Source organism: Stegodyphus dumicola, chromosome 1 (genome assembly GCF_044657685.1).
Source record: "Stegodyphus dumicola isolate Sdum_Otavi_A_Nest chromosome 1, ASM4465768v1".
In the NCBI taxonomy this organism is placed as follows: Eukaryota; Metazoa; Arthropoda; class Arachnida; order Araneae; family Eresidae; genus Stegodyphus; species Stegodyphus dumicola.
The window spans coordinates 203,440,651-204,594,083 of NC_140768.1; the positions used below are offsets into that span (position 1 = coordinate 203,440,651).

The 1,153,433-nt window shown below is 33.2% G+C and overlaps 1 protein-coding gene across 1 annotated transcript; it reads right to left on the reverse strand.

The window, feature by feature from the left end:
* Positions 1-118,388: 118,388 nt before the first annotated feature.
* Positions 118,389-955,765, reverse strand: LOC118199035 (hemicentin-2-like; the record flags this gene model as incomplete). The annotated part of the gene is made up of 16 exons (XM_085806510.1): positions 118,389-118,550; positions 167,289-167,412; positions 176,468-176,725; positions 179,951-180,108; positions 329,409-329,543; positions 398,724-398,990; positions 571,655-571,909; positions 575,309-575,659; positions 597,820-597,971; positions 608,316-608,430; positions 649,078-649,344; positions 676,622-676,918; positions 748,266-748,580; positions 760,577-760,757; positions 771,043-771,188; positions 955,438-955,765. Coding segments are annotated over 16 exons (3,372 nt in total), but the record flags the coding sequence as incomplete, so codon positions are not given.
* Positions 955,766-1,153,433: the final 197,668 nt, after the last annotated feature.

Below are 1,153,433 nucleotides of genomic sequence, written 5' to 3' on the forward strand. Positions count from 1 at the left end.
ATGATTGGCACAGCAGGAAATAGGCATACTTTAATTTGGTTTCTAGAAATCTAAATTTTCTCCGAAAATAACATAGGCAGCTTTCAGCTCTCATAAGAAGGTTGTTCAACTCCGCCGAGAGAAAAGAAAATGGGATATAGCAAGCAGATTATTTTTCATGAAGCATTTAAATTTAAAATTTAGAGATTAGTGAGAGGTTTATATGAATGTATACAATAACTACATTCTGAAATGTGAATAAAAAAGATAATAATAAAAGGTCATAATGTATTTCTCCCGCTTTCGTAGCATGCCTTTGTAGTGTAGTGGTCAACATAAACGGCGCGTATTCGAGAGCCCCATGGTTCGAGTCCAGGCGAAGGAGTTGCTCATGTTTCATCTCTCCTGCTGCTTCCAAAAAAAAAAAAAAAAACCTAATGTCTCTATAAGGTAAGGTAAAAATTTATAAATAATGATAATATAATATAATAACACTCAAAGATAAAAATGTTTGTGTGAGATGAATCCCTTAGATTACCTAATGGCAGTGCCCAAATAATAGTAATAACCTTTGCGGTAGTGTATCCAGCTACAAAAGTAACTGGGAATAGTTTACAACTAATATCACAGCATGTCACCTGTCCATAAATGTCTGTCACAGGGGCAGCACTGATTTAAGGGAAGTGTACAAATCAAAGAATCAATAGTAATCCTGATACCGCCTTTAGACGTGCTGGATCAGATGAATTCCTAAAATTGTGCAAACAGCAAGAACATTGTGCTTGGATATGAAGATTAATAACTCGTCTTTGAATGTCCACTAACTGACTCATTACTCTCTTTCGATGGAAATGTTGCTGATTGTTAATTTGCGTTGTTGATATTAACAACACTTATTGAGGCTTCCGTAAATTATTATTCTGCATAATAGGGTTTAATATTAAAGGTGTTGGGGTTAAAAAATATGCGGCAACTTTAAGATGGGTTCCACGTCTTTTGTCTTCAAAGAATTATCATATAATTTAATTCCTCATAATGGGCTTTATTTTTAGGGAAATAATACAGTAGAAAAACTAACAAGACAAAGAAGTCGTTCTTTGTCTTTACAACGTTTTGTTACTGATTGATAGGCATAACGAGGATGTTAATAACAGTACAGAAATATACTTTTCATTTTATTACACTAAAACGTTACAATAACTCAGATTTATAGCGTATTTCTTGGATATAGCATACACTTGATAAATAATCCAGTACTCCAATAAGCAATTTCTAATGAACAAAGCTTCAGAAATAATCAAAGGGATTTAAAAAGCTGTACTTAAAAAATACTCAACTATTTAAACTCTTAGTTCCACTTAAGATGGCATAAGCAAAACTCAGTTCAAGGCCTTTTTTGTAACAAAAACTTACGATTCTACTTACGATAGCATAAGAATAAAATAATAATAAAGTTACTAGATTCAATGTTTCTGAATATCACAGTTTTAGTTGTTGCTAAGGCTAGTCTATTAGAATAAATATACTAAATGAGATCGTCACTTAGCATTTTTTACATTATTATTAGAATTAGTAATCTGTTAGGGGTCCTTAACGCTCAATGGATTTATGTACAACTTACTGTTTTGTAACCATTATTGGCGTAACCTTTTGAAGTGTATCTCATGAGAATGCAAGCATGTCATTCTGAACATTGTAAAATAATATTTAAGATCATATAAATTATACAAATTTGATAAATTTTTGGCGTTATGACAATTGTTAACATAGATAATAGGAAGTAAAATATGCATCCAGTCTACTTCCAAAACACAAAGGCGGTGTGATAATTGCATTTCCATAAAACGCAAATTCGTCCGATTGAAGAAACTAATAAAAACAAAATAATAACACTTTAGGGAAATGTGAATTTTGTGATGAAACCTAACATGGACAGACGTCTCTAGGAATCAATTCCCAATGCCACGGAATTGTGAGTATTTAAATTAATTCCCCAGAAATGGGGAAAGTGTTGTTTCAGAAGGTAGTAACATTGTTCCCTGTTAATTTAATTAACTTTGGGCCAACATTAATGGCTCGACGGTAAATATCAATTAATCAAGTTTGGCGTATCGCTTTATCAAACCCTTGGCAGAGCTATTTCCTGCATCGCATATTCGCTTTGGCTATTCACCGATTTGACCTTTGTCGGGATATTTGAGTGTACCTTTGATGCCACTTTCACCAAGCTCTGTGGGAGGATTATAACCGTTTTCGGTTACAACTTAGCTTTTCCATGTATGACTCGCTTCATGCCTAGTTGAAATTTCTGACATCTGTGGCGTAAAAAGAAAACGTAAACTCAAGCAAAATAATAAATGCATTTACAACAGTTTTGTTAATGTACATAGCAAGATAAATAATGAATATTTTATTTTATTCATTTGGATTGTCCCATATTTAATAAGCGAAATTTATTCATAGGGGTTATCTTACATTTAAGAAAAATAAGTAACACACATTGCTTTAAAGACTACAGAAGATTACACAAACTTTAACTTTTCTAAGATTAAGTTGCAGAATGCCTTAGTAGATTCTCTCAGTTCCTCGATTAATGGATAAGCTTCTGTCATTTTGGGGTTATCGTAGCTAAAGAAGGACTCACATTACTTTTGATAGCTATAGTCCGTTATGCTGCTTATAGTATGTTAGGTCTTAACTTACTTGGTGTTCCGTCATTTCTCTGCGGTATTTTTGGGGGGATAGTTGCTTATCCAAACAATGCTTTCGAATATATGGTAGGGAACCACATAATTCTGTTTCATACTTCACAAGGTACTCTTCTTGCAAGCCCTTCCTCTAGCCATTCTTCATTATAGGCCTTTTAGCCATTCATTTAGCCAGCCTTCTTGCAAGCCATAGCTTGCAATTCTTTATGTTCTGTTTGCTTTAGATTTTGTAATGTATTGTCCTCAAGAAATATAATTAAAAAACAGTCAGTCGAATGCTTACGTCATTTTTGAGAATGTCTGCCTCTGTTCGTGTTGATATGTGCGACATTATCTGAATATGGCGGTTTCTAATCAGTTTTAGAAATAGCACTGCAGTAAAACATTTTCTATTCCTCTTTGTTATTTATTTAATACTTTAAATATTATTTCTTTTCACGCATTACTCTTCAAATTTTATGGAACGCAAAATTTAATATTTTGATTATCTCAAAGTGAAATCTAACATTTATTATACCGATTTCACTTATAAAATATCTATAATTTTTTTTCTGCTGGTTTAAGTTTTTATTATATATGAGGCAGAAGGTTTTGAAGCATTTGTGAAATAAAATAAAAAATAATATACTAAAACAAAAAACAAACAAATATGTAATTTTATAAAAGTAGCACAGTCCAAGTTTAGACTTGTACATTTAGAACAAAACCATTAACTCAAGTTAATCTTTCTCCATGTCGAATTTATGTTTGGGTATAAATATAATTTCTGAAAACGAAAATGCTTTGTTCATCCTGAAAATTACTGTTAATTAATTATTGAAAATGTTTTGTTTAATATCATTCCTGTACATTTATATAAATGATAAAACATGATTCATAGCTTACATTTTACAAAACATAAGTTTTAAAAATGCATACTTATTTTTATAGAAGAGAAAACAATTCTTTTTAAATGACTGGAAAAGTATGTAAAATGAAAATCATTGATTTAAGTATCTAATAAATTCTATTATGTTTACTTAAATATATAATAAAGCCTAAAAGAGGAATAAATGAGCAATCCCTGCAGATAGCGAGACAGTTGTAACTACAGAAATTTCTCCATTAACAGGAAATCTTACATTTTCAACTTTCTTTTCAACAATTGCTATTTCTTTCTCAAATTTTTCTTCTGACGCCATATTAACAGCATCCACAGTTTTTCTTTCATCTTGAGAAATGCTTTATGTCTGAGATAACACTGAATGTTGTTTTGGCATTTGCGGCTGTTTCCATCTTCTCTTCAGAGGTATTTCCTGTTGCTTCTTAGCAAAACGCAGAACTGATATCTATGATGGCTTTCAGCTACGCTTCCATCATTCCCGAAATAGGCATCCTCAATTATAACAAAAATGTTGGATGCTACAGGTTCCAGAGATCTTGACGGTGTTACTAGATTAAAAGAGATATTAAGTGAGATAAACAAAAAAACGTTAGACGTTATTGGGATGGGATAAATAATAACTTTTTCAGGCAAGCTAATCAAAAGAAGACAAAAATGAACACAGGCTTAAGTCGAAACTGTTCTTAACTCGCGAGGAATATCGCAGATCACCATTGTCATTCTATATAGAAAACATCAAGGAAATACTCATATTCATTCACCAATAGCTTAATAAAAACCATTCGAGTTATTTATAAGAAAATTCTAGAATGTCTCAAAATAGATAAAAAGGGTCCAAATATCGCAAATTTAATGACAAAAATTGTCGCCAAGATTCAGTAGGGAAGTATTTTTGTTTTATGTTCTGTTACACCACCGGAGCTAGCCTTTCAATTCCTACATCGGTCGACTCAGAATTAAAACATACACGAGAGAAACACTTAAACACAATAAAAGTAACAAAATTTCAGAATTTATTTAATAAAATGTTATAATAATAATTCTCTGCTCAAAGGTCTTTGTTAGCAAGCAGTTCTTTCGGTTCCAACGTCAACACACTCAAAGCTAAAAGGTCTACGCTATTTACCGAAAATAAACACAATGTAATACACGAAATAACACTTGCAAGCGTAATAAATGGCCTCCTATTAAAATTAAATAAAATATTTCACACTTAAATGTAAAATAATCATACACAGTGCTGCACAAAACAAATAAATATATAAATAAAAAAAACAATACGCAATCCTAGAAAACTATGCGCAAAGCGAATTATATGCAAATATGATATTTACAGAAATTTACAACACTTCTGTGTAAGAATTATAAACAATTTGTGAATCTACCACTTTTAATTTACTCTTCATGACCTGATAATTATAGATAAGTTTTAATCGGTTATCTCTATTATAATCTCATCAGAGTATTAAAAAATCAAATTCTGAATATATTCATTTCTTCTTTTTTATGTAATCATATTAAAGCAATTTCCAGAAATTTTCAATCCTTTCTCATCGAGCTGATGCTTTCATTTTTCGCCTAAACTAAAAGATACATAAAAAAAAGATAAAAAAATTAGCTATTTTGGGACAATGTGAGTATTTTTTGCATTATAATTTGCCAGGTTTCATAAAATTTGTAACGAACTTTCTTTTTCACAGTCATGTTATTGCAAAATGAAACGGCTTTCGATATGCATAGCCTCCGGAGCTAATTAAAATAACTAAAGTTAGTTATCTCGGTTCAACTACCTCATTGTTCAGAAGTTTATTAGTCAAGATATATTTTTCGGTAATTTAACCCTTTGGTGGGCCATTTATTTCTCTTTTGAATTTCTCCCGTTTTTTTTATGTTTTATTATCAACTAAACAATAGCATTTAAGGAAATATATTTTATTTTGCCAAATTTTTTGTTAACATTTAAATTCTAGGGTTGGGAAGTATACTTCCCACGGGACCTTTTATGGTCATAGAGAAAATTCAATTTAAAGGCGATTATTTGCCGTGAAAAGATGAGAAACATATTGCAATGCACAAGGGTACATCACATACTGTACACATATAGCGGGCCCTCTTTTCTTGGGCCTTTGTGCTACATTTTCTACATCGTCTATAGTTGGAAACCATCTTTGGCAGATAATTTCGCACATTGGCTAAGCGTATATCATCCGGAACTGCACACCTTTTTGCTTGGAAGCTAGCAGGACGGCCTTTCCTTTTTCGAGGAATATCCGTCTATTAGTTGACGACCTAATGCTATACGGAATGTTAGGTGGTCTAAACTTCTGTTTCTCTTGTTTACTTGCCACAGTATAAAACTATTTACGATGCCAAGATCAATAAGAAAATCAAAAATACGATGCCACCATTCTACAGATCTATTTGGCATCTTTCTTTTCTTTGATTGAAGCAATCAACCCCTCCCATGATATCGTTATATACGGCAACAGCTTTAGTGCAAGGTACTTCTGTTTTAGTACCATCCTTTTGTGTACGACTTACACATGTAATAATCCCTGAATTGTGTGCAGTAGTCAACAATGTAACAGCCTTTTTGTCCATCCACTTTATTGCAGCAACATTTTCCTTAGTTAGGAACATTGATTCCCCTCTTTGTAGTTTGTTATTAGCCTTCAGCATTGGTGGAAGATCCTTCCTTTGCGGCCTCACAGTCCCCACAGAAAACAGACCACTTATAAGTAGACTTTTTGCAAACCTAAAAGATGTCAAATATTTATCATAGGCTATAAGATGTCCTGCCTGTTTCACATCTTCCGTTAGTTTAGTTTGTTTCCCCTAAGCTCAATATTTTACTCTTATTATCAGAAGTTTCTTTTAGACAATAAATTTCAAATTTTTGAATATATCCACTCTTAGAGTCTGCTAAACACCACACCTTGTAACCTCTTTTTATAGGCTTCACTGGCATATACTGCTTCAATGAAGCTCTCCCTTTGAAAGCTATCATACATTCATCTATTCATAATGTTGATGAAGGTTCGTAGACTTTAGGTATGTAATCATTGAGCTGTGAGAGGATTGGTCTGACTTTATCGAGTTTATCATGCCCAAGTTGCCCACATGGATTTGTGCTGTTATCGTTTACATATAAAATCTCAGTTACTTTTTTGAACCTCTTTGCGATTATTATTCTTGCTACTGATTGAAAACTGAGAATAGGGTCTTTGCTCCAGTAGTTTTTCAGTTCAGACAATTGATGTATACCCATGAATATATGCATACCTACCCATGCTTTCAATTCTTCTGATGTGATTTCTTTTCAGTTCAGGATAATGTCTTTTGTGATATGACCCAATCTCTTCCTTTTCTTAGGCTGCTTTGCATATGAGTTTCGTCAACAATATTCCGTAAAATTTCCTCGGTAAAAATCATGCCAAAATAATCCTTTTCTTTCTCAGCAGAATTGAATGTTATTTTCAAAAATATTCTAATTTTTCCAACATACCTATTGCACGTGGCTTTTATGTACGATGCAATAGCATTTTCACTTTTCACCCATTATTTATTATTCAATATTAGATAGTTCTTGCAGAAATATACAAAATAAGAGAACGTTATTATAATAAAACAGTGTTTTACTTACATTTGTAGCAGAATCGTATAGCAATGCAAATGTCAAATCAAAACAGATGTCTCAGTGGAACAGATCTCACACAACGCGTTCGAACTTTCAAAACAAATGTGGTAATTCTGTTTTCAATCGAATGAACACAGATGGCAGCACAATACTGAAGTGGGAATTACAGTTTCCAACGTTATAATACCAAAGCCAATATATTATAGTGGGTTTTGTGCTTCCCACAGGTGTATTTCCCAGGATCATGTAGGTGGGAAGTAATCTTCCCACGGCCCATGAAAGGGTTTTAATGAACAGAAAATAGTAGGAATTACGTAGAAATAAATAAAGAGAAACACGGGGAGCCTTAAAAGTATTCATTCAGTTTTCATGCTTTGACTTTCATTTAAATAAAAATGAAGTCAGCAGTTTATTTATGATTAATATAATAAAGCGCTGAAATAATATACCTTATTTCACTTTTTTCAAATAATGAAAAAATAGAAAGGAACCTTACTTACAAGAAGGAACCGCTCCATTATTCCTCCGTTGCAAAAGTATAATTTTAATAATTACTTTCCTAGTTCGATATCTAGAAAGAAAATATATATGCTAACAAAAAAACGAGTAATAATAAATATATACGAGCGAGTACACAAAAATAACTGTATTTATTTTTAAACAATTATATTACAGTTACATATTTTTCTCGTCAAAATTTTCTCCTGCAGTACTGATGTGTTTTTCTCAACATGCTAGAAACATTCAAATAATTCTAAAACTCTTTGTCACAGAATTTCATCAAGGTAGACAAAGTTTATTTCCTTTCACGTCATCTACGTTATTATATTGCAATGTTCGGACTTGATGAGGACAGAAAATGTTGCATTAAGAGAGAAAATAATTTTCTGAGTAGCGTTAAGTGAAATAGATATACCATGCTATTGTACCCCAAGAACTCTCGAACGGAAGGTATTTCTTTAGGGACCTGATAAATAACTTTCCATAACTTTCATTAATAACCTCTAGTACTTTCTTAAAGCTTTCCTTATTTCTGATCATCACTTAATGCTCAAGACGTAACTATTATTTGTTTGATCTATTATTAATTTTGAATCTCGGAAACCATTCGTAAACATGAGATTTACACAAATCAGCATTTAAAAAATTTGTTGATATGTAACAAAATTCTCACGAAAATACGAAATTTCAAGCACAGCTTTTATTCTCTGTAGTAGCGCAAAATGAAAATGGCAGGTATACACAAAGTTAAAATATATCATTTTAAAAATCATATTAATCAAAAACATATTTAATTTTTAACTTAGGATAGCAATACCTTTACTTCAATTTCATAAAAACATTTTCCCGGGAAAATTTGATGCTAGGTGTAAATTTTAATTCCGGTTTTAAGGAAAAAAATATCTTGGACTTCCCCAAGACATGCCATTACATACTGAGCTTTATGCAAAAGGTTTTGAAACATTTCTTACTAGTATCCTGACAAGCAAAGAAATTTCTGAAGGTATTAACCTAATATATTGTAGCATGAGAAAAAGATAGGATTTGTTCTTCGCTTTCTTTTTTTAATTCCTGTTATTTACAAATTCATCCTAAAAATCTGTTCTCAGACAGATCTTCAACTGTGCATAAATTTGATTTTGAGTTAGATTCTTGCATAATTCTTTGAAAGACAGTCTTCTGGCAGTTCATCCCAGTTTACTTCATAACATAATGGAAAAAGTTTGAAAATTTTTAACCTTCTTAAATTCTGTGAATTTCCTGTAATTAGCGATATCTTTTCTTCCATTCCATCAACGTTTTCGCAGAGCAAAACAGCAAAGTAACCATTTGCTTCTCTTGCGCCCATTACACTGGTTGCCATTAAGTGCGAGAGTTCTTGCATGCATAATAAAAGAAGAGATCGATGTCAGTGTTTAAAAATACCTTTCTACTAATTTCCTTCTACTCCTTTTGTCATTCTGAGCCATTCTTCAACAGATATATCTAGCAGATCTTTGCATTATTCGCTTGTGACCTGGCAAAAGATTTAATTGCAAAACTGAAATTTCTGCAACCGTCTGGTAGAAAAACAAACCTACCTCACTTGCAATTTTGTGCTTTCTTTAACGCCACAGACACATTCACGGGAATATTTCTTGCATGAGACTGAGCGAAAAACGTAAACAAAATATTATCAACCTCGGGAAATATTCGATTTGCACATATACTTCTTTGAAACAGTTTATTTCACATGCTACTTCTCGTTCTTCCATATTTCAGTTAGACAATTTACAGTTTCACCACAGGTTGTAGAGTCATTAGGATTTTTTTTTGGAAGCAAGAAAGATGAAAAATTAACAACGCCTTCGCCGGGAATCGAACCACGGACCTCTGGTATACCGGCCCAGCGTACTACCGTTACACCACGAAGGCACGTAGGTAAGTGGGTCTTCTCCCGCCTTCTTAACATTCCTTCGTGGTGTAGTGGTCAGCCCTCTCGGCGCGTATTCGAGAGGTCAGAGGTTCGAATCTCGGTCAGAAGCATTGCTCATTTTTCACCTTTCCTGCTTTAGAATAACCTAATGTCTCTACAGTGGTGCCCGAACTAAAAAGGTGGTGAATGATGATTCTTCACCACCAGGATTTGGCGATTGGGTCCCTTAATCCCCAGTCGCCCTTTAGAAGGGGGAGTATATAAAATATTTGTCCCACCTTCGTGGTGTAGTGGTCAGCATACTCGACGCGTATTCGAGAGGTCCTGGTTCAATTTCCATGGAGGGCATTTCTCATTTTTCACGTCTCCTGCTTCAAAATAACTTAATGTCTTTACGGGGTTTTCAACTGTTTTAATTTCGTGCTTTAATTTCCGTCATTTAAAAAAAAACTCAGTTTATCTTTTAGTGACAACTAGTTTTAGTGACCATTTTCGAGGCATCTTAGCAATAAAATAGGTTTAAAGATGAGCCCAAAGGACAAATATTAACCAAGCATGTTTACAAATGTCATAGAACTGAAGCTTTTCCTGTCAGTAAACCTGTTCAGTCTCTGTTATTCATTCTGTCTCTCAAACCATTTCCGTCCGCCTTCGTATTCCTCAACTTTCCTGTATTTGTCTGTTTCCCAGTCTAAAATGAAACGTTACGAAACCAAAATAGTTTTCTGCTGAAAATGTATTTTAGTTCCATAAGACAGAAGTCCTGCAGCTCATCATAATTAAGTTTTTAGCTGAAATTACAATTTCTCTCAAGCACTGAAAAATATTCGATCTGGGATGTGGCCGAAACCGATTTAATTTTGAGGCTGTCATTTTCCTGTAATTACAAGGACCTGAAAAACGTTTATACATTTTTCTTCTTTTCATGTTCTCATTAAATTTATATTAGCTGATGTCATATAAGCTTTTATACTGAGTGAAATTCGTAATAACGTCAAATTAAAGTATTGCGCTTTTCCTAAAGTCTGTGCTCAAGATTACATAGATAAAAAATTGTACATGAGCAGTTTCCAGAAGAAAGAGTACGTTTATTACCTGACAAGAAACTTTATTACTTGATAGTGAAAAATACAAAAGTGTACATGCGATACTATATCTTGCGATTCTTGCTCGGCACGCTAGCTCAATCCATTGAAAACATTTTGTTATTTTAAGATTTTTCTAGTTAAACCTGACGATTACGTCTAATGCTCTCAGACATTTTCACAATTAGTGTCAAACTGAAGAGTTGAAGTCTATGATAACATGGTAGCACTCTTAAACACTACTAGACGGTATTTAAATCTTAAACGTGCTTTAAATACGACACTGTTTACGATAGTTTCGAAGTGGAGTGGTATACCGATTCTAAAATTCCATGTTAAATTGTCGTCACTACGTACCATCTAACATAGTACAGGCACAGGTACAAGGGAACGAGTCACCAAAAATTCCCCACTGTTCTTTCAGTTATAGTTACGCAACACTAACACCGCTTCAACTTTGGGGAAGAATACCTCGGGGCCGCTCCAAAAGTCCCCACTTCTCTTACCATACTGCCTGTCTCTAGAAAGGATTTTCGGCTAGCTGTGTATTTTGAGTGCCCCTTTAGCGCACAGATACTATACACTTACAAACATCCATGTGTTCTCCGCGATTCGAACCCTGGCCCATCGGTACGGCAGTGAGCGGCATTAAACCACTATAGCGGTTAACTATAAGGTTAACTTCCCATACTATCACGCTTAGTACTCATACTATTGTTATTCGACATGTTTTAGTGGATTGTTCCTTTCGCCTCTTCGGTGCTGTAAACTTATACATCTATCATCAGAGATGAAGCAAAAGCAGGATTTGTTGTTAAAGATAATTATACCTCATTCTGAAATGCAATTTACTCAGCCAAGCGTATCATAAAACAATTTTAATCTCCGTAATATACTTATTAAATTATGATCGAATTTAATTCCGATAAACCAATTATTAATTGAAAATACTCTTAATTCAAAAATGCGATTAATGAAACTAACCTACTAGTACGTTAGCAAATTCTCGGAGTATGTAATAAACCGCATGGGATGCCCTCCTCTCCCGAGATGTTATATGTTAATATGGGCGTTTCATATTTAATTTGTGGCAAAAATTGAATTTTAATAAAATGTTTATCGTTGCTTATACTAAACGAAGCTATGATGACACAAAATTCTTAAAAAGGAAAGCAGTTTCATAATAAAATGTTGCATTTAATATTGAATTAAAATTGAAAACTACGACATGTAGTAAATCAAGAAATTGAATGAACGCAATGATGATGTATTGATCTATATCTAAAGTCAACAAAAAGTTCGGAAAGTTCATTATAGTACAAAGCGCTGGTGATGCACTGTGGAAAAAACTAAGAACCAAGTTTTGGGGAAATTAAGAGGAGAAAAAAGATGTATTAATTAAATTTATTTGAGCCTAAAAAAGGTAGAATATTAGATTTGAAGTTGGAAACCAAAATAGTAAGAATTGGATGAACAAAGAAAGCCTGAACGAAATCTACTTTACGAAGGTCAGAAATGAATAATTTTGACGAAACTAAATTTGAATGCATAGTTAAGACACCAGCATTCTGAACAGTGTATAGTTTATGGATTAATTCCAATTACTCAACAAAACTACTCGAGGATATTCTGCAACAAGAGCAACCACAAAAAAAAAAAAAAAAAAAAAAAAAAAAATCTAAATTCTTTTCACTATACATCAACTCACCCCTGTTAAATCTTACTAATGATATTAACGTTAATTTTTGAACTTTTGTTATTCAGAGAGAGTATTTTGCAACGCATTTCTTCTTTTCCTTTGTACAAGGCACTACTTATCCTAGTTATTTGGATATGGCAGAGAAAACGAACCTAACGAGATGAGTGCCTTCGTGGACGACTTCCTAATACAACCTAACTCATATCCCAGTTACGGGGAAATACAAAAATAAATTGTGCAAGCAAGCCCGTTCACCTGGATTCGAATCCGAGTCGAAAGCCCAGTATTCAGCCGTCTTTAACCACTCGGCCACTAGTTATCTAATCCATTTTCTTATATACGGTGTTTATAGAATTTTCTAGTTTCTTGATTTTATTTTGTATCCAGGCCTTTGTCTCTATTCTTTTAAAAAAGGAGATAGTGCGATTAACACTTTTGAAGTTATCCAGTTGATAGGCTTAATCTTCACAATATCATTTATTGTTTCATCAAATATGCGTTGTTAACGTGCCTTTCCTAGCCTTATTGTCATTATGCTTTTCAATTATTAGAAATATAATAAAAATTCCTATGAATTTGGAAACATTTTCTTAGTGAAATCTTCTAGAGCCATGTTAAAAATGTTTCTTATAAGTCGAAAGCTATTTTTACAACATATTATAACATCTTGTGCAGCTTTTACGTAAACCAAATTGTCTGGAAAGACGAAACAGTTTTAATGATCTTTCTGTTGTTATGGCTTCGAAAGTTTTAGCAAAAAAATTGTAATAGCGGGGAAAAAATATTATACCCAATCACACGATGAATCTGAATTGAAATAGTGCTAGTTCGGTTGCAGTTAAACATCAGGCATGTCACGCTACCCTGTTAACGTTTCACAGTAGACCAATTAATTATGTTATACGTCAAAGATAAAGATAACCTGCACATCATGAAACATAAACAGCGATAAAAATAATAATGCTACTGAAAAAGAAGTCGAGTTAATGCCTCAGGAAATGTGTAAAATTAAAAGAAAAAAGAAATTATTGTCTTTTAAAACTGTTAAGCAAGCTGCGTATATCTAGAGTATAATTAGCCAGTTTTTACTCTAAAGTTAATTATCTTGTGGTATCAAGGGTGTCATCAGTTACCGATTAATTTAGAATATTTAATGATCTTTTTTGGTCAAGAAAACAAAAGAAAGTGTTTGGGTTTGTTTCAGATTATTTTTCTCTTTCTTTAATGATAGATAGCTGTATACTTATATTTAGTCATGAAAGACGTTTTTTAAATCTTTGTAATTAGAAGTTTAAGTTTTGAACTGGAAGCTAAATTTTGCATTAATTTGTTAGTAATTAAACTAGAGTTTTAAATCTAGTTTATTTTTGGTTTCATATATGCAATATCAAAACAGCAGCCTGCATTTTGGCCCCAAAATTGAATTATAAACTTCTTTTTTTCGCTCCTTCAGGCGACGCTCTGAGTTTAATTAAAGTATAGTGGCAGCAGGTGTTAGATATCATGATGGGAGTATTTTATTATAAATTCTCTGTGCAATATATGAGTATTTTTATGATTTAAAACTATTTCTTTCTAATCTCCTTTAAATCCTAAATGTTGCTTACTACTTTTACTAAGACTGTAACTATGAATAATATTCTATAAATGCAGTTATTACCTGAAAATAGACAATATGATAAGTTTAGTGTTCTCTTGTTTGAACAATGTTTGAAACATCGAATTTTAAATAAAAAATACATACTATTGAAACCCAAACCCAAATGTTCCTAGAATAACGCTTGCAATAATAATGCGGTCTTGTGAATAAGTGGATCTATTAAAATCGCAAAACGTTGGTGCCATAATTGAAATATATCACGCTATATTCGGAAGTATAATTTTACAGAAAAATATATGGCAGCTGAAAAATTGGGAAATTATTATTAAAAATTAATGTTAATATATATAATTATGTAATGTCAAGTAAATGAATAAATGCAATGGAATTTTGATTTCTATATGCGCATATATATATATGTGTGTGTGTGATCTGATGCATTTATTTTATGTGTACTGGTGACTGCGTTTTGTTGTTTTATTTGTATAATTTGTTGATCGCAATGCATGAAATAATTTTTGAAAATTATCATTAAATACACATTACATAAATTTTGCTATATTTTTCAATAGTAAATTTGTTTTCTATTGGAGAACGTTCCGCTTTCAGCGCAACACGAACTTAATTCTCAACATGTGTATTGAGTTAGATGGAAAGTTTGGTTTTCTAGTTTATTTTATTTTAACAAAGCCTTAAGGGGCTTCTGCTTAAGGGGTATGCCTTCATGGAGGATTTTCGACGCGAAACGGACTAGTATCCATGTTACACATGGGTAAAGCCAAGAAAACTCCCATATGAATTCAGCCCGTTCGACTGGAAATGAAACCGGGTCTAACTGGGTTTAATTTTGGTTAGTGTAACAGCAACTTCGGTTGCTGGCGAGCACCGTTTTATGGAAGTAGGACGGTATTTTAAAAAAATATTTCTTACTGATGTGTAAAGTTTTAAACTCAGTTACAGAAATTTTAAAAATTCGTGTAGTATTTAGCGATCTCGCTTGCTTGCTGGTAAAATGCGATATATTTAGATGTTGGAAATTGAAAATTCTTTTACACTACTTTATAAAGAACGCTTCTATGAAATTCTAGGTTCGACGGTTGGTGACAGAAATTGCAGAATTTTGCATCTATCGTTGACACATGTCACCAACGCCATAACCATCATAAGAGGAAAGCTGCATAACTGGTTGCTGTTGATCTGTGTTTCTTAAACGCTTTTGATTTATTACCCATTTTTAGAAATTATTCAATGTCCCTCGCTGCTCTGGGAATTCTAATCCATATTTTTGAAGAAAGCATGTAAAAAAAACAAAATAGTCATGATGCGGTTGGCAATATGAACTGAGCTAGTAACAGAATAAGTTTAATAAAAATGATGAGCCCGATGAGCGTTTATGATTTGTCAATATTCGACTCTATTTTGTTAATAAAATTGTTAAATGTCTAGATTAAAAGTTATCTGCAGCCGATTTCTTTTCTTAGTTGTTGGTGTGATTACTTCACTGAACCCGAATTTCGCTAAAGAAGACGAAGAGAGCGTTATGTTAAATTTCTGTACAATATTTCATAAATCTTCATAAATTTCAGGTATGTGCTTTTGGCCTGTTCGTGTCCAGATCTAATTTTAAATATAAGGTCTTCATCTGCTCTTATTTCATTTAATTGTTCTTCTTGTTTAGAGATGCTTTTGGAATTTCATAGGGGAATGGGTCCAAAAGCCAAAATATCTTGAAATCACATCTTGAAGTCCAGTTCCAGAGCTTCAATAAGTTGACAGTATTCAAGTACAGCGTCACTGGTTTCCTTACAGCTGACGGATTTGAAAAATGGCTAAATTTTCTGTGTCTCAGATCACTCTTAACATTTGAAGTTTTGGATTTAACGCTGATTTTATGTTTTTGGTTTTTGCTAGATTTTTGCTTCCACCGTAGGTTTGATTCCTTGAATTTATAAACCCAATCTGTCAGATAAGCTGCACTTGTTTTCGAAATTATAAAACTGCTATTAAGGTTGTATGTTTATCTTACAAAAATTCTAGAACGTTTCTGAAAAGTTTTAGAATTATGGCTGAAATGAACTTTTTTTCTAGCATCTTAAACAAAACGTGGTTGATTCTACATATTAAAAATTAATTGATGAATATTAAAGCAAATTTATAATGTTTTCTGTAAAACAAAATTTTTATGGTAATTTAGTATGACTAGGTATTTAAAGCCATCATTTCAAATAACCTTTTTTATTTTTTCTTGTGAGTACGATAAGATAAATTAACGTTCCATAGTTTTCTCTGACTCAGACTGTGTTTGCTGCCTCAATTTACATTTCGTATGAAAAAATAGCAATAAATCAGGGGCGATAAGTATGTAGGTATAAAGTGTGAACTGAACTATCAGTATAATCTGAACTCAAGTGAAGTAAAAATTTCCTGCTTAGGGATGTCAACAAGAATGAAGATTAAGAAGATGCGGGAATCATGAAGTCTTTATCTTAAAGAAATGTTTGCAATTCTTGTGTTTTAAAATCATATTGAGAAAAGTGTTGTAGGAAATATTTCAAAAAGACAACACTTAAATGGCCTATCGGACACCTGTAAACTAGTCATGTAATGTTTGAGAAAGTCTCGAGTAATCGCTGTGAGATGGCATGCATTAAGATATCGACATTTTTTTCAACATTTTTAAAAATCAGCTTTTAAGGATTCGTTTAATTTTGCCACCCAGTTATTTTATGTTAGTATGCTTTACCGTCATTCTTGCTTCCCATTTTCCTGCCAGAATTCAAATTTCCATATCCCGTGTATTCGAATAAGTTAAAAAAAGATAGTATTTTAAAGAAGGTTTTAGAGAGTAGAATTAGAGCGTGTTCCGCCTGCTGAAGGCGAAGTTTGCTAACTGATTATTTTCAGAGCGTTATTCTGCGGCGTTGTATTATTGTCTTCATTAGGCTTCAAGTCAGAGTCAACTTGCGCTTTCTTTGTCTGTGTAGTCGTTGGGCTAACTTTTACTTAGTTAAGTCACAATCATTACTTTTGATTCAAGACATAGTTAGACATCTTCAGTAAGCACAAACAGTGTCTTCTGTTAAACTTTTATTTGAGCAAAACAAAAGGGTCTGACACACTCTTTCTAAGTCTCTGTAGCACATTCTGTCTCTGTAGCACATTTCTCAGTCTCTGTAGTATATAGTGGTAATTCACTTTAAGTCTTAGAGGTTTCATACATCTGATGCCACCAACGAAAACGAAACTTCATAAGCTGCTTTTTTTTAACTTTCCATGAGTTGTTTAAATTATTGCGCAAGTGAACGCTCACATGTTATTTGCGTAACATACATACATTACATTCCAACCTCGGCTTCCCATAGTATCTTTAATGGTAACATTAAAAACCTAGGTTTTCAAAGCATTTTTAACAGTATATTTGGTTTATAAAGCGTAAATAAAATAATGTAGCCTTTCAAAGATACATGCTTATGATAAAAATTAAATAAATTAATTAAAGAAAAATTATTTAAATTCAAGCGTTGAAACAAAATAAAACTTTAATACAATTATCAAGCAAATGAAAAGTTGCTATATTTCCAATACTAATCTTACATCTTCGAACGTTAGATTAAATGACGCAGTAGACAAGGCTCTTTTGAACTCATACATCATTTATGATCAATCAGCTCAATGGAATGGGCTTATATGTCTGAATTATAAACACCTAATTGAATGGAGTTGTTTTCCTACTCTGTGTTCCAGTTATTTGTTAAAAGCATTCCGCAATCAAACTTTAGGCTTAAATTTAGGAAAGTCATCGTTGGCAAGTAGTTTCTTCTGAGTGAAAGTATTCTTCTGATTTCTGAAGTTCATTCTAGCAGATAAAAACGAGCACTAATCGATTTCAAAGAGAAATGGGGCGTAAGTTTGGGGCAGGATAAACTTTTCTCAACCAGACTGCGTTCTTGAAAAATTCTCTTCTCCTGCCCTGGTCTTTAAGTCTCAAGGAAGGAAAAAAAGGTAGAAATCCCGTAAGAGTTATCTGTACAACAAAAGATTAACTCTAGTAATTTCTCTACTTGAGTAAATAGAAAGCAGAAGGGATTTTTCTGCTCTTCCGGCGTGTCGTGAAAAGAACCAGGATTCCAGCAATCGTTTTTTTTTTCATATTTTGATTCCTTTGTTTGTTTGCGTTGAGATTAGTATCCTCAGAATAACAGAGCTTTGGTCGAAAGATCGATGTAAAGTTGATGAATGCGGTGTTTTCTTCAATACTGCTCTGCACTTTTCAATTAAGGCAGGTGGTAAAACCATAAAAGAATTAAGTAAATAAAAATAAGTTCTAGACTAGTTCAAATGATAAGGTGGATGATCTTTGGAGTAAAATTTTCGTATTTCTTTTGAAATTTCTCTAAAGCGCAGTTCATTGAGAATAATTGTTGCACAGTTATATATGTACGTATCTCAGTACTGAAGATTCCAATTTTTCATTTTTCCCCGAGGCTTCTCACTTGACGCCAGTGTTAAGAAAGATTATATTAAAATGAGCTTTTGTTAATGAGTTTTGCTTTGTATTATAATGGATTTTGTTAGATTATGGTTGCTTTGTTGAAAATGCAATTTTCAAGTTCGTATCGCAGTCGTTTTCGCTTGATATTTTTTTATATGCCTTTAGAATGTTTGTCATCTGCATGATGCGAATGATGTTTCTCCTTATGATATTTTCAGTCTGTGTACAAAATTATCTTCTTTCAATTTTTTCGCATATTTGCTTTCACAAAAATCCTTTCTGCTGTGTATAAAAGTTCATTTGTTAAGAAAAATGACAGAAAGATTGATCATTTTTAATACATAAATGCAGAAATTCTTACATGTCAGAAAAATAAAATAGCATTATATAAAGTACACAAAGTATTATATTACCTTCAGTTATGTGGAAAGAAAACTTCAGACGTGATACCTAAAATAAATTTTATTTTCCAAAACATCAACGATAATTTAAGGAAAACAAATTTAAGGCAATAAAGAAAGCTAGAAAACTATATTCAATTCAAAATAAATGCCAAAAATAGTGAAAAGCTTATTTATGGGTCTAGAAGTGGTGAACATCAGCACTGAAACCTTATTTTGTGAGTTTTACAGTTAATATGATATCGAAGCTTGTCTGTATCATTAAATTTGCCACTGGTTTCTTTTTAAATGAAACCTTAGGCAGAAAAGTCTAATTGTATTAAGCTAGATAAGCGTGTTGCTTGTAGTCGTGTTCTTCTACGAACAATCATCCAGCAATCAAGGAGATCTTTTTCAACATAATCATGCACAATTATCGCCATATATATATATATATATATATGTATTTGAAGTATATGTATTAACGTTAGCATAGCATTTTAAAAACATGCATTTAGTATTACCAAATTAGATATTTCTTTTAGAGATTCTATATAAAACTTTTAAAGACACTGTTGACCATCGCTCTGCCGTTATTGATTAAAAACATTTGCGAAGATCGGAGAACTTGAAACATCGGGATAAAAGGTATCAAACACTCACAAATTCAAATAAATCTTCTCTCTGATATTTATAAAGGAAATCGAATTAGTATTGAATAAATATATTCAAGTATTAATTCTCTTACCATTTATTACTCTAAATCTAATGAAAATCGTTTAAGAAATATTTGATACTATTAGGGATTAAAAATAATTAAATTTAGCCGTATTAGCATCGATATTAATGTGGGATAGTAAATAAGAACATAAACACTAATAAAGCAAATTTTGTGGATTTTAGCAGCAGAATTATAGAACATTTAGCAAGTTTGATTCATTATAAATGACAGTATTTATTGAGGTTAACTGAAATTCAGTTTTGAAAAGATTGACAGTAATAATAAGACACAAAATTAAGACTTAATAAGGCATAAAAAAAACAAGTTTCTCGACTGCACATCCCGGTCAAACAGAATTTTTGACATGAAATAACGCGTGTATAGTTACCTCATTGTTTGGTTTTTAGTACAGTAGAACTCCAATTATCCGAATCATTTGGGACTGGGCCCTATCTGATAATCAAAAATTCGGATATTTGGATTTTTCCGAAGAAAGGGTCTACGTACACTTTAATTAATTACTGTATATACTGTATGCTGAGAATGAGAGAAAAAACTATTTTGAAAGAAAATGAGGTTTTAATTAATTAAAATGAAAAGGAAACAATTTTGCGTACATGTTATATAGTACACTACAGTACTTACAAGTGCTGAAAGTCATTGATTGCTGAACATCTCCGTCAAAGTAAGCTGTTTGACGGACACCGTACCTGCACTTAAATTTCCTAGCCAGCCGTTACTTGCTTTAAAGGATGGACAGCCAAACTGCTAAGAGTTTAGCTTTTTCACAAAGAATCGGACGCGAAATTGGGTTTCCCATAGAACGCTATTGTAAAAACCACTTGAAAACGACATAATTTTTGTTTGGTGCTGCAGTGATTTGCTTGAAGAGCTTCCATCTTCGTTTTCAAGGCTTGACACGAAGTTTAAAAGAGTTGATTTGCAGCTTTTAATGTCTGAAATCGTTGATTGTCCAACACTACGTTTCGGTCTTAATTTTGTTTTCTTAAATTCTGAAAGCGATTCGGATAGTCGGAGTTCAGATAATTGGAGCTGTATTGTAATTGCAACACAAGTATAATTACATTTATCAAGTGAATATACTGATGAAGAATATGGTTCTAAGTTGTGGCTTTGGTGCATAATCTAAAAATGTAAAGTTGAAAATTGAAAACGTTTTGCAACTAAAAATGTATTAACTTACATATTGAAGTTTAAAATAAAGAGATGCTGACGAAATGTGTACCATTCTTTGCAAATTTCTTTTTTGATTTAATACATTTCTTATTAGGAAATGCACTTTACATAAAATGCATAGATGTAAATAAAGCATAGAATTTCGAATCCATAACTATTGAAGAAGCTGTTCGAACAGCTTTTATAAAACGCCTGCTTGAAAAAATTTTAACTGCAGCTATATTTTTAAAAGTGCTATAGTCTTACCTTCTGCTATTTGACAATTTTGTTTTCACGTAAAATTGCGCTTTTAAATATGCAGTGGACGGAAAGCTGTGTTTGTACTCTTTCCAAAGAAAATTATTCCTATTTAATGATTAAAACTTCTGTGAAAGCCACGATATTTTGATATCTAAAGGAATGGCAGATAGTGTTTTTAATAAGAATGGAAACAGACGTCAAAGTTTGGCTTCAAGGAAAAACGTTTTTCAAAATACATATTCAAGGAAAAAACGGAATGTTTCGAATTTTGCAAAGGTAAGAACTTTAAAGTTAAAAAAAATCTGCGAAGTCAAAGACAAGTGTATAATCATTAAAATGCTCAGTGTCAACTACAAACGAAGTGAATAATGCCGATTTGAATCTTAAAAAGGTGAAAAAACGTAATGTGCGTCGTCTTTCTCCACTGCATATCGCCGAAAGCAGAACTTGCTGCAGAAATCTCTATGTGAAACAATTATTCGCACAAAAATGTTGTCACAATTGATGAATTTTAGGTATATTCAAGTGACTGAAATAAAAGAGATTTATTTATTATTATCAAAGGAAAGAAAAAATGTTATAACATGGTATCTAAAGAGCGTTTTTCAAAGGGATTTATGATTTTTGCTGGTTTTTAATATAACGAAAAATAAAAATGAAGAGATTTAAAAAACAACTGTTAAGTTCAACTCCGTGTATTATAAGAAACTTATTTTATACCCAATTTTGAAATATGAAATATCTTCTCTTTATCTACAGTGCCATCAATCAATAGAACTGCATCCAGACAAAACAAGTTGCCGCACGTCAAAATCCACTGTCTTTTCCTGGAAAATTGGAACAAGAAACGTGTGTACCCTACACTCATATCTCTATTAAATCTCCTGATGTATCATCCACGTATTGTGCTTTTAGACTTTTAAAAAGCAGATCGTCCAAACGTCGAGCTACTATTCTCCTTGGACTTTGAAAAGCTTTTCGTGAGGAATGGGATAAAATACTTCTCTCGATACTAAAAATGGCTTTATTGTCTTTGGAATTACAACGTAAAAAGATAATGAAGAATGAGGCTTATCAAATGGCATATTTAAACAGAAAACATTTCAGGTAAAATATTTCTACAAATAGAATGAAAATCATCTAAGTAATGTACGAATGTACCTCTGCAATTTACTGTCATTTCTTTAATTTCGGCTGACAACTTTATACTTCTTCAATCATTTTTTTATACTGACTAGTAGGCATGTTTCTACTTTGTGAAATTCTTCACTAATACAGCAACATCACAGACGTTCAATGAGTGAATTTTCAGTAACATAATAACACATCGTATTTATATGATAAAAAGTATTGCTAATGTGACAGATAAATTCGTTATTATTGTTATTAATGCTACTGATAGACAGCTGCGTGTTTTGTGCATTTATTATGATGAAAATAAAATCCTTCAAACTTTACAAATTTTTATAATTTAAATAATTGTAATGCAAAATAAAACTCAATTTTTACAACTCCTCCTGCAAAATACTGCAGCATGGATTCAAGGAATTACAAAAAATAGCACACATGTATTAAACACGCTTTGCAGCAAATGTAAACAAAAAACGAGCAGTGATTTACTTTAAGGTAAACAGATTTAACAAATTTCCAACGTTAGCATGCTTTGCACCCAACCCCGAACTATTGAAATATCTGTGGGTGTAGAAACTGTGACAATAATAAAACTATGGCAGAAATGAAAAATTAATTTTTATGATTCAGACTATGAAAAAGTGATCTAACTTAACATTCTTCAGAAAATGTCTCATTTTCTTCTTCAGTATTTTTCTGAAAATTTTTAAAATACATAAAGAGTTCTGTGAATAAAAAATATCTCAGTTAAAAATTAAAATGTAATAAAGACAGTAATCCTGAGCAATTATAAAAGCGGTGAGCTCAGAATTTTCATGAGAAAATTGATTTCTTTGAATACATCATTTGGTAGAAAATTAAAAAACTCACTTTTTAAACGAGGAAATTTTGCAAGTTGGAATACAAATTTGGTATTATTTTTGTTCCTTTTTACTGCAGGAATACACTCTTAAAGATCAAATTAACAACGCAAATCTCAGCTTAATTGAATTCTTTCATTATACTACTTCCATGATTGATTTCTGGATGAAAATACAATTTAGTAATTTTTTTCTCAAATATTAATCCTTTTCAGAGAACCTGAATTTCTAAATGAAAATTCAAATGTGATTTTTCATTGTCATCTTTCTGCCCCACTCCCCGTCTCCGGAGAAGCTCTAGGATGATTTTGACAAGTAATTTAATTTGTAGGAGAAAAAACCTCTTTCGAATTGCAAAGTAAGGGCCCAGAATTATTATCCAAATATATAAAATGTAATTTTCATAACATATTCGGAATATCGTACGATCTTTGCATAACTATTTCTGAAATATATTTTTTTAATTAACTGGATGGTAATGATTTTTAATTTTAGATTGTTTTAAAATTATTTCTTTGTGTTTTTTGGAAGAGAATAAGAACTATTTTACACGTGGCGAGAGATTTCGGTAATTTTTCTGTTTACAAATCATTCGTTTAATATAACTCGTTTAATTTGAGAACTCAAATAATCATACAAATTATACATTAGCGTATGCTTTGAAGACTGTACCATTCACAATATCTAAAACTGCAAGTATTTTTTCAAATTAAATCTAAAGTGCTTTTGGATGTTACTTTTTGTTCAAAATATTTTGCCGCAGTTCTGCCAATTTAAACTCTTAAATTTACTCGATTATATTATCATACAGTGCTTTAGTGCATGAAGTTCCACTAAGCAGTCTGTTCTTTGAATGTTAACTGGAAATCGAGGTTTGAGTTCGGCATCAAAGAGACTTAGTGTTTGAAAACCAGGGCTTTTTGAAATATTAAATTCAAAAGTTTAAAGTGGGTGTGTTTACATACTTGTCTCTTTAAAACAATTTCACAAAAAAATCATGTCAGTTGCACGACATTTGAAATACCTGAATTTAGTTATTAGGGGGCACTAGCTTTCTTTCTGTAAAAGAAATGTATGAAGTACATCTACGGAAATAGCGTAATTTATGCTAAACGGAGTTAAAATTCCTAAATTTTGAGCTAAGGCCGTTTAAGAAACTTTGGTTTCTTTGATCATAAAGAAAGCTTTATGATACAATGAGCACCGTCCAGTGTTTACAAACTGTTTGTTATCCAAAGCAAAACGAAGGTTAGCCTAGTAATAAGCACCAAAAGATGTAATCTGCCAATGTTTTCAAAAATGTTAGGCGCGCTAGAAAAAGTGTCTATGTTCCAAAAGATGTTATTTCGAAGGTAACTAGGTAAAATCTCTCTCTGTTTTTAATTACAATTAGAGATGCCCTTGCGCGACCATTTTTAAACAGATATGTATAAAATTGAGACGGATATATTAAATTTTATTCCAAGATAGAAAATCTATGCTGCTGTTTTGAGTTTCTTTCTTAACTCAAATTACAAATCTTCACCGTGGTAGAAAAGCTTTCTCATACGCTTTTTAACATTTTACGTCTTTTGAGCGTTTTTCTCAAGTCATGCAAGATTTATGTATTTCCCAAAGTTATAAATACAAAAGTTTGTATGTGAATGGTCTTCAATCAGCACCTCGAAATAGAAATCTTCTGTAGATTAATAGATCTTTTAAACTGTCTCCTACTAAAAACATTAAATCACTTCATTATTTAAAGAATTATACTTGCTTAAAGAGTGAGGTTCCTAAAAAATCTGCCCTTTCCAGTTATTGATTTTGGCTCTTATCTTTGAGTTCCAAGAAAGTATAATCTAAAGACTAGTTATTTTTTCCTCTCTTTTCCCACTCCTTAACATTTTTTACCCACTCAGTTCTTTCAACATATAAATCTAAATGTGTATGCTTCTATTCTATTTAAACAATTGAACCAATTCTGATGCTTAGATAATTTATTCTCAAAGATGGAAAAGGCTTCTATCTTCTTTTTTTTTTCATTTTTTTAACAGAGACCAGCAGTCTTCAGAAAGAAAGTTAAGTACATTGGCGATGTTACACTTAGAATTTTTAAATCGTTCTGCAGGCATAATCCATGGCCTTCGAAACAAGACATGAAGAAACCAAATGTTCTACGTCTTGAGTTTGATATATTCTTCCAACATTCGCATAATAGCATGCTTTCATGGAGGGTTTTCTGAGGAAAACTGGTACTGGTTCACGTTACACATGGGTAAAACCACGAAAGCACCTGTCCAGCTAGCCCGTTCGCCTGGAATCGAGTTGAGATCAGAACTACCACTGTTCGGCGATTTTACAGCTTGGTCGTTGGTGTGCACTTAAAATTAATTAAGAAGAAAGTTGGTTTTGGTTTATTTAATTATGGTAAAGCACACTAGGGCTATCTGCCTAAGGGGAGGGATGCCTTCGTGGAGGATTTTCTAAGGGAAACTGGCTCGTATACACGTTACACATGGGAAAAACCACGAAAACGCCCATGCATCCAGCCCGTTCGCGAGATTCGAACCTCGGACCGATCTATCAGTGTTCAGCGACTTTACCGCTCTGCCGCTGTTGGGCAGTTAAGAAGAAAGGTTTGGAATGTAGTCTGAAGTTAATAGACGGAAAGACGTTTTTGGCGCACTCAGAATTACAAGGTGAAATATATCCTACATTCCGCTTAGATAAAAGCTTCTTCTAATAAAAAGACCCCAATAATTCTTTGGAATACTTATATTGATATCTGTAGGTAAACTTAAAGCATTATCTAAGAAAATCAGCCTTCTTCATTTGCATAAATTCTATCAAACCGAATTCCCTTAAGTGCATTAACATCTACGAAAGTTTCGATTGCTCGTTTACCTCTGCTAATAATACTATTCAAAAGGTGGAGAGAACATATAAAGCACCTTGAGGATGCAGCCCCATTATTTTTAATCCACATCTTGCCGTCAAGTGGATTAAAAATAATATAAAGAAAGAGAATATTACGTAAGTAAATAAAAGTAATACAGAGAAGTTCTTGCAAAACTGTGCATTTATTCCTAAAACTTGATAAGAATAGCAAAACTCAAACTGGTTTCCAAAAAGAACAATTTCTAGACTAAACTTGTTGCTCATCGTGCTGCCATCTGTAAAGCAAACAAAATATAAGCAAACACTCTAAAGCAAACAATATGAAAACAATAACAGTAATCGCTTCGCTTCTCGTGGATTAAGCAACTTTCACCTTTTTGGTGCCATGCTACTATTCGTGCATGATAACACTTCCAGTCCATTTATGTATTTTCAAAACGGATTATGATGAACATGTTACACTAAAAACTGAGCCAAGGTACAATATAGTATGTCTCGATGGTCTCAGTTCTTATATGAAAACTAAGACATATCGTTACAATTTACATGCATTGAGTTCGGGCTATTTATTGAACTTTCATTTCACTAATACATATATTTTGTAGAATCTACATTAATTTTATCGTATGTTATAGCAACGTTTAAAAATAGATATAATTATATGAATGGCTATTTAAGATGCAAAAAAAAAAAAAAAATATCTGAAGAAAATCCAAATAAATTTCATATTTTCCTGCATAATATTCAGGTAATTTCCTGCCGGAATTTATGAAAGAAGACTAATGTCCTATGGGATTAAAATTTAATTTCTAGCTCTTGGTGAAAAAGTTTAGACAAAATAATAACAAGAAGAGGAATTAATAAACACGGCGCTTTGAAATAACTAAAATTTTTAAATTAAAGTAAGCGCTGAGGATTATAAAAAAGGCAAATTTATTTAAAAGAGCTAGTTTATATTCTCTAAAATAGTTTTCTTAAGCTTTCTTTGCTTTTAAAAAACAGTTTTTTGAACATCCCATTGAATTCATAAAAAAACATCAAAGAAGATTTTCTACTTCTGTTATCTTAATACTAAATTGTCTAATATAGTTTTTCAACTTCCATTTAAATTAAATTTGTCTGCCGTCTTACTCAGTTACATACTTATTACATACTGCTTACTCACTGTTAGACTTAACAAATGCATTTGTTGAATAATTAAATACAAAATATATTTAATCAACATTTAAAATTACCAAACAGTTAAATTATGAATGGTAAATCTTCATTTTTTGGGATATAAGGTTTTTAGGTTCTCGAAATGTATAGTTTCTGTACTACTGCTGCCTCAGAAGAAATGAATAAACTAAGAAATTTCATTAGAGAATTAGCTATTTATAATTTTTCTCAACTTTAACTTCTATTTCTAGAAATATATTTTATTATCTCTGTCAGTACAAGAAAAAAATTTCCAAGCAAACATAAAACGCACTTAATAATTAAATTAAATAATAATCTTGTAGAATATCATTTAATTTTCTAACCAGTTATTTAACCAGTAAAAATCCTATCAAACGTCATTTCACTTCCCTGCCGGAATCCAAATTTTCAGCACGCGCGATATTCAAATTAGGAAGAAGAAGGAAGTATTTAAAGGAAGATTTGGAGGGTAAAATCTGAGCATGTTTTGTCTGCTTAAGGCCAGCTTTGATTTTCCAGCGAATAGACTTCTGCGAGCGTTGTGTTATTCTTGCCATTAAGCTTGTTTATGCCGACTTCGAGTCATAGCCAGCTTGCGCGATAAAACTGTTAAGCCGTTAGGTTATACTTTACTTTATGACGTTATCCATTGCCTTTTGATTTGAGTGCTGGCTTTTGTAAGCACCAGTTGGTGCCGACAGTTAAACTTTATGTGAGTTAATAAAGGCTTCTATACACCCTTCTCCTGACTTTGTAGTACTTTAAAAGACTTGGTAAGAATTCACTACACAGTCTGCAACATCGCGTACAGTTTATGATAGCTAAGAATACACGGCGTTACAAGCTTAATAACGGGTTTCAGCTTCATGTAAGCCGAGTTTTAGTTAATATTATTGATATTATCATGTAAAATAACCTCTTATACCTTTTGAGTAAAATAAAGAAATTAGTGGAGAATAGTGAGCAACCGAAGAAAGAGTCATAAATTAGAAGGTCAGAGTTAATCTATGAAGAATAGCTAAGCAACAATTGTTAAGTTCGTCAGGTTTCATATTCAATTTACGTATTCGCATCATATTTTCCTGTGATTGTCCTGAATTCATACGTCATGTACACGTCAAGAAAACTGTTAAATAATTGAACACATATTTGGCTCATATAAAAAGTCTCCGAGCGTTTTTGGTACATTTTTAACAAAACTTTTTTTTTATTCAAAATCAATTTTAATCAAGTAAATATTGACGATTATTATCTATGATCTTTTGTCATGTTTCGTGTAACTTCATAGTTCCATCGGTGTAGAACTTCTGTGGTTTATCGCCGAAAAACGGGCGAGTGATTTTCAGCGGCTCATCGGTCGGCCAATTTTTTACCATCAAGAGAGTTTTGCAGAGACTGAAGAAAATGGTAGTCAGACGGTTCAAGGTTCGGGCTATATGGTAGATGCATCAAAACTTCCCAACCAAGTTCCGTCAATTTGTTCTAAGTCATCAAAGATATATGTGGTCGCACATTGTCATGATGGAGCACAACTCCCTTTCTTTTGGCTAATTTTGGTTGCTCTTCCTCTATTGCTTCGTTCAAATGGTCGAATCGTGCACAGTATAGGGCCGAATTAATGGTTTCGCCAGGTTGCAATTTATGTGGCACCCAACCATTGAGCTTCCTTTTTGTAACCTGCTCGTTTCAAATCATTACAAAGTGTCATGTGGGAATAGTCGAAATGCCTTCCCACAAAATTTTGGAATCGGGAATAATGTATTTAATGTTTGGCAATGCTATTTTTATTAGTTCAATTGTCCCTGAAGGACTATTGTTTTCGTTTTGCGATGTTAGAATCCTGCATTATATTTGAAGAAATTAAGTAATGAAAAATATGCATAAATGTATATTTCTCGAATTGTAGTAAAACAACGGTACATAGACTCATCGAATTTTGAATGACGTCATCCTCCTACGAATATGGGCATGTGGAAGACCAAATTTGAAATTTGGAATTTGTTTTATGATCGATTTCATATTTTGTAAAACTTTAACGAAATTTTGATTGACAAACTCAAGGATTTCAAAGCGAGCAATGGCAATACTCTACGGGGGGGCGGACCTTTTTATCTCCAGCGCATGGAACTGTGTGTCGGAAATTCTATAGATAGGCTCATTTTAAAATTATTTTTCGATATTGCTATTGAACTGAAATTTATGGTTTAAGTGAGAAGAACATGATATTTTATAAATAACGTTAACACGCAAAACGTTAAAAAAACGCTCCTTTGGACATTATTTAAAATCTGAAGCCTTTCAGATTTTTTTTTATCGTAAAACTTATTAATGTTTTATTAATAAACTAGGATTTGAAAGCGAGCAGTAGCAACACTTTTCGAAATAGGGCATTTTTATCTCCAACGTGAGAGACTCTTGCCAGTCAAAAAAAAAAAAAAAATGTGTGCGAAAATGAGTGTTTTCAGAGTTTTTTTAATAATATATCGGCTGATTAAAGCGGCTTCCCAAGAATTTTCGAAATCGAGAATAATGTATTTAATGTTTGGCAATGCTATATGTTTTCCATTGTAAAACTTAGAAAATTTTTATTAACAAATTCTAACATTTGGAAGCGAGCAGTGGCAACGCTTCTCGAAATAAAGTAGATTTTTATCTCCAGCATGCGAGACTGTTGCCACTGGGAAAAATGAGAGCGAAAATTAGCGTTTTTAAAATTAAGATCTCTGATTTTAAGTACTTTTCTTTGGAACTAAGCAGACGTCGACCTTAGTTTTTCTAAGACCCAGAAAAGAATTGTAGAAAGTTTGGTGACTATAGCTATAGTAGTAACTGAGTTATTAACGAACAAACATACAGACTTTCTTCTTTATATATAGAGATAACATCGCAAAATTCAACAGATTAAATTTAATCTTTTCTCTAAGAAAACATACACATCTCGTAGCGCTTAATCATATCTACTTAAGCATGATTATGAAAACTGAGACATAAAAATACTTTAGTCTCCGCTGCAAGGGGAAATTTATATTGTTTTATTTTTTTCCTTGAAGTAAAACTATGCAAGATTGAAAGAACTATCATGAAGCATCTATTTAAGAAACGCGGAAAAGCAATTGAATCTGAGATAAAACTAACCGTTGCAATTAACTTAACGAGAAAGATTAAACTCCCGTATCAATGTAGGGTTTTTCAGCTTAAATAAGAGTTTTTATTTTTATTTTTTACAGTAATTACAGCGTTTCCGTTTCGATTAACAGAAAACTTCTGAGCAATTTTCTTAAAAAATCCGTTTTTTCTTCTTCTAAAGAGCCTAGGAAGTAATATCCTATCTCGTTAAAAGGTATAAAAGTTAAATATCGTAACTGTGTTTGATATATAAAACTAAAATGAATGAGTTTAGATATTTTTAAATTATTCTTTAAGTAGATTTTAAATAACATAAATTATAAAACTTAATTTCATACTAATTGCTTACCAAAAGCATATTGCATCCCTATAGCTTCCTAAACCACATCTTGAAGCAGATGTCTGACTATATATGAATCACTGTGAATATTTATTATTTAAAAAAGAAATGGCACAAAATACGATCATTAGAAAAAGTATTTTTAAACGAGCAGTGAAATTAAATGCACTAGCAAGAAAATAACACGCAAAAACAATTTTAAAATATAATAAATAAGAAACGGAATAGGTTTTTGAACTTGCTAAAGCAAAATGAATATCGGCAATTTTGCTGTATTACAGTCTTTTCTCAGCTGAATGGCCAAACTCTGATACTGTAATAGCTTACGCGGATGGTACAGTATTCATCGTTAAAGGCAATACTAGACAGCAACTGTAAAACCATTGCAATGCTATTTTTAAGGTATTCGAAGCACATTATTCCAAATACTAATTTGTGCAGAAAATAATGTTTCCTCTCTAATTATCAGTAAACATGGAAAACAAATTAAACATTCCCCTGTTTTCAATCTCATTGAATGGAGAAGTAAACATGCTAAATAATTAAAATATTTATGCTTAACATGGCATGAAAAGCTTAAGACACAAGAGGAAACACGCCGACGTGGAAAATAAAACTGGCAAATCGACAACCTTGTATTCGTCGTAGATTTTGTAAAATCCCAATCGATTTCGTGGGCAAAACGTGTGCCTGTTGGTGAGTTTCTTCTTTTGTTTACATCATTTGGTTGGCAGAATTTTTTGCTCCTGATGACCCGTTTTGCCCTCGAAATCAATTGGGATTTTACAAAATCTACGCCGAATACAAGGTTGTCGATTTGCCTGTTTTATGAAAAGCTTAGTTGGATACCACTTATACGAAACGTAAAAATGAGGTAAAAAATTATTGCAAATGAAAGATTTTTGGACACTGTGGTAGGGAAATATGTTTATTCAAACAGCTGTTAACTGCACATTTCCTAGGAAAAGAAACAAAATCAAACAATTACTAAGCATTCAGCACCAGTTTTTTTCTTACCAAGGCCCACCAGCGGTCGAGCGGTAAAGTCGCTGAACACTGATAATTCTGTCCGAATCCCGCGAACGGACTGGCTGCATGGGCGTTTTCGTGGTTTTCCCCATATGTAACGTGTATACGAGCCAGTTTCCCTTAGAAAGTCCTCCACATAGGCATTTCTCCCTTTAAAGGCAGATAGCCCTCGAGGCTTTGCCATAATCACGCGCACACATTTTTTTCTTACTAATTACTAACGTACTTCAGGTGTTACGCTTGAAGATTTATTTCAGTTACCTATTTTAGCACATTATGAAGCAATTCTCATGACTATACTACAACACAAAAAGTCAAGCATGTCTTTGGGGAACAAGCCTTTGAAAAGGACCTTTTTGCTTTTCGAAGGATTATTTTGCGTTCTTTACTATGAAAATGCCCCAACTTTAAATAACATTCATTCGAAACGTAGAGGAATGTCTAAAAGTATATTCATTAATATACATAAAGTCACATAACATGAACATTTATTATTTCGCAACATAATTTCTAGAATCTACATTAATGGCTCTCAAATTAATGACATTGGAGAATACGCGTTTGCCTTACCTGGAGCGTGATTTTATGAAGTAGCAATGGAAAAGACATCATGGCAATGAAACACGTATATTCCAAGCAGAAGCATCAGCTATCATTAAGCAATTGAATGTAATGTAAACAATAATATTGTTCATTGAAATATCAAATGTCTATAGTGGTAGTATGATAGTACCTTTCGTATTTCTAAATTACTTCGCACACATCACCATCCGTTTACAATATTTATCATTTATTACGGAATAGCATAAGCATTCGGATCAGTATTTGTTGGATAAAAGCATCTATTTACAAACACATGCTAGATGACATGGTAATGAGTTGGTAGATCACATGGTAATAAGTTGATAACATTGTGATGAATTGGTACATCATTACACTAAATCATATAGTAATGAGTTGACAGATCAGTACGCAAAAGAGGCCACCGAAAATCATAATGCAGAATATGCTTCCGTTCCTTGGTCTAGATCGTATCCTAAAAATATCTCTCGGCCATTTCACTAAAACAAATACCAAAAAAAAGTGGAGTTTATGTAAACAGAGAAGATGCACATTTAATTCTACAAAGAGTTAATGTAAATCGCAAAATTTCGATTCTGTGGTTATCAAAATATATAACAGGACATTGTTCCTTCACAGTGTTTTACTATAAACATATATTTACTGATATTTATTATTGAGCAAAGAATCTCCAGATCATTCTATTATAGAATGTCATTTAATAAAACAATACCATATATTAAATTTCCTGCAGTTAATGTCATTTCTTTCGAAAAATGCACATTGTTTTCAAAATTTTTTGATTTCTTTCAAAAGATACATTTAAGATAACACATCTTGCCCTTAAAATCTGTAAAAGTTTGATTCTGCTCTCTTCTTCGGGATTTTGATATTTTAATTATAACGTCACACATAGTAATTTTATTTTATGGGCATAAGACGTAAACGCTTATTATGAGATTTTGAGCAATAGAACTTTAAGAATACCATGAACTGTGGATTTTACGAACTTTATTTTTATTGTAATTGTATTTTATTTAATTTTTTTAATTCCTCTTTCATGTTAATATGCTTCAAAATCTACATATTTAAATTACATACTGAAATTACAATGGACCGCCCAGATGATATGGTGGTTAGAGGAGCCGACTGCGATACCGAGAATTCTGGGTTCGAAACCCGGAGAAGGCATGGATGTAAATTGTCTGTCCCTTCATAGGAGGTAACGGTGGCCGTTTATTGCTTATTAGATGCCTCCATAATAAAATGATCACCGTATCCGGCTTTAATAGCCGCGAAAGCTTAAAAATGGCTAGTGCCCGCTATTAAAAAGAATACATATCGTAAATATGTAAAAATGTAAATAATTTAATAGTTATTACTGAAAATTGGAATAAATCTGGTTAATGACGAATGTGAGGCAACACAAATTAGCCATTGGTAAAGAACATATGTCCCCATTTATCGCCATATGAACTTAACTGTATTATCGTCTTATCATCTTCGACTACAACTAAAATTTCTATCTTTGTATGAGATTCGTTAATTCTTCAGTCCATCAGCGACCGAGTGCGAGTGGTAACAGTGCTGGATGCTGGTATTAGAACTGGCTTCAAACCTGGTGGCCACTGCTGCATAATAGATTTCATGGTTTTTCCAAAATGTGCATGTGGATGTGAGCCAGTTTCACTTTATAATTCCTCCACAAAGGCATCCTCTTTCTTAAGCAGATAACTGCCGACAACTTTAACACAATCGAAGTAATTTAATAACTCTAATTACTTTAGTTAGTTACTATGTGGCGATACATTCGTTCTGTTTGATGGCAATGACTGTATTTTATCTCAAGTTCTGATGATTAGGAATTGTATAAATTTTTCACTTCCCTTCATATTCAAAATAAAACATGCAATGTCTTTTTTCCATAATATTTCGGTTACAGACAATAAAAATATTTTAACATCGCAGTATATGCGAAACATTCCTGATTTCCCCTTAAGATAAATCTTTTCAATCTGCTAAACAACAGCTGGAGTTTTTTCTAAATGTTTTTATAATTAATCATGTGCCTTCAAAGTTTGCTTCAACGTCAGCCCGCGACCAGAAACTCAGTTATTTGAGAACCATTGCGATTGACAAAACTCTCTCCCTACATGTCATTGACCAAGCTTATAAGAAACCTTTTAATTTGAGAAGACAATCTTCTACTCTAAGCAATTGTAAGAATTTATTTCTTGTTCCTTTCATTTTTCAGCTAAACATAAAAATTGCTCGTACTTATATAAATTTAACTTTCGAGTTATTTTTACTCTTGTTAATACTATAGTAAAATTAACCTTAAAATTTCAAAAAAGTATCAATCTAAGAATCGGGGGAAAAAATCGGAAAGATTTCAGATTTTAAATTACGTCTAAAGGGTTTTTTTTTTAACCTTTCAGGACGCGCGCTTGGCAATTTTACATGAGCACTCGCGCGTCGTATTTTTTACGACATCCGTTATTTTATTGTTTTCGGCACGAAAAACGACAGAAATGAGTGAATATTGATAATAAATTTGTTAACATACAAAATATTAATCTTGTTATTGCAAAATACTAATGATATCACATTCAAATATAAGTAAATTATTTTTATGTTCTTATGTTCGTGAGATGGAAATGCAATGATGTATTTCATTATCGAAAATTTTTAATTTATTATTTAACAATTATATTTTAAAATCAAAGCTAATTTTAATATTCATCAACGAAAAGTATAGACAATAAAAAAGGAAAACACCTTGGTAGGAAAAAAGTAAGTTTAGCATTACTTAATCCTGCAAGGAAATTTGCTTCTTACTGGTTACAAAAACACACTTTAAACTAACTTTAATGTTTTTATTTATTTTTTAAAAATAGAAATAAAAGAAAATATGGAATGGAAATCACTATTTTTCTCCCATCCAAAGATTTCCTTTTCTCATTTTTCTTCATCAGATGTTTCTTGAAGAATCCGAGCAATATCAGCTAGTTGCACATACTTTTTTGCCATGAAAATCGATATAAAATTTACAGAGCCAAATGTATTCAAACTAAAAAATTAGTTAAAGTTTTACAAAATATGAAATCGATAATAAAACAAATTCCAAATTTCAAATTTGGTTTTCCACATGCCATATTCGTAGGAAGATTACGTCATTCAAAATTCGATGGCTCTATGTGCCGTTTTTTTATCACAATGCGAGAAATATGCAGATTTATGCAGATTTTTCATTATTTAATTTCTTCAAATATAATGCTGGACTTCAAGTATAATGCATTTGGAGGTAACAGAAACGGACATTTATAGTGATTCAACGCAAAATCGCAAAACGAAAGTAATAGTCCTTCAGGGACAAAGCCCCTTTGGCCTAATAAATCATCTATTGCACAATACTGTTTGTATGCAACATATTTGATTTTGTTTCTGGCAAAATCATCCGAAAAAAATTACCTTATGAGTGAAATGCATTTTCTAGAGGGTTGGCATACCAACAAAAATTTCTTCACCTTTATTCATCAAATTAAACTCAAGCATATTTTCTTCTATTTCAAACAGATCAATGTTTGCCTATCATCTTCCATTAATTATACCTAAAGGAAGCAGTAATGAGAAAATACCTAAAGAGATTCTCTTGTAATTAATTCCCATGATAATTTCATTGGTTTGTTTCTTTAGGATATTAAATTTGTGTTCATTAAAATAATTATTATATGGAATATAAAATAGTATAGCAGGTAAAAATAATTATTATGTAACATCAATTGTTAAATAACATTGCTTTCTATAGTTGTATTTGTTTATTTTACGTGAACTTCAGTAACTTTTCATATTTAAAACAAGAATGAAAAAACTATTTCCTAATTTTTTAATAATATTAACCCATTGAGGTCATATTTATATTCTCAGCTACCAAAGCTTTACCATTCCAGGCACTCAACCACCAAAATAAAGCACCATACAGATATTATATTACATTCAGTAGACAAGCTGCCTTGTAGCTCAAAAAAGGCATTTCAGTATAGTTTAGAATAAGAATTTGAGAGCTTATAATAACATGACGAGAATTATTCGGTGCAGAACTTAAAAAAAACTTTCCTTGATCATTCAAACTGGGACTAAGAGGTAATGCTTTCAAAACAGAAGAATGTAGTTTTAATTTTCTTCATATAAATATTAAGTGTTTAAACATTAAGTGTTTCTGCTCATGCGGTGCATATTTTTGAACAAATTTATGATATGGCAATCAGTTATAAATTAATAATCAAGAAATAATTGTCATTGCCAAAATCTACTCCATACCATCTTAATGATCTTCCATTACCTATCATCAAAAATAAAACTACAGAATAGTACTTGGAAATCTAATATCTAATTTTTTAAAACATAATCAATAATAAATATCATTTTTAGCTAGAAAAAGTAACATGAAGCTGCCTTTTCGTAGGTTCCTCAAATCTGAAACAAAATCCTAGAACTAGATCCTTGCACGATAGATAACATCCTCGTAATTTCGTGAACATTTAATGCCTGTCAAGTAACAGAAAGAAAAACCTGCAAGGCAAATGAAAAATGACTTTCTGTGTCTTCAAATTATATAAAATATACATAAAAAATCAATGACAATGTAATGCTATCAATTGGTATTAAATAAAAAAATATTAGGTTCTTATTGGAATTAAAGAAGAAAATTTGGGCTTTAAAATATTAATAAACAAAAACAATTTCAGCATCTAGATACGATTTTAAATGTTTAAAATCGCTGCTGTTACCATACAGCAAATTTTGAAATCGAGTAGATAAATCAACTGCACATTTTTCAGACGCTGGTTGTGTAAGAATTCAATTCATGAAAGAAAACACGAAATTCAAGTCAAAAAATTCTTTTATCATAAAAAATTTGTATTATATTAACAAATAAATAATATGTATTTTTTCGCTGTATTAAAAATGTTATCACACTAATGGATTAACAAAAAATTTGTAAGTATTATATCATCTTGAAATATATCCCTGAGCAAATTCTCACAAGCATTAAAGGAATTAATTCGGAAACACTGAAAATGATAAAATAATAAAATGGGAAAAGCTAATATTTGAAGAAGACAATGTATCCGCTGGGATTGCCCTCTGGAGTCTTATGTCCAAAAAAACGAAAAGGAAAAAGTTGTGAGGAAGATTATAATAATGTACATAAATTTCTTAATGTACGTGAATCACAATAAAATATATTTTGGACTAAACAAAAACATTTCGCAATATCCATGATATGCCTTGTATAAATCAAAAATTGCTGAGAAGTAAACTCAAAATATCAGAAATGATGTTTGAAACTAGTGCATGGATAACATAAAAAAAGCTGTATCAGCATACCATGTTTATCTGTTTAAAATATAAATGTTAATACAAAAGTAGGCGTGTCTCATCTTTAATGAAACATAAAGTAAAATTTATTCGACCATAGGCCTTATTTCCCTAAATGTTGATCTTGTTCTATCAATTCCAGAATTCTTCATGATAAGACAAAGAATTTTGCAAAAGAAATTACAATGTTAGGGATGGGAAGATTCTAAAAATATCAAATCAAAGTTTTATATATTGTGTAAACATTCAGTAAATAAAATGCTAATTTTTCTTTCAGTGTAATGGGGAAAATTACAAAGTATTGCAGTAACAGGAAAAAAAGTAGTGCTGAGGATATCAAGAACTTAAAGAACTTGAGAAATATTTGTCATAAAAGAGTTAGTACCTCAACTCTTTTCCACAGATTTGATTGTCATTTTTAAGCAAATGCTAACAAATTATGCATTGCTACTATAAATGAGGAACATTGGATTAGTGTGTTGCTCAATATACCTTCCTGTAGATGATATGGAAATTTGAGTGCTGAATCATTCCACAAAGAAGTTTCAATACAATGAACATGTAACTACTTGACGAAAGTTCAGTAGGCGTCTGTTAACAAACTGCGTTGTGCCAATATCTAAGTTCAGGTGTTAGTTACGTAATAATTACAGACTGTTTTCCTTACGTAGAGGACCAGAATCTTGCTTCATTTACTACACATTATGAACGTCAGTGCTTGTCAAAGCTCTAAGACATTTTGACTGTTAAGACTACTACTCGATGAAAAGTTCCCTGCTACAGTACGATCGAGTTTCGTATCATGCTCTAGGACAGTGGTCTCAGACTTGAGGCCAGCGGTCCGCATGCGGCCTCTGAGGCAACTTTATGTGGATAGCTATATATTTCCCGTAAATTAATATAAAATTAAATATCCCGTAAATTAATATTAAATCCCGTAAATTAACTATATATTTCTTTAAACTAGATTGCTAATAGACAGTAACTATTAGCAATCTAGTTTAAAGAAAGATTGAAAATTTTAATAATATTGAGGCCAATTTTATAGCATTTATATTATTACCATTAAAACGAACGCGAGAAAGCCCTATTAAATTTACAAATGAAGCTATTTAATTTACACTGTGAAATCTTATTCAAAGATTTGAAGATATGATTAATATTTTTTCGTATTTGTGAAAAGGTAAATATGCTCTGTTACGCATTTTTGCAATAAGAAAATAATCGCTTTGTTCGAGAATACATTTACATGTGGACAACATTTCACCAGCAGATGAAAATTAATAAGTCTAGAAAGGAAACAGGCTGGCCGATGATCATCTCTAGTTTGCAATAAAGATAGTTTAAATTAATTTTCCTCCAGGGTTACAAACTTTATCAAATGAAAAGTGCCATGATGTGTTGTAGCTGGAAGTTGTAGTAAGAAATAAAGAGGTTTATAATCATTACATTGTTTTACTAAATAATAACAATAATTCGGCCTGTCGTCTGATATCAGGTCGCATATTGTGTCCGCATGCAGTTTAAATTTGAGAACACTGTTATGGGGCATGTCAGAACTGGCTTCTTGACAACAAATATCTATATTTTTAATCTTAGAATGTTTGATTTGCTTTGGTAGCATAAACTTGCATAGAACTCCTAACAGGCATAAAACGAATTATCGCTATGTCTGGACAGAACTACAAAGTTGTGGCGAGATAACTTAAAGAAACAGTAATTTCTAATTTCAGATTTAAAATTAAGTCTAGTAGCCAAGGGCTACACACAAGATTTAACGCGAAATTGGCTCAAAACTTCCTACTAGAGTAGCAACTTAAATATCGACCACTAAAATGCAAAGGCGGCTAATACCCTCTTATCTGAACTTGCTAACCTAGTAACATGATCTCAAGAAGCAAAACACAATCTGAATTAATCTCCCGAAATCTGCCTTTAAATACTAACTCTTTCTCCTTTATTTACAGTTTGGTATGGAAACGAAAAGAAGAATTCATAGTAAAGATCCAAAACATAAGATAAATGCTTAGTGAAAAGTAATAGCAATAACATTATAAGGTATTTCGCCCGCCTTCCTTGCGTGCCTTCGTGGTGTAGTGGCTCTGCACACTGGGCCGGTATTCCAGAGGTCCGTGGTTCCATTCCCGGCGAAAGCGTTTGCTCATTTTTCATCTTGCCTGTTTCCAAAAATACCTAGCGTCTCTACAGCGGCGCTAAAGAAATCTAAAAAAGGGTTTTGGATAATGCTTCTTCTCACCCAGGATTTCGCGATTGGGTCCCCTAAAAAAAACAGTCGCCCTTAAAAAGGGGGAATATATAAGGCATTTCTCCCACCTTGCTAGCGTGCCTTTGTGGTGTAGTGGTTCTGCACGCTGGGCCGGTATTCCAGAGATCCGTGGTTCGATTCCCGGCGAAGGCGATTGCTAATTTTTCATCTTGCCTGCTTCCAAAAATGCCTAATGTCTCTATAACCCTACAACCTAAAATGTGACATATGTAAAACGTTATAATATTTGAATAAAATTCATCTGGTGAATTTTCTAACAATGGCTACGTATTAAGAAATCAAAGCAATTATCAAATAAAGGCTCATTATAGACATAATTTGTGCATTTTGATGATGCGCATGGAAGAGCAATTATCAAATAATGCAATGGCAAACAACAAATATACAAACTTTAAATTACATTATAATGATATGATTTTAAATAATTAACTTAAATTATGTTTATTAATGTAACTTTAAATAAAAATAAATTTAACTGGCATATGATAAGGCAATCTCCTTCAGTGATATTTCTACTTTAGTTTAAAGTAACGTTTAGCCACATAAAGTAGCTTATGATTTAAAAATAATAGCTTATGCAACATTTTCCATATTCAGAGAGGAGTTTGCATATTGGCAGAATGCAGATCTGTTTCATACGAAGAGTTTCACTGGATGGTAAATTGCTGAATTCCAAAGAAAGTTTATTAATTCATTAAGTACTTCAGAAAAAATATAATTACTTATGAAGAAAACTTTTTCAATGTCAGAAGAGTTCTTATTCCTATGACAATATAATTTTCAGAAATTCTATTACAAAGCTTATAAGATATTTCTGCCGCTTTCTTAGCATGCCGTCGTAGTGTAGTGGTCAGCATGCTCGACGCGTATTCGAAAGGCCAGTGATTCGAGTTCCGGCGAGGGCGTTGCTCATTTTTCATCTTTCCTGCTTCCAATTAGCCTAATGTCTCTACTGTGGCCCCCCGAACTAAAAGGGTGGTGGATGATGATTCTCCAAGCCCAGGATTTGGCGACTGAGTCTCGTAAAAACCGCAGTCGACCTTTAAAAGGGGAAGTATATAAGATATTTCTCCCGCTTTCTTATCATGTGTTCATAGTGTAGTGGTCAGCACGCTGGGTTGACCACTACACTCCAGAGGTCCGTGATTTGATTCCTGGTGAAGGCGTTCCTCATTTTACATCACTTCTGCTTTCAAAAAATACCTAATGTCTCTACAAGCTGAGTATGAATCATTCTAGTTTAGTCTATAATCTTCTTCATTGGGTTTTAAAATCAGATTAATTTTTACTTCCTTGTACGAAGTAAAGGACGTATTGTAATCACGAAAAATTCCAGGTACCATATTTGAACAAAAATATCCATTTGACCTCTATCGAATGCAATTTAACGCTGTTTTTCATTAATTATCACTAATTTGAAATATGCTTAAGTGCGGCTAAACCTAATTTTTTTACCATAGCAGCCATATTTGTTTACATTTGAAACTTAGCAGAATAGTAGATTTGTTACCAATTTAAAGCTTTTCAGCAACAGCTGTTTCTTTTTTTGTCTAATTTCTTTTATACATCTTTTTATATTTATCATAGTATTTTAATAGAACATGTGGCAAAGATTAGATAATTCTTAGATGATATAATTTTTGCGCATTCTGAGTTATAAAATGAATGAGATGCAACGCTGTTAAGTGAATCTAGCGCGAGAGTGTCGCTATGGTAAAGAAATATAGTGAATTTTAAAGAGTGCATTTATTCTATTGTGGTTTATGCGCTATTGACAAATAGATTTAATTCAGTTCAATAAGTTTGAACGAAATGTAGTAAAAACTGCGTATAATTTAATATTCTGTGCAAGGAAGTCATGTGGTGTGTATATCAGTTTTATTCCTAATTTATTTAATAGTATATATAGCAATATTTTCTCAAACGTAATCAAATATAAAGCATGTATATTCAACCAACTTCTGCCCTATTTATTTTAAATTAGAATGAATTTAAATTTCCATCTTCCTTATCTAAGCATTATATAGTAGAGGAAAAATTTTAGAATATTTCAAAAAGCACAATAAAAAATAAATAACAATGCTCTTTGGTGAATCTTATGATGCAGTCCGGTTTTTAAATCAACTAAAAATTCTTGAATTTATATGTATGGTTATGTCAATAAACGGAACTTGAAAGTCTTGTATCTGGAACTGGACACCGGAATTTCTGATTCCAAGAGACACGAAACTGAAAGGAATGAAATATTCATCACCCTGTTGAGTGATAAGAACGGATGGGGAAATGGTCGAATTCTTGGGAACTCTTTTCTCGTGATTAATTTATTCAGCGACTCTATTTGGCTGAAAGGGGTTGGTCTAAGAAGTACTATTAGTTCTTTCTTAGAGAAAGAACAGCAATCTTGGAAAGTTTCATGCCAAAGATATAGAGGATGCTACGAATATTCCCTTTTTTTAATCTCATTTGATTAGCTTAAAATAGTGCCTTAGGACGGTAACGTGCATTCGAAAATTCCATGAATAATGGTAATAATAAGAATAAAACTAGAACCCTAAAACTTTCCATAAATATATTTGTAGTTTTGAAGTTATTCATATTTGCATTGACTATGGGAATATTTATCAATAACCATATTATAAAACAATTTTTAAAAAAGTAATGTATTTCAAATTAATGAGTTTTAAATAGTATGAGTTCGATAGAGTCAAATCTTTATTTTATTTATTTGATGGCAAGAGTGCAAAGTACATGCATGTGATAAAAAAGAGAAAAGGCGTAGCAGTGTTGATGGCGTAACACGCAGATAGCACAGAACGTAGATGCATATTGTAAAGGAAGAATTCTGATTGCGTGGAATGCTAAAATGTTGAATCCGTAATGACTAAAGTTGTAGATAGTAGTATCGAAAGTAGGTTTTGGTTTAAGGTAGAAAAGATTTCAGCTCTTAAAATTTTGAGTTCAAGTTCCGAATTAGCTACGTTATTAGCTTTACGCAAGCTATGTGACACAGATTAATTTAGAAATGGCGCAGTCTAGAAACATTATTACTACTTTTAGAATACAGAAAGGAAATAACCAAATTAAAAATGGGGAATGAAGAGGCTTATTACTGAATTAAATCATAAAGCTGATTTACATATCAGGTTTTAACGAAAGTTTCCCACCACTGTAAATTCCGTCTGCGCAAACATTTCCCGTTGGCCTGTTTTATCATATGTTATCAAAAGAGTTTTGGCATTGGAAAGAAACTTTCTTTAGAACACTGCAAATATAGTTATCATTAAGTACAAGGTATCTGAAGTGGAACTATCACGCTACCAGATTGGAATCAAAATTTACTTCCAGTTCTGTTGCAAAAAGTCGTCTACAGAATGTCACCAAATCATGAGTACAGCTTTAGGTACTAATGTCGTATCATATGACACTGTGAAGATTTGGTACTGAAAGCTTTTGTGCGAAAGGCTTTTCCTTTCTCACAAAAGCAAAGGAAAGTTCAGAAGCAAGGACTATGACATTTAACAAGCAGCGCCGTCTGACCGTCTTACTGATGTTGCTGATGCCCGCCTGCGAGATATTGTGGAAGACGAATAACATACAACCAACTCGAGAGCTTGCTAAGGAGTTAGGCGTAAGTGCCATGCCCATTAATTGCGCTATGCGCTGCATAAACTTGACATACATATTCAATCGCTGGGTGCCCCATGAGATGACTCAAATAGAAAAGGTCTCAAGTGTTCGGACCTGCAATAATTTGCTCGAATATTAGTTGCGACGACAAATTTCTGGACCGGATCGTCACTTATAATGAGTCGATTTTACTTCAGCAACGCAGGCAGAAAAGGATGTTGATCTTCGGCCGGTGAGGCTCGCAAAGCGCAAATTGACTAGCAAAAAGATCATGCTTTGTATTTGGTGGATTGTCGTGCTTATTATTTACAAAAAGTATCTGGAGGAAGGTAAAGCCCTCGACGGTAACGTGTACAGAAAGATGCTAGTCCGTGTGGACGCTGCTGTCCAGGAAAAATAATTGTTATTGCCGGCTAAAAAAGGTAATGTTCCATCAAGATAAGGCAAGACCACATGTGTCTGCATTCACCAGCTGGACTCTGTACGGATACGAATGGGATCTTTTGCCATACCCAATCATATAGTCCCGACAACGCTCCTTCGAACCACCATATTTTTTCACCTCCTGCAGCTATATCTTGTTGGTGCTATCTTTTAATCTACAAAGGACAACCGAAATGAGGTTGATCTGTTTTTGGACTCGCGGCCACTAAGTTTCTGGGCCGAAGGCTTTGAAAAACTATCAGAACATGGGCAGAAATCATAGATTTGAGTGGTGATTAATAATCTGCACTAAAGGTACTACTTTCATGTTTGTTTTCAGTAACTTTTATAAGAACGTTTTCTGGTGGAAATCCTTACAAACAGATGCTAGTTTAATCTAACAAGCATAATTGCTGCAAGTAGTGAAAGAAATGCTTTTTATATCCTTGTCACTGTTTGTTTTGGGTAGTGAATATATAGCAGTTCTCTTACTGGCACAGAAGGATAATGAGCACTCTTTTGGTATTTAATTTCGAATGATGCGCGTTTTTGGCTTTCTGACAGTCCTTCAATGCCAACAATAATTTTATTTGATAAACTGGCTATCACGTTTAGATCACTTCATACGTTTAAACAGCTGGCCAGAGATATGAACTTGATGGTCCTGATGAACTTGAATGTCTGTGTTTCTCTTTGGCTTAAATTTAAAGAACAAAATCTCTGCTCATCGGAAATTTTTATTTAACCCCTTTGTCTGGCAAGGCCGTATATACATGGCCTAAAATACGTTTTACGTGCATCTTCAAATATGTCCGAGAAATGAGTATAATATATTAAAAATGCACAAATCCAGATCTAAAATACCAGGAACATTTTGTCATTAAAATCAAGAAAATAACCTTTTCTCATTGCAGTTTTGGGAAATTTGGAATTTTTGACCAGAAGTGTTAATTAGTAACTATGCTTCGTCTTATGCAAAATCTGTAGCGTTTCCAAATTGACTTATTCTGTTTATTCCATATCTAAAACTGTCATGTAAACCAAAGCCAAATAGGAATATATATTAACAATAAGAGCAAGAGAAGAAAAAAAAGGGGAAAGGAAGAAAAATAAATAAAGAAACGTTTTTTATAATGTTGTTTATGACTTAAAAAACTATTAATTCTTTCTTAAAAGTAACTTGTACAAAAATGGCTTAAATCTCAAAGAATAGAAAATTTCTATTGGCTGCTTATAGTACTTGCTTTATACTTTGTCTAAGGAAAGAAACTTTTAAAACAAACTAAGCTTCTTATGCTTTTCATATTTAAGATTTCATCGGCCACTTATGTATCCAGTAGTATTCTGCAGTAATAAGTCAAACCTTTATTTGTCTTAGAATGTAACAAAACAACACTCATAAAGTACTTACTGAAAATTAGCTCCTATATTGCGTAACGTACAGACAGTTTAATACATGAAACTGAAATTATGTTAAGATTCACGTTTGTTTAATTCTTACATAACAGTTCATTAGAATGAAGAAAAACATAAATTATTTAAATTAAATGTAAAATTGTTAGTATGCTATAACGATTTCATTGCTAAAATAACTAAGGAAAAACCAGTGTGTCGATCCCTATTAGTCAGGTATTCCAAAAATAACTTAGATATGCATTTACTTCAATTTTTACGATTTTCAAATGCCATATTTGTCTTATTTTCGGATATTAAAGACATCTGAAAGTAAGCAAATATTGAGCTCCTTTTCTTGCATATCAAAACAAAACTGATTAAGTCTCATTATTATTAATTTTATTAATTTATTATTAATTTTTGATTAATTTTCTGCCTGTGCCTGTTTCTAGTGAAGAAATGTAAAAACATTAGGTATTTTTAGAAGCAGGCAAGATGAAAAATATGCAACGCCTTCGCCAGAAATCGAACCCCACGAAGACCACCCCACGAACACCACCCCACGAAGGCATGCCATGAAGGCGGGAGAAGTACCTGATAATATAATTTTGAGAAAATCCTACTAGCATGTGCCACTTCCAGAAGTTTCGGGGGTGGGTGAAACCTTCGAGAAAAGACAATAGTGTTATAATTCGCCACCTTATCACACAGATCCTTGTAAAATAAGCCTGCGGGTCTCTATTTATTGGTGTTCACTCCTAGTAAGTGTTCGGTGTAGCCTTGCATGTAGAGAAGGGTAATTTTCATCATTCGAACGAATCACACAAGAAATATCACCGTTGACCATGTATAAGTTCATTACCATCAGGGCTGCCGATTGAAATGTCATCCAAAATCCTCGCTTTCAAGGTGCAAGTTCGTCGTTGGCGGAAGATGTTATTAAAAATCGGCACTCTAGAATTTCTCTCAGCACATCCTTATTCATTAGAAACAGCAACTCTTAAATATCAGTCCATTCTTCAATATCATCACATCATTTTCACTGCCCTCTCTTTTATATTCTATTTTTTCATTATTTTCACTTGACGCAGTGGAGGTCTGAGCCACCAAATCCGGCGTCAACGGAGATTACAAAGAAAAGAGTCTTTTAAAAATAGGCTGACTCGAGGATTTCTTTGCACAACACCTCACCCTCAGAATCAGAAAATCTTAAAATCAGAGTCGTCTTAAAATAAATATAGAATGGGGCATCATATCTTCCACGCTCTAGTCTCCTTTCCATCTTTGTTTTTCTAGTTCTCAGTCATTTTCCCCAATCATCTCTTGATTTATTAATTGATTGAAAAATTAAATTTTACTCAACAACGCCTCATGTGATTTTACATATGTCAAAGGGTATGTCAGACTACTATCTACAAATCAGTTAGCCCCAGAGAGGAAATTTAAATTACGTAAAGTTTTACTTTCGTCGCCCGGAGAGAAAAAGAGGCTTGGCGCAATTCTTTACTGTCCTCATGCACAGCAGGAGACCCAGGGCATTTACTGAAAGGACTTAAGGTCCCAATCACATTATGTTTCGGCTACGCAGGACGTGGCGTCGAAAGAGACAATTCTCAGAACACGCACAATTCTGGGAAACACACGAAGTTAGGTTACCATTCTCACTTACTACAAAGACTTGAACGCCGAACAGTAATCCATTATCACTCAAATTGGGATCACGTGATCCTTCAGAAGCAGAACTTTCGTCTGATTAGTTGTCTCTACCCGAGACCCGAGACATTTTCGGTGAGGTTTGAAAAAATCCCGACTAGTCGCAACATTATTTCCGTAGCAAGGCGGGACTTCCCTTCTAGAGGGGTACTTTTTTTCTAGGAATCCTCCCATTTAAACCAGTGCTACCAGAATCTCGTTTCTCAGGAAAGTCCCGTCTAGCAGGGACTGTAGCCATATGTGTAAACCTCGTAAGAAATAATAGGCTTCGCAGACGGTCTACCTGCACTCTATTCATTTGTGAAATCCAAAGGTATTTCATCGTGTTTACAAAAGAAAACAACTTTTCTTTTATTCTGCCGTTATTTTATTAAAATCGGCATCTTTCAACGAATGTTTCATTTTATAATTTCAGAATTGCCTAACTTCAGACCCTATAGAGGGTAATTACGAACAAAGGATTTTTCCTCTCCAAACAACCTCCTTCATTTACTCCGAATCCTTATGTCTCTGAAAAGATTTTGCTCGTTAGAATGACTGATATAGGTGTAAATGGGGCGGGATACCAGTTATTCACCATTGGCAATACATGTGTAGAGTGTAGCCCGCTGCACTAGCTATTAAGCTCCGCCCCACTTTGGATAGCGAAGATCCCAGGGAACGGTCCGAGAATATCTCACGCCTCTTTCCTTGCTACTAACCACTCAAGAAGTCTTTCGAATGGCCTGCTATTTTGAGTTATCCCTTGCCGCACAGAAACTATACACTTTAAAGTGCGCTTTGACTAAGACGTAACACCGAGGAAGCAAAAATATTAACTCTAAATCATTACTTTTTCATTTGTAAATAGTCGCTACTGTAACTCCACCATTAGATAAATTAAATAATTTAATCGCCTAGATGTATGTCCTCTATCTAGAAGTCCCTAGATGCCGATCTTACATATATGTATGTTCCCCGCTTCGCTTTCCATACCATGCACGTGTGACGTGCAGGCGCCAAATCGTTTGTAGACAACTAAGGTACTGGTTTGGGTGTTGTAAGTAGTAGAGCAGCCACCCATACTACGATCTATTAAGACTCGTCATATAATGAAAGTAGATACTCATTGTCAAGAAACAAACTTAGATGTAATGATGTTGTAGAAATAATGATAGCACAAAATATTCATCCATAATGAAGAATAAACTGCGTAACTGGGCCAGATTAAATATTCAACTTTATTTTAAACTGCATGTTGCGGCCACAATAAACTGGCACACTACTCGTGCCTATTTCGAAACGTTTAAATTTTTGATAGCTTTGCAATAAGAAGAGAGCAGCAAGCAGCAGTTCCAGTTAGGCCGAAGTGTGGAAAGCAAGTGACACCTGTTCAGGATGAAATCTTAATTCAGAATGAGTTAGTTTCGGTTCTTAATGCATTTGATTGCATAAATAATACGCTGCAAAATTATTATTGGCTGTTTTAGTTCCATTTACATTATCAGTATTATGTAAGAGTCATATGACAAGGATTAGTTTCGAAATAACACAATGCAGAAAAAGGTTACTATTTTTAGAATAGAGAGTGGAAATAAGCATATTAAATTTAAGCATGAAAGAACTTATTTCTAATTTAAATTATAATTTATAATTACAATTTACATACATCTTTCTTAAATAGTCTCCTCTTTTCAAGCAAAAAAAAAAAAAGTCGTAGGGACAGAGAACCATTTTTAGAGAAAAATGAAAAGGTGAATAGAAAGAAAAGGCATTAAAGCAATTAAAGGCGAATGTTTAAAGAAAAAGCGTTAATAGTTGCAAACAAAAAGAAATGTAAATCATAAAATTTTGGCGAACATAATTAATTAAATAATTGCAAAAATAATTTTTAATATAAAATTTTAAAAATAAATGCAAATTTTATTAATTAATTATTTTTCAGTATTTTAGTCCCAGAGTTTTTCTGTTTTAAACTCCACATAATCATAATTCTTCAGGGAAGATTTTTGTTCTTACAGAGTATCACAAATAAAAAATTTTACATAACCATTGCTTATGGAATTAAAACTCAAACAGTTTATAATAATTCTACACAATATTTGTTATCCAATGAAATGCAATGAGAACCGAAACTATCTCATGCTGAGTTAAGATTTCGTTTTGAAAAGAAGTCACTTGCTTTCTACAGTTCGGCTTAGCTGGACCGGTGTTTGCTGCTCTCTTCTTACAACAAATCTATTGAAAATTTAAACATTTGGAAACAGGAAAGAGTAATATGCCAAACTGCTTGTGGACGCAACATTTTTTTTTTTAAACTATGCTGAATATTTAAAATGCCTCGGCTGCACAGTTTGTCCTTCATTATGTATCAAAATACTGCGCCATCTATATTTCTACATCATCATCACATTTAGGTTTGCTTCATTATATATATATAAAGTAAGAAATTTAGAACCAATTATATATATATATATATATATATATATATATATATATATATAAAGTAAGAAATTTAGAACCAATTTTTCGTAAAGACCAAAAATCGAAATTCATAAGTAAGAAATTTTAAATAACCCTACTTTCTCGCACCTGAATCTTAGTTTCGCCAATGGTGCTAAAGTGGCAAACCTAAAAGTCCCTACTCTAGCGATCTTTTTCATAGTTTCGGTTGTGTTCTAATTGAAAGTAATCTAAGTTTTTAATTATTTCTTATAAGTAATCTAAGTTTTTATTTCAATTCCGTTTGCATTAAATCTTTTCATTAAAGATTTATAATTTCACTTACGTTTTCAATTCTTTGGATAATGTTCTCCTTGTTAAAAGTAAATTTTGATTTGAATTTTTCACTAGATATTTTATTATTTCACTTAGGTTTTCAATTCTTTGAATAATATTTTGCAAAAATATTATTGTCTATTTTAGTTGCATTTACATCATCAGTGTTATATAAGAATCATATGACATGGATTAGTTTCTAAATACCGCAATGCAGAAAAATGTTACTATTTTTTTAATAGAGAGTAGAAATAAGCATGAAAGAGCTACTTATAATTTAAATTATAATTCATAATTACAATTTACATACATCTCTCTTAAATAATCCCCTCTCTTCAAGGAGGGAAAAAAAAAAAAAAGGCTCTTTTTTCTCTCTTTATTTAAAGGTAAAAAATTTTGATTAGAATTTACTTTGTTTTTTCCTTGCTTTGGGGACGAGCTAGAAATTTTTGGGTGAACTATTATAATTAAAATGTATTGAAATGAGTTTATCGGCTGACTCTGGATACAGAAAAGCAAGGATTTTCGTGGAAGAGAGATTTCAATTGATTTCAGTGTTCCTCCTCCTGACAATGTGGCATTGAAGCTGATCGAATTCCTCTACTGTTATGCTCTTTTTTCTTCGAAGTTCATTGATATTTTGAATTGAGTATTGCTTCTTTGAAGTGTTTTGGTTTTAACATTTATTACATTCTTTTTTTGTATTTATTTGAAATTTATTACTTATGAATTTCAATCTTTGGTCAATGTGAAAAATTGGTTCTAAATTTCTTACTTTATGTGTTTACTGATAATTTTTAGTAGCTTAATGCGCGAAAATACTATGCATGATTATATTATGTTTTTTTAAAAAATTGTTTTGTAATTATCTATACGTATATATACTATAATTACCAAGCAATTCTTTTGAATATCAAATTTAAACATGCCCAGTATTTTTGCGCATTAAGCTGCAGAAAAAAATTATCATTAAAGACATAAAGTAAGAAATTTAGAACTAACAATTTACAAAGACCAGAAAATGAAATTCATAATTAATAAAATTCAAAAAATTTCAACAAAGAATTTAAAAAGTTAAAACCAAAACAATTTAAACAAGCAAAACTCCATTTCAAAAAATGAACGAAAAATAAACAAAAACAGAAGGGGAATTCAATCAACTTCATCGGGGAGGAGGGAGGAATATTGAAATCAATTCTATTCTGTCCACTACGAGAAACCTTGCTTTTCTGTATCCAGAATTAGCCGATGAACAATTTCAATTTTTTTTTTTTAATTAAAATAGTTCACACAAAAATTCTGGCCCTTTCCCAAAGCAAGGATAAAACAGAATAATTAGAAACACCTTAATAAAAGAATTCTGTTAAAAAAATTCTATTTTATTAAAATTGAAACCGGAAGTTACAAAACAATATACTTCAGTGAAGAATTCTAAATCAAAATGCTTATTATTAAACAGAAAATCCAATGAATTAAGATGTCAGTGAATTTGTAAGACAATGTAGAAAAAAACCAAACAGAACACACAAGAAGTAATTAAAAATTTCGAGCACTCTCATTATATTTTAGTCTTAACTATGAGATGTGAAACAAAAGTGACTTTAGAATTTTTAATTAGCATAATTAGAAAAACCGCCAATTACAAGAAAAAGAGCGGTGCGCAGCTACATGTTATGGCTGTCCCATTTACAAAATTTCAGCGTTCAATGACTAATTATTTTTGAGTCATGGGAGATGCATACATACATACATACATGAGTACAGACGTTACAAAAAAGTCCCTTTTGAATCCATTTTAAATCCGTTTTACAATCCTTTTTGGGGAAAAAAAAAAAAAAAAAAAAAAAAAAAACAATCCTGTATTCTATCCAAACCTACAGACTTAATGAAAAAATAGATTCGAGAACAGCATAAGGTATTTTTCACACTTTCTTGGCATGCCTTCGTGGTGTGGTTATCTGCACGCTGGGCCGGTATTCCAGAGGTCCGTGTTTCGATTCCCGGCGAAGGGGGTTGCTCATTTTTTATCTTTCCTGCTTCCAAATTAGCTAATGTCTCTACAACAGTCAAAACAGATATTTCTGTTGAAATATGATACCGGAAATGTTTCGCTGTTCCAATACTTCCTTTACTTTGTAGAAGGAAGTAAAAAAGATGAATCCCTAATAACTATCTTGCCTTAATAAAATACCAAAACTTAATTAAAAGAATTGTAGTTAAAGGGTATCGGATTTCTTAGCTGTAATGTAGTTAAGTGGCTACAAATGTAAATAGTATTGTTATGTTATTAAAGCAATTCTGTAGGCTTGAAAAATATATTTTCCTGTTTTGAACATTACATATCATATATTAATATATTTCTTGAGAGTTAGCATTTAAAACTGTTTAAATTATGTTTGTTATTTTTGAAATGAAGTAAAAGCTAATTCTTAAAAAACACAAATTCACTACATGTCATACATTCACAAAGTTTACGCAAATTGAAAGGAAATATTGTTTGGTTACTCTTAAATATATGTTAATTTTACTTGGACCTGCCATTGTTCATAATTATTTATAGTTATCTTTCGGAAATGAGATTTCTTGCTCTTTAGCCTGCAGCTTTGACTTTCAGAAAAAGTCAGTTAAACGTTATATCTGAAGAAAAGAACATTTGAAGATAGGTAATTTCCAGTGACTAGATACTGGAAATTAGATCAAGTATAAGTCATCATAATTAGATTTGGGTTTCAGATCGATGATCCCTGTATGTCAAGTCGTTGGAAATGGATTTCAAACTGAGTGGTATTGATAAATATGTACAGGCAACTGACCAATGCATTGCTTGGCATTGATAAACGTAATATATCTAGTTACTAAGTCTATAGTGATAAGCTTATACCCCACGTGCAGTTTATAAACTAATATCAGCTGAGAGGTGAAATCGGTCGTCGCTATGTCCATCATTTAGCATTCCTCTAAATACACATACACACACAAACAGCACGTACGTCTATATATCCCATGAGTTTATTCTAATATTACAGTATTCTATTTTCAGATCACTGAAATATGTCACATAAATCTCAGAACTTAATTTTGCATGACAGAATAAATTTGTCTTCGTATTAAATATGTGCCCTAAAGTGACATTCGCATAACGTGTGTTTCTAACACCTAAAATGCATAACACTTAAAAATATAAAGAATCTTTAACTGATAAAATTACAGATATTTTGCAAAGGATTATAACAACAAATAACTTCAAATATGAATTTTTTATGAAATTAAAAGTATAGGTTAGGTTAGGTTATTTAATTATAGTAAAGCCTCGAGGGCTATCTGCCTAAGGGCAGGGATGCCTTCGTGGAGGACTTTCTAAGGGAAACTGGCTCGTATACACGTTACGCATGGGGAAAACCACGAAAACACCCACGCAGCCAGCCCGTTCGCGGGATTCGGACCGAACGACCAGTGTTCAGCTACTTTACCACTCGGCCGCTGGTGGGCACAAAAAAGTATAGGAAATTCTACTTTAAATTATGCCAGACATAATTTGCATATTGCCGACATAACTTTGCTATTTTCATCGTCTCGTTCTAAAACTATAGAGTTCATTTCGATTAAAGAAGGATATATATGTTCTTTAATCGAATTGACATTTGAATGACATTTGAAACAATGACGTATAATGAACATAATGTGAATCATGCATAGTTAGGAATTTCCATATTTGAAAAAAAATTAAAAAAAAGAACTTCCAGATATTCTTTATATGATAAAATAAGGTAATTCTTTACTATTACATGCTTAAAAAAGAAACATTTTACACAATAGAATCTACCGTTTACAAGAATGAAATTAAGATTTTAAATCAAACATGGCAACACAAACGCTAGATAACTCGCCGGAAATTCTAAAGGAACTTATTTGAGCACCAGGGAACAGAATTGAAATAAATAGTGCCAGTTATAGGAGGGCAACATATATGTAACAAAACTTGAGGGCAATACCAAAAGCAATATTGCAGTAGAAGGAAGAAATAGAAAACTGAGAGATATGACAGATAGGTAAATATTTAGGTATGAGAAACAAAACGATCGGAATTTTTGTCAAATTGAAGTTTCTAAAACCGTGACTTTACCAATAACTGGAGCAAAGACCTATCTTATATCTATACTGAAATCGTTTTCTATATTTATACTGAAAACTTCCTGGTTTATCGTATTGTTTATATGCAAATAATGATTCAGGTGTATGAATTTTAACTTTATTTTGGAAAATTTATACGTTTCAGTTTGACAACAAAAAGTATTTCTGAGTCTCGAATTAAGGAATGATAGTGCTATGCAAATTTGAGTTTAAATAGCATCAGTTTTATATTCGAGCAATGCTCGATTTTAAGATTATTTTTTTAAGTATTTTTAAACTACATTGCATGTAATCGCTTAATTTAAAGCGAGTTGCAAGATGGAGAACCAACAAATCACACACTCAATCAAGTGAACAAAGATATCGTGACACAGTGAATGTGTGTGACATATCCAATAATAAAAGCAGGACACATTACAAAGTACTCAAAAATGTATGCAATTCATAAAAAAATTGAGAAATTAAGAACATAAAAACGTATTTACTAATCTATGGCTTAACTTTATTTATTCTTTTTTTTTTCTGCACAACATTTTGCAGAACATATGACATAATTCAACACAAGAGTGCATCCGTCCTCTTGGGAAAAGATAATTTATTTTGTGGTTCAGCATAGTACATCTTAAGTTTTAAATTATAGCGCCATTATCTTGCCAAACATTAGTAATGTTTATAACGAAGAAGAAACATAAATTATTTTAGCACATGTTACAATGATTTCAGAAACAAATTATTGAACTTTGAAAAAAAATTTTAAAGGGTTTCAGATTTTAAATTATGTCCAAAGGGGCGTTTGTTTTAACATTTTGTGTGTTGCCTATGAAATATCATGTTCTTCGCACTTAAACCATAAAATTCAGTTCAAGAGCAATATCGCAAAATAATTTTTAAATAAGCATATCTTTAAAGTTTCCGATACACAGTCTCGCGCGCTGGAGATAAAAATGTTTTTCTTGTACAACGTTGCCATTGCTCGCTTTGAAATCCTTGAGTTTGTTAATCAAAAATTCGTTAAAGTTTTACAAAATATGAAGTCGATAATCCAATTTTCAAATTTGGGCTTCCAGTTACCCATATTCACATGAGGATTACGTTATTCAAAATTTGGTGGCTCTAGGTACCGTTGTTTTATCACAATGCGAAAAACATACATACATTTATTCAGATTCTTCATTATTTAATTTCTTTACATATAACACAGGGCAATAATACTTGGTGGCAACAACTTGAAAAGTGAAACAATGCTTGTAGTGAATCAACTCAAAATGCCAAAACGAAATTAATAGTCCTTCCATGGATATTGACCCTTTTTACTAAGAAATTTCCTTATTCTTATACTCTATTTAAATTAAAAATGAGGAGAATTTAGAATAATGACGAAAACTTTTAAGTGACGTGTTTTATTCATTATTGTGAAATATTGTGTTTCAAATCATTGTGACAGAACATAAAGTGGTTGTAAAAGTTTGCAATTTCGAAACGTCGTCGTATATAGAATCGTGGTAAAAATGGAAGCAGCTTTAAGACATTATGTAATAAAATTTCGGAGATATGCAATTTACAAATACTCACCGAGCTTAACGAGTATCAGAATTTATCTGATAATACGCTTTCTCAAATCCCACACAAGTCATACCCTCGTAATAAAAGACGAAAAGTCCCTTGGCAGAGAACGCAGGAAACAGTGTTTCACTGTTGCCCTTGTATGTTACGCAGACGACACTAAAAACCTCCGTCCTTGAGTGATTGTTAAGTTCGAGAAGCCATATTATTTTCCCTTGTATCTACTTTCACCATAAGAAAGCTTTAATAGGCAGTTCATCACTTTGTAATTGGCTTCCCCGTAGTAAGAGTCGAATGGTAGCTCACAATAGGGATGTTCTTTTGATAATGGGCAGGTGTACAGCCCATAGATTTGAATTAACATATGATCTGAATTTAACCAATGTAAAGGTTCACTCGCCCCCAAATGTAACAAGTCTTCTCTTCAGCCTTTGGATCAAATCTTTTTTGCTCTTATGAAGAAGCTCATCACAACCGACATGTGAGAGCTGCAATTCGCGATGCTGAAAGGTAAACGGAAGTGCCATCTTGAAGTGTTTTTGTTGCCATGAATGCTCTCGCCACATAATATTCTTGCCATCAGAACACAAACAGAACTGTTTTAACAGATCCTGAAGACATGAAGATGATAATTGTATTGAACAGTTAGATGGTGACAACGATACCATTTCGCCTGGTGAATGTGGCAGAACTTGGTGCCTAGTGTTAGTTTTGAAGAGTTAGTTAAATACAGACGATAGTGTTGCCTTATTTTCTTTCGTAGAACCTGGTGTACAAGGAGCTGGCGTCTGAAGTGCAAAGAAGTGTCACCAGAACAAAGTGAGGGGGAAAATATCATTCCACCCACCCGCAAGGAAATATTGCACACCTTGAACACTTTAAAACGATTTGCAAGATCCAAATTTATAGTTTTAAGCTAGTTTAACGGAAGCCATGACTACAGGCGTCCGTGACGTTAACAGGCACTTTCATAGCCTTCTGCAACAGAGCAGCATACAAGAATGTTTCATCAGAAAATGATGTGTGAGTACCGTTTTTCAAGTTACAGAGCAGTAATTAATGTAATTTTGTAGTGCATTCTTTGCCGGCATAATGAACGATAGCACTCATGTACCTATTATGCTGTAAATTGATTAATGTGTAGAAAAAATATTCCAAAAATAAAATTTGACTCCAAAATTAACAAGACTTTTTTAACAAGAACTCTTGAGTTTTCGGTCGTTAGGTAACGAGATGAAATTGCCCGTTAGGTAATTTTTAAACAGATGTGACATACTGATTATTAAAGATTGCTGTCAAAACTTCTGAAATATAAATACACGCAGATTCTGCTGCGTGCAAGAAGTTCTACTAACGGCATCAATTATAAAACGGCGGAATCAAATTTGTACATCGGATATTCATGTAAAACAGGCAATACCAAGCATCTCTTTTTCTCAACATTGTATATACAAAGTAAAATATGTTATTTAGTAAAATAATTTCATATTTTTTAATAATACGGGTATTTACAGTATAAATTTACAGAATGCCGTTTTACTACATTAAATGGAGTTGAGAGAGCAATATATGAATACGCAAATTTGTAGTATATATTTATATATACTACAAATTTTTATAATATTTATCTAATTTACTACATTAAATGGGGTTGAGAGAGCAATATATGAATATGCAAATTTGTAGTATATATTTAATTGTCCGTTTCTAATACTTTTTATTATATTAAATTATATTATATTAAATTTTATTATAAGTTTTTTTAAAATCTGGCAACCTCTAGACCACGAGCTGCGTGTTGAGTTTTTCTTTAGAAGGAAAGGTTGGATAACTTTGTTTACAATTTCACCTAACCATTGTAACATTTAACATGCGTGCAAAATATTCTTATTTCTTAAAGCATATGCTGTCTCAAAATATTTACAATCCTAGTTTTTCCTTCAAAAACACATATTTTTAACAGAGAATGTGTTATACTTTAATCCGTCTGGTTGGCAAAGACTTTTTCTTTCAAATATTACGTTCCTGCTACTGCAGAAACATTCGTTTAAAATAGTAATATTACCCTGCGGTATATCTATAGAATCCAGAATCTCTAAAACGTGGCATAATGTGAATTCCAAATTCACTTTTTTATCATTATTTTGTGATATTTAATATGTACTAAATATTAAAAATGATAATGATAAGGGTAATTATCACATACTAATAATGACAATTATCGTTTATTATAAAATACTGCTACATATTTAAAACTTCCTTCTTATGTATCGAAATCCACTCAATAATAGTTTTGATACATAATGGATATAATACAAAAATTAAAATAATAACTATTTATCATTAGACGCATGAACAAGCTCAGTTTTTGATATATAAATCTTTTACGGAAGAGGACTTTTACGGAATAAGATAATAATATCTAATGCCAAAATTCAGAAAATCGTTTTCATAAAACTTTAAGAAAAACGCTTTAAAATTTTAAACATACTTACGCAATTGTGAGAGTTTGGTGTCATTTTAATCGCAAGGTAGATCTTAAAATAGGCTTATGGGAAATTTAAACTTCAGTTTGACTAAGCAATTTAAGCTTCTAAAATGCACTTCTAAGAATTACTGTAACTCGCCCCACTCAAAGACGATTAACGACAGCGATTAATATTTAGTGTCTATTGACATTTGTTTTAGTGCAATGAAGGGTATTAAATTTGTTCTTCATAGTATTTTAAACATAAACCATAAAGTTTGCGTCTATACTTTCCCACAATTAACGAACTGTACATTTTCTAAAATAAGTATTTTTCAGAAAAATTGAAAACTCTAGCCAATTTTGGAGATTTCTTACTATAAAAATAATGCGTTAATTAGTAGCCATTTTAAGGAAAAGAAAATATTTATTTATATTTTTAATTGTCTATGAAATATAAGTCGCAATTTGCACTTCGCCTGAATTTTTGAAACCTCACATAAATTTGAAACCACTAGCCTAGTTTTTGTCTATAGTATTAGAGCTCATTTAATTTGGGTCGGCCAAATATAGCGGATCATATAGTGATGATAGAAGCTATAGAAAAATGGTGATATATTTTCCCGTTTTGATTCACATATTAATTACCACGATGTAGCTAAATTCAAGGGCCGTACCGACAACAAAACATAAAAGCTCTCTTTTATGAGAAAATTTCTTTCGATAGCCTTTAATAACAACGCCACTGAATCTCATTTAAATGCTAACGATCAATTCATTCTAATTTAAAATGTAAAAACAACTCATTAATGGCAAGCGCTAATCATACCTCACGAATAGGCGCGCCAACACTCTCGATTAAAAGCTACGGGGACCCCAGATTTACATGGAAAACTCATTAGAAGCGAAGGCCTTCCTTTCGGAGGTTGTGGGTACAGTGTTCCCGCCTGCACGCACCAAATCGCCTTTTTGTTCTTTCGGCTCGAATCATTAGCGCGCGAAGGTCCTGAAAAGATTTGGGGATAATTAATGCAAATCATTTCCACGAGGAGGCGCTGTGAAATCGAAGAAGTCATTTTTCTCCAGCTCGCCGAATTCGGTGGATAATTTCATTCGAAAGTACTTGTTGGTTGCGAGGAAATTGTATATGAGAGCTCGTTGGAATGTCGTTAAGGCGGTAGCTGTTTCGAAATCGGAGATTGGATGTTAGTTTTAGGGTGAACGGTATTAAAGAATTATTAAGCTTTTCGTTCCATCGCTTCGAGAAATGCGAAACTAAGTGGAGCCATACGACTTAATATTTGCAGATCTTCCAGTTAGATGCTAATGGATGACCAGAAAGGCTGTAGTCTTTAAGTTTTGGATAGCTAAAACCATCTTCATTGAAAAGTTATTTATTTGCTTAGAAATTAAATATGTCATATTAGGAAGTTAATATAGTATAATCAGCTTATAAGATAGCTTAAACCAGACTTTTGAAAAAAACCTTAAATCTAAATGAACTTCAACTATTGCATAGCTCGTTTAAGAATTGTTTTCATTTGTAAGCTATATCAAGAACTCGCAGAAATCTTATATTTCTTTAAATGATATGATTATCAATGATAAAAGCACATTGGCTAATCGCTTTCCTAAATCACATTTCTTTCATTTCAAATATTATCTTAATCCCTTTACAATTAAAAAAGCTGACAGAAATGGCTGCCCATTTATGTCCTATTTTACTATTCAATTTATGTAGTTAACGCGCAAAGCTCCTTATATAAGTTAACCATATCTGTAATGATAACAACCGTCATTACCATTCCAAGCATAGACCATTAAATCGGTGTTAGTAGGCGTGTTTGAGCATGATAAATAAATATATATTACATATCGGAATAATCGGACGGCTTCTTTTGCAGCCTAGGTCAGAAAAGACATGAAAGACTCATGTGAACTTAAGTGTAAATATTTCTGATTTAATCCACTAGCATTACGGCATTTTTGATTAACTTCTAATTACGGTTAGTTAACGGAAAAAATCTGACATTCAAAACTGTTTTTTTTAATTTAATTTAATAAATTTATTTTGGTTGCAGAGTTAAAATTCTTCAAAATCATATTTTTATTTTATTTTACAGAATTGCATAGCAACAGTTTTCCTTTTACATTATAAACCATCCACATTAATATCATAGAGTACAGAATTTCTTTTTGCATGATGAATCTTGCCAATAAAATTAATTCTTTTAATGCTTAAACATTTTGTTAATTCAAAGACGTAAAGAAACCATCTGTTTCGGCCACCAGGACGGTTATTCTACGCTACGAGAGTCGACAGCAAGTTGTGGGCCGCCAGATGTCGCTGCTAGTAAAAAACAGGTCTGCTCGACATCCTATATTCTCTGAGTACGGAAGTTGTCGAAAGCGCGTGAAAAAGTGTTGCCGCGTCGTCAATCAGGGTTGTGCAGTTGACGTATTAAGTAGACAATGACTTTGTATGCGTTTTCGCCGCTGATTTTTTCATATTTAAGCGAAGAATACTATTGTAGATCTCTGAATCGATGGCGAATTTATAGGAAATATGTTGATGCTTTTGCTCTGCCAAAAGATGTTTTCATTGCGTATTTCAGATTGCCAAAATTTATAGTTATTTTAATTTGCGATGAACTGAGAGAGTATTTGGAGCCACATTCAGAAAACAAGAACGCAATTTCTACTGAAAGAAAGGTTATACTATTCCTGAAATTATAAATATAAATTGTAATTGTATGCTTTAAAAATGCAGACGATAATAAGTTTATCAAGCACATTAACCTTCTTGATTTAATACAAATGTAGACATCCGATAAGCTTCTACTCGATTTATGTACAGCAAGAATTACGTTTACTTTAAAATCTAACAGTTGAATACCTTACGAATAATACTGTGAACACAAAAAGGAATGTCGTTCATTATTACATGAAATTCACACTACTGTAAAATAACAAAAAAAAAAAAAAAAAAAAAAAAGAATATATATATATATATATAAAACTTTAAAATAGCTTTATAATATTTTTTTCAGTAGCTGTACTACTACTAGTGTGATATTTTTAGAAATAAGTGTTAGCTCAGAGGGGCTATTAATTTCGTTTTGCCATTTTGTGGCGTTTCACTTTTCAAATCGTTGCCACCAAGTATTATCGCACTCTATTATATTTAAAGAAATTAAATAATGAGGAATATTCAGAATGTATGAATGTTTCTCGCACTGTGATAAAACAATGGTACCTTGAACCATGAAATTCTGAATAACGTAATCCTCTATCCTAATATAGGCATCTGGAGGCCCAAATTTGGAACTGGGAATTTGTTTTATTATCTATTTCATATTTTGTAAAGCATTTGTGAGTTTTTGATTAAGAAACCCAACGATTTCAAAGCGAGCAATGGCAACATTGAAAGAAAAAAAATTTTTTTCATCTCTAGCGCGCGAGACTGTGTATCGGAAATTCTAAAGATATGCTTTTTTTAAATTATATGATATTGCTGTTGAATTGAATTTTATGGTTTAAGTGCGAAAAACATGATATTTAATAAATAAAGGTAACAAGCAAAACGTTAAAAAAATGGCGCTTTGGGAGTAATATAAATTCTGAAGTCTTTCAGATTTGTGTGTGTGTGTGTGTGTGTGTAATTTTATTACGTTTTAAAACTGGTTTCTAAGTGAGGAATAATATCTCACAAGCACTCTGCCTGCCTGTGAGATATTATTTCGCAATGCGCAGATTGTATGCGCAGCTCGCATTTTGTTCTTGCATTCTTAAAACCACTAACTGTAACTCTGTCGTTTTACTTTGTGCTGTGTTGTGTTCGAAAGTTCAAACTCCTGAATAAAGGTTAATTTAGAGTCCACTCGCATTGATTTATTCTTAGGTTTATTAATTTAAAGTTAAGATACCGCTTCGCTACATTATTTGGTCGTCCTACGCCGGAGCTTCGAAGAAAAACCGCGCTTGTGAATAAGAATTCTACGTGTCCGTAATGGAGTTGATAATGCAATTTCGGTTTAGAATTCTCAAGAGTTACGCAATGGATACAGTGTACGAGGTGAGTGAAATAGTTAACGCATTTTAATTGCATTTGACATTTCGTTATTGCTACTATTTTTGTGTTTAAAGTATTAGTAAAATCGAGAATTTAGAATATTTTCAAAATGTCAGATATAGAAAAAAAGCGAAAGAGAGTTTTGAAAACACAGTTAACGAAATTCATCGAGAGAATAGATTATGATAACTTAGATAATGCTGAAGCTGAATAATCCTAGAAAAAATGTAAAAATCTTTTAAGGAAGATTTTAAATCTCTATTTAGAGAAATTTATACTAATTGGGATGATGATAAAATAGACACTTTCGTTGAGGAAGAACAGTCGATTTTAGAGAAAATTGAAAAGGTTCACTTAAAAATTATTCGTAAGTTAAAGATTTACAAGGTCGTAAATGCAAATGGCGATAAACCTGTCATACCTGAATCAAAATCTGAAAGTTTAAAGTTACCGAAATTATCTTTACCCACATTTAGTGGAAATTTTACCACAAATTACCACAAATTAGTGGAAAACGGAATGGATAACATTTAAAGATTTATTTAACGCTAGTGTTCGCAACAATCCAAATCTTTCTGGAGCTAAAAAATTACAATATTTAAAGAGTTCTTTGAAAAATGATGCTTATCGCATTATTCAGTCAATTCCCATGGCTGATCAAAATTTCAGTATTGCTTGGAATTTACTAGAAGAGAGATTTTCTAATAAGAGAGAACAGATATTTGCTTTTATTAAAAGAATTCTTGACGTTTCACAAATACAAACGGAATCTGCATCCTCGATATTAAGTTTAGTAGATAACGTAAACGAAATAACTCGCTCATTGGAAATATTAGATCAAAGGATAGATAATTTTAGTGATACTTTGTTGTTGTATATTATTTTGCAAAAACTTGATGGTTCGACAAAGTTATGGTGGGAGCGTCAATTAAAAACGACTACCAAAGTTGAATGACTTGATAGAATTTTTGAAGAATTACGCTAGAACATTACAGAACAGTAAACCTTTAATTAGTAAAACGCATAAATCAGATAAACCAGTGTATAATAGGGTTACTTCTCTGATTACTAATTCTACTTGCTTATTTTGTAAAGAAGATCATTTTTTATACAGGTGTTCTAATTTTTTAAATTTACCAGTGCAAAAAAGAATAGAGTTTGTTAAGACTAATAAACTTTGTTTTAATTGCTTGTCTAATGTCCATAAAGTTAAAATGTGTAAGAATGAAAATACCTACAAGCATTGTTTTAAGCATCATCATAGCATTTTGCATTTATAAAATAATTTCAAACCAAAAAATGCTTCTAGATTCCCTTCACCGGAAGCACAAGTGTTTGTTCCGAAATCGCAAATTAAACCAGAAAACAACTTGAGTGAGGTTTCTCCAACTGTTTGTGCAAACAACTATGAAAATCAACATTTTGGAGCTCATGCTAATGGTAAACATAGTCATGTACTTTTGTGTACTGCTTTAATTAAGGTTCAAAACTCAAAAAATGAATTCATAAATTGTAGATGTTTACTAGATTCATGTGGTGAAAAATCATTAATTCGTCGGAAAACAGCTATCAATTTAGGATTGAGAATAAAGGATTCGAAGATATTAGTGTCATGCTTAGGTACTTTCAATACAACTACTACTGGAGAAGTTGAGTTGTTGTTTACACCTCATTTTAACACTAATTACAGAATTTCAACGTCCGCTTACATAATAGACAAAATTACAGGAAACATTCCAAGTGTAACATTACCTTTGAATTTATATGAAAGTTTCGAAGATTTAACTTTAGCAGATCCTACATTTCATGAATCGGGAGAAATTGATATTTTGCTTGGAGTTAATGTATTTCTTTCTTTAATCAATGGCGAGGTAATTAAAAGGGGCAAAAATCTTCCATTTGCATGTTGTTCTAGGTTAGGATGGGTAATTGCTGGAACTACACATTTTGAATTCCCAAACCGTAAGCAGGTTTCAGTCAATACGCTAAACGTAAACACGGAGGAATTAGTTAAATCATTTTGGGATTTGGAACAAATTCCCACATCGAAACCTTTTGAAAAGGAAAGAGGAAAGATTGTGTGAAAACCATTTCGTGGAAAATCACGTCCGTAGTGAAAATGGTCGCTACTCAGTAAAACTGCCATTCAAGCTTAAAAGAAATGAGTTAGGTAATTCCAGACCATCAGCCTTTCGCAACTTTCTTAGTCTGGAACAAAAATTAATAAAAACTCCTCAAGTATATCAACACTATAAAGACTTCATGTCCGAATATTTATCACTTGGACACATGGAAGAATTATCCGATGATAATCCAGATAAAGTTAAATTTTCATTATTATATAACTCATCATCACGTGCTAAAATAATCCAGTCTTACCACAAAACTACGCGTCGTTTTCAATGCTAGTGCCAAAACTACATCAGGGATATCGCTTAATGACACGCTAATGAATGGTCCCAAGGTTCAAGGCGACTTATTTACTATTTTTTTTTAGGTTTAGATGCTATCCCATAGCCATTACTAGCGACTTATTGAAAATGTATCGACAAGTTCAAATTCATGATGAAGATCGCGATTACCAAAAAATAATGTGGAGAGATGATCCATCGAAGCAGATTAAAACTTACAGGTTGTGCACAGTTACGTACGGCACTACTTCCGCTTCATACTTGGCTACTCGCTTACTCAAACAACTAACAATTGACGAAGGAACTAAATTCCAAAGGCAGCTGAAATAATATTACACAATTGTTATATTGATGGTGTCCTATTTGGTTCAGACACAGTAGAGGACGCAGTAGAGTTAATTTCACAACTGAGTGAACTTTTACAAAAAGGTGGCTTTCAATTGCATAAATGGTGTACAAATGATCTCTCGATTTTGGAAACTGCTTTTGCTCGGAACTCAAATTCTTCATGTACAGTAGTTGATACTAAAATTATTGGGTTTGGAGTGGTATCCAACGCAAGACGAGTTTACTTGTCACTTAGGAAATCTCGAAAACAGAGAGTGTTCTACTAAAAGAATAATTTTATCTTCTATTTCGAAAATCTTTGATCCACTTGGTTGGTTAGCACCTTTTATAGTTGCAGCAAAAATCTTGCTTCAAGATATAGGGAAATTATAAATCTCGTGGGATGATCCCTTGCCAGATGAAATCAGTCAAAGATGAAAAATCTATTGTGAAGATATCGCAAATCTTGAATGCATTCATATTTCTAGGAGAGTATTATTGCCCAAATTTACAAATGTAGAACTTCATTGTTTCTGTGACGCATCAGAGAAAGCTTACGCCGCAGTGATTTATTTAAAATCTTCAAATAATTCTCAGTTTCGGTGCAGCTACCAACATCAAAAACTCGCGTAGCTCTCCTGAAAATAATCTCTATTCCTCGTTTAGAACTCTGCTCTGCAGTTCTATTAGTGCTTTTGGTTCAAGCTGTGCAGAATTCATTGCAAATTCATGTTGACGATATTTACGCATGGAGTGATTCAATGATAGTTTTGTCCTGGATACAATCAGAACCCACACGCTGGCAAACCTTCGTAGGCAACCGCGTTTCAGAAATTCAATCAATATTACCTTCATTGCATTGGAATCACATAAAAGAAAAGGAGAATCCAGCTGACTGCGCATCAAGAGGTCTTTTGCCTTCAGAGCTTTCTACTCATGACTTGTGGTGGACAGGTCCTCAGTGGCTTAATTCAAATAATATTCCGTTCTCTATCAACTTACCATTTTCAGAAGAGTCTTTAAGGGAACAACGGAAAAATATTTCTTGTTCAATTGGAACAGTCGCTTCACAAATTCTAGTCCTTAATGAAGTTTCATCATTCTTGAAACTTAAAAGAATCATCGCATGGTGTTTTCGGTTTGCGAATAATTCAGCTAAATCTACCGCAACAAGGATTAAGGGTTACCTTAAAACCGAAGAATTGCAATACGCTATAAATGCAATTGTTAGAGTAGTTCAAATGGATGAGTTTTTTAATGAATATAATCTTCTGAAAAAGAATCAACCGTTAAACTCAAATAGTAAGATCCTTTCTTTGAACCCCTTTATCGATAAGAATGGACTTATACGCGTTGGAGGCAGATTAAGACAATCCAACATCTCGCAGGACAGAAAATATCCTATTTTGTTGCCCAAGAAACATCACATAACACAGATTATAATGAATCATTTTCATGAATTTCATCTTCATGCTGGCCCCCTGCTATTGCTATCAGTAATTAGAAGAGAATATTGGATAATCCACGCTAGGTCAGTTGTAAGACAACAGATTTGGAAATGTGTGAAATGTAATCGTGTACGAGCTAAAACATCTACCCAGATAATGTCTGATTTACCATCGTCTAGAGTCGTTCCGCCAAAGGTTTTCTCCAAAGTTGGAATTGACTACGCCGGGCTATTTCAAGTGAAGCCCAGGCAAGGTCTAGGAGTAAAACCAATGAAATGCTACATTTGTGTATTCGTGTGTTTTACTACAAGAGCTATACATATTGAATTAGTAGGTAATCTTACATAAGAATCATTTATTGCCGCTTTGAAGCGCTTTGTATCTCGAAGAAGAAAACCAATAGAAGTGCATAGCGATTGTGGCACAAATTTTATTGCTGCAGATAAGGAATTGAAAAGAGTAATAAATTCCTTGAATGAAAATGAATTGGTTAATAAATATTGCTCTACTGAAGGTATTAAGTGGATATTTAATCCTCCCGTAGCGCCACGTTTTGGAGGATTATGGGACGCTGCAGTCAAATCTACAAAGTTACATCTCAAGCGAACCATAGGTGAAAAACTTTTAACGCAAGAAGAATTTACGACGTTGCTAGCTCAAATTGAAGCTTGTTTAAATTCGCGACCTTTGTGTGCACTGTCTGAAGATCCATCAGAATTTTCTGCACTTACGCCAGGCCATTTTTTAATTGGTACCCCGCTAACTGCCTTACCTGAAGAAAGTTTACACGATCAAAAAATTCCTATATTGCAACGTTGGAAGCTTGGGAAGCTTGTTGAGAAAATGTTTCAAAGCTTTTGGAAAAGATGGTCCAATGAATACATTTCTAATTTGCAACGATGTTCAAAATGTTTGAAAGCGCAACCTAATTTAAAGGTTAATGATTTAGTTATCATAAATTAAGACAATTTACCCCCGCTACGATGAAAATTAGGAAGAGTGCTGGAAGTTTTTCCTAGCTCAGGTAATATTGTGCGTATCGTGAATATCAAAACTGCTAACGGAGTTTTCAAAAGGCCAATTCACAAACTTAGTGTTTTGCCTATCAATGGTTAAGTGTTTTTCCCTAAAGCATTATATACTTCACTTTAACTGTAATTAAGTTCCTGAATTGTAACAAGGCTTCTGTGCACTGTTTTGAGAACAATTTAGTTTCATTGCATAATTTCATATTATGTTTTCTTGTGAATATTTTAATGATACATTTTTGCATAATTTAATATTTGTTATGATAATTTCATTTTGTAAAAGCTATTTAGTTTAAAACGATGTTTCAACGCCGGGCGGAATGTTTCGGCCACTAGAGCTCTCTGCCTGTCTGTGAGATATTATTTCGCAATGCGCAGATTGTATGCGCAGCTCGCATTTTGTTCTTGCATTCTTAAAACCACTAATTGTAACTCTGTCGTTTTACTTTGTGTTGTGTTGTGTTCGAAAGTTCAAACTCCCGAATAAAGGTTAATTTATAGTCCACTCGCATTGATGTATTCTTAGGTTTATTAATTTAAAGTTAAGATACCGCTTCGCTACACCATCCGTAGCAGCATTATTTCCTGTGTTATAAAAGGGTTCACTCAAAAATGGCATACTTTCCAACAATTTCTTCAACTGGTCTGCTTTCAACTTTTTCCAAATAAGGATATCCATTTACAAAACATTTTGTTTTTATTTCAACTAGAAGCCAAAATATTATGCAAAATTGCAGGTTTTTGAGGTAAATTCTGAAAAAAGCCGCATCTTGCTTTTGTAGGAGGCATATGTTCATCAATGGTAATATTTTCACCTGATTTGTAACACAATAAAAAATTCTCAGTAAAGGTATTCCGTATCTTTGACACAATACTAAATGGATCGGTTTGTAATCTTTGCGATTTAATTGCTTTTAAGTCAAAACACAAATATTGTATTATTTCTAAGAATCTGTCACTACACATTATTTCACTAAAGAATTTTGAGATCAAGAATGGTTGACCATTTCTTCTGTGCAACCATGTCGCTGGTGCGATTCAACCTTCTAACAATATGCCTAAGATTTGACGACAAAATAACGCACGCAGCTTGCAAGGAAGAAGATAAAGTTGCTGCAATTAGAACAATTTGGCACATTTTTTAACGAAACTGTACAAGCTACTATTCCCCCCTCGCCTTCTGTAGACGAGCAGCTGTTGGGATTCCGTAGTCGCTGTACCTTCCTAGTTTACATTAGTAATAAACCAGATAAATACGGTATAAGGTATTTCTCCCGCCTTCCTAGCGTGCCTTCGTGGTGCAGTGGTTCTGCAAGCTGGTCCGTTATTCCAGGCAAAGGCAATTGCTCATTTTACATATCGCCTGCTTCTAAAAAATGCCTAATAACTCTGCAGTGGAGCCCGAATTAAAAGGGTTCTGGATGATAATTCTCCTCAACCAGGATTTGGCGATTGGGTCCCCTAAAAAAACCACAGGCGCCCTTGAAAAGGGGGAGTATATAAGGTATTTCTCCCGCCATCGTGGTGCAGTGGTTTTGCACGTTGGGCCGGTATTCCAGAGGTCCGTGGTTCGATTTCTGGTGAACGCGATTGCTCATTTTTCATCTTGCTTGCTTCCAAAAAATACCTAATGTCTCTAGAACGGAGTGAAGATCATGATTTTCTATGACCCAGAAACCTTTTACATGATAAATGCGATTCTTTACATAGACAAAGTGAACAAACCCGCTTCGGAATCTGTTCCAACCTACTATGTAAGGACCCTTATGGAACCAATCCATGAGACGTACAGAAACATTACTATTGACAATTGGCTCATGTCAGTTCCATCTACCGAAACTATGTTGGCCGACTACAAAGTAACAGATGTCGGAACTTAGGAAAGACAAGAGAGAAATTCAGCCATCGTTTTGTTGACACAAAAGGGCAGAAAAATTGTTCTTCTTTGTATGCATTAGACAGAAAAAAACTCTTGTATCCTATCTACCCAAGCCAAAAAAGGTTGTCGTTGTATTATCTACAATGCATGGGGACGTAGCCATTGATACGAACACCGGAAAGCCAGAAATAATAAATTTCTACAAGAGAACTAAAGGCTGCGTCGATACCTTCCATAAGCTGTGCCACACGTACACAACTGCAAGGTAACATTGTATAGAAGCGGGAATCAAACGAATGATACTATTCCAAAATGCGAATCCCGATTGGAAGCAGAATCCTAACACCCGCAACAGAAGACGTTTTCTGAAAGAGCCGAGTTTATCTTTGGTGAAACCACACATTTTGGAGAAATTGCAGAATAAACGTCTTCCAAGAGAACTGAAAACCATCATGGCGGCTACTGTTGGCGAAGACATCCACGAACCAGCAGGACCTGCTAACCTCGCTTCAGGAGAGCCTTCCAGAACCCAGAAAAGATGCTCTCTGTGCCCAAGGAAAAATGACAAGGAAACCACCCTGCAGTTCTCCAAGTGTTTGAAACCGATGTGCCCTGATTACCGAGTAATGGTTTGTGTTGTCTGTTTCGATGAGTAGTGAACTTTCTTGATCAAAAACACCTAGCTTAAATGATTGAAAACTGTAAATCCATCTTGCCGTCTTCAGAAAATACAATTTGCTTAAAAAGTGGAAAATCTGCCTATTTTCTATTGGGGTTCTGTACACCCCACCTATATGGTAGTGTTATAAATTCTTACCTGTACATTCTAGGATTAAAAAGTACTGGAGCGCTCGTTAACTAATGGCTCAAGTGCTAATGTTTGACATTTGTAAAATAAATAAAACTTAGTTGATTCGTGTTGTTGTCTTGTCCAAAGTACATGGAACAATGGTTGCCAGAGCCTGCTCCGAAGAGAGTTTGAACTTCTATTTTCCACACACAATTTTGAGAGAGAGCACCCGGGGGTATCGAGGGCCTCACAATCCTCTCTACTGCCACCAATCCACACGAAAGGACTTTCGGCTCGCCGCATTATTTAGAGTGCCGCCATGCCGCACCGACACTATACATTTACACACATCCATGTCTTCACCGGGAATCGAACCCTGGCCCTTCGGTACCGTAGCAGGCAGACGAAATTTTACTCATTGTAGCAGGCCGAAGCGACCTTGAAACGCGAACTCAGGATAGCCTTAATTCATTTGCTGACTGGGTGAGAGAGCATAAACTCAAACTCTCGATGCCTAAAACACAAGCACTCATAATTAGTCGAGGCTGTCCATTACGTAGAAACCCCTGTCTTAAACTCTTGGGGTCCTGCATTAAATGTGTTAAACAACTTAAGTACCTAGAAGTAGTAATAGATAATAGATTTTTCTGGCAACCACACATCTCTTCTTTAAAGTTAAGAATCAATAGACTGACTATTTCCATGCGATCAACAACCTCGTTAAGATGTGGTATCCCATGTCACGTGCTTAGAATATGGTACAAGACAGTGGTGGAAAGAATTATTCTGTATGCCGCTGCTATTTGGGGAACTAAAATCTCTTCCCAAATGAGACGTTCACTACTCTCTATACAGCGATACCAGCTTTTTCTCATTTGTAAGGCTTATCGTACCTCGTCCACGGCAGCCTTACAAATTATCGCAGGCACGCCGCCTCTGGACTTAGTTGAACGAGAGGCTGAAGTGGTTAACGTAATCAGGCTACGACACACCATGAGTCTTCACAAATCTATATCCATACTGATTATGAGCATCACATACCGCAAACTCCCTGCCACCCTGCTACAAATACCCTTGTAGACACTATCCACTTTAATAGAACACAGGACGCGGGATTTGCAAATAGTGTTTTCATTTATGTCTCTAAAACTCCAGGGGGCACAAGAAGCGTACTCTGTATACTTTCTGGAGGAGCTTTAACGTACGAGTGGAAAAGAAAGCTCGCTTCAGAAAACTCTTTCTTTCAGGCGGAGCTCATAGCAATCAGAGCAGCTCTTCTCCACTTGAAGAATAATCCCACAGTGTCCAATATCATCTACACAGACTCAGCATCAAGCTTCGCTGCGATAGCTGGAAATCGTTCTCGCAGCCCTATCGTCAGCAGCATTAGAGACATTTTAACCCACATGCCTGCTTCGCAAAGACCATCACTCTTTGGATGCCCGCTCATACGGGAATAGAAGGAAATGAAAGAGCAGATGTCGCAAAGGAAGCAGCGGATTCATCCACTTTGCGAGACGTCCCGACCCTTAGGCCAGTCTCGGACCTAAAGAGTCAAACATTCCATCATCTCCTAAGAATATGGCAAAAACGTTGGGATCAAGCCTCCACAGGGAGACGTGTTTGCAATCTCATTCCAAAGGTCAAGATAACAATCCAAACTAATAGCAATTACATCACGTATTTCTTCACTGGTCATGGGCCCTTCCCTTCATATCTCTGCCACTTTGGCTTGAGAGAGAATGGTAACTGTGTAGAGAGGAAGGTCATCCAGACCATTTTGTGTTCTCCTGCCCACACACAGCACTTAACAGTCTCAAGCAACCAGGAGCCAGATTCTGCCCAAATTGATTCCAGAATCTACAAAGTAACAGAGTTGCCCAGCGGAAACTGAAAACAATAATTGGCTACTATACTAGTAGCAATTACTCTTCTGACGCTGGTAGATCGTAGTCATATAAGTCTATATAATCTAGTTCAATATTTCAACAACAGAGTATGTGGTATGTATGTTCAATATGTAATTTTGTATTTATGATGTGCCAGGTTCTCATACATAAAGTTCGTGCTGTATCTGAATGCTGTAATGTATATGTACATGTTTATATCTTTTATTTATGGTATTTAATTTGTACTAAGGATCACGCGTACCTCAATGGCATGCTTCTTGTAAACGTTAACTATTATGATAACGTATATGTATAGATGTATATATCAATATGAGTGAGAATATGTATACTCATTAGTAGATGCAAATTCATTTCATACTGAACTTTTATTTGAGTTGAGAATTTACAGGTATACGTTTCTAAAAATGATTTTTACAAATATGTAGTTTGGTATTAGTTTTAAAGGTAGTTTTCGTTACTTGTTTTATTCATTATGACAGTTAGCAATGTAGGCTGCCATATTGTTGGGTCCGGTATCGAATCCCGAAGAAAGCATATAAGGTTATAGTAAAAGCACAGAATCTTTAGTGTATGGAATGTTAAAAATCGTTCAAGACGAAATTTCATCGGATAGATTGATGGTACAAAGAAAGGAGACCCTTTTATTACTCCTTACAGTTAGTTCTCAATAAAAATTGGCAAGGAACTGAGCAAAGCCATATTTTAGGTTCAAGGTTCCCAAGGCATTCCCCAAACAGAAAGTTTTTTCCTGTTGGCAATGATGAATTCTTGGAACTTATATCGAGTAAGATTCAGAGAAGAACGGTATGGGAAACGGCAAAATAGAAAATAAAAAAAATGTAAAACAAGTCCTAACTTGCATTTTTTTATTTACGTAATTGTGAACAAAGTGTCTATAATTTATTCACCAGGTAAAGATATGCTTTAAGTAATGCAGAATAAGAGCTAGAAAAGAAGAATAACTGAATATTATTTAGCACTTCAAAGAATTTTTTATTAATACACTTCAAAGTTAGCACCGCTAGGTTCTCGGAAAATGTGAAGTCTGTTCTTGATTTCCCTCTAAACGTTAGTAAGCATTCGTGAAGTCACAGTCGCTGTTTCTTTGGTGATCTGATTTTTTAATTCTTCGATGCTGGAAATCTCTACAGCATAAATTCGTTTTTTCAAGCATCTCCTGAAAAGAAGTCGAGTGATCTGACGTCCAGAGAATGGGATGACGACGAAATTAGTCCACGAATTACCATCCAACAGTATGGGAATATTTCATTAAGGAAATCACTCTTATATGTAACCCAATGACAGCGAATCCCATCCTGTTGTAAAAAAAGTTTAGTTGTAGAAAATTCCTTACGATCCGTTCGATTCCTTTCGATTGTTAGGTTTTCTTTTTTTTTTTTTTTTTTTTTTTTTTTTAACTTTACGATTTGTTGACAAATCTGCAATTCATACATAGTCATTTCCCCCCAATCATGAACGACTTTATGTACAATCGATGTGAGAATTCCTCTTTGCAAGTTGGAAAGGCTAATGAATTTCCTGGGGCTCAGCACAAACAAATTTCGAATAGCCAGAACATTTTTTTCACTGACTCCTAGCCTGCCTGCACCTTCTTTATGCAAAGCATGTCCGGTCTCTTGAAACTGTATTAACCAACTTTTTAACTGTTTGTTCCGTTGGTGGATGTTCATTAATTTACTTTCGGAATCGTCTCGGAACTGTTTTCGGAGATTTCTTATCTCATTACCAGAGAACGTACATTCTTTGTTACTGTATGACGCCATTTCATCCGTAAACAGACAAGTTCCCTGTTGCCATTCCCAAAAATTAGAACATATGAAATTTCTTCAACTAAAGATTATAATGATATAAATTATTTCCTGTTACTTCATCAAATTACGTTTTAATGTAATTTTGTTATCCGTTGATTAAATCATGGGCATCCTGTATTTAATAATTTTTCCGTTTGAAATTAAGAGAAAATTCAAATGCAGTACCGAGTACTAAATGGTTTTATATTCAACACGTTAATTATGCGCTTTCATTGAGCTCACATGATTTTAAAGCGTAATAATCATGAGATTTAAAGCTGTTATTTTTGTCTTTGAAACAGAATTGAAATATAACAAAATTATTTTCTGTAAAATGTTTCTTATGATTAAATATTTAATGAAAAATAAAATGTCATACGAATTTTATGAAGTAATATAAAGGTGTTATTAAGTAAAACGTATTGAAATAATTCCATTTGTTTTGATAGAATACACTTTTACAAATTTTAAAAGCGTAGGAAAAGTCTGTTATAGAGTCCTCGTTACATCTATTTCCTGTTGCCAAACAACAATTTTTAAAAATAAAGTTGTGTAACGAATAATAATCTATGTAAAAATTATGTTAATTGTATTTCCAGAAATTTACAATATTTAAAAATTCAAATATTTCCTTTAAAAATGTTTTAAGCTCAAAGAGAAGATTAGATCGGTCTTTTATACCACATACGTAACATTCGAAAATGACGTTTAAAATACTGGTGTAGAATATTAAATTTTTACTACATCATATTTGCTGATGACACTGCAAGTACATTAATAAATTTTATAGCTATAAAACAAATTCTTTCCTGAAAAGTAAAGAAATGGTGTTGAATACAAATGTGAGCAAATTTGATGCTCAATACTTTTGCAAATAAACAGAAGATCCTAGTTTGTGACACGCATATTGAACAAGTGAAAACTACACTCCCTTGAAATCGGAGAAAAAGAAAGAGTAAACGAGCAGAATGTTTTGCTGCCGTATGAAATTAGAATGCATTTGATTCCAGTTCTGTAGAGTTTCGCCTTCTGATAAATGATCTTCGAATAGAAAATTAAGCTAGTAATGAAATGACTACATACCGTAATTAACAGAGTCATGTCGAAAGTGGTGCAAATGGGATATTTTACTTAAGTAAAACGTAAAGGAGAAACCATCTTAAAATATAATATACGAAATAATGATGTGATGTTAAAAATGTTAAGGAGGAGAAATTTGAACTTTAAAATCAGATTTTCCCCCACATACAAAAGTCAATTGGAAACAAATTTTAGAATTTACCCCAAGCTTATAGAGAAAAATGCAGACTGTTAGTATTTTAAACAATATTTAAGAGCAAATATTAATTACCCTTGCTAAACGTGATATCGCCTTTATCCCGGTTGGTATACCAAAACCAAGATAGCAAACAGCAAACAGCTTTAGCAAACAGGTGCTTTCACGAAGAGAAACGGCAAATTTGCCGAACTTAAGATATGTTTAAAAATTACATTTGATACTGTACATCTGAAATAAACGATACCAGATAATTAGCTGCTAAATTCTTATGGCTAATCCAGAAAAATTATTACGGGTGACGTTTTTGATGGCTAAATGGGAATTTCCTGACAACACAGCATTTTAAAACTAAGAAAAGTATAAACAAAAATAGAATCTAATTATATGTACATACGTACGTACTTTCAACCATCAGTTTACACTTATTTTGCAACAAAAGAAACTTTTTTTAATCGATTTTAAGTATTCCAATTGATGTAAATAATTTAACTGTTTTATCAAAACTGCTTTTTCAATGTTTCCCAATTTACAGTATCCACTCTCTGAAACAAAAATCATCAGCTTACTCTCGCTTTATTTAGGATAGAAATTGTTCATGGCTTGCTTATATATTTTATATAAAAGAAAACTGTTCCTGTAAGTGATTTGAGTCTGGAACGCCAGTTGAAAATGTTCCATTTCTCTATTTGACGCTTTTATTCAATTCGACAACGTACGTTAATTATTTAATATTGACTGTACCCCATTTCCACTCTAAATTGAATTCCATAATTAAAGTATTTATTATCATATTTAGTTTATATTGTTTGCACAGCTTTAAGATACAGTATGAAGTATATTCCTATAAAAGATGATATTCAGAACTTCAACTGAATTCTGGTCCTATTTTTCAAAATTTAAATATCTTCCTAGTCTTTTAGCATTTTTAGTTCGTACTGGCAATAAGAACACATATCTTCTTCCATGAACTGCCGTAAAATTGTAAAGAAACAATGATCAAGAACAAATATGGTGTAAAAATAAAGATTACAATTAAACACACAAATAAAATATTAACAAGTAAATCTCACATATAAATGCCTGAAAAATAAATTTTGCATCTATCTACTAATTTATTTTTTTAATACTTTAGCTTCGTTTCAAGAATTTACTCTTTGTGGATTCGAAAAGTTGCGTTCTGAAAAACCACCAAACAGCTCAGCGTCGCCAGATGTCATTTTAATATCATACATTTCTTACTTATTGTCATGACGTGATAACCACGCATGCACAGTTTTAGCCCAACGGCCTGCAGCGCCTCTCTCTCTCATGTGACTTACTAGAGAAAAGTAGTTAGTTGGTAGTTAGTAGCGAAGTAACGAAGGTAACATGTTGTATGCCAGCGTGAAGGAAAATACGTAGTTATACTTTTGTGTTAATCTTTTGTTCGTGTGTTAATAAAGTTTTTGTGCTGATAAAATGGCTGGTTTATGTAATACCCTCAATTAGTGCACATGAAGGAAACCTATATCCAGAACCCGACCAAGAAGCAGATTATGACACTTATCTACTATATTTAGTTTTTATTATCACATATGCTAATGGGGAAAATTTCAAGGAATGACTATAAAATGATGCTTGATGTTAATTCTATTATTTGAAATCCGCTGAAATGTAAAACGTTAATAACTATATAAGATATTCCTTACGCCTTCTTAGCATGCCTTTGTAGTGCAGTGGTCAGCAAGCTCGACGCGAATTCGAGAGGTCCGTGGTTCGAGTCTCGGCGAGGGCATTACTCATTTTTATCAATCCTGCTTCGAATTAACCTAATGTCTCTACATCTGAATATCAACGTTATCAAGTAGTCCAATGGGATTCACTTCGCTGCACAGAAAATGAAAACATTGATCGAAAGGATGTGCTAGGGTATGCTTCAAATTCTATTTTCAAGGATTGTACAAGTAGCCGAATAACATTTCATTTGTAAAAGGTAGAACACGTTGTTGAGAAAGCATTCGATAAATTCTAAAATAGTTTTTAAATATTTTTCTTTTTGAGAAGACCTTGGTCTAAAAAATAAAACATGTAAGTACAAACAATCCAACACATGACATAATAATAACTTAAGAACCTTTTCTTGATATCATTTTAGTCGAAGTTGTTAGGGCAAAAAATTTAAAAAATTATAGCATCACACCTCAAACAAGCTTAAAACTTTTCTTATTTTCTATTTATTCATTCATACTTCAAGATTTATTATATGTTCGTAAATATTTTTACATTAAGCACTACAACGTTTTCCAATTGTTAAATTAAAAAAAAAATATTAATTTTGATACAACACTTTTCGTTGGTTGAATTAAAGAGAACTGAAACATTATTTTAGCTTAACATTTTTCGGCGTTTAACATTTGTAGTCGGGTTTAATCCTAGTATACGGTACACAGGGTCAGCAAACACGGTATTTATAATGAGCAGTAAACGAGTCATTTTGGTGTTGGCGGAAATTTTCTAAATCTCGCCAAAACTGTACTGTATACTAGGTGTTGGTGTATTTAATTATGGCAAAGCACACTAGGGCTATCTGCCTAAGGGGAGGGATGCCTTTCGTGGAGGACTTTCTAAGGGAAACTGGCTTACTGTATACTAGGATTTTACCTGTAATTGCATTACTGATTCAGATAATTCAGTATTTTTTTACTTTTGCAAAGTATTCATATTTACACCATAATATTTAATGTTACATTAGAAGTCATTTCTAATTATTTTTATTTTATTACTCAGTTAAAATTTGTTGTTTGTCTAATTTAACTGTCTAGCGCATCTTCGGCTTAACACCATTCTAATCCTATCGGACATGAAGAATTAAAAATTTTCATTTGAAAACAATTGTTGCTGCAATGTTACAGATTTAAAAATTTTTCCTTTTTTTATCTTTTTATTTTATGATTTTAGTATTAAATTTTCACTTGTTTTTAATTTTTCATGTGTTGGATGGCTTGTGTCCACACTTACAGTTATTTTACTCAGTTTACCCAAATAAAAAGTATTTTTAAGCCTGTTTTTCGTTTTAATACTATAATTTTGCAAACTTTTGCAGTAATTACTTCGACGTATATGGTATCAGGGAAATTTCCTTAAGTTGTGTTCATGTTCTGGATTTTTTAAATTTACATATTTTGTTTTTTGGGCACAAATTCATGAGAACTTTTACCGGATTCCAAACATGTGGCTTCTTGTATTAAGAGTACATGTATTAGGACACGGACCTTTCCATTCATATATATAAGCAATAAATATGACAAACACCGACTTCTGTGCGCTGCGAAAAAATAAAGAGACAATTCTATATCTCCTATCCTACAGGGTTGACTGACGAAATTCAAATTGTGTTTTTGTCTCGAAAGAGCGATTTAGGATATGTATTAGATTTACATATAGCATTGTTCTAACATAGTATTTTTACACAAAATCGGACTTTTTCTGAAATAGCATACCGATTTGTTTCCATATTACGATTCTGGGACTCAAATTATGCCTAAATATTAAATTTTGTAAAATTTGGTGCGAAATTTACGGAGAAATTCAAAAATATAGCTTGGCGCATTTTTTTAAGTTTGTGGGAAGAATAACTCACTTGGCGAACTTCTTAATATATGGCAACCTATTTGCTTTTCCTTCCATTGTGCAGGAACGGAAAAAATGTCACTTCGTTCCTATTTCCAAACAATTTTAACAAAGTGCCTAAATCACATTTGATGCTATTAACGGTTTCAAAAATATGTCAAATTTCAAAACGTGCATAAATATATAAATCCACGTATATCTTCGGAAATTTTGAATAAAAAAACTCTTAACTTTTTGCAGGTATGCTTAGAAATACATTACATTAAGATTTATATAATACATAACATTTATATTAAGATGATGGCAAAAATTTTATAGATTATAATACAAAATGTTTTTCGAAAAATTTATAAAAATTATTTAAAAATATAAATTTTTAAAATAAATCAGAAAAAATGGGCGAATGTTATTTGGAACGAGCCTAAATTTTGAAATGTGAAAGGAAAAATCAAATATGTCTAATAAAACAGAGATATTAATAAATATATATGAAACTCAATTGAGGAGCTAAAATTTTGAGAGCTAATTAATTACTCGTGCGATTTTTACAAAACTTGGCACTTTGGCGTAATTTGAGTCGTAGAACTGTAATATGGAAAAAACATCGATACGCTATTTCGAAAAAAGTCCGATTTTGAGTCAAAATACTTATGTTAGAGCAATGCTATGTATAAATCTAATACATATCCTAAGTCGCTCTTTCGAGACATGAAAAAAGCAAGTTGAATTTTATCAATCGGTCCAGTAAAACGGGAGATATGGAATGTCTCATTTTTTCTTTCGCAGTGTACCTATTGTAAAAACCTCTCAATGTAAGGAAATATCCTAATATAAAATATAGTTTTGAATTTAACTTTATTATTACTTAGTTAAGCTATGTATTGTAGGTATATATATTTAAGGCCCTACAGAATTTTTCATCAAAAATTAGTTATTTTAAAAAAGGATGGAATATATATAATTATTAAAAAATATTATTAAAAATTATTAATAATTTTTTTGTTTGCTATGCTCATGATATATTTTCTTACAAATAACGATATTTTTAGTCTATATTTAGTCTATAATTCCAGACTGAAAAATAAAAATTTCATTACATTATTTTATTTTATTATGAATTTTAGTTAATTATTTTATTATGAATTTTAGTTAATTATTTTAAAAATTTAATAATTATTTTTCGTTAGTTTTTTAATTATGTAAGTTTAATTCCAGCGATTTTATAAATGAAATAGTTGCAGAAGACAACTTATTTTTTGTTTTTCGTTAGACATTCCCAAATCTGTGAAATATTTCTCACCTGAAGAAAAGTTTGTTTTTGCTCTCTGCTCCCGTTTCTCGCTTTTGAAGGAATTTCGCTAAGGTCTTTTATATCAACCCTTTCTTAATAAAAAAAAAAAAAAAAAAAAAAAAACCAGGAAAAACAGCACCCTTGTCTGTTTTGAAACAAAATCGATGAAACTTATAGAGGGTCTGGGATTTTTCTGAGAAACTGGAAATTTATTTCCAGGAAGAGCTTTTGGAACAGACGTTTGTTGCCATTTTCTTTGATGCCCGAAGAGACAGCTAGTAGGATTAATATTTTTTTCTCATCCTCCTTTGTGCTTCCTTTTCGTTTCTTCTATTTGAGACATTAAGAATCCATTTCGTTAAAAGAACAATAACAGAAAGATTCTTTTACCCTTTCCTTGGGTTTGAATTAGTGATGAGCAGAAAACTGTTCTTAAAAGTTTGTAATTCTCTTCTAGACTAAGAGAACAACTCGAATGTTCCATTTTTTATTTTTACTTTGACATTCTTGAAATATCAACTGGTAAAGTAAGTGTGGTTGAAATAACATTTGGCAAATGCAGAGTTCATATTCCATCTAAAATTTGATTCGTGGCTTTAATGTTTCATAATGTAAACTTCCTGTAATAATTGTATTTTACATACTCTTTTAGTCGAACAGCATTTCTAAATTTTTTTCCAATCAACCATTCCTTTTTAAAAATGAAAAGTGTTTTGTGACTGACATAAGTATTTCGCAGTACGTAAATTTAACATTTCATTATAAGCATATCTTTTAATTATTATGAGTTAAGTTTCAGTCCATATGATAAAATTAATAATTCGAAGTTTTAATTTCCTTGTATCTCTTTAAAAATTATACAAATATGTTCTTTGCAGAAGCAATTGTTTTTCAAGACTTCTATCTTTGTGCTCTTAGCTTAGCTAAATATTGAATGAAAAAGATTAGATTTCGACTTGTCATAGCATAATTAAATAATGAGATTCTTTCTTTTTGTTGTTATTATTTATAAGTTATTTGAAGAAGCAGTTTTAATATTTTCCAGGAACTGTATGTTAGCAATTCATTTGGACGTAAGAAGTTTAGATTTCGACAATTATCAGCGTTTGACATGTCATACACTTCATATTATTTATTTAAGAGTATATCACTTTATATTACTTATTTATAGCGTTTGCTTCAATATGAAACATGTGACAAATTTTCTTTCACAGCAATATTTGTTTAAAATAGCGCTAGATCAATCTCTGAGTTAAAAACACAAAATTTATGCAGATTTTCAATAGTGCAAACATCGTAATATTCATAAAATAGTGAAATTTTAGGCAAACTATAATAATGACTTAAGATAATAAGTATTGTATTAATTATATTGAGCAACTAAGAAACACTGAATAAGTTCTTTTCGCCTAATTTTAATATTATAATAATATAAATATATATTATAATAAAAATGTTGTGAACATCGTTAGAAGATAATACATGAATAAAATACCAGCGAGTATGGTTGGCGAAACTGCTTCAATCGACACATGATTGCCAGAAACGTGCGAGTCGTTAAAAAAGCATTATATGATAGAATGTAATAACTCTAAGCAAAACAAAACAATGATTTCAGGTTCAATGTTAACTATAGCAATAACAGAATGATCCATTCACATATATAATTTCGAGAAAATGATTATAAACTATGATACTGAAAATAAGAAACAATGTGTATAAAACCCTAAAACAAACTTTTTGTTAGGTTTTTAAAGAACCAAAACTTTAAATTTGTTGAACGCAGATTCAAAAGAACTGAAGGAAAATAAATAAATTAAGTTATGAACAAAAATAGTGAGAAATTCGATTGTTAATCGATTTCTTTACAGGACAGACAAAAAGCAATAAGGCCCACCAGCGGCCGAGCGGTAAAGTCGCTGAACACTGGTAGTTCGGTCCGAGGTTCGAATCCCGCGAACGGGCTGGCTGCATGGCGTTTTCGTGGTTTTCCCCATGTGTAACGCGTATACGAGCCAGTTTCCCTTAGAAAGTTCTCCACGAAGGCATCCCTCCCTTAGGCAGATAGCCCTAGTGTGCTTTGCCGTAATTAAATAAACCAAACCAAACCAAAAAGCAATAAACAGTGCTAATAAATTCACACACAAAATGCTGTGAGAATGATTTTTCTTTGTTATTTCCTAGATTTTGTAATATTATATTTTGCTGCATTGTGATTTTCTTTTCACTGTATGATTCCTTTTAATGCTCGCTTCACTATGCATATTTCTCTTTTAATATATGATCTTCCATTTTGTAACATTAAATTCAAAATTACATCACGAAAATGTTAAAAATTTATAATTTTAAAACATTAAGAAAAAAATTCACAATTAAAATCTTAAAAAATCCTTAGTGAGTAGAGGCGAAACAACCGTGTACTCAGAACACAAGATCCCTGCAAATCCAGTACAGCTGAAGAACATCACCACTATATTGTAATTTCGAGTCAAGTTCCGGACAGATGAACAAGTGCTGCTTATCATAGCATCTGTTTTACAAATAGAACATTTCTAAAACAGATGTTACTTTTATAAAACTCCTGCTTCAAAATAGCCCAGTGACGCCACTATGGCGTCATTAGGGTATTTTGAAGCAGGAGACGTGAAAAACATGTATTTTCCTCTCTGGGACTCGATCCTGGACTTCTCGAATTACACCCCGAGTGTGCTATATTTACACCGCGAAGGCATGCTAGAAGGAAGGAGAAAATGCCTTATGAACTTAAAAGTGTTTATGCCAATAGAATGTTTTGGGGTTAAGAATAAATTTCCTATGTATAAACTACTCTATCTTATAGCCTTGATGCTTAACAATAATATTGCATCGAGCTATTCAGTATAAATTGTTTTCAAACATGAAATTCTCTTTCTTCCAGTGATTTCTTTTAAAAATGGTTGAAAATTACACAGGTGAAATATCCAAAATTTTAACCGGATGTGGCGAAAGGAATAATACTTTTATAGGCATTTTTGTCTCATTTTCTAAGTATTTGTGACTTGACTACAGTGAATGGCTAGAAATCTCATGATAGTGAAGGGAAACACTGCTTTGATTATCATTACGCACTGCACAGATAGCATGACACTCTGCTGACTTATTAATTCATAAGAAAGAATATTTGTTTAAGAAAATTTTTAAGTTTATTGATTTATCCCAAACCAAATTGCAAATCATAAATTTTTTATCGTAAATTTAACGGCATCTGTATTTGGTTTTGCTTTCAAATGAGTGCTTTTCGAGTAGACGAGAAAGTGACGTTTAAATGTAGTTGCAAGATGCGATCTTGATCTGTTATTGGGAATGCAAATGTATTCGGTTTGTTTAATAATCGTGCCGTAAACTTCTGTTTCCGAAATTCTTCTTTAATGAATGTCTGATGAATTTTTTTAAATATTTCTCTGACTTCATGGAGTTTATATATGGCTATCTTAATGAAAATTTTCTTTTGAGATTGGATTTATTTCTTTAGAGATAGGATTCGTTTGGTTTATGCTTGTTATAAAAAGTATAGTTCAAGCTTAGATACGATGGATTGTCGCCTTTTTGCAATTGCAAAATACGTGTATCTTCTTTCGTAAATTTAGGTCTAGGGTACAATTTATCAATTCTAAGCCTCATTTGTCCTGTAAATATTGATTACTATTATATAATATTGATTACGACTTATAATATTGACAAACCATGAGTTAATATTTATTTAGATTAAAAGTGTGAGTATTTATGTCAGTTTAAAAAAATACAATGTTATTCAGTCTGTGCATTTTTATCGTTTTCATCATTAACCCTGGCTAAAATATCGGACGCTTGGAAATTACTGTGTAGAAAATCTTGCAGTGCATATATCTTTTAACCAAAGCAATTTTTCATGCGCCTGAGGATTGTTCTTACTGGTAGCAAAAGATGGAACTACTAGATGGACATTAAAATTATCTTAGAACAAGTTATTTTTATAGGAAACATTCGAGCATCGACAAATGATGGGTAGCTACAGGAAGTAAGTATTTTTTCCAAACTTCTTATTCATAAAACTAAAAAACATTAAAATAATTTCCTTAAAATAGATCACAAAAAACTTCTGCAAAGTTATTTTGCAAAAATAACACTATAATTTTTGTGTAATTACGTTTAATCTTTGGCGTCCTATTTATGGGACACTGGGCATTTGTGAGTGCATTAAGCCTAAAAGATTTTGCTTCTTTTCAATAACCTAAATGCATTTTTATTCGAAATATATATGTTTTATGCGCTAAAACTTTAAACTCTACTCTATTTTTAATGTTATTGTATACAAAATACTTAATATCAACAATATTTGCTAAAATGTATTTGTGTGTACAGAAAATATATTCATAAAATTCTGAAAAAAATTTTAATTTTTAATTTTTTCTTGAGATGTATTTTTCAGATTACGCATATTATTGGAACGAAAATATGATTTATATTATTTTGTGCATACAAAAGAAATTCTAATTGTTATTTACTGGAAAAATTCGATCAATTATTTTAGATACTTAACCTTAAATGAAGCAAATATCCATTTACGATAGTAATAGACAATTACTTTACTTCCATAAAGCTCACTGAGGAGTTGTCAAATTCTGGATTTGCGGTTGTAGGTACACCCAGAGAAAACACGATTGGAAACTATCCGGTTAAAACCGTTAAAAATCTGACAGAAAAAAGAAAGAGATGCTATCGATTACAGGAATGAATGTCATCTGGTGTAATAATTGTACGTTCGAAAGACGAGTGTTGTTAGAAGAGTTTCAAACTGTGCTGGAGTAAATCCATTAGGCTCAACCAAACACTGTCCGGCTTCTGAGAAACAGAAGACGGTAATTATTACATACAACCTGTTTATGAGAGATACCGATCGAATGGATGATAATACTTCAAATTATCGTATTGGATTCCATGGAAAGAAATGGTGGTTTCCACTTGCAATGCTTTTTGATTGCCATGATGATTTTTTTAATACCATGTTTAATGCCGTGTTTTTTATTGATGTTAAAGTTTCGAATACAGGTGTATTCAATTCAAAATTCATGGCTCATACATCGCATGTTTTGCAAGAAACAGGTCACAATGGCTCAACTAGTATTTCGCGGAACTATCTCAGACAATTTAGAGTGCTTCCGAAACCTGCAAGAACAATTACTTCAACAAAGATAAGTAAACGTGTGACAATAAAATTTAATTCGACCAAATTGGCCACACAATTGTAAACACAACTATGGAATTAAAACAGAACTGCAATGTGCTCAGTGTTCAGGTAAGACCACAAGAAAATGTGAAAAATATAATGTTGGACTACATGATAAATGCGTTCAATAATTTCATGAAAAATAATTGTTTTTAATTTATTGTTTTTACGTTTCCATTGTTTACATTATGTAAAATGATAAAATGTTCTTAAAATGTATTTATATAACCTTTACTTATTATTAATGATTTGTAGCTCTTTTCAAAGTTTCAAATACGAATACAGGTGTATTTTGCTTACACGTATGCCCAGTGTCCCATAAACAGAACATTAATTAACTCAGCAAATATGGCAATCATGATCACTTTGACGCCTAAAGTATATTTATGTCTTTCATTTTTAGCGATATAAGTTCATTAATAATGAACCAAATTGCCAAAAACACTTGGGCTTAAACGGGTTAATATAGACACTCTAGTGGTTGAGGCACCATAGACTCCGAGGTTCCATAATACACAACTGCATCGTAATTGAAACGGATAAAATGTTTCTTAATGGTTGTCAAAAATCATAATTTTGTAAATATTTAACATAATTTCGATATTTTTGCTTTTTTACGGAAAATACCTTATGTTAAAGCTTTATTTAAATTATGAACATCTTTCTGTGTTTGTACGAGCTTTTTTGTTGCAGGTAGTTGCATACTAAAGCACCAGATGTAGCTTATAAAACTTTATATATACATATATATATATATAAAATGTGACATAAGCATTAAATATATATATATATATATACATATATATATATATATATGTGTGTGTGTGTGAATAAGTATATGAATATTATGAATATTATTAGTATTATGAATATTATTAATATTATGCAGTTATATATCTTGGGTAGTTCAAAACATTCTATTTTTAATGCTATATAATGAGTTGTTACTTGCTAAATATTTTACGAGAGGGAAATATAAAAATATATTTTTACCATGTACGTAAAGACATAGACATGACATGAATTTTTACATGGAAAAAACATAATACATTTATAATACAAATATGTTTATAATTCTATGCATCACAACTATACAAATGCCTTTTGCATGCAGTGTTATTAAAATAATCCATATAACCTCTACATAGTTTAAGAAGTATGTCTTAACCTCGCAAAAACAATGTGCGTACTGGAAAAATACCTTTGCACTTAGTTTAGTATGTTGTGACATAAGTATTACTAAAAGTTAAGATTTAGGTTGATTCTTTCCTTTATACTTCGTTTTGTCATGCATTCTCTCAGTCCAGATGTTTACGCCGATTTTAGGCATTTTAGTTTAATTGAATCATAGTTTAATTGAAATGCATCATAGTTTAATTGAAAGAAAGAATCGTAACCGGCATGACTTTAACAGGTGCTTGACTGCTACCACCATATGCTTGCCTATTAAAGCATATAAACTTGAAAGTTTAACATTCGGCACAGTTTTGGTAAGTGCTAAACATTGGTAGAGTTTAGCTTATCCAACCTAGTTGGTAGTACGGATTTTCTTAATATGATTGGAGTTGCTTCCAGGTACCATGTTGTAAAATTCCAGCAAGTGGTTCAAGTGAATTAAATAATGCATGCATTCATTTTTACTTCAACTCATCAACAAGTTGAGAATTAAAATGAGCATTATCACGTATTTCCACTGTCACTGTAAGAAAAAATGATAACTCGCTCACACAATAAAGGAACATTTGGGGTTGAGTGGCTGATAGACGAAATAAATTAGATAGTAAGTCAATCCTTAAACGTAAAACTTCTTACAGCAAAATTAGTGGCGAAATTTTGAACTTAGAAAAACTGATTCAGAATGCAGTAGAAGAGATCAAGAATTCCAATTATAGATTGAAAGAGTATAACTTAATAATATAAATTAAAAAACCGTTCCTGAATACATACTACGTGTAGTAGTATGCATCTGCAGCAGAAAAATGGCTGAGTGGGATCAAGCTATTCATGTAAGCTTACATAGGTAAACTGAAACGATATAGATGATGTGAACATGATATTTCGCACGTTTTATAATGCAATCAGATCAATGGATTTTACGTTTACAAATGACGAACACAGTGATATGTGCCGTCATACGACAAGTGCCAGCAGAATGAAAACTGTGTTATATGTAATAGAGAATACGATATAATCTCAGAATTAGCTAAAAGCTATTGTATCTCGGATAACGTCTTTTCAATAGCTGTCGTATCCTAACGTCTACGTGCTTTCACTTTAAAAGTTTTTATTTATCTATATATCAATATGTGATAATTAAATACATTCATTTTGTAACTGAATATTTATTCGGTCTTCCTTATTTATAGATTTATTTATAGAATATATTTATAGAAGACATAAAAAACAATAAAATTTATAGAATAGATATATTTATAGAAGACATTAAATTATTTATACAAGACATAAAAATTAATATTTTAAAATTCTGTATTTATAGAGTAGGGAAGCTGCAAGTATTTCTATTCAAATTTTTGTGGTCTTTTTACCAGTGTATACATTATTTCCACAGCTCTACGGCACACCGTTCGAAAGTGCTTCATCCGGCTTACCTAATAATTTTATATGTACTGTGATTGCTAGTATGTGAACATACAATAAAAATCAATCTGAAAACAATTTTCTTCATAAAAAATGGAAAGTTTAAAAAAATAAAAATGCACATCAACATATTTCTCCATTTTTAAGGAGATGCTGACTTTTCATGTTGGATGATTTATGTAATGCAAGATTTTAACCTTGAAGGAATTTCTCAACGAATTCAGAATCGCTGATGTAACAAATTTAAATCTTATTAGCTTTTGCAGAGATCTGAAAATAAATATTTGTAGTTTTCTTAATATTTCCGTTTGAATGGGGCTGACATTTTTAAAGCGTTAAGTAGAACTATTACGTCCATGATGTTTATTATTTCCAAATTCTTCTTCAGTAAATATTATGTATAATTGCGATGATGACATGTAAATAAGCTTTAATGCGTTGAAGAATTATTATGTTTACTTTTCCTAACACGTTTATAAAATTTTCCTATTGTTGTACATATTGTTACGAATTTGGTATTTAAAAAGCTAATGTTAGTTCAATTATAAATTAATTGGTTTTATTTCCCGCTCAGTGCAGCGCGTGACGAATATTAAAAGAAGAAAGCTAAGCCGGAAAATTAAAAATACAAGAGCGCGTGCATTAAATAAATAAATATCTCTTCTTGATTTCGAGAAAGTACTGGAAAATTCTAGCGCGTGATTTTAAAATCTTATAAAAGGAGGAAAACACCTCAGTTTGTAGTTAGTTGCTTAGTTTGTTGTTGTTTAGAAAACTGCTCTTGTTGATTGTAGCGAATTCGCGGATTAGCTTTCTTTAGCTGTTTTGAACTACGTTCTATTGGACACTTGAGTAGTTAAAAGATTACTACTGTGAGATATTGTAATACTGCATGATAATTTGAGAAGATTTAAGCATTTTTGTTGTGATAATAATAAATTTTTGTTTATTTTTCATCGGACTTGTGCATTCATTTCGTAACGAACCCGTACGCACGCAACAATTTTTGGTGTCAGAAGTGGGATTTTAATGCCAATAACAAGAGCGATGGAAGAGCAATTAAGGCAGTTAATATCAGCCCTTGCCTCATTTAAAGAAGAAATTAAGGAAGAAATGAAATTGAGCCAGGATTCCTTTAAGGAAGAAATGAAATTGGGCCAAGATTTCGTTAAAGGAGAGATGAGATCCGTTAAAAAGGAAATGGAAGCCATTCACGAAAAGTTGGAAGCTGGTCAAGTAACTTTTAAAGAAGACATAAAAGCTGTACAAGAAAAGACTGAAGCAGGTCAAGACGAAATGAAAAGAGAAATAACCTGCGTAATAGAAAGTAAATTTGAGGCTATGGAAGACAGAATAGGAGCTGTCGAAAATAAAGTCGGGCAAATTGAAGAAAAGGTTTCTTCTGTCAAAGATGAAATAGAAGATAGAGTGTCGGCTGTGGAGCAACGAGTCGAAGGAAGAGTTTCGGCTGTCCAACAACAAATTGAAGAGAGAGTTTCTGCAGTTGCCAAAGAAGTTGACACTTTAAAGAAATTCGTAGCGACGGCAGGGAGCACTTCGGATGGTTTAAAATTTCTACCCATGCCTGCTCGTCCCTCTCTGAAGCTATCGACATATGATAGGAAGACATCCTGGCAAGTGTATAAGACCCAGTTTTCTATCGTTGCGGATGCGAATGGATGGGACTCCCAAGCTAAGGCCTGTCATCTCTCCGCTTCTCTGAGAGCAGACGCAGCGGATATCCTGCAGATGCTTCCCGAAAATCAAAGGCTAGATTTCGAAGCTCTGTCCGGCGCCTTGGAGCTGCGCTTCGGCGAGAAATGTTTAAAAGACTAGCAGGCTCCAATTAAAATCCCGTCAACAGAAGCTCACCGAAACACTTCAGGAGCTCGCCACGGATGCTGAAAGGCTGTCACATCACGCCTTTTCGGAGTGCCCGACAGAAACAAGGGAAATCCTGTCCCTGCAATATTTCATCGATGGCATCCGGGACCCTGAAATACAGAAAGCACTGCGAATGGCGGATGTTGAAGATCTGAAAAGTGCTTTAGTGTACGCCATGAAATTTGAGGCAGCCCAGCAAGCCGCTCGTAGAGACCGCCACCCAATCAGAGCTGCTCATGTCCAGGAACCAAGGGATCAAGTTACTGTTCGTCTAGACGATATAACCAGACAACTCAATGACTTAAGAAGAAATATCAGTGAAAAGAAACCGACCTTAAAATGCTGGAACTGCGGTGCTGAAGGACACATACGACGAAACTGCAGAACACCCTAGGGTACGGATGTTAAGACCGCTCCTAACAAACAGCAGGGAAACTAATTAGTGGCCATCTCGCGGGGCGGAGTTTGCCAGATAATGAAAAGCCCCAGTTTAAAGCGTTTCAGTTTTCTGCAGTGAGAGGCGGCAGTAATGGACTTTTCATAATAGGACATATTAATGGAGTTCCCTGCAATATGACGATAGATACAGGAGCCAACGTTACCATCATCCGAAAAGATTTGGCTCAAGAATTGGGAAACAAACTTATCTGGACGCCGCCCTGCGTTACCCTCCAGACTGTGTCCGGTGAGAAGATCGACATCGACGGAAAAGTAAATGTTAACATCACGTTTGGAAGTGCCGCTTACTATCACACGGCATATGTAGCAGAGATCACTGATTCTTGCATACTCGGATTGGACTTTCTAAGGAAATACAATTTTTCCTTGGACTTTAAAAATAACGAATTGCATTCTAGATCTGAGGACATAGCGTTATTTAAAGTTAATGATGAAGAAGTTAAATCTGTCCATAAAATCATAGCACAAGACAATATCACAATACCGGCAAGAACAGAAATTTTACTTCCCGGATTCCCGATGTCCTTAAAGAACTACATAACAGCACTACAGGAGGTCACTTTGGAATAATTAAGACCTTGCAGGGAGTTCGTGAGCGCTTTTACTGGAATAATGCAAAGGATGAGTGCAAAAGTGGTGCCGATCTTGCGATGCCTGTGCAGGTCGGAAAGGACCGAGGAAACGCAGCCGAGGCAAGCTGCAACGTTACAACGTAGGTGCGTCGTTTGAACGTATCGCCTTTGACATCTTGGGACCTCTGCCACGAACTGCTGATGGCAACAAATACATACTCGTTGTCATTGATTACTTCACCAAGTGGCCTGAAGCTTATCCTATTCCTGATCAAGAGGCTGTCACAGTAGCTGAGGTAATGATACAGCACTGGATCTCCAGGTTCGGAGCGCCTCTTCAGTTACATTCCGATCAGGGAAGGAATTTTGCCTCGGCAGTAATCAAAGAACTATGCAAACTACTCGGCATTGACAAAACTCAAACGACGCCATTACATCCCCAGTCGGACGGCATGGTAGAGAGGTTCAATCGAACCATCCTTAATAACCTCTCATTAGTGGTTTCCAGAAACCAACAGGACTGGGACAAGAAATTACCACTCTTTTTACTGGCTTACAGCAGTGCTGTCCACGAGACTACCGGCTATTCTCCATCACAGATGCTCTTCGGTCGTGACCTTCGTCTGCCTTGTGATCTCTTGTTTGGTCGCCCTCCGGATGCTCCTTCATCGCCTGAGGAATATATTCAAGATCTCCAGGCCCGGTTTGAAGTGATGCACAACTTTGCACGAGAGCGAGTCAACTTGGCGACGGAGAAGATGAAGACCCGATACGACACAAGAGCTACTGAACATCAATTCCACGAAGGAGACAAGGTGTGGTTGTGGAATCCGACTCGACGGAAGGGACTCTGTCCGAAATTACAGTCACCTTGGGATGGTCCGTACACAGTCCTAAACAGGCTGAATGACGTCGTGGTTCGGATTCGTAAGTCTTCGAACTCTAAACCTAAAGTCGTTCATTACGACAGGTTAGCACATTACTATGGCCATAGTACGTAATGTAAATAATTGTAAATACTGTAAGACCATGGTCCTTTTTGCTTCTAAATGTGTATTTAGTATTTGATTTGTATTTTGCATTTGATTTGTTTTATTTATTGCATTTATTGTTCATGTTGTTTATTATTGTAATGTAATGCTTATTATTGTATTCAAGCTTTAGTTGTAAGTTTGGCTTCCTGTCCAGGGATTGTACTGCCCGGGACGTGCAGTCCTTGGGAAGGGGGCAGTGTTACGAATTTGGTATTTAAAAAGCTAATGTTAATTCAATTATAAATTAATTGGTTTTATTTCCCGCGAAGTGCAGCGCGTGACGAATATTAAAAGAAGAAAGCTAGGCCGGAAAATTAAAAATACAAGAGCGCGTGCATTAAATAAAGAAATATCTCTTTTTGATTTCGAGAAAGTACTGGAAAATTCTAGCGCGTGATTTTGAAATCTTATAAAAGGAGGAAAACACCTCAGTTTGTAGTTAGTTGCTTAGTTTGTTGTTTAGAAAACTGCTCTTGTGGATTGTAGTGAATTCGCGGATTAGCTTTCTTTAGCTCTTTCGAATTACGTTCTATTGGACATTTGTGTAGTTAAAAGATTACTGCTGTGAGATATTGTAATACTGGATGATAATTTGAGAAGATTTAAGCATTTTTGTTGTGATAATAATAAATTTTTGTTCATTTTTCATCGGACTTGTGCATTCATTTCGTAACGAACCCGTACCCACGCAACAATATTTTCCCTAATTTCCTTTCAAATGGGCAATTATCACTTAAACAAAAATACTGGAAGATTTTACAAAAATCTTTGCACATTTTCATAAAGTCTGAGCTTCCTTCCATCGAGGAAAACATAATCTCCCCATTTCTGAAACCTTAATTAAGTTTGCTATAATTTTTACTTGACCATAAGGACGCGAACAGTAGCCAAGTATTAATAACCAAGTAATTAAATTCTCATAATTCTACCTGATTTTGAAACCGATTAAGATTTTTAATCTATGAAGCTTTCACATTTTCAGATGTGAATAACATATAACAAATTTTGAACAATATCGTATAACTAACAACAATATTTTGAGCAATAACATATAACGAAATCTCTTCAATAACAAGTAATGAATTTTGAACTTCCATTTGGAAGTGCTTCCAATTTTCTAATCTAATTATTTATAAAAATAATTCTCAGACATATCAGACAAGTTTTAAATATTGTGCAACAGAATATTTTTAAGATACTAGCATCTAGCTAAGAAGAGTTATTCATACCATTTACTTCCTAATCATGTTAAATTTATCTGCATGCTTGAAATAAAGTTTCGTTTGAAACAGAAATTTGAAGCGGCTAAATGTGAGAGTGGAATTTCTCACACCACGCAGCGCATTCATCAGGAACGATATCGTAACAGTAATCGTAATCGCAGAACTGCACCACGTGCATATATAAACCTTCGTCGAACGAGTTTTTCTCCCTCTCTCTCTTGGCTGACTTCGAGTTCGTACGATTACGCGGGACTACGTGCTTGCGTATCTCGCTCATGGAGTGTCGTCGTACTTTTGGATGGAAATAAAGGAGCTGCCTAAAATTTGCACAAATTAGCTGAAAATAATTGGGTTGAAAGTTATTCCATATTGGAAAATCATGATAATGTGACCTGCATAGAAGTAACGTGTTAATGTGTTTTTCTCATGAAGAATCTGTTACCATTTTTGTCATCATTTTATCTCCTCGTGTGAGCCATCTTGATATGAACAGAAGAATTTGTGTAAAAGAAATATCTGCACGTGTGTAAAGCTCCATCTGCAATATGTGTGATTAACGTAAAAATATTTCCAGTAAGTGCACGATGTGAATAGATTTGAAATTCATGTTCTATCCTCAAGAAACGGCTCCGTCTTGTCGTTCTTCCGTTTTACCGTATTCATGTTCTTCTGTTTCTAGTGTTCATCTATTTCCAGTGTCTTGTATTTGTGTGCTATGTTAGCAAATTGAATATATAACCCAGATTAAATATGAGTAATTAATTCAATAAAGTGAGCTTAAGCTAACAAGTTGTTTTCTGAAGTCCTTTTGACATGTTTATGGGTAAGAGAAGTATTTTATTACTCCTTTGAAATGCAATGTACTAACCATCGTTTTTCAAGCCAGCAAATATTGGGCACATGTAAATTGATTGGATACTTGCAGGTATCTAGTTAAGATAGATTGTGACATCACAACACCACACCAAAACATATCAAATTCTTCAGTAAAGTAGAACTTCATTTAACTATGCTAAAAACCTTGTAATATGAATTCCAGTTGAGCTAGGGTATTATCGAAGAATATGTAAAATAACAACAAAATGTACAACATATTAATGATGAAGTCATTATTTGGGAAAGGAGATGTTATCCTAAGAAAGATATTGAAATATGTTCTTGAGAGCGGATTTTAAGAAGCGACATGTTAGACTGAAGTGAATGTTAAGCTTTTCCAAGTGTTAAAAATCAACTATGCACGGGATTTGAGCCATGAATCTTCCTGTAGTATAAATGGATATGCTAACCATTTATACTACAGGAGAATTCTTGGAGGAATGCGATAAAATCTTATAACATTACCAAAAGAATTTTATTTTTAGCATTAATTTGACTAATAATTATTATTTAAAGATTCATTTCAAATGCCACTAGTCAAAACTCATAAATCACCAAGAGCTGAAAAGCTTCAAAAAGTAAATTTTTTTCTTGGGAAGGTGATATATCAAAAACTGTATATGTCTAATGAATTGATGAAAGAAATTTTGACAGTGCTTAGAATTTACCTTTCTTGATATTTTTACTTAAGTAGGAATTGGCTTTAACATACATCAAGAATACTCTAAAGCAATCAGTTTTAAAAACTGGAAAACCCACGCAGCTATTTAATCTAGTAAATTCTAGCGCAGAATATATTTTTTCTTTTAAAACTTTGCATTTTAAGGCCAAGAATTTTGTGGAGATTATAACTTTCATAATGCAATTTAAAATATACTGCTAACCATTAAAACTGCTAAACCATGAAGGTGGTATGTAAAAATGTCCGATCTGCATGAAAGGTGATTAGCATTCCAGCGCGCACGGACATAATGTCGCACATGGACATATGTGTGAGTTACTCAGTCTACATTGTGTATAAAAGGAAGACTGTACATCTGGTTTCTCATTTGAAAATCGTGTTTGTCATGTCACGTGTGAGAAAGAGAAACTTTAACCAGCACGTGTCGAAATTCGGATCTTGGCTTATCGGCACTGCGGCTTATCGTTCCGAGACATTTCTGCTGGTATTGTTTGTGATTCCATGACTGTCAGGCCTGTATACCTCAAATCCAATGCGGAATCAATGCGTTCACGAGGGCCACACCGAACGCCACGCAAGATCTCAGAGGCGCCGGGCCACTTACGTCCAAGAGGACAGACATGTTGTTTTTTCGGTCTTAATGGATCGTACACCCATGTCACATACTCTGTGTCAGGAATATGATTTCTTGTGCAGGAAGCAGGACGGCAATTGTCCGCATGTACAGTACGATGACGTCTGTAGCAGCACGGACTGTCAGCACGGTGGCCATTTTTCGGATTGCGTTGGTGCTGCAGGAGAGGTGGACGCGCATATGGTGGTCTGTCAACATTGGGCATAGGAATGGTACCACATCGTCATTTTAGACTGTTAACACATCTGCTTACGGCATCATATTACACGCATCCGTGTAGGGAGGTATCGCGGAGAATGAAAGTTGCCAGCTTGTATTCGTCATTGTTATACAATCCCGGCACATACTTGCTGGCATGGGATGTCATTAAGTAAACATACCGGTCACCTATTGTAAATTCCGTATTCCAACTCTATGACGCCAAAGAAGGAGTTTACGTACTGGCATATGCGGATGACTTTCTCCTCAATGAATCAGGACGAAGTGACTTGAAACAGAAGACAGAAGATAACATTAACATTTTTGCAGAATGGGCAAAGAACCACAAACTTCAAATTTCTGCAAATAAAACAAATGCCTTGATCATTGGAAGGAAAGGCCCAATACGAAGAAACCCGTGCCTTTAGACTTGAACAGGCTTCTAGTAAATGTGTAAAAGAGTTAAAATACCTAAGGGCGATCATCCATTCCAAGCTCTCGTGGTTACAGCATCTAAAACATATGAAACAACGAATTACTGCTTTGACGAATAGCCTGAAAATGACTACCTCTTTAAAGTAGCCCATTTATAATTGTACGAAGATTATAGAAAATTAGAATGATCCATGTCTATGGCTGTCTATTGTGCTTGTTGTTCAATACACTGTATAATGTATTTGCAACTGAACGTGCCTTGTAATATATAAATAATTGTATTATATATTGCTAATTATATTTTGGAAATTACACATTAGTATTGGCATTTGTGTCTTTTAAAATTTTAGGAATTGTGTAGGTTATTATTTAGTTTTTTTTTTTCATTAGTCCGAGATTGTTTTATAAGGTACAATAACTGATTAAATATTAGCAATTGTATAACTGTATAAGGTAATGGAATTATTATAATTGTATAAGGTGCTGGTTTTGTTATAATTGTATAATGTACTGAATTTTATAAGATGAATATGAATTTGTGTTTCAGTTTATGCCAAAAACAAAATGTGGTAACTGAACAAAATATTAGTATGTAATCACGATCGTATCAGTTTAAGTTATATGATGATGAAGAAATGTGCATAGTTATTGTATAATGTAATAGGGATAATAATATGTACTAGATATTGTAAGATGCAATTATCTAGTAATGTATGGGTATTTAATCAATAAGTGGGTAATAAACATCATAACTGTATTTGATAATTGATGGTCTTCTGTCATTTATCCGTAAATGTACTAGTTGTACTATACTTGCAATTGTATTAAATATTGGTAACTATGCAATGTACTGGTATAATATATCTGTATAATGTATTTTATATAATGTACGTACGAGGTTTTTTTTGTATTATGTGTAATAATATTATAAAGTATAGGCGATTGGATAAAGTACTATATACTGTAAGGTAGATTTGCATGTGTGTAATATATCAGTATTTGAAACAGGTTTTAGTATTTACCTAGGAATGCAAAAGTACCCTTTAAGAAGTAGATTGATAAAACATTGTGCTTGCACTGGCTGTATAGTGCATTTCTATGTAAAAATACTCGTGAAGAAGTAGATTGATAAATACATTGTATTTGTACATGCCGTATAATGCATGTCTGTAATAATATGGTGCAAGTTATTGGTCTGTCAAGTACTGCTAAATGTATAGTATATAAAGTGCAGATATTGGAAGCATACATTAGTTTCATAAGATGTAATCATTTTGGTATAATGTTTTAAAAACCTAGTTATGTTTTAGTACTTATTCAAGAATGTACTATGTAATTGCACCACATTTTTGGATTTATATTTTATATTATGCATTAGTAAGTATGCTTGTATTATGTACGACGGGTAAGAGCTTCGGCTTCCTGGAAAACACGGTGCAATTAATATCTTCAAGTGCTTTAAACTGCTGAGTTGCTAACCAGTTCTGTATGGATTATGTAATATTCTGGGATGGAAGCCAACTTAACGAATTTCAGGATTTCAGGTCACCTCTTGATCGCATAGTTGGCACTGCAAACAGCAACTATTATATTTCTGACGTGTTGAGGCCTGTGTCCTTTCGAGGCCTGCGTGATGACATCGTTCAACAAGGTAATGCACGATGCCGTGTTGCCCATGCTGCTCTGACTTTCCACAATACAGAGGGTGTTCGACTGTTAACCTGGCCAATCCGTTCTATAGATCTATCACTCATTAAGAACATTCTGATCATGGGTGTGAGAACACAGAATTCTCACAGTGAACACGGTGGCTGTATCGATTCTTTAATTGTTATCGCGCCCTGCCACGTGCATCGCTGTGGATAAAAACTGGAAGGACTGGTTTTGTCTTTTTTTTTTCTGCCTGTCGTCGTGTTAACGAGTGTGTGGGCCATCGGGCCACACACACACACACACATACAGCTCTCGCCATCGTCCACGGTACTCGATCTAAAGTCCATTTTCAAGGATGGAGGAGAAAATATGTTCTTGTACGAAGAATATAAGAAATCAGGTAAACTTTACTGATTAGGCTGCGAGGTAAAAATTGTTCCTGTGCTGTGACTCAACGTGTATAATCCTGACAGTTGGATGTTTCGAAGTGACGACCATGTGCGCCAATTTCAAGCCTATCTGCTAGAAATTTGATCTCTTCTATCACGAGTAAGTGCACTGCATATTAATTAAGTTTCTTGCAAGATGCTGATAAGTAATGTGCCTTTGATGCAGCAAGATTAGGAATTGCAATATACCGTAAAAATGAACGCTGTGACAGTCCCGTCGGACTAACGAGTAGCACATGCCGCAGGGCATTCATGAATGTATTTTTTTCTTATAACTTATCGAATATAGGCTAATCAAGAAAAGTGTATTTTTGTGATTTATATAGGTTAATCAAGAAATGTGTGTTTTTGTGATTTAATAAATGTATATTTAAAAGAGAGATACTGATTCATGCATGCCTTATTGGGTAAGTCATTTGATTCTTATTATTAATAATCATGCAATGTACTAGCCACTAAATTTTTAGATTAACGATTTAAGCGGAATTAATTCGCATTTGATACTCTTAGTATAATTACTTTTATACGATCACGGCCAGCAACACTACATGTATGGTGCCGTGACCAGGATTATAATAATAAAGACACCACAATTTATGGTGCCGTGACAAAAAAAAAAAAAAAAAAAAAAAAAAAAAAGGAATTAAGTTTTAACTGTTTCATTTCAGGTAGAGAACCATTTTATGCTTATGCCTAAAAATATAACTACACATGTGATTCCAGTTTGATAATTGCTTAAATATTTTGAATTTTATGATGATGTCTGATATCAAATAGGTGAATATTAGTAATGATTGGATAAAATTTTAAATTTTGTGTTTATCTGATATGAATTATTAAGAAAAAGTTGAAAATTGCATATGTAAAATATATATATATATATATATAGAATTCCATATGACTGTTTCCTGCTAATGTGAAATAATTTAATGATGAAAAATAGATATGTGAAAATGGTAATATCAATTCAAAATTGGTCAGTATTTAAGAAATTATTCCTGAATGTATATCATATTGTGTGGTAATGAGTATGTAATAACTTGTATCCATGTGAAAAATTTCGATAAGTTACAATAGTGTATTTATGAATGTACTATATATTAGAAGTAATAATAATAGTAATTTAGAGTGGTAATAAAGTATAGTAAATTGATTCAGAATGGCTAAGAAAAATAATGTAATGAATATGAGTCTGGCTACTGCTCTGCCTACTTTTTCAGGGGAGCATGATGAAAGTATAGCATTTTTTTTAGATCAGTTATGCCAAATGGCAAATTTAGAGAACTGGAATGAGAACAGAAAAAGTTTGGTGTTAAAAATTCAATTGAGGGGTAAAGCATTAAAATTTGTAATTGATAATGAATCGTGTAAAGATATGTCATTTGATGATTTAAAAGCATTACTAAGTAAAAAATTTGCAAAATCTCAGTCATTTGACACAATTCAAAGTAACTTTAACTCAATTAGACAGACCCCAGATCAGTCAGTCGAGGACTTAGCCGAAAAAGTGAATACTTATGCCACAAAATATTTTGGGTGCTATCCTAGTTCGAGTGAAGAGGTACATAACCTCACTCAAAAAGCAATGCTTTCAAAATTCTTAGAAGCTCTCAGACCAGATTTAAGACTGGAGGTTAAAAAACTAGGACCTGTTGATTTTGCTACTGCTGTTAAACAGGCAAAGAACATAGAAAAAGCATTGGAGGATTCTGGTAATAGCTCACAGACACATGATTTTTCACCTGAATTAAATACATTAATTATGTAACAAATGCAAAATAATAGAGCCATTGAGGATTTGTCAAAAAAATTCAATGAAATTTTACCTAATGGTAGTGTAAACAATGTAACTAGACTAGAAAATAATGCTACACAAAGTAGTAGTAATAGAGAGTCTTGTCATATTTGCCAACAGAATCATTGGACTACAGAATGTCCTTATTTTCCTTCAAACAATAATTTTCAATATTATAGACAGGCTAGAAACAACCACAGAAGAAATTTTTATAGGGGTAACTTTATCAATAGAAGGAATAGATACAATAGTCAGTATGCTTTCACGCGAGGTAATAGACTACAGAACAGTAATAGAAATAGGCCACAATACAGAAGATACAATATTCGTACAAATAATTTAAACTAATGAAGGGTACTTGCAGATCTCCCAGATACACAAAGTATTACTCGAGTGCCCATAAAAAAATTTGGGGGAAACAAGACAAAATTCAGAAAATAAGGAACTCAAATAGGCCAAATACACATGAAAGATTCCGACACAAAATTAAAGAAAGTAATGAACAAAAATTGGTAGCTTCTTGCCAGACTAATAGTATCACAGAATTACCAGTAATAGAAATCAAATTTGGCAACTTTGTGGTAGAAGCATTACTTGATACAGGTGCAAATTTAAGCTTAATACAGCCAGACACCTTGCAAGTAATAAAAAATTACACAAAGATTCATTACTTAAGCAGATCTGTACGAATACATACACTAAATAATGCTACTATCCCATATTTATCTGCTGTAAACTTAAAATTTCGTTTAGGAAATAAATGGCTTGCCAACCAATTTTTTGTTACACAGCATAATTGGAACACAAATTATCAAATGATTTTAGGGTATGATTTCATTCAAAAAAATAAGATACTTATAGATGCAGATAAAAGTCAGTTAATCATTGATAACACATATTTTGATCTTTTGGACAAAAGAAAAAAAAATTACTAATATTAATGCAAAAAAGGTAGACAAGAATAGTAGACCAGAGGAGTCGGGTATTGTAAGAGTAGTATTGAATACCAGAATTGCGCCAAATACAGCAGAGATAGTAAAGTTAAGCATTCCAATTAATATGCAGAAAGAAAAGCAAATAATGTTCTCACCAGACAGGCGAAAAGTGGGCAAGATAGGTATGACTGATTCAATTCATGAGATAAGTGACAGGCAATATATATTCACCATAATTGAAAACAATTCCAATTCCGCAATTATTCTAAAAAAGGGTGAAAAGATTGGTAAGGTATATAAAGTCGAAGAAAAACAATTTGAAAAACCTAGAGAGCAACAAAATTTGCAGATTAACCATATAACTTTAAAAGAAATTAAAAAATTAAGAAAGGAGGAATTAAGCCCAGATGATTTTGATTTAAGTCATTTAGAAGCAGAACAAAAAAATAAGATGATTGAAATGCTCATGAAAAATTCAGCTGTGTTTTCAAAATCTTACACCACTCTGGGTGAGACTGATGCTGTCGTGTCACAATTTAATTTATTACGTAACTTTCCAATTCAAACTAGACCATACACTATTCCTCGCATTGCTAAAAAATATGCCCAAGAGGAGATAGCCAAATTGTTAGAAGCAGGTATTATAGAACCATCGACATCGAGTTACAGTTTTCCAGTAATTTTTGTCAAAAAGAAAGCACCACCTAATACTGATCCTAGCAAATTAAAATTTAGAATGGCAGTAGATTACGGATTGTTAAATTGCATAACTGAATCATATCAAATATGTCTACCTAAGATTTCAGATATTTTGCATAATATAGCAGGTAAAAGTTATTATTGTGTGCTAGATCTTAAGTCAGCATTTTTTCAAATAAAGTTAGATCAGAAAGATAAAGAAAAATTAGCCATTTGCACGGAACTTGGCAATTTTCAACCAACTCGGTTACCTTTTGGTGCAAAAATTTCATCTGCTTATTTCCATACTCTAATATCAAAATGTTTAGGTGAATTGCAGGGTCCAAATTTACAATATTTTCTAGATGACATAATTGTTGCAGCTAACAGTATAAATGAACTAGTAATTATTTTACAAAAGGTGTTTGACAAGTTAAAAAAATTTAATTTAACATTAGAGCCAGCCAAATTGCAGTTATGTAAACAAGAGATTACGTATTTAGGTTTTTCGGTTAATAAGAATGGTTTTGCTCCTTCAGAGGAGAATATTCAGAAAGTAGCCAAATTTCCTAGGCCAAGAAATGTGAAAGAGGTTCAAACATTCATAGGCATGGTAAATTATTTTCGACACTTAATTTTTAATTATGCAGAAATTGTCAAGCCAATAGTAAATTTAACAAGAAAGAATATACCATTCGTGTGGAACGAGAGATGCCAAAATGCATTAGATAAAATACAAGAATTAATTTTAGAAAAACCCACAATAAAAAACATAGAAAATGATAAACCTTTATATTTAGTAACCGATGCTTCTAGATCAGCCATTTGTGGCATATTAATGCAAAAAAAATGATGAAAAGATTTTCCCAGTACAATTTTACTTAAAACTTTTAACACCTGCTGAGGCTAGATATCCTTCAATTAGGAGAGAACTTTATGCAATCTTCAGATCAGTAAAGCAATTTCACGAACATCTGTATGGGAAAAAATTTATAATATTAACTGATGCTAAACCTCTGACTTTCCATATTAGTCTTGACAAACAGCCAGATATTGTAGCACGCTGGTTGTTATATTTACAGGAATTTCAATACACGATGGAGCATATTCCTGGTTTAAAAAACCCAGCAGACTACTTGTCAAAAGTCTTAGAGGATGTAGTGGTAAACAATGTAAATATATTTAAGACCAATGATAATTTGTCTATTCAAAACATAATTAGTAAACAGCAAAGTGATCCAGACATAAAATCAATTATAAAAAAATTACAGGATAACCACAAAGAAAGTGTAGAACAGTATTTTATTGATAGTCATGCAGATGTAGTAATGATAAAATTAAAACCTGTAAATATTAGAAAGAAAGACAGAAGTATCCAGAATAAAATTCTAATTCCTAAGGCATTAATTAAAGATGTATTACAGACAGTTCATGCGCCTCACTTTGGTATTCAAAAGACGTATGAGTTTGTAAAGGCTAAGTATTATTGGAAAGGTATGTACAGCGATACGAAAAGTTTTGTAGAAAATTGTTCAGATTGCTTACAAAATAAGTCTAGACCTCACAACACTCTGCCACGTCTAATTCCTAAGAAAGATCTTGCTCCTGGAGAGATGATAGCTATAGACATAGTTGGTAAACTGCCAAGATCCATAGATAATAAGTTTTATGTACTCACTATCATTGATCATTATTCCAGATATTTGGAAACAGTTCCGTTAAACAACTGCACTTCTCAATCCATCATAAAATCTTTAAATGATTATTTTGCCAGATTTGGCATTCCAAAAATTTTGTTATCAGACAACGGTTCCTATTTTTGTTCCACAGAATTTAATCAGTTTTTAAAATCGCTTAAAATAGAACACAGAAAAAGTTCAATTTATTACCCACAGTCCAATGGGTTGATTGAAAGAGTTCACAGGGTAATGAAAGAATCAATTGCAGCAATATCAAACAAAATATTTGAATGGCCACAAAAAGTACTGATGTTTAAACTGTATTATAATAATGCTAAACATTCTGTAACTCAATTTTCACCAGAAGAACTATTTTTCGGTAGAACATTAAATACTCCCATAGATAGCAATGATCCTCTTAAATTAGCAGAAGATTTCCAGGAATATTCCAAAAGAATAAAGGAACAATTGAGTAGAGATAAGCAACAAGTAAAATTAAATGAGGATGAATACTTTAATTGTGCAAAAAAAAATATTTGAAAGGCAGAAAAATTCCAGAATTGAAATTGGGGGATAAAGTTTTTATGCAGGAATTTACTGATCGAAGGGTGCTACATCCAAAATACAAGGGGCCATATGAGATCATTAAAAAGGTACGAAATGATAATTATATAATACAATTAGATAATAAAACCACTAAAGCTCACGTAAGTAAATTGTTTTTACAAAAGCCTTCAAGAGTAGATTCAACACAAAATGAGGATTAGGAGTGTAACACAATTGTTAATTGTAGATCAGCAAATAAAAAAAAAAAAAAAAAAAAAAAGAGTGTAAAGACATTGTGATTATGATAAGAATGTAGCATGTGTACAAGCTAGATAATGAATGATGATCATGTGTGGTATGGGTCAATTTAGTGTAATAAAGCGCTAATTGCACGATTTTGGTAGAGTTGGCTGGTCCATATACCAGAAGAATTGAATTGTACTATGCAGGGTCTCATTGATTACTAGGTAGCAGATTCAAAAAAAAAAAAAAAAGAAAAAAAAAAAAAAGAAAAAAAAAGAAAGAAAGAGTGTGGTTCAAATCTCCTTGTCTTACTGCTGAATCAAATTGAAGGTATGTAATTTAGTAGTGGATCTAATACAAATGTAGCTTGTAACAATGTCATGATACATTGGTATGTGAAATGAATATGATCAAATGATAAAAGTAGCTAAGTAATGAAATAGTGCATGTGACTCTAAAATATAAAGAATGAGATAATGTAACAATGGTAAACAATGGTTAAGAGGAGTAACATTAAATTGATAATGCAATATCATTAGTAGTTGATAAATTGATTTTATCACATGTGAGTTATAAATTATATATGTCAAAATTTCTTTTATGGAATCACATCTGTGGTGATATTTTAGGTAAGAGTAGACATGCATGAGTACGTAAAAGAATAATACTAATTTAAGAATGTAAAAAAAAATGTGTATCACAAAGTGTTTAAAGTGCTGTGTTTTTTTTTTCCCAAGCAATGTGAAAAATTAATGTGAATTATGTGTGTATAGTGCATACGAGAGCTCAACTGTGTGCGTGTAATGTGAAATGTTTATATAGTGCTAACGAAATGATAAAGTGCAGTGCCTTTGCAAGTGATATAAAGATTGGTGTAAAATGTGTATGTGATGCTGACGAAAGTTCAAGTGTATCCAGCAGAGAGGCATTTCATTTGTCCAGTGATCGGACAAGTTTTTTTTTCTTCGGCCGGAGGGAATGTGAGAACACAGAATTTTCACAGTGAACACGGTGGCTGTATCGATTCTTTAATTCTTATCGCGCCCTGCCACGTGCATCGCAGTGGATAAAAACTGGAAGGACTGGTTTTGTCTTTTTTTTTCTGCCTGTCGTCGTGTTAACGAGTGTGTGGGCCTTCGGGCCACACACACACACACACATACAGCTCTCGCCATCGTCCACGGTACTCGATCTAAAGTCCATTTTCAAGGATGGAGGAGAAAATATGTTCTTGTACGAAGAATATAAGAAATCAGGTAAACTTTACTGATTAGGCTGCGAGGTAAAAATTGTTCCTAGGCTGTGACTCAACGCGTATAATCCTGACAGTTGGATGTTTCGAAGTGACGACCATGTGCGCCAATTTCAAGCCTATCTGCTAGAAATTTGATCTCTTCTATCACGAGTAAGTGCACTGCATATTAATTAAGCTTCTTGCAAGATGCTGATAAGTAATGTGCCTTTGATGCAGCAAGATTAGGAATTGCAATATACCGTAAAAATGAACGCTGTGACAGTCCCGTCGGACTAACGAGTAGCACATGCCGCAGGGCATTCATGAATGTATTTTTTTCTTATAACTTATCGAATATAGGCTAATCAAGAAAAGTGTATTTTTGTGATTTATATAGGTTAATCAAGAAATGTGTGTTTTTGTGATTTAATAAATGTATATTTAAAAGAGAGATACTGATTCATGCATGCCTTATTGGGTAAGTCATTTGATTCTTATTATTAATAATCATGCAATGTACTAGCCACTAAATTTTTAGATTAACGATTTAAGCGGAATTAATTCGCATTTGATACTCTTAGTATAATTACTTTTATACGATCACGGCCAGCAACACTACAAAGGGTTATTGAGAGATTGGCATGCCATCACTACTACGATTCATGAACTGCGGCATAAAGCCTCAGGGAATAAATACAGTGTGGTGGTGTCTATCATCCAAACTCAGTTCCACTCAATGACCAGCCGCATTACAGATATTGTTACTGCCAGAGATGGCAGGTGTTTGAATTTTGCACTCTGTGTTTCCCAAACCACTGCACAGTTTATCATGTCTTCCTCCCATTTTTCTGCATATGTACAATACATTCCTGTTAAAATAAGATTCTGATCATTTTTTTCCATCCTGGTATTGCAATTTTAATGTCAGTATATATTCTCCTTCGATGTCTGAAGAAGACCGTTCAAGCGAAAACGAAATCTACCATTTAATGACTTGATAAAGCTAATAAAATGTCATGCCAAGAGTTTCCAATATGTAAATATAAATTACTAAAAATTTAAAGTTGCGTCATATGCTTCAGAGTTTCATACTGAGTATAAGCATTTTAAGTTGTAATCCTTGCTATTTTGTAGCAAAATTTTAAACATAATTATTCAGTTCTTGAGAAATTTGAAAAGTAAACCATATTTTTAAAATTAATTAGCTTGATCATGGAGACTTGAAGTGCAGGATTCTTTATAAGTGAAGGAGTTCTAAAGTTCACCATAAAGTATTTGATCTTGAGATACATGAGACATAATTACATATATCTAACAAAACAATAATTCAGTCTACTTAAAAGGTATTTCTCCCCCTTCTTGGCATGCCTTCGTGGTGTGGTGGTCTGCACGCTCAGCGCGTAATTGAGAGGTTCGTGGTTCGATTCCTGGGGAAGGCGTTGCATATTTTTCATCTTGTCTGCTTCCAAGATACCTAATGTCTCTACAGAGTTATTTCCTTCTTAATGCTGAAGCTCATTCCCTTGACCATCATCTGTCGTCAATAATGTTCAGCAACTGAATCAAGTCAATTGTTTTCAAACCGTGATATCAGTTTTAAAATTTTCAAATAAAATAATAACTATCAACGTTATTATTTTATTTGAATTATTATTATTTTATTTAAATTCATTGTTATCAATATAACAATGAATTTATTAGTTCATCATAAAAAATAATTAAAATTATAAAAATGTTTTTATAATTACATTTTTGACGGAATTTTATTTTTTACAAATAGCTCCTTTATTTATTTTAGTTTGATATTGTTCAACAACAGTTATTTAATTGTATTGTCGATTTCGTAAAATTGCTGACAGTTGTTTTGATCAGAATCTTTCAGTTCAAGAAAGTTTCTTAGAATATGAAGTGCGTTTCTGGGATTCGATTGATGAGAGGATGTAATCACTTTTTCCGTATCACTTTTGTTGTCAGTTTCTGCAATTCTCTTAACACACTTCTTTGTCAAATTTGATACACGTTGTCTCAACGTTCGTGCAAATTGACACATCCTTTAAAAACAAATTCTTGTAAATTTATCTAGATTACTAACTAGATATTTATCTAGATTTCTATCTAGATTACTAACATCCGAAACTCTAAAACATTAGCTATAGTTTGAAATTCCTCTGTGACTTCCATATAAAAGCCACATTTTCGAAAACAACTTTAACTTATTTTAAGAGATTATTACATGCACTGACTATATATAATATGCATGGTTCTAGCTAATATGTCGACTTACTTTTCTCTTTCATAGCGCTTGCATTTTCGCAAAATTCATTACTGTTCATCATTTACTGAATATCTTTTTTGAAATGATATTTGAAAGCTTTTATAAGATCCCAAAATTAAAGGATGAATATTTTAATCTGTGGCTCAAGTCTTTCCGCTTGACATTCCGATATGCTACAAGTTAAGCATACAACAAATTTTAAAAATGTTCTTCAAGAAATTTATTCAAATTTAAAAAAAAAAAAAAAAGAAATTTACGTTTCTACTCAATTTTTCCCTTTTTCTGTTTAAGTTGATCTGCCATTTCATGATTACATATATGATCAATGCTTCCCTTGCTTTTTCTTGGTCTTCCATTACTAGTTTTTTTCAATTTTCATAGATTTTTAATTCTTTTGCATCCTTAAAGGCAAAAATCTGCTTCTCTCAATCATTTGAAACGCTTGCAAATATGAATTGTTTTTGAAATGCATTTCCTTCCCGCATGCCAAATAGAATGCTACAGAGTTAACAATAACCTACTTCAATGAAGCGATTACTTCTCTCTTTGGCTCTTTGTGCGGTTTAACCTACTGTCTGCAGTTTTCCTTTAGGACAGGATTGCAAATGCGAGTATCAATAGGTGAACGTTGACGTTGAACAAATGCGATGTCTTTCAAATAACAGAGCTATTTTTACTTTCTTCAAAAGAAATATTGATTTAACGACTCCCGAAAATTATGAGCTATGCGCTAACGTAATGGGGGGAACGCATGAGGTAGAAAATGGATTCAGGTGTTCGAGCAAACTCCGATGTTTGAGTGCTCAGCCGTTTCGGGCGACTTCTCTATGAAAGAGTTAATGTACGGTAATGTTTAGAAGTGTTTCATGAGCTTTCATTATGATTCTCTGTGTGAGTAATGTGTGTCTATAGAGAAGATTTTGAAAGTAAAAACATTAGATAAATAGGCAATAGAAGTTACACTTCCATCTGATATCACCTGGTGTTGGAGTAAGAATTCTAATTCATTTACACTATCTCTACAGGATTGTGTTTGTGAACCTCAAGATACGGACATTTTGCTACTCTGAAATTCACCGCTGGCAAAGAATTCTTAACCTTTTGATGTCGGGGCTTTGGTAGCGGTAAAAACGACCAAAGGACGGGGAATCTTGAACCGAATGCTTCACCCCCCCTTTAAGAAATCACCTTCTATTTTCAGCAAAGGTTCTTGTGTGTAGTTTAATGGATTCTCTGAGGGGTGCATCTATGTCGCAAAAAGAAGACCTTTGAAAGAGATAAGTGGTTAAAACCCTAGGGACGTCAAATTTGACATTTCACCCCACTTTTGAGCCAGGAAAATGGGGGAAAAAGACGTGGCCACTAAAGTGGACAGCCCCGTCTTTTCAAAGAGAGGACTGTATGGCCACTGTAATGGCCATCCCGTCTTCAAAAGGTTAAAACGGTGTCGTATAGGTACAAGGACCGCAGGCGCAAAAATATTCAGTTAAAGCCCCATTTTATAGAATCACTGTACTACATACCTAAATAATAACGCCACTGTCCACAATACATTAATTGGATGAACTACGAAAAGCTTTGATACGAGCAAATAGGAACTTTGTTACTAAAGAATCTTTTTTGTCAATTGGGAGTTCCATAAGCGGCGGAGATGAGTTACTGCTTTTTTTTTCTGTTGTGCTTGCTTTGGTTCCTGGAAATTTTAACGTAATAAGCAGATGAGTTTAAGCCGCGCGTACTATATTATAAAAGTGTTAAATTTACCTGAGAAATATCAAATATACTGAGCATTATTCGATCTCTGGAAATCAAGGCGCCAATTTTATTCCCAAGAAGAAGTGCGGGTAAGCCTAAGCTTTATTACTGAGACGTTCATGCAAATTTATGTAAATTAAAAGAAGAAGCAGGTTCTTATTTCGCCTCTGCAGACGCAAAATCTCATGGAATTTTGCAAATGAACTTTTCTTTTGCACAAAATTCTTATTTAATAGTCTATTACATAAATATATTATACAAACAACCTCTTATTAGGATATATATCAATATTCTTATTTAATAGGGGTATAAACGAATTACCTCGTATGATATTCTAAAAAGAATTTCATAAATATGATAACTATACATTTGTAGTTCTAACGTTCTATAAGATTGGTCTACTGATATTCTCATAGAAATGAATATCTCTTTGTTGCCCTTGAAGAAAGAAATCTCGATTGGAAATGAAAAACCAGTAGTTCCTTGTTCTGTACTAGAATGCATTATTTCGATTAAGAGATAATATTTACAATTCATGCGTATAATATATTAGCGAAGGAAAACAGCAGCTGGTTAATTGTTTTTGTTTGATGTTTGTTGTGTTCGTATTTGATAAGCTTATACTATAAAGGAAAACTTGTTAGGACGTTTTTAATTCAATGTTTACGAGATATGAAAGTGGTGCATATTAAAGTAACATTACTTTTTCATTCAATCATCCGCAATAGCCAAGGATGCGTAGGTATTTTATAAATATTTACTATGTATTGGGACATATTGAAAGATGTATTCTTTAGCTTGCTTATTTGTTAGCTTGTTTAGCTTGCTTGCTTGGAAAGGAGCTTATTGTTAATCTTGCTGTCTGTCTTAGCATGTTGTTTTAAATAATTAGTTTAGTTCAATTGTTAATTGATTTTTTTTTCTCGTGGGGGAAGGCTTTATTTTGTTTCAGCTAAAATAAGTCCGGTGTTCTTCATATGACCTTTTCTAGGATGGCCAAAATCCTGTAGGGTGTGTTGAAGTGAAGAAGGTTCATCCCATAAACACGGACTGCCCAAGAATTAACTATATGGAGAAAAAGTTTCTGAACTATTTCAATCCTCTGAGCGTTACCGGTTTAGCCCTGAAATTTTAAAGTTCCTCAAAGTGGCATGGGTAAATGGTAATTTCTTTATTATAATAAAAAAAGGACTGACCATTGTAATTTCTTTCAATATATATCCATTGTACCTTGACTCTTTTTCTTTCAATATATATCCAACACGAAATCGGTTACATTAAAAGATGCAGAAATTTTTATGTGTAATGAATAAGAAAGCTATCCTTTTATATGGAATTTCACGTCCAAAACGTTGAGAGGGTACTGCGCATGTGATTCATTTCTATCTCTCGAAATAATGAAATAAGTTGCATTCATTTAACAAAGGGCAGTTTTCTTCTACCATGAGTTTTAGTAGTTTTACATGTAAAACAGTTCAAACAGGGAATCGCAGTTTAAGAAGATGATTTAGATGGATCTGTGATGTAAGTTTTCCAGGACAGAGCTTTTATTCTACATGATAAATTAACTAGATTATCACATTATGATGACCAGGACATTATTATGTCTGTAGACCTGGAAGATTCAAGAATCGGGACTTTTGCAAGGCGTTTTAAAACTGAAATACTGACTACTCACAAGTGGGTCGAAATCGAATGTAGAGGTTTTCTTCCTGCAACGAGGAATATTTTAGCAAATGATCTCTGTTCATCTCAAAATTCTGGTTGTGCAAACTACACAAGGGGCTATCATATATATCATTGCTGTACAAATGTTTAGGGAGAGAATCACGTCCGGTCTTTAAACGAAACGCCGCAACTGCGATAGATCTAGACTAGAGACGGACTAGAGAGTTTATGTAGTTGACCTCCAGAGACTAACAGTAATAACAATTACTATTATTACTATTATTATTAATAATATTTTATGTACCCATTTGTTTTTCCCTTTCCCAGTTTTGATGTAGTTATTGTTATTGTAATGAGGTTAATTATTGCCCTGTCTTTTTGTATTGCTATTTTTTCCCTACTCCAATCTCATGCATCATTGATACATGGGTGCCAATGATGTATAATCAAGTGCCTTTGCAATAAAAAAGGATTTAAGTTTTAATTGTAATAAATAAATTACTTCTAGGTATCTAAATTCTAGGTATACCTAATTTTTATAACTAAATTTTTATATAAATGATTAAGTCTATTGGAAAAATGTTCCTTTTCTGTTATTATATTAAGTGCTTTTTTCAGTTGTTTTTCATTCTAAGAAAATATGAAAAAGCCATTTCTAGATACAGTAAAATTTTACTTACGAAGACAAAATAAAATGAAATTTTATTTTTTTTCTTGTATTCAGAGTATTTATCTGGCAAATTATTTTTTATGTCATTGTATTGACTGATCCATCCAAGTTAAGAGGTTTTAGTGGTAATTTATTAGATATCAAAATAAAAAGACACAACATTAAATGGAGCTAATCTTTTATTTTTTGTTCCAGCTAAACGTTCACTATGATTCAACCAAAACATTTTGGTACAGAGATAAAACGTGTAGCTGCTAAAAGTTTACATAACAATCCGTTGGCGCATGCCAGACGTAAATTCTGTCAAATAACTATAAACACAAAAAGAAAAACAATGACTGTAACAAATTATTTAGTGGCATATCACAGAAAATTTTTTATAAATAATCCTCTTCTTTGATTGCTAATCATTCTATGCGCCTCCATCATTTTCATATAAGAGAAAAGAATAAATGCTTTCATTTGCAATTGATTACATTGTAAGTGCAAGAAATATAATTGTAAATATCAGGATTAATACAGAAAACCATATTCAAAACAACAACACAAAAATTTGCCCAAGCCTTCTTTGATAAAGGTTACACTTCAATGTTTCTGTAAAGTAAGCTGATGAATGTTTTGTTAATAATCTAGCACTTGCATTAAGTCAGAATGTTATTTGGATTTTTATATGCAAAATTAATAGTGTATATTTCTTTACTATTTACTAAAATGGAAATTGTACTTTGAATAATGATTGTAATGATGGAAAATTAATTATGAGTAAATATTTAAGCACAGTTATCTTTCGTATTTGCCTTTGTAAAATGCTACCTTACGAAAGTAAAGATACTTTCCTCAAATAGCATTGTTAACGTTCAACTTTGGAATTCTGGGTTTGAATTTTCACTTTAGCTTCTCCTGTAATTTTTTTTTATATAAAAGTAGGATATCTATATTTTAAATCAGTTCTATATTATATATAAAGTTCTATATAATGTTTTATATTTTAAATCAAAATAAATGTTTCCTTGAAGAAACATTTTCACCAGATTCATTTTCTACAGAAATTGACTCCAGATTAAATAAGACATACCTATAAAGGCTTGAAAGTAATAATTCAATTAATCAAACTTTCTTCTCAGAATGGAGATATAAAATTTAATTTTGGAATTATAGACACGGTTGCACAGTAATATTTACAAGAATTATTAGTTTCTTTCAACAAACTAATCACCGTAAACAAAATTTATCATATCTATCAAACTTGTGCCTTTGTTTGGCTGTTGGAAAGGTTCTGTTTCTCATATTCGAATATTACAAAGAATCTTGGGTATCTTGTTTAGAGTTTTTTAACTTATTAAGCCATTTTGTCCCTCAATTGACAACCGTTTTAATTCTGACCCAGCGGATAAAGATGGAAATAAAAGTATATTTCATATTTTTCGTGTTAGCAATTATAATTTCAATACTCGTTAGGTTTATATTCACATTTTAATTATATCGTTAATTATAAGAAATGTATAAATGGATAAAAATTTAAAAAAAACAGTTAAATAGAAGTTTTAATCAGTTTTGAAATTTAAATCACAAAAAACAAAATGCGGTACTTTAGCGAAAAAAGGAAAAAACAAACAAGCAAACGAAACATTTTTATGGGAAAAAAAGAACAGTTTATTATTTTACTCTAAGAAAAAGTATTGATGATTTACTTTTTGATTTGCTTCCTTTGAACTCTGAGCAAATTGTATTTGAGCCATTAATAGCTCAACTATCTCTGTATTATTTAGTATATTTTATGAACTATTTAACAGTATCCTGAATTGTTGAACTTAAAATCTGAATTAATAAATTTAATAATTACATTCATTCTTTTGAAAATTGTCAATAAAGAAAATATTCTGTATATTAGTAGAATAACTACTGTTTTTGGCTTTAAGTAGTAATCATTTACTTTCTCCTTTAATGTGCTTATAAATACCCAATTTATGTTGATTGCTATTTTTCCAATTCAAAAGAGATTCAATGAGATAATTTCAGTTTACAAATTAATTTAGGAGAAATTCTTACTTTTATTAATCAAAACCTTAAAATGAAATGGAAATGCTCTCCTTGACATTTTTCTCTCTGTTTGTTCAATCTAAATGGAAATAACTTCAGGATTGTTGATATATATTCTAATCGGTTCTAGAAATTCGCATGATGTGAACAAATTCTGTGATGAACACGAATTCATTTGAAATAAGATTAAATCGATGTTTGAGAACTCAATTTAAATCGATATATAAAATGCGCTAATTATTTAAATAAATTACTTAAGATGCATTGTTATTTAAATTGTGTAAAAATTACGAGCCATGGGCAAATCTTTGTGAGAATCAAAATAAAATTAATATGATATGCATTTCATAATCCAAAGTGCCTTGTTACGTATAAAAATGAAAATATATAATAATCTGATTTCAGCGGAATGACAGAATATAAACGCATTAATAATAAGACAAGAATTTGACTCCTTCTATTCCTTTCTTATTATTAAACCCAATATTCTTAAAACCGGTGAAAAACATCTGGTTAGTATAAAATATCATAAGACATAAAAGTTACTTAAAATTATTAATTTTAACTCAGCCGAAAGTTTGCATAAAAGACTGTTTTCTCAACGACAGAAGTATATATATAAATATATGTATGTTTGTGTAATTTCGAATATGTTTACTGCAGCATAATATAAAGATTCATATTTAGACGTTACATTACGACTTTAGCATGATTCTTAATGCCCATGTATGTTACTTTGGTGTGCTGGATTTATCTACAAATAGCCTTTCTCTACTTTCCAGAATAACATTTGAAAATATGCGCAAAATGATTGCTATGCATAATGTGAACTATAGAAAGTAATTCACTGTTACTTAATTAATGTTACTTAATTTGCATCTCATTTAAAGAGTAGCTCTTGCTAATTTTTCCTATTTCGTTCTAGAATAAATCAGCGTAAAACTTTTAATAGGTTTTTCTGTACATGTAGATTGTTTTGTGTGCGTATGTGCGCTGTAATATCGATCTGGATATGCACTCTTTATTTTTAGCAATACAATGAATAGCAAAAAAGAAATAAAACCATTAAAAACGAGTATAAGGATTGGACACAAGTTTTGTAATTACTACACAAGTTACGTAAGTACAATTTTAGTTTTCACTGGCAAAATTGGATTACAAAGAACATACCTCTAACAGAATATTCGAAACACTATTTTGTGAGGATTCAAAGCACGCGAGTGTATCTTTATTTGAGCAAAGGGAGTGAGTCATTTGATAGCAGTATCTCATCAGGTAGAGTTTAAAAATATATACTTGGTTTGTTAAAAAATTTATTCCTTCAAATGTGGAGAGAGCCGATTTTCTTTCCAAGAAACCGGCAAAGATACTTTTTCGCAGTTAAGCTTATTAGAATTTTTGTTTCACGTATCACCAAGTACGAAGAGTTAACTATAACCGTCCAAGTACTATGTCTAATGATGTTAAAAAGTTAAATATGGTACAGTTTTGATTTGAACAAGCTGAGTATAAAATGCTTACTATATAGAGCATGTATTTCATTATAGTTTTGTTTGAAATATGTGTTTATATATGGCCCTAATTCATAGCTCTAAAGATACTTATATATATAGTTATACAGACAGTAGAAAATAAGGCTTGAAGTTTGGCCCTGTTGTGCTTTTTTCAGGGTATCATAGAAAAGTGTGAATAAAGGAATTTCATTGAAAATATATTAGGTAACTGAGCTTTCAGAGACTCTTTACAATCAACAGTATGTCTTCCCTTCACGTAGTACTAAATGACTTTGAATTCGAAACTTCTACGTTTCCGGGGCTCAAAATAAGTTGTGATGATAGGCAGAAGAAGTAATATATTTCTTCTTTAGCAGATTCCTGAAAACAATTAAGATTCAGTAAACGAGCTTAATCGAGCTTCTTTAAAAATGTTAAAAAAGATTTAATATCTTGACATGCAAGGCATTTCAAATCAAAATTATTTTCTATTTTTGGTCAACGAAATTCCTACATCTTTATCATCTAATGAGGTTAAATCAGTTCATAAATGCCACTGTATCATTTCAGTTTGTTTTTACTATCCTTCTGAAGCTTTGCATGAGATATAGGAGAAATTATTAATATAATTAGAAAAATTGTCGGGTTGATATGATATTAGACATTTTCATGTACTTTGAAATTTAATGTTATGGCAACATGACAGAATTTCAGAGTGAAATAGTAAGCAAATATATATAAGGTAATCGATTTCTAAAGGCAGGAAAACTGAGATTAAAATCTTTAAGCATTGGTAAGGATTATTTTCTTTTCATTTCATAGTCTTAAAATTTCATTTCATTCACATCCTTAAGTTGTAGCTCTTTGCTTTCAAACTCTCTTTTAAAGATAAATCACATTGATTAGTTAATATAACTAAATGCATAAAATTCAATGCCAATTTCTTTTATAATCATTGCAAAACAATATGACCTTGCCAACACTTCCGCGGTGTAGTGTTATACTCAAAATCTGTTTCCGTACATAGCAACGTTTCAAAAATTGCATTATTAATGTAAAGTTTTGTTTTTTAAGAAAGCAAAGTTTACCTTTTTCTTGAACGTCTAAGCATTGAATCGAGTATAATAAATGCGTGGATAGATTTCAATGTCGTGCGTGGATAGATTGCTTATCTTATAATATTAAGCATTTCATAAAATAGGGATATTGAGGAACGTCATATACTGAATATATTAGAATGGTATTCAATATTTCATTTACTTTATCTTCTCAAGCAAACTGAAATAAGAAAAATTATTAAAAAGAGATTATTTTATTAATTCAGAAAAGCGGTTTGATATATACCTTTCTTGAAACGGCAATTTGGAAACTTTTACCAGACAATATTTTTCGATTCTTTAATTGGTTCTCGAAAATTTAGCTTAACCTTGTTCAATGGAAAATATCTGGCGGAGTTAGTTCCATTTTAAGTTTTAGAACTTTCAGCGTAAGCCTTCGTTGTCTTGTTTTAAGACAGTTAGATTCTTAAACTGAGCACAAGATTTGAAATAAGTTAGGAAAAATGTTACTTATAATGCAGCTACAATTTTAAGTAACTGACTCACTTCAGCTACGCTTAAACTGGGCATAGTAAAATAATTAACGAATTTACATACATCCTCACCTTTATTACTAACTTCGGTACACGTATCAAATCAATTTAAGGAAATTAAAATACGTTCTGGACAATGTAAATTTCTGTCTGTATCGTATGAAATATCGTAATCGAACGATGGCTGAAACTTTACTTTTAAAAATTTCATTTTTATTTAATGAAATGTGATTACAGTATAATAATAATTTAAACTATTAGTACGAAAGTCCGTTAATAATTTTCAAAAGAATCTCGTTAAAATCATTTCCTTTTGTAATGATTTCACATCTGATTTTAAAGAGTATTTGTTTTAAAATTTAACACTTATTTTCATCAGTACCAAATAACTCCACATTATTTAGATGGGTATTCATTTATTTTCACCTTTATCTTCTTTAATATTTTCTTGTGTACACATATTTTTCATGCTTAGTTAAAAAGAATATAATATGTGATTGATAATAAATACAGTCAAAGATGTTAGCTTCCCTTTGCAGTGCTAAATATAAATAGTGATTTTCCGAAAGAAAAGTGAACAGTTCTGCTAATCTTATAGTTATTTTGCTTGGGATGTGAAGACTAAATGGCTAGCGATTGAAGAGTCAGAAATTAAAAGCCGTAAGAATTGCTCACGATTCAATTTCAGGAAGTTGCTTCACGTGAACTATTCCTTCCATTCTTCCTTCAAATGTTACCAGTCGGTATGAATTGCTTGATGAGTATTTATTACTACTTGATATGTACAGCGGACAACATTTTTTTTCATACTAAATTAATAAGCTCCTCTTAAAAGTATTGGCAATAGATGTGGCTTGCATATTAGCAGGTCATCAACAACAACACTTTTAATTATATTTCACAGTAACGTACAATAAATAATTTACATATTCAAAACAACGTTTAGCGCTTCATTGTAAGTTTCGCGATCAGTTTCCAGATTTGTTTTCGAAGAGGACTTCATGAAAAATGGCTTTGAATTCGAAACTTCTACGTTTCCGGGGCTCAAAATAAGTTGTGATGATAGGCAGAAGAAGTAATGTATTTCTTCTTTAGCAGATTCCTGAAAACAATTAAGATTCAGTAAACGAGCTTAATCGAGCTTCTTTAAAAATGTTAAAAAAGATTTAATATCTTGACATGCAAGGCATTTCAAATCAAAATTATTGTTGGCAAATTATTAGAATCAAAGCATAGGACGTTAGTCCGGCTGTTCTATCGGGTTTTGGAACTGTTTTTATCTCCTGCTTACCATCACTGTGATCTATAAACATGCGATATTTTGACACGTGATATCCAGTCACATGACGTCAATCGCAACTGATATTCCTATACATGCCTTATGCTTGTAGAAGCTCAGCTTCCAACAAGTGAGTCCATAATGGCCAAATTCAAAGCTGCATTTTCTTTCCGTAGATCGTGTTTTTGAAGTACAAATAAATCTGCAAAGAAAATTTGAATGGCCAAATTTCACTGTACTATCGAAAATTTCAATGCTTCGTTTTAAATCATTTACAACCTCTCCAGTATTCTTATATGTAGTCAGCATTAAATATGTTTCTATATTTTGTAAAAGGACACAGTTACCCTACCTTTGATTATATTTGTCTAAAATCAGTTCCAATCTGCATGCTAAAATCAGTAGCCTTTTCGTGTAAAACTTAAATAGGTTTCAAATTTTGGTATTTAAGGTGTAAGTACTGACGATGAAAACACGCCACGGTTTCTCAAGAGAAAACGACTCTGGTAAATGGAATGCGAAACTCTTTGGCTTTAAAAAATATGACAAAAAATACAGTAACAGAAAAAATATTCAGATACATAGACAAGATTTTTAAACCAAATCGCCCATAGCAGTTTCTTTGCTGAATCTACGTTACATTTTGCCATTTGCAGATTCCAATTTGTAACACAGTCTTTCCTTTTCGCATTCTTCTTGAAAACAAACAAAAACATAAAAATTCCAGTTCCGATACTTTCCATCCTTCCTGAGCTTTAAGAAGGGCCACTTTGAACTTTCCGAGTATCTGTTTCTGTCTCAGATGCCGATGGAATCCAAGAACCCACCCTTTTTGGTCTTGGGGGGCAGGGGAGGCTCCTTTGGTTTCTTTCCGATGCCTTTGGGAGGCAAAGGGGGCTTCATCCTAGGATCCGGGATTTTTCCCGCTTTTACATCATCATACAAGTCCGCATATACCATTTCATCACTGCTGTCCGGTTTGTAGGGCTGTAAAAGAGAGGAAACATTTTAGAATATTTAAGGAAAATTCACTTCACTTTTACTTCGTACGCTTCGTATTAAGAAATTTATTTTAACGCTATCATTTATTATAAAAATATGCATTAAAAGAATTTGTTATGGAAGAAACTTAATACCTCTGGCGACAGCATTTAAATTACTAATAAATGTTGGAAGGTCTAAGAGATACTGAAAACGAGGAATACGTAAAATCACCTCTATGATATATTTACACGATATTTGTAATGGGAATTTATTATCCTTAATTGAGTTTTAGACTATTTAAAAACAAGAAATATTAATAAGAATTCTTCACTATTTACATTACCCATCCAAAAAGAAAGAACTGTCTTCGAAATAATAAATTTAAAATTACAATAGAAATTACACATTGGCCGTTATAATGCATCTATCAGCTACTTATCACAGTAATTTAAACTATCATACTATATATAAATATCGTGGCAAAAACATCGCAGGCGAAACATTGAAGAGAAAACCACGCAACGCAACGCGAAAACGTCATCATACAAAATATGTAAGGATAAAACATCTCAGTTCTAAAACATCGTTGTACAAAACATCGTCATAGGAAAAAAAGACTCAAAAACTTCGCAATTTAAAAATACATCGTCGTCGAAAATACCGTCGCAAAAAATAAAGCACTACAAATCATCGCGTGACGAAACATCGCAGACATGTGTTTTTCAGGCTTTAAATGTTATAAAATGCATATTCGCATAATGGTTTGTGAGCGCAAAAAGGACATGACATTTAATAAATAAAGGCAACACACAAAACGTTAAAAAATGCCGTTTTGGGCGTAATATAAAATCTGAAAGCTTTCAGAATTTTTTTTCACTTTTATATTTTTGAATTGAATAACAAATTTTTGTTGAAAAATTCAGAAGGAAATTTAAGCTCTCAAAAACTGAAAAATGAGTAGAAAATTAATGCTACTTATAGTAGTTGACATAATTTTATGATATGATAATTGTTTAAAACAATTTTAATAAGGGTACTCATGCAGTTACTCTTCTTCCTTTTTAAAACATTTTTTTAGACTGTGGTTTTCATGAAAAATTACCAATAAAACTTTGTAAAAAAAAGATTAATTAAAAGATTAATTTTTAGTTAACTACAAAAGTTTAACATTACATTAACTGCTATACCCAGAATTATTTTCTATTCAGTTTCTCTTCAGTGTATTTTTATTCGGTTTCAGTCTTTGTATGCTTAAATTTACTTTTTATTTTTTCAGCAAAAATGTATGATTCAGTGTGTGCCAGGCACAGTAAAATTTGAAAGCTGGTCGTTGTTAGATGGTTTATTTTAAAAAGATAATTGCAAAAACCAATTTTCTCGTAATTAGAATTCCTCAGTTTCCCTTCAATAAACACCTTCCCTTCAGCTTCATCAAGTTCAGCAACAACTTTGTGGTTGGTGTTAAAGTGCCGTCTGACACTAGATGTGGGACACACAATACATTTCCCGCACAGAATGCATAGTACTTTCCTATTGTGTTCAATAACTCCAAATGATTCTGTCTTGATGTGATCTTCTATTATCAATGTTGAAGTTTGCCTTTTTTGCTGGAGCCATTTGTGAAGGTTCCCAAAATTTAAAAATGAAACATTAAATATGAATCAGTCATATACTAAAAAGAGGCTGCATTATTAACCGATAGTAAGCAATTGGATTTCCACGAATCAACAGTCTATGGCTGCAGATTCAAGTATGAACAGGGGACAGCAGTAACCGTTAACCTGGGCAACTCTTTGCTAAACTTCTAACTTTAGATTTCATATGCTCCTTTTCGGCTTTATTAGGCTTATTTTGGCTGAGCGCGTGTGTATAAGCTTGGTTTCCCCACTAAGCTTTCGTGTTTTGCTATATTATCAAATTGCATGTTTATTACTTAATTACTTATTTAAATTACATAGAGTATCATTTTATTGTGATTATTAATTAAGGAAGTAATATTTGAGTCGCGTGCAAGCTGATGAGGCTTTACGTGCCGACTGTGGGACACTTGCCATAGTTTCGCCATCACTGGTATAATTCAAAAATACAAAATATAAAAGTAAAAACATATGTATGAGAACGTATGAAACGTATGTATGAGAAAAACGTATAATGAAAACGTATATGAGAAGTTATCGCCATGCGATAATTTGCAGGTGCTTTGTTTTTTATCACGATATTTTGGCAACGATTTTTTTTAACTGCGAAGTTTTTGAATCGCTTTTTTTATGACGATGCTTTGTACGCCGATGTTTTCTCCCTGTTTCTTTTCTCCCACAATATTATGTACGACAATGTTTTCACCTTGCGATGTTTTCTCCGCGAAGTTTTCATCTGTAATGTATTTGCCGCTATGTTTTCGGCGGACACCATTATAATGCATAGTTTAATTTCATGTAGTCCGTTTGAAATTTTCATAGATACTTCAAATGATACTATAGCTTCTGATCTTCAACAAAAACCGCATTATGGTTTAATCTAAGCTCCTTCCTTACGATTTCATTTTTTGTTTAATATATTTGTATCAATATCCTTAATGACTGAGATGTTGTTATTTAGTTTTTTGCTATATGTGATTAACTGATAGCAGCAAATAATCCCACTTATTTTAGTCCTCCTTTTAATTTTTGCTTGCTCTTATTATTTTGCTTAATGGTAAAGGTTTAGATTTAAGAACCAAAATAAAGAGTTTTTATGAAAATACAAAACGCAGCCTTCTAGCTTCAAATTTTATTATTTGTACCAAACTTTACTTTTTGTCCTCAGATGATAATCGAAGAAAAATACGTAATTCTATCTAGCGCAGTCACAGCAAATACTTAATTAAATTACATTATTTAACGTTAACAGATCTTATCAAATCCATTCAATATTTAACCCTTGTTCTAATGCGTAAACAAAGGTTCTCATTCTATATTAGCTCAACTAATGTTATTCTATGATTAAATGTTTCCGTACAAAATAGCATTCACTCAATTCAGAGATTTCTTTCTTTCTTAACAAATACTTCTAACCGTTAAACAGAAGAAATAGACATTTATCCGATTTATTGTCTTTTTCATTTCCAAGACGAATTTAAAATTTCCAAAAATGGTGAAAATATATTTAGGTAAAAATGCTTCAAATCATTATGTTTGATGTTTTAATACATCAAAAAGTAAAAAAATGAAATCAAGAAAATTAGTTGCTTAAAATAAAATAATATTTAATTTCCTGATGGGCAAACATTACGCAAAGCTGTCTGAGATTAGGAATTTTTACAGAAATTTGTAAATTAAGCACTTTTACGCAAATTCGCAATAACTAATTAAACACTGCTTAAATAATTATTGATTGCAATGACACAGAATAATGTCTAACAGCACAATACTTCGCAATCATGTACACCACAGATTTCCGAAAATCAAAATGAAAATAACTGCTAGTATGCTTATTATGAATTTTTTCTTTAATAGTTCCTACAGTAGTTTCATATTTCTAATAATTTTTAAGACTAAATATGTGTATTTTTGTAATAAAAATTTAACTCAAAAAAGGCTTCTTGACAAATTATTACTTAATTATTATTAATTACTTCTTGACAAATTATTACACATGATTTCTTTCAAATGAAATTTTTTATTTTAAAGCTGATGATCATCATAAAGCGATTTTTAAACTCAATTATTTCTTTCAATAAGGAAAATCATGAGATTAAAGGTACTCATAGGTTATTTTACGCTAAACGGAAAGTTATATATCTTACAATTAAGGTTACAGATACAAAACATACATATATGATTTCTAAAAAAAATAATTGGTTTATTGTAATGGTATTTTCAACACAGATGCCCAATATCATGACACAGCCAACAATAACATAACATATAAGCACAAAGTAAATTTGGACACATATGCTGAGGAAACCAAAACCTACCAAAACATGAAACTTCATATTTCCAAGATGATTTTGCTAATAAAGAGAGTGACTACCCCCTACAGATTTACAGCCTCCCAACCGGCCTTTAGTCTGTAACTGAAGTTGTTGATGGCTTGTAATAATAAATTTCATTTTTTCTAAAATTTAGCAATTAAAACCTGGAGGGTGCTGACGTTGTTCAATGATTCTTCCTAGAATAACCGAATCATACTTTTTAGGATTTAGGTCTGATGAGTTATTTGAGTTCTTTGTGGCCTTCCTCTGTTATCCACAAAAATGAAATCCTGTCGAACAATTTTACAAGAATTCCTTACATAAGATTCAAGAATCACATTCCTCTAACGCTCAGTTTTTGTGGTAAGTGGTCAGCGTTTTTACATGGAAGGGACGCTAGCAGGTTTGGGGCTTTCTCCGGATAAACACTCACCGATAAACACTCTATGTGTTAAATTTCGCTTTGTCATAAAAGTACATAGCTCCATACTTGCTGTACGGATTCTAAGAATGGTATGCGTGCCTTCATAAGAGACGGGTCTTACTTCTACGATCTAATGAGGATGGCACATATCGCTAGTCACTGACGGCCTTCTCTGCTAAGGTCTCTGCAGTTTATATACTAGAACTTACGACTGCGTCTGAAACTGTTGTTCCAGACGCAGCGAAGTTCTAAGACAGCTCTCTAACCATCATTTCTGTATAACGTAATGCATCTAATGCTATGTATTAATACTGCACAACTGTCGTAGCTCTCTGACTGGGTTCCTTAGTTATGATACCCGTAGTCTGGAATTTATGTCATAATTTAATATCACTATTCGAGATATTCCTAACCATTGAAAGACCTCTGCTATAAACTGGCCCTTCTAAAACTTACCGATGTCATCCACCAGGTCATCGTCTGAAAGATTGCGAGAACTCATTTTAGTTGAAATATGTCTGTATTATGACTTTTCTTAAAATAATCGCAATTATGTATATCAATTTCAAAGATTTGAAACTAGTCACTTTCACGTTTTCATAGGAAACGTATGCTTGAAACCTTTGGTTAACCACTAGATACTTATATTGACCTTTCCCCATATTATATATGATATCAGTTTTCAAATATTAGTTCTAGCTAATTTAACTTGTTAGAAAAATGTGCGTATGAAACTTTAATAACAAGAAACGTTAACTAAAATTTGTAAAAAAGGCAATAAAATGCAAAAATGGAAGAATCATGTAAAATTGCTCTTCAACAAGGAATTCCAATTATACTTTATAACCGCTTTTCTGAATTTATCTCTGGTTAAAAAAATAATAACTTATTTAGGATATATTTATAAGTGAATAATTAAATATTAAAAATTTAAATACATTCCAGAAACAAATCTGTTCCAAAGTGGTTGGACGCATACAGTGTCATCGTGTAATAATGGATTCTAAAAAGAATAAATAAAATATCCAAAAAGCTGGCAAATATGTGGAATTTTTTAACATTTATATCGAAGATATATGTTATATATTATATGAATGTTTCTTGAAGTAGACCACACATTGGAAAATCCATAGTATACTTGATACACGTATAATAGTTATAATAAACACACAAAAAAGCAGGGGAATTTGTAAGATTACCTTTAATTTCATTTCCATTGCTTGTGCGTTATATACATATACCCAATTACGCTGGTTAACGGGAAATTCAAGCAATGAAAAATAAGGTGTCCGATAGACTAGCTAAAGAATTGACCTAGAAAAGCGGATAGAGGTAAAAGATTCCAGAAAGCGGTTAAAACTCAATTTAAAATGAAAATACTTAATGTTTGCAACGAAGATCGAAACTTTAAGTAAAGGTAGGCTAACATTTGAGGCTTCTCTAAAAATGACTCTAATGTATGACTTCTGATTATTATGCTGCACGGGAGGCTAAAAATCGTAGGAAACTTTAATTTTATTACTCGAAATTTTAAATGAATATATGATATAGATGTGGTGAGAGTGGTATTTATGCAAATGTTAAACATTATTCAACGGTTTTTGCTTCTTTCCCTAAGTAAGTTGTCGTTCCCTGGATAGACGTAAACTCCGTCCTTCAAGCGATGGTTCCAAATTACATCTGTGTAAAAAGCTTCAGAAAAGCTACTAAATATTTAATCGGAAATGGAAAAACAATAATGATGTCTAAAAGGTAACCAGAAAGCTAATCTTTGCTAGATAAGATGTCTTTAGAAATACAATGCAATTAGATCTTCATCTGTAGTGGTATGCTTCTAAAAGGTACAAGCAAATAAATACGCCGAGTTTCTTTTTTTTTACAAAAGGTAATCATTTCTTGTTTAAGAATATTATATTCCAGGCTGCTGTTTATATATTACATAAATTGTTATCTATTAAGAACAAATTATTTCATATCATCCTGTCTATTTCGCGGAATGTTAAAACAACCATAATATTTTTAAAACAAATTACTAAATATTAATGATGGACTTGTAATTCTTCTCTTTTTAAACAAAGGCTAAATTTTTATATAACAGGTTTAATAATGAATATATTTCTTATACTATGATATAACTGAGATAACCGGATGAAAATTCCGGCAGTTTAAATTCTAAAATTATGCTTTTCTTTTATATGAGAGCTCATAAGAAATGTAGATCCTTTTGACTTGTTTTTAAATCAAAAGAGTTTCATAAATATATTCTGAGCTTTGCTAGAAATAAAAAAAAATGTTATTCTAAAGATTAGGAAAAAGGAAACTGATTTTGTTTTCTATTTTTATTCGTCTTAGATTAAAAATGTCCTTTCGGTGAAAATTTACATGTTGGAAAACACAGAGAAACATAACGCATACGCAAAGAAAGCTTGAAAATAAAACAAGAAAAACAAAAGGAAAACAAAACTCAAATATTTTCGCGCTAAAGTAAACACAAGTTTGTTTGGAAAGAGCAGAATGGAAATTGTTTTCCTCTAAAACGATTTAAATCTGTAAACTGCATTTATGCAACAGTCTGATGTCCACTTTATCACGATCAGCAATTATTATGTGGAAAAGGGTTTTAACTTAACTTTTTTATAGTATTTTATCTAAAAAAAAGTGTAGAAATCTGTAAGCCAAAAACGTTTGATTTCAGATAAAAAGAGGAAAGGTTCTTGCCGTGAGAGAAAAATATTTTTTTTATGATTAAGCTTTAACACATGCCTTAAAAAATTTTAAGACCAAAAGGGCGTTATCCTGAAGGGGCTATTAGTCTCGAAACGAGATTTAGCAGCGTATTACTCTAAATGTGTGAATTCCTTTTCAAATTGCTGTTACGAAGTACTATTCCCCTGTATTTCTAAATATTTTATATTGCTGATTAATTGAATTTTATGTGGTTTAAGTGCGAAGAACATGATATTTAAAAATAAAAGTAACACACAAAACGTCAAAAAACGCACCTTTGGCGTAATGTAAAATCTGAAGGCTTTCAGATATTTTTTTGATTATTGATATTTTTAATAATATTGATAATATTGATATTTTTTATACTGAAATGGTATTTCCATCTATTCAGAATGTGATAGTTTGAATGAATGCATGTAGAGGTCTACAGTCTGACTTTAGCATTTCTAAATTGCGAAGTTCATCTCATAATACACGTTGTGTCACAGACGTTTTACACAAATATTCCATTCCTTCAATTTTACGTTCTATGGGTCTTCTCCATTACGATATAAAATAAATGGATAATATTTCAGTAAAATAAGGAATATAAGACAAAAGTGCATAATACCTCTATAAAGTAAGCAACCCACGAGAATCTGAATAAAGTAAACAATACACACATTACTTGAGTAAATTAATTAACACCTGAACAAAGTACAAAATATTTGAAAAAAAGATAATAATAATTTTGTAAAATGTTAAACTTTAATAATCTGTCTTAGCTAGAAGAGCGAAAATTATTTTTAACATCTAGCCACGTTTCTTTAACTGAATATGCATCTGTCTACTTTTAAAACCCGAAGGTACAGAGCTTCGGAGGGGCGAGCTGTAGTGGACGGGATTGGGACTATTCGCCGTGGCCGTTTCGACGAGGCCGTTTAGCCGCCGGCCCGTTTCGCCGTCAAGACATACTTTTTCTTTATACGACTGTATTATATCTTGCCGTATTATATTAAGTTGCCTTAAACTAATAAGTCTCTGACTTAAACTAATCATCTCATCTGATTTAAACTAATCAGATAAGGGTGGACGTGGTGCTATTACCAATTAACCATAACGGTAAAGGGATGACGCCCACGTCCTCCGTCACTAAACTAAACTAAACTCGATAGGATTCTGGTCCGTTAATCGAGCTGGCCATTCCATGCGCTGAATTGTTTGTTGCTGAAGATAATCATCCACGATGCGAGCCATGTATCGTCTAGCGTTGTCTTCCTATAGCAGGAAATTATCAGCTATTGCCTCGGCATTAGGCGCAAATAAGCGCGAAGAATGTCATCTCAATAGTCCTGAGCATTTATAGTTCCACGTGGAAAGATATGGAGATCTGTGCGTCCACCCAAAGAAATACCACACCAAATGCAGACACTGCCTCCTCCTTATGAATCTCTTTCACGGATGTTTGATGGATGATAACCGGCTCCGTGTTCTCTCCAAATCAAATAACGCCTACTATCGCTTTGGAGGCTAAATCTGGACTCATCCGTAAAGAGAACAGCCCTTTATTGATCAGTTGTCCAGTGAACATGTTCACGTGCCTATCTCAAACTTTCCCGTCTATAACTCTGTTTAGTTGAATAATTTAACTTAATTTGATAACAGTTTATATAAAATAATATATAAAATGATTTTGTGCACAGTTTTATACAAATGCACCGTTACATATATTAATTTTAAGAGAGTAAGGTGCTGACAAGATTCCAAAGTAATTCTGTTTTCCTCAGATTTCATAAAAATTTGAATTTCCTGCTTGTATGATTTCTCTGAACTAGCCGATTAAAACTTCAAGAAATTTTGACGAATCATGCAAATATTGTACCCGCATAATTTTAAAATCGATAATATAACTTGTCTTATATCAGAAGTTTAGCCGCAGTTTCTCTTTGATACTGATATAATTTTCCAACTAACTTTGTGTAATTTCTTTATATCTCATACTTGTAAATAACTATATATATTAAAAGCAATCTTCATTAAGTATAAAAAAGGTAAACAGAATTATTAAACTAAATAAATTTAATACGAGTATAATACGGCAAGATAAAGTACAATCATGTAAAGAAAAATATGTCTTGACGGCGAAACGTCCCGACGGCGAAACGTCCCGACGGTGAAACGGCTACGGTGAAATGGCGACGGCGAAAAATCCTAGACCTGTAGTGGACTGCTTCAACCAACGCTTAAAATAAAGGGAATTAAGTGCCTGAAGTAAGCAAGGGTAAATAACTCAGCAAAGAATACTGGACTTTTCAATCTTTTATAGCATTATCGGTATAATATTTCTAAAAGTTATGTTTCTGTTAATTAATGACAAAGTGTCATTTTTCAATTTTAATTTGGTTATGTTAGTTTAGTAATTTTTATTACTTAAAATCAGGCAAAATGAATAATGGCTTAGCTGTTAGCAGATTCGTTTTATATGATATAACATCTTATTAAATAAAGTTATATGGGGAACAGGTTGTTTCTTGCCACCCCATTATAGCCATTTTCTGTAAGGTGGTATTTTCGCATATTTAATAGTTTGGAGATCACAGAAGGTCGTATGTAGCATTTTTCTGCATTAGAATACTTTTTGCATCTCCTGAAACAGTATGCTTTGCTGTTTCTTTTTTATGAATATAGATGAGCAGATGCTATGTAAGAGATCAAAGTTGGACTAACATACATTTTATTTCTAAAGAAACCGGTTAATGTTGCTATTTTTTGCTTTAGTCTGAGCAGCGTGTGACATTCCGATTGATTGATAGTTGAAATCGACGCACAGACTATTTCCTGAAAATGCCTCACTCCACCTGAGTTCCCTTTCGATACAAAATACGTATAAAAGAAATAGAAACATAAATAATAAAGGGGAAAGGAAGTATTGGAGTTTCGATGCAGAATAAAATGGAGAAGAAAAATGTAAAATAAAATAGAACACAGGTTAAGCTAAATTTTAGCAACAAAGATAAAAAGAAGTAAATCAATCACGTGTTAATGACATTGAAGATAAATGAAAATCACGAAATTTCTACGTGTTGTGATTTTTACTGCCAAAAAATTGGTATTTATGTAATTAAAAGAAAATATAAATTAACTTCAAATAAAACAAATAAAGCCTTCACAGTAATTGATGAAAACGTACTTTTCCTTTAAAGAAAAATATTATTTATATATTTGATTATTTATTACGAAATTAAATACTTTTAGCCTTAGAAAATAGTACTAGTTTTTAGATCTTCATATATCTAATACTAATGATAATATGTACAGCCAGTTATCTTTAAAAAGCATTATGTTGTTTGACTTAGTTTATCAGAACATAGTGGAAGAAAAATCATTTTTACATGTTTTTTCGAATAACGCGAGAGATTAATTTCAGGAGATTGAAAGTAGACATAAATGTGCATAACTTACAAAACTAATATTTAGTTCGATAGGACCTATGAGACCAATGATAAAATTCTGGTGTCTTCCCCACTTGTACCTGTACCTGCCAATAATTCGAGCAATTGAAAATATATATATAGTACTGTTCTTTTGCAATACAAGACCAAGTCCTTGAGCAAGAAACCGCTATTACTAAAGAAAATCCTTCACGGTTTCATACAAAACCTCTTTTACGATATATGCGTAATAGACATTCTTCATAATTTTAGTATGGGTTGATATCCGCAACCTCAGTAGAAGGCCAACCACAGTGCGATTGATTGATAATTTCGCGTATCTTTGAAGAGTGTCCATCACTTAAGTACTGAAGCACGGCTAAATGATTCACAGCCATATAAACATATCATAATATTTCAAGTACTTTATCACCGATTTTCATACATCCGACACAAGACAGTATAGCAGCTCGGATGGTACAGGGGTTCGCGGAGCATACTGCGGTACCGAATGGCTCGGGTTTGAATCCCGGAGAAGGCATGGATGTTTGCAAATGTACAGTACCTTTGAGGCATGGGAGCACTCTAAATATATTGTAAGCCGAAAGTCTTCTCGCTTGGTTTGGATAGGAGAGAGGGGTATGAGACCCTCAGAGCAATTCAGGGGTTCAGTCCCTCAAAATTAGGAAGGAAGTAGAAGTCCATCCTCTTTGAGGCTGTGGCAATCATTCTATGAAGTACATAGAGATGAAGACAATAAGAGACAGTACATCTGGAATCTTTTTACAGAGACGTCTTCCTTCTTTACCATGACAAAACGTACTAGGTTCTTCTTGCAGTGAAAATGTTGAAGGTTACGGCAAGAAGCTGCAGCTTCAGACCCATCAATGTATAATCCTTAAAACTCCCAGTATAGGAAAGCCAAGTCAAGAAAGGCAATCTTAAAACTTTTTAATCAGCTCTAGTAATATAATTAATATAATTATTATCCTTTTATTCAGAGATATCTTCGAGTTAATGGATTTAATTCAACAATGACAAAGATTTACATTAAATCGGTGTAGTAATTAGCTAATTTTAACACAGAGGTATCCATCATTGTATACAACATTTATACAGTCGATCCAAGACACAACAAGATTCAATTTGTCGTTTAGCCACTATGATCAGTAATTCAATTTCAGGTGCTTTTCAATTTTATACTTAATCATACGTGACAAAAAAATGCCACAACTAAAAAAAAAATAATTTTTACTTGACCTGCTACCTAATCGTACAGGCCTAGCTGTTGAAAAGGAAACATCTGAAACATTTTGACACTCACACATGAAATGCTTTAAATACCGTAACCCATACCGTTAGCGTTTTCTATGTACTATATCCCACACAATCCCGGATGAGAGCAGACACAGGAGAATCTATATTATCTGCTTAATCAGACATATACGCATATATATATATATATATTGATGCTGTTATGTATATACATTACTGTCATAATTCGGAAGCAATCAACTAAATGGCAATAAAATTTTGTATTCATCGCAATTATACATGCATGCAAAATTTTAAGGAAATCGTCCAAACAGAAATACGCCGAAGATTGATGCCAATATTTTATACAAATTTAAACGCAGAGAAGCAAATAATCAAAGAAAAAGATGAAAGAAAACCTGTGAGGGAGTAAGTTCGACTTTTTTTCCCTGTAAGATGTTTCTGTATATTTTGCTATGCCTTTTAAAGGCCATATTGTTGGGAATCAACTCTTAATTCAGGCACAGATAAAAGTATGGGGGGTACCAGCGATTTACCATGGGTCAGCTAGTAATACAATTCTTACTAACTAAATATAAAAAAAAGCAAGATTTATAAGCGTTGACAAAGAAAGGATGAGGAGATGAGCACCTGAGGCTTTCCAAAGGATCTGGGGTTTACACATCTTGCAACCCCACCGAACACCCCACATCCAGTATTTGTTAAAGATAATGATTTAGGGCACAAAGAGATTGCAATAAAACTTCAATACAATTTGAAATTCACAAATTAAATTAAGAAGATTTGTTTGGTCTAATAAAAATAACATATAAACATAAAGACAGAACTATTACTGGGAACTCAAAGTTATAATGAAAGAATTAAAGTATAGAAAAATATATAAAGAAAGAAATAAAAATAAAGTATAAATGTAATATTAAAATATGTATAACAGACATACAAAGAGTCCCATATCTCAAATAGCTTAGGACCTTATCAAGTCTAAATCCGGCTCTGAATGAACTGTACTAATAATACCGAATCAATGGCGTCACATCGTTTGAGAATAACATCAAAAACATTGTGAGTAAGACTCTGAGGGCCCAGGGATTTGGGAATGCAAAAATTGGGAATACAGAAAATAATTTGGACAAGAAACCAACAGTACTGGAAATGGTATGTTGTAGCAGATTATTAGTTTATGAAATTCGTAAGTGCAATCCTTTCGAAAAAATCAACAGGATGTAAAATTTCATTAAATTCTTGCAGCATGAGGAGCTTGACAAACATCTAGTCCGTTGCATCATTTTATGAAACTTAGGGTACTGATGATTATCTCTGAACAGAAATCTTCGGATCCCAGGTGATTAGTTTGTGAGGATTTTATGTGATTTTTCAGTTAAAAGGCATGAGAAATTGTAATGATTAGGAGTTCTTTGATGTATTAATGTCGGTGTTTGTCTTATTTCTTGCGTAGATATATGAATGGAAGGGTCCATGTCCTGTCACATGCATTCTTAATACAAGAAGCCGTGGGGTTAGAATCCGGCAAACATTTTCAAGAAATTCTGCTCGGTAGGATCAAAAATGTATTTCTACAGTTTTCTCAAGTAAATAAATAAATAAATAGAGAAACCAGCTAAATAAAAGGTGTGTAAACAACAAATGATCCTTCTTCCGCCCCCTTCTCAAATGTTTAAAAGTCAAATATATTGCACAATTGTTTGAGAAGCATTATTCATGAAAGACTTTTCCTGGGTAAATTTTACAGTATATTTGTGTATTTACTCGGATCACTGGTTTACTGGATCTAAAATATACATACTTCTAAAAAACGAAGAAAGTATGAAAGCGTTGATCTAACTATTACAAGTAACTGCTTTCGGACTTAAATATTTAGTGTTAGCCTCCTCGCATCTCGAGCACACTAACTTTATGTTGGGAGCAAACAAAATTCTACTCTAAGTCTTTTTGCTCTCAAATTGCTTGTCATTGCGCAAGGTAGATCTCCGAATTAAGTGAAAGAAGAATAAGTATTTATGGTTGCAATATTTATGTGGATTGCAGCACCGCTCAAACTACATTGCCACGAAAGCCCTTTTCAAAGAATAAATTACAGCTGAAAAATACGTGTGAAACATATGGATTCCAAATTTGTTTCATCAATGATTATTCGTGGGCCATGGTTGTGTATGCAAGTATTGTTAAGCGTTGAATCTTTTAACAAACTTTACAATAGATGATAATGTGATGAAATGTGAAATAGATAATAAAAATATTCGGGCTTCCAGATGCCATATTCAAGTGGAGGACTACGCTATCCAAAATTTGATGTCGCTAAGTACCGTTGTTTTTTCACAATGCGAGAAACATGCGTACATTCAAGCAGATTCTTCATTATTAAATTTCTTTAAATATAATGCAGGTGTATATATTTGGTGGCAACAATTTGAAATGTGAAACGCCGTTTTATAACGCAAAATGCCAAAACAAAATTAATAGCCCTTCTGGGTAAATTGCCGCTTTGGGCTAATAAATGAATGAACTATAAATATATTTACGTTTTATCTTTTTTTTATTCAGTTCATATGATTGTTTTCGTGGAATTTATTTATCTTGTTATGGATATTTTAGTTCCGTTACCATTAAAGTTACGCGAATGTTATATAAAATTCGAAATAAAAATGCTTTCATAATGAACAAAAAACGCAACTCAATAGAATAATTCTGAAGTTATAATGACTTTTAAGCTACAAATCTCGATTGAAAAAGGATTTGAATGAATCAGAGTTAAATATTTAATTTAAATTTAGCATAGGGATATCCAAAGCCTTAAGGGCTACATCATAAACATTATTAATTCCTACCTAACAGGTAGATACTTTATTGTTCACGTCTCTGGCACAAATTCCCCAAGCCATGGACATGGCTGACGTCCCGCAAGGATGTTTGCTCGGACCTACACCTTTTAATATTTAGGTGAACGACATACCTTCCACACATGACATAGCATTAGCTATGTATGCAGACGACACAGCGGTCCGCGCACAAAGTGCATTTTCAGGTCCAGTTATACAACGACTACAAAATTACATACACACGCTAGAGAATTGACTCTCTAAGTGGAAGATCCTCGTCAACGTGGAAAAAACAACAGCTATTACGTTACGAAGAAGACCAACTTCAAGAAAAACCTGAAGTTCTATGACAATGATATTCCCTGGGCCAAGCAAGTCCCTTATCTTAGGGTGATACTCAATATGTCACTTACATGGTCCCCGCACATTACATCTCTTATCCAGAAGTTTCGAGTTCGTAAAGCCAAACTATACCCCTTAATTGCTCGAAACTGTATATTATCTATTGACAACAAGTTACTCATTTACAAGTCCATTCTACGTCCACTTTTGTGTTATGCAAGTCCAGTTTTGGCACATACCAAGAAACCTCATAGAAAAAGATTGCAAGTCTGTCAAAATACTGTTCTACGACAAATAGTAAATGTTGAATGGTATGTAAGGAATAATAGAATACATGAGGAGTTAAGCATTGAGTGACTTCACACTCATTATTATAACATAGGCAAAAAATTTCGTAAAAGGTAAAAAAATATTGATAATCCCAGTATTAAAATCTGTGATTACGACTATAACAGCTTGGAAAATATGGATAGGCTTATGGCACAGCTAAATCTATGAATCATGTAATATACAACTCTAATAATTTGACATATATGTTTATTTATGTATTTATTTTCATTCCTCTTATCTGCTACACTTCAAATTTCTTTCAAATTTCTGCTAATGCAAAGACCTTCCAACGTTTAACATACATCTCAAATAGATCGTATGCTCTGCATGTTTGTGTTTTTTGCCTTCGGGTGGTGACATGTATTTACATGCCCTTATTTTTCCCACAACCGCGAACGGCCTTTCTCGATACGGCAACCTTGAACGATCAGGCTTAAACTCTTAGTAGTTGATGCCTGCAACGAAAGTAAAGCATAAGCATAAGAGAACAATTTTTTCTGTTTAGAGCTATGGGCATGCTGGCCTGCTAAGAACGATCATTCCTCGTGTATAATACGTTAGAGCATTTTTCCTGTAACAAAATTCTGAAATTACGGGACTAAATATATCCAAGTCCCATATTGTCAAGATATGCAACTATTAAAATTTTCATCTTATTAAAGTTATGTTATTGTTAAAACTTGAGTTAGAAGTTCATGTCAACCCGGTGTCACAACCCAGGGTTTGCTTAGCGGTTTCGGCCACTACACCACAGGACATACGTGAATGTGAAAAGTCCAGAAATACATGGAAATGTGGGGAGAAAAACAGAAATACAGAGCAAGCACAGACAGAAAATAAAAAAAAAATCACGATTTAATATTACTACGGAAAACTGCTGAAATGAGAAAAGATGCGACAAATTTTATTACAAATCACCAGTTTTAAAGTCCCTTGTGATTAACTGCTAAATCACATAATAAGGCAATCGCTACTGGGCAGAAGAATGGAAACCTGAACAATATATATTTAAAAGTTATTCTCTTTTCTCAAACCTGTTAGAAAATTTTAAAAATTTTATTGAAGAAAAAGAAATCGGTAAAAATAAAGTTTATGCGAAATAACGAGCTAACAGAGAGTTTCGCATTTTTAAATATTAATTTAAGAGTTTTCTAAGGTTTTACTTCCTCAAATCTTTAAGGGCATTAAAGCCTTGGATATAAACATTTTGCCTTGAACATAAAAGATTCCTGTGTTCATAAAAGAAATTTTTTCTTGACTTTATCAAAATGATTGTAAATGTTTTTAAATCTGATAATGATTTAAAAATGCAATTGCTTAATGAAGAACATAACTTAAAAAGATAAAAAATTAAGAAAAAAGAGAGCTGGTTATTTAATATACAACTTGTAAAGTAAGAAAAGCCATTATATATTTTCAATTAAGCATTCGACAAATGGTTCCAGAAATCTTAGGCTTTTGGAAGACGTAAAACTTAGGTGAAAAAAGTTAATTTTCTTTCAAACAAACAATTTATTTTGTTTCACTTGGGAAATATCTTTTGTTAGCTATATTTTTATCTTTATTACAGTTTCTGCTTTCCGGATTTCTCACCAGAAAGTAAAATAGCTTTGAGTGTATTTAAGCTGAGGATTTTTAATCTTAGTTCAGAGGGCTTATGGCAATCGCGTTTGCTGTTAGTACATTATGAACAGGTCTGCTTAAAATATTCCGTCTTTAGCATTCATAAATTAAATTTCGCGACGGGAAAATACTATTTGAGCTAACCTCTTTCTTATTGTCGTGAATGTGTAGTCCTGTACATTACAAGCGTTTGATTTTAATTGTTTGTTATTGTTTAATTTTATCAGCCACTAGTGGTGCTTTTGTCTGCAGCGCCAAGTCGTACCTTTAAACGAAAAGAGAATTTAGACGAAAATGGAAAAGTAATTTTAAACATTTTTTAGTATTTAGTGAGAATTTGGGAAACAATAATTACTATCTATTTGTCTAGTACGGTCTGCAGGAATTTAGTTTCCAGTTATAATGGCAGTCCTACAGACTTTATGAGAAATACTTTACGATAAGAAAGGTTATGTAAAACAATTTTTTTGCAAAATATAATAAAATATTTTCAAAACCTTTGTTGGAAAGATAAAAGAAAGTTGTTCTTTATGAAATATGTAAAGTTAATTTCTTGTTTCAATTAAAATTAATACTAGTTTCTTGGTCCAATTAAAATTAATACTATTAATAAGTCAAAAAACTAACGCAATGAAGCCTTTTAAGTCGCTGCAGGTATATCGCATCAGAGAGAAGCACGGCTTCCTGTTAAAACTGTTTCAGAAACAGGTATTCATTTTAAAGGAATAAATTAAATCTTAAATTTTAAATGTTGAAATTAGAAGTTTCCTTAAAAAAGCGACTACTCATTTTTACTTCCTTGTACGAAGTAAAGGAAATATTGTAATCACGAAAAATTCCGGGTACGATATTTCAACGAAAATATATATTTTGACCGCTATCGAATGCAATTTAACGATGTTTTTTCCGTGACATCTGTACGTAAGGATAGAATAAAGGACTCTTCTTCCCCAAACGAGTTATAAAATTGATTTAAAATGGATTCAGAAGAGATGATTTTCGTGGCGTCTGTACTTACCGTACGCATATATATATCTCGCATAACTCAAAAACGATTAGCCTCAGAAAGTTGAAACTTTGTATGTGGTTCTTATGTGCTTGTAAATTGCGCATTTTTTGATTAAAAAATGGTTGAATTGTGTTGTTCTTATTTTCCGGTTAAGGCCTTTAGTTAACCTGTATGTTATAGTTATAGAATTATCAACAATTGAAAAGCTGTTTAAGTGCGGCTAAGCCTAATTTTTTTACCATAGCAGCCATATTTCTTTACATTTGAAACTTAGCATAAGAGTGGATTTGTTGTCAATCTAGAGAAACTAAGCTTCGCAACACAATAAGATCTTCTTCTATTATTTCGAAGTAAATTATGCTTAATCTATTCTGGAATTATGTTTTAAATTATTAAATTATCTCATATATTGACTCAGCAAAGCGTCCATAACAAATTAATTCAGTTTCTACGTCTTCAGTGTTTTTTTGCAGAGTGAGACCAAATGTAAACTTTCAGTTTTGTGCACCAAAAAGTCTGCCTTTTAGCCCGTTGGTCGAACTGCTTTTTTTTTTTTTGCATAGAAACTGTAATTTTAACTGAAAAAAAAAAATAATTGTTTTAACTGTGTTTGGCGTTTTATACTTTTCTATATCTTTCAATTTTTAATATAGATATTTTGAGTTTTTATGTACTTTTGCCTTGTCGCGAAGTGAGAACTGAATTCATTGAATGAGAAATATATCTCTAATAATAAGTTTAATTGAAATGTAGGCAAAATGCGTATAATTTAATATTCCGTACAAGGAAGTCATGTGATGTACACATGAGATATTTGTATTATTTTTTCCCAACAAATGATATCTTTTCATTTTAATTAAAATTAAAATTTAAAAATACTTAATTAATTATTTAATATACTCTTAAAAAGAGGACTAAGTTGTTTTTATTTGATAAAAATATTAAAATACTGTAATGGAACTATTTTCATCTAGTCTCTCAAGTGAAAGATTAAAAATTATTCAATAATTCGAATTTTCGAAATTCTGCCTTTGCTTGTTTCAATAACAATTAAAATTTTAGTGGGTTTTAAGTGATTATAGTAATATCTCATCCTGACTAGAAAGAAATTCTACAAAACCTACCTTACTTCCTGCTTTAGAAACTTTACTGCAGAAATTCAGAGCTCTTTGCTCAACAAAGTAAGTGAAAGAGATATAAACTTGCAAATTAAAATTTTCGAAAATTGATAGGTTATTGGTGAAATGTATGATTGACTGCCAATGATTTTGAATAGTTTAAACACAAGCTCGAACAATTGTCAATACAGTTACAAAGGTTATCATCAGCATTTGCTTATTTTACTTTATCTAATCAAGATTCTGCTGCTATTAAACTATAGATGAGACATATATCCAAAACAGAGTTCGTTTTCTTTAAGCAGCGGTCTTCATAATTTTACGAATTAAACTTTGCCAAATTAAAATGTTGTTTATTTTGGCAACATTGGATATGGGAATAATTCGATTATTTAAAATCAAGTACTGGAAATTATCAGTCAGGTTTCCCTGATTTAGAGTGATCATTTATATGCATTTAAATTTCGGAAAGCAGTATTTTGTAAAATAAATAAAAAAAAAAATATATACTTTCTTTGTTGTGCATATTATTTCCTTACATAGAATTTTCCATGCTTTCTTGACAGCAAATTACTTCTTAAAATACTTTTCCTTTCTGAATTCTGTCATATTTTGTATGAAAAATAACTTTGATTTGTTCAGTTTAGCGATATCGTTATATTAAACAATGACATAACATTTCGTTTAATTGTATATTTGTTTGGCTACTTTTGTGAGGTTTGGTTTAGCGACAAATTCTTTTTTAAAGAACTGATCACTCATTTGGTAACTCTGGATTCAACTTTACATAAAAACATGAAATCACAGAAGTAAATTTGTGCATTTGAGACGCATAAAGTTTACCAAATATTGATTTAAATTTAAATATTATGGTGAGTTAAAAACTTAAATCTTATTTCGAACGAGAATCACTGCCTTTATAAGCCAGGTCTTCTTTGCTCTAAAACGATAATAATGAGGAATAAGACTCAAGCCTGAGTAAGAATTCTCTCTTTTATTTTAAATTTTAAACTTTTTCATTCTGAAATTTCATGGAAAGAAATATGCAGATGTAACAAGAGCAATGATTCCTCCGTGTTCTTCAAGGTAATTAAAACTCTCATCAAAGATTCAAATCCTTCACTCATAACATTTAATTCTTCTTTTCAATACTCTCTGCAAATAGTCTACATTTTAACCTTATTCGAGATCTTATTATGAGATTTTATACTCGCCATGAAATTCTTCGTAAATCCTCGGAACAAGGAAAAGTTTTAATGGAAAGCAGGACGTTTACAACTCGACTTGTTTCGGTCGTCATAATTTCGTCCGTCAAATAAGCCTTCAGAATTCCTTTATCGATTAGAATGAGGTATTTTATTAGCCACAGTTCAATAAAATGAAGTAGGATAATAGTATTAAGTGGTTTTAAGAAGCTTTTACGTTTGCGAGCAGCATTTTTAATCTGTTAAGAGCCAGTCCTAATTATCTTAGATCGAAGCTTTGTACGAATTCATGGTAGCACCGTGAATGTCAATTAAAACAGAAGATAACATCGGCCCGTTAACGACAACGCACAATCCAGAAATCTTATTTACATAATAGTTCTTCTTCGTCCGAAAGAATAAAATTATGGAGTGTTTGACAATGAAAATGTTAAAAGGAAAGAAGATTTTATAGAATTTTAGTTTCCACTGAAAACACGCATTGTTTAAATGTGTTTGCAGAGCGAGCGCCTTTTGCGCTTGATTGTCTTTTTAGGTTTATCTCTTCCGTTAATGAAACATCATTACCACATTGATTTTACGGAATGGAATATGCTTCAATGCTCCATTAAGCTTTTCATTAAGAATTTAAACATTTAATTAAAGGATTTTCGTGTATGCATAATATTGTAATTCCTTTTGTTGAAAAGAATCTTAGCTTTGATGTTCGTATATAAAATGCTCAAATGTATCCCATCCCCTTGTCCAATAACAGACGATAATTTTTACGATGCGTTTATTACAGCTTTTAAATACAATTTAGAATGGAGTGTTTGGACTAATCATATTTCTTTGAAACTAAACATGTATAATATTTAGTAGTGCACAAGGCTAGCATAAATAATTCATTCCTTTTGAAAAGGCTATATTTTCAAAAGTCTTACACATATACGCATGAAAGGTATATAAAAAGAACCACAGACTCACCAAGTTTGTATTGTATATTCCAGGGGCAACGCGAGCCCTTTATCTTTCCGATCGTGTGTGGCAGTGTAGCGGTACAAGGTTAGTACGGTAGAACTCCATTTATCCGAATCAATTAGGACCGGAATCTATTCAGATAATCAAAAATTCGAATAATTGGATTTTTTCCGAAGAAAGATCTACGTACGATTTAACTAATTACTGTATGTACTGTATGCTGAAAATGAGCGAAAAAAATATTTTATAAGAAAAAGAGGTTTTAATTAATTAAAATGAAAAGGAAACAATTTTACATACATGTTATATAGTATAATGTACAGTATTTTTAAGTGCTGAAAGTCATTGCTTGCTGAACATCTCGGTCAAAGTAAGCTGTTTGACGGTCACCGTGCCTGCACTTAAAATTTCCTACCCAGTAGTTGCTTGCCTTAAAGGATGAACAACCAAGCTTCTGAGCTAAGATCTTAGCTTTTTCACAAAGAATCGGACTCGAGATTGGTTTTTTTCATAGAACGTTGCTGCAAAAGCCACTTGAAAATGACACCTTCTAAATTTTTGTCTATTGCCGCCTTCATAGATTTGCTTGAAGAACTTCCATCTTCGTTTACAAGCCTTGACACGAATTTTAAAAGTGTAGGTTTGCTCCTTTTAATGTCCGAAATCGTTGATTGTCCAACACTACATTTCCATATTATTTTTTTTTTCTTTTAATCCTGAAAGCGATTCGGATAATCAGCGATTCGGATAGTCGGAGTTCGGATAATCGGAATTGTGCTGTACCTGTCAAAAATGTCCACCTGCAGTAGTGACAACTGAAAGAGATTTGCCAAAGCTGAATGTTTTCTGTGCAGTGTCACAAAGATGTATGGGCTGTTTTTCTTCGTTGAGCAAACTGTGACCGATACATGTTACCTGGATACGCTGCAGTTTGGTTTGTTTCCGCAACTCAGTGCTGACTTTAGGGTTTTGGTCTTCCAACAAGACTGGGCATCCCTTCATTGGCACTTCCCAGTTCGTGATTACCTAAAAGATAAATTTCCGTATCGCTGGATTGGGCGTATTGATGAGAATTATCTAGCTTTGTTTCCCTGGCCTCCCAGATCACCTCATTTAACGCCCTGCAACTTCTTCTTCTGGGAATACGTTCAGGACCTTGTTTACGTATCCCCACTACTGCAATCCTTAGTTGAGCTCAAAGAATGCATCAGTTCTGCAATGCAGATAAATGACAGGACTATACTACAAAATATATGGAATGAGCTCGATTATCATTTAAACATGTGTCATGTCATTAAAGGGACACACATTGAGCATTTGTAGAGGTGTAAAGACATTAGGAGTTTTGGAGGCCGGAGAGACGAAAAATTAGCAAAGCCTTCACCGGGAATCGAAACACGGACCTCTGGAATACCGGCCCAGCGTGCAGACCACCACACCACGAAGGCACGCTAGGAAGGCGGGAGAAATACCTTATAGAGGATGTATAAACTTGCTGAGTGTGTAGTTCTTTTCATGTATCTTTTCTGCCTGTACGTGTAATATCTTTGAAAATATAGCCTTTTCAAAATGAATGAATCGTTTAAGTACGTGAATAGCCCTCTATATTTTAAAATTAACGTATGATAAAATGGGACGGGACGGAAAATTTTAGTATGAACTGAAAGGATTAATTCACTCTTCAAAAGAAGAGGAAGTAACACGAAACGAAGTATTTGCTCTAAACGAATAAAAAAGCTTCACTTTTCCAGAGAAGTACTAAAAGTATGGAAAAGAACATTTTCACGTAAATGAATCGAATAGTAATAAGACGCAACACGGAAAATAAATCTTTGATATATATGAATACAACATTTCATCATTCAAGGATATGGGTATAGACAAGAAATTCTTGATGCAAAGAAATCGAAAAGTTTTACAATTCAAAAGAATATGTTTTATGAAACACTCTAGAAAACATCCTTCACGTAAGTGAATCAGAATGCTTCATTACTTGAAGGAAAAGAAACAGTCTAGTCAGAGAAAAAGAAACAGGATATTATACAGAAGAAAGCACTTAATGCAAATTAATGTTATTCGAAATTTATTACATATATGTTATTTAAAATTTATTTAAAATTATTTTACTCTTTAGGAGGTTAAGAAATATCCGTTTAATGTTATGAAAAACAATATATAAAATAACACTTTCATATAAATTATATAAATTTATCATTCTTCAAATAAATACAATATATCCGTCAAACAAATAAAACCAAGTATCAAAATGGAATTTAAATCAAGGGATTCACCATGAAATTTCAATTTATGTTATTTAATTGTAAGTAAGTAAAGGGATTGTAAATATATATGTTTGTAAGATAAAAATATGTAAAGTAAAATACTAACTTTGCTATAATCCTTAGTTCTCCATTTTAATTTGGTTATTTCTCCTTTCCATCCGAAAATTCGTAACTGATTATAATAAATTGCTTTCAATTAAATCATTTAAAAACCAATCCATGTTATAAGGCTAATGACGCAAATACTTACATAACGTTTCAGTCAAAGGTGATTTCAAATTTGGGAAGCAAAAGTTAAAATTAGCGGATGAGAATGAATCTGATTTGAAAACAAATTTTTTGAACTGAACTTTTATCTTGAATCCGTCACATTCTCTCGCTCTTTTTCTCTTCGCTTCTACCAACTTGCTAATTATTTCTGCTCCTCTGTTTCCAAACATATGTTAAAATTTTATAAGGTACCAGGTTCTTCAAGAATAGGCGCGTTTCTGCTTTAAGTTATTTGTGACTGCGTATGAACCAAATAAAAGAAATATTCAACCGACATCAATGACTGGTGTGCAAAAGTATTTCGGTGCATTAAAGATATTAACAGTAGTACCGATTTAATATTTTTTTATTCTTGAGAGTACATTCTTAACGTGAAACTCAAAGTGCAATGGGTGCAATCTGCACACTCGTTCTGAGTACAATTTTTTTTTTAATATTAATGCGGGAGAAATATTTAGTTTCGGTTATCTTTATTTTCATTGGTTAATTTTAAACTTTCATTAGTAAATTTGAAACTGTTGTTGTCTGAAGGTTTATGTAAGTGCCTGCGTTACTAGCGTTGTGAAAGAATCATGTGACATAAATTAATTTTGAAATGACGCAGTTGAAAATGATTTCGTATAAGCAGTCACTATATTTAGGAAGGAAAAGAGAAATAGCATAACTGGAAATAGAGAGTTAAATGATTATCGCAAATCAAAGTTAGAATCTTGATTTACATATTTTTTATCTTATATTTATGTAAAATATAAAAACAAATACGATTGCTTTGCTGTACGCGAACAGGCAACCTAACTTCCCGCAATTTTAGGATATTCCCTCTAGACCAATACCTTAGAGAACATTCTGGCAGATCACCATTAGCTCGGGAAATTCTTAGAAAGTCCTCCAATGCCCAAGGCCAACACTTCTTTATAATCTAAATCAAGGCGCATGTTGGTCATAAGGGAAACAAAGAGGCTGACATATTAGCCAAGGAGGCAGCACAAGGAATCAATGCCAAGAAAATAAGCATCCCCTGGCCAGCTTCTCACCTCAAACTAAAACTTCAGATCACAACTAAAGACTTATGGCAATAATGGTAGGACGCTGCTAATACAGGCAGAAGAGTTTACAACCTCTTCCCCAAAGTTGACTCTCCTCCAATCCATCTCTCCAGACATATCACGTGGTTTATCATAGGGGCACGGTTCTTTTCCCACGTACCTCTATGCAAGAAATCGCTCTTCATCAGACTCCTGTGCATGTGGTGAAAAGGGTCATCCCGAGCATTATCTATTTTCCTGCCCGTTTACAGATTCCCTTCATCTAAAGCAGCCAAATTCAGAGCACGATTGGCCCACCAGCGGCCGAGCGGTAAAGTCGCTGAACACTGGTAGTTCGGTCCGAGGTTCGAGTTCCGCGAACGGGCTGGCTGCATGGGCGTTTTCGTAGTTTACCCCATGTGTAACGTGTATACGAGCCAGTTTCCCTTGGAAAGTCCTCCACGAAGGCATCCCTCCCCTTAGGCAGATAGCCCTCGAGGCTTTGCCTTAATCACACACACATACAAAAGAGGATTTATTCCCATTTCTAAGATATGCAGTCAAGAATAAGTACTTGAGGATTAAATTTACGAAGGTTATTGACTTTTTGGCAGCTAGAAGTCAGGAGCTATGTAGTGTAATTTAATCTTCAAAGAAGTGCTCCTGCAATAGCAAAATAAAGCAATTAAATGCGGATATAATGTACGCAGGCGTACCTTTATAGGAAGAAATAAGCATTGCAAATCATATGAAGCGCAAAATAGATCACTCACAAGTAGGGTAAGGGGCTCCTACCTGTCTACTTCAGGTAAATAATAGATGACCCTTACATTTCTATGTAACATAAGGTCACGAATTACCTGATAAGTGAATACATATAATAAATAACGAACATCGAGTTGGTAAAGTATCAACAATGTAATGTATCATAGAATGTAATTCATGTAAATTAATTATTGTAAAAACACATGTACTTGCATACAATGAGCTGACAAAAAAATTGGCAATGTATCAGCATATGTATGCAGATATATCTAAAAGTACGTAGTACGCATAAGTATGCAGATGAAGCTATTTTTTTTCTTCTTTCTTTTGTTTTCAAACTTATTTATTTATGTCTTTTTTATTATTTTATATTCTTCTCACATTTTGACAGCTGTTTTTAAAAAAATGATATAAACAAGTCATGATTGTACGCATAATGTATACACTAGAAATAAGTTGCTTCTAGCCACCAAAATTTATAATGTCATAATAAATTTTTACATGCAAATAACAATGTACTGCTAGACAAAAATATAATTTCTGAAAATTAATGAACGTAAAAACGTACGTTACAGCAAATAATGAATCGTCGAAATTGAGCTATTAAAGTTTCAGCACAACTTTACAACAGTACTTAAATTAAGCTTTGTGAACAATTTTATAGTTCTTAATTAATTCTCACAGTAAGCAGATCATGTTTACAAAAATGATTTGTAACGTGGGAACATCATCCCTGTTTCTAATGCAATATATAATGTCCTGAAACATGTTGCCTGCACCCACTACTATTGCAATATTCAAGATGTTATCTATTGATAACATCTTGAAATATGCACCTGCACAACTATGTATATCGCAATGTATATCATGTAATTTAATGCCTTTTACTTGAGCTAATTTAACGCTGAAATGTTTAGGAGTACCGTTGTTGCTGCCGCCGGTGGCAGTACTTGTAGTGCTCACTGGAGTCACAATTTCCATCGACTTGAGGAATGATGCAAGGATGTTGTTAGTTTTCTAGTTAGTGTGTAGAGCTAATACCTGCTTACTTAGGGTAAATATTAGGTGCCCCCCTCACTTCTACGTAACATAACATAGTATAAATACAGAGCCATTCTTCGCAGACTGCTTACTCCTCCTGCTGCTATCAGATCTTTGCTGCCGCTCTTCCTATCCGTCTCCCTTTGTTCGAATAGTATGACGCAGTAAATTTAAAGTTAACCTTATTTAGCTCAATTCATTATTGAATATGTACTAATTTTAGAGAATTTAATCTAAAAGAATAACGATATGCCGTTTGAATTGAATAAAGATATGGAGCTGTAAAGTTAAATTCTTCATTTCCCTCCATCCCACCAAGCTTCGTCATTCCTGTGCCTGACTGCCAAATTATTACATATATACAAATATATATATATACAAACTACTTATAATAAAATGTTGGTTTATATATTTTAATTTATATACATATACATACATTACACACATTACATACATACATATATCAATGACTCCATGCACAATATGACCCCATGCACCCTTTTCACCACTGCTAGAAGATCATTCCTGCCCTCCTTTCCAAACTTGAAAAATACATATATAAAATTTACTATATAGATTTAGATTATCTTCTAAAGTGTTTTATAAATTGAAGAATAGAAAGCATAGAAAATCGTGGCAAATACCAAAACTGCAATAAAAGTAATTTTTTATATTCATGAACTAAAATTAAATATTAAACAGCGAAATAATAGTCTGACCGTAAATGCGGTCAGACTATTATTCTATATTCCACATCTTCTATGTCTTCTATGTCCCACATATTCCTTCTATGTCCCACACGTAGCGATCGACTTACTATAAGCACACCTATTATTCTGGAAAACTTTATTATATGAAATAGATGGTACAGGATAAAGCATACTTTGCAGAACCCAACATTACAACATTGCGCAACTCATATTTGTTCTTTTCTCTATGTTCATTTGTGTACAGCTAGCACCGGGGCGTCTTGACCTTCCAACTATTGGAAGATGGTCCCCAACATTCGGGAAATTCTAAGTACTTTCTACCTCAGCGGTAATTTTTAAACTTATAGTGGGATATATATGTTCCATTTGCAGTCAAAGGGTTAAAACGATTACGTAGGCTTATTAACAGCATACTTGTATAAAAGAATGCAAAATTACAAAAGCAAGAAACTGACTGAAAAGCATTTTAGATTCATTTAAACTCGTTCAGAATTTCCATTAATAAAAGAAACTTTTCACAGCACAAACAGATTTGTGTGTATTATTACATTTATTTCTATTGCTGATGCTTCAAGTATCAACATTTAGGTCTAATTCTATTCAAGAGATGATTCTGAATATCTCAATATCTCATAATCAAAACATCTGCGCTTAAAAAAAAAAAAAAAAAAAAAAAAAAAAACTAATAAATTAAATTATTCTCATTTCTCAGAAATCTTCGATCATTTGACAAATATGGCATCAATAATATTCCATTATTGATTGTGATCGCCTTATGAAATGGACTGAAGTACGTATGTGATTTGGGTATCCTTGCTGGCAGTCGCATATACCGTACAGAGTCTGTTTAATTAATTGCAAGTGAAGTTCTTGTTTATTTATGTAAATCTATGTAATATTGAAATATTAAAGAAAACCTTTCAATTTTATCACACTTACTATCTTCTAAATTTATATTTGATTCTATTTATGAGGTGTCTCTTAATGCTAGTTCAAAGTAATTTATATGTTTTCTCATTGATAATTTTTAGAACGAAACGTTTCAATGCAACACATTTACTTAATCCTATTTCGAGAGATGATGATAGCTAAGCTCAAAACACATCTGATGAGGACACCAGATGATTTCCTTGTACGGTATATTAAATTATACTTATTTTTTTGCTACTTTTAATTTAAACTGTAAGGTATATTTTAATTTTATAGCAGTTGTTTGAAATTCAAAGCTCTAAATTCTTGTTTCCCCTTACAACTCTCTACCAGAATGAGTTTTTCTATTCGCGCTGAATGAAAATGTGTTAGAAGAGGAATTTAAGGAGGATTCAATTAATTTCGTGAGTGAGTGCTAGGAATCCTTACCAACGCGTGTTTGCCTTCGGGCTAAATAAATCTTGAAGTTATCGGCCGGATTAATACGTGATTTTGAAATTCGCCGGCTAGTTTACATTAAAGACCAACTACGTTAGATACTTGTGCTTAGCTTCAGCTAAGTCTCCTTTAGTTAATTATCGTTTAGTTTCTTATTTCTTATTCTGTATTGAAGCTCGAGTAGAGACTTCTTGTAATCCCGAGAAGGGACTGACTGTTATTCTTATTTGAGTGAAATAAAAGGCAGTTTTGAACTCTGCGATAAGTCGCTATATAATATTTCACTATATTCCTCGACGTTCATCTTAGACAAAAGAAGTGAGGAACCCTACAAAATGTACTTCCTCTAATTTCATTACAGACATATTTCGCATTCAATCAATTCAGTTCTAACTTCGTGGCACGGTAAAATGCATGAAAACTCAAAAGATCTTCATTAAAAATTGTAAAATACAGGAAAACCTAGCACACCAATAAATAAATAAATAAATAAAATAAAGAAAGAAAAACAATTTTTGCAATTAAAATTAGTTTCTACGTCAAAATAAGCAATTCTGTGAATAGGCAGAAAGACAAAATATTCGGTGCACAAACATTTAAAGTCAACTTCTAGCCCCACTGGGCAAAAAGCCACTGAAGTTGGTGCACCAACTGGCTTAATTCACTATACGACTCACAGCTTCAAATGTGAACTCATAGCCGCCACATTAGTCCTAACGTCACTTAAACTTTTAATTGTGTATAATTTTAAAACTAGTGCATGCAGCTTAACTAAAGGTATTAGAACCTTAACCAGAATATAAGAACAACAAAATTTAATCACATTTGATGCAAAAAATGCGCTAATTTCCAACATATAAGAATAAAAAAGCTCACCGAACAGGGTAACAGAGTAAGAATATATATATATACACGTTTGGTATTGCCGATTGCAACGAAAAGGGGAGTTGCACAACTAGATGTTAGAGCAGTCCCATATACAAAATTTTACAGTTCTGCGCCTTATCGTTTTTGAGTTACATAAGAACATGTACGCGTACCTGCGTATAGATATCATGAAAAAAATTCCTTTCTGAATCCATTTTAAATCCATTTTATAATCCGTTTTGGAAAAAAGAGTCTTTTATCCTGTCCGTACACACAGATGTCACGAAAACAAAAATGGATTGGAGAGCGGTAAAAATGGATATTTTCATTGAAATATGATACCCGAAATTTTTCCAATTACAATACTTCATTAACAAATCATATTGAATTAAAGTGCTTGTAATTCATACAAAATTGTTTTGCTCTCTTTTACCTGGTTATTATATAAAGCAAGATTATTTTTACGCTCTTAGAAAAACCAAAGTTTACGTAAATAGTTTCTAATTTGTAAATATGCAATTTACATTCAATGCTTTATTTCCTTTCCTTTATGATTCTCGAAAGAAAAGAAAGTGTGACGAGAAAAGTGAAACAAATTAAATGAAACAGAAAAAAAAAAATACGAATGTGATTTTTACAAAGTTCAGAATTCAAAATCTAACACGCGAAAAAATTCCGAAAAATATGTTTTCAATACTTCTTTTTTTTTTTTTTTTTTAAACAAACGTATTTCCATTTTCTGCCTGCCTGAGAATTTAACATTTTCTTTTTCACTACAGGTTTTGATTCTTTTCCCTAGAATGCTTTCTAGGTGTCGTTAGATTATAAACAGATAAAATGCGTAAATATTAGTTTAGTATATTTAGTAGAATAAGCTAATGAACAGCTAGAAGTAGGAAGCAATCTCACATATTTTCGGCAACATTTTAGTGCATGTGCAGACAGTTAAAATGACACAGATTTCTTGGATCTTGTAAACAGATACAAATAATTTAAGCTGGTTTCACTGCTTGCAAGTTTTTCAAGGCGTAGAAACAAAATAATTTTTTGCGAAATTTCTATTTCCTGTTAAAAAAATAGTATCTTCCGTGTAACAGAGTTGAAAAAGTGTGTATTTTACGAGTTTATGAACATAATAATCATGTAACAAAGAAATATTTTTATACTTCCAATTAGATTCAGGTGAAAATGCTTCCATTTTAGTGCTTAATAACGAAGTAATGGTAATTATTTTTTATAAAAAAATTGTTCTGCTTTCGTTTATATTTCTCACCTCTGTTCAATTTTGAAAACAGATTTGTTGAACAGTTTGAATACGAAGAAAGCATAAAAGTCGCATACTGATTTGTATCTGTCGCCAACATATGCGCATAAAAAAAGGGAGGTAATGTTTTTGATAGTGAGTTTTTAGTGAGTTAACATGAGCTGCGGTCTTCACAACATGTTTTTACTATTTTCGCAATGATGCCTGTCTGCATGTGTGTCTGTATGCGTGTGATCATTTTTTCGTTCAAGACAAAACCGTTCGAAAATTCCTTTTTTTAGATAATTAACCTTTCTATATCCATATAGACAGTTGATTACATTTTGGATAAAAATGGACAACTGGAAGTGATACCTTGCAATAAACCATTAGCAGGTTTTAATAGACAAACACAAGTAACACTTTATTTGAAGCCCATAAAAGGTTTTAACTAAACGCTATACTAAAATATAATACAAAACTTTCCAATTTCAGTTTTTAAGGCTTTTATATCAATGGGAACAATACATTAGATTTGGATTAAAATTTATAGAACTCAAGTGATATACCTGAAACTCAGAACAGACTTTTGTTAAAAAATATATTATGAGATAATTCAAAACTTCTTAAATTTGGTATTTAAAATAGGTATATCATTGTGAACAACATATTACATTTATAAGCATTAAAGGCTTTCTTATTATTTTTATAAAAATATATATAGCAAATATAAATATTTTAGTGAATATAAAAATATATGGCAACAATTAACACTGTATCGGAAACTTTAATGATAAGCTGCTTTTAAAAGTTTGCAGTTGCTAACTCATGATGGGCGAATCCGATACTATATAACGAGTGGATATACACCACGACCTGTGCAATATTTTAAAATCAAATAATGAGATGCGTGCTTACATGAGCACGTATAATTATCGTCGTCCATTATATGGGAGAATCTATACAATTAAAATCTGTGCCCTTTGTCTATTTGTTTATATTTGCTTATGGCATTATCTCCTCGAGAGCGGAGGAGAGTTGAGTTTCGAAAGAGGTACCCCCTCCCGAATTCCAAAAATTCACGGGAAGCCATTTCGACCATTCTCATCTCCGTATGACTTTAATGAGCCAAAATATTAATTAAAAACTCTAAAAAGGCTAAATTTTCGCACTCATTTTTCCGAGTGGCAACAGTCTCGCACAATGGAAATAAAAATGCTTTATTTCCAGATGTGTTGCCACTACGCGCTTTCAAATCTTAGAGTTCGTTAATCAAAAATTTGTAAGTTTTACAAAATATGAAATAAAAATAGCATTGCGCAACATTAAATATATTATTATTATATAAGGTTATATTCTGACATTGAAGAAAGTATGCTATTGCATGTGACGATTGTCATTTAAAATGAATAGCTGCTGTCAACAACTTAAAATTTTAAATTTAGACAGTTTTAAATGAGACTTAAACAATATAAAATGAATAGCTGCTGTCAGATTAGTATAACTGACACGATATGTTATTGCCGAGTTAATTCTTTATTGTTGTTATATTATATTAAATTTAAATCGTGATGTCATATGTATTGAAAGATGATGTCGTACGTATTGGAAAGAATGGAGTGATTTCAATCATGTTGAAATTTTTTATACATTTGCTTTTCAGGGTTACATAAATTATTATAAATTTATATTATTACAGTATAATTTTTGCTTTGGTTGCATCCCGCTCTTCTGGCGGGCTTATCCACTAGTAGAATAATAAAAAATGAGTACTGTTTATAATTAACACTGAGGCATCAAGTTTAAAAAGAAATTAGATTTTATTTACAAATGATAAATCGGAAGTGACAGTTCATTGAAATCTCACTGTTATTCCGCCATTTCGATGTCTTAACATGAAAGTTATTAAATGTTATTAACGAGTCCTACGTTATGAAAGTCTTTAATGTTGTAGCATCTGGTACTATACATTGAAAATTTTACATCTTCGGAGAAATACTCAGAATATAATTCTTCAGAATACCAGTCTTCCAAGAAATATTCAGGTTCTGGTTTATTCCACTTTTCCAGACTAATACTGATTTCTTTTAATAAATCTGCACTCAAAATGCTGCTTTTTTAGCATACGTAATTATTCATGTCACATAATTTAATTTTGAATGCGTAACTGAATATTAGAACTAATAAGAAGTATGTCAGACGCATTGCGCATAACTTCACATGACAGTATCACGAAAACTTGGCTCATTCATAAATTAAATTATATAGTGCAACAAATCTTTCATGATGTAGTGGATTCGAATCAACACAACCTTTTTTTAATGAACAGATTATTATATCGTCATTTATTATAAAGTGTTACACACAATTTTCAATATGATGTTATTGCCTAACATATTTTGATAATCCTTTGTTAATTAAATACGACTGTGATTTATTCAAAAGTGTGAGCAAAATATTCCTCAAATGATACATAACATACTTAAGAGTAACAAAATGTGTTAATATAGTTTCGGTAAACTCAATACAATTTCTGTAATTTTTTCAAGTTTATTCCCATTAGATGTTTAGTGAATTTTAATTGATGTTGAAACATACTAAGTGCGCAGAACATTTTTCTTCAAAATAATAGCAGAAAGACTTTTTTCTTCTGAGTCTCAATGGAACAATACTTCCCCCACATTCCAGAGAATGTGTGCGGTTTTTTTCAACTAAGCCATGTGTATAGTACAAAAAAAGAAATTATGTCATAATTTCAGACGTAATTAAAGTTTAATTCTAGAAATTGTCATTATTAATTAAATCATTGCCTTTAAAAATAATTGTCTTTGACAGAAACAATAAAAATTATGAATTGAAATAAAGAAAACCATTTCAAAAAGAAATAAAGAAAGAGTAGAAAGTTTCCTTGTCGAAGCTGAAACGTAAAACAAAAATAATCGAACTTTGTATATTATAATTTTTTTAACATAGAATTGCCATCACAGAAAAATTCTTCTTTAAATTTCTAACTTCAGAGTTTAAGTTTACTAACCAAGCTTACATTTATTTTTTAAATAATATAAAAGACTGCGCTTCTCTTACATTTTACTTATTGGCGTAAAAAAGCGAAAACAATAATAAATGACTCATACGAAGTCATTCTGGCCCATTCTCAATCTGGCGTAAAAGTTCTTTCGCTCTGCTTAACGTTCCATCACATTGGACGTACTGCCGTTAATTCGGCTTCTGCGAGTTGATTTCTGTCCGCCATTTTCTCTGAGTTCAAGTGGAGTTGAGGAGTTCCTTTATCTCCCGCTCGCACTCAGCGGAAGTTGGTAAAAGATCGTCTGCCTTTTCCATTCTCAGATAAATCAGGAGAAAACGAAAGATAAAAAACATTTATAGGGAAAACTTCTAGGGAATTTTTCCACCGGAAATACCGGATATAGCATTCGGGCCGTTTTTAATGGGATAGACACACGCTTTCTTTCCTCCTCCCTTCCCCCCTTTTCTTTTTCGTTATTTCTGTTCTTACACATATCCAGCAAAAAGGATAGATGGTAGAAAAGCTGGAAGAAAGACAGTTGAATCTTATTTCTCTGTTTAAGTTGGATTTGAAACGTTACCACTAGTAGTTTTTCTCGAGTTCTTGAAATTAGTTTCGTTAGGATAAACTGTAGAGTTATATATATATATAGTATACCGTCTGACCTTCTCACAAAGATTTAAAGTTCAGTATGGCTCAAATTAATAGACAGAAAAATAGTTTCTGAGAGATCATTTTCTTTCAAAACATTAAATTTGGGGTCATTAAAACTTTTCTAAAGAGGCTTATTAAGTGTCTGTGTAAAAACAAAACTGGACTGCTGTAATACTTTTTATACTGAAAAGTTTTGAACTTTCAGCAACTATATATCGTCTTTTTATTATTTTCTTCATAACTTTTATTGTAATTTTTAGCCCCAATGAAACGTCTTTTGTACCTTAAAGAAATAAAACTGCAGTAAACCCTTGCCGAACGCGGATTTACGGAACAACGATTACCCATATACGCGTTATAGTAATTGTTTTCATTTAATTTGTCTAACAATAGAGTTTCATTTATACGCGGATGAACGTTCATTCATCAATCCTGAATGCGTATTAGCGTCAGCTATTGCTAGAAGTTATCAACAATTTTAAAGGCTTTCCATGGATTTAAAATGAAGCCAAAGAAATCGCGCAGATCGCGAAACCAATTAGTAGCGAAGAGGTTTCTCATACATGAAAAATAAAAAATTAATCGAGAAAAGACAAATGGTGGCCTGGATGATCTATATTATAACATTAGTGGTTATTGAAAGTGATAATGAAGAAGGTAAAGCGCCTTTAATTTACAAGAAGTTAAACAAATTGTTAAAAATGGTACAGGAACTGTTTGATTTTGCAACGAAGGTTGAGCAAAATGAAGCTAGCAAAGGAAATTTTATGAGAGGCATTGAAAAAAAATCTGTCTTCATTGCTGCAAAACTTTAAAAGAAATTCGTTTGTTTTTGACCTAAGCAAAAATCACCAGCTGTTTAAGAAATAATTTTACCACTTACTTATTAAGCTACAATAAAATGTATTTCAATTAACATTTGCGTCATTTTTTTATTTCCTTGCACGAAGTAAAGGAAGTGTTGTAGTCGCGACACATTTCGAATATCTTATATGAACGAAATTATCCATTTCAACGCTGTCACGCAAGAACATCGTGACAGAATAAAGGACTGTTTTTGCCAAAAAAAAAAAAAAAAAAAAAAAAAAAAAAAAGGCTTAGAAAATTGATTTAAAATGGATTCAGAAGAGATTCTTTTATTGACGTCTGTACGTACGAGTCTATGCACATACATCTCACATAACGTAAGAACGAGTAACCGTAGAACGTTGAAATTTTGTATGTGGAACTGATATGACATGTAGCTGACCACCTTTGATTTTCGTTGCAATCGGTTTGTAATCAAGTTCGTTCTTATATGTTGGTAAATTGTGCGTTTTTTGCTTTATAAGTGATTGAATTATGTAGTTTTTATGCCATGGAATAGTTCTAGACTTATCAAGAATTTAAAAGTTTAAGCGGCGAGTTAAGCCGAATAAAATACCATTTATTTATATTTAAAACAAAGTAGAATAGTGAATTAAGTCAGTTTCTGCGCTTTCAATGTTCGTTTGAGAAGTGAGACCAAAGGTAGACTTTCAGCTTTGTGTGCCGAAAAATTTGCCTTCTTGACCGCTGGCCCAGTTGCTTGGTTTTCACGCAGAAATTCTAATTTTAATTGTATAAATGGTATTTTTAACTAGTTTAACTGTATTAGGTGTTTTATGTTTTTCTGTAGCCTACAATTTTTAATGAGTAGCGATTTTGTCATTTATTCAACCCTCCCATTCGGCAAGGATTTACTGTTTTGGGAATTCCGTAGATCACTGATGTTTCATGCTAAGCTACTTAGACCAGTTCTTCTTTCTACTATTTTATTTAATAACGTCTATTTACAGTTATTTAAAAATATAAATATTAAAAGATACGTTTAAAGTTCCTTTCTAACCCAAAGAAATAAAAGCACTGTGCATATGATGTTAAAGTAGCCTAAACGACCAGGCAGCAATACCCAAAATAAAAACACGAAATTTGTATATAGACACATATAATATACTTATTTTTCAATGTTTTATAATTCAAAGCAGGTTGACGAGGTAAATGAGTGTGATAAAGTAGGTACAAAGCATCTGCCGTAAGAAATACGCTTTGGGTGACGGACTTTGCAAGGAAAATTCTTAGTTATCTTCTACTAGGGGAAAATACAAAAGCCTACCACATGCAGGAAGCCCTTTCACTGGGAACTGATTCCCGGATCAATTCCCAGGATTCAACTGTCTTATCCATTTTATCATTCCCAGGCATAATAAAAGCAGAATTTGTTGACATGGCAGGAACTGCACTTAAACTGCATATCACATTGTTTTAGTTTTCCTTCTGTGAAAGTGGCGTATTTTAATTCTGAAGCATTCTGTCACATTCATTGATTCGATAATGCTAGTCATTTCCTGAAGATTTGTTCTAGCCTAAAATGGATTTTTCTGATACCATGGCAATCAGTTTTTGTCGAACGGCAGTAAGTGTTCTTCAGAGGTTAAATAACGACTTCAAAGCTTAACTGAGCCAAAGGGTTAGTTAAACGTCTAGGATAAAATAAAACTGCATATAAAACAGTTGAAGATTTAGATGTATTCTGCATTTTTGAGATAGTTTTTTTTTTTTTTATTTCAAATGAAAGGCATTAGTCGTTAGAGGTATTGGCCACTATTAAGGCTGGGAACTGTGGTTACTTTATTGTGGAGGCACTTAATAGGTGGACCACCATGGCCTTCTATGGGGAGACAGATAATTTACATCTATATCTTTTCTGGGATTCGAACCCGGGCTCTTCGGCATGACACTCAGAGTCACTAACCACTTTCCCGTCTAGGCGGCAAGCGAGATATTTATAATAAAAATAAAAAATTATACCTGTAAAATAAATAAAATTTATTGCCTTCAAATACACTGAGTAGGCAAAATATTAGACATCCTCTGTAATAACACGTTTCCTCACTTTTAGCTTTGAACACAGCCGATACTTATATGCGCATAGATTCAAGAAAGTTTCGATATTGTTCCTGATAAATAGTAGTCTATTCGGAGTCTATCTACAGTAGTCTATCTACAGGATCATATTCCTTCAGATTGGAAATAAATCCAATAAATGAGTTGATTCTCATTTATTGGATAAGGAAGTTTCCAGACCTGAAATGAGCCTACTTCGTCCCAAAAGTCTTCAGTAGGATTCAGATCAGAGGATTAAATGGCCATGAAACTATCTTGAATTCATAATCATATTCTTTAAACCACCTTGAAACCAATCGTACATGCTGATAAGACCCTCCTGCTGAAAGTGACCATCTACATCAGGGAAAATCACAGTAATAAATAAATACACGTGATCGGCAACGATATTGAGATAAGCTGTGGTGTTGTGAGTTGTTTCCAAACATATTAAGGGACACACTCTACTTCAACAAAACATTCTCCAGACCAAAATTACATCACTAGCAATTTTATAATACATATAAAATTGAGTTCTTCTGTAATTTAGTATTGCTATTTTAGAAAATTCAAGTAGCTTTATCTTAGCTGTTTAGCTTAAAACATTTTTAGGTGTAAAAGTAGAATCTGAATAAGACGAGATAAAAATTTTTATGTTTAAAATTTAATTTTTTTATGGTAAGCTCTTCGCAGAGCTGTTAAATTGTAATCGGAAGTTTTTTAATACCAAGTTTTCAATTTATTTTAAATCCTTAATTTTTTTTTTACTATTTACTTTTCTCATAGTAAAATATGTTAAGAAATAAATTCGGTCATTAAAATAAAGAATACATTGAAATTAAGCATTATAATCAGTATTCAGTTTTAAACAGCCTAGATTCTCAGTATTTCTGCAACAATTTTAAAGTCAAAAGCTTTGATAATTTTAATTCATCGAAAGCAGAATTATAAGGCTTTCTTTCCTTTGAATAATGCACGTCGCTGTAGAAGCAAAGCTTTTATACTATAGTTTCTTCTCCAAGTTCTCAGAATAAAAGACGATGAGAAAAAAAATCAGAAAGAGGAAAGAAAAGAATGACGGGATTGAAAACCACGCAATATTTCCTGCAAAATAAGATAAAAAAAATGGTTTGGATAAAAATATTCCACATTTTTCCTTCGACCACCTTCGGGCTTCAAGAAACAAGGAACGTCCATTACAAAATGGCGGGTACCGAATTTCGAAGAGTACGCAACTTTCTTCGATTTCTTAGGATCAAGGCGAGGCTGAGTTATTCGACGTTTTAGGTTATTGGCACCCGGAAACCATAAATTTTGACGATGCCACTGATATATAAATAAAAGAAACGTAAAATATGCTCCTATTTCTTTTCCTGCAATGGCAAGGGCTAAATCTGAAGTAGTATATTGATAATGAATTGTGTAGTAGCTAAATAAATGGCTAAGCAAAATGCAATCTGATATGTTTTCATAGAAATGTGAAGGTAATATGCCTTTGTCATTTGAAAGCTAGAGGCATGATTAATTTTGGACATGGTCCATCTTTTCATCATACTGATAGCTAGCACTGTTAATAGCTTATTAGTGAGTTATTTCCCCCATTTTTTATGAAAAGAAAAACTACGTAATGAAGACCAAGAGGTGAAAAAGCGAAATTATTTTCATTAGCATTTTTTTAGATAAATTTCGTCCAATGATCTAGACTATCCGGAATTCAATTACCTGTATCGTTCTTCCCCTAGTTCAAAGAAACATTTTCTTTTTATTAGTTTATTTATATACTTTAATTTTTTTTCAATTACTTAAACAATATAAAAATTGTAATACTATCAGGTTCAATGTTCCGTCTAACCTTCTTCGGGAACATGCAAGGACCTGACTCGGAACAGAGAGCTTACTAAAGCTATGTTCAAAACTGTGGGAAGTAGACAGGATACACAAGAAGGGTATACAAAACCCTTTATTTTTCTCTATTTACAATAATTTCCGTACTTCGGAATACACAGACCCGCTACTTGGGGTCTAACGTAAAAATATAAAAAATAGAACTAAACTCTAATTTAACTTTAAAATAATAAACGTGGAAGATTGGCCTTATATTAACAGGAAGCCGTATGTAGTACAGAGAACTGTGAACACTACAATACGTTTAAAAATTATCAAGAGGATTAAAACCTCTGGCCTGGAAGGCAACAAGCAACTGAGTAAAACTTCTAAGGTAAGCGGCCTGCTTCGACTCACTGCTTCCTCTCTCTCGCTTGGCAAAAAGCCACCACTTAAATACTTGGCGTTCGCCAGACAAACTTTGCATAAATACTTTAACGCTTATAATTCTGGCCGGAAGTAGAAAATAAGAAGTGATAGTAAAGATTTAAAATAAAATAAACGTTAGTAAAACTTAAGATCCTTACAATACAATACTTATTTTGAAGGAAACTGTAAAATCAAAGGTAATAATTAGATAGATATGTTGAGTTTCACTAATTCTATGTATAACTTGTAGTTTACATATTATTCCATACTAAAAAATGTGATTGGTTGTTAACTGCATAATCTTTCTCGAAGTAAAATATAATAAAATCCCTCTAAGCTAAAATTATGGGGGAAATGGATTGAAGCAGTGAATCAGAAACGCAAACGTCTCAAAATTTTTCATTCTTTTATTCTCTATATAAGTAAGTATCTTAGTAAACAATTATTTTACGGTGAAAGCAAGTGAGCTTGGGATATTTCATGAAAAACTGAGTGAACTATGTAACAAATCCATTCAAAAGATGACTTCAAGTTGTCACAACTAATTTATAACAGTTAAGTTACGCAGTGTTCTAGCTTTCAGTTGATCTATGACATTCGCTCAGCTCAAACAGGTATGCAAATGCAAAGCACGCGAAAGTACGTCTAAAAACTTGATCGCTACCCAGCCGCTGCCACATGATACTGTTCATGCCTATTGTTCATAACTGCTAATGCCAATCTAGCAATTAAAAAAGAAAATTTTAATGACGAGAGCCCGCGTCAAACCCCGTTGCCATCAAAGTTTGGTCCTCTGCCATTCATCAGTTGGTTGACCTGTTTTCTACAGCTTATTTGTTACGGGCCAAAAGCAGGTGTCTTGCTTCAGTGAATTTACTGTTGATACCTGTACATTTTGTAAGGCAAGTCACCTGATTTTGAAACGTGTCTAAACTGAAGTTTGTGATCTTCTATTTACTTATAATTAACTAGCAGCGTTTAAATGAAAGTCTGCTATTTTAAGTGTCTATGGAAGTTGAACGCAGCTGGAAAACTAGATCGTTAGTATTTATTTAAGTAACTCCTAGCGAACAGAACTTCGATTAAATACCGCAGTTGCGAAGTATAGAGTCATTGACAGAATTAAGCCAATAAAAGTATGTGTGTTGTTAATAATTAAGGCAACTTTGCCACATTAATGGATAGTCTTCCTTACCTAAACGGTTCGAATTTCATTTGCTTGAAGATCACTCCGAAACTACGCATAAAAAAGCGTAGTTATTTTATTCCGCCCACTCACTACTTGTTTGTTTTAATCAACTATATCTATTTTCTTGTTATTTTATTTAGATGTGTTCACTAAGAGGACAGCAAAACATAAAGCATAGTTATACGAAGGTATTAAACAGAAAATTAGGAAACAGATGGAAAGTGATGCGCTGTTGTGAAACACTACAGTTGGGATGCATTTGATGATCCCACTTTTTCAGACAGCGAAAAATCAAACTTGCAACTTTTGAAGCATTCCCTTAAAATATCTTGTTATAAGGCTAAGAAACATCCTGTTATAAGGCTAAGCTGAGCCAGAAAACGTTTACAAAGCCTTAATTTTTTGGTTTGCATGACAGTGTAAAAGGTATAGAATTAACTATATCCATATCTTTAGGGAAAAACATTTACTGTACTACAAATGTAATAATGAAATAAATTCGAGCACACTGTTTTATGTTTTTGTTTAAACTGCTTTATGTTTATTAAAAAAGTGTTGAGTCTACGCTAGTTGACTTACTGTCATCAAATGATAGCTTAACATACATGCTAACAACGGGAATAATAATTAGTATATAGTAACTTGTCGTGGTGATTTTAAATTAAATAACTATATAAATGCAGACTTATGTATTTATGCTATAAGGTATTTCTCCCGCCTTCTTAGCGTGCTTTCGTGGTGTAGTAGTCTGCATGCTGAGCGCGTATTCCAGAGGTCCGTGGTTCGATTCAAGGCGAAGGCGTTGCTCGTGTTTCATCTTTCCTGCTTCCAAATAAATACCTAATATCTCTTCAATGTTAAAACTATTTTCATCATTAATTGTGAAAACATTAATGACCATGTATTATCAGAAATTGCTGTACCGCATTAATTCGGAATAAAGGGATCTGTTGTACCAGTTTAAAAAAAAAGAAAAGAAATTTCACTTGCATTACGGGAAGCACATATTTGTGCCGGAATATATATATATATAACCCTGTATCTGTGTGGTGTGACTTATCTCACTTATCTGACAGTAACATTAGAACAAATCCACGAAATTCATCGTGGCAAGGAGAGTAAGACTGCGCCGTTGTTGGCAAAAGCCTTGAGTTATACAGGTGACACTACGACTTCGCTCAGTTCCGCCCGAAATTTTGATGGAGAACAGACCGAGGGAACGGGTCCAAGACTGCTCCTACCACCAACCTCTCGAGAGGACGTTCGGCTCGCCATACATTTAAAGTGCCCACGTGCATCAAAGACACTATACATTTGCAAACATCCATGCCTCCTCCGGGATTCGAACATGCACCCTTCAATACCGCAGTAGACTCCCTTAACCACTATACCCTATGGGTAGCAACCTAAACAACAGATAACACGTTTTAAATGAAAAATTGTAAATTTGCTCATTAAAATTGTAAATTTTAGGCTGGCAGTGAATCTTGTATTTCAGTTCTTCCCCAGAATTATTTACAGAAATTAAAGAGACATGGAAAAGAAATGGTGAAAGAAGGGAAAACAATTTTTGAATCAGGTTAATAAACTTAATTAGCCTAGGAAGATAGAATAACTGAAATTCTTTATCATTAATTGTCTATTCTTTCTACCTTTTTGCAATCTTTAATGCAATAGTCTTGTAACCCATTAGCACTGTCAATAAATGCATTTGATATTTAAGGTGTTTAGTTAATCGCCAATTTAAAGATAAAGATCGTTTTAAAAAAAGTTATAGGAAATTAAAATTCCTCCGCACAGTTCGGAGAATTCCATTAACAGCTCTGAAACAAGGCTATTTTATACATTAGTGGTTTCAAATTTTAAATGAAGTCCCTTTCATTTCAGTATTGTTATTTTTACTGGGAACATTTCTTCCAGCTTAAAAGTTAGTTGAAAAGGTTTATAAACTAAAAGGTTGTTAGTTCGTCTGATCTGTAAAACGTGTGCTTTCTGATTGATATATTTTCTGTAGAAAAATGTGAGCAGCCAATGATAAAAAGCAGTTAAAGGTGTTTAGCAAAATGGTGTATTTTAAAAGCACATTTATGTTGACGATTCCAGACGCGAAAACTGAGTTTAAATAAATCTTTTTCGAACAAATATATTGAAAACGCTGATTATTTTTTATATTTTTATTAATTTAAAGGAATTAAACATCTTAATCCTTATATATATATATATATATATATTTATAGATAGATAGATAGATAGATAGACAGATAGATAGACAGATAGATAGCTTACTGTTTTCGCATTTATACCATTGAATTATCATGATTAGCCTTATGAAAATTATTTGAGATACGGGTAATATATCAAAGATGAACAAGTACAAATGCTTGCTAAATTTAATAAAATTGTATTATGACGCAATTTTAGCTTCTTCTATTAAACATTTAAAAAATTCTATTTCCAATCAGAAAATGAAAGATAAAGATTAAAGTACAGTGTTTCAAAGAAATTAAATTAAATTAAAAATTAAAAAATACAATTAATTTTTTTTTTTAATTCTGAAAGGTTTCTGATTTTAAATTACGTGCCCAAAGGGGCGCTTTTTAAACATTTTGTGTGTTACCTTTATTTATTAAATATCATGTTCTTCGCACTTAAACCATAAAATTCAGTTTAACAGCGATATAGCAAAATAATTTTAAAATGAGCTTATCTTTACAATTTCCGATGCAGAGTTTCGCGCACTGGAGATAATTTTTTTTCCGTACAGTGTTGCCATTGCTCGCTTTGAAATTGTTTAGCTTGATAATAAAAAATTCATTGAAATGTTACAAAATATGATAACGATAATAAAACAAATTTCAAATTCAAATTAGGGCTTCCACATGCCCATATTCTATGGAAGATTACGTTATTCAAATTTTGATGGCTCTAGGTACCATTGTTTTATCACAGTGCGGGAAACGTACATGCATTCATGCAGATTTTTCATTATTTAATTTCTTTAAATATAATACAGGGCGATAATATTTGGTGGCAACAATTTGAAAAATGAAGAAACGCTTATCGTGAATCGACGCAAAATGCCAAAACGAAATTAATAGTCCTTCTGGGCAAATTGTCCCTTTGGACTAAAATAATAAAAATAAATAAATAAATAAATAAATAAATAAAAAAGTACAGTTCTATATTTTTCGCCGTTCGATGTAGACGGCCGAACGACAAAATTCAACTTTCGTTTTTCTTGCCTTAAAAGAGCGACTTAGCGGAAATATTATCAAAGTTTGCTTAACCAAAAGTTTAGATAATTATTTCGAAAACTGAATCCGATTTAATACAATAGCAGTAACCATTAGATATTCTGTAAGAAAGTTAAACTAAAGCAGTTTTACAGCTGTGACATGAGCTAGGAGAAATTTGTGGTCTATTACGTCAAATTAAGAATAATAATAATTTTAATTGAAAAGCATATTATAATGAGCAAATTTTTAATTATTCTTTCTTTTATTAATTGAAACACGACACACATTCTTTTCTATTCGAAAATCTGAATATAAATATCCTATGAAATATCACAAAGAAATATAGAATTAAAATATTTTATTATGCTACTGAATAACAAATGCACTTATACCTGGACCTTTTGAATAACTAAAAACCGACAATGATAAGTTTTGTTTCTTACATAATCGATTAGAAATAAGTAATGAACAATTAGGAAAACACTGTTAAGCTTTCAATAGCTATTGAACAATAGATAGTAATAAATGAGACGCACATAAACTGAAGTCCACGACGAGATACGTAATCGAAAAGTTCAAAGCAAGGGTAAATTAAAACTTTCAGTAGGGGTAAAATTGCTTCCGTTTCTCCTAGTTGAAAATGTAGGGGTAAAAGGTACGATATTTTCCAGTTGGCAGTACCTAACATTAATTATTTTGTAGCTTATTGATTCTATCTAATGTACTTTTAATTTTACGAGTTGATTTTGCAAGCAACGAATAATCATTTTCCAAACGGAAATTAATAATCAATAGTCAACTTACGATCATATCACAGAATAGCTTGCAAATCGTGCATGATTAACAAATAAAAATTTGACATATGTTTTATCACGTATAAAATAAAAAAAAACATGAATTATGTCACAAAAAATATAAGCAATTGTTTAAATGTAATTTTATTCTTGAACTTTCCCACAGAATACTTGTAATTTGGGAGGAAAGTAAAAATGACACATTATTGACAGGCACCTTTTTTAAATTCTCAGGGAGGTGCCGAAAATCCTAGCTTTGGCTCTGATATTCGTATTACAAATGTGCGCAGCTAATCAGTGAAAAAAGATTTAATCACTTAAAAATTTTAATCACACTGACACGCTTAGATCCTATATTTTCATATGGCAAATAATCCTTGTCCTAAAATTTCATTCGAAAATAAATGAAGTTTACAAAATATCTCAAAAAAATTAGTGAGATTTTGAAAAAATGGTTCTTTTAAAGTTTAATAAGGTTTATCAGTAGGGATCATAAATAGAGATAGCTCAAAAAATTTTATACGATACGAGATGAATATACTGTTGGGAAATGGCCAGCGGCCGCTCGGTGAGATATTTTGCCCGGAGAGAGGATCGAAAACGAAGCTTCTCCAGACGAACAGAGAAAGAAATCTGCCGGCTGAGCAGCGTGAGTCAACAGCTTAGGGTTGTCAAAAAATGGCAAGGAAAAGCAGGGTTGCCAGATTTGGCCTCAAAATCGCCCATTTGACGATATTTGGCGACAAGACTGGCGATATATCATAGACGGAGCAAGAACATTCTAGAACAATTCTAGAACAAAACTTTAGCGTTTTCCTTGAGAATATTCTCGAAGGTAGGTTAAAGCTATATATATTCTGCCTGTCCTGGGAGAAAGTAGTGTCTTGAATTCAGAGATTAGCCTGAGAGCATCAGAGGGTTTGTTAACTTTTTTATAGTCTAGCTGAACTTGCGCTTAATCAACCTGCTTTTGAATTCTCTCCCACTGATACTCTGTTTTTTTTTGTAACTTTGTTATTAAACATCTGTTGAAAAGCATTTAGTAAAATTTAACTGTAAAACAGCAATTTTTTAATAGCGGCATAAATTTAGCATTCCCCGTATATGGTTAACAGTGGCCATACATTTTTTTAAAGAATTTTTCTTCGATCTTTTCTCAGTTCATCATATAAATGTTCACTTTTGTTAGTAAGATGACTTCCAAAACATTTTTTAGCTTGACTTCTCCGAGCTTGCGCCATGTAAAATTCAACTGCTTATTCACAAAATATTTAAAAACAGCATACCTTTAGAATTTCCGAAATACCTTTGAAATAGTTGCTAGAACTGAACACAGCGTGAATACAACGTGACTGGAATTGATGTTCAATATTCTCTGTTACAGAAAACAAAATCTCTTACAAATTCTAGTTGAGGTATTGTTATTAAAATTTTAATCGAAACATGCGTGTGAAAAAAATAAGCGCACAAAACATGAATTTTAATTTAAGGACTAACATTAAGGTGTTATTTAATTAATAAATTATTTATTTATTTATTTATTTTTGATATTCACTTAAAAGAAATGGCTTGAATGGTAAAAGTTTTTATTCTTATCTTCATCTGACATTTTAAAATGCTAGAGTTATTGTTAAAATTATGTATTTAGCTCGAGCTTCCATATAACCAATTTATCTCGTTACCGATGCTTTACGTCAACTAAATTCATGTATTATTTTCTATCATGTATTATTAGCTTTTTTAGCTTCTCTTCTCTTCTAATATTTAAAAGCTTTTTGAAGAGGAAAAAGTGATTGTTTAATACAGTGATTGTTCCAAGATTACATTGTACTTATAAAATAAATTGAAATAACAAAGGTCTTTGCAGATTAGAGAGCATAGCAATATTTGCTTCATAATACAGGAAGGAAAACGTAAATCTATGAATAAAATTTAATAAAGAATTTAGCATTACTTGCCGCATAAATGTAATTTCGTTCTTTTTACGCTTATTGTTTTCACTGATGAAACAAATGTCTATCAAATTTCAAAAGGAGGCGGTACATGCGTTGGTGTTTAAGCGGTGTTACGGGTATTTACGTATTGTTCTTTTATATTATTATATTCCAACATCCCAGAATTTTAAATAAAAGGAGCAATAATTTCTTAAAGTAACAGACTGGCAGTAAAAATATCTTAAGTAAATGTTAAAATTCATGAATAAAAATGACACTCTATTAAATTAAAATCTTAAAGGTTTCAAACTTTAAATTACGGGGCGTTTTTTGAACATTTTGTGTGTTACTTTTATTTATTACATATCATGTTCTTTGCACTTAAACCATAAAATTCAGTTCAATAGCAATGTCGAAAAATAATTTTAAAATGAGAATATCTTTAGAATTTCCGATACACAGTTCCGCGCGCTGTAGATAAAAAGGATTTTTTTTTCACCGTAGAGTGTTGCCATTGCTTACTTTGAAATCCTTGAGTTTGTTAATAAAAAATTCATTAAAGGTTTACAAAATATGAAATCGATATTAAAACAAATTCCAAATTTTAAATTTGGGCTTCCAGATGCCCGTATTCGGGCGGAAACGTTCAACATTCAAAAATTGATAGGCTATAATATTTGGTAGCAACAATTTGGAAAGTGAAACAACGCTTTTAGCGAATCAACACAAAATGCCGAAACGAAATTAATAGTGCTTCTGGGCAAATTGTCCCTTTGGACTAAAAAACTTCGGTTTCAGATGATTTGAATCTTGTGTGAAGCTGATCTTATTAGAAAGCTTGTAAGGATCCTAAGTTTTACTAACGTTTATTTTATTTTAAATCTTTACTATCACTTCTTATTTTCTACTTCCGGCCAGAATTAAAAGCTTTAACTTATTTATGCAAATTTGTCTTGCTAACGCCAAGTACTTAAGTTGTGGCTTTTTGCCAAGCAAGAGAGAGGAAGGAGTTATTAGAAGCAGGCCACTTGCCATAGTAGTTTTACTCGGTTGCTGGTTGCCTTCAAGGCCAGAGGTTTAGTCCTCTTGATAATTTCAAACGTATCGTAGTTTTTGCAGCTCTCTGTACTACATACGGATTTTGTTAAATAACGGCCAATCTTAAAGTTAGGCACTTGTATATTAATCCAAAGTTAGTTTTAGTTAGTAGTTTTATATTCTTACGTTCAGACCACAAGTGGTTGGTCTCTGTATTCCGAAGTTCCGGAAATCACTGTAAAGATAGAAAAATAAAGGGTTTCGTATATCCTTCCTGTGTGTATTGTCTACTTCACAATTTATTGAACATAGCTTGAGTAAGCTCCCTGTTCCGAGTCAGGACAGTTCATGTTTCCAAGGCAAGTAAAAAGGAACACAAGTCCTGATAAGCTGATGTTCATAACTCAAGTTTATTAATGTTACTAATGTTTACAATTATACTAAAATTTATTTATGTTCGAAGTACTAAAGGGAATTTCAGGGATGATATATAAACAATACACACAGTACATTCCCATAGAAGAAACTGAAATGTCAAATATCAAGGACACTTTCTTGGCAAGTTGTTAAATGTCAAATCATTGGTAGACGCATGGCCAATCCAGCAATATGTAATTTTTTATCATTGGTTTAATTTAGGTAGTGTCAGACATCAATGCGCTAGACGTTTAGGATTTTTTTGCACAATAAAGATATTTTTTCGTTCACGGATAATTTCTCTTTTCTGGTATCGTAAATAATTATTTTGTACCAAAAGGAGCTTCGTTCTTTTTGGAAAACTTGATAAGAGAACTATATTGAATTGCTAATCTATGGAATCTGTAAAAAATAAATAGTGAAAGAATAAAAAAATATCTTTTTCTCATTATAGAAAATCTATTGCAAAATCATAGGATATACAGTCATCACATTTTTACGGCAAACTTACCTTTCGCAGCTTCTGATGTAAATTTGAGCGTCGCATATTTTGTTGCCTCTTTGATGATCGGCGGACTCCTGTGATATGGAAGCGCCAGATCGGCATATATCACAGCTGACTGGTTAGGACATTTCTGCAACATGCATATTAATAAAGACATGCATTGAGATTAGTACACATAAAATTCAGTCTCAGTGTTATTCTATACACAAAAACATGCTTTGGCAAAGATCCATCTGTTAAGAAGAGGCTTTATCAAAGTTATTCATAATAATTACTTTATAACATGTAAATTACTCGCTTTAGTCTATTTTAAATAAGATTACTATTTATTTAAATCGACGCACATTTCGGTATATACGCAAATATCACAGACCTATACCCAGTATCCACAGAAGAGAGCTATAGAACACAAGATCATGGATAGAACCTCAAATTCTAATAAACGACTGCATGGAGATTTTATGATTTTTTTTACGATTAAAATAATATGTAACCTAAAAAAACGAAAATGTGGTCCTTCTTGAAGATTTTCTTTACCTTTGTAAGTTAGTCGTTAAATGCTTCGCTATAAACAATTAAAAATGGATCCGTCTGAAGCCTGATATAGTTTATTCAAATAAACCACACGTAGTATAGTTATTTTTTGATTGAAGATCATTTGAATTTACTGTCAAATATTTTAGACTTAATACGTGTGTTCGGATGAGGACAGTAATCGTGCCTACTGGTTTATTACCAATATAAGTTTTATGCTACCTGTTTGATTTTTTACTATTCTGTCACTGTTATGTACCTACATCATCGGATAAAATGATGTACATTGAGGGAAAAAATGGGATAGTTCTCTATCTCCCGTTTTACTAGGTCGGTTGACGAAATTCAGCTTGCGTTTTCATGTCTCGAAAGCGCGACTTAGGATAGGCATAGATTAATATATAGCATTAATCTAATATAGACATTCTGACACAAAATCGGACATTTTCTGAAATGGCATGCCAATTTGTTTGGGAAGTTTTGTAAAAATTGCACGAGTAGTTTTTAAAAATTTAACTCTGAAAATTTTAGCTCCTCAGCGTTAATTGAATTTGATGTATATTTATTAATATATCCTTTTTATTAAACTTACTTGGTTCCTTCTTCCAGAATTCGAAATTTAGATTCAATCCAAGCATAATTCGCCCATTTTTTATGATTTCTTTTTAAAATTTGTACTTTAAATAATTTTTATAAATTTTTCGAACAAAAATTGAATTATAATCTATCAAATTTTTAAAGTAAATGTATTTTTAAGCATACGTGCAAAAAAATTAGAGTTTTTATTCAAAATTTTCTAAAATATTACATTTTACATATTGAAGCGTTTTGAAATTTGGCATCTTTTTTTTGAGCGATAATTACGCTAAATGTGGTTTACGCACTTTGCTAAAATTATTTGAAAGTGTAAAGAATGATAGATATATTGCTATAAATTAAGAGGTTCGCCAAGTAAATTATTCTTGTCGTAAACTGAAAAAAATGCGCCTTGATAAATGTTTGAATTTCTCCCTAAATTCGCATCAAATTTGACAGCATTTAATATTTAGGCATAACTTGAGTAGTAGAATCGAAATATGGGGAAAAGATTGGACTGTCATTTCAGAAAAAGACCAAGTTTGTGTCAAAATACCTAAGTTAGAATAATGCTATATATAAATCTAATATATGTTATAAGTCGCGCTTACAAGACATGAAAAACGCAATTTGAATTTCATCAATCGCCTCAGTAGAACGGGAGATATAGCGAACTGTCCAATTTTTGTTTTACTTACATCAACGGATAATTTGACTTTATTTGTCAAACTTAAGAACTTTGTTTAGAAAATCCTTTAAGAATGTATATTTATCTTGCTTTTACGAAGGTTGTGCCTCAAGTAGCTCAACATTATGAAACTGCAGTATGCGTATGAACGATGCCCTTGACTAGGAATTTCTAAGTGTTCAAATATTCAGTTAACTTAGGATTTTCATTTTAAGATAAGTCTACATTCTTTGCCTTAGAACGAAAGCAGTTTAATGCTTGCGGAAAATTTTTAAGGAACACGGATTTATCATGCATAATAGTAGTATAATCAGGTATGACAGATCTGCATATAAGCTATGTTTGTGTCCAGGCAACTACATTTTGCAACCGATTTTATCCGATGGCGTAAGACTGTTATTTACTGCATTTCTGTATGCCGATTGTTACTAACTATGTGATAAAATATAACTTCATAATTGATCTTTCCTCCTAGCTTGATTGTTTTTCTGATAATCTCCCAGTTATCAAATTACAAGAGCATTTATTCGACCAGTTATGTCACTTTGCTAGAGACATACTTAACACTATGGGTGCATTCATACTGAAGTAAAACGTTTGAGAACAGCTTGTCTTTGAATTGTACACATTGATTACGCAATTTTAGACATAATCAAACATAATTTAGCACTTTGCTGTTGAGTTAAATGCTGAACTTCTTAAATTCACGTAATTTACTTATGTATAGAAGCAAAATAATAAATTTAACTCAGAAATAAACTTTAGGTTCTACTATTTGTGCCCTCTACCAACAACTTGAAATTTGTGACAGTGTCATGTCGCGAATTTTAATTATTAATATGTGTTTTAAGTTATCATTATTTTAGTTTTTTTTTTGTTTGTACTCATGTGTATTTTAAGGTGGGAAAAAGTATTCTTAAGTTGTTAAGGCTTTATTTAACTCGTTATTCTTGAGTAGAAAGTGTAACAGAGGCGAGAGACGGTTGCGAGGAAACACATCTGGTTTATTGGTTTATGGCCTTTTTACTAACAATGGAAGCAATAGGGTGTTGTGTTGTCGTCTTTTACTAATGACGTTTGTAACGAAAATCGTATTCCTTTCGCTTTGTTATAGTTGCAATTTTGTTTACTTCAAGACAGTCGGATTTGTTGTAAGGTTAGGTAAGCTTAGGTAATTGTAATCTCGTAAAGCTTAGTTTCCGCTTGTTAATTAGGGGGTCACTTTAGTTCCCATGTTTTTCCTGAATATACATGTTGGCTTATTGTGAGATTTTTTTTGTTTTTGATTCGTCATGGGGGTGTCATTTTCTCCGTTAACATAAAGTAAAATTCTGGCATTGGTAAGATTTAATTTGATGCTTTTTTGTAGGCCTATGAACTTACAGAGGCGGAGAAACCGAGATTTCCTGGGAAGTTTGCACTTTGTTAGAGTCATTCTGATTCTGATTTTCAAGCTAAGAGAAAGAAAAAGAAGAAAAGAGTCGGGCCTGACCACTTGCGGGTTTTGCTGTCGCGAGAACCGGCTATTGAGTTGCGAAGATGCAAAGCAGTAAAAGACAAAGTCCGGTGGGGCTTGACCTCCTACGGGAATCTTGCGCCTCGTTCTGAGGCGAGGTTTCTCGAGGCCTCCCCGCTGATGAGAATTTGTTCGAATGAAGAAAGTGCTCTACGCAAAATTTGCTTTCACCGTTTCATCGTGTATTTTGAGATCTTTGAATAGTCATGTTAGAGGCTTTCCAGTTAGAATTGTTCGTTATAGACAGAAGAGATTTGTTACATCTAAGAAGTTTGTGCCGGAAGTTCTCTACTCAAAATTTAGTTTCGCCGCTTCATCGTGTATTTTGGAGAACTTGAACAGTCATGTTTGGGACATTCCAGTTGAAGGAATTTGTCATGAGATACAGATTTGTTTCAGAAGGAGGTGTCATGCTCCCCTTGTTCCTGAAATCAATGGACGCTTCCGAAAGTGTTTTGACAGAAAAAAAAAAAAAAAAAAAATGGTTATTGCTCATTTCCCAGTGGATTGGATTGGACACTAAAGATCTTTCTGTTCGGAAAATTGTTTCCCACTTAATGGACAGATAACGCGATTCCTGGCTGTTTGAAGAATTATTAGACTGTAGTTTCCACTCGTGATTTCTATTAATTTTAGACGCTTCCGAAAGGGTTGTGACAGAAGGAAAATGGACGTGGCTCATTTCCCTGTGGATTGGACACTAAGGATCCTGCTACCCGGAAAAACTGTCTTCCACCTGTGAGTGAAAAAAAATTAAGATATTTTCTCTTTTCTCTTAGTTTTCCCAATGCCGTGGTGGAACAGTTAATAATGATTTATCTACCATGTATATATTGTCGATAATTGTATAAATTAAATATTACAGTTGGTAAAAAATGAGAAGTGATTTATAATTTCATATTAAGGCCAGTTTTAGAAAGATTAAAATTTGTTTCACTACTGAATTTGGAGTTAGAAAAATGTTAATTCCTAATTAATGAGAATCATTTATTTGGAGAATTAAAATATGTTACACCTTCTTAATTTGTGAAAAAAATGTTAATTATTAATTAAATGTTTTAATTATTGTAAGCTGAAATTTTGTGTGACAGATGCGATATTTTCATAGTAAAAATATGTGGTAGGGGATACTGATCAGTTACCCAAGTATTTACTAATAATGTTATTATATTCAAGAATTTAACAAATGTGAGTTTAAAATTTAACTGCGTTTGTGTATTTATCTTGTGTGTAATTTACTGTGGTCTGTCATATCCCTCTATTTGTTTGAGCCGGGAGGCTTTTTAAGAAACAAAGAGCTTTAATTGAATTTGGGGTTATTGATTTTTACTTTGCATAGGTTACTCACAACGCGAACCTAAAATTTAATTTGTACTACACTATACGATTTTTCGATATGATATATGAATGTTCATATGATTATATTTTTTTAGTTAGTTTTGTTCGGCATTATGTGTTAAGATAAGTCAAAGTTCAAAGTTATAAAAGATTAAAACACCTAAATCTTAGATATTTAACAACAGTTAGCCAGAACTACAGAATCTTTCCTTGCACATAAAGAATCTATAAATAGACTACGTTTAATTCCAATAGAAGGTGACCTCACAAGATTTTTTTATGAAAGATAAATGATAATTTTCCTTTACCCACAACTGCAAATTACCGTAATGCTTCGAACATAAGACTCGCAGTTTTTAGATGGCTCTTAAAAACCCAAACTTATTCCATATGCAAAACCTAAAAGGTAACTAAATATATGAATGTTAATATGATTATATTTTTTTAGTTAGTTTTGTCCCGCATTATGTGTTAAGATAAGTTCAAGGTTATAAAAGATTAAAACACCTAAATCTTAGATACTTAACAACAATTAGCCAGAACTATAGAATCTTTCCTTGCACATAAGGAATCTATAAATAGACTACGTTTAATTCCAATAGAAGGTGACCTCACAAGATTTTTTTATGAAAGATAAATGATAATTTTCCTTTACCCACAACTGCAAATTACCGTAATGCTTCGAACATAAGACTCGCAGTTTTTAGATGGCTCTTAAAAACCCAAACTTATTCCATATGCAAAACCTAAAAGGTAACTAAATATACTTATTACGAAAATGTTTAATTAATTCCTACACTGTACGTCAAAAAAGTACTTATTTCATTTTATGCAAAACTATCGTTTTCAGTCCATTTAATTAAGTTCTCGTAAATCATCTTCAGTATATCCAAACCCAGTATGAAATGATGTCTTGTAAAACTATAGTCGGAACAAAGAGCATGCCCTTTTTGACTATAATTCGGGACCTTTGGATTACATACTTATTGTGCTATGCATTGAATTTATGTAGCACAAAGAAAAATATCAAAGGAAGAAAACTGCAAACTCCGTCCTGGATCAATTTTATATTGGTTACATAAATAATCTACCAGATTTATCCTTACAGTCAGGCACATACATGAAGCTTTCTTCAAAGAATTTTTATCGAAAGAATATAGTTTCGCTGCCACAACTGGGAGAGTATCTGAAAAAATAGCCTGAATTCTATGTTTGGTCCCTATGGTTGGAGATTACCATACACTGGTTATCATAAATTAAGGAAAAATCACAACAATAGCGATAACTCCCTCAAAAATAAGCCAAACCGTGTAAAATTTGAATATGCTGCCAAGTAAGAAAGAGTAGCTGAGTAAAACTGCAATATGTAAATTAATGGCGCTGCACTCGGAATACGTCATCTGCGAGGAGAATAAAAGTCCATGTTTGAGAGCAAGCCCACATATTTTACTGTGATAGTGACATCAGAAATCTGGGATAGCCAATTCGTAACAATGACCTCCAGGCATCATTTACCTGCAGAACTGCGATGGAGAGCCATTGGGAGACTAGAGACAGGAAAAACAGAAGTGGCCAGATGGCTAAACGTGAGTCCTTCTGTGGTTCATACACTTTGGAGGCAATTTCCAACCACAGATTCGGCATCTAGGAGGTTCAGCCAAGGACGGCCAACTGCTACGACGATCGCCGATGACCGATATTTGACATTATGTGCACGCAGGAATAGAACCGTTACTCCGACTCTTCTTATATCCTCCCTCGCTGCAGCCACCGGAAGGTTCGTGTCAACGTCAACTGTGCATACAAGGATTCACGAAGGTGGTATGTATGCGGAGCGACCAGCCATTTGTGTGCCTCTCATAGGAGGGAAAGTTTTCAGTGGGCACGACAACATGTCCACTGGACGCCTGATCAATGGAGGGCGGTTCTCTTTACGGATGAGTCCAGGTTTAGTCTAGAAAGCGATAGTAGGCGTTATTTGATACGGAGAGAACCTAGAACCCGTTATCACCCGTCAAACATCCGTAAAGAGATGCATAAGGAAGGGGCAGTGTCTGTGTTTGGGGTGGCATCTCTATGGGTGGAAGCACAGACCTCCATGTCTTTCCAAGGGGAACCGTGAATGCTCAGATTTATAGAGATGACTTCCTTGATGTTTATGTGCGCCCATATGGCGGAGCAATAGGTGATGCTTCCTGTTACAGGACGTCAACGCAAGACCACACAGGGCTCGCATCGTAGATGATTATCTTCAATAGGAAACAATTATGCGCATGGAGTGGCCAGCTCGATCCCCGGACTTGAATCCTATCGAGCACGTTTGGGATGCTTTAGAGAGACGTCTAGCTGCTCTCAATCTGCCCCTCAGATCCTTGCCGCGCTTGCAAGAGCTTTGGAAGAGCAATGACTGTTGCTTCTTATGGAACTGATAGACCGCATAATTGAAAGCATCACGCATCAGTGTATGTGCTGTATTGCTTCTAGAGGCGACTATCTTCCCTATTGAAGGTACTTTTCCTGTAACAAACTGACACCTTCGATTTGTTCATTTTATACATGTGCTAATTTCTATACTACCATAATTGTCTGGTAATTTATTTTTGTGTTATTTGATACCTTACTATGTGTTGTATATTGTGGGTAAATTTCATAAAATTGTACATGTAACATTTTCAGTAATCGTGATTTTTGTGATTTTTCCTTAATTTATGATAACTAGTGTAAAAAATACCAGTAGACCAATCGTTTTTGTTCGCCAGTAACCATCTATCGTACTCTAATCATTTTTGACTTTAACGCCTATTATACCGCTTTTTTGATTAATTATTTAGAGAGAAAAGTTTGCTCATTTTCCAATACTTGAGTTCGACCGATTAGAAGGCCATTGCACTGCCAATTATACCACCGGATTACAAATAAGAAATACTTTAACTTTTTACTCTAAATGTCGAATTTTATGAGATGAAAGCCTCTTTTCTTTCTTGTAATTCAGTTTAAAAATGCAGAGTCGGCTAATTTATGAGGCTGTCTTAGATTCGTTCCAATACAGAATTCTAAACTCAAAGAACCACTTCAGTATGTGGATATATAAGAAATTGTTACTACTGAATTTTGCACTTCGCAATATGTCATTACAGTACCCTATAAATCAAAGTTTAGTAAAATATAATGGCTCTTTAGCATTTGTTAGAATAACATCCTACCTCCTATGAATAAATCCTATATCCTATGAATTTATTTCTAGCCGTTTCTCAAAGTTCTTACGGAAAGAATTTCTTTCAGAGGGGAGAAGAAAATTTAATGAAATGTATCAGAAACTCCTCCAAAAGCATTGAGCATGTGATTAATGAGATCTGTTATACGAATCAAGAGAACGAACTCGCTTTCCTTAACCATTATGAAATGAATGAACACCGCTCACTGACATTCAGTCACCGGCGTTTGGGTCGCTTACAAGCTTTATGTCTTCTTTTATTTCTGCCTACAATAAGAGGGCTAAAAAGAGAAGATTGGACATTTCGGATAAAGAATTTTTATTTCCTAACTACATGACTAGAATGTCAGAAGGAATTCCAATATAAGCTTTTCGTTCTTTAAATACCAGCTTCAACTAGTAGTGCAGTCACTATTTATTATTATTATTATTATTATTATTTAGGTACGCAATTTGTTAGACAAGAAACGACAACTAATATATTTTTCACTGCGGTAAATATCTTTTGTAAACAATTAAATCTGTAGATTAGGCTAAAAATGTATATAACTTCTGCATTTCACCGCATAAAAGACTGATACATAAAATACTTACAGTTTTAGATATAAACTCTAAGAATTGGGATTTTCTTTTTGAAAGAAAGTGCTGCGTAAGCGCATCTACTTTTAGAATAAAACTTTCAGTTTAGACTTCGAGTCTTAAAGGTACAGAACACATTCCCCCTGTGTCGGGGTTTTTTATTTGCTTATGTTATAGCATCTGAATTCTATTCTACTTTCGAAGATATATATATATATTCCAATGACTGGATTCTAATATAATTTCTGAAGAAAGGGAAAGCATGCACAGTGAGTAACCAATTCGTGTTTATCACAACGTATAAACTACATGTATTACAGTACATAACATGTATAGTTGAAACTGATAACTGAAATAAGTGTAATATATGTATTCCCACATGCAGTTTTCCAAGTAACCGGGACATTTTAGGCTACCGCGTGATAATCTGAATGAATATTTTTATATGCTGTTAGATATTCCGGAAGACGCAAGCTTGTAAAATAGAAATGCTGTTGGATATTCCGGAAGATTTAAGCTTGTAAAACAGAAATGCTGTTAGATGTGTTTATTTGTAAATCACGTGGAAGGATGAGAATTGTAAGAGTATATGTAAGTGCATTTAAAGAGCAAAAAGGAAATTTCGTTACTGATGGATTATATGTGACAATGAATTTGAAATGCGACGTGTGAGGGTCAATGAAGTTTTCATACAGCCAGAATCTTATACAGATGGATCCTTTTACAAATTTCCAACCCACCTGCGTACTTCCCCCGTTCTCTCTAGGATGGGGCAAAACTTCCGCCCACTCTGGAGAATCGGGTATTAGCCCGTGCTGCGGACACGGCTCTCTTTTGGTCGATCCACTAGACGTCCGCCTCTGATCCGCATTGTTCCACTGTGAATGAGGAGGCGGTGAGTTCCAGTCCTGTCTACAATACAGGACATTTTGATAGGCACGGGAGAAGTCTGCCGGCAGTGACTGTCGCATGCGGGCACTTGAAAATGAAGGCACAGGCTGTAAAGAAAGCACAAAGCCAAGCACACATCCATGCTGTCAGTTAGAACACAGGCAAATAAATCTAACATTGTTGTCATGTCATTAAACACAATCAATGCGACGTTTCTTGACTATTTTAAAGCACAGAACTTTCTGTATCATATAAATACTTTAGATGAATCGTGTTTGTAGAACGAGTATTTCTGCTATCTCAAACTGCAATATTTTCATTTAAATAAAATTGAATAAATTTAGCATTTCTAATAGGAAAATGATAAATTCAATATGGAGAAAATTAATAAATGTTGTTACACATAGTGTTATCACATATTGCTAACTTAGCCTATTCTTAGTAAACCAGAAATTTTCTGTAGCTTAAGATGGAGTAAAAGTAAAAATTTTTTTCCTCATTAAAATTAGAAGTTTTCTGCAGCTTAAGACTAAACAAATTAAAATATGTAACAAAACCATTTATAATAAAAGTTTAAAAAATATTAGCCTCTAATCACATAGATGAAAATTAATTAGTTATTTACTTTGTTTGAATAATAATATCTGAAACCAGACATTAAGTATTAGTTTAACTGAATAACCTTAAAAATTATTAAACTGTAATTACAATTTAGAAAATCTTAGAGATAATTTAGAGTAATAATTTATAATATTATCAATCTCGGGAGTAATGTATATATAATATAAAATTTAGAAAAACACAGCGATAATTAAAAGTAATAAATTATTATATTATCAATCTTAGGAGTATTGTATATACAAAATTTAGAAAATGACAGCGATAATTAAAAGTAATATACCGTTACGCTATTAGTCCTAGGAATAATGTTTGTATAAAATAAACTAAAATACAAAAGCTTTTTAATTTCTTATTGCATACACATAAATAAAAACTGCTAATTTGTATGACCTAATGAATTTTATAATCCTAGCGTAATTAAATATTAATTTATGTAAAAAGGCTTACAGAAAAGTTAATAAATGAAATATATTATTAAAATTAGTTATAAATAAAATATTACTCTCTTCACCCTACAATAATAACCTGTATATACAGTATAACTCTGCTTAAAAGAATTTCACTTAAACCATAACCCACTCAATAGAAACTGTGAAATAAATTATAAATGAACTGAAAAAACAGCAAAACAATCATTTTTAGTTTTTTTTAGTGATTTTTTTTTTATTTTTACATACTTTATAAATAAATGTAGATTTTATAATATAAATAAATAATCGTAGTTTAATTTTATGCTAATGTAGTAATTTCTGATATGTGTGCTTTTTAGATTACTTTTAAAAATGAATTATGTGAATTAAAATGAAGAATTATGTGAATTAAAGTTTGTGCTACACTAGCAAATTTTTCGGTAAGTGAACAAACTTAAAAGCATTAAATATACAACTGCACGCCAAAAATTAAATTTCAGAGAAGATTTTCGAAAGCATTTTTGCTATCTAGATGGCAGATGTAAAGTTCCCAGGTGTCACGTAATTGAATCTTGAAAATTTAACACTTTTGGGGGGGATGTGCAGGCTTTATTTTTATGTGGTTTAATTTTAAAAAAAATAATGAAAATTTTAGAGCGTATTTTATGAAAGATGTTAAATAATATTTTTCTTAAAAATAATGCAGACAAAAATTAGCAATTCAATTTTTTTAAGCCTAGCTGCTGTTTATCCAAATTTACAATCAAGCTCAGATAAACACTAGACTATAAGCTTTGTTTAACGTTCTGTAATTTTTTTTCAATTAGAAATTATGTGATAAAATCCAAATTTCAATGTTTTTTGAAAGTCACAAGAATTATTTTATAAAAGAAATATTGCTAAGATGTCCCCAGTTTTATTTAGTGTAATTCCATTTTGCCCAGTGTTTGACTTTTGTTCTATATTTTCTTTTGATTTGGTTATAACCATTATTCCAAAAACAGTACCGATTAATTATTACCTTATAATAATCAAGAATTATTAATAAATGGAAAATTGTTTCTTTTATTTTTTGTTTTAATGACTTACATTTTTCCTTTTATGATTTATATATCTGTCATAACCGAATGCAAATGTTAATCTATTTCTCAATGGTGTGTAAATAATTTTTTGTTTCCAATGTTTAACATTTGAAATGAGCAAAATTAACCAATGTTTACAACATTTATTCCGTACTTACTCTTCTGGTTCTCTTTAAACACACTTTACCGTAATTTACGAGTAACATTGATTTAATAATTTAAAGTAATACTGCGAATCAAATAAAGAAAAATCTCTAAAGCAGCAAAGAATTAAGAAAATTTTAGATATGAGAGAAATGTGAAGGTAATAGAGGGATAATATTAGTAGAAGTTTAATTGCCTTGAATGGAAATCTGAATGTGGTTTCAAAGTACATTCATGCAGTTTTACACTTTTATATTTAAAACGAGGAATGCTATCATAAGTCATATAGTTTATCATGTTTCACACATTTTATATCTCGTTCATTTTTCAACTCAACTTATTTTTTATATAACTAATTTTATATCTCATTAATAATTTAAGTTTTATTATTCAACATAACTGTATAAGCTTCATTTAAAAAAGAAAAAGAAAACTAAAATGAATATTTTGCATTTTGGTGGTATAAAGCCCTTTAGCTATGATTTAAAAAATTCTTAAAGCTATATTTCAGTTATATTTTAAAACAGCATGTAACAAAAACTCGTTTTTCAATCTACCAAATATAGTACGTCTAAATATATTTGTAATATGTACAGTTAAGTATAAAATTATAGATAATGACAATATATAAGAGATTCATTGTTTAACTCTAAACATTTTATAAATGATCCCTTAATTTTAAACAGCTTTTCTTGCGATGATTATTAATACATAGTATATATACGTAAAGCACTTTATGTGTAACATTATTCTTTTTAGGAGTATACGGACTCCAACGAAACATGAGATTATAAAAGTTTGGGGCGGATGAACGTATTAACAACAAATTTTTAAGATCCACAAAGTATTTGAAAATCCCTGTTTGTCTTAGCGGCGATAAATTACAGAACACTCGCAAGTAATATGTTAGTATAGATTTTAAGTCTTTGTTAAAGAATTATGTTTTAAAATTCGTATCAGTTAACTGAAGTGATTAGTTGGAATACGAGTATAAAACGTGCTTGCTGTGTTAATTTTCATTCCAGGCAGATATTTGCGGTATATACGGAAAAAATTAAAAAAGAAAAATAGTTACCCCTTGTCGATGGAATGGCATGTTTTCATACATCACATTTCCTTCAGCCTCTGCATTAGGGGGACCATTTTGTTTGGGATCTCCTGAAGTTCCAGATACGTTCTGGTAAAGGCTGTCTCCCGTACCACCAAGAGGAGCTTTACCGGGACTACCAAAATCTAACGGAAGAAAATAAAAACGCACATGTAGATATATACAAAACACACATGTAGATAGATATATACAAAACAAAAAACTTTTCATGAAAATTTACTTTTACGATTAGCATTTAAACAAGCTTAAGAAGAAAGCTACACAAAAGAAGTAAATTATCTAAAATATTTTTTCATTTACTTTCAAGTACTGGATCATGAAATTTTTAAAGAAACAACAGCGTGACACAAGCTGGTTTTTTTTTTTTTTTTTTTTTACTCTCTGAAGCTCTGTGATTTAACATTTATTGTAATAATAGCACTGCGCTCTAACGATGTATGAGACAGGTAACACAAGGCGTAATTTACTGTTATGTAAGATAACATGATGTCTATAAATTGAGATTATATCTGACGGCGTGCAGTGCTATTATTAAAATATTAAAGTGGCTTAAGAATTTTAATTGATAATAATCCAAGATAAAAAACTAAAATTTTCCATTCAAATGTTCTTCATTAATATAAAATCAGAAGTAATCGATTCAAGATACATGAAGCAAATAAATATACGTACATATGTGAATAATGATGATTAAAATTAATAAGATAAAAATTTAAAGATTGCGCTCCAAACAGTAATGTATAACGGAATTTAAATTTAATAATTTTTCCGAGTCTGCAGAGAATATTGAAACCCAATTCACCCAAAGAAAAAAAAAAAAAAAAAAAAAAGATATGAAAACTGCAGTGTGTGTAACGTACAAAATAATATGTGTGTCAATAAAATTCGTGCATGCAAAATAAATTTTTTACGCTGCATGCATTATATATTTTTGATATTTCAGTTGTCATTTTTATATTTGACTTCAGTCAAATAGACTATAAAGACCAACATTAATTAATTAATTAATTAATTAATTAAAAATTAAATAAATAAAAATAAACAGTAGTATCACAAAATGTTTAAAAAGTGCATATCTTTAGAATTTCCGATACACAGTCTCGCGCGCTGGAGATAAGAAATTGTCTTTTCGGTCAATGTAGCCATTTTTTTTAAATCGTTGAATTTGTTAATCAAAAATTCAAACATTCTTTAAAATTTTCCAAAATATTAAATAGATAATAAAACAAATTCGAAGTTTGGACGTCCAAGTGCTCATGTTTGGGTGGAGGATTACGTCATTCAAAATTTGAAGATTCTAAGTACCGTCGTTTTTTCACAGTGCGAGAACATACATACATTCCTACAGATTCTTTATTATTTAATTTTTTAAATATTATACAGGTCGATACTATTTAGTGGCAACAAGTTGAAAAGTGATACGGACATTTATAGCGAAACTGCGCAAAATTCAATTTCGAAACTAATAGCCCTTTTGGGATACTGCTCCTTTAGGCTAATAAAAATAAAAGATTTAAAAAACGTTTAAAAAAATTTAAAATGAAACATTAATAAAATTAGAAACACCGATTTGTGAATTAAGAATATACGTTTCTTCAGATCCATTTTATTTAAATTATTATTGCCAACTAAATCAGAAATTACAGTTTCTTTGTATATCTCTAACTATTAATTTAACACTATTTCTTATGATAGCTAAAAAAAAATTTAACATTTGACATGTGGCAACATGAAAGAAACTAAAATTAGCTCACTTTATGCTGCACATGTACAGTTTTTTAATATTATTTTTAGAGACATCTTTGTTATCTGTTGGGGGGATATTTATCCGGTATTTGATTGTAAAAGGAAAAGGAAGACTAATGAAATGATCTTTAAAATTGGAAAGGACTCTTTTGTGATTTTTTAACTTGATTTATTTTTCAAAGTATTTTGTTAGTTCTTTGAAAAATAAAAAAGAAAAGGAAATGTAATTTAAAAGATATATCTCTTTTTTTAACAGTGGAATGTTTTTCATGATTTATCCCAAGCGTAATATTAAATTTCCAGCTTTATTAAATTTATCATATAATGTTATCTGCAAAGTGTACCTGTTGAAAGCACTATTCAATAAAGAAAAAGCAGTTCTCGAGATAGGGATATACATATTAGACTAATAACAGAATTCAAGTTTTGAAAAAATTATTTTTTATTGGTTGTCTCTCTACGTCAAGAAATAAAAATTGCACAATGCTATTACACGCTGAAGAAATTCTAGAATATTATCGTTAGAATAATAAAGTGAAAATAACTCACAAAAATTCATTGTCGTTTAAAATTTCCAAAACTGCATATTAAATTCATTTCAGAAATTAAAATAAAACTTATATTTTTAATAAATATAGAATTAAGCTAACAATCATAAAAATGTGCAAAAATGGATGTTTTTATTTCATTAATTACATTCCTTACAAGAATTCTGGCGGCTGATAAAATTACGTACAGTCAACAAAAGTTCAAAACTGAATCCTAGAAAAAATGAGAGAGGTCGAAGAAATTGCAGACAACATAAATTCGATCAAATACTCAATTACACAAGCCCATTATTAATAAAATACCATGCATTTAACTCACAAAATTATGCATTTTAATGGAATTCCCATGCAGGTAAGACTGATGATGTTAATTGGACATCATTACTGATAACATTATCCATTATCATTAGGAATCCCCAATTATTGCTAACAGCCTCAATTACTGGTGATCTCCTTATCATCGTGTATCTAAACGTGGGTAAAGTTTCTCCATTCATTACCAAAGTTTATACATTGAAGATTTTGGGCGAAACATTAAACTATACTTAGAATTGTAACGAAGGACATGTATAAAACATTTTTGAAAGCTTCTTTAAATTTTAAGGATTTCCGTTCAAAATTTAATATTTGAATATTTAATACTTAATGAAAATACATCTTATGAAAAATTAAGAGAAATGTTAATTATGTGTGTTTTAATAGAAAGTATTGAACCAAAGGTACTAATTATGCCGGGAAGAATTTTGAAAATATTCAGAGACGAATACGTAAGCGTAGACTTTTGCGTCTGCGAAGCTCTGATTGTAGAGGATGATTGTGGATTCGTTGCTTGCACTCCTTCATGGCATTCGCCGTGTTTTTTGCAAGAGTTGAGTAAATTTTATAAGGTCTCAGGTAAATTAAGCAGCCATGAACGTATGGATGACAGAATGAGATGGAGAATTGTCAATAGGTTGGAAGCTAGCCAATATCTAGTGCAGATGACTACAAAGCTCGACATAACGTTCAGTTCCGTTTGCAATTTGTGAAAACAATTTCAAGGCACTGGATTCGTATCGAGAAAAACCTGGACACGGGCGACTAAGATCCCCAGCGAGGTATGAGAATCGTTATTTGGCACTCTCAATACGGTGAGACAGGACTACTACAGCTTCACAGATCTCATGGAATTTGTATGCTGCCACTGGAACCCAAGTTTCACGCACTACACTTGCCCGAATGCTTCGTGAGGTAGGGCTGAATGCCAGAAAACCTGCTGTTTGTATCTTGCGTTTTGCAGGATAAAAGAGAGCGCGGTTAGCATGGTGAAAACAACTTTGGGGTTTGGACCAGACTTGGACCCGTGGAGCACAGTATTTCTTGAAGGTAGTACAGATTCAGCCTGGACACTGATCTCGAGGTAGCTGTATCTGAAGGAGTCTGAAATATGATATCATCCGTTCTTCATCGGGGAAAAGGGTCCTTACGGTGATGGAGGTGTAATGGTTTGCGCAGGAATTATGTTGGACGGCCGCCCCCCTACCTGTGTTTGATCAAGACTGCCTAACTGCTATGAGACACAGAGAGAGGATCTTAGAGTCCTATGTTTGACTTTTCAGGGATAAGATTGGCCTTGAGTTCCTGTTAAGGCGTGCTCAACGAATATCATCCGGAAGGACATTTGCTGCATGGATTGCCGCATCGGTCATGGGTGGGAAGCTCTTGGGTGGACAATTTTATCTCGTCATCTGCCCCCGAGAATCATCCCGGAGTTGAAAACTCCCTTGCTGCAGAAGTGGGATCGACTGCCACAAGGGCTTCTCAACTGCCTCCTGTTCAGTATACCGTCATGCTGGTGACTTGCATGACTGTGAGAGTAGACCGTAACTTATATTAGATTAATTTTCAGTTGGATATCAGTTCTAAGGTGGATTTTGGACTTCGGTGCACTATGAGATTTATCAACAATCATGGGTACATAAAATGAGTTTGGAATCGTACGGCTGTTACAAATGTATATTCATACAAGATTTCATTAAAATCTGTGCACAAGTTGTCTGTAAATTCAACGTAATACGTAAATTCTCATAATTTTGCACACATGTTTACGAAAATGTAAGTATAGCTAATGAAAACAAAGAAAAAAACTTCATAGCATTTCAGTAAGTTCTTGATTTTTACCTTTCATATGATAAAACTCCTGATGACCGAATTTAGCTCATTCGAAAGCTGGCTTAGCCGGAGAGATAGAGAATGGTATCATTGAAATCGTGAATTTGAAAAAAATAGTCACTGAAGTTCTTTTAATTAGCATTTTATCATTTTTAACTCCTAAGCTACAAAAACACTGTTTCTACTAAAATCTATTATTATTAATGGGTACCTAAACTGTAATAATTCAAAAACCTGATGTATCCTACATAGCCCAGACTTTTAACAAATTTAACAGGAAACTATACAATTTTATTGTTCCTTTCAATTTTTAATTTTTCCCTTTTCATTTAATTTATTTTAATAAATTTAATTCAATAAATTAAAACTGATATTCCCCTAAATAATTTTACTTAATAATATAGTCTAAGTATAAATACGTTTAAAAGACGACTAAGGTGTTTTTGAAGATTAAGGAATCCTTAGTCGTGATTTTTATTAAATATTTTTCATTTTTTTTATTTTTTGTTTACTTTTACATGTTTATAATAACGACTGCTGTAGTTTTAGTATATGGATGCATTTAGTATATCCCTTAAGTACATGAATGGATTATTCATATATTAGTTTGTGTACTACTCATTTCAAAGACGTTTAAATTTGTTTAAATTTTACACTTTAAATGAATTGAATAATTTAAATATCGCAAAATGTCAATGAAAAAATTAAGCATTATAAATATTTGAAAGACTCTATTAGCAACCATTTTTTTCTTTCATCTCTAGCATTATAGATTTAAATGTATAAATATTATTATTTTCACAAATGCACTTCTGGAATCATATGTAGATTATTGTAAAAATTCTTATGCACAAGGAAAGAACTAGAATTAAGATTCGAATTAAGCAAAATATTTGGTAAAATATGAAAACAAAGAATACGCTATATAATTTTAAAATACAAATTTGTATGATGTGGTTGCACTGAACGAAATTGTGTTTGAGGAATGGAAATTAATGATTAAAATTATTTACTGATTACCATTTAAAATACATCGCTTTGACAATATTTTACATCGTATTAATTTAGGCATCTGAAATGCTCTTTTTCTTAGGATTTATTAAACTTTGTTTACAAAATTATATCACAGGAGAACAGATGATGCTTTTAAACCTGATTTACGATATCCAAACTTACAGTATACTCTGAATTATTGAAGAAACTATAAGAATGCTGTTTTGAAAATTTGGCAGTTTATTTACGTTTATCCCACACATATGCTTGTTTATGCGTCATAATAAGATGCAAGTGTAATATGACTTGTATATTGTGCATAATATTGTAACGAAACTGGATCCTATCTATAAATCAAATACTTCTAATATCCATTAAATATTCCTATCCTCTTCCCTATGTGTCATTAAATAAACCTGAACATTTTCCAGTTATCTATGAGACTCTGCCTAATATAATATGACTTTAATTATCAAAACCTAATGTCACTGAGTGCTGTTTCACAATACTATTAATGTATGATTGAAATTACAATCTGTTGTATTAACTATTTAAATTATAAAGATGATGCACTTACATAAATACATTTCTAATAAAAATGACTGATATAAATCCATTTTATATGACATGGACGGGTCGAAGATTTATCGTAAAATAAATATATTTGATCTGTAAACGCTGAGGAACAAGTTTCATAAATTCACTTTTAAATCAAAATTTTAAACTCTTGGGATTCAAATTGCTTTTCGCTAGAGCAGGTTTAGAAATAGATTCCAGCTGCGAAAAGTAGGTGTTTTCATTTCTCTTGCGATCAAAGTTGTCTCGATCTGTCTTCAACCTGCTAAGTTCACCAGCCAAGCGCATAAATGGACAAACATGGCATAAAATGTTATTTACAGGAAGTTGTTGATATCGGTTGAATATGAAGTATACGGTTAACATTTTAAATTCAAGTTAAGATACATCTGAAAAATCTCTTCATAACACATCTTGTTTGATAAAAATATACTCGCAAACATACTTGTCAATATATTCTGAATAATTATTATTCTCCAATATCACATCCTCCACGACACTCTACCGATAATTTTGTAATAACAGATGAGTCATCGTGTCTCCAAACTCACATGCTGCATAACACTCAACCGAGAATTTTGTGATCAAATAGATGAACCATTGTAATAAAAACATTTGCTTATTACACGTTATCCAACGAAGGAAAATGCGACCAAACAAGTTTACAGTGAAATCAGAAGAGAAACACGTCAAACTGAAATTTAAAATCAGTAAAGAAACAACCTTGTGTTTGGCGTAAGTCAAAAGCATTTAAGACTTTCCCTGTTAGAAATAGCATTAATAATATTGTCGTGCTTCCAATTCAACTTTCTGTTAGTTATAGAATTTCACGGATTATCCAAAATATCGGTTTTCTAGTTATTTCTTGTCTGTCAATAAAAATCCATGGTTCGTTTCTTAAAGACTCTCACTTTAATTCTTGGGGAATCTATAGCATATCGTGCCAGTGTGGTTTGAGATATATTGACCAAACTAAAACAGTGTTGAAGTTTTGTATCAAGAAACATGAATCTTGTGCCCAAAAAGGCGAAATTAGCAGGTCTTCGATAGTTAATCATATTTGGGAATTTAATAATAATTTTTAATTTGGGTTTTAAATATTATCCGAAATGCTTCTTCCATTGGTGAATTAGATTTTCTTGAAGCTTTTCACATTCAAAACTATTTAGCTTGTTTTATGACTTTAAGTCCAATCCAGTCATTTCCTAATGCTTTTCCTTAATTCTATTTACTTAATTTCTCAATTTTCGTTACAAATTCTGTCGACAGATGGATCTTACCTTCCTGTTCGCTTAACTGCAGTAGGGTATAAATAGGACCGTTATGCCCGCTACTTTCTCTATGTATTTTCTGTAAAGGAAATCACGTTTGCAGTTACCGTGGTTGCGCGGAATATCGCAGAAAATTTGAGAAGCCAGTGCAGAAAAAGGCTTCTTGAAAAAGCCAGAAGACTTCCATCAACTTACTAGCTGAACTAAAGATGACGAAAAATGAGCCCTTAAATCTCTCTACAGCGAGAAAATTAAGAAACAGTTCACCAACATTCCGGAAGAGGCAAATGAAGCTTTGTCGTGGCTGAAAGATGCAAAAATATGAGCTTCAGTAATATCATCGAACACATAGATAGGATTAGAAAAGGGGAAACTGCTTCAGAAAAAATATCTGTCGGCTTTAAAGCCGCAATGTATATTTTAAAATTCGCAGAAGAGGAGGATTAGTGTAACTTTTCCCCGCTGAACTGAGGAAATTAAGAACTTTAATTCATTTTCCGAAAATTTTCTCTCCTTTTCTCTCACAGGTGTTTCTGGTCTTCACGCAGCAGATCTCGGGGTCAGTTCTTGGGAGGGTGAACTCCTACTTGACTGGCTCCGACGAATGAACGTTAACTACTGATAGCGCAATGAGTTTATACTGTCAGAGATGAGTTTCATGTTCGATTGTTTCATGGTTCAATGGTGGCTTTGCCAACTCAAAAACTTTTTCGTCCCCAGGACGCGGTGCTAATGCTTCTTTAGCTAACTTAATTAACGTGATCGCTTACGAGCAAAAGAATTACTGGCAAGTACTCTTTGTAGTAGACGCCAGAAACGAAATTGACGATTCAAGTTTTCCCTCCCTTCTGCTCGCCTGTGCTGCAGACAGACTCTAGAGCACTGAATACCTGAAGCGCTTACAGAAGTAATATAAAGAATCATAACCGGAACAAAGTATGCAGAGCGCATGCTAATAGCGGCAATAAATTGGAACTTGCTGATTTTCAGTCTTGCAAATTCCTTTGCTCCTGATAAAAAGGGAGTTGTTTGCCCTCGAAATCGATTGAGTATTTTGTCTAATTGTACGCAAAATACAAGGTTGTTTCTTTACTAATTTTAAATTTATTGTGGTTTAATTGCACAATACTTATGTAAAAAAGTACGTACAAAGTTTTATGTAAAAAAGGCGGAATATAAAGGATCTAAGGAAATATCACGTTTATTTAAGTTAAATACGTTATATTGCATTTAAAAGATGAAACAATCAAAAATGTATTTGCATGCAAATACTTTATATAGTTGTTTTAAGTAAAAACATATTTTAAGTTTGTTTTTTTCTAGTTTTTAATAAAAAACAGTTAAGTATACATCGCATACTTACATTTATTCAAATTAGAGATTCCTCATTCCATCGACATATTGACCTTTATTTCTAAACATGCGAACCATGACAGAAACAGCAATTTAATAATATATTTAGCTTTAATAAAACGCTTTATTCCTGTGAATTTTACAAATAATTTATTCATTTTAATATTTAAAAGATAGAATTGTAAATTAATTCTTCTAAAATATTAAATCAGTTCTCTAGCTATTCGTTAACGCTTCTTTTCAATTATTTTCATGACTTTTATGAGTTTTTTAGATAAATTTATTTAAAGCACTCTCATATAATGAAAAAAAAATGTTTTCAATTAAAATATTCTGTCAGGAATCTACGAATCGAATTCATAGCAAGGCGAAAATAATTAATTTAACACATACGAAAGTACAGAACTCGTTAAAATCATTTTACTTTACTTAATTATAAATATGCATCATGCTTAATGAAAAAGAGAAAAAACGATATTTTCCATTACGCAAATTGCGGATTAATTTATACAAAAGTCTATAAAAATTTTTCTCTGGGCTTATTCATCTAATACATGACTATGTCCTTAATTATCATAAAATTAGATTTTACAGTTCTTTACTTACTAACATAATACTAATAAGTCAAATGAGAAAATATTCGTTCCTTAGAAGTATGACTTGGCGATGTTTTAAAGAACATATTGAATTACTGCATGATTTTGAGCGTGTAATTCACTTCTTATTTGAAAGTATTTCTTTTTTAAAAAGGGCAAATTCACTTCAGGAAACATAAAATGTAAAAATAATAGATCTTAACAAAAATAAAAATATTCAAACGTATTTCAAATGTGTTTACGTCATTGAGTTTGTGAAAAATAGTTTTGCAGCAAAAGAATTATCAGACTTCAAGGTTTTCATTTCTTTCTCTCTTGGTTTAATCTTGACCATAAAGCATCTTTGTAATACTGGAAACGCTTCACCAGTGGCCGAGTCGTTAAAGGGTGCTGAATGCTGGTATTTTGTCCTGGATTCGAACCTGGACAAATGGACTGCCTGTATGATTGATACGAGACAGCTTCCTTAGGAAGTTCTCTATGAAGATATCATACTCTTTAGGCAAACAGCTCTTGTGTGCTTTGCCATATCTAAATAAATACCCAAACTTAATGCCCAAAACATAATTTGTGGATCCATTAAAACAGTGAAGAGAAAATAGCTGGACAAGGGAATACTTTATGGCTGCTGGATTGATATTTTAATAGGTTTTTAATGTTGGATATATAGGTTTGTGCTTTTCCTAAGGTAAAGTGGTTGTTTAGCAATGTAAAAGAACAGATAAATTCAAGTCATAAATGATAATTACATATAATGCCGTATAACTTTACAGTAATGATGAATATATGTTCATATCGTAAGAAAAATATTATTCAAGATTTAGATAATGGACAAAAAGTGGTCATTTTCCCCTTTCTTAAATTATAAGGTATTTCTCCCACATTCCCAACCTGCTTTCGTGGTGTAGTAGTTCTGCACGCTGGGCCGGTATTCCAGAGGTCCGTGGTTCGATTGCCGGCAAAAAAAGGGGGAATATATAAGGTATTTCTCCCGCTTTCCTAGCGTGCCTCCGTGGTGTAGTGGTTCTGCAAGCTGGCCCGGTATTCCAGAGGTCCGTGGTTCGATTCCGGGTGGAAGAGTTTGCTAATTTTTCAATTCTCCTGCTTCCAAAAAAAATACCTAATGTCTCTTCAAAGTTAGTTGAGGTGTCCTGATAACTACTAAGCAAATATAAAACTGCTGGATAATTGGCAGTATTTTTAGAACGGAAGACTCTAAACGATCCTTATACACGATTTCTGCTTGCACAGCTGTCAAAATGCTTCCTATTTATTTCATTTTTCCAACTTTATTCCCTACTTTTCTCGTAATGATTTGCTAATATCACATGACGATAAATAAAATAATGCGTCTTTAATGCGCATTTTTCTAGATTTTGGCGTCTGCAGAAAATGTTCCAGGCGTACGAAACGATGACAAGTATTTACATCGACAAATGTTTTTTAATTACTTAGTTTGAAAAGTTCACAAGTAGATTACAGAATATTGCATAACAACGAAACCACGCACACTAAACCTCCTACAAGGACACTGATATATATGCAGTGGTGTGCAGATTAATGTGAGCAAGAGAGAATTTTCACATAATTTGATTTCCTGATTTACAGCTGCATTTAACTTTTTAAAATTATTTATTTCCTTCATCTGTTTACTGTTTCATACTGTATTACTTTTAGGTGATCCAGTGTTCTTCTCTTGAGGTAACTGTTCCTTTCTTCTTTGTCTTTTAGGCTGTATTACAAGTTTTAAAGGATGGACCTCCCCACCAAAGAAAAGAAGCAAAATAGTGAGATTAAGTAAATTGTCTTCTATTGATGGACTTTATGCTAAAGAAAAGGAGAATGATAATGAGATTAAGTTATAAGGTATTTCTCCCGCCCTGTTAGCATGCCTTCTTGGTAAAGTGGTCAGCCCTCTCGGCGCGTATTCGAGAGGCCCATGGTTAGAGTCCCGGAGAAGTCGTCGCTCATTTCTTATCTCCCCTCCTTCGAAATAACCTAATGTCTCTACAATTACGCCCGAACTAAAAAAGTGGTGGATGATGATTCTTCACCCCAGGATTTGGCGAATGGGTCCCCTAATCTCCAGTCACCTTTTAAAAGAGGGAGTATATAAGGTATTTCGCCCGCCTTCTTAGCATGCCTTCGTGGTGTAATGGTCAGCACGCTCGGCGCGTGTTTGAGAGGAAGGTGGTTCGAACCCCGGCGAAGACGTTGCTCATTTTTCATCTCGCCTGCTTCGAATAACCTAGTGAAGTGAGTGAACTGTCTTCTGTGACACAGGGGAAGATTTTTTAAGTGTGTAATAAGTTTGCGTCTTGTTAACAAATTATTAGATGGTTTAAAGAAACAGGCAGTTTATCACCCCAACGGATTTTTTTTTAAATTTTCTCTAATTGTTTATTGCTTCTATATTCATTTAGTTATTCTAAATCTTCTTCCAGATATATTGGGCAACCTAGCAGTAAAATCACTGAACACTAGTAGTTTGGCCCTGAATTTCGATTCCAGGAGAACGGGCTGGTTGCATGCGCTTTTCTTGGTTTTCTTCATGTGTAACACGTATACGAGCCAGTTTACCATAGAAAGTCTTCTACGAGGACTACCCTCCCCTTAGTTGATAGCGGTAGTTTGCTTTATCATAATCAAATGAACCAACCAACCAAAACCTCCAGATAGATTAGTGTAATTGAAAGTTGCAACCTTTTATTCTTTAAGAAAGAAAAAACGCTACCTAAATTTGAGACTCCAGATTTAATTTCAGTCTCTTTATCCAAGCAAAAAGAATAATTTTTAATCAAAGAAAATAACTAGTCGGAATTTTACTTTTGTTAAATAATGTAATAAAAAAATAACACTTGAAAAGCATTTATTTCATGCAGATGTTGCCAACATTCCTATAAATAGTATAAATTTGTCGCTTTAAATTACTCCCCCACTTTTTTATAATATGTGCTGAACTTTTATTATCATTTAAATCATTTATCAATTGAAAAATAAATATTCTATAGTTTCCAAATCACTAATTAGGAATAATATGAATTTATCATCCATACCCAGCAATTTCTTTGGAATCGCTGAGCCTTTTGTGCATAACAGTAACATGCAAAAGTATGTGTTTTCATATTTCGCCTGAAACTGCACAGCGTAACTCTGCTACTTGAAAATTGTGGAAATATAATTCATATATTTAAGGTATTATGAGATAGTTGCGTATTTATGCACTGTATCTTTTGTGATAAGAAAATACAGGGTGTTTATAAATTACCGGACCCATATTGATGTTTAATAACTCATAAAATATTGAAGATATAAACAAACTTATGGCATTTATTGAGGGAATAACTTACATATTTTCCTTTTCAGGTTTGAATATTTTTACTTTTGTAAATATCATCTGCGCGTTTGGTAAATTTCAGATAATTTCATTTTCCAGTCTAAATATATGTACTTTTCCAAATATCGTCTGCTTATTAATTGCATTTTTCTCTCTTTTGTTTTTGGCAACTGTTGCAATGTTATGGGGATCTGAAAACCCCCATGAATACCGTGAAGCAAAAAGGGATTATCCAAAGGTTAATGTGTGGTGTGAACTAATGCACGACCAAGTCATTGGGCCTTTCGTTTTTACAGAAAAGACGGTCTCATCAGTCGTATACGTAGACATATTGTAAAACTTCGTATTTCCACAACTAAGAAGAGCTTCAGCCACATGTCTTTTTGCAACAAGATGGTGCACCACCTCATTGGGCTACCATCGTTATTAGTTCTTTGAATGACCATTTTACATGAAGATGCATTGGGCGAGAAGGTCCAATTCCTTGGCCACCCAGATCACCTGATATAACGCCGCTGGACTTTTTCCTTTAGGGATTTGTAAAGGACAACGTTTACAGGAGGAGAGTGTCGAACACTGATGACCTAAAAGCCAGAATTACAACCGCAATAGCCTCTGTGGATGCCGACATGCTTGCCGGTACCCAGCGTGAAATTGAATATCGACTTGATATTCTCCGTGCGACGAAGGGAGCACAGGTGGAAATTCGTTGACAAGGATCATGAAACTTTTTGAGTCTATCTAACCATTTATGTTATTAATTTTAATCTATCTTTATTATTTTATGAGTTATTAAACATCAAATTGGGTCCGGAACTTTATAAGCACCTTGTATTTTTTTAACTTATCTTTGCTACACATATTTACAAAATAACAGGCTTAGGCGAACAACGTTAAAATAACGTTCTTTTGATTGAAATTGCTCTTTTATAAATTATAATTTTCTACAAATATCAACAATGGTATCACATGCTTTTAATTTATATTATAGGGCTTGCTCGCTATACATTTAATGATTTAAAAGAAGCTTTCTATTATACATTGAGATTATGAAGTATGATAATTAGGTTACATACACTGCTTCAGTATTCTCCTGCAGATATCATGAAGCAATAGCGTCATTTAACCAGGTAGGGTTTAACAACACCGGTGACTAGATTCCAGGTAAATTAATAAAGAGAACTGAGACAGGAATTACACAAAACGCATTGAATTAACCACATACTGCGTTGAAGAGAAATGTGCAACCTTCATTCATCTTGCTCAGGTGGAATTACCTATCAAAACGTCAGAATGATGAAATTCGTCCTCTTCTAGAGCACACTTTGACGCAAATGAGGAAATAGAGATCATGGTTTTAGAAACAAGCTAGCAACCTAGGAGAAAACTATTCAGAAATGGAGGAACCTGGTTAATATAATTTTAGAATATTCTCTTTATGAAATAGAATATATGCTTCTTTTGAACGTTTTTTTTTTATAAAAAAATCATAGACGTAGAATGAGCTAGAAAAGTATTTCGCTGATGTTGTAAGTCTATGTAAATAGTACACGTCTTCCTAATTTATTATAAATTTTGCTTCCACACGTGTAAGTAATTAAGTTTATTCGTTCTTCCTTTTCATTTTATAGTGTGTAAATAGCTAGAAATACATGCTTAAAATAAGACATGACGAAAATATGGCATTCAGACCCTTTCTATTCCAATTTTGAATAAAAGGATTCTAGACAGGATATTTGAAACGCTTTGAGAATTAACGATTTATGCCCCATTTAGGCGCTTCGAATTTCTTGAATACATAATAGTTTGCAAATGGAAATAAACACGATGGTGAAAACAAGATTGATGCATTTGACTACAATTTCTAAATCGTATTATATATTAGAAAATGTGCTTAGACATAGTAATATCAGTATTAATAACTTAGATATTGTATTCTGTGCTTGTTTTGATAGAGATGGATCAACTTGGAGTTTGGAGAAGTAATTTAATCATTTCCTTTAACTCCAAGTTGAAGAAAACGATTAAATTACTTCTTCAAACTCCAAGTTTATGGTTTAAACTCTTAATTTGGATGCGAAGACTGTAAGGATCTTAAGTTTTACTAACGTTTATTTTATTTTAAATCTTTACTATCACTTCTTATTTTCTACTTCCGGCCAGAATTAAAAGCTTTAACTTATTTATGAAAATTTGTCTTGCGAACGCCAAGTACTTAAGTTGTGGCTTTTTGCCAAGCAAGAGAGAGGAAGGAGCTATTAGAAGCAGGTCGCTTGCCATAGTAGTTTTACTCGGTTGCTGGTTGCCTTCAAGGCCAGAGGTTTAATCCTCTTGATAATTTTAAACGTATCGTAGTATTAGCAGTTCTCCGTACTACATACGGCGATTTGCTAATATACGGCCAAGCTTGGAGTAGGCACTTGTTTGATTAATCCAAAGTTAAGTTTAGTTAGAGTTTAGTTAATATTTTTATATTCTTACGTTCAGACCACAAGGGGTTGGTCTCTGTATTCCGAAGTCCGGAAATCATTGTAAAGAGAGAAAAATAAAGGGTTTCGTATACCCTTCCTGCGTGTATTGTCTACTTCCCAAATTTATTGAACATAGCTTTAGTAAGCTCCCTGTTCCGATTACGGACATTTAATGTTCCCAAAGCAAGTAAGGAGGAACACAGAACCTGATAAGAATTGTTGGCAAAAGTTGGAATAACAGAGTATTATAACAGGGTAGTTAGAATAACAAGGCATGCCTTCGTGGTGTAACTTTTAGCACACTCGGTGCGTTTTCGAGATGTCCAGGTTCGAGTCCCGGTGAGGGCATTGCTCTTTTTTCAAGTCTCCAGCATCAAAATAACCTAATGACTCTACAACGGTTGGGGAGATAAAGCTGAAACTCGCGATAAGTCTACTTTAGTACGCTAGTTCCTTAAACACAGACAACTGAAATTTGTACATAATTAGTGAAATTCATATACCCACTGCTGCAAATAAAAACTGGAAGGGTGAATAAAAGCTGCTTACTGAATAAGGCCCTTATATAGGAATCTCAGCTAAACGAAATTAATTTGTCAGCGAAGCGAACAATGTTTACGTCTATATTTGAGTAAACTTTTAATCCTCAAGAGGTTAGGAATCACTGGTTAAGAAACATCAGTTCAAGAATTTGCTTTGAGTACATGATGAAGCTTTTATGGAAAAACTGATCACCGGTATGATTGAGGAAGTTTAAATTTGTGCCTTGGATCAAAAGTAAAAATTTTCAGTGTTACCAGAAGGAGCCTATGTTTAGGTACATTGCGGAAAAAAATTATATTTGTATGTAACATTGTTGTAATAAAGGTATTTTGACACAAAATCGGACTTTTTTCTGAAATGACATGCCAATTTTTTTCCATATTTCGATTCTATGACTCAAATTAAGCCTAAATATTAAATTTTGCAAAATTTCGTACGAAATTTACGGAGAAGGTCCAAAATTTATCTTGGCGCATTTTCTTCAGTTTGCTCCAAGAACAATTCAGTTGGCGAACATTTTAATTTATAACAACCTAATTTTCTTTCCTTTTTTTAATTATAAGCGAGCGGAAAAAAAGCCATCGTTCATTATTTCAAATAATATGAACAAAGTGCCTAAGCCACATTTCATGTTATTATCGCTTATAACAAATATACCAAATTTTAAAACGCGCCAATAAGTAAATTCACGCATATATTAGGAAATTTTGAATAAAAAACTCTATTTTTTCTACTTTAAAATCATGGTAACAATTTTATAGGTTACAATTCAAAACTGCTTTAGGAAATTTATAAAAATCATTTTAAAATACAAATTTAAAAAATAAAACATAAAAATGGGCGAATTTTATTTGGAATAACCCTGAATTTCGAAATGTTAAAGGAAGAATAATATATTTTAATAAAAAAAGAGATATTAATAAATATATATCAAATTCAATTAACATTGAGGAGCGAAAACTTCAATTCAATTAACATTGAGGAGCGAACAGGGAACTAAGTTTTTAAAAACTACTCGTGAGATTTTTAGAAAACGTGGCAGTTCGGCATAATTTGAGTCATAGAATCGAACATTAGAACAGTGCTATATATAAATCTAATACATATTCTATGTCGCGCTTTCGTGACATGAAAAACGCAAGTTGAATTTTGTCTATCGGCCCAGTGGAACTGGAGATATAGAACAGTACCTTTTTTTTCGCAGTGTATCTCAATACAGAAAGGCTCGTGAATGAATGCATTGAACATAGCACTATTATCTCAATTCTTTCTATTTTTAAAAAAATTTGAGGATATAATATCACCAGAAAAACATTTTTACAAATCATAGTCGGAATTGAATACGTAAATTACTTTTGTTTCTTTTGGTGGAACTAGACACATGAAAACAAGCTGGAGAATAGCTATCGTAACAATCTAAAAGGAGCGATTAACTAACCTAACTGTGCCATAATTGTTCAGCAAATAATGCTGTGTTTAACATGGGTAATAATATAAAGATATTTCAGTTTATTTAATAGACGCGAGATGTGTCAGTGGAAGGTAGATTCGGTTTGTGAGGCTGGCACTATTCTTTTCATAATACACAACTCCCCTTTCCGTTACAGGAATTAATATGGGACCGTGAAGATAATATTTTGAAATTAAATTTCGATCGATTAATGTTTGAATCACCTGAACTAACAGAAGTCCTCAAAGCACTCTTCTGTCTTTCTTATATAAAATAATAACTTATCTTAATGAATACATGAGTGCCAGATTTCTAATTCAAAAGCTGATGCAGCAGTATCTGTGGAAATTTTTTAATACATCGTGAATGAACCACAACACAGTATCAATAATATTAAAGGCTTAAATTGACCGCCGCTTACAAAATGTGAGTGGCTCTCCACCTGAGGGTTGCGAAACAAATTACAGTTACTATTACTTTATATATGTGTTTATCTGCAATTATGAATTAATTTTGAATAAAAATGTATTATAAATTAATAGCAATGTATGTTTATTTTACTATTACTCTGCCATAATTACGTTTTTAGAGAATACACACGGAAATCGTGATTAGTCGTAATTACATGCATGTGGTTTGCTGTAATTAGTAACTAAATGCATGTGGCTCCTAAGCCTAAAAAATTTGGAAAACACTGATTTAGAGAAATCATCTCTGCACTCTTACTGTCTTAATATCTGGCTTTCCCACTCGAAATTCACTGCGCATAATCCGCATATATTAATGCCGATTCTAGTAATCAGTTGATTAGGTTAACGAAATTGAATTTAAGGGAATTAATCTTAATTCAGAGTCGGGTAATCCATCAAGACACATTAGCATGAAGCTCTTCTCCTAATTTGAAGGGAGTAACAGTAAATATTTTATGCATATTCAATTCTAGTTATATATGAGATGTTTACCCACTGCTCTAGTTAACAGTTACTTAACACACAGGATACATTAATGTATAACATACTCTACTTCATGTATCCTTCGTACTATGGATATATAAAAATATTCTAAAAGTTGGCTTCAGTTTTTATTTTCTTGAACATTTTCCCTAGACATATATTGCCAGTTAAAAAGTTCCTTAAAGAGCACAGGTTCTTGAATGCTGCCTTCGAGTAGCTGAAGAGAATAGTTCTGTAAAACATCTTTTATTTTATAAAGCAATTTAATTTCGAAAATGAAACTTTCATTAGGTTTGTTCAATAAAATATCCATTATGACCTATTTATTAAAACTTAATGCTTCTTAATATTGAGTGAAACATTTAAGCAAATATTCGAAAGCAACTATACTGACTTTCTTTTGGTGACTATTACACATCAAAGAACAAGTTTTAAATGCAGCCCAAAAACACAAACTACTTATTTTTAGAGATTAATAGCTCCACTTTCAGTCAACAGATTTCTTCATTAAACTACAAGTAAGTTTCTCGAAATGTTTATCAAGCATTTCTCAGTGACATTAAAGTCATTCGCAGAAACAAAACTTATACAAAAGAGGTTGATAGATATTCTATACACGCTCATCCCGAAAACTGTTTTTAACAACAATTCTTAAATATGGGAGTATAATGGATGTGCTGCAATTCAAGCATTAGTTTGTTCTAAGGATTTGTAGACATTCTCTAAATTGTTGACATTAATCTTGATGCTTTCAAAAGGAAAAATGCTTTAGAGCTAAATGAAGAACATATAAACAAATCCTGGTGTTCCTCATTTCTTGAAGACAAAATTGCCAGGAATAGAAAATAGATTGTCTTATAGGGTCTCACCTTCTTTGGAAGCACCTTTTATCTTGGAAATTACAACAAAAACGTACTAAGGGTGTACAAGACCCTTTTAATTAAAGTTATTAATTTAAAAGAAGGTCATGCTTATGTTTACAGAACCAGCCAGCATTTATGGGGTAATTCAAAAATAGTTAATTCAAAATTTAACGCAGATCAATCGTAAATTAGCCAACGCTTCTCAGATAGAATACTGGCAAGTTAGCTCAAATCTTGGCGTGACAAACCTAATGGAGAGAATAACGCAACGCCCCAGACAGACTGCTATCTAGCGATTCAACTAGCAACGTGTCTTTCAGCAAGCGGAACACGCTCTGCTTAACAATCTAAAAACCTTCCTTTAAGTACTGTCTGTTTCGACCTAATTTGAATACGCGCGAACTAAAAGTTACATTCTGGAAAGAAAACAGAAAGCGAGACTGATAGAAAAACTACTGAACATAAAATAAGTGATTAATTTAAAAAAAATAAATCCTTTTAGTCTAAAAAGCAAAACCAAACGGTGGGTACTTTATGCATATGGTGAGTTTAAAATGCCTTTTTCGCAACACGGAATTTCATCCATAGTTTCATCACTTTAAAAATGATATCTCAAAATAAGGTTATCCCAGCGTGCACATCCATCTTTACATAGATTTCTAATGCAAATCTTATTATGTGAGTGTTTTACTATAATTTAATCACCTCTTATGTTTTTGTTATTATCCTCTAAGTAATAATGGCGAGGAATAACAAAGAAAAATATAGATTATATTAGTGCTACTTCTCTTCGGTTGTCTCTATGTTTTCCATGCTCCGTATTTCAGAGTTAAAAATATATCTATAATTTTCTGCACTTTATTAACATTTTTGAAAAATTATAATAATTTATTTCAATCATTGCTCTAATGTTTACAGAAACTATGTTTATAGAAATGTTTATAATTTAGCTCTAATGTTTATAGAAACTAAAGCCGAAATCGTGATTTAAGTGTTTTTATATTACACTTAAAATAAAACTGTTCTGAACGTGGTTGGGCATCTTAAATATAAACGAAATATAGCATCTGGAGTATGCATTATATTTAAGTCGTAACTCCCAATCTCTATGGAAAATTCTGCTTTTATATTAAACTACATTTCCTAATCATAACATTTTCAAATGGAGTTTCTTAAAGGTGTTTCCCATAAGATATGAAGTTGGAAAATAAAAAAAAAAAAAATATTCTTGAATATTGCATAACTCATTTTTGTGGACTTAATGTTTGATCTGATTCAGCAAACTGAAACCGGTTTCCGTCCCTTTGTTTCATCAGATCCTTTTATATTAACAAGTTATTATTAGAGTGTTTAATATTATTTTATATCATGTAGTTGCTAGAGAAACAAAATGCGTTAATTAGTTACATTATTCATTAACTACAATTGTCGACAATTAAGACACATTCTTTGACTTCTGAATAAGTACAATTGTCGACGACAAATCAAATTTATTTAAATTAAAAATATACTTGATAAATTCTTGAACTTAATGACAATTTAGTAATGTATGGAAGAAAAACATGTCATTATCTCAGAATTCAACTTTAATTTCATATTCGTTTTATAGAAAACCCAGCGTATTCTAGGGAAGATACATTAGGCCCTTCTTCGTCAGTAAAATTAGGTCTTTGAACTGTTTTTTGCTTTTTGAGGAAACGACACCATATCCGTATAGCTTTTCTACAAAAACAAATATCAGTTTAAGATTGAATTTCAAATAATTTCAGGATTGGGATAAATTTATGAGATCTGCACAAATGATGTAAAGATTTTATGTTGGTCAATAAAATATCCTAAACTACATTTTTTCCCTTAGATTTAGAAACTTGAATTTTATATTTTTAACTATGCAAATAGTTATTTTAATTATCAGAATAGCATCAAAGGCCATTTTAAGAAATTTACAACATATTACCATCATTTTCGAAACCAATACTTAAGGAGTATTCTCCCTTAATAATGACGCCCTAGTAAGCTAAGAATGATGGCCTCCTAAATAATGATAACGTCCCCCTTGTAGAGACATTAGGATTATTTCTGAAGAAACATAGATGAAAAATGAGCAACCGCCTTCGTCGGAAATCGAACCGGGGACCTCTGGAATACGCGCCCAGCGTGCAGACCACCACATCACGAAGGCATGCCAAGAAGGCGTGAGAAATACCTTATACCCTAAGTATTGATGCTCTAGAATTAACCAACAGCTGACAGTAGCAGAAGCCAGCTGACCACTGATAGTTAAGTCCATAGTTCAAATCCCGGCGATGTGTAACGTGTATACAAGCCAGTTTCCCTTAGAACGTCCTCCACGGAGGCATCCCTCCCTTTAGGCAGATAGCCGTCGTGTGCTTTACCGTAATTAAATAATACAATCAAATCGAATCCCGGCGAATAGGCTGGGTGCATGGGGGTTTCGTGATTTTTCACCATATGTAGCGTGTATGCGAGCCATTATCCTTTAGAAAGCCCTCAGGGAAGGCATGCTTTAGGTTAGGATGATAGTTTTCGAGTGTTTTGCCGTATAATTAAGTAAATCAAACAAATGATGAACTTGTGATTTATGTTAAATTTTCATGTGCTGCATAGCTAAATAATAATTTTAATACGTAATTTTACTGAAACAGAAGATTTAATTTTAAACGCAGGAATTTGATTACTTGCTTTCATGAAAACTGTTTGAAAAAGAAAGACGGTATACTTTCGTTTTCTTAAACATTAACCCTTTCTATTTCCCTTATATGCAAGCATCACAACATTCGACTTCGCCTTAATTAAATCTTCAGGCACACTTAAGACTTCATTTCCTTAATTTAAGTAGTATACATTCCTTCCTAACATTTGTCCCAAGAATTTCGCATGGATATGAATCATTCTCGTTCATTTAATTATGATTCAGTACAGGTTTGAAAATTTGGTTCGAAATTTATTAGTCACCATGCCAAGAATTATTCCTGATCAACTGAGTTGCGAATTAGTTTCATGTATTGGATTAAATGAAATTTCTGCGATTATAATAAACGTCTTTTTGGCTGTCTTATTTTTCATTACCTATACTATTATTAATCACTTCTTTTTGTTAAATTAAGCTTGATTTGTTGTATCAAGAATTATCCTGTTTTGAACAACTTTATACATTTTGTCCTATTTAAAAACGAATTCTTTAGTTTAGATCCCATAATTCTCTTAGCTACTATCCATGAACTATTTCAGTTCTGAAGACTTTTGTTTTATCGATACCAAATATTTGAGCCAGGTGATTATTTTTTATTCTTCAACTGAATTTATATTTCATAAAAAATGAAATATAAACTTGAAGAATAAAAAGAATAAAAATGAAGAATAAAGAATGAAATATAAATGCAGCTGAAGCGCTTTATATTTCATTTTTTATACTCAGCTGAACTAAAATAGTTCTCTCAAAGTGCAATCATGCATTTCTTTTCCTGCTCTGTAATTGCAGAAATCATTCCTTTTAAAAGTCATTGCAGTCCGTTGGCTCTATTAACCGGCAATCTGATGGCGTAGTCAGCTGTCACCACTTTCAGCAAAAACAGAAATTATTCCATATAATTTCAGTAGGATACTTTCATCAATAACTCATGTTTCGTCTCTGAGGAGGGCTAAAGATACAGGATTTGCAAGAAATTATTCAGCCTTTCATCTGTAGCATTTATTTCGGTAATTTATTAAGTAATTCAATGTATCGACTATTAAAACAATAATAGACATCATATTCTTCATTTTCGAATCATTCTGAATATTTTACTTACACACTATTATTCAAATCAATGATTAGAGAACTTCAACTACTAAAACATTGGTGAAACTTATATTAATTCTAAGCTGTGAAGGAGTTAAGGGTTTGGGTAAAATCAACATAGCGACATGACTTCGTTGCTTCAGCTTTTAACTGTCTTCTGCTAGCAATGATAAAATAATTTTAATTTCTCATAACGTCAGTAATTAACTCATGGCTATTTATTTATATTTTAACTATGTAGCCGTAAATAATAAAGCATAATTAGAAATTAAAAAAAAAAAAAAGAAAATCTGAAATATTTCAGATTTTAAATTACGTCCAAAGGGGCGTTTTATTAACATTTTGTGTGTTATCTTTATTTATAAATACATGTTCTTCGCACTTAAATCATAAAATTCAATTCAACAACAATAATTTTAAATTGATCATATCTTTAGAGTTTTCGATACACAATCTCTCGCGCTGTATATAAAAATGTCTTTACTGTACAACTTTGCCATTGCTCGCTTTGAAATCCTTGAGTTTGCTAATCAAAAATTCGTTTTACGAAATATGAAATCGATAATAAAACAAATTCCAAATTTCAAATTTGGGCTTCCAAATACCCATATTCGCAGTAAGATTACTTCATTCAAAATTGGATGGCTCTGGGTACCGTTGTTTTATCACAATGCGAGAAACATGCATATACTCATGAAGATTCTTCATTATTTAAATTTCTTCAAATATAATACAGGGCCATATTATTTGGTGGCAACAGTTTGAAAAGTGAAACGGATATCCAGATTGATTCGAGGCAAAATCGTAAAACGGAAACAGTAGTCGCTCAGGGACAAAGCCCCTTTGGACTAAAAATTAAATTAAACAAGTATATTAAGTTTTATTTGTAATTATGTGATTTGGCCTGCCCACAGAATGAAAGAGGATTTTGCGTGATACGTTGCTTAAGTAAGTAAAGGTATAAGCCTTTTAAGTAAAGGTATTCTTAGTTTTGTCTATGCGTGTTTCTTGTAGTCAGATTTCACCAAGATTTTCTTCACAAAATTTACCGATTTTCTTAACAGAATTTTTAGGATTCCCTTCAAAAATATGTAAATGCAAAGAGAAATTTTAGGGAAAATGAAACATTTATATTAATGTATTGAAACTTTAGTCACAGTAAACTCATGAAACAGAAATGTCCAAGGACAAAATTATTTTAATTTATTGCAGCAATATCTATTAACTTCACGTTTCTGTGCCTGTTTTACTGTCTCTATAAATTTTATTTTTGATTACATCATGATCATTCTCTATCGTGAGTAACATTTAAATTTATCAGACATTGGACCACTGTATGCAGCCTCCGTTTTCTGAAAACTGCATTAAGAGCCAGTTTATTTGAACTAACATTATTATTTATTAAATAATTTTTAATTTTGATATTTTATCTAGATATTTGAAAATCTATTGTAAAATATATTACTCTTTCTTTTGTTATTCCTTTCAAATCCATTATGTATTCATATGCAACATAATTTCAGTGATTGCATTACGCTATTTTTTCTGGTTCTAGTTCAAACCGTAGTTGCGTACCTCAGAAGAAGCATAGAAAAAAAATCACGTTTATTTAAAATTCATTTTACCTTTTTTTATATTAAGCATATTATAATAGTAGCTCGTTTATTCTTCTTCTCGTGCACAAAATTCTCTCTTCCACTCCCTTCTCTTATGATTTAAATAAACTTTTTCAAGGTTTCAAAATCGAATTTTTGAACGAAGGATAAAAGAAAAGTGAAATACGGAGGAAGAAAAACTACGTAAATGCAATGAAATCACTCTAAGGAATAAACTTCTCCGAAGATGAAGAGAATATTTGTAAGTAGCCATGGAAAATTTAGCTTTTTCTACTTCGGGTTATCGATATTTGTTTCATTTTTCTTTATCGTAAAAATATGCAGTTTTGAATCCATCAAAAACTCATTTTCCTCCATCTTCTTCTTCCAATGTTTACTTTCGATTCCTAAAATATTATATAAGTCTTCATTAAAATTGCAGGCAGTTACTTTTCTAAATGATATATTGCTTACTGATATTTTCTGTTTTAAATTCCGATCTTACATGATTTTGATTCTAAAAATCGCAAAAACATTTATATCTCTTTTGATTTTACGGGATGCTTTTGAAACGCTATCTTCTTCTGTCTTCTTGCGAAGCTAGCAAAGATTTTATCATTTAATTTCGAATTTCAAATCCGCTGTTTTTATTCATAGTTTCTAAATATTTTTAAATGCGCATTTAAAATTTTAATTATTATATTTTTAAAACATGTTTGTTCTTATTAAAAATTAAATAAAAACGTGAATTTCCTGAATTTTTTTTTCCTACCCTCCACCCAAACTGGCCTTAAAAAAATGCATCGGATTAGTGTCATATGTTGTTAGCTTTATTTATTTGTTAATGTTTTTCTTATATTGGACAACATTAACGGATGATAATTGTATCCGGGTTATTAAAAATGTTCAAATGGGAAATAAATTTCTATGATTTAGACGTATAAAACATTCCATTCGTATATTACATTAAGCAAGGGTTAACTTGCTGAACTACTTAACTTTGTAATTACCCTTTTAATCAATGTTTTGTATTGCTGTACGAATAATAAAAGAAATCTTTCATGATTACACTGTGGTTACGTCTAGTATTTGCAGTAAGATTTGGTGAACAACACTGCACAAAACAAGTATCTTCTTTTATTCTGTTCCTTATTATTTACGGTTGCCGCAATTATAGCCTTTAGAATTAGCCTTAATAGTAGTTTTTGACTTCCATTTACCTTTCGGTGCTAATTTAGGAATTTAGTATTGGCAGTTTTTTCAACACGCTCTGAAAGCAGATTATTATATATTACTCACCATAGCACAATAATTATGCATTTCTCTTCTACATTCTGAGCTTGACTGTGCTTAAAAACATAATATTATATTACATTAAAGAAATAAAAGTGATTCTTGCATGGGGTCTATGCTATCTAGGTTTTTCTAATTTTAATTCGTAACATATTATATACATAAACATATATTAAACTAAATTATAAAGAAAAAAAAAGAAAAAAAACTAAACTAAACCTTCTAAGAAAAAATATACGTTACATTCAAAATTCTAAAGCTTTTTACGTAAATTTTTACCTCAAGGCCTGCCGAGAAAAAGATATCAGATGATTGCAAACGAACGATAATCAAAGATCACATGATCATTTTATTTTCAACAATGTTACTTTTATTTTCTGCTTAACTTATAATTAAAACAATGCCTTTATTTAAAATAGCTTCAATATCAATACTTAAGAATGGTCTAGCAAGAATTTTAAGTTTTAAACTTCGACCAGTTATTTCAATGAGCAGACCTCGAACAAAAATCTGCATGCAACGGGTAATAACATCGAGAATATTATTCATAGAAATAAACTGCTGTACTTCATATTCAGAATGACATCTGTGTACAATGTGTACAGATATTTTACTATTTTCAAGAGAGTTGCTTTTGCTTCTAAACTAAAAATAACAACAATGAAACTTAGACTAGCATATGGCTTAATAAATACTAAACTTTAGAGTCACAATTTTTATTTGATATGTATTGAAACTTTGTTATTTACCCTACAGATGTCAAATCGAAACAAAGCAGCAAAAATTCAGGTAATCAAGTACAAGAGTGTAAGAGTTAAATTTTATAAGACAGGAAAAATTCATTAAAATGCCCAAGTTTGGCGCCTTAGGCTTTCATAAAAAATGTTAATAAAAATATCAAAACAAAATAAACTGATTCAATAACTTTGGGGAAGGATTCCAATAAAATCTTAAAAGGATTTTAGGTGTATACACAAATATCTTTGGAATTAAGCATTCATATTCAATGCTTGTTTACATAATTTTGATACTAAAATTAAATATGGTAACTTCATTATAAACAGGCATTTACGTCTCGTGAGATTTACATTTAATAATGTACAAAATCAAGAGCAAAAATATCCAAGTGAGACATATATAAAAACAGCGTTTTATTAGTTGGGAGTTCTAAATATATATGGGAATAACAAAGTACTTGATTTACGAAAATAAAGCACTCATAGCTGTAAGTTAAGAAGCGAATTTTGCAATATGTGATATGTTTTACATCAAGGGCATAAAATTTTGGCAGATAAGCCAAAAAGACTGATTTATTGCTTTGAAAAGATTCATTTTCTGCTTTCTATATTCATTTCGGGATTCTTAATACATTCCATTTTTTATTATTTTACAAATTTGCATTATAAAAGCTACGTTTACTTTTCTGATGCTTAAGCTCAATTTAAGCAGTAATTCATAACTATAACTTATTCATAACTTCCTTATTAATTTTAATGAGTATTTTCACAGCATCTGCCATTTACAATGGAAGTAATAAGAATACTTTCTTTCTTACATGTTTACTTTAATTAGTTACATTCTACATGTATCTAAGAAAATTTTGCCATTCTAATTCAAATTTAAAAAAAATCTGATGAGGCCGGCACGTGATCTACCACGTTCTTAATAGCAATGAGCTTTTAAATAAAACACTACGTCCGTTTGATTATTTGTAAACAAATTCTAATTTGTTGTTCCAATACATAGTAAGGTCTACAATGCGAAATTTCAAATACTTATTCATTAGGTATTAGCCATGGTTTTACTAAATTTTTGCCAACATAATCAAATGTTTCCCAATTTATGTTTTATTAAAAATTGCAATTAAATGTTTAAATTAAATACTTAGAAATGAATACCATGATTTAAATTTCTTCCATGTTATTTCTGCAGTATCAACAAATCTAAATTCATTTGGATCTGCACATACCCACGATACTTAGGTATCAGGAAACAGTGCTCGTTCAACTGCAAGAATATGTTATGGTTTATACAGGTTTATAAAATATGTTATGCTGTTTGCTAGGAAAAGTATTTGGAAGTTTGGTATTAAAAGTTATTGTGGACGAAAACATTATCCCAGACCGAGGGATATCATTGTAAAAACAGTAAAAGCTAATTGTGAGCACTCTAATTCCTGTTTGTTCACTGAAACTCGCTATCAAATTATTGAATAAAAAACATCATCATCCTTACCTGTATTTAATGGAGGAAGTAAAAAAATCGCAAGACCAAGAAAATATTATATCTGATATTCAGTATTCAGTCCAGAAAATACTTAATAAAAACAGATACAGAATTTCAAATATGAGTTTTGCAAAATGATGAAGTATTGGTTTAGCATTCATCTGTTTGTAATTACCTATAAAACCAAAGAACTGTTGAACAAAGCATATAAATGTCGAGAATAATTCAAAAGAACAATGGTAAATAGCCTTGGAAATATTTCGTAAATGACTTTTACAGTAACTCGATGATCAAGAATTGCAGTTTTGAAAAAAATTAAATTTAACCGTGAAAATAATTCAGATGTATAAATATAAAGAATCTTAGGAAGAAGAATTGTAGACCTTCAATGGCTTTACATACGTACCCTAACTCGGTCGCACATTCGAAGAGCATAAGTCTTGGAAAACATTAAGAAACGAGTGCAACAGGGTTAAAGAAGTTTGAGAATAACCTCGTAAGGGTATGGGAAGGTGAACAGAGAAAGAAATTTGGAAGTAACTCAAAATTGCACATCTTAAAGGAGTTGGAAACAGTCTGAATTGTAAAGGCCAGATTCATGGAAGTAACTTAAAATTGTAGTGTAAAAGATCTAGAGAGTAATTGGGAATTTTAAGAAAAATGTATCATAAATCGGAATAATAAGGCTTCGACAGCGTTGTATATGAATATGAAAAACAATGTACTAAATCTGGACTTAGATTTCGTGAAGTTCTTAAGAAAACTTAAGGAAATGTGTAACTTTACAAACGACATGGATATCTATAGCAAAAGAATAGTATAAATAATTTGAAAGTAATATTGAAAAAAAAAAAAACGATTTGAAAAACTTGAAATGTTTTGATGTTTTTAACTTAGGATTACGTTCCTCCCAACGGTCCGATGGTACAGCTAACATTAAGACGTTATTGAATGAATGTGCGAGTTCTTTTATATATTCGGAACTACAAATGTTGCAATCAATCTAAATGCATCTGTAAATAGATGAAAGATTACATTAGTGACGAGTCAAAAATAGCGAAATTTTGGTGAAACTCAATGCGCATGCACGACCGCCCGTTAAGTGGCATTGTCGTCTATTAGACAGTCCGGGTGTTCGGGTTGTGTTTGTTGTATTTTACTTTATTTCTCCAAGTTAGTGATGTTGAGATCCATATAAATTGGACGAATGTAGCACATTGTGTACTAATAGAATTTACTGTTAAGCAGCGTAAGAGAAATACAGGATTCAGAAGCAGGCGATATTTGTTTGGTTGATGTAATTGTTAATGAAAAGTCAAGATTTATTCTACCATCCGTATATATTTATTCAATTGTTAACGCAGGAGATTTGAAGATGTCTTTTTTAGTGCGTTGATGAAATATTCTGAGACTACTTGATTGATCGATAAAGCGTTTACTGCTATATATATAAATGTTCGTATTATGATGATGAACGACCTGCAATGTATACGTCAAACGAAATGAAAAGCATTTGATTTTATGAAGCATAATTTTAATCTCGGTATGGTGCCAAGTAACTATCTAAGTATACTTATTAATTCATTTACAGATTCTACATTTACTAGGAATGTAAATGCAGACATCTTAAATTATGTATTTGATTTCTTATGTCATCAACAAATTTTACATAGGGTCAATTTGAATGAATAAATGTATCAAATAAAAAAAAAATAAAATAAATATATATATATATGTGTAAGTGTAAAATCTTTTGTTTGATTTATTTGGTTTACAACATTCTCACACTTCGGTTAGTAATCCTTCACATTAAATACCACCTGCTCTAACTAAAAGTGAGAGCGCAGTATGTGCCAACCTTATTCTCCCCTCAGTTAGATGACAAAAATACACTGGTTATCATAAATTAAGGAAAAATCACAAAAATAGCGATAACTCCCTCAAAAATAAGCCAAACCGTGTAAAATTTGAATATGTTGAAATGTAAGAGTAGCTGAGTAAAACTGCGGTATGCAAATTAGTGGAGCTTCTTTCGGAATACGTCATCTGCGAGGAGCATAAAAGTCCATGTTTGAGAGCAAGCCCACATATTTTACTGTGATAGTGACATCAGAAATCTGGGATAGCCAATTCGTAACAATGACCTCCAGGCATCATTTACCTGCAGAACTGCGATGGAGAGCCATTGGGAGACTAGAGACAGGAAAAACAGAAGTGGCCAGATGGCTAAACGTGAGTCCTTCTGTGGTTCATAGACTTTGGAGGCAATTTCCAACCACAGATTCGGCATCTAGGAGGTTCAGCCAAGAACGGCCAACTGCTACGACGATCGCCGATGACCGATATTTGACATTATGTGCACGCAGGAATAGAACCGTTACTCCGACTCTTCTTATATCCTCCCTCGCTGCAGCCACCGGAAGGTTCGTGTCAACGTCAACAAGGATTCACGAAGGTGGTATGTATGCGGGGCGACCAGCCATTTGTGTACCTCTCATAGGAGGGAAAGTTTTCAGTGGGCACGACAACATGTCCACTGGACGCCTGATCAATGGAGGGAGGTTCTCTTTACGGATGAGTCCAGGTTTAGTCTAGAAAGCGATAGTAGGCGTTATTTGATATGGAGAGAACCTAGAACCCGTTATCCTCCGTCAAACATCCGTAAAGAGATGCATAAGGAAAGGGCAGTGTCTGTGTTTGGGGTGGCATCTCTTTGGGTGGAAGCACAGACCTCCATGTCTTTCCAAGGGGAACCGTGAATGCTCAGATTTATAGAGATGACTTCCTTGATGTTTATGTGCGCCCATATGGCGGGGCAATAGGTGATGCTTCCTGTTACAGGACGTCAACGCAAGACCACACAGGGCTCGCATCGTAGATGATTATCTTCAATAGGAAAAAATTATGCGCATGGAGTGGCCAACTCGATCCCCGGACTTGAGTCCTATCGAGCACGTTTGGGATGCTTTGGGGAGACGTCTAGCTGCTCTCAATCCGCCCCCTCATACTCTTGTCGCGCTTGCAACTGCTTTGCAAGAGCAATGACTCTCGCTTCCTATGGAACTAATAGACCGCATAATTGAAACATCACACATCGCTGTATGTGCTGTATTGCTTCTAGAGGCGATCATAATCCGTATTGAAGGTACTTTTCCTATAGGAAACTGACAACTTCGATTTGTTCATTTTATACATGTGCTAATTTCTATAGTACCATATTTGTCTGGTAATTTCTTTTTATGTTATTTGATACCTTACTATGTGTTGTATATTGTGGGTAAGTTTCATAAAATTCTACATGTAACTTTTTCAGTAATTGTGATTTTGTGATTTTTCCTTAATTTATGACAACCAGTGTATATAGGAAATTTACACTTGATTAAAAACAAAGAATTTAATGTATAAACAATGGATGAGAGATCAATTATCAAAATATCCTTTATTCAAAAATTTAGGTTGGAAATTAGTTTAAATTTCACTCTGAAAACCTATTTAAAAATTACTCAAACGGAATCAGATACTTTTGATTCGGTCTAAATAATTTTCATCGTTGATGAAAAGACAGTATTAACTTTAGGACACCTTTTTTGAAAACAAAGTTATCTACTCAAATATCAATCACTGAAAAGTAAAGATTGATTTCTCATCCATAAAATTAAAATATACCCAACAGCAGCGTTCCTAAGACTAAAGATGTTACCTAGAATACGCTCGAAATAACGGCTGGAAAATCAAACACAAAAGAAGCTTTTCCTATTCTTCAGATTACGAAGGGAGTGCTTCCTAAGGCAGAATACAGTCCAATTACCACGCTCTCCAGGAAAAAAAGGGGGAAAAAAGAAATTCTTCCTGCTTCATAATGCACAAGAAATGCACGAAATATAAGAATAAAATCGTAGTTCATGCATTATTTGTAAGGAAGGAAAGTATCTGGGAGTGTTCGATGTTGCTACCTTACTTTCGTATTATGCAGAAAGGAAAATTCGAGACTTTGGAAGAAAGAGGAAAGCGAAAAGGAGAAGAAAATCAGAATTTCTTGAGTTCTTGCCAAATGAGCGACAGTTCCTGAAGTTGCGGAAAATTTTCAAGGAAAAAGAAAAAAGAGAGTTCAGTAATATAAACGCAAATATAGCGATTATTTTTCAGAATGATAATATTAAAAAAGAGTTCCAAATGCAAAGTTAGGTTTAAAGTTTAGAATAAAAGAAGCTTTTCTATTGGGTCATGTCATAATCACCAGATGGTTTTAATATAAATAAATAAATAACAGAAGGTAAGACGAAATACATGTTATTTGGAAATTATCATCCCATAAACTAATTCGCTTTTATTTATATGCTTTTAATTCCTATGATGCGGAAAGTTAATATCTTAGTTGTTTAAGCAAATACTAAGGATATGAATCAAAGTATCCTGAACAGCAAACTGTTTTTATGCTTGTTAAAATGTGGTGCAAAAGAGAAACATGCGACAGTCTAAAATGACCAGGTTTAAAGAATAATCAGAGAGGAGTAGGACGCCGTATCTCAAGGCGATGATTTTTGCATGCTATTAAAAAACATGCTTAGCACTTACTTATCCATCTCTCAGGAATACAAGACCCAAATGTAATGACAAGTAAACGTTTGTTTGTCGCATACCTTTAGGTGGCATTTATTCGCCTTTTCGTCCAGCTGAGGGTGGTAGCCCTCTCTTACGACTGTTTAGGCACAAGTAAAAGTTCATGATGCACCATAACCTTGGCACTCTACCACGCAGGGATCAGAAGTTTTCGTGCAGGCAAGTTGGGTTTAGATATTTTATTTTGGTAGTTTTCTTTTATTAAGATTGTAGAGTTGCGCGCCTCCAACTTGCACGCAACCAAGAGGTGACTGTTGAAACTGGAAAACAGACAGAGTCTTGCTAAGGGTTTAAGTCCCTTTTTATTCAACTTAAGAAGTTACAATTGCGTGCTCTTGACACTCACAAACTACGCCGACCCGGCGGTAAAATAAAAATAAGAACCTGAAAAGAAAATAATAACAAGACTCTAACTACGAGGCTCTCTAAAAGTAACTACCCTCACCGCGTTTTACAATACCGCTGCTAATTCAGCAAACTTTGAATATCACGTTGAACAATTAACAATTCTCCAAGGCAAGCACACAGGCCGAAACGCGGGGTTCTTCAATTTCTGGCTAACTACCTCCGCGCTCGTGAAGTAAGAACAGCACACCTCGAACTCGTTTCCTTTCTATTTAACTCAGAATACTTCCGCTGATAATTTGAATCCTTGCTCGTTCTACTAAAATTTACATACTCTGGCATTGGCAGTTCCAGGGGAAAGTAAGGCTTGACAGGAAAGATAGTTTAAACTTAAAATAAATGTTAGTTAAAATAAATATAAACCCTACAAGATAATGCGCTTTCTATTGTTATAAAATAACCGTTTTCATCAGTTGGATATATTCAGTCGACACAAATCCTAACTTCTAGAGCACTGCATGTACACAGGAGTACAGAATTCTGAATATCTCAAAAGACACTGCTCTTCAAAACTAAAGGATAGTATAAAAAGTAAACTTACTGATAAAAGTTGACAACGCTTGCCTAATGCTGTAATTATTTATATTAATTATCTGCAACTGCATGCAGAAATTAACTTCTTCATATAGATTAGCATATGAAATATGCAAATTAAGCCACTGACAATGTTTTGCACAGAAGACGAATACGGGTATATAGCATTGTTTAAATTTAATGCCGCTTCTGAAAGTGAGCATTATACATTAGTTATCATTTAAATGAAATCAAAACTGGAAGTCACTTGATAGACTCGAAAGAGAGTAAATACAAATGGAGATCAAGATCTGAATATCCTTAACATCTGACTGGTATAACTGTATATACACGGCCTTGTAGTAGTTTTAAGAAAGTATATATGTGTGCATCTTCATATATGCCCCCAAAATTGATACAATATATTAAAAGCTCATACACCATACAGCTCGTACAGAAACCTCATAAAAGCAAATACAGGTAAAATGCAACAGGAACATTTTAGCATTAAAAGGAAGAAAATACAACTTTCTCATGGCAGGTTTGGGAAACTTCGGGTTTCTTAGCTAAAACTGGAAGAAAGTGCCATATGAATTAAATGCAACTTCTTAAGCAATGAATTAATTTCTAGACAGCTTGGCTCAAAACCGGGCAAGAGGAACAACTGCATCCGAAGACAGTTTTATGTCACAGTCTGTTGGAAGAAACCGTGAAGTCACTGCAGGAGAGTTTGTTGGCTAACAGAAGAACTCGAATCATCCGTTGCACGAATGAAGGCCTCCCAAAGTTGGTTGTGGCAGGACCTTATGCTGAAAATTCAATTACTTTTGTCTCATTCTCTTCACGTTTAATGTTAAAATTCACTTCACGTTTAAAATGGACTCTTTTAAGAGGGTGTCGTCGTCGTATTCAGTGATCCCAAATTTTGAATTGGGGCCGTGCTCTGTTTGTTGACGAGTCCGGATATAACCTCTCATGTAATTCTAGAAATATATTGACCTGAATAAACTAAAGAACAAGCAACTTGCTATTTCTTGTTCATGAAAGATATCGATTTCAGCGAAGTTGTTTCGTGATTTTGGATGGAACCATCAATATTTATCCGAATGAAGCTACGTATATTTGTTGGAGGTTCTAACTAGTCATAGATATGTGGACAAGGGCCTGTATTAACATGTATAACAGTTTTAAGCTGTTGTTTGCTTAACAGATAACAATTCTTACCTTCATGGAGCATATCTGGTGTCAGAATAACTGGAAGCATAAAATGTTACTCCAATGAACTGGCCAGCTTACTCGCCTAGCTTGAAATCAATTCAGCGTATGAGGGAACTTTAAGACGCCTAACTGCAGATGGCCAGTTGCCTCCTCGAACCCCAAAAATCTAAAAAGTGCACTTTCAGAAGAGTGGCATGAAATTCCACAAGACTTGATCAACAGTTTGTTAAATATTTTTGAAGTCGGAGATGTGAGGTTTGCATTTATGCCAGAGGGGATGATAAACCATATTAAGGAAATATTTGTTGCAAAACAGAGGAAACCCTTTTTTCAAAACTTTTAAATTCCTAGGCATTTTACTCTAAAATAAACATTTTGAGATTAATCAAGTGATTTTACATGATAAATTATGTTAAATAATGCTTTGTACAAATATTTTAAATAATTTTTGATAAGTAACTGTTTAGATTTGTTTCTGTTAATATCATTTAATTTTGACGAACAGTGTATAGTGTAATATGTTACAAACGTGTAGCATCTCCTACTGAGCTCCTTTCAAAAGCTTTAAGCTATTTAATCTTAAACCATTCACAAATAAAGTTAACATTTAACTAATTTTTTATACACCAGTATGATTAAATATAAGGAAACTGGTTTTCATAAATCTCTGCCCTGCTGTCCCTATGCTATAAAAGTTTGAAATATGCTGTTGCATATATTCATTATATATAATTTCCTAGAATTTTTTTTACAATTATTTAATTTAATTTTTTTCATTCGTTTTTCTAGTTAACATAAATAAAAAACTGTTAAAAATGTGTAAAAACGAAATGATTACTATATTATTTAAAATCAGATTGTTATAATGTAGTTTATAAAGTTAGGAACACATTTTTTAATAATTTAACACTAATATTTATAAAAATTATGGATGTAATTGATTACAAATACTATTAATTTTTAAAACATAGGTATATATTATGACTTTTAAGCTTGCGGTTTGTAATGGAAATGCAATTAAAATTTTAAACTTAAGTTAATATTGTTATATCACACCAAACGGCAACATTCTGATAAGTAACTTTTTATAAGACCGCACGAAACTAAAAGATGTTATAGATCTTGAAATGGAATAGCAACCTTTCTCAAGCTACGGTGATGATAAATATCCTGTCAGCGTAATGCAGGTGATAAAAATAGCCCAAAAATTAAAAGCATTGTAGAACAGATGTTTCACAAATCAAGTTTCATCTAAGATACTGCTTTGAATGGTGGCTCGAATATTTCAATAACAGTATATGCTAATCAGTAGCAGAATTAGTACTACAGTATAAATTTGAATTGATTAGCTAAATTCTTTTGCACAGTTACAGAGTCGTGAAACTTCTATATTGTAATTAAGTATATTTAACTAGAATGTAAAACTTCTAGTTCTATATCTTATTAGGCTTATTAATATTAAAATTTATAAAATTTATTAGGTCTGTTTGAATATCAAATGATTGAAGTACCTCTCTTTAGTGAGTAATGAATGCCCTTGCAGCCCTTTTTTTTTAAAGAAGAGTAGCACAAAATAGATAAGAAAAAATTAGTAACGCGAAATAGATACGAAGCGGCACAGTGTACATTTCTGCTTCATCCAAATATCAAAATCCAAATTCAAATATCACATTATAGTATTTTAGTCCAAATATCAAAATTCAAAACTATAATATTATAATTCACTACTATTCACAGCGAAAATATACTTGTTATCCTGAAATATAAATATGAAGAAACGTAAATGAAAATGGCTTCTCTACCTAACTGTCGAAATTTCCATATAGCCTGTTCTTGGGATATGCTCGGAACTTCGTTATAAAAGATTGGCCTGTACTTCTAAGAGCGCTAATCTGTTCTTTCCATCGATAATAAAACTGGACCGGGTGACATTCTAATTTTACGATCCACCGCCGTAAATACTTACAAGGATTAAGTACTCCCAAAAGCCAAATTCGAGATTCCCTTATCATAACCCATTTTCCCTTTTCTCAAACCAAAGTCGTTCTGTTTTAATGGAAGGTCTAGAACTTATCGTAAACTTGGACACTTCCGCATACTTCATGTTACGGTTCTGAAACATTATAAACGTTAGTTACAAAGGAGTTTCCGCATTTTAGTGGCCATGCTTAGGTTTTTGTTGTTGTTTTTGTCGCTACAAATGCGTCTACCGTTAAGTTCTGTCATGATAACAACTTAAAGCATTTCAAAGATTGAGCATTTTTGATTGCTAGGATTTTTATTTCGTTTTTAATTTCCATTACGTTATATGATTTTATGAATTTAACGAAAGCAAGGAGATGTATGTAATTACAGTGTCTTAAATAACACATTTTAAGAACTGATGTTTTATTTCTTGAAACTTTAAAATGAATTTTAAGTTTAAAAAATAAAGCTTTGATGTTACAAATGCATATACCTTAAAACTTCCATTTTTGCTACGTTTTTAGGTTATGTTAATAAAGAATTCAAGATCTTGGCGGCATAGCATGTGTTGCCATTCCATTATGTGTAAGATCAAAAGCAACGTTTATGCTTCTGACTAATTTGCATTCTTATTTTACTGATGTTAGGAACGAATGCGATGAAGTAATGTAGAGATAAGTGTTTTTTAGAAGCAAAAAGCTCTTATGCCTTTTCTGGAATTCGAACCACAGATCTTTCGATAGCTAATTGAAACGTGCTAACAACTGTACACTACAGGAAAAACGCAATTATTCCCTATACTTGTCCCCCACTTAAAGGGAGTTTAGAAGATACACGAGACTTACCCCACCAAACTGTTGTGGTAACGGTCATCGTCCACCACATTTTTAGTTGGACCATTAGAATCAGTTCATACAGATAATTAGAATCAGTTCATGTAGATAATTAGAAGCAGTTCCTACAGATCAATAGAATTTTTGGAGCAGGAAACTTGAAAAATCAACAATTCTCTCTGTCTGATATTCGAGCCAAAGATCTTACCATGCTTGGTAACCACTTATAAGATGAGAGCATGCAGAGGGGATGATTCTGCGCTTCATTTTCATTTTTTTAGGTTGTCATTGTATGCAATAACGTTACTTATGCTATGCTATTGAAATATTTTTTATCCACGTATTGCTCTTCTAAGAGCCATAAATTCTTGAATTCACTGTAGGCTGAATAATAGAGAATTTTCCAAACTTTTGCTGTGTGGCGTAGGAATTAACTTTTCTTCTAAATTAGACTATAACTTTTTTAACCGAAAGGAGCGTTAATTTAAGTCTCGAAACGGCATTTGACGTCGAATTACTAAAAGCATTGAATCGCTTGTCAAGTTGCCACCAAATATAACCGTTCTATATTACATTTAAAGAAATTAAATAAATTGGTTCACCAGCGGCGGAGCGGTAAAGTCGCTGAACACTGGTAGTTCGGTCCGAGGTTCGAACCCGCGAACGGGCTGGCTGCATGAGCGTTTTTGTGGTTTTCCCCATGTGTAACGTGCATACGAGCCAGTTTCCCTTAGAACGTCCTCCACGAAGGCATCCCTCCCCTTAGGCAGATAGCCCTAGTGTGCTTTGCTGTAATTAAATAAAACAAACCAAACCAAATTAAATAAAATATCTGAAAGCATTCAGATTTTATATTATATCCAAAGAGGCGTTCGGTTTTCGTTTACACATACATACACGTTTCGAGAGCATTTGGAATAACGCCTCTTTGTTCTAAAATAGTTAAAAAAAAGCATATCTTTAGAATTTCTGATAGACAGTTTTGCGTCCTGGAAATAAAAATATTGTATTCAATGCAGTATGCTACCATTGCTCGCTTTGAAAGTGCTGAGTTTCTTAATCAAAAATTCGTGAAATAGGTAATAAAACAAATCCAAAATTCAAGATTCGGGCTTCCTGGTACCCATATTTGGATAAAGTATTACGTTATTCAAAATTTGAAAGCTATAGGTATCATTGTTTTTCACAGAAACATACATACATTCATGCACATTCTTCATTATTTAACCTATTTAGATATATTATAGAGCAATAATATTTGGTGGCAACAATTTAAAAAAGGATGCAGCCGTTTACAGTGATGCGACGCAAAATGCCATTTCGAGAATAATAGGGCTAACGCTCTTTTGGTCTAATGAAGCATCTGCATTAATATGTGTACAACGGTACTACAGCCATAAAGCTGTAACTATACGTACAGGCATCAAATTCTGAATAACATAGTCCTCCACCCGAATATAAGCACCTAGAAGCCCGAATTCTGAATTGGAAATTTGTTTTATTCCCATTTCATTTATAAATTTTAACGAATTTTTGATTTAATAACTCAAATATTTCAAAGCGAGCAGTAGCAACACTGTACGGAATGAAACATTTTTATCTCATGAGCGCCAGACTGCCTATCGGAAATTCTAAAGATATGCTGTTTTTAAATATGTTGTGATTTTTTATTCAACTGAATTTTGTGTGGACGAGTTTAAGTTTTACAAAAAATGTTCAGTTAAAAGTTTAAAATTACATTTCCTGAAATTAAAACTCATCTTTCCTTCAAGCCTGAAAGAAGAATTTTTCTCTCGACTTCTACAAAAGTCCTCAGAACGCTAATGGAGAGAAATAGAAGAATAATATTTAGAAAACTAAAACTCCCTACAGACTTTAACATGCAGCGCAAAGTAAACTTAACACAAAATTACTTACACTTCTCAAGGGGATGAAAGACTTTCCGTTAATTCAGATTCTGCATAACTGACAAGCTAAATTCTATCCTAAGTTCGGTGATTTCACGAGCAAATTACCAAATATGCAACAGCAAAATGGCAACTCATTATGTTTGAAGAACTACCGCGTGCGTATGGTACAACCAGAGAAGTTGCCTGGAGGTCTCTTTTATATGTTAAATCTTCTTCTTTTAAATTAGATTCCTTACTCTGTTTTTTCCAATCATTCTGGTGGAAGAAGACGAAATAGTAAAATGAAGAACAGGTAAACATAGACAACAAGGTAACTTAATATAAGCAAAACGTGTTAATTCAAATAAACTTTACACAGTGAATGCTCATCAAACGCTGAGTTACCATGGAGCAGAAATTTGGAAAACTTACCCAGTTCTGCGCCAGGCGAATGGAAAAATTACATTTTAAGATTTTTATGGTATTATACAGACATTAGGTATTTTTTAAAGCAGGAGATGTGAAAAATGAGCAACAGCCTTCCCGGGAATCGAACTACGGACCTCTGGAATACGCGCCCAATGTACAGACCACTACACTACGAAGGCACTCTAAGAAGGCGGAATAAATACTTTATATACTCCCCCTTCTAAAGGGCGACTGTGGTTTTAGTTAATCGAATCGCCAAATCCTGGATGTGGAGAATTATCATCCATCACTCTTTTAGTTCGGGCGCCACTGCAGAGACATTAGGTATATTTTTGAAGCAGGAGATGCGAAAAATAAGCAACGCCCTCACCGGGAATCGAATCACGGATCTCTGGAATACGTGCCCAGCGTGCAGACCACTACACTACTAAGGTATGCTAAGCAGGCGGGAGAAATACCTTATAGTACATAATGTGAATACCAACTAGTTTTCCTTAAAGCCAAAGAGTTCAATACTGGTAATATAATAATGTAATATATTGTTATAGAATCGTCTTTTACTAATTACAGCAGTGTTTTAAACGTTCCTGATAACCAAATGTCTACAAACTTAGCGTATTTTAATTACATCAGTTATGTGTGTTATTAAAAGTTTATTAGTTATGTGTATAATTAAGATTTTATTAATTATGTGTGTTACCTTTGCACTTAAAGCGGTTAATTTTTAGGAGATAAATAGGAAAGAGAAATTAAACGTTTTACGTCGCATGAAATGGTAGCATTCTGTAAACCAGCTATTTGTCAGGCTAAGTGGAAGATAAAGATGTTAAATCATGCGCAATGAGAATATTTGCATGATCACGTGGATGTTGTGGGGTTTTTGCCTCTCCCACATTTGTTCCACATCGACGCTGACATACGTTCTGAATGCGGACTTCTTGACTCTGCTGGACAGCAAAAAAGACATTTTCCCTACTGTTTTACAAGTTCGTTTACACACTCTGTTTATCGCTGACATTAGTGCTATTCTAACACATTTTGATTTATCAAAATAATTTATTCTTTTCAAATTGGTGTTTATAAACAATCTAAAACCCTATCTAATGACCAATTCATGTACATACTCTTCGCTGAGATTAATGTTATTCCAACACTATGCACATATTTGGATGTATTATAAGAATACATTATTTACAAATTGGTATTTAAAACCCATCTAAAAACCCAAAATGTTAGATAGCATAGTAACGTAGTGTAACATAACAGAACAAAAATGAGAAAATACTAAAAAATAAAGATGCTTGTAGCTTCGAAACGTCTTCCGTACCTTAGCAAATAGCACTCGACAGCATTACCTTGAGTAAATATATCAAGTAAGAATAAGACAAAGGCAGAGAGAGCCACAGTCTTGTTCTTATATGTGCCTGTAAATTCGTATCGTTTAGCGTCAGTGATTAAAAGGAAATAAACAGAACCAGAGTTTTAAAAACAATGACTATTACAACAAGTATTCTGTATCGTTAATTGTGGAAAATCTTTTTCGACCATTTTCCCTGTAACATAAACATCCCTGTGCTTTCACAAAATCCAATTTCAAGAAAGCGACATAGGATTTTTCCAGGTACCTCTAGGGCTTACGTGTATTTCTCAATGTAATTTATTTTCCAATGACACCAGCGTGCTTTGGAAATTGAGTTAACGTTCGCGATAAATACCTTTTGATCGCTTCATACTTGTAGAAAGCGTAAATCGAAATCTCAATTCTGATTTAGAGGATACAAGTAGAGGGAAAAGACGTTGATAGAGACTTGGAAAAATAAATTGATTATTGAACCATTTACTTCTGACACAAATTTGAAAGAGTTAGATTACTAATGCATAAAATTTGCTCACTGTTTTAGGCTTCAACAGGGAACTCTTATCTTTACTTATCAATAATTCTCATTTTAAATTTGGAATAAAAATTACGAGAATAAATTTCTCAAATAGATTTATAATTAATTATGAATCGGAGTAAGTTTTTAAGTATATAGGAAATTTTTCAAATTTATTAAAACCATAAATTGTTTCTTGTATCCATTTGAAGCAATTTCGAGAGACATCTTTCTGTCTATGAATTTTTTCGCTTGCGAGTTTATCCTCAAGAAGTTAGTTATTGGCATCAGTTTCACAATTTATTTCTGAATAAAATGTGTTAGAGTTGAAAGTTTTCTCGTCATTTAAGACATAATTTTCTTTCTTTACCTTTGAAAAATATAAAAAATTACATTATTGTTATTCATTAAAACAAAATCAAATGTGAAATAGGAAACACAGCCATCCTTAAATCAGTGTCAGGTATATATATAAACTTTACCTCTTTCGATAACCCCAGAAAAAGAAGTCCTTGTTCTTCAAAAATATTTCTAAATCAGAACCAGCCAAAAGGACCAAACGTATTTTGCTCCTGTTTCAAAAAACAAATTTTGCCACAATATTTTTAAAAATATTTTGTTCCTTCATTTTCTTTGAAAATGGAGAACTTCTTTGCTGCAGTCCTCGAAATATAGGGAGTTCTCCGTAACGCTAATCTAAAGCTTAACTTTTATCTGTAATGCTGTTATTTATAAACAGCGGTTAAACTGCTAGTCATATTGCAAATATTAAGAGTTTTGTTTCCAATAAGGACTAACAAAGTATTATTAAAAGCCATTCTTTTTTACTTTGTTACACCAATAAGATTCGTAATTTGAAATCTACATCCAATCGTGTGATTGCAAGAATTCATCAATTACGGAGGCCAACATCTAAATTGTTTATTTTTGTGACATAAAATAAGTTCTTGTCGAATTTAAATTAATTAATTGATACATATACGCAGTAATAATATTTTTATACTTTCAAAATGCGCAATTACAATATAAATTTTAATTATTTCCTGTACATCACCGATAAGGGAAAAAACAAATCATACAAGTATCCATAGCTCTGGTTCACCGGTTATTTAATATTCTAAAAAAATATTGTTACACTAATTTAAGGCCATTGCCTTTAGAGTGGTTTGCAGATTTAAAGACACTGCCTTCACTGCAACAAACGAATGATAAACTGTCCAATTATACTCCGTGATCAAAGACGCTCGCAGTGTCTCCAATAATATTTTAATGCTCGGATGTAAGGGCCAATTAACGCCAATTCTGTCAAGGCACGCCAATTCTGTAAAATGTAGCCCAAGAAAAACTAGTTAAATAATGAACTATCGCGCATGACTTCTCGAGGTTACGTTTAATCCATGCTAAATAAAAGCTGAAAAGCCATCTCTAAGAATCATATTCCGATAATACTATTCCAAAACACAAATAAAGGACTAAAATAGGAATTTAAAATTCAAGAATATCAGAATTAACTAGAGCATTGAATTGGCGATAATTAAACAAACGTAGTTTTAATTCGCAATGTTTGTTAAATATGTATTTGTGCAGTGCTAAAAATTTTCCAATTGTGATGTGTTTAATAACTGAGAGGTTTTTACATTTAATTCCCTGTCTAATTTTGGGAATTTTATTATAGGACTTGTATATTTGATATCAGTTTTTAAAAAACATAGCATGCAATTACTTTCTTTTACATGCTATATATCTTCTTTTGTAAACCGTATATCACGTGCGTTTAATAAGAATAATAAAGTTTAAATAAGAAAAAACTTCTAGCATCTTGTTCTTCTCACTTCCCTCACTTTCATTCAGAAACAGGAGGGATACACTAAATAAAGAAATATGTAAACCTCTTGTTGATGTCTTAAATGAGAAACTCTTTAATAAGACGTGTTAAAAATTTTAGCAACCACAATAACATCAAACAGCATATACTAAAAATGACAGCAAAATTTCTCCCTGGCCCTAACTGTTAATCATTGGAAGAAGACTGGCATAGCCATTATTTTTTCACAAACAGATCCACAGCTGAGCAAAACAGAATGGCTTTCAATAATACTTTGTTAGTTCTCATTGGAAACAAAACTCTTAATATTTGCAATATGATTAGCAGTTTAACCGCTGTTTATAAATCAAAATTATTCGAAATATTCTAGCGCAAAAATGGAAATCAAAACTCAAACGCATAAAAAAAAATAAATAAAAAACAAGTTTCTGGAAAATGCAAACATCGCTTCAAGACAAAAAAGGGAAGAAATGTGCGACGTGTTGCTTTGATTATACACATGACAGAGTGTTTTTTTTTTCCAGTAACGAAAGAATTGAAGAAAAACTGCTCGAGGTTATGTTGTTTATGGAGATAAAAAGAAAATGTTTTTCTCTTTTTTTCATTGTCTCATTGTGCATTTACGTCATCACAGCATATTCATAGACAGGTCCATGAGCATATTGAATCAGAATTATCGTATCCAATAAGTTCTAATTCAAGGGGCAGCTGGACATAATTCTTTTCTAGAAAAACGAGAATAGTGTAAAAGAGAAAAAAAAAGCACTCTCCTAAATGGGGAATTTTTTTGTGGTGTTTGTTTTAAGAGGAGGGAAAAAACAAAACAGCCGTCATAAAATAATGAAATAAAGTAATATATTGTTTCAAGGGAACACAGGTTATTTATTGTGCCCCTAGGTAAAGAAAACACTTTTGTTTATGCCTATTAAATGTTAATGTAGCATTATCATATTAAAAACGAAAATGAGCACGTTCTTATAGGTAATGAAATCAGAAATCACGATAAATATAGATTACTACTTTTAAACAGATCAACAGTTCGAAACGATGGGAAATATGTTGGAATTTAGGGTACGTTTTGAACAAATCACTTTTTATCGTGGACGCAATTTTAAATACAGTGTCCAATGTTTAACCAAAAATATCTCGAAGCCGAACACACGATTCAAGATCATTCATATTAGTTTCAGAAATATATTGGCGACCGAAATTTCTGCCATAAAGTTAATAGGGGTTTAAAGTACGGAGGCCAAAATAGCTAAAAATTTTAAATGGCGCGTAAATTATGACTCGGCTGAGTATCGCGTTATTTCTTATTAATGATTTTCTCGATGAATTTTAACCATCGCGTGCTCTGTTGTAAAATAATCATTGTAATATACTATTTGTATAGTTAAAATTATCTTCTTCTCTTTATATATGCAACGAAAATTGATAAAATACTAGATTTAGAAAAAAGCTTTTACAGTTCCTGATGGTTATTAATTATATTTCGTAAAATATCTTAATTAATTAATAATTAATAAGGAATTATTCATGAAACTACCAATGGGATATTTCAATCATCAAACGTAACAATGCTCTGTAACCATGTTTCAAAAAGAGGACTCGAGCAGTATTCGTTGAGCATCTTAACTCATAACCATTGTAGAGACATTAGGTAGTTTTTGAAAAATGAGCAATCACCTTCGCCGGGAATCGAACCACGGACCTCTGAAATATCCGCCCAGCGTGCAGAAGCACTACACCACGAAGGCACGTTAGGAAGGCAGGAGAAATACTTTAGATACTCCCCCTTTTAAAGGGCGATTGGGGACTTTAGGGGACTCAATCGCCAAATGCTGGGTGGGAAGAACGATCATTCAGCACCCTTTTAGTTCGGGCGCCACTGTAGAGACATTAGGTATTTTTTGAAAGTAGGCAAGATGAAAAATGAGCGATTTCCTTCGCCGGGAATCGAACCACGGAGTTCTGGAATAACGGCCTAGTGTGCAGAACCACTACACCATGAAGGCAGCCTAGGAAGGCAGGAGCAATACTTTATACCATCTTTGATAATTTGCTTACATTACATTTGATAAATAATTTTTTTCAGCATGAAGTAAATGGTTTTACTTCTCAGATCTCGGTGTTTAAAACAGTGGCTCAAAATCCCTTCCAATTTTTTCGGTGAGGGCGCGGTATAAAAGCATATGTGAGCAAAAATGTTCAAAACGTATGTAAAAGTGTGCAGGTGAGCCTAAATAAATTTTACTGTTTTTTGTGAAACCTGCATTTTTGCCATTTTTAAATGCAGTTCTTTTGTAAAATGGCGCAAAATAAACAGTGAACAAGCCCATTGGGTTCAGAGTACAAAAATATCTGCGCAAACTTTCGAAAAATTAGTGCTCGGCCGCGCACCTGTGCAGCTTAGAAGGAATTTAATATATGAAACTAAATACAGACCAAATTACTTTTCCTTCGATAATTTACTTACATGATTAATCAGGTGCCTTATTTGGCTTTCCAGTTCAGGGCTCTAGAAGTGAATATGTTGGCACTGAAAAATTCGATGACACTACACACAATAATCTCATTAAAATAAAACTGAAAGTTATTTTACTGAAAATAATAAAGGTTATGAGTTTTAAAAAACCAAACATTATCGGACAGATATTTCATGCAAAGATCACTTTGCTGTATCATAAGAATGAAAAATTTAAACATATACCTTTATTCTGTGAATTTAAAATTACAATAAATTATTTTTAAAGTTTTAAATATAAAAATCCCTAGTTGATAGTATTGCAACACCTAATGCTGTATTTAGAATGTTCGTTAAACTTCCAAATTTTGCATCTATATTTATGGCAAAAAATGGGGAATTAAAAATCATGTAAAATTACAAAAGAGGATTAATTATTATTTTGGGTAGATTACGCATAGTGGTTAAGAAATTTCAAAGAGAAATTTTCGGACGGTTTTGATGGTTTATTAATTCGTAATATCAGTTTTTTTCTTATGCACTGCATATTTGAAAAATTACAAAACTTTTGTTTCGGTCTAAAAATGCTTAAACAAATATTAAAGAGCAGCGAAATGAATTCTATAGTCGAGTATACAATATATCTTAATGGAAAGGTATTTTGTTCATTACGCTAATAGATTAAATGTTAATAAGACTTCTTGATACAAAAAAATACCAAAATGTCATTAATAAATTCGCATTGAATTTAAATCATTGGCCTTATTTCGCAGTGAGTGATGCAGCTTAAACTGCGGACTAACTTACATCTTCGTACAATTTATAGCGTTGATATGCAATATGTTACTATAAATTTGTATACAAATTTATGATCGTAAGCCAAATAAGATGAAAATTTATCAAACCTCGTCGAAAATAAATAATAAAGGCAAAAACAGTGCTCTGTAGAATAACTTAAATTGGGAGGTAGATCGGTCAGTTTATATTATAAAAGTAATGTAACGTATTGTGGATTTAAAATTAGAGGGTTTTTATTTAAAATTATTGAGGCTTGCTTATTTTTAATTTAATTGATCAGTAAATAATGCATTTCATCAAATTGCAGCTTATTTTAACTAGAACTGAAAGGAAGATATGTGAAGATTATCGCAAGTAAATAACTTAAATTATGGGATCCTAGGGCATTTATACAAATTTTTGGATGATCTACCACAACCTTTAAACAGTGGATGGCACCCATTTGGCTTGTTTCCTTACTATCAAAACTCTCGAGAGGTCTTTTGTGTTGCCAATATTTTAACCGACTCCATACCACAAAAACACTAAACATTCGCAAACATCCAAGCATTCGTTTGGAATTCAAGAACCTGGCCCATCGATAAGGCAGCAGCCGCGCTAACGACTATACCGATGAGGGCAGAATACTAGATTATAGTGGTTAAAAGAGCCATTTAGATTGGTATTGTCACTAATAAATTGAAGGAATCTATTTCAATTAAATATCTCTTCAATATCTGGGACGAAAAACTAGCTCAAAGAAGGCTTAATAAAATGATAACGCTCGTATAGGTGTATACATCAACTTTTCCATACATTGCCATATATTACCGCACAAAATATTGTACTTAACTCTAGCTGTACAGTTTGGTTTAAAACAATATGAAATCGCTTGCTTAAAGTATTTTCAATATTTGATAAATCCATTACTATGTTTTTAAATTTGTATTTCTTTTAAATTAAATTTGTATTTCTTGGTCAGCTATTAAAAAATACAAAAGATTTAATAACTTCAAAACACGTTATATAAAAGATCTTAAAATATACTCTATCCTCGAAAGGAGTTTATCAGGTCCCTCTTTACATCTGGCTTGATGTGCTAACTGCTAGCCAAAGCAGCATACTAGAGATATGCTTTCAATTACTAGAGATATGCTTTCAATTACTAGAGATATGCTTTCAATTACTAGAGATATGCTTTCAATTACTAGAGATATGCTTTCAATTACTAGAGATATGCTTTCAATTACTAGAGATATGCTTTCAATTACTAGAGATATGCTTTCAATTACTAGAGATATGCTTTCAATTACTAGAGATATGCTTTCAATTACTAGAGATATGCTTTCAATTACTAGAGATATGCTTTCAATTACTAGAGATATGCTTTCAATTACTAGAGATATGCTTTCAATTACTAGAGATATGCTTTCAATTACTAGAGATATGCTTTCAATTACTAGAGATATGCTTTCAATTACTAGAGATATGCTTTCAATTACTAGAGATATGCTTTCAATTACTGACTATGTTATATCTCTAGAACTTAGCTAAGAATCGGAATTTCAATATGGTCCAAAAGACAGCATAACATAATGATGTTTTACCCAAGGACATTTTTACTGCAGAGTGTCTATAATACCTCAACATGCAATTAAAATTGATTTTATAGGAAAGTAAAAATCACTAAATGTAATAAATTATGTTATAAAGTTAAATAAAATATAACACTAGCTGAAATTCACTAATAGCTACTTAAACTGAAAATACAGATTCAGAAAAGAAAGAAAAGAAGACTAACTGTTAAAGTATAGGATTTGATTTCACTGCTTATGTAATATACTAAGCCCGCCAGCTGAGCGGGCTGAAGCCCGCTATATATTGCTCGTGTGTAAAAGAGTTCCCGTGTTAAATTTCCGACGTATACGAAAGTTGGACCGAAATACCAGTTTTAACCGGTTTTACCCGGGCTGCGCCCGCTTAATTCACGTATGTATCGAGAAGATACCGCATACACGTTACACATGCATAAAATCACGAAAACAACTTGCACCCAGCCCGCTTGCCGAAAGTTGGAACGAACTATCTGTGTCTAGCGGTTTTGGGCGGGCTGCGCCCCGCTTTATTAAATTATGCATCCAGAATATACTGCATACACGACACACATGCGGAAACTCAAGAAAACACCCATACAGCCAGCCCGTTGGCCTTTATTCGAAAGTTCGTCCGAACTACCAGTGTTCAGCGATTTTACCCGGGCTGCGCCCGCTTTATTCGCATATGCATCCAAAAGATACTGCATACACGTTACACATGCGGAAAATCATGAAACATACATGGACGCAGCCGTTCGCCGAGATTCGAAAGTTGGATCGAATTACCAGTGATCAGCAGATTTGCGCGGGTTTCGCCCGCTCTATTCTCGTATGCATCCAGAAGATACTGCATACACGATACACGTGGGTGAAATCACGAAAATACCCATACAGACAGCTCTTTAACGGCTATTTGAAAGTTGGACCGAACTACCAGTGTTCAGCGGTTTTGAGCGGGCTGCGCCCGCTTTATTCACATATGCGTCGAGAAGATACTTCGTCCACGATACACATGCGTTAAATCACGAAAGTACGCATGCAGGCAGCCCGTTCGCTGGTATTCGAAGGATGGACTTAACTACCAGTGTTCAACGCGGACTGCGCCCGCTTTATTGGCGTATACGTCCAGAAAATACTGCATACACGATAAACATACCTAAAATCACGAAAACACTTATGCAGCCAGCCCAATTGCCTTTATTCGAAACCTGGACCGAACTACCAGTGTTTTGCGGTTTGCACGGGCTGCGACCGCTTCATTTACGTATGCATTTACAATATACTGCATACACGTTACTCATACTCTAATTTACGAAAACACTGATAAAATTTCTCAAAATGCTGATTTAACCAACAAACATAAGCAATACCGTACATCCATATGTATAGGGAGACAGTAAAATATCTTTCTAATCACAAAACATTTATCTGATCAGCTACAATCACCACATTCAATGTGTTTTTTTAGTATATAAAACTTACGGAAATCGTTTCTAAATTACATAAGCGGAATCTGCGCAATTTAACAAAAATGAATTTAAATAAATATAATTAAAAATTCTGAAATCTTCCAGATTTTATATTACGCCCAGAGGGGCGCTCTTTTAAGCATTGTGCATACCTTTATTAAATATCATGTTCTTCGCACTTAAACCATAAAATTCAATCCAACAACAATATCACTAAATATTTAAAAGAGAAATTCCGACAGACAATCTCGAGCGCTGGAAATAAAAATGTTTCTTCTCCGTGCAGTGTTACCATTCCTCGCTTTGAAATCGTTGAGTTTGTTAATCAAAATTTCTTTAAACTTTTACAAAATATGAAATATATAATAAAACAAATCCCAAATTTGGACTTCCAGGTGCCCATATTCGAGTGGAGGTCTACGTTATTCAAAATTCGATGTTTCTAGTTGCTGTTGTTTTTTCACAATGCCAGAAACATATATACGTTCATCCAGATTAATTATTATTTAATTTCTTTAAATGTAATGTAGGGCTTTAATAATTTGTGGCAACAATTTGAAAAGTGAAACGCTGTTTTATGGGGGACGACGCAGAATGCCAAAATGAAATTAATAGCCATTCTCGGAAAATTGCCCAAATTTAAGTGAATATGATTTATTACGAACAAGAAATTATCGGGAATATTGAAAAGAGACTATTATCCAAGGAAGATGATGCTGAGCATTTAATCTTCTAATCGGATGAGTTATAATGTTCTTTCTGAAAATCTTACGAAAATTAGAGTAGTGTGAATGACCGTCAAGCAAGAGACAAGGGATGAAAAATATCTGTACAAAAGTTCGTGGAATTTTTTTGAAGGTAAGAATATGTATGATGCCGTATCAAAACAGAAGCGTTGCTAAATTTAAATAAATTTATAAGGGTCATAAATTTAAATAAGTAGTTGATTTAAATAAATTTATAACCCAGCTATCATATGTTTCTTTAAAACCCACCCGATAGATTATCGTCTTTTCGGTAACGTCCAAAATCAGTGTAAATTCTCGAAATTCGTAGCAATATGATATCCGAAGAGAGTTTCGTTCAACCTTTGAACTAAAACACAAGATCTGTTTCCAGGATAAGGAAACTTTTCATTTGAGAATAGAGTAAATTGTGAATAATAATGCGAAATTTACATACAGAGCAACGATGAAAGTTTTTCATTGATTTTCAAACATATTCTAAATACCACACCGTTTATGTTTAATTATCGCATTATAGTCTCATAAATTAGAAGAAGATTTATCAGAAAGATCATGTAAGCTTTAATTTTTGAATCTAACCAAACAATTAACAAATCGATATTGCTCTTACCATTTCGTTATCGCGTTTAGAGATTAATACACTTTACCTAGACGTTTGCTAATTAAATTATTATAATTAGCAAAAGGCACAGGGCAATTAAAAGTATATGATATTAGAATACTCTCGCTATTGTTTTCCGTTTCAATCTTTTGAGTTGCTTCTCGATATTTTGCAGTTGAATAATTGCTTGAAGTCAATCTTGACTAAATTAGTGCAAACTTAAATCGTAAAATAAAATTTAAATCAATATGAGTGGGCTTCTTGGTGGGAATTATTCATTATTGAAATTAGTCTTATCCTTTCAAATGCAAAGAATTAAAAAAACGTCAGTCTATAATAATGATTAGTTATTATTAGGTGGTTACAGGTCTTTTTGTTCGCAATTAGAAGAACGAGCTTTGAGATGTAATCTTTTTAGGACGTGTAGACCGGTGGATTATCAGTTTCCAATTAATATTATCAGTAATTGACACTTAACTGTGCTACTGTACATTTAGTTTAATTTCTAAACTTTTGCATGACTGCAAACTTGCTCGATATTAAAATAATGGCTAGATGTGTAACATACTTGAAAAGTAAAATGCAGCTGTATTTCATAAATCACATCTTTAAAAGAAATTAATTTCATACTTCCAGTAATAGTTAATACTAGAGGGCAAGCTCTCCAGATAAGCGGGCTATGGCCAAAGCAATCTTTATAAGTTCTATGTACTGAATAACTACAAATAAAATGAACTCTTAATTTAATTTACTGTATACAAAATTTCTAGCTGCGACCAAAGCAAAACTTATACGTTCTATTATGCACACCTGAAAAGAAAGTGCATAAAAACATTTCCGTATGAATGAAAATCAGTTTATTCTTTCAAAGCAACAACCAATTTTTGTGTTGCCAAACCAAGAAACAAAAACTTTGGACACTTACATAATATATATATATATATAACAACATTTTCTCAATAACAATAAAAGAATTTAACGTAACATTAATATATCGTGTCGGTTATACTAACCTGAAACAAAAAAAGTTGGCAACAACATCTATTTATTTAAATTGCTGACATTACTGAAACATTTCCGACATACAATGACGTCACGTGCAATCGCGAGCTTTCTGCAACGTCAGAATATGAACTTATATAATAATAGCATGTTTAAAATTTGACAATGCTATTTTTATTTCATATTTTATAAAACTTAAAAAATTTTATTAACAAAATCTTCGACTTGAAAACGAGCAGTGGCAACACTTTTCGAAAATAGCAGATTTTTATCTCCAGCGCTTGGGAGACTGTTGCCACTCGAAAAAATAAGGGCGAAAATATCGTTTTCAGAGTTTTTAATTAATATCTCGGCTGATTAAAGTCGTACGAAGAGGGGAACAGTCGAAATGGCGTCCGACGATTTTTTGGAATCCGCGGATACCTATCTCGAAACTCAACTCCTTGCCCTTCCGGAGGAGATTATGCCACAAACAGACAGACAGACAAACTTACTTAGTAATTAATGGAAGTTTCTGCTATTGGGTGAAATAAATTATAAATTATTGTTGCTTACTACGCAGATATATTAATCAAAGGAAAAAAATTTCAGAAATTATTTCAGGCATAATTTACATACTGGATTGGAGTCGAATTGTAGCTATAAACTTCTGTTTTAGAAGGTAGTCAAGAAAACAATTTCAAACTTATTTTTTACAAGCCGTGTTTTATTTTTATAGCAAGCTACCGATAATTAGCTTCTTTAAATTCATAATGAAGTGGCTCTTCATTTTTCATAAGTGCCTAGAAAGATAATTTAGAATCGGTACACTTTAATATCAATTTAAGACCAGTGTTACTTCTATTTTTAATGTTTGCACGCGGTAGTTTTTATTCCAGATGGGGATAAATTATTATCATGCAAGAAGATCGAAATGAGGCCATATATTTTGCGCATCTCAGGCAGATGGCAATAAAGAAAAATAAATTGTGTCTAATTGCAAAAAGAGAACATTTTGCAGAGCATTCGTGATGGAAAATCTTTTGCATGTCTTTTATTTTGGTTTGGGATCCGTCCAAATGCGTGAACGAAAAAATAATATTTCTCACATTGGTCTCTAAATTGCTTTAATATACATATAAATAACAGAAATAGAAAAGTGTTTAGAATAAGAGAACTGGAAGTTTTTTTAGGAGCTAATCCTTAAAGAATGGAACAAAAAACTTTCTAAGATTGTCAAGTTGAAGTAACTAAAGGAAAAGAATGAAGTTCTAGTGCAAATGGGTAAGTAGGTGGAGTCATGACCAATGGCTATCTAAGCCTTTTCATCATTTTGGTATTTGAAAGGACTTCTTTTCTTCGTGTAAGCAAAGGATTCAGAGAAAATATGAACTAGCTTTATATGTTTAAGCTGGATTTCTGAAGTTTTATTCTTCCGTCTATGTGTTTCCCTTCATCCGTTGTCTCCATAAGCCTCAAAATCTCTATCTCTTCACATATGCAACTTGATACTTACTTTGTTTAGGCATATTTTACTTCAAAGACATATAAAAATATTTATGGTATCAGGAAATATAAAACTATTCATACCACTACAGCCTAGTGGTCAACTCAAAAAGACCACTCTTTTCAAATTTTCTTCTTAGCTATAGTATATAAAACAAATCTATGTAGTTTTTTAATCTTGTAAATTTTGTGGATTTTCTATACTTTTATATAATTACCTTAAAATTCTCTTACATAAAATTAATAAGAAACTATGTACTAAAATCCAAAGTACATATTGTGTTGATTCTGATACAAGACGATATTTTGTTTTCTAAACATGCCCTTCTAAAGTTCATTTTTGTCTTACTAACAACTAAACATTAAACAACAGTAAGACTTCGCTCAATTACGCCCCATTGCTTACCACCAACCTCTCGAGAAGACTTTCGGCTTGCCGTGTATTTAGAGCGCCCCCATGTTGCAATTACACTATAAATTTACAAACATCCATGCTGTCTCCGTGGTTCGAACCCGGCCCCTTCGCTATCACAGTAGGCTTCCCTAACCACTATACCGTCTGGGCGGCTATATGTGTTAGTATAATGTTACCGTTATAAAAAGAGTTTAAGCTAAAACATTTACGTATTTTACCTCAAGGTATGCAATTTTGACCATTTAATTATAAACGTTATGCAAGACCCAAGAATCTAATGCAAGAGCATATATTATAACAATCTTATATAAGTAAAGCCGTTTTACATAAAACCATTTATATTTTCTTGATACTTCAAACTTCAAAAACGGAAAATCATTTTTACACAGGAGATAGTCTTATGTTCTAGCTTTTACTGTATTGAAACACTTACTGCATACGTGATATGCTTTTCTTACGAACATAAAAAATGTATAAAAGCTAGGTTGATTCAAATGCAAAGAATTAAATTAAAACGCTTCAGCTTTTGAAAATTGAAAGCAATTTCTTCGAAGTGCAACTAACTTTTAAAGTCTTTTTTTAAAAATCTATCCATAGATTACCGAGAGGCAAAGAAAATTAATTAAGCTAAAGCATTTCACAATCTCTCTAACTCTAAATAATTAATAAACTTATTCATAATTTTTCATATGCTACCATCTACAGACAAGTTGCCAGATACTTAGTATCCTTACCTCTTTTAGCATACTGATAGCTATATTCAAGTATGTACTATTCAAGTTTATTAATTATGTTAGCATTAAAATAGAGTATTGCTGTTATATTATTTAACAAGTATAATAATAAGACCTCTTATGACATAAAACTGTTCTTTCTAATTTCAGTTTTAAGATGTCTGAATTTCTGCAATTAATTTGCGCAGAGAACTTGTTAAAAAATTGCTCCACTGAAAACTGCTCTTGAAATTTACGTACAAGCAATTATTAAAATTTAACAATCATGTTATTGGCTGTAAGCAATTATTAAAATTTAACAGTCATGTTATTGGCAGTAAGCAATTATTAAAATATAACAGTCATGTTATCAACACTAGGCTAAAAACATAACTATATAAATGTCCATTTTGTTAAGATTTTTTTAGGAAATGTTAATTGTTTTAAGCTTGTTTTGAAATTTTCAATATGCTTGGTTCTGAAAAAAAAATTGAATTTTTGTTATTACACACTAATTTTTGCATGGAATTCTCTCATTAACACTGCTATAAACTTCAGAAAATAATAAAAAAGGAATGACACATAAAAACATATAACATAACATAAAAATTAAGTTCTAAATAAAAATAATTAATGTACTTTTCTGAGATGAGCGCAGTACCAATGTTTCGTGCGTTTAATACTTTGTGTAACAACAGTTCATGATGTAAGCTGAAGTATTCTTAAGGAATATGCATGCATCGGTAATTGCCTTATATATATTTATTATTGTATAATAGTTATTTAAATATATTTATGAAATTTTAAAAATTTGTAATTAAAAACGAAACTGTAATGGTCACTTTTTATGTTGTTTCTTGCAAATGTTATTAAAAATTTATATTTTAGATTTTTCCTGCAGAACATCTCTCTCTCTTTTGCTGAAAAATTACGCAGAGTTCATTCGTGACTTCAATATACCTTTGCCTTGAACAATTACATTAGAAGTATACGTTATAATTTCTTAAAAAACCTGCAGGAATTTAGGGAAAAGATTCTGGAAAAGCTATAATTTTTATATGGTCTACCTAGCTTAAAAATGCTAGCGAATAAATTTTCATTGCGCTTTGTTTGTTTAAAAATAAAATTTTTATAATTTTAAAGCAGCATTTCGGAAATATACGCTTAAATATATGTTTTCGTGTAAGTAAATGGACCAGTTTTAAATTTAATGAGGAAAGCTACTGTTTCCAAGAAGATTATGCTAATCACAAAAAATGAACATCTTTTATTATATGCTTTTATTGAACTCCTTATTTGCGTTTGCATGAGGTTAAAATAACTACCTAAAATTAAATAACTAGACTTTCTTTGATATTATCTACATCAAACTGATTGATTGTTAGTTCATACAGGTTTTGGTGAGGATGGCTTTTACTCAAACAAATCAGAACAATTTCTGGTTGAATATAATAACGGTACTATTGAAATAAGTATACTTCCTATAATTTGGCTACAACATATGGGCTAACAGTACACAAAATGTAAAGGAGCATTATAGATTACATTTGACTGAGAAAATAATGATTCATTAAGTCAGGTATGTATTGCTCTTAGTGGAGCTGGAATAACTTGAAATTGAAAAGATGGATAGCGCAAAATTCACTGGGAAAAACCGTCTATCAATAATTATTAGCGAAAATGAGAGAATGCTAGCAAATCGTCCATTGTTATCTAACCTTAAATACATCAACTATTTTATCCCAGATAAATAGGCATAAATTTTATTGTGAAGTTAGAAATGATATTGCAAATATTAATATAATTGTTGGATATGAAATACCTTATGTGGACATTACATGAATGCCTAGAACGGCCTATTAAATTATATAAATTTTTGCTGTGCTTCATTTAAATTTATTTCCTTGAATTTTATTACAGATATATTTCTCATTCAATCAATTCAGTTCTCCGTTCGCAGCGAGGCAAAAATACATAAAAACTCAAAACATTTTCATTAAAATTTGTGAAATACAAAAAAATTAAAACACCAAATACAGTTAAAATTAGTTTAAAATGCATTGTACAATTAAAATTGCAGTCTCAATGCAAAAACAAGAAGTTCCACCAACGATTTATTTTCGGTGCACAAAATCGGAAGTTAACTTTTTGTCCCCTCATAAGTTAACGGTGGCCGCCTATTAGGTGCCTCCATAATAAAATAACCACAACTTCTGGCTTTAGTGTAGTGGTGAAAGCCTAAAGAGAGCTAGTGCCCACCATTTAAAAATAATAATAATAATAATAACCCTTTTCGTTCCATTGTGCAAAAAGATACTGAAGTTGGTGCACCAACTGACTTAATTCACTATTGCACACTGGAGGCAAGCAAGCGGGAAACTGCGACGCATTAAAGAAGAAACCCTGGTTTAGTGTCAACAGATTTTGGTTCCCAAAAAGGTCTTGATATGAATTGAAAGCTTGTTCACTGGTTGGCTAAAACCTACCTGAATTGCAGTATTATGTAAGATCGTATGCTATGGATCAATTTAAAATGACGCAGTTTAAATGAATGTATTATAAGCAGTTACTGTATTTAGAAGAGAAGAAATACTCAAATTAAAATTAAGACTGTAAGGAGCAACTGCACGTTAAAATCGGAAGTTTGCTTTATATATGTTTTACAAGTATCTTAAATGTATATATAATATGAACACGTCTAAAATGACTTTCTTAATCTTAGCACGTATCTGAAAAGCGTATACTGGAACTCGAAGTATCTGGAGAAATATTTCGAGCCAATTCTAACTAGATATGTAAAAATTCGGTGTTATTGAACCATGTTTTACTTATAGACAATGAACCCATTTACTCTAGTGCAAGCAGAAAATTTACATTTGCTTTTTATCATGTTTTATTTTAGTTAGGAATGCCCATTTAAAGAGATATTATAACAAGACATCATCCCTGTATACTCAAAATAAAAAGAACACTTTGTGTTCAAGATTTAAAAAAAATCACAATAAAAACAATGCGAAGTGCGCTAAAAGGCTTACCTAAAAGCAAGGGAGAAAACCGCCATTACGTTACAAATTGTTAAGACAAAAACCCCTAGAAAGAAGACAGAACTTGCACAAAATCAAGAGTTTGTTTATTATATTCTTAAACGCAATAAATTATTGTGGCTAACCAATACTTACAGAGTAAAAAGATACAAACTGAGTCTTAAAAGCACATAATTTGTTCCTTTGTTAATATTCATGAATTACTTATATGTTAATATTCAAGAACATTTTAGGAAAGTTTACATGTCATTCACATTCATTTCCATTATTTTAATAGTTTCTTAAAGTATGCGTTGCATTATAGAAAAAACAAGAATATTAATAACTCTTACATGAATTAATCACAAGATCCAATTTTACTTAATGCCTAAAGAGGAAAAAACAATTGGAATAAGTGAAGTTTGAAATGTCTCTATGGTTCAAACCATTGGAATTTTGAACAGAACTCCTCTAATTCATTTACTTTTCCGCCTATTTTATTGTAATTTTTACGACGGATTTTCCGATGTGAGATGATTTGAAAAAAATACAATTGCATTTCAACCACCTCTTTTAAAGTGCTATGCTTTTAGGCAAGAAATATTCAACTTCTTAACGCAGCAAGCATTCCACGCAGTCGGTTAACCTGCATTCAGAGCCAATAATAAAATATACACAACCATAATAAGGTTCCAGTTCATTGAACAAATTTATTCACACTTCAAACCAACAAACCCGGACTTGCATTTAACGACGAGGGGGATAATTAGCACAGTTTATGCATAATAATTAATGAGCCAGTCGCTCCCTAGCGAATATAGACGCATCTATGCTGTTATCGGGAGTCCAGATTAAAATTGGTAGCCTTAATTCCCCATATTCTGCACTTGTTATTAAAGGTAAACTGAAGCTATTGGTTTATTATACGGATCTATGTGGCCTTGTGCACTCTTCCAGGCTCTGGAGGATTAGAGGTAAGCCGGAGTGCTGCCAGCAGGGAGTTGAAAATTCTGGCAAAATGCAAATTTAATGAGAGAGGAATTCTACTGTTTTGAGCACCGAATATCAATGCGACGACAAAGTGGTAATTAACGCAACAATAAATGGAAGGTTTTCAGGTGGAGTTCTGGAGATTGTACCTACTCCAATTTGTTTGTGATGTCTGCGTGCTCTGAATTCAGTGTGATTTCTTGAATAACGATGACATTCAGCAATGCTCTCTTCTGGTTAATTATTAGCTGAGAAATGGTTGATCTATAGATTTTCAACCACGGTTTCAGAATTTTTCGCACGTTTAGATAAGAGAAAGTGCTTACAAACGTGAGAAGATGCTAAATGGAAACAAAAATTCAAAAAACATTAGCGGGCTATTATAAATATAGCAACCGATATCTTTTTAGCATAGTTTAATAAGATCCAATGATATATTATACCCTCGATGATTCTACGATAGTTTTAAGCTCCCAGTTCGCAATCTATATGAATAAATATAGCTCATTTCATATCTATCTTTGGACAATCAGGAGGCAATCGTTTTATATCATGAATATTAACAGGGTTATAATAGTTATCGATGAGTAGTAATTAATAATAAATATAATCAATAAAATAATGTTTCTCCACATACTTTATAGAGTTCCTCACTTTTTTTCTGTTAGATTAAGTGTCGAGGAACCTAGCGAACTGCTAATTGAATAATTGCTTAGTTCAAGAACAGAAAGCGTAAAGTTAAGAAGGGTTAACTACTCTCTATTCAATCACAATAAGATTAACAGTCGGCCCCTTCCTTCGGGCGTACAGCAAAGCTTCCACTTGGTTTAAACTCAAAAGTAAAAAAATAAGAACTAACTAATGACTAACTAAGAGATTTCGTCGAACATAGCACAATTCTAAAGTAGTTAGCCCGTAATCTTAAACTAAGCAGTGAACTATCAAAAGGCACGTAATAATACAGCGTAACAATAGCTTAGAGAGACGTAACCTAAAGGCAAACGCGTGCTACTCAGGAATCCTCACTCTCTCTGTCGAAGTCAGTTGAACTTGACTTTAATACTATCTTCTTCCTCATTTGCACTCAACGCGATTCTAAAAACTCATTCTGGTAGGGAGTTGTAAGTTGAAACGAGATAAGTCAGGAAAGGTTCACTAAATTAAAATAACTGTTATAAAATTTAAATATACGTTACAACTTTCAGTTCTCTTAATGCTTCTTTTGTTTTCTTCGAGAATTTGCGCAAAAATATTATTTATATTGAATACGGAATTAACAGAATAATAATAATTAAGCAAAGTAATACATCAATAATATACATGTAAGATTATGAGATATTTAATTCATTTTATTTTTATTAATGATTACGAAAGAATTTCCTTCAAATCTTACAGAAAAAATATATTTCTGCATTAATAATCAATAAAATAAAAAGGAACAATTTGGTCTAAGATACAAACAGAGCACTACTTCTTCTGTAGAGAAGAGCATTTTTACAATTACTCTGAAGCCACTTAACACTAAATACCAAATTTATTTGTAGTTACTTTTTAGGATATACTTTCACGAAGTGATAAAAAAATTATCGTGAATACTTTTGATTGTACTCCAGGATTTTGATATTCTGTTTCTAAATTACATTTATTTTCATAATATTTAACTTTTTATTCTAATTATTGGTTTGTATTATTGTGTAACATTAGCAATTTCTTATAATAATTTGTTAACATGATTTATGCCGCATAAAGTAAACAAAGTACAAAATATTTCCATAAAATATTAATAACTATTATTTCTATTAATTTTGTAAGTCTTCCCTACTTCATATTTTATAAAACTAAATCAACTGATTTGGGAAAATATTAGGATCATGTAAACATGATCTTAATATTCTCCCGAGTCAGTCGTATAATGTATAATATCTTTTATGGTTCTAACCTAAACATTTTCTTAATGATTCTGATATCAATTTGCGGGGCGTGGGGAAATTACTTCTTTAGTTATTTTGAGAAGCTATGAATCTCTTTAAATAAATGTTTTAATTATATGAATTTTTCGGTTATATCCTGAAGTCAGGGGACATTCCTGAACTGTCAATAACAATTGAAGATGAAACTTGAATTTAAGACTCGATGCATTTCAAGCATGATTGAAGCTATAGCAACTCCTTACAAACTGGATTTAGCAGTTTCTAAACCCAGTATTCTTGGCTTTCCAGTCTGTTAAATGTACATGCGTTAACAAGCATCTGCCGAAACTTCTGAGGGCTCATATGTTAAGCACCTCATTTGCTTGACAACATCGAGCATGAAAGAGGATTAAGGAGAACTCGTATGCTAATCATGGATTTCAGTGTAATACTGAGATGCAATTTTAGAATAATAGATATTATTGAAAGGAAAAACCAATTAATAAAACTTATTGACAATAGAATTCGAGGTTAGTTAGTTTTAAGCATTGGCTTGCAGCCCACGGCTATGAAAAGACAGACCAATCCAACAACAAACGAACGAATAACGAAACATGAAAACATAAATGGTTAAATAACGGAACATAACAAAGTTACAGGGATTCATGGTATAAGAATTTATTACATGTCATGTGAAGTTTGTGTTTGTAGTAAAAATGTCCTTTTGTATGAAAACTTGAGCATTCACTATAAGCCTTGTTGTTTGCTCTTTATTATTTTGTGCTCTTCAGCAAATACGTAACATTTGTGTTACCTGTTGCTATTAGTATGCATTAAACACTGGTTCCATGTTCTTTGTATAATACACTAAACTCTTTCCAAATGGGAGGGGGTTATTTCTTAAAAAAATTGCGCGAATTACAAAATCGCGTTATAAAAGGAAAGAAAACATGAAAAAAATGCTAACTGAAAGGACTTTTATTACTGCCCAACAAGTATGTGATATAATTATGATTTTTTTAGAGCAGGGAATTTTTGCTTGACAACGATGACTTATGCAACTGTCCAACTCCTTCCTCAAGGTAACGAGCACAGAGCTTATCAATGCAGTTCATAAAGTATCCTTTTCTTCATTTGTATCGATCTACAATGCAAAATCAGATAGTTCCTGTACTTTTTAAGAGATATTTTAGCTTCGTGTTTTCTTAAGAGGCTTTGTCTGCCTTTTCATTATAGTTGCTTTCATTGTTGGTTGGCGTTATAAGATCATCCAGTTCTTAATTCGTCATTTCCCGATTAAAAATAGCTTTTATGGTGCTACCCTAATATGGTTCTTTCTTAATGATTCTGATACTTATTTGGAACCGGAATCTTCTATATCTGAAAATCCTTTGCCGTAAACTGCTTTTTCAGTTTGTACAGTTTCTGTAGCTTTATTTTCAATCGATGGAAATGAAGATAAAGATGGTAACAATCGATTGATAACTTCTGATCAGAGGTGATACTAGTAAACGCTCAGTGCTGATGAGTGAATGCTGAACCACATGAATGAAATTCTAGTGTAGGAAAAATTAAATGGAAACAATTAAGAAAACACTTGCACGCAAAATTGAATTCCGCAAATCCCGTTCGGCAAGGGCATACTGTGTTCAAATCTGTATTTATCTGTGTGTATTTACATACTTTTATACAACATGCGGGTACAGAAACATGTTAAACTATTTTTATATTAATTGCTTTTATGTTATAATTAGTTTAATCCCGTGCTTATTTTAATATCTTTCTGATTATTGAGTACAGTTAGTTCCCTGCTATTTTATCTATACATTTCAGAAATTATGATAAGCATATAATTCTATTTAGGATGTTATTTCGGGTGCTACTTATCAAGATTGTAAATGTAAGTGTAATTATACATTAGTGAATATTTTCTTAACAATTATTGTGAATATACTAAAAAGTCCCACAATTTCCGTTACATTGTTCAATATATAAGCGCAAAATGAAAGGAAAATATTAATAAAATATTAAGTTATGTAATGGATCATAATGTTACGTATAACGTAACGTATAACAATTTAATAAAACACTAAGGAATGCAGATGAATGTAACATATTCTGAAATGATATATTTTATTAGTTGGTTTAACAGAATTAACGTTTATCCCAGCTTTTCCTAATTAATTTTATAATAAAACGTTTTTGTTAATTAACTAACATGCTTCGATATTAAGTTCGTATTATACCACCTTAATTATATTTTAGTTTCAATTAAGCTGTAATTTACTTTCAACTAGCAGTTTTCCGTTTATTATTAGTAGAATAAATATCAAATTATGTTCTTTAGAAATCTTATCTAAGCTTCGCTACAGTTTATATGTCCCTGGCTTATGAAAATTAGCCAAAGTTCATAAAAAGTGCAGAGATGTACAATGGGTCTCGTAAATAGCTCAAATAAACACAATACTGAACTCGAAGCAATTTTTCGAAAGCAGAGTGTCAATGCTTCTGATTTGATTCAATATCCAGCACCATATGCAATGACAAAATAGTTTTTGAAGCTCTTTATTGTTTCTTCGACATTCGGCTTTTAAAGACGCTTTTCTCTGATTGAAAATTAATCTCTGTATATTCATTAATCTCTTCAACTGACATATTTTTAATTTTAAAACTCTGTTTTTTAATGAGATTTTATTCTGTTGGTACTGTAACATTTTTTAACAAATTAAACAACTCTTACATGAAACAGGTGTCCATCATTTTTGGATTGTTCTCTCGTTTTATAGTGATATAATTAGTATACGGTCATAAACCAAAATTCTGCTAACAAACCCCAACCTGTTTGTTTATTCCTTGGACTAAATTAACATCAACTTTAAAAAAAAAACTGAATTAAATAACTTGTCATGTACGACAATTAACGCTAGGTTCATGAATTAAATTCGACTCCCAAACTTCATTAAGCAGTGAACTCGTCACAAAAAAATTATGATACGACGTTTAATCTACAACTGTGTATAAGAATAGCCTTCACTTTTTTAATTAAGGAAAACTTCATTTCTCTTGTTTCCTCATATTATCTCATGACTCCTTTTGATCAGAAAAAGTGTAAATTTTCCAGAGTTTTTACTCGCTTTTTTTTTTTTTTTTTTTTTGTTGCTGTTCGTCTTTTTGAAGTTTTAAAATTAAAAAGTTCAGCAGATGGGCAAAATCTTTTGTAAATAATTTTAGACATTTTTCATTTCATATTAAATTTTACCTTCTGCAAAATTACAACTGCAATTATGGCAACAGCAAATGCTGTTAGACTTTCTATAATTAAATGTTTTTGAAATGCCATTTTAACAGCTTTTTTTTACATAAAAATTGCATTAATCTCTTTCAACTGGATCTGTCTAAGAAAATTATAATAGCTGCTGATTATAGGTATTTTAATTTGTGAATTGTGTTGAAACAAATGAGGTCTTTTATTTCTTCCAAGATCATTAATAGTTTAAAATAAGAATTTCCTGTTCTTGCATAATTGCTACTCTAACTTCTAGAAAAGTAATTAATATATTCTGTCACTATAGGGGTTTCATTCGAAAAACTAATTCGCAGTAATATTACTGACAAGTTTCTGTAATCCTCTTGTTATAGTTACAGTTCCTTTTTGTGAATTTTATTGGATTACTTATAAATTTTGAAGTTAATTCTTTGCAATGTTTTGAACTGAAGAAATACTCTGACCAACTAATTTAAAACTGCTAACGGCGATTTTCTGTCCCTGTGTTCTAGATTAAACATAAATACTGACTATCCTACCAGTTTACTGAAAAGAAACCTAAGCTTAAAACAGTAATCATGAATTCTCTTTGTTGTTCTTTTTCTCGATTCGAGCATATGAAGACTATTCCGGAAAGTAAGAATTATTAAAAACCTGGCTAGATTCTTAAACGGGGTCATAATTGGGACGATCTTAATAATCTTAATAATCGAATCCATTCTCTGACCATTATATTGCAAGAACACACAGAAGTTTCCAGCACCATTTTGCATCGCCAGTAGCATTAAACAGGAAAATCTAAGCGTCTCCTTTCCCATATTTTGAATTTTATTCTTTTGTTCTCCCAACAAAGATAGGTTACCTTCTCTTGATTTGGTAAAGTATTTATTGTCATCTAATATTTCTTTTTAGTGAATATGACTCGAGTTCTCTCTCTAGATTTTATAAATTATTATGTTTTAAATTTATTAATGTTTAATTTTAGTTACATTTTTAATATTAGTAAGTTGTATATATTACTGTTGTTTCATTAGGCATTCATTTAAGTTTGTATTTTTGTTGTACTTTTCATATGAAAGAGAGTCTGCTGTGAAGAGGCAGAATTTTCGAATGAAACATAATAATTAACTAATTTTTGATGAACAGAAACACACTGGTCTTCCGTGGAGTTCACTTGAGATCTGATCTACCTCCTCTTGATAACACTGAATCGGATTTAATTGTATTCCTATTCTTTTTCTTTCTTTTCTGTATTTCTGTTGTTTTCGGGATTTCTTCTGGTTTAAACACACTTAGTTGATGTAGTTTTTTTACGCATTTTATTGGGGATTTCAGGATAGCATTGGGTTTAATTTTTTTCACGTAGATTTTTTTAAATGTGAAATGCCAATAGAAAATCCAGTTGTTCTGGATAACGACATTGGCCTATGAGCATAAAAAAGGGGCCTCATTCCAAAGTCTTTGAGCATAAAATATATGAATAACACATAAATACAGTTTATCAGATTTTGTTTTAATATTAAGACATTATAAGTTCACATTTATAACTGCAATAGAGTTAATTACAAATAACACTGAAAATATTGCATTGAATTTCCTTTGTTCAAATGACAGATATTTTACTAATGAGTTTTTTTTTATCGTTGAGACGTATCAAAATATTATTAAGGAATATTTTGACTTTCTCGGTTACATTAAAACCAAAATGTTGGTGCAATGTAAGAGATGCATGAAAAATGTTGAGTGCTTTGTGATAACATATCGAGTGCCTTACAACATGTTGGGAAATTTGCATTCTTCCTTTGTGAATTCGCTGAGTAGAAAAAGGTAAAGTATGTAGTTCTTCAGTGGAATAGAGCTATGCAAGACTAGACTGTAACAGGAACCTAGCACAGTATCCCGGATATTTTACTAAGGCGCCAAGTATCTGCCTAACAAAATGAACAAATGAACTATTAAATAGACTCATATTATACCAGTCAAGTACATTCATCTGCCATTCATGTGTCATAGTCTGAGGTGATATGCTCATCTATTTTGTTAAACTCAAGGAAAGCACCCATTAAATTTTATGTTTTCGACTTAAAACAAGTGTGCTGCTTTGGTAAAGAAACACGTTTTATACTACTGCGTATTACTTTCAATAACCCGCAAAACTTCAGAACAGCAAAACAGAACCTACGGCTGAAGTTCAAATAAACAGATGCGAGTACAAATCTTTATACACTCGCTACATTGAGGTTGCATTTCATCAAATACTAATATATGATTCACAATAATCGCATAGATCTATCAAATGACCACTAAGAAGGCATGTCATCATTTTGAAATAGCATAACCATTTATAGAACCAACATACATTCGTAATATTATAAAAGAAAATATTACCAGATATAGAGCAAAAATATAATCCTGAGTACAAAAAAATGTATGAATAACGTAGCAAAAATATTTAATATATCATCTAATAATGTATTTAAGAATTTGATATTTCTCATTAGAGGCTTAATTCTGTTTTCATTCATTTTCTCAACTTACTCGACAAATAATTATCATTTAAAGCATGTATGCTGTTTTATGGATTAGGTTTTCTTTGAAAAATCCAACTTAAAAATTATTTAACCTTTTACAGAAAAAGAATAAAAGAATAACGCCAGATCTCTTTCCTGAAGAATTCGTTAAACGAAATTCCGTCTAAAAATCGCTAAAGTAACTTGAAAAGAAGCCGAACAGATCTGCGACTAATTTATGAAAGGCGATGCTTCCATCTTGTCCATTCTGCTCCAGCAAGACAAGAGACAAATCAGTCAGTAGTAGTATTCTGTGATGTCCTTCTATTTACCCAGTCAATAAGAAGAAAGCAAGAGAAGGAATAAAAAAAGTAACGAGGAAAAAAAAAAGGAAGGTATAACCGAAACAAGATAAGATGTCCGATTTACTCCCTTCTTCCACTTCTCCCTCCTTGCAATCCCACCCTTCTTTCAGGAGCAGGACTCCGCCGATGGTGCATTTATCCTGATGACACTCTGGCGGATTGCCTTTCGCCGGATTTAAAGCTGCGGATGTAGTGCGGAGTGACCGCAATGGTTGTTGAGGATGCTGGACACTGATTGGCCGCGCTGTGTTCTGACCACAATTGATGTTTCTGCTTCTGATGTATTTTAGTGTACGTTATCAGCATTCGTAAAGAGAAGAGAGAGAGTCTTAGTTGAAAAGAATTATTGGAAGAAACCTCGGTATACATAAGACAATGATGTACTTCGTTGATCTTCTTCAAGTTAAAGTCACTAGTGTTTAGTGAGGTATTTCACAGAATATTTGTCTTACGGTAATGAAATTAAATATTGAATCAACTCCATAGGAATGATTAACGTCCTCTATATTTGGTACTTTACTTACAGTATTAAACATTTATTAATTATGATTTCTATAATATGTACATCGAAGCTTGAAGAATGATTTGAAAAAAAAAAGTGCTCCTGAGCCGTCAAAATATAAATTTGTAGTAAAAGATAGTAACTAACTCTTCAGATCTCTGCATGAGCAGTCAAAAGCGCATGACAGCATTTAGAGTTAATAGTTTGTTGTATATAGTTCTTGACACACAGACAAACTATAAATGATCAGGATTCATTTTGATGTACTTTGGGGGATATGAAATAACTGAGTTTCTCACATGATATTTTTCGGATGGGATATTATGTCTCTCTTCTTTCACGTCTTACAGATAAAAATAAAAAGTTATCAGTAATTAGGATATTTTTAAAATTTTGCTTGCCTTCACAGCTCAGTGAAAGAAATGAACGTCATTTAAGCTATACAGCGATATTCATAAATCAACAGTACATAACCAGTATTAGAGGGGTCCAAGTTACAAAAAGGTAAAAGCAGTCAGAGATAAATAAAGTAGAAAATAAGAGAAAAATTTAAAAGAACGACAAGATGAATAATATAGACACACTTGAAGAAAAGAGAAAATAACGAGACATGCAAAGGTAACGAACGGATGAAGATTATATGCATACATAGAAAAAGCTGAAAGAGGTTAATGAGAACAAAGGAATATGTAATATAATAAACAGAGTAAAATAACGTAAAAAATGAAACATTCTTAGTAATAAATGGCAACCATGTGTTCACAGATGTCATTTCTAAGCAAAATATACAGACTCGTTTCCTTCCGCATGAAATTTGTCTGCTGCACAAAGTACACTTTGCTACAAAAATCAGCTAACAAAAATCAGCACAAAGTACACTTTGCTACACAAAAATCAGCTAACCAAATCAGCTACATATTAAAACCAGAAAACATTACAAACTTTCTCGGTATACATAAATATACATGTAGGATTCAAATAATACAAACAGACAATAAATTTACTGACTCATTGCTCGGCAATATTTCATGGCTGGGGGCAAAAATATCCACCGCGCTATGTTTTGCATGGTCCATACGTTGTTAACTGAGGGCAATATTGCATAATATAGAAAGGAGTATTATATTGTAACTCTGCATTGTGGGAAATTCGAATAAATAGATAAAGAGAAAACAGTATTAAACATATCCAAAATAATCCCTGAAAATGATGCTAGATTAAATATGGGGCAATTAGGTATTTCACTTGAATACATCCACTTTCATAATGTTCTCGACACACTTCAAGGAAAACTATGTCATTTTATATGAATGCAGAAATCTTAGTTTGTTTAATACTAACTTCAGAAAAGAACGACCTTTGCGTCCACCAATTGAAATACCAAGCCCAACAATATTAAAATAAACAATACTTCAGAAATTGCATTTTTGCAAACCGATAAACATTTCAATAGCATAACCGATCAGCAACTCAACGGCAAAACCAATCAGCATTTCAACGGCATAACCGATCTACATCTTAACAAATTTCTTACAAATGCATGACACTAATATTTGTAAACATTTAACGTAAGCTCACTTTGTTCTCACCAACTTAATAACATAACAATAGTTTTGGAAATAAAGTACCTGAAGAGACTTTTAAGCGCCTTAGCTTTCCTATTCTTATACAGAATTTTACTGGAGAGAAATTTATCCTCTAACAGATCATCCAAAGCTGTATAAAATAAGAATTCAAATTCTGAAACAGGGTGACTACAGAGGAGCGTTCAGGAGGTTCTAACAATGGTAGTGTTGCTTCTTCGGTAACCGTAGGAATGCATAAGTTCAACAGGCATTTGTTTAGCAGTGTTTCTTCTTTTCTGCAACTCATTTCTGTTAGAGAAAACAACTTCTAGCCAAAAGACTTCAGGTTGAATATTATATGTTTGACCACAGTTTAATATCACAAAAATAGATCGAAACCCTGAAATAAATCTCAAATTTTTCCGATGCCAGTTCAGTGAATAGACCGTGGTGTGTCTTCAAGAAAACATATGTCTCAATCAAAAGCGTATAGACATATATTCTACAAAATGTTTAATAGAGCATATAGGTAATCGATGTTTAAGTTTCCGATGCGTGAGCTGCAGAAGATAAGACTTCCGAATTGGTGACTGAGAGACTCTGTTATAAAGATTTCAAGGTTTCAGTTATTTGAAGACACGGTTTATATTATTTTCCCTTCTATTAAAATTAAACATGAATAACGCACCAGAAAATCTAACGGAACTAATTAATTTACAATATAATATAATTTTTATTCAAAGATTTTAGAATGCATATTTTATTAACTTTTTATCGGACGCGTCAAAAATAAATAAGCTCAGATACGAATTTCTGCATTAAGAACGATCGTTTTATTTGGGACCAGAATAAACAATTGAAAATCAATTAAAAAAAGAGCCAGAATAACTGATGAGCATATACCATCTGCGATGAAGATAATTTCCAGAAATTTCTCTCCAAGGCTACAAACTTTATCAGAATCGAAACGCCATCAAGTACCAAGCTTCAGTAAGAGATAACGGCGGTTATAATTGTTTAAAGAGATAAATATTTTTATTTATGCGTCGAAGGAAAAATTACTAAATAAGAGAACAGTTGCTATTATTTACTCTCGAGTTTTGTCCCAGCAGGTAAATTTTCTCTGAAAACCTGAAAGGTTTTCATAATTTCATTATTTTTAGTTTAAATTAAAGCAAAGTATTTGATGATTAATGAAACATATCAGAATTATATGAAAGAAATATCAGTCCGAGAATTTAATATTTAGCTGTCAGTATATTCGAATCAAATAAAACATATACAAAATATCTTGCATGTATCGAAATTAAATTTCAGACGGAAAAGTGATATAAATTTGAATATAATTACTAAACAAAAAAAATCTGAAAGCTTTCAGATTTTGAATTACGCTCAAAGGGCCATTTTTTAATCTTTTTGTGTTATTTTTATATATTAAATATCGTGTTCTTCGCACTAACCACAAAATTCAATTCAACAGAAATATCGCAAAATAATTTTTAAATGAGCATATCTGTAGAATTTCCGATTATACAGTCTCGTGTACTGGAGTTGTAATGTTTCCCGTTGCTTGCTTTGAAATCGTTGAGTTTGTTAATCAAAAATTCGTTAAAGTGTTACAAAGTATAAAACCGATAATAAAACAAATTTCACACTTCAGATTAGGGCTTCCAGATGCCCATATTCTGTGGCGGATTACGTTATTCAAAATTCGATGGCTCTAGGTACCGTTGTTTTATCACAATGCGAGAAACATACATGCATTTATGCAGATGCTTCATTATTTAATTTCTTTAAATATAACACAAGGCGATAATATTTGGTGGCAACCAATTGAAAAGTGAAACGGACATTTAACGTTTGCGACGCAAAATGCCAAAACGAAATTAATAGCCTTTCTGGGCTAACGCCCTTTGACCTAATAAATATACTTATTTTAAGCTATAATTTTTAAATATAATTACTTTTCCTATCTTTTGGTTCCTAAACTCTTTGTTAAGCATCACAGTTTCAGATTCAGTTTCGTCTAAAAGAAAAAAAAATCGAATATTTTCGTTTTGTGATGTATTTCAGTTTGACAATAATATCTTTAAACGCATTTCAGATACATAAAATTTCTCTTGTGTTAGAAGTGCTATACAAGAAGTATATTAATACCTCAAACGGTAAAAATACTTTGAACTCGTACTTCGAATTTATATTTGGAATATTTAAATTTCTTAAACTGTCGCTTTCACTCTCATTCAGGGCATAACAATCTGGGGTTGAACTACAAAACTGAAGGTGTGAACTTGTCCATGCATTTTACAGAAGTGTATTATTTAATATTATGTCAAAGCACTCAACAGTGTCTTCCCTCAGATGCTTTTGGGGAGACATAACCGCAGATTCATATCTACATTGTATACCCACGGAATATATGTAACCCCTTCAACTACCGGAAAATTAATTGAGAAAGCATTATTGGCACTCAGTAATCTGTTCTAATCGGTGTGCTGGACGCCAAAAAAAAAAAAAAAAAAAAAAAAAAAAGGGGGGGGGAGGCAGCAAGAAAATAATGCGCTAGAAAAACAGGAAGCTAGAAACTAAGAGAGATAATTCAGTAACAGGCACAAGAATTCATAACAGTCCTGTTAGCTGTTGTTCACAACAGATTCTTTGCAATTAACAGACTCATGAAAAATGACTCAGTGGAAGGAGGACAGCGATGAGACTTAACGGAGGCATAAAATGGCAGCCAAGAAGATAGGAAGGGATTATAGAAAGTCGTAACAACACAGTCCCAAAATTTTAAGAGAGAGAGAAACTTAATTATGAAAATTTCTTCGGAGCCAAGTAGCCGTTACACTGTCTACGGGAAATAGAACGTACTAAAAAAATACTTGTTATAAGATTGCCTAGCACAAAAACGAAGGAAAAAGCTATGATGTTGTTTGTGATAAAAGAAAGAATAACTTAAAATGTTTGTTCAGGTAATATAATACTATTGAAGAGAGGGCGACAATGGTTTGCTCCAATTAAAATAGTAGCAATACAGGGAAAAGTAAAATGTGTATTGTCGTTATATTTTTCAAGTTGTACAGAATGGTACCTATAATGATACCTATAATGGTACCTATTTTTTGCAGTACCTATAATGGTACCTATACTTGCAGTACCTATAATGGTACCTATATTGGTACCTATAACAATACCTATAATGCAGTACCTATAATGGTACCTGTAATGCAGGTACCTATAATGAAGGTACCTATAATACCTATAATGGTACCTCTAATGCAGGTACCTATAATGGTACCTATATTGGTACCTATAACAATACCTATAATGCAGTACCTATAATGGTACCTGTAATGCAGGTACCTATAATACCTATAATGGTACCTCTAATGCAGGTACCTATAATGGTACCTATATTGCATTACCTATTATGGTACCTATATTTTTGAAGTTTATATTTTAGTGCAGTGATTTGATGATTCAGCATGCGTTTTCTTAGCATTCCAAAAATTACTGTTTTTTGTCAATATCAAATGAATATGTCAACGAGCTAAAGAAGCATTTTGTAGGAGTTCGAAGAAATGGGTGATAATAAGTACATGATAAATTAATTTACCACAGTTTGGATATTCTTCCGGCAACTAAAAGAAGCATGTGGAGATTTGTTGAATGTCGCTACAAAGCTTCGACTTATGTATTATGAATTTTTATGACACAATACTTCTATAGCTGTATTTTTACTTACCACATTTCTAGTTTACGGTTGTGAATTACGTTGGAAATATTTTGCAGTAAATATTCATAATTCATTACTTCGTTTACATGGAAATAAAAAAAAACAATTCTCAAATGTTCAATATTATTTTAAATATTCGAAATCCGAGAAACTTGAAACAGTTCTTCTTTAATTTATTATTCTTTTTCCAACTGGAAAATAAATTAGCTCGAAATATATATATATGTCCCAACTTCCTCTCCTGAGATATCTCATCGCATTCTTTGGACTCACGCCATTTCATGTAACACGCAGTCATCATCCAGCTCTCTCTGGTCAAATTAATGACCCTTATCTCCATGGTCGCTTTCCTGAAGGCTCCTGAATGACAGGCCATCAGGAAAGCCACCGGAAATCAGTGGACCTCGCAGATGGCATTGTATTCCGGAGTTATGAACGAATACTGCTACATTTGGCGATGACCTACTTAATTCAACAGTGATTAGAAGCCATTTTTTATGGCCATTGAATCAATTGATTACTAACCACAATAATATTATCGGAATAATACTTGATTTACAACCTTCAGTTTTATTTTAAATGTTTATTATAAGTTCTCAGTTGTTTCAAATGCAATTGAACAATATATGTAATCCCAAGTAGCACTTCAGAAAATGTTTACAGATGTGCTGAAGGCCCACCAGCGGCCGAGCGGTAAAGACGCTGAACACTGGTAGTTCGGTCTGAGGTTCGAATCCCGCGAACGGGCTGGCTGCATGGGCGTTTTCGTGGTTTTCCCCATGTGTAACGTGTATACGAGCCAGTTTCCCTTAGAAAGTCCTCCACGAAAGGCATCCCTCCCTTTGGGCAGATAGCCCTCGTGTGCTTTGCCATAATTAAATACACCACCACCACACCACACACCAGATGTGCTGATTCGTTTGGAAATGGGACTAAATCCAATTGTAAATATTGCAATTTATTTGAAACATTATCACTCTTTAGATGTTTCAACGCAAGTATGATTTTACTTGCATTATTTTATAGTACAAGTTCCAGTTTTGTTGCTTCATGGAACCAAAAGTGGGGTATTAACTCGAAACATACTAATATGACCTGGATCTACTTCAGACCACATCGAGCAAAGATTTAACATAGCATTTTAACCAACAACATATGATATGCATGCATCAACAAGACAGATGCATTTCTTTATTATTTAGGAGTATGTAAAAAAAAACTTGAACTGCACAAAGTATATAAATAAGTAACGGGTAATATACCGTATTAACTATTAGTTTACTTAAGATACAGCATATGAAATGAACCGAGTGCGATATTACTCAACTACATGTAATCATGAAATGGAGTTGAATTGACAGTATGTATTGCTAGCAATTTAAGTAAACTATAGTATAAATATTGTTACGAAATTTTAATATATGTAAATAATTGTAGTGTCTCTTGTATAATATAACATGAAAGATATCAACACGCGAGCATTGCCGACTAAATAAAGTTACAGTAGTAAGTCCATTTAACACTGACGGACGAAGCTGGAAATGGTTTCGACGACTAATTGTGTCGCGAAATTTAACAAAAATTCATCAAATATAGCCAAACTTAACAACCATTTGGCGATATTTTGATCCGGTTCCTGTATAAATGCAATTAGTACTGGAACTGAATAACTATAATTGATCCCTATATGGAATTATAACTGTATATGGCCCTTACATGTAACTTCAACCGTACATGCCTTCCACTACTTTTGAAAAATGGAAGGTACTAAAGATTTCTTGGCAGCCGGAGGAAACCTATATAAGTCCTCAGGGAGCATAAGTTCTCAGTTGTTTAGTTCAGTGTTGAATCCGGAGTATTCAGAGGTCTGCGGGGAGTTTCGCCTTTTAGATGAGCTTTGCTATGCGCTGTGTTTAGCGATCTTAGTAGTTTGAAGTAATAACTACTGATTGTGCCCTTTCACACTGAAAAGAGCATCAAAATTACAATTTAAACTAACGACAATCCTTTAATTCTTCTTCTCAGTTCTAAAAATTGTAATAACGTCTCTGGATTGCGTCATTTCTAGATCATTTCATCTTGCATGGTCTGCGCAACGCTAATGACATAACTCTGAGAACTGAAACCTTTATAACTTAAACCAAAACCTTTCTCTTAACAGACTGTCATATTGGATAAACGCCCAGTTGTAGCTCTGTTCGCGCTAGGACGCTCTTTCACATTGCTTTGCATTGCCATGCTGCTAACTACGCCGTTATTTAAAATGGGATAATTTTTATTAGATTATGTAGGTATTGCACTCATTATCATGTGTAATGAGAAATATAGTCTCGAGAGACTACATTTCTCATCACTATATTTCTCATACTAGTAATGAGAAATATAGTCTGTCCGGCAATAAAAATTATGTTCAGTTCGGCTATGTCTGTCTACAAGTCTCTCCTTCGAATGTCATCTTTCTAAGCATGCATTAAAGTCTTTTCAAGCTACAATGCATAGAACCATCGTCAGTTCGATTCAGCTTACTCCAAATTTTATCACAAACACACATTTGGTTTTTCAAAGAAAGTCATCTAAAAATTACCTACAAATGAAATTGTTCAGCAATTCGTTATTAAAAGTTTAAAACTTATTTATAAATAATGGCAAAATCTTAAAAGGTAAAGCCTTAAAAATTTTAAGAATATATTTAACAAGAATGCTAAGGTATTTTCCTGTAATAATATTTAGTATTTTTAATTAATATGCTATGACTTTAAAGAGTCATTAGGTTATTACCCTTATCAATTGGAAGCAGAAAAGATGAAAAATATGCAACCGCCTTCGCCGGGAATTGAACCACGGACCTCTGGAATACCGGCCCAGCGTGCTACCGTTACACCACAAAGGCACGCTAGGGAAGTGGGAGAAATACCTTATAACTTTATACATGAGAGGACAGGAAAAAGTGTATGGGGCACCACAACATTGTCATAGTACAAAAATGGTATTGCCCCACTGCACTAACCTTTTATGGCATTTAATAAGACAAAGATTACATTTCAGGTCATTACATTACGCAGCTGACATAATAAATTACATTAAAGTAACAAGTTATTTACACAGGAAGAACAATTATGCAGATAAACTGGGATGCAGGTAATCGAGGTACAGATATATTGGTATACAAGAATCAATATGCAGATAACATGTTACAATTGGTCAGTTTGACATTTGTTGGTGTGCTTGGAGGAATACCTTAACATTTGGGAAAATGAATGTGAGTGAGTTATAATGCTATGTTATTTTTGTATTGGTGGTATCGCTGTGTGATTGTGCACAGATTTCGCAGAGTTTACTTTGCACAGAGTTCATTGTGCATAGAGTTCAATGTGCACTATATTGTGCGCAGCAGCATGGAGAGCACTTTGTATAATGAGTATCAGATAATATTGTAAAGTATGACTTTATACAGTCTCATTTTCTTTGGCAGCATAAACCCAGAAGCTTTAGAAAGACTATAAAAGAAGTATCCTCTTGTCTTAATCTATAGACAGGCAAAGTTACAAGATGGGTCTAAATAGCCTTTTTATTTGAACACAAAGAAATAACAATGATTCAGCTTGGGTTTACACAAACCAACCCGTATAGCTTAATTTAAAAAAGCAATGTTGAATTAAAATTAAATGTAGATAAATTAACCTAGCGGTTCATGGGATAAAGTAACGCGCAGAAATGCTCTGGTTTGTAGAAAACTGGCGAGACAATGTTAATGGCTAGAAGAACTCAACACCACAGAATCAAAACGCTATTTAGTCACGGTAACAACGTGGCCTCAAGTAGGCAGAACAAGCTCTAAAATCAACTTGCGAAACCTTCGCTTAAATAGTACTTCTTTCTTACTCAATCTGAGTAAACTCGCGCTATCTCACTCACAGTCTGGCATGAAAAGCCTAGATGAAATTAAAGTAGCTTAAAATTAACTATTAGCCAAAAATAAATAGATAAACCCTCACAACTTCTATGCTTTCCAGGTATCATATATATATCGATAACAATTTTGTTAGTAGCAGGTATTAACTCTGTTGGAAAAAAATTACCCATATGACTCCTTTCGCGTTTTCAAACTGCTGTCATCAAATGTAAAACACTGTAGCTAATACAAGCAATAAATACTTTATAACTTTCCTCTCAAAAATTAAATTAAAATAGCTGAAAACGGGTAGGAAAAATATCTCTAAAATTAGTAACAGAGGTCTAAAATTAGTGCAGTACCTTTTTCTTACCCTCGAATTTAACTTTCTTCGCCACGCAGATTTCAGGCAATTTAATAATTGTTTCCTTTTAACTGGTTTACTAATTGGTCCAATTCATAATTTTAAGACACATAATCGAAACGCTAGGTGATGGATATCATATATCTGAACCAAAATCACTAAAAAAGACTTAGAAAATACTGCTGCATGTCTTGGAATATGTGTAACTTCACTCACGCAGTGCCTTGGAACATTTCTTTGTTTGTTCATTCTTGCTGTAAATGATGCAGATTTCAAAAAACTTTTTTTGTAACCTAGCATGTGTTTTAAATTTTAAGCTGCAAGAGAAGCTATCTGATTTTAAGTATGCTTAAGTAAAGCCATCATAGAACCACCTAAAACGATTGAAACATCCTGTACAGAAAATACTATCTTTAGCCTAAATGTTTTTGAATAGTCCACGAAATTTCTGAATGACACGAAGCATCTTGCAAACGCCGCTTGCTCGGATGTAGACTACGGATGTTAATGTAATGGATGTAGACTACGGATGTATATAACTCAGGTAATCTTAGCAAAAGAGGACAAATAACGACTGAGAAAGCTGGGTTTAAGAAATTTGTAATAATTATATAATATATAATTAAGATCATCTTACGCAAAGGATGATAAATGATGATTGATAAAGTTGGCAATGGATTGCAGATGTCGACCGATGGGATGCCCATCGAATGTTATGGAAAAACAGCTGAGGTACAAGTAACCCGCTATGACACATATGCAGCTAATTGAAGCCCCTTGTACTCTAAAAATAGCTTACTTTTCACATATTCATAGAGTTGTAGTTAGCGGCATAAAAGAAGTACTGGATAACATCTTAGCAGACCAGAAAGACGTAAGAAGAATCATGATTACGATATTGATACTAGATTTAAAAGTTACGGTTCCCCTTTATTTTAGTTGAACAAAGGTTTTGGTTAGCATTCTTTTTATTAATATTAAGTTTAATTCTGTGAATATGTGAAATAAAAGCTAATATTTAAGGAACAACCTAGCTTTTGCCACAAGCATCTACAACAAACAGAAAATTTTAATTACTTCCGTAAATATATTATTTTAGTGGTATTTTAAAAAATGCAAAAACTTTACTATTTAAACTACTAAACACTATTTTTTTTTTACTTTTTTTTTCGTTCAGAATACATTTTTTTGTTATGAAACAAGAGATGTAATCTGACTGTGAGAGCATATTAATAGTGAAACGCTTAAATGTACATGATCAATACAATGCAATTATACATATTAAGCAAATGAACAAATATCACTCCATAATCTAAATATAGATATAATATTTAAAAAAAATGTCTGTTTGTTCGCGATTAACTCAGTCACTACTATAGTTATCGTCCAACGTCTACATTTAAAAGACAAAAAAAAAAAAAAAAAAAAAAAAAAAAAAAAAAAAAAAAAAGCTAAAATTACAGATATTAATTTAAAAACTCTCAAAACGCTAATTTTCGCCCTCATTTTTCCTATTGGCAACAGTCTCGAACACTGGAGATAAAAATCTGCTTTATTTCAAGAAGGGTTGCCACTGCTCGCTTTCAAATTGTAGAGTTTGTTAATAAAAATTTCGAAGTTTTATAACGAAATAAAAATAGCATTGCCTAATACTAAACACATTATTCCTGATTCCAAAAATTCGTGGAAAGCCACTTCGACTGCTCCCATCTTCGTATGACTTTAATCAGCCGATATATTAATTAAAAATTCCGAAAACACTCATTTTCGTACTCATTTTTTCGAGTGGCAACAGTCTTGCGCGTTAGAGATAAAATTTCCTTATTTCGAAACGTTGTGTGTTGCTATTGCTCGCTTTTCGAATCATAGAGTTTGTTAATCAAAAATTTAAGTTTTACAAAATCTGTATATATAAAGAACAATGTCTGTTCGTGTGCTTGTTGGTTTGTTTGTTCGCGTTATTGATTGATCAATTATGATCAATTTTTGCCACATTTAATCGACCCAAATTGAATATGGGTGATATATTGGATGGAATTGGGGCTTTTACGACCATTTGATTGGAAAGACGAAAATCATTAAAAACTGCGTGCCATTGTTTCTGATATAATGAGAGAGAATTAACTTATTTTTCTAACAAAAGTTTGTATGTGGGTTCTATATCGCATCAGATGAAAAATGTATGACTACGAATCGCATTTTTTGCATCGTGATTAGAGAAGGATTACAGCGGTATCGTTCTCTCTGTTGTTAGATTCATTACTCTTAATCTTAACTTAACTGGCATCGGGTATTTTCGCTAGTAATGAAATAAAATATAGATTCAGATTTAGTGTAATGTTTCCCTAAATTGAAGATTACAATGAGCACTTGGTGACAGAAAAACGGTCAAAAATAATCGTTATCTTTTGCAAAATCTTTTGACCCGCCGTTAAGGAATTAATAGTGAAACTTTTAAAACATCCTTTTTTTCTCTTTTGAATAAACAGAAGCTGGCTTAGGTAAATAAGGTAAATGGAATAGATAAACAAACATTTTCCCGTGTTACATGTTTATAACACTTTCCGTCTTACATGTGTTATTATTTGCGAAGGAAAAAAACAATTTTTCCTGTATGTCTTGTTGATGATCAAATATTTATATTTTATATTGCGCGCTAGATAAGTTGATTCTCAAGAGAGATAGAGACTGTTATACTAGAATAAATATTAAATAAATATTAAACAAAGCATAAATCATAACCTTTTTATTAAATTGCATCGCGTTTTATTGTGTTGTTTGCAATTTTCAATTATTAGAATTATTATTATTCTGCTTTTCAGAGAATTCATTATATTCTGTTTTATATATAGTCTTCAGACATATCTTGAGATCTAGGAACTATGCAGAAAAAGAAGGAAAACAAATTTCATTCTTCGTCCGACCAATAAATGTCCTCTTTACAAATTCATTTCCATTAAGATACGTGTTTGATTCTGTTTGCTGGCAGCAAAAACGTAACTGGAAGCTAAGAGAGAATGTCAACCTTCCTTCTTCCCCACCGCCATCAAGAACATACGAAATACCACTTTGCTTGGAGAAAAATAAATTCAGTCTAGATAGGATGGATCGAGATGACTCGAGGGCGACGGAAATTACCCCAAATTACTTCACAAAAGGAAACAAGAACGATGTAATGAAGGAAAAAATGAAAGCAATAAACAAAGAGAAAACGCTAGACGACGATAAGTTAACATAATAGGGTTCGATTCTTAAAGAACGAGATTTGAGGCGTTTTTTTCAAAATTTTCAGTACCATTTTTTTATTTTATTCGTTCTGTCACATATGAGACTTTGTTAGTAATTTGAAATAATTGTTATTAAGAGCAGACGGTTGAGAATGACATTTTATGGATGCACATATGCGTCATTTATTTCGATGTTTGCATTTTCTTACTTAATGTTCTCTTTCGAAGTTAAGGGAGTTTTCTACTATTAATAGCAAAATAAGAATAAGACTTAACTTGGATATTGTGATTCAAATACAGCTCAAAGAAGAGTCTTTGGTGGCTGAAATTGGAAACCTCAATTGCTTGCACATATGATTCAGGCGTAAAAGATTTTCGCTATGTATTTCAATTATATTTTTAATTAATGATGAGATATTCGGCATTTTAAGGTTTACAGGATTGCTTTTTAATCTGGAAAGTATAAGGGGAAATTTTCAACTTATCATGTTTAAATTTATAAAAATCATAAATATTAAAACATAAATGCAATGGAAAAATATATTAACATTATACGCAACCAATTACTCAGTTAACCGGAGAAAGATTAGTATTTAGGCATTCGGTAACTAACCATGTGGGGAGGGGGTAAATGCATTCAGATTAACGTAAAGCAATTATTATTGGATTCAATTAACGCAATAAGAGGTATCATTATGCACGATGAAAACTGATGTATGTAATATAGAGAAACAAAGGATTACGATCACAGAGTGATGGGGACGTTTTTGAATGAAACTGATAGTAAAAGAAATAAATACGTTGTAGTATCATTTTACAAAGGGTGCAAGTGGTTTATTTTTGTGATGTTGGCGAATGCAGTTTATCGTGTGCGAACTCTTCTCCTGTTTCCTCCTTGGAATATTGTTGATACATAGTGAGATCGATTTGGTTACAAGAATGTACTGACAAAAATAGACGCAGCTTTGTGACCTACAGAACTGTGAAATAGCCTTTAAATACTTCAGTAATAATAACAATAAAAGCGGTTATTAATCTTTCAGAAAACTGTGAAAGAGAAATAAAGACTACAAAGCTACCCAGAGAAAATACTGTTACGAGTTTTGTATTTAGTTAGATATCTTAGTAGGATTATAATTAAAATTGTTTTATATCCCCGTGGAATGCAGAGAGTGATGAATTTTAAGAAAAAGCTACGCCGAAAAAGTAAAAATATAAGAGCATTTAACATTGAATAAATAAATATCTCTTTTATTTGTTTTGAAATTGAATGAATGTAAGTGACTACTGTGTTAGCTGTAACCGTAATTCCATCCTCTTGTTGGTTTCAAGAAATACTAGAACTCTCTCGCGACCGACTGAAAGCTTTAAAATGCCGGAGAGAGTCATCTCAGCTCAGTTGTTTAGTTAGCTGCTGTTATTACTGTTGATCGGATTCGCTTTGTCTGCGCTGTGGGTTGCATTCTATTTAACGCTTTAGTTGTTTGAAGGATATATACTGATTATATTTTGAACACTTATACGAATATCTCTGAGGAAAATTCCAGCATTCTGTCATATTTCTTTTGATAATAATAAATTTTATTAACATTTTATCGGACTTGTGTGTTCAATCTAACGAACCAGTATGCGCGCAACAATAATAAAGGAAACGAATAATAGGAAAAATCTGCCCATGGATTCATTGCTGCCGGGAAACGTATGAGCCATTTCATGTTAAAGGAAGATTCTGAGTGCTAGCCGAAAGCTCTTCAGAAGGTTTTCGTGGGCTGTTTATGCCCAGTGTGAACCCATTCTCATCTAAAGGTTATACGACTAACTTAGCCCCATATACCATTTTTATCAAACATAAAACTGTACAGCTGATTTAACCATAGGCCAGATAAATAGGACAGCTGCATTCAGCAAATGCGTTCTTGTTTCGACTTCAAGATGCCAGTGCAACTACAAGGGAACGGATGATATTTATATCTTTGAATTCAGACATACCCATAAATTCCATCATCAGAAGCGATCTCTTGACAATAGGTACTCCTGGACAGAACATCATCAAAAATATTAGTTTCTTAAGAAAATTGCAATTAATAACGAAATAAATTGCGTTCGTAGTACGAAGCTGAACGACAGACAGATACGTGTATTTTTTCATTACACACGAACTAATCCATAATTTATTTTCCTTTATCGGCCGAATGTTTACTTCATCACCAGTTTCTGTAAGGTAGCTATATTTTTTCATTGATCACCAAGGAACTGGCAGACATGCATTTAAAAGAATCAGTAGCCTGTTGATTGGCGTATACACACAAACCATATCGCGGATTTTGGTGGAAACATAGCTGTAAATCGTGTTGGCTGAAAATAGCCCTTGGAATGTAGTGCACTTTCTGGAATCGTCTCAAAACGCTTCGGATACACACATCTGCACTGATATAGTGGTTAGAGTCGCTGACTGCAATGCGGAAAGGCCCGGATTCGAATCCCGATAAAGCACGGATATTTGTTAACGTATAGTATCGGCGCGGCCTGGAGGCACTCTAAATATGCAACGAGCCAAAAGTCCTCTCGTGTTCTTTGGTGGAAGGAAAGAGGGGTGGACCCGTCCCCACGGGGTGCTCTCCATGAAAATTGGGGGAGGAACTGAGCTAAAGCATACTGTAAAGCACCTATATGGTGCTCAAGGTTATTACTAGAAGTTAGCCACTGGAGTAAGGACAGGTGCTGTTAAGAAAAAGATAAGTGTTGACAGCGTAAGCAAACTTTTGACAACAATTAATAATCAGTCGAAAGAACGTTACGGCAATGCACTTTTAAGTTAAATTATTCACAAAAATAGCTGTAAAAATTTCCTCAAAATGATGCTTAATAATCATATGTAATAAAACGTTATTAATTACCTGTTATTATTTCTCATAAACCGTTATTATTTAAGTGCTATTGTTTCTCATAACTTCTACTCATGCTACTTTGCGCTAGTTACTTAAAAACAATAATTTTTAATATTTAGATGTTATAAAATTTTACTATTGATTTTTTGGTAATTTCTCATCGCATATTATAACCATTTAAAAACGTGTTGAGTTGATTAGGTTTCTTTAAAATGCTAAAGAAGTCTAAAATTTCTCGAACTGAAAACGCATATTAGATCATTAACTTGACAAATTTATAGAATAATGTGAATAATAAAATCAACTTTAAGTATTCTGAAAGTATAAATTATAAAACTCATTTTTACGAGGAAAGAACTGGAATATTTTCATTGGTAAACCCAGACGATAAAACACGCAGATATATTTAGCTATCATAAATGCAGAATCACGTTCACTTCAGTTCACGTTGCTGTTAGAAACACTGGCTGAAATTACTGATTCGATTTTATTCTTCCACGTACCTTGAATGGGATCCTGGATTTTGAAAGATAAAGATGGAAAAAAAAAAAAAAACCGCAGGAAGCAGAGTAATTTTTTGCGAGTGTCTAGCTTTTAAGTTTCCTCAGAATTCTGTATAAATTATTCAAAAATGGCTGAAACTCAATATAAAGTATTTTCCTTCAGGCAAAAAAAGGCAGAGCTTCGAGATTACTAAATAAATTTCTTATATCAGTTTCAAAACCTCATCTAAATTATATTCAGAATATTTTCTTTCTACAAATTCTAGTGCAAGTACAAACGCTTTTAGAAACTTTATTTCAGCGCTTCGAGAGTTATTAAAAATTTCTCACGTCTCATGGTAACTTCGCAAATTAATTTCAAAATAAGGAAGTAAAAGAGAGAGAGAGAGCTACTCCACTTTATCCTTGAAGAATGCTGTGATATACTTTCTTAATAAGACCTACAAATATTCTTAACCAACATTTTTTCGCAAACGCTTTCGTAGCGTTTAATATAGGACACTTTTCATCAAAGTCAAGTCAAATTTTAATTAATTCTTTACGCGGTAAGTCTTTCGCCAAGAAATTTCATCCCTGTTTTTTATAATTTCGTATTCAGGTATTACATTTTAAGTAATCTTTCCTTTGTAACGTTCAAAAGCTTCTGACGTTAAAAATACACATAGAAAAAACGTTCTGAGATAAGGTAAGGAAAACTAATCTTTACTCTGTGTGTCCTTATAGAACCAGCGTAATGTGCAAGGACTGTTAGCTCTTTTTATTATGTTCGTAACTTTCAGTCAAGTTATGTAAAGATCATTAAATATTAGAATTAAATATATATTACGATTTAATTTTCTTAAGTTAATATTAGCATTTTGGTAGCCTTATCGTAACGCATTTTCTGTTAATACTTTAAATTTTTGAAACAGTGCTTTCAATTTAAAGTTCAAATTCAATCAAGTCCTATCAAGTTCTTATTAAAAAAAAAGAAAAAAATAGTTTTAATTTTATGCCTTAACTGTATTATAATCAGATAATGACTATCATGAGAAATGGGGAATCCCAGTGATGATCTTAGACAGAAAAAGAAAGAAACACCTTGCAATCGCAAAATCAAGTTCACTATTAAAGTTTCAGAAATGTTTTCTTAAAAAATCATAAAAAACAATAGATTTAAAAAAAAATCTGAAATCTTTCGTTGTTTATATTACGCCTATGTTTTGTGCACATACTTTATTTATTAAATAACATGCTCTTCGCACTTGAACTATAAAGTTCAATTCAACAGCAATATCATAAAATATTTTAAAAAGGATATTTTTAGAATTTCCGATACACAGTCTCGTGCCCTGGAGATAATTTTTTTTTCGTATAGTGTTGCCATTGTTCACTTTAAAGTCGTTGAGTTTCTTAATCAAAAACTCATAAATGCTTTACAAAACAATATGAAACAGATAATGAAAGAAATTCCAAATTCCAAATTTGGGCTTACAGATGCCCGTATTCGGGTGGAGACATGCGTTATTCAAAATTGGATGGCTCTAGATACCGTTGTTTTATCACAATGTGAGAAACATACATACTTGTATGCAAATTCTTCATTATTTAATTTCTTTATTTCTTTAAATGTAATACAGGGCTCTAATATTTGGTGGCAACAATTTTAAAAGTGATTCACCGTTTATACTAAATCAATGCAAAAACAAATTAATATCCCTTCTGGGCAAATTTCTCCTTTGACTAAAACATCTCAGTCTGATCTTCGTTAACACGTAAAACAATTTTAAGTAAAGCGTGTAGTCTTTTATTTTAAAATAGGGAATTCAAGGTTATTTTCCACAACCTGATTTGACTCGCAACTATGAGAATAACAGCTACCGGGAAGAGGTTTGACTCACGCATTTTTTTTTTCCCGCATTTCTTTCGCTTTATAAAAAGCACGCGAATGAAAGCTGACTTGAACTACAGTTTCAAATGATGTGGAGAAAATAAATGTTGCGAGGTGATAACGACACAAATTAGACGAGTTGGCAAAGGGATTGAAGTGCCCATTTTAAACTAACAGACTGTAGTTTAAGAAGTTTGTTAATTTCCTAAATATGAAAGAAGATATTAAGAAATATCTTTTAATAAAATAAGAGATTAAAATTTATTGCATTAAATCTTATATTTAAAATGAGTTATCAAAATTGCAAAATGATATATAAAGAAAAACATACTATTTTTCCACCCTAAATTGAGTCCCATAGAAATGTGTGCGTCTATTTAAAAAAAGATGAGGCTTAATTATTCAAAGCATATCCATCTGTTTATTTCCCTGAAAGCCTTGCTCGCAAGCTTTGCAGCCAATATTTCTCTTAAATGATGATTTACATGAAACCGAAAACAATAAACACCTCGAAGTGGATCACTTTGAGGTGTTTAATAAAAGATATCATCAGTTTGTTGCTTCTGATATTCAGGTATATATAGTGTGAAACATTACGTGTATCTTGTTACCTAACCATGGAAGTGTTACTTGACTAATCGACTCAAAATTTTGCATATTGTTAGGCAATCAGATTTGATCTCAAAGCATGCAGCATATATAATTTAAGGGTTTCCTCTTTGGATGGCCGAAAACTAGACCAAGGGAATTATTCATACCCCCAATGAATTTGTTATTAAGAGCAAATGCTGCTTTTTTTGCTTCTTATCTTTATCATTTCGCAAGATCCACCTTAGACATAAAGTTTCATGAAAATTTATATGATCTGTGACCTCAGTGATAGTATAAACGAATTGTTTTCCTTGTAAAACGGATTTGAAAGAAATATGGCAATAATAGAAAATTAAAGAAAGAAAATTTAGGTGCTATGTGGCATTTGTAAAAATACGAGAGAGTCTGGGTATATTTTTATTGGTCAGACTTATCTGCAGTTGCCAAAGTACAGTGTGTAAGTTTACATAGCTTTTTTCAGCTTACTTTTAAATGTTTTTCTTCGTGCGGCATATGACACATGTTCGAAAAATCTATAGTTTATATGGTTAAATGTTTCTATTCTCACCTGTATGGCGTTCAAGGCTAACGACAGGCGTTAATCTTGCTCCCCTCGCCCCGATGAATTTTGTGGTCTCGTTTTGATGTTACTGTCAGACAAGTGAAATAAGTCACCAAAACAACAGCAACAAATGTTTCTATACACCTATCTCAAGTCACTGTCATAACTAAGTACATACCATGAAAGGGTATAAAGAAAATGTCTTTAACTGCTTTAGAGTTTGGTCCAATCAAAACAGGTTCGAATTTAAGTGCTGCCATGAGCTGAGCGAAAACGCAGTCAGGCAACACAGCTTGGGGAAAAGTTGCTTTACTGTCTGTCATTTCGTTGGCAGTACGTTATCTATTCACGCACAATACAGGATCACATTTTATCTTTAAATGTAAAAGACAATTAAAGCATTTTAAAGTGAAACAGCAAGTAATTGAGCCATGTTTCATAATGTCTTGTAGAGAGCGGGTTTGATAAAAATACGTAAATACCTTGTTACTTCAGTTATAGAACAGAAACCATCTTCATGTAAATCTCTTCCTTTCCCGAGATGTCTGGAAAATAATGCCGCAGCATTACTTCAACAGGAAGTTCTGTTTCGTATAAAAGTAAGTGCTACAGAATACAAACAACTACTTTTTATAGTAACAGAAAAACAATTTTGCCTTCTAACGTAAAAATCAGATACTTTATGCTATTCTTCAAGCATAAGACAAAAATCTCAGAACTCCACCAATGTTATTTCGTGTAAGCACTGAAAATACTACTAACCACGGAATTTCAACACCTGCGCCTTAATTATGAAACATAACGCATTGCATGTTTAAGTAACCTTCGAAGAGTGCTTACCGCGCAGGCCCAATGGAATAGTATGAGTATACATTGTGCCAACAATTACCCTAGCGCAAATCAAGTGAGAAGAGCATCAGGATATAATCTAATCATACCTACATTAAAAGGGGACTCACACTCCAACCGCAACCAGGAACGGGAAATAACTGAGGACAAATATATCTCTGCGCTTGGTTTGCGAATTGCGTGCGGTCTTCATTTAGTGAGCGAGGAATATTAGATCGTATAGCAGCGCAAATGCGGATTTGCATACTCTATACTATTCGTGATTTCAGCATCATTAATGCGTATCCATCTCCTCAATGGATACTGCAGCTTCAGATCTTTATAGTTGGTTGTTTAGGAATCAGTCTTCTGGAGGAATCTTTAGCAAGGGACTTCGAAAGGGATTAATATCTAACTGGTTCAAGTAAAAGTTTGAAGACAATGTCAGAATGATGATATTTGTATGTCGTTTTTATTGCATTACTCAGAGCTGTAAGCTAAATTTTATGTTTTTGTTTCCTGATATATATATGTAAAAAGATAAATGTTTGATATGTAAATTTATGTGTTCGGTTGTTTTGGGATAATGTGTATAATTGTGTGTGGATGCACTTTTATTTTATTTTTAGTTGGAATTTTTTTTGCCATCTGGTAATTTAACCCAAAACGTTACATTTCTTTTATTTAGAATGAACATATTGGAGTCCGCGTTAAAGTGCCGGTGAACCATGATACGAATCGGATAAAGTGGAGATTAAACGTGACTAATTTTACCACGTTATGGTAATGCTAGAGTTTTTTACTTCTTTAAATAGTGAATTAATGAAATACCACAAGTAATCGTTGCTAATTTTTCTTAATTTTAGTAGAACTCTAAGAAGTTTATGATTTGAAAGTTTTAGTTAGGTTTAACCTTTTTTATTTCCTTGTACAAAGTAAAAAGGAAGTATTGTAATCGCGAAAAGTTTCTGGCAGCATATTTCAACGAAAATATCCATTTTGACCGCTTTCGAATGCAATTTAACGATGTTTTCCCGTGACATCTGTACGCAAGAACAAAATAAAAGACTCTTTTCCTCCAAAAAAATTATAAAACTACTTTAAAATGTGTTCTGAAGTGAATTTTTTGTGGCGTCTGTATGAACGCATGACGTACGTACGTACGTATCTCGCATAACTCAAAAACGAGTAGCCTCAGAGCGTTGAAATTTTGTATATAAGACTGCTATAACATGTAGATGTGCACCTCGTACTTTGGTTGCAATCGGCCGCAACAAACGTATATAAATCTATTTATATATATATCCACTCTGTTACCCGGCTCAGTGATCTCAGTTTCTTTACTCTTACATGTTTGTAAATTGTACATTTTTTTGCTTTAAAAATGATTGAATTATGTTGTTCTTATCTTCCGGTTAAGGATTTTATGCCTTTAGTAAATCTGTATTCAATATTTTTAGAATTATCAACAATTTTAAAGCTGTTTAAGTGCCGCAAAGCATAATAATTTTTTTGATGGCGGCCAATGCTTGTTTACATTTGAAACAGCAGACTACTGGAATTTTTGCCAATCTACAGAAACTTATCTTCGCAACAACAAAGATAACGCCTCCATTTATTATTGCAAATTAAATCATGCTTAATCCTTTCTGGAATATTTTCGAGGAAAGTTTCGTTTAAGATTTACTTCGTAATTTTTAATACATATATTTTGAGTTTTTATGTATTTTTGCCTTGTCGCGAAGTGAGACTTGAATTAATTGAATGAGAAATACTCAATCGTCTGTGAAAAACTGTTTCTTTTTTGTTTTGTTTGCTTAATTTTTTTATACATCGTTCTAGCTTTATTATAGTATTTGAATAGAACATATGGCAACGATTAGATAATTCTTTAAATGATATAATACATTTTTTTTGCATTCTGAGTTATAATATGAACAAAATATAATACTTTTAAGTGAATCTAGCGCCAGAGTATCCTGCCAGTGCATTCTGAGTTATAATTGAAACGAAGTTATAATTGAGTTATAATTAAATGAACCTAGCACCAGAGTGTCGCTATGGTAAACAAATAGAGGGAATTTTAAACAACGCATTTATTCTATTGTGGTTTGTGCGCTGTTGGCGAAGTAGATTTAATTCAATCCAATAAGTGCAAATGAAATGCAAGAAAAAATGCGTATAATTTAATATTCCGTACAAGGAAGTCATGTGGTGTACACATCAGATTTTTTTACTTCTTCTTACGAAGTAAAAAGGAAGCATTGTAATCGCGAAAATTTTCAGGCATTATATTTCAACGAAAATATCCATTTTTACGGCTATCGAATGCAATTTAACGATGTTTTTGCGTGATATCTGTACGCAAGGACAAAATAAAAGACTCTTTTCCTCCAAAAAAATTGTAAAACTTCTTTAAAATGAATTCTGAAGTGAATTTTTTGTGGCGTCTGTACGAACGCATGTACGTACGTATCTCGCATAACTCAAAAACGAGCAGCCTCAAAACGTTGAAATTTTGTATATAGGACTGCTATAACATGTAGATGTGCACCTAGTATTTTAGTGGCAATCGGCAGCGCCAAACGTATATAAATACATGCATATATATATCCACTCTGTTAAACGGCTCAGTGATCTCAATTTCTTAATGCTTATATTTTTGTAAGTGGTGCATTTTTTGCTTTAAAAGCGATTAAATTATATTGCTCTAATCTTCCGGTTAAGGTTGTTATGCCTTTAGTAAATCTGCATGCAATATTTGTGGAGTTATCAACAATTTAAAAGTGCAGCTAAGCCTAATGAGTTTTGTGATGGCGGATATATTTGCTTATATTTTAAACTTGGCAAAATAGCGGATTTGTTGCCAATCTAGAGAAACTAAGCTTCGCAACAACAAAGATAACGCTTTCTTCTGGAATTTATTCGAGGAAATAAGTGTTTAAGATTTACTTCGTAAATTTTTAAATTAGATATTTCGTATTTTTATGTACTTTTGTCTTTTCGGGAATTCGGGAAGTGAGAACTGAATTAATTGAATGAAAAATACTGAATAGTCAGGGAAAAACTGTTTTTTTTTTTTTTTTTTTTTTTTTTTTTTTTTTTGTGGCTTAATTTCTTTTATACATCGTTTTAGATTTATTATTGTTTTTGAATAGAACATGTGGCAACGATTAGAAAACTTTTCAAACGATACAAATTTATATGCATTCTGAGTTATATGAACCAAATGTAACGCTGTTAAGTAACCTAGCGCCAGAGTGTCGCTATGGTAAACAAATATAGTCAATTTTAAAGAGTGCATTTATTCTATTGTGTTTTATGCGCTAATTACGAAGTAGATTTAATTTAATACAATAAGTTTAAATGAAATGCAAGAAAAAATGCATATAATTTTATATTCCGCGCAAGGAAGCCATATAGTGTACACATCAGATTCTTTTATCTGTGATACTGAAATTTAGTTAACTTTTCTATTGAGTTTCAAAGCCGATATTTCATCAAAACAAGAGGAATTTTAACAGGTACAATTAGATAGCGAATTAGACGTAGAATATCAGCTCTACTTAGTAATAATTAAAAATATTTTAATGTAATTATAAGTTTATCTTTAACTAAGATAATGATTTGTAAAACAAGAAGTTCGGAACTTCTTTTAATTACTAAAATATGCATCGCATTCATTATAATAACAATTTAAATTTTAAAAATGTCATGAAACTGAAAATGTTCCTTTCTACATTCTAAAAGGAAAATTTGTACAAAAAATTCTACTATATTTGTTTAATTACTTAAGTGAACTTAGAGATCTCTTACCGTTCTTATAAAATGCATTTAGATTTTACCTTCTTCTGCGAAGTAAAGGAAAGATGTAATGCCGAAAAATTTAAGGTATCATATTGCAACATAAATGTGCATTTTGACCGTTTCCGAATAAATTTTGACAATTTTTTTGCGTGATGTTCATAGTTACAGAAAGAATAAAGAATTATTTTCTTCCGAAATTGTAAATAGATTTAAAATGGGTTCAGAATGTATTTTGTCATGATGTCTCTACTAGTGTATGTATGTATGTATGAATGTAGCTCGCATAACTCAAAACCGCTTAGCCGTAGAATGTTGAAATTTTGTATATGAGATTACTATAACATCTTGCTGTGCTTTGGCCTTTTTTATTTCATTCGGCAGTACCGAACATATATATAACCATCTCCCTCCTTTATTTTCTCAATCGTTGGTCAAAGTCATGTACTTCCAGTTACAGATGTGTTTTAAATGATGAAAATATTAATGTTTTGGCAATGTCAAATTAAATAAAACAAATTTCAACAAATAGCGAAATGTAACTTTTAATGCCATCTTCCGGTTCCTATACTTATATTTGCCATATATTACTATGGCAAATATAAAATTATTACTATTATTAAGTATAATCCTATACTATACTGATAATTACTTACACATGTTTTATATACGTTATGAGAAACTAAAATTATAAGAAGTTTGATTACCATGCGACAAAATTGACCACGATATTTAATTTTAAAATTTTCAATTTTTCATGTCATTTTCAACTTGTCTTGAGAGATCGGTTAATTAAGTTAAAATAATTTGAGGAAATAAGTTTAACTGAAGTGCAGCAACAAATGCGTATCATTCAATAAACAGTACAAGGAAGACATGTCCTGTACACATTAGAGTTTACTAAACTATCTGAGTTATAATACATTTGTTACATCAGAGGTTATTTTAAAGTATATATATATTTTTTATTTTTACATATTTCATTTACATACGTATACTACATATTATATATGCATACATCCCTTATTTCACATATTACATTTTACAATTATATGCATATTACATTTGAAATAAATTCAATTTATTTTTATTTATTTATATACATTCATATTTTTTAGTAATTTTTGGATTAAGATATAAAAACTCGAATCGGGTACAAAAAGCATGAGCTAATAGCATGTACTAATGCTACTATTAAGCAAATTTATTTCATTTGGTAATTCATTAAAGCAAACGATAATTATTTTTTTAAATAAATACAAAGACATTCTGAAGAGACTTTGTGGTAAATAAAACTTGATTCAGATGAGTGTGAAATGTATCCATCAAAATGACACTAAATTCCGTTACCTTTCAATATTATGTTTTTAAACAAGGAATGGATTAACAACTAATCCTTTAACAAAGAAATCATAATAGGGATTTGTGTAAACATTCTCATATAATAGATATAAAATACTTCGAAATCTGGTGTCATATATTCATATTTAAATATCATCTTCAAATAAATGAAAGTACACGTTTTTCTATGAAAAAACATAACTGACAAAACAAAATTACGTACAACATAATTGAATATGACAAAATATAACGCAATGTGGTATGGAAGTCTAGGATTTTGCAATTTTATACCCCCACGTGCTCGTTAATTAGTTCACCACCACTGTGAAACATTTGTTTGATTGTTACATTAATAAATAAATTCTTCGACTTTCTATTCGAATTAATTTGGTAAGATAAATCTGAATCATTATATACATACACATATATGTGTTCATGTATGTGTGTGATAAGCTTATAAATATATATAAGTGCACGTACAATAGAGTTAAAAGGTCAAGTAATTTCTTTTCTTTTCTTTTCTTTTCTTTTTTTTTTTTTTTTTTTTTGGCAGATGAAGTTTCAAAGCACAGCTTTTCCGCTTCGTTTAAGATATCACAAAATTTAGGCAAGAAATACTATGAATCTCATTCTTTTACAGTAATTCTGCAATAAACAGCCTCATAAACAAATTAATAGGTAAGATTTTTCTTCTTTTTTGTGGGGTGTGTGAAAAAATGGTTCTCCAAAATGCGAATCTCTGCTGTATTCCTCGCAACAATGAAGAAATAATGTTAGACTAAGAAAAGAAAATTCACTGCTTGGTTTTATGCGTTTGTTGTTGGCAAATGCTATTATGCCATTATCTCTTTAGCTTTTCTGCATGTACAGGGTGATTGTAATTAAAGTAACCCTATTCAGACCACTCTAGAACCCGTTCTAGTTGTTGCATTTGGTATGTATGTTATATGGACCACGAGGAAACGATTTCTGGAATAAAAAAAAATAGCTCAGATTTTGACCACCAGGGGAAATTGTAGCGCCTAATCAGAATCACTAAAATTTATTCAGTTACAGAATGTGCTTAATGTGTGCTCCATTGACATCAATTACATGTTGAAAGTGTATTATAGCGCGTGGTAGCGCTAAGTAACAATCGAGGGATATCAGCAAGATGGCGTGTAATGCTGGCTTTCAACTCAGGTAAAGTTATAATTCCTCCTTCATAAACACGGTCTTTTAGGAATCCCCACAACCAGAAATCACAGGGATTCAGGTTGGGTGAACGAGGATTCCAGTCATCCGGAAAAGCTCTGGATATTACACGATTCTCGCCAAAGTTAACACAAAGCAATTTTCTGACTTGGCGCCCAATGGGAGCAAGAGTTGCTCCATCTTGCATTAAGATAGGCATGTCAAAGATGACAAAGGCACGCAGAATGATTTTCTGGCTCTGGCTGCAAGTCTCTTTATATGTTTGACTAATTTGCATAAGGAATCTTTGAAAATTGCCATCTGGTGTTCAAAATTTGAAATATTTTTTTCTTGCAGAAATCTTTTCCAAGTAGTCGATATAACATATATACCAAGTTTCATCAAAATCCGATAGACATCAAAATCCGATAGTCATTTATTTGCATAAATTCAAATAAATGACGAGAGGAGAGCTACCTGTGCCCATATAATGAACAGGGACTAGCATGCAATCACAAACCTATTAAAAGCCTAAACTGGAGAACAGCTGCTAGACCTCATCACTACTCTGGGGATGTATAGATATTTCCCAGAGTCTATTCCTTTTGTTGAAAAGTTCCCTGTACATGAAGTATGAAGTACATGAAGATCAGTTGTTTAAGTTTAATTTAACAGCCATCAAAAAAGTGTTATTTTTACATGGCTATTAGTACTTTGGAGTCAATACTTTTCATATAGGGAAATGAAAAATGATCAAATGAAATGAACTGCTTTTCAAATGGTAAATAACTTAATATAAATTTTGTCACTATAAGATAGATGCCCAATTTGAAAATCTAATTGCTGTTACACCTCGACCAACGGATCTATTATTAACGATTTCATATCAACATTGATCCACATTTTCAACTCGTGCACACTGTGTTAAGTGAAATTACCTGCTACCTACCACTATCTGTTAGTTTGTTATCAGTGTTCCTTAATTATGAAAATTAATTATGACTTCCAAGAAATCTGTCACCACCAGATATTTTTTCCAGGTGTAGCTAGAACTAAACTATAGTTTTGGTTTATTAGATTACGGCAAAGCATTCGAGGGCTATCTGCCTTAAAGGAGGGATTCCTTCGTGGAAGACTTTTTAAGGGAAAGTGGCTCGTATACACGAACTAAACTATAGTGTAGGCATCTGTTGAATAACGAAGAATACCCGCAATGGAAACATGTAACACAGTTTTCACAAGCTTGAGACACATTTGTTTCCATATATGCTTTTCTCATGCAAAATATTAAAAAATAAATCAAATATTTTAACAAAATTATTACGTTTCAAACTTTTGACAGTCACCTGTAGACATCCTCCACCAAAAACATGAGTAGAAAATTTTCAGTAGAAGAAGGTAAAGATTAAACATAAATAATGACCTTAACTATCTTTTATTTAATTTTTTGGTTAATCTTTGGATTATGGTAACTTGGTGATTTTTTGGCGAAAATTTGGCGACCAACCCTGCTACAGCAACCTGCTAGTTTTTGTTTGGACGCCGTTTTGTTTTCACGAAGAAAAGGCATTTTTTTTTAACTCAAATTTTTTTTCCAACAATCTGCTAGCCGAATTACGCTTATGCTAGAACTTTTATGGAACAAAAGTGCTTAATCATGACAAAGATTAGGTGCGAAATTGGGAGAAAGTGCAGAATCTCAAACTGCTTGCAGCGTTTTTAAGAATTGCACATACACAGTAGCCATGTACACGTCGACCTATTTTCACTTAAAAAAACATCCCAGAATTGCACAAAAATGGCATTGCGCACACTCTTGACTTTATCCATGTACACTGCTAAAGTCCTAGCTAGTAACCTTTATCGCCTTACCAAAATGTTGCCAAACTACCTGTTACCATATTCCAAAGATGAGCCCAACATTTTTTTCCAACAATCTGCTATCCGAATTACGCTTATGCTAGAACTTTTATAGAACAAAAGCGCTTAATCATGACGAAGATTAGGTGCGAAATTGGGAGAAAGATTGCACATTCAAGGTATCATCCATGTACACGTCAACCTATTTTCACTTACAAAAACATCCCAAAATTGCACAAAAATGGCATTGCACACACTGTTGACTTTATCCATGTACACTGCTTAAGTCCTAGCCAGTAACCTTTATCGCCTTACCAAAATGTCGCCAAACTACCTGTTACCATATTACAAAGTTTAGCCAATTTTTTAATTAAGAAATTTCATGTATAGATTATAGAATATAATATTCCATGAATACGTTCGTATTAAAATCACAAGCAAGAAACGGCTTTATAAACTAGACATAAATTCAAAAGACATCAATTATCAATACATTTAATCAATTTATTTTTCTTTTAAGAAAGTTTAACCGATACTAGAAGAGCCAGCTTTTTAAACGTAACGCCCACAAAAATCCTAAACTGTCGGAAAACTTTCATAATTTATATATTTTTTAAACTGTATCATGTGTTGAAGTTCTGTATCATCTCCGTTCTACATTTCAAACGTCAGCAACTAAAACTCCACAAGCATCAAAAATCTAATTCTAAAAGATTTATTTAAAAAAAATAAAAAAAGGAAGAAAAAGAAGATATATATCATACTTCGTAATTTCCAATTAACATTTAAAAAAACCTAGAGAAGCTTTTCGTCATTTTCCACCAAGAAAATTATTTTTTAAGTCATTCCTCCTAGGAACTGATCTTCCTTGATTCACTTTTTAAGCCTTTAATCGCTGGAACTTCAGTGACTTAGAGGCTTTTGAAGTAAGGAAAAAAAAGATGCTCGAAGAAATAGGAAGAAAAAAGAACTTTGGGAAATATTTTGTTACTTTTTCGGTAAAAGAGGGGGGCAGCCTCTGAACTAAAAGAAAAAACTTCAACTATTTCCATGGCTCACCCATCTCCTATTCTGTTAATCAATCTTTCTTAACGTAAAGGACATTGTTATAACATGCCCGAAGGCGACGAAGAATTGAGGTTCGACTAACTTAGTTCTCTAATTATCGAATAAGATTCCTCGTTAATAAATTTACAGAGAAAAGAAGAATTCTGAAAAATTTATAACTGCTTTTCTTTAATGTAGAAATTAATTTCTCTTATTTCAGAAATACAATTAGTAATTACATCTTGGATGCTGTAAATCGAATGCTGTAATAAAATTATTTCCAGCAGATCTTTTTTACACAGATTTCTACCGTAATCAGTTTCAGTTGAAATGCTACGTAAGCGATGAATTTTACAATAATAAAATTTACGGAAGGCTAGGAAACGAAGAATTTATTCATGCTTATTCTTTCAGTATTTGATAACTTAAGTTTTTTTTGGGAAGATATGTTGCTTTATTGCCCAAATAAAGAAGCATTTAAATCTAGTCCTTTCTTCAATATACTGCAAATTGGGAATAACAATAAAAATTGATGATGAAAATATTTTAATGCAGTTATAATGATATAATTTTGGGAAATGAGTAAACATAAAGTTAGCGTTTTCAGCGTTAAACATTGGCTCTAAATCGTCCTAAATCCTTGCAAGTAAAGGTGAATAAATTTCCCTTAAATATTAGGTCAGTCCATAAATTCGTGCACATTTTTTAGTAAATTTTTAAATAATATAAAAAAAGACAATTTAATTTTTTAATCAATTATATATATTTCCTCCATTATATACATTGTCTCGCCATCTTACAGGCAGCTCTTTTATACCGTTGCTGAAGAAAGACTGTGGTTTTGATGCAAAAAAACTTGAAAGTTCATTGTGTACATCCTGTTTAGAATTTAATTTTTTTGACAGTAAAAAATTTTCTAAGGCACGAAATAAGTGCAAATCACTTGGAGCAATATCTGGGGAGTAAGCAGGATGGGGGAAAAGCTCCCAGTTAAATTCACTAATTTCTGCAGCGTTGCTCGAGCCGTATGCGGTCCAGCGTTATCATGATGAAACAACACTTTCTTGATATTCACTAACCGTGGGCGTTTTTTGATCAATTCTGAGTTTAGAAGACAAAGTTGTTCATTATAAACTTCTGAATTAATCGTTTGATTTAGTTCTAACAATTTAAAACGTCCTGAACGGGGTTCATCATCAATGCTGCTTTTTCCAACTTTAAATTTTTTAAACCATTTCTGGGCAGTCCTTACACTAATAGTGTGTTCACCATGTACACTATTAATTTTTATCGCTGCAAACCTGGCAGATTCACCACACGAAAATAAAAAATGTAGCACAGCCCGTTTATACTGTTCATCTAGTATATTCATCTTCTATGGGTACTAAAATTCGTTTGATATTCACGAAAGTTGGTGATGAACTGAATAATATGTTAGTCAAACGATGACAAGTTTCCAACAGGTTCAAAATTGTATTGTTTTAGTAAGTGCGTCATAGTGAATTCCACGCATACTCTTAATGCGCACGAACTGACCCGATACGTTTAGCTTTTAACTAAATCATGTGCTTTACTAAGGAAACAATGGTAATTAGTCAAGTGAATTTCTACGCTTTGTTGTTTTAACGAACAAAACTGATAAATCATAGAAAGCTACCATGCATATTGTTGTTTGGAATGCAGGTGATTATAATAACAAAATAAATAGATGCCAATTTTTAAAATGCACAGACACACGCACATAGATGTATATGTACATTATACAATTGTTTACATTTTTTAATTAAAACTAAGCAGACTATATATGATAGTGAGCTGAAATGTTCTCAAATTAAGAATTCGTAAAAATTACTGGAGCCTATTGCACTAACATATGATCTGGATCTGATATGAAAATAAAATATAAGTTTTAAAATTCATCCGGTATTCAATTCAGAATAAAACACACGCAAAAATTAAAACACAGAAACACGGAGGCAAATTGCAAAAAGTAGTGAATTGCAAGAAATGAATATGAATTTTACATCTTTTGCTGCATCGTCATCAGGGATTCGATGCAATGAAAGAAGTAAAGAAATAAAACAGTTTATTTCTAAACCGATTCTAAACCGACAAAGACAAAAATTAACGTTTAAAATTTTGAAATTAAAAATAGTCTTAGAAAATCAATCAAAGTAATCTGTGTCATTATTAGTCCAACCTATTTAGGCCGAAGTAAGTGGTTTTGTTTGTTTTTTGAATTTTTGTGTTTTTGATGCGATAATTTAAAAATTTTCGCACTGCTTACTTCGATCTCAACGATTTCAAAGCGAGTAATGGCAGTACCGTACCAATAAAAAAAATTATCTCCAGCTCTCGAGTCTGTCTGTCGGAATTTCTAAAGATATGCTGTTTTTAAATATTTTGAGATATTGCTGTTAAATTGAATTTTATGTAGTTTAAGTGCGAAGAACATCATATTTAATAAATAAAGGTAACACAACAAATCGTTAAAAAAAGCTCCTTTGGACGTAATATAAAATCTGGAAGCTTTCAGATTTTATTTTTCTCTTAATTTTACGTGTTTTTTTTTATTTACTTCTTTCGTTGCAATTTTTTGGCATATTTTGCTCCACTATTTCTAAGACTTTCCCACTGTGCTTCTGTTTTTTTTTTTTTTTTTTTTTTTTTTTTTTTGTGCACATGATCTATTCTGAATTCGGCATGAATTTTAAACGTAATTTTTGTTTTGAATTTTATGTTTTAAAAAAGGGATTTTTTTCTGAAGGGCGGAAAAGATATTTTTACTATTATATTCACAAGTAAGTTTAAAAGAAACAGATAAGTTATTTTTAGTTGGCTAATTTTCTACACGTTTGTGTTTCAATACGCAGACTTTTTCCAACTTTTTTTACATTAAATGGGTTTCCTTTGCTTATTCGATTAAATATTTCAACATTTTCAGAAGTGAACTCTTCAACATTTCTGGAGATTTGTTTTTATACTCTGCTTGTAAGAGTTATCTGACGCCGGATTCCATCAGAAGTATATTTTAATCAAAGATGATATTATAAACTGCGACTTTAAAAACATGATCTGTTGTGAACATGATGCAAGCGCTTTAATTTCTTTGAAGTGGCCGGATGTGCTTTACACAAATGTATATCCTAGATAAGCAAATAATTGCCAATAGATTTAATATGTTTGATTTATAGGCTACTAATACTTTATACATAATTTTTTATATTTCTATTTAACTCTTCTGTAAACAGAAGAGATTGCAGAAGTTCTCAGCCCTTAGTAATCAATAATTTCATCAAATCAAGTAAGAGTAGTTTCCATACCTAATCTCCTTACATTCTACATAGGCAAAGGTTTGACTAAAATTAGTTATTATACCAGTTGCTTTTCTTTCAGAGTGATTTTTCTTAGCTGTTGTAATAAGGTTTTTGTATTGACGTTTCTTGTACAGGGGGTGTTATTCGATCTTGTTGAGAGTTTTGATCGATATTGAATGATATTCTACTCCAGATTAATGAATATTTCGTTGAGTTACATACTGCAAATCAAAAACTTTCAGAAAGAGGATCTGAAGCTTATGCCACGACGAAGAGAAATATTTTTCCGTTTGCTGCATTGTTTGATTCCCAGCGTGGTTCATTCAGGTACAGCATATAGAAAATATCTGCAATTAAAAATGCCACTTCTTTTTGTTATGAATGCGCACCTTTTATAAATCTACCAGTTTGGTTTTTCTAGTGATGAAATCCAGAAACAATATGACCCAAACTATCGTTTGTATGTATAAATTGTTGAAATAATAATTTAGTCAACTCAGATAAATCTGCCATTTATGACTTGCATATAAATGCTATCAAGCCAAAAAATATTTCGAAATGCGCTTTTTATAAAACCGCTATGAGTTGTTCTGGGGAAAATTATAAGGTATTTCTCCCGGCTCCTTAGCATGCCTTAGTGTTGTAGTAGTCAGCACACTCGGCGCGTATTCGAGTGTTCCGTTGTTCGAGTCCCGGCTAAGGCGTTGCTCATTTTTCATGACACCTGCTTTAAAAAAATCCTAATGACTCTACAAGATAATAAATTAATATGCTCATATTTCTTGCAGAGTTCTACTTAGCATCGGCAACTGGGTGCTTAAATTAGGCTGCGGATTAATTAAAGCTACATTAATTCGAAAGAATACCATATACTACATATAATTAGAAATTAAATTACTCTAATTCCAAATTTTGTGGCGTTTCTCTAGTTTCAAAATTTTAAATGTTCTTGAATATGCATGCTTTTTCCACAGAGAAAATTTATAATTTTATGAACAGCTTAAAATAATCTTGAATAATCCAGGTACTAAAGCCAAATTAATATTAAAGGTAACAACGGAGTATAATGTCTTAAAAATTTAGATAATTTACAAATTTAGAGAATTTAGAAATTTAGAGAATTTAGAAATTTAGAGAATTTAGAAATTTAGAATTTAGGTTTTAGAGAATTTAGAAGTTTTAGTTTCGAATATCCTTCAGATAATAAACTCCGATTAAAGCATGGATTGCTATTTATGCACCATAACGTTTTCTGTGTAAATTAACTTTCCCAAATCCGTTTTTGAAACATGTAGTTCATTTACACTACTCAGAAGTGAAAACCGATGTATGCTGCAAATCTTAAGTGTACCGGTATTAACCGTAAGCCTATATAACTTGAAGGTGTTAATCTAAACGTTTGCAATATACAATTGAAGTATTCATTTTATTAAAGATAATAATTAAATACATGAATGTAAATACAGTTTCTATTAATAAATATTTTGAGAAATCTACAGGTACCGTTAAGAAGCCGAACAATTTGCTTTTACCAAATCCAATCATCAGTAAAACAACAGAAACAGACTTTGCTCATTTCCTATCTGAATTATTCATATTAAAACAGCCCGAAGAAAGTCTTTCGTTAGGAAACATTAGGAAAAGAACTTGAAAAAGAAAAAGAAAAACTAATCATTAAGTTTTCTTCGTCCGACTTCTGTGCCTCCTGGTGTTCGGGGACAAACGGGAGTCTTTAATTTATTTCCATTCGTTATCTCAGGGCTGGAGATGATCGTTTATTTTGTAAAAGTGGGAACTACGCCCTGCTGGGTTTAATGATGGGGCATTAATGTCCGGTAGCTGTGACAAAACTTCGTTCTTTTCTTTTCTGGTATAGTAACGAAATAACAGATGAGTCCAGAAAATTATAGTTGCCATTTAATTTCATTATGATACCGGTATGCTATGTTTTTGTTAAGACATTAGAAATTCTTCTTCAATTGTTAGGATAATGATGCAGACAGCGATTCCTGATGTCTGGAATTAGGAATGTGCAAGATGATTACCGGCGAATGGCGCAAAAGCAATTAAAGATTCATTTACAGTTTACAACTTATCCATTAAGAAAAGGAGTCCTGTTTCAGTTTTATATTTTTATTCAATTTCGTATATTTAGGTAACTTAGTATATTTTACACTTTTTTTAAGATAATGACAAGTTCCGTAAGCTAAAAAACGAAAATATACTTTCAATGCAGATCGAGAGTTTAGTTCCTGTTTCCTATGCTGTTAATATTTGCACGATAATCTTTTTGATATATTCTATGAATGCATCTTGCGCAGAAGAAGACTTTTATGATGAAAGAATAAATTTCATTTTTCTAGTTCCAAGTATTATTACTATCATTTTTCTTAATATGATATATTTTTCTATTTATTAATTTCCTGTTTACTTACTAGTTAATCGCCAGAGTTAGTACCAAAGCATAAAGCAGAAACTTGAATTATCAAACTACGAACCTGTTTCCTTTCTACAGTATAAGATGAATCTGACTGTTAACAAACTGAAACAAACAAGGTCTAGCCTACCATGTATAAACGAATGCTAAAATTATAAAACATGCTTTACACTTAAAAATATTCAATAAAATGGAAGTAATTAGTCTTCAGGTTTACTAAAGTGTTATTTTGAAATAAGGAACTATATTGCCAACTTTGTCTATAAATAAAAGGGCCAAATATCTAAAGGCCCGCAACCTGCACTTTTATTTCAGATTTTTTCCCTGCTTGCTGCTGCTTATGATTATCACTATTATTATTACTATTTACTCTACCATTAGGTCCGTTGAATCACTATATAAACGGCGTATATGTTTTCAAATTGTTGGCACCCAATATTGTCGTCTTGTATTATATTTAAAGATATTAAATCATGCAAAGTATGCATGATTTTCGGAATGTAAGAAAGTAAGAAAACCGATGGTACCTAGAACCATCAAATTCTGAATAATATAGCCCTCTACGTATGAAGCTCGAATTTTGAATTTCGTACTGTTTTTATTATCTGTTTCACATTTCGTAAAATGTTAATGAATTTTGTATTAACAAACTCAGAGATTTGAAAGCGAGTAGTGGCAACCTTATACGGAATATAACATTTTTTGTCTCTAGCGCGCGAGACTGCTTATAGAAAATTTTCAAGCTGTGCTGTTTTTAAATAACTGGTGATTTTACTGTTGAACGCAATTTTATGTGGAGTACGTGGAGAAATAGTGATATTTAAAATTAAGTTAAATCACTAAAAGTTAATAATAAAAAAAGGAAAAACATCTTTCCTAGCCATCTTACTAAGAAAGCTGAACAGTTATGTGATGAACTGAAGAACTGTTAAATTAAATACAAATTCTGTGATTTTCCTGTTGAATTGTATATGCCGCAAGTGTGAAGAAAATGATGCTTAATAATGAAGCTACAAAGGCTTCACAAATGGGTTAGCAGGCGGGAGTGTAACAGAAGACTAAGTAGGCTGCGAGTTCAGCTTTAAGGGACCGTTAAAATCTGAAACCTAAGAATTTTGTGCCGTTTCTTTTCTTATTTTTCGCACGTATGGAGTTCTTAATTTTTTATTTTATGTATATGAGAGGATATATATCAAAACTTGCTGTTGAAAGTAAACATTAAAATATAGATGAAAAGTGTCATCTAGCGTGAGCATGGTAAACTATTCTCGCTTAAATATGTTAAAAATCAAGGAACTCAAATGTTTGCCTAATACGAACACTGAATAATCTTGTAAACAGAACATGCAAAAATTTATTAATGATAGAAATGAATCGATTTTATTCTTCATCGAGTAACTAAGATAAGTTACAGATTAGATAAAAAATATTAATAACTTGCGTTAATATACTATGATAACTATTTTGAGAGAGTTTCTCGAAATATTATTTTAAAAAGAAAATACATTATCGGAATTAAATAAGAATATTTCAGATCATATATGCGATATTCAGATCAGATCAGAATATTCAGATCAGATCTTATATGCGTTGTTTGTTTGCTATGGATGTTCCTTATAAATGTTCTATCATAGGGATGATAGAACATTTATAAGGAACATGCATAGCAAACAAACAACGCATATAAGAATATGTATATGGAGATTCAAAGTAATAAAGTATATCATTAATCAATAAACTATTAAAAGTAGATTCGTGAATTCTGGAAAATTAAAATGAAAGCATGGAACTAATAAGTAAAGCTTTCGTTTTTATTATGATAGAACTTGTTTCTTACATTTGTTAGAGAAATATCTAGTTCTAATATTATTCTCCAGTAAATTAAAACTCTTTCCAACACTAAAACGTTCTTGTCAAAAACCGATTTTGCAAAATATTGCTGCAATTTTGCAGACACTTATCTTTCAAATAATGTAAATACCAGGGAAATTTTACAGCACACCTTTGTAAGAAATGTATCCTATAAAAAGGTTTGATTATCAGCGCTTGTAGAGATAAATTATCAGATTTATTTACATTTAAAAAATGTAACTATATAAAGAGTTTGAGATGACTGTTATGTACCTAGGTAATGTCTATGAGCGCTACAAACCATAATCGAAAACAATGGATCTGTATTATGTCTGTGGGTTTTTACAATTTAACAATATTTTTCCGTGACATGTGTACGTAAGAACAGGAAAAAGTAATCATTTTTCCAAAACGGGTTGCAAAAAGAATTTAAAATCGATTCAGAAGAGATTTTTCGTGACGTCTGTACGTACGTACGTATGTATGTATGAATGTATTTCGCATAACTCAAAAACGAATAGCCTCAGAACGTTGAATTTTTGTATATAGGACTGCTATAACATGTAATTGTGCACCTCTCTTTTTGGTTGCAATTGGCCGCGCCAAAAGTATATAAATATCTATATATATATACCCACTCTGTTACTCGGCTCCGTGAGCTCAATTTTTTTTTTTTTTATTCTTATATGTTTGTAAACTGTGCATTTTGTGCTTGAAAATGATTGAATTATGTTGTTCTTATGATCTGGTTAAGGTTTTTTATGCTTTAATTAATCTGCATGCAATATGTGTAGAATTATCAACAGTTTAAAAGTTATTGAAATGCGACTAAGCCTATTTTTTTACCATAGCTGCCCTATTTGCTTACGTTTGAACTTTGCAGAATAGTGAATTAAGTCAGCTTCTGGCCCTTCAGTGTTTTTTTGCCGAGTGGGACCAAAAGTAAACTTTCAATTTTGTGCACCGAAAAATCTGCCTTCTTGCCTGCGGGCTGAATTCCTTGTTTTGCTTAGAAACTCTAATTATAAAAATTGCTTTTTTTTTAAATGATTTAACTGTATTTGGTGTTTTATATTTTTCTATATTTTTTCAATTTTTGATAAAGATAGTTTGAGGTTTTATGTATTTTTGCCTTGCCACGAAGTGAGAACTGAATTAATTGAATGAGAACTATATCTCTAATGGAATTCGAGGTTTAATATTATTAATAATAATTAATAAGGAAAGTTTTAATAAAATGCAGCAAAAAATGCGTATTACAGTTTAATATTTCCGTACAAGGAAGTCATGTTGTCGTGCAAGGTTATCATGTTTTAAAGCACTATGGGGGAATTTAAGATCTTAACGAATACTTATCATTTATATAGCAGGGAATTTAATCTAGAGAACCATCTAGAACTTTATTTTGGTTAAGAAATCTTCGAAGACACTCATCGGCTGATAAATTGAAAACAGCGGCTCTTTTGAATTTTTCAGATTGACGAATAAAATTAGTAGAACTCTAACAATAGGTATAAGATTTAGAATCCTAGTTTAGTGTAAGTTTTTCTCTGGAAAGCAAAGGATAACTGCGGGGATCGATGTCAACAAAGAAAGATATATTAAAATGAAATGGAAATATTATGCATATTTTTAAGAGGAATTATAATAAACTGAAAATGTGAACAGCGCTGTACAGGGAACGAAATGTACAGGGGCGGTAAGATGGCTTCCCCGCAAAGCAGTTTTAGGGTTGCCATAAAATAGCAAGGGAAGGCAGGGGTGCCACATTTGGCGAAAAATTCCCCGTTTGGCTACATTTGGCGCCGAAATTGGCGATATACTATGGACGGTTGGAGAACCTTCTTGAACGAATTCTTATCGGTTTAGCCCAGAATGTTCTCGAACACAAGCCGAAAGCTATGTAAACCCTGCTGGTCCGCAATCAGTGTGTGTGCTTCATCGAGAGGGCGAGTGAGTGTGTCTCAGAGAGTGTGCCTCGTCTAGTGAGCCGTGCGGAGTCGATCGAGTTGACAGCCGAGCAACGACTGCCGAGTGGGTCGTCGAGTGCACCGAAGGAGTCTCTTAGTGTATCGTCGAGAGAGCGTGTTGAACTCCGGGAACGACTGAACCTAAGAGTCGGGAGCTGTACTCGTGTGCCGTCGAGTGCATCGCGAGTTGTAGCGTGGAGAGTCTCGAGAGTACGTGGAGTTCCGAGAACGACCAAGCACAGCCAGCAGCTGTACTTTGGTGCTTTGCAGAAAGCTGTCTCCACCGTTATTGCCTGACAGTGTGAAGGCTGTGTCGCTGAACATGTGTGTTTGTAACAGTTCGACGACTGTAAAAGTGATTTTGGAGCTGTCCTGAGAATATTGGTAAATAAAGTGTGTTTCGTTACTTCATCAAGTGTCGTCGTTATTCACTCCAAATCTACGAACCCCGTACGAACGTAACAACTGGTGTCAGAAGAATAAAAAAAAACGCAAAAATATGATATCGAAAATATTTTGCGCTGAAAGGAAATGCACAAAATAATTTGAAATGTGAGATAAGTTGTCGAGTTTATGACTCGATTAGTATTTAGAAATGTATCCATTTATTTACAAGTTGAAAAGAAAGGAAACATTATGACGAAGCAATATTAAAAGTAAATTATAAAACAATTAGTTGTTCTGAGCTTACTGTTACTACGGCAACTTTCGATGAAATTTAATCGTTGCTACAATACTCTCAATATGGATCCTTAGATAATTATGTATCGCTTACTGAAATGACCGAAGTTGTTCTGATAAAACCATTACATTGAGAATGAAGCTAAAAATTATTCCTGTAGAAGGATACGAATACAAAATTAATCACACAATTTCACCTATTGAATAATTACCTTGAAATAGAATAATATTATCTAAGTGTGAAATGCAATCAAAGGTGCATATTTAGAAACGATACTGATTAGGTAAACGGACTTTATAAACTAAAAAAGTGGTACTATCAATAATCATACTGAGGTTGGCACACTAATGGACCATTATTACTGAAAAATTAAAGCAATATATTTGTCGCTTAAATACTTTATTATGCCGAATAAAATAAAATTTAGACGAGTCTTTAAAATTCCCAGCTTAAAAACAAAAGATATCAAAAGTATAAAACGTGTAAAAATACCACAAGCAGTTACGGGAAAACGAAACATTTAAAGATCGTACCATTCCTATAATTTCAAAACATTCTGCAGTTTGGAAGTTAGGAACTATAAAGGACCCTAGAGAACAATATACTTCAAGTTAAAAGGAATGTAGCATTTTAAGTGGAATTTAAGCTTTACAGATGGTCGTTATGAAGTTCAGTTCCCTTGGGAAAACGCAGAAGTTTCCTTTTTTGGTAATTATAATATCAAAAAACGATTCAAAATGTTTGTCTAAAGATTTTTCAAAATTTTTCTCTGTAAAAACCATAAGATGGTAATATAGCACGGTTTAAAGGATAAATTACAGTAAAATTCATTTTGAGTGTTAGGGAAACTAAAACTGAAAACAATTATGCTCCTTATTACAACATCTTCTTGTAAGAACAAACAAGCAGACAGAAAAATGTTAGAACTGTTGTTGCTATTTGTTCTCAAAAAAGAGATAATTAGTTCACTGTTAAATTCTATTTTGCATTTCAGACCTGAATTAAGTTAAGAATTATTTAAGTCTTTATTTACATTTTTAAGCCCTACACCGTTATTAATATTAAAGTTGTTATAATGAAAGTTAATTCAAAACCAACTTAGCGTTATATTGACAACGGACTTGAGCTGCACAAGCGTTCATCGTACTTATTCATGTTTTGAACTTGGTTAATATATTTAGGGGTATAATCTGATCATTTCTTTCACTTATTACTGTGTTACATTTTATGTATTTGCTTGTAAATTTGTATATTTCTAGATTCATTGTCTACGTTTACTTCTTTGATCGAATAATGTAGAATAAATTTATATGACGATGCGTTCACGTGCTTTCTATGTGATTGCCATTCATTGTTCATACATTTATGGACTTGTTCTCTATATCTTGCAGAACATAACTGTTCATGCCGAGCGGTACAGTGTCTACGAAAGCGGTTGAGCTCTTTAACGCATATTAACAATATCACACGTTTTCATTGCATAACACATTTTTTTACCCTTTCCCATAATTAAAAATTACATAGTGTGAAATTACTTGAATAAATTAACCATATCAACGGAATTTGTTTTTCTAATTAATCTTTATTGAAAGTTTGAGTGAGTCACGCACGGAAGTCCTTATTGAAATAAGGAAAATAGTTTGGTTTGGTTTGATTGATTTAGTTATAGTAAATCGTTCAAGGGCTGTCTTTCAAAGGAGAGGGATGCCTTTGTGGAGAAATTCCTAAGAGTGGCTTGTCAGAGACGAGAAAAATCAGAAAACGCCCATACAGCCAGCCGTTCGCGGAATTCGAGCACTGGACCGAACTATCTGCTCAGCGCCTTTTCCACTCGTCTGCTATTGGCGAAACGCAGAAGAAATATCCAGATCCGTGTATCCAATTTTGAAGTTATCTAGTAGCAGTTTGTCTTAAAATTGTTCCAAAACATCTGTGTAAATGATGGCAAACATGTGAAGAACATGCCGAAACAATCGCCATATTAATTGTTTGATAAAATAAGTAAATAATAGTGTTACGAATTTTGTAATTAAATAAGTAATTTTAGTAGAATTATAAATAAAATTTTCGTAACATGAAAAATCTAAAGAGAAGCTATGCCGAAAATGTAAGAGTACAGAGGCAAATGCTTTTACCATTGATTAAATGGATATCTCATTAATTTGGCGAGATATCGCCAACCAAATAACGGTTTTGGCAACATATTTTGTCGTTAAATTTGGCGAGAAATTTCCAAACGTTGCCAAATTTGGCGCCCATTTGGTCCGGTCTCTGTAACACCGTTAAGATATATTGAAGCCCACCAGCGGCCGAGCGGTAAAGACGCTGAACACTGGTAGTTCGGTCTGAGGTTCGAATCCCGCGAACGGGCTGGCTGCATGGGCGTTTTCGCGGTTTTCCCCATGTGTAACGTGTATACGAGCCAGTTTCCCTTAGAAAGTCCTCCACGAAAGGCATCCCTCCCTTTAGGCAGATAGCCCTTGTGTGCTTTGCCATAATTAAATACACCACCACACCAAATACACCAAGATATATTGAAATTGAATAAATGTAATTGACCTCTGTGTTAGCTGTAACTGTAATTCTACCCTCATATTGCTTTGCAGTAATTTCGAGAAGCAGAAAGTACTTGAAATATCTCAGCGGCCGGTTGAGAACTATTTAAGGCCGAAGAAAGAGCTTCAGCTCTCAGTTGCTTTGTTATTGTTGTGCGAGTCCTTAGTTCCGAGTGAATTGAGATATATCCGAGATAGTTTTTCTTTAGGTGATCTTTGCATTGCGTTGTGTTTAACATTTTTAGATGTTTGAAGTGTAACTACTAATTGTACTGCGTGATACTGTCTGCGTGATACATCTGAGAAAAATTCCAGAACTTTGAAGTGTTTATTTTGATGAAATAAATTTCTACTAACCTATCATCGGACCTGTGTGCATTCAACTATTACGAACCCCTACGTACTCAACAATACTCTTCAATCAAAAAAGTAAACTAAACTGAAAAAGTGATAAAAATCAAAAGAGCCTGATAATGCTTTTGATACAAAGTGTTTGTAGATATTTCTGGGATACTATCTCGCCTATATTTGTTAAGAAAATTACATTCAAGTAATTCGTACCACACACCAACAAAATTTATCGCAACACGTATACTATTCTATAATCCTACGTGTGCGTGAACAGCTAGACTGAAAAAAACCAAGCTCTACAAATAGCGGTAGATTTCCATACCTTAAAATAAAGATACTTTAAAATAAATTGAATGATACTGAAATAAAATAGTATAACTATTCTGAAACTATCAAATAGACGAATATATACCTTTGGAACTTCCACGGAAAATACTCTCTTTAAGAAAATATTCTGATAGTTAAAATACGTCTGGAACTGCCTGGAATCACTTAATACAAAATCTTATTTCAGAAGAAATATATTTTCGGTTTCATCCACGATCATCAGAAAACTAAAGGTACCATTACTCAGATGACACAAAGAATATCTGACCCCAAAAGATTTCTCCATTTACCGTGAGTCTGAAATCTATTTTCATATAATGGTGTAGAATTTGAAATAATATGAAGAATTGCTTTCAAGTATACAGCTTGGCTGGGATGAAAAAAGAGGTTCAGAGCATTAAATGAAATACAAGCATAAATTTAGTGGTTCCTAACGTTGTAGAGTCATTACGTTATTTTAATGCGGGAGACGTGAAAAATGACCAATGCCATCACCGGGACTCGAACCTGGACCTTTCGAATACGTGCCGAGTGTGCTAACCGTTACGCCAGGAAGGCATGCAGAAAGGATGAAGAGAATATCTTATATACGCCCCATTTAAAAGCCGACTGGGCATTAGGGAACACAGTCACCAAATCTTGGTGTTGAAGAATCATCATCCACCATCTTTGAGTTCGGGCACCACTGTAGAGTCATTAGTTTATTTTGATACGGGAGTTTTGAAAAATGAGCAATGCCGTCGCCGGGACTTGAACCTGGACCTCTCTCTGGCGAGTTTGCTAACCGTTACACCACAAAAGCATACAGAAAGAAGGAAAAGAATACCTCATAACATAAAACCTATTATCACAAATTTAATCCTTATTAGTATTAAATAAAACTCAGATACCCATACGTAAGTATTTCATAATTGTATTCATAACGTAAATATTTAATTTAATTTCATTTGACACATTTACTAACTATAAGCCCTCATTATTATTTCTTGCATAATCTGTTGTAATAAGTTTTTATCGAGTAGTAGGATGCCTAGGAATTCTGGCTGAAGAGTGTTACTATCAGAAGAATTTTAAAATACTTCTATTACTACATTTTTCATAAGTAACAAAGGAATGTAGATAAATCAATATAATCCATTACGTTTATATATTCTATAAAAAGCGTTTATTCTCGCAGCAATTATAATATTCAATATCACAGTGGACGAAACTAAATAAATGTTATATTACATATCCTTAAAATTTAATTGAGAACAATGGAATGGAAATTTAATCCTCAGTACTCATAATTGCATTTTCCGATGTTTCACATGTCTCTTAACGAAGTAACGCGGTCAAGATTTCACATCCTCAAAACGATTTTAATCACGGAAGGAATTTAATTGTCACACATCTTAGTAAAGTGGGACTTCTCAGTTAATTGCTTTAATGCGTATTCTCTACATCTTCCTCTGCTGAATTACATTTCAAATTCGAGACAACAGCGGTTTAAACGAGCTTTAATGACCTTTTGACTAGAGTATAATAATATTGTCGTAAAAAAAATCTTAAAAATTTTTTATATCCACTAATAAGAAGAAAACAAATGACATTTCTGAACGGTCATTCGCAAAAACATTCTGTGCGATTATTTGGATTTTAACACTATCAATTTTGATTAATTTTGATTAATTTTTTTACTAATAACGATTTTGATTAATTTTGTTACTAATAACGACATATTGCAGCATTTTTCTTATGTCGACAAAGAGGTTTTCAAGCCTAAAGGCAAATAAAGGTATCCAATTCAATAAATAGTTTTGAAAAAAAAAAAAAATAATTTTATGTATCAATAAGATGTCGAATTTTCCGCTAATTTTAGTAAAATCTATATACTATATAAAGAAGAAAGTCTGTGTTTGTGTTTGTTCGCTAATCATTCATCATTATTATAGCTATCACACACTTTCTACAATTCTTTTCTGGGTCTTGGAAAAGGTCGACGTCCACTTTTTCCCAAAAAAGTAGCTAAAATCAGAGTATTAATTAAAACCTCTGAAAAACGATTATTTTCGCGCTCATTTTCCCGGAGGTTATCAGTCTCGCACGTTGGAGATGAAAATCTGCTTTATTTAAGGGTTGCCAGAAAAAAGGCATAAAAAAGCTGGGTTGCCGCATTTGACGCAAAATTGTCCATTTTGGCGATATTTGACAACAAAATTGGCGATGTGCCATAGACGGAACGAGAACATTCAAGAATGCATTCTTGGCGGTTTTCCTCGGGAATGTTCTCGAAGGTAGGTTAAAGCCATATATACACTACCTTACGCGGAGAAAGTGTGTAGTATTAGTAGTAGTACCTTGAGTAAGTAGTAGAATAGTGTCTTGAATTCAGAGATTAGCTTGAGAGCGATACACCGAGTCGGGAATTGTATGTATTTTAGTGCTTTGCCGTGAAGATGTCTTCACCATTATAGCCTGAAGACTGTGTTGATGATTGTTTCAGCGTATTTATCATAGTTTTTCGACGACTGTGAACGTGTCTTTCGAACTGTCTTGTGTAACAGTGCTTACTGGCGAATAAATTGCGTTTTGATTCTTTATCAAGTGTTATCATTGATTACTCCAAATCCACGTACCCTTAGAACGCAACAATATTGAATTGTTTTGAATTTTTTTAATAATATCGTGATATTATTTAGTAATTTTACTTATTAAATAATAATTTATGAATTTAAAATATCACCCATGATCATATCGAAAAGAAAATATTACTAAAAATTTTGATTAATTTACTGAAAGAAATAAAAACAAAATACGTCCTGATAAAAAAATAAATTTAATCAATGTAAAATACACATTTACATTGATACTTATAAATAGTATTGTAGTAGTAATGTATGGAGTTTCATTTGCTTAGGTAGAATAAACATGTAGCAAACTTGTGATAATGTCAAAGTCTCGTTAAGGTTTTTAACAATATTTTTATTAAAATCAGAATTTAATGGAATAATACGTCTCGTGCTTGACAAATTCAACCAGCACTTCCGGCGAGATAATTTAAAGTAAGCCAATTTTAAAATTTAAATAAGGTAGTAGTTAAGGATTACTCAATTCTGTTTAACGCTTTTAATTCTGTTTAACGCTTTAATTCAGTTTGGATAACATATCTAACCGGCGTAAGCATTCAAATTTTCGGCAGCAAATTATGTAAAGCAGAGTAATTCAGGCTATTAGAGCTGGAGGAAACGTAACGTGCACGACCACTAGAAGAAACACGCTCTGTCTTATAATCTAACAACCTTAAATACTCCATCTAATTTGTTTTCTGGTGAGGAAATGGAATGGGAAGTGACAGTAAAGATCTAAATCATAAAATAACTGGTTATGCAAAACAACAATAACCTTACAACTGCACAATGTATTTGATAATTAAATTATCAACACTCAATTAAAAGCAAGTTGAACAATTATTAGCGATTCCACTGGAACTGTCTTACAGAACAAAGTTTATAAAAGGAAAGCTTGACATTAGAAAATAGACCCCTCTGATTTATTTTTCTACGCTTAACTAATATGTATATTTTGTCTTCAAAGAAGCCACCGCAGGAAATCCGGATCCGCAAAGGTAGGAAGTTGAAAACGGTAATAGTAAGCAAAACGGTATCGGTTTCAGTGCAGAAAACTCATCATTCACCCCTACCGAAAATCCAATCAGTGATTTATTGCTGAATTGCCCTTTGATGTCGCCACTTGCCATAAAAAAGATGAAGATTTCTTCTGCGGCAGTTGAGAGACCTTCGGGGGTATTTGATATGGATCATTAATCTACTCACAGCTTTCTGCCAAGTTATCGTGAGCAAGAATTTGAGTAAATCAGTTTCAAAGATTATAAAAATAACTTCCATATGCTGTTCTTGAACCTTGTAAGTTTTAACACCTTAATCCACATTTGCAAACATTTCTTAAAAGATTTAATCTTCTTGGCTCTCATGCAATGTGACTAAATCTACTTCAATGTCAAACCTTTGCGAATTCTCGCCCAAGCGGTAAGATGAACAGAATAGTGAAAGGGTGTAAAGAACCCATCTATTAATCAGAACTCTTTAACAAAAATGCACGAACATACGCGCGTACAATAGCGCAGGTTACTTGCGGTGAGAACTTAAAAGTAATTTAAAAACACATTTAAAGATAAGACTACATAAAAGCTACATTAAAGCTAGACTACATAATTGAAATTTAAATCAAACAGACTGACTTAGTAAAGTACACCGGCGAAACACTGCTAGACGCTCAGAATGCATAGCCACTATTAAGATTAACAACTGGAGGACAAAATAGCAAGCATGCGCTTCACTAGCGAAATCACACTCTGTCTAACCTTTTCGTTTCAACCGTTTAAATACTCTCGTTCACTTACTTAATTTGCATCCTTGCGAGGGGAAATAAAATAATTCAGAAAAGGTTCACAAATTAAAATAACTGTTAGTATAACTAAACAGAACCCTATAAATTATTAACTTTATCACGCGTATCCAACATATGTGTATTTACTCTCTGAAGTTGAAGATTGGAGGTATATAATTTTTCAAATATGTCGGCCAGGTAGCTGAGTTTCATCACAAATAAACCATCTCGAAACTTCTTGGCTTCCTCTTCTAGAAAAATGTCAATTTTTTTTCTTATTCATAAACATGTTGCAAAGATTTTCATGTGATAACCATCTTGTATCGCAATAATAGTAACCTTGAATGCACTGCACCCCATGTCTTTACAAAGTGCAGAAAATATTCTTAATTTTGAACATTTATTCCGGTAATAACCATCGTTAGCACAATATCAGATCAGGACTCATTTCTTTGGAAGCTAGAGCTTTACTGTGGATCTTGCAATATGTCCAAACACAATGTGGAAATTTTTGTTTCACAAGTACTTGTATACTTTCGATTCTTTCGGACACTGAATGAGGGTCATCCGTGCTTATTCCGATGCAGGTTTTCTAGCATTGCCTTATTTATAAATTCATTTAGGATAGCAAATAATGCAAGTGCTGTGGCTTTGAGTCCTGTTGTTTTGAGAAAGTGTTTCTTCTGCTACTGAGAAGCCATCATAAAATCGAACATAGGCGATGGAATTACTATACATTATTGCTATTTCTTGGCTCATCAAGCTGGAATGAAAACAATGTCACGCAAGTTCCCGTAAAGCTAATACGACACATCTTCAGCTCAATCCCAATTTGACAGGTAACAGTATCATTTGATAAAAAGAATTGCAATTTTTTGGAAAATTATCTCCTGTGGTGTAGTGGTGGACAATCCCTATTTAACTGGATACTTACAAGTATCACATCCAAATTACTGGCTTGAAAAACGATATTTTGCACGTTGCGTTGTAACCCTAAAATAGAGAATAATAAATTTGCTTCACTTACCCACAAACACATGCATGAGACGTTCGGAGACAATTTGCCCTTTCAATCTCACTTTATTAAATCATTAAAGCATTATCTGGATTAAACGCATCATATTAATATCAAAGCACACACAATATAAAAGAACAGCGCAGTCCTGTGAAAACTAGAAAACAAATCTAAATCAGCAAACATCGTTCATTTTCCTTATTGGAAATATTACTACGTTTCGTACAAACAGTCCGGACGTCGTTTTACGCTTGATTCGTAGATTATTTCTTTAAATAACTCATCTCCTATTTCAACCTGATGATATCTGCGTTACTCACAAGTTCCTTCAATAGACACGGCCTAAGCGTATGCACCACGAGGAAACCATCCGATGATCAATGGCAGCAATCTTTTGAAGAAAAACATATAGTATAACGTTACTTAGAGTTATAGATTAATTTCCAGCATAATCATCCAGATATTTCGTGCAAATTTTCAGGCACCTTCGCTCCTTCTTTTCATTAAAAAAGAGGACAACATTTACAGGAGTGCCAGCGATACAAGAGCCGCAGACCCGCATACTCGTGCGATCCGTAGTCAGGAAAGAGAGAGAAAAACCTGTTTGGCGAGTATTTATATGCACGTGTAGTTCTTCGATTCCGATTAATGTTACGATAGTGTCCATGCTGATGAACTGCGTGGTGTGAGAAATTTCCATTCTCACATCTCCAAACACAGTTTCTACAATCTCTTTGCAGCTAGTAAAATAAGCTCTTCACCAGTGGTGCAAGGCTTTTTATATCTGACTATTTTACATGACACTTTGTACAAGAGAAGTAACGGATTTTTATTCCCAATGTATTTGATAATTAAATTATCAACACTCAATTAAAAGCAAGTTGAACAATTATTAGCGATTCCACTGGAACTGTCTTACAGAACAAAGTTTATAAAAGGAAAGCTTGACATTAGAAAATAGACCCCTCTGATTTATTTTTCTACGCTTAACTAATATGTATATTTTGTCTTCAAAGAAGCCACCGCAGGAAATCCGGATCCGCAAAGGTAGGAAGTTGAAAACGGTAATAGTAAGCAAAACGGTATCGGTTTCAGTGCAGAAAACTCATCATTCACCCCTACCGAAAATCCAATCAGTGATTTATTGCTGAATTGCCCTTTGATGTCGCCACTTGCCATAAAAAAGATGAAGATTTCTTCTGCGGCAGTTGAGAGACTTTCGGGGGTATTTGATATGGATCACTAATCTACTCACAGCTTTCTGCCAAGTTGTCGTGAGCAAGAATTTGAGTAAATCAGTTTCAAAGATTATAAAAATAACTTCCATATGCTGTTCTTGAACCTTGTAAGTTTTAACACCTTAATCCACATTTGCAAACATTTCTTAAAAGATTTAATCTTCTTGGCTCTCATGCAATGTGACTAGATCTACTTCAATGTCAAACCTTTGTTCTTTTAATGAATTTTGCTTTTTATATGATTTTGATTTTAATTCGATGAATTCTCGGACTTTGTTATGGTACTCATCATGAAGCAATTCCAAATATTGTTTAAATTTGTTAGGTTTCATGCTGTCTGCTGACCGAATGATTGAGCAAATTACGCAGAGGGGCGTCATTCTTCTTCATTTACTTCAGTACTGGTAAATACAACATTTAAAAACTTTTGAGAATATTTTCTTGATTTCATTTTCGGAACGACGCTCGTCTGTGCACTTGTTTATTCATCAGTATTATTTAATGCTCGCTAACCTCTACTTAAAATTTTATTCACGATTCTTTAAAAATCTATTGCCATGAATATTTAAAAAAAAACGGTGAATTGCAATTAACATGCAAATTACAAGATACACATTTACGATAGATTCGATAGAAGAATCGAGACTGGCTGAAATTTAATAAGGTGCAGCATTTATACATGCTTGCATCGCAGCCATTCAGACGTTCCAGAATGTTCGAGACAAATTAGAATTTCTCGCGAAAGCGCAAGAATGTCCGATATAGTGGATTAAGAGAGTAACAGAGTGGCATAGATTCTGGTTTCGTTCAATGATACTGATCTTTGTTGCCAAATATTAATAAATTTACTTATTCTTGGAAATTTCTAAGGTTTGTAACTAAGGTCGTGGCATAGCTTTGGTGTCAAAATACTCAAAATACGTCATTATTGTATACGTTATTAATGCGTAAGGGGAGAGGTACGATGAAAGTTGTGATTGAAAATTCTGTCGCAAATACTGAAAGGTTAAGAAACCGCTTTAGGTTAAGAAACCGCTGCAAAATATAGTATACTTTTGTGTATAGTACTTGTGTTCATAATATTCTAAATTGTTTTATATTTGAAAAATAGTACGAAAAATATAAATTTATAATATTTTAATATATCTCATATTTCAGAAGTAGTAGTTTTCTAATACAGAACGCAAAATTTTGAATATTTTAGATGAAAGACTAACGAAGAAATGTATCTTTTTTTTCGTTTCGTTTCTCAAGACATATTGTTACAGTACAATCATTTAAACTCTTTAATCGAATAAATAAGAATATACTAGCACTTTAACTCTTTTTTAATACTTTCGGCCATAGTACCCAGAAAAATATGAAACACTATTTAACTTTCATAAATTATATTCAAAATATGTAAGTATAAAAAAGTCACTCGGAAAATCTTTCAGGTTGGAGAGCGGAAGTAAAACATCTAATAAAAAACCGATACAATGGAATGAAAAAATATATATATATCCTAGGGAAAAGGAAAAATACCAAGCAGAAACTCGGAAAAATTCTAGAACTAAGGGAAAGACGAGAAACGATTTATTCCTTCATATTTAATAAAATATAAATTATGGTTATAGTTTTAGCATTTTGTTTGCTTAAGAAATGAAAGCTATCTAAATTCTGCTTTTAGAATATGATGATTTTCTCTTTGCTTCATTTTTAAAACATTAAATTCATAATAACTGTGCAATATATCATTTAATCGAATGAACACAAAAATATATAATTTATGTTTCCTCTAAAGCGGTGATTTGAAACATAATTTAACAAGTACAAGAAAATTATTGTTTAGAATTTTTTTAAGAAAATTTGAACAATTTTCTGAGCTTCATTTATATTTTCTTCAATACCTTTTCTCCAGTATGTAAGCATTTACCGATTATGGCTTTCCCAGCAAAATTATAGGAGTCGTTAAGTAATTTTACTGTCTTATAGTCGAAGAACGTTAAGGGTTTGATCACATGGAACAACTGGTATTTTACCGAAAAGAAGAACATCGATTACAAGCATTCCTTTTCTTTTGCAAAGTCTAAACTTGACGCTGGTATCCTTCTAACTGTGTATTCAAATACGTTACTGTTTATAGTTTACAATTCATATTACTACATATAAAAGAAAAATTTTGGAATTTGAAAATTGAACGATGCAAACTGAAATCGATATAAGAAATTGTTTTAATGATATGTCGCCATAATTCTAGGAAATGTGCTTTAAATTGCATAACTAGTTAACTTTCCAACTTGCTAATAGCTTTTGTAAATACGCTTCAACAAATTTTATCAATATTAATTTCAAATTTGAAAATAAAATTCATGAAAGAATTAGTACGTAGATCCAGTGCAAACAACGTGAAGATTTTATCGGTTGGCTAAGATATCATGTATGTTTCAGCATATGAATCATTTATTTTATCTCTTCTTAAATATTATTTACTGCAAGATTCGATACAAGAACTTATAATTAGAGGCTATGGTTATTAAATTCAAAAGAAATTTATAAACATCAAAAGCATTTATAGAACTCCATTTATGAAGAATTTTAATTCTATAAATTACTTTATTTTCTTTATAGATCAAATGAAGATTGTTTTAAAATTATTTGTTTTTAATTTGTACTCTTCAGTCATTTAAATATTAAATAAAATTAAGTACAGTTGTTGAGATATTAAGTATTTTTTGGAAGCAAGAGAGATTAAAAATGAGCAACATCTTCGCCGGGAATCGAACCACGGACCTCTGGATACGCGCCCAGCGTGCAGACCACCACACCACGAAAGGATGCTAAGAAGGCGGGAGAAATACCTTATATACTCCCCCTTTTATAGGGCGACTGGGGCTTTTATGGGACCCAGTTGCCAAATCCTGGGTGTTGAGAATCATCATCCAAAACCCTTTTAGTTCGTGCGCCACTGTAGAGACATTAGGTATTTTTTTGGAAGCAAGAGAGATTGAAAAATGAGCAACACCTTCTCTAGGAATCGAACCACGGATCTCTGGATACGCGCCCAGCATACAGACCACCACACCGCGAAAGCATGCCAAGAACTGGGGGAGAAATACCTTATACAGTATAGTAGATATTTTTAAGAAACTCTTTACTTATTGAAATATATTTGCTTTATGTAATTCTGTCTTCAATATTCGGGAATTTGCAACTTATAAATCCTAAAATGGAAAGCTATTGCTCAATTAAAATAGGCATAAATCCTCTTCATTTTTCGATACATTGCTTAGCAATAATAAGCAACCCATTTCTAAAAAAATAGATTAAATTACGTTGCAGTTTTTCTTTCTCCAGAAATGGTGTAAGGATCCTAAGTTTTACTAACGTTTATTTTATTTTAAATCTTTACTATCACTTCTTATTTTCTACTTCCGGCCAGAATTAAAAGCTTTAACTTATTTATGCAAATTTGTCTTGCTAACGCCAAGTACTTAAGTTGTGGCTTTTTGCCAAGCAAGAGAGAGGAAGGAGTTATTAGAAGCAGGCCGCTTGCCATAGTAGTTTTACTCGGTTGCTGGTTGCCTTCAAGGCCAGAGCTTTAGTCCTCTTGATAAATTTAAACGTATCGTAGTTTTAGCAGTTCTCTGTACTACATACGGATTTGGTTAAATAACGGCCAATCTTAAAGTTAGGCAATTGTATATTAATCCAAAGTTATTTTTATTTAAAGTTTTAGTTAGTAGTTTTATATTCTTACGTTCAGACCACAAGTGGTTTGTCTCTGTATTCCGAAGTTCCGGAAAGCTCTGTAAAGATAGAAAAATAAAGGGTTTCGTATACTCTTCCTGTGTGTATTGTTTACTTCACAATTTACTGAACATAGCTTTAGTAAGCTCCCTGTTCCGAGTCAGGACAGTTCATGTTTCCCAAGCAAGTAAAGAGGAATACAAGTCCTGATAGTGGCGCCCGACGAAGAAGAATAACCATGGCCGTGTTTCAAGAAGAACCTGTGGTGCCTGCAGAAGGCGCTCAGAATCCAGAAATGCCAGCTGCCTCCCTGGAACGATTTGGTTACATCGTCCAGACCATGCGCGCTTCGATGAAACCAGAAGCAACATTCAATGGAAACTCACCGGTAACCAGTTTTTTTGAAAAATTGGATGACCACTTCATGCTGTACCCAGTCCATGAGTTCCAGAAAGTCACCTTAGCTACCAGCGCTTTGAGGGGTCAAGCGCTTAATTGGTTCAAATGTATAGGCAGAAATCTCTTGGGTCAAGCGGGAAGCCCCACCTATACTTACGAAAATTTCAAGACTGCCTTAGTAAAAGCCTTCCCTGTCGTAAGAAATCGTTCAAGATTAGAAGCGGAACTCTTCAGCATATACCAACAACGAATTGAAAATCTCTCAAGCTTTATTTTAAGAAACATTCACGTCTTTAAACTCTTGTATGGAAGCCGTCCGGATCCTGAGATAATCCAAGTGATTTTGCCAATGTTACTTCCCCAAGTACAAGACTTTATTGAATTAAGGAATCCGACTACACTGGAAAAGTTATATGAGCTAGCAATCCAGTTTGAAAGTAGAAGAACGGTTGACATTGAAAGAAGACGCCAGTATGAGCAACGAAGCCAATTTGGTGCGCCAAGACCACAGCAAAGGCAAGAACACGGCTACGGAAGCAAATTGAATCAGTGGGCAAGGAAACCTGAGTATCCAAAAACAACCGGCGAACGTCGACAGTTCAATAGTAAGCCAGAAAAAAAGTCTGAAGGCCAGCGGAAAAAGAAGGAAGGCATGGAAAGGAAGAAAGAAAATGTAAACTAAAACGAATTCCTGCTGACGGGAGGGTGCGGAAATCCGAAGGCCAAGAAAACCCCTCTTCCTTCAAGTTAAATACAGTTATTGTGAAAAATTTGACTCTTCCAAAGATTGAAGTTTTGGTGAACAACATCCCAGCCACCGCACTCCTGGATACAGGCGCGCAGTGCTCTTGTGTGGCAGAAGATTTTTTTAGGAAGTACTTCCGTAGATACCGAATATATAATTCGGATAATACGACAGTGTTAGCTGCGCAGGGAGAAAGATGCAAATGCATAGGTAAAATACCACTATATATTCGCATCAAGGACGAGCAAGTAAAGATCATGTTTTTTATCGTAAAAAATTTACAAGCACATGTCATTTTAGGGATAGATTTTCTTTCAGAGGCAGAAGCAACGCTGGATTTTAACGAAGCGTCCCTTAAGCTGACGATGAAACCAGTTCGAGAAGAAAAAAGACAACCACCGACGTTAAACCTCGACCACCTGCCTAAGGGAGAGCAACAAAAAAATTCGACAAGTGGTAAGTGAATTTGCTTCATTATTTAGTGATATTCCCGGATTTACTCAAGTTACTAACCATAGTATCGACACCGGAGATTCACTGCCAGTTCGCCACAAACCATATCGGTATGATAAGAATAAAGAAAAAATTATAGAGTGGCACTTTTGAGATATGTTACGTAAAAAGATCATAACGCCCATCTCAAGTAGTTATGCTAGCCCGGTTGTGTTATGGAAGAAAAATAATGACTATCCGGTAACACATCCGAAAAGGTGACGTTTTGCAATTGACTATCGTAAATTAAACTCCATGACTAAATATCCGGTATATCCGTTGCCTATTATTGAAGAAATTCTAAGGAACATAACTTCTACCAAATATATGACTTAACGTTAGACTTAACAACTGGTTATTTTCAAATAGGGGTTAAACCGAAAGATGTGCCTAAGACTGCTTTTATAACCAAGTCTGGCACTTATGCCTTCTTGCGTATGCCGTTTGGCCTTTCAGGGGCACCGGTAAAATTTCAGCGATGTATGGACATTGTGCTAAGGCCTGTTCTAGGAAAGACCACATTTATCTATTTAGACGATATCATTATTACTAGTGATAATCTGGACCAACATGTACATGATTTAAGACAGGTGTTGTGTTTTCATTATTAAATGAGGCGGGTCTAAATCTTAATGTCGAAAAGTGCAAATTTGCAGCCCCTGAATTAAAATACTTAGGTTACAAAATATCTCAGAAAGGAATCGAGAAGGACGAATCAAAAATAATCGCTGTGCAAAAGTATCTGCCGCCAAATACGGCGAAAAAGCTCTCTTCTTTTCTAGGACTTTGTTCATATTATAGGTCCTTTATAAAAGATTTTGCAGCTATTGCTGAACCATTGTTAAAATTAAAAAGGAAAAAGGCAAGATTCTCGTGGACGGCCGAAGCCAATAGTGCTTTTGAAAAATTAAAGCAAGCATTAACGCAAGCCCCTGTTTTGAAATTTCCTGAGAACGATGAGAATTTAGAAATTTCAGCGGATGCTTCGGATTATGTGGTAGGAGAGGTACTTTCGCAAAATCAACAGCCCGTGGCATTTTTTAGTAGAACTTTAAATCAAACACAAAGAAATTATTCCACGACTGAGAGAGAGGCACTTGCAGTTCTGTTAGCAGTGCAAAAGTTCCGAGTCTATTTTGGAAGGGCGCCAATAACAGTGTATTCTGATCATGCGGCGGTAACTAGATTGTACTCAGGGAAAAACTTATCCCCAAGGTTAATAAGATGGGCACTCAAGTTACAAGAGTATAATCTGGTAATCAAGCATACCCCCGGAAAGGAAAATATCGTAGCAGATGCCCTATCCAAAATAAAAATAGATGAAGAAGGTAATACTGTAAAGGTGGCAATGCTCACAGCATGTACGATACATTCCCGAGAAACTGTAATAACCGAACTGGGTAAGGATCCTGAATTTTAAAATATTTATGATTATTTAAAGGATCCTGAAAATTTTATCCACCAAGATATTGTAGCGATAAGAAATAGGGCGGCCCATTACGAACTAATAGATGGTCTATTATTTTATACAAAAACTACGAATTCCAACAACGAATTTCGACCTGTTATCCCAGCTAGTCTTAGATTAAATATACTGCAGGAGTTACACGACTCCCCTTTAGCTTCTCATGCTGGTATTCGAAAAACCATCCAACGCGTACGCGAAGCAGTTTATTTTCCTGAGCTGCAAAAATTAACAAGGGCGTATGTCCAGTCCTGCCCAACATGTCAAGCAGTTAATTATATTAATTTCCACCCGGCCTGGTTTCTAAATAGCATTAAATCGGAATTTCCAAATGAAATAATTGGCGTCGATTTATTGGGCCCTTTCCCAAAAAGTCAGTTAAATTAAAGTCGGTATCTCCTGGTTATGGTTGATTATTTTAGTAATTGGACCGAAATTGTTCCCTTAAAACGAGCCTCCGCGAAATTAGTTACTGATTCTATTTTAAATAAATATATTTTAAAATACGGGGCGCTCCTAAAAGTTATATCGGATAATGGTCCTCAATTTGTAGGTAATATCTTTGAAGACATGTGCCAAAAACTGGGCATACGTCATTTAAAAATGGTCTCGTATCGGCCGCAATCAAATATAGCGGAACGGGTTAATAGAAATATTGTGAAAATTATCCGTAGTTATGTTAAAAGTTTTCATAAAAGCTGGGATAACTATGTCAATGAATTAGCTTTCGCCCTTAGGACCGCAAAACGTGATACGACGGGCAAAACTCCTGCTGAGTTATTTTTAGGCAGAAAGATTATAACGCTGTTAGATAAATTATTTTATGTTCAACAAAGAGCCCCAGAATTTAAAATGGGCAATATAAAAATTAATTATAGAAGCAAAAAAGAACACTGAAGTAGCACAGAGAAAACAGAAGCTTTATTATGATATGAAACGACGGGGAGTAACTTATAAAGTAGGGGATGAAGTGTTAAAAATTAAGCATTCACTTTCTTCAGCACCAGAAGATAAAACCGCCAAATTTTATCCACGATTTGAAGGACCATATGTCATAGAAAAAGTAACTCAGGCTGTAGTGTTGTTAAAAGCCAGGAATGGTGAAACCTGCACCGCAAACTTTGACCAGATAAAACCATTTTATAATCGTAATAAAATGCCAATATTTCAAAATCTTTTGCAGGATCCGGCACGGCAGGCACAAGCTCCAGAGGTGGAACAACGACAATCATAAGGGCAAGCCATTGGTAGACAGGTGCAATTGAAAAGAAAGTTCCCCCGTTGGAAAACTGAAGTTAACAAGTAAAAGAAGCCGTTTCACCGACCAGAAAAGAGAGGGCACGACCACCCCCAGAATGAAGAAGGGAGAAGTACGACGAATGCAAAGAGAGCCAGGAGAAATGACAACAACTATAACCCGGCTCCAAAACGGAAGATCTACAGATCGGATAGGAGTCTACGCAGCAAATGTCGACGAACTGATGAAGGAAGCCCAGCTGCAGATGCAAAGAAGCAAGAAAAATTTGAACAGCCAGCAACGAGATCCAAGCAGGAACGAGAGAGAGTTGTCCCGGTTCCGCCAAGACCAGCTGCCATCAAACGGCCGAGACCACAGGCAGAGGCTAAAAAGAAGGTCTTCAAGGGTGACCGAACTGGAAGGAAAAGAAAGCTAGCTCATGGGGGAAGGAACCGAAGGGCGAACCCGCACAAGAAGGAAGATAAACCAAACGGTAATCCTCGCTACTTTCCAGGACTGGGCAGAAAAAAAGGTTGTCTGAATATCACAAAGATAAGTAAAACTTTATGTTACTTTGAAACCTTAAGTTAATTTTTCATTCTTACTGCAAGTGGCAGAATTCAAGAAGTTTTACCTCATGTGAGGCCTACCTTTATCGCTAAAAAGGTGAGAAATGAGTTCTTACCTATTTTGGTATTGTTTTTCAATTACTCGCGAGTAAAACTAAAATTAATGTATAATAGGAATGTGTAAATACTTGAATATATTAAAAGCATTGATAATCTTTGAGAAAGGTACCTTAAGAAAATTGTAAAAATTATTGTATAAAATTTTATGTAAAAGATTCTGGCAAGAATGAAGTTTTAGTCTGAAAGACTTTTGAAATGTAGTATTTCAATGTAGAAGAATTGGCACTTGCTTGGAAAAGAAAAGAAGTTAACAATGTACTACTAATGTATGTTTTAAAATGCGTAAAATTAACGGCATGTTAATATGTTCTTATATACAATGTGAACTGTTATCTTAAAAGTTAAGAAATACTGTGATATGTTAAAAGTGAAAATATTAGAGTAATGCCAAAAATTTTAACTTATTCCTGTGACTGTAAAAAGAGCAAATTATTGTGAATATGTGTTAAAGGTTGAATGAATGTAGTTAGCCTCTCTGACGCTACACTTCAGAGTTAGCCACTTTTCAGAATAGTACCTCAGGGTTTAGAGATGAAAATAAGGTGTGTTTTGAGGTCTTGTTATGTTGAATTTTAACACGTTAATGTTTTGATTGCAGGCGATAGTGTTGAACACTTGTACATAGACACGCTCGTGTTTGGTGTTTTTCTTTACAACACATGTCAGAGAGCACGGGGAGACAATTAAATAACGTCATGAATGAATTAAGAATTTTAAAAGAGTAATTTAAATATTCATGTTACTTGCCATTTGATTGTGCAGCATTTCATTAAACTAGTTTTCCTTCCAGATCTCTGGAAGGAACCAGATTTCAACTAAGAAACTCCTGTTTATAGATGCAGTACAGATGAAAAACCTTGTCCATGGAGTTGATAATGTAAAAACGACTTTTTTTTAATTTCTAGTTTCTAGTAAGAAATGTTTGTAAAAGATTGGCCTCGCGTTAGATTCTAGAGCTAAAAGTTTTCAACAAGGTCGTTTTAGACCTCAGTTTCAAACTAATTAACTCTGGCGGGAAGTATGTAAAGATCCTAAGTTTTACTATCGTTTATTTTATTTTAAATCTTTACTATCACTTCTTATTTTCTACTTCCGGCCAGAATTAAAAGCTTTAACTTATTTATGCAAATTTGTCTTGCTAACGCCAAGTACTTAAGTTGTGTCTTTTTGCCAAGCAAGAGAGAGGAAGGAGTTATTAGAAGCAGGCCGCTTGCCATAGTAGTTTTACTCGGTTGCTGGTTGCCTTCAAGGTCAGAGCTTTAGTCCTCTTGATAAATTTAAACGTATCGTAGTTTTAGCAGTTCTCTGTACTACATACGGATTTTGCTAAATAACGGCCAATCTTAAAGTTAGGCAATTGTATATTAATCCAAAGTTAGTTTTAGTTAAAGTTTTAGTTAGTAGTTTTATATTCTTACGTTCAGACCACAAGTGGTTGGTCTCTGTATTTCGAAGTTCCGGAAAGCTCTGTAAAGATAGAAAAATAAAGGGTTTCGTATACCCTTCCTGTGTGTATTGTCTACTTCACAATTTATTGAACATAGCTTTAGTAAGCTCCCTGTTCCGAGTCAGGACAGTTCATGTTTCCCAAGCAAGTAAAGAGGAATACAAGTTCTGATAATGGGATAAATAGGTCATGTCCATGCATACATAATGACCCAGATGTAATAAGAGGTATCGTTAATCGGAGCCTTGGACACCTTACAAATGACAGTTCCAGTTTTGCACAACTCCGTCCAGTTTTAATGGAGAAGATCCCGAATTAGTACTGGATATACCTCTTTTCTCCTATCGACCTCTCCTATTGTACTTTCGGATCAACAGTATGTTAAGCTCTTGTATGTATACTGTACCCGTATATTCTAAATAAATATTTGTAGGTATAAATTTTTAAACTAAAGTCTGCTATTGTCTGTTAGATTAAAAAGAACTCAAACATCACTACATACTATGATTGCTCAATACTAGCTACCTTGTGCTGTATTTTTGACTAATCCTCCTAATCTGAACATAGCGTTCATTAAATCTACAAATTTACAATGGTGAAAAATAGGAAATGGGTTGCGCCTGAGAATCCCTTGAGGAACGGATCTAAGGATGTTCTATCACCAACTTCTACTAGAGATTTCCTTTCGACAATATTTTAAGCGTTTCCATGCTGCAAAGTGATTATACACTTTTAAACATCCCTGTCTTGCCCAGGCTTCGAACCTGTGCACATAGCTATGACAGCTGACTCTCCATGATAATCAATCAGCAGCTTCTAATCATTATAAACAGGCATTTTTAAATGGCGTAGCATGCAAAGAATTTTGACTATAAATATTGGAATAAGTTACTTTTAATCAATTTATTAATATACATCATATTTTACATTAGTTGTTTTGACCTGAGAAAAAAAGAGCCATTTTTTCCTTGAGTATAAAATATAATATTGTAAGGTTTATCTTAATTTATCTAACAGTTAATTTTTAGTTAAAAGTTACTTTTCTGTCGTCCCTGAATTCCAGCTTACAACTTCCGGCCAGAACGTATTCTCAGAATCGCGGTCAAATGCAAATGAAGGGAAGAAGTATTTAACTGTGAAGTTCTACTGACTTCGTTAGAGAGCCAGATATTTTGAGCATCGCGCGTTCGCCTTTTAGGCTACTCTCTCTCTCTCTCTCTTAAGCTATTATTACACTCGGCTGTATCTTAGGCCCTTGATAGCTTCGCCGTTAGTTAGCGTTAAGGGGGCAACTCTGTTAGAATCTTGACAGCTTCGGCTATATCTTTTTAGTTAAGATTAATTAAGTTTTATTTCTTAGTTTCCTGAGTTCAAGCCCGAGTGTAGGCTTTATTGTAAACTCTATGAAGCAGTCTTCTGTGAACTTTATTTGGAATAATAACCCTTCTTGAGTATCTGTTCTCTGCCTACCGAAAAAAGCGATTATTCGCTTATCACTTCTCAACGTTCCAGACACATTGCAAGAACATCTAGGTTTGGAATCTTGCAATATATTTCAACTGCATTAGAATATTGAAACGATATATCATACACATCAACAACAGCAAATTCATTATTTTATTTATATGAACACTTACGTTACCTACACTTAAAAAAAAACAACTCATGTACACATATTGTTTTGAAACAGCTGATGGGCTTTGATGCTAAATAGTCCGGATAGGAGTGGTATATATAAAAGAAATTAAATAATTATATTTTTTAATGTTATATAGACATGCAAAACTGGGTATTTATTTCCGATCCAGCTTAATAGTATAATTGAATTTTCTTTCGATTTACTTCTCTGAAATAAAAGAATACAGTTGTCCTTATTCAGACTAGAACAGATGGATTACTGCTCATCCATCTCAATTTTTGCTTTTATAAACGGTTTTTTCTTCACTACACCGAGCTTTCCGCAATGCCCATTTACAGCGAAAGCGAAATCCTTTTACAACTCGTTTATTCTTAAATAAACCTTTATCAAACTTTCTTCAGACAGCTAACATACCACCGCACACGACCACGTAAACAAACAGCTAAAAACTGCAATCTTTTATTTCCGAAAAGGCCATATTTATATACCTCCATGGACGAACTTCTGCAAACACATCATTTATTCCATCTTTTCCTCTTTCTTTTTAAGTTTATTGTGCTATGAAATAATCACCTCGTTGTTGGGAAGAAGATTACGGAGGACCCCTTTACCCCCATACCCTTGCTGTCCCAAACAGATCTGTACCAAATGACCCACAAAATGTTAAAGACAAAATACAGAACCTGGTTATTAATAGTTTCTTCTAATAGTTGCAGCGGTGATCCGTTTTCAGCCTAGAACTGACTTTCTTTTGTTTTCCTTTTTTTTATTCTGATTTCATATATTTCGTTATATGTCTTGCTAAATTTTATACTGCATTACATCTCTTGTTCGCATGATATCTACAATGATTTAATTTACTTTTTTAATTTACTTTTTCTAAATCCTTTGCCTTTAGTTTCATTCTAGTTCGTTAAATTATCTTCGTGTACTTTTTCGAGATACGATAAAAGATATTCAGTATATGATTTTACTATAAAGAGGCTTAATATTTTGATTTACTGGGGTGGAAATAAAATAAATAAAATCTTAATATTTTGATTTACTTGGGTGGAAATAAAATAAAAATGCTGTTTCGTTTTGCTCAGCATTTTCCAGTTGTTGGAAAAATGATTCAAAAATCTTAATTTTACTATTTTTAATAAGAAATCATCTCGTTCCTTCAAAATCCTTGAACTTAAATAATGCAAATTTACCGAACTGTTAGGTATCCTGTATGTATGTAAAGTAGGTGATATTTTAGTGCAGAAAAGTACTCGTAGTTATTATATTATTACTACATTGCATTGGGCTACATATACATTCCTTGATATCTGATCTTCGATATAAGCGTATATAATATTAAATGTAAGATAAAATATTTATCTTTAACTTCAGGGTACTTGCGATTTTACTTCCAGTAATATGTTTTACAGAAGCGATGGAACAACTCGTGATATGTTCAAGAGTTACTTTAGAAAAAGCATTATAGCAATGTGGAAAAGAAATAATGTTTTTGCATTTGATGATTCAAATATTTTCCACCAAGCATTATTACCTATATTTAATTTATTACCTATATTTAATTTTGTAGCAGTTGTAGTTACGACTGTACAAAAATACTCGTATGTTTGGTAATATTTAAACCCTTTAATTTGCAATTTTTCATTAATATTTATCATATTCTATAATTTTTTCTGTGTCAGTGAAGCATATTATCATGTGCTTCATCGTAATTTCGGGTCTTACAAATTTTTCCATTGTTAAGATGGAACTTAGTTTGCATATTGCCATTGTATATTCTATGTCGTTTACGTGACAAGTTAGCAATTTCTTATTGCACTCTTGTTTTAATTTGATATTGAGTAGTGTATTTTCATAGCAGAAAATGAGTTTCTATTAAGTATAACAATAAAGCACCAGTAAAGTTATCCATAGCAGAATGTTTCTTCGTTCGGTAGATAATTAACACTCAAGAGTTATCAAATTTATTACCTATATTTAATTTTTCCAAACATATTATCCGCACAAATTCTACTTTCCTTGAAATCTGATCCATCTGAATATCATATTTTATGTTTTCGCTAACTTCCTTTATTATCCGTAATTTGAAATTAAATGCTAAAACTAGTTCAACTGCCCGCAACTATATTTCTCGTAAATGTTTTTTTCATTACAACTACCCTAATCTTACAGTGAAGCAAAGAAACAAAGACTTCAATGCGTACAGTTTTCCTTTAGCAAAAATGCAAAGAGTTACGATTTTTGTAAAGCATACATTAATAATTTTAGAAAATTTTCAGCACTTCTCTAGTCAATGCTTAATTAAAAAGAAAGAATGCAAAGATTGCTTTTCTTAGAAGGGGCGTGCTTTTGTATGAGGCTATAAGATATTTTCTCCAGCCTTCAAGCAAGCCTTCGTGGTGTAACGGTTAGCACACTCGGCGCTTATTCGAGAGGTCCAGATTCGAGTCCCGGCGATGGCACTGCTCATTTTTCACGTTCCTGCTTAAAAAAAATGATCTAACATCTCTAAAGGCCTAATTTAAAAGGAACTAGCTGTATTCATGTTACAAATTCGAAATCTATAAAAATGTCCATTCAGTTTGACCGTTCGCCTAGAATCGAGTCCGTATTAAACTTCCAGTGTTCATCGATTTTACCATTATACCAATAGGAGCGTTCTTTAATTATTAAGAGGTAATATACCGAAGTAAAATTAGAAACATAAGCAATTATAATGTCCAGCTGAATAAATAATTTGTAGCTTTGTTATATGTCACTTTGGCGTTTTGTTTATTTGTTTGTTTTCTTTTTAAAGCTTTGGATAATCGAAATAATTTGTAGCTTTATTAAATATCACCTTGGCCTTTTTTGTTTATTTATTTATTTTCTTTTTAAAACTTTGGATAATCGAAATTATTACTTCAGCGGGCCCAAATGCTGCGGTTGAAATGTGTTCCAACTAGCTTCAAATGATTATATATAATACAAAGGAAATCCAATAACACGTAATAAAATACATATATGAATGCGCATATGTATTTACACTGGGAAAGAAAAATTATATGCGAAGAACAAGTGAGATAGACGATAGGTACACTTACAACGTTAGTCATTGATTATATTTGCATTCTGCTATATGATGTCTGACTAGACGTAATTAACTTAATGACATAGTCCTTTTATTTTTGTCAATTTATTATACTACAACATGTATTTACTGTAAAGGCATAATGAAATTTTAGTCAAGAGATAACGAGGTTATAGATACTTCATCAAGGAAAGGGTAATTGTCAAGAACACAAGGAACTTCATTCGATAGTTTCTCTTTAAGTACTGGCTCTCTCAATTACTCACAGCTCTAAGCTCAGCGAGGCAGAAACGACCTGGGCATTAGTCCTTGCCAAATGATCTACAGACGCAGAAAGATGGTCATCTTCTGTTCTTTAATAATTTTTCTCGTAAGAGAACTGTATTGCTGTCACATACATTCGTGGAAAAAATTCTTATTACTCATATCATATTTAGCCAATTATTTTATCGGAATGGTACAGAATGAAGTTAAAAGAGGTCTTTGATAATACGATAAATCATTTGCAGAACCTAATGGCGTCACCTATCTTTGCTGGCCATCTGGAAAACAGATGGAATATGCGCTATAGCAGAATGTTTTCCACATAAGACTCTAGAAAAGAAACAAATCAGCCTTGTACTGCAGAATAGTTGCCAAAATCTGGACACTATGCCAACTGACAGGAACTTGACTTTTGGATAACATTACCGGAATTATTATGTAACATTAACTCGCTAATTACCGGAGTTTGAAGTCATTTTTTCTCAGAACTAAATCGCGTTTACGCCCTAGAAGCATGCTTGGGATGTTTATGAAACGAAAATTCAATAACTATTTGTTTCTTTGTATTTTTTATAGATTCCTAATTGAGGGGCACGCTAATGAGGTCTTTTCTATACCATTATACGAAGTATTCGATATGGAGTCCAAACCTGCATTTACAGAATTTACTCCTAATGTCTGTTTGCAAATGAGGCATTTTAGTTGCTTCTTTTCATAAGAAATTGAAAACGTGTAAAATACATTGTAAGTAATCTAGGGAAAATGTAATGCATTAAAATCGCCAGGATTCAATTAAAATTAAGTAACTACATCATGCTGCAATGTATCAGATGTAAATAAACACAGCTTCACCAATCAGGTGCATACGGCGGAAAATCCCGAAATGAAGATCGCGGAAGACAAACTTTTGTGTTTGCTGAATGGGTTATTTTAAGTCCGTCCAACTGAATATCCTCTTTAGAGGTTATAGTACAAAGAAAAAGTATAATAGTATTTACTTGATTAATGTCCCTCAAGGAACTCTCAATCAAAATTTGAACAAATCTGAATAAAGATCTATTGTCATTTCTTAATTGTCTTCAGGAAAATGTTTGATATTTGTATGCTTGATGTCCTGTGTTCTAATCCAACTCGCAGCTTACCTAATTTCGATGTAATAATTCATCAACTTTTATGTCTGAGTAATGAAAATAAAGCAAAATTTCGCTTTTACATATCATCTGGTATTTTTAACATGCAATTTTATTTAATATGTATATTTCCATAATAACTGCTTAATCAAAACTGATTCATGAAGCAAACGAAAAATCACATTGCTTTAAAAATCTGCGAATTTAGTTTAACTATCGTTAAAAAACTTTATGAAAAATTGAAAACGTACATCTGAAAGTTAAAATTTTTAAAAAAGCGTAATATTAAAAATAACAACATCATGAATGACTGAAACTTCTGCGCCAAATCTTTTGTTCAGTTGCCAAAAACATAAATAGAAAAGAAATAAAAAATACAGCATAGTTTGTAAGAAATGAACATTACGCTTTCCTAGAGCAGGAGCTTATTCCCGCGAAGAATACCACGAAATGACTCAGTAAGTGGGAGTCATTCAGAGTTTATGTGCTGAAATGTCATATATTTTGGAAACATAATGATCACTTATAATGCTGCTTCTGGATACCATAGCCATAACTTTTGTTGCTTTCTAAACAAAATAACTAAAGCAACGTGTGGCGAGTAAATCTCTTCAGATATCACCACCTCAAATTTATCATGAAGTTGACTCGCTTTTCATTTATGCTCAATAAATTGGAAACATCTTTTTCCTACCACTTCCATACTAAGTTATATCATTCTGCATTTTGTTAAGACATGTAATTTGTTAATCCATAGCAGCGGGATTTTATATTTTCTCGGAAATTTTTAAATAGACTGGAAACAACCAATTAATAATATTACATCAGCTGGAAATAATCGAAAAGGAAATTCCAGGCAGCTAGAGGAACAGATTAGCCCTGGATGTACAGGAAAAGACATGTAGCCAAATTTCACTGTATATATATAGCTTCCACTTATATTTTCATTTATTTATGTATTTATCGATTTATCTATATGACTATCGATCACTTATCGATTGTTCCGTGTATGCATTACAAATATGTATTCGGTGTATGCCAGGTCTCTTATATACTCGTATATTCACAAAAAATTCTATTTATATGGCAATTAATCATCTTACCTGTTACATACCATTATAACTCAGCTTTAATTCTATTTTTAGATGTCTTTGAGCCTGACTGCGTGTCTGTGTGCTTCCGTTTAACCTTAGAACACTTATCTCCCTCAATTATTTATTGACTTCGCATACAAAGAGATAAATAACACCAGAAGTGGCTAATGGCTTACAGATACACTAAAGATGTTAGAATATAAAACAGTCTGTAACCTATCGATAATAAATTAATATAATTGGTGCGATTTAACTCTTGTGATATAAATTTACAAGAAGTTTGTTTTTCAAACTTAGCATCTAGTTGTTTTCTATTAACTAAGCATTTAAGTCTACTTACTATCTTGCACAGCAAACAGGAATATTTTACTGCCTCCATCTAATACAAAAAATCTCTAACGCTTTCCAACACAGCAACCAGCGGTTAGTTCAACAGGTATAAGTTGAGTTTGACCTGTTTAGCTTTAGAATTCCTCTTATGTGCTTTTAACTCGCAAAACCTTTTGTTGTGGATGAATACATGTAATATGAGCCAAACTAAAGTTGGAGCAACAGTTAACTCAACTGTTGGCAAAACGTTTAGAAACTATACACCACTAAATTTGTGCCATTATTTATTTTCATTACTGAATAAATATATGTAATATTTGTAGGGTTGAAAACATTTTTTTTTCCCTCATTCGTAAAGGAAAATGTGGCAATAGAATATTCTTTAGAACAATGTAGAACTCTTTTTTAAAATGTACACAATAAAATCCACATTGAGCTTTGAGTTTAATTTGAATTTCTGCTTTTATTTCGTTATAGGAATCAACAAGAGCACATGAATGGCAGTGAATCCCGCAAATTACTTTCAGAATTCTTATACATAGCATGCAATATTTATTACCAGTTTCATTTTTTTGTCAGAGGAAGAAGTTTATATTTCTGACGCATTATTACATTTCTGAACCTTATTAAATTTTTGACTTCTTACATCATTTGCATTTTGAGTTATTTAATATTATTATTTTAGCACCAGAGGTGTTATTATTCTGGATCCTCACTTTACTGCTCGTTTCACTTTTTAGATAAAATCATGTTGCAACAAATGTTATTACCATGTATTATTTTTAAAGAATAAAAATTAAAAAAAACTACAGCAACACGAATAAAAGAATATTGTCTCCGAAGGTCATCGTCATGTATTATCTTTAAATAAAAAACACACAGAATATAAAAAATGCAACACTCAACGCTCTATCGAGAATTCTAAAGATATGCTGTTTTTAAATATTTTATAATTTTTGCCGTTAAATTTTATGTAGTGTAAGTTCCAAGACAGTGAGGTTTAATAATTAAATACAAAAAAGAAAAGAAAAAATGCGTAAGTACTCTTGCTAAGAAAACTGAACCTTAATATGATGAACTGGAAAGAGATTGAAAAAATTGTAGAGACATTAGGTATTTTTTTTGGGGGGGAAGGAGGAGTGATGGAAAATTAGCAACGCCTTCTCCGGGAATCAAACCGCGGACTTCTCAATTACGCGCTGAGCGTGCAGACCACTACACCACGAAAGCTCGCTAAGAAGGCGGGAGAAATACTTTATATACTCCCCCTTTTAAAGGGCTACTACGGTTTTTAGGCGACCCAATCGCCAAATCCTGGGTGGGGAGAATTATCATCCACCACCCTTTTTAGTTCGAGCGCTACTGTAGAGACATTAGGTAATTTTTTGGAAGCAAGTGTGATGAAAAATTAGCAACCCCTTTGCCGGGAATCGAACCGTGGACCTCTGAATTACGCGCTGAGCGTGAAGAGCACTATACCAAAAAGTCTTGCTAAGAAGGCGGGAGAAATACCTTATAAAATTATTGGCAATACTTAACACTGCACCAGGGATTATACATATATGCTGCTTTAAGAAATTTTGTGATTTTGCTACTGAAGTTTATGCATCGTAAGTGCGAATGATGTTTAATAACTAAGCAAAATAAGATTAAATAAAGTTGTGTATGTTACCTGGTTAAGAAAACTGCGCGTTGATATGATGAACTGAGAAAAGTCTAAAAAAATAGAAAAATGCTTGGCAACAATTAATACTCTATCAGTAATTCTAAAAACATGATGCTTTCAAAATCGATGGTGAGTTTAATACTGAATTTTATGAGGAGTAAGTTTGAAGAAAGCAATGTTTAATAACAAAGTTAAAAAGACAAAGTTTTGTTATCAGAAATGACTTCAAGACAGAGTGATAAACTCCAAACTCTGTGCTCAGAGATTAAAATTCTTTACAAACCCTCTGGTGCGACGTTAAAATCTGAATCCTTTTCTATTTTCTTTTTGTTTCCTTTTATGTAATTTTGTTCAAAGTATGCTTTTAAAGTAATTTCTAGCTTCATAATCTGGATATAAATGTAGGCTTTAATAAATTAATCTATTTAACGCTTAAATATTTAATGACTTTTCTTAAGCATATGTAATATCACTGCACATTATTATTACTCTTAACGTTTTTTAAAATGATGACATCTTTAATATGTATATGGAGTAAAATATCAATCTTGAATACTATTTTGCAATGAAACTTCACTGCTGTTTACTTTGACTACATGGTTGTGTACATATATGCAGTAGCTAATGCAGTTAAGGCTGCACCGTGCAGCTTGTTATATTCTTTAGTTCATATCTGGCTGAGATTACAACGAAGCTAACCCATGTCTAGCAAAGCAAGAGTAATATTTTTGTGAGATACGAATTTATTTCTTATGTTTTTAAATTTAAATTTACGAATTTTTTCTTATGTTTTTAGGCCTTTTTGCCAGTTTTTAGGTCAGTTAGGCCTTTTTGGAGGGCTAGATGTAAGTCTTTATTTACTTAGTTAACTATGAAAATTTATTAGAGCCGAAATTGCTTCCAAGTTGACTCACTTATACACATATCTCTCATTCTATGGAAGCTCATTTTGTGCTCCTTGGCTTTTAGAAAACTCATATTTGAATTTTAGCTTTTAACGGCTTCACAAGCCGCCGAAAATAAACTTTCTAAAGCTTCCTAGGCAAAAGTGCATTTTTGCCTTTTTCGTTTAGATTATGAATCAGAGTCCTTGGTAAATGACTCCCAGACCAGCAAATGGACACTAACCTTCACTGGTGCCATCTATCGGCTATTATAACCATCCAAACATTTAAGGCAATATCCTCCATCAGCAAATAGTTCTGATTGCCAAGTACAAATGGCGTCATGAGACCAGTAGGCTTTAATGGCGGTAACAACTTCTTGCGACAGCTACCATAGAGCTAGCCATAGAAATTCCAGAGAGAATTTTCTTTTTCTTGAAAATAAAAAAGAGATTGAAAACAAGCTTTAGTCTTTTCTTACGTTATAGTTGCCGAAAATTACTTAGTTTCGAAAGAGTTTGTAAAACTTAGTTGAAATATTTACTGTGTTTTGAGAGCCTGTAGGAAACAGTCAAGCACATTGTCATATTCCAAGACGTTCACATCAGTAGTTACAAAAAGGATTGACATTCAACATCAACAGAAACCTTGACCATCAGATGTCAATATTCGACACTGAAACCGAAAAACATAGCAAAGATTCTTACCGTTTTTTATTCAAATAAAGGGGTTTAGTAGTAGAAATTTCTAATATCCGTCCATTCCACCTGCTAAGATGTTAATCAGAATTCTACAGTGATGTTTTCGTGAAATTGAGGTATGCAGATGGACATTTTTTAATATGTGACACGCATATGATTGCAAACTCAGTAAATCCAAATCTGATTTAAAAAATTAATTACTAAAATAAAAATTAAGAAAATAACTACATTTTAGTTAAAACAGCTCACTGCTAGATTGATGCGGAGTTACATCTAATGCTGATTCACTGTACAGCAGATAATGTTTATACACAATCGTTAGAAACACGAGTATAATGAGAAACAAAACTTTCTCTGAAATATTTTGAAGCAATTCAGCTTTAAAACAATTGCAATAGAGTGAAAAAATGTATTTTTACACTTTGAAAACAGAAAGAAATAACTCAATTTCACTTCATTAATTTAGAATCATTACATTTTGAGAAGGGCGATGAAAGTGACACTCTTCGTTTCCCACACTATATCAAATATGTGCCCCCGTCGCGCTCATTAATGAGGCGATGAAAAACGACGTCACCCTGAAAAATGAATAACTAAAAATAAATACTTACTACTAAAAATAAAAACTTAAACGACCTTTTTGCCTTCTCTATCTTAATCATATACTCCGGAGACAGAGTCCGTAACAAATGTTGCAGATATGGCCATTTTCCGAGCTCTTCTAATCTCTCCATGTTATTCAGAAGAAAAGTGATTTGAGTCTCTTGGCGAATTTTCCGAGAATACCGACTCAGATTTTGTTATTTCTGAGAGAAATTTAGTAAGCTGTTTTGCACGTACAATTTCTTCACTTGCATCATTACAGGAATTTTTGTTAAATCTTATGGCAACAGTATATGTCTCTAAAAGGTAGGATTTCTAATATAGGTTTCTAAATCTCTGTTACATCACAAAAATCTCTGTTACATCACCACGTTTGTACATCACAAAAGCATGTAGATCTAAATATCGGTTTTAAATTTGTATTACTTAAAATGTAAAATTTCAGACATGTTATTGAAATAAATTAGTTAAATCATTACGTTCTCGGTAGCCGACTTCTTTTCGTCTGACAACAGTGGCTCTATTTCGTACAGTTTTGATCAGTTCCTCTAACCAGTGAATATAATTTCTGTTCAATTTGACATCATACCATTCATAACTATTTTTTAGATTTTCTCCCACTAAATGCGGTTTGCAGCTCCATGTTTTATGGAAATTTTCAATCCTTTTCATACACAATATCAGTTCTCTGAATTTGTAGAGAAAGATGAATATATAGAAATAAACAGATAGATATATGACGACTACTTGTGATACTTTATGAGAAGGTTGTGATTCTTGTGTGTTTGTGCCAGCTAAATAAATTATTTACATAAATTTTCTTAAAAGGACTTCAGACACTTTGCTAGTGGGTTTTCTTTTAAAATGGCACGACAACTTAATTTAAGCCATGATTTCTCTTTTTAATTTAATATTTTATTATGAATTATAAACAAATATACTTCCTCTAATAAAGGATCATTTGAATTTTGTTGACAAAAAGATATGAAAACCGCAAAGCGGATCTAAATTATTTTGCAAACAGTTATTAGTGCAGCAATATTTACTTCCCGTTTGTGTTCCCCCCAAAAAACATAATTGTTTTCAAACTAGTATATATAGTTTCATCATCTCTGAAAATATATAATGCTCGTTATTACTTATGAAAGTGATATTAATTTAATCTTTACACATTCATAATTCTCTTCATTGAAAGTTTATATTTTTTAGTTTTAACTCTTTTAACGCAGGTTTATCTCTTGAATAATACTGTATTTTTATATTTACTAGTTTTCCTTTAATTACTTTCCCATTTTAACTCGTGTAATATTCTTTCATTTCTCTGTTTTTCAAACCTCATTATCAGGGCAATTTGAATAAGCACTTAAATAAGTCGTTAGGAAAAATTACTTTAACACCATTTTTTCTAACTTTTTTTCAAGGTATTGATTTTTTCCCTAAATTTGTAAAATTATTTCCCTTTTATCAAACACATTAATGTACTTTAATCGAATACTTTTTATTGCATTTATTTGGTGTGCGAAGGTTTAAAAATAATTTATCAATTTATTTTTATATTTTTTTCAAAGTATAATTTAATTGATCATTATATATTTTAATATTTTATTCGGTTTCTAAGCTGTTCCTTATTAATGTTTCTCGCTACTTTCATTTCTTATTTATAAATCATAAATTAAGTGCTTACATTAAATATGCATATGAAAGAAAAGCTTCTTTTCACAAATTTATTTTCCACTACATGAAATTAACCATTTCTGAATCTTTAATAAGTATCGGACTAATTTTTAAATTTCATTTCCCTTTAATTTATGATTATGAAATTTCCCCTCTAAATTATAAACTGAAATATTAATAATAGGTTATCGATGATTTTGTCTATAAGACATCAGTGTCACTCTAGCAGATGACGTTCATCGAATACTCTGTTTTATATGAATCCAAATGAAACCAAATTATTATTTAGTTTGCAACGAATAACCAGCATATTTTTAAATGCACCAAATTCCCATACATTTCAACACCATACGCTGTGTACAGAACATAGTTTCATTTTTTAAGCGTCGTTGAATGCTTTATGTTTTTAATAAAAGTGGTTCTCATTTCTCATGAAAAAGTACTATTAGAGCAGTGCCATTACGTTTCATTTCACACCCTGATACTCCAAATCATCCCCCACATGTTTTCTGAGGCCACTCTAAGGAACGCATAAAAATTACAAACAAAGTTTCACAAACTGTATGATGCAACTGTGTGTTTGAGCTGTGAATACTTTATTTCAAATTTCGCGCATGTGTGTGAAAAAACGCTCACACAGAATTCGCGCATTCTTTGCCCAGAATGTGACGCTACTTAAGCCTGTATCGCATTTACTATCTACTCTAACAGCGCGGCGAAAGAAACCTTTTCGTTTTCTGAGAAATATGATTGGTTTACTTTAGTGAACACCAGTTCTTTAGTAAAAACTTAACGAGGGATACTGGTATAAGCTAATCATTTTCATCTCAGCTGCAAAATTTTTCACATAGCTGGCTAGGACATCTGTTCTAGCGAAACATGTTTCCACTAGGAACTCTCCAATAACAGGAGAAGGAGAAGCTCGTTTCTTGGAAAAGCTTATCTTAGCCTAACCCATCTATATATGTGAAAGCACCGTTATATTCACTGCGTGATTCTTCGTAGTGTGAGGTTAAAATACTTAATAAAATCGAGAGTCCAGCACACTGTGAAATACGATCAGCCATCTGATTCTTAACAGCAAAAAAACATGAGAAATGTTTATCGAAAGATATATGAAGTGTAAGATAACAATGCAACGAGTGACTTAAAATGTGAACAAGAGTGATAATTTTCAAGGAAATATTCGGAAAACGTCCTTGATGAATTGAGCTCTGGTCTGTAATTACCTACAATCTGCAGTCTCCGCCTGTAATCACTAACGGTCTGGTGCAGGCACTTGAGATCCTAGTTCCCGCAAACAGAAGATTAGAGCAACTGGCATTGACAAACGAAAGCAATTGGTGGTGAAGTGAAAACAACTCTGAAGTTGTCATCACGGGTGACACATTTCTATGAGAAGGATATTCAACCGACAAAAAATTATTTAGAAAATAGAGCAACTTCAGAATACAAAAGCTTTCGTGAAAAATTTTTATTTGTTTCATTGTTACTGCAAAACGAACCTTACTGAAACTAACTCTCCTACTATAGACTATATCTCGTACCACATCATCCACGAGTCGACAAGAAACAGTTCTATGCTATCATGAATACTAAACCGAACTTAAAAGTTTACGCAGTGCAAAAATCTTTCATCGGAAATTCAAGCAATTAAATTAGAATAATAAATTAATCAGTTCACGCAGTAAAACAGGTGATACACCAGTCCATATAATTTTTCGCGGAGTAAAACAGGTGATACACCAGTCCAGATAATTTTTCACGCAGTAAGACAGGTGATAAACCAGTCCAGATAATTTTTCACGCAGTAAAACAGGTGATACACCAGTCCAGATAATTTTTCACGTAGTAAAATAGGTGATACACCAGTCCAAATAATTTTTCACGTAGTAAAACAGGTAATACCCCAGTCCAGATATTTTTTCACTTAGTAAAACAGGTGATACACCAGTCCAGATAATTTTGTTTCGCTGTGTGCAACAGCTTCGGAATAGTAATCCACGCTGTGCAACTCTCTGCGTGTAGTAGGTTGCTAACTGAGCAACCTCAATCATTTCTTACGTCTTATCGTAGTCTTCTTTCATCTTCTGTTAAGTCTGGGTAATTTGACATGACGATTTTTAATATCTGTTGTGGGGTTTCCCTTAGTTTAAATAATCAATTATTCTAATTTTTGTTATCTCTTCTGAACTCCTCAACTTTCTTTCACATTTCCTCACCAGGATGAAGAGCGTGATTTTGCTAAACTAGCGCACGTTGCTATTCTGTCCTTCTTGTTGTTACTCTGAGTTTCTGATACGCCTCCTGGCTGTTTAGTCAAAATCTATCCCCGTTGTAGGTTGCTGAGTCAGCCTGTTAGTCTTAAGTCGCCTAGCACTATTCTTTATAATTTTAAATTTATTGTTAAATTATTCTCAAGCTCCCACCGCAAGTAGTCGCCGTTACTGTGAGTACGAAATACGCGCATTTTTGTAGAAGAGTTTAATCAAATAAAAAGAGCAATTTAAACCCTTTCCTCTACGTGCTTCATCTTCACGCCTGTGCGAGAAGTCGCCTGGCTTAATAATAGATCGCATCTTTGAATGTTAACAAAAAAAGGGTGCGATCTCGCACTGTGCCATCCTGTTCCCACCCCTTCATCGTCTAGTTTACAGTCGAATTTGTCTAATCTAATTAAATTGTAGAGCAAGTATAGATACCTCATTGGAATAATATTGTTGTCTTTTGTTTTTCCTCTATGTACATACGGGCTCCTGAATTTCGAGTGAATAACGACGACACTTGATGATGTAACAAAACACACTTCATTTGCCAGTATTTATTCAAAACAGCTCCAATAACACGTTTACAGTCGTCGAAGAACTACTATAAACACGCTAAAACGATCAGCGACACAGCCTTCAGGTTATCAGGCTATATCGGTGGAGACAGCTTCACGGCAGTTCAGTACAGTTCCCGACTCTGCTCGGTTGTTCTCGTAACTCCACGTATTCTCGAGAATCTCAACGCTATAACTCGCGATACACTAGAGTACAACTCCCGACTCCTCGGTTCAGTCGTTCCTGGAGCTCAACACACTCTAAGATAAAACTCGACGATGCACTAACTCGCTCTTTCGGGATGCACTCGACGACCAACTCGGCACTCACTGACTGACTATCAATTCGATGGACTCGCCCTAACTCTCCGCGCACCGGCAGAGTTTATATAGCTTTTGGATTGTGTTCGAGAACATTCTGGGCTAAACGAGTAAGAATTCGTTCCAGAGGGTTCTCCATCCGCATATCGCCAATTTTGTCGCAAACGAGCGGTTTCTCGCCAAATGTGGCCACCCTGCTTTACCTTGTCATTTTATGGCAACCCTAAACCTGCTTTGAGGGAAAGCTATCTTACCGTGCCTGGACAATATCATAAGCCTAGCCAACTCTTGAATGCAATGTTTCCTGTCTATGCGGCATGTCACTTTTTGAACACAATATACATCCACTTTTACATATGAAGCTTTGCACTTAAATAAATATTCACAGTGCGTTCAGATTTCTTTATATAAAAGCAAATATCAGAAATATCAGTTTAAGGAGTTGTTCAAAATAATTAATTTCAATTATTAAGGAATAATGTGCTCCTTAATAATTTTAATTTGAATTTAATTAATTTGGTTTAATTTGAAATATTAAGGAATAGATTGTTGGAGGAATTAATTTGCTCAAAATACAAATTATTTTATGTTTTTCTTCGTCTTTCCGGTTTTAATACATAATATTTCCGCTTTTAATACATGAGAGATCGAAATGCATTTTTTCGATGCCTTTTGACTAAACCTAAGATTAATAGCTACATAAAATAGCTCTGCACTTATATTTAGTTTATACTCTAAGGGACATTGCACGGAACGAAAGTTTATTAAATCACATATGCTTTGATAAGAAAAGGATTCCCGAATTATTATGAATTAAGTAACATTTATAGAATGCTTTCTAGGGCAAGCAGTGAATATAGAATATATAAAAAAAGAAGAGAATATTTATTTTAATATAGGTAATGTAGCTTAATTTTCATATATATTTAAAATAAGTCTAAACCTTACTCCTTTTTTGTGAATTTGGTATTCTGCGATTACTTTCGCGTATTGCCCAACAAGTGGATGATAAGATTTCACTGTCAAAATTATAAGATAAAATCTTAATCTAAACTCTCTTTAATGCTCTATTTCTTCATACGAAACTACACGAAGACTGAAATTATATTGGATTAGAGAAACATAAATGCGCATTTTTGCCAATATTTCAAACTCTGAGCTTAAAATGTTTAATAGAGAAATAAATTCCACAGCAGTCATTCTTTTGCTAAACGTTATAATAACCAATCTTTTACATCCACTATGGAAGGTGAAGGAAGTTAATTAAGTTAAAATTTAATTAAGTTAAAAGACTGCAACTATGGTATGGTTGTGACATTTAATTAAAATGCTGCAAGATGTTTAGTTAATGCGTAGTATAACTACACGCTTGTGGTATTTATGTGGAATAATGCGTTCAACTAAACTGCACGCTATTTTACGTGACCTAGTATTTTACAAGTTCATACATTAACATGTATTTTTACCCAGTAATAATGTAGACAAATTTAACTCGTGCGAATAAAGCAGTATAAAGAGTATTTCTTATCAACAAATTTCATAAATGTTTGGGTTTGTGCTTCAGTTCAGAGAGGAAAAAAAACTAGCTTACCTACAATTTTAGTAGCCTTAACTGAATTTATTTAAATGAATTAATTGCTTTTCTTAACAGTAGATAATATTGATGTCTGTATAGAATGTTTCTAGCGCTGAAAGTTGAAATTCTGTAGCAGGTTAAATCAATTGGTTGAATATGTCCGGAGTTCACCGATCAGATTCCAACATTATTTTTTACAGTGTTTTCTAACAAAACAACACGGAATTATGCCATGTAAAATGCATACTATCTTCTATTAAAAAATGACATTTATAGGACATAAGGTAGTTAATGACCAAGGAAACGATTAGGATAAATTTCCAGATCTTTTACCTTTTGAGAATGACCTCAAGAAAATCAGATTTTCTAGTCTACAAATGCTTATGGCTATAATATTAAAGATAATGGTAATGAAAATTGAGAATATATGCCAAAAAACTCGTATATTACTTACTTATTCGGAAAAAATACAATTTCTCACCCTCCCTTGTTAAAAGTCCTGCTACTTCTTATGTAAACAGGGTCATTAATTTATAATGCACAAAACGTTTGAAGTCTGAAGGATGATAGCAATCTGCAAATTCAACGCGAAGACGCCTTTTCATAATCAAATTACTTTTTTTAATTAAGAATGAAAAATCACGCAGCTGCTAGGGTAAAGGTTGCGCAAATCGTACCACAGGTTAAGTGGTAAGTTTTGTATATTAGGTGTAATATTACACCAGATTTGTCTTTTCCTGCAAAACGACTTAGCCCTAGTCAACCATATTGTTTCACATCGTGTACGTCTCCTTATATTACACTGCCGTTCCAAAAGTTAACGAACAGCATGTTTTTTGTGTCTAATTTGAGAATAAAGCAACATAGAAACCAGAAATTTACAGGACATGTTCACTAAACAGTTTTTTACTGAATGCGACATAGAATGTTTCTAAGCTCAACACAAGCATGAATTACAACAAAAAATTGCACTTTTGACAGAGAAATCCATCCTTGGAGAAACAGTATATCACAGTTTTTTTAGGAAACATGGGGTATTAACATTACAAATCTGGATTCTAATAACATATGTGTCCACCCCTAGCTGCAATACATTGGTGACAGCGACGTTCTATTAATTAAGTTGTCGGACAGTGAAATGGGAAGCAACGACCAGACAAGTAATTCTTGTCAAGCTCATCTAACGACCTTGAAAGAGGACTTAAAGCAACAACATGTATCTCAAGACTTAAAGCAACAACATGTATCATGTATCCGAAAGATGCTCTATTGAATTCAGGTATGGAGATATAGCTGGCCATTTCATCCGCTCCATACCGTGACCCTCAAGATATTCTTCAGCAACGCGAGCTCGGTGCGGTCCCGCATTGTCATCCGTAAGAAAAAAATCCAGGACCAATAGCAGCGGCATATGGGCGGGTATATTGATCAAGGATCTCGTCTCGATATCTCACACCGGTCAAAGTTCCTCCATGGAACACCTGGAGGTTAGTGTGACCACCGAGAGGGATCCCAGCCCAAACCATTATTCCACCACTTCTGTAATTGTGTCTTTCCACAATGTCAGATTGGTTGTATTTGGTGCTTTGTTCCCTCCAGATCAGCTGATAATCTAAATCGCTCTCCAGTGTGAACCTGAATCCGTCTGTGTAGAGAACAGACACCCATTGTTGACTAGTCCAGGAGACGTGTACTCTTACCCAACACAAACAGGCAGCTCTGTGTCCTCGGGCCAAGGGGACACAAACAACTGGTCGACTTGCATACAGACCTGTATTGTGCAGGCGTCTGTGCACTTTAGTAGCTGAGATTCTTATTCCTGTTGCCAATAAATGATCTGCCATAAGCTGAGGCACAGTAATGTTACTTCTCCTACGGGCCAAAAGATCTAAATAATGGTCTCCCGCAGGTGTTGTAACTCTAGATCTTTCTGGAAGATGTCTTTTTGACACAGAATCCTCGGATTCGGACTGATTCCATAGTCCGTGGACTACACCATGGAGACATTGAGACGTCTAGCAGCATCAGTTGTGACATCCCTATTTCCATCCATCCAATCACTCGCCACCTCAACGAATCGAGAAAACGACTTCTCCTGGACACTGATAGACTCTCCGGATATTGTCACGAAATTGTAATAACAAATGAAGATCAATACTCGTAACCAAAAATTACAATTTTTGTATTTTTCTTTAAGTACTCATTTCTGCAAAATAAAAGTGATAGCTATTGTTTTTGCATATATTTTCTTAAACTTCGTTACTGTCATACTTATGAACTGTGAATTTGAACGTTACTGACATTCTCGTAATGGTGTGCTTTGAAAAACATGCTGTTTATTAACTGTTGAAGGGCAGTGTATTTGTGAGGAAGGCCGCGAAAAAAATATGATTTAGTGCCTAAAACGCAAGGATGGGTACACAAATTATATGCTGGAATTGAGGAAAAAAATATCTTTGTGATCACGGTTGTAATTAATTGGAAAAATAAATTAATCGAGTAAAAGAAACTTTTATTATAATTGTCCAGTTTTAAGATTATGTTAATTTTATTAACAGATAAATTTTAAATTAAATTACCTTTCCTGTCAAATTATTAACTTCAACTTACTTCTTCCGGACAGAACGTAGTTTTGGAATCACTCTGAATACTTAATGAAGAGGAGCGGTATTTAAACCGCGAATTCTACTTGCTGAGTTAGAGAGAATCAGAGTTTCTGATTTGCGCGCGTCTGCCTTTTGGCTACTCTCTCTCAAAGCTGTTATTACGCTCGGCCGTACTCAGGCCCGTGATAAGCTTCGTAGTCAAATAGAGTTAAGGGGCCAACTCGATTAGAATCTTGATAGCTTCGGTTATATCTCTTTAGTTAATATTAGTTTTAGTTTATTTCTTAATCTCTTAAGTTCAAGCCCAAGTGCCGGCTTTTATTGTACACTCCAAGACGGAGTTTTGTTAAATCCTATTGAAATAATAAAAGGTTAGTTACCCTTCCATCTTGTTGTTTCTTGTCACACGAAATTAAGCGATTATTTGCTAACTAGTTCTTAAGGATTTTCACTCATAATTGTAAGTACTCAGTGATAAACCCCACACATTTTTAAATAAAGTGAACTATAAGTGGGACGACTTGAGATATTTGTTGTATTATGATCGTGTTCATGAATTTTATTAATTTTATCCAGTATAGGATAATTATATGATAAGTCCATCGTTTAGCTTCCTTTGTATCTAGAAGAAAGAAAGATATATTGCTATGATGCCGGGCAATCTAGTTACCTGGAATATACGAAAGGTATTTCCTGAATGAAAAATAGTTCAGAGTTTCCTTGCTGAGTTAGAGAGAATCAGTAAGAAACATTGGTGAAGGCTAAAAATGGGAAAATGAAACGGCTAAGTATTTCCTGTTTATTGATTTTAACGACAACAGTATATTTTTACAACAGTAAATGAATATGATGTCTTCATCTTCCCTTGTAGAGTGGTCCTAAATGAAAAAATGCAATTCGAATTCTCTAAGGTATATTTACAAAATTTAATATATTTCAATATTTTACTGTAAAATTTATAACGGATTGTGTAAGGTCACGCTAGATCTCGTTTTCCACTTAAATTCCTATGCAGAGATCTCTGGGAAACCTAAAATCATATCTTCTGGAAGAACTTTGGCGGTCCCCTGATTAAACTCAGACATTGTCTCTTATTCAAATTTCTTACGTTTTACAAAATTTTCCAGATTTTGTGCTGTTTGCTATATCCGATCATGTAGGTTCGTCTTTCCCACAGTCATGGGAAAGTTATAGTTTAATCAAAGTCTAATAGTGTACAAAAGTATACTTTTCTTTATAAATGTAGATTTGAAGAGTCAGTAAGGTACCTTACACAAGCGTACAATGTTGAATCCTTCTTTTAAACCAAAATAAAGTCTTTCAGCGTTAATTATATATTCCACATTTCTATACGCTTATAGCACATTTTTTTTTTTAACTTTTGAAATATTTTATTCAAAACATACGTTTAAAGTTATTAATTATTCACTGTTGTATTTTACTTCCCTGGATAATTTTGAAAAGCAATTGACCTTATTGCGTTGCTTTTGTACAATGCAAAATAAAAAAAATTAGTAATTTAATGCCTAGCACTCTCCATACAATAAAAATATTACTTACTTTTATTGTCTTAAGACCCTTTCTACTAAAAGCAAATAGTAGAGGGCAAAACATGCCTAAAATAAAAATGTAATGTAAAATAAATGAAGCAAGTGATTTCCTGGCTCATTTTAACGTCACTCAACTACTGATTGTATTATACTTTTACTGTACAATATTCCGTGCTGTTTTTAAGAGAGTTTAGAAATGAAGGTAGATATCAGCTTGAGATTTAATAAATAAAATTATGAAAAGCTTTTAAAAAGTATATTATGATGTCCCATCATGTTCCACTCCCAGGTACTTTGGTTTATTTCTGAAATACAAAATTTTTAAGTGCACCCATTATAATTTGCTTTTAAAATTCACTTGAAATATCAAGTTACATGACAGAGGAATGTAATGTGAATAATATTAATTTCCATTGTTAATAAGCTTTTAGAAGATTATAAATAAAGTCTGGGAAAACACTCTGGGAAACTCTGGGAAGATTATAAATAAACTCTGGGTAACTGATCCTTAGTAATTTCGTCAGAGATCAACGAAACCGAAATGCCATTTTTGCCCAAAGAAACTTCTGAAACAAAGGAAAACAACAAAACGAAGGAAAGTAACTAGAGAAAATGATGCATTCAGACTCCATGCCACTTTACTCCGGAAGTTAAGATCGCAGTCAGTAGTCATCACCCGCTGCTTGTGACGGGCCATCTTTCCCAACAAATGATCGAGATTAAAGAAAAAGACTTACTTCTTAATCGCCTCTTCCTCATAATGAGTATAATGATGATGATGGCAAGAACAAAGAGGATGGCGATGCTGCCGATGATCGCTGCAATCACCAGAACGTTTTTGTCGCCAAATTCTGCGTGCCATCCAGCCAAATCTGAAAGTTAGGAAAGAGGGAGAATTGCATCAGCTGTTCCAGTTTACAAGAACAGAACATCATGAAATTGCTTGAAAATTATACTAAAAAAATCATAAAGTGTTCAGATTTTAACAATCGTCCAAAAGGGCTCTTTTAAAGTTTAATATGGTTTATAAATAAATATTACCAATAGATATGGCACAGGCAGAATAGCGAAACATTTTATACGATGTTAGATTAATATTCATTTAAACTAGAATAAAAACGTAAAGTATCTATTATGCATTTAAATGTGAAAAAATATGTAATGTACTTGCATAAAATATTTAGTGCTTTTTATTAGACATATCATGAATTAAATACATTTTTATTTTATTGTAGCAGATTAAATATTAAGAAAAAATATTTTACGAAATACATTCATTACTTTTAAATAGTTTAGTGTGGTAATTCATGACAAACAGATTAAATATGAAATAATAATCTCTTATGTTTTTCTGAATGGCAACAGTTTTTAATTACATATATCTTGAATTAAATGCATTTTATTTAACTTGTAGAGTTCCTCACTTTGTAAATGCTGAGTTACTGTTGAACGTGAAGAATCTTAAGAAGTGATGAGCAAATAATCTCTTGAGTTCGTGTGGCAGGAAACAAGAAGATGGAAGAGTAAATAACCCTTTATTATTCAAGCAAGATTTAACAAAACTCCGTCTTGGAGTGTACAATAAAAGCCGACACTGGGGCTTGAACTTAAGAAACTAAGAATTAAAACTGAACTAATCTTAACTAAAAAGATATTGCCGAAGCTATCGAGATTCTAACCGAGTTGGCCCCTTAACGTTAATAGACTGCGAAGCTATCAAGGGCCTAAAGTATCTCCGAGCGTAATAACAGCTTACGAGAGAGTCCGTTCCTTGTCCTCAGTACATACAACCGAAAACCTTTTCAGACGTATTACGAGAGTCTAGCAAGCCAAGTTTAATTATACAGCCGAAGGGCAACATCTCTCAAGCAGACTTGAAAAAGGAACTTCAAGAGAAACTCCGATTTCGAAACTTCAGGTGACAGTTGCCAGAATATTGCCTACCAAAAAAGGAGGGCTAGAGGTCTTCTGCAAATCTACAGAGGATGTCAACAGGCTCGAGAAACACCTGGAACATGCCAATGTACATGCCGAACTGCATAGAAGGCAGAGAAGAAAACCACGATGTGCCATTCACAACGTACCAGAGTCAGTCACGCCAGAGGATATTATCGCTGAACTCAGCAGCGCAGCAAACGTCTCACGCAATGCGATTAGAGCACTCTTTAAGCTCAAGGAGAGAAGGTCTAACAGACTTAAGTGGATCCTTGAATGTGAGCCTTCCAGTTTTGCAGCCATCATTAGAGTCAGAAAGGTGTTCACGGGGTGGAATGTGCACACCATCTCAGAATACCTTGGAATATGACGCTGTTTCAAATGTCAACAGCTGGGACATACCCAAGATGTCTGTAAAAGCAAATATAGCTACTGCTCCTTCTGCGGAAACAACCATAGTGTACGAGAATGTCACTCACAACTCACAGCACCCTATTTGCATCAACTGCAGTGACTCAAATTACAGACACGGCTCCAAATATGATTTCAGGCATCCTGCCTACTCACCGCAATGTCCGGAATACCAACGAGTTGCAAGTTAAATCCGTAACATCACGGCATACTAATGGGCCAGGCCGAGTACCCATTCCTGATGAAGAAACCGTTTTACCTCAATCAAGTTATGATACGCTCCAAAACTCCCACCCTGCTGCACTGAGCAACGGGAACTTGAATGAGCTGATCACGGATATTGCTGGTGTCAAATTTGTGCAAATAAACTTGCAAAGAGCACGAGCAGCAACGGCCCAACTCACACAATTCGTAATGGAGCATGAAATTGACTTCATACTCATTCAGGAACCTTATCAGCATGGCAATAGAATCATCAACTTCCCACTTTCATGGACAGTAGTCAATGCTACTGATGAACCCAGAGTCGCCACCATTTGCTGCCGCCAAAGATTGTCTCCCAATGTAATCAGATGTTCAAGAGACATAATCGCTATAGCAATTGAAACAATAGGACTGAACCTACTAATTACTAATGTTTATATTCCTCCTACAGCAGACGTGCAAGCCTCACTTGATCAGCAACAAGAAATCCTGAAAGCGTATCCAAAAGCACACCATCTACTAGCGGGCGATTTCAACGCCCACTCGGAACTGTGGGGTTACTCAGATACTGATGCTCGAGGGCGACAGGTTGAGGACTTCATTGCCTGTAATGATCTCGTCCTGCATAATGTTTCAGGCAGTCAACCCACATATGAAACAATTCACGGACAGGGTTGGCCGGATTTAACCTTAACAACAGCGGCGGCCTTTGCATCAAAATTGCATTCCTGGATGGTTGATGATACCCCGTCTAACTCGGACCATAAATACATTATGTACAGCATAGGACACCATAATAAAAAAATTCTCGATCAAGAGGTACAAACTCAAGCGAAGGACGCTAAAGCTCTTCAGCCAAAAGGCCCGCAGTACACTCACACGTGCAGAACAAGATTTAGAACACTGTCACAATACAGATGATGTTGATAACTTCACTAGTATCCTAATTAAAGAGCTTCAGGCCATTTGTGATGCTACTTTCCAGATAAAACCTCCAAAGGTACACTATGTTGCCAACTGGTGGACTAAAAGCCTCAGGATACAAAGGAGTAAGACCCGAGCTCTTCGCAGAAAGATGAAGTCGGAGCATAAATCAGAACGCCGAGAAGAACTAAGTATTATCTACAAAAAAGCACAAGCCCAGTATAAAAAGGCCATTCTAGAAGCCAAGTTGTACAGCTGGAGGGCGTTTTGCACAAACAATAAAAATCCCTATGGGGTATTGCATAAAATCGCAACGAATAAGGTCTTTGCCCCTCCAATTCACAAGTTCTACATAGACGGCACCAATAATCCGCAACCGACAGAGGAGCACAGGCGCACTATCGCGGCCACACTCACCAAGATTCTTGATGCAGTCTTTCAAGACGACAATACATTGGATGCTTCCAATCCAGAACATCCAGCTTATCTTCTACACTCCACAACAGAAGATGACGTGTCATTCACGCAGCCTGAAGTCTGCGCTGTTTTGCGAAATTTACCGAGAAACAAAGCCCCAGGGCCCGATTCGTTAGACTACAACATTGTCAAGGCGATGCATCAGGCAAAACCAACGTTTCTTAAAAATTTTTACAATAAATTGCTCCAACTGCGTTATTTTCCCAAGCCCTTTAAGACAGGGCAAGTTATTCTTTTCCAAAAGAAAGAAAAGGACCCGAACGATCCAGCCTCATTCCGGCCCATCTGTCTCCTGCCCGCCATAGGGAAAATTTATGAGAAACTTTTAGTTCAGAGAATAAAGCACTACTTGGAGATTAAGGGTGAGATCACGGACCCTCAGTATGGTTTTCGAGAGCAGCGCTCAACTATCCAAGCTCTTAGTGCCATACAAAAGGGAATCTATGACGCGTATGACTCTAACAACCATGTAGCCGTACTCAGTCTGGATCTGAAAAGTGCGTTCGATTCCCTGTGGTGGCCAGCAATCCTGGAAGCACTTCACGAAGCTCAGATCCCTGATAATCTACTGCAGGTGTGCAAAAGTTATCTCTCTGATCGCACTCTTGTAGCAGTGCATGACGGAGGAGTTGTTGAGAGAAAGCAGACCAGGGGTTGCCCTCAGAGTTCATGTGCAGGTCCTGACCTATGGAATGCAACTTTTAATTCCATTCTCAAAGCACTGTGGCCAACCCACACAAAGGTGATTGCTTTTGCTGATGATGCGACATTATCATCAGAGGCAAATCGAGAGACCAGCTGGAAAGTAACAGTAATGAGACCATAGCAAAATTTGTACGGCTCTGTGAAGGCAAGAAACTCACCATCTAGGAGCAAAAGTCAAAGTATTTGATCGTACACAAACCAGGTCAAACTCTTGCAAGAAATCCAGTTTTGAAACTAAAGGGCCGTACAATCAAACGAACTCGGGAACTAAAACTGCTGGGGCTTATAATCGATGAAAAGCTCTCCTGGCTGCCTCATCTCAGAGCAGTCCGCGCGAGGACACACGCAATTGCAAATACCTTAAAGAGGCTTCAAGGCTCAGACTGGGATCTTAGACCACATATTCTAAAAATCCTCTATCAGTCCGTTGTGGAAAAAATGGCCCTCTATGGAGCGGCAATCTGGGCAACTCCAATGAACGAAAGGAAAAGGAAATTGCTCAGTAGTATACAACGCCCCTTGGCTCTGGCTATTACAAAAGGATACCGTACAACATCGACAGCGGCAGCCACAATACTGGCGGGACTTTTGCCATTACATATTAGAGCAGCACAAGAAGCAGCAGTAACAACTGTTCTCCAATTACATCTCTGCACTACTTTTGGACCGCTATGCTATGACAGAGGAGTATGAAACAAAACGTCTCATAAATGCAACCCATCTTTCACACCATGTAAAAGGGGTTGTAGTACACACCACCTCTCAGCACAGCCTCCATGAAAAAATAAGGCCAGTAAATGTCATCCATTCGTCTAACTACGGAAAAGGAGTCTCGGCCCACACATCATGGAAAGATGACTCTGACATAAAGGATCATTATTACGTTTATACGGATGGTTTAAAAGTTGACGGACAAGTAGGCTGTGGCCTTATAGTAACTAAGAACAAGGAAACGCTGATAACATGGAAAGGTCATATGGGACAGAATAATTCAGTTTTCCAGGCTGAAGCAATTGCGATTCGTAAAGCTATCGAGTTAACAAGCGCCCCAGTAGGATCCACTGTTAATATTCTTACAGACAGCCTCTCGGTCATATATGCCTTACGAAATCCCAGACATCCTTCTCCTATCATAGCGGAGATTCAGGACACGCTGAAGGAGCGTTCGTCGACAATGAATATCCTCATATCTTGGATAAAGGCACATGCCGGCATTCAAGGTAATGAGGAAGCCGACAGGCTAGCAAAAGAAGCAGCTCACAATATAGATGCACAATGCATAATTACCAAACTGCCGTGGTCTCACCTTAAAAAAGTGACAAGGACAGCAGCTCAGCACCAGTGGCAATGGGAATGGGACTCTACCGAACAAAGCAGGAAGACCTATGAATATTTCCATAAAGTTTCGCTCGATCGTCTCGAGTCATCCCCACAAATAACGAGATTTGTGACGGGCCACGGGCCTTTCCCCTGCTATTACTATGAGAGAGGAATTGCAAATACCGAAAGTTGTGTCTGTGGAGGCATTGGTAAACCAGACCATTACTTGACCCAATGCCCTCTAACCGCACAGTGGCATGTGCAGCTTTCGGAACAGGCAACTTCTCATAAGCGTTATCTGATCAAACAGCCAGCATTTCGCATCAAAATATGAAAGATAATGCAGAAACTGGAGGAATTGGGAACAGATTTGTGCAGTGTGGAGTAGTTCCCTGTCAATCTCTCTTCTCTCTCTCTTCTATCTTTTTATTTATTTATTTATTTATTTATTATTATTATTATTATTTTTATTGTATATATTATGAAACATGTATGTATTACGGCCCACTGTATATATTCTGAAACATATATGTACTATGACCAATGAAAATTATTATGAACTACTATGTATGTATTATGTAGCAGGCTTAATATATTATGTACTATGTAAGCATGTATATGTATGAACTACGTCTGTAAGCATGTATATGTATGAACTATGTAAGCAAGCATTATGTAAGCAAGATCTATGTATTATGAACTACTTGTATATAAGCATGTACTATGAACTATGTAAATATGTAAGCATATATTATGAACTATGTAAGCATGTATACAGGACCAACGTATACCCTTATAGTCCCCATGAGGTGTTGCCCCGGATAGTTGCGGAACCTGGACTAGACCCGAATAGTCTTAGTAAGCCGCACGGGTGTCCAGATTCTGCTCTCAACTCAACTCAACTCTCTCTAAGACCGAAGAACTTCGCGGTTAAATACCGCTGTTCCCCATTCTAAAACTAAGTTCTGTTCCTCGTGATTCTAAAACTACGTTCTGGCCGGAAGTAGTAAGTTGAAGTTAAGAATCGACAGGAAAGGAACTTTAACTGTTAATAAAATTAATATAATCCATACAAACTGAAACAGATTTAAAAAATACTATTCTTAAAAACTACATCTATTTTTTAAAATAGCTTAATTTGTTCATCGATAACAGATAGATTAAATTTGAAGGATAAAAATCTTACATTTTTCCTAATGGCAATAGACTCGAATGAAAAATGAAAGAGCGCAAAATCGCTTTTGGAGACAAATTACCAATCGGGGCTCAAATCAGCTTTGGAAATGTTTTTAGTATTTATACGTTGTTATACTCTTTCACATTACAGGTTCACACATTCAATTGTACCTTATTTTACTCCATTTGGCACGTTCTGCCTTTTTGCCTGCAAATTAAAAAAATATTGGCAATTCTTCAACCAGCCAAAACGTATACGTCATTTATTTCACTAGCATGTTTTATTACTTAATTCCAGTAATTTCCGTAATGTTCCATGCTGCAGTTTTGAAATATAACCAAATGACAACAAAGACCATTTTTAAATATTGACTGACTTAACACTTTCAATTTTTAAATCTCTAAAAGAATATTAGCTAATTTTGCCTAAAACTGCAAATAAATTTTTCGCTTTTTCTCAGACTGTCGTAATATTTTCATGAATTTTTATGATTTATAAATATGTTCTATCTGAATCTTCGCTTGCAATATTCCAACCCCTTTCATTAATATCATACAGATTTTCACACAATTAGAGAAATTCGAATTAACCCATATATCACAAAATCGTCCTCGGTATATTCCGAAGTTATTCCTCAGGAGCTCTAGACAAATCCTCGGGATATCCCCTTAACTTGCCAAACACGTCCTCTCAAGTACTAAATGCTACAACCCAGCGTGATCCCGGGAATTTTTCGTTAAGTTCCATCGATAACGTACTGAGGATTTTGTGAGGATGGAACGCCCTACTTAACCTTATTCTCATAGCATTGCAGCACTATTCCCTTAACTATCTAACAATATTCGCTTAAGTGCTTAAGGTCATATCCTAGTGAATCTTCAAGACATAACCCTAAAGCTGCTCTTAAATGCTCAAGTGAATGCAAAAGTCATATACTCGACGTAAATCTAAATTAAAAGAAATTTATCTTAAACAGAAAGACGTCCGAATGCTGAGCTAAACAAGAAAGATCCCTTGAGTCAAACAGTTAGTCAACTCGTCGAAAAGAAAAACGAAATAATCTTGAAAGAAATGCATTTTTTTAATTAATTAATATATATAAATGAAACAAATATGCATTACTATTTTACAGACTATATACTCATGGTTTAAACATAATAAACATATGAGCGTAGTATCAAAATATTCATGAGATTCACTTTATTGTGGTGCATTGCAATAGAATGACAGCATATCTAGGTACGCCTGAATGTAGCCATTTTCTTAATAGTGATGAATTCTGTTTAGAAATTCTGTTTTCTGAAAGAAAAAGAAAATAATTCCACAGTCATGGTGTAAATAAATACACCTAATGACCCTTTGTTACTTAACCAGAAATTGAATTTTTAAAAACAAATTATACATGCAGACTTGATACATATTATCTCAAAAGGGTGTTAGCGCAAAAGGGCTGTTGGTCTCGGAATGGTAATTTGCGTCGGTTCATTATAAATGTCAGTTTCACTTTTCAGATTATTGCCGCCAAATATTATCGCCCTGTACTATATTAAAAGAAGTTAAAAATGAAGAATATGCATGAATATGCATGCGTATGTTTCTCACATTGTGCCATGAAATTCTGAAGATCGAAGTCCTCCATGTGAATATGGATAACTGGAAGTCCGAATTTTCAATATGAAATTTATTTTATCATCTACTTAATATTTTATAAAACTTTAACGACGTTTTGATGAATAAACTCGACGATTTAAAAGCGAGCAATGGCAACACTGTAAGGAGGGGAAAACATTTTTATTTTTAGTATGCAAGACTGTCTATCAAAAATTCTAAAAATATGCTGTTTTTAAATATTTTTAGCAATTTTTATTAAAAAAAATTATCTTTAGTGCGCGAGACTGTTTATCAAAAACTCTAAATATAGGTATGTTTTTAAATATTTATAGCTCAAAAGGACAGTAGCACAACTACTCTCGAAACGTGTATGTGTGTGTAAAGGAAACAAACGCCCCTTTGAGGGTAATATAAAATTTGAAATTTTCATTTTTTATATATAATTATCTTCTTTTATACGCCCCCAGCCGGTAGATTGGTTAGTGAACGTGACTGCCGTAGTGTTGGACCTGAGTTCAAATCCCGGAAAGTCATGGCTGAAACTGTCCGTTCTTTCATAGAAGGCAATGGTGGCCAGCAGTGCTTCCGTAATAAAATGGTCACCACTTCCAGCCCTTGAAGTGGCGTAAGGCTAATGACTATAAATTAAGCGCCCGGCCATTTAAAAAGAAAAAGAAAATTATGCGCAGAATTCTAACGAATTACGAGACATTGCTATAGTTCACAGTTAAAAGCTGGAAAAAGAAGAAAATGGATGTTTATCAAATACTCTTTACTTTCTCAGTCATTCCGAACTTGTTAAAGTAAATTTTGTACTTCTATTTTGCCACTTTTACATTCTATTTTTGTAGGATAATACTGTATGGACGGTTTTCCGATGAGTCAAACAGAAAAAATACTGTGTACGTTTTTTTTTTTTTTTTTTTAATTGACTAAATTTAACTGATAAACAGCAACACTTACATTTTACTACCACACAATATTTTACTTTCACCACTAAGTAGCATTACTATTACAAAACATTTTACTTTTCACTACTAAGGTAGCAGCACTTTAGGGATGCACTTAAAGCAAACTTTAAAGCAGCTTTTAGTAAATGAAGTATTGTAATCACGAAAAATTCCGGGTATCATATTTCAAAGAAAATATCTATTTTGGCCGCTATCGAATGCAATTTAATGATGGTTTTTCGTTACATCTGTACCTAAGGACAGAATAAAGGACTCTTTTCCCACAAATGAATTGTAAAACTGATTAAAAAATTGATTCAGAGGAAATGTTTCCTGGTGTCTCTACGTACGTACGTATGTATGTATACATCTGGCATAACTCAAAAACGAGGAGCCTCAGAACATTAAAATTTTCTATATAGAAGTGCTGTAATATGTAGTTTTGTACCTCCCGTTTGGGTTGCAATCGGCCGCACCGAAAGTATACAATACCCACTCTCTTACTTGGCTCAGTAAGCTCAGTTTTTTTTCTTAGATGTTGGTAAATTGCTCACTTTTTTGCCTTAAAAATAATTGAATTATGTTGTTTTATCTTTCCGCTAAGGCTTTTATGCCTTTAATTAATCTGCATGCAATAGTTGTAGAATTATCCACAATTTAAAAGTTGTTTAAGCTCGGCTAAGCGTAATATTTGTTTATTTTAGCAGCCATATCTGTTTACATTTGAACTTAGCAAAATAGTGAATTCAGTTTCTACACCTCCAGTGCCATTTTGTCGGGTGGGACCAAAATTAAACTTTCATTTTTGTGCATCGAAAAATCTGCTTTATTGCTTGCTGGCCGAATTGCTTGTGTTTACGTAGAAATTCTAATTTTAATTGTAAATTTTTTTTTATTGTTTTAACTGTATTTGATGTTCTATTTTTTTCTGTATTTTTAAATTTTTAATGAAGATATTTTGAGGTTTTATGTATTTTTGCATTGTGGCAAACACAGAACAGAATTAGTTGAAATCATCTTATATTAAAAAAATATTTTTCAAAATACATAGTTTTTAAAATCGCAGATATATTAGTCCATTTTTACAGTTACTGAAATATGATGTCTTTGAAAAAGTTATCATTGTTTAAAATATTCTGTGATGCATTTTATTGAAAGTAAAAAAAAAAAAAAAAAAAAAAAAACACCTCCTTTTCTTTCTCTTTTCAAAATATGCGCTTTTTCAATTTCTTTTGCAAAAGTCAAATTTTTGTAAAAAACTTGTTGTGTGAAGAAATATTTTAATGATGCTCTATTTTTTTCTTTTTAATAAATATAAGATTGTAAGAAAAATTTTAATGAATGTAAAAATAAAAGAAAATAAAAAGCCATTGCTTTCTTAATTAATCTTAATTTTACTATAAAAAATTTTCATATATTCTGCTTTTTTTTATAAAAACCCTTTCGGATGTAACACATAATATTTTTAAAATTTATCTTGATTTTGTTTATATTTCTCAGTCTTTCTTCCGGTAAATTCGCAAAGCGCTGAAAAAAAATATTATAAAATGCTAGAAAAAATTCAGTTTGTATTAATAGGTTTTATGCCATTTTTAAAAATACTATATCATATATTTTAGACGGACGTATATTTGCTTTAAAACGTTATGATTCTCTATATGAGTGTCAAGTATTCTAACCAGCATACATTAAAGATGTATTTTACTTTTTTAAATCGTTTTCTGGTACAGGGAATAATAACCTACATAACACATATTGTGATAATTATTAATTTTCTTACAATAACGTTTTTAAGTTTTTACACTGTACAGTTTTTCTTCAAATCAAAATGTCATCCCATTCAAAAGTCTTTAACAAATCTAAATTATGCCAAAGTATAGGTTTATGTTATAGTTTTGAAACTGCTTTCTTGTACAAACAACTGTTTCGTCGCTTTTTAAAGGTGTTTTCAGTCATGTGTGCTAATTAGGAATTAAAACATTTTTAGAAAAATGAAGAGTTGAAACTAGAAAACTGGACTGATTGATTCTAATTAACTAAGTAGTTACAACGGTAAAATATTAGTGGCTTTAAGTTTGTTCTCATTTAGATTTAGCAATGTCCTGTTTACATTATTTCTATGCAGACACAAGTTCAGTTCAAACAGAGCGTTAGCCCAGAAGCCCTATTAGTCTCAAAACGGGATTTTGCGTTGAATCATTAAAAAAGTCTGAATCACTTTTTAAATTGTTACCACCAAATATTATCATTCTGTGTTACATTTTAAAAAAATATTAAATAATGAAGAATTTGCAAGAATGTATGACTGTTTTTCGAATTGTGAAAAACAACGATACCTACAGCCATCAAATTTTGAATAACGAAGTCCTCCAAACAAATATGAACACCTGGAAGCCAGAATTTTGAATTTCGAATTTGTTTTATTGTTTTTTTCATATTTTGTAAATATTTAACGAATTTTTGATTAACAAACTCAAGGATTTCAAAGCGAGCAATGGCAAACTCTACGGGAAAAAGCATCCTTTATCTCCAGCGCGCGAGACTGACTATTTGAAATTCTAAAGAGGCCATTTTTAAATATTTTTAGCCCAAACGCTCTCGAAACGTGCATACGTATGTGTATATACATGCATACGATGTGTATGTAAACGAATGCCGTGATACATGCTAAGCAATGCCATTCACTTAACTTCAAGCGAACAAGAATAATTACAGCTCAGAACTGCACTGCTACCGATAATATCTCTAATTCAAGTATTGTTCAGAATACCTGGTATTCTGAACCAACATCTTCATGATTTTTGTTCTATTATTCTCAATATCCCTTAGCAATAATAATAATGAGATATGGAATTGTTTCCTCGGATTTATAAGAGGTATTAATTTTTGCAAATATTACAGAAGATTTAAAATTAGTGTTTCGGAAAAAGGACAGCATACTGCATTTTATTAAACAATATATTTTTGCGTCTGCAACATTAATAAAATTGAACAGCTTCAAAGCTGAAGAATATTTAATGGATGTATAATACCTTCATAAAGGATGAAATCATTTTATCCGTTTTGAACACATTGCATCAAAAATTATTACATCAAAAGTAATATAAAAAATCCGATCTGTACACCACATGACTTCCTTATACGGAATAGTAAATTATATGCATTTTTTCTTGCATTTCATTTAAACTTATTGGACTGAATTAAATCTACTTTGTCCATAGCGCATAAACCACAATAGAATAAATGCACTCTTTAAAATTCACTATATTTGTTTACCATAGCGACACTCTGGTGCTAGGTTCATTTAATTATAACTCAATTATAACTTCGTTTCAATTATAACTCAGAATGCACAAAATTTATATCATTTGAAGAATTATCTAATCGTTGCCACATGTTCTATTCAAATACTATAATAAATCTAAAACGATGTATAAAAGAAATTAAGCAAACAAAACAAAAAAGAAACAGTTTTTCACAGACGATTCAGTATTTCTCATTGAATTAATTCAGTTCTCACTTCATGACAAGGCAAAAACACATAAAAACTCAAAATATTTGTATTAAAAATTACGAAGTAAATCTTAAACACTTATTTCCTCGAAAAAATTCCAGAAAGGATTAAGCATGATTTAATTCGCAATAATAAAGGAAGGCGTTATCTTTGTTGTTGCGAAGCTTAGTCTCGCTAGATTGGCAACAAATCTACTATTCTGCTGTTTCAAATGTAAACAAATATGTCTGCCATGTTATTTAAAAATTAAGCTTAACCGCACTTAAACAGCTTTTCAATTGTTGATAATTGTACAAATATTGCTTGCAGATTTACTAAAGGTATAAAAACCTTAACCGGAACATAAGAACAACATAATTCAATGATTTTTAAGAAACAAATGCACAATTTACAAACATATAATAGTAAAGAAACTGAGATCACCGAGCCGGTTAACAAAGTGGATGATATATATATAAATATATTTATATACGTTTGGTGCGGCCGATTGCAACTAAAATACTAGGTGCGCATCTACATGTTATAGCAGTCCTATGTACAAAATTTCAACGTTAAGAGACTACTCGTTTTTGAGTTATGCGAGATACTTACGTACGCACAGACGCCCCGAAAATTTCTCTTCAGAATTCATTTTAAAGCAGTTTTTAATTATTTGGAGGAAATGAATCTTTTATTCTATCCTTACGTAGAGATGTCACACAAAACCATCGTTAAATTGCATTCGATAGCGGTAAAAATGGATATTTTCGTTGAAATATGCTGTCTGAAACCTTTCGCGATTACAATATTTCCTTTTTACATCATACAATTAAATAAAAATATACGTTTTAAGATTTATATTTCTCGTGATAGCTCAAAATTCCTGCCTTCTTTTAACCTTTCAATGGTCTCACCCACGAGTTCACCTCACCTAATTATACAATTACGCATCGCAGTGAGCGTAAACAAACACAGCTCTTACACAGCATTACAGATTTATGACTGAGAGATATCGCGCGTATTTGAGAAGAAAGAATTGCTTATACTGGCAACCGCCGATGAATTAAGTGAATTTATTAGTTACAACATATCTATCAAACTTTCTTTTTGCACTGCTGCTTCAACAACAATAATTGTACCGAAAAATAGAATGCGAAAAATACAGGTGGGAAAAATTATTTACCTTAAGAATGAAGAAAATTATATCCTATCTGCGGTGTGTATTGTTTAATTTTGTGTTCATTAACCTAAATTAATGTGTGTTCATTAGTTTCAGTTAATGGGCACAAAATTAAGAGTGCTAGTTCTCGTAATGTTAAAGAGCACTGTAAGAAGAAAATCGCAGTCTGCACATTGGAGCAAATATCTGCTTTTCGAGTAGAACCTATTTGTGACTTTTGCTCTGCGAGTGAATTTTTTCTGAGAAATCATGCTTGCAAACTAAGCTCATATTCGAGATATACATTATAACGCACAACTTGAAAAATAGCCAAAACCCATTCATGACAACAAAATGTTTAATGCTTGTATGTTATCATGACTACGTTTATTTCATTTAATAAGGTACAGAGTCTCGTATGCTTTGGTAGCACAAAGTCACGAGTTCTACAAAGACTTTAGAGGCATTATTCTCGTGTCTCTAAGCTGCAGACAGACAAAGTCAGAAGAAGGGTGTAAATAGCCTTTTATTTAATCGCAATGAAGATAAACCAACACTTCTGGCTTAACTTAAGCAAGTAATGTTGAACTTAATGCAATTTAGACTAGCTTAACGGCTCAGAGGATAAAGTAAACCCAAAAGAAGGCTCTGGCTCGTAGAAGCCGGCGGGACAAGCTTAATGGCTAGAAGCAGTCAACGCCACAGAATCAAATCGCTATTTAGTCACAGTAACAACGTGGCCTTAAGTAGGCAGAACAGGCTCTAAAATCAACTTGCGAAGCCTTCACTTAAATAGCACTTCATTCTCCCTTAATCTAAATAAACGCGAGCTATGTAATTTACATTCTGGCATGAAAAGCTTGGGTGAAAAGAGAGCGACGGGAAAGTTGCTTAAACGCAAAATTAACTATTAGTCAAAATAAATAAATAAATTCTCACAAAGTTTATATAACGAAATTTTCAATACAATACACACTAAAATACTTTACATTTTTTTTCAATACAGTTCAAGTTTTATATATAATGTCCCCATAGGCAACGTATAACATAATACATAACAATAACAAATTTATATCTCTGAACTTAGGTTGGTTATAAACAAAAGACCGCACAAAGCATACACTAGCATCAAAACATCCCTCAAGTCTTCTGCATCTTATAATGTTGTCTGGAATCCACATAATGACAGATAAAATACTGATCTTTTCAAAGAATACCTGAAATGAATTGGGTAAACTATAACAAATTCAGGAAATACGCGCAGATAATTTTATTTTAAAATTGTCTTGAGATTTCAGTGAGTATATACATATAATGCCTAGGCATTTTACATATTGTTGAGTTCGTTCTTTTGTCAATAACAGTACATCTACTTTGTCTTACAGAGAAATAATGGCGATAAAAGCATAGTCTAGAGGATTTTTATATTTGAAGATTCGGTAGCGTGACAGTCTTAAAGAAAATTCTTCACACTCTTAAATCAAATAAATCACGAAGTCTTAAATCAAATAAATCACGAACTCTTAAATTAAATAAATCATGAACTCTTAAATCAAATTCCTCACACGAAATATAAGTTCAACTCATGTCGTACAATATTACAAAAGCTATGAAAATTACGAATTTTAACCTCTGGAATGACGTTGACTAGTTAAGTGATATCTAAAACTTTAAACTAGTTTTTAAAATTTTCTGCGATAAAATCCAGAAATTTTAAAGACTTTAAAAAGTGTTTTCCACACAAATCGTAAATTGTATAAATGAATTAGCTTTTAAAACTACGAAAATAATTACTTAAAATAATTTGGCGTACAAGCGTTCTAATCTGGGATTATTGATAAATATATGTCACCAACAGAAAGTATAAATTAAATTAAATTATAAACCGAATTTTTTAACTTGAAAACCCTTTCAAATTAGGAAATTTCTATGGCATCCTTTTAATTCATTTAACCAGCAACAATAAATCCAACAAGTTCACATCATGAATACTTCTAAGAATAGAACGCGTTTCATTTTTACAGATTCTTGAATACTCAGTATTTATACAACACTGATTTATCAAATAAATTTGATAAAGCGAATCTCGTGAAATTCTGAAGGCTTAAAATAGATCTACTTCTGACATACAACTTGTTTTTATCTGTCAGGGGCTTCTGCATTTATGTTTGAACAGCCTAATTTAATTTTCAAGTTAACATAACAGGATTTCAAAATCAAATTTGTAGAAGTATAGAAATATTTAGAAAGAAAAGTATGTCGAAAATTGTAAACAGTTTTATTAACATTCGGCTTAGCATTTTATTTCAAACAATTATCAAAATTCAGTCTAATTAAATTATAAGGTACTTCTCCCTCCGTCGTGGCATGCCTTCGTGGTGTGGTGGTCTGCACGCTCAGCGCGTAATTGAGAGGTTCATGGTTCGATTTCCTGCAAAGGTGTTGTTAATTTTTCATCTTTCCTGATTCCAAAATACCTAATGTCTCTACAAAATAAATATAAATTTTAGTTGTTATTTAACTACTGCGGAGAAATTCGGAATTCTAATTACGAAATCTACGATAGCAGAAATTAAATTTTAAGCTCAGGTGCAATGTAATTGGTGAATAATTAATGAATGAAAAGGTATACTGTCTAATTAAAGCAAACATTCTGTCAAGTAAAGAAAGAAATTCGTTTAAAATGAATAAATAATTTTTGATTAATGATTTTTTTAAAATTACGAGTGCAATTCAACAAAGAACATGCATTAAATTATTCACTCACCCTGGTTTCTGGTTTTAAAACGTTTAAAAGATTTAAAAAAAAAGGTCTGATGTGTACACCACATGACTTCCTTGTACGGAAAATTAAATTATATGCATTTTTTCCTGAATTTCATTTAAACTTATTGAATTGAATTAAATCCAGTTCATCGATAGCGCATAAACTACAATAGAATAAATGCACTCTTTATAATTCACTATATTTATTTACCATAGCGAAATTCTGGCCCTAGGTTCTCTTAACAGCGTTACATCCCATTCATTTTATAATTAGAACGCACTGAAACTATATCATCTGAAGAATTATCTAATCGTTGCCACATATTCTACTCAAATACTCAAATACTATAATAAATCTAAAACGATGTATAAAAGAAATGATACAAATAAAAAGGAAACAGTTTTTCACAGAGGATTCAGTGCCGCTTACCTAATGCGCATGCGCTACTCGTAAACATTCTTCTCTGTCCGAGACATACTGACGACAGTGTTTGCTGCTAATATTTCCCCGAATTTTATTAGAGATATATTTCTCATTCAATTAATTCAGTTCTCACTCCGCGTCAAGGCAATAATACATAAAAACTCAAAATACCTTGATTAAAAATTGAAAGATGTAAAAAAACATAAAACACTAAATACAGGTTAAACGGTTTTTACAATTAAAATTAGAGTTTCTGCGCAAAAACAAGAAATTCAGCCAGCCAGTAAAAGGCAAATTTTTATGTGCATAAAACTAAAAGTTTCCTTTTGGTCCTACTAGGTAAAAAAGACACTGAAGGCGCAGAAAGACATAATCACTATTCTGTTAAGTTTCAAATGCAAACAAATATGGCTGCTATGGTAAGATTCGGCTTATCCGAATTTAAACAACTTTTAAATTCTTGATAATTCTATAACTATTGCATGCAGATTAACTAAAGGCATAAAAATAGGAAGATAAGAACAACATAATTAAATCATTTTTAAAGCAAAACTGCACAATTTACCAACATATAGGAATAAAAAAAAAACTGAGCTCACGGACAAATAAAAAAGACAAATTAGACAATTAAAAAAGAAACTGTTGCTAAGAAGCTTAGTTTCTTTACATTGGCAACAAATCCACTATTCCGCTAAGTTTCAAATGTAAGCAAATGTGGCTCTACGGTAAAAAAGTTAGGCTTAGCCGCACTTAAACAAGTGAAAGATAGGAAGAACATAATTCAATCATTTTTAAAGCAAATAATGCACAATTTACTAATATATAAGAATAAAATATTTTTGGTGCGGCCGTTGTAAAAAGGGATATACACAACCACATGTTATAGTAGCCTTGTATACAAAATTTCAAAGTTCTGAGATTACTCGTTTACGAGTCATGCGAGATACATGCATACATACGTACGTACGTACAGACGCCACACAAAAACAAAATCCCTTCTGAACTCATTTTAAATCAGTTTTAAAATTCGTTTGGGTGGAAAAGAGTCCTTTATACTGTCCTTATGTACAGATGTCACGCCAAAACATTGTTAAATTGCATTCAATAGCCGTCAAAATGGATATTTTCGTTCAAATATGATACCTGGAATTTTTCGTTATTACAAGGAAGTAAAACGTCGTTAAGCTTTCTTAAAAACAAGAAATTTTAGTGATAGAAAATCTTTAAGAAGACAGGAAAGGCGTCGAAGATGAACCACGTTATCCATTTCTACTTAAGAGCAATACATCTGCAATGTCAGTGCTTTGGCTATCATTGCTTAGTAATTACGAATGTCATTGAACAAGTTCCTAATGAATTCTGTCAAGTAATTCTCAAAGATCATTTGTGCCATAGGAGCACTGTTTAGAATAATTTACGACACTTTCTGGTTATACTAGTGTAAATTCTACAGCATACGCCACTTAATGTGATCCCGTTTATTCACGGCTATTTTGATAACATTAACCGAACGATAACATTAAGCGAAAATATATCGATAAAAGATATCCTTCAAAAGAGCAATTAAATTTAACTAATTTATTTATATATATATATATATAACTAGAAACATATAAATAAGCATTTCCACGGCATTTTAATTAGGAAAATACGAAAGTTTTTTTATAAGTTGTTCACTATTTTCTAGAATTAATTGACCACTAATTAGTATTCGCAGGACATCTCTGATTGAAAGAGAACTTTTCAATATAAATTTTTAAATTAAGTAAAAAAGAAACCTTAGTTTGGAGTAGATGTTTTCAAGGGAAAGGAAATTCTGCTATTTTTGTAACGGGGACTTCTGAAGAAAAGATCCTGTATCTGATTCCCTCAAAATCGATAGAGTTATTGAAACTCCACATCAAACTAAGGTTATTTTCTTACCTAAAAAAATTTTTAAATGTTTGACTAAAATCGAAACCAACATGTTTGGCGAATTACTCCCCTACTTGGCAACATTTCTCTCTAACATAGAAATTTTTACAATGCATTTTAAACTCGTCTGGTGACTTAACTTCACCTTTAAAGTAATAAAGGAAATTAAAAAAAAAATAAATAAAATAAAAAATATTTGAAAGCTTTCATATTTTATATTACGTCCGAAGAGGATTTTTTAACGTTTTTTTGTGCTACATTTATTTATTAAATATTAAATCTCATGTTCTTCGCACTTAAACCATAAAATTCAGTTCATCAGCAATATCGCAAAATAATTTTAAAAGAGCATATCTTTAGAATTTCTGATACACAGTTTCGCACGCTGGAGATAAAAATGTTTTTATCTACAGTGTTGCCATTGCTCGCTTTGAAATCGCTGAGTTTCTTAATCAAAAACTTATAAATGCTTCATAAAAAATATGAAATAGATAATAAAACAAATTCCAAATATGGGCTTCCAAATGTCCATATTTGAGTGGAGACGCACGTTATTCAAAATCCGATGGCTCTAAGGTACCATTGTTTTATCACAATGCGTGAAACTAACATACATTTATGCAGATTCTTCATTATTTAATTTCTTTAACTATAATACAGGGCTCTAATATTTGGTGGCAATAATTTGAAAAGCGATTCAAACTTCTAAAGTTTTCGACGCAAAATGCCAAACGAAATTAATAGCCCTCCTGAGATAACGCCCTTTGGGCTAAAAATAATAGATGAAATTAGATAATTAGATTAATAACCAAATTTAGACTAAAAATTATTCTAAAATATTTTGCGCATATTATCCAAATTGCTGATCACAATGATCAATGCATTTTCCATGTTTTCTTATACAAAAGGGCCGAACCTCGACAATTAGATAACAATATCCGAATAATAGCATTAACCGCGATTACATTAAGCGTCATCTACTGCATTTATGTCATTATTAATCTTGCATAACTAACACTAAGTTTTTTTAACTTTTATTTTAAAAGAGAATAATTTGTATAAAATTGGATGAATAATAAAAAGCTTAAAATACACAACTTTATATACATTTTCTTACAAATTCGTCCGGTCGATTTTGAAACCAAAATACTATAAGATATTATGCAATTTAAATTCGCATATGTGATTTCGTAAATACAGTGTTGGCCAAAATTGTGGACACTTTTGGAAATTTTTATGTTTTTGAACTTTGTATGCTTATAGAAAACGTTACGTTTCACAAAATGCAAAATTTTATATATCAGTTTAAAGAGAATTTATTACTGAATTCAATACAAAACACAAAACTCAATTATTTGCAATACAAGAAAATTAAACGATAATAGTTATGATATACATTAGATAGTGATGATTGCAGTGAGTTATCAGTACTTAGTAGGGTAGCCTTTATTTTTGATTACACCTTCACATCGACGTTTCATTGAGCTGACAAGAGTTTTAAGCTCTTCTTTCGTTATTACATTATGCCAGGAAACAAGTATAGCCTCAATTAGTTCCCTTTTATTTGATGGGCACCTCATTCGGACAAGAGTTTTCAAACGGTGCCCAAATTTTCGATAGGATTGAGGTCAGGACTGTTTCCTGGCCATGACAACAATTTAATGCTCTTTGTACGAAACCACTCTTTCGATATTTTGGATGTGTGGCAAGGAGCAGAATCCTGCTGAAAAATAAACGAAGCATTGTTGGAAAAGAGATCTCTGATGGAAGGTAGAAGTTTTAGTTCTAGAATAGTGTCAATGTATTTTCTGGCATTCAGTGTCCCATCGGTGACATGAAGGCGACCAATACCATCTGCTGACATGCATGACCAAATCATAACACTAACTGGGTTCTTCACAGTTGCTTGAACGCAGTCAGGATGTAGCTCTTCTATTCTACGTCTTACATATTTTAGCCCATCACTACCCAAGAACGATATCTTAGTTTCATCACTCCATATAACTTGTGACCACTGATCATATGTCCAATTAATGTGTTTCTTTGCCCACTGAAGTCTTTGTTTTCGTTGCTGAAAATTAAGATAAGGCTTTTTTTGTCGAATTCTACCTCTCAGTCCAATATGTGTTAATCTTCTCCTGATTGTTCTTGAACTGACAGAAACACCAGCATCATTCAGATCACTTCTGATGGCCGCTGATGACATTTTTCTATATTGGAGACATAGTCTTTTTATTCTTATGTCATCAACAGATGTGGTGCACCTTTTTCGGCCTTTTCCTTCTTTGTTTTTTATTGAATTTGTCTCCTGATATCGTAAACAAAACTTTCGGACTCCAGATGTAGTCACTGAACCACCCACCTGTCTTGCAATTTCAGCATAGGAAAGACCACTTTCTAGTAACACAATAAATAATATTACATCTCCTTCTAGGTGTCCAGTCTGCTCTTTTATTTGATGTCATTGCTTCTTGACTAAATATTAAAAATTTTTTACAAAAATTCCTACTTTTAATTGCAGTGTATAAGAAACAGGTCCTCTTTCTACAGAACAAAGCAAAATAATGAATTGTTTCAAGTGTAAACATGATGTCAGCTTCTACGGCAGTTACTAACATTTGATTGGTTCTCAGAACAAGAACAGTGATTGGCCAGGAAAGCTAGACATTACAAACCACTTCATAACTGTGGTTTTTATTTATATTAAAGTACATATAACTTTTTTTGTATTGCAAATAATTGAATTTTGTGTTTTGTATTGAATTCAGTAATAAATTCTCTTTAAAATGATATATACAAGTTTGCATTTTGCGAAACGAAACATTTTCTATAAGCATACAAAGTTCAAAAACATAAAAATTTCCAAAACTCAAATCGAGTTCAAACCGGTATAAGCCAGGTTGGTTTCTATCTTCTTATTATTTTTTCTAAGTGTCCACAATTTTGGCCACCCCTGTACTTAATATGATATTTCCGTAAAAACGTAAGATAATAGGGATGTCAACATGAAAGAATTCTAAGCAGTGTTGTGAGAAACAGAATTTGATTTTATTCTTTAAAATGCAGCCTTCACGTTAGAATTTCTTAGAATATTCTCTGGATTCAGCGTAGATAGACACGTGATAACAAATGTCAAATAACATTGTTTCGTATTTTGCAGAAACTTACTTGATGAGTAGGTCTACGAAATTAAATGGTTTTATCAAAGAACTCAAAACTGAGATAAAAAAATTACAAAGTAAACAATTTTCTACATGATGAAAAGCGAGGTTGACGGATTAAATTGCAGGAATGAGTAAATGAGGCAGTTATAGCATTGAAAACTGACGTAATAAATGAAGTAATTCTTTACTAGATAAGGCTTAAAAAGACGTTTGATTATATATCATTAATTATTGTCGGAAACGAAATTATTGAAAATTACAACTCTCGCAGGGAAACGTATTCGTTAATCATATTACAACTGAACTGCAGATTTCCTTACATGTCTCAATCTTCTCAAATATTAAACAGACACATAGTCCTTAAAGACGAAAGCAGTTTATGACTATGAAATATTACCTTATTATACTAAGGACGACAGCAAAATTATAACTAATGAAATATTACCTTATGATAATAAGGACGGCAGCAAAATTGTTAGAAATTTTTCACACATACAAGGCTGACTGAAAATTTGTTTCTTTTTATATTATATAGGAAAATTTTGTAGTAAATTTTCAGAAAAAAATTATAGATATTAAATGAAACAATTCTGAAGTAGATTTGAAGAGAAATATATATCCTTGGTGTCTGGGCTTACAGTTGAACAACCATGACATTCAGTATCGAATGACAGCAATTAGAAGCTTCTACGATAATAACTCTTGTAAGGGACATCTCCGAACTATGGAGACATCTATTTAAAGGACAATTCTGTTGGTCCCGGTTGCATATTTCACAAGTGCACATCAGCGTAGCCACTGAGGAAGGTGTTTCGAAAATGGACCAATGAGCTCTATTGCTCCTGTGTCGCTAAATCTTCTTGCATGTGAGCGTATGTTGTTTACGTTTTAATTTGCATTTGTTTCGCAGTTATAAATATATGACGTAATAGTAGAAAATCTCGTAGTGCTTTCGTTTCCTGAGTTTAATTAATCGCTGACATTTCACTTTCGCGATTTTTATCACGCATTAATATTAGGATTGATGTTCACGGCATATTATGTGGATTAAAAGAATTCAAGTGTATATTTTTTTAATTGAGCTGAGACTGACTGAAAGCGTTACAATGAATCTAGTGTTTTCTTATTTCAATGCTTGCTTTCTTCTGAATTCTAATGTGTAAGATTCAGAACACATATAATCTAATTATATCCATTGTTAACATTAAAATTTATATGAGAATAAATTGAATACACTCGTTGTGAATACGATAAATTCACTCTGTTTGATAAGTATTTCTTGTGTAGACAGAATATTTTAAGAGCATTTACTAAATGTGAAATTTAACGCACTAAATGTATACGAATGCAAATTAGTAAAGTTTACTTTGAATAAAATTCTGCATTTTTTATCATTATAGAACATCTTTTTCATATAGACTGCAATAAAAAAAGCTGACTTCTATTTACATATATAATTGTGTAAATATTTTTCTCATACCCATAGTTTTATGTAAAGATTACATTTGGGCTCAGATGTTTATCACATATTTCTTTCTTCATCTTATTTACCACTTATTAACTAATACTTCACATCGATATTTTTAGAAGTATCCAGCATGTGTTTGTATTTTTTTCAACCAGGTAGTGAAATCTTCATAATTTCAATTTATCCTATATTTGATCAACTTCGCAATGAAAAGTTTCAGAAGCAATTGAAGATTCTTTGATTATTTTGTACAGAAAATTGCGTGGCAGAATATTTCAACCATCTCGCTTAAATCTTAAAGCACGCGAAAGGTCTTGTGACATGACAGAAATATTACTGGATGCTCATTGGTCCATCCTAGAAGCCACTCCCTCGGTGGCTACACAGATGTGCACTTGTGAAATATGCGTCCCGGTTCGTTTGAATTAGGCACAAATTTAACTCTTAATAAGGGACAAATCTTCTGCTCTGGTAGGTATCCTTTATTGGGAGGCAATACTGTATTACGTTTACCTAGTGGAAGATGAAACCGTTTCTGGAAACATTCAGCTGAAGTGGGGCATAATTGAATTTTGTGTTGAAATTGGAAATACCGGTAATAAAACTCTTGAACGGTTACAGCATACATAGTAACGAAGCATGTCACCATGCCATGAACACTTAGCCATTAGTATACAGGGTGATTCAGAATTCATCATCAATATTTAGTGTGGAGGTAGAGAATAGGAAAAGAAGGAGATTTCACATAGGAAAGTATGGGCGCAGACGAACGCATAGGAGTGTAGAGGGCGCTGTGTGTATACAACTTCTATACATAAGCACAGTTGTTTGACGTGTGCACCCAGTCGTTATTCGACTAGGTGATTTTGCAGAATTAATATGAACCGGTATATGTGGAATGAACTTGCAGATATGCATGTAAATGTCAGGCATATTCCAGAAGGTCAGGTTGTCTATGCAACGCCGTTGTGAGTCATGCATACTAGCACATGTTCAGCAGTTCGACCACCTCTTGTAAGTCTGTAAAACCGATGCAAAGAAATGTTACATGTAAGATAATGAATGTTCGTTTCCTTACTACTTTCTTCTTATGTGTTCTTTCCATCATTGGACTGAGGTCATTTTGCCCTACTACATGGCATATGCGCTCATGCATTTCTATGTGAAATCTCCTTCTTTTCCTATTCCCTACCTCCCCACCAAATATCGATGATGAATTCTGAATCACCCTGTATTAATGAGGCAGGTACTTCGAATGCAGCAAACGCGCAATGATCTACAAAGCACGCTCTGGCTCATGGAAAGAAAGCGAAAAGTGACTCTTAAACAAAAGCTTTGAAAATTGATTTAGATAAAGCTGTAGAGGCATTAGGTATTTTTTGGAAGTAGAAGAAGTGAAAAATGAGCAAAGCCTTCGCCAGGAATCGAACCAAGGACTTCTGGAATACACACCCAGCATGCAGCCCACTACACCACGAAGGCACGCTGAGAAGGCGGGAGAAATGCCTTATATACTCCCCCTTTTTAAAGGCGATGGGGGGTTTTTAGGGGACCCAATCGCCAAATCCTCGGTGTGGAAAATCATCATCCACCACCCTTTTAGTTCGGGCAGCACTGTAGAGATATTGGGTATCTTTCGGAAGCAGAAGAAGTGAAAAATGAGCAATACGCGCCCAGCAAACAGACCACTACACCTAAAAGGCACGCTAAGAAGGCCGGAGAAATACCTTATAAAGCTATAAAGCTATAAAGAAGGCTAGTATTGCTGGAGCAATAACTATTTCTGGCTCTAGGACAATTTGAGTCACATGTTGGCATTATGTCATTACTAGCACGGGCTGAAACCTATGGGAAATCCTTAAAACACCTTCCACATAGAAATGCATTTAGCCCCACATGATTGCTATGCATTCTTATGGCTGAAAAGACAGCTGTACGGAAAATTTGATCTCTCCTCTCTCGAGAAGTGAAGATCGCAACTGTCACAGTGCTAAAAAAAGCTACATACATAATCTACTTTATACTTCTGAATTTTTCATGAAATACAGTAAAAAAAGGGCAAAGATTTCGCTCTGAAAAGACAGAATATGCTCATAGAATTATCAGATGTCCTATAAAAAATCGATCGTAAAAAGTTTCAAGCAGATCGCACACTTTTGATTGCCCAAAAAAATTTTCTAAGATAATATGATACAAATTAATATTCTCCTGTTATAATGTAATCTTGGATTAGATGTTTGAATATTGCCTTGGTGTTGCTTAAAAACGGTTGTATTAAAACAATCCAGGATAAACACACCTCTAAAAACGGTTTTGAGATCTAAAAGTTATCCGTTGAGGGCACGTCAAAAGAAACATTTCTGGGAGTCTTCGCTTTTGGGATATCTGACTGTTTGACTTATGCAGAAACTTTCCGAAACTTAAGCGGGACAGCGAAACGTTCTGACCGGCGTTGCAAAATGTCTATCGTACATTGCCGGGGCATCGTTTAAACCCCTCGTAGGAGAATGAGAAACGTTTCTTGGAAAAGTTTCTGCTAGCATCTTCCATGGCTGGGTGCAATCCCATAATTAACTGGCATTTTTTTAATGGTGAAAATCTCTCCCTTCATAGAACGGATAAATATTCACAACACAAGATACGAAAATATTCTCGGTCAAAAGTTTGATTTTACAGAATAGTATAAAAAAATCACAGTAAAAACTTTCTGAAATGTTTTAAAAAGTGTTTTATATAACACATACAAATAAGTTGTTAATGCATTGAGTAAATTACTGATTGTAGATGATTTGGAGTTTTGATTATCGTATGTATAAATATTGTAGAATTCGTTTACTTTTGATGTACAATTTTAATTGGAATGCACAAAAATAATTTCTGAACTTTACTAATAAATACGTATGAATATAATTTCTTTATTTTTTGTATATATAAGAAATTGTTTTCGATAACTCTTCACTTTCAGTATACCACAGACGACCTTATAAACGGAAGATTTCATTTGGGACCCTACTATGGCGTCATTATAAAGATAAATCCTTGTAGCTTGGTGCAGTATTCCGATGCAAACATTGTAGTTGCAAACCACTGGCGAAAGAGAATAACTGCATAATTTGATTTCCCTTCTTTTAAACGACAAATTTTCACTGTTATGAAAGAAAAATACAAAGATGAAAAAAGTTTTCTGTCCCAATTTAGCGACATCTGTCTCATTTTAGCTGAAGTGGATCACGAGAGAATTAATTGTAACTGCAGCGCCGTGCTTCTTAATGAGAATTACAAATCGCCATTTTGTTCGCCATTAGATAGACGCCATGACAGTCTCGCTTGCGAGAAATATTGGATTTGGCATTGATTGATCGAGAGCTCATGATTACCAGGGGTGGAATTTTTGTTATTTATACTCCTTTTCCTCGATTTTTATTATTATTTTTTTTATTCGGGTGGAATACTTTGAGTTGGAAGCGCATATTTCAGAAAATGAATTTTTTATTTCTTTATTTCCAACGAGAATGTTGGTTCGCATTTAGAGAGCAATGGTTGACCTGAATAAACTTCCGAGCGAATTCTTCCTGAGCTATATTAGAAAACTAAGATGATGAAATGGTCTCATGATTCAAAATTTGTTTTTTACATTATTTTAACCTTTTGAGAGAGAGCGACGGTTTCACGTGAAAACACTATTTTCAAGATTTTTTATTTCAAGCCTGAAATAGGATATATATATATAAAATAATTTATTTCCTAAACAATATTGATCAATTGATTATATTATCTCCTAAGTTTAATACAAAAACTTTACTGTATTGAAGGTTAGCAGCCTCCTTACTTTTAAATCTTGCTCGTCTATCTCAAATTGAAATCCTTAAATGTCATTCAGCTAGATGACAAACTTGAAAATTTAACACCATGCCTACTACAGGCAACCACAAAAAACAATTTCTATGAAAAACATTTAACTGTATTTACATGATTACCTGAAACACCTGACATATTAAATATATAGGACAGACTAAAAACAATCTTAACTTTCGAATCAATAACCATAGAGCTCAAATCAAAAAATTCAACGCACAAAAAAATAGCATTAAAATAAGTACAACATCACAACTTAATACAGCAGAATTAGAACACTTTAAACACCATGACTTCAACTCTATTCAACTTCAGATACTAGATATTATACCCAATCACAAAACACGAATTTTTCAGGAATCTCTCTATATACTAAAACAACGTTCACTTTATCCATATGGACTTAATATATACATAGTCATAGAGATACTAGTACTCTATGACTATACTCAAAATCTATTTTCAGCCAATTTAAGCTTTACAGCAACAAAACGCAGAGAGGACAAAGAGGAAGGAAATTAAAAAATAATGCGAGATTTTTATCCACTTTGGATACATTTGCATTGAAAAAACAATTGAATTTTTTTTTTTTTTTTTTTCTTTTGACTCAGACAACTTCCCCAAAAACTTCTCAACTGGTTACACTCTTGTACTAATAAATTCCTTATCAAACTAAAAAAAATTCATTCAAGAAAACTACGACGATATACAAATCATTAAAGACATGATTCTCGATTTTAGTCTTTTCAGACTTTCTAATAGTCTCACTCAACGCAAAATTATTTTAAAGTCAATTTTCTTCATCCGCAGTTTGACAATATTCATTTCTCAAGAATCATCAGCGATTGTAAAGTTTACTTCCCAGCTGTTGACACAATACCAATGGTTGCATTTAAATATCAGAGGACCTTAAGCAACTTGCTCACTAACCACCATGAAATAGATGAAACAGCAGAATGACATTGTAAGACACCAATTTACAGCAATTACGTAGATTCTCATCACCAGCGTATAATTACTGACAACCTGAATATCATAAAAAAACATCAACTAAAAACACTAATGAGTTATGGTACAAAATTTAGACCAGTCAGAAACATAACTAAAAATTACTGTTACAAGACTTTCGAAAACAACATCAACGAATTTATAGTTAAAGCAAGCTATCAAATGAATTTACCCATAGATACCTTCTTAAAATGGAAAGATAAAATTCTTCAACGCATATCTACCGAAATCAGTCTCCCCAGGTTTAAAAATACACTGAATTGGTCTCAACTTACATCAGATATTAAAAAATTAAACAGCTTTTTACTATTACAAAAATAGATAAAGCAAATAATAATTTTAGCATTATATGAAAACAATTCTACGCAGAAATTATTCATAGAGAACTTTTCAACGCAACTACTTATCAACGCGCCAACCTTACAGAAACATCTATAATAAACAGGATTAAAACGTTTCATAAAAAACTCAATATTACTTTCAATACAAACAGCAATTGATTTACTAACAGATTTACTAACCTTTATGCAATTCCCAAATTCCATAAAACACCATTAAAATTCAGATTTATAGCTAATGGAACTAATAATTAGAAGAAAAATGTAGACTATTATTTTTCAATTCAACTTAAAAAAATCTGTAAATTTATTTCCAACGATTGTAACACTAATCATAACTATTGCTGGATCATCCATAATGACACTCCTGTCATTAATGACATTCAAACAATTAACATCCAAAACATTAACTGCTATGACTTTGAAAACTTATATACCTCACTTCCTCTAGAAGAAATCTATACCAGTCTACTTGATCTGCCTAAACTCTTCCCTGATATGCTCACAGTTATAACTCTTAACAAATGGAAAACCTACCTAAAATGCACACTTTTTCATAACTACATCAGGTTTCAAAATCAACTTTTTAAACAAGTCAGAGGTTTGCCAATGGGCTTACATTCCAGCACCTCGATCTGTAATATCTTTTTATTTATCAAAGAATTTAACTTCCAAAAAAATCTACAACCACAAGAGTTAAATTACTACAAGCACACCTACAGATATATTGATGACCTTATTACAATTAATAATTTTGGTAAAATTGAACACTCCGAGATTTATCTAAATTGTCTTACACTTTATAAAACTAATAATTCACAAAATAGCATAGACTATCTAGATCTTCAAATCATTAACTACAAAAAAATTTTACTTTTTGACAAAACAAGAAACTTCAATTTCAATACTAACAAATTAATAAATTGTAATTCCAACATATCCAAAAAAGTAATTAACAATAAAATAATAAATCAAATACAACGAATTAAAATTATCTGCACAGATACAATAGATTTACAACGCGAAATTTTGCTCCTTATTAAAATTCTCAAAAATAATCTAATACCCATTCAATTTATTAACCATTGCCTTAAAAGAGCAGGCGTTAAATACTCACTCTAAATCATTTAACTGATAGGGTTATGATAATTTGTTCCTAAACCTGAGAAGGCGGTATAAGTTGGATGACTATCAGTTGAAGGATTTGTATATAGTGTAATTACTCAATTGTATATATTGTAAAAAGCTAATTGTCTTCAGACTTATGCTGTTACTAAAAAAATGGGCCTATTTCATAATTTTTAGTCTGTCTAATAGCTCTTAGACAGTGAAAATTACTTTTTTACTTTTTTTCTTTCTTAAATTCTTAATCATTTCGACACGACAATTAGCCAGAAATTAATTAATTTCCATTCACTAGTATTTTCAAAAAAATCTTAACAGACAGTTTCACTCAAATAAGAACTCCACATAATACATCCCTCAAGAATTCCGAGTCCCACCCACTACCATAAATTACTTCACCCAAGGCTTACCGACTGATCTAATTCAAAGCCCCCGCTGCCGCTAAGAGTTTTTCGGACACCCTACACTTCTGAGTCAGACGCGAAGAGAACACCCGACTCCCCACTAGAAAGAATGTAAGTTACTTAATACTTTCTCTGGCCTTTATATTTTCATGTACATTCACTGTTCTTATTATATTTTTTATTTTTATATTATTTTTGATTTGGTTTTACAAAGTTTGCATTATTTATCTTATTTTGTAATCTTCTATGTTTATTTCAACTTTATACTTTGAATTCTATTTAATAATGACAATTTCCAATGTTTAATTTTTACAAATAATATAGAACTCAAATGCATAAACACGAGGGTGTCGGGGGACGGTTACTCGAGTTTTTTCGGAATTCCCTACAGAAATTGCTTTTCACTCAAAATTGAATTGGCTAAAATGCTTCATAGGAATAAGTTCTTTGAGTATCAACATTGGTTCATAATCCCTTCTATTCGCGGAAATATTTGGCAGACTAGAATTGCCGATTTGGCTTAATCTTATTACTCGAGTAAAGACGAAACACCTTCGTATTTACGTATTTATTTATTAATTATTGTTCATTGAACGGGAGTTGGTTTGTTCCCTTGAAAAGTCAACTAATTTCCGATCAATGACAATGATTACGTGCATTTAATTTAATTTTTCCTTTTACAATTGAAATTTTGTTCTTCCTGATGATTTAATTCCAGTCTCCGTTAAAACATTGTTAACATTTTACTTTCACGTTACTTCAAAACATCTTTCAAAATATAACTTACCAGTATGGATTCATTCTTTTAAAATAATTCTACTCTAATTAAACTTAGGAGATAATATAATCAATTGATCAATATTGTTTAGGAAATAAATTATTATTAACTTACTTTGCAGCAATTGCGCAAGTAGTAGTAACTTGTTTTCACACTAAATAAATTTAAGATCATACAACATTATATATATATATATATATATATATATATACGCTGATTCGCTTTTGGAGAGACATGGTTGACCTGATAAATTTCTGTGGGAGTTCTTCCTGAAACTATATTAGAGAACTCAGATGATGAAATTGTATCTAAAAAATTAATTTTTAATCATTTTAATCCTTTCAGAGGAGTGCAATGATTTCAACTGAAAGCACTGTTTTCGATAAGTTGCACTTCAAACTTCCACAGTTCAAAAAGGTATACAATATGAGATATACGTATCAATACAACATTCGATAGTTGTAAACACATTTATTTTTGATATTCTCATCTTCCATCGATATAACTTTTATTTGCATTTTAATTGTATAGGTATTTGATATTATTTAAAAATTTGATTTTATGTATTTCTGTGTAAAATCTCTTATGTATAATTTCTTTTTTGAATTCCGTAATTTCATTTTAATTCAGTGGTAAAAATTTTCATTACTTGTATTAGAACAGAAAGAACATAGCACTACTCACGAAGATAAACTTTTTAAATATCCTAAATGAGACAATAAATAAATATAAAGAGCGGAAATATGTATGTTACTGTTTATTTCTGTTTATCATTCTCATATTTCCTTATAATAAATATTTGCATTTAGACTGTATTCCATTTAGAAAAACTGATTTAACCTTTATCTTCTCGCTTCCGTTAAAATTACGAGTCGAGGTTCCTGTCTCTGCTTCACGTTCCCATTACATTTGGGTGTTAAAAAAGAATATACCTTCGAAAATTTTTATTTCTTTTTCTAAATATTTTCTTTATTTCAAGCTAAAAAAAAATCCGAAAATTAAAAATGAATACATATAGTGTTCATATACTTATTTTTAAACAATTTTCTTGAGTAAAAAAAGTAGGCACTCTTTTACTGTTTTCTTGAAATTATGAGATCGTTAAGGAGTTTAATTTACATATTTAATATCGTTAAAAGAACTGAATTTTATAAAACCTCAAAGAAGCGATGGTTTCGAAACTTTTCTTTAGAAAACATTTTGCCGTATGTAAAATTCAGAATCATTGCACAAGCATTTCAAAAGAAAAACAAAAACAGGATTGGTCAAAACTTTTACAGACGGAAATTCCGGTTAATATCAAATATGCATACCCACCTCTCCTAAACCACATATATGTTTTCTGTTGCGTTATGAAATAGCATCCCTATTCTGCGTATAAGTGGCAAAACCAGATAAGGGTGAATACCTTCAAAGAGTTGGTAGCGTATCCATTGGGGGATTGCTTAATACGAGATAGTATATTTTCCTTCCTTTCTCTTTTTATCTCAGTGATCTCCTGGGCTTGCTGCTTACTGTCATTTTGTATTGTACAATATTTTGGAAAATGTAAGAAAGCTTCCGCTTCTGGTGAAAACCATATGCTTTTAGTGCAGTTATCATGCACTTTTAAGAAAACATTTGTTTGCTTTACGAAAGTCAGACGGCATGTAACTTAATTTAAATGTAACGTGAAAAGCCGTTTTGCTTTTAGATAAAGTGCATGGAAACAGTATCATGTAAGAAAGAGCCTGTAACTTGTTCAAAGAAAAACAGATTGCATCAGAGGCTATGATGAAAGGGAAGTTCTGACACTAAAATAGGGCAACTAGTATTGGGCTGCGTGTTCCAGATCATGAATAATTACAGTATCGAATTGTAACATATTTAATATCCATCTAATAAAACTCAGTAATTATTAATTATATATTTTTACAGATTTACAATCATTAAAAACATTTAGGAAGGCAAAACATAAATGAACAATCCCCATTATTTGCATTGGAACAATTATGCATTTATCGCGTGGTTTTTTAAAGCTAAGTATTTGCACTTCTTCACCTGAAGAATAAGGTTTTGTATTTAAACCTTCGAAACAAGTCCTGAAAATTTATGAATATTACGCTTATTATTGTTGATTGTATAATAAGTAAAGTAATTTTTTTTTATGAAAATAGAGTTAGTTCTTATTTGTTGTATTTATAGATTTCTGAAGTCGAGAGTTTCATAGTTTCGGGTTACTTGTTGTGTCTAATATATTTTGAACTAAGTTAATCACTTTCCTCTTCTTTAATTTTTACGTTGTATTTAAAGCCCTGTTATTCGCTGTGGCTGCTGATGTTATCAAGAAGTGGAATCGTCGGTCAATGATCTCACTGGAATCGTGGTGTTCTGGTTACAAACAAATTGCAGGAAATGCAGTGTCAAATTGGATCACTACTCGAAACGTTATACTTCTATAATGTCCGAGCGTGCCGTCTCATTAAGTCAACTACTCCACAAACTGTGCGGGTCATTCATTCGTGATCTTTTCCCAGTTACCTGAAACAGGCTCCCGCCTTCTTAGCATGCCTTCGTAGTGTAGTAGTCTGCATGCTGAGTGCGTATTCCAGAGGTCCCTGGTTCGATTCCCGGCGAAGGCGTTGCTCATTTTTCATCTTTCCTGTTTCCAAAAAAATACCTGATGTCTCTACAAGCATAAGACAATACCGACATGGAATATCCTTCTTAAAGTGTATTTTATTACGCTAAATGTTTGCAATTTAATTTTTCGCAGTCTCTTACACGCAAATATAAAGGAATGTGGCATTCAGTCTAATCCTCAATATGCGATAAAAAAACAATGGAAAATTCTGTACCTGTACTGTATTTTTCATTGTGAAAGTCTTGGTGCGACTATTATGCGGGGAAATCTAGCACATAATATTGTACACATTTCGCGATTTTTTCCGCTTCAAAAAGGGGTGCGACTATTTCCCGAAGGCAACTATTACGAAAGTAATTACGGTAGCTCGAACACATGCATTTTCTTTCTTCGTCTTGGTTTCCATACGTGCATATTTCTTCCTTGCCGGGAAGACAGCGCTGGAGCGCTTCAGTTTCTTACTTCAGCATTACTAAAATATGCTCTTTATTTGCTTCCGTCTATTATAATTTACGAAATAGTAATTTCTTTCACTCACAAAATAATTTTAATCGGAACACTGTTAAAATTTTGTTAAATGAAAAATTAATGTCTCATGAAAAGTGTGATTTTTGGCTTTCTTTCTTATCCTAAGTATTTGTATCCAAAGGTGCACAAATTTACGGATCAAAATATAAATGAATGTTTAAAAATTCAACAGATTTGTTCATCGGTGAATAAAAAATGTACAATAACATGATGAACACATAAATACACGAAACAGTGAGTTCATTATGATATCAACAGAGCATCTCTTTCTTCCGAAGCTGCGACTGCCGTCGCTAGTGTTTGACTTCAAACATCTTTCAATGAAGCAGTTATCTCAAGCTTCCTATTATCTTCTCTAGTTTTGTAATATTCACTGGTTAGGTCTTTTTACAACGTCTCATGTAACTGACTTGATGGAAAGATCATAAAGTTAGTAAAATTTCATCAACAGTGCTTTATCGTGAAAAGACAGTATCCAAGGTATTAAACCTTGGCCTTGCAAATCCTAATACAGAATAATAGTTTTAAGCAACTTCCTAGCACAACAGGATCTGTTGGATATAAATGTTACTAAAAATAACTAAACACTAACATTCTTGAAAGAAATATTTAGAAAGAAGCTAGAAAGTAAGGAAAGGCAGACTGAGATTAATATTTTAAACTTCGGTGATGTACAAATATCTAAACTAACAATGAAAAAAAAGTACGCAAAAACGCCCTTTTCCTGTATGAGGACATCGTATTTCTGGAAAAAGAAGATACAGACAAGAGTCCTATCAAATGTGTTAATAAAAGGAGAGGAAATATCAGTGAAAGAATATTTTATGTAATACTTTGTCAAGTGCTACAGTTACCTGTTTTCTTACCTATTTTAAGAACACAAGTCAGACATTATTATCGGTACTTATTTATGAAATTAAAATATGAGTACATATACATATTATTTTCTTATAAATTAACAGTAACATAAATATAAATTGGAATTTTAAACTGAACGAATTATTCATTTTGACCGTTGAATGGTAAGAATTACCTTCATAGAATTGACTTCGTTGGGGAAAGGAGGCAATTTTCTTTGATTGAAGGCGTTAAGTAATTAATCATAGGTTAATTTCTTGTACATGAATTTCAAGCCATTCACAAATCTACAATCATTACTATTAAAGTATAATCTTATTAGGTTTTCAATCTTAAAAATCAGGAGTCGGCATTTCTGAGAAGAATTCTCCATTTGCATGCCTTAGTAATGATACAAATAGAATCCAAGTGTTTGGTGTTTTGTGCACTTCGAAACAATAATTGTTTCTAAATGGGTCAAAATACAGATAGTAAAATAAAAAGCGTTACAGAATTATTATTTTCTATATTCACTTTCGTATTTAATTATTTCTATCAATGTTGACTCAAAAGACAATTTAACTTTTAAATTATAGTCTGATCTCCATGGAGAGTAAGTTGATAAAAATTTCAAAGACAAAGCATTCTCCAATCTGTGGGGCTTGCCTTCAGAGGGTGCTTAAACAATATCCGTTATACTGGTTATACTTTTTTAGTAAAAGCACATAATTAGCAAAATTAGTCTTTATTCATTATTTGTTGTAGTATTCTCAGGAAAAAGAACAACATGTATGCTGAAGTAAATTAAAAAATAAATGAATAGAATAAAATTCGCAATGTGAACGATTATGCAAATTATTACTTTTGGTAAAATACAAGAGTATATTGAGCCAATTCGAGCATAAAAATAATTTAAATGCAAAACTATGTTAAAAATCCAATATTTAACATGCTGAGTAATAAAACATACAACACGCTATGTTAAAAATACAACATTATATGTTTCATCATTTGATCTTGACCATTTGCTAAATTTGGCCCATAAACCAAATTAAAAGCGTAGAAGTCTATTTAATTGCTCAGGATTCGCAATATCGCGACTGAAAATCTGATAATCTGTAATTAGTCCTATTTTCATCACTGATTTGGGAATTTAGAACAACAGGCCATAAAATGAATCTATGTACTCCAAGCAAAGCTTCCTGATATCCATTCTGAATTCCACAGCATCCAAAGTTAGCAGTTCTCTTGGTTTAATCCACAGATTTTGTCCCTCATTTGGAATTTTCAGTTACATAGTTTAAATTGATCTTGGTGTTTTACTTGATTACGGAAGCCGTTAAGGAGGCCAGAAGCTTAAACTGCTCGTTTTTAATTATTTGAAAATCTTTACATAACGCTACAAACAAATATTAGAGTTCTTATTTTAAAATGTCGGGTGTATATTAAATATTTTGCAGTAACTTTACGAATTTGTACAGCTGAATCGATAGGAAATATTTAATACCGAGGGCCGAGCAATACTTTCATTGACACATATGTATTTTAAGATAACAAATAGAATCCAAGTTACTATAGAGGCGTACTATAGAGGCAACCAGTTAAAAAGTTAATAAGAGCTATTTGAGTTTATGCATCTAAAATCCATCATAGTTTAAGAGATATATTGAATATCTTGAACGTGTCAAGTACACAATCCCAATGCAGTAATTAGTACAGATTTTACCGGCATAAGTAGTAGGATCACGAACATCCATTCCGGCGTATGTACTGCCTCATTTAGAAGAGCTCCGATGAGAAACAAATTCTACTACAGCAGCGTTTCTCAACCTGTGGTACGCGTATACTTCCCAGGATATGTAAAATGGTCTCAGAATGAAAAAATGTGTAGTGGTGGTCATTGATGGATTTGTTGAAGGAAAGAAAAAAAAATATAAAATGCTGTTGTAACTGACATTTCAAATCCAAATAGTTCATAATAAAAAAATCAAAATAATTAAATTGAATCCGAAGTAATTTTAATTTAGAAAGATATGAAGGTTTAAAATTCAGTTTAGGTATATATTTTATCTGCAGGAGCGGTACTTGTTGAGAGTAACAGGACTACCGGCCGACACAAGATATATTTCAAGAATCCTCATAAAAAGCGGGAAGGAAATTTGGCATTGTTTTCTGTAACCAAGTTTCGTTTCTGCGAGCATCGAATAGACTGCAGGCAACTTTCGAAATATATTTTCCCAAACGTGGCCACTAGATTACAGTCCTTTTCAATCAAATGTATTTCCAGTGTGCAGCTTTATCAGTAGAAAAAAAAGTTGATTGAACTGAAATGGATTCTTCACTTAAGCTAGAATTTGAAAAGAAGTCCATCATCTCATTCTAGACCGACTTGAAAGAAAAATATTCTGAATTATTCCACAAGGCAATCACTATTCTATTCGTGAGCACCGAATTAGTGGAAAGGGTTTCTCGTCCTACATTTATTTAAAAAAAAATTACATGAATACATCTTTCAAGTTTGTATTTTTCCCCTCCTATTCGGATTTTAAATTATTGAGAACTAACTCCGAAGATCCCATTAAATGTGGTTATATGCATATTTGTTTTAATTTAATTAAATGCGTATGCCACAGTGTTCATCACTTTGGCATAACTAGTAAAAAAATCTCTGATTTAGAGTTATTATTATTATTACTACTGTACCTGTATATGTATAAATGCTAGTAATTATCAATGATTCGGGTGGGGGTGCGGTACATGAAGCAGTGATGAATGGTCAAGAGATACTCATGTAAAAAAAAGGATCGCTGTGTTATATTAAAGAGACAAACTGAAAGAAATAACATACTCATAATGTGGAAATCATATTACAGCTTGCAACGTCTCATGTTCTTGACAAGCATAAACTAACTAGACGTTAATCGACTGTGTAAGGAATTATCCTAAAGTACGATAAAGTCCAGAGGAAGGGTGGAAAGGACCCTTTATTAACTCAATATATTGACAGATGGCACAGACTCGTGCTTTTCAGAAAACTAACACTTTTGGCTTAACTCAAAAAGTAACCAGTAACTTTAAATAGAAAGTTAGCCTAACGGCTTTTTCACAAGTCACTTAACCCATAGGCAGGCTCTGACTCGTAAACGTTAGCGTAAACAAGCCTCATAGCTAAGAGGCGCTCAACGTCACAAAATTCTAATCGCTAGTAAATAGAAGTTATCAATCTTGCCTTCAGGCATGTAGAATATGCTCCTCTCTCTCTAAATTCACCTTCTCTTAAATATTAACTTCTTTTTGCCTCATTTGAATACACGCGCGCTACCTCATGTACATTCTGGTAAGAAAAAGTGGGTTGAAAGCGACAAATTAACTGTTTAAATAGCTTATATATATCCATCCCCACAATCTAACTAGTCATCAGATTTCAGTTTTGCTGGTTTTGATTTTGTATAGTGTTTTTCAAACCAATCACTACTGTTTAAGCAATAAGAACGTAGTTGGCGGATTTTTTGCATTACAAAACATAAAGATATTGCTGATGGTCTGTTGTGTTTCGTAAGATTCAAATATCCACCAGCAACCAAGAAGTAAAACGATTGTATACTTGCATTTCGATTAGTTGAATTCCCAACGAACAGGTAGCCTCTCGGCTACAGGAAGTTTTCATAGTTTTTTCCAATGTATAACGTGAATATGAGAAAATTTTTTTTAGGAAGGTCTTCTCTTCCAATACGCAGATGATTATTAGTGCGCTTTGCCATAATCTAAATGAATAGTTTTCTAATGATTGAATCTGGTAACCCAAAACCAGATTCAATCGATGATGTTTGATTAGTCTTTTTGCAGGAATCGGAAATTCTGAGTGCTCACCAGTAAATGGAAGTAATTCGATCTATTCGGGAAACCATACGCTAGATAAAAAAGAGTTAATATACTTATGCCTTTATTCGAGAATAATGTAGGTTCAACAAGTGTTCGTGCCTCAGCTTTCTACAGTCAGCAGTTGCCATCTATCTGTGCAGTAATTCAGGCTTAGCATATTCTTACAAATTTTGTATATAGATAGATGATTTTAGTACAATTATATGTGAAATTGTTGTATTTTTCTGTATAATGTAACATAAAAATCTAGAGACGAAGCTTACCGGAAAAGTAAGAATAGAGTGGCAAGTCTATTTAATATTGAGTAAATGGCTATCTTGCACATTTGGCGAGAAATAGCCAAAGGTTTCCAAACTTGGCGATCATTTGCCGATATTTTGGTTCGGCCCCTTTATTACCGTAATAGGCATTGTAACTGAATAACTGTAATTGATTTCATATAATAACTGCAACTGTATGCAGACCTCTTAAGCCTTCCATTAATTTCGAGAAGAAACTACTAGAAATATATCGGCGGCTGGGTGAGAACTATATGAGACTGGAGGAAACATTTGCTACGAGTTGTTGTAGTTGTTTGTTCGGCGTCAGTTAGGAGTGCTGAGATATCTCCGGTTAGCTTCGCTCTTTAGATTCCCTTTGCATTGCCTTGCCTTTAACGTTTTTAGTAGTTTGAAGTCTTGAAGAATTATTACTTATTGTACTCTATGATACTGTGAATATCTGTCAGAGTATTTCTCTGGAAAGTTCCAGAACTCTGAAGTATTTCTTCTCAAAAAAAAAAATTTTATCAACCTCTCATCGTACTTGTGTGCATTCGATCTATTACGAACCCGTATGCAGGCAACAGCATATAGATACCTATGATTATGACAAAGGGAAAAAAAATGTGTCTGACTACGGATTCCTTAATCGAGGTTTCAGGAGCAAATTAGAAGATTTTGTTAACTTGTAACAGCATTTCGCTTTTTACTCCGGCATTTTTTGTGATAGAAAACGAACCTCAAATCATCGAAAGGGATGTGTATATTTTACCTTCCTCATATCACTAACTCACAAATCATTTTGACAACGATTATCACGCAGTGATGCAATGGGGAGAATAATAGAACGACCCCTCCCCACCCCTGAAGAAATGCGGGGAAGAAAGAAAAAGACACCTGTTTTGGTGAAATATACGTTCAGCCTGACAAAGAATCTGGACAGGAAGGGGGAAATGAATGAGCGTGTGGGGTGGGTGGAAATAAGCGGAAGTGGAAGCTAACCGAGTAATCATGGAGTTCCGATCAATCAATGCCAAATCCAATATTTCGGGGGACAAGGCGGCCCTTCTGTCTGGTCTATCGTTAGAGGGCAAATGGGACACGTGACTCTAGCCTAACAATGATGCGAGTTGGGAAGGTGGGTGTTGTGGGAGGCGAAATACCGGAAGGAAAGCATCGGTGAGGGTGAGGTTGACATTGATGTCAAAAGTTTTTTCCTGTCTTCTTTCTTTAAAGATGTCCCTTTGATTAAGAAACAGAACTTTCTTTACCTAAATATAAAGCAACAATAGTTCATCTTTTGGAGCTAGTAAAAATTGAAGAACGCAGTTGCATATTAAAATCGTTGCCTTAAAATGAAACATCTTAGTTTAAAATAAATATTATTTTCATTATTGTGCTTTTCAAACTGCAGACAATTACGGGGGGGGGAAGAGACAAGTACTGTGTGTGTGTGTGTGTGTGATTATGGCAAAGCCTCGAGGGCTATCTGCCTAAGGGGAGGGATTCCTTCGTGGAGGACTTTCTAAGGGAAACTGGCTCGTATACACAGAGACAAGTACTATTAAATATTTTAATTGATGGTATGTATTCGAATATTTCTGATCTGATTGGAGATTTGGTGAAAAAGAGACATTATTTCGCCAAATTTAAGACAAGTTCGACAAGCGATGCAATATTACATTTCTAGATACTTTAAAAATATCTGATATGGGCAGGACATGACCTCTCGTCATTTTCCATGTTTTAATAAATAGCGACGACCATTAAATAACGCATCACTTCCGGTCGATTATTTGTAAACAAAATTGAATTTAGGACTCAAGTTGATAGAAAGTCCTGTTATGAGAGATTTTCGATTATATTTTATTCAGTATCATTTGTCACATGTATAAACTGATTTTTCTAAATGTATATCAAGGTAATCAAATATTTTCAAAACTATTTCTTTTTATTAAAAACATCATTTTATTGGGCAGTTGAATAACATATAATTTAATTAGTTATTGAGTAAAGAAAATTGTTCTCATTATCTTTTCATAAAAACCTGTTATGGGCTTCAGGTAAAGTAACACTTCCGCTTGTCTCCATTAAAAACTGTTATGAGCTTCAAGCAAAGTAAAACTTCCACTTATCTACTTTTACCCAAAATATAATCTATTCTAGATACTAATGCAGAAAGCTTAAATACGGAAAACAGAAATTTGTAGAGGTTTGCATAAGAGTTATCGTAGACGAAGAAAATCCTCACACACACAGAGAGACATTGTAAAAAGAGTAGAAACGTGATGAGGAGACTCAAATTCGTTATCATTCACTGAAAACTCATTATCAAATTTTCGGATCGAAAACGCTATTTCATTTCCAATGCATACATTGATTGGCGGGAGGTAAAAAGCTATAAAATTATGAAGTAATAAAAATGCAAATTTTTAAAAGCTCTTGAATATGTTGAAAATGATTTCTATGGCGTTCGTGTGAAACAAAAATATTAGAAGTATTCAAAAATTAGAAATTCTCAGAATAATTTATTTTCTTCATGAAAATTCTAAAAATTTATGTTGCATAAATTATGCTGAAAATCTTCAAGGATAATCCTTACGGTTGAGTGTGATTGTCACGAAAGAGGTCACGTTATATGTATATGAAATTATTGTTAGGTGTGTTCAGCTTCGTAATGGATTCAGTGCACACAGAACCCATGATATTTTGATAAAATTTATTTTCAGAAAAAAAGCACTTTACTATTCTAGAACTTTCCACAAAAATACTCGTACAGCTCTTCTCAGTGTAACAGAGCACAATCAGTAGTTATCACTTTAATTTACTAAGAGCGTTAAATAGAAGACAATGCAAAGTGCAAGTAAACAGTGAAGCTGGCACGATGATCTAACTCTCTCTTTCAGGCTTATATAATTTGCCCCCACCGGCCTAGAAATCTCTAGCACCTTCCAATTCTGGAAATTACTGGAAAGCATATACGGTTAAAGTTACATATAAGGAACGTATACGGTTACAGTTACAAATAACGATCAATTGCATTTATTCATTTAGACTACCAATTACAGGTACACAGAGACCGGACCCAAATGTCGCCAAATGGTTTCCAAATTTGATGACTTTTTGCTAATTTTCGCCGAAGTTGAAGACAAAAATCAGTCGCCAATTTAGCGAAAGAGTCATTTACCTCCATGTCAGACTTGCTTCTGTAATTTTATTTTTCCAGCAGAGTTTCATTCCCTTCAGACTTTTCATGCTACGCTATAGAAAACACATTACAGTTTCACATATGATTTCACTAAAATTATTTACACATATACAAAATTCGTAACAATATTTTACAAAGATCTTAATTGGGAATGTAACTAAATCCTCGTTTTCTATTGTACCTATAATTATCTCTGTCAACGACAACGTACTTCTTATTAAAGTTAATAATATCGCTTACTTTAGACAATGTTTATTATACTTGATGATATTAGTCACATAAGTAAGATTTAATAAGTTACAAAAAGAGATAATATATGAGGCAAATGAAATAAATCGTTTTAGCATCAAGTAGATCATTTTAAGACTTAAGGCTAGCCATGATTTTCGAATTCATGGATCTATTTCCTAAGTCTACTCTTTACCGCAAGGATTCAATACAACTTAATTACTAAATTCCAGGAGACCAGCAAATGTCTAGAACTCAGACTAGAGTTCCTCGCACTCTAATTGAAAGCCTGATGGGAAAGCACTGTTTTGGTCGGAAAGAAAATATTCCATTCATCGTGCTTACTCGACAATATCTGGTATCATTCAGCGTTGAAATTTTAGCTATATGAAGAAATCTATGGAAACAATGAAAAATCCCTCCACGATCACAGAAAATGATTACGTTAGAACACAACCAATTTGATCTGATCTATCTCATGTTTTCCTATTATCAAAATCACACTGGTACCTTCACATTTCTAATATATAGATACAGATTTTGTTTGATGTCAGAAAAAAAAAAAAAAAAAAAGGAGGTGCAATAAAAAAAAATCTAAAACGTTTCAGATTTTAAATTACGTCCAAAGGGGCGTTTTCTAACGTTTTGTGTGTTACATTTGTTTATTAATTATCACGTTCTTCGCACTTAAACCATAAAATTCAGTTCAACAGCAATGTCGCAAAATAATTTTAAAATGAGCCTATCTTTAGAATTTCCGATACACAGTTCCGCGCCGCTGGAGATAAAAAGTTTTTTTTTTTTTTTTTTCTTTCCCTGTAGAGTCTTGCGATTGCTCGCGATCATAAAACAAATCCCAAATTTCAAATTTGGTGTTCCACATGCCCATATTCGTAGGAGGATTACGTCATTCCAAATTCGATGGCTCTATGTACCGTTGTTTGCAATGCGAGATCACAATGCGAAAAATATACATACATTTATGCAGATTCTTCATTATTTAATTTCTTCAAATATAATGCAGAACTCTAGCATTTGGTGGCAACAGTTTGAAAAGTATAGTGATTCAACGCAAAACGAAACAATAGTCCTTCAGGGACCAAGCCCCTTTGACTAACAATTATTAGTTGAGTTAGACGTGATACGGAAATTTATTTTGATCCCAGTAGATTGAAAACTATGAAGTTTCATACCACCTGCTCTAACTAACTTTCCTTGAACTCCGATATTGACTACGCATATAATATGTGCCACCTTTGCTCTCTGATTAGTCTGAGAGAGCCTGAACACTTTACTTTGTCAACGTCTGCATAGTCAACGTCGCCAGTCCATTTCCCTTACCACCAAACTCTCGAGAGGGTCTTTCGGTTCGCCAAAGGTTTTTGACTGTCCCCAATATCGCAACAGACACTATACATTTACAAGCATCTACTATATCTTCTCCGGGGATACGAACTCGGACCCTTCGTCGCTAACCCCTTTCTCGTCTGGGCTGTTAAACTACTAACAGCGTTTGCCTACTAAATTCTGTCTAGCCCACCAGTGGCCGAGCGGTAAAAGCCGTTGAACACTGGTAGTTCGTTCCGGGGTTCGAGTCCCGGCGAACGGGCTTAAAAAGACCTCCACGGGACATCCCTCCCTTTCCGTGGTGTGCCTAAGGGCGGAGTACGTAATAAATAAATAAATAAATAAATAAATAAAACACAACGCTGTCTAAATCTATCAGTAGCGTACTTGCTCCAGAATTCCTTATTTCCTGTGTTCGATGTTATGCAAACTGTATTTCTTTCTTTGTACCGAGGAGAGGCGCAGACGCAAATTTGTTAGGTTTTTAAAGCTCGCGTTTAGAGCTTTGAGTTTGCTGTGAATTACTGGAGTTTCAACTAAGCAGAGGTTCTTCTGAGTTTGTGTGGTAAGTCGCTACTGAAGTCTGAGGTTTCAATGTGGTCTTCGAAGTTCCTCAACCAACTTACTGTTTGAAAGCCAGTAAAGAAGTTTCGGTCAACGTTATGACTCTGAGGTTTCTTGGGTTCTATACTGAAGTAATATCAAGTCAATTTACAGTTCACTATTTTTAAACAACGGAACGTGCATGGTTCTTGGTCCGTCGGCTACGGAGTCGCAGTAAAATTGGTGAGTCAGTGTGTTTTTATATCTTTCTTATTAGATAATAGAATTTACAACGCTTAAGACTAAAAAGCGTGTAGCTAAAGCTGAGTAAACTGAAAGAGAAAATTACAGTGACTTACGATTCTGCTGATGTTGATCAGTTAGAACTTTTTAAATCTAGATTAAATAATGTAACGACCGAGCTTTCGGATATTTTTAGTAACATATTTGTAGTGTGTGAAGAAAAAGATATTGATGTCTTTATAGAAGAACAGCAGGTCATACAAGATACTGTTGATGAGCTAATTTTAATGCTAACCAGAGTTAAGAATGTTAAAGACATTAGTGTGGAAACTAAATCTTGTGAAATAGCGAGTATACGCTTACCTAAGCTAACTCTTCTTGTATTTAGTGGCAGTACTGATGAATGGTTATCATTTTTTGATTTATTTAAAACGGCGATAGTGGATAATGACCGTTTATCAGGTGCACAAAAGCTACAATATTTAAAGGGTTCTTTAAAAGAGATGCTTATCGGATTGTTCAAGCTTTAACTATTTGAGACAGGAATTTCGAAATTAGCGTGGCATTTATTGTGTCAAAGATTTTCACATAAGAGAGAATTAATTTCATCGTTATTAAAGAAAATCTTGTATTTATCACATTTACAAGCTGAAATTCCTAGTCAGATATTAGCGTTAGTAGAAACTGTAAGAGAATGTGTATGTTCGTTTGAAAATCTAGAATTCAAAGGGGAGCAATTCGCGGATACTATTTTAATGTTTATAGTACAGTTTACATTGGATTCTTCGACGAGAGGATGGTGGAAAAGAACATTAAAGAGTGAGGAACTAACAACACTTAATGAGCTGTTAGAGTTCTTGAAATCTCATGCCAGAACCTTGCAAGCAGGTAAAACGCAAGGTGTTAAAAAATAAGTTACAAAAGACAAATTAACTTCATTGGCTTCAGAGATTCGCGCGCAGTGTACGTATTGTAAAGCCGGTCATACAGTTTTTAAATGTAATAAATTTTTAAATCTGAATGTTTAGGAACGCGTTAATTTTGTCAAGAGAAATAATGATTGTTTTAATTGTTTGGTTTCAAATCATAAAGCTTTCGAGTGCAGAAGTACACATAAATGTAAAAATTGCTTTAAAAATCATCACACACTACTGCATTTCGAAAGAGTTCAAAATGAACCAAAGGCACGTAAAGGAGTTACGAACAGTTCGAATGAGTTATCAGTGACGGCTAAGCCATTTTTTCCTGAGCGAGAACCTCGCGCTCAAGCGGCTGGGTCAGGGAAGAATATCGCAAGTTCTAGTCCAGTAATTAAATCTTGTGTTTCAGACTTTAATTTTCAGCGTGAAGTTTTATTATGTACGGCTGTTATTAAAGTGTTAGATTCATCGGGTGAATACCAATTGTGTAGAGCCCTCCTTGACCCTGGCAGTCAAGCAAGCCTGATTTCAGAAGATTGTGTACAAAGGCTAGCGTTAGCAAGAAGAAATGCGAAAGTTTTTATTTCATGTTTAGGGTCTTTGGATACGAAAACTAATGGAATTACGGAAATAAACTTCGTTCCGCATTTTACGGCGAAAGTGTCATTTAAAACACCAGTATTTATAATCAATAGAATTATTGGAACTTTGCCGCATTTTACATTGGATAAGAAGTACGTTGAGGAATATAAAGATTTAATGTTAGCAGATCCAACATTTTACAAAAGTGGGCCTGTTGATATACTTTTAGGCGTAGATATTGCCTTACCTCTTTTAAGGAAGAAATAATTAAATGCGAAGGAGGTAAACCGGTAACTTCTCGTTCTGAACTAGGATGGATTATTTCAGGTAGTGTGAATAATTCAACAGAAATTAATCCTACTATATATGTGAATAATATACAAGTGGAAACTGATCAGATGCTGTCTGACTTTTGGAAATTGGATACTGTACCTACGTGTGACATGCTTACTAAATCAGAGAGAGCATGTGAAGATTATTTCAAATCTACATATACGAGAGAGGAAAGTGGGGTATATACTGTGAAATTACTGTTTCACTCTCCGCTTTCTCAGCTTGGAGATTCCAGACAATTAGCTATGCGTAGATTCCAATCTTTAGAAAATTCACTTCTAAAAAGGCCTCAGATATATGAACAGATTAAGGATTTCATGAGGGAATACCTTGAGCTGAGACATATGGAGGGAGTGCCTGAGGGAGAGATTCTTATTGACTCTATGTATTACATGCCTCATCATGGCGTATTAAAGGAATCAAGTACTACGACTAAACTGAAAGTTGTTTTCGATGCTTCAGCTAAAACGACATCGGATCTTTCATTAAATGATATTTTGATGCTTGGGCCAAGAGTTCAGCAAGAGCTGTTTCCAATTCTTCTACGGTTTAGAACTCACAAAATTGCAGTATGTGCCGATGTAGAGAAAATGTTCAGACAAATTCGTGTCCACCCAAAAGATACAAATTGGCAACGAATGCTTTGGAGGGATGGTCCTAGTGAGCCCTTAAGTACATTTAGATTAGTGACAGTTACATATGAGACTGCCTGTGCGCCATATTTGTCTACTAGAGTAATGAAACAACTTGCATTAGATGAACAAGTGAGATTTCCTTTAGCATCAAAAATTGCCCTTCGTGATTTTTCTGTTGATGATTTGCTTTCAGGGGCACAAAGTGAAGAGGAAGCGAATGTTCTAGTTCAGCAGTTGAATGAAATGATGAAAAGGGGTGGATTCCGCTTAAGGAAGTGGATTTCAAACAGTTCAGCTATTTTAGAGAATATTCCCGAGTGCTTACGAGAATCCAGTATTTCTCTTGAAATAACCAGTGACAAGAAAGTAAAGGTATTGCGAATTAATTGGAACAACCCTACTGATACATTTTATTTTTCAGTATGCAAATAAGTGATAAAGAGTTTACTAAGAGGACTATTTTAGCCAAAATCTTTGATCCAATGGGATGGTTAGCGCCAACAATAATATACATGAAAATATTATTACAAGAGTTATGGAACTTACAGCTGGGTTGGGATGAACTCGTTGATAAGAGAATAAGTAGAAAATGGAAGCGTTTCTATCTAGAATTGCCCTTACTTTCAAGCTTACAATTTCCAAGGTATGTCTTGAGTCCGAAGGTAGTAGTTATAGAAATCCATGCTTTCTGCGACGCTTCAGAAAAGGCTTATTGTGCAGTCATCTATCTCCGAACTATCAACCTTGATTCGTCAGTCAAAGTCAACCTTCTGACATCGAAAACCAGAGTAGCGCCCTTAAAAACCCAGTCTCTTCCGAAACTAGAATTGTGTGCTGCGTTACTTTTAACCAACCTCTTACATGCAGTATTATCATGCATAGAACTGCCTATTAACAATATTTACGCATGGACCGACTCGCGGGTTACATTGGCATGGGTTTCGTCCGAACCTCGCCGTTGGCTACCTTTTGTGGCAAATCGAGTTGCAAAAATCCAGGAAGCTGTTCCAGGTATTCAATGGAATTATGTTGCTGGGAAACAAAATCCTGCAGACTGTGGACCAGAGGTTTTATTCCATCAGAATTCTTACAATGTGAGTTAGGGATGAAGGGACCGCAGTGGTTGAACGAATCCCTAATTCATGTACAGCAAAATTCAAGTGTAGAATTAGAGGGTGAGGTTATGTTGAAGGAATTGAAAAAGAGTTTCAGTTCAAATGTTTCCAAATTTGAAGAGCCTAGTGTGTTTTCGAGATTTTCATCATGGCTAAAGTTATGTCGAGTGTTAGCGTGGTGTTTAAGATTCAGAAATAATTTTAGTAAGTTACCTACAGAGCGTATAAAGGGTTATTTATCTACTGAAGAATTCTGTGAAGTTACTTCTATGATTGTTAGGATTGTACAAAGAGCCGAATTTCCAGAAGAATTATTTTATTTAGAATCTGGTAAACCCTTGAAGACATCAAGTAAATTACTGTCTTTAAGTCCTTTCTTGGATTCCGCAGGAATAATGCGTGTAGGCGGAAGGCTCAGAAACTCTACAGTTTCAAATAATCAGAAACATCCTATGATTTTACCTAAGAATCACAATATTACGCGATTAATTATTAAGCATTATCATGACACGTATCTTCACGCAGGTACGCAGCTACTCACTTCTGTCATAAGACATAGATTTTGGATTGTGAATGCTAGAGATATTATAAGAAAGTGTATAAACCAATGTGTTATCTGCCGTAGAGTTAGAGCGCAAACTGCAACTCAGCTAATGGCAGATTTACCCGCTTCAAGGGTTACTCAAAGTAGAGCTTTTTCTCGTGTAGGGATTGATTTAGCAGGACCATTTAACGTTAAATATCGTCCTGGTAGATGAGTCAAAATCTTTAAGTGTTACGTATGTCTATTTATTTGTTTTACTACAAGAGCAATACACTTAGAATTAGTTAGAGATTTTTCAACAAAATCTTTCTTCGCGACTCTTAAGCGGTTTATAGCTCATAGAGGCAAACCGTGTGAAATTCACAGTGATTGTGCAACGAATTTTATAGGAGCTAATAAAGAATTAAGGAAAGCCTTTTCTACTGTTCAACGTGATGAACAGCTACAGGGTTATAATTCTTCAGAAAATATTAAATGGTTATTTAATCCTCCCTCTGCCCCTCATTTTGGAGGGCTTTGGGAAGCGGGTATCAAGTCTATGAAACATCACTTAAAAAGATGTTTAGGAACACTTTAACATACGAGAAAGTTTTGACATTAATAACCCAAATTGAATCCTGTCTTAATTCTAGGCCTTTGGTACCAGCTTCAAGTGATTGTAGCGACTTGGAGGCGATAACACCAGGACACTTTTTAACCAGAGCGGCTTTAAGCGCTATTCCAGAATCTAACCAAATTCAAGAAACCATGAGCTGCAGTGATCGTTGGAGGAACGTGCAAAGGTTATTTCAACATTTCTGGAAGAGATGGAGCAGTGAGTATTTACCTAGGTTGCAGCAGAGACCCAAGTGGTGCAAGTTCCAACAAGATCTGAAGGTTGGTGATATGGTTCTTATTAAGAACGAAAATCTACCTCCGCTATGTTGGAAATTAGGTAGAATTACTAAAGTGTATCCTGGTGTTGATGAGAAAGTTCGAGTGGGGAGTTTACGCACTTCAAATGGTGAAATAAAACGACCTATAGCAAAGCTATGTGCTTTGCCATTTAATTCCTGATTTAGAGACTTTAATTTTTATTTTCAGGTTTATGCAGTTCAACAGTTTAAATTTATTGTTTGAACCCCCTTGGGACTTCAAGGCTGGGGGTATGTTCGATGTTATGCAAACTGTATTTCTTTCTTTGTACCGAGGAGAGGCGCAGACGCAAATTTGTTAGGTTTTTAAAGCTCGCGTTTAGAGCTTTGGGGTTGCTGAGAATTACTGGAGTTTCAACTAAGCAGAGTTTCTTCTGAGTTTGTGTGGTAAGCCGCTACTGAAGTCTGAGGTTTCAATGTGGTCTTCGCCGTTCCTCAACCAACTTATTGTGTGAAAGCCAATAAAGAAGTTTCGGTCAACGTTATGACTCTGAGGTTTCTTGGGTTCTATACTGAAGTAATATTAAGTCAATTTACAGTCCACTATTTTTAAACAACGGAACGTACATCCTGTCTTCCGAGAATACTATAGCTAATCTCATAGTAGTAAACTTTCCCATATCACTCGGTTTACAAAAGAGAAAAATGCTTGGAGTTTGGGAGCAGGTAAAACATTGGGTGTCAGGCACTACCATATGGTCACGTGCTGCTCACGAACACGACCAAAGTAACCGATCTTCTCCAGTGTGAATGAACAGTTGATTACATTCAAATAGAGCACAAGAATCAGGGAAAATTTACTTCTTTTTAGAATTTCTAAATGGAAGGTAAAACTTTGTTGGGAAATATGATTATTAAAAATGGTTAGGAACTAACCTAGACCCTCTAGTGCAACGATGGCACGCTACTGGATGTAACATTATATGTAAATGTAATATATTTTTTTACAAATATAAAAGCCCCAAAGAAAAATAAAAGTATTGCAAATATAACGGCTTGTAAAATGTGACGTCGCTGCCTTGTTTTCAGGAAACCAGTAAGAGTGCTGTAGAAAGTTATGAATACTCTGTGCATATTATACCTTGATCAAGATAGTGCTAAAGACAATGCACGACATTTTGACGAAGACTGAGAATTATTGCGACATGTTAGGAAAAAACATTGCAAAATAAGGAAATTCTATTTCTGCAGGAAAAAGTTTAGATCTTGAAAGGATTTGATGAACTCTATAAATGACAATAGAACAATACTGGTAATATTGATTTGATGGTCTTAACAGTATTTTTGTTAATCTGTGTTGGGTGTACATTACCATAATCAAGATGTTTTTAATTAATATGCTGTCTTAATTGCTATCAGGCATCGGCTACTAATTCTCATGTGATTCTCACTGCACACACATATATATATGCATATAATGTGCCTACCGCTTATTTAACTCAATGGTTAATAAACTCAGCCGCTTATAGCGTTCAAATTTTTGATTATTCAGATCCGGTGTAAAGTGTTAATAGGTGAGAAAAGCCAGATTTAAAAGCTGTTTACAGTTCATTCATTTATCTTTCAGTTATGTAGTACTTCAATGAAACTGGTTTAGCAGAAATTTCAGCAAGTGTAGTTAGAACCAAGACATCCTGGGTACACTTCCCTAGTTCCTGTCAGACAAAAGTGAGACAACTGGAGAGAAAGGTAGACTTGACAGCCGAAAGTGTAATCTTCCTGCTGGAAAGAAATGGGAATTTTGGATTTAAACAAATCACTAGAAGAAATTTTTAATTTCTGAGTGCATGGCTCATAATATGTCAAAAATGCCTAAACGAAGTAATTTAAGCCTGAAAGAAAAAGATAAATTTCTGAAATGTTATGATACGTTTAGCAAATGCATCCAAAGATAAACAGCTTTGGAAATGGGATTTCTCAAACAGCACTATGTAATTTACTTAAACGAAGAAATTAAACTGAGTTTCGTTATTACGTATTACTGAAATCGGAACAGAAATATGGAAGGATGCTCTTTTTAAATTTGTTATGTTTATTTTAAAAGTCAGTCTTCAGAACAATGTTCCAAACAACTTTCCACTTATTTGCTGTGAGTACTGCTAACTCTGAGAAGCATTTTCTAAATACAAATTATTTAAGAAGTAATATTTAGGAACTATAAACGTATATTGCATTAAGAAATCTGTATAGTTTAGATAACAGCAAATGGAGCAATTAAATAGGCCTTTACAACATCATTGCTGTTTTTATGAAGAAAGAAGCAAAATAATAATAATAATGTTGGAATTAAAGTTTTTTTTTTCAAAAATAAATATAAAGTTTAAATTCTCTAAATGTCCTTTTGATCTTTTTTCGTAGTTATTTGTTTGTAGTATATCAAGAGGTTTGGCAAATTCAAGAAATTCCTCAGGCGACAAATTCAAAGACCTATACGGGAGACAAAAGCTCTAGCTACGCCACCGTATGGCTATGCCAGTTAACTTAAAATTTGGCTATTTTTTCCCATCTGGGATCGACGCCATTATTTGACGAGATTTCTTTTCAGTGCCATTATTTTCGTTTTCTGTTTTCCGGTGCCATTACTTCCGGTTTCTTTATCTTTATTGCTCCGGGCACACATCAGAAGCATTTGAATTCCAGTGACTCTTTAATAACATTCAAGTTTTTCTGATATTTATTCTTTAACGATTTCTGTATTCTGACTCATAACTAGAGCTTTGTAATGACAGAAATTTTTGTGGAGAATATGTTACATTTCCTCTGAAAATTAAATCAGCTATTAATCATGTATAGTTATAAGGAACTGCATTCCCAAGTGCGTGCTGTCGGAAGTGGGATCTCTGCGAAGCATGGATATTGCACTTGTCAGTCAGATATGCTGCCTGGTTATTTATTCTTTTCAGATAACCATTAAAGTCATTTGCTTACTTTTGGGGGAAATCTTTATTATGTAAAATCTGATTTAGTCGTTTTAGCCAAAAGTAACGAATTAAACTAGTGTTCCTTTGTCGCTTGGTAACAGGGGTATTTAATTAAATTATTCTTATCCTGATCAAGTACATATACATATATATTAATGTTACTTTCCGCATTTATTTCCGATGAAGTACATAAATAATTATTTAGAAAGTGAAGGGGAAAAAGCTTTCTCATCATTCTGCACTTCAACCCGCTGCCGTAATCAGTTTCATGCATCCAATAACTTAATTTCATTCTTCCTAAAACATAAAATTAAAGATATATTCAAGAAACACCTAAATTTTGGTTCTTTTGTGCATGCTAGGGAAAATACCAATATATTCTACACAGTGTTTGAGTTACAGGTTACTAATTCGTTCTATTGATAGGTGAATGGATGGATTAAGCTGCCTTCGATTGTGTTCGAAACTTCATCTTCCACGGATAGAATCGCAAAGTGTCACATGGGGCTAAAAGACGTGTCAGGTACTCTGTTAAGTGGCACCTCGATTCCCTGTTTGTACTTACTCACATCAAAGTGACTGGCATTTCGCTTTATGCGAAAACGATTCAACGATAAAAGGCGCGAAAACTCGAGACATCTATAAATTTCAGAAATCGATAACGGTGCTCCACGGGAATATACTTCCACAGGAAATTCCCACCACTCGTTTATCAGGCTATAAAACCGTCTGGGCACATTTACGACTCGGCGAACAGAAGGTCATTATTTTCTTGAAAATCGGCAAATGCCAATTTCATGCCGGAACTCCGGCTGAGGAAATAAACTCCCGTATTTTTACGTCTGCCGTATAAGCTCTCACTTAAATAATCGGGAATAACGCTGAGTACGCGAACAAAGGAATTTTCTAGAACCACATTGGGTGTGATTTAGACGGCACGGACAAGAGATTGCCAAAAATTGTTCGGCAGTGTATAACAACTCCTAAATTGTTGAATTACTCCTAGGACTTTGATCAAAGTCTTTATTACGAAAGTCGAACGGATTTTAGAAATTCAGACAATCTGAATAAGATAACAGGAATCTGAAAACAAAATGATGGAATAATGGTAAAAATTAATATAATTTCAAACTTCAGATGAGATTTGGGAATTTTTATAACAAGTAATATTGATTCTGCTCATGAAAATAAGTGTTGCCATAATGTATCCTGGCGACGCTCAACTTTGTTGTATTAAATACATGGCTAGAATTTTTTTTTCATACCACAAATCTCTCCTGTCTCTTAGAAATTAATCCTTCTAGTTTATGATTTGAAATTTTTCTAGTTTTTTTTAACAGTTTTATTAAGTAGGTCAGTAGTCTGATATAGATCTATTAGTAGTTACGTCATCTAGCCCTCTCCTGTAAGCTTCTTCTACGTAGTTTAGGAACAAACGTTGCTCACGTTTCATATAATGTATTTCACGAAATAACCTTATAATTTCAATGTTTTTGATGCGAAGTTGTGTAAATAGAAGTTGACTTTACTTTTCTTATGCATTTTGATTTCGCGGTTTAAATTTTGCGTATATTGTACAAACCAAGATCTTTTTTTTTTTTTTTAATTATTATTATTATTATTTTTTTCTTCCCAACCTCACGCCTTTGAAAGAAAATGGGGGGGGGGGATGTTCCATTTTTTTTTTTTTCTTTTTCTTTTTTGATTTTGCTGCGTTAATTAAATTACAAAGATATGACATACTAAGTCCAAAGTTAAGACATACTAAGTCCAAAGTAAAGTTACAAAGATATGACATACTAAATTAAATTAATAACCATTTCAATAATCAAGTATATAAATGAAATGCAATGTTGAAAATTTCAGTTTTTTTCAATCATGGAAAATGGGATGGGTCATTCAGTTGTCATCTTCATTTAGCCAATATAAAAATTTAATTTTTGATTTGTTTAAAAAAATCATATCATGTCGTCCACTATATGTCATAATTTACTGATACGTAATTTTAAATGAAAAATCGTAGCTGTTTTTTTAGATTGTATTTCTTAGCAATGTCAATGATCCAGAATTTAAAGAAAGGCTTAAGAAATAAAATACGAAGTTTGACATTTTATTCCTGCTAGGTTGTTTTTCCTTAAACAGAACTGAAAGGTACATAGTATTGCACATATTTTAAATATTGTAGAATGATCTGGAGACCCAGCTGAAAACGAAGGGCTAGGGCACGTGTTTCGTTTGAACCTGTGGAATTTGATTTTTAATTTGCGAATTAGATTCACATTGGCCAATCAGTGATGGAGTGATTAAAACGCTTGAATGATAGAGCATCTTAGATTAGTTTCACTATCAAATGGATTGATTTTCTGACGTGAAAAAGGCTGGTTCCGTTATTATTTTATTCTTAATTTTTCTTATTTAATAAATTATATTTATGTACTCGGTGTTTTTAGCAATGTTTAAACTAATGGTACTGCCAACAGTTTTTTAGATTGAATTTAAAATCCATAATATAGTAAATTTTCAGATATGTACTACAGTAACTGATACCCAGGGATAATTCAAGGGTGGGATATAGTAGTAAATCCGTATTCACGGATAATACCTACCAAGACTTCCACAGATACTAAGGCCACAAAAGACGGAAACACATGTAAATATGATCTATTATAATTGATAAATGTTGTTTTAATACCTTTTATGACATAATTTAATTAAACATGTTGCATAATAGAGGTCAGCAAACATATTTTAGATTAAAATTTCGAATGCGGGAAACGCAATTGTTTTTTCTAAGAAAATATTCCATGTCACTGCAGTTCGAAATTAGTACTTCCGACCATTATAGTTGTTTGCAAATGGTCACCTGTTAATGTTAATCTGAACAACGATTTCACATAGTACTTCGTTTTCGAGAATGTCTTTCCGCATTACTCCCAAATACCAGCATACCATTCCCGAACATATGGTTTTAAGTAGCGTATTTATCTTCCGAAAAATATTTAAAGATTTAAATTAGATTTTTTTTCTTTAAACATCATTTTTAACATATCATTTTGCAAATCAATCACTTCCAGTTGAAGGTCTGATAGAAGTCAAATGAATTTTGAATATGGAAATATCATTTGCACTTGTATCAAGATTCATAAAACGCTATTGTAACCATAGTATATGTTCAGAAAATATATCCTGCACGAAGTTTTGGGGAATGGGGATTTCTCTCATATTTGAAGATTTTTACTGCATGAAAAATGCTAAAACTTGTTTAATGTTATTTGTATTTCAAACAATGTAAATCTTCTGCGATATGCCTTTACGATAGAATATATTTTACATATAGTGCTGTTTTCCTGGAAATGGCATCTAAAAATCATGCATTTAACTGCATTATGTTTTGACTTTTTAAATCAACCAAACTATTAAAAGCATAAAAAATAATTAATTAATTTTACCAAGACTGAAGGAAAAATTACAAATAATCCCGATAGCTACATTTGCGGATACATGGAAAATAGAGAAATTATTCTTAACTATAACGAAAATAAAATTGCATGATAAATTTAATAGTAGCAGAAAATATAGTTAGTTCGATTAAGTCAACTAAATACATACTTAATATTTTCTGTTTAGAGAACGAAATGTGATTTTATTAATTCGAAATAAATAAAAGAATTCAGAACCATTAATATAATTGCTTAAACAGCGAAATTAAAAAAAAAGAGAAGAGTTTTTTTTTGGGTTCTTTGCAAAGTTTTGTGCGAAAGTGATAGTTTTTTTATTATGTCATAAGTACAAATAATTTTAATAAAGTAAAGAGCGCATTGATTCCAGTTATGTTACCAATGTTATTTTTGAAAAAATGCGGTTCGTTAGAAAACTTTTTACTCTAAGCGTCCATTATTCTAATTATGATATTCATCTCAAATTCAACGACATTCTGTCTCTGTATATCGATGTATTATTTTGGAGGAGGATTATTTTTATTTTTTTCTACGCTATATTCTCTTGCAGTTATTAAAATAGCTTCCCATTATAATTCGATCTACAGCTTCTCTATCTGAAATGTCCGGTACAAAATTTACATTTTCATCTACTTATGAATGCACAGTTTTATTCGAAATTAAATTTCAAGTGGCTAGACATTTTAAAATTTACTCCGAAAAAATGGCCGGTGATATATCAATCAAGATGGTTTTGTTTTAATACGTAAAAAAAGCGCAATCTGCCTAAGGTGTGGATGCCTTCTGGATTTCTAATGAAAATTGGCTGGTTACACATGGAAAAAACAACGAAAGCACCCAACTGACAACAGGTTCTCAGGGATTCAAGTTTGGATCGCGCTACCATTCAACGGTCTTAACTATTATACCACTGATTGGCCATCCAATAAGAGGAATATTGTGCAGATTTTATTCTTGTATTAGAATCGTATGTGTAAATTCTCATAGCTAAAATAGAGAATGTCGTGCTCATGTTCGAAATCAACTCCTATTCTCTTCAGAGAGTCTTTTCTTACTGGCACAGTAGCAGCAATGCTAGTTTTGAGTTTCTATACGTTTGTTGAAAATGATAGCATTTGGAAAACTGAAATACTATCCCACATACTTTGTTATTGCTAAATATTGTTTATGCAGCTGCGAGTTCAATGCTGAACGATATGCATTAGCGAAACTGAGATTTGAGCATCACCTCTGGATTGCTCATGTTCCTATAGGAAATCACATATTATAAGGCTAACTGAAACGAAATAGATATATTAAATGCTTATAAATCGTGAAGTAATTGCTCCAACATTCAGAGCCGTTTTAGAGAGGTAATTTTCGTATTTATGACAATTTTCTTTCATTGATTGTCATGCCTTCAGCATCATGTGGACGCTCTTGTCGTCAGTCGAAGTAGGAAAGTGCCTTTTGTGTACTTGAATATGCAAACAAAAACAATGCCACGTTGCATAGCGTTATTTTAGAACATGGTATGCACGAAAATCTACCACGGAGTTGGATTAGTTGTTAAACAGACCAGAAAGTGGCACTGGTATGTTGGCCATGACAAATTCTGGATTTAACGTCGATGTAGTTTTTCTGGGGATGCACGAAGGTTCCAGTTTCTGTTCGTTCTTTTCTTACAAATTTGGTCGACCTTAAAGAATGCATCACAGCAGCTGCTGTGATTATTGACATGGATCATTTTAACCGTGTTTGGGAAGATCTCGACTATCGCATCAATATCTGCCTTGTTACAAATGTATTCAGATGTAGAACATTTGCAAGTTAGTCATGAAAAACTTCAGGATATATTCTTCAAATCGCGTATATATTTCAGTCCTACTATTAAAACTATATTTTATGGAAAACTTCAAATACGTACATTTCTTTTAGACTAAAACTCTATAATTTATAGAGTGCGAGGCAGGCCGTAAACATTTTGCCATTACTTTGGTATGTCACTAATCACCAGGTATTAGAAACTTCATAATTATAGACGTATGAAATTTGATAAATATTTTGAATGTCGCTCCTTGTATTGACATATTGTTTTTCTCCGTTCCTTCTCATACTTTTAAGGGCTTCGGTATGAAATTGAACATTTTAAATTGAGTCTACTGTTTGAGCTATCTCTTCAAAAATTTTTCTCACTAGCAGCAGTTTACTACTTATCAGTATTTCATTTTCAAATTAAAGACACTGAAGGCATCCCCATTGCCTTCTAGGAAGCGAAACATCCAGAAGCCCCCCCCCCTCCCGAAAAAAGAAGAAAACATTGTAGATCGATGGTTAAATACGCATTAAGTTAGATAAAATTCTCCAGATCTCTGGAGAGATTTAATAAAATGGGCGAGAATATCCAATGTCCTAATCTACACCCATTTCATGCAATGGCCCTTGTTTTTCTTTTCCTTTTTTTAAATCTAGCTAAAGTAAATGATCTCTATCGTTATTCTCTATAGTCACCGAGGTGTGGGCTCCGTTAAAAATAATTTCGAAGCTTTTTACGGAGAGTAATAGGAAAGGCATCGGAATTCTCATGAGATGCCGCAGTAGCGGAATAGCCCTCCACTATCCTGGGCCTTAATCACCCATCCACGGCACTCCATAAATTTAATGAAAGGAGGAGCAGTTGGAATTTTATTATTATTATTATTTTTTTCACTTTCTTCTCTCCAGTAAGGGCGGGAATTTCTATGGTGACATTCTTGGATGAAATTCCTATTTTGTGGGACTAAATCTGCGCAGAGTCTTTTTATTTCCTTTCTTTCGTGTCACTTTTCAAGAGTACATGTCTTTCACTTTTGTGGGATGATTTGCGGTTATGCCGCAGCGCTTAGAGATCGTGGAAAAAAAAAAACTAATGCTATTGGTCTATTCTGACTAGAGGTATTTGCCTTTAAATAAACGTGCAGCTATTTCTTGAGGAAACCTCAAATACAATATTGCTGAAAAAAACTCTATAAAGATATTTAACACAGATTTCATTCCAAAAAATGGTTGAGACATTCAAAATGTTTACTTCAAATCTATATATATTTCAAATGATTTTGATTTTATTGTAAAGGATTGTAACTCCAGAAAATGCTTCAAGCTATGTAATCTGTAAAAATTGATTTGCATGGATTTTTTACAGAAATAAATATTACATCGCTATTGAATTAAAATTACTTTTTTTAACGTTATAGGCAGCCAACAAATGCATAGTATTTCTAAAATGGCATTGTTTCAAAATGACATAGGAATTAAATGTGCGTTCGAAAACTTACCCGTGTGGACGGTTCCAACAGTTTCGTGCGCTTCACTTTCCCTACCATAAATCTCTCGGCAAAATAATATTTTAAGTGCCCCATTGTCGCAAAGAGAATATGCACTCCACGCCTTTCTTCTTCGTGATCCGAATCCGTGCTCAAGGTAAAACAGCCCACTTCTTTATTACCATGCAACAAGGTGACATCTTCTTTTTGAAATCTGCTATACATTTTATACTAAATAGCTGTGGGCATCAAGCTTGATACAGATTTAATATCATCCGTCTAAATCTGTCTCAAGATATATCTTGACAGATGACACATGATAAAACAAATTTAATAGAGTCTAAATCTGTCACTAGCCTAAAATAACAGGGAGTGCATCAACAAAGTATCTTCAAATAGCTCTAATAAATTAACATTAGAGATGCTGAAAGTAGCATTTGAAAACAGCATTAATTTACGTTATAATTACATATTTGGAATTTGATACGATAGTAAAATTAATATAAATAACATTTTTAATTTGAAGAATTCAAACTATTATTCAAAAATGGTAATGGCTTGATTTGAATTCTTGGCCAGTCATTGGATCATTTTTCAGAAAGAATAATTTTTCTTAAACGTAAATTTTCTGTTATATTGGGTAAAATAGCACTTTTAAAAAGTCATTCGAAAGTGAAACAGCAATAGGATAGTGAAACACTGTTCAAAATGCTTGCATAATTAGTTCTATAACACTTCAACTAACTGTATGCTATAATTTGCAACTTTTTTAAACGATTTTCGAAAACGGTTCTGAGAGTTAGGAGCAATTTTGAACTACTAAATACATATATCTATGCCTCTCTTAATACTAGAGTAAGGTTGTGCACGTTGTTTGCAGCATACGTAAAAATTGAGAGATTTTAGAAGTTACATAATAATGTTCTTAATTATACCTTTGTACTTTCCATTCAGTTACTAAATGATTTGTTTCAATCTCGAATCTCGTTCATTGATGAAGCCTACTGATGTTGAAGGTCACTGAAATGTATAGTTACTTAAGAACCGACGGATTTTGAGTAAGTTCTGTAGCTGAAGATACCGCATTAGGTACAATAAATTAAGTTAAATAGCATTAAAATTCAGTCGAACTATTTTAAATGTTTCAGTAAAATTTAAAAATGATTGTCTCCGCTATCTCACATTAAAAAGATGTAAATACCTTTTTCATTATTTCTGCTATTTGTATACAATCAGGAATAATTACATTTAACGGGAATAATTACATTTGAAGCCCTAAAAGAAAGTTTTCTATATAACATGTTCTTATTTGAGGGAAAAAACGTCCATTTTTTACAGAACGGTTTCCTTCTCTTCTATGCCATTGTTTAAATATTCATATCACGTCTTACGTAAATTCTTAGCTTAAACTCTAGAAGTCCTTTAGTTAATAGACGCGAGGTGAAACCGCAAATCCAAACGAAGGAAAGAAGAACATGTAAATGAAATTCAAGAAACAAAGTTTACGCATAAACGAAGAATTTGTAAACAAGCGATCAGCGATCATACATGTTTAATAAATTTTTTCTTGAAAGATGTTAAAATATTAAAGAGAACTCATGGGATTAATATTCTGCTGATAGCAGAAGAAAATTAGCAGTAAAGATGGGGAATTCTAAGACCATATTTATTGAAAACAGAATCCTTCTTGACATTATTTCTATTTTAGATTAGGTCTTTTTGACATATGGGACATGGTTTTGCCTTAGTTAATCGCACATGGAAATTTAGAAATTTGTATTTATTCATCGAATCTTTTTTCCAACTTGACAAAATTGCTGTCTGCACATTGTTCACGTTAAGGGGACAAATAACTGGGACCCTGATTGAAAGTAATAATGCAGTGATTTAGCTAGAATGATGATGTCTAGAAATTAAATGTAGGGGAATTAATACTGCTGTCTGGTATAAAAAGATTATATGACACTTAATAGAGCAAATTCCTCAGTGACGATTCTGGAGCAGTTTCTTGGCGATAAAATCGTATCTAAAGCCAACTGAATCTCCAGATTCAACAACAAAGATCTCTGGATCTTGCTACAAGTAACAGAGACTCTTTTTTGCAGAAATTAAAATAAACATCATTGCAGCCATTCAAGATGCAGACAAAAAACCTTTTGCGAAATTGTCAGGAATACGATGAAACATGTACGTAAATACATCGAAATGAAGGGATGGCATTTTTCACATACGCTGTAATAAAAGTGTGCATCAAAATATGTTGCACACTTAAAATTTCTCAAAAGGATTCATGTCCCAAAAGAAGGTGAGTGTTAAGATAGGTGATTGCGTAAGGATTTTAAGGTTTACTAACGTTTATTTTATTTTAAAACTTTGCTATCCTGTCTTATTTTCCAATTTCGGCCAGAATAAACGCGAACACGTTTGGTTATGCAAATTGAGCTTGCAAACTGTTAAGTATTTAAGTTGTAGCTTTTAGCCAAGAGAGGGAGAGAGACTTTTCGCTGCCTTACCTCACGCGCGCTTTTCAGTCAGTTGCTGTCTGCCTTTAAGACCAGAAATATTTTATTTGATACTTGAGGACGTATTGCAGTTTCCCGCATTCTGCTTACTACAGACGTAAAGTTTAAAAGGCCAATCTTCGCGTTACTAGTCTTCGTAAAGCATTGGAGTTTAGTTCTTACTTAATTTAGTTAGTTTGTAGTTCTTGTTTTTACGTTTCCGACTATAAGTATTGGTCTTTGTATCCCGAAGTGCGGAAACCGATGTAAAGGTGAAAAATAAAGTAATTAAACCCTTCCTACTTGTGTTGTATCTTCTACACTTAGAACATAGTTTTAAGTAACTCAGGATTCCAGAGATGTTTGCAAAGGCAATTAGAAGAAATAGTAGTCCTGATAATTGCTGCGAGATAATTCGCGTTCAATCCCAGAGGAACGAGTTGGCTAAATGTTGGGTTTTCATGGTTTTCCCTATGAGTAACGTCAAAACAAACCAGGTGCATTTATTAAGTCCTCCACGAAGGCATTCCTTTCTCTAGGCAGTTAGTTTGTGTGTGCTTTGCTTATATTCAAATAACCTAACAAAACCAGTGTTCAATTTTAATCTGAACATCATATTTCTTGGCTTCGATACGATGCAGTTTTATTTAGCAGTGCAGTCTATATCGATATTTTAGTTAGCAGTCAAGTCTATGTCGATATTTGAATTTTATTGTTTACGGATGTATTGCTCATCATATTTAAAAACTGATAAATAAAATAGTAGAAACATTTATTAATTCTTTCTAGGTAGTAAAATTTTATATAACTTACCTCCTTTCACCATTTTTATTCTGTTTGTTATCTCCTTTCTTAATATTAAAAAGTTTCTCTAGTTACTCTAATTAACTGGTATAACAAAGCGTTATACACATGTGATTACTAAATTTTGTTCTTCAGGTATCAATGATACATCAAATGCACTTATCAAAAAAAACTATTCTTCAATCAAATGCGAAAGATGCTTTGCTCTCTTTTTTAATTTTTAGTTATTTTTTCCAGCGAAAGTTCAAGGTAAATTCCAAACGAAAAGCTTTAAAAGCTTATTTTTGATTATTAAAACTGACAGTCAAGAAACATTTTTAAGTGACTGATTTTCCTTTTAATTAAAAAAAATTATGCTTGGAGCCTTTTTTAAACCTTTATTATAATGAATACATCAAAGCCTTTACAAAAAAAAAAAAAAAGTTTCAGTTAAAAAGAATGCCTCCGAATAATAGGTAGGCGGCTTTTTTAACGACAAATTGTGGGGTATTAAAAAATTCACCAGATAGTTTCTTCCCCTTCAGGAGTTCTTTTTAAAATAAATCTTAATATTTTTTATATCAGGTTCAAAAGGATTGATCTTTATAATCAAATAACAGATTTAAATTCCCTATTGGATGTATGGCGTTTATAATCGAATTAAACTCCTCTGCGAAATTCGTTTGTGCGTTTGTCTTTGGTTGAATTAAGTTATTTATTATCGTAAAGCACTCAGAAACTATTTGAATATTTCTCTTTGAAACGAAATTGAAATTTCTACGTACAGTGAAGCTTTCCATTTAGTATTATCGTTAAATAATGTCGTATATGATGGGTGTATTATGACTAATGTTATTCTGCGGATTTAGATTCCAAGTTTTCTTGGATTTCCGTATGATCGTGTTCATGCTTTCTCTCAAGAATTAAAGTAATTCTTGAGAGAAAGCATGAACACGAATTAAAGTAATTCTTGAAAATATTACACTATTTTTAATACAATTGTGAATAGGATTTAATTTTTTTGAACTGTTAGCGAATTGTGAAAAGCTGTCACTTACAGTAAACAGACAAAGAAATAAATAATGAAAATTGAAATTAATTAATGGATTGAGATGTAAAGATAAATAATAAAGTTAAATTAATTATAAATATGCAAATATTAAAGTCAATTTAAATAAATATTTCCGTATTAGAATCCTCATTCAAGCCTCCTAGAAACTGTGAAACAGTGTTAATTCCCCATGGATTACGCAACCCTGCCTTCCTTATAAACTATGCAGAATTTACTTAATTAAACGTACATACAGGACAACTTTTGTATTTTATGTAATGAGACGTGGAATTCATGGTAATAATTGGATCTTTCGTAGAAATGTGGAATACTGCGAAACAAAAACACAGAATAAAAACCATAGGACTTCTTTATACGGTCTATTAAATTACATTTTTTGCTGCTCTTCATTTAAACTTATTTCCTTGAATTATTCTTACGTACTTAACCTATTCTTCAAAACAAGTTGAAAATGACATCAAAAATTGGAAATTTTGAAATTAAATATCGTGGTCAATTTTTATTATATAGGAGTCAAACTTCTTATAATTTTATTTTTTCATAACGAGTATAAAACTTTCGCAAATTTAAGTATAGGCATTGGGAGACCGCATTAAAAGTTAGATTTCACAATTTATCGGAATTTTTTTTCTTCATTTTTTCCTTTTCTTTTTTAATTTGCTATTGCCTAAATAAGAATATTTTTGTCATTTGAATCACATATATAATTGAAAGTTAATGACTAGACCAACGATTGCGAAAATAAAGGCCAGGAAAAGGTCTTTTAAGCGGGTGTGTGTATATATATGTATGTGTATATATATATATATATATATACATGTTTGGTATTTCCGATTGCAATAAAAAATGGAGGTGCACAACTAGATCTTATATCAGTTCCATATATAAAATTTCAACGTTTTATGGCTAATCATTTTTTAGATATGCATGCATACATACATACATCATACATGCATACGGACGGTACGTAAGTGCGTATAGACGTTACGACAAAAATTCCTTCTGAATTGCTTTGAAATATGTTTTTAGAAGCCATTTTGGAGAAAAGATTCCTTTATTCTGTCTGTACATACAGACACCACGAGAAATCTTCCAATTGTATTCGGAAAGGCTCAAAATGGATATTGCCACTGAAATACGAAGTTTTCACGATAACAGAAATTCTTTTACTTCGTACAAGGATGTAAAATGCACATAAACGTTAAAACCCAGATGTGACTAGTGCAGCCTAAAGTAATTTTCAGTGACAGGACGGTTTTCTGGAAAAATGAAAAAATAAGAATTCTGAAAGGCTTCAGATTTTAAATTACGTCCAAAGGGGCGTTTTTTTTTAACGTTTTCCGTGTTACCTTTATTTATTAAATATCATGTTCTTTGGCACTTAAACCATAAAATTCAGTTCAATAGCAATGTCTTAAAATAATTTTAAAATGAGCATATCTTTATAATTTCCAATACACAGTTCCGCGCGCTGGAGATAAAAAGTTTTTTTTCTCCCTGTAGATTGTTGCCATTGCTGGCTTTTAAATCGTTGAATTTGTTACTCAAAAATTCGTTAAAGTTTTACAAAATATGAAATCGATAATAAAACAAATTCCAGATTTCGAAATTGGTCAAAATTGGTCCATATTCGTAGGAGGATTACGTCATTCGAAGTTTGATGGCTCTATGTACCGTTGTTTTATAACAATGCGATAAATATACATATATTTATGCAGATTTTTCATTATTTAATTTCTTCAAATATAATGCAGGATTCTAACATTTTGTGGCAACAGTTTAAAAAGTGATTCGTCGTTTATAGTGATTCAACGCAAAATCGCAAAACGAAAACAATAGTCCTTCAGGGGCAAAGTCCCTTTGGACTATAAACAATATAAAGAATATGGTTCAAAATTTATGTCCTAAAATATCCGCACGGTATAAGAAATCAAAATGGAAAGTGCATGGCATTGATAGAACCATAGTAAAGTAAGTACGTTTCCCTCTCTCTTTCTCTCTCTCTCTCTCTCTATATATATATTTACACTCATGTCCATAAATTAAGGATAATGCAAAATTAGGCAAAGGAAGAGTTAGAAGCAAAACAAATTTGACTTATTTGTAAAGCTTATTCATTAAACAAAAGGTAAAGAGCAAAAAAAAAGATGCTATATGTTTGATAATTATTAAAAAAATTAGCGATTTTTTCTCCCTGGAGCAAATTACAAAAAACACCTATTTACAAAAAAACAATATTACATGGTTGGTATGATTGTTAATACATTGTATGTCTCCCAGACGATGCAATACAGTCCGTATAACGCCTAGGCATTCTGAGTATCAAAGTATCGATCTGATCTTGATATTATACCACTCAAAAAACACAATGTTTTCCGAAGTTCCGGTAGACATGTAGGAGGAGGTTGACGGGCTGCAACTCGTCGGCGAAGCATGTCCCACACGTGCTCTACTGGACTCAAGTCCGGCGAGAATGCTGGTCAGTCCATACGGGTGATATCCTCCGATTGAAGACATTCTCTTACGATGTTTGCACGGTGAGGACGGGCGTTGTCATCTATAAACACAAATTGTGCGCCTATGGCGCCCCGAAACAAACGTACATGTTGTTCCAGATTGACGTCCCGATAGATTTGGCTTGTAATGGTTCCAATTTGAGCATGCAGTTCAGTTCTGGAACCCAGAATAATTCCACCCCAAACGAGCACTCCTACACCAACGTAACGGTGTCGTTCAATGATGTTTTCTTGGTGGTAACGGGTACCTTGAGCTCTCCATATGAAAGTCCGGTGAGAATCAGACTGCAAGCTAAACCTGGACTCGTCGGAAAACATCACACAAGCCCACTTTTGCGGTGTCCACAATGCATGCTCTGTACTCCAGGTTAACCGCAGGCGACAGTGACTTGCAGTAAGTGGAACGCATATGACAGGTCTACGAGCATATAGACCAATCTGCCCTAAGCGTCTGTACACACGGTCTTCCTTGTTATTGTCGTACTTGTTATTGTCTGAGGCTGTGCTCCGCCTGTTTCTTTTGGCAGTAACTGCCAAATATCGGTCGTCATTCCGCGTTGTAACTCTGGGGCGACCTGTGCTGTAACGTCTACTCACATTACCATCATCTTGGAAGCGTTTCCAAAGCCTGGAGATGACACTCTGGGCAATTCCAAGTTCCTCTGATACTTCCAGTTGGATACGCCCACATTCCAGCGGCCGATAATTCTACGACGTAAAAAATCATCCAAATGAGTCCTTTGTGCCATAAATACTCGGTTATTGCACTGAAATGGTTATGAAGCGCCTGCGAACAATTTTACTTCTTTGCCTGTATTCCTTATATATCACTCTCTTACACTCTCGTCATTGTGACGTACCACCAGTGTCATCTGGTTACTTCCTGAAATTTGCATATGATTCTTGAAGATGTGTGTAGTGATTTTACAGGTGATATATTTATTTTAGAGTTCGATTTACGCGTGACTCCGAATTATCCTTAATTTATGGACATGAGTGTATATACTATATGTGAAGATAAAACAAACTAATTTGGAATTAATCAGTTTTCTGTTAAAGAATAATATAAAGAATAAGAGGGAGCTTTTTCCATGCTTGATGAACACTTAGGTTAATTAACTGTTTCTTTGTTGTCGTCCAAGGGCAATATTTAGAATTTTTTTTATTGCAGTCATAATGCTGCATATTCAACTGATATACATCACTGCATTCCTAAAGGCGAAATTGCCTGCGTGAAGTAATAGTGCTATTTTCGGCTTTAAAGCTAATTACAGAAAAGAAAGATTTTGGTCTCGATGTAATATCTAATTTTTTTTTTAAGAATACTGCATATAACATCAGAGAATTCTAAAAGAAGACCATTCAGTTTTTAATGATTTGGATCTTCTGCGGAGGAGATCGTCTCACAGAAGATGACAATTAAACACAGAACGTCATAGTTCAACCGCATTTAGATATGTTACAATAATTCAGTTTGAAATATGTATTTTATTGGCTGTAGAAATAAATGCGAAGGGAAGGATATAATAAGACCTGTTGCCAGATTTGTCTATATTTGCAATACAGCCTGCATTCCGGTAAAGATGTATATAACTTTGATTGCCCAGATGTGAAACAATGAATTTTCAGTCTTAAGTAATTGTCGATTTAGTTTAAATGAAAGCGGTCTAGTTTAAGAAAACAACTGAGCTGATAAATTCTAAGTTTTTGCTTTTAATGTGGTAATATTGTTTACAGAGAGTACTTGCTGCTTAGTTTGAAAGAACATTTCTAGTTCTGCGTTTATTCACAACAAAGTGGTAAATTCTTCATGTTTTGAAGAAACATCAAAACTGATCTTTTGTCATACACTAATTCAGAGGAAAGTCAGACTTAATTTGAATAGTGAAATGCTAACCTTTAAATAAATATTGTAAACAGTATAGCTGAATTTATTCCATAGTTTGTTTTAACTGTTGTATTCATTTCGTGAAACACCGGTAATAGCGAATCCGGTGGGAATTCTGAATATAACGAATGAACTTTGCGGTCTCATCTGATTCGCTATATACTACTTGAAATTACTTTATACGACTATAGGGACTTTTAAAACGTACAAAAATTATATATAGTTGCCTGAAACGTGTCCTTTAATTATTATAATTTTTTCTAGAATTTTTATAAGTTTTAGCTCAAAAGTTACTATTAGCCACAATTATTCAGAATTAAGCTAAAATGATAGCGAAAATCACCTTTACAAATTTCAAAATTAGGCTAAAGAACAACCTTTGCTTGGCTTAGATTTGGAATATACTTGTAATTCTTATCGATTTCAAGGGAGATCAAAGATAGGTCTCTTTTAGAAAATACTCCTGATGAAGAGGGACTTCTTCAGGAGTCAGCCTGCTCTCAAAATTGATAGTGATTTGCAAATTGTTCTTACATTTCCTCTCACATTTTGTGACTTTTACGTCACTGTTCTTTTAGCGTCTTCCCCACTTTTCTCTGTGCTCTATACAAAGGCTATTCGTGGCAGGTGAAACACTCTTTTCATGTAAAATTAGACATATCTTAGGGATTTGTCACGAAAATGATTATGATTGAGAATATATATTTTAGAGGGATGAATGTATTCGCTAAAAATATTAGATCCTGACATTTATGCTAAGTAATTTAGAGTGTAAAATTATTAACATATGGTAATACTGAAAAGAGAGGAAAACACGTTTAATAATTGCAGAAAGAAATAATTGTAATTAAGCCTTAACATGATTTCATTTAGTTTCATGATTTTATTCTATTGGAGATATTATTCATTCTTTTTAACAGATAAGTTAATAGTATTACATTTTTATGTAATTCATTAGTCAATTTTTATATTTTTGTGTGAGATAGCCTATTTTTCTTTTCAGACTTAAAAAAAGACTTAAAGACTTAATAGAAAAACGAACTTTCATTCCTTTGAAACTTTCGTTATGATGGTGTTTGACTCTATTTTAAAGTATAGCCTTCTGCACTACTTGCAGGCTTTCCAGCTATTTTCAGTTATTTCACGCATTTCTTTCAGTTACTGCTATTTTATAGTATAAACTACTTTCGCCATGTCCATGATTCAACCGATTATAATGGTGTTAAGCAATCAGGTAGTAAAATCGCCTATCCTGTATGAGATGTAGAAAGCATACTCACCAGCTCCATTGACAGTTATTTTGCAAGGTTCTGATCTTCCAACGTCATTGATAGCAATGCAGACGTATTCTCCATAGCTATCTGGAGTCCTGGGCAATGTGTAAACGCTGTAGTCATCATAGTCGTTCTCCAATTCATAGTCGTCTAAAGTCTCGTTGTCCTTACTCCAAGTGTAGTTTATTTTCGTAGGAAAGCCGTCCGCTTTGCATCTAAGGATTTCATCTTCAGCCTCGTTACGATCTTGGATAATAAAACAGTTCGGTTTATCTGAAAGAAGGTAAAAAGGGAATGAAACGTTTTTAAAAATTTAATGATTTTTAAAATGTGTACTTTGAATTTAACAAATTATTTTTCAAAGATAGATTTTATGCTTATATATATAAATAAAATTAAAAGTATCAATAGATAAAAAAATAGTTTTAGGCGATAGAGAAAAAAATTATAAAGAACTATCGTAATTAGATGTTAGCAGAATACAAACGTCTACGTATTGACGTTAGAAATTTTTTTATTAATTACAGTATAATATTCAAACAGTTATCCATTTCTGCAAATTATTTCAATAATATTATAAAATCTGTATACTTTTACAAGTGAACTATATCAGAAAGACTGCAAATTTTAGAAAAAATGCATTATTAAAAATAAAATTATAAAAATTATTAAAAATAAAAAGCTTTATATAGAGGCTTTTTGTAACTTTGTAACCTGCTTTTAAATCGCTTAGGTGGACATGTGACAAAGCTATAAATGTTTCTTCGCATCGGAATTTAATAAACGATCTGAGAAACAGACATATTTATCTTCCATATTAAAATCTTAACTGTTTTAAGAAAACAAATATTACAAATGTTCATATCCAAAAATAGATTCGTTACAAGGATACTAGTGTAGCCTAATGTGTATAATTTTAATGCTTTAAAGTATCTATCGAATATGTTTACAGTGGGTTTATAAGCTTTATAAAGTTTGTTTTTCTTTGATAACATAAACTGTGTCCAAACTCCGCGCAGACGCAGAACGAACAATTGCTGTGTCTAAAATTAATTTCAAAATCTTAAGAAGTTATAACAAACCTTTCTTTATAAAATCGGAACTTGAATATAAAGCGCACATATAGTGCTTAACCACCACTCGTGGCGAGGTAACTTAAAGTAACGGTCAATTTAAAATTTAAAACTAAATCTAGTAGACAAGGGTGCGGAAAGGGTTTAACTCGAAGTTGGCTCAAAACTTCTCAACAGCGTAGCAATTAAACTGAAGACAGCAATAATGCAAAGCCGAATAATATAATGTTATCTGAGTTAGCAGAAACCTAGTAACGTGCACCCGAGGGGCCGAACAATCCGAAAACCTTAACTTAAATGCTCTAAAACCTGATTTGAATTTTAGTAAGGAAGAGGAAAAGAGCAGTGACAGTGCAGATCTAAATCATGATAAATGGTTAGCTTAACATAATGGAACGTTAGAGGTTGATGAAATTAGATTTGTTCGTAAACCCCTCTGGACAATCTGACGGCGCATTCCGATGCTGTATAATAATAATTTTATTGCTGCCTTAGAATTTATCAATCAAATAAATTATGAATTAACATAAAATACCATATATAAGCTGATACTTGTGTAAGTCTAGAAGTAAGATTTTTCCGCAAAACTGAAACCGTGGGTAAGCTGAATTTAAAATTGCTCTAAAAATATGGCTGTATATTTCGCTAAAAGTGGAAGCAAATGCATGTCTAACTTAGCCAGATCTATGATCAAACGAGTTTAAGTTCATGATCAGCTATCGAAAAATAAGGATGAGAACATTGTAAAATTAATAGACTTTTTAGTTCCAATAGTTTTTCTTCTTCAATTCTCTCAATTTTTAGGCATGAACAACATTTAGCGCATTGGCAATACTATGAAAAATTGTACTTTTATTGTCTGTGGGGCGAGCCTTTCTTAAGCAATCGAAAGAAATTTTGCCTCACTTGTGCTGACGATTTTACGAATAAAATGATAGGCTTAATTTCTGCTATGTAGTGAAAGATGCTCTGACAAAACTAGAAATTTTGCTAGTTTAAAAATAAAAGTTATCAGTTTTGCAGAGATGCTCTGGATGTAACTGAAGAGGAAATAATTTACAAGGAGGATAACAACAGTGTTAATAATGAAATGGAAGACAGTGACTTTCACCCGGTTTTTTTCTCAGGCACCGACGATTGTAAAAAAATTCCGAGTTCCATTATTTAAATTTTTGTTTAATGTATATTAGTATTAAACAAAATAAAAGTAATACTTTTACGATTTTTTAACTTATAATACAATTTTTTGATCAAATTATTTGGAAATCGTGTTGAATTTATATGTAAGTCGATACCCAAATTTCAGAATAAAATTGCTAAAAATACTCAGTTAACTGGCGTAGGTACAGTGAAATACGTTTAACGCGAAAACGCTTAAGACGAAATATCGCTTGACACGAAATAATACAACGGTCCCGTTAGCATATTTCACAAATGCACATCAGCGTAGCCACTGAGGGAGGGGTTTCGAAAACTGACCAATGATCTTCTATTGCTCTTGTGACGCTAAATCTTCGAGCCTGTGAGTGTATGTTGTTTACGTTTAATTTGTATTTGTTTCGCAGTTATAAATGTATGGCGTAATAGCAGAAAATCTTGTAGTGCTTTCGTTTTATGAGTTTAATTAATCGCTGACATTTCACTTTCACGATTTTTATCACGCAATCGCTGACATTTCTTCGCGATTTTTATCACGCATTAATATTTGGATTGATGTTCACGGCGTATTATCGCTCTTTACATCGAGAAAATGACTCAAGCTACAATTAGCCTCGAATATTATGCATTTACTAACACCTGTGGATTAAGAGAATTCAAGTGTGTAATTTTTTGGACTGGAAGTGACACAATGAATCTAATGTTTTCTTATTTCAATGCTTGCATTCTTTTGAATTTTAAAGTGTAAGATTCAGAATACATGTTGTGTATGATCTGATTATATCCATTATTAAGAGTAAAAGTTAATAAGTGAATAAATTGAATATATTCGTTGTGAAGAAGATAAATTCATTTAGTTTGATGAGTATTTCTTGTATAGACAATACATTTAAGAAAGAACAGTTATTAAATGGGAAATTTAACACACTAAAATGTATACGAATCCAAATTAGTAAAGTTCACTTTGAATAAAATTCTGCATTGGTTATTAGAGCACCTTTTTCATATAGACTGAAATAAAAAGTTCTGACTTCTTAGTGAAAGCTTCACAATTGCTTATATTTGATCTAATTTCGCAATGAAAAGTTTCAGAAGAAATCGACGATGCTTTAATTATTTTATACAGATAAAATTACGTGGCAGAATATTTTCAACCATCTTGCTTAAATCTTAAAGCACGCGTAAGGTCATGTGGCATGACAGAGATATTACTGGATGCCCATTGGTCATTCCTAGAAACCACTCCCTCTGTGGCTACACAGATGTGCACTTGTGAAATATGCGTCCCAATAAACTATTATGTATTTTCATGCATTTTGTTTCTCATAACACGAAACAAAAATCGCTTAACACGAAAACATATCCGCTCTGGGAATGAACAAAATGCGGAAAACACCGGCTTCGCAGGCGAGATTTAAGAGGGGTGTGAAATGAAAGAGAGATGGTTTCACATGTTTCGTAGGAGGCTAATTTGGCTTTGAAATACCTTCGGAATAGGCTGCGACACGAACCAGTTTTGTTTATCTAAGCTAATTTCACCTTCCACCCCTATAAACGCCGCACAAACTTATCTCTCATCAGTTGGCTTTGGAATTCGGTGACGAGCACATTGCAGTGTGAGTAAAAATCTGTGAGTTTGGTTCATATGTTGCACTCCGTATGTCTCTGTCTCTTCATATGCTGCGCTCTGCATGGTGACTCAGTGATTCCAAGGACGAATGAAAATTGTTTTCGTCATGCATGATTCTCAAAAGTGTCAGATTCTTTCGCGGTAAAAGAAATTGAGAAAGAGGAGATTGAAACTGAGCCGACACTTAATGAAATGTTTGAGAAAGTTTCTGTATTATTGGACTGTCCTATTGTATTATCGGAAGAATTCGTTGCAGCACTTGATGTTATTCTGTGTACAGCCCCAATTATGGTAGACAAAGACATTTTGGAGTTTGTTTAAAGCTAAAAAAATATCATTGATGCAGATTCCGACGACGAAAATGAAATGAATAATTCAGCTCCTTTTCCCAAGTCATCCGAAATGAGGAACATCGTGAAAAGTATTCGCAGTTATTTAGACGCACATTCCAGTGGTGAAATGAATAAAAAAATGGGCGACATTGACTAATTTGATGCTAAAAAAGACAAAGAAAAATATCAGAATATTTTCCAAAAACTCAATAAGTGTTTTGTTTTTCAAAAAACTTTAAAATTTTACATTAATTTTCATTAAGTTCTTTTGGATTTTGTTGTTTCATTGATTTTTATTAAATAAATGTATATATACATATCTATGTAAACAAATGTACTCTAATAAACTTAATTTTCTTAAATATATGTTCCTTTTTTTTTTAATATCCTTTAACACGAAATTCTTTTAACAAGAAAAAATATTTCAATCCCCTCAGTTTCGTGTTAAACGATTTTCACTGTATACAGTATATGTTTATAATAATCGCATAAAATTTCTAGTGAGGCGAAATACTTACCATGGTAGTCCCGAACAGTCTCAAAAATGTAATCCACTCACCTGGATATTTCATTATTTGGGATATAAATTAATTGTGAACGAATTAATAGTTAATTGAAAACTAAATTAAGTTTGCCCCGCTGAGCAACTGAGCTCTGCAGAATTGTAGTCAGAGGAGAAGGTTTTAATGCTCCGAAAGAGAAAATTACTTTCGAGTTCCTCTGATTTAGTTTTCACAGTTTCAGTTAGTTCCGGTTTACAGAGAACGAAGCCATTTTTCAAAATTAAATAAGTAATCGGTTAACAATATTCAAAAAGCATCCCGAGCAGGACAAAGTCTGAACATAATGAAGCATAGCCCATGAAACCGCTTCCAACTGCAATTTTACAAGAATTTTGGAACACCGCAATATTTTGATGAAAAGTACGACTTTCATTATTCCGTAAAACACCTAAACTCTAAATGATACTCACCAGTACAAGGAAACAATTTTGAACTGATCCACAATTCTTGCTTGCTTCGCTTGTTTAGTAGATTAAGACATATCAAATAGAAGTAAAAATCGTAAAATCTTTCATGTTCATTTGCTTTAAATTTTCGCATAGCCAGCGATCCTTGAGATTTGAATTTGGGTTGAATTACCAATATTCCAGTTATACTTATTCTTTCAGCTACTAGTTGTTTCATTCATTCAGAATTAGGTTAAAATTATTAGAATACCTTAATTCATTCATCTACGAATCTGAGTAAATTTAAAGTAGCCCGTAAACGTATAATTCCGAGTACAGTATACTTCAGTAAATGCTATCAGTCCCTTACTGGTCAAATTTTATCCTTTGTATGCGTTTTACACGGATGATGAGTTGTACGGGACAAGGGTGAGGCAAGTGAGGCACTTGTCTCAGGTAAATCACTAGAAGGGGCGTCAAATTGGCCATACGAATTTAAAAATTAAATTATGTTATTAAAAATTTAATTATGTTTTTAGATTTGTCAGCTATTATTAGGGTAAATAAGCTTCAGTAAACTTAAATTAATAAAACAGTAGGAAGAATTGCAAGAAAATATGGAAATTAATGTAATGTGCATTTCGATGTTATTTCTTATTTAGCAAAAAAGAAATTTTTAACATTTTCATTTGAAAGTTATAAATAATTGGCTATATTATTTTTCTGAGTTTATAAAGTTACGAGTAAAATATACTTTTTACTCGTAACTTTATAAACTTTATAAACTAACTATATAAACTTTATAAAGAATTTTGGTATAATTATGCTATAAGAATTATGATATTTTGGTTTAAAACATTTACTTTTGTTTAATAAAAATATAGCTATTTTGATATATATATATATATATATATATATATATATATATATATGGGCGCGTATTTACCTTTTTTCCTCAGGTGAAAAAATATGTTGGCATGGCTCTGGTTGTACATGCATATAATTTTCCGTCTTATTTTCAGAATTATACGTTTGGATACTGGTAGGCTGAATTGTAATTTTTAGATGAAAAATTCTGACATCAAAACAGAGAAACATAGGAAATTTTTAATCTCTTATGACAGAGGTCTCAAAATTTTTTGCGGCTCGAATGTACAATATGAAAGCAGTTAATGGATTTATATATATATACATATAATATATATATATATATATATATATGCATATAATATATATATATATATATGTGTGTGTGTAATAAGACTGTGCCATTATCGTAACAAGATGACTTCGTGAAAAAAGTTGCAACGGATTGACGATGGCTCTCTACATTATAACTTGAAGAAACTTTACTGCGTAATTAGAAAGATGAATGCATAAACCAAATATTCCATGATAATGCACATTAATTCAGTTTTGTGTAGAGAAAATAGATCTAGATCGTAGTTAACAACACCGATAATCATGTGCAAAAGATTTAAAGTAAAGAATAATAGAGCCTAGCAGTGCAGATGTTTTACATGGTAGGAGAGGATAATAAGAAGAAAAACTGACGTAATTGCTCACGAAGAAGTATTTATACTAGGCAGGTGCATATGTATAGCTAAGCTGCGATTGATTAATTTTAGATTTTTTGTTTCTAGAGTCATTCGGTTATTTCGAAGCAGGAGATGGGAAAAATGAGCAATGCCCTCGCCGGGAATCGAATCACGAACCTCTCGAATTCGCGTGGAGCGGGCCTACCACTACACCACAAAGGCATTTTAAGAAGGCGGAAGAAATACCTTATATACTCCCCCTTTTAAAGAGCGACTGGGGTTTTAGGGGACCCAGCCGCCAAATCCTGGTGGTGAAGAATCATCGTTCACCACCTTTTCAGTTCGGGCCCCACTGTAGAGATATTAGGCATTTTTGAAAGCAGGAGAGATGAAAAATGAGCAACGCTTTCGCCGGAAGTCGAACCACGGGCCTCTCGAATACGCGCTGAGGGTGCTGGCCACTACACCACGAAGGCATGCTAAGAAGGCGGGAGAAATAAGTTCCCTTTTGCAAGCAGTCTTATGTAACTTGGAAAGATCTCGAATTTGGGAGATAAGATGAACTTAGGGGGAGAACATAAAATTTAGAATAGTCCATTTTGAGGTCGCCAATTATTTCTTAGAGCAGCCATCGTATTTTATTATATATATGTAATGATATATATATATATATATAATGATATATATCTATATCTCTATATATATATATATAGATATGTAATGATATCTATATCTATATCTATATATATATATATATATATGTAATGATATTTTTAAATCAAGTGATTAAATTAAATTCTAATCATATTGCTTAATAATGTGTTGGCGATTCCCTACCTAAATTGCATCCCTGCTCCTAAATTTTGGCGAAATTCTTTCTTTATTATAAATTATATTAACCTGTTGGCGCCCGCCAAAGCGCCAAACTCATAAATTTGTCATATTATATAAAGTCCTTAAGAACACTCCTGATGAGAAGATAAGCGTCACCTCGTGATTTCAATTAATATCGCGTATTGGATGAGCACCATGACGCACACATATCTATAAATAGGGCTTCTCTCTCGAGGTACAGGAGGAACGCTTGTGAGATGGATGCTAAAATAAACGTATCACTTTATATTCCAAAATTTGTCTCATTCCTGTTGCCCCGGCTGCAGAACACAAATAATGTATGAGATTCTACATTTCATACATATATATATATATTTATATATACATGTAACATCTTACATGTACATATATATATATACGTGTGAGTGAGAGCGCGCTGGCGTTTGTGTTTACAAGGTGATCGTTATTAAACTTGGCCTATTCAAAGCACTCTACAGCTGAAACTAAAATGCAGATTGCTTGGAAAATTTGTAGACAGGATCCAGAGGATGCTCTTAAAGATTCCGACAAAAACACAATTTCAAAGTATGTCTGCTACAGAGCACACTCTTTAAAATACCAGGCTCTTTAAAAGATTCGATAATCAAAAATCACGCAGAGGAAGATCATCTGCATATAGAGTACTTTATTGAGAGTTCAGAAAGAGCGTATAATCCTTAACAGATCCCTTTGTGCGGCCGTTAAAATCTGAAAGTTTTAATTTTTAATTTCAGAAATTCTACATATTTTGAAATAACTTAAAATTACTTTGAATATATTATAATTAAAGAAATGAAGTTACTAATGGATAAAAATCTTGCCTTTGCCCGATTTCTATTTCAGTTTGAAATGATATTTTAGAAATATAATTATTCTTTGAAAAGACGCGAGATGCACTTAAAGAAGCATTCAGACGAGGGCTTTATATTCACAATTAGCATAAGGTGAACCTCCTTTTCTAAGCAACTAGTTATTATTAAGTCACGGAAAATGGCAAAGGGATTTGATCAAAATGTTCTAACTGCTCAACATTGTATATCAATCTGGTATAAATTAATCGTTGAGAAGGAATGATTGGCAATGGCTTATGATTCAATCGATACAAATGACAACCGGTCGAACTGGCGATCCACAAACTCAAGTGGTCTATGATTTAACTCAGCTGTAAGTTCGTATACACGCAAGTTGACTTTTCTCAATTGACTACGGTTTAAACCCTGTTTCAAAAGTGTGAAATGAACTAATGTCTGTTGCTGCTTTTGTTTTTGTTGTTGTTGTTGTTTTTCCTCCGATTCGTTAAGAACTCAGACAAGGTCCAAAAGACCGTTGACTCTAAGAAGGTCGAATACAAAGAAAAGCTTGGAGTAAATATCCTCCCTAGAGAGGCCCAAGCAGCCTAATACGTGCTCGGCAAAAGCCTGAAGTTCTCGGCACTTCGCTGCATGTGGCAAAGATTTGCATGTCCTCCTTGAAAGAGAAGCTCATTTAATATGACCGCTTGCAATACGTAAGAGTGCAGTTCGGGAGCCCCTGTCGCACTCAAGGGTTAGGCTTGCTGCCCTGGTACCTGAGTTGGGTGGGAGGGCACCAACCACTCCATCATAATTTGTGATGTTTTCAGAGAATATAATTCCGCATAGGTAAGGGCAAATCAGCAAAGTCATATGACTTTGTTGACTGTCTTTTACTCCTTATGACTGATCACAGTTGGGAAAGCTATACACCGTATGAACGCTCTTCATGGGACTAGTGAGCTGCATACGAGTCATGAGTCGCAATTTTACCATGGCTTCAATATAAGGTTTACAGTGGTATGCACACACACATATATATGTGTTATGTAACTCCCACAGCCATTGCCCCTTTAGGATGACAAAATCTGAAAATGACAATTATTTCTTAGAGCAAGCTTAAGGCGCATAAGTACGGTTGAGGATTAACTGAACCAGGCCTAAATAAAGTTTGTTTATTGTGGAATGATGGAAAATTTACCATCACAAACCATCAGCGTAAGATAAATCTCTCTGCAAGAAATACAAAAAGGAACGTAAAAGAAGTATGGAACAACAGAAGTGATATAGGCAGTGTCATAATATTTGGAAGCTTCTTTCATCCACAGTAGTGCGTAATTTAATTGTGTGTAATCCGGAATATATAAATATTGTACAATAAAAAAAGTTTCAAAGACTTTGATAAGCGACTTTGAGCTGTGTGGTTAGTTCCCAATGCTCTTGCAAATCATTTTTTAATGCTAGTTATAAATAGTTTCCATTTCTAACAATGCTCACACTTCCCTTATTTATTGTATGCTGTCTTCGCTCTGAATACTCATTTAATATGCGCAACCAACCTAACTTATTCCTTAAATTAAACTGCTTGAAAGTGCATGTAAATTAATAATAGTACTTTTCAGTTAATATTAATTTACCTATTCGTCTTTTCATCTTAAACTGCCGTCTTATTAACCATGGCTTTGAGTTAAATATGACCGTTGTACACTTTTACCTCGATGAATCAGGAGTTGAGATGGAAGTATTTGTTTAGAAAAGCGATATTTAACAATGATGATTATTTATATTCTCGGGAATACTAATCTCTTTTAGAGGTAACTATGAAAGGACAAATTTGCCATATGTTCCACAGTAATGATATTGTGTATCAACAACGGCTATGTTTTAAAAGGCGACGACTATCACAGAAGATTGAAATAATTGTGGATTATTGTATTAGAGAGATTTCGATGCGGGTCCTATTAAACATAGATTAAAATTATTTTATGCACACTAGTTAATATCGTGGCGTATCATGATATATCAGTAATATCATAAGTAAATAAATTTCATTTTTACATTTGAAATATAAAATTCAAGCTGAACTTATTTGTTTTAGTATAAATCTAATATTTGCATTCATAAATTTATATTGGAAAGCTTTCTTTTGGTATATTTATGGATATCTGCAAGAAATGTTTCATATAGGCGCATCAAAAATGCGCCAGGGAGCAGTGGAGGCTGATCGTGATGTCGCTACTCTAGCAAAATCTCATTCTTGCATCAAGTGCCAATGCAATCATGTAAGAACGACACCCAAAAAATGCTCGATAACCAGATGTTATCTTCAAGCTTTACGAGACCATCTTATCTGCAAACTTCAATCTTCGGAGCATTCTCGAGGCATTTGTCACTTTCCTAAATAATCCCTGGGGCATTTTCTTCCTTTCATTTTTTTTTATCATTTTTCTTTCCCCTTCTCATCTATTTCCATAGCGAATTTTTCCCTCCTTTCGGCACAAAACGTTCGTGGCAACAAAAGAATCTTCTCGGACAGTAACATCAAAAACCCATATAACCGAAGAAGATGAAGGGAACGAGGAAAAAAAGGAGAACTAGTACATTTCTCTCATGACGTTTTTTTCCCTCACCAATCTATAATACGTTTTGGCAGCCACCAGATTTCCAAATCCTAAGAATTCTATAAGATACGCCGGAGGCTGTGGAAGCTTAGGACAATTTACTCTGTTTGTCACTCCCTGCTTAGCCGTAGTTCGAGGAAGAATATTCGAAGTGAGCAAAGCGCGTCTTAAGAAAGCAGTTCTTGCCCTACAGGTTATGCTGAAGTTATGTTTGTAGAGTGAATAGAAGTGATGGTCAGTACTGATGTAAACGTCTGCAGGCAAGCAATCATTTTTTTCTAGAAGATGCTACGCAATTTCTTTGCTTCCACTATTTTAGAAAAAAGTTCGATTTATACGGAAAATTGCAAAGGTACTACAGAAAATGAATACAGAGTGCAACCCTTATTAAACACTATCTGATTTCTTTAAAAAATATGAGATTTAGTGCACAGTTTATTTTTAGAAATTGCCAGAAATATTTAGGGGTATTTTCTTGAACTTTTTCTTGCCTTATATTCCCATTTGTTCACTCATATCACATTTCTTTTGTAGTTTTTCTCCTACAGTGTAAACGATAGCCTTTTCAATAGCTGGATTTTTATATTTATTTCTTCAAAAATATAATTTTAATTACTCCAAAGATATAATAATTGGTATTACGGGCAAGTGGTAGGGGCGAGTAGATCTGTAAGAATGGGATTTTAATTACCTTCTATATCGGAATAAAAGAATACAATAATTGGTATTACAGGCAAGTGGTAAATCTTTGCTAATCACGCGGCATCTTTGAATGATACTTAGTATTATGATTGTTAAATGTTTTATTAAAACAACAGAATGAGATACTATAATTTTGTTGTTGTTTTTATAACTAATCTGGCTTGGCTGATATCAGAACAAGACGACGAAATACAATGAGACAAAGAATCAAGGCTGCGTCTGTCGTTAGCAACAACCTTGGGTGACAGGTGACAATATGACTTTGCTCAATCCCCCCCCCACAATTTTGAAAAAGAGCACTTCAGGGGGGCCGGGTCCGAGGGTTTTCTACCCTTCTCCTCCAACCACTCGACAGGACTTTCGACTAGACGCATATTTAGAGTGCCCCATGTCACACAGACAAACATCAATGCCATCTCAGTGATTCAAACCCAGGGCGTTCCATACGGCAGTCATCGTCGCTAACCACTATCCGGCTGAAAGTCTAATATACTTTTTAGCCCGTTGACTTTAATCGTTACATATGAATGTAATTTTTTTGCTTTGCGCAATGTGTTTCATGACGCAGTATAGATTTAATCATATCTGATACTTACGGGTAATGGGAAAAAAGAAAACTAAACGTTTTAAGGGGATATGGAAAAATAGTCCCAATAGTTTTAATATATAGTATGTGTCAGCAAACCATGAAATTCCTGAGACATAAAACGACAGATATACCGCAATACTGTCATATACCGACAGCGTATAGTGTCAGACATATAATAATACTTTGGCTTCGACATGTACGACCCATTGATAGTAATAGGATTGATAATATTTAGATATATCTCAAAGGAAAAATGAATGTTAATAAAATGTTACCTGCCTTACGAACAATGGCTTACATCTAGCTATGCCATTACTGTTTAAAACAACTCTATTGCAGTTATTTATATTTCTGAAACTCTTCAGCATAAACGAAGGATGTTTACACATTTTTAGGACAATTTCGATAAAGAATTAAAAGAAAAGCAAATGCTTTGGAATAAAAATATCTCAAACATCTTATTATTTGAAATGAAAAATGTTGTCTGCTACTTTAAATTTTCTCATTCTTCCGAAACTTCACATGTGAACAAGTTGCGGATTGAAGGATATATTTTTGCCCTTTCCAAAGAGGCATATTCCCGTTCCATAATTCAAAGGCGTTGTTAAATTCATGGTATTAAAATTTCTGAGTGTAAAATAAGCAAAATTGTTAACCCGAAAGGGGGAAACCGTCATTTATTACATCTACATAAAACGAAGCTTCGAAACGAATACCAGAAAATGTACGTACTGTTTGTACTTAAGTTTTTAAAGTTAAATTGTTGATAACAAGAGAAAACCCAAAGATGAAGAAATCAATTACAAAGTCTTTAAATATATCTGTAGCAACAATAACTGAAATAATAGACCAAAATTTAAATCTTAAAAAAGCTAAAATCATAACGTTTACCAGATTTTGCTTAGGCATGCGCTAAACACAGAACAATTTGTAGAACCCTGTGTGCAAACATTTTAGCAGAAGTTAATGGAAATAAATTGCGACCCTTGATGAAGCAAGGGTTTACCTAGAGGTGTAACAACACCACCACCAACAAGAAAAGGTGTATTGATTATCTAAAACAGCAAGAAAAACTGTTCCGTCAATCCCAAAAAAAAAAAAATTCAGTAAGGGGTTTATGATTGCAGCAGGGTTCTCTTACAATGGGAAATTGTAAGAGGCCAGAGAGGATTCTTAAAATTGAGAAAAATGAGAAAAAATGTTCATGTCAACTGCACGTACTATCAAGAGATAGTTTTACGTTCGATTTTTGTAGAAGAAATTATATTTCTTTATGCCAATGACATTTAAAGAGTGAAACTTTATGAAAACAAAGCAACAAGTCATGCTTCGAAAACTATCACTGCATGCCTTGAAAAAATTGAAGACAGATACAGGTATTGCATATATAACTTTCCAAAGTATACCTGCAAAGTCCTCTTACGTTTCATCTGTGGACTATTGTATCTTTGGTCTCTTAAAAAGAGCTTTTTCTAAGCGCAAACGCATCACGATTGATATACTCTGGAAAGTAGTGGAAAATGAAATCCCTCCCCAATTTTGCCAAATGCCAGAGAATGTTCTAAAATTAACAAAATTATGCATGCAATCAAGAGGAGTAAAATATAGCACAATTAAATTTTCAGAAAAACTGAATTAAAATCAATCACAATTATGCATGAAGCATGACCAAATCTTGAAACGTTGATTCACTGAGAACAAGCAATTATTTTTGAAATACAAATAACTCTAATCGAAATATAGATAAATATCGTAAGTACTTGTATTATTGACCAGAAATCATCAAAATTCGATTTTCACAGGCGCAGCCTGATACGGATATATAAACAGGGTACAGGTTTTTCTTTAAACCTTTACCCTTATTTTTCATCCATAATTATTATGTAAGGATTATTATGCTATCGTATTTGATGTGCTGATTATTTATTGAGAATGATAATTTCTTTGGATTTTAAATGGATATTCTTCAGTGTTCATTCTCAATTCATTTCCAAATGTAAATAAAAGCAATCATAAGCAAAGCGAAGTTGAAATTTATTTTTCGTGGTCCATTAAGCGCAGTTATTTCCTCATCAAAAATCATTACTGTCGAAATGAAGTTGAATTTGCCGATATAGATTAAAGTATATATCATTTTACCGATATCAGCTGTAGCTTATTCCGGATTTTTATTAGGTATACTTTTTCTTACTTATCAGCAATCGTTTTCAAAATTTATTTTTATTTACATTTTCAGGTTTCTTTATCTCGCATGTTAGTTGCATGAATCCTGTATAAAGACAAGTGTGAATGCATATCAGAAAAGTAATTACTAAATAAGAAGGGAATCGTTTAGAAAGGAATCGTTTGTTTTGTAATTTTTTGAAGTCATAAAACATGCAAATTAGTAATTTAAGTGCAAGAAAGCTATATAACGAAAGTAAGAATTTAATTATTTATTTAAATGATTGGGTCTCCAAGACAAACTGTTGTGAAATATTTATATGAAAAGAATATATTCATTTTTAGAATAAATTGTAATAAATTGGCAGACATTCAACAAAATAAATTTCACAAATTAGTGAACCTTAAAAAATCGCATCTCAGAGAATGTATAGTGCATAATTAAATTAGCAGCACAGAAATGCACAATTAGCAAATTCTGTGCTAATTGTTATATAATTAGCGCAGAAATGTATAAATTTCATGATTTTTTTTTCAAACAATTTTATTGTTAGTATTTTGTAGTCAAAATTGTATCCATCAGTATAGTTTTTAGCTCAAAAGAACGTTAGTCCAGAAGGGCTTTTAGTGTCGAAACGGCGAATCTCTTAAATGTATTACTTTTCAGATTGTTGCCGCCAAATATTACCGCTCTGTATTATAGTTAAAGGAATTAAATAACAAGAATCTATATAAATGTATTTACGAGAATGTTTCTCATAATGTGTAAAACAATGGTACCTAGAGTCATCAAATTTTAAATAAAATAGTCCTCCACCCGAACATGGGCACCTGGAAGCTAGAATTCGGAATTTTCGAATTTGTTCTATAGCCTATTTCGAGTTTATAGTACATCGAGATGAAATACTACATTTAGTAAGGAATTATAAGCCAAATAAAATAAAAACATCTGCCTTGAAGATAAGGATAGTGCTGACAGATCAATTTCCAATTCAATGCGCGTCGCGGCGTTCCCCCCGCCGAGCAGCGTGAAATTGATAAACAGATTTCGGATTTCGAAACATTCTTTCGCTTTAGATCCTTTACATATTAGCAAATATATATCGGAAATTCTATTTGATATAATTGAAAGTTCAAGCTTACTTTTATAAAATTGCTCTAACAGTCTGCAAAAAATAATAAGCCGGATCCAATTCGAAGATTAAGGAGCAACGCAATCTGCAACATTAACTGAATTACATAATTTTAGCTTAGCTTATGCCGTCCGTTATACATTAAACGCACATACGTAAACGTTTTATGCGCACGCGCATATTCGCAGCCGTAAAGGTCTTACGCGCACACGTAAACGCCTATGCGCATAAAGTATGTAGCCTTGAGGTCCGGATTATGGGTGTCCGAATTAACGACTTTTGACTGAATTACAGCGCTAAAGTAATTTGCAGCAATTTGGAACTGTTTCTGTAGGACACTGCATTTTTAAAATACAATTCAATTCTTTTAAATTCTGTAAGGCTTCTATGTGGGAAAAAGCAAAGGACAGCTGTTACGATATCAATAAAATGTAAAAGAGTTTTTTCATGCAGCGGAATTTAAAACGAAATTTCATATAATAAGTACGGCCATCGCAGATGGAGAAGTAATATGAAATGAACCAAGATTTTATAATTGTATTCCTACAGTAGGTTAGGTTTGAATTCGCAAAAAGCAAAAAATAAAGATTCATATGCATATTAACAGTAGATCCTAAAATGTTCAGAAAAGGATAGAAATTTAAACTATAGTATATACTGGAATAATTTCAAATCCCAAAACAGCTGCAGCTATATTTTTGGAAGGCATCTTTATCCGAAACCTTTTATAAAGAAGTTAATAAATAAGAAAAGGTATACCTAATCGCATACATCCTTGCCTTTTACTCTTAAAATACAACTTCTTGTTTGAAATATGTTAGTTTCAGGATCTTAGCCACTAGGATTGATGTTAAAAGAGAAGTAGAAGTAAAATGGAAAGAGAATGAAGTCAATAAGCTGTCTTAAATGAGAACATGAACAAGAGAGAGAAGAAATCTCTGACGGCGAAATTCCTAGGCAACGATTTCCTAGGCAGAAGAACGATCTCTGAATGGAAAGCAGGACATGCAAACAAGCACAAAACAAAGTATTTTCTGGTAAATTTACGAGGAAAACTCATGAATATTTCAGTACCATTTGTCCTTGAATTTCTATAATATGTTCACGACAGACAGAATAAATCTTTCGATGCTTTCAAAACAGCCTTTGTTCCCAGCACGAAAATTAAAGCTTCCACATTCCGAAGTTTGTTATCCAAAATATATATGTCATTGTCAGCGGGCAATCGATAAGTTCTGACATAAATAAAAGATCAAGATCTTTATAAAATTTCGTATCATTGATGATAAAGGCATTTTACTCAGATAAGCGTATTGTGAAATGACGCTGATTGAAAATGAATTCTCATGATAAGAATCCATATTGGGCAAAAATGATTATCTTAGTTACATTTTAATGCATGGCGAAAATTTTAAAGTTGTATCAATAATAATTTTATGTACAATATATATTTTGACATTTCAGACTATGCTAAAATAAATATTCATTGGAAGATTAAGACCATGTTTTAAAAATATGCACTGTATATTAGAGTAGAGCATCATTTACAGCAATTTCCGATATTCTTTGATCTTGATTAGCATGAGAAAAATAATCGTTAATGTATCATTCAACTCCTTATGTGGTATCTGAGTTTAAATCTTTAGCAAATGTTAATTCTACAGCACAGTTAAAATTATACATGAATATTCCTTTGAAATGACTGGTTGAGCAACTGCGTATGTTTGAAGGTGTAGTGTATGTGTGGTACATATGCAATGTATCTGAAGCGTATGTGTGTTTGAAAGTTTAGTGTTTTGAAATCATACACCAAGTCAAGCCTTCTATCGAAATCGAAATCGAGTCAATGGCTAGGCGGCAATTAGTAGCCAACCGCTACTTTAACCGTCTCTGTTGGTAAATTGCCCTAAGGCGTTGGTACTTAAGTTTTTAATTAAAGCGATTTACGCCGCGCCAACTAGGCGAAACTTGTCAAATTTTGTGAAATGTAGGTGGAGTAAGGGAGATGATTGGCAGGAGCCTGTCACGTGGGTGGTCACCAGCTTACGCGTACAATGAGAAATATTGGAAATATTAATAATTATCAAGTTTTGAAACAGGTTATCTAGATTGGAATAATTAAACTAATATCGCGATCTAAATGAAGACAAATGGCACAACTAAGTGCAACAGATTAGCTAAACAAAATATTCAAATTCATCCTTTCTGTAAAACACAGATTGGACAGTGGTAGTCACGTGGGAGTCACCCTCCCGTGAACTGTCCACAGCCCAATGCATCTTGAAATAGTAGATATCACAATTCAGTGAAGTCTTGGTCTGAGAAATTAAACACTAAAAGTTCTTGTACAACACTGAGGCACATGAGTTACTGTAAATATACACTATGTACATATAGGGACGGCGGTATTTGAGCGAAGTGGCAAATGGTGAAAAACATTTTACACTAGCAATAAATAATCAGAGCTTTGAAGATCATCCAGGTACACGGATCATGTCCATAAGTCCACAATATTACAAAGTCTCTGATATAACAATAAGAAAATTACGAAAATGACAAATATAAGATCAGTGCTTTGATGATCCAGGTCAAGCCTTCTATATACAGTAAACGACTTATATATAAGCGGCTTAAGTGTTTGTCGCCGATAGTTTATTGTTGCCACTCGGAAAAATGAGCGCGGAAATTAACGTTTCCGCAGTTTTTAATTAATATCTCGGGCGACTAATGTCTCACGAAGATGAGAACCGTATCGATGGATTCGAAGAATTTTTTGGAATCCGAGGATACGCGTCTCGAATTGCAACTCGGCGCCGTTCCGTAGGTATTCGAGAAAAAAAGAATTTGGCACGTAGCCAAATCCATCTAATAGGAAAAACCCAAGAAAGAAAGTGGAAAATGTAGGGAAAACGTAGGGGGGAAATTAGTTTTTAATTCATATATCGGCTAATTAAAGTCCCACGAAGACACGAAGGGTGAAAATGGCGTGCCACGGACCTGCGGAATCCAACGGTGTGCTTCGCTAAGCCCAGGAGCCAGCCGTTTCGGAGGAGATGATGTTACTTCACCCGATATATATATATATATATATATGCGGCTTAAGTATCCGTTTGTCGCTGATAGTTCATTGGTTGCTTGCGTAACTGTACTAGCCAATGGGGTGAAGTTGCCACGGCACAGGGTAGCCGCTTCAGTTGAGACGTAGACAATTTTCTGTAAAACTTGCCTTTGCTATGACCATCAATATGTCTCAGGGCCAAACGCTTAAACGTGTTGGCCTTTTTTTATCTGAGCCTGCATTTCGACACGGTCAACTTTATGTTGCCTGTTCAAGAGTTCGTGAAAGAACGGACGTAAAATTAAAAATAATGGATGGTCCTCTGCAAGGCGAGCTTAAAAATGATGGAAATATCTACACAAGAAATATTGAGTACAAAGAGATCTTTGATATGTGAATTAACATTTTATTATTTAAATCGACTTTATTGATTGAGCTAGCGGTGGCTCTTAAGAAATGTACCGCCAGTGGTTTCCTTCATTGCACTCTACTTTAAGCAATTAAGCAAGTAGAAGGGGGAAATCCCGTGGATCAGTAAGCAAAGGGGCGTCCTCGTCGCCTACCCTGGGTAATTCAGTTTGAATTAGCAGACACCTTTGAACAAATAATTTTAATTACAATTTTTAATATCTAGAACAGCGGTCATTTCGTATGACAGCCGTGCTTTCTAGTATTTCTAGATAAGCAAACAGAAACGTACTAAGGGTGTAAAGTGTTTTATTAAGCACTCAATAAGTTGAACAGAAAACGCTCTGGTGCTTTCAAACCAGCCAGCATTTATGGTGTAAACTCAAAATGTAGAATTTTAAATTAAAACTATATCTAATCTTATTTATCCGAAGGCTACGCAGAGATATTTAAGCGCGCAAGTTGGCGCGATAGCACTATCGGCACTAATAAAGCAACACCGTAGACAGGAACGATTATCGTAGACTAATAGCTAGTAACGTGGCCTTCAGCAGGCAGAATACGCTCTGACTTAAAAAAAAAAAAAAAAAAAAAAAAAAAAAAAAAAAAAAAAAAAAAAACTCAAACCCTCACCTAAATGTAGCGAACTAAATTTGCATTCTTGGCAGAAAAACGGAAAGAGGGAAGTGATAGTGTAGATTCGTAACATAAAATAACCGGTGAATTAACATAAATAACTTACAAGTGAATGAAAGAAAATCCCCCATAACACAAGACATCCTCAGGATATCCTATTTAAGTCGCAATGTCCCGGGAAGCAGTTAGAATATCCTGAGGACGCTGATTCTTAGATATTCTAAGGACTTCTTAAGTCAACATTCTGAGGATATCCTATTCAAGTGTGAATGTCCCGGGATATATGAAGATCTCCTCAGGATGTTTATTTTCAGATATCCTGAGGACTTCGTAAATCAACATCTTAAGGATGTCCTGTTCAAGTTGTAATGTTCCGGGATATATGAAGATCTCCTGAGGATGTTGTTTCTCAGATATCTTCAGTACTTACTTTTTATGGAAGCTCATATCTGAAAATATTAAAGTAAAGTAACCTTGTACCACACGGCAAGTCATGTTATAAGAATCGAAATCTTACTTTATGGATTATCTATTGTGCATATGAAAATTTAATTGTTATGCTTATACTTATTTTTGTCTTGTATATGTTGGCTGTAAGTATTAAGTAGTAATATTTTCAAATTTTTGTTGTTGTTTCACAGTGCCTAGTTATCAGAGTACTTTCTTACAAATTATAGGCACGTGTTTTCAGTCGTTTTGAGTTTCATATTGAAAGTGTGTTTACGATTAAATTCTAATTGCTACATAATATTGTGGTGTAGTGGCCGAAACCGCTATGCAAACCCTGGGTTGTTACATGAGGTTCAAAACAAAACACAGCATAAAAATTTTATTGAACGCAAAAAAATGGCTACATACAATTCGACCAGAGAGAAACTTACTATTTTCAAAAATCAAAATTTATACATTTTTACGTGCCAGAGCAATTCGAGGCTCTCGAGCTTGCGTTTTTAACATTGCCAACGATTTAATTATTTTAAGAAAGACTATTTTAATAACTATTGAAAACGTATTTGTAAATTTAAAAAAAAATAATTTTCAGCTTATGCTCACGAGACATCCTTGTCCATATAAATCTTCAGTCTCTTCTTCTTTTATGTAACCTTATCACAATATATTTTGTACACATTATTTTAGACACTTTTTTAATATCTTTGAACACAAATATTATTTACGTTACACGTTAGCTCAGAAAATCTTTCACGAAGACATTTACCCTATGAACAGATGCGCATGATGTACATCCATGCCTTATCTGGCATTCAAACTTGAGCCCATCTGTGTTATGTAGCGAATTTTAATTATTAATATGCGTTTTAAGTTATTATTCTAATATTTTTATTTGTGTTCATGTGTATTTTAATCTGGAAAAAAGTATTCTTAAGCTCTTAAGGTTTTATTTTAACTCGTTATTCTTGAGTAGGAATTGTAACAAAGGCGGGAACGGTTGCAAGAGCCATCTAGTTTATGGCCATTTTTACTAACAATGGAGGCAGTAGGGGTTGTGTTGTCGCCTTTTAACTATAGGTGTTTGAAATCGTCTTCCTGTCGCTTTGTTAAAGTTGCAGTTTTGCTTACTTCAAGACAGTGGGGTGTGTGCTAAGTTTAGGGAATTGGATTCTCGTAAAGCTTACTTTCGCTTGTTAGTTGGGGTCCATTTTTTTTTCTCACGTTGTGTCTACAGATGTTTTTCGGATTGCATTGTCAGATTTCCTGGTGTTTGATTCGTCATGGGTGTGTCATTTTCTCAGTTTAGATAACGTAAAATTCCGGCATTGGTGTGATTTTAATTATATGATTTTTGAAAGCCTGTGAACTCTCAGAGGCGGAGAAACCGAGATTTCCTGGGTCCTTGCACCAGGCTAGAAATTATTCGAATTCTGATTTTTGAAGAAGAAAAGAAAAAAAGTGGGGGCTTGACCATTCGGGTCTTGCTCTCGCGAGCCGCGTGAACCAGCGGGCAGCGGGTATGATTTCTCTAGGCGTTTAGCTGGCGAGAATTTGCGTTGGCATAAGGCATAGAGCTCAGCAGAAGAATTTCGATTCTCTTGTTCCAAGAATTGTACTGCAGATTCTCTTGGTGATCCTGATATCCTGATGCGGTACTCCTGTTTTACCGACTTTGACTTCCTAATTAGATTTTGTTCCAAAGGTGCTCTACGGTTTTCGTGGGTTTCGAGGCTTCCAGAACGAAAGAGACTTGTGTAGGATCCGTCTAAGGTGTGCGATGCTGTTTATTCTGCCTGTGTCAGCTGCGTCGATTTTTTCCATTCTGCTATGCTCTGGAATTTATTAGTTGTAAGGACAGCTTCAGTGGTGTTTCAACCAAGATATCTTTAAAATTCGCACGATCTGTCTGTCTCCATTAACGATGATTTTGTGAATAAAGGACAGCAGGATTAATGTGGTGCTCGAGTAAACTTTGGACGCTGCAGTTTACAAAGGTATTATCGAGTGTGCGGTATGGACTTCACCCCGTGAGTGATTTGTTTTTTTTTTTATTTGTTTTACTTTAATAATTATCTTAATACTCAAGCAAGAGTCGTCATGTTAATGTTTGTTGAAATCTGAGTAATTACTTAAATTAATTAAACGATGTGAAAATTATCAGTGTTCTTAAAGTGAATTACCATGATAAATACTTAAAGTTAGAAGATGAAATAGGAGAAATACTAGTGTTACACTTATGATACAGTAGAATTTGATAATCTTAATCTTAATTAATGTAAGCTGTAATTTGGTGTAGTATTATGTGTTATTTTACTTAGAAAAATATGTGGTAGAATTACTGATCAGTTATCCATTATTTAATTATATAATATAGTCAAGAATTTAATAAATGTGTGTTTAAAACTTAATTGCATTGGTGTATTTATGTTGTGTTTAATTTACTGTGGTGTGTTATGTCCCTTCATTTGTTTGAGCCGGGACGCTTTTAAGAAACAAGGAGTTTAATTGAATTTGGCGTTATTGATATTTCCTTTTGCATAGGTTACTCACAACGCGGACCTAAAAGTTAAATTAAACTAACACTATACGAATGTGTATACGATTGTTCGATATGATATATGAATGTTTTATATTGTATTTTTGAGTTAGTGTGTCCGACACCATGTGTTAAGTTGAATGGCCGAAGTCAAAGTTTAAAGTCGAAGTTAAGCCAAAGTTTAAAAGAAGTATTAAAACCCCTAAATTTTAAGATATTCAACATCTGTACGGCAATCAGTCACTAATCACTTACCCGTCTCTGAGGCGCTAATCAGAAATATCAAGTTATAAAAGTATTCTATTAAATTCATCGATAGTTCTTAGCATTATACTTTGAAACTGTAAAAGAAAAAAGTACTTTTTGATCTGTTACACTATTATATGAGTAATGAATGATGTTTAGTGCTGTGCAGTAATAAGTAACAATAATTTTTTTTTAACAAACGAAATTTTAGTTTAAAGACGCAGTTAAAAACTAGTCTGTACGAGGTTTAACTTGCTTTGATTTGAACTCTTTGTAATAGGAAAATGAGGCTTAAGAATGGGAAGAACTAACATTAAGTTCTTACTCTCCTCGAACCTCACTTTGCTACCTCTTTAACCATACAAATATTCGGTATTTGCTAAACAAAGCGCGAAAAAAATATATCCAGCGCTCTGCAGTCTTATACATTATGCCGGCAATGCTACATGACTCCTCATAATTTAACAATAATTACTGCTTTATTAATTTATTCGTAACATCCAGAAAATGCAGTAAACACGATTTTTCAAGGTATATAACACAAATTTAAATGTTGTTATGAAAACTCACAATTAGATAACGGATTAAATAGATGTTTAAACTTTAAATTAAAATGATTTAATTTTAAAAATAAACGCGTTCTTTAAACTCAGCAGTTTTATTACTTTATTTTATACTATTAATAACAATTGAAGTTGAAAATCTTAAACCTTTGTTTCCATCATTATCATTTTACGTAAAACTGCTTCTCAAATTTTCTTTGCTTTTGAAAAACCGAGCTCCGCTCAGAATGTAACACCTCTAAGCACTTTTTCTGTAGCCGATGCCCGAAGAAGATTTCGCTTCTGTTAACGCGGCAGATTTATGTGTCAGACCTTTCCTTCTTTGTATCCCGTACAAGGGAAACATCCCTTCACAACAAAGGACGCAGAATGACTCCAACGGTTTTAATTGCTCCGTAATAGTGATATCCTTGAAGAACTCCACAAAGTGGAAACTACACGTACTTACCGTTTGATTTCCAGAATTCAGCTATTCTGCTAAACGTTAATAGCCGTCGTTCCAAATTTCGTTTCAGTTACGAACTGACTTGCTGACGCAAGATACATTGATAGACTGTGAAAAGTAAGTTTCAAAATTTTTCCTTTATTCTACAAGAATGATCAGAACTAAAAAAATTATCTCAGATATATAAAAGACGGATTTATAGGAGAATAAATCAACATATATTATAGGATTCGTCAGAAGATGAAGTATCATTAAATTATGAAAAATGCCTGTGCCGAATTTTCGCGCTGGCAAGTATTTTTTAAGTTCCATTTCAAACTGCGATTCGGTGGTGTGTGGTGTATTTAATTATGGCAAAGCACACTAGGGCTATCTGCCTAAGGGAAGGGATGCCTTCGTGGAGGACTTTCTAAGGACTTCGAATTTTCGCGCTGGCAAGTATTTTTTAAGTTCCATTTCAAACTGCGATTCGGTGGTGTGTGGTGTATTTAATTATGGCAAAGCACACTAGGGCTATCTGCCTAAGGGAAGGGATGCCTTCGTGGAGGACTTTCTAAGGGGAACTGGCTCATATACACGTTACACATGGGGAAAACCACGAAAACACAAACTGTGATTCGAAATATAAACTTTTATGTCTCAAGAAGAACTGACTGATGACGATTACCAAAACGATTATCCCACTTTAAGGAATATTCCAAATATAGGACTAATAAATATTTCGTTAGAGTTTATGCCTCTTGTGTGCTTAGGAGTAGTACAAAAGTGATAATATACTATTAATATAGGCGGAGGCACCTTAGAAAAATTACCACATAAAAATGTTGAACTAATTTTTTTAAAAAATGACCAGTTTTTAAAGCCTTATGTACCAATTGAATTTGCAAGAAAACCAAGGAACCAACTCTAAAAGAATTGAAACACTGGAAAGCTACAGAATACGGTCAATGTTTACTGTACACTAGCCCACTTATATTTTTTTTTAAATTAACAAAAAGCTATATGATCATTTTTTACTACTTCATATTTCGATTAGACTCTTATGCAAAATACAGGATCAGACGGCAATTGATGAATACGCACAGTCTCTATTAAAACTCTTCGTAGTAAATTTTGGGCTTTATTATGAAAAACAGTATATTTCTCATAATGTTCACGGCCTACTGCATATTTGCAAAGATGTAAAAATGTTTGGGCAGTTAGATAAATACAGTGCATTTAAATTTGAAAGCTATATATCTTCTACAAAAAAAAAAAAAAAAAAAAAAAAAAAAAAAAAAAAAAAAAATTGATTAGAAAATCTTCTGCTCTATTACAGCAAATAGCAAGACGAAATTATGAACTGTTTAATCATATTGTAGCCATGAATAATGATTCAATCAACGTAACCGACTTAAGTTCAGAATTTCAAAATTTACACATATCTGGTCCACTACTTAAAGGTTATTAAATGCTTAATTTTATTATTGAATTTTGAATACAAATTAACTGAAGTCAGAACTGAATTTGTAGAATAATTTAATTATGAATATATCGAAGAATTCAGTTTTGGGCTATTGAATGGTTAAAAATGATCGAAAGATTTTTAATATTTTAAAGCAAAATTTTCTCTTATAATATTTTGTATTAATAATATATTTCAAGTCTCTTGCTCAGTTTTAGATATATTTACAAATTATTAAATAAATTGAAATTCAAACTAGAAAAATAAATTGTAAAAATATTCTTAACATTTCTTATTTTTCCATAGTAACCACATATGTAGCACCTGAGACTATCTGCAGGTTTCAGATTATCACATCTTCGCACACTTTCACTGGAATATAAAGAAGATTTCTGGGGATATACTGGGATGTAACATTAAGCAGTTGAGAGTATGTATTTAAGAGGTTAAAGGGATAGTGTAACTAGTTTTATTTAAAATCCTGATAACATCCCATATGCAGTCGGTGGGACCTAGATGGATGTCCTAAGGATATACTGGGATGTGACATTAAGCACTCGAGAGGATGAGTTTAGGAGGAAACTGGGATATTACGGGATGCCCTGAGGATGTAGTAGTAGGACTTTAAATCCTAATAACATCCCATACGCTGTCGATGGGACATAGATAGGATGGTCTTAGGATATAATGGGATGTGTTTAGGAGGTTAGTAGGATATCCCGGGATGTCCTGAGGATGTAGTAAGTAGGAGTTCAGATCCTAAAAACATCCCGTACGCTGTCGATGGGATTTTGTTAGGATGTCCTGAGCATATACTGGGATGTGACATTAAGCACTCTTGAGGATGTGTTTAGGTTCGCGGGATATTCCAGGATGTCCTGAGGATGTGCGCATATCCCGCGAAAAACATCCTCAGGATATTCCAAGGATGTTTTTGTGCTTTGTGGGATAGCTAAAAATATATGTAGATAGAATATTAAATGAGCAATGTAGGCTGCCAAGGTAATGAAAAAAAGAATTCTCAGAAGCTATTAATTTAGCGAATACAAACTTTTAAAAACATAAATAAATTATTTTAAAGGAAGGAGAATACATTTAGTAATAAATATGCAATGAGAGCCGCGTTCTTTTTAAACATCATTACTTCATACCCACCAACAAGATAAAAGATTCAAAACGATCCAAAGATCCAAATAATGCATCGTCGCTTTGTAAGTTTCGTGCAGTTAGAAATTCATTTCCGCAGCTGTAGGAAACCCAAATTACAGGCTAATATAAAATTTAGTACATACAAATAATAATGCAGCAGAAAATGTCTACGTGTGAGCACTTGAAAAATACCTCACATTGGCATATGTGTCCAGAGTTCATGAATGAAATATAAAATGATTTGATTATTTCATGCACGAATTTGTTAATGTGAAAAAAGTGAAATATCATCTACGAATTTATTATTGTTTCATAATAACACATACAGGCTGATAATGGTACTTAAAGTTTTATATATTGTAGGAAATTCAGTTAAAATATGCTTCTTAAGCCACCTACGTTTCATCATTTCAGCTTGGTTCCAGAGAAAAGCAATAGAAACTGGGCAGACAAGACTACTTCCAAATATAGTTTCCAGTTTTTATTTTTTCCCACAAGTGCAACCTGAATATGAGCCAATTTGTTTAAGAAGGTCTTTCACGAAGGCATCCCGCATGTTAAGCAGAAAGTCGTGGAGTGCTTTACCGTAATAGCAATAATATAATCCAATCCTAATTCTAAAACTAATAGCTGCGTTGTTGGTGTTGGTGTATTTAATTATGGCAAAGCTCACTAGGGCTATCTGCCTAAGGGGAGGGATGCCTTCGTGGAGGACTTTCTAAGGGAAACTGGCTCATATATACGTTACACATGGGGAAAACCACGAAAACACCCATGCAGCCAGCCCGTTCGCGGGATTCGAATCTCGGACCGAACTACCAGTGTTCAGCGACTTTACCGCTCGGCCGCTGGTGGGCCTAATAGCTGCCTTGAAGAACAGAGTAACAGTTCATAAGCATTGAATATTTTCCGTAATTTGAGTATTTCTTTGTTTAAGCGCTTACAGCATTGTCAAAATTGGCAGAATTAACTATCGAATCTATTATGTGTAAATTTCAGATGTGGCTAAAGGTCCTTTGAAAGAAAGACACAGATATCTTCATAATTATTTACATTTATTTGTTTTACTGATGATCAAGTAGTTCTATGGCTGATCAGTAAGTAACTCTACATTTAAAGACCGAACAAAATCATCACTATTTTTATAAATATCTTGCGACATGGATATTATGTATGTGTTTTGTAGTATGCGTATTAATGAGTGTAAGATGTTGGATAGCAACAAGAACATACATACAAAGAAAAACCACACGACCCATTTCTAGATAAAGTAGGGCATACATTATTTAAAGGCGTTCGCTGATTAGTGCAAACGATCCTGAATGGAATGAGACAGAAGTTAATTAACGGTTCTAGACTACGTTTGAACTTTAATTGAGTTTTATCCTATTTTTATTCACCTTGTCTTTTTCGAGATTTTTGTTCTCCGATTATGGGCAACGAACAATGGATCCTGGAAAATGGAGAGGAATGAAATGAGAAAAGGAATTAGTTTTTTTCCCCTAGGAATTAGTTTTTTTCCCCTTTTTGAAAACATTTCTCTGAAACTGACTGATGTCACAGATACTAAATCGATTTTTTTCGATTGGACAATAGCAGCAGCACAATAAATTACAGGTACTTCTTTATAACTTTTTTTATTGCAAAATAAACTTTATAAATTAATTATTTAGACTGCTGTTCAACTAAAAACCCACAACTCAGCTATGTAATTTGTAACATCCAAAACGAAAACTACAAATATAAAAAAATAATAATAAAGCATTATTTCTAAAACATGCAAGTGTAATAATCATACATTCAGAGGCAAGTGCAGGTTATTTGGTATTACTGTTCTATGGGACAAATTATTTTGTTTTTAGATTATTGCTGCACATTCCTTTTCCCGAGCTGTTTAAAACAATATATTAAACTTCTTTATTAATGTTATAATTACTTATAAAATAAGTTTAACTGATAAAAGAAGCTTCTACGCCATATCTACGTTACAGAGCTTTTATGCATTTGTTCGATATATACACATATTTAAAAAATTTGTAAGCTTAATAGTAACACTGTAATTGTAAATATAATATTTAACAGATAATGAGAATTCTTGCATTATTATTATTATTTCTTGCATTCCCCTTTTTCAAACAGAAATAATTCATTTCACATATTTTTCTAAAATTTATATTGTACTTTACGAAAATTTACCTTTAGAAATAATTTGAGACATTTAAATTTAGGCTATTTTTATATGAATGTTATAGCTTGAAGGATGATTTTATATATTTTTTTAAATTACTGCGGAATTTTGATGAAGTTTAAATGAATAAAAAGGAAGTTTTTGTTTAAAAAAATCTTCCCTTACATTCTATATCTTTCTATAAGCAATACAAATCTTTTTGAAAAGCCGAGTTTGTCATTTTAATTGAAAATATATTTCTAATGTAGCTCACCACTGATCGAGTAGTAACGACAATTGAATATTGATATTTCGACCTGGGTTCGAAGCTAGGCGAAAGGGCTGACTGCATGTTTGTTCTTCATAGTTTTCCTTGTGTAAAAATGAATGCGTGCCAATTTTCCTCATAAAAGCTTCTAGGAAGGCTATCCCTTCAGGAAGCATCTATGATATCAGTCAGTTCCAAAGAAACTTTAAATGAATAACGGAAGAACTAATTCCTCTTCTCAGTTTAGGCCAATAGGCCTTTATGTGCTTTGCCATATCCATGTAACCAAATACATATTTTCAGCGTCTATGTTTCTACCTAAAGTTTGAAGTAAAATTTATTAAAATACCTGCCCTAGTAGCTTCCTCCAACATGTGGTTAAAATGTCTCAGTACAAGCCTTTCCGTGGTTGAGGAACTGCCTTTTATAATTAGCTTAATTGATAAAAAAAAGCTTCTGAACCATATCCCCCTTTACAAATCCATTACCAAATGAATGGTTGGGAGTGGAGATTTCAAAAGGGATGTTAATCTTTTTTGAATGAATCTTTCAAAAGAGATTTCAAGTTAAGAGTCATTTTGCTGTTAATCACTCTTAAGTTTTTTTTTAGGTTTTCCAAGAATAGTCGTTGTCAGATTTGGTACAGATACTTGAACGTAAGCAAACTTTCTTTAATTACATACAGTTTATATATATGCAGTAACATTTAAAACACTGAGTGACCTTTTAACTTTTCTAATAATTCTTACGATTAACTCTCATGTGACATTAGTGAATAAGCAGTATACATCAGAGTTATTTACTGAAGAGATGTTTAGCACTTTACAATATAGCTGAGATCATTTGATTTTATTAAGAAACATATATTTCTGAAGAACTTGTAGAGACACTAGGTTATTCCGAAGCAGGAGAAATGGAAAATGAGCAATGTCCTCGCCAACACTCGAACTTCGGACCTCTCGAATACGCGGCGAGTGTGCTGGCTATTACACCATGAAGGCATGGTAAGAAAGCGAGAGAAATACTTTATATACACTCCCTTTTAAAAGGCGACTGGAGATTAGGGGATCCAATCGCCAAACCATAGTGGTGGAGAATCATCATCCACCACTTTTAGGTATTTAGGGACATTAGGTATTTTTGATGCTGAGAGACGTGAAAAATGAGCAATATCCTTTCCGATGACTCGAACCACGCACCACTCGAATACGCGTCGAGTGCGCTGACCACAACGACACGAGGGCATGCTAAGAAGGCGACAGAAATATCTTTTAAACTTAACAACAAGAAAAAAAAATTGGTTTAGAAAAACTAGAGGTAATTATTTAGACATGAAGATAATTAAAACTGAATATAATTAATTAAACTGGACATCATTATTTCAGTGTCTTTTCCTCTACCGTTTTCAATGAGATTATACTTTTTGATTGAAAAGAGATAAAATAATTGAGTTTATTTAGAGAAAACTGTGCATTATAAAAAGTACTTATGCTACAAATTTTAATTCTTCATTAAAGAAAACCTAACCTGCACCTATTATCCAAGACCAATGCATATCTAAATGTAAGCACAGAGAGGCAAAATGTTAAAAATGACTTGGATAAAACCATTGTGCTCATTCTAAGAAAACTGAAGTATTTCAAAGTCAAGGAAATGAAAATATGTTAAAAAAAAATTCTTTGTCCTTCATAAATTGTCTTTTGAAACGAACAAACTCAGTTTTTCTAATATGATCACATTTATGGCTATAATGAAAAGAAAAAAATACAGGCTTCTTTAAAATTTATTTTTGACATATTAATTTTTTGGTATTTTTTTTCCTTTAACATAGATTCAAAGACAAAGCTTCAGCTTTAATTAGCTTTTTATGAGATTAAGAAGGGGAATCACTGGAACGGTTAATTCAGTTTAGAATAATTAACATAATATTTAATTTTTACGAGATGAAAAAAGATAAATAAAAAGCCATTTACGTTGAAGGATATGAAAAATTAAAAAAAAAATCGAGGCCTTGAGCTCTGAACTTTGCCTTTAGCAATGATTTTTAAGCTTGATTGATGAAAGTACGCTATTATCTATTTCATATTCAACTGCATTATTTTGAAATTATTCATTTACATTTCCTTATATAATGAATTTATAAGGAATATATTCATTATTTAGGTATAGCTATACCTAAATAATGTGAATTTTGATGCACACATTAGATACGCCTCCTAAGTCTAAATGAAAAAAAAATCAGTGATAATTCTAAGTTTCATTCCTAGAAGTATGAAACTTAAAATGTTTAATATTCCGCTAAAAGCTAATAACTTGTGGATTCAGTACAGTTATTAGCTTCCTTTCCTTGACAATCAAGATCCAGTTTCGATTTCTGGATTGATTTTATGCGCTCTTTGATTCAGTTTTAGAGTTCTTGAAAATTAAAGGCAATGGTTTGCGGATCAGTTTAATCAATCCAAAAAATGGCATAGCTTATATGACCAAAGTATTTGCCAAAGTTAGCGAAACCAATTTAAAGGTACATAACTGAAATTTAAAATGTATAATATTTGCATTTATTGCGAAACTCTTTCTGTACAAACAAAAATGGGGAGATGAGAATGCTCTGTTTCCAAATCTTTCAAAATTGCAAGAAGGGGATGAAAATTTGGTTGCTTATTGTCGTCACTTGACGGTTCTTCATCCTGACCTCAGCCAAAGATTTGAAGACATTCTTCACTTGGTTCTTCCGATTTCCTTTTGGAAGTAGACCCGCAAATACAGAAAAAGTCATATTAGCACAGGAGCAGTTTACTAAATTATCCATAAATGAGGAACTGAAACCAAAGTTTGAACAAGGTTACAACAATTTTTGTTTGCTAAAACAAATGTGAATTTTACATCTTGCTTTAGGGGTCACTGTAGCGAAGATGTTGATTGCTTTCCCGCAACTTCCTATCTAACAGAACGTGGATTAATGCAGTTATGAATCTCAGAACGGGAGGGGAAAAAAGACTGGAAATTACTGCTTGTGGAGACTTAACGAATGTTACTCCAAAACTAAAGTCGAAGATAAATAGTCGCATATCATCGCATGAGGTTCATCCATCTCATTGGGGGAAAAATAATGTCTTTTGGTATTTTAAAGCTTTAATTTCAATAAACACTACTTTATAAAAGGGTTTCAATTGCATTTTATTTTTAAGTTACCATTTACCATTCAAAACACTAAAATTGAATTCGTAATTTTTGCATTATGCAGTATATAAAGATACTTCACTTGCGGGTCCATGGTCGGGTTTTTAGCTGTACGAAGAGGTCCATTTTTTCCTCAGTGGCAGGGACTTGCCTATGCTGGCATCGGCCACTCCTAAGGCCAGATGTGACGGTCTCTTTATTATGGAAGCACCTAATAGGTGGGCCACCTTTGCCTCCTATGAAGGGACAGACAATTTTTACATCCATGCCTTCTCCGGGATTCGAACCCGTGCCCTTCGGTATCGCAGTCAGGCTAACCTAAACACTACACCGTTTGGGCGGCTAGAAGGGCTCCATGGGCATAGTAATTTTGAAACCACTATTCTGAACCTTTACTAACCACTAGGGGATCAGTATTAAACATTTTCGGGAAATAATTAGTAACCAAGTGCACATCACGAAAAAGCAGTCAGTTGTTGAATCATCCCGAGTTTTTCTTCTTCTTCGCCAATTAACTAAAGCTTCATTTTGGATATTCGCATTTTCGTGTTTTAATACGTATTTTGTTTTTCTCTTTTCCCTACCCTGTTCTTTCCCTGTTAAAACAAATATGAGCACAGAGACAATTTTGAAACATAGTATATAATATTTATTCTTGTTAGTAGAAAGTTTTCGTTCCTTAAATTTAATTCTCTTTTCAAAATAAACAAGTTTTAATTATAGAAGATTATTAAAATATTTGAGAATAAGACTTCGAGAGGTGTTGCCTCAGATCTCTTGTGAAACTTGTATAAAGGTAACTGCTTAACTGTAATGCAGGAAGAAAACAGATCACGCGACGGAAAAGTTGGCAGCATTATGTACCAAAGGTGAATTCCTTATCTTAAACTGAGCGAATAAAAAAGTAGGTAGTTAAACAGATAATAAATTCTTGACTATATTTTGCAATATGCATTGGTAGTAGATATTGGTAGCTCTTGTTCTTCGGTCTTTTAGATCCATCATTTTCAAAACTGTGTATATCCAGCAGTTCCAGATATTCTTCACGTTTTTCGTTCATAAAAAATTTTTCTTTGTACGTTGTTCAGTTTGATAACTATTAGCAGTATATATTAATTTGGATTTATCTATTTCTGTGTTGCTTTGTTTCGTAATTAGTAAGGTTTGGGTTGCTGATTTAGAATCAAGAAATTATTCTAACCATCGGGCATATATACTTATTTGGTAAGATATTATTGTACTTTAACAGGCTGTAAGGATTATGTTAATTTTATTAACAGTTAAATTTTAAGTTAAAGTTCCTTTCCTGTCAAATTCTTGACTTCAACTTACTACTTCCGGCCAGAACGTAGTTTTAGAATCACGTCTGAATACATAATGAGGAAGAGCGGTATTTAACCGCGAAGTTCTTTGGTCTTAGCGAGAGAGAATCAGAGTTTCTGATTTACGCGCGTCTGCCTTTTGGCCCCTCTCTCTCTCAAAGCTGTTATTACGCTCGGCCGTACTCAGGCCCTTGATAGCTTCGCAGTAATCTGGTGTTTCAGGGGCCAACTGCATTAGAAACTTGATAGCTTCGGCTAATTTCTTTAGTTAGTCTTAGTTTTAGTTTAAATCTTAGTCACTTAAGTTCAAGCCCAAGTGTCGGCTTTGTTTGTACACTCCAAGACGGAGTTTTGTTAAATCTTATTGGAATAATAAAGGGTTAGTTACCCTTCCATCTTGTTGTTTCTTGTCACACGAACTTAAGCGATTATTCGTTAACTAGTTCTTAAGATTCGTCACCTTTTACAGTAACTGAGAATTACATTAAGTGAAAGTCTTACAAGGTTAAAAGTCATTAAGTGGTAAAAAAATAGTAAAATAATCAATATTAATAAAATAATAATTATATGGATTGCTGGTAAGTGCTTAATTACTTTTATTCCCTGGTGTAATAATGATCTATATTAATATTTTAACTGATTATAAGCTTCCTAAACGAAACTGAACGCAGGTGGAAGAGAAAAACAAATATCACAACACCCTCTCAGAAGGCATTCAAATGCTTTAAGCGTTAGGCTTTATGTTAAGCATTATAGCTTTTACCCATAAAATAAGCTTGTTCAGCTCAAAGCTAAAATATTTCCGAAATATCATGGTATTCTGCATTTTCTTCTAAAGTGAGCACTATTTCAGAAATAAAGCTTAAGTAATCTCCCCCGCCTCGCGACAAAATTAAAGCACTTTTCACCGATGTCCTCTTTCGAACCCAAACCTATTTTCTATCTTATTAGAGGTGCCTATTATGGGCTTCATCAGATTAAGACGGTGACGCCGGCGCCACCATTAAAGCTTACCTCAAGAAGAACCTCTTTGGCAATCGCTTCCGATAAGCTAGCTTTGGTCAGTTAATTCAAGTCATAAACGAAAGATTGGATTATAAAAGTCACTCCAGGGAATTCTCTCAGCGTGATAAACACGCACTTTCATTAATTGCTAATGGAATGAGGCAGAAATAGTTTGTCCAATTTGTCAGGAAGGCAGTTTCGGAAAGCGTCACAAACTGCTTCTTCTCCTCTTAACTTGATTTTAGCCAAAATTTGCGCGATTTCAGCTGTGTTCTACCATGCATTAAAACCTCTTAAAAGACGTTCGTTTTAATCACGCCACGAAATTAATTTTGGCTTCAAGCTTAAGTATTTGTACACATATTTGATCACTTGGTTGTTTTTATTTTGCCTGTATTTAATAAATCGACCGTTATAAATTTAACATCAGCAGTTCTATACGATTTCATAAGTAATGGCTTAGGGATTTTAGATCTTTTAATTTTAGGTGTGTGTGTGTGTGTATCAGCGTTTAATTATGGTACTGAATCAAATAAACAAATTTTTAAAATTTTTTGCCTAAAAATTAATTAATTATGGTACTGAATCAAATAAATAAATAAATTTTTAAAATTTTTTTGCCTAAAAATTAAATTAAATGTCAGTTTTGTTTCCTTTGCGTAAAAGTAACACGTATCATATTAGTTCGAATATAAAACGGTCTCCTAATAATTTTCTCCTGCATTTTTGAGGTAAATATAAGTATCGTGTAAATATAAACATCTGCTCTAAAACTGCTTCACGTATGTCAAAGTGATATGCTGAAAATGTTTCTTAATGAAAACGTAGTTAATACCCTCCGAGTGGAACGGACTTTTAGGTATGCTCATTAAGAATATATTAATATAGCTTTTATTAGCTAAATTTCTAAAATTAGCCATTTTAGTGTAATCGTATAATTACTTATTCATAAGCTTCCATTCATTAATATAATATTTACATCATTAAAATAAGGAAATAAAATAATTGTAATAATAAGCTTATAAGATATTTTCTCTTGCCTTTCAGCATGCCTTCGTGGTGCAACGGTAGCACACTCGACGGGTATTAGGTCCAGTTTCAAGTCCCGCCGAGGGCATTGCTCATTCCATCATTAAAAATACTAATAACTCTGCAAGCTAATATATACCAAATAACAAAAATCTCATGATCGGAAAAATACTGTCATGACAATCAGGGTGTTAAATCTCCAAAATATCATATTCAGAGGTAAAATTGCAAACATATTTACTTTTTACGAAATAGTTTAAAAATTTGAAATTCTGAAAAATCTGAAAGCTTTCCGATTTTATATTGCGCCCAAACGGTTTTTTTTTTTTTTTTTTTTTTTTTTCCATTTACACACACATACACGGTTCGAGAGCCGTCTCGAGAGCATTTGGGTTAATGCCTTTTGGGACTAAAAATATTTAAAACATGTGTCTTTAGAATTTCTGATAGATAGTTTTGTGAGCTGAAGATAAAAAAAAGTTTTATTTCATACAGGTTTGAAATTGCTGTCTTTAAAATTGTTGAGTTAAAATTCGTTAAAGTTTCACAAAATATGAAATAGATAGTAAAACAAATTCAAAATTCTGCTCATGTCCGGGTACAGGATTCCGTTATTCTAAATTTGATGCTCTAGGCACCGTTGTTTTGTCACAATGCGAGAAAAACACATACATTCATGGAGATTCTTCATTATTTAATTTCTTTGAGTATAATACAGAGCGATAATACCTAGTGGCAACAATCTGAAAAGTGATTCAACTCTTTTAGTGATTCGACGCAAACTGGGCTAATAGTCGCAAAACATATTTTGCTGCAAAACATAATTGCGTCGTAAAACATAGACCTAGTCGCAAAACACGTAATTGACATACGTGACCGTCTATTTGGGTTGATGTAAATGTATAATGGAAGAATTAAGTAATTTATTTGGTACTTATAAAACATTCAATGACTAGCAATTGGCAATATTTTCCTTTTATAAATTTAAAACACATGTTATTATGTCTTTAAAAGCAAGGAAAAAATACCATGAATTCATTCATAAAGACTGTAAGTCGAAATAATATGATACATCAGTTTTAATAAACACCTTCTTAATTAATGACATTCAGAAACGAATTTTAACGCTTTGAGCTAGCTCTAAATTAAATTCTACACTCGATATTATATTAAAATCATCATTTTAGCAATTTATAAAACCTACTCAGAACTATAAAAATAATAAAAAAGGTAATCATTAATTAATTTCGGAATCGTAACCCGAGTAATTTTCCTGTTTGTTTGATTCAAAAACGGAATCAGTATGTTTGTGCAAAATCAAGGACATGCACTTAAAAAAGAAAAAGGGTTAGAAATGTAGGTAAGAGTTGAAACCAAAGAAAATTCTACTCTATTTTATAACAAAGAGTAAAATAAAATAATCTACTCTATAATGCTATTAATAATAAACAGCAAAATGTAATGTAATTCATTAATTTTGTAGCTAATGAACTATTAGAGTTCCTTTCTTTGTTAGCAGATATTATGCAATATTTAAATGACATGAATGCCTGACTACATTTCAAATAAAACGGAAGATATGAATGAGCTTGCCTTGATGTCGAGGTTAGCTGCAATTGTTAAAATCAAATTTGTAATTGAATTAATAAACTCATTGTTACACAAATAGGTGTTTCACGAAACGCAGCCCTTAGATGTAGATCAAATTTCCTTACACTGCCTTTACACAAAAAATTTTAAAAGTCACATACATATTTAAATAATATGCATTATAATTCATTAGGCCCTGGATTAATGATACCGAAAATGCAGTACTTGGATGTAAATTTATAGCATTATTAGACTAAGCAATAATTAATTCAGTGCAGTAAGTCATCAGAGAATGCCGAGGCTTTGTTCTCATATCAGTTTTATTGTAAGGTAATCACATTTAATGGTTTTGGATTCTTAGTTACTCAACTATTACACCTAAAAGCAAACGGATTTCAATAAGAATTACTTCAAGTATAAATATTTACATTCTATTATCTCATTTCTCAGATCTTTACAGTAATTAAAAAGAACTCGAATTCAATAACTGTCATACAATTCTGACATTAACTAGTGCTTCACGTTTTTTTTCTAAATTTTTATTTATAAGCTTTACGCAATTTTCAGAAATATAATTAATTATGACTAAGTATTATTATGAAGTATGGCAAGATAAAAACTGTATATAAGATAAAAAAATAGTATAAAGTAATATAAGTGAATATTTCCTATTAGAGAAGACTATTGTAACTATGACTAGTAAAAAATCTGATGGGGACACCACATGACTTCCTTGTACGGCCCATTAAATTATGCACATTTTTTTGCTGCATTTCATTTAAACTTATTTCCCCTAATTTCATCACAAATATATTTCTCATTAAATCAATTCAGTTCTCACTTCGCGGAAAAGAAAAAAGTTCATAAAATCCCGAAACACATTCATTAAAAATTGTAATATACAGAAAAACCTAAAACACCAAATAGAGTTTTAAACCGTTAAAAACAATTTTTACGATTAAAATTAGAGATAAAATTGATTAAAATTAGGTAGGAAAACAGGTTTTTCGGTGCACAAAACGTTTGACCCTACTCGGCAAAAAGACACTGAAACTGGTGCAGAAACTGACTTAATTCAGTATGCCACTAAGTTTCAAATGTAAACAAATGGCGACATCATAAGGCTTAGTAGAACCTAAACAACTTTTAAATTGTTGATAATTCAAAACACTATTGCATACAGATTAACTAAAGGCATAAAAACCTTAACATGAACATATGAACAATATAATTCAATCCTTTTTAAAGCAAAAAATGCACAATTTACCAAAATATAAGAATAACGAAAAACTGAGCTCACGGAGCCGAGTAACAGAGTGGCTATATATATATACATATATTTATATACTTTTGGTGCAGCTGATTACAACCAAAAAGGAAGGTGCATCTACATATTATAGCAGTGTCCCGTATACAAAATGTCAACATTCTGAAGCTTCACGTTTTTGAGTTATGCGATATACATGCATATGTACGTATAGACGTCATGAAGAAATCTCCTCTGAACCCATTTTATAATCCCTTTTGGGAAAAAGGAATTCTTTATTCTGTCCGTACCTACAGATGTAAAGCAAAAGCATCGTTCAAATGGAATCGACTGAGGTCAAAATGGATATTTACGTTGAAATGAGATTTCAATTGACATTTAAGGCCACAATGTACTTGGCACTCTAACTGTGCTTATTTCCAGAACAATTGCATTTTTGACACTATTGCGATAGGAAGAGAGCATAGCGAAATAATGTCCAAGCAGCACAGAAATGGAAGCTAAAGTGAGCACTTATCCAATATGGCAGTCTGTTAAGACAAAGGTTTTGGTTTAAGTTAGAAAGGTTTCAGTTTCCAGAGTTTAGGTTCCGAATTAACTACGTCATTAACGCTACACGAGCTCTGTGGCATACATTAATCTAGAAATGGCGCAGTCCAGAAATGTTGTTATTATTTTTAGAACAAAGAGATGAAACACCCAAATTGAAAATGAGGAATTAAGAGATTATTACTAAATAAATTTATAAAGCTGATTTACATATTTTTTGTCTTGCAGAAGTATTCTGCAAGATTCATACTTCAAAACAAACTTTTCCATTTTAGCCATCTGCGAAAGAATAGTAATAATTTCCAAATCCAATAAAGTCTTCTACTTCAAAAAGAAGAATCAAAGAGGAAAAATAGACAGACAAAGGATTTCTGCTTACCACTGTTTGGAAAGTGGCATTTAAATATATTGAAAACTATATGCTCCTTTTTCTTTTTTTTTTCTTATATATGTATGTATATATATATTACAAAGTGAAATATTATGTTTCAGAATTTAGAAATGCAATCAAGCATGGTTATTTCAATGAACAAAAAAGCATTTTCATTGCCATTGGTTTCCTTAAGAATTACGAAGGAAAATTAAAGAAAAGACAGGAGTAAATAACATTAAAATAATATCCCCAATTTAAATAATCCCGATTCTTCGAAAAGAAACTGAACTTGATATAATATTTGCTTTCCAAAAGAAGTTGTTATTAAGGAACGAGCTCAGATTTTTTTCTTTATTCAACTATTACTGCTAATCTTCTAATCTTGAAAGATGGTTTATATTAACTATTTGATTGTATATAATTCTCTAAAAGTTAAATATAATAAATATAACGAAGCGTGGTAACTACGTTCATATTTACTTTACACTGCTGTACCATCATTTATCCTTCGTTTGATAAGAATATTAATAAATGTTAGAATAAATCCTTTTTAATACAGTTTCCATTTATCAACGTAATTAAAGAATAGAACTAGAATTTTTCTAGCATATCATTCAGTGAAAGAAATAAGTTCCATCAGTCTGACAATTATAATTTTTTTAACCAAGCCAGATGATTCTTTTCAATGCAAATCTTCGTTTCCGAATTCCTTAATATTTCTGCTTATGATGTTAGGTTTACTCGATTGCAAGAATAATAGAATGATTTTTAAAAACAGTTATATGCGAATTAATGAATAAATATTTAATATTTTTGGGCACATAGGGGATTTATGTGATTATTTTCAGTGTTAAGATTCTAATTTACTAATTTATGAATGAATACAAATCTTGAATAAAAGCCTCATTAAACTGCATTGCAGTATTCAGTAAACAACTATTAAATTTGATGTTTATTGATATCATGAATATAAATGCTTTTCTACTGAAGTTTATAAAAGAGCTTAATATTCAAAAACTGAAATTCAAAAAAACATTGATAGTGCACGCAGCAATGTGAATAATAGACGGTTAAGCATATCTCAGATAATATCAAGTAAGTAATTGTAATCGGAAAACTGCAGATTACAGTCTAACACTTAAGAGTTTACTCATTAGAGCTCGTTAAGTTAAAAAAAATCACCTATTAAAATGTATATATAAAAAAAGACAAGTGTGAAAGGTTTCAGATTTTAAATTACGTCTAAAAGGGTGTTTTTTTAACGTTTTGTGTGCAAACTTTATTTATTAAATATCATGTTCTACGTACTCAAACTATAAAATTCATTAATTTTAAAACAAGCATAGCATATCTTTAGAATTTCCGATACACAGTCTCGCGCGCTGGAGATATTTTCTTTCCGTACAGTGTTGTCTTTGCTCGTTTTGAAATCATTTACATGTTTAATCAAAAATTTGTTGAAGTGTTACAAAATCTGAAATATTTAATAAAACAAAATTCAACATAGGGTTTCCACATGCCTATTACGTTATTCAAGTTTATTGAAAGATTACGTTATTCAAGTTTTAAGGGCTCTAGATACCGCTGTTTTATCACAATGCGAGAAACACACATACATTTATGCAAAATTATTTAATTTCTTTAAATATAAGACAGGGCGACAATATATGGTGGCAACGATTTTAAAAGTGATACAGCCTTTTAAAGTTTTCAACACAAAAGCCAAAACGAAATTAATAGTCCTTCAGGGCAAATTGGCCCTTTGAACTAAAAATCATAAGATTGAAAATAAATTGCAATCAGATGCAGATTTCTGTTCAGTAGGTGGAATAGCTTTATGGTAAGTAATTATGGCAAGACTGCTAGTATAAGACTTAGGCCTTCCGCAAGATATAAAACATAAATGTTTATACTAAAAATGAGCTGTTCAAAATAACAGGGCTAAAATTATAGACTTCCATTGCTATGGTATCATTTCATTTTAATTTGACGCTAGGAACAATTAATTAAAGGAATTAATTGCTAGGAATTTATTAATTAAAGATGAAGATTTAATTATTAAAAACACAACTCAATTACTAGCACATGAGGCTTGCAATATATATTTTCCTAAAGATGGACTCGAAAGAACAGGAACAAGCATCGGGACAACAATACTTCACCAATAGATACTATCCCGTGATAGCACTGATGAAGTATCTTACAGAGGCTCTGTTCTAACTTTTCAAAATATTTTCATTCAATTAATATCTCTAAGGGTATATATACTAAAATAAAGATAGCGTAATAATAATTATTGCTCATAAACACCTTGGTTTCGTTCGAAGAGTTTGACAGTCTAGTAGATTTTGTGTTAAAATTGACAAGTGTATATAACATACCTTCGAAACTCGAGCTCGTTTGTAGTTGGTCCTACACTATGATGTACTTGTATTAGTGAGCATGAGAAGCGGCAGAGCTTTAGTGTACAGTCTGTCTGTCATAAGGAAAGCTCTCGACAGTTAGTCTGTAGCTGTCTGTTGTCGTAGAAACGAGGCTTGACCCATTTTCTGAGGGGTGTCTTGAAGGTGAATGATAAAATGTATTACCCTCAGCCAACAGTCGCCATAAACAAAATAACACTAAAGCAAACCTTGGTTCGCCTATATTTGAAATATACTAGCTCTGTTGCTATAGCGACCACCACCCGCCAGACACTGTGGCGGGTCTATTTTTCTCATAGATAGACAGTACCTCTTTCGCCACAAACGCGGATGTCTAAGGAATAAAATTTGCTCTTATATTAATAGATGGGGAAGGGATCGTGTCCAGATATGAAATGATTTAAATGAGAATTAGTGAGGCATCTTTCCGAGTTTATTATATTAATTAGTTCATGTGTTCTGTTTTGAGGAGCACAGTTCCACTCATTCTACTTTATTTGATTAATTTTATTTTGTGTTTCGTTTCTTAGGCCAGGATAGGAAATTACGTACAAAACAATGGATGCATAAGAGATTTCTTTGAATTTTTATGAATGGGATGTAGTGTTTAGGATAATTTAGAGATATACAACCAGTTTTGGGGGAAATATTTAAAACAAAGAGGCCTGGTGGCGCAGTGGCTAGCGCGTCGTGCAGCAGCACCACAGTTCCGGGGTTCGATCCCCGGGCTGAGCAAAGTTGACTTAGTCTTTTATCCTTTGGGTGCATCTATAAAATGAGTACCAAGTTCGCCTGATGAGTAAACATCGGGGGGGGGGCTGCGACAAGTGACCACTTCTCCGGGGCATATGTTCATGCATCCCGAAGTCCACAGTCAAGAAAGCAGATATCTAGGCATTGCAGGCCATGGCTTTCTAAGGACTATTGTGCACTGAGTTTAGTTTAGTTTATTTAAAACAAAATATTCGGTATTTTCTTTTTAATATACATCATTTACATTAGCATACATTTTATTATGCATTTTTAAAATTTCTTTAAAAAAATGTGATTTACCCCCTACGGAAAACGAATGCACTGCGGATTAGTTTTAAACACTTTGGCGGTTAACAAGTATAAACAGACAATCCCCTTCCAAGCCGCCAAACGGTTAAATTTAGTGGAAAAGTAGTTCACGCTATAATTTGCTTAGAGAAACCTTCCAACTACCAGCTTAAGTATTAATGACACAGAAGGGGCAACTTCGGGCAAACCTTTATTTTCGTTTTTACGAAGAGCCACATCCATTAATGGGCATCATCAGATCACGTTTAGAGCTTCAGGGACATCGATTATCCCATTAAAGACAATATAATCTGCGAATACGTTTTTACGAAGCTTCTCCCAGTCTTTAATTTTTATAGATTAATCATATTATTCACGGATAATATAGGCTTTATCAGATAAGGAAATCGATTTTCAATTTCCAGAGTTTTGTCGCGAGGCCGCCAGGGAAGTCTTAACCGAAGGAAAATGAGCACTTCATCGATAAAAACTAAAAGTTAGGCTTTAGTCACCTTTTATAAAGTTCCGCAGCTTTCCAAGAGAATTCATTTTTTCTGCTTTTATTGGCACGAGACTCCCCGAAGAAAACCGACTAATTACGAAAACTGGAAAAGAAATGTGTTCTGGAAAGAATAATAATAATAATAATAATAATAATAAAAAAACGTAATAATGAAAAGAAGATTCGGAAGTCGCCGTTAGAATTTAAATGCTTTCAGGTGACCTTAACAGCCATCATTCCAGCGGGGTTACCGCTTTACGTGACGCTATAAAAGACAACCATAACATTAATAACTATGGCGGCCGTACTTGGAATGCTGGATAAAGTATTCAGCGAAATGGCTTCCTTTGTGCGCCTATGAGATCGTATTCTTTGTTAGCGTCGCCATTTTAAGCACCACACGTGTAAAGTGCAAATTTTTATCTAACGCAATTATTAATTGTATTTTATACGCCTACAAGAATGTGTTCTCACTCCCCATTTAGACAATGGTATTAATAAATTATACGCAAGAAAAGAGAGTGTGCACCAACTTACATTCTAATAAACGCTTCATTTTCTTTTGAAAGGGAAATTAACCAGGTTAAAAATTTTTCTTATTTTATATCTGTGGAATTTCATTACTGGGCATGCAAAGAGGTCAAATAGTAACATTATTAAGCAGAGCAACTAGTTTTAATGCCTACCATTAGAAATATCTTTATTCAAGATTTATTTATAATAGATACATAAAAGTCATTTATGAATATAGCGTTGTGAATGAAGAATTTTTGCTTCCTCCTAGTAGGAAAACAAAAACACACACAAATATCTTTCACACTGAAATAATCGCATTTTATTAAACAAGATTTAAAAGCACTTTTCTTAACAAAAATTTAAAAGAAAGTTGATGATGAATTATGTGTCCAATGACCATATAAATCGCAAAAGAAAGACGAAAATTTGCTTAGAATGTGCATAATATTTTATATCTTATGTATATCCTTGAATTGATGTGAAGGTATATATTTGTGATTATTAAAAAGCTGTTTAAGAATATTCATTATGAATGATGCTAAAGACTGTTGTTTTGTAAACGTAACAAATAAATATTTAATAAAAAGTTCAGAAAAGATATTTCTATAAAAAATTTTCATTAAGACAACTTTTTAAAGGCAGATATTTCTTAAGATTTGATTTAACCTTCGTTTCTATCCTTATCTTTAGCTTAAACATCAAGCCAAGGTGACTGCGCCATAAAATTTGTGCTTCTCAGCTAAAGTCAGTCAACGTGGTGACGCCTTTATCCGCCTAAAGTTTCTCCCTCATCTGTAGGGAAAGTGATGTCATAGAGCAGATAAATAAGGTACTTCTCTGTTCCGAGTATCAGAAAGACACAAGTTTGAATTTGAAAATGCATACTTTTGTCTGCACTGAACTCATAACAAGCTATGGTACGCAGCATCTAACCTGGAGGGACTAACTAGCAGTTTAAATTATTATATGTAGAGATGGTTATAATTCAATGAATGTAGAATGTTGTTGTTGTTGTGACTTATCTCACTTGTTTCTCAGCAACATCAGAACAAGCAAACGAAATTCATGATATTTAAAATATCAATAATTTAACGATTTAAAATTTGAGCATATTAATAGAAAAATAAATATTGCTATTACAAAGTTATATTGCTTGGTGAACTTGCGTACTTTTGAAAATTATCCAAATATAATCAAAAACATTTTGTTGTTTACGATGCTGAAACCTTGGAAAGAGAATAGCAATACACAGATCAAATAATACTGATAAAGCAATAAAGGTCAGAAAAGATTTTTGAACAATTAACGACAAGACACTAACTAATCAAACAACAACAATGCGCCCAAAAAAAGATATTTTAGATTTTCTTCTACAGACATTGTGATTAGATCAACAATCGACAGCCCAATTCTCAAGTTCGATAAAAAATGCGCATCTATTTGTAACAGCTGTCGAAAAGTATTAATGTTCCAAAGCCAAAAAGAGGTAAAGTTTATATTAGTTCGTCTTCTCTCTAAAAAGTAACAGATGCCATTTTCTTCAAACTAGCTGAGTATGAACGCTTTTTCCCACATCTGGTACGCCTAGTTCAGTGTCCAAGGTATATCGTATGAGCTGCGTTAAAAAGAAATTATATTATATGATGTCCTTCGCTATATTAAATGACTAAATGCATGGCTAAATATAAGTTAATCGAGACAAACAATATATTAGACTGTGCAAAATCTGCAGTGGGAACTATATCCATTTTTTGATTGTTGGATCAAATTACTGGAAAACCGTGAAAAAAAAGAAAGAAAGGAAGACAATGGAAGGAACTAGTAATGAATAAAAATAATAAGATGCTTTATTCTAACATTTGAGTTATCACTTAACAGTTTTAACTAACCTGTCCCATGATTCCTTCGTTCCCGAGACAACCGCATCGTCTCCAGAAAATTTAAATTCATTTAGAAGGAAACGATGAACATTTTAGATAGCATATATGATTGAAGCATACTGAAAGAAACTTGCTTACGAAAACGATGAGCCCTTTAGACAGGATATGCAATTTTGACTATTCCTGCCTTTAACCTGTTTACTCATTAAAAATTTTAGTTTAGCAGTTAATGCTCGTCTATTGCAGTTTCTGAGATAATGTCATTGAAGCACGTTGGACTCCCAATAAGTGACATTTCTTTTTGCCTTTTAAGGTGAGAATTTAAAAAGAGGAAAATTAGAGTGAAAGCCATTGCATTAGCCAGCAGAATACAACTCAAGTATCAAAGTAAGCCTTGTTACGTTCTGTACTAAAAACCATTAAAGTGATTGACAAAGCATGACTTTTATTAAATTAACGTGTAATGATTTAGTTGTGTTTTGATATTTGTATTCTGTTTAGTTTGCTATTCGATACCCTTTATAATTCGTATGGGTCATTTTCTAAGTGAAATCACGTTGCAGTTCAAAATACGAAATATATTTTAATGGATATTACATTAACATCCCTCGTAACTTACAAAAACAGCATTGCGCCGATTCTGGATATGATATTGTTGCCGATAACTGAATATTTCTGGAACTTACTTGTTCATGATTTGTGATGGCATCTGTAAAAATTTCAGAAATTCGTGTTTTTTATCTAACGGTGACAATTAAATATATAATATCAAAAATCGAACAGATTATTAAAAATTAAAATATGTGAGATGATTTTATTTCAGAAAAATTTAAAACTATGATGTGGAACACCGGATGACTTTCTTGTACTATCTATTAAATTGTGTAAACTTTCGCTAATTCTCATCTAAATTTATTTCCTCGAATTTTTCTTACTTCGTTCAATAACTCAAGGACTGTTGAAACACTCCAATAAGGAGTGTAACCAACCCCCCAAGGAGTATTGAAAATCACATAAAAAATTGCAAAATTTGAAAATAATATCCTCGACAATTTTAGCAGAACGGGAGTGAAATTTCTTCTAATTTTACTTTTTCATGCATTCGTTATTTGTCCAAATTAATTTTGTTAGATTGCCATTGCCAAAACATGGATATTTTAGCCATTTATAGCATTTCTGTAGTTGGAAGAATATGACTATGTTAAACGATTACAAAAATAAAGGCCAGTTAAGGACGTTTAAGCCGGGTAAGAGAGTGGGTGTATACGTTCGGTATTGCCGATTACGATAAAAAATGATGGCGCACAACTAGATGTTACAGCAGTCCCATATAAAAAATTTCAACGTTCTACGGCTAACCGTTTTTGAGCTATGCGAGATACGTACATATATATGTGTGTATGTATACGTACAGACATAACAAAAAAATCTCTTTTGAATACATTTTAAATCCATTTTAGAATCCGTTTTGGGAAAAACAATCCTTTATTCTGTGTGTATATCATGCAAAAAAATCGTTCATATTTGCTTCAGGAACCGTAAAAATGGATATTTCCGTTAAAATATCATACCCGAAATTTTTCGCGATTACAAACTTCCTTTACTGCGTACAAGGAAGTAAAAACATTTTAAAGTTACCACGTTTATTATTACATGAAAGTTACAAATTTATTAGTATGATGGCATAAAACTTCGAATGTGTGCCTGTTTACAAAACTGCCGTTGTAATTTTAAAAATCGCTGTATATATGATGAAGCGTCTGCAGCTTCTAGCTATGTAAATTCCTTGCTTTGGAATGGCATCTTTAGCTTCGTCCCCCTTCTTCCTTATCATCTCTCTTCTTTTCCAGTGCATGTCTTATTATTTCATATTCATCTCGAGAGAGTGAGACAGAAACAGAGGACGGGAAAGAACTGTATCCTTCTCTTCACTAATACTAAATTTTTCGGAACACATAAGCAAATCCAAGGTATTAGACACAGGCGCTGAACCCTTTTCAAAACCAAAAGAAACTTTGTCATTTCATTAACGTTCTTAACATTTTCCCAAAATAAACAAGGCGTCTTTCAATGTGATTTGTTTCCTAAATCATGCCCACTGCCTTCAAAATTCATGGACTCCTAAAAAAGGATCGGTAGTTTATGTACTCGATAGTTCATTGGTTAGATAAAGCTTGTTATGTTTTGTGGCAAAAATAGAACTCAAACTGTTTCGTCTTTAAGATTGTTAGCCCATTGTATACTTTTTACTCATATGATTCAAATTTAGACTTTCAAAAATCCCGTTATTTTGATATTGACGTTTAAATGGGTTCTGGTTAAAAGGGATTCAACTTTATATTTTCTTTTATATACATTACTTTATTTAATACACTGTTTTCTCTTGTGAGAAGTGCCCTTCGGCCTTTTCTTCTAGTATTCAACGTAGGAAAATACATGCAATTATTTTTTAAATAATTGTTTTTTGTGTGTTTATATCATAGTTCAAAAATATAGTAAATGTTTTTAACTGATTACTTTATGCTGTTGCAGTTTTGAATCAGGTAATAAAATCCAAAATGTTTTCAATTTTGTTCCTATTCAATACGGCTTTCAAATAATTGCTTTTTTACAAATTATGGATTAGCCTGAATCTTTTTCTTTCCTTTTCTCTTCATTAAAATTTGCAATTACCTTTCTTATTTCAAAACGCTTTACGTTATTTTGGATAATTTTTAGTGCATACATACAAACGCACATTTACACACACATATATATATATATAAAAATAATAAAATATGCTCAAATCACGTTGAAAACATTTCATTATTTCTAATATAATATCCACCAATTTCATTGCAGATGTTGTAGAGTCATTAGGTTAACTGGTTAACTGGGAGCAGAAAAGATGAAAAATATGCAAACGCCTTCACCGGGAATTGAACCACGGAACTCTGGAATACGGCCCAGCGTGCTACCGTTACACCACAAAGGCACGCTAGGGAAGTGGGAGAAATACCTTATATACTCCCCTCTTTAAAGGGCGACTAGGGTTTTAGGGGACCTAGTCGCCAAATCCTGGGTGCGGAGAATCATCATCCACAACCCTTTTAGTTCGGGTGCCACTTGTAGAGTCATTAGGTTAATTAATTGGAAGCAGAAAAGATGAAAAATATGCAACCGCCATCGTCGGGAATCAAACCACGGACCTCTGGAATACCGGCCCAGCGTGCTACCGTTACACCACAAAGGCACGCTAGGGAATTGGGAGAAATACCTTATAAAGTAACAGTTCTCCAGTTACCTTTCGGTTCGGCAAATAAATAAATAAAAATAAAAATAAATTCCAACACAAAAACAACCAGCTGTTGCACTCTCTTTTACCTCATCTTCTGCTTGCCAGAGTGAACTTCCTCATGACAGAACCCTTAAAACTGCGTATGGGGGAGGTGTTCAAATGTTCTCAGTATTGTCATTTCACCCTTCAGTGATTGTATGTTTATTTCTCATATTTAGTACTCAAAATATAGAAGAATGTTGCCTGCTCCTTTCGCATGTCATCAAGAAGGCAATCCCACTATCGATACCAAATCAGATAAATGAATCTGGAAGCATCGATTCTGTAAGCTGGGAAATACAGCAGACCTTTCACATATAAAAATCTTCTAATTAATTTCGACGATCCAAAATTACTTTTTGATTCTTTCTTGTAGTTATTGTTTATTATTATAACAGCAAATAATTGTTGAGCATTAATTTATCTTCAGACTGTTTAGTTTGCTATTGCATTGAGTATGAATCCCAGTTTATTTATTAAAAATTTATTATTAATTTTTTATTGCTTATTGCTCAATTTCAGTTGAATCAAAAACTCGGCCTAAGCAGTATCACATGCACTCATTCATCAAGAAATGCAAAATTGTTTCTTGGAAGTGAAAGCTTCTTATTTGATTATTACCAGCAATCCTAAAGAAAGAAAGACATAAATATATCACAGCACGCAACATGGCGAGGTGTCTGAAAAGTCGCTTTGAACACGACACTTCGAAATGTTTCGGATGACTAATGGAACATTCACAGTTAGCAGTCACGGTTTAAATCACAAGAATAATAAAGAGAGAGTAAAACGAGATATCGAATTTTCTATTCCTTTCGGTCATTTCTGTACTCAGCGGTCGCAGAGAAGCCTTTCTTGGGGGATACCTCTGTAACGGAATATAAGGAAATCCTCAGCAAAGAAAAACTTTTCAAAAAAGTCGGAAAACCTTTTTAAAAGCGGCCCGAAGCGGCTTTGAACAAAATTTTATATTTTGTTTCTTTTTTCACCCAAACAACAGCAAGAACAAGAGGAAAAAAGACATATTTGATATTGAAGAGTTTTCCACTTTTTCTTTAACTTTTCTTTCTCATCCTTATCCTTCAAAGAAGTATTTGAGGAAGGGGTACGAAATGGGCCTTTCAGTGCAATAAGGAGAAGATTTTTTCTTCTGTATACTCTTTATGACGACTATCGTATAAAGATACTGTTTCTAACTGAAGCAAACAGGTTATATCATATTATGCAATAATCACATAAGGAAATGATATTCGAACAAACAAATTTCGTTACACATATAAGTGTTAGAAGTTCATATTCTCTTCGTTGATTTGAGGATTTTCTTCGAATCGATAAGCCAAACGGAAGAGATTATTTTAACTTCTGAGTGAATGTTACCTTCTAAGTAAAATAATTTCGAAATAAAACTTATATGGTACATCATATACTTAAAAGTGCCCATCCATTTTTAAATACCTATATGGAAAGTTTTATTATTTCGGTTGAACCAAATACTTTCCACTCGAATTTAAACAGAATCCTATTCTTTCTTCTTCGTTTCTGAAAATAGTTATAATAAATTTTATTAAAATAATGTATGTCTACAGATGTTTAAAAGTTTATTACAAAAAATGAAGAAATGTCAATGATGCAATATAATGCCAATAGTATTGGATGAATTTGAAAAGAACACAGATTTTTTCATCTGCAACAAAAACAATGCATTTCCTAGAAATCAGGATCGGAAAATCTGAAAAATCCTACACGAAGCCATCTGTTATATATAAGATGAATGAGGGAGGAATAAAAGTAAATAAAGTCTGCTAAATCAAAAAGATGTAAAAAATTACTTATGAAAACGATAACTTTTTTAAAGTGATTTGGAAATTTTAAGCAAGTCGAAATGAGCAATTAAAAAATTCCATTAGTTAATTTTGCAAAAGAAATTACAGGGTACGGAAGAGTTCATAGTAGATATTAAAACACACCATAAGGCAGTACCTGTAATTTATTTATTACCTTTTATGTCAATTAATAGTTAAAGGTATGCCATTTACTAATGTGTAAGTCATTGTCTATTGCGTGGATTACTTTTTGAATATGATGCCTGTCAAATGATACCCCTCTGCACAACACATTTATCTAGGCGGCGTTGGAAGCTTGCCATAACTCGACGTAACGCATTCCCTGGGACATTGCCGACGGCAGTTGTGATGGAATGGTGGCTTCAAATTAGGAATGATGGCATAAAGTGTTCGGAAAACTTCTTGCTTCATGTGGCCCCAAAGGAATAAGTCTGCACATGAAAGATCAGGCGAGCGAGGCGGCTAGGAAATGTCACCAAAACGGGAAATTACTTTACCTGGAAATGTCTGTTGCAATGGTCCGTCCATCTGGAACTTTCCCATGACGTCTTAAGTTGAAATGTTGCCGAAATAGACGCTGGGTAGCAATAACAGAGTAGTTATTCTTGAAATAACTTTCAATGGTAAAGGCACGATGCTGTGCACTCCACCGATCCATATCACTGCCACACTCGAAATGCCAGCTCATTAGTACACGAATGCAGCACGAGTTGGCACGCATTCATCGAGTACGTCATTGTACTGCGCAAGTCGAATTACGCTATGAACGCTTCCGCACCCTGTATAAACACTTGCTGCAAAAGCCAACAGTGATAAATAATAGATACAAATGATTACGCATCGTTTTCTTTTCGAATATTAGTTTCACGTCATGAAATTTTTAAACTCGTCCAAGCTAGAGAATAATAATAAACAACACTGGCAAACATTATTTTACCACATATGGGAAAATATTCTTTTCCAGTCAATGCAATGGAAAATTTTGGGCTAGATCTAGGCGTTAATGCAAACTCTAAAAGAAGAGACATTTGAGCCTAAATTCTTATTAAATCTTCACATGAATCCAATCACCCGAAATTTAATGTGCCAATGAAAAATTGATAGTTTTCTTTCCCTAATCTTTGGAAACATCACAAATATACATAATAAGTTTAAATATTCATATATTTATGTTTATTAGTTTCTGTAGATGGTTCTTCGCAGACTTATTCTTCATTGTTTATACATTGCTGTTTATGTTATTCGCTCTGGGTTTCCCCAAGCAAGTTTAACACGCCTTGCCAAGCCTTTCTGCAATTTACAGGATTTTAATTATTAGAGCTCGTGCTTGCTGTCTTTACTCAAATAATTTTCTATTAATAATACGAAAATATCCCAATGTTAAAGTCTGAAAAAGCTAAATATGCTCTTCCTAAGAAGATCTTGCAACAAATTTAGGAATCCCAAATATCTGAAGGACAAATTTTGAATTTCACAGAGGAGGAAAGAAAGACTTCTCAGAGCAGATAAGAAAGCAGACATTAAAAACAAAGTGAAGCAGCACCAAGTAAATTTAAGAAAACATTTAATAAAGACCTGCAATCTGAAAAGTAAGATCTATACTTTTGCTGCATATAAGGAAGCGTTATCTCAACACGAATAATTATTTTCTTTGTAACTCGCAAAGAACAAGAATAGGTACTTATTAGAAAAATACCTAAAATGCTATTTTACGAATTCTATAACTAGGCACTTTACATTATTTCAAACATTTATTATTATGTTGACAAAAATGTTCCATTTATTCCGACTCAAAGCTAAACCTCAGATTTTCATATTTTAACATGGCTTATATATTTATAAAACATCATTAGAGAGCTAAAAATTTCGAGACTGGCATCGTTAGGAATCTCGCCCATTATCTGATGCTGCGCTGAAACTAAATTTTAGAGAGCAAGAAGACACAAACGGCAGTGGCTCTATATTAAGATACTCTGTAAGCGTAACGCATTTTATTTTCTTGGATTTAAATGATCTTCTGTAGTTTTTATGAGTTTAAGGGCAGCATAAGAAAATAATCGTTGCAAAGTAGTATTAAGAAGCGAAGCTGAGCCTGTTCGTTTAAGCATAAAGAATTATCGCATTCCTTTGTACTTGCTCTCATGATATAACTAGTAGCATATCTGGATAGCAATTGAAAGGTTTGTGGTTAGAGTCCAGACCCGGACATAGTATATTTGTCACGTATTTTAGTTCTAGGAAACAAGGAAAAAGAAACTAAATATCTCTAGAATGGCGTCCGTTTAAAATGTGATGTACGACAGTTCATCGCACTTTAATTTGGCCGACTGGATTTTGTTCCTATCTTCGCAGTCACCATCTGAGTTGGATATAATAGCAAGAATCGCCTTCTCCTATGCGTGCTTTTGTGGTGTAACTTATAGCATATCCGACTAGCAAACAGAAATCAATATTTCGAACACTTACCAGGGCATGGTTCATTTCTCAGTGTTCTCGTTCCAAAGAACTCTGTTTACTGACTGTTCCCTTAGATATAGGGGAACTGATACCCGTTTTGCTTATACGCATGCTCATCATGTATTCTATAGAAATGAAAGAGCTGATTTTTTTAGCTAAAGATGCCTTAAATTTACCGATAGATATCAATATTAGAATTCCAAAGGGCTATTTAAAGTATTTTCATTATAAGAAGCTTTAAGCTAAGTGCAATGACGAATATATTTCATCTTGTGATGTCGAGGGCAACAAAAATTCTTTACTTCTGTTTAACATAGACCGCATTCCAAATCTTTCCTCTCTATTAATTTTAAATTATCTCAGTTTTTACGTGGTCACGGTAAATTTGAACATTACCTGTTTCTTAGACACGATTTCAGTTTACTTTAAATAGCGATGGATGGTTAAAGATAATGAATTAAACTCTTTTGCCAACTCTTCAACAGCTGTATATGATATTTTTTTCCAGTTTAAATTACAAGGTATGTATGCTTTCGTGGTGTAACGGTTAGCACGCTTGGCGCTATTCGAGATGTCCAGGGTTTGAGATGTCCAGGGTTCGAGTCCCGTCAAGGGCACTGCAAATTTTTCGTGTCTCCTGCATCAAAATAACCTAATGTCTATACAGTGACTAACTAATGAACTAAGAAAGGTAGTGGATGATGATTTTTTACCACTAGGATTTGGCAATTGGGTCCTCTAATCTCCAGTCGCCCTTTGAAAGGGGGTACATAAGGTATTTTCTCCCTCTTTTCTGCATGCCTTCGTGGTGTAACGGTTAGCATGCTCGGAGCGTATTCGAGAGGTCCAGAATTCGAGTCTCGGCGAAGGTACTGCTCATTCTTCGCGTCTCCCGGTTCAGAAATCCTAATGACTCCGAACGTAAAGTTTTCAACAGATCATTATCTAAAGAGACAACACGCCCATAGCGGCTGGTATCTTTTAAGCCAAGATCACCGAGTCAAAATTTACCGAACAATCGTTAGGTCTTCGAATATTCAAAATATCTTTCCCAAACGCTGCTCTTGAGTTTTTTACTAGGACTTCTGCATTATACATTTTTAATGCTCGTAAATCATGACCTGTCTGATGTGCTTCTATAAGCCTTTCGTAAAGGGTTACCTAAATGAAGCTGACATTCCTAAATTTCCAAAGTTGAATTAAATCCGGCTTAATCTAAAAGTTACTTAATCTGCTTATTGTGCCAAACAAATCTTCGTTCCAAAACACATAGTTCAATGATAATAATAATAATAATATTAGCTGCTGCAAAAAGGGATGTGTTTGAATTTTAGCTTGATGTTACAGAAGAAAAAAATTATGGAAATAACTGCCGCTTTTCGCTGGTTAGACAAATAATAACGCTTTATAGTATTTACAAGTTGAATTTTAAATTTACAGCCTAAGAACTTGGATTCGGTAGTCTCAGCAGTCCCCACCATCCAACCTTTTTCCATGTTATGGTCCTTCCTTCAATGTTCCTCGTTTAGCGTGGCCAATTCCCGGAGGACGCAGTACTAAGCTTTAAATGTAATCAATTCCCGGAGGACACAGTACGAAGCTTTCTATTTATGTATTTATTTTTAATTCCGTCGACGGGATCCAACAGGCTGAAAAGCACCTAACCTAGTGGGCCAGCTGTTCCGTCGATGGCGAAAAGAAAGAAAGTCCACGACCACTAACTTAATTGTAATCAAAGCTATTCCTCAGCTCATAGTAACAAAGCTGAGGGAGACAGTAAATATAAAAGTTCCACTATAGCAGACTGCGCCAGTTTTCTCTCTTATTAACATTATTGTAATAAGAGTGCTCAGTAACATTATTGCTTCTTATTTAAACACACTACATTTACATTAAAATAAACCTCTTAAATTTGAAGTGTATACGAAACTGAAACAGGAAAACTGCGGTGTATGCCAAAGGCAACTGGTATTTGGTAAGTAATTTATAGGTAAACGCTATTTGAGGTGTATAACAAACCGGAACTTGGGAAAACATTTGAATGGCTAGTTGAAGCCGGATGACTCGCAAAAAGTTTCATCGGCAAATCTAAGTAATGTAACATTTTTAAAGGTTTCTTTCTATAACCCTTTATCTGCAAACATAATAAAAAACAAGAACCTGAAAGGTTTCAGATTTTAAATTACGCCCAAAGGGGTGTTTTTTTAACGTTTTGTGTGTTACATTTATTTATTAAATATCATGTTTTTTGCACTTAAGCCATAAAATTCAGTTCAATAGGAATGTCGCAAAATAATTTTAAAATGAGCCTATCTTTAGAATTTCCGATACACAGTTCCGCGCGCTGGATATAAAAAAGGTTTTTTTCCTCCGTAGAGTTTTGCTATTGCTCGCTTTGAAATCCTTGATTTTGTTAATCAAAAATTCGTTAAAGTTTTACAAAATATGAAATCGATCATAAAACAAATTCCAAATTTCAAATTTGGTCTTCCACATGCCCATATTCGTAGGAGGAATACGTCATTCAAAATTCGATGGCTCATTGTACCATTGTTTTATTATAATGCGATAAGTCGACATACATTTATGCAGATTTTTCATTCTTTAATTTCGTCAAATATAATGCGGGACTCCAACATTTGGTGGCAACAGTTTGAAAAGTGAAACGGACATTTATAGTGATTCAACGCAAAATCGCAAAACGAAAACAATTGTCGTTCAGGGACAAAGCCCCTTTCAACTAATAAGAAATACATAGTATTGTTGTTGCTGTTTTGACTTATCTGACATGTCTATCATGCAACATCAGAACAAGCTCACGAAATTCATCGTGGCAAGGAGAGCAAGATTGCGCCTGTCGTTGCCTTCAGCCTGTGACACTAAGACTTTGCTCAGTTTCGCCCCGCTTTTGATGTAGGGCACCCTGGGGATGGACACGGACCCGTAGTCCTCCCACCCCTCTTCTCCTACTACTAACCTCTAGAGAGGACTTTAGGCTAGCCATGTATTTAAAGTGCCCCATGCCGCAAAGACACTATACCTTTAGAAACATCCATGCCTTTTTTAGCATTCCAACCCGAATTCTTTGGTATCGCAGTAGGCTTTCCTAACCACTATACCATTTAGGTGGTAGAAATACAAATGTATAGGCTTATATAAAATTACTGGATTTGGAGGTGGAGAATAGTTTTACGCTCGCTGTAATTCTTTCATCTTTCATATATATTTGATTTGTATCCTGCTCTAGAAAGTATGATAAAACTTACTTATTCTACCGGCGTTCAAGCAAACGATGTAACATTCCTTTCTCTAAAAGATATAACGATTCTCTCTATCGTTTCGTGTCACTTAATCATAACGAAATATAGATAATTTGAACCCAATTTGGTGACAAGACAAGTTCTCTTGCTCTTCTTAGTTCACCCACATTCATTTCCACCACTACCAGTCACTAATCACTTGCATTCTCCTGTGGTTTTCCGTCATTAGCATTGATCTATTGAAACATGAAACGATAATTAAGAGACCAAAATCATTTTTCCGTTCGGAATTTTTTTCTCCTTCTTAACTTCTGAAGTTACGAAGACATGATTGTCTTTATCTCACTATCTGGTTTAGGTTGAAAGTGCAGTGCAAGACTAACAAAATTCAAAACAAAAATTGATTGAAATTAATCGAAAAATGTTGGAATTCAGCCAGGAATGATTTTCAGAAGCCAGCTTTTAGAAGTTAACGTATTAATTAAGGCCCTTTAGATATATTAATAAGGCAGTGCATCATTTCAATGAAATTTTATTTATATCTTACTAAAAGCATTTAAGAACGGAGGATGTCTTTAGCAAGGAAACAATACTCTGTCTTCAACTATGATCTAACTTGCATCATTACAACTTTCTTTAAAACAATTAATTGTTCTTTAACTGTATAATTCTAATGAATTTAAAAATTCACCAATAAAGAAAAAGCTTTTTTAAATACATTGATATTTAAGTTTTATGATGGAAATTAACATTTCTTTTTTCGTAAACTAAGTTGCTTAGAATAGTTCTTCTCGACAAATTTGATGGAAAATGTTAATTATTGAATAAATAATGAGCATGTGATTTCATAACATACGATCCTTTACTTCTATGAATGAGAAATTAAGCTTTATAAATATTAGTCACTTTCAAGAAGCAGCAACAAAAATTTACTCTGTCCATGCTAGGATTCGAGTCACAGATGTTCCATTTGCTGGCTTGACGTGCTAACCATTTATGCTACGACAGCACACGCTAAGCAGGGCGATAATTCTTTCCACAAACATTACAAAGCGTTTTCTTTTCTAATAAGATAAAAGATTTAAAATGGTATGCACCTTCGATACATGGTGAAAGAAATCTGTAAGTTAATGTTTAGAGCAAGTATACATACAAGTGCATAACATATTTTGAAAATTGCAAACTTTTCTAAATGTTTATATGCATGTTGAATTTTTCAAAATGTTCACTTTATATAAGAGTACGGTACCCGGTCAAAATAGCCTACGACTAAACAGCCCTGACAAAATCGCCCCGACAAAATCGCCCAAGACTAAAGAGCCCCAAAGTAAATGGCCCCGACAAGATAACATCGAAAAAATAGCCTCTAAGTAATATATAATTATATAAAATTAATTATATCAAAATATATTAGCAAATATTAGTAAAAATGAAGTTTACAGTTAAAAAAAATTATTAAAAAACGCATTGTAAAAATTTCTATATGAGCATATTAATAGAAATTCTAAATGCGATTTAGTAATTCTCTACAAGCTTTTAAGGTTTCTGTTCCTTACCCCATTCTTTACAAAAATTACATTTCAAGGTTATGTGGAACACTAAGAAGAAAGTCTGTATATTCAATATTTGCATAATTTTCCACTAATGCTTCGAGGCGGCAATTAAATACATACATTGTTTTGCTAGAGTCTATGTTGCGAATACTTGCAGCAAGGGCATGTTAAGCGGATTTCCACCATATTTTGCTCTTTTTGGAAATAATCAATGATTTTGTAGATGGATGGATGGTGACAATCTACAGTTTGCTGGAATGACCTATGCCACCCTTCTACCGAATTATTTGTCCTCGGGAACACCATTGACTACGAGTTCACGAACATTTCACTCATGTAATACAAATTATGGTTATGCTCGCCGGTTACATCTTATTCGTCCTACATACGTATCTTCCCAGGAATCGATAATAGGGTCCAGTTCAGTTGAGCAATTTTAAATTAATTCTTCAAATACTCTGATAACATCATGCACTGGTACAAAATCAGGGCAAACACATTTTTATATAAACACGCACATTTTCATTATTTACATAAGTTTCAGGCAAATTCAGTTTTTGTATTTTTCGCCATAAGCACTGTCCCAGATAAAACAAACATGTGAAATGTAATTTTGTTAAGAATATGGCAAGGAACAGAAAACTTAAACGCTTGTAGAGAACTGCCAAACCGTGTTTAGTATTGCTATTAATATGCCCATTTCAACTTTCAACATTTATTTTTTACTAATATTTACTAATATCTTTTAATATAATTAATTTTATGTCATTATGTAACTAGGCTTAGCTATTACTTCGGGGCTATTTTGTTGAGGTTATCTTGTCGGGGGCCATTTAGTTTGGGGCTATTTAGTCTTGGGCTATTTTGTCGGGACTGTATAGTCGGGGGCTATTTTGACGGATCACCATAAGCGTATATACGTACGATATCTACACTCATGTCCATAAATTAAGGATAATTCGGAGTCACGGGGGAATCGAACTCTAAAATAAATATATCACCTGTCAAACGACTACACATATCTTAAATAATCATATGCAAATTTCAGGAAGTAACCAGATGACACCGATGGCACGTCACAATGACGAGAGTGTAAGATATTGATATATAAGGACTACACGCAAAGAAGTAAAATTGTTCGCAGGCGCTTTATAAGCATTTCAGTGCAATAACCGAATAGTTACGACACAAAGGACGCATTTGGATGATTTTTTACGTGGTAGAATTATCGGCCGTCTGGAATGTGTGCGTACCCAACTGGAAGTATCAGACGAACTTGGAATTGCCCAGAGTGTCATCTCCAGGCTTTGGCAACGATTCCAAGATGATGGTAATGTGAGTAGCCGTTACAGCACAGGTCGCCCCAGAGTTACAACGCCGAATGAGGACCGGTATTTGGCAGTTACTGCCAAAAGAAACAGGCGGAGCACATCCTCAGACCTGTCTCGTCAGCTCTCTTCAGCCCCTGGTATGACAATTTCAAGGCAGACCGTGTACACACGCTTAGGGCAGATTGGTCTATATGCTCGTAGACCTGTCAGATGCGTTCCACTTATTGCAACTCACTGTCGCCTGCGGTTAGCCTGGAGTAGAGAGCATGCATTGTGGACACTGCAAAAGTGGGCTTATGTGATATTTCCCGACGAGTCCAGGTTTAGCTTGCAGTCTGATTCTCGCCGGACTTTCATATGGAGAGCTCCAGGTACCCGTTACCACCAAGAAAACATCATTGAACGACACCGTTACGGTGGTGCAGGAGTGCTCGTTTGGGATGGAATTATTTTGGGTTCCAGAACTGACCTGCATGTTCAAATTGGAACCATGACAAGCCAAATCTATCGGGACGTCATTCTGGAACAACATGTACGTTTGTTTCGGGGCGGCAGGGGCGCACAATTTGTGTTTATGGATGACAACCCCCGTCCTCAGCGTGCAAACATCGTAAGCGAATGCCTTCAATCGGAAAATGTCACCTGTATGAACTGGCCAGCATTCTCACCGGACTTGAATCCAGTAGAGCACGTGTGGGACATGCTTGGCCGACGAGTTGCAGCCCGTCAACCTCCTCCTACATGTCTACCAGTACTTCGGAGAGCATTCCTTTTTGAGTGGTGTAATATCCCCCAAGCTCAGATCGTAATTTGATACTCAGGATGTTTAGGCGTTATACGGACTGTATTGCATCATCTGGGACATACAATGTATTAACAATCATACCAACCATGTAATATTGGTTTTTTGTAAATAGGTTTTTTTTTTGTAATTTGCTCCAGGGAGAAAAAATTGCTAATTTTTTTAATAATATCAAACATATAGCATCTTTTTTTGCTCTTTGCCTTTTGTTTAATAAATAAGCTTTACAAATAAGTCAAATTTGTTTTGCTTCTAACTGTGCCTTTGCTTGATTTTGCATTATCCTTAATTTATGGACATGAGTGTATTTAGAAATGCTATAAATAAATGCACTTACAAATGCAAATATGCAGGTGGCTTAAAAATGCCACAAAATTTTAAAGAAATAATTATGTTGTTCATAAGAAATTATTTATGTCTCAGGAATTTTCTTATGCTGGTTAATGCTCATAATATTCTAAGCTCATACCAAGCGAAATTCTCCATAATGTAACATACATTCAAATGGGGCAAAATGTATTTGCATCACTTTTGTTCACAACTAATGGCTGGTGCGGCTAGCCACCTAAAAATGTTTTTATATAAAAGAATATATATATATATATATATATATAATGATTTTTAATGGCTTTAGCTAGTGTCATTTCATGGGTTTAGCTAGTAATGAAGATAAAGATAATAATGGAGAACTTAATTCATAACATTTGAATTGCTCAGTACGTCAAGTAGTGACAAAAAAATTAAATTTTAAAGAAAAAATATAATATCTTAGGCTTTCACAAATGGCAACAGGCGGGCTCGTGGATGAGAAAAATATTTTATTTCGGGCAGTGGCAGCATATTTCTTATGTCACTGAGCTTGTTAGTTAAGGAGACTCATACACCTTAAAATCCATAAGATGTTCGAATAGGTGACTGTTGCAAGAATTGGGAAAACTTATTTATTTTAAAAGCAATTACTACCAACTTTTTACAGCTAACTACATAATATAGCTGCTTTCTGAAATAGTAATAAAAAAGATTGTGTTGCCACAAATATTTTTATAATTTAATCCGCTTTGTGACAACATTTTTCGTCATGTTTCCAACTTGCGCGCACAGTTTAAAACATTCTGTTTCATAATTTAATTCCATATTTAATATATAACTTTTATAACATTTGGAAACTACTGTGAACCTAAAATTCTAAATCTGTTTCATAATTTAATTCCATATTTAATATATAACTTTTATAACATTTGGAAACTACTGTGAACCTAAAATTCTAAAAATTTCATGTTAAATTTTTATTTTATTTTGAGTTGAGTTTATACAATGTATTTTATTAAAAATATTTTTAATGTTTTCACCCATAAAATTTTTCATTATTAAAATGTTCATCAGATTGTTGGTTCAGTTAGAAAATAGTACCCATATAAAGAATTTCATCCAATTTCAAGCATGTACCATTAGCCATTTTTAAAATATCATGCAAATATCATGCGCGGAAGGTGGAAACACGGCGAAATATTTTGTCACAAAGAGGATTAAATTGCAAAAATACTTGTGGCAACACAAACTTTCTGGCTACTAGTTTCCAAAGCAGCTATATTATGTAGTCAGCTGGAAAAAGTTGGAAGTAATTGCTTTTAAAATAAATAAAATATCCCAATTCTTGCAACAGTCACTTATTCGAAGATCATGAGGTTTTTAAGGTGTATGAGTACCCTTAAGACAAAAATCTTACGAGTTGCAGAGAAACAAGGCAGCTTTCAAACCACCGTGTTTGTTAAATAATAGAATTGAAACTGATGAGTTCATAAGATATGGAATAAATTTCTATCCTAAAATCAAATTAAAAATAATTGAAATTGAAATTGAAAAAAAAAAAAAAAAATCTGAAAGTTTTCAGATTTTAGCTCTTTTAGGCTCATTTTCAGCTCGACGTTTACCAATTTGCTCTTGTATTCCCGCTAATCCACCTTTTTTGTAGCTTTATCATTAAACACCATTTTCTTCGGCACCATTTCATGGCACTTAAGCCCCATTTCTGTGACGTAAGCGTCACATACAGTTCAAGAATAAAGCCACAAAATGTTTAAAAGCTGCATAGCAGCATATGTTTAAAATTTCCGATGCGGTGTTAAGCGTTGGTAAATTTAATACTTTTTTAGTCTTTGTTTAGTTCATCATATCAATATTCAGTTTTCTTAGTAACATGGCTAACGAAAATTTTTTTATCGTATTTGTTATGAACTTCCAACGTGTTAACATAATTTATTTAATATCACGTTTTTCGCACTTGTGCCACATAAAATTTAATTCAACAGAAAAATCACAAAATATTTAAACACAGCATATCTTTACAATTCCCGATAGGCATTCTTGCGCGCTTAAGATAAAGATTTTTTATTCCGTACAGTGTGGCAACTGCTCGCTTTGAAATCGCCTGTTAATCAAAAATTTATTAAAGTTTTACAAAATATGAAATAAATAATAAAAGCATTTCGGCATTCAAAATTCATGCTTCCAGGTGCACGTGTTGAAGTGTAGGACTACGTTATTCAAAACTGGATCGTTCTAGGTACCGTTGTTTTTCAAAGAGCGAGAAACGTGCATACGTACGTGCAGATTCTTCATTTTTTAATTTCTTTAAAAATAATAAACGGTGATACAAGTTGGTGGCAAAAATTGGAAACGTGATACGTGGTTCATAGGGAACCGACACAAAATGCTATTTCCTAACTTACAACCCTTTCTGGACTATGGCGCTTATATGACAATGGAGGATTACATGTGTTCAAAATTTCATGGCTTTAGTTCTGCTATTTATCCACAATGCGAGAAGCTTTTATACATACAGAATTTTTTACTGTTTAATTATGGAGGTAAAAAGAGATACTCGAGATGAAATTTACAGGTGATTGATATGCATGGGCTAAATCTCCTTACCTATGCTGCCTCCTAACTTAGTGCCCTTAATATTCCAAACTAAAACTCAGACTGACCCTTGATGTAGATAACGTATAGTGTATGAGTTCGTGAAAGAATTTAACGTAGTTAAAGTCATAATTCCATTATATTTAATAAAAATTACGTTGAAACGATGATTCCATCATATATAATGCAACTGCTCTTTAAAATATAATTCATTTATATTTGATAAAATTGTGTTTCGAATAATAATTTTGTAATGATATTTCAATCACTTCAACATAGTTTGTTAGTTTAAACACATTTCTGTTAAAATTTACTAAATTTCAGCAAAATTTCTTAAAACAAAGTATCGCTCTAGCTTGACTTTCCTGGAAATTTAACTGTTTGATTATAGTAATCCATAGTTACCGAGTGAAATAAAATATGTAAGTCGTAGTTTAAATACATTTTTACAGGGTATCCTCATAAAGTAAGATTGGCAAACCCTAAAAGATCAATCCAAGCTTACTATAAATTCGGGCACGATTTACCGACAGAATAAACATACGCAAGAAATGACGTCTTTATCTTGCATTTATTTATACTGTCTTTTACTTAAGGAGCTTTCCTTCATTTTAAATCCCTAATGCAATTCCATTAAAAAAACCATGTTCTCCAAATAAATATAAAGTTACTTAATCATTTAATCTTAAGGAAACGAGAGAGAAGTGATATCCAAATGAAAACTCAATTTCTATTTGCAGCAGTTGCAGAGAAACAAATAATAAAAAATATATACATTTAAGTAGAACTCTGGGATACACACCCAGTGAAGTAGCAGCATAAGCTCCCTATGCACATTTATACGCTAAAGGTTTTCCAGAGTTCAAACTCTAAAGCGTAGAAGCTCGGATTAATGGAATTCTATTGCTCCCAGAAGAATCCTTAAGACGATTGAGGAACATGTTACTTTATTACGAAATCCGCGATACCCGGGTAGGCGGAAGAGCTTGAAGAGAAATCTAAAAAGGAGAAACTAAATATAAAAACAAACTGGAAAAGAAAAAAAAAAAAAAAAAAAAAAAAAAAGGAGGAAAAAATAGCTGAGCGTAATTTCCAGGCTTAAGTATTTCACTCTAGAATGGTGGCAGCGAAAAACTGGGAGTCGAATTGCTGAAATTGCTTTTCCTTTTTGTTTATCAGTTTGTGTTTGACTTCGTTGTTTAGCCAGTCCACTATTTTTCTAGTCTGGTTTGAAAGAAAGAACAAGAAAAATGGCAATATACGTTTGCTCGTGTCGAATGCTGTAGTTTTTATCTGCATATGTTAGATTTTATTTTTGCCATCCGTTTCGTTGTAATTCAGATCTTTCTTAACAAATGTGCTTTCTTCAGAGTGACTGAAGTTTTATTCATTAAGCTTTAAATGAACTCAGACTTCCAGCAATTTAACGCGGATAATCATGAAATGCTATTAATTGCTCAGAATGGTATTTCATGCACAAATATTTTATAAAAAAAATACCTTCTCTGGTATTTTTATATGGAAAAGCAATTTTTGATGATTTTAAGTTAACTTATATATATATATATATAATACTAGCTGATACCCACCCGCTTTGCTGGGCACACTATCTATTTGAATATGAACCTAGACTTCTAATATGGATGGAATGTCTAATTTCGAATTGATAATGAATGTAATTTTTATGAGGTACTGTGATCCCACCACCTTTAATAATGGGGATGCGTCCCCATTATTTAACGTGCTCATCTCAATTTCCCATCGCAATAATTTATTTCTCTTAATAATAACATTTATTTTCATGAAACTTATGATAACAGTTAAATATAAATGTTATTATTAATCTTATCATTTAAATGTTGTTTATATTCATTGGATAGATGCAAGTTATTTACCAATTTAATAATTTTAAAGGAAAATGCATTCATTGGCAACATTGTGCTTCATATCTAGTTTTGGCAACAATAAAAGAAAATTCTGAAGTTGGATTTGAAAACCAAATGTATGAGAAACTTCTAATGTATAACAAAAAATGCATTTTGGACAGGATTTATGTAAAATCCGTTCTTAGCGCGCGTCTACATCGTACATTCAGTAACTATGCCAAATATCAAGTCAATTGGATGGATAGTTTTGGAGATCTCGTGATGAGTCAGTGGTATTTCGCTTATATATACTATATATATATATTGACTATTGATCATATATATGTATGTATATATATATAAGCGAAATACCACTGACTATTGATTATATATATAATCAATAGCATCTCATATGGATAAAAAATCTCCAAAAGGAATGTTATAGTATACATTTCTGTCAGAAAAAAAAAAAGGAGGGTGTTTGAACTGCTCGAGATAACATAAATAAAAATGCGGTTGAATTTATTTATTGGCTTCCCAAAGATATGACTGCTATTTTCAAAGATCATATATCCCATTTTTGACTGTATTTACAACAGCGATATGCAGGCGTGTCATAAAGCCGCATTTACTGCATTGCAAAACTTTTAATTCATATAAATATTCCGTTAATTTTGTACTATTTCTGTTAGTGTTGCTGAGACTTAATCGCAGTTGTCTGACAGTAATTTCAGAACAAGTTCACGAAATTCATCGGTGCAAGGAGATTGTTCCTATCTCTGTCAAGTGTCCTGAGCAACATACAGGTGGCAGTACGACGTTGCTCAGTTCCGTCCCCAATTTTTGATGGAGAACACTCCGAGGAGACAGGTCCGATGGTCTTCCATTTCTCTTCCCCTACCACCAACTTTCAGCTCGAGAGAACCAACAAGAGGACTTTTAGCTCGCCTCATATATAGATTGCCCCGTGCCGCACAGACACTATACATTTACAAAAAGCCATACCTTCTCCGGTATTCGAGCCTGGACCCTTTGGTACGACAATCAGCATCGCTAACCACTATACCGGTTCGGCGCCTTCTGCTATTTCTTACATCCTATCTGTGCAAACCAATATTTTCTAGCATAATAAATACAATTTAGTGAAATGACAAAAGTAATGAAATCTAACAATAAAATAAACATAAACATTTTAAAGAGATTTGTTAAATGGTAAGACGACGCCATAAGAAATTTTCACAAAGCACAAACATTATGAACATTAATTAATGCATTTAATAAAGTATTCACAATAATCCATCTGATAGTAATGATTATAATCCAAAAGTTAAAGTGCATTCTTGGAAGATCATGAGAATTATGTTCGCAGTCAATTTGGGAACTGGAAATGCTACTATGAGATACTGATAAAGCATCATTTTATTTATTGAGTTATAAACCATTTCAATTTATAGCACATAAATGTCCTCTACAGATTTTCTGAGAAGTTCTGGGAGGAGTAAATTAGATTAGACTATTTTGAATATGGTAAAGCATACGAGGGTTTTCTACCTAAGGGAAGGGATGTTTTCGTGGGTGACTTTCTAAAGGAAACTGGAGAAAACTACGCAAACCAACTATTCAACTAACTCGTTCGGCTGGACTCACTTGGGGGGAACTGTATCACCTGTTTCAATTCCAATACTAGGAGGGGCTGAGAAAAGTAGAAGGTAGCAATGTAAATGGCTTGAACATGAGGTCTTTTCAGCGTCTATTTCAAGTAGACTACATTGAATAATATACAATCAAGTGCGAAAAAAGACATGGAAATTAAAGTAAATATTTGTTCGAAAATTTGAATATGCTAATTTTTAGCATCATAATTCTCAAAATTACAGCAACAGGATTTTGTTCCTATCTTCGCAGTCACCATCTGAGTTGGATATAATAGCAAGAATCGCCTTCTCCTATGCGTGCTTTTGTGGTGTAACTTATAGCATATCCGACTAGCAAACAGAAATCAATATTTCGAACACTTACCAGGGCATGGTTCATTTCTCAGTGTTCTCGTTCCAAAGAACTCTGTTTACTGACTGTTCCCTTAGATATAGGGGAACTGATACCCGTTTTGCTTATACGCATGCTCATCATGTATTCTATAGAAATGAAAGAGCTGATTTTTTTAGCTAAAGATGCCTTAAATTTACCGATAGATATCAATATTAGAATTCCAAAGGGCTATTTAAAGTATTTTCATTATAAGAAGCTTTAAGCTAAGTGCAATGACGAATATATTTCATCTTGTGATGTCGAGGGCAACAAAAATTCTTTACTTCTGTTTAACATAGACCGCATTCCAAATCTTTCCTCTCTATTAATTTTAAATTATCTCAGTTTTTACGTGGTCACGGTAAATTTGAACATTACCTGTTTCTTAGACACGATTTCAGTTTACTTTAAATAGCGATGGATGGTTAAAGATAATGAATTAAACTCTTTTGCCAACTCTTCAACAGCTGTATATGATATTTTTTTCCAGTTTAAATTACAAGGTATGTATGCTTTCGTGGTGTAACGGTTAGCACGCTTGGCGCTATTCGAGATGTCCAGGGTTTGAGATGTCCAGGGTTCGAGTCCCGTCAAGGGCACTGCAAATTTTTCGTGTCTCCTGCATCAAAATAACCTAATGTCTATACAGTGACTAACTAATGAACTAAGAAAGGTAGTGGATGATGATTTTTTACCACTAGGATTTGGCAATTGGGTCCTCTAATCTCCAGTCGCCCTTTGAAAGGGGGTACATAAGGTATTTTCTCCCTCTTTTCTGCATGCCTTCGTGGTGTAACGGTTAGCATGCTCGGAGCGTATTCGAGAGGTCCAGAATTCGAGTCTCGGCGAAGGTACTGCTCATTCTTCGCGTCTCCCGGTTCAGAAATCCTAATGACTCCGAACGTAAAGTTTTCAACAGATCATTATCTAAAGAGACAACACGCCCATAGCGGCTGGTATCTTTTAAGCCAAGATCACCGAGTCAAAATTTACCGAACAATCGTTAGGTCTTCGAATATTCAAAATATCTTTCCCAAACGCTGCTCTTGAGTTTTTTACTAGGACTTCTGCATTATACATTTTTAATGCTCGTAAATCATGACCTGTCTGATGTGCTTCTATAAGCCTTTCGTAAAGGGTTACCTAAATGAAGCTGACATTCCTAAATTTCCAAAGTTGAATTAAATCCGGCTTAATCTAAAAGTTACTTAATCTGCTTATTGTGCCAAACAAATCTTCGTTCCAAAACACATAGTTCAATGATAATAATAATAATAATATTAGCTGCTGCAAAAAGGGATGTGTTTGAATTTTAGCTTGATGTTACAGAAGAAAAAAATTATGGAAATAACTGCCGCTTTTCGCTGGTTAGACAAATAATAACGCTTTATAGTATTTACAAGTTGAATTTTAAATTTACAGCCTAAGAACTTGGATTCGGTAGTCTCAGCAGTCCCCACCATCCAACCTTTTTCCATGTTATGGTCCTTCCTTCAATGTTCCTCGTTTAGCGTGGCCAATTCCCGGAGGACGCAGTACTAAGCTTTAAATGTAATCAATTCCCGGAGGACACAGTACGAAGCTTTCTATTTATGTATTTATTTTTAATTCCGTCGACGGGATCCAACAGGCTGAAAAGCACCTAACCTAGTGGGCCAGCTGTTCCGTCGATGGCGAAAAGAAAGAAAGTCCACGACCACTAACTTAATTGTAATCAAAGCTATTCCTCAGCTCATAGTAACAAAGCTGAGGGAGACAGTAAATATAAAAGTTCCACTATAGCAGACTGCGCCAGTTTTCTCTCTTATTAACATTATTGTAATAAGAGTGCTCAGTAACATTATTGCTTCTTATTTAAACACACTACATTTACATTAAAATAAACCTCTTAAATTTGAAGTGTATACGAAACTGAAACAGGAAAACTGCGGTGTATGCCAAAGGCAACTGGTATTTGGTAAGTAATTTATAGGTAAACGCTATTTGAGGTGTATAACAAACCGGAACTTGGGAAAACATTTGAATGGCTAGTTGAAGCCGGATGACTCGCAAAAAGTTTCATCGGCAAATCTAAGTAATGTAACATTTTTAAAGGTTTCTTTCTATAACCCTTTATCTGCAAACATAATAAAAAACAAGAACCTGAAAGGTTTCAGATTTTAAATTACGCCCAAAGGGGTGTTTTTTTAACGTTTTGTGTGTTACATTTATTTATTAAATATCATGTTTTTTGCACTTAAGCCATAAAATTCAGTTCAATAGGAATGTCGCAAAATAATTTTAAAATGAGCCTATCTTTAGAATTTCCGATACACAGTTCCGCGCGCTGGATATAAAAAAGGTTTTTTTCCTCCGTAGAGTTTTGCTATTGCTCGCTTTGAAATCCTTGATTTTGTTAATCAAAAATTCGTTAAAGTTTTACAAAATATGAAATCGATCATAAAACAAATTCCAAATTTCAAATTTGGTCTTCCACATGCCCATATTCGTAGGAGGAATACGTCATTCAAAATTCGATGGCTCATTGTACCATTGTTTTATTATAATGCGATAAGTCGACATACATTTATGCAGATTTTTCATTCTTTAATTTCGTCAAATATAATGCGGGACTCCAACATTTGGTGGCAACAGTTTGAAAAGTGAAACGGACATTTATAGTGATTCAACGCAAAATCGCAAAACGAAAACAATTGTCGTTCAGGGACAAAGCCCCTTTCAACTAATAAGAAATACATAGTATTGTTGTTGCTGTTTTGACTTATCTGACATGTCTATCATGCAACATCAGAACAAGCTCACGAAATTCATCGTGGCAAGGAGAGCAAGATTGCGCCTGTCGTTGCCTTCAGCCTGTGACACTAAGACTTTGCTCAGTTTCGCCCCGCTTTTGATGTAGGGCACCCTGGGGATGGACACGGACCCGTAGTCCTCCCACCCCTCTTCTCCTACTACTAACCTCTAGAGAGGACTTTAGGCTAGCCATGTATTTAAAGTGCCCCATGCCGCAAAGACACTATACCTTTAGAAACATCCATGCCTTTTTTAGCATTCCAACCCGAATTCTTTGGTATCGCAGTAGGCTTTCCTAACCACTATACCATTTAGGTGGTAGAAATACAAATGTATAGGCTTATATAAAATTACTGGATTTGGAGGTGGAGAATAGTTTTACGCTCGCTGTAATTCTTTCATCTTTCATATATATTTGATTTGTATCCTGCTCTAGAAAGTATGATAAAACTTACTTATTCTACCGGCGTTCAAGCAAACGATGTAACATTCCTTTCTCTAAAAGATATAACGATTCTCTCTATCGTTTCGTGTCACTTAATCATAACGAAATATAGATAATTTGAACCCAATTTGGTGACAAGACAAGTTCTCTTGCTCTTCTTAGTTCACCCACATTCATTTCCACCACTACCAGTCACTAATCACTTGCATTCTCCTGTGGTTTTCCGTCATTAGCATTGATCTATTGAAACATGAAACGATAATTAAGAGACCAAAATCATTTTTCCGTTCGGAATTTTTTTCTCCTTCTTAACTTCTGAAGTTACGAAGACATGATTGTCTTTATCTCACTATCTGGTTTAGGTTGAAAGTGCAGTGCAAGACTAACAAAATTCAAAACAAAAATTGATTGAAATTAATCGAAAAATGTTGGAATTCAGCCAGGAATGATTTTCAGAAGCCAGCTTTTAGAAGTTAACGTATTAATTAAGGCCCTTTAGATATATTAATAAGGCAGTGCATCATTTCAATGAAATTTTATTTATATCTTACTAAAAGCATTTAAGAACGGAGGATGTCTTTAGCAAGGAAACAATACTCTGTCTTCAACTATGATCTAACTTGCATCATTACAACTTTCTTTAAAACAATTAATTGTTCTTTAACTGTATAATTCTAATGAATTTAAAAATTCACCAATAAAGAAAAAGCTTTTTTAAATACATTGATATTTAAGTTTTATGATGGAAATTAACATTTCTTTTTTCGTAAACTAAGTTGCTTAGAATAGTTCTTCTCGACAAATTTGATGGAAAATGTTAATTATTGAATAAATAATGAGCATGTGATTTCATAACATACGATCCTTTACTTCTATGAATGAGAAATTAAGCTTTATAAATATTAGTCACTTTCAAGAAGCAGCAACAAAAATTTACTCTGTCCATGCTAGGATTCGAGTCACAGATGTTCCATTTGCTGGCTTGACGTGCTAACCATTTATGCTACGACAGCACACGCTAAGCAGGGCGATAATTCTTTCCACAAACATTACAAAGCGTTTTCTTTTCTAATAAGATAAAAGATTTAAAATGGTATGCACCTTCGATACATGGTGAAAGAAATCTGTAAGTTAATGTTTAGAGCAAGTATACATACAAGTGCATAACATATTTTGAAAATTGCAAACTTTTCTAAATGTTTATATGCATGTTGAATTTTTCAAAATGTTCACTTTATATAAGAGTACGGTACCCGGTCAAAATAGCCTACGACTAAACAGCCCTGACAAAATCGCCCCGACAAAATCGCCCAAGACTAAAGAGCCCCAAAGTAAATGGCCCCGACAAGATAACATCGAAAAAATAGCCTCTAAGTAATATATAATTATATAAAATTAATTATATCAAAATATATTAGCAAATATTAGTAAAAATGAAGTTTACAGTTAAAAAAAATTATTAAAAAACGCATTGTAAAAATTTCTATATGAGCATATTAATAGAAATTCTAAATGCGATTTAGTAATTCTCTACAAGCTTTTAAGGTTTCTGTTCCTTACCCCATTCTTTACAAAAATTACATTTCAAGGTTATGTGGAACACTAAGAAGAAAGTCTGTATATTCAATATTTGCATAATTTTCCACTAATGCTTCGAGGCGGCAATTAAATACATACATTGTTTTGCTAGAGTCTATGTTGCGAATACTTGCAGCAAGGGCATGTTAAGCGGATTTCCACCATATTTTGCTCTTTTTGGAAATAATCAATGATTTTGTAGATGGATGGATGGTGACAATCTACAGTTTGCTGGAATGACCTATGCCACCCTTCTACCGAATTATTTGTCCTCGGGAACACCATTGACTACGAGTTCACGAACATTTCACTCATGTAATACAAATTATGGTTATGCTCGCCGGTTACATCTTATTCGTCCTACATACGTATCTTCCCAGGAATCGATAATAGGGTCCAGTTCAGTTGAGCAATTTTAAATTAATTCTTCAAATACTCTGATAACATCATGCACTGGTACAAAATCAGGGCAAACACATTTTTATATAAACACGCACATTTTCATTATTTACATAAGTTTCAGGCAAATTCAGTTTTTGTATTTTTCGCCATAAGCACTGTCCCAGATAAAACAAACATGTGAAATGTAATTTTGTTAAGAATATGGCAAGGAACAGAAAACTTAAACGCTTGTAGAGAACTGCCAAACCGTGTTTAGTATTGCTATTAATATGCCCATTTCAACTTTCAACATTTATTTTTTACTAATATTTACTAATATCTTTTAATATAATTAATTTTATGTCATTATGTAACTAGGCTTAGCTATTACTTCGGGGCTATTTTGTTGAGGTTATCTTGTCGGGGGCCATTTAGTTTGGGGCTATTTAGTCTTGGGCTATTTTGTCGGGACTGTATAGTCGGGGGCTATTTTGACGGATCACCATAAGCGTATATACGTACGATATCTACACTCATGTCCATAAATTAAGGATAATTCGGAGTCACGGGGGAATCGAACTCTAAAATAAATATATCACCTGTCAAACGACTACACATATCTTAAATAATCATATGCAAATTTCAGGAAGTAACCAGATGACACCGATGGCACGTCACAATGACGAGAGTGTAAGATATTGATATATAAGGACTACACGCAAAGAAGTAAAATTGTTCGCAGGCGCTTTATAAGCATTTCAGTGCAATAACCGAATAGTTATGACACAAAGGACGCATTTGGATGATTTTTTACGTGGTAGAATTATCGGCCGTCTGGAATGTGTGCGTACCCAACTGGAAGTATCAGACGAACTTGGAATTGCCCAGAGTGTCATCTCCAGGCTTTGGCAACGATTCCAAGATGATGGTAATGTGAGTAGCCGTTACAGCACAGGTCGCCCCAGAGTTACAACGCCGAATGAGGACCGGTATTTGGCAGTTACTGCCAAAAGAAACAGGCGGAGCACATCCTCAGACCTGTCTCGTCAGCTCTCTTCAGCCCCTGGTATGACAATTTCAAGGCAGACCGTGTACACACGCTTAGGGCAGATTGGTCTATATGCTCGTAGACCTGTCAGATGCGTTCCACTTATTGCAACTCACTGTCGCCTGCGGTTAGCCTGGAGTAGAGAGCATGCATTGTGGACACTGCAAAAGTGGGCTTATGTGATATTTCCCGACGAGTCCAGGTTTAGCTTGCAGTCTGATTCTCGCCGGACTTTCATATGGAGAGCTCCAGGTACCCGTTACCACCAAGAAAACATCATTGAACGACACCGTTACGGTGGTGCAGGAGTGCTCGTTTGGGATGGAATTATTTTGGGTTCCAGAACTGACCTGCATGTTCAAATTGGAACCATGACAAGCCAAATCTATCGGGACGTCATTCTGGAACAACATGTACGTTTGTTTCGGGGCGGCAGGGGCGCACAATTTGTGTTTATGGATGACAACCCCCGTCCTCAGCGTGCAAACATCGTAAGCGAATGCCTTCAATCGGAAAATGTCACCTGTATGAACTGGCCAGCATTCTCACCGGACTTGAATCCAGTAGAGCACGTGTGGGACATGCTTGGCCGACGAGTTGCAGCCCGTCAACCTCCTCCTACATGTCTACCAGTACTTCGGAGAGCATTCCTTTTTGAGTGGTGTAATATCCCCCAAGCTCAGATCGTAATTTGATACTCAGGATGTTTAGGCGTTATACGGACTGTATTGCATCATCTGGGACATACAATGTATTAACAATCATACCAACCATGTAATATTGGTTTTTTGTAAATAGGTTTTTTTTTTGTAATTTGCTCCAGGGAGAAAAAATTGCTAATTTTTTTAATAATATCAAACATATAGCATCTTTTTTTGCTCTTTGCCTTTTGTTTAATAAATAAGCTTTACAAATAAGTCAAATTTGTTTTGCTTCTAACTGTGCCTTTGCTTGATTTTGCATTATCCTTAATTTATGGACATGAGTGTATTTAGAAATGCTATAAATAAATGCACTTACAAATGCAAATATGCAGGTGGCTTAAAAATGCCACAAAATTTTAAAGAAATAATTATGTTGTTCATAAGAAATTATTTATGTCTCAGGAATTTTCTTATGCTGGTTAATGCTCATAATATTCTAAGCTCATACCAAGCGAAATTCTCCATAATGTAACATACATTCAAATGGGGCAAAATGTATTTGCATCACTTTTGTTCACAACTAATGGCTGGTGCGGCTAGCCACCTAAAAATGTTTTTATATAAAAGAATATATATATATATATATATATAATGATTTTTAATGGCTTTAGCTAGTGTCATTTCATGGGTTTAGCTAGTAATGAAGATAAAGATAATAATGGAGAACTTAATTCATAACATTTGAATTGCTCAGTACGTCAAGTAGTGACAAAAAAATTAAATTTTAAAGAAAAAATATAATATCTTAGGCTTTCACAAATGGCAACAGGCGGGCTCGTGGATGAGAAAAATATTTTATTTCGGGCAGTGGCAGCATATTTCTTATGTCACTGAGCTTGTTAGTTAAGGAGACTCATACACCTTAAAATCCATAAGATGTTCGAATAGGTGACTGTTGCAAGAATTGGGAAAACTTATTTATTTTAAAAGCAATTACTACCAACTTTTTACAGCTAACTACATAATATAGCTGCTTTCTGAAATAGTAATAAAAAAGATTGTGTTGCCACAAATATTTTTATAATTTAATCCGCTTTGTGACAACATTTTTCGTCATGTTTCCAACTTGCGCGCACAGTTTAAAACATTCTGTTTCATAATTTAATTCCATATTTAATATATAACTTTTATAACATTTGGAAACTACTGTGAACCTAAAATTCTAAATCTGTTTCATAATTTAATTCCATATTTAATATATAACTTTTATAACATTTGGAAACTACTGTGAACCTAAAATTCTAAAAATTTCATGTTAAATTTTTATTTTATTTTGAGTTGAGTTTATACAATGTATTTTATTAAAAATATTTTTAATGTTTTCACCCATAAAATTTTTCATTATTAAAATGTTCATCAGATTGTTGGTTCAGTTAGAAAATAGTACCCATATAAAGAATTTCATCCAATTTCAAGCATGTACCATTAGCCATTTTTAAAATATCATGCAAATATCATGCGCGGAAGGTGGAAACACGGCGAAATATTTTGTCACAAAGAGGATTAAATTGCAAAAATACTTGTGGCAACACAAACTTTCTGGCTACTAGTTTCCAAAGCAGCTATATTATGTAGTCAGCTGGAAAAAGTTGGAAGTAATTGCTTTTAAAATAAATAAAATATCCCAATTCTTGCAACAGTCACTTATTCGAAGATCATGAGGTTTTTAAGGTGTATGAGTACCCTTAAGACAAAAATCTTACGAGTTGCAGAGAAACAAGGCAGCTTTCAAACCACCGTGTTTGTTAAATAATAGAATTGAAACTGATGAGCTCATAAGATATGGAATAAATTTCTATCCTAAAATCAAATTAAAAATAATTGAAATTGAAATTGAAAAAAAAAAAAAAAAATCTGAAAGTTTTCAGATTTTAGCTCTTTTAGGCTCATTTTCAGCTCGACGTTTACCAATTTGCTCTTGTATTCCCGCTAATCCACCTTTTTTGTAGCTTTATCATTAAACACCATTTTCTTCGGCACCATTTCATGGCACTTAAGCCCCATTTCTGTGACGTAAGCGTCACATACAGTTCAAGAATAAAGCCACAAAATGTTTAAAAGCTGCATAGCAGCATATGTTTAAAATTTCCGATGCGGTGTTAAGCGTTGGTAAATTTAATACTTTTTTAGTCTTTGTTTAGTTCATCATATCAATATTCAGTTTTCTTAGTAACATGGCTAACGAAAATTTTTTTATCGTATTTGTTATGAACTTCCAACGTGTTAACATAATTTATTTAATATCACGTTTTTCGCACTTGTGCCACATAAAATTTAATTCAACAGAAAAATCACAAAATATTTAAACACAGCATATCTTTACAATTCCCGATAGGCATTCTTGCGCGCTTAAGATAAAGATTTTTTATTCCGTACAGTGTGGCAACTGCTCGCTTTGAAATCGCCTGTTAATCAAAAATTTATTAAAGTTTTACAAAATATGAAATAAATAATAAAAGCATTTCGGCATTCAAAATTCATGCTTCCAGGTGCACGTGTTGAAGTGTAGGACTACGTTATTCAAAACTGGATCGTTCTAGGTACCGTTGTTTTTCAAAGAGCGAGAAACGTGCATACGTACGTGCAGATTCTTCATTTTTTAATTTCTTTAAAAATAATAAACGGTGATACAAGTTGGTGGCAAAAATTGGAAACGTGATACGTGGTTCATAGGGAACCGACACAAAATGCTATTTCCTAACTTACAACCCTTTCTGGACTATGGCGCTTATATGACAATGGAGGATTACATGTGTTCAAAATTTCATGGCTTTAGTTCTGCTATTTATCCACAATGCGAGAAGCTTTTATACATACAGAATTTTTTACTGTTTAATTATGGAGGTAAAAAGAGATACTCGAGATGAAATTTACAGGTGATTGATATGCATGGGCTAAATCTCCTTACCTATGCTGCCTCCTAACTTAGTGCCCTTAATATTCCAAACTAAAACTCAGACTGACCCTTGATGTAGATAACGTATAGTGTATGAGTTCGTGAAAGAATTTAACGTAGTTAAAGTCATAATTCCATTATATTTAATAAAAATTACGTTGAAACGATGATTCCATCATATATAATGCAACTGCTCTTTAAAATATAATTCATTTATATTTGATAAAATTGTGTTTCGAATAATAATTTTGTAATGATATTTCAATCACTTCAACATAGTTTGTTAGTTTAAACACATTTCTGTTAAAATTTACTAAATTTCAGCAAAATTTCTTAAAACAAAGTATCGCTCTAGCTTGACTTTCCTGGAAATTTAACTGTTTGATTATAGTAATCCATAGTTACCGAGTGAAATAAAATATGTAAGTCGTAGTTTAAATACATTTTTACAGGGTATCCTCATAAAGTAAGATTGGCAAACCCTAAAAGATCAATCCAAGCTTACTATAAATTCGGGCACGATTTACCGACAGAATAAACATACGCAAGAAATGACGTCTTTATCTTGCATTTATTTATACTGTCTTTTACTTAAGGAGCTTTCCTTCATTTTAAATCCCTAATGCAATTCCATTAAAAAAACCATGTTCTCCAAATAAATATAAAGTTACTTAATCATTTAATCTTAAGGAAACGAGAGAGAAGTGATATCCAAATGAAAACTCAATTTCTATTTGCAGCAGTTGCAGAGAAACAAATAATAAAAAATATATACATTTAAGTAGAACTCTGGGATACACACCCAGTGAAGTAGCAGCATAAGCTCCCTATGCACATTTATACGCTAAAGGTTTTCCAGAGTTCAAACTCTAAAGCGTAGAAGCTCGGATTAATGGAATTCTATTGCTCCCAGAAGAATCCTTAAGACGATTGAGGAACATGTTACTTTATTACGAAATCCGCGATACCCGGGTAGGCGGAAGAGCTTGAAGAGAAATCTAAAAAGGAGAAACTAAATATAAAAACAAACTGGAAAAGAAAAAAAAAAAAAAAAAAAAAAAAAAAGGAGGAAAAAATAGCTGAGCGTAATTTCCAGGCTTAAGTATTTCACTCTAGAATGGTGGCAGCGAAAAACTGGGAGTCGAATTGCTGAAATTGCTTTTCCTTTTTGTTTATCAGTTTGTGTTTGACTTCGTTGTTTAGCCAGTCCACTATTTTTCTAGTCTGGTTTGAAAGAAAGAACAAGAAAAATGGCAATATACGTTTGCTCGTGTCGAATGCTGTAGTTTTTATCTGCATATGTTAGATTTTATTTTTGCCATCCGTTTCGTTGTAATTCAGATCTTTCTTAACAAATGTGCTTTCTTCAGAGTGACTGAAGTTTTATTCATTAAGCTTTAAATGAACTCAGACTTCCAGCAATTTAACGCGGATAATCATGAAATGCTATTAATTGCTCAGAATGGTATTTCATGCACAAATATTTTATAAAAAAAATACCTTCTCTGGTATTTTTATATGGAAAAGCAATTTTTGATGATTTTAAGTTAACTTATATATATATATATATAATACTAGCTGATACCCACCCGCTTTGCTGGGCACACTATCTATTTGAATATGAACCTAGACTTCTAATATGGATGGAATGTCTAATTTCGAATTGATAATGAATGTAATTTTTATGAGGTACTGTGATCCCACCACCTTTAATAATGGGGATGCGTCCCCATTATTTAACGTGCTCATCTCAATTTCCCATCGCAATAATTTATTTCTCTTAATAATAACATTTATTTTCATGAAACTTATGATAACAGTTAAATATAAATGTTATTATTAATCTTATCATTTAAATGTTGTTTATATTCATTGGATAGATGCAAGTTATTTACCAATTTAATAATTTTAAAGGAAAATGCATTCATTGGCAACATTGTGCTTCATATCTAGTTTTGGCAACAATAAAAGAAAATTCTGAAGTTGGATTTGAAAACCAAATGTATGAGAAACTTCTAATGTATAACAAAAAATGCATTTTGGACAGGATTTATGTAAAATCCGTTCTTAGCGCGCGTCTACATCGTACATTCAGTAACTATGCCAAATATCAAGTCAATTGGATGGATAGTTTTGGAGATCTCGTGATGAGTCAGTGGTATTTCGCTTATATATACTATATATATATATTGACTATTGATCATATATATGTATGTATATATATATAAGCGAAATACCACTGACTATTGATTATATATATAATCAATAGCATCTCATATGGATAAAAAATCTCCAAAAGGAATGTTATAGTATACATTTCTGTCAGAAAAAAAAAAAGGAGGGTGTTTGAACTGCTCGAGATAACATAAATAAAAATGCGGTTGAATTTATTTATTGGCTTCCCAAAGATATGACTGCTATTTTCAAAGATCATATATCCCATTTTTGACTGTATTTACAACAGCGATATGCAGGCGTGTCATAAAGCCGCATTTACTGCATTGCAAAACTTTTAATTCATATAAATATTCCGTTAATTTTGTACTATTTCTGTTAGTGTTGCTGAGACTTAATCGCAGTTGTCTGACAGTAATTTCAGAACAAGTTCACGAAATTCATCGGTGCAAGGAGATTGTTCCTATCTCTGTCAAGTGTCCTGAGCAACATACAGGTGGCAGTACGACGTTGCTCAGTTCCGTCCCCAATTTTTGATGGAGAACACTCCGAGGAGACAGGTCCGATGGTCTTCCATTTCTCTTCCCCTACCACCAACTTTCAGCTCGAGAGAACCAACAAGAGGACTTTTAGCTCGCCTCATATATAGATTGCCCCGTGCCGCACAGACACTATACATTTACAAAAAGCCATACCTTCTCCGGTATTCGAGCCTGGACCCTTTGGTACGACAATCAGCATCGCTAACCACTATACCGGTTCGGCGCCTTCTGCTATTTCTTACATCCTATCTGTGCAAACCAATATTTTCTAGCATAATAAATACAATTTAGTGAAATGACAAAAGTAATGAAATCTAACAATAAAATAAACATAAACATTTTAAAGAGATTTGTTAAATGGTAAGACGACGCCATAAGAAATTTTCACAAAGCACAAACATTATGAACATTAATTAATGCATTTAATAAAGTATTCACAATAATCCATCTGATAGTAATGATTATAATCCAAAAGTTAAAGTGCATTCTTGGAAGATCATGAGAATTATGTTCGCAGTCAATTTGGGAACTGGAAATGCTACTATGAGATACTGATAAAGCATCATTTTATTTATTGAGTTATAAACCATTTCAATTTATAGCACATAAATGTCCTCTACAGATTTTCTGAGAAGTTCTGGGAGGAGTAAATTAGATTAGACTATTTTGAATATGGTAAAGCATACGAGGGTTTTCTACCTAAGGGAAGGGATGTTTTCGTGGGTGACTTTCTAAAGGAAACTGGAGAAAACTACGCAAACCAACTATTCAACTAACTCGTTCGGCTGGACTCACTTGGGGGGAACTGTATCACCTGTTTCAATTCCAATACTAGGAGGGGCTGAGAAAAGTAGAAGGTAGCAATGTAAATGGCTTGAACATGAGGTCTTTTCAGCGTCTATTTCAAGTAGACTACATTGAATAATATACAATCAAGTGCGAAAAAAGACATGGAAATTAAAGTAAATATTTGTTCGAAAATTTGAATATGCTAATTTTTAGCATCATAATTCTCAAAATTACAGCAATTATTCTCACTCTCTCAAAAAGTAATACTATGTTTTATATAACACGAATAAGACACGCAATTTTAATAACGAATGTGACACCCAATTTATGCATTAAATGAACTACTGAAATCACACGTATATATGTATAATTTTTTTTTTTTTTTTTTTTTTTTAGAATTTATAATGAAGTTATATGATTCGAAAATTTTATGACTTTCTCTCATTTAACTATGAGAAAATTCACGAAAATTAATTTCGATAGTCTTCGGTTTACGAAGCGAACTGCGTGTTTATTTTATTATTATACTCATTCCGCTATTAAGACCGGGGCTCACTAGCTGAACGCTGGTAGTTCCAACCTACATTGGAATCTAGGGGAACGCGCTGGTGCATGGGCATTTTCATGTTTTTCCCATGTGTAATGTACCATTTTCCCTGAGAAAGTTCTTCAAGAAGGTAAACCTCCTGGGAGAAAGGTAACTTCTCACACCACGCAGTTTGCTAGCATCACAATTTTAATCGTAATCGCGGAACTACACGTGTGTATATAAGCACCGGTCAGACTGTCTTCTTCAGCCGTGTCCTTCCTGCTGTCGCTTGGCAATCAGCGACGCCGCAAGTTGTGCGGGTTTGTGTTCCTGCATATCGCGCTGATAGAGTTTCATCGTTCCTCCGTATTTTCACATGGAGTGTCGTCGTATTTTTGCATAAAAAAAAAGCAGAACTAAAGGTTGCAATATATTGAGATGAAAATGCTCAACTTAAAAATCCATCTGCCACGGTAACGTTCTAAAACATCTCAAGCAGATTATCAATAGGTGTTCGACTCCAGAATGTACACGACAAGCGATGTGTGACCATGTGATTATTTTATGTGTGTTAAAGAATGTGAAGGGAAAAAAAAGAGCTTGCACATGTATAATGATAATGCGTGCGCAGCACGTAATTAATATGAGAAAAATTCGACTGCATATATAGGTGATGTAAGAGGATCGCGATTGTTAGCTAACGGACACGCCTACTGCACTCATCTACTATTCCAGTTTTAGGTTCCCATGTTTTGTGTTCTAAGTTATGATATTTTGATATTTTATATGTGTGTGATAAGTGTTCCGTATTTAATCCAGAAAATGTGTTTGTGATAAAATAAATATGAGATTAGAAAACAAATGGGTCTCCGCAAGTCTCATCCATGTGGGTTATTGGGTAAGTGAAATATTTAATTATTCTTGATGCTAGGGTTGCTTCGCAATGTACGATCACTAGAAATTCAAGCCAGTAAATATTGGGCACATGTAAATTAATTAAGGATTTCTAGATAGATATTTGGATAGATTGTCACATTACAACGCCTCCTAGTAGTGCACACCACTACACCTCCTCTTAGACAAGTGGCCGTAGTGTGCTTTGCCATAATATACTAAAATGGTCATATATTTGCCATAATATATGACCGGGTTACATGTTCTAGGAAATCAAATGCAATCTAAGGTTACTGTATTGTTTAGTTTATAGTCTGATTAAAGAAAACCGCATTAAACAAAATTCATGTAATTCAAATTAATAAAAGAAATTTAATTTATAATGGTAATTTAGTTATTTAATGGCCCAGCCTTAGTTCAATAGCTACTTAATAAATCCTATTTCTTTCATTTTAACGCACAGGTACGTAGATTTGAGATGCAATAAGTTCAAGGGATTAAGAATTAAAATTTTAATCAAAACATTGAAATAAAAAATGCACTAAAAGTGGTTAGAAAATTATTTATTTTACTTGTTGCCTTACTTCAATACAATCAAGTATTGAATCAGTAAAGGAGAGCAAAATTTTCCGTTTTAAGAGTATTATACACTCTTATATGAAAAGTAAATTAATAGTAAACGAAGTATGATTTAGTTAGTTTCTGTGAACACATAATGTGCTTGGCTGCTCTGTTGTTAGATTCCGCTGTAAGAACTGCAAAAGATTTGGGTATCTTCTCAATATTATTAACAGTCATTAGAAAACATATAAAAACCAGTTATCCGTTTGTGACGTAAATATAAGAAAGTTATTTTCCAGAATTACTGGAATTCAGTCCAATTTCTAAACTCTTCTCTTTTTAAACTTTCACGTTCGTACGGGGTTTGTGTGGATTTGGAGTGAATAAAGACGACAGCACTGGATGGAATATCGAAACATACTTTATTTACCAATATTTATCAGGACAGCTCCAAAACACTTTTATAGTCGTCGAAGATCTACTATAAACACGCTTGAACAATCAGTTACACAGCCTTCACACTGTCAGGCAATAATGGTGGAGACAGCTTCGCTGCAAAGCACCAGAGTACAGCTCCCGACTTTGCTCGGTCGTTCTCAGAACTTCACGTACTCTCGAGACTCTCCACGCTACAACTCGCGATGTACTCGACGACACACAGAGCACGGATCCCTTCTCTTAGGTTCAGTCGTTCCCGGAACTAAAGACGACTCTCGACGATGCACTAACCGCGATGCACTAAGAGACTCTTCGATGCACTCGACGACCCACTCGGCACTCAACTCGATCGTCTCAGCACGGACTGACTAGATGAAACACACTATCCTGCGGACCAGCAGGGTTTATATAGCATTCGGCTTGTGTTCGAGAACATTCTGGGCTAAGCCGGTAAGAATTCGTTCCAGAGGGTTCTCCATCCGTCCATGGTATATCGCCAATTTTGTCGCCAAATGGGCGAATTCTTTCCAAATATGGAAACCCTGTCTTTTCCTGCCATTTTGTGGCAACCCTAAATTTTCTTTGCGGGGAAGCTATCTCACCGCGCCTGTACATTTCGTAGCAATATCTTGCGCTTTGCTGACTGGCAACATATTGCTTTTAAATCTCTGCATATGCTATCAGAATTTCATTAAATTCGCACAGACAGGAAATAAATATAAAAGCATATCAAAATTCGTCTTCGAGTTGCACATGATCGAGAGAAGTGCGGCGGATGTTGAAAATATGGTGGTTCTAAGTACAAGCATTTTTCCATGATGTCAGAACAAACAAACATACATACACACAGTTCTTCATTATTTAATAACAGTTAATAGTATGAAGCATCGCCTTCGAAAGTCTATGAGAATTAAAATATAAACAACGCATAGATACTTGCAGCATTATGTTTCCGAAAAAGAACTAAGATTTAAACAACTAATATGGTTCTCAATTGTATTTTAAAGATGAGTGAAATCAGCTTATAGGCACGTCTGAATATGGAATTTTATATTGATGCATAACACTAAGTCGAACACAGGTGTATGCTTCAAAATTAATGTAACTAAGAACCATTATGAAAAACAAAGGAATTCTCTTTACCAATAAATGATCTCATTCAAAGAATGATAGAAAAATAAAGTTCGTTAGATTAGACGTAAACACCATTCGTGAGTATAAGATATTTTAGCTCATACTTCGTCAACATTCTATGATAATTTGAACTGATGCATCGCGCGAAAATTCATAATAGCATTTAATGATATCGAAACGTATTTACGAAAGGTTCATTCAAGACTTGATTTGATTTTTCTAAGCATTATTATTTGAAAGATAGATTTAAACTTTCTATTTGAATTTTGTGCTTCCATTCACGATTCGCTATTTTCCGAACATTTCTTTTGTAATACGTCAAAAGAATGTTGCAAAATATACTTCAAGACACTTCGAGAAGAAAAATGTTTTTAAAGTCTGGCAGAAATGGTTTTGAACGAATGAAGATTTAATACAAACAAAGAATTTCAAGCTCTCTTTAATTTTATATGTCTAAAAAGAGCGCTGTCAGCTGATTTCGTTTTCTTACATGTTATTTATAGATACATTGCGTAGGACACTGAGTATTGGTAAATCGCTCTTTAGTTAGCAAATTGTTAAATTCACTAGCAAGTTTAGATTACACTGGAGGAAAACAGAGTTTCAAAATATTCATGTTTTTGTATATTTAACACAATACTATAAAATAAATTTTAACAAATTATCATTAGTAACATAGCTGAAGAAGACTTCATAAAATGCTTGAATTTTCTAAACATTATTTTTTTACGGGGGGGGAATGCCTATAAAGGCATTGGCTACTACTAATGTCAGAAGTGGTCACCATTTTATTGTGGAAACATCTTAATAGGCGCCACCATTACCTCCTGTGAAAGGACAGACAATTTTACACCCATTCCTTCTCCAGGATTCGAACCCGGGACTTTTGGCATCGCAGTCAGGGTTTTCTAATCACTATACCGTTTGGGCGGCAAACGTAAAATATAAAGTGACTGAAATAGCTGGAAAAGAAATGCCAAAGGACAAAATGAAAATATGTAAATTAGCTAACAATTACAGCTTTCTCAAAATATTAGAATTATAGATAATTAGAAAATAATTTTAACTTTCTAAAGAAGAGTCAAAAGACTGAAGTCCTTCATAAGTAAGCCATACGCAAGTCTTTGGCGTCCAGCAGGTTATTTTCCGAGGATAATATAGGGTGCGGCAGCGTTCATAGCGTAATTTGACTTGCGTAGCACAATGACGTACTGCATGAATGCGAGCCAGCTCGTGCCACATTCGTGAACTAATGAGCTGCCATTTCGAGTATGACAGAGATATGGATCATTGGAGTGCACAGCATCGCGCTTTTGCTGTTGAAAGTTATTTCAAAAATAAATACTCTGTTATTGTTACCCAGCGTCTATTTCGGCAACATTTCAACTTGGGACGTTATGGAAAAGTTCCAGATGGACGGACCGTTGCGACAGACATTTCCAGGTAGAGTAGTTTCCCGTTTTGGTACATTTCCTAGCCGAATCGCTCACCTGATCTTTCACGTGCCGACTTTGGGGGCACCTGAAGCAAAAGGCTTTTCCGTACGCCGAGTTATGGCAAGCTTCCAACGCCGCCTAGATGAATGTGTTGTGCAGAGGGGGCATCATATTCAAAAAGTAATCCACGCAATGGACAAAAACTTACTCGTACAATATTAGTAAATGACATACCTTTCACTCTTAATTGACATAAGAGGTAATAAGTAAATTACAGTTACTGCCTTATGGTGTGCTTTTAATATCCTACTACGAACGCTGCCGCATTCTATATAAGTACATAAGATAATATAAGTGCTTAATATTTTAGCAATAAAACAAAGATATAAGCTTCGACCAAATTAGGATTAAACGGGAATTTGATGAAAATTCTAGCGAATGCTTACCATTTAAAAAGGATGATTTTGATGTGCTAAGATGAGGAAAAATATTAACTTACTATCAAAATTGAAGATAGATGCTTCTCGCTTCGTTTTACAAATTGCAAATAGCTACGATAGTATAATGCAATGTCTTCCCAAATACAGTAAAATATTTTTCCTCTTAACATGCATTAAGTTTAACCACAGATTATATTTTTCATTTTAAAGGAAATTGCATTTACATAGTTTTAACTCGAAATATATTATTTAGACAGCTTAATTATGTTTCATATAGAACAATATGGGCCTTCTCATGAGCGGGCTTTTTTTCTTCATACAAAATGTATCCAAAAATGAAAGATCGCATTGTATGCGAGACTAGATTGATACCTAATTTTAACCTAAAATTATTTCGACTAATAATTTTTAACTATTATCTATTTTAAGAGAATTTTTTTTTGTGATCATATAAAGCAAATACCAAGATTACTGAAATGAACTTCAGAGAATATTATTTTGATTGTAGTATATTAAAAACGTACTTAAGTGCCAATAATATTTCAGTCGAACGTTAGATTGCTAATTACATAAGAATGCATGAGCTATTTTTATCGATATTTTTGGATTTCAAGTTTATCATTGCTGAGAAATTTGCATTCCTTTTTTTTCTGCGGAGGTCCGAAAAGACTAGATAACGAAAGCATATTTAATGCCTAGTGTGTATGTGGGCGAGAATTCGGACTATGTTTCGTGGTAGCGTATAACAGTGATCCCGAGTATGGAGTTGTAGTACCAACCAGTATTCACTACGTAAGAACACAGAAAAAGGAATATACTATACCATGGATCCATGTTCGACGCGTTGCTACCACGGACTCCTTCCTCCACGATAGCAAAGCGTCAAATCACGGATCCTAAGTGCTTGCCGAAATCCATAATGCTTAGTGCATCCGACGGACATGACGGTGGAAAATCATCATGGTCAACTTTACCATCAGTTTCCCAGGAGTACAACTACCTTTTCCACCTTGTTTTCATCTTCATCTGTTTATCATTCAACTATGTCTTAAGCAACGATAAATTAAAAGTTATGTTATTCATTTACATCCTGCCTTCTCCATCTACGTAATCTGCTATGTATCTATCACTTAAACAAGTTTGCATAGTAAACCAAGCAGTAGGTGCTTGTCTAAGGATAGAGATACTTTCACAGAAGATTTTCAAAGATAAACCTACTTTTATTCCCGCCACACATGGGCGAAACCACCATTGCGCACAACATATTTGCTGAAATTCGAACTCAGTTAAAACTAACCGTATTGAACAGGCTTATTTACTTGTCCATTGGTGTATATTTTTAAGATCTGAAATTTGGTTGATTAATTATATCAAAGCAGTCGAGATCGACCTGGGAAGAAAACCTTCTGATGACATTCCTAAAACAAAATGTGCTCGTATTTACCTTTACACACGATTACAGGTGAAATGTGTGAAAGCGTCAACGCAGGAGAACCACTTTGCTAGTGAAAGTTTTAATAAATGGTATTATTTAATTTCAGAAATATTAATAACAAGTTTTTAGGCGGAACTATCACTGCTTCATGATTTTATTCTTTCGAATTGCTGCCCGGCCTTTAAAATTTGATGACGAGGAATAAAATAGCATTCTGTAAAAGTTAATTCTTTTGCAAGTTTAAAACTCTTGCTCACAAAAGTGTATGATGAGTATTTTTACCTTCTTCAACTGTTTTAGTATTTACTCCGAATCTTGGTGATTAAATATGACATATGATAATCTGAGAACAGGAAAAGGTACTTATTTTTCATCTTAATCCATTTTATGAAAAGCTCTCTTTCTTCCTTTCTTTTTTTTTTTAAATCTTTTCTTCAATACGTTTTGTTAATTCCTATTACTTCGTCTTTCCTGCTTTAATTTGTCGACGCTATGCATTTCTATTCATTCGAATCCCGATTTGCCTATGTAAGCCCGGAAAAATCGAATTAATTTCTGGCGTGAAGTCTTTTCATTAGACAACGTGCGACTTTTTTCTGTCTTAATTTTTGCTTTAGGAATGTTATCTTTTTAATTTCGTTTTTATTTTGGACCGGAAAAAATGTATATCGCCAGGCTAAATTTTCATTAAGCAAAACCGCCATTTTTTTCCAGCTTCTTCTCTTTCACACGAAGTCTAGCAATTAATTTAGATGACTTTCTCAGCACAAAAGTTAATGAATGCCTTCCTTTTTTCGCGCTCGTTTTGTTTTAATTCCTTAGTCATCACAAGTTAAACGAGATCCTCGATTTCAGAGACAATTTATTTATTTTATTTTATTTCTGATTTTGTTCAGTTTTTCCTTTTTCTTTTACACAAATCACGACTCGCTTTTGAATTTGTTCATTCGGAAAAACTCAACATGCTTTTAAGGAAATTAAAAAACTGTAAAAGAAAGAAAAGCAATCTGAGAGTAATTGTTGGGTAATCACACTTTAACATTTTAATTACTGGTACTGTCCCTTCATATATAAATGGAAACTTTTCTGCTAAAGGAAAATAAAATTCAAATAAAAAAGCGACGACTTCGAGTAATTATTGAAATGAATCCAATTAGTTTTTAAGAGTAGTAGATGATTTGCGGTTTTCAGGAATCTGAAATTATAATGAATGGAAAGTTTAATAATTATCATCGCAAATTTTACATTTGGATTCCCTCATGGAACATTTAATTTTGAAACCAGTTTCAGACTAATAAAAATGCGTATCAAAATAGTGCTAAAGCATTTTCCTGATAGAAAAGAGCATTTACTTCAAAGTAATTTCAAGCAAATATCGTATATTCCGTGTAAAAACTTAGGAATGTTTTAGTTCAGTAGTTAAAGGGTGGGCTTGAGCACAAAATGATTGATAAATAATGAAATTACAAAAATTATAGTTTGAATAATTAAAAAAATATTACTTATATTTTATTTATTCCTAATACATACTCATGAAAAATACTTAGCATCCATATCAGACTCAGAATTTTCTAACCATTCTCCTAAATCTTCGCTTGATGCAAGGACCAGATGAAAATCATAGTCATCCATTTCCCTATCAATAGCATTGTTATCCGCCTCGTAGATCATACATTCAGCAATAGTCATAAGTTTTAGCTCAAAACTAGCATAACACGCACTTTTTATTGTCCAAGCATCTTTCACTATGCAGCAGACATGAAGAATCCCACTTTAATCGTAGAAACAAAAACAGATTCTTTGATACACCTAATAGGGAAAATTCTAAGAAGGCCTACTTGAGAATGGTTACCACAACTAAGACCTAAAGTACCACCCAACTGGTATAGTCGTGTTAGCGTCGCTTGCCGTGGCGAAGGGCCCAGGTTCGAACCCCGAAGTAGGCATGAATGTTTGTAAATGTATAGTGTCGGTGTGGCATGGCGGCACTCTAAATATGCGGCGAACCGAAAGTCCTCTAGTGTGGTTTGGTGAAAGGGGTGGGAGACCCTGGGACTCTTCCTTCCCGGAGTGCTCTCCATAAAAATTGGGGGCAGAACTGAGTTAAATCGCTCTGTCACCTGTAGGGGGTTCAAGGCTGTTGCCAACAAAGGCGTATCTTGCGCTAATTGAGTCGTTTCGAGGATTTTCGTGGGATTGGGCTGATATTACTGTCAGACAAGTGAACATAAGTAACAACAACAAGAACTAAAGTAAAATTCTTCTTACCAAATTATCAGTTATGCGCGTACCCAAAAGCTGAAAGAAATGAGACGAGAAACTATTATCGCCAAAAGTGCCTTTTTTTCTACTATGCTGTCACCGGTTTCCATTGAAGGTGAACTCTTAGCTTGCACACCTGCATATTCACAAAGCTACAGACCGTTTCTACTGTTTGCTCCGATTAGTTAAAACAGGTAACGTAGGGTTACAGAATCTTGTGCTTGGCGACTTTTGCTTCATCGCCTTTGCTATTTGTATATGAGCGTGGTGTACCGAAAAGCATGCAGAATTTACGGTAGAAACTGCAGCTCCGCGGTGCGAGGAACGAAAGAAGTTGTCAGAGTTCTAGAGCACGGGTTCTATCCGAGTTCGAAACTTTTACAAACTCTGCCCTACGCGGATTTATTTTCATTTTTATCCTCGCTATATTGAATGACTTTGCCATTATTGATCTTTTCGCTTTCTGGTGCGGTGTTAAAAATTTAACACCTTTATTTTCTCTATTTTCGTAATGCTACTTTCTTATTTTTATTTACTGGTTTGTACTCTTTGTAGTAAGTACCAGTAGCAAGATTATGATCCAAGATCCCAAAAAGCGTTACAATAGGAATAGCGCATAATGGAATAAAATATAATTTTAATTATTCTTACTTCATAATTTAAATAAAAGAATAGGTATCCGACGCCCTTAAATGTTTATTGAATGTTTTCAATTGGTTTATTTTTTAATAGCTCTTTATTTGCACAAATTAATGCGCTATGGAAATTTACACAACAGACTTTTTCTAACAGAAATGACGAAAAAGTACATATGCCATTTACATGTAAACACTTTTTCTTGCAAAACAATTATCGTACTTTTAACAGTTTAAATTCCTTCTTTAACCAAATACAAATAAACTATTAATAAGATTAGTAGGTTATTTTAAATATATTCCACACAGCTCCCTTTAGCTTTCATTCATAAAATAAAAAATTATCGAACGAAATAAACGCTGTTTCTCCTCGCTTTACTGAAAGTCCACAAGACATGTTTGGCGTTAATTACGAAGCCTACAAGGGGATAATTCGCCATTCCAAATATGACCGCCAAGCAGAAGTTTTATCCAATGAGAGTAGACCGTAGAATAAAAGGTCTGTAGGCTTTGTGAATATGCTGCTGATCTGACCTGTTTCATGTATGCATTATGGCCTATGAACACCCAGGTCAACCATTAACATAAGAATCTGTACAGAACCAATGTCAAACATGGCCATACAGCTATGTAAACGGTTTCATGAAGGTTCAGTAACTCCCGGTGCGCCCTTGTGGAACCCCAGGGAGTTCTTGTATTTATATTGGGGAGGGCGTGGGACATATGCCTGTTTACCTCCGTTAAACACCAGGCGTCCCCGTCCTCCGTCACCTGTCACCTGCTTGATCTGACAGGTATATGAAGTTTGCTATACAACAAGGTTTGCTTTGCATGATGTCACTGACTCCTAATCTGCTGAAAAGCAACCTCTTCCCTACTCCCTTTGGGTTTTCGTTTCTCCCACTTTTGTAAGCAACGTCAGGTTTGGAAAGAGCCTAACCTTGTTTATCTACTGACCTTGGGGTCTATTTAAGTTAGATTTTCTCTTCGAACTTTTCGCGATATATATAGTTGGATTTATATTGGCTTACAAGAGTTTTTCAATGGTGGCTGAATTTTTATAGCAAAATCTTACCTCTATCCACCGAGAGGTTTATATTCGGAAATGCACAGTAGGTACACCGGTTAATACGTAGTTGTCTTCGACTATTTATGTTTTTATTTTTCTAGTGTTTTGTTCAAGAGACCATTGAATTTAAATTGTCAAAATTAAAATCTGATATAAATGTTCAATTTTCTTTTCTAATATGATTAAGTTTTCTCTACCGTTGTTAGTCAGCATTAACCCCTTGAGGACCAGCGCGCCGGAAATAAAACTCAGTCACCTGACCGAACGCTCTGAAACGGAGCGTCACTACCGGCCCGCGCATTTTAAGCAGTTAAGCCTAAGTTTACAAAAAAATTCGTATAAAATCAGCATTTTAATAAAAAGACTCCAAATTTATAAATTATATATATACTATACTTCTATTTAATATGTATTAAAATAAAAAATATAACGTTAATACAAATGAATGAAATATGCAAAAAACTAAAATTATTACTATGCACATGAAAACAAATACTATACACAATAAAACAAAGCTGCAAATATTACAAACACAAAATAAAAATAGAGGAAATTAAGAATAATAATATATTCTGAATAAAATCGAAATTTAAAAATTCTGCTGTGTGTGATATAGTTCAAAACAAGGATCCACACAGAGTCCAACATTGCATATTTTGCACTCATAATATGACTAATATTACTCATCCCGCTAATCCGCTGAATGTACTCCCCCATATTCTCCTAATGAAAAAAACAAAGCAATAAACAAGTCACTTGAATTCACACGTGCCCTTTCAAACACCCGTGTTTCCCAGTTTGTTTATATTAACTAGAAATTCTTTCTTCCATTTCACTATTTGATTAATTCATCTATTACGAAATCTCGCTCTGTCAAACCTCAAAAGACAAACGCAATTCTACTCCAACATTTCAACTAATAAACGTTCCATAAATTTCCACAATCTGTCAAAATATAAACACAGCGAGCAATAAATCCCAGCCCTTTAAAGAGCCGTGATTCTCACTTTGTTTACATCAATAAATATATCAAATACAGAAGCATAGAACAGAAACCAATGCCCGTTCATGAAGGTCAAATACCATATGAGTCGACCGTTGTGAAAACTGTTGCCGTTTAACGCCATCTAGTAGCATTTAAAAATTCAAGTAAAACGTTCCGATTTCCGATTACGCATACGCGACGCTGGGCTGATAAGAGTGGAATCGCTGCGTCGCGTCCACGCGACCTTGGTCACGAACGGGTTAAACACAGATCGAAACTACAAGAGACTACTTCAGCTACTTATGTTATATTTATACCGGTTTATACTTACATTATATAATGCGCTGGCTGAAAAATAATCATCATCGAATTCCTTCAAATTACACAGTTCGTCTATGATATTTGATTACATTTCCTTGTGATTAAGTAAAAGAAATGCCGAGACTGAAATTACTTAAAAAAAGTATTTGATACGGCTAGCACATGAACTCCCACCAATTCTATATTTTAAATAGCAACGAGCTCAATCACTTCCGGTTGATCGTATGTAAATAAGATTGAATTTGAGAAAAATCTGGTGTACATAGTTTGAGGAAGCTCCGTGTTCCTACTCAGGACTCCAGTAATGTTTCCGAAGGCAAGAAGGAATAGCATAGCAGTCCTGACAAAGTAACGTGACCTTTTGAGGATTAACATGCCCATAAAATTAAATTAAATAGTTTCATGTTATCATCATACTAGTTCACTGATATAATTCTGTAGTATAGCAGTCCTGACAAAGTAACGTGACCTTTTGAGGATTAACATGCCCATAAAATTAAATTAAATAGTTTCATGTTATCATCATACTAGTTCACTGATATAATTCTGTACTTGAACCTGTTAATTATCAATAATCGCAACTAGTCTATTAATTAACAGAAATCACCGTATAATATTTACTCACATGAGCTTTCTGAAAAAATGTGTCATCATTTAACTTATTTTTATCTTTTAACAATTATTTAAAATTATTTTAGTTCTATTTCTACGACTTTTACACTACAGAATATTTCTTTGGGTGGATAAGGAGTAAGCTTTGAATTCCTGCGCATTCCGCAATACAATAATGAAGTCGAAGTCCTAATTATCGTCTAATGTAAAGCATTTAAAAAAAATCTAAGTTTATACCAGTATTTACTTTTCATCATATGGTACTTTTGTTTCTTTGAACATTTTAACGTCTTTATTTGTTATGCGAATAAAATAAAGTGAAGGAGTATTATACTCTATTTTCATCCCATTTCTCAAAAAGATTCTCAAAATAAAAGATACAAAAGGAATAAGAATGGGTAGATTACAATTCTTTCACAAGAGTAAGCATATCAACCATAATGATGACATTACTATGCTTGGTTACTCAAAGGCAGCACTTAATTAATTAATAAAAGTTTACAATCAGGTGCCCCTTGTTTTTTTGGCGATTCTTTATTGACGCCAAGATCGGCGCCAGGAAGGCACAATTTCAAGATGGCCGATACACAAAATCGAAATAAGCAGTCAAAAAATTGCACAAAGTTGATGTCTATGTACACATCGATCTATTTTCATTAAAAAAAATTGAATTGCACAATCTCGGCATGACGCATTGCCTTGATTTTGTCTATGTACACAGCGATCTATTTTCACTTAAAAAATATCAGGAAGCTAAAAATTAAGTTAAAACTATCATGGTAACCAGAAATGGGGTTTCATCACCAAAATTGAACAAAATTTGTCGCCAATCGAAGAGACACCCAATTCTACTCTAGAACTAATGAATTTAACTATAACAGCACGTTTTATTAACAATAATATTAATTTTATACGCCATATGGCTCTACTTTTCTGATGAAGCACATGTAATGGTTCCTTATAATTTAAATACATTTAAAATTTATTCATAAATAAAGAAAAGAAAAACATTTATTATTTATTTGGATTTTGTAAGAAATCGCAGTTAATGCATAAAGAATTTTATAAAGGGGAAGCATTCTGAGAATGCTAACCTGTTAAGAATTTTGAATTAAAAATTAAGATCCTGAAACGGTTTAAGACACCATTCAAGTGGAAGAAAGAAAGTTGATGGAAAAGTTTTGATTGAATACCTCTAGAATACTCAGAATTTTAATTTAAAAAACAAAAAAGCATGAATAAAAGGACAGGCTAGAACATACATCAAATTACTAATCTCTAAGCTACACACATGACTCTCAGAAAAGAAACTATAAAAATACTTTCAGCGACATTGTTTCACACATCTTGTTTTTCAAAATGATGATGTCACTTTTATATCAAAAAGGAAAATAAGCAGTTCATAGACAGCATGAATTGTTACTTAAGTATTCCAGTACTTAAGTAGTATTTTAATAGTAATTAAATTTTCTTTTTCTATTTCTTTTCATTTTATACCTACATTTTCTGTAAATAAAAAAAAGGAGTCAAAAAATTGTGCCTTGATTTATTTCAACACTTAGAATATTTTTTCTTTTTAAAATTTAATTAAACAATTAGTATCAACTACTGTGAGAAATTAAGGCATTCCTCTAACATATTGTTGTGACCTAATATGTTATCACTTCAATCCAGAAATCTGAGTTCCTCGAATTCGAGCTCGTGAAAAGGGGCGGTTTCTTTTTTTCATAGTCTTTAGAAACAAGCATCATCTTTTTATCTGGAAATGAAAATCGTACTAAAATGAGGGAGAAGAATTCTTTATTAAACTAGAATTCTTCAAGCAGAATATTTCGGCTTTTCTTCTTCAGACGGTTCTAATTGAATGCAAGTAATTAAGGCATTTATCTCGCATAACGCTTTCGTGTTTTGTACTGGTAAGCACATGGATTTGGTACTTTAAATATCTCATATTGGACTCTAGGTAAAATCACGAGTTATTTTTATAATATCTCATTTCGCAACTATGTATTATTTCAGTTAAAACAGAACACATGATATAATTTAACGAAAAAATAAATGAATAAGTCAAATATTAAAGTTCAGTTTTGGAAAACTGAATTATGTATTCAAAAATAACGATGATAAATTAAAAAAATATTAAAATTCAAGAAAAATGAAGTCAATAAGAAAGATAAACCTATAGGACTTTATACATATATAAAAGTTTGGGAACGAAATGAAACTCGAAAGGAGAAAATTGACAGTTGTGAAAGAAACGTACTACTGGACATTCATAATTATTAAAGCATCTGAAAATACTTTTGTTGCTAATCATTTTTGATTATACTCCAACCCAACAGAAATATATGTAAATAAATGATTAAAAGATTATTAAAAGATTGCACTGAGTTTCCCATATCTAGAAGCTAACAATGATATGGCATGGTATTAATATTTATTTCATCAGCCGCCTTCTGCCTTTCATTCCAAAATGAAGTAAAATTTGTAACTTAAATTGTATGGATTAAATATCACGCATGGCTATAAAAAAGAATGGTATAAAATTTGGAAAGATAAAGTGAAAAGTGCAATATTTCAATTCCAACATTAACTGCTGTTTTCGTATTAATACCGCACTGTTCTTAAGGTATTCAGAATGATTTAAAATAATTTTACCAAATTTTGGTTACATAGATCTGCAGTGAAAATCTAGCGTACAGCACAGACACTTGTTAACATTTATTGGTCTAACTGACTTTTCAATAGGCCAGAATTACTGTTAAGGTATTTTTTGGTACATTTGCGTCCTTTGTTCATTTACGTCATAACCCGTTGCATAAAGAATCATATCATTCTCCGCGAAAAAATACAGATGTTGCTGCAGAACTGTCATTCCATTTAGAGAAGTAACTTGTTTGAATAGGCATAAGTGTTTTATCAGCAAAACCTCTGCAGAACTTTATAAATGCTTGCATCAACATATTACAATATTCAATTTACATAAACTAATATAAGAAGCCTTTAGTTAACACCAATGACTAAGGAAAAGGAAAATGCGCTTTATTCTTTTTCTTGTTTAACAGCAACATTCACACCTTAGTTATCATGTTCGCAAACCAAAGGATGGCTTACCAGCAGCAGAGCGGTAAAGTCGCTGAACACATGAAGTTCCAGCGTTCAAATCTCGCCGAATATACTGGCTGCTTGGGCATTTCCTTGATTTTCCATGTGTATAACCTGGATATGAGTTAGTTTCCCTTAGAATGTCTTCTACGCTGGCATACCATTCTTTAACCAAATAGACCTAGCATGATTTGCCAGAATTAATCGAACCAAAACCCAAACAGCATTTCTGAAAAAAACAAATTTTCAGTTTCAAAGAGTGCTTTTAACAAAATATATGGGAAAATTATGGATACTTCTTCAAAAGGACTTATGCTTCCAGTGTCTTATGTGTTAAGGAGAGCACAAAGAGTTCCATTATAAATCAGATGAACTCCAGGTGATAGTTTTTCTTGCCGAACAGCTAAAAAAAGAGCTCAAGAGCAGACCTTTTGAGAGTGTACAGACATTTTTAGACATTTTTCAGGCATTTTTTAAAGAAGGCAAGAAATTTCTTTGAGTATGCCTTCAAAGAATTGTAACAATTCTAGAACAAAATTTTCATATTCAAAGTACAATACACTGTGAATGGTATAAGAATCACTTGATTAAATTAAAGTTACGCTACGTGTCTTGCACTTATTTAATGCTACATGTCTTTACTGAACAACCCTTGTACGGCTTCGTTAAACTACCTAAAAAAATACAGTATCAAAATTGTTCCGCAAGAAATGCCTTTCCGCGCCTTGCAAGATGCAGGCAATCTTTTCCAGAAAGTGAAAAGAGATTATTAGAGATCAAACGAGAGGAACAGAACTTTGCCACCACACTTCAGAGGATTAAAGTACCCGGGTATTGGGGAACAAATCTTATTTCGCCGCCCAGATTACAGCCCTCTTTCCAAATATTTATCACATGTTTGAGAACACGGGTGAAGATTACAGTTCTAATTTCTTTTAGATAAATCAAAGCGATAACCAAGTGGAACTATATTTCTACACTTATGCGATGTGAGCTACAAAGAAACGTGGTCTAGGGGTGTGTAAATAAATCCCTGCTATCCAGAGACATTAAAAGTTAACGGTAATGTTATTTCTCTCTTTCAGAATTTAGGTCTTTAGTGCTTTAGATGAAATAGAAAAAGCAGTACATGGTCAAATTACATAGATTATGATGAAATGTTCTGGATTTGAAACAGCTTCCTCGTTCGTTTATTCTTTACAAATTGTATATAAAAAGTGCTTTCAGGTATTATTGGGAAACATTGATTTTGCACTGCTTTCCGTTTACATACTAGCGGAATGACATACAGTAGAATTCCAATTATGAGAATCTCCAAACAGGGTCACCAGCCGCCGAGTGATAAAAAAATCACTGAGATGTCATAGCTCAAGTTGGACTTAGCGAATAACCTGTCTGTATGAGAGCTTTCGTTTTTCCTCAAATTTATAAGGTGGTAACCAATGATTTTACCCGTAAAGGTCCATCGCGAAGGCATCTCTTCCCTTAAGATCTCACATACTTTCCCATAATCACATTCAAATTAATTAAGCAGATGTTTAATTCTTTCGAAATTGTTCAAGATTACTACTAATTCCTTAATTACTTTTATTATTTCCTTATTTATTAAATACTGTAAGACATTAAAAAAGTGTTCCTTAAACAACTTGTATAACTTAAATGATTTGTAAAATTAATTTAGATGAATCCGAACGGCAAATATATTGCCTCCCAATAAGTAATTTCTTAAAAGTGTGAAAACACGTCATAAAAATTTTAACGTACTTTCAAAAACATACCTTTACGTATAAGTAACATGTCATCACGTATCTTGCAAATGCAGGTCTTTATTCCCATCGTATTATATATTAATGGATAGTAACAATCACCGAATGGATGTTATTAATTTAATTCAAGTATCCAAATAAAATTAGCCTCAAGATTAAACTGCTTAAAAGCACAGGTAGATTATGAATGATATTGTTGCGTGAGTACGGGTTCGTAATAGGTTGTTACACATAGGTCTGATAATAGGTTGATAAAATTTATTTCATCAAAAGAACAGTTCACAGTTCTGGATCTTACCACAGAAATACTTATACAGATATTCAAATATGACGGAGTACAAGCAATTTCAAACATTTCAACCTGCTAAGAACGTTAAACACAATACGATGCAAAGCGCATCTAAAGAGCGATGTTAACCAGGAAATATCTCAGTACTCTGAACTCGCGCTGGAATAACAGCTCAAAGCAGATGCTCTGTTCGGTCTTACATAGTTTTAACCCAGTCGCCGAGATATATCTAGTACTTTCTGCTTCTCAAAATTACTGAAAGGCGTATGAGGATCGAATACGTTTTTACAGTTACACAAAGCATCAATTACAATATCCATTGCAGTTATACAGATACATAGCAAAAATGTCTCTTAATGGTCGCGAAGTTTGGAGAGTTATGATGATTTATCCGCGAATCGGGTGACGATAATTAGTCGCCAAAGCCGTTGCCAGCTTGGCGACATCTAGCCAAATTAGCGAGATAGCCATTTAGTCAATTAGACTCGTCCCTGTATTCTTATTTTTCCGGCATAGCATCATGTAACATTATACAAAAAATACAATAATTTCTATATACTTGCACTAAAATCATCTACATATGTACAAAATCCGTAAGAATTGTTAACTGTAATACTCCTCTTTTCATTATTTCGGATTAACAGTGATGGTGTTCCCGGTATTACCCCTGCAAAGTGGGAGTTGTTTGCATGTTCTTTAAAAAAGAAAATCGATAAAGGAAGTATTTTAGTTGCATAAAATTAAAAATTAGTTAAATAAAGATCGATGTTTGTAATTTTGAGTAAAGATGGTAACTTTTGTTATACTTTAAATTACTTAAGATTATCATTACGTAACTTTAAGTAATGAAATATCTACGTATACTAAATCATTGAGATTAAAGTTATCCAAGCTAGAAATACAGTTTATGAAATGTTAACCCTGGATCGAAACCTTTGATCTTTTTCTATGTAGATGAATTTTGAATATAATTTGCTAACATACTTCAAGAGAGTACAAAAGGCTACGAATTTAGAATCTCTTTCGAAAAGCAAATTGTGGCCATGATGTAATTTTGAATTTGTAAGAGCCTTTTCAGTAATACATTCGCATCGCTATGGGCTGTGTAACCATACAAAGCAGTTAGAAAGCGGGAGTAACAGCAGTATAACCACAGCGTAATTCGTGAGTTACTATATTAATTGTCAACGTCTTTCAGTTGGTTTCGCATAGTTCTGTTAAATCATACCTATGTTATTTGAATGTGCATATAACAGTAAAATGAAAGTCATAATAAATATTGAAACCAACACAATAGATGTTACTCTGGCATTATACAAAGTGTCACAAATTACTGACGTCATCTCAGTGACAAATAATAAATGAGCTATGGAGCATATCTATTTATGCTAAATATCAAGTTATGCCACTATTTTCAGGAAGCTTCTGGACCAATTAAAAAGAAATCAAATAAGAGCTTTTTTTGTGGCGTGTATATTTTTTCAGTTAATTTTCAAACTCTCGCGACGTATTCCCTAGCATTTCGGAAGCTATCGCTCTCATAATTTCCGTAATTATTGATTGGATATTAACAATTTCATGTAATTTAGTTGTCAAAACATACTTTTTACCAACCTTGTTATAAAAAAAGGGGTGGAGATTGAGATGAGCAAGAAATAGGTTCACTTGATACTCCTAAGTTTCTTTAAGGGTGGAGTTTATAAAATGTCATGTTTAAGTTGCATATTATGCAAAACTGTTGAAATTAAGAAATGAATTGCTGAATTCATTAAAAGAATAGCTTTCTAAATTCTAAAATACTTCAAGTAACACTAAACTAACCCTACTGAATTGTCTTTAATTTTAACACATATATCTAAAAAATGATTGAGTTTCTTTATAATTTTTTGTGCAATGCAAACGAGAGTTCTCATTTTTCTTTTAAGTATTTTGTAAAGAGTTTTTAGTAGCACGCTTTCATCATTTTTTCAAAGTAACATTTTTATTTTTGAGAAATGCATGTCTTTTAAATTATAGCCTTATCATGTCTATGTTCATACTTCGCCTGAACTGCATTTATCATTCTACAGAATGCCTAGGTATTATACACGGTGCTAGAGATAGTGTGCAATAATTCCCATTTCACACTTAACACCTGGTATTTTATAAAATGTCTACGTATTCTAATTTGGGCATTTTATACATTGCCAGTAACGTATCTAATGAAACTTGATTTCACATGATTCTAATGAAACTATCTAATGTACTGTATAATTAATTTCAGAAATCGACGATTTTATTTCGGAGAAAAGTAATCATGTCATATACTTTTGAGAATTAACCTAGGGTTGATATTACATACTACAATTCGAGATCTCCTGAAAACATTTTTACGATATGGGAAACTTGGTAAGTCTCTGTAGAGGAAGAACATAAAAAGATTTAATTTCATATATTTTTGTTAAAAAGTGCCACATAATCTGGATTATCATACTCTCAAAGCCTATCTTACTTAATTATATAATTTATTGATCCGTCGCCAACTATTTAAGAGGTATTTAAAGAGTTGTTCTTTAAGAATAGATTGGACAGTCTTGTTAAAACACCCCTAGTATGCAATTCAGTTCTTTTTGATTAAAAATGCATTTGAACTAAATCTCTTGCAATACAATAAACATAAAATATTATTAAGCAGTAATAAAAGTCAACGTTTCATGTTTTCTGTAATTAACGGTTTGAAGCCAATGCAAATCATTCAAGAATTTATGAGATGGGATTTACATGCATCAACGTCAAAATGTTCCTTTGGAACTGCAAATATTATTACCGAATTAAAGGAACATTTTGCTCTCGAATTTTGCAATAACAATGCTTCCATTATTTCAGCATTTTCCCAAACAAGACAAAGAGAAATAATTAAATTCAGAGCTAAGAGAACAGGAGTTTTTTTGAATGATAAAGAAGGAACACGACAGAGTTAAAATATTTACTTTTTTCTTTTCATTCTGGGAATATTCAACAGCGTAAATATGCAAAATGCTAAAAATTACTTCTTCACTCTCAGGAACGAAAGCAACTTTGGTTTGGTTCGCTTTTATTTCCTAAATTTCATACAGGATTTAGAAGCGGAAAACTTGAATAAAACATCAGTTTGGAAGCAAAATATATTTAGTCACTACAGGAGCTCTTTCTCGAAAGGACAAATGGAAAAACAATTTATCTTTCAGCATGCAAAGAAAGCACCACTCGGTTCTTGGGTGATGAGTTAAACTATGCACACTCTTTAAGATATTTAACATTTTCAAATTTATATTCACTTGCATATTTTATGTAGTCCGTTTATTTGTCTTCATTCTTGAGTATTTTCAAGGCTGGGGGAAAATATAAGGACTCTTAGTTACATTGTTTTCTTTCTGTGTGTATCTCATATATTAAAAACTGGCATCAAGGCTACTCCAAAAACGAGATGATAAAATTAGTTCATAATATAAATGATAAATGATAAAATAAATTCCTACTATTTGCTCACACTCTCCCTATATCTTGTTAAAATTTTCAATCGTCAATAAAATACTTTTTATTCATCCACTAAAGTTTAAATTCTTTTTTTTAAACTTATAGTGGATTCCACTTGATGTTAATACAGTTTATTCACATATTAAAAGTCAATTCCTACTTATTTATTCCTATTTATCGGAACTAAAGATATGCTGTTTTTTTATTACTTCCTTGTGCGAAGTAAAAAGGAAGTATTGCAATCGCGAAAAGTTTCAGGCCGCATATTTCAATGAAAATACCCATTTTGACCGCTATCGAATGCAATTTAACGACGTATTTGCGTGATATCTGTACGTAAGGACAGAATAAAAGACTCGTTTGATCCAAATAAATTATAAAACTGCTTTAAATGAATTCTGAAGAGAATTTTTCGTGGCGTCTGTACGAACGTATGTACGTACGTACGTAAGTATCTCGCATAACTCAAAAACGAGTAGCCTCAGAACGTTGAAATTTTGTATACAGGACTGCTATAACATTTAGATGTGCACCTCGTATTTTGCTTGCAATCGACCGCACCAAACGTATATAAATATATTTATATATATATCCACTCTGTTACCCGGCTCAGTGATCTGAGTTTCTTTACTCTTATATGTTTGTAAATTGTACATTTTTTGCTTTAAAAATGATTAAATTATGTTGTTTTTATCTTCCGGTTAAGGTTTTTTATGCCTTTAGTAAATCTGTATGCAATATGTTTGGAAATATCACCAATTGTAAAGTTGTTTAAGTGCCGCTAAGCCTTTTTTATGGTGCCTATTGATTGTTTACATTTGAAACAGCAGACTAGTGGATTTGTTGCCAATCTAGAGAAATTTAGCTTCGCAATAGCAAAGATAACGCCTTCATTTATTATTTAAATCATGCTTAATCCTTTCTGGAATTTTTTCGAGGAAATAAGCGTTTAAGATTTACTTCGTAATTTTTAATATAGATATTTTGAGTTTTTATGTATTTTTCCCTTCTCGCGAAGTGAGAACTGAATTAATTAAATGAGAAATACTCAATCGTCTGTGAAAAACTGTTTCTTTTTTGTTTTGTTTGCTTAATTTCTTTTATACATCATTCTAGCTTTATTATAGTATTTGAATAGAACATGTGGCAACGATTAGATAATTCTATTCTTTAAATGTTATAAATTTTGTGCATTATGAGTTATAATATGAACGAAATATAATACTGTTAAATGAATCTAGCGCCAGAGTGTCGTTATGGTAAACAAATACTAGAGTGAATTTTAAAGAATGCATTCATTCTATTGTGGTTTATGCGCTGTCGGCGAAGTAGATTTAATTCAATCCAATAAGTTTAAATGAAATGCAAGAAAAAATGCGTATAATTTAATATTCCGTACAAGGAAGTCATGTGGTGTACATATCAGATTTTTTAAATATCTTATAAATAATAGTACATAACTGAGATAAATGGGCTTGTAAAAATTAACAAAAATAAATGGCAACAGTAAGACACTGTTCTAAAGGTTTTTAAAGTGTATGGAATTAAAGAATTGCAGTTTTATAGAGTTGGATGAAGAAGATGTAATGTCCCATTAATGTATTATTAGCCCTACCGAAAGGCTATCAGTAGATGTATATTGTCTACCATTCCATGTTCGCCTACAATTTTTAGGAGTACACCTAAGTAGGAATTGACTTTAAAATTTGTTTTTTACATTACTTCCTTTTGATATTCAGTTGATCTTAATGTGAGTATGAATCAGTATTTGCTACCCTAGATTCACAAAAATGTTTTCTGTATAGAGTTTACTTGATTATGGCAAATCACTCTTTGTCTTCTGCCTAAGGGAAGTGATGCTTCGTATTAAGAGTTTTCTAACGTATTGTTTTGTATACACGTTACACATGGGAGAAACAACAAAGAGCCTATGCTGCCCTATGCAGGCCTAAATTTCGCATTTTGAAAGAAGGAATCCAGTAAGTTTAGTAAAAAAGAGATATTAATAAATATATACTCTTTTCAATTAACATTGAGGAACTAAAATTTTGAGAGTTAATTTTTTAAAATCTATTTGTGCGATTTTTGCAGAACTTGGCACTTTGACATAATTTGAATCACTCTTTCACGTAAAATCGACATGGAAAAAATAGTTACGTAATGCAGATTTTGTGTCAAATTAGCTATGTTAGAACAATGCTATATATCTAATACACAAGTCGCGCTTTTGTGACATGAAATACGTAAGTTAAATTTCGTCAATCGGCCCAGTAGAACACGAGATATAGATCTGTTCCCCTTTTTACTTTCTTGTACGAAGTAAAAAGGAAGTATTGTGATCGCGAAAAGTTTCAGTCAGCATATTTCAACGAAAATATCCATTTTGACCGCTATCGAATGCAATTTAACGATGGTTTTGCGTGATATCTGTACGTAAGGACAGAATAAAACACTCTTTTCCTCCAAAAAATTATAAAACTGCTTTAAAATAAATTCTGAAGAGAATTTTTCGTGGCGTCTGCACGAACGTATGTACGTACATATCTCGCATAACTCAAAAACGAGTAGCCTCAGAACGTTGAAATTTTGTATGTAGGACTGCTATAAAATGTAGATGTGCACCTCGTATTTTGGTTGCAATCGGCCGCACCAAACGTATATAAATATATTTATATATATATCCTCTCTGTTACCCGGCTCAGTGATCTCAGTTTCTTTACTCTTATATGTTTGCAAAGTGTACATTTTTGCTTTAAAAATGATTGAATTATGTTGTTTTTAACTTCCGGTTAAGGTTTGTATGCCTTTAGTAAATCTGTATGGAATATTTTTAGAATTATCAACAAGTTTAAAGTTGTTTAAGTGCCGCTAAGCCTCTTTTTTTATGGCGGCCATTGATTATTTACATTTGAAACAGCAGACTAGGGGATTTGTTGCCAATCTAGATCTTCCATTAGTGGATTTGCTGCCAATCTAAATCTTAGCTTTGCAACAACAAAGATAACGCCTTCATTTATTATTGCCAATTAAATCATGCTTAATCCTTTCTGGAATTGTTTTCGAGGAAATAAGTGTTTAAGATTTACTTCGTAATTTTTAATATAGATACTTTGAGTTTTTGTGTATTTTCGCCTTGTCGCTAAGAACTGAATTAATTAAAAGAGAAATACTCAATCGTCTGTGAAAGACTGTTTTTTTTATTTTGTTCGCTTAATTTCTTTTATACATCGTTCTAGCTTTATTATAGTATTTGACTAGAACATGTGGCAACGTTTAGATAATTCTTTAAATGATATAAATTTTGTGCATTCTGATTTATAATATGAACGCAGTATAATACTGTTTAGTGAACCTAGCGCCACAGTGTCGCTATGGTAAACAAATAGCGGGAATTTTAAAGAATGCATTTATTCTATTATGATTTATGCGCTGTCGGCGAAGTAGATTTAATTCAATCCAATAAGTTTAAATGAAATGCAAGAAAAAAATGCGTATAATTTAATATTCCGTACAAGGAAGTCATGTGGTGTAACAAAGGATTTTTTCTTGTGCAAGGTGCACATTAAAACAAAAAAACAAAAAAATTCTAATTTTCTTTTCATAGAGCATTGATCAGGATAATTATAACATGTTTAGGAATGGGCATTATAATTTGATATCAAATGTAATATACATTATTCTGCGTAATTTATGAGCAAGATCACATCAGGCTATAAAATAATATTTTTAAATTAAATACAAATATTTAAATAATATTTGAAAATTAAATTTAAGCAAGAATATATAGACGAAGATAATCTGCCTTTACATGATTCACTTCTCAATGTATTTCAATATTGTACGATCTCCATCATTTTCGTTCATGCATATATAATTAAAATCTTCTATAATACATAATTACCAGAAACAGAATTCTTAGTCTATTGTTCCTTTCTTGAAAGAATGCTGAACGGAAAGCTAGCTACCACAAAAGGTGAAAGTTTAACTTATATTTCAAAACGCTGAATAGAAGAATTAACTCAAGTGTATAATTAATTATAAAGCCTTTATTACGTGTTATGTTAATATAGTAATTTGCACTTTATGTGGTTAAGCTCTATTAATCATTTTCTTTATTTTGTTCTGTATTTGAAAGCATTATACCTAATTAGTGTCTAGTATTTGTAAAGAGTAGAAAGGAAGTCCGGAAGACAGCTATAGTATTCACTATAATACGAAATAAATCTGAGCATCATATTGTTAGATTACTTAAGTTTACGCATGTAATAATAACTGTTTTTGTTACTTTAAAACGGTTCAACGATGTAAAATACAGAAGTCAACTATGAACTTACGAAATTACAGAACACGAGCGGGATTCTCTCAAGGTGAATGTATATTTGTGGCAAGTCTCGCTGGAAACTTTGTGGGCCTTTATTTTTTAAAGAATCTACTGTAACTGGACAGTCCTTCCTTGCAGTATTACAAAACTAGTTAATGCCGTTGTTGAAGAAAGACTCTCATAAATTGAACTTTAAGTCAGACGAGGCTCCTCCACATTTTCATCGTTTTGATAGGGCGTAACTAAATGTAGAGCTTTCCAGTCGTTAGGTTGGTCTCGGTGGAGAAACCGATCAGTGTGTACTAAAATGGCCTTTTAAGTCCTCTAACGTTTACGTTTAGTTACGCCCTATCAGAAAAAGTCATAAGTGTTCTTGTGACTTTTTCTGTGGTGTTATGTGTCTTATGACTTATTTCCATGGGGTTCTTATATACATTCCTTTTCTTTCAAGTGATCTTCTGGAACTCAAATGGTTAACTGCAGAGCTAACAACCACAGTCTCGGAGAACATGTTGGACAGTATTTTTTAAGAATTCGGTTATGGCGTTGACATTTGTCGAGTCACACATGTCTCCCACATTTTGTAAAATGTATGTTACCATTAGATGTTTGTAAAACGAATGGTATGTAAAAAGCTTACATCCTTGCTCTCTGGAATTATGTATTTTAATAATACTGTTGCTAACAGTTTGTCGACAATAAGTTTTTGAAAGTGTTCCCATACATTATGCATCAAATCATGTGCTCAGCTTTCGGACGCATGAAACAAATATTCGTGTGATCAATATAAACGATTAAATGCACAGAAAAATCTGTTCATAAGCAAATGGCATTTTAGAAAAAGCAAGTAGAAATTTTATAATAATGAATGCTGTCAATTATTGCTTGGTAGATTTGCCGAAATATATCAGAAATATTAAAAACTCCATGGACGTACTGTGGCGTTTAAAATTAAACACTATTAATTCAGTTTTTGGAAATATCACATAATGAATCTTTCTCGAGATGTTATTGCTGAATTGTGCTAAAATGAAAATGTTTAACGTCTTGTAAAATGTATGTTGAATTCATTTCTACAGGAAGTCTTAAACAAAACTGGATGCGTATAAGTTACCCTATGTATGACAAAATCAAAAAATACTTCTCACGAACGAAAAATGGAATCCTTTCCAAGTACAGAATACTGATATATCCAGAATTTAACGGCACAGTATAGTATTTTACTGTTGCTAGCTACTGAAAGTTCGTTTTGATCTAATCAGTTTGAAAATTCCGTGCTGTAAAATTTTTCCTTTCCGACGATATTTTCTCCATTTCCGATTTTGAACTATCGTTTTATAATATCGCAATAACGGCACCCTCGTGTCAAAATGACAGCCTATGATATCTTCCGCCGTTTTTTTAGCTCAGCGATTTAAAATTCCGACGGTTAATATGCTCGCGCATATGAAATGACGTAGGCACTTTTCACCGCACACAAAAGAGCTGGATTTTAAAGGGATTTTTTTATTCAGATTTTTTTCCCTCTTTCCTTTTTCAAGGATCATATTTATTTTCCTTCTGTGATAGTAAGGTATGACTGCCCTTACTTTCGAAGGTTAGAAATGCAGATTATATGTATATATAAGGTATGTATATATATATATATATATTGGAGCGAAATACTTACTATGGAATACATTTTGTTATGTTATGTACTTAAAGAGTAGTAGAAATGCTTTTATCTTGGATATGGATATAAAGAAAGGAAAAGCTTATTTAGCCGGCAGTATTACAGCCGTCCACATGCACATGGTAGATTATGATAAACGATGACATAATTGATTTCTGCTTTGAATATATCGTTCTGATAGGTTTTTGAGAATTATATTAAAGCAATTGCGGATGTCATTAATGACAACCTTTATGAACTAGTGTCAACTCTCGATTCACTGGGGATGCATTATCCAGACTGTGCATTAATCAGACCTTGGCTTAAAAAGAAGAATTCGTTTATTGTTAAACGATAGAAAATTACTAATACAAATCAAAAAGCGAAACGTTCTACCCGATTTTTTTAAACAAGTTTGAATTCAATGGTAATTTTTAAGTTCTCTTGCAAATAATGCTCTTTCTTAAATGCCATTTATAACATTTTTTTTTTAAATTTCTGCTGGTGTTTGTTATTTTGTTGCTTAATGAGCGTTCTTCCTATTTTGAATGCCGATTTAATTAACATAACCAAATGAACTTAATTTTCTAGAAAAAATGTTTGAATTAATAAATTTTAATTGAAAATAAAGAAATCGTTTCCAGTATTCTTTCCGCTAATTTTAGCATGTTAACATGAGTTATGCATGACTTAACAAAGAGCTGATTACAGTACTTCAGTGTTTTATATTCATTTATCAAATTGAAACACTGGAGAGCTATAGTCAATTTCAGTCTAAATTATAATTAACTTAAGTCTCAGCTATAAGTCAACTGAAGAATTATGGTCAACTTTAGTCGGAACTAGTCACTGAAGAAATATAGTCAACTATAAGCGATTTGAAGAAATATAGAATTGTAGTTATAAAGTATTGACTGTAGAATTATAAAGTCTAAATTATTAATGTATAATTAGTACTTTTCAGAAGCTGACACGATATTTCTTTCCTTTCCTCATCTCTTTCAAATATGATAATTTTACCATTTTTTAGCGTAACTGCTCCCAGTTTTGACGGTAAATACTTCTTGGTTTTTCCACATATGTAGTGAAAAATCAATTTATCTTTGTGATATAAAAGGTATCAATTATGTTTCTTCCATTCTAGCAAAAACAATAACAGGTTCTGAATGGCATTCAATAATTTGAGCCAAATTCAATAATTAAATGCATATAAAACGTTTTACTCGCAAAAGAAGATTAGATTATCTTTCTTGTGTTTTGCGCATTTTTTAAAAATAAATATACATTAATGGTCTTCTCCTGACAGTCCTCTGATATTAATTTCGAGATTGTATGGTCTACACAGCACTCCACTATTCTTTCCACAGCTTCCGAGGATCGAATTTTTTGCTTTTCTCATGCACCTTCGGTCAATGCCTGTAATAAATGAGTCTCCGCATTAGTTGCTTTGTTTATATTAATCCCGGTTTCCGCAACCTGTATTATTATTAAACGATTTTTGCAACGTACCAGCTTTATAACACATTGTCTGATAGATGACTAAAAAAAGCGACAATCCAATTAGTTCACATTAAACAATGCTTGTAGAATAAAGAAAAATATACATTCTTCGTCAGTGCTGGCACAATAGATCTTTATTTAACAAATCATAGACCACTCATTCTCTTAAGGTGCCAGAAGAATTTGAAGAAATCAGTTAATAAGTGTACGTTCTTTGTCAGTTCTGGCACAGTCAGAGCTAGAATTTTAAGTATCTTAACTCGGTCAAACATATACCTCATCAAAGCGAAACTAAGCACTGCTTGCAAGAAACCAGTAAAGAAGTGTACGTTCTTTGCCAGCGCTGGCCTGGCACAATAGACACATATTTAGCAAATCATAGACAACTGATTCTCTCACGGTGCGAGAAGAATTATTCAATGAAGCATTTGTTTTGCAATGATGATCCAGAGATAGAATTTTTAGTGATAATCCAGAGCTAGAATTTTAAGTATCTTAACTCGCTCACGTGGATATCTGATCAAGTGCACATTAAGCATTACCCGAAGAAATCAGTAAATAAGTGAGTAGTAATCAGTAATAACTGTCAGTTCTGGCACAATAGATACTTACCTAATAAATTATAGACCACTGAATTTCTTACGGTGTCAGAAGAATTATTCAATGAAGCATTTGGTTTTGAGGTGGTAATCCAGAGTTAGAATTTTAAGTGTCTTAATTCGGTTAAACATATATTTGATTAAAAATACATTACCAAGATTGAGAAAACAATATTTCATTTATGATCCTTCCACTTCTTAACGGGGTATATTTAATTCATTTAGCCTATCTTCCTTGAAGCGTACCCTAACCTAAAAGCTTAAGAAAGTTTAAATAAAAGTAAAAGAATAGTTAATTAACAAGGAATGACTGATAACATAAAACGCAGAAATTGAACGCATTCTTAGTTTAGATTATGTATATTAAATTACACTCACAAGGAGTGTTATAAATGTTCCTTGAACATAACTGTTTGAATAAGTCGTATATAGACAGAGAAATTTCTACGATGCTTAACATTTATTTGAGAAGCTAAAATTAAATAAAAATGGTTACTTAGTTGGTAGATTTGATAACTCCAGCTGGTTAAAATGTAAAAACAAATTAAATTTATTAAATATTTTTATTTGTGTATGTTATTGTATTTTAAATGCTACTAACATACTTGAATATCTATATGCTAATTCCAAGCTGCTGCACTGTTAGTTAATAAAATAAAAGCCATAACATTTTATCAGATGCTTTCAAAATCAAACACATACAACTGGGTTAAGCCAGAAGCATGCCCAGTGCGTCAAGGAAACAGAATGTCTAAATGTTGAAAGGCAGAAAACAAGACAGCATAACCACAAAAAAATGTGTAAGGCAAAAAAAGTAACGATTATATCAATGGTGGCCTATCACATCTGACAAAACCTTGCTGTCACAAAGCTACAAACAATTTTTTCTGTTGTCAGTGTAACTAACAAGCGTTTGTCAAAAGATTTTCGACAAGCGTGGTGACAAAGCATATCAAAGATGGGAGTTAGAGTAAAAAACAAATTCCGCTTACAAAAAGAAAAAGAAGTATAGAGGGTGCAGAAAATGCTGATCGTGTCTAAGGAATTAATAATAATGAAATAAAAAGAGCTATGTTCTGGAGTTAAGGTATGAAGTACATGGATTTAAGAATACCTCTTAATATTTAGACTAGTATCATAAAAACTTGGAAAATCAGCATTATCGGAAAGCATTTAAAAGATTGCCAAGGGTTACATCTTGTATTTTAAAGCTTGGAAACATTTATAGCTTAGTATTTTGGTTTTATTTTTATCATCATTATGTTATATTGCGCTTTTGAGGCATTAATTATCCTTGTAGCCTGAAAATAACTGCTATTTCATGAGGCAAATATGTTTTCATCTGTCATCCAGGCGACACGTTATATTGTTATATCTTAGAAATATACCCATTCAGAATTCGGAAAGCTCATTTATCTATTTTTAAAATTAAAATTTAAATCTTCTCTATAGATATATATATAAATGTGGGAATCATGAACGCCCAATGCTGAATTAGAATTGCCAGCAATGACGTCATCGCAGTACAGCGCAGCGCGAAGCATTCCAGACAGCAGTAGATAGCCTCCAGACGTGGTCGAGAGTGGAGGGTAGATACGAGCTAACGGCTCGTATGCCTTCAAGAGTTGAAAACAGACGGTCTTAGATCTTATTTTGGGAGTTTTGATGCTTCGCCTTTAGCTGTGATGACTTTAGATGATCATACTATTTAAAACTAGCTGGAATTAATATATTCTATCAACGTCGGAGGAACTCTATGTGAAAGGACTGTCTGTGATTGTGCATCATTACATGAATAATTCAACATCTAATCTTTACTTAATTTATCATTATTACTCTTTATTTCTTATCGTTAAATAAAAGCATATTTTAAAATGCTACGATGCTGCTCTCATGCTCTGATTTAAAAGAGAACTCTACATAAATATATATAAAAGAATTTTTTTTATTAGCCCAAAGGGCATTAGCCCAGAAGAGCTATTAATTTCGTTTTGGTATTTTGCGTTGATTCCCTTTCTGCGTTGATTCTGCTTTCAAACCGTTGCCACTAAATATTAAAGTCCTGTATTATATTTAAAGAAATTAAATAATGAAGAATCTACATAAATGTGTGTATGTTTCTCGCATTGTGATACAACGATGGTACCTAGAGCTGGAAATCCTAAATTGAAATTTGGAATTTGTTTTATTATCTATCTCATATTTTGTCAGACATTAAAGAATTTTTGATTAACAAACTCAACCATTTCAAAGCGAAGAATGGCAAAAAAAAGTATTTTTAGCTTTAGTGCGCGAGACTGTGTATCGAAAATACTAAAGATATGTTCCATTTTAAAATTATTTTGCGATATTGCTGTTGAATTGAATTTTATGGTTTAAATGCGAAGAACATGATATTTAATAAATATAGGTAAAACACAAAACCTTAAAAAACGCCCCATTGAGTGTAATGTCAAATCTGAATGATTCGAGATTTTTTTATTTTTTATTTTACTTATTTTAATTGCTTTTTTTTTTTTTTTATTTTTATTTTTAGTAGATTATCTTATCTAAGAAAAAGTGTGTAACTGGAAATGTAAATGTTTTAAACTTTAGATGTAAACCAATCTTTTATATTGTTACTAAAAATTTTAAAATTGGCATATCAATGCTCAATGCGTTATATAAAAAGCTAGCCACAAAAAAAAAAAAAATGAAAAAGTTAATGAGATAGATCTGATAACTAAAAATAATTTAGATTATAAAAAATGAAATCGTTAACAATTTTACTTGATTTATATTGTTTTACTTTAAATACCTACTAACATCCTATAATCCATATACTGATTTTTGAACTGAATAAGAAATTTAAAAGTGATATACCTACTTTTCATTAATTCAGGTATTTACTTTATTTTATAATAAAGCCTCGAACTGATGTAATTTATAAAATCCTTCATTGATGAAACTATTATATACGTAATTGGTAATTCTCATAAGCATTGTGATTATCATACCTAATAAAAGGTGTGTCCCTCAGTATCGTAAACAACGTACTTCTGCAAAGCAAATTTCGTTTTACCCTCCTTCTAATTAACTATTAGTTTTTTAATTTTTAAGTAACGTACTTCTTAATATTGATAATAAACAATAACACTGCGGAAAAAAAGGGGGGATAGCTCTATAGCTCCCGTTCTACTGGGCCGATTGACGAAACTCAAATTGTGTTTTTCATGTTTCGAAAGCGCGACTTGAGATATATATATTAGATTTATTTATAGCGTTATTCTAACATAGGTATTCTGACACAAAATCGGACTTTTTCTGAAATAACATAATTGTTTCTGAAATAACATAATAATTGTTTTCCCTATTTCGATTCTACAACTCAAATTGTGCCTAAATATTAAATTTTGTAAAATTTGGTGCTAGATTTATGGAGAAATTCAAAATTTTATCCTGGTGCATTTTTTTCAGTTTGCATCAAGAATAATTTACTTGGCAAACATCTTAATTTGTAGCAAACTATTTTCCATCCCTTTTCTTCATTGCAGACGAGTTGAAAAAAGTCATGATTCATAAACTTTCAGATAATTTTAGCAAAGTGCGTAAAACACATTTAGCGTTATTATCGGTCAAAAAAATTTCAAAACACACCAATATGTAAATTCATGGATATCGTAGAAAATTTTAAATAAAAAACTCTAATTTTTTGCAGGTATGCCTAGAAATACATCTACTTTAAGGTGATATTAAACATTTTATAGGCTATAATAAAAAATATTTTTGAAAAAATTATAAAAAAATTTTTAAAAATACAAATTTTTAAAATAAATCATAAAAAATGTGCGAATTATATTTAGATTAAGTCTAAATTTCGAATAATGGAAGAAAGACTCAAGTAAGTTTAATTAAAAAAGCGATATTAATAAATACATATAAAATTCAATTAACACTGAGGAGCTAAATTTTTGAGAGCTAATCTTTTAAAAACTACTCGCGTGATTTTTGCAAAACTTGGCAGTTTGGCATAATTTGAGTCATAGAATCGAAATATGGAAAAACAATGGTATGTTATTTCAGAAAAAGTCCTACATTGCATCAAAATACCTATATTAGGAAAACTCTACATATAAATCTAATACATATCCTAAGTCGCGCTTTTGAGATGTGGAAAATGCAAGTTGAATTTCGTCAACTGGCCCGGTAGAACGGGAGATATAGAATTGTCCTTTTTTAGTCCAAAGGAGCTTTGTCACTGAAGGAATATTATTTTCGTTTTACGATTTTGCGTCGATTCACTACAAATGGCGAATCACTTTTCAAAGTGTTGCCACCAAATGTTAGAGTCCTGCATTATATTTGAAGAAATTAAATAATGAAAAATCTGCATAAATGTATGTATATTTCTCGCATTGTGATAAAACAACGGTACATAGAGTCATCAAATTTTGAATGACGTAATCCTACTGCGAATATGGGCACGTGGAAGCCCACATTTGAAATTTGGAATTTATTTTATTATGGATTTCCTATTTTGTAAAACTTTAACGAATTTTTGATTAACAATCTCAAGGATTTCAAAGCGAGCAATGGCAACGTTGTACAAACAAAACCTTTTTATCTCTAACGGCGAGTATCTGTGTCGGAAATTCTAACTATATCATCATTTTAAAACTATTTTGCGATATTGCTGTTGAACTGAATATTAGGGTTTAAGTGTGAAGAATGTGATATGTAATAAATAAATGTAACACACAAAATGTTAAAAAAAAACGGCCCTTCGGACGTAATTTAAAATCTGAAACATTTCAGATTTTCTTTTTTCTTTTTTTTTTCGCAGTGTACATCTGTATAATTTCAAAGCTAAATGAGGAATCTTACTCATTTTAAATTGCCAGAGACTTCATTTTTAGTTTCAATCTTAATTTTTCGATAAATATTCATCTGGACATTCTTTGATTCTGTAATGCTAATGGAAGGCAAAGTCCCTTAGAAATTCGAAAGTTTTCAACAATGGCATCTCTTATTTAACAGGTAGTTTTCACGTCCTTTTCCTTAGCTAAATTAATTAAACGACCATCTGTTTAAATAAAATTCAAATATTGACGTTTAACTATCCACTCATCTAAAGAAGACTGAGGATCATTCATTCTCTTCCCAACCGTCTTTACATGGGTAAATTGTATCGAATTAAAACAGTTCTCCCAAGCGATTAGGTGAAATAACGGCTATTATGACGAGGATAAGAAATTCATGTTCACATACTAACTAGTTCTACAGGCAATTGTTCTTTTCGTTTCCAGTTCCTTTCATCTCAACATATGGTACTCAAAATAATCTTATTAGCAATAATATATGATCAGGCTTCGACTGATTGATTTATCGATCATCTCTGTTCGTTCTGATAGGGAATCATGTGAAGAAATTAAGCCATACCTCCGACCAATGCTCGATTATAGAAATGGAGGCCTAGGGCAGAGCATGCTATGGAGACCTCGTGTCTGATTTTTCTCAACCTAGTTAGATGCCATTGATGCAGATTACATTTCGCATAAAGTCTATTTCATAAAAATGATTCGTGAAATATGTTTATAAATCAACATTTTTCATTCAAAATTATTTAAATAAAAATATCAATTTCATCTTTCTGTACTTCTTTTCGTGGTTTGAGTTTATTTATGTCTTGCATAAAGTATAATTTACATATTTTTCCATCAATATCTTGCTTTCTTCTGAGAGAAACTGGAGAAAAGTTAGAATCTTAAGAAATTCCTTTTCATGAGAAAGTTAATTTAGTTACAGAGATAGAATCACATAAATGCAATTATATTTTTTTATCAATTCACTAATTGAGTATAATAATATGAACAGCATAAACAAAATGTTGAGTTAAAAAAGTTTTTTTTCACCTAACATGGCATAAAAGTATTCCTTCTAGTGAGTAATTTTTGTGGTGTTTATGTCCTGGCCATCTTAAAAATAAATTTAAAAATTATTTAAAAAAGAGTGTCATCTCGCTTACTGTAAATAATAGTTTAGTAATTCTTAGTTTTAAATAGAAAAAAATTATACTTACTTTTCATACTTTATTTCTCAATAATTAAATACTAATTAATTAAAAAAATGCTTCTGTAACTTTTATATTCTAATACTGTTCAATAGAAAAAGGGAATTTTAGAACTGGAAAAGTGAAAATATTTCAGTATCCTCTGCAATAGTTTGTTTTTATTTCACATTAATTAGTTTATTTAAGACTTTATTTCACTTCCATTTAAGAATTTATTTCACTTCCTTCGAGGCAGATTAAATAGACTAAAGCATTGTCGTTAGACAAACCATAACTACTCCTTGAATACAGAAATAGTGATTTGGCTGCACGAATTAGGGGGTTGTATTTGTTTAACTGAGGCTTTACTAAAATATTTGCTAACGAAAACGCGAGTTGAAGATGCTATTCCCGATTAAAAAAAAAAAAAAAAAAAAAAAAGCGAAAACCATAAAAAAACTGAAATGAGAAATTTAAGATTTTACTCCTGATTCTGATTTAATACTTTTAAAACATAGCATTGAAAAAATAGGTAAAACTTTCCATATTTTAAATATTACAGGAAGTGTTTGAGTCCTACTTAAAAATATAAGCCCCAAACATATGCATTCTTTTTTCCTGCGGCATCAGGCCACGTTTACTCATTCAATTTTAGCGTAACGCTTAGAGCGTAAATCTTTACTTGGTACTTCGAAGGAGGGCTTGATTTCTAGACTGAGGAAGTTTATTTTTCGTTATGGCACCTCTTCCTTACATTCAACATCTCTGCAAGTGGTCCGACTAAACCTTTTGGGGATAATTCTTCAGCATAGTGAACTTGGCAACTAGAGATCGTTGAATTCCCTTTAAGTCTTCTTTTATTGGATAAATGTAAGGAATGAAAGCATTAATCTATGTGTTGCGTGAAGATTTCGCCCAATGGCGTAAATATCACAACTACCAAGTCAAAGGCTTAAAACTCATTAGTTTCGTTCACCTTTCGAATAAGATATAAATGGTGCCAATCAAGGGCGGTAAATTTGCACATGAATGAATGTGTTTACCAGTTTTCTTGCTCCATTCGCTGTGGCTTGTCTGTTTTCACGCGAACGCGGAGTTGTGACAGTTAAGCGATAGTATAAACCACCCTTAAAACTTCGTTCAGACGGTTTTCGATGTAAACATCATAAAGTTTTCTGCTTTATGGCATACAAGTTCATTTACACATGTTTAACAGTGTTTAAGGTATAGCCAACTAAGGAATGGAAAGCTGCAAATGCGTAAATGTATAGCTGACTTAGAGAAACTATCGACCGATGCTTGCTTCGCTGTGATTGGTAGTTCTTATGACAAACTGGTGTAAAGTAGAAAAGTTAGAACTTTTACGCAAAATCTTTAAACCAGTTTCTGTGACGTAGCAAAGTGTAGTTGCTTAGCAACGAAGCTCGGCTCAAACGTGTTATGGCTTTAAAACCGCCATATGGACGATGCTTAATGGTCTCTTAAAGGATCCGTTCAGACTGTGGTGTAAAAGTCATAAGTGGTTTAAGACCTGCTTCATCGCTGGGTAGTCAGACCTTGCTAAGTCACAAAAACAGGTTTAGGGATTTTGGCATAAAGTTCGAAGTTTTCAAGGTAATGCCGACTTGATATAAGAGTTAACCACTCAGAGCGAACCTGCGAAACCTATTGAGCGGGAAGACAGAGCGGAAAAGTTGTAGACACATCCACGCATGCGTAAATTTAGCTTCTATAACTGGATACAGCTATAGCTGGTTCTATAACGGGGTACCCGTTTCGCAGATGTGAATGAAACTTCCGTATTTTATGCTTTATGACTATGCCTCTATGAAATTTATACCACCGTCTGGAAGGAGCCTTATGTTTTTGTAATATAATTGTGCGATATGGCAATTTAAAGTATTGGGTCCAGGAAAGAGCATGACTTATTTATTTCTGCAAAACAGTGATAGGAGAAAACACGCTTCTTTTCTGCAGTGTTAAACTCTACAATGAAATGTTTGATGGCTAAAGATAAAACTTGCAAGAGATATTTGCCTTAAAAGAAGCACTTTCATAGAAGGTTATTTTTTTAAGAAAAACTGATTTCCTAATATATGGGGAAAGCGTGAAAAATCTTACGCAAACAATACATTTAGACAACAAGAACCAAGACTGGGACCAACCCCCTCATTCGGTAGTCTTATTTATTCAATAAATTCAGAAATGTAGCCGACTGATCCACTGAGAAAGAAATTAAAATCGAAATGCTTCTACTTTCTTTTCATTTTCTAATAAAATATTTTTTGTTCATGGCAATGCGTATGAATTTCATGTTTTACTTATGCATCAAATAACAGTCGTAACAAATTATTGTATCTGTGGTAAATAATACTTGGATAAATGTTTCAAACATTTATCCAAGTATATGAAATGTCTATCTATCTCAGAATCATTTCATGGAGGAAAACCACTATGAATTCATTTAGTTTGTTGTGCTGTTGTGACTTATCGCACTTGTCTGACAGTAACATCGTCACAAGCCCACGAAATTCATCGTGGCAAGGAGTGCAAGATTGCACCTGTCATTCACCTTGAGTACCGTACAAGTTTTCATGAAGGGACCAACGGAAGGACGGGTCCGAGGATATCACACCCCTCTCTTTCCCTACCTGCAACCTCTCGAGAGGACTTTCGGGTCGCCGTATATTTAGAGCGTCCCCATGCCGTACAGACGCTGTACGTTTACAAACATCCATGCCTTCTCCGATATTCGAACTCGGCCCTTTGGAACGGCAGTCAGCGTTCCTAAACACTATGCCGGTCATTTATTCTTTAATATAGAAGCATTAATTTCCGTTAAATTAGAACAGATTAATTTAAATAAACAGTTTCTACTTTTTCACAACAATAGAATTTGTATTTCCGATGTTTAACACTCATGAGTGTTGATCAATTGACAAATAATATCTTTCAACGATTCTCATATTTCTTTCGAGTAACGCATTAAAAAAAATTTAGGAGTTATCTCCAGCGAGTAAATACGCATTTCAGATTTAGGGTGGGAAAGAATTTATTTCGGAAGGTAAATATATTCTTCCCCTATATGGAAAGGAAAAAAAAAAAAACGAAAGATACTTTTACGAAATAGAGTTCAGAATTCGTTTGCTTCAAGCAAACATATCACTTCGGACTCTACAAAATTGCACAAAAGATTACTAAGATATTTTGCTTCTCTGAAAGATAGTTCCGACGTACATATAAGTTTGAAGAAGTTCAACCTGGTTCTAGGTATAGAAATGTGAAATATTTATTTAACTCTTCATTCCCGGAAAGGTAATAAATCTTTATAGCAGCAGTATTCAACCAGCATTTAAAGAAGCCTTTTCCGTATTTCTAATATTGTAACTGTTATACAATATAAAAACAGTTAAGATTTAAGGACTTCTAAGCAACAGGCGAGAATTTTTACAATTAATGTAAAATCCAGTTCATAACATAAACTAAGGATACATTCATAACATAACAAACTAAGGATACATTCATAACATAACATAACTAAGGATTTCCTTTGAATTCAAATGTATTAAATTACAGGCGAAAACATCATACAGAAATTATGCTAACGTAAACGTCGTGGAGAAAACAATGGAAAGCGAAACCATCCTAATACAAAACATCGTGGGAGAAAAGAAAGCATTGCAGTTCTAAAAAATCGTCAGCAAACGAACGTAAAGCAATTCGAAACTTCACAGAAACGGTATTGTGCGTTGTCTGTTTCACTTTTCAAGTTAATGTCACCATATATTATCTTCTCTACCGCACTACCGAAAATTCTAAAGATATGCTGTTTTGAAATATTTTATGATGTTGCTGTTTAACTGAATTTTATGTTGTTTAAGTGTGAAGAACATGATATTTAATAAATAAAGTTAACGCACGAAACGTTACAAAACGCCCTTTTGGGCGTAATATAAAATCTGAAAGTTTTCAGAATTTATTTTATTTAAAGCATAATTATTATTGAATAATTTCTTTAGTAAAGTTATATTGGTAGTATTTTATGAAAATTATAATCTAAATAGGTTGGAAAATGAAAGATTAGTAGCTGTATGAGGTTACGTGTATTAATATTGTTTAATTAACTATATAATTGTAAAATTATTTTCTCTGGGCATTGTAAATCTGATATTCTTTTACTAAAAATCAACTCTTGTCTTGTTTCGGTTTATTCGTCTTCTTAAAGTCTTATTAGCATTTTCATGCTCAGCGTGCAGTTAACTGTTTGGATGTTGATTTGCTAGTTATGACGCAACATATCAGCTACATAACATTTCATTAAAGGATTTGGATTTATTGGATTATGCCAAAGAAACTATGACAATCTACCTAAGGAAAAGGATGCCTTTATGAAGGACGTTCTAAGAATTGGATGTTATACATATTATAGTTTAGGAAAATCACAAAAATCTCATGCAGCCAACTCGTTTTCCCGGTCGAACAAAGCGGGTCAAACAAAGGTTAAAAAAAATAATTTTACATTTTCATGAAGCCTGAAAAACACATGTCCATGACATTATCACCTTGTGATGATTTGTAGATGCTTCATTTTTCACCACGATATTTTTACGATGTTTTAGAACTGAAAAATTTTTAACCGCTTTATTTACTACATATCTCTCACGATGTTTGATATTACAATGTTTTCTTTTTGCGGTTTTTCTTCCGCGATGTTTCAGACCGTGATGTTTTCAGCAGGCACCATAGTATATTATAGGCCAAATTTACACAGTAAAATTCCTTGTAGACGATGGCAATATATTTTTGCGAATGGCAGCCCTCTATTCTCGAAACCTATTCTGGACAGGAGTGCGCAGCAATGACCAGCGAGATATTTAATCCTAGAAATTTCAGTCACGATAAAAAACTTTTCCAAAGCTTTTCCTCCCTCCAAAAAAAGAGAGGACTTCTGTAGAAATAACATTTTTTATGTAACTGTACTGTTGTTGCAAATAACTTAAGCAATAACAGTCAGTATCTTTATGTTAAATTAACTAAATCATGAATTACGAGATTAAAACAAACTGTTTCTACCAAAAATGTGAAACAAACAGAATGGCTACTTTCTCGGTGGAACGAAGTAAATGGGCGAGACATTAGAAGTTAGACAGAATTGCAAGAATTTGAAGCTTTACTAGGGCTACCTGCCTAAGAAGAAGCCTTTCTGAGCGAAATTGGTTCGTAATCACGTTAAAGATAAGGAAAACCACGAACACCAACAATGCAGTCAGGGCTTTTGCATGCATTTGAGCCCAAGCCAGTTCGAACTACTAGGATTCAGCAACTACTAGTTCAAATTAACCACTCGACTACTAGTTCAGTGTAGCTATTCAAAAAAAACCTCGTTGCAGCAGAGATGTGCCATACTCAAAAGTGCGCACATCTTTAGTCAAAGGAATGCTATCTAATAACTTGATTTTTGATAAAGGAAACATCTTGTGACCTTGGAAAAGCCTAGATTATTCTCCCGCCGACACTTTTTTTTAAATGGGAACAGGAGTATCTTAAGAGCAAACAAACAAACAAAAAGAACACCGAGAATGTAACCCAATTGAAACAAAATATTCATAACGAAATTTCTTACAAAAATAAACCAGTTGAAACAAATATCCGCGTTACGGCGGGCCATGTGTGATTTTGGTTTTTTTGAAAATCTTCATGTTCGGTTGCAAGAGTGTCTATGATATGAGGGTATGTATCTTGAAGATATTATTTTTAATGTGTAATTCCTGAATATGCTTATTCTGAAAAATAAATGCTCTATAAGCTAACATTATCATAATTTTAAAAATGCGATTTCCAAGAGTGCAAACATTTGTAACCCATCCTGTACAAAACTAACCGGAAAATCATTACTTGTTTGTTTGGAATGGATATAATTTTCCGGACACTTGTTGCGTCTCATTTCCAACAATTTCTATACAAACTCGTCAAAATGTCCGTTACATCTTTTCCATCAATACAAATTCTCGATAATAGGTAATGGACAGCTGCTCAGATGTGCTCATTACAAGACAGTAAAAGTCATAAAACTAGGCTCGTGGTGAATATATAAATTCAAAAGACATGGTCATCAAACTTATCGCTGTGTTTGTACGTAGTATTAGCGGGTTATGAAAAATAGGTCTTAGTAGACGTAGCAAGTAGTTTTGTTGCATTTAAACAAAAATATCTTATTGTATAGCTCGAAAGATTACTCTGATACATATGTAATCTATTAAGAGAGTAATGGAATTGATTCCCACTAAGACATACAACCAGAAATAGAAACGAGAATACACATAAACCCACATGTCATTCCTCATCTTGCCAAGGAACCAAGCTTACAAGAACAATTGTTTCAAGCATTTCAATATTTCTAGAGTTGCACAGAAGACAATATCTTCATACAGTTTGAGATCGACTTTAATTACTCTAGCTTAATTAAATTTATTTCATTTCCTAAATGATTAATGAAACATTTGTATGTATGGATTAATGTAAAAATGTAGCTCGAAGAACAAAACGTTTTCTACACTGAAGACGACAGATATTCGCAAGCAATTTTCATATCGTCATTTTACTTATAGTTTATTTTAATTTTACTCCTATACTTTATTTTACATGTTGTTTCAAATATTGTTTTCAATTTGTTCAGTGGTATCTCACTGGTTTGCTACTCGATTTATTTTGCTATGGAATTTAAAATGAAAATAAAAATGTGGTTATTTGCTTACTTTAAATTTGTCTGCATTTTCTTCCTTTTAAATTTGGTCATTCTATTTGGGGTTAATCTGCATATTTTTGTAATTTTATGCTCTGAATGAGAAACAGTTATTAAACATTCACTATTATCCCGGAAAACCAAAATGTAATGATGTATATGTATTATAAATGCATCCATCAAATTAGGACAAAATAACCAACGTCTTGTAAATTGAAAATTGAAAATTATATAGGAGACTACAATAATACATGAAGAGTACATCCAGGGAATAAAGTAAGTTGGTTGGTTGATTAGTTGAAAATTTTTAGCACAAAACCCATGGGGGTATGTTGCGCCAGACAATAGGTATTTCCAAAACTTAAGATAATAGAGATAAAAACACATGCACTATTCATACTCACGAGTGGAAATTTAAGACAGGTATAGGAAGCAATAAGATCAAACACATAAAATTCTTTTATGAAAAATCAGCATATAAAAACCATGAAATACAAATAGAAAAATCTATAGTTAAAAGATAAATTTTGATTATATGAATAAAACTAGATACGAGTTAGATCTTCTAAAACCCATATTGGATTCAGGGAATTCAAATAAAGTGGTAATACTTTGTAGCTTTCAAAAAGCGAATAAAGTAAGCAATTACGTTAATAAATAATTAAAATAAATCCGCCATTAGTTAAGAAAGTAGGAAAGCGACAAGCAAACGTTTCTAAACTGTTACGCATATATGTGGTAATTCGCTCCTATAAGTCATCCTCCTTTTCCTAAATCTGGCAACAGCGACAGCAGCGACAAGCTGTGTGAAGAAAGGGACAGACTTGCATTCCGATGATGTGAGAACGTGGCGTTGGATGGAGCTGAACCATGTCGCTCGAGAACATTGATTGACGATGTGATTCTGTTTTATGATGAAGAACTTTTTATCTTACTTCCTTTCACACTGTAAATACCATAATCATGTTTATTCTTTCATCATTAAATACCATTAAAATGCTACTGCCTTCCTCTGTTTTAATCCTAACCTCATCCTACATGGGGGCTCGTCCCCGCGAACTCTTTCGACTCCTTGAACTAAAATCTGTTCTACTCTTCAGCTTTTTAAATTCCCTAGACTACCACCGAATATAACTATCAATGATGTACTACTGTGGAATAATATCGCAAGATTCCCGTTGTTGTGATTCGTCAGCACGTAAATAGAGCTAATTTTATTTGATGAAGTAATGCTAATCAGGAAGTAATATTCTTTCAAGTTATTATGAATATTTGATGACGCCTTTTTATGAAGTTTATTTGATGAAGCGAAAGGCATTTGATGTTGATGAAAATTCATTTATATTTGAATGATTATTACTTTGAAGAATTAACACTTCCGTTTTCGAATTTGATGATGATGATAATTAATTAAACAGTTTTGATGAAGTTTAATTGAATAAACTAAAGGTATTCGATTTTGATGGAAATACATTACTGACTATTTACAGAATTGTGGTATATTAAAAAAAAAGTTACTTTGAAGAATTACTTTCGTTTTCGAATTTGGTGCATAAATTTCTTATTTCTTGTGATGCTTATATTTTACAAGGACTGTAGAATATTATTTTTAAGTTATTAATTTTGATATCATATTTTAACGTGAAATTCTATTTTTCATTCTTAACATAGTCTTATATGAAGATTTGTTTGAAGATATATTTTACCATTTGTTTGACTTTATAATTAAGACACAATAACACGCCGAATAAATACTAATTCAGAAGTCAAACAACAAAAATCAGCGTTATATCTACAAAATTTTCACAGGACTAGTTTCGATGGTTTTACCGAACCATCATCTTCAGCTGCAAAACCGCAAATGAACAAGATAGGAAATAATGATTAGATAAGATAAGAAAGCCTGGACAAGAATAAGCAAGGCTTTATGTTTACAATTTTCTTTATGATTTTTGAGTGTTCTAACATCATAGTTACTGTGTAATATACTAAGAAGAATTAATATTATTTTGAAGAATATGAAAAATTAAGAGTATATTTTGGTATACCAATTTATGAAACCAGAAAATTAATATTTGATGAAATCGAAACATACATATTTTGTGAATTTCATATTTGGTAAAAACAAAACTAATAAATAATGGCTACACTTAACGATTATCCCAACATTGCACAATCATTAAACACTGCCAGTACAAAGCATATCAAGCTTTTACATCGTTTAGTTTTTGGCTCAGATGGTGATCGGCAGAATCGTGCTAGGTTACGCAATTTTTCTGGTTTTCCCAAACCATTTAATTTTGAAGAAACGAAACAAAAAATTATAAAAGAATTTTCTCTTGCGGAATTAATTGCCATATGTAACTTACTGTATTTAGAATTTTCCACCGATATTGAAAACTGTGCTAATAATATTCTTACGAATTTAGCTGATGTATCGTTATTAAAATCAGATTCCGCTGACTACAGCGACCTTGAAGAAGACGCTTTGGTGCAAAGTTCACCCTCGACGCATAGCGTCGCCCAAAAGAACATTAATCACGTTTCTGATGACTCTTTATGTTAACAAATAGAGGCAAAAATCTCTCTTGAAAGTGCGCCTGCAAATTTATTGGTATCGACTAACCCGCAAACACAGACTTCCATTTCAATGTTTTGGCTTAAAGGACATTGTTGATTTGATCAAACCCTTTTCCTCTCGGGATAATTACAGCATTGAAACTTTTATTTCAGACATTGATGACATTTTTAATCTCTATGAAATCACGAATCCTGTACACCAAGTAATTTTTGTTAAAAAATGTCTTACAGGTCCAGCTTTAACTTTAATAAGATCAATTCGTGGAATTACTAATTGGGAACAATTAAAACACCATTTATTAGATGAATTTTCGGATAAAATTAATAGCCTTCAATTACATAAAATAATGGAATCTCGTCACATGAAAACATCTGAATCTTTACAAGAATATTTTTTAGCTATGAGAGACCTCGCACACAAAGGTTCTATGGATGATTCTACTTTGATTGAGTATGTGATACATGATTTTCCTGATTCATCAAACAACAAAATAATTTTATACGGTTGTAAATCCATTCCTGAATTTAGAGAAAAACTGAAGATTTATGAAAAACTCTTTAACAATTCAAAACATTTGAAGCAAAATACTCCAAAGAAATTTACTAATTCCTTTCCCAATGTTAAAATTGATGCTAAACGTACATCAAATACACAGCCAGTTTGTTATTCTTGTGGTTTGGAAGGCCACAAAAGCAATACTTGTCCTAATAAATCTAATGGCAAATTCTGTTATGGCTGGCAAAATTATGGTCACGTTCATTCCAATTGTCCCAAACGTTCTGGTAGTTCTACCGCGGAATCTGCTCCTAATTGTTCTACATCTGATAGTACTGTAAATGCCCTTTCTGCTCAAAATTTTTCTAAAAATCCTATGCATGTTGATATTCAACTTAAAGGAACTCAGTTAACTGCTCTCTATGACACTGTATCACAAGCAACACTTATTACGGAGAAAACATACCGTAAAATTGGTTCTCCACCATTACATCCTTCCAGAATTACATTCTCGGGACTTGGCCGAGACACGGTTCAAAGTATTGGATTCTTTCAAGACTACATTCAAATTGAAAACACTATTTTACCTGCTAAAATCCATGTAGTAAAAAACTATATGATTCCTCTTGATGCGATTATTGGAATAGACTTTTTGCAACAAACTCGATTTACATTTGATAAAGATGGTATTCATTTATGCAGTAACAATAATGATCAAATTTTTGTTAATGTTGCTAATGTTACTCATGATCACACATTTCCACCTGATCTTTCACACATCTCAAAATCGGAAATTTTCCAAGAAGTTCAACATATCATTACTCCTCACAACCCACACGAAGTTAACACTGCTATGGAAGATTTTCAGAAAATAACAGCAAATGAAAATTAGTTGAAGAAAACAAGTAAGGAAAATGATGATGCTGCACATGACGATTTAGAATTGGATTTAGATGATGACAATTTGGATTTGGTTGATCACGATGACAAAGATGATGCTGATACCAATCATGGAGCTCATGACGATGATGTTGATGAAGATGGTGATGACGCAGACAACGACATGGATCAAGATCATGATATTGATGATGACGAAAATCATAACGCTAATGGTGCTGATGATGATGATGGCACTCATGAAGCTAATGAAGATGATGATAATGATATTGATCCAGATGACGTTGCTGTTGATGAAGATCATGTCAATGAAGATGATGTTGATGACAACGAAGATGATGATGATGACAGTCATGAAGCTAATTGTAATGATGATGTCGATAATGATCCAAACGTGCAGAATAATGAAGAAATTGTGAAAAATAAACTGAATCAATTTCAACAAGCATGTGCTAATCAAGCAAACGAGAAAACACCTGCTAAAAGTGCAGAAACTCCCAAAGAACAGAGAGCCTGGAAGTATAAACGAAGAAAATTTAAAAGAACTTCAAAGACAATGAAATTGCTGACACAGCATGATGATGAAAAAGCTGCATTATGCATTGAAGCTCAACGGAACCTCCTTCGTTTACAGCAAGCACATATACGACAGTGTAAGAAACGTCGCAAACCTGCCTGCAAATATAAACTTGAACACCAAATGACAATCCAGCCTGAACTGAACCTTCCACTTGGACTGAATCTTCGACTTGAACTGAAACTTGGACTTCAACTTCGTCCCAAATTATTCGGTCCTTATGAGACAGTACATCCCTCTGATTGTTACGAAGTACGAAAGATACGCCATGAAGACACCATTATGATGTCAGCCTGTGCTGATAAGATGAACCGGTGGTGCACAAAGCTAACATTCGCCACCTGGACATTGGGTTTTTTTTTCACTTTCTCTGCTTTTTGGTTTTTTTTCTTTCTTTTCAGATCAACCCCCAGGCGAGGACGCCCGGCAAGGCAGAATGGCCGTGTGGTAATTCGCTCCTATAACTCATCCTCCTTTTCCTAAATCTGGCAACAGCGACAGCAGCGAGATACTTCTTCAGGCTGTGTGAGGAAAGGGACAGACTTGCATTTCGATGATGTGAAAACGTGGCGTTGGATGGAGCTGAACCATGCCGCTCGAGAACATTGATTGACGATGTGATTCTGTTTTATGATGAAGAACTTTTTATCTTACTTCCTTTCACACTGTAAATACCATAATAATGTTTATTCTTTCATCATTAAATACACATTGAGTATACATAATATATCTTTGAATTCTGTTTATATAGTTAGAATCCAGTCTTTAAACAGTAGCTCCAGTAAGAGCCCGAGAAAAAAAATCCATTATCGTTAACATTGGCGAATAGGGTTCTCATATCATATTCTTATCTTTTTCTAACTGGTTAAGCAGTTTGCAACGCAACGCTCCAAGAAGCTACCTAGGTCATGAAGCAAAATTTTCATACTTTAAACCTACCTCTTCAGACCAGTAGCGCGTTTCCCCAAAAAGCGCAAAACCGAAAGCGCGTTTTTGAAAAGTCGCTTGTTATAGCTAACGATTCTGCAATATGAGCGCTTCTTTAAGACCAGAATACTTAAATAGGGTTCTGATGCACCTTTCAAGTTAATATTTCTTATTTAAGTGATACGTTTTTCAACGCATGGACTGCAGGTGCCTGTCTGTTCGTGAAAAAATACCATATTTTTCAGGGCTAAGCACTAAATAAATGCATTTCTGTAGTCAGAGACTTCATAGAATTTCAGCATATTGCCGCCAAGTAGGTGAAATGCACAATATCGACAACAAGATAAGTGTTAGCTGCGTCACAAAGGTGTCAACCCAAGGTAAATGTTAGCTACCTTGGGTAGATGCTTTAATGACTGGCCGCGGCAACATGTTGCTTTCATAGGGTTGAGTTTGTAAATTAAAATTGAAAGAAAAGTATCTGAAATTTTTCCGAATGGCAACAGTCTCGCGCCCCAAAAATAATGGCGGCTAGAATAGGTGGAATAAGCCTTCTCAATTATGCCCCGTACAGTGAAAATGAAGCCATGAAACGTCGCAGTATGACGTAACTAGTTATCATGGCCGCTGCCATAAGAGGACTTCTGGATGGATTTGCTTAAATTCTAATCGGCGTTGTTGTCTAATGGCCTATAATCGCCAAGAAAAAGCTAGTGATAGCGCCTCATTTCACAAATTAGAATTATTTTATGTTTTTATTTTTGAAACTGAGATTGATTTTTAACAATTTAGCATGTTTATGAAGCATAATTAACATTCCAAATAATTATAAAGCTGTTGCATGCTTTCAGGCCTGGATATTGTTTGTTTTTCTCATGCTGTAAGGAAATTTTATGCTTTTTTATTGGAGCAAATAAGTAAAAAAATCTAAAATGCCTAAAAATGAATTTTTGAAATTTTCTGTTTAAAATTCTAATTGTAATGGTTTTCGTAAAATTATAGGTGAATATTATAGCATAATATTCTACAAAGTTTTATTTCAATTATATTTCGTATTGCATCATAGTGATAATCACTTTTAAATGATAATTTTTATACATTTATTATAATATTAAAAATTGTATTTATCTCTAATAATTAATTGTGCAAGTATTTTATAGTGATCATTTTTTAAAATTTATTTCTAGTTCTGCATAAGACTTTTTCCACTTACTGTGAATTTATTTTATTAACCCAAAGGGGCGTAGCCCGGAACGGCTATTCGTTTCGAAACGGAATTTTGGCATTGTTTCACTATAACTGTCCGTTTCACTTTGCGAAGTGTTTACACCGAATATTATCGCTCTGTATTACATTTAAAGAAAATAAATAATGAAGAATCTGCATAAATGCATGTATATTTCTCGCACTGTGAAACACAACGGTATCTAGAGCCATACAAATTTTGAATAAAGTAATGCTAGACCTGAACATGGGCACCTGGACGGCTGTATTCCGAACTTGTTTTAATCCATTTCATATATCGTAAATCTTTAGAGAATTTTTTATTAACGAACTTAACGGATTCAAAGCGAGCAATGGCAACGGAAAATAAAATTTTTATCTCCAGCGCGGAAATTCTAAAGATGTGCTGTTTTCAAATATTTTGTGATATTGCTGTTGAATTGAATTTTATGGGGTTTACGTGCGAAGAAGATGATAGTTTACACACAAAACGTTCAAAAAAGTCTCTTTGGGCGTAATATAAAATCTGAGTGCTTCCGTTTTATTTTATCATTTAATTTTTTTTTTGTTTTGTTTTTTCATTATACTCAGAAAAGTTTATGCTCCGGATTTTATAATCATCTTATGATCAGTTTTTGTAGTGTTAACAATTAATGATCATATAATCAAATAAATTATCGTCTTATAATGTTATAATAATTAAAAAAAACTACTGCCTGAAAATGATCATAAAATTTAAAAAAAAAAAATTATCAGATCTTGTTTAATTTTACCTTATTTGATTCAAAGCATCATGCGGTATCAATATTATTAATTTTGATTTATTTTCACACAAAAGTAAGTTCATCAATTTTATGTTTTAGAGTTTTTACCGTTTTACCAAAGTATAGATGTTTATACAAGAATTACGTGTGAAAAAAATGCGCAAAATGCAATAAAAAGTGCTTTAATAGGATATATTAAATTTTATTCGCAAAAGTGGCGACTTTCATGATCTCATCACTAATATAATATACCGCATTTCATAATTAAAAACAGTTATATGATACAAACGTCATAGGTTTCAGTGCGCATGTTCAGATGGAATTCTAACGCTATTCAAAACTGGATGATTCTAGTTACCGTCATTTTTTCGCATGTGAGGCACGCACATGCAGATTCTTCATTACTTCATTTCTTTAAATATAATACTGGGCAATAGTATTTGATGGCAACAATTGGAAAAACGATACCCCATTTATAGTGAACCAAAGCAAAATTCTATTCTGAGAATAATAACTTCTTTTGGGCTTAAAAAAACACTTCGTGTGAATATTAAAAACGTATTTTAAGCGTTTGAAATCTTGTAAGATTATTTGAGTGAAAAGTCTTTTCGGTATATCTGACGTAATATAGTCATACACTAAAGATTGTTACATACTAGTAATTCACTATAGAATAGGACTGAATAGTATTTAAAGAAGAAAATTCAACTAAGAATTACTCTTATTTGTATAATAACCAATTACTTGAAAAGGACGTCAAATGCCCAGAATTTTGAAATTAAATGTGCCGGTCAATTTTTGCCTTACAGAAGTCACACTTTGTAGTTTTTTAACTTTTGTAATGCATGCAAAGTTTCCCGAAATAGATAGAATATAATATCTTCCCCTTAGCAGATAATAATCGCGTGCTTGGCCAAAACTTATTTCAATCAAATACATATTTAGCTTACTGCAAAATATTATTTTATTAGTAAGATTTTTCGAATATCTGAATGATTGAGATACGGCTGAAGAAGGTGATTCTCGAGCACTTTGCTAAAATTAAAAACATATGAATATCCAGATCCTATGTGGTACCTGCTTGCGGAAATATTTGAAGGTTTATGGTGTAAGTAAGTTGAACTTTCATTTCCAATACCACTTTCCTCCAAAATAAACCTTCTGTTTCCGCCCGAGATTCAAATAAAGTTAAACCTGAAGGTGGGTGGAAGCAGAAGCAGATTTCTAAAATTTCACTTCAGCGAAAATGGGAAAGTGAAGAGAGTACAGAAATACACTCGAGGGATGTAGTACGTTTCACTAGCTGAAAAAAAATTCTTTCTGTACGTATACGTATATATATCTATCCACTCACACGAATATATATAATATGCACAAAAAAGTAAAAAAAAAAACCACTTCTTATAGACATCACAGGATATATTTCATGCAAAAGCGCGCGTGTTTTTGACAATCGTCTGCGTACTGGGCGCGAAAAAAGAAAAAGGCGGAAGGTACCTTCAGACGGTTTTTAGTGTCATCTCGATAACTCCCGTAACAAGAAGAGTCTTCCAAGTTTTTGTCAAATATTTCCCCGACTGCAGTCTTCAATGCGGCAAGAAAGATTTTTCTTTTAGAGTGAGTTTAATGCGTATTTGGAATTCGATGTTGTTCCAATTCTGTTTCGAAAGGAATTCCCCTGGAGAATTTCTGCCGAGCGTTTGATATCAACGTTAGGAGAATTCGAGAATTTTGAGTTCTGCTTCGATGTACACATACGTAAAGTAAATATGTTCAGTGAGTTCTTTAAATTTGCGTTTAAACGTACAACATAAGCTGTCTGCTTTAAAAGTAGTGTCAGAATTATAAGAATCCTAGTTTAACTCGAAATTCGTAGCCGATTTGATTTACAATATCGTTTGTTTACTTGATTAGTCAATTATGGCAACGCATGTGAAGCTTAATTTTGTTACATTGAATTCAATGCCTGTGAAACAAACTGTTGAGCCTGGCTTTATGGAAGGTGGATTAAAATATTTTAATGCAATTATTAATCAAAGTGTTATTTTTAATCGTAAAAAAAAAAAAAAAAAAAAAAATCACTTTGTTCTCATTAGCCCAAATGGGCGTTAGCCCAGAAGAGATATGCCTCAAAACGGCATTTTGCGTTGAATCACAATGAAAGTCTGAATCACTTTTCGAATTGTTGCTACAAAATGTTTTCGCCTCTTAATAAATTAAATAATGAAGAATTTGCATGAGTATATGTTTTTCGCATTGTGAAAAAACAACGGAACCTATAGCTATCAAATTTTGAATAGCGGAATCCTCCATGCAAATATGGGTACCTGGAAACCCGAATTTTGAATTTCGGATTTTTTTAATCTCTTTCATATTTCGCAAAACTTTAACGAATGTTTGATTAACAAACTCAACAATTTCAAATCGGGCAATAGCAACACAGCACGGAAAAAATTTTTTTATCTCCAACGGGCGAGACTACTTATCGGAAATTCTAAATGCTCTTTCTAAATATTTTGCGATATTGCTGTTAAATTGAATTTCGTGTGGTTTAAGTGCAAAGAACATAATATTTAATAAATAAAGGTAACACTGTAGAGTCATTAGGCCATCTTGAAGCAGGAACACATCAAAAACGAGCAATGCCCTCGCCGGGATTCGAACCTGGATCTCTCGAATATGCGCCGAGTGTGCTACCGTTACGCCACGAAGGCATACTTGGAAGGAAGGGGAAAATATGTTATATACCCCCTTTTAAAGGGCAATTTTTGATTAAGAGATCTAATCTACTAGTCCTGGTGGTGAAGAATTATCATCCTTCACCTTTTTAGTTCGTGGAGTCATTAGGTTGTCTTGAAGCAAGAGTACCTGAGAGATGAGCAATGCTCTCGACGGGGCTCGAACCTGGAACTCTCTAATACGCGCCGAGTATGCTACCATAACCCCATGAAGATATGCTGGAAGGAGAGAGAAAATACCTTATAACACACAAAACGTTAAAAGACACTCCTTTGGACGTAATATAAAATCTGAAAACTTTGAGATTTTCTATTTTTTTTATTTTGATGTGATGCTTTAAGATAATAAGAATGTTACTTAAATCATTAATTAAATCAAAAATTAAAATAAGTTTTACCGAATAAGGTTATCAGGGTCAATGTTCCTTCTTACCTTCTTCGGGAACATACAAGGACCTGACTCGGAACAGAGAGCTTACTAAAGCTATGTTCACTAATTGTGGTAAGTAGACAGGATACACATGAAGGGTATACAAAACCCTTTATTTTTCTCTATATACAATAAGTTCCGTACTTCGGAATACACTGACCCGCTACTTGGGGTCTAACGTAAAAGTATAAAAATAAAACTAAACTCTAATTTAACTTTAGAATAATAAACGTGGAAGATTGGCCTTATATTAACAGGAAGCGTATGTAGTACAGAGACTGTGAACACTACAATACGTTTAAATTTATCAAGAGGATTAAAACCTCTGGCCTGGAAGGCAAACAGCAACTAAGTAACTTCTAAGGTAAGCGGCCTGCTTTGACTCACTGCTTCCTCTCTCTCGCTTGGCAAAAGGCCACAACTTAAATACTTGGCGTTAGCCAGACAAACTTTGCATAAAAACCTTAACGCTTATAATTCTGGCCGGAAGTAGAAAATAAGAAGTGATAGTAAAGATTTAAAATAAAAATAAACGTTAGTAAAACTTAAGATCCTTACATACTTCCCGCCAGAGTTAATTAGTTTGAAACTGAGGTCTAAAACGACCTTGTTGAAAACTTTTAGCTCTAGAATCTAACGCGAGGCCAATCTTTTACAAACATACTTCGCTAGAAACTAGAAATTTAAAAGAAAGAAATTTTTTTTTTTTTTTTTTTTTTTTTTTTTTTTTTTACACTAGCAGCTCCCAGGATATACAAAAATTTTTTTTCATCTGTACTGCATCTAAACAGGAGCTTTTATTCAATTCTGGTTCCTTCCAGAGATCCTTCCAGAGATCTGGAAGGAAAACTAGTTTAATGAAATGTTACACAATGAAATGGCAAGTAACATATACAATTATACTTCTCTTAACATTCTTATTTCATTCATGACTATTTTAATTATCTCTCCCCGTGCTCTCTGACATGTGTTGTAAAAGAACACCAAACACGAATGTGTTTCTGTCTACGTGTTCCACACTTCCTCCTACAATCCAAACACTAACGTGTTAAAATTCAACATAACAAGATCTCTTAACACACCCTAATTTCAACTCTAAACCCTGAGGTACTATTCTGAAAGTGTCTAACTCTAAAGTGTAGCGTCAGAGAGCCTAACTACATCATTCAAGCTTTAACACATATTCGCCATGCTTTAGTCTTTTTACAGTCACACAAATAAAAAAATGTTAACATTCACTTTTACCATATCACGGTATTTCTTAACATTTAAAATAACAGTTCACATTGTATATAAGAACATATCAACATGCCGTTAATTTTACACATTTGAAAACATACATTAGTAGTACATTGTTAACTTCTAATCTTTTCAAAGCAAGTGCCAATTCTTTCTACATTGAAATACTACATTTCAAAAAGTCTTTCAGACTAAAACTTCTCTCTTGCTAGAATGTTTTAAATAAAATTTATACAATAACTTTTTTTCAATATTTAAGTCTTTACACAACGCTATTATACATCAACTTTAGTTTTACGCGCGAGTAATTTAAAAACATAATACGAAAATCGGTAACAACTCATTTCTCGCCCTTTTGGCGATAAAGGTAGACCTCGCATGAGGTAAAACTTCTTGAAATCTGCCACTTGCAGTAAGAATGAAAGATTAACTTAAGTTTGCAAAGTAACATAAAATTTTACTTATCTTTGTGATATTCGGACATCCTTTTCTGGGCCCAGTCTTTGAAGGTATTGCAGATAGTTGTGTGATTTATCCTCCTTCTTGTAAGGGCTCACCCTTCAGTGCTTTCCTCTGGAAGCTTCCTTTTTTCCCCAGTTCGCCCACCCTTGAATACCTTCTTTTTCTCCTCTGCTTGTGGTCTTGGCCGTTTGATAGCAGCTGGTCTTGGCGGAACCGGGAAACTTCTGTCGTGTTCCTGCTTGGACCTCGTTGCTGGCCGTTCAAATTTTCCTTGTACAATGGAAAACAATGGAAAGCGAAACCATCCTAATACAAAACATCGTGGGAGAAAAGAAAGCATTGCAGTTCTAAAAAATCGTCAGCAAACGAACGTAAAGCAATTCGAAACTTCACAGAAACGGTATTGTGCGTTGTCTGTTTCACTTTTCAAGTTAATGTCACCATATATTATCTTCTCTACCGCACTACCGAAAATTCTAAAGATATGCTGTTTTGAAATATTTTATGATGTTGCTGTTTAACTGAATTTTATGTTGTTTAAGTGTGAAGAACATGATATTTAATAAATAAAGTTAACGCACGAAACGTTACAAAACGCCCTTTTGGGCGTAATATAAAATCTGAAAGTTTTCAGAATTTATTTTATTTAAAGCATAATTATTATTGAATAATTTCTTTAGTAAAGTTATATTGGTAGTATTTTATGAAAATTATAATCTAAATAGGTTGGAAAATGAAAGATTAGTAGCTGTATGAGGTTACGTGTATTAATATTGTTTAATTAACTATATAATTGTAAAATTATTTTCTCTGGGCATTGTAAATCTGATATTCTTTTACTAAAAATCAACTCTTGTCTTGTTTCGGTTTATTCGTCTTCTTAAAGTCTTATTAGCATTTTCATGCTCAGCGTGCAGTTAACTGTTTGGATGTTGATTTGCTAGTTATGACGCAACATATCAGCTACATAACATTTCATTAAAGGATTTGGATTTATTGGATTATGCCAAAGAAACTATGACAATCTACCTAAGGAAAAGGATGCCTTTATGAAGGACGTTCTAAGAATTGGATGTTATACATATTATAGTTTAGGAAAATCACAAAAATCTCATGCAGCCAACTCGTTTTCCCGGTCGAACAAAGCGGGTCAAACAAAGGTTAAAAAAAATAATTTTACATTTTCATGAAGCCTGAAAAACACATGTCCATGACATTATCACCTTGTGATGATTTGTAGATGCTTCATTTTTCACCACGATATTTTTACGATGTTTTAGAACTGAAAAATTTTTAACCGCTTTATTTACTACATATCTCTCACGATGTTTGATATTACAATGTTTTCTTTTTGCGGTTTTTCTTCCGCGATGTTTCAGACCGTGATGTTTTCAGCAGGCACCATAGTATATTATAGGCCAAATTTACACAGTAAAATTCCTTGTAGACGATGGCAATATATTTTTGCGAATGGCAGCCCTCTATTCTCGAAACCTATTCTGGACAGGAGTGCGCAGCAATGACCAGCGAGATATTTAATCCTAGAAATTTCAGTCACGATAAAAAACTTTTCCAAAGCTTTTCCTCCCTCCAAAAAAAGAGAGGACTTCTGTAGAAATAACATTTTTTATGTAACTGTACTGTTGTTGCAAATAACTTAAGCAATAACAGTCAGTATCTTTATGTTAAATTAACTAAATCATGAATTACGAGATTAAAACAAACTGTTTCTACCAAAAATGTGAAACAAACAGAATGGCTACTTTCTCGGTGGAACGAAGTAAATGGGCGAGACATTAGAAGTTAGACAGAATTGCAAGAATTTGAAGCTTTACTAGGGCTACCTGCCTAAGAAGAAGCCTTTCTGAGCGAAATTGGTTCGTAATCACGTTAAAGATAAGGAAAACCACGAACACCAACAATGCAGTCAGGGCTTTTGCATGCATTTGAGCCCAAGCCAGTTCGAACTACTAGGATTCAGCAACTACTAGTTCAAATTAACCACTCGACTACTAGTTCAGTGTAGCTATTCAAAAAAAACCTCGTTGCAGCAGAGATGTGCCATACTCAAAAGTGCGCACATCTTTAGTCAAAGGAATGCTATCTAATAACTTGATTTTTGATAAAGGAAACATCTTGTGACCTTGGAAAAGCCTAGATTATTCTCCCGCCGACACTTTTTTTTAAATGGGAACAGGAGTATCTTAAGAGCAAACAAACAAACAAAAAGAACACCGAGAATGTAACCCAATTGAAACAAAATATTCATAACGAAATTTCTTACAAAAATAAACCAGTTGAAACAAATATCCGCGTTACGGCGGGCCATGTGTGATTTTGGTTTTTTTGAAAATCTTCATGTTCGGTTGCAAGAGTGTCTATGATATGAGGGTATGTATCTTGAAGATATTATTTTTAATGTGTAATTCCTGAATATGCTTATTCTGAAAAATAAATGCTCTATAAGCTAACATTATCATAATTTTAAAAATGCGATTTCCAAGAGTGCAAACATTTGTAACCCATCCTGTACAAAACTAACCGGAAAATCATTACTTGTTTGTTTGGAATGGATATAATTTTCCGGACACTTGTTGCGTCTCATTTCCAACAATTTCTATACAAACTCGTCAAAATGTCCGTTACATCTTTTCCATCAATACAAATTCTCGATAATAGGTAATGGACAGCTGCTCAGATGTGCTCATTACAAGACAGTAAAAGTCATAAAACTAGGCTCGTGGTGAATATATAAATTCAAAAGACATGGTCATCAAACTTATCGCTGTGTTTGTACGTAGTATTAGCGGGTTATGAAAAATAGGTCTTAGTAGACGTAGCAAGTAGTTTTGTTGCATTTAAACAAAAATATCTTATTGTATAGCTCGAAAGATTACTCTGATACATATGTAATCTATTAAGAGAGTAATGGAATTGATTCCCACTAAGACATACAACCAGAAATAGAAACGAGAATACACATAAACCCACATGTCATTCCTCATCTTGCCAAGGAACCAAGCTTACAAGAACAATTGTTTCAAGCATTTCAATATTTCTAGAGTTGCACAGAAGACAATATCTTCATACAGTTTGAGATCGACTTTAATTACTCTAGCTTAATTAAATTTATTTCATTTCCTAAATGATTAATGAAACATTTGTATGTATGGATTAATGTAAAAATGTAGCTCGAAGAACAAAACGTTTTCTACACTGAAGACGACAGATATTCGCAAGCAATTTTCATATCGTCATTTTACTTATAGTTTATTTTAATTTTACTCCTATACTTTATTTTACATGTTGTTTCAAATATTGTTTTCAATTTGTTCAGTGGTATCTCACTGGTTTGCTACTCGATTTATTTTGCTATGGAATTTAAAATGAAAATAAAAATGTGGTTATTTGCTTACTTTAAATTTGTCTGCATTTTCTTCCTTTTAAATTTGGTCATTCTATTTGGGGTTAATCTGCATATTTTTGTAATTTTATGCTCTGAATGAGAAACAGTTATTAAACATTCACTATTATCCCGGAAAACCAAAATGTAATGATGTATATGTATTATAAATGCATCCATCAAATTAGGACAAAATAACCAACGTCTTGTAAATTGAAAATTGAAAATTATATAGGAGACTACAATAATACATGAAGAGTACATCCAGGGAATAAAGTAAGTTGGTTGGTTGATTAGTTGAAAATTTTTAGCACAAAACCCATGGGGGTATGTTGCGCCAGACAATAGGTATTTCCAAAACTTAAGATAATAGAGATAAAAACACATGCACTATTCATACTCACGAGTGGAAATTTAAGACAGGTATAGGAAGCAATAAGATCAAACACATAAAATTCTTTTATGAAAAATCAGCATATAAAAACCATGAAATACAAATAGAAAAATCTATAGTTAAAAGATAAATTTTGATTATATGAATAAAACTAGATACGAGTTAGATCTTCTAAAACCCATATTGGATTCAGGGAATTCAAATAAAGTGGTAATACTTTGTAGCTTTCAAAAAGCGAATAAAGTAAGCAATTACGTTAATAAATAATTAAAATAAATCCGCCATTAGTTAAGAAAGTAGGAAAGCGACAAGCAAACGTTTCTAAACTGTTACGCATATATGTGGTAATTCGCTCCTATAAGTCATCCTCCTTTTCCTAAATCTGGCAACAGCGACAGCAGCGACAAGCTGTGTGAAGAAAGGGACAGACTTGCATTCCGATGATGTGAGAACGTGGCGTTGGATGGAGCTGAACCATGTCGCTCGAGAACATTGATTGACGATGTGATTCTGTTTTATGATGAAGAACTTTTTATCTTACTTCCTTTCACACTGTAAATACCATAATCATGTTTATTCTTTCATCATTAAATACCATTAAAATGCTACTGCCTTCCTCTGTTTTAATCCTAACCTCATCCTACATGGGGGCTCGTCCCCGCGAACTCTTTCGACTCCTTGAACTAAAATCTGTTCTACTCTTCAGCTTTTTAAATTCCCTAGACTACCACCGAATATAACTATCAATGATGTACTACTGTGGAATAATATCGCAAGATTCCCGTTGTTGTGATTCGTCAGCACGTAAATAGAGCTAATTTTATTTGATGAAGTAATGCTAATCAGGAAGTAATATTCTTTCAAGTTATTATGAATATTTGATGACGCCTTTTTATGAAGTTTATTTGATGAAGCGAAAGGCATTTGATGTTGATGAAAATTCATTTATATTTGAATGATTATTACTTTGAAGAATTAACACTTCCGTTTTCGAATTTGATGATGATGATAATTAATTAAACAGTTTTGATGAAGTTTAATTGAATAAACTAAAGGTATTCGATTTTGATGGAAATACATTACTGACTATTTACAGAATTGTGGTATATTAAAAAAAAAGTTACTTTGAAGAATTACTTTCGTTTTCGAATTTGGTGCATAAATTTCTTATTTCTTGTGATGCTTATATTTTACAAGGACTGTAGAATATTATTTTTAAGTTATTAATTTTGATATCATATTTTAACGTGAAATTCTATTTTTCATTCTTAACATAGTCTTATATGAAGATTTGTTTGAAGATATATTTTACCATTTGTTTGACTTTATAATTAAGACACAATAACACGCCGAATAAATACTAATTCAGAAGTCAAACAACAAAAATCAGCGTTATATCTACAAAATTTTCACAGGACTAGTTTCGATGGTTTTACCGAACCATCATCTTCAGCTGCAAAACCGCAAATGAACAAGATAGGAAATAATGATTAGATAAGATAAGAAAGCCTGGACAAGAATAAGCAAGGCTTTATGTTTACAATTTTCTTTATGATTTTTGAGTGTTCTAACATCATAGTTACTGTGTAATATACTAAGAAGAATTAATATTATTTTGAAGAATATGAAAAATTAAGAGTATATTTTGGTATACCAATTTATGAAACCAGAAAATTAATATTTGATGAAATCGAAACATACATATTTTGTGAATTTCATATTTGGTAAAAACAAAACTAATAAATAATGGCTACACTTAACGATTATCCCAACATTGCACAATCATTAAACACTGCCAGTACAAAGCATATCAAGCTTTTACATCGTTTAGTTTTTGGCTCAGATGGTGATCGGCAGAATCGTGCTAGGTTACGCAATTTTTCTGGTTTTCCCAAACCATTTAATTTTGAAGAAACGAAACAAAAAATTATAAAAGAATTTTCTCTTGCGGAATTAATTGCCATATGTAACTTACTGTATTTAGAATTTTCCACCGATATTGAAAACTGTGCTAATAATATTCTTACGAATTTAGCTGATGTATCGTTATTAAAATCAGATTCCGCTGACTACAGCGACCTTGAAGAAGACGCTTTGGTGCAAAGTTCACCCTCGACGCATAGCGTCGCCCAAAAGAACATTAATCACGTTTCTGATGACTCTTTATGTTAACAAATAGAGGCAAAAATCTCTCTTGAAAGTGCGCCTGCAAATTTATTGGTATCGACTAACCCGCAAACACAGACTGTTCCATTTCAATGTTTTGGCTTAAAGGACATTGTTGATTTGATCAAACCCTTTTCCTCTCGGGATAATTACAGCATTGAAACTTTTATTTCAGACATTGATGACATTTTTAATCTCTATGAAATCACGAATCCTGTACACCAAGTAATTTTTGTTAAAAAATGTCTTACAGGTCCAGCTTTAACTTTAATAAGATCAATTCGTGGAATTACTAATTGGGAACAATTAAAACACCATTTATTAGATGAATTTTCGGATAAAATTAATAGCCTTCAATTACATAAAATAATGGAATCTCGTCACATGAAAACATCTGAATCTTTACAAGAATATTTTTTAGCTATGAGAGACCTCGCACACAAAGGTTCTATGGATGATTCTACTTTGATTGAGTATGTGATACATGATTTTCCTGATTCATCAAACAACAAAATAATTTTATACGGTTGTAAATCCATTCCTGAATTTAGAGAAAAACTGAAGATTTATGAAAAACTCTTTAACAATTCAAAACATTTGAAGCAAAATACTCCAAAGAAATTTACTAATTCCTTTCCCAATGTTAAAATTGATGCTAAACGTACATCAAATACACAGCCAGTTTGTTATTCTTGTGGTTTGGAAGGCCACAAAAGCAATACTTGTCCTAATAAATCTAATGGCAAATTCTGTTATGGCTGGCAAAATTATGGTCACGTTCATTCCAATTGTCCCAAACGTTCTGGTAGTTCTACCGCGGAATCTGCTCCTAATTGTTCTACATCTGATAGTACTGTAAATGCCCTTTCTGCTCAAAATTTTTCTAAAAATCCTATGCATGTTGATATTCAACTTAAAGGAACTCAGTTAACTGCTCTCTATGACACTGTATCACAAGCAACACTTATTACGGAGAAAACATACCGTAAAATTGGTTCTCCACCATTACATCCTTCCAGAATTACATTCTCGGGACTTGGCCGAGACACGGTTCAAAGTATTGGATTCTTTCAAGACTACATTCAAATTGAAAACACTATTTTACCTGCTAAAATCCATGTAGTAAAAAACTATATGATTCCTCTTGATGCGATTATTGGAATAGACTTTTTGCAACAAACTCGATTTACATTTGATAAAGATGGTATTCATTTATGCAGTAACAATAATGATCAAATTTTTGTTAATGTTGCTAATGTTACTCATGATCACACATTTCCACCTGATCTTTCACACATCTCAAAATCGGAAATTTTCCAAGAAGTTCAACATATCATTACTCCTCACAACCCACACGAAGTTAACACTGCTATGGAAGATTTTCAGAAAATAACAGCAAATGAAAATTAGTTGAAGAAAACAAGTAAGGAAAATGATGATGCTGCACATGACGATTTAGAATTGGATTTAGATGATGACAATTTGGATTTGGTTGATCACGATGACAAAGATGATGCTGATACCAATCATGGAGCTCATGACGATGATGTTGATGAAGATGGTGATGACGCAGACAACGACATGGATCAAGATCATGATATTGATGATGACGAAAATCATAACGCTAATGGTGCTGATGATGATGATGGCACTCATGAAGCTAATGAAGATGATGATAATGATATTGATCCAGATGACGTTGCTGTTGATGAAGATCATGTCAATGAAGATGATGTTGATGACAACGAAGATGATGATGATGACAGTCATGAAGCTAATTGTAATGATGATGTCGATAATGATCCAAACGTGCAGAATAATGAAGAAATTGTGAAAAATAAACTGAATCAATTTCAACAAGCATGTGCTAATCAAGCAAACGAGAAAACACCTGCTAAAAGTGCAGAAACTCCCAAAGAACAGAGAGCCTGGAAGTATAAACGAAGAAAATTTAAAAGAACTTCAAAGACAATGAAATTGCTGACACAGCATGATGATGAAAAAGCTGCATTATGCATTGAAGCTCAACGGAACCTCCTTCGTTTACAGCAAGCACATATACGACAGTGTAAGAAACGTCGCAAACCTGCCTGCAAATATAAACTTGAACACCAAATGACAATCCAGCCTGAACTGAACCTTCCACTTGGACTGAATCTTCGACTTGAACTGAAACTTGGACTTCAACTTCGTCCCAAATTATTCGGTCCTTATGAGACAGTACATCCCTCTGATTGTTACGAAGTACGAAAGATACGCCATGAAGACACCATTATGATGTCAGCCTGTGCTGATAAGATGAACCGGTGGTGCACAAAGCTAACATTCGCCACCTGGACATTGGGTTTTTTTTTCACTTTCTCTGCTTTTTGGTTTTTTTTCTTTCTTTTCAGATCAACCCCCAGGCGAGGACGCCCGGCAAGGCAGAATGGCCGTGTGGTAATTCGCTCCTATAACTCATCCTCCTTTTCCTAAATCTGGCAACAGCGACAGCAGCGAGATACTTCTTCAGGCTGTGTGAGGAAAGGGACAGACTTGCATTTCGATGATGTGAAAACGTGGCGTTGGATGGAGCTGAACCATGCCGCTCGAGAACATTGATTGACGATGTGATTCTGTTTTATGATGAAGAACTTTTTATCTTACTTCCTTTCACACTGTAAATACCATAATAATGTTTATTCTTTCATCATTAAATACACATTGAGTATACATAATATATCTTTGAATTCTGTTTATATAGTTAGAATCCAGTCTTTAAACAGTAGCTCCAGTAAGAGCCCGAGAAAAAAAATCCATTATCGTTAACATTGGCGAATAGGGTTCTCATATCATATTCTTATCTTTTTCTAACTGGTTAAGCAGTTTGCAACGCAACGCTCCAAGAAGCTACCTAGGTCATGAAGCAAAATTTTCATACTTTAAACCTACCTCTTCAGACCAGTAGCGCGTTTCCCCAAAAAGCGCAAAACCGAAAGCGCGTTTTTGAAAAGTCGCTTGTTATAGCTAACGATTCTGCAATATGAGCGCTTCTTTAAGACCAGAATACTTAAATAGGGTTCTGATGCACCTTTCAAGTTAATATTTCTTATTTAAGTGATACGTTTTTCAACGCATGGACTGCAGGTGCCTGTCTGTTCGTGAAAAAATACCATATTTTTCAGGGCTAAGCACTAAATAAATGCATTTCTGTAGTCAGAGACTTCATAGAATTTCAGCATATTGCCGCCAAGTAGGTGAAATGCACAATATCGACAACAAGATAAGTGTTAGCTGCGTCACAAAGGTGTCAACCCAAGGTAAATGTTAGCTACCTTGGGTAGATGCTTTAATGACTGGCCGCGGCAACATGTTGCTTTCATAGGGTTGAGTTTGTAAATTAAAATTGAAAGAAAAGTATCTGAAATTTTTCCGAATGGCAACAGTCTCGCGCCCCAAAAATAATGGCGGCTAGAATAGGTGGAATAAGCCTTCTCAATTATGCCCCGTACAGTGAAAATGAAGCCATGAAACGTCGCAGTATGACGTAACTAGTTATCATGGCCGCTGCCATAAGAGGACTTCTGGATGGATTTGCTTAAATTCTAATCGGCGTTGTTGTCTAATGGCCTATAATCGCCAAGAAAAAGCTAGTGATAGCGCCTCATTTCACAAATTAGAATTATTTTATGTTTTTATTTTTGAAACTGAGATTGATTTTTAACAATTTAGCATGTTTATGAAGCATAATTAACATTCCAAATAATTATAAAGCTGTTGCATGCTTTCAGGCCTGGATATTGTTTGTTTTTCTCATGCTGTAAGGAAATTTTATGCTTTTTTATTGGAGCAAATAAGTAAAAAAATCTAAAATGCCTAAAAATGAATTTTTGAAATTTTCTGTTTAAAATTCTAATTGTAATGGTTTTCGTAAAATTATAGGTGAATATTATAGCATAATATTCTACAAAGTTTTATTTCAATTATATTTCGTATTGCATCATAGTGATAATCACTTTTAAATGATAATTTTTATACATTTATTATAATATTAAAAATTGTATTTATCTCTAATAATTAATTGTGCAAGTATTTTATAGTGATCATTTTTTAAAATTTATTTCTAGTTCTGCATAAGACTTTTTCCACTTACTGTGAATTTATTTTATTAACCCAAAGGGGCGTAGCCCGGAACGGCTATTCGTTTCGAAACGGAATTTTGGCATTGTTTCACTATAACTGTCCGTTTCACTTTGCGAAGTGTTTACACCGAATATTATCGCTCTGTATTACATTTAAAGAAAATAAATAATGAAGAATCTGCATAAATGCATGTATATTTCTCGCACTGTGAAACACAACGGTATCTAGAGCCATACAAATTTTGAATAAAGTAATGCTAGACCTGAACATGGGCACCTGGACGGCTGTATTCCGAACTTGTTTTAATCCATTTCATATATCGTAAATCTTTAGAGAATTTTTTATTAACGAACTTAACGGATTCAAAGCGAGCAATGGCAACGGAAAATAAAATTTTTATCTCCAGCGCGGAAATTCTAAAGATGTGCTGTTTTCAAATATTTTGTGATATTGCTGTTGAATTGAATTTTATGGGGTTTACGTGCGAAGAAGATGATAGTTTACACACAAAACGTTCAAAAAAGTCTCTTTGGGCGTAATATAAAATCTGAGTGCTTCCGTTTTATTTTATCATTTAATTTTTTTTTTGTTTTGTTTTTTCATTATACTCAGAAAAGTTTATGCTCCGGATTTTATAATCATCTTATGATCAGTTTTTGTAGTGTTAACAATTAATGATCATATAATCAAATAAATTATCGTCTTATAATGTTATAATAATTAAAAAAAACTACTGCCTGAAAATGATCATAAAATTTAAAAAAAAAAAATTATCAGATCTTGTTTAATTTTACCTTATTTGATTCAAAGCATCATGCGGTATCAATATTATTAATTTTGATTTATTTTCACACAAAAGTAAGTTCATCAATTTTATGTTTTAGAGTTTTTACCGTTTTACCAAAGTATAGATGTTTATACAAGAATTACGTGTGAAAAAAATGCGCAAAATGCAATAAAAAGTGCTTTAATAGGATATATTAAATTTTATTCGCAAAAGTGGCGACTTTCATGATCTCATCACTAATATAATATACCGCATTTCATAATTAAAAACAGTTATATGATACAAACGTCATAGGTTTCAGTGCGCATGTTCAGATGGAATTCTAACGCTATTCAAAACTGGATGATTCTAGTTACCGTCATTTTTTCGCATGTGAGGCACGCACATGCAGATTCTTCATTACTTCATTTCTTTAAATATAATACTGGGCAATAGTATTTGATGGCAACAATTGGAAAAACGATACCCCATTTATAGTGAACCAAAGCAAAATTCTATTCTGAGAATAATAACTTCTTTTGGGCTTAAAAAAACACTTCGTGTGAATATTAAAAACGTATTTTAAGCGTTTGAAATCTTGTAAGATTATTTGAGTGAAAAGTCTTTTCGGTATATCTGACGTAATATAGTCATACACTAAAGATTGTTACATACTAGTAATTCACTATAGAATAGGACTGAATAGTATTTAAAGAAGAAAATTCAACTAAGAATTACTCTTATTTGTATAATAACCAATTACTTGAAAAGGACGTCAAATGCCCAGAATTTTGAAATTAAATGTGCCGGTCAATTTTTGCCTTACAGAAGTCACACTTTGTAGTTTTTTAACTTTTGTAATGCATGCAAAGTTTCCCGAAATAGATAGAATATAATATCTTCCCCTTAGCAGATAATAATCGCGTGCTTGGCCAAAACTTATTTCAATCAAATACATATTTAGCTTACTGCAAAATATTATTTTATTAGTAAGATTTTTCGAATATCTGAATGATTGAGATACGGCTGAAGAAGGTGATTCTCGAGCACTTTGCTAAAATTAAAAACATATGAATATCCAGATCCTATGTGGTACCTGCTTGCGGAAATATTTGAAGGTTTATGGTGTAAGTAAGTTGAACTTTCATTTCCAATACCACTTTCCTCCAAAATAAACCTTCTGTTTCCGCCCGAGATTCAAATAAAGTTAAACCTGAAGGTGGGTGGAAGCAGAAGCAGATTTCTAAAATTTCACTTCAGCGAAAATGGGAAAGTGAAGAGAGTACAGAAATACACTCGAGGGATGTAGTACGTTTCACTAGCTGAAAAAAAATTCTTTCTGTACGTATACGTATATATATCTATCCACTCACACGAATATATATAATATGCACAAAAAAGTAAAAAAAAAAACCACTTCTTATAGACATCACAGGATATATTTCATGCAAAAGCGCGCGTGTTTTTGACAATCGTCTGCGTACTGGGCGCGAAAAAAGAAAAAGGCGGAAGGTACCTTCAGACGGTTTTTAGTGTCATCTCGATAACTCCCGTAACAAGAAGAGTCTTCCAAGTTTTTGTCAAATATTTCCCCGACTGCAGTCTTCAATGCGGCAAGAAAGATTTTTCTTTTAGAGTGAGTTTAATGCGTATTTGGAATTCGATGTTGTTCCAATTCTGTTTCGAAAGGAATTCCCCTGGAGAATTTCTGCCGAGCGTTTGATATCAACGTTAGGAGAATTCGAGAATTTTGAGTTCTGCTTCGATGTACACATACGTAAAGTAAATATGTTCAGTGAGTTCTTTAAATTTGCGTTTAAACGTACAACATAAGCTGTCTGCTTTAAAAGTAGTGTCAGAATTATAAGAATCCTAGTTTAACTCGAAATTCGTAGCCGATTTGATTTACAATATCGTTTGTTTACTTGATTAGTCAATTATGGCAACGCATGTGAAGCTTAATTTTGTTACATTGAATTCAATGCCTGTGAAACAAACTGTTGAGCCTGGCTTTATGGAAGGTGGATTAAAATATTTTAATGCAATTATTAATCAAAGTGTTATTTTTAATCGTAAAAAAAAAAAAAAAAAAAAAAATCACTTTGTTCTCATTAGCCCAAATGGGCGTTAGCCCAGAAGAGATATGCCTCAAAACGGCATTTTGCGTTGAATCACAATGAAAGTCTGAATCACTTTTCGAATTGTTGCTACAAAATGTTTTCGCCTCTTAATAAATTAAATAATGAAGAATTTGCATGAGTATATGTTTTTCGCATTGTGAAAAAACAACGGAACCTATAGCTATCAAATTTTGAATAGCGGAATCCTCCATGCAAATATGGGTACCTGGAAACCCGAATTTTGAATTTCGGATTTTTTTAATCTCTTTCATATTTCGCAAAACTTTAACGAATGTTTGATTAACAAACTCAACAATTTCAAATCGGGCAATAGCAACACAGCACGGAAAAAATTTTTTTATCTCCAACGGGCGAGACTACTTATCGGAAATTCTAAATGCTCTTTCTAAATATTTTGCGATATTGCTGTTAAATTGAATTTCGTGTGGTTTAAGTGCAAAGAACATAATATTTAATAAATAAAGGTAACACTGTAGAGTCATTAGGCCATCTTGAAGCAGGAACACATCAAAAACGAGCAATGCCCTCGCCGGGATTCGAACCTGGATCTCTCGAATATGCGCCGAGTGTGCTACCGTTACGCCACGAAGGCATACTTGGAAGGAAGGGGAAAATATGTTATATACCCCCTTTTAAAGGGCAATTTTTGATTAAGAGATCTAATCTACTAGTCCTGGTGGTGAAGAATTATCATCCTTCACCTTTTTAGTTCGTGGAGTCATTAGGTTGTCTTGAAGCAAGAGTACCTGAGAGATGAGCAATGCTCTCGACGGGGCTCGAACCTGGAACTCTCTAATACGCGCCGAGTATGCTACCATAACCCCATGAAGATATGCTGGAAGGAGAGAGAAAATACCTTATAACACACAAAACGTTAAAAGACACTCCTTTGGACGTAATATAAAATCTGAAAACTTTGAGATTTTCTATTTTTTTTATTTTGATGTGATGCTTTAAGATAATAAGAATGTTACTTAAATCATTAATTAAATCAAAAATTAAAATAAGTTTTACCGAATAAGGTTATCAGGGTCAATGTTCCTTCTTACCTTCTTCGGGAACATACAAGGACCTGACTCGGAACAGAGAGCTTACTAAAGCTATGTTCACTAATTGTGGTAAGTAGACAGGATACACATGAAGGGTATACAAAACCCTTTATTTTTCTCTATATACAATAAGTTCCGTACTTCGGAATACACTGACCCGCTACTTGGGGTCTAACGTAAAAGTATAAAAATAAAACTAAACTCTAATTTAACTTTAGAATAATAAACGTGGAAGATTGGCCTTATATTAACAGGAAGCGTATGTAGTACAGAGACTGTGAACACTACAATACGTTTAAATTTATCAAGAGGATTAAAACCTCTGGCCTGGAAGGCAAACAGCAACTAAGTAACTTCTAAGGTAAGCGGCCTGCTTTGACTTACTGCTTCCTCTCTCTCGCTTGGCAAAAGGCCACAACTTAAATACTTGGCGTTAGCCAGACAAACTTTGCATAAAAACCTTAACGCTTATAATTCTGGCCGGAAGTAGAAAATAAGAAGTGATAGTAAAGATTTAAAATAAAAATAAACGTTAGTAAAACTTAAGATCCTTACATACTTCCCGCCAGAGTTAATTAGTTTGAAACTGAGGTCTAAAACGACCTTGTTGAAAACTTTTAGCTCTAGAATCTAACGCGAGGCCAATCTTTTACAAACATACTTCGCTAGAAACTAGAAATTTAAAAGAAAGAAATTTGTTTTTTTTTTTTTTTTTTTTTTTTTTTTTTACACTAGCAGCTCCCAGGATATACAAAAATTTTTTTTCATCTGTACTGCATCTAAACAGGAGCTTTTATTCAATTCTGGTTCCTTCCAGAGATCCTTCCAGAGATCTGGAAGGAAAACTAGTTTAATGAAATGTTACACAATGAAATGGCAAGTAACATATACAATTATACTTCTCTTAACATTCTTATTTCATTCATGACTATTTTAATTATCTCTCCCCGTGCTCTCTGACATGTGTTGTAAAAGAACACCAAACACGAATGTGTTTCTGTCTACGTGTTCCACACTTCCTCCTACAATCCAAACACTAACGTGTTAAAATTCAACATAACAAGATCTCTTAACACACCCTAATTTCAACTCTAAACCCTGAGGTACTATTCTGAAAGTGTCTAACTCTAAAGTGTAGCGTCAGAGAGCCTAACTACATCATTCAAGCTTTAACACATATTCGCCATGCTTTAGTCTTTTTACAGTCACACAAATAAAAAAATGTTAACATTCACTTTTACCATATCACGGTATTTCTTAACATTTAAAATAACAGTTCACATTGTATATAAGAACATATCAACATGCCGTTAATTTTACACATTTGAAAACATACATTAGTAGTACATTGTTAACTTCTAATCTTTTCAAAGCAAGTGCCAATTCTTTCTACATTGAAATACTACATTTCAAAAAGTCTTTCAGACTAAAACTTCTCTCTTGCTAGAATGTTTTAAATAAAATTTATACAATAACTTTTTTTCAATATTTAAGTCTTTACACAACGCTATTATACATCAACTTTAGTTTTACGCGCGAGTAATTTAAAAACATAATACGAAAATCGGTAACAACTCATTTCTCGCCCTTTTGGCGATAAAGGTAGACCTCGCATGAGGTAAAACTTCTTGAAATCTGCCACTTGCAGTAAGAATGAAAGATTAACTTAAGTTTGCAAAGTAACATAAAATTTTACTTATCTTTGTGATATTCGGACATCCTTTTCTGGGCCCAGTCTTTGAAGGTATTGCAGATAGTTGTGTGATTTATCCTCCTTCTTGTAAGGGCTCACCCTTCAGTGCTTTCCTCTGGAAGCTTCCTTTTTTCCCCAGTTCGCCCACCCTTGAATACCTTCTTTTTCTCCTCTGCTTGTGGTCTTGGCCGTTTGATAGCAGCTGGTCTTGGCGGAACCGGGAAACTTCTGTCGTGTTCCTGCTTGGACCTCGTTGCTGGCCGTTCAAATTTTCCTTGTACTTTTTCCTCCGCCGCTGATGGCCCTTCCGCAGTTCGGCGACTTTTGCTGCGGAGAGTCCTGTCGGATGAGTCGATCTTCCGTTTTAGAGCCGGGTTATATTTGCCGTCATTTCTCCTGGTTCTCTTCACATACGCCGTCCTTCTCCCTTCTTCATTCTGGGGGTGTTCGTGAACTCTCTTTTCTGGACGGTGGAACGGCTTCTTTTTCTTGCTCCCTTCAATTTTTCCGCGGGGCAATTTTCTTTTCACTTGCTCCTGCCTCTTATTGGCTTGCCCTTGTACTTGTCGTTTTTCCACCTCTGGAGCTTGTGCCTGCGGTGTCTGCCGTGCCGGATCCTGCAAAAGATCTGAAAATATTTGCATTTTATTACGATCGAAGTAGGGCGTGATTTGATCAATGTTTGCGGAACAGGTTTCACCATTTCTGGCTTTTAACACTACTACAGCGTGAGTTATTTTTTCTATAACGTATGGTCCTTCAAATCGTGGAAAAAATTTGGCAGTTTTATCTTCTGGTGCTGAAGAAAGTGAATGCTTAATTTTTAAAACTTCATCCCCTACTTTATAAGTTACTCCCCGTCGTTTCAAATCATAATAGAGCTTCTGTTTTCTTTGTGCTACTTCCCTATTCTTCTTTGCTTCCTTAATTAGTTTTTCTATATCACCCATTTTATATTCTGGGGCTCTTTGTTGCACATAAAATAATTTATCTAACGGTGTTATAATCTTTCTGCCTAGAAATAACTCAGCAGGAGTTTTGCCCGTTGTATCATGTTTTGCGGTCCTAAGGGCGAAAGCAAATTCATTGACATAGTTATCCCAGCTTTTATGAAAATTTTTAACATAACTACGGATAATTTTCACTATATTTCTATTGACCCGTTCCGCTATATTTGATTGCGGCCGATACGGGACCATTTTTAAATGACGTATGCCCAGTTTTTGGCACATGTCTTCAAATATATTACTTACAAATTGAGGACCATTATCCGATATAACTTTTAGGGGCGCCCCGTATTTTAAAATATATTTATTTAAAATAGAATCAGTAACAAATTTCGCGGAGGCTCGTTTTAAGGGAACAATTTCGGTCCATTTACTAAAATGATCAACCATAACAAGGAGATAGCGACTTTTATTTAACTGACTTTTTGGGAAAGGGCCCAATAAATCGATGCCAATTATTTCATTTGGAAATTCGGATTTAATACTATTTAGAAACCCGGCCGGGCGGAAATTAATATAATTAACTGCTTGACATGTTGGGCAGGACTGGACATACGCCCTTGTTAACTTTTGCAGTTCAGGAAAGTAGACTGCCTCGCGTACGCGTTGGATAGTTTTTCGAATACCAGCATGAGAAGCTAAAGGGCTGTCATGGAGCTCTTGCAGGATATTTAATCTAAGACTAGCTGGGATAACAAGTCGAAATTCGTTGTTGGAATTCGTAGTTTTTGTATAGAATAATAGACCATCTATTAGTTCGTAATGGGCTGCCCTATTTCTTATCCCCACAATATCTTGGTGGCTAAAATTTTCAGGATCCTTCAAATACTCATAAATGCTTCCAAACTCAGGATCCTTACCCAGTTCGGTTATTACAGTTTCTCGGGAATTTATTGTACATGCTGTAAGCATTGCCACTTTTACGGTATTACCTTGTTCGTCTATTTTAATTCTTGATAGGGCATCTGCTACGATATTTTCCTTTCCGGGGGTATGCTTGATTACCAGATTATATTCTTGCAGCTTGAGTGCCCATCTTATTAACCTTGGGGATAAATTTTTTCCTGAGTACAATCTAGTTACCGCCGCATGATCAGAGTACACTGTTATCGGCGCCTTTCCAAAATACACTCGGAACTTTTGCACTGCTAACAGAACTGCAAGTGCCTCTCTCTCGGTCGCGGAATAGTTTCTTTGTGTTTGATTTAAAGTTCGGCTAAAAAATGCCACGGGCTGCTGATTTTGCGAAAGTACCGCTCCTACCGCATAATCCGAAGCATCCGCTGAAATTTCTAAATTCTCATCCTTTTCAGGAAATTTCAACACAGGGGCTTGCGTTAATGCTTGTTTTAATTTTTCGAAAGCACTATTGGCTTCGGCCGTCCACGAGAATCTTGCCTTTTTCCTTTTTAATTTTAACAATGGTTCAGCAATAGCTGCAAAATTTTTTATAAAAGACCTATAATATGAACAAAGTCCTAGAAAAGAAGAGAGCTTCTTTGCCGTGTTTGGAGTCGGATACTTTTGTACAGCGATTATTTTTGATTCATCTGTCTCGATCCCTTTTTGAGATATTTTGTAACCTAAATATTTTAATTCAGGGGCTGCAAATTTGCACTTTTCGACATTAACATTTAGACCGGCCTCATTTAATAAAGAAAACACCTGTCTTAAATCCTGTACATGTTGGTCGAGATTATCACTAGTAATAATGATATCGTCTAAATAGATAAATGTGGACTTTCCAAGAACAGGTCTTAACACAATGTCCATGCATCGCTGAAATGTTGCCGGGGCCCCTGAAAGGCCAAACGGCATACGCAAAAATGCATAAGTGCCAGACTTGGTTATAAAAGCAGTATTAGGCACGTCCTCAGGCCTCACCCCTATTTGAAAATAACCAGTCGTTAAGTCTAAAGTCGTCATAAATTTGGTTGATTTTATGTTCCTTAGAATTTTTTCTATAATCGGTAACGGATATACCGGATATTTAGTTATGGAGTTTAATTTACGGTAATCAATTGCGAATCTCCACCTTTTTGGATGCGTCAAAGGATAGTCATTATTTTTCTTAGATAAAACCACCGGGCTAGTATAACTACTTGAGATGGGCGTTATGATCTTTTTACGTAGCATATCGGTAATATGCCATTCTATAATTTTTTCCTTATTCTTATCATACCGGTATGGGTTTTGACGAAGTGGCATTGCATCTCCGGTGTCAATACTATGGTTAGTAACCTGAGTAAATCCTGGAATATCACTAAATAACGAAGCAAATTCACTTACCACTTGTCGGATTCTTCCTTGCTCGTCATTAGGGAGATGGTCAAGTTTTAACATCGGCGGTTCAGCGTTTTCTGTACGAACTGGTTTCATTGTCAGCTTAAGGGACGCTTCATTAAAATCCAGCGTAGCTTGTGCTTCTGAAAGAAAATCTATTCCTAAAATTAAATGTGCTTGCAGATTCTTTACTATAAAAAACATCACCTTTACTTGTTCGTCCTTGATACGGATATACAAAGGTACTTTACCTACACACTTACATTTTTCTCCTTGCGCCGCTAACACTGTCGTATTATCCGCATTATATATGCGGTATTTGCGAAAATACTTCCTAAAAAAATCTTCTGCCACACAGGAACACTGCGCGCCGGTATCCAGGAGTGCGCTGGCTGGGATATTATTCACCAAGACTTCAATCTTCGGAAGAGTCAAATTTTTCACCATTACTGTATTTAACTTGTAGGAAGAGGGGTTTTCGTGGCCTTCGGATTTCCGCACCCTCTCGTCAGCAGAAATCCGTTTTAGTTTAAATTATTTTTCCTTTCCGTGCTTTCCTTCTTTTTCCACTGGCCTTGAGACTTTTTTCCTGGGTTGCTATTGAACTGTCGACGTTCGCCGGCTGTTTTTGAATGCTCGGGTTTCCTTGCCCACTGATTCGCTTTTTCTCCGTAGCCATGTGCTTGAGTTTGCTGTAGTCTTGGCGTACCAAATTGGTTTCGCTGTTGATATTGGCGTCTTCTTTCGACGTCCTCCGTTCTTCTACTTTCAAACTGGATTGCTAGCTCAAATAACTTTTCCAGTGTAGTCGGATTTCTCAATTCAATAAAGTCTTGCACTTGGGGTAGTAACCTCGGCAAAATCACTTGAATTATTTCAGGATCCGGACGGTTTCCATACAAGAGCTTGAAAACGTGAATTTTTCTTAAAATAAAGCTCGAGAGGTGTTCGATTCTTTGTTGATATATACTGAAAGGTTCCGTTTCTAATTTCGCACGATCCCTTACAACAGGGAAGGCTTTTAGTAGGGCAGTCTTGAAATTTTCGTAAGTATAGGTGGGACTTCCTGCTTGACCCAAGAGACTTCTGCCTATACATTTGAACCCGTTAAGCGCTTGGCCCCTCAAAGCGCTGGTAGCTAAGGTAAATTTTTGAAACTCGTGCACGGGGTAGAGCATGAAGTGGTCATCCAATTTTTCCAAAAAACTGGTTACCGGTGAATTTCCATTAAATGTTGCTTCTGGTTTCATCGAAGCGCGCATGGTCTGGGCGATGTAACCAAATCCTTCCAGGGCGGCAGCTGGCATTTCTGGATTCTGAGCCGTTTCTGCAGGCAGCACAGGTTCTTCTTGAAACTCGGCCATGGTTATTCTTCTTCGTTGGGCGCCACTATCAGGGTCAATGTTCCTTCTTACCTTCTTCGGGAACATACAAGGACCTGACTCGGAACAGAGAGCTTACTAAAGCTATGTTCACTAATTGTGGTAAGTAGACAGGATACACATGAAGGGTATACAAAACCCTTTATTTTTCTCTATATACAATAAGTTCCGTACTTCGGAATACACTGACCCGCTACTTGGGGTCTAACGTAAAAGTATAAAAATAAAACTAAACTCTAATTTAACTTTAGAATAATAAACGTGGAAGATTGGCCTTATATTAACAGGAAGCGTATGTAGTACAGAGACTGTGAACACTACAATACGTTTAAATTTATCAAGAGGATTAAAACCTCTGGCCTGGAAGGCAAACAGCAACTAAGTAACTTCTAAGGTAAGCGGCCTGCTTTGACTCACTGCTTCCTCTCTCTCGCTTGGCAAAAGGCCACAACTTAAATACTTGGCGTTAGCCAGACAAACTTTGCATAAAAACCTTAACGCTTATAATTCTGGCCGGAAGTAGAAAATAAGAAGTGATAGTAAAGATTTAAAATAAAAATAAACGTTAGTAAAACTTAAGATCCTTACAAGGTAACATATAGGTATTAGAAACTAAGAGAAGCAGCCCTGCGATTCGAAACTTGGAACCACTCAAAAATTTATTTATTAATCACTAACAAAAATAATTAGCCGAAAGTGCATAATAAAAGCCTCGAAATCATATGTTTTAAGAATAATCAAAGCATGGAAACGTGACTAAGCACGTGACTAAGGATGGAAACGTGACTAAGTAAATCAAAACTACTGAAACTAATTTATGCAAACACTACTACATCCTCTGTCTTCTATCAATAATTATTTATAGATTTATAGATTGCACAACTAGATGTTACAGCAATTCCATATATAAAATTTTAAAGTTCTGCGGCTGATCGTTTTCGAGTTATACGAGATACATACACACATACATACATACGTACGTACAGACATCAAGAAAAAAATTCTCTTTTAAATCTATTTAAAATCCATTTTGAGAAAGAAATTCTGTGCATAATAAAGCCTTTTCAGAAATTACAGAAATCGCGGAAAGCGTGGAAAAGAAATTACAGAAATCGCGGGAAAAAAATCGTCGAAATAAATTCGGGAACGGTCAAAATGGATATTTCCGTTAAAATATGATACCCGAAATTTTTCGCAATAATAATACTTCCTTTACAACTTATAAGGAAGTAATAAACGGCTAGAATAACTTAAATACACATTCGGGAAAGAATTTGATAATTTTTAAAATTTGTCAAAACTTACGTATAAATAAACGCACTTTACTGACAGCTTGATAAATTGCAGAGCTTGCAGTCGTTTCGATAATCATGCATCTTGATTTTCGGGACAATATTATTTCAACAACCCCTGATTGACACATGAATAAAATATGCATTTAACGTTTACGTGTGTCGAGCATAAAATTTTACATTTCCGTGAGAAAGCTGTGGGCTTACTTTATTACGAGATCTCCAAAGCTTGCGTGTTAAGACCAAAATGCAAATCGCTATTTGCGTGTGAAAAGCAAAGCGGAAATTGCATTAAAACGTTCGACGAAAAGTTTGGAGTTACCAAAGGCGTGAGAAAAGGCTATAGGGTTTATCAGCCATTAAAATAAGTTTACATTTCCTCTTTGGGTTATTATTCCAATCACCAAAACTTTGAGTTTACCTTATTCTAATCAATAATTCTCACTCATGATGATAAGGAATGCAATATACACTACAGGACAAAACAGGTAAAATGTCATTGAAAACTGTTCATTTTGATTAAATATTTTGCAAATAAAGCTACTGAAATTACTTTTATATTGGATGTTGCATGAAAAATGAACTTTGTTACAATTCCATGAGTTTTTTTTTTTTTTTTTTTTTTTTTTTTTTTTTTGAAAGAATTAGAGAAGTAACCATATTCGAATTTATCATCTAATAGCAGTTAAGTAGAATTAAAAAAAAAAAAAAAAATCTAAAAGCTTTCAGATTTTGCATTGCTTCTAAAGGGGCGTCTTTTTAACGTTTTGTGGGTTACGTTTATTTAACAAATATCATGTTCTTCGCACTTAAACAATAAAATTCAGTTCAACAAGAATATCTCAAAATAATTTTAAAATGAACATATTTCTAGATTTTCCGATACACAGTCTCGCGCGCTGTAGATTGTACTTACAGTATTGCTCTTACTCGCTTTGAAATCATTGAGTTTGTTAATCAAAAATTCGTTTAGTTCAAATTTTATAATTCAATAATTCGTTCAAAAGTTTTACAAAATATGAAATAGATAATAAAACAAATTCCAAATTCCAAATTTGGGCTTCCAGATGCCCATATTCGGATGGAAACATGCGTTACTCAAAATTTAATAGCTGTAGGTACCGTCGTTTTATTACAATGCGAAAAACATACATACATGTATGAAGATTATTCATTATTTAATTTCTTTAAATATAATACATGGCTTATGTTTGGTAGCAACAGTTTGAAAAGTGAACCGACATTTAAAGTTTTCAACACCAAATGCCAAAACGAAGTTAATAGTCCTTCTGGGCTGACACCCTTTGGTCTAATAATTTGTACAATGCCAGAGATTTTCCGGAACCTTCACAAAACTATCTCGGTGTACAAAAGCATCGATGCATCTCAATTTTTGTATATCCTCCTATTTAAAAGCAATTGGGGAAGGTAAGATGGATGCCGAATGATATGCTAAAATCCCAAGCAAATTATGTCCATCATCGCAATTCAGGCTGTAGATTATGAGAGAGTTAAGAGTTCGAGAGTAAGTTTTCTTTGAGAAGATATACCTCAGCCTGGCGTCGAAAATGAGATCTTAATGTGGCTGACTCAATGTACTGAGAGTTACATGTCCAAAGCTTATTGGAGAACGGTCTTAATTCATTGCAATCAAACCTGCTAAAGAACATCTAGGATTTAATTCATGTTATATATTTTTAAAATAAAAGCTGCTGTTCTTTCTTACCGAGGTATCTTTATAACATTTATTACACTGAATTTGAAAAGACTAATTTTAGAGTTGCATACTGGTAATTGCTTGTGCCGAAAATTTAGCTTTCTGTATACATTTTTAGTGTATTCATTGTGCATATATATGACGTGTATTGCATTAATACTCTCAAAACATATGCGCGTTTGTTTGGTTTGCTTGTTTGGTTGTAACATGATCTTCTCCGGAACGACGGGGAGTTGAGTTTCAGAGAAACGTCTCCGGTTTCCAAAAATCCGTGGGAAGCCATTTCTATAATTCTCATCTTCGTACGACTATAATAACCCGAGATATTAATTAAAAACTGGTGCTAATTCTCGCACCCTGCAAGTTGCTGTTTTCGTTGAACTTCATTACTGTTCGGCGTCTACGTCGAAATGCGTGAATCAAGTTTAGTTGAAGCAATTTGAGATTTTTTTCAAGGCCAGAATAAACTGAAGCGATTTATGTTAAAGCGAAGCTGAAATACTTTGAGAATATAGAACTTATTTCATTCATATTTAAAAAAAAATTTGGAGTGTATATGGAACTGATTTCATTCATATTGAAATGTTTTTATATATTTTCTTTTCAGATGTACATAGAACTTATGAATTTTGCTTTGGCCGCAACATGCTGATCTGGCGTAAAAATAAAATTTGACAAGTTCAGTATTTCGTATGGTTAGGTGACTTATGATTAACGTATGATTAAAGAAAATGTGAATAAATCTCGATAGCGTTAGACTTGTATTCAGCATAATAATTTAAAACGTTAATTTTTAATGTTGATTAAAACTACGAATAAATAGATAATTAAACAAAACTGCTTGTCTGTCATTAAATTCTATTATTTCATTGTGGCCCATTTTTTTCAAAATTCGTTTTGCTATATAATAATTTTCATTCATTTAAGTGTTTGTCATAATTTTCTTCACGTGTAACGTAATCATAAGAAGCTTCTTTCGAAGATTCTTCAGAGAAAGTTACTTTGACCAAACCATATATTCTTTTATTTCGTTGTATTGAAATTTAACAATCCACGAAACCGTTTCAGTTTTAACAACTTTATTTGCGCTACTTGAAGAGAAGGAGGCCTAATAATAGTATTATTTAAAAAATTGAGTTTTGTTAAAACACATTATACGTTTCCTATTCAAATACATACATCTCTGAAAAGATGCATGATATATATGTTTTGTTAATATTTTCGCAACCTTTCATTATAAAAGTCGAACTATTAATTCCCACAAGCGAAAGGAAAATGAACGGTTACAGTCACTGATATTTTCCGCTATAACTGCAAATAAAATCCTTCGAGTGATTTATGACTAGTTAACAGGATACGAACCAATGAACTGACAAAAGCAACGTCAGAAAAATTATTAACTATCACTATGTATTATGACAAAGAAAAATTATCCATCTTTTTCTTCATAAATGCATTCATTAGCATAAGCAATTGAAGAATCGAGTTTCATACCTTCTGTGTCAATAAACAAATTAAGGAATAGATGAAAATAATAATCTTTGAAAATTAAAGGATTTATGATCCTAGAAAACCCAATTGCCAAATTCTGGTGGTGGAGAATCATCACCCACCACGTTTTTTAGTTCGGGCGCCAATTTAGAGACATTAGATATTATCTGAAAGCAGGAGAGGTGAAAAATGAGCAACGGGCCGCGGGCCTCTTGAATACGTGCTGAGCATGCTGACCATTATACCACGGAGAACACCATTACACCATGCTAAGAAAGTGGGAGAAATAACTTATAATCATTCATTTTAACTTGATATCCGATTAGATTTTTTCTCCTGTTGATGCAATCTACGTTTATTTAACGCAAAAATAATAGTATAGAAATTGAATTTACATTGCTGATTGTTGAATTTTATGGCGTAGTGGGAAACTTGATTCCTTACCAAAAGAGCATACGTATATTTTGTAAACATAAACGTTAATGGGAGCTTTGCTTGTGCTTAAACCGATGAACAGGGAAGAAGATGGGAGAAGGATAACGGTCCGAATAACTTGACTGGTATGTTCATAGGTAGCTGGCAGCAACAATGTCATAGGATACTTCCTATAAATGCTGTCTGGAACATTCGGCTAGATTACTGTTTCCATTATCATCTTCCACAGATCCTTTCCAGGCTAGGATTCCTATAATGTCATCGAAAATTTTGTTTGGATCCTAGCTATCAATTTATTCCCTCTCTTGGATTGCTTTAGTTTATGGTTATATGACCATTTTTTGGCTCATAACTGTCTGCCAGAGTGTATAAAACTTATTCTGTCAATCGAAAACTGTGTCCGCTCTCCTCAGGCCATATTCGCTCTGAATATATAGGGCAGTTTGGTGACATTTGCCATGGAATAATAACGAGGTAAAATAAAAAAAAATTCAACAAAGAATCAAATCTTATTTCCGTGAGATACAGATGACGCTAGCAGTAGCAACAGATCCATCTTCTTACACCCCAGGGGATCCTTGTAAAAATTGACTCTCTAGAAATATATTTTAAATTCCAGGAGAAAAGGTTAAAAAGAATATTCCAAAAAGAATCACCGAGTCCTATCGAAGCTTTCGCAGTGAAAAATAATAAAGTATCACTCAGTCGCCCGATATTGAAATTCTATGCAAAACGTTTTGGGGGAAATATATTTCTGCAAGAAATATGCGATTTCTTGCCACTCCCTTTTTATTACTTTTATGCGAATTCCTATATTTGCTTTCATGTTTTATACTGGTCACGTATATGTTTTCGTCGGAACTTACTCTGTTACATAAACCATCACCGTTTCTGAAGACAGCTGACAAAAGTCTTGCTGAGCTTATGTTTTTACTCTTCAATAAACACGAGGTTGTTTACTGTGTTTGAAGATAGGTAGCTTGCAATGTCTTAGATTAAAGGAGAAAAAAAAATTCCTATAAAAAACTTTTATTGCTCTAATTTGTTTTTCGTCATTAATTAGGCGTCCATGAACGCCATTTCATTAACTGCCTAAATGAAAATATAGTTCATTATACTGCATTGTCAGAAGTTTAAAAGATTGACTCTTTTAAAGATAAGAATTAAAATACCAAATATAATTTAAAAATTAATAAAAATAAAATAAAAAAACGGAAAGTTTTCAGATTTTATATTATGTTCAAAGGATCTTTTTTAAAATTTTTTGTGTTACCTTTATTTATTAAATATCATGTTCTTCGCACTTAAATCTCTTTAAATTCAATTCAATTGCAATATCACAAAATAATTTAAAAAGAGCATGTCTTTAGAATTTTCGATACAACGTCCCACGCACTAGAGATAAAAAAAAATTTTTTTTCGTACAGTGTTGTCATTGCTCGCTTTGACATCGTTGAGTTTCTAAATCAAAAACTCATAAATACCTTACAAAATATGAAATAGATAATAAAACAAATTCCAATTTTGGGCTTCCAGATGCCCATATTCGGGAACAGACGTACGTTGTTCAAAATTCGATGGGTGTAGGTACCGTTGTTTTATCACAATGCGAGAAACATACATACATCTATGCAAATCTTTCATTATTAAATTTCTTTAAATATAATGCAGGACTATAATATTTAGTGGTAACAATTTGAAAAGTATGATTCAAGGCGACAATATTTAGACGCAGCAATTTGAAAAGTTAAACGCTACAAAATGCCAATACGAAATTAATAGGCCGCCTAGATTAACACCCTTTCTGCTAATAAAGTATACTTAGAGCTATTCATAGGTGCTATTTAAAATATTAAAAGTTGTCACACTTTCAGTGCAAAATCTCTTTTTCATCCACCAAGTATCCAGTACCGATGCCAATAAATTATTAAATATTAATATTTAAGACATGAATTCAGTTTCCTAATAAACATTTTAATTACGGGAAGTTTTCGCATATTTTTCTCGTGAGAAACTAACCTTTAAAATTAACTTCAAAATTTTTACATCAGCTAATTTCTCGAAATGTTTCCGTTTGCAGGATTTTTGGGTGCTTGAATATGCAAAAGCAAATTTTATTTCGTGTTTACAGGGGAGGGCAGGGAAGTCTGCCTCGGACTTTGATCATCCGCTCAACAGACTAGAATTTAGTTCTAACATGATGCCAACCAAGTAGTCGGGATTTAACAACATTTGACTAATTTTATGGTAAAATATCGAGGGTCGACATTTCCCTCACCTCCTTACATGACTGGTTTATCTTAAACAAAGCATCAAAACAATTATTTCAACTGTTTACGTGATCATGTTAACACATGTTTGGGAAGAATATTATTATGAAATTGATATCAGTCCTTTAATAAAAGGGTTAAACACAGAATATTTGTTATATAACCAAGTAAACATTATAAGATGTTTTATGTTAATTGACAAATTATCATGATTTAAACCTTTACTTTAAAGTCTGCTTTCCGTTATTCTGACCAGAATGCAGATTAGTTGTTTAAGTATTTACAACGAGGATTTTGAATGTTTCACAGTTAAAGCTATTGGCAGAATTGCCTGTAATTAATTATTATCGCTAGCCGATTATTTCGGCTTTAGTTATTTTGCTTGCCGACATTAAAAGCGCGCAGTTATAATAAGTGAGCCAGCTTAAGTAGGCCATTTCGTGTAGTGGTTTGAATTTGAATTTCAACTTAAATTATTTTAAGTAACTGCAAGTGGCGAAGTTTTGTTTTTGAGCACAAATGGTGCCTTCTGTTTAATTTAAATGTTATTTCAAGCATCTCAGGAATTTATCACATTAATTCAAACTAAAAGGGTAACTCGTTTGTCAGTCTAGTAAGCTTTGAAGGACAATGATTTATACTTCTACACAAGTAGAAATCTACAACTTTAGGGTATATGCTTCTGATCGTGGAATTATTTCAGCCATATTATTAAAATTCTTGCTCCTATAAGACCTTGAAATTATCTACTTCATTTAGCTAAGCCTATGTAATAAAATTCGATAGCATGAAATGGGTATGTTTCTATATTAATCGCTAATTCCTTTGAGGCTGTTTGCTATTTTTTTCTTCTGCCAACTAAAGAACGAATAAGCACATCAGCAAAACGTATCATAAGTGTGAACATATTTAAATAGAATCGTTTATGAAATAAAGGGTATCATGTCCAGTTGACAAATGTTGGAAACTGATGTATAAATTCAAATACTTTCTTTGAACTTAGACAAGAAATTAAAGCGTTAATTTTGAAAATGAAAAAAATCAATATGACTATAAGGTATTTCTCCCACTTCCCTAGCGTGCCTTCGTGGTGTAAAGGTAGCACACTGGGCTGGTATTCCAGAGGTCCGCGGTTCGATTCCCGGCGAAGGCGGTTGCATATTTTTCATCTTTTCTGCTTCCAATTAACCTAATGACTCTACATGACGACCGAGATTCAGTGAGATTAAATTTGAAATTTCATTTTCTTGTTACATATCTACAAAATTTGCTTAGAATTTCAGTACATTTTGTTCGAATGAATAATATATTAAAAACTACTGCCGCGTTGCAAGTGAAAACATTTATGCAAAAACGACTGATGTAATATCCCTTAACCAGTCATTTTAATAGATATTGTTTGATTTCTACAGTCTTTATAATGTCTGGTTCAGAAGTCTTAGTTATTTGCTTAAGCGAGTGTCGCTAGTTCAATAATTATCTCCACAGAAAACAATCTATAGATAAGAGTCGGAATAAATAAAGGCTAAGATTGCCAATGACGTATGCCTATTTTTTAAATTTGTAAATTCTATCATTAAAAAATTAAAATTTCAAATGAATAAATATTTATTCGTTATTATAACGCTACCTAATTATTAGCCCAAAGAGCCCTAGCTCAGAAGGGCTATTAATTTCATTTTGGCATTTTGCGTTGGTTCACTATAAATGTCGGCTCACTTTTCAAATAGTTGCCACCAAATATTAGAGCCCTGTATTATATTTAAAGAAATTAAATGATGAAGAATGTGCATAAATGTGTATATGTTTCTCGCATTGTGATAAAACAACGGTACCTATAGAGCCCTCCAATTTCGAATAACGTACGTTTGTACCCGAACATATGCACCTAAGCCCAAATTTGGAATTTGTTTTAATATCCATTTTATATTTTGTAATACTTTAACGAATTTTTGATTAACAAACTCAAAGATTTCCAAGCAATGTGAGGAAATGGCAACACTGTACGGAAGAAAAACATTTTTATCTCCAGCTAGCGACACTATGTATCGGAAATTCTAAAGATATGCTCATTTTAAAATTATTTTGCCATATTGCTGTTGAGTCGAATTTTGCGGTTTAAGTGCGAAGAACATTATATTTAATAAATAACGTTAACATACAAAAGTATGAAAAACGCTCCTTTGGAAAAAAATATTTTTTTTTCTTACAAAGGGAAAAAAAAGCATTTACAAAAACTGGAAATTTTTTTTTTCCATTTTGTGTAAATGCATGATGTATCGTTGATACATTCTTAGATAGTTATTGCTCTGTTGGTTGTAAACGGCCCAACTCTTGTAAAATGTTTTGCTTACACAAGGAGAGTACTTTTGTTATTTTCTTTTAATTTCTAATTCCTGAAGTTTAAAATAACAAGATTCATATAGAAGAAAAATTAAAATATGGTAAATAAAACATTTTATCATCATTTGAAATATCTGAAGTATTGTAACTTTGACGTGCTTTGTGTAAATGTAATCGGTCTTTAAAATGCATTAGGTTGGTTTTTAAAACTTGTATGCATTTAGAGAAAAATAACATTAATAATAATAAAAATCTGAAAGGTTCAGATTTCACATTACGTCCAAAGGGGCGTTTTTTAAAGTTTGTGTTACCTTTATTTATTATATATCACGTTCTTTGCACTTAAACCATAAAATTCAATTCAATAGCAATGACGCAAAATAATTTTTAATTGAGCATATCTTCAGAATTTCCGATACACAGTTCCACGCCCACTGGAGATAAAAAGGCTTCCCTGCCCCCCCGGTAGAGTGTTGCCATTGCTCGATTTTAAATCGTTGAGTTTGTTACTCAAAAATTCGTTAAAGGCTTACAAAATATTAAACCGATAATAAAACAAAATATAAATTTCAATTTTGGTCTTCCACATGCCCATATTCGTAGAATGATTACGTCCTTCAAAATTCGATGGCTCTATGTACCGTTGTTTTATCACGATGCGAGAAATATACATACATTTATGCAGATTTTACATTATTTAATTTCTTCAAATATAATGCAGGAATCTAACATTTGGTGGCAACAGTTTGAAAAATTAAAGGGACATTTTAAAGTGATTCTACGCAAAATCACAAAACGAAAACAATAGTCCGTCAGGGACAAAGCCCGTTTGGACTAATAATAATATTTCATCATTAAAAATAAAATTATTTGGTATTATTTTTATTATTTTGGGAATTAATTGCATCTTCCCGTGTGCGTGCAGTTGTGTAAGGGTTTAGTAATCCCAAAGGCTCAAATACCGGTGAGGCACAGCTGATTTCCTCCATTTATCGGCTAAAAGTAGTCTCTACAGGATTTCCAAATTAACAAATGTAGTGGATAATAACTTGTCACCACTTGGATTTGGTAGACTCAATCACCTGCCACTTCACAGTCCTTCTTTAAGTGGGAAAGAATGTAGGGAACAATAGCATTGATTTTCCCCGTTTTCTGAGTCTGAAAAGCAATAGTCCCTACAAATGCAGATTAAGTTTCCTGATTCTCTTGCAAACAATAATTCGAATCACGAATTGTAATCGCTGAGTGTTTTCAATTAAAATCAAGCTGGAAATTTTAACAGATATTAATTTAGTAACAAATCTCATCGTAACTGAAATTTTTTTTGTAATATGGTGCATTTATACACTACAAGACACTGATTTGCTCAATACGTTGATAAATGAATTAATAATATCCTCAATTGAATACATATCTTCCTTGGCTATGTCGACACGTATACAAACTAATGTCACATTATGCCCAATCAAATTAAACACTTTTGCAAACATAAATGAAAGTATCTTTAAAAACTTATTGTGTTTCAAGGTCATACATTGCTATCCAATCACATTGAAGCACACGATATTTGTCTTCATTTTCGATATTCTCAGTTTTTTGTTACAAAAATTTTCACCTCTTTCCTTGACACTTTCAATATGTAGATAGGAGAAAGGGAAAACATGTTTTACTGATGGCAAAAAACAAATTCTAATTAAGAAAATTATATTAAATATATTAATTTATGTTCATGTTGTGTTGGGTTCTATTTAATTTAACTAATAGTTATATTGTTTTGTGAGCCTTTCCTGATTTTACTTATTCCCCTCGTATTTCCTCGATAGGATGTAAATGAGTTAGGGTGAACAAGAGTATTTAAACTGGAGCGAAAAAGTGAGACAGAGCATGATTTCGCTATTGTGAGCGCACGTTGTTAGTTTCTATCAGCTGTTAACCTTAATACTGGCTGAATATTCTTGCCGCCAAGTTATTATCCTGTAGGTTCTGAGTCAGACTGTTAGTTTAAACTGAATTGTGTAATCTCGCACTACTCTTTATCTTTAAATTTAGTGTAACATTATCTTTTAAGTTCTCACCGTGAGTGTTCGGTGTTTTTGTAAGCATGTAAGTCCATGACATCTGTTAAATCGATCAATAAAAGGGCCTTTTGCACCTACCCTGGTTTTATCCATCTTCAAGCCTCTGTGAGAATTCGCAAGGATCACACTTTGGTAGATCTAGTCATATTTTACGATAGCTAGGAAAACTAGACCTTACAGTGTAAACTATAATTTTCAAAGTAAAATTGCTCTGAATTTTTAACTGTTAAAGAAATTTAACATTACTCTTAATAGAACTAAACATTTGATATGAGAGGAAATTCAGATTCATCCAATTCTGAAAGCAAAAACAGATAGATCTGAAAATCCTCTTGATGTAAACGAATTTGTACAAAATCTCAAAAGAAAAACGGCAAAATGAAGTGTGGAAGGTATAGTTTTAAACGCAACTGTTCATACGGTAATTGCCAGTTCTGATTTATAACATAAACGAAGAAGAAAAACTTCATTAAGGACACTTGTTTAAACATATCATTTTTTATGTTTATTTAAAATACTAAGAAGTTAAAAAAATGGTATGCTAGATAACGTAACATGTTATAAATATCTCGTGTTTAAAATAGGATTAGGATGTATATTCTACTTAATTTAAGAATTAAGGATAAAACTCGAAGAATAAAATTTGTTAGTCACTTGACAACTGCTAATCCAGAATATGACTGATTAGAAAATAAATGTTTATATTTGCCTACCGAGGTAAAAGTAATTCGCACCTAGTGAGTGACTCAAAATGTATTTAAATGTAACATATTGTTGCTAAATGCCGAGCTGAGGTGAGACAGCTTTCCTGCAAAGCGGGGTTAGGGTTGCGAGAAAGTGGCAGAGAAAGGCAAAGTTGTCATATTTGGCGAGACAAAATTGGCCATAGACGGAACGAGAACATTCTAGAACGCATCCTTAAAGGTGTTTTCGGGAATATTCTCGAAGGTAGGTTAAAGCTATATATAGCCTGCCTGTACGCGGATAAAGTAGTAGTTGTGTCTTGAGTTCAGAGATTACTTTGTGAGCGATCAATCGAGTCGGGAGCTGTACTTCAGTGCTTTGCCGTGAAGCTGCCTTCAGCGTTATACCCTGAAAACTGTGTTGGTGATTATTTCAACATGTTTAACGTAATTTTTCGACTATTGTAAACGTGTCTTTGGAAATGTTTTGTGTAATACTGGCGAACGAATTTTGTTTTGATTCTTCATCCAAGTGTTATCATCAATTACTCCAAATCCATGTACCCGCTGAAAGCAACAATATTATATTTCTTGTCGTCATTGGTCATATTTTATATAACACAGATCAGCACGCGGTGCCCGTTAAAGAGGAATACTAATAAATAACCCACGTTAGCTAATAGCGCACTCATAATACTATTTTCTTAATGCAAACCATTAACGTGACAGAACCATTTGAAAAGCCACAAAACTTTATTTCTGCGTAGTAAAACGCATACGTGTCTGAAAAAATGCTGTTTAATTTTATAGCATTTTAATCTTCTCAGAAGATGAAAAGAGAAACATAATTAAAATATTACATGTGCCTCACATTATAAATTATTTTACATGAGTGAAGTGAAGCTGCATTAAAAAGGCAATCTGTAAACGTTAAACGCAATGGTAAGCAAATAGAGTAATAAAATATACGTTTCGAACTTGCTCTTCTGAAGGGGGATAAAAATTACTATTAAAATTACTCCATAAATGAAATCGCATATAACATCATATTCAGCTTCAGCTTCGCTATTAGAATAATAGTAGTAAATAAAAGAATCCATTTCGCTTTATTAAATTAGATTTTTTTTATTTTGACAAAACGACTTAATAAATTCATTAAATATTTGGAAATTTATTAGCTCATTTAATTTGTATTTCTTGCCTTATGATATTTAAGTTTTTTAAAGTTGTAATGTATCAGATTCCAAACATTTCAGTTACACTTACTGATTTTGAAAAATAATTCATAAATAAAAAATTCCATTTGTTTTTATGACTGAGTATGAATTAAGAAAGATGCTAGTATTATTGATTTAAAGAAGAGCTGTATTCCAGTTACATAAATCAATTTGATTCGCAAATTCTAGCTAGTTTTTCAAACTTAAAAAGAGTAGACGATGTATTATGATTAATTATTAAATTACTTTAGTCCACTTAAGAATTTAGTTATGTATGTTAAGAAAAGTGTTTTATCAGGGCCATATCACATGGTGATTAACTAATGATAATTAACTGACACAAAGTTGGCTCAAGCTCTAATTTTTGATAACGTATAGGTATTTTTAACTGCAATGTTGTTTAGGAATGGATGACATTTAAACATTCTATCAATTAAAATGTATTGTCGAGAAGTATGGGACCAGAGAAGAAAGATATAGTGGTCGCAGATTCTATTCCCCAGTTTTATCTCCGTGAAAATCTCAAGAGAGCTTAAACAGATAGCACCTATGTGCTTTATTGTAATTAATAAATCAATTCAATACAATATTATATCTCTTCACATGACAACGATTGCCAGTGATATTATTGAATGGTATATCTATTTTTGTGTATGAGAAATACAGTGGTTATTTTAAGCAAACATTTTTTAATTGTTAATTATTTTATTTGGTAAAAGAAGAAAAATTGGTATGGTTACAAAAATGTAAGTATCGACTTGCTGTTTTTTAAGGAAATAAATATAATTCGAAAAATCTGAAAGGTTTCAGATTTTAAATTACGTTTCAAAGGGGCGTTTTTTTAACGTTGTGTGTGTTACCTTTATTTATTAAATATCATGTTCTTTGCACTTTAACCATAAAATTCAGTTTAACAGCAATGTCGCAAAGTGATTTTAAAATGAGCGTATCTTTAGAATTTCCGATACACAGTTCCGCGCGCTGTAGATAAAAAGGTTTTTTCCCCCACGTATAGTGTTGAAATTGCTCGCTTTGAAATCGCTGAGTTTGTTAATCAAAAATTCGTTAAGTTTTGCAAAATATGAAACCGATAATAAAACAAATTCCAAATTTCAAATTTTGGCTTTGAAATGCCCGTATTCGCAGGAGGATTACGTCATTCAAAACTGGATGGTTCTATGTACCGTTGTTTTATCACAAAGCGAGAAAAATACATACATTTATGCAGATTCTTCACTATTTAATTTCTTCAAATATAATACAGGGCGATAGTACTTGGTGGCAACGATTTGAAAAGTGATACAGCCTTTTAAAGGTTTCAAAGCAAAATCGCAAAACGAAAACAATAGTCCTTCAGGGACAAACTCCTTTGGAATAAATATGCAAATTTTTTGGCTTTTTGTATCTAATTGCACCATAAATAATAAAGGAATCATACATTTAACTGGAGCTATAAGACCTGTGACAAGTCCCATAGGTGGGCTCTAGCACACATTTATCACTTAAGAACTTGACGGAAGACTAGGAACAAAGAAGTCATTTTATTGATCGTTGTGCAGTCTGACGCGCTGCTAAATGCCAGGTGAAATACCTAGCTGAGTAGAAGCACAGATATTTCTATTAATATGAGAGCATGTAATAATGAAATAAAGCTAACATTTTGAAGCAGTGGGTTTAAAACTGTATTGAAATAACATTAATTGTAAAATGGATGTCGTATTTTTAGATCAAGAACATTAATGAACTGTAAATTCTTGAAACATTATATATATGTAAGAAAAATAAAGCATATGTAAAAGATTAAATTAACAGAAAAATCAATTCCCTTCTATATTCTAAAAATAGTAACCTCTATTTGTACTGTGTCATTTCGAGAAAAATCTATGTCATATGACTCTTACATAATTCTGATGATGTAAAACTCAAACAGCCAATAGTAATTTTACAGCAATATTGATCATCCAAATCAAAATGCATTGAGAACCAATACTTACTCAGTCTGAATTAAGATTTCACTCTGAACATAACGCACTTGCTTTTCCCGTTTCGGCTTAGTTCGACTACTGTCTGTCTACTGCTGCTTTCTTGCTATAAAGTTATCAAAAATGTAAGCCTTTTGGAACAGGCATAATTAATGTGCCAACTTGATTGTGGCCGCAACATGTTTACTGGAATAAGAGTTAAATTAAATATACCTTGACTGTCAAATTTCTTATTCCTTGTGGATCGGCGTTTCAGCATTCTACGGCGTCGAAATTCTAGCTGTTCATTGTGGATGCAACCACCCGCGTTCTACTACTGAATCTATTACAGATATATATACAATATTTTATTCGAGTTTTATATATATATTATATATATATATCTTAGCACTGTGGAGATTTATTTAACAGCTGCTTCTAAACAGTACTGAGAGAAATTCACGTTTTTACAGGATAAAGTCCATTCTTATTATTCATTTTGTGTTGATATTTTATTGGAAAGTATAGGAAACGGAAGAAACTACTTGCATAATTTCCTCATCCGAAATCCCGAGCTTGCATGCGATGGTTCTGTAAGCTGCTTTACAAAGGTGGAATATCCAACAGAGTATAAAAGGACCTGGTTATTGCCTTGAAACATGAATGGTGAAGTTTCCATCGGGTTGTTTTCGATACTTTTGTTAAAAAAAGCGACCGATGCCAGTCGTGCATTACATTTAACAATGAACCTTCATTAACGCTTTCTAAGGGACTTTACACTCTGCTTTATGACACTTTACACCAATGACTGAATAAAAAGCATTGCTTTGCTATATATTCCTTTTCTACGTACAAAAAAGAAGCAAAAATATAGGCCGCTTAACAGCTACACATTTTATTAAGTTTGCTTTTATTTCACATTAAAGCATTTTCAGTAGATATTCTTTCACAAAACATTTTCTACGATAAATAACTGAATTATAGTTTACGGATAACATAATATAGTTTTAATAATATTTTCTCTCTAATGAATAATTCAGGACGATGAAAAAATAGCCAGCATCCCCGACAGCATATTCCAAGGACTTAATGGTTACATGAAATTGCGAATGAAACGCGAATATGCTTTTACGTGAATATTGCATTTATTGCAATATTCACGTATCTTTATGTAATATGATGAATTTTAGTTGATAACTGAGAATAAAATAGTATTATCAACATTAAAAAAGTATCCAATGCTGCATTGTAAATTTATAGTATAAATAAATTAATAAATATAAAATAATTGTAAATTTATAGTGTTTATATTTCTTTCTGTCATGCGTATGAAAGAGACTTCACATTTTATTTTTATTCTTACGAGACAAGAGCCCAATAAAATGTATTATACCTAATTTGCACAACATCATGTTTAATTTTAAGGAATAATAAAGCAAAAATCATATTATTTTCCCAACTCGCTAAAAATGAAATAAAACATGAATTGCTGGTGTTTAATTTTACTGAATGTGTATATTGCTGACAGAAGGCAGTAACGAACACATATCAGTTGCCTTTTATATCATTTATTGTGTCATTACAGTCTGACGAATTCAAAGGCAAAACTTTCATATCATAAAAACTTTACAACTTCAGGTTTTAAAAATTTTAGCGCACTATGAATCGCAATAAATGATTGAATAATTAACAATCAATGATAAATTATTGAAATCATGAGTATCGAATCAGCAGGAATATGGAAAAGACAGAATAATTATTAATAAGAAGTGTAACGGAAAGAAAACATATTTTTCTTCTTAATTATTCTTAAGATATCTAAAATAAAAAAGTAAACTTTTATTTTATCGATTTGTTGTTGCAATTATTTTTAAAATATGTAATTCATTTCGAATATACTAATTCACTCGATAAAATGTATTTCGAAAATGATAATTTTCTGTATCACTCAAATCATTTGGATATATTGTTGTTGAAAACTGATGCTGATCTTTCATTTTGATGGCTTTCATTGTTAGGGAAGTATTGTTTGTTTTAATTAAGTATAATTTCAGTTATGTAAATATAAAATTTGCAGTCAATTTAGACGGAGTATGTGATTAAGAAATGAAAATCACAAAACATGCAGTTGTACCTACATAGCACTTCTAGTCTCAGCTCTATTTGCGACTTCCCGTGACTGTTCTCTGCAACACAGATGTACGTTCCCATGTGCTCTCTAGTCACGCTTTGATTGAAAGACAGTGTCTCGTCCCTTGCGAGTACTTTTGTGTCTCTCAGCCAAAGATAAGTGCTGGGAGGCCATGAAGAAGCTGAGCATTCCACATCTGGAGGCACATTTCCTTCACGCACTCTTACCACATTTTCAGACAGACTCATCAGTTCGGGAGGATCTGCGAAACAACGAATTGTAAAAGATCTATAAAGCAAATCCGTAATATGTAACAAAAGAAAACTATGCCAACTTACTATAAGGAATCTTAGTTACATGAATATCGATTAATAAAATTAAGGAAAGTTTTAACAAATTTGGACAGTTGGTTCTTTTGCTGCTGTTATTACCATTAAAGCTCCAGTTTGCGATTGTAATATACTAAGACGTAGCCCAACAACCATAACTTGATTAAGAGCTATTGAAAAAAATTAAGGGATTTTAAGCTAAGAAAATAAGCTGAAATCTATAAATCTAATTTCGAAGTCTATCATTTCTAAGAACTTACAATTTACTTTTCACGACGTTAGTATACATATCATAAGATTAAAATGGAATTCCAGTCTGATCTTGGCATAAAATTTCATTTTAATAATTAAACCAATTTTTAGCTAAGCAGTTAAGATAAGCTTACTAGTTCAAGAATAAGGACCACAGAAATTAAAGGTACAGAATAAAAAACTAATATTTAAAACGAACTGGCAAAAATAGCAAAGAAAAATGATAGGAAAATAATTTAAATAATGAAGATTCGAAATTAATTAATGCTATGTGGACTTTATGCCTTTATTTAATGAAAAATAATTATTTCAGATGTTGTTATATGAAGACACATTTTTTATATTCAAGACATGAGTTCATATTACTGGATCTCTTGCACACGAGGTTTGCAGCATATTTTAGAATATTCTGTTAATTTGGAGTACTTTGTATTTTACTAGTTGACAAATCCAGGGAGTGAAAGCAATAAATACGTATAAGAGATGTTTGATGACATAATTTCATTCGATTTGTTGATGCTCATTGACATGTTTATATGAAATAAATTAAATAAGAAGATTAATCGTTAAAAAGCGGTTTAAGACCGAATCAAGAAAAAATCTAGTGGCTAGCTAATGGAGCTAGATAGTGGGCTATTCGTAAAATGTTGAAAGTTCTATCAAAAATCCATCTAATGCGTGCAAAACGAACAAACCAAATTTGAAGCAAATTAAACTTGGAAATTAAAAGTGAATTAAATTTGAAATGCAACAGTTTCTTACTATTTTGTTTGTATTACTGATAATGTTTTAAATTGTACAGGTCCGTAGAAATCTGAGGAATAACTATAAGAACAAAATGATTAATTTTAAGTAAGAAAAGGTGCCGGCGTTTCCAATCTCATTTGAAGAACAAAGCAAAACCACAAGCATGAAATAAATCAAAACATATAGAAAGCCTCGCAAATGGAAATAATGAGTTACAGCCGAAAACATCGCGGCAAAATTATTGCGGACGAAAACGTCGCGAAGAAAACAACGCAAAGTGAAAAACGTGGGGGAAATCATGGGGAACGTGGGAGATTTCTTCGTGAGAGAAAAGAAAGCAAAGGGTTCTAAAACATCGCGTTACAAAATATCGTGGTCGAAAATGAAGCAGGTCAAAAACTTCACAGTTTAACAACATTGTCGTCGAAAATATCGTGGTAAAAATCGCATTACGATAACATCGCGTACATACGTTTTTCAAGTTTTAAAAGTTATAAATGCATATTTGTATAAAGATTTGAAGTGCAAGAAATGTTAATGACACTTTAAGAATAAATGGAAGCAAAACAAGAAATAATGTTCACCAAAACAATAACAGATTAACAAACGTGAAAGAAAGTTCCTTTTCCTAACGTTTTTAGGCTCTATTTTACATGGAAAATTATGAGTAAAACTTTTTAAAATAAATAATAATTTATTAATTATCTTTTTTAATTAATTATGAAAATTTAAAATTCTATTACGTGCTATAAGCTGCATAAGTTGCATTAATTGTCTACTCATTTTAAAACATTTTAAATGATTAAGTTTCCTTCTTACTTTTCCAGTAGACATTTATTAGTTCATTCAAAAATATGAAACATAAAAGTAAAAATACTCCTCTTCCCTTCTTGCACTCCCAAATCATTATGCGAAAATGCATTTTACAGCTTTTAAAATGTGAAAAATGCATGTCTGCGATGTTATCGTCATACGATGATTTGTAGGTACTTTCATTTTTTATCACCATATTTTCGATGACGATGTTTCTGAACCGCCTTATTTTCGATGACGATACTTTGTGCCACGATGTTTTTCCTTTGCCTTCTTTTCTCCTACAATGTTTTGTACCACGACGTTTTCGCTTGCTCTGTTTTCTCAGCGACGTTTCCGTCTGCGATTTTTTTTGTCGCGATGTTTTAGTGGACACCGAAATAATGTTAACCTAGAACAGGAAGTAATAGTATTTCTATGTACCATTCATCTTTCTACACACGAATACTTGACACAAAATCAGCAACTGAGATGTCTGAGAAATTTACTCATATCTCATCGAAAATTTGCTTTGAAAAATCCGAAACAATAAAAAATATAATTTGCTTCGAAAAATTCAAAACTTTAATAAGCATTATTTTTATATTCACAGATATCCCATAAATATCAAAATCATCAATAAACAAATATGTTTCCATTTATCTTAGCAAGATTTAAAAACAAATTATAGGGTCAAACTATCTATAAAAGCTTTAGAAGTTGTGAGACAGGAGGAAAAAGAAGTCTACATTAATTTAGTGGTGAGAATGTCCAAAATCAGTTTTTAATAATTTTCCAAGTTTCCTTAGTTTTCTTTATTCAGCTTAATAGCAAATATCGTATCAGCATTTTCTTCTAGTCAGCTATACTGATATGAAAATCATTTTTTCTGAGCTGATGCCAAGCTAGAATTAATTAACTCCGAGACCCACAGGTCCAGGTCCAGGCCTATGGCTATCTGAGGAAGTGCAAATAATTCTAAAACTTCTTACAGCTCTAGCTTTCTTTGATGGAAATAAGAAAAATGAACTGTGAGGACGGTTGAAAAAATACCGTGCCTACGGCCTCAATTTATCTTAATCGAACCCGATTAAAAATAATTCTTACAACCTCAAAGTTATTTTTTAAAACTTAAAACTCAAAATTGTTTTCTCATATTTCTTCAAAATTAATTTTACGCTTTAGTTATGAAGATTAATTTAGACTTTATTATTAATTTTACGTTTCAGCATTAATTTAAGATTTATTATTATTACCTTAGATAAATTTTACTATTTATTACTATTTATTATTATTTTTATTAAGATTACTTTTACGCTTTATAATTTAGGCAGTATTTAACTGGCTATTTATATACTCCAATAATTAGTATCCTACAGTAATGTTAAGAAAGACAGTTTGCTAACATTCGCCTTTACTGACACATTAATATTCACAGGAATAATAAATATAGAAAAGCGAACTTGTAAGGGAAATAACAATTATGTCCTTTTAAATGGTTATCATAATAACAGAAATGTAACAAGAATATTTTCACTCACATTCTACAAGAAAGAGCATAGAGGAAGAGACACCATCTCCCACATCGTTAGGAGTACTAAAGCAAGTATAGTTGGCTCTGTCCCGGTCTCGCTCAAGTCTTCGTCCAGGCCAGGCTGTCATATTAAATTGCAGACTACTGGATATCGATCGGAAATAATTGTTCAGATGATCTTCAGGTAACACTCGATTTCTTATGATATACAATTCGGAATTGGTGACTTTCAAACCGTCTTTCATCCAGAAGATTTCGCACAGAGGTTCGCATTCCACGCGGCACTCGAAGCTGATAAATGGAGAATCTCGAGCTGCACCCCTGATCTCGGGCAGTTCGTGGATGAATGTTGGAGGCGCTGCGAAGAATAAAGAAAAAACATTTAACATGGTAATATTTAATTCACAGATTGAAAAGAAATGAAGAGTAGGAATAGATACATCATAAACCCAAGTAGCACATGATGTAGCAAAGACGTTGCAAACAGGTCCGAGAAGTTGCAAAGTTGTCGTGGTAACTTTTATGACGTCTTTACAACGCAGCGAAGACGCAAAATATTTGCCGTTCCATCTTGGAAATTTGTCGACGTCTCTGAAACGTCATGATATGACCTCTTTTAGACGTGGTCGTTTTAACATTTTTTTTTTTTTTATAGTTCATCAGCATTACTTTTAGAATGCTGAAGTCCTCATAAGATTTATTTTGCAATGTTTCATTACTTTATTTCATTTAAATGTATTAATCTAAGGTTGATTCATCTAATGAAATATAAATTTTATATAAATAATTTTGAATTGTTAAATTCAATTAGTACTAAAATACATGCTAAATTATTGTTTAAAATTTTGTTAAAATATTTTTTATAAATATTATAGCAAAATATTTTACAATGAAACTAATCTGTAAAGTACGTTATTAAGTTATGCATTTCATATATTTAAAAAAATCATATTTCCGAAATCAATGCATATCACATGTTAGCAATTATTTCACTACTGAAATATGACTTTATTTATTATTTTTGAAGTAACGACGAATTTATTTGAATTAATAGGGTGACATAATATGAAACATTTTACCACATACAGAGCAAAAAGTACAATTTTCGTGAAGATGTGATTGTGCGCGAAGATGTATTCACGGATAAAAATGATGCGATTTTAAGACTTCCAAGAAAGCATCCAATGTTAAAAGACGATGCATATTCATGCATATTTAACGGCTGTTCAATATATATAACGGAAAACTCATCGACAGTCAGGAGAAGAAAACGGAAATGTTAATGGAAAAAGAGAAAGAAATATTAACACTTATGATGGAAAACGACAAAATTAATGGATTTGATAAATTACTTGTAAATGCTGACATCAAAATTAGAAACTGTGATTAAAAATACGAAATTCATTAACTAAAAAAATTCTGATGAACTGCTTGTTATGTTTTTACGTTTTTGTCTATCTCCATGCATTTAAAATGCGTGGTTCAATCCTATTATATGGTATACTCGGGATTTGGCTACATAGCATTACAAATGTTTTAGCGAGCCCGATAAATATTTGTTTTATAAATATAATCTTGTGAACATAGCTTCAATACAGAAAGAGGGCGATGTACAGGAATATAATGATGGCCAGTTTATTTTGGAGCAAATGAAACTGTTCAAAAAATCTGAGAAATGGAAAAGGAACAGCATTTGATCTGACGAAAAGTATATCTGACGGCATTTGCATAAACTTTATATATGAAATCTAAGTCATGTTATGAAGCAGTTCTCTGATGTAATTTGGTAAAGATGCCATCCGTAAGGCATTTGAAAAGACTGACTTCATATTTGAAATTGACTGCTTTAACAAGCAAGTAACAAGCTCAGTTACAGCGATTTTCAAAATGAGACACATAGGAATGAATATGTTGTATAAATATAGAATCTAATTTTCGATGTGGTCCCCGTAAAGAAAACGAATTAGCGAATATCCATTATGTTCCCGAACGCTGAACATAAAACATTCCATAACTTTAGGCGAAAAATTTGCAAAAATGTTCAAAAATAAGTTTCCTGATTTAGATGTAGACAATTTCCTGACTTTTTGACGATTAGTCTCGTCAGAAATTCAATATTTTTATTATTTAAGAAGAGATTATAAATAAAATATTTTTTGTTTTATTGATTAAGGTTTTATATTAGGAAAAGGTTCAGTGTGGAGTTTTCAGGTGGTGCTTGAATACGGTGCTGCCAATATCTGTGGAATATACATTTTTGGTATTTAAATTATTCAGGAATTATGAATATTTTTATAACGGGAATTTTCGGTCTGTACAGACTTTAGAGAATGAGAGCTCTAATCATTTTTATCAAGCACTCTGTAAATATATCATACACAGATAAAACCTAGGCAAATTTAGGAGACAAAAGCTTTCAAAAAAATATAAACATATTCTTACATAATAATTTTAAACTATTCATTTAGTTACAGTGTGAATTCAAATCAAGTTACATTTATTGTAAAAATTGCACTCTACTGAGGTTGTTTTCAACTCCCTCGCATACTCAGCCGCTTGTATTTATCAGTAATATATTTTACGTACTAACTAAAGAAAACAAAAATGCAAAACTTTAACTAAAAGAAGCCAAAATGGCGAAAAACCGTATGCTCGAATCCTGCAGTTCTCCGATGCCTATTCGATTGAAAAAATTACCTTCACAGAAGAAAAGGATAACTTATCTTTTTTAATCTACTTTCTTAAAGACCTCTCCCAAAATTCATTAAACGGAGGTATTACTAACGTGTCGGAAGAAAATATGTTTCAGTGAGTAACACATTCTCTAAAAAGAGCGCAAAAGTAAAATACAAAAGTATCGGGAATATTTTGCCCCCTAATCCAACATCTCATTTAATTTGAAAACAAATGAATGTATAATTTAAAAGTGAAATGGAATTTTCGTTCCTCTAATCTTTACTTTATCCCGCTGCATGTTGAGGTATATTTGGATGCATATTTTGCTGGAAACTCGTGATTTTTTTTCTTTTGGGAGACGGAGAGGCGGGAATAAAGTAAACAAGATATTTTACTTTTTTTATTTGACTTTTGAAAAAAGAAGGAACAGATAAGGAACTTTACTTATTTATTTTTTCCGGTTACTTCTTCTTTTTTTTTAATGTTTTCGTTATTTGTTTATTAATTTTTCTATTTCTTAAGTTGTCTCGCTATTACGTTTTCGTAGTTTATGGTGACACGCCATTGGTAATGACAAAGAAGGGGGAATTAAAATAAAAGAAAAAGTCTAGAACAGACGTTGGTAACCTTTTTGGCTGCGGGTCAAAATCAACCAAAATGTGTGTATAAAGAAGACATTTCGGGTCAGTGTTATATCAAAAAAAAAATTTGGTATTGTTGAATATCTTAAAATTAATGGTTTTAATAACTTTTTAAAACTTTGAAACTTGATTCATGGTGCTGCACACACTAACTCAAAAATATAATATAAAACATTCATATATCATATCGCCATTCTTATAAACATTCGTATAGTGGTAGTACAATTTAACCTTTAGGTTCGCGTTGTGAGTAACCTATGCAGAGGAAAAATCAATAACTCCAAATTCAATAAAACTCTATGTTTCTTAAAAGCCTCCCGGCTCAAACAAATGGAGGGACATGACAGACCACAGTAAATTATACACAAGATAAAAACACAAATACAATTAATCTTTTAACACTCATTTATTAAATTCTAGAATATCATTATATTACTAAATAATGGATAAATGATCAGTAATACTACCACATACTTTTACTATGAAAAGTAACACATAATGTCACACGCAATTACAGCTTACAAAAATTAAGATTAACATTATCATCCTACTGCATCATAAGAGTAACACCAGTATTTCTCCCATTTCATCTTCTAATTTTAAGTATTTATTCCCTTTAAGAAGTCTGATAATTTCCACATCGATTAATTAATTTAAGTAATTGCTCAAATTTCAACAAACATTCCAATGACGACTCTTGCTTGAGTATTAAGATAATTAATAAAGTAAAACAAATAAAAAAACAAATCACTCACGGGGTGAAGTCCATACCGCACACTCCCTTTACTCGGGAATACCTTTGTAAACTGATTAATAAGGTGATTTGACAGCTCCACAGATCGTCCAGCGTCCAAAGTTTACTCGAGCACCACATTATTCCTGCTGTCCTTTAATCACAAAATCATCATTAATGGAGACAGACAGATCGTGCGAATTTTAAAGATGTTTTGGTTGAAACACCACTGAAGCTGTCCTTACAATTAATAAATTCCAGAGCATCGAAGAATGGAAAAAAAAATCGACGCAGCTGACACAGGCAGAATAAACAGGATCGCACACCTTAGACGGATCCTACACGAGTCTCTTTCATTCTGAAAGCCTCGATACCCACCAAAAACGTAGAGCACCTTTGGAACAAAATCTAATTAGGAAGTCAAAGTCGGTAAAAACAGGAATACCGCATCAGGATCCCCACGAGAATCTGCATTACAATTCTTGAAACAAGAGAATCGAAATTCTATTCTGAGCTCTACGACCTATGCTCTACGACCTTAGGCCAACGCAAATTCTCACTAGCTAAACGCCGAGAGAAAATCATATCCGCTGCTCGCTGGTTCACGCGGCCCGCAGCAAGGCAAGGCCGCAACAGGGCAAACGTCCCGATCTTTTTTTTTCAGCTTAACTTCACATTGCAGGAGTCAAATCATATTCCAAATCCAATGCAAAAGCCGGCGCTCGCGAAAGCAAGACCCGCAGGGGTCAAGCCCCACTTCTTTCTCCTCTTGATCTTCGCTTCAAAATCAGAATCAGGAATAATGAACTCTAGCCTGGGTGCAAGCACCCAGGAAATCTCGGTTTCTCCACCTCTGTGACTTCATAGGCTTTCAAAAATCATAAAATTAAAATTACAATGCTGGAATTTTACGTTATCTAAACTGAGAAAATGACACATCCATGACGAATCAACCACCAGAAAATCTGACAATGCAGTTCGAAAAACATCTGTGCACACAACGTGAGAAAAAGTGGACCCCCAACTAACAAGCGGAACTAAGCTTTACGAGAATCCAATTACCTAAGCTTAGTTCAACCCCAATGTCTTGAAGCAAGCAAAACTGCAATTTTAGCAAAGCGAAGGCAAGGCGATTTTCGTTTCACACGCCATTAGAGAAAGGCGATAACACAGCATCCTACTGCCTCCACTGTTAGTAAAAAGGCCTTAAACCAGATGGCTCTTGCAACCGTCTCTCGCCTTTGTTACAATTCCAACTCAAGAATAACGAGTTAAATAAACCTTAAGAGCTTAAGAATACTTTTTCCGGATTAATATATACATGAATACAAATAAAAATATTAGAATAATAATAACTTAAAACACATTTTAATAATTAAAGTTCGCGACATAACATCAGTGGTATTTTTATTTTAAAACAATTATTTTTGGTGAATAATATGATAGATGTTTTGAAAAAATAATGACAATACGTCTTAACTTTAAATAAAAGAACTGAAATTATAAAAATACAAACAGACAGAACTGAATGTACTTCACTTTTTTCTTCCATATCAATATCATTTCTTCCATACCACCCCATGCCAAGTCATGCCACCCTGTTTAAGCAAAAAATGGCTTCTTTTTACTATTATGTATTCCGCGCGCTTATAGTTTGTTCCTCTGAATCTTTGCTTACCAATAAACTTAATTATTTGAGAGCAGTTGCGATTGACCGTGCGTTTCTCCCGTGATTATTGATAAAGCCGTTAAAAAAATTTTCAGATTCCCATCAAAGAAGACATTCCACTGTTAGAAATAATATTAATGACCTTGTCGTGCTTCCATTTTATCCTTCTGTTAGCTATAAATATGCACGGATTCTCCAGAAATTCAATTTTCAAGTCGGTTTCTTCCCTATTAATAAAATTTACCCTTCGATTCTAAAAGATTGCGTTTCTGTCTTGAATTCTTGGGGAATTTATAGTATATCGTGTCAGTGTGGTTTAAGATATATTGGCCAAACAAAAAGAGCGTTGAAATTTCGTATCAAGGAACATGAATCTTATGTCAGAAAAGGCGAAATTAACAAGTCTTCAATAGCGTACCATAGTTGGACATTTAACCATAATTTTGACTTTGGGTCTGCAAAAATTATCTAAAAGGCTTCTTCCATAGGTGAATTGGATTTTCTTGAGGCTTTTCATATTCACAAAGATTTAGCATGTTTAGTTAATGATTTGAAGTCCAATCCAGTCCTTCCTAATGCCTTTAAAATTCTACTATCATAATTCAGTTATTTTTGCCGATAGATTGCGTTACCTCCTCGCGTTTGGCACTACCAGAGGGTATAAAAATCCGTTCAGTGGTTGCTTTCCATTATTCGAAGTTCAGATTTTGAGCGTGAAGGTGCAGTTGCCCCTCGCTCCCTATTTTTAACTTCGCTAATTTTTCTTGTCCTTTGTGTTACATGTTTGATCAGATATCCTGGCTCAGTAAAAGTAGGCGGCCAGTGTAACTCTGATTAAAAATCCTGTTATAACCACGTGCAGTGCTGATAAGGTCCACGTGTTTCTGAGACTCCTTCCCCTTTATTTTTCTTCTTACTATGTATTTCTTTCTCCTGATGAGGAGGGACCTTTAGCTGCCCTCGAAATCGATTGAGTGTTTCAATATAATTACGCTAAATACAAGGTTGTTTTTACGATTTTGATTGTCACAATTGCGTGTTTCTCTTCTAGTCTATATGTTTGATTTGTTGCATAGATACCTTTGCAAATGAATTTTCTTCATATATGATGCTACGAAACGATAAAAGTGTAGGGCCAAGTCCATGACACAAATCCAACAGTTTCTCCTTTCATAGGTGGAGCGTCATCAGTTGTTTGCGGAAAACAATTTACCTTTTGAATCCAATATATGCCCATTTTTGAAATCCCTGTACCCTTGACGAAAAATGACAGTATTAGTAGTGTCATGCACAAAAGTAAGACTGCAAAGTCCTTAATTGACTTTTGAACTATTTTATGATCTATATCTAAAAACAGATGCAAGCCTGCCCATACTATTTTGCATTGGCACTTAACAGCGACTGCAGTGGTAATTTCGTCACTAGATAAGAAATGATTTTTGATCTGCGCATCACTATTTTGAACCGTATCTTCGGTATTTTGAAAAATTCGCCATCTGTGAATGGTTTTACTTTGATAGCAGTGCTGAGGATTCAACAAAATTGATAGATTGTGACTGCTAACTAAACACTTTACTCATTTATTTTTTTTTCCAAAATTTAAGATACGTTATACAGATTTTTCTTCGTTTGGCATCTCATTCACATTCTTATGTTATGAAGAAAAGTGTCGTTCAATATTGTATGTTCTGACGGTAACTACATTTCTGCGTAAAGTACATACCAGTTTGTCGCCATGTTATATACACCCTTACTTTTCTTTTCACACATCTTGAAATAATGTTTTTTTTTTCTCTTTGTTTATCCATGGTAATAATAAATAATAATAGAATAATTATTTCACTGCGTAACTATGATTTATTTATAGTTATGCAATGAAGTTTAATTTATAAATAATAATTATGATATTTATAAATTAAATATAATTAAATAATTAATTAACAATTAAATATATAAAATAGCTATTTAATTAATGTATTTAAATAATTAATAATTATATCTAAATAATTATTATATTTATAATTTACAAATGATTATATTTATAACTTACTAATAATTATTACTCACTGTGTAATTTTAAATAATGATAATTATTTCATCACGTAACTATAATTGTGTTACTATTCTTGCACTACTGAAGAAGTACTACAACTGAGAGTGAATTGAGAAAACTTAGAGAACGGTATTCCCGGATGTTTGTCAAGGAATTATGGATCGGATTAGCTATGCTATTGATTTCTCCTTGAAATTATGAAATTTTTATTTTTTAAAAATACAATTTTTTTATGTTTTAAAATTTTTATTTTTATTTTTTAAAAACTAAAAATGCATGTTGATTGCTGCAACTCTGTAATCAAACAAAAATGTTATTGCTCTAATTTATTTTTGTATATTTTTCAAGTGTCCGTTTCACATTATGTTTTATAAATTATTTTTATTTCATATTTTATTTTCGGAACTCATGTATATAACTCGGTGACACCGTGTCATAGGTTGCCGAGGCCTGGTCTAGAAGAAGTTCACATTTATATGCAATCAGATGTAAACTGCAGGCATAACTACACATTTATGTAGTAGAAAGATCATCTGTGAATGTACATACATACTATTTAGAAAATTATTATCTACAAATTTTATATAAACATTTATACAATTATTTTCTGCGAATTTAATGTACACACAAATCCACAAATATTAAGAATCTAAGCCCTCCTTTTAATGCAGTTTCTTCGTGGCAAAACAAAATGATAGAGAATAGTTACTACGATGAACATACTAAATTGGCATGTAAAAACTAAATTGGCATTTGTGTGGCATGTAAGCCAGTTCGATTTTAGAAAAAGGGCGCAATTTACCTTTAAGGGTTTTTGCTCCGAAGTTCGTCGTACAATATATTTTTAATAATTCATAGAAAATTCTTTCATTTTAAAAACATCTCTTTCATTTTCCTTGTCTGAATAAGGTATTTTCTCATTTATGTAAACTGTCCCATTTGGATATCGAGTTTTGATTTAATATCTTTCTACTTCAAATTCTGGAGCAGAGAGAAGATATATAGAAGAAGATTGTCTTATGAAACCATTTCCTTCTTGCCAGTGTTTTGAAAATGTATAAAGATGCGAAATAAATACTCTGCCCTTTATTTTTTTAAGAAAGTACATCATGTTCCTCAAAACAACAATAAATATTTCGCAGCGTTGCTTTTAACGCCAACAAAAATGACACAGTTGTACATCTATAAACAATATGGCATCAGTAAGCATTGCATGTGTTTTCACATGTGCACATTTTATACTTTCACGTTTTTAAGGTAAATACATGAACTCTGCATTTGCAAAGCGTATACATTTGACTTAAATGTTTACTAAAATAGATTTTTTGACGGGATTTTCACACCCATATTAGTTAAAGAAAACAATATTTGAGACCAAAGGAGCGTTAGCCGAGAAGGGCTATTGGTCTCGAAACGGCATTGTGATCGAATCACAAAAAGCATTGAATCACTTTTCAAATTGTCACCAAATATTACCATCCTTCATTATATTTAAAGATGTTAAATAATGAAGAACATGCATAGATGCATATATGTTTCTCGTATTGCGAAAAAACAACGGTATCTAAAGTCATCAAATTCTGAGTAATGTAGCCCTCCACCCGAATATGGACACCTGGAAGCCCGAGTTTTGAATTTTGAGTTTTTTTTTTTTTTTTTTTTTTTTTTTGTGTGTGTGTGTGTATGTATTTCAGATTTTGTAAAATTTTAACGAATTATTAAAAAAAAACGTAACGATTTCAAAGCAAGTAGTGGCAATACAGTACGGAATAAAACAGTTTTATCTCCAGCGCGCGAGTTGGTCTATCGAAAATCTAAAGGTATGCCGTTTTTAAGTAGTTTAGCCCAAATTTTCTCGAAAGGAGTAAATGTTTGCTAATAAAAATAACACCTCTTTGGGAGCAATATAAAATCTAGAAACTACATTAAAAAAAGCTGTTTTGATGGGATGATTTCATACTCATATTAATTAAAGAAAGCGTTTTTGAAATTAATATGAACTAAATTAAAATATGAACTAAACATAAGGACAAACACAGATCCAGTTAATTATATTTAAAAGAATTGAATAGTAAAGCCAATTAGACACACGTCCTGAAGGTTTACATAATAGTAAATCAGCCGAAAGAAAATGAGGCAAGATTTATTTTCGATTGTGGACGAAAACAGTCGCAATCCAAGTAAGCAAGACATACTGATAAATATCTCTATAAATCTTTTGATGTATTTTAAAATGGTAAAAATAATAGATTTTTATTAATGCAAATGTAAGAAGGTGTTTCAAGATAAATCTTCCTAACCATCAAAAAGACCGGGAACTGTAGAAACGTTTGTTTCGAATAAGCATGCTGATTACTTTTTTAATAGATCTTACAATTTTTATTATGGAAAGAGTTACAGAGCTCCACAAATCTCGATTGATAATTTATTTCACATTTATAATTGTAAAATCAATTTTACTAATGCATTCGCTAGCAACAAAATTAATAAAAGATTTTAGATTATTGAAATATTTCATTATTTTATACACGCTTCTTCTATTTTTTCAATGTGCGCTTTTCGGTTATAAAATATTTCAATCATTTTTATTTGTTAGATATTCAAAACTAATCAATTCGATGCATGATCAATTACTCCGATCTATTTTGTCCTATTCTTCATAAATCCTAGTTCATTCTATACTCAGAAACATCGTGGATACCGAAGGGAAGGGAAGACTTCGTCAAGAACTTTCTTAAACGAGCTCATTTTTATGTTACACACGTAAATACCACAAAAACATTCAGGCAAACAGCCATTTCGCTTGGGTTTTAAACTGGGTTGAACTTTTCAAACTTTAAGTTGTATTCAGCAGTCTTATTCCTCACGGAATCTGATGGGGATATTTAAATTTTGCTGTCAGAGAGGGCGTTAGCTTTTGAAGTAAGTAATTCGAAATAATGCAATTCATGCTATAGTGGAAATGATATTAAAATGTATTTTCACCATTCGGTACGATGTTGCAGTTATAAGCAATAGGTGTTTCCGTGATTAGAAACAGATTCCTGTCATGATATCGGGATTGGTAAATACTGTGCCCCAGACAAATTGAAAAATAGTATCGCAGTTGATACATAGTGCTAATTGCGATTATACACAGTAAGATGCATTTGCGGGCTATTTAAATCTGGATTCTTAATCGACAATCCTTTAATCCACAATTACTGAAGAGAGACCACAATTACAACAAGAGAGACACAGTATCGTTGTACAAACCTTTTTTTTATTTTTTATATTCATTTATTTATTATTTATATTTACATTTATATATATATATATATATATATATATATATATATTATTTATATTCTTTCTTTCTTCGTTTATTTTATTTTATTTTTATTTTTCCTTTAATTTGTTACATATTTTTTATCTTTTATTTGATCTTTTTTTGTTATGTTTATTATATTAAGGTATTTGTAAAATTTAATCAGCAACTTTGGTTTTATTATACTAAGTAACAGCATATAACTTTGAATTATATGTAGCATATGAATGCAAGTTGTCTTTGTGGTAGTGGCTGCTGGATTGCACTTGATCTCCCGCTGAGCAGGTACTATTCTGTTTGGTATACAGCTTTGGAGTGATAAATAAATAAATATACCGTATCCATAGACGTGTTTACACAGCCTTTATTTTCGCAGCGGTTTTTACAGACGTATACTTACAGTTACAAAAATGCTTTTAACGGTTTGATTGCTACGTGGCTCAAAAGCAAGCGCTGCGTCGCGATTTTCGAGACAAAAGAACGCAGCGCTTTTGCGCCGGGTAGCAGTCAAACGGTTAATAATATAAAGCCATTTTTTAACTAAAAAAATTAACTTTGCAATTGTGATTTTGTATTTATAAAAAAATAAATGTAAAACATATGACTGTGTAAAAAAAAAGATTGCATAAAAAATTAGATTTCGTAATTTTTCAAATTTTCTTGAAGTGTTGTGGATCGTAAAAAAATTCCGAAACTGAAAGCATATGTCTATGAGAAACGGTTCTGAAAATAAAAGCTGCGTAAGGACGTATGTGGACACGTCGTATATAAATTAGTTCACATAATTTCTCCTCAATGCTGTATAGTTAAAAGGACACTGAGTAACATGGTACTGAAGAACTTATAAGTTTATTATTTTTATGCAGTGAAAGGTCATCATATTTGTTATTAGATTTTGAAATCCTAAAAAATGGTGTAAAATAAAATTTCATCACATATTAAATCATAATTCAATCAAAGAAACAAAAAGTAAGCAATTAAGTTTATCACCTTCTTACAGAAAACGTAATTCCTTTGGATGGGAAAAATTGAATCCACTATCCCAAACCCGCTTTTTTGCATTTTCCCTTAAATCAAATAAACAAAGGTTCTGTGTCTTTTAAGTTACAACGCTAGCATAAATTCTTTTTCATGCAGTCCTCTGTTCTCTGAATCACTTTAGATGCATTTTAGACGAGAAAAGATTCATAATCAAATATAAGAGCTAGTATTTCAAGAAAAATAAAGCGACATAAATCAGATTGTAAATCCAAATTGGCGTATATCTTCCTGAAAGTGGGGGAAAAAGTATTATTTCTCCAGTTTCAGATTTTCCCGATAGTTATATCTCATTTCGTTTTGAAACTCCCGTAGGGCCTAAAGAGAATCCTTACGCATATTTTTTTCTTATAGTTTCCTCGTGGAAGCCTCCAGCCGAATTCTGTAACAAATCGGATGCAAGGCCCATAAAAACATCTTGTAATAAGAAGTGGTTCGAGCAAGATAAACTTCAGAAAAAATGATTTTGCGATAAAGTCTTCAGAAAAGATTTTAGAACGTAACATCTAGAAAACATCCTCAATTGAATTAAGGTATCAATTCACTTTAATGGTGGCATTTTGCAGAAGCGGATAATGCAATGTTAAAAAAAAAAATGTTAGCGCGCTTTCCCTATCTAACAAAGACTTAATCTTTTACAAAATCATGAGCATAAATGGGACTCGTTATCCTTGCATGGAAAATGCATCTCTAAAAGAGAAAGTTAAGCCTATTTTACGATGCTCTTATCTTGAACACCGAAGAAAATTGAATTTTGTGCCATCGGTATTAACTTTTTATCTGTGAAATGGCAGCCAAAGATTTGAGATTCATTCTTATCGATTTGCAGATGAAGAATTTACAAGAAAGTATTTTGTATTTTCGTGGGATTCGCCAGAGTGTGTAACATTATTTCTATTCTTAAATACTAAATCGAGTCTGAAAATTTGTTTGCGATAGAACTAGAACTCAGGTATTAGGATTGGATACGTATTTCCTTTCGAAAAAAAAAAATTCACTCATTCATTTTTAATTGATGGATTTTAACATCTGTGATAAGCATAACGAAAGAAACGAAAAATTATATCTTTCATTATTTGCACTTTATTAAACATAAATTTTTGTCATGAACACAATTTTATTTATTTAACTTTTTAATCGTATAAGTCGTGTTATGCACCTTTTCTCCGAACAGTTTGAATTGTTATTTATCACTATTGTCTTTTCGGATGGAGATATACGTATGTTTGTCTGTTACGTTTATCTATTACGTATATGTAATTTATAAACGTAACAGACGTAATATACGTTTATCTATTACGTACACGTATGTTTGTCCGTTACAGTTGTCTATTACGCATACGTATAGACACGTATGTTTGTCTGTTTTTTATATGTTTGTTTCCATAAACGTGTGTTTGTCTATTACGTATATTTGTGTTTACGCAGAGAAGTAAATGCATGAACATGCCTTTACTTTGCTCATTTTCTGTGAAATAATTCTGTCATCAATTGATAGATTCTGTCATCAGTCAAACAAGACGTTCTTAGTTTCTTTGCTGCATGAATATTTTGTCATAGAAGACCATTTTTACGGTATTGTATAAGTGTGCCGTATTTATAAGAATAGTTTCAGAATTTACAATTACTTATATCGAAATGGGAAGTATAAACCTCGAAAAATAAAAGAAAATTAGAGAAAATTTGGTACAATATTTAAATCTAAAAAAAAAGATATTGCTAATTCAGAAAATATTTCAGAAGCAGCTGTGTAAATTTTGCTATAGAAAATCAAGTATTTTCATAGGACAAAACCGGAAAGCCGTAAAGAAAATATTTTTAATAAGCTGAAGGAATATAGTGATAAAATTTTCAGTGCAGCTACGCTTTATTTTCTCCTTTGCAATGCATCCTATTCTTAAACAAACCAACTCATGCAGAGTTTCAATCCATTATCATGCATGTTCGATGAACAGGTAATCCTTTCAAAGGCCTATCTCGTAGAATAACATGGAACACGGTCACAGTTAAGCCTCCCTTACTTTATGAATATTTCTAATGCTCTCATGAATAAAAAATCAGATTCTCCGTCCCTTATCAGTTAAGAGATATGTATTAGTAGTCTAAGCATAATACCAGGCGATACGCGGAATTACAGGTTGCGTATTTCACTCGATAGTTTGTCTACTTACAGCTATGATAAAACCTTAGCTATGCAGTACAGGATTAGTTAATTTAAAGTTGTAAAAGTTTTACGAAAGAGAAAAATAAATGCAAAACAGCATACGTTATAAGACACAAAAACATGCATTCTAAGAATGGACGTTTTCTCAATTTAAATCTTAACGGCTCTACAATACATATTTTCTCTAATTTAAAATTTGGAAGTTAAAATTTTTCATTAAAGAAAGTTTCCGACCACGTCCCACACCCAAATTTTTGGAAAAAGTACAAATAAATCTGTTCTGGTGCTATTTAACAGAATACTACTTAAAATAATAAAAACAGGTGACAAATATCAAAGTAATAATTTTTGGTGCTTTCCTTACATTTTAGGTTTAAAAACGTGTTAAATTTCTTGATTACTAGAAACGTTCCCATAAAAATAATTACCATGCTTTTACTTTTATATTTGCTATTTTTACTTAACTATCCGAAGTATTGTAATCGTGAAAAGTTTCAGGCAGCATATTTCAAAGAAAATATCCATTTTGACCGCTAGGGAATGCAATTTAATGATGTTTTTGACCGACATCTGCGCATAAGGAGAGAAAAGAAGACTCTTTTCCTCCAAAAAAAAAAAAAAAAAAAAAAAATACAAAACTGTTTTTAAATGAATTCTGAAGAGTATTTTTAGTGGCATTTGTACATACGTACGTATCTCGCATAACTCATTAACGAGTAGCCTCAGAACGTTAAACTTTTGCATATAGGACTGCTATAACATATAGATGTGAACCTCGTATTTTGGTTGCAATCGGGCGCACCAAACGTATATAAATATATTTATATATATAATCCACTCAGTTACCCGGCTCAGTGGTCTCAGTTTCTTTACTCTTATATGCTTGTAAATTGTGCATTTTTTGCTTTCAAATGATTGAATTATGTGGTTCTTATCTTCCGGTTAAGGGTTTTGTGTCTTTAGTAAATCTGCAAGCAATATTTGTAGAATTATCAACAATTTAAAAACTGTTTAAGTGCGGTTAAGCCTAATTTTTAAATAAACTGGCAGACATGTTTGTTTACATTTGAAACAGCAGAATAGTAGATTTGTTGCCAATCTAGACAGACTAAGCTTTGCAACAAAGATAACGCCTTCATTTATTATTGCGAATTAAATCATGCTTAATCCTTTCTGGAATTTTTGCGAGGAAATAAGTGTTTAAGATTTACTTCGTAATTTTTAATATAGATATTTTGAGTTTTTATGTATTTTTGCCTTGTCGCGAAGTGCGAACTGTATTAATTGAATGAGAAATACTGAATCGTCTGTGAAAAACTGTTTCTTTTTTTTTTTTTTTTTTTTTGTTTGTTTGGCTTAATTTCTTTTATACATCGATTTAGATTTATTATAGTTTTTGAATAGAACATATGTCAACGATTAGATAATTCTTCAGATGATGTAAATTTTACGCATTCTGAGATGAAATGCAATGCTGTTAACTGAACTTAGCGCCAGAGTGTCACTATGGTAAACAAATATAGTGAATTTTAAAGAATGCATATATTCTATTGTGGTTTATGCACTATCGACGAAGTAGATTAAATTCAATCCAATACGTTTAAATGAAATGCAAGAAAAAAAGCGTATAATTTAATATTCCTTACAAGGAAGCCTTGCATTGTACACGTCAGATGTTTTTCTTATATTTTGGGTTAAAAACGTGTTAAATTTTTGGATTACTAGAAACGTTCCCATAAAAATATTTATCATTATTTTATTTTTATATTTGTTACTTATATTTATTAAGGTATAAGTAATTAAAATTAAGAGACAAAATACAATGTCTATTAAATATACGTGCTTGCGCTAGCTATTTTTTGCGAAATTTTTCGCTTTTCATTTATAAAATTGTCTAAAACATTTTAGATAGGTACACGAACCTAAACTTTTATTTCATTTAATTCGCAATATTTCATAGAATATTTGTGGAAAGTTTCAAAAAATTACTGTAGTAATATTTAAAGATATTTTTCCCTAACAGAAAATTTGAAAAAGCTATTTTTTTTAAATAGGTTTAATATAATGCAAACAACAGAAAAGAAAATATTCCAGGTATGAAAATTAAATTGCGAAACTAACCTTGTTCTCGATCACTTAATAACAAATAGAAAGGTTCAAAACCATCTTTTGAACATTACCAAAAGTATTCAAATGAAAAATTCTCATTTAAGCGGAAGCATCCGATTCACAGCGTAGAAGCTTAATGTATAAGCTTTAAAATAAAGTGTAGAGACATTTGGTATTTTGGAAGCAGGAAAGATGAAAAATTAAGAAAGCCTTCGCCGGGAATCGAACCGCGGACTTGTGGAATAATGGAACAGTGTGCAGACAACTACACTACGAAGGCACGCCAAGAATGTGGGAGAAATACCTTATAAAAGTAATAAAACTTTTACCTAAAAATTTCATCAAAATTGATGATTAAAACGCAGTCGGATGAATTTTTTTAGAAGTTACGGAATACAATAAATGAAAAGTAAATTTTTGAAAGCCATTAAAACTGCATCATTCCAAGACATAGAAAAGCTTGATAATTCCTAATAAATGATCGATCAATCATCAGAACATGAAGATACTACCTTTGCGATAACGTGATTTTATTTTATTCACACCGAAAAATATAATAGGTAAATTTTATATATTAGTTACATCAGAATTTGCCGGTGAAATCGCACTCATCTCTCCTTTTTTCTGCCTCTTCAACTGCGGATTTTGGCGAAGTTCTGTCAATGGCGTTTCTGCGCCAAAGTCCATATTTAATGAAATTCGCATACTTGGCGTTTCTATCAGATTTTTGAATTTAACACTATCTTTCATAGAAGTGGAAACCAGCTGCATGTAGTCTCATATTTCTGTGCCCAGTATTGACTTGGTTGTACGAAGTAAAAAGAAAGTATTGTAATCGCGAAAAGTTTCAGGCAGCATATTTCAACAAAAATGTCTATTTTGACCGCAATCAAATGCAACCCAACGATGTTTTTCCGTGACATCTGTACGAATAAAAGACTCTTTTCCCCCAAAAAAATTATAAAATTGATTTAAAATGAATTCTGAGAAGAATTTTTCGTGGCGTCTGTGCGTACGTACGTATGCACGTACGCATAGACGCCACGAAAAATTCTCTTCAGAATGCACCTCGCATAACTCAAAAACGAGTAGCCTCAGAACGTTGAAATTTTGTATATAGGACTGCTATAACATGTAGATGTTCATCTCGTACTTTGATTGCAATCGGCCACACCAAACGTATATAAATATATTTATATATATATCCACTCTGTTACCCGGCTCAGTGAGCTCAGGTTCTTTATTCTTATATGTTTGCAAATTGTGCATTTTTTTATTTAAAAATGATTGAATTATGTTGTTCTTATCTTCAGGCTAAGGCTTTTATGCCTTTAGTAAATTTGTATACAATATTTTTAGAATTATCAACAATTTTAAAGTTGTTTAAGTGCCACTAAGCCTAATAATTTTTTTGATGGCGGCCATTGCTTGTTTACATTTGAAACAGCAGACTAGTGGATTTGTTGCCAATCTAGACAAACTTAGCTTCGCAACAACAAAGATAACGCCTTCATTTATTATTTAAATTATGCTTAATCCTTTCTGGATTTTTTTCGAATATCTGTGAATATCTGTGAGGGAAAATTTTAGCCTTTTGTTACATTTCTTGTGATAAGAATAAATTTTATTACCTTTTCATCAGACTTGTGCATTCAATCTGTTACGAACCCGTTCGCGAGCAACAAGACTTTCCTGATGTATGGATATAATTTTTGTATATGCTTTAATGCTGTTTCGTTAAGTTATTTCATAAGCAGCAGATATCTTCCGAGTTTTCATTCTATAAAATGTCTTAGTATGATCAACAATAAATTTACCATAAGAAAAATTACCTTGTAAGAAAAGAAATAAAACTTTTATTACATGAACATAATTTTTGTTCACTTGCGCATTAAATTCAAGGGACAAAAACCTGTTTTAAATTTATAATGTAAATAAATAATAAAGAAAACATCAGACTTACTTTTCAGTCAAAACTTCTATTGGTTTAAAAGTAAACACGAAAATTTTAAGAAGCATAATGCCAAGATGCACTTGAAATGTTGCCTGCAGTTTTTTTAATTGCGATTTCTATATAAAATTCAGTAACAGCAAAAATATGCCAGGCGAATAAATTTATTCTTTTTTGCAAAGTATGCAGAAACAAACTTGATTTAATTAGTTTCCTTTTTTGCACTAGTTATTTAAGAAGAAAAAGTAATCAAGCATAAAAATATTTAATTGTTGGAAAGAAATGATCGTCGTAGTGAAAAGATAATGTAATTGAAGGAAGTTCTGTGCCTAATGTGATACAGAGATTACGCAGATGCTGATAGTAGAATCTTTCACAGAGCTGCAAATATGCGAAAAGTCTTTTCCCCCTACTTAAATTATCGGAAATGTATAATTTAAAAAAAAAAGTGCTATTTTCTGATTTCCATTCTTTTGATATCGCTATTCTAAGTAGCATTAGTTTTATAAAAGAAGCTTAAAAATGAATATTGTATTTTTAAAAAAATTCAGAGTTTTTCATTACTTTATAGTATGTTACTTTCGTATTGTTCAGAAATCTACTCTAATGACTTTTTAGAGATATTTTAAATAACTGTTTTGGTTTACAGAAGGTGCATTAAAACATATAGCAAAGTTTAAAGGTTTTCATCAATATATCATGCTGTTTAAAAATCAACTAGTATTTTAGTCAACGTATTTTAGATATAAACCTTGCTCTCAATCATCACTTCTTATTTATTATCTTATTCATTGCATTTAAATTTAAATTAATAGTAAAATTACTGTGTCTAAAATTTACGCTTTAGTAGTATTTGAAAAATCGAATTGGGCATTATTTTAGAAATAAACCTTACTTTTATATCATCGCTCCTTATTTATTTATTTTATCATAACTTCTTACTTATTTATTTCAATTTTCTCATTTTTAAATTAAGTTTAATAGTAAAATTACTGCAGTAAAATGTATAGTTTATTTCCTTTGGCTTTTTCATAAATAATTTGCTGGAATAAAGTCTCCCTTCGATAACAAGACAGTCTGTTTCTTATATCTCATGCCCCTTTTTAAAAATTTATATTATAATTAAGCTACCTGTATATATTAGCTTAATCTTCTTTATGTTTCATCATTTAAGGGGACATGTCAGCTTATAACGAGAGTTAGAATTTGTGCATTGTTAATTACACTTACACATAAACCTTTCAGTTTTCAAAACTTCTTCAGACCATTTAGGTTTCGATTCTTACCAAAATAAAGCATATGTAAATAGTGAAATATTTCAAAGAGTGGCCTTTTCTTGGAATTGTTTGCATTGGGCGTTCTACATGTCTTGTTGGGCGCTAATCCAAATTTCAAAAGTTACAATCAAGATTGTTTAGAAAGACTTCCTATTTCAAACTGATAAAGCGTAAAAATGATTCTGTTTATCTTCATTGTCTTGCGGTCATTTTCTCGCTTGAATAACAACAGGATTTGGGAAACACATAATGATCTATTATATCATACGATGCCTTAAGATTAGGTATAATAGGTAATTTCTATTTTCAAATAATTTTGTCGTCAGTTTTTACTGTTTTGTCAATTTTGCATTTTTTACTTTATGACATTTAATCATTTGCTTTATATTCTGGTGATTATTAAATCTTTGCATTAATCATTAGAATAACATTTGTGTTTGCAACGATACCAAAATCTCTGAACTATTTGCATTTATTTAAGCCAAATTTGAAATTAATTTTAATTTAAGCTAAAATTTATCTCTAGACTGTGTTTATAACGGGTAATGGTTCCTCGAATCTCTTCATTTACTTTTAATTGAGGATAAGATATGTACACACGTATCTATATATGTGTATACCTTTAATTAAAATTTTTAAGTGACTTATACCATTTGCTTAGATAAATAGTTGTAGGGTTAATGTTGATTAACTACCTATTAATACTTTGTATTTATTTTTATTTTTACTTTCGTCAGCTCCCACCAGGATGGAAATTAATTAATGCATTTAAGTGTAGAATTCTTGAATTCGCTAAAACACCTTTGGCAGTCATCTCTGTCCGCGGATTTCCGGTTAGCTCAAGAAGTCTCGCCAAAATATTTGAATTAAATAACGTTTTGCTTTAATTAATTTACCAGAAATCTGCTCTTAAATATGGTGCAATGACTTTGCGCCAATTCCCTGCTACTTATTTAAATTTGTAAATCGGCTTTAGCTTCATTAGCCGTAATTACTTCGTAAAAACAGAAAGGCCGGAGTCAAAGCTTATTTAGGCGACCGTAACTTTATATCTTTACATTTTAGTTTGAGCTAAGCATTTGATCTTACTTTCCCACAGGCAGCGAAAATTTTATTTTCGATTATTCTTGTATTCGCAGCTTCTTGTCTTTGTGTAACCGCCTTGTCAGTTTGTATTGCCAGTCAGCCAGTCAGCCAAATTGGTGTGTTAATAAAAATACTTTCTAATAATCTATAAAAATGGCCTATAAGGATACTTTTATAGATCACAGTTCAAACCTTTTTTTGAAAAATTTATAAAAATTACTAAAACATACAAATTTAAAAACAAATCAGAAAACAACTGCGAATTGTATTTGGATTGAAACTAAATTTCGAATTACGAAAGAAAGAATCATGAAAGTTGAATAAAAAAAGAGATATTGATAAATATATACAATATTCAATCAACATTAAGGAGCTAAACCTTTGAGAGCTAATTTTTTAAAAACTATTCGTGCGACTTTTACAAAACTTAGCACTTTGACATAAGTCACAGAATTGAAATATGGAAAAAATAGGTATGCCATTTCCGTGAAATTCCGATTTGGGGTCAAAATAGTTATGTTCGAAGAATTATGTATATAAATATAAATTCTGTATATAAATCTCAGTCTCGTTTTCGAGACATGAAAAATGCATATTAAATTTCGCCAATCTGCACAATAGAATAGGAAATATAGACATACACTCTTCTGTGTGTATAAAAGGTATAAATACTAACTAAGTTCATTAATCTATTAATTCAGATTTAAAAAAATCTGATACGAACACCACATAACTTCCTTGTACGGCCTATAAAATTATACGCATTTTTTGCTGTATTTCATTTAAACCTTTTTCCTCGAATTTCATTAGATATATATTTTTCATTCAAATAATTCAGGTTTTACTTCAAGGCAAGGCAAATACTATACATAAAAACTCAAAATATCTTCTCTAAAAATTGAAAAATATAGAAAAACATAAAACACCAATTACAGTTAAAACAATTAAAAAGTACTTTTTACAATTAAAATTAGAGTTTCTACGTAATTCAGCCAGCTGGAAGGAAGGCAGATTTTTCGGTGCACAAAAAGTTTACTTTTGGTCTCACTAGGCAAAAAGACACTGCAGGTGCAGAAACTGACTAAATCACCATTCTGCTAAGTTTCAAATGTAAACAAATATGGCTGCTAAGTTAGACTTAGCTGTACTTGAACAACAACTTTTAGATCATTAATAGTTCTGCAACTATTGCATGCAGACTAATTAAAAGCGTCAAAAACTTAACCGGAACGCAAGAACAACATTATTTAGTCATTTTTAAAGGGGAAAAATGCACAATTTACCAACATCTAAGATTGGGAAAAAAAAAAAAAAAAAAAAAAAAAAAAACCTAAGCTCACCACGCCGAGTAACAAAGTGGGTATATATATATATATATATATATACTTTTGGTACGGCGATTGCAACCTAAAAGGGAGTTGCACAACTACATGTTATAGCAGTCCTCTATGAAAAATTTCAATGTTCTGAGACTACTCATTTTTGTGCGAGATACATACATACGCACTTACAGACATCCCGAAAAAAATGTCTTCTGAATCCATTTTAAATCCATTTTGTAATCCTTTTGGGGAAAAAGAGTCTTTTATTCTTTCCTTACATAGAGACTTTATGCAAAAACGTCGTTAAATTGTGCGTTATAGCGGTCAAAATGAATATTTTCGTTGAAATATGATACCTGCTATTTTTCGCGATTACAATACTTCCTTTACTTCGTACAAGGAATTAAAAACTATTTAGAAGCTAAAATTAATCACTAGCTTACATTATTAATTTATTTATATAACTAGATTTTTAGCTGTAAACACACTTACCGTAAACTGGAAGATAATTCGTAGATTTGGGTCCAATTCCTACATTGTTGAGAGCGGCGCATGTGTAATTCCCTTTACTACCGACGCCAAGAACATCTGTTGTATAATTTTCACTAGATGTTGTTGCTAATAGCTCTCCGTCTTTCTCCCACCTAGAACACATCACAAAACACCATTTAAAAAAATTAATAAAGAAACAATTTTCAAAAACTAGAACAGACAAGAACCTTTTCATTTTCATGCAACAGGCAAAAATAGTTAGCGAAGAATTCGTAAATGAAGCACAAATACTAGAAGAATTGACATCTTTCGACATCTAATGCGGTTAACATTTATTAAAAATAAAACTAAATGAAAATTAAAGAGAAATAATGTAAATTGCAATTAGCATGTACATTACCTCATTTAAAATGCCACATTCGAAGACTATTTAAAATTGAATTATCATATTAGCATTAAATAGACTTAATCAAAACTCTTTAATTAATTAATAGTGGAATAACTAAATGAAGAGCTTGAAAATATATGCATTGTCATAGAAACTGTTTGCTCATTTTGTTCTTGTTATCACGCTCGCTGCCGAGGAAGATTTTCAAAAACAGTTCTATTGTGCCAACAAATTTTAATTAATTAATTGTAAAATAAAATTACAAAACAAGTATTTATAGGAAAGATATTGAATTTAGAAAAATATTGCTTTAATTTGATTACACGAGTAAATCTTAGTCGGTTTTTGCGAAAAATATTTTATGACAGCGCCAACTACGAGCATATCACTCGTAACGAGTATATTCGTAGTTGTCGGTTGCCTTATAACAAAGATAGATTATTTTTACAAGAATTATTATAACAAAGATTATTTAAATGGCTTGATTATTTTTACAGCTCTTATGTTATTTACTTTATAATTACTTATATTAATTATAATAAATCTCTGGAATTGCGCCAAGGTGCTGTATATTTTTTTTTCTAATTCTCAAAGCCAGATACCTTCAAAGAACCTGAACTACGAGTTTAATCGTATGTGGAGTAGGTAAAACAAAAACGTTATACGAATTAACTCCTATCTGACGCCTAAACGGAAATTTCGACCTATGAGATAACTCGTAGTTGGCAGAGAACGTATTATATTAAGTATTATATACTCGTAGTTGTATACTCGTATTATATACTCGTAGTTGGCAGCGAACGTATTATATTAGTGCAATATTTACAAATATCTGAAGGAAGTTCGATGTGGTTCTGAATGAAAGCCAAACTCCTAGTAAAGTAGATAAAATGATAAGTAAATACTCTAATTTCTACGAAATCAATTTCACATTATGTTATGGTTTATGCTGGGACTTCTATCCTATAAAGTTTACATGCATTTAATTGAGCCGCTTTGCATGGAGCGGCATGTGCCTCCTTATGTAGGAATGAAATAAAGCATAGTAAAATCTTCGAGTCTAAGCAAAAGCAGAAAATTTGCGCACTTAATCTCATGAATCCTATTTATATATGTTAAACAAAATAAAATATTTCAGTCAAAAATGTTCACTTTTGATCATTAAATTAATTCACGTTTTTCATTTTTAGATAATTATCTTCAGTATGTACACGTAAGAGTTCTACCTTGCATCGATAAATGTATAATAATAAGTAATAATAATAAATAAAGGATGATTTTAAAATTGTCTTCAAAACAGACTTATGTAACATTGTCAACGTTTTCTAAATTATCTGAAAAATGATAAAATACCGTGTTTGGGGTACAATTAGGCATCTTCTACTACGTAAGTTACAAAACATGGTATGAGAGAGTTTCATTAAAATTTTTGAAATTATTAAAAAAAAAACATTTTTGTATCATTAATAAAAATATTATCTACTTAGAAAAATAAATTAAATACTTTGAAAAATTAAAGCAACGGATTTATGTATGATTAATCATGAATTGCTTTGTAAGGGGGCAAAATACGAATAAAATAAGAATTTGAAGAGCCATATTGACATCGTTTAAATGTGAATTAACAATTTCTGCTTTACTATTTATTACTCATCTAATAAGAAACGAATAAAAGTTACAATAACTAATTTTCGCTGCAAATTCACGAAATAATTGGATTCTTATAAAAATGAGAATTTCAAATCCCTAATTATTAGCTGCATTAAAAAAAAAAAAATGTGTGATAAAATAAGCTGATATTTTTGCTTACTATAGACGTAGTTTTAAAAATAAAATGGATTGATTTAGATTGTAATTTGTATTTTCAGCAGACATATTATACATTTATCGATGCAAGGTAATTGCTCTTACGTGTACACACTGAAGATAATTATCTAAAAATGAAAAACGTGAATTAATTTAATGATCAAAAGTAAAAATTTTTGACTGAAATATTTTATTTTGTTTAACATATATAAATAGGATTCATGAGATTAAGTGCGCAAATTTTCTGCTTTTGCTTAGACTCGAAGATTGTACTATGCTTTATTTCATTCCCACATAAGGAGGCACATGCCGCTCCATGCAAAGCGGCTCAATTAAATGCATGTAAACTTTATAGGATAGAAGTTTACTGTCCCAGCATACACCATAACATAATGTGAAACGGGTTTCGTAGAAATTAGGGTATTTACTTATCATTTTATCTACTTTACTAGGAGTTTGGCTTTCATTCAGAACCACGTCGAACTTCCTTCAGATATTTGTAAATATTGCACTAATGACATAGAGTTTAGTTTCATTTCAAGGTGTTAGAATATGGTGCTAGAAAGAACGTATTTCCAACTTTTGCATTATGTTAATATAGAACATTATAAAAGTTAAAAATGTTGTTTAGACCAGCTATTCTGGAGATTATTCAAAGTTTAAAATAACAGGATATCATTTGTAAGACATTATTTTTAGATATAAAATATCATAAAATGTCGGCAGCCTGTCGATTACTAAGAGTGAAAAATATTTTTACAAACCGTCAAGGGAACACAGAAAAGTAAACATGCAATAATTCGAAAAGACATGCTGTTATATAATATTTGTTACGGACACACACATATGATGTTATATAATATCTGCATCTGTTGTTATTCATAAGAATTACCATCAGACATCGTATAACAATGTCTGACATAGAAGAAGGCTCAGTTGTAATTTCTGTCAGAAAATAGCGAATAAAGTCTTCCAATCTAACCAATAACGTGGGCTGATCTACACTTGTGGCTTCAAACATCCCTATAACTAAACGTCACAAGGCCGAAGATATGACAAGCTCGATATACATTCGTGCGGTAAGGGTTCATTGAGGACATAGTTGTCGTTAAATGTTGTTCGTAGTGTGTTCTGTGCTGGACTTATATAGAGGTGGCACACCTTGCAAAAGTGTTACGTCATGAAGCACTTGCCTGTCTTGAATGAAGAGAATGATGCTATCTCTTAAAAACACTGCATAATTCTTGGCTGTAATAAAGGTAGTTGGAAATGTACTGCTTTGAAATTTCTCAAGGAAAAAGGGGCTTGTTTCCTATATTTTGAAAACTCCAATTTGGGAATTCATGACGTCTAGCTGCACCGACAGATTTCATTTACTGTACGTTTTGGGTTCTGTAATTATACATCTTGAGGATGACTCGGAATGATCATCACAAAGACTGTTAATAGTGCAAGGTCTCCGAGAACGCTAAAAGCCATTTGCCGTGGAAAATTATAAATATTCTGGCAATACATGTTTCGGTCATTAAAGATTTCCCGTGTCTTTCTGTGCATTTCAAATAAAATCACACCATTCTGGTATGTATTACTTGTTAAATTATTGAATTTGTACTTTTCTGTTTATGTTTGTCTCATCAGCTATAAATTAAATATCATTACAAACATCTTTTCGTTATTCGTGAATTATGAAGTAACTTCGTTAGCAAAAACTTAAAATTGATCGGTTAGTATAATCACCGTCAATGTCTACAAATTTTGTTTATCTGAAGCTAGATTGTTCATACCATTTATGTAAATTCCATGTCTTTTAGAATTCAAATACTAATCGATAACATAGTATTACACGCTATCAACTGTTTAGATATTTTATTCATTGAGAAATATTCCATTGATTGTAAGAAACGGTAAATGAAGCAATTATGTCTGGATTATAAGGCTAGTGAGATAGGAGCTTGAAAAGTCATTCCTGATTTTTTACCGCGTGCTTCATTAAGAATGAACCCGTTCTTTACCATGAAATTTTAGTACTCCAATTTTAAAGATCACTACAGGTAAAGTTTTGCAGTCAATCTAATAAATGTAGAGCAGCAGATGTCAGAGTTTGTCAGAGCTTCGATGAATGTGAACAATTCGTAACAAATTACAACTGTTCATCCCAAACAAATAAAAAGAAAACCTTTTTCTATAAATGGCTTTGCTATTTCTTCCAGTATGAGGAATAGTAAACACTCTCGCTTCAAAATGATAATTTTGTATAGCATAGGTTTTGTATATATCGCATTTAAAAACATCTTTCAGAGGTATCCAAGATCCAAAGATCTGATCCACTTGGTAGAATGTTTTGGATTTTAAAGAGATGTGGGTACAAATGGTAAACCACTGCAGTTTCTATAGCACAGAAAGAGGCTAGGGAATCCATTGTCCAAACATATTCTCCTTTACCATTACATGAAAATGATGAAATGTTGATTCCATTGGTAGATCTTATGTTTTTTTTTATTTCATCCAATGTCTGTCTTAAATGTTCTTCAAATTTATCTCAAATATTACAGATTTATGGCGATGTTTCGAAAGTTAGATCATTCTTTGGAAGAAAATATCGTTTCGAAATTTCAGAAAATGCACTGCAAATGTTCACAAATTTAGTACGTTCTGATACACTTCGTTAATATCGTTTGCTATAGGTTTTAAGGGAATTAATACGTTCATTAAAACGCTTATTCATTTGAATAGGAATAGTTTACTTGCTATTTAAGACAGAGCAGATTGGCATAAAGTTACAGAACCTTTCGAATGACCTTCTGTAGGTAAGGATTTCAAGATCTTGTTTGCATAAAACCCTTGCTTGATCTTGTTTGCATAAGTTGAATATTTTTTCCAAGGTAGTTCAACATTTAAACGGTTTGTGTTCCTTCTTTTCTGCAGTTGAAAATGTTTATGTAATAGTACTTTCACAATATCTTTTCCCCTATTGCAATTTTTTACTAAAATTTGTCTTTGCTAGATAAGGAACGACTTCACAATTGGTCTTACTTTCCGTGGTCTTTTATTCATTATTAAAATGAAATATTTTCCTTAAAGCAGTGAAATATGGATAAGTCTTTCTGAAACATACTTTATCAAGAATACTGTACGTTAAAAAATGCAACATTCTTAATTACAATGATAAACAGGGAAAAGCAAAAGGAAAGAAAAATCAAAGAAATACAGTTTTTTCTTAATGTATACAGAAACATTTATATTTTAGTCCCTTCATCATCTTCTTAGAAATGGTAATTTAAAGAATTCTAAAGTGCTACCAGAACAAGCTGAAGAACTTAGCAAACTGATGTGGTATTTTATACGAGTGTTTTAAATATGATGTGAACAGTAGACAAATTCTCTATTCTATATCAAGTCTATGAATAGCTTTCTCAGCACCTTGTTTAGATAAGGAAAGTTACTAAATGAAATTTAAAATTTAAAATCACCGGTAGCTTTAAATTTTCTTCCGCTCATTGCAGTATTTTTTGTAACATTAACTTAAAAGCATGTGTTTTAACGAAACATTATTTATTTTAACTCTCTACGCTTTCTAAAAATATTTTTTCTAAGGCACAAAAACTTTTTCAACTATCACTGTCCAATGTCTTTGTGAGAAAAATTCAGCCTTTACCATAAAAATCTATGTAATGTTTCAGAAGGATTTCTCCATCTAAATCTCTTATATTTTCACTATTTGATGTATAGGGAACTAATATGCCTCTCATATTAAAATATATGCATACAGCTTATTTACAGACACAGCTATGCGGTACGGTATACAGTATACAGGTACGGTATACAGACATCAGACTACTTGAACAGCTCATTTATGAATTTGGTACGATATTTATCTATGTGTATTGCATTTCGTAAATGGAATAAATGAATACCGTTGGCTTGTATTTATAACATTTTCTCCTCAAAAATATCACCCCACCTGTACTTCTCTTACGTTTATCAAATAAGTATGTTAAATAAGAAATGGATTTAATGAATTTAACATTCAGAGTGATTATTTGGTTATTTGAATGTATTACTAAATATATCCGAAATTTAAATTTTTATATGTGGACCATAAAGAAAGAAACTTGCATTTAATAATTTGCTTCTAATTTTACTGAAAAATTTTAATATGTAAACCCATCCACAATATGCAAAATAAGCCTTTAAAGAAATGTTTCGAAATTACAGGACATAAACCGCTTTTACAAAATGAAAAAAAAATAGCTAAATTGTCTATTTTAAGAATGGTATTCAGATTAGTTTCTTTAAAGACATAAATTTGAACCTTTGAATTTCCACTAGTGAGAATTTGAAATCCATTTTCTTATATTAATCGTATCTTGACGTTTAAGTTATCTTTTTGGAAATATCTTTTGAAAACTGAATATGAGGTGCTGACTATTCTTTCAGAATGCCTTCATATTGATGCCCTTCACAAAGGTGCACACACTTTTATTCAAGTTGACTACTGTTCGGTAAAACAGAAACCAGCATAAGTATTCGGACACCTTTTTATGCCAGGATGCATTATGATTGCTTTAGTCTTTTCTAACAGTGGCTAAAATTCATAACATGTGATAACCTTTATGACACCTCATCTTGTAGAGTCATTAGGTTAATTGGAACCAGAAAAGATGAAAAATATGCAACCGCCTTCGCCGGGAATCGAACCACGGACCTCTGGAATACCGGCCCGGAGTGCTACCGTTACACCACGAAGGAACGCTAGGGAAGTTGGAGAAATATCTTATAATCTTATGATGCGATCCCAACTAATGAATGCAAGACATAGGTTCTAATACAGAGATCGGGAGGTTTTGCTACTTCTCGCTCGCTGTGCTTCTGCCTAATGCACATGAGCCCTTTACCGAAGCTCAAGCACGTTTACAACAAACAAGGTTTTATCAGAATTGCTAGAATGAATAATATTTCCGACAAGTGTTTAGAGACGACTAAATCGAGCTGTGTTTACGAAATTAGCTTGCAAATCTTTAATTCAGGAGGTAATCGAAATTTCGGTCTGTCACCTTGCGAACAAATATTGTGATCACTAGGATCTTCAGAATATTAAATAGTCCTCAATTTAAAATCTGTTTCCCATTCTTAAAATTATATGAGTGAGGTATATTTTGTAAAATTATTACAGCTTTGAATGACCAGTATTGCTTCATTGATTTTGCCCTAATTTCGTTTTATATGTCGGTTATTAACTGCCTGAAAGAAATTTTTACCCCTGCTACTCCATAAATATATTGTTGATAATCCAAAATATTTTCTGGTAACTGAATCTGCATTTTTATTATTATTTATTCATTTGCCACCTCTGTTCTCACTTAGTGACCTTATTTACTGATCTCACTTAGTGTTCTTACTTGGGTGATAACATGTATTGTTGCTAAATGGGAGACTGCTATGTTTTTTATTTACAAAATCTCTCAACAGTGTATAGAAAGTTTATTGAGTATGATTAACAGAATTGTAAGTGCCATTTTCATCAGTAGAAAACTCTTAAGCAGTTTAAGTGCTCCAGTCATGATTCATTTTCTGTGCCTTTTTTCGAGTAAAAATACTTGGAAGTCTTTAGGGTACCATGATATTCTAAGTTAATCCTTCAGAACAACTCGCTCCAATTCAAGCCGAAGGACTGTCTTAAGTTTTCCTTTTCTGGCAATGGAAAAGTGCCAGAAGATTTCTCTTTGAAAGTGAAAAAAAAGGAATATATTTGGATTTTTGGCTGACTGCTTGCTATGTACGAAACATGAGAAAGCTCAATATCTGAGAGTTTGAGATGTAGGAAAACGTTTTATTTCTGTGCTTGTTGCAAGGACATAACAAAATACACACACATAAATGCTTTTAGAAAAAAATATTTTGTGGTTATAAGTTATGTTTAAAATAGCATGCACATAGTTATAAAGCAGATTATTATTCTCATTTGACTATGAAATGAAATTTTCGTGACGTGTAAATTAACAATTCACATTTGCATAAGCTAATTTTGATTTATGTAGTATGTTTATAGATCTATAATAAGCATTTAAAAATTAAGTTAACTCCAATTTTTATTCAAAATTGTAATCAAAGTTTTGCTTTCTTACCAAGTTTTGCTATGAGATTCAAATCCAAGAGAAACTTTCAAACTATTTCTTTAAAATATAGACAAATACGTTAAGAAGAAGTCAAAATAATGCAGAAATAAAGTTGAACTAATGCATAAAGTGTGCGCTATTTTTAAATGTAGAGAGATTTCCAGATATAGTCCTTATTCCAATGATGCCAAATAGCGTACTCAGCTCAAGATATTAGGCTAACGTCTGCAAATCAAAATTCATACTTATCTCTCATTTAGGAGTTTATGTTTTGTAACGTGTGATTCCAGGATTCAAAGGCTTTTATGTGCCAATCAGAGAGCTTTTATGTGCCGATCAACAAGGTAAGGCAAGATCACATGTCACAATGTTGACAATTACACTATCTACCGATATATTTTGGACACCTGAGATAGAAAAGAAAATCAAAATTTGTTCATATTCAGTAGGTGGTACAGCCTCCGCAAGTAGCAATAACAGTCTCAACCCTGCGGAACATACTATCCACAAGTCCTTGTATGACGGCTATTGGTATATTTTCTTTCAGTAGGAGACATGTAAATTCTTTCACCGATATTGGGCGGTTCTTGCACGCCATAATTCGGCATTTAACTCGTCTTAGAGGTTCTCGATACGGTTGATATTTAGATTTTGTGCAGCCCAGTCCATTCGGTTGACCTCATTGTTACCGTACCAATCCAAGGTGAACCTTGCAATAAGACAGATGGCGTCGTCGTCCTAAAAGTAATATGCGTCCAAACCCTAAAACTGCCACAAATTAGGAAGCACACTGTCATCCGAAATAGGGCATAAACATCGGTGCTGAACATACCATGAATTTGGATGAAGGGTTCTAGTCCATACCAGAAGAAACACTTCAAGACCATAATTCGATCTCCGCCGAACTTTATTACGGACACAATACGTTCTGGCAGGAGACGTTATTCAAGCCCTTACCCTGCCATCCGAATGACAGAGACTGAACCTTGATCCGTCGGTTCAAAGAACCCGTTCCCATTGATCTACGGTACACTGTCGACGTGCTTTTAACCACATTAGCAGAGCAGCACTGTTGGCCTTTGAGGTCAAAGGCTTGTGAGCGGCAGCATGACCATGAAAACTAAGCAGATGTGCTTCCTTACGGGTGGCATTCATAGAAAAAACACTTCCGGATGGCTGTGGAAACTCCTGAAGCATGTGGGCAGTCGGCTGGGTGAAATTCTTCCGAATTTCCTGGACAGCACCCGCCTATCTCCCAGTTTGTAGGTCTGTCGACTTGAGACACATTCTGACAATCACCGCTCACTTTCCACTTCTGAATCGCATAGGTCATTGTCGATTTTATATAATTACGCTCGCTAGATATGCCATTTAAGGGTTGTCCATTTCTGTAATACCCGACGATTACATCTTTCTCGAAATAAGATAATTCGGCATTTCGTGGCATCTTGCATGTGACTAATAACAATGATGTTTTATATACGATATTTAACGGATGAGGGCATAACGTATATCAGGACCACATATACCGGCATTTGCATGGGTTTACAAATATTTATTGGTAGATAATGTATGACGAATACTCTCCAGCCGTTTTCATGAACGGTTTGAAATGTGTAGACAGTTCTGACATCTGGATTTAATTTCCATAGCTATTATTTATCTCTGAAGGTTTCTAAAGGTTAATGTATGCAGAATTACTGTAATTGAGATTAATACATCAAAATTCGTTATTTCGGTTGCACTGCTGGCTAAGAAGTGGTTTAGTATATATTTACTAAGTATACTGGATGCAGAATGATTACATAGTATAAATACAGATATTTATTTGATATGACCTGCAACTTCAAATAGAATGCAATTTCCTAGGTTTATGACGTTATTTGATATCGGTTTGGTTCACTGAAGTGCATTATGTAAAGAGATATTTGTATTTAACAATATTGTCTTTTTGTGTAATAATCTTATAGCTTAAGGGATGTATATTTCCTAATTGAAAACAACTGTTACCGACAACTGTGAGTGAGACAGCTATAAATTTTAAAACTAAACGAAAAATTATGGTCTTGAAGTACTGTAGATTGCAGTTTATCTTGACTGAAGACATATTACCCTCAAGTTTTATAAAATACTCAAAAATGTAGAAATAATTAAGCATGAAAAAATTATGTCACCTATATACAGACCTATATATAGACACAGGGGGTAATCCAGGCTCCTCAACGTCGCAGTGTAAAGTTGCGGTTTCTCCCTTGATAGCAGGTGGATCAAGCTCTATTAAATCAGCAGGTCCTGGTAGATCTGGAAGAAAAAGGCTTTAGACTCTGTAAGTCGATAAGAAATAATACCATAAAAATTACTTCAAATCTGTAAAAATCCTGTAATACAGTCGGAATTTCATGGATGAACAAATTGCACCCTAAAATGGAATTACAGTACGACACAATACGTCTAATATTACCAAAATATGGGCATAAGTAACGATGAACCCTTTTTACATGTTTAGTATAAACACTAGTTAAAATGAATTCCAAATTTCACAAAATAATGACTTTTTATTTTTTATTTCTGATAACGGTTTTGAGCTAGCTTTAGAATCTAAAATATATTCAGGGACATAAATCGACTGATAACATTTATAATCAAGTAAAAAGAGTAAAAGTAATTTAGTTTATAAAAAAATCGCTTAATATTTTCTGTGCAGAACATCATATAAAGACTTAGGGAATATAAAAAGGGATTTATTTAGAAATCGCTCTTTATTCCATTCGTACATAGCAAATAATTACTTTTAAAAGAATGTGCGAATTTTTTCTGTTGAGAGTAGGATAAATTAATTATATGTTTATTTTTTTTTAATTTTGCATAATCTAATTTCTTAACCCTTTCTGTTTAGATATTAATTAAACTTTTAGACATGGTCTAAATTTTACTTCGTTGTACGAAGTAAAGGAAGTACTGAGTCCAGTGACATTCTGCTACCTTCAGGGAGTGCCTTTTTCCTTTATTAGAAGAATAACACCCAAGCACACACTGTTCGCATGCTCGCATCAGCCAACGTGCTCTGCAAAGGTGTACAGATAAGCATCTGTACACCTTCTGTACTTCTTTGGCCACCGTTCTCTCCTGATCTCTCACCAATCGAACACATTTAGGATGTGACTGGGCACCATTTGCAGACCCTGGTATTTCTGCGTTCAGAAGACGAACTGTGGCAAATGATTGATAAGAAATGGAGAGCCATTTCTCAGGACATTCCTCTGCATCTAGAGGTGTTGCTTCGTATATCGCCGTCCAAGGTGGCCCTACAACCTACTGAGCTTACTGAACCTACAACTTACTGAGGCGAAACAAATGTTTCGTGCCACTACAGCTCGGTGAGCCCTGTGATCTTTTGGGCTTTGTCTAGATGAAAGTGTGGTGGGACTACACCTACATTACTTAAAGTAAACACCAGCGTGTCCCACCACATTTCTACCAGACCAGACCAGACCAAACCTACTGAGTTGGCGGTGTTCTCGCTCTTTATTATGCATATCACTTCAAAATAAAGATCACTTATTGTGTTATATTAAAAGTTTCGACACCAAGGTTAAATAGTTTTACTTCTAGGTACCATGTTATATCTGAAATTCCTATATTGTTAAATGTTAAATATGAAACTACTTGCCGTAAAAGGCAGTAATCGTATAGTGAAACGTGTACAGCATTTTTGCGTTGTGAAAAAAATGCATTCCGGGACCGCGCCGTGAGAGGATCGAAAACATAAAACATATACAAGATATAAAGGAAAAGTTCATATTAAATATATAAAGAAAACATACTGTAAGAGGTTCCAGATTAAATATCAGTTTATTCAATTACAACACAATAAGAAAAATCTTAACCTCATCTGAGAGTCTGTTCATTTAAATTCATAAAAAAACTTAAGGTTTGTCTGGTGATTTAAAAGAAAGGAAAGGGAAACAATTAAAGGCCTGAGAGTTAAATTTTAGATTTGACGTTGTTTTTTTTCTGCTAAGGACGTTTTTGAAAAGCTTGCCTAAAGTTCAAACACACCAAAAAAAAATAAAACTTATCTTGAAGGGACATCTTGAAGCGGAGGACTCTTATCTTATCCCGCGTTGATGTCGGCCGGGCTCATCTTGACACTGGTTCTAAAAATGTAGACCCACTTCACTACTGTAGAACAGAAACAGGAGCACTGCTGCCCAGGACGGCTATCCGCTTGGTCCTGAAAGTCCTATGTCAACACGCAGGTAACTCGTTCAAATTTCGCCGGTCAGAAACGTTGTTGCTAGGAAATTACGGCTCGCCTGTTCTTACTCATCCCAAGAGCAAGCTTCACGGGTAACGTCCCAAGTAAGTTCCAGAGTAACATCCACAAGTCCAGCCAACCAGTAAGTGCGCGAGTCCAAAAGTAAGAGTGTCCAGAGTAAGTCTGTAAGAGAGTCTCGCCTCTTAACCAAAACGCGGCCGGGGAGCATATTTGCCGCTCCCCGCCGGAAAACACCTCTCGGAGTCACTTACATTTTGTCCAGCAAGCCCAAAAATCAGCGAGTCAGTCCGAGAGTCAGCCAAAAGTAAAGTATGTCTCCAACTCGAATTTCCTTCGTCTCCTTCCCAAAACGGGCTCCCACTATGGCTTCACTTATCGCCCCCTTAATTATGGCAAAATCTTCGTTTTCAACTCCAGAATGCGGAAATAAGGGTGATCGCGCATGCGCGCCCTTCTTCACTCAGCCAACAACCGGACCCTCAATCGCCAAAAACCTGAATGACTTACATTGAAAGACAAGTAGCAACCTTTGACCTTTCCGTCACGTACTTTCCTCTCTTAAGGTCAACTAACAATGAAAATTCTTTCTCGAACATTCTAAAGCGCGCGAAATCATGACTTGGCGCTCCCTTTCCCTGCTTCTTTCACAATGAATAAAAGTTTGTACAAGATTTACAAATAGAGGCAAATAAATAATACTCTTTTAACTAAATAATATTTCCAGAAGCATCTGTTTTTCCCCAAAATTAAAGCCTTAAATTAAATAATTCATAATCAAATAGAAATTAAGATTTCCATAAATCAGAAAATCATTCACCTAATTTTTTTAAAACGCTATCAGATAATTTCTATACATAACATTTGTTCGTTGCTGTCTCTTGCTGTTTGCTGATTTTCATCACTTTCTAGCCAATCCTTCTTGGTGTTGCATTTTCAATGTCAGGTAATGAATAATGTTAGGATTTTTATTTCTTAAAATGTGCTTCTGAAAGTCATGACCGTACATTAAGAAATACAGATATACCATTCATTCGTTAAAATGTTTTTACTCTTTGGAGTGATACATAGCTTCTTAAAAATGAAAGCAAAATGTAAAATAGGTGTTATGAACGTATACAACATATCAGTACAACATATCTCTATTATGAAATAAATAAAATTCAAACAATGTGCAACAACGAAATTTCTATCGTTAAATAACGAAGAATCTGTATGCATGTTTCTTTCTCGCACTACGGAGAAATGGCGACAAGTAGAATCACCAAAGTTTGAACACATGTATTCCTTCACGTTAATATATGCACGTCGAAGCCAGATCTTCAAATTTCGAATTGTTTCTTAAGGCAGGATTATGTTTCTCAATGACAGTCTCAGGGACAAAAATTTTTAAGATGCAAAACCTGTCTTGTAGAATGTTTAATCAATAACCCTACAATTTATAATTTTCGTTTGTGGCTTATTAGTCCAAAGGGGCTTTGTCCCTGATGGACTATTGTTTTCGTTTTGCGATTTTGCGTTGAATCACTATAAATGTCCGTTTCATGTTTCAAACTGTTGCCACCAAATGTTAGAGTCCTGCATTATATTTGAAGAAATTAAATAATGAAAAATCTGCATAAATGTATGTATATTTCTCGCATTGGGATAAAATAACGGTATAGCGAGCCATCGAATTTTGAATGGCGTAATCCTCCTACGAATATGGGCATGTGGAAAATAAATTTGAAATTTGGAATTTGTTTTATGATCGATTTCATATTTTGTAAAACTTTAACAAAATATGAAATCGATCATAAAACAAATTTTTGAGTAACAAACTCAATAATTTAAAAGAGAGCAATGGCAACACTCAACGGCGGGGAAAAAAAAAAAAAAAAAAAAAAAAAAAAAACTTTTTGTCCCCAGCGGGCGCGGAAGTGTGTATCGGAAATTCTAAAGATAAGCTCATTTTAAAATTATTTTGAGACATTGCTACTGATCTGAATTTTATGGTTTAAGTGCAGAGAACATGATATTTAATAAATAAAGGTAACCCACAAAACGTTAAAAAATGCCCCTTTCGGACGTAATTTAAAATCTGAAACCTTTGAGATATTTTGTTTCTTTTTTGATAATTATATGATACCAGAGAGTTTGAAAATTAGAATTGTAGTTGAGCAACAGAAGAGTCTCAAAGTTAAGAAAAAATAAACAATATTTTGAAGACGTTACAAGTGCGAAATGAGAGAATAAGATAGCTTTAATTTTATGAAACTGCACTTTAATCTTAACATGGTACTAACCAATTATCCAAGTACTTTAGGCAGCTCATTCATAAATGTTAACTTACGAAAAACATCAGCGCTAAACTATGGAATTATATTCGTTATTTTTTGTATCATTGACCAATTTTACACAATGTTTTAACTATTCCACTTTGTGCTCAGGTATAATATCGTTAAGAAATAAATACATTATCAATTAGTTTCATTTTACTTTTGTATAAATTTTAATAAAAAATAACATTCATTTCTTAAAGGAAAAAAATGTGAAATTAACAAAATGTAGAACATTTCATCAATAAAATAGAAGATATATTAAAAATCTTAAGAACTAGTCCTACGCATCACAAAGCGGCCGTTTGGAACAAATGTAACAGACAGGCACCCGTCAATTTTTAGCTCATACAGGTTAGTCTCGAAACGGCATTTTTGTGTCTATTCACTATAGGTGTCCGTTTCTGGTTTCATATTGTTGCCACGAAATATTATCGCCCTCGATTATATTTAAAGAAATTGAATAGTGAATAATCTTTGTGAATGCATCTATGTTTCTCGCAAAGTGAAAAAGCAACGGTACCTAGATTCATCAAATTTTGAATAACGTTGTCCTCCACCCGAATAAGGGCACCTGGAAGCCCGAATTTCGGAATTGTTCTATTCTCTACCTAATATTATGTAAAATTTTAAGGAAGATCTTACTAATAAACTCAACGATTTCCAACCGCGCAATGGCAACGCTATACGGAAAGAAACATTTTTATCCCCATGACGCAAGACTCTCTGTAGGAAATTCTAAAGATATGCTAATTCTAAACATCATTTTGTGATTTCGCAGTTGAATCGAATTTTAGGCGGCGTAAGTGCGAAGAATGTGGTATTTCATAAATAAAGTTAACACACAAAACGTTAATAATAAAAAAGCCAAAAACAGTTTGTAAGGATCTTAAGTTTGACTAACGTTTATTTTGTTTTAAAAATTTATTGTCCTCTCTTATTTTCCACTTCCGGCCAGAATAAACACGTTAAATTGTTTATGAAAATTGCACTTGCTAACGCTTAAGTATTTAAGTAGTGGCTTTTCGCAAACAGAGTTATATGGAGAGAGGTGAGCCTGCTTGCCACTGTATTTCAAGCGAGCTTTCAATCAGTTGCTGTCTGCCTTTAAGGCCAGAGGTTTAGTTCTCTTGATATCTAAAACGTATTGTAGTTTTCCGCAGTTTACGTTATACATACGCAATAATCTGAAAGGCCAACCTCAGTGTTAGTCATCTGTGTAAAGTATTCAAGGTTTAGCACTTATTTAAATTTAGTTAGTTAGTAGTTCTTATATTTTTGCCTTCAGACCTCAAGTGGTTGGTCTTTGCATCCAGAAGTGCGGGAGCGCTTGTAATATCGTGGAGAATAAAGGGTAAAGTTAACCCTTCCTGCTTGTTTTGTACATTCTACACATACTCGAGCATATCTTGAGTATGTTCCCTGTTCTCATTCAGTACATTAGATGCTCCCTAAACAAATTAGACGATCAACCAGTCCTGATAAGTTTTGTAGGTCATCTTACTAAGAAAACTGAACATTGATATGATGATCTGAGAAAAGACTGAAAAAAAAAAATAGAATAATATTTAGGTCAACACTTAGCACTGCATCGGGAATTCTAAACATATGCTGCAATGCTGCTTTTAAAACGTTTTGTAATTTTCTGTTGAATTGTATATGGCGTAAGTGCGAAAAAAATGACGCTTAAGAATAAAGTTAAAAAGGCCAAAAATTGGGTTAGTAGGAACGAGTGTAGCAGCAGACTGGTAGACAGAGAGCTAAGTAGAGCGTAAGAAACCTGAACAGAACCTTTTGGACAACCGTTAAAATGTGAAACCTTTCAGATTTTCTTTACAGTTTTAGTTTTATAACTTTAGAGTTTTTATAGTTAAATATAGTAATATGAATGCACCATACTCTCCGCTACTGATATAGTACTGGTGTCAAAAAATTAATTATTAATGAAAATGATCGAAACAAGAAGTAATAAACAGATAATAATTCTCTGCTTGTTTTAACAGTTATTTGATTTACACCTTCAAAACCTCGAGTAAACCTATTAAATCATAATTTACGAGCTTCAAATCATTTGGGAAAATTGCAGTATTAAGGGTTTTTGTGTTCTAAATTGCATGGTTGTCAAGTTGTCAAAGAAACTGATGTATTAAAATCATATTCCATCTTTTAGATATTCGAAATCTACGCAGATTTGACTAATTCGTAGAAGCATAAAATAATGTACATAATTGCAAAATTTTTCATTTTTCGAGAACGTTACTTAAGTTAAAAGAACTAAAGCTACTCTTTCAACTTTTAAATGATTTCTTCTTGAAAGCTGTTTCCTATATTATCAAGTGCCTCGAAGTAATCACCTGCCATTAGCACTTGCTTCATGGATTTTCAAAAATTTTGCCCTTATTTTCTGTCATCGTTTCAATATGCCATCACATGTAGAATTTAAAAGTAATTCATAAAGCATGACAATACTTAAACATATGCAGCGTTCTGAACAGCTAAAGTGAAAAATTCTTTCAAATCAATTTTCATCAGGAAATTTTAATTAATTTAGAGAGCGAACTTTTATTCATTGTGTGTTGGATGACAGTCGACCAAGTACAGGCATAATAGAAAATCAATTTAAAGACGGAAGAATACGAAAAACTCTTTTTCGATTGAAATTAAATGAAGTTAATTGAATGAAAGAGGTCTTAGTGATTGTGAAATAAATTTATTCTTTCTTTTAGTAAAACGTTTTCGTTACGAGTAAGCAAATTTCGACAGAGGAAGGCTGACAAAACAAATTGCGCAATAGTTTTTATGATCTATGATTTGATGGAATGAATTTTGAATTCGAAATTCTAAGACTGATTTTGATTGTTGTTGTGTGTATTGATATGATAATCTTCTCGCTTTATGAAATTTGAATTGGAACGTTCATGAAGCAGGATGAGCACAGACCTTTAAGCAAAATTACACAAACAAACGAGTTTGACAATCTTAAGATTTCAGAAACGCGTTTCGACTTTTATTAATACTATTTCATGCGCAAAATTTTGTCAAATTAAATTTTGCAAAAGATAATCTAAGAACTTTTGAATAATGCAAAAATTTAAGATTCGTAATTAAAGAAAAGTACTTGTGATGAATTGTTAATAGCAGTTGAATTCTTTCTTGAGAAACTTAAATATTAATATCCGTTAATAGATTTCTCAAAACAGTAATAAGTGCAAAAAGTCACATTTTTATATTAAAATCTAAATTTTCCAATGACCCTTTTTCCTTGATGAAAGATTTCTTAATAAAAATATATACCTTTATATATATATAAGAGGCTAAAGTGTGTGTCGACGATAGTTTATTGTTGCCACTCGGAAAAGTGAGCGCGGAAATTAACGTTTCCGCAGTTTTTAATTAATATCTCGGCCGATTAAAGTCGTACGAAGATGAGAACGGTATCGATGGATTCGGAGAATTTTTTGGAATCCGACGATACGCGGCTCGAATTTCAACTCGGCGCAGTTCCGTAGATATTCGAGAAAAAAGAATTTGCCACGTAGTAAAATCCTTCTAATAGGGAAAATCCAAGAAAGAAAGTGGAAAATGTAGGGAAAATTAGTTTTTAATTAATATCTCGGCTAATTAAAATCCCAAGAAGAGGCGAATGGTCAAAATGGCGTGCCACGGACCTGCGGAATCCAACGGTGTGCTTCGCTAAGCCCGGGAGCCAGCCGTTTTGGAGGGGATGATGTTACTTCACCCCGTATATATATGCGGCTTAAGTGTCTCTTTGTCGCCGATAGTTATTTATATTTCCTGTAAAACTTGCCTTTTCTATGACCATCCATAAGTCTCAGGGCCAAACGCTTAAGCGTGTTGGCATTTTTTTTTACCTGAGCCTACATTTGGACACGGTCAACTTTATAAGAAATGTTGTGTACAAAGAGATCTTTGAAATGGGAATTAACGTTTCATTATTTAAATCACCTTCATTGACTGACCTAGCGGTGGGCTCTTAAGAAATGTACCGCTAGTAGTTTCTTTCATTGCACTCTACTTTAAGCAGTTAAGTAAGTAGAAGGGGGAAACTCCGTGGGGCAGTAAGCAAAGAGGCGTCCTCGCCGTCTTCCCTGGGTAATTCAGTTTAAATTATCAGACACCTTTGCACAAATAATTTTAATTACAATTTATAATATCTAGAACAGCGGTCATTTCGTATGACCGCCGGGCTTTCTAGTTAATAAATAACTGAATAAATATATTTTGATTGTAATATCTTAAATGATGCTTAAGTTTTAAATACACATTGGATGAAATATTACTGGAAGACAGTTTTAATATTCAAGGTGGCATGGCATGCTTATCATTAATTCTACCCAATATTATCGTTACAACTATTAATGGACGCCTAGATGTAGCCCAAGACGTTCCATTGCATTGGCTGGAAAAGCATATTTTCCTAGATATGCTAAAGTGATGCTTGCCAGCTCTGTTTATTAATCTCTAGCTTAAATGGAACACTTTAAAAATTTCATGACGTAAAACTAACACTCGAGAAAAAATCTGATGAGAAAAAATCTACCATCTGACTTCTTTGTACGGAATATTAAATTATACACATTTTTTGCTCCATTTTATTTAAACGTATTTCCTCGTATTTGATTAGAGATATATTTCTCATTCAATTAATTCAGTTCTCACTTCTCGAAAGGGCAAAAATACTGTTGCGTGCGTACGGGTTCGTTATGAAATGAATGCACAAGTCCGATGAAAAATGAACAAAAATTTATTATTATCACAACAGAAATGCTTAAATTTTCTCAAATTATCATGCAGTATCACAATATCTCACAGTAGTTATCTTTTAACTACTTAAATGTACAATAGAACGTAATTCAAAACAGCTAAAGAACGCTAATCCGCGAATTCGCTATAATCAACAACGGCAGTTTTCTAAACAACAACAAACTAAGCAACTACTACAAACTAAGATGTTTTCCTCCTTTTATAAGATTTTAAAATCACGCGCTAGAATTTTCCAGTACTTTCTCGAAATCAAAAAGAGATGTTTATTTATTTAACGCACGCGCTCTTGTATTTTTAATTTTTCCGGCTTAGCTTTCTTTTAATATTCGTCACGCGCTGCACTGCGCGAGAAATAAAACCATTTAATTTATAATTGAACTAACATTAGCTTTTTAAATACCAAATTCGTAACACTGCCCCCTTCCCAAGGACTGCACGTCCCGGGCAGTACAATCCCTGGACAGGAAGCTAAACTTACAACTGTGACATAAATGCAACTGAGGCATAAACATTACATTACAATATCAAACAATATAAACAATAAATGCAATAACTAACTTAAACAAATCAAATGCTATCAAATACTAAATACAAAACAAATACTAAATACAAATCAAATACTAAATGCAAATCAAATACTAAATACAAATCAAATACTAAATACACATTTATAAACAAAAAGGACCATGGTCTGATACTATTTACAATTATTTACATTACGTACTATGGCCATAGTAATACGCTAACCTGTCGTAAGAGTTCGAAGACTCACGGATCCGAACCACGACGTCATTCGTGTTCAGCACTGTATATGGACCATCCGAAGGTGACTGTAATTTAGGACTCAGTCCTTTTCGTTGAATCGGGTTCCACAACCACACCTTGTCTCTTTTGTTGAATCTATGTCCAGTAGCTCTCGCGTTGTATCTGGTCTTCACTTTCTCCGTCGCCAAGTTCACTCGCTTTCGTGCGGAACGGTGCATCACTTCAAAACGGGCCTTGACATCTTGGATGTGTTCCTCAGGCGATGAAGGCGCATCCGTATGGCGATGAAACAGGCGGTCACAAGGCAGACGAAGGTCTCGACCGAAGAGCATATGAGATGGAGAATAGCTGGTAGTCTGGTGTTTCTTTTCGACCCTAGCATGATTTCGACTGTTTCTCGAGCTGGTTCTTTCGGACAAAGCGTTGGCATTTCCAGGTGAGGATCCCTTCTTAGGATGGATAGTCATGTCTTCAGATCCTGAAAGCAGTTTGTTGTTTTTCAAGTCTAAGGAAAAATTGTATTTCCTTAAAAAGTCCAATCCGAGTATGCATGGATCTGTAATATCCGCCACATATGTCGTGTGATGGTAGGCGGCACTTCCAAACGTGATGTTTACGTTTAACTTCCCAGTTATGTCGATCTTGTCACCAGACGCAGTCTGAAAGGTAACACAGGATGGCGTCCAAATAAGTTTATCTTTAAACTGTTCAGCTAAATCTTTCCTAATGATGGTAACATTAGCTCCTGTGTCAATGATCATATTGCAAGGAACTCCATCGATATTCCCATTGATGGACAGTCCGTTATTGTTGCCACTCACTATAGAGATCTTAAGCGCTTTAAAACAGGGTTTTTCATTATCTGGCAACCTCCGTTCCTTGATATGGTCATTAATTTGTTTCCTGCGTCGTTGCTCAGAAATTGTCTCAATTTTCGTACACTGGGGTGTTCTGCAATTCTTTCGTACGTAGCCTTCAGCTCCACAGTTCCAGCACTTTGGTTTCTTGTCAGTCCTTTTCCTTCCCGTGGCATTTAATTGTCTGTTTAAATCGTATGCCTTATTTTCCGTGCTCTGGGGAGTTCTGCAGTTCCTTCGTAGGTGGCCTTCAACACCGCAATTCCAGCACTTTAGGGTCGGTTTTGTTTCACCACTATTCCGTCTTAAAGCATTCACTGGTTTTGTCAACTCATCCGTTTCATTATCCGTGCCCTGGGGTGTTCTGCAATGCCGTCGTAGGTGACCTTCAGAACCACATCTCCAACATCTTACAGCCACTTTGTTCTCACTGCTACTCCGTATCAAAGCATCGACTTGTCTGGATAAATCATCTAAACGAGCCATCAATTAATCCCCTGGGTCGTGGACTCGCACAGCTCTGACTGGGTAGCGATCCCTAAGAGTTGCTTGCTGGGCTGCCTCCAATTTCATGGCATACACTAAAGCGCTTTTCAGATCTTTAACATCCGCCATTCGCAGTGCTTTCTGTATTTCAGGGTCCCGGATGCCATCGATGAAATATTGTAGGGACAGGATTTCCCTTGTTTCTGTCGGGCACTCCGAAAAGGCGTGATGTGACAGCCTTTCAACATCCGTGGCGAGCTCCTGAAGCGTTTCGGTGAGCTTCTGTTGACGAGATTTTAATTGGAGCCTGCTGTAGTCTTTTAAACATTTCTCGCCGAAGCGCAGCTCCAAAGCGCCGCATAGAGCTTCGAAATCTAGCCTTTGATTTTCGGGAAGCGTCTGCAGGATATCCGCTGCGTCTGCTCTCAGAGAAGCGGCGAGATCACAGGCCTTAGCTTGGGAATCTCATCCATTCGCATCCGCAACGATAGAAAATTGTGTCCTATACACCTGCCAGGAGGTCTTCCCATCATATGTAGATAGTTTCAGAACGGAACGAGCAGGCATCGATAAAAATTTGAAACCTTCAGAATTGTTTCCTACCGTCGCTATGCACTTCTTTAGGCTGTCAACTTCTTTGGCGACGGCAGCAGAAACCCTATCATCAATTTGTTGTTCGACGGCAGAAACTCTCTCTTCTATATGTTCTTTTACAGAAGAAATTCTTTCTTCTACTTGTTCTTTTACCGAAGAAACTCTTTCTTCTATTTGTCCAACTTTAGTTTCAACCGCGTCTATTCTGCCTTCCATAGCCTCAAATTTATTTTCTATTACGCAGGTAATTTCTCTTTTCATTTCGTCCTGACCTGCTTTCATCTCATTTTTAAGAGATTTCATCTCTTCCTTAAAGGATTCCTGGCCCAATTTCATTTCTCCTTTAACGGATTCCTGGCCCAACTTCATTTGTTCCTGTGCCGTTTTCATTTCTTCCTTGAGGGATTCCTGGCCCAATTTCATTTCTTCTTTAAAAGATGTTTGGCCAGCTTCCATCTTTTCTTGGAAAGCAGCAAAAGCAGTAATGAGCTGTCTCAATTGTTCTTCCATCCCTCTTGTTATTGGCATTCAAACCCCACTTCTGACACCAAAAATTGTTGCGTGCGTACGGGTTCGTTATGAAATGAATGCACAAGTCCGATGAAAAATGAACAAAAATTTATTATTATCACAACAGAAATGCTTAAATTTTCTCAAATTATCATGCATTATCACAATATCTCACAGTAGTTATCTTTTAACTACTTAAATGTACAATAGAACGTAATTCAAAACAGCTAAAGAACGCTAATCCGCGAATTCGCTATAATCAACAACGGCAGTTTTCTAAACAACAACAAACTAAGCAACTACTACAAACTAAGATGTTTTCCTCCTTTTATAAGATTTTAAAATCACGCGCTAGAATTTTCCAGTACTTTCTCGAAATCAAAAAGAGATATTTATTTATTTAACGCACGCGCTCTTGTATTTTTAATTTTTCCGGCTTAGCTTTCTTTTAATATTCGTCACGCGCTGCACTGCGCGAGAAATAAAACCATTTAATTTATAATTGAACTAACATTAGCTTTTTAAATACCAAATTCGTAACAATACATAAAACCTCAAAATATTTTTATTAAAAATTTAAAAATATAAAGAAATACAAAATACCAAATACAGTTAAAACAATTAAAGAAACATTTTGTTGCAATTAAAATTAGAATTTCTACGCAAAAACAAGTAATACGTCCAGTAAGCAAGAAGGCAGATTTTTCGGTGCACAAAACTGAAAATTTACTTCTTTTCTCATCCGACAGAAAGACACTGAAGGTGCAGAAACTGATTTCATTCACTATTCCGCTTAGTCTTAAATGTAAACAAATATGACTGCTATGGTAAAACAATTAGGCTTAGCCACATCTAAACAAATTTTAAATTGTTGATAATTCTACAACTATTGCACACATATTAATTAAAGGCATAAAACGTTAACCGGTTAATAAGAACAACATAGTTCAATTATTTTTAAGCAAAATATGCACAGTTTACCAACATATAAGAATAAAAAACCTGAGCTCACCGAGCCAAGTAACAGTGTGGGTTAATAAAGGCATAAAATAAGAAATTTAGAACCAATTTTTCCCAAAGACCTAAAATTGAAATTCACAGCAGCTTAATACGCAAAAATACTAGTCATGATTATACTAAATTTTTTAAATATATATATATACATATATATATATATATGTATATGTGTGTGTGTGTACTTTTAGTGGGGCCGATTGCAACCAAAAAGATATATGCACAACTACATGTTATTACAGTCTTATATACAAAATTTCAACGTTTTAAGTGTACTCACTTTTAAGTTATGCGAGGTACATACATAGGTGCGTAAGTACGTACAGATGTTACGAAAACACCTCTTCTGAGTCCATTTTAAATTAATTTTCAAGCTATTTGGGGAAAAAGAGTCCTTTATTCTAACCTTACTTACAAATGTCATCCAGAAAACATAGTTAAATTGGTCAAAATGGATATTTTTGTTGAAATATGATAACCGGAATTTTTCGGGATTACTATGCTTCCTTTTTCTTGTACAAGGAAGCAAAAACATTCAAATGATTTAAAAGTAGATTCATGTCATCAACTAAATCCAAAAGTGTGAGAAGAAGGTAATGTCGCGCGTACATTGTTGCTAAGCTGATTACAAAATAAATACATTTTAAGTCGAGAGTCAATGATTTGTTTCTTTGTTTACTCTATTCTAGAGATTGAAATTTGTAAATTAAAATGCGTAGAAAAGCGTTTTAAGTAAGCAGTTTTAGTTAAATATATTAGAAGTGAAAGTCTATGGCATTGTTGATCTATATTCATTGTATGGAAATAAAATATAAAATCTTAAGCAGATAAAATCTCAGGCGCTTTACCATATTCAAACAATCAAGAAAACAAGATGAAAATTAGATCATGGGACGTCCATATGCTAATTATATCTAGAATTTTAAATAACAGAAATAATATTATAGAAATCATATGCATAATAATGATTGTATTCAATTCACTTCAATTTTTCTAGACATTTTTTATTTTAAATATACCATTTTTTTATTATTTTTTGATAGCGTATGATTGAGAGTTTCATGAAAGCTAAAATATTTATCTCTGTTAATTCATCTAAGTGCAATCATGTACTTTGAAAGTTATATTATATACAATTTTACTTTGAATTAAAATGAACAAATTTTTAAAATTTATAAATAAGAACATTTTTAATAATACAGCTACTATTTTAATGTATAGTTCTTTTAAAGTATATCTGAATGAATTTCCCATTATGCAATCCTTTTTCAGTCTTACGCTCTGTTTTTCTCCATCTGCAAGCACGATAATGAATTTAAACCCCGAATAAATTTATGTTTGTCTTGCATATCGCGCAATAAATTTCATGAAACAGTTCATGGGTAATTGATAATTTTAACCACATAACAAGCTTAAATATTTTCACAAATGTTTTAGATGGGATATAATTAATATATAACGTCCTCCCCCCAAAAAAAAAACTGTTACAAGACGTGACACTTTTGAATTTGTTTTCGTGAAAACGCCATTTTGAAAATAATTAATCGTATCATTCATTATTTTCTTTCAGTTTCGTAATTGCAATAGTAATCAACTGCTTTTCAAATGCGAGTTTCCCGTCCAATATTTCATTGCAAAAACTGTAAAATTCATCTTGACTTGCTGTTACCAAGGGACTTGATCGCAATCATTGCCGCAAAAGCGCCCTCGAATTTTTTAATTAGCCCGAATAATAGCTTTTCTCTAGCTATGTATATGAAGCGAATAATTGATGGACTTTTGTAAGTAAGCAAAACGGATAAGTGAAAGAAACTCCCTTCGTATCACAAGGGAATACAAACAACTTCTAATTACTTCTCCTTTAAGTATTTGAGGCCGCTCTTTGTTTTATATGAGATATAAAACGAAAAAGAGGACTTACACTCTGGATCCAAAAATCATGGTAAAATGTAAGAGTTTCTTGCTCAAAATATTAACATTTTTGCCATTGTTTTTAAACTTTTACTAACAATAAAACAACTTTACCCTGAAATGAGCTAAGAGAATCCGGCGAAAAAATTTGGCAATATGAAAAGAAAACTAGCTCAGTAATTACTCTCAGTAATTACTTTCACTTTAGCTGAAAGCTAATAGAAAAACATTATACAGTAACAAAGACGCTCATAATGGATTTGAGTCTTTCAACAACAGACGTAATTTATGTTACATATATTGTGTTTTAATTCTATTCTAATCTTTGTAGTAAAAGCGCAGAAATAATTAGCAGTTGACAAACGTTCGGATTTTATTAGAGCAGAAAATGCATTATTTTGTGTAAAAGAAGAGAATAGCAGACAGCCACAGGTTTTCTAAGTCTAAAATATAACAGGCAATCAAAGACACAACTCAGACAGGAAAAAAAGTACAATAGACTGTCTGAAAATATACAACAGATAACCTAAAATAACAAACGAAATTCAACAGACAAACAATGAAAAATATGTAAAAGGTTTTTCCTTATTTCATGTTAAAATTATCCCTTGAGACTCAAATACTGTTTCGCTGAATTTTTAAATAAACAGCTGTCTGACTCTACGTGTGTCTCGAACTCGAATGTAACTTCCAAAGTTAACGCTCTACATTTGGTTATATTTACATTTTAAAATGTCTGCCAAAAGACAATAGGCATTGTTTTGCAATAGGTAATGTAATGTCTAATTTTTAGATAAGTGATGCACTGCAGCGCCGCCTTTTCTAATTAAGGGTGATTTAAGATTTTCTTTTAGTATTATTTACATATTAATTTTAAAAAGAAAAAAAATCTTAAAGGTTTCATATTTTAACTTCGTACCGGAGGATTTGTTAAGATTTTTCCTATGGCCTCGATGAGCTCGAATCTGCTCTTGGACTGTCTCCAGGTAACTCAATTTTTTTGTCTTTTTATCTTTATTATTAAACATCGATTTCTATGCACTTATGCAGCATAAAATTCAATAGCAAAATAATAAGATTTTTCAAAGCAGATTTTTAGAATTCCCGATAAAGTATTGCCAAACATTTTTCTGTTATTTTCAAGTCACGGCATCAACGCTCAGTTTTCTTAGTAAGATGACCTACAGAACTTTTTTTTTATATTTTCATTATTAACATTTCATTTTTTAATTTTATTTATTAAACACCACTTTCTTTATATTTACGGCATATTAAATTCAAAAGCAAAATCACGAAATACTTAAAAACAGCATATTTTTAGAAGTCTGGTTAGAATGTTAAGAGTTGTCACATTTTTTTTTTTATATTCGCTATATTATTCCGTTAAAAATAATATATGACGATAATGTTTGGTGGCAACATTTTTTCCTTTGAAAAGTGATAGTACACAGAAGAGATAGAAATTAAGAAATGATGATTGAGTCTAATAGAACTTCTATTGGAGGGGATGGTAGAAGAAAGAAAAAACTAAATTTTTTATCCAAACAAAGGAATGAGGATTCAAATTTCTATTAGAGGCGGTGGTGGAAGAAAGACAAAAATAATACATTTTCCAAGTGTTATTTTGGTATTTGTATTTGTATGTAACTCTATGATAGCTACCCTATTTTATTATAAATCGCATTAAATATTCTATCTAGCATATTTTATTACTATGGATATATATATATATATATATATATATATGAGGTAGATTGATTTATAAATGCATGAATTATAACAGAAGAAGCAGAAAATTAGATAAAAATAATAAGCTAGGTTCAAACTGCAAGATAGGGAATACCGAAATGTTTTATGAATTGCTATATTATGAATCCTTTCGTAAATCAAGCTGATTGTATTTATTTATTTGTTCCGAAAATGCTATTCAGACATTGATTAAACTTATTTAAACCAAAATATTAATAATGGAAAATGTTTAAAAGTGTACTCAAAATTATCATAACTGATTTTCTTGTTATGAATATACTAGAACGCCCGGCGGTCACACGAAATGACTGCTGTTCTAGATATTATAAATTGTAATTAAAATTATTTGTGCAAAGGTGTCTGCTAATTCAAACTGAATTACCCAGGGCAGGCGGAGAGGACGCCCCTTTGCTTACTGCCCCACGGGGTTTTCCCCTTCTACTTGCTTAATTGCTTAAAGTAGAGTATAATGAAGGAAGCCACTGGTAGTACATTTCTTAAGAGCCCACCGCTAGCCCAGTTAATAAAGGTGATTTAAATAATGAAATGTTAATTAACATGTCAAAGATCTCTTTGTACACAACATTTCTTGTGTAGATCTTTCCATCATTTTTAAGTTCGCCTTGCAGAGGACCATCCACTATTTTAAATTTTACGTCCGTTCTTTCACGAACTGTTGAACAGGCAACATAAAGTTGACCGTGTTCAAATGCAAGCTCAGGTAAAAAATGCCAACACGTTTAAGCGTTTGTCCTGAGACTTATTGATGGTCATAGCAAAGGCAAGTTTTACAGGAAATTGTCTGCGTCTCAATTGAAACGGCAACCCTGTGCCATGGCAACTTCACCCCATTGGCTAGTATAGTTACATAAGCAACCAATAAACTATCGGCGACAAACAGACACTTGAGCCGCATATATATATATATGGGGTAAAGTAACATCATCTCCTCCGAAACGGCTGGCTCCCTGGCTTAGCAAAGCCAACCGTTGGATTCCGCAGGTCCGTGGCACACCATTTGGACCATTCGCGTCTTCTTGGGAGTTTAATTAGCCACAATATTAATTAAAAACTAATTTTTCCCTACGTTTTCCCTACATTTTCCAATTTCTTTCTTGGGTTTTCCCTATTAGAGAGATTTGGCTACGTGCTAATTTTTTTTTCCTCGAATATCTACGGAACGCCGCCGAGTTTAAATTCGAGACACGTATCCTTGGATTCCAAAAAATTCTCCGAATCCATCGATACCGTTCTCATCTTCGTACGACTTTAACCGGTTGAGATATTAATTTAAAACTGCGGAAACGTTAATCTTAGCGCTCGTTTTTCCGAGTGGCAACAATAAACTATTGGCGACACACATTTTAGCCGCTTATATATACACTCACTTCCAAAAGTTAAGCACAAAGATGTAAAATGAAAAAAAAAAAAAAAAAAAAAAGAACAAATACTGCTTTGATTTTGCTATTGTTAATAGAATTGTTATTATATTGTTTCATTTCCCCATGCAATTCAACGCGCTTTGAAGAGAAAGCTTCGCCGGAAAAATTAAAAATACAGGAGTACGCGCTATAAATAAAAATATATCTCGTTGTTGCTTTTCCTATCCAGAAAAACCGAGAAAATACGATAATATGCTCGGGCTGATTAAAAAGCTTATAAAAGCGGGAGGAAAACATCTCACTTTAGTTGTTTACTACGTTGTTGTCGTTTGCTTAACTGCTGTAATTACTGTGTGATATTGTACGAATATCTGTGAGGAAAAATTTTTTTATATTTTATTTCTTGTGATAAGAATACATTTGTTAACATTTTATCGGACTTGTGCATTTAATTTATTACCAACCTGTACGCACGCAACAATATTGTTGCTTCTGCTGTCAACAATATTGTTACTTTCTAATACGTGCAGACTTATTAGAAAGATCTCATACTTCATTTGTAAAAAAGATAGAAATTTCTAAATAAGATTAAAACTTCAATGCATAATCCTCTCGTGTGGATTGGTGGAAGTGAAGAAGGGTTCCCTGGAACCCCTCCGGGGTGCTCTTCCTCAAAATTAGGGGGAGATAGAAGTCCAACCTCTTTCCGGAGTAGGTTCTAGCAACTATTGTTCCATGTATTATGGACACGACAACAAGCACATTTAATAAATTAAATGTGCTTGAGAAATAAATTAAATTTTCAGTAAAAGGACTCTAGTTTGCTAAATTAAGTTCCCTATTTTTGGGTTCTACAGGCTTGAAATTATAGATGAAGGTAATCTAAACTGTAAACTAAAATATTTATCATACATTTCTCCTGGAGGATTTAAAGGGTACTTAAAGTGCAAAAACAGTTTAGGATAGAGTATCTGACTCATCTACCTACGCGATTTACATCATTGAACTAGAGATAATGTTGAAGTTGATGAAACCAATAAGAAAGCCCTTACAAATATACCGAAAAATCATGGAAAACTACGAAAGTTACAAGGTAGTATAAAACGATGGAAACGATCAAGCAAAATCGAAGAAAATATGTGAAACAAAAAAGTCACGAGCTAGAAATCTCAAAATTATATGCTCGTTAAGTTTTGAAGCTCTGTCATTGAAAGATTACGTTCCAAGCTTAGAGCGAAGGTAATCAGTGCAAAGGATACACACATTTTAAGTAATAAATGGAGTGATGGCGTTATCTTTAGAGATAGGAATTGACATAAAAATTATAGACTGCACAAGGGTTCCACGATTTGCCCTATGTGGAACGTGAATATGAGCCAATTGCCCTTAAGGAAACCTCCAGGAACGAAGTCATATATCTCACTGGCAGATACCCATATCATGCGTTTTCGTAATCCATATAATGCAAGCCAACTCTGTTCAAATGTGTACACGTTTTTGGGCACCCAATATTTTACTTTTAAATGCATGCTCAAGTTACTTTAATTGAAAAAAATGGTTCGAATCGGAAGTATAGGTAGATTGAAAGATTCGAAAAAGTCCTTTAATAAACATAAAGATTGAAATCAGGAAAGTGACGTTTAAATAATTAAAATCACTTTATTTGTTTGTTTCATAACATATAAAACTCTGTTATAATCCAACCTATCCACTGATTTGTGTTGCAAACATTTTTATGAAGAGAAACTATAAAAGTTAGAAATTTGGAAACAGCTTCTATTGAAGCTAAAATGAGAAATTTTAATAACATTATAAAAGAAATTTTACAGAATAAATATATAAAATAAACACAAAATTAATGTTTGAAGAATAAAAATATAATTAAACAAATCAGGAAGAAAAATAATTTTTTAATCAATTATCAGAAAGATTGGAAGAAAAACAATAGAAACAGAAACAAAGAACAAGAAGAAGAAACAGAAACAAGAAGAAAAACAAATTTTAATCACACAGGAAGGTAAATAATTTTTTAATCTATGATCAGACATTAAACATTTTTTGAAGCGGAGGAAATTATTTGATTTGTTCAAGGCTGCTTGTAATTAAGAAACCTGAGTCCAGGTTCCAGGAAATTATAACTACTTGTTTGCATTTTCAATGCAATAATTTAAAAAATTTAGCTAACCTGAGATGTGTCTTTCCCAGTTTAAGCTTCTGTGCTAATTACGAAATTTCACGCCTTTCATTTTACCACTCGTTAGCCATTTATTCGCTTTTAAAATGCAAATGCAATAAACTGAAAAATTTAATAAATTATTTAACCTATTTTGTAAAAGCAGAAAAATTCATAAATCGAATTAAAAATATAAATTAACTCGAAATTCGAAGCAATCGTCTTATCTGTTTAATTTCAGTTTCAATAAAATTAAGGTTAAATAAATAACGATTTTTGTTAATTTTTGGACCTTTGGAGCAAGTCGTAACGTTTCAAAACTTATCTAATGTATCTTAAAGTGCTAATGACTATATGAACATCTCCATCTAAGGGAAAAAAAAACAGATATAAATTTTCGTTTTCTAAGGAAAGACAGGAATGAAGATCTTTTTTTCCTTCTCTTTGAATGATGACCTTTTCGAGAGCACCGTCTACACTTAGATTAATCTAGCCAGTTCCCACTCAAAAATCAATTTATCATTAATGGTCGAACTTAAATCCCATGGATTCAAAAATGAACTAAGTCCCGCATTCAGGCATAGAACAGAATAATTATAGTAAAGCAATATGGCAAAATAGAGAGACTAAAACTTTTTGCCTTAATAATTACCTCAACAATTCAATATTTGACGTTGCTAGGCTTTCGTGAAATACGTTTAATGGGCATCTAAGAATACATAAAAAAATAGTTGAAATGCTCTAGCAAACTTTTAAAGACTAAACTAAAGCAAAGAGTTGTATTTTTGCGACTGAAAGGCCAAAGAATAGAAATAAAACCCGTAAAGCCTTAAAATAGCTCACCGAGAATAACTGAAGGAACACAGAACCTAAAGGGCAAATAGTACAGATGAAAACGGTTTAGAAAATTGTAAGTACATTAAGGAAAAGAAGGAAATAAAATGGAATATTCTCTGGCCAGATTTTATTACTTCTGACTGAGCGTTAGGTCCGCTGAGTGAGCGGACTGTGAGCTCAATGACGCTCACAGGACAGAACATCACCATAATATCAAGGCCAAAGAAATGATGCATTTTTGATAACAAGCGCAATTTCGAACATTTCTGTAATAGACTCAAAAAGTTGATGAAAGGTGGAAGAAGTAATTTGGAAACGGGGATGGATATAGAAAGATAGCATATCATTTATATCTGTAGCAAAATTGTCCGCCTCTGAATATGCAGCAGCAGAAGATTACAATCAAAGATCTTAATTACAAATTTCCGAAACAAACAGCGTATCTGATGCTTAAATGCTTTATCACAGGCCTGTATATTCTTAAGTATAAATAAAACGAAATCAAATAAGTCAAACGTATCAGATCTTTCAGACTATAATAATTTTGTATATGTGAAAATTTTATTAAATATACGTCAAACTGGATAGCTATGCGAACTCCATGAAGAGGTGTTACAAATGAGGAAACAAATTCCTTACTTCACTTAATCAAGAAAAACAGTTCCATCGTCATACAATCAAAATTATCCGAGCTAGATATAACGAATAAAAATTTGTGGAAGATATTTTTATATTAAAATAATGTAAAAGCACCAGTGTCAAATAACAGTTCATAAAATGTAATTTTTACATTTAATGAAATTTTACGTTAAACAAAATTCATTTTTTGTACAAACTCTGAAATCGGTGCATGTCAAACAAGTGAAAATGTCTAAAGCCACAGGTTCGCAGCCTTTGGTATGCGTCTATTGGATTATCTTACAAATGGAAATCAGAAATGAGAAGATAGCAAACAAATTTTAAAATCAACTCAATATACTATCAAGAAAAAGTTTTATTCCAATATTTTCACAAAATTTCCATTTCTTTATCTGAATGACGTTAAAGAGTAAAACTTTATTAAGACAAAGTAACAAGTCGTAATTCAGAAAGTACACTGCATTCCTTAAAAAACTGAAGACTGAGACAGGTATTTCTTATATACATTTTCAATGTATTCCTACGAATTAAGAAGGGATGATCGTCAGGAAATTAAGAAGGAATACATTTTCGATGTATTCCTTCTCAATTCTCTGACGTTTCACCTATGGACGATTGTGCCTTTCGTCTGTTGAAGAAAGCTCTCTTTCTAAGCACAAACCCACCATTATTGATGGACTCCGAAAAGTAGTGGAAGAGGAATAGAAATCAATACCGTTGAAAATTTTCTGAAAAGCCTTACCTTCCGAGATTTACCTTAAATTTACTTTACGTTAATATTATTAGAGATTCAATATTTTACTCTAATACAACACTATTTCAAGAATGCTTAGGATATTTAGCAGGAGTCTAGAATTAATTCATAGTCAATAAATTAATTAATTCACTCATTTCGGCTTTACAAAAGCTGATGTGGAAAATAAATATAGAAAGTAAAAAATACGTGTTACCTCTGTGCTTATGTGAAAATAAACAATGCAGTGATTAGTTTTTGTTTGATCATATTTTATTAAGCCAATTCATCAAATTCAATTAAATTTTATGTTTATTAACTTCATGCAGTAATCATATATACTGGGTGAATACTGTAAGGATAATTATGTCATAGATTCTGATGGAAGATTTAGGGGTACTCTATTAGTTACGAAGTTTTATTAAGTGGTATGGATTGTAAAATAGGCTGGAAAATCATAGGCCAAACCAATTTTGACTGAAAGAGATTTGACTAACATCTTAAAAATTTTAATTTGATACACGTTTCACTAAAACATGTTACGTGACCGGACTGACGTAGTTCTATAGCCCATCTTATTTTGGAACTGTTAACGCACGATCAATCGTTTAAAAAATATCAAGAAATACAGTCTTTAAAACAAAAAGAAATGTGACAGATCTTTAAGAATGCATCATTTGTTTTTTGGATATTTACGTTTGAAATTTTTACTCGCCATAAGTAACAATTTGTACCTTATACCATTATCGACCACTATAATGTATCCCTTATGCATTTATCATTTTATATTTAGTTATGTGTTATATCTAAGCATCATTTGTGATTTTTTTCGGTTTATTTAATTATTTTGTTCCAGGAATGTATAAATATTTCATTTTTGAAGAATTGTTTCGTTTAATCATTTGTGTCTAATGTTTTAAAAATATATTCACAAAAAATTAAATTTATATAATAATAAAATTCAATAAATAAATCTGTACTTCTGTCAAGAATAATAACTTCATATCATTTATTAGAACAAATAAAGGAAAACCGATAAATATGATTTATTTTGCTCTTTTCTATAATTATGGTCAATTGTAACCATTCATATATTGTACTGTAACGTAATATTAATAAACTAGTTTCTGAAAAGAATTCAGGCAACAGTGCTGAACAATTTCATTGTTCTCCTTTATGAATTTTCCCTTAAGGTGTTAAAATTTTTATTGAAGATTAAATTATTTGGAGAAATAATATGATAAATTCAATTTGGATTAGAATGTATCTAAAGAACACCTTTGATAATTAGTTTATCTTTATTTCATTTCCGTTATTTACATATATGTCTGGAAACTAAAGATTATGTTTTTTCATTGTCTGCAATAGCTATGAGCATGTTAGTAATTGTCAAAGGTATATGGAGACTGAAAATAGCTTCAGTTAGTTTAGCTAACTCCACTTTTCTACTTTTCGCTGCATTCTCCCTTATGAAAATATTTATTATTCTTATATCCCTTTTCATGAGAAAATTTATAAGTTTGCTTAGCTTTTTATTCTCAAAGGTTAGAAAATATTTTTATTTATATTCAGATATTCTACGATTCAAATATTTTGAACAGGTGTATAACCGGAACTCATGAATCAGAAACAGAAAGCTTATATGAAATAAAACATCAGATAGAAATCTTAAGGTTGAAATATCCCAAAGATAATCGGATGTCAAATACCATAATAAATTCAACAGAAGTTTGAACGTTGCCTAATTTTAAAGTCGAATGACATTTAAAGAATAGCTAATACGCGGGGACAATGGATGCAGAAAATAAACCGACCGATGTTCAAAATAAAAGAATAATTGTAAAACTGATTACAACTCTACAGAGACATTAAAATTCAGCTATTTACAGTAGATAGATAATAGTGAACTGAGTATTACGTTGTTGATCAGGCTTTTGCGGATATTACATGTTCGAAGACAGTATAAAATGGCAGAACTGTGTTTTATAACGAGACACAATAGAGCTATCAGCGTTTAAACAATGAGAAGCGAATGAGACAATACCAACTCTATAATGCTTGTATAGTTTTGTGAATGAATCTAAAGTTGTCATCATCACTGAAGCTTACTTAGAAGCTCCTTTTCATCAGTCTCCTTTTTATTTTCTTCAATCCTGTTAATAATTACACTCAGAAATAATGCGCATTCTGCCGTTTTCACCACTGATTATCATTACTGGGAATAAAATAATGATAAACTTTCGCAGAAACAAGATGGTTAATTTGTGAAGCTGTGTTATATAAACGATTATAGTACTGCGCAAGTAGGGTAAGATTTTCATCGGATCTATAATGAAAACAAAAGTTGGTATTCAAGACAGGATGTATACGACTTAATCGGGAAACTGGAAGACGCGAGTTGCACATGCATCCAAACATGATGGACGTTGCAGTTGTCATGGAGGTACGTAAGCCATCATAACGTAAAGCATTACTAGTGCCTGTTGCATTGCAAACATCGGTCTTTCTCGAATCATTGTACAAAACGTTCATTCAACATTGAACACTTTTCCTTACTGTTTCCATCATGGGCGAATTCTGCAGGTATCGTATTCGCAATACGAAACATTTTTACTCACTAATTTCCGAACACGTAAGGTATAATGCAAATTATTTTATTACAAATTCTCAAGATTAACGTAGCGCATGGATTACTCTTATAACATGGACTAGTTTTATAACATTCCTCATGACACACACTCCTACAGCGTCTCATCCTACTTTTCATCTCTGAGATTCCCGTGTTTCCGAGAAATTCCAGTGCAATTATTGGAACCTTTCACGATACAGTAACAGTGACTGTAATGGGGATATACGTTCCAACTTATATTCGTGTATCGTAAACATACTACATAGATGGATCCAAGAAAATGTTACAGGCATCAGCATTTGAAAAGTATTTATTGTGGAGAGGGTACTTTATCAGCGCAGTGTAGGCAGATGACATTAGTTGTCCAGAAGCGGTTAGGCTAGTAGGTACAGCAGATGCATCAGAGCTATTGAAATGGCAAGATGTTTAAAAAAGTGGTCTCGCTTGGAGGTGCAAGCCGTGATTCGTATCTGATCGAGTATCTGGAGCGTGGCCATACCACCATTACTGCCGATCGCTATTGTGCTACATAGACAAGGTTACGTGAAGCCATCCAACGCAAGCACCCTGGCTTGTTGAGTGATGGTGTCATCCTCTCGCATCCTCTTAAGTTTAAATGGGAAATCTGGAGTCACATCCCATATAGCCCAGACATAGCCCCCAGTGACTATTTTCTTTTCCCAAAATTTATCTGGAATGAGATTCTCTTCAGACAGTGATGCCTGAAGCCACCGAGAATTGGCTGAAAGGGCAAGGATGTGGATTGTACTATCAGGTTCAATGTTCCGTCTTACTTTCTTCGGGAACATGCAAGGACCTGACTCGGAACAGAGAGCTTACTAAAGCTATGTTCAATAACTGTGGGAAGTAGACAGGTTACACAAGAAGGGTATACAAAACCCTTTATTTTTCTCTATTTACAATAACTTCCGTACTTCGGAATACAAAGACCCACTACTTGTGGTCTAAACGTAAAAATATAAAAATAAAACTAAACTCTAATTTAACTTTAAAATAATAAACGTGGAAGATTGGCCTTATATTAACAGGAAGCCGTATGTAGTACAGAGAACTGTGAACACTACAATACGTTTAAAAATTATCAAGAGGATTAAACCTCTGGCCTAGAAGGCAACCAGCAACTGAGTAAAACTTCTAAGGTAAGCGGCCTGCTTCGACTAACTGCTTCCTCTCTTTCGCTTGGCAAAAAGCCACAACTTAAATATTTGGCGTTCGCCAGACAAACTTTGCATAAATACATTAACGCTTATAATTCTGGCCGGAAGTAGAAACTAAGAAGTGATAGTAAAGATTTAAAATAAAATAAACGTTAGTAAAACTCAAGATCCTTACATACTTCCCGCCAGAGTTAATTAGTTTGAAACTGAGGTCTAAAACGACCTTGTTGAAAACTTTTAGCTCTAGAAACTAACGCGAGGCCAATCTTTTACAAACATTTTTCGCTAGAAACTAGAAATTTAAAAGAAAGAAATTTGTTTTTACAATAGCAGCTCCCAGGACACGCAATTTTTTTCATCTGTACTGCATCTAAACAGGAGCTTTTATTCAAATCTGGTTCCTTCCAGAGATCTGGAAGGAAAACTAGTTTAATGAAATGTTACACAATGAAATGGCAAGTAACATGTATAATTATATTTCTCTTAACACTCTTATTTCATTCATGACTATTTTAATTATCTCTCCCCGTGCTCTCTGACATGTGTTGTAAAAGAACACCAAACACGAATGTGTTTCTGTCTACGTGTTCCACACTTCCTCCTACAATCCAAACACTAACGTGTTAAAATTCAACATAACAAGATCTCTTAACACACCCTAATTTCAACTCTAAACCCTGAGGTACTATTCTGAAAGTGGCTAACTCTAAAGTGTAGCGTCAGAGAGCCTAACTACATTCATTCAACCTTTAACACATATTCATCATAATTTAGTCTTTTTACAGTCACACGAATAAAAAAAAAATTTTAACATTACTTTCACTTTTACCATATCACGGTATTTCTTAACATTTAAAATAACAGTTCACATTGTATATAAGAACATATTAACATGCCGTTAATTTTATGCATTTGAAAACATACATTAGTAGTACATTGTTAACTTCTATTCTTTTCTAAGCAAGTGCCAATTATTCTACATTGAAATACTACATTTCAAAAAGTCTTTCAGACTAAAACTTCTTTCTTGCCAGAAAGTTTTAAATAAAATTTATACAATAACTTTTACCAAATTTAAGTCTTTACACATCGCTATTATACATCAACTTTAGTTTTACACGCGAGTAATTGAAAAACATAATACCAAAATCGGTAACAACTCATTTCTCGCCCTTTTGGCGATAAAGGTAGACCTCGCATGAGGTAAAACTTTTTGAAATCTGCCACTTGCAGTAAGAATGAAAGATTAACTTAAGTTTGCAAAGTAACATAAAATTTTACTTATCTTTGTGATATTCGGACATTCTTTTCTGAGCCCAGTCCTGGAAAGTAGCGTAGATTGTTGTTTGATTTATCCTCCTTCGTGTGCGGGTTCGCCCTTCAGTGCCTTTCTCTAGAAGCTTTCTTTTTTTCCAGTTCGGTTACCCTTGAATACATTCTTTTTCGCCTCTGCCTGTGGTCTTGGCCGTTTGATGGCAGCTGGTCTTGGCGGAACCGGGAAACTTCTTTCGTGTTCCTGCCTGGACCTCGTTGCTGGCCGATCAAATTTTCCTTGTAACTTTTCCTCCGCCGCTGGTGGCCCTTCCGCAGTTCGGCGACATTTGCTGCGGAGAGTCCTGTCGGATGAGTAGATCTTCCGTTTTGTTCCTGCCTCTTAATGGCTTGCCCTTGTACTTGTCGTTGTTCCACCTCTGGAGCTTGTGCCTGCGGTGTCTGCCGTGCCGGAGACTGCAAAAGATCTTTGAAAATTTGCATTTTATTACGATCATAGTAGGGTTTGATTTGAACAATGTTTGCGGAGCAGGTTTCCCCATTTCTGGCTTTTAACACTACTACAGCGTGAGTTATTTTTTCTATGACATATGGTCCTTCAAATCGTGGAAAAAATTTGGCAGTTTTATCTTATGGTGCTGAAGAAAGTGAATGCTTAATTTTTAATACTTCATCCCCTACTTTATAAGTTACTCCCCGTCGTTTCAAGTCATAATATAGTTTTTGTTTTCTCTGTGTTAATTCAGTATCCTTTTTTGCTTCTTTAATTAGTTTTTCTATATCACCCATTTTATATTCTGGGGCTCTTTGTTGCACATAAAATAATTTATCTAACGGTGTTATAATCTTTCTGCCTAAAAATAACTCAGCAGGAGTTTTGCCCGTTGTATCATGATTTGCGGTCCTAAGGGCGAAAGCAAATTCATTGACATAGTTATCCCAGCTTTTATGAAAATTTTTAACATAACTACGGATAATTTTCACTATATTTCTATTGACCCGTTCCGCTATATTTGATTGTGGCCGATACGGGACCATTTTTAAATGACGTATGCCCAGTTTTTGGCACATGTCTTCAAATACATTACTTACAAATTGAGGACCATTATCCGATATAATAACTTTTAGGGGCGCCCCGTATTTTAAAATATATTTATTTAAAATAGAATCAGTAACTAATTTCGCGGAGGCTCGTTTTAAGGGAACAATTTCGGTCCACTTACTAAAATGATCAACCATAACAAGGAGATAGCGACTTTTATTTAACTGACTTTTTGGGAAAGGGCCCAATAAATCGATGTCAATTATTTCATTTGGAAATTCGGATTTAATACTATTTAGAAACCCGGCCGGGCGGAAATTAGTATAATTAACTGCTTGACATGTTGGGCAGGACTGGACATACGCCCTTGTTAACTTTTGCAGTTCAGGAAAGTAGACTGCCTCGCGTACGCGTTGGATAGTTTTTCGAATACCAGCATGAGAAGCTAAAGGGCTGTCATGGAGCTCCTGCAGGATATTTAATCTAAGACTAGCTGGGATAACAGGTCGAAATTCGTTGTTGGAATTCGTAGTTTTTGTATAGAATAATAGACCATCTATTAGTTCGTAATGGGCCGCCCTATTTCTTATCGCCACAATATCTTGGTGGCTAAAATTTTCAGGATCCTTTAAATACTCATAAATGCTTCCAAACTCAGGATCCTTACCCAGTTCGGTTATTACAGTTTCTCGGGAATTTATTGTACATGCTGTGAGCATTGCCACCTTTACGGTATTACCTTCTTCATCTATTTTAATTCTGGATAGGGCATCTGCTACGATATTTTCCTTTCCGGGGGTATGCTTGTTTACCAGATTATATTCTTGTAGCTTGAGTGCCCATCTTATTAACCTTGGGGATAAGTTTTTCCCTGAGTACAATCTAGTTACCGCCGCATGATCAGAGTACACTGTTATTGGCGCCTTTCCAAAATAAACTCGGAACTTTTGCACTGCTAACAGAACTGCAAGTGCCTCTCTCTCGGTCGCGGAATAGTTTCTTTATGTTTGATTTAAAGTTCGGCTAAAAAATGCCACGGGCTGCTGATTTTGCGAAAGTACCGCTCCTACCGCATAATCCGAAGCATCCGCTGAAATTTCTAAATTTTCATCCTTTTCAGGAAATTTCAACACAGGGGCTTGCGTTAATGCTTGTTTTAATTTTTCGAAAGCACTATTGGCTTCGGCCGTCCACGAGAATCTTGCCTTTTTCCTTTTTAATTTTAACAATGGCTCAGCGATAGCTGCAAAATCTTTTATAAAGGACCTATAATATGAACAAAGTCCTAGAAAAGAAGAGAGCTTCTTTGCCGTGTTTGGAGTCAGATACTTTTGTACAGCGATTATTTTTTATTCGTCTGTCTCTATTCCTTTCTGAGATATTTTGTAACCTAAATATTTTAATTCAGGGGCTGCAAATTTGCACTTTTCGACATTAACTTTTAGACCGGCCTCATTTAATAAAGAAAACACCTGTCTTAAATCCTGTACATGTTGGTCGAGATTATCACTAGTAATAATGATATCGTCTAAATAGATAAATGTGGACTTTCCAAGAACACGCCTTAACACAATGTCCATACATCGCTGAAATGTTGCCGGTGCCCCTGGAAGGCCAAACGGCATACGCAAAAATGCATAAGTGCCAGACTTGGTTATAAAAGCAGTCTTAGGCACGTCCTCAGGCCTAACCCCTATTTGAAAATAACCAGTCGTTAAGTCTAAAGTCGTCATATATTTGGTGGATGTTATGTTCCTTAGAATTTCTTCAATAACAGGTAACGGATATACCGGATATTTAGTTATGGAGTTTAATTTACGGTAGTCAATTGCGAATCTCCACCTTTTTGGATGTGTCAAAGGATAGTCATTATTTTTCTTACATAAAACCACCGGGCTAGCATAACTACTTGAGATGGGCGTTATGATCTTTTTACGTAGCATATCGGTGATATGCCATTCTATAATTTTTTCCTTATTCTTATCATACCGGTATGGGTTTTGACGAAGTGGCATTGCATCTCCGGTGTCAATACTATGGTTAGTAACCTGAGTAAATCCTGGAATATCACTAAATAACGAAGCAAATTCACTTACCACTTGTCGGATTCTTCCTTGCTCGTCATTAGGGAGATGGTCAAGTTTTAACATCGGCGGTTCAGCGTTTTCTGTACGAACTGGTTTCATTGTCAGCTTAAGGGACGCTTCATTAAAATCCAGCGTAGCTTGTGCTTCTGAAAGAAAATCTATTCCTAAAATTAAATGTGCTTGCAGATTCTTTACTATAAAAAACATCACCTTTACTTGTTCGTCCTTGATACGGATATACAAAGGTACTTTACCTACACACTTACATTTTTCTCCTTGCGCCGCTAACACTGTCGTATTATCCGCATTATATATGCGGTATTTGCGAAAATACTTCCTAAAAAAATCTTCTGCCACACAGGAACACTGCGCGCCTGTATCCAGGAGTGCGGTAGCTGGGATATTATTCACCAAAACTTCAATCTTCGGAAGAGTCAAATTTTTCACCATTACTGTATTTAAGTTGAAGGAAGAGGGGTTTTCGTGGCCTTCGGATTTCCGCACCCTCCCGTCAGCAGAAATCCGTTTTAGTTTAAATTATTTTTCCTTTCCGTGCTTTCCTTCTTTTTCCACTGGCCTTGAGACTTTTTTCCTGGGTTGCTATTGAACTGTCGACGTTCGCCGGCTGTTTTTGAATGCTCGGGTTTCCTTGCCCACTTATTCGCTTTTTCTCCGTAGCCGTGTGCTTGAGTTTGCTGTAGTCTTGGCGCACCAAATTGGTTTCGCTGTTGATATTGGCGTCTTCTTTCAATGTCCGCCGTTCTTCTACTTTCAAACTGGATTGCTAGTTCAAATAACTGTTCCAGTGTAGTCGGATTTCTTAATTTAATAAAGTCTTGCACTTGGGGCAGTAACCTCGGCAAAATCACTTGAATTATCTCAGGATCCGGACGGTTTCCATACAAGTGTTTGAAGACGTGAATTTTTCTTAAAATAAAGCTTGAGAGATTTTCGATTCTTTGCTGATATATACTAAAAAGTTCCGTTTCTAATTTCGCACGATCCCTTACAACAGGGAAGGCTTTTACTAGGGCAGTCTTGAAATTCTCGTAAGTATAGGTGGGACTTCCTGCTTGACCCAAGAGACTTCTGCCTATACACTTGAACCAGTTAAGCGCTTGGCCCCTCAAAGCGCTGGTAGCTAAGGTAACTTTTTGAAATTCGTGCACGGGGTAGAGCATGAAGTGGTCAACCAATTTTTCCAAAAAACTGGTTACCGGTGAGTTTCCATTAAATGTTGCTTCTGGTTTCATCGAAGCGCGCATGGTCTGGACGATGTAACCAAATCCTTCCAGGGCGGCAGCGGGAATTTCTGGATTCTGAGCCGCTTCTGCAGGCCGCACAGGTTCTTCTTGAAACTCGGCCATGGTTATTCTTCTTCGTTGGGCGCCACTATCAGGTTCAATGTTCCTACTTTCTTACTTTCTTACTTACTCTTTTTTCTTACTTTTTTTTTTCTTACTTTCTTCGGGAACATGCAAGGACCTGACTCGGAACAGAGAGCTTACTAAAGCTATGTTCAATAACTGTGGGAAGTAGACAGGATACACAAGAAGGGTATACAAAACCCTTTATTTTTCTCTATTTACAATAACTTCCGTACTTCGGAATACAAAGACCCACTACTTGTGGTCTAAACGTAAAAATATAAAAATAAAACTAAACTCTAATTTAACTTTAAAATAATAAACGTGGAAGATTGGCCTTATATTAACAGGAAGCCGTATGTAGTACAGAGAACTGTGAACACTACAATACGTTTAAAAATTATCAAGAGGATTAAACCTCTGGCCTGGAAGGCAACCAGCAACTGAGTAAAACTTCTAAGGTAAGCGGCCTGCTTCGACTAACTGCTTCCTCTCTTTCGCTTGGCGAAAAGCCACAACTTAAATACTTGGCGTTCGCCAGACAAACTTTGCATAAATACATTAACGCTTATAATTCTGGCCGGAAGTAGAAAATAAGAAATGATAGTAAAGATTTAAAATAAAATAAACGCTAGTAAAACTTAAGATCCTTACAGTACAAAGCCGGGTAAAATAAGTTGACCCTGCGCTCAGATGAATGCCTAAATATATTTGATTATTATGTGGAAAAAATGATAGATAAGTTTGTTTCTTAATTCATCTTTGCATTTTCTTTCCATTGTTAATAAATCATTTTTATTACCTTTGTAACCAATTTTGGGGGATCAACCATCGTATATTCTGTTCTTCTGGCTCCATCTGATCTTCAGATTTGGAAATCTATTGCACTCTACATATTGAGCAATTACTGTTTTGTTGTTTGGTGCATTATTTCAAAGTTTTGAGCATTCGTATAATACCCAGAACCGCGGAATATGAAATAGCAGCATAAGAGAGAACACTTGTTCGTGATCACAACAATAATAAACGGTTGCTAATTTGCTGATATCTTTAATATTACCTTGCTGTTCTTCTCAGGGAAGTTTACTTAATTCATAAAGTAATGAATGTTAACGTTCCGAATCATATTTGAATTAATCTAAACTAATAAGGAAACGTGACTGGAATAATGACAGGCTGCTTATTGTATGTGAAGCTATTTCTTTCGTACATTTCAATTAAGGAATACTTTAGTCGCGTAATATTTATCTTAAGTTGATATGTTAGTTGCTGTAAGATCACGAATCAAGATCATTTTAAGTTTTCTTTACGTCGAATCAATAAACTTTACTTTTTCTAGCTAATTAGAATTTTTGTTTCAGGAAGTATGAATTTAATTGACCTGTTTGCTGTAGAATTTTGATAAATATGTATAGAAATGCATATTAATGCAAAATAGTTAGTGTAAGAAAGTTTAAAAATCTTTAAAATGTAAATTTTGCATCACAAAATGCGATAACATAAACAAAAAATTAAATTTCTTATATATATGCAAATTAAATATGCATTTCAAAGTTAATTTTGAATTTATTATCCTGAATTATATATTAGTGAATATTCTAAATTCATAAACTTTCAAAACTGTTAGTGCGAAAAAGGTGAAAACATAAACAAAACAAACTATGCTATAAACCCAATGCGTCTGTTTCAAACTAAAATGTTAGGGACATCTTATATCGATTACAGTTACGCTGAAACGTTTCATAAAATTATCATTTTGAAGCATTATAAAATTAATGTACTTTAACTTACAAATATGCGATTTAGTCTTAAAATAAAATAAACATTTAAATTATTAAAAGGTGAGTTTCTTGCTTTTAATTTTTAGTTTGCCAAGTTTAAGATAGTAATTCGAAAGGTAAACAAAAAATCTTTTTCAGTATCCCTGCGGCATTCTAAAAACTAACTATTTTCCACGAACGGAATAAGATAAATCAACATTAGTTATTTTACATAATGGTAACAGTTGTCAGATCGAGCGGATGATGAATGCATGGTAGCGTGATGGAAGGCGATAATGAACATGTTTTGAGGATGCTTTGCTAATGAAATTTCTAAAGGTAAGAAATCTAAACCTTTATTAAATGCTCGGTTTGAATTTCTGCTTAAGCATATGTCTATTTGTGAAGCGTCAGTATCTCAAATTGCCATTTCACGCTGTCAAAATTTATGAAATATTACAAATAGTATATTGCATGAGTAAGGGTTTGGTTTATATGATTACGGCAAAGATTGGAGGGCTACCTGCTTAAGGCGGGGGTTGCCTTCGTGGAGGGCCTTTTAAGGGAAACTGGCTTGTATACACATTACACATGGGAAAATCCGCGGAAACGCCCATACAGCCATCCCGTTTGCGAGATTCGAACTTTGGACCGAACTACCAGTGTTCAGCGATTTTACCGCTCGGCTGCTGGTGGGCAGTTGCATGAATAAGACGTACAATACTTCTACTCCCAAGTACCATGCAGGAGTATTCAATACCAGAATCATTTCTTCCGAAGGCCTTATCAGAGTGTTATTAAATTTTTTAAGCACTCTTTCTGAATATTATTTTAAAGAAAATTATTCTCCAGATTGAAATCTTTGAACATACTGACATTTTCCATTTTGACAGTTTAAACTTTGATACGATACTAATAAATGATCTTTAGAATACTTCAGAGAAAGGGGAAGACTAAAAGCTAGCTTACGGTCTATTGGTCTTCATGCGTCGGCGAGAGGAAAACATCATTCTCAAATGTTGTCAAATCTGCAGCTTATATCAAGTAATAAGAAATATCTCAGTTTTGGATTGGCATGGATGATGTTAACATATATCTTGCGTCAGACAATATCATAAAGCTGCACTTTGAGTACACAGTTATAAATTTGCATTTCTTCATTAAGTCTCACAATCCAAGTGGTGAACATAAAACAAGTTAAAAATGAAGTAAATCTTCAGCTGAAGCACTTTTAGAACAGCTTTTATTTTGTATAATATTCTACGCATACTAGAGAGATTCAGTGAGAGAGGAGGTAACTATCAAAGATTAGTGGTGCAACATTTACCTTACTTAAAGTCATCATGCACAGTTTTCTTGCAAATGCTCTTAGTATAAAATGATTAGACACTTAGCTGTATATCGTTTTACTGTATAGCAACGGTATCTTAAACTAAATGATAGATACTTTAAGACGCTCTGTGGAAATGTTAGAAATTTACACTTATGCCATTTTGCCGTTAAGCAATGAGGCTTGAAAAAGTAAATGGCTGATAATTTAGGAAGTTTTCGCGAAGATACTACTTGCTTCAAAGTAAATGAAAGAACGAAAATTAGTCTGTAATTTTAATACCTTAGCTAAAGAGAGCGGAACAGACTTCCCTTAGCATAAGAACTTAATGAAAATTGTTTTAGTCTTTTTTACACCGTTTTATTTTATTTTCTTATTACACCTTCTTCATTACAGCCTACACTAAGATGACACAAGCGCTAACGCTGCTTTCACTCTCTCTTGAAACTGAAAATTATCCACCTGAATTCGGAGTAAGTATTTACCTGATTATTTTTTCTCTACTTTTTTTAGCTACTTCATATAAATTTGCAGAAAATGTTTCCAGAGTTAGTGCTAACACTGGTAAAAACAGGTACATTTTTAATTTAAGGCAATTAAATGTCTCGTCGTCTCTGTGTGCAGCTCACATAGATTGCTCTTTACATGTTAATGATGCTTTAGAGAACTTTTTCCTCACTTTGAACGCAGCATTTTTGAGATTACAAAGTTCCTGCTTTCGAAATGTTCGAGCAATCTAAACTTTTTGAGTGCTTCTTTCTTACCAATAACGAGAATTAAAGGATTGTTGACTAACTTTTTAACTTACTTTTTTTCCTTTGAGCATTCCAGTGGAAAGTAGTTAAGGGATATTTAAGTTGAAAAGTGCATTCAGTTTTCCGCTTATGTCTTTGTCATGTGTCGTCTCAGAAGCTCGCTTTTTTTTTCTTTTTATCTAGTAAGCGCACAAGCATAGTGATATTTCACATTCTTATCTTTTTTAATTCACATGATGTAAAACACTTTAATTTAGTTGTTAGTCGTCATAAAACATTTTATTCACCATATGTTAAAAGATTATCCGTTGTTTTGTTAAACTGTGTCTAGGAATCAGAAATCTTAGTGCAATCATATTTGATTTATTAAAAGTATTACTTTATAAGATATTTATTGCCATTTCACTTAAGACAGAAAATGGGTATTTTTATTGCATTTATCTATAACTAAACACCTTAGATTAGAAAAGGTATGAGTTAACTATTGTTAAATTTTAAGAGGGATAAAAGTTGCTTAATTTATGCAAATTTGTATAAGCTCTTTGCGTTATATGCAGCTGGCCTCTACCATTGCTACACCATGACGGAAAGAATAAAGCTATTTTACGAATAAATTGTGAAAAAAGACAAAGTGAATAATGTTTCTGGTAATTCTGAGACGCAAGACATGCAAAAACCTGTATCCCGAGCAAAATTAGTAGCTTTTATACGACTGAGATGGATACAAACATACTTTAAATGCCAATTATAGGTGTATCAGTTCACTCAGCTTTTAGTTTATGCGAAAGTTCATCTTTCATACTAGGTAACAGGTGTTGTCGTGCTAATTTCTCTCCAATAATTGACCAGATGTCTTCATTTGATGGGCTATCTGATAAACACACCAGCCAAAGCAGCTACCCAACAAACAAAAGACAGTGTGGATAACATGCGGTATGTTGTGTCCTCTTTAAAGGTGGGGCGATAGATGGACGCTTTGAAGGTGTGGCATGACCACATGTATTAAAACGTAAGTAATGTAAAGGTGACTGGAAATCACCGGATACACGAACTAGAGATGAATGAGATGCATACTCAGTGGCACTCTATCTCATCTATCCAGGTGCTGATTGGTGCAATACTGGAGAATGCAGGTTTACCAACATCCGTTCTCTTTGTTTTGGGACGTAACATTCATCGTGATATGGTAAGTAAAGTGGAATTCGTCAGGAAAGACGATGTCACACTATTGATGTGTCCACGTTTGTAGCCTAACACACCACTGCAAGAGATAATTACTATGCTGTGGCGTCAAAGGCAGCCAAAGCAATCGTCGTCTTGTTGACAATCATTGCGATGCAGACGTCGTCGCATTCGTAGTACATGCGGCTACTTAATGCTGTGATACAGACCTAATTTCCTAACCCGATGTTCATAACAGTGATTGTAAGATTTCTAACAGCGATGCGGACGAGGTACATGCCGTTTGATCAGTGATCAGTGAGTGCGTTAAGATCCCCCAACCAGTTGAACTGTATCCCTTCTGGACACATTAGTTGTAAATTCTCATAAGAGTCATTGTATATTGACAAACAATAGTAGGAATGATAACTCGACACAAAAACAATTCAGTAAACAGAGTTTTAGAATGAAAAATCGACATTATATTTTACTCTTCAGTGCTTTATGTTGTTAATATTCTTGCTTGTAATGTTGACAATTGCTTCTCCTTGCTTTTAGGACGCTGCTTTCCTCCACTGAAAGAAGACTAAGGAGGAAGGCTAGAAGATCCTCGGAAGTCTAGTCCTCGTTGAAAATTATAATATCAATATTATTTTGTTTGGATGCTGTCTGCAGAAAACAAGACAGGCGAGCTGCTGCAAAGAAATGGACAGTGTCTTGCCCAAACTCCAGACGAATTCCGGTTTCATACGCTAATCATTAACTCATAATCACGTGGGTATAAAACTTCGAGTTCACCAAATAAAGTTATTTTTTGTATAGATAATTTGCATTAATCTATTAGCATATTCAATTTTAAATTGTAAAACTCTCAATTTTTAAAGCTAATGTGTCATGAACATATATAGCTAGCTCTAACTATTTTAAAATTTAAATTTATCACAACCTTAGTAAAAACTCTACGCCTGATTTGTTTCTACAATGTGCTAATTTGGAAAACCCATGAAAATTCATAACAGCTGAAACATTATAGTTGACAAAGACCTATGTGCATCAGAAATGTATTTGTCCAATGCCAATCAAATTTTAATCGAGGAAGGAGTAAAGAGTCTATCTTCCTTTGCCCTTTATCTTTCTTTCAGAAATATACAGAATTAAAAAGTATTGTGTCAAGTAGTTTTATCTTACATTTTATTTACTTGTACGATTGGATTTTATGCATTTCTGCTACTTACAGACAGGACGACTGTAGGTATCCTAAATATGCTTCAGTTCGAATTGCTTCAGCTAATCGCCAGACTGTTCGAGGGACCTTAAGAGAACTGCTACGTACAGACATTTTTTAAACAGATTTCGGATTATCAAGTTGTACAGATAAAGACATGATTTTAAATATTTTTATTAAATGAAATTTAAGTAGTTTGAAAAATTTATTCAAAGCATAATAAGCAAAGAGAAATTTATTCAAAGCATAATAAGATCTCTTGTTGCCCCTAATAATCATTTCTTCGAACTGTTTCTTCCAGTTATCATGCAAATATGAGCATGCGACAATTAAAAATAAGAAAATATTAATATGAAAATTCAGAGCTGAAAGTATGCATTCAAAAATAATAAATCTTGATGATAAAATGACATACTTGCAAATATTTCTAAACGTTGTTTGACAGTCAACATACTATAGCAAATGAGTTTCTATATGTAAGAAATATTAAATATCAAATTTAATAAGATCCTTTCTAATTTGCACAAAATTAAGAAAAACTTCTCCAGGAATTTACAGATCCAAGACTTTAGTTTTTACTACACAGCTCTAGTTGAAATTGCAACTTATCTATGATTTGCCTCATGTATTATGCATAAATATTGCATTGGAAATGCCGATTGTTTCCTGACCTTGAATCGTAGGCAATTTAAATTTTATAAAAGGTGAGGTGAATTTAACCTTAAGATGCGTAGCTAAACTTTCTAGCAGTTAAAAAAATTAAATTGTGCGCTTAGTACATTTTTACTATTTAAAATGTTTAAAAGTTTAAATTGTGCATAAATTCAAATAAAATTTTACTTTTAATTAACATCAAAAATAAAAACTATGAAATAATAACAAAAAAAAAAAAAAATCTGAATGCTTTCAGATTTTATACTATGCCCAAAGGGGAGCGTTTTCATTTATATGCACATACACGCTTCAAGATAATTTGGGCTAAAAATGTTTAAAAACAATCTTTCTTTAGAATTTCCGGTAGACAGTCTCGTGCGCTGGAGATAAAACTGTTTTTTCCCGTGAGGTGTTGCCAATGCTGCCTTTGAAATCATTGAGTTTGTTAATCAAAACTTCGTTAGAGTTTTACAAAATATGAAATATGTAATAAAACAAATTCGAAATTCAACATTCGGACTTCCAGCTGTTGATATTCAGGTGGAGGATTATAGTATTCGGAATCTGATGGCTCTAGGTACCGTTGTTTCTTCACAATGCGAAAAGCATGCATGAATTCAGGCAAATTCTTCATTATTTAATTTCTTTAAATGTAATACAGGGCGATAATATTTGGTAGCAACGATTTTAAAAGCGGTTCAGACTTTTAGAGTGATTCAACGCAAAATTCTGTTTTGAGACTAATAGCCCTTTTGGGCTAACACTCCTTTGGGCTAATAATGAAAAATACAATAATCAATTTTTAACTTTAATTGACATCAAAAATAAAACCTCTAAAATAATAAAATAATATATTTTTACACTTTATTGACTTCATAATTAAAAACCGTAAAATAATAAATTAAAATAATAAAATAGTGATTTTTTTAATATGACATAAAACTATAAAATAATAAATTAATAATAAGTGATTGAAAATTTATTTATATTCTTTCTTTAAATTTATTAGGCCATTTCTTGTTCATATTTTAAAAATTATTTTTACGTCTGAAATTGGTGTATCTATCATTTTCACTAACGTTTTGTATTTATTACAGTACACAGTGTATTTTTATGCACTTAAAACTAATGGTACGAAAAAGAAGGTATTTTTTTCCGTGCAAAACAATTTAAAAAGTCATAAAAGTTTTAGAACCCGCGCCTGAAAAAAATTAAAAATATTAAATGGTGCTTTGGACATTTTGATTCTTGATATATTTCCAAGGATTTAAATTTCAAGCAATTATGCTTTTTTTGCAGTATATAAATGATACAGGTAGTGCGTTATAAAATCGTAAAAAGATGTTTCAAAAGGATAGGAAGTAAATACAAAATCTTTTAGAAAAACGCGCTTAAAATGTATTCTGAACATTTCTTGACTATCTAATCACTAAAATTTCAAATGCTGTGTCGTACTTACAGCGAACAATGAGCTCCTTCGGCTCTGATCTTTCTCCCCAGCCAGCCGTATTTTGTCCTTCACAGGAATATACTCCAGAAGTATTCCGTGACGCTCCAACCCACACAATCTCTCTTTCTGTAGTTTCATGCAAGAAATCTTCATATCTGTACCACCGGACTCGTTTCAGATTCTGGGGATTGCCTTCAAGGATGTCACAGAAAAGGGAGATACTATCACCTTCTTTTGCATCTTCTGGAGATATAGTGGCTTCTACGACGGGTGGAACTGCAAAGAAATTATGTAAAATTAATAACATTAATTCAAATATTCCTCCCTGTCTAAGCTATCTGATAATTATACATATATAGTAAAGAGGAATCACAACAAGTGACTACTTTCATGTTTCTAAAACGGAGTTTCAAATTAAAACATACAATTAGCGAAATGAGTATTTGTGGCAACTATGCGCTAAGTTAGTCTGTAAGCGAATCGATGCTCATCTCGTGTCCTTGTTTATGGTAACTCTACACTATATAAATAGTATTTTGTTTCTAATTATGATATTAAGACAGACGAACTCTAATTATTCAATTATTTATAGTTGCAAAACCTACCACAGTAAACTTCGCCAACACTACCCGTCAGGAATACAGATGATTTTAATCTGCTACGACGACCGCCATATCAAACTAAATGATTATCCACAAACGTGGTTTTTTAATTTAGCGTACCAGATTTATTCTATTCACAGATTCTAAAATTTCTTAAATAAAAACATTTCTATAGTAATATAGTATATTGATTTATTGTTAACGTTATATTGATACAATTAGGAATTAATTACTGGGATAAGTAGAAAATAACACTGTAAAATAACAGTTCAGAGAATATGCATTTTAGTTTTAATTTTATGAAAACATGTAAGTGAATAACATTTTAATATAGGAAAAATAGATCTTTAAGTCTAAAGGGAGAAAATTCTTATGTATTTTTAAGTTTAATTTCAGTTTTAATTTTATGAAACCATGTAAGTGAATAGCATTTTAATATAGGAAAAATAAAACTTTTAAGTTTAAAGGAAGAAAATTCTTATATATTTTGAAGTTTTATTCCTAATTTCAAAAACACTCGCTGCCTATTAAAATATTCATGTGATCAAGTCTGCTAATTTTTTGTGCTACAAACCGTCAGCAACATATTCAGTAACTTCATATATCTTCTGTAATCTTATTTCGAAATTTGATAATTTTTCTTACATTGTATTGCTTGTTTTGTCTTACGATTTACAAGCTTTTAAATGAAACGTGCATGTATGCATTGAAGCGCCAGATTCGAAATAACCTCGACCGCAGTAATGTCGAAAAACAAAAACGAGTGCTTGGACACCGCATGGTCATTCATCTGACTAGATTCATGATTCATCTGAATTAGTTGACTTTTGAAGATGGTTTGTTTCCCTTGAAAAGTCAGCTAATTTCCCATCAATAGCTATAATTACTTGTTTTTTAATTTTTAGTTTCTTTTCAAAGTTTGAAATTTTATTATTCATGATTTAAATTCAAGTCCCCTTAAAACGTTTTTTTTTTTTTTTTTTCATGATTTACATTCAAGTTCCTTTCAAACACAGTTTTCGGAATTACACTTGCTACATATGGGTTCCCTTTTTTTGATACATTCTACTAAATTTACTCGTATATTAGTAAATAATATAATCAACATTTCTTTAGTATATATATATATATGTGTGTGTGTGTGATATTTTAGCAGTCGTGGTGAAGCTTGGCATCAAAGTTCGGGCATGGTTTTTGCAGAGTGGCAAGGAAAAATCCAATGAAGGCACAAAAATTAATTAGCTTTTAAACTGTGTATCTTTATTCCATATCTTTAATTCAAATATCATTGTAAATTATTTATTCGTTACTAAATAAGAGTATTTTAACTTTGATGCGTCATAACTTATGAGAAGCGCAGTAGCGTAGACCCTAACGGCACAGAGAGAGGAAAGCTTCTCACCCAAAATGGCGCGTACTGAGTATTTATAGTAGCGGTTATGTTATAGGCGCGAAGGTTCTGGAAGGTACTGGTCTAGAGGAAAGATCCTAAATTGCAGAAAGTTAATTGGAGGTTGCGTGTTCGCGTAGAGCAAAGCCATCGTATTTTTTTATATTATATATATATATATATATATATATAAACTCTGGTGATTTTCGAAAAATCTTTATTTGTTTTGAAAGTTTTCCTATACTCATTGCCCATTCATGAATTTTTGAAAGTTAATTTAAAGACAGCGCATAAAACGAATACTCGAATTGGCAATCATGATTACGCCTTATTTGTAAATTTGTATCTGGTATACTGGAATTAGTTATTATGCACATCTCTATAAATATTGCTTTTAAAAGCATGGGGATTTTACTTTTCAACCAGCCAAAGCAATACTGAATATTTAACTAACCGGAATTTCTACATTACGGAGATCCTGTAACAACTTAGATTTACAATTTTATTTTTGCAGATCAAGATCAAAAAACATTATAAATTTTTTATTTACATTAACAAGCGCTATCACTGAAAACACATATAAAGGAAATAACTCCAGTCCAATCAGATTTCTTTAAATCTCTATATAGAGCAATTAACTAATCAGACATCATTCTTAGTAGTTTTATGACAGTTCAAGTAATGGTCTTTCAGTAATACTTAATGCTAGAAAATTAATCTTGAAGCTAACTAATAATGGTTTCAAGAGCATGAAAAGCAATAGCTCTGCGATGGCCATTATAGAATCGAACAAGAACTGAGTCATTACTAACGAAACTGATTAGTAACGATTGATGGAAGCCTGTTCCGTCTGTAGTTGACCCACAGCACTTATTTCTTAGCAGTAGCTCTGATGTAGCGAACAGCTATCGGAAATCATTGATTCCTAGAAAAGGTTTCGCAACACAATACGTCTTAGAAGCAAACGGAATATCCGATTTCGCCTGTGTAACACAGAAAGAAAGAAAATTATTTCGCGGGCTTTTGGTTTTCATTTTTCTGTATCCATGGTATTCCTTCTGTTTAATAATAATGGATGATAAGGGATATTGTTAGTATCATCTGCTGAGGTTTCTTGCTTGACCTAGTTTCACATGCTTAAAAATTGGGCTTCTTGAGCTAGTTAAATTAGATAAGATCTTCTTTGTAATCATTCAGGGTTGCAGTGTTTGGTAAATGGTGTACTCAGTAAATTTTTCGGAACTGACAGATAGTAAGTGCCCAATTCGATGCAGACGAAGTAATAATGAAAATTAAATCCTTACTTGGAAACTGATTTGATGTTCAAAGTAAAATCAAAATTGCTGAATACGTAAAATTATCACAGAATTAACACTGAATGAAACCTTGAACAACATATTAAACATATAGAGGTCAATTAATATAAAATGTTGCAACTAATATTGTAAGATGTAAAATCATTGACGGAAAAGATGTAAATACAAACTTATTTTTAAACTCATGGAATGCATGAATACCCAACGTATTGTCAAATTCATTCGTGTCAGAGGAACATAGTACGTATACTGCACACACACACACACAAAAAAAAAAAAAAAAAGGCGGGACAGTTCCCATATCTCCCGTTCTATTGGGCCGATTGACGGAATTCAACTTCCGTTTTTCAGGTCTCGAAAGCGCGACTTGTATTAGGTTTATATATAGCGCGATATGTATTAGGTTTATATATAGCATCTTTCTAATATACAAATTTTAACACAAAATCGGACTTTTTCTGAAATAACATGCCAATTTTTTTCCATATTTCGATTCTACGACTCAAATTATGCCAAACAGCCAAGGTTTGTAAAAATCGTAGGAGTAGTTTTTAAAAAATTAGCTCTCAAAATTTTAGCTCCTCAATGTTAATTGAGTTTGGTATATATATTTAATAATCAAATACTTATACGTATAAATACTTATTTGATTTTTAATTTCACATTTCGAAATTCGGGTTCATTAAAAATAAAATTCTCCCATTTTTTATGATTTATTTTTAAAATTTGTAGTTTTAAGTAATTTTTATAAATTTATCAAAAACATTTTTGAATTATAATCTGTAAAATTTTACCATCATCTTAAAGTAGATGTATTTCTAAGCATACCTAAAAAATTACAGTTTTTTATTCAAAATTTCCGAAGATATACGTGAATTTATATATTGGCCCGTTTTGAAATTTGGCATATTTTTTGAAAGCGATAAAACTGTGGTTTAGACGCTTTGCTAATATTATTTGGAAGTAGGAACGAATTGACTTTTTTTCTGATCATGCACAATGTAAAAAGGTACGAGCGAGATCCCTTTTTTTCCGCTCCAGTATAATGAAAGGGAAAGGAAAATTGGTTGCCACATGTTAAGAGGTTCGCCAAGTGAATTTTTCTTGGCGAAAACTGAAAAAAATTCGCCAAGATAAATTTTTTAATTTCTCCGTAAATTTCGCACTCAATTTTACAAAATTTAATATCTAAGCGTAATTTGAGTAGTCGAATCGAAATATGGAAAAAAATTGTCATGTTATTTCTGAAAACGTCCGATTTTGTGTCAAAATACCTGTGTTGGAACAATGCTATATATCAATCTAGTATATAACCTAAATCTCGCTTTCGGGACATGAAAAACGCAGTTTGAATTTTGTCAATCAGCCCAGTAAAACGGGAGATATAAAAAACTGTCCTCCCCGCCTTTTTTTTTTCAGTGTACATGTCAACCGAACATAATATGTGCGATACCGAACATGCCAACCAGACACGATATATACGGTAGAGAGAGGCTAAATACTAATTAATAGTATATTATAAATGTTGGCTATATAAATAGCCAAAAATTATAAGAATCGCCATTTGTAAATATAAATAACAGTTTTATGCTGCTAGCATTTTTGAAAAGGTGGTATAAAGTTTTCTAAATTACTTGAGAGTATCCCACAGCCTCATGACTTATAACTTCATAATCACGGTATTCTTTAACCAACAAATTAGCTAAATGGATTTATAATTACTGCAAATAATTAGAATGTCATTTGATATTAACTGCAGAAACTGAAGTTGTTCAAATTCTTATGAATCTTTCAAAAATTGTCACGAAGTTTCAAATTAATGCGGTAAGTTTTCGATTACGAAATAATGGCTAATATTTCGCTTGTCGACGCACAAATGAATTAGAAGTGATGAGTATAATTGTAGCAGACATTCATGTATTAAAATCTGTTCATGTTAACTTACTTAAATGGGCTTATATACTTCCTGATAAGTAGGTATCTAAATACGACTATTGACAGCCTTTTTACTTCTGAATAAGTAAAAACAGTTACATTTGATTATAATACGTATATTTTATACGAAGTTGTGTAATAAATTTTATAGGAGTACTTTACAAATATTTTTTTGCTGTCTGATATATATTTTTGTAAATATATGTAAATGTTTACGTTTATTTCATCGAATTTTAATTGTTATGCATTTTATAGTGTTGCGTGTTCTGTTTCGTGTATTAAGCTATAAATCTTGTAATTTTAATTCGATGGACATTTACATTGTGAAGTTAACGTATCCAAAAGGGCAGAAACCTTCCTAACAAGCCTTGGCGAAAATTCTTGTCACAAGCTTAGCAATATCTGGTGACTGGGCCTACGTGCTGGGGCGGAGGACTACGTTTATAACAATTTTGGTAGCTACAGGTGCCGCCATTGTTTTCACAACATGAGGAACAAAGAAGTATGCATACGTGCGCACAGATTCTTTGTTCATTAATGATGTATTTCAAATAAAATGTCTAATTTCCGGTTCATCTGGTGTAATTTTCAAAAAGATCTATATAGATATCTAGCTTGCAACAAAACAAAATTTTATAATAATTATAATTTACATCAACCTAAACATTCAAATTTACTTCCAGAAATTTTTTATTAAGCCGTTTTAATCGAATATTGTTTAATGTGTAGCGTCATTAGGATTTTGTGATGCTGGAGACGTGAACAATTTACAGTATCCTAGCCGGGATTCCAACCCCGAACCTCTCGAATACGCGGCGAAGATGTTTCCAATTAGACCATCAAGTCGTGCGGAAAGGAAGGGAAAAATACCTCTTAGATGCTGCTGTTTCTTTTCTTGCATATATAAACTGATAACATTGAAACCTGTTAAAGTATAGAATACTAAGAAATGATTAAATTAAGACACAATAACACGCCGAATAAATACTAGTTCAGAAATCAAACAACAAAAATCAGCGTTATATTTACAAAATTTTCACAGGACTAGTTTCGATGGTTTTACCGAACCACCATCTTCAGCTGCGTAAATATAACCCTGATTTTTGTTGTTTGACTTCTGAATTAGTAAATGATTAAATGCCTAATTCTCAACACAGCAATTTTGAACCACCTCATATTGCAAAATATAAGCAAGGAAAGTTAAGCACTTTTTTTGAAAATACTTTTCCATTCATAAAAAATTATAAAAACTTCCTTTCTATCACTAAGATCCTTAAACCTCTTTTTGAGACTTCAGAAATAAAAGCAGCAAATTTAAGTCATGCACCACAATTTCAGTACAATCCTTTAGAGGCATAAACGTATTCAAATCTTCTGTTTGTGGAATTCTTTATCTTGGAGTGGAAGAGTAGTATTTACCTTAAAATATCCTACAAACGGCAAAAATGCAAACGCATATAAGAACGGGGCCTCTTTTCGTTCCAAACCTGCATATACATTTTCGACAAAAGCGTGAATAAAGAAAGTAACAAAAATACTACTAAAACTTTAAAATCATCGTTCCATATGCGAAGGTATGCGCCTCAGGGACAGAAACAATTTATGAAAATATTGTTTCCTAAAAAGCTTTTACTGCCAACATACTTCACACCGTTCTTTCCGAAAGCACGGAAAGAAGATAGAGAAGTGTTGAATACGAAAACACCGCCTGACTGATTTCAATATGCTGCCAACTTATTCATATCTACAGTTACTAAGAAAGGTACTCTTTAAGTGTGAGCGTATAAAATAAATGCTGGATACAATTACAAATAGAAAATTCAAGAAGAAGCTTGAAATACTTTGAACGTGCTCAAGGGTTACAAGATATAGCTCAGAATAGGCATTCTCACTCTCATGGCTTACAAATAAAGACTTTAAAAACTTGCCATATAAATGTTCACCACGAAAATTGAGCAAAATGAAAGTTTTCTTAAGACTTCGAACTAAGTGAGATGGTTAACATCATTTGACTTCGGAAAAATAATTTCTGACATGTATTGCAGGGATTTTAAATTTCGATAAATCGTAATTGTCGGTTTATTGGGATCATGGCAAAGCATGCAAATAAGTATCCGTCTACGGAACGAATCTGAGGAAAAAGGTCAATCATAATTATTTTTATATGAGCTATGATTTTTAAAAAATGAATAACTTTTTTAAACAAGTAAGATCTTTTTAATGTGTACATAGGCTATTCAGAACGTAACTTACGTTCTAGAATTAAAAAAAAAAATAGAGTAAAAATTTTTATTACATTTGAAAGGCAAATTTTTTAGCTATTTTTTCACAGAATCTTCGTATAAATTAAGACACTTATCATAATGGTACACGAGCAACTGCATCGTCATAAAAAATTTGCTGCCTGAAACTTCAACCATGCACGGACGCCTGCATGCGCCTAGTCATCGCCGAAGAGCTGTGTTAAAGCCAGGCACACACAAATGTCTCACAAGTGACGAACTTACCCAAGGTCACTTTTCCTGTTACGACACGATCAAGTGATTCACTGTTCATGGTACGCCTGGAGAAATGTGAAAGTTGCTGCCATGCGCCTTTTTTTGTGGTCTTGGTATCCAAATGGCACAAAACTTGTGATAACCTAGATCTTGCGTCACAACACCAAACAATAAAATTGTGAAACTTGAGGAAACTCCGAAATTGCGATGTCGTGGATTTCGTGAACCTTTTCATTAATTTTCTCTACGAGTTCAGCATTAACTATGCTCGGCCAAACACTTCGTGCTTCCTCGTGAAAATTTGTACGGCTATTTTTAAGCATGGTGCATTGAAACATGATTAATGATTTTTAAACATTTCTCACTCCGGCTTCATTCATTACGTTGTTTAAATACACAGTACAAAGTTACCGATAAATTTCACTTGGTCTCAGTTTTTTGCGAACAAAAATCTAATCACTGATCGTACTTCACAACTGGAGGGATTTTCTATTGCCGCACATATTTTAAACATTCACAGTGAACAAAGAAGAGGCAGTACGTGCCGCCAACGACTAAAACTGGATGCAGAGGGATTCAGCAGACACTCCAACACCAAGATGGTGATACTAGAACTATCTCTCGTCGCGCAGCAGCGAAAAGTGAGTAACTTTGTGAATAGCCCTCGTTTTTTCCAGCATGTCTTAGTTTACATATGTACCTGATGTAGCATATCCTTAATATATCTGTATGCCTAACATGTACCATAATAGTGAAAAGTGTCCCCCTTAGTCTGAGCTGTCCCCACCATACACTCTTTCTTTCCATGTTCTGGTCCTTTTTTCAATGTTTCTCGTTTAGCGTGGCCAATTTTTGGAGGACACAGAACTGAGCTCTTTATTTCTATTAATTTGTGTATTTATTTTTAATTCCATCGATGGGATCCAACAGGCTGAAAAGCACCTAACCCATGTGCCAGCTGTTCCGTCGATGGCGAAAAGAAAGAAAGAAGAAAGCATGCTTTCGTGGTGTAACGAAAAACACACTCGAAAGTACGGAAAGCACAAGTATTCTTCAAGTCCAGATTCGAGTCCTGTCACTGCACATTTTTTACGTCTTTACGTCTCCTTCTTTAAAAAAGAAATAATAATAATAATAAAAAAAAACCTACCTACCGTTTGTATAAATTTATGAGATACCACTATAGTGCAGCATTCGTACAGGTATTTGAAAAAACATTTACTGACCTAGATAAGTTCTGAATGACAATTCTCAAACCATTTTAAAGATATATTCACCATATTTAAAAAGAAATCGGAAAACTAGAAGTTGCTGGTTCCTGAAGATTAATAGCACTGTACTATTGTACAAAACAGCACTTGTTATTAATTTATAACTAATATTAAGAAACAAATATTAACGAAATATCATGAATATTTTACTAACAGAACATATAACGAAAACTATATTAAAAGTTCGATTTTATGTTTACACATTCCACAGAATAGAATAGAAGATATAAATTAAAAAAAAAAAAAAAACCTGAAAGCTTTTAGATCTAAGAAGGTTCCATAAATATTTCTCTTGGTATGAAATATAAAAAATCAGTCACCAGTTGGGTCGCGACTTTTAGTTTCTTACAAATTGTTAAGCTATTGGCTCAGTAATTATGGCTTAAGATTTTGCCTTCACAGTAAAGTGGTGATGTGTGTTACCCCTCATTGCGTCAAGAAGAATTTCAGCCCATTTCGTTTCCTCTATTTTTAGCCCAATGGAGTGTTAGCGCAGAAGGGCTGTTAGTCTCGAAACGACATTTAGCGTCGAAAAACTGTGAACGGCGTATCACCTTTCAAATAGTTGCCACCAAACATTAACGCCCTGCGTTATATTTAAAGAAATTAAACAATGAAGAATCTTCATGAATGCATGTATGTTTCTAGCCCTGTGAAAAACAACGGTACCTAGAGACAACAAACTTTGAATAACGTAGTCCTCTTTTCGAATACGGGCACCTGGAAGCACCAATTTGGAACTCAGAATTAGTTTTATTATCTATTTCATATTTCGTAAAACGTTAACGAGTTTTCGATTAACAAATTCAACGATTTCAAAGCGAGCAATCGTAACACTCTACGGGAAAAAAAATATCTCCAGCGAGTGAGACTATGTATCAGAAATTATAAAGATATGTTTATTCTAAAGAACTGTTTTTAAATTATTTTGCGATATTGCTGTGGAATGGATTTTTATAGTTTAAGTGCGAAGAACATGATATTTAATAAATAAAGGTAACGTACAAAACGTTAAAAAAATGCCCCTTTGTAAGTAATATAAAATCTGAAATCTTTCAGATTTTTTTCTTTCTTTTCCAGATTTTAACTTTTTTTAATTGTTTAATGTATTTTGTATTTCTCACAGTTATAATAAGATTCTGTTGTTACTATTCATCTGTCTTAGCTATTTAAGAAGATGTCTTTAGTCCTGTAGCAATTATTATGTTTCTTAATGTTTCTTTAGGTTTTTATATGAACATTTATGTACCAACCTTTTTTGCTTCCGAAGAATGTGAAATCACGCTTTTTCGTCTAAAACTATTTTCAGGCATTTTATATGACGTAAACACAGAAAGAAAATATGGTTTTGTGACAAATTAATATCGTTTCTAGCACACAACATTTGCAGGCGATATTTAAAAGTTGTTTATAACTTTTACTACGGCTCTAGTTTTAGAAATATTAGTTAGATATAATAATAAATTTAATTCCACTTTATACACATATAAAAACAGAAAATAGTCTTCTATTGAAAATATTGCAAGCAAACGTGTTTTATTTTAAAAAGTTAAACAATATTTTGATTTCGATATTCCTTTTGTTTCGCCCACTCATTTTTACCTAAGAGGAGCACTGGAAATTTTTATGCATAAAAATATTCCTTTCGTACCATGTACACGTTCCATCCTTCGTCGACTTACTTACTGATCGATGGGTTCTTATTTCTGTATTCTGAGCTAGCTTTAGATGCAGCACTTTGTTTAATAAAGAATATCCAAAACCAATCAGGAAATGGACAGTTTCAAGAACGTAAAACAATACGTAAGTTCCTACAGTTTCAACAATGCATTGGAACTTTTGTATATAGTTTTGTAGTCATCACGTTAGTGGAACAAGTTGGTACCCAGCTTCATTACTTTGTTTTAAGGTTAATGTTTCTATACAATAGATGTACGATTTCTATATACATATCGATATGTAGATATATTTCTATGTTTGTATATATATGTGTGTGTAGAGAGATAGATAAATTTCTCTCTTTATACAGATTTCCATATGCTATCTATCTGTCTAGATAGAGATACAGATGTAGGTACGCGAAACTAATGAGAAATAATATATTATAAATTAAAAAAAAACATTTTTTATGCATAGAATATGCATTTATTTAGTTTTATTTATGCATAGAACTTGTTTATTGAAAAACGTTTAAAAATGCTCCCAGTTTCTATCTAATTTCAGTATTTTTCCTTAAAATGATACATTTTTTGCACAGCAGACTTCGAGCTCAGTGAAACAAAATCAGTAGAATCAAGTCCTTGGAATTCACATGTGTGTGTGTGTGTGTGATTATGGCAAAGCCTCGAGGGCTATTTGTCTAAGGGAAGGAAGGCCTTCTTGGAGAACGTTCTAAGGGAAACTGGCTCATATACACGTTACAGATGGGGAAAACCACGAAAACGCCCATTCAGCCAGCCCGTTCTCGGAATTCGAACCTCGGACCGAACTACCAGTGTTCAGCGACCCTCTCGGCCGCTGAACTCACATTTGATTAGACTAGATTGGATCTCTCATTACTATAAAATACTTGAAGACTGATCTCCTTAGGAGACGTATCTTCGGGAATTAAGTTTAATAGAACTTAATAGAATTCAGAAGAGACACAAAAGATTACAAAACGAAAGATTGGTCGAAGTTGACACCGCTTTAGCTACCGTAAACGTTTTCAGTACGTGTTGGAAGTACCAATTTTTACGTCATATGTAATATCTTGATGTGTCAAAATCAACATAAGAGTGAAGATTCTGGCAAATCAGTAGAACAATCTGGCTTTCCACTGCAGGCATTTAAAAGCTTTTATTAGATCTGTATATCCGTGGAGCATGATTATGGCACTAATTCAGGTTTTCGGATAACTTTCAATACATAGAAAGTCATTAACCGTATCCTAGTAAATGTTCCTAGCTATTTGTTCTTTCTTTTGAGAAAACAGGCATATGTAGAGGTACAGAATACAATAAAATTAATGTTGTCTTAAGCGTTTCAACTCTCGAATCGTTTTAATAAATTTGACAGTTTTCATCCAATCAAACGCCGTTTTTGGATGAATTTTCAAATATAATAGCACCGTGTCTTATGCGAACTCGAGGTTAAGCGAATTTGAATTTTTATCTGTCCATTCGTTGTTCATTCTTTCTAAAAAGCGAGATGAAAAGAAAGCCAGAAAGTGATCAAATCACAGATGTAATATATAAGTAAATGGCAATCTACCCGGGCAATTTGATTTGAAAGCTGATAATGGTGAGATCAGATAGCAATTGAACTAACATAGCAAGCAGCTGATAATAGATAGGATTACAGTAACCGTGAACAAGTCTGTACTGAAATAGGCAATACATTAGATCCGGATAAACCAGAAAAGCATATGAAAATTATAAGCTGGAGAGAAGGACTCAGGGTAACTTAAAATTGGTTACAAATTTTGAAAAACAAAGAATACAATAAGGAACGCCTTCTAGTTACATGGCAACAGATAAGAAAATTAACTTGATATGAAGATTGTTTACGGTTTAGAAAATGTCACTAAGGCATCAGACATGGTTATTTAATTTTACATGGTTAATAAGCCATCAACATCGAAATAACTTCATATTATATAGTATATTTATCGTAATCCTCTTTTTTAACCTATCCTCCTTTGATATGTGTGAAAATTCTGTATTACATACGGTTCTTCGAAATCTTCTAAACGTGTATTTATATGCAAAATTAAACACCGACTGACTCATAGATGTCACCTGTAGCAGAACTTATTACTGTACACGCATAGCTAAGCCTTTTGTAATTAATGCTTATTTTCTGTCTTCTTTAAATAGCTATTTTTATTGTATATTTCTAAACTCAACATTTCTTCAAAACATTCTGTAATTAAGATCTGTAATTTCTTGTGAATTCGAATTAAAGACTGAAGTCGAAACAAACGATGCGTTAATAGAAGTATCAGTCAGATATCACTTGCCTTAAATTTTGTGATATAAGTAAAACAAGCTTTTTTTTCATAAAATATTTCGTAATTGACTCATGAGAAAGTAAATTCGAGGCAATATGTGTAATCCAAATTAAATGTCACTTCTTCCTATTAATAGGTCCCCAAAATAGCATTTTCAAAATTGATAATCAAAGAAAATGCGTATGCTGAAATCAGTATTAAGAAGCTTCAAAATAATTTGAATACAAAAAAAGATGTCATCTTCAATTTTAACTGCTGTTTAAACTTTCTTTAGAAAGGCAATCACTATGGGCACGAAAATACCTTTCTTAAAAGCTTGAACAGAATCGTTGTAAAATTCTTAATTTTCTGCCTTTAATATTCTTTAATAAGTCTGCCATGATGACGATTCCTTTGAAGACCATTTAATGGAGACGAATACGAAAATAAAAATGGTCTGAATTATTGTTGAAAGACTTTAGATCGCAACTCTTTGAAAATACTTGGACTTTAACATAAGGCAACTTTAGAAACCATGGATGGCAATGAAGATCATGTTGCTTTAAATTTACGAAATAAGTTTCAAGCTTTATAGTAAACCAATTTTTCTTTTTTCTTAGACTAAAAGGCTATACATAAGCAAGTACGTTTTATATCTATCATGAAATACGTAATGGAGTAGCACAGAACTCTGTAAATCTTACGGCATCACCAGACCAGAATAAAGCTTTAATTCTATGCACCTTATCAAATATATGAAATCTTCAGTTCACCATAGTGCTATTTATGGGATACGTTTCAATAGTTCTGAAGCTTTTAACAAATTTCTAAACCTATATATGATTTCGAATTTTGCATTAAAGCAAGGCATTTCGAACTTAAGTATCGAAATAAATTCGGTTAAAAACCTCTTTAAATCCATGCAATTTTACATCTGCGTAGATCTCATAAAAGGATTACTGAAGTTCTTAGTCATAATCAGATAGCATTTATAATGAAGTTCACGAATAACGCATGGATTACACTTTTTTAAGGAATGGTTACACTTTTTAAGGAACGTTCTTAAAGAAAAAATATTGTGTTCAACCATTGTATTCTTGAGAAGAATGGGAAATCAGAGACTTTTCTCAGAATATCTCAATGATATTCCTGTTTAATGCATCACATTTAAACTTCAAACTGCCTGACTGAAAGTAATATGCACTTTTGAATTTAATTACCTGACTGTAAAGCCTTGCAGAGAAGATCTTTACGTTGAATCATATAATCATACAATTCAAAGCAACTTATTCGGTAGTTTCCTGCATTTATTGCATACTAATAAGAGCAAGTACGTTTACGATGTTTGTATTGCGTTCCCAGAACACATGTGTTAAATCCGCACTCTTTTATTAGCTCTGAATACGAATCTAGACAAAAGATTTTATAAAGAACTACCCTTCACACGATTTGAATTTTATGTACTTGTTTAGTTTTCATTTATAGAATTGCTTCTGAAAGGAAAAGTGATCAAATAATACTGATTTGTCTGTTGGAACATCGTTATATCCAGATATCGTTTTATAAAGGTGTTGAACTGTATCAAGAAGCAGCAGACGGCCCCAGACCACAACTTGTGTGCAAGAAAGCCATTATTTCCGTAGAAAAAGAACAGGCCTGAAGAAAACAGTTTCCAACAAGCGCAAAAAATTTAGGGGAAAAAACTGTGTTTCGAACTAAACGTTAGGAAAGAAGCAGAATCATTCTCTTTTCCTATTTTGTATTACAGATTTTCTTTTAAGAATAGAAAAAAAGGTGGCCAGATTGACGTTCTAAGAACATTATCTAGGGACACATAGTATTTTAATCAAACAGGAATGCTTGTACATCTATTTTATGAGAATCATTCAGATGTAAAAATGTGTAGGCTCGAAAATTGACTCAAAAGAGAGTTGTAAGTAAGAAAATTGTCTCAAAAGAGAGTTGTTGGCTCAAAAGAGCCTTTTAACTGGCTATTAGAAATTTTAGTAACCAAACCGCAGAAATCAACTATGCTTATACCGGAACTCAAGATCTCCCAACTGTCAGCCAAATGTGCTATTAGTAATTACAGCACGAGAATACATAGCAGAGCAAGCGAAATTTCCTTATATTCTCCCCACATAAAGAATGACTGGGTAGGGAGGAGACCAGGTCGTCAAATCCAGCCAATGATCAATTGCACCTCAGCACATTGTTAGTCGAATTAGAAATTTTGTAGAATGATGCTGAAATCATAAAAAAAAAAAAAAAAAAAAAACAGAATTCTTTAGAACTTCCTTGTGCGGAATATTAAATTATACGCATTCTATCCTACATTTCATTTAAACTTTTTGGATTCTACTTCGTCGATAGCGCATCAACCACAATAAAATAAGTGCACTCGCACCTGGAAGCCAGAATTTTGAATTTCAAATTTGTTTTATTGTCTATTTCACATTTTGTAAAATTTGAACGAATTTTTGATTAAAAATCTCAAGAATATGAAAGCGAGCAGTAGCAACACTGTAGGGAATAAAACATTTTTTATCTACAGCACGCGAGACCATCTGTCGAAAATTTAAAGATATGCTTGTAGAAATATTGGGTACTTTTTTGAAAGCAGGCAAGATGAAAAATTAGCAACGCCTTCTCCGCGAATCGAACCGCGGACCTCTGTAATACGCTCTCAGCGTGCAGACCACCCCACCACGAAGGCATGTTAAGAAGGTGGAAGAAATACCTTATATACCGTTTTTAAATATTTTAACCTAAAGGAGCGTTAGCCCAAATGATCTCGAAACGTGTATGTGTGTGTAAATAAAAACAAACGCCATTTGTGCGCAGTATAAAAAAAGCATTCAGACTTCTTTTTTCCAGCTTTCATGGTGTCTAATTTTAAATACTACATGCACACCAGTTTTAAGTAAAACAAGAATACATGTTGTCATTTTACAAATTACTGTTTTGAATTTCAGTATTTATTCTAATATAAAAAATCAAACAAATATCGTTTATTGTTTTCTTTCTTTGATCCGCTGATGAAAAAGTCAGTTTCCTAATCCAGAAGATACATTTTTCTTTGCCCTTTCTTCATTAAGATTTTTTGAGGTTGTTCTTTCTTAATATTCATTTTGAAATGAAGCCGTATTTTATACGGCCCTTCATATTTGGTCTTTTTGCTGAAATTTGAGAATTCTATTTTTAATTTATCAGCAGTCTTGGAATCTTTATACTTTCTATCTTATTCTCAACTTTTCAAAAGCAAAATTATTACTTCTGTGTATTTCCCGTTTAATTACAAAAGACCCTTTTAACTGGTAAACCCTTTTTAATTTTTTCGATTAAACTGATATTTAGCACACTTCTGTTTCAGTATTTTTTCTCTTTTTAACTTTAAATTAAATTTCTGTTTCATAAGACAGAAGTTTGGAGAAAAGTCTCAGTATTGCTTCAGTCAATAAAACTATTTCGATTCAAGTCTTTAATCTATGATTTTATTTTTTTAACTAAACATATTATTTTAAGGAACTTAAATATGTATAGTATTTTCTCCCTCCTTCCTGTATGCCTTCGTGGTGTAATGGTTGCCTATTCGGCGCATATTCGAAAAGGTCCGGGTTCGAATCCCGACGAAGTCATGACTCATTTTTCATGTACTCCTGCTTCAAAATAATCTAATAACTCTACAGTGAAGTAATAAATTCAATCTATAATAAAGCAAATAACATCAGTGCTCATAATTTGAAAAAGGGATTAATTTCTAGCAAAAGGTATCATACATATTATATTTAAAATGTACATGCATTTAATATGTACATGCATTCAAATTACGAAACATAAACACTGACTTTTGGCAATTATGAAGACAAGACGCATTGATAGTTAAATTGTCATAAAGATATCACAAACTTGAAAATCAAGTTACAAGAAAGCATAACCATGTTGTATCGGTGTGATCAAAGAGAGATAGGATTCAGCGACATACAAAAAGTAAAAGACGAAAACTTTGGAAACAAAAAGTACTACTCTGGAAGACATTAGCACAATATATAACGTATAATATGAGGAATACAATAGAAACCTTGAAACTGAGAAACTCATGAAAGAATTGCAGCAAAATGAAAGGATTTTTGCAAGAGGACTTAAACAACATTCTAGTTGAAATGGTTCATCTAACAAAAGAGCAACTTCACAATAAAGAAATAATATATAGACTGCTTAAAAATACAGAGAAATTACAAAAGAAAGAAATTCATTGGAGAAAATTATCCAACCAAAATTTATGTAATACGTTATGTTAATAATATGAATGCAATTATTGTATATACTTTATTTGTAAACAGCCACAATATATAGCAATGTAAAAATTGAAGAATTATTATTAAATACTAGACAAGGGCGGACGTGAGCAGAACCGATTAACCGTAATGGTAGAGGGATGGTGCCCACGTCCTCCACTGACACTACTACTACAGTGGTGCCCGAACTAAAAGGTGGTAGATGATGATTCTTCACCACCAGGATATGGTAACTGGGTGCACTATTACCCAGTCACGTTTTAAAAGAGGGCGTATATAAGGCATTTTCTATTTCATTTCTGCATGCCTTCGTGGTGTAACTGTAGCACACTCAGCGTGTATTTGAGAGGTGCAGGTTTGAGTCCCAGAGAAGGTATTGATCATTTTTCATATACTCGGAATGGTCGGATCATTTTTCATGTACTCGGTATCATTTTACATGTATAGATTTCTCGGAATAATCTAATGATTCTACAAGTATTCTAAATACTTCTTAATAATTTACAGATAAAGATTTCACGGGGAAATTATTTACAGTGGAAACATTCTTCTATCTTAGCGGTGGAGGAAAAAATTCCTTAGAACGCTTAGAAGTACACTTAGAAGAACAATTCCTTAGAAGTAAGGAAAGTATTTGTAGCTGAAGACAAACTGACAAACTGCATTAAAATTTTTTTAATTAAGCCTTTTATGATCCCTTTTAGGAATTCAAAATTAATTGTTTAGAAGCGGAATGTAAACAAGTAAGCTACCTTATGATAAAAGTTCAACCCTTTAATTTTTCAAGCCCTTGGTCTTTTTCTCTTATTCAGAAAAGTAACAGGAATTTTGAACAGGTAAAATAAATGCAAACAACATTAAATATTTTATAAATTTTAATATTTAATTTCTGTCCGTTAACTAGAGTAATTTATTAACTGAAACTACTTCTGAATTGTGGTATTTTGGAGTCTTATGAATTATTTATTATTATAGTTTATAGTCAGAGTTTTATAAAAGTCAAAAGAAAAGATCCATTATACAAACAGTCTTTCATTAATTTTACCTTCACTATTTGCCAAAGATTTATTAGCAATCTTATTAGTAATTTCAGATGAATGCGCTGTATATTTATATGATATTTACATATTCATTTATGTTATATTATTTTCCTTTCTGTTCAAATTAATAATACAATGTAGATGGAATGTAAACATAACCAATTCTAACACAGCCAGCAAAAACGTTTGATGGAATAAATAAATATTCAAAGATAAACTCTATATTTAAGGACTTAAGCCATTTAATACTTAGAGTTCTCCATCCGTAGAAAAACATTAATTTTTACAGAAGAATAAACTCAATACACGGTTGAATGTTTACAAATGACTCAAATTAGCCATGTGCTTTTTTATTATTTAATCATCTATTTGCAGAGAAATTCAAATAATGTACAACATGTCTAGAAATCATTTTTTCATGCTCTTTACTCTGTTTCTGATTTCTGAAATTGGTTCACCGTGATTTCTGTTATGAGAAGAACGTCCAAATGAATAAAGTGGAAAACAAAACAAGCAAAAAAAATGAAGTACGAATCGCTAATAACTTTTGTCTACGTGGAAAGGGAGAAAGAGAAAAAAAAAAGTAAAAGAAGCAAAAACCTAATTCATTGAACTGTGCAAATGGTAGAATCAGTGAGGGAAAATGGATGTAATAAAAAAGAAATAATTCACAAAAATGTTTTGAACTTCAAAGAAAAGTACTTATTAATTGGTAAAGCACGACTCGTGTTGAAATTTAAAAAGGAAATTTTTGCTATTAAACTGAAGTGCCGTTTCCAGATGGATTTTTTTTATTTATTTTTTATTCACGTTTTTACAATGCCTAGAAAACAAAGAACATAACTGTCGCTGTTTCCCAATTGTATATTTTTGAGATAAAATGTAGAAGTCCATTGACATTGGAATAGTGGAAAATCTACTGTATGTAGCTGTAACGAAGGTTTTCCTTCAAAAAATGTTCTAAATAAAATAGGAAAATAAACGTGAAAGCAGTACTTTAGTGCGAGTACTAATCACCACCCAAATCTATGATTCTCTGCCAACGTTTCGGTAGTTTTTCGATTCCTTCGGCTCAGAAACTTAGTGGCTGCAATTCCAAAAACTGATCAACCTAATTTCGGATGTCTTGGGCAAAATGGAAGATGGCACCAGGTAATGTAGCTGCAAGTGTGAGAAAATGTAGAAGTCCAAAAGAGCGATGTCGCGCTATATTGTGGGTGGGACAAGTACAGAGTCCAGCAGGTGAATGCAAACATATGTGGTTCTGCATTATCTTGATGGAACAGTACCTTTTTGCAACGGAACTCAGACTTTTTCTTTGACAGCAGCATCAACATGGTCTAGCATCCCGCTGTGCACCTTACTTCCGAGGGGTTTAGGGTTTTTAAGATACTCTTTATAGATAATAGCACGGCAATCCCACCAGATGATCTGTTTATTAGTGAAATTGAGCTTTGCGACACTGCTGAGGGGCTCACCGGGTGCAGTCCAACACTCTTTTCGACCTGTGCTGTTGACGTAAATCCACTTTTCATCACAAGTGACGATCCATCCCTGCGTTGTTATTCGAGCAGATTAGTGGAGACTCTAACATATTACTTAGCTGCTTGAGTCAGTCCATGTGACAACCAGCGATTGAACTTGTGCGTCACGTTTATGCGATGCCTAGCGGGACTAATGGACATAGCACTAACATCTAACTCCTTAGCAAGCTCTCCAGTAGTTGCATACTGATCTTCTGCAAGTTCTCGCAGGCGGGTCTCAAGAACATCAGTAGGCCGGCCAGAGCGTTCTGCTTCTTGAATATCACAGTCCTTGTTTTTGAACTTTCGGTACCGGAGTCATACCTAAAATTATATACATGATTTGGGGACATTCTGTAGCTGACGTTTTGCAACAGAACTGGAAGTAAATGATGGTTCAAATCTGGTAGCGTGATAGTTGCATTTCAGACACCTTGCACTTAATGATATTGTTTTGCAAATTTCACAACACAGTGTTCTAAAGCAAGCCTGTTTCTTTCAAATGACAAAAATCGTTTGAGAAAATCTGATTAAACACTCCAACGCGAATTGTTTGCGCAGAAGAAATTTGGCGGTGCTGAGAAAATTTCGTTAAAACCGGATATTTCCCTTAGTTAATTAAAATTTTCTAATCATTACCATTCTGTTATATGAAATATTAACCTGCATTCACTGCCATATCTAGACCCTGAATCTTTCAAATATCAACTGTTTTTATATTTCTGTTTTCTCCTAAAATTTTTATCTTTCGAGTCTTCTTATCATATGAATGTACACAAAATGCATATAAGTACATATCTAGTCTGGAAAGGTACACAAATCACTCAGTTTACATGAACGTAAACCAAACAATGAATGTTGTTGACATAAATCAAGATTATTATAGTTAGTTAATTAATAAAAGTATGTTAGGAGAGAAAAATGCATAAAAATTCCAAGAAATGAATAATATAAAAAATATATATCTAGTGTTTGTTACTTAACCGTTCATAAGGACCTCTGGAGATGTACTTTCAATCTGGAAAGCACCTGACCCATCTTCCGTTGATAATTTTATAATGTTTCTCCCCTGATGAGCAAAATGCACACCAATGAAGAGCCTTTTTCACATGTTTGTGACATTTATATTCATGGCTAACTTTTTTCTTTTTAGATTTTTTGTTGGTTTTATTACTTGATGTTTAGAAATTATTACTAATTTTTGCATTATTTATTTTATATTTGTAATTTACTGTTGTAACGTGAGGATGTTAAAGTGTTTTTATAGAAACACTAAATATACATATGTAATGCAAACTCACACACTGTAATGAAGCAGTATTGATAGTGTAGAGGGTAGAATGGTGAAATCGTAATGAACAGCGAAGGCAGATTAAATACTCTTTTTTTCAAGTGACGTGACACAATGCACTTCTCACATTAATCTCACACTGACATTTTAGATATTATTGCGTTAGGAAAAATAGCGTCAAGCAGCATTTTATCAGAGCGTACTTTGCTTCAGCAGTTCACCAAGAGAAAGGTTTCAGTTCTCAAAATTTTGAGATAAAGTTCCGAATTAATTACGTCAAAGGTTAGGTTTAGAATCCCCATTAGTTACGTCATCAGCATTATTGAGTCATATGTATAGATTGGTCTAGGAATGACGCAGTAGAGAGATATTATAATGCAATGCAGATGCTAAGAGGGATGGACATACAAAAATCTAACAAAAGGAATTCAAAGAGCTGTTGCTAATTAAATTAGTAATTTATTAGAGATTTATTTTATATTTTACATACGTATATCAAAAAGAAAAAATTGAAAACCCGTAAAACAATCCATAACTTTAATTTTACAGAGGAATATTTCGCTTCCGAATATCTTGTGTTCTAATATAGTACGTTGTAATTTAGAACTTATTTATGACAGAATTTTGTCTTTTTGAGTGAAGCAATAAATTTAGAGATAATAAAAATGAAATTTGATTAAACTATTTACTTTCTGTCACTTCTGGTATGCAAGAAATTTTAAATGTGTTAAACGCAATTGTTAAGGTTATAAGGTATTTCTCCCGCCTTCTTAGCGTGCCTTCGTAGTGCAGTGGTGTGCACGCTGGGCGCGTATTCCAGTGGTCCGTGGTTCGATTCCCGGCGAAGGGCTAATTTTTTAAATCTCCTGCTTCCAAAATAATTATGTCTCTACAGTGGCTTCCGAGCTAAAACTGTGGTGTATGATGATTCTCCAAGCACAGGATTTCGCGATTGGGTCACCTAAAAATGCTAGTCGAACTTTAAAATGGGAAGTATATAAGGTATTTCTCCCGCCGTCTTGGCATGCCTTCGGGATGTTTTGGTCTGCACTCTGGACGCGTATTCCAGAGGTCCGTGGTTCGATTCCCGGCGAGGCGTTGCATATTTTTCCTCTTACCTGCTTCCAAAAAATACCTAATGTCTCTACAGTGGCAACCGAAATAAAAGTCTGTTGGATGATAATTCTCTTCACCCAGGATTTGGCGATTGGGTCCCCTAAAAACCCCAGTCGCCCTTTAAAAGGGGAAGTATATAAGGTATTTTTCCCGCCTTCCTACCATGCCTTCGCTGTGTAGTGGTCTGCACGCTGGGCGCGTATTTCAGAGGTCCGTGTTTCGATTCCCGGCGAAGGCGTTGCTAATTTTTCTACAAGGTCTCCAAAATCATCGAAATAAACTAAATTTAAATAAAAGCCTTACTGAAACCTGGCTTCATTTCTGAAAGCAACAAAAGTACGCTTTCCAAAGAGTTTGGAATTACTTTAGTTTCTCCTTACGTGAGAGTAAACACCAGACCGCAAACGTCTGCCTTACATGAATTGAGAGTTTACTATTTTAAGTATACCTTTACTGTGTTGTTTGAGGATTTTGCGTCACTAAAATAAAATACAGTAATAGACGAAAGCAACTCATGACTGGCGATAGTTGTGTAAAACTAACCACTTGCGGTTCTCTCGTTTAGGAAACCCGATGTGATCAGAATTCCGACCACGATCTGTCTTAAATTTTCGTTTTTGTTCCTAACCATTTTGTGCCAGAGCTGCTCTTTGACGCTCCTCTCACCTAAACTACCCGCTTCAAGAAATGGATGAAGACTATGTTTTATGCTGGAAGGCAATTTTCAGGGAAGAACGCAATCTTCCAGAATAAGAAGAGGAGATAGGAAAAAAAAATACAATCGTGAAAAAAGGAGTAAAAATAAGCGAGTGAAATAAAGGACTAAAGTATAAAAGGGTCACGCATTGAACGCGCTTTGGTGCAGAACTACCCACCAGATACAGTTTTATTCTCAGTTATTCCGTTCTCCCAATAGAATAAAATGGTCTGATATTGCTTGGTGTCTGTATCTGTTTCTTCTACTGTTGAATAAGAAAACTTTACAAATAGTTTGTGAAGTGCACATGGGTATCTTGCGGATGCGAGGATACACCTCTAACATAAAATTATATATTCATCTTTTGTATCAGCTGCTTTATTCCATCACGCATAATAACACTTAGAAGTAAATAAAAAATCGTGGAGTGGAATTATTTTTATTTATTTATAGTAATTTGCATATCATAATTTGGTAAGTTTATTTAAATGTTACTTTATAACTTTACATCATATCAGATACGTTTTATAAATGCTTTAGCAGCATTTGTTGTACTCAAAGCATAGACTCCAGAATTAATTAATACATTTTATACAAAAATGTAGAATATATTTTTGGTCATAAAGTAAATTAAAATAATGGTCTGGAAATTTTTCTCGACCCGCGAATGTATTTCAATTATGCATTTTTTATAAATACTGAGCAGACATTTAGAGATATAGCGATATTTATTGGTCTTTTACCAACTTCCACTGTCGAGCACAAAATAGGTAGAATAGGTTTATCACCGTATATTTCTATGGCAGACTGAGAAGGGATAACTTTCCATGTAGGTACAATCAGTTAATTTAATTGGCCAATTGACTGTTTAAAGACAATTTTAAGATACTTCAGTATTATGATGTTTTTTTTTTTTTTTTTTTTTTTTTTTTTTTTTTTTTAATACAGAGTTGGTACTTCAGATCTGTGCTTTGTAGGTTGACTGGATTCACAGCTGCGCAGATCTTATTACTATACAAATGGAGATAAAATAAAGTACGGATTTTAAATCCTATTTTTTTGTACTATTAATTAAATCTGCCTTATATGAATACTTATGTTTGGAACTATTGTATGTCTGAATATTGATTTTGATTGAGTTAAAAAACAGAAATTCCTTTAGATTCTTAAAAATCCTTTAGATTTCAGACAGAAAATAAGTATAAATTTGACCTTTTTCTTTTGAGTTGTTATAATTAATATTGTTTATGCATATTTTGATCAATATTTAGTAAGGAAATTTAAAAACTTAGTTCAAATTCTTGTTTGTAAAGACAATTTTTATTTTGCGAAGAAAAATTTTCATTCTATTAAAAAAAAAAAAAAAAAAAAGTTCAATCCTTCAGCAACTTTTAAATTGTGCATTTAGCCCACATGCAATTTGAGCTAGGCCACTGAATTAAAATATACTTGTATGGTACTAGAAAGAATTTATATATTCTTTCCAAAATTTAAGCAATTTAATGCGCATAAGGAATTAATAATTTATTTAAATTACTGTAAATGTTTATAATATTTGGATCTATGACTGTAATGCCATTTTCAGTATTGTAATGCTAGGCATTGTTTTTATTTATTTATTTCCTTATTTGTTGAATTCTATATAATAATTTTAAGGTTTATTTTTTATTTAATTGCATTCCGGGCCCATGTGCTGGGTGTTTATAAATAAATGGTGCAATTTTAAAAATTGATAATAAATCCAAGTATTAATTTGCATGGACAAACCTTACAGCACAAGCAGCGGCAATTGTCTAAATTGCTGATGCATTAATTACAATCCTTCAAAATGTGCACCCTTGGTCACACGATACACATCTATCTACACGGTAATGAAATTCTTCCCATACTCAATGTAACATATCCGTCGTGATGGTCCGTAGTACATGCTTCATCCGATCACACACTTCCCTAAGGGACACGGATATTGGCAGTGCATAAACGGGGTCTTTAACAAGCCCTTAAAGAAAGAAATCGCATGATTTTAAATCCAGTGAACTAGGTGGTAAGGGAAGAAGGTTGCTGTCTTCTGTTGCAGCACGTCGACGAGTCCAGAGTAAGTAACGAATACGATTAAGAGGATCTCGTACATTCTTGTGAAAATGGAGCGGAGCAAAGTCCAGATGCAAAATGTAATAATTATAATTGATGTTCAGCTGAGGTAACAACCAGGTTTCCAACATCACTAGTTGAGTTTTCGGTCACAATTTTTACTCAAAGATAAATGGGTCCTGCACTGATTTGCGTAACACTGCACAAAAGACGTTCAATTTTGGAAAGTCAGGCTGATGCTGAACCCGTGTATGCGATTTTTCTCTTCCCCAGATACGAAAATTGTATGTGTTGACCTTGCCACATACATGAAACGTCGCTTCATCGCAGAAGATGAGTATTTCTACAAAACCATTTTCTTCAATTTTTAACTGAATCTTTTCTCAAAAGTCACATCTTTTCACTTTGTCTGCTAGTGCTGCACTAATCCCACTTTGTGCGGTTTAAAACATATTTACTTATGCAACACCTTTCACTCTGTTTTCTTAGGCATGTACAATTCCCTAATTGCTTTACTAAGTGACTTATAAGGACTTCGCTGAAACACTTCACGCACTCTTTCAACATTTCCATCTGACACAGGAGATTGACCAGAACTTTGCCTTCACAAAGGCATTCAGTTTTCACGAACTGATAGTACCCTCTGCTTGTGTTATTCTTGTGTGGCGGGTCTTCCCTAAACGAACGGCGCGGATTCGTAACGGGTCTTTCGTGTACGAATCCCACGTTGCACTATAACCACATATCTGGACACCTCAAAATGGGGCATACAGAAAGCTTATGCATGTCGCGATGCCGCCTTGGAAACTGATGCTGCGGTTGCGCAGTAAGTACAATAAGCAAAGAGCAGGTATGGTATTGAGAAACTCAGACAGGTGCCAATGCTTACAGTGTAGATTTTAACACGAGTAAAATAATATATCAATTAATTATCAGTTTTAAAACCGCATCATTCATTTATAAACCCCGTGTATTTTAGAGGCCATTACACATTTCATCCATAGAGTTGCGATCTTATGATTCTGAATCCATCAACGATTAAATTGCAAAAATAACTCAATAAGAAGATGAGTCATGGGCAAAAACATTCTTGACCAGCTTTACAAAAATGTTTTAGGCGATTTCCAATCAACTTGGCGATTTTTCCAAAGTTTCGGAAAAAACGCGTTTTCAAAGACGCAGCAGTGATGTTTCCTGAAGTATCGAAGAAACGGAAAAATTCTATATAGATACAACTCTAATAGATAGAAGTCCGTTTAGTTCTGTGACACTCCAGAGACTTCAGTTTTTTAGTTTAAAGAACTGATTGTTTTAGAGTTCATAGTTTAGAGTAAGTGTTATTCGAAACGTGACATATTTCTTACGTATAAAAGGAAATTTGTATCTATCTGGTGAGCGATTATTTATTTTACAATGTATTGTTATTAATTGAAATAAACTGACAATTTATTTCTGTTCATGTAATAATTATTGAAGAAATCTGCAAGAATAAGTCTTCCCTTATCGAGAATGAGATGTATTAAAATGGAACCTGTTTAAAGGATGAATTCTCATGCTTTAAAAAGCAAGAGTATTTCAAGTAAATTATTTATCTTTTAACAATACATTACTTTAAGCAATCTGAGATTTACTCTAAAGCATTTATTGTTTTATTTCGACATTAGAACATATTTCATCAGCAAAACTAACAGAAAATATGGGGTACACCCTCGGAGATACCCGAGCGAAATTTTCGACAATTTAATCAGAAACAAATTACTTTGTTGTTTCAGATTTTTTTTCTCAACTGTTAACCGAGCTGAATTGAGCAGTAGCTTTGCAAACTCCGTCAAACAGATATTTCATATCTGAGAGTAGTAACACTAATTTTAAACCAATTTGAGCATATAATGTCATATACGATATGAAACAACTGAATTAAAATTTATTTACCTGATTTTTATCTGTGTAATTATTTGAGGCTTTATGTACCGAAAACCAAGTAAAGAAATTTTACTAAATAGTTGTAAATACTAAAATTAGAACAGTTCAGGCTCATTTATGTATATTACATAAATGCTATTTCTTGTTTATGCATATGGAAAGAGGATTACAAGCAATAACAATAGAAAAGGAACGTTTTTAAGGGTGTGTTCGATGTGAAACACTATAGGACTTTAGAATGGGCACGTCTTCTCCTCCAGTTCTCGTTGACATGGTTATGAGTCACGGTTTGGGCTCATAACCATAGCCACGACAGCTTCTGGTAAAAGGTCGAATCTTCTAATTAGCTAACATCTCTAAATTTTTTCTGTGATGTGATAACGATACAAGTTACGATCGCTAAGGAGAGGGTCGCTATGACCTTCTAAAATAACAGACTGTAATAATACAGTTGTTGCCAATGAAATTGTAACTAAGCCCTTGCAAATCAACTGAAAATTTCTACTAAATCATAAAAAAAGCAATTACGATTTAACTTGCTAGGAAAACATAATATATATGAAAACTAATATTACAGTGAATATTTACTTACACAATACATTGATTTCTGCGTAGTTCGTGGCATTGCCCCTGCCTATGTCATTGGCGAGTAAGCAGGAGTAGAATCCCCGATCTTCTTTTTGAACGTTTCGGATCGTGAGGGCAGGGTAGCCTTGCATACTCATCTCATACTTGTCTTGCGTGGGAACAGCGAGAAGTTCACCTTCATGGAACCACAGGACATCCGTTACATTGAAGGGGTTGGCTTCGTAAGTGCAGTAGATGATAGCGCTGTCGGATTCGTTGACGATGACGCCGTTAACAGGTTGCATGACCACAGCCGGTGGATCTGAGGTGGAAAAAAAAAGATCCATTCTGAGAATAAATATGTGGTAACTTTTTGAACGTGCTAACAACGATTGGTCTATGTTAATCACCTTACTTTAAATCGAATATACCCCTAATTGCAATTTAAATGAAATGTTTACATTTGTCGTGTCCGAGTTTAGAAAGAATAGGAGAAAGTTTCTTCGCCGAATAAATCATACTTATAGCCACTGGATTTTGATTCGGATTATTTAAATCACCTATCTACGTTTAAATTTATTTAAATCAGCTATCTACGTTTAGGTAGATAGCTGCTACTGTAATAAGTAGCATCTATCTACCTAAACGAGAGGGCTGCCTTTCTGGATGTTTGTTCAAGAAAAGTGTTTAGTTTAGTTAGTTTGCGATTAGTTTGTTTTGGATTGGCTTAGTTGATTAGGGTAGAGCACACTAGGGATATCTGCTTAGGGGAAGGGATGGCTTCACGGAGGACATTCTTAGGAAAACTGGCTCGTATGCACTTTAACCACGTGGGAAACCACATGGGTAAAGCAGCCAGCCGTTCGCCTGAAAATACGAAACTACCAGTTTTCAGCGACTTTACCACTTGACCTTTATTGGGTCACAAAATAAAATGGATAGCAGTAGTGATTCTGCCTTGTTAAACGACTACGCTAGGTGCTGGGTGCCATAATGTAAGGCAAAGTGTGGAGGTAACTCGCAAATGTAATTTTTTCCATTACAAGCTGACCATAAAGTTTATTATAGAATATAAGTTTGGTATGTAAAATATAAGTTTCATATAGGGAAAAAGATAACGGTCTGGTAAAGGCGAAAATAACATAGTATTTTTGGAATCTGTAATAATAGTTGCATAAATTTATAGATAGGATAATAGAAAACGTTCTTTTAATATCTGATGCATTCACACACGCTCATAAACTCGATGTAAAAGAAATTCAAATATAAATAGACTTCTTTCTTAATTTTTACGAGTTTCAGTAATACTTTATTTAAAATTTAATGGTTTTTTTGTGAGCTACTATAAGGACATGCTACTAATTGATTTTGTCATGCTGTAGTTCTTGTTCATCTCAAGCCTAATGCTGCGACAAATGTAAAACAAATTCGATATTTGTTCTTATTAAAATGGGTCGTTATTTGGGGTACTTTTAGCTGCCCTGTTACTTTGATATTTCTCTCAGGAAGGATATTTCTCTCAGGAAGATTCTTGACGTTCGGCATCTTAATTCAACCCACTACCTAATTGCACATGAAATTTTCAAGTCGAACAGTAGCTGATGCTAGCACAATATATGTATATGTAAAAAAAAAAAAACAGCGTGGAGCTTAACATTATTAACCAAGTAAATACCAGGAAAGAAATCAGTTTAACATAAATGTAACTCAGTTTACTTCATAAAATATTTCACGAAGATACTTCTCACGAATATAAGAAGATTGTTGGTAGACTTCAAGAACTGTGTTGGAATTAAACAAACAGGCAAGTATTGCGATCAATAATGAATTATCATTCACAGCTTTGATTATATTTCGTTGTTGATTAAGTAATGAAATATGGCAAAAGAAAGATAGTTTGAATGAAGAAATGAATGTGATTTAATTTATCTGACTTACAGTTTAAAATAAATTACATAAAATACAACTTTAGGTTGTGGAGATACTAGGTAATTTGGAAGCAGGGAAGATGAAAAATTAGCAATCGCCTTCGCCGGGAATTGAACCGCGGACCTCTAGAATACGCGCCCAGAGTGCAGACCAATACACCACGAGGGCATGCTAAGACGGCGGGAGAAATACATTATATACTGCCCCTTTTAAAGGGCGACTGGTGTTTTAGGGGATCCAATCGCCAAATTATGGGGTGTGGAGAATCATCATCCACCACCCTTTTACTTCGGGCGCAAATGTAGAGACATTAGGTATTTTGGAAGCAGGAGACTTGAAAAATTAATAACACCATCGCCTGGAATCAAACCGCGGACCTCTGGAATATGCGCTCAGAACCGCGGACCTCTGGAATATGCAGACCACCACACTGCGAGGCCATGCCATGATGAAGGAGGGAGAAGTACCTTATAAGGTTTTCGGATATATCGAAGATAAAATCGTATGTTGTAATATTCATTTACTGTGCCTTTGTTGTGGTTAAAATACTTCCCGAAGTGAAAAGCAAATTAATATTATTTTTGTAAAATGTATCTCAGAGTTTTTACATATAGAAATAAAATGTGTATTGTAACAATTAGGTCCTTTTTTTATAATATAATCACCTCCTTTTATTTTTTATCTGTTATATTTTAAGAAGTGAAAGGCAGATTGTTTCTATTATGATTATAAGTATGAGTAGCTTAAAAACAAATATGCATATAAATAGATAATTAAATTTTATTTCGATGCAAAATCAGTTCATCTCTTTCAACTCCTTTATATATAAATTAAATCAGTTTTCAAGTATAAGTAAGAGCTGGGTCTGATGTCCCTCTCAATAATAAACTAATCCGTATGTTAAAACACAACGTAAAGGATACATAGCAAAATTTTTAACACTACACAAATTTCTGAATTCATCTGTGGCAATTTATGCTTCAAAATTTTACTATTACAAAGCTACTGTACCTATTACCTTCATGTATTATTCTGTAATTATATGTATGTATTTTATTTATAGTTGAGAGCTATGTAAAAGATGATTTTCACCATAAAAATGGTAACAAGTAAAACTACCTAAAACTATACTAGGAGCATCCATTGTAATTAATAATAAGAATAACGTTCACATACTGGTTTTTGTTTCAGTTTTTAGAATAGCATGCATTTTTTTAGCAATAAAAATCTAACAAGTTGGGTGGATGTGATATGTCAAACAAGCAAAGTTCAGTTTTCCTTCAAGTCAGTACCAAACGAAATCTAAATATTGACAATTTTATTAATTAAGAAACTTTCGGAAATGAAAATATTATATTTATTACGTAGTGCTTATTTATGAACAATTCTGTTTTGGTATATCTTCCAAAATACCCCTAGTTAATCCATCATCTTGCGAGTACATGATTTCCCTCGAGCGGAATTATAGATTAGATTAAGCCATATGGGAATACATATCTTCATCCATCAGAATGATTTCAGAAAATATGGTACCCTTGAACATCTTCTAATAAGGCTATAGGAACTCGGATATGCATAGCTGAACAAACATACCGTCGCTCAAAGATGCGATGGCACGTGAAAGCAATGTCTATCTTAATGTCCTTGCACATTCCATGGAGGTATAGCTATTAAACTTAGTGTTCCCAAGAGATAAGACGACTGCACAGAGGTTGGGATTTTCGTCTAATTAAAACATGTTAGATATCAGCATTCAAACTGTTTCTCAACTCATCAGTAAAGAGGACATTAGCCAACTGCTTGGATTCTCTAACGAATTACGTCTCCAAAAGACTTCATTCCTGGAAAGTCGTGAGAGGAAAATAAACTAATGTTTATAATGCATTGTTATTTCACACTTAATGGTTATTTCGTTTGCTTCCTATTATACTTCACAGTATCTTTATTTTACAAACAACTACACTTGTGGTAATTTTTCAAAAAAATCCAATTTTGCCTTTGTTTGAAATTAACTCCCAAAAGGAATAACTTTTGTTATTTTTTAAAGTTAACTAACTAGCCTATAAGTGCTAAATGTAAGGTACAAGAAATGTACTATTCTTTCTGTTTTATATCAACTTACTGTATTTTGAACATGCAACGAATAACAAAACAGAGCATTTGCAAAATTTGCTATCTGGAATTTCGATTTTCGAGATGATAAAACAGGACGACGCTGTAGTCCTTACAACCTTTAAATATTATATTATTTCTCACATAACAATCTGGGCTTTAACTCTCTCGTTTGCATATATTAATAATTTTCCTCCCATGTGTTATGAACCATTGTCCTCTAGAACTTAATTGATGAAAGTATAAACACTTGCTGATAAGCTTCACTTGACTTGTCTTATCAAATTAACTTACCTATTAATTTACCTGTTGCTAAAACTTAAAATAAATAAATAAGTAAAAACTCCAGCAGAACGTTTTTTATCCAAATAGTAGCGTACGAATTGCCCAGTTACCCAATTATTTCACTTCCGAGGTCAACGAAACATCATGAATATTAGATAGGCTCTTATACGACTCAGATAATAACAATAATAATAATAATAATGAATTTCACACGATGATAAATTTCGAGGGATATGGAAGAAGTTAGAGGATGATAATGGGGCCACTCCAAATACTGTCAAACCGAAAGCAATCTCGATAGCCTGGAGGAAAAGAAAGAGGGGTGAGAGACCTCTGGCATTTTGGATCTATCCAGCCTCGATTCTCTTATCCTATTATCCTGACCTGTTGCCCTTCCTAAATAAAGTTAATTCTGTTGTTATTTTAGTGTTCTTAATTTTTTGATTGATTTTAACACTTAAAAGTGTAAAATGATAAATGAATTCAAAATTTAACTAAGCTAAGTCGTAAACTAGCCAAAGGCTACACAGGAAGAACACTTACAAGTTGGCTCAAACCAATTATTGACATGACAAAATTAATAGCAAGAATAACGCAGCGCCAAAAGCAAACTGCTTTTAACTCTTTCTGGCGCAGTGTGTTCGGTGTGAACACACCAAAAATACTTCCTCTTTAGACACTGAAAATAATCGATAAATATCACGAAAACTACACTAATGGTTACTTTTAATCTCTTTTATGAATAATAGATGGCAGCACCACACAAGCAAATCATTAACGTTGAGATATATTCTGTTTTTAAATACACTGATTTTTCAAAGAAATGTTTCAGATTTTTTTTAAATATAAAGAATATTAATGAAAAACAAATCTTTTATAATTTTGTGGTTCGTATGCTAATCTGCCTATTCTGCATTACTTTTAATTTTTATCTTTGAAATATTCTGCATAGTGAAGCCTTCAGTGTATGGTGTGTTCGGACTGAACACATTGTTCTGGTAGCGCCTGTTACGTGGGAGTAATCACGGAATCTGGTCTTGTGCTTCAAACACGGGGGAGGGTGAAAGCGCAAATTTTTTTATATTTGTTTTTATTTTTTCTGTTTTTTGTTTTGAAGACCCCGCTGCTTTGTTTTAACTTAGTTATCTGATTTTCAGCGAAAGCAGACTCTTTTTTTCTGTTGCTTTCATCGTGCATAGTTTGCTTAGTTTTGATTTCTGTAGATTTTTATTTGTATATATATTTAATAATTATTTTTTATAGTCAATAATTAATTGTAAATATTACTATTACAATTATTTTTCTTACAAATTTTAAAATTGTGTAAATGATTCGGAGAGGCCTCAGCATTGCCGAAGCAATAAGAGTTTCTATTTTTCCCCGTTTTTTGGGGGGGTTAGAGTAGCAGGCCTCCCCGTGGTGCACCCTGTGTTGTGCTGCTACATAGATCAGATTCTACTGTTTTTAAATCATAGACAAAGTATTTTACTGTAATACGTGCTTCACAGCAATTCTCACCTATCGCAGCCCGTGCGGCTCAGTGTGTTCGCTTCGGACACACCCACAAAATGGAAAATGTTTGTGCAATCTTTGTAAAATTATACCTGCATACTCTCCTAGACCTAAATGGACTGCCTACATATTTTTTGGGTAAAATTCCGACTTTAAAGAGTAGCGTGCCAGAAAGGGTTAAGAGATTCAGTTAGTAACGCGGGCTTAAGCACGCAAAACACCTAAAACCTTTCTTTAAATACTATCTATTTCTACCTCGTTTAAATACGCTTCAACTAACATCAGCATTCTCGCAGGAAATCGGGAAGCGAGAATGATAGAAAAACTACTGAACATAAAATCACCGGTTGGTTAAAAATAAATAAATCCTTACAAAATGAACGGTGTATAGGTGCCAATTCGTTCAATTATTTGGAGTTCTGTTGCACCTGCTTAACTCACATTCATTGCATTACTATAACGTGGGTAAAATAGGTTTAATTAGACTTCTAAAATTCCTTATTATTTTATGAAACCGAAAATTATATTAAAAATCTTAATTATTAAAGTTTCTTTTCAGTAATTTAAAAGTTAACATTTTCAAAGCATTTTTATTTTTACGAGGACTCCTTTCATCTTCTCATTAAAATTTTGAATAACTAATTATGATTTTTAAACTGTAAAGAAATTATTAAAAAAAAACAGCTCCTCTACCACTCTCAAAGATAATACAAACGTTTACAAATTTCCCATTCCTCTTAAAACTCAAAAGGTCCCAAAAAATTTAAGAATGCCAGTAAAGAGAAACTCAACAGAAATTTTGAAGACAGGAGAAAAAAATTAAAAACTTCTCCATCACCGTAACTTCCCTCCCTCCCTGCCTTTAAAGAGCCACTTAAGCATCCACTCTTAGCATTTCATTTCCAGATGGCTATATATGCATATACAGCAGGCAGCCAAACCTGTATAAACTCATTCCACCCATCTTCATTATTGTGTTTTTCTCCTCATGACAGCATTCACAGACAGCAGCTGCATATGATCTCGGTTTCGCGAAGGTTTAAGAAATTCGACGTAACACCAGCGTTCTTCCTTTTATGATGTTAATTGAGAACCGATAATTTATGCTCAGTCGAGAGAGAAAGAGAAGATGTTTTGAAGTCTTCAGCTGAGGTAAAAACATTCTTCTCTCTTTCAGCTTTTCTACTCTCTTAACGATTAATGCAAATTAATCTGGTTCTGATGAACGGAGGTTGAAAGAAGAAGACCATTTTGCATTTTTTCTTCGTCTAAATTGAGGTACGAATACGTGTGATATTTTATACGCGTAGGTTCAATAGTTCGCATCTTATGGCGGTAGAAAATATTTTAATCGCCATCTGTCAAATACAGCTATCGACTGCTTTGAAATGTTTTGTTCGCTTTGTATTCCTGTCATACATAATTTAAAAAATTATTTGTTAAAGATGTATTAAAGGACAGAATTAAATTGAGAATAAGAAAGGTGAATGCAGAATTTGAGGTAATGAGTTTAGGTTTGTAGTATAATAGGAACGTTGTCTTAGGAACAATTGAAGATAATAATATAGAGAATTTTACTACTATTTACTGTCTTAATGATTTTAACATGAAATGGCATTTTTAAAGTATGGAAATAACGTTATTCGGCGAGTTATTTTAACTGAAATGGAAAGAGCATCTTAAAAAAGGTTTCAAAATAATAGCATCAAAGGAAAGTTTAGATTTTTCTGTCCGGCAACAAACATATCATCGTCTTGAAGTAAGAAGCTAGTTCAAAGACTCCCATTGGTGTATATACCAGTCTGAATATACGCAATTAACACAATATGCGTGATTTCTAATAGCAGCGGGTCCACCAGTGGCTCAGTGGATAAGATCGTTGAATGCTGGAAGTTTGATCTGATTTCCAATCAAGATGAATAATGTATGGGCATTTTAGTAGATTTCCTCGTGTGTAACGTGAATGCAAGCTGATTTTCTTATAATGCCCACCACGAAGGCATCACTTCTCTTAGAGAGAAAGCCTTCCCGAGCTTTGCAAAGCAAACAAACATGCAATAGAATAAATACATATTTTGAAAAAAATCTTATAAAATGTTAATATTCTAAGAAAAAAATAATTGAATGTAAAAGGAAGCTTTTAATAGTTTAAGATTATTTATATTTTTGATTTAAAATTAAAAATATTTTTATTTAAAAAAAACTGACGTGGAGACCTAATGTTTTCCTCGTACTTCATATTATAATAAAATATACGCATTTTTTCTGAACTTCATTTAAACTCATTTTCTCGAATTATTTTAACTTGATTAACCAATTCCTCAAGACAATTTGAAAATTACATCAAAAACTGCAAATTTTGAAATTAAATATACCTGCCAATTTTTGTCGTACGGGAGTCAAACTTGTTAAAATGTTATTTTTTCATAACGAGCATAAAACTTTTCAAAATATAAACATAGAAACCGCGAGACGGCAATAAAAGTTAGATTTCTTATTTACATAAAACAATGTTTTTAAAACTTTGCATTGCCCAAATATGAATATTTTCGTCATTAAAAGCTTCTGTAGTTAGAAGTGTATGTCTATGGCCAACGATTACGAAATCAAAAGCCGGGAAACAACTACATCTTACAGTAGTCTCATATTCAGAATTTCAACGTTCTTTGCTTATCGTTTTTCAGTTATGCTAGACACATGAATATTTATGTACGTACGAGAAAAATCCAGTTCAAAGCCATTTTACAATCTCTTTTAAAAAAAGAGTACTTTATCTTTTATTCTGTCAGTACGTACAGGTGTCAAGCAAAGAAATAGTCAAAACGGATACTTTTTTAAAAATATGTTGTCCGAAATTTTCGCAATTACAATACCTCCTTTACTCCATTATAAGAAAGTCAAAATTATCGTCATTTCAATTGTTACGTAATGAAGAGAAATAGATAAGATTTTGCATCATTTGAAGTAATTTCAATTATGATTGTTTATATTTTTCTCCTTGTTCTGATATTATGTATTTCATTACATTAAAAAATAAACAATTTATCGCTCACGAGAAATGTCAGAAATTTTTTAATTCCTGAGATTAAAATTTCAAAGAGTATATCATATACAGGTACCATACAAAAAAAAAAAAAAAAAAAAGAAACGGGAAAAACAATCATGAATTTTGCAATAATCAAATGAATAATTCCATGTGTTTCTTTTTTGGACTTGCTTAAAGTATTTATTTTCTAAAGTTGCAAATACGAGAACTGTAAAATTTTATTTTTTGTGCATGCCTAATCATGTGCTGAAATCTTCCTGTTAATATGTATATGAATATTAGTTTTATTCTCTTTTCGTAAAAAAAAAAAAAAAAAAAAAAAAAAAAAAAAAAAAAAAAAACGCAGTGACATGCAGACGCTTTATTCAAATAGTTGAAATATTATGGTACAATTGAACAATGAGTTACAACCTCGCAATCTGAAAGACCATTTTCTCTTTGACTTAAACGTTCAACTTAGTTTTCAGCAAGGCATTCGGCTGAGCATTTTTTTAAAATTTTTTAATGAATCATAAACAGTTGCAAATACAATGTGATCGTAATTTAGCTTGGCACTTTGCAGGCACTAAATTCTTATTGCAGATAAAATAGTCGAAAAGACATGTAATAAATAGCTCTGGACTATTTTAATATTTTCGAGATCGAATGGGTAACATTCTTTCAGTTACGATGATTATCAGTTTGCCAGAACATGCGTTAATAGTGAACATGTTTTACGAAAATTAGGGAAATGCTACAGCAGCAACTTTTTTTTTTCTTTTTTCTTTTTTCTTTTTTTTTTTTTTTTTGTAAATTTTGAAGTGTAAAGAAGCTGGGCGAGGCAAATAACGTTTCCACAACAGTGGGATAGGCATGATATCTCGTTATAGAAAAAGGTGGGTCGTTATGCATTCATCATTGCAGAAGACGAAAATCTGTTAATGTTGAAGGCATTTCAGAGGTAAGCAACGGTAGTTGTCGAGCAGTTACTGATGAATGATCATGATGTTAGAAGTGCACGTGCAGTGTCACGACAAATAGCCGTAACCTATGAAACAACGAAAAAGATACTTAGAAGAGAATGCCCTTTTTCCGTTTAAGAACAAGCACAACCAGCAACTGCTTGCTGCTTTACCGACACTGACCTTGCTTATCTTATTCATTGACTTTTCTTGCCCAAACGAAAGTCGATGACTCCTGGAAGTGGAACATACTTTTGAGTGGCAATCCACATTTTTATCTCAATGGAACTACGAACACCCAGAGTTGTCGAATTGTTGCCATGGAAAATCCATGTGCTTTCCACACAATTCAACTGCACTCGTCTAAAGCTACCATCTGATATAGGTTCACTTCCCAATTTATCCCTGGACTATCCTTCTTCGAAGAAAAATTACGATAATAGTCCTGTAACATGCTCTGTAATGGCCATCAGATATCATGATATGCTCAAAAGTTTTGTCGTACCTCAATTACCAGCAGCAACAACGTCTTGCGTCTACACTTTTATGCAAAATAGTGCCCCACCATATAAAAGACTATGTGGGCAGAGATTTTTGCGGCAACATTTCACCGATGGTAGGCTAATTAGCCAATAATTTCCCACTCCTTGGCCGGTGCTTTCTCCTGATCTCACTTATTGTTATTTTTTGTTATGAGGCAATTTAAATAGCGTGCTTATCGGGAGAAACTTGCAAATCTGGCTCACTTGAAGGACAGTATAACATTGCATGTGCTAAATATCACTGGCGATCTGCTGCGATCAGCTGTTGAATACTCTGCGGATTGCTTGCACATTTCAGATCTTAATAAGGGTCCCCACACTGAATAATATGCTTTTCATTGCTAAACGGTCTGTAAGAAATAAACAATGCTTATATTCGAATTTGTAGCTTGTTTTAATTTCGATGTAATGCGCCTCTTAGAAGAAATGTTTTGAACCTTTTTTCAAAATCTTTCAGCGCATTCTTTTAGGTGTCTATCTACAGATTTTTGAATCGATCTGAGTTTTAGTTACAGCTACAGAGTGCTTTGAATAGGCCAATATTAATTACGATTAATTTGTATATTGAAAATATTACCCTTGCTTCATAGTTACTGCGTTCGTTTTTCAAGTTACTTTCATAAATTTTATTTCCTTCGCAATTTTGATAATCTTATATTCAAACTAGACACACGATGGGTAAATGAGTAGTTCCATAATGCAGTGCCTTTAAGCACAAAAAGCCTAGGCCTAGAGCCTCAGATTTTAGAGGACCTAAAATCATGTTGTGGTTTATTATAATTCTGCTTCCCTCTTAAAAATAAGGAAATTGGAAACAGAAGTCCCGTTGAAAAACTTCTGCGCTTGCGGTTCCATTACTGTATTATTTAGGTCCTTCCTCTATGCTTAATCTGAAACAGAAAGGATAAAAACGACTACACACTGAGATGGATATATGGTTTATTACCGCTGGCCTAACGGGCAATTTTTTATTTGCTATACAATAATACTCAGTTTATTTGACTTAATGTATATCTTTTGCATTAATAAAGCATTATTAGAAAGAATTAGAAAGGCACCATAGTCCAGTCAATTTTTTGTTCAATTTTTACATCATAAAAATATTTAAGCTTTAGAAACTTCTTCACTGACTTTAGAAATTTCTTTAGAAATTTCTAAAAGACTTTAGAAATTAAACTTTAGAAATTTCTTCACTGACTTAGGTTTAAAAAAAAGTTCAGCTTTCCAGAATAATGCACAGAATGAAACAACTTCGCTTAAAGAATATCCTCAAGATTTTATGAAAACTGCGAAATAACAGTCAAAGAGGAAATAAATACTATGCCATTTCTCCTTTCATAACTCTTCACTCATGGACTCTAAAAAAGTTCGGTCTTCCAATCCGACCTCAACAGGAAGAACCTAATGCACCGAAAATTGCATAAAATGGCTGCACCTACATAGAAAAGCAGGAGGATGTGTGATGGGAGAATGAGTTATTCAATCACGTTTCTTCTTTATGCACTTCAAATTCTTTGCTTTTATGAAATGTATGCAGACCTAAAATCAGGAAAATTTCAAAATGCATAGCTGTCCAGTTTTCAAATCAGAGTTCACTGAAGCTGACTGGTACATGTAAACATTCGCTTTAAAATGTGTATGGAGACGAGAACAATATTCTTCGGCAATTTCTTCTCTTGAAAATAAACAAGAAAATATCTCAGCAAAGAAAAGTTCTCTCTCTATCCCCAACATTACTCTTCCAACTGCACTAGGGGAAGAGGTGCAATGATGTCCCGGAGCTGTCACCTTTCTCACTTTCCCTGATAAGGTGACGGATGGGTACGTCACAAACTGGAAGGAAAAAAGGGACGTACATGTTATCTTTTTTCTAGAGGTTTGATGGATTTTTTCGGGGTATTCTTATATATTATGGCGGTAAAGACAGCTTTTTATCGAGGTCTGAGAGGATCAGGTATACCCGGTAATATTTTTTTTTTCTTTTCTTCACAAGGTGAGGTACGGATATCCTTAAGAGCCGTGAAATCCATTTTCTCTTTCTCGACCACTTTGTGTCTTTCCAAGTGCAGAAAGCCATTCAGCAAGCAGATGTATTTATATTTCTTTTGAGCTCTATATATAAATAATAAAATAGAAGAATTTGCGACATAATACATATTTTAGTGTATGATGATCTACTGTGTAAGCAGACGAATCTGTGTTAAGGTATATCTGTAAATGAGGTAACAATTTAAACAAATGCTCTAGGAATACGTATTTATTCATACAGCTTATATGTACTTTAAATACCAGTAATCGATTAAGAGGTGAAGTTGTAAAGCCTATTTAGATTTTTCGAAGCCAGAACGTGCTAATTAACTCCTTCGTCCCCTGCTGGATTCACGATTCTACCAATGTCATTCAAACGTGGCGACCACATTCATCAAGGCAGGACGCACGTGATAATTCCTTGCATTGACCTTCATTTATAGAGCAACTGGAGAAAGGCACGAGATTTAGTCGACCACAGTCAGGTTTCGAAAACTGTCGTTCAACTACATTTCACTTCATCACTGTAGATATTGCTATATATTTTCAATACGTTTCGTATCAAATAACGAGATAATTTAACTATATCCTTTGCCGAAATACAGCTGCGGATCTTCCACTTCTAACTGAACGGGTTAACCACTTACGCTAAGAAAGCGAAGAATTCGGTAATTTTGTACAACGATTTTTTGTAAAAAACACGAAATTTTCTTAAGCATACGGATTTGAGAAATAATAACATGTAACAAAAATACTGATTTCTTAATCATATGTTTTACTACCACGATATTTTGAATTGTACGAAAATGCAACTTCTACATTTACGTAATTTAACTAGACATCTTCTACATTAATACTTCAAAAATATTTTATGTTATTTTTCTTTCGGCTGTTTACTGATGACATTTACAACGTCTACATACTATTAATAAGAAACGAAAAACATGAGTTCTCGTGGAAATTTTTTCATTCAAAGTAATTTTTACAAATAATCTTGTAATTCCAGAGAATATTTTAAAATTTTAAAGATACATTTAGTCATACGTTTCGCAACATGTTATTGTATATATATGAAGAGTTAAGCTATTAATTTAATATAGCAAAGCATTTTTCAAGTATAAGTTTGGCAAAACAGTTCAAGAAATTTTATTTCATTAATTTTCTCTTGTAATAAGATATGATTCCAGAGAAAATTAAATTATTCCAAGAAAATCGCTATGTGGGTCTTTAAACAATTAAATTTTGATTTCATACCTATAGTATATGTATTTAATATTGTGAAATTTGGCGAGATACCATTTTAGATTTAGTACCTTAGGGGAGATAAAGAATTATGAAATTTCTCTTTCAGCATCAGTTATTTCATCATCTTAGCATTTTTATTTTTGATGCCTAGTTAGCATTGTGGCAGGAGAAGCTGACTGCAAGAACCTTGAGCCAAGGTTCGAATCCTAAAGAAGGCATGGATACTTCTAAGCGTCTTATGAATTTGCAGCATATGGGGGGGGGACTTAAAATGCTGTTGAGACGAAAGTGTTCTCGAAAAGATGCTGATACCGGAGAGAAGTTTGTGTGACCATCGGACCGACTTCCAGAGTATTTTTCAAATCTCGGATTGAGTTTTTCTCTTCTCACTGATTAATTCGATCGACCTTTGTGGTATACTCTTAAAACGTTCTTGATAATATGGCTAAATGGTCGATGGGTATAGGTCATTTCCGATGAATGCATAATTAATTAACAGCAACGTAAACAGTTTACAAGGGAAAAAGAAAACACTGCAATACTTTTTTAAAAATGAAGAAACATTCATTCTGATGAATAAAGTAATCTAAATTTTCTTTTTTCCAGAGGAGAAACATTTCCCTTCTATTTTTATAGTTTTAACGTGTGTAACCAAGAAAGATTACGTTAAAATAAGTCGGACATTTATTTATTAATGAAGAATTGCAGTTTTAGTTCCAAAATGAAATTCTAGAACAGATTAGAACCTTGGAAACGTTTGCAAGAAAATAAATTATAATATTGCTATCAATAGGTTGTTCGTTTAACTTTTGGGGCTACACAGTTTGTTTCTAATAACAATATAACTACCATAAAACTGAAGTAATGATATTATTGAGAAAGATAAAATACCGCGATGTGTTTCAAATTTTATATATCTTTGTGTGTGTTTAAAAGCTGAAAAATTCCTAGGGAAATTTAGTAAGAAAATTGACATATTTAGCTATAATCAAACCTGCACTAAAATAACATACACCTTTTCGAGATTTTTACTAACACCGTATTTGAAAACAAGAGCTCGCAAGATGTCAAAAATATTTCGTCAATTAAAACTAGTTTTTCATTAAACCCTTAACTTATTCTGGTTCCCCTTGTTCCTTGCATATCATTGAATTTTAAGATGATTTATCCTGGGAAAAGTGAGACAAATATTTCGATTTCTGGCAACAAAAAACACAGGGTAAAACTATGATTGATTCCAGGGAAAAATGTTGCCTGTTTCCAGAACAAGAAATTTTAGTGTCTATAAAAAGAGGACAAAGGTGACTTTTAAAACACTTCATTTAGCACATTTTTATATTTAGTTTCTTAATATTCTTCCCTAGGAAAACATTGTTTTAATCAAATATGTAAATAGTAAAATGATAGCTGAGTTTTCAAACTTCAGAAAGAAGAGATGTTTTTTAACAGATACTCCCTTTGCTCCATATTAATAATAGTAGTTGATGAATTTATTTTGTTCAATAATAATAGTAGCAAAAGAATATATACACATAACGCAATATTTATTATCAACAACCTAGATTAAAATTCAATTCAACAGCAATATCCCAAAATAGTTTTTAAATGAGCATATCTTTAGAATTTCCGATACACAATCTCGCTCACTGGAGATAATTTTTTCCCCGTACAGTTTTGCCATTACTCGCTTTGAAATCATCGATTTTGTTAATCGAAAATTCGTTAATATTTTTCAAAATCTGAAATAGATAATAAAACAAATTCCAAATTTGGGCTTCCAGATGTCCATATTCGGGTGGAGACGTACGTTATTCAAAATTTGATGGCTCTAGGTACCGTTGTTTTATCACAGTGCGAGAAACATACCTACATTTAGGCAGATTCTTCATTATTTAATTTCTTTAAATATAATGCAGGGTGATAAAATTTGGGGGCAACAATTTGAAAATTGAACGGTCATTTATAGTAAACCAACGCAAAATGCCAAAACGAAATTAACAGTCTTTCTGGGCAAATTGCTGATTTGGACTAATAAACTAAAAATATTACTCCTAAATTTTGAGTGTTCACATAGTTTGCTATTTTTATTTTCAGTAATTTCGTTACTGCACTTTAAACTTGCAAGCAGAATCCTCTTGGCTACGAAGCTATGTTTTCCCTATATGCGTGAGCTTAAATTTATTGCAGCTATCGTTCTTCATGTTTCCATCATAACTTGTAGAAGTATTATCCAGTAATTCGGAAGAAATATTATCAAAAGCTATTTTACTGCTTCTGGGGTGCGATTTCTGATAAGAGAAATATGTCTAAATTTTTCAAGTCTTCCTCCATAATCTTTGAAAGTAAGCCCCCACGTTTTTTTTCAAAGAATGAACATCGTCGTACGATTCATATTGGCAATTATTTTCGGAAGCACGTTTCCAAATTTTTGGTACGGTCATTATGTTACACTTAATAGTTTTGCAGCTAACGTAACTGTTCCTTTCTTTTTGCAGCTTTTCGCTTTTCTTTTCATGCATCAAGAACTATGCAATCGCAACTCGATTCTCGATTGAAAATTCTCTTGTTTTCATCTTACTTTTACGATGAGTTGATATTCGACTGAAATAAAACAACTGATTTCTATCAGATGATGGAATTCGAAAAGTTGTTAGAATTCGTAATAATTAGGTTAAACCTAAAAATTGAGTAATGAATCATACCGAATGGCAGATGTTCTGAATTGATGTCACGTACTGATTTTGAATGAAGGATTAGCAATGTTACGCTACAAAATAATTTACAGCTGCATTCGCCAATCAGTCCCGCTAAAATATTTACTTACTACATTTATTATGGGACAGAGAGCTTGCATCATAATCATACACTTATGAAATAGTTAGAATAAATAAGTATATATATGCAAAAGTGGAAAATAGAAATATCCATTTTCTAACTTCCTGTTATAACACATAAAAAGAAAGAATAAAGGACAATAAAAAAGTTATGTTTCTCAACTCATCGAACGCATTTTTTACGGCAAAGCAAACAACTGATATTTTGCTGTTGCCAACGTCAAACTGATAGTTAAATATTTGGTCTTGTACACAAGTAGAATTCTGAAGCAAATATTATGCTCCTCTTTTGAAAATTCACTACATTTACTCTGTTACATTTTACTACTGGTCTAGCAATTTATTTCGTCTGTGCTTAGAATCAGAGCCATAAAATTTTATATGTGGAATCGTGACGCCCTTTCACAATAATTTGACTTGCAAACTTTTCTACGCTGGACTTGCAATGGCTGCAAATTCCATACATTTGTACATACTACAAACAGAAAGTTAATGGAACTGGGAAGAGAGCGTTTGTTGGGTTTTCAAAAATCCCCAAAAAAATTTCTGTAATATGCAAACACTAAACTTCAAAACATTGAAGTTCCAAAATAAGATTAAAATTCAAAACGCATATTTCTTCTTTTTCATAAAATTTGTCCTTAATATGTTTTTGCTACTAAAGAAGAGGGTACTTTCGGAATCGCTTCATGAAATACGATAAACCCCTTCTATTAAAATTATATCCAAGTAGGAATTAGGAAATTCAAGAGAATTTTCCTGTTAATCGGAATTGGCCGATGTACATCACCTGCATCGTATTACGTGAAAGACTAAAAAATGTAATCTGGTAATAAATCCTTGTTCTAAAATATAATTCTCTGAAGAATCGAATATTCTAAAAATGTGTTTCTTCGTTGCATATTGCGTATTCTTTGCCAGCTTGAAGTAAAACCAAATAAAATAAATGTATGTACATATTTCCGCACTACCTGATACTAGAGATTGGGATAATTCAATTATAGCAAAGCACACGAGAGCTATCTGCGTAAAGGGAGGAATGCCTTCGTGGAAGACGTTTTAAGGAAAACTGGCTCGTATACATGTTACACATGGGGAAAACCACGAAAACGCCCATGCAGCCAGCCCGTTCGAAGGATTCGAACCTCGGACCGAACTACCAGTATTCAGCGTCTTTAACACTCGGCCGCTGGTGCGCCACCTGATACTAGGTAAAAAGCAGCTAGAAAATTCGAATATTTAAGAATGTTTGCTGTATTTTCATATGATAATTTCTCTTACACATTTTTATAATGTAAATAGCAGTAGCATGAGAAATCTTTATTCGAAATTTTAAAAATATCAATATATAGAATTAATGTCTCGTTTTACGTGTTACTTTTCTTCTGTATTTGTAAAAGTGTACATACTAGATGTTTATATTCGTTTCTTGTTTAAATAGTACCCGTATATAAACTAAGAATAATGTAATGAGATAGTAAAATGAAATTATTAAAGAATAATATTAGAGTCTTTGGAGATTTAGCAGATGTCTGAAAACCACTTTCTCATTTGCAAATGAGCATTTTTAGGATATCTCATAGTACCTTACCTTAAATAAGTCAAATTTTTTTTGACCAATAAATATTACTTTTTAATAACTGTAAACGTTATTTGTTCATATTATTTCATTGGTAAAAGTCATTATTAAATATATGTATTATTCAGCAGGGCCAAATTTGCTGTAGCTACATGAGTAAACAAAAATTTACTTATTATTTAACTATTAAATCAAATAATAAGCGGGAGCACAACATAAGTTAATAGACAAAAATATCTAAAAACTCATTGAAAACGGTAGAAATAGCTGTCTTTATTGAATGAGCCGGAAAAAAATGTGACTATTTTTGAGATTGATCAAACATTGAGAAATTAGAGTTCATTCTTTTAATGTATAACAGTGATCAGTGTTTTAAACAACAAATTCCCATTAGCAAGTGCTTCATGTGTGTTTTCATGTTTCAAATGTAATGCGAATAATAGTCAGTTCCTTAGAAAATGTCAGCTACTATATCTCTTAAAAGGCAAAAATTATCTTCCGTCTATATTGCCTATTTACCTCTGTCGGAGCGTATAGGGGTTAGTGATGTAAACCGCTTAACTGGCTTCCGACCCAGGTATATTTCCCATATCCATGCGGAATTGGTTACCAACTCAGCAGATGTCAACCACGATCTGCCATACTACAGCCCCGAGACTACGCAAACAGATCAAGCGGCATTTATAAAATCAAGTAAACAAAGACTAAAACCTGAATACGACACAAATGACGTCATGTAATATGCTTGGAACGTTAGGATGTTTTCTCATTTGTAAACGTGCAGCTCTAACAGCAGATCATTCAGCTTGGAAAATGAAGTTTTCAAACCCTAATTTTCGTCTCCATACATATGTGAGGTTACTATCTACGAAAACACAAAACACGCTTCTAGTGCTTCTGATGTTTTGGAGTCGTGTCGTCATCTTCTAGTACATTGATTTTCAGTGTTCTATTCAAGCGAATGGTCTCGACAAGATTTTTTTCGGCTGGTTGGCAGGGATGACAAGCTTTATACTGCTCAAATTTTGTGTATGAACAGACTTGCCCCCAAAGACTCTTGGCTTGTCGCAAGCGGGAAACATGTACTATAGCTGCTACTCCTTCATGTAATATATCTAGTGGAGCGAAGCCTGCCATAATCTGCGCGGATAGGTGTCGAGACAGTACGGTATGCTCTGCATACTATAAGAAGCTGTTGTCTCTGTAGTGTGAATAGTGAGTAGTATAAAGTATATCTCCTCATATGGACTGTGGCATTGACTGGCGTACATGCATCGAAGCCTACCATAATTTGCAGGGGCTGTTGTCGAAATAGTAATGTCATGCATACTTTAAGAAGCTTTTGTCTCTGTAGTGGGAGTAATGATCTCCTCATGTTGGCTGGGACACTGACTGGCGTACCAATGAGCTCGGGTTCGAATCCCAGGGAAGTTATGGATGTTTGTATGCGTACATTTTCTGCGCGGCAAGGATGTACTCAAAATATATTGCGAGCTGGAAGTCCTCTCGAGAAGCTGGCGGTAGGGAAAGAGGAGGGAGATTCTCGGACATGTCCTCTGGTGTTCTTTCTTAAAGCAGGAGCGTATGCTTAACACTTAACTAGGTTCAGCAATACCTCAATCACATGTGTAATACAGAGCTGCTGGACTAGCAGAGGTGCATCCTATCGGATGATTATACAGGGTAAGGCAGAAATACGGCATCATGCTTGAAACAGTGCAATAGTTAAAGGATGGTAAAGGGGGCGACCTGAGCTCGGAAGGACACTTTTGGAAGTTGCATTTTCGCTGGAAACATTACTTTATAGGTTAGTCACGCAGATCGTCGGGGCACGTAGATTTATTATAATATTATGAACTACATACCTGGTTAAATTGAGGGAAACATAGTTTTATATTTGGAGTTAAAGCAATCAATGAAATCACCACGAGATTTCAACAGCTACATAATCTAGTTAGATCTTTTTTTATTATGCTGAAACTTTAGAAAGCAAATTAAAAATATGAACTAAAGTATGATTACGGCAGAATTTGTAGTTCGGAGAGAAATATTTCAAGAATCTTATTTATGTTACTGCTAGAGAAACAAAACCGGAAGCGTAATGGCAAACCGCACATTGAGTTGATCAGTGTTAAACGAATTTCGCTTACTGCGCATGCCCAGAAGCGAATTTGGCGTAATTACGACTTTCGCTCAATTTTAAAAGATGATAAATACGGTATGTGGTTGATATTGTGTTATCTGGGCATAAACAGTTCGAAGTTTTAAAACTTGTTACGTTTTAAGTTGCTTCATTAGTTAGAGTGTAAATATTGATTGTAAACTACGCAAATTTTCGTTTAAAAAGGATTACAAAACGGATAACATTATTACAAGATTAGCTGAATGAATATTGATTATACATTCTGATGAGTAAAAGCAGTTGAGTATTTGCCATACGTTACATTTAATTTGCTTTCTAAAGTTTCAGCATAATAAAAAAAGATCTAACTAGATTACGTAGCTGTTGAAATCTCGTGGTGATTTCATTGATTGCTTTAACTCCAAATATAAAACTATGTTTCCCTCAATTTAACCAAGTATGTAGTTCATAATATTATAATAAATCTACGTGCCCCGACGATCTGCGTGACTAACCCTATAAAATAATGTTTCCAGCGAAAATGCAACTTCCAAAAGTGTCCTTCCGAGCTCAGGTCGCCCCCTTTACCATCCTTTAACTATTGCACTGTTTCAAGCATGATGCCGTGTTTCTGGCTTACCCTGTATAATCATCCGATAGGATGCACCTCTGCTAGTCCAGCAGCTCTGTATTACACATGTGATTGAGGTATTGCTGAACCTAGTTAAGTGTTAAGCATACGCCCCTGCTTTAAGAAAGAACACCAGAGGACATGTCCGAGAATCTCCCTCCTCTTTCCCTACCGCCAGCTTCTCGAGAGGACTTCCAGCTCGCAATATATTTTGAGTACATCCTTGCCGCGCAGAAAATGTACGCATACGAACATCCATAACTTTAACAAAAAATAAATTACCAGTTTAAATCAAAGAAATTATAAGTAGGTGATATTAAATGTAACGTTTACGAACAAAAAATAAAGCACAAACACATGCAATAAAGCATACACAAATATCCGTAGTACTGCAATTGTAAACAGTCGATAAGACCTACTGTTAGCATAAATTTAGGTATTTTGCATAATGAAACTCGAAAAGACATACGAAACGAACGTGCGCCAAGGTATATATTGGCGAGAAAAAGTAAAGCTCGTGTGTAATGCAGTATTTTTGATTTTCACCCTAGCTACTTGTACCTGGCCAAAGGTCTAATCCAGTAGTACTTTCTTCTCTTTCAGGTACGATGGCAAAGTATGTTCCTGTTTATTTTTTCTTATTGCCTAATATAGGTAAGCCTGAGGATATTTAGTACTGATGAGGATTCTATGTAAGTTATTCTTTTGAATACTTCAATTTTAATGTCCGTGAACATTATTACTTTTTGTTATGCTTAAGTTAAGCAAAGTTATCCTATTAAATAAAGATTTCGTAGTTAATCTTTTTGACTTATGATTCTTTAATTCTGTGCTTGAGGAAACGTACTCATTACGCCTTCAGTGCTAATGCACAACCAACACCTACATAACTAACAGGCTCTTGTAGGGTTGCTTATGCTCAGTCGAAAGTATTTCCTCCCATACGAACGGTACACCAATAAACATGCGCAATAAGCGAAGTTCGTTAACATTGATCTAATGTGAAAGGACGGTCTTTTTGAATTTCTGCAGTTTATTCTAAAATAGTCTCCAGAACATATATCGTAATAGTATTATAGCAAAATTTTCCTCTCAACCATTGTAAGCGCGGCTAGTTTTTAACAAGAGTTTATAAATAAAAATCATTTAGAGAGTATTTTAGATTTATAAAAGTTTATTTTGCAGACTTATAAATGTGTATTTTGCATCTTTCTAGAATGTTTACATTACAACAAATGAAGCAATCGAGTAGACCTCTATGATGTCATCGATGGTCTTTGAGGACAAGCAAACAACATGATAATATAAATTTAAAATTTTGGAATTAAAATTTTTCTTCAAACATAAACAGAGTTTAAATTTATTTCCCCGTATGCGATTCTGATATTTTTTGGTTACTTGTTTATATATCAAGAAAGGGAGATAATATGTGGCAAAATCAGACACCGCCTCGTGTGGCCAAAGCTCTAGTTACGTTACTTGTTTGAAGTAAATATAGTATGATATGATAAAGTATATTTGAGAAGACTGTGATGAACTACTATATTAAATCTGAAACTTTTTTATTATTCCAAATAAGTTTTAAGTGTCCGAGCTTATATTACAAGACAAGATGTTACTGCAACATGTAACAAGAGCGTTTATTATTTCTCATGCTGCAACTGATCATTTCCTAATTTTGGGTAATGATCTGTCAGAGGATTGTAAGGCAATAAGGACTAGAAAGATGAAATTGCGTTTTAACGCAGTACAAATTTACAATGAGTTATGGGAATACGAAGTAAATGTCTGCTTGCAAAGGGGAAATACAGGAGAAAAAAAAAATCTTTTTAAAAGCATTAACGTTAGGGCTGATGCAGTAACATTAGTAAGAATGGGAAGCACTCGAAATGGCAAGCAGTTTGAAATACATTTATTTAATGTTGTTTTTTATTTCGCTTACTATTATTAAATTTCAAATGAGTTCAGTCATCCTCTCGTTCAGGCCTCTCAGTTTCGTTAATCATAATACTACCATCACAGAATGAATATATGATGTGTAGTTATATTGCTGATTCACGCTTTAGATCAGCATAATAACATTAGGATACTGCATTTTATAGTTACTCTATCTGAGTAAAATATTCTTTCAGTTTTCGGGAACGAAAATTAATATTATGTGTAATATTTTAAATAAATTTTGCGTAAGTATTACTCTAAAATCTTTGCAAACGAAAATGTGTAATCTGAGAATATTCCAATATTTACAAGAAGTATTTCTAAAACTTAGAAGAAAAAGGAACAAATTATTTAATTTTATGAAATAACCCCATGCTATCTTCACTGATCCTCCATTCAGGCAGCAAAAATAATGACTTCATCAAAGAATAAAGACAGCAAGAAATTACCAAAACTAAACGTGCAACACAAGGATTCACACTTTAATAAATATTGCGTGATTAACAGCTCCATCTATAAACGGAAGTATTTGATGAATAAAACATTGAAAAGAGTAAAGAAGAAAATAAGCACGAGTAAATCAGCAAAAACTGTTAATTTGGTATCGTAATTTGAGTGGTAATTATTTGCATAACAATGCAAAGTTAAGACAGAGAATAATTTTATTTCTATTATGTACCATACATAAAGTATTATTGCTCCAACACTTATACATTACTATACGCCATAGAAATATTAAACTCTAGAACTTGATCGATAAATTTTCGGAGGAGGCAAAATTACAGAAAACCGCACAGAAGCTAAAGTGTAATAGGGTTTATGACTTTAATAAATCAGAAAAGTTAATAAAACCCTATTGAGGAAACGGCTGATATGAGAAATTCTGAAAATGAGAAAATCTTTCAGCGCTCTTTGAAGGAACTTACCAACGCAATTTCGTGCTCTTATCATTAATTTGATGCTTTTACGGCTATCAATTTAACACTCACTAAGTACTTCAACTTAATTAGTACTCCATAGGGAATATCGGATAAGCGTTAAAAATTCCGATTCCTCTGTACACAGCTACCGTTTAAATAAAATGTATATATTCAATGTTTAAAGAAAAAAAAACTAAAATTAAACGTAAAATTTAAGCTTAAAATAATGTTTAAGAAGTTCATATTAACCACACTTTGTCTGCATACTGATGCAAGGCATTACAAAAATCTACTTATAGTGCTAATGAGATAAGCGAAAATTTTTTATCATTACTTTTAGACAAATTGTAATACTGCTATTAAAGCAATTTTTAAAACTGTTCCGCCTAACTGCCCTCCACTCAAAAATTACTTCTGAATTACCAATTAGTTACTGCTTTGACTACAGTCAGCTTATACATTAGTACAGACATGAAAATTGGGCAAGGTTTAATCATCCATTTTGATGCCTTACAGTTAAAGCGAGAATTTAGAATTAAAAGATTGATTACTTCTCGACAATAACGCTTAGTACTTTGGCGATTTATTCTGAATTTTAAGATTACCTAAATCAACTCCTCTCAAACAAGGCACCTGGATTTACCTTCAAATAATCACTATAAATGGCTATTTACTAATTTCAAATGATAACGGAAATGTAAGCGGCTGCTAATAACGACAGTTACTGTATACAATATGCCCCGCTTATTACACTTATTGTTTAATAAAATCAACAGCTTACTACACCCAAATTTCCAAAGATATATATATATATACTAATTCATAGAAAAGCTTCCGTCTGTTAAACTCATAGTCAGCGTCTTAAAACTTAGAGTGCCTGAAGACTGAACCTTCTTTTCAGAATATCCTGCTTGTTCTTATGAAGATTAATTGCAACTTATCCATTTAGCTAATAAGCTATTAGGTCTTAATAAGGTCATAACTTATTTACAGTGAAACGGATTTAGACAAATTTCGGCCAGTGTAGTTCTGCTAGCACCTCTTTTTATAAGGGGGTGTTAGTTCTATAGTCTTCTGTCAGACACAGTTCATAGAGCTTTTTATCCAGTCTTGAGATGAAAGCGGCAGAATTTATTTACCTTAAGATTAAGAAAAGCAGTGTTCTAGAATAGTAAGCAAATGCATAAAAGTATTTTTTTATTAACTAATAGGCGACGCTTAAGTATATCTGGTCCTCCTTCTCGAAAGCCAAGTCATAAGGGATTGAAGTTTAATTTCTGCATCCGATCACGTCAAAAATCTACTTTTTGGGATTAAAAACATTACATTAACGAGGATGTCTTGGAAATTAATTTTTCATTATCATACATCATCAGTGTTTGAGTGAGAAATAGAGTGGCAGTTGAAGCAGAAGGGGTAAAGAAAGTAATTATTAAGCTTTGAGGCCATGAAGTGGGAGATTGACGAGTTCGCACTGGATTGAATACATACAGAACAGACGAAAACATGATAAAATTTATTATTCCAAAAATTCTTTACAGTTCTGGAACTTTTCACCCAAAGTACTCGTACAGCACTTCTTATTATAATAGAGCGCAATCAATACTTACGCCTGAAACTATTAAGATGCTAAGAGCTTCAAAAGTGTAAGCTTGCACAGTAATCTTCCAATGCCCTGAGCTAAACCTTGAACTAAATTGAAAACTGAAGCTCTCTTTGGCCTTGTATAGTTTTTTCCCGACTACCTAGAAAATTTCAGTACCTTCGGATGTGTCGAAACTGCTGGAAGGCATCGGTTACAGTTATATAGGGCTGGATACAGTTACAAGTACATAATAATCGGACCAGTTATATTTACACAGGAATCAGACGGAAATGTTGCCAAACGCTCGGAATGCTTGGCGACTTTTGGCGATTTTTCGCCACGTTTGATATAAAAAGCAGTCCCAAAACCATCTTTAGCTATCTCGCCAATTTGGCGAGACAGCCATTGACTTCAATATTAAATAGACTTACTTCCTTAAACTTATTTTTCCGTCGATGCTTCGCACCCTGTAGGCTTTAATGTTACATTACACCAGAAATACAACAATTTACAAATAATTTCTCTAAAATTATTTATGTGTATACAAAGTTCATAACAATATTATTAAAAATTGCAAAAAGATTTGCATTTTTAACAAGTTCGCTTATTGTTTTTAAATTCACAAGGAAAGCTATCATTTAAGATGTAAATTAAAATCTTATGCCAAACCGAAAGGCAGCCCGCTGGAGATGGTCATCTGCCAGGATATGTACATGGTAAATGACCAACTGGCTCAAAATGTTTGGAAAAGCTGTGTTAAAGGCGTTTTTAACGTCAGCATTAATTTTCTCATCATTGCAGAAAAAAAAAAATCAAAAGGATTAATTTAGTTTCAAATGAAAAACCAAGGTAAGATTCGAATTCATACTGTTATCAGTCCTACCAATTTCACAGCGACAACAAAGGAAACGTTTGACTCAAATAGGATTTCGGAAATACTGATATAACTGAGCTGAATACTGGATTTGCTGTGGTTAACCATTCGTCTCATTACTGCTCAAACCGATGGCTCATTAGATTACTTATGAGATGAATTCGAATAATGCTTCGCTGCTCTGTATGCAATTACAGAAAGTAACGAAGAGGACTAATAAATTGACATAACAATTTGGAAAGTCTCTCTTTTCTTTGACGTATCATTAATCAATCTGTGTTTATGAACTTTAAAAATATTACAATATGAGACTGTATGATTAATCATACTAAATTACCCTTTATAAGGAAGCTATAATAATCAATTACTTCTTCGATTAATCTAACTTCTGACAAGCAGTATATTTTGGATCGATTAAATCTCGGTGTCTCTAAACATTACTGGAATTCCACTCTAGTATATCATAGTTAATCGGTTCTATTTATGCCAGGTAACGCTTGCCATTTATTTTTGACTACCCAGACAGAATGTGTTCTTTATATTATAGATGCTAGAGAAAAGAATTAAAACTTTAAAAAAATCTAGCTAGTAATTTGAACTTACCTTTCATTCAAAACTCTTTTGTGATTTAATCAACCTTTTCGAAAAAATTATATAGTTAATTTACTTGTCTTTCGGCTACTAGAACTTTAGGCAAGTGTCTAGCGACTATTCGCCGGTCTTTTCACAACTATAAAATATAAATCCAGAGAAGAGTTTAAACACACTTTTAGGCACTCAAAGATATACTAGCAGACGGCATCTCTCGGTATTACAGAAAAGCTTCCACTAGGGATTTAACTTGAGATCGAAAATAAGAAACTAAATTAATTCGAGCTAGCTTAACTTTAGCCGAAGCTGTGCAAAGACAACTAACCGTGTTGGTCCGTAACCTCACTGGCAAATAACTAACATGCACGTAAGACTACGGCCGTACTTAGTAAAATAGGCTTGAAGCAGCGACGTGGACCGAAGGCAGAACACGCTGTACTGACAACTTTTGAGCTCTTCTACGGAAGTGGCTGAACTTCGCATTAAATACTTGTTCTACTTAATTTACATAAAGCGTGATACTAAATTCTCATTCTGGCAGTGAGTTATGCGGAAAAACAAGAATTTAAAGAAAAAGGTTCCAAAATTAAAAATAATTATAAGATAAAATTATAAGATAAACATCCACAGGGGCTTTTTTTTAAGTCCTTATGATTTTTATATTGTCAATTTCGAAGCGAAGTTTCCTTGAAAGAAACTATATCAGAGTTACACAAAATTTGCGATTATTATTTCTCCAAATCTTTACACACATTTTAGACAACTTAACATTTTATACAGAATGAAGTTGCAGTGCCTATTTTAACACTCTGAAGGCCAAACGCCCAAACGGCCTTTCATTCAACCGATCATAATCGCCCAAAAAGGACAATTGGAAATTGTCCGAAAAAATTGGGACATTTTTCTTCGTAGCTCCCTCTAAGATATGCATCCCCCCGGGGTCGACTTAGAGAACTCTGCGAAGCTACTGGCTAGGATCTGTACCTAGGCAGTCTCGGCCACGGGGGTATAAAATTTATGAACTTGGTGGTTCTGAAGGCTCTGGGAAAGGTCACTTATTGGCCGGCCCGGGAGTCTGGCACGTCCTAGCGCGGTGTGGTGCTAGTAGCCCGGGGGTTTTTTCCCCGGGTTCGCTGGGTAATGTCCCGCTGCGACGGGCTCGCCCAAGCGACTGGTAGGAGCAACTTGACGACCGGTGCTGCCTGGTGTCGTATCCAGGTGGTGCGCCGCTCCCTTGGAGGGTAATAGTGAAGGTTGAACCTCTACGAGGTGCCCAAAGGAGAAGTGGACCTGTAATGTGATTAAGTTCCACGAGGCAGGGAAGCCCTAATTGTTGTTGTGTAAGATATGCAGTAGCAGGTGCAGTTTCCCCAAATGCATTGTATCAATTTATTGCACACAGTTTGCCCTGAATTCTTCACACCTCTCTGTGCGTTAATGAACGGAGAGGGGAAGAAACGGACGAGATGGGTAATGGACAGGGACGTGCGTTTCGGTATTTTAAGCATACGGTTTACCGAAGGCTTCGATTTTCTAAAAGGGGAAAGAGTTAAAGAATTGTGCAGTTAGAAACTTTTTAATTTTATTAAAATAGTAAATATTAGTAGGACAATATACTACAGCATGTTATATATACACATTGTATGTGTATTTTTCTGTTTATTGATTTCTTTTCTCACAAAGAGTGCATAAAATGTTAATTACTTCATGTTTCACTTTACATATTAAATAGCAGTTAAAGAGTAAGAACGTTTTTCACATCACAATGTAAGAAATGTATATAGCGCAGCTTATAGAAATGAAGTCATCAGACAGCCACCGAATTTGATTCTCGAATCTTATTTCTAAGAAATAATTTCACAACTTCTGTTTTGATGTATTTATCACCCACACATTTTATTCACATCATTACTCATTCTATTTAATTTTAAAGAAGCCTATTAAAATGCAAAAGCGCAAGCATGTTCTTTTAAAGTAGTCCCCGATAAATTTATTGATCCCAAAAGCCTTTAATTTGTCAAAGAAGCGAAGAAATGGCAATCCACGCAACAAAATACCCAGAATCGAAGTTGCCACCGTGTATTGGAGTGCTTTACGAGGTTTACGAGTCATAAAATACTCCAAACAGGGATGCTATGTATCTTTTTTATTTTGTTACTGAATCTTCCAGCAAGATGACTTTTGCGCTCTCCTCTGTCTCCCTCTTCCACTTTTTTTTTTTTTTTTTTGTGGGGAAAGAGGCTGCATTTTTTTGTCCTCAGCAACTCTGTGCTGTTTCAGTACCTGTTCTATGTACAATATTGCATTTAAACACAAAGATAAATTTTTCGTCTTGCCATTGAATTAAAATTAAAGATTTTCCTATACATTTGAAAAATTGACTGCAGAAATTCTCTCGTTACTTCCTAGAAGGAAGTAAAGGAAGTATTGTATTTGCGAAAAATTTCGGATAACATATGTGACGAGGTCACATTGAAATAATTTACTACGTTATGGCAATATTTAGATATTTGCATCAGATTCCTTTGCAGACAGTTTCATTTTGTTCGCCAACTTGTGTTGTAAGGTGAGGAACAGATTTCATCAGACAACTGTTGTAAGCGGAGGAAAGTATTGCGTCAGACAACTGGCGTCTTCACTTCTGTTTGCCTGGGTAGCTGAAGGTATTTTGCGATTGGTTGCCTTCTGACGCTGGATCTTTTTTCATTGGGCGGCAAAACTTAACTGTGGAACTTTATAAAAGGCGGTATTTTTTTGTCTACGAGGAGGGAGGAGAAGGAGAAGATTGTGAAGGTGCGAGATGGAGATGCTGCATAGAGAAAGACAGTAAGAGTGGGGTAAAAGGCGAACTTTTGGGAGTTTATCGTGCAAGCTTTCTTTGGTCTCCCAGAGTGTATAAAGGAAGCGAATTTCTTTCTCTTTTATGTTGTAGCTGCAAAATTTAAGCTAATCTCCTTTTTTCCCGGGCTTGGCATTTTCACCCGGCATCCCGATGAAGAGTACCTGCATGTGTTTGAGCTGAAATACACCAAGTCTTCGAAGGGCTGTGTGGAAGAATTGATCTATTCTTTTTTGTTCTGAGCGAGGAGGCCTCATATCGTAAGTGTGGTAAAGATTATTTCGTTGGTTGTGGTGGCAAACGTATATGTCACATGTTATGATAAACAGGAATATAGTGGCAACTTACCCCAGGATAAGATCCAGGTCTATAGCCCGCCGTGACGAGAGAGTGACAAACACGTGAAAAGAGATTTAATTCTTGCTTTATTGGATACTAACAATACTGAAGAGATATTCCTTTTTTTATCCGGTATGTCACATTACGATATGAGGCCTCCTCACTCAGAACAAAAAAAAAAAAGATAGATCAATTCTTCCACACAGCCCTTCGAAGACTTGGTGTATTTAACTCAAACACATGCAGGTACTCTTCATCGGGATGCCGGGCGAAAATGCCAAGCCCGGGAAAAAAGGAGATTAGCTTAAATTTTGCAGCTACAACATAAAAGAGAAAGAAATTCGCTTCCTTTATACACTCTGGGAGACCAAAGAAAGCTTGCACGATAAACCCCCAAAAGTTCGCCTTTTACCCCACTCTTACTGTCTTTCTCTATGCAGCATCTCCATCTCGCACCTTCACAATCTTCTCCTTCTCCTCCCTCCTCGTAGACAAAAAAATACCGCCTTTTATAAAGTTCCACAGTTAAGTTTTGCCGCCCAATGAAAAAAGATCCAGCGTCAGAAGGCAACCAATCGCAAAATACCTTCAGCTACCCAGGCAAACAGAAGTGAAGACACCAGTTGTCTGACGCAATACTTTCCTCCGCTTACAACAGTTGTCTGATGCAATACTTTCCTCCGCTTACAACAGTTGTCTGATGAAATCTGTTCCTCACCTTAAAACACAAGTTGGCGAACAAAATGAAACTGTCACCAAAGGAATCTGATGCAAATATCTAAATATTGCCATAACGTAGTAAATAATTAATTCAATGTGACCTCGTCACAACATATTTCAACGAAAATATATTTTGACCATCTTGAATCCATTTGAGCGATTTCTTTGCGTGACATAAGGACATAATTAAAAACTGTTTTTCCCAAAACAGGTGGCCAAAAAGGATTTAATATGGTGAGATTTTTTTTTCGTGACGTCTATATGTTCGTATGGTATGTATGTATGTATCTAGCAGAACTCAAAAAAGAGTAGCCTCAGAACGTTGAAATGTTATATACAGGACTGCTGTAACGTATAGTTGTATACCTTCCATTTTGGTTGCCACAATCGGTCGCACCAAAATTATATATAGATATACTTGCTCTCTTACCCGGCTTGGTGAGCTCAGTCTTTTATTCTTATATGTCGGTAAATCGGTAAATTGTGCAATTTTTCTTTAAAATAAATTTAATTATGTTTTTATGTTCCGATTCAGGTTTTCATGCCTTTAGTTAATCTGCGCGTTATAGAATTATCAGCACTTTAAAAGTTGTTTAAGCGCTACTAAGCCAAACGGAGGAGACATTTGTTTACATTTGAAACTCTTTAGTAGAATAGTGAATTAAGTCTGTTTCTGCACCTTCAGTGTCTTGAAGCACTCGGTCCCACTGCCGAGTGGGACCAAAAGTAAATTTCAGTTTTGTGCACCGAAAAATCTGCTTTCTTGCCGCTGGCCGAATTGCTTGTTTTTGCGAAGAAACTCTAATTTTAATTTTAAAAATATTTTTTTTATCTGTTTTAACTGCATTTAATGTTTTATGTTTTTCTGTATTTTACAATTTTTAATAAAGATGCTTTGAGATTTTATGTATTTTTGCCTTGCTGCGAAGTGCGAACTGAATTAATTGAATGAGAAATATATTTCTTATGATATTCAAGGAATTAAGTTTAAATGAAATGCAGCAAAAATATGGGTAATTTATTAAGTCGTACAAAGAAGTTATGTGGTATCCACATCGGATTTTTTATGCTTAATTTCCGAAATAACAAATAAAGATCAATAATTAAGATCATCTTATGCATTCTTTCAGAAACGATATTATATATGCACTTAGTTATGAAATCCATTAACCGAATAAAAGGAGATAATCAAGTATCCCAGAAGTAGTTTTTCTTTCATCATCTGGTACCTTACTCTTAGCTAGCGCCTGTTCATCAGCTGATACCAACCTTACACATTTAGTGAGTGACTGAAATAAAATAGTAAATTAATTGAAAGTAAAATTTAGCATAGGTAAAATTTCATTCTGACGAGAGTTTCAATAAAACTCAATCCAGTTTAATCAAGCACTACTATTGTAACTGTTCATACTTGCAATGGGAGATATAACACTATACTTCAGAAATTCAAAGGAGAAAGTGATAAGGCTCAGAGTAGGTTTCCCTATAGCTTTGCAAAAAATGACCAGTAGCTTTCATCATAAAGAAGTCGAAGAAGGTTGTTGCAGAGAAAAGCTGTCGAAGTTTATAAGATGTTCAAATTAAAGTTGTACAACCATCGACTATGGTATTCGAGAACAGAAATTGTGCCTTTTCTGTCCTTTGCCAAAACAGTAAAATACTGAGCTGGATATTTTTTCATTTATTTTTCATTAACGTAGTTATAAGTTTCTTTATCCTGTATTTAAACGATTTTCAAGGTTATCCTACTTACGGGAAACTGCTGTCACAACGAATTTTGGAAATTCCATTTATATAAAGAGATCGCATGAATATAATTTTCCAACAGCATGTCTGAGCTCTTAATAAAATTATGCGTTGCACAGTAAAAAAATAATAATTACAAAAACAAGAATCAATTTCAGATTTTTAGTCTAACGTTTTCACAGCAGATTCAAATCTTATTAATATAAAAGAAAGGAATGCAGTTGAAACATTATTCATTATCATCTTAAACAAACCTGATTTATTAAAATACGTTATAGGGTTACACTTGACCTGGTAATGCCATTATAGTTTAATAATCCTAACGGACTTAAAACGAATTATTGCTATGTCTAAGAGTAATGATAATAAAATTTCGAACACAAGCGCGTGCACTTGTGCTACAATTTCTACAACTCGTGATGATGCAAAACTAATGGAAAGTCGAAATTAAATCAAACGTGAACAGTAGGCAAGGACTACTTAATTAATGCAGCCGAAGAATCTATTAGAAGCTGGCTTACTAACTCTACCGAAGAGTCTGAATTAAATAGTATCGGCAGCGTGAAACCGCGAATCCGAACAATTACAACTATTAGAGCTGGCAGGAAACTAGCCACGCACACTATACCAGAAACACATTCTATCTCAAAATACAAAAACCTCAGTTTAAATACTTGCTACTTATTTGCTTTCTGATGAAGAATACGGAGAGGAGAAGTTATACTAAAGGTTAAAATTATAAATAACTGGTTAAATCTATTACATTTACTTTTGCTTGTTATCATACTTTCTAAGAAAAAAATTCTGATGAAGAATATTTTCTATAGAAAATCTGTATAAAGTTGCATTTAGCATGCTTCTGTTTTGCATATAGTGCGCTTTTTCTGAGACGACAGCTCACGACTCCAGATAGCTCAGGTCTACCGCGAAGGTGACTACCTATAGACTCAGGTCTACCGCGAAGGTGTCACCTTGAACAGAGTCTTACTGATGTTTGCTTACGTTCTTGAAAATACTAATTACTTTAAAAAATGGTAGTCATGAGGAGGTTTTTTTCCACAAAAAGTACTCATTGTTGTTATATATATCTTCAAAAGTTATGGATTTATTTACATTTTCATTAGATCAATCTATATGCTTATATTTTTAGAAGTTTTATTCTACTTTTTTTATAAATCTAAGCTTCATTTCTTAGACTTAGACACTCCGTTTCCTCCACTGCAATACATTATTCTACACCGTAATTCTAAGTACCCGTTATGGGAGAGGACGTACTTGCTAAGTGCATCATTGCAGGTAATTCCGAAATTAGATAAAACATATTTTAGTTTTTTGTTCAAATTTTATTTCATAAAAACAATAGATATTGCGATTTTTTTACTTGCCCTTATTTTTAATAGATAGTGTATGGAGTCTTAATTGATTAATATATCTTAATTGATAGATACGGAGTTCTTTGCACATCTTATTATATGAGTACATTTTATGCGATTAAATTTGGCTTTCAGAAGGATTTATGTTTATTTTATATCAGTATCTTTCACGAGAACACTTTGCTTTGTCTTTGTTACTTACGATACTCATTAGCAATGCAGAAAATAGTCTGATTTCATGTGCTACTGTAATGTAAAAAGAAAGTGCCATTTTCAATTAATCCGATCGCATCGCCAATTATTTTCACGCTGCATTTTATGAAAGTAATATATATCTGAGGTATGATGTCTTAATAAAATGCATATAATTAATCGATTTCTTTTTAACCTATTAAATATGTTGATATTGCTGCAAAACATACTTCCTTTCTTACCCCTGTGCATGCAGATAAATTAACCGATTTCCCTGAATACTAGCAATATCTGAGGATTCATTTATCCTCTTTTAAATTAAAAAATGAAAACCAGTAATATGAGTGATGTAAGGATTTTTAGTCAGTAATACAATATACACTGGTGTGCAAAAATTAAGGACGCGACGGTTTTTTCAATATAACTTTGTACAAAAGCTTTCCAAATGAACACATTTAATACCGTAAGATCCCCAATACGTAAGGACATGAGTAATGTAAGCAACACTTCCTAAAAGAGAAATCAGAGGGATAAAAAGAAGCTTTATTGAAAAAGTAGCATGGAGCGCAATGCGACTGAAGGCCGAAACATCCCTATGATGGGGGTCCAGCAAGAAACATCCGGTCTTTAATAGGGGATATGATCTCCCCTGACTGCTAGGCAGGTTTCACAGCGTCTGCCCATGCCGAGAATGAGGGTGTCAATGAGTTGTTGAGGCATTGCTGCCCATTCGTCTTGCAGCGCCAATCGAAGCTCCGGAATCGTTACTGGTGGTAAGGTACGAGCTGCCAAGCTTCTGCTAGAAAATCCCATACATGCTCGATGGGATTGAGATCCGGAGATAGTGCCGGCCAATCCATACGTTCAATATCCTCACTCTCTAAGAGCTGTTCGGCAGCTACTGTGCGATGACATGGTGCATTGTCGTCCATGAAAAGGAACTGCGGACCCATAGCGCCTCTAAAAAGACGCACATAGGGAAGAAGAATCTCGTTACAATAACGGGTCCCGTTGACTGAACCTGCGTCGAAGATGTGAAGGTCTGTACGACTACCAAGCATGATGCCTCCCCAAACGAGAACACCGCCACCTCCATACCTGTCCCTTTCAATGATGTTAGAGGGATGATTGCGGCTTCCCCCTCTCTCTCCAGATGAGTATGCGATGAGAATCGCTGCTGAGACTGAATCTGCTCTCATCTCTAAAGAGTACTCGTCCCCATTCATTGTCTCTCCAATTCCGGTGTTCCCGACACCACAGAGAACGCCTTCTCCGATGGGCAGGCGTTAGAGGTACACACCGTACAGGGCGTCGTGCAAATAGACCACCATCGTGCAGTCTTCTGGTCACGGTAAAACGTGATATCGGTCGTCCAGTCGCCTGTGTCGTGTGTCTAGCGATTTCTCCCGCCTGTTTCTTCTGGCCTGTAAGGCAATATACCGGTCATCTGCGGGTGTGGTTCCTCGTGGACGACCACTACTAAACCCGCGGATAGCTGTTCCTGTAGTTTGAAATTGTCTCCAAAGTCGTGATGCAAACGATGCTCTGAGCAATTCCGAACTCTGTAGCCACACTTGTCACACTGCGGCCTTCCTCCAACTTCCCAATAATTCGACCTCGGGTAAAAGCATCCAGATGTCGTCTAAAAGATTGATTATTCGCCATTTCTCGCTGAGGCAGCAACTCGGTGTGATTTTAACTGCTATACGGCGTGCAATCTCCTTGCCAGAAATACTGATCTTACACCGACAACATGCTTTATACTACTCAGACACTCCCCCATTACGTCTACCTGCATATCTGCGCATGTGCTACCGTACATCACCTTACTTAATCTCCTGATTGGTCTTTCTGTCCGCTCTGCCTCTTCGTTCAGCTGATATGCTAATTTTTCGACTTGGTCCTTAATTTTTGCACACCAGTGTACACATATACCATACACTGATAGAATGAAGTATAAAATTATTTGCATAATTTTTTTAAACTATGTAATAATCGTAAAATGTCTTCTCTGGTATTTTTAGAAAACGTTTTATTTTTCGGCTAAATTTCGAGAAAGTTACGCAAAATTAAGAAGGAAGTTTAGCGTAATACATTTAAGTCTTTGACAAAAGAAAATGCACATGCAGTATGCATTTCACATACGTCTTTCATTAAAACAACTCAGATCAACTCAGATCACTCAGATCAACTGCAGAAACAACTCAGATCTGTTCCTGGGTGAATACAGCTACTATTCTTTGATTAAGACACTAAAAACATTTTCGACAGAGATTTTGTTGAATTGAGGTGTTGAGTGTGTTTTAGTGTTACATGTATTTCCGTCAGTCTAGTTTTAAGAGTATCAGAAGGAAATAGCACATTATTGCCATAGTAACCTGGTTTTAGTCTCATACATTCTATTCTACTTAGCTGATAAAAGAGGAAACGCAAATGTAGGAGGAATCCATCTTGATATAATTAATAATATACTGGTTTCCAAACGTTAACAAATGGAAAATTGGTGATAACACGAAAAGTATGCAAGCAAACTGGACAAAACTTGGGGATATTATTTATTATAGCACTTGTAACTTAAAAGCGTAAGAAAAGATTATACAGAATATTACATTTGGTGATATCATCAGAAATGTAAAAATGTCATAAATTCGGATATACAAAATAAGTATAAACATTTTCTGAATAGTGAGTTTGATGACGCGAACAGCAATACAGGTCTGACACGATGTCTGATGTTGTTCCTGATGATGTAATAGCATAGGTAGTATAGGTATACATAGGTCAGCTGCATAGGTAGTAATGTTTATTCACCACATAAAGCATTTCTAAATCGATCTGGGATTTGGAGAGTTGATCGGAGGACCGCGATGCACCTCTCGAGAGCGTCCCCCACATGCTGAATGTGTTTAAGGTTGTTAAGGTTGGGAGAGCGTGCTGGCCATTCCATTTCGACTACAGTTTATTCTTCAAGGCATTGGTGCACGAGTAAGGTCGGGTATTATCTGCGTTCAAAACGAATGTATTGCAATTACGACAGCCTACATACGAACAATATGATCCAGTACGTCGTCTTTATAACTTTTAGCACAGAGAGTTCTATGTGGCAGCAAAAACAGCAGGTCTGTGCGTCTGCCTAATATACTCCACCCAATACAAGAATACTGTCTCCTGCATAGATAGCCCTTTGCCATATGTTAAACGGAAGTTCTGGAGTGTTTGCGTCTCTTCATATGCGAACATGTCGAGAATATAAAACAAAGCGGGACTTATTAGTGAACAGAACAGACCTTCATGGATTTTCAGTCCAGTTTATATGTCGACGTGCCCAATTCAAATGTTCCCTCTGCTGGTAATATAGAGGTAAACGGTTCCACAGAGCCAGGTGTATATCACACAGACCTCTCACATTCAGATTTCTGCGTACTGTCATGACTGGTAACTGTCCTTCCTATAGCAGAAATAAGCGCGGATTTAAGCTAAGATTATTTTGTAGTTCTGTTTCGGCGTTCACTAATTCGCAAATACCGATCATGCAAATAAACGGTAACTTTTGGTCATCTAGAGGCTGAGCGAATAGTTAGAAATTGGTTCCATATCTGGCTTACCAAGAAACGGTTGACATTTATCCATCTTGAACGTCAGAGGTCAGACTGTCGTTCACCTGCTTCTAATCGGCCTATGGCTCTATAACGCAATTCTTTTGGCAAATGTCACGTCGAACTCCGTTTTACATTTTGGTTGCCTCGAAAGTTTTAATATACCGTCGTCCACAGAACAGCGATTTCGTCCTAAACAGCTGGTTTTAAGCTACTTTATGCATAACGCTAATCCCTGCAGTTTTCTTTTATTTGTAATATATTCAAAATTTCATGAATTTCAAACTAATTTAGCCTATTTATCGGCTATTGATCAATTTGTTACTTAACTTTTTGAAACCAATGTAATTGACTACAAGTATAATCTTATTAAATTTAATCACAATTTGATTAATAAAAATCCCAACTTTTTTAATTTTTTAGAAATAGTGTTTTCAGAAAGAGTAAGGAAATTGTACTTAAAATAATTTGTATATACTTTAAAGTATTTACAGAAATTATTTTCGTTTCAATTTTATTTGTAAATAATAATAACAATTATAAAAGAATGCTTATTAAAATTAAATATCATTTAAACACAAACATCTAAAAGCTTTTATCCTTAATGGGACACTGACTTCGTTTGAAAATTTAAATTGTGCATGTAAATAAATATGTGTGAATTTAACACCACTGAAATAATACGATGATTTTTTGGTAGGTTTTCGTAGCACATATTTACAGACTTCTGTAGAGAGCTGGATTGAAATTCGTTACGCATTTACAGCAGGAGGAAGAGGAGCAAATACATCATATAAATATTTAGAAGCAATATTGTCTCGTATATTGTAATATATTATAAGTATTTGAAGAACTGTTTCTTGTGTTTTATGAATAATTGTTTCATCATTTAAACACTAATATGCACTACCATTCTTATTTATAATGAATATGTAATTCTGATCGCAGATCACACACGACCATCTCAACAAACAGGGATAAACTGATCTATTCACTCCGCAGGAGCGATGTTAAAACTGGACCCTGTCACTACTTGCAGCCCTTACATAAGTATCTGTGCTAATCGCCGATTCCATCCACAAAGATAGTCTCTAGACTTGATCTCTTTCAGTTAATTATATCCTTATAGATAGAGGAAGAAAGGGGAGAGACAACAGCCGCTCTGATCGGAATACGGAATGCTTGAAATACCTGGCGGTGATTGGGCAAACAAGATGGGCGTACCGAAGCGTGAGTGTGTACAATGACACGCGACGGGTGGCTGACCGGCCTTAATAACGCTGTCAAGAGACCGATGGACAGTTGTCACAGCTAAGCACGCCAGCATCAGTGCGTGCGGTGGAAGATATTTAACACAGTTGTTAAGATTTACTACTGGACAAGCATTCCGAATAGAAGTGTGCGTGAAGCATGCAGAGAGGATTTTTTTAATGCATAATTTAGTTTCTATTTCAAATTTGGCATAGAAATTATGCGTGATCAATTTCTTTTGACATTCCCGAAAATAAAAATATCACAATGGCAGCATGTAAGACCATGATTTATTAATTTTAAGTATTTGTTTTTCTTTCTTAGGCGAAGAAGGGATATACGAGCTCAGATAACAGAAGATAAACTTAATCAATTTCTAATCACAAGAGTGCCTTTTTGCAACAGGAGAAAGATGATTAAAGAGCACTTGAGGAAAATGTATCTAAATAATTTCGTGTCATAATAAAAGACAATTATGTTGGCTTGAAGAAATGAGACGTGGTATTTGTATTTGATTGGAAGTATTTGATTTTTCAATTGGAAAATGAAAACACATATCAAAAATGGATGTAAATTCAAGAAGAATTAAATTTTTGAAGTTCTTTTTCTTTAATTATTGAAATAATATGAAATAAAAATATATGATTATAATAAACTCAAGATCAAGAACTACATTTGACATCGAAACTTTATTGATAAAAAATGGAAACTGTTAGAAAGGTTTAAATACTCATAATGTTTCAAACTTCGCTTAAAGTACACTTTTTTTAATTTTGAAACAAACAAAAACCGATGACATATATATATATGTATATTAATGTGCTGCAACAAAAACAGAAAACATTGGCTATAAGTGAATGAGTTGGCTGCTTAAATGAAAATGGTGTACATCTATGATAACTACATGCCACTCATAGGAAACCTTGCATTTGGTATTTATGATGAGCTACGATAAAGCTGGAGATCAAGGTCGTATTGCACAAACAGATTTTTCTTTTTCAATAGCAAATATTAAATAATTCTCAGTTATTTATTAAAGAAATTCCATTATACAGTCAAAAAATGTGCTGGAGCATATAAGAATCATGTTGATTACAGTTAAGTTGTACACATTATTTCGACGAGAATGGAGTAAATTGTGAGCTTGTGAATACCAAGAATTTAATCTTCATTAATTAATTTTAACAACGTGTACATGTTTATTATTGAACATAAAATGAGTATGCAATACCTGAGTAATTACTGAAAAACTTCTGTTGTATATTTCATTAATTTTGAAAACTAATTTATGAAGTATTCTAATCAACTAAAATGTTCACCTTGCAAAAAAAAAAAAAAAAAAAAAAAGAGGGGGGGCATTCTTTGGGGGCCTACTTGCGTTTTTCATGTCTCAAAAGTGCGACTTAGGATATACCTGAATACTAGATTTATATGTAGCATTGCTCTAACATAGGTATTTTAGAGGAAAAAATCGGACATTTTCTGAAACGACATACCGACATTTGACGTTATTATCGCTTATAACATATATGATAAATTTCAAAACTCCCCAATATATAAACTTACGTATATCTTTGGAAATTTTGAATAAAAAACTCTAAATTTTTGCAGGTATGCCTAGAAATATATCTACTTTTAGGTAATGGCAAAATTATTATAGATTATAATTTCAAAATATTTTCGGAAACATTTATAAAAATTACTAAAAAATACAAATTAAATAAAATAAATCAGAAAATATTGCGAATTTTATTATACCTAAATTTGTAACTTGAGATGCTTAGCGATAGCATAAAAAATAATTTAAAAATCCTCTGTTGCGATGTTAAAATCTGAAACCTTTCAGATTTTCTTTCTTTTCCTTATTTTTATTATTCAGTTTTGATAGCTTTTACTTCAAAACATATTATAGAGCTTTGTTTTAAATCGTCGCTACGCACTTTTGAAATCATAAATTAAATAAATAATTTGATTAGAATTCTCTTCCTTAATTATTACATTTTTAATTGCACTTAAAAGAGAATGAGAGGTTTTTATAATTTTTAATTTTGTTTTCCTGATGAATATCACACAACATATATTGTAACTTGCTCTCATAAATTTCAGAGATAATGATTTATTTTAATATAAATGAAATTCTTCATACGAGCTTAAAAATATAATACTGCTTTTAGTAACATTTTTAGTTTGATGTCGCATTTGGTAAGTGACATTTAGCTAATTCCTTTATTTCTTGTTCGATGCTTTGGCCTTGTATGGTCTCAAAAAGCTAACGTAGCTTCTTTTTTATTTATTTTAATGCAAAGAATTTGGTTCTCGGTGGCTGAAAGACAATGGTTATATGGAATATTTTTTACTGTTCCCTGCTTGTGATGTGAATACGAGTCAGTTTCCCTTAGCAAATTTTCCATGAAAGGATCGCCTTTAAAATGCTTTGTCACAATTAATAATCTAATTAAATGTATTCATATCCAGTTAACACTTTAAGGGTTTATTTTAATTAATTAACTAATTATGTTTTTTTCCATTCCTTTCATTTTTTATGTTTTAGTTCACCCTGAACATAAGATGCAAAATAGTCCATTGTTTAAACAAAACGATTTAGTTCATTTATCACAAAACTTCTGTGCAGCACCAAGAGTTCTGTTCATTTAATTCAGTTACTGGCTTAACTTATTTCATCAACGATGCCGAAGCACGGAGGTCTATCTTCTGAAAAGAATATGGTGCTTTCAGGGAGAATTTTTCAAGGAAAATTGGCTTCTATTCATGCTACATATGAATAAAACTACAAAAAACTTCAAAACAGCATGTTATTTCCTCTCTATTTGACACCAGGATCGAGCTACCAGCGCTCAGCAATTTTAACTATTTGGTCATTAGTCGGATTTATGTTTTTAGAAGAATGCCTTCGTGGAGGTGTTTCTATGAGAAACGTTATTTAGTTACGCATGAAAAAATAAAGATAAATAACAATACCCTGTCCAGCCAACTCGTTGGACGAGAATGTAACTGGGCCTATACAATAGCGTTAAATTGCCTTCACTTTGCTCCTGGTTAATAATAGAACATAAAGAACCAAAATTTAATAAAAAATACCCCCAGACGGTTTAGTTTAACTAACCGACTACGCTGGCGGTTTTAGTTTTGAAGGAAACATAGTTTAGTCAATCGCAAAAAACTTTTCAGGCTAAGAGAAATTAAATTCGATAAGAACTTGAAGGATATAGTAACCATTGAACTAGTTATTTGAGTTTAGCTCAATTTATACAGAGTAAGAAATGGACATCTAGCGTTAATTGACCCTGCAAAGGGCAATGAACCATGATCTGCAAGTTTTCTGTCAAAATATACTTAACTCACATCTCTAGCAATTATAGAACGAAATAAATCATTTCAGGTTGCCTTTTACTTGGTCTTTTTTTAGACTATGCAATTTTTTATGTAGAGGATAATTCGTAAATAAGCAAAAGAATGAAACAATACAGGAAAATTATAAATTTTACGGATATATTAAAGCCTTTTCAAAACTGCAAAAAATTGATTTTTTTTATTTCAAATCAAAACGTCTTATATTTTGCATAATTGAATTAAACATAACTAGATCTTCTTTTTTACGATGCCTGTATTTTCATTGTTCCAGATTTTTATGTAAATAATATTTGTACCATAAACTGAGGTAAACGGATCTTGTATCAACTTCAGAAAGTTATAACCCTCATTTGTCGTCTCTAGAATATTTCCATTTTGTAGTCAGATTCAAAATATGAAATCAAAATAAATTCCATCTCAACATGAAAGAAATAAAATATATTTTCGTTTCCATCCGGAAAGTTTTTCCAGCCAACCATGGCGTTGCCACACCAATAAAGGAAACATTTCGATCAAAACCTACAAATCGAAAGTTTTGTATGGCTTCCATTTTTACAGTCAAGTTATTTTTACAGTCACTGATGTGTTCAATGGAGAAAGAGAAGTTAGAAGTCATAAAATTTAAACGTGCTTTGCTGCACTGAAATTCCCTCAACGCTTGTTTCTTATTTTATTGCAACACCATTCAGATGTCACAATGTTGTGAAAAACGCACGAATAACTTCTCTTTATTCTGACATTTATCCAGCAACTTCCGAGAGTTCCCCTACTAAATATGATTACTTTAGGATTATAATTTAGCTTTCGGGGGAAAAAACAGATATATTTCTTAAGTCAACTATTTTAAATATCTTAGCAAGAATCAAAGGAAGTTATTTACTAGCCTAAATAAATGCTTTAATATATCAAGTAAATTGTAAGAGTCTGCTTAAAAATATTTGGCGAAGAAATTCCGAACCATTAAACTCTTAAGACTATCCTAAAACACTAACAAATATTTTTTCATTTCAGTTGTTCTTTATAAAAAATAGATAGTAGATAGTCGTGTAGATAAAATTCAGATAACATTCGAATGGTTTAATTGTTTTAAAAATCCAAAACATTTATTCTCTCACAGGACCAAGAGCTTTGTTTGTTGTCAGGAGGTGTCCGATAAATGAGAATATATTGGTCTCCCCTTTCCATAATTCAAAAATTGTTCATAGATGGAGAGTGCCTGTTAAAGTGGAATATCCATTATTAGAAGTTCGTCTGCGCTAATGAATTGCAAATGTTAGAAAAGCGTTAAAGAAATTGTGCCTATTTTTTGGTTCGAGGTAGGCCTGCCCTGAATTTTTAGTCCAAAAGGGACATTAGTCCCGAAGGGGATATTAGCTTCAAACCGGCATTGTACTATGAATCACTGTAAACGACGCATCATTTTTCAAATTGTTGCCAACAAATAATATCGCCCTGTATTAAATTTACAGAGATTAAATAATTAAGAATCTGAATATATGTTCCTCGGATTGAGTATAAAAACGACGGTATCTAGAGCAAACAAATTTTAAATAACGTATTCCTCCACCCAAGAGGGTCACCTGGGAATTTCGAATTCTTTGTCAACGATTTGAAAGTGAGCATTGGCAACACTATACGGAATAAAACATTTTAATTTCCAGGAGGAGAGGCTGTCTGTCGTAAATGCGAAAAGAATTTCGTATTTACATTGAATAAATGTTTTCTTCTGACGCGGGTCGAACTAGTTTGACACCCATAGAATTGATACCGATATTATTAGTCCAAATAAAAGGGATTTTACTCTAATACCAACTTCAACACAGAAAGTGTAATATCATTTCGATTTGTTCAGCACATTGAAATACAGTTTGCTTGTCGTGACCAAACGTTCTAAACAATATTCGTAAACCATTCCAAATAATATTTAATTGACAGCTGATATATGGCTTTATTCAAAGAACGCATGATAATGTCTCGATTAAATGCCTAGTTATGCAGTTTACCAAAATGGCCCACAATGCAGCTGCACTAAAGCTTAGAAATGATATAATTGCGAAGCTTTGGCAAGCTGATATCACTGTTGGGGGGGAGAAACACACGTTTGCACCATTCCTCTTTCTAGCAATCGAAGCAAACCAGGTATTATTGACACAGCAGTGTTTGGCTTAGCTCATCATTCACACTTTGTCACTGGCTGAGAATATATAATTTAGCCAAAACATTGGGGGTACAAACTATTGTATCTCGTGCATTGTAGGGAGTACAAATCCACCTGGAGGAACAATCCAGAGACAACCGTTTTAAATAGGTTGAGTAATAAGACAGTTTCTGCAGTAATTCTGAAATTGAGATATATTTAATACTGCACTAATATATCAGATGGATAAGGACTGTGTATAATTTAACGAGATAGAAAGGCTCTGATTCTACTAACAAAGTCGACTTGCACAAAGCGAATGAGATTTGAATCACTTCTAGATTGATTAAAAATCAGATGAGGTAAAGTAATCAGAATAAATAAATGCTATTTATTACTCTATGGATAAGTATCTTCATACCAAAAGATTTTGATCTATACATTTTGTGCATCTGTGTGTTCCAGTTTCTTTTGACTCTGCAAAATGTTTTAATTAATTTTATTGGGTTTTTATACAATTATCGTAATCTTGCTTTCAAAGAGCTACAATTGTCCATAAGGATACAAGGTACTTCCTCCCTTCTTTCTGCATGCCGTCGTGGTGTAACGATAACACACTCGGGGCGTATTAGAGAGGTGCGCCGAGTTCAAGTCCCAGCGAGGGCATTGCTCATTTTGCAAGTCTCTTGCTCCAAAATAATCTAAGGACTCTACAGTGGCGCCAGAACTAAAAGGTGGTGGATGAGGATTCTTCACCACCTGGATTTGGCGACTAGGTTCCCTAATCCCCCAGTCGCCCTTTAAAAAGGGGAGTATATAAGGTATTTTCGTATTTTCTTCCTCCTTTCTGCATGCCTTCGTGGTGTAACAGTAGTAAACTCGGCGCGATTCGATAGTTACAGGTTCGAGTTCTGACAAGGCCGTTGCTCATTTTTGATTTCTCCTGATTCAAAATAACCTAATGACTTTACAAGGATACTAAGGATCTTGAAATCTGAAATGCAATGAAATTACACTTACTGGGAGAGGAACTCCTAAAAGTAAAATTTAATTCTAAGCAAAAAGGAGCCTTAAGCTGACAAAACTCTGTTAATTTGTAGAGCTATTTGACGTAGTTTCCTTCTCTTCAGAAAAAAAAATCGTTTTTGCAAGACGGAATGAGAAAAGATCATATTTATAAAGAAATCGATATTAAAAATTTATAAAATTTTGCAAACTTCGGGAAGAACGCAAATAGAATAATAATATTAACTAAATGTAAATGTTTCTGAATATGAATCACCTGGAGTAAACCTTGTTTATACAAGAGAACAAGTTAACCATTGCGAAACTAGAAAATCACTTAACCATAATTTGAAATGGGCTCTGCTGAAACGAAGACGATTTTCTTGTGGCTCCTAAGATCTCCGAAAAACCATTTTGTTCTTGAAGAAGAAAGGCATACGCAAAGCCTCCCTCGACGTCAATAAAACTTTATTTACATCTTTGCCAATCTAAAATTAGTTTTTTTTGTCTAGTTTGAATGCCTCCTTACTAAATCTGACTTAAATGGATAAATGTATAAGGTATTTCTTCCGCCTTCTTAGCGTGCCTTCGTAATGTAGTGGTCTGCATGTTGGGCGCGTATTCCAGAGGTCCGCGGTTCAATTCCCGGCGAAGGCGTTGTCCATTTTTCATCTTTTCTCCTTTCGAAAATGGCAAATGTCTCTACAGTGGCGTCCGAACTAGAGGAGTGGTGGATGATGATTCTCGATACGCAGGATTTGGCGAGAGTCCCCTAAAAAAATCCCAGTCACCCTTTAAAAGTGGTAGTGTATAAGGTATTTTCCCGCCTTTTTGGCCGCGTGCCTTCGTGGTGTAGTGGTATGCACACTGGACGCGTATTCCAGAGGTCCGATTCGATTCTCTGGGAAAGCGTTGCTCATTTTACATCTTGCCTGCTTTTAAAAATACCTAATGTCTCTACGAATTTAATACTGAAGAGTCAAGACGTTTTGGAAAAGTTCTCGTTTCTTTTATGTGAATTAGATTTTCATTCTTTCCCCTTTAAACATATTACCCAATAAAAAATTGGCAATCTCAGTTCGTCACGTAGGAAGTAATGAAATATGTAGCTATCCAAAAGAAGTGTTTTGAGGTATTGTTAAACAAACAGTGCATAACTATTAGAGTAGCTATGAGTCGTTCCGCTGCTCACAATCGCTCAGATGAAGACTCAAAAGAAGGTGGCTTATTATGTCAAAATAATGGAACCTTCTTAATCCAGTCTTAGCGAAGGGCATAGCTAACCAGACTAATGAAATTCCGGAGAAAAATGCAATAACATAAACAGATCAAAAAGTATTGAATGTCAAGAAAATTTCAAAATACTTTGAAAAACTTCAGAATACTTATTCATTTCTTGTTTCGGAAAATTTACATGTAATGTATGGTAATATAAACAACAAGTTAAATCCATTGAAATAAATAAACAGACAGAAAATTTCCAGTTCTTTAAGTAAATTTATTCCGAAAGCGAATGATCCGACATGAAGACTGGCGATCTTATGCTCGTTTAAACTGGAATTCTTTTCTCTATCACTATTAAATTATGGTATTTCCCTATGTGTTCGTATTGTACCGATAGATTCTTTTTTAGGGTTGGTTCAACAAATTTAAATGTTTCTTCCATTCACTCAGTTTTGGTGTTTCTTAGTTGTTTTTGTTCCCTACATCATATTGATAAAAACTCGTTGGAACTAATCTCAACGCATTCTGCTGCATTCCGTTATTGATAGTATGGGTCATTTCTATCCATTGTTTTTAAAAGTTGGTTAGATTTGAAGTTTTGATTATGTTCTATCATAAGGTGTTTATCAGTGATCAGTCTAATTTTCAGTTTTTATCTTCTTCGCTTATCAGACGGAAAAATGGTTAGTGACTCTGATTCCAATAGCCAAGGGCGCGGGTTCGAAGTATCGCGAAGGCATGGATGTAGAATGTCCCTTCATCGGAGACAACCCTAGCCTACCTATTGAACGCCTCTATAATAAAGTGACCGCTGCTTTCGGACCTTGGAATTAGCCAACGCCTATAATGACTTACTTCCCCCCATTGGAAAAAAAAAATGCTTCTTCGAAGCAATATCTAGATTTAAATCTTAGCTTTGTGCAGCATTATTTTCTTTTCCAAAGTCATAAATCTAATGAAAGAGAGATATTCGGATGTTGTCCCCAGTTTATAGGAGGAAAAAGGATTTTAAACAGCATACCTAAGGCCTGATTTATGCAAAGGAAAATGGAACATGGGCGTCATTTTTAAGGGCTCCAAATCTTTCTATAGTACTTAAAATTTTGAACAACGTTTTAGTAATTCCTAAATTTCAAAAGTATAAACTTTGCCCATATTCTTGACTATGAAAGTAATTTGATTGCATTATTTTGATCATATTTCCGTTAGTTTCATTAGCTAAGATCCGCAATAAAACCAACAAGAATACTTTGGGTTCTTCTCTTTAGCCTAGTTGTTTAAAAAAAACTGAACTGAAAAAAAAAAAAAAAAAAAAAAAAAAAACTAAAATATTTCAGATTTTAAATTACGTCTAAAGAGGCGTTTTTTTAACGTTTTTTAACCTTTATTTATTAAATAACATGTTCTCTGCACTCAAACCAAAAAATGCAGTTAAATACCAATGTCGCAAAATAATTTTAAAATGAGCCTATCTTTAGAATTTCCGACACACAGTTCGACGCTCTGGAGATAAAAAGGTCCCCCCCCCTCGTAGAATGTTGCCATTGCTCGCTTTGAAATCGTTGAGTTTGTTACTCAAAAATTCGTTAAAGTTTTATAAAATGGGAAATCGATATAAAACAAATTCCAAATTTCAAATTTGGGATTTCAGATGCCCATATTCTGTGTAGAATTACGTCATTCAAAATTCGATGGCTCTATGTACCGTTGTTTTTTCACAATGCGAGAAACATACATACATTTATGTAGATTTTTCATTATTTAATTTCTTCAAATATAATACAGGAGTCTAACATTTTGTGGCAACAGTTCGAAAAGTGAACCGACATTTATAGGAGTCCGATGCAAAATGTCAAAACGCAAGTAATAGTCCTTCGGGGCTCAAATCCCTTTGGACTTATAATATATTTTTGAGTTATTTCATGAAATATTTGACATAACTCACTTTTTTGCTAAGTACTAGACAAAAAAGAATTCAAAGGGCTTCCATAAGAGTTTTTATTCCGAACCTCTTGTTTTGTGAATCAGGATAATTAGTATACTTTATAGTGATCCTCCCTTTGATCAATTAACTAAGTGTGAAGGAACCTAGAGAACTACTAAGCGAATAATCTAAGTCCAGAAACAGAAACGTAAACCTCAAGAAGTGGTAATTACCCTTTATTGCTCAAACTAAAGTTGTGCAGACGGTCCTTTTCTTAACACGTACAACAAAGCCTCCATTTGGGTTTAAATTAAAAAATATAAGAAATAAGAACTTAACTAATGAGATTTAGTCGGAGCTAACACATTTTCTGAATAGTTAGTTGGCCCCTAATATTAAATTAGCTAGCTAAGCTATCGAGGGTACGTAATACGGCCGAACGTACTAACAGCTTAGAGAGACGTAGCCAAAACGCAAACGCGCGCTAGTCAGGAAATTGAATTCTCTTCCGAAGTCAGTGGAACTTCGACTTAAATACTATACCTTCTCATTTGCATTTAACGCGATTCTAAAAACTCATTCTGGTAAGGAATTGTAAACTGAAATTAGGAGAGATAGGAAAGGAGCTTTAACTTATAAATAAGTGTTAGAAACTTACCAATAGACCTTACAACTACCAGCAACTGTCCTGTTTAAAAGAATCTTAAACATAATTTATGTTAACTCATAAGGTATTTTATGCTAGTCAACCAATTATTATGATTTAAACCTTTACCATAACTCTCCTTTCCATAGTGTCACATGAGTGCAAATTAGTTGTTTGAGTATTTAAGTCGGATGCTTTGAATGTTTCAGTGTTGGAGCTTTTGGCAGCTTTACCTGCAGTTTACGTCCTATCACCAGCTCTGCCAGATACTATTCCGGTTTTAGCCATTTTTGTTAGCCGACGTTAGAAAAGCGCCTTTGAAATATTTGAGCCAGCTTAAGTAGACCATTTTGCATAGTCATTCGACCACGTTAAATTTCAATTTGAACTTCTGGAGTTTTGTTTACAAGCACAATTGATACCTTTTATTAATTTTAAAGATTTAATAAAAATATTATTTTCACCTTCTTAGAACTTTGTCATCTTTTTTTTTTTTTTTTTTTTTTTTTTCAGTGAGATGTCTTGAGAAGAAATTAAAGATATATTAGAAAACTCGAATGTATAATATTACTTTAATAAGTTATCATACAATGTCTCTAGCTTCTCGCTAACCATATCTCTTAATCTAAATTCTAAAGACTACTCAACTAAATGAAAACTTTCATCTTGAAACATTTTAAAAAGCATTTAGCTGTAAAACAATTTTAGCACCCATGTGTACAAGGGACAAATCCAAACCTTTTCCCTCATTCCAGTTTAAAACTGCATCAATGGAGCAATGGGGGATAGAACGTCTCCTAATTGCTTTTACTAATTGTGTCCCGTCACAAAACGAACTATTATCTGCGTTTTAAATGAGAGAAATAACGTTTCCCAATGAAAATCGATTTCCACCCTCCCTAATTATTCTACGTCGACAATTAGGGGTGCTTCTACCAGTGCAATTCCGTGTCAACTGTTTTAAATGCTAACTGACTTTAAATCTTCGGGGTGTTGCAATACGACCCCCCTCGTAGTGTTAGGCGTGATTAATTGTACCAGCTTTTGTTTCATTACGGTTGCTAGTACAAAAATCGGTGATGTTTGCAAACGCAAATGCACTTCGGTAAGTTCATCCTTGTTTGATCAACTCTTGCTCAAGATTGTTGTCTTTATTTACTTTGCTTTGCATGTATTGTTGAGAGTTTAAGCGATGCACTACAGGGCTCAGTATTGATGTTTTCGTATAACAAATTTTTGTTCTTAAGGCTATCTTTATGCTCTCCAAACAGAGAGAGCTAAACTAGGAATTAATAATATGTAAAGTGTATTTTGATTTTATAACAGTTATTTTAATTTAATGCTTCTTTCCTGTCTTACCTCGTTTCAATATACAACTCCCTACCTGAATGATTTTTTATAATCGCGTTAAATGCCAATGAGGAAGAAATAGTATTAAAGGAAAGTTTAATTTATTCGAGAGAGAGAGAACTAGGAATCTTGAGTAGAACGCGTTCGCCTTTCGGCTAATTCTCTCTAACTGCTGTTACGCTCGGCCATGTATTACGTGCCTTTTGTTAGTTCGCCGACTAGTTTAAAACTAAGGGTCAACTCCGTTAGATGTGTTAGCTTCGGATAAATCTCTTAGTTAATTATAGTTAGTTCTTAATTCTTATTTTATAGTTCAAACCCGAGTGGAGGCCTTTGTTGTAAGCCCGAAGAAAGGGGCCGACTGTGCATCTTATTTTTGTGTGAAGAAAGGGTAATTAACCCTTCTCGAGTTTACGATTCTTGTTATTTCGAACTAAGCGACAATTAGCTTAACAGTTCATTAGGTTCCTCGACATTTAATTTAGCAGAATAAAAGGGAGAAACTTTACAAAGTTAATAGATTTGGTCTTTATTAATCTAAAGATTTCAAGAGTTTTGGTTCATTTGGTTAGGGCAAACCTCTGTAGAGTTATTTGCCTAAGAGAAGGGATGCCTTCGTGGAGGACGTTCTAAGGAGAATTGACTCGCATGCACATTACACATGGGTAAGCCACAAAAGCGCACATACAGCCGCCCGTTTGCCGAGGTTCGAACCCGAGATTCGTTTGTCGAAAAAAAAAAATGGAATTATGTGATTATGAATTTTGAGCTCATAGGGACTGTACAGACTTTGTCTTCAAATTTGTGAAAGTGAAAATGCATCACTTTATTTTAATGAGGCTGAGACGAAAATAATGTGGTTGTGTTAGAAACATTCGTTAATTTATAAATTCACTAATTTTGTACCAAACAGAAAATTATTTCGCTTATAGAAGTTTGATACAAGACTAGGAATTCTTGAAATTTCTGAAAAAGAAATCTGGCATCATTTCAAGGAAATTACAGGACATATAAAATATAAGATGTGTAACAGACAACGTCAGACGACAAGATATTTTACGAGACAATACATTATGCCACGTAGGTTTGGCAACGAAATCATGTTTTGAGTCTGGTTATGCCTAAATCATATAAAGCAATTTCTTAAAGAAAGGTTTATTCTACACCGAGGTTTTACATAATATATGGTATTAGAAAATGTTTTTTTTTAATTACAGTAATGTTGTGAAATGTTATAAAAATAATCAAAAAATATATTAAAAATTATATGAATAAGATGTTTTATAATTTACATCAGTTAGAGATAGTATTAATAATAAAATAAAAGCATGTTATTAAAAAGATATAGCTACATTAATTTTCAATTGTTCTGTTATTTAAATAATATACTGTTTTTAAATTTGAAACACCAGTTAAAACTTTTACGGTTCGTCTGGTAGTAACACCGTAAGACCAAGCAAAGTCATGATGATAACGAAAGCCTTAATAGCCTAGCGCTATATAACTCAAAGTTATATAAACCAACAGCCGAACGATAAAGCCACTGAATACTGGTCGTTCGACCTGGGGTTTCATTTTGTCGACGTGTAACTAGAACACGAGCCATTTTCACCATCCAAATTCCTCCACGAAAGCATCCCTTCTTTTATGCAGATAGCTTTCGCGTGTTTTGCCATAACTAAAAAAACCAAACCAAAAGACGGATTTAAGATAAATGAGCTGCAATTGATACATAAGGATATACCAAAACGCAGAAAATCAAAATTACACGAAAAACAATTAAGCAGCGTAAAACCGATATCTCGATGGAAATTAAGAAGCAAATGAAAAACTATTTTAATTTATTTTTAGGTTACGTTGGGAATATTAAGAAATATAAGCCTTCCAGAAGAATATTTTAAAGGGGGAAGGAATCCGATATTCGAGTCACTATGGTATTTTGCGCGAAACTTTAGATCAACCCTCAGTTAATCTACGTAGAACTCCGTTCAAGATTAAAATTTTGAAATTAAACTTGCTTTTTTAAATAATTTCATTCCATATTGTGATTCCGTTAATAATTCATTTTAGTTTGCGAACATTCTGCAATCTTTTCAAAGCTAGACGTTGTCCTTTTCTATACAGTGATAGAACATGTATATTTAAGCACGGAATTTCATTAGGTCAATATTGCCTTGTTATGGCACGGAAAGTAGATCTAGAATTGCGTACGAGATACAAAGGTTTGTTGCATTGAAAACACGGAATTTCCCAATTGAAAAATCAAACTTTTACGTAGTGTAAGGAAACAGTAATAATATACATGCGTATCTAATAGTGAATTTTAAAATCATTTTATGTGCCTTATTTGTACATAGGAATAAATAAAACGGGAATGAGCACTATGAAGCATAGTTTAACAAACATGAATAAGTATCATAATAGGGATGAATATATGTAACCATATATATATATATATACCAAAATCATACTTCATTAATAGTGCATACTTACTAAAACATTTTGGAATGATTTCATAGACTTTCAGCTGTATTGCCTGTCATATTTTTCTTTAAAAATAAACATTTGTTTATATACTTATATACGCAGATTCTTTGATGATATTCAAGCATTCCTAGGAAAATATTTTTAGTAACAATGAAAAGCATGAAACAATGCGAAAAAACATTGTTTCGTGCGAAATGCATTGTTCCAGCACCGTGTTATTTATAGGTGGACTTAGATAACATCCATGTAGAATCAGAAAGCATAGTATATCTAGCAATGTTATAACCTAAGAATACGGCATATTTAATATTACTTTCGAAATATTGCTATGCTCAATACTGATAGAAAACGGTATTTACATGACTGATAGAAAACGGTATTTATTGTATGATGCAGTTCTATGGCAAAAATTAAATTTCCTAAATTTCACATGAAGGTTGGTTTAACACAATTTCTGGCATTTCAGTAATGGAAAAGACTCTTCCCCCCTCCCCCCATTCCCCTGAGCGCCTTATTAAACCAAGCAAAAAAAGCAATAATGGCATTTCTAACAGCAATGGAAGACACCACTGCCCGTAAAAGTTCTTCCCAGATTTATATGGACTGTGAGAAGTTTTCGATAAGCGTGAAACAAGGAAACTTCAAGCTTTTCCTATGGGATTCCAAAGAGCAGTCTTTTCAGGAAATATTCTCTCCTCTGTTAATTACGAAGAGCAAGCTGCTGACTTGTTAGCGAGTACTTTTTCTAAGCCTACAACTCCCTTTAGTGCAGGCTCGTTTAATGAGTTGCAATTAGTCTTGGGTTACCCGCATTCCCTTCCCCCTCCGCTATGCTCACCCCTAACCCTTTTCAGTATTCGCTTCATATTTTATGGGACTCCAGAAACAAGGGCTATTTTAAAAGAGAGATTCCTCGCTTCTTTCGTTTCGGTTGTTGTGCCCTCTTTCTCTTCTGTCTATCCTTCTTCCCTTTTGTGTTTACTACAGTGTTTGCAAATAATTAGTCAAGCTTCGTTGGGTGGGTCATAAAAGAAGACCATTCTCAATTGGCTGGAGATAAAATTTTTGAATTCCACTACCATATCATTATTTTTTAACGAATTTCCTTATTTTTATATCATTTTGATTGGAGAGAAGCTTTAAAATTATTGCTGATTAAAAAGAATTTATTGGTTCATTATGCGGAAATGAGGACAAATAAGGGCTGGGGAAATGCTAAAGCGCTTTTGATTCATTTTCACCGGCGATTAGAGAATTTTATCACATTTGATCCCTATCATTAATATCCCTATGAGAGCTTCCTGGAAGAAGATTTTTTTATTCATTCCGCTACATGCCGTGTGAGATTATAAAGAGCAGTAATTTCATACTTTTCTTTAATATTGCTTCATCATCATTTTTAGATACAGAATACATTTTTTAACTTTTCTAGTCAATTTACTACAAGTTAATAATGTATAATTTATTCTCTGAAAAGATGATTACTAATAATGACAAATTAAAGATTAAAGAATATCTCAAAGTTTCACCTTACTGTAATAATAGTTTAGAGAAAAATACAAAAGTATGTCTAAAAAAGCTATGTCTGGTACATTTTTTTTTTTTTTTTTGTTAACCATTACTTATCAAAAGTATTTTGTGGTTAAATATTTAATATTCCTTTAGCATATCGTACACAGTATATTACCTTTTTTAAAATTTTTTGAAGGAGATATTTAAATTATTATGCTCCATAATTTATTATCATGTTAGAAAACATATATAACATAGTAAAGCGTATGAATACTTTACTATGAAATTAAGCTATGTAATACAAAGGTTTTAGTTCAAAAACAATTATATGCTTAAAATTTCAGTTAATAAATCTCAAAGCATATAATTTTCTATATGAGCATCTTTTATCATAATTTTGCTGCTTGTAGGTGTTGTACTTCAACTTAGGGTCAAGGTACTAGAGTATTTAAAGGTAGTTAACTTTCAGTCGAACATCGTTAATTATCTCTCGTGTTGTAGTAAGGTACTGTAAATACAGATATTAATTAACAAAGACCTCATAAATAAAATGCCCTCTAATATATTCTACTTCGGATACTGTATTTTTCTGGAGGAAAATGGTAATATATTTCACTTCGGAGGCTTACAAAGAAATACGTTACCATATTTTCTTAAAAACGCATCAACTCGTATAAAATTACGAGTATCGTAAATATCGGTTAGGGAATAAAACACTTATTAAAATTGAACTAAATTGTCTCTTTCAAAAAAGGCATTCTTTAAAAAATATGAAAAATGAGTTATACCTGCAACTAATTTCTCTTAAATACCGCTTAAAAATCAGAGAAATTTAATTCGAATTTTCTGGCAATATTCCTGCACAAAGAGCATTACTTTTTATTTTCAAAGAAATGCTACATATCTTTGTTCTAGTATAAAACATATGCATATATTTATTTACAAGTTAGTATTTAATTTTGGTAGAAACCTCCATATATAATCTGGTGGTTTATACATAATTCTTTAATGATCTAAAAAAATATATAAATGATTTATCATGTTGGGGGGTTAAAAGCTGTTTACATTTGGTAATTTCTCGCATTCATTTTCTCAATGAGTTCGGGTCGCCTTGGTGTAGTGGTCAGAGGAAAGAGACTGCTGGACCGAGGGGAGTGTTCGTATCTTGAATTTTTTTTAAAGCTTGAGTTTTCATGTTTTTGTGTTTTCCTCTTTCCTCTGATAGGATCAATACTGATCTATCGTCATGCCTCACGTGCCTCACGTGGTCAAAGGCCATGCTTCACGTGGGTTCCGGCTCACGTGGGCATTAAAGGCAATGAGGAAGCAGAAACCCTGGCAAAAGAAGCGGCAAAGGAGGTCTCAAGAACAGAACTGCCAGATAAATTACCTAGGTCTCATCTCAAAAAGATCACTCTAAAACAACTGATAGACAGATGGCAAGCCAGATGGGACAGAGCATATACAGGAAGGAGAACATATATGTTCTTCCCAAAAACAACGCTAGAGTAAATTGCAATAGTGGTAGTCAGACACAGTTTTATACAGGCCATGGCCCATTCCTGACCTATCTTCATAGATTCAGCCTGAGTGACACAGAAAGATGTCAATGTGGAGAGGTGGGGAATCCAGATCACTACGTCTTCCACTGCACAGACACGGCACAGTACCATATAAGAAAGCCAAGTCAAGCTTACTGGCCACAATGGGCAGCAAATATGAGAACAAACAAAACAGCAAATAAAAAGCTACAAGCGGTAATCAGCCATTGTCAGAGAAAGTATTCTCTAATACGACGATAAGTGTCCTCAAATAGAAATAATCAAGTGCTTAGCGCTCTGAATCATAAAATATATTAACATAAAATGTATCATAAAATGGCTCTGAATCATGAAATTTATAACTGCCGTGGATAGAAATCCACGGCAGTTAATTTTTCAGGCAGATTCCTCCTATCTTTACTTTATCTAACACAAGTTTCTGTCTATTCTAACAGCGATTCTTGACAGTCTTTTGATTGCTTCTTTGCTTAATTTTAAGTAGTTCCTAACAGGATACTCTTTTCCCATACAACAATATCCAAGCTTACATGTAGACTTTATGAGGCTCTTAGTCGTCTATTCGGCTGCGTTCCCGGAGCAGGGTGGAGCAGAGAGTAGATTGTTTCTGCCAGGAAGATATCACACTGTGAGGCTAAGGCCAGGTCAGTGGGCTTCCTTGGTGGCGCTCACTCACTCACTCACTGATCTATCGATACTCTGTGACGCATCCTGGGCAATGATCTCTATGAAGAGATGTTTAAAAGACCAATAGGCTAGACTACCCGCAACTGATTTAAAACGAGCTCTTGGCCATTGAAAAAAATATTTCAATTTGCAGCCAAGATATAAAACTTTTAGAATTTACTATTTATCTCTTATCTTACATGCAGTATATAAAATCTGCGGTACATGTAATGAGTTAATATTTGCAGAAAGTTAATTTCTGTCTTAAATAAAGTGGATAATTTATTCGTTCTTATTACTTGTTTACTTTCTCAATGCTTAGACGGATTATAAATACGAAAGAAAAACAAGGCAAATGAAGATTTAGGAAACTAACTTATAAGGTATTTCTCTCGCCTTCCTAGCGTGCTTTCGTGGTGAAGTGGTTCTGTACGCTGGGCCGACATTCCAGAGGTCCGCGGTTCGATTTCCGGCGAAGGCGTTTGCTAATTTTTCAATCCCTCCTGCCTCAATAATAATAATAATAATAATAATAATAATAATAATAATAATGTCTCTACAGTGACGCCTGAACTAAAATGGTGTTGGATAATGATTCTCCTCCCCCAGGATTTCGCGATTGGAGCTCCTAAAAACCCCAGTCACTCTTTAAGAGGGGGAGTATATAAGGTATTTCTCACGCCTTCCTAGCGTGCCTTCGTGGTGTAGTGGTTCCGCACGCTGGGTTGGTATTCCAGAGGTCCACGATTCGATTCCCGGCGAAGGCGTTTGCTAATGTTTCAATCTCTCTTGCTTCTTCCCCCCCAAAAAAAAACCACCTAATGTCTCTGCAAACTTTACTTCATTTCAAATACATATTTAAGTTACTTAAGACGTCAAGTTAATCCTACGAGTAACTGCGTTTAAATGTTACGTGCCGTAAGTAATGAATTGATTTACCACTGAAGTACTAGCGCGCACACACACCCACACAAAAAAAAAAAAAAAAAAAAAAAAAATCTGAAAATTTTCAGATTTTACATTACGCCCAAAGGGACGTTTTTTTAATGTTTCGTGCGTTACCTTTATTTATTAACTATTGTGTATTTCGCACTTAAACCTCAAAATTCAATTTAACGGCAGTATCGCAAAATGATTTTAAAATGAACGTACCTCTAGGATTTCCCATACACATTCTCGCGCGCTGGAGATAAAAATGTTCCTTTTCTGTGCAGTGTTGCAATGCACGGAAAGGAACTCTTTGAAATCGTTGAGTTTGTTAATCAAAAATTCGTTAAAGTGTTACAAAATATGAAACCGATCATTAAACAAATTCCACGTTCCAAATTAGGGCTTCCAGATGCCCATGTTCGATGGGGGATTACGTTATTCAAAATTTGGTGGTAATTCGAAAATTCGGTACCGTTAATGTATCACAATGTGAGAAACATACATACAATTATGCAGATTCTTCATTATTTAATTTCTTTAAATATAACACAGGGCGATAATATTTGGTGGCAATAATTTGAAAAGTGAAAGGAACATTTAACGTTTTCGACGGAAAATGCCAAAATGAAATGAATAGCCCATCTGAGCTAAGAATTAAATTTGCGAATAGAAAGGAAGGCAATAAGAAATTTAAGAACATCACGATTAAAATGTTAGCCTATATTGTCCGATAGAATTATACCACTTTTCGCTAATTCCGCAAATATTAGCAATTAAACTTATTTACATATTATCGTGAGTTAAATGTTAGCATCATTTCTGCAAATTAGAGGCAACTATTATCATCAATATTAACTGGAAAATACTGCAGACGACGTGCACAATTAATTTACGATCAATTGTTAATCCGAGGATAGCTGAAAAAAAGCAAGAAAAGGTGTAACCATATTATAATTAATAAAAAATACTACTAAATATTAACTTGAATTTTTAAATAGCTGAATCTGGAGAATTAGTTCGTTTGGCTACGTACGATAAATCAGTAATGAAAGCAAAAAGAAGAAAAAGAACAAGTTAAGGAAGAATAAATATCATTAGAAAGCAGAAGCTCAATTCTAAATACCATTAAAATATGATATTTTTACAGAACATTGTAACTGAGTTTAAACTAGTTTAAAACGTTCGACGGGGTTTGACTTTTTACTGTTGTACAATATTAATATACCATATTTCTTCCATGTATAAGCTGCACGTTTTTTCACAAAAAGACAGATGAAAATCAGGGGAAGGTAACTTATACATGCAAAAATGATTAGAAATAACTTCCTGGAGGCCTAGATTCTATGCTCCAGCCCCTTTATGTTACTGTCTGACGTTTGAAAGTTCATTCCGAAGACTTTATAATATCTGGATGAGTACAGGAAACCGTAACCTTGACACTAAAGGAAAATTTAAACGACCGAGTATGCAGCACATGTATGATTGGTTTCTAACAGCCTGGGAAAATGTCATGCCTCAAACAATCGTTAAAGGGTATTTTGAATGTGGAATATCCGGTACTCTAGATGGCTCTGAGGATGTGATATACTAGTACTAGCGATAGGGATACTGTGAATTAAAACTCGCAGTATCACTATCGCTAGTGCTGGCAGCTATAATAATGGCGCCGAGTGGCAGGGAATACAGTTCTAATTTTTTTAGGTGCTTCACAACTCCAAAACAAAACAAAACAAAAAAAAAAAAAATATTGCAGATGGTAAACAACAGATTTTCGGCGGCAGATGCTCCAGAAATTATTTTTTTTAATTAGAGATATAAAGGTGAGTCTTATAGACGTGAGAATATGCTAATTTGGATTGAGTACGATTAAACTGCATTCACTAGGTATAAAAGACCTCCCACAAATTTTGACATCCTCTGCTGTCATTGCAGTTATCCTAGGCACTTTTCTCTACCATTTTAGTGTTTTCCGTAGACAATTTTGTTTATACTGATGTTTTGTAGTAATAATTTTCCCTCGTCTACGTTAAAAAAACTTTAATTTTTAGCCCCAAAGGCCGTTAGTCCAAATGGGCTCTTCGTCTCGAAACAGGATTTGGCGACATATCACTGTAAATGTCTGAATCACTTATCAAATTGTTGCCACGAAATGTTAACTCCTTATATGACTTAAATAATGAAGAATCTGCAATTTATATTTCTCGCACTGTGAAAAAACGACGGTATCTAGGGCCATCAGATTTCGAATAACGTAGTCCTTTACCCGAACATGTGAACCTGAAAGCCCGAATTTTACATTTTATATTTCATATTTTGTAAAACTTTAATGCATTGTTAACATTTTTCGGTGAATTGAAAGCGAGCAGTGGTATCTAAAGATATGCTCTTTTAAAATATTTTGTGATGCTGCTATTAAACTGAATTTTAAGTGGTATAAGTACGAAGAACATGATATTTAATTAATAAATTTAACTCGCAAAACGTTAATAAAAAAGCTGAAAAAGCTGTACACTGATATGGTAAACTGAGAAAAGACTGTAAAAAATATACGCCGAAAATCTAAACACATGCTGCCTTTACAATTTTTGGAATTTTGCTTTTTAATTGTATATGGTGTAAGTGAGAAGAGACTGATGCTTAATAATAAAACCAAAAAGACAAAAAGAAATGGTTTAGCAGGAGTGAGTGTGACAGCAGACTGGTTGACTGCGAGCTCTAACAAACCCTTTTGGGCGACCGTTAAAATCTGAAATCTTTCAATTTTTTTTTTCTTTTTTTTTTTTTTTTTAACACAGACCGGTTAATGTGCAACTTAATTAATTAGGTGTTGACTGTTCTAAAAATCTAATCTAGAAGTTAGCGAAATGGAAGACAAAAGTTCATTTCTGCAAAATACATGATTTGTGTAAAGTACTGAAAAAGTTAGTTCGATAATCGATAAAAGTGATCTTCTAATGAATGCCATCATTTCAAAATGGCATATGTATACTGGCCATAGCTAGTGCTTGTTACAGAAGGTTGCGATACGCGCATTCACGCTCACTTGTTATTAATTTTCTGCATAAGAAACTACTGCTCGTACAAAGCGAACATAAAACTCATTGAAAATCTGATAAATCACATCCACAGAACTCATCCATCCTCTTGTATCGATGTTTCCTCTTGACGTCATAGATATCGAATTCGTCACCCATTTCGGTGGCAATTTCACTACATCCAATGAAGTCTTTTCTGAGTGAAAACGGCTGGTGTTAGTATGCGAAGCGCCTGCAACTTGTACTGGATTCGTAGCAGATAATTGGACACTCAGAAATGCGACACAATTAGCAAAAGCAATTAGCGTCATCTCGTCGTTTCCGTTCTGAATGAAGAGCTTTTAAAAGAGGCGGATAATTATCTGATTGGTGCCGTGCGTGAAGGAATAATGGACCTAAGCAGGCGACATGGTAAGCAGTTATTGTATCGAAAGATTTGGAAGGAAAATTGGGCTGATTAAATTTAAGGCAATAATGGGTACAACGATGTGAAGGAATGTTAACTAGCCGCAGTTTACGTTACAAATATAAACTTCCAATGAGAAGCAATGCAAAGTGAAATTTAACAGTTAAAGTGCTCTTTGGAGGAAGTGCTCTTTGGTCCTCTTGGAAAAGTGTACAACGAGTATTAAAAAAAAAATAATAAGTTTAATAGTGGGAGGTAATTTTCACAAAATAAATCCTAAAACTATTCTTACATAAAAGTTATTATTCATGAGAACTAAATCAGTTTTAAGTCTCTGAAACATCTGTTGTTTAGCATTTTTTTTACTAGCAATATTATTTACGTAACTGAATTTCACACATAGACTAATAAGTAATACCCAAGAATTGCCAGTTAGAATAGTAAACACTCTATGATTATGAGAGTTAATTTTAGTAATTAATTAAACAATAACCTGTAAAAGTAGAAAACACTATTTTTAGCCCAAAAGGGCGTTAGCTAGAATCTCGAAACGGGATTTTGCGCCATGCGCTATAAATGGCTGTGCGCTTTCCAGATTGCTGCCACTAAATATTACTGCTCTGTATTATTTAAAAAATAAATAATGGAGAATCTGCATATATGTTTGTATGTTAATCGCATTGTAAAAACACGACGGTATCTTCAAATTTTGAATAACATAGTCCTCTATCCGACACGTGCAAATAAAAGCCCGAATTTTGAAAGTAGAAATCTATATATCCTATGTTTTAAAACTTTAACGGAATTTTGATTAACACACTCATTTTGAAAAAGAGCACTGTACGGAATAAAACATTTTTATCTCCGGCGCGGAGGACCGTCTATGGAAAAGTTTAAAGATAAGCTGCTTTTAAATATTTGGTGATTTGAATTGAATTGAATTTTATGTAGCGTAAGAGCGAAGAACGTGATATTTAATGAATAAAAATGTTTTCGAAGTCATCTTACTAAAAAAAACTGAACACTGATATGAAAAACTGAGAAAAGACTGAAAACAAATTAACAAAATGTCTGCTGCTAAGCTGCTTTTAAAATTTTAGTAATTTTGTTGTTTAGCGTAAGTGCGAAAAAAATTGTGCTTAACAATAAACTTAAAGCGACAAAAAGAAATAGGTTAGCAGGAATGAGTTCAATCGCAGACTGGTAGACTGCGAGAGACAAGCACGTAGTAGATTGATTCAGTAGTGATTCCTCGACCGGTTCCCTAAAATTCCTTAGATAATTTTCCCTAAGTACGGTGCAAACTTCATGCTGCAAAGTATTTCGTTAATTATATTTCTCTGTTTAATACTGTGATTAAATTTTACATTAAACTGGCACATGTTATGAGGTTAAATACTGAACTTTGATGATAAAATCACATTCTGAAACCCCAAAATTGAAGTTTAAGTCGTCAAAGGAAACTTAATAAAATCAAATAAAATTTAATTATTTAATAAAAAAAGTTTTAATTTAATGTCTGCTCAAACGTGAGAAATTAAAAGGAACACTGCTGAAGATTGCAGCCGATTTTTTTACTTTATTCTCAACTACTCATTAGACACATTTTCGAATCTTTATTATTTTACATATGACTAAATTTTCATTCCATATCACATTGTTAAATCACAATTAATTTTGTTCATTTAATATATGCTAAATAGAAATCAAACGAAATTAAAAAAAAGAAAAACTAAAGAACAGAAGTTGATAAAATGTTTGTCACTTGAAAACAAGGATTCTCGAATTGCGTATACAGAAACATAATGCAAAAAAATGCATGAAAAACCTAGAAACACAACAAAGATTGTTAATATAAAACCTTTGTTTCCTGAAAACATTCACCTCTTTTATCTTACCATTTAAAGAAAGAATTCCTGTTGACGTAACGAAAAACTACACACCCAGTAAAATCATCTTATTTTAAATTATTTCTTTGTTCTGTCTTGAAGCAAGGTTTTTCGATTAAATTCTTTAGCTTTTCAGTTGCCTTTTGATGAATTTTTGTAATAGTTTCCAAATCTCAAGAGCATTTTTACCCCATAATTTATTTTTCTTACTAATGTAAATTAAGGTTTAATCCCTGTAACCGTATACCTCATTCTCTCTGTAACATTGTTTGGCCAAAAGTGAATAATATGCGGGGGAAATAAAACAAATTCGTTGTTACTAACTTCAGAATTGTTTGTAGCAGTTAAATTAGTGCATGTGAGAGTTCACAATAAACGAAAAATAACAATTAAATTCATAAAATGATAATAAATAAAAAATAAAAAAACGTAAAAAAAATCTGAAAATTTTAGATTTTATATTACGTCCAAAGGGGCATTTTTTTAACATTTTCGTGTGTTACCTTTACTTATTAAATATCATATTCTTAAACCTATAAGGTTAAAAGGTATTTCTCTCGCCTTCCTAGCGTGTCTTCGTGGTGTCATGGTTCTGCACGCTGGGCCGGTATTCCAGAGGTCCGTGGTTTGATTCCCGGGAAAGGAGGTTGCTATATTTTCATCTCTCCGGCTTCCAAAAAAATTCTAATGTCTCTGCAGTGGCGCCCGAACTAAAAGGGTTGTGGATGATGACTCTTCAACCCAGAATTTATCGACTGGATCCCCTAAAAATCCCAGTTGCCCTTTAAAAAGGGGGAGTATATAAGGTATTTCTCCCGCTTTCCTAGCGTGCCTTCGTGGTGTAGTTGTTCTGCACGCTGGGCCGGTATTCCAGAGGTTCGTGGTTCGATTCCCAACGAAGGCGGTTGCTAATTTTTCATCTCTCCGGCCTTACCAATTAACCTAATGTCTCTATAAGGTATTTCTCCCACCTTCCTAGAGTGCCTTCGTGGTGTAGTGGTTCTGCACACTTGGCCGGTATTCCAGAGGTCCGAGGTTCGATTCCCGGCGAAGGCGTTGCTAATTTTTCAATCTCTCTTGCTTCCCAAAAATTACCTAATGTCTCTACAAACCATAAAATTCAGTTCAAGAGCAATATCGAAACTAATTTTAAATTGAGCTTATCTTTAAAATTTCCGATACACAGTCGCACGCGCTGGAGATAAAAATGTTTTTTTCTGTACAACGTTGCCATGCCTCGGTTTGAAATCCTTAAGTTCGTTAATCAAAAATTCGTTAAAGTTTTACAAAATATAAAATGGATAATAAAACAATTTCCGAATTTCAAATTTGGCCTTCCAGATGCCCATATTCGCAGTAGGATTACGTCATTGAAACATGAATGGCTCCGGTACCCTTTTTTTATCACAATGCGAGAAACATACATATATTCATGAAGATTCTTCATTATTTAATTTCTTTAAATATAATGCAGGGCGGTAATGTTAGGAAGCAATCTGAAAAGTGATTCGCCGTTTATAGTTTTCAACGCAAAATGCCAAAACGAAATTAATAGTCCTTCAGGGCAAAATTGCCCCTTTGGACTAATAAAATAAAACAACGCTCCAGCATTTTTCGTTTTATTGTATATTTAACTGTAAAGCATTCGATTAATGTTCATCATTTCCATGAACTTAATGAAAGTATATTTTTAACATATTTTAAGTATCTGAAATAATTGGTACTGAAGTCCTTCTGGATATTCGAAAAAATCTGGATAACAGGGTTTTCTTATTTCCTACAGAACATGCATATATTTACAGTAGCGCGAGGAATACCATTTTGTTTCGGAGCATATTCTAAACTCCCGGAAAGGATGGTCTTGATGGTAGAAAAATAAAATTAATGCATATAGAATACAATGCTAGGTAAACTAAAACGCAACTAGAAATTAACTCAATACAGTTCCGCTACATAGTATAAAAAGCAATTTCTTTCCTAGGAAGAAGAATTGACAAAAGTTACCATGGTTGTCTGGTCTGATTCCATGGTTATCCAAATGTTACCGTTACTGTCCAGTCCTATTGCGGCTGATAAATAACAAAAGGAATAAAGAAGGAATTAGAGGCCTACGACTTCGTAACTGTTTTCCCATTAGTAATTATACATCACATATTTTTCAGGTTTGTACTTTAATCTACTAGTTATAAATAGCCTCATAAATTAATTTAATAAAGGTAATATATACTGCACTGAACTGTTGCTTTATATTATTTAAATAAGCTAAGGAATCAGAATCATATAGATAATTCAATAGCAAAGTAAATGTTTTGCTTGGCTTTTAGCGCAGAAAGAATTTAATACTTACCTATTAATGGGAGAGTTACTGTCTATTAATGGAGTGTTACGCAATCAGGAATGATCCATGATTCGACTTCGTAACACACGTGTATTTGATGTTAATTTTACTGCTAAAAACGGAGTTTAATTGTGGATGACTGAGCATTCATTGCAGTAAAAACGAGCCAACGGCATGATGTTAAAACGGATCCAACAAAAGCTTTTAGACTATACTGTAATCACATTCAGAATGTTAACAACAAATTTCTAAGTTTTCGCAATGTTTTTGTTAGGCTTAGCTCAAAAAAGATATGAATTTTCTGGCGCATGATCTTCTGTTTTCTGAGAAATTATGTCTTTATATTAAAACATGCTTGATTTTTTTAAGAAATTACAGCAAACTTGCTAAATGAAAACAACAATATTAATTAACGGAAATGATTATTAATTAATTAATAATACAATATTAATTAATCAACGGATGAAATTTTTATTTGTGTTTGGCGTTTGAAAAAACGAAAATTTAGCAAAAAATGGAAAAGAAAACTTTTTTAATGTGTCAATGATACGAGGACAAAACGATACAAAGTTATTATCGATGTAGATCGTTTTGTGAGAGACACAGAAATGTTGATGATGGATATAGGAGCGGTCGCTCTTCACAGTTTCCAACAGGTACAGGCACAAGTTAAAGTGGACAAGTCAACCAGAATTTCACCATTTGTCGTACATGTATATTCCCTCCGCATTAACTACCCCAGCCGACCGATTTAGAGAGAGAACAACCCAGTGGGCTGTTCTAGGGTCTTCCACAACTGTTTTCCTACCATCAAACTCACGAGAAGGCTTTCGGCTCGCAGAGTAATTTGAGGGCTCCCTTGTGGCACAGAGATCATACGAGTACGTTTACAAACATCCATGTCTTCTCTGGAATTCGAATCCGGGCCCATCGATACGACAGTCAGCTCCTCGAACCACTCTACAGGCTGGGCGGCTGCAATTTCGAAAATATTAAACAGTTGCTACTGAAAATTTCTTTTCCATCTCTTCAAATAAAAACTGTCTCTTCAAATAAAAACTGATGAGCTTAACATCAGCCTTTTAAAACAAGGCCAAAAGAATGCCAGAGAGTTCAAATTCAGATTAATACAGATAAGCTTAAATGCGTTCTGCTTTGAACTAAGTATCAAAAGGGTATTTTCCAACCCACAATTTGCGTCTACTGCAGGAATGGTTAAATGATGATTCACTAGTCGGCTATGTGTTTTAAAGTTCTAGCCCAGTAAGTCTCAAACTTTTTTATGAATTGCACAACTTTCAACCTTGCTAGACTATCATTCCCTTATCCTTCTCCTTATCAAAACTGGAAAAATACATGTAAATTTATTTAAATTTAGATAATTTTTATTGTGTTTTATAATTTAAGGTAGAAAAAGTGTTTAAAATATTGATAAATACCGACACTTGAGTAAAAATAATTTTTTTGCATTCATGAACTAAAAATAAATACTTAACAAGTAATAAAAGTTTGATTGCATTTTCTCCTAAATCTAAGAAACTCCCCCAGGATAGAACTTGCCCCTGTTTTAGCCGGTAAAACCAGCATTTTATATAGTCTAGCATTCACTATGTAGATCAACTGCGAGGAAGAAACCGTTTCAAAAGGAGCATGTTCCGCTAAAGCATCATTCCTATATGCTTTAGTTCTTCAACTGAGGGTTTTGATTCAGATGGTGCAATTTGAGACATTGCCCTCATTTCTTATTGATCTTTTTACCCCCATGTGGTTTCTTTTTGAGGTAAAGCAGAACTCTTTTTTTATAGCCCGCCGTGATTTTCGATGTCGTTTTGTTTGACATAGCCATGATTCTACAGTTCAATTAGCTGAAACTACCAGTAGACATGCTCCAACAGTCCTGATTTGTTTCAAATCATTAAGGTCAAGTACTATAACAAATGAAACAAAACAAAAACAAAAAACAAAAAAAAAAAAAAAAAAAAAAAAAAAAAAACAGGATCCCTGTTTATACGTTTTTTATTTTGGTAACATGCTGAGATGATGTGAGATGATGATTTCAGCCCTATCTTATCCATAACTATATGTTTGCGTATTTGAGGTGTCACATGTTCAATTTACATACATTTTTTATACATAACTCTTCTTCGCTGGCTGTTTCCATTATTTTGGGTACCGCATCTAAGCCATTCTTGTGTACAATGTATGTATATACTTGTGTATAATACATTAGTATTTGAGAAATACTATGAAAATATTTTAAGAAAGTTGATCCTAATTTCTAAAGTTATTAAGATTTTGGAAGTCAGAAATGATTGGAAATAAAGTGTGCCTCCACTTAGTATCCCCCGCATGAATCTCCGAACAATCAGCTCAATGTTCTAACTGCTGCATTTATGACAACACATGGAGAAAATGCTTTGAAACTTTATGCGCTTCTTGTAATTATTTGGCATGGCAAATATTATAGTAAATGCTAAAAGTATAGAATCTATTTTGGGAAATTTATTTATGTTAACATTATGCACATACAATCCTAAAAACACTAATACAGGTGTCCTGTTTTTCTGTTCCTCAAATTTCGAGAATTTCTTTAATATTTAGAAACGTTTAGTGGAACATGATTCAGTAAAATACACATGTAGCATGAAAGTCGATAAAAGAGTTAGCTTTTAGTTTTATTTGAGAAGATATGAAACATTGTATTTAGATCTTACCTAAAATTTTCATGAGATTTATCTATTTTACATGATGGATATTTAAATTTGTGTGCCACATATTCGAAGGATAACTGAAATATAATTAAATATAACTTAATAAAATAAACATTAAAATTTCCCTTTTCATATTTATTTTAAAAACTATTGTGTGAAAAATAAGTGGCATATGTTTTTACTTGCACAAAGCCATTTTAATGAATATTATTGCGAAAATTTAAATCAAAGCAAACGTAAATTACAGCTGGTACGTTTGGAAAATTTGTATCATCGCAGGATTTCTTTTGAGAACTGAAGATTGAAAAAAAAAAAAAAACGGATTTTCTGATTATTATGGAGCTGCATCATGGGGCCAAAATTAAAGAGCTATTATAAACCTGAGTCGTAAATCGAATAATATTACAATAAAGCAAGCATGAAACCAAAATAAATTCTAGAAAACTTTTATAGCGCTTCATTAAAAACTTTTGTGTATATTTCTATGTTCTAAACTTCTTAGTGAATTATTATTTTAAGATTTTGACTGAATATTATTCAAATTGCAGAACAAATATAAAATACTTTCATTGTACGATTTCATTGTCCTTCAACAGATCATTTTCAATTGGGAGAGAAGAGATGAATGAAATATGATTAGTTTGTTTATTCTTTTAGAATCTAATAGCGCAGTTTCTTTTTCTAAGCCCATACTTGAAATATGATTTATAACGATATATACGTGAAATATGATTTATAAAAGTGGAAAATATTAATGTCTCAGAAACAACGATATTTTGATTCATTACACTAAAATAAATTCTGCATTCAAGAGATGTCGGAGTTTATTAATCGTTCCCATTACGTTGTTTCTATTTATTAAACGCTAAATGGACTGTATGGAAAACATCGAAAATATTAATCATTGTTTAGTGTTGATTTTACATCAAATGAAAACGTTTTTCCAGCCGAAAGACAGATTGTGAAAATGAAATGCTAATTTTATCTGGTCATCTGACCACGTATTTTAAATAAAAGAACATGATTTTTCCAGTTATTATAAAGCATAGACAAAGAATGGTATAAAATACTTAAAATGCAGAAACGAAATTTAAATGGTCCCAGTCGCTCGAATTATGTGGCAATATTTCAAGAAAAGAGATTTTGTTTTCGTATTTAATCAAGCAATGAAGCTATTTCATTTTAGGATGCAGGATGTTTTACAATTTTGAAATTACAGTGCTTTATAGATTTGAATCTTGTGTTCGGTTGGAAAACTTTAATATTTCCTAATGAGTTGCTTGCTCTGCAAATATTACTTTACATAGCTTAATACGAAACGATGAACTATATATTCGCTATTTTCATACCATGCATTCATTTTAATAATTGAAGTTTTTATTTTCACACATATCCAAATACTTGGGTAGACACTTGTTCAATCATAATTAAATATGATAAATTTCTATGTACATTAACAAGAAATAACGTAGTTATATAAGCTAAGGTAAAGCGGCGCGATGTTGACAGAGCAGCAGTGAGGAAAGGGAGAAGAATGAATATTTAAGCTAAATCTGAGGTATAAGTAGAGCTAGTCAGTGATTGGGTAATATTAATTTTAGTTGCCTTTTTCCAGTAACATTACATAACATAGAAAGCTCTCGAATTCGGGAAAACAGATGAATTAGGGGGAGATCATCAAATCTAGAATGTTAATTTTGAGATCGCCAATTATTTTTAAAGCAGCTATCGTATTTTGTTATATCTTACATGAATGTATATATTATATGCATATGAGCATGTATACATGGGAAAATGCACGTACGTATGCATACATACATATATTCCTGAATCCGGTTCCGACAGCAGAAAAGTACCCAAAACTTTTCATATAAGATGAGCTGTGAGACTAAGTTTCTTTTAAATACTACGTTTTAGAAAAGAAAGACGAAAATAAAATTTTTATATCTCTCTTACAAAAATTTACGAATGAGATGTTTTTTGAAACTGCATAAAAGTATTACAGTAAAAAGTTAGGTGTACATGTATCAGAATGAAAACTGCAAAAACATACCTTTGACATTAAAAAAGCTTAAATATATTTGCAATAGCTTCCAATTTCAATTGACATCAATTTAAATTCAAAAGTAAATTCCTAAAGTAGAATTCAATGTTTTCAAGATCGCACAGGATGGTATACAGCATAACAGACGCTAACTGTTAGCGCGAACAAGAGTTGTGGGTTCGACTCCCGCGTAAGGTTTGGGTCTATGTGTGTATCGTCTTTTCTTGTCATCACTTGTGATGCATCTTGAGTAATCGCGATGAGTGGTGATGAGAAAATTAAATGATTATTCCAAGTGAAGCAACCTCCAAACCTTTGTGTTCTAAATGAAAAAAAAATGATAAACAACAGACATTTTTCTGCATTAAATAATATCTGTTGCATGTGAATGAAAGCAGCTTACGCCGTGTAATCTTGAAAAAATTTTCACAAACAATTTTACACATCACAGAGCTTTTAAAATATATCCAAAGTATCAAACATTTCATAATACTTAAAACATTCTTTGAATTAGATTGGCGTTTTGAAGATTAAAATTTTGTCTATTTTTACTAAAATATGTCAGGTGACCAAAACGTTTGTTGTATAAAAGCTTGAATTATTTTATTCAGTTTCTAAATTAGGAACATCAGTCTATGACCAAAAGTAGAAAACTGAGTAGAAGTTCTGAATTATCCTTCATAGTTTCTGAACTCAATGCTTCGAAAGTAATAATCTGAACCGAAGTATTCTCCGGATTTCAAAACATCATACATAAAAGCAAATCTGAAATTTTTTCAGAACAGAGTGAATTCATGATTCGTAGTATTGTACAGGAAATACATAAAATTTAATATTGTATAAGAAATACATAAAATTAAGAACTAATTGTATCTTTCATTGGCTAATGATCTAAAAGTATTTCTTTTTTATAAGTACGCTTTTTTGATACCTTGGTTGGTTTGGTACTTGAAATACTACGAATTATAAATGTTGGAATCGATGGAAACGAGGCAACCAATGAATTGGCTAAAAAGGCAAAAAATCTCAACAACTCAATCCCCGTCATTCTTGAAGCTGCTAATGCCATTGCTAGATATAAACGCAAAAAGAAAATTACAAAGACCATTACTAGATTAAGAACCTGCCATTTTAGAGGAATGGAAATTAATGAAGATGGTACCAGATATTACAGAACTTGTAGAAATTACCTCGAAACGGAGTTTCTCCAGAACACATCTTCACCTGTCCGGCAATAATTTTGCAGCACTGCAAAGCTTGGGGGATTATTTTCTCGGGGAGAGCTGTATAGTGAAAAGACTGTGGAACCGGCAAAGGCTGTGATTTCCATGCAATGGATCCATTTGACTTCTCAAAGTATGCGACACCAATCAATCAGCCAACTCTTTTTTTAATAAGAAACCGAAATTTTTTCGTCTATTCTTTATCAGCCCACATAGTTTTTCTTGTTTATTGGTAGGATTTATTAACTTAAATTTCCTTATTTCAGTGAGGAAGGCGTTACATTGTTACATTTAAATTATCATTTTCTTAAATAATGGAAAAACCTATATTTTATCAGTAAGGTCTGACTTCAGATGTATTTTGTAGATAACTTTTTATCACAGAATTAGTCATACATAACTTTTAAAATAAAATATCAGAAATTAAAAAGAGAAACTTACAGAGAACTTGTATATCCAAAGACTTCAATAGAGGAGCTTCTTTGCCTTGTAGCACATAATTGGATCCTTTGCAATAAAACGTGCCTAGATGGTCATACCGGGAAACTGGAACTTGCACAGTACTGATGGTAGTCAAGGTGCCATCAGGTGCCTGATCTATGTGGGTCTGGGGCATCACATTAATAACATCTGACTTGTTGTACCATGTAGCGTTGGCTGCAGGTTTGGCCCCTTGGATTGTGCAAGTGAGAGACACGAGTTCGCCAGCTATCACGGGTGAAGTTGGTCCTTCCACTTCTAAGGATAAAGGCGGAACTGCAAAAAAGGAAAAATCTCAGTATCCATTATTGTATGATAAGGTACACTGAAAATTAACCAAAATCAATTTTTTAAAACCGATCAAATTAATTTCAGCAGCATTTCTATCGTCTGATGAGTAATGTCCTGTAGAAATGAAATCTTTAAAAAAATGACTGGGTTATTCTTTAACTTATGCAGTTGCTTCATTAACCTTTTCCCGTGAGTTAAAAAGATTAATTGGCTCATTTGATGCAGCCATTTATTCAAATATTCGCTTATTGAAGAAAACAAAAATGAAGGTAAAAGAGTCTGCCATACTACTTCATATTAAGCAGTGAAGCTTTTCTTCATACTTACGCCATATACAGTTCAACAGCAAAATCACAAACATTTTAAAAGCAGCATAATAGCATATATTCAGAACTCCCAATGCGTGTTAAGTGTTGTCATACAATTTTTGGCTTGCAAAACATTTTTTTCGTCTTTTTACTATTAACATTTTGTGTGTTAAATTTATCTATTAAATATCACGTTCTTACGACACATAATATTCAATTCAATAGCAAAATTACAAAATATTTAAAAACTTCTTTAAAATCGAACAGAATTTAAAAATATCTGTAGATCTTTCGATAGATACTTTTGTGCCTTAGAGATAAAAATGTTTTAATACGTATGATACTACCTCTTCTCGCTTTCAAATCATTGGGTTTGTTTATCATTAAATAATAAAATTATAATTATAATAAGATAGCATTAAAGTTTAATAATAATAAAATAATAAAATTAGCATGAAAGTTTTACAAAGCATGAATAAATAAGAAGAAATATATAACTTAATTCTATGAAAATACTGAAAGTTTTTTATTAGGCAAATCACGAATATCAATCGTTTAAATCAGTCTATATTAATTATAGATTGCTACCATTTAAATCAATCCAATTCAAAAGTAAAAAGGAGTATTCTTAAGAACTACATCTATTGCCGTCAAGTAGCTTACTTTTGCTAATCCACAACCAGACAGATCCAAATTGAAAGATAAATATCTGACATTTTGCTAAATGACAACAGACTCGAATGAAAAGTGAAACGACACAAAATCACATTTCGAGACTAGTAACTGTTTTGGTATTAGAATTATTAATAATCATACATAGGCCTTAAGTATAAAGCAGTTCACTCCATTTAAAATCAAAAACGCAAATAAAATATCCTAGATTAAAAAGATGTCGAAAGACTAGACAAACTGGAACCTAGACATTCTCGTGAAAATATTTAAGGCTGGAAAACGAAAGTATTTGCAAAATATCAAAAACATTATTTTAGAAAACATGAAGATGGCAGGAAAAGAAACAGAATTATTGAGTAATGTATCACAGTATATACAGTATAAGCACACTATTTAGTTATTAAAAAAAAAAAAAAAAAAAAAAGCCCAAAAGATCATTTTATTCCCTTTATTCGATTTTCGCTTTATTGCGGTGGACTGAAACCAAATCCAGTTTATGTATTTTCAGGAAATCCTGTATTGCTGAAAACGCTCAAATGCTGCATAGCTTTTAGATATTACAGATTATAAATATGCATTTAAGATTCAAATTTGAAAAGCTTATGCTTTACGAAAGACGCTTATTATTAATCTTCTATGCTATAAAACGTTATACTTCAAAGTTCCTTTTAAATTCTTTTATAGGATTTTGTTATAAACGTAAGCAGTTGCTCACTAAATTTTAAAGCATCTGAAGATTTATTTATTTATTGGAAATCTAAAACAGTATTTTCAAGCAACAGCTCGTATTTCGCAAATAAAAAAGAAATGTTTAAAGGAAAATCATGTCAGTATGTACGACTTCCATCTCATTCTGCCCACGGCTAGATAAGGGTTCGTAGCGAAATACATCATGTACCTTTACTTACCAGTAAACATTACGTGATTGGGACGAGGATTCCCTCGTCACGTGCAATGGACACACTCTGCCACGTAGCTTCGTTCCTCATCATGAGAACTGAACCGAAGAGAATTGGGGACGGCGAAAAATGTCCGAACATCGTGAGACTACTATCGAGTACAGATGGTTCAGGGAATTTTTTTCTAAATCGTTTTTTATTCTTTGGAGTTTTATAAGTTGCCGCACTTACGTGACAATCCGCTAAAACCAAGCTCTCGGAATGAAGATTAGTATTTTCATTTGAAGAATAATGGTGTAATCTTGAAAGTTTTCGTTAAACTCATAAAATCGTACTTAGTTTAAATAGTCTAGGTACAGAAAGCTGGACATCAATAACCATTTCAGTTAAGTTTCACTTCTTTTTTCAAACTTTTAACGGGTTTTCATGATAGAAAACAGTGTTGTTTTCATCTGACTTGTAAACGCAAATGTTAAATCCATGAAATAATGCACAATTATGAGTGAGATAAAAAGGCATTGCGTGTGCTGCGTCCATATGTCAGAAATTGTTTAAATGAAAAAATTATAATTTGATTGATAAGGAGTTGAAGGCATTCATGACATATGTTCATAGGTTTAGTTAAACAACATTTATAAGCAGTAAAGGAAAGTCTCAGATACGATTATCTGAACGTTTGCTCATATAAAATATCTGAAGATTACTGATATTTATTACAATAGCATAAAGGCCACTTTAACGCTGCTTTTCTGTGTATCCTTACCTACTAAAACTCATGTTTAATGGTAAAGCAAAAAATAAATTCAAAAGCACATAAATGATAAGAAAATTAGAAATGATTTAGATTCATTCATAATTTTAATTGCAAACTTCATAACTTAGTTTGGAAGTGCAAATTAATTTCTATTGCTATAACAATGATTTTAGTTTGGTAATGAAATGCATTGATTTAAATATGCTTTTTGATAGTTCTTAACTTTAATTCGCATTGAAATCAAGTCTTTGCATTGTCAGTGCTATAGTAATAAAAATTAAATTAAAAAAACTCTATTGCCAAAATAAGTCATTATAATTTTTGGCATTTCTCAACTCTAATTTCTAACTGTATTTATTAGAAAGTAGCAAAAAAATCTTAAGTTATTTCCTGAAATCTTCTTTTAGTTCTTAAAAGTAGCTTTGCAACTTTCTTTATTTTTGTAAAACAAATCGCGTTTTGTTATATTTTGCTAAACTGCTGAATTGCCAATAGTTATAACATATTATCATTTGTCTTACAGCTAAATGAATTTAAAACTTTTGCAGACAATCTGACTAAAGTAACATGCTAGGCAAAACCGATGAATATGTGCTTTTTGGATAAGACTTCGTACTTTTATCATTTTACTTTTAAATAATGGAGATAAATTATTTAAAGATAATATAATATAGCAGCTTCTATCAGCGATTTGCTTTTGAAACCAGAGATCTTTAAAATATAGTCTGTGCTCATTACAGCATTTGATCATTATAGCGATCTTCCCAACAGAATTACTGTTTCTAAAAGTAATATGATAATGTTTTTGGCTTTTTTAAGACTTCATAATTTTATTATTTTACTGTTTGTAGTTCAGATAATGTATTTAAAGGAAATATAACTGCTTCTTTGGGGATTTGAACCAGATACGTATAAATTATAGTCTATGCTCCTTACAACAGCTGCTAATTATAAAGACCTTTTCATTTCAACTACCTTTCCATTACAAAATCTGAAGAAATTATGTTAAATTCAGTTTAATTTTAATTATCATTTGCTTTCAAGCCACTTTTTTTAGGATTAAAGTATCGTTAAAATTAGCGTTGATTGTTTTTCAAAAGTCCTTAGCATGTTTAACTTTTCCTCCTCTAAATGCAATGCTAAATGAACGTTATTAAAAATAATATTATTTATGTTTATTAAATGTGAATTTAATTATTTTTACAGGGTTTCTTATTTATATGAAAGCAGTATCTTTTTATATATGGCTAAAAGCATTATCTTCCATCGAAAGCTTTAATATTTCCCATTTTTAAATATTAGTATTTACAGACGATTATCTGGTATTAATACGACGAGTTGTTGCCAAATAATTCTTTCGCAATATTCGGTTTTTGTTTTATTTTTTCTCTTCAATTATCCTTCTAAAAACAATAAAATTTATATATTCGTAAGTATTCATATATTAAAAGCAAGTTTATCGTAAAATTCGCATATTACAAAATACGGATTTTTGATAATTAATAATAGCGAAGCAAAACTTGAAAGTTTCACTATCTTATTCTCTCAGAAATAAGGTTCGCTGGAATATATCATTTAACAGTCATGATGCAAAACGAAATTTTTGATGAAGATCTTGCACATTTCTTCCACTATAAATAAGGAATTAAAATTAAAACTTTTCTCAAAATTAATTAAAGATGCAAAGTATTCAGTCATAGAGAGTTAGGTCGGATTCATTATGAAAATTATCTTTAGAGCTTTCCACTTAGAAAGGAAAAGGTTCTTAGAAAACGTTTTGGAGAAGAGTCTAGCGTGTTAACACCATAATGTATAAAAAATATGAAGATAGATGCATAAAAAAATTTCGTCACTAGGAAACGAACCCAGTGTAAAAGCACATCTGCTGAAAGCTTTAGTTATTTTTCCTATAAATGGGTCTTATGTTTTAAATAGGATAAAGAAGATTAAGCAGAAATTCTGGTGAGTATCTTGTAATTTCAAAGAGTTTTAAGTGAAATGAATGCTACAATAAAACATTTCACTGTTGGGAAAAAAGTAATTTCCTAGCCATTGATTCGTAACTCTTTCTCTTAAATATACCAGAAGATATGCATGGGCTTCGAGAAAGGATATTTTAAGCCTCATTTTCTTTACTTTAGTTTAGTTTTAGTTATATACACCGGCCAATGAATTAGAAACCTAAGATCAATATTTTATTGAACCACCTTTTGCACGGATAAGTAACTGCTCTGATTCGTTTGGGCATCGAGTCTACATGCTTCTGGAGTGCATTTATACGTCCAGAGAATACCATGCATTGGCTATGCAATTTTTTAGATCTTGTTAATCAGATGGAAGAGGAAAGCGCTGACGAATGTGCGTTTTTCTAGCCTATCCCATACATTTTCACGGGGTTAAAATCCGGGCTATGTGGTGGCAAGGGAAGGTGTTGGAAGTCAGACTGATGTTCAGCGAACCAATTTTGAACACTACACTTCTGGAACGATGCATAGTATCATTATCGTCCATGAAATATCCGTAGCCATCAAGGTAAAAATGCAACATTGCAGGGTGCACTTGATCTGCTAGTATATCTAGGTATCTCATGGCTGTTTGTTTATCCTCGAGGAACACCAGGGCAGCACTTTCATACCAGCAAAACATGACCCATATCATGACACTCCCACCAGACACTTGCACAGTGCAAATAAGGCAAGGTAGATTCATGGCTCGCCGAGTTCGACGTCTCCCATCAGTGCAAAGTAAGGTATAGCGTGATTTATCCGACCAAATTACCTGTTTCCAATCCTCAGATGCCCAGTGTCGTCTTTCTTGAAACCACTGCAAACTAATTCTTGTATGTCGGGCAGAAATGAGTGGTCTGCTCACAGGCACCTGACCATGCATCCCTATCCTCTGCAATTGTCTGCGCGTGGTTCGAGTTAAAATCTGTTGGAAAGATCCTTGGTTGACGATCTGTGTCAGTTGAAGCACAGTAGAGTCCCAGTTCTGCAGTAAAATTCATCGGAGATGCCGCCGATCACTCTTTTCGAAAACTGTTGTCGAACCGCAGTTACATCTTCTAGAGAAGAACTGTTGGGTTCTGATTCCAACTTTTGAAAACCTTTCATATGACTGCTTTTGAGAACCCAGTGAGATTTGCGGTCTTCGAAATCGATGCCCCTTCTAAACGGGCTTTAACAATCTGTCGCTTTTCCCATTTGACTTCATTCAACGTGAAAAGCATTCTTATGCCTTACTTATACTAGCATTCTAACCACGTGTAACAAACGTCATAAAAAATGTGAATACTTCAACCCTAGCCCGCATTCAAATAAAAATCTCGAAGGTGTCTAATTCATTGGTCAGTGTGTGTATGTGCATCTATCTAAGCTTCGCATAATAACTTAAGGATTAATATAAAAATTTTGGTGATTTTTGAAAACATAAAAAAAATTATATGTTCATCTTAGAGGAAAAATTCTATTTAATAATGCATTCATTCTACTTGAATAAATTAAATAAAAATACCCTCTCTCTCTAAAGTTAAATTAGATCATATATTCAAGATAAAAATTTAGTAAATTAAGCCATCTTTTTAGTTCGCATTGTCAACTAAATTAAGACATTTAGACCAAATTTAGAAAAGAAATGTAAAACAAAATACTGGTAATTTTATTTTCATTAATCTAATTAATACCTTCATCCATGTTCAATATTTTAATAGGATTAGCTAGAAACTTAGTAATGTAATATCATGCATCCGTTATTTAGTTTATTAAATTAAAGAATAACTAGAAGAAAAAGGCAATTTTACGTAGAAAAGAGTGTTCGCCGAACCTTTTTGAAAAGTAGATTCCCAGCGGCAACATTTTACTCCGAAAACCATACAATTGCTATTAATGTATTTTTGCGAATAATTAATCAATTAGAAGCGAGACAGTGAACACCCGGAAATCCTCTTTTCTCATTGCGAGATATAGATGACTTCTAACTGATGATCAATTCGAATTAACTTTTGAAGACGGTAACTTCTTCAGGAATTAGTGGAATGCAAAAGAAAATCTCTCAGACATATAAGATAGTAATTCAATAGTTAACAGACAAACTTCAAGAAATCTGTCGCACTGTTTTGACAACTTTTTTTTGAATATTATCAATCAAATAATCAACCTGAATAGCCAAACTGAACAGTCTGTGCTTTTTACCTGCCCATTAATTTGATCTAAACGTATGTAACGTGCAATGAAAAGTGAAACAATTCAACAAATTCATTCATAAATGTCATTTCGAAGTTTACACATAAAGGCATACAACATTTTGCCTTTCATTTAGTACAGCGTAATTAATAACTGAAATTGCTGATCTATAAGAGCTATATATACAATTAGACTATCATGCAATACTCTCCGTCTCAACGTGAAGGAAACTTTGTCAGCATTCATGTTTTATAAACAACAAAAGCAAGAATTGCTAAATGACTAAATCATTTAATGTCTAAATTATTTAATGATTCAAATTACTTTCGGTTTTAAAATTAATGATTTAAAAGGAATGAAATTCATAACCTGCTAATGGCTAGTAATTAGCTGCTGTCTATACTATATGCTTTAAATACCACGAATATGCCAAATACTTTAAACTAAAATGTTTCAAGACACACAGAGAAAAGCTGTGTTAAGAAAGTGAAAAAAAAAACATATTTTAACTAATAGCTGGCGATGCAAATTAACACCTCGAAGTGCTTAACTGAAGATATAATTTGATGAAAAGCAGTATGGTATGCAAGTTCAGTAAATTAGTATATAATTTATCAAACTTCCAAACTGTATTATCGTCTAAAGTCACAGAGGAATTAGTAAAGCTGAGATTTATGTCTTCTGTAAAGTGCATTCTCTGGTTAATCCATTTTTTATATTAAGTGCTTAAAAATGCCTTTCTGTTTAAATCATTCTGATAAAGAAGCAAAATATACGATTGATATTTTGATCTTATGAACTCAAAAAAAATTTGACTTTTTATTATGAGAAGTTTGTTGGAAAAATTTAAAACTCAGTTTAACGATCAATAAAACTTTTGGTCTTTACAAGAATAAATTATAATAGACAAAGTAGATGTATTATATGTATATATATTTGTTATAAAGCAGAATGATGTTGAAAATTCTCTTTTTGGACTATGAAAACCTTTAAGAAAAAATTTAGAAGCTCGTTTACAAAGTTGTTTCCATTAAATCATATTACACATAAAACTCAAAAATAGTAGTTCCATGAAGGTGGATGTGTTGACTATATACCGGGTGGCCATAATTAAACTGACAGTGTTCACAGTGTTCTGTAGCGCGATCTATTTGCGAGAATGGCGCCATATTTTGCACGAAGATTAAACAGAACGGGGGACGGAAGATTCCGCGAAAAAAATAGTTCCAAAAGTCAACGCTAGGGGAATATTTGGCGCTGTGTAATAGAAAATAGAGTGTTAACAAATGCAAATTAATACGGAATAAAATTACCTTTTATTATGGATATGCCTTACAGTACGGTATGGAAAATCTTAAAAAAGATTATCAACTTCTATCCGTACAAGATCAGCCGTGTACAGGAGTTACTGTACCCCGACCATGATAAGCGATTGACTTTTGCTCTCACCTTTCTTGCCAGAATGAAGGTGGATGATGCTTGACCGTGATGGATGATCTTATGGGGAGATGAGGCCCACTTTTACCTGAATGGAACTGTGAATACCCAGAACTGCCGAACTTGGGATGACAAATCACCACATGCAGTCTCAGCAATTCCTTTACATTCACCAAAGGTAACTGTTTGGTGTGGGTTCATAGCGGAATTTATTGTAGGTCCATTCTTCTATGAGAACATTACCCCAACAAGACCGGAAAGCTGTTCTGTTACCGGAGAGAAATATCGCCACATGTTGAACAGCTTTGTCATTCCGGCACTTCAACAAAGACAACGCCTGGGGGAAATCATTTTCGTCATGCAAGATGGAGCTCCTCCACACGTTGCTATACTGGTGCAACACATGGTACGACAGAAATTCACAACAGAAAGAGTCATTAGCCGCTACTTTCCAACTGAATGGCCACCTCGGTCGCCCGATCGTACCCCATGGGACTTCTGGCTATGGGGTTACCTTAAGTCCAAGGTCTATCAAGGAGTGGTCCTAGACCTGGCTACGTTGAAGGATAACATATCACGGACTGTACGGGAGATTCCTGCAGACATGTTACTTTCTGCTGTTGTGCATAAAACAGACATTTTGCCACTCCTGTATCCAGTTTTATAGTTTGGCAAATCAGAGTAGCCATCTCTTTCTTTGCTGCATTGTCAAAGGAAGCCGAAGTAATGGTCGCCGTTCTGATAGTCCAATGCTGCTGCAAAGGTACACGGTTTTACAGTTTTGCAGAGCTGACCTCACAATATATCTGTCCTCTTGGGCATTAGTCATGGGAGGGTGTTGCGATCCTGCATGTCGTTCAGTATGACCGTCAGCAACTCACTGATTCCGAAATCATGGAAAGATAATCCGCACTCTTGATAGGCAATGATTCTGCCTTTATCGAATTCCGACACTTACTGGTAAGCATTTCTTATTATTATTCGAAGTATAACACGATGTTCTGAGCACATTCCGACCTTACAAAGCGCTTCCCGAGTGAGATATCCACTACACAACTTTTCTTTTATACAGTGTTTCAGATGTCGTTTCTCCCTCCTAATTTCGTCTAAATTAGCTGAAATACTAATCCTTAGCAAATCCTAACCTTTTCTTCCTTTCATGTGATTTTGATGTTTGTCAGATCCTTCCTTCCTGGTGCTGCAATTTTAATGGTCAACAGTGTAAACAGAATCCCGCTTCAAGAATACGCTTTGCACTATTCTGCGTCACTCTGCAGCATATGCCGTTACACTTTCACTGCAATTTTTCTGCACTGCGAAATATTTAGAATAGTCGCTGCTCAGGACTAAAACAAACATTTTCCAAGGTATAAATACTATATATAAAGTATATCATTCTTCTGACGTTTGTTGTGTCTTGAATAACCCACGTCTCTTTGTATTTTTCGTATTCTTCTATGGTTCTAAAATGTAGCACTAGCATTCTTGTATTGTTATAAATTGTGACGCGAATTTAGCATCCTTAATACCAGTTTAAGGAAAAATGCATCGTTGAAGAATATTTTTTGTTCAAACAAAAATGATGTTTTAACGATCAAGCCAGTTGTGATTTTCTCTCCAGTCCGATCCAGATCTACTCAGCAGTTCTTCTCGGCCATATCTAAAAAGTGATTGGTTTCAAATTTTCTATTCAGCTCTCTGCATGCAAATAGACCTCTAAAATATAAGACACACATACACGTAAATACATATACATTTTTATATGATATAATTTATATAACTTACATTATATAATATATATTATATATATATACGCATACGTGCATACACGGTTTATGTGTCTGTATATATACGTAGGATAAAAATATGCAAAGCAAACCTCTAATTTTAATTGCAATATTCCTTATATTTCGCATTTTTATTTGGGTGCTTCTGATTTCTGTCCTAAAGATAGTAACTGTTCATAACATAGCGGTCTAAACTGCCTCATTTGAAAATTAAACCCGCATCTTAAGATGTTTCAGAACGCTCCAATACAGACACCTCTTATATAAACACTGAATAAGATTTCTTTTGATACCACAACATTTTGATCTCTCCGAGGCTGCTTCTGAATACATCCTACTTGTCTGCGTCGATATAACACGTCGTCGCTCGCATCTATCTATCTTCCATTGTATGTCTTAAAATGTAAGCTTCCCAAAATTATGGGTGTGCATATTGCTCCCATAATGATATGTGAATTAGATTGTACATGTAAAGAAATGTGTTATCCAGGAATAAAATTATCTTGAAATTTACGACTACATCTGTCTGCAAGAGTCATCGTTCTATCTGTGCAATAAACGTTTGTGGTTTTTTGCATATGTATATAAGAGGTTATCGGTAACTGATTTATCGAAAACTAAAAATTTACCTTTGGATAAATGAACATTTAAGTTCATTCGAAATTTAAGTGATAAATATTGAGCACGTTCGTAAGAGTGTGAAGGCGAACTACGGTCTCGTTCGACTTTCAGAGGAAAAATACACTTAATCAACTGTGGTTTATTAAGAAATTGGATCCGAGTTGCTTATATTTCTAGCTGCTCATTACTGATGTGATGACTACAGGACTCGAAGAACACGTAAGAAAAATATCATCAATTGCTTCCCCTACTTAACAAACGACTGATGGCAGAAGAAATAATATTTTGGAGTCCAAATTCAATTAACAAATTATCGATCGTCATATTGTGTTCATACCGCTAAAGTGTCATTATCGCTTTGACAGTCACAGACCTTGAAAAACTAACTATTCCTTGGGCGAGTACTTTACTCGTCAGTTCCAATTACAAACTGAATGCGATGGTCAATTTACCGCTAGATATCATGATATGAATGTCTTTGATTCTGGGAGAAATTATTAGTTTGAAATGTATGGAATATAACACATCTTTAGAAATATTAATATCTGATTAAATATCCAATTAACAATAATAATTTGTCAACCGTATTAGATATTAAAAATAGCAATGTAGCTGCAGGGAAAAAATGAAGTTTGATACAGCTGCAATAAAAAATTAGATTAAAGTACGCATTCAGAAAGCACATTTGAACATGCAGCAAATTATATGTTGTTACATGATAAAAATCTTTGAAGTTGACTGCAGATTAGAATGAGACAAATTTATTCCTTTTAATCATTTTAATTAGAGACTTATTTCTATGCAAAAAGTACGTTTATGCTCTTTTGCCGTAGGTAAACAGGTAAATAGAGTGATAACTGCTAATTAAAGGGATAGAAATTTAATAAAATTATGGATACCACTTTTCTTTAACAGAAGTTGAAGGAAAGAATAGGAATGAAAATAAAAAGAAATTATAGTTATTACCGTAACACTATGAATGATCAGAAGTAGGATACGTTTTTTCAATAATAGTTTAAGAAGATTCCAATGCGTTAACTTTGCATTATTTATGTAAGTAGCTAAAACATTTTCTAAATTTTCTATTACATTCGTCAAACGGCATGCTTGTAATTAATATTTCGTTATTTTCTCAGATGTTTCCTGTGTTAAAGGTGAACTTAAAGTTTTATATTAGCTATATTTTACACTACTTCGCATACAACGGAAAGCAATAACATTTGCTGGAAATGATATTACACCAACAAAAAAGTTATGGTTTACATTAAAGTTTTTTTCTCTCACACTATGAATGGAGACTTAAGTAGCATTTCTAATCTTACCATGAAGATCTATTTCCACCCAAGACACAAGGGGATCGTCTATAGCATCGTTGTCGACATGGCATTCGATTTTGGCTCCCAGGTCCTCTCTTTTCAGTGTCACATTCACTCTGGACTTAACAGTTGAGGCCCCATTCTTCTCTATATGCACATGAGTTTCGGAGTCCAGCTCCTCACTACCCTAAAATTATAAAAATAAAAGTGAAAGACGGATTTGAAAATGGAACAAGTGCCTGATATGAAAGCACTAGAAAGATTCTAATCAACAAAACTATCTATGCATAAACTGAAACGAACATTATTAATAAAAAGTGGTACAAAGAGTGCAAAAACGTATTTGCATTTACGTCGACATCCTGACAGCATATCTATTTTTTTTTTTTCTGCCAGTCATACTTATCGCTTGGAGTAAAACTTCAAGAACGTGCTTTCTTCTCCATCTTCCGTTACTGATATGGTACTTCAGCTGTTTGAAGTTTATTCTTGCGAATCCGTCAAAACTCGCATCTAAAATTTAAGCAGTACCAAGAGAAATAGTCCGTTACTCGCTAGGTAATTTAAGAAATTCATTTTTTTTTTCAGAATTTTGTTAATTTTACCATTCACTTCAGGGTTTAAAATTTTGCTTCAAACCTTCTTGATGATTTCAATAATTTAAAAATGGAACACAGAGGTTAACATTTAAATAATTTAAACCACACGAACCATGCAAAGCAGTAGAATATTTTGAAAAACCTTGAACTATTTCACGCGTTTCTATAGCTAGAAAAAGAAAATTCAATCGCCTTGCTTATTCACAACATATTTTTCAAATCAAACTAATTTAGAGCCGAAGAAATAAACAAGCTGCGTAAAACTGATCTCAATACGGAAAATGCGTTCTATCAATATTTCACCAAATGCAATTTTCAACGAGTTTTTTTGCTGGCAGGAATTTCATATAGTCTCGTGATCCTTTCTTTCTTCTAACTAGTTAATCTACACGAAACACAGCGCCGAATGGATTCCCTTTGCGAATGTAGTAAAATACTGCACTACACTTCCTTCAAAATAGTTCAAGTGAAAGGCGTTTAGAGAAAACGTTGCCTGTTATATTTCGCTTTCGCAAATATGATGCGACTTTTGGAATTATGATCTCCAAAAGTTCAGGAAAGACTAAATACTAATTACATTCTTTAAGAGAAAGTGACGCCATTCTTTATTAAATAACCTAAATTTATAAAGAGATCTAAACTCAATTATTTAATATTTTGTGAAAAGGAAACATACAGCTGCATGTAATTCAGTTTATTAATTACCAGTGTTTTTTACTTATGATGAGTTATCAGGGAATTATTTCCAGCTTGTTACTTATGATGAGTTATCATGGAAATGGTTTAATTGGAACTGAAACATTTGAAGTTTCCTGCATCATAGCTTTTAAAAATAAAATCAAAATTTAAAACTTAATGAAAATTCATCACTGAGAATTTTAATGCTTCAGATGATTTTTATGAGAATGTTAATTAAGCTTAATAACCTAGACAAATGTAGTCGATTTCTAAAGTATTTGAAAATATTTTACATGTCTGCGGCAGACACTTTTAAAATTGCATTAATTTAGAGGAACAATTAGTATAGTTTATTCCAAGGTTAGTTACAAATGTCGCAGTTTTAAAAAAGATTTTGTAAAAATCTAGATTCCTCTTAAGGTTTTTTGGAAGAATTCAGACTTCAGATGCATTTTAATCACAAAATATTAACTGTTAAACACCATCTGAGTTGCATTATAGAACAAGCGAAAATTTGACTTAATTTATTTTTAGATTAGAAACTAGAAGATAAATTACTTGTATTTTAATGCATATTCTGAAGCAATATCTATAGCCCCGAATTTAAAACGAAGAAATTTTATTTTAAGAGGCATTAATTTAATACTTAGGTAAAAATTTTATGATTATAAATCACAATGAATTTAAAGATACATCATATTTTTATGCATAAAGCGTATTAATTATATAAAAACGAAAACGCCAGTGAAAACTATCTTTTCAAATGAATTTATTCAAAATTTAATTTTAAATATATTTATTCTTATCGTATAACACATCGATACGTTTTAAACATAAAAATATCATAAAATGTTTAGTTATGATTTATGTTTGTTTAGGGAAAAAAGAGAAAAAAAAATATGAAGTTTGTTTTAATTTAAAATAATTAAAGATGCAGAAAAAATATTAAATATTGCTAAAATATATCTTGACAGCAATATATTTTTAAACTTTCATTTAAGATGTTTGTTTGCTAAGAATTAAGTGCTGATACTATGGCATTTATCAAGGCTAATCAAACAAAATTTATCAAGGCTTAAACACGATTAAACTCTTCGATTTAATATTTGCATGTGTAGGATAGACCAAAAAGAAACGTTGGAGATTTAATGTTATCTTTGCATTCTGTATTAAATGCTTAGCTGCAAACTGAAATACATTTTGCATTTTAACAGGTCCTGAAGTTTGTTTTTTGATTCGGTTTCCCATTTTGTTCATGGAAAATTACATTTTCCAATAGAGTTTATCGTTTGCATATACCGGAAGAGCTTGTCTTGAGCTTTCCGTATTGATCCTTACGCAGTTTTGTGTAGTCTTCAATATTCTAACTAATAAATTCTTTGAAATCCATGAGAAATTCGTCAAAACTCGTACTTTAGTATTTTAACAGCCCGCTCATGACTTAGTCTTTTAATGGTCCAGCATTTTTATTTTGTTCTTAGCCTATTACATTTTATTGATTCTCTTGATGATTCTGATTTGAAAATATTTCGATGAAAACACCAACAAAAGAGGGATTGTGAAATTCTGCTGAAATAAACAAAATACATAACATTTATGTCACTGTGATCTATAATGTGTCATGACAGACACCCGGATTGAAATTCATTATTTATAAAATATTAAAACAAAAAGCTCACAAGTATTTCCTTAAAATCAGAAAGATGCTTTAGTCCCAGCTCGATGTTATGATGACAATAACAAGTAAACTTCGACGCTGAATTGACAAAAAATGTCAATAAGAAAGATCTCAGTGCATTTAAAAAAATATAATAGAATTTGTTTAAACACAACAGCACGAATTCTGTATAAATGCTTTGGTCTTTTAGCTTCAGATATTTCATACATATAGGATTTCAAGATGTTACAGAAGCTGTTTGCACATTTTTCAGACGATTTTCATTGTAATTTCATAAATATTTTACCTATAATATTTATGTTTTAAATGTTCTCTCCGATAATCCTTATTCTTCACTATCTTTCTACAGCATAATTTCCAAGACATACAGCATTTTGTAGTACGGAAAGAATAGACGAAAAGATTTTGTAGTACGGAAAGAAAGTAGCAGATAATAATTTTACTTTATCTCATTGCTCACGATTAGCTTTCCAAAGTATACAAAAGCAAAAGGGCAAAAATACATTGGTGACAAAACAGGAGATTTTAATAGAGATCTGAGTGAAGGTATGGCCTTGATACCCGTTTCTTGTCCCATTTTTTCCAGGAAATTAACTATAGGTTTTGATGTGTCGCTGCTTTCTTTGTCTTGATGAAGTTCTATTGATTAATCACACTGAGCAGACGATAATTTATACTTTCAAAAATATAGTTGCATTTAAAAGAATGTTTCTCAAGCGGAAGATTTGATCTTACAGCAAAGTAATATGCGAGAAGCCTTTCTGTTTAATTTTTTCAATGTAATGCTAAAGTTCAACTTCGAAAAGTCTTTAATTAAAACTGATATGTTATCTCTTGCACCATAAAAAAGGAAAAAGACAATTTTTACTTGTATAGACTTATAAAATGAAACCTTCTCAGAGAGTTTCTAGTTTTATAGAAGAGAGAAGACGAGATGCCGCCTGTGGTGAATCACAAAAATCCTGGACAGCTACATTATAAAATATTTATATATTATTCAGTATCTGTTTTCAGAATCCATTTATCGGTATGGTTATAAAAAGACGGGAATGATAAATAAGGATTTAATAATCATTCTGGTGTAGAGACATTAGGTTAATTTCAAAAGCCGAAGAGACGAAAAATTAGGCACCGCCTTCACCGGGAATCGAACCACGGACCTCTGGAATACCGGCCGAGCGTGCAGAATCACTACACCACGAAGGCACGCTAGAAAAGCGGGAGAAATACTTTATATACTCCCTTCTTTAAAGGGCAACTGGGGTTTTTAGGGGACGCAATCGCCAAATCATGGGTGTGGATACTCACTCAATACCCTTTTAGTTCGGGCTCCACTGTTAGTTTAGTTTTAGTTCGGGCGCCGCATTAGGATTTTTTTTGGAAGCAGGCAAGATGAAAAATTTGCAACGCCTTCGCCGGGAATCGAACCACGGACCTCAGGAATACCGAACGAACGTGCAGAACCACTACCCCACGAAGACACGCTAGGAAAGCGGGAGAAATACCTTATACTGGAATAATTATGTAGAGTCACACGGTGTTTGCATGAAAATTATTTGAAATAAACTATTATCTGCCAAAAGAACTTATTTCTATGAAAAGTATATTGAAAATTTTGAAGGTATTAAAATAATTATCAAATATTTCATTATATAAAGTAAATTATAGAATATTGTTTATATGTCTTTAGTCAATAAATACCAAATTGTATAGCTAGTTCATTTATTAAAATTTTCTTTATGTTTTAGTGTACCTTATTGATGCTAAAATTACGCTATGTATTGAATTCATTTTTTTTCGAAAAATACAGAAATATTAAAGACAGTGCACTAGAAATGAGTTATTACGTTAAACTTTCTCATATTCAAATAAAATGCAGAAGTTATGCAACTAAAATACGAAGTTTTTTTCCGCATTTTAATTAAACAATTGAAACTGTTGAGAAACTCAAACATTTCAAATTCAAAGAATCATTATCATCCATTAGCCCTGTCGTCACTGTATCCAAGTATTTTTATAGTGGCAGTATCATAGAAAACACAATACAACCCATTAAATAGAAATCATATAAAATTAAAATTATAGTTAATGCAAACTCTTTCTTCATTTGGTGCATTTTTGTAGAATGGGATTTTTATCTATAACTTCATATCAGTAATTCGATTTAGAAGTTGCTGTAAATTCGTTTTACATCCCATTTTTCTCGTTTTTCCATTCAAAAGGCATTTATGGCATTTTAGCTACTTATCTTTAGCTCTTTCTTCTATTTTTCAAAGTGTTTTATGCATGCAAATCCTTCTTCGCAATTAATCAGTGAAAAGGAATACCCGCGTCTCGCGATATTAAACCTCAACCAATAAATGTCCATTGAAATGGATATTTGTTACCGAAGAATGCAATAGGAAAGAATGAATCGACTTTCATAAAAGGCTAAAAGGAACAGAAATTTCAATTGGAGATATTTCTCGTACGATAATGAGAACAAAACCTAGAAAAAGACATTTATTAAATCCGTTTTATTGCGATTTTAAAGACGAGAAAGCAGAAAAGAAGCCACTTAGATAAAAAATGAGTCTTCAGAAATGAAAAAATACGTTAAATAAATTCTATAGACTGAAGCCGATAACGACTTGATTTGTTTTAGTTTTCCTTGGGAAACTTCGAAACTTGTAGCGATCGGCATATTATCGTAATGATTTGTGATGCTGAAATTCAAGCAAAAGGGCTTCGAGTAGCTTAATGTATCAAGGCAGATAAGAATGTCGAAGCAGGGCTCGAACAGCAATGGTTCCATTTTTCGATATGCGCTAAAAATTGTTAGCAGACAGAGAGTTCTTTCCAGGAAATAAGAAGCTATTTCATACTCTTAATGCACTGTTTTTCAACAGTGTACCAATTTCGAATCGCTCGTAGCGATTAAATATATAAAAATAAAATAAGAACATTTTTCTAGTTAGTAACTAAGCTGAGGAACGAAATAGACACTACTGTCTTATCATGTCTAAAATATGAAGCAGCAAAGTATGTAGCTCTGGTATGGAGGTGATTTGAAAACAGAAAATATTTCTTTCAACAATCCAAGTTAAATAAATACTGCTATAGTAAAATTGTAGAAAGAAATATGTATGAAAACATTTCTATTGATTTTCTGAAAATTTTCCTACCTAGATATCCTGTAAATTGTGATCATATTGTTACGAAAGGTACAGGCACGGTAAGATAGCCTCCCCGAAAAGCGGGTTTAGGGTTGCCATAAAATGGCAAGGGAAGGCAGGTTTGCCACATTTAGCGACAAAATTGGCGATATGTCATGGACGGATAGAGAACCTTCTGGAACGAATTCTTACCGGATCAGCCCAGAATGTTCTCAAACACAAGCCAAAAACTATATAAACCCTGCTAGTACTCAGAGAGTCAAAGTGCGGGATAGTTAGTCAGTCCTTGCGGAGTCGATCGAGTTTACAGCCGAGCAGCGAGTGCTGAGTGGGCCGTCGAATGCATCGAAAGAGTTTCGTAATGTATCGCGGTTAGTGCATCGTCGAGAGAGCGCGTTGAGCTCCGGGAATGACTGAATCGAAGAGTCGAGAGCTGTGCTCTGCGTGTCGTCGAGTGCATCGCGAGTTGTAGCGTGGAGAGTCTCGAGAGTACGTAGAGTTCCAAGAACGACCCAGCAGAGCCGGGAACTGTACTCTGGTGCTTTGGAGTAAAGCTGTCTCCATCGTTATCGCCTGATAACCTGAAGGCTGCGTCGCTGATTGTTCCAGCGAGTGTACAGTAGATCTTTGACGACTGTAAAACGTGGCTTTGGAGCTGTCCTGATTAATATCGGCTAAATAAAGTGTGTTTCGATACTTCATCAAAGTGTCGTCGTTATTCACTCCAAATCTACGAGTGTTTTAATATTTAAAAAAAAATCACATGAATCTCACTTCCTGTCATAAAACCGATTGCTACCCGTAACTTTAGGAAACCTAAAGATAAGTATAGGCGGGGAACGTTTTCGACTGTCTAAAAATGCATGTGGCCACCTCGAACGTGTAAGATGACTCTACACTGAATCAATAAGATGTTCGACAAGGTTTTGAGAAATTCTTCCTTCACTCATCAAGAAGAGTTAACTGAAAATGCGTCAACTAAGATTGGGGTCAACCCCACTTTTGCATAATAGGCAAAAGCATATTCAATGCGACTTAAATTTGGAAATATTCCGGTTACTCCATACGCTATATTGTGATTGAGGTCAAAAAACGTCTTGGAGAAGATGAGGCATTTATGTATAAAAAAAGCAGATTCCAATGGCAGAAAAGGCACAAAGGATCTAAGAATTTCAGTTCTGTACAACTGAGTACTCAGCAATCCATTCCGAATTACGTACCAAACATATGCCTAACTAATGCATCCTGCCCAACCGAGCATTTTGTCTTCAGAAAAATATAATATTTCTTTGACATACACTGAACTGTACGAAAATTTAAATTCTCCCCGGATCGGAAATTATCGATTATCTGGCTTTAAATTGAATCCGGACTCATCGGAGAAGAGAATATATTGATATGAGGTCCCTGAGACACAAAACCTGCCTTACAAGCATGCATGGCATGAGTATTGGAGACGTCTAAGGAATTGTTTATGTCAATGTATTTTCTCTGGTAGCCTTAAAAAATTGTCTGTGCAGATGGGTAAGAATATGGCTTCTCTTCCAACGGGCGATTGTACATAAACAATAATCATCATTTGAGGTGGGGAGTTCAATCAAAAAGTTTTTAAACGTTTTTCATGTCTTAAAATGAAACTGACAGAGGTGCAATTACATTAAGGCTTAATCTAACAGCGAAGGAAACCTTGCATTAGCATTAACTTTATCCAGCTGTGTGTACTTTCTAATAAAGTGTGTTGAGTCGGCATACTAAATAGAATTTCGAACGAAACACTGATTTTCTGCAACAATTTTGAAATTACTTTCTGCAGCTGTGATATCATAATTGGGAGTATCTTATAACAACTGATAACACTGCTAATATCAACTGATTTGAACAAAGTATTTGACAAGGGTGAACATTGTATATTTTAAATAGCTGTTTCTAAGACTTAATATTTGGCTTAAAACGTGGATCAAATAAAGCATATTTTGCGAACTATATGAATTCTGATCCTTGTTTTTATTCTAAATGGCAGGATTCTTAATACAGCTGTCAGACATGGGCACTACCACTTGATTATTAAGCCTTTGCGTCACAGGAGAACGTTGCCTAGAGTTTACACTCTCTTCCGCTCTAAACCTCTCGAGAGGACATTAGATTCGCCAGAAGTTTCTTCTTATTTTACAGTACCTTCATGCCTTATATAATATATACATCCTCCCCTTTTCCCATCATCACTATCCACTGTACCGAACAGTGCTGATCATTATAAATCATTAAATAAAACTAATTGCAATGTTTAAGTTTGAACACGGACATAAATAGGAAGAAAATTTCAACAAGAAAATGTTTGCATGTTAGTTTAGAATAAGTAAATAATTAATTTCTCATACGATCAAAATTACCTTTCATATTACCAATTAAAACTTTTGGAGACTTTGTATCACGTGACATAATTATGCGAAAATATTTGACTGTGAAATATTTTTATAGAGGACAAATATTTAAGGTAGAAGTTTTGATTTCCATTTTTTGTGTTTAACTGTTTAGTTGCCTCGGGGCGATAGGAAAGTATTTCCTATAATAAAGATAACTGAGCAACCACTTCAACTGAAGGGTTAAAGCTGTACAATATAATATTCAAAAATATATGAAGTCTGTCAGCGACAAATGGTAAAACCGTTGAGTGGTAGGAATTCGAGAACAAGCTGCTTGTATGAAACTGCCGTGCAGTTTTCTCCGTGTATAACATGAATACGAGCCAGGTTATTCTAAGGCAACTACATCTGTAAGCAGATAGCCCTCGCGTGCTTGCACATTCTTATTGGGCAACTAACTATGACTGCAGTTTATGTCAGTCTTCCCTGAAACCCCTAAAAAAATATAAAAAAATTATAAATAAAAGTAAAACTTAGCCCGTTGTAGGACGGATATTTTTCCAATCGACTTCATAACATGAAATTTCTTCTCGCACCATTACTTGTAAAAATAACTCTTAATAAATACTTTAATAATTTTAATAAATTTAATAATTCTTATTAAATAATAATTTATTAAAAATCTCAGGTAACCAAAATTATCGTTAGGACAATATTTTTTTCTGTATCGCACCAAAAACTTAATAAATAAAATCTGACAGGATTAGATTTTAATGATTGTCCGGAGGATTATCAGTAGAGATGTCCCCGATTGAACAGCGAAATATTTTAAAGGATATTAGATCCATGACATGGGAACGTTATATATCGTCTGTATATTTTAAAATAAAAAAATAATGTTGTGTAATTCTATAAGAATACTTAATGTTTTGAATTATCTATACCATTAATTAAATGGTTCATTTTTATTTAAATGAACAAGATTAAAATGTAATATAGCATCGGTAATTTTTCATTGCCGACGTTATAAAAAAACTGCATCTATATTTTTAAATAGTTTAGCTTGTTAGTTAATAACAGACATATTAAATATAAAAGAATAATATTTCCCTTTTACCGAAGGCAACAGTTTCGAGCGAAAAGTGAAATAACGGAAAATCGCGTTTCGAGACAAATAGCCCTTTAGGGCTTTTTTTTTTTTTTTTTTTTTTTTAAATGAAGCACAATGGGGGTGATGTTCGCCGGATAAATTCTGAAATTTCATGAACATTTCTTAATTTATATACTACAATATCAATTTTCAGACATTTCCCATTAGAATAAACTTATTTATTTTTTCATAAAGGATCTGTTAGATACAAATTTGTAATAAGTAGACATCACTTTAACTGAATCAGAATTATTATATATTATAATTTAAAACCGATATTTACGTTTATAAACCAATCAAAATGTAGTAACTTTATCAAAGCTCTGCATAAATTTATTATTTCCACTTAAACGGGAAGAAAACAGGTAAAAATCTGAAAATCTAAAACTTGGTCAAAAACACATGATGCACAGAAACATAAAGTACTACATTAAAAATAAATTACTACATAAAATAACTATACTAATTAGCATAAATTTACCTTTACTACCGCTACTAGACTAACTACCAAAATAAATTGAATGTCTGTCTTATTTGATTAATTTAAGAGAAATTTAATTACGGAACCTTTTTTAAACCCCATTTCAGTATATTCTAATAATTTTTAATAGCGTGTCGTATATGTGTCCTTGTACAAAGAACTGCTTTCAAATTCACTTTAGGCAACGATCCATAACTTCTGACCTACTCCCAAAAACACTGTTACTAAAATCTAAGGAACAAATCTTAGGAGCAATTACTTAACATTAGCTCGACTGATTTTGCAGAAAATAAGAGCCATTCAGTTACCTCTTATCTACGTTTTTAGTACTTAATTGAAATATGAAATTAGAAGAAAACGGATTCTACCTTAAACCAGGAAACTTCAGGGGTCGGTTTGCCATCAGACGTTCCACAAGTAAGGGAGATGTTGTTTCCTTGATAAAAAGGACCCACGATGGAACCGTTCGGAGATATCTTGCCATCTTTATCGATTTCTGGATGACTCGGCGGAGCTGTAAAAAGAACAGAAGACTCTAAACATTTCACGCACATTAATTAACAGGCATAATAACACAATAAACTAATGCCCAGGGTCTTCCAGAAAGAATGACAGAATTTCATTAAGTCTGTCTGGAGTATGTATTATGCGAAATAAATTTACTGTTCTTTTATTCAATTCTGTTATTGAACACGCTCAGTAGAAAAGTTAATAAATTTCAATATGTGCTATCGTATACTCCGGGAAAGTTGCCTATGATGTAGCTAAATAAAATGAGAACACATTTTTAAATTAAATTATACCTTCCGTTTTCGCATCGTTCCGCGAAAAATTAAAAAAAAAAAAAAAAAAAAAAAAAAAAAGGCCAATTTTTATAGCTTCTAAACTCACTAGTGTCTTAACGCTATAGATCCTAACGTGAAGTTTGAAACATGGGAAATACACATACACACAAAATAAAATAAATGATTAAAACTTGTAATTTTTACTATTTATTGTTCAGGCAAAAAGATAAAAAGATATTTATAAAAGTAGCAACATTTCGTAATTTTTGCTACAAAGCGTATGACCATTGCTATAACTATCAAACATCGATTTGGAGTCTCTGATCAAGCAAATGCTGGAGTCGTATCATCTGTCCGTCAGTTTATGGTGTGATAATTCAGACAATGCTCATGTCGTCGACGAAAACAAAACATCTTTTTTTCCCCCATTTTCTATCACTTAAGCTAGGCCACTATTAAGGCAGGAAATGGTGGCCACTTTATTGTGGAATAATAGGTGGACACATGTTACTTCCTATGAAGGGACGAACAATTGCAGCCATGTCTTCTCTGGGATTCCAACTTGGGACCTCCGGTATCGCAGTAGGCTCCCATAACCACTGTAACGTTTGGGCAGCACAGAAATAAAATAAGAAGAGGAAAATCTCGTAATAGAAATGATTTGCAGAATCAAACTATTAAGGAGACACTGGTCTGTAGTCTGGTCTGCAAGTGGTCTGAGTACTTGGAAGAAAATAGGAATGGAAGAAGAGGTAACAAAAATAATAATTCAAAGCTTCTCCGAAGAACTGAGAAAGAAGACCATTATTCTCTTATACAACAACGAGGATCAGAATATATTATCGGCCATGCTTCTTCCTATACAGAGCATCTTAAAGATTATTTTCTACCATAATTTCCAGTTTGACTGCACGTGAAGAACTTTATGTGATAAGAAGCGATGGAACTGAGATGAATACTGCTATTAAAAATTATGTTGCCCACCTGATAGAACTGCATGTTTGGAGACCACAGCAATGGGCTACATATCTCCTCTGCAATTCCATCACTTATTTCATAACTTAGTCCAAATCCTTCAGTGGGCTAATCAGGAAAACCCCGCTGGCTGTGAAAACTTTCCATTAGTTCGCTTTGAATGTGTCGAATGCCCTTTCCTTAAGCTGACATAAAAGTTCTGAGCAAAGATTAATTATACTTATTTGATATCTCTGCTACCATAAAGTCAAGTACAATTTTAGAGGGTTTAACAGCCTAAGATGCTGGTCTGCTTTCATTCTGAAGATGTTGGATAGCAGCAATGTGAGTTTAGAAAACCCACTGACGAAATTAGGCAGTTTTTACGTTTTGTTATGAATTATTATATGCCTCTCTGGTTCAAAATTAAAAAAAAAAGCTGCAAAAATTTCACAAACAGACCAAAGATAGTTTTTGAAGTAATCAGAATATCACGATACCTAACTTAAAATATACGGCAAATCATCAGCTCAGTAATTTAGTGGAATGCCTTCATTGTCCATCTCGAAAAGTTGATCCTTGCAGAAGACTAGCGGCGCCGATTTTTGAACGCTCAATCACTTTCCGAGGGAAAGTCTGTTCGAAACTTCACCTCGCCAAAACTCAAACTTTGGAACAACAGACTACGTCAACATGATTCAGTGGGATAGTTGCAATATCTACCCTCCTCCATTGTTAAGGAACATTCCGGTTAAGGATATCAAAAATTTACTAAAGGCTGGCGCATCGTTGAAACCAGACTGCAAAAACTTCTCTTTTCACACCTAAACTGTAGATCGCAGTTTCAAACTAATAGCCGAAGCATATAAAACGGTGAAAGACGCTGACAACAGGCGATGGCTTAATTAGGACAACTAACACGATGTATTATGACAGAAGTTCCTCCCCCCCCAAAAAAAAAAAACTTCAAGGTGCATTTTTTGAATATTTGACGTTTGCCTACTAAAAAGTCAAATTATCACAAAATACAAAATGCTACTATTTTCATAAAAATAATGTGTATTTTGCGCAAACAATACATAAATATAATTTGAAATTATAGCTTTTAAACGTTTTCCGTGTTCCTCATGCCCCCAAATTCATATTAGGACTATAAGCTATAGCTTATAGATAGCAATAAATTTAGTAATTACACAAAACAGCGAAAATAGCAAAATTTCGCTGTTTTTTAACATTTTGAACGCGATGTAAGAACAGAAGACATGTGTTTTAATTGGGACTTAGCATGTAATTGTGGCTTGCCTGACACTAACATCACAACAAGCCTACAAAATTTATCGTGGAAAGGAGTGCAAGACTGCGCCTGTCACAGAAGATATGTTTTTACGTGAAAACCTTCTTTTCCATTTTGCATAGCTAAGCAAGAGGCAACTTTTCCGAGGCATAGAAATAGAAAAATAAAAAATTATTTTTTCGGCCCATTCTAATGTCCACCATTAACAACGCGGCAGAAGTCCTAGATATATTCATTTTTAGTCCATAATCTGGCAAGAATGTCTGAAATAACGGTTGAAATCTCTTGCCCTTCTCTACGTTTCTTGTCCCAACTCAATGTCAACAGATCAATTTTGTCAAAATAAAAACGTAGTTAATTTTTGAAATAAATTAAATAATCCCAAGAGCAAGAATAAATGACATACGAAACTTACTAAATAAAATCGTAAGTATAGACCGGTATGATATGATCTATGGTTTCGAATAATACTTGACTTTTATTATTATAAAAGATATATAAAGAAAATGAATCTATATTTAAATATGATAAACTTATCGAAATTTTGAGTTACAGAAATACGAGAGATGAATAATCATTTACTTTTATGTACTTTTCTTATATAAGTTTGAGGACAACATAATTATTGTTATCATTATTATTATTCCCTTTTAATGATTTACAGCATGCTTTACTTCATTTACAATGCATTAATGGATTAAAAATGTGTAAATTTTAAATGAAGCTTAGTTTAATCATTTTACCCCTCAGATATATTCTCAGTACCTTAGATATACTCAGAACGGAATAATTTTCCAGTATTCCCAGTTGCAGATTTCGTTTAAATGAAATAAACAAATTTAATGGGAAAATTTCAAAATTATTGACGAAAGAAAATCTTTTAAGTCAATAATTTGAAAACACCTGAAAAACACAAATTTTATGATAATCATCATAGAATGAAAATTACAGACAATAACATTGTCATTAGGTTTGATAAAAAACGTGCACAACTTTGCATGCGAAATTTTTGAATACATTCCGGAATCAATTTAATGACTTGTGTTATTACTCTTGCGTCTTATTGGTGAGATTGATTAATTTTGAAAATTGTTAGAAAGCAGCTGAAAAGTAAAATTTTCTTTTTTCTTCATTAATGATTCTATCTTGGGAAAAAGAACATTCCTTATCAAATTTGCAACCGGCTGCTTGAAAATATTAATTATGCATACTTCCTGAACTTGTTAATTCAAAGCTACTGTACCTCCCTCTCAAAATTGCCGGATATTTCTTCGTTAAGCACTGGCATGACTGAAGCTGAACCACCATTATTTACATTCACATCGCTAAGAACGTTTCTCAAGGGACGACAGGACCTGTGAAGGTATGGGACAGGGAAGAATGCAACACAACTACAACAAAATTATAGCTACAGCCGATGCCGAACAACTTTATGCAAACCAAAAAAAAAAATTAAGAAATATCTCATAACAAATAAATAAATGTACAAATACTAATAAATTAATACACTAAAACGTAATTCCTTTACTTCTCAGCACCTTAAATAAATTCAGTTGAATTTTTCAGTTTCCTTTAGCCCTCGATAAAATTAAATGCAAAAATTAATTAAATTTTCTGAAGTAAGGAATGTATATAACTCTCTTGTAAAATGGGCATTACATATTTTCTCCTAAAGCACTGGTAACTTAATCTCATTTCATTTCCTTCTTCCAATTTCATTATCTAAAGAAAGATTCTGAAGAATAAACACCCCAGAGAAATACTGTTCGAAGTTTCCGATTTCGAATATATATATCATTTACTCAAATCTTACCAAATCAGTGTTCATTAAGCAGTAACAGTCCATTGCCTTCTTTCGCTATTTCAACAAGAGATGTGATTGCATCGCATTCTTTCCTTCCAGTCTAAACGAGAATGATGCGAAACGCGTCCAAACGAAATATCATGTACACCCGCACTCCTCTAATCTAAGCTACAACAAATAATTTAAATTCTTTCTCCAGGCGCAATTACAACAATAGAATAAAAATAACCCAAGTTTCTCCCTTTCTCTTGTCTTTAATGAGGTATGGGAGGGTAAAGATCTTTATTCCACAGTTTGTAATTAGAGAGAACTGCTTTTTTCCTTTTACTCGCGAGTATTTATTAGAAATGTTTTTGCTACAAAAACCATTTTACAAAAGTCAGTAGTCTCTAACGACTATTCATGTCTTTAAAGCGTAAGGAAATGCACAGAAGTAAAAAACGAAATTAATTTTCCTCGTTGAGATAGAATTGAAAAGTCTATTAAGATTTCAAAGCGTAATAAATATTTAGAGACATAAAATGAGCAAGAAAGCCTTATCAGTCTTGTGGTTAATCATGCTGATTCAACACCTTGTATGTCTTTGTTTAGAATATAAAAGAACGCGTGTATATAGCTTGTTAAGGATTCTTTTAAATTTCATCGTCTTTCGTGTTATATATTGTGCATATAGAGCAAAAGTTTAAAATTACTTTTATCATAGCCATCCCTGATATAAACACAGCCTCGTTTTCGAATTAAAGGAAATATAATGTCATTTATAGTAAATCTTCTCTAAGAGAACCTATGGTTTTAGATCATTTTTGTGTTCTGTGAAATTGGTTATCTTAGAAAGGTCATGTTCATCAGCGATGTTTATTTACGTCTGCAAAATATTAGTCACCTTTACAGCTAATATTTATTCCACGTTTTCCACTATCTGGAGATACTAATAGCTTCCATGAGGGCCCCTAAGGACGCTGATTAACAACAGATTCACACATAAGTATGGGCGTGGCAGAGGTGCTGCTAATATAAAATAGTTTTCTTTTTTAAGTTTAAAGAATAGCCAGTTTCACAGGAGGCCATCTTAGAAAGTTGGCTTCCAAAAAAGAGTTCATTGCATTTAACGCTTTAAGATGTCTTGAGTAAAGTTCCTGTGTGAGCTGTTTTGGAGACTCCGTATAATACTTTTTTACGACGCTCAAGTCATGAATCTGTATTTCCCGTTCATCATTTATACGAACGCTTATTTTATTTTATTTTATCTGTTTAATTATGTTATTAAACTTAATTATAGTGTTAATTTTGTTAAATGATTTAAAAAAATAAATGTTTCCGAATTCATGTATGGAAATCATATTTCAACAAAGAGCGTGATAAATAATCAAATGCGAACCTCTTCCCCCCCCCGAAAAAAAAAACACCGAATTTTCCCTCTTGCTCGAGTTTAGTGCTTACGATATAAATTGGGAAATATAGTCGCAAGGCTTGATGGCAAAGTGTTAGGAATTAAAATACTACTATGATTAATTGAATTATTATTATGATTTGTTGACATAACGATTAGAAAAAATTGCGCAATTTTATTGATTTTGTTGGCTATTAAAAACCATTTGTCATGTGAAAATAATAAGTAGCAAGATCAAACGCTGAAGTCAAATATCTTGCAACAAAACGAAAAGTAGTTTTGAAACAACTGTAGCCTGTCCAACTACTTAGCTTTGAGAAACAATGTCAGATTCAAGAGGCATGCGTTGACTTTGCTGCAGTCACCTGCAGCCTATGACGGCTAAAGGTCGATTGTGCTGTAAAGTTCATTTTAGCAAAACCTTATTAAGTTATTTTCGATACTTTCTATTTCTTCAGTCAACATCGTTAGAATGAAAATTAAATTCAGTTTAAATAGCGATCGAATCTGTAGTTTACAGAGAGAGCCATGATAACCTACCCAGAAGACCAGCTGAACCCTGATACGTCAACACGTACGAAGTGAGTTTCTGGATGCAGGATTTTTTTATTTGTTACGCACAGAGATAGAGTCAGTGTCAGCTGAAGCCGAGTTAGTCAGTAGTTGAAAATTATCTCTAATATTGTACGCTTGTGAATATTTTAAATTTTGATTCTTTGCCAGGAGTGATGGCTACTTTCTGCGCTGAAATTTAGCAGTGCAACACAATGCAATTTTTGATAAAACTTTTGGTTCTTCTTGTCTGTATTTTTGGCATTAGACTCCCATTATCTATTTTGTATATGGGACTGTTATAACAGGTAGATGTGCGGTTCTCTTTTTGGTTGCAATCGGCAGCAACAAAAATGTATAAATATTTGTATATATATACCCACTCTGTTACCCGGCTCGGTGAGCTAAGTGTTTTTAATCTTATATATTGTTAAATTATGCATTTTGTGCTTTAAAAGTGATTGAATATATTGTTCTTATGATCCGGGTAAAGGTTTTATGGCTTTAGTTATGCTTTATGCATGCAATAGCTGTAGAATTATCAACCATTTAAAAGTTGTTTAAGTTCCACGAAGCCTAACGATGCCGCCATTTGCTTACATTTGAACCTTATTAGCATAGTGAATTAAGACAGTTTTCTGCACCAACTTCAGTGTCTTTTTACTGAGTGGATCCAAAAGTTTTGTGCACCGAAAAATCTGTTTTCTGCTAATTTTAATTAATTTAAACTATAATTTTAATTGTAAAAATTGTTTTTTAACCGTTTTAATTCTATTTGGTGTTTTAGGTTTTTCTGTATTTTACAATTTTTAATGAAGATATTTATGCATTTGCTCCTTGCCGCGAAGTAAAACTGAATTGATTGAATGAGAAATAATCTAATGAAAGTCAGTATTGGGAAACAATCTCCAATAGAAAGTAAGTTTAAATGAAATGCAGCAAAAAAGTTTCATAATTTAATAGGCCATACAAGGAAGTTATGAGATGTCCAGATCAGATTTTATTATACAATTTCTACTATTTAAGAATTTTGGAAGAGGGGATTCAGAATATAGTTAAAGCAAATAAATATTCTGCCTTGCGACTGCAATCATTTGACATGCCTCCAAACTACACATTGTTCACTAGTCTTGGTCTCATATTGTTATTTATCTTATTTTCTCGATACAATACTGATATTACCTTTATTGAACATATATGGCTGTATATGAAGCATCGAATGTATTAATGTGCTGTAAATAAGGAAAGACATTTTGGACAGATTCAATTATTATTCCTTGAGTTTGAGACATCTTACTCGTGAGGATCTTTTATACATCCTTAAGAATGTAAGATTCTGAATAAAGCCATTCTTTGATTACTTTAAGCCCAATAAATTAAATTTGAATTCTAAATTTTTATTTTGACTTCAAAACTATTTTAAGCAGACTCCTGTAGTCTTTGAAAAGATTGTAGAGGGACTACTTTGTTAAGCTCCGCTTCCGTTTATTTATCCTTCATATAGCATGAGAGATGCCGTTGTTGTTCATAATATAAGATCTTTAGTTTAATTTGAGACAGCCTGGTAAACATTAGTTCCCCTAGTACTGATATTTGAGACCTTCTTTTTATTTTCGGTATCTCACGTTACACTGCACTATATTAAAATATCAACCATCATTTTTGCTGTTGCCTTGTCCGAGGATTCAGTCCAGAGGAGTCAAATAGAATCGAAAGTATCCAGAACAGCCACAGCAACATCAATAATCGTCGAAGACTAGAAAAGTTGGTACGAGGGATCTATATCTATACTGAAGGGCTTGGCCAAAATAGAAGGACTTTCGAAGAGATGGCCTGGAGAAAGTTGGATATCAATACAGTGAGGACAGCTATTATAATTTCTCTGGTCATTAGAGGATATCTTCATTCTTTTGAAGTGTTTTGTCATAATTCTGGCTGTGGTAGTGGAAATGACACGGTTGCAATTTAGGGCAGGAATGGAATTCTTGATTGATTGGGAGGTAAGTCTTAGATTGGCTATTGCGTCAGCATCGGTAAGGGTTCAGCTGTTGGAAAGTTGGGAATTACACTCATGTCCATAAATTAAGGATAATTCGGAGTCACGCGGAAATCGAACTCTAAAATAAATATATCACCTGTAAAATCACTACACACATCTTCAAGAATCATATGCAAATTTCAGGAAGTAACCAGATGACACCGATGGTACGTCACAATGACGAGAGAGTAAGAGAGTGATATATATGGAATACAGGCAAAGAAGTAAAATTGTTCGCATGAGCTTTATAAGCATTTCAGAGCAATAACCGAATAGTTATGACACAAAGGACGCGTTTGGATGATTTTTACGTGGTAGAATAATCGGCCAACTGGAAGTATCAGACGAACTTGGAATTGCCCAGAGTGTCATCTCCAGGCTTTGGCAATGATTCCAAGATGATGGTAATGTGAGTAGACGTTACAGTACTGGTCGCCCCAGACTTACAACGCCGAATGAGGACCGGTATTTGGCAGTTACTGCCAAAAGAAACAGGCGGAGCACAGCCTCAGACCTGTCTCGTCAGCCCTCTTCAGCCACTGGTACGACAATTTAAAGCCAGACCGTGTACAGACGCTTAGGGCAGATTGGTCTATATGCTCGTAGACCTGTCAGATGCGTTCCACATACTGCAACTCACTGTCGCCTGCGGTTAGCCTGGAGTAGAGAGCATGCATTGTGGACACCGCAACAGTGGGCTTGTGTGATGTTTTCGGACGAATCCAGGTTTAGCTTGCAGTCTGATTCTCGCCGGACTTTCATATGGAGAGCTCCAAGTACCCGTTAACACCGAGAAAACATCATTGAAAGACACCGTTACGGTGGTGCATGAGTGCTCGTTTGGTGTGGAATTATTCTGGGTTCCAGAACTGACATGCATGTTGAAATTGGAACGAACCATGACAAGCCAAATCTATCGGGACGTCATTCTGGAACAACATGTACGTTTGTTTCGGGGCGCCATGGGCGCACAATTTGTGTTTATGGATGACAACGGCCGTCCTCACCCTGCAAACATCGTAAGCGAATGCCTTCAGTCGGAGGATATCACCCGTATGGACTAGCCAGCATTCTCACCGGGCTTGAATCCAGTATAGCACGTGTGGGACATGCTTGGCCGACGAGTTGCAGCCCGTGTCTACATGTTTACAGGAACTTCAGAGAGCATTGCTCTTTGAATGGTGTAATATCCCTCAAGATCAGATCGATAATTTGATACTCAGCATGCCTAGGCGTTGTACGGACTGTATTGCATCGTCTGGGAGACATACAATGTATTAGCAATCATACCAACCATATAATATTGGTTTTTTGTAAATAGGTTATTTTTGTAACATGCTCCAGGGAGAAAAAATCGCTAATTATTTTAATAATATCAAACATATAGCATCTTTTTTTGCTCTTTACCTTTTTTTTAATAAATAAGCTTTACAAATAAGTCAAATTTGTTTTGCTTCTAACTCTTCCTTTGCCTGATTTTCCATTATCCTTAATTTATGGACATGAGTGTATTCCGGGCGTCTTTTTCAAGACCATCAACCTGCTCATTTCCGTAAATATCAACATGCGCTGGTATCCACTGCAGTATGCATGCCCTTTGTGCTGCAGTAGTTTTGTTCATGAACATAATAATATCCTGGGTAAGTTGAGAGATGCCCCTTAGGATGGCTTGAAGCACAGATTTAGAATCAGAGAATAATAAGAGGCAACTGAATATCTGGATTGCCTTGGGAAGGTAGATATCTAAGACCGTTTTGATGGACACGAGGTCGCAATTATAATTTGAGACAATTTTACCAACAGAGATTTTATTGGTTTGAGATCAACCATCATTAACGGCTGCAACTTACTTTTCTCCAAAGATGTTGTCCTCTTGTGCTTGTTGCAAGAGTCTGAGCACGTCCTTCGGTTCTAGAAAATATAGTCCAGTGTTGCTATTCCAGACAGTATTACGTATTTAATGCGTCTTTTAAATTAAACCGGATATCGCTCGATAAACGATGTAAAACAACGTATAATTTAATTTGTTTCTAAATTAATACTTGAATTTGTTTTTAAAATATCTCTAATTGATAAATTTATAGCAAAAATATACTTTATTTAGTTCCTGACATAAATTATAATTTACTTACCGCAAAAAATGGAAAAATGTCATTTATGTTTTCTGAACATTTTATCCATCACTGTAATTTAAAAATGAACATTGTATCTTAATTACATTTTTCGTTTGCAGAACAATTTATTGTTTGCTGCCTAGTAACGAAGTAATAGTTTCTACGGTACATAATTTATACGATTTATTTATCTTAGCACCAGTTTTAACTTTCACTACATGATAGATTCTTAAGAGCAAAAAGATACAAAATATGAGATGATTGATACATACAAATATTTGAATTTGAATTTGTAATTTTCGGTTCCAAAGATCGTGAAAAATACAGCAAAGAAGCACAAACAAAATCGGTGTAAGGTTGCTTACATGACATATTCCCATTTATTACAGAACAAGATAAAATAATGTTTGCCATTGACCTTCATTATAATAGGGTTTCAAGGTTTGCTTATTTATTCCAGATTATGCATATTTCTGTTAGAATTTTTTTTTCTAACTAGCTGCCTGATTTATTTTCCATGCTTAGCATTACTCTCTTAAAACATTTGCTTCGTTAACTAAATTATCTTCCGAGGCCTTGCATTGTTTAGGAATTTCTTAGCTTAATAGCAACTGAAGCAATTATGTTGACCTTTTGTTCTTCTCTTCTTGCTCTTTCGTGTTTTGGGGATTATTTTTCCTGTTTGTTTAATTGGAGTATTGCGGGACTTCGAGATTATTTATTATAGTAACTCAAACGTCATTTTTTAGAGCTTTGGTTAATTTCAAGTCAAGTTTGTAAGGGTGGCATCATTAATTAACCATGGAGAATTAGTCAAGAAGGAAGCAAAAAAAGAAAAAAAAATCGGATCTTAAGAAATAAGAGTATGTTGTTAGTAATATTAAATGAAACATGCTGACCCGAAAGCTAGTGAAAAATAAAACCGATTTGTTCTCTACATATTCCGTATATTGCTTACAGTTGTCATAATGTGTTTTATGAAAATAAAATTTTGCACAGGAAATAAATGAATTATCGCCAGTCATCTTTAATCTAAATTTAAAATTTAAATCAATATACAACAAACTATAACAAAGAACAAATATTTTGATGCTGAAGGAAATGGAAAATTTATTCCAAAATAAAATTACGGTTGTGCCTAATTTTAAATCCTTTCAAGAAGAACATTTAAATTTCTCAGAAGCAAGTGAAAAGAAGTAGATATTAATTTTCTGTTTGGACGAAAATTAATAAACTTATAAATCTTTGCATAATAAATATATAAATCTTTTCATAAATTTATTTAATCATAGGACTGAAACCGCTTTCTAGTGCTAGTAGTAGACTTTTAATATAAGGTATTTCTCCCGACTTCTGAGCATGCTTTCGTTGTGTGGTGGTCACGCGTATTCGAAAGGTCCGTGGTTCGAGTCCAGGCGAGGTCATTGCTAATTTTTCATCTCTCTTAGCATCAAAAATCTTACATTTTAATGTCTTACAGTGGCGCGGTACTTAAAAAGGCGGTGGATGATGATTCTCCATCGCCAGGATTTAGCGATTGGGTCCCCTAATCCCCAGTTCCTCTTTTCAAGGGGGAGTACATAAGGTATTTCTCCCGCCTTCTTAGCATGCCTTCGTGGTGCAGTGGTCAACACACTCGGTGCGTATTCGAGAGTTCCGTGGTTCCAGTCCCGGCGAGGACATTGCTCATTTTTTTATCTATCCTTGCTTCTAAATAACGAAATAGCTCTACAATACTTGTAAAAACAAAATTTCTGTCCTGACTGACAATAAGTATAAGGCAGAGCAAAGAGTTTTAAGTATACTGAAACAAATCCAATGAGTTGATAAAATTTTTATTTATCTCAAAACTCTTGTCAATTTTTATGTTACATTACCACATTTAATATAAACACATAACTGATAGGTCATACAACTATTCACATATATCATGGTCTGCATGAACCGCCTAAACGCCAAAGTGGTTAATGACTCAGACAGCCATACCGAATTTACCATCTTCTAATATCAGCAAAGGCATGGATGTGATACAACCGTCCCTTTCGTTGAAGGCAATGGTGCACCACCTGTTAGGTGCCTCAGTAATAAACAGACTACTGCCTCCACCTTATTGATGGCCAAAACCTATAATGGGCTAGACCGACCATTGAGGAAGAAAATTTTTTTTATTATATCTATAAACATAAACATCGTACATCGTTTCTGATTGTTATACAAATGTCACAGATTACTTTATGTGAAAATCTTGTCTTTGATGAAGGTCTACCGTTTTTATTCCATATGAAGCTGACACTGATTGTATTCCTACCCCCTCCCACAAAAAAGGAAAAGGAAAATAATAAAAATTAATTTCATCGACCTAATTGTTGATACCAATTCTAAGCTCAGAAAAGTTTTAAAAAGAGGTCTGCATATAAAAAAATCTTTCATAACAAATTTAATGGTGTTTTCTAAAGAGAATCATATTTGAAAATAATAAACCTCTGCATGACAGACATGATTGTTCACATTAGGGTTCACAATACTTGATCTGAAAGAGATAAATTCCTATAACTATTAAATTTTTTCAACGGAACTATTTAAAAAATGAGCTTATTTCTCTTACTCATCACTTAATTTTATATCACGTTATTTGATTTTAAATATTTCCTAATTTCAGAGAATAAAGTATTCCTTCTTTAACATCTACCGTTCTGCATTAACCATTAAATTCATAGTTTTAACAATTATCGTGAATTATTTAACGAAATAGTATCAAATGAATGATGTTTAGTACCTGGTTTACAACAGATTATGTCAGATTGGAAATATGGTTACAGAACTTGGCTTAAAGTTACGTATTAGGTCTATTGCGAAATACTAGATGGGCTCTCATGCATGTTACTAATTAAACGATATTAAATAAATGATGTAAGTTTTCACTGAAATATCCAAATGAATATTTAGTTAAGATTAAGCGTTTAATAAATAAAGCTTTCAAGAGATAATTTGTGATTATTATCCTCTTAAATACAGATATCGTTTATTTTAAATTATTAAATGCCACAGGCAAATGGTGATGTATAGGAAACCTCACTGCAAGGATTGTTGTGAGTAAATAATCCTTCACCATTTTCTTTTGTAAGGAATTTTATTTGGCGCGCAGAAGAATACTAGCTATCCAATTTGCTAATGCTTCTTTATACAGCAACTTTAACTAAGCTGGTAATAAATTTATTTACATGTAAACTTTTAAATAATTTATTGCCCTTTTTTTCCCTTGATTTAAATATATAAAAATAATAAAAAACTCCAATTCACACTTCGTATTCAGATCTCAGTTTGACACTACGAAAGAAGTCATTAGTTTAATAACAATACATAAATTTCAAGATAAAAATTTAAAATCAGAATTACACCACAAAGGCGCGAGATAAGAAGGAAAACATTCCTTACATTCTCCTCACTTAATCAGTGAATGAAAAGTAGAGGAGTCAGTCAATAAATTTAGGTGATAGCGAATTATCGTTCACTACATTTTAGTGTGGACGCCAGTTGCAGTCTCATTAGATTTATATTGTAGCTGGAAACATGAAAAATTATTAGCGTCCTCTACTAGTTTCGAACATCGGACCTTTTGATTGCTAGCTAGACGCGTTTTTACAATTACTCCACAAAGCTCTTTACCTTGAATATAGAATCATGCATTTAAGACTAACCCTTCAGAATAAATAAATTTATTTAATAACTTATATTATTGTTAATAAAGTAACCCAAAATAACATTACGATTATTATTATCATCATTATTATTATCACTAATGTTATTGTTGTTATATAATAACGAAAATACACATTTATACATGTGGGGGGGGATCAAAGAGGCAAATTGATATACTTCATTTGGCAAATATTATAATATAAAACAATTAATGGAAGGGCATTTGATTTTCGCATATAGGCTTATTCAGTTTTATTTACACAATAAATCAATGCTTAACCTTTAGAATTATTCCTTACCCAAGGGGAAAAAAGAGACGTACCGATGTTAGATGAATTCTCTCTCCATGCAAGTGATTTTTGTCTTGAACATACAGCAAGTTTGCAATAAATTATTTTCTATTAGCCTTTTGATGTAAGCTAATGATAATATATAGCTGGCAACTAACAATAGCGCAAATGCTTGACCGTGGAGGTAAAGATAAAGCTTTTGTATGGTAACTGTCTATAAGCGTATTACTTTATAAGGTACATAATTTCTTTAGCATTACTGATTGCGAAAAACAAATTGTACATGTGTGACCTAAGTTTTTCAATAAAAAGGGATGCTTTTAAACAGGGCTTCCTTTTTAATAGTTGTCGACGATATATTAGAAGCAGGAAAGTGGATGCCGGTGGTTTATGCAGATTGTTTGGGCAAAAGGCATACCGGAGAATAATAATATGGATATCGAACAGACCGTGCTTCGCAATAATAAATCCCCTCTTTATAGCTATTGAAAATCATATGTTTTATATCTGTTCGGGAAAAAATGTAGTTTATAATTTTTAAATAGTGTTTCTTTCGATAAAATACAGTAAACTAATATAAAAAATAAAACTCTTTAATCTTTCGTCTCGGTAAATCTAGGAGAAAGACAGCAAAGTTATCTATATATTTTTGAGTATCCTGCATAACTTACGAAGCAAGAAAATAAGGAAGTGTATATGAGAAAACGGTACCTATAGCAAAAATATTCATAAATATATTCAGTTTTTATTGCTTGCTGACTCTTGTTTACTTCCCACACGTGCAAACCTATGTAGTACTACTGTACATATGTTCATCTTAATTAAGATCTTTGTCTAAAATTTATGTGTTACATAGGAAATGTCTTCCAATAAATGTATCATATTTATCCGAGGTCCCATTCGCGTTGTTTCAGAATTTTCGACATGAAGAACATCTTAAGGCTTAGATTTACTAATTCCCAAACCTCAAAACGTAGTTTATGATAATTTTTCATTCTGTCTTCCAAGTTGTCACTTAGCTTCAGGAAGCGGATGAGATGTCATACGTCAATGTGCACCCATTCACCTCACCCCCGAGGAAAGGTTTCCGTCAGAGATACATCCACTCCATCAAGTCATTACACACGAGCTGTCAGACTTCTTTATCCGAGTACAATGATTCGCTGACTAGCAAAGAATGGAAAAGAAGTTTTGGACAATGTGCCAGGCATAAAGTGGCAACAAATTTACCCCTTTATTCGATCCCAGTGATTGAAATGTCTCCCATCGGTCAATGTTTGACACTTAGCTCAGAAGAGGGAGAAAAACAATGAATCTACAAAAAATATATTCTCATCTGGAATGCGTAAAAAGATTTCTTAGGAAATTTGTAACTGGAGGAAACATGGGGGATTTATTGTGACTTAAAAAGCAAATTAAACTAAAAAGAGGCTTAAATTGTGGAATGAGATTAGAAAAGAAACATTTAATCAATTAATGTCGTTAAAAATGGATTTCACAAGCCTAAAACCGATCTTGCAGCTTCATTAACACAATTTAGTTGTGAATGATAAAATAGAAAATTAAAAGCTTGATCAACGTGCGTTTGCCTTCATAAATCAATCTATATTGCGTTGCAGTATTTATTATTGAAACCATTTGCGTATTCACCAACATTTTAGCATTTGTAGAGTCATTAGCTGCTTTTTAAAATAAGAGACGTGAAAAATGAGCAATGCCCTAGCTGGAACGCGAACCTAGACCTCTCGAATATAGGCCGATTGTGCTACCGAAAGCAGGTAGGAAAGGAGGGAGAAAATAGCTTATCCGCTTTAAAGGGCAACTGGGGATTAAGAGATCCAAAACGCCAAACCCTGGGGGTAACGAATTATTTCCCACCACCTTTTTAGTTCGGGCGCCACTGTAGAATCATTAGGTTTTATTTTTGAAACAGCAGAAGTAAAAAATTAGCAATGCACTCGCCGGGACGCGAACCTGGATTTCTCGAATACGCCCCGAGTGTGCTACCGTTACACGATGAAGGCATGCTGGAGGGAGAGAGAAAATAGCCTTAGAACTTAATGCATAAATATGCCCAAGTAATACATTACGTATAAATAATTTAGAATAAAATGCATGAATGTCTAATTACAACCTAACTGCACAAAGTTATTTTCTATGATTACCTAATTACTAATTCAAAATAAAGAGTAATCAGCACATGATAACAGAAGTTAAAAGTTGAATTCTCTACACAACCATGATGTAACAATGATTTGAAACAGAGGCTTAATGATTTGCATTATCAACATTGTTGCCACTAAATTTTAAAGCATTTGTTAAACTTGCATTGAAAAATGTGACAGACAACTACTATAAAATATCCACTTATAAATCCAAAATAATACTTTCTGCTTTTCCAATGAATATTTTCGTTTTAATTTACAGAGGATTGTAAATAATCTAATTTATTTGTGCAAAAATATTTCTTATTTCCACCATATAGTCTCCCTTACTGTGATGAAATAAAACACATTTAATATATACCCTAGTCATTATTCCTACTATCAGTTAATAATTTTGATATTTCACTTAGTAGGATAATAGCATTAATAGCAGAAGAAAGTTGTAACCTCAAGGATATTTTTATAATTAAATTTAATTTGTGCAGTAGTTATCATTTTTATGAACATATATTCCATATATTTTTGCGAGTTTTCAGAAAAATGTTATTGCGAAACATTCGTATAAATAAACTTTGAGAAGATACACTCATGCATATTATATAACTGAATACATTTTTGTGTATATTAAAATGTTTAGCATCTCACTACGATTCCGGAGGAAAGGAGCGGTATTCCAATGTAAATTCTCCTTGAAAATCACGAAGATAATAAAGGAAATGGAGGGGCTCTTATTACTAACCTCACTAGTCTGACTGGCTTCATAATGCACTGGAACGTCTCTAGATTGCTACTTCCAGGTAATTTACTGCTACATTGGCTGAAAGGATGCCTTTCTTTGAGGTAAAAGGGGAAAAAGTATTTTAAGATGTTCAGGTTTCTTTCTCAATCACTTTCTTTACTTCATGCTCGAGACACAGGTGTGTTTGCAGAAAGTAAAGTGTATAATTTAATTTAGGTGTGCCTTGCTCTATTACAAGCGTCTATTGGAGTTAAATTAAATACTCTCTAAATTTGTCAGCTTCCTTTCCTCAAAATAGCTGCTAATATGGGATGGAATATTCGTTTTTCAGAATACAGACATTTTAAATTACAAGCCACAAATGGAATAGGATATGAATTTTTAACATTACAAAGAGATTCCTTTAAAAGAGAGGAAATAACTAATATTAGCGAGCAAAAAGATCTCAAAATCAATTTTAATGTCATTAAAAATTGACAGCTATAAACGTTATAAGCTCTAAAAATATTTATATTTTCCCCATGTTTTCATCGAATATATACACGTTTTGCATACTTTCTAGAATGCAGAATTAGCATTCATTAGCATGTTAATATTCTGTTCTTCATTTCCTTCTTATCCTCAGGGAATACAGAAGGTTTAGTCCACTTGGATGATGGAAGCAAAATTTCAGACAGAATCTGAAAATCCCAAGTTCAGTAATATTAATTCGTAAACATCGTTGTTAGGTCTGAGGTACACTCATATGTATCTTTCATTAATTTTTTCCCATAATACCTGCGATATTTCAAGATCTTACAGTTCCTATTGATCTTTATGTTTGACTTTCTTATATTCAGTATGAAAATGCGTGTAATTATAGCCTGTTTATTTTAGCGCAAAAACCCAATGATGGAGATTACATCCCCTCTTTCACAAAGGTTGTTAATATCTCTTTAGTGCTCCTTTTGTCCGCATTGTGTACTCAGGTAGTTGCTTTGAACAGTTACAAATGTGACTGTTTTTTCTGGATCGTCAGAACTGTGATATATTTTGGATGCGAATTATGTCAATTATGGAAGAAACAGATAATAGCTAAATTTCATAAAATTTAATGAACTAATCATTCCTAGTCAAGCAAGCAAAGATAGAAAATCAATGTTTGGATTAGATTTTACGAAAGATGCATTTAAATAATAAATGAAACTTGAGCTAAAATATCGGCTAGAATAACGGCAAAATTTAACTTTTCAGGGAATTATGATTACCTGTCGAAACCGTACTTGAAGAGAAATCGCAGATTATTATAGCTTCCACTAAACTGCGACTTTCTTTCCGGGGTATAACTCGCACCTGTAATGTCCAACTACAAGTTTTAATTTTCAAGTCAATTCTTCGTATAACACATGCCCCCTTTTTAAGGAGAAACCTAAAATGCACATGTGCGATACTCTTATCTTTTGAATTCATTCATTAGAAGATTTTTTCCAAGGTTTAAAACAATGGTATAGTGAACTGACAAGCATTAAGTGAGACAATACTTTTGTGGGCGAGGAGTGATCGAGGAGTAAATAATTCTGTAAGCAGGATAGGTGTACACAAGAATTTTGTTCTAGATTTTTATGAAAGGGGAACACAATTTGGGGTAACAACGCACTTCTGACCGGAGAAACAGTGCTGTTTTGAAATGAAAAGTCACTCAGTTTTCTAAAGAAAATGGAAATAGTTCTGCAGTATGGATGTTTGATATTGGTGAAAGCTCTATACGTGAGTGGAAAAAAGTGAAATCGCAATAATTCATATGCTAAAGATTAAACCTGCTTACGACTTAGGAAATTGTTTATCCCAGAAGAAAATATAGGTAACTGTGTCCAAGAAAATCGCCAGAATGGGTAAATTGTAACCAGAAACAGCGTACGTGTATTTGATAAAAAAGGTAAAAAGACTGCAAATAAAAGTAAGAACGTTAAAGTAACTTGGCGTAGCTGATTTATGGCACAAAAAATTTAGCTATACGAGAAAGAAACAAAGCTTTTGTGAAGGTTTCCAAAAAATTTGGATAGCAAACTGTGTAATTTCCAGAAGTATATTATTAATTATGAAGGCGAAAAATATTTGTCACATATTGGATATAAGGATAAAACTCCAGTAATGTTTGATATGATTAAAAGTAAAACAATTGATGTGAAAAGAGCAAAAACGGTTCACATAAAAAAAGCAGGTCTCGAAAAATTTCGCCTCATTGTAGGGCTCTTTTAATTTAAACAAAGCTTTTAATTATAGGGCTCCTCTTTAATTTCTAAAAGAAAGATGATGTCGAAATGTAACTTAGCATACATTGTCTTCGTTCATGTTCACAAAAAGAATGAATGGATGAAAACCGTGTAAAATTGTGAGTAAGAAATATTTAGCAAAAGCGGGCAGATCGTTCAAGGCACTTCGTAACGGAATTTTCAACGCCTCCGATAGGAACAGAAAGGACGCTAATTTTGTTGTGTAGAAGTCATTGTTGTTGCCTAGATTGTTCTGTAAAGAGATTTCTGGAGCTTCTAGGAAGTCTAAATTGTTCAGAGCTGTGCTTAAAATTCACAAACAAAGAATGTGAATGATTTCAGAAGCATAATAAACATAAAAATTATTCAGTTACGCTCCGAAAATACTTTGGATGTTTTAGTTTACTAAAACTGTATAATGTAGCATTATTGTGCGATTTGTTTATTTTAAAACAAATTGTGTAAATGCAAGAAAAGTAATGTTATTTTAACATCAAATTTATTTCTGTAATTGCTTATTTTCAAATTAAAAATTGCAAAAACAGTATCTGGTACGTAGATTTAAAATATGTCCTAAAAATAAGAGCGTTTCAAGATTGATTAAATCTATCAGGAGTACTTAAGACCCCGATGGCAGATTCTACGTACAGAAATTGGAGAACAAGACCTACGTATTAAAAGAGGACTATGGACAGGACCTATGGAAACGTTTTCCTCCCAAGACAAGGTACAGAAATTTAAATGTTCACACAGTTGTCTTAAACATTGCAGGTATTATTATTAATAGCAAAACATAGTTACAATAGTTAGTTTTAAACAATAGTTAGTTCCATCCAATAACATTTTCATCAGAAAATCGTTCGACGTCTCTTGAGCACTAGGGCAGAAACCTGAAGCATCATATTAATGTTACACTAGGTAGCCGAACAGACGGTATAATGGTTAGCGAAACCTGACTGCGATACCGAAGGGCCCGGGTTTGAATCCCGGAGAAGGCATAGATTTAAAATTGTCTATCCTTTCATAGAAAGCAAAGGTGGCACCATCTACTGGGTGCCTTCATAATAAAGAGACCACCACATCTGACCTTAGGATTGGCGATGCCGGCATGGGCAAACGCCCGCAGTTGGGGAGAAAAAAAATGTTACGCTTGGTAAAACACTTGCATAAAACTTGGAAAATTATTAATACAGAAGTCAAACAACAAAAATCAGCGTTAATTTTCAAAATTTTCACAGAACTAGTTTCGATGGTTTTACCGAACCACCATCCTCAGATTCAAAACCGCAAAGGTTTGCGATTCATTTGCGGTTTTGCAGCTGAGGATGGTGGTTCGGTAAAACCATCGAAACTAGTCCTGTGAAAATTTTGAAAATTAGCGTTTATTTTTGTTGTTTGACTTCTGTATTAGTATTTATTCTGCGTTCTATTGTGTCTTAATAGGAAAATTATATTTATTATTATTATTATTTATAATAATAATAAATAACTTATTTTCTCACTGGCTTTTGCTAAATTTTACCTTTACTGCAATATTTCGTAATTGGGACATTATCTTTTCATCAGTATTAAAAGGTATTATCAGATAGTGTTGTGTAGCTAAAATTTTGAATATTGATACATTAAAATTTTGATTTCTGTGATTAATTTAATTACATTAACTTTGCTATACAACATATAATCTCAACAACCCTGGACCAAGCTCCAGTGAAAGTACACTGAAGAATTCTAAAAATGAGCATTTTACCGGAAAAGGGAGATTTCCTCCCCCAGAATAGAAATCACAATGACAACTGCAAAAATCCATTAATTAAAATCTCATAACTTAATTGTAATTGAAGTTAGGAAAGTAAAAGTTATCCTAAATTAGAGAGCTAATTTTTCTGCAACTATTGATACTAAATTCTAAGAGTTTAACTTAATTCTTGACATGAAAAACTGAGTTTATTACCTGAAAATTCACCTATATCCATTGTCTGAGTGTACAAGTTTGAAATCGAAGTGGACACCAAACGACGCTAGCTACGCATTTCGCGTAAAACCAAATAATCCCAAAATTAATTGCAATAAATTAATAATAACCAAATAAATTAATAAATCCAAACCTGTTGTGTAGCTAAAATTTTGAATATTGACACATTAAAATTTTGATTTCTGTGATTAATTTAATTACATTAAATTTACTACACAACAATAGAAGTTGAAATTATCGTGGAAGTTTCAATGCAGGTGCAAAGTTTAGGCCTCTCTTCTGATTTGTCTTAAGACTTCCAGGAATCTGCGGGTTTACTTAAGTCAAGTAAGTTAAGAATATGGAAGAAAAAGGAAAAGAGGATAAAATGGACCTCTCTTCCGCAGACGAGCACACAGCTACTGAGGTATCGGACATCTTTAAGGACCCGCTTTTGTTGATTAGAATTTCATTGTTTTTTATAAGTACTTGCGATATATACTCCGTGCACAGAGTCTTATTTAATAATTAAATTAACAAACCTTTTTAAGCTTTAAAGTTCAAAATTAACTCATAAGCTCTTTTTTTAAATCAAAATCCTTAAAAATAACTTATGGACGCTTTCAATTTCATAATCTTCTTTCATCTGTTAAATATTTTTTTTTTCTAGAAAACATATTTGAATGCATGAGCATATAACTATCTATTTCATAATCATGTGTTAAGAGTGCATTTTGCTTTTCGAATCTCAAGCTTTAAAGAAAATTAAAAACTTCACACAATATGTGTAAATAATATATACTTAATCATAGATATCACAGCCCTGCTCCGCCCGAGTTTAATACTTGAGGCAAATCTCAGAAACTGTGATTCTAACTATTTTAAAACAAATTGAGTGTTAGTGTTTACATTATTAGCCCAAATAGGCCTTAGCCCAGAAGGGCTATCAGTCTCGAAACGGCATTTTGCGTCAAATCACTGTAAACAGATGTATCACTTTTAAAATTGTTGCCACCAAATGTTATTACTGCCCCGTATTATATTTAGAGAAACAAAGTAATGAATAATTCACATGATTGTATCAATGTTTCTCGCATTCTGAAAAAACAACGATACAACAACAACGAAACAACGTTATTCAAAATTTGATGACTGTAGAGTCATCAAATTTTGAATAACATAATCCTCGACCAGAATATGGGCACCTGGAAGCACGCGTTTCCAATTTGGAATTTGTTTTATTATCTATATCATATTTTGTAAAATTTTAACAAATTTTTGATTATCAAAACAAACTCAACAATTTCAAAGCGAGCAGTGGCAACACTGATGAAATAAAAAACCCTTTATCTCCAGCGTGCGAGACTGCCTATCCGACATTCTAAAGACATGCTGTTTTAAAATATTTTGGGTATTTCAAATTTTGTAAAACTTTAACGAATGTTTGATTAACAATCTCAACGGTGGTGGTGTACGGTGTGTGGTGTGGTGTATTTAATTATGGCAAAGCACACTAGGGCTATCTGCCTAAGAGGAGGGATGCCTTCGTGGAGGACTTTCTAAGGGAAACTGGATCATATACACATGGGGAAAACCACGAAAACGCCCATGCAGCCAGCTCGTTCGCAGAATTCGAACCTCGAACCGAACTACCAGTGTTCAGCAACTTTACCTCTCGGCCGCTGATGGGCTTAACAAACTCAACGATTTCAAAGCGAGCAATGGCAATATAGTACGGAATAAAACATTTTTACCTCTAGCTCGCGAAATTGTCTAATAGAAATTCTAACGGCTGTTTTCAAATATTTATAGCCCAATGTGGCGTTAGCCCAAATGCTCTCGCTACGCGTATGTGTATGTAAATGAAAAAACAAAAAACATCCAATTGGGCATGATATAAAACCTGAAAATTTTATATTTCTCTTTCTATTTTATTCTCGTGTCTCATCTGATTGTTATTATGGTATAAATACATCATCCGCCATAACTTTAGCTCGTTTCTGATGGATGCCTGAAAACTTAATTATTTACAGATTTCCGAAGAACAATCGAAATGTAAACGGAAATATAAATTAACAGAATTCATTATATCGCAATAATTAAATTATTATAAAGTTTATTTACAGATGGGAAAGTTCTGGAGTCAAATCTTATATAATGTTATAGATCGGAGAGTTGAAAATACTGCAAACCAAATTATAAAGTAAATTTAATAGCAGCTTCGCGAAATCTCAAATTTCCAGATCCTAAAATGTTTTCAATTGGCTTTTCTGTGGAGCATGCGGAAGGTTTCATTGTTCCCCCAGCTTTTATCGGAAAGATGCTTTCTCACTTCCAGGCAGACCCTCACACCAGGGAAATCACACTCGAATGAACACCGACCCCAACACTCATTTCCAAACACAGAATCTTATCTTCCAGTAATTGGAAGGAGTAGTCTATGGTTGGTCATACCGCAACTTACTAATCATCGCCAACAGAAAAGCTACAAAACTATACTAAACTTAATTTGCAAGGCTAAGTTCTTTGGCCAGGAGGGATGGGCGGGTGAGAAGGTGAGCCCAGAATTTCATTAATGGGGTGGGTGGGCATCGGAATTCTTCTCGAGTCATTCTCACCGATTTATCGATTACTACTGGTGGGAAGCTTTGCCCCACAGAATGGTGTCTTCTAATTTTCATATAGATTTCGAAGTTTTGTGTCTTAGCGAAATTTATTAATCCGCCTCGGAGAAATTCCACAGAAACTGCTTGAGCTTTCATTACCACGAGAGCTCTAAAACTTATTAGCCTTAATACAGGTGAGAGCGGACGAATTGAAAACTGGGAAGTCGGTTTTATTCGAAAATCTTCTGGCCAGAAAAGTTGTTAATATGATCGAAGAGAAAGCCTTCGGGCTCATTCGGAGAAAGATTAAAGTAAAAGGAGAGTACCCTCAAAAGCTGGAAAAGTTAATAAATATTTGAAGGCTTAACATTCGTTGTAAGAAATTAGGGTAAGCATTATATAAAAATTGAATTTGTCAGCGAAACTCGAACTGATTGTCAGGGCAAAGTTTGCCGGAAGCTACTCGAAATCTTGGATTGTCGAGCAGAGTTTATGAACATCGATTAGAACTTCAAGAAAAGTAATTAAAAATAAATTAAAATAAACACAGATAAAAGAAGGCATTGCTTAATGTTTGTTAATCACATTCAAAAATAAAAAAAATCACACATAAAAAAATATTTCAGTTAATCGAACTATAAGGGAAAAAAATATTATAAATGAATGAGTCGCAAAAATAGGATAAAACATATCTTTAAAAGTGTTTTGCGAAAAACAAAATCAAAACTGACTACTAGGTGAGCTAAAAGAAAACGATTCCATTCTGACAAACCTTATTGAGTTAATGTGCACAAACATAACAATATCTTAAATAAATATTTATTAATGTAATTAGTATCTTAAGGTAGACAAATCATTTCTCGTCATATGATATAGTAAAAGTTTGCTCGAATGTATTTGTAATAAAATCTCGGAGAAAAATGCAGGAAATGTCGTTTCGTAATTAATTGAAGCTCTTACCTTTTTCAATTTGCAATGATTAGCTTTCGAATTTCGCCAATAGAGGCGCTGCTGTCGTTTGCATTAGGTCGGGCGTAGTCGCTTTACTATGCCATTACCTCACTTGCATAGCTAAAGCTCTCTCCGCTCGCTAGAATTTTCAGTTTAAAGGCACTTTTCTATGCACCCTGTATACACACGCATGTATATATATGTATATGTAAGATATAACAAAATACGATGGCTGCTTTAACCTCTTCGTCGTCCTTAACGCGTCTGGCGAGTTCAAGTGAAACTTCTGCAGGGCGGCCGTAACGCGCTTCAAGCGTTCTTCCGCGTCTTAAAACTTTTAAACATTTAAAGCGCTTTCTAAATGCTTACTTGTTTGAGTTTTTACTTTTGTTTGATTAAATACCTCCTAGAGGGTAGTACTAATCAGGCATTCTATTTCTAATTGAATTCCCCTCCGGGTTTTATGACTATTCGCGCCATTTTACATAAAATACAAGACAGTGAGAGATCTTCGACGTCTACTCAGCAGAAAAAGATAAAAAATGAGGTTGTGAATTGGAAAGACAAGAAGGATATACGTTTGATGAATACAGTCCATAATAACTCTATGATTGATGTTGAAACACCGAAAAGAACCGTAAAAAAAAACAATAATTGTAAAAGATTACAACAACAAAACGGGAGGAGTGGACCGCCTGGATCAGATGTTATCAAATTAATCCTGCTGTTAGAAATAAGCAGTTATATTATTACTTTTCCATTATGCTTTATTTCCTTATAATTTTACTTAATATTCATTTACATCCATTCACTACGAAAGTTATGTATGGAAAGTTATGTATGTACAGAGAAAACAACATTACACGCTGTGAAAAACAAAGGGTCGTTCCGAAGAAATTTTCGCAGACAGGAGAGAACGGCGAAAGGGTTAAAAATAATTGGCGACCTCAAACTTAACTATTCTAGATTTGCTGCTCTTCCCCTAAATTCATCTGCTCTCCCAAATTCGAGATCCTTCCATGTTACATAACAACCTAAAATTAACCAATCATAGATTAGCTGTACTTATGCATCAGACATAGTATAAGTACTCTTGGCACATTAACTACGTCATTCTTCCATTCCCTAGCTTCTACCGTGGTAATATCTTCGCGTTGCTTTTCTTTTTAAACTAAAATGCTTACGTCGTACTTTTAAAACCAGTGTATATAAAAATTATCGTATTTCATTATGATTGGATAAATGTCTACTAAGATGATTTTATATGCATGGAAATACAGATTGAAATTTCTTCAAAATTTATTTTTTCAGCGTCATCTTTCCGTCTTTCCACTCAGCCATCTAAAACTGCAAGCTATTAAACTATCCGAATCCTCCTACACATTAAATTGTCCCATATACATATGTAAAGAGTATTTTTTAAAGTTATGTTTATTGCCCATTGTATGTCAGTTTTTATTCTTGGACTGGAACCTAGTTCTTCCTAAATCCATGCTACCTGTTCGCAAATACTTTATAGCAGCTCACTTTTTCTTTGTTGATTTCCTATGGCAACAGCAGCAAATGGGAAAGCTGAACAAAGTATAATAATTGAAAACTCCCATCCAGCAACAAAACTTGCCTGTTCGATAAGCATCGCAACCAAGCTTCCTCTGTGACCGGATGCCCTCTTGCTTTTATTTCCCGTTTACGCTGATCCGAAGCTCTCAACTTGGTCATTTGCCGGATCCCTGCCGCGAGGAGAGCTCGGTGACAAGATATTAATGGCACCGCAAAAGGTGCAGCTATCGTGAAAAATGACTTCAACTTTTCATGTACTTGGGAAGCTGCCAGGAGGAATAAATTTCCATCAAAAAATAAGCAAGCCAAGAAACACGTTTTTTTCCACCGTATTCCTCTCAGATATCTTTCGCCAGCAGGCTACCATTAAAATCTACTTTTGGACATGCGGTGCGCTTTCTGAGCGAGGTGTCGAAAATTCTGGTGGTCACTGTGAAGACTTTCATAATGATGTTGATGAGTGCTATTACGATATTATTGTTAGTTTCCGGAAAAGCTCTTAAGGGTCTACGCGCTTCAAGGAATATTAAACGAACGACGATTAATCAGTGGGTAAAGATTTATGGCTAAGGAAAAGAGACGATAAGTGGATGATTCGAGCGGGAATTAAATTTGTCGAGAGATCCAGTTGAATGTCATCGTTAATCCTGACTTTTAAAATGTATGGTTTGCTGCGCTCTGCAGCACTGAATTTTAATACAAATCAATTATAAATATTCTTTCAGATGATTTGACTTGCTTTTTTCTCCTTGAAACGAGTAATATCATAGCCCCCAGGGAGAATCAGAAAGTGACCGTTTCAAGAAAAAGTTTAGGATTGATACCCTTTTAGTTTGGGGGTAACTTGAACTAATCTATAAGCATTAATAAAAAGCAGTTGGCCGATTTATATATACCATCTGTTCTTTGCTTATTTTGTGAGTCACTATTTTCCCCCTTCTTTTCTAAAAATAGACTACACAAACGCTCTGATGTTAACTACTTTTTATCTTGACTCAAAGAATATTTGCCTAAGAATGTGCGATCCTGTCATATTTTTGTACTTTTGATGTGGAAAAGTGTATTTTGAATTAGATTTTACTGATATCAAAATATTATTTAATTTATATTTTCTCAGAATATGGTTTTCTTGGAATATACGAGTAATATAGCGAACGAAGAAATAAAATCAACTGTTTTGAAGTAAATGCCTATTCGGGAATCCTACTTCATGTTATGATTAGCCTAAAGGGCGTTAGCCCAGAAGAGCTATTAATTTCCTTTTGGTATTTTGCATTGGTTCACTATAAATGTAGGTTCACTTTTCAAATTATTGCCACCAAATATTAGAGCCCTGCATTATATTTAAAGAAATTAAATAATGAACTATCTGCATAGATGTATATATGTTTCTAGTATTGTGATAAAACAACGGTACCTAGAGCCATCAAATTTTGAATAATGTACGTATCCTTCCACTCGAATATGAGCATCTGGAATTTGGAACTTGTTTTATTTATCTATTTCATATTTTGTAAATCATTACATAATTTGTGATTAACAAACTCAACCATTTCAAAGCGAGCAATGGCAAATCTGTACGAAGGAAAAAAAAAAAAATCTGAAATGTTTCAGATTTTAAATTACGTCCAAAGAGGCGTTTTTTAACATTTTGTATGTTACCTTTCTTTATTAAATATCATGTTCCTCACACTTAAACCATAAGATCCAGTGCAACAGCAATATCGAAAAATAGTTTTAAAACGAGCATATCTTTAGAATTTCCGATACAGAGACTCACGCGCTGGAGATAAAAATGTTTTTTCTGCACAACGTTGCCATTGCTCGCTTTGAAATCCTTGAGTTTGTTAATCCAAAATTCGTCAAAGTTTTAAAAAATAGGAAATCGATCATAAAACAAATTTCAAATTTCAAATTTGGTCTTCCACATGCTCATATTCGTTGGAGGATTACGTTATTCAAAATTCGATGACTCTATGTACCGTTATTTTATGACAATGTGAGAAATATACATACATTTATGCAGATTTTTCATTATTTAATTTCTTCAAATATAATGCAGGACTCTAACATTTTGTGGCAACAGTTTGAAAAGTGAACCGACATTTTTGAGTCCGACGCAAAATGCCAAAACGAAACTAATAGTCCTTCGGGATTCAAATCCCTTTGAACTAAAAAAAAAATTTAAAAAAAATCTGAAATGTTTCAGATTTTAAATTACGTCCAAAGGGGCGTTTTTTAACATTTTGTGTGTTACCTTTCTTTATTAAATATCATGTTCCTCGCACTTAAACCATAAGATCCAGTGCAACAGCAATATCGCAAAATAGTTTTAAAACGAGCATATCTTTAGAATTTCCGATACAGAGACTCACGCGCTGGAGATAAAAATGTTTTTTCTGCACAACGTTGCCATTGCTCTCTTTGAAATCCCTGAGTTTGTTAATCAAAAATTCGTCAAAGTTTTAAAAAATAGGAAATCGATCATAAAACAAATTTCAAATTTCAAATTTGGTCTTCCACATGCTCATATTCGTTGGAGGATTACGTTATTCAAAATTCGATGACTCTATGTACCGTTGTTTTATCACAATACGAGAAATATACTAACATTTATGCAGATTTTTCATTATTTAATTTCTTCAAATATAATGCAGGACTCTAACATTTTGTGGCAAAAAAAAGTTTGAAAAGTGAACCGACATTTATGAGTCCGACGCAAAATGCCAAAACGAAACTAATAGTCCTTCGGGATTCAAATCCCTTTGAACTAAAAAAAAATTTTTTAAAAAATCTGAAATGTTTCAGATTTTAAATTACGTCCAAAGGGGCGTTTTTTAACATTTTGTGTGTTACCTTTCTTTATTAAATATCATGTTCCTCGCACTTAAACCATAAGATCCAGTGCAACAGCAATATCGCAAAATAGTTTTAAAACGAGCATATCTTTAGAATTTCCGATACAGAGACTCACGCGCTGGTGATAAAAATGTTTTTTTTGCACAACGTTGCCATTGCTCTCTTTGAAATCCCTGAGTTTGTTAATCAAAAATTCGTCAAAGTTTTAAAAAATAGGAAATCGATCATAAAACAAATTTCAAATTTCAAATTTGGTCTTCCACATGCTCATATTCGTTGGAGGATTACGTTATTCAAAATTCGATGACTCTATGTACCGTTGTTTTATCACAATACGAGAAATATACATACATTTATGCAGATTTTTCATTATTTAATTTCTTCAAATATAATGCAGGACTCTAACATTTTGTGGCAAAAAAAAGTTTGAAAAGTGAACCGACATTTATGAGTCCGACGCAAAATGCCAAAACGAAACTAATAGTCCTTCGGGATTCAAATCCCTTTGGACTAAAAAGACACATTTTTATCTCCAGCGCACGAGACTGTGTATCGGAAATTCTGAAGATATGCTCATTTTAAGATTATTTTGCGATATTGCTGTTGAAGGGAATTTTATGGTTTAAGTGCAAAGAATATGATATTTAATAAATAAAGGTAACACACAAAACGTTAAAAAACGCTCCTTTTTGGGCGTAATGCAAAATCTCAAAGCTTTCAGACATTTTTTGCCTTTTTTTATTTACTATTTCATATACTATATATCTTTATTTTTTGAACATCCGGCTGACTGTTTTCTGAGTTAAATCGAAATTTTTGAGTCCAACTGTAATTTATCGGTGCAATTTACGCAGTATTTCAGAGACCGAATGGGAGTACTTTATGTTAGCTGCTAGATTTTTACGGTAGTCAACGGAGGTCGTAATCCATCCAAAGGCACACAGGTCTCGGCATAAATTCTCGGCACAGATCTCTGTCGTTGCAGTATCTTTGCAGGGTGGAGGTACTTAAATTTGGAAGGTCCCTCAAGAATTTGGTGGTAAGAAAACAGGGGTTCAAAAATCTACGATTCCGTTTTGCGAGTGATTGTGTTCAAAGTTTTGACGGAGTTGGTCGAACTCTCATACACCAATTACGATTAGGATTTAGTTTAGCTGGGGTCAATAACCATCTTCCGCTAAGACCGATTCTATCGGCATTTTATCCTGTTTTGTTACCGCTGGCGTTTTTCATGGTCACTACCAGCATACGCGAATTCACGTTGATATGGATATGTGGTCAGATGGTATGACTAAGAACAAACGCATAGAGAATAAGTAGCAATAATAACATTTTGCACAGAGCTTAAAGGTTGCGCACCAATATTAGAAACAAATATAATATTTTAAATTTTTGACATTTTTACAGTGCCAGTATACCGTATTACCCTATTTCAAGACAACACTTTTCAACATTTTGCATGGTTGAAGAAATGCCTTTCAGCTTAGAATTGGTGACAACAGTTAGATAGATGAGATTAATTTTTTGTTTCTTTTCCTTTCGATTTTTTTTGGGAAGTAATACGATCAGTTTCAGCTTCTTATGAGAGGAAAAAAAATGGTAGGCCTTTTTTAAGGATAAAAATTTCACGAAAAATAACCTGCGATATTGTATAACAGCAGAAAAAAATGTTTATGGTCATAGACATAGTAAAATAAACAATTTAAATATATTAATAAATACTACAGATATTTTATACATTCTAAACATTTCAGGAAGCGTTTAAGCTAAACTGTAAAGACGTCATGGCTTTCAGAGCGAGAAAACGTGAAACATCGACTATGGCCTTCTCCGAGATGAAACCACAAAAAAACTTCCAGTTTGCTACCTAAATGCGCTACTACTTATACAACAAAAAGTGTTCATGGGAAAATGAGACGATTTTCTCCCACTTAAAAGGCAACGACGCTTAGTCGACCACATACATATACTGATGACGTAATGTCTACCACATTTTAGTTGGGATACGAATGTAGAAATCAATAGGCATTTTCAAAGCTAGGGAACGTGAACATCGCGCATTTTCCAGTTCGGTAACTGGACTGCTAAACACCTAGGCCACGAAAACACCGTACGAAGAATGGGACACCTTCTTATATATTATCCTCACTTAAACGGCAATTTAGGAGAGGCACGAGATCCCGTCCATCAAATTCACATAGTGATGAGTTGTCATCCAGCACATAATTAGTTTGGGCACCAGAGCAAAATCTATTAAGATTTTGCGAAGCCATGAAAGTACATTGTACTGTAGCCGGGATTCCAACCACTGATCATTAGAACTTATATAAAACGCTTACAGAGTCTATTTAATTGTTCGCTATACAAAACGCAAAAAATTATTGACATCTTTGTTGGGAATCGAGCCACGTAACTTCTAGTTGCCAATTGGACTTCTTAATCGCTTAAACCAAGAAAATAACTACAGTAGAATATGATAATTCTTTATAGGACATTATGTTAGGTTTGGTTTGGTTTTTTTTCTTTTATTATTATTATTATTATTATTATTATTATTATGCCAAAGCACTCGAATGCATTCTGCCTAGGATGAGGGGTGACTTCGTGGAGCACTTTCTAAGAGAGACTGGCTCTCTAGTAGTTATATATGGGAAAATCCACAACGTCCGTGCAGTCAGACCGTTCACCGGGATTCGAGCCCCGGATCGAACTACCAGTGTTCAGTGATTTTACAACCTCGGCCGTTGACAGGTCCTATATTAGGTTAGCTATAGCAAAATAGTTTTTTCTGGAAAAGAAATCCAAATGAACTCCAAATAAGAAGATTAAATTCTTATATATTTTTATGAGCCAGTTTAGATGCAGCAAAATTCAAATTTAGCAGTTCACAATAAGCAATTCTCATTATCCCGGTCTGAAATCCGTTGAACGTTTCAATGTTATTTGTAAATCATACAACTAATTAAGAAATAACGGATTTGTTTTTATTTATTTCATTGTAAAGCATTAACGAATTTTTGATAACAATTTCAAAGCCAGCAAAGACAACACTGTACAACAACAACAGAAAAAACAAATATCTCCAGCGAGCGAGACTGTCTATGGAAAATTCTTAGGATTTGGCGTTTTTTAATATCTTGTGCTATTGTTGTTGAATTGACAATCAATTTAGCTTAGCAAGACGCGCAAGATCTTTATTTTATCTTCAATGTAGGGTGGCAATTAGCCATTTTTCAGTTTCCATTCCACGCAACGCATTAGGACTTTATGTTTTAAATTATGACTATACTAGCAGCTTCTCTGCCAGCCTTTGTCTGGCTTTTAAATGTACCGAAAAAATGGCTGAAGGGAACACCAAACGTTAAATTTAAAAACTGCTCAGAATTTTACTCTGCAGAACAACTTCATAAAAAAAAAGTTATTACGTATAACAAAATTACAATGAAATAAGCAATATCCCTTAATACAAATATTAAAAATCCTAATAAATAAATTAATTTTCCTTTGTAAAATATTAAGAACTCAAACGGTACAAAGGATGTTAAGAACTTTGTTTCCTTAAAAAATCACTCAAAACTTTTCAATATCTTAAAGACAGTGAAATAAGCAGTAAATAACATAAAAGAATACAAAAACAAAAAATTCTGAAAAGCAAAGTATAATTAATGATATTTTATCTTATATTTTCAAGAGAAAAAAATTACAATGAAATAAGCTATATCCCTTAATACAAATATTAATTATCGTAATAAAAAATTAACCAACGTTCCGTTGAAGAAAAAAATCATGCAAAACTTTTCAATATCTTACAAATAGTGAAATAAGCAAAAAATAACGTGAAAGAAATTCAAAAAACAAAAAATTCCGCGCAGAATTTTACTCTGCAGAACAACTTTATCAAAAAAAAAAAAAAAAAAAAAAAATCAATAAAAGTGTATTATATATATAAAAAATCTGATGTGTATACCACATGACTTCCTTGTACGGAATATTAAATTACACGCATTTTTTCTTGCATTTTATTTAAAATTATTCGATTGAATTAAACCTACTTCGCCGACAGCGCATAAACCACAATAGAATAAATGCAATCTTTAAAATTGACATTGTTTACCATAGCGACACTCTAGCTCTAGGTTTATTTAACAGTATTATATTTCGTTCATATTATAACTCAGAATGCACAAAATTGATATCATTTAAAGAATTATCTAATCGTTGCCACATGTTCTATTCCAATACTATAATAAAGCTAGAACTATGTATTAAAGAAATTAAGTAAAAAAACCCAAAAGAAAGAGTTTTTCACAGACGATTGAGTATTTCTCATTCAATAATTCAGTTTTCACTTCGCGACAAGGCAAAAATACATAAAAACTCAAAATATCTGTATTAAAAATTACGAAGTAAATCTTAAACGCTTATTTCCTCGAAAAAATTCCAGAAAGGATTAAGCATGATTTAAATAATAAATGAAAGGGTTATCTTTGTTGTTGCGAAGCTAAGTTTCTCTAGATTGCCAACAAATCCGCTACTCAGCTATTTCAAATGTAAACAAGAGCAATGGCCGCCATCAAATTAGGCTTAGCGGCACTTAAACAATTTTAAAATTTTTGATAATTCTAAAAATATTGCATACAGATTTACTAAAGGCATAAAACCCTTAATCGGAAGATAAAAACAACATAATTCAATCATTTTTAAAGCAAAAAATGTACAATTTACAAACATATAAGAGTAAAGAAACTGAGATCACTGAGCCGGGTAAAAGAGTGAATATATTTATAAATATATTTATATACGTTTGGCGCGGCCGATTGCAACCAAAATACGAGGTGCACATCTACATGTTATAGTAATCTTATATACAAAATTTCAACGTTTTGAGGCTACTCGTTTTTGAGTTATGCGAGATACGTACGTTCATACAGACGTACGTTCATACAGACGCCACGAAAAATTCTCTTCAAAATTCATTTTAAAGCAGTTCTTTAGTTGTTTTCGAGGAAAAGTGTCTTTTATTCTGTCCTTACGTACAGATATCACGCAAAAACATCGTTAAATTGTATTCGAAAGCGGTCAAAGTGGATATTTTCGTTGAAATATGCTGCCTGAGGCTTTTCGCGATTACAATACTTCCTTTTTACTTCGTACAAAGAAGTAAAAAATGACAATGAAATATGGCAATCTCTTAAAAACAATGACATAAGAAATACGATGAAAAATTATTGCCAAACCCATATTTCTAAAAAGAATGAAACTATTCAAAATAATGCGATTTCATCAAAAATCTATCAACAACAATAAGAAAAGAAAATTGTTGCCAAAATCACATTTTTAAAGATGTGAGATGTGAGAAGTGTACTTGGAAGCTTCATTTAAATTTTTTTTTAAATACAAAATATTATCATTTTTCCAAAATTCTTTTTCTAAAAGCAGTCGCAAGGATGAAAGTTTAACGTGTCCAAAAATCAAAGAAAAATAAACTGTACATTTTTTAAAAATAAGCTTTTTAGAAAAAATCCCGTTGAAAAGGTGTTAAGCTCACTTTGTTAAATAAATTCGTATTTAATCGATTTATTGAAACACGGAATTTATTTTAAGTTCGTAAAATAGCTAAGTGTCTATGTTTCATTACGATGTGAAAATGGAGTGTGTAGAGCAAAATCTCGCTTTCTTATAGCCCATTATGTCTCAAAATGACGCGATTTCTTCACAAAACATAAAATAAAAAACATTCTATTTCGAATTTCGAAAAACTTGCTTCACGGTGCACTGGCTCTTGTCTAGATGCACCTATGTACCAAATTTCGCAGCCGTGAGTCTGTTAGCTTACGCGCAAGCGCGAACGAAAGACACACACAGACAGACTCTTTCTTTTATTATATGTAGAGATTCGATCAACAAGCGCAATGATTTCAAAGCAATAAATTTATTTTTCAGTTATTGAAATTTTTATTTATTTTTAAGTAAACAGTGCAACTCCAATTATCTGAATCGCTTTAAAAATTTAAGAAAAAAATTAAGACGGAAACGTACTGCGATTCACAAAATAAAGAATCTGTGTATGCGGGCTGTCATCCTTCCCTCCGTGAAGCTTGTGTAGGCGTAGCGTGTATATTATTGGGATGATGAGTGAACAGTCTCACAGTGCAGTTCTATTACTGGCTACAAAACTGTCGTCCGTCGCCAGGTAGCCGGCCCGCCACACTTGTAACTGTTCGTTTTAATCACTAGTCAAGCAGTGTGTCGTTGACCTGCTACATTACTGTGACGGTACAGTCTGCCTATCATAAAAAATGCTCTCAACAGTTAGTCTGAAGCTGTCTGTTGCCGTAGAAACGAGCCTTGACCCATTTTCCGGAAGGGGTGTTTTGAAGACTCTTTTCCCCTCAGCTAACAGTCGCAAAATAACAAAATAACAAATAAAGCAAAATAACAAAAAAGCAATCTTTGTTTCTTCCCTATTTTAAATATACCAGCCCTGTTGCTATAACGACCGCCCCCCGCCAGACACTGTGGCGGGTCTGTTCTTCTCGTAGACAGACAGTACTCTTTCGCGTCGGTGCAGACACTCCTACGATCCTGAGTTTTTGTACAACGCCGATGAAACCGATCTTGTTTGGAAAGCTCTGTCTAAATCTACTTAAGCATCTAAAAGGGAGTGCAGTGCTCCAAGGCATAAAGTCAGTAAAGACAGTGTTACGCATGGTGATTCTTTATTATTTATTGTCTTTAAATTAATACAGAAAGATAATATTTGGTGGCAACAGTTTGAAAAACGATACGCCATTCATAATAACCGAACGCAAAATCCCAAACGAAGACTAATAGCCCGTTTTAGGTTAAAAAATGCAACTTTAGATTGAAGCAGATTTCGAATAAAATTTTGTCGACTTGATAATGATCAGATATAAGGCCTCTTCTTCCTCAGCAAAAATATGCGTTGTTATATTCAACTTTTAAAATTAAAGTTTTATCTCTAATTTTCATACTCAAGGAATTCAGCCTTTCTTTCAAGCATTATTTAATATATATCGGGCAAACTGAGAGAGTATCAAAATTTCCCATCAAGGAACTGGAGGCTTGTATCCAGAAAGAAAGCATATACAGATCTTCTAAACCTAGTCATAGTTGGACACTTAAGCACAATTTTGATTTTGCTTCTGCGAATATTACCCACAAAGCTTCTTTCGCGGATGAATTGGATTTCCCTGAAATCTTTCACATAGAAACAAGTTCATTTTCTTTAGTTTCTGATAATAATTTCAGTCCAATTATTCATTCTCAATACTTTTAAATTCCATACATCTTAATCTATCAATCTAAGATGTTTACATATAAGACGGCGTCATGTTCATTCGCCCTTTATTCGGCCCATTGGTTTCCATATAAAATGGTAATGGCTTCTCACACTTTTGGAAAAATAGTTTTGCCCCTGAAAAAGAGGGACATATGTCTGATTGCCCTGTAAATCTAAATCTAAATAAAATGTCTGATTGCAATGTGTTTAATTTAAAAGTCTACGGCAGTCTAAGGCTGCTTTTTGCTTAATTTTGAAACTAAAAAATTTAGTTATAGTAATTAAATTGTCAGTTATTATATTAGTAGGATGTTATCTGAAGACTTGAAACATATAATAAACCTGGTAGGCTAGAATGTGTTTTCTTCAGATAAGTTTATCGTTAATAAATAATTGTTAGTAGTGGGATATATAAATATTTTTCTTTATCATTTCTCTCTTCTTACTGCTTCTCCTGCACCGAGCATTTCAAATTCCCAGAGATATTTGCCATCAGCTTTTACTTTGAAAACTTTTTTATTATTTTCTCCTTCAGGCTGCTTCATATACATTCTACAGACATCGATGGTTTTTCTGGCCACCCATGCCCAAACCTTAATAATTCTCTTGTGTACGATGAGTGGGGAAAGTCAGAAATCCATTTATGGTCATAAGAAACGGAATGTTGCTATAAGCGAAGGCGGCATTCCATTTCTCATCGTCCCCGTCGCATTTCGAATGCTCCCTCTGTGTCCAGAGAGATCACTGGATAACGGTATAAACATTTTTGGCTCTTTTCGAAACAGTCTACGAAAACTCATTCGAAAAGTTGATCTCAGCGTGGTGCAATTAGAATGATGGCTCTCAGAATGCTACAGTCAATAAACGAGAAAGGAATGCTTCTGCTGAAACCGTAAATGTGGTACTTGTAGAACGTAGATATCTGTATTCTTTTGATACATTCTTCATTGAATGTCACGAAAATATTCAGAAAAATCGAGGAGGAAAGGGATGTGTTTCTATTATTATGCCGTCGTTTCTTCATCTACAGAAATGGATAAAATAAAGAAAACGTGTTTTGTATGCATGTTTTTAACAAACTACATGGATTGATAACTAAAAACAAACTATCTGGCATTTATATACGAGTATTTTACAATGTTATTTATTGCTTCTATTCACTCGTTGTTATTCCTCATAAGAATGAATGATTTTTTTTAACCAATGAAATCAATGCTATTTTTTTCGGTGGGATGTTTGTTATAAACGAAGCCTTAAAACTTATAAGATATTTTCTTCCTCTATTCAGCATGCCTTCGTGGTGTTACGGTAAGCCCACTCGGCGCATATTTGAAAGGTAAAGGTTTGAGTCACGGCAAGGACACTGCTCATGTTTCACGTCTCATGCTTCAAAATAACTTAATGTCTCTACAGTGGCGCCCGAACTAAAAAAAGCTGGTGGATGATGATTCTTCACAACCAGGATTTGACAACTGGATCCCCTTAACCCCAGTCGCCCTTTAAAAGGGGGAGTTGTTTGTAAGGTAATTTCTCCGCCACCTTCCAGCATGCCTTCATTGTATAATGGTTAGTACACTCAGAGCGTATCCGAGAGGTCCAGGTTCGAGTCCCGGCGAGGGCATTGCATATTTTTTTTTATGTCTCCAGCGCAAAAAAATTCTAATGACTCTACAAACTTACAGTTCAGCTTTCTTTCATAACTGAATTTTGAATAAGTTCCAAATGATTATTTCCCACCGTAGAAATGCATTAAGAATTAATGAGTTAATTTTTCTCGTGATATAAAGAAGTAGCAAACCCCTCGTGCCTTCTGTCTTTGTGTAAGTGATTAGCATGTCCGTAAGGTTGCAAGTGAAAGATCCGTAAGGTTGTTGGGGATAATTGTTGACTTTTTATAACTATCTTAGCTTTGTAAAACTAATGTCTCTGGTAGGAAATCTTTGATACAGCAGAAATTCAATAATTCAAAATTTTGTCTAACGGAACGTTTCCCACACAAGAAAGGTTTAAATATTCAAATTTAACTTTGCTCGGTAAGTCCTAGAAAATTATTTCCTTTGCTCTCTTATCTGAATTAGCTAGGGCCAGATATTGTCCTACACCAAAGAGAAAATACCAGAAATAACTTTTTTAAAGAATTTTTGCAGAATTCTTACGTTTGAAGTAATTTGCACTGCGGAGTTTCTGGCCCAATTAGTTATTTCCACAAGCAAGTGTTTTTTGTGTTCTTCTGAATATTTAAAATCGTGCTTTAACAATTTGATTTAAATATACAGTCGGTTTTTAATTTGGATCAAAATTTAGTTGAGATTTCAAAGATTTTATATATTTGTTCTAAGTTTCACAGCTCAATATATTTTCTTTAAAAATCTGAAACTACACAGTTTGTTAAAATATACATTTTATTAAGTAAATTACTTTAAATTTTCGGCATTATACTTATTCATTTTAAAGGGGAAAATATCTCAATAAACATTCAATATTACCTTCAGAATGTTATATGGCGATTAACTCACTTCTAGAACCGAACAGATTTCCTGCTATTAGCATTTCCTAATGTAAGTACTCAATAAAAAATCCTAGATTTAAATTATGTTTCAACGTCCTTTATGTACCGCAATCATTACCATCGTTAATAAATGCAGTAACATTTGCTTTGTTTTGATATTACTTGAAGTTAGAATTACATAAAGAATATTTTAGAGGTGAAAATCACGATCTTTTAACAAATACCTCATTAGAAAATGATCAGACTTTCTCTATCAAACAAACAGTTTTATTGCTTTTAAATAATTCTACGCAAGAATTATGTTGAAATTTTCGCTAACTTTAGGCACGTATTCATTTTGATCACCTTGAATTTGACAATATTTTAAAGCAGCTTTCTTATTTTCAGAATTGCTAAGCTTTTACAAGCTTTTTTACAGGCCAAACTTTTCTTTAAAGTTAATGAATTTTTTAACACCAGCCTGGCGTTTTGAAATAAGTACGGGATATTTATTGGCTAGACGTGAGCAATACACAAGTAAGGAGTTTGAAATAACATATTTCTCCATTATAACCTGAGAAGCTAGGTAACATACAAAGGAATAATCACTTTAGAGAGGTAGCTTCTAAAGTATATTGACAAGCGTGTTTTTTTTTTCCTTCAGCTATGAAGATTTAATGAGAATAAAATACTTTTATTAAACCAAAGATTTATAAGTTTTTTTAGATCAGATTTCTATTTCAGATAAAAAAGTTGCTTCTGCATTCAAAATAATACGTTTAATACATTTTAATTGAAGTATCGTTTCTAGAAGAGACATTACATATTAATCTTATATTTTCTAGAATTAAAATGAAAATTTAAGCCTCAGAATAATGGTCAACGCAAAGGATTTTTTAATTAATAAGACATTAGGATTTAACTTTTGAAGAATATGTTTTCATGTTTTTGTCCTATAATAATACAATCTCTACCTTATTTTCGATCGACGGCTCACTTAAGCATATATTTGTTATCTCAATAACACCATGATTTAGAATTTTAACTGTTAATGTTACGATTATTGTATAAAAAAACACATATAAATCTTAAATCTGAGTTGGTGAGTTCTACAGTGCTTGTGAAAGACAGAACGTATGGTTCATGATTTTCAATGATATACGTGCTTAAATTAAACTAAGGGTGAAATAAATAAATAATAATAAAGGTGAAATCTATGCGGAGAAATTGATTGATTCACTTGTAAGATGATTTGTTTGACGGTCATAATGAATGTATGGTTTCAGTATGAAAATCACACTGAAACTTCAAACGCATAATTTAAGTTCAAAACTTTTGCGACACACCTCGTTGAAACTAACGACACGCATTGTGTCCTTACGCATTATTTGGGAACTCTGTGCATATGACATTCTATAGAGCAATTCGAAGCCCTTCACGTATTGCATAAGAAGGTTACGTTTTATATTTCGACGATACTTTGACAAAAATTTCTAATACGTGGTGCCAGATGTCGACAATAGGTTAGTAAAAAATTACAATTCCATTATCAAACTTTATGTAAAAGAAACTGCGCTATTCAAAATGCGTTAAAAGAGTTTTGAACTCTCAAAATAAATATGCATGATTATAAATAAGATATATCCATCTGAATTCTTCATATATTGATAAAATTAACTTGAAATTTTAAACAATCTTGCTGCAAGGACGTTCGAACCAGTACAATGGCTATTTGAAGAAGATTTTTCTGTTAATAACAATTAGGAAAATGGTTAACATTTTACTTTTGTAAGTGCATCTTTGTTGAAATAAAATCCCATGAAATGGAAATGCCGAATTTTTACAATGGCATCTTCAAAAATGTGCGCATTGCCTACACGAAAAACAAGCAAATTTTCCGAGTTTCTCACATAATCGAATTAGCTACAATCCAAATTAGTTCGTATATTTGAAGTTATATATATCTGGCATGAGGGCAGTCCACGGAAAATATGCCAAGCTTCATGTGGGATTCAACAGAGAACTGTAATACACAAATTAAGACACATTTCTAAGTCTGAAAGGTGAAAAGTTGTATTCATATTTAGCATGACCTTGAACTTCGCTTACATTCGCAACATGTACACTGTACACTGTACAATCGGTTTGCGACTACTACCTAGTTATCGTCAAACGGCGAGCACGGTAAAAAATATTCGTGAGTGTGGTGACACCTTTTCTCCTACACAGAATCATCACAGCATTGAATAAATACTGTGTACAGTCAACCTCGGCATACCATCGATACGAGGTAGGATATCCATTGTGCACATGCTGCGTAGAATGGATATAAAACTAAGACGATGTCGTACCAATGCAGGCAACACTTACCGATATTGGTATAACTTAGACGGAGCTTATAATTGGCAATAGCGCGTGTAAAGTCAGAAAGAATTTGGTGAAATTTTTATTTTTTAAAGTACCCGCTTACGATTGATATCTGCATGGCATCGAAACCGATTTTTCAACTTCTGTGTGGGTCGTGTGGGAGTAGAAAGAACTTTCGAACCTGCGCAATGCTCATCAGCGGTCGAGCAGTAAAAGCCGCTTAACACTGGTAGTTCGGTCCGGGGTTCGAGTCCCGGCGAACGGGCTGGCTGCATGGGTGTTTTCGTGTTTTTCCCCATGTGTAACGTGGATACGAGCCAGTTTCCCTTAAAAAAACCTCCACGGGGTATCCCTTCCTTTCCGTGTAGTGCCTAAGGGCAGAGCACGTAATAAGAAAGAAAAAAAAAAAAAAAAAAAAAAAAAAAAAAAAAAGAACCTGCGTAATGTATATCTTTTGCCACATTCTCTTGATAAGGACGTGTAATTCGCTGTCTACCCGAAAATATATGGATGATTGTCTGTTTTCATTAAATAAAGCAGTAATATAATCTTAGAATTCTGTAACAGACTTCAGTTTTGTTTCGCAAATATCGTCCTCAATATACCCAAAAAGAAGAAATTGTGCAGGATTATCGTTTTATTGACTTCTTTTATTCTTAGAGCGTGAGGATAGGATTACGCTCATATCATACCATCTCCAGTTGCAAGATTACAACATGTCTGCTTCTGTGGTGACAAATGTTTTGTGGCTATCTATTAGTAGATTCCATTAAGCTTACCTAACTGCTATTTTTAGTTGAGAAGAATGGAAGTTGTTTAAAATAACAGTTTCTTTTCAACATAAAACTATACCTTTTTTTCGCAGATACTCTCTATGTCTATAATATTATCAACTAATCAACATTTAATTTAGAAATTTTGGCAGCTTTCATTTACCTCGAATTTAACTATATTTTGAAATACAGTAATATTCCTAGAAACAATACAATAGGTATTACACAAATCACCGCAAGGAAATAAATACGTTTTTGAACACAATGTTTTACTAATGAAAACATTATGCAATGTCCAAAACACAGTCAATGCAAGGATTCATAAAAAATCGCAAAAAAGAGAGCAGAAGCTTATGATAGCCATAATTGGTCGCAGATCAACACAACAAATTCCGAATCATGACCCTAAAAAGAATCATACCATTCCAAATGAGTCTAATGACGTCTTGGAACGTTTATAAATAAGAGTTGTTCTCTAGTGGTCTATTTATTCATTAAATACGAGTCTTGTGTCACAATAATGGCAGTGCACTGTCTTAAGTGGAAGTGATTGGGGGTGTAATTCAATTTAGGCCGCCAAGTGCTTGCTTAAAGAAGCTCCGAACGGGGAATTGTCATTTGAAAGGTCGACGTTCTCAGCAAATATTGCTACTCTGTCGTGATTCATTGTACATGTGTATGTGTGTAAGTATAACAGTCTTAAAAACATTTTTTAATCAAAAGTATCCTAATATTATTTCCGAGCAATTTTGCTGCTAAAAAACAGCCAATATAGTCAATTATAATAGTAAGAAATTTATAACACAATTCAGAAAGACATGAAAGAAATGAGACTCAAAATCAGTAAAATCTTAAAATTTCCCAATAAAATGGAAAAAAATAAAAGAAAAAAAAACTTTTTTCAGACTTAGAATTCTCGAAAACAACAGAAGTGTATAAAAATACAAAAAATACGCTCAAAATCTGATTCAACGTTATGAAGAGAAGGTTTCATGTCTTTGTGAATTCGGTTCTAAATTTCTGGTTATTTTATCTATAACTGATTAATATTATATATATATGTGTGTAAGATTAAAAATATGTGAATCAAAATTATAAAATAAACTAACGGTAACTCTTTAATTCTCTCTCTCGGTTCTAAAAATCGTAATAACTTCTCTTGATTGCTTTATTTTTAGATTTTTCCTTTTTACATGGCCTGCGCAGCGCTGGTGACGTAATAAATGTGAACTGAAACCTTTAACTCAAACCAAAACCTTTCTCTTCGTGTGCTTTCATCTTACATAGCTACGCACTTCAACTCTGCTCTCTGCTCTGCTAGGATATAATTTCGCTAACTTGCTTGCTATCGCAATAATATCAAAAATGTAACTGAATAGGAACGCCTAGAGTGCAGAGTGATTGTGGCCACAAAAGTCAGACGTATTCATTCCTCATGGAAAGCTGGCGTGGTTGAAAACCCAAAACAGAAACAATGAAGTAATTGAGAGGTGATAAAATGAAGAGATAAATTAATTATGATAAGTAATAGTTCTTCATCAGACAGTAGAATAAAACTATTTTCCCGCTTTTCTTAATTCATTTCTGGCCGAAGTCTATTTAATTACGTATTCGTAAATCACAGAATTTCTCATAAAACCAGTAAGTAATATTTTACAGAAATCCATAATCATAAATGGATCTGTGAATCTTCTACTCTCGAAGGGATAGTTCTAAGAAAAGGCAACGTTGCGGAAAACAAAATGAAAATGACGTTCTAATCAGCTAAAATGTTTCTTTTTCTGAGCCTATAGCTACTTTATCATAAGAAGAAACAACAAAATATTTGAAGACATTTGCCTATACTCATTTAGCGCACCAGCAACCGAGCGGTAAAGTCGCTGAACACTGGTAGTTGAGTTCGAGGTTGTAAGTCTACGAATTGGTTGGATGAATGGGTAATTTCGTGGTTTTCTCTATGTGTAACGTATATAAAAGCCAGTTTCCCTTAGAAAATCCTCCACGAAGGCATGCTTACCCTCAGGCAGATAGCCGTAAAAAATTTAATGTAACCATATAAATCTCACCAAACCAAACCCGCCTAAACGTATTTATAATTCCATAGCGGTGCCCTAACGGTATAGTGGTTAGCTTCGCTGACTGCCGTGCCGAAACGATCTCGAACCCGATCGAAAGAAGAAGAAATGGATATTTGTAAATGTATAGTTTCCTTGCGGCATGCGGCCGTCTAAATCTGAAGTGAGCCGAATGTCCTCTCAAGAGGTTGTGGTAGGGAAAGAATTGCGGGAGACCCTCGGACCCGTCCGTCTGTCCATCAAAATTGGGGAGGAACTGAGCTAAATCGCACTGTCACCTGTAAAGTGCTCAAGGCTGTTGCCAACGAGAGTCATAAACTCCTTGCCACGAAGAATTTCGTGGGTTTCAGTTGACTATAGGTCAGACAAGTAAGCGTTAGCAACAACAACAACATAACTGCATGGCAACAGGTGGCGCACATTGAACAGAATTAAATATATGATTTCCTATATCCCATTTAAAAAAAAAAGATTTATATTTACATGTTATTATAAAAATGAAAACTAAAAGAATTATTTAATATTATGAATTTATCTAGCACAGAAACAGTTGTCAATTCATAAAAGTGTACAAATGCAGTAATTATATTTATACATGCGAATAAAAGGTAAAATGTAAATTGGAAACAGTTAACCCTAAAATTCCACAAATTTCTTTCTGATTTAAAATCCAAGCACAGAAGCAACGCGAGAATTCAAATAATCAAAATCAACAGACCACGAGACCATGCAAATGTCCCAAACTGCTGCGTAGAATTGATATTGTTAAATTACATTAACCAAGCAACACTACACAATTTAGAAACAAACAAACGTCTCAGAATAAATACACCCGGCGTAGCCTGCAGTTTTGGTTTTATCGCTTTGGCAATAGGTTTACAATATATGTTTGCGAAATGGAAACTTAATGCCAGATTTGCTAGCTCATGTGAGTAGCAAGACATACCTCGAAGGCAGTTTCATTCATTTGTCATAAAAGTCGTTGATATTATGCAAGCGAAACGGTAATACTTACTTATTTTGTTAGAATCTTGAATTTTAATCTAATAGCTGATGGAAAACAGTAATACTTATTTATTAGTTAGTTTCATGTGCTCATTGACTATCGGGATACGTTGATCCTCAGGTGGGATCTGAGGTAAATATATATTACTATGATTAAAAAGCATCGTTCATCCTCTTCAAAATACGCAAATTCCAGAAATCGCTTTTTTCAGAAGTTATTACGACTTTCATTGACATCTGAAAGCGCTCTGTATTTGATTTCCTTTCATTGTTTTTTATTTTGAATAAATAAAGAACTTTTACTTATTTTCTCAAGTAATGCTATTTAAGCAAAGCATATTACTGTATTTTGTTTTCGTAATTGAATTTTGGCTGCAAAATGATTTGAAATGCTCAAAAACGAAGACGGGCACATTTTGATTATTAGAAAAATTGCTATTTCTTCCTTCTTCTAGCAACCCCAAAACATGTTTTACAACATCTGATAGGGAAAGGATAAAGCTAATGCATTTTGCTTTCGTTATTTCGTCACCTATAGCGAAGACACATTTCTATACAGTCATTTATAAGAGACTGAAACGTTTGAACAAGACTTTTGCACAAAAGTTCCCATTTATTTAATCTTATATAATATACTTCTGGTTTTCAACATCACTTAAAAATATTGAATAAAATATAGAAAAGGATGTCGGTGAAAGTAATTCAAAAAGCAAATTCATGTCTTTAGCGTCGACCCAAAATGGCGAATCTGCATTTTTGTGAATGACATGAAGAAGGTAAAGATGATATGCACTTTTGTCCCTTAGAGGTTTGAAATTTCGAAGATTTCAGATGTGTATTTTGCTTTTTGACTCGCATGACACGAAATCAGACGCCTCTTAAATTTCTTTTTCTCTCGGAGGTTCTTTGAAAAAAAAAAAAAAAAAAAAAAAAATCATGCATGTGCCGCTCATATCGTATTACAGGAACTTCAGCAGAGACTTGTTAGTGCAGTGCATTCCATACCTCTAAAATAGTTAGAGTGTATGGCGCTTGTTAGAGTGTGTGTGGCGCAAGTTAGAGTGCGCGTGGGCTAACTTTCACTTTGCTATATGTAGACTTACGGAAGATGCATATAAAGAATGTTAAGCACAAAAAACTTCCATCCTTTCTCATATCACATTATCTATACTATAACGTGGTAAAACGTAAACATTTTCTAGCAAACAAAATCTGCTCCTTCCTTTTAAAATGTCATGTATCATGCAATATTTTAAATAGATATATTGAAATTCTTTCAGCTGTGCTTTAAAAGGTCAGAGGTAGGGGCAAAAATTCGTAAAAACAAAAATTCTTTATCGAGTGTTGAATCTCATTCTTGTGATAAAAGTAGGAAAGCCATTCCGAGTATTATGTCTGCATTCGAGGCTCTCCGAACCAGGACAGATACTTCCATTGTAAAGCTTTGAACTTGCTCTCTGAAAAATGGAAAACTTTGAAAAGAGGAAAAACGAAAAGCTGATAGCACCGTGATATTACTTTCAGGTGGGAATACTCCCTTTGCCTACAGGGACTTGAGTTCCTGCTACAGCCTGGCATTGTCCTTCCAAATAGTTTTCCTGATTGAATACCAAGAAGATCAAAGTGGTTCTTCTCTAACACTTCAATTTCCTCCTCATTATTCTTTACAAAAACACAGCCATAACATTATTTTACTTTTTACATTTATAAAAACTGCCAAAATAACGAAATATAGAAGCTTAAGTGTTTTATCTATGGTTTTCCCCTCGCCTTTAAAGTATCTGTTAGAAATACGCGTTAGAAAGCTTTCACCTGACTGGTGTAAAAATATATGTCTTAATGACGTTAAACAAAACTCTGCTAAGTTTGTGATGTATTTTCATCAGAATATCTATTAAGCAGTTATATGTGCCCAGAACTTTTAATTATTTCAATTTATATAACTAAAGTCTGGCTTCGAATTTCGATTAATGCTTTAGGATTATAATTTTATTTAGGGATTTTAGAGTTTCGCATAAGCCTTCTGTTTAAAATTCGCTAAAATGTTATGCAGCATGAATGATACTTATAATTAATTAATTTGGCTAAGAGGGCGTTATCATATACTCCAGCGAAGAAAGGTATGGAGTGACAAAATACGGGAGAGCGTAATTCGTGTTGCAGGGCAAACGGCATTTAAGCATTTCTTGATCACCTGATGCGGTATCACAGTTTGAGGGCATTTGAACGAAGAAATACCTTTTGTCTTCATGCATCAAGCAGCTTATTTGCTAGATTTTTAATACTCTACTGCGCTCTTTTCTCAAGATTGTTGTATGAGGACAATTCAAGCTGTCCTAAACAATACTACGGCCAATCTACACGCAAGAGCAAAAGAAGCATATTATCTGAAATACTTTCTAGGAATATCTGGAGCTCTGGGTGAAGTATATGTGTTGCTATGAATGTTAGTTCGAAGGTGAATGGGTAGTGATTATTTACATTTATATCAGAACTTCCCTACATTTTTAATTATTTTTTATCATATACCTACGACTTATGTCCTATGTTAAAATCTTAAATCCTTTATTAAAACGCATGTAATTAGAAAATTTAGGCTAATTACTTCAAAATCTTTCCGAAAATAATTCGTGAAAAGCATACAAAGGAAGACAACAATAACCTGAATAAAATGAACAATAGCGTGAATTTCGCTTGTAGGCATACGTGCAATTTAAACAGAAACTTTCTTGCCAACACGCTTAAACACATAAAGCCAAAAACCAGCAAGCGTTTATAAAAATTCTTTCCGCAAAAGCTATTTACGAGAATGACACTTCAGAGTCGCAATTACCGCACGAGCTTATCGTCTTTGACAGGGCGGCTCCTAATTAAGCAAATGCTCTCAAAATTCTCTCCTGTTGCTGCTCTTATATTTTATCGGATGTACTTGCTGTGGCGATGCAATGTAAATTTAGAAAATCAGTGGTACTTAAAATTTCAAAAACGCGAATGTTGTACTTCTTCAAAAACCTTAAAAAAAGTTCAGAATTCAAACGAGAATAACATTTTTATGCATATACCGGGGCATATACCTGTGGTAACTTTAGAAACCTTTTGCTATGAGCATATTTCTAATTAAAATTTGCTCACATGATTATTAACAAAAAGTAACAATATAAGTCGCAATAAACATCTGTGAGCTTATAATCAAACTGCTCAATAAGCATAAGGAAAGTCAATAACCACGCTTAAACCGTAAAACCGATCATGGTATTTGCGTTTACGAAATAAAGTTAAAGTGGACTGTCAAGAGAACATTTAATTATAACGTATTTTATGTTAAATAACCAATTATCATGATTTAAACTTTTCTATAACTTAACCTTTCCATAGTCCTCACCAGAATACAAATTATTTGTTTAATATATTTAAGCTGGTGGTTTGAATGCTTAGGTTAGAATTTCTGACAACCGAATCCTGCTGTTACTTCTTATCGCCGGCACTACATAATGTGTATTTCCGTCTTAGCGTCTTGTTAGCCGTCGTTTTAAAATACGTGGCGTTAACTTTCGAAGCCGGCTTTAATGGTATATTTTATGTCTAGTTTTGCCCCCCAAACAGCATAGTGGTTAGCGCCGAAGGGCCCGGGTTCGAATCCCGGAGAATGTTTGCAAATGTATAGTGTCGCTGCGGCGTGGCGGCACTCTAAATAAGTGGCGAGCCAAAAGTCCTCTCATGTGGTTTGGTGAAAGGAGCAAGAGGTTGGAGACCCCCGGACTTCGTCCCCGCATTGTGCCGTCCATCAAAGTTGGGGACGGAACTGAGTCAAATCGCGCTGTTACTCGTTAGGTGCTCAAGGCTGTTGCCAACGACAGGCGTAATCTTGCGCTCCTTGCCACGAGGAATTTCATGGGCTTGGGCTGACTATGTCAGATATGTGAGCATAAGCAACAACAACAACATATGTACTCTTAGACTACGTTATCTACACTTTTTATGTTGATTTAAATACTCGCAAGTCACGCAGCTTTGTTTATGGCACAAGCAGTGATTCTGTGTTTATATTTAAGAATTAAGTAAAAAAAAAAAAAAAAAAAAAAAAAAAAAAAACCTTTCTCACGATTTTGTGGTTTATTTCAGACTAAGCAATAATTTGCTGTTAATAATGTAGGTCTACAGTACTTGACACAAGCTTCTAAATACAGCAGAATGATGCATAGAGAATACATAATTGTGAATAGGCTGCTGTTCGTTTGGTTGGTTAGTTGATAAATGCAAAGGTCGGGAAGACTATATGAAGGCTAAGGGGAGTATACCGTTTGTGATGGAGAAGTATAACCTTCGTGATGGGTGTTACAGCCTTCGGGATGGGGAGTGCAGACTTCGTGGTGGATCATCTAAAGAAAATTGCCCTATTTACCTACTTTAGCTGCCCAAGCGGAATAGTTGTTAGTGATTCTCATTACCGTACCGAAGAGCCGGGTACAAATGCCGGAGAAGGCCTGGATGTTTCTAAATGGATAGTGCTTTGTGGCATGAAGCAGTTAAAATATGCAATGAGCCAAAGGTTCTCTCGAGTGGTTAACGGTAGGGGAAGAAGTGTTGGAGACCTCGACGCCCCACCCCGGGGTGCTTTTCCTTGGGTGTAACTGTACAAAATCATACTGTTACCTATATAGCGTCCAAGGCTCTAGCCAACGACAGGCATGAGCTTGTACTCCTTGCCGCGATAAATTTCGTGCACTTGTTCTGATGTCAGACAAGCGAGATTAGGCTTAACAACAACGTTATACTTTGAAAAACACCACAAAATCTACATGCGAGTTCTTTCGCCAGGATTAATGATATTCATTTAAACTGCGTAAATATTAGATTTTGGGGGGATTTCGTTAAAATCAAGAATTGCTGTTTCTTTCTTTCTCCATAATGTTTCCCAATATTTCGCAAATGTTAAAAATAAATGTGAATTTTCTTAAAGATGCAAGTAAACTAATTACTAGCTAAATCTAGTGCGTTAATAATTCGATTTCTTTCGGAGCTGTCAATACTTTAAATTTTTTTTGAATCATTTGAGAAAGTAATGTCAAATTTTAGACAATACAGAAGACTGTTTTATTACATAAAAACTATGTACAAGTTCACATTTACATTTAACGACTGACAAAAGCTGTTTTGACTTCTTGAAATATTATAATATGATTGTTTGAATAGTAGCATTTCAGATAATTTATCACATTTAGTTAATCCGGACAGACATAATACTTAGCAGAGACTGATTAGTACAGCTATGACCTCAGTTTGAAGCCTGCGAAAAATGGACCGTTGATCAAGGTGTCTTTGTGGAAGGAGGCACTTAAAATAGATCGATTGGAAACTCCTCTCAAGAAGTGGATAGTAGAGAAGGGGAGAGTGAAAGACCCTCGGATTCTTTTTACGAATGTGCTTGTGATATTGTGAACGAAACTGAGACTCGATGGCTTATAACTCCTATTTTCTTTACCTGAATTCAGTTTAATCGGAAAAGAAAGACAGTCTGAAAAATTAGATTACAATATACAGGTCAAGGAATTTAACAATTAATTTCAGAAAGTTAAATATTATTTAAAAAATTTAAAAAAAAAACATGAAAATAAAAGAAATTGTAATTTGATCTTGATACGCAGATTTAATTTTAATTCTTGAAGGAATTTAAAACCAAGCAGTGACGATAGACCTATTAATTTAAGAATTATGTTTCAGATATAAAAGATACAGAGAATAAAATATGGTAAAATAAACATAAAATAAATACATATTTTTACATTGAAAATTTTTTCATTGAAAATGGCACGGGGCTTAAAAAGTCTTGCTGTAATACCATATTTTTTCTATCTTTTTTACTAATTTTATTATACGAAAATCGAGAAGGGAAAATTATGTGAGTAATTTAATTTAACACAATTACAGTAAGAACATGAGAAGTGAAAAGTATTCATGGATGAACTACCAATAAGTATCGCAACATTATTTATTTAAAAGAAACCTACTTTGCAATAAGAATGTATAGTAATTTTAGCATTAGAACATCTAATAAGATATTTTTATTTTGTATCTATCGGTTTGATAGCAGTCGTTATTTGATAAGATGGTGACAGGTCTATGGTAGTCACTAATGTTGACACCCCACATTGCTGTCAATGGTCAAGCATTTATCTTTATACAAATGATCCAAAACTATTTCTTGCAAAATAGGACTTAATAAAATTTCAAACTTGAATTTCTTTATATTCTAATTTATAAACGAGAAAAAAAAAAGAATGAATATAACATTTTTTTACGCTTGAAGTATGAGATATTGCTTGAACGTTTCATTGAAATTTCTGAATTAGATCAAATCACTCCTCCGCGTAATTTACCCCATTGGAATATATTGGAGTACAAACTTTACACTGGAAAATGTCGTCAAGAAATAATAGAAATCATATAATCCTAACTTTAGATACTTACATGTCCATGTCATTTCCAGAGATTCACATTCTTTTCCAAATTTTATTTTCCTCCAGAAAAATTAGTAAAGTCTCATGGAATACAACCATTATTTACAAATTCAATTACAAATTTCAAGTATTTAATCATATGAAAAGTTTAATTGTAAGGCTCATTTCTGATTTTCTCTTAAATGAGATTGATAAATGCCTTAAAAATGAGTTTAAAAGATTATTTCGAAATAATAAGTGGTGTTAAATTAATAGACGTCTGCATATGTTAATCAGTGAAGAAAATTCATAAATTCTGAATGTGATTTGTACGAATTTCGATGAAAAGAGGAGACGATAAATTACATTTTGAACTAAAATGATGCGAGTAGAAAGTTCCAATTAATTAAAGCGTCAGCTAAAGGATTTATGCATATTTTAGTTCTGAAAAATAGTATACAATTAAGCCTAGAATTTCAATAAATTTTCTTTTCGTTCTGGTATTTTAATACAGTAAAATATGTTCTTTTCAAAAAAAACTATTTCCCTTTTACGATAATTATTTGCGTTTGAAATTATTTTACAAAATATTTGATTTTGAAATCCATATACACTGGATTTGTAAATACATATTTCATTTCATATTACGTGTTAATTCTTTCTATAAAGAATTATAAAACTATGCTAAATTTGTTAACAAGAAGTAAATATGACATATTTAATTTTTTTAAAATAGTTTAATTTGAAAAACATTAACTGCAAGTAAATAAATTGTTTATTCCAATAAGTAGAAGGAGGAAAAAAACTGAAGAACCATCGGTTTATTAATGCTATAAACTCTTGAACACCTTGTATCATCATATCAGTTGCAACAATATATTCTTAGTATTTTTAATTGTTTATTGACTTATTATTTTGCACTTAAATTAATTCGATTTCGTGTAACTTTTTTGTTCCATCATCCCCATAAATAAATAAGCAAAAGCCGAACTGGTAGTTATCAATGCTGCTTTGGATATTTTTCACTCCAAAGCAGTTCAGAATTCTAGTGGCATCATAATTTTCTCTGATTCTAAATCTGCACTCCAGGTGACCCAGAGGGCGAATTCTTAACTTGACCGAGATATTGTTCTTCTCATAAACACAATAGTAGCTGTCCCCAAAACCTGCACGCTAAAGTATATTCCAGTGTAAGCAGATATTTCTGGGAATGAACAAAACAACTACTTCGGCAAAGAATCCCGAAATGGTATTCAACTTTCCAACAGTTTCAACCTTGTCGATGTAGTTTGCATTATCTATCATAGCGAGATTCAGAACAAAACACTTTAAAGTAACGGCAATATCCCCGAACGGTCCGCGAAGTTATAATTGCTGCCCTCACTGTCCTGGTACACATCTTTGACTGGACTGGCATACTGGCCAGGCTCTTCGAAATTGATTTTGTCCTCCCGATATTATATTCTTCGAGGATCGTCGACATCGCTATGGCGGTTTTAGATCCTTTTGGCCCTATTTGACCTTTCTACACTAACTTTTGGACAAGACAAAGACAAAAGTAAAGGTATGTTCACATATTTATCATAAAATATGCTCTGTGTTAAAATTGTTTTGCTCAAAAATAAGCCTCTAAGCTCATAACTGCAAGCTAGATTAGACTAAGTTCCGAATTTTCGAAGGTAAAATGTATCCATGCGTAATTTGAAAAGGAGGCAGTTTTTATACGAAAGCTGGTTCTCTGGTAACAGAGTTTTAAGACTACTTAACACTGATTGTTCTATCCAGCTTTAGATCCGAATGAACAGGCTGGGTGCTTACCAGTTTTCATTATTTAATCCTAGAATACTGCCCAGTTTTGCAATGAAAGTCCTTCAAAAATGTTTCCCCCTCCAGGTAAATAACCATAATGTGCTTTGTCATAATGTAATAAATCTAATGCAATTCGACGAATGTTTTCGACGAAATCACCTATTGTAAGACTAGAAAGCACTTGAGTGCTTTGGTGCAATCAAGCAGAGCATACCCAAAGAATCTTCATCAAAATTTTTCATATGTTAGTGTTAAACATATATTTTAAATTTAGAAACGCATATTTCTAAAAAATTGTACATTTATACAAAACTTAAATAAAACGATGTTTGGAAATAAATAAATGCAACAAAAACATAAATAAACAACATAAACAAATCATAAAAATACATTTGTACGTATGAATAGGTTTGAAATCCCCATTCGTGGAAGTGCTAATAAAGTGTGAAATTTGCTGGTCTCATTAAATTAAACTTCATACCATCCCTAAAATAGGCATCGTTTCATTATAGAAAGGGAAATATTTAAATATTTAGTTGATTTATCGCGATAACTATTTAAAGCAGCGTAAAATTTGAATATTTTATTAAGAATTGAATATCATTTTCACTTAACTCCACATAACGAACGAAATTCGCTTTGAATTTCATTATTCGTGTCATTTTATGATACTTCATACGTAGCTGTTGCATTATTTATGCATCTGCATACTGAAAATTCGAACTTATTTTATCCTCATTTTTAAAACGAAATGTCAACATTAAGAGGAACTTTAGAACAGCAAAGCCTTGATACAATTTGACTGGTTCTCTATATCCAGACTCTAGGAAAGGGGATCAAAATTCTTTCAATTTCTCGTTTCAAAATATAAGTCAAATTTCTCTCCTTTCTATTTTTCTGATCTTTAAATTATAAACGCAAAAGAAAAAATGTATAAAATGAATTGCATTTGCCTTATTTTTTTCTAAAAATCCATTAAATTCATTGGTGTTTCCTGCAAGTGTATTTTTTTTCCTTTTCGGCTTCTAGAATTTCCATTTTTTCCTCTTTTCAGTTTCTTCTCTTTTCTAGCCGTTAAGTTTTTGTTTGCATATGTTTATTGATTAAGTGCCTTAGAATGATATGTGACAGGTGTCTTTTTGTGTTCGCGAGGGGTGGGTCGCGGTATGAATGGAAGGAAAGATTTTACTTTAGGTCACATATTTGCTTTTGGTGATGAGCTTTCACAGAGATGTGGTGTTTCATTCAATATTTCTTTTTTAATTTCAAGAGTAGGCTGAAAATAGCAGAAACGTTTGCGAATGTTTACTTTTATGCTTAAAGCAAGATATTTATCGGGTAGCATTTTTAGATACAGAATTATTATTGGTTACTTTTATCAATACTTCGCTCAATTTTCTTAGTTTATATTGGCAAAATCATTTCTGCAGGATAGCAAGCTCAAAAATGCATGCGAACTGCATTTTATGGAAAAAAGTGTATTATGAAAATTATGTTCATCATGATCGGTTAAAATGTTATTCTGTGCGGAAATAAATCATTTCAAACATCTTTTACTAAGTTTCATTGTAAGTTAAGAAAGTAGAATCGCAGATATATATATATATATATTGTATTCAATATACAATACAATATATATATATATATATATATGCGATTCTCTCTATCTCTCTCTCTCTATATATATATATGCGCGCGTGTGTGTGTGGTGTACAAATAAAATATCTCTCTATATAATTATAAATTATGCGAATCAAAACTTAAATTGTTGGCCATAAAAACATACTTACATATTATCAAAACCACCTAAATGGAAGTCGCCAAATAATTAGAATGTGCCAAACTCTGGCAACCGATGCGCATAAGCGTTCTTCCGGCAACCATGCTCAAAACAATTTTTAATTCAAGCAACGTCGCTATTATCGCATGCTTTCGTTTTATTATTTTCCAAGTTCGAACTGTTTTTATAGATAAATCGTGATATTTTTTCTTAAAATCGTGATAAATTCAATTTTGAAAAGTTTCTCTCTGAATTTTCCAGCAACTGACGAGAAATTCGGTGAAATTTCTGCAGAAATACAGTATTTTTCAGCAAAATCATGAAAAGGAACAATGATGAGATGCGTTGGACATATTAACAGTGTCGAAGTAATAGTCGCAATACCAGGTTTTTCTCAATTCTCTAATTTTTTTTAAACTGAAAACAAATCTCTGTGTATACGGGATTGGTTGTTCCAAAGTATCTAAAGATGAACTATAATTTCTCTAATATCATGTTATAATCTATTCATTGTTTCTCAGCTTTTTTTTCTTACTAAAACATAACCCACAGATTCTTCTTCTTACTTGTCATCCCATCTAAAATATTGGTACTTATCTTCTGTAGATGGCTTAGCGAACAAGTATTTGGCGCCTTTCTGCACTGGCGAGAAACAAACGGTCACCGATCTGCATATGCGCGAGGAACAAACATTTAACGATACATCTGGTTTATTGTAACTTGCATTGTATTCATAAAGCGGTTTTTGTTGTGAAATATTCATTATGCATACTTATTTTCAGTCTTCCGTCAGCGGAAAAAGAGACAAGATTATGCTTGAGATGTCATTAACAGCAACTGCTGAACTGTGGCCACCAGAACTAGTCTCTCATATATATAATGCGTGTGTGTGTAATAAATAAAAAATAAAACATATGTAAACCAGCATTATTATTCAATTTTGAACAAATTCTGTCAACAAAAATGTAATAAAAACAAAATTAGAGGTGCTGATGTGGAAACACTGCTACGTAGAGGCGTACCAATGTTGTTGGAGTAGAGCGTAGATAGCTTAGAACATAGATCCATATTGTAGAGGAAACTTGGCAGTCGAGGCGGATTAAATTCCCTCTTTATTAAAACTGACATTTGTGGACACAACTTAATTGGCACTCTAATCGTACCTATTCAAGGACATTTACATTTATAATACTGTTACAATAGGAAGACAGCACAGCAAAGTAGCGTCATTACATGGAGAAAGGCAGAAGTTAAAGCGCGCAATTATCCAATATGGAACTTCCATAAAAGAAGGTTTAGGTTTAGTTTAGAAAGGTTTTGTTTTTGATACAAATGCAAAAAAGGGTTTCAGTTCTCGAAATTTTTATTTTAGGATCCGAATCAGATGCGTCATCAGCGTTACGTAAGCCATGCGACGTAGGTTGATCTAGAAATGAACCAGTCCAGAAAAGTTATTTTTAGAATAGAGAGGAGTAATAGCCAAATTAAAAATGAGTAATTAAGTGGCTATTGCTAATTTAAGTTATAATTTTGATTTCCATATTTTTATCTTACATATGTACACCACAACCACAAAAGTACTTAACCCGGCGTCCATTTTTGCAACCGTCGGTGTAGACATGTACTTTCATACAAAACAGTACAATACTTCCATACAATATAATTCTTTAAAAGTTTATTTAGTATCAAATAAATTTCGTTTTGCATTTAAGCGACAGGAAAGGTGAATTCTTTGATCAATTTAGTGATATCCTTATTGTTGCTATTTGCGCCTGTTTATTTCAAGAAGATGACATTTAGATAAATTTAGGGATTGATTAGGCTGCCGTTGTTTCTATTACTTAGCTTTTCAAATCCATTTCTATATATTGTATATATATTATAGTAACTCATCATGTTGTTGCTAGTTATCTTTGCTTAACGAAGATACGATTTTTCGATAAATTCAACTATAACCGATATTGCTGATGTTTATTCTTGCTTATTTTCGTAAGTAATTGGCAGAAAAATGTAGTAACTAACCACTTTGTAAATATTTGTGCTTGTTTTGCTTCGTACAATGATTATTACATCGATTTAATGACTGGTTATGCTCTTTGTTGTTTTGTTATATATATGTATTTAGTTTCGTAGATTAATTAACTGCTTTTGATTATTATGTTGTTGCTGTTTCCACTTATTTTAAAGAGCTAGATTTTAACGCTATCCACCGTTTGTATTATTTTAAGTAAATATAAATCCATGACATACAGTCCAGAATTGACTTTAATCCCAAAGTGGCAGAATGCTGACTCCATTAGTATTTTGAAGGAGGAGATAAAGAAATTGATCTTAGAATACCTGCAACTCATTGGCAAACTTTTAGGTAGTGAAATTAGTGTGAGGATAAATTCAATTACATTTTGGTTACAAATTTGTTTATTTTTGCTATATGCAAATGCACTTTTATCTTAGTTTCTTTAGTAAAATCCAAAAACATTTAATTTTGTTTTTGCATTTGTATTAATTCGATTTTGTTTCAGACTTAGCGGAACAATGCTATCATTGACATTTATTTTGTAAACTTAAGGAAAAATTTAAAAAAAAAAAATTATGTTTGATACAAAAGTTCGCCCCATTTCATTTTCTTTATAACGCTACTTTACTAGTCTAATATAGACAACGCTTGAACGTTTCTGAAGTGGGGAAATAAAGAAATAGTACAATCTGATCTCAAAATTCTTTCAAAATGTGCGTCAGACTGTCAGTTATTTACTACTAATTGTGATGCTCTTTGTTAACATATGGATTTACAATCCAGTGAAAATTATTGTAAACAATGCATAATAAATGATTTCGTAAGTGAATTATAAATTGAATATTGTATATTGGCAGTTTTGCTTTTAACAGTGTTTCATTATTAATAGCTTGCATGAACTTCATGTTTTGGGTATTAGATAAGGCAACAAACGTCGGGGTCTGTGGTGTAGATTTTAAGGTCTTCAGTATCGTCCTATAACTGTTAATAAAATACTTAAGAGTCTGATAACAAATTTAGTAATGTTTATGTGCTTATAATATGTGCATAGTCACAACAGAAAATGCTATCATGTAAGTTTATTTGTTTATTCCTTTTTATATGAGTGAAATTAGTAATATCGGGTAAAACTGTAATAGTTCGCATTTAGTACATACGTAGAACTTAGCCTCTCTATTCTTTGTTATCATTTGACTGCATCACTGTACCTCGTATTTATGACCTACAGAGACTAATATAACTACAGTGGTACGTCGACATACGAGTTTAATTCGTTCCGTAACGTTGCTCGTATGTCAAATTGCTCGCATCTCAAAGCAATTTTCCCCATTGAAATTAATTGAAATGCCATTAATCCGTTCCAGCTCCCAAAACACCACCTCAGTTGTTTTTGTTAAGTGTTTTTAAATAAGAAAAATATATTTACAATAAGAAACATTTATTTATAAATAACAAACATATATTCTATAAAAACATAATTAAAAGAAAAAGTGAAGTGCTTACGGAAGCGCTTAATTTTTGTCACTGGTCTTCGCTTTTTTTTCGTCACGCTTTGCTCATTTTCACCTGAAGATCGTTTAAAAAAACTGTCCAAGGATGTTTGTTTCTTCCTCCCTTTCAGGATACTGCGGAAATGAGTTAGGCAATTTTCTTTGAACAATTCCGATGCACGACCAGCTACAACTTTTTTGGGGTGATTTTTATCCACAAACTCTACAACTTTCTCCCACATTCCCAAGATCTCCTTTATATCTCTTGTAGGGATAACCTCCTTCATCTCTGGCTCCTCTTCAAAACTAATTTTCCATTGAACCACCGTATGCTGCTGCGAATGTAGATCCTGTAATTCCTCGGTTGTTAGTTCCTGAAGACTGGTCCTCGACGTCATCTTCTTCTTCGGACCCATGGTTATAAAAATAAATGCAATAATATTTCGTAAATGTACAAAAAGCAAAAAACGCGAACCCAACTTATCAAAAATGTTTCGAAAATGAGGGAAACCAGCAACACAGACTGAGGTCTAGTCTGAGGTGTGAGAAACTGTTAGACGCTGCATACGACACCAACATGCGCGCGCATGTTGCGGTCGTGTGCAGCGGTGTAGTGTGCGATTCCTCGTATCTCAAATCTTGCTCTCATCTCAAAGCAAAATATCTCTCGCTCGGCGGCTCGTATCTCAAAACACTCGTATATTAGGGCACTCGTATATCGAGGTGCCACTGTATTGCCTTTGCATGAGATATTTCATTTACCTTCCACATAGTTTGATAAATTCCAACTTTTCATAAATATTAAAATTTGAGACCCTCTTATCTAATTTGTTTTTCCGAATTGGAATAGCTCATTGCTTAAACGATTGAGTAATTGAAGAAAAAAAAAACATTATTGAACCTCTTAAGATTTTAAATCTTTGTTCCCGTTAGAAGTTTTTATAGAACTCTTTTCAAAAATGTTTTGTCCATTATGTTGTGTTAAATTAATCTTCCATGTCATTAATTATCTGTGTGTAACTTTAAAATATCTAAATAACTGTTAGTCTCTTCAATGTACCATAACATCTTTTCTTTGTCTTCCAAACTGTAAATGCAGTTTCTTAACAAGCTAGCTAACGGTAATAAAAAGAAATTATAATAAGTTGTCTCTTTACTTTTAAGGGCCCACCAGCGACCGAGCAGTAAAATCACTGAATACTGGAAGTGTGAGCTGCGTTCGATTCCCATTGAACGGGCTGGCAGCAAGGCTCTTTCATGGTTTTCCCTATGTGTAACGTGTACACGAGCCGGTTTCCTTTAGAAACCCTCCACGAATGTTATTCCTCCCCTTTAGGATAAATAGCCCTAGTGTGCTTTGCCATCATTAACTAAATCAAACCTAAACCAAACTTTATTTTTAATTATGCATCTTATTGGTATAAATTTGAATACGCTAAATTTATAATGTTTTAAATTAATAACTTCATAACACTTTTACAGCATTTTATTGTAGTTAATAAAATAACTATTTCAATGCTTTGTATTAAGATACCAATGCAAAACAGTATTTGCCCCTCCATCTAGAAATGGGGCTTTCTTCATTCCAACCATTAGAAAATTATGTATTATAAGGCTTTTATTAAATTTATCCATATAATTCCCGTAAAAATAGCAATGATATATCATACCTTTGCTTTCAAAAAGAATTTCAGGAACTACAATGATGAGCAAAGAACTGGCACAAATATTTTATTTTTATTACTTTACTGAATTAATTCTATAAATATTCTGCTATTTTTGTATTTGTATACAGTCAATTCCCAGTTAATCGGTGTAATACCGAGAACGATATCATTCTGGTTAACTGAAAATCAAGGTTAATCTAAGGCCAGGGAAAACTAAACACAAGAAAGAGAAATAATCCCAATTTTGTTAACAGAAAAATAATACTTACAATTTACCAAAGACTTGAAGCAATTTATTCTGTAAAATAAATTCATTTGGTCTCGCAAAGGAAATCAGTATTCAAAACAAAAAGAACATACTAAAAGTAAAATAGAGAAAACATACTGCACTTAGAAGGAAAAGTATCATTAAAAGTGGAGAAATATTGAATAGAAACAGAATAGGAAAAAACATCATATTGGGCATACAAGCATAAATATCATTAGACGTCAAGAAACTACGTTGTATGTTTTAGTAAAGAACAATATTAATAAGAAAACGTAAAACAAAAATCCCTGGATTCAACTCTAAAAATATGAATCAGAACTTTTTTGGCAGAGTACATGCCTCGCAGACGACTACCACTATCCCAAATGAGAAGTGTTCTTTTAATTTTTTGTACTTACTGTAAACAATTTTGTTTTACGCTGATTGTTTGTGAAAATATTTCTATAATTCCATAATAAATAATCTTAACTTTTTAAACAGAGGACGGTGTAACCACTCCCCGGTGACCGGGAGTTGACTGTAGTTTACTTATAAAGTATTTCTCCCGCTTTCCTAGCGTGCCTTCGTGGTGTAGTGGCCAGCACACTGAACCGGTATTTCAGAGGTCCGTGGTTCGATTCCCGGCGAAGGCGGTTGTTATATTTCATCTTTCCTGCTTCCAAAAATCCTGATGTCTCTACATACTGATCGAATCTTTATAAATATTTAGCTAATTTGCATTATTATTTTACTAATTGGTTAACTTTAGCCTCTTATGGCACTGAAATTTTAGATTTTACAAGCGAATGGAGCACTTAATTAAAATTTGACGTTATCAACTGTTATGAATGTAAAAACTTTCTGCATGAACAAACTTCAATAATTTTTTTAAATGGGAAAATCTGCCCATTTTAAATCTCAAGTACAGGAAAAAAACGGATAATAAAAAATGATGCAATCCAAGGGTTAAAAGAGTTGGGCTGCGTGTTTTGTTCAGGAAATGTAATTGACCATAAAAGAAAAAAAATCTACCCTCAGTGACAAACTCTTTATTTTATCCACCTTAACAGAATTCCAAAAAACTTCCCAGGATACTTTTATCCTTTTTTCCGGATCGAGTAAACATCAGAAAGGATTAAAAGTTCCTCTCACGTTTTTTATGTTTGAAGTAACCGCTGCACTTGGTGCGTGTCACTGCACTCTATGCTGTTAAAGAGATACCTTCGGAATGCGAAATAAGGAGTCTTGCCCTTTGAAGTAAGCTAGAAGCTTTCTTAATGTGAGGGACTCGTTTGTTAAGCATAGGAGAGCAGTTCTTAAGCATCTCCAAAGAGATTTTAAAATATGTTCTCTACAACCATAAGTCTTCATAAGCAACATGTAAAATTAAATACTTAGTCGGTGGAATACGCTTCCTTGGGTGTCTTGTTTATTCATTGGCCTCACTTTCCTGTGAAAAGCTGTTAATTTGTGACTGCAAAGTGTTACCCTGGTGCTATTTTATATTATGGGTGTTTTAAGCTGAAGATTTGAATTATTGGCGGTTATTTTAACGGCTCTGATACCTGTCAATTGTTTCAAGGTTTAAAACTGTGTTGTAGATTAAATGTTTAGAATGTCGCAGTGGAAAGGAAGTTTCTAATCTCGTTGGTTGTAGTTGATTTTAATAGAAATAGATAATAGAAATCGATTTAATAGAAAATCAAATAATTATAATTTATTGTTCGATAAATCAATATTTCCAATTACTTAATTTTTAGTTCCGATATTTTCTTTGTTATATCATGATTCTGAAAAGCGAAGAATGTGATGCATCAGTAAGAACAACTATCTGGATTTCATATAAACATAAATAATGTTTTTAAAATTAATTTTTTGTACTGACTTTCAGTGGAGGCTTCGAAAACGTGCCGCCTGATACGCTAATTACTTTACGTTACGTTCGTGATGTGGACATTCGTTTATCACTCGCCATTTATATATATCAAGCATTAATCATTATGATCTGCTAAGTGTTGACATAATGTATTAAATTTGCTTTCGAAACAACGTAATAAATAACTCTTTCTCAGATTATTGCCACAAAGTATAAGGTTTAAATTTTTTGAATTTGAAAATGCTCAACAAACTGAGAGAATTAAAAGCAATAAAGATGCTTAATTAAAAAGTTATTTTATTTTAATAATATAAATTAAATTGTGTTCAGTTCATACTATAACAAACTTATTTGAAGATTCCAAAAATTATTGTAATTAATAAAAGACGATTGTAGCACCACATATGACAAGTCTACGTACCTAATGGTTTGAATTTTATAATTAAACCTAAATGCGGCTTTATTTTTAAAACCCAAGAAGTTTTCTGGTGAGGGAAGGGATGTGAGTGTTGAATGTGTACATATATATAGAGAGAGAAAGGACTAAGAAAATAAATTAAAATAATTATATAGGGAGAGGAAAATGAGTTAAAATAATTAGAGAGAGAAAATAAATTTAAACGACTTATAAGGTATTTCTCCCGGTTTCTTAGCGTGCCTTCGTGCTGTAGTGGTCAGCACACTGAGCCGGTATTTCAGAGGTCCGTGGTTTGATTCCCGACGAAGGCGGTTGCTAATTTTTCATCTCTCCGACTTTTCCAATTAACCTAATGACACTACAATGCGCCCCAACTAAAAGGGTGTTGGATGAGAATTCTCCACACCCAGGATCTGGCGATTGGGTCCTCTAAAAACTCTAGCCGCCCTTTAAAAGGGGGAGTATATAAGGTATTTCTCCCGCTTTCTTAGCGTGCCTTCGTGGTGTAGTGGTCAGCATACTGAGCCGGTATTTCAGAGTTCCGTGGTTCAATTCCCGGTGAAGGCGATTGCTAATTTTTCATCTCTCCGACTTTTCCAATTAACCTAATGACTCTACAAACTGTAAAACCTTTTTGTTAAATTTTTATACTTCCTTTAAAGAAATAAGTATAAAATAATAATAAACAATTGTCATTTGCAAGGAAAAAGAAATAAATGTTAAAATGTAGTCACAACTTCATAAAATGCAAGCCGAACCATAAACTTTAACGTAATAGCCTCTCATTAGTTGATAATAATGAGATAGTTTCAGTTAGGAAGCTCCCAATCAGCAGCCTAATGGTAATATCGCTGAACTCTGGTAGTTCGAAAGGAGTTCAAATTCCGGCGAAACGACTTACTGCATGGGTGATTTCATAATTTTAGTCACCATTCGAGGCAATATCCCATAGGAAGAACGTATGCTTCCTCTTAGACAGATTGCTCACCATTTCTTTGTCATAATCCAAACAATACGCTGCAATTAAAAGCCTTCATTCAAATTTGTTAAATAATCCGTGACCATTGGAATATACGTTCGTGGCCCTATGCAAACATGAATGAAAGTATTTCAACATAAGCTTTACCTTTTTTACTGCCAAGTAGTTTTTTCTCTCAAATTTAAAAAAAAAAAAAAAAAATTTATTGCATTTTTGAATGCTTCTTATTTCGATTTATTAAGACAATGTTCAGTACTCGGAAACAATTCATTATTTCATCTAGATCTTGATCATTTCATCTTGATCTTGATTTACCTGTGCTTATGGAAGGTAAGATGTATTACGTATTTTGATTTATTCACTGAATAGCTTTCCATCGACAAGAATATCATTAGTATGGAGTGGCGTAGCGATAACTAAAAGTTTATAAAACTTTTAGCATTTTAATAGCATCCATTTACGCATTATTTGTAGACGTATCTGACGTACGACTTGAAATAATCTAGAATTGAGCTATTTTACAGATAATAAAAGCTCTTGAATAATTTATTAATCAGCCTCGTTGAAAATCCAAGATAATTATAACTTTTAACACCACTCCATTAATGACATCATTAGTCAGAAACTATGAATTTAAGCGCTTAATAAATCTGAATATATTTGGTTTAAACAGGATAAACTACTAATTCTGATTTAATTTAATTTCCCTAGCGCCAGTGTGAATGAGACTGAAAGTAAGATAAATGCTAATTTACATGATAGAATTTAATCCCTTGTAACAACTGGTACTCCAGATTTACCTTTTGGAAATTATACACATGGTGTATTAGAATTTATATTTTCAAGATGTAAAAGGTAATTAAGAAGCTTTCTCTGTTTCACTGCAATCTAGAATCTTGATTTTAGTATTCTGATAGATATGCTACTTTATTATATACTATAAGAAAATCCAATTTTTTTTTTGCCATTAGCTTTGGTTATCAATACTTTTCCAGTTTCTTATAAAAACATTAGGAAAATTGGAGTACAAAATCCCGAAAAATTCACTGTCCCTTGCCAGGAATGGAACTCGTGTTTCTTTATTACGCTTTCATATAGTAAGTACTCGATCACTTTCATATAGTAAGTACTCGATTTAATAAAGGCTTATAGGAAACCTTACCTTTCACCATACCCAAAGGCAACTGGCGAAGACTTTCCACTCTGATGCATTAGCGTGCGCCGCTTTTAGACCGGATTTCACTGCAGAGATGTTAGGGGAATTTTTGAAAAGAATAATCTTTTTCAGTTCACTCGGTTTTGCGAATGGAAGTCATCTCAGTAGTATAGTAAATTGATAAATTGTCTACTACATCACAAAAAAAAGTATGAGGTATGAGTGAACCACCTTACAAATATAGCAGGCATAATTTATTTTTTCAATATTCTATACCCTATTCCTATTTTCTATAAGGTTTAAAGACCTCTGCGTAAATGGTTTCTTAAGCTTTAACTGTGTATAGCCCAATAAGCCAAAATGGTGATTCCGATGCGCTATAACTTAATTGCGCGATGCGCTATAACTTAAAATTCCTTTCGATTTATTGAACATCAAATTCATTTATATTGCTAATAATAATTATTGAGAGCTACGTTTGTCCTTTAGGCTATCATCCACGAATTTTGTCGGTTTTTTTAAATACAAAGAGTTTCTAGTCATAAGAATAAATTATAGATGGTAAATAAATACACCCGAGTGGCAGATGATGGTTCAATCGATCATTATCTATCACCTGCTAGGCACCACAAAGCGTTGAAAGTGCATAATGGAAAGGAATGTTGTGCTTAACATTTGAAATTTTAATTAATTTAAATTTATTTAACTATTCGTCTGCATTTACAAACTAAACTATTTGTCAGTTCGCTTCCCTTGTGCAATCCATGTCTTTTAAATTCATTGGTTTTTGTATGAGTTTTATATTTTACCACAATGGATTTGAAATGGGATTTACCGACCGGCAAGGAAACGGCAATTATATTCTTTCAAGGTAAAGTCTTATCCGTAGAGAAAGAGTGTGTTCAAATAAGTATTCGATTAATAAGTCAAATTAAGTGAAATATTTGCCAAAGGCTAAATGGTTCTACTCTCTTCGGCCATGCACGGAAGACAAAGGCATGCAGAACGGAAAACGTGTTTTGAGAGCTCATGTATTCCACTTATCCCCAGTCTAAGATTTATTTATGTGTAGTGCGATGAGCTAGCTTCCATTAATCCGACATTTTCAATTAAATAACAGCACGAGAGTGGACTGGAACATTATCTCTGAGATGTTTATTGCAATTCTTTGATGTCTCGTCCAATCAAGATCAATGGTACTTATAAAATCGTCGTAATTGACGAAAGTTTGTTCACACACACACACAAAAAAATATATATATATATAACGTAGGTCACGTATTACTTTCACAGTGAGTTTTCGTAGTTTTGTGTCTAGGAACTGGATAATGCTTCCTAGTCGCTATTCAAGGTCACTCTGCAGAGACTTTAATAGACGAAATACAGAATAATATAGCTGATGGGACAACGATTTTCTCGGACTGCGGGAAAGGTTACAAATCATCCGAGGCGAAACCTGCAGGATACGAATACTTCACAGTAAATCATTCGTTTAATTTTATGGACCCAGTCCCGGGTTGTCATACCCAATCTATCGAACGTTTTTGGGGCTGTGGGAAATGGGGATACAAATGCCAAAGAGGCACTGCCCGTCAACATTTTAGCTCCTATTTAGTAGAATTCAATCAGAAAGCTGCATTCGAAGCTCGAAATATTTTCTGCCATATTGGGAGATATTTGTAAAATTATGTGTCCCGTTTAGTATCCACGTTCCTTTCAGCTTGATTTTTAATAATTAAGAATGGAAAAACCTTTTGTAATAATAAATGTTATTTGTAATTATAAATTACTATCTCGAAACTATTGTTATAAGTAGAAATTATTTGCAAAAAAAAAAAAAAAAAAAAATCAAAATGTATAGCAGCTGTACTATGATTCTAAACTAATGAGTGGACTGTACAGCAAATAAACTAACCAATTTATCGACAGTAATTAACTACATTCAGATATAATACATGCTCTGGAGTATTGCTTAGCCGAATCCAGATGGCCAAGTGAGCGTTTCTCTCCCTATCCAATAGGTGGTGCTGTATTCTAACTTAACAGCAGGCATATAACGGAGAATTACGTATTGAAATAGTTTATTTTAACCACTTCGAATTTTTTTTATTGTGTTCAATAAATAAAAATGGATCTCTGATACGACAGGCAGACGCACCTTTTTACTTATTCCAACTCTTTCCAGAAATCTAATACCTATTGAACGTGCAATCACAATTCTACTCACAGATGATGGTCCATTTCCTTTCTATCTGCATAGATTTGGATTACATTCTTCAAGCCAATGAATTTGTGGACACGATGGAACAATAGACCATTATTTGTTTCATTGTGAAATTTCATCTGAAACCTTATAATTCAACATCTGCTCCACTTTGGTTCAAGAAAAGCGATATATTTCGTAAAAAATTAGAGTCACTTATAACTTATCTATCTTTAAATTGTGACAATCTCAAAGCACCGTAAATACTTACGTACCGTAAATACTCCCTCCCACATGGGAACTTCGGTATACTAAGGATTCATCCTTCTTCAAAATTTCGTGTAATATGATGTCATCATGCTTTTTTTGAAATTCTTATTATAGAAAGTCTAATTACCCATATTACGTCGTCTTTAATCTTATTGTATTCATCATTGTACATGTTTATATGTCAATTATCTTGACTTCGATGAATTTCTACTCAAATATTTTTAATTTAAAGACTACAACTCAAGGACTGTTTCCTTCTTTTATTCAAGACCTACTTATATTCTCAAGGACTGTTTACCTTTTACTTATCTCTACAGTTAAATACTACTCATTTATTTCTAGACTCTCTTAAAATGTATAATGACATTTTATATTATATAACTTGGTTATTCTTCAAAATTAATATATAAAAATCAGTAAACATAAATTTTCAACTTAAGTAACAATTCTCTAAATATTTATGTTATGAGCTTTATTGTTAAAATTGCCATTTATGTAAACACCACAAGACCTGTATAATATGTCTCTGTTTGCACAACCATTGCATGGACTTTGACCGATAAAGCAGTTATAGTGAACAGCTTCAAGAAAACAGGTAATCTAATGCTTTTAGAGGTTCTTATTCCACGAGATAAGACATTTAAAAAAAGAGAGGTCTTCGTCACATTTCATGAGACTGAAATGTGACGAAGACAATAACAATGGTAACGATGGCGATGATTTTCAAAGCACTAGCAGACAACACTGTTCCAGCAGCACTTTTAATCTGAAGCATAGGGAGTAGCTGTAGAAAGCAGACGAGATTCAAGATAACGATATACATATATAGATACAAAATAAAAATATCTTATTAGATGTTCTAATGCTAAAATTACTATACATTCTTATTTCATCATCATTTCGGATAGTGACTACCATAAAACAGCCACTGTCCAATCGGAGGCATCTTACATTCAGATAATCTTTGTAGTTTCCCTATAATATATAATATATACTAAGTAATTGTATTTTAATACACTAGGTAGGTACTATTTCATACAAATTATAACGTTGTGCAGATTGCAGATTTCGTACCCAAGGAAGGGCGAAGAACCTCTCCAAAATGACCCTGATTAATTAAAATTTCAATGTGGCTAAGTGAAAGAGTAACTTTCGTATTTTGTTGACTGATATTAATCCTCAGATGTTAAGATATCTCGCTCAGAATGTGAAAGAAGGAATTGCAGTGATGTCTGTTAATTACAAGAGTGCTGTTATTATCAGAAACACGCTCTGAAGATTACAGAGCCGTACCCAAAAAGAACAATTCTTCACTCACTGATACGCAGTGAGCTACGAGCACTCGAGGGCTATCTGCCTTGGGAGGGGTGCCTTCGTGGAGGACTTTTTAAGGAAAACTGGCTCGTATACACGTTACACATGGGGAAAATCATGAAAACACCCATGCAGCCAGCCCGTCCGCGGGATTCGAACCTCGGACCGAACTACCAGTGTTCAGCGACGTTACCGCTCGGCCGCTGGTGGGCCCGGTGATATAATGAATCGAGTTTGTTCATTTGAAACAAAGCCAAGTTAAGTCAGTTTGAAGACCAAGATATAATTGCACTTCAAACTGAGTTAACTTCTAAAGTTCATTAATGCAGGAAATTGCTCTGAAGCATACGCGGAGTGAATTACAATAACAAAATATTAAGATAATAATTTCAATAATGTATTTTAGAAAGCTGTTTAAGAAAATGTCATTCACATAATATGAATGAATAACTTAACCCAAAGCCCTGCTATTAACTAAAATCTAAATCAAAGTGAACGTAATATAACAGTTAGTTCATTATTACCAACCTGTATGGTTTTGAGCCGTAAAGGTAATCGCATTCACAGCCGTGTATTGTTAAAAGCTCTAAAATTATATTTTACATTTTCAAAATACTTATTCCACTAGATTTTTATTATATAGGTATTCAGAATGTATTAATTTTATTAGATGTTCATCATGCAAGTCTATGATATATTTATTTTATTTACACCAAATAATTTAAGTTATGCGTATTTATATGTTTCATTATTTTCTGAATCATAATATGTACTTCAGATGTATATTGAATGAACAAACATAAAAGAGTTAGAAGCAGAACATTAAGATATTTAGCAGACAGTAGTTGGCTCATTATTGCATTTACCGATGTCGAAATTGTTAATGTTTAATAGTTACTGTGTTCAGGAAATTAGACGTGATAAATTCCTTTTTGCGTTTACTGCCCTTTGCCGTTTAGTGGCATTCAAACTAACATCAATTAATTAGTTTAAAGACAGTGAGCGTTTTACATACGTAATTATCTCAGTAAAGTAAGGAGCTTATAGGATTTTTGAACTGCGCATAATTAGAACACGCTATTAAGAATGTATCTATAAATACTTAGACACTTTTAAGTAACAAAAGTTTTAGATGGTACTAACCTCTATTTTGGAACTGGTAGGTTTTTTAGTAATGAAGTAATGTTAGTGATTTGGTAACTTTTAAGGTTTAGCCTAAGTTATTAACAGTTAATTTTGAGTTAAAGCCATTTTCCTATCCTTCTTAATTTCAGCTTACAATTTGCTGCCAGAATATGTTTTCAGAATCGAGGTTAAATGCAAATGAAAGAAGAGCAAGTATTTAAAGTTCTACTGACTTCGTTAGAGGGCCAGATATTCTGACCAGCGAGCGTTCACCGTTTGGCTATACTCTCTCTAAAGCTATTTCTACGCTCAGCCGCACTTTAGGCCTTTGTTAGCTTCGCCGTAGACGCTAACTAAGTTAGTGTTAAGGGGCCAATTCCCGTAAAATTGTGATAGCTTCGGATATATCTCTTTAGTTAAGGTTTATTTCTTAGCATTCTCGAGTTCAAGACCAAGTAGAGGCTTTTCTGTACGTTCTGAGAGGGTCGACTGTGAATTTTATTTGAGCAGTATAGGGTAATTAACCCTTCATAAGTTTACGTTTCTGTCTTTCTGAACTAAGCGATTATTAGCTCACCGGTTAAGGTTCCACCCATTTACCTGGAAATTATAGGTTGGGACATTACAAACTTAAGAAATAGTTAAGCCATTCTTCAACTGCTTGCATGCTCCTTTGTAAATGAATAAGTACATGTCAGGAGTCTGAGCATATGTAAAATCAAGGTTCATTTTATTGGTACTCAGTATGGAACTCACAACTATTACTCAACCTGAAATTAAGTCATGACAACGATAGAATTACACTCTCAAATGCAAAATAAAAGAGGAAATGTTTTCTAGGAACGTGTTCCTCCAGATCCAGTTTGAATACTTTTCAAACTTTTATTTGTTCTGCATGCTTAATTATACTATCTTTAACATCTAACGATAACTTAAATTTAAAATGTTCTTTATTTTTTTTGTTAGATATTTTTTATCAGGTATCATTAAGTCCAAACAGATACTTAAATAATCGATAGGATAACCGAAGGTATTTTGTGATGTATTTATCACTTGGAAAATAATTAGAATGGCATTTACACCAGAATACTTCATTTTACCCGTATAGTTAGTAAAACGTAACTATCATAAATCCAGAAATTGGAGGAAATAGTATGACCAAATAATCGGTTGAAGACGTGGATGAAACCAAGTCTATACCGCCATAGAAGAAACACGTATAATTAAATCAGACAGCGCGCCCTGTAGTAACCAGCCATAAGAAACTGCAACCGGCGGCAGGTTTCTTTTGCGTGGCTCTCTGCAACGATGGTCAAATCCTGTCTTCGACACCGGTGCTCGACATAAGTCTACCGATCAGAAGGAACAAAGGATCTCGAAACTTGAATACGTAAACTAAATACCTTGAAGCAAACCTGCATCGAAATGTTGCCTTCAACGGATGTTGCGGGAATCGTGTCTTTGGTCTTACAGCAACTTACCCAATGACGGAACTTACCCTTACATCCTTGGAACTAATAAGATTTCATCAAGAGTACGGTGTTATTCTGCTATCAGCATTTCTTCTTTTTTTTTTTTAGTCCAAAGGGATTTGAATCCCGAAGGACTATTAGTTTCGTTTTGGCATTTTGCGTCGGACTCATAAATGTCGGTTCACTTTTCAAACTGTTGCCACAAAATGTTAGAGTCCTGCATTATATTTGAAGAAATTAAATAATGAAAATCTGCGTAAATGTATGTATATTTCTCACATTGTCATAAAATAACGGTACATAGAGTCATCGAATTTTGAATAACGTAATCCTCCAACGAATATGAGCATGTGGAAGACCAAATTTGAAATTTGAAATTTGTTTTATGATCGATTTCCTATTTTTTAAAAATTTGACGAATTTTTGATTAACAAACTCAAGGATTTCAAAGCGAGCAATGGCAACGTTGTGCAGAAAAAACATTTTTATCTCCAGCGCGTGAGTCTCTGTATCGGAAATTCTAAAGATATGCTCGCTTTAAAACTATTTTGCGATATTGCTGTTGCACTGGATCTTATGGTTTAAGTGCGAGGAACATGATATTTAATAAAGAAAGGTAACAGACAAACAAAATGTTAAAAAAAACGCCCCTTTGGACGTAATTTAAAATCTGAAACAAACATTTCAGATTTTTTTTTTTTTTTTTTTTTTTTTGTACTTACATTTCAATTACCTGTTACTAGTGTGAAGTAAAAGCGCTCAGGCTGAGATATTGTTTTATACAAAAAAGGTAACAAGAATGAACAGAAATGTATATTTCATGTTAAATAAAAGCTCGCAGTTAAACGTTTTATGCCCATTCTTTTATATGACAGCTGTGATTAAAGGTTCATCAGCGTCCGAAGCAGTAAAAGCCACTGAACATTAGTAGTTCTGTCTGGGTTTTGAGTTCTGGCTAACGGGCTGGCTGCGTGTGCGTTTTCGTGTTTTTTCCTATGTATAACCGTGAATACGAATTAGGTTTCCTTAAAATATCCTCCATGGGCATCCGTCCCTTTCCCTGTTGTGTCAAATGGCAGAGCACGTCACAGATAAAAACTGTGATTAAATTTTATGGACGTTTAGCTTTTAATTTCTATTGTGTGTTCCTCGGCTCATCAAGATACTGACTCAAATCAAAGTTTGCACAAATGGAATGTCAAGCGGAGTAATTTAAAAATAATATGCAATCTTAACCGTGGGCCTATTAAATCTTGTACTAAGTTTCTGGTGCCTGATCTGTGAAAGTTGCTTGCAGAGTTGTGAAAGTACAGACGAAAATGTCTGACTGAGTTCGGCAAATGTTAGAATAATTAGTTTTCCGTTCCAACCCTAGTGTGTTGTAAATTTGAGTATGTTTTTGTTGTAATCACATCGTAGTCTTAGTGCAACGGCAAGTAACCTGTGTTATGTAGAGAAATTATCTGATAGCGTTATAAAAATTAGGTGAATGATTTTATGATTTATGGAAATCTTAATTTTTATTTGATTATGAATTCTTTATTTTTAGGCTTTAATTTTGGGGAAAAACAGATGCTTCTGGGAATATTATTTAGTTTAAAAGAGTATTATTTATTTTCCTCTATTTGCAAATCTTGTACAAACTTTTATTCATTGTGAAAGAAGCAGGGAAAGGGAGGCAATTTTTGCCAAGTCATGATTTCGCGCGCCTTGTCCTTTAGAATGTTCGAGAAAGAATTTTCATTGTTAGTTGACCTTAAGAGAGGAAAGTACGTGACAGAAAGGTCAAAGGTTGCTACTTGTCTTTCAATGTAAGTCATTCAGGTTTTTGGCGATTGAGGGTCCGGTTGTTGGCTAAGTGAAGAAAGGCGCGCATGCGCGATCACCCTAATTTCCGCATTCAGGGGTTGAAAACGAAGATTTTGTCATAATTAAGGGGGCGATAAGTGAAGCCATAGGGGAGCCCGTTTTGGGAAGGAGACGAAGGAAATTCGAGTTGGATACACACTTACTCTGGACTCACTCACTCTTGGACTCGCTGACTTTCGGGCTTGCTGGACTTGTGGACGTTGCTCTTGAAAACTGGCTTGAAGGAAATTCGAGTTGGATTCTCTCTCTTCCTGACTGGCGGGTGAAGCTTGCTCTTGGGATGAGTAAGAACAGGCGAGCCGTAATTGCCTAGAAAATGCGTTTCTGACCTGAAGCTGAAAACCTTCTTCCTTGCGGCGTGCTGGTAAAGAGGCGAAATTTGAACGAGTTACCTGCGTGTTGACATAGGACTTTCAGGACCAAGCGGATAGCCGTCCTGGGCAGCAGTGCTCCTGTTTCTGTTCTACAGTGGTGAAGTGGAGTCTACATTTTTAGAACCAGTGTCAAGATGAGCCCGGCCGACATCAACGCTTGATAAGATAAGAGTCCTCCACTTCAAGATGTCCCCTCAAGATAAGTTTTATTTTTTTTTGGTGTGTTTGAACTTTAGGCAAGTTTTTCAAAAACGTCCTTAGCAGTAAAAACAACGTCGAATCTAAAATTTAACTCTCAGGCCTTAAATTGTTTCCCTTTCCTTTCTTTAAATTACCAGACAAACCTTAAGTTTTTTTTTTATGAATTTAAATGAAAAGACTCTCAGATGAGGTTAAGATTTTTCTTATTGTGATGTAATTGAATAAACTGATATTTAATCTGGAACTTCTTATAGTATGTTTTCCTTATATATTTAATATGAACTTTTCCTTTATATCTTGTATATGTTTTTCTTAGGTTTTCGATCCTCTCACGGCGCGGTCCCGGGATGCATTTTTTTTCACAACGCAAAAATGCTGTACACGTTTCACTATACGATCACTAAAATTTTGTTAGTTGGAAAATTCTTAAGAGTTTAGTTTTCCTCCCTAAGAGGAAGTAGAAACCTTTTCATGGCAAGTAGTTTCATATTTAACATTTAACAATATAGGAATTTCAGATATAACATGGTACCCTGAAGTAAAGCTATTTAACCTTGGTGTCGAAACTTTCTATATAACATTGGTACCGTGAAGTAAGATTCATAACATTATTTCCCGGCGTGAACTTAAGCAATTTAACACCTGTCGTCGTAAAATTTGACTGGACGAGATCCATTTTGGTTTGCTTTCATTTTAAGTTTGTAGTGACTAATTAAATTTAAATTAGTTTTATATTGTGTTTTCTCTTGTATGTAATATATTTACGCAGTACCAGATACGACAATTCGCCAAGTACTGTATTTAACTTCTGCAGACACTGCTGCGTATTTATGACAAGTAGCGTGAGATATTTTACACCAAAACAAAAATAGGATAATGAAATCTAAACATTTCACAAAAAATGGCAAGCTTTCTTCTGTCTTTTTTAATTATATGGTGAATAATTCAAAAATTCTGATCTTCGATATATCCATGGAAAATAATAGTAATCTAGCCACCGTTGCCATGTAATAAATGCAAGCATTAAATTCCTTTCTCCGTATTTTCTCTTCGTGGTTTAAAATAACTAACAATCACGATTTTCTAAGCCATTCATCAAATTTCTGGCCATATATTATTCTGCTCAGCGTGAAAAATGATTTGTGTCGACTACTGTCTCGAGCGTCACTGATTATGAATGAAGCCTCTCCGTTCTCTAGACGGTAAACCTTGACAAGATTAGTAGAGAAAATGTTTCACTATCGGGAACAAAATTTCTATCTTGACTATACATTAGTGCTTAAAGAAGTTTAGATTGTAGAAGTTTGTGGAAAGTTTTATTGCTGCATGTGTCTTACTTCAACATTAATCTAACGCACTGAGACATACTTGATTTAACAGTAGTTTTCAAGGAGATTAAGTAAACGATTCAAAGTAGATATCTGACTACCTTTTTTAATATTTCAAGGCAATTGTTGTTTAAAGATATGCTGTTTCTTAAATAAATGGTAGAAGGAATTATACATTTTAAACTAAGATTAAACTTTTATGACGTTTTACTTTATCTGGCAATAATAACCCTTTCAAACATGAAGCAAATAATCACTATTATTGCTAGATATGAAGTAAGTAAAATATATCATAAGGTTATACTAAGCTTCTTGTTAAAAGCAATTAGAACGTACATGCACGTTCTTGTGCTAAATACACTCTTAGACCAAAAAAAAAAAAAAAGGACCAAGATGGAGTTATGCGAATGGGACGAAAATCGGTAGAAGTGATGTACATGTACAGAAAACCAATGATTACAGTTTAAGAAAAATTGGATGATTTATTGAAGTGATAGAGCTTTACAAAGTGAAAAAGTCAGTAACCTTCTGGTCCTTATGCAAACAGTTATTCGGCTTGGCATCCATTGATAGAGGTTGCGGATGTCCTTCTGAGAGATATCGTGCCAAATTCTGTCCATCTGGCGAGTTAGATCGTCAACCTCTCGAGCTGGTTGGAGGGCCTGCCCCTAATGCTCCAAACGTGCTCAATAGGAGAGAGATCCGGCGACCTTGCTGGCCAAGGTAATGTTCGACAAGCACTAAGGCAAGCAGTGGTGGGGCGGGCGTTATTTTGCTGAAATGTAAGCCCAGGGTGGCCTGACATGAAAGCAACACAACGGGCATATTCGTCGGCGTACCGTTGTGCTGTAACTTTGCGACGGATGACAACCAAAGGGGTTCTACTATGAAATAAAATGGCATCTCAGACCATCACTCCTGGTTGTCGGCCTGACGGCCGGAAGATAGTCAGGTTGGTATCACACCGCTGTCCGGGGCGTCTCCAGACTCGCCTTCGCTGGTCATCGGGGCTCAGTTCAAAGCGGGACTCATCACTGAAGACTATTCTACTCCAGTCAATGACATTACGGTACGAATGAGCCCGACACCACTGCAAACGGTCTTGACGTCGTACAGAGGTCAATGGTAGTTGGCGCAAAGGGCGTCGTGACCTCAGCCCGCTTTCTGTGAGTCGTCTATGAATGGTCTTTGCGGTCACTGAAGCACTAGTTGCACGTACAATCGATGATAATGATGCATCTGGGGCTGTGAGTGCCGCTCTGACGATTGCTCGGTCTTCACGTTCTGTCTTTTCTCTAGGCTTACCGCTTCCTTCTTGATGCTGTGTGCGGCCATGTTTCACCCATTCCTGCCAACATCGTCTAATAGTGGCATCGCTCCTGGTCAAATGTCGAGCTATTTGCCGATAAGACTAACCGGCTTCTTTGAGGCCAACTACATGACCTCTCTCAAATTCTGACATCTGCGCATATCGTTCTTGCACCTGTATGAGTGGCATAGGTACTGTCTACCAGAGTACACGGAATGAAATTCTTGAAGAATTTATGACGTGGAATCGTAATTTCTCCTCTTAAATATCTTGCCAGTTGCGCAGATCAGATGCGCTGTAGCGACAACCCTTCATTCATTGGCAGCCAAAATTTAAAATTTTGCATTTTCCGCCGAAACCTGTATGCATATCAATTTGTGCCTAATTTGCTTCATATCTTCTCGGTGCGTCGTAGTGCATCATTTTTTTTTAACCACAACTCGCGGAGTAGTAATTAAACGGAAACAGTTAAATTTAATTAAGACGTGAAATAATAGTCAAAGAGTACACAACTGAAATACACTTTAAGCTGGCTCAGTAATTCTAACCGGAGCGTCAAAATCAATATTTCGCCAGCGAATACTGGAAAGCCGAAAATTACAACCATCCAGCTTGCAGGACATAAACGTAGCGTACACGCGCTGGCCAGCAACACGCTTTGTCTTAAAATAAAAAAAAAATAAATAAATTAAGACACAATAACACGCTGAATAAATAATTCAGAAGTCAAACAACAAAAATCAGCGTTATATTTACCAAATTTTCACAGGACTAGTTTCGATGGTTTTACCGAACCACCATCTTCAGCTGCAAAACCGCAAATGAACCAATTAGGAAATAATGAGTAGATAAGATAAGAAAGCCTGGACAAGAATAAGCAAGTGGCGCCATCTGTTGGTGAAACCAGAACTAAAACATAATTTCTTTAAAGGCCGAAGGCAAATTTGGATTGGAATTAGGATCGTTAACTAGAACAGAAATATTTTTATGAATGTGAAATGCCTCTAGAAAATCCAGTTCTCCAATGGAAGATGTTTTTTGAATAATTTTGGCAGCAGAAAAACTGAAAGTGTGGTTTTCGGACCAACAATGTTGAGCAACAGAAGACTTCTGTGTTTCCTTTTTTCTAACATATGCCTTCGCAAATCATTTCAGGCAACTTAAAACATTCACTTATCCCATCTGTTGCGAATTGTGCCAGATTATATGCTCTTCCCAAAATTCATAAAAGTGGTATTCCTTTCCGCCCTATTGTATCAAATTTAGGTACTGCCTCGTATCCATTAGCTAAATATTTAGTTTCTAGATTTTCAACTCTATTAGACAATAACATTTACACCATAAAAAATTCAATAGAGTTTGTAAAAAAGGTTAAAAACATTTCTCCTCGTAATTTACTCATGGTTTCTTTTGATGTAAAATCATTATTCACCAATGTCCCAGTGGAGGGTGCATTAAGATGTCTAGAAACCAGACTTCGCGAATTTCATTTCTCTTGCATCGAAATTGATGAGCTAATTTCTCTCACTCAACTCTGTTTGAAACAAACACATTTTGTTTTCCAAAATAAATATTACAAGCAAACTGAGGGATTAGCCATGGGAAGCCCCCTCAGTCCCATCCTGGCTGATATCTACATGCATTATTATGAATCAAAATTGTTTGAAACTTTAAACTTCCCGGCATGGTTCCGCTACGTAGACGATACTTTTACTCTGTTTGAAGGTAATAAAGATGATTTAAATAGAGTTCTTTCAACAATGAATTCTATTGATCCTGCTATTCAGTTCACTTTTGAACTTGAGACTTGCAATTCTCTTCCGTTTCTCGACATTCTGGTCACACGTAACACATCCAACTTCAGTACTACGGTTTACCGTAAACCTTCATCGGTTTGCCTTCCACCACACTTCAAATCATGTCATCCGACTAAACAAAAGTTAGCTTCATTTTATTCCTATGTTTTCCGTGCTCTTCAAGTTTGCTCCTCCAAACTAGCCCTTGATGAAGAACTAAATTATTTAAAAGCAATAGCTATTGACAGGGGCTTTTCACCCAACATTATTAATCAAGCAGTTAAAAAATTCTCATCTCAACACACTAAAAGGCACACTCTTGTTTTAGGAGATTATAAAAATTCTGTTGTCATTCCCTTCTTTCCATCAATTAGCTATAAAGTTGCACATATTTTGCAGAAATTTAATTTTCGGGTTGTTTATTCTCCCATCAATAAAATTCCGAGTTCCATACTGAAGGACCCCATTCCGGATATGAATTCCTGGGGTATTTATAGGATTCCTTGCCAGTGTGGTTTAATTTACATTGGCCAAACTAAGAGAGCCTTAAAATTTCGCGTCAAGGAACATGAGGCATATGTTAGAAAAAAGGAAACACAGAAGTCTTCTGTTGCTCAACATTGTTGGTCCGAAAACCACACTTTCAGTTTTTCTGCTGCCAAAATTATTCAAAAAACATCTTCCATTGGAGAACTGGATTTTCTAGAGGCATTTCACATTCATAAAAATATTTCTGTTCTAGTTAACGATCCTAATTCCAATCCAAATTTGCCTTCGGCCTATAAAGAAATTATGTTTTAGTTCTGGTTTCACCAACAGATGGCGCCACTTGCTTATTCTTGTCCAGGCTTTCTTATCTTATCTACTCATTATTTCCTAATTGGTTCATTTGCGGTTTTGCAGCTGAAGATGGTGGTTCGGTAAAACCATCGAAACTAGTCCTGTGAAAATTTGGTAAATATAACGCTGATTTTTGTTGTTTGACTTCTGAAATAAATAAATCTTTAAAACTAATTTACATTTCCCATACGAGCTAAGTCATTTACATTCTGGTGAGGAAACGAACAGAAGTCATAGTAAAGACTGAAATTATAAATAACTGTTTAATTTAAATAACAACCTTATAACTGAATTAAATCAATTTAATTAGCTTAAATATGCATTTAATGGCTAGTAATCAAATGGCACCGAAATACGAGTGCGAAATATCGTTCTGCTATAAGGGATTCAACTACTTTTGCTTCATATAAATCGTAAATATACAATAGTTAAAGCATTCATATAAAATGCTATAATACAATAATATAATCCAATAACATTGTTCAGTTAAAAATAAATATCAGAACAGTTATATAGGTCTGCTATGTTCTAGCGACCGAATTCCAGGGCGACAAAAACGCTACATCGTGTTGCCAGCTCAGAACAACATGAATAAAATTTAATTAATTAGGAGAACTATCTAGCGTGAAAGTAAACACAACATATTTACTCGTGTATCCTTTCTTCAATTTTACTACTTTTAGGCGATCATGAAATAGAGTGAGGGTGAATAACGCTGTGTGTGTACTATCTCTGAAAGGAGCATACCAAAAATTTCATATGAATGCATATACTAATCTTACTACATTCTGTACTACAAAGAAAAAAAAAATTTTTTTTGAAATACAGAAGAAACCTTTTAGACGTAATTCTTTCAATATAATACTTTTTTTCTCACGCAAGCACAGTTTGACATTCATCCATATTTTAAATGTTGCTACCATGAATTTGAAATTTTTAAATCTTATGCTGAGAAAGCTAGAGATAGAACTCGAATGGAAGAAATATGAAGGCAAATATAGGTTGGAAAAATCTTAACCACATTTAAGAACAGGGGAAAATAAAACGACAAATGTACATTTCTTTCAAGTAGCCCACATTCGTTTAAATCTGTGAATAATGTTGCATTTACAGTCACCATTTTTAGCTTCTTATCGTTTTTTTATTTCGAAAATACATTACAAAGTAAGAGTTCTATAGTTATAAATAATTAAAATTAAATATAACTTGCTTTAGTAGACCTGATAAATTTAAGAAAAAGTTAACAGATGTCCAAGTAGCATACGTTGGCATATCCAGGGCACTAAGTTAAACTGAACCCAAAGAGAATGAAGAATACATGAACTATAAAGCCATATTATACAAGTAGACTAAGATAAAAGCTCATTGGTCCCCCCCCCTTCTCTACAGGTATTGCTGGAAATGGTGACCGTCATGGCCCAGGCAGAACTTGGCACAATGAATTACGTTCAGTGTTAACTACAGTAACTTGTCCAATTGGATGCTGGTGATAGCGTTGATGTATTTTATTCCAATGCGTCAAGAGTTCTGGAATATTCTGATGAAGCCTACCCTTTCGGTATCCCTCCAAACAAAAATAACAACTGGATAAATTAGTTGACCAAAGAGGCCATAGATCCTTCGAGACTGTCCTGTCTCGTGTGAAAACTGAGTGTACTTCTTCCAAGGAGGTGTGTGTTGCATAGGCTGTCGCACCATCCTCCCGTCGAATATACTAAAATATTCCTTTGCCATGCCGGTTTGTTTTACTTTGAGGCCACTTTGTATTTTATTAGTACACATTTCTAAAGTCACCTATGTCACATTCTGACTTGTGTGATAAAATGTTCAGACATATTACAGTTTCATGTATTCCAAAGCTAGAAAATCTACATAAGTGTTTCAAGCAATTTTCTGTATTTCTTCCATACTCTTAAGACCGAGAATATATTAAAATTTGGACAATAAACTATGTCTTAAAATTTTATACATAAATATGCTACTCCAATCTAAAAATGAATCAAATAAGACAAGTTCTAACATTTTGGCAATTTCGATCATGTGATAAAATAAAATTTTGTATATTCTTTACTATGCAAACAATACACAAAATTAAAATTTTTATGTCACCACTTTAAGAGAAAATATATCTATCATTAATCAAGTATTTATCGTAAACAAATTAGACAAATGAAATATGAATGCATTCGTATCAGATCCAAATTACTCAAAATATCGTTAATAGAAAATCTGAACGATCATATGGAAATATTGTTAAAATGTTATGTTTTTGAAAATAGATTTCTAGAATGTAGGTTTTACATTATAAAGACATAAAAACCTTTCGTTTCATTTGGCGTTGGTTATCATTTACAAAAATGCTAAAATTCGAACATTGCATTAAATGTAATACGCTTATATCGAGCTGCAGATGAAATTGTTACATTAAATGCAAAATCGATCTTCTTGCTTAATCGAGCTTCTTGTATGTCTTTCTTCTTTCCTGATCAAAGGAGCTTAACTCTAACCTTTCTGTCAAAGATTTATATTTTGCATTCAAGAGCTTTAAAATGGTAATTCTAAATTTAACATGGACCTAACTCCAGACTCTAGATTTTAATTAAACAAATTTACCTTTCGAAGGAAAGGGGGTACTTTCCGAGCACAAGTTGTACTTTTTTCTTGATTAAGTTCACATTTAAATTCACAAAATTTTGAATGATGTAAAATTATAGGTTCTTTTTGAGTTGGTAAATCTGTGGCCTTTTATTATCTTTACATAATCTTTTTTCAGGATTTTATATTGTTTCATACTAAGAAATGATCTACGAATGCGACAGCATTGGCGCACAATTTATATAGCAGTAACAATATTAGCAAATATTGCAAACATTATCAGCTAATATTAGATCTCTTGTAACCAAAAGAGTCTACTAGCTACGAATCAAAATCATATACTAGCTAAGAATAAAGGCTGCCTGGATATTTTGGAAGGATTTGATATAGTTCAGCTAACAACCTTCAATTTTTGTTTCACAGCAAAATGTTTTCTTTTCCCACTAAGTAATCTTTGTGTAATCAGTTATACCTTCAAGAATAATTATCCACCAGCAACAGGTAGTCTCGAGATCAATTTATTGCGTACAAATGGAATGCACTTAAAAAATCGAAGCATTTCGATGCGCTTCAACTAACAGTCTTTAAGCTGTTGCATCATAGAAAGGTACTCTTTACCGACTCATTGATTATTACTGTATAATTAGTGATGTCTTTAATGAGGATCTCCATCAGTAACAAGTAAACAAGGTCATATGATTCTTTGGATACGGGAAAAGCTCAGAAAACTCTAATTATCTTGTTGTGGATTTCTGGTGATTCGTTGGAAGCTCTCCCAGCTAAGTATATAATCAATGACGGCTTTAGTAAATTTTTTTCATTGGCTACAGAGTCAGTTCCCTGCATGTATATTGGAAATACTTAGAAAAACATAATATTTTAGGAATTCTTGCAACTAATAATCTTTACCTTGTTGTTTTATGGTAATATGTTCTCATCCCAAATAAGTATTTGTAATTAGTGATAATAATGAAAATTATTCATCAGTAACATGTATAGAAGTTTAATTTGCTACTTAGAGCTTGGTAGTATTTTACTCTCATACTAAGACAGAGATTTATATAAAAGTACAGTTCATATTTATTGCAGTTTTTAATGTATATCTTAAATATATTAACTTCTAACCTCAATATTATACATTCATTTATATTACTGTGTGTAAAATGAATCTGTATCTGTAAAATCTTACTCCTCGCTTAGGTCTGATTGTTCAATTAAATGTGTTTTATTTTAAATGGCAGTTAGTTCTACTATTGTCCTTCTGGACTAAAACCCATACCTTGTTGGAAAATCACACAGTAAATATCTGCAACAAATCTATGTGGCAGGCTTCACGCTTCATCCCCTTCTTCACAACCTCTCTAGGAATCAGTTGCGAGAAAGGCGACAGAATTCTAAGCCCCTTTTCTCCCCTTAACCTTCCCCGTCAAAACTCATTACCAGCTCAGAATATGTCAACTACTATAAACTAGCGTTCCCTATAGAGCAGAAAAATTGCATTCTAAAGTGTCTGAACCACTAAGCGATCATTAAATTTCCGTGAGCAATAAGGAAACACGTAAGTGGAATGGATGTCTTTCATTAATTACTTAGTCTAAGTGCTAATTACATGCTACAATTCGATGCAAAATTCCCGTCGGAGCTATAGATGTCAGTGGAAAACACCGCACAAGGAGGAAGTGCGAAGTAATTTACTAAAATGGAAAGGTTCATAATATTGATTTCCTCCTTTTCACAATCACATATATACACTAAAGTTAAGATTCACGCTGAATAAAGAGTATGTAAATCCAAAAAGAGTTATTTAGAGTAAAAGGGAATTTCTAAATTATACATTACTTAAAAATTTCAAACAAATTACGAATAAATACAACGCTTATATTGCTTAACACGTTAACTTCATAGTGACAATTATAAACAGATCTATGATTAATAATTCAATTATTTTACAAAACGATACAGCTTAAAAGGATAGGACTAAACACTCTTGCTCTAAAATACCTTTCATAAAGCTACGGTAAAAACCCAGAATCGTGCGTCAAATGAATTCAAGAGCCTGCCCCTGGTTCAATGAAAACATTCTTGAATTTTTGCGAAATCAATCAAATTCATTTTGTATAAACTATAAATCTTACCAGCCTAAGCTAGATGTATAATTTGTATATAGCTATGTTAGGCAATGTTCTAATTAATAAATCAGTAAATTTACGAAACTAATCAGTTTCCTTATATCAAAATGTAAAAGTAGTAAAAGGGTTTTGCTAAACACATTAAATAAATAATAAAATAGAATAAATCAAAATATCATAATGGATATTGCACTGTATTATTTACGGAACATTTGGTATCATAAACACCTTTTATTAATTACAACAAATCTGCATATATTTCTAAAAATTATATCTTAGATATAAGTGCATTATTGAAAAAGTAAAAAAAAAAAAAAAAAAAAAAAAGAAGATTTAAATGCTATCAAAAGCATTTATTGCTTTCATATCGCATATTTGCTAATCAGTAACAAATCGTCAGAATTCGAAGAATAATTCAAAGATGCTAAGCTTTGGTAAATGGCAATAGTTTGGAAAATAAATGCGGGAGGGCAAGTAGAGAATAAATTAAAGGACATGGTCATGCAGAAACTACTTGGTTGTATGTCTGCAAATTTGAAATGACAGGATAGTATATTTTATATATTTAGGGAAAACATTGTGCCTGCTCTGTGGTGTAATAAAATTAGTATAACGTAAAATGTTTTTACTTTACTTTATTTTCTCACATGTTTACTATGAAGTAACTTAAGAAAAAGGTCAGGACCTATTAATACAAGTTTTATCCAACACGCTTATATGGATGGTTCATCTGATGAGACAATCACTAATGGAGATTCTGAAGTATTTCTAACTACTGCAGGCGATAATACTCATCAACACAAAAGCCATAGTCAGTAATTTCACTTGCGAACTTTTGGCAACAGCGGAGGTACTTGACATATATTACCATTTCTGAGAAAACAAAAGAATTTTGTGTTTTGAATTTTGTTTTCTGTGACTCAAGGGAAAATCTACAGGCAGTCCTGGATGGAAGCTCCCTGATCACCAATGGGATCCACACCATCTAAACGACCCTTAAAGTTTGATAAAGTCTATATTTTTAAATAGCCAACAACGGATGTCAACATCACAGGTAACAAGAACGCAGATAAACTGGCAAAAGAGTCTGGAAGTCTTAACAGTAATAATAACATAAATGTAATCCTCTCGGACGTAAATGCCATGACCAAATATATATTAAAGGAGCTTTCAATTCCAAAAAAATGCACCAGCTCCGTAATATCTATGGAGATTGATTTATAATTAAAGCCATAGTCAGGATTAGAACTGGCCATCACAGAGGATTGAAAATTGACAGAAAGTGAAGGAAAACTTACAGGAACTGCCCTGACACAGAATTGAGAATTGCATACATTTTTGATTCTGCGGCCATCCATGCTGAATCGTTAAAAATTTGTAAAGACATTACGATTTTTTTGAAAAATGAGCAATTTTCAAATTTCAACTCTCGCCGGGACTCAAACCACGGATCTCTCGAATACGCGCCGAGCGTGCTGACCACTACACCACGAAGGCATGCTAAGAAGGCGAGAGAAATATTAAGAGGCAGAACCTGTATAATGATAACATTTTACAGACTGCCAGAGTTGTCATCTTCGCCCATGGCAGTATTTTAATAAGCTTCATCATACACACGACAACAACGACAAAAGTATTTGATATTCCTGCAGCTTCTGAAATCCTAGTTTCTGTACAATGAACGGGATCCCCTGCATTTAATTTAAACAATTATTCGATACATATATTTGTTTCTCTTAGTCAAGCAGATTTTTGCAACATTTAGACGATAAAACTATAAATGATTGCTGACGAGTGAATTCAATATCAGAAGCTGAAATACGGCAACTTAATATATTATACAGGGTAAAAAATAAAAAAAAAAAATATTTATTTACTTTGCTTTAAGAAAGCATTATAAAGAAAAGATTGCTTTCTTCATAGAAACAAATTGGGAAAAAAATTCCAGAGCACATGTTTTACGCTTTAGCTCTTAAAATGGGGAAAAATACAATCTTCAACAGCATTTTCAAGAGAAAACATTTTCAGATTGGGGGAAAAATATCCCTGCTCGGGTCTTAAAATTAAGCGGCATTTTTTGCCTCCGTTATTTAAAAAATAAAGGAAAAAAAATTGCGAAAAAAAATGGAATACTGACCTGAGCATTTAGATTCTGTTTTCCTAATTTTAGAATACTTCCTTCAACAGAGCAGACAGAGACGAAATTTTTGTTTCTCTTTTGAGGCAAATTTTAGTGGCAATCGCTTTTAAGGTGCAAACATCTGCTCCCTCGGGAGGGAGCTAAAAATAACATCATTCTCCATTAACTTCACTTCTTTGTAACTTCTTCCTCTCATTTAAAAGAAGACAGTAATGTGAGACTTCGAAATTGTAAGTTATTTTTTTGTCAAAGATAAAGATCTCGTGGTGTAAAATACTGTATATTTCACGAATTCTGGTAGTTAAATATTTCTTTCAGATGATTTAAAATTATAAAATTTGCATGCACTTTTGTTATTATATTTTTTATGGATTTATTATACCAGGTATTTCAAGATCACCCAGCTAAATGTCTCTAGAACGAACGGTAGTAAACCAACGTAAATTTTCATTTAAAATTCATTAAATGAATTTAGTAAAGCAGGCTTTATAATTGTGACTAATTTTAGTTTCAAGATAATTGTTTAGAAAAATTACATAAAATTTGAATGTTTATTGAATGTTTACAGGGGCTTTAAAGCAACAATAAAATAAAACATCGGTAAGAGAAAAGGAAAATAAAATGCGCATCTTTATTACACAACCAAAATTCAAGATACGATTTATTCCAAGTCTATATTGAGAAATGAAGATTCATATACAAATTATGCCTTAGACAGTTACAAATATAAATCAAAAACGCAAATTTCCAAATTCAGATCTCTGAAATAAGCGTTTGATTTCAGATAAATGAGAAGACGCAAACTTAAGCATGGAGTAAATCTACCCTATTTCAAAATTCGTATCTGATGAACTTCAGCTTTCATAAGCCTTTGAAATTTATGTTTTCTACACTGTGTTTCATTAGGGAAGTTTATTTAAGTCATATAACTTTTATAATCGTTTCATGGCGAATTTTATGCATTGCAGAATCAGATATTCGTTTAGTAAAGACCTTGGGTGCAACTTATTAATTAGAACTCAAAATGTAGTCGGCCTGTGTTAAAATTAACGTTTTACGCATTTTCTCAATCGAAGTATTTCTTGGAATTTAAACCGGCCTCTAAACTGCCGGTGATAGACTAAGAGCAATAGCATTTGTGTTAAAATGTGCTAATTTGGAACTAGAATTAATAATCATAAGCTATTTAATGGCACAATATGTAAAGCCTTATTATACAGGGTGTTTCAGCAAATCGGTTACAAACTTTCAGGAGAGAGAAAATACACCTAGACGATGGAATATCATCTAGCAATGCATGGTCAGAAACACTTTCTTGGTGCGGTAGTGACGACACAAATTACAAGAAAGGAAGGATACGAACAGGGTAAGGAAACATGTTTATTATGCTTAGTACAGCAAAAACCAAGAAATAAAAAAAAAAAAAAAAAAAAAAAAAAAAAAACCCCAGATGATCTTCGAACGAAAACGGTGTTCGAAATAACGATCGAAACGTATCCTCAACATGGGTTCGGCAGGGGTGGTCCGGTGCATATCGGCAGACCTCACTTGCATTGACTACTTCCTCTGGCAGCACGTCACGACATCGGTATACGGAACTTTCTTTGGAAGTGCTGAGGAACTTCTTGCACGTATCGTGGCAGCTACTGTAGAAGACCGGGACATGCCCGGTATTTTCGGGAACATCAGATCTTCCATATGCGGAAAATGTGAGGCCTGTATCAGGGTCCGAGGTCGTAATCCCGAACACCTCTCTTTAATGACTATGGTTGTCTAATTTTTTCCTTATTCTTGATTTCTGCTGTACTAAGCATACTAAACATGTTTCCTCACTCTGTTCATCTTTTTCCTTTCTTGCGTTTTGTGTTGCCACTACCGCGTAAGGAAAGCCTTTTCGACCATGCATTGCTATGTGATTTTCCATCGCCTGAGTGTACTTTAACTCTTTTGAAAGTTTGCAACTGATTTGCTGAAACACCCTGTATATTATAGTCATAAATAAAATGCCTTATATTATTTTATATTTTAAAATACGTTGGACATTATTATGCAAATTAATGCCGTAAAACCTAAAATGTAATTTATAGCATTATACGATGTTGATCTAACACGATATTTACATAATGTAAATTAATATTTTCCACTAAATACATATTTAGTCGTTGCATTAGTAAAAACATAATTTTAGTAAATTCCACGTTAAAAGTGCTTTTATATTTTCAAATCAGGAATACTGTCAATTCTGATAATGCCTTTCACTGGATTCTGAGCTTTACGTATTTCTCTTTAATTACTGAATATTAGAATTTACTTGCTGATAATTTTTTAATTTGCTTTAAAACGTTGCGTTTTAGAATTATGATTCTAAATTGTTCTTTTTATTATAAAGAACTCTGCCATATGCGTAGAAATTAAAATTCATTATTATAATTACAATTTGTTTGAGAAAATTAAACCTAGATCCAGTATGAATGCAACACTTACTTAAAATGAGCAATTTTAAGCAAGTGTTGCATTCACTATGTAAAGTGATGAGTAAAAGTTTTCACTATGTAAAATGATGAGAAATGTTTACATTTTGCGGCAGATGATGAAAACTACTATAGAAATTAGTTGCCTTCGAAACTATCATATGAGGTTAAAATGCCAGCAAACAACCTGTCATCGATTTGCAATAGCCAGCCACCTGTTGCTACAGTTACAGTTAATTCTGAAGATGTTAAGTAAAGCTTCACACGAATCCTTTTACAAAGCTAACTACATAAAGAATCTTTTAAGGAGGAGCGAAACACGCAATAGTCTAAAAAGGCTAACGAATGACTGTTTCTTGAATGAAAGTTGCGGGTGTTATAAGAAATTTCAAGTAATATTGTTTTTATATATTTTTCTGAAAAATATTTTATGGGTAATATAACCATTAAATTAATTCTATTTATAAATAATACACAGAATAATCACTGAGTAAACTCTTTAAAAATGCAGCAGAACTATTCTTTTTCGAACTCCATTTCGGAAAAAAAAAAATTATTTTCTCGTTGCACACCTGGTAAATAAATATTTCGGTGCTTAAAATCTGTAATAAATACCTATAACGTATTTAATCTACAAATATGTTGGTAAAATATACTTACAAATCTGTACTATTTAAAAGAACCCGTGAAAAATAGCTCCTAATTTCCAAAGATGGAATATAAATAATCAAACTGAAAAGGGTTCCGAATTTAGTTATCGCTCAAAAGTGCGCTATTAAAATTTATTGTTGTTATTACCAGTCTCACTTATGTGGCAGTGGTCATCGCAAGCACATGACATTCATTGAAGCAATTAGTTAAATGCGCTTGTCATTCGAAAGAGCCTTGAGCACCATATGAGTGACAACCCGACTTTAGCTCAGTTCCACCCCTAATTTTACTGAGAGCATCCCGCAGGACGCGTCTGAGGACTTCCCTCTACTTTTCGACTACCACCAAACTCCACGGAGAAATTTCGACCAACCGCATATTTAGAGTGCCCCCATGCCGAGCAGACACTATACAGTTGCAAATATCCAAGCCTTCTCTTGGATTCGAACCCAGGCCCTTCATTACGGCAGTAAGAGTCACTAACCACTATACCGGATGGACCACTATCCGGCATTAACGTTTAGTATGGTTCAGCAAAACGGACTATCGGTAGAGATGACCTAGGTGGAATAGCGAAATATTTTATAGGGTAGATTTGATTTCATAGGTTTTTAGAGCTATTCATTTATACTACATGAATATGTCTTTAGACTATCACAGATCATTTTAAATCAATCAGATTAAAAAGTAGAAAATTTAGCCTTTGAATAGTTGAGTTTGTTAATTAATAACAGATAGATTAAATATGGAGCTAATGTCTTATGTATTTCGGAATGGCTACAAATTCGAATAAAATGTGTAAAATCGCATTTACAGTGGACCATGCAAAATCGCACTTGGAGAGTAATAACCCTTTTGGCCAAATACGTTATCTATATATAATGTTTAATTTTGCTTCCTAAATTTATTAACACACCACATCTGCTTATAAATTAGGCTAGGTAACTTTGATAATAAGAAAAGGAATATCCTTTTTATTACATATCTTTTAAGACCGTGACTTTATATTTGAATGCACGTTTCATAAATTAAATCCCAAAATTCCCTTTTAAGAAATTTTAGTTGATTATCGCAAAACACCAATAGGAGTACCTTCCTAAGGGGAGAGATGTCTTCGTGGAAGACTTTCAAAGGAAAACTATCTCATACACACGTTGCACATGGGGAAAACCACGAAAACGCCCATGCTATCAGCCTGCTCGCCTGGAATCGAACCCCGGATCGTACTACCAGTGTTCAACGACTTTACCGCTCGCCCGCTAGTGGGCTCAAATTAAAAATTACTGGAACAATGGTTGTCGCTTGAAATCGAACCCACTTTGCAACTACCAATGTTCATGGGAATTCAACTCCGATTCAAATCCCAGCGAACAGACTGGTCACCAGGCAGCTTACTTGGTTTTGCACTTCATAATGCGAATACACATTTTTTCTTACAAGGAAAACAAGCTTTCACACTTCCACGACGGCTTTCTTTCTCACAGGCAGATAGATAGTCGTCGAGTTTCTTTGGCAGTTCAATTGTTTTTAAGCATTTCGATATATTGATGTTATTTAAACTCCTTTTAAAATATGTATTTCTTTTAGAAAAAAGAAGCAATATTAAAAAAAAATTAATATTGGAAACGACCAATTTTTGAACTTACTGATTACAAATTATCTCCTCCATTTGTGTTCATAGGGTAATTGAAAGGTGGTTCAATTGCGATGAAATTCAAATAACCAACCTTTACTATACTTGTAAAGATGTATCGGGATGTGATATCGGATTATTGTGCAGGTATTATTTACTTTAAAACTACATTATAACTTCATAATTACATCATTACGAAAACGCACGCGTGTAGCATATAAAAGATCCCTACTCATATATTATTAAAATTTATATAATGTAAGAGCATTTTTTACACATTCAAAATGATAATCATACTCAATAACTTTGAGTATAAAATAAAAGCGGATAATCTTGCTCTACGTAACAAGGAATATTTTATGTTGAAGCAAAATAAGATTTGAAGTATCCTATTAGGATTGGTAATGTTCATTTTTGTATTCATACATACATATATATATACACATCTAATAAGTCATATATTTATATACAGATAGAGAGATGCGATGTTTTAGAAGTTGTTAATATATATTTATTAGTATTAATGTAAAGAATAAGATTTATATTAATGAATGTATATACAAATGTTTTTCATCATGCATAATAATAAATCCATAAATTTTCAATGTTTCAATATGTAGCATTTACAATAAAAGTATAGTTTCTAATGTATTTATAATCCAAAAAGTATTTCATTAATAACATGAAAATAATAGACAAATTTAATGAGTATTCTCATTATTACATAAGCTATGCTTTTCTTTTTTATGCATCTTTTATGCTGTTTAAAATGTGTCACTGATTATGCAGTTAACAATTTAAAAGATAAGTAATTAGGAGAAAAGCCGCGCATATACAAACGGATTTTAAAAAATTATTCAACTTAAATTTAAGAAATAAAATTCTATTATATAACAGTGTTATATACACGATCAGCACGAAATACGACAAATTTGGCGAACTTTTGGCTACAAACAATTTGTAAACAAATCCGAAATGCAAGAACGTCGTAAAATACTGTCAACTCTGAAATTTCCACGATTATATATTTAATGAATATATACACATTTAAAAAATGACTCAGGCAGTTGTATTACAACAAAACAGCAATAATTAAATCGGCCTCTATTTCCACCGTCCATCACTTCACAGTGAGAGCCATCGCCATATTGAAAGTTACTCGTGATCCTTTAGAAGCTGACCTTTCGTCTGATTGGTTGAACGTTCGAGGAACACGTCTCCAGCCGGAACATTTTGGGAAAAGTTTTAAAATGTTGCTCGTAGCCGGGACACGTTCCTCCTAGCTAGACGAAACATTTCTCGGAAGCCTGCCGCTTAAAGCCGTGCTACTAGAATCTCGTTTCTCGGAATAGTCCCGGGTAAGCGCGCGCGTCTATAGATGTGATAACAGCCTTACCGGTTTAGCCCAGAATGTTCTCGAACACCAGCCAAAAGCTATATAAACCCTGCTGGTACGCGGAGAGTTAGTTAGTATCGAGTGTGTGCCTCGTCTAGCGAGCTAATAGTTAGTCATTGAGCGAGTGTCTCGAAGGCTAACGCCGAGTTGGTCGTCGAGTGCATCAAGAGAGTCTTTTAGTGCATCGCTAATTAGTGCATCGTTGAGTTTTGTCTTAGACTGTGCTGAGTCGAAAGCTATACTCTTGTGTATCGTCGAGTGAATCGCGAGTTGTAGCATAGAGAATCTCGAGAGTACGTGGAGTTCCGAGAACGACCAAACAGAGTCGGGAGCTGTACTCTCGCGCTTTGCAGTGAAGCAGTCTTCACCGTTATTGCCTGACAGTGTGAAGGCTGTGTCGCTGAACATGTCAGCGTGTTTATAACAGTTCGACTACTGTAAAATAAATTTGGAGCTATATGATTAATATTGGTAAATAAAGTGTGTTTTGATACTCCATCAAGTAGTGTCGTCATTATTCACTCGAAATCCGTACGAACCCATAACGTAAAAACGTGAAGAAAGAAAATAACGTAACAACAGATATTATTAAAAAGTATAAACAGTTTCGGTGAAAGAATAAAAAACTTACACTTCCTTTCAATAAAAACAATCCTTTTTAGGTTAAAACTATAAAATTATAATCCACTTCATATATGTCTGCAAATTAAGAAAAAAGATAAAAGGAAAGAAAAGAAAAACTTCGCTGAGCCGTTAATTAGACAGTGCAAAGTCCACATGCTTGAATTTTTTTCAAGAATACTTGAGTACCATATATAAACACAAAGTCATTGCTAAAACGCCCAATATTTTTATTTAACGTTAAGTGGAAAGATACCCGAGGGAAGATTGCGGCACAGAGTGAGAAATTTTTGCGAATCACCAGTGATGCTCATGACAGTGAACAAGTTAATAGAATCACTTTTTGAGACTTTTTCAGGAAATCAAGCAGCATTAAGACAAAACGGGAAATATATGTCCCAACTGCTAATTTCTACGAATGCAACTGAAAGCCCTGTTCGCATAAGAAAAGTATGGCATCAAAAGATATGTCTGTAGAAGACTAAACAGTCATAGAAGCGCTTATTTAGACTTCGATTTAATATCAGTGCCGACCTGAAGCGTTGCAGACGCACTGCATATATTCTAACTGAAGCTTTCTGCAATTCAATTTGAAAGTGTGCTTCTATTGATGCTTACGGTACTTAAAAAAAAATTCGCAAAACTATAAGCCTATGTTTTTATGTGATATTAAGAGAATCACTTTTATGTTTTATTTAATTTCATCACTTTCACATTTAGAATAGAATCGTTAAAACCCCAATACGTATCTTCCACCTTTACATATGATACATATTTTTTTTAATTTTAAAGACACTGGTGATACCCCTTCTTTAACCCTTTGCGGCACAGTGTTTCCAGTCTAGACACACCTACAAATTTCCTTCTGTACGCACAGAAAAATTGAATGAAAAAGGATTTCTAGGTTACTATAGGTTACTCTGGAACCTTCTTTATTTATAGTAGATGGCAGCTCAACACAAACCAGTCCATATATTTTAGCCATGTTTAGTTCTTTAAGACCCTCATTTTTCAAAGAAATCTTCCAGAATTTTTAGGGTATAAAAGGAATTGTTTGAAAAGAAATTTATATTATTTTTGGCTGTATCCTAATCTCCTTATTTTATATTAGTTTTAAATTTTTACCTTGAAATCTTGCTTAAAATCAAACGGCGAACCTTAGGTGTGCCCAGACCGGGGTCACTGATAATATAGGACAATGAGAGTCTATATTCTTTGTTTCTCCGCATTTCATCGATCAGTTCATGGACAGCAATGCTCGTTTCAGCACTCTTTTCGAAGCTCTATCCAATCAGTGTGCCACTTTGGGCACACCCACAGAATTAAAACGATAAGTGTTATCTTCACAAAATTTTACTTATGTACTCGTCTAGGCCTAATTAGACTGCCTACTTTTTTTTTTTTTTTTATCAAAACTCGAACTTTAACAGGTAGCGTGCCGGAAAGGGTTAAGACAGCGCAGTTTATTGCTTTTGTTATAGAACGCAATGCCTGAACATCGTTTAAATGAAAATAAACTTATCCAAAATATTTCTATTTAATACTAAGTGCATACAGAAACGACTTTACGGTGAAAAATCATGCTTAAAAATGAGCCATTTCTATTCTTTTGAGAAAACTAGATTATCCGCAATCTCGTTATAGGTTACCGAAAAAGAAAAGGTTATTTGAAATGGCTTTCCTTCCCTTAGTTCTAATAAATGCAGTTTTACATAGCTTCATTGGTAAGATAATGAAACAACGCATAATGACCTTTAATTTCTAGTGGGTAGAGTGGACTTTAAAATATCGAGGACCGGTTTAGATTCACCTGAAATGCATGAATAATTAAAAGCGTTTCTCTACGCAAACGATCGCATATATTATTTATATGTTTCTCACCTGGTCTAACTAAGATGCAAATGAAAGCTACTGAAAATGTAATGAGAACCAATCCCCAGACGTAGGTAATCATAACCTTTTATGCTCTAATTATTCATCGAAGCGGTAAAGTGCATACATTTATTTGAAATTTTGTATAATTTTGCTATTGGATGGCTCACCCTAATAACCAATTAGCATTTTAAGTTTGATATTTCGAGTTTCCGCATCTGGAGAAATTCCTTTCGAAAAGATCTTCTGCGTCGAAAGCATTGAAACCGAGGCATAATGTACCTCTTAAAACTCCTAAATCCTCTGAGCATCATAAATGTCTATGAAATAAAAGTGCGATACTTAATATGGATCGCTCGTGAATCAAATATCCAATACTTTCAAGGGTTTACGCTGAAGAACGCCCCGTACCGTCAAAGAATACCCTCAATCGACTGGATGCTTTTAAAGGAGGTCTTGGGAAGGTATCGAAGGAAAGACCTGAATAGAGTGAAGAATTTCTAGCAGTGATGAAGCAATCAAACTTTTAAACTCTTTAGAAAGAGATGCTGCAAGACGACAAAATTTTATTTTTCTAATTAAATAAAGTTTCGTTGGAAGGGATACTAGAAGGAAATGATTTCAAATATTTCTGTAATCTAAAGTTTTTCATTGATCAAGAATTAAAGGCAAGATTACCCAGCGTTATAGTGACCCTTTTAGATGTCCAAATTATCCACTATATTTATAGTTTCTACTTCTTCCAATGTACTTTCAAAATGCTAAAAAGTACATAATATCCTATTATTAGCCCAAATGGTTAATTCGCCCAGAACGCCTATTAATTTCGTTTTGACATTTTGCGTTGGTTCACTATAAACGACGTTTCAATTTTCAAAATATTGCCACCAAATATTAGAGCACTGCGTTATACTTAAAGAAACTAAATAATGAAGAATCTGCATGCATGTATGTATGTTTCTCGCACTGTGACAAACACGACGGTACGTAATCAACATTTTAATAACGTAGTCTTTTACTGGAATACGGGCATCTGGAAGCCCAAAGTCGGAATTTGTTTTATTACCGATTCATATTTTATAAAACGTTAACGAATTTATTATTAAAAAACAATCATTTCAAAGCGAGGAATGGCGACATTGTACGAAAAAAAAAATATCTCCAGCGCGCGATACCGTGTATCGGAAATTCTAAAGATGCGCCCTTTTAAAATTGTTTGTGATATTGTTGTTGAATTGAATTTTATTGCTTATGTGTGAAGAACACAATATTTAATAAATAAAGGTAACACAAAACGTTAGAAAAACGTCCCTTTGGGCTAAATATAAAATCTGAAAGCTTTCAGATTCTTATTACTCGTAATAGCCTAAAATTATAATTAAGTAACCGTAATTGGTAATGAATTTGTTTGTATGATTTCTGGAAGGATATACTTTTTCTGTGAAAAAACTTTTTCTGGGCTTTATCTTGTTCTTTAACAAGGAATAAATTTTATCTTAAACAGCTTTTCATTTTTCGCGTCATATTACGTTATATTATATTATCACTAAATTATTCATACACGCCTCCAGCCAGGGAATATTTTTAGAGATTTTACTATTCACACAGAATAGATCCTTCAAATTATTAACAATTGGTCTTAAAATTGTAAAATTTAATATTCACAAAGTTTCATCCGGTCTATGTCAAATTCTTAATTTTACTTCTTCGTCAAAACTCATTAAACATTTGAGCAACAAAAAATATATTAAAAACATATATTTAAAGTAAGGTATATTTAAAGATAAAATTAGCCCTGCGAAATCCATGTGAAAAATAGTAGCCTTGCGAAATAACAGAATTATATACAGAAATTCGTGAAAGACCAAAATTTCCATTTCATTATATTTGGTGGATCATTGTGAGCTGCGTTCGATATTGCGGGATTTGACAATCTATAAAATTATCTCAAAAGTTAAAACATTTTGAAATTCTGAATGCCTGGAAATAATAAACATGATCCTAAATTAAATTACTCTGAAATATGAAACAACTACGTAACTATTAAGAGAAAAACTAATGTAAATATTAAGTTTTAGAAGCATTTTATTTTATTTTATCACACTTACCTCTCCTTACTAACAAAATTCCAGAAACAGGGAAAATGTAACCATGTTTTTTTTTAATAAAATGAAATTTAAGTAAATAAAAATTACACAAACAAAAATTAGTTGCTGAAAGAAACTATAGCTGGCTCAGCTTTATTATGAGATAAAGTTTCGATATAATTCTGATAATTCTTTTTCCGCCTTTTCACAAAGATATCTCTCGCTGTGAATGTTTTCACGCATTTTCTTTATTTGAGTCATGCTTCTTTAGTGACTCATGCTTATTTTCAAATGTTTTCTTCATCTTGCAACGTGATAAAGCGTACATAAGTTCCTTTCATTTCATTATGCTACAAGAATTATCTCTCTGCTTTTATATTAGGATTAAAATATCTGTTTTCTGAAGAAGATGCTATTAGCATTAACGCTTATTTTATCCCATCTTGAGCGGAATGTTATCAACTTGCAAGTTGTTATCCATCTTAGAATTATAATAGAAACTCATTCCCAAAATTTTCTTTCCATTTTATACTGCCAGTTGTGTTAATACACCTAATTAATTTATTGTGTATTCTTTTCATAAAAGACTGTAGAGCTATTATGTTATTTGGAAGCAAGAGACTTAAAAAATGAGCAAAGCCTTTGCCTGGAATCAAGCCGCTTACCTCTGGAATACGCGCCTAGCGTGCCGACCACTACACTACGTAGGCATGCTAAGAAGGCAGGAGAAATACCTTATAAGGTAAACCTGAAGAATGCAATAAATTCAAATCACTGAAGGAGCTTTTTTTTTTTTATATGAAACCAACGTCAAATAATGTTATTTTATTCGCACTCAGTTTTACTTAACGAATCTATATTTATTTTCTGTTTGGTGGTTACCTAAAACTTCATATAATTACCACATAAAGAATAAAAGACACGTAAATTTCACATTAAACTGAATATTATACGTATAACATGGAAGGAATTGCAATTCGTCTTCTTTATTTGTAAATTTAATACTCTGCCCTTAGGCATATCACAAATCAAATTTTACGAGTCAATAGAAAATGCATCTACTTATATTTAACGCTTTAGCTGCCCAAATGTTACATGCAAAACCTTGTAAAAATACTGGAATTTCCAAGCATTTACAATAAGAAAGCCTGATTCGTCAACACTTTTTTTTATTTCGTAACTGCTTTACTCCAAACATTTTATTCTGTATCCCACGGGGAAATCAAGAATCTTTATTTATGCTAAAAAAATAAAAACATTTTCCAGCAAGCAACGAACCTCCTTCGGAAACCTCATTCCCATTCTCATTCGAAATCGCGCGAACGAAACGTCAACCGTCCTTCGAATACGAACAATGGCGAATCTAAAAACTAAACAAATGCGAATTACCGAAAACGTGGCAGAGGAATGTTTTCTTAAAATATCACCCGACAATTGCCCGGCGGAGAAGAATCAAAGAAGAAGAAGAAGCAAAGAGAAGAGGAAAACGGAAAAAAAAAAAACTCATGGAAAGATGAGAATATATATCAGAACAAAGGTTGTTACAAAATTTATAGCTCTTCTGCTGTAAAAGCAGCTTCAGGCTGTGGAAAAAAGCAGCAAAAGGAACTAGTTCTGATACATTTTTGCACCACAGAGATGTTCTTAAGATGGCTTCTGAACATATATCTATATGTTCTCTATATGTGCACTTTTTCGTAAAACTTTTATTTAATTCCAGGTTCTGACTTATATATTTTTTTTCCTTCTCTAGCGTGTATTTGTTCTCTCAACGCAATATTTTTGATGGTATGTTTATATTAACGTCACTTGGGATCAAGACTTCAAGTTATTTCAAGTATTTATCCGCTCAGTGCGAGGTAAGCCTCTCTGAAAATTAAATTATTTAGTATGTAGTTTTATTCTTTGAAGAATAATGCCTGCTTTCGTAAAGAGTATAATAAAACGTTTCATTCGTGTAAATGAGTTGAATGAAGTTATCTGATAAGCGAGAGGCTTCAAATTTATCAAAATGAATTAAATATAGATAATTAGGAATTTTTAATCCTAGCTTACATAACAAAAAGTGATTTTTCTCCTAAACGTTTTATTTGGCATTTTGAGTTCTCAAATTAAGGTCGTAATCTACTAAAAGTGATATAAAAGTGTTATGAAGTCCCAGAAATGCTGTTACTAAATTTTAACTAAGCAATTAAATATTTTAGAAGTGATAATGGGCATTTCTTTTAATGCATCAGTATTAAAAGGCATCCCAATATCATTCATAATTTTTCTGTGTAATAAAATGCAGTTCATTATATAATATAAACTGAAAAATAAAAGACCGTGTTTTCAATCTAAGACAGTTCATGATGCAGAAAGGTGAACACTTAACTTCCTGACACAGGAAAAAGTAAGAAACGTTTCTTGATGATCCTAAATTTAAGCCGTCGGTTCTTGAACTTTACGCCACTGAAAGAGCAGATGATCCAATTGGAGATGGTGCTTAACAGCCTGTTTAAGACCTGCCGGTCTTTCTAATTTTGTTCGCTGTTATACCACTACCTTGATAGCGGTATATTGATTAGTCGATTGGAACTTCCAAGAGCTATTTCAGTTTATTTCTGAGTACGTCTGAGCGCGTATGTGTTGCAGCATATGTTATTTGCCTATACATGTCTTTTTTCAGCTGATGGAATGCAGAGATGATAAGCACTTGTTTCTGGACAGGCAAAAATATAAAGTCAGTCTCCAACTCCTCCACATATGCATGGAGCACTGTTCGGAAAGCCAAACCGAAAAAAGCACATGTATGGGCTATGTCCTGTCAGAAATTGCGTCAGTTCAGAAATACCACTGAATAATTTATCTCTGAGCTTGGTAACTGTCCTGTCAGTGTCCTAGTTATCCCAGGAACGTTGCCACTACTACATCAAAAGAACCCTAGTGGTCGTTTTCATGTACGACTTCGGCCATGGTACGTACAATATCCATGTACATTCGTACGTGGTATTGCCATGTACTCCAGCATGTCTCGGTTCTTGAACTATATCAAAAGTACATATTTTTGCACTTATGGAATAACAGCGATCATGAAGACCTCTGTCTAACAAACACGTAGTCTTTAACGTCAGGACGGCCTACTACCTCAGTACAGGGGCTTTAAATATGCCTCAGGAACCGACGGTAGTGAAAGACCATTCAGCCAAAGGCGCAGTCTTCTTCACAGGGAAGGTATGATAAATAGCATGCTGTCTTGATGCGTCCCGAATTTGTAGAGCTCCTACGGTTTGAGATAGGTGTAACTAAAAATTTCATAATGTCAGATTTAGCTCCGCGTAAAATCCAAATAGCAGATTTTTAATACTCCTCAAATATGACTTTTAATTCGAAATTTGTAATTCAGTTTTTGAAATTGCATTTCTCCAACTTTTAATGAAATCCTTAAATCTTACCAAAAACCAAGGACTTAATTTCTGAAGGAAAAACTTCACCACTGAACAATAGGGGTGAAAAAAAGGCAGTATGATTTAAATTAACAATACAATTTCGACATATGCAAACAAGTAAATGCGTTTTGTTTTTCTTACGTACAAAGCTTTACTGGTGTTCAATATTATGCAGACCGTCCTCTGTTTGAACTAATTTGTTTGATTTAACATTTTTTTATTAATTAAGCATTTTTGGAATTTTAGATCTTATTAAAAAGGGGCATATCTAGAAAAAGTCTGAGAAACCTTGGAACAAAGCTAATGAAATTAAATACTATATTTGTTGCCAATTCCTAACAGATTTTAAGTCTCATAGTATAGTATTAGATTAGTACAGCCCTCGACAAAAATAGAAGCTTTGGGAAACGGATCTTTCGACATCACGTGTTCTCATTATATTTGGGCTAAATTAAGGTTTTTAGCGTGAATGTCACACATGTTCATATCAAACAAAAGCTGAAGACAAATTAGACGAGTATTAGAATTATTTATTTTACTTAACTACGATTAGCGCGCTAGGGCTAACCTCCCAAAGGAAGGAATGCTTTCAGGGAGGATACTGTAAGGGAAACCTGCTCGTATTGGACATTACAAGTGAAAACATCCATGAAAACGTCCAGCCAGTGCATTTATTGGAATTAGAATCAAGATCAAATTCCCAGTATTTAGTCATTTTATCCACTTGGTGACTAATGAGCGACAAGTACTAGAATTAAACAGATATTATCCTGAATACTCCAGCATGTAAAAGAGACTGATGACTGAAAATAGAGCCGTTGGTTCAAGTTTCAGATACTCCCATTTTAGAAGGCTAGTATGTATTGTTTCGAAGCTTATTATATTAATTTATTCCTTCTTATTCTATTTATAGTTGTTTTTTGTGAAATTTGCATTGGTAATTCGTAAATTATTGTTTTAGCGAAAATTAAAGCAGCAATTTTAAATGAATTTCTAGTTGCCTAAAATAGGCCAGAAAAGAAAGTTTACATTTTCATTCAACTGCAATTAGAAGTATTTTTAACTTCCTTGTTAGAATTAAAGGAAGTATTAAAATCGCGAAAAATTTCGTTTATTTCAACGAAAATATCTATTTAGACAGCTCTGGAATCCATCAGAACTAGGTTTTTGCATGATATCTGTATGTAAGGGCCGAATAAAGAACTGTTTTCTCCAAAATGAATTGTAAAATGTATTTAAAATGGTTTCAGAAGAGATTTTTTCGTCGCGGTTTTGCGTATGTATGACCGAATGTACATATGTATATATCTCGGGCAAATCAAAAAGAGTAGCCCTAGAACGCTGAAATTTTTAATATGGGACTGCTATAATATGTATTTGCGCATCTCTCTTTTTGTTGCAATTTTCTGCACCAAACATATATAAATGTATATATAGTTTATATTGCCCCTCTGCTACAGGGCTCGGTGAGCTTAATCTTTATATTCTTACTAGGCGCTACGCGGTGAGCCTTCGTCTGGCTTATAAATGTACCGGAAAAATGCCTGAAGTGAACACCAAACATTAAATTTAAAAACTGCACAGAATATTACTCTGCAGAGTATTCTATATATAAAAAATGACAATGAAATATGCCAATCTCTTAAAAACAGTGACATAAGAAATACGATGAAAAATTATTGCAAAACCCATATTTCTAAAAGAATGAAACTATTCAAAATGATGCGATTTCATCAAAAATCTATCAACAACAATATGAAAAGAAAATTGTTGCCAAAATCACATTTTTAAAGATGTGAGATGGGAGAGGTGTACTCGGAAGCTTAATTTAAATTTTTTTGTTAAATAAAAAAAATATTATCATTTTTCCAATTTTTTTTGGGGGGGGGCCCACCAGCGGCCGAGCGGTAAAGTCGCTGAACACTGGTAGTTCGGTCCGAGGTTCGTTCCTGCTCATTTTAAACTGTTTGTTCCTGCTCATCTGTAAAAGCAGTCGCAAGGATGTTTAAAGTGTCCAAAAATCAAGGAAAAATAAACTGTACATTTTTAAAAGTAAACTTTTTTAGAAAAAATCCCGTTGAAAAGGTGTTAAGCTCACTTTGTTAAATAAATTCATATTTAATCGGTTTATTGAAACACGGAATTTATTTTAAGTTCGTAAAATAGCTAAGTGCCTACGTTTCATGACGATGTTGAAAATGGAGTGTGCAGAGTAAAATCTTGCTTACCTATAGCCCATTATGTCTCAGAATGAAGCGATTTCGTCACAAATAACAAAATTAAAAAATTCGAATTCGAATATCGAAAACATCGCTTCCAGGTGCACTGGCACCTGTCTAGATGCACCTATGTACCAAATTTCGTAGCCGTGGTTAGCTTACGCGTGGTTAGCAAATTAGCTTACGTGCAGCGCGAACGAATGACACACTGACACACACACAGACAAACTGGTTCTTTTATTATATGTAATATAGATAGATGCGCTGGTAAATTATACATTTTTTTTGCTTTGTAAGTGATTGAATTATGTTGCTCTTACGTACCGCTTAAGATTTTTATGCCTTTAATAATCTGCATGCAATTATTGTGGCATTATCAACAGTTTCAAAGTTTAAGCAACGTTAAGGTAATCACTTGTTTACAATTGAAAATATTAGTGGAATAATGGATTAAGTCCAGTGTCGTTTCCTCTGTGTGATCAAGCGTTAACTTTCAATTTTATGCATATAAAAATATGCCTTTCTGCCCACTGGCCGAATTGCTTATTTTTGTGTAGAAAATATAATTTTCATTATAAAAATTGTTTTTAACTGCATTTGGTGTTTTAGGTTTTGATGTATTTTACAATTTTTAGATAAGACTGAATTTTTCTGTAATTTTGCCATGCCACAAAATGAGAACTGAATGGGTTATATCTGTAATGAAATTCAAGGAAAGAAGTTTAAGTGATAAGCAACAAAAAATGTCTACTATTTAATAAGCCGTGCAAAAAAGTCGTGTTTTGCTCACGATAGATATTTTTATTCAAAATTGATTTTTAAAATTAGTAACTGAAGTTTCGAGATTTAAATATAATTAATAATTAAAAACAATATTTAAAAGAAATGCGAAGACAATGAAATCAATAAACGAACTTAATTATGCTATCATTTTCTAAGAAGTAATATTAATTTTGCCATTTAAAATGTAGCACATATTTGAAATGCATTTGCAATTAAATATACAAATAAATACATATCACATCATACAGAACAGCAAAATAAAGTTTATTGCAAAACCTGGACACCAGATACTGCTAAAATTCTTCATACAGAATTCTCTGGAAACATCCGATCCCTAACCATTTCGTGATTCAGCGAACTGTATAAATACCGGCAAATGGAAAGGAAAAATGAAAAATTTGCTGACGAAAGTGAAAATGTTTCTTCTAAGATAAGAAAAGGAAATATATTTTTGGAAGAAATGTGAGCAATCAGAAAACGAAAAAAGTGGAACATGAGGCAAGTCCGAGTGTTGGATGACGAAGTAAAGCACCATGTAGGCCGATCTGTTTATTAAGGAGAAAATGCTTAATGAGATGAAATCATGTCATCCTCATAAATACTCGACGTGTCTGAGGAACCCGATTTTGTATTAGTTGGAGTTCGCCAGAACACAAATGCATCTTGAATACAAAGTAGAGTAAAACTTGGTTTCATGTGTTCCCATCGCTCTCTCTCACTTTCTTTCATGCAGTTTCGCTTTGCTTGTTTGTTTTTACTTGAAGAAAACATTCCTGCTCATTTTAAAAATAATACGTAAACAGTATTAAATATCAAAAATGATATTTTATATTCTTTAAAAGAGTACATTATATTCTTTCTTATTTAACAAAATAATTGAAAATGACTTTTTTAGCATTTTGTTAACTATAGAATCTAATTTACTTTCTTTAGAATATAGCTTTAGAATAAGCTTTAGAATATAATATCAAGTGATATGTACATTGGTACACGTATGAGTATATATGAAGAAGAAATAATGAGAATGTATATCTTATTTCAAGTTATGAGAAATGAAATCTTATATTCGTTTGGCATTGTAAATAAATTATATCTAAGACACAATAACACGCCGAACGAATACTAATTCAGAAATCAAACAACAAAAATCAGCGTTATATTTTCAAAATTTTCACAGGACTAGTTTCGATGGTTTTACCGAACCACCATCCTCAGCTGCAAAACCGCAAGTGAACAAGATAGGAAATAATGATTAGATAAGAAAGCCTGGACAAGAATAAGCAAGTGGCATCATCTGTTGGTGAAAACAGAACTAAAACATAATTTCTTTAAAGGCCGAAGGGAATGATGGATTGGAATTAGGATTGTTAACTTGAACAGAAAGATTTTTTTGAATGTGAAATGTCTCTAGAAAATCCAGTTCTCCAATGGAAGATGTTTTTTGAATAATTTTGTTAGCAGAAAAATTAAAAGTGTGATTTTCGGAGCAACAACGTTGAGCAACAGAAGACTTCTGTGTTTCCTTTTTTCTAACATATGCCTCATGTTCCTTGACGCGAAATTTTAATTATTCAAAAAACATCTTCCATTGAAGAACTGGATTTTCTAAAGGCATTTTACATTCAAAAAAAAATCTTTCTGTTCTAGTTAACGATCCTAATTCCAATCCATCATTGCCTTCGGCCTTTAAAGAAATTATGCTTTAGTTCTGGTTTCACCAACAGATGGCGCCACTTGCTTATTCTTGTCCAGGCTTTCTTAGCCAATCATTATTTCCTATCTTGTTCATTTGCGGTTTTGTAGCTGAGGATGGTGGTTCGGTAAAACTATCGAAACTAGTCGTGTGAAAATTTTGAAAATATAACGCTGATTTTTGTTGTTTGATTTCTGAATCTTAGAGTCTGTATGTTTTACGTAACGTATCATCCTTTCGCATAATAACTTACATTTGTGACATTTTCTTGGCTTCTTAAATAATTCTATGTGTTTCTAGGATAACACAGGTTTTTTTTTCCTTAAAGATGCGAAATTATTTTGCACCGTAAGACAAAAGTACGTTAAAACAAATAATAATAAGAAAAATAAAGATGAAAATACTTTCTGCACTATTACCGAAAAAAAATTATTCTAATGAAATTTAAAAAAATCTGTCGCACTTTGTTATTACTGATAAAATCTTTAATGTTCTCTCTCTCTCATTTTTTTTTAAAATTACTTCAAACAACATCAAGCTACCAAGGCAGTTATAAAAATATTTCTGTAGTCACAGTTTTCTGATTATTCTGTCGCAAAATAATTGTTAATTTCTTTTCGAAATATTTGTTAATTTCTTTTGAGAATTAATAAAAGTTAACCTTGCTATTTCAGTTTAACCCATCTCAACCAATCTAACAGAATTAAAATACCTTGTTAGAGAACATGAAATACATCAAAAAACTAGAAAAATGTAAAAAAAAACATTACTGGTCATTTAATATTTTATTTAAATTTATTTCTATTAAAGTTATTCAAAGCCCTCCTTAATAGGTGAAGTACTATTATTTAATTACTATTGAAACTTTTTATATTCAACCAAATTAGTGAAGCTTTTAGCTCTAATCTTTTTGAAAGGTTTCTTTATATCCTCAGATTTTTCAATTTTTTTAAAACTCCTTTAGCAATGTTTAGGGCGACTGGAGAAGCTAGAATTTTTGCTTCCTTGAAAATTATTTATGTATCATATTTTATTGTTTTATATGATTTTTGTCTGACAAAATGGTGCAAATTATTTGTAGAATTTGAAGACGCGCCCAGACGAGAAAGTGGTTAGTAACGCTGACTGCCGTACAGAGGGCTAAGATTCAAATCCCGGAGAAGGCGTGGCTGTTTGTAAATGTATAATGTCTATGTGGCACAGGAGTTCTTAAAATGTACGGCGAGTAGTCGATTCGAGAGGTTGGTTGTAGTGGACGAGGTGTGAGAGACCCCTGGACCGCCCTCCGTGTGTTCTCCCTCAAAATTGGGGAGGAACTGGGCAAAGTCGCACAGTCACCTACATGACCAAGGCTTTTGCCAACGAGAGACTAAGGTACCCAAGGCTTTTGCCAACAAGAGGCGTACTCCTTGCCACGATTAAATTCATGGACTTGTGCTGATTCAGACAAGTAAGATTAGCCACATCAGCAAAGTATTCATACATTTTTTGCCGTAAAAATGTTTTTCCACTGGATTCCTCTTCTATTCCTATGAAATGTATCCTAAAAAATACTTTAACAGACGATGAAACTTTGCAATCAATGACTGAATTAAGAGTTTTCACATGTTCATGCTTTTCTGAAAATGAAGGAAGAAAGACATGTGAAAACCATGATACCGCTTCCTCGTAATATTGTTCTTTTAGCAGTAGAATAAGCACTGTGTTCACAGAGTAAATGTAACCATTTCTGCAGCTTTGAAATAAAAACTCTGGTTAGTCTCCCACCTTAATCACAATGCAATACTTTTAATTAAAGCAAATGTTTTAAATAAAGAATTAGCGATAATTATGATCCAGAAGTCAAGTGACTAATATACTAGTTAAGCTCTCTAGATTCATAAAACTTTTTAATTGTTTAATGAATGCTTTCAAAAATGAATCAAATATCTGCTTTAATGCTTTTAAATTTAGGCAAACATCAATCATAGCTCGGAATTAGTTTTATACGGAAAATGTTTGTACTTCGATGAATTCTGAAAGTATCCACTTTCTTCAAGAATCAAAGGTACTCTGCATTGTTCTTCAGAGAATATATCATTTATATTGTCAAACTACGTAAAAATAAACCAATGATAAGAAGAAAACTAAAAATAGTAATCTATTGTTTCTATTGTTTAAAACGACGAGTATATGAAATTTAGCTTTTAAACAGCTCGAATACGATCTATGAAAATTACGAAAGACAAGAGATTTGGACGATGATGGAAAACTTAGATCTTATTCCTTAACTGAGAAACATTCATTATCCCTTCTTTTAGAAATTATAGATTCGTTCTTGAACCTTTAAGTTAAAAAGAAAATTAAAGGACCAAGAACTATTAGGGTTGGGCAGTATTTTTTTAATTTACATAGTAGCTCTTTTAGTCTTCGTAATTATTTTTTTTTCTAAATATGATATAGGAATGCTGAAACGAGTAGAGAATAAACTACCAATATAGAAACATAGAAATAAATGAAAATGAATGCAGAGGTAATGAAAGATTCTGGTTGTCGAAATAAAATTGAAAACTCATTAAGTTCAAAGAACTATCATGCTGAATAGGAGCCACAAGCTATATTTTAATATAATGTCGTTAGGAATATATTATATTCACTTCTATGGCTTCAGTTAGAATCTTAAAGTCAGGTGAAAGATTTTTTTTAATAGGCACCTTTAAAATTAAAAAAGGAAGGTGTGCAATTTTATGCATTGAGGATTAGTCGGTCTTGTCAAAATTTTCCTACTGTGATGACGTCATAGTCTGTTGATAAGGAAAGCTTTCTGAGACACTGGAAAAGAACAACGTAGCAGTTAAGCAGCGCTTCTAAATTTTTGATAGAAATGAAGAGTTCTGTCAGTTTCTCCTCTCTTAATTATTCTCAAAAACTAGAAACGTTCTTCCCATATTCATCTTCTATCTTATATAGTGAAATTTTTCGATGCATTGAATTTTAATTGAGGGACGACTAATTTAACCTAAATCATATACGTGTACAAATAAATTATTTTACTTCCGTTTCTTCATAGGAAGTAAAAATTAAAATTATTCCTGAATTTAAATTTCCATGACACAAATCTTCTAAAAGTAATCAGAATAATCACGAAGAGCAACTACTAAACAAAATATTAAGTATTAAATACCAATTATTGAGATAAGTTAGGCATTTTCAAGTTGCAGTATCGCAAAACTTAACTGCTACTCCCCACACGATCAATAAAATCAACGCTACAGGAAGATTTAATGCAAAAATGAAATTTAATAGACATAAAGGTACGTAAAAAAGATTCACATAATCTCTACAACAGAGCAACAGGGCAATTAGAGGAGAACTTGTGGGTCTTAGCCAATCATCTTCAAGAGGGCGGTGCACCACCGCATGCTGCGATGTGCTATGTAGGCTGCAACATGGTTCGGCGTTCAATTCAAGAGTTATCTGAAGATGTCTCCTATGGCAGATTGAACGCACCTAGTATACCGCGCGTTCTGAAACCATGAATATCGCAACACGACGGCAAGTCGCATTTCATCTGCTCCCAGAAGTTCTAGATTGGGAATCTGCAAACAATGGAAATGTCGAACACATCACAAGGTAATGTTGGACAACCTGTGCCAAATGCGACTGTGACCATGCGTGATCGCACCAGACCTGGATCTTTTTAAACTAATACGCAGCTTAGCCATCGCAGTCGTTATATCAGTTTAGTTTCGCGGTTGTGACTCAATTCCTTTGGCGTGCACTAAATTCATTGATTGTGAAGTACTGTTATTATTTATTATTATAAAAGCATTTTGTCGGGTAGATCCAAATGTTGGAGCATTTCTTCTTCTAGGATAGCGCCCAAATTTCCTACCGTTTTTTTTTTTTACAAAAACTGCAATAAAAAATTTTAGAAACTTCTCTCATGATGAATAATAATGAGGTTTTACGCAAGCTATGAAAAACATTTAATTTAAATATGTTAGTTTTTTTTTTAAACTAACATTTATTTTAAGTTTAAACTATCTTTCCTGTCAAGCCTTACTTTCCCTCGGAATTGCCAATGCCAAAGTATGTAAATTTTAGTAGAACGCGCAAAGTATTCAAAATAGTCAGCGGAAGTATTTTGAGTTAAATAGAAGGGAAACGAGTTCGAAAGTGTGCTTTCTTGCTTCACGAGCGTGGTGGCTAGTTAGAAATTGAAGAACCACGCGTTTCGGCCTGTGTGCTTGTCTCAGTAGATAGTTAAATCTTTCAACGTAATATTCAGAAGTTTGCTGAATTGTCAGCGGTATCTTAGAACGCGGTTAGGTTAGTTACGTTTAGAGAGCCTCGTAGTTAGTCACTTGTTATTATTCTTTTTTTAGTTTCTTATTTTTATTTTACCGCCGGGTCGGCGTAGTTTGTGAGCGTCAAGAGCACGCATCTGTAATTTCTAAAGTTGAATAAAAAGGGATTTAAACCCTTCTCAAGACTTTGTATACTTTCCAGTTCATAGCAGTCACCACCATTGTTGCGTGCAGGTTGGAAGCGCGCAACATTACAAATACCTTCAAAATACATTCTTCATTGAAGAATTATTTGCAGATAAACGGTTAAATTTACTTAATAGTAATAAATGCTGTCTTTCAAAACCCTAGTGTTTATTTTTTAGAAATTTTCACGCTTTTAATTTCAAACTGTTTTTTGATAATTTTTTTAAAGAATTCTTACCGCACAATATTTTTCAGTTACAAATTTCGCACAATATTTTTCAGTTACAAAGGCTTTTTTCAAAATATTTTAATTCTGGAGATGAGAACAAAATGACTAATAACAGAAAGTGGATAAATATCTGCGGATTGAGCTTTTACTAAGTAAGGTGCACCAAGAAAAAAGAAACTTTCTCATATCATTTGTGAATTACTTGCCTCAATGTATGCTTTTACTTTACTCACGTACCAAAAGGAGGAAAAATGTAGCTTAACACAAAATGTGATGATACCGTAACACTAATTAATAAGCCTTCCTACCTTTAGATTCAGTTAACACCATTAAGTACGAAGCAATTTCATTTCCCCATAAAACATCAAAAGAAGGATATCGAATTAAATAAATTGAAAAGCGAGAACCATTTACTTTAACGCCGCGAGCATCGTTTTGAAAGCCAGTAGGAGAACCCTATCAACACCCAGCCTGGTGTGGTAGGGGGACGTTTTCAACACGTGTCTGAAAGAACACCACCGGCACTGATCAATACAGGAATTCGATAAAGCACTCCTGGGGCAATGATGGGTGATTAAAATAATATCTTTTCTCTCCTTCTCTGGCGGCGAGAGATATGGTGATGAACCTGTAGTTTTAGCATTCATGGCTCAAGAGAAATCAATTTTAGTTTGGTATCGGCTTTTTGTAAAATTTGGATGAGAAAGAAAATTGCTTAAATGCGTTTTCAATGTTTATTCTTTAGTTTTATTGCCTCCTGTGGGAAAGGATAGGCCACTTTTCGTATACTTCTGTTGGTACAATATCTGATATAACTAATATAGTATTTACTTTACCTATACTTTCCACCATAAAATCGATGATATAATAATAATTTTTCTTGTTCCTGTTGTTTTAAGCAAAAAAAAAAAAAAAAGGCTTTAGGTGTTAAGTTTTGATAATTTTTTTAGCTATGCTATTTTTCTAAATATTTTTCTCTTTCAGAGAGTAAAGATTTTCTCATTAGGCGCTATCTGTTACCAAATAAATAATTAAATTGCACATCAATTAGCCTCATATATTTTCACTTGACAAAGAGAGCTATTATAAACAGAGAAAGGAACAGTCTAATTTCACTAGGCAACGAATTTCTCAAGAGCAATTCAGAATATACAACTTAACAGTTATGTGACATCAGCTTCTTTTCTGAGTAACTTTATACAAAACTTCTGATTCATGGTTATGAGTATTCGTCTTAAACCAGTCTAGTACATACTTATAAATTATGCGCCTTTTCCCCGAGACACATTGTCTAACACAGTCAATAGCAGAGCTCGATTCAAACATTATACATATATAAGAGACAATGTTGCTTGCTTTCATATCTCAGAACACATCTGAGGCACAGTGGCCTACCTCATAAAATACATCGTAACATGAAACAGGTAGCTGCTCTAGAATTTTGCTGGACTGTCTAGGACTTCAAACGAATATACAGTATGCTGTTAATACAGGGTGTTTATAAAGTCCCTGACCCATTTTGATGTTTAATAACTCATAAAATAATAAAGATAGATTAAAATTAATAACATAAATGGTTAGATAGACTCAAAACGTTTCATGACCATTGTCAATGAACTTCCATGTGTGCCCCTTCGTCGTACGGAGAATATCAAGTCGATATTCAATTTCACGCCAGGTACCGGCAACCATGTCGGCATCCACAGAGGCTATTGCGAACAACAATTTGTTATGCGGTTGTAATTCTGGCTTTTAGGTCATCAATGCTCGACACTCTCCTCCTATAAACGTTGTCCTTTACAAATCCCCAAAGGAAAAAGTCCAGCGGCGTTATATCAGGTGATCTGGGTGGCGAAGGAATTGGACCTCCTCGCCCAATCCATCTTGCTGTAAAATGGTCATTCAAAGAACTACGAACGATGGTACCCCAATGAGGTGGTGCATCATTCTGTTGCAAAAAGACATGTGGCTGAAGCTCTTCTAGTTGTGGAAATATTAAGTTTTCCAACACGTCTAAGTATACGACTGATGAGACCGTCTTTTCTGTAAAAAAGAAAGGCCCAATGACTTGGTCGTGCATTAGTCCACACCACACATTAACCTTTGGGGAATCCCTTTGTGCCTCACGGTATTCATGGGGGTTTTCCGATCCCCATATGCGCATATTATGGCGATTAACCCGTCGGAAGTCGCACCAAGAAAAGTTACTAGAGTAGGCGCGTGGGGTATCACATACCCCAATATTTAAAATATGGCAAAAATAGTATTATTTAGTTTCAAAACTGGTTTTCTTTTGTTCTCGTGTATTATAAATACGTGAATAATAATTGGGTTTCAAAGAATTAATTTCCGAAATAATCTTAGAGTTAAAATTAAGATAAAAGAAAATAACAAAAATTGAACATCATGCCTCTAAGTTTCATTGCATCTCTAATACACCATGCTTATTTTATTTCTTCACACTTTGAACGAAATACATTCATGTGTTCTTGGCACAGAATGTTTTCACATTTTAAACATTGCATTCACGTTCTTCTGTCCTTGACGCGAGAGCAAAAAATTTATCACATGTTTCATACTTAGTTGTTTCGAATTTCATGTATTCGTTTCAATCCTTCGTCGAAACTTCTGCTTTTGTTTTGCATGCAGTACGTCAATGTCTTGGAAAAGTATTAATCTCTGATCTTTGTTCAATACTTTTTTTCATTAATTGTAATGCTAAATCCTTCAAAAACAGACTTCTGTTTCTGGTTGGTGGATTAGCAGTTGAATGTAATATAATTCAAGCATTTATGACAGCAACATTCAGTGCAGGAAAGAAAATTACCACTGGCCACTCCTTGTTATTCTGGCAATTGAATTATTGACTGACATTTCATCCCCCATACCCACTGCTCCTTTAGACATATTATTAAAACATATATTTCCTGACGTTTTATTTTCTCCAATACTATTATCTATAGTATGATCGTTATATAATGTTGAAAGCATAAGAACAGTTTTTCCTTTTTAGGAACATCAGGAATTAATGTTTTATCTTTTTCGAAACCAAAACATTGTAGAAAATATTCTTAGTTTCATCTTCAGTTTCCGAAATGCAATCTTCAACGCTTTCAAATATTTCTAATAAATCTCACATGCGTTGCATCTCCAGTTCATAGGGACTCATTCTTTTTACCATAATGCAGTTAGACTTTTTTAAGAATTTAATGTCAAGTACTTTAAAATCACTTGCGAGTAGAAATATTTACTGTTACAGTCTAGAAATAAATTTCTGAACTAAATATTCAGTCAGAAAAACACTTACACGGACAGGCGCGCGAGGTGTGTCATACCCCAGTTCCAACAAAATACCGATAAAGCTTTTTCTGAAACACACAGGCAAAGAAAAAGCGGTTCTGAAAGTCAACCACAACTAGAAACTCAGCTACCGAAAGAAGCACAGAATTTCAGTTTCACAAGTTAGGAATATTCCACTTTTGTGTAGGGTTGGGGTATGATACACCCCACGCGCTTTCCCGCGGGTTAACAATGCCAGAAAGATGAAAGGATGCTTCTTCGGAGACCATTATGCGCTTCAGAAATTCAGCATCATCTTTTCTCCTTAGCATATCTGTTGCAAAGGCCATCCTCCTAGGCCTATCGTCCGGTTCCAAAACTTGAACAATTTGAACTTTGTATGTATGAAATCTTAATGTTTTCTTAATAACCTTGAACACCGTCGAAATCGGCATATCCAATTCTCTTGCCGCTGATCTCACAAATCTTCTAGGATTGTGTAAAAATGTCTCTCTGACACGCTCAACATCAAAATCACTTGTGCAGGGACGTCCGGAACGTTTCTTAACTGCGATACTTCCACTTTCTAGAAAATTCTTTTTCCACCGCAAGATGCTGCTTTTGAATGGAGGATCTTTTTGGTAAATTCTTCTGCAATTTCTCTGTGTTTGCATTATGGATTTCGTTTCTATGAACTACCATAAAATCTGTGCTTTCTCTTGTGGTGTATGCATTCCCCTTAATATACGGTCGAATAAAACATCACATACAAAAATACTAGAACAAATACATCAAAAGTAAACATAACATTGCAATAGTTGCCAAAAACAAAAGAGAGAAAAATGCAATTAATAAGCGGACGATATTTAGAAAAAATACAGATATTTAGACTGGAAAATGAAATTATCTGAAATTAACCACACTCGCAGGCGATATTTACAAAAGTAAAGATATTCAAACCTGAAAAGGAAAATATATAAGTTATTTCATCAATAATGCCATAAGTTTGTTTATATCTTCATTATGTTATGAGTTATTAAACATCAAAATGGTCCGGGACACCCTATATATTACCCTCCCCCTTTCCATGCAAGGAGTGTTTAACGTGCAACATTTGATTTTAGTCGCTTTCATGATATATTTTGCAAGAGTGTATTTGCCTCTGAATTCTTTCCTCCTGAAAATATTCGCCTATTTTAAGACGTACCGATGCATCTAATCTTCTGTGTCTTCATTCATCATACTTCAAATCTCAGCAAAGATGATCCTCAAGGTTAATAAAGGCTTTAGAAAACTGCAAAAATTGGGAACTTAACAAGTCCTCATCCAGAATAAACGTTCACGACGATGGTTCTGAGTTCCAGTCCAAAGCGAAGAGTGAATATTTGTAATCTTCATGTACACTTGGAGCAGTAATAAAAAAAAAATCTACCGATCCGAAAATCCATGCATGCAGGTTGGTCGCAAAAGAAGCGAGAAACTGAAACCAAAATACCATGTACTCTGATCTCTGTTAATAAAAAGCAGACGCATTTTAACAGTTGCAGGTATAGCCCTGTTAATACATGGTGAAGTCCATTCTCTTTTATATGTACTTTAATGTGCAGCTTATTATAGCTTTGTAAAGATAATAGCAAATTCGTTTACAGTATGCGTACCATGGTACAGAGCTGCACGAAGCAAGCTGAAACATTTCAAATTTGAATACTATACTGACGTGATACCGTGTTGAAATGGACGAGATGCATACCGATAGGGGAAAGAACACCATTATAGTCAGTATCATCTTCGTATTTGAACTCGCAACAGCATGTTACCGGAGTTCGCAGTTATTAAGAAACGAATTATGGCATAGAATTTCACCATGACCCTAGTATACCAGACTATTTTCTGTGGGAGTTTTTTGAAAAGGTTTGTTTTGGTTTGTTTTATTGTGACAAAGCCTCGGGAACTATATGCCTAAGAGGAGGGATGCCATCGTGGAGGATTTTCTAAGGGAACTGGCTCTTACACACGCTACACATGGGGAAAACCACGAAAATGACCATGCAGTCAGCCTGTTTGCGGAATTCGAACCTCGGACCGAACTACTAGTATTGAGCGATTTTACCCCTCGGCCCCTGTTAAACCAGGTTTCTTAAAAACCATACGTACAATTACGAATGCTTATAATAACTATTTAAGAATTCGAAAACGCCAGGGCTAATGAAATTGAAAGTATTGATGAGGATCTACGGAAATGCGATAAGGGTGATTTCTAGATACTGTTCCAACATATGAGTATAAAAGTATAATATAAAGTAATAAAAGATATATTAATATAAAAGAAGGCCATATCAATCTGAGATAATTTCTAAAAAATAAGCTTGCAGTCAGTAAGTAAGAAGTAACATACATCTATGTATTTATTGACAGTTTCCTTATTTTTTTTTGTTACCATATATTATTTATGATCATTTGAAATATGTCAGTCATTTCTTCGCTATCCTTGCCTCAGTAGATTTTTTCCCTAATGGAACTGCAATATAAATTCTTTTCTTATTTTTCTTCGATTTAGTTTTAACAAGACATTACATATCATTTTGTAAATATTCTTACATTTTATCAATTGTAAAATTAACCCTTAAAAGTATTTCAGTTTCTTGAACTGAAATAAAATATATACAATACTTTAAAAAAAAGATAATAGGAGACTAAATATCTCTTTAATGCGGAAATATTAATAATCTCATACTATTTAACAAAATTATTAGACATTTAACATTTTCTGCAGATTTCCTACAAAGGAAATTTTTTATAATGAGCATTTCCGTAACTTGTTAAATATATTTTTAAATACCCACTTCTAAAATACGCAAAACTAATTCTGAAGTGTGTTTTAAAAATTGTAAAACTTCTAAACATAAAAATAAAAATGTCTATTTTAGAAATAGCAAAAACTTCTATATGAAAACAATATTAAATACAAGTTCTGAATATTATTACTGTTACGAACGAGAAACGAAAACCCGTCGAAACTCAAATGTTAATGGTTTAGAAATTTGCAATCGAAAACTTTCGTTAAGCTGTGGTTAGAATAACATATACACTGGCTTCCAAATTTTCAATCACTACTATGTTGAATTATTTTGATCTTTTATCCTGATCCTCTGAATAGAAGAAAACAAATAAATGCAAGGGTTTTGTTTTATTTAAGCTGGCCAACAGATCTAAATAAAAATTGATAATGTATTTCTCACTCCTTTTTGAAAAGATGTCTAGTTGCGTAATCTTACCATTTATATGAGACAGTTAAAAATACATTAAGAGATTCAAAAAGTTGAACTAAGCTATTGGGTAGATTTAGCAAAAATTGTCTGTCAAAAATATGTGAAACTCTCTTTATATCATCTGAATTTTAAGTCGACGCTTAGACATGTTTTTTTTGTTTCAACTACAGGAAAATATAGGGTTTTCGAAAAACATTTGCTTTTAAATAATTAGGTGTGCTATATCTGAAGTCAAGTTTCTTTGCTTTCATACTCAAATAATCAGAAAATGTCCATGTTTTGACTTTAGAATGACTGAGGTAAGCCTGGACATGCCCAAAAGTTTTATAGTAATGGACTTGAGTTTTATAGTAATGCCACTTACGCCTTTCAGCCAGCAGTTTTGATATGAACACTGTAACCGTATTCAATGATGTTAATGATCGTGCAATCGAGCATGCTACTGTTACAACACGAAAACATGCAGAAAGGAGGAAAAGAGTATCTTATAAACTTACTGTAATCCATTTCGATAACTTCAATCTGAATTAAGAACTAATGTTCATGAACTGATTTTATTTCGAATTTGAATTATAATCTGTATTCTGAATAGAGAAATACTGAAGTACAGTGTCTTTAGGGTTAAGCCCTTGGAACATTTAAATAAAATCTATCTTAATTAATGAAATAATTCATTTACAGACGCTCAGTAACATTCTATTAAATTAATTAGGTGATAAAGATACACATACTTATTCTCTAACGGAAGATAAACTGGCCATGCTATGTGTGATAAATCTGCTTAGTGATATTTGGACAGATAAATTTAGAGCTTAAAATAAGCCAGAGCATAATGAGTAGTGAATCATCTCAAGCCTCCTTTTCAATTACTTCACTTATCGCCAAAAGTATATTTAAGTATTTAAGCTACTCCAACAGATGTTGCCTCGTTTGAATATGCGAACAAGAATGTAATGGGCAGAAGTTAAGGTATCTAGAACTATGTGAAGGGAATTAGCAGATTAACAAAGTCGTTAAACTAGGTTTACGTTCATATTTGCTACATTTGTAAGCATAATTAAGTTATGCATAAAAGCGCATAAAAGCATTTCTTCAAAGCTACCCGAGTGAGCCCCGTTTTGCCAACACCATTTTTCAAGTTGCACAGACTCCAGTGCTGCATACAGGTATTATAAACAGTGGGATAACAATATACAATATATCCGACAAGATTTAGACAACATATTAAGCAATCAATACAGTTTCTCACTGCCCTGGACGTAAGACTGTAAGTAATTGAATGTTTTCATCTGTAACTTGTATAATTCAGTATCTGCATGTTATCCGGTAATTGTGTAATTCAGTAAATGCACGTATGGCATGTAGAAATTCAGGGTATGATTATGTACTATGAATATGAATATTATTCTACCAGGAATCGGTATCAGTAATTGTATGTACATGGAACAATTTGCTTGTAGTTGAACCATTATGCATTTGATTGATTATGTTTGTAAGCTTGGTTTGCATAATTCAGTATTTGTATGTAATTCAGAAATTCAATTGTATGATTATGTATAATGTATGTTTATCTCTTGTATGTTTATTTTATGTATGTTTATCTATTATGAATCAGTATGTTTATCTATTATGAATCAGTATGTTTATCTAAAATGTATATCAATTTTCCACGTCTCATGTACGTAAGTAAGTATCAACAAAAGTGTTTATGTAGGACGCAACCAGACTCTGTATTGCAATATTCAGCTTTTCTGTTTTAATTAGTTGTTCTGGATAGTAGCGTGATTCGGACAATACCCGAACAGTCTGTGTAAGCCACCCGGGTGTCCGGATCCTGCTCTCAGTTGTCAATTGTAATTCCCGAGATATTCTGTAAGCTCTAGTATTCCAGAGGCAGGCCTCCTGGGATTCGAAGGAGCTGCCGATTCAAAATAGTGGAAGGCGTGAAATATATATACCTGTCCAGTATTATATTTGTTATATAATACTGTGCAGTATATTTATTAAACACCAGGTGGCTCAACCTTCATCACTTGTCACCTGTAAGCTCTATGAAGCTAACTACTATGTATTCGACTGCTAGGGAAAACACAGTAAAATTTCAAATGATTCCTTTTCCCAGCGTTTCTTGAATTTTATGGAATCAGAGGAAAATATTTCTTATTAGTGAAAGAGGAAAAAGAATGCAGGCTTGTTGTTGTTCTTGTTACTTATGCTCACTTGTCTGACCGTAACATCGGTCCAAGCTCACGAAATACCTCGAGGCAAGGAGTTTACGCCTGTCGTTGGCAACAGCCTTGAGCACTTTACAGGTGAAGTGCGATTTTGCTCAGTTCCGTCCCTAGTTTTGACAGAGAGCACCCCCCGAGGCGGGACGACTCCGAGATTCTCCCATTTCTTTCCCCTTCCGCCAAACCAGACGAGAAGACTCTCGGCTTGCCGCATATTTAGAGTGCCGCCATGCCGCACCGACTCCGGGATTCGAACCCGGGCCCTTAGGCACGGCAGTCAGTGACGCTAACCTCTATACCGGTTGGACGGCAGATTGCAGGCGTAACAACCTTCATCTGTTTTATGTTTATTCCACATTCCAGACGGCCGATAATTCTACCACGTAAAAAATCATCCAAATGCGTCCTTTGTGTTATAACTATTCGGTTATTGCACTGAAATGCTTATAAAGCGCCTGCGAACAATTTTACTTCTTTGCCTGTATTCCTTATATATCACTCTCTTACACTCTCGTCATTGTGATGTGTCATCTGGTTACTTTCTGAACTTTGCATATGATTCTTGAAGATGTGTGTAGTGATTTTACAGGTGATATATTTATTTTAGAGTTCGATTTCCGCGTGACTCCGGTAAGACAGAGTCAACATTTCGCATTACAGAATGCAAATCTTACGTTGGGAAATAAGAAATTAAGAAAAACCTCTATAGGTAATCACTGTTGGTATTTTAATTATTTCTTAATGCAATGCGTTAAAATCACTCAAAACTTCTTCGACTTAGGTATTTTGACTTTTATTATTCACAAAAATCTGCCAATTTAAGTATATTCCATTTTATCCAGTACATTTTAAATTCTCATCTAAATTGTCCTTTTGTTAATGTAGATGATTAAGATTGTTAAAAATTTGATTAATGTTTAATTACTTAATTCTTTTCATTAAATAGCCTTAGGTTTGTCGCACAGTAATCAACTGCTTCCGGGCTAGTTTAATTAAATTATTATATAAATTTTTACATACTTACATTTTGTCATGGAATTTTTAAATTAGAATTCAAATTTATCATAAACTCTTTCTCTTCGTTAAGTAAATTACTCTCAAGATATAGTAATTAAATCTAAACTAACTACCCAGCAAATGAAAGATCATATTATTGGCATTTAATACCACACCTTTTACAACAGATACATATTATTAAACATACCACCTGTATAAATTCTGTGTCTGACAGTGAATCTAACAAATTCATTTAGACTCATAATACCTTTGTGTTAAGTGGACGCATTAGAAGAAGTAAATTAACAATATAGACAGAAACTAAATGTAACCAGATACCGATATTCAAAACTGAAGCACTGAGGCAAAACCTGTTGCATGGGCCACACCCCTTTAATTTTTCTCCATGTTTGAGATTCAAAATATATTTTATACAAACTATTCCATGAAACAACACTATAATTCAGCATTTATCAATTAAAATTAAATGGTGGATTCGACAGAGCGAAACTGTTTAGATTAACCTTGAATATACCTTACTTACATCAGTAATTGGCTGTATTAGTCAGTCTAAAGTATTTTTGAACTGAGGTTTTACCAAATGATGTCACAGTCAACACGAATGCGACACAGATATCCATGATCGGATTTTTAAAGAAAGGCACAAAAAAAAAAAAAAAAAAAAAAAAAAGGTAATACGAATTCCAGCATTTTAATTCATGCTTTGAATTTTATATTTTTAAAACCCATAATTGAAAATATACAAAATTTTACACATTTTAAGAACTACAGGCTTATTTGGAGACCTAATGAAAATTTAGGCCTTGGGAAAATGTTCTGTTTGCCATTGTGGATATTAGGTCCTCTCCATTGCATAACTAAAATGCGTCATCTTTACAATGATGTGATAATAAGCCTTAAGATTAAAATTGTCATATTATTATATAAAGTACTGCAAAATATTCAGTGAAATTTAGGATAAAATATCATATTAGAAATAATTCATAACAGTTTTTCTTTAGTTATGTTCTCTCTTAAGGAAAGAGCATTCAAGTGATTATGAAAATGCTGACATATTGCCCTTGAACATAAAATACATTAGCAAAAATAAGTTTCAGGAAATTTAAGTATTTGATGGCAGAATTTTTGAAAAAAAAAAAAAAAAAAAAGAAGTATTGATTTTATGCTGCTTCATACATCCTTCTTTTTCTTTATGTTAATCTAAAATTGCCTTCATCTTCTCTTTAAGCATCTGTTCATTTTTATCGAAATTTACTTAGTTTCATCAGTTTTCTTAAAAATTTGTTTCAGGTAGTGCTTGTGTTAGACCTTTGCTGTTTTTTTATATTCACAAATCACCATTTCCTTTCTTATTGAACTCCTGTCTTTTACAGCTACATTTTATATTTCATTTTTTATCTGTTCTGTAATTCATATTCTATATTATGGCAGTACTATTTTGCTTTTAAAGAAATCTTAGCATATCTATCGGAAAAGAAGACAATGCTTTTTCTCCAAAAATGCCCATTTGTAAAGTATGCCATTTTACTTATGTACGTTGTTTTAACGTTGTATTATCTTAACGTAACGTGAAGTATGTATTATGTTAACGTTGACAAATATGGAATGCTAATTTATTTATTTACATGCTCATTTTAGCGTGAAAGGAAAAATGTCTTACTTAGTTTTAAATCAAATTGTAGTATTCAATCTATTTTCCATTGATTTGTTTTGCTTAGGTTTTCACGACAGATGACAGAGTTAACGCCATCTGTCGCTGAAAGTTGGAAGCACTGTAGTTTCTTTCGACTAATAGAGAATTGCTCACCTTCAAGTTTGCGGGGAGTGGTTTTTTTAACTTATTACGTGCCCCGCCTTAGACACTACACGAAAAGGGAGGGATGCCCCGTGGAGGTCTTAAGAACAACTGGCTCGTATCCACATTACACATGGGGAAAAAACGAAAACGCCCGTTCTCCGGGACTCGAACAATGGACCGCACAGCTCAGCCGCTGGTGAGCGCGGGGAATTATTTAAAGACGAATTAAAATCATGCTTCAAATATATCTGGAAAATATGCGCTGTTAATTGCTCGGTCTGTTTGTTGAACTGTAACAATTAAGAAAAGCTTTTGCAATGTGGCAGAATCACTATTTTACTCCATTATTGAAATTTCAAGCATGTTACCTTCCTTTGATATTATTTTAATGATAATTTGAGCTTCATTCCCTATCTAAAACCCGAGGAAGAGTGTACAATGAAAATCTTCGGAACGCGTGCAGGCAGTTTTCTGATCTATCATCCAAAATCTTACTAAGTCCTTCTTTTTTCGAGCCATTTGAAGATTATTAGGAAGCTTCATGCTCACGAACATTAAAACCTACTCATTCGACCTGATTTTATTTAAAAATATTTTCTTCAGTTTGCAAAGCTAAAGAAAACTTAATATGCTTTAAAACGGAAAAATTATGCTTTCTACTGAAACAAATTAAACACAAAATTACAGTTTTTTTGTGCTCTTAATTAAAACATTTTTTCGCTTCACGTAAGCGCTTGAGAGAGAAAATTAAAGCTCAAGGAAATTCTTAAACTTTCTTTTTTCTTCCACTTTCGAACTTAATATCACAGAAGCATCATCAGCGATAAAAAAGTAATTTTAAAGCGGAATTACTTTTTTCCTCGCGCTAGAGCTGCTGAACAGAGCAATCCGAAGTACTGCGGGGAAGGAGTTACTTAATCAAAATATTTGAAAAGAACAGAAATAACCTTCAGAGTAGAATCTAGAGAAAAATATGTAATACATTTAAAAGTTTATAACGTTATCATTTAAGATTTCGGAAAATTCTGACACGTGCATCTATTTTTCAGCTGCGTTTTAAGACAATTGAATAATTTTATTGCACATTTTTTACCTCCTTGTACGAAGTAAAGGAATGATTGTAATCGCGAAAACTTTCAGGTACCATATTCAACGAAAATATCCTTTTTTACCGCTATCGAATGCAATTTAACGATGTTTTTCATGACATCTGTACGTAAGGGCAGAATAAAAAAACTCTTTTTCCCAAAACGGGTTGCAAAAGGGATTTAAAATGGATTCAGAAGAGATTGTTTCGTAACGTTCGAAATTAATTTTAAAAATTTCCCTTGACGAGCCAAAATGAACGTCGAATTGTGCTAATTAACCATTTACCGCTTCTTAATTTTAAATATTTATTTTCTATTTTTACCTCGATCAATTGATTAGTATTTTACTGTGTTTTAAATCTACTTAATTCGTTTAGCATATAGCTTACTATTTTTATTTTTACCTCGTTCAATTGATTTGTTTTTTACTGAGTTTAAAATTACTTAATTCGTTTAGCATATAGCTTACTTTTTATTAATTTTACTTGTAAATATTCAAATGTTTTATTTTTCTCCTCTTTCACAAATTTCATAGCTACTAAATACGCTTATGTTGAAGTTTTCACGGAGTCACAGCTTTTGGTAACTTTTTAGCCTGCTTACTAAAACTTATCTTCTAATTTCCTTAATTTTGCAGCACAATGCGCAAAATTTTTGACCACATAGGTCTTTTTTCGTTTGTTCTTACCACTTAACTTTAAATTGTATACATATATAGTTTATATATATAGTTTATCAAGCAAAGCAGTAATAACAATTTTTAAAAAAACAATTTTGGTCTAGAAAACATCTTGCGCAATATGCTGCAAAATAAGTAAAATATAAAAATTGTAGTAAGCTCGCCTAAAAGTTACCAAGAGCTGCTGCTCCAAAAGGTTTAACACGTTTTCAAAAAATTAATACACTACATTAATACAATTTACCATTTTCCGCTAACTTTTTAACTTTTTCTGTTTTTAATTTTATTAATGTTTTACATGTCTCATGATTTGATTTTCATGTGTATTAATTTTTTGAAAACGTGTTAAACCTTTTGGTGCAGCAGCTCTTGGTAACTTTTAGGCGAGCTTACTACAATTTTTATAGTTTATATATATAGTATATATATACTTATTCTTGTTACTTGGCTCAGTGAGCTCAGTTTTTTTTTTATTCTTACCTGTTGTTAAATTGTGCCTTTTTTGTTTTAAAAATGATTGAATTATGTTGCTCTTGTGTGTCGGTTAGGGTTTTTATGCCTTTAAATGATATGCATGCAATAGTAGAATTATCATTAATTTAAAATTTGTTTGAGTGAGGCTATGTCTAACTTAGCAGCCAGATTTGTTTACATTTGAAAATTAGCAAAATAGTGAAAAGTCAGTTTCTGCACCATCAGTGTCTTTTTTGCCGGGTAAAACCAAAAGCAAACTTTTAGTTTTGTGCACTGAAAAATCTGCCTCTTTGTCCGCTTGCCTAATTGCTTGTTTTTGCGTAGAAACTCTAAATTTATTTGTAAATTTTCTTTAAAATTATGCTAATTGTGTTTGGTGTTTTATGTTTTTCTATATTTTTTAAATTTTAGTAAAGATATTTTGAGGTTTTTTGCCTTGTCGCATAGTGAGAAATATATTTGTAATGAAATAAAAGGTACTAAGTTTAAATGAAATGCAGCAAAAAATGAGTGTATTTTAATAGGCCGTACAAAGAAGTCATGTGGTGTCCGCTTCAGTTTTTTTTCTTTTAATAATAGCTCGAGTGCTGCATACCAATATAATTTTCTGTTAAAATTGAATTTATTTATATAGTTTAAGAGTACTTGAAGAAAATAAGTTCGTATACTTTAATAAACAAACAAACAAAATGTCAATGTAATAATTAGCAGGTGTCAGTTACCAAAAATAAGCAATTTAGGGAAATCCTTTAAGCAAAAATTTGATCCCTGACTGCAGTTTCATTGCAACTATTTCAAACATTACCTAAATGCTGTTATTACGGTGGTAAACGCGGCAGAAAGGTAGCACTTGACATGAATATAATAATGCTTGATTGGAAAGAGAAAAGTGTGGTTCGGATAAATTTTTTTCATAAATTTATAAAATTCAGACTAAGTGAACAGGTGTATTATGTTAAACGGAAAAAATTAAGAAGTCTTTATTAGAGTTCCATTTTAGAAATAAAAATATAAATTTCAATTTTCAGAAGCCAAAATTATTGTTCAAGTTCCTTAGCCCTTCAGTTTGGATTTCTTGAAATCTGCCGAAATTGTACTGCAAAGCAATCTTTTTATTGATGCAACTTTCATTTCGTTTTCAGTTTGAAAAGTCTGCTTCGGATCCCATCTGACTTCCTTCGACCAAGTACTTCAGCTTTCAAGTCGAGCACTATACTTTTACCATTTTCAACTACTGAAACAACAACGTTTTGAAAATGTTGGACTAAGAACTATAACGAAATCTTAGACACATACAATTTTTGCTCATTTAGGCTAATTATAGTTTTGAACTTCTTCGATTTTTTACTATTTTAGAAAAGTTTATTTTATTCTTACCTGTTTATTCTAGGATATGATCCACCCGTATCCCGCATACTGGCCACCGATATTTAGCACTTATTTAGATGAAAAGTAAACAGTTAGAATTGTCAATTAGAACTGAAAATAACTTTTTGAGTAAATAAAATCTATCTGAAGCAAACGATGATGCAGAGGAAGTACAAATCTTATAAGGAGACTTTGAAAATAAGACCCATTTTGATATCTTATTATCATCTTTCATATCTAGATGTTGAAAATGTCTCCTAAGAACTTCGTATGGAAATAACTGATACATTTAAAAGCTTATAACTAAACAGTTTCAAAACGTAAGTCTTACTATCTTAATTTCTTTCAGGCTGATAAATTTTAGCTGTCGGGCTGCACACTATAGGCACATAATAAGTCAGTTTTCTATTTAATTTCTATTTAGCTAATGAAATAATAATTTCTTCTTTTTCCATCAAAAAAGTGCAAGCAAAACTGATGCATTTTCGATACTGTTTTTTTAAGTACTTTTATGAGGATGGTATAGATAAACTAAATAAAAATTAGAGTTTTATTGGGTTCCCTGAATCGATAAAAATTGAAACCCCTTGTAATACTTCTTTGGCGAAATGAAGCAACTCCAATGATGGAACACAGCAATAACTTTTATTTAACACTAAAAAAAAAATGGCGACATACAAAACAAGAAGAGAAAACATATTCTATAAACTTATTTAAAAAAAATAATTACATGCTTCGTGCGAGAAAATGCATGCAGCTCTCTAGCCTGCATTTGAATATTGCCAGTAATCTGTACATTATTTATTCTTCTTCTATTTCAAATGCACGAGAAATTAATAACGATATTAAAGCTGTTACAACCTCTCCCCCAACGGAGAGACTTTTTCCGAAGGGAAAAGTTCTGTAAAATTTGACAGTTTAATAAGTTCGGCTTGCTCATTTGCTTAAAGAGAAAAGGTAACTTCTCTCATAAGTTTCCAAATTTCAGGTAAAAAATTTAAAGTTTTAAACAAATACTTTTACACCACATTTAAAAAGAAAAAAATGGAGAACGTTCAAATACATCAGTTGATCATACATTAAATAATAATATAAATTCTGAACGTAGTTACATACACTAAGAGTTATTACATTACTTAATTCTACTCAGAACATCTACGTTCTTCTGAAAAGATCCTTTGTGATGAATGACCTTAAAATTATAAGGTTGTAATGAGAGTGCCCAGCACATCAATCTAGAGTTACATTTGGCGTTGGATTGTAGCCAGACCAAAGGATTATGATCAGTTTGAATCAAGAATTCTTGCTGACCATCCAGATAAAAATGCAGTTTCTTGATAGCGTAGATGATAGCAGTGCACTCCTTTTCAGTAGTACAATAATTCTTTTCAAACTTAGTAAATGTTTTGCTTATATACAAGATAGGATGTTCACGTTGTTCATCATCTAATTGGCATAGTACTATACCCATGCCATTGTCTGAGGCATCGGTTTGTATAATAAACCTTTTATCAAAATCGGGAGCATACAGAATTGGTTTCTTGCAATTTCTGAAAATCTCGGTATGTACTGGCGATAATACCCTACCAGTCCTAAGAAAGCACGTACTTCTGTTTTGGTTTTAGGTGTAGGATACTCCTTTACAGCCAGGATCTTTACTTCATCTGGGGTTCGTTGTCCTTGTCCCACAACATGGCCTAGGTATCTCACTTGATCTTGTGCAAATTTACATTTTGATGGTTTTAGTCGTAAATTTGCTTTTTGTATTCTCTCTAGAACAGACGTTTAAGTTTTTAAGGTGCTCTTCCCAGTTTTCTGAGTAAATAGCAATGTCATCCAGGTATGGTACAGCGAAACCTTCGCATCCAGCCAGGACTTTAGTCATAACTTTGCTAAAAAAATATGGGGCATTTTTTAATCCAAAGGGTAAACGTAGAGGCCTGAAACTTCCAAAACTAGTTACAAATGTTGCATATCTTTAGGCTCTTTCTGTTAACGGAATTTGCCAGTAGCCTCTAGATAAATCTAATAGGGTAATATATTTTGCTTTTGCTACAGTTTCGATACGTTCTTCAATATTAGGCAAAGGATAGTATTCAGTTTTAGTAACAGCATTGAGTTTACGGTAATCAATACAAGGCCGAGGATCCTTTGATGAAGATTCTATTAAAATCATGGGAGATGTATAGTCTGGTTCTCCCGGCTCTATAATTTTAAGATCGAGCATTTTCTGTATTTCCCTTTTGAGAATTTCAGTCTGTCGGGGTGACAGTCTGTATGGCTTTATTTGTATTGGTTCGTTACTTAATAGCTCAATATCGTGACAAACTAAGTTTGTTAGTCCAGGATTATTTGAAAAACAACCAGAATATTTCCATAAAATCTTTCGTAAATCTTCTATTTGCTCGGATTTCAACCTTTTCTCGAGTTCATTCTCCTCTATGATGTCCGAGAAATTTAATATACTTGGATTGGAAGGTAAACGAGGAATGTCCATTTCTAAGTCTCCTTCCACTTCAGTTATGATATTAATCATTTCTGGTCTTTTGTAATATGGTTTAAGCATGTTAATGTGATATACTTGATTTGGCTCATTTTGTTCCTCGAAACTTACAATATAATTGGTTTCTGAAATTTTCTGCTGTATTTTTCCAGGTCCTTTGCACTGTACTTCTAGTTTATTTTGACGATTCGTTGATAAAACAAGAACTAAATCTCCTCTAGCAAATTCTCTTTTCACTGCGTTTCGATCGTACCATGTTTTCATCCGTTGTTGAGCTTTTTTCATGTTTTCCACGGCAAGTTCTTGGCATTTCTTCATTCGATTAACAAGTTCGAAAACGTAACTGACAACATTATTACTTTCTTCAAACGGTTCTAGCCACTGCTCATAAAGTAAAGAGTAAAGTGACTGGAGTTAGTAGGTTTTTGCCATGAACTAATTCTGCTGGTGTAAAACCAGTGCTTTCGTGTGTGACTGTTCTGAGAGCAAAAAGAACTGATGGTAGATAATTCTCCCAGTCCGAAGTCGCTCCTATACACCCTTAACACCCTTTTTAGCGTTCTATGGAATAGCTCAACGGGATTACTTTGCGGATGATACACAGAGCTTCTTACATGTTTAATGGCGAAACGCTCCAAAAATTCCTCTGTCAAAGCACTGACGAAAGAGGTCCCCTGGTCTGTTTGGATCACTTTTGGGAAACCCATATGACTGAAAATCTGTAAGAAAGCATCAATCACAGATGGCGAAGAAATGTCTGTCACCGCAACAGCATCTGGATATTTGGAAGACATACACAGAGCTGTAATAATATATTTTTTTCCAGTCTTTGAAATAGGTAGTGGACCAACAGCATCGACATTTATTTTAGTGAATATTTCGGAAATTACTGGTACTAATGTCATTGGAGCCTTCTTTTTGTCATTTCTTTTTCCAGCGCGCTGACAAGCATCACAGGTTCTTACAAAATCTTCAGTTTCTTTGTAACACCTCGTCCAGTAAAAATATCTAGCAAGTCTGTCTTCGGTCTTTTTGACACCCAAATGACCAGAAGTTCCTTCGTGGCACATCTTTATAATTGACGGCTTGAGTTTTTCAGGTATAACGACAAGCTGTCTTTCAAAGCCCATTTTATCCGTCGTTTTTTTAACTAAAAGTTTTTTTCCTGTCAGACTATAGTTCTCATTTTTGCATGTACCTTCTTTAACTTCTTGGATGATTTTAGACAGTTCCTTATCAGCAAGCTGAAGTTGGGCAATTTCTTCTGAGTCAATGTTTACCAGTTTCATGAGAGTTTCATCTTCCGAATTTAGCTCCGGTAAATTATCTTCTTCTTCAAAAACATCTCTGGATGCTTTATTTTCTTCCTTTATCGGTTCCAAGATCTTCTCTTCGGCTATTTCTCTTTTCTTTTGAGCTCTAGTAGAGACAGCATTGACCTGGTGAGGACAACTATCAGGTTCTTTTCCTTGTTTATTCAACAGTGCAAAAGTTCGATTGCCTAATAAATACCTTCCTTTGTCGAGTTCATTTCTAATAATGGCAGCCTTAGTAATTACTCGCCCAAGATCGCAATTTGGTTCGATCTCAGCCAATGGTAAACAGGTTGGATTCAAATCTAATGGCTGTTGCACCACACATTTTCACCTATCAGCATTTCCGGCGTGATGTATTTGCGACAAACTATATCAATACTAGCACCTGAATCCCTTAATATAGGAATTTTATGACCATTTACGTAACCCATACTAGTATAAGGTAATAGAAATTTATCCTCTGGTTTTGCATTAATTCTGTTAAGATTAGGAGGAGATTCAGTATTATTCTTAAGTTTTGGACATTGGGGTCTTAAATGTTGATAGGACCCACACTGATAGCATTGTGGCGTTTTACGTTTTTCATATTTATCATCTGGACGTGGACTTCTAGGTCTATGAAACCAGCTTTGCGAATTAAATCCTGATGACAATTTTTTTTCAGTTTTATTTTTATTATCTGAACTCAATTTACTTTGAGTTAGTGCATTGTATCTTTCTTTCTGACGATCCACTACAGGCCTTTTTTGAAAGTTTCCGCAAACGTTTTCATAAGCATCAAGTTTTTCAGCTAATTTTTTAGATGAAATCATCTCTACCCATTCATCAAGAAAATGATCTCGAATTTCAGGAGGAACTCGACGTTTAAGTTGGTCAAGCACCATCAAATCTAGCAACTGATCAAAAGTCTTAAATCCTAGACCAGTCACCCATTCTTTGCAATAATTTTCTATTTCATAATTGAAATCCACCCATGTGGATTCGGTACTCTTTTGATGTTTCATAAATTTCTGCCTAAACTTTTCCGGGCTTAGTTTAAACCGTCTTAACAATAAATTTTTCACGTGTTCACAGTCTTTAGCTTTATCGGAGGGTTCTCTAGCTATTAACTGGGTTACTTCGTAAGGAAGTAGTCCTAGTAAATGAGATACAAATTCTTCTTTATCAATTTTAGCCCATTCTGCTTGCCTTTCAAACAATAGCAAATATAGACTGATATCTCCTTTCTTGTCATCGAGTTTCTGCATAAGGTGACGCAGCTCCGTTTTCGGCCGGATCTGTCCGGTATTTTGAGACTTTGTCTCTGCTTCAAGTCTTAATCTCTCTAATTCATACTGTTCGTTTCTTCTCCGCTCTTCTACTTCTTCCTGCCTTCTACGTTCTTCTCTTTCCCTTTCCTCCCTCTCTTTCCGTTCTTCTCTTTCCTCCCTCTCTTTCCGTTCTTCTCTTTCCTCCCTCTCTTTCCGTTTTTCTCTTTCCTCCCTCGCTTTCCGTTCTTCTCCTTCCTCTCTCTCTTTCCGTTCTTCTATTATTGTGTCTAAGACTCCTTTGACGAAGACTTCATCATAATCTCTACTTTCAACAATTTTCTGTTTTAAATCAACTATTTTCAAATCTGAAGTCACATGAACTCCCAGTTCAGCCGCGAGATTTAGCAAATCTTCCTTACGAGCACTTCCTAAGTAAGACATTGTTTCTATGTTTAAAATTAACGAACACTGTGTTCCTTATATTTCCTCAAAATAGCTCAAAAATGAAATATTTAAATTATATGAAGTTCATTCTCTCTACCACATTAATTGTGATTAAAATAAGAATAATAACATAGAGCAATATATATATCTACCGTCTGGACAACTAAAATGAATATTAAATATAATATCAAATACGGTAATAAAATAAGACAATTCTATATGAAAAGGAAGTAATAATCTGGTATCACTAATATTATGTTCAGTGATGAACTAATAAAATAAAAATACTCACGATTATTCGATCTCGGTCGGTGCCTCCAAAATAATTAAGACTGTAATACTTCTTTGGCGAAATGAAGCAACTCCAATGATGGAACACAGCAATAACTTTTATTTAACACTCAAGAAAAAATGGCGACATACAAAACAAGAAGAGAAAACATATTCTATAAACTTATTAAAAAAAAATTACATGCTTCGTACGAGAAAATGCAGCTCTCAAATGCAGGAAAATGCAGGCTCGAGATCATGCAGCTCTCGAGCCTGCATTTCAATATTGCCAGTAATCTGTACATTATTTATTATTAATCTATTTCAAATGCACGAGAGATTAATAACGATATTAAAGCTGTTACACCCTGCTATAAATGGAAAGTTAGATAAATTAAAGTGCATAATTATTCAAATTATGTCTGTTTTCACCAGTCTAGTGAAACAAATGAATATGAAAAACTGTTTAATTTAAGCAAGCATTAAATGTTTTCAGATGTTTTGAAACGTAATGCCGTTAATTAGAATGTTTAACAAACTTTTGTTATTATTCAACGTCATTTTGGATAAAATTCAAGAGTAGCATTTTTGTAAATTTTTTCAAAATATGTTTTATTTTTGACGTTAGAAACGTACGCCCATACAAAAAACTTTCCAAAACGTTTGACCAGTCAATCAGAATTACGTTACGTTTCTCTGTCACGCCTATATCAGCCATGTAATTTAACAACTGTTGCTATTAAGCGAAAATAGCGCCCCTTTGGGCGAAATGTAAAATCTGAAAGTTTCAGAGTTTTTATTGATTTTATTTTTCTTTCACTTATTATTATACTTTATTTTATAATTTTTTGTCCATTTGCAGTGCTATTGCACATTTGTTTTTTTGTTAGTGCTATAACTTATTAGTGTGAGCCTCGTGGTATGCTTTGCGGAACACGACGAGGTGAAATTAGAGTTAAAAAAATTAGATACAATAAAGTAGCAAATATTAATAAAACGTACCATATTATAAATTAAAAGGTTTAAAAATTACGTTTAATTTATAACATGATAACCTTATTAATCTGTGCAACATAATTATAGATAACAAAAGGTTTTATCTAACGCTATTATATTGCGTGACCAGCTCCGCTACCTTTTTTTTGCAGTTTTAGAAGAATCATACTATTAAATATCTATTCAAGGATTAATTGTAGACCAAATATTCTGGCTCTAGAAACCAATTAAATAAAGGTTTTTCGACTAAGAAAATTTTGTTCGATAGCTTACAAAATTCAAGTTATTTACCTGGGACCTGGCTCAAAAATATTCTATTTAGTCATTCGTCCCTTATCATATTAAAAGCTTACTAGAAAATTAACTTCATCAAAAATATGGAAAACTAGTTATTCAAATGTGCCAGGTTTTAATTCGTTGACATAGTGAAAAAGGTTAAATTGAGGGGTGTTTTACATACTAAATTTCGTTGCACCAAACTTATTTCTGCATACTGTGTAGAGACATTAGGTATTTTTGGAAGCAGGCAAGATGAAAAATATGCAACGCCTTCGCCGGGAATCGAACCACGGACCTCTGGAATATGCACCCAACGTGCAGACCACCACACCACGAAGGCACGCAAAGAAGGTGGGAAACTCCCCCATTTAAAAGGCGAATGGGGTTTTTAGGGGACCCAATCGCCAAATCCTGGATATGAAGAATCATCATCTAAAACCCTTATATTATATTGCAATATTGGATATTTTTGCAAGCAAGAGAGATTGAAAAATTAGCAGCGCCTTCGCCAGGGCTCGAATCACGGACCTCTCGAATACGCGTATAGCGTGCTGACCACGAAGGCATGCTAAGAAGGTGGGAGAAATATCTTATAACTGCAAATACCAGTATTACCAAATATTAGCCATACTGAATCATTTTTATATACTGAATCATTTATTATCATTCATATAATTTATTATCATATCGTTTATTCATATCATTTATTATCATTCATTGATGAATCATTTATTATCATTTTTTTACGATAGATACCTTTTCAAAATGTTTGTTCGAAAATGTAGCATACGTAGTTTTTTTTTTTTTTTTTTTTAATTTTTTTTTATTGAGTACACGATCCATGCTGTCTTGGTTTATTTTGTATAATAATATCAAAATAAACCAAGATTGATTTTATACTACTTTTTAATATAGGTATAATATTTCTCCGAAATATTTTTACAAAAGCGTTTTGTGAGATCAAAATTATTATCTATTATATTTCAACCTTACTCAGATTGGAGTTTTGGGTCTAGGACTAATCCCGCGAAACACAATATAGTATTGAAATACTCTGTATAAATTGAACTTCAAGACGTGAAAATCAACTTACTTAAAATTATGTTCTCAGAATTTTTCTTTTTAGCTCACATATATTTTGTCTGAAACTATTTCATATATTCATTTTGTTTTGTATGCCATTTTTCTTTTAAGCATGCATGGCTGTTCAAAAAGAGTGCACAATTAAATAAATTTTGACCAAATACTCGTGGACCGTTTGTTAAAGTTTAGAAAGTAAATCAAATAAGGTAAGCGTTCAAAGCTACGATATTTGTGGTAGCGTGATACTTCTTACTAATATATATATGCCGTTTGTGTTGGCGTGATGATAGGAAGCTAACTGGGATACTTTGTCAATATGCCGCCTCTTGAATCCCGAAGAAAGGCATGGCTGTAAAGGTCCGTCCCTTCATAGGAGGTAACGTTGGCCCACCTATTAGGTGCTTCCACTATAGAGTGGTCCATACTTTCCGGCCTTAGTATTGGCGAAGCCTAAGTCGGCTGAGTGCCCGCAAATTTGGGGAAATTTGTCAATATTATTTGCATGCGATCCCCAAAAATTTTATTTTATTGATACCTTCAGTAATTTTGATCCTATGAACATGATTTTTTTCTTTCATTTGGTAATTTAGCTATAAAATCAATTATACCATATATATTTTTCAGAATATTTCAGCAAAATTTAAGTTTTGTGTACTTATGCTCAAAATTGCAACTGCGGAAATAACGTGCCGTGTAAAATTAACTTATTTAATTTATTTCTGAACTGAAACCATGGGTTTTCAATAAAATTTCAAGATATATTTAATTGCATTCCCTCCTTTGAAACGCTCTGTACTCGCATGCAATTCTTTAATGTATTTGTTCATTCACATAATTCAGCAATATTTTAAAATTTCATCATTTCAAACAAATATATATATATATATATATATATATATATATATATTATTAAATTACATTCGATCAAGGAAAATTTATTAAACGTATCCATGAATCTGTTATTTTTAGGAACGTCATTCGGTCGTCATGATAACAATTATTGCCTCTTTAACGTAATAGACATAGCATTTAAAAAAATGGCTGCATTTTGTAATATGTGACTCTCATCGTCTTAAACGATTTGTCGGGTACATCAAATGATTATGTGTGTTATCCGTATTTATTATTAGGCAGTAGTTAGTTTTAAATATTAAAATAACACAGTTCGTACCAAACATACTGGAATGGAAGTTAGTAATTAGTTTAGAAGCGTTACGATAATGGCCGTTGTTATAGTTAATGAGACTAGGAAGGCGCTGAAAGATATTATTATAATGGATGTAGTACTAGTTAACGTGTCTAATAAGGTGAAAATGCACTAACATTACTAGGATTCTAGATATTGAAAGAGACATTTGTGCAAGGATTTTCTCGAAATCGCTTGAGCAGAACCCTAACATATGACATAGAATGTAAATCTTAACAACGCTGTCCTAAATATTTAAGGAACGACTTAACTAACACAGTTAGCCTTTCAGATACATGCACAGGTTCCGCAGACAATATACTTTTGTTAAGAATAAGAAAAAGTAAAAGTCGGCTACTCCTTCCCGGGAAAAAAGAAACTGCGGAACAAATCTTCATTTTATCCAAACATTTTCATCTTTTTAATTGTTACACTTATAAGAATTAATGCGTAATTATTATGCTAAATGAGCAAATGCCAACTTTTGTAACATTTATCTTATAGCCCTTTTGCAAGAGTTAGAGAGAATTTGGTAAATTGATTTTATCATACAGGATGATCCAAAAGTCATGCACTACAAACTTTCAAAAACTTCGAAAGTTCCAAAATGGTAAACAAACGGAAGTTTAGCATGTTCGAAACACGTGCGATAAATATGAAATTTATCAGTGTTAGCAATTAAAAGCGAAATCTTGTTTATAAATGTTTTTGAAATAAAAATTAGTCAAAAGTAGTTATTTAAAGAAGATCTAATTAGCTCCTGGGAAGCTCGCTGTCCAGCGACTCACTGCATGCTGTTCGAAGCCTCTGATGGAGTTATGATATGTAACGACGCTTGAGGTAAGAAGAAACTTTTTAGACGAAAGAGCCTGTTCGTCTCTTAGCACTCGAGGATCCCTAGCCAAAATATATTTCGTTAGAACTCGAGGATCCCTAGCCAAAATATATTCCGGTTAGCTAAGCGGGACTTTTAAAACTGAATTGAATCTGACGAAGGTTTCGCATAAGTCAACCAATCATATATCCTGAAAACAAAAATTCTGAGAAATGTTTCTTTCGACGCGCTACTGAAAGTAGCTTACTGATGTGATACTGGCTTTACAAGTCCGGAGAAATACCTTATATACTCCCCCTTTTAAAAGAGACTGGGAATTAGAGGACCCACATCTTGATAGTGGCAAACTATTGTCCATCACCTCTTAGTTTGTGCGCCATTTGTTAATTCATTAGGTTATTTTGAAGCAGGAGACAGGAAAAATGAGCAATGCCCTCTTCGGGACTTGAGTCTGGACCATTCAAATGCGTGCCGAATGAGCTACCGTTTCACCACGAAGGCATACTGGAAGAAGGGAGAAAAGTAAGTTATAAGTTAGCTAACCTATGATAGTTAGATGAATTTTCGGGATAAGACAGAAAGCTTTTTGAAATATGATAATGAAGTTTATCAGAAGCCCCATATGATGCTGATGACACTAGCAGAGAAGAGTTTAAATAAATTTACTTCTACGCATGATATCCAATGTAGCAAATGAATCCTGTAAGCATATTTGCAGATTATGTTGTTCATCTATGATCCCATATCAACTTTATTATGGAAAACTATTATTGGAAAGCTCTAAAATATATATTTTAAAAAACATCTTAAAAGAGAAATCAATTGATCATATAGCTATTCTCATGTAGAACGTCTTACTGTTGTCAATCAAGACACCGTTGATGTCACACAAATTCAGAAATCCTAACAAAGCAATAACATACTATCACAAAAACTTCTCACAGACAGTTATCCAAAGCCTTCACAGTACTGTTAGTAGCGTGGACACGAGGAGATATTATAGTACCTATAACTTCGTAGTCATTGATAGAAACCAAAGACTGAGAAAGGACAACACCAGTGTTAGGTTCTAATTAATCCTTTTTGGATATTATTTCAATAACTTATTTATTTGATTACAATAGGAATGGAAAATAAATGTTCGAAACTTTATACTATCTAAAATCTTTACAGTATATTGATGAATATATATATGTATATGAAGTATATGTATATATTCATCAATATGAATATATATTTGTATATATGAAGCACTGCACATGACAATGTACATAAATGTTTTTCTGCTATCTACATCAAAAACAATTTTTAACATGCTCTAAAATCTTTAATTTTTGTTTGGTAATAGATTTCACTCCCTTTCCGACGTTAGCCAATTTAAGAGTCTTTGGTTTTCACAATCGTAGACTCTTGTACGCGGTTTGCCGTATGTAATATCCAAAGCCCGTACGAATGCCATCTTCATACTTTTCAACAATCTCTTTTTCCCTCCATGGTAAACCTAAAAATTTTCTTCATTGATTTACTTTTCTCATTAACGTTTTTTAAAACTCATTGTTAATGAATTTATAGCAATTTTAAGCGAAGAACACAAAAGCTGTTGAAAATTCAGAGTTATAGCTTGGATTGTTTACTGAATAGTAGCAACAGACCTACTGACGCTCATGGGCAGTCGCAGCATGTCTTGAAAGCACTAAAGAAGTGCAGTGAGAGCAGTCGCGACTCATTGAACACGAGTCAAAGACCGGTCAAGTTTCCGCAGGATGCGTACCAGGTTGGACGTATTTCACAGAGGACGTATACAGAGGTATCACTGTTCGGGTTGGATCGAGAGAAGAACAACATGGTTTTCCATGCGGTACGCAATACCAGTGTGTCAGTATCATATTTCTCAATAAAAGAAGCAGCACACTGGCTGGCACATGGCTATTTGGGAGGTCGCTTGGAAGTTAAAGACTTTTTTTGTTTCGGTTAAGGACAATTGCATGGGCATTACGTAACATAACACTGATGTGTAAAAAGTTTGGAAAGAGACTTCTGCAATAATGTTGTCACGTTAAAAAATCTAAAAGTATTATGATAGCAACGTTCAAAAGGACGTCCATGGATCTGATCTTTGAAGAAAGTTATGTTGCAAAATGGATGTACATCTTACATTTTAATGTAAAATTTCTGTTTTCTTCGTCTAAATTATATTTAAAAAGCACTGCTGTTTGAAAGGAAAGTTATAGAAATATATACTTTTAGCTATAGCATTTAGAAAGAAAATAATACAAAGTAGTATTATATTAAAAGATAGTAATCCAATTTCTAGAAACGGCTAACATTAACTTTAGAAAATTTAACAAAATATTTACATCTCCATTCAAGATAAAATTAACAATATGCAAAAGATAACAATAAAATACGCTTTCTCATTTCTTTCCACCCATTACAGTTACAGTTACTGTATTTTTATTAAGCATGCAAATGAGTGAACTCATCATACTAAATCGCGTCCAAATAGGGTACTCTCATCACACAAGAAAGAACAAGTCAATAAAACAATTTTGGGAAAAAAGAAGTTTAATTTCTAATAACAGTTAAATCATACCTATGGTAAATACGATTCTAATAACTCACCGCTTAGCTTTTATGTATGAATTGAAAGAATACCATTCTCTCAAAGACTCTGTAATAAACTGTTCTACCCTAAAACAATGAAAACGGAATTTTCCGACGAACAGAAAATGTTAAAATTTAAAAACATATTTAAATATTTGATTTTTTTTCCTCCTGCAAGGAGATAAGTTTTATTTCTCTAAAACTGATTAGCATTTTCTAAAACATTTTCATCATTTTTGTACAAGCATTACTGATTTGCTTCTTTAAAGCATTTTGCAGCTTGTCGTGCAATCCAAATTTATTTATCTGTCATGCTGCCACTCGATAGAAACAAACTGTGAACCCCCGGCCAACTTTTTAACTGAGAAGTATATCTGTCATCGCAATCGTCATTTTCGGCGAAAATATCTTCTTTATATTTGTGCTCTTCGCTCATAAATAAATCGAACCGAAATTGGATACTGCATTTCAATATTTCTCGTCACTATAAAAGTAGAAGAGAGAAATGAAAAGACCAAACCGTGTGAATATAAACGACTACCACCACTCCATATTTCAAACAAAATTCGAGCAAACGTTATTGGGAATGTCATCCGAATGATATATACACATATACCGAATCTGGAAGACTTTTTTATATTTTATTTTCGATGGCATCACGACGGTTAAAAATAACTCAGGCAAACATCTCAATCTCCAGCCATGATTGATTTTCCTTTACTTTCCGTTTTTTCAAAACTATTTTTTCGATAACTGGGTGCTGTTTTTATAGCAAGAAATTGAGAGTGTGGTTGGTTGCTGAATAATAGCTTAATTAAACAAAATAATCGAGTTTTGATACAAAAACTTCTCAAGCAGAGAAAAGGATACTATTCGCAAATAAAAAATTTTTGTTTTATATAGACGAACACAGGAAATTTCATGTAGCTTGAAATACGTTTCCACGTGTTAAAGTGCTGTATAGCATTTGATGTGATAGTGAAATTTAATTTAATAATTGGACTACATATTTTAGAGAATAATATAGATTAGTTGATATAATAAATATGTAAATAATATCAATTTTTAAACATATTGTAGGATTCTGCTGTGATTAGACTGACGGAAAAAAATCCCTAGCACCAAGAAGGAGTTGCGCTATGTGAACTAAATTTGGCAGGCTTATATATCTGAAAAGTGACGTCCATTCAAATTTCGCATAAACGTGGTGCTAGTGGCGCCACTATGAACATAAAAATCAGGTTTGCTTTAAAAACACCCTGTAAAGTTCGTGAGCTTTACTTATTATTGAGATTTGATTCAGTGAGATCGTGTTAGTGAAGAATGCCTTTAAGAAGACGAAGAAGCAATTATCAACAGGTCAGTGAGTTTCAACAAGGTCGTGGAATAGGATTACGAGAAGGTGGATTTTCTTTCCACGGTATTTCAGAAAACCTCGGCAAGAATGTATCCACTGCGCACGATTATTGCCAGCGGTGGTCAGAAAAAGGGATTCGCTCAAAAATGTCGGGTTCCGGACGGAGGAGAGTTTTTTTTTTGGTGTGTGTGTGTGTGTGTTTTCTGATGAAAGCTGGTTCTGCCTTGGTTCTAGTGATGGCCGTGTGTTGGTTAGAAGAATACCAAGTGAGCTCTTGCGACCAACCTGTCTGCGGCATAGGCACAATGGACCTACGCTTCGTGTTATGGTCTGGGGAACAATTTCGTATGACAGCAGGAGCACTCTCATGGTTATCTCACGCACCCAGATTGCAGATTTGTATGTTATTCTGGCGATTCAACCTGTTCTGCTGCCATTCATGAATAACATTCAATGAAATGTTTTTCAACAGGATAACGCTCGCTCTCATACCACTGCTGTAATCTAACATGCTTTACAGAGTGTCGACATGTACCTAGCAAATCTAAAATCACTAGATCGATCGTTCTCCAGTCGAGCACGTATGTGACATCATTGGACGACTCCAGAGTCATCCGCAACCAGCTTTAACCGTCCCTGTATTGACCAACCAATACCAATAGGCATGGAACTTTATCATACAAACTGACATCAGGCATCTATACGACACAATGCATGCTCGCATTCAAAATTCTTATGGTTACACCTGTTATTACTATACCAGCATTTCACATTTGAAATGGCTGTTCTCGGGCTTGGCTTGCATTAAGCTATGATCTTGAAAATTTAATCAATTAAAAGGATTCAAGAATCAATAAAGGGAGATTCAAGAAGCAACTTGATAACCCGCTTGGAAAATTTGGCTGACTGGCATATCCATTTAAGCATACATTTGATTATAGAAACTTTACACTCAAAACACTTTTACAAGAAGTATAGCAATAATATCAGTTGACCTTTCATGCTTTTGGACCAAGTTACTTGTAGCTTCCTTTTTTCTTTTCCTATTTCATTGCAAAAAACGTATAAAGAATGAATTTTTAAATTCTTAAAGCATAACTGCAACATTCGTACTTAAAGCAACATCTAAAACACGCAAGTAATAATAAGGCCACTACTCGTGTTGCAGCAAGAATTTTTGCATATTTTATTATGTTTTCTGCCTTCAGACATTTTCAGTCCTTACCATTTTGTTTCCGCACTACTCGCTGAAATTTAATTAATAATCCCTTACAATGCAAAAGCAACAAATGACTAAACATTTCAGAACGTAATTACTCAAAGTTTTCAGATCACATTCAGAGATCATCAAATACGTAATTTATTGCAAGGACAAGAGGCCTTTAATGAAATCGGAAGACTATTGAGAGTAAAATTTTCGAGAAAGGGGGATGAAGTCTGAGAAAGTTTGGTATAAAATTTGCTTAAATTACACGCATGCGAGAAACAATAACGAAGCAAACACACAAAAATATTGTTCTTTCCTTTTCCTAAAAAAAATAAATAAATAAATAAATAAAAAAATAAATAAATAAATAAAATAAAAATAAAAAAAAAATCATGTTACGACCTTTAAAACAATTTCATACATATATGTATGTGTGTACTGGGTGATTCTAAAATATCAGCCAAAACATTATATAGGCGACCGAAAGAATCCGATTTGGTAATGATTGTAATGAGATCGGTAGTCAAAAGGGGTCCGGTGGCGTAAATTGTCATTCTCTCGGTAAACTGCGAGAAGTATACATCGCTACAAGAAAGCGGTACTGGCAGACACGCATTCTGCTTATATAAGGACGTGGAAGGGGACTGTGAGAGAGTAAATTTTATATTATTGTCCGCGGCCGTACTTTTGATCACCTGTTGCAAACTCTGAGTTATTGAAAAGCTTCTCCTTTTTAACTTTAATCTTTCTTATTTGTTGTTCACAATTCCTTACAGGCCAGTATTTACATGCGCCATTTATACACAAAATCTACTTATTTCAGCCCCGTGTACTTGCCTTCACATTTTGTCAAAAATTTTTGCCTCGCATTATATATCTATTATATACAAGGTGATTCAGAATTCATCATCAATATTTGATGGAGGGGTATGGAATAGGAAAAGAATTAGATTTCACATAGGAAAGCATGGGCTCAGGCGAACGCATGGGGGTGTAGAGGGCGCAGTGTGTACACAACTCCCATACATAAGCACAGCTGTTTGACGCTTGCAGTCAGTGGTAGAGCAGGCTATAGACTCTACGATACAATCTTTGTGTTTTTTGATATATTTAACCTTATTTAATCAATAATTCTGTATTGCCAAAATTGGACGTAATGCCTGATATAGCAGGCTATAGACTCTACGTTAATTAGTGTTGTGTAAAGAATTGATTATCATGTGATCTCACCACACCCACCTCCGCGGCTCAACTTCTCATTCGCTGCTTGCACTGCTACAAAAATTCTCTCAGTAACCTTACGCTACTATCCAGATTGAACGATTTACGCATGAATTTGAACTTGAATTTGACAACTGGATACTTTGTGATTTATTCTACGAACAAATTTCCCTTTTCGCTAATTTTCGTGAGTACACTTGACTTTGCCACGAACTGATTGCATTTTGTTTCACTGTCACGCCCCCGGGCGAGGTGCAGTAGCACCCTAATGATTTTAATACCGTGAATGACCTTTATAGGCGAATACAGAATGCACAAGTCAGAACTCATAGTAGTTGCACACCTGAGGTGAAAAAGACATAAAGCTTGCAGTCAGCCGTCATCCGACTAGGTGGCTTTGCAGAAGTAACATGAACCGATATACGTAGAATGAACTTGCAGATATGCATGTAACTTATGGTGCGGCATATCTTCGAGCCAGGCAATTGTATGTAACGTGCTTCCCCAACCGACATGTTTTCACGTATTCATCGACAACTGTGTGAAACAGGATCATTTGCTGCTAGCTGTCCTACAGGAAATCGAGGAACAGCCTGTTGCTAGCATACGAGGTATAGCTAGGCAGTTTGAAATTTCGAAGCAAAAGCGTGGCGGATATTACACGATGAAGGATTTCATCTGCAAAGAGCGCAATTACTGGCAGTAGACGACCATCCCAAGCGTGTTATTTTTTTGTCAGTTGTTCATGCAGAGAACTGCCATTGATCCCAATTTTCCAGCGTTTGTTCTTTTCACTGATGAAGCGTTTTTCACTAGAAAGGGTTTCTTCACTAGAAAGGGTCTTTCACTAGAAAGGGTTTCAATCTTTCACATGATTTGAATGTGTGGGCTAATCAGAACCCACACGATATAAGACCTGGAGCTTGGCAACAACGTTTTGCTGTCAATGTGTCGACTGGAATTGTCGATGACTGTTTGTTGGGTCCGTATTTACTATCGTCTCGTCTGAACGTGCCAAGTACCTGACATTTCTTCAGACTGTGTTACCGGATCTTCTGAACGAGGTTCCTGATGGTATTATCCTGCTAATGTGGTTTTCAGCATGGCGACGCTCCTGCACACTTCGAAAATGCTGTGCGTGCTTACCTAAGCAGAAAGTTTGGTGGTCAAAGGATTGGTCGCGGTGGACCGGTTTCTTGGCCACCACATTCACCGGATTTATGTTCAATCGATTTCTTTGTACGGGGTGCTATGAAAATCATGGTGTACGAGATCCCTGTTGATAGTGCTATGGACCTTGTAGCATCCATATTGGTTGCTGCCGCAAACATCCGATAAATGCGAGGCATATTACAGAAAGTTGGGTTGTCCATGCAACGCCGTTCTGAGTCATGCATTCTAGTACATGGTAGGCAGTTCGAGCACCTCTTGTAAGTCTTTAAAATCGATACAAAGAAATGTTACATGTAAGATAATAAATGGTTTTTTCCTTACAACTTTCTTCTTATGTGTTCTTTCCATCACTGAACTGGGGACATTTTGCCCTACTACATGGCATATGTGCCCATGCATTCCTATGAGAAATCTCCTTCTTTTCCCATTCCCTACCTCCCAACCAAATATCGTTGATGAATTCTGAATCACCCTGTATAGTATACACATATAAGCTATACAAATATGAAGGAAATTTACAAAGAAATAAAACTTAATTATAACAAATTGACAATAGACCTCTAAATCACTAATTTCAGTTTAAGCACATTTCCCCTTTGCTTTGAGTTCCTTACCCTGCAGTGTGATGGAAACTCTTTTACCCAATTGCTGCTGAGGACTAAAAACAAAGACTTTCCGATCTTATAAATACTACTGCAGTTATTACGCACTGCCCTTTCGCCACTTCACCTTCCTGCTGGCAACATGTATCTTAGCCTCTGCTAGCTGTTCTCCCTTATGTAAGATGTAATTCCGTATCTAACATTTTGGGTCTCGTTTAGCACCCCTACTGTTCTACCAATTAAGAGGACTAAGAAATTCATAATGCAAAAATAAATTATGTTTAACTACCAAAGTAGCCGTGTTTCTTCCAAGATTCCATCCGGTCATCCACTACACCGCAAATTCCAGTAATTCACACGGCAGGTTATCGGCCATGACTAAAAAGTGTATTGGTGCCTTCCCTAATCAAACTGTCATCGAATACAAAGTTATCTACTAAAAAATAAATCATCATGTATATATATATATATATAAAATATGAAACAATATGTTAAAATTTAACTCGAATCAATTCAAAATAGATCTTCAAATTCATAAATTTTAATTAAACCCATGCCCATTTCAAAGATACTCTTTGCAGCATTTTGCGTTACTCTACCGCATGTTACGTCACCAGTTGTATGACAAAAGATATGACATAAAAGTAGGTATTTTTGATTACTTCCACTATAGTTATTTTAGGTTATAAATAAATCTGTTTTACGAGTGTGTTTACTTCGTACAAATGTGCATTTTACTTTTATTTCACGTAACATTAAAATTATTAAGATTTGGGGATGGGCTTAAGAGTGGTGCAGTGGCGTACAAATTAGTGATTTAATTTTCTCACATTCTTAATCAGAAATATTAAAGCCTTTATCCAATTTTCAGACATGCGAGATATTATCATTTTATATTGTTTTTAATAATCGGGATTACTTCCTTACAGTTATTAAATACTTAACTTAGTTCATTTATATGCTTAAAATGTAATATTCAAGAAACCATTAAATACTCAACTGTAATACCCCTAGATTATCTTAGAAAATTTAATGATAAATTTCGAATCAGTGTTTTCAATAGAGTTTTGTAATAGATAATCATCGCGGATATCAGATCTGAGCGAACACTAAAGTAATTGCCGAAGAACACCTTCTTCTAAGCCACTTCCTCTTTCCTCATAAATAATCCGCTCTTCTCATGGGAATAATCATGATCAGGATAGAAGATTTAAGGATAGGACACTTGGGGATTTTCTTCTGCATTGCGGTGGAGGCTCGTAACTATCAAAATTCAAGCATAACATTGGTAAACTGCAAATTCTTCAGTGCAAGCAGGATTGATTTTTATGGCAAGTTTGTTCACCAAAAATGCACACTGTTAGAATGTATTCATTTTTTATCCTATCGATTAACTAAGATATACAAGTGGGGTAAATAACTCATCCAGTAAAATCTTGCATAATTAAAATTCGCTTAACCGAACTCTGGCTAAGAAGAAAGTATATTTATCTATCTATCTATCTATCTATCTCTATATATATTAATACCGAAATTCCATAATATAACTCGTTTATTTATTCAAGTTTTTTTCACTGTTTCATTATTTAGCAGCAATTGCATATTACTGTAGAGTATAAAAATTGAATGTCAGCAGATACCGATATATTGACGAATCGATATATGAACTGATATATAAACGCTACCGATATATATTGACGCTAGCGTCTTTCACCCAGGTCGCGTAATATATCAAGCTGCAAACGAAGGGACCCTAGTTCTATGCCCATCAGCAGCAAAGCAGCATGAACAGATATTTTCATTCAAAATGTCATTTGTGAATACTAATAATAGCTAAAAAGAATTTTGGTCTCATAGTTAAACGCACCATGCTGTAAAACAACGGAATCCAGTTTTTATATTCTTCGGCAGTAAAGGAGCATCAGCATTAAATTTGAGCTCAAGGCACCCTCTGTGAATAACCATAACAACCACTTAATAAACAATATGCTTCATAAAAAATTTGTTTTTCCTTTGATCAAATACAGACATCAACACAAGAAAAAAAAGGAAATAGGTTAAAGTGCTTTCCCTTTGCACTAAATCTCTGTTCATGATATGATTTTCATACATTGATGACTGCACTAAAAATTTAAATATACTTGTACTGAAAGAGTTCACAGAAAATGAATAAATCATCAACTAAAAATTATCTAGCACGTCGTAAAAATTTTAAGACATTTCAAGAAACGTTTTATCGTTTTATGAACTAAATACAAGTATGGGTAGCTGAAAGGATAAAGGAATGTAAACGAATACTTAAGGTGAAAATCTTGTGCAGTTCATAAAAATTACATTCTATGGGTTCTGGTATGTACTTGTGTATATGAAATTAATCTTTAAATCCTTAAGGCTTTTAAAGTTTTTACTTTGCCCTTGTGTCTGCTAAAGCCAAATGTGGTTAGGCAAAATAAATTTAAGATTGGTTACAGTACAATGTTGTTCTTAGAAATTAATTGGCAACAAATACATGCACATTTACATCTTAGTTAGTGACTCACACAGTACGGGCGAATTAAATATATTACTTTAAATGAACATTGTTTTTGTAACTCATGTACTACATTTATGTAGGTCTTTATTCATTTGTTTATGTGAACCTAGATTTTCGCATCTTATGTAATGCTACATGTAGTATTGATGAGACTTACTTATTAAGGTTTTCTATGCTTGAGTTGAGTTATTACGAAACTTTGTTTTCTTTAGTTCGATGGAGGAAAAAAATTCGCCTAGTTCTGGAGGAATTTTATGTAGGAATTCGGCTTCAGGGTTATTTCTAACTGTCGTTCGATTCATAACCCGTAGGACGAATAATTGGGGATATGGGAGATTAAGTTGTATATGCCGGCAAATGTTTTGTAAATAAAGGGATTATTTCGCCTTCTGTGAAGAGAGAAGATGCTTTCTAAGCAAAGCAAGCCGCATCGGGCTGCTAAGAGGAAGGAGACAGATTTCGAAAAGAAAGGCTTCTTTGCCCATAGTTGACAAAACAGAAGAGGAAATAAAATTACGAAAAATCCCAAACAATGTAACCTTGTATTAAATCAAATCCATAAAATCTGTTTTACTAAGTCAGACCAGAAGATGTTATTAGAAGCGGGGTTAAATGTTAATGAAGGAAGAACAAGTATTTAAAGTTGAAGTTCTACTGACTTCATTAGAGAGCCAGATATTCTGAGCAGCGCGTGTTCGCCTTTTAGGTTACTCTCTCTCTATTACGCTCGGCAGTACTTTAGGCTTTTGAAGCTTCGCCGTTTAGTTAGCTTTAAGAGGCCAACTCTGTTAGAATAGCTCTGATAGCTTCGGCTATATCTTTTCTGTTCTTTAGTATGAAATAAAAATGAATTTTTTCTATAAAAAGTGAACTTTAAACAGTCAGATATCTCCTATTCCGTTCAATAACCTCTTGTCATATTTCTGGTTACTCCATGATTCCGCGCTCATAGAACTTCTGGTTTTTATCAGCAAAAAACTTCCATCAAGTACCATTTGCGGTCATTGTTATTAGTGACAATTTTAGCATTTAAGAAGTTTTGTAAAATTCTACATAAATGATAATTCGATGGCGTAAGGCCGGGGCTATATAGGGATGGGATATCACTTCCCAATTAAGCTCCAATAACTTCGTAACTGTTATTAAAGATATATGAAGCCTCGCATAGCATGGTGAACACGATTTATTTACGAGTTGCCAGTTCTAGCATTTTCTCCTTGAATGCTTCTTCCAATTTAACAAGTTGTTAACAGTAAACATCTGTGCTGATCGTTTGATTTCTTGGAGGAAGCTCAAAATATGCAAAACCTTTATAATCCCGCCAAATAAACAGCACGATCTTTTTCTGTAATTTAGCATTTGATATGATTTGTACTGATTCATCCTGTTTTAGACCATGATTTTCTTCAATTAATATTATTGTAGACGATCCATTTCTTCATTACCAGCGATAATTCGTTTCAAGATCGAATACATTACGTTTGTAATGTGTATCACAAATGTTGATTTATTGTGTTAAATGAACTTTTTTCAGTTATGCGAAAACCAAATATCGAGCTTCTTAAATCAGAACGTATTCTATCTTCAAGTATAAAATTTCCTAAATGAAAATTTTTAAACCAATTCTGACACCTGCGTTCTATTAAGCAACCAACGCAATAAATTTCACATATCTCTTTGTGAGCCTGAGCCGTTTTCTTCCGTTTACGAAAATAAAAAAGCAAAGTATGTCTAAAATGTTTGTTTTTGCACCGCATGTTAACACTTACGTAAACTTACAGTTGAAAACAGAAATGCACGGGATTTGTTTCTTTAGCAACATAAGATGGCAACTGCCAAATCTCAAAAGAAAAAAATGTAAGATTGACAGAAAAATAACAGAAATAACATAACGCTCTTTGTTTGGGCAAATCAAAATTACTTTCTTGCCAACATTAATATTTAGAATAATTTATGTTTGTCTATATTTTTCTAAAGCTATTAACATTAACACCTTTTGCATCTTAAACTAGTGGCAGTATTTGTACTATCAAATATAAACTGTACTGAACAACACTCTACCTCCATCTAAGGCTTGTGTGTGTTTTGAGCAAAATTATGTAAATGTACTCCAGAACTAATTATTATTCCTCGCTAGTCTGACAAACAAAGCCGTAATTATTACATTAACTACAGCATTTCATTGCTGTAGAGTTAGGTTTTTCGATTGTTATTCGAGAATAAAAGTTTCTAGTGTCCCTAGACAAAGAATACAAAGAACAAAATTATACTGGTATTATCACTTTTTTTTAAATTGCAATGGGTGCTCAATTTTTCTGAATATTTTTTCAAATACTTGTAAAATTTAGAAGGAAATAAGCATTAAAATGAACACAGAAAGATTTTTTATCGCATTAGTACGATATTAAATATTCCCTGTATTAATAAAATGCCAAAATGAGCTTTCGTAATTTCATATAATTATTTAAGTTAACACAGTAACTGCAGCACTCAAAAATATGATTTTCTAAAAATGCATTCCCTAATTACACTAAATTCTAGATGCTTATCTATTAAATGCTATTAACTATTATGAACTAAAATTTTTCCCAAAGAGATAAAGTTACTAATAATGCCTTCAGCTTGATTTTTCATAAGAAATATTTAGATTTTGAAACCAGGAGGACACTAATATAGTTACTTAAAGAAGATTAAGAGCAAAAGAGTTTCTATTTACGATAATTGCATCTCAAGAGTTCCAATTTACGTTTAATTACATCTCCATTTGTAGAACTTATTTTTCAAGATGGTATTTAATTTGAAGTACATTAAACCCGAGTTTATTCAGTTCTGTAGAAATTCATTGCGGATATATCTAGGGTAACGCATTTATTTATGTCATTTATACTTGAAAAATTGAAGTATGTTTAAAGACTACTACAGGTCTCAAATATTTGATTTCAGTTTGATATTATTATCTTTATTAAAAGTTTCGAATTTAATTCGTATTTATCAAAAGAAAAATAAGTTTTCTGTTTTTCTTTGTAAATATGTTGTATTCATTCAGCATCTTTACCTTCCTGTAATATGTGTCACAGGAGTGCAAATTCGTATATGAATTTTCATGCATTTCGTTTCTGTTAGTTATTTTCAGAGCTGACAATTTGCTAGGGGAGAGAAAGTGGATAAACCGAATTTGTAAGCACAATTATTAATCAGAATTTTCAATGCATAATATTCATGATCTAAATTCGAAAACATTGGGATAATCTTTATAACACACGGTATGGCGTAGACATATACTCAAGAAGCTATTATCGAGTTAAAAAATTAATAAGCAGTAGTTAAATTAAATGTAATTGTTATGAGCTTATAATTACATATAAAAAAGCATTTTACATACAATTTTGCAAAAATTCAAATATGTGCAATTTGGCAAAATCTGCATGAATTCAAATACTTTCAAGTTACTGAAAATTACCTCCCTCTCCGAATATTATAAATCTATGAAAATTATGCTCAAGGTCACATTAGCTTAAAGCCTCCAACCAGCGAAGTCACACATATACAATCTAGAATACTTGTTAACTTCTTCGGAAACTTATACATACGTCTTACAAAAACTTATACATACATCTCGAAATAGGCCCAATAAATTAAATCAGGACATTTTCGTACTTTAATGAAGTAAATACATAATTCTCACAGCATTTGGAAAATCCCGGGTTTCAGAGCCAAGCACTTGGATGGTTGGAAGATTATTATGCAATCTTAATTTTGCGATACCTAAAACTGGAACATGATAATATGCATAAGGCCTCGGGACGTAGGTGTTATCTGATTACTCTAATATTCTATGTAGTTTAACTGGTCAGGTATGCTCTTCTTATTCTTGAAATATAAATTCTGTGGAAATATTTTAGTTGGCAAATTTAACTAGAAACTAGATTCCGAAATTAAACTAGATTCCGAAAATTCCCAGCACCGTTCTCTTAGGCCCCAAATAGTCCTGGCCTCATAATTCCGGGTACGGCTTCGTGAGGTACTTCAAAGAGGCAGTTTGCTGAATCTATAAAAGCAATTCTCGGTTAACACTTGCATAGATATTTCCTCGGTCACCTTTAGGTATTGTAAAAATTTCACAAAATATTTAGAGGCATTGAGCTCAACATGGAGCGCTCACGCAAACCCTTTTATACAGTTTGTCAGATATATTTACTGCATTATGTAACATAATGCATAAGGATTTTTCAAAGTGTAAAATAAATTTCCGTGCGCTGCGGGCACTATCATTTGCATCAAAAATAAAAATTGTACAATCATTAAGGTTCTGTGAAGCAGGAGATGTGACCGATTACACCATGAAAGCATGCGAAAAAAAGGGAGATAATATCTTATGAATTAACGTCAAAAATAAAATTACGTAAGAACATGTAGATTGCAATAATATGTATATTTCTTTCCTTTCGTTTCGTTTTTCTTCTTCCTTTTTCTTTTAAGATTTTTCAAACACTAAAGATATCATTTATTGATTAACAAAGCTGGTACTGAAATATTTGTAGTCCTGCGCTTCCAAATTTTAGCTGTCACTTTGTATTACGTTACCTGGATATTTATCAGTTTGTAGACTTCCAGGTGTTGACATACCAAGAGACATATAATGATTAAATTTTCGCATTTCCTGGCAGAAATGTGGTTCGTAGCATGTTGCATTTCATTTTGGCAGAATACCTTCAAATTTTCATTCAAATTGTAACTGAAGTCACTTAAAAACAATAACCAACGTCTTAAAATTTAAGTCTTCCTTTTATTCTATACCTAATTGTTATTATTTATAACACATTTAATTAACACAATTTTCAAATATCCAAGACACCATTTCGTTAATATTTACACTAATTTCGTAATTAATGAAAGATGTTTCATTCCTGCTATGTTATGAGCCTCGTATCACAAGAATTCTATATAGGAGGGCGCAAAAGTACCTTCACTACTTTTAATTTCAATAATTTCTGGAATTAATATTATTTTAGTTTCTCTTGTTTAGGTTAAAATAAATAATTGGGAGTTTCTATGTGGAGCGATACACTTCTGCAGAAGGAATAAAGATAGCAACTCATAAACTTTCGATGGTATTTTAGTCTCAGATATGCTCTAACCGTACGATATTGTAACTTACAGCCAAATTTGAAGAGACAGGATCAGTAGGAGATGAAAGGGGGCGTAAGACTACAAATGTGGAAGATATGCAAAAAACAGCTCATAATTTGGCATCGTATAAGGGGACATCATTTTTCGTAAATAAAAACATCAAAACACACACTTGCATTATGAATTTTAACACATAAATCTACTTAACTTGTTATGTATGTTTTTTACTTTGTACTTACTAATGTACTTTTGCGCCACTTTTAATGTATTTTATATATTTATTGTAATTTAATTTATTTATTTAAAAAGTGAAGGAAAAGTATTCAATTTTTTCCCTGACGAGCTGTATTTCAGTACCGTACGTAAAATTCAGACTCTTTATTATATTTCTTATCTATAGTTATAAGGTATTTCTCCCACTTTCCTAGCGTGCTTTCGTGGTGTAGTGGTTCTTCACGCTGAGCCGGAATTTCAGAGGTCCGTGGTTCGATTCCCGGCGAAAGCGGTTGCTAAATTTTTCTCTCTCCATCTTCTAAAAAAATCCTAATGTCTCTACATAGAATACATATCATACATATATAGCAGCGAGTAATATCATTTACTAAAAATGCATTTTCAGTTTTCATAAGGGCATGCGAACTTTATGGAAGAATGATATTAGTTTAGGAAGCAAAGTGAAACTGAAATATTACATTTTTGAAAAATTCAGATTATATATGTATTTCTTTTCTTGTAAATTAAAAGGCAGGAATAATAGAAATTTCCTTGAAAACTAAAAGCAGTTAGAGAAATTCAAATATTTCCAGTCAGTGTGGAACGGATTGATTAAAGCATCTCTTAAAAATGCATACATCCAGTCGTAAAGTTCATTCCTGTAGGAAGAATCTGGTTTTGTAAAGATTTCATTGCCTTGTAATAAAATAGTACCTCCGAAATAGTTACTTTAGAGAACCATTTTTTTAAAAATTCCTATACATTTGGTTTTAAACTCAATATTTTGAGATTAATATACTGGCAAACATAGTAATTTTTGTTCAATATTCCTTTTATACAAATTATTTTTAATCATTTTTAGCAAGTAGCATTAAAGTTCTATTTGTGTAAAAAAAAATTTAATTTTAATGAACAGTGTACATATAAATCTCTTAAAGTAATTTAAACTTTCTAAATCTTTTTATTAGACTAAAATTTGTAAAAAAATTTAATCTTACATATAAAAGAAGAAACAATTAAAATTTGATTAAATCCTCGTGTCAGTTCTCGTTGAAAAAAAAATATTTTTTCGTACAGTGTTGCCATTGCTTGCTTTGAAATTGTAGAGTTTCTTAATTAAAAACTCATAAATGCTTTACAAAATATGAAATAGACAATAAAACAAATTCCAAATTTGGGCTTGCAGATGCCTATATTTCGGTGGAGACGTATGTTATTCAAAATTTGGCATCTCTAGGTACTCTTGGTTTTCACAGTGCGAGAAACATACCTTCATTCCTGTAGATTCTTCCTTATTTAATTTCTTTAAATATAATGCAGGATTGTAATAGTTGGTGGCAACAATTTGAAAATTGAAACGACGTTTTATAGACCAACGCAAAATGCCAAAATGAAATTAATTGTCCTTCTGGAAAAATTGCCCCTTTAAGCTAACAAATACATATTGGGAATAAATCTTCATTTTCATAACAAACTTGGCTAAGTAGTTTTCGTTTCATAAACCTGGTTTTGTGTCTTATATTTTAATGAACTCATAAAAATATCATAACCTGAAACCTAAAATAACAAAATGTTTAAGAGATGAATAATATAATTCTTTCATTAGATATTTGATAAATTAGCTAATTGAAATTGTTTTTTCATAAACTTTAACTATCGCAATATACACTCAATCTAATATTTAGAAAAATATCTTCAGACATCTAAGAAATGAATAAATACTCCTAACTCGGTATATGTTTTCTCTGATGGAAAATAGAATATTTCGAAAGCAACCTGTCTCTTTCATGAAAAATAAGGCCATTTGTATATTTCCAGTACAGTAACCACAAATCTTTATTTGTTACTATTTTCACTAGTGAAGGAAAAACACATGACAGACAAATGCATATTGCAGAAAATTCTCCAAGCACACATTTCCGAAGCTGTCGCCTAAATTCTATAATTCCACCATTCATCAACCCTTAGCAGTTCAAAACTCGGTAACTTCTACGATGACTTTGTGAATATTTGTCCCAACAAGTGCCATACATCACTTACTACCCTTCTGAAAGCTCCCTGTAATCCATCTTATGCCGTTAATAACCAAAATGAGATCCTACCGAAAATGAAGACACGTGATATACGGTTCCAAACTGGAGAACGGAGAGATTACTCTAGGACTTCCAAACAAAATCGAGTCCATGTAAAAGATTTGGAGCGGAGTCTTAAACTGTCGTTATCTCCTGAACCCCTTTCCACACACACCACTTTTTAACTCTTTCTTAGAGAGTAATCTCCCCAGCTTCCCGAGGTAATCATGATCCGAGAAAAGTCTTAGAGGTTATACCAGTTAAGGGCAGACAGGATTAAGATTCTGGAACTAGTTTCATGGAGTGTTTGCTTGATTTCTTTCTATAGGCATTCGTTATTTCTCGTTTAACTGGAGGTGGAATGGCTTGGGAATTATTAGGAACCTCAATAGACCCTAAATACAAGTATATACAGAGAGAGATATCTGAGCCATGTTTAGTTTGTGTTAAAATATATAGTGACAGGGTCGGTTTCCGCTTATTATATAAATTCACTATAGGCTTCATTTATGAAAGTATTTTTAGCCGATTCAATCAAATTACGTCCATAGGGGCGTTTTTTTAACATTTTAATGTGTTACCTTTATTTATTGAATATCATGTTCTTCGCACTTCAATCATAAAATTCAGTTCAAGAGCAATATCGCAAAATTCTTTTAAATTGAGCATATCTTTAAAATTTTCGATACACAGTCCCCGCGCTGAAGATAAAAATATTTTTCCTTTACAGTGTTGCCATTGCTCGCTGTGAAATTCTTGAGTTTGCAAATCAAAATTTCGTTAAAGCTTTACAAAATATAAAATCGATTATAAAACAAATTTAAAATTGGAACTTCCAGATGCCCATATTCGGTAGAGGATTACTTTATTTAAAATTTGATGGCTCTAGGTACTGTTGTTTTTTCACTATTGCGAGAAACATGCATGCATTCATGCATATTCTTCATTACTTAATTTCTTTAAAATAATACAGGGAGATAATATTTGGTGGCAACAGTTTGAAAAGTGAAATGGACAATCGCAAAATAATTCGGCGCAAAATCGCAAAACGAAAACAGGAGTCCCCAGGAACAAAGCCCTTTTGGACTAATAAGTTATGAAAACTTTCCGTAAATATTCCTTCATTCTCATACAGTTTTATTATCATTATTGTTTGTTTTTGTTTGGAGAATAATTGATGAAAACATTTAATTGGTTATATAAAAGACACAGCTAAATTATTCGAAACAGGATACGTTCAAGCAAATAATGAGCTAGTTTCTCTTAGAAAGTCCTTCACTAATGCAATGCTTTATCATAGGGGATCACCATATGCAGCTAAAAATCAGTCAATTTCATTCCGCTTTTGCTAATTTATCTGTACATATAATTTTAAATATTAAGATACATTTATCATAAAAATTAATAGGTTCTCTAAATGAGGGCGAAACAACTAGTATAATAATTCATTTATTATACTAAATCTAATAAATCGTCATCATTGAAGTGAACTGAAATCATTGACTTATATATACACTGTTTTAGTCTTTTCTAGTTAAAATTACACTTCTGGTTTTAGCTTCATATTAAAAGTCCATTAGGAAGCTTCTGGTGCTTGAATCTTGCAAGCTAATTCAATTAACAATAGCTATTCGCATTAGCATTTCAGTTCACATCCAATTATAGTGAACAGTATGTATTTTGTTAAGAGTGCATTGCTTTTATAGGGATCTCTAAGTTTTTCCAGATTTTAAAAGCCCAAATGTTTCTTTCGAAACATAGGAAACGTCAATTTGATCTCCTATAATAAATAAAAAATGATGGATTATATTGTTTTACATTAAAGAGAGTAAAGAACTTGAAGGCTAAGCGCATTAGGAGGAATACCTTTGCGGAGTTTTCACTGAATGACAACTGCTAATATTCTTGTTGCGCATTGATAAAGCCTCATGAAAATAGCTCGTTCAGTCGCCTGGAATTTAACCATCAGTGTGCTAGTATAAGCTTGTACAGCATTTTGTTTTAATTAACTAGTTATCATGATTTGAGAACTGTAGTATTCTTCACCGGAATAAAAATTAGGTTTTTCAAACTGAGGGTTTTCAATGTTTAGATAAGAAATTTTGTCAACAGCGTTTTGATATTACATACTCTCGCCAGTTCTGCTTAAATTTTGATTTTGTTTTTAGCATTTTGCTAGCCCTTGTTTTAAACTTCTTGTCGTTTAACTTCTGAATTGGCTTAATTAGTCTGTTTTATGTATCATCTCCGATTACGTTATCTATATTTGAAATATAATGCTCTGTTATGCTAATTTAAATTACCCGAAAGGAACGCGTTATTGTTCAGTTTAAGACTGAATAAAAAAAAGTTATTTTTATTTTCTTTAGCCTCTGTGGTTTGTTCAAGTCTAAGACTTTACTCAACTCACAGTCTAGCAAGGTCTGCAGAATTTATATACAAGCTTCCAGTTGCAATAGAACCTTACAAGTTATTATAACATTGTTGGATTGCTCTTAATGAATCATCCATTATAAAAGATTATGTTATTTAGGCATTCCATATATACACATTCTTGGAGTGCAATTAACAACAGATGGATGAGGCATTGGGAAGGCTTATAGCTGGGGTCTGAGAAGGTGCACGGTTCAATTTTTCTGCCTCTGCCTAAACACGATTCATGATTTTTCATCTTTATTATACTAAATCTAATAAATCGGCGTTGTAATTTTAGGCGTTGAGGTTATTAAACGTCATGACAATTATCTTTTAAAAATGTATATATCAATATTTGATTCTTTTGCTATTATTATTTGATACATGACTTCCTTTTATACTAATTTACAACATGAATGTTCATGCTGCAGTATAAAGCTTACGTTATTTCCTATCCTTGTAAATTCCGTACTACTGTAAACTAATGCATCACTAAATGCAAACCGGCATAATATCATCCTATGTATCCGATGGATGGGGATGTAATGCCACAACCTGTCCCAGTAGAGATATTGCAAAGCGACGCTAACCTTTCGGGACGGTTTAATAAACGATTTGCTCTGCAGGCTCATCAGTCAGTCTGAATCAAGGGTTATTCACTGATAGGAAACGCTCATGCGTTTGTCGCATTAATAAGCTTAATGTCACTGCAATCCTGTTTGAATGATAATCTATGAAGCCGCTTACAACATTTTTCATTATAAGTCGAAATGTCAAATTCTAAAACTCCTTTACGAGTATAAATTTCACTGAAGTACTTTTTGATTATACCACGATTTGATATAACATACATTTGTATGCAAAGCGGGAAAACATCTAAAAGACTCTGCAACAGCACGACTGGCAAAGATGAATCAAATTACCATCTAAGAAATATTACAGTTTAACGAAACAGAGAAGAAAACAATGAAAAATGCCGCCCAACCGGGATAAGGGGTAGTGACTCTGACTGCCATAACGAAGGGCCCGGGTTCGAATCCCGGAGAAGGCATGGATGTTTGAAAATGTATAGTGTCTGAGCGGCATGGGGACACTCTAAATATACGGGAAACCGAAAGCCCTCTCCATAGATTGGTGGTAGGGAAAGAGGGGTGGGAGAACATCAGGCAACTGAGCAAAATTGTTCCTTCACCTGTGTAGTGCTCAAGGCTCTTACCAGCGACAAGAGCAGTCTTGCACTCCTTGCCCAATGAATTTCGTGGGCTTGTTTTCATGCTGCTGTCAGACAAATAAGATAAGTCACAACAATAACACAATGAAAAATATTGTAGGAATTACATAAGAATATTTTGGATGAACCCAGGAAAAGATTTGAAATTCAGAAGGAATACTCCAACGGTCTTCAAACTGTATTCCACGGATTCCCGGGGTTCCATGAATGAAATCCCGGAGTTCCGCGAGTAAAAAAAAAATCGAAAATATAATTGTAAAGCATTCACACTAGTTGACTAGTGTCTATTAATTAAAAATTATAAACATGCATTTTTTTTTTTTTTTTGTCTTGGAAATGTACGTGCAGCCCAGTCACTAAATATAATGCAGGGTTGGGTGACATCTGGAGCACCAGTTAAGGCTATGAATGTGCAAACTGCATTAATTTTTGTTAAAATATTTTAATAAAAATAAAGTAATTTTCTTTAATTTTCTTTACATAAAATATATATAACATATTGATTAACGTTAAATACCATTTTAAGATACATAATTTTCAAAGGATGCGACGGTAAACCTTTTAGTTCTAAGAATCCCGTGAGCTGACAAAGTTTGAAGACCACTGGGAACTCCATTAAAACTTCTCATTATGTGCAATCTGAAATTAAATTTTGCAGTTGTATATAGGCAGCTGAAAATCTGCAAACGGTTTCAATTATTTATAGAAAATAATTTTACGAAGCTACGTGTAATGTGAAATTAATACTGCTAATTCGATGTGAGTTGTTACGACTTGGCTAGGAATAAAGTTATTCGCTTTGTGTAATTCATTGTGTAAATTAAAATACGTGGTTGATGAATTAAAAAAAGTAGCTAAACATGTTACAGCACTTTGAAGATGATGGTGTAAATGAATCATTTTCCATACTTGATCTTGTTTATTCACGCATTTAACAACTATTAACATTTACATTCCAGCATGTAGTTCGCGCATTTTTTTCTCAAAGCATGAGTTGGCTTGGTGAATTGTTCGCTTTCCTTGAACAACAATATTAATTTAATTTGGGATAATTCCGCACACTGTTTATGTGTTATTAAATCTTCATTAATCCGGTTGTTAAAAACAAATGCACGAAAAATGTTGAAGACCCATATTATAATTAAAAGAAAAAATACTATTAACAATTTCCTTGCATTTTTAAGCAGTTTAATTTAGAGAATAAGCTCACTTCGTTTTCATAAATAAAATAAGCATTTAAAATATTTTAGAATTCTTCTCTTTATATATTACACTTAATTTTTTTCTATAAGACTCAATGGCTGTTTCTGTAGAAGACAAAAGAAAACTTAGTTTTAAAATTTCGCTACTCATTTGTATGGATGATTTAAGAATGTTTTTATATTGCAAATTGTATACAATTAAATTACATACTGTTTTGGAGAAAAACAATTCCTAAACGCTGTGACATTATCTGCTGTCACTAATGGCATACCCTGCAGATTCTTCTCCTTTTTGTATTTCCCGTAAAAATTGCTTTATTCTGATGGTTTGAGATGATAAATTTTCCATCATTCTGCAATAAACTAATAAAACTTGCCTTAGGCAAGGCTCGACTAAGCAGCAACCCGGTTAACGTTCCAATTAATTAAGAGTTGACTTTGTGTCTATATACAAGTTATCCCATAAATATTGGTACAGATGTTTTAAGGTAGGGCACATCAAAAGAATTATTGATAACTGCATATCAGCTCATGACCGGAAAAATCGTCGGAAAGTGGATCAGAAGTACAAGAAGTGAAGCAACAAGACAGAGATTGCCAAAATTATTTATTGCTCATAAATATTATATGTGCTGTAGTAGGTAATACCATTTCAAAATGTTTCAAAGGATGTTCAATGTTTCGACCACTGCAAGCTGTTCATGCATTACACCGATGCCATGGATTTGCTAATCCACGGTCATTCGGTGTAATGCAAGAATAGTAGTCCTGACACTGTCAAAAACACCTGGATTTGCTTGGACATCTGCAGCAGTGCAAACGATTCTTACAACCAAATCCATTCCAGACTCGACAGTGTTTCATATGCAAAAGCATTAAGTGTTCCACAGAAAGAAATCGAAGTTTCTGCATTCCGAATTGCGTGAAGGCTAGACAACCGATCCAGCGCGCCCAGTTTATCGTTCACCAAACAACGCACTCGAATGTTTTTGAGAACATCTCCTGTAATGGGGAGGAGTTTGGTAATGTTAAAAACCACATGTTGCAACTCATACTCTGTGTGACAGACTGATGTACGATTGGCAGAACTTGATTTAGAAAGGTGATATAATTTATTGCTGTGAAAGGTAAGGGCAACAGGTGAGACAGAGTAAGCAGTCGCCGACTAAACCGGCCCAAACATTCATGGGGTCTAACTCTGTGGGGCTCACGTGAGGTCATAAACGCGAATTGTGCTGTTTAAGCACACAATTTCGTATACATTAAACGAAACATTATACGGGTAAGAAGTACCTTGGCACATGGAGAAAACACAGTGCAAAATGTGTCCTGTGTGTGCGAGGGAGCGAAAAGATGGTTCCTTTCGTAGATGATGTGGGTGTAAGGAATTTTCTTGCAAAACCTGGTGTACTCTATTCTGTAATCGGCAGCAGCTACCGCACTTCTGCTGCTACTCGGATTCCTATCTACAGCATCTGGCGCATTATGCTCCACTGAGGGCACTAGTCCCTCGCGGACTGCCCTCGCTATGACTATTACCTCTATAAAACCCATTTTCATACAAATTGTGATGCATTCGAAAACAAAAACCTTTGATCTAGTCTCTCTGTGGGAACCGTTCTTGATACAGTCGTTGGGTTGCTCGCACATTGCCATCAGTCAGTCCATTCACTAAATGCGTGCCTGCCAGTTAGCTCCCTATTCGTATAACGCTCAATATGCTATCCTTAAGGAAATTACTGCTCGAATGATGAAAAATCATATATAATTTTCCCCCGCATTTGTTTATCTTGCTTCATTTTTTAATTTTTTCCCAAAGTCATATGGGGGGGGAGGATTCCCTACCTTTTAATGTTATGTCAACATCATTAATTTATAAGGTATTTTTCCCGCTTTCCTAGCATGCTTTTGTGGTGTAGTGGTTCTGCACGTTGGGCCGGTATTCCAGAGGTCCGTGGTTCGATTCCAGGCGAAGACGTTTGCGCATTTTCCAATTAACCTAATGTCTCTACAGTGGCGCCTGAACTAAAACGGTGGTGGATGATGATTCTCCACACCCAGGATTTAGCGACTAGGTCCCCTAAAACCCTAGTCGCCCTTTAGAAAGGGGAGTATATAAATTATTTCTTCCGCTTTCCTATCATGCCTTCGTGGTGTAGTGGTTCTGCACGCTAGGCCGGTAGTCCAGAGAACCGTGGTTCGATTCCCGGCGAAGGCGTTTGCTCATTTTCCAATTAACCTAAAGTCTTTACAAATTGATGATTTATCGTTTCTTTTTAACTGCACAAGGCTAGATGTACACTCTGAAACGTAACATGTCATGGTTGATTTATGTCATGAGGGCGCCCTTTCCGCCTATAAGCCGGTGTATGACAGATAGTCTATATTTCCAATGAATGGTTTTATTCATTTTAACTGTTTTCTCAGTTTTTCCATCTTTCCATTTGCTAAATTTTATGATTCGCATCACTTTCTGAAGTCTGTTAGTTGTCGAACTACAAAATAAATTTCCACATAGCTTTTACATGTAAGAGCTATATTGTATATATAAGAAGTAAAATTCTTTTATCCTTGAACTTCTTTATTTTGTTTATTCTGCGCCGTTTAGATTTACATTAAAATTTATCTCCATATTTACGACTTATATAATTTTGTTTTTTCAGTTTCTTCATTTACTGTAACTTTCAGTTTTAATAAAATATATATTATGTATGTATTCTCCTCGACACTAAATTTCTCCATCAGAAATTGTTGTGCTACAAACATGCAAATTGCAAAGTGGGTGCACTTTCTGGGTATTAAACCGGGGCCAAAAATGTTACATCTATACAACATATTTTTACAAGGAACAAGAAGAGCGATATTTTGATTTTGCAGGCGTTAATTAATGTTTAATTGTCATATACCAAGGCTGGAAAAAGTGGGTAAAAAAAGTGGTATGGCTCTTTTATTGCTATTTGGATGTTGTTAAAAATGTCACAACAGTAAGTCTGTGCGCAAAGTCTACGCGATATATCATTGCATATGAGCTGGTAATACATTTAAGATGAGGGTTTTGGATTGAGAGAAAGCGTTCCTGGCATTCGCGTAACGTTGAAGAATTCTGCCAGCTCTAGTTAAACGTATTTATACTGCCTTTGCAGATAGATCTTAAGAAGCGGATTGATTTCAATTCACGCACTAGTAAAGTTATGTTGAACCAGGCTACAGCTTAAGTTATTGGCACTCTGTTATCGTAGACTGCTTATAAAGGTTTAAATTTTAACTGACTGTCATCGTTTAATTTACCAAGTAATGGTTATTTTTAGCACAAAGTCATGCGCCTTATGTTCAAAGTTCTGTTTAATAAAAAGGTTGCTCAGAAACTTTCTAAATGTTTGACGTACTGTTTCAGATATAGCGATAACTCACTGCCTGTTTAGTAAGGTTTCAGAGCTAAAGTTTCAGTTCAGACCAAGTAGAACCTTATAACATGCTTAAATGCTCCTGAGAAGTAGTGGTACAATCTGACAAGTGTCAGCGCACTTGCCAAACAGGCTGCTTGATGCTCTCTGCTGTCAATATAACCGGCTGTAAAAAACAAACAACACGCAGTAAGTTTATTCAAGGATGTTTTCATAACAACCTGGACTGTAAACAAGAGACTGTGAAAAACCTGTGTAGTAGACAACTGTTATGATGACTGAAAACCATGAAAGCCCTCTGTTGGATTGTGTCCTAAATTATATGGTTGGGTACACTAAGTTATCTTGGTTATAGCAAAGCACTCGATGGCTATCTGGGTAAAGGAATGGTCTAACTACCAACATTCAACAGTTTTACTCACTGAGCAACTGATGTGGGCTTAAGTTATATGATATATGACTAAGGGACATCCGTTATATTGAACGATAAATATAAATGGCGTTTCAGTTTGCGTGCTGTGTATGGCCCGTATCTTAACCTTTATTCCTGAGGGAGGACGGGTACCTATTTTACTCGTTATGTTACATTTCCTATCTGGTAAATTGTACGATATGTGCTACTGTTGTGTTAGTTAAGCAGATCATCTCTCGTTCGCATAATGGGAAGAAGGGCAGTGCACGATATGATACTGAAATTTCGCGTTCTAATATCTGATACCTCTCATACCCGATTAGTCTACTAAGCAACCGCTACCAACCTCTGGACAATGCTTTTAAGCCCCGATATAGCGTCAGTTGAAACCTGTGAAACAACGCAGTGCTCTCTGGAACTAAACTGGTCAAAGCTAAGTATATCTCTTTGACTTAGTCATGGCAACAGGTTATTCACGGCTGACATTCATTTTCATAGAGCAATATTCTTAGTCTATCCGTATTATACAGTTCCCGGGTGGAGGTACAAGTGTTTACTGAAGCACTTTCAGTATGCTATATTTCCTCATCTAATAAACATTGTATAGGTTAGAAAAATGTCAAGTTAATACCTATACATTTGTAATTATATTTTCGGTTTCATTCCTAAATCCTCGACACTTACATATCGCGTTTTCAGTATTTTTGGGAATTAAAAGCTGTCGCTAAATAACGCTGTAATTATTCTTATGTATACATGTATATGTAAGTTAATATTAATAACTATTCATCAGAACAAAATTACAGAGGTTGCTGGCATATTTTTAGACGACTTTGTTTTGCTATTAAAAAATTGCCTAGATAGAAAATACATTTTTAATTGCAACTGTATTTTTGAAAGTGTGAATTATCGTTTGTTATTTGAGAAATTTAATTTCATGCTAAATGACACTTTTAAAGAAGCAATGGACGTAAGGCAATGTTTGTGCTCTTTCCGAAGAAAATTATTCGTATTTAGCTATTGAAAAATGCTGTGAAAGGCTATAATTTTTCGGTATCTAAAGCAAGGATAGGTAATATTATCAATAAGGAAGGAAAACATACGTCAAAGTTTGGCTTCAAGGGAAAAATTGATCAATACACATAATCAAGGAAAAAATGGAATGTTTCGAATGTTGCAAATGTAAGTAATTTAATTTTAAAAGAAAATATTCGAAGTCAAAGTACATTTGCATAATCAGTACAATGCTCAGTGCCAGTTATGAATAAAGTGTTTAATGCTGATTTGAATCTTAAAAAGGAGAAAAAAACGTAACGTGCAACGTCTTTCTCCTCGACATATACCACCAAAATGAGAACGCACTGCAGGATTCTCTATGAGAAGGAATTATTTGAACAAAAATGACAACAACTGTCACTATAAATGAATCCTGGGTATATTTAAATGACTGCAATAAGACGAGATCCATTTACTACCATCGAAGAGAAGCAAAGAATCTTAGAGCATGGCTGAAAAAATCTTAATAAAGTTTTTCTGAGGAATTTACGATTGTTGCTGGCTTTTGATATAACGACAAATACAAATTAAAGAGAGAGCATAAAACTCTTCAACTCAACTCCACATACTATCAGAAACGTAGTTATGCCCAATTTTCAAATATGAAGTACCTTCTCTTTACCCAGAATGCCATCAATCAGTCAGAATTGCACAAAGACATAGCAAACAGCCGCTCGTCAAAATCCACAGTTTATTTCCTGAAACAAATAGAACAAGAAACGTGTATCAAGGCCATACTCTTCACTCTTATCCCTGCTAAATCTCTTGATGTATCATCTAGGGATTTTTACGCTTTGGGACTTTTAAAAAGTGGATTGTCCAGACGTTAACCTACAACCCTCCTTGGACTGTGGAAAGCTGTTTAAGGAGGAATGTGATAAAATAACTCATCCTCTACTAAACAAGCTTTACTTTCTTGAAAATTACTGGGTAAAAGATAGTAAAGAATAATGGTTATCAATTGGAATGGAACATTTAATACACAAAATGGAACATTTAATACACAAAAGTTTTAGGTAAAATATTTCAGTAAATACAATGAAAATCGTGTGAAAAATGTGCGAAATGCCTTAGTATGTTAAAGCCCAAGCTTTGATAATACATTACTTACGTTTATTATTAACGTTTAGTAACAATTTTACACTTATTATGTAATAATGAACGATCTTAAATACACATTTGTATCCAAATTAATATTTGAATGGCGAAATAACTTATATAATCAAGTCTAAAGAATTAATTTAAAATTAAGTATTATATATAATCATCACTTAAAAATTTACTTCTTGTTCTTTCTTAAGGAGAAATAATTGTATCGATGAAAATTCTGCTTCATGTGGGCATTTAACTCTAATTAATTTAAATTCTGCTTTATGTGGGATTTATTTTATTGCAGATTTAACTTTCTGGAAGCAAGTAATTTGTTAAAACTAAAAAGTTTTAATTTTTGAGGTGTTTTAGGTATACTTTAACGTTCTTAATATTGTTACGAAATGTACAGGTGCATTAAGATGGCTTTCCTGCAAAGCAGTTCTAGGGTTGCCATAAAATGGCAAGGGAAAGCAAAGTTGCCACATTTAGCGACAAATCGCCCATTTGGTGACAAAATTGGTGATATACCATGGACGGTTGGAGAACCTTCTGGAACGAATTCTTACCGGTTTGGGCCAGAGAATGTTCTCGAACACAAGCCGAAAGCTATATAAACCCTGCTGGTCCACAATCAGTGAGTGTGCCTCGTCTAGCAAGCTGATAGTCAGTCATTCAGTGTGCCTCGCCGAGAGGGCGAGTCAGAGTGTGTGCCTCGTCTAGAGGGCGAGTCAGAGTGTGTGCCTCGTCTAGAGGGCGAGTCAGAGTGCCTCGTCTGGAGTGCGAAATAGTCTCGAGTTAGTTAGTCCGTGCAGAGATGATCGAGTTGACAGCCGCGCAGCGAGTGCCCCGAATGAGTCTCGTAGTGTATCGCGGTTACTGCATCGTCGAGAGAGCGTGCTGAGCTCCAGGTGCGACTGAACCGAAGAGTCGGGAGCTGAGCTGTGCTGTGTGTGTCATCGAGTGCATCGCGAGTTGTAGCGTGGAGAGTCTCGAGAGTACGTGGAGTTCCCAGAACGACCAAGCAGAGTTGGGAGCTGTACTCTAGTGCTTTGCCGTGAAGTTATCTCCACCGTGATAGCCTGATAACCTGGAGGCTGTGTCGCTGATCGTGTCAGCGTGTTTATAGTAGTTGATCGACGACTGTAAAAACGTTTTTTTTGGAGCTGTCCTGACAATACTGGCCAAAAACTGTGTTTCGATACTTCATCAAGTAGTACTGTCATTATTCACTCCAATTCCTCACGAGCCCCGTACGAACGTGAAGGAAGAAAATAACGTAACAACTGGTGTCAGAAGAAAATGTAACAATATTTTCTAACGATTTTCAACTTATTCTCATCAGAAGTATGCCAGTTATTTTAATACTGGCTATTTTTGACAGGCTTCAGGGTATAGCGATTAATTATTAGGAATGCGAAACGTGCAGTTAGACTTATTATCGAATCTGCCTCAGTAAACAGAATGCTTTTGGAATAAATAGTGCCTAAATTATTATATGTGATATCAGTACTCATTGAGATGGTTTCAGCAATAAAGTCTAGCCATTTTTTTTGACAGAAATCCGAATATCCAGCTGAAAAGTAACATCTTTGAAAGCGAGCAATTTCTCAGACCATGCGGATGAGAAATCAAAGATCTTATGTCTTGTGAATGGCATTATATGCCAAGCCAAATAAATTATATATGTAATGACAGCGTAACGTAACGACGCATGAAAACACATTTAATATGTCAAACAAAGCTATATAAATTTCTACAGCTACACTTCTTATTGAAAATTAAAAAGCAAATGGCTGAAAATAAAACTATAAATTCTTTTAAAGTAGTTTTAGAATCTTTTTAGAATACTAGAAATAAATCTTTCGTCATGGCGGTAACAGTATAGCACTTTAAATATTATTGAAGCAGAAGAAAGAGTGCATAGTAGAGAATGCTCTTCGGTTTACCAGTCCTCTTTCCTTTCATAGTTTAACGAACTACCCATAACCATAAATTGTTAACCACAGTTAGCAGATTTTCTGTCCATTCTCCGTCCAGGAAACTTCTCTAATTGATGGTTGTCTTGCAGAACAGAACCAAAGTTCTGATACCGAGTGATTAAAATGTCGGAGGAGTGAATACTTTTTTTTTTAGGATGCGGGGAGAAAAATAGGGAAAACAAAACACCTCCTTGCTAAGTGAAATTAATGGATGGAGAAGATAATAGATAAATGCGGCGTCCGTTGCAAGGTTTTAATTTCCCCTATTATTTCTTTAATAGGTATCTTTTATAGAAATGTTTCTTTGTATTGCTACCAGAGATAATGATGGTGATGAAGAAGTGACATTAGTAAAACTAGTGCTCCTGTTTGCAAACTAGAAAAGTGAAAATCCTTTAATTCTAAATTTACTTTGACTTTTGTCGCTATATCCATAATGCAAAAGTTCAGATTTACTTCGCATTCCTTTAGTTAATATAAAATCAGTACAGCTTTGAAAATGTTCTTAAATTTAGCGTATTGAGTAACTGCTTAATAATGTTTTTGAAAACATAATTTTATCATTCGATTCTTGGCAGGCTTCAAAGAATCTTAGAGATATCGTCACCCATCAAATTAAAGAAAGTAAAATCTGAAAGGGCTCAGATTTTTAATGGTCGCCCAAAAGAGTTTGTTAATGTTTTTCTACGCTATTGCTGAGATCGCAGTCTGCCAGCCTGCTGTTGCATTCACTTCTGCCAGTCCATTGCTTTTTATCGTTTTAGCGTTATTGTTAAGCATCATTTTCTTCGCACGTACGCCATATACAATTAAACAGCAGAATTACAAAAATTCTGTAAACACCATATATTTAGAATTCCCGATGAAGTGTTAAATGTTGTAAATAATTTTTCTATTTTTTCAGTCTTTTCCCAGTTCATCATAGCAATGTACAGTTTTCTTAGTAAGATGGCTCGCAATTTTGTTTTTCCTTTTTTATTATTTACGTATTGTGTCTTAAATTTATTAATTAAATACTATGTTCTTCGCACTTACGCCGCATACAATTCTGTTAAATAGCAAAATCACAATATATTTTAAAACGGCATTCGTTTATAATCTCCGAATGCAGTCTCTCTCGCTGAAGATAACAATGTTTTAATGCGTTAAATTCGGGCTTCGAAGTACCCAAGTTCGGGTGGAGGACTATGTCATTCAAAATTTGATGGCTCTAGATACCGTCGAATGTTTTCCACATCGCGAAAAACATACATTGATTCATGCAGATTCTTCATTATTTAATTTCTTTAAACGTAATATTCAAAAGATAATATTTGTCTAAAACGGTAATATCTTTAACAGATAATATTTCGGGGCAACAGTTTGAAAATTGACGCAGATATTTAAAGTGGTACCCCTCCAAATCCCGTTTCGAGACCCAAAAGGCGCGGGCTAAGGTGCCTTTTGGGCTAAAAAACATATTTTTGAAATTCAGCAAATATGACAAAATTTAGTTTGGATTACCAACTCAAACAACAATGTTCCGAATTGGCTATGCTATCATTAAAACTGCGATCAGTTCATGCGACTAATAATACTCACTTTGTATGTTTAAATGATCTACAAGAAGACTGTAAACAAGAATAGAATTCGGACAATCCTGCTAGGATGCTTTCAACAATAACAGAAAATATTTGGAAGTACTTCAACAAAGTTTCCAGAAGGATTGTTACTTTTATAATCTAAGCTACAGTAATCTGTTAAACGTATTGCACAGATTTCTTAATAATGGATTCAAATTAATATTTAATTTTCTTGGCTAAAGAAAAAAAAAAGCTGGAACACATAAAAGTCTTCTGTACCGCACAGAACAATTTTGACAGGACTGTGGGGTTCGCTGTCCACTGTTTATATTTTACTTAATATCTATTTTCTATTTCCCTCCATGTCTATAATAAACACCACGAAACGGATGCCAAAAAAATAGGATAAACTTTTAAAGTAAACATTTCCAGCTTATTGATAAAGCTACGCCTCTGTTTCATTTATTATTAAGCACAAAAATACTTATTATTGATTAACAAAAGTTTTAAAGTTAAGTTCTTCTCCACATAATTCTTTTTCTGGAATCTTCATTCAAGATAAACTGCTACGATCGTTTGTCTAAGAATAATATATGGTAATGTGAAAGGAATAACGTAAGAGTATTTGGAAAGATAATAGGGCATTTCAGAAAGATAGTTTAAAAATTAAAGCAAACATTCACTTGAAAATACTCATGAAAACGATACTTTAATGCAGTTAAAGATGTTTATAAATCATATGGTGCAGGCAGAAACTGGTAGAAATAATTCTTCCTAATGGTTTTCTTAAGACAGAATTCTTACTTTCCTAGTGGCCTTTCATACATTAACTAAGCAGTTAAAACTGATTATTTTGCATAAAGTTACAAGTAAGTATCTTAAGAAAACAAATCTCTGTTAAAGATTATTCGCCAAAAACGAAACGACTAATTGCTTCACTTTTCAGCTATAAAGCCAGTAGTTACACATCCACATTTTCTCTAAAATACCTATGAGCGTTATGAATATTCATAGCATATGACTTGTAGAGACATTAGGCATTTTGGAAGCAGGAAAGATGAAAAATATGCAACGCTTTCGCCGGGAATGCAACCACGGACATCTCTGGAATACGCGCCCAGCGTGCAGACCACCACACCAGGAAGGCATATCAAGAAGATGGGAGAAATACCTTATATCTCCCCCTTTTAAAGGGCGACGGGGGTTTATAGTGGACCCATTCGCCAAATCCTGGGTGTGGAGAATCATTATCCACCACCTTTTTAGTTCGGACGCCACTTATAGAGACATTATTTATTTTAGAAGAAGGAAAGATGAAAAATATGCAACGCCTTCTCCAGGAATCGAACACGACCTCTGAAATACGCGCCCAGCGTGCAGACCACCACACCACGAAAGCATGCCAAGGAGTTGGGAGAAATACCTTATAGACTAGCAAATTTTATTACTGTCTACATATGTGAAAACTACAATCTAAATGTTAAGCATTTTAATGTAAAAAGAACAATCTTCCCCTATTAAAATTTAGTATTATGACTTAAAATAAAGCAATGAAAATGTGAGGAATATTTGGAAAGAAATACAATAGTATTATTGATTACTCGAATAAAGGTAAACGCGGAAATCACTAGCTTTATAACTACGTGAAGTGGGAAGAAAAGTAATAATGAAATTTGGAATTTTTCTCAAGAATTTGCAGTTACAGACTCCTATGTTGCCTCACGTATTTCAGCTACACTACATTTATGTATGCAGAATCTAATGCGGCTACTGAGTACAGATTTTAGCAGAAGAGATCTACTAAATATTTTTGAATATTAATTAGATTGAAATCTTACTTATAATAACATTTATAATGTTACATAATTTATGCTTCGAATTGAAATTGCATCTAACACATTCAACAACACACAGTTTTCGCTCAGTTTAATTATTAAAGCCAGATACCTACCATTTTTGGAGCCTCTTACGGCACGACGAAATCGCAAACTAATACAAATTTAACTTAAAATTGGCCGGATCCTATATGTAACATGTTATTTTGAAGACATGCTTACAACACTTGCTTTATCTTAATAACTAGACGATGGGATTGGATTACCTGAGCATGGTAAAGCACATTAGGGCTTCGCGCTGGAGCAGAGATGCCTTCCTGGAGAACTGTCTAAGAGAAATTAATTCGTACTCTAAAGAAAACGAAAAAAAACAAGACCTATGCAACTAGCCTATCCTCCAGAATTTGAACTCGAGTTGAACAAACACTGTTCAGCTGTCTTATTTATTGTGCTACTGGCAGGGCTGCTTAAGAAGATTAAAAGAATACTTCAAAGAGCGTAGATGAAAGAGGGATAAAAAAGCTGGCAAAATTTAGGTTTTTATAATAAAGATGGCATCAGTTTTAAAAACCGTGGGCGCCGGGTGCGTGAGCATATTCCGTGAACAAGTGGTTAACTTAACGCATGCCCGCTGGTGTTTAGTCTCCAAGCGAACTTCGTACTCATTTTATCGACCCACTTAAGAGAGATTCAAACTTGCCCAGCCCGGGGTGCCCAACGCCGGACCTGTTGCGCTGCTGCGTGATACGCTGGCCACTGCGTCTCAGCATCAGTTTTATAATAACGAGAAATTTGGGATAAAATATCAACCAGAAAGAGAAACATTATTTGATAAGTTGATTAACAGGTATATATAATTTTAGCTAACTGTTCACTGACTTACAAAGATGGGTACAGTAATAAAGTTGTGACTAAATAATTCAGCAAAGGAATTTACATTCAAACATATACATTATTTTGGTTTTCCATCTACTGTAAATCGTAAATTTCAAGAATTACTTCTCACTTAATCAAGCACAATTATAGCTTTCATATTTTACTCCAAAAAACTTGTAAAAGCTATGTCTGTGTTTGGGATATACGGTTTTAGTTACATTGAGAAATTATTGAAAGTTTTAATTAGCAGTTAAATTTAAATTACGCATTAGCCTGTCTTTCCTTTTATTTTTATCACATATATTCGCTCAGACCAGAAGATTAACCAAATGACGAGCAAAAATGTTAAACATTAGTGGGTGTTTGTAACGCATTCTTTATTGCAGAAAGCGCAAGCTTGCTGTCTCATATCGCTCGATCCGTTATAGTTAGTCAATCCAGTTAGTCTTGTTTTACAGCATTCAATTCTGATATTGCACATTGCCAAGGCAGATTGCCTAACAGTGATATGATAATAAATTCAAACATATCAACATTTTCAGGTTGTTGATTTATTTTTAGCCGAGAAGTTCTATTGGTTTCGGAAAGGCATTTTGCGTCGAAACACTAAAAGCGTTGATTCACTTTTCAAATTGTTGCAACCAAATACTATCGTCCTGTATTATATGTAGAGAAATTAATTAATGAAGAATCTGCATGAATGTATGTATGTTTCTCGCTCTGTGAACAAATAGCGGTACCTAGAGCCATAAAATTTTGAATAACGTAGTCCTCGACCCGAATATAGGCACCTGGAAGCTTTAAATTTGAACTTCGAATTTGCTTCATCAGCTATTTCATATTTTGTAAACCTTTAACGAATTTTTGATTAAAAACCTCGACAATTTTAAAGTGAGCAGTGGTAACACTCTGCGGAATAAAACATTTTTATCTCCAGCGCGTGAGACTATCTATAGGAAATTCTAAAGATATGCTGTTTTTTAAATATTTTAGCCTAAAGGTGTGTTAACCTAAATGCTCTCGAAACATGCATGCGTGTGTAAATGAAAAAAAAAACCCTTTAGGCGTAATATAAAATTTGAAATCTTTCAGATTTTTGTTTTTACTTTTTTAACCTTTCTTTTTAGGAGTACAAGTGTTGACCAGGCAAAAGTTGTGTGTATTAATCTATGCATGCCTTGTTCTAACTAAAGGCCCACCAACGACCCAGAGACCGAGTGATAAAGTCGTTGAACCCAAGTTGTTTAATTTCAGATAAACAAACTAGCTAAATGGGCGTTTCCGTCGTTTTCTCCATGAGTAACGCGGGTACGAGACAGTTTCCCTTAGAAGAAATCTTCCACGAAGGCATCTCTTCTTTTAGGCAGATAGCCCTCGTGTGCTTTGCCATAATCTAACAGATCAAGCCAAACGAAACCTTATACTGAATAAATAGGTGATATCTCGCTGATTATCTGAGAATAAATCCTGTATCTTTAGATGAACATATTTTTTGGGGAAATTAAGATTTAACTAACAATAGTAATAATATACTTTGTGAAAAAGTATTTTCCATCTTTCTAAACTCTCAAAATCATCGGCGACAGATGATTATTAATATTTAAGGATGACAATGATCAGAATTAAATCCAAACAACGCAGTTAATGTCAATATAACAATCAAATCATATTTCAGTACTTTAGGAAGAAAACGAAAAGTGCGACGAACGAGACACAGTGCAGTTACTCTGTATTGTACTCTATGCTATTTGAAAATTTTTTAGTTTTTCATTATATTTTCTTCAGACTTTTATTTTAATAAGCGAACGCAGATTTACACGCAACGTTCATTGAAAATTAAAAATACTATTCTAAAGTAAATTTCTGCAAGCTGTTTTTCTTTTTAAGTGAAACTTGTTTTAGTTAACTATTCTATTACATTAACTATTCTATTACATTCAGCAACAAGAGTCTTATTGCAGCGAAGAGTAGGATAATAAGCAATTAGTATTCTTGCTCAAAATTTTAAGATTTCCTTAGGATGTAAATTAATTAATCATGAGTTAGTTTACGCCACACTTTTATAAAATTAAGCTAGGACAAGACCAGATTACAGTTAAATTAAATTATGATTTACTTAATTTTGCAATGATTCATTTTAAAACGTACCGTAACTTTTAATTAAGATAGCAATTTACCGTATGTAAATCCTTTCTGATGATAAAGGAATAACGCAGAATATATTTTTATTATAAATATTTTGTGAAAGATGTATTTTCTTAGCAAAATCACTGTTCCCATGTGCACTTATATGACGCTATAACAACAATTTAAAGGTAACATTTATTTTTAAAATACAAATTATTCCTTGGAAGGTTTAGTTAAGAACAAATAAATTATTTAGATTTTTTAAATTTCTAATTTTAAAAAAATCAGTTTATATGAATTTTCGTAATTTCAAAATGTTACGGAATTATAATATGAATATTAATAGAATTCTTGTGGGACTAATTTCTTATTAATGGCTCTAGCTAACTAAGTCTTTATTAGGAAAGACTTAATATGACTTTATTCCTTTCAATATTTTAAATAAGGTTTTTATAAGATACGTTTAATTTGTAGGTATTAATGAAAGCTCAAAATCGAAACGAAACATCCAGAGCTTTTCATAATTTAAATAAATTCTTATTTTAGTCTTTAAAAGAACAGCGTCTTTATTTTTATGTAACTTCCATACTTATTTGTTATATATATCTTATTCTGGATATAAAACTAGGATAACAAGCTTTTTAAGAAATGAGGCTTATCAAGGAACACTCAGAGTAGCAAGTTTTTGAACTCAACTCGTTGTTGCCACACAGCGAATCTTAATAATTATGCAAAAACATTAAATCATGTTGCCAATTAGAAAATTTTAATAGTTATATAAAACATTAAATTATGCTCCACCACAAATTTAATGATTTACAAACAACATTTTGCATACTGAAAACTAATGTATAACCTTCAATTAATTTAAAAAATTGTTAGAAATTTGCATTTCCTACTTGCTATGGGGCTGAATGGTGACATTGTGAAGCTTTATTACTTAGAGAGAACTCCTAAAATATGTCTTTATTACTAAGAATATAAAAGTATAATACGTTTACGAACTCGGGGCTCGAGTTTTTCACTTGCTAGTGTGGTCGAAGGCATTGCTGTTTTCTCACGTGTCCTGCACCGTAAGTTATTATTATGGCTTTACAAATATGCTTAAGCAAAATGCGAATCCGTGAGTTATCTACGCCATTTGAGTATCTGCCATAATATTATTATAAAGTTTCTCTCTGTGGGTCTTAAAGATCCTGGCTATGCTCTTGCTAGAATTATCAACGGCTAGATGATATAAAAATGGGCTATGCATTGGGAGTTTGAGTTCTGTGAGATATGTATGGACACAAAAAAATTCAAAGCTATTGTGATTATGGACTATGTATGCTAAATAGGTAACATTAGCGATCTCCGACTTTTACTATTCGATTTTACTTTTTTCCGACTCCATCATTTCTGTCATACGGAAACACGATTTCTTACATTTCGTTCATATAAAATGAATAATTCTGCTACTCTGATGAGTTAGGCACATTTAAATTCTAGATTTAATTTATCTTTAAAGTAATTTGTATCAGAAATCACGTCGTAATAATTTCGAATTTTGCCTTACTAAAATGCTAGTAAACATATGCTAGGAATTACTAAAATGTTTGCTTTTCTACTATTTTTTATCTTTAATCATATCTTACTTTTATTTTATTGCATGAGATGTACACTGCAGGAAAAAAAAAAGAAATGTGACAGTTCCTATATCTCCCGTTCTACTGGGCCAATTCACGAAATTCAACTTACGTTTTTCACGTCTTGAAAGCGAGACTTAGGATATGTATTAGATTTATATATAGCATCGTTCTAATATTGATATTTGGACACAAAATCGGACTTTCTCTGAAATAACATACCAATTGTTTTCCATATTTCAATTCTACGGCTCAAATTAAGCCAAACTACCAAGTTTTGTAAAAATCGCCCGAATAGTTTTTAAAAAATTAGCTCTCAAAATTTTAGCTCCTCAATGTTAATTTAGTTTGGTATATATATTTATTAATCTCGCTTTTGTCATTAAGCTTATTTGATTTTTCCTTTCACATTTCGAAATTTAGGTTCATTCCAAATACAATTCACCCATTTTTAATGATTTAATTTTAAAATTCCTTTTTTTAAATTTTTTTATAAATTTTTCAAAAACATTTTGAATTATAATCTATAAAATTTTTACCATCATCTTAAAGTATTTCTAAGCATACCTGCAAAAAATTACAATTTTTTATTCAAAATTTCCGAAGATATACGTGAATTACCTTTAAAGGCCATGGTAACATTATTTAAACGTTAAGGTTTCATATTCTAATGCTTAATAAACAATATCTGGTGTAGAAACCACATGGCTTCCCTGTACGCCTTATTTAAATTACACATATTTCCTTCTGCACTTAATTTAAAGTTATTTCCTGGAATTTGATTAGAGATATATTTCTCATTCAATCAGTTTGATTCTCATTCTAGACAAGGTAAAAATCCATAAAATCGCAAAAGATCTTTATTAAAATTTACAAAATACAGAAAAAAACTAAATCACTTATAAACAGTTTAAAAAATGTCTTACAATTAAAATTCAAGTTTCTCTGCCAAAACAAGTAATTCGATCAACGGACAGAAAGATAAAATTTTAGGTGCACAAAATTGAGAGTATATTTTCGGTCCCACTGGACAAAAAATACGCTGAAGTTGGGCACCAACTGACTAATTCACTATTATACTAAGAGTTTCAAATGTAAACAAATGTTGGTCTCGTTTGCACTAGAGCAACTTTAAAATTATTGATAATTCTACAACTAATTACATGCAGATTAACGGCGCGCGTAAAAGCCGCATTCGGAGCATAAAAAAATCTTAATTCAATGACTTTTAAAGCAAAAAATGCACAATTAACCATCATATAAGAATTAAATTACAGAACTCACTGAACCGGGTAACAGAGTGGAAATATATATATATATGCATACATTTTGGTGCGGCCGATTGCAACGAAAAAAGAAAGCGCACTGCTACAAGTTATAGCAGACCCGATATATAAAATTTCAACGTTCTGCGGTTACTCATTTTTGAGTTCTGCGGCTACTCAACTATGCCAGATATGCACATACGTACATATGTATGTCACGAAGAAATCCCTTCTGAATATATTTTAAATGAATTTAGCAATCCGTTTTGGAAAACATTATTCCAATTTAATGAAAATTTAAAGAAAGAGTTTTAAAGAAATATTAAAATTTAAAAATTTATATTTAAAAGAATGTTTATCATTTAGAAAAACAAAAGGTATAATATCTCAACTGGTTTTAAATTAGACATAACATTTTTTAAATCATTAAGTAGATTCGAAATAAATATAACAACTGTTTTGCATTACAAGATAATGATTCTTATAATTTTATAACTTACCAGTTTTTAGTTAATTCTTTTGAAAGCAAAATAAAAGTTAAAACTTTCGAGATTAAAAAGCATTTCTTTATAATGATTTCTTGCTGTCTATAAATTTAAATACAAATTACAATATATTGCTAACATTAAAAAAAATAAAAAAAATAGTTTTATGTGTTCTTAAGTGGTCTTAAAATAAAAAAAATTAAGTAAACCGTTATAAGGTATTTCTCCCGCCTTCTTAGCATGCCTTCGTAGTGTAGTGGTCAGCACGCTGGGAGCGTATTCCAGAGGTCCGTGGTTTGATTCCCGGCGAAGACATTGCTCATTTTTTCATCTTTGATGCTTTCAAAAGAAATCATAATGTCTCTACAGTGGCGCCTGAACTGAAAGGGTGGTGGATGATGATTCTCCACACCCAGGATTTGGTGATTGGGCCTCTAAAAACCCCAGTCGCCCTTTAAATGGGAGAGTATATAAGATATTTCCCCAGCCTTCTTAGCATGCTTTCGTAATGTACTGGTCAGCACGCTGGGCGCGTTTTCCAGAGGTCCATGGTTCGATTCCCAGGAAAGGTATTGCTCATTTTTTCATCTTTCATGCTTCCAAAAAAAAAAAAAAAATCCTAATGTCTCTACACCGTGTAAACTCTTTTTCTTAACTTAGAAATGTATGCTTAAGTGTACTGCTTACTTACGATACGTTTTACGTTACGATAAGTTCTTCTAATGAAGATGCATCAGAAACTAATTTATTTGTAAACTTACCTCAGATTTAATATTTTAAATCCAGATGTCTTGACTCTTTGAATAATATACAAATATTCATCATTTTTCTGCAAAATATTACGAAAGCAAAACTAATAGAAAATGAAACGATTCAATGCAAAAAATGCATTTTATTAAAGATCTTGCTTTGCAAAATTCACCTAAGTATTCACAAAACGTGGTTTTTCTTCCGGTACATTAATATACAAAATATTTGTATCTATGGTAATCAGATGTTTCGTCTGCCATATGGAATCAGGTGAGATGAGATTTGCTTGCATTCTAAAAGATGATGAGGTTTGTATTTCTAGATAGGAAATATTTGAATCAAACTTTCGTGCTTGAAAAGAGATTTCAACTTTTATCAAATCGCTAAAACGAAGTTTCAATTACATTTCTTTGCAGAATTGAATTCGGTGCAAGATATCTTCAATAATCAATGGTATTTTTAATTACATAGATGTCTTTGGAAGGATCTTTTATGTTCAAATTTGTGCAAACGTTCATTGCTGGAAAAGTTATCAGCCATCCAAAGCCTGGAAATTGATCTGGGGAAGAGATGGAGCGACGCAGAAAGGGGTGAGGAGAGAGAAACGATAGAAAGGCGGGCTGGACTACATCCTCCGGTGCACATACACACACCACGATCTAAATTAGAAATATCGATTCTCATAAAGGGCAAAAGAGTTTGTTTCGGTGTTGTGTGTATTCGAATGACAATGATCACTTCATGGTGTGCGAGAGAGATAAGACTAGGAACAAGGACTTCTGATAAGTTCCATTTGGGTTATCTTTCGCTTCCTCGCGTTCGCTTGGAAAAGGAGAACGACCATGTGGAATTAATTTGCACATCCAGTCGTTTGTTAACCTATTTGGAAACAGACCAATGATGCATCTGATGCAGGAATTTAGCCGTCTTTCTGAACCATTACAACTTTTATATCTTTAATCAGGCAGGTTTCATTTATAAACAGGTAACGAATGCAAAATGACGTCCATTACGATTGAAACGACAGAATACGGAAATTCGTAATTTACGGCCTTTGATCTTCTACAAAAATTTGTAAATATTTCAAAGCTAGTTCAGTAGGGGGTTGTCTTATTCATTACACATGAAAATTTCTGCCAGCTTTTAATGTATCCGATTATGGGAAGGATGTGTATTAAAAGAAAAGGAATCAAGGTAGAGAGTAAGAGAGAGCCATTTTTTAATTACAATCACGAAAATGATATTTATTCATAGCAATCTGAGGAACTTTGAAATTTCAGTGCTATATCCGTAACTTTCGAAGGAGTATGAAATATTATTCAATGTCCAGAAATGAATTTCAGGCACAATAAACGCCTTGAAATTTGCGGTAAAATATTTTGTACAAGTGAATACAAAAATTATTTTAAACTCATTGCGAGGGATTTTTTTCTTACGTTGGAAAATTTCGCTTAAATAATCATACAATTAAACCTGCATCTAATACTCCTTTGTTCAAGCTGTTCGTCTAAAAATCATACTGCGAGCACGAGAAATGCAATATTTGAATTTGTTCGCCCAGAATTTTAGTGGTTAGGGAGCTTACTGCGGTACCGAAGGGCCAGGGTTTGAACCCGGAGAAAGTATATTTGTAACTGCCCGTCCCTTCATAAGAGCAAAGGTGGCTTCTTGTTAGCTGATTCCACAATAAAATGGTCACCACTTCTGGCCTTAAGATTGGCTAATGCGGAATAGGCAAGGGCTTGTCATTGGATAAAAAATACGTAAATATAAAAATGTTTGAATTTGACTACTGTAAGAAGTTGGCGTACTCTCTGTAAAAGAAAAGTATGTAATGGCATCATACAAGAGAGAGAGTAGTTCTTGTTATGAGAAAACGAAATTAGAACGAATTCTGATCCTTTGGCGGAATGCCGTTTGTTGAGCAAACGATCATCGGTTTTTCTATTAAAAGCATATTTCTATATAATGTATTAACCCCTTATTTTCCACTTTTCTCACTTTCTTGAGTTCGTTCTTGTCCCTCATCAACATAGCTATAAAAGAACATTTTCTCAAAAAATTCAAACTGTGTAAAATTATGACAGGGCATTGTATGATAGATACCAAAAGAAATGTCCTTTCAATGTTTATAAGAATTTCAGAAGCACTGGGCATATGCGTTTAAATTAATGTTACTTTACAGGAAACTAGGTAATAATGCCTTACTTTTCAAAGAGAGTATTTTCCATGAATAATTCAAGTAAAATTCTATATAATCCACCAAATATCATACCTTTATGCTAGATTTACTTTAGATATCACTTAAGGAAAAACATCTTATACAAATTAATTTCTAAAACAATTGCTGGACTGCATCATGCAGTTTACTGATTGGGGAACTGAAATTAAAAACTACAGCGGACACAAGTTTCATACAACTTTGTTAATGCATACAGCTCTTTTAATGCATACGTGCATCATGCTTTGACTGCGAAATTCTTTTTCTGTACGGCAAGCAAGACAAACAACGTTCTTATTTGTACGTTACCGTGCTTTTTAGCCGTGGAAAAACACGGCAAAAGGCAAATCTGAAAGTATGATTTTTACTGCAATGTATTAATTTAACACCATTTTAAACTATAATTATGCAGGTGGCCATTTTAACCGTAAACGAAATTTAAAAATTCGCAGTTTAAAATTTAATTTTTTTTAAAAATATTGATATACTTTAATACATTTGAAACAATTAGATATATTGCTATAAAATTATCGTTGAATAGATTTGAAGTCTAATTTCTTATTAATAAATGCTAAACGACGTATTGTTAATGCGAAATTTCATAGTATCGTATGTGCTGAACCCCCCGAAACGAATAGCATTGTTCATTGCTTTAAGTGGCGACAGTGACTTTATAACTAATCAACAGAAAGTTAAAATCTGTTGATCTTTTAGAATTTAGAATGTGTAATGCTTGTTTAGCATGCATTTAAAATTGACATAACCTTACCTAGCAATCTGCTTGAAGTGACAAAATGATTGCTTATCTTGATATTGCTTACCCATAATAATTCCGCCAAGCTAAGTCAAAAATTAGATTGTCGTCTATCGTGTAACAAATGTTAAGAATGCTTTGAATATTGTCCTACGTTTTTCATAAAATCGTACTATAATTTTTAATAACTCTTCCCTTCACTGGTGCTATGCGTTTTTTATTTGAATAAAAGGTAAATAAAGTTATTCTACTTCAAAACTCTAATAATCACTTATAGTAAATGAAATCTTATTGCTGACAGAAGAGCAGCATAGTCAATGCTATAATGCTCTAGTTGAGCTTAATATTAAGTTTTGAATGCATTTTACTACCCTTTTAAGATGAAATATATGTGCAATTAAAATTATTTAGAAGACATAATATTTTAATATATTATATTTCAGCCAATAGGAGTAATGAAAACAGTGAATACAGCATAATATTAATTTACAATATTATGCAAATTTCAGCTGATGAGATTCAAACCAATTGAGGACAGTAAACTTCATCGATATTTTAAGGGGTTTTTAATGTGCGTTCCAGTAAAATCTCGCAAGTGAAAACCAAATACTCTTTACAAGTTAAGGAACATACAGTAATATCTGTTTTAAAGATTAGAGAGAAAAATGTGCTTCATAAGAATGTGTAGCAAACTCTTCAGTAGAAAATAATAGCTGATACAAACGTATGTTTTAAGCAGAATTATTCTACTTTCTCACAAATCAAATGTATCGCGATAATTTATAACTTTTTAAATATGTAGTTTTAAAAAATGAAAGAAGATCCATGTTGAAGAGGAAGAAAACTGATTGCGTAATTTGCTAATATGCTGAGATAGTAATATCTATGAAACTTGGCAGTCGAGGCGGTTTTAATTCCATTTTTATTTTCCAATTGACGTTTGCTGCCACAATCACTTGGCACTCTACTCATGCCTATTCAACAATATATAAACATATACATTTTTGATAACTGTTGGGATAGGAATCGAACACAGCGAAATTAAGTCCGAGCAGCTCACAGACAGAAGTTGAAGTGCGTAGTTATCCAATATGAAAGCTTGCCAAGCAGAAGGTTTTGATTTAGTTTAGATAAGTTTCAGTTCTCAAGAGTTACGCCATCAGCGTTGCGAAGGCCATGCAAGATGGAACGATCTAAAAATAACGCAATCCGGAGAAGTTATTACGATTTTTAAAACAGAGAGGAAGAATTAAAGGGCGTTAGTTTAAATTATAATTTTGATTTACATATATTTTTATCTTAAATATATATATATATATATATGTGTGTGTGTGTGTGTGTGTGTGTGTGTGTGTGTGCCTAATTTTAAGCTATTTCATAACAAATAACCCTACAGAACACAAATTCGTCTTACAAACGTACGCGTACAACGGGCGTTAACGATACAGCATATAGCTAGAAACCAGTAGAAAGAAATGAACTCAAACCATACATTTTTCCCTCATATGAAAAAAGAACTGTGAAATTGAACATCGCTTTAGTTCACGTTTTCTCCCTCTGACTCAGATCTTCGATAACCATACTGTAAGAAAAAGAAAACAGAAAGAAAGGCGTTACATTCTATGACCACAGCTGATAAACTGTCATAAATCCATTGAAATGCAGAAATATTTATTGAAAATTAATACAGTGGAGAAAACGATGAACCGAAGACAAAAAAAAAAAAAAAAAAAAAAAATATTCGAAGAGGTTTACAATTGAAAAGAGGAGATGACTTTTCCCGCTTACGAAACCCACAGTAGAAGGAAGAAAATGTATTGATCCTTAATAACAAAGGAAATTCCGGTTTTGGTATCTACCAATAACCGAGATTGGTTTCCGTGCATAAACTGATAAGAAGCCAATAATGCATTTTGAAAAGATACGCTACGAAAAATGCTTCCAAAGCGCCATTTTTTTAACTTATCCCATTCATAGCAAGCGAATTGTTAACTGGATTTGACGTTTAACTTCGTATGAATAATCATACGAGAAATAAATGTATTCCTGATATGAGAAACGTATCGGGTAAAATTATGTAAAATTTCTTTTGACTTCTCAAATTTATTGAATCCGTTTCCAGTGATACGATTTCTTTCTTTATTTTTTTCCGTCATCCATTTTCCAAGAAATTCGGGTAAAGACTTACATCATATGCCAGACTTAATTCACATAATTCTTTTCTCTTTCTTTAAAATGGATGCAAAAGACTGAAAAGTTTGAATAAATGTCTAAAATGTCTAATCTTAATGAACTTTGAGCCAGAACATATATTATTCTACATTCCAGGAAATGACACTATAATTGCGAAACACTAAAAGTGAAATGTTATTAATAGAGGTTTCCTTGAATTTACAAAATGAAATAAAAAGAGAGACTCACATTTTTAAGTAAAGATGATTTAATAATTAATCTTATTAGAAAGTACTCATGCAAATTAAAAATATTTGTAGCAAAATTTCTTCAGTACTTATTAATCGTAAAGAATTTCCTCGGTTTTATGTTAAACAACAATAAACAAGTTCAGAAAAATAATACAGATGGAAAAGTAGATGTCCGTTATTGTTTTAATCTGATAAATTAAGTTTCGCATACTTAAGCGTTTAAATAAATGTTGAATTGGATTGGATTATTCAATTATGGCAAAGCACACAAGGGCTATCTGCCTAAAGGGAGGGATGCCTTCGCGGAGGACTTTCTAAGGAACTGACTCGTATACACGTTACACATGGGGAAAACCACGAAAACGCCTATGCAGCCAGCCCGTTCGCAGAATTCGAACCTCGGACCAAACTACCAGTGTTCATCGTCTTTACCGCTCTTTACCGCTTAATAATTCGAATAAAAATTCGAATATGCAAAAATATCTTCTAAAAATGCATTGACATCATATGATTCATATGGATCATATAATGCGAAAAAATATGGGATATTTAATTATAAGTAGAACATTACAGGGTAAACCTATTAATTTAAGTTATAATTCCAGTAAATTTATTTATGATATTAAGTTATTCATTACCGCTGTATAAAATATCAGTGAATGATAACTCTACATTTATAACACGATTTACCCATTCGATCGTAAGTGGTCTAATGCGACCATTTACGATCGTATAGGTGACCAGTTATGACCGTATTGATTACCAGTTAATATAAACAGTGAATTTAGCACTGGGAAATTTATGGACACTTAACCGTCAAAAACATTTTTGCTTTCTGCAATATTCTGCTATATCTTATCAGCATATTTATTTACAATATATTAGATTCTGAAACATACATAACAACAGAAAAGTTGAAAATCCGTCAGTCTCAAGAAGGTACTGCATATTCATGAACATGTCCATATCGCAAGCAAACTTTGAAACCAATTTTAAAAATATAGGAAAAAAAAAAAAAAAAAAAAAAAAAAAAAAAAAAAAAAAAGACACAAATAAAACTGTCGACGAAACTTTGCTGCAAAGAAGGATAATTGCCTTTGCTAATTGCTTTACGAAATTGTCAAGAAAATGCCACATACTTGTAATATTTTATAAGGATTACCATCAATACAAACATTCGCTGCAGTATTTTTCTAGGTAGAATTGTAATCAGGAGGCCACTGATGTACTTATTTATTTTAAATAATCAACGAAGAGCTTCAAAATATTGGAGTATGAAACGTAGTATCTATATATTGCGAAAAGCAAAAAGCAATCTTTTCTGCCCAAATACTAGACGAGTTCCTGTCAAACGAGACAAAGAAATTTACAACTATTCTCCCGTTATATATAAAAAAGATATTTAGCAAGATAAGAAATTAGTACGGTCGAACGTACTACTCTTTTACGTACGGTTCTTAGGTTTCGTTCGGATTAGCTATTATGGCTAAAGATATAAAGACTCTGTACCTTGAAAGATTTTAGGCGGAGTGACTGCCTGAACGTCGCAAGAAAATTTTTAACTTTCAATGTACAATATGTTAAAGCAGTCAGAAGTTCTTAATTTATTATGAAAGAGGACGCGATTCTGAAGTAATAAACAAAGTAAAAGTAGAATTCAAATTCAATAGAACATGTTTGAAAAGGTGTGAAATATTTTAAATTTTTGGTCGCAAAACTCTATACATAGTTTTACTCATTTGCCTTCTATTCTACAGCAGAAGTGAGAAAGATTCTACAGAGTTCTTAGTTAAACTCATTCTGCTTATGCCGTGCAAGCTTGTCATAAATGTAACATTAATGCTTACCACACATCCGACTGGACTTGATTTTTGATGTTTTGCTTGAATACATTTTAACAATATAAATGTTTAACGTGTCCCTTTAAAGTTTCAGTTATTTACACATTTAAATTAATGTATAATTTTTAATACGTTTTGTTTTCCATACGTCCTTTTTCGGTGTGCATTTAGTTATTTTATGTTTTTTCTGAACATTGTTACATATGGATGAATACTGGATAAGAAACGTTGGACTTGAGAATTAACTAATTAAAATGCTCTTAAGATTTCTATGTTATACTCAATATACTGTGAGAATGCTAAAGAAAAACAACTTACCATAAGTGACAAGCGTTGCAAAGGATAAAGAAGGGCATTTGCCCTGCACATAGGTAACGTCACATTTATAAGTACCATCATCTTCTATGCGCACAGGTGATATTGTGAGGGAAGCAGTCGTATCTCCTAAAAAGAAATCGGCCCGGTCGGGATTAGCCAGCTCCTGCAGAGGCTTTTCAACCGCATCACTGTACAAGTAGAGTCTCTTCCATTCATTGGACACATTTTTGGTCCACGTGATGAAATATACCTTGCCACAGTTCGACTGGTCCACATCACATGGAAGTTCAGCTGAGCCGCCAACAACACCTTTCACAACATCGTCTGAAAGGTAATGAAAAAGTAAGAATGAAATTCAAATAACGAATATGATATACAGGGTGATTATAATTAAAGTTTAAGTTTCAAAACGCTATAAAAAAAGAACCACTGATGAAAATGATGTGAAATTTGAAAGGAATGTTATTGGAAAAGGCGGAAAGCATATGGCCGAAGAAAAAATTTAGTTTCAAAAGTTAGCAACAGATGGCGCTGTAAGCGGCAGAATCACGACGAGAAACGAGAAATGATTCGTAAAACAATGGCTAAGGTGGAAGTTACACATTAAAACGCATTGACAAATTAGAATTGTTGAATAATTTTATTTGCATGACTGTACATATCACATCGAAAGGGACAAATCGGTTTCAAGAGTTTTGCGGCGACATACCGCATAAGAACCATTCATCAAAGAAGTTCGGAACTGTCGCGAGACTGGCGGAAAACATGTTCAATATGGTGTCCACCGTTGTGTGCAACAAGTTGAAAGTGACAAACAGCATGTTCCACAACGGATCGCAGTGTTTCCGGGGTGATGTTCAGAATGTGTTGCGAAATGCGTGCCTTTAATTCCGCTAAATTTGCAATTGGAGCACGGAACACAACATCCTTCAGATACTCCCACAGCCAGAAATCACACGGAGTAAGATCAGGCGATCGGGATGGCCAGGATGTAGGGAAATGACGGTTGATAATTCGAGCATTTCGGAAATGGCGCCTCAGCAGCTGTTTCACGGGATGTGCAATGTGCGGAGGAGCGCCATCTTGCATAAAAATGATTTCATCCACACATCCATGCTGTTGCAGACCTGGAATCACGTGGTTGCACAAAAGAGACGCATACCTCTGACCAGTGACGGTTGCGGGAACAGGACCGGAAGCACCCGTTTGCTCGAAAAAATATGGTTGTAGGATGAATGATGCCGTAAAGCCACACCATACCGTGACCTTTTCAGGATGAAGTGGTACGGGGTGCGTTGCCAGTGGATTTTCTGTTGCCCATATTCGACAATTCTGGGTATTCACGTATCCTGTCAGATGGAAATGGGCTTCATCTGTCCACAAAATTTTCCACGGCCATTCATTATCCACTTCCATGCGAGCCAGGAATTCTAACGCAAACGTCTCCCTAGCTGTCAGGTCAGACGGAAGCAACTCCTGCACATGGCCAATTTTGTACGGATAGCATTGCAGAATGTTTCGTACAATTTTCAGCACTGTGCTCATAGGCCTGTCCAATGTTCGGACAATTCCTCGTGCACTGCACGGTTGCACACCACCGGCCAACCCCTCCTGTAATGCTGTGGCCACTTCTTCAACTACCGTCGAATGCACTCGTTTTCTCCCTCTACCAGATTGCACATCAAACGAACTTGTCGTTTCGAATTTTTGCATCATTTTCTTTAGACCTACGACACTCATTGGACCAACGCCTTCTTTTATACCCTTCAGTGTTCTGAATTTTTGCAGAGCTACTCTTGACAATCATCATTCTTGTAATACAGCTTTACCAGCAGAGCGCGGTCCTGCAGTGAAACACCCATGGCGAACGTCTGAGACGCGAAATGAGGAACAGCCTGGTACCTGGTGGCTTTATAACACTGAAATTTAACTAACATTTTAATTTACGTCTTCTTTCGCTTGCAGCGCCATCTGTTGCTAACTTTTGAAACTAAATTTTTTCTTCTGCCATACGCTTTCCGCCTTCTTCAATAACATTCCTTTCAAATTTGACGTCATTTTCATGAGTGGTTCTTTTTTTATAGCGGTTTGAAACTTAAACTTTAATTATAATCACCCTGTACATATGCATTTTATATTACTCTCTGTATTGTGCGAATTAATTTCTCAAAAACATTTAACTGGTTTTTATTTTTAAAAAATGAAATAAAAAAAGACGAATATCATGAAGGTTGCATAAATGCTAATGTGGAAATCGGTTCTTTTTAGTTTAATGCCTGCGTATATCGCATCTGCTTGTATGCTTTTATATGATAAATAAAACGTATGGGCCCCTACTAACGCGTTTTCTGTCATAGTATTCAGGATATTAATGTTATTGCTTCACAAATATTAAATTTTTACATTGTTTTTTCTCATTAAGATATAGAAATATGCACTTTCAGAATCGCCACCCAGACATACTTAATTTATTAATTTAGAAAGTAAAAGCGTAACTGCCAATCATTCCAAAATCCGTTTCGATTTTGTTGTCAAAAATATATTGTAAGTTTAACTCTTTGAAGACCATAACGCCCCAGTCGGCCTTTCATTCCAACGACCACAACCGCCCGAAACTGCTGAAGTTCCGATGTTGTTTTCTTCCCTCTTCTAAAGGATGCAACAGGTGCAGTTTCCCCAAAATGCATTGTATCAGTTTATTGCAGAGAGCTTGTCATAAAAAGATTTATTTGTGGTTCCTTATCTTTATTTGTTAGGGAGTAGAAAGAATGTCATTTGAAATCTTCACTCTTCTTTGTGGGTTAATGCATGGGGAGGGAAGGACATTACTGCGACTCTCAAAAACGTTTTCGGGCGGTTCGGTATTTATGAATACAGGTTAGCGAAGACTTCGATTTTCAAAGAGTTAATAATTATTGATGAAACTTAATGCATGAGTACGCATGAATGGCTTTGCACTCAGTGCATCATATGCATCTCTTCCCATGCGCATCTCTTCTTAGAAAGTATTAGAAGGACAACATTCCACAAAGCTTCTACGAACAGCAAAAGAGAAATAAAGATGGAATGCACAATAAGACATTTTTAAAAAAGTATTCATTCCTTTCTTACTCCGAACTCTGCAGATATTTGTTGTCATAAAAAGGCATACTGAGTGGTCATAAACACTTGTCAACACGCATTATTTGTTCAACATATCATTCCTCTAGATATATGCTCTACCAATATTTAAAGTTTCATTATATTTCGCAATTTTACTATAGTTTTACTTTCAAGTTCAGAAGTGTGTACGTGTATCGCATATAAGAGGCGGCTATTCCAACATACAAGTGAAACTACTCATGTTTTATTAATTTTTAATACTTTAGAATGAAAAGGCTTTTATAAAATTCTAATATATGTATATATTATGAGTGTAGACTTTATATTCTGACTGCCATTTCGAGAAAAAAATTTATAGTCTCCAATTTCCTTTCGCCAGGAGAATGTAGTTGTTAGAAGAAAAAGCTTTTACATGTTCTATTATTCGATTTATTTTAACACACGTTATCCCTAGCTGCAACAAATTTGGGGTCTACAAGAAACACAAAAGTTTTTCTAGGAATATCCTAAGGTTTCTCGAAAATGTTCCTTAGATGATTCGTGGTATATTAAGAATCTAAACCAGTTGCCCATCAGCGGTTAAGAGATAAAGTCGCTGAATACTGGTAGTTCGATCCGGGGGTCGAATCACGGCAAACGGGTTCGTTGCAGTTTTAGAATGCAAAAGTGTTTCCCCAAATGTCTCGTGTATACGAGCGTTACCTATTGTGTATACGAGCCAGTTTGTGTATTTTTGTTTTTTCCTATGTCTGTTCCGCGTGTGTTTTTCCCATGCGAAACGTGTATACCCATGTGTGTGTTTTTCCCATGTGGGGTTGGTAACCCCTTGTGTGGTTTTCCTACGTGTGATGTATATACGAGGTAGTTTCCTTTAGAAAGTCCTCCACGATGGCATTTCTCTCCTTACGAAGATAGCCCTGGTGTGCTTTAATTAAGTAAACCAAACCATCTGAACTATCTCGACAATCCATTTTGGATTACACAATGATACGAATAACCTATATTTACTTCATCATAGCTTCGAGAAAAGTGAAAAGTGTTTATAATATCATTATTTGTATCATGCTCGTCCGGCACATTTAACAATTTTCGATTATTCATGTCAGAAAACTGACCAAGCTTCGAATTGTAAATGCTCGCTTGTAGTGCATAAATTCTCATTTTTTTCTAGAATGCATTAGGTTTTCTTTCTTTTTTAATTCTCTTACTATAACTTCCAAGCAATTATTACCTTTTATGCTAAGAGTAATTATTTATTATGCTAATACCTTTTACTTATTAAACTGATCAATGGCTATCATCTATCAAAAGTACGGACGCACGTTTTAAATATTATAGTGATAATATTATATTTAAATATTATAGTTTTAAATATTCTAGTTCGAATGCGTAGGCTTTGATAAAAAAAATCAAAATGCGAGGATCATTTGTTTCCTGGAATTTAGAAAACAAATCTTTACAAATATGATGCAGGAAATATTTTGCTAAATTTTACCCTATAAAATGTAAAATCATAAATTTTTTATAAGCTCATGCGAATATTTCGTTTTAATGTTCAACACATTACTTAAAACTTGAATTTTAAATTCTAGTCTGAACATAAATCTTACAAGACTTAGATCGAAATGTTAAGAAATGGAAAGATTAAAAAAAATTATCTTTTTTAAAAGATGTGTGCAACATGGAAGCAGCTCCGCTCTCGCTCCCTGTGTCTGTGTGTCTGTTCCCTATTAAACTTTCACAACTATTGTTTACTAAAGGAAACGAAAAAAGTATCACAAAAGTACTCCCGAAGAGCCCAAGGGAGGTAAAAAGGAAATTTTCAGGATTAAATAAAACTCTCGCGGGACTGAAAGTACTTCTTTTCCTTTTCTCTACCATCCTACTTCGACGAAAAAAGAATAAAAATAAAATAAGTGCTCAAGAGTTCCTACTGTTAACCACAACCGCGAATTTAGGGATCCTTCGTATTTTTCTTAGCTCAGGCGAATTTTCTTTTTAAAAAAGGGCTAACAAGAAGGTGCACACTAAGCTGCTAAACAAAAAGAATAGCTCAGTTGTTTTCGTTCGCTTAATTTCACAGAACCCATATGGAAGTGAGAGGTCCTTAAAATAATTGAAAGCCAAATAAGTATAAGTCATTTTAGATAAAGTTTGGATTGCGTAAACGTGGCTCATGTTAAAATGACTTGATTTTATTGATGCGTTGAACATTTAAACAAAATTGTATTTTACTGCATAAAGTAAGAAATACGGTGTACTCTCCATTATCCGGGCTAATATCGGGACAACAGGTCACGGATAACTGAACATGGTAAACCGAAATATAAATTTTCATGCAAATCGTACTCGTAAGTGTTTTATTCTTAAGAAAACAGCAATTTTACTTTATTTTGTGAACGTTTAAATATTTGTTATACTTGACTGCGTAATTGATTAAGTGCTATTTTATCGCTGTATCCGAATTCCTTTTGGTCGACGAAGTTCAATAGAGTTTCAATAGAAGCCATTGTTGTCTCGGGAATAATGTAAATATCTTCTTCGCTTGTATTTTTGGTATCAATCACAGCATCTTCTGTTTTTGTGACACTTGAAATGATATCCGTAACACTCAAGCACGGAGATCCTGGCTCAGTCGAATCGTCATCGATGTTTTCCTGATCGATATTTCCAAAAAATTTTATATTTTCAAATTTTTGGCATACAACTTGTGTTATTGCCTCGACTTTTTCACAATTAGGTAAATCTCTGATTTCTAAGATGGGAAGAATATCACTACTTAAGCATGCTGGGAGTTTCGCTTATTTGTATTTTACGCAGTCTAACAAGCAGCGTTAAATGTGCGTACCCGAGCACCACCTGGTGATAATCCACCAACCTGATAACGGATAATCCGTCAACTTGATAATCGGCATCCCCATAATCGTGTACACTGTATAAAAACATTTATTTCAAATTGAGCGTAGAATATATTTTAAGGGTATAAGGTATTTCAACCACCTTCATAGAAAGTCTTCGTAGTGTAGTGGTCTGCACACTAGGCGCGTATTCGAGAGGTCCGAGGCTCCATTCCCGGTGAGAGCATTGCTCATTTCTCATCTTTTCTGCTTTCTAAAATAGTCTAATGTCTCTACGCTTGAAACTAAAACGTTTGGGTGCCAGATGGTGGATGATGATTCTCCACACTCAGGATTTGACGATAGGGTCCCCTAAACAGCAGTCTCCCTTTAAAAGGGGGAGTATATAAGGCATTTCTCCCGCCTTCTTAGTATGCCTTTTAGTGTAGTGGTCAGCACGCTGGGCGCGTATTCCAGAGGTCCGTAATTCGATTCCCGGGGAAGGCGTTGCTCATTTTTCATCATTCCCGCTTCCAAAAAAATAACCTAATCTCTCTACAGTGGCGCCCGAACTATAAGGGTGGTGGATGATGATTCTCCCCACCAGGATGTGGCGATTAGATACCCTAATCCCCAGTCGCCTTTTAAAAGGGGGAGTATATAAGGTATTCCTCAAGCCTTCTTAGCCTGCCTTCGAGGTGTAGTGGTGTGCACGCTCGGCACGTATTCCAGAGACCCGCGGCCCGATTCCCGGCGAGTGCATTGTTCATTTTTCATCTTTCCTGCTTCAAAAATTTCTTATATTTAAAAGCAATATATATATAAAGACTCCATAATTGGAAAGTATTTGTAATATTTTCTCCCAAGATTAGCAGTATTTCTACAGTATATGAATAACAGATATATTATTCTCTTAAAATGATAAATGCATATGCATAGTCCACATCTTGACGTTCTACTTCTTCGACAATTTGTATTTGTAACCGCAGCTTGTACAACATCCCTCTATTTTAATTGACTCAGTTATTGCCTGATATGAATCGCAAATAAAAGGAGCCTAGAATAACGGGTCTATAAAGAATGCTTCATTAAGAATCACATCATCTTTTTATGAATAACGCTATTTCGATGTAATGCGTTAAGCCAAGTTGTCGAAATATAGCGTCAAATGCTGTCGAATATTAGTTGTAAGTTTTAAAATTATACAAGATCGAAACTTCAATTTTACACAAAAATATTAAAATGGAAAAGGGACAAATATTTTGAAATGCTTGAAATAAATTTTTATGAATCAATAAATTACATAGATAGAAAATAACTGGATGATGTGCAAAAGGTACATGCTGTGATTTGGATTTTCATATACCTACATGCATAAAAATATGTTTTTGTTTGTATATATATTATTTCGTCTCTTACTTAAAGTTAGCCTTTCAAAACATTTTAGTCTCATGACCAACTTACACATATTTAACATTCATCTTACCAACTTCTATACTGCAGCCATTTACGTGCTTATAGTTTCTCTAAAAAAAGCGGGGAAAATGAAGATAAAAATAATCTAAATATTTCTAGACTATAGTAATGATAAATATACTTATGTGACTATTCACAATTAATTGACAATTATAAATTATTCTTAATATGTGTACATTACAAATTCATTCATGTACACCCTGAATAAAGTATATTGGGACCGTTCTTTTTTATGATCTCCCATTCTACTGAACCTATTGACGAAATTTAATTTGCGCTTTTTATGTCTCGAAAGCGCAACTTAGGATGGATATTAGATTTATATATAACATTGTTCTAACATAGGTATTTTGACACAAAATTGGACTTTATCTGAAATTACATACCGATTTTTTCCATACTTCGATTCTACGAATTAAAATATGCCTAAATATAAACTTTACCTCGGCGCAATGGTTTTCAGTTTGCCCAGAGAAAAATTCATTTAACGATATTCTTAAATTATGGTAATCTATTTTTCTTTCCTTTTCATTGTGCATGGGCGGAAAAAAAGGTAGAATGTTCATTCTTTCAAATAATTTTAACAAACTGCGTAAACCAAATTTAGCGTTATTATCCCCTATAACAAATACATAAAACTTCAAATCCCGCCAATATATAAATTCACATATATCTTGGGAAATTTTGAAAAATGAAAACCTCTTTGGTTAGTGAATACTTTTCTAGAATTAATTGGATAAGGATCAAACGAAAATCTTATTTAAGACTTCTGATAGTGATAAACCTGTAAGAAGCCAAGTATAATGTATGGGTCTTACTGTGTTTTATGGATAATTAATATTCCCCCTACAGCACGACATTTGCTAAGACTTGTCGGAAATAATCAAATCCGTCGTTTTTCAGCCATCTCACTACCGAGAATATTATTCAGGATGCACAACAGCAGGTAGACTGATACTGCATTCGTAGGAAAGGAAAAAAAAACACACACACACAAACCAACTTTGTACGAGACTTAAATTCAAGCCTTAGTTTCGGGTTAGCAATCAGCTTCCACTAACCACTTTACCATTTAGAGGCATGGGTAAGTAATTCACTCTTCAATTTCCAATTTTTCTTTAATTATAAATAATCAGCAATGCTCAAATAAAAGTTGTTGATTTTCATTAGGAATTTTGAAAGTTGATTTAATGAAGGGAATAATTCACCCACTTTCGGAAAGTAACTCACAGAGGTTGTCAAATAAATATACTTTAAGAAAAATTAAATCCAGCGTTACACATTTTGCTGGTAAAATATTCTTAGAAACCTAGACGGCTACTTTTCAGGGTTAATATACACAATCGATATTCATAACAAGATAAAAACGGTTTGGAATAAGCTCTAATTAAGCTTTTTCATAATTTTTGGCTAAAGAAATATCTGGAATGCAAATTTATCTTTTTTGCTGTTCTTCTTACTTTTATTGACGACACCAAATTTGAAAGAATCGTAACCTGCTACTGCTTTAGCACCTGTTTTCTCATAATAATTCTTCCAAATTAGTATGCAATACGAAATTGTCGACGCCAGTAAGAATCGCTATAAAGTAAAATGCCATCGATTTTTCTCTAGTAAGAGTACTCCATCTCAGGCTATGTTCGCGCTTAATGAAGCAGCAACGAGAAAGTTTGTAATCTTTTGAGAGAATACCCTGGATCTGAATCTGATTTATAACTACATAGAAACTGAAAAATATAATAACATATGAATAGATTAAAATTTAAAAAAATAATCACTGGATTCAACTGCATCTACTCTCTAGCCTACCACTATAGACTATACAAGTTTTCTTCTTTCAAGGAGGAACATTTTAGCAAATGAACTCTGTCCATCTCAAAATTCCGGTTGCACAAATTGCTCAAAGGCCTGTCATATTGTTAAGTTATCTTTTCTGCTTTCGGCTTTCGTACGGAGTTCGTAGATTTGGAGTGAATAACGACGACACTTGATGAAGTATCCAAACCCACTTTATTTAGCCATTTTAATCAGAACAGCTCAAAAATCACGTTTAACAGTCGTCGAACTGTTATAAACACGCTGACACGATCAGCGACACAGCTTCACTGCAAAGCACCGGAGTACAGCTCCTGACTCTGCTTGGTCGTTCTCGGAACTCCACGTACTCTCGAGACTCTCCACGCTACAACTCGCGATGCACTCGACGACACGCAGAGCACAGCTCCTGACTCTTCGGTTCAGTCGTTCCCGGAGCTCAACACGCTCTCTTGACGATGCACTAACCGCGATACACTAAGAGACTCTTTCGCTGCAATCGACGACCCACTCGGCACTCGCTGCCCGGCTGTCAACTCGATCGACTCCGCAGGGATTGACTAGCTAGACGAGACCCCAACTCGATAGTAACTAACTCGCACTCTATGCGAAGCACTCTCACTCGCCCTCTCGACAAGGCACACACACACTAACGGACTGCGGACCAGCAGGGTTTATATAGCTTTCGGCTTGTGTTCGAGAACATTCTGGCCTAAAGCGGTAAGAATTCGTTCCAGAAGATTCTTCATTCGTCCATGGTATATCGCCAATTTTGTCGTCAAATGGGCGATTTCTCGCCAAATGTGACAACCCTGCGTTCCCTTGCCATTTTATAGCAACCCTAAAACTGCTTTGCGGGAAGGCCATCTTACCGCGCCTGTACATTTCGTAAAATTATATACCAGTGCGGTTAAGATGTTTGTGACACAATCATGCACGGTCTACAAACGAAACGCCGGAACTGCGTTGGATTTGGGGAAGTATGGGATATTATAAATTAAATCCCTCCATTTATTATTCTAAATTTCTTCACTTAATTTAACATCAAAATGTTTCCTCATAGTATTCGTTTCTATTCTTTTCATCGACGTAAATGGTACCCGACTATTATTTGATTGCACAATTTCAGTTCCTTGATTAGTCTAATGTATCAGCCCATTCACTTCCAGTTATTCCAACTTGAACTGGTATCCAATGTAAAACAACGAGGTTTTAAAGATAATGAGTTCTGCAAGATTCAATAATTTTTGATTCCACGACATTATGTGCAGAAATCGCTTGAACGGCTGGAAAGGAGTCTGAAAAAATAACAGTACTTTTTTGCTGGACTTTCTAACAATAATTTGTTCAGTTGCAACTCTAATTGCCTCCAGTTCTCCAACGAGCATTTTCAATCCATCAGTATATATGCGAAGCCAATTATTCTTTGGATACCCTGAGCAAATTGTTTCCATAGCAACTGCTTTGTTATAATAATTTTACTTTCCATTCTTAGAGGTTTTCAATAACGGAAGGAAAATATCCTTTGGGTTATTAAAATTAATTTAAGTTAATTTAAATATCTAAATATGTATACAAAATGGAATACTATATTTAGATTTGTCTTTTATACATTCTCTCAGCATCATAGAAAATCTTTTTTTACTCAATTCACGTTGTATAGAGCATTTGAACCAGATGTGCACAGACTTTGTTTCGCTAAAAATTAATCCTAGACGCATAATTTTAATTGGATAGTTTTCCAAAATAAGCTTATGAATTTTATGCAAGTAGTTAAAATTTGGTCGTAGAAAGAATTTTTAAGCACAAAATTAAACGTTTTTATAATCCCCATAGAATACAAAGGAGCAAAATGTTCATTATGCTTTTCTGAGTTAAATACTAAAAGTTCGTATATTTACGAGTAAAACTCCCAAATATATTTCTAAATAATAGCTGCATAAACGATTAGCACCAAATTTAATATAATGACAAGTACTGGTTTCTCCAGTACAGAGCCATTAACGTCCAAAGCAAGCATTGTCTTCAGTTCCTGTTAAATGTGAGTAAAATTTCATTTTAATAATATGTGCAACAAGTGATATCTTCATGAAATTTCAAGGTATGAGGTCTTAACTTACAGAGTATTTTATTAACTAAATATATCTCTGCGAGAATTATACACAACTGAACATTCCTTCTGTTATATTTTCACAAAATTTCCAGCTATAGATCATCTCCCACGTAGTTATGAAAGCTTAATTAACATTTTATTAATTGAACATTTTTGTACAGGAACTCGTGTAAAATATATTACATTTAAAAATTCCTTTTGTTACACCTCCTCAAAATTTGCAGATATGGAACATTTTGCACTTAGTTAATGAATTAGTAACTGTTATTTTTAAATAGATATTTTTAGGGTAGTTTAATAAAAATAAAATTTAGGATTTACATATTTATTCTAACCACAGCGTTTAAAGTGTTTTCGTAAGTTTTTATTTTGTTTAGTTATGATTTTTTGTAATTAGAAAAATATGCATAAAATCAACATATTAAGAAATAACGTTGTAAGAATTTACATAGTGTTGTATCACTTCGAAATTTTTTTAAGAGCTCGTTCCAATTGGTTATGCAGATTGCAAGAAGAGCATATGGATTTAAGCAGTTAACTGGAACTGGTAGCCTCTCGTTCCGCGGATCGGTCAGTCTGCGGTGGCCTGCAGTTGTTTCATGTCGGATGTCTGGTCCAGTCTATAATTCGGAGCTCACTTGAAGAACGGCAGCCGAGGCTGGTCATAAGCGTGGTAGATCATAACAACGGAACTAATACAAGTAGCATCAGTTGAGTAAGTAAAGCCGAGAAAAGTTCCTGTCCAAATCTGCAAGCTAAAGAATTTATGCGTAACTTGATGACAAGTAATGAATTGTGATTACTCGTAGGATTGTCTAAAAAATGTGCATTAAATTTTCGTCACGTAGACTGTTATCTTTATATTTTTATTCGTTAATGCTAAAAAAAGTCTGCAGTGAGATTTAAGGCAAAAAAAAAAAAAAAATAATAAATAAATAAATGTTGTTCTTAAATATCGTTCTCTGAGAATCAATAAAATTCTCAGTAAAATTATGAAAAACGTAGAAAGTAAAAGCCATTTTCAAAAATGTAAATTGAACTCTAATAATTCGACTTGTCACTTTAAAAAATAGAAGAGAATAAATTTCTAAAATTAAAAATTTCAGAAATTTTGTATTCATTTAGTTTTAGTAACCAGTTATTTTATGTTAATGTGTTTTTCCGTTTTAGTCGTTTCTCATCTTTCTACCAGAATATATTTTTCTAACACGCGTGTATTCAAATGAAGTAGAAAGGAGACAGGATTTAAAGGAAGGTTTTAGAGGGTAGAATTAGAGCGTGTTCTGGCTGCTGACGGTCACATTCCTAATTTGATTCTGTTGAGAACCGTATTCTGCGATGTTGTGTTATTCCTGCCATTTGGCTTGTCATGCCGACTTTATGTCACAGCCAATTTTCGCATTACTCTATCTGAGTAGCTGGTGAGCTAACTTACAGCTGCCATGTCAACTGTGGCTAATAGCTGTCATGAATCTGACTCGCCAAATAACTGAAATTGTAGTTATGAATAATAAAAGAGATCCCAAATTCAGTACTCAGGTTATAAACTCGTATGCCTTTTTAAAAATTAATTAATGAAATTAAGCTTAATGTTATTAAAATCAGAATTTTAATACCTTACAAATTTCTGTGTAATACACAGGTCACAGTTTAGTTCAGATACAAAGCTGATTACAGAACCAGATAAAACTATCTGATAGCTGTAGAACTGTATGCAATTTTTTGTGTGTGGATATATAAGGTTTCAGTTAAAATTTTATTTATTTTTTGTAATAATAGAGTGTACATATGCTCTTTCATTTTAGAAGTGAATCTGAAACTGAAAATTTTGTAAAACTAAAAGCAATGGCTCGAAAGTGAAATGGAAATGACTAGGAAAAACATTGTCATGTCAGCGATTTGAAAAAGACAGCATGGGAGAAATGTCCGATTTTGTAGGTGTTCAGGAAAACATACTTCCGCATATGCATAAAGTTTAAACTACCGCCATTGAAAAGGAAATGAAAAATTGTTGGGGAAAAGCAGTTTTGACAATTTGCGACCGCCAGTGAGTATCTTTCTCGGGTAATGATAGATATTTGAAACAGCCTAAGATCCTAATTCTGTTACTGTCAGACTCCATGTGGTAATATCGTACTGATATCATGTACGAACTTCATCAAAAAAAGTGCAGTCAAAATCTCTCTCATACTAGACCTAAGCTTTTAAGATACATATTGAGTGCTACGAGTATCAGTTATAGTCTATCATAAGATGTGAAGAATTTTAAGCGTTGCTCGCACTTAAATAATGCAAGGGGAAGATTCAGCAATAGGTCTAGCGAAGATTTTAAATCAGAGAGTATCTTCAAACAACTTGTACCGAAAGAGTTAACTCCGCAGTGCTCTGTGATTACATTAATGGTTGCAAACTACGTCAATTAGCACAGCTTTATAAGCGAAGATTCAGCATGTTTCAGAGAAATTTTAGACTCACTTCGTAAACAATTGCAGGAACTCAACAGTTGGTCACTAGAGCTGAATAGTTGGGCAATTAGCAAATTTAAATCCTTCTGAGGACCCTTTTGTGCAAAAAGCAAAACTTATGAGAATGTATATCAACATTGCTAACTTTGCTTAAACAACCTTTTTTAATCCCTTCTATCAAGATCTGATGTTGTGATTTTTTATTATAGTTGGCTACGAGTTAGCCGATAGCAGCACCATGTATTACATTCAATATTTTCAAATTTTATTTTCTCATTATTGCTAATGCATAAAATGGCTTACTTGTTTAATCAATATTTAATACAATGTTGGATAATATTTAGTACATATAATACACGTTTAATACGTATAATGTGTGATTAATATCCATGTGCATTATTGTTTCCTCATGCTGTGTACGTATTTCATTTTTTAATTGGGGCTTAACTTTCATTATAAATTTTTGGGGACACTTTAGATCTTGTTAGGAGTTTTAATGAATGTCCCTGTTTATTTTCAATACAAGATAGCATTACTATTTTATATGTAACCATTTCCACCCCTGTATAATGTTTATTAAGATATAAAAACAAGATTTTCAATTCTGTTCCTTCAAATGCTGTTTCATGTCATAAAGTTTCGTTCATTCATTTTATTTTTTCGCATTTATTTCATTAGATTTTGGAAATACGTGGAATAAGATTTTATGTTTGCAAAACGTTTGCACGCAAATATTCTTGATTAAGTCGTAACCAGAATCTCTAAATAAGCATTCGGAAAGATGTTGCTCAAGACCGAAATACACAAATTCATTAACTTTCAGGGAAGAAATTACATTTCAGAATATTATAACCACATACGTGAAACTTTCTCTCAGTGTGGGACATTGAGATTACATTATTTCATCAGAAAACTCGAAATTCATTTCCCAAATGGGCTTCTGGCGATTAAATGCGTGCTATTTATTTTCTTATGAATTTCACTTCAGCGCTCTAAGCTCTATGCAATTCAGGCTTCCAATTCCAAAACGAAACACCCTTACGTAAAAACACAAACTCCCAATCACTATCCACTCGAAACACACGCACATACTAAGCAAATAAAAGCCTTTTGCAACACTGTTCAAGCGAAGCTCAACAGACAGGAAAAAGAGGAAAGGCCACGTGAACCACGTGATGTTTCATTTAATCTCCTTTGCAATGGCCGAGTACTTCGAAAACGGGAAGCTTACTCCGGGTAATGAATTTTGGAAAAGAGAAGCACAAACCGCACGTTGGAAAACTTTTGTGGAACCTTTGGCGCCCTCAGTAATTGGTTTCTTTGCTGGAGGGTACTAGGGCAACAATAGTGGTGGGAAAATTTACAGTCAATTTCACAGATTAATACTCGGATTCATCTGGCCCTTTGTACAGGTATCTTATAAGAACACGTTCGGGATTGGCGCCCCGTCGGGAGATAAAAGCTAACTTTGGAACAAATCCTGTTCAGATTTCTTTTCACGGTGAATATTTAATACTTGTACAGTCTGCAAGAATGAAGTTCGAGAAGAAGTATGTTTTCTTGCAAACTGAACTAAGTCAACAGACACTTCCTGATTTTTATTTGAATCATTGCAGAATATTTGTATACTATACGTACCCATTACGTAATAGTACATACGAGTACGTAATGGTACATACGAGTAATACAGTACGAGAAATAAATATCTTCAACTTTAGACTAGAAGAGAAACACGCTAATGTGACAATCAAAACCGTGAAAAACAACCTTATATCATTTTGAAGTTCAGATTTTGAGCGTAATGTGCATTTGCCCCTCGCTCCCTATTTTAACTTCGCTAATATTTCTTTATGCTTGATCAGACAGCCTGGCTCAGTAAAAGTAGGCGGCCAGTGCAACTCTGATTAAAAATCTAGTTATAACGACGTGCAGTGCTGATAAGCACCACGTGTTTCTGTGATTCCTATTTTCTTCTTTCTATGTATTTCTTTCTCCTGATGAGGAGGGACCTTTAGCTGCCCTCGAAATCGATTGAGTGTTTCATTATACCTACGCTAAATATAAGGTTGTTTTTCACGGTTTTGATCTTCAACTTTGTCAAACAAAAGTGGGAGTTGCAATGGAAGCTTAATTAAAATAATGAGCATTCTTATTCCAGTTACATTTCGGATACTGACTGCAATATGGAGTTTATTGTCTCATAATCAACGCCAGTCTAGTTCGCATAACATACTAAATGGCTTCTTATTGTGAAAATTTTGTTTTTAATAGTAATTATATTCATGAATATATTTTACATAAAATGATGCTAAAAATTCAGTTTCAATTTTATTTTCGTCACGGTTGCACTAAGAAAATAATACTAATTTATAATTATAAAAAATGCAGTTTTTATGACAGCAATCAGTTTTATAATAATTAAATCTTTCCCCATAAATAAAGTTGCAAAAATGATATGAAAACTAATGATAATCTAGTTTAAAAGCGCGGATATTTATAAAACCGCATTCCACATAAGTAATACAATTCTAATAACATCACATTAATTGCAATGAATTTCCAATTTCAGACATTCTTTTCGGAAGCATCGCAAAATTAGTGGTTGGTCACTGTTGATTTTTTTTCAGTACTAATGCAAAAATTTATATGGGGTACACTTCTAAATATTTTCTAAATTTCTTAGGATCTCCGTTGCCTTATTATGCCCTTCATTTCCAGAGAAATATTTCGTTTCAGCTCATATTTTTATTCTTATGACCCATCAATTAAGTAGATACTTGAAGTGATCTAGTAAACAAAGATTTACTTCACAATTATATACATTGTAGTGTAATATACTGAGCTAGTTGTCCTTATTATAAAATATGCATTTATTTCTAAAAATGGAATAATGGAAAACCTTAGTTTTCAGAAAAGTTAGAGAACATTCTAGGCAGAAATAAGTGTTTGAAGCGACAACTCTCAGGATTATTGCAATACACTTTCATCAGTAGTTAAACGTGGGCTCCCGGATCATTGCACTAAGCGAAAGTTATGCGAGCTACGATTTAACGTCTTAGAAGTGGTTTTCAGATTCACTGATTCATTGTTATTTTTTATGTCAAAAATCGCTTAGTATTTATTAACAACTATATTTCAAAATCCTGTTAATTTATTCTGATCTCGATTTGCAGGTTCATAATAAAAAGAGAAAATAAATGTCAATATAAAACGTTGAATTTATATTTTAAATCCTTTTTTATTATTATTAACCGAAAGACGCGTTAGCCCAAAAGGGCTCTTTAGTCTCGAAACGGCATTTTGAGTCATTTCACGTTTTCAAGTCTCAACATGAATGGTATTATAAGCCCAAAGGGACGGTAACCAAAAATAGCCATTAGTCTCAAAACGGCATTTTGTAGTGTTTCACTATAAACAGCCTATTACGTTTTAAGCTGTTAACACCAAATATTATTCCCCTATATTATATTTAAAGAAATTAAATAATGAAGCAACTGCATGAATGTATGTATGTTTCTCGCATTGTGAAAACACAACGGTACCTAGGGCCATCAAATTTTGAATTACGTAATCCTCCACACGAAAATGGGCACCTGGAAGCTCTAAATCTGAATTTCGAATTTGTTTTATATTTTATATACCGAATTTTTTAGAACAAACTTAACGATATCAAAGCAAGCAATGGCAACACTAAACGAAAAAAAAAAAAAAAAAAAAAAAAAAAAAAAATTATCTCTAGCGAGCGAGACTGTCTATCGGTAATTCTAAAGATATGCTGTTTTAAAATATTTTGTGATATTGCTGTTGAATTTTATGTGGTTTAAGTGCGAAGAACGTGATATTTAATAAATAAATGTAACACACAAAACGTTAAAAATGCCCCTCTGGGCGTAATATAAAATCTGACAGCCTTCAAATTTTCCTTCCTTTTCTGTAAATTTTGTAAAAAAGTTATCTTTTCTTTTGAAAACAATTTCTTTAAATAGAACCCGATCTGAAGGCCGACTTGAAACAGGAAGAGAATTCCCAGTATAAGAAGAGCTCAAATTCTGAAAGTGTAACATCACTTAAAAAAAATACGTTCAAAAAACAATGTGTACTTCTAATGAGTGACCAAATGCAGAGAAGTTTGTGTTTTATTGACCGAGGAAAAAGGTCTCTCTTGTTCTCATTGAAACTACAACGCAATTACTGGATGCTTCGAAATACGAATATCTTTAGAGATACTTAAAAACAAAATTGAAAGATTAAATTACACGATAAAAACAAAATAATTAAGAAAGTTAATGAATTAACTGTACAGGATTAAGTCTAGTAAAAGAGACTGAAAAAGGCTAATGAAATTTCTAGTATTAGCTTGCAGAGTTAATGAAGTTAAGAAAACAGCATTTCTAATTACAAAATCTATACGAGAATTCTTTGAAAGAGCTTCCCAGAATTCCGAAATTTCTAAAGCTGCATAAGAGAAGGTTATAGGAAATTTTATACTGTTTAACACTATGGTTATGAAACACAAGGTAATGAAAATTTGAGGTGTCTGTAATTAAAATTAAAAATAATATTATATATATTATTTTTAATTTTAATTTTAATATAAAGGCTGTCAGATTTAATTTGAAATCACTTTGTCATTTTTCAGATGTACGGTTTGCATTCGTATTACAGGTGATAGAAAAATTCAGTAGTGTCAAATTTCAATTCGTTAATTACAAGTTTCTGAATTGAAATTAAATTCTTGAATTAGGTTATCATATAGACATTCGAAATTTTGTTTCAGGCGATTAATAATCTCCTTGAAAACAGATAGAGCATATGAAAAAATATAATATTGCTTCCAGACAGGAAAATCTAATATAAGTAATAAGTTTTTTCAAACAAATTTTTTCAAAATTTTTACTTTAATGTAATTTACATTCATTAAAACACACTTTTTGTTTTATAAACTTATATGCATAAGTATATTATGTAAATTATCCTTCAGAAGGAATTAATATTGTACAAATTCGTAAACGTAAATATGCAAAAACCGTGATTAATTATCTAGATATTATTCCTTGCCACATATTGAAAAAATCTAATGTGGACACCACATCACTTCCTTGTACAGCCTAGTAACCCTTTTCGACACTCTACCTTTTAAAGACGGAGTTTTGATAAAAAAAAAAAAAAAAAAAAAAAAGGTAGGCAGTCTAATTAAGCCTAGAGGGGTACACAAGTAAAATTTTGTGAAGATAGCACTTATCGTTTTAATTCTGTGGGTGTGCCCAGAGTGGCACACTGATTGAATAAAGCTTCGAAAAGAGTGCTGAAACGAGCATTGAGCATTGTCAATGAACTGACCGATGAAACGCGGAAAAACAAAGAATACAGACTCTCAGTTGTCCTAGTCTTAGATTATCGGTGAGTACGGTATGGGTACACCTAAGGTTCGCCGTTTGATTTTAGGCAAGATTTAAAGGTAAAATTTTAAAACTAATATAGAAAAGGAGATTAGTACACAGCCAAAAAATAACATAGAAATTTCTTTTCAAACAATTCCTTTTATACCCTAAAAACACCTAGAAGATTTGTTTGAAAAATGAGGGTCTTAAAAAACTAAACATGGCTAAGATATATGGATTGGTTTGTGTTGAGCTGCCATCTACTATAAATAAAGAAGGTTCAGAGTAACCTATAGTAACCTATAAATCCTTTTTCATTAAATTTTTGTGTGCGTACAGAAGGAAATTTTTAGGTGTGTCCAGATTGGACACAATGTGCCGCAAAGGGTTGAATGATATGCATTTTATGCTGTGTTTCATTTGAACCTATTTCCATTAATTTCAGTAGAGATATATTTCTCATTTAATTAATTCAGTTCTCACTTCCCCGCAAGGCAAATACATAAAAACATAAAAAAACTAAATACAGTTAAAAACAATTAAAAAATACAATTAAAATTTAAGTTTCTATACATGGTAGAGACATTAGGATTTTTTGGAAACAGGAGATGAGAAAAATGAGCAATGCCCTCCCCGGGATTTGAACCACGAAACTCTCGAATTCGCGTCGAGCGTGCTGACCACTACACAACGAAGACATGCTAAAAAGGCGGGAGAAATACCTTATAACATAAACAAGAAATTCGGTCAGCGGGCAGGAAGACAGATTTTTCGGTGTACAAAACTGGAAGTTTACTTGTGCAAAGTTCACTCGGCAAAAAGACACTGAAGCTGCTGCAGAAAATAATTTAATTCGCTATTCTATTAAGATTTTCGAATGAACACAAATGCTGCTTCGTTAGGCTAAGTATCATAGGAATTAAACAACTTTTAAATAGCTACAACTATTAATTCTACAACTATTAATTTAGTTAATCTGCATGCAGATTAACTAAAGGCATAAAAATCTTAACCGGAACATAATTCAATCTCTTTTGGCACAAAAAATGCACAGTTTACCAACATATAAGTGTAAAAAATTTAACTCACCAACACGGTAACAAAGTAGGTATATATATATATATATATATATATATATATATTTATATACATTTATATGTATACATGTACTTTGAGTGCGGCCAATTACAATTAAAAGGGGAGGTGCACAACTGCATCTTATAGCAGTCCCATATACAAAATTTCAACATTCCGTTTTGGGTTTATATGAGATACATACGTAAGTACGTACGTACGTACAGACGTCAATAAAAAATCCCTCTTCTGAATCAATTTTAAATCCCACGATTATAATACTTCCTTCGTACAAGGAAGTAAAAATGAAGCACTACGTGCAGTTTGTCCATAAAATACAAAGTAAAATAGATGGAATTCATTACATAGTTATATCTTTGTACTTTTAACATGGGCGCTTTGGTGAATAAAATATATATTTGTATTATATTTTTTAAATTAATTTTTATTTATATCTCTGCTTTTTAATTTGATTACATTTTCATAATTAAATTCAACACACAATTCTTTAAAAATGTGCCCTTTGAATTAGGTTAAATGAGAATAAATCTTATAGAAAAGTAGTTGGACTTAATGTCTCGGGAATGTTTTAAATAACGTTTGGCCCACCATGAACTAATTTTACGTAGATATATTGCATCATTTAATGCTGATAATTGCAAGCTTTAAACACTATTTCAATACATTATTTATCTTTGTTTCATGCATTTTCTACATAAACTGTTGTAACTTGAATTTTGTTTTAGAAAAAAACATGCGTAGAAATGTAATTGTGTAACGTTGTATCAATACAATATTTCTAGAGATCTTATACTTTGGCTGTATGGATGGATCAAAGACTGCACAATTTAATTTAAAGCTAAGCTGAATCAGAAATTCTTAACGACGTACAATCTGAATAACTACAGCTACAGCGGAAACCCGAATAATTTTAATCTTATCAGAGCTGGCGATCCTATTAACGTGGCCTCGAGAGGAAGAAACACGCTCTATCTTAAAATCCAAAACTGTTGAATTAAATACTGTAGCTAAACTAAATTTGCATTATGGTGTGGAAAAGGATAGGAGAAGTGACAGTAAAGATTGGAATTATAAATAATTGGTTAATTAAAATAATAATAATACTGAAATTTCTCCTTTGCCACTCTTGAAGTGATGGAGAATATAATACACTAGGTAGCTTCTCAGTTTTTTCCTTTTGATGAAGTAGAAGATTACTTTCCTGAAGATGTTCGCACATCTAGTTAGGAAGTGAAAGATCCATTTGATCCATCCACGAAAGTTTGAACCCCAGTGGGACATTGCTGATTTTTCACATTTCTAGTAATAAAAAACATAATACAATCGTATGCAAATTAGCATTACATTATGTTTATCAGAATTCTAATTAAAACTGAACAGAAGGTACTTTATATAATCTCATCGAAACTAAAGCCTTGCTAAAGTGAAACAATTTTCATTCTATCAAATTTCAAAACCGTAAATAATACACTACTTACACTGTCTTGAATAATTTCAACTTAAGAGGCATCACGTGGTATCAAAGCAAACCAGCCAGATGAATCCTTGCTTTCTAAGCTAAGATTAAATGCCATATAAGCGAGAAAACACCATTAATTTAAAATCAGATTGAAATGATCGATACTAAGCCTAATCATTCAATTGCTTAACATACAAGACATATATGGCGATCAAACATTGGTACTTAAACTGAGAGCGATAAGAATTATATCGCTATCCAGTGATTCCAGATATAAATTGGATATGATGTATTTCTGACAGGTTGTCAATATTCAAATAACGCCAAGTAATCTTTACATTAAATTATCTAACTAGCAGATTTTCTATGATAGTAAATTAAATACTTTATGAGAACGTAAATGTTTGCAGTGAAATCGATTTTATTTGCATTATTGCCATAGTTATCACTCGTTTTTAACTACATTCAATGAAGAGGGCATTATATGACAGATTCCAACTACGAGTATCAATATAATTTGGAATATCTCGATAAACATTGAATATTCAAAATATTCGGATAACTGAATTGTCTTGTTTGATGCTAATCAAATACTTATCTTCCATAGTTCAACTGAGAGAATTTTGCCTTTTCATAATGTATTTTAAGCCGAAAAGATAAAAAATGAAATATTGTTTAAGGGAATCAAAGCGCAATATGCACAACGTTAATCAATGCATTGCTAAATTTATTTGTCTCTTAAAAACAGTAGCTTTACATTCACTTGCAAAAATTTTTTGAAGTTTCTTTTTTCGTATCAAGTTAACTTACGGGAAGGATATCGCGTAAGTTAATTTGATACGAAAAAAGAAACATCAAAATAAAAATGAAATGACATTTTATTTTGAAAAATAATCGCCCAAAGAACAGCGCGATGTCATTTCACTAAAACGGTAGCAAAAAATAGGTGATTCGAGTTACCTTAGACATTGTTAAAACATAATACTTTGCACATGGAGAAGTAATAAATACAGCCTTTTTATAATCTGCATTTAAAAAGAAAGATTTGTTATGGCTAAGTAATGACTCATGGACGAAACAAAGAGTAGTTTGTAATTGTTAATATTTCCAGAATATGTGTTTTTAAATATTTTAACCAAATTATAAACCATACATATTGTTGTCTTGTCCAAAATTTAGTACATAAAGGTAAAATAGAACCCAAACTATCTAAAACAGCCCTAGATATGTCGACGATCCTCGAAAAAGGAGCTGACACCCTGGGAAAGCGAAATCAATCCTGAAGAACCTGGCCAGTATGGCCAGTCAAAGATGTGTAGGGGAGGAAGGTATGTACTAGGACAGTGAGGTCAGCGTTTCGGTGACCATCAAGGGGCATTTTCATTCCTTTAAAGTACTTTGTGTTTAGTCTAGCTATGGTAGATGAAATAACTCTATTGCAGTTTAGCTCGAGAATAGAATTTTTCTTAACTTGTTGAAAGATCAGTCTTTATAAATCAAACACAAGCCCTTTAAACAAATGTGCATATTTTATTTTTTATTATTATTTAAATCAATAGAAGTTAAAACGTGTTAAAAATAAGCTACAAATTTATCTGTATTTTAAAATTTGTGAAATGTTAAAAAAGAACAACAAAAAATCCAAATAACTACAGTTTCGGATATCTGGAATTCGGATAAAGGTGAATCTGCTGTATTATATATTTGATTTAAATTCATTAACAATAGATTATATTCATCTGGGAATTCCTGTAACGTACACCATTCATTTATTGAATAAGCGAAGGAATTTAACGCAAAGGAATGCAGATCTGAAGTTTCTCCGCCTCTTCTAAGAATTCTTCGCAGCATTAGAGATTCAAAATAACCATCATCCGAAGAATAATAAGCGATTGTGGAAGATGAACTTATCTTTAAAAAGGGCATTAATGCTAATTGAAAGTGCTCCTTTAAAATGCTTTTCATTCTCATTAAAATATATTCTAGAAAAGAAAGATTAACCGACAAAAAATATTTATCGTGCATAAATCCATTAATCCATCAGGCTTAATGCATTTAGGTACCCTGGGAGTCATTTCCTGGGAACTGTGTTATTCTCGACACACTCCATTTGCCTGGAATGAGGACCTCTTTTATAATCCATAAGCGATCTTGTGTCGGCGGATGGCTGAAAGCATATGCAGGATCTTTTTCCGAGACACTTAGTGTCTAATTGACCTCGGTGCCAATTAGGCCCAAATGGTTTTCCTTTGGATATCGAGTTAGGTAAAATTGCTCACATAAATTTATTGGATGTGTCGTACATTGCACTAACTTGGCACTTCTTATCGATCATGCGAAGGGAAACTATAACATGCTGACAAGTTGAAAGTGTAGTTGCTATGGGTTCCCAATTTTTTTTAAATATTAATCTGCATTAATAATGTAATTTATCAATGCAATTCGCGGTAGTAATAGTAATTTGAAGTTCTTTAAATACAGGGTGTGATATTGTTTTTGCGAATTTATGGCGTAAATAATTTATTTATTAGCAAAACTTTCATTTAACTGTATTTAAAAATACTTTTGCATTTATAGTGTTGAAACAAACTAACATTTAATTTCATTACAATAACACCTATTTCATATTTATGCTTGTGTTTAAAAAGGCACATATTTTAAATGACATTGCGACATTCTACTTAAACACGGAAAGGATTAGGCATCTCTTACACGGTCTAAGATGGCGGTTTCACCACCATCTGAAATATGAATTCGTTGCACATGTTTATATTCATGGGAAGCCATTTGTAAGAATATTAATAATTATAATATTGATATTTATAAATATCAACATAAAACTCTATCCTAGCTCAAATATTAAATATTTTATTAATAATAATCCTGCAACTATTGCAAAATACAGAATATTCAGTAAAGGAGTCCCTGATTTCAAAATTATAAATCTCGGAAACAAAGATCGATAGAGGAATACAACAAGCGGTATATTTATTGCGAAAGCTGTAACACTGTTATACAGAATTTTCCAGATAACACTCACTAAAGCTGCCAACACATAGTGCGGATAGTGCGTATGATTAGCGATTCAAAAGACGCAGTTCTGGCGTATATACAAGCTTGCTTCCTTCGATCTCGACAGGGAGATGATTCTGACTATTTGCTCCTTTCTATACTCTTTGTGTGTCATTATTACTTTTAAAACACCATTATTAAAGCTGCCCTCCTTCAGGGAAGTATCATCGGACTATCTATCTCATCTATGTAAAGGACTTCCTAATGTGCTATAATTTGAATTGTATCAGTACCTGTTACGCGTCTGGCACCCTGATTCTCTCTAGCTCGCTGAATCCGTGTTACGCCATCGCCAGATTTCAGACTCGCAGGCATGAGATAGAGGATTGGTGCTGCAGATGGAGGACGTCCATTAATGCATCAAAACCAAATGTACTTCTTATAGGATGTCACAGACGAAAACGCATGGTTGAGGATCTGATTCTCTCTAACTAAAAAGTGTGGAAAGTCAACCAGACAACCTATCTGAGAGAACGCTTCAAGGGCTCCCTTACATAGAAAGCTCATTTCACATATCCGTGGTTATTGGAAAAGCAATAGGTGTTTCAAGAAAACTCAGACAACTAATCGATGCCTCATCCCCATTAGAGCTAGCCCGTAAAAAACACATATACACCTCTATATTAAGACTCATCCTCACATATACCTCCCTGCATGGTGCACTGCCTCCAACACTGATATTAACAAATTACAAATTTTTCCGAAATTATTTGCGTAAAATTACTGGAGCTCCCTGGTTCGTTCGTAATGAACAATTGCACAGGGATCAGAAACTCCAAGATTTGGCTGGTTTCATTAACAAACTTAACAGTAACTTAAAGTAGCATAAAGTTGTCACCAACGAGGATGTTAATTACTCTGACAACTTTAAGTATGATCTTCTTGAAATAGACATTAATTTACGTTCGCACACTTTCCACTGTTAGAGAAATCCCACTTAACTCATCTATGTTAACTGCAAAACTCAAGCAGCACATCGGGGTTAGCACTTGAGAGGGTGACCACGCACGTGACAGCCATCCACGTATCAGCAACGTTCTTCCTCTTTTATAATACTTACACATAATTGGCTCACAGTACTGTGACATTTTTAAATTACGCAAATGCGAATTATTTCACCGATCACTCACATACAATCTCACAGCACATTGGCCAGGGCCATTTCTCATCTTATCCCTACAATCCCCTGCTAAAGGTTTTTTTCTGTGATGTAAACTATGTGAAGCCTACCCAAGCCAGGGTTAATGGAGGTGCCTGTAATAGCATAATAAACTTATTGCTGACATAGACAAATTAAAAAATATCAAATCAGTTCTACCCTTGAAATGTGAAATGATATTAGCGTATAGAAGGGAGAGTTTGAACTGGTACTGGAGATCATAGTCCTGTGACAAAGATGTGCAGTTTTTAAATACAATTGAACTCCCAAAGGTCCCGATGGGAAAACCGTTCACAAGCGCTTCTCTAAATGTCCAACGGACAGGTAGTTTGCCGATGACCTGGTAAGGAATTTTGATCGTAGGCAAACTGTAGTTACTCCTGAAAATGTCGCAACTGTTTCTAGAATTATTTAGCAAACTTCAAGGAAATCCTTCTGAAGAATTGCAGCAGAGACTGGTTTGAAGCGTTCCAGCACGCAGATAATATTGAGAAACAGCTTAGACACATCACCATTCAAAATCACTCACCAAGCTCCAGCGTCACCTATTGGCAGCTTTTGCAACTATTATTTCGAAAAACAATCATACAGCTTCCACAATAAATATATCGCTTACTGTATTCCTCTACCGATCTTTGTTTTCCAGAATTTTAATTTTGAAATCAGAGACTTCATTGCTGGGCATCCTTTAAAATTACCTTATTAAGAAGCATCATGCTTCGCTTTGTTCGTTAACAAAAGAATATTCGTTTAGCGTGAAAGGTATATTCAAACATTTATATCGCTGGCAGTAATTTACCACTCTTGCTATTGCTATTTTATAATTTTAAAACAATATTAAGGTTAAGTATTTTATTTAATCAGAGAAAACATTAGAGATAGGATGTTTTATAAATGATTTATCAGATTGTGTAGTGTTTTATTCTCCAGTTATGAACTATATATATTATTTATTTTCATTTAACGAAATAATCTGCCCTAGAGTTTTAAATTCACGTTCTTGTTGAAAAGTCCGTTTCGAAGTCAATATTATACAGATTTATCAGGTTATCAGAACATTTTGAGATAATATCGATAACTCAAGAACGCTAGATGACTGGTTAAACACAAATTACGCGAACAGTCGAATATTTTCTAATGATACAGAGCCCACTGGCGGCCGAGCGGTAAAGTCGCTGAACACTGGTAGTTCGGTCCGAGGTTCGAATCCCGCGAACGGGCTGGCTGCATGGGTGTTTTCGTAGTTTTCCCCATGTGTAACGTGTATACGAGCCAGTTTCCTTTAGAAAGTCCTCCACGAAGGCATCCCTCCCCTTAGGCAGATAGCCGTAGTGTGCTTTGCCATAATTAAATACACCACAACACCACACCTCTAATGATACAATGGAAGAAGTTAGAGCGGAGTTTGTACTCACACCACGAGAAAGCAACAAACCAAGCTAATTTCGAACTCAGTTATCCAAATAAAACATTTAGAAATATTTTGTGATGTAGACTGCAACTAAGACCATAACGTTTGAAGATGTTGCAATATTTAGAACCAAATAATTATATCAAGTTGTAATAATTTCGCAACTTATTCCAAGAAGCACTGCAAAGCTTCGAATTTTCTGCCCATCTAATATTCGGGGAAGAAACGACATCTTATTTGTGAGGGTTAAGATAAACCATCAAAATATCTGGATATAGAGCAGGAAAATTATACTTCTAGCCGCCCACAGTGGTTATTGACGTTGACATCGGTGCCGATGAGCCCGGGTTCGAGTCACGGAGAAGGCATGTATGTTTGTTTATAAGCGAAACGTATCTATTCGGTAAAGAGAGACTTTAAGTACACCTCCCCCCCTCTAGAGTGTTCTTCCACAAAATTGAGAAGAAAGCTTAACAATTCGCTAGGTTCAGAAATACCTCAATCATCTGTGGTGCTACAGAATAGCTAGCTTAGCCTCTGCCTGTATCTGCCATACTGAGTTTGAGCACAACTAGAACTTGCCAGAACTAAGCACTTTTTATTTCATTTCACGTGCAGAATTTATGGGCCCTTTTTTCAGCGAAAAGAGTAAGATCCGGTATATCCTATTTGGATACATTGCAGTTTTCGTCTCTAATGAAAGATGATTCAGAAAACTTCCAGATTCCAGCAAGGTGATGCGCCACCTCATGACACAATAGTATGCGTCACTACCTGATGAACTCTCACGTGGCTAGAATAATCGAAGTAGGAAAGAGGATTTAAGATTTTTAAGTAATCTCCAACGTCTCCTGAGCAGCATCAAAGAAGCTCTAGGAAGGCAAAATGTTACATTGCTGTGAAAACAAAAATTGTAGTGCCAATTTGGAGTGTATTGTGCAACAAAAGGAGAATATATCGAGTATTTATAGTGTTATGATTAAAGTTTGGAAGATGTTTGTTTCATTTCATTTAGTATTAATTTTTTTATTCGCAATAGTTTACACCATTCTGAAAAAAATCTACGAATCATTTGTAATAATCCTGTATTCTTCAAGAATCATTATTACAAGAAATTTCATAATAGCTCTGTCATGATTTATTCATTTCACTGAGCAATTATAATTGATGAATTTCTCAACTAAATGGACAACATGCTTAGTGAAACTGATTCTTTCATAGATAATTATGTTAGAGCAATTGAAACTGAGAAATTTTCACACTATTTCAGAAATCTCATAAGTAAAAAATTAATTGACTTTATAAAGCAGAATTTAATCTGAAAGTTTTTATAAAATACATTCGATTTGAATACTAACTGACCCGCGGCTATTTTATTTCTTGGTGTTCTTTCTAGAGTTCAGTTGAAAAGTGTTTCTGCTACCAAAAATTCTTCATTTTTAAGATGTCACTATGGAAAATAGCTGAAACCTCTCGATAATAAACTTAATTCAGAGCCACAGAATATTGACTTGTACTTTCATTTCTTCTTCATTTATTGAGTTTAATGAAATAAGTTTAAAAAGCAAGGCGCACAATATAGTCTACGCAAAAGCCTTGATTGCAGTTGCTCAAATTCAAAATGAACTTTACGAAGAGGCAAAAAGACTTAACTTTAATAGCTCCGGTAATGGAAAATTTAGACATTTTAATGCAGGGAAAAAGTGGCAACATAATGGATTCTATACATCATTGCTCGCTAAGAGCACTTCTGCTTTACTGAATGTCCGAAATAAGGATCGAAGGAATAAAACCTTTAATGGTGGTTCAAGACCTGCACGTTCTTGAGCATTGTTCACCGTCCGTAAGGCAGTCTATTATGGAAGCAATTTTCGTAGAAAGCTAGCTAGCTACTTCCTCAGATTTAGCAAAAAGAACAGATTTTTTCCCTTCTTCTCTATTCCCTTCTTTAACTGGATCGGGATAACTTCGTTCCTATCTTTTTTGTTTCCGTATTTTCAGTGGATCACGTCTTAAGCTTTTGCCCGGGCTCTCAGAGCTATGATCACACATCCTCCAGCCTATTGTTTAATCTTTTTCTTTTCCTTTACTTTGTTTTTCTTGTTTCTTTTTTTTCGCACTTTTCTTTATTCTCTGGATGTTTTAGCCCGGCTCTCACACAGATCATGGATGGGTAATCTTGTTCCCCTGGGAAGCAATGGACTGAATACGGCTTGCGTATGGAATTAATATGAGCAACGTTAAAAGGATACCCATTGGCAAAAACTATGCAAGAGCAATAATAATCCGACTTTAAGGCAAAATTCAGATTTTTCTCGCAGCGTGCTATTTCTTTATCGCTCTAACTTGGCAGGATATTTGAGAAGTCGTTTGAAGTTAATAGCCAAGTAGAACTTTATATGGAAGTGAACATTAAAAGCAATGAAAGACATACAGAGAAAATTCCAGAATCATTGAAGAATAAAATTCCTTTTGAACTATTAATCGCAATTATATGCTTGTAGTTTAAGGAATGAATTAAATAAAATAAAATTCTAGATTACATCAATTTCTGTTCCATCATACATTTTAGTAAGCACTTACAATACTTTAATTTCTGAGCAAGTTCTGTACAGAAATACATTTGCATGAGATAAGTTCTTTTAAGGTTGATTCAACCGAGAAATAAAAATCGATCTTTTTCAGATTAAAAGTGTCTTTGATTTTAGTAAACATTTGGAGAAACTTAAAAGAATTATCATTAGAGGCCGCTACTAAAATCTGAGTTTAGGATTCGAAAGTTAAAAACAAAAACTTATAAATGATGAATGAAATAAGATTATAAATGATGATTGATTATAAATGCTGATTAATTATAAATGCTGATCGATTATAAATGCTGATTGATTATAACTGATGATATTATGATTATAAATGATGATGAAAGTTCTCAAATACGTACATTGAGGAAGGGCTGAAATTCAAATAATTTTACACATAATAATTCAATATTTTATGCCGCTAATAAATAAGTTTTTACTGCTATAGTTTTTCATCAAGGTAAGGGATTGAATTTTATAATTTTGGCATTTGTTTCGTAATCGCTTGTACAGATCACAAAAACGAACTTGCCTTTAAACTTTTCTTTGGTAGAAATAAGGTAAACGCACTTAATTGGAATTTTGTTTGTAGAAGACATGCGCAATAATTTAAATTTTATATGTTCTCCTTATATGCACATGTAAAAATTTATATGCACGTTATGTATCTAATAAAAGCGCATAAGAATTAAATTTCATGCATCTTTTATAAAATTTCCCACGTGACCAAAATTGTCGACTTCTGAATGCTTACCTTATTAGATATATTTCCTAGACTGGAATTTGAAATCTAATATTAGAAGGTGTAAGAACTCGGTGGCGCAGTGTCTAGCGCATCGCTCAGCAGCAACACAGGTCCGGGGTTTGAAACCCGGGCTGGGCAAAGTCGACTCAGCCTTTCATCCTTTGATTTCCATCACTTAGGTCGATAAAATACACTGGTGTGCAAAAATTAAGGACGAGACGGTTTTTTCAATATAACTTTGTACAAAAGCTTTCCAAATCAACACATTTAATACCGTAAGATCCCCAATACGTAACGACATTAGTAATGTAAGCAACACTTACTAAAAGAGAAATCAGAGGGATAAAAAGAAGCTTTATTGAAAACGTAACATGGAGCGCAATGCGAATGAACGCCGAAACATCCCTGTGATGGGTGTCCAGCAAGAAACATCCGATCTTTAATAGGGAATATGATCTCCCCTGACTGCTAGGCAGGTTTCACAGCGTCTGCCCATGCTGAGAATGAGGGTGTTAATGAGTTGTTGAGGCATTGCTGCCCATTCGTCTTGCAGCGCCAATCGAAGCTCCGGAATAGTTACTGGTGGTAAGGTCCGAGCTGCCAAGCGTCTGCCTCGAAAATCCCATACATGCTCGATGAGACTGAGATCCGGAGATCGTGCCGGCCAATCCATACGTTCAATATCCTCACTCTCTAAGAGCTGTTCGGCAGCTACTGTGCGATGACATGGTGCATCGTCGTCCATGAAAAGGAACTGCGTCCTATAGCGCCTCTAAAAAGAAGCACATATGGAAAAAGAATCTCGTTACAATAACGGTTCCCGTTGACTGAACCTGCGTCGAAGATGTGAAGGTCTGTACGACTACCAAGCATGATGCCTCCCCAAACGAGAACACCGCCACCTCCATACCTGTCCCTTTCAATGATGTTCGAGGGATGATTGCGGCTTCCCCTCTCTCTCCAGATGAGTATGCGATGAGAATCGCTGCTCGGACTGAATCTGCTCTCATCTCTAAAGAGTACTCGTCCCCATTCATTGTCTCTCCAATTCCGGTGTTCCCGGCACCACAGAGAACGCCTTCTCCGATGGACAAGCGTTAGAGGTACACACCGTACAGGGCGTCGTGCAAACAGACCACAACCGTGCAGTCTTCTGGCCACGGTAAAACGCGGTATCGGTCGTCCAGTCGCCTGTGTCGTGTATCTAGCGATTTCTCCCGCTGTCTGCCGCCTGTTTCTTCTGGCCTGTAAGGCAATATACCGGTCATCTGCGTGTGTAGTTCCTCGTGGACGACCACTACTAAACCCCAGGATAGCTGTTCCTGTAGTTTGAAATTATCTCCAAAGTCGTGCAACGATGCTGTGAGCAATTCCGAACTCTGCAGCCACACTTGTCACACTGCGGCCTTCCTCCAACTTCCCAATGATTCGACCTCGGGTAAAAGCATCCAGATGTCGTCTAACAGATTGATTATTCGCCAGTTCTCGCTGAGGCAGCAACTCGGTGTGATTTTAACTGCTATACGGCGTGCAATCTCTTTGCCAGAAATACTGATCTTACACCGACAACATGCTTTATACTACTCAGACACTCCCCCATTACGTCTACCTGCATATCTGCGCATGTGCTACCGTACATCACCTTACTTAATCTCCTGATTGGTATTTCTGTCCGCTCTGCCTCTTCGTTCAGCTGATATGCTAATTTTTCGACTTCGTCCTTAATTTTTGCACACCAGTGTAAGTACCAAGTTCGCTTGGGAACTAAACACTGGGGGGTCCTGCGACCAACCTGACCACTTGTTCAGGGCATATGCTTACGCACCCCGGGGCCCACGGTCAAGAAAGCAGATTTCGGGGCACTGCAGGCTTTGGCCCATTAGGGTGTTTGCGCCAAAAAGTTTCTTTTTTCCTTTTTTTTTTTTTTTTTTTTTTTTTTTAAGAACAAGGTATCTATCTAGACAATCAGAATAAAATTAAGACAAAAATTAGATGCAATTTACTTATTGTTACATGCTATAAGTATTTTTTTTTTTTTTTTTGCATGCCTTCTTGGTGTAACGGTAGCACACTCGAGGCGTATACGTGAGGTCCAGGTTCGAGTTCCGGAAAGGGATTGCTCATTTTTCAGGTCCCAGGATAAAAAAAATACTGAATGACTTTATAGTGGTACTGAACTAAAAAAAAAAGCGGTGGTTGACGATTCTTCATCAGAATGATTCTTCAATGATTCTTTACAGGATTTGGAGTCTGGGTCCCGTAATGCCCAGTCGCTCTTTATAAGGGGGAGAATATAAAATATTTTCTCTCTCTTTTCTGCATGCCTTCGAGAGGTTCAGGCTCGAGTCACGGTGAGCGTATTGCTCATTTTTTCAAGTTTCCAGCATTAAAAACGCTAATGACTCTGGAAAACTGGAAATACTGTAAGGACTTATGTCAGCAACTCTTTATTAAGAACATATTATAAACGAGAGCAATCTTATTCGCATCAGTTTAAAGTATCAAACAGTATTATAATAGTTGTGCAAAAAATTCTTTTGGTTCGCAATGCCAAATTATATTTTATTCCTAGACAGAGTAATAAAACTAAGTGAAAGGAAGTTTACTATTTGCGTATTATACATGATTCATACGTTGTAATAAACTAAGAGTTGAGCTTATTTAGGATATAAAGTTTAAAATATAGTAGTTGTGTAATTACAAAATGTGTGCAAAGGCTGCTAATCGCACAACTTTATAAAAATAAGAAATATTTGAGGGCTGTTTATAGCTAATATATTTTATTAAGTATTAGCACCACAATACAGTTGAAAAATGCAATGATATGTTTTAAGAGTTAAGGGATAGTAATTAATGTTCTTCATCATTAACTTAGAAGAGTTTCATTCCAAAATTATATTTTAATTTTAAAGTACAGATTATTACTATTTCCTGTCATAAAACATTTATTTGAAAGTATTTAATTAACAATATTTTGAGTTCATAATTATCTTTAACCAGGTCATGTTGGCAATATTCATAGACGGTGAAATCTTGACAAAAACGCAAATAATTTGAATTATATTCTAACTTATAGAAATACTTTATGCACATTAAAATATTAAATGTGTGTGTATTCTGTCATTGTTTCTGCAAGAAAAAAATAGATAGAGGAATAAGTATATTCAGAGTCAGCATATGATCCTCAAATAATTTATTAAGGTAACTAACAGTTTATTAATTCAAAAATCTAGTATGTACTTCTAGTTTGTTATTATTTAATAAATGTAATTCTCTTTTAATTTTCCCACTCGGATTCATTCCATTAGTAACCGATTCTTACGTTATGTGTAATTGTTCCTAAGGGCTGTTATTGTAGCGAGCACTGAAATTAAATGAGCCCCATAAAAATTCTCTCCAATCGGTAAGGGTAATAATGGCCAGGTACCTAAGCTCAAGTTTTCCGAAAAACGTCACCCAACTAAAACATAAAATAAAATAAAGGGACGCGTTACCTTGGTTCACGTATTTTTGTAATGTTTATTTTTCAGATGAACAAGATTTCTTGCTCAGGTGAAGGTAATTTATCATCTCTCATTGTGTATTTTTTTTCAGAAAATATTAATATATATCAGTAAACAGTATTAAATGACTCTCAGATTATCATAAGTATTAATAATTTAATTTTTTGCTAATGTGCATGATCCTGCCAGCTTCCTGATGATTAGGACTCAGTTGACATTGTCAAAATGTTCATACTTTTTTTAATTAAAGTTCTAATGGAAGAAACCTAATCCCGAGTAAGGAATAAGTAATGAATTTATTAATTCGAATATTTCAGTCGATTCGCGTTGGGAGAACTCTCGGCATAATGTACCATCCCAATATAATGACACATAAATTTTTAGAATCATTAGATTTCTTTTTGAAACAGGAGACGTCAAAAATGTGCAGTGACCTTATCAGGTATTTCTCCCGCCTTCTTAGCATGTCTTTGTAGTGTTGTGTACAGCACGCTCTACGCGTATTCGAGAGGTCCGTGGTTCGAGTACCGACAAGGGCATTGCTCATTTTTCACATTTCCTGCTTCGAAATAAACTAATGTCTCTACAGTGGCGCTGGAACTAAAAGGTGGCGAATGATGATTCTTCACCACCAGGACTTGACGATTGGGTCCCCTAAAACCCCAGTCACCCTTTAAAAGGGGGAGTATTTAAGGTATTTCTCCCCTCTTATTAGCATGCCTTCGTGGTGTCATCACGTTGTTGGCGTATTCGAGAGGTTCGAGTCCCGGCAAGGGCATTACTCATTTTTCCCATCTCCGGCTTCGAAATAACCTAATGCCTCTACAACCTCGTCGGGACAGGAACCCAGGATCTCTCGAATACGCGTCTAGTATGATTTCAATTACACCATAAAGGCGTGCGGAAAGGAGGTAGAAAGTACGTTATAAATTGTCTTGAATTATATTTCATACTCTTATGTTGCATTAGATGCAGCCTACCAGTTGCCGAAAAGTAAGAACGTTGAATACGGGTAGCTTGACTCATGTTCAGATACCGGCGAACAGGTCAGTTGCATAAGATTTTCCCTAAAATAAACCATACATTATCTCAGTTAAGAGTTTTACTTACGATGAATCCATGAAGGCATCTCTTGACGTGATCAGCAAGCTTTAGTGTGCTTACCGGTAATCAAATAATTCAGTCAAATCCATTCGGTACAGTTACCATTTAACACAATATACTTTCTGTTGGCCCTGTTCGTCAAAAGGACTAGAACACCAAACTATAAATGAACTTTTAATAGATAGTTTTTATAAGGAAACTATATAACAAGGGTGAATATCTTTCTAAGGAAGTTCTAACAAATTTTTCACTAGTTAATTAAATTAATCAATTAATGTTTAGATTTTTCTTAATAGTTACGGTATTTCTATCCCTAAAAAAGCCAATGACGAGTTCCTCGCAGATATTCATTTGAGATCTGTATCTCTGCATTTAATTCATATCTCATTATGTTTTCAATTCGGTCGATTAATTTTATCGTACTCTTGAAGCGCCATTATGTTATTTTGCATCAGAAGATATGAAAAATGAGCAATGCCCTCGCCGGGACTTGAACCTGGATCTCTCAGATACGAATTCTGCTAACCTCAACACGAAAACATGCAGACAAAAGGGAGAAAATACCTTATATATTCTCCCTTTTAAAGGGCGACTGCGGATTAGGGGATCCAATCACCAAATCCTGCTGATGAAGAATAATCATCCACAACCTTTTTAGTTCGGTTTCCAATCCAGATTTATTATGCTATTTTGTATCAGAAGATATGAAAAATGTGCAATGCCCTCGCCGGAACTCGAACCTGGTTGTCTCGAATACGCGTCGAGCGTGCTAACCATTACACACGAAAGCATGCAGACAGGAGAGAGAAAATACCTTATACTCTTAAATTACTAAAATTTGCATCGGAATTCAATACTTCGAGGAAACAATTAAGATCACGAACTCAGTCGATACTTCTTTTTTTATCGAAATATTTAAAACAAATTAAGTCCTATGTTCAGTCTTTTGTACAAAAATACGTAATTTCGAAAATAAGCAATCATAGATTCTTTTTCCAAACCATCCAGAGACGTTGGCTACTACAAAGGCCTGAAGCTGTGGTCACTTTATTATTGAAGCAATTAATAGGTGAGTTACCTTTGCGTCCTGTGAGAGGAAGAACAAGTACAACCATGTCTTCTCCGTAATTCGTATTTGGTATGGCAGGTGGCTCTTCTTACCGTCTGGGCGGTACAATCTTATATAAATTCTGAAAGCTAATTGCTCAAATTTTGTTTATAAACTCGTGGATATTGGTATTAAATCTTTCAATAAATGATTTAGCAGTCCTATTTTCGAAAGAATTATATTTCAAGTAAATAAAGAGATGCACGTTAAATAAAAATATCCGCATGTTCAGAGTTTGAATTATTTAAAATTAAGTGAAAAATATTCTTAATGGTCAGACGCTTGCTCATCAAGCAGTTATCAGGAAGAGTCGTATCCCTCTGTTACTTAATTCTTCTCATTAAGAAAAAAGTTGTCCAAGGAGCATCGCAGGGCTGTAGTTTCATATCACACCCACCGGAAAGGGGGATAAAAACTGCAAATATCCGCACTTTCTCGGAGTGTTTCCTGGCCTAAGATACGCAATCGATGTTTCTAACCATCATACAAATAAGGATGGTAAAGGAAAAATGTAGCATACTATATAATGTATTTGGACGAGATGGTTTACGTTTTAAAAATTAACTGATGAATAAAATTATTCGAAAGAATTTCGGTTGCTCTGAATCTAGGAAATAATTTTATTCTCCGAAACTAGAAAGCATTCTTTGACCGAAGAAGACGGAATTTTCTGCAATATGTCAATAAATATTCCGTGAAAAACTGAAATATATCTTGTAACGAAGACTGCCTTTCTTTGGATACTATAGGGAAAAACTTGAAACTAAATAAATTCCGAAACAAGCAACTCTATAAAACTTGTAATATATTTAAGCAACATTTACCTATTGTAGCAAGTAAACATTCTTCAATATATTCGAAATCTTAAATCGGATTTGGAACTTTTCTCCTCTGAAGAAGAAAGTTACTTCTAGGATTTGATAAGATCAGTAGCATTATTTTTAACACAAGCATTTCAGTTTTTGTTATTTTGAATTTGTCAGTCAACTGCTCTAGTGCTAAAATTTTTCCTCCCGTAATATTTTTTTAAAGTCCGTTCGGGAAAATTTGGAGAATATGTTTGTCCCTGCGAAGTTATTTATCCCTGTGCTATATAGTAGCTATAACATCAATAATTATTAAATAGTGCGAAGCCTGAAGTAGCGATTTTTCTTTATGAAATCAACTTCTAATGCAATAAAAATTTTAATTGCTAACAGTTGCAGTTAATTTTTCATGTCCTTTCGTGTTATTTTAATTTGCGTGTAATGACTGAATGTTTAAGGATTTAAATAAATTTTTGTATATTAATGTGAGAGAAATCAAATAGTATTGTCCCTTCCACCATAAAAAATCTGCTGTTTTTCATGCGTCGCTAAATGTTATGCTTACAATGTACATAGCGTATAACGTACAATAATAATTACTGGGTTCATAGTGTGTCATATAAAACAATGTTCAGTCATCTTTCTGGAACCGTAGTATTCCCTGAAGAATAGAAAATATACGAAAAACAACGATGGGCTGTTAAGAATATGTAATTGCATGGCTAAGCATATATATAATATTTACCTGTGGTTTCCTGAGACAGAGTAAACTTTAGTAATTTTCGCTTTAAAGAGTATTTTCTTTTCTTTTTCGTGTATTTACTAAGACAACACTTTTTTATCCTTCCAGAATATTTTGTTTGAGCATACAAATTAACTAATGGATAATTCCTTCAGTTTTCTTTCGCTTACAATGATGTTTTCTTTAATAATATTAGTTGTAACTTTCAGCATCTTTAGGATATTTTCATTAAGATTTTTAAGTTGCGAAAGGTTATGGTTGGTCTATGTCAATCACATTTCAAAACTTAGAAGAAAAAAACGTTCTAACGGACATCTAAATTTATATAAAGAATACTATTTTCTTTCTTCTCCTTCTTTTTTTATAATAAATGCACTTTTGCAATGGAAAATATTAGTTCACAACAAGTTAAGGGTCTCTCATATGATAGCTATACACTGGTGTGCAAAAATTAAGGACGAAGTCGAAAAATTAGCATATCAGCTGAACGAAGAGGCAGAGCGGACAGAAATACCAATCAGGAGATTAAGTAAGGTGATGTACGGTAGCACATGCGCAGATATGCAGGTAGACGTAATGGGGGAGTGTCTGAGTAGTATAAAGCATGTTGTCGGTGTAAGAGCAGTATTTCTGGCAAAGAGATTGCACGCCGTATAGCAATTAAAATCACACCGAGTTGCTGCCTCAGCGAGAAATGGCGAATAATCAATCTGTTAGACAACATCTGGATGCTTTTACCCGAGGTCGAATCATTGGAAAGTTGGAGGAAGGCCGCAGTGTGACAAGTGTGGCTGCAGAGTTCGGAATTGCTCACAGCATCGTTTCACGACTTTGGAGATAATTTCAAATTACAGGAACAGATAACCGGGGGTTTAGTAGTGGTCGTCCACGAGGAACTACACACGCAGATGACCGGTATATTGCCTTACAGGCCAGAAGAAACAGGCGGCAGACAGCGGGAGAAATCGCTAGACACATGACACAGGCGACTGGACGACCGATATCGCGTTTTACCGTGGCCAGAAGACTGCACGGTGGTGGTCTGTTTGCACAACGAACTGTACGGTGTGTACCTCTAATGCCTGCCCATCGAAGAAGGCGTTCTCTGTGGTGCCGGGAACACCGGAATTGGAGAGACAATGAATGGGGACGAGTACTCTTTAGAGATGAGAGCAGATTCAGTCTGAGTACCGATTCTCATCGCATACTCATCTGGAGAGAGCGGGGAAGCCGCAATCATCCCTCGAACATCATTGAAAGGGACAGGTAGGGTGGTGGCGGTGTTCTCGTTTGGGGAGGCATCAAGCTTGGTAGTCGTACAGACCTTCACATCTTCGACGCAGGTTCAGTCAACAGGACCCGTTATAGTAACGAGATTCTTCTTCCATATGTGCGTCTTTTTAGAGGCGCTATGGGTCCGCAGTTCCTTTTCATGGACGATGATGCACCATGTCATTGCACAGTAGCTACCGAACAGCTCTTAGAGAGTGAGGATATTGAGTATGGATTGGCCGGCACGATCTCCGGATCTTAATCCCATCGAGCATGTATGGGATTTTCTAGGCAGACGCTTGGCAGCTCGTACCTTACCACCAGTAACGATTCCGGAGCTTCGATTGGCGCTGCAAGACGAATGGGCGGCAATGCCTCAACAACTCATTGACACCCTCATTCTCAGCATGGGCAGACGCTGTGAAACCTGCCTGGCAGTCAGGGGAGATCATATCCCCTATTAAAGACCGGATGTTTCTTGCTGGACATCCATCACAGGGATGTTTCGGCCTTCAGTGGCATTGCGCTCCATGCTACTTTTTCAATAAAGCTTCTTTTTATCCCTCTGATTTCTCTTGTAGGTAGTGTTGCTTACATTGCTCATGTCCTTACGTATTGGGGATCTTACGGTATTAAATGTGTTGATTTGGAAAGCTTTTGTACAAAGTTATATTGAAAAAACCGTCTCGTCCTTAATTTTTGCTCACCAGTGTAAATGATAAGAAATCCAAGCATGTGTATCTTGCAATTCCCTAACAAATTTCTAATCAGTTTTAGAAAAGTTTACTGTCAATGAAAGTTCTGAAGAAGGTGTAGAATCAGTTTCTGTCAGCAAAGATTTTCAATCAAATCACTGCTTTAAGTCTTTACAGTTGATCTCCGTACGTCTTCCTATCCTTTCCAGCGTAAAGTACTTAAATATTTTAACTACCAAAGTTAAAATTGCTTTCGTTTATTTCTCATGTAAGACGATTTTTTATGACAATCATTAGAATGGACCGGATGATCTGTGTTACATGTTTCCTATTACAGATCAATACTTTTGCTAAGAAAAATTATCAGTCCTTACTTAAATTATAAATACAACATTCAGTGTCTGGGTTCGAACTATCGTAAGGAAGCTTTTCGTTGATACCTTTGAATCAAAGGATCCCTACTTAACCGTTGATTGAATTCCAATAGAAAACTTTTAATTCTCTACATCCTTCCACTACACATTTCAAAGCTAAATGTGGTATATTATGGTTACTTTTAGTAGCTTCAAGCAACTTCTAAACTCGTTATCTTCGAATTATTACGTCACAAATGTTCTTGCAAAAGAAAGACTCAAAATTTAACGAAATATTATGAAGAAATATTTTAGCTTTAGCAAATGGACAGGGAATCTCTACTGAAATGTTCGTAAAAATATTAATGATAAATTCATATAGATCAAGATAGAGTCAAAAACATGAATTTAATTTTTTTACTGTTGTTTATTTAACTATTTAAACATGTTCTTATATTCAGTGTTATATAAATGTCAAATAATAGTTACTGAACTAATATCATACTTTCTGATTTGACAATTGAATACTGAAGCAGATGAAACTTAATATTTACTCACATTCAGTTAAATAAAAATTACAAAATATTGGCAATGCGTAAATCAAAATGAATAAACCTTAATGGGTCATTATTAATTTGTTAATTACGATGAAGGATTCACAGTACTTCATCGCTGAAAGAAGTATTTCAGAGGGCGATTATTAAATCATTGAATGGCTGGTCGCAGAAATATAGACGGCCCAATTTAAGAAACAGATTAACACGTTGACGCCGGCCTGACCCACCGTTGGGTCATAGTTGTCTGTCCCGTGGGGCGATATGATCCACCGGTGGGTCATGCTTGATTGTTCCACGGGCCGGCATGCCTCACCAATGGGCCAAGCTTGTATATTAAAAATTACGCAGTACAAAATTTTATTTTATTTAAATTATTCAACAGTATACATCAACATTTCAATATTTTAATCAAACACGCAAAGCAAAACAAATAATTTAAAATGTACGTGCCGGCTTGCCCTTACAATTATCGTAATATGTTGTTACTTTCTTCGCTCTTTACTTCCTTGTACGAAGTAACGAGGAAGTATTGTAATCGCGAAAAGTTCCAGGCATCATATTTCAACGCAAATAACCATTTTGACCGCTATCGAATGCAATTTAACGATATTTTTACCTGACAACCGTACGTAAGGACAGAATAAAGGACTCTTTTCCCTCAAAAAAATTATAAAACTGATTTAAAATGATTTCTGGAGAGAAATTTTCGTGGCGTCTGTGCGTCTCGCATAACTCAAAAACGAATAGCCTCAGAACGTTGAACTTTTGTATAGAAAATTGCCATAGCATGTAGATGTACACCTCGTATTTTGGGTGCAATCAGCCGCACCAAAAGTATATATATATATATATATATATTATATGTTTGTAATTATATGTTTGTAAATTGAGCACTTTTTGCTTTAAAATTGATTGAATTATGTTCTTCTCATCTTCCGGTTAAGGTTTTTATGCCATTAGTAAATCTGCATGCAATATGTTTATAATTATTAACAATTTAAAAGTTGTTTAAGTGCCGGTAAGCCTAATTATTTTTGCTATGCAAGCTATGTTTGTTTAGATTTGAAACTTAGCAGAATAGTGGATTTGTTGCCTATCTAGAGAAACTAAGCTTCGCAACAACAAAGATAACGTCTTCTTTTATTATTGCGAAATACATTATGCTTAATCCATTCTGGAATTTGAGTTTTTATGCATTTTTGCCTTTTCGCGACGTGAAAGCGGAATTAATTGGATGAGAAGTACTGAATCGTCTGTGAAAATCTGTTTCTTTTTTTGTTTTGTTTGCTTAATTTCTTTTATATATCGTTTTAGATTTATTGTAGTGTTTGAATAGAATATGTAGCAACGATTACATAATTCTTAAGATGATATAAATTTTGTGCATTCTGAGTTAAATTAATGAAATTTAACGTTGTTAAGTGAACCTAGGGCCAGAGTGTCGCTATGGTAACAAATATAATGAATTTTAAAGAGTGTATTTATTCTATTGTGGTTTATGCGCTATCGACGAAATAAATTTAGTTCAATCCAATACGTTTAAATGAAATCCAAGAAAAAATGCGTATAATTTAATATTTCGTACATCTAAGTCGTGTGGTGTACACATCAGATTTTTTGTTATTATTACTTCACCAGGGGGATTCACAAAACGGACGGACCACGAAACGAAGCTATAATTCGTGTGCCTCAGCACGAAATGAACAATGAACATCCGCGCCGCCGTCAACATTTTAAATAACATATCCTTCAAGATTGTGAAAATTTAAGTACTGTAAGTTAAAATATTCAAAATTTACATATTTTATATGGGCCATCTACGAAGAAAGTTCCGATAATTAAATTACATCTTACTCTATCTACTAAAAGGCTTGAAAGTTACTTTCAGTGATGAAAATACGTCAATAATTGTATAAAACTTAATTATTTCTTGAGACTGAACTATGTTACTTTAAAAATTTCAAATAACAGAATTTTTTCAAATGTAAAATTCGGAATCATTGAATCCGATATAATCATTTTCTGACTTTTACATTATTCTGAAATTCAGTTGAGTTTAGAAGGAGTTTTATTTGCGTATTATCTAAATATTTAATTCCAGTGTATCGTTATGACTCAACATGACTGAAACTTTGCCATGATTCCTTTTCACACAAAAATTTTAAAAGTAATACTGCTTTTTAATTTAAACACAATCATACACAATACTTGTGAGGTTTCTTTATATTATTAATCACTTATTTTATGTTTTGGAGCTTTACTATCACTTTTTCTCTGCATTCCCCCCCCAGAATGCAAATTAGTTCACCTGCATTTAAGGTTAGAGTTTTAGATGGTATGACAGAGTGTGTTCTGTCTCTCGAGACTAGTTTAATAGGTCGCAAGCTAGGATAAAATTTGTAGACCCCACCAGTTACATTTTTGACCCAACTTCGTATTAAATTGATTTGAATTTATATTTTCTTGACTTTAATTGATTTGAATTTTAAAATTGCTTGTTAAGTTATCTCGACACGAGTGTTTGACAGATGTGTATGCACCAAGTGCGCCTCCTGTTCCTTTTAGTTTTAAATAAAGGGGCTTTTACACCTATCTCAAGTTTCAGTTATTATTTTTGACTTGGTTATAATTCGATTAATGTTTATCAAGAGTTTAATCACTATTAGATGATTGAAAAACATACTAAACTCTGTAACCTATTTATCTTCTCTCTATATACATGTTAGTGTAAAAGGAACATAATTATAGAATTCTTAATGACGGGGGTACACAGTGGACGTGAAAATAATTCTTCTGTAGATCCTTTTTTGTAATTCATGGAACATCTTCTTTGGCAGATTGTTCGTTGGAAATTAAAAGTTCAATCTTTTCTTATGCAAATTCTTGCCCCTCCCCATTCACAAAAAAAGACGGGAAAGTTAGAATTTTTTACCCCATTTCAGGTGAACAATTACATTTCCTTGTTTCAAAGCAATAGTTCAAGTTCCAGAAACTCAATGTCATATTTTTTGCGTTTGGAAGTTCTTTTTGAAATTCAATTCCATCAGTTCAAAGTTTAACCAATACCAAACGAAAATTAAAATAATTCTTTAAAAGAAACTTAATAAAGACTGAATTTCTGTTTAACTCACAATGCTTTCTTAATTTTTCAACAGAATCCGTTTAAAAAATATTTGAATAGAAAAAGAACCATTGTTTTTGCTTTCGCATTTAGTTTTAGAATTATCTCAGACTTCTTTGTCCTCATGCTTGAAACAATGTTATCATTTCTTTTTATTTTATTTTTTTTTATTTCCCAGAGAAAATTTAATGAAAACGTGGTATCACTTCTTTTAATGCGTTTCTGTATAATTGTTATTTCGGTTGCTGAAAGGAATTGCTTGGTAACAATTTAAAATTATTCTCTTTTTAGGAAACGTAGTGCCTTCATTATTTTCCTTAAATGTTTTTACACATTTTAAATTCATTAGTTTGAATAAAAGAGAGAAAATGAGTTTTTTATTTCTTATTTTGATGTGTATGTCAGAAAGTCTCTCTTTCTGCCTCAGTGTCAAGAATTAAATGAAATAATTATTAAATATAGATATATATTAAAAGCGTATTGCAATTATAAAACAATTTGACCTTAAAATTTATCAGTTCTTTATATTTTGGATTACAATGAAAAGAAAAATCTTAAGGAGTAATTATTGAGTGCAGAAAATCTTACTCCCAATGACTTTGTACCTTGGTATTTGTAATAACTTCAAGGAAAACAGCAATTTGTTTTACGAATGTACCTTCTTGTTAGAATAAATTAGTGTCATTTCGCATAATGAAACTCTGCAGCGTCAAAAAGAAACAAGCGCCAAAGACAAGAGACAAGAGATATTGACAAGAGATATATTGACAAGAGAGGATTCTACCCCTGTTTTTGAGATGCAGAAGTCTTCGTTCTTTTCAGCATGCTACTTTTCTTTTATGGAATATACGCCAGATAATATTATCTAATAGGTAAGCCTAAAAATATTCAAAATTATAAACTGAGCTTCTTTTAAGTTCTTTGTTTCAACACTTCGATTTAAATTTTTGTGAAGACTATTAAATTTTATTTGTATTCTATCTGTGTTCTGTTTGAGCTAAGCAAATTCTCTAACTCTCTAAATAGAGATTTTATCGTTATTCTATCATATGATTATTTAATAAAGCTGTGCTAAATAGAGGACAGTATGATCAAACGCCCTTAACTGCGTTAAACGCAGGACATATCACTTGTTCTAAAACTTTATGAGCGAAACTCGAACCGAACCAGATTTCTGTATATAACTGTTACAATTTGCTGGCTATTGTAAGAGCTCATATAAGGCATGCCTTACGCTTTACACTTCCACTCCTGCATAAAGGGAATACAGGATGGTAATGTAACTCCTAGTCATCCAATCCAATTCAAATTACCGTGTTTCGTTTTTTCTCATAATAGTTACTCCAGATACCTCGAAGAAATGACCTGGGAGAGACAGACCTTAAAACACTCACTCAAAACTTCTTGAATAGGAATTGAGAGCTGTACGTTACCTCTTTCTAGAAGCCATCTGAAGCAGATGAAATGATTCTTATTCAGCCAACATACATTGGCGTAGAACTATTGCTCATTATTTATAGCTCTTCGCCAGATATAGCGAAAAAATCGAACACAGGGTATTCAAACAACCGGTTCAATGTGCTCACCGTTATATTTCAAAAAGCATGAAAGAAATCTCTTTGAATTGGAACAAATTCAATTCGGTTATTAATTGTTAACTAAAAACATCAGGCACAAGTATAAGTAGCACAGAAATAGATTCTCAAGTTCAAATGAAAAGTCCAGCATTTAAGTTCTAGTTAAGGTTTTTACAAATAATATTAAACACAATTTTGAAAATTCGAAAAACTATAAGTATTGTTTCCATCTTAAAATTTTAAATTGTTGTTTAGCGAGGTTTGTAAAAACTAACAGCTGACGATATCAGAATGCTGTTTGGAAATATGCACTTACGAAACTGTAAAGAAGTTTCAAAGTTTTGGCATTTAAGATGCATATAAAACTAAAATCCGATTCATAAAATGTGTAAAATCATTTTAAACTCTACTAACCGTTTTGACATCAGGATCATAAACACAGAAACCACTTTACAGAACGTTACTGACTCTTTTTTAAATAAAATTAAGTACCAGGTAGAAATATTTGAAAAAAACTCTTAGAGAAATGTACTAATTATTTTTTATGGAAACATCAGCAGCAATATGAGATTCTGAAACACATACTTTGTAAAAGTACTTTGGTAACAGCGCCTACATTAAAACGTTTCTCCGAAGTTTCCCAAACCAGCTGCTCACTGGCGGATTAAGCATGAAAGGCTAACTTGAATGCGCATGACTACCTCTTCATATTAAACATCAGTTGTAGGGAGAAACTCATATAAAATGTATAGTCGGTATAAGAAAGTCAAAAAAGACCCAGGGTTATAGCATTGCTTTACCACCTTTCTGTGCATCAGGCATTAAGAGCAACGAGGTTACAAGAGATAATTGCCAAGCATCGAAATGGTGATTTTGCTTATGTTGTGGACGCCCCCAAGTCTTATGCTCCATTAAGCAGTAAATGAACCTCTTCACTTGCACTGAGCTCCATTCGGTGCTCTGCTGGATTTCAGCTCAAAGCCATGCAGAGAAGCCCTCTTAAAAAGCAGATGCAAAAATGCGATAAGAATTCCACTGCTGATATTACTTACCAAACGGGCGGAATTAAAAATCAATTTGGGGCAGAGAGATTGGAGTATTACGGAGAGGAAAGTGTTTAATGTTTGTCTTATACATATATACACACATGCACACATATATATATTTTAATGGTATTTTCTTTTTGTTTTTATTCTGTTCTTTTATTCTTTCTCCAAAGGCATTCAATCTTTGATCAACCCGAACGATTTTAGATTAAAGAAATGCTAGTCTTTCAAAGTGTTATTTGGAACAATTCTCGTTATAAATATTCTGGAAAGGGAACTGCGTTTCGCATACTTAACACTTTTTGAATACGAAATTTGAGTTACATACTTAATTCGCTACCATTTAGACGAAAAAGGATAACGAGTCGAAAAGTATGCATATTTTGAAAAATAAAGACGACGGTTTTAGAAGCCAGATATATTTTTGCCTTTGCAAGAATAATATTTTAAATAAAGTAATGTTTTTTTAAAATTATTGTACATATCGTGTTTACAATAAATTCTTAAGTAATGTCTTTACATTTGATAAAAGTTTAATTTAAAAGATTACATATTTTCAAATTTTAACTTAGACATTTAATTATTGTGAAAAGTTACCTCATCCATTTGTGCTTTATTTAACACTAAATAAACGCAAGAAAACATTTTCAGATGCACCTTGACAGAAATATAAAAATTCAAAAGCATCATATTTTATTTGGTGGTACATCATGGTTATGGTTATAAGTGATTATGTTAAGGATTTTAATCTCCACTCATTGAATCATTCATTGCAATTTTTCTAATGAAGCGTCTACTCACTGGCAAGCAAGCACTATCAACGTAGTTACAGGTATTGGGAATGATATAAATAAATTGGTCATGTCATACAGTAGGCGCAACTGGCAGCTTTACTTCGTAATAACGGTGACCGTAAAAATGCCCACAGGAAAAAAGCCCACAGAAAAATTGCTCACAGAATAATGCTCACAGGGTATAAATGCTCACAGGAAAAAGCCCACACAGAAATATGTCCACAAAGAAAAAAGCCCACAAGGAAAAATGCTCACTTAGAAATATGCTCACCCGAAAAAAAGCTCATATAGATATATACTCACATGAAAATAAGCCCACTGTAAATAAAATACGCAAGAATATCCTTAGATTAAACAATCAATAACTAATCGATTTTAGCATCGTACATCTACTTGAATTGTTCAAATAAAAATTATTTAAATTACCAAAACCTCTACGGTATACATATATATATATATATATATATTATACCGTAAAAAAGCAAATTTAAAGTTAAAATAATTAAAAAATTATATTATACCGTATATATATATATATATACCGCAGATGTTTACCGTAGATGTTTGATATATATACATCAAAAACTGTATAAGTGCACTTATGTGTACATTCAGTTGCTATATAAGATTAACAGATTAACAAATGGACGGTTTTGAATTAGGAAATGGAGAGAAAGAAGGAAGAAAAATGAAAGAGAATTATACAGCGAAAAATTATTACAATTTTAATTGTTAAAAAAATAAAATAATAGTAAATATAAGTTACACATTTTATAATATAAAAATTTAGAAGCATAAATAATAAAACAAACATAAACATAAATAATTATTTTATTTAAATTACGTAAAATGCCTTATTATATATAAATCATAAATATATATTTCAAAAAATTATAACTCATAAACGTGCTGAATAGTAGCTAATGTAAGTAAATATCTAATTTTATCATTCATTTCATCATAGTTTCTTACATGATTCGCGATTACCAAATGTAAGTTTTCACATTTTTCTTTTTCTTTTTTTTTACTTCACTACGCCATGTTTTTACAATAGCTAATAATAATAAACGTTGGCAGGCTAAATCTTTTTTCACTCCTTCAAATAAAAACCCTATACTGGGATGTCTACAATTAAATAATGAATTTAGTACCTTATGAAATCTTTCGTAACAATTTGTGGTTTTAGGAGATTTTTCGAAGGCTGCTTTATAATGATTCCACACTTCGATTGGAAACTGCAGTCTTCTAAAACCTTTTTGACACCAAACTTAAAAAACTACATTTAAATATCAATTTCTATAGAAAGTATGCAAAAATAGAGTAAAAAAATAAAAATTAACTATTGACAGTTACAGGAATAAAAATGTCGCACAGGGGCAGTAGTATAAAATATTATAGTGCATGCAAAATTTTACTATAGCTTTTCATCCTTTTATATACCGCCCATGAAAAGGTTTATGTAAGCATCTGTCGAATATTTTTTTTCAAATGATCAAAGAATATTTCTTTTAAAAATTAAGTATGTGGACGATTTTTAAATCTATTAATTATTGATTGACTAATTAAATCTATTAATTATTGATTGACTTATTTATCAGTGCGCTTATTTCCATGTGAGCGTTTTTCCGTATGAGCGTATTTCTAATCTTTTAAAAATTAAGTATGTGGACGATTTTTAAATCGATTAATTATTGATTGACTAATTAAATCTATTAATTATTGATTGACTTATTTATCAGTGCGCTTATTTCCATGTGAGCGTTTTTCCGTATGAGCGTATTTCTAAGTGAGCATTTTTCCATGTGAGCTTCTTCTATGTGGGTATATTTCTGTGTGGGCTTTTTTCCTGTGAGCATTTTCCTTGTGGGCTTCTTTCCTGTGGGTTTGTTTCCTGGAACCCGTAATAACATATCTTTAAGCGTATCCACGTCAAACCATTCCCTAGTCTACCAAAACTATATGAAACACTGTAACTGTCGAAAAAATTAAGAAAAAAATTTTAGAAGAAACTATTCTTCTCCATCTTTGCAATGATTCTGTAGTTATATATCTAGTTTTGCTATATATCTTACACAAATTTAAATAACACTTCCCTATTATATTTAAATGCACGATTTCAAATGCACGATTTCAACATTGGCAACATCATATAATAACACTGCACTTTCCAGTCATTTTTACATCAGTTTAAAAATGTTGCTTTCACTAATTGGCAAGGGTACCTCTAACCAGAGATAAAGCAAAATCTTAAATCTAAGGAAAAAATCTGCACTGTCCCATGGATATAAACTGATGGAATCGAAAAATTCAACAGTTAAAATACATCTCTAGACCGCCAGTTTTACCTGAATGCCTGAAGGCTGTGATGCTGATTGTTTGAGCGTATTTGTTGTAATTTTTCGACTACTGTAAACGTGTTTTTAGAGCTGTCCTGAGTAATACTGGTTAAGAAAATTATGCCTTCATTCTTCATCAAGTGCTGTTGTCAATCACTTCAAATTCACCAAACCGTACAAACGCAACACGTAGAATCCATGTGCTGGAATACTGTCTTAAGTGTTCGATTTAATACTCTTAAAATAAGCATTTGTCACACTAACATGGAAGGTTTGAGGTAATACTTCACATTATGAAAAAAAAAAAAAAAAAAGAATTCAGGTGCCAAACCTAATGGGTAAGGTTTCCCATACGCTGTCGATGGGACATAGATAGGATGTAATGGGATGTTTTTAGGAGGTTAGTAGGATATTCCGGGATGTCCTGAGGATGTAGTAAGTAGAAGCTCAGATCCTAATAGCATCCCGTACGCTGTCGATGGGATTCTGTTAGGATGCTCTGAGGATATACTGGGATGTGATATTAAGCACTCGGCAGGATATATTTAGGAGGTTCTGAGGATATTCCGAGATGTCCTGAGGATGTGCGCAAATCCCGTGAGCAACATCCTCAGGGTATACCAAGAATGTTTTTGTGCTATGTGGGAGGGAAGTGGTTGAAAATTGTGATATTTTCCTGCGTCAGAAACTGCTTGACTAACATAGAATTTTATGTCAGGACATTGTATTGTAGCAGAAATCAGATATGCAATTGAATTTTTTTCAGAAATCTGTGCATTACGTTTTACAGCAAGACATTATTGCTAATATTTTTAAGGTTTTGATTTTATGACAGCGGTTATTCATTGGATCAAAGCAAGCGAACACATGCATAGAGAATTTTGCTAGTAAAAAGTTGATATTTTAGAGAAATGTGACAATAATATTCAAATTTAGACGTCATAGAAATAATGCTGTTGGAATTTGGTCCTGGAACGTTGTTTTGAAAGAAGTTGTTTTGAAAGTTGTCAAGAAGTTTTGAGTACGCAGTGTAACAAATCGAAACCCTACCAATCCAATCTGCAATGAGATGTTCATTAGGTAATCACAAAAATGAATTAATTAGATGTTAAAATATTTTTACTGTAATCTAGTTTATATAGAAGTTCAGTATATAGTATATTCATGAAATACCTAGACAATAAACTACGAAATTCCACCATTTTTCATTTCTATAGGTTTCGTGTCCAACGTAAGTTTCATTCACAAGTATTAGAACAGCACACAGCGAATAAACATCGACAGTGCCCCGACATCGCACAGTGAATAAAAGCAGAACACAAACCCCTCAAAGCATTAGAAAGTAATTAGTTAGCTACGTCTGCTAATAACCGTCACTTGCAGCTGCTTCCAGTAACATCCTTCAATTTACGCAATAAGCAGTCTGGAAATTCACGGAATAAAGGGGCAAAATCTGGCTCAAAGTATCTCTATTATCTTAATTTCGAGACTCTAGAGAGCATTAATCTAACCAAATTGAAAAAAATGCAAATAAATAATCACTCGTTTCTCAATTTATCGCTGTCTGCTGCAGTGATGGAATGAATGTTTACTGTTATAAATGACTTATGCTGGGATTCAGAGTAATTTTCCTACATCACGACACTGATGATCAGTGACTATAAAGCTGTTTCGCGAAGCTATTTGTATGTCCGAGTGAAATAAATGAATGAGTTTAATATAATAGCTCTCTAACGAGAGATCTTTAGTTGTTATGATAATGGAGCTGTAATTTGGAAAATATTAAGCAAATATAGATGGCAGTTATAGACTTCTATTTTCTAAGGACAGTTTGATTAAAATTCAGCATGATATTTTCGCAAAATAAACCAGATAAATTAAGAATAATAAAAAATATGTATATATATAAGAATGCATGAATAAATATGTTAGAAAAATTTTATTCTTGCAATAGAAGGGGGATGAAAAACTATGTTCAAGTTGAAGACGATAAAGATTGTTGCAGAAAAAGTGTGTATTTTCAATAAATAGTACATCGCGATGAGACCTATCGGTCATATAAAGCTCAGATTTTAACATCCTTCAATTTACGCAATAAACAGTCTGGAAATTCACGGAATAAAGGGGCAAAATCTGGCTCAAAGTATCTCTATTATCTTAATTTCGAGACTCTAGAGAGCATTAATCTAACCAAATTGAAAAAAATGCAAATAAATAATCACTCGTTTCTCAATTTATCGCTGTCTGCTGCAGTGATGGAATGAATGTTTACTGTTATAAATGACTTATGCTGGGATTCAGAGTAATTTTCCTACATCACGACACTGATGATCAGTGACTATAAAGCTGTTTCGCGAAGCTATTTGTATGTCCGAGTGAAATAAATGAATGAGTTTAATATAATAGCTCTCTAACGAGAGATCTTTAGTTGTTATGATAATGGAGCTGTAATTTGGAAAATATTAAGCAAATATAGATGGCAGTTATAGACTTCTATTTTCTAAGGACAGTTTGATTAAAATTCAGCATGATATTTTCGCAAAATAAACCAGATAAATTAAGAATAATAAAAAATATGTATATATATAAGAATGCATGAATAAATATGTTAGAAAAATTTTATTCTTGCAACAGAAGGGGGATGAAAAACTATGTTCAAGTTGAAGACGATAAAGATTGTTGCAGAAAAAGTGTGTATTTTCAATAAATAGTACATCGCGATGAGACCTATCGGTCATATAAAGCTCAGATTTTTAAGTCTATTATTTAAAGTCTACTATCCCAGCCAGAAGCTTGATGATTATTTGCTGTCACATAACTGAACAAACAGAATAACCACATCTGCATAGAGAAGTGTTTTACATTTCCGAATTCAACAAAACAGAATCCGTTGCCGTGGTTCAGTTTCAATTTCTATTAGCCTCAGAAAACCACTTCAAAGCACGATATCTGTCTAAGGAATAGTACCAAAAACTAAAATTTTAATCCTGTTTTTAAGAAACTCCGCGTAGCTGAAGAAGTGTAAAATTTTTTAGGAGTCTTTTTAACAACGGCAACGAAATAATGAAAAAAAAAAAAAAAAAAATTCTGAAAGCTTTCAGATTTTAAATTACGTTCAAAAGGGCGTTTTTTTTTAACATTTTAGGTGTCACCTTTATTCATTAAATATTTTGTTCTTCTCACTCAAACCATAAAATACAGTTCAAGAACAATATTGAAAATAATTTTAAATTGAGCATATCTTTAGAATTTCCGATACTCAGTCTCACGCGCTGGAGATAAAAATGTTTTTTCTGTACGACGTTGCCATTGCTCACTTTGAAATTCTTGAGTTTGTTAATAAAACGTTCGTTAAAACTTTTAAAAAACATGAAATCAATAATAAAACAAATTCCAAATTTCAAATTTGGGTTTCCGGATGCCCATATTCGCAGCAGGATTACGTCATTCAAAATTGGATGGCTCCAGGTACCGTCATTTAATCAAAATGTGAGAAACATACATACATTTATGCAGATTCTTCATTATTTAATTTTTTCAACTAAAATACAGGGCGATAATGTTTGGTGGCAACAGTTTGAAAACGGAAACGGACATTCAGAGTGATTCGACGCATAATCGCAAAACGAAAACAATAGTCCCTAAGGGACAAAGCCCCTTTGGACTAAAAATTGGATCTTGAATTTCAAATTCCACAACTTAAGGTTTAGAAGTCTTTTTATTTTCATATCCTTGACTATGCGTTGTTTTATAAATTATTAAATACCACACTAATTTTACGTTAACATTGTATTTTAATAAAAAAAAAACAGTTTCTAGATTAATCATTCCCCTGATAGTCAAATATTCTATATAAATGCCTGTCATTTCCCAGTTAAGTGTAAGATAGCTGAGCAGGTTAAAAGTATCTCAGTATTGACGATTACTGCGGCACAATAATGAAATATTTCAAACGGAACCTATACTGACGCTTCTGTGAAGAGATCGTTATTATTCGAAAAGAGTTATCTTTATAACTATCGCTAAGCATTTCATCAAAAGTTGCAAACCTTGCATATCCAAGTAAAAATTAACAGCATTTTCGTTTAGTTTTTAATCCAACAAACAAGGGCTCTTTTTAATCTCTTATTAATATATTTTATTTATCTTTATTATTTTATTTCCTTTTTAATTCCCTTATTTACAACTGAAGTGTAAATAAAAGATTACTGTCATAGTTTACATAGCGAAAAATTTTGGCTATAAATGTATATCATTTAAGCAGCAGTAGAAGTTGAGATTTAAATTATGCTAATACAATTTTAGAGAAATTTAAAATTACGAACAAAATGAGAGCTTTTTTTAAGGTACTGTCAGAATTGTATAAAAAGAAATATAAATGTAATAATCAACAATAAAACGAAAAAAATATAGTTGCATTCTATATGCAGCTAAAGAATTTTACAATTGCACTTAACTGCAGTCTTTGAAGCATACTGTACACGCTAATAACACTTGTTAGTGAATAATATTAAGAAATAGCGAATGCTTTTAATGATTCCATTTATTACAGTGGCTATAAAAACGCAATTTTAGATATTGAGGATAACTAATAGGTGATTTGCGCAGATAGGTAAAGGCTCTATTTTGGCCTCAGAACTTGATTTTAGACTTAGGACTTCATTTACACAAAATTAAAAACAGAAAGGCCCAGATTACTCCTTTGACATTGCACTGAATATTATGAATATCATTCAATATGCTATTTTAATACTGTACAAGCACTGTAGTTATCGAATTACTTAAACTCATGTACACAAACGTGTGTACATTTTCACAAATAACCAAATTTTATATCGAAAACTACAAGTGGAATAAATATCAAAAACAATCGGTATAAATGTTTTTGAGATAAAATATTATTATGCTACATAGTAAAATTTAAAAATGCGGGATGTATATACATATATATTACAGAATAAAAAAAAAGTAATGTTCCAATTAGACTTACCTGAGGAGTGTAACTGGAGCATCAAACCGTGGATAATTAAGTTACAGATTGATTTTAATCATTTAAATTTTTAAACATTTTTTTTAAAACATTATTGTATATTTTTTATTTTATTTTAAAAGATTAACGAAACTCATTCTTGATTTATTTGCTAAAAAATCTGATGTGTACACCACATGACTTCCTCGTACGGAATATTAAATTATACGCATTTTTTCTTGCATTTCATTTAAACTTATTGGATTGAATTAAACCTACTTCGCCGACAGCGCATAAACCACAATAGAATAAATGCATTCTTTAAAATTCACTCTAGTATTTGTTTACCATAGCTACACTCTGGCACTAGATTCACTTAACAGTATTATATTTCGTACATATTATAACTCATAATGTACAAAATTTATATCATTTAAAGAATAGAATTATCTAATCGTTGCCACATGTTCTATTCAAATACTATAAAAAGCTAGAACGATGTATAAAAGAAATTAAGTAAACAAAACAAAAAAGAAACAGTTTTTCACAGACCATTGAGTATTTCTCATTCAATTAATTCAGTTTTCACTCCGCGACAAGGCAAAAAATACATAAAAACTCAAAATATCTGTATTAAAAATTACAAAGTAACTCTTAAACGCTTATTTCTTCGAAAAAATCCCGGAAAGGATTAAGCATGATTTAAATAATAAATGAAGGCGTTATCTTTGCTGTTGCGAAGCTAAGTTTCTCTAGATTGGCAACAAATCCGCTATTCTGCTGTTTCACATGTAAACAAGAGCAATAGCCGCCATCAAAAACATTATTAGGCTTAGCGGCACTTTAACAATTTTAAAATTGTTGATAATTCTAAAAATATTGTATACAGATTTACTAAAGGCATAAAAACCTTAACCGGAAGATAAGAACAACATCATTCAATCGTTTTTAAAGCGAAAAATTTACAATTTACAAACATATAAGAGTAAAGAAACTGAGATCACTGAGCCGGGTAACAGAGTGGATATATATATAAATATATTTATATACGTTTGGTGCGGCCGATTGCAACCAAAATACGAGGTGCACATCTGCATGTTATAGCAGTTCTATATACAAAATTTCAACGTTCTGGGGCTACTCGTTTTTGATTTATGCAAGATACGTACGTACATACCTTCGTACAGAAGCCACGAAAAATTCTCTTCAGAATTGATTTTAAAGCAGTTTTATAATTTTTTTGGAGGAAACGTGTCTTTTATTCTGTCCTTACGTACAGATATCACGCAAAAACATCGTTAAATTGCATTCGATAGCTGTCAAAATGGATATTTTCGTTGAAATATGTTGCCTGAACCTTTATAAAGTTTAAGAGTTTTATGTATTTATTATTTTGCTTGTTGTATTTTATGTAAAAATTATATTGTTTAGTTTGACTTAATCCAATTTATAGCCTTTCACTTTAACTCTGAAATTTTAATTAATGTATTATTTTGTTGATCTTATGATTCGTAACCGATCGATTAACTTTTGCTCAATCAAAACATGAAATATACGGAGAAAGTCTCGTGAGGCTCAATGGCGACATTTTCGAAACCGTACGAGTAATTTATTTCGAAGCCTCCAAAAGTCATTGGGGTAGTTTCTAAATGTGTTGGAGTGGCGAGACAATTAGTTTAGTTTTTCATTACAGAATTGCGCAAATGTATTGAAAAATTTTAGCCATTTTTGAATGGCTTCGTTGCTAGGCCCGGAGTCATCTAAGGGGCAAATATATTAAAAAAATCTGAAAAGTTCCAGATTTTAAATTACGTCCAAAGGGGAGTTTTTTTTAAACATTTTGTGTGTTACCTTTATTTCTTGAATATCACGTTCTTCGCACTTAAACCATAAAATTCGGTTCAAGAGCAATATCACAAAATAATTTTAAATAATTTTTAATCTAGTAATATCTAGAATTTCCGATACACATTCAACAAAATTCCAGAATAAAAAAAATTTCAGTAAGTTCGGAAATTATAAAAATTAAACTTAATTTTCACAGAGAGCAAACAATCTTTTCTCTCTTTAAATCGGAATCGAACTTTGATGTCTTTTTATTTTTATTTATTTATTTATTTATTTATTTTTGTTAAATAAACGTACAGTTGCCCAGTATAGTGGTGAACCTGTTCTTAGCCTTATCAGGTTCAATGTTCCTTCTTACCTTCTTCGGGAACATACAAGGACCTGACTCGGAACAGAGAGCTTACTAAAGCTATGTTCACTAATTGTGGTAAGTAGACAGGATACAGACGAAGGGTATACAAAACCCTTTATTTTTCTCTATATACAATAACTTCCGTACTTCGGAATACACCAACCCGCTACTCGGGGTCTAACGTAAAAGTATAAAAATAAAACTAAACTCTAATTTAACTTTAGAATAATAAACGTGGAAGATTGGCCTTATATTAACAGGAAGCGTATGTAGTACAGAGACTGTGAACACTACAATACGTTTAAAAGTTATCAAGAGGATTAAAACCTCTGGCCTGGAAGGCAAACAGCAACTGCGTAACTTCTAAGGTAAGCGGCCTGCTTCGAACTCACTGCTTCCTCTCTCTCGCTTGGCAAAAGGCCACAACTTAAATATTTGGCGTTCGCCAAACAAACTTTGCATAAAAACCTTAGCGCTTATAATTCTGGCCGGAAGTAGAAAATAAGAAGTGATAGTAAAGATTTAAAATAAAATAAACGTTAGTAAAACTTAAGATCCTTACAACCTGTCTAGTGGTGAACCGTTTCCAATCAGTACCTGAATGGACAGCACATCTCTACTCAAGACAGGATTCATAGACGCTGAATCTATCCATAGACGCCGCCGAAACTGTTATTCGGTTTGCAGGAGATAAATGCTAGTTTAATTTTACATAATGCATTTACGTTCATTGACAATCGTGATTTGTTTAGATTCTTACAAAATATAGGTAAAAGCAAATAGTGATTTACAGTTCTTCTTATGTAATCAAATTACACTAAGAACGATATGTATTTTAATACCTTAAGGAAGAGCTCGTCCTGATTTTAATTATTTCTAGCTCTCAGATTTCTTATACTGGTAAAATTGAATGTATTGCCGTTAGCAGGAAATATTTATTGCAAGGTTTGTACCCAAATAATCCAGCGAAGTGAGTGCACAGTTATATCTTATAAATAAGTCTTATTTTTATTAAATAAGGGTCAGCTCTTGAAAATAATTTATGATAAAAACATATCATATTAAATTTGTTTTCTTACTATTTGACATTGATTTTTTTTGAAAAGCTCGATTTAATATATTGTGTTTTTGGAAAATTTATTCTTAAATAGGTTAATTGTAATCTTTTAGCTTGTAACGTCTTGTAACGTTTTCTTTGCTAGCATAAACTGCTACTAGATCTACTATAAGATATTTCTCCCACCTTCTTGGCGTGCCTTCGTGATGTAGTGGTTCTGCAAGCTGGGCGGTATTCTAGAGGTCCGGCGAAGGCGATTGCTCATTTTTCATCTTGCCTGCTTCCAAAAAAAAAAATACTTATGTCTCTACGCTACTTAAAAGTCTGTTAGCGACGTTAGCTAGAGCATGAATGCAACAAGGGAAGAATGTAATAGACCCTTTTATTGAACTTAGTTATTGACAGACGGCAGTGTTTGTGCTTACAAATCCACCATCCTCTTGTGACGATAAAACAAAAGATAATGGTTAACCAAACTAAATTTAAAGATAATTAATTAGTAGTCTAAAATTCTACGAATTAATTTAACCTAGCAGATTGATTCAGAAACCTACACCGGCGTGATATTAAATTTCTAAGGAAAGAATGCGAAACCGAGATTCAGAACTCAAACAGCAGGTAGAAACAACAACGTGAGCACTCAATAACGAAACTTCTGTACTTTGATACTTGGTCAGTATCCTGGCCTGCAGCAGGCGATAATTTTCCCTACTCTTGCCAGTAATTGAGAGAGTCCCATTAAGACCTCACTTGTGATTAAGAGAGTCCCATTTAAGGCCTGGCCTGTGATGCAACCGTAAAGAAATTTCTTTATAAAAAATAAGTACCTAACAAGGAGAGAACAGATTGAAGCACTTGGCTTCTAAATTGAAGACTGGTGAGGTCTGGAGACTGATCGGTGTCGATGTTGGTATTCTCCCAGAATTCACACATTTGCACAGACACAGTATCAAAATGAATAGTAAAAGCTCTAGGGAATTATGCTTTCTCATTGGTCAGCCTGTTCAGTGTAATATGCAGCAAATGAGCAACGTAGGGCCTACAGATCTTTCTTCTTGAAGATGCGAAATTTTCTGGGTTATTTCTTAAAGTTCGCTCATAAAAATCTTCCATTAATCCATGAGGTGAAATCGTTAACTGATTCTATTTTTAAATATAGGCTTCTGTTCCTTATAAAATACGAGCACCTGTGATAATTCTAAGGGCCTTATTTTGCAACACCTGAAGTTTTTTGCAGTCTTTCTGGCTGGCAGTATCCCAAGCGGGAGACGTATACATAATAACAGCCTTAATAGCTGTGATGTAGATTTTATCTTCAAATTGATAGAAAGGTGGCCATTTTTAAGCAGTGGGAAAAGATTGAACCAATAGCGAAACACATTCTGACTAACCTTTTCGCTACTTCTGTTTAAATACACTCTCGTTCACCATGACTCATTAACATCCTGGCCAGGAAACGGGAGAGACGCAAGAAATGACATAGAAGGCTAACAAATTAAAATAACTCATAGTAAAAATAATATAAACCTCAGATGCTTAAAATTATTTTAAACATTAAATTGGAATCTGCATATAAGATTACAAAGTTAGGTATTGTTAATGTTATCTATAATTATATATGTATATATACTATATTATTAATGTTTCGTTACTTTTTTTAATTTAATTTTTTTCTAATTTTTTAATTTAAATGCTAAATAATATTATATCTAATCCGAAATTTTATATAGTTGTTTTAATTGTTTTAAAATTATTTTCTGTATACAAATTTTCTGAATTGTTTTTCGGTATTTTATAATCATTAATTACGTTTTCTGTTATAGAAGAGACTAACAAATGTCCCCGGGATAATACATGTAGTAAATAAATGTATTGTAAATATCATCCCCCTAAACTTGCTATAGCGGTAAAAAGCATTTATCTCGAAACTACAGTGGTGCAAATTAATGATTTGACGATATCTAATCTCATATTAGTGCATATAATTAATCATAATCACTCAGAATTAGTTAATTCTGTTTCCTTGCTCATAATAATCAGTCAATGGGCTAAAGGAATAAAGATCTGTACCCGAATAAATGCAAACTGTATTTTCAAGTTCCTATTTCATTTAAAAAAGATATAGGTAATTTATGTAATATAATATGTATTTACAATACATGTACATATTCATTTCTTAGGGTCAAGCAATGCAATTTTTATACGTTGAATGACACTTCTGGCAAGGAGTGGCTTACTTCAGAAAATGTGATTATCATTCTCAGTACTATCTCCAACTCCAGGAATCAATTCTTCATTCGATTTCGTTTGTTTATTCGTCCAAGATCAAGTGGCAAGGGAGAACATATTTCCTTCTCTGATGAAGTGGTAATAGAACGTCGGGCAAAGGAGCACCGCTTGATTCATCGTTCTAACATTTTTTTCTGACAAAATTCTCTCCATTTTTTTAACTTAAAAAGACATTTTCTCCTCTTCTCCCTGCTGCAGAACCTCTCCAAATATTATAAATAAGAACAAATAGATAAATATTTTAACTTTGCTTGGTTTGAAAGAACAACCGCAAAAAAAATGCGTTTCTTATAAAAATACTTGATATTTTGAAGTAAAGAAACACTGCTTAGGTGATCGAAAAGAAGAAATTCTGGCATTAGAGGAATGTGTATAGCCGTATATTTGTGTTCATTAGTCAATAGATAGATAGATGTTGCATATTTTGCATTAGTAAAGCATTTCAGTCATTCTTTCTCTGATACAAATAAGTAAAGTGATAATGCGATGCAGCATATTAAATAAGAATTTTAATAGCTCTATATTTTCTTATTTCTAAAGTTAAATTTACTAAAATACTTCTTTAGAAATAAATATATTATCTTGTATAATTGTTTCCCCGGATATTGTGCATTTTAAAACTCGAAAACGCTTTACTGTAACATAGGTACACACAATTAAACACCTCCATTTTACCAATCTCATCACATCGTGTTCCTGGTGTGAAACTATGGCAATCATTACAGCATTTCATTTCCTCATTGTTTCATTGAAATTCTCCAGTATCATGGTCGTACTATGGTCAAGGGTAACACGGCATTTATTTGCATGTCTTAAAATGAATTTTATTAAATTTTGCGTGCTGTAATAGTTTCTGTCCTTACCATGTATTTTTCCCCAAAACTTAAGTACTTGTATAAGTTTTAGGCAAAGAATATCATGAATTCTTAATTTTTACGCTATTTTCTAATGCGATACTGAAACTAAGATTGCTAACACTGCGAAACTAAGAGTGAAATAACACTGAGATTGCTTTAAATGAAAGAAGCTTCATTTTTTTTTAAATCAAAACCTAGAAAAGATTGATATTAGGCAATAATTGTGTAAAATGGCGAGAACTAAACCTTTTGAGATGAATAAGTAGTTTGTCATAAACGAAAAGAAATTTTCTTAATAGAATTTAAACACGCTATTAGACGAAGCCCACAAATTCTAAAGAAATGAAAAATATGTACAATATGCAAAGTTTGCAAACGAAACGAAAAATAATGGGAACAATGTATTTATTGTAATAAAAACTTTGTTGTGGTGGGTTTTCACGAAACCCACATAATCTTTAGATATGTGTCTATATATACTCTATTTAGAGAATGTACACTGCTCAAAAAAAAAAAAAAAAAAAAAAAAAAAAAAAAAAAAAAATGGGACAGTGCTATATCTCCCGTTCTACTGGGGCGTTTGACAAAATTCAAACTACGTTTTTCATGTCTCGAAAGCGCGACTTATGATATATATTAGATTTATATATAGTACTATTCTAACATAGGTATTTTGACACAAAATCGGACTTTTTCTGAAATAACATACCAATTTTTTTTACATATTTCGATTCTACGACTCCAATTATGCCAGAATACCAAGTTTTGTAAAAATCGTACGAATAGTTTTTAAAATATTAGCTCTCAAAATTTTAGCTCCTCAATGTTAATTGAATTTGGCAAATATTTATTATCTCTTTTTTTATTAAACTTTTTTGATTTTTTCTCTCATATTTCGAAATTTTGGTTCATTCCAAATAAAATTTACCCATTTTTTGCGTTTTATTTTTTAAATTTTTATTTTTAAATAATTTCTATAGATTTTTCGAAAAAAATTTTGAATTATAACCTATAAAATTTTTACCATCATCTTAAAGTAGGTGTATTTTTAAGCATATCTGCAAAAAATTAGACTTTTTTACTCAAAATTTTCTAAGATATACACAAATTTACATAATTTCGCGATTTGAAATTTGGCACCTTTTTTTTGAGCGATAATAACGCGAAATGTGGTCTATGGATTTTTGTTACACTGAATTGCCACAGCTATTTTTAACCTTAAACTTCAAGTAAAATTTTACGGAGAATTAATTATATGACATTTTTTCCCTCAATGATGCGTAATAAATATTTATTAATACTATATGAAAGGCTATTTTTTTAAATTATAGATGATATTATTCAAATTTTTAACTATTTTTTTTTTACATTTCTCTCGTATCTTTTCTTTTTTTTAAAAAATTTAAGAGTAAGTTTTTGTAAGAGTAAATTTTTACCTTCGGCGTTTTATCGTCTGCTACTTTACTTCGTTTAAATCGAATTGTCTAAAACTGAGAATTTTCGTTTGATATTTCTTTGAATTTTATGACATTAACTGCATAATTTATTTCTAAACAAACTGTTGCTTTTGAAGTGGCTGAAAGGGCGGCTGATACTATTATCCATATTTTTAAAGCACAATATATTTTTATAGAAACATAATATTTAGAATAATCATTTTTTATAAAAGTCAAATTATGATATAAACATACAACCCTCTAGAGACTGAATTAATGGAAGTTCAATGGTTATGTAGAAATGATCTGCAGCTACTTAATGGCTGGATAAGTCAGCAGATTCTGTGGACAAGTAAGAATAATTACATAAACGACACCAACATTCTGGATTCAATAAACAACGAGGATACGATGTTTACTAAATGAATTTAAGAAGTTTTAAAACATAAAAAATCAACTCATTTTTTTCCTAAAATGTATTTTTGTGCGTAGCGTATTTTCATTATATCCTTAAAATTCTAATTTAGAATGTAATTGTCAAGAACTGAATCCTAATCATCAGTAATATAATAAGTAATTATTACTGTTATTAATAAATCCTTCTTATAAAGTAATTGCAAATATTTCAAAAACTTTCTGTCTGAATGCAAACATTTTTCTATGCAAATATTTTTAATTTTATATTAATCAAGATTGCACACCATATTACTTATTTCCACTTCAATTCTTACCGTCAGTTCTTGTAGAATTTACAAATCAATTATATTTAATTAAGGATTGAATTGGATTATTTAATTATGGCAAAGCACACGAGGGCTATCTGCCTAAAGGGAGGGATGCCTTCGTGGAGGACTTTCTTAGGGAAACTGGCTCGTATACACGTTACACATGGGGAAAACCACGAAACCGCCCATGCGGCCAGCCCGTTCGCGGGATTCGAAACTCGAACCGAACTACCAGTGTTCAGCGTCTTTACCGCTCGGCTGTTGGTGGGCTATTTAATTAAGGAATGACCATCTAAGTTAAGAAACAGCGTACCGTAACAACATTTCAATTATTGGTTCCGTATCTTTCATGTTACTCCCGATTGGCTAGCTACATGATTTTTAATGAGTATTCGGATTTTACTAGTAACTGGAAATCGCGCTTAAACTAGGTTAGTTGGTTATTTGAACATAGAAAGAACATGGAAGCTATTTGATTAAGATGCTTTCATAGAGAATTTTTGTAAAGAGAACCTAAAAACTACGAAAACCAACCATGCAGCCTGGGTTAGACTGAGCAGCAAACAATTAGTATTTAACAATCTTTTCTTTTTCAAATGCTAAGTAACTGATGAGGCTCCAATTAAATCTCCAATTTAATATTTTATTTGTAAATATTTAAAATATTATTGTATTCTTTGACACAAAAAGCAGAATATAAGTTTTGTTAACTCGTTAGTAAACTACCAAGCCGTAGTGCAAATGAATATTCAATTTCTTTGGCTATAATTGTATTCACTTAATATTCTTGGAATATGAGCTAAAGAAGGAACGTTCTTGGAAGATTAAAGAAGTGTTTAAATCCAGTGATATTAGGTTTGTCTTACAAGCTCAGGATCAAAACGATTCTGCAATTGCCCGAGTAGTTGACTTGTAAATGGATGTGAATTAAGCAGATGACATTTAATCTTACGTTATTCAGCCAGAAAACGTATTCCAAATGTTTTGTATTGCATGACAATGCATCTTTTCATTATTCAATAGCCAGTCGGAGAACCGCTTGTGTTCGGAAAATAAGTATGTATATTCAATCGTCCTGCATGTTCTTCAAATTTGTCTTCTTGTGATTTTTTTTCTTTCTCAAAAACTAAAGTTGCCTCTCAAAGGAAAGTTTTTTGACATTGAAGAGACAAAATTAATATGACATCTACTTTTAGAAGCATGTGAAAAACAGATCTCTACAAACCTTCTCTTCCATTACATGTTGTGCAGTCAGACAAAAAGTTACATCAGCGTAAATTCTATAATCTATTTTTATTACACTCTAATTACTTTATTAACATACAGTGAATATGTACTAAATCTTTAACTTTAGCTTAAGTAATTCGGAATTTTTGACGGAATTGTTGTCGGAACTAGGACTTAGAATATAAGTCAAATTAAATATTTCAATAACCCAGTAAATTCAAGTTCGAAATTTCAATATTTTATTTTCGGAGGGAGGGGAAATATTTTCAGTTTTGGTCCATTATACTAAGTATATTTGCTTCGATTTTTTATTTTTCCATAAAAGCGAAAATTTTACGCATGGTATACATATAACGCATAGCTTCAAATTAAAATTTAATAATATACAGAGTGGTTATAATTAAAGTTCCACATTGAAACGGTCATAAAAGGAAAACTACTGGATCAAATGTTATCAAACTTGGAAATCGTGTAAAGGAGGTCATGGGAATTTATTTTCCGCGAAAAAAAGGAAGTTCGAAACCTCACCACCAGGGGGGAAATGGCGCTGTATGCAATATTGTTAAACGAAATATGGGTCGGAATCTAACTTAACCTTTTGTTAAACGGGTTTAATATGTTGTATACCCTTAAGAAACTTTGAAGTAGGCAAATTATTATTTAAAGAAGTTAAATTCGATAAATGTCGAGTGCGCCATCCCTGTAAGTGAGAATTTCGTCCGTGAAAACCACGAATTAGCGATTAGAAAATGTGAGATCGCAAATCACTCTCACAAGTGCGTACAATCAGGAAATCGTTTTCTTACAGATCGCTAATTTGTAATTTTTTAAGCCTGAATTCGGCACTAAAACATGAAGATACTGATTCAAAACGCTTTTAATCGATTTGGGCCAAAGAAATTTCTCATGTTATCTATCTAGTTCCATTGCATTCTCCTACTGCATTCGATTGCATAACAGTCATTTCACACCGTTTACTGTTGAATGACAGCTAGTTTTATAACTGAACCATTTTTTTTCTGAAGAGCAGTCGACAGCTGGACCACTGCGATTGCAGCTCACTTAGAGCCAATATTAAAATGTTTCGTGATACATGAACTGCAGTAACGTGGCATTTTAGATACTACGATTTTTATGCAGGGCTGGGCACCACCTCAAGAGTGTCGCATAGTTACATAGGCAACATTTCACCAATGAACGTCTTATAGGCCAACACTTCCCCTCTTCCCACCAGACCTCAACCTCTGTGACTTTTGTCTATGAGGTTATCTCAAAAGCACTGTTTATGGTGATAATCTAAACAATTTGGCAGAAATGAAAAATGTGATACACTGATAACATTCCTCCCGATATGCTATGTGTAACGTGTATACGAGCCAGTTTACCTTAAAAAGTCCTCCACGAAGGCATCCCTCCCTTAAGGCAGATAGCCCTCGAGTGCTTTGCCGTAATCTAATAAACCAAACCAAAACCAAACCTGATATGCTAAGAGCTGCTGTTGAGAATGCAGTAACATGATTTAACTTGCTTTCGGAAAATGCTGGACGCTACATTGAACATGCTTTGTAACACGTTTCGGAAAATATTAAACACATTTTAAACAGATGTTTTCGTATCTTATTTCATTTAACAATATTGTATACAGCGCCATTTTTCCCCTGATGGTGAGTTTTTGAACTCTTTTTTTTTTTCCGCCGAAAATAAATTCTCATAACCTCCTTTACACGATTCCCAAGTTTGATAACATTTGGTCCGGTAGTTTTCCTTTTATGACCATTTCAAAGTAGAACTTTAATAATAACCACCATGTAAAATAAGCTTTAAAAGTCTGACAGTTTGGTTCAAGTCCCAACTTTAAAAAATATATATATAAATATAAATTTTTATATTAATTCTCTTAGAAAGCATGTTTTAAGAAGCTAATTTTTCTCTCGCGTTATAGATTGTATAAAAAAACATGATCTTTAATATGATTTAGATTGTTTCAGCCGATATAAGAATCGGCTTACTCTGTGGTACAGAATAAACCCTGCTGGAGACTGTTTTATTTCTTTGTCATTTAGCAAAAATCTTTTAATTAAAATATTTATCCTTTGGACTTCGCTTTAAATTTTATTTATAGCTAAAATGACTAGAAAATGAAAAGCTGTCTTTAGCTGAAACGCTATTCATATAATTGATATTTTAAAAAAATTGACAAGAATGCAAAATGTATGGAAGTCTAGCAGTCGAAAAATCTTAATTTTCTTGTGTGAGCACTGAAAATAACTGTAGAAGGAAAGAAGAAAATTAGGGAGAAAAGTAAGCAAAAATTTGCAGGGAAACTGGGCTGTCAGACGTACCAAGATGTTCAAAAAGTTGGACGCTTTCGAATATACTTTCAGGATACTTCAAAGAATTTAGGTGTTCAAAGAGAAAACACTTGGACGAGTACACCAGCAAATACCATCAATTGAGCTTGTGTTAACAGAAAAGACAAAACGATATCATTGCAGATTAAAGTGAAGAGCGACTGGTTTTAAACTATATGGTTGTGTAAATTACGTTATAGAACATCATATCGTATCATAAATGGTGAATCCCATGATTTCGTCAGTCGAATTATTTGAAGATTCAGGAGTTTATCCAGTGATGTATGTGGATGTCACTTAAAGATGTTTTTTTCCCTTCCTGATGAAACAGCGGCCGAGCGGTAAAGTCGCTGAACACTGGTAGTTCGGTCCGAGGTTCGAATCCCGCGAACGGGCTGGCTGCATGGGCGTTTTCGTGGTTTTCCCCATGTGTAACGTGTATGCGAGCCAGTTTCCCTTAGAAAGTCCTCCAAGAAGGCATCCGTCCCCTTAGGCAGATAGCCATAGTGTGCTTTGTCATAATAAAATAAACCAAAACCTTTTGATGAAACCAGTCTTTCCTTTCATCTCATAGCTTCAAAATGTTTAGCCTCTAAAGACTGATAAAGGCTCTGACGAAATACTTCGTGAAGAACTTTCTAAGGGAAACCAGCTGTCATACGCGGTACACATGAGAAAATCCACGAAAACGCCCATGCAACCAGCCCGTTTACCGGGGTTCGAACCCCGGAGTGAACTACCAGTGTTCAGCAACTTTACCGCTCGAACGTTTGTGGGCCTTTTTGAAATGGAAGGCGATAACTTTATTTAAAATGATTGTCAGAAATACCAAAATGTTTCGAAAAGTTGGATACTTTTCAATATACTTTCAGAATGCGTAAAGAAACAGAGGAGAAAAATAAATTCTTTCGTAAAATTTAGTATTCGTATTTTTTTAAATTTAAAACTTTTCAATCTTATGATATTTGATTCTTGCGATTTAAAAAATAAAATATTTGACTAAAATATGAATAACATTTTAAGAAACCAAATGTAGGATAAAATTGTGTAAAGCAATGAGCACAATGATAAAACTGTTTAAAGCAGTGTATGCAAGTCATCCTAAGTTAAAATATCGGTTATACATCTCTCGTATTTATATATATTTTTTCTGAACGGAACATTGAAAGGCGTGTAAAAGTGTGCTTTACCATATTCATATACTCTTTTTCCTAAGGAAACTAGGTTGCCATATATTAAGAAGTTCGCCAAGTGAAGTATTCTTGGCGCAAACTGACAAAAAATTGCCAACATAAATTTGTGAATTTCTCCGTAAATTTCGCTCCAAATTTTACAAAATTTCATATTTAGGCGTAATTTGAGTCGTAGAATCGAAATATGTAAAAAAATTGGTATGTTATTTCAGAAAAAGTCCGATTTTGTGTCAAAATACCTATGTTAGAATAGTGCTATATATAAATTTAATATATATCCTAAATCGCGCTTTCGAGACATGAAGAACGCAATTTGAATTTTGTCAATCGGCCCAGTAGATCGGGAGATATAGGACTGTCCCTTTTTTTTTTTTTTTTTTTTTTTTTTTTTTTTTTTTTTTTTGAGCAGTGTACATGATATACTTAAGTTTGCTCGGAATTGCATCATGGAGAAAAATTGAGTCATAACAAAAATATTTGTGTAGAAAATACATATAATGTAAGGGGTGACTGAGTAAAATATCGAAACTGTAAATTAAAAGAAACATGCTAAATTATTAACCCTTAGTCTCTCTTTGAACTTTATTATTCATCGCGAAAAACATGGTTGGTAACAGATGCATATCTTAGATGCCTGTTCGTGACATATCCTTCAATGCAAGTTGAATAAGCGTATATACAGAGCTTACAAGGAGTCCTACTATTTAAGCTGTATCTACGCTTGATAACATACGTCCAAAGTTTTACCAATCGTGTTACGCATGTATACTATTCGAATTAAAACCGGTGATTATGTAATCCAAGGAAGAGTTGACATTTTGGTGGGCATGCAAGAATGATTAAAAAATATGTACGATACAGGTAGTGGCAATATCCTGTTGGAATTGTTGCTCACGGTAACCCTTATTTGTTCATGTGTGTTGTCCGCTCATCGCGGCAAATCGGTCAACAGTGATTTGACAGTGAAAACACACAAAAACAGTTGGAATACAGCCACACTTATAATATTTGCAATTCGTAAAAAGTAACAACATGATTGAAATGTAATAGTACCCTATATGGTGACTCCGATGCTAAAGCTACAATAACTCTCAAATACAACTTGGATGTTTGTAATTGAATGTTGGTAAGCGAAGCATTGGATGTTGGTAAGCGAAGGTCCTGTCATAGATCAACAAATTATGCAAAGATTGGTTTGAGGAAATGATTTATTATTCACGATTTTAGAATCTTCGTTACCTACATCGTTGAAATTGCCGACATCGATGGTAAGGGATTACTAGAAAGTGCCAAACTGAACGTCAGGTTATAAGTAATAGGTACTGCAATCGCTGGCGAACTGTGCAAACAAAAACATCACCTAAAATGTCCTTGTACTCCATTGTTAGCTAATTCTGTAGACGCAGCTGCCCTATACAACTCCACAATGCGCAATATGCATCTCTCTTCCTATTCTGTCATGTCTGTAGGTGTTCTAATCCCTAACGCATGTGCAGCGCCGAACCTTTTTCTGCCATTGCATCCAAATACGCCTTATTGTATTAGGCTACAGTTCAAAATGAAATAAAACTTCACTGCATGAGAAAGCGTCTTCTCTAAACCCTGCTATTCTCCTATCAAAATCCGTTCATACTAGCGTTTCTGACTATTGCACCACCTTGTGTACTATTAGTGAAATCACCAGACCTAACAGAACGTAAATCAGCGTAGTAAATTTTACAGATACAATGACTGAATTTACTCTTTGCGTTCCTTTTTATATACGCGTCGAATCAAGTTTCAACTTCTAACCTGGACACGAATTCTATCTTACAACGCAGGTAAAATTTTGATGATTTACATTCCGTGTATCATATTTCATGTCTATCCGATAGCATTTTCTTGGTATTGTAATTCCTATGAGCAGGAATTTGGTATAAAGTGCATACGCATATGTGAAAAATAAATATAAATTTACTTATTTGACGACGAAAAATAACTACAAATACGTGGTATATATGAAGACAGAAAAGAAGAAGGAATAAAAGACGGAAGGAATGTCTTCCTAAGAGAAGAGATAGCTTCGTGGAGAATTTTCCAAGAGAAAATGGCCCATATTTACGCTACCTATGGGAAATAAAAAGGAAATATTGTCAAAAACCAACCATATAGCCAGTCTGTACATCTGAGTTCAATAACGGGTGGAATTACTAGCATTCAATGGTCTTAACCCCTCGACTACTGGTGGGGGCATGCAAATGTGTGATAAATGCAATAAGATTTAGGAAAAAGAATAATTTGCTTAGAAAACTGAGATCTGTTTCCTGACCGTTTTATTTGTGGAACTAATAAATCTTTCGTTCCATGAAACAACAAAATTGTATTTGAAAGGGGTGAATTAAAAGGAAGAAAATTATAAATTTTCATTTATATTTTAGTTCAAGAAATTTAACATAAAGAGAAAATAATTACCTAGAGTGAATCTCTTTTCCTTTCGAGGCTTCACAAATATAAAATATTTGCATAAGATTATTGTTCAAGTTTTCCAAACACTTATTGAAACATTATTCAGTTAGTTCAAAGCCTATAAATGCCATGCATCTGTCATTATATAACAGTGATTATTATTAATTATTCGAATAATAAGTGTTATTCATTTAAATTAAGACAAGATTTCACACGATGTTTTTTGTTAATTTGAATGTTAATGTTGCTCTTTTGGCAGAATGTTCTTTTGAATGAATTGTAATGTGTTTTAATTGACAGAAACATGTGCACAGAGAATAATGTTTCTTTTGAAAAAAAGATACTGAACAAATGTGAGTTTAGGAATAAATTCTCTGTTCAAGTGCTTCTAAATTACAAACATAACTGATTTTCTTCTAAATATAAAAGCCTATTCTTGATTCATTTTATGTAACAATATACGGAATACGTTACGGTAATAAGACAATTTGAGATTGATGCCATCACCAATAAATGATACCCAAATATGTATTTATTTTATAGAACTGTATTTATTTTATAGAATATGTATTTATTTTATAGAATGCAGTATACTATTGTATATATTTTGACGATGCCATTGCTGTCTTTAAACAGCAATGTTTACAAATGAGCAGAAATTGACGATTTCTTTAGTACTGTAATAGATTGACAAAACCTCCATGACCATCATCAAACAAGCTGCATGAGCGTTTTAGTAGTTTACACTTAGGATGTAGAGTAAAATACTGAATTTGGGGCAAACTGTTACATTAATAATTTTAGCAAATTGTAAGATGAATACTGTAACAGGATTACGAGTTGGAGCTTTTCTCAAGCTGTAACATAAATACGAGTTAGTTTAAGTCTAATTCAAATCTTTCTCTGCTGAAAAAATCTGAGATCATAGTTTTCATGTGGAGAAGGAAATGGAAACTGGCAGATTTATATCTGGGTAACCAGATTATCAGACGTAAGGAATGAGTTAAATACCTAGGATGTTACCTGGACAGTAAACTTACATGGATCACCCATATAAAAGAAAAGGCACAAACAGCCACAGATGTACCAGTACTTTGCAGGCGAATCGTTGGTAAACAATGGGAACTTAACCCAAAATCTACTCTATGGATTTATACTGCCATAGTCCGGCCAATGCTTTTTTACGGATGCGTCGTCTGGATCAATGTTATTAACAAAAGCACATATTTAAACATTTTACAAAAGGTGCAAAGACATGCTTGCCTATGCATTAGTGGGGCCTTAAATAGTACCCCTACTGCTGCATTAGAATTTTTATTGCAAATTCCACCCTTGAAATTATTCTTGAGCGGAGAAGCAATTAAAGCCATGTATAGGTTGAATAAAAATCGCACATGGTGCCAAAGGACAGGTTTTGGTCATAAAAGCCAACTGAAAAGCAACATTGACCTATGAAAATCAACATATGCCTGGATTTGGGCAATGAGATCCCTATAATCTATATGCCCAAAGATGCAATTACTAAAACAATAGTTCCAGATAAACTATTCTCAACTTATGAACCAAAAAGGAATGAGATAGAATCTCTAATTTACCTAATTCCAACAGGATCATTTGAATGTTACACAGATGGATCAAAATCCAACTGGAGCTGGAGCTTTTATAACAAGGGATCTGGACAAGATTTCATTAGATTTCATCTATACCTTGGTAAATTAACAACTGTTTTCCAAGCTGAGGTTCTGGCGATCAATATGGTCGCCAGGGAGCTCTTAGCTAAAAATACAGTTGATAAGAATATATATATTCTCCCTGACAGCCAATCAGCCATTCTTGCCCTGGCTAATCGTGTCAAGTTAAAAAAACTGTGTTTTGAAGTGTACTCAAGATCTCAATTCTCTGGATCAGGCCCATAATACCATTAGTTTAGTCTGGGTCCCAGGTCATTGTGATTTTGCTGGAAATGAACTAGCTGATAAAGTAGCTAAAGATGCTTCGCAACTACCCATGTCTGGCCTAGAACCATTTTACTCAGTTTCATATCAAACTGTTAAAAAAGAAGTAAGAAGCTGGATAAAGAACAAACATGATGATATATAGTCTAAACTACCAGACTGTGCTCATTCTAAATTGGTGCTCAGTACACTTAACTTATCAGGTAAACTCATACACCTCAGTAGAACTAACTTACGCCAGGTAATTCAAATTGTTACCGGACATGCTTATCTGGCCAAGCATCTCCACAAATGTGGTCTTGTCGAATCTCCTCTCTGCCCAGCTTGTGGAGAAGAAGAGGAAACACCTTTTTACTTTCTGGGACGATGTCCGGTCCCTAGAAACAAATTCTTTGGGTTTCCCTATATTAGCTTTGATCAAGCCCTTCTATACAAAGGGCTCTCTGGCATAATAGGGTTTCTGATGTATACTAAACACCTACAGGTAAGGTGAATTTGAAACCACAAGAAACAAGCATTGAGACACCCTGCGAGTTCTTTCTTTCTTTTTTTTTTTTTTTTTTTTTTTGAAAAGAAACTATGCAGGGATTTCCCTCTCATAACTGTGTTTTGGAATATAATTTGGAAATAGATATCAAATCTTTATACACCACCTGGCCATTTGGCTTGAGAAAACATCTCTTCCTTCCCCCCCCCCTTTTTTTTTTTTTTGACTCGCCATTGCACCTTTGTTTGGTCAAGAATTTGCGTTTGGTGGTTCTGGAGGGATTGAATCGGCTTTTCATCCAATAGGGAAGTTTTCACGATTTAACCGACACCCTGAATTTAGAGATGGGATCTTTTGCTGATACTGTATATTTGGTATCAGTTTAGGATCTTCTCTATTTATTTATTATTTACCTTTCATGGGAGTTATCATTTAAATCCTTTGATTTAAATGATCAAATGGCGGAAGAGCAATGGGCAATATTTCCTAATCTCTTTTCCTTCTTTTCATAAGAAGGAAGCGCCACTAAATGTTATGTTATGTTAGGTCTAATTCAATAGTATCCCATCCTTTAACAGGATACGTCTTATGTGCTTCATGAAAATTGATTCATTCTTAGATTGAAAATCAAACGTATAGGAAATAATTGATTTGCCTGAAGATATGTTTTCAGTCAATATTTCGAACACAAAAGGAATGGAAATAATACAAGAACATTAGTTTGTGAGAAGTTTCCGTTTTTTAGATCGTTCGTTCACTGTTTCGTTTTCAAAGAAAAAATAAAAAAGACCTCTAGATAAAATATTACTCGATTTTTCAAACAAAAGAAATCGCTATTTGCTCATAAAAATAAAATGACTTAGAATTCATTTTGATGTTAGCGTGTGCCTTTTTCAAACTCGATAATCTGAGGATGATAGGGGTTTCATTTTGCATTTCGAAATAAAAGTGTATTCAGATGAATGGCAGTAAACACTTGAATGTCTAGAAGTTAGTGGCTGCTATGGCTCCCAAATATACCTGAACATTTCTCATTCTATAAAACTACGTGTTTCCAATATGCTTTTAGATTTATCTTTCCAGCGATTTGCGAATGATTTATGTCTTCTTTGTGCTTTAAAAAGATAAAAAACTACAAACATCATTCAAATATCAGATTTATCTTGATCAAATCCTCCCTTTCTCCATGTTCACAGTGAAGCACAAAATATCTATGAGATGCCCTAGTCTCTACATCAGCTAATTTTACTTTAAAATTAAACTCTTCAGTTTGAAAACCTTTCTCAGAGCAAATTTTCCGCACGTAGTACGAAAACCAAATTTCGTCGAATCTGAAACCGAAGTTTTTTTTTTTCGAATTTCTCGATGAGCGAATCTCTCGAAGCATTTGTAGAAGATAAGAAAAAGAATAAAAACAAAAATAAGTACTTAAAAGTTTTTAATTAAGGCAAAATTGTTAGTCTGCATATAATGAAAAATACACTCACATTTACCAAAAGGATTCAAACTGTACTTAAAAGTGCAGAATATAGTTAAAACTCTTGAGTCTTGAAGTTCATCTCCTCAATATAATTTTTTGAAAAAGGTATTTCAGTAAGATCTCAAAAATTTTGCAATTTTAGATTCTTTTTTAAATCACTGAAAGTGATGAAGTATCGAACTACATCAAGAATTAATGCTGATATACACTAAATTTAAAAAGAGGAATTCCATCTAGAATCTAATTGGAAGCGAAACACGGTAATGTAAGATATAAAATTAGGCGATAAAGCATCTTCATATTGGCGTAGATTTTGAACAAGACTTTGTAGACTTTGAAGACAATCGCACGACTGAAATCTACGATTTTTGGAACCAAAAATTGCTTTGGGGCCAGTTATTCAAAATATGAATCAGTCTAAGGTCTTTTCTTAACCTTATTTTATATCTCTTCAAAATAATAACTGTGTGGCTATCAGCCTAAACATGAAATGACAAAGGTGATCCAATTCCTCTGAATTTACAATAATCTTGGTCTTTCATATCCTAAGAGTTGTACCACTTGAGGTACCTAGATATTTTTCGATTATAATTTGGATGGATACCGATAGTTCTCACATTCTTGACCATAATTAATTGTAATCCAAGTATTCAAATAAGTATAGAGCTTGAAAATTATTTATTGAACCAGATATCAAATTAGTATTTAACTTTGGTCATTTAAGAGGTTTGAAACTCTACTAACCCTTATACTAACGTCAATAAAACTTTTGAGAGGTTCCAGAGAAAACGGTCTATATCTTTTTACTTTATTATTTGAAAGACCGGAATAACAAGGAAAACATCAATATTTCATCCTTCTGAGCTTTCTTCACGATTCATGAGTTTCGAGGATTCGAATTTTCCATTAAAAAGAGTTTTAAACCTCTTAAATGACCAAAGTTAAATACTAATTTGAATATCTGGTTCAATAAATAATTTTCAAGCTCTGTACTTATTTGAATACTTGGATTACAATTAATTATGGTCAAGAAGGTGAAGACTATCGGTCTCCATCCAAATTATGATCGAAAAATATCTAGGTACTTCAAATGGTTCAACTCCTAGGAAATTAATGACAGAAATGTCGGAATCTTCCCCAACACTCATCACAGTATTTGGGGTTAGCTCAGTGTTTCCCAATATTTTTTTGTTATGCCCCATCTAAGCCAAAAATTCTTATGCCCCCTAACATATACATAATTTTTAATATTAAAAAATTGAAATGTTCACTAAAGAAACTTGAATGATAGATTTTAGGAAGAAATCACTAGGAAATTATTGAGTAAATACAGTAAGTAAATTTTCAAAACACATAATGGAGAACTGAAATTCAAGTACAAAATAATTTTAATTAAAGGTTTTTCTATATTATTTTCATTGTTAATAATTATTTATTATTTAAATTTAGTGACGTTTCTAGGCTTGATCCTTGCTGCAAAGAGATTATATGCCGAGTTCCGATTAGTTAATTTCAGTCTCAAGTTTCGTCGGCTTGTTATATCTAGTCTATTTCTTTTCTTATAGCAAAATATAAATAAATAAATAAATAAATAATAATATATGACTGAAAATATTTTGAAACAAACAAACCTTAAAATTAAACGGTACAATCTAAAAACTGCTAAAGTTCGGGATAAATTTGGGAAATACGAAATTGACTATATTTTGGCTTCTGATGACGGCAAATAACAGAGCTTGTCAAACTACCAGTTTGGGAAAATGCAGCACACAGGAAGCTTAATATACCAGATCATGTGGACATTGTGACAAAAAATTTATCAACTCTCATTAACAAACCACAACAATAACGGTACTTTTATGCAACAATAACAGCACGCATCTACCTCATTAGAAGTCGCCAAATTTTCAAAATAGACCAAACTTTAGCAAACCATGCGCATAACCATTCCTCCGGCAACCATGCTCATAGTAATCCTTCAATCAAGCAACACCATTTATTTCTGTATGCGCTCTTTTTTATTGTATTCGAAGTTTCAACGAAACGAATTTTTATAAACAAATTGCGATATTTTTTGTATTAAATTTAGCTTTAAAATTGGAACTTGTGAGGGTCGCTATTGCCGTCGATTACACGAAGCCGAATCTCAGCAGTCTCTGATAATTTTTAAGCAAAAACAGATCGTTGTGTACATCGAGAGAAGAATAGCGCCAAAAAAAATAGAGAAAGATTTGTAAAAGGAATTTAAGCGTTTTATTTTTTAAAGGTATCATGTAATCCTTATTTAATAAATCAAAATTCTATTTAAATTGCTAAAATATGTTTCCTTTTCATATATTGACCAATGTTTACCAATTTACTATAAATATCGATACTTCTCAAAAAAAGACCCCAAAACCACCAACTTGCATCCGATGAATAACTTTTACATTTTCATCTGCAAAATATCACCAGATTGTGCCAGGGTGGTTGCGTTTATACGTAAGCCTCACGATTACCAACGCTTATTGTAAAAAGCATGTAATTTATAGTATGTGTTTAGATATCTTCGACTTTAGCTATACTGCATTAGTGAACGGTATGACAAAGCGGTAAATTTTGTGGTTCATGCGCATTTTATCAGTTACAGTTACATGAAATTATTTCGGTTTTGGTGTTCTATAAAATCCCAACTTACTGCATGACTTTTCGTCATATGGAATATAGATGGCTTTAACTAACTTAAAACCATTTACACGTTTTGATTCAATAATTAGTCTTCCATTATATTTGTAAGAAACGTCCTTTGGACTATAATGCCAGCCAATTTGGCACAAAAATGGCTCAACATAAAAACAAATGGGATAAAAGGAAAACTATACACACTTATCTATAAATCCTTGCGAGAGAAAAAAAAAAAAATAGAATCGTATGCAGGAGAGTTGGTTTTATAGATGAGGAGATTATCCTCGTAATACCCTAATCTCATTGCTTATCTGTTGTCATCCTTATGGATCGTAAGATCAATTCAAAATTAATTAACAAGAATAACTAGGTTATATCAATCATCGGATAAGGAAACAGATTTTTCATAGTAAGGTCAATGAGATAATAATTAAAGAAATTTAATATAAGTAGCCATTTATTAAAATAAATAACGCTTAAAATACATTATTTTTCATTATGTGCATCAAATAAATATTGGAAGTATTAGTATATAATAAATATTGGAAGCATCAAATAGTATTGGAAGTTAATCCAATTATAACTAAAACTGCTAAACTGGGAGAACGATTAGTTTTAGGAAAGTTGTGTTGTATACATTAAGTATTTTGTGGAAACAGGTGAGATGAAAAATTTGCAACGTCTTCGCCAGGAATCGAACCACGAACCTCTAGAATACGTGCCCAGCGTGCTGACCACTACACTATCGTAGTGTATGCTAAGAAGCTATCGAAGGTATGCTAAGAAGGCGAGAGAAATTCCTTATATACTCCCTCCTTATAAAGGGCAACTGGGGTTTTAGGAGAGCCAATCGCCAAATCATGGGTGTGGAGAATTATCATCCAACATCCTTTTAGTCCGGGCGCTACTGTAGAGTTTTAGGAATTTTATGGGAGGAGGAGAGATGAAAAATTTGCAACGCCTTCGCCGAAATAGCTTATAGTGTCTCTAAAACCTAAAAGTGTTTATACCGACTTCATGATAGGGGAGCTAAACATATATGTATATATACATACATACATAAAAATGAATAAATGCATAGTAAAAAATACTTCAAAATCTAATCCAACACCGCGCTGATAGCAACAACAAGTAGTGGAAATAATACGAAATAAAATAAGCTAAAAAATATGCTTGAAATTCATCTCATATTTGAGTTCGGAATAACCACACGCAAAAACGATTAATTGCAAGAAACAGGTGGGCTTGATATTGGCATATTTAGCTTCATATTTCTTGCACTTAACCACTGCGATTCTCTTTTTGGTTTTTGAGTGTGGTTTATACCAAATTGAATATGAGGCGAAATTTAGACGTATTTTTTATTTTACTTTTTGTTTTGCATTACACATTATACTCATGTTCATGGCAAAGAGAACAAGATTGCGCCCGTCGCTGGCAAAAGCCTTGAGCACCATACCAGGTGTAGGTAAGACTTTGCTCAGTTCCCCTCCCAATTTTGAAAGAGAGCACTCGGCCACATATTTGGAGTCCGCCCATTCTGCGCAGACACTATACATTTACAAACATTTGTGCTTTCTCCGGGATTCGAAGACAGGCCCTACAGTATATCAGTAGGCTCCCCTAACCACTATACCGTCTGGGCGGTCTAATTTCGGTATCCCATTACGTAGAGAAGCGATTCTCTAGATCTGTTGACTTTTACCAAGAAAAATTAATCTCACTTTGTAATAGCTTTAAGAATATATCAATCGACTGCTGTAGGAATTAATGTTAATTAACCATTTACTAGGATTTTAATCTTTACTTTAACTAACTATCCTTAATCCTCACTAGAATGCAAATTAATTGTGTATTTAAGCCTAGGGCTTAAATATTTTAGAGTTACGACTTCTGGCAGCCTTACTTACTATGACCGGCTAACAACAGTTACGTACTATGACCGGCTGAGCCAAAGTTTTATTCTGGTATTAGCCATCTTGCTAGCCGACGCTTAAATTTGCACCATTAATGTTAAACTTCTTGACATAGCAGAACTATAACACTGGTAGACAATATTATAGTTAATGTTTCTTTCTGCTTCCGCTTTAGAAAAATTTCCATCATTTTTTAAAATGGCATAGATATCTCTCTTGGAAATAGAAAATCGTCGCTCTTTGACCTTTTGGCAATTATCTGACGACTATAATCTTTGTAGAGTAAAGGCAGTTAGTTACACAGTATAGAAAATAGTGCAGCCATAAGCGTTTGTAAATTTTAATGTCTTTACCTTTCCTTAATTTATATATCAGTTTCTTTTTGCTATCCACTTCCATCGTTATCCAAAAGCTGTTTCTGTGGAACTAATCCTGGCAAACGGATTGGCTGCATGGAAGTTTTGTGTTCTTCCCCTCCAAATGCAATAAAAATTAGAGCCATTTTCTCATAAATTTTCCTCCACGAAAACATATTTTCCTTAATGTGCTCGGCAGTAAGCCAAACAATCCAATTTAATCCATGAAGCTGAAATAACACCCGTACTTTATTTCAAACAGATTTTAAAATTTTCCATCAGAACACCGTGTGCATCGTTAAAATAATTTGACATTCATGAAATCTACAATTTAGCTTTTAAGAAAATGGGATAGATATGCCTTTACTTTCGACAGGATAGCTGCTGTTCTCTCCAGAGAGTACTTTAGCATATGTAAGTTTTACTTGGCATGTGATTTGCTACTACATATTTCCATATCATTGGTAATGGGCAGACAATAAGTTCTTCTTTAGTAAGTGCCTTCGTGGTGTAACTGGAAGCATGTCTGGCTAGCAGTCCACAGTTCAAATTCAGGTGATGGCATAGCTGATTGATTATATTTTCCAATTTTAAATAGTTCTGCCAGTGCCGCCTGATTTAAAATGTGTTAGGCGATAATTTTTCAACACCTAGATTTGGCAACTGCCTCTCTTACTTACCAGTCATCCATTAAGTGCAGGAGAATGTAAGCTATTTTCTTTCTCTTTGAAACGTGCTTTCGCGGTGTAATTGGAAACACTTCATAGAGGTCTGAAGTTCGAATCCCGGAGATGGTTTTGTACATTTCTCATGTTTCTTGCTTAGGCACGTTTAATGAATCTGCATACTAAACGCAATACCGTTTCGATTGAAGTATGAAATAACGTTTTCACCTTAAAGTGCCATTCTACGAAGGCAAACCATACACGAAAAAAAAAATCATATGCGTCAAGATTTACATTGATATTATTATTTGAGCATCCCTTGACCATTACATTGAAAAGAAATATATTAACTTAATTTAACTTCAGGATACGATAATTAGATCATTTAATTAGGTTTCTCTGAAAACACTTTTCACATATCAAGCTCAAATACACGAAACTCTCTTAAACTTCCTTACATATGCGAAACTGCCTTCAAAATATTTTTCTCTGTATAATAACTTCAAGAATTCAGTGCAGACCTTTTTACACGTGGAATTCAGAGAATGCGATATTTCAGATTAAATTCAGAATAATTCAGATTTAATTTCAGAAAATGCTGTAGACTAACTTCTATCGACTAAATAAATATAAGAATATGATATTTAAGTTAGGACTAAACGTGTGGAATTACAGTTACAGTTGCAAAACTTTACGAATGAAACAAAAAAATGAAACATTTTACGTATTTCTCATTAATATTGCAAATCAAACTTAATCCTATGAAAGAAAGATAATATTTGGAAAGCAACCAGACAAAAAATCGTTCATAGTAAATATATTAATTTCAAATACTTGGAAAAATTCTTTTACTACCAACTATGTTCCTGCAGGAATTTCATTACGAAACCAACGCATCGAGAAAATGAGAGAACACATTACAGGCATTTAGATTATTATTTCATTCGATTCCTTTATTCGAAATAATATGCCCATCCGATTCTAAACAAATTTCGCGTTCCAAATTACTTCTCGCTATTTTTCATTAACTTTCCAGAGCTCGTGCATCAGAATTTCACAATAGTTTCACAGCGAGGGGACGAAAATATGCATTCACAACCATTAATTCGGAAAGCGCAACCTTCAGTAATCAAATCCAAGTTAGGGAGGAAACATTTCCAGCTTCTTCTTTTCTTGGATGTTAGCGATAATAACAGCGACGAGTAATCAAATACCAAATAAATGCAAAAGAAAAGTCAAAAGAAGTTTGGACTTAGAAATCCATCTCCTAGGATGCAGATCTCAAATATTTACTGCATCGCATTCAGCATTTATTCTCCTTCTGTGCCTCTTCTACTGACAGATTGTGTCGCATTCATTTGACTCGAGATATTATTCCGTTGGAATGCTAGATATCTTGACAGCTGAAAACCGAGCAACGGTTCTTCCCTGATAGCAAGTCTAGTTGTAAAATGCAGTGATACTTTTTTATAATATTATTTTTTCTCTTTTAAAGTTTCTTTCTCCGAATGAATAAAAGCCCTTTTTTTCGTGTGTTAGAAGATGTTGCATGGAAAGAGTTTTATTTATCTTTATCGGAAGTTTTTAATTACAGGAACGCTGCTCCAGATTAAAATGAACTCACCATAGGAAGTTCTGGCATTCTTTTCGCAATTAACTCGCTTCCATAAATAAAATTTTTATTTGATCTGATGAATATGAGGATTATTACGCGGCTCATCTTAATTATCTAAGCTACTTGTAGATTGAAATTTTATGCATGTGTTAGAGATCGTTTCATTATCTGTCCTTACGTGCAGATTTCAGGCAAAAACATCGTTAAATTGCATTCGATAGTCGTCAAAATGGACATTTTCGTTGAAATGACATAACCGAAAATTTTCGCGATTACAATATTTCCTTTACTTCGTGCAAGGAAGTAAAAATAAATTAATTAAAAATAAATCGTTGTTAATATTCATATCGCTACATCGGCGAAATTGCTTTAAATGCAATAGGCACTTCGCCTTCTCATAATTATTGAAATCTGCTGAACTATGGTCGAGAGTAATTCATTCCCATCAGGATTCATGATAAAGTTTTGAATTTTTATAAAATCCTTTAAACAAGTTGAAAAATTAAAACTATGTTCTTGAAACCACAGCATTCTTGCGATGTATGTGTTGTTGCTCTTCTGTTAGCGGTAAGATATTCATTTCCTATTAATGATTATTCTTATTTTGAAACCGATTAACTTTATTTACTTGTCATATTGATTAAAAACGCATAATGTAGAAGGAAAGATTTTTAAAAAAATTACAATCTAATTTTATGAAATTCGCATTGCAACTTTCAAAACATTCGTAACCTTCGTTACACGATAGACAACGACAGTCCTAATTTTGTCACACCTTGGTCAGGTGGAAATGGTCAGGTGTGATGAATTGCATAGGATAAGTGATTTTTTTTTTAAATCAACTCAATCAAATTCTAAGATCAGGCATACGTCAATTTTAAATGCAGGCAGCACAAGCATTATACTAAACTGTAAATTCTGAAACATGGGCAAGTTTTATTTTTTGCTAAACAGTTATAAATGCCTTCACCGGAAACACCAAAAAATTTTCATTCAAGCGGAAGTTTAAAACATGTAAAATTATGAAATTTTATCCTCGCAACAGGTCATTTGTACTTCACTTTTGCAAATAAGAAAATAAAATCTCTTCAAAGATTATTTTATAGCAACATGCTTGACTAGGAATTCCCAACGTATTAAAATATATCAATATAGCACTCACACTAAGAACGAATTTAATTTTTGCTGTTTATATAAACTGTAATGTCTATGCATCGAATAGTGACTGCTTAGGTTCGAGTATGCGATGTTTGCTGACGCTTAAGTTTTAGAGAGCAAGTTACTATCCTTAAAGGATTTATCTTGGCCATCAAATGAATATAAAATAATGAGTAGTAATTAAGACATTTCTTGGTGTCTTGTTAATGTGAAATATGCAACTTCAGTAGCTTCGAGTACAGCTGTTTGTGCACATGAGTTTTTTTTATACAGAGGAGGTATTCATTCCTGTCTATGTACAACCGATTATTCTGGGATCGCATCATAGTCATAATCTCTTAGCTGCGTTTATTATTTGTTAATATACTCGAAATATTAAATGAAACCTCATTCATGAATATTCTCGAAACGTAACTTACCTGCTCATATATATCATGAGCAGGTAAGTTACGTTTCGAGACTAAAATTGAATTTTTAGTTAAAACTCCTTTTAAATGCATATTAAAAGGATTTTTAACTAAAAGTTCAAGATTTGTAAACAATTAATTTGTAGAGACATTAGTCATTTTTTGGAAGTAGGAAAGATAAAAAATTAACAAATCCTTCGCCGGGAATTGAACCGGGGACCTCTGAAATACCTACCCTGTGTGCAGACCACCACACTACGAAGGCACCCCAAGAAGTTGGGAGAAATACCTTATAAATTTATAACAAACAGATAAGTTTAACATCAGACTTCTTTAAATTCTGCTATTTTTTAGTTCGAGAGCAAACATTGCTATATAAATATGTTAGAATCAACATGATTGCATAAATTATCCTTAAAAATGAAGGTATAAGTATTGAAGAATTATGTTTCATCTTTTTTTTTTTTTTTTTTTTTTTTTTAAGTATATAAAATTGCTGCTCTATATTTGAAAATAAGCAGTTACTACTAAGATTCAACCATTTGTAATATAATCTCGGTTTTGGAAGGGAGAGATTGGTTTTACGATACGGCAAAGCCTCCAGGTCTATCTGCCTAAGAGATGCCTTCATAGAGGACTTTCTAGAGAAACTGGCTCGTATGCACATTACACATGGGGGAAACCACGAAAACGCCGATGCAGCCAGCCCGTTTGTGGGATTCGAACCTCGGAGCGAACTACCAGTGTTCAGCGACCAGGTATGGTTCTACCAGGTACGCTTACACATACGTCTACTTTAAAATGATGGTAAAATTTTTATACATTATAATTCAAACTTATTTTTGAGCCCACCAGCGGCCGAGCTTTAAAGTCGCTGAACACTGGTAGCTCGGTCCGAGTTTCGAATCCCGCGAACGGGCTGGTTGCATGGGCGTTTTCGGGGTTTTCCCCATGTGTAACGTGTATACCAGCCAGTTTTTAAATTATTTAAAAATACAAATTAAAAAAATAAATCATAAAAATACGGAATTTTATTTGGAATGAACCTAAATTTCGAAATCTGAAAGGAAGAATCAAAAACGTTTAATAAAAAAACGAGAGATTAATACATATATACCAAACTCAATTAAGATTGAGGAGCTAAAGTTTTGAGAGGTAATTTTTTAAATAATGCTCGTGCTATTTTTACGAAACTTGGTATATTGGCGTAATTTGAGTCGTAGAATTGAAATATGGAAAAAAATTGGTATATTATTTCAGAAAAAGTCCGATTTTGTGTCAAAATACCTATATTAGAACGATCCTATATATAAATCTAATGCATATCCTAAGTCGCGCTTTCGAGATATGAAAAACGTAAGTTGAATTTCGTCAATCGGCCCAGTACAGTATCGTGACATAAGACCTACTATTGTTGAGTACCACTAGCTATGATATTAGCAACCATTACGGTGGCGAATTCGTTGACAGATGCGCACGCCACAGCTCTTTTACGTACCATAAACCGGAAAATGTCTCAACATGTCCCTAGACCATTTCAATCTGTTTCAGCTTGTTCCTAGACAATGTTCCTTTGAAAATTTTATCTCATCCACAGCCTATCTCAATTACTTCACTAACAGTATACCGTATTTTCTTATCGCTGAGCTATGCGTTTGAAGGACAATATTTCGTCAGTGAATGTCTAAGTGATTAAGGAGGCGATAAATTTTTTGTTTTCATTTAAGTTATAAAACTACTAAAGGGGTAGAATTTTCAAGCGTCTTAAACATTGGCATAAATTCGCCAATGCGGATTTTGTTTGGATTTTGCAAAGACAGACTTTATTTTTTTTTTTGTAAAATAAACATTCATGACAAGTTCTTGAACGAGGGAATACTCAGTAACCAAAAGTTGGGCTTTTTAAAGCTGCACTTAATATTAATACTTTTATGATTATAATTATTTTATTTAGTGGTTTAATATTTTCTGTTTATCACATTGTTTTCTGGAAATGAATCTAAATTTGAATGTAACAGTGGAATGATATTTTAAGCTTTTGTAACTTAAGTCGCAGAACTGAAATTTATTTGCCTTGGTTGGATTATAAAGAATTTTAGAGCACCTCTTATAAGCCAAAGTGCTTGTAAGCCTTTTAATGCAAAATATTTATTTCAACAGTTTAAGGTTTTAATTTATTTTTTTACATGCCAAGAATATTATGTATTTTGTCATGGGTGAGACAACAAAATGTATATGGTTTTAACACTAACTGCCAGAAAAGTTTACGTCACTACCAAGTAATTTACTTCACATTATTTAATTAAAAATTAAAATTAAAATAATTAGATATTATACTTTATGTTAATAAACTAGTTTTATTAGTTGTTACTTGAAAAATTATTTTTATGAATAATTTGAAAATTGAAAAATAATAAAAATTTAATAATATATTCAATTAAGAGAACTGAAATATCAAGCTCATCCAAATATGTTTTTTTCTTAAATGCAGATAGAAACGCTTCCCTACTATTTGTTTTCCTAGTGCATTTGAAACATATATTAGCCAGTGTAGTTTTTTATGATTAGACTTCCTCTGTATAAAATTTTAAGGGGTGTTTGTGTAAAAAATCCTTTAAAATAATCATAAAAAAGTTTCATTTTTCTTATTCAAATAAAAATAAATTTCCGTTAGGGGCCGGTTGCTATAGATACTTCTTCTTTCAAAACACAAGACTACCTTTGAATTCTTTTAGTTGAGTCATTAAAAGCCTTGAATAAAATTAATCCTTCACTCAAAACCCTTAATCATGAAAAAAGCTTTATAAGACTCATTTATATTATCCTGATATTACAAAAAGAATCTAAATACGCTTTAAATCCTTTTATTATAATATATAATGCAGCTTAAATAATTACTTTTTTCGCATTATAATAAATGAGTTTGGTATCTACAAGAAAAAAAATTAAACGGCAAGAAATATTATACATATAATAAATCTTACCTTTAATTGTATATTAATATTAAGCAATTGCACTAAAAATTGACTTTTAATACCATTTGCTTCTTTAATACTATCTTCTGCTATCTCAAACACTAAGTTAAAAAATTCAGATGTCTGCGTTTTATAGCGTAAAATATGCAAACTCTCTGTATAATACTATAAAATAATAATACGCTGGAAACTGATTCCTTTTTAATTCAAACAAAACGATAATTAAGATAATTGAAAAAAGCTATGATGCTCGAAACAAAATTTTTAAAATTAAAATAGTATCAATTTAAAATATGTTAGGACGTTCAAAACTATTTCTATTTCCTTTAAGCAATGCAAAATAAAACTTTAATAATACAATAAAATTGGCATTTATTTGCACATTCGTTTATTAATCATAAAAACCTCAGTATACATTCAAAAACAATTTGCTTCAAATCAAAAGAGAAACAATTATAAAAATTGAAAAACAAAGAAAGAACAAAATCCTAAAATTACTTCTTTTCATATTCATAATGTTAACAAAAACACAACAAAACAAAAACACACACAAAAAAAAACTGAAAGCTTTTAGATTTTATATTACGCCCAAAAGAGCGTTTTTTAACATTTTGTGTGTTACCTTTATTTATTAAATGTCATGTTCTTCGTACTTAAAATACATAAAATTCAATTCAACAGTAATATCACAAAATATTTCAAAACAGCAAAATAGCATATCTTTAGAGTTTCCGGTGCACAGGCTCGCGGGTTGGAAATAAAACGGTTTCTTTTTGTGTACAGTGTTGATATTGCTCGGTTTGAAATCGCAGAGTTTGTTATAAAAAATTCGTTAAAGTTTTAAAAAATTTTAAATAGATAGTAAAACAAATTCAGAATTCAAAATTCGGACTTCCAAATGCCCATGTTCGGTTGGAGAACTATGTTATTCAAAATTAGATGGTTCTAGGTAGCGTTGTTTCTCTGGTGTTGGTGTATTTAATTACGGCAAAGCACACTAGGGCTATCTGCCTAAGGGGAGGGATGCCTTTCGTGGAGGACTTTCTAAGAGAAACTGGCTCGTATACACGTTACACATGAGGAAAACCACGAAAACACCCATGCAGCCAGCCCGTTCGCGGGATTCGAACCTCCGACCGAACTACCAGTGTTCAGCGACTTTACCGCTGGGCCGCTCGTTGTTTCTCTACAATGCGAGAAACATTCAGTGCATCATACAGATTCTTTGCTATTCACTTTCTTTAAATATAATACATGGCGACAATATTTGGTGGCAACAGTCTGAAAAATGAATCGATGCAAAATGCCGTTTGGGAAATTAATAGCCCTTCTGGGCTAACGCCCTTTGGGTTAACAAATTAAATTAAACTTTGAAGGTATGTAGTGAGAGCAGATGCAAAGATATGTAATAATTTTTAGAGAAGTTGAAAAATATCTTTTCCTTCAAACGGCAGGTTGTAATTAGCATTTAACTTGAAAACTCTGTGCTCAAAATCTGAAACGATATCAAAAGAATTAACTTGCATTTACTGCTAGATATACCATCAATATACATTTTTTTCGAATCAGTACCCTTCTTCTCATTTGTTTTTCGTTCGAGAATAATTTGCTGGAATTAAAAGTCGATATTTATAAGGTTAAAAGCGCTTTATACATTTTCAAATACATAGATTAAATTATTTGAATCATGCTTTACAGGAAAAACGAATTCATTTGTTAGATTGAATCAAAAAAGGGCTTTTCTTTGTTTCTCATTGTAACTGTTAACAACTGTTGCACACGCTGTACATACACTTTCTTGGCTATTATGGCTACAGTGTTCTGTATTGTCCATTTCTCTGTATTATTTTAAATATAAAATGCAAACAGAAATTTTTCTTTTGATTTTAGAATGTGCACAAGCAGCACTAAATAAAGATTAATCATTAACATTAAAAAATCTGTAAGACTTAGGAAAAGCTTAGATCAACAAAAAATATTCACTCTAGCTGAATGTACAGGCTCTGATGCACTGCTTGTTTTCCATTAGAGTCAGATTAAAAGAGTTTGCAGCCTAGGCCACACAAATCTTTCAAGGAGTTTCAAATGACCACTTTCCTCATTTACTAGAAAGAAATACAGAGTTTTAAGGAGTATGATGGTGGGGTCTCTAAAATCTGATCTCTTGCTAGTGAATGCCTCCTCAACAGACCTACTTACAGATCAGCTGAAACGATAACATGTCCATCCTCAAATCAGTTTTTTCGCCTTTCAATGCAAAATTGTGCTAGATTTCGCTCAGCCCCCAACATCGAGGGCTACACTGCTTCAAGTACGAATTTAGCAAGCCGTGTTGCTGACATTCCGTTGAGATCAAAGAATAAGCACACTTTGTTGTTGTTGTTACTTATAATAACTTTTCTGACCGTAATATCAGCCAAGCCCACGAAATACCTCGTGGCAAGAACCGCTGGTTTTACGCCAGCTCTTGGAAACAGCCTTGAGCACCTTACAAGTAACAAATAGTACAATTTTCCTTATTTTCGCCTCCAATTTTGATGGAGAGCACCCCGAGGGGACAAGTCCGAAAGTCACACGAGAGGACTTTCGGCTCGCCGCATATTTGGACTGCCGCCATGCCACACCGACATTAACACCCATGCTTTCTCCGGGATTCGAACCCGGGATCATAAGGATATAATTCAGCGACGTTAACCACTATACCGGTTGGGCAGCATAAGCATACTTTGATATCGCAAATGAATAACATTCGAGATGACGGTTTATAATACGTAATTGTGAAATTTTCTTTCATATTGAAGTTAATTGACGCTTCTTTGAAAAATCACAGATTTTTCTTCAAAATATTGCAATAGTCAGTGATGATATAGAAGTGAAATTACTGAGAATAAATATATTCTACTGATGTTCCTAATTTCTGTACTTTTTTACCTTAGTAGTTTATCATAAAAAGCGAATAGAAAAGAAAACTTGTTGTTTGAGATCTACTATTCCCAATATGTCCGTTAGTTTATTTTTTGTGCGAATAAAAATAAAAACCAGACGCACCGCATAAAATTCAAAAAAGTCTACCTCAACTGATCTAGAAAAAGTGGATTATATATAACTGAGAAAAAAAAAAAAAAAAAAAAAGAATTTTCTTTCAGTACAGAAGAAGAAAGTCTTTTAAAAAGAATCCTCAGGTCTTGGAAGAAACACCTGTTTGAGGGTTGCTGAAGCATCAAGAAGCACAAAACCCTTCTTTTCGCCAGAAATTATTTCGCAACCGCAGGACTTTTTTTCTGCATGGAGACAAATTTGCTCTAACAAAAAAGTCTGTTTTGCTATCATTTACGCCTAAGGTCCCAGGATTTCTACCTCAGAGTTGATAAACATCAAGTTGAAAGTATATTTATAAGCCAAAGCGACTTGTATTTTTAGGAAAAGAAAATATTTTGCAAAACGTAACATGAAATGCATTGATAAAATATTTTCGCATAAATGTACAGGAGAAACGGTGGTGTGCAAAGCAAAAACAATTGAATGGACATTTTTTAATTGTAAATAATAGCTTCACAATCACTGAAAATTAAAAATATGTAAACACGTTGTTATTTCTGTGACGTACTAAGATAAAGAAAGAGAAGAAACTAATATTTAACAAAGCGTTTAATTATCATTAAACGTAACATATTCAGTCTAATAATATATTATATATAATCAAATATCGATTAAATATTTCTTGAAGAATCAAAGAAATTCTTTATGATTAATTAATTATTGGAAACTAAATTCAGTATAGATGATATTGGGTTATGTAGCATTCTTTGGGTTCTTACGGAGTTCTAACACATGATAGATTAATTTTTCCATGAAAAGTAAACTTTTTTAACCACCATCATGTTAATTGTTTTTCCACTTCTCTTGGATCGTTTTCCAGAGTCCGTTTAGTGTTTATGGATACCGTTGTCCACAGCTTCTTTTAACAAATTGAATGCCAGAAATCCGTAAGACATGAAATGGATTAAATTTTATTCCTGTTCTTGATTCTTTCACTGCGGTAATCATAATACACATGAATAACTTATAGATAACGGTTAGTCAAAGAATATGAATAAAGATTTTGGAAAAAAAATATTTATTATATTTATGTTTTATTTTTTAATAAGGTATTTCTCCCGCCTTCTTAGCAAGCCTTCGTGGTGTAGTGGTCTGCACGCTCAGTGCGTAATTGAGAGGTCCGAGGTTCGATTCTTGGCGAAGGCGTTGCTAATTTTTCATCTTGACTGCTTTTAAAAATACCTAATATCTCTACAATTTAAGTATTAGTATTATTATAATTAATTTAAATCTTACAAATAAAAACAACTTTTCAAGAAAAAAATCGTAAACTCTAATTTCGCAAAAGTTTGATTTTGATTAATGTGACGGCTGAGTTTAATGTGGTGGTGCCAGTTTTTAATATTTGATATGCATTTGCTTAATTCTCAAACCACTTCGTTAAGAAATCTACAGCATGTTCCTTGTTTTCGATAGTAAATTATTGACTTGACTAAGGCTTGCTTCCATTAGTTTAGAGGAAGAGAGGGTCAATAATGTAGGTCTGGTAACAACTTCATTTTATGATATTTCTTTCGGATAACTTTTAAATTTCAAACTTAGCGCACTCATGTGTTTGGAATAAAATTTTTGCTTGAACATCCTCCTTCAATGTAATCAACTCTTCTTACATCATAATAACAAAATCAAATATATCGCAACTGTAAGGTTCTATGAACCATCCCAGCGTTTTCAAATTTTCGAAGTCTTGGAAATGAAATTAGAAAACTCTTCTTTTAAATTTTTCCAGTGTCTTGCGTATGACAATGCATCTTCCGGGGAAGTACAACCCATTTGAATAGAGGGCAATTGTATTAAGATATCAAAATGTATCAAATCAAAATTTCTTGTTTCCAGTCTTGTCGTTTTGATTCAATGCTTTTAAAGAAATGATGATTCTAGCTTCAGTGAGACTGATGTTGCTTTCTTGGATGTTCGTGTGGCGCTAAACAATGCATATATACATAAGACCAAGTAGAGTGTATGTTTTCTCCTCAGTTCTACCCCGTCATACATATTTTTGTAATCAATGGAATATTGATTATGCTAAGCAATTTCTCTTGCATATTCGGTTATCAACATCACTGCTGCCCTTTTAAAATTTCATCGACCCATAGGTGGTCAATACACCATTGGGAGCACATCGGATGGATGAGGTACATATAAAACTCAAATTTATTGATGCCCTTTCTATATAAAGATTGGCGTTTTAATTCAAAAATTAGTTTTCAAGTATTATGCTGATAGTGCAGTGAACAGCATTTACCCTTATTTAAAACCTTTTCAATTTTAATTTGCCGTTGTAACAAAATACTGCAAATATTATGAAGTCAGTTGGGAGCTTTTCTGTACATGGGCGAAACTACATTTCGTACGGTTGTATTCGTTAGTTGAGCAGTGACGTAGGTAGGCGGGACTTGTCAAACACCAAAAATTCCTCTTTCAAATATATTCAGATATAAACCGACTACTTTAGTCAATATTCATTTCTCGCTTCTTTAAATATAGATTTTATCCCCTGCATTTTGTGACACATTTGGCATTAAAAAGTTTAGTTAACGTGACATTCCAAATAAACGTTAATTTATTCAACATATTTTCAAAAAGCTTTTATGGGAAAAGTGTTACCAACCTTTTCCAGGAAACATAAAAGTGTTTTCCTTTAAAAGATGAATTTTAATTAACTAAAATTTCATGGTTTGAAAAGATAGGGAATATTGTGCCTTAAATAAGGAAAATTTGATTTAGTCTTTATTATTTAATTACAACATGGTCTGAAAGTTAAAGTGTTTCACTGATATGCGAGCTTATTATTTAAAGATGTCATTAATATTGCATGCAATTGATTGCTCGTTTATTTTAGTACATTCTAATCTTGCAGGTCACAAAACATTTTTAAAATATAATATAATAAGGGAGATTATACAATTAAATATTTTGCAGCAAAAAAGTTGTCATTTTTCATTTTTTAAATAAAGTGTAAAGATTTTAAAATGATGTACAGAAATTTTTAAAATACATGTATAACAAAAGTGAACTTATATATTCCGTTTAAAAATCTCCTTTAATTTTTTTTTTTTTTTTTTTTTTTTTTTCTTATTTGCTGCAGCTGTTACTTACTTTGCATGAGATCGTTGTTTAGATTAAAAGTATAATTTACTATAACGAGCGCATGTTTTCATTGTTTCTTACAGTGAGAGGTCATATTTATATCTTAGTGTTATCGTATGTGCCCTTTTGTACACGATTGTATTTTTGCTTTGTACGGGTTCGTGGATTTGAAGTAAATGATAATAACACTTCATGAAGCATTAAAACACAACTTGTTTTGCCAGTTAGCACTATTGCACAGGACAGTTCTAAAGACACGTGTACACTCTTCGGAAAACTACGACAAACATGCTGAAACAATCAGGAACACAGCCTTCAGGCTGTAACGGTGAAGACAGCTTCACGGCAAAGCTCTAAAATACAGCTTCCGACTCGGTCAATTGCTCTCACGCTAATCTTTGAACTCAAGACACTACTTTTTCTCCGTACAGGTACGGCATATATAGCTTTAATCTTCTTTCAAGAATATTCCCGAGAAAAAAGCTAAAAACACTAGAATGTCCTCGCTGCTATATGATTTATCGCCAATTTTGCCTCTAAAAGAGAGATTTCGGGCCAGATCTGGCAACCTCGCCTTTTCCCCACTTTCTGGCAACTCTAAGCCCGCCGTTGGCGCACGCTGCTGAGCAAAGCCCACAGACTTCTTTCTCCCTTCCGATGGCGGAGCATCATTTGCGACCCGCTTTGCGAGGAAGATATCTTACCGTGCAGCCCGTTGGGCATTTCGCAACAGTGTTATTAATAATGATCTTTACGAAGCGATACTGATTTTTGATATTAATTTTCATAATACATAAGAATCGAGTATTTTATTCCGCAATTCACATTGGATACGAAATTAAAACAATGGTTAAGAAAGAAAATGAAACATTTCCTATGGTAAAACAAAGAAAAGTGTTATTTTTTGTCTTACATTTTTCATTAAATAAAATATTTTACAGATTAAATTAAATTGTGAGGTGTATTATTTTTACTAATGGTTATTTTTAATTTATTAGCCTTTTCTGTCACTCTCTGTTTCTTTCGTGTTTCCTGCCCAGGATGTAAATGAGTTAAGTTGAACCAGAGTGTATTTAAACTGAAGTAGCGAAAAGATTAGCCAGAGCGTGTTTCGCTATTGAATTAGTACGTTGTTGTGTCTACCAGCCGTTCGAATTCTGAATGTCGACTTCCCATTCTTGCCGCCGAAGTTCAACATCATGCCGATGTAGGTTTCGGAGCCAAACTGCTAGATTAAATCAATTTGTGTAGTCTTGAACTACTAAGTGTATTTTAAAATTTAAAATTTAGTTTTCCATTATCTCTAGTTTTATTGCCATAGCTGAATGGTGGATTTGTATGTGCAAAGCCTATGCCGTCTATAAATAATTGAGTTCAATAAAAGGGTCTTTTACACTATTTCCCTGTTGTGTTCATGTGCTACGCTTAGCGATAAGGCGCTAACAGAATTTTAGGTAGGTCTAGTAGCAATTTATGGTAGCCTAGAAAATTAGATGTTAGAGTATAAAGGTTATTTCTTTAATATAAGTGATTTAAATAAATTTAATCTGGAATCTCTAAAAAGTCAAAAAATGATTATACGCATTTTAATTGCCTAATGTTAACTCCAAATATTATTTTAAGCAAATAGTGGAAGTTTACATATATGCTTTTGAAGCGGATAGTTTTTTAACGATTTCGAAGAGATTAAATGTTTTAACTGCTCAATAACATTTCGAAATGCAATTTAGCATTAAATTAATAGCAATCATATTTTTACCTACTGGTGTTTAAAAAATATAACGCTTTTATAATATTTAGGTGCTGAAGCTATTTATGAATATTTTAATAAGTTATATTTGAAAGCAAAATATATTCAGCTTTTAACTATATATTAACAGTTTAAAATAACAGTATGAATATTTTAAATATTTATATTCTTATCATTAAACTTTCTGCAAATAGTGGAAAGTTATTTTTTTAACCTGATGTAAATCATTCATTTTATTATTCTTATAACAACATTTCTTAACTAACAATTCAGCAAATGCCATTTGAATTCAGATGCAAAGGAACAGAAGGCCTGCTAGTATGCGGGTTGTAAGACAACTGAACCCTGAGCGCTTGTTGCGAGTTCAGTTATCGGCGAATGAGCTTGTAATTCTGATGCCTAAACTACTTCTAAAATTAATTTCATTTAACATATTTCCTTCTGAATTATTTCATCGTTGGTAGTATTACCGTCGAATCTCAGTCTGCTTACACAGGAACACAAACTTTATAATTCAGCACACTTTTTTGCATTCCTACCGTGTTTTAGAAAAAACAGGAAAGAATACCAAGAAATTTACAACTAAAAAATTGATTCGTTCTCGACAATTAACTTTTAACAGTTTAGTGACCTGCTTTGAAATTCACAGTTTCTCTTCTCAAACCAGACCTTCAGGTTTTCTTCTTCAGCTGTTTACTCTAAGGCAGTTAGCAGTTTTGACAAATTTTTCAAAAATTACGTTAGAAACGAAATTTTATTTGAAACGTTTACATTAGAAGCGAAAATTATACTTCTGTCCACATCCTACAAGCTTTTATAAAATTTTCAAAGTCTATCTTCTACTAAGTGCTACTTTGAAGTCTATCTTCAAAGTAGCACTTTTTTCGTCCGTATCACTCGCCTATCCGTATAACTTTTCAAATAAGAAGATGTTGCCACCAAATGTCACCACCAAGCGTTATTTTTAAAGAATTAAGGGAAGTAATAAAAGAGGTACATGGTAACACTAAACATTCTATCTGGAATTCTAATGATATGCTGTTTTAAATATTTTGTGATTTTCCTATTGAATTTTATGTATTATATTTAATAAATAATGTTAAAAAGCCGAAATGTTATTACTACCAACAGATTAAAAAAAAGTTGTGAAGGTCATCTAATAAAGAAAACCGAAAATTTTTATAAAGAACTGAGAAAATAAATGACAACTTTTACCACTACATCAAGAGTTCAAACATATTATATATATATACATACTGCTGTTGAATTTTATGTGACGGAAGTGTGAAGGAAGAGATATTTGATAACGAAGTTAAAAATACAAAAACAAATTCTATAGGTTATTTTATTAAGAGATATGAACATTAATATGACGAGTTGAAAAAGTACTGAAGAAAGAAAAATGCATGGCAAAGCACTCTATCGGGAATTCTAAACATATGCTGCTTTTTAACGTTTGGGATTTTACTATTGATTTTTATGTTGCGTAAGTGAAAAAAAAGCGATGTACTACAAGAAAGTGAAAAATCAAAGAAAGTTTTATTGAGTGAATTTCTTTGCCAAGTGTAGACTGGTAAAGTTCGAGTTTAGCAACAACTTAAAAGACCTTAACAAGCCCTCCAATACGACTTTATCTATGTTTGATTTCTGATTCCGATGAAGCGACATTGATGAAAACCTTGTACCTGTTAGGCTAATTACAGTAATTTCTTTAAAGTATTAACTTGTTTTTAACCCAAAGGGCGTTAGCCCACAAGGGCTATTAATTTCGTTTCGGCAGTTTGGATTGAAAACTTTAAATGTCCGTTTCATGTTTCAAATTGTTGCCACCAAGTATTATAGCTCTAAAGAAATTAAATAATGAAGAATCTGCATAAATGTATGTATGTTTCTCGCATTGTGATAAAACAACGGTACCTAGAGCCATCAAATTATGAATGACGTAATCCTACTGCGAATATGGGCATCTGGAAGCCCAAATTTGGAATTTGTTTTATTATCGATTTCATATTTTGTAACACTTTAAAGAACTTTTGATTAACAAACTCACGATTTCAAAGCGAACAATGGCAACAGGGTACGGAAAGAAAATTATCTCCAGCGCGCAAGACTGTATATCAAATATTCTAAAGATATGCTCATTTTAAAATTATTTTGCTATATTACTATTGAATTTAATTTTATGGTTTAGGTGCGAAGAGCATGATATTTAATATTCAGATTTTTTTTATTTTTATTTCTTTTAATTTAAAAGTTCAAGATTCGATTTTTCATAAATAATTTTTTCTTTCTACCATTACTTTATCGTAAATGATTCTTTAGTTATTTCTTTAATAAATTGTATATCTAATAATTGAAGCATTTATAAATTGCTATGAGGCTATATGCTTATCTTATACATCAAAACAGTGGATTGCTAATATTGTGTGATCGCGCATTTAATGAGCTAGGTTGGTATATTGGCTTATTTATAACTTATTTCAAATTTAGAACATTAGTTTGGTCCAGAAGGGATAATTATTCTCATTACCTATCAAGTCCACTATCTCTTTGTAATTATCTGCAATTTATGCACTGCAATTGCTAAAATCGTTGAGAAGCTATTTTGATCAACGAAGTTGTTCTCGTTTAATAGGAAATTGATCCGCCAATGGCCAGTTTTTAAAATTCGATATACAAATAATTGAAATTTGAAATCCACTTCAAGGTGAGTATATTATTTACCTGGCGCGTTTTCATAGTTTTTCCATGCCTGAACTTTTATTGTGTTGTTGCATGCGATTAATCTCATTTGTCTGACAGTAATATCAGCGCAAGACCACGAAATACATCGTGGCAAGGAGTGCAAGATGGCAACCTCAAGTACTATACAGGGGACAGTACGACTTTGGTCAGTTCCACTCCCCCAATTTTAGTGGAGAGCTCCGCGAGAGGAGGGGTCAGAGGGTCTGTCACCTCTCTTCCCTTACCACCAACCTCTTTAGAAGACTTTCAGCTCGCCACATATTTAGAGTGCCATCATGCCGCACAGACACGATTACATTTACAAACATCCATGCGTTCTTCGGAATCCGACACGGGGCCTTTGTACGTCAGTCAACGTCGCTAATCTCTATCCCGATTGGGCGACTCTTTGATTGTTTAACCGTTTAATGCAAATTACTCTAAGGCTTGCCGTTTAAGTGAAGAGAAGCCTTTGCGGAGAACTTTCTAAGCAGCATTCGATCTTATTCAAAGAGGGATAACCACGTAAACGGCTATGAAGTTTGCATGTTCCCAAAAATTCAAATTAAGTTGAACTAACTAGTCTAAGTTGTCTTATTCACTCCGCTCGATATATTTTCTAAAAAAGAGAAAGTGGAACAGGCCCATTTGGCTTTGTCTTGACGGAAGAACTCTGCATTATTTTTCTTTACGAAATTCTGAATAAGTTTTATTTATAATGATGACTGATTCACCAAGATCGATATGCTATGCTATGTATAGCTAGATATCAATGCTATGTATTTTAAATTAGGTCATTACATATTTTAGATTATCAATACTTGTTTCATAATGAAAGCAAATAATCTTACTACATTTTACGCGGAAAATAATGAAATATGGACTTTTATCGGAGAGGTGTCAAGTATCTTGATGGATTATGCCAATTAAAATTTGTTTCGTAAAGAAAATTCCTAAAATTGAAACATTATAAAAAAAGAAAGTAAAAAATAGCGGTAAATAATATAAGAAATTCTGTACTATTTAATTACTGAATTTTTGACAGTCTATGAGGATATTAATAAATTACCCGCGAGTTTCTATCCACTTTGAAAATATTCCAAGCCAAACGCTATCAAACTGCACTTGTTTCTGTTACAGAATATTTCGGCTTCTTTTCTTTTAGGACTTCTGTGTTTGTATTGAAAAATTTAATTTAGAGATTTTTTCGAGAGCATAATCGATAGGATATTGGTTTGGTAGCCCCTAAATAATAATTATAAAAATTAATTTGAAAATTCATAACTTTGAATAACAGATGTGTATTACTTGCTGCATTTGGTTAAATGGAATTAAAATGTTTGAAAGAGCAATTTTGGAATTTATTTCAAGGAAAATATATTTCAAAGTGACATTAATATTTAAAATGATATGTTGTGCAGTTTCTATTTTATGCGTGAAAACAAGTTTAACTTTAAGTTATGTGAAACGTCCTGTTTCGGTTAACTAGGATAAAAACAGCTCTAAAATATGACTTAATTACGAGAATATAAAAATGTACTTAACTTTGACTGTCCAAGTTTAATTTTGTGCATTGAAACGTGTTAGTTCATGAAATATTCGAGATGATACTGCCTAAGCCAGTTTTCGAATAGAAGCGGTTCAAATGTAAATTTTCACATGAAATTAAATACGACTACCGGTTATTGAAAAAATTTATAATTAGAAATTGCTGTAACTTAATCAGTTCAGATGGAGGGAATTCGATTCTAAATATTGTACTTAAAAAACTGAAATCCTAAAAATGGGAAATTAATTTGATAAAATGAAACATGTTATGTCCAACATTTATACTGAATGATTGGCAATTCTTATTGAATTATTCAATTGAGAGTGATTTCAATAGTTTACTCGAAGTACTGAAGTCGTGATTCAAACACAAAATTAGCAATGAATATTCGTAATTTTAGCGATTTATGCGATGTAGTTAAATGATGGACTTGCTAAGTTAACATCATTTTATTAGTAAAATAAAAACGGACGGAAATGGTATGCCTTTGGCGAGAGATTACTAACCGTATTACATATCTCTCTAAATTGCATATACATCAACGCCAAATTGTCTGTTAATAATTAATCTAATCAATTACTTTGCGATCTTTCTTTTCTCATATTTCAAGTATTTATTACTCTCATAAATTTCAAACATTCGAATATTTTCCCCTACTTTATTTGATAACACACAGCAGTATTTCTAAAATTCGTAAGATAAAGTCTCAATGATGAAGGTCTGAATGAAACTGTCATTAATCCTTAACTTTTATATCTAAAATAATATCTCAAAGAAAGGTTTTTCATTCGAAAACAAAATTTTAGTTAATCACCTAAAAAGTGTTCTATAATATCTTTGAGTCTGTAGGTACGCATAAAAAAGATGTCAAGTGTTACATATTTCACTGTTGTCATTTAAGAAACTTTTACTTTTAGTTATATATTTTTAATTTACTTATAACTACTGAATGTATTTCATATCCAATTTACATAGAGATAATTCATTTATTTTATATGACATTTAAATATTTTTACATACCGAAAACACTGGACATATCCATTAATTATTTTTGGTACATTTTACGCCGCCCAGACGGTAGGGTGTTACCTAAGCCTACTGCGATACCCAAGCCCCAGGTTCGAAACCCGGAAACGGCATGGGTATTTGTAAATGATTAGCGTCTGTGCAGCATGGGAGCTCTCCAAATATGCGCCGAGCGGAAGGTTTCTTGAGAGGTTGATAGCACGGAAAGAGAAGGGAAGAACTTTGGACCCGTTATCCGGAGTGCTGTCCTTCAAAACTGGGGGCGGAACGGAGCGAAGTCGAATTGTCATCTGCCTTGTGCTTCAGGCTCTTGCCAAAGACAGGTGCAATGTGGCTCTCCTTGCCACGATGAATTTCGTAAACTTGTTTGTTCTTATGTTTGTTCTCAGCCAAGTAAGCTAAGCCACATAACATAACAACAACAGTACATTTTACTAAGTTAATTAGCTCGTAAAAGTAGAATCATTCGGTGATAAACATTTTCATTTTTCCTTTGTTATAAGTTTTCATTCGTTTAGGAAGCTTTTATTTAAATTTTATTCAATTAGAAATCTTTCAGGTGTTGTTTTTGAATGGAGAAACATAGTACAGCTTTAATTACTACTGTGAAACTAATGTCGTGTCACGAATTATAATTATTAATATGTGTTTTAAGTTATCATTATTCTATTTTTTTTTGTTTGTATTCATGTATTATATTTTAATCTGGAAAAAAGTATTCTTAAGTTGTTAAGGCTTTATTTAACTCGTTATTCTTGAGTAGAAAGTGTAGCAAAGGCGAGAGACGGTTGCAAGGAAACACATCTTGTTTGGTTTATTGGTTCATGGCTTTTTTACTAACAATGGAGGCAGTTGGGTGTGGTGTTGTCGCCTTTTACTAATGGCGTTTGAAACAAAAATCGTCTTGCTTTCGCTTTGTTATAGTTGCAATTTTGCTTACTTCAAGACAGTGGAGGTTGTTGTAAGCTTAGGTAATTGGATTCTCGTAAAGCTTAGTTTCTGCTTGTTAGTTGGGGGTCCAATTTAGTTCCCACGTTGTGTGTACAGATGTTTTTTGGACTGCATTGTCAGATTTTCTGGTGTTTGATTCGTCGTGGGGGTGGACTTTTTCTCAGTCTAGATAAAGTAAAATTCCGGGATTGGTAAGATTTAATTTGATGATTTTTTGTAGGCCTATGAACTTACAGAGGCGGAGAAACCAAGATGTGCACCAGGCGAGAATTCATTCGAATTCTGGTTTTTGTAGAAGGAGGAAAAAAAAGTGGGAGTTTGACCCTTGCGGGTGCTCTCGCGAGCAGTGTGTACCAGCGGGCTCCGGTTATGGTTTTTTCTTTGGAGTCTGATATGGATTGATTTTGAGCAGCAGTGATGTGAAGTTAGATAAAGAGTTCGAGCGGCGTTTTCCCTGCTGCCGGCTCGCCGCGTTGCGGGCTGCCTGAGCAAGAGGGTTTGAGCTGCGCTTCCTTTTCCCCAGAAGAGGCATTTTTTCTGCGAGATGATTAAAAAATTTTTGCGCGATGTAAAGAACAATTTCCTGCGAGATGTCTGGAGAAATGTGTTCAAGCTGAAAAGAACATTTTATTGCGAGTTGATTACTAATTTAGTGCGAGATGTATAGAGCAATTTACCACAGATTTTCCTTCTTTACCCGAATCTCCAGATAATCCTTCCGAAACCGAAAATTTGACATTCCCGAAGTGATTATGTTTGGAAGTTTCAAACAGAAGTATTGTCATTAGTATCCGGCACCTGAGGTTCCAGACACATAAACACTACCAGATAGAAGTATTTGTTATTACTATCCGGCACATGTGGTTCCTGACACATAGACGTTCCACACAGAAATATGTTCCTGAAGAACGAACTTTTCCCTGATCTGGCGGTTTGTTTTACAAAAAAGACTTTACTTTTACAAAAGGATCCCGTCTCCAGATATTCTTGTACAGAATGTACTTCAGCGCGAGAGTGTTAGTTAAACTGTAATCATAGTGTTGGATAAAGGAAATAGACTTCTTCCGTAACTAGGAAAACTGGACAGTCCCCCCAAGGTTTTGTATTCCGAAGAATATGTAAGTGAAATTCTTAAGATTATTTTTCTCTCTCTTCGTATTTCCAAATGCCGTGGTGGAATAGTTAATAATGATTTATCTATCATGTATATATTGTCATTAATTATATAAATTAAATATAGATAGTTAGTAACATTGAGAGGTGATTTATAATTTCAAGTTAAGGCCAGTTTTAGAAGGACTAAAATTTGTTTCACCTACTGAATTTGGACTTAGAAAAATATTAATTCCTAATTAATGAGAACCAGTTATTTGGAGAATTTAAAATATGTTACACCTTCTTAATTTGTGAAAAAAATTGTAATTATTTATTTAAAATTTTAATTATTGTAAGCTGAAATTTTGTGTGACAGATGAGATATTTTCATAGTAAAAATATGTGGTAGGGTATACTGATCAGTTACCCAAGTATTTACTAATAATATAATATATTCAAGAATTTAATAAATGTGTGTTTAAAATTTAATTGCATTTGTGTATTTATTTTGTGTGTAATTTACTGTGGTCTGTCATGTTCCTCTATTTGTTTGAGCCGGGAGGCTTTTTAAGAAACATGGAGCTTTAATTGAGCTTTTATTGTTTTTCCTTTTACTTAAATTACTCACAACGCGAACCTAAAATTTATTTTGCACTACATCTATACGATTGATAGATATAATATATGTTCGATATGAATCATGATGTTTTTATGATTATATATATTTTTTTTTTGAGTTTTTGTCCGCCACCACAGTCAGTTAAGTTAAAGTCATAAATGTTTACAACACTAAATTTTCAGAGATTCAACACTAATAAACATTTGTTCTTTAACATTTTTCATTTGAAACATTTTATTCAAAAAAAAAATGTTTTAATTTTTTTTTCATAGCTTTTATAGTTTAACGTCATTTTTAATGCTATTTTCTGATCAAAGTTCTTTCAGATGAGCAAAATAAAACAAATACTATGTAATATAAAATCATATAATATAAAAACAAAAGATGCAAATTAATTCAATTGTGTTATGAATAGTATAACAAAAACCTTACTGGTAAATTCAAGAAATCAATTTTATTTTTATAAACTGAAGTTTAATTTATGCTATAATTAAATTCATAAAACTGATAATAAAAATTTTAAATACTCGAGTAATCTTTTTAGGTAACTGTAAAAACTAAATATACAAATTGAAATCCGTTTTACATATTTATAAAGCACTTGAAACTGTGTCTTGTATTTTCCTAAAAGATATATATATTTCAAATTACCGAAAAACTTATACGTTCGAATAAGCTAATTTGACATCTTCAGATTTTTACTACAATACCAACATGCATTTCATTTTAATCAGTGAATTGCTGTTTTCATAGCTCTAATTAGTATAATTCCTTGCTAATTATTCTAGTTATTCTAAGCGTATCTCTCTTAACTTTATTGCTAATCCATTTAAAAATTATTAACTCTTCCAAAGATTCAACAGAAAATTTTGAAAAGCACAAATTAAACATCTTTATTAATTATAAAACTAGACTTTTATTTCGTCTTTTAACTAACACTAACCCCTTACGTCTTAATTAATGCTTTCGCGAAGTTATAGTTAAAGTTAACACTGGGATTTCTCTGAATAGTGTTTTATCTTTTTATCTTAAATTTTTATATTTTAAATTACGTTCTGCTAAACTCTTAACATTTAACGTTAACCTAATAATCATGATGCAGTCTTTCTATGCTATTTCTTTCATTTTTTAATACGCATTATTCACAAAATATATACTTTAAAAATCTGAAAACAAAGCAACATATACCCCTAAATAATTAAGTAATGAAAAATGGAAACCTTCAAAGAAAGCTGCATAAAATGCATTTACATACGAACCAATTAAATGCAAATAAACTCAGCAATAAAATACTCAAATGCTATAAGGCTATTTTCTTTCTGAGATTTCTCCAAGCGATTTAAAAAATGCCTTTTATGATTTGAAAAAGAAAAAAAAAACTTTCCACAAAGAATCGGAACTGACAATTCAGATGAGCTATAATGTGTTCTTTTCCCCTGTTCTTTAAAGAGCATGTTCCTCATCAATCTCATGATTTATCAAAGAAATATTCTTACTAGAAAAATTCCAATAACTATAATAGGGAGATAGAGACATCGACAAGGAAGCCGGGTAACGAACATCCAATTCATCCTTTCAGTTAAAATATTTCTAAAGAGCAAGTCTTTTGAAAAGCTTCTACGAATTTCATTCCGCATGATTTGCGAGAATGAATCCTTGCGTAAGATGCCTCTGCCCACTTCCTAACCAAATCCGCTACCCATCCTGGGGCAACCTCGATGTTGCGGGGGGGGGGGGGGCTACGCATGTGAAATCCAGCAATTAAGATACGTTGCCGCTTAAGAGATGAGAACGGGGGGTTGAAATGAAAGACGTGATGCATGACGGATTGAGAACAAATGAGATTTCAAAAAGAATATTGGAATTGATATCTCCTTGTTGCTTCTGTGGACGGTTAACTGTAACGATATAAAAGGCAAAGAAGCGTAAGTCGGGGTCTTTGAGTTTCGATAAGCAATGTTTATTCCTCCAATCAATTTGTGTTAGCGTTTTGAGGAAGGTGTCAGAAGTATTTAAATTTTTCATGCACCAGGAGTTTAAGCACAAATCAAAGCATAGCTACTGAAAGTTCTGTGTGATATACCTGATTTTACATCGTCATAAAGCAGCCCTGAATTTCACAGTATATCAAAACCGAAGCTTGCTATAAAATCACTAATAGAAATGAAAAATCACTAATAAAGGCTAAATTTAATTTAAACCTTAATAAAACGTATATAGAGTATAAAAAGATGTGTATACAAAGAAGATGTGTGCGGAGGTGTATAGACAGATTTTTAATACCTAAGACGTTTTAAATTTTACCATTAAATTGCGCTCCCTACATAATTTTATAACCTTTTAATTAATATGCAATTTCCTTTTTTTTAAACCTGAGATAATTATTTTATTTTTTGAACCTTCAACACAATACTGGATATATATATGTCTGTAAAATACTCTAAAATAATGTGTGCACTTCTTGACCGTCAGCTTGATTGGATATTCGGTTTTTGTAGCAGCAATGACTACAATAAACGTGTGAGCGCCTGGTAAGCATTCTTTCGCAGTCAGCCAGAATACAAGCATTAGTGTACAATCAGTAGTAGAGATGAACACATTCCTTTGCATCTAATATAAGAGAATTTTAAAGTGTTGCAGTAAAACTCAGAATATGGGCGAGATGTAAAGACGATGCAGTACAGAATTTGACATTCTAATGTAATAGTTAAGCAGTTAAGTAATATGCTTCGAGAAAGAAGGTACTATGTATGTGAGCTGAGAAAAGCATGCTCCAACAACGAGTTAAGCGTGGGGAATGTATTACTGTCCTTCATAGACCTCCAACACAGAAGGAAACCAGACATGCAGCTGAAACTAGCTGCATTCCTTTCAAATCATTTAATTGTTTTCAAACCTGTTCTGTAGTGTTTCTATAATGTGTTTTTACCAGTCATTTTGAATATACGTTATGCTACATGGCACAGAAAAGTTAATGTTTGTTGTTATTAATATTCCTGTTCTAATCAGCTGCTATGACTTAGATCTTTACTGTCACTTCTCTTCATTTCCATACTAGAATGCAAATCAGGTTAAGACTATTTAAGCTGAGGATTTTCGGAATGTAACAGAGAACATGTTTCTGTCCCTCGAGGCCACGCTACTAGGTTTCGTTAAATCTGGTAGATTATGATTCTTCGGCTTGGCACTCAAGTTGTCGACCTTTAAATTGTGAAGGTGGTGAGAAGTTTTGAGCCAGTTTCGCGTTAAATCAATTGTGTAGCCTTCGGCTATTAGTCTTAGTTTAAATCTTAAGATCAACTGTTACTTTAAGCTAGTTGAATTCAAGCGTTTATGTTCAAGTTCTGATTTACTAAAAATGTTTGTTTCTAAACCTTATTGAGACTTTGCATTTCTTTTCAGACACAGCGATAATTTGCTGTAACTGTATTAGGACTTAGTTTATACTGTCAAAGAGTACCAAATTCTGCAATTGTGCACATTAATTTAGGATCCCTCAGACTATACAATTTCGAAGACTAAGTTCGAACTCGAAGTTTCAGAGCTATTTATCAAAATGGGCAGTAAAAGACTAACATTTATAGTAAAACTAAACATCAGACTTTACCAATAGGTGACAACAGCTGCAGAGATTAAGGATGCAAAGCTGGTAAATCGGTTTCGATCTTGATTTCATCTGTAGATTTATTCATTTCTCACATTTGTTTCTGTTAACTCATGAATAGCTAATAATCATTAAAACACGCATTTTATTATCAACTCAACTTTGAAAAACTAACTTTCCATTGATGTTTTTATTTACAGTGTCCGTTAGGAAGTGTTCAGCAAAAGGATACCACTCTACAGGCAGAAAGCTCGCCTGACTTTTACCTAATGTAATGTATTCAAAATCCAATCCTACTACATCTGTAACATTTTACTGGAAAAATTCTGTTGACCCGAGATGTCTTAGCCATTTTTACCTCATTTATTTCTTAGTGGAATCGTGGATTGACAACAGACTACTGAACATGCATTTAATGGCGCGCGCAATCATTTAGAAATGCAATTTTTATTACAATTACAGTACATTACACGTGTGTTGTAGTTATAATGCAAAGGGTATTAATTAAAAAACAAATTAAGAAGATTTAATTTGTATTAGAATTGCTCTACTATACCCGAAAAATTAATTACAATATTTTTCCATGACTAAATTATTCCTGATTTGAAAAGACGCTGATTGTATAAAGAATTAGTTTATTCGGTTTACTATATATGTTTATCCTTGATCAAAACAGAATATTTTGAAATATTTTTATACTTTATCCATAAAATTAATAGAAAATCATCTGAGTTTGGAAAGCACTAAAGCAATTTTAGAAAACACCTGCTTCAACTATTTTCTGGTCCGTACCATAGTTATATCAAAGGAATTTGTTTTTATTGTTAGACAAGTTTCATATTTATGATCAGTTCTAAAAGACATACAAAACTTTTATTCACAGCAAAAAACCTATTCCAATAAATCCACAAAACAAAACAAAAAACATCTTCAAATAAGGTTTATGACAAAAAGCTATAAAGAAGATTTACTGAAGTATGATCATCAATAATGTTATTCAGATACTTAAAATTTTATATTGTATGGCAAATATAATATAATTTCACAATTAAAAGCATTGAAGATAAGAGTTATAAATTGAGATAATACGAGTTATAAACTGAGATCGCAGTTAATAAATGGAGATAAATTTCATATTTTTCCATAAAGTTTATACAAAACTTTCTTCACATTTTTTTAATAAACAGGGATATCAAATATCTAAAACTTGTGACATCACATTAAGTATTCTACTATCGCGGGTGGTACATGAATAGGAAAATCTGCTAATTAGAATTTCAACTCTTGGAGTTAATGTTCTAGTTTCTGTCAATATGACAAATATGCACCTGCTTAAGGGAAGTGAACTCATACACATCATTATACTTTCTTACTCTAGAAGGACTTCAGGTTTGGTTTGGATTGGTTTATTGAGAATACGGCAAAGCACATTAGGGAGTAGTAGGGGAAGGGATGACTTCGTGGAGGACTTTCTAAGGGAAACTGGCTCGTATACACGTTACGCATCGGGAAAATCATGAAAACGGCCATGCGGCCAGCCCGTTCGCAGGATTCGAACCTGGGTCCGAACTACCAGTGTTCAGCGATTTTACCGCTCGGCCGCTCTAGAGTACTTCAGAAAAGATGGACATCTTTTCTACAAATTACGACTTAGCCGACCAGTTACCGAATGAAGAACATCTCTGAAAAGTTGGTTTGGTTTATTTGTTTATGACAAAGCATTCAAAGGCTATCTGGCTAAAGGAAGGGATGCCTTCGTGTACGAGTTTCTAAGGGAAACTGGCTCGTATGCACGTTACACATTCTGAAAAGTTTGTGGTTTAACCGATGCTTAAACTACGGCGAACGAGTGGGCAGCATGAGTGTTTTTGTAATTCCCCTTTGTGTCACGTAAATGCGAGTTAGTTTTCTTAAAAATGTAATCTACAAAGGCATTCATTCTACAAAGGCTTTATGTAGATAAACACACCCAGTTGAACAAACAAGAAACAATACGCAAATAAACAAACCTCTTGTTATTATTATTATGATTACTATCCTTACTAGTAATATGACTCAAATCCTCGGATATGTGAAATTTTGGCAAGCTTAAAACTAGAATGATCATCTAGCAAAATACTTTGTACTAACTTTTATAAGGTATTTCTTCCGCCTTCTTAGCATGCCTTCGCGGTGTAGTGGTCAGCACGCTCGACGCGTATTCGAGAAGTCCGAGGTTCGAGTCCAGGCGAGGGAAATGCTCATTTTTAATGTCTCCTACTTCTAAATAACCTAATGTCTCTCCAGTGGTGCCCGAACTAAAAGGTGATGAATGATGATTCTTCACCGCCCAGGATTTAGTGATTGGGTTCCCTAAAACCCCAGTCGCCCTTTAAAAGGGGAAGTATATAAGGTATTTCTCTCACCTTCTTAGCATGCCTTCGCGGTGTAGTGGTCAGCACGCTCGACGCGTATTCGAGAGGTCCGTGGTTCGAGCCCCGGCAAGGGCATTGCTCAATTTTTATCTTTCTTGCTTCGAAATAACCTAATGTCTCTACATTTTTACAAAAAAAGTGTCTAGATTTAAAGTACTAAATTATATTTGCTTAGAGGAACACTCTTGGGGGCATTTTACGTCATTACGATGTTCTTAACATAGAACAACTCACTTTAAATTCCTAACTTAACGTATGTCCGAAGAATTTGAAGAAAAAAAAAACAATATGCCAAAAGTTATTTTACTGCAGACACTTATGAAACTCGTATTTTTAATTAAAACATGTATTTTAAATTTTTTATTTACTTATAATATAAATTTATTTCATATCCATTTTACATAAAGATACTTCATTTATTTAAATATTTTTGCACACAAGAACATTTTGGACGCATCCACTAATTATTTTTAGTATATTTTGCTAAGTTAACTAACTCTTAAAACTAGTAAAATCATTCAGTTATGATTATTTTCATTTTGCTTTGCCAAAAATTTTGATTCCTAAAGGGAGCTTACAACTGACTTTCATTTAAATATTATTCATGTGAAAAATTTTCAAGTGTTGTTTCCGAATGGGAAAGCATAGCATAGCTTTAATTCCTACTGCAAAACTAACAAGCATTTGCTCTCTCTTAGCGTATATTTCATTTCAAAAACCTTTCCAAAACATCTTGAATTCGTGTTGTTTTTCAGTGCTTTCAATGTTGTCAGTTAATGCCATTTTCTATCACGATCTGCATACTATTTTGTTTCGTTAAGATTATTAATAAAATTTCTGATGTGCACATCGCATTGACTTCCTTTTATGGCTTATTAAATTATACACATTTTTTTTTTGCTGTACTTCATTTAAACTCATTTCTTCGAATTTTTCTAACTTCATTAATCGATCCCTCAAGGCAAGTTGAAAATGGCATAAAAAATTGCTAATTATTAAGTTAAATATCATGCTAAATTTTTGTCGTACGGGAATCAAACTTTTGTATCATTTTATTTTTTCATATTGGATATAGAACTATTCCAAATATAAGTATAGGAACCGCGAGAACCGAATTAATAGTTAGATATCGTTATTTGTCCAAAATGAATTTTTTGTTAAAATCTGATATTACCCAAACGTGAATATTTTTGTTGTGCTTCTATAATTGGAAGTATATAACTACGAATAATTGCGGAAATAAACGCCAGGTAAGGACTTTAAAGCCGGGTAAGGGGGTGGGTGTGCATATAGGTGCACAACTAGATGTCATAGCAGTCCCATATACAAAATTTTAACATCTAATCGTGTTTGAGTAACCTAACGTACGTAAATCTATGTACTGTGTCACGGAAAAAAATTTCTTTTGAATCCTTTTTAAATCTATTTTAGAATCATTTTAAAAACCTTCTTTATTCTGTTCGTACGTACAGAAGTCACAAAAAAAATTGTCAAATGGATTCAAGAACGGTCAAAATGTATACTTCTTTTGAACTATAACTGAACGTTTTCAGGATTACAATGCTTCCTTTACTTCGTACAAAAACAAACAGTAAAAACTGATTGTGAAAGAAAAAATTGTACTTAAAAAAGAATGGAGATGTATTCCTTTCGCAGACACTAATACAGTACAACTCCAATTATCCGAACTCCGACTATCCGAATCGCTTTCAGAATTTTTCAGAATCAACTGAAGAAGAGAAGAAAAACGATAAAAGGGAAATGGAAGCACAAGAAACGTTAATAGACAGAAGAAGATGAGGAGGGCGTTTCACTTGAGGAATTAAAACATTCTTTTGAAAATTCCTGGATACTCAGAAGTTTAGGGCTAAGGATACAGCCAGCTGAATGGATGGTATGTGATTCGTCAGACCTCGGATTTCAAATTCTAAATGATGATGAACTTATTGAAAGTGGAGAGAAGAAAGTGTCGAGTAAGAAGGTGACCTTAATGTCGAAGTTGAAGCAGACACGGTACCAACAGCTAGTGAAGCGTTTGCCGATCTTGAAAGTGCGTTGAAGTGGATGGAACGTCAGCCCGAGTATGACCACATGCGACTTCTCATTGTCGAGAGGATGCGCAACTTGGCTGCTCGAAAACGGATTAAGACAGTCAGACAGCTTACTTTGACTGAGATGACTTTCAGCACCTGTAAGTACTGTATAGTATGTACGCTATGTAAAATTTACACAAAAGTGCTGCTCTTTCATTTTAATTAACTGAAACCTCTTTTTCTTTAAAAATAGTTTTCTTCTCCCATTTTCAACATATAGTACATCTAGAAATTAATTAAAAATGTACGTAGACCCTTTCTTCGGAAAGAATCCAATTATCCGAATTTTTGGTTATTCGAATGGGGTCCGATCCCAATTAATTTGGATAATTGGAGTTCTACTGTATTTCATTCTTCCCTCAAAGTAATGTTGCTTAAATTATAAAATACAAAACAAAAAACTTCAGCTACTTTTCAGCTGAAATTCACAAGCAAAATGTGAAAATCAATAAACTATAAATTATATTAAACTTTTTCCCTGTAATGAAATTCTGCTTTTCGTAAAGTACGTTCAACAACATTGATTAATCTTTTAGCTTACATCGACAAAAAGTCAATAGAAAACTTTTAGGTCAAAGAAAAGAAAAAAAGTAATGCGTAACCATTTCAAGAATCTCAATTTTTAGAAGAATTTATAGATTTTTCTCAGAGAAATTTCCCATATCTTTACATCAACGAGAATCTAAAATTCCGCAGAGCAGTTCTTGCTGACACATACCACTATTCCTCACAAGTATGAAGTGCTCCATCATGAACATTTCGAATGCGGTGTTCGCGTTATGTGTTTTCTGGTGCGAACAAATTGTTCGGAAAGGCGTTTTGTTCCATTCGATTGAATTATTTATTATTTTGGGAGAACTGTCGGACGGGAACTGTATTGTGTTCCTGAGTGAAAATTGATATCAGCAGAATTTGACAGTTAAAGGAATATGAGAATTTCTGAATGCTGTGCGGGTTTCTGGCGAAATAAAGGCGGGTAATATTAAATGAGTTTGCGAAACAAAGGGAGAGGGAATTCCATTTGTGCTGAGTGCCGCTCAAAATCACAAATATGCCTTTAATTGACTTTCAAATTAACGAAAAGTGATGGACAATTTCCAACGGTATTTTTTATTTCCTTTATGGATAACAAATGGACATGCTTAATTAAGCAATATCATATTTAATTGTCCCCCTCCTTCACCTAAGATCAGGGTACGTTTTAATACCAGAATAATTTGTAACAATTAGCATAAATTAATCTCAAATAACGGTTTTTATAAAGTTATTATTTTCTCCTTTATGCAACTTTTTGTGATTTATTAGAGTTAAGTTAACTACGAATTTTACTAGCTTAAACCCAAACAAAAACACTTACGCAAGAATAGTTAAATTGGTTTTTGCTTAGATCTTAGATTGTATTTTTTGGATCATGACTTAGTATGCGAGAACTGTTTGTCTAAGGAAAAGGATGCCTTCGTTGAGGACGTTTTAATAAAAACTGACCTGCATTCACATTACACATGTGGAAAAACCATAGAGCAGTAAACCTATCCGCCAAGAATGGAACGCTATTAAAATACGATTCAGCTGCGGTTATAGTTTTGACTTTATGTAATAACTGATTTATCTCAATTAATATTTTGTAAAATTAGGTTTTAAATAATTTGTTTCTGCCAAAACAAAATGAGTTATCAGTTGTTATTTGTTTTCGAATGACGTTTGTGAACATTAGATTTTTTTTTAGATTTGCTAAATAGAAATCACATGAATTAAAAATAATTGCATCCATATTTATAATAAGCGTTTAATAATTATTGATCTCCTATAATTTACCTTTAACATGCGCAACATAAATTATATCATTAAAGAAAGAGTGGGGGGGGCGGAAGATTTGTGGCTACTCACAGGTACAAACATCCTCTCTCATTAAGACACAATAACACGCCTAACAAATAGTAATTCAGAAGTCAAGCAACAAAAATCAGCGTTATATTTTCAAAATTTTCACAGAATAACACACAGAATAATAGAAATTTCACAAAATTTTCACTGCGAAAATTTTGAAAATATAATGCTGATTTTTGTTGCTTGACTTCTGAATTAGTATCCTCTCATGTTTCTCCCTTCAAAATAGTTATATTTTATAACTGCATAATAGCTGAAAAATAGTTAAAATAAAAAAATCCGAACTGTAACCGAGTCCGATGAGTAAATACTTTCCTCTTATTCAAGTTTTCTCTATTTTTAAGTTCGAAGTATTTTTGAAACATCCTTATGTCTTCAACAGCCGAACTGCATTAATACAGATACTTTATTATCACTAACGTAATGTTAAGGATTAGTGTTTAAATTTTTTTCAAATAATTTCTAAGTTCAACTTGAAGTTGTGTTTGATTTATGCGTGGCTTTGTAAATAATGGCTTTTTAACAATTTTCACGGCATTTTTATTCAAAAAAGAGAAGTATTTATATAATTTTCTACTGTTTACATTTCGTTGAAATTCAGTTCATGTATTTCCAACTTTTGCAATTCCTGCTTAATTTTTGTATCATACGGAGGTATAAATTAATAATTATTATTACTAATAATACTATTTAAGGGCAATTAATCACTATCGAAACAGAACGCACATGTATGTTTCTAATACGTACTAAATGAAACTCAACATAATAGCTGTTTATTTTCAACAAATGTTTAATGACTGATTTAACAGTTTAATGATTTTATTCTTATACTAGTGTCTCTAATGAAAACGTAGCTTCTAAAACGACGTGCAAATTTTGCAGCACTTATCATCCAACAAAATTGCTATTCATTATCAAGAACACGTTAACGACAAATTTTGAAGGGATACTATCATTCGGCTCCCTGGACATCCCAAGAGAAAAGGCTGTCGTTACTTTCAGGATAGACAAATACTAGCATTGTCTTCCACCGCATCTGAATAGCATCAGTTTTCTTTGCCTTTTCTTTTTAATCAAGTACTATAATTACAGATTCTAATCATATTTTATTTTATCATGTCGTTTTATGTAGAATTATTTTTGACCATTATTGGGCAGTAACAGACAATTTACCGCTCTTTTTTAACTATGTGATTGTGTTTTGTATATTGTTTACATTTTATATAAGTTATACTTTTCAGTACTTTGTAACTTTATGCATTTCTTCGAACCTTTTCACATCTAAAGGCATTTTCCTCTAGAATGGCAACATCGGAACAATAAATAATAATAATAAAATAGTATTTTTTTCGAAGATTTTGGCTTGCGTGACGCGAACATCGTGCGGTGATTTACTGGTCTAAATTTAGGAAGGTTTAGATTTAAACCATTTTGAATTTCCTAATAATTATTTAAACTCTCATGTTAACTTTTACAAATACGAAACCTATAGCTTAAGATTGTAAATAATGGCTACTAACGCGCTGACTGATGCATTACTAACCAAAGTAACCGGGACCACAAACAACAGCGAGTGAAGATAAACATTTGAATTGTGTCATATTCCTAAATGATTTTTCCACAGTAATGTGGCTTAAATACATTAATTTTATTTTATGTGTAACCAGTAGCGTTATCATTCCAATTTTATTATTAAAAAAAAAAGAAAGTGAAAGCTTTCAGATTTTATAATGCTTCCAAATGGGCGTTTTCTTTCATTTACACACACATATACCTTTCAAAAGTACTTAAGTTAAAAATATTTAAAAACTGTATATCTTTAGAACTTCCGATAGAGTCGCACGCTGAAGATAAAAATGCTTTATTCCGTACACTGCTTGCTTTGAAATTGTTGAGTTTGTAATAGAAACATTGGTTAAAATTTTACAAAATGGACAAAAGATAATAAAATGAATTCGAAATTCAAAACTCGGGCTTCTAGGTGCCCATATTAGGGTGGAAGACTAGGTTATTCAAAATTGGATGTCTCGTTGTTTTTTACAATGTGAGAAACATGCATGCATTCATGCAGATTCTACTTTATTAATTTTTTTAAATATAATACAGGGCGATAATATGTGGTGACAAAAATTTTAAAAGTGATTCAACCGTTTCGAGACTTCCTTCCGGGTTAACCCCCCTTCAGGCTAATAACATTTTGAAAAAGTATTATTTTATATTTTGTGTTTTAAACCGAATCGTAAATGAAATCGCTCATCTGGCATCAGCATCGCTTTTGGTATTTGGTGCAAGCGCTGATTTAGCGCTTGCACCAAATACCAAAAGCGAAAGCTGAAGAGCAGTTTTGCAATGAGGGTATGATGTTTGGCTCTTCCCCGCAGAGCTCAGTTAGATGCCCAATTTGTTTTGCTATCCTCAAGGATACCGAAGCAGCATTTGGACAGTATTACCAACTTACAACATACAGCTCCTCGAAAGAGTAGCAGCAAACCGAACTTATTCCAGAAGCCCTACAAATGCAGTAGCCATCCCGCACAATGCAATGTTACTTGCAAATTTGCTTAACTTAAAAGCCATCAGTTTTTCTTTATTCAACCTAATTCTAAATATAATATTTTCAAATAATTTATTTAATAAAATGCATTAATTCCTAAAAATGAAATTTGCACTTTGACCTCTTAGAGATCAATCAGTATCATTTTAATATTTATAGTTTCAAGAAATACTTATTTCGCAGCTATGTTTTAGTCATATATTTATCATTAATAATACATTTCTTTTTCAAAAGGAATCCTATTTATTTTGATAAATTAATCCGGAAACATATCAAGGCAGTTTTCTTTTATTAACCTGAATCGAAAATAATTCATATATATTCCATCACTTCCCCATTTACATACAACGACCTTGAGAATTAATGCCTAGCAGAGTCGATGACGTAAGAAAAGAAATCGTCTGCCGAGAAAGCAATCTTTACAAATGATTGGCAGTGACCCAAAGTCAGCAGTCACTGCGTCAGAATAAAGAGTATGAGACAAGGAAAAAAATGGCTAGCAGAGTAGAATCAAGTAGATAAATGGAATTCTTCCTGCATTAGTTAATAGCTTATTCAATGAAGTTAAAAATGACTGCCGAGTTCTTTCTCTGCCGCTCAGTGGGTTCGGTCTAAACAGGAAACGGCTCCTTTCATGTCTTTGTACTTTTGTCAAAATGGGTTGCTATAAAACTTTATATATCTCGCTATCTCTTTCAATGTTGCCATTCGGGAAACAAGCAATTTTAGATCCAGTAAACGATTTGATATTTATTTGTTATGCTAAAACTTAGAAAATACTTTGGATGTAGTATAACTCAGTGAAAGTATTTCCTTTTTAAAATTTATTTGATTTGATAAAAATGAGGATATATACATGTTACGATAAAAGATGGAACACTGTTGATGCGCAGTTATCCTATATTGAAGAGGAAGCATTTCTGATTGCGTGGTAAGCTAATGTGTTGACTTCGTAAAGAAAACTTGGCAATTGAGGCCATTTTAATTTCATTTTTATTTCCAATTGACATATGTGGCCACAGATCACTTAGCACCCTAGTCGTGCCTGTTCAAGAACATTTACATTATTGATATTATTGCAATAGGAATCAGCATAGCGTAATTGCGTCCAAGCACAGACAGAAGCTAAAGTGCGTAGTTATGCAAGGTGGAAGCACGCGAAGAAAAAAGCTTGCAATGGTAGTTTCAGTTCCCAATTATTACGTCATCAGCGCTGCGCAGGCCATGCAAAAAAGAAAGAAATGTAAAGATTTAGAAATAGAATTTTTAGAATAGAGAGGGAGAATTAATACTCTACCGTTAGTTTAAATTATAATTTTGATTCACATATTTTTATCTTACATACATATACATGATTTTAATAAGTTTTCATAACCAGAAATTTTAAAAGGAACTTTCTATATACCTTTGAATTTTTACAAATATTATTATAAGCATGATCAAATATTACTCCATAGACGATATACAAAAATTAATAAAGTAACTGGAAATGTATTTTCAGCATGTAGATTCAAAGCAGAATTATGTCAGCATTATTATGAAACTTATAGCTACAATCAAAGTAATATACACTACTCCTCATCGAAATTAACCCGCACAATATTACACAAAATTACTAATTAATAATTATTAATAATTATTATTTTAATAATTAATAATAATTATTAATTATTAAAATTACTAATTATTACTTAATGTGTACAAAGTCACAGAATGAAAGAAAGCGAGCAAATTTGTTTATACAAGGTTTTTTTTAATTAGGTAAAACAGCAGCCTTATTTTGGTTTAGATTTCGAACAAAACTTTACCGATCTGTTTCATTTTATTATTAATTGTGAAAGACTGAATTGGTGATAAATCACCACATACATACCCTAAACTTTGGAGAGTTAAACCATTATTTGAAAGGATTGTTACATTTAATAGCTTATAAATAAAAAAAAAAAACACGTGCTAAAGATGTAGAAATTATTAGGCTTTACGGAGCAGGAAGCGGAAAAAATATACTAAGTCGTTACTTCGATTTTATCAATAGAACTTCCAGTTACCAGCTGGTCTTGTAAATTTCGTAAACCGTGACAGCATGCATCAAGAAATGAAATAATTCTTTATATTCCCTTCTTCCACTTAATGGGTAATTATTTAGATTAGAAATCTGTCGACGTTATGAATTATTATAATATTTTAGTTTTAACAATACTATAAAGATTATTTTGATGCTTCGGAACAGGAAACGAAAAATCAAGGGACGAGGTCCTCTCTGAGTGTCAAATCAAGGAGATAGCTAGTTGGAACACATATACCAGGGTTGGCCAAACTTCATGTCAATAAGAGCCGCATCTAGATTTTTTTAAAAGCCACAAGTTCATATTTACATCATTATATAAGTAGTTGAGGAGGTTTTAAATAGAAAGAAATCCCTGATAGCGTTGTAAAAAGAGTCTAAACTAATTAATGCTTATTTTTGGACACTGAATAGTTTTAGTTTACCATATTTCATACATATATTTTATATGCATGAGCCTCACAAATTGACTGCTAGAGCTGTCTCAGGCTCGCGAGCCGCACTTTGGTCACCCCTGACATATACTAGAAAAGTATGCAAAGGGAAATGAGATAAATGTTTACAGAAAATGAGTTGTTTTATTTATCAATTTGTGCACGTAAGGGACACTGAACAAGTAAAGTATTGTTCTATTAAAAATTAAAAATACGAAACAAAGGAAAAATAATAGCAACCTTTAATGATAACACAATTTACAAAAATATAAACAGCATTCAGCTTTTGCTAATAAAATAAAGAAAGGAACAAATTTGAACTTTGTCCGGTACCTTTGATTTAATCCTACAAAATGAAGTATTTGCATAGTGTTTGAAATACCTAATAAAGATCCGACCAAAAATATTCCTTTCCTGAAGTTAAAAAAGGTTAAAAAAAAAGAGCAAATAAATGGAAATCTTAAGATCTGCATTTGCAAAAGAAGATATGAAAGGATGTTTGCTAAGCTTTAAGCTAAACATACTAACAACTGACTTCTATAAATCTGTCGTTTCAGCCGGATATGACTGTAAAAGGATCAAATTGCAGTCACTCACCATTGTCTTTTATTCTCATGTTTGAGAGATTCTGAGATCCATTTTCCAATTAAAGTAGACCACAATGACTGAAAATGTTTACATAGGGGGACATAAAAGGTCTTCTGACAAAGTAACCCTTTCAGTCCAATAATTGACGATCCTTTTAGATTTGCGCTTGGCAAATATGTCGGAAACGCAAACATTTATAGCGGATATGGGGCCGGTGCTTTTAATCAATTACGCTATACTTTTTCGGCAGTTCTTTACTCAGATATATGATCTTATTATTTAAAAGTATTGATTTTACTTATGCATTTTATTCTAAAAAAGGGAGAGAGGTGGTAAAAGAGAATGAGCTGGTAATCGGGCAGTTTTATAAAAATAAAAAAAAAATTGTTCAAGAATAAACTCTTCATTTTTGAATGGCTTTCATTTGCAATTCAAGATCATTTAGTTTCTTCTTACATTAAATTTTCTATATTAAATTCAGAAAATGTTTCTAAGGATTTATCTACCGCAATATCATAATTTACATATTAGAGTGAAATTCAGTATATCGCTCAATGTTACTAATACACTCTTAGACAAACTAAATGAAGCACCAAGAAGGAGTTATCCGAAGTGATGTTACATATGTCCTCCTGAGGGATATAGTGCCAAATTCTGTCCAACTCGCGCGTTAGATCGTCAACATCCCGAGCTGGTTGGAGGGCCCTGTCCATAATACTCCAAACGTGCTCAATAGGAGAGAGATCCGGTGACCTTGCTGGCCAAGGTAATGTTCGTCAAGCACTAAGGCAAGCAGTAGAAACATGTGCAGTGGGGGGTGGGCATTATCTTGCTGAAATGTAAGCCCAGGCTGGCCTGACATGAAGGACAACACAACGGGCCTTATAACTTCGTCGACGCACCGCTCTGCTGTAAGGTTGCCACGGATGACAACCAAAGGGGTCTTACTATGAAATAAAATGGCATCCCAGACCATCACTCCTGGTTGTCGGCCTGCTGTCCGGGGCGTCTTCAGATTCGCCTTGGCTGGTCATCGGGGCTCAGTTCAAAGCGGGACTCATCACTGAAGACTATTCTACTCCAGTCAGTGACATTCCAGTGCGAATGAGCCCGACACCACTGCAAACGGGCTTGACGTTGTACAAAGGTTAATGGTTGTCGGCGCAATGGGCGCCGTGACCTCAGCCCCTTTCTGTGAGTCATCTATGAATGGTCCTTGTGGTCACTGAAGCACTAGTTGCACGTACAATCGATGATAATGATGCATCTGGGGCTGTGAGTGCCGCTCTGACAATTGCTCTGTCTTCACGTTCTTTCGTTTCTCAAGCCCCAACGCTTCCTTCTTGACGCTGTGTGCGGCCATGGTTCACCCATTCCTGTCAACATCGTCTAATAGTAGCATCGCTCCTGCTCAAATGTCGAGCTATTCGCCGATAAGACCAACCCGCTTCTTTGAGAGCACTACACGACCTCTCTCAAATTCTGACATCGTTCGCGCATCTGCATGCGAGGCATAGTTACTGTCTACCAGAGTATACGGAATGAAATTCGTGAAGAATTTATAACCTGGAAAACCTGACTTTCTCCTCTTAAATATCCTGCCAGTTGCGGAGATCAGATGCGCTGTAGCGACAACTTTATATCTTCTCGGTGCGTCGTTTTCTTTTTTGCCTAAGAGTGTATATTGAAAAGACAACGCACATTTCAGAAAACATTTTAATCTTCACAAGTAAATTAAACGTTCAGAAACACAATATGTCCATTTGAGTAATTACTAAATAATTATTAGTTAGTAATTTCTACAGTTATTTTATTATTTTGTTTAATATTGAATAATTGTTTTCCAAACTGAAAGATTCTTCTGCAACATTCTTCAGTTAGAGTCCGCAATGATAATACCAGGACGCGTATTTGGTTATATAGGTGCGAGGGACAGGATTTTGTCTAAAGAAAGAAGACGTTTTAGAAGCATGAAACTCTTACCATTTTATACAGGATGATCTTGATATCAATAAGCGAAAGATTCTGCTTACTGCATGATTTTGACTTAATGCATGATTTGAGCTTTTTGCTTGATTCTGTTTACTGCTTGATTTTATTATCTCTCAGATATGATGATTTGATCTCAGATTTGATGAAAAGGAGATTTAAGTCAATTTCTTTATTAAAGATATAGCGAATATGTTGAAGAAAATCTTGACTGTGTTTAATATACGAATGGAGCTTACTGATCTCAAAACCAAATCTTTATTGAAAATAAAATTAAATGAATTTCGCTCACTTTAAGATTTTCGGATATAGTTAATTTCTGGCGATCAATGTGAGCGTTTTCCAAAAATGTGAAAAATTTCTCAGTATTATATCTGTCATTTAGGAGCAGCAAGTAATTGCGAGCAAGCTTTTATTCATGAAATTGATTAAAAGCAAAATACGTTAACGACACATATAAACTTAAAACTGTTCGTTGTTTTCTGTATCGTTGGTTTTTTTAAAAGTAAACATTACAAGCTTATCAAAAGCAAAATTATTTCAAACGTTTCATTAAAGTAATAATTGTTTATCTTGCCTTTGTATGAAATCGTTTTATTTAGAAATGCTAAATTCTCCTATATTACCATATATACAATGAAAAAACCATATATGCAATTAGATAATTGTACATATTAGCTAAACATGATTATGTTACTATACTTTGAAAGGGTTGAAAATGGATATAAGTTAGTATCACTTTTCTTAAAGGTAACAATTGAAAAAAAATCGGCCTTTGAATCATAAAAAGCTACTCCTCCGTAATATAAAGGATCTTAGTTTAAAATTCTCTCTCAGGTACAGTCCATTTATCAAATATGCACTACGTCTGAGGTGCGCAGTATGTTTAAAAACGGCTTTTTAACTAATTGTTTTAAAATATAGAACATAGTGTTACAATTCCGTTAGTCGTAAAGAAACGAGTCAATCAATTGTTTGTTGTTGTTGTTGCTGACTTATGCTCCCTTGTCTGACCTATATTCAACCCAAGCCCACGAAATTCCTCGTGGCAAGGAGCGCAAGATAACACCTGCCATTGGCAATAGCTTTGAGCTCCAGACAGGTGACAGTTCGATTTTTCTCAGTTTAGCCCCCAATTTTGATGGAGAGTATCCCGGGGGGGGGCTTACTAGCAACCTCTTGAGAGGACTTAGACCGCATATTTAGAGGGCTCCCATGCCGCACGGAAAGTATAAATTTGCAAACATCCATACCTTCTCCGGAATATGAACCCGGGCCCTTCGGTACGGCAGTCAGCATCGCTAACTATTACACCTGTTGGGTGGCATCAAAAATGTAGAACTCATAGTCAAATAATATAAAACAGCTCATGATAGTTTTAACTGGGAGATATCGTTTAGTAAAATCATATAAATTTAATTTTTAAACTGCTTTTATATGTAAAAAAAAATTGCATTGAAGAGGTTGTTTCTTGTCCTGTAGGAAAAAAAAGGCCAAAAGATTATTAGAATTATACCATTTGCCTAATAAATATATTGCATTTAGGTATCATATGAAATCTAATTTTTCCGACTGAAAAAATTCCGAATTTTAGGATTAGTACATATATTATTTTGAAACACTCCGTGCATTTTAAACTATACTTTCTAACATAAAAGTGTTATTTTTCCAAATCGGCATTCGGAAACTTTATATATAGCACTTTTTAAAAATATTTGTCTAGTATCCTCAAAAATTTAATTTAAGAGTTAATATTTTTACATTACGTACGTTAGTTAAAAAAACATATATTACTCATCTATGAAAATCTGCCTTATTCATTTCATTTCATAAACGGAAAACAGACATTTATAACTCTTTATTCAAGGGGTATTAATTCTTAGAATGTTTCTGAAATATTGTGTGCAAGGAAAAAGTATTTTGCTTAAAGGATTTATTTCTGAAACATCATCAGGAGAAACTGTGATAATCAAATATAATATAAATTTTGTTCCTTCCAGAATTCAGTCTTCAGAAAGCACTGAAAGGAACCTAGTTCTGAGTGGAGGAACATGCGTACAGAAAAGGAACTAGCATGTGGCGAATTAAGCTCAATTCGCATTAAAGATTATGGTCGCAAGACATAATTAAACAAATGACGACGTCTTTGCGTCAGTAGCAGCGTAAGATTAATTGACACGTATGCTGTCGCGCTTGGTCACCCGCAAGTGTCAGAGACAACTCACGTCGTCTGTTTTGCACCAAGTGCGAGACAAGTAATGAATGAATCCATGATTATTGCTGAGAAATAATGCATTGACACTAATTTCTGAGCTTAGAAAGGTAATAGGCGCTGCCATAGAAATGGTTCATTACTGCATGCACTGTGATTATGGTCTGAAATAAGTGTGGATGCGCAGTCAGAAGAAGACGGAAATCCGATAAACTAGAAATGCTGTCAGAACATTTAAGAAAGCAAATATAAGAATATCTTTTTCAAAATACATTGCAGTAAATAAGATCGTATCTGGATGTTTAGAAATCATCATACTGAATATATACGTATTAATTTGCAATAAAAGTTAGCACTAATCCCAAGCGTACAGTTAAGTTCAGTAAAGTATGAAAGCAAATTATTCATTTTAATTTTGCAACTATTCTTTATTCTTCATTTTAATTCTCCTATTTACGCTCTCTATTCTAAACATAATGATGACTCTTTCTGGACTGCTTCATATCTAAAATAATCTATCGCACGACGTTTACATATTAATGATAACGTAGCTAATTCGGACATTAACTCCAAATTTCCAGAAATGAAATCTTAACTCGAAATAAGCTGCCGTATTGAATGTACGCAATGTAGATGACATTAATGCAGGCTGGTTTTTCAGCGGCGCAGTTTAGGAAATGTTATTACTATTTTTAGATGACCCAAATTAAAATTAGTAAATTTTGAGTTTCATACCGTTTTCATCCTACATAAATATCCCTTCAAAGAGAAAAAGGCTTCTTAGAAAAAATCATTAGAGCGTTAGCGAATGAAAAGGAATTCTGTACAATATGTAGTTTTCCAACAAGAAAAGTAAATTAATTGCTTCAAGGACATAGCTTTTAGGTTTCACTATGCCTCTTTATTTTTTTTCATGAGCTTTTTCCTGTCTGAACATATAAAAAACATATAAAAATGAACTTTAGAACGTTATAACGAAAATGGTGTATAATATATAAGCCAAATGCGTAATCCAATTTGAAATTCTCCAAACTTACATTTACAGTTTGAAAAACTTACATTTGAAAAATGTAAGTTTTTTATAGTTCCTGAAATGCTGTTAGAAAATATTATAAAACAAATGTTGTAAATTCGTAGTCCTAGATTTTCGTGAAAGAACTGACAACACGCACAGTTCCTACAATTCTTGTTTGAATATCATAATGTAAATTTTATAGTCTTTGCTATAAAAGTATTTTCTAAAACTCTTGTAGCCAATATAAAACCAAATTATTACTATTATACATACGTACTACATATATATATATAATTGTAAGACAGAGGGTCATTTTAGCAATGGTAACTAACTATCAAATACAACACCAGGTTATTTCAGTACGCAATTTAGTGTACATGGATACAGTGCCGTTTGGATTTTATGCCAAAGCATACAAGAGCTATTTGTCTGAGCGATATCTTCATGGATGATTTTCTATTGGAAACTGGCTTGTATCCACATTACATATATGCATGAAAAAGAAAAACTTAGAATAAAGTAAATGACTACTTTATACACTTCTCCATGTGGCTTTTCCTTCCAGTTTCAATATGGTAGACCTGCCGCCTCGGCTTATTGAAGACATTTGTTAACGCGAGGAAGAACGAAACAATAGTCCTAAGATGTGTAATATTTAACGTAGTGTATCTGTGTAGGCGGTTAAACAATCTGCACAGAACTCGATCGTCATTTGTCCCAAGTTATAACTGAGTAATTATTGATAGTCTCTCAAATATGAAATTTGAATTTTGTTACATTTAAAGAATGCATCGAATCAGTTGAAGCGTTTTCTCTGTCAGGGAGATGCCCTGGTGAGGTAACCAGAGTTTTGTAAATTACTAAACTACATACTTACTGAAGAGGTGACTCTTTCCACCAATATATGTTCCTTTGGTTGCTGTCTACCATTAACCGAGCATAATGGAGTTTATCGATATATCTTTAAATTTTGAAGCTAACTTTCCATGTATTGACGGTGAGGGCGATTTTTATCATCTAATATTTTATTCTTACTCAATTCGTATTCCCAAAATATTCGTAAAATATAAAAAATTCTTAATTATGTGTCTGTATCGATGCAGATTGGACCTCAAGTTATATTACTCTGATGTTGCACCAATTATTTCCGTCTTGTTATAAAATATCTGTGAGCACTTTTGTCTAAAAGTTTCCAGTAGCCTTCTTTAATAAACTGAAATGACTGGTTAAGTCTTCATTTGTTGCATGTGGCTTAGGCCACTACTTAAATTTGTATACCAAGGAGAAATTTGTACATTCAAAAATTTACTGTACCTCAAAAAACTATTTATTCCATTTACAAGCAAGTTCACTGAAATTTTCACAGAAAAGTACAGATCAGCTGATTCCTTTAAAGGTTAAAATTTAAGTTCATATATTTTTCTGTCAGCAGCAAAATCGTAATTATACAACATAGAGCTTGTGCATATTCTTTTGAATATGCTTTAGTTGAAAAGAAGTAAGCACTTTTATATATGTTTACCTGGTTGTCAGCTTATAAGCGAAGGAAACCTTAGGTAAGCAGAGGTACCAAAATACGCAAAGTATTAAATTATAAGAAAATGTTTAGCAGATATATAGTATGTAACAGAACTAGGTGTTCAGGTAAGTACACAGTTAATACAAGGAATATATTAAAAACATTTAAATAACGTAATGTGGTGACAATACGTAAAGCGATCAAATATGAAAGAATGGTTATTCGAGAAGCGTCAAGTAGTGTTTTTCTATATAAATGGTATTTAAGCTCGTTAGGTTGGGGTTGCCTCGATTAAGGGATCTAAACTAGTCAGCCTGTTCTATGCTTCATTTAGTAGCCCTCGCGATGAGTGAGAAGAGTGTGCCGATTCGTACTTAGCAGCGCATAATTATACAGTAAAGCTTTTCCCCGTGAAAATGTGAAACCGGGCAACATTTACCGAAGGTTGCAGGCTCAGTTCCGAAAAGGTACACATTTATGGCCTAAAAGCAATGATGTTTGAATAAGTAAAGTATGGTCAAGAGTAATGTGCGGTTCGTTGCAATGAATTCAAGAAAGAAAGTGTTACAAATAAAATTCATTCCCGTTGTCCTCACTGAATGATGATCAAAATGTTAAAAGACTTCACATTTCTGAATTGCTATCCTGAAAAGAAGGAGGAAAAGCTCTTTACATTAAAACATGACCTGAAACAAGAGAAGTAAAGCCATGAAAACCTAAGCTCGATTGTCTACATGGGACATATTGGTCATGGGTTTTAGGACTGTATTTCTACATCATTCCTCAAGTATTTGATGTATTCAACTTAAGACCAAAGATCAAGTGGAATCATTCGTGCACAACAAGTTCAATACCAGCTCAAAGTTTTTTTATAAAAGAAAGAATGAAAATAACTACCTAAATATCAAGAAAATATATCATAAAATGAAAGGACTACGTAGAAAAATAATTTGTAAAAATGCAGGTCTTTCTCATAGCATAAATTTTGTGAAAGAAAAAAGGCTCGTTCGTATTTGATCGACTCTCCTATGTCTCAAATCTTTTGAATTTCTGCATATCGAAAAATAAATTCATTTTGAGATTTCATTTTGGAATTGTTTATTGAATTCATTTTGGAATTATTTCAATATTTTATTGTCTCTGGATATATTTTTATGACATATTCCACATCATTTACAGTCACCATGAGTAAATAATAACTCACTCTGATATTTTTCGCTAGGTTCTGGAAATTATCCATGAGAATCTGTAACTTACCTGTAAAGAGAAAAAATAACAATCAGTATGAGAATACAAATAATAAGGATAATACTACATGTATTTAAATGCAAAAACTAGGACATGAAATTAATTTTTTACTAATTGGAATATCTTGCTTTTCGATAGCATGAGTTTGTTTTGCGTTTAAAATATTTACACTAAAAACTAAATTACCTCATGGAGAAGAAGATTGAATTAACATTTTGTTAAAGATTAATTACTTAAGACCATTTTAAAATTACATTATAAGTATGCTATGAATTAATCACAGAGATCGACACATTAATAAATTTACTTTAAGATAAAATAAAAAGCATGGTCAATATTCGAAAATAAAATACATTTAATATTAGGTGTACTTTATTTACTACTACGGGAAGTACTCGATGCCAGTTAAGTTAGATTGAAAGTAATGTATCTAACAACAGAGAGAACATCACCGCTGTAATCTTTCTCTAACGACGATGCAAAAAATCCGAATTCATAGTCATACATTTTTCACTCTGATGAGATATGGAACCCACATAAAAAATTTCAACAAAAAAATAAACTAATTCTCTCTCATTCTATCAGCAACAATGGCACGCAGTTCTTAATGATTTTCGTCTTTCTAATCAAATGGTCGCGCAAGCTCAAGTTCCATCCAATATTTCACCTATTTTCAATTTTAGTCGATAAAATGTGGCAAAAAATGGATCATAATTGATCAGAAATCAGTAACGTGAACAAACAAACACACAAACAGGCATTCTTCTTTATATACATATGGATAGATAGATTTTGTAAAACTTACAAATTTCTGATTAACAAAATCTACGATTTGAAAACGAGCAGTATCAACGCTTTTCGAAATAAAGCATTTTTATCTCCGACGCAAGAAACTGTTGCCACTCGGAAAAATGAATGCGAAAATTAGATAATTTTTAGTCCAAAGGGATTTGAATCCCGAAGGAATATTAGTTTCGTTTGGCATTAAACGTCGGTTCACTTTTCAAACTGTTGCCACAAAATGTTAGAGTCCTGCATTATATTTGAAGAAATTAAATAATGAAAAATCTGCATAAATGTATGTATATTTCTCGTATTGTGATAAAACAATGGTACATAGAGTCATCGAATTTTGAATAACGTAATCCTCCAACGAATATGAGCATGTGGAAGACCAAATTTGAAATTTAAAATTTGTTTTATGATCGATTTCCTATTTTTTAAAACTTTGACGAATTTTTGATTAACAAACTCAAGGATTTCAAAGCGAGCAATGGCAACGTTGTGCAGAAAAAACATTTTTATCTCCGGCGCGTGAGTTTTTGTATCGGAAATTCTAAAGATATGCTCATTTTAAAACTATTTTGCGATATTCCTGTTGAATTGAATTTTATGGTTTAAGTACGAAGAACATGATGTTTAACAAATAAAGATAACGCACAAAACGTTAAAAAAACGTAATTTAATTTGGACGTAATTTAAAATCTGAAACATTTCAAATTTTTAGTCCAAAGGGATTTGAATCCCGAAGGACTAATAGTTTCTTTTTGGCATTTTGCGTCGGACTCATAAATGTCGGTTCACTTTTCAAACTGTTGCCACAAAATGTTAGAGTCCTGCATTATATTTGAAGAAATTAAATAATGAAAAAATCTGCATAAATGTATGTATATTTCTCGTATTGTGATAAAACAACGGTACATAGAGTCATCGAATTTTGAATAACGTAATCCTCCAACGAATATGAGCATGTGGAAGACCAAATTTGAAATTTGTTTTATGATCGATTTCCTATTTTTTAAAACTTTGACGAATTTTTGATTAACAAACTCAGGGATTTCAAAGAGAGCAATGGCAACGTTGTGCAGAAAAAACATTTTTATCTCCAGCGCGTGAGTCTCTGTATCGGAAATTCTAAAGATATGCTCGTTTTAAAACTATTTTGCGATATTGCTGTTGCACTGGATCTTATGGTTTAAGTGCGAGGAACATGATATTTAATAAAGAAAGGTAACACACAAAATGTTAAAAAGCGCCCCTTTGGACGTAATTTAAAATCTGAAACATTTCAGATTTTTTTTTTTTTTAATTAATATTTCGGCGGAATAAAGTCATACGATGATGGAAATAGTCGAAATGGCTTCCCACGAATTTTTGGGAATTGGGAATAATGTATTTAATGTTTGGCAATATTATTTTTATTTCATTGTAAAACGTAGGAATATTTTATTAATAAACTCTATGATTTGAAAGCGCGCAGTGGCAACACTTCTCGAAATAAAGCAGATTTTTATCTCCAGCAAGACTGTTGCCACTCGGAAAAATGAGCGCGAAAATTAGCGTTTTCAGAGTTTTTAATTAATATCTCTAATTTTAGCTTTTTTTTTTTTTTTTTTTTTTTTTGTTTCTTTTTTGGAAACAAGTGGGCGTCGTTCTTTTCCAGGCCCGCGAAAAGTTTTGTAGAAAGTTTGGTGACGATAGCTATTGTAGTAACTGTGTTAATCGCAAACAAACACATACTCTTCATTATATATATTGTTGCTTGCGTACGGGGTCGTTACGAAATGAATGCACAAGTCCAATGAAAAATGAACAAAATTTATTATTATCACAAAAATTCTTAAATCTCCTCAGATATTCGTGCAGTATTACAATATCTCACAGTAGTTATCTTTTAACTACTCAAACGTTCAAGAGAATTTAATTCAAAACAGCTAAAGAAAGCTAATCCGCAAATTCGCTACAGTCAACAAGAGCAGTTTTCTAAGCAAACTCTGAAAACAACAGCAAACTAACTAAAATAATCGAATTGAAATCGAGTGAATGGTTAGGCGGCATTTAGTAGCCTCTGCTACTTTAACCGTCTCTGTTGGAGATATGCCTTAAGGCGTTGGGAAGAATTAAAAATTAAGGTGATTGACATCGCACCGACAAAGGTGAAGCAGGCACATGTGCTAATGCACGTGAGTTGGTCAAGTAGACTTTGGAAAAGGAGGGTTCAAGTAGGCCGCCGTACAAGCTGTGATGTATCTTCACTAGTTGAAGAAAGATGATACGTCGAGGCTAGTCACGTGGGTGGTCACCCACCCAAGTACTGACCCCGAGCTCTGCTGCTGTAAACAGATGAACCTGTGTGTTAAAAAAGTGAAAAGAAATCGTAAACGTAGTGAAATTCCCTCAAATGCTTCTAAGCTGGTGATTACTCTTCACTTTCAGCAAATCTCATCAGTGTCATGGCTGCTTTGAACCCGGCAGCAAACTTCTCAGCCGTGGTTTTTGCAGCGCGGATCTTCTCAACGTGCTCAACCATACTGTTCAGAAATTTTTTGATTTTAGGATCTTGGATCCAGTTTATGATATCCTTGTACTCTGTGGGTGGGTTTTCCAATTTTTTCTTTACTCTATCACTGTAGAGAGGTTTCATCTGGGTTTTACTGCTGTCTTCCTCTGTTTCGATGAATTTCGGAAAATCTGCCGGCGTAGGGATCTTAGCTGCTAGCTTCGCCTGCTGCTTCTTTGCTTCATATCGCTTCTTGTACACGGGGCAATCCCTGTAGGAACTTACATGCGGTAGTGAGCAGAAGATGCACTTAGGTTTTCCTTCTGGCTTTAGAGGGCATTCTTTACTTCTATGGTGCTGTCCACACTTGCAGCATCGCTCAGGATTTGAGCAAAGATGTTGCGAATGTCCATATTCTTGACATCTATAGCATTGAATTACGCGTTTTGTCGGGGCAAAATTCTCGATCTTGACATTAACGCTTGACATATTGTTGATTTCATCAATTGCACGTCCTTCCTTCGTTTTCTTCAGCTCAAACAGGAAAATTGGAAGTTTCTCGATAGCGTCTCCTCTTCGTCTGGAAAATTGCTTGACTTTACTTATCGGGAATTTCCTTCTCTCCAGATCTGCCTGGATTATTTCTTCCTTCATCGTCGATGGGAGGCCCTTAATAAGTTTAACCTATTAAGGTTAACAACCTTAATAGGTTTTTCGCTGAGTAACTGGAAAATATGAAATGGTATATTTCTTTTCTGTAAAACCAGAGTTGCTTTTCTGTAATCGTCTATTGACTTTAAATTAACATATAGTAGTTTCATTTTCATATCGGCTTCGAATTCTTCACTGCAGGTATTGATAAGGATTTCATGAATTTTAGTAATCGAATTGAGAGGTTTTCCTCCTTTTTATAAGATTTTTAAATCGCGCGCGAGAATTTTCTGGAACTTTCTCGAAATCAAAAGGAGATATTTATTTATTAAATGTTAAATGCATGTGCTCTTGTATTTTTAATTTTCCGGCTTAGCTTTCCTTTAATATACGTCACGCGCTGCACTGCACGAGGAATAAAACAATTTAATTTATAATTCAACTAACAATAGCTATTTAAATACAAAATCCTTAACAATATGTAGATTCATATAATACAAAGTATAATGTAGAAACTGATCAAGTATTCTTATCTCAAACAAGGGACAAAGCCATATTATGCTTAAAATAATAAAACTGTATAAAAGCATGATTACGCCTACAAAAGAACACATCTTTCGAGAAGAAAGTACAAAAAGAAACATTTAAGCTTTTTAATGAAGAAAATATTTTGGAGCCTAACTACAAAAATGAGATAAAAATGTCTGGAAAATTAAAACGAAAAGGCCTTGGCATCGCAGCTCACACTGCATGCTGTTATGATGACAGGAAACATAATAATATTATAATTGCTCATAATTTCACAATGTGCCATCTAAGAGACGCAAATTGCCATTTTACTTTTAGCATTATTTTATATTTGCATTGCTTTGTGCACCATTTGCAGCATGATAGTGAAAATTATTATTAATTTTGCAGTTATTTTATTCCGTTTATTCTAGAGCGCAGAATAAAATCACAACATACATGAGGTTACATCACCGGTGCAGAATATACGCTGCTTCTAACTTCGAAATTTACTAAAATGTTTTAAAATTGGAGAACTAGAAGGCATTCTGTGATTTTAATTGCACCTATTTGAAATCATTGCTTCAAAGTTGAATGAAAGGTGCATGTGTGCAATTAAATAACTAAAACATTAATACAAAAGAACACATCTTTCGAGAAGAAAGTACAAAAAGAAACATTTAAGCTTTTTAATGAAGAAAATATTTTGGAGCCTAACTACAAAAATGAGATAAAAATGTCTGGAAAATTAAAACGAAAAGGCCTTGGCATCGCAGCTCACACTGCATGCTGTTATGATGACAGGAAACATAATAATATTATAATTGCTCATAATTTCACAATGTGCCATCTAAGAGACGCAAATTGCCATTTTACTTTTAGCATTATTTTATATTTGCATTGCTTTGTGCACCATTTGCAGCATGATAGTGAAAATTATTATTAATTTTGCAGTTATTTTATTCCGTTTATTCTAGAGCGCAGAATAAAATCACAACATACATGAGGTTACATCACCGGTGCAGAATATACGCTGCTTCTAACTTCGAAATTTACTAAAATGTTTTAAAATTGGAGAACTAGAAGGCATTCTGTGATTTTAATTGCACCTATTTGAAATCATTGCTTCAAAGTTGAATGAAAGGTGCATGTGTGCAATTAAATAACTAAAACATTAATACAAAAGAACACATCTTTCGAGAAGAAAGTACAAAAAGAAACATTTAAGCTTTTTAATGAAGAAAATATTTTGGAGCCTAACTACAAAAATGAGATAAAAATGTCTGGAAAATTAAAACGAAAAGGCCTTGGCATCGCAGCTCACACTGCATGCTGTTATGATGACAGGAAACATAATAATATTATAATTGCTCATAATTTCACAATGTGCCATCTAAGAGACGCAAATTGCCATTTTACTTTTAGCATTATTTTATATTTGCATTGCTTTGTGCACCATTTGCAGCATGATAGTGAAAATTATTATTAATTTTGCAGTTATTTTATTCCGTTTATTCTAGAGCGCAGAATAAAATCACAACATACATGAGGTTACATCACCGGTGCAGAATATACGCTGCTTCTAACTTCGAAATTTACTAAAATGTTTTAAAATTGGAGAACTAGAAGGCATTCTGTGATTTTAATTGCACCTATTTGAAATCATTGCTTCAAAGTTGAATGAAAGGTGCATGTGTGCAATTAAATAACTAAAACATTAATACTAAATGACCTAATTAGGTAATTAATAGAATTCAAGGTTAAAAGCAAGCGCATTTATATGTTCAGAAAGGAAAAATGTTCATATTTAATTTAGACTTCTTAGGAAATGTTAAGCATACGATAATGTTTTTTGCCTCACAAGCTTCTGAGCAGAAAAGAAAAATTTTCTGTCAAACCAAAAAATTTCTTTATTGACCTTGTTTTGAAAAAAAAAAAAAAAAAAAATCTTATACTGAAAAGGTCGAAAAATGCCTGAATAACAAAACTTACATCTAACTTTGGGTTTGGTTTATGCGATTAAACGGCAAAGCCTCGAGGGCTATCTGTCTGGGAGGAGGGATGACTTCGCGGAGGGCGTTTTAAGGGAAACTGCCTCGTATACACGTTACACATAGAGAAAAGCACCAAAAATGCCTACTGCTCGGCCGCTGGTGGGCTATTTAACTTTAGGATAGTAAACATAACCATTACAGTTAAAATGCTAATCGTTTTTTTAATTGATTAGCAATTTCATTTTCTCAAAGCTGTCGATAGAGAATGAATTTTGTCCGTTTTGCAAAAATAAGATTCATCACAATTCCCTAGTAATATCGTATTCTTATTGCGGGCACTTTCCGTTGCAAAACAACACTTGCCAAACACTTTTATCTAGAGAAATGTATGTGATAACTTAATAGTTCAGAAAAGCTTATCAGAAAATTTCTCCAGATGAAAGAGAGAAACACGCCAGTATAAAATTTAAATTTAGGCAAAAAGTAAACCAGAGCTGGGCGTAAATTTTAAACAAACTCTGTCTGATTCTATCGTAATTATATACAGCTCTGATTGATCATGAATAAATTCTCAGTTTCTTTTAATTCCCGAAAAGTATCTTTTGACCTGCGTCTGATGACTATCGAAATAGATTCTTGGCGTAAACTGATAAAAATGCATCAAGATAAGTTTTTGAATTTCTCCTTAAATTTCGCACCGAATTTTACAAAATTTAATATTTAGGGATACTTTGAGTTGTAGAATTGCAATATGGAAAAACATTGGCATGTCATTTCAGAAAAAAGCCCAATTTTGTGTCAAAATACCTACGTTAGAACATGCTATATATAAATCTAATGTATAAGTCGCGCTTTCGAGACATGAAGAATGCAATTTTAATTTCGTCAATCGGCCCAGTAAAACGGAAGATATAGACCTGCCCCATTTTGTTTTCTTTTGCTCAGTGTACTTGTCAAAATATATAACGCTTCAAAAGCTCAATTTAATATTCAATTATAGTAATGGCAAAAATAAATTTTTAAATAAAATTAGTTTGAATAATCACGGAATTAAAATGTGGATAATTCAATTAACTAAAAACTGTGAATATTACAGAATGATTCTTCCCTAAATAACAACATAACGTAAGCAGATAATCCTAACGAACCAAAGCAGGAAGGAAAAAAGGAAAATAACAGAAATAGCAATTTGAGATAATGAAAGCACGCATAGCCCTGAGGATATAATCTCTCGTTTTGACACTGCGAGTTTCTTAAATATTATTCTTTGTCGCTCATGTCATGAATCTGCGAAATTAAACAGACAAGATATGCGGAAAGCTTTATTTCTCATTAAACTACAAAACTCTTTAATTTATTTGCAAATTTCAACATCTCATTGCGTAAACGAAAATGTCATGTTTAATCACATCAGTAAAATGCATTGTATAGATCAGGACATCTTAAAGTCGCGGCTGACTGGCGGTCCTCTTGAAACTACTGGGGCCGCAAAAATATTATTATTTCTTTTAATACTTAGGAAAACAGGAAAGATTGTATTCCATATTTCTGCATCATCTAAATAAATACTAACAAAAGAGAAATTTTCAGTTTTTCCCCTTCAGTTTTATTAGAAGAAAATTCATTCTAGTAAAATTTGGAGATTTCTAATATCCAGTTAAACAATAGGTCTTGTTAACTTCGAGATTTTGAAACATAGTATATATGGCCATTTCTGCAGGTTTGGGATGAGCCATGATCATTTTTTAAACAATTAAAATGTAACCGAAGGTAATAAAAATTGTTGTACCACTAAAATATCTACGTAAAACAATATTTTCCAAGCAGAAGTGCAAGAGGATTTTGAATATCCGCCATAAGCAAAACTAATGAAGGTAAGAAAACACGGAACTATTCAGAATCGGCTGCCACAGCAAATCCAGTGAACGAAAAAAAAAAAAAAAAAAAAAAAAAAAAAGCACTACCTATTATTACGAACGAAAGCCAGACATAATTATTAAAGTTTGAAATAATAAAAAATGCAGCCTTTTTAATTCACTTAATATTTAAATATGATCATTTATTTCACAGGAAAACTAATAGATAATCATTACGATGTGGAGTAGCTTAAGCAAAAACTGTTCAATGCTTATTTAAAATATGTAATAATAATATCATTTAGGTTTTTATGGTATTGTCAGATAATCTAATACTGTATAATCGATAATCTAAACTGCAATATTTTAAACATATAATTCATGCGATAGTATTGCTTTGATTGGTTTGGTTACATAGATAAAGCGCACGAGGGAAGGATAGTCTAGGGACGGATGCTTTCGTGTAGGGCTTTCTGGGGAGGAACGACTGGCTTTCTGGACACAACGATCCAAAGCTCCAGTCTACATTACACATGGTAAATTTACGAAAACGACCTTGTATCCAGCCCGTTCACGGAAATTTGATCCAGGGTCGAACTACCAAGGTTCAATCGTTTTAACCAATGGGTCGCTGTTGAGCTTAGAATATCACAGAAAGAATGAAAACTGTCAGATTCAGTTTCAAAAGTGAACTTGATGGTCCTTTCAGTCGAACTCTTAACACATAAAATATGAGTTATATATTTTTTTATTACTGACAAAAGTCACGAGTTAGTCGTCTACTTAGCAAATCCGAACGATCAGAGTCGAAAAGATAGTTTTTTCTAATACATTCACCATAGTACATGTATACGTCGAAAAGTACTGGATGGGAGAATTACCCACAGCTAATACTTCAATTTAGCGATAATAATTATTTTGGAAAACGAAGTCGTTTGACTCAAAGAAATTTTAGTAATAAAAATCAGGTCTTCAGTTTCAGTATGTGTAAAACGGAATCCCTGAAGTCTAGTTTCAAGATACTTTAATGCTCTTTCAACTGAAGTATTGATAAGCAGGCGCCAATGCAGCCAGCCTGTTCACCGAATTCTAACTCAGGCCTAACCTGTAGTCTTAATTACTCAGCCGCTAGTGGATTCAGCAATATCACCATACATTATGCATAGTACCATTCACTGTGAAACAGTAGTTTCATATTGCATAAGTTAATAAAATGTCTGCCGCCTAGTCGGTATAGTGGCCAGGGAAGGTGACTGCGATGCCGAAGGGCTTGGGTTCGAATCCCGGAAAAGACATGGTTGTAAATGCCCGTCCCTTCATAGGAAAGGCGATGGTGGCCCACCTATTAGGTGCCTCCATAATTAAGAGACCACCACATCCAGCATTCTATAGATTAACGGACTGGGTTACATTTGTAATTGTTTACAATCTGCCATTGGGGGAAAATGATATTTTTTTAATTTCTCATTTCAAATACACTGACATACCATCTGAAAGATTAGTCAAAATATTTCGGCTGGAAAAAGAAATATTGTAGAAAATCCAAAGAAATCTACTTTGCTGTAATCTGACATATCTACAGTAAATTTATTTTACTTGGTGAGCGTTGCTTTACCTTCGGGTGTCATATTCGAAGAAAATATCCCTTTTGACCACTCTCGAATCCATTTGAACGATGTATTTGCGTGCCATCTGGAATAAGGACAGAATAGAGGACTCTTTTTTTTCAAAACGGATTGTAAAATGGATTCAGAAGAAATATTTTTCCGTGATGTCTGTGGGATATCTGGCGACTGTTTGGCGATCAACATAGCGTGCTTGGCGCATGTAGCTCTTCTCCAAGAAGGGTTAATGTATTTATTGAGAGTTGCATGTTAGCCTCAGAAGAGGAAGGTAGTAGATTTAACTATGCTGTAAGAGCGACGTACTGCTCCGAGTTTATTTAATATGCTTTGAACCATATTTTTAATAAATGTTCGTTTCGTCTTGCTAAATAGTGCCTTTTATTTATTCTTATTAAACCACGAAGCCATTACAGTCTGTACGTATATATGTATGTATCTCGTATAACTCAAAACGAGTAGCCATAGAAATCTGAAATTTTTTACATGAGACTACTATAACATGTAGTTCTGCACTCTAATTTTCATTGCAAACGCCTGCACCAAACGTATATAAAAGTATATACACACATAGCTCTATTCTGTTACCCTCCAGAGACATTAGGTAATTTGGAAGTAGGAAAGACGAAAAATGAGCAACCGCCTTCGCCGGGAATCAAACAGCAGACCTCTGGAAACGCGCCCAGTGTGCAGACCGCCACACCATGAAGGCATGCCAAAAAGGCGGGAGAAATACCTTATAACCCGGCTCAATGAGCCTTTTTTTATTTATTCTTATATTTTGGTAAATTGAGCATTTTTGCTTTAAAAGTTACTGAATTAAGTTGTTCTTGTGTATGCATCGTTTAAGGTTTAATCTGCATGCAATAGTTGTAGACTTATCAACAATTTAAAATTTTAAATAGAGCTAAGCCTAACGATGCAGCAATTTGTTTACATTTGAAACTCTTCAAACAATAGTTACTCAGTTTCGGTACACCAGCTTCAGTGACTTTTTGCACAGTGTAACCAAACGTTAACCTGTTAACTGGGGAATAAGCTTTCAGTAAAATCGTTTCACAATGGGGACTTTTTCCTTTGCAGTAATTTCAGCACATCGCAAGGAATAAATAAAAGAAAATCGTTTTAAAATATTTAATGATATGAAATATTAAAATTAAACATTTGTAATCCGGAAAAACAAATTAATTGAACGAATTTAAACAATTATTTCGTATGATATTCTTTAAAGCAATGCGGCATACACAAAGCAACACTGCAGTCGGGACACCAAAATCTCGATTCTTTCCTAAGACCTTAGGAATAGCATAATTTGCATCTCCTCGTTACATTTACTCTTGAAGAGTCGGATGGTATATAGTCTGCAAAATGTCTTTCAAAGAGTCGAGATGGTTTTGGTGTCAAAGATGATCGTCCTGTACTAGTAGATGGACACGACGATCCGTCTCTATATTTTTCAACACCTTTTTCTACAGTTTCGATAAGGAAATGAAGCCTATCTAGGTGACCGCCTTCTTTCTTGTATAAAAGATATGCATTCAAACGCACCATGTCTAGTGCATGTAAAAATATCTTATAGTAATACTTTTTTACTTGGTTTCTAGCGATTTCATAAGTTTTCATTTGTCCGTCAGCAAGATCAACTCCTCCCATATTTTTGTTGTAGTCAGCGATAACTTTCGGTTTTGATATCGTTTTCCTTCGTTTTTCTATTTCTATAAATTTATTGTCGTGGATAATACTCAACATAATTACACCCTTTTTGTCTTTCCACTTCATAATCATTATTTTGTCTCTGTACCTAGCAATATGTTCATCTTTTTTCAAAACACAATTTTTGATATCGGATGGTATTCCCTTTCTATTTTTTCGTATTGTTCCCACAACATCGGTTTTTCTTCTGCACATCTTCTCAGCTAGATCAGTACTAGTGTACCAATTATCGAGGTATAGCGTATATCTTTTATCCAACAAATCGTGGCACAATTCAAGAACAATACGATTTGGTCCCTGTTCTTCTGGATATTTCGAACCATACTGCGTGTCTTTACCTGTATATATAATGAAATCACTTATGTATCCGGATTTACTTTCACATATCTTATACAATTTAACACCAAATTGACTTCTTTTCGATGGAATGTACTGTTTCCAAGACAGTCTTCCTTTCCATAGCAAAAGAGACTCATCTACAGATATTTCCTTATCTGGTACGTATAACACCTTGAATTCGTTTCTCAAATAGTTCAAAATGGAATCGATTTTGTAGGTTTTTTGTTGCACACTTTTAGATCGAAAGCATTAAAATGTAAAAATTTTACTAACAGTTGGAATCTTTTTTCTGTCATAATTTTATAAAAAAATGGTGTCTCCAGACTTTCTCGCTTTGTGAAATAAAGCCGATAAGAAGGTTTTCCTATTATTCCTTGCAAAATTAGTAAAAAAATAAATACTCTCATCTCTCGGTCATCTGTGTCAACCCACGAGAGATATCTTGAACGCGGTTTCATGGAAGTATTTTTTTCAAAAAACTGTCCGGCGTATTTGTTTGATTGTTCCACAATAAGTTCTACAAAATTCTCATCGATAAATTTCTCGAAATAAACAAGGCAATCCTTTTCTTCGGGTCCTACAAATGTAAGTCTAGATTGAGATAAAAACGGGAAAGGCGATCGCAATATTCTTTCACATTTCCATTCAGCTGATGTCGGTTGAGTATTTTGGTCTATAACATCATCCTCCTTTGATTCAATGTCCGGACCATCAGTAAAGAAGTCGTTATCGCTTTCTTCCGAACTGGTACTTATTTTTAGAATTCGACGTCGTTTACCAAACGTCCCGGGCAATGTTTCATCGTCACTTTCAGATAATTCAAAAATATTTTCTGCTTCACAATAATTTTTAGCCATATTTATAAAAAACTAACAATTACTCAAATCAATAAGTTATTACTAATATGTAAAATACGGAAATGCAGACTAAAATGAAATTAAGTTGTGCAAATTAGAAATGTTATCACAATTTATGAGCGGACAAGTGTTTCCATTGATCGATTTTTCTTGAACAACGGTCAAGTGACAGATTGCAAAAAAATGTAAGAAAAATTTTGTCATGCCCATTGAAATAGTCTTCCCAGCATGACGAAAAATTTCGTCATACCCAGTTAACAGATTAATTGTCAATTTTGTGCATTGAAAATTTTGTCTTCCTGCCCACTAGCCGAATTGCTTGTTTCAGCGTAGAAACTGTAATTGTAAAAATTGTTTTTTTACTGATTTAACTGTTTTTTGGTGTTTTAAGATTTTCTGTATTTTACATTTTTTTAATAAAGATTGAGGTTTTATATATTTGTGCCTTGCCCCGAAGTGAGAACTGAATAGATTGAATTAGAAATATATCTCGAATGGAATACTTTTAAGTGAAATGTAACAAAATTATGCTTGATTTAATTGGCGGTACAAGGTAGTCATGTGGTAACCATATCAGGTATTTTACCAACGTTTGACCATCTCCGGTCCATTTTTGTAGAACTTCCTGAAGTATGGATTCAAGAGTCTTCTACCCGGTCTTTCAATACCAACAACCTCTCTAGGACTTAAGGTATGTATTTAAGTATTTTAAGTATCTTAAAGACATTATGCATTCATAAAATTCAAGCCGTCTCCTGGATTCGAGCCCGGACCCATGGCTTTAGCAACTGGCTTCTCTACCATCATGGCAAGAGGATGGCTTTCGACGTTTACGATTAGACAAAGCCAAGGTGCTGAATTCTGGCATTTAATTATACCTTTCAGCATTTGGTTTCACATATTTATAAAATAATGAAGTCTCATGATTGCTTTTATCGATTGTTGGAATTGCATTATTTTGATGTTTAGTGACAAAAAATTTGACAGATAAGAAATATGCTGAATTCCTCGTTCTGGAGTTAGCCGTTAGCAAACTGATATGGAGAAAGGCATAGAAGTTACAACTTCTTTGTACCATTTTAACAGAATTGTTGCATTGCTAGAAAACTAAAGAAGATTTATTGACATTTTTCTTATCACAATCCCAGTGGTGTAGGAAGGAAGTAAAAGCTAGTCTTAAACGCTTAAGGAATTGTAACTTCTTGAAATCCTTAGCTGTCGAATAAGCGAGTAGCTGTCAAAGCAACTGCGAGGTCACATGGTTTGGCTATTGACATCGAATACATGACAAGCTTTCATTTTATTGTGCTGGGTTTTATTGGTTGTTTGTTAGACAGTTATTTGAGATATTTCACAATACTCGCAATGATTTCTGAAGTTTTTTGCGACTTAACATTTTCTTTAAAATCTGGATCAAAGTATTCTTTATGCCTTTAGATACTACAGAAGTGGCTCCAAAATCTTAGAAAATATCTAGTTTCAACCTTTTTCTTTAGTCATTCTTTGTCTACTACTACACTTATAAATTAGCAGGCATTTCTACAGATATGAAAATTTAGCTGTTTTCTATCTTTGAAACCTGGAGAAGACAGCTTTCGATTCCTACTAATCATTGGAAGGAAATTGACGTTCTTTGCTCTGTACTTTTAATTTTGGTATGTAAAGCAGATCTATCAACTTAATAGCCCACAGTGAAAGAGAAATATGCATTTTCGTGACACCGAAAAGTACTATTATTTCTGAAATTTCATGGACATTATTATTAATAAAAAGTTCAAAGTACTTTTTTGATGCTGTTGTTGGCGATTTTCCTATAATTCGAGTTAGTTTGGATCAAGGATCACCCACACGGGAAAGTGGTTAATGAATCTGAGTGCTGTACCGAACGCCCGAGTTTCGAATCCCGGAGAAGGCATGGATGTAATTTGTCCGTCTCTTCATAGGAGGCAACGGTGGTCCATCTATTCCGCACCTCCATAATAAAGTAGCTCCCACTTTTGGACGGAGTAGTGGCCAGCGCTTATAAAAGCGACTATAACCCCCCCCCATTTAAAAAAAGTTTGGATCAATGTAGATAAAATTTTGTTAATTTACTGTTTTTGATTAGAAGGAAAGTGAAAAAATTTGTGGATACTGTTAGAAAACTTTTGATACTCTGTACGTGATCTATAAATACGTTTATTTGTTATTCAGTGGGCAGATCTATGTTGACAAATTAACTTTGCATGTAATTAGTTTTTTCCATTGGCGGGCACTTAACCGAATTAGCACTGGCTACTATTGAGGCATTATGCTAAAATGCGTCTTAAAACAATAAAGAGATTTGTTTTTATTCATCTCTCACTTTATATCCCTTTTTTAAATAATTCTAAGCTTTGTTTCCGATGTGGAGATTTACACTCGTTATTTCATTTTCCAATGCATTCACGTATACTCCAGAAAGTGTATTTCTGAAAATAAACATACATTTTTGCGAGGAAAAATGTATTCTATTTTTCTTGTATAATGTATTATAAGAGCTATATAGTCTTTCAGAAATTTGTACAACTAAAAAGCTTTTAAATTTTTCGTAGTAAAGGTATAGTTCAAGTTTAAGAAAGGAATGACCTAAGGCACGCTTGAAATGCAAGAATTTTGGCAAATATATGAAATTAAAATTTTGACATTGGGTCATCTGGAGAAGAATGCTTTAGAAAAAAAAATGAAAAAAGAAGTCTTTCTTAACCGAAGAAATCTTAAAAAATTCTTATATCATTTAAATTATCAGGACAAAATTATCAGATTAAAATTTTTGAGGTACAAAATTGCCCAAGACAGCTGCAATCCTATGTTTGTGAATAAAAACTTGCGAAATGTATATTTTCCACGAGGGAAAGTTAAATAAGGAGATATAAGTTTAAAACCCTCATTTGAAAATTGTTGAAACACGAAAATTTTATCAAACACAAATGATTTTGTAGAAATTTCCTCAAATCGTTGCTTGTGCTACTTCTTTTTGTTAGGTGAAAGTGGCTTAAAATATGCATTTTTACACTGGTTTCTAAAAGTTAAGCAAGCGACGGTAAAGTCAATGGGAAATTTGATTTGCACTAGTTTTCACATGAAGGTGGCAGATGCCCTTATGCACGAATGTAGGCAAGCATTATGTTCAAAGAAAAAAATATTATTTAATTTCCGTAAATTATATGAGGACACCACATTTGAGTCATTAACAAATTGATGTTTAAAGAAAAAAACGTTAATTAATAATGTATGTGACTACCTTGGACCTTAACACAAATTTACAACTATTGCTCATGTTTTTAATAGGTGACCAGCCATCGCAGATGGTAGCAATGGCTATTCTTCAGTTAGGAATACTTCCTACTGGCTGGGTAAGGTGCATATGCAGAAGAAGCACGCTCGAAAAGACATCCCCAAGATTTTTAGTGAAATTATGGTTGGAACAATACGGCGGCTGCTTTATACGAGAGGCTCTCGTTAAGGATATTGGTTCGTTGGAAACGGACATTATCATCCATACGGAATGATGTCCGTAATCAGGAGGAAATCGCGGCCAACTGCTGAAGCTTAGTTCTACAACTGAGTACAGGATTATATCCCGATATTATGCAGCCGTCCTGTAATAATGTGAGGTTGGGTGATGTGAAGTTGGAATGAAAGATGCAAAGATGGCTTCGATAATCTTGCTTAAATTTCATCCTACACCGTGATGTTTCCACCTTTGAATACGGCATGTTCGATAATGTACTGGGCCTGAGTCTATGTTCCTTGTTCTTTCCAGACCTCCTTTCGGAATGAACGATTTTCGGAACACAAACACTTGGTATTTGGGTACAATCCCTTCATATGAATATTTTGGCGCACAGTACTGCTAGATACAGTCTTTCCAAGTGGCGCTTCAATCAATGATGTAACAGTTGTGGAAGTCGCTCATCGAATCTACTTGCTACTAATGTAATACACTGCTCTTCAGAAGGGGGGATTACTCTTGGCGGACCAAGTACAGGTATCCGGACAACTGTTTCACGTGTTTGGAATTGTTTTCACATTCGAGAAATAGCCGAATGACCAATGCCATGGAAAAGAGAGGCATCTTTAATTGCTTGTCCTGCCTTTATACGACCGACAACTTCTATACATCTTTGATAGCCCGTCCTGCTTTCTTACATCCGGTGTTTACTTTTTGTCCTTCATCTTTTAGCAATCTTTCAAACAAATACAACGGCATGAAAAATATCCTACGAAAGTTATAAACTCCTTGCATCAGCATTTAAATCAATCTTCTCAAATCGTTCAGATTGCTGACATCATCAACGACTGCCTAGTTTTCGGACGAGTGCTGTAATATACGATACTTTGATACTGCCATTTGCATCCGCAGCAATTTTCAACTGATTATTTTAAACTATTTGCATACTTATGTTTTGGAAGGATGTGTACAATTTTTAGATGATAACATCGTATACATTACTGCAGTTTTTGTACCATTTCAACGTTTAACATTAAACTGAGTTTTACATTGTAAAAGTGTGTTTTAATTTTATGATGTAAATATATTTAATGAATTTTGCAATGACTAAATATGTATAAATTAACAATTATATTTAAGCCTTAAATATAAATTTCGAAATAATTTAATGAACTTATTGTATCATTTTTACAGGGCATTGTATCTGATTATTTGAACTTATTTTTAAGGACATACGTATTTATGTAATTGTATGATTATGTGAGACATATTTTGTGATTTTGTCTGCCCAAACTTGAGAATGCCCATCTGCATGTACACAGCATGTGTGAATACATTCACAGTCAACATTTTATGAGTTGTGCTTGCATTATGCATATAAATGTGTTACGTGTAAGTGTACGTTGCATATCTCAAAACTGCCGTTGTTTCACATAAAGAGATCAGTTAATTATTTCAGTAAAATCTGTTAAAAATTAGAAAATTATTTTAAGCTGCATAATTATTTATCAGGCTTATTCTTTCCTTCCTTTGATGGAAAAATGCTTATGTTTATGGAATCTCCAAGGAATTATTTGAAATTTAATAAAAAAAAAATACGTAAGTGCATAAGTGCATAATATTATATCCATCGTTAATTAATATGGGATATTTTCCTGCTTTTAGATTGAAGTAAACATATCAGACTTAAAGTTTAAATACTATTTAACCGAATAAGTACTCTCTCTCTCTGTATACTTATCCAACTGTAAATCTATGTTATTTATTGAAAGCAGCAAAATGATTCATATTATTCCTTAAAGCATATGCATACTTCTCAACGAAAACAGGATAGTTATAAAGTATTTTCTATTTGAATAGAATCTCCCATTCAGTATTTTTATTGTTAGTTATACATATCAGTTTTATGATTATCTATATATCTCAGGTGCCATCACATAAAATTAAAGGAAAGAAATTAAATTGTATTTTAGTGGAAAGAAAAGTCATCACGTTCGGCCAAGTGAGTTCAACCTTCATAATTCAATAATACAATTAACAACAAAAGAGTGATACAGGCGTTAAGTTAAAAATTTCATTTTAGTACTATAAATCTCTTCTCTTCATTTGTGAAAAGGCAGAATTTCCTAGATGTAAAATCTTTGAATACTTTACCATTCGCGAAAACAATTTAAAGTATGTTTATAGCAAAATATTAGTATAAAAACTATAATAATTATAAATATTTGATAATAATGTCCATAAAATATTTAGTATGTTTGAAAAATATTTATTTATTCAAATCCTACCTTAACTAGTTTGGGTTTAAAGAGCATAAAGAATACATATCTTAATCCTCAGATGGTTTTCCTTTTTCCTCATCATTTATCCCGTCCTAAAAGAAAACGTTCCTAAAACCACGAATGTTAGAATAAAACTTGTGGGAACTGAAACGAAATATATATAAGTCTTCATGTAGCATTAGATCGCAGTCGGTAGAAGAACGCCCGGATTTTGATTGGGGGAATGTTTCCATTTGTAACTTGTATCCATTTATATATCAAATGGTATTGGGAAACTGCTATGTTGGTATCCCAAGAGTAACTTCTCTCGAAAAGTATCATCTGTTCATGTCATGCATCTACTGAGTCTTCTTTCCCTCAGTGCAGATAGAGGGAAAGATATAGACAGACATACTTTGCAAAGAGTCATTGATATCTTTTTAATTCTGCTAAAGCATTGAAAAAAAAGTATTCTTCCAGAATCTTTTTTCTTTCGTTTGTGAAGCGAATTCCCTGCGAGATAGTGTGTCTCGTTGTCTTCTGGTATTGGATGGGCGGGATGTGTTGCCTGGAGACAAAGGACTTATTCTGATGGCAGGACTGACTAAAATGGCGTTAATGGACTCTTTGTAGCATCTCATCTGTATTTAATGGAATCCGATATCGATGGCTGGTTTGACATAGCGGGGAAAGAAGGATAGAAAGGAATAATGAACGCTCGTCCGGATGGATAATTTTCTCGTCTCCGGGTGGATCTACTGATTCGCAGCAAAATACGTAAATTTTTAATGCAAATAAAATATCGTGTTGAGATAATTGATGGTTTAATATAAAATATTTGTGAATTTCGTTTTAAGTAATAATGCGCATTTGTATTTTATTCAAGGAGATAAATATGCATCTTAAGAACATCACTATGCTAGTAGGATGATTTTAAAGCAAACACGAAATATTCTGTAGGAAAATTATAAGCTTTTATAAGATTAGTTTATCAGGAATAAAAAATAATTCCGACTGAAAATAAAAGTTCCTGCGAAAGGTTTCATGTTTGTGAGGTTTATCTATTTACTTTTAATTAATAGTTCATTTTAGCTCGAAAAGCCTTTTCTATTTACTCTCTTTTCACCCACGCGTTTCATGCCAGAATGTAAATGGGATAGTAAATGAGTTTATTCAGATTAAGGTAGAATGAAGTGCTATTTAAGCAAGAGTTAAGGAAGTTAGTTTTCAGAGCATGTCTGCTTGTTCTAGGCCACGTTGTGCTGTGATTATTCGTGTCTTGCGTTAGCGGCACTGATGTGTTCTTGCCTTTAGGCTTGTCACGCCGGTTACTTTAGACCAGAGCCGTTCCTGCGCGTTAAAGTATTCTGTGAGCCGTTAGGCTAACCTATACACCTTGGAATTGTTACTTACTGTTACGTATTTCTGTTAAGCCAGAAGTGTTAGCTTCTTGTAACCCAAGTCAAGTCATTTGTTTATTTTATGATTGAATAAAGAGTCTTATAGAACCTTCTTCTGATCTCTATTCTAGTTTCACAAAGGCTTGAAGATCAATCTTCAAAAGTTCCTTGTTTATTTTTCCCAAGCGTAGACTTTATATGTTTCTGTATGTTAAAAATTAACTCTTTTATATACTTGTTGCAACATTTGAGACCAATTAAGCCCATCTTTTATCTAGTTATAGATGTTTCTCAAGGGATTCCAAATCTTAAGTTCGCAATTCTTATGAGAACATAAGAAGATAATGATAAATTTTAAGAGGATTTCTAGACCCCCTCCACCACATACCTGCAGTTGTATGCCTGAGTCTTACAGACTTAGATAGATCTTAGGTTATAAAAATATTTATATTTGAGATATCGTACTTAACTGATGTGATGTATTGCAATTAATTTACCGAAATTAAATTTCACGTTATGTTGTTCCTCTCATGGGGTGGAGATTAAGTTTGGAGTTTTTGCTTTGCATTTGCAAGCTATTAATTTCAAATAAACATTATATTTTATTGTTAAACATCTGAATATTTATTATTAGTTTAGTTAATGCAAATCAGAAGAAAGCGAAAACTCACCCGAAACTCGAGGGTTTAGTTTGGGTAATAATACGACTACGCATGTGGGACTGTTATATCCGCCAAAATGTGAAACTCCTGCATACTTTTAGTAAAATAGATAATGCAAAACTTCAGAAACCTGAAAAATTACTTAATCATTATCAGGTACATTTTTTAAATTGTAACCATGGATCCATGACAAGAACCTTTAGTTAGTTATTAAATCTCTCTGAAACAGTCTTTATGTAATCCCGTTTCTTTTAAAATTCCTCTTTTTTTACACATAATGCTTAACTGTTTTGTCCTAATTAAAAAACATCTGCAGCTTTTAATTTATTTCATATCATTTGAGTACGATTTTAACAAATGGAATGCCATTTTTTGAAAGTTTTCTCATATAACGAATGCAGATCCCTCGTTATTGTAAACTATGAATACATTTTAAAACATAATACTTTTAGGATTTTGACAAAATGCAATAATAATAATAACAGAAAAATGAAATTAATTAGTAGCTTTAGGAGACTTATTAACGTTTTTTTTACCATGAGTTGATTATAGCACTAATCTTCGGAGGAATGTTCAGATGTCTTTTTTTCATCTAATGCTCGCATCGCGTTTTGAACTAATGGCATGGAATGCCTTGCTTCAAACTAATTAAGTAAATGTCCTTAATCTAAATTTTACAAATGTTTTTCTAAGTCAGGAAGGTATATTAGTTCTTCAAGACTAGTTAAATCATATCTGTCTAAAGCATAGACCTTAAATGCATATTCTTTTGGTTTTATTCGCCTATTGCTCTATGGATTTAGAAAACATCATTTGAATGAACTTTTTAAAGTAAGAAAAATTATCAGCAATGCTCTGGTTGGAGTTCAAACTCTGGACCTCTCAACTACCAGACATATATCCAGAAAGATTACACCACGAAGCGCACGCGATAATGAAGGAGTGAATATAATATAATGTTAGATTTGTGTAATAGTTCATTGTATTTTAAGAGACTATAAAAGTGATCGCACTTTGACAATCAAAGAAGCTTTCATATATACTCACTGGACATATGGAATTATTCAGCAAAGTAAAAAAAAAAGAAAAAAAAAAGAAGAATGGATTAAGAAAAAAGAAAAGAAAAATCGGACTGAAAGTGTTCCCATGTCTTTTTGTTTTTATCTTTATTATTCAGCATCGTTTTCTTTGCACTTATGCCAAATACAATTCAACAGCAAAATTACAAAAATTTTAAAAGGAGCATAGCAGCATATGTTTAGAATTTCTGATGCAATGTTATATGTTAGAATGCACGTTTCCAGTTTTTAGTCCAAAGTCACTGAAGGATTATCGTTTTCGTTTTTCGATATTGCGTCGATTCATTACAAAAGGCGAATCACTTTTCACACAGTTGCCACAAATTATTATCGCCCTATGTTATATTTAAAGAAATTAAATAATGAAAAATCTGCATAAATGTATGTATATTTCTCGCATTGTGATAAAACAACGGTACACAGGGCCATCGAATTTCGAATGATGTAATCCTCCTACGAATATGGGCATCTGTAAGCCCAAATTTGAAATTTGGTATTTATTTTATTATCGATTTCCTACTCTGTAAAACTTTGACGAATTTTTGATTAACAAACTCAAGATTTCAAAGCGAGCAATGACAACGTTGTAGAGAAAAAAACATTTTTACCTCCAGCTCGTGAGTCTCTGTATCGGAAATTCTAAAGATATGCTCATTTTAAAACTATTTTGCGATATTGCTGTTAAACTGAATTTTATGGTTTAATTGCGAAGAACGGGATTTTTAATAAATAAATGTAACACACAAAATGTTAAAAAAACGCCACTTTGGACTTAATTTAAAATCTGAAACATTTCAGAATTTCGTTTTTTATAATGATTAATTTTGATAATATTTTTTAAATAATTTTAAAAATTTTCCTCGCAGTTTACATGTATTGATATTTCGTATACGGGACTGCATGCAATTGTTCACTTCTCTTTCTCGTTACAATCGGCCGCGTCAAATGCATATATATATTCCCGCTCTGTTACCCAGCTCAATGAGCTCAGTATTTTTATTCTTATATGTTACTAAATCGAGCATTTTTTTTTTTTTTTGTCTTTTCTCAATTTATCATATCAATATTCAATTTTTTAGTAAGATGGCTAACAAAATTATTTTTGTCTTATTATTGTAAACGTTTTGTGTGTTAAATTTATTAATTAAACATCATGTTCTTCGCACGTAAGCCACATAAAATTCCATTCAGCAGCAAAAACATAAAACATTTAACAACAGCATATCTTTAGAATTTCCGATACACAGATAAAAATGGATATCGCTGGAGATAAAAGTGTTTTACTCTGCACGGTATTGTCACTGCACGCTTTTAAACCGTTCAGTTTGTTTATCGAAAACTTATTAAACTTTCACAAAGTATGATACACAAAATTCAAAATTCGGGCTTAAAGTGCGCATATTCGACTGGAGAACTATATTATTAAAAATTTGACGGCTCTAGCTACCGTCGTTTTTTATAATGCAAGGAACAGGCATACATTACATGCTCGTTGTGTTCATTATTTAATGTCTGTAAAAATAATACCCAGCGATAATACCTAGAAGCAACAATCTAAAAAGAGTTATAGCCGTTTATAGTGGACGATGCAAAATCCCGTATAGAGGCTATTAACCCTTTCTGGTTAACGCCCTTTCGGTGGAAAATTTGCCGTCTGAAACTTGAGATTACATTTAATCCAGTTTCACTACTGCAAGGTGTTAAACATTCAGTGTGATATATCTACGTGTTATTTAAGCTGCTAGGAAACTAAGAGAAGTTTATATATAATGTGCATAAAAAGGCGGTATAGAAAATATTTATACAAAATATTAAAATATTAATGTTGCAAAAGTATGAGGAATCTGTACTTAACTGTCGTTATAGATTTGCTAGTTAATAATATATGTTTATAATGATTTCTTTATTCAATTTAATTTTTTTTAATTCCTGCTAATGAAGAAGAAAATTTCTTTTTCCTTTAGCGTTTTTAAGAAATAAACTGATTATATGTTTTCCTGACGCACAGTAACAAAGAACAGTATTATTTTTTTCATTTTCGACATGCTTTGCTTGGAAATTGGATTTCATCAACAATTACTGACTGGGGGAAAACAGTGTCTCTTTTAACGCTAAAAAGGAAATGAAAAGGTCTTAATTTACTCAGCCACCATGAAAGTAACTTCCTTCTTAATCTACAGTGGGCGAAAAATCCATGTTTTAAAGAAATTAATTCAAAGGCAGGAATCAGAAAGAAGCTTCATTTCCTGAATATTTGGGCACGTTTTGTCTCATTTTTTACGCTTCATGATAAAATACAAAATAGTCACCAATCAGAATAACCCATTAGCAACCTCCATTTTCTTCAGGAAATTGCTGAGTGTAATATTTATTTTCAAAACTGCGGACAAATATTTGAAATGGGAGTTCAGAAAAACTCATTTTACCTTAATGTATCATAAATTCTTAGCTTATAAATGCCGGAAAGTTAACTTTATTTAAGTCTTAGGTGGTTAAATGTGCTTAGTAAAAACGCGTGAAAGCATATATGCAAGAAATAAACACCAAATCAAATCAATTTTAAAAGGAGAAATGTTCATTCGTTCTACATTTTACATCCAGATGTGTTTTGAACCAAGTGATATGGTTGACATTTTGAGGCGGGCTTTCTTTTCAGAAAGAATGGGTTGAAATTTCTCCTTACCAGGCTTCTCGATGGCAGTAATTTTCTGCTGATAGGAACTTTCATAGCATAAGCAAAACGATAATAACTTTTTTAGATGTCACTGAGGAAAAACTTGCCACTGTTGCTATTACAAAGATTAAAACTTGATTTGTGCTAGTTTAAACATATTAATTCGTTTTAATTACTTGTAAAATTCATATTTTATTCAGTGTTGAATGAGATACATTCCGCAAGAGAAAAAGAGGAAAAATTACTTTGTTTCTTTACATTGGCTATACATAAGTTACATAATCTCAGAGGCCATCTACATTGCTTATTTATGTAGATAGCCTCTGAGATTATTTATGCATATTAGCTATACATAAATCACGTGATCTCTGAGATCATCAGAATATATCTCATTAAACAACAAACAAAATATGAATGTTGCCAAAACTTAATCTAAAAATCGGCATAGTAAAAATTAACAATTGCATACTGACTGAAAATTTGAGAAAAAATTATTTAATAATTAACAAATAATTTCTTGAATCCTGAAAAATGTTTGCTGTGGTGTTAAATAGATGCCATAAACAAAGCTCTAGAAATCCGTTGCGTTAAAATCATTTAGATATAAAACTTTTCAGTTCTGATATGCTTAATATATGTATCTCAATGAATCACGAAGTGTCAACAAACTTGACCTAATCAAAAATACGCATATATTGTAAGGATCTTAAGTTTTACTAACGTTTATTTTATTTTAAATCTTTACTATCACTTCTTATTTTCTACTTCCGGCCAGAATTATAAGCGTGAAGGAGTTTATGCAAAGTTGTCTGGCGAACGCCAAGTATTTAAGTGTGGCCTTTTTGCCAAGCAGAAGAGAGGAAGCCGTGAGTTCGAAGCAGGCCGCTTACCTTAGAAGTTACGCAGTTGCTACTTTGCCTTCCAGGCCAGAGGTTTTAATCCTCTTGATAAATTAAACGTATTGTAGTGTTCACAGTCTCTGTGCTACATACGCTTTCTGTTATTATAAGGCCAATCTTATTCTAAAGTTAAATTAGAGTTTAGTTTTATTTTGATATCTTTTAAGTTAGACCCCGAGTGGAGGGTCATTGTATTCCGAAGTACGGAAGTCATTGTATATAAAGAAAAAAATAAAGGGTTTTGTATACCCTTCGTCTGTATCCTGTCTACTTACTACAATTAGTGAACATAGCTTTAGTAAGCTCTCTGTTCTAGTCAGGTCATTGTATGTTTCCGAAGAAGGTAAGAAGAAACATTGAACCTGATAGTGGCGCCCGACGAAGAATAACCATGGCCGAGTTTCAAGAAGAACCTGTGCTGCCTGCAGAAACAGCTCAGAATCCAGAAATGCCAGCTGCCGCCCTGGAAGGATTTGGGTATATTGTCCAGACCATGCGCGCTTCGATGAAACCGGAAGCAACGTTTAATGGAAACTCACAGGTAACCAGTTTTTTGGAAAAATTGGATGACCACTTCATGCTCTACCCCGTGCACGAGTTTCAAAAAGTTACCTTAGCTACCAGCGCTTTGAGGGGCCAAGCGCTTAACTGGTTCAAATGTATCGGCAGAAGTCTCTTGGGTCAAGCAGGAAGTCCCACCTATACCTACGAAAATTTCAAGACTGCCCTACTAAAAGCCTTCCCTGTTGTAAGGGATCGTGCGAAATTAGAAACAGAACTTTTCAGTATATATCAACAAAGAATGGAAAACCTCTCCAGGTTTATTTTAAGAAAAATTCACGTTTTCAAGCTCTTGTATGGAAACCGTCCGGATCCTGAAATAATTCAAGTGATTTTGCCGAGGTTACTACCCCAAGTGCAAGACTTTATTGAATTGAGAAATCCGACTACACTGGAAAAATTATTTGAGCTAGCAATCCAGTTTGAAAGTAGAAGAACGGCGGACGTCGAAAGAAGACGCCAATATCAACAGCGAAACCAATTTGGTACGCCAAGACTACAGCAAACTCAAGCACATGGCTACGGAGAAAAAGCGAATCAGTGGGCAAGGAAACCCGAGCATTCAAAAACAGCCGGCGAACGTCGACAGTTCAATAGCAACCCAGGAAAAAAGTCTCAAGGCCAGTGGAGAAAGAAGGAAAGCACCGAAAGAAAAAATAATTTAAACTAAAACGGATTTCTGCTGACGAGAGGGTGCGGAAATCCGAAGGCCACGAAAACCCCTCTTCCTACAAGTTAAATACAGTAATGGTGAAAAATTTAACTCTTCCGAAGATTGAAGTCTTGGTAAATAATATCCCGGCCACCGCACTCCTGGATACCGGCGCGCAGTGTTCCTGTGTGGCAGAAGTCTTTTTTAGAAAGTATTTTCGCAAATACCGCATATATAATGCGGATAATACAACAGTATTAGCGGCGCAAGGAGAACAATGTAAGTGCGTAGGTAAAGTACCTTTGTACATCCGTATCAAGGACGAACAAGTAAAGGTGATGTTTTTTATAGTAAAGAATTTGCAAGCACACTTAATACTAGGAATAGACTTTCTTTCAGACGCACAAGCTACACTGGATTTTAATGAAGCGTCTCTTAAACTGACGATGAAACCAGTGCGTGTAGAAAAGGTTGAACCGCCAAGGGTAAATCTCGACCACCTGCCTAATGACGAGCAAGATAGAATCCGACAAGTGGTAAGTGAATTTGCTTCCTTATTTAGTGATATTCCAGGATTTACCCAGGTTACCAACCATAGTATTGACACCGGAGATGCATTGCCGGTTCGTCAAAAACCATACCGGTATGATAAGAATAAGGAAAAAATTATAGAATGGCATATTACCGATATGCTACGTAAAAAGATCGTAACGCCTATCTCAAGTAGTTATGCTAGTCCGGTGGTTTTATGTAAGAAAAATAATGATTATCCTTTGGAGCATCCAAAAAGGTGGAGATTCGCTATTGATTACCGTAAATTAAATTCCATAACGAAATATCCGGTATATCCGTTACCGATTATAGAAGAAATTTTAAGGAACATAAAATCAACCAAATTTATGACAACTTTAGACTTAACGAATGGTTATTTTCAAATAGGGATCAGGCCTGAGGACGTGCCTAAGACTGCTTTTATAACCAAGTCTGGCACTTATGCATTTTTGCGAATGCCGTTTGGCCTTTCAGGCGCCCCAGCAACATTTCAGCGATGCATGGACATTGTGTTAAGACCTGTTCTCGGAAAGTCCACATTTATCTATTTAGACGAGATCATTATTACTAGTGATAATCTAGACCAACATGTACAGGATTTAAGACAGGTGTTTTCTTTATTAAATGAGGCCGGTCTAAAAGTTAATGTCGAAAAATGCAAATTTGCAGCCCCTGAATTAAAATATTTAGGTTACAAAATATCGCAAAAAGGGATCGAGACAGATGAATCAAAAATAATCGCGGTACAAAAGTATCCCACTCCAAACACGGCAAAGAAGCTCTCTTCTTTTCTAGGACTTTGTTCATATTATAGGTCCTTTATAAAAGATTTTGCGGCTATCGCTGAGCCATTGTTAAAATTAAAAAGGAAAAAGGCCAGATTCTCGTGGACGGCCGAAGCCAATAGTGCTTTCGAAAAATTAAAACAAGCATTAACGCAAGCCCCTGTGTTGAAATTTCCTGAAAAGGATGAAAATTTAGAAATTTCAGCGGATGCTTCGGATTATGCGGTAGGAGCGGTACTTTCGCAAAATCAGCAGCCAGTAGCATTTTTTAGCCGAACTTTAAATCAAACACAAAGAAACTATTCCGCGACCGAGAGAGAGGCACTTGCAGTTCTGTTAGCAGTGCAAAAGTTCCGAGTCTATTTTGGAAAGGCGCCGATAACAGTATATTCTGATCATGCGGCGGTAACTAGATTGTACTCTGGAAAAAATTTATCCCCAAGGTTAATAAGATGGGCACTCAAGCTGCAAGAATATAATCTGGTAATCAAGCATACCCCCGGAAAGGAAAATATCGTAGCAGATGCCCTGTCACGAATTAAATTAGACGAACAGGGTAATACCGTAAAAGTTGCAATGCTGACAGCGTGTACAATAAATTCCCGAGAAACTGTAATAACTGAACTGGGTAAGGATCCTGAGTTTGGAAGTATTTATGAGTATTTGAAGGATCCTGAAAATTTTAGCCACCAAGATATTGTGGCGATAAGAAATAGGGCGGCCCATTACGAACTAATAGATGGTCTATTATTTTATACAAAAACTACGAATTCCAACAACGAATTTCGACCTGTTATCCCAGCTAGTCTTAGATTAAATATCCTGCAAGAGCTCCATGACAGCCCTTTAGCTTCTCATGCTGGTATTCGAAAAACTACTCAACGCGTACGCGAGGCAGTCTACTTTCCTGAACTGCAAAAGTTAACAAGGGCGTATGTCCAGTCCTGCCCAACATGTCAAGCCGTTAATTATATTAATTTCCGCCCGGCCGGGTTTCTAAATAGTATTAAATCCGAATTTCCAAATGAAATAATCGGTATCGATTTATTGGGCCCTTTCCCAAAAAGTCAGTTAAACAAAAGTCGCTATCTCCTTGTTATAGTTGATCATTTTAGTAAATGGACCGAAATTGTTCCCTTAAAACGAGCCTCCGCGAAATTAGTTACCGATTCTATTTTAAATAAATATATTTTAAAATACGGGGCGCCCCTAAAAGTTATATCGGATAATGGTCCTCAATTTGTAAGTAATATATTTGAAGACATGTGCCAAAAACTGGGCATACGTCATTTAAAAATGGTCCCGTATCGGCCGCAATCAAATATAGCGGAACGGGTCAACAGAAATATAGTGAAAATTATCCGTAGTTATGTTAAAAATTTTCATAAAAGCTGGGATAACTATGTCAATGAATTTGCTTTCGCCCTTAGGACCGCAAAACATGATACAACGGGCAAAACTCCTGCTGAGTTATTTCTAGGCAGAAAGATTATAACACCGTTAGATAAATTATTTTATGTGCAACAAAGAGCCCCAGAATTTAAAATGGGTGATATAGAAAAACTAATTAAGGAAGCAAAGAAGAATACGGAAGTAGCACAAAGAAAACAGAAGCTCTATTATGATTTGAAACGACGGGGAGTAACTTATAAAGTAGGGGATGAAGTACTAAAAATTAAGCATTCACTTTCTTCAGCACCAGAAGATAAAACTGCCAAATTTTTCCCACGCTTTGAAGGACCATATGTTATAGAAAAAATAACTCACGCTGTTGTAGTATTAAAGGCAAGAAATGGCGAAACCTGTTCCGCAAACATTGACCAGATAAAACCATTCTATGACCGTAATAAAATGCAAATCTTTTCAGATCTTTTGCAGGATCCGGTACGGCAGACACCGCAGGTACAAGTTCCAGAGGTGGGAAAACGACAAGTACAAGGGCAAGCCAATGAGAGACAGAAGCAAGTGAAAAGAAAATTGCCCCGCGGAAAAATTGAAGGTACAAAGAAAAAGAAGTCGTTCCACCGTCCAAAAAACAGAGTTCACGAACACCCCCAGAATGAAGAAGGGAGAAGGACGACGTATGTGGAAAAGACCGGGAGAAAGGACGGCAACTATAACCCGGCTGTGAAACGGAAGATTGACTCATCCGACAGAACTCTCCGCAGCAAAAGTCGCCGAACTGCGGAAGGGCCATCAGCGGCGGAGGAAAAAGTACAAGAAAAATTTGAACGGCCAACAACGAGGTCCAAGCAGGATCACGACAGAAGTTTCCCGGTTCCACCAAGACCAGCTGCCTTCAAGCGGCCAAGACCACAAGCAGAGGACAGAAGGAAGATGTTCAAGGGTGGCCGTAGTGGTGAAAAACGGAAGCTTCCAGAGGAAAGCACTGAAGGGCGAGCCCGTACAAGAAGGAGGATCAACCAAGCTACGGTTTGCAGCACCTTTAAAGACTGGGCCCAGAAAAGGATGTCTGAATATTACAAAGATAAGTAAAATTTTGTGTTACTTTACAAACTTAAGTTAATCTTTCATTCTTACTGCAAGTGGCAGATTTGAAGAAGTTTTACCTCATGCGAGGTCTACCTTTATCGCCAAAAGGGCGAGAAATGAGTTGTGACCGATTTTCTTATTATGTTTTTCAATTACTCGCGCGTAAAACTAAAGTTGATGTATAATAGCGTTGTCTAAAGACTTAAATATTGTAAAAAGTTATTGTATAAATTTTATTTAAAACATTCTAACAAGAAAGAAGTTTTAGTCTGAAAGACTTTTTGAAATGTAGTATTATTTCAATGTAGAAAGAATTGGCACTTGCTTTGAAAAGAATAGAAGTTAACAATGTACTACTAATGGATGTTTTCAAATGTGTAAAATTAACGGCATCTTGATATGTTCTTGTATACATGTGAACTGTTATTTTGAATGTTTAGAAATACCGTGATATGGTAAAAGTGAAAGTAATGTTAAAAAATTTGTTATTCGTGTGACTGTAAAGATTAAATCATGGTGAATATGTGTTAAAGGTTGAATGATGTAGTTAGGCTCTCTGACGCTACACTTTAGAGTTAGCCACTTTCAGAATAGTACCTCAGGGTCTAGAGTTGAAATTAGGGTGTGTTAAGAGGTCTCGTATGTTGAATTTTAACACATTAGTGTTTTGATTGTAGGAGGAAGTGTTGAACACATAGACAGAAACACATTCGTGTTTGGTGTTTTTACAACACATGTCAGAGAGCACGGGGAGAGATAATTAAAATAGTCATGAATGAAATAAGAATGTTAAGAAAAGTATATTCTATATGTTATTTTCAATGTCATTCTGTAACATTTCATTAAACTAGTTTTCCTTCCAGATCTCTGGAAGGAACCAGAATTGAATAAAGCTCCTGTTTTGATGCAGTACAGATGAAAAAGAAAAAAGATTGTTGTATATTCCGGGAGCTGCTATTGTAACAAATTTCTTTCTTTTAAAATTTTCTAGTTTCTAGCTAAGTTACGTTTTGTAAAAGTTTGGCCTCGCGTTAGTTTCTAGAGCTAAAAGTTTTCAACAAGGTCGTTTTAGACCTCAGTTTCAAACTAATTAACTCTGGCGGGAAGTATGTAAGGATCTTAAGTTTTACTAACGTTTATTTTATTTTAAATCTTTACTATCACTTCTTATTTTCTACTTCCGGCCAGAATTATAAGCGTGAAGGAGTTTATGCAAAGTTGTCTGGCGAACGCCAAGTATTTAAGTGTGGCCTTTTTGCCAAGCAGAAGAGAGGAAGCCGTGAGTTCGAAGCAGGCCGCTTACCTTAGAAGTTACGCAGTTGCTACTTTGCCTTCCAGGCCAGAGGTTTTAATCCTCTTGATAAATTAAACGTATTGTAGTGTTCACAGTCTCTGTGCTACATACGCTTTCTGTTATTATAAGGCCAATCTTATTCTAAAGTTAAATTAGAGTTTAGTTTTATTTTGATATCTTTTAAGTTAGACCCCGAGTGGAGGGTCATTGTATTCCGAAGTACGGAAGTCATTGTATATAAAGAAAAAAATAAAGGGTTTTGTATACCCTTCGTCTGTATCCTGTCTACTTACTACAATTAGTGAACATAGCTTTAGTAAGCTCTCTGTTCTAGTCAGGTCATTGTATGTTTCCGAAGAAGGTAAGAAGAAACATTGAACCTGATAATATGTAATTTTTTTAAAGTTTTTCGTTAATCGTACTTGGTTTACCAGTATAGCAGTTCATACATTCATTCTAAGTAAAAATGTATTCGGTATTAAATCGTAGTTTCTATTAAAATATGTGTAGGAGATCAAATAGGAGACATTTAGAATTGATTTAAGCGGGAGATGTTTTAAGAGACAAAAAAGCCGATATACATTTCCGTGAGCCAATAAATTACAAAACACCATCTCAGCAAAGAAATCATTACTCAGGTTATAAATTTAAAATCAGCGATTTTAATGAACATTTCCCTAATTTATAAACCTTTTAAGTCACGAATAATGAGACCGTAAAGTACGTATATAGTAAACGGCAATGCAAGTCCCAAATTGATGTATGAAAAAACTGTATAATGTGGTATTTTTCAATATTTTTTTCAGATCTGATTTTATCTTCAGAAATGTGGAAAAATTCTGAAATTAGTAATTAAACAAGAGGACATCTGACTTCTAGTGTGAAGGCAGCAATACATTACTATGACATACAATTCAGTTATTCCAAAGTAGAATTCCAGTAGTTCACTTCAAGTTGAAGGCAAACTTCTCCTGAAACTTTAAAAGTTATCGCTTCAAAGAGTTATCTGTAAAAGTTCAGTGCTTTCGTCTGGATCAATAGCGCAGCTCCGTGTCCTACTTCTGAGTTGTTGATCTCAGACTTATAGTTTGTAACAAGCTCTTGAAGAAATCTTTAAATTCTTGAACAACTGAGTACATAGAAACTAAATCTAAAATCTAACTCATCTCTATAGATGGTAATCTTTCTGGCTCTCTCTATATCTCTATCTATCTATCTATCTATATCTATCTATCTATATCTATCTATATCTATCTATCTATCTATATATATATATATATAATATATATATATAATATATATATATATATATATATATATATATATATATTGTGTCTACATTCTTTGTCCTAAATTGCATTTGATAGATCGATAGAAATTCAAAATTATGAATCAAGGGAATTAATTATAAGCCCATTATTTAATTATCTAAATATCTATCATCTAAACTATATTTCTATATTTATGATCTACACGCGAAAATATAATTTGAGGAACGAACTTCCTAATAAAGAAAATAATCGAATACCTTTAAAACGCTTAGTTACGTAAATTAGTAACTCTTCTTTTAACTCAAACGTTTCGTCATAACCGTCGATTCATTATAATGCGGGAGTGCTCGATACCCATAACAAGTGCTAAATTCAGGTTTATTTGTTATTGTCGAATTGATTTATTCGACAATAAAATTATTTATTAAAATTTTAGAGAAAACTCAGCTATATCCAAATGGTAACTAAATAAATGAACTATCCAAAGATTTCCATATTTTGATCACTGCGTATTTTTTAACCATTAAAACGCATAAAAAGAAGTTGGAAACTATATAATTGCAGGGGTATGAGGAATCTGAATAAGAACATTTCATTGTTAACCAAACTCTGATTACAACTAAATGCATCAGTAACATAATTGATATTGTAGGATACGAATAACAGGATACATTTTTTCCCAGTGGTTGGAACTATCCATCACAGACATTAGCCACTACTAAGGCCATATGCGGTGATAACTTTATTATTGAGGCTTCCAATAGGTGGACCATCATTGAAAGAGCATAAGAATTCATGTAAAAGAGGAAGTCATTTGTTTTAACCGTCTGAGCGGCATGACCGGCTTTATCCTGTTATGGGATTTTTTGTCACTTGATACATGTTAGCTTATAACTTAAGCTATTTTGCTTTCTTACACTATTTAATGGACATATAATCTTGATAAATATAAATTTATGAAAATAGAGACTAAAATAAACAATTATATAAATTTAGCTAATAAATGCTACATAAATACAGGGCTTCGTGACAAAAACCTGTACCGAAATGTGAAGCACAAGTAGGTTCCTACAGATATTTTCAGTAAGAATTTGGACACAATGATGAAACTTATTCTTTACATCATGTGACTGTCAGATTTTGACAAAATTTCCAAATTAGGGACGGTATAAACGAGATCCTACTACCCAGTCCTAACTTCTTCAATGGGAACGAAAACAGTACGCTAATCGAGTTTGTCATTTAACTATCAAAATACATCAAAAGAGCTCAAATATTGGATCGTAAAAAGTAATTGTTATATTCTTACATATGAATATGTATTAGTATACTACTTTTCTTTAGCAGAAAATATAAGCCATAATTAATATAATCATTCTTTATTCCTACTTAATCGTTCCCCTAGCTTTGTTAACAACGCATGGAGAGGATTCCCCTAAGGGAGCTGTGTACCTGAAAAAACAAGATTTTGGTCAAAAAACTCCTTTTCGTTTCTTGCGCGCCATGAAATTCTTATTTCTTATGTTTCCAAAACTGTTTGAATTTTGTTCCTACGTACATTTAAACCGGAGTTATGATACTTTATGTACCACCTTGTCCTCGAAAGGCCTACCGGAAGTGCGCAAGACGTAGATATTTAAAAGGCCGAAGTGGGCGTGTCAGACTTATTTACTTTTATTTTTGGGGCTTAAAACTTCATTTAATTGGATTTTAAAGATCAAAAAGTATTTTTATGATTGCAACAAAACAAAGTTCTAGCATATTTTCAAGCTGTGTGTAATGAATTCACTAACGCATTTTCGCTCGCATTTTGATTCTGCGTTTGCATTGCAGATAAATGGTTTTTTCATTTATTACTAAGTAATATTCATTAATTTTTATTGGTATAGATAGATATTGATATATATTAGGTATGGATATGGTAAATTAGGTATAGATATTGGTTATTACACTGCAAACGAATATCAAAGTTTTGAAGTTAACTGTATCGACAATGCAAAACGACATTTTCTGATTTGACTTTAAAAAGCAGAGAAAAATTTTAAAAGCTGCGAGAAAGCAAAAAAATGTAAGTTCTAAAAATCAGGAGGGTATTAGTTATAAATCATGGGAATTTTAAATTTACAAACTGATTAAAAGTAGATAAATAGAGTGTTTGAATTTTTTAAATGCGTTTATCTGGTTTTTCATTTTTCGTGTTTTAATGCTAACAAGAAACACAATATCTTTAAAAATTATGATTAAAATATTATGCAATTTGGTATAGATGTTTAGAACGCTTCATGTAGGGTAATAGACTATTTACTATTTGAATAAATGCATTTTTTATAAAGTTATTATGTTTTAAACACGAATTTCAATAAGAAAATATGCTTTTTCTTTGTTATATTACGCATTCTAGCTTAATTTTTTTAAAATAACTTAAAAGCTTTAAAATAATAGTCTACCTCCTTGAGAATATACTTTTTAAGGGTTTGCATTTTACAAAATATTAAAATATATTATACTTTTTTAACGCAGTGTTTCTTTCAGTGTTTATTGTAAATATTTCTGTTTTTTTGCTGGTTTTCTTACTTTACTCCAAAAATACCAAATTAATGGTCATTAAATAACTCAGCTTCTTCATTGTTTTCATCCTTAAATACTTTAAAGCCAAAATTAAATGCACAAACTTGAAATAAAAAAATAAAAAAAAAAGTGCTCGAAGGTATACAGCCTTTAACGTTGCTTCATTTAGCGATTTCATTTCTAAAAATGTGTCATGAGCATTGACTATGCAAACAAAATAGGCAAAGATTTAATATTTAGATTTTTTTTTCAGCATTTGAATATCAGGTTACAGTCAGCATAAAAGCAAATATAAAAATACTTGGAGTTCACAACAAGTGATTTATATAGAGAAAATTTAGGACAAAAAACTTTTTACCTGCATACTAAAATAGGCAAGACGAAAATACAATGTAATTCATCTTGAGGAATGTTTCTGCAAAAATGAGAACATACTGCCAGAAGCTTTCTGTTTTACGATTGGTACGAGAGAATAATCGCCATCTTTATAACTTACGGCTGCTAATAGAAACAGTTGGACGATGTCAGGCGTAAGATCAAGAGCCTTTTTATGAGCTCACGGCTATTTTTATGAGCGTACTACAGAACAGCTACTTTCCGTGCCTATTCTGGTTAGAAGTAGTTTATGTCGGTTAGAACTTTCGCTACCAAATACTGCTTAAGATTTCCCATCAAGTTGAAAATGTGGTAAGAATGTTTTTACAAATACATGAAAGTTTAACGAAACGGTGCTCGTCTCTTTCTAATGGAAATAATTCTAGATAGTTTAATTAATTATTTTTTTAGAAAACATTACTGAAGTCATATGAACTACATACGTGGAATATATGAGAGAGTTGATTGTGTACTTAATTCCTTGTTAAGCATGATACATATTCATATCGAAAATTTTTAAATGAGGTAGATAACTTTACGAAGACACTTCGAATGAGAAAATTTTACAGTAATATCCAATATAATATACAGAGTCAATTAAAGCAAAATTCCCGATAGGAAACGACACACTTTAATGAGGCTACTCAACCGGGATAGTGGTTAGTGCCTCTGACTGCCGTATCGAAGGGTCGGACTCGAATCCTGGAGAAGGCGTGAATGTTTGTAAATGTAGAATGTCAGTGCGGTGAGCAGAAAGTTCTTTGGAGAGGTTTGTGGTGGGGAAAAAAACCGGTGGAAGCTCCATGGACCGTCTCCCCAGAGCGCTCTGCATCAAAATTGGAGGGGGAGACTGAGCAAAGTCGTACTGACATCTATACGGTGCTCAAGGCTCTTGCCAACGACAGGCTGAATTTTGCCCTCCTTGTCACGATGAAATCCGTGGGCTTGTTCTGGTGATCATACAAGTGAGATAAGTCACAACAACAATAATATTTTAATGAATTCACAGCAAAAACGTTTCATACATTTACGTAGAAAATCCGAAGACACATACACGCTTTCTGGTGGAAAGCCATTCACTTAATAGTGACTAAATATTTATTAGGGATGTTATATAGAAAATTTTTATTTTGGTGTTTAAATACCATTTAACTTTGGACTTTGACTGATGGTGCCGGACAAAAATAACAAAAAAAAAAAAAAAAAAATCAAATATAATATTCATATATCATTTCGACATTCTTATAAATATTCATATAGTAAATCTATCAATCAATCGTATATCATATCTATCAATCAATCGTATAGTGGTATAGTACAATTTACTTTTAGGTTTGCGTTGTGAGTAACCTATGTAAAGGAAATATCAATAACTCCAAACTCAATTAAACTCCATGTTTCTTAAAAGCCTCCCGGCTCAAACAAATGGAGGGACATGACAGACCACAGTAAATATACACAACATAAATACACAATTGCAATTAAATTTTAAACAAACATTTATTAAATTCTTGACTATTTTATATAATTAAATAATGGAAAACTGATCAGCAATACATATTTTTTCTAAGCAAAATAACACATAATACTACACCAAATTACAGCTTATATTAATTAAGATTAACATTATCAAATTCTACTGTATCATAAGTGTAACACTAGTATTTTCTCCCATTTCATCTTCTAACTTTAAGTATTTATCATGGTAATTCACTTTAAGAACACTGATAATTTCCACATCGATTAATTAAATTAAGTAATTGCTCAAATTTCAACAAACATTAAAATGACGACTCTTGCTTGAGTATTAAGATAATTATTGAAGTAAAACAAATAAAAAAAAATCACTCACGGGGTGAAGTCCAATCTGCAACACTCACTTTACTCGGGAATACCTTCGTATACTGATTTAATAAGGTGATTTGACAGCTCCACAGATCGTCCAGCGTCCAAAGTTTACTCGAGCACCACATTATTCCTGCTGTCCTTTATTCACAAAATCATCGTTAATGGAGGCAGACAGTTCTTGCGAATTTTAAAGATGACTTGGTTGCAACACCACTGAAGCTGTCCTTACAATAAATAAATTCCAGAGCATGGAATGATGGAAAAAAATCGACGCAGCTGGCACAGGCAGAATAAACAGCAACGCACACCTTAGAAGAGTCCTACACGAGTCTCTTTCATTCTGGAAGCCCCGAAACTCACCAAAAGCGTAGAGCACCTTTGGAACAAAATCTAATTAGGAAGTCAAAGCCGGTAAAAACAGGAATACCGCATCAGGATGTCAGGATCCCCAAGAGAATCTGCCGAACAATTCTTGGGATAAGAGAAATCGTTCTTCTGCTGAGCTCTATGCCTTATGCCAACGCAAATTCTCGCCAGCTAAAAGCCGAGAGAAAAATCATAACCTCTGCCGGCTGTTCACGCGGCTCGCGAGAAGCAAGACCCGAAGGGTCAAGCCCCCACTTTTTCTCCTCTTACTCTTCTTGAAAATCAGAATCAGAATGATCTCTAACCTGGTGCAAGCACCCAGGAAATCTCGGTTTCTCCGCCTCTGTGAGCTCATAGGCTTTCAAAAAAAATCAGAAAATTAAATCTTACCAATCCCGGAATTTTAAGTTATCTAAATTGAGAAAATGACACACCCATGACGAATCAAACACCAGAAAATCTGACAATGCAATCCGAAAAACATCTGCACTCATAACGTGAGAAAAAAAATAGACCCCCCAACTAACAAGTGAAACTAAGCTTTTACGAAAATCCAATTACCAGCCACCCCCACTGTCTTGAAGTAATAAAACTGCAAACTTACAAAGCGACAGGAAAGCGCTTTCCGTTTCACACGCATTAGCTAAAAAAAAGACCCTACTGCCTCCATTGTTATTAGGAAAAGGCTATAACCAATAAACCAGATGTGTTTCCTTGCAACCGTCTCTCGCCTTTGTTACAATTCCTACTCAAGAATAATGAGTTAAATAAAACCTTAAGAGCTTAAGAATACTTTTTTTTTCCAGATTAAAATACACATGAATACAAATAAAAATATTAGAATAATAATAACTTAAAACACATATTAAAAATTGAAATTCGCGACATAACATATTCCTATTAGAATAATAATAACTTGAAACACATATTAATAATTGAAATTCTCGACATAACAGGGACGTGATCTCTAATAGCTTAAACGAACAATATTTTTGTAGTTGTTCTTTAAATTTATTCTCGAAAGATCTTAATTTAGAACTGTCATAAGCATGGAAAAATTGTATATGCATAGAAAATATCTTTCTTGAATTTCGTTTTCCCTGCGAACTTGATAACCACTTTTGCATTCATCAGAGTAATATTATAAAAATTATTTTACTAATTGGAATACCTGATCTGCGAAGACCTGCTCTAAAAACAATGTTTTTTCACAAAACACTCTTCACAATGACAATATAGTTTTCATAAAATTCTGTCTTCCTTATTAAAAGAAAGCTTCTAACAGGAAAAAGGTGTTCAGAGTTAGTACTTAATATAAATTTAGTGAGACAAACCCTGTAGCCGTTTTTAAGAAAATCATGTAGCTATGCTTCATAAACGTCTCTATTTCGGAAGATCATAAAATGTTTAGGCTCTGTGGTGTAATTAAAATTGTAAGTAGAATAGGCAAAAAAAAAAAGTGCACAATCCATCAGAACAGTGATTCTATTTCTAACTAAAATAGTAATCCGCACGGAAACGGAAAAATTGTTCGGAATGTGTATTATAATTGTATTTTTTTATTTATTTATGCATTGAATTTAATATTTTGTATGGGAAAATGTCTTAAAACACATTCATAAAATTAAGGGTAATATAAACTCCACCGTCAGTGTTTTTTCAATAGAAAATAAGCTTACACAGTATAATTTCTCATGTATCCCAACATAATCATTCCCCTTAGAACTGCCCATGAGCGACAGAATGGATAAGACTGATGAATACTAGTATATATCAACTCGACTCGGATATAAATCCAGGAAAAATTATATACGTTTTTTGTAATTTGTCTCAAGCATAATGCAAGAAAACGTATTAGAAAATCATCCACGAAGGGATGAATCTACTCGTACTTAAGAAAATAGACGTTCCGTGTTTTGCCATAATCAAAGAAAGCAAATCAAACCAAAACAATATCTTCGTCAGTAATGGACTTTTAATTGTAGCAAAAACGGTTCCTTGACCAGCATCGTTCCCTACTGCTGATGTAAGCAAAAGTATTGCAAATAATTCACAAAAATATGTATAAATATCTAGGAACGTATTAAAATCTGACATTAACTGGTATTATCTCAGAGATCAGTTTGCATCGCTTCTTGACAGATTAAAATCAATGAATTAGTCAAGAGTACAGTATCCAAAACAACTTCAAGGTTATTTTGATTGATCAAAATGTTACTGTGTTTCCAACTTCACATATATATTAGTTAAATAATGGTAGAAAATACTTTAGGATAAAATATTCCCACGTCGTGGTATATTTTTATACCTCGAAATCAGGCGAAACCGGAGTAACGAGACTCCCTAATAGGACTATATTTAAAATTGCAATGGTACCTTCACCGCTATTCCATCGGTGATCTCTCCGACTTTAGCTTATCCTGTATAATTAAAAACAATCGAGAGTTTGAGTAATTATGTTAGAATGTATTAAAAATATTTTTTTTTTCCAATGGCAGATTGTGAACAATTACAAATGTAACCCAGTCCATTAATCTATACAAGGCCGGATGTGGTGGTCTCTTTATTATGGAGGTACCTAATAGGTGGGCCACCATCGCCTTTCCTATGAAGGGACGGACGCAGTTACAATCATGCCTTCTTCGAGATTCGAACCCAGGCCCTTCGGCATCGCAGTCAGCTTCCCTGACCACTATACCGACTGGGCGGCTGTATTACAAATATTTGTGTTCTAATTCTAACAGTTTTCATAATGGTTACAATTAGAATATATTTGTAATCTGTAATTAATATGCAAAATATCATGCTTATGGATTGCATTTTACTTTTCTCTGCTGAATAAAAATGCGTTGATACTAAAAATAATGTTGCTGCTGTTTTTGTTATTAACCTCATTTGCCACGTTATCAGAACCAGACCATTATCATGCAAAGAGTTCGAGACTGCGTCTTCCGTTGGATAGAGCCGTATGCATTATACGAGTGACAGTCCCACTTTATGCTCAGTTCTTCCCCAATGTTGAAGGACAGCACCTCAGAAATGAGCGGATACGAGGGTCTCCAATTCCTCTTTTTCTAGCACAGCCTGTTGAGAGGACTTTAAGCTCGCGGCATATTTTGAATGCCCCCATGCCGCACAGATACTACACATTTACAAACATCCATGCCTTCTCTGATGTTCGAACCTGGGCCTTCGGTACGGCAGTCAGTGTAGCTATTTGGGGGGCAAATTTTTGCCCTTTTCTATTGGGGGCAAAAGATAATGTAATGCCGATAAATTGCGTGATTTATTTAAAATGTGTCTACTTTGAAGTAAATTCTTATTAAGTTAAATAAAATTACATGAATGTTATATTAAATATAATTCTACGATCATTGTTGGTGATAATATTACAAAAGAAACAACATTTTATGTTTAGTAATAGGCTACAAAAATCAAATATATTTGGCTCTAGGTAGAATCACTGGCAACTGAAGGTACGCATAAAATTTTTAGCCTGAATACCTTAACTATTGACAACTTAACTATTGACAAAATGTTTACCTTAACTATTGACAAAAGCATTATTAACAGCATAACAATTAATACATATCCCATCTATTTTTATAGGATTATAGTATTAGGTAAAATTTTATCCATTTACTTACTTTCTTAATAGTGTATCATTAAGTATGAAAATATCATTTTGTTTTCTGATGGAGCGCACTATTGTAAAATAATTATTATTTGGCTCACTGTGTACAATACAGTATAAGTGTTAGAATAAATTAGTGTCATTTTACATAATAAAACTGGGCAACTTAAAAAAAAAAGAGTGCCAAACGATATATTGGTGAGAGAGAATTCTACCTATGTTTTTTCAGATGCCAAAAGTCTTAAAAAGATTTTGAACTTGCACTGTATTTGTGCTACATTCTTTTCCAGCATGTTATCTTATTTTATAGAACATTCTCCTGATAATATTGCCTAATATTTAAGCCTGAAGCTATTTTAAACTTATAAATGAATTTCTTGTAAGTTAGTTTTTTTTTTTTTTCAACACTTCGATTTAAATGTGTGAGAAGACTTTTAACTTTGATATTTGTATTCTATGTGTGTTCTATCTAAGTTAAGCAAATTCTCTAACTTGTTAAATGAAGATTTCAGAGTTAGTCTAAGGTATGATTCTTTAATAAAACTGTATTAAATAGAGGATAGTATACTCACACGCCTAACTGTGTTAAATGCACTACATGTCAATTACAATTTTAAAAAACAAAACACTGAGTATGATAGATATATTATTAAATTAACTAGAAATATGACGTTTTGACATAGCTTTGTTTACAGCTTATAGCAGCAAATGGTAATTAATGGCATTATAAAACTTCTTTATTATTTTAAAACTACGCAGTTCGTCTGAAAATTATGCAAACTGGTGAAATCCAGAATTACCAGAAATAAATAAAAAAATTTTGAAAATAAATCTTCAGTATATTTATGAAAAAAGCGCTTTGAATTTAAACCTATGTTTCGAATTTAACTTACTGCATTATTACATTACAATTACCTATTTTCATTATACTTTGAAACTGTAAGAATGATAGTGTTATATATCTATAGATTTCTCCTCCCTTTTAACAATATATACTTCCTATTTATCCGTGTTATAAAAATGCATGAAATGTTAGATATGTCCTACATCATCGTCCTGCTATTCTATTGGATTTAAGGATGCAAGCTTTTCTATTGTGTAACGTTTAATTTTATGTTCCCGCTTTCACATTGCACATGGCTTTACAAAGGCAAACAATTACGACAAGTACCACTCTTGCCTTTATACTTCAAGTTCTCCAGACTCATGATCGAAGCACTAGAATGCATAATTAATAAAGCTATTTCTCGCTACGCGTAAATGCAAATTTATCAAAATGCAACTCCTCCCAAATAATAACACAAAATCGAACATCCTCGAAACGTAACACCTCACACCGCTGAAGCAAAAGTGGAGAAAGAGGAGCGACAGTATAGTAGAAATTAGAAAGGATTCCTTACAAAAGAGCCAGAGTTAATCAATCACGTTTTAAGTTCTTGGGCCATCAGGAACACCTGCCGCAGATGGAAGGTTATCTGAGTCTCTCACAGTGGGGGTAGATGAGGTCGGGACGGGCTGAACACACAGATTATGTACTGTAGCAGGATCTAAAGGAGAGAAAGACACATTCCCTTGCGTCTTGCCATAAATTGCGATACCGTTAAAACTCATTTGTAAAGTTTTCTGGAGATTCTACGGTCCATTATCATGGAACAGAAGAAATTGGGTGATTGACAAGGGAGGCTGTGTACCATTAATTCTCTTTAAAGATCCTCTATAATTCCGAAAGGGATTAGCAAAGGAATTTCACAAAGCATTACCAAAATATATCATCATAGAACATTTAAATTACATGCATATCGTTAGAAATGCCGTAAAGAAGTTCTGTTTGATAATTTTCTTTAGGTATTAATGCTTATCTTTGACAATGTTAATTTAGCTAACACGTAATTTCAATGCGATATTTTATTTTAAGAGAAACCTGTACGTTAAATACTTCCTCTGATCAATGAAGTTGAGAACAATAAACTTGAAATTTACCAATATATTACATTCATTATGCAGCCCTACTTAACTTATGGATCATTATTTTTCATTGAGTGGTTTTCTTTCGTACTATAAATAATGTTTAGCATTTAAAGATAATAAGGGTTTAGATAATTTTTATGAAATCTTCATAACATTAACAAATGTACATATAGCTAGCTGCTAAGTTCAAAGATTTCAGAAGGGTCATCAATGAATAGATCAATTTCAATAGGTCATCGTAAATTAAGATATGCTTTTCAGTTCTTATAATTTAAACATTAAACATTACGTTAATTGGTAAAGTTGGGTAAGAACTGTTGGCTTAGAATTGCATGTTCAGACGTATACATTTAATTATAAAATATCTTAACACAAGTCGTATTCGAAATTTAATTATAATATCGAGTGTTGAGTTTACAATCCTTCATAATCGCATGATTTGCTGTGATTTTGATATACCAGTAAAAATGATATGTTAAAAATGTAGAGCTAATTATTAAAAGCTTTGATTTATAAATTTGATTTTATACAAATTTCGTTTTACCAGATTCTCATTTTAAGCATTTTAAAATTCATTAGCTCAGCTGAGAATAGAAAATTAGCATTAATAACACTTTTTTCCTTCATTATCTAATGTGTTAAGCAAAAAGTTAAAGTTAAACGATATTTATGCCATTTTTACAAGCATACATATTTTTAGATTCGTGTGTGAAATTTAAAGAGAAGCACGCCAGTTGGAATTTAGCAATCTTATATTGAAGAAGATTTTGAAATCAAACTCTAACGAATTCGAGAACGATCAGACATAGTTAATTCTTCCTTAGAACAGGGAAAAAGAAAACCAATATTAAACTGAATAATCTAAATATCCCACTAAAATAACTAAGCTCCAGTCTTCGAATTACACCCAAATTTAGAGTTTCGAATTATATATTTCATATTTTGTAAAATCAAAACATGACGGCGCTAGTATCTAGGCATTAAAACAGCAATAGTAATACAGTCTTCATGACTTTTTATTAGTTTGAGGGCGAAGAACATGATATTTAATAAATAAAGGTAAAAGACAAAAGGTTAACAAAAACGTCCCTTTAAACGTAATTTAAAATCTGAAAACTTTCAGATTTTTTTTTTTTTTGTTTGTTTTGTTTCTTTTGAATGAATGATTGTTCTTCATTGAATCCACTTGAGATTGTGTCTAGGTATTTTTAACGATCTCCAAAATGATCCGCTGAATCTCTCTAAACTTTATTTTTAGAGAATTCTTACACTGAATTCTACTTTGTGATGTTTTCGTTCATTTCAGTATCTCAAACTATTATAGTGAGTCTTAAAAACTCAATAACATGGAAAAACTTTCAAACATATTATGTTTTCGAACAAGCTAATGCATTCAGCCGTTACAAAAGTTTCTTATGCCACTTCTTAACTCTTACGGGACTTGAAAAGGAGCTTTGGAAAATTCTTTATGCTTGGTCTTCCCTTTCTTAATAGGTTACCAGGTAGTAATGATTTCGCTTGTACCATTAATCAACTTATTCAACGTTTCTCGTGTTTGTTATCACTGCATATGTGAAAACTCATTTCGATGAGTTAACAAACATGTGTCTTTATATTGGATGAAAGATAAAACTGTTGTGGACAATTTTTGAGATGAAAATTACTCTTCTCCCGTTTTCTTCACTTTAGGTGATAGTAACTTCTTTCAGTAATGCATTAATTAGATTTACTTCTTATCTACAATCTTTGTTTCATTAATATATGGGAAAATGTGGAGGAAACAGAAGAAAATATACACCTGTTTAGTACAAATTCAAACCCTTACAATTATTAGCCCAAATGGGCTACTGGTTTGGAAACGTATTTTGCGTCGTCCACTATAAACGGATATATCCCTTTTCAAATTGTTGCTTCCAAATATTATAGCCTCGTATTATTTTTAGAGAAATTAAAGAATGAAGAATCTACATGTATGTATGCATTTCCTCGCATTGTTAAAAAACGATAGTAACTAGAGCCATCAAATTTTTAAACATTTTTTATAACGTAGTCCTCCATCCGAACACTGAAACCTAAATTTAGAGTTTCGAATTATATATTTCATATTTTGTAAAACTTTAATGAACTTTTGATCAACAATCTCAATGATCTGAAGGCGAATAGTGGACAACACTGTACGGATTAAAGCATTTTTATCCCCAACGCACGATGCTGTGTATCTAAAATCTTAAAGATATGCTATTTTTAGATATTTTGTGATTTTGATGTTGAATTGAATTTTATGTGATATAAGTGCGAAGAAAGTTATATTTAATAAATAAAGTTAACACACAAAACGTTAGTAATAAAAGGACAAAAGAAGAGAAAAGTTTGGAAGTTATCTTATTAAGAAAATTGAATATTCATATGATGAGCTGAGAAAAGACTGAAAAATATAGTAAAATGAATGTCAACATATAATATGCATCGAGAATTCTAACTGTATGCTGATTTTAATTTTTCTTTTGTTTTGTTATTTTTCTGTTGAATTTTTATTGCATAATATTAATAAAACCATGCTTTATAATAAATCTAAAAAGACGAAAGGAAATGGGTTAGCAGGAGTGAGTGTAATAGCGGAATGGTAGACTGCGACTTCAAAGAAAAAATGAAGGACCTTAACAAATGCGTCTGAGCGATCGTTAAAATCTTAACTTTTTCAGATTTCTTTCCCTTTTCTTTTTATTATTTTTACTTAGATTTACATTCTTGATACAATGTAGATTTATATTCTTGATACAATGTAGTTGCGTGAGTAGAAACTTTAGTGCTGGTAAAATTGTTGAATATATTCCTTCCGACTGAATCACTGCTTTTTACTTTTTCGATACGTAATCCGCCTCAGCATAAATGGTTTATTTCTTTCAATATTACATGAATGTTAAATTTTGTAGCCTCGAAAGAGGAACAGCGGATTTGTTAACGATACAGTAGACGCTACAATGAAACGCTGCATAAATCTTTTTGGAGCATTCGATAGAAGCACGATGTAGACTTTTTCTTATGCTTTACCATTAGGCTGACGGTACATAAATTAGCCAGATGGTCAAAATTGAAACATCAATCCAACAGGTGGTATCAGACAAGTCACCACAAAAGTCAAAAATGAAGTAGTTTGAAGACTGTATTAATTATCCTGTGAAAACGACGATGGAGTTATATCAGTGAATATCGTACCTTAAGAACAGAGAATGGCTCACCAGCGGCCGAGCGGTAAAAGCCGCTGAACACTGGTCGTTCGGTCCTGGTTTCGAGTCCCGGCGAACGAGCTTGCTCCATATACGTTTTCGTAGTTTTCCCCATTTGTGACGTGGATACGAGCTAGTTTCCCTTGAAAAGACATCTACGGGGCATCCCTCGATTTTCATGTAGTGCCTAAGGCTAAGGACGGAGCATGTAATAAGTAAAAAAAAAGACAATAGAGAATAGATATGCGGAATTACTGTTCATTTCTCTGGAACTTTTGATTAACGTTCCAAAAGACGTAAGTACACTTGTGTAGGGTTTTTCTCCCTCCTTAGGACGTGGCCTTCATGTTGTAATTGGAAGCATAACTATAACTCGGAAATCGATTCCGACGAGGATATTTTTTATTTATTTATTTATTTATTTATTGTTTTCTGCTCCGATAATTATCTGATCGCTCTACAAATGGTGCCCGAACTAAAATGTGGTGGTCGGTAATTCCCCACAATCTATATTTGGCAACTGTATATCTTCCTTTCCAGTCCCATTTAATTGGATGAGAATGTGAAATTCCTTTCTTTTCTTTCGGTGAACTGTCGGGGTGTAATTGGAAGCACGTTTGGCTTGCGGTCGGGAGGCTTGGAGTGTAAATCCCGAACAAGGATATTACAGATTTTCGTTGTTTCCTGCTCCTATAAATACCTAATCGCTCTACCCCTTTTCCACATAATACTTCCATTAATTTCGAGGACACGTTTTGAGTTCATCTAGGGATTTTAGTTCGACAAAAATTAAATGTATTCTTTCAATCAGTATATTCCGCAGATATAAGAAAATATGATTTGATTCTTAAGACTAAATGAACAAATTCGTGTCATTCGTTTCCAAACTGTTCCACGGATTCTTGAGGGCATAGATTGCTCCATTTGAGTCATCAATGGAACAGGTATTGCTACTGATATGTTCCACTTGCCACAATCGCTTGCAACAGATTGTACGTAGAATACAGACTGCATATAGAACGACTGTATAAAATGACTGTAAACGTTTCGCAGCGTTATCTCCTTTGATTTGACTAAAAATAAGTAATTCACATTATTAAAATTATAATCCTCGTACTTGGGGCTTGCTTAGAGAATAGTTAGTTATGCAGAATGTGCCACCTCATCATACAAATGCTTACAAATTTTACTTAAAAAATTAACATTAGTTTCGATTTCACAACCCCATAAAATTCACAATATTAAAAATATTTAGATTTTTTTAATGGAAAGTTACTTTTTTTGTGTTAACATTTCCATTCGGGCCATAGACTAGATTTTTTTAACGTACTGAACTCATTTAGTCAACAATTTAATCAACATGAAAAACAGAAAAACAAATTAACAGGGTCTGCCACCCCCTGCTCCACATTAAGTATCAAATTTTAAATCTTCATTGCAAACTAAATTTTCTTAGCCTCATTTAATGTAGTCAATGTGTGGGACATATATGTCCCACACATCGACTACAGGAGGACACTGACATTGACTACAGAATACACGTACCTATCCTCCAGGAAGTTAAGTTAGACTTTACAAAAGAATTAAGATTTTTTTTACTGATAAAACAACCCGCTGGAGCTATTTTTTATTTTGTGTTACTATTTGTAACATTTAACAAGCTCAAGAAGTTTACAGAACACTGACAGAAAACAGGAAAAGTAGTTAGTTTTTACTATTATTATATTGACTGCCAAACCTCGGATATGATTCAAGGAAAGTATTTAATAAGAATTGATTGGTTAATCGATTAATGAGGGATATGTGAAAGCTTATAAGAAAAGTGCCTTCTGGAGGACTTTTAACAGAAGTGGAACTCTGCCTGCGTAAAATCATATTGTCAAATTATTTAATTTTTTAAATTAATAGTTTAACAATTAGAAAGAATGCATAATGTTCCGTCGAAAAAATGTAAGCGTTGGTTAATTGGATTTTATATGCTGCATAAATAATTTATTCAGTTTAATATTATACGTTATATCAATTCTGCATGCAATATATATACATACACTCATGTTCATAAATTAAGGATAATTCGGAGTCACGCGGAAATCGAACTCTAAAATAAATATATCACCTGTAAAATCACTACACACATCTTCAAGAATCATATGCAAATTTCAGGAAGTAACCAGATGACACCGATGGTACGTCACAATGACGATAGTGTAAAAGAGTGATATATAAGGAATGCAGGCGAAGAATTAAAATTATTCGCAGGCGCTTTATAAGCATTTCAGTGCAATAACCGAATAGTTATGACACAAAGGACGCATTTGGATGATTTTTTACGTGGTAGAATTATCGGCCGTCTGGAATGTGGGCGTACCGAACTGGAAGTATCAGACGAACTTGGAATTGCTCAGAGTGTCATCTTCAGGCTTTGGCAACGATTCCAAGATGACGTTAATGTGAGTAGACGTTACAGCACAGGTCGCCCCAGAGTTACAACGCCGAATGAGGACCGGTATTTGGCAGTTACTGCCAAAAGAAGCAGGCGGAGCACACCCTCAGACCTGTCTCATCAGCTCTCTTCAGCCACTGGTACGACAGTTTCAAGGCAGACCGTGTACAGACGCTTAGGGCAGATTGGTATATATGCTCGTAGAAATGTCAGATGCGTTCCACTTACTGCAACTCACTGTCGCCTGCGGTTAGCCTGGAGTAGAGAGCATGCATTGTGGACACCGCAACAGTGGGCTTGTGTGATATTTTCCGACGAGTCCAGGTTTAGCTTGCAGTCTGATTCTCGCCGGACTTTTATATGGAGAGCTCCAGGTACCCGTTACCACCAAGAAAACATCATTGAACGACACCGTTACGGTGGTGCAGGAGTGCTCGTTTGGGGTGGAATTATTCTGGGTTCCAGAACTGACCTGCATGTACATATTGGAACCATGACAAGCCAAATCTATCGGGACGTCATTCTGGAAAACATGTATGTTTGTTTCGGGGCGCCATGGGCGCACAATTTGTGTTTATGAATGACAACGCCCGTCCTCACCGTGCAAACATAGTAAGCGAATGCCTTCAATCGGAGGATATCACCCGTATGGACTGGCCAGCATTCTCACCGGACTTGAATCCAGTAGAGCACGTGTGGGACATGCTTGGCCAACGAGTTGCAGCCCGTCAACCTCTTCCTACATGTCTACCTGAACTTCGGAGAGCATTGCTTTTTGAGTGGTGTAATATCCCCCAAGATCAGATCGATAATTTGATACTCAGCATGCCTAGGCGTTGTACGGACTGTATTGCATCGTCTGGGAGACATACAATGTATTAAAAATCATACCAACCATGTAATATTGGTTTTTTGTAAATAGTTTTTTTTTGTAATTTGCTCCAGGGAGGAAAAATCGCTAATTTTTTTAATGATATCAAACATATAGCATCTTTTTTTGCTCTTCACCTTTTGTTTAATAAATAAGCTTCACAAATAAGTCAAATTTGTTTTGCTTCTAACTCTTCCTTTGCCTGATTTTGCATTATCCTTAATTTATGGACATGAGTGCATATTGGTAATATCGATTAATTAAAGATTTTCGATATTTTCGATTGCGCGATATGAATGAACAGATAATTTTGATTTATAAATATCAACATGATGATTTTATCGATATACTGATTAATTAATAGGAATATACAAATAACTTTGAATAATAAATTTACAATGAGGTCTTATTTTAAATAATGCCAATAAACTGATATTATCTGCTAAGAAGCACTCGATGTTTGAGAAATATCTATATACAAATAACTAAATTATATGATACTAGTGTAATGTAAATGAAATAAAATCGATATATGAATAATAATACTGGACTGAAATGCGAGTAATAATGAACGTCTAGCAGAGCTGATTCTAAAACGTCGATAGTACAGTACTTGTAATATTTTATCGTCTATGATGGTGTGTTTATAGTAATATTTTCATTATTAAAAAAATTAGTTATTTATTTGCTTAAGAGAGTAATACTGTCCCTTATTATTCCAAAGCAGCTTTGTCCCTGAGAGACTATTGTTTTGGCTTAGCGTCGAATCGCTCCGAATGCGCGTTTCACTATTCAAACTGCTGCCACCAAATATTATCGCCCTATATTATATTTGAAGAAGTTAATTAATGAATAATCTGCATCAATGTATGTATGTTTCTCGCATTGTAATAAAACAACGGTACCTAGTGTCATAAAAATTTTGAATGCCATAATCCTACTGCGAATATGGGCACCTGTAAGCACAAATCTGAAATTTGGAATTTATTTTATTATCGATTTCCTATTTTGTAAAATTTAACGAATTTTTGATTAACGAACTCAAGGATTTCAAAGCGAGCAATGGCAGTGTTGCACATAAAAAACAGCGCATGAGACTGTGTATCGGAAATTCTAAAGATATGTTCAATTTAAAATTATTTTGCGATATTGCTCTTGAACTGAATTTTACGGTTTAAGTGCGAAGAACATGATATTTAATAAATAAAGGTAACACACAAAATGTTAAAAAAGCGCCCCTTTGGACTTCATTTAAAATCTCAAAATCGGACTTTCTTTTTGTTATCTTTCTTGTATGTTTTTATTATGCATTTATACTTAGTGCATGTCATTCACATGAAAAATATGATTACACAGGCGGTCTTGTGGCAGAAACGTAGATTAATAACATATGATACAATGCAATGTTAGCTCATACATTCAAGGTATTTTTACGACTGTTTGAATATACATATATTATTGCTTTTGGATTTTTATAAGATCTGGAAATAATCAAGGACGACTATGAACTCCCAGCGTATATGAGGATTGCAGATGTGTTTTGAAAAATATTAGAAATAAAATGCCAAGATAAAATGAGCAACACTCAGCATAAAATAATTCTACTCTTGTGATTCTGAGAAGCAAAAAATGTACACTCTGCTGAAAAATGAGACAGTTCTATATTTCCCGTTCGCATGATCGCAAGTGCACATCTGGATCGCCACTGATGGAGTGGCTTCTAGGATAGACCAATAGGTTCCAGTAATATTTCTGTCATTTCACATGACTTTTCCAGCGTTTTAAAAGATTTTAAAGAACTACAAACACATGTTGGATACTTCATGAAGTTTCGACTGATGAATCTCGGTTTCTGTTTTCAAAGAACTTCATTTGTCAGCATTTTTTACATCGTAAAGTACAAGTACTTTACGATGTAGTTATGTAGCAGTTACATAACATTTCGTATTAAAAGATAATTGACTGCAAAATGGTAGTTGTAATTATTATTTAAAATTTGCTTCATTTACTACATTACGTTCAGAAGAAAATGCATATATTTCTATACATTTGGAATGAAAATCATCTTCGAATTTTTATATACAGCTACATAAATTTATTGAGAATAATTTAAAACAGTTATATTTTGCACCTTTGTCAATAATTACCATTTTTCAATTTCATTTAATTATCTTCCAATTTCATTTAATTATCCAGGCTTAAATATACTACTCAAAATATGGTAAATGCTGTTATTTTGCACAGACAAATGCTATGCAACAAATAAAACAAAAATCACTGCAAATTAAATGTATTACTTATATTTAAGCAGAATTCTAACTGTAGTTAAATGTATGAAAATTTTATTATAATTATTTCAATTCTTACCCCTCTTATTTATTTTTTGTTGTTGTTGTTGCAGAGTGTGCTATTTATTCCAAAATTGTTGTTTAACTAGAGGCGAAGAGATGGTTTTAAAATTCCTTTCTTGAGAATATTATGTCTTGATTATAATATCAGTATCCTTTAAATATTCATGGATGATGCAAATTTTAATTCCATTTGCTAACTTTAATTTGGCTTTTAAATATCCCTCATATGCACTTCGGAAAATTTCGAAAATCTTATGCATACCTTCGCAACAGAGCTTTCTTCAAATAAGGCAGTTTTCGAAATTCCATCTTATCGAAAGGTCGATTTGGTTTATTTGATTATGGCAAAGCACTCGAGGGCTATCTGCATAAGGGAACGGATGCCTTTGTGGAGGACTTTCTAATCTTATCAAAAGGAGTCGCGAATGAACAACACTGAAGAAAAATTTTTTAAGATTACAAATGCTTGATTCAAAACATGATGCAAAGTCCCTTTAACTACTAACTATTCTGTTATTAAAAAAACTGTTTATTTCCTTCGCGCAGGTAAAGACACTTTTCTGAGTTGTCGTACTATACTATCAGGAGTCCTCAACCGATGAAGAATTCCTCTTTGACAAGAAAATTTCAATCTTAGGGGAGGAAAGACTCAACTCTGGATCAATACACTCAAAATATAACCAAAATATTATAACAAAGTAAAACCAAGAAGTGTTTGATGAACCGTTTAGCAGCATGTAGGTACAGTGAATTTTTTATCGTTTAATTTTTATTGAATATGCTAATTTAAATAGTAATAAGTATAGAAATAATGCCTGTTAATTAAACGTAATAACCCATAATTTAAGTGTAACTGTAAAACATTCTATTCCCAGTTTTAAGTATTATTTTAAATAAATCACTTAAAAAAGGAGAATGACATAAATTTTATCATGTGGTGAGAAGAAGGGTATACAACAGTTAAGACAAGACCTCCTGAACTACATCATTTCTGTTGTTAGGATGTTGGGCTTTGGTTCTCTTAATATCCTGCCTGAAGGTTTCCTCACATTTCCATAGTCGAATAATCGCTTGATTATAGCCTATACACAATGTTTTATGGAAATAATTTATTAAAAAAACTCTGTTTTTCGAAAATTCGCCACCGGTCACTATCACTCAACTAAACAGTTATGGTAAAACATTACACACTTAAGAGTAAAAAAACTGCCGGGTAGGGAAGCAACACTTAAAGATTTAAATTGCTCAGAAGACAGTGCGTATATAAAAAAAAATATCTTTTTCAAGGAACCATTTTCTACTTTTTTCATTGCCGGGCGATTTAGGAAAAGAACTCAATGGTATTATCCTCCTGTGAAAGCAAGCACCCTAAAGGATGCAGTCATTTTTTTTTCCTCTTACTGTTTTTGGACTGCAAAGGCTTGAGGAATGAGATAAAGCGAAATATATCCTTCTGTAACTTGAATATAAACTGTGGGTTTTATCTTAAAAACCATTTCCTGAGAAACGATGGTTTTACTTTGTTTTATATCTCGGCTATAACAGGAAAGTGAGTATAAATATCGGGATTTAGATGTGTATAAGGGAAATATAAGAATTATAGCTTTGCACCAGATGGGGCGTCGTGACAACCATTTTTAAATTATTTCCTTAAACTCCTGTGTTCAGTGGAAGTTTAAGTCTCTCTGCAGAGCTAAGCTTCGTAGAAAAATAAATGTTCTAGAATGTAGAACAGTTAATAGAAAGGAATAGCACTAATAGTCAACAGAAAGGAATATTTCTTCTCATATATTCAAAGCATTGTCATTGTACGATCTTGCCAAAGTGATTTTACTAGATACAAAAGCCACAGCTTTAAATCCAAAAGGACATTAATTGAAAGAGAGCTGATGTTTAATGATAAAAATTACATGGTTGGAGAAGCTTCTTTCTTTCATAAGTTCCTGAATGTATTTCCATGTATTATACTTCGAATATCACATTCCACGATTCTCGAAAGAACAGAAAACAGCTTTTCAGTTAGCTTTTACCATTTTTCCTGCTTCTAGAAAATGTCATGGAGAAAGAATATAAAAACGTTTTGTATACATAAAAATCAAAAGAATGAAAGTCGGAACGCAAAATATTATTTTCAAACAAATCGAACCGAAATTTTTATTTGGATAACAATTTGACATTTATATACATATTTATTTTATACTCGTATAGAAATATAAAAATATATGTAATGTAAATTATCTTACGTAGAAAAAATAACAAATCGTTACTTCATCAGTACAAAAGATTTGGAAGGAATGGGGAATGTCTGTTGACTTATTAATTGTACTGTAGCCATAGATTCTTTCTAGTAATTCATTCGAAAGACCTGTTTGAATAAGTTGACTAATTAAGGCAAAGAACGCGAAATGTATCTGTTAAAGGAGGGTTAAATTTCTTGAAAGATTTTTAAGGGGAACTGGTTAATATTCGCTTTACACTCGAAAAAAATAAAGAAAAAATTACGTAAACAACCCGTATGCTGGTAATAGAATAAGGTAGGGTATATCATTACTTAGGCGACTTCATTTATTTGACACTATAATTTCAAATGAATAGACTGAATCATGACATAACAATTCTCACCAATTTAATTTCTAGCGGACTTTGAGCTATAAAATAGCTTAAAATAAGAATTTCATTAGCAAGTAGAAACAACTCTTTATCGATTTTGCAAACTAAAATGAAAAATAAAATATGCTAACTAGTTACGTTAGTGTGGCATTATTTTCCTTTTCTTGTATTTTGTAATTGAAAAATGCATTTTGAAAGCTATTTTACTTCAAAACTGTACTGATAATGAACAAAAGATATTTTGTTATGGTTTTAATTTGTAAATTCAAGTATATTTTCTTAGATATAAGTATTGTTCTTAAAATTTAATTCAAATAAAAAATTTTGAGAATAAATTGTTTGAAGGTTGTCAATTCAAAATAAGAAAATCAGATTATTTTATAAAGCATAGTAGATCAAAATGATGCCGCACGTGCCTTGAAGAAACATAATTAACTGCACAAGAAGTGCAAATAAATTGAACACTTTTATTTTTAAAACTAGTAGGTTTGCCGTTTGTATTTCTTCAGTAAACACAAAATGGTTGTAAAATAACTTTTTCTGTTTGAAGAGACCTGCAACTAAAATTAATGAACGGAATGAAACCAAATTTCATATACAGACTGTGTAAGGTATGAGGAAATTAGTTCTAGTACCAAAGTCGCGGAATGGAGAGATCTGGTACTGTTGTCATTTGAGTACTAGATTGTGCAAATTACCTAATAGGCCATGACAGCAATGCCACTTATTACTTTTAAAAACAGGACAGAGAATGTTGAGTCAGACGTTCCTTGACTGGTTGCTGATTTGAGTGTTATAGGCGTTCTTATTTTACTCATAAAGCTGTTTTACACTAGACAATCCATTGGTATATGGGGGTTCTTAAGGAATTTAGAAGGCTTCATGACCACGTAAAAATTCAATATCTACTGTAGCACAGAGGGAACTCACCTGACTAGTTCCCAAGTCTCCGGTCTGCTTTCAAGAGACAAAGTGCTCAAAACTTCTTCCCTCGACAAATTCATGTAGAGGATATATTTAACTGCGGATTTCACAAAGTTCAGACCCTAAACGGGAATCCCTAGAGTACTGGTAGGAGCAGGAAAAAAACATCTTCTGCTGTAAGTCAGTATACCGACAAAAGTGTGCAAACACTGAGATATATGATTAAAAAATTTGAGGAAATTGGAACGCTAGGAGTGACAGCCAGTAGAAGACGAAAAGCTGTAGCAGAAGTTGCCATTGCAGTGTTCGATGACACAGGGATTAGCAGTAATCCAAGCACTCGTGCAATAGCTCGCCAAACGGTATCTACCTTATGTCATTGTCAGGAAATTTAACGAAAGATGTTGCGTCTCTATTCGCGTAAGATGCGTGTAAATCCTAAAAATGACAGATTATGATAAGCGCCTGATTTTCCATTTAATGTTTCTTCCCGAATAGAAATCGAAACATAACTGCCTTAAAAATATTGTAAGGAGATGCGGTTAGTTTTTAATTTAATGGCTTCATTATTACGTACAAGTGCCCAATTTGGGCATCGGAATAGCCAAGAGTAATCCACCAGGTGTCACTGCAGAAGTAATCGTATGATGCATATTCACAAAGATTCCATAACAGGTCCACACTTTTTTGAGAATATCACACTTTAAGGTTTTGTTATCTGCAATTACGAGAAATATCGTAATTGCTGTAAAACTTTTATCCGTCCTGAATTTCATCAAAGACAGTAATTGTCAAAGACAATGTTTATGCAATAGATAGTACGGCCACATATTCTTCGTTTAGCGCAGAACGTTTCACTCAAGCATGTGGGTAATGAAACGGTTATCTACCAATTTTTTCCGTCGGAATGCCTCTGTTCCCTATTTTAGCTGTGGGGTTACATTAAATCCATTGCATGTACTGGTGACTTTACAAATCCTTTAAAAGAGATCATTAAGACGGGCTGTACAAACATCCAGACTAACAATTTACGTGTGGCAGTAAAAAATGTCATACACTGAATGCAATATCTTGTACAAAGGGATGGTCAGCACATCGAAAATGTTGCACGTGGTTTCGGAACCCTTGCGTTGTTTAAAAAAAAAGTATTTTCTCCGAGTTTCGTACCGTATGCTATTCATTTCTGTATGTCCATTATGAAAGTCTACATAATCTACTTTCCAAGTATTTATTGTAATCGTTACCAATTTTCAGTTTCGAGAACGCCAAAATCTCTCCTATCGGGGACTTTTTTTAAAAATTAATTTCTCCACGTCTTCTACAGTTTGTATACGAAATGTGGTTGTGTTTCGTTCATTAGTTCCTTTTTATAACAATCCTGTTCATTTTACCATCCATCGCAGCGGATTTCGTCACCAAAAAAACGCTACTAAAGAGATGCTGATTTTTATTTTTTTTTTTAATTTGAATAGTCATACATTTTGCCTGAAGAAACCGATCCTTATCTGTCATATGTGCTTCCATTTCATTGCGGAATAAAAATTCTACAAATTGGTTGCTCTAAATGGCTGAAGACATCTCAGAAAAATATTTAGAGATTGAATAATATAAGAGGCAAGTTACCTTGTAGAAGTTTCCAGAACAAGTATATGCTCTAATGCTATGTACAACTTTTGTTAAAAACAAAGCCTTACAATATTGAATTTAATTTCCTACTTAATTAAATCCCTTCTAATTTTCTCAAGTTCTGACGAATTTTCACCTTCTCATTTAATATAAATCTAAACTATAATAACATAGACAAGAGGTAAAACTTAACTAAAAAGCTTACTGAAAGCTAAGTTTTGTAGATTCATCTAAAATTAAAGAAATGTCACCCATTTCTATTTTCGAGTTATCGAACTTTGTACGCTAAAGAACACAAAAATCACTTACAAAACATACAGGTCGGTGGGCTACAGGGGGCGTTTCAGGTTTTCAGGTTATCATTTTACTGGCTAGTTGCCATAACTTGCTCTCTAAACAACAGATTCTCTCACGAGTAATATTAGTTTAATTTTCGTTCTGGTGACAGCCGACAGAATAAAAAAGAAATAAAGAAAGAAATTAATGCAATAATAATGTATCAGCTAAATTAGCCTTACACCGTAGGCAAAAGTAATTGTTCCGAAGTACTAATGCTGGTTTTATATTAAAAATGTTAAAAATAATAAGTAAGTGAACAAAAATAAAAATAAATAACAATGTAAACATTTTGACGATTTTGTCTTAATAGGAAATAAATAAAAAGGAGGCAATATTGATTGAATTGAATTTGCACGAAATTGTAGTGTTCTTATGAAAATTTCCAGGACCAACTAAGCGTGGAGAGATAAATATGTCCTTTGATTGTATTAATTGGTATTGGTATATTTAATTATGGCAAAGCACACGAGGGCTATCTGCCTAAAGGGAGGGATGCCTTTCGTGGAGGACTTTCTAAGGGAAACTGGCTCGTATACACGTTACACATGGGGAAAACCACGAAAACGCCCATGCAGCCAGCCCGTTCGCGGGATTCGAACCTCAGACCGAACTACCAGTGTTCAGCGTCTTTACCGCTCGGCCGCTGGTGGGCCCTTTGATTGTATTAACTGAAGGAGCGTGGTATACCATCTATCGATGTTAAAGCAAACTTATTTATCAGCAATATAAACAAGTGAGTTCCTAGGAATACAAATATTATCACGTACCATTCGGATAGTTACCAGAAACATATATATATAATATCACGACGTATATTGTTCCATTTCTTAAATGATTAATTTCAAATATGTGCTTTTATACTGTATAGATTTCTGAAGCTTAGTATTGAAATGTTTTTTTCCGTCATTTGCTGAAGAATGCTCCCAGACAGTGTCATGAATTTATCTATATCCCGCTTATGTTTCGCCTGCGTTTTATTAACTGCCTCTACAAATCGCAACTGTATCTGGCAAAGGGTAGTGGAGAAACATGTGGCGTTTCGCCACATGTTCGACAGACGGTGCTGCAAAAAGTATTCTTTTCAATGCTTGCTTAATAAAGACTTAGCAAAATTTTTTGAAACGTTTTCAAATGTCACTAAATAATAGGTAATATAATCATTTAGAAACCCAAAATGTAACTTAGTTTACAATACAGCACTAAAAAGCATTAAAAGCACATTTCTAAAGGTACTCCGGTAAAAGTTGTGTTACCTAAACTGCCGATCAGTACTTGCTGTTATTATTAATGAAACTTATATTTGTAGATTTTATATTACATATTTGCATAATTTACATTGTTAATTTAATACATGAATAATTATATTATATTTTCCCGTCCTGTGTAATTAATTCAAATAATTCCTATAAAAGTAACACGAAATTCTTTAAATTAATTTTCTTCCACCTACTTATTATACAAAATTTTGCAACGGTCAAACCTGAGTTCAATCAATATCTCTACAAGAGAGCGTGCATTTCCATGTAAATTAATCATTTAGGTTAGGCAATTAGGCCTAATTTTGAAAATAAATCCACGAATATCTGAACTAATTTTTGCCTTTTTGTTCTCCGGATATGTCTGAGTATGTTACTTAACTGCCGTTCTAGAGAATGAATTATTCCACCGACGCCCTCTGGCATTTTATTGAAATTAAAACCGCTCGATGCAACAACGGGCAGACATTTGGTTGCACGCAATGCTTATAATGAATTCTCTCCCAACACCTGTAATGAAGAGTTTCGGTGTGTATTTGGAGGAAATCTTAATTAAAATGCAAATGCGAGCGTGTAATTTTATTTCTATCCTTTTTATTGCTTGAAATGAAGTTGTTTTTGCTCTTCCAAATGTATTTCAAATAAATCCTTATTAACAATTTCATGTGAAATGCATCGAATTATTAATACTGAGAAACTAATTAAGAAATTAAGGATTTTGTTATTTTATTTTTTGGTGCTATGTTTAAAACAACCATTTTGATTCTAAGAGTGTTTAAGTGCTTAAACATTAAAGACATAAGCTAGCTTTTAAAAGGGAAAGAGTGTTTTAAATATTACGATACAAAGCGAGCGCTATAATAAAAATATGATAATAAAACATTTTGGGCAATTAAACAGGATTTTCAGTCTGAGAAAAGCTATCTTTTAAATTGCATTATTTTACTTATTAGTTTCAAATCAAATGCTTTTGTACAGATAATTACATTTTAGAAAATTAATTATAATATACATAATCGGTAAACAGACTGAGAAAAATAAAACAATCTTCTTCAATGAAGTACTTTATACACAATATCTAAAACAGAAAATGAGGCATATTTACTAATTTAACAGGGCTTCCGTTTATTGTGTTTTCAGATACCGCATTTAGTGCAGTATTTTGCAAATAAAGTTTTGAGGTAATCCTGCTCACATCCTTGTATAAGGTTTTCCAAAATGTTTTCAGTTTCACTTCATTATCATTGTATTGAAATTAGACTAACTGAAGAGTCGTGAGTTGGCTCTGAAAATATTCTGCAAATAATAATTATTATCTAGAACTTTAAAAAATAAACCACTAGCAAATTACGTTAAAATTATTCATATATGGAAATTTTCTTTATTAAACCTTTCGCCGTCCTCTCCTGTCCGCGAAAATTCCCCGCCCCCAGCGGCCGTCTGTTTTTCGTAGCGGTTAATGTTGTTTTCTCTGTACATCATAACTTTCCATACATGACTTTCGTAGTGGATGAATGTCAATGAATATTAAGTAAAATTATGAGGAAATAAAGCATAATGGAAAAATAGTAATATCTCTGCTTATTTCTAACAGCAGGATAATTTGATAACATCTGATCCAGCGGTCCACTCCTCCCATTTTGTTATTGTAATCTGTTACAATTATTGGATTTTTTACAGTTCTTTTTCGTGTTCCAACATCAATCATCGAGTTATTATGGACGGTACTCATCAAACGTATATCCTTTTTGTCTTTCCAATTCACAACCTCATTTTTTCTCTTTTTACTGCTGAGTAGACGTTGAAGCCATTTCTCACTGTCTTGTAACTTATGTAAAATGACACGAATATTCATAAAACCCGGGGCAAATTCAATTAGAAATAGAATGCCTGATTAGTGCTTCCCTCTAGGAGGTACTAGAATAAACAAAAATAAAAACTCAAACAAGTAAACATTTAGAAAGCGTTTTAAACGTTTTAAAATGTAGAAGAACGCATGAAGCGCGTTACGGCCGCCCTGCGTAGGTTTCACTTGAACGCGCTAGACGCGTTGCGGACGACGAAGAAGTTAAGAATAGATTTTTTTAGTGAGGCTGCTTTTCAGCAGTTTGTAGTAATTGGCTGAATCCATCGGTCATTTAGTCGTCTCCTTCCCAGGATGCACACTTAAGGATACACAGATACCACAACCACGAGAAGAAGAGAAAGGATTTAATACGAACATCTAAGATAAGGACCTGCACCTTGGAGTTCAGAATACCAGTCAGCCTCCGTTTACCATTATACCGTCCAAGTGTTTTATATAGAATATTTGTTTAGTTATGTCTAATAAAAAATAACGCAATGGTTATCTGCTTTAGGAGGAATACCATCATCAAGAACATATTTATGTATTAGGTTTCCGAAACAAGAATTGAATTAATGAAAAGTCAGCTATGGTCTCCCCAGGAATCGAATCACGGATCTTCCGATGGTTAGCTAAACATGTTACAAAGTACACCACAGGGGAAGAGAATAGATGGGGGAAGGTGATAATTTTTTTAAAGGTGTTAAAGGAAACAAACGGAATAAATTGGGGGGCAGAGTCGTGAGAGAGCCAGTTTAGCAGGTAAAGGAAAATCCGCACAAACTACTAAACTTGTTAGCCTTTTAATCCAGCTATTAGTGAGCTTAATGTATTAGAGTATTGATATATGTTCCATGTTTACATTAAATGAGCAGATTGTTAATTCTTCTAATATTCAAAATTCGTTCATTAACATTATGCCAAACTTAAAACTCTTGAGGATAATACAATCCCATTACTTACGTATTAGGACAAGTTATTGATTTTTTTTATAAAAAAGAAAATATAATGATGTGTAGTTGCAGTTGCAAAGCAAATTCTTTAATACAAATGAAAGCAATACAAACAAAGGGATTATTTTGTAAGGCTAAAGACATGTTTACGCTAACGTAACTTTGCTACCAAGCCATATACGCCAGCTCCTCCTAACCTAAGCCGGGTGGCCAGTTTTGAAGGTAATTTGAGCCGATTGACATAAGCCTAAGAATTACAGATTTGCATCTATTAGCTTACGTCAGCTGGCTGAAAAACCCTTTTAGAACTGGTCGCCTGGGTTGAGTTAAACGTAGCTATCGAATTAGTGCACGTTTCTTGGATGCAAAACACCGTTAGCTTGCCGCCCAGACTAGAAAGTTATTTTTTGACTGTGACTGCCGTACCGAAGGACCCGATTTCGAATCCTGGAGAAGGCATGGATGTAATTTGTCAGTGCATTTATAGGAAGGAATTGCGCACCTCTATTAGGTGCTTCCATAATAAAGTGATAACAATGAGCAGGCTTCTCCGGCGCACATCCTTAGGTGTCTGGGTTTATCCAACGACGACTTGATTAAGTCTCCTATGACAGTTTATGACTGTTTGAAGATGAATAAACTCGCAGAGTTCGTCTAGCAGAAGCTGGACTCGAAGATTAGTAACAACAACATAGTAAAATGACCACTACTTCCGTCTTTAGTAGTACCCAACGCTTATAATCGGCTACAGCTCGCCATTGGAAACACAAAAAGTAGTGCTAATGTAAACCAGGAGTTTTACTGAATACGCAGAACAGGTAAGTTTCTGTATCTAGTTCGGGATTATCAAGCAGTTGGCAGGGGAAAAAAATTATTTCATTTTCCAACTACATTTATACTCGTGCCAATGTATTTACTGCTAAAAGTAACCTGCTATATCTATATTTATAAAAAAAAAAAAATAATTTTAAAGCTATAAAATTGCAGATAGAATCTTGGCGAGTGTGAACGGATGAATTCGATGAGCTTTGGTAAGAAGCGTGTTAATAAAATTATTGCCAAAAATGTCCATTAACCGCCAAAACTACAAGGAATGTTTCTTTTCTCATGAAAATAATAACAAATATTAAATTAAGCATTTATAACATAAATTTACATTGAAAATAAAAAAAAAAATTCTTTTACCTGTGGAAAAAGCGAATGTTGCGTTCGCGCAACGTCAACGGAATAAGACTACGGATGTTTAGTAACTAGGATTGTACTCGTGTGATGTTTCTTTTGAGTGTAGCGCAGAATTACCTTTTAGCTGGTTTTATAAATCTACAAATAGCTTTACTTGTAATTAATTTAATATTAAAATATACATTTTATTTCTTTTACAAATACAGATTATTTCATTTGAAAGATTCAAGCATGAAAAGCTTGATTACAATCATGATGTACATTACATACTTTGCATCTATAAACAGTCTGGCAATGGTACTCTTTACAACAAAGTCTTTTGTCATCAACGGACTTTACGATAAAATGTACCATCTCCAAGCAATGGTTTTTGAATGCTGAATTTACTAGGTCTTACTGTTGCTGATCTATTTCTAGCTAATTCTACACTCTCAATAGGAGTTTGCAAAAGGAATAATGCATTCTCGCGTCTGAAATCTAAAAGAGACTTTATATGTCCAGTAGTAAAAAGTGGTGATATTTAGTAAGTTTAGATACGGTCTCACCTCATATAATTTATCAGATTGTCAGTTTGACTATTGTCAAATGCAAATTCTGCTTCACATTCCTGTACTGCAAACGTGATATCAATTCTCGTACAACAGGAACAGAAATATCCTTATCAAAAGACCAATACATTTTTTCTTGAAGTAAATAATGATATCCTGTAAGCAATAATATTCCAATAAATCTTCTCATATAGGCTTCAGATACAAGAAATTCTGTTTTTTTTTTTTTTTTTTTTTTTTTTTTTTTTTTTTAATAATGTCTAAACCAAAAAGAAAATCGAAAATCTGTGCACTAGTTCCACCTTGTGTTTTGCCTTTTATAATTTCATTCTATCTCTTTCTTCAAAATAAATTCTGTTCTTCCTGAGACATAACTAACAGTTCCTTTTTTATCCACTTCAAGATTTCAGTCTTCTGCTTTTAAAACTTTTTAGTAGTATGACTATAACTGCTTTTAGAAGGCTGAAACTTACTTCTTACGTGAATTTCAACTTGCCCGGCAGTATCATTTTGTAAAATATCATTATCATTATTTAAAACATTGGCATTCCTTTCTTCTTCGTCACTAGGCTCTGCAATTTCTGGAGGAACAACAACAATATCAGTTTCATTCTGGTCATTACTAACCTTATCATCATCTGTTTATTCATCAAAAAACCTTTGAAAGGCTTCTTCTAATGTAAGATATCTCGTTCTAGGCATTTTTAAACAACCAGAACATGAACCAAAACATCGACATGAATGAGTGAAAAAGGAGATTGACTACCCGTTTCCTGCTGACTTTGCGTCAACGCAACACCTGTTTTCCCTTCCTTCCCAACACAAATATAAACATCTGACTGATGTAATGTTCTGATAAACGGTGACCTTGACTAAAAATAGATCACTCATAAAGACGGCGATTCTTTCGCTAAATATTTTCAGCAAAAATACCCGGTCGAAAATTTTGCTTAAATTTTGCTTAAAGTATGAAATTAATTATTATAAACAAAATGATTGTTGAAGGCAAATATCTTTTACAGAAATAATCTTCGCAATATTCCCTACACAAAATCATCTGCTGGTATAAAATATCTTAGGTAGTTATATTTATATACGCATTTATTTTGACCGTTGCGTCAACGCAACACCAGCGGCTAATGGGTTAAAATAAAAATTGAAAGATCATATGCCGCAAACAGTATGTTGCTATTAACATATTAAGCAGTAACTGACGCCTAAGAAATGAAAATTCAGAAAAATTCAAGTTGACCAAATAATAGCATTTAGAACATAAAATAGTATATTAAATTAGATTTATCGTTATATTAATAGCAAATAAAACGAAAGTTAAAAAATAAAACTTTTTTTTTAATACAGCCTTATGCCTTTACTTTTCCACTAAATGAAAAGAAATTCCATGTCCTTGTTTCGGAGCTTTAATCATTTTTCTTGCTAAGAAAACTCATAAGAAAAGACAAAATGGAACAAAAAATGAAGATTAAACAAATATTTAATTACTCTTGGGACTGGAAGTATACGCCCGTCGCTGGACTTTTTTCAGTTTTTGTTTCATAATTACAAAACGAAGAATAGAAGTCTTAAATCTAAACGTTCTCTTTAATTTCAATTACTGCAAAAGCAATCCATATTTCAACTGGACAATTTTCTTTAATAATCTAAGCATAATTTAATATAGTGCTGATGCTAAATAAGTTCAAATGTGCATTAAGTAATCTTTCATTACTTGTAATATAAACTGAATGTTAAGTATCGGTTGATTTGCTTTGATTGTGAAACTACCTTAAGAGCTACTTGTGGTAATGCAATAACAAAATTCACAGGAAAAATGTTGTCTGACGGAAAATGCACAGAACCGAATATATTGCCTACTGTATAATATGAGGAGAACATAACCAGATTCTTCGCCATTTTTCACTACAAAACGTAATCAAGCCCTTACTTTCGCTACCCTGATCAGTGGCCAATTATTGGCCAATTGCTACCTTGTACCTTACCTACTTGTACCTTACCAGTAGTACCTTACCTACTTGGCCATTTACTATCTTGATCACTTCTATTGTAACTTACGTCAGATATGCAACGTGAAAACAAGCCAGTTTCTCTTAAAATGTGCCCAAGAAAGCATACCTTTAGCAAATGAATATACTGCAGTTACAGCACATGACAATATTTTGCAATAATCCCAGTCGGCTAGGAGGATTGTACAAGATTGCTCAATTCTCCCTATGTACGTATCTCGCATAACTCAAAAACGAGTAACCGCAGAACGTTGCAATTTTGTATATAGGACTGCTATAACATGTAGATGTGCACCTCGTATTTTGGTTGCAATCGGTCGCACCAAAAGTATATAAATATATGTATATTTTTATCATCCCTGTTCCTTAGCTCAGTAATCTGAATTTCTTTATTCTTATATATTTGTAAATTGTGCATTTTTTGCTTTAAAAATAATTGAATTATGTTGGTCTTATCTTCCGGTTAAAGTTTTTATGCCTTTAGTTATCCTACATGCAGTAATTGTAAAATTATCAAAAATTTAAAAGTTTTTAAGTGTGGCTAAGCCTAATTTCTGATTACTACGCCATCCATGTTTGTTTACATTTAAAACTTACCACAAGAGTGGATTTGTTCCCAACCTAGAGAAACTAAGCTTCCCAACAACAAAGTAACGTCTTCTTTTATTATTGCGAATTAAATTATGATTAATTCATTATGGAATTAACATTTAAGTTATTAGCTTATTTTTATATAGAAACTATAATTGTAAAAATTATTTTTTTAATTGTTTTAACTGTAACTGGTGTTTTATGTTTTTCTATAGATGTAAAATTTTAATGAAAATATTTTGAATTTTATGTATTATTGCCTTGCCGCGAAGTGAGAACTGAATTAATTAGTAGCGCATGCGCATTAGGTAATCGGCACTGAATCGTCTGCTAAAAAGTTTTTTTTTTTTTTTAAATTATTTGTTTAATTTCTTTTATTATCGTTTTAGATTTATTATAGTATTTGAATAGAACTTATGGTAGTTCTTCAGATGATATAATTTTTGTGCACTCTGAGTTTTAAAATGAATGTTAATGCTGTTAAGTGATGGTAGCGCCGAAGAGTCGCTATGGTAAATAAATATAGTGCACTTTAAAAGAGTGCATTTATTATATTGTGGTCTAGGTGCTATATCGACGAAGTAGATTTAATTCAAAATTCGTTAACTGCTAATTCAATATGTTTAAATGAAATGCGGTAAAAGTGCGTATAATTTAATATTTCATACAAGGAAGTCATGTGGTGTACAGGTCAGATTTTATATTTAATTGATATACTCAAATACGATGAAAATCGGATTAATTATTAAAATATAGGCATTTTTCCTAACAATATTAAGCTATAAATGTAGTAAAGATTAAATAATGCTCATTCCAGTATCATGTTAAGGTTTTCAACGCAAAGCTGAGAGATATTTTTTACAATTAAGTAACTTTAGCACTAGATCTGAGATTTCTGTTTCCTTATGTTCTTACATACACACGCAAATATCTCTCACGCAATAAAAGTATCTACTGCGCATACTATAGAAAAGTAGAATTTTCTTGCAAATATTGCATCAATTATCAGATTGACTCTGGTAGCGGTCATAGAATGTTTCTGCTCGGTTCGAGTCTTAATAGAAAAACTGCTTAATATTTTAAAAATATTTTAGCATAAATATTACAATTGAGATTTCAAATTTTACGTAAATTTTGATTTCAAGATTTATTAAAAATCTAAGTCAGTGACAGATATAGCTTAAAGGGATAATAAAAATACGAATGGAATAAACGAAAATATTAAAAAAATGCAATTAGTTGTTTATTTTGTTCTACTCATTTGATCTTTGCAAATCTCTCTTAGCAGATTTGTTGATTACAAGCATAACAATATTCACCCATGTCAGCAATTAAGAGAAATACGCTAACATATTTTCGTCCCTTTAGAGGCATTCGTAATCTAACTCTGTAGGAGGCGTGACCATCATTCTTATCTGTTGTTGCCAGTACTTAATTATTTTTCTGCTTAAATAATTGAATCGTTATAGACCGGAAATCAAAACTTCCTCCAATCAAGCAGAAAATTTTCTGCGGAAATGTAACTCTTTGGATATCTTCCTTTTCAGCACTGCGAAAATGTGATAACTACTTTCATATGAAGCAACAGATCTAAAAAAAACAATATTTCTTTATTAACGCAGGAAATGGTTCCGCAAAATAATAGTTAAATTCTGATTGATTAACATATCCGCTTCTTCTGTAACAGAATTTTCTGAAACTACCAAGAACGATTAATTTCTCTTTAGAAATATGCTTCCCTGAGACCATATCGAATTTGAAACATAAAAATTCAATACCGAAGTTCAGTGATAATTGAGAAATTACAGATTTTATGACGATAAAAGATGAGATAATATCGAGAACGTTGTACAGGAAGCTCACCAAACATGTTATTTAATTATTTATAAACTCTGCGTTTTTATAAAGATAATTATGAACGAAATATTTCTAACATTGAAAATCAATGTTTTTCTCAAAAGGCTGCTGATGAATTCTAACTTATTTCCTTTTTATTAAGAGTCTGGTCAAAATACTTGTCAAAGTTTTGTCGGAAGAATTATTTCTCATCCAAAGTTTAGTTTCCTATTGATCTACCAGTAGCCGAGTAAATAAGACCGTCGAAAACTGATATTTGACTCGCATTTAGATCCTTGCCAATGGACTCGTTGCATAGTAGTATATGTGGTTTCCTCAGTATACTATCACTTTGACAGAAGATATTTTCGCATGGGGCGGGGGGAATGTTTTCCAAAAATTCTGTGCAATCTGTATACAAATCTGTTTTCCTTAGGTAGTCATCCACGAAGACATCCCTTTCCCTAGACAGATAGCCCTCGAGTGCTTTGTCATAATCAAATACAACAAACACCAGGAATTAAATCCTTTCCTTATACAGATAGCATTGTTGTGTTTTGCCTGTTTAACCCACACAGTCTCTACAGTTTCTCACATCAATACACGAAAACAAAATGGTTTCTGTGCGTTTACATTAGTATATTCCATAACGTATTCAATCTATCAGTTTACACTAGCATATTTAAACTTGGAATCCGAAAATCCCGTACAAATGCACGAGAGGTTCTTGAAAACAAAATCAAAATTAAATAATAATAATAGTTATAATAATACATGGATGGCAAAACTAATATATTATAAAATAATTAGTTAAATAATATATTTTACTTCTGATTTTATTTAAACACTCTAAAGTAGTTTTGCTTTCATGAATGTAACCCTTATTAGGAATATATATGTAAAATAATATGCCATAACAAAAACAAATTTTTCTCCCGTCTATTTACGTGGAAAATCGGACATTTCCAGAGCCACAAACAAGGTAGATTGGGTGTAATCAACTCACAAAATAAGCATTCTGATTCCGGCTTTTATCCTCACGTGTTTATGGTAAAACGATTTCCGAATATATTGAAGAAAATTTTAGTTAAAGACGCAAAATCTTCTAATAATGTTATCAAATCGATAGATAATTAAATTCAGCATTACTCATTTTGTTGTGCGGTGAATTATCTAGCAATCATAAAACCTAAATTTTGATTATTTCCCCTTTTCATCCTAAAATTAGTAACTGTTAATAATGGATTGTTCTGAACCGAGTTATTTCAAATTAATCGCTGTCATGTAATTATTATATAGCACTAATGAAGCAGGCACTTGCATAAGGCTTTAGCTAATACTACTTTGAACGTTTCAAATCAAAACTTAATATCGACCAACAAATTAAACTGGTGCTACTTTGGTAGACGGTTGCACGGATTTTGGCGATTTGTGTTGGCGCAATTGTTGGCGCGATTTTTACAAACGTCAGCCATCTTGAAAAACGCTGTTTTTACGCATGAAGTATTCGAAACTTTAAAAAAATAAATATCGTTAAAAGTAATGGATTAATATTTTGTTGAAAATGTCGCTTTTTAAGATGGCAGCAAGGGTAAATAAATACATTTACTATGAGTATAAAATACTAAAGTAAGGTTACTATTACTTTCATATAGCAAAGAGAATAAAAACACCGCTATAAAAACATTGTGCCAACGTTTAGTTAGATTAAAATATTACTGAAATTGAATATCGAATTAAAAACCATCATACCAACATTTAAAAGAATTAGAATATTATTAAATTCAAATACTTTAAAATACGTTATATAGAATATAATTAACATTAAAACATATGGACAATATTTATCTCAGCAATTTTTGAAAATAGTGTATTAATTTTTTCAACAAAAAATTGAAGTATGCAATTATAAAATAAAGGAAAAATATGTACTTACATTTTTTTAGTCATTTAACCTATTGCTTATTGACAAGTACCACAAAAAAATCGGAATCATAATTTAAATAACACCTTTGAAAACATCTTTCAAGGAATTCGAAGATATGAATTAAATTTTAAAACGGCGCGGAAATGCACAAATTTTCAGTAACCAATCAGGGAGCTGATTACAGCTCGTTAATGCACAAATATTCTATAACCAATCAGAGAGCTTATTACATCACGCCTAGAATTAAAATTATTTAAAAATTCATACATAATAAAATCATTTTTTAAAAAAATGCAAAATTAAATTGTATTTTAATATTTAACAGCCATAAATAATGTTTAAAATATTAGATTAAATTTATACATATAAAAAACAATTACTTTTAAAGTAAGGTGACGTCATTGGTTACATCATCCACAACATAAAATTTCATAAAATATGATAAACAATAAAATTTTTATTTCAAATAAAAATGCAAAATTAAATTGATTTTTAATATTTAGAAGCCATAAATAATATTTAAAACACGGAATTTATGCACAATAAAACACATTATTTTTTAAATAAAATGACAACAAAGTATCGGTTACCATAAATAACTTATCCATCAATGGGTTTACCATAAGTTGTATTACTCGCCAAAAGAAAAATCGCCAACAAATCGCCAAAATCCGTGCAACCGTCTACCAAAGTAGCACCATATGACTAAAGGAAAACGAAAGCATCCTGAACAAAGATTTAATCTTAGACACGCTGCATTCTCTCTCTCGCTTCTGTGTCGTTAGTTAGTTTTCTGTCTGATACTCTTTTGTTCTGCTAAATTGGTTATGCTTGTAATTACTTATTAATACATTTATATGTCTTTAACATCCAAATTATTTTATGTGTATAAAGAGAGATTTAAATTTGTTTATTTATCCAAAAGTTATGGCCATGTATGATTAAATATTTTTCAATGATGCAAGCTTTCTACACCAATTATACAGCTTTTAAACATAAGAATAAAAAGAGAAAAAAAAAACATGAGCTTAAAAGCAAACTATATGCAAGAATGGGAAAACTTCCGTTGTAAATGCTGAGCTACAACTGACAGACAAGTTGGAATATTTACACTGAATTGCAAATGTGTAGATGTGGAAGCAAACATCAATATCATGCAGCCACAAATAAAAAACTGCGCAGATTTCCTTTGTTTTAAGAATCGAATTTTGGGCATAATTAGACTATCATGTACCATGTAGTACCATGTATCATGTAGTATCATGTATCATGTAGTATCATGTCAGATATGATAGTTCTTATTCCGTACTTTTATAGCTATTTAAATGCACTCCTGGGAAAAAAAAAAAAAAAGAAACACAAAACGCTAAAAGAAAACGTAAGAATGCACAACAAGGAGTTAGAACATACAATTATCATATGAGACAGATATTTCATCGCTGAATTCATAAAACGCAATCAAGCAATCACACCGCAACGCCTTAAAAACGGGCACGCGAGACCTATGCGTCACTTCGCCTGCAGAGATAGTTACGTAATCCGAGAGAGTCAAAGCGGAAAGCATGAGCCGGAGGCACCATCTGCACGATGAAATGATCTGGGCTTCTCTTCGGATGTTGCAAGCTAGTGCAAGACAATCGGCTGTTGCAACAGAGATGAATGTGCTCTGTTGTAGTGTCACCAATAAGCTGTGTAATCGTTACCAAAGGCATCTAAACCCTGTAGAAGACGTGGGTCTGGAAGCCGGAGGATTATCACAACGGCAGAAGATCGCTTTCTGTTGCTATGTGCAGGACGCCGCACATCACTAACGGCCTGAGAGCTAGAATCGTATCTCTCTGGTACTGCAGGACGGCCCATATCCCACCTGTGTCGCATCGACGGCATGAAAGTGGACTAAGACGACTTGTCGTTTGTCTCCATTGCACATCAGAACGCGGTTGAATTGAGCCTATGAACATCGCAGTTAGACACCAGAGCATTGAGGCCACGCACTCTTTTACAAATTAGTATCAATTTAACATCCAGAACGATTTCGCAAAGTCAATGATATGGCGAAAGCCAAGGACATGCGTCGTTGGGACGGCAGATAGCAGGTCGCAGTGTGCCGCCAGGCACTCTCCGCGAGCTCTGACAT